Source organism: Thunnus albacares, chromosome 20 (assembly GCF_914725855.1).
Source record: "Thunnus albacares chromosome 20, fThuAlb1.1, whole genome shotgun sequence".
NCBI classification, from domain to species: Eukaryota; Metazoa; Chordata; class Actinopteri; order Scombriformes; family Scombridae; genus Thunnus; species Thunnus albacares.
This window is the reverse complement of record NC_058125.1, coordinates 22286372-23333767: the sequence shown is the minus strand read 5'-3', so window position 1 is coordinate 23333767 and position 1047396 is coordinate 22286372. Positions and strand designations below refer to the sequence as shown.

The window sequence follows — 1047396 nt, the reverse complement described above, 5'->3', positions numbered from 1 at the left end:
TTATTATCATATATGACAAATAAAAGCTTCAAATCCTCACATTTGAGAGGCATTTTTTTGTGTTTTATGATGATTTTTATTGATTAATCTGATAATTATTTCCTTGATTAATTGTTTGGTCTATGAAAAAATTTTAGAGCCCTCTACGATGCCTTCAATTCACTTGTTTTGTCTGAATGAGAATCCAGAACATCAAGATTTTGAAATTACTTTCATACATCCAGTGTATGTTGAAAGGAAAAACAGCAAATCCTCACATATAAGAAGCTGTAAGCAGAGAATTTTTGGCATTTTTCCTAAAAAATTGACTTAAATGATTAACTGATTATCAAAATAGATTAATTTTCTTTCTATCAACTAATCATTGCAGCGCTAAACAGAATTAGACCTTGTAGATTATGGGTAAAAAACACATATTTCTCCAGTAATCAACAGAAAGCTATTCAGGAGTTAAAAGTCTAAGGCTAATGACATTTTTATTACTGTTTAATTAATTAACGACTCTATCTACTAATAAGTATTGTCTGGTATAATTAATAAAAATAATGATGGCTGAACAGGGTCCTGGTGTTGCACATACTGGCTCACTGTTCCGGTTTACTGGGACACAGAACACAGAACAGAACTTTTCCTACGATGACGAGTCAAAATGTGAAAAAAGGCCATTACATTTATGTATTGAATATGGAATACTGTAGGGCTGCAACTAACTATTATTTTCATTAACGATGAACTCTTTGTCAATAAAATGTTAGAAAATAGTGAAAACTGTCACATCATCACATTTTCCTGTATGCTAGGAGATGACATCATTTTGACTGACTAACCGTCCAAACCAAAAAGATATTCAGTTTACAATTAGAGCTGTGATGATTAGTTGATTAATCGATTACTTGCCGACCAATAAATTAATCGCCAACTATTTTAATAATCAGTTCGTTGTTTGAAGTCATTCTTTAAGAAAAAATGTCCAAATTCTCTGATTCCAGCTTCTCCAATGTAAATATTTTCTGGTTTCTTTAGTCCTCTATGACAGTAAACTGAATATCTTAAGGTCTGGACTGGACTGGACTGTTGGTTGGGACAAAACAAGACATTTGAGGACGTCATCTTGGGCTTTGTGAAACAGTGATCAACATTTTTCACCATTTTCTGACATTTTGTTGAGAAAAAAACAGATTAATCGATAATGAAAATAACCGGTAGTCTCAGTTCTATTTACAGTGATATAAAATAAAGAAAAGCAGCAAGTCCTGACATTGGAGATGCTCGAACCAAAGGATGTTTGTTTTTTTAGTTTAAAAATAAATTGAACAAATAATCAAACCAATAATCAACCAAAATAGTTGCTGATTAATTTTCTGGAATATTTTTTTCTGGAACCTAATATTTGTATTTCATCATATTATCAGTTATTTTATACATTTGTATTGTTTATACACAGCTTTAAGTTAGAGACACTCGTTCCTCTGAATGACTTTAAAGTTTGTTTTAATGGAATTATTATATCTAAAGTTCAGGAACAAGACCACACCCCTCTCTCTCTCACTAATCCATCATCTGTGTATACCTATATAGGTGTGTCTTACCCTTTTCTCTCCCATTTGTCTCAGTTCTCACGACACCTCACCCCCCAAACCACAATTCTTCTCCTCTCTCTCCTCTCAGTGGGTGGTTCAGTGGTTAATACTGTAGCCTCAGAAGCAAGAAGGCCCTGGGTTCGAACTCCGGCTGTCTCAGTTTCTCTCTGTGGAACCACTGGGGGATGATGAAGCAGAAGGCTCACTTAGACGTGCCCCCACCCTGAGTCTCAACCCCCGGATTTCTAGATGCTCACATCACAACTCCAACTGGCCTCGTTCATCCCCAGTCAATCAACCCCTTTCATCCCACGACCTCAACCAACCTTCAGCTCCTGTTCATCCCCCCCGGCAATCAACCCTCTTCATCCCTCTCCTCTACCCCAATCATCCCACTGCAATCGACCCTCATCCAATTCTTCCGAATCTTCTGGCCAATCCCTATAAACTATTCTTTTTATAAACTGCAAAAATGGCGTCATCTTTGTTGGTGAAGTGGCTGATGGATTAAAAATATTCATGTTTGTGACTGTTTCAATTAGTGTGTCTGTGAGTGTTCATGATGGTGACGTCTAGTTGTGATCCTGTGTTTATCACTTGTTGTCAGGTGTCTTTTGCAGAAGAGATCTTGATCTCAACTAACTAACTAACTATAGTGATATTTAAGTCAATAAACAAACGAAGTGTCCTTGGGTTCCGAGAAAGTTAATGTTTCAAATGTATCATTGTTATCCGTCTTCAGCTCAACACACAAAGTATTAGATGTGCATTTTCATTTAGTTACATTATAAAAAGCACTGAGCTGCAGTTACAATGTGTAAATGGAAGCCTGAGTGGGTGTTTCACATTCTTCCGAAGGATAGATTTGCCTTTCCAAAAGAAACAAACAGGCAAACGTTGGCAACTCACTGAACCAGATCAAAGCCTCATTCATACTAACATCTTGCATCATCGAACATTCTCATAACACCCTGGGTGCTAACAAACAATAGTCCTAATGCGGCTGCCAAAGAGGATCACACACTTAATCACAATCATAAGTTGTGCAGCAGCGATGACATAACTTTTTACTCAGACGGGGTCAAAGGACTCTGCTAGTAAGCAAGTTGTTGGCTGTAATGTTACTGGAAGGTGGAAGCGGGTGTTAATAAATAATGAGCGTCACACTGATACCTGTGTGTCTGGCTGCACCTGGTCAGCAGCTCACAGGACAGAAGGTATATGACAGGTAACGAAGCGCAACTTTGTTCACTGCGTTAACTAAGTTTAAAATTTAGCTAAAAGTGATTTTCATATGGAACAGAATGAACAACTACTTTTCCCCACAGGCCATTAGACTCCTCAACTCCCTTTAATATTCACACTCACTTACATGTTCAGTGATTCTTTCACATACAAACACTTTTGTTAACTTTGCAATAATGCTATTTTTATATACAGTATGTGCAATAACTCAATCTTCTTTGATGCTATTCTTGTTGCACTTTATGTCATGTTTACTTACTGTTTGTTACACTTTTTATTCCTTTTCATTGTTGCACATTGAGCTGTGAGAAACGCTCTGAACGGCCTGCTTGAATGACAATAAAAATCACTTGAACTTTTCTGAACTTGAAACTGGTTTCAAGTCACTGTGAGTGAAATCTTCTGAAGTCTTGCATGCTCTTTTCTGACTTCCTGACAATAAATAATTTTATACACACATTAAGGAATTCTATTTTCCCTAACCCTAACCCTAACCCCTAACCCTAATTCCTAACCCTAACCCTAACCACTAACCCTAACCCTAATTCCTAACCCTAATCCTAACCCTGAACCCTAACCACTAACCCTAAACCCTAACTCTAATTCCTAACCCTAATCCTAACCCCTAACCCTAACCACTAACCCCTAACCCTAAACCCTAACCTCTAACCCTGGACCCTAACCACTAACCCCTAACCCTAAACCCTAACCCTAATTCCTAACCACTAACCCTAACCCTAAACCCTAACCACTAACCCCTAACCCTAATTCCTAACCCTAATTCCTAACCCTGAACCCTAACCACTAACCCCTAACCCTAACCACTAACCCCTAACCCTAATTCCTAACCCTGAACCCTAACCACTAACCCCTAACCCTAATTCCTAACCCTGAACTCTAACCACTAACCCCTAACCCTAACCACTAACCCTAACCCTAATTCCTAACCCTAATCCTAACCCTGAACCCTAACCACTAACCCTAAACCCTAACTCTAATTCCTAACCCTAATCCTAACCCCTAACCCTAACCACTAACCCCTAACCCTAAACCCTAACCTCTAACCCTGGACCCTAACCACTAACCCCTAACCCTAAACCCTAACCCTAATTCCTAACCACTAACCCTAACCCTAAACCCTAACCACTAACCCCTAACCCTAATTCCTAACCCTAACCCTAATTCCTAACCCTGAACCCTAACCACTAACCCCTAACCCTAACCACTAACCCCTAACCCTAATTCCTAACCCTGAACCCTAACCACTAACCCCTAACCCTAATTCCTAACCCTGAACTCTAACCACTAACCCCTAACCCTAACCACTAACCCCTAACCCTAACCACTAACCCTAAACCCTAACCCTAAAACCTAACCCTAACCCTGAACCCTAACCCCTAACCCTAATTCCTAACCCTAATTCCTAACCCTAATCCTAACCACTAACCCTAAACCCTAACCACTAAACCCTAACCCCTAACCCTAAACCTTAACCCCTAACCCTAAACCCTAACCACTAACCCAAAACCCTAACCCTAATCCCTAACCCTAAACCCTAACCACTAACCCTAATCCTAATTCCTAACCCTAACCCCTAACCCTAACCACTAACTCCTAACCCTAAACCCTAACCACTAACCCTAAACCCTAACCCTGAACCCTAACCACTAACCCTAATTCCTAACCCTAATCCTAACCCTGAACCCTAACCACTAACCCTAAACCCTAACCCTAACTCTAATTCCTAACCCTAATCCTAATCCCTAACCCTAAACCCTAACCCTAATTCCTAACCCTAACCCCTAACCCTAATTCCTGACCCTAATCCTAACCCCTAACCCTTCGTCTGGTATATGTTATCATACAGCCATGCAGTCAACTTACATTCCCTAATTGCAAAACCTAAAAGGATATAATAAGAGCTGAAATGCCAATTAATTGATTAGTCAATCAACAGAAAATGAATCAGAAGCTTTTTTGATAATCTCCTAATTGTTGACCTAGTTTCAACCTTTCAATTGTGAGGATTTCCTGCTTTTCTTTGTCTTATATGATATTAAATTGATTATCTTTGGACTCTCAGTTGGACAAAACAAACAGCTTGACTCTCTGGGAAAGTGTGATGGGCAATTTTCACTATTTTCTGACATTTTTTTTTTTGGACAAAACAACTCATCAGTTAATTGAGAAAAGAATCAGCAGATGAATCAATAATGAAAATAATTATTTAGTTGCAGCCCTATCTCAAAAGTGTTGATTCAGGTTTGTACCATGTGTCAGAATGGAAGTGAGAGTGTGTGTTGGTACAGTTTATGTGGATGGAAAGCAGAAGTGTGTTCTGCTGTCTTTACAACTGTAAAATGATTAAAAAGCATGTTATAGATGTACAACCTGCTGTGAAGTCAAACTGTATTACTGTTTCTGTGAACTTCAAAGAATAGAGTCCTATCATAAGGACGGACTAGTAAACAGGGCCTCTGCATCAGGCTGACCTCTAGTGGTCAAAACATCACAATACAGCTGGAGAGCCCAGTCATTTCATCCCTGATTTCATTCTGGACCTTTTTGCATTAAAAACAATAAATAAACAGGTTACAAAATCCTTTAAATTGTTTAAAATGTTATGATCATAAACTAAAAAACAAGAGAGTCACTTTTCTTGGTTCACAATTCATCTCACTCTACTCTAAGGCCAAATGTCAAATGTTGTATTTAAAAATTGTGCTTAATTGTACAGATTTTTTTCACATTTTGTACATTTTTTTATGTCTGAAAACTTCTGTTGCATGTGAGAACTATGTGTGGGTACATCTGATTTTCATGCAAATCTTTGTCTGCATTTTCAAGTGGAGAGAGGCAGCGCAAGAGTGAGACCACAACACACACTCTATTTGTCTGTGCTGGAGAGAGACGCCTCAGAAGCTGCCCCACAACTCTCTGCGAAAACCTCCGCATTGATATATAGCACATGGTGACAGATACAGAGGTGGCAATACCACATAAGCCTGAGAGTCTAACAACGTCTACACGTGCTGTTTTGTGCGGCAAGTTTATTACAGACGCAGAGTTACTGGAAATTTAAGTACCAAAGTGTGGAAGTTCAATACCACCAAGTAGCAATACCACAATGTAAAAATGCTCCATCACAAGTAAAAGTCCTGCATTTAAAATACAATGTAAGTAAAAGTACAGAAGTATTATGAACTAAATTTACTTAAAAGTATTCAAAGTAACAGTACTCATTTTGCAGAAAAAACATCTGACTTTATTAGATTATTAATAGTCAAGCATCAGTGTTAGAGCAGCATGTTACTGTTGTAGCTGCTGGAGGTGGAGCTAGTTTCAACTACTTTATATACAGTTAGCTAGTTTAGTCCAGTGGTTCCCAACTTAGGGGTCGGGCCCCTCCTAAGGGTCACCAGATAAATCTGAGGGGTCGTGAGATGATTAATGGGAGAGGAAAGAAGAAAAAACAAAGTTCTGATACACAAATCTGTTTTCAGTTTATGGATTTTGCTCTAATCTTTGTTTTTGTTTTGTTTGGTTTTTTTTTGTTTGTTTTTTTAACAGTTTCCGGAAAGAAACCATATGAGAAGTTTAGAGGGGAAATGTTTCTGCTAACAACTCATAAATATCTGAAATGTGACCAAGAGACAACCGCACAGATTTCATGTATGATATCAGCACTAAATGTTTGGGGACTACTGCTTTAATCTTTAATACTGAAAAGTTAAAAGTAACTAAAACTGTCAAATAAATGTAGTAGAGTAAAAAATACAATATTTCTCTCCGAAGAGTAGTGGAGAAGCATAAAAGGCCTCAAAATTGTCCTTAAGTACAGTAGTTGAATAGATGGATGTACAGTAATATTCCACCACTTCATTCTCAGTTGAGAAAACAATCTGACCTTAATGCCCATTTAAAAAGATTTATGGAGCTACAGACAGTAGGCAAATTTTTTAAAATGCTGTGAGGAAAACTGTCTTCATAAACAACAGCCAAACTCCATTTCATCATGTGATATGATCAAATGATATGAAACAGGAAGTGGATGGACCTTGAGGTGCGATTGTTTTGCCAAGTGAAAGAGATCAGTTTGCATTGATGTTAAAGACATGCGTCACATGACTGTGCTGCTGGTTTGACATTTCTGTGGGTAACTCGTCGCCTACGCAAGCTTAGATCACTGCCGGGATAGTGTGTGTGTGTGTGTGTGTGTGTGTGTGTGTGTGTGTGTGTGGGTTTATGAAATGCATTTTGGTTGCCACTTGTTAAAAGAAAATCTCAAGTGTGATACGATAATCAAAATGCAAGTCTAAAAAGTAAGTCTTTTAAAATATTATATGCATCAAAGTTTAATCACACAAACAAGTGAGTGGAGAAAAATATACAAACAATCCTTATTTAAGTCTTTGAGAAAACAATAAGCAATTGAACAAAAAAAACAAATAAATACCAGAAATGTAATGTATCTACACAATATATAGTTTCAAGTGATACAAAAGTGTGGAGAGCATTCTAGTTGTGTTTGTGGGTCAGGGTTAAGGTTAGAGTTTGGTTAGAATGAAGGTCAGGTTATGGTTGAGGTTAAAGTCTCTCTTAAAATAACAATCAGGAGCCCAAATGAATACTAAAACAGGTTTTTCTTGTTGTAATCATTCCTCCTGTTCATACTGCATATCAGTCTTTTTAGTGCCAAAATCTTTTTGTTACTTTACTTCCACCACTACAACACTGTCCGAGGAAACACAAAGAGGGAATTTGATGGTAAAAAGACTGTAAATGTGTCAGATATCCACTTGATATGACTAACTCAGACTGCTGAAGCCTCATATAAGCTTCACATCAACTTTTAAATGACTGTGTGGACACATTGTGGATTTTGGCCTCCGTCACTTACATTTAAAGCACATTTGAAGGGTCTTTTAGTATCCAGTATGAACAGGAGGAATGATTACAACGAGGAAAACCTCTTTCACTGTTCATATGGACACCTGACTGTTGTTTTAAGACACACTTGAAAAATTATGAACCTATCCTTTAAGATTTAAAATATAGTTAGCCCACTAGAAATTCAGAGATACAGCAAAAAGCCATGTGGAACATCTGTTGTTTATAAGCTGATAGTACAGACACTCAAACACTGGTTAAATAAAGTAGTATCCAATTAAAGATATGTACTTCTACTATACTATCTACTCTAACTCTGAGCCTCTCAGCCCCTTATCAAAGTTGTCAAAGTGTGAAATATTTCTATAGAATCTCAGTTCCGTGAAATAAACATATAGTGCTGCTGTCTTCATGACCACATATGAGGTTGTGGTTAGAGTTGCGAAAAGCTGAGATGCGTCAAAAGCTGAAGGGACTCTTGACTTGACCATCTGCTTTTTGTCATCTGATTGCTCAAAACCACCCTGGACTTGCCAGAGTGTGACCACATACTGCCTATGTGACTATTTTTGGCTCCGTTGGCATTGTGACTGACCATAACTCGAGATGGGTATCAAACCTCAAGACTTTTTGAGGATCTGCTAGTGTGTCAATAGCAATAAGTATTAAAAAAAAACTGACAACTACTGCAAGTTTACATTTTGTTTGCTCTGATATTTCCTGATTTAAGCCAAAGCATGTGAAAAGAGGATGACTGCACACTAAGGTCAAATGATTTTATTGTCAAGATTTTCACCACAACATTAATTTTGACAACAAGAGAAACAACATGAGAACCACACCATCCTACAAAGCCAAAAATGCAGCAACAACATATTTATTCAAAACTGAGTAAAGATCACATTCTGACTTTTTGACATTTTGTTTTACCATTTTTTTAAAAAAGAAAATATTATAAAAATGTATCATTTCTACCTTGACAGCTAAAGCAAGAGAACTATGTTTATTTAAAGCCAGCAAGGAAGATGGCCATGGCTAGCCTTTGCTAAAGGTAAATATACTTATATACTTAAAGACCAGAATCAGACTCTTTTTTTAACCATTTGAAAAAAAAGAAAACAGCTCTACACAGCTAAATCAAGACAGCTGCAGTATGTAGGAGTCCAACATCTACACAATCATCAAAAAGGCCAAGCAGAGGATTTACATCCTGCCTAACTCAGGAAGTTCAACCTGCCTCCTGAGCTGCTGATCCAGTTGTACACCGCAGTCACGGAGTCTGTTTTCTGCACGTCTATCACTTTCTGGTTTGGGTCGGCCACCAAACAGGACAGGAAGAGACTACAACGGACAGTCAGGTCTGTAGAAAAGATTAACGGTGCAGACCAGGACCTGTACACCTCCAGAGTCAGGAAACGGACAGACCTCTCACACCCTGGACATTACCTATTCCAACTTCTCCTCTCTGGTAGGCGTTACAGAGCACTGTACACCAAAACCACCAGACACAGGAACACTTTCTTCACCCTTGCCATCACACTAATGAACAGTTAACTCACTGTGTCACTGTGCAATAACACTAAAATACCAACTGTACCTACATATCATACATATTTATTTAGTTTAAAATACAAAATGTGAAATACATTTCACTCATGACTGTATATTTTAACAGGCTATATGTACTGTACACAACCACCTACATATATTGTATAATGAATTTAACCATTCAGTATTTATCTCAGCACTCTGTGCATTCTTTGCACCATTTTATGCACTATTTGATTGATTTGATTTGCATGAGTCTGATTTTTTGTATGTATTTGTACCATTTTGTAAAAAAAAACAAAACAAAATGTATAATTTCTCTTTAGAAAGCTAAGGTTGGAGCGTTGGGGAATGTCGGCGAGCAACCTGAGAGCATGGTGAGCGCAGGTGAGGAGGGGGAGATGGAGGTGGAGCTCACAGTTTGTGGTACCAGATGCCGCTCACAGGGGCAGCCTGAATCATGGATGAGCCTCAGCACGTCGTTCCTGAAGCGCACACCTACCAGGGCATACAGGATTGGGTTAAGGCAACAACGGGTGTACGCCAAGGTGCAGGTGATGTACTCCAACAGGAGGCCACAGAACTGCCCCGCCATTTTACGTGACAGCACCACGGTGTACGGCAACTGGAAGATCAGAAATATCAGCACCAGAGCCACCATCAGCTTCAAGGTACGCTGCCGATGCCACTGCTTCCCCCGCCGATGTGCGTTTCCTTCCCACAGCACTTGAGCGATCAAAGAGTAGCATGTCACCATCACTAAGAAGGACAGGCAGAAGACAGCAATGATGGTGCCATTGGTGGCCATTTTGACATTTCTAGGCGCTACCATGCCACAGTATGCATCAATTCCTGATACCGAAACCCCTGAGAAGAGGATTTCAGGCAGGCTGAGGAGCACTGCAACAAACCACACACCTACAGCAGAGATCTTCCCCGCTGTCAAGATCTGGCTGCGCAGCCTAAGCATCACTTGGGCTTGTGCCACCACCATGTAGCGGTCAACACTGATGCAGGCCAGCAGCAGCAGCCCACTATATGTGTTGATAGCATAGCATGCACGCGTGGCCTTGCAGAGGGGAGTGGAGAAGATCCAACCCAGGTTAGTGTCCACCGCCTGTAATGGGAGCGTGAGGAGCAAGAGGAGGTCAGCCAGCGCCAGGTGGAACAGGAAGACATCGGTCATGGAGCGAAGCCTGAGGCGGCGGTAGAGAGCGAAGGTGGCGATCACCAGGCAGTTTCCCATCACACCCAGCAGGAAGATCAGGCAGAAAACACAGGTCTGGAACATTTTGATGGTGAACTCCTGCTCACCAGCCTCACACCAGTCAGAAGTGTAGTAGTAATCACTGAGGTCTGTGATGTTACTTGAGTAGTTTGAGTAGTTTGAGTAGTTTGGGTAGTCATCGTTATCAATGTTGCCCTGGTAGCTGGAACCCATTGCTGGTGGAGAATACATGAAGACCAGTCAGTTTTATGTGTAAACAAGTGAGCGTACATTTTGTGAGTCCAGGAAAAATTATAATGTTACAGCTAAGGTCAATGTTAAAGGACAGGTCTGTCTCAAAACAACAGTCAGATGTCCATATAAACACTGAAAGAGGTTTTCCTCAGTGCAATCATTCCTCCTGTTCATAATAACAATTAAAAGATCCCCTTCAAATGTGCTTTCAGTGTGAGTGATGGGGGCCCAAAAGCCACAGTGTGTCATTAAGTGCTTTCAACACACAGTCACAGTCACAGTCATTTTGTCTGCACAAAATGACTGTGTCCCCATCATGCGATGCCACGCACTGTCTGAGTTAGTCATATCAAGTGGATATTTGATCCATTTACAGTCTTTTTAGCATGGAATTCCCTCTTTGTGTTTCCTCGGAAAGTGTTTCCCTGTTGAGCTGCGGTGGAAGTATAGTAACAAAAAGAGGGACTTTGGCATTAAAAAGACTGTAATAATCAAAGATATCTACTTGATTTGACTCATTTGGATGGCTGAAGCTTCCAATCCAATAATTCTCTAATAATTTGTAGAGTGAGTGTGTTCAGATTAGTTTTTTAAACTTTCTAGTACATTTAAAGGAGGAACATGTGATGCAGTCTACCTGAAATAAACAGTTGATTAAAACTCAATTTTCATACTGCACATACTGCATGGCATGTTTTTTAATCAATTTACAACTTATTGTCATTAAATGTAGTCAGTTCGGGCCAAATGAAGCCTAGTTTGCATGTTAAGAGCTTCTGTAGCGTGTATTAGATGTTATGCTGAGAATATTCTGAGTCATTCTGGAAAATGGCACAGGCAGACTAACTTGGGTGAGAACCAGTTATTGCTCCAAAACATGTTGTGCACTCTGGGTTGATTTTGAGCAGAATACTGTACTTCACATCATTATATCAGGAAATACTTACTCTTCTACAATCAGGTTGAAAGTGACAAACCCGCAGTTATGTTCCTCAGTCTGAGTGAACACCTGTGATATTTTAGTCATTTTGCACCAGGTTGCGTGACACTGGCACCAGGTCGTTGGCACAAGGGAAGTCGTGGGTACCGAGAAGGTCTACAGATCAGTCACTGTCGCGTGCTAACAGCCCTTATAGGCAGTTTCCACAATCATCCTTTATCATTTCATCTTTCACTGTGTTACTCTGTTACTGCTGTGACTACTCACAATATTAAATTATGCTCCTTCCTTCTCATATGCTTTTAAATTCCTCTCTAACTTCTTTATTTAATTTTGGATACAGACATTAAGGAGTTTCCCTTAAAGGTAAGAGGAACAACAGTGTAGAAAGTCTCATGAGCAGAGCAGCGTAGTATGTTTGAGAGCTGTAAAACTTACATCTTTGAAATCGATGTTCTGGACAAACAGCGAGGTGTGAGAGTAATTGTGATTAAGTGTGATTGTAATGTTCTAGTCTAAGTGCAGTAATGAACAGAAATGATCTGCAGTAATTTAGTTTGCAGTTCCATGTAGACTCCAAAATGAAAGCCATATTATACAGGTTGTGTTCATTTCAATGTACACTATGCCGCTTTACACAATCAAACAATAAAGTTGAAAATTAACAAATTTAACCAAAAAAAGGTGGGAGATTTGTTGGTTTATTGTTCAGGCAGCTGAAGGACATGTCTCCTCACAGAGGATATATATTCGAGTGATAGTTGGTTTATGATTTCTAATGAGCCACAATCCAAACTACCAAAAAGTTTTCATTTTATAGTTACACTGAAAAGCTGCTTTATGTGCATTACGAGTTACAACAAGGCAATATTTTTACAGTGAAATTTCAACAAAAACTACCAGAATCTTCAATTAGTTCACAACTCTGCACCTTGCATGTTGCAGCTGCAGTTTGCGTAAAATATGATACCATCTCCTAGCATAGCAGCACTTTCTCAACCGGCCTCTCAAAACTTAAACCTCGCTCTCTTATGATCAGTAAAGGAGTGCCACAAGGATCTATTATTGGTCCACTATTATTTGAACAATTGCAAATAAGCATTACAAACTAAAATAACTAAGACTATGTATTTTAATGTCCATTATTATGTTGATGACAATGTCTTTTACGCGGCTGCCTCTACACCTTCTCAGGCTCTGACTCATCTTCCGTGTGCCTTTGATGATTTCCATCACACACTCTTCCGAAATAGAGAAAGATAAAATATATGGTGTTCTCCACATATATCTCTGACTATCGCGAAAATTTAAATTGTCACAAATCGCACCCCTTCTTCTCGGATTCATAACTTAGTCAAACCGGACTTCAAACTTCAAAAGAAACGGGCGGCGGAGTACGGCACGAAGACTGTCATTCAAGATTCAGCATTTAACCTCAAAATACTTACTCAAAATATTTTCTGTCTTTTGATAGTTGTAAAACTATTACTTAGTCTACTGTTATATTTGCTCTTGACCATAAAAACATTGGGCCCTATTTTCGAAAATAGAGCCCAAGGCATACTTTCACACCCTCCCATCTTCACTCAAGTTGTTAAGTCTATTATTATCGCTTTTATCACTAACACCAAGTTTCACAACCAATTGCTCTCTGTATTGCAATATCAGATCACTATAATTACTTACAAGACAGTATACACATCTCATGATATTTACTGCATATTAAAAGCTTTCAACGTTCCCAAACTACTAGGCCTGCACATTTCAACGTTAAATCATTACTTTACATTTGATATTCCTAATCATGTCAAGACTGGATGCGGCTATTGTGCACTTTTTTAAATGGAATAACCTGCGAACAGCTCTGTATGTAGATTTTTAAACTTTATTATCAATTTAATTCCATTCAGTTTTATTTATATAGTGCCAAATCACACCAGAAGTTGTCTCAGGGCACTTTCCACATAGAACAGGTCTAGACTGTACTCTTTAATTTTCCCAACATCCCCCCATGAACGAGCACTTGTCGACTGCGGCAAGAAAAAACTTAAAGACAGATTTCTAACTCTTTTGATTGTTACCATTAGTTATTTTTTAAAAAAATTTAATGTTGGTTGTCTGACTTTGTATTTGTTAGGCTGTTATTGTTTCTTGTATGCAGGCAGTCTGGCTGTTTTTAAGAATATCACTATACCAGGAAATATTAACTCAGTTACAACCAAGTTGAAAATGAGATCCTCCTGAGCAACCACACTTGTATTTTTACAGTTTGAGTAGGCAGCAGTTATAGATTTCAGTCATGTCAGGTTGTTGGTATGTGGGATCTGTGTCACATGCCATCACAGCATAATGACAATATTTCTTTTTTCTTGTGACACACATGGCTTTATGCCAGATGAGGCTTTTGTTTAGTGACAGTAGTCAGAAAAATATAATGTGTTATGTCTGAAAGTTTGAGATTTATTCTCTACAGAATGTCAAAGAAATGTCATTATTTTATTTTCTGTCAACATTCAAAGTCTGCAAATCCCAGGTTGTACACTTTGCAATTTACAGTCGTTACTTGACACTATAATTTGAAATAAATTGAAAGAATTTTGACAAATGTATAAAGAATTTGTAAGTGTGGCACTCAGGCAGCTGAAAGGATAGTTGCATAATATAACACAAATCATATGATTATGAGTCACATGTGGGCTTTGATTTGTGATGATCTACAACACACTGCCAGACAGTTTTGCTTCTTGAATTGCTTTATAGTGACAAAGCACAAATGCCATAACTTATAATCAGTTATTTATGTTATAATAGTCAATTAAATATGTGCAAATGCATATGAATGTAGAGGTACATGTAAGCTCAGTCATGGTTATAAAAAGGTACAAAACATGATTAATTTAAGGAAAATTAGCTCAGTTTTTGAATTTTTCTATTTATACAATATATATATATATATATATATATATATATATATATATATATATATTTAAATTTAATTAATTAATTTATTTATTTATTTTTAATTTCAACACGTATGCAGACTTTATTGTACTCCATATCATACTCAGTATATCTCCTAATCTAGAAACATTCAAATCATATCTGACATTTTTAAAATCTTAAATTATATTATATAACTGCCCAGATTTTCTGAAATGACCTTACCAGTGCTGTTTGAGGTGTTAAACATGTCACAAGTTGTCCTCCTGTGTCTGTAGTAGAGACCTGAGAAGCTGGCACTCTAAGAAAACAAAAAAGCCTGCAAGCTCAACCTAAACCTCCTCCAGCCAATGACATTAGCTCTATGCTTTGCTGACCTTGCCATACGCGTGTGAAGTCACTCAAGAATCTGAAACTTTGCTGCTCCAGATTTGGCTCTTTCATTTTCCTGAGACATACTCTGTGGGTGATATGTAATCTCACACCTATTAATTCAAAAAAGAAAAGGTTCAGCTGCATCCTGCAAAATGTTGCTTCCAGCCAATAGACAGTTATCTATCACCATCACTGCATATATCTGCCACTCTAACTGCACATAGATATTCTCTATTAAATACGTACATTTTTAAATTCATCGCATTTTTGACATACTGTATATTTGCCAATGTTTTCTTTTTTGATGAATCCAATCTTTGTCTTGATAAACTCAGTGAAATGCACTGGCATCAAGCTGTAGGTTCAACAGGCGGGCAAAATGTGCAAACACACATTTGGGTGTAACTGACTCGTGCAAATCCAACTCACAACCTTTGCCTGACCTCCTTTGAGGTTATGGTTGTTTGTGGAGTAATCTAGCCACATGAGGGTCTAACCGAAAAACCTAACGCCTCCAGCAGAGCCATAACCTGAGAAGGCGTGCATTACCAAGTTAGGAGGTATTATTGAGATTAAGATATTTTTTTACAAGAGAGACCTGACAACAAATTACATATAAACATCCAACCAAGACAAGTCAGTCATAAAGTTACAGCAGTCATCACACATACAGACAAGTCCCTCCGAGTAATGATCGTCTAATTTCAGTTTATCTGTTTTGTTGTAAAGTGCAAAGTGCGTCTTCTCCAGTTCAGAACTGATATGAGGAACTTTCTGGTGTTATCGTTGTTTTTTCACTTAGAACTCAGTAAAGGTTGTTAAATATGTACTTATCAATGAAAAGGCAAGTACGCTGATGCTTTCTAGATGTCAGTGACAACCATCTTGTAAGAACCATATCTGTCTCATGTGATGAATCGCATGGCACTGTGATAAAATGGCGGTCAATGGTTTAATGGCAGTGATGCCACCTGAGAATGCAGTATATCTCCATAATCCAGTGTAGATAGTATGGTGGATTGTATATATTGCATGTATGTATTCTTCAGCGAGGTTTTCAGTGTGAGTTTTGTAGAACTAAGCATTCCTAAGCATATATAATGCAGTACTATATTTCATTTTATTTCCTGTGTATTATATTGTTATATTTCCTGTGAGAGCATGGATTGGAGCGGGAACATCTGAGCTTTTGCATGCATTTTGTCTTTTAGGAGTTTAAAACAGGCTTTAAATTATCAGGAGAGATCTGTTGGTTGTCAAAAGTACACTGTAATCTGGAGAAGGCCCGGTTTGCCGATGGCATGCACGATGGTATTGTCAACATTAAAATGGAAATTGCAATGAAAATAAATATTATTTATAGAGTAAAAAGCAGGGGGTCCAATACTGATCCTTGTGGGACACCTTTATCGACCATCTGCTGACTTGATTTGAAACCATTGGCAGCAATAATCTGAACTCTAGCAGAAATATTTGACCTGACTCATATGTAAGCATACTCACAAAAACCAAAATTTGTGTTCAAAAGCCTCAGACATATCTACAATGATTGTAGCACAATGTTGCATTTTATTTATAAAAAAATACAAAGATGAAAGGAATCATACAGTTCTTGGTAATAGTGGGTTGGGGGGACATGACATTTAATAAACTAGTGTTCAAAAAGGGCCTGTTCGGAACAGGCCGATTGCTTATTATTTATCAAGAACCACATATGTATGTATATCAGTTGACAAACATATCAATTAAAATGATAAGGAATTAATAAATTAAATGGTTAAAATCCAGACAGAAACTTCACCAGTGAGACTAAACTGAGGTTGAACCATAGTAGCGGTTTATGGCCTTCCATCGGTCGATTCAGCTGCCAATCAAACGTGTCTGTGTTCCTATTGGCTAGTTTTACTGCCTCTGCTTCTGTTTTTTTCTCCTGTGTGTGCTGGTTCTTCACTCTCAGGTAGTTTAACTGAGCATGGCATGTGCCTTTATCACACTCGGTGTTTATGTCAAACAGTCCCCGCTGCACTCAGACACAGAGCTGAGCGGCTCACTGTTCGCTTGTTTATTCATAGTTTATTAATATTAAACATGTCGTCCATGAGTGTCCAAATTGCACCAAATTCGACACTGCACATTCTTGGGTTCCCAGCAATACACCGGCCAAGTGTGAAGCAAATCAGATGAACGGTTCTCGAGATACGCAAAGGACAAACAAAGGCTTTTTAATTAGTTGAACTGCAGTGCCATTGAAAATGTGTCTGAGACATCCTGCAGTTAGTTTTGAATGTATATGCCAACTTTCGTTCACAGTAGACAGTTCAACAGTAGAGCTTAAGTCTCTTAAACTTTTTCAAGTCATTAACATTATGGATGTGATCCCACCTCTGACCACAGTGTAGGTTGTAATGGCAGAGTGGCACTGTCTGTATTTCAGGTCATTGACGCCACAGGCAGAAGACGAAGCAGACTGCAATTGTTTATGAGGTATTTTTATATATGTCTCGAAAACCACTCATCCAAACAAATTCACATTTCGTTTCCTTGAGTCCCCAGCAATGCTTCCACCTGGTATGAAGCAGATCGGATGAGCGATTCTCGAGATATGCAAAGGTCGGACATACATACAGACAGACAGACAGACAGCCAGACAGAGATTGCTTGCTTTATAGTTAGATAAGCGCGGTGAAAGTGGGGGTTAATGTCTGATTAGCCCAGTTGCACTATTTTGCAAACGTGCAGTCTGATCACTGCAGCGACGATGGTGAGCATCAAACCACAATGTTTCACATCAGAGCATGAGAGAAATGAACAATGGGACGATGTAAACTGATTCTGTTGATGGGAACTGTTTGGCAGATTGAAAGCTGGGCTGAGGTGTTGACAATTCTTTATCCACAGTGTGGTTTTGTTAACCTATGATTTCTACCCTACATACTTGTTTATATATGTGGTTTTAGCAAACTTATGTGAAACTGGTGACCTGCTATTCAACCTGTGAACACATGTTCAAGTAAAATAGTGATTGGCTCCTTGGCATGACAGCTACTGACAAGATGGTTCCTCTTACTCACATCTAGCTTGTCTTATTAGAGTGATCTACTTTGTTTTTAAAAATTAATTACTTAAAAAACACTGGATTTTGTAGATATCTATTTCACAAACACCTTAATGACATACAGTGAACTCATCTTAAATATATTCTGTTCACATTAAGATGCTTATTTTATAAAAGGTTTAAATAGTTGTAAATAATGTGTTTTTAAAGGTTAAAGGTCAGTAAATAATTCATCAATGCTTTACAGATGGCTCAAAAGCCATTAATCACTTTTGGATCATAATAAGACAGCCATAGATTCAAAGGGTTATTGCACTATGATCATACATTAAATCTGAATTTGTGTTCTTAAGTTGTTAAAAGGGGTATAAATCATTAAAAATGGTTTGTTAACCATTAATAACACTATTAATTACAACTAACATGTATAAAGTTAGTTATTTAAGTTGTTAGACTTTGGCACTTACCTTTCAATTCCAAAAACTCCAAAAAAGTGTCAAAGCTCGAGCCCCAAAAAATCTGAATCGTCTTTTAAATATGTTTGAAAAAAAAAAAAAGCAAAAAAAACCCAAAACACTGATCAAACAAGACATTTCTTTCAAAATGCACAGTTCTGTAAGTGTCACCGTAGTTTGAATTGTCTTTTTTAGTCAGTTTCATATTTTTAGTTTGTTTCCTGTTTTTTGACATTTTTGTGCAATTCTAATTAATGAATTAAATTTAGTATTAAATTTAGTACATTCTGACATACCTTTTAACATACTACTACTGTATGTTTAACAGATTTGTAATTTATTATATAATATATTATTATGTGGTATAATACAAATTTACCATTATTATTATATTATTATATTATTATAAGTAGTAGTGGTAAGTATCAACAGTTTAAGTATTGATATGTAAAATTTTGAAATATGGAAAGGTAATGGTTCTTTAATGAGCTTTTACAGGGCTAAACGTATATACTCCACTACTTTAATCACTTAAGTGGCTCCCAGTAAAACACAGCATTCAATGGTTTGTCTTCCCAGTTCACTTCTGGCCTGCTCGCTGACTTTAGGTGCTGGTTTTCTATCTGTGCCTCGAAAAAGATCCAGATCTGGTGAGGATGCTTTCAGTTACTTTGGTCCTGTTCTCTGCAGAGCTGCAAGGATTACTTGATTAACTGATCATTCTGACTGACAGAAAATTATTAGTAGTAATTTTTAAAGCAAAAGTGCAAAAAAAATTTCTGGTTCAAAGCTCTCAAATATGAGAATTTGTTGCTTTTCTTGATGTTACATCAGTGTAAATGGAATATTTTGGGGTTTTGGACTGTCGGTTGGACACATTAATACACTTGAGGACGTTAGGGCTCATTAGTTGCAGCGCTCGTTCTCTGGAAACTACCTGATGACCTGAGATCAGTCACCACTGTGTCTATATTCAAAAGCACCTGACAGCGTTTCTATTTTCTCAGGTTTATAATCACTTACTTGTATGCACGTGTGTGTGAGGTAGATGCACCGTTTGTCAGTTGTTTGTTTGTTCTTCTTCTTTTTCTCTTTGTCTCTGTTCCTTGTATTTTATTTATTGTATATTCTTCTGTACAAGTTACTTGTTGCTTTATGTATGAATGAATTGAGCTATATGAATAAAACTGCTTTGCATTTACATTCCCTTTATACAATCAGTATAACTGATGATATTCAAGAGAGGGTCATATATTATTCATTTAGTTTTTTATTTCTTAGAATAAAATATTAATTTTCAAAATATTCATAGTGAGTTATATCATAATCCCTTGCTGATTTTTTTATTTAGCATTGTAATGTAGAGAGTAATGTAATAACAATTATGTACCATAATTGTTGTTTTATGTACCATAGTACCAATTATTTACCATAATTGTTGTTTTATGTACCATAGTACCAATTATTTACCATAATTGTTGCTTAAATAAAACTATATGTGCAAGGATCATTGTAATTTTTTTTTTTTTTTAAGTAAAAGTAAAGTTTAAAAACAAAACCATTTTTGTTACTCATCAAACTTAAAGTCTTGCATATTACAAAACAAATTTTTAAAAAAACAGTAATTAGGTGATTGAACACGACAGATTCTGTCTGTTGCTGGAAAGTTGACGGAGGCTTTTTCTAAGATGTCATGTGTAATGTAGGTAAAGGGACACAGTTATAACAGATTCATTATAGTTTATTTTATTTCTGAAATTTAAAACAAATAAAATCTTTCTTACAGGAGCCGTTTTTCTTCAGGACAGCTTGTTCAGAGCATTACGGGCGTTTACAAATTTGGCAAATGAACGTAAAACCAACAGGTGAGACCAGACGAGACAAGGTTTTACAACATGTATTCTTCATCAGAAAGAAACTTTGCAGTGAGGTTGAGCCTCTTACACATGTCCTAATGTGTGATTGTGAAACAAGAGATACTGAAAGTGTGAAGAGAGGCAGGTAGTTTGTGTTTAGGCAGAGAAAGTGAGAAAACAAAATGTGTGAATTTTGAGATCTTGTGGAGTGGGCGATATATATATATATACACACACACACACACACACACACACAGACAACATATATGTATATATATGTATGTACGTAAATATTATATGTATATATATATATATATACCTACCTACACAGGCCTCGTAATTCAACCTACATACTGAAATACTTACAAAATTGTAATATTATGATATTTATATTCAGTCATATTTTATAATTCTGTCACACTGTATTGTCTTTTTTCTTGTAGTTTCAAATGCTATATAATCTATTTAATGGTCCAGTGTGTAGAATTTAGTGGCATCTAGTGGAACGGATGTGGTAGAAATGGAATATAATATTCATAAGTATGTTTTATTTACTGTATAATCACCTGAAAATAAGATTTGTTGTGTTTTTGTTACCTTAGAATGAGCCCTTTATATCTACATAGAAAGTGGGTCCTCTTTCATGGAGACCACCATGTTGCACTGCCATGTTTCTACAGTAGCCCAGAATGGACAAACCAAACACTGGCTGTAGAGAGGTCCTCCAGCGTTTTTTGTGGTCACTGTAGGTTCTCCCACATGCTTGGAGGGAGAGGAGGAGGTATATTCAGCTGGTTGCTATCTGCGACCTCACCACTAGATGCCACTAAATCCTACACACCGGTCCTTTAAGGAAGCTTTCTTTCTTAGTATGTCACATCTGCGTTTGCAGTGGAGTAAGTCTGTCATGGTTTATTTGGTGTGTAGGTACGTTACCGGTAGTGTGATGTGTTAGATTTTTGGTTTTTGTTCTTTCATCCGTGTGTTATAAATCAGCCTGTCTCTCAAGTCTCCTACAATCTTTCTCTGGCAGGAGCAGTGGAGGAAATGTGTTTGTAAAATTGTAATTGATTTTATTCTAACTGGAAATGAGATTACTGGATTTAATCACATGTCTAACACTAAAAAGCATATTAAAGGAAGTTTCAAGACAAAGAACAGTGTCTGTCCTGATTTCTTAAAACAAACAAAATTGGGAATTTTACAACGTCGAGGTCTTACTTGTGTAGAAATGCAAAACTGACATTTCTATGTGAACAGTTCAGGGACTGAATGGCTTGGCTGATTGCGATTAGGAAATATAACAACAACTTACTGTAAGAATTCATTGCAACTCTTGTATTTAGGGCTGCGACAATCTAACTTATTTTATCGACTGACCTGTCAGTTAATTTGTCGATTAAGAGATTTGTTGTTTGGTCCATAAAATGTCAGAAAATGGTGAAACATGTTGATCACTGTTTCCAAAAGCACAAGGTGACATCTTCAAATGTCTTGTTTTGTCCCAACCAACAATTCATAACACAAAAGTATTTTGTTTAATATCATACAGGACTAAAGAAACCAGAAAACATTCACACTTGAGAAGCTGGAATCAGAGAATTTGAAAATTTTTTCTTAAAATATGACTCAAAATGATTAATCAATTATCAAAATAGTTGGTGATTAATTTATAACACAGCAGAAAACACAGAACCTCTTAATAACAAACCAACATACATAAACTTCTCCAAGAATATACATGAATATAATCTTAAGTACACAACACTATAAGCTAAATTATTATGCCAGACAGTCCTTTAAAGACACAACCCAAATCATATGAACAAGCAAAACCATATGATCAAAAGGACAGAACTGCACAGAAGTGTTTAACCTTTATTTATTCTGGGAAACTTCACTGAGAGTAATGCTCTCTTTTTCAACCTTGGTTGCGGAAGCTGCCCAGTATAACCACAGTCTGAACTGCTGGCCACTGAGCAGCTCCACTGGAGCAGTTGGGGTTTAGGGCCTTGGACCTCAGTGGTGGTAATGAGGGAGGGTCAAGCTGCTTCTTCACTTTCCCCACCCAGATTTATCCTGCAGGTCCAGAGGATTGAACCGGCTACCCTCCGGTCACGAGCTCGCATCTCTAACCTTTAGGCCACCACTGCCCCAAAGTGTTTCCCCAAGTGTGACCAAGCGGCAACCCCCGGGGCTGAAAAATTAAGGTAACATCAAGAGCCAAAACCTGCAGTTCCTCAAATGGCCACTTGAGGCTCTAAAAGCAAGTCAATCCCTATAGACCCCCATGTTAAAATGCTCAACTTTACAGCAGAAATAAACATGTTTACAGCCTGGTAAAAAAAAAACAGTGTTGGTCTCTATAGCTAATTTCCACTTTTATGACAACTGTATAACTCACCTGTTTAAATTTCATTTGTAAAGTTATGCATAATTAAGGACGCGGCTGCTTTGAGTAACAGGTCGCTAGTTGTTTCAGCAGCCAGGCGTCATTTGCTCCACCTCTTTGCCATTTCGGATTAGCCGGGAGTTAGGCAGAGTCAGGCACTGCCAAGATGGCGACAGCCGGAGCGGCTCACTTTGAGCTTCGAAACTGCTCTTCAGAAACCAGTGGCTGACGCCATGGTGGCTACATCCATATTTTTTTACAGTCTATGAGTGTAACACAGGAAACCAAAAGAACAAAAACACAGAGTCTAAAAACTCTGAGTCCATGACAACTATATCTCCTTTATACAGAAACAGCAGTCAGTGTAGTAGACAGCATCATGGCTTTATCATTATACATCCTTTACTGGTATCCCAGTAATCCCAACAATGTTCCTAAATTCTTTCAACATGCAGTAAGCCCCTGAATACCAGAACATGGCTTCCTGCCTCTGCTGGCAAAGGTGTAGACAGAAGGCATTACAAAAGTCTCTGACATCCTGTACATTAAAAAACCACAAAGCACAGGAAGTTGTTGCTTTTTAGTGGTGTGTGTGTGTTTGTGTGTGTGTGTGTGTGTGTGTGTTACTTTTCTGTCACATTTTTGCACAAAATACAGGACAACTTGGCTGTTTCAGAGGCTATTGTGTCTGCATGGTTATAGCTGCAGACATGTCAGAGCGCTCTGTGAGCCAACTGAGATATTGTTTATGTGTTTTTGAGGGTCTGCCTATCAGCTCCTGCGTCTGTCCAGGCAGCCGCCTTTGCTGCCGCTAAATGAAGGAGGAAATCCCTTAAGAGCTTTTTCACCGTCTATCTGAAGAACAGCAGGAAACTGGTCCCCTTCGCTCACTTCACCACTAACATCAGGACAGTCCCTCTCCAATTAGGAGACATGTATCACCGTGTGTTTATGTTAGTCTGCCCACAGGAGAGAAGTGAGAACATACCAGAACTTCCCCTTATTTACTACATACTGATGGAATCATAGCTTTATCTGGTAAACATGAAGTTGTACTTTGACTCATGAAATGTGCATAAACCTGGCCTATACCTTATACAAACAGGTGCCCTCCATGAGTAACGAGCAGAGGAAACAAAGGTCAAGGCAGGTGTTATTCTATAATTTTCTTATTGTCAACAAATCTGACAAAAAGGACCAAAACTAACAATGTGTTAGTCTGTTAATACTCTCTGGTTTCTCTACCCTGCCTGTGGCTCTCAGCCCCAACTACTGAAGACAGATATTTTTACAAATGGGTCACAAATACAGTTTTTTAAAAAAGCTCAGTCGTTTCATAGAACAACTGGCCACTGTACATTTGGGGGACCATTTTAAGCTGTGGATTAACACATATTTGACGCTCTTGTGCTCTTACCAGAAACCAGAAAAACATCTAATTATACATCAGACACTTCACTCCAAAAATGTTTAATATTAGGACACTAAAAAACATGTGGACACAAAGAGGAAGCATACTGGACTTCATACTGAAGATTAAGCATAAATGTGTGAATTAAAGGTGCAACTAAAGATTATTTTCATTATCAATTAATCTGCCTGGAGCTGCAACAATTAGTTGATTAACTGTTTAGTTGACCGGCATAAAACTGATCTGCAAATACTTTGATAACCAATTCATTAATTCAGTCATTTATAAAGAAAATCCAAAACATTCTCTGGCTCCAGCTTATCTAACTTGTCATGACATGATCAGCTCGATCATTTCTTTCAGTCTGTCGGTCGCTGTTAAGGCACCTTTAGACTGTGTGATGACAATCGTGTAACGAGAGACGCCTGTGATAAATTCTTGGTCAGAGGAAACATGTCATCACCTTCATTGTTTTAGTTTTTGTGTGCCGTTTTAAGGAGAGTGAGTGTGTTTTTCCTGTAAAACTAATTTAAGAAATGTCATGCTAGCTGGTGTATTCTGCATAATTTCATGTCATATCTTAAATTTCTGACACGGTCAGAATTTTGCCTCAGGCTGTTGTGGTCACCAAAGCTCTCAAATCTGCACAGTGAGATCTAGAGGCACCTTTTTTGGATCGATGACCAAAGATTTCTCCACATTTGTCTCACGATTGTCAGCTTTTATCTCAGACAGCCCAAATATGGTACAGAGTAAAGGGGCCTTTAAACAACAACACAGTCGTCCAGTACAGTCATACAGAGTTTTGTTTCTTCACTCACAAACAATCTTTGTCTGTATACAGACACCAGCTGCAGAAAACAGACAAAGTTTTAGCAGTTACAGAATTAACGTTAATTAGCTCCAGCTGATCTTATCTGTTGCTTGTGATTACAAGCATTTTAAGCAGAGACAGTTAAATAATAACAGGAACCTTCTATATTTATGTTTTCCATTGCTTTTGCTAATAAAAAGAATGAGAATAGATGGTTTGATAAGAGTTTTGTTAGCATCAGCAACTACCTTGATAATGTACTAAATGTCCCAGTTTAAGCAAAAATACCACAACATACTCTAGTTTCAGTTTCTCTATAATGGTTTAAGTTTCAGACAAATATCGTCTAATAATACTAAAATCTGTTCAGTAATATAGGGCAGGTTTATGGGGCAGGTTCCACCTCAGTACCAGCAACTTTTCAGCAGCTGTCAGACCTAAAAGTCTTTTCTAAGATAAAATAAGGCTAATTGGTGTAAAGTAAAACATTAAAAGTGAAACAGATAAAATGTTTTTCTCAAGTACTTTTATTCCTACCTGTTTATCTCAATCTTCACACATTAACTCCTGATAAGATAATTATCCCTCCTTCATCCGCTGCCCCTCTCTCACTCTGGATTTATCAAGCATGCTTCAGCGTGACACACTCACATACGCATGGACATACCCGCACACACCGGTCAGCTGTGCTAAGATAAAGAGGGCTGGGCTTCTTCCTTAACCCCCTCAGCTCTCAGATGTTGAGCTTAAGAATGACACCTCAAGTCACTGACCGGCCTCGCAGGTTACCGCTGCTCCCCTCTCCGCTCTCCACCATGATCCTGTACCTGCTCTTCTCTGCTCTGATCATCGGTATGTATCCATCCTCACACACACATTTCATTTCATGTTTTCTGTGGGTTTTAGGTTAGTGAATGATGTTTTACTCTATTGGTATTTCCTGTTTTTTTTGGCTTTACTGCATGTTTCCACCAGTGTCTATTGTTTTCCCCGTGTGTGGGATTGATGGAGGAAAAGGCTGGAGACATGTTTGTCTTACAGGCTGGTGTGACAGTATTTTAAAACGTGCGGGAACTGTTCATGTGATGTTAAATATAATATATAGTATTGAATCTGTGTTTGCAGGTATTGTTGAATCACAAACAGCCAACACGACAGAGGATGAGTTCAGCAAAGTTGAGGTGAACCAAACATTCAGTGTATCCACCAAGAATCACAGTAAGACCTCTTGTTTTTCACTTTTTGCATACGTGCAGAGCTAAAACCAACAATTATTTTCAATACTGATTAATCTGCAGATTTTTTTCTCTATTAAATGATGAATCTTTGGTCAGTAAAATGTTGAATAGTATAAAATGTCCACCACAGTTTCCCTGAACCTAAGTTCACATCTTCAAATTGCCTGTTTTTGTTTGACCAACAGTCCAAAATAGTCCATTAGTTATCACAGAAGACAAAGAGAGAATGACTTTAGTCAAATTATTCATAATAGATTATCAAAATATGTGGTTCTTACACTCGTATTGGTATCAATGTATGATTCTGACATGGCAGCAGTCTCAATACCAGTATGTGTGTGGATTTGACATCATTCTTTCACGAAACGAGGAGAATATTGCTAAAATAAGATAAATAAAACGTTCGTCTGCAGGTGTGATTAAATCAGAAAATGGGACATCCAACTGGGACAAACACAAGCTGAGGAAAATTGAGGATGAACTGCAAAATCAAACTGTTATCACAGAGGATGATGGTGAGTTTTTCTACTCATTCTGCATGAGGAAAGGAAACTCCCGTTCTTATCAGTGCCGTTACATTTCCTGCACTTGAATAAATGCTTACTAACAAGCTGAAACACTACCAAACTCTGTGGCGAGTGATCAGCAATTTAGTTTCACGTTTGGGCAGGAACCAAGATAAAGAGACATGCTCTACTGAGCTACTTTATAAGTAGGCAGCTTAATGAAACTGGAGGGAATTCAAACAAAGACACTGCATAATGATAATATAACTTAATAATATAATGTAATAATATATTTCAACATTTGTCTGCCTTGGTGTATGTGTTACTGGTGTTGTGTCCCTAGTTGATGTTTGTCAGAAGTATTTTGTTGTTACGTTGCAGAGAGTTTCCAGGACCAGGAAAAGATGTTTCCCATCAGGGAGTGCCATGAGGGAGTGCTGATAAACTACAGTCACCGACTTTGTGGGGAATATTTTCACCAGGAAATGCTGACAATCAGCACAGAAGACTGGTGTGTCCTGGAGAATATCATCAGGTATTTTTTAAGCAAAAATGCCCAAAAAAAATGTGCTAGTTTCAGCTTCTAAAATGCGACGATGTAATGCTTTTCTTTGTCATACATGATAGTAAACTGATTATTTTTCAGTTTTGGACGGTTGGTCAGATAAAACATGACATTTAAAGATGTAACCTTTGACCTTTGTGGGAACATGTAACAGTAATTTTTCAGTAATTTTACAGACAAAATGATCAGTTGAGAAAATATCTAGAAAATAATCAGCAGATTAATTGATAATGAAAGGGCCACATAAATTAAGTTTATATTTAAGTTAGTAGTAGTAATACCAGTAGTAGTAGGAGTAGTAGTAGTAGTATTGAGAAATGAGTAATTCTCATCTCAAAGAAAAATGAATTTGTTTTACCTCCTGTCAGTATCCTGTGTAATTATACTTAACAATTAACTAACTACAGTTGGTTATTTACACTCACTGAGCACTTTATTAGGAACACCTGTGCAATCTAATGCAATCTGATACAACAGCTCTGCCATAAATTCTCCTTTTAGAAAGCTTTTATACATTTCCAGTTTTAGGCTACTCATGTAAAGTTTAATACGTAAAAACTACAATTTTATATTTAATTCCACTGGCAGCCAATGGACAGAAGTCAAGTATTAAATGTTTTTATATGTTTTGCCTTAGTTCCTGAAAAAAAACCACCGCTGCATTTTTGACGTGCCACAAGGGGGTCCAGGCTTGTGGCCACAAGACCACTGACCCCCTTTGTGCCCCCCCAAAGCGTTGGTAGGAGACAGAATGCAAACCACGATCTTCAGTGTTTCTCCGATACTTTATATGTCCAAATGTCTTAGAAGTTTTGCAGCAGTGTAACATCACGCCACTTCCGCCTTTGCGTTATAGACATAACAGTCATTACTTGCATGACCACAAGGGATCACTAAAGCACCAAATGAACCATGTTTAAGTGCCCAGCTGTTGCTTTTTTTGGGGGGGGGAAATGTGTTTGTGACTGTTTTTTAAAAATTTTCCCAGTCGGAACCAATGAGCTCGGGACTGAATACCACAGACAGGTTAGAGAAGTCAGAAAGTATTGAGAGATGGTCTAACACATTGTTGGTATTGGGATGTGTTAATACAGTATAATACCAGCTTTATCCTTTAAGCAGCAGTAAACCTCTAAATAGTCATGTCAAAAGTATTTTATGTGAAATGTCGAATGTGTTAAACTCAATAATAATTGTAAGCAGCACTGGGAAATATCCATCATCAAGCCTGAGCTCTACGGATGGCTGCACTCTAAAATCTGTGCCGAGAAACTTCAGGTTTAAATGTGACCGATGGCAGCTTCCTTCGACCCACCCTTCCATAGCTTCAATCATCTCTGCTCTGTTAATGTTCAAACAGGAAGTAGTTTAACCACAAACACTCTCAGTTTTAGTCAGAGTGCATCTCACTTTTCGGGCTGCTTCATGGTCCAACTGAAGAGCTTTGTTTCAAAAGTGAGGTATCCAGTTTCACAAAAACAAAATCCCCTCCAACGAAATCATACCCGGTTTCACATAAAGTATCACGTGAATGATGTTCTCTTACCTTGCTTAACCATATTAACGTCAAAATATGGGAAAATATCAGATGAAACCCAGAATACTGTAAATTAAAATTTATGAAACATGTCAACTATGTATTTTAATGATTTAATGACAGTTATTTTCATAATTAATCGATTAATCAGTTGGTCAAAAGGGAGTAAAAATATACTCCCAGTTGTATTCATTGTACAGTGATATAAAACCGAGAAAAACAGCAAATCCTCACATTTTATGGGCTGGAATAAGCAGCAAGTTTTGATACAAATTCAACTCTTGACAGGTTTTCCATCCTCCATCCTCTGGTCCTGGTCTTGAAGACGGACTCTGTTTCAGAATCTAGTTTGAAGACATTCATTGTTTTAGTTTACATCGAGGTCATTTGTTGTAAAGTCACGTTTTATCAAATTGAGCAAAACTTAGGTCAAGGTACAAATAATCCATCACTGTAAGGTTGCAAATGACAATTATTTAAATGATCAATTATTTTCTGTTAGAATCAATTGATTGTTCAGTGTATAAAATGTCAGAAAATAGTGAAAAATGCAGATCATTATTCCCTTAAGTCCAAGTTAATATATACAGATGACTTGTATTGTCCAACAGTCAAAAACCCAAACATGTTGAGTTTACTATCATGGAAAACTGGGGAAACTTGAAAATATTCACATTTGAGAAGCTGCTACCAGTGAATTTTTGGCATTTTTTCTGTAAAAAATGCATCAATATGGGCCCAACGACAAACCTTTGCCCCATAGGAGGTTAATCCAGCAGTAAATAAAATGATTACTTGGTTATCAGAACAATTGCAGATGAATTTTCTGTCAATCAACTAACTGTTTAATCTCTATAAACTGTTAAATTCCCTCAGTGTATTCATCACGACACAATTATCTATCCATCTTTTTGCAGACCGTACAACGATATGACACTTTGCTTGGAGGAGCTGTCCAGAATACTCGGCTGCTACTACCCGAGCTACGACATTCAAGACTTCTTCATACAAATCCACTCGTACTACTTCAGCAACTGTTCTAAAGAGGAGCTGTTCCTCGAGGATGCACCTCACGGGCTGGTGGTCGTCCTCACTCTCATCCCTGTCAGCCTCATCCCCATCCTGGTTTATCTGGTGGTGTGGAAAAGTAAGTTTCAAGACTGAGCCGGAGCCGCTACAGCAAACCTCATAATAAACCTAAACTCACAGTACATATCGTATCCGAGAATATCCACCAGAAACCGCTATATAAATAGTTATATAAATAAGGACATAAACTACCAATCTACTGTAAATGTAATTCACTAAATCTCAATTAGGAATGTGTTTCAATACAGTACACTCAGAAATTATGACATATTTATGTAGTTTTGGCTCTGTACTGTCAGTGTTTTTCCTCATTCTGTGTTCTCATTTCAATATTTTCTTTAAACTATATCCAGAACATGACTAAACATAGAAACACAGGACTCTCCAGGCTAATGTAACGATCCTATATCTTTATATTATGACCACCAGTTTCAATTATTTGAACTATGTTTCTGATTGATGTTGCTATGGAGCAGAAGCGCCAGGCAACACCGTAGCTGCTGAATTCAACTCAAAGGTGACTCAAAGGGAGAGTCGGTGTATTTTGAATGCTAAAAAAAATAAATCATTGTTTCATTTTATTAGTATTACAAAGGTTTCAACCTCTAGAACATGCAAAGTAAACTGATGACAGAAATGCTGACTGAGAGATTTCATTGAACACTGAGTTACAGAAGCTTGTGGAACAGAGACTAAACAGGATTTGACGTCATGACTTCAGCTCTGTATGTGATTGTCCAACATTTTATTTCAAAACTATGGGCATTAATCTGCAGCTATATGTAACAGTGGTTAAATTCAGGTCTTTGTTCTTTACGGAGCTGATTTTGTGCAAAGGGGGCATTAACATTTAGAAACAAGAAAGACAAAAACACAAACTGTTGCCATAAAGTTAAAAGCACTCTATTGTCTAACATGTCTTTGTACACTGTAGCATTATTTCCTTTCACTGGAACATCACAGACACAGCTTTTCAAATCACAGTACGCTGGAGAAAAAGAGACTAAACAGGGTGAAATACGTCATTGTCCCTGCTGAATAGAATATACTGTAAATGTACTGGAGACTGACTGGTTGAATCACCTCATTAAAATACTTATTGATACTGTATGATTATTGTGAATTGCTGATTTTAGTTAATAAAGTCTGGAATATGCCGCGTGGTGTTGATTTCACATTACAGCATGTTTAAAAGGCTGATAATACCGACACAGTCTCAAAGTTCTTTCTTTACATCTGTGAATGAGGTCTTTTTATTGATATCTACACACACAATACTCTGCACGTGAGATTTGTTGATGAAGATGGTTAAGGTTGGTGTTAGGTTTGGGGTCCTCACATGTAAAGAAGCACAGACTGATCTTCTGTCACAAAGACCCTGTGTGATGCTTCCTGCTGGGTCGTAAAAGACACTGAAGATAAGAAGAGGAGGGATCGTTGAGTCGAACCAACGGCAGCTCTGCTCAACCTCTGTATGCACTCGAGGTAAATAAGAGGTGAATAACTTGATCCAGGTTAACCGAACGCAAAACCAAAATTTCCTACTTCACACCTACACCACCCAACGCCGCGCACCCGATGAGCCCTCCAGTTTCAGATCAACCAAAACGGATTTTTCCATCCTGTGTGCCACAGTGAAACTTGGTTGCAATTATAACAGACGTTACTGACCCTCAACAGAAACTTCCTCTCAAAAAAATACCTCTTTTTAGTCATATTTGCACCAGATTTCTATTCTTATTTTGTGTTATCATGTTATTTGATGTTTTTACTTATTTATTTGTTACTTTTTCTCAATTTATCTGTACGTAGGTCTCTGTGTTTGTGCTGAATGTCTCCCCTGCAGATCAATAAAGTCATATCTTATCTTATGATGACTGTGCTTTCTTTATCGGTAGATTAACTGCAGCAGCATAAATCAATAATTACCAGATGAGTCACACAGAATGTATTAGCTGTGCACACTTTTAACACACTGAGGACAAACTGTTTGTTTATCTGTGGTTTAAAGGTAATATTTGTGATTCAATTCAGTAGTTTAAGTTAAAACTGAGTTGTGAAGGGTCAGTTTATGTACAAAGGGACCAAGATGCATATTTAGCTCTAGAAAAGTTCATTATTGTCTTTTTTACCTTTATGCTTTTACTGTTTTTGTGGATGTCAATCCCCTTTGTGCTATACCTATAAAATAATCTCTGTAGAACAAGATGATGGATTAAACACCTGATTGCAAAGCATCACCGAAGATGGAAAAAGAGAAGATGGTAAAGTTTGTCTCGTGGAACTGTAAGGGCTTAAACGTAGCAGTAAAACGAAACAATATATTAACACACGTTGAACGTTTGGGGTGGATAGCGTGTTCCTATAGGAGACACACCTTAAAAGATCATAGTCGCTTGAACGAGAGTTGGGTAGGGCATGTATTTCACTCCAAATCAGTTTGAATCTGAAACCGCAAGGAGCAGCTGTTTACGAGCGAAAACAAAAATACACCTTTTATAGATCCACCTGGCTGATATGTCATAGTTACTGGGAGGTGTAAACATCTATTCTCCTAACCACAACGATGAGACAAACCTTCATAGTCAAAGTTTGATCCTACAGGTGGAGAATCAGCTAAATTGACCCGTGGGGACATCTGCATCCATCTCAATGCAAATACTCTTTTTTTTGTCACAACTGCACAATTAATATTCTAGGACTGATTATTACTACTAATTACTAATAGACTCTAAGTTACTACCAGCAGTAAAAAGTGTCCAAGTGTCCACCATCTTCACTTCTAGTTTCCCACTTTGTCTTTAGTCACATTTGATTATAGAAACAGGATACAAACAGACTCTATAGATACACCAATTTGTTCATTGACAAGGGTTATAGACATCCACCCTTTTTACTTACTACTATTTACTTTTTACATTTCATTTTATTTTTTTACTCTGTTGTAAGACTCAAAAACTCTTCTTTGGCCTCTCATGTGGAGAATTGTGTTTTACAAACTGTTAAAAAAAAACTATGTGCTGTTAGACTGTGGAGGAGATTACGGCCGTTAAAACAATGATGGACTGCATTTCCTTTCACACAGATATCAGTGACAGTATGTTTGTTTAGTGCGAGCTCTGTGCAACTTCCCGGGAATGATTCTCCCTGCAGAGAAAGAGCATTGTTTCTCTTATCTCTACTGTTGTCACTAGATAACCTGCTGATAGGAGCATTTTTTGGAACTTTTAATGTATCAAAAAATGTTGAGTCATACAATTAGATGTAGTAAACATTCACAATTTTAGGAACTTCTTGTGAACACCGCCTGCACATTTGGGTTGGTTTTTTTTTAATCCTTACATACAGATCAGGTCAAATTTGACCCATATTTTCATTTGAGACCAGTAAAAACACCCTAAACAACTTTCTTTTAACTTAAAATCTCTGATGTTTTCCATAGTGAATCAGTATATACAAAAATGTTTAAACTTTTTCTTTATTTTTGTGCAGCTGATACACATTTTTATACTGTATATAGCGAGTGTTTCAGGTTCAAAAGTTCAAAAATATAGGGTAAAACCTGAAGAATACACTCTCTGCTCTCTGATAATCACTTAATCACATATTTATTTATGATTGATGCAGTATTTATGGATAAAAAAATAGATTTGTGGTTCAGAAATTTCATATCGACTAATTATAAGGGGATACTGTAAAAGGCCCATTTAGCTTCTTGACATATTCATACAACAGATGGCAACAAACATAAGTAAAGTGTTTTGTGGACAATCAAACATTACACATTAATGTGATTTTTGAACATTTCATTCCTGCTGCTATAACAGCCTCCACTCTTCTGGGAAGACTTTACAGCAGATGTTGGAACCTGGTTGCAGAGGTTTGCTCCCATTCAGCCATGAGAGCATTACTGAGGCCCAACACTGATGTTGGTTGATGAGGTCGGACTCACAGTTCATCCCAAAGGTGTTGGATGGGGTTGAGGTCAGGGTTCTGTGAAAACCAGTCAAGTTGGAGTGGGAAAACCACTTCTTTATGGAGCTTGCTTTGCGTCCAGGGCAAACTGTTGCCACAAAGTTTAAAAAAACTGGCTGTTCACTAAATATCAGCATCGGTCATTGAAAAACACATATCGGTCGACCACTACCCCAGACCAAAAGTTCACAAAAGAAGGCTCCTGTATGACGACACCTCTGTCCACATACTTTTGGCCACTTAGGATATGTGCCACTTTAAACAAGCAGCAAACTGCATTGTGCAAAGGGAAATATTGCCACCTGCTGGCGCAAAGAGGGAAAAGGAAATTATTGCTGTTTATGTGAACAATAACAGACTTTTTCTCCTTCTGTTCAACTAGTTGTTGAAACTTTTAACTCTTACACACTGTTCATATTCTGACCTTTCATGGTATCCCCTTATAATTAGTCTCTATATCAAATTTCTGCACCACAAATATATTTTTTCTATCCATAAAAACCTTTTCAATCATTAATAAATGGGTGATTAATCCTTAATTAGGCTTTCAGAGAGCAGAGAGTGTATTCTTTAGGTAAGGAGAAAAAAAAACACTCACAATCACACTATATTATGATCTTATGTTACATCAAACAGGAGAACATAACAGCCATCATGATTTCAAAGAATGTTATTGAATGTAAAGAATGAAATAACATTTTTGAGTGCTGATTTTTGAATTACGACGGGTCAAATTTAACCTGGGACACGCTCTATAAACAAAAAAAGTGTAACAGCTGAACAAAAATAAAGAACTTTGGGAATTTAAATTTTAAGTTAAATTATTATTGAATTAAATGTCAAGCTAATAGAACGGTGTTCAGGGTTTTACTGCTCTTTACTGGGTTAAATGTGCCACATAGGAGCATCCAACAAGTCAGGAAAGTGAGTAAGAGATCCAGCTTGTTGTTTAAAAGCCAAACATTGACACACACACAGTCGAACCCTCAGTGACTATTGTTACGTGAGAGATAAGGTAACATCAAACACAAGTGGTCATTAGAGTTTCTCCTCTTTGTTATTTGAAGTTAAACAACAGGAGGTGAGGATGCTATAAATGAGTTTCAACCAGACTCTTCACAACAGTCCTGTAGCTTCTTCTATCAAACCACAAACGGAGGTTTTACAGATAGTTTAAGCTCCCGTTTATCTTTACAGACAACACAACTGACTGAGAGACATTAACTGAGGTAAGTATGATCATTTTATGGTTATATGTGCAGTAACACTAACAGTAAAATGCTGCTTATACATTCATTCATCAGTATTTCATTATATCAGTCACAGGGGCTGATTTTCTGCAAAAACATGTGCTTCCATCTGGTTTTAATACTTTTAATTAAAATTTAGCTGACAATTCTTAAGCATGATTTTAAATGCATGGCTTTAACTTGTAACAGAGTATTTTTACATTGTGATATTGCCACTGTTGCTTGAGAGATGAATGTCTTTGATGATGCATAACAGGAAAACCACAGAAAAATGTCAGTTTTTTAAAAAAAAGCCTTTATAATGTGTGTTTCTTTCTGTATTCTGTCTGTGTTTGATATTCAGACACACAATCTGTCTCGGGATGTGTGGGCTGATTTAGAATGAGTGGGGGTATTTAAGGTTTCTGAATAAATCTGACAAAGAAAATCACAACACCTGAGGTCCAAACATACATCAGACACAATGCATCCTTATTTTAATTCTTTGTTTCTCTCGTCCCTGACATTAGGAGGGGTTTTTCACCTGTTGTTGTCCCTCTCTGAAGGTTCTGATTCTGTGCAGGTAAAATGGTCAGGCATCAGTGGCTCCCATGGATCAATAACCCAACATCAGGAACAATCTCAATGACTTCAATCAAGCAGGAGCAGGAAATATGTGAGTAATGCAACAAATAGATTCATCCTTACCTGGGCACCAAAATTAAAGTGAGGACGGTTTCAAAAATAATTCTATGTATAGTTTTTATTCATCACTTATAACTAAATCAAATCAGTATTTGGTGTGATCACACCAGTTCTCCTCGGTTCGCTTGTGCACAATATTCCAAGGTTCTTGGCAGGTCGGTTGTTCCGAGCATCTTGGAGGAGAAGTTTCTGTTCTTCTGTGGATTTAGGTGATTCAATTGGGTCTATCGTCATGTAATCCCAGACAGACTCAATGATGTGTGTGTGTGTGTGGGGGGGGGGGGGGGGGGGGGGGCATACCATCTGTTGCAGGACTCCTTGCTCTTCTTGTCGCTGCAAATAGTTCTTTATGACTCTGGCTGTATGTTTGGGGTCGATGTCACGCTGCAGAATAAATTCAGAAGTGATCAGACGCCTCTCTGATGGCATTTCATGATGGACAAGAATTTAAACATCTAAAGTGCCTAAAACTTTTGCACAGTACTTTACATAAACTCTCAATATTATCAAGTTATTTTGACCTTATCAAGTCCTAAAGTCTTATTTTCAAGTGAGAAAAAAATCAGCCAGCGAGGTAGAAAGATTTTAACTTTAAAGGAGACATAATATGCTTTCTGTGATTTTCTGTCATTTATATACTGTTATAATGTCGGATATCTATTTTAAACATGGTCAAAGTTCCTCCAAGTTCTTCTGGAGCCTGAGGAAGCTTCCTGAAGCTGTCCAATCAGAACAGAGTGGGCTCATCGAGAGGAAGGTCTTAAAGAGACAGGAGCTAAAAATGTGCATGATACATCCCCCTTAACTGCATTAACCAAAGAAATAAATAACTTTCTATCTTGGAGCAGCTAACAGTAGGATACGGGATGCTTCACTGATACAAAGTCACGCATCTGAAATGCATCCAAGCTATCAAAATGTGTGACCCTCTCTAAAAACGGTGGTACCATTTGGTAAAAGTTCTCAAAATAAAGCATGAGATTAAGTATGATAGAAATGTTTGTAATGACTGAAGTTACTGATCAGGTCACACAATCTGATGGGTCATAAGATATGGTGTAACAACTGTTAACTCTTAATTATGAGATCCGGATCCCATAGTTATGAGATATTCAGTCATAATTAGGAGATAAAATCTTTTTCTTTGGTGAATGCGCTTCAGCAGAAATAATAAAGAATAAGAATAAAGAATAATAATTTAGAAAAATGAGACTTGGTTTTAGAAAATACCTGGTGTGCATTGGAAATAAGTTATCATGTAATCTTACAGCAAGAAAATATAAGATGTAGGATTTACAGCTAAATCCTGAATTATTCCTGATATCTGTATGTCACTTTGGATAAATAATCTACTGGACATAATAAATCTTGAATTAACTTTATATCTCAGAGGAACTGAAAATTTAAATTTATCTGTAGAATAAACAGTTTTCAGCAAGAACATCTGTTAATAATCCGTATCCATGTGAAATGTACAACATCTACTACTACTAACAGTGATATGAATACATCTGTTTGTTATTTGTTTGTTTCAGCTTCAGATTTCCTCAGTACGAGAAAGAAAGTGACCCGTCATTGTCTTTGTCCAGTGGTCGGACTCTCAACACTCTGTTTGTTGCTGCTTGTGACCTGTGTAGCGCTTTCTATCTTGTGTAAGTACGGATGGGTAACTCAAAGTGGAGTTCACTCTCAAATTAGTTACCACAAAAAAAAGAAAAATCTCTTCAAAAAGTTTAAGGTAAATGGTTAGAAATAAAACAGGAAGTAAAAAAAAAAACATTGTGCTCAACCAAAAAGACTTAGATTGTTCCCTTTTCCTTTGCACTTCCCAACATTAAATCCCCAAATACAAAACCATACATACATTTACAGAACTATATACAGATACACAATAAACATTAATGTGGGTCATATCGCCAATTCCTAAACAACTTCCAACCACCATAGATTACAAAAAAACCCCAAAATAACTACATAATGTCATGAGTTATTGTAGTTTCAAACAAAAAAAGGTTTAAGAAAATGTCCTACAAGTTGTTACGATAGTTAGTTTGACAGAGAAAACTAAATAAAAGGAACAATCTAACTGATTTGGATGTGTTAACGCTTTTAAACACTACCTTAAACAGCAAACAGACAGTTAGCTGTAGACTAGCTGGTGAACATAGTGGAGCATTTAGCAGCTAAAGAGCCAAATATTTCCCTCAGGAGTTGGTAGAAAGCAAAAACAGAGCTAAAAGAGAGTGAATATTGGATTTACATTCACCAGATGGACAGAAACACGACTCCAAATGAACGATAATGTTGCTCCATAACTGCTGGATGTGGAAATAAGCAACTGTTTGCAAACAAGTTCAACATATCAATTTAAAAGGTGATAATATGTCAGGTGTTGTGTTGACTACTTGTTTCCAATGCCCCCAGATGACCAAAAAATCAGTTAATGCAGGTTTAATAAGACAACTTTAGAGTTATTGAGAGGCTAAATGTTTCCCCCTGCCTGTCTCCAGTTTTTATGCTAAGCTAAGCTAAGCTAACCACACCAACCTCGATCTTCTCATATCGCTCCTAGAAAATGTTGAACTATTCCTGAAGGTCCCTTTATAACCAATAATCTGTGCTGAAATTAGCTTAAGAGGAATGTTGTGTTGTCTTTTTATTTAACAAAAGTAACGATTGTTAATCTTTATCTTTCAGATAACGAGTCAGAAAGCAAACCAGAGTGGAAAAGCCTCCTGTTTGACTACCAGAACATCAGTGACAGCTACCTCACTCTCTCTAAAGCAAACAATGAGCTGAAAGGAGACAATGAAATCTTAAACAAGCGCAGCGTCTGGCTGCATGAACAGACCGAATTCCTCAACAGGACTTCAACTGAACTCATGTCCATGAATCTTGCTTTGAGTTTGGAAAACAACCGGCTGATGGAGCAAATTGTGAATCTAACGTCTACAAACTTACAACTCACACAAGAGCGTGACCAGCTGGTTCAGTACACATCTGAGGTGGAGGAAAAGAAGCTCAACATGTCTCAAACCATCAAATATCTGCTCAGCTCTAACACTCAGCTACAGGAGGAGAAACAGCGACTCTCTGAGATGAGTAGCCTTCTGACGAACGAGCTGTTTCAAGTGAAGGAAAAGAATCAAGAACTTCTGGAGATCAACGACAGGTTTCAAAGAGAAATCCAAAATCTGAGTGAGAAAGTGGGGGCGTTTCTGAGAGATGACTGCGAGAAGGCGTCAAAACACAACATGCAGCTGCAGGAGGCAGTGAGAGAGCTGCAAGAAGAGAAGCAGAACCTGAGCGTGATGCTGGTAGCAGAGAGGCAGGAGGCAGCAGAGCAGCAGAGAAACAGGAGAAAGGAGATGGACCAGATTGTGGCGGATATGCATTCAGTGAATGAGGCGTACCAGTCTTTGGACCTGTACTGTCCGGTGGTTAATCAGAAGACGAAAGGTACTGTAGCAGTTTATTTCCAGTCTTAAAAGTAGCTTTGATGAGGTAAAAACTCCAGAACACTTGTAGTATAAAGAACAACTTTATTGTTAGATCAAGGCAATGAATGAATGGAGGGATTCTGCAGATTTGTAGATTTCAAGTTCAAGTTTATTTTTTAAAAATGTAGTTCAAAGTGCTTTACAGGGTCATTTTTACAAGGTAAGATAAAAAAAGATTACATTGGCATCGTTGTTTTTTGTTTTTTTTCTGGTGAACTAATCCCAACAGTCCGTCTTTCAATACTTTCAGACTTCCCTATCCTGTCTGCAGCTGTCAGTCCCAAACTTATTGGGTCCTACTGAAGATAAATCTTTTAAAACTGATCACAAATATATAGTTTTATATTTAAAAAAAGACTCAGTAATTTCTTAAAACAGCTGGGTACTACAGATTTTAGCAAACGTTAATCAAACACAGGGACATAATGCATTTTTAGGGACTATTTTCAGCTGTGGATTAATATACTTTTGGTGCTCAAGTGAGTATTTCACACAGCAGTGTGTTGACGGTGATGAAGGAACATGTCACATGCACAGAACATCTAGAATATTTCCATTTGATGAATGCATGATGCAGCCATAAAAATGCCTTAGATTTGAATATTTCACTCAGTGTAAACATCATAAAGCCTCAAGAAAGAGCTTGGACAATATGAAGAATATATATGACAGTCAGTGTTGGATAAGATGAATTTTCCAAACTTGAAGCTGCTGAAGTGTAAATTGAACTTATTGCAGTAACATGATGACTGAAAAATAAAGAATAATTTCTAATTTTTAATCATTTTTCCATAGAGCGGATTTGCAAAAAATGTCCCGACAGCTGGAGACTATTTCAGACTAAATGCTACTACTTCTCCTCCCGCCTGCTCACCTGGAGCTCCAGCAGAGCCTGGTGCCAGACACACGGAGGTGACCTGCTCGTTATTAACAGTGAGCCAGAACAGGTGGGAGACTAAAAGAGGAGAAAAATGTGACGACTGCAGCACAAAGTTTAAAAACTCTTGGAAATAATCTCTCTTTGTCTTTTTAGACGTTTATTTTTGATACGAGCCGGGTGGTGGAGCAGGACGGCAGGCTGTGGATCGGTATGACAGATGCGGAGAAGGAGGGTGAATGGCGCTGGGTGGATGGCAGCACAGTCACTTCAGATGTACAGTAAGTCACAGCACAGAGACACTGTGATAGTGGTTGACATCTGGAAAAAATGCTTATCAGGTTGATTTGATTTGACTCACTGTTGTCACTATATTATTAGTCATATTTCAGCATCAGCATCCAGCTCGAACCAACCCAACTCATGCCCACAAAGTCTGCCCAAAATTTGGGTGTCATGATTGTTGACCAACTAACCTTTAAGGTTCACGTGGCCTCAGTAGCTCGATCATGTCGATTCACCCAGTACAACATCAGGAAGATCAGACCCTACCTGTCTGAGCAAGCAGCACAACTCCTGGTACAGGCTCTCGTTATATCACGCATCGACTACTGCAACTCTTTCCTGGCAGGCCTTCCTGCATGTACACTTAAACCTCTGCAGATGATCCAGAACGCGGCAGCGTGCCTGGTCTTCAATCAGCCCAAAACGGCACGTCACCCCGCTGTTGATATCCCTCCACTGGCTCCCAGTTGCTGCCCGCATCAAATTCTAAACCCTGACACTTGCTTACAAAATAGCAACTAAAACAGCTCCTGCCTACCTGAACTCCCTCATTCAGGTCTACACTCCCTCCCGCCCACTACGCTCTGCCGACGAAAGACGCCTGGTACCACCACCACAACAGGGCCCTAAGTCACTAGCTAGACTCTTCTCCTCTGGAGTTCCTCTGTGTGGTGGAATGAGTTACCAAACTCTGTTCAATCTGCAGAGTCCCTCTCAATCTTTAAGAAAACACCATGAAACACCTCTGCACTTGATGAACTGCAGGGAGAGAAAAAAAAACAACATACTTCTATGCACTCTATGCACTCTAATTGTTGCACTGCCTGTTGGCATCTACGTCCTATCAGGCCCAAACTTAAGCTTTATGGCACTTACTCATGTTGTTGTCTCCTGACTAGATCCTTGCTTGTGTTGTATCAGTCTCATATGTACGTCGTTTTGGATAAAAGCGTCTGCTAAATGAAAAATGTAATGTATGTAATTTCTATTATTAGTATTGTTTTCATTATTGTTGTTGTTGCTGTGCTTCTGTGTCTCTCTCTCTGCCCTCTCCCCCTCCTTCTCTCTCTCCCACCTGGAGCCCAGTTCTGCTTAGTTCAGTTCGGATCTTTATTGTCCCTCGAGGGGAAATTTGATTTGCAGTAGAAGATAAAAACACAAATACAACATACAAGAGGACATAGGACATTAATCACGACAGTTACAGCAGACCATCAAAAGATAAATAAATAAATAAAGTGCTGCTTAGCAGTGCGGTCCAGGTTTATTGCAAATTAAGTGCATTTATTGCACTTGGAACAAAGGAAAATTTAAACTTTTTGCTTTTTACCCATGAGTACCTGTATCTCTGCCCAGAAGGGAGACGAACGAACAGTGGACGGTCAGAGCTGCAGCCAAGATCAACTGTGCCTTCCGTAAAACTTGTCTGTCATTGATATCTACTAAAGAAAGCAGCGGTGTGCCAATTATTTTACTGGCTACTTTAACAATATTGAACAAGCTCGAGGTTTCTTCCCATTAAAGGGGAGTTTTTTTTTCTTGCTGCTCACGGGGGAATGCTGAGTCTCTGTAAAACAAAGAGTACAGTCTAGATCTGCTCTATGTGAAAAGTGCTCTGAGATAACTGTTGTGACTAGGTGATATATAAATAAAATTGACTTGACTTGACAACTTAGTTGGCAACCAAGCTTGACAATACAAGGTTTTGTTGCCACCACTAAGGGCATTACTCTTAGCAGTTTTGAGTGGTAACTAATAGAGGGGATAACTAGCTAGATATGTCAATATATTAAGCAGCTTATTTTCATGTTATTTCTTTGCAAATGAGTTATATTCCAAAGTACTCTAAAAATTTATAAGGATTAAGAGTGGTTTGGATTTAGAAATATAAATGATTTGCATTTCTAAGATAGTTTAGTAAATTCATAAAGATGAATTACAAATTACTTGAAAAGTCAAGTCACCTGAACCTAAAGTGGCTATAATAGATATTTTTTATAATAACTATGCTTGATCTGTCAGTGTGTAATATGTTGGTTGTGGCTCATAGTGATGAAGCTACAGAGAATTATCAGCGACTCTGCAGCTCCTCTCAGCTTTATGGAGCTTTATAGTGAGTTTCAGCTCTTTGTTTATCTGTCCAGCTGCAACTTTACTGCTTTGGTTCACTCTCAGTGCTAAAAAGCCACTGTACACTACCTGCTCAGCATCAAACGGCAAACAGACACAGCTAGCTGTAGACTAGCTGGTGAACATAGTGGAGCATTTAGCAGCTAAAGAGCCAGATATTTCCCTCAGGAGTTGGTAGAGAGCAAAAACAGAGCTAAAAGAGAGTGAATATTGGACTTACATTCACCAGGTGGACAGAAACATGACTCCAAATGAATGATAATGTTCCTCCATAACTGCTGGATGTGGAAATAAGCAACTGTTTGCTTATTTCTTGCTTATTATTTATTTATGCTAAGGTGATGATGTGTCAATGTTGTGTTCACAATTTGTTTCTGCTGCACCCAAGTGGCCAAAATAAAAAGTTAACTCAAGTTTAAGACAATAAGTAAACTAATACTTATAAACTAATAAGACAAACTCAAAATAAACAAAGTTGAAGAAAATTGAGTAGAAAATTAGTGGGCATGCAATTTTTGACACTTAATTAATTAATTCAATTAGGAGAAGACTGTAGTGAATGTAAAATCTTTTACAGGACGCTGTTGTAAACCCAAGACAGTATGTACTCTCACCATCCCACAGCAACTGTTTAATTAATGTACTACAGTTTTAAGAATGATTATATTTTAATTCACCCAACTTCTCATAAGAAAATAAATATTATTAATGTGTAATTTTTTGAAAAGTTACATTAAAGTAAGGACATAGTATTCTGCTTCACACCATACATAAAACAGTTCAACCAAAGAACAAACTGTGTCTTACAAGACAATGTGAAGATTATATTACACAGCTGCTTCAACTCTCTCTCCAGATACTGGCTGAGCAGACCAGGAATGGTTAGTGAGCCTGATGACTGGAAGATGGATGACCCTCTGGGAGAAGACTGCGGACACATTGATACAAGTGAAAACACACTCAAGTCCTGGATGGATGGTTCCTGTAAGATTCCTTATAGATGGATCTGTGAAAAGAATGTTTAGACTATCCAAGAACATTTTTAGTTCTCATTTCATGATGTAAATATGCTGACAAATGATTTGAAATGTGTACATTTTTATATATACTGTAGGAAATTATAGGAATATACAGTGGTTGAAGACATTTTCACATCTCCCACTCAAGTAAAAGTACCAATAGAGCAATGTAAAAATATTCCATTACAATTAAAAGTCCTGCATAAAAAATCCTACTGGAGTAAAAGTACATAAGTATTATGAGCTTGATGTAGTTAAAGTATTGCAGCAAAAGTAGTGGTTTGGTTCCTCTGAGTGATATATTATTATATATGACATCATTAGATTATTAATAGTGAAGCATCAGTGTTAGAGCAGCATGTTACTGTTGTAGCTGCTGGAGGTGGAGCTAGTTTCAACTACTTTATATACAGTTAGCTTGTTTAGTCCAGTGGTTCCCAACCTAGGGGTCAGGCCCCTCCAAAGGGTCAGCAGATAAATCTGAGGGGTTGTGAGATGATTAATGGGAGAGGAAACACAAATGATACAAAAATCTGTTTTCAGTTTTTGGAATTTTTCTCTAATCTTTGATTGAAATATTGGATCGCTTGAACATTTATTGAAATGAAACCATCTGAGCTAAAGCTGTCAAATAAATGTAGTGGAGTGGAAGTATAAAGTAGCATAAAATGAAGAGGTACTTGTAAAGAACAAGTACCTCAAAACTGTAATGTGCTTGAGTAAATGTATTTAGTTACTGTCCACCACTGGGAATATATATGATGTTATCAGTTACTGCCATGTATTGAAATGACATATTATCTTTCAGAATAAAACATTATTAGCTCTTCAGAGTACTACATTTCATTGCTCTATTGCAGGAAATAAAGATATTTGTGAATTTATTATCGATTTATTTACATTACTTATACATTTAAAAAAGCATATTCATTCATATTGATTGAATGGTTGAAATGTTAATCTTAATATTACAAAAATATAAATGTAAATCAAATAAGGCACATTGTTAAATTTCAGATCCATTTCAGAGAATTTCCTCTTGCCATTGTATGGGACTGGCAGCTCCAAGTCGACCTAGGAAGGCAGCTAGAGTTCCCAGAAGACATTGCAACCACACCTCTCTGCCCAGACATGGTGTTCACATCGAACTCTACAAAACAAGTGGTCCTGTTGGAACTTGCTGTCCTCTGGGAAGACTAGTTTGAAGAAGTCAACGAGTGCAAAAGGGCTAATCTTGTTACAGAGTACTGGAGCAATGGCTGGAGAGCCTGCTGTGAGCCAGTTGTAGGGCGCCAGGGTTTTGCTGGCCATTCATTACAGCAAACTCTCAAACTCCTTGAAGTAAAAGGACTGCAGTGCAGAAGATCCACCAAGAACATTCTGGAGGCTGTTGAGAAGGCCTTGCGGTGGCTGTGGATCCGTGGAGCTGGGTCGCCCTGGCGAGGGTGTCTGATGATTACAGATCTGAAATACCCTATGACCCCGAGTTCATCACTGAAGATGTGCTCAGGTAGCATCAGAAGGTGTATTCTCAAACCAGATGCACACCATAATTAGCATTCAAATATTTTTTAACAGCCAGTGCAACTAAAAATAGGCTCTTTGCCGTTACAGTGTTGGAAATAACTATGGACACAGAAATTAAAGTATCCACCTATATTTTTTTTCCATTTGGTGTATGCTAAAAGTTTGGATTTATTTGCACCTTCAAGATTCTGATATTGAGAAGCTCCCAAAATTTTCACATTTTGTCTACTGAAAATATTGAGCATCTTGAGCTTAGTCACATTTTTCTTTGTGTGTATGTGTGTCAGGATGCATTAGCTGTAAGGCTAGTGTTATTCTATATTTTTCCTTCTGTCAACAAATCCCATAAAAGACCAAAACCAACAATGTCTTTAGTCCATCTGTCAGTACTCTCTGACTACTCCACCCTGTCTGTGGCACTCAGCCCCAGGCTTATAGTTTCATTTTTTTAAGAGGCTCAGTAATTTCCTAAAACATCTGGGCACTGTAGTTTTTGGCAAATTTTACTCAAACAGGAGGAAATTGTGCATTTGTTGGGGACTTCTATTCGTAATGGATTAATACACATTTGGTGCTCTAGTGAGTATTTCTGACTGTAGGCAATGTGGGATTGAATCAAATTAAACCACAGTGTGTGTGTTCACAGTAATGAATGTCACCCAGTGCAGCAGTGTGGCTCATTGACGCGTTTTTAATAGTTTTTGGACAGCAATGAATGTCTATGGCACAGAGGAATAAGATATATCAGGCTTTGAATTCACACACAATACTTGTAAGCAAGATCAAAGATTTTTTGTTCTTTTCATGGGATTTGTTGACAATCAGAAATAATATACATAAGAATATCACCTGCCTTTTCTTTTAAGATGACATTTTAATGAGCACTAATCTCATTTGAGGAGACAGTAACTATTCCTGCTTGGTTTTTCTCCTCCTGCACAGTCGAAAGCACACAAACCGTATTGATCCCACTACAATGGCTGTCAGCATCAACATGACTGCTAACAAAAAGCATATAACATCCACAGAATGATAGGTGTACCACGGCATCTTATAAGACTCAGTGCATAAATGTGAAGCTCCTTTGTGCCTTATAACATACTCAATCCAGTAGAGGGCAGTGTCCAGAGGATGCATTGGCTTATCCCGATGGAGAGCAGAAAGATGCTCCATGTTAGCTCTGTAGGATGGGTTGTGAAGAACTTCTTGTATTGCTTCCAGAAAGTTCTGGCGGGTGAGTTTTGTTGCATCCAGCGCTTTAGCAGCTCCCCGTGTTTCCAATCTTAAAAGGTTCTCAAACTGGTCAAACAGAAGGGGAATGCCGATTATTGGCACTCCATGGTAAATTGACTCATAGATCCCATTAGTGCCACCATGAGCCACAAAGGCTTTGATCTTCGGGTGACCCAAGAGATCATTCTGGGGTATCCACTTCAACAGTAGTGTGTTGTTGCCCAAATTGCTGGGGCGCTCACCTGCATGCCTCCATATGACCTTTTGAGGAATTTGGGCAAAGGCAGCTGCGATTTCCGAAGTAATTTCTGTAGGTAGGCCTTCCACTAGCGTACCCAGAGACATCAGGATGCACCCATGTTCTCCTGAACTTTGGACAAACTCCTCCAGCTCTGATGATAAAGGCTCAGAAGGCTTACACTGAAATCCACCAATGTAGACAATGTTTGGCATGGTGGGCCTGGGGAATTCAAAAACAAAGTCCACCCTCATCAGCCAGATGTCTGCTCCTTGTAGGAGGTGATAAAAGTTCACATCTGGACCAAAGTACCTGTCTACCAGTCTATCATAGTGACAGCAAACAATAAACTTATCAATGAGCGTGTTCATGAGATAGTGGAATAAGTTCTTGACCCTTTGCCAAAAGGTCATTTTATCAGACACAGCATATCCATCGGTTGGAACATAGGATGGTGGAGATGGAGCTACCACAAAATGGCCTTCTCCGCTGGTGACCCACCTCACGTTAAAAACAGTTGGTAGGTTAAGTTTGTGGGCCACCAGAACCCCCACAGGCAATCCAGGGTCCAAAAGAACCATGTCAAACTGAGAATCATGAAGACTCTGCATCAGAGTCTTGTTCTCAAATATTTCTACCCCCAACAGGCTGGCTTGTTGGTGAATTTTTGACAGTGAACCAAGCATTTCCCAGTAGAACTGCACAAAGCCCACAAAAGATGCCCCCTGTTTCTGGATCGCTAGCATCTTCACCAGGAAAGTTACAAAGAAGTCCTGCTCCTCTAAGTCGATGGCCTCTGGTAGGGTGACAGTGATGGAGCGGTAATGTGGTGAATTTTCTTTGATGTACCAGCTAGTGGCTGTGCGGACCACAGTGACCTCGTGACCCCTGGTATGGAGGCTCTGGATCAGCAGGTTCATGTTGACCCAGTGGCTGCCATCCACTGGAAACACCAGGATCTTTCCACCCTGGACGCTGAGATTTGCCATGAGGGACAAACTCACCACCAGAAGCAGAAGAGAAACTCCTGGGATGCTCCCCATGGATAAAATCTGAGGAAAGAACATTACATGTCAATTTTCATGTTTGACGTTAATTATCTCTATTATCTCAAAGTTATTCAACCCAATAGGGATCGCAACCTGCCCTAACAAATATTGACATAGACCTAAGGCTGTAGGTATGAGGACACTGAAGTCATGTCCAATATTTGTTGGGGAATTTGGGGGGTTACACATAAGGACTCAAACATTGGAGATGCGACAAGATGCAATTAATTGCAAAGTGATGCTCAAAAAGTATGCTAGCACTATAGTCAAGTCAATTTTATTCATATAGCCTCATATCACAAATCACAAATTTGCCTCATAGGGCTTTACAGTCTGTACAGCATATGACACCCATTATGTTTAGATTCTTGATTCAAATAAGAAAAAACTACCCCCAAAAAACCCTTTAATGGGGAAAAAGTGGAAGAAACCTCAGCAACAGAGGAGGATGGACAAAGAGACCAAGAAAGGAACAGTACAGGGAAGTTGAGAAAGGTTCTTCTTAATAGGATATTCCACTGATTTAGCATTGCCAGACTCACACTGGACAGTTTTTTTTTTTTTTTAATTATCAAAATTGATGCAGCAGAACCCTAGATATTGTGTTTTTAATTCTTTGTCCTTTTTTAATTGCTTTTCAAAACCTGATACCTACTTTATCTTCGATACAACTTGACTTGATTACTTGACTGAATGGATTTGTGTGTGTTAGGCTAGTGGCAGCTAATGTAGCCTGGAGCTGTTAGCCTCCAGCAGAGATGAGGATACAGAGGTCTGGTAACCTCACTTCTTTCTAACTCCATACCCCCAGATTTTTTTCATTGTCAAACTTGTAGTCTTCAGCTCCAACCAAAGCTCACTCAAGTGACATCACTTCAGGCAATTAATCAGATTTCACACAGCAGCTCCCTCTGGAGACACAAAAGATTTTATACAACTTTTTTTACACATATGCAGTGGTACTCCCCAACACCTGCAAACACACTTTGATGTGTAAAATCAGTGGAGTTCCCCTTTAATACAAATGTTCTCTGATGCACAGGAGGCCCATTTTGATTCACAGTCAACTGCATAAAAGTACTTCAAACTAAAGGGATGAAAGTTGATTGTCAACAGCTTCTCAATCTCAACAATAGAACTTTAAGGAGCAAGTCACATTTGAATAGGAAAAACACTTTAGCTGAAATGATGGTTTCCACGTCCGCGAGGGTCCGCTAGGGTCCATGTGATGTCATCAGAGGGTGTACGCATAGGCTGTGTGCGGACATCCACATACCTGCAATTTGTTGTGTCCATGCGGACCTGTCCACACCAGTCCGCATGGTCACAATGCTGTCTTCCTGTAGACAGCGATCTACTGTGCATATGCGGAAAGCATCATCCAAGCGGACCCCAGAAGGTGGTATAAACAGAACAACTACTGTGTTGTCCACAGCTGTCCGTGTACGTGTCCGCTCAGGAGTATAAATGAAGCTTTAGAAACACATCACTTAGGAAATAAACTACTATGTGAGAAAACAATTGTCCGACAATCAGAGCTATGAAAGGTTAATCAAGTGCACGACTCGCCCACAAACTTCAGGCACATGAGATACAACAGAAAGAATAAATAAACTGTAAGAAAAATCCAAATGTTTTTTGAAATTTTACAGCCCTTTTCATGCATGGCCATGGGGTGATGGTGCAATGGAAGGACTTTGAGTCATGACCTCTATTTCTAAATTCTTGGCTACAGGCCTGTGTGGACTTTTCCAGCATGACCTTTGCAATAGGTTTCAAAAACACATTTGATCATTTGATGTAATGAAGAAACACTTCAATGAGAAGTTCTTCAATTTTAAAAAGAACAAGTTTGTCCCATTCTGCTTCTTCTTCTTCTAAAACCTCATTTCCCTCATTTGCAAATTCCAGACCTGTGTTTAGGATTTACAGATGAATACCCAGAGTGCCTGTCCTAAAACAAACCCTGAAGTGTTGCTTTAACAAATCACAGTCCAGAGGAATGCATGTACTTACCAAAGCCTGGTGTTACTATGGTCTCTAATCTCACCAGCTGCATTGAGCAGGGCTAACAAGCTAAAACACAGCAGAGTTTCCATTCATAACATACAGAAGAGCATGCCCTCGAGTGTCTACTTTCCTTTCTGCATGTTTATTGTTGAGAACACCATGCAGTCTTTCCTGCAAATGAGCCACTTGCTAGAATTACAATGAGTTATTTAAAGTCCTGCACAAGTTTGCCCCAGAAAAACAGCCTCATCTTTTCAGTAATGCAGTCTAACAGAGTTGGTTTATGTATTGTAGGAAAAGGAAAAGTGTTTTACTCACCTTAAATCCCTGAAACACTGGAGAAATATACTTTGAGCTCTCTCTGGACAAGTGAAGTCCAGTGTCTGCAGGCAAAAGAACTCAAACTCCAAACCTGATTACCGTGTTACATAAGGAAAAAAGTGGGGGAGGGAGAGTGGAATAGGGGATAGCAAACGGATTTCAGATGTATGTGAGTGGGTTGGGGGGGAGGAGAAGAAGGAAAACAATTTTCCCACAAAGCCGACCCTCTGTCTCTGTGCTGCATATACACAGGAAAGCACAGGGACATGCGCACACACACACACACACACACACACACACACACACACACACATACTGCAGTAACATAATATTTTCCTAAAATAGTTTTACTTTTCTCTGTCATTATGAAGAGTGAGAAAATGTGGCCTGCTGTGACTCACTCCGTGAGGTTTTCTAGACAAAAATATTTTCCATGAAAAGAGTACTTTATATTTTTATGTTAAGACCATTAAAAAAATGTTGGACAAGACAAGAAAAAGCTTGATATTTTCACTCATATGAAGTTTAAATTTACATTTGTTCATTGTTTTTGTCACTTTGGGGCAACACAAGAAGCTGTAAACACAGCATTGACATATTATCACCATATACAATTGTTATGGTGAACATGTTAGCAAACTGTTTCCTATTTACACATCCAGCAGACAAACAGCGATATATGCATTAATTTTGGAGTCGTGTTTATGGCCACATGGTTTCTTCACCAGCTCGCTGCTTTGTCTGTCTGCTGTTTGGTGCTGGGCAGGCAGTGTACAGTGGGTTTATCTGAGTTTTCTCACTGAAAACTGGAAAAGTTGCTGGAAACGACGAGCACTAGACTGAAATAAAGCAGTAACCATCATCATCATCATCATAATCATCATCATCATCATATTATATACTTTTCACAACCCTTCCTAATGCGGAGCTTATTTTCTAGACTCCACCTCGTTTAACCTTGACACTTTGGTAATAATCCAAGTATGATTTATCTCAGGAACAATGGTGTCTCAAACTTCTCTAACATGTATCAATTGCACACGGCTTAGAAATAACACTGTCTCAGCATTTTCCACATTTCTCACAATAAAAATGGGCCTAGCGACCTTCAATCATTGAAAGTGGCAAAGTGGTCCTGTGGCCTCTGTTATTTTCTATATTTTCTATATTTTCTATATTTTCATTTTCTATGCCTATGAAAGGCAACATCCCGCACTCCTTATTTGGAAGATCCTGGCTCCAAATGGAAAAGTGGACACCAACCATAAGCTGCAACTCTGGGCTTCAAACCATCTTTATTACAGTCTATGGATAAAACCATGAAGTGCCATAAAGTCACTGAACTGATTCTGTAATGTTATCTAGACAGCAATAACTATATAAAAACTTTGCTAACACCATAACTTGTCACACCAGACCAAGAAAGCTAGTTGCAAAATGCCTGAGTGTATTGAAATACATAAGGAGGAAGGTTTTTCTCAGTTATTTTCCCGATTAGTTGATTAATTGTTTAGTCTATGAAATGTTAAAAAATAGTGACACAGTTTCTCAGAGTCCGTGGTGATGTACTCAGTTTGCTTGTTTTGTCTGACTAACTAAAATGTTAAAATATTCAATTATCTGTCAAATATGGCAAAGAAAAACACTGAATCTTCATTTTTGAGAGGCTGGAACCATCAAATGTTTGAAATTTTTGCTTGAAAAATGATTTAAACCAATAATTAATTATCTAAATAGTGGCAATTAATTTTCTCACAACTGACTAATCACTGCAGCTCTGTGTAAGAGGAACAATGAGTTTAAGTAGTTTCTCGAAAGTCACATTGTCAGGTTTGAAGTGAACTGTGCTGAAAGGCAACAGTAAGCAAATTCAGTGTATTTGCTTCCTGTAATGTGACACGCCGCTGAAACTAATGTTGAAGCTGCTTCCACTTTCACACAAGAGTCATGTGTTAATGAAAAGGGAACAGCTCTCAATTAACTCACACTCACTTGACTGCTGGATTTAACTGTTATAGTCACTTATCAAAATGTCACATTTCTATGCTGTGGCTCTCTTGGTGTTTACTGCAGGATGGTGTCCTTGTGCAGCTGATGTTGGAGATTTCACTTCATGCTTGCAGTTCTTCTACAAGTCTTGGCCTCCTAAAGGTTTGGCAGGGACTCAGATCTGCCAGCGTTATTACAACCAGTACCGCTTCGCCACATTGTACAGTCGACCCCGCCGCTCTCCTTGGTTCTCAGCCTACATGTACGGTGTACCGACAGGAAAGAGGCCCACAGCATCTTGGAAGTTTGAACCACAGGTAAGGATATTTTAAAATATGGTGTAGTCTGATTGATAAATTTGAAGCATGATTTTATATAAAGTGATGGTAAACTCAGCATCATATAAAATGAGTGTTAGTTGAATGGCGAGAGGTCTGATTTCTCTTTCTATTCAGAGGTTGAGTGTAACTTGCTGGTTTATTCAAATGTGGTTTTAACAGCACATTGGCTTTCTCACTTTTTCTTAACTTAACTGAGTCATTACATTATTTTTTTGAGAAATATATAATATAATATATAATATTAAACTGGACTCTATTTGCATTTGTTTCGCAACACATGACACTGTGATAGGCACAGCTGTGGTGTTGTCAGTAAATAACAAGAAAATGAGGAAATGAGCCCCAGTATAGAAGAACTGTCCTGTGTATTCATGATGTGTCAGCTCTACATAGTGCAAAAAATGCTTTCACATTTAGCCAGCAGTCTGTCACACTACACAGCCATGAAGACACTGAAATTTTACACCGATATATGATTGTTAAACATCTCCCTCCAAAATATAACAGTGTTCCATTTCATCCCAAAAGTGTTGGATAGGGCTTGTTTTTGGGAATACAGGGGTTTTAATCACATCACACATTAAACATGATTTTGAGGACTGCTTTTTACACTCAGCGTTGATGATTTTTACCAAAAAATTCATTCATTCATTCATTAAATTACAATAAAATAGATTGATTTGGTATTTTCCCACCAGAATGATATTACTGGCAGTTAATCAGTTGAATAAATAAGTACATGTGGAAAAAAATAAAAGTAAATTTCACTTCTTTGGTGCCTAGTTTAAATTTACTACAGGTTGAGGTTTCATGCTATGCTAGCTGCATCCAGACTGATAGCAACTAGTGGTTTTCCTGTTCTGGTTTTCTTTTATTTATATACTGTTATGATGTCAGATATCAGCCAGCGCCAGAGTCAGGGCTTCAACCTGCTCTAAATGCTTTGTTTGTTTGCTCTACCTTACACATAACAACAAATGGCCATCCGTTCTGTAGCCTTTATCCCTAAGGTTGTTGTTAAGGTTTTTCCATGGGTTGTTCGAATTGTCCACTCTCATATTTCGGATCGGATTCCAGCTCAAACTTGTGTGGATGTATTCAAGAAGAACAAAAAAAAGTAGTGAAACCCTACTGCTACTGTTTGCTTCATGGTTTGTTCATACATGGCCTCCTGAGCGGCCGGAAGTCAGCCATGAAGCAGCTTCCTGAAGTTAACCGAACAGAGGGGGCCTTAAAGAGACGGGAGCTAAAACAGCCTGTTTCTAACAAATGCTGGACTGAGGTTCATAAAGAGTCAGTCTAAGATAAATAAGGAGTTTTTAACTGTTAATCATGCAAAGATGTTCCAGTAGAGCACCAGAATATGAATATAGACCTGGAAATGTTATAAGTCCCCCTTAGAGTTAGAACAGATATTCATAGAGTGCAGACAATGAATGCTTAAGGCTTAAGGATCTCCAGACTTTTCCTCAAGCCAAAGTTATCTCTTATCCAGTGAAATAGCTCAACATCTTCCAGATGGATCAGCAAAAAGCTTTGTACAGACATTTATGGTTGCCAAACAATGTATAAATGATTTTGGTGATCTGCTAAGTTTTCATCTAATGCTGTACTTTATGTTAAGTGCAAGTGTGTGTTGGCATGAAAGACTCTTAAGCAGTTTAATTTATTCTTCCTCTGATTAAATAATGAAGCATAAAGTCTGTAAGACATGTTATCAACTTTAAAACTACATTAATGTTTTCTTCCACCCTCCAATGAACAGTTAGCGTACCCAGGAGCTGATGGCAACATGATCCCCTTCCCTCCGGGCCCTCTGGACCAGAACGTGGTGGACAGCCAGGCAGTGGAGCCAGACTACATTAACTCCACCTATGGTCGTGGCCACTTGAACCCCAGCCTGCACCACAACACCCGTGAGGACCGCTACTCCACCTTCACCCTCACAAATGTGGTTCCTCAGAAGAAAGGCTCTAATAGCGGGCCCTGGGAAGTCCTGGAGTGGAATGTCAACAAAACCTTGGGGGACTACTGTCTCGGAGAGGCTTATGTAGTGACTGGCATCATCCCTTACCAGAAAGACGATCACTGGCTCAGAAATCGTGTTGCTGTGCCTGAGTACCTTTGGTCAGCTTACTGCTGCCCAAAGTACAACAACAGTCTTCCAGAAGAACTGAAGGATGCCTTCCCCACATATGCAGCGATCGGCCGCAATGACCGCACCAGCACTGAGGAGATTGTGCCTATTAACCAGACGGCAAAGAAACAGTTCAGGGGATATGATGTAAGACAAATGCCACTGGCAACACTTGAGATGTATCTGAAGGACAGGTTCAGCACTGTTGTCAGTGTTTTTTATGAGCAATGCTCTGGATCGGACTGATCCTGCACAGATGCTTTGCTAAAGTTATTCAGTTATGTTGATGCTGATTTCATTTGATTCAGACTAAGTAAAAGTACAAACCTTTTCAGTAAGTCGTCCAAATTTAAATGACAAAATACATAATTTGTAATTGCCCTACAAAATGACTGATAGGCATTTTCTGATCTGAGGCCTCTATCGACAGGACGACGTTGCTCGTCAGTGCCTTACAAAACTATTAAAAATTACCGTTACAAAAGTTATCCATATGATAAGTGAGGTGAAGGTCTGGTATTACTTAGGCACAGTAACTACTTGGTTAATATTGAAAAAGATTGTGGTCATGGTTAATAGAAACCAACATTAACTTCATAAGAGGAAACAGGTGCATTTCTGCACTGAACTTTTGTTGGATGCTTTGCCTTAAAGGGGACATATCATGCTTTTGTGATTTTCTGTGATTTATATACTGTTATAATGTCAGATATTAAACATGGTTAAAGACTTGAGGTGAATATATATAGAAATGCTCCCTGAAAGTCAAAGCCTGGGCTTCAGCCTGCTCTGAACGCTTCATTTGCAAAGTTACCTCTACATATTTTTTTTTTTGCTAAGGTTGTTCTATGGGTTTGTTACATTGTCCACTTGCATATTTCGGATCTGATTTCAGCTTTAACATGTACAGATGTATTAGAGAAGTTGACATTTTGAGTAAAGAACAAGAGAAAGAAGTGAAATCTGACCGAAACAATTAAATGCTACAGTTTGTTTACATAGCCTTCAGAGTCGGAGGAAGCTTCTGGGGGCTGATCAGAACAGAATGGGCTCATTGGGAGGGGGGCTTCAAAGAGACAGGAGCTAAAACTGCCTGTTTCAGACAGAGGCTTAACTGAAGGGCTGCATAAAGTTTTTTGAATTGTAAATCAGGCAAAGATATTCCAGTAGAGCCCCAGAATAAAAATATAGACCCGGAAATATGCATGATATGTCCCCTTTAGGAATGGGAAAGATTGTGGTTATGGTTTAAAGAAACCAACATTGACTTCAAAAGAGGAAACAGGTGCACTTCTCATGTACTGACCTTCTATTGGATGCTCTGCCTTCAGAAAAAAGGACAGCAATGTGTTTCCTCAAAAGAAACTTACAAAAAAGGCGGTACTCAAGTGGTAAAAAAAAAAAAAAAAAAAAAAAAAAGCAAAAGACTCAGCTAATGTCTTGATCATTTTGGTGAATTTAATTTACAATTGACTAACAAAACTTTCTTTTCTGAATTTCTTTTGTGGAAACACATTGCAAACAAACACTGACTGTTGATAGGAGATCGAATGGAAAACGTGGTCTCTTTTGTCAAAGTCACACAGTTTTTACTCAGCTTAGTAAAAACTCAGCCACATACAGAAAAATGATCTATATATCTCCACATATAAAGAATCAATTGATTTAAGAGTAGAATTGATCATGTTAGTCTAAAAACTGACCTTGTAAAAATATAGATATAATGGTTCTCTTTTTGTTAATTTACTGTCATTGTTTGAAAATCAATCAGCTGCAGATTTTCAGCCGTACATGCACCAAATACTTTTGACCACTAGATGGTGTCCTTATGCAATATATGTAACTGCTGAGTGACGGCCAGCCTCTGTTGCCTGAACTCTGCAGCTGGAGGGATTTTACCATCAAGTTTCAGCTTTTCAGATCTGTTGTTGCCTCCGAGAAACACCTGACCTCATTATCTTGTAATTTATTGTATATCAGCATGTATTTTATCTTATGATTCACTAAGTAATGTCAATAATCTTTCTTTTGATTTATATACAAAACAGAAACCTCACTAAAATCTATTTTCTATCGCAATAATTTGCATAAGGCACTGGTTGTGGAGTCTGAACAAGTAGAAAATAAGTAAAAATTATATCAGTGGTTCATATCAAGAACAAATACAAGTTCAGATAAACATTAACTTGTTCTGAAGCTTTACCAAGACACTTATTTTTGTAAGGATCACTAAGACACATGTTTTGTCATGTCAGACTTGTTAAGGATTTATTCAGTGAACAGATGGCACAAAAGCACTAGTGTTCAAAGGTTTAAACATATCAACACTACACATCGGTGTGTCAGGCAGGATTATGTTGACAAAGATGAATCTGCATAACAGCTCAGTAATGGCTTTGTGTCATTTGTGGGGTGAAGAGCTTGTCCCACAGCTCCACCTTCATAATGGCCCTGCCCATCGGGGACATGGTGGCCTTGATGTCCAGCTGCCTGCCCTCAAACGTGAGCCCAGAGCCATGGGCCTCCTCTCGAATGAAACCCTTCTGCTCTTTGTTGTAATACATCTCTTTGAACAGGCTCTCGTCGCACTCTTTGCCCTTGGCATAGATCCCCACGGCGAACCAGTTCTTGTACATGTTATAGTCGTAGGGCACAGAGAACATTATCGCTACTGTCTCTTTAGCAGAGTTGCTTTGCCTCTCAAACAGGTCGTAGGTCAGAACACCCACTGCACCGGATGCTTTGGCGCTGGTTTTGCTGAAGTTGCACACCTCGGTTTTCAGTGGTCGCACGGTGGGTTGGGGCGGGCTGTGGCAGTTGCCACTGTCCAGGAAAACCCTTTTGTTTAAAAAAAAAAAGGCAAAAACACAAAAAAGATGAAAAGTAAGAGCAAAGATTTAATAATAGAAAGGTACACTTATTTGGATAAAGATTTAGTTAAGCTGCACAAGTTATTTCTTACAGTCCTCCACTGTTGGGTCTTCTCAATTAAATTTTGCACTTACTTGGGGTCAATCAGGCAGTAGTTATTAGTGAGGTTGGTGATCTCGATGGTGACATTTCTTCGGCTTGTGAGGTTAGCCGCCAAAGCCTCTGCTGATTCACTCATGTTGTTTCTCGTAAAGGCTGTGACAGCACAAGAGGTGTAAAGAAGTGTTAACTGTAGATCTTTATCACAATGCAGACAGTGCCTATAATAATCAGAGATGCACAGTTTTAGGTCAGTTGAATCACCCAGTAAAACCCAAATACAGCACAGGAACAAAGTGGCTTACCTGTTCGGATCACAGGTGTGTTGCTCGCTCGGGTGATGCCTGAATTGAGACACTGAGTTCTCTCTTTAGATCACTCTTGTCAGGGAATGTGTGACACCTAAATTCCACCCAAACCTGTACCCGCCCACATCCACACACCCTGTCCACTTTTTGCCCTGTCTTCACATCAGGTATGTTCTGTATGAGGAGGCATGAAGATAGGGTGTAGCCAACAATAACAACATTTTTTTGTTGTTTTCATTCTATTATTTGCCATGCCTGAAGCAAGTTTGTTCACCTTTATGTAACGTTTTCTCATACCTCAGTGCTTCCTTATGCACCACACCTTCTGTCTCTGTGATTGTGACATTGCTTTTGCTGTCTGCATGTGGAGACGAACATGCAATACCTCCATATAACATGCTGTGTAGTCTAACTAACATGTTTGATGTATTCATTTTAACCAAAGTATGATTCATGTTATGTTCACTGAAAAGATGTACAACTTGATTTTGTTTTACACTGTCATGATAATTTGTGATGTTTTCTGCTCAAATTAAACAAAAAACGTCAAAGACAAGAAATCAATTATATTGTTTATTTGTTTAAAGCACCCATATATGACATGAATGACAGACATTGTAAGTTTTCAGGAATATCTGCATCAACTGTGTTATCACAACAACAACAATGCATCCATTTTTATTGTCACTCAGTACAAACAGATTCATCTGCCCATCTTATCATACACCTCCAGTTTAACAATAGCCCTGCCCTCATCGGACATGCAGGCCCTCACGTCCACCACCCTTCCCTTGTAAGCCACACCTGAGCCATCGGCCGCGTGGCGCTCAAAGTTGGTGAAATCCTTATCATTGTACATTAGCTTATACAGCTTCTCGTCGCAGGCTCGCGTGTGCTCAAAGACGCCCACCCCCAACCAGTTCTTGTAGAAGTTATAATCAAACGGCACCGAGAACATGACGGCAATCAGCTCGTTGCAGTGGCGCCTGTGCATGTCAAACAGCTCGTAGGTCAAGACACCCACAGCACCCGATGCCGTGTTGTCGTCCTTGGTGAAGGAACACACCTCGGTCTTGTTGGTGCGCACGGTGGGTTGAGGAGGGCTGAAGCAGAAGCCACTTTCCATGTAGACCCTGGAGGGTAGAGGAGAGTAGATGCAGTCATGCTTTTATGGATTCAAGCATATTTCAGTTTTTATTGGTTCAGACACAAAAAAAGAAAATCAATATGTCATCAAGCAAAGCAGCTTTGCATTTGAATAAAGTCCCACATTGTCTGAATCTTACTTTGGGTTGACGAGACAGTAGGTAGTGCTGACATTAGTGATCTCTATGGTGCAGTTGCGGTTGGTGGTGAGGGTGACGGCATGCGACTCTGCAGTCTCAGGCATGGTGATGGCAGCTGGAAGTGACAGAGGGAAAGGAAAGAGCTGTGAACAACAGAAATTGATCAAAGTCTGTTATCATTATCGTAGATTTTATAGTTTCAGTAGAAACTGCTATGAAGGTTCTTCATTAAATAGCATCAGGTAGAATTATATCTCATCTTGTGGACATATGATGTGAAAAGGCATGCAGACAACCTTTCTAGACACATGTACGATACATCCAGGACACCAAACATTACATCATTACATAGCTGCAGCACAGTATTTAATCTCAACACAAAATAAAGTGCTAAAGACATCTCTACTGTCAGTTATTACACACAATTATCCTCTATATAACTATTAGATGTTTGTTTTTCAAAATGATTCTAGCTTTGATGAATCCTGCCTGATTAGCTCAAAATAAATGCACTTACTTTGCTTTATGTCACACACACACAGGAAGGCAGAGAGTCCTCTGAAACCAGCTCGGAGTTTGGTTTGGAGACAAGTATGAAGTCACACCCTCCCAGAGACACACCGTCACACCTCACTGAGGAGGTTACAGTAGGTGTGTCTGTGCTCTGTTTTCAAGAGTTACCTGCAGGAAGATGTAATGTCATAGTTTTCATAGTTCTGATGATCACTTTGGCAGAAGATGGAAAAGTACTCCTTGCACCCACAGTTGGGTGTTGTTGGGCGAAATACCTGAATATCTGGTAAGATCTGAAAAGTAAAGAATAGCAGCCACAGACACCTGTCAGACAGTCCATATGTCGTCTGATCATGACTCATTTTAGATGAAGCCCAAACCTCCCACACTTGTTCATCTGAAAGAACTCTTCATGGCAGTTGGTAATAAATATCCAATTCATTACACAGTCTTTTCACTATAGGCTTAAGAGAGACCTTTTGAGTTATGATTTATGATGTCTGAGCACATTTAAAATGTGACAAATGAGCATAACTTGATGAAACAGGCTTTCTTTTTATGGTCTGGATGTATTAACCCTTAACATACATTAACACATAAGAGAAATCTGTCATGACAGAACATACAAATAAAGACTGCAGGAAAAAACAGTGAACAATAAAGCAGTGTCTGGTATTTGTGTACAAAATGAAGTGACAGAATGCTGTTGGCGGGTGATTATTTTTAATCTTATACTATTTTATTGTACTTCATTTTAATTGTCTGAATTTACTTCCTAATTGTAGTACTTACTGTATAAATAAAGTTAGTTATTATTATTGTACTGATTTTTAAAAATGCATTTACTCATTTTTCATTTTTAATAACAAAATATAATAATAATAATAATAACAATCAAAAGCTGGCCATCCTGAACAGCCTTCATGTGGGACGGAGCCTGTTCATTTGAGGTTACAATAAAATCAGTTTTGGATAATCCCCAAATTTCTTTGGATGCCAGTAGCTGGAGGCCGGTATGCCAAGTCAACGCATCCAGAATCCCATCAGATTTCTTAGCAGAAAACAATTAGTAGATAATTAAATGAAAAATGATAGAAAATGATATGAGTAAGTTAAATATCCATCAAAGGGAACAGCTTCAGCAGCATTTTATACTTCTACTCCACTACACTGCAGAGGGAAATGTACTTTTTTACATGTATCTTACAGCTATAGTTATTAGTTACTTTTCAGATTAAGATTTTACATAAAAAACACAAGTTTATAAAATGTAATATATTGTATCTGTCAGTAGTTCCCAACCTTGACAGATGGAGAAAGTTATTCATTCCTTTATTTCATCCCGTGTAGATTACTGTCTCTCTACCAACAGACACCAACACTAAATTATCTGTAATTGGTCCGAAATGCAGCTGCCCAGATCTTAACTGGAACCACAAACACACATTAACCCTGATTTTAGCATCTGTTTATTAGCTTCCCGTTGCTTCCAGAGTACACACACAAAATTTGTTAAATGGATTAGCTTCAAGTTAATTTTCTGACCTGCTAAGCCTATTAGGTCAGCAGAACAAGCTCTTCTCACAAGTCAAGACTTTTTACAAAGGTAACTCTGCATTTGCTGTCATGGCACTGAAACTGTGGAATGAATGACCGTTCACAATCACAGACACTTGTGTCTTTTCTTTTAACAGTCAGTTAAAAACCACACCTTTTTAAACCTGATTTTAACTGACTTGTGTGATTTTATCTCTCCTAGACTATAATTATATTACTTTCTTTATTATCTTTATGTCATTACACTACAGCTCAACATGTGTTTCACTGCAACAGAACTTAAACACTTTGATGAGTATTTCAGTGCTTCATTTCCATCTCAATCAAGGGAGGTGACTCAATTTCACAGTTTCATCCAATGTCAGAACGAATATCCATAATGTGCAGTATCTCTTGCTTTATTTTTTTGGAGAGTCACCATCATATTTGCAGTCAAAGACCAGTAGAGGGAACTCTAGGTCCAGTAAGTACAGTTCAAGCCTGGTCACAGACTGACAGAATGGAAACAGATAAATTATCATGCTTGCCAACTTCCTTTCTGGTATCAAAATGTTTATAATGTGTAAGTTTTATACCACATGTTATATGAAAAGTAGTTATGGTCCTTCGCCGATACGTGCATGAAGTATAATTAATTTGCAGTTGTTCACGTTGTATAATGAAAAACCCCTTTTTTCGGGGTATTTCCAGATTTCATTGTCTTAAGAAGTAAAATACAATTCAGCGCGTTAAAGTGTCCACTTTCTCCATTGTCCAACTTGTACAAAGAAAATTGAAACAAGAGAGTCGAGAGCCGGAAACAGAGACAGCGCGCCTTCAAAGTAAAAGTTACGTGTTTTGTATGGTTTTGACGCGTGTTGGCCGCAGCTCAATTTAAGGAGAGCTATACTAAATAAATAAACAAATAGCCTGCCTAAATAATGAACATAATTCATAACTTCTTTTACACACTTTCGAGATAAAACTATGTCAAAAAAAAACGGAAAGGCAGCGGAACCAACCCAGGGATTTTCAAAGTAAACGCAGCGTGTGTTACAGAGACGCACTGAGCCGCTGCAGACATCAACGTCATGTACAGGTGAGTCCAACTTCATTTCAAAGCCAATGTGCTGAAGTACCGATAAATTACAACACAACTAACAAATATAGTCTTTTTTGAACAGTTTTAGCAGCCGTATTACAGTTCTCTTATTAAACCTTTGCTGGTGCACAATCTAGCATTTCATATGTGGCTCTACTAGACTAGACAGACAATATTTTGGGACTTTTTCAGGGAATTTTGCCTCAGTGTTTTTCAGGTCTACTCACTCACACCATCACACCGGCTTCTGTGAAGGGATGTGTAGCAAAAGTTTAAGTAAACAGATTCACACTGACTTTACTTAATTTATTTAAGACATCTGTTTTAAACTTAACAAAACATTTTCTTTTATTACAGAGTTTCCAGAGGACCAGAGTAGAGAGCTTGTGAGACACCAGGGAAGACAGCTGTGGATGTAGCGTCGCTCACCTCGAATGCTTTTGCTGGAGTTTCTGCTGTCTGAACCGCTAACTGTACCAAGACTGACTTTCACAGCCAAACACAGGACTAAGACACACATGGAGCTGGGTCTTCACAGTTATTGGAAATTTACAAATAAATGAATTTGAGAATTTATATTAATCCGTGATTACATACACAGTCTGGCCTAATTCATCTGTTTGAAAGAAAAAATAGGTGCACTTATAGAAAACAATAAGTAAAAAAATCCAAGACACTTTGAGTCCTGAGTGTATTAAATACATGTTTTCCTGTGGATGATTAGAAGAGATGGTTAATCTTAAACAGCGCACACATGAAACATGTACAGTAGCTCATACTGGTCCCATAAATTGAATTCTTCATTATAAATCATTGTGGTATTGTTTTGTTAGATTTGTATTCACCAGTCATGATGTACACAACATGATCAAATTCTGTCAGTAAAAAAAATGCAACAATTCATGAAATAAAGTTAATTTTACTTGTGTATTGTGCCTCCTTTCTGCCATTGTTAAAAGTCTATTAAAATGCTAAATGTCTGGGAGTTATAAAACCCGCTAACTGAGAAATAATGTGTTAAATGATATTTTTCCCCCTCAAAATCAAATAAGGGATGTGTATTGTTATCATGTTATCATGGGTGGTAATTAAATGCAACACATTTGCAGTAAGTACACAAATTATTTATTGTAATTTGTAATTTTCACTAAATTAGCTCAGTATCACATTAAGGCATTTTGAAACTCTTGTAAAGGAACTTTAGGTTATCAATGTGCTTTCTAATATTTCATTTTGAGGCGACACTCACAATATGAAACCATATCTAGGTCTTCAATTCACAGTACAGTCACAGTGAGGTTGTTTACCTGCTTTCAGCATTCCTTGTATCACATGTCATCACGTTGTTTAGGTGTTATCAAACTGGTCATATATAAATACAACTCAATGAAAATGACCAGAATTAAGATTTAAAGTATTTTCATGTATAACAATAAGTGATAAGATGCTAAGAATTTGAATTTGGTCAGACTTTATTATTAAAATTCTAGTTTTATAACTCTGTTTCTCTCTTTGTCTACTCATCTTTGACTACTTGCCCATCAACAATTCGAATTGCAAGGCTCTTGGGGGCACCATTTGGTTTTGATATGTAGCCCCAACACCAATATGTTGTGCATCAAGACCTACAGTGGTGTGAAAAAGTGTTTGCCCCCCCCTATGTTAGAACATAACTTAACTGTGGTTTATCACACCTGAGTTCAATTTCTCTAGCCACATCCAGGCCTGATTACTGCCACACCTGTTCTCAATCAAGAAATCACTTAAATAGGACCTGCCTGACAAAGTGAAGTAGACCAAAAGATTCTCAAAAGTTAGACATCATGCTGAGATCCAAAGAAATTCAGGAACAAATGAGAAAGAAAGTAATTGAGATCTATCAGTCTGGAAAAGGTTATAAAGCCATTTCTAAAGCTTTGGGACTCCAGCAAACCACAGTGAGAGCCATTATCCACAAAGGGCGAAAACATAAGTGGTGAACCTTCCCAGGAGTGGCCGGCCGACCAAAATTACCCCAAAAACGCAGCAACAACTCATCCAAGAGGTCACAAAAGACCCGACAACAACATCCAAAGAACTGCAGGCCTCACTTGCCTCAATTAAGGTCAGTGTTCATGACTCCACCATAAGAAAGAGACTGGGCAAAAATGGCCTGCATGGCAGAGTTCAAAGACGAAAACCACTGCTAAGCAAGAAGAACATTAAGGTCGTCTCATTTTTTGCCAGAAAACATCTTGATGATCCCCAAGACTTTTAGGAAAATACTCTGTGGACTGACAAGACAAAAGTTGAACTTTTTTTGTAAGTTGTGTGTCCCATTGCATCTGGCGTAAAAGTAACATCATACCAACAGTAAAATATGGTGGTGGTAGTGTGATGGTCTGGGGCTGTTTTGCTGCTTCAGGACCTGGAAGACTTATTGTGATAAATGGAACCATGAATTCTGCTGTCTACCAAAAAATCCTGAAGGAGAATGTCCGGCCATCTGTTCGTGACCTCAAGCTGAAACGATCTTGGGTTCTGCAATAGGACAATGATCCAAAACACACCAGCCAGTCCACCACCTCTGAATGGCTGAAGGAAAAACAAAATGAAGACTTTGGAGTGGCCTAGTCAAAGTCCTGACCTGAATTGAGATGCTGTGGCATCAAAAAGGCGGTTCATGCTCGAAAACCCTCCCAATGTGGCTGAATTTCAACAATTCTGCAAAGATGAGTGGGCCAAAATTCCTCCACAGCACTTTAAAAGACTTATTGCAAGTTATTGCAAAGGCTTGATTGCAGTTGTTGCTAAGTGTGGCCCAACCAGTTATTAGGTTTAGGGGGCAATCACTTTTTCACACAGGGTCATGTAGGTTTGGATTTTTTCCCTTAATGATAAAAATGGTATATTGTGTTGCCTTTGTCTTATATTTATATTTGTTTGATCTGAAACATTTAGGTGTGACAAACATGAAGAAAAAAAAATCAGAAAGGGAGTAAACACTTTTTCACACCACTGTAAATACAATTGCTGTCTTTAGCCTCAAATAGCCTATAAGTGACAAGTTCTGAAGAATGATGGCAGTGTACACACAAAATAGATATAGATGTAGATATATTGGCTAGTTGCTTGTAATTACTTTCAAATGTTTATATAAAGTAAGATTATGAAATTATGTTTTTGTAAACCATTTTCACATGATTTTTTTTTTGTACAGTATCAAACCAATATTACCAGAAATTTACTGTAAATAGATGAGATGATCACATACAATTAAAGCCTAAAGCTCTCAAGACACCTTTAATGGGTGTTAAAGGAGGGTAATTTGAATATAATTTTACGTAATTGTTTTGTGTTTTACATCCAGAAATCTGTGCTTTGATTGGGTGGCCTTAAGGATACACTGGATAGTTCTATAAATTTACAAAAGAATACTGTATAAAACAAGGCTTTATTTAAATGAGGTCATTTTAAGGTATTTCTTCAATGTTTTTCATGTTTTTGTGCAGATTTATATATTTAACATTCTAGCAATATTTTATATTTTTTACACATACAGTTGGACTGTAAAATGCAGATAATGTCTACAGTAAATATCTGTATTTAAAAAAAAAAAAAAAAAAAAAAAAAAAAAAAAATTCTCTGTAGAATAACTATAGGGTTTTTTACCGTTATTTGACGGTAAGTGTTGCCAGACCTTTTACTTTTTTTGTCAGGTGCCAGGAGCTTTAAAAATGGAACATGTGTCTTTTTTACCTAACACATGAACACATACAGTAGGCCTCTGTTTTCATAGTCAAATTAAATGAGATGCTTAAAAGAAACATTTTAACTCAGTTGAACATCAGATAACAATACCAGTTTATCAGCTATGAACGCTTGCACATTTGATATTAATCTATACTTAAAAAATGCATGTGAATGGCTGACACCTATATTGAAATGTTTTTTTTAAAAAGGAACATGCAATTATAATAATAGAAAAACATTTAGTTTGAATTAGAAGCAAATTAATCTCTTTATTGTGGATGTTGAAAGAGTCACAGTAAAAGCTGTACCTCTGTAAACAAATGAAGGTCATGAAATCTAAAAAGTTCCTCTTCATGATAGAATATTTAGATTTGAATATTTGGAAACGCTTCTTCTTCTGCACGAGCACGGCAGCTACAGTTAAAATGACACGATTGTGCTTATCATCATAAAAAAAAATCTTGAGGAAAAGGAGGAGAAATCCTGCAGATGTGGTTGTTCTTTGAACACTGGTATGAGGAAATCTGATAAATGGGAAGGAAAGAGGGTTGTAGAACTAAACCTTCCTTGTATCTCCTGTGATGAAACCAAACTTAACGAGAGAAAGTTTTTCACAGTAAAAATCATGTCTGCACCCAAGGCTGACACATCAAGTAAACATTACACCGCTTGTGTAAAAAAAAAAAAAAAAAAAACAATCCAAAGCTGTCAGTTAAACTGATTTAATGCCCTTTGATGTGAAGTTATTTTTTTTTTCCAAATTAGTTACAAATATAGCAGCAGAAGGAAGAGACTCTTGTGGGTATTTTCTGTATTTTATAGCGTTAACATCCATATACCTGTTGGCCAATTTCCAGGTTAAAAGCACTACTGCTGACTGCCTGAACACCCACACTTTCTCCTAAGTAGTGTTTACATTTTCTGGGCCACATTCTCATTATCTAAGTGCATTTCAAAAACCCGTCTTCTCACCCTGATACTGTAAAACTGAAATACTATAGCTGACCAATGAAACAGTTGCCAGGTCAAATCTGTTTTTTTTTTGTTTGTTTGTTTGTTTTTGGGTTTTTTTGCAAGAGACAAGACAAAATCCTTAAAATACAAAATATTTATTTTTGAAAATGTCTTTATAAGAGTAAAACAAAACAAAACAAAAACAAAACAAAACAAAAAAAATCAAAAAAACCAAATCAAAACCATACAAATTGTTTGGTTACTAGCATACCACACTAGTGCTAGGAACTAACAATGGATCAATGCTCACTCAGGGATAGTTCACAGACGCTCAGAGGCAATGAATACATCTCCGTCTCTGCCTTCTGGTTTCATATTGCACCCAAATGCTGAGGCAAACAAGCGCCGAAAAAAGTGGCACTGGTGGTGAAATGGCATCCTGTCTGTTCTATAAACGTACATAAGCAGGGAAGTGTGGGGGGAGGGAGGGGGGGCAGACATGTGGCAACCATCTGATTCTTTTTTTTTTTTTTTTCTTAAAACAAAAACACAAAACCAAAACCAAATAAAGTGAGTTTAATACACATCTGAAATACAGTGGGGACTTAACTGTTGGCATTGATATGGTGAGAAAAAAAAAAAAAAGAAAAAGAAAGAAAAAAGAGCTAGAGGGAGCTCTTTCAAAATTCAGAATCCCAAGGAGCATCCCAACCTTCCAAAAACTGAACAGTGTGCTTCTGAAAGATATGGACAAGAAGAAGGAGAACGCCTCTTTTCTGCGTACACGGTTCGGTAGCAGAGTCCGAGGCTGCAGAGGTCAATGTTGCACCTTTGAGGTTGCAGTGGAGAGACAGCTTAAGGCTCGGTAAGCCCAACCTTATAGCAGATATAAACATATATGTATTCTAAATCCTTTTAATCTTTTTATTGTGGTTGTACAATATTCCCTGATGGCCTGATTTGGCCGCTGAGTGTTATACAGAATCCTGAAGAGATATCAAAATTAAAAGAGGAAAAAAGAAAAAACAAACAAAAAAAAAAAAAAAAAAGAAGAGAGAGAAGTGATTAAATTGTCCGTTGAGGGAGAGAAGGAGAGGGGGATGGGGGGGAGTTTGATGGGGGAATCCTGTTTGTTGCAGTTTGTGGGACTATTCGTTGCTCTCCCTTGTCCCCTTCTTAAAATGTTACACACGCTGGTCAAACACACACAGTTCCTCCATCGCACTGCCGTGGCGATCTGTTCTGAGGATGAACAAAGACAAAAAAAAAAAGGAGCATGAAAGCCATGTTTCAAAATAAATTACATACTGTACATATAAACAGAAACATGTCATTAATCTTGACCTCTGAGTAGCTAAAAGGCAGTTTGTGTTCACTTCCTAAAGTATTCTCACCTATGTCAGCTTCTTGGCTTTGTTGTAAAGTGAATCCACGACTTTGCTCATGTTCTGAATTGTTTCCAAGGCTGCTTCGTATGTTTTGTCCACTGGAGGCTCTTCAAAAATGATCAAGACACCTTCACCCTGGTCGAGGATTCCTGCAGCAGAGTCAGAAAAATACATTTCAGTTTACACTTCAGGATTTTTGCTCTCCCCATACAGCTCGTATATCTGATATCTGTTTTACAGGAACAGATGATTCCACTGACCGTGAAACTTTTTGTCCAGAATCATCTGTGATAATTTCCTCTCAACATCCCCCTGCAAAGAAAAACACATTTGTAACGAACACGCGTTTTAAGAGATAATGGTGATTTTAACACTCAACTGCAAAAATACATACCTTTGAGAGTTTGATTAGACCTGATATGTGTTCTATCTGAAAACAGAAAGAGAGGGAAATTAAAAAGTTTCAAACCACACATTAACAAAGTTGTCCAGTCCTGCTTTCTCCACATCAGAACCATCTCCAGAGTTAAGCCGATGCTCCACCATTCAAACCTTGAAAAAAAATCATCCACACTTTTATTTTCTCTAGACTAGATTACTGCAACTCCCTCCTTTCCGGTACAACACAAAAATCCCTGTTCCACCTCCAACTGGTCCAGAACGCAGCAGTTCAGCTTCTTACTGGTTTTAACAGACAACATCACATCACCCTGATCCTGGCTTCTCTCCGTTGGCTCCCTGTTCGTTTTAGAATTGATTTTAAGATTTTACTGATCACTTTTAAAACACATCTGGGTCTGAAGCTCCAAGCTACAACCCGCCTGAGGAGATGAGGCTCCGCAGAATCAGTAGCTTCTTTTAAATCACTTCTTAAAACCCATTTTTACAGACTTGCTTTTATGTAATGTTGTCTTTAGATCATCTTTCTTTTAAACTTTTTATCATCTCTTTATTGTCTTTCTTCGCCTTCGGCCGCCATCTTTTTAAAAGGTCAGATCTGTTATTGTTTTCTGTTTCAAGTCTTTGCTTTGCGTTGTTTTACTTTTTGCTTTGTCTGTCAAAGCACTTTGTAAACTTTGTTTTTAAAAGGTGTTATATAAATAAAGATATTATTAAAAAAAATACAAGATATAAAAATTATTTTATCTTACTAAAACTTGAGCGCCATCATTTCAACAAACAAGTACAATAGTAGATACACATTTAACTTAGAATATGGACATAATGAACCACTGTTATGTTTCACCTTTTCAAAAACCATACAAGCTAAAATACACTGTGGACCAAAACACATTAATGATAACAGCAAGTAAACACTGATTAACCAACGTTTAAATTACTGACTGATTAATATGGTTGTCTTAAGTCCGGACAAGGTCACAAAACAACTGACACCACACTGAAGTACAAGAAAAGATTGTGGTAAGTTCCCTACAATAAGCCTCGGAGCTCCTTTACCTGTACTCTGGAAAACGGTTCAATGACTCGGATGAGGTTTTGTTCCAGCAGGCTGTCGTACAGCTTGGCCAGGTGAGTGTTGATAATCGGGTCGTCCCTCAGCTCCGCTCTGTACTCTGTGAGGGCCTGGAAGACGCAAAACTTTCACTTAAAAAACAAGAACAACAACAAAACTCAACAGCGAAGCAATCTGTGCAAAAAGGATTCGTACCTTTTCAAAGTCTGCTAATGATCTGTTCTTGCTGGCCTGGGCGACACATTTCAGTGCATCTGTCTGGAGGAATAAACACAAAAAAGAAAATGTAAGTGTCATAAAAAAGCTCAATTGTTTACCTGTACAACACAGAGATGTCTATCAAATAGTTGTTTTACTTCTTGAATGATTTAGTCAGTTTTAAATATTGATACTGATATTCCTAAACATTGAAATACCTACAAAAATCTTTTAATGTTCACAAAATGTCAACCAAACTGCAAGACGCAGTAGTTTATTTACTTCACAGGGTGTTTCAGGAGGTCTCATAAACAAACCAGGGCTGTTAAACACTAGAAGATGCTCATTTAGTTCAAACAGAACTAACAGTTTGAACAGTCATTTGGGTTTCAACCTTAAAATCATACTTTCAACAGCAGCATTTTCCAGGAAAAATAAAACATTTTGTCAATATTTAACACTGCTGCTCTGCCTGATCTGCTACCAGTAGGAAATGATTGGTCCTTGCCTGGCGGCCGGCGTATCGCAGGGCCAGTTTACCGCTGATCAGGGCTTGTACCTCCTCTGGTCTGAAAGAGAAATGAACAATGCCAGGCCATGCTATAGAAGTTCAAACTGTAAAACATTACACACCGAGTTTTGTGCTCTACTTACAAGTTGAGAACAATTTTGCAGAGAAGCATGTATTTGAGCGCTGTGATGGCTCGGGGGCTGTCAATGGAGTCGTAGCCCTCAAAGGCCTCGAAGAAGTAGGAGTAGGCCGTCTTCCAGTCCTTCTCTTCTGCTGCATGGATGATCCCTGCAACGACAGAGACGACACGGCGTGATAGTTACCGTCTACGGCCAAAAACAAACTGCGTCAGTCACCTTGAAAGCTGAAAGCGTCGACACTGATTGGAGAAACTTGCAGGGCTGAAATTAAACACTATAGTTATAGAGTGTTCAGTCTATTAAACGACTCGCTTATCTACACAACAGTCATTTAGAAACTTTGGTGCCGTGTTGATTTCATTGAGCGTTGCCTGACAAGGACAACTTACTCATAATAAAATTGAACATTACTGCAGTATTAAACATAAGCTCGTGTTTCCAGTTCATGCTGCTGTTGTTAAGTCACTACAAGATTCTATCAAAGCCTCACAGCTCTTCCGCCTCCAGACTGGTGAACACAAACTGTGTGACTTTGAGATGGTTATCGGTGTGGCTGAGTCACACTCACTGTTGAGGAAAGTTACTTTATGAATGGTTCTGACTGAGTCATATGAATCATAATGTTATTATACGGTCTTTGTGTAAAGGTAAGACCTACTGATGGTGCAGCATGATGGCCACAAAAATGTGATAACTAACCGCCATGAAATTGATCATAAGTTTAAATCAGAATAACCAAAAGATCATCACATGTGTGTATTTCACACTTTAGCACCCCCCAGTGGTAGCATTAAATACATACTGTGGCAGATAATACATGCACACACACACACCACCAGTTTTCATTGGGATTTTCTACTTTTTTCTGCCGACATAAACGCAAGCAATCAGAATAATGTGAAAGACGCCATCGCATGAATATTCTACACAGATAATCCTCTCCGTTCTTGTGCTCTGACTGCTGGTAGTTGGTAAAGACAGCGCGGTCTGGCAGATTCAGGGGTGAAGACAGGCGTTCAGAGTGTCGACTGCACAGTTCTCTCCTCAGCTAAGACAGGAAAATGAACCCTTGGATGAAGACGCCGCTCTCTCTCTCTCTGTTGTTCAGTACAGGATGTCTTTGTTTTAATAGTTAACAAGGTTAAGATGTTTGGAGTGGTAGCGAATAATCTCTGCAGAGTTGCTGCTTCATAAACTACACATCTCACCAAGCTGAATTTAATCATTTCCAGACGAGTCTTGTATCAAATACGGAGGTTGTAAGACGAGTCATTGCTACTTCCCTGACCCATGAACCTGGGAAGCATAACTTGACCCAGCAGTAGCACAACCCTAATAAGACGTTTTCACACAGAAGACATTTTGACATGTCATAAAAAAAGAAAAGCACAGGTGTAACTAATAACAGTAACAATGCCTGTGTTCCTTTTAAGGGAGCCAGTTGCAGGTCTGTGTTACTGTGAACGCTCATCGCTCACTGGACAATGGAACTGGGCCATCGTTAAGTTTATTAATCACATCTGTTGGCCTTTTAAAAAATGTTATAACCAAATGCATTGTGTGGTTTCTTTTATCCTACTGAGGTGTCTGATGGTAGAGCTTCTCAAACGGCAATAAAGTCAATGCAAAAACTGAGAATCACTGTATCTGAAAGTTATTTTTACACTGTTTTAATATGCTCTGTGATACTGCTAAACCCCAGCTATCTGGTAATGCACGCATCATGTAAGTACGGACATTGAAGACCACGGACCTGACTGCATGTCCAGCGCTGCCTGGAGTTTTGGAGGACAGTAGATGGCGTTGGCGGTGGTCCTGGCTGAGGTGAGGGCTGCGCGGGCCTTGGGCAGGTTACTGAGAGCGTGGTACGTCTTACTTTCAAGCAACTGAACCTCTACCAGCAGAGCTTTGTCATCCATCTTTTTCAGTTCCTGGAGCAACTGGGAGCCTGAGGGAAAGAGTTATGAGGGAGAGTTAACGACATGCGTGTTAACTGTTGCAATAACGGTTTGTAAACAGCTAGAAGGTAAATGTACAATTATAGTCCTGATGTGTGCCGTTATTTCTCACCAGGCAGCACAAATTTCCATAAAAGCAACTTGGAATGAGATTGCAAGAATAAAATACATCTCTTGAAAGTGTTTCGTGGACTAGAAGACATCTGTGTGGTATTCATGTTTGATAAACAAGTCGGGGGCCAATAGCTATGTCAGCCTTTTTGTTATGTCTGTGAAGTTAGAACACAGATGCTGAAATATACCAAAAAAAAATGTCTCTCAGTCTCTAAGCACTCACCAAGTGCCAAGGCCTCCTGGTATCTTTTGGTGTCAAAATAGAGTGAAATCAGTCGTGCCTGAGGGAAAGAGAAGAGTTCTGTTAGACAGTCGGAGAGCAGCTGTGCTTCATCTTTTGCCTTATACAAGAGCTCCTACAGGTATCACGGACAGAATATAAATAATGATCATATAATCAATAAAATCAAAAGGACATAAACCTTAGATTGGACTTATTCCGTTGTATTGACCTATTTCAACTGCATTTCTGATCATGAAGCCGTCTGATGGAAGACATGTGTGACATGTGTGTGACAGATGCATTTCTGTGCTTTAGAGTTTTACAGTCAGCATTAGTAAGCTCGGCCACAGCTCTTTGTTTCAGGCTTCTTACACAATAACTGTGACAAAACATAACATATATTATAACTTTCATGAACAATCTTTGCAGGAAACATTTCACCTTTATAAAATCTAGCTTAATATCCCATAAACTTCTATTTTTGTAATCGTTTTCCAGGTATGATGGAACATTGGGTTATTAGTCCCGATACAATGAATGTAGATGAAGTCATTTACTAAATACAGTGAGAAAAGGTGATACCATTTAACTGGTTACATGGTTCTTTAAAATGTCAATCATCATGAGCAATTCATGGCAAACAGCGAGATGTTGAAATGCCACCCACACACGTCTTGGAAGAACACGCCAAATTACAGAGAAAGCTCATACATCTCCTTGAAATACTTGTTGACATTAAGTGCCAGATAGAGGAGGTGATCTAACTGTTCTCTCAAAGGTGGAATTTAACTCTAAAGCTTCATTTATACTCCCGAGCGGACGCTCACACGGACGGCTTCGGACACCACAGACCGGGTAGTTGATGTGTTTATACTACCTTCTGGGGTCCGCTCGGGGATATATGTTCCACACAGGCGCAGTAGATCGCCGTCTACAGGAACACGACTAATTACAGGTACACGGATGTCCGCAAAGAGCCCACGCGCACACCCTCTAATGACGAACTATAATTTCAGCTTAACACATATCAAAATGCAGTATCCTGGAGCATTGCGTTATTACAATATAAGACATTTTCAACATGATGTTATGTTGTCTAAATTGTCAAAGACGGATTTAACACAAACATGGACCTTGAAATGCAAAGCACATTCTTAATAGCTGCTCCTTTTCAGGTTGATCTCGTCTGCATACATCAGGTCTCCTCTCACAGCTTGAGCTCATAGTACACGCAGTCCTGTGATGAGCGTCTCAGAGCAAACTAGGGCCTGTCAGAAGAGCGTCTGTCTTCTCAGCTTTCACTCATCTATACACGCCAGTTTCATTATGATGATTTTTGTTGTCAGAGTTCTCGGAGCCAATATGAAATCTTGTGTTGATCCTGTATTTTGTAATTCTGCCAAAATCTCCAGATATTCCTGGCTGTGAGTGTGAACCTGCTGGCAGTTCTTTGGCCACAAAGCAGCATTTTGGCTGCAATAGCAGAGTGATGTCATCATAGATCTCAGCATGTGGAGGATCATCAGTATTAGCATTATTATTATTATTATTATTGGTATTAGCACCTCGTTTTGTCACTTTCTTCAGGCAAACTTTATACATTTGCTTCATTATATTTATCAAGCTTCCTATTTTCATTTGGTTTTAACCCAAAGTACTGCCACACTGCTACACTGTGTTACATATCTCCTGGCATGTGGATCAAATCACAGCATCTCCCACTTCATGAGTCACAACTTGTTAAATTTGATACGACTCCCTTGCAGCAACTATTTATGTTAAGCGATATCGCTTTTGTTTCCACTATCATTAATCACAAACTGTGCTGAAGAGTGAGGTTCTGTGAGAGGACGAATGCATCAGCTGTTGGCTATGTGGATAATTATTGGCCGATTTAAATAACCTAAAGAAAAATCTGTATATTTCTGCCTCTTCAGCAATCAAAGTGTCAAACATAATGCAAATAATTCACCTCTAATGGCATAATTGGTGCTATAAGTTATTGCAATGGATCCAGCAATATGAGGATCTATTCTATTTACAGACAGGCTGCTGCCAGTTGATGATGGTGACCAGTAAAAATGCTGCCATGTTGCCCAATCCCAGCAGTGAAGCTTGCTGATATTTCAGTCTTTTCAGAAAACACTTTAATGATGGAATTAATAATATTTTGCACTCTTTATGCTGCTGCAAAAGCACCCACGAGCCTGTTCTAATCCTCCTTACCTCCAGAGCCTGTCGTAGGAAGGTCCTCTTCTCGGCCTTGGCCCACTCAATGCATTCAAGACACAGCTCGACCTCCTGCCCTGTTGCTGCCTCCATGTCGAGGAAGAGGTCCAGCAGAGAACGGACCAGCCGGGCCGCCTTGGCCTTGCTGATAGAGATCAGGAAAGGCCTGACGAATTTCAGCAGACCCCCCAGCTCTGGAGACAGCCGTGAAAGGAAATGTATCAGAAATACTTCAGAGATTTATAGTATAAGTAGTGAGAGACGGTTCAAGTAGATCTGGGGCTTAGATGAAAACTTCATTTATACTGTTGAGTTGAAACGTTACCTGCTGCCTGTCCTGTCTTGGCCAGGAGAGTCCCGAGCTCCAGGATGCTCTGTTCTTTAACCCTGACAGCTTCCTCATCGTTCTCTTGAACATCTCTCCTCACTGTTACAGAAAGACAACAAGTTCACATTAGAAACTTTTTATTCTTCTAAATCCTCCAATATGATGCAACCTGTGAATTTTATACTTGGCAGAGAACTATAGTGAGACATTAATTCAACATACCAAGTATGGTTTCTGGACTTTTAAACTTTGGAAACCATTATTTTACTTCTCATATTTATTTTTAAACCCACACATAAATCTTACAGCTACAGATTAGAGCTGCAATGATTACTTTATAAAGCAATTAGTCAACTGACAGATAATTAATCACCAAATATCTTAATAATTGTTTAATCATTTTTAGTCATTTTTAAAGAAAAAGCTCTCTGATTCCAGCTTCTCAAATGTTAATTTAGTCTTCTATGATAGTAAACTAAATATCAGGGTTGTGGACTGTCAGTCAGGACAAAAGAAGACATTTGAGGATGTCATGTTGGGTTTTGGGAAACAGTGATCAACACTTTTCACCATTTTCTGATATTCTACAGACCAGGTGACTAATCGTGTAATTGAGAAAATAACCAACAAATTCATTGATAATGAAAATAATCATTAGTTGTAGCCGTACTAAGGCTTATTCACATTATTGATGAATCATATGCCTTACTTTATAAAATTCCAGGAACCGGGTGAATGATGGCAATAACAATGTCCCAAAGTCCAAAGTTAGGTCTTAAAATAGCTTTTTAGTCAAATAAACAGTCCAAAACCCAAATATGTTCAATTTACAAGACTGTAAAACAGAGTGAAGCAGCTAATCCTCACATCTGAGAGGCTAGAAGCAGTGAATGTTTGGCTTTATGCCTGATAAATGATCTACACCACTTAAAATTTTTGTGGAGTGACTTTCTGTTGAATGTCTCATAAAAGTGTGTTTTTTTGGCGCACACATGGTTTTATCATTTCAATATGTATAAACATAGTCCACTCCACAGAATCTTTGTCATTTTCTGTCCCTTTCTTACTGTTATGTTTGTGTTTATTGCTTAAAGTTCTCTGTTGACATCTGGACCACACTGAATTCCTTATACTTGCTACTTAGCCAATAAATATAATAAATAAATCTGATTTTTAAAAAAATAGATTAATCAAATAATCACTGTGACAAAGAACTAAATGTTAGGTTAAAGATTATTTACATCTGGGAGAAAAAACAGTGTAGCAGGACCAGCGATGGAAAGTAACTAAGTACATTTACTCAAGTACAATTTTGAGGTACTTGTACTTGATGCTACTAACACTTCACTACATTTCAGAGGGAAATATTGTACTTTCTCCACTACATGTATTTGACAGCTTTAGTTAAAATTCAGATTAATATTTTACATAAAATAATATCTTCTAATAGTCTAACTTATCTTCTCTTTTCTGTTTTAAAAATTGTTTGGGCAGTTTGTGTGAAAGGTGCTTTATAAATAAAGTATGATACTCTTATATAATATGATATAATATGATGCAGTACTATTACTATTAATCTACTCAAAGTATCTGAAACTGGCTACACATTGATAAACTACAACATTAAAATACTCTTACATGTATTTGTTAATGATAAAAACAAACAATATAATATAACACTCTAAAATAAGCCATTCTGCATAAACAGTACTTTTTTCTGATAACACTTCTGTACTTTTACTTAAGTAACATTTTGAATTCAGAAATTTTACTTACAATGGAATATTTTTAGATGACAGTATTTCTAATTTTACTTGAAGTAAAACTGTTTTAAAAATGTTTTTCTTCTCATTCCTACAGTTGGATGTTTGAGCTTCGCTGTGTAGAGTTTGACACTAGAAGGCTGTTTTTACATTCAACTGCTGGAAGTGGAAAGTTTCTTATTGCTCATTGAAAATCTGACTTTAAAGCTTGTGTCTACAGGTAGGATTTGTGACATCACAACTATTTTGAAAGCCAATCCTGGTCCAATATTCAACTTGGACAAGTGTGATGTGGAAACTCCAAGCCTCCAGTGTACAAAACACTAAGAACTGACTTTACAGTGAAGTAGGAGACATCTTGAGTCCAGCTGTTAAACTTTTGAAATGAAACATATTCATAGAGAGAAGCAGTGGATATAATTTTAAAGGACTTTTATACTGTAATTGTCCTTTTTTGTGTCTGTGGAAAAAAAACATTATTGTTCCAAGCAGAGTATTTCTATATTTCCTCATAAATGTCTGGAGGGGATCTTTAAGTAAAGGATCAGAATACTTCTACCACCACTGACAGCTACTGGACTAGTGTGACAAGGCAGTTTGAGGACAGTGATGTCTGAGGGAACTGTTTACAGTTCATAGTAATGAAAGTCCCATTTGTCATTAGTATACGCAGACATAAACACACGAGAAAACCTTGGCCAACCACTTATATTTTGTCCCGTTGTCAGTAAAACATAAAGTTTTCTTCGCTTTTCTCACTGTGGTACTAAGATGGTTTGAGGCTTTTGACAACAAGCTAATGACGTTAGCCACAATAGTAACTATGCTAACGTGGGTGTCTCAAGTAGAGCTAATAGCAGTTAGCTATTACAAAGACACAGCATCACAAGATCCAAATACATTGTCCAAAACATAATATTACTGATAGCCGTAACACATTTCACGGCCCGGCCTAAAGTTAGCACAGGAGCTAACGAGCTAACAAGCTAACATCCAGTTACCGTTACATTCAACAGTGAGTCAGCACGGAGCACCGCCGGCTCCGGCTAGCACGCACACCTCGCCAGCTAGCACCGACCGAGAAATAACAAACCCCGGTGGACAGAGGGAAAATGTCCGTTTCAAAACACCTACCTATTGAGTGGAGAATGTCGATAGAGGCGTTGCGGTCCGTGCTAATGAGAGACTGAGCTCTCTGAAACTCAACCACTGCTGCAGCCGCCATCTTCCTTATTCAAATGCTGCTTGAATGAGAATTACGTGCGGGCACTACGTTACTTAGCGTATGTGACGTCACTGTGCCACTTGCATGTCGGGATTGAGGCTTTTTGGGAAATGTAGTCCTACCGAAAATAGGTCGTTCAAATTAGACTCTCTTTATTGTCAGTCCATCCACATGCCAGTATTACATTTGGGATGTATGACTGCCTGCATGTTAAACAGGTAGACAGTGCGAGACATAAAACACACGACATAAAACGTTAAGGATATAAACTGAACAATCTGTGCATAACATAATTGTGCAAGAGATGAAGACTGTGGTGCAAAAAACAATATAGACTATAAAACAGGACATTAGTGCAAAGACACCGTAAAATGCAGGTAAAACAGAGTAAACAGATTTAAAATGTATCAAAAGCTCCCTTTTCTACGCATTTGATTACAGGGTTGTATTATGGAAGTATTAAGAGAATAAAATGTATTATTATTATTATTATTATTATTATTATTATTATTATTATTATTATTATTATTATTATTATTATTATTATTAACATATTTTATTGTTAGAAGTAGTAGTAGTAGTAGTAGTAGTAGTAGTAGTAGTAGTAGTAGTATTGTTATTATTATCCCATGCAATGTTATTCATTGCAGAAGATGTAGGCTATTTAAAAACACCAATTTAGTTGTACTGAATCTACGTAGGCTGATACACCAAGAATCACTACATTAGAACAATTGCTTCTAAAATTCTTTAAATAAAAACAGCTATACATATAAATCTATAAATTTTCTAATTGGACGGATGGAATCAAAATCACAGTCCTCAAAGCTGTATCTAACAGCACAACTCATAAAAAACAAAAAACAAAAAAAACCCAAATGTGACTAAAATAAGGTTGTAAATATCAGCGTCACTATTGCACAGATCATGCTGTAGCCTGTGACTCATATAGGTTACAGGTAGAGGCTGTTATCATAGAGCAGGTCACCCACGCGTTCCCACAGCTAATATTTAGTGCCAGTATTTTAAAAAAAAAAGAAAAAAAGATTGAATTGAAAATGAAACAAATTTCAATTTCAATTTGTGCAATGTTTTGTGCAGAACTGTATTCTTGGTGGGAAAGCAGGACACAATCCTGTGAAACCATATAGGCTAAAATAATGTAACTGCAGCGTAGTTTATATAGAAAGAGCACATGGTGGAACTCTGATTTAGACTATTTTCGTTTATAGCTAGTATATGTGGTCAAAGGGGATTATTTTCCTAAAAGGAAAAAATATATATCATTAAGGTTCACATGCACACTGGAGAGTAATTTAAGAATACACCTTATTAGCTAGGGGATTAAAATAGGACAAACACAAAGGACTAAGCAACTGGGGTGCTTATAGAAACCTATGACTACCAGCTCACTTCATATTTAAGTGTTTACAAATGAATGTTGGTGGTTTGGTGGGGATGATGCCATATGTTATGTAGAAAAACATCCTCTGAGTTCACTGGGTTCAGTGTGCTCGAGTGCCTGCTGTGTGTGGCTATAGGCGGAGTTGTTTCCCCAGCAGAAACAGCACCGCGCACAGAGCGCAGAGCGGCGCCCCACCACCGCCTTTGCGTCAACTATCCTCTCACACAGTCAGTGTGACACAACACAACATCAGCCCCTCGCAGCATCCGCATCTCACGGCCAGGAGGACCAGGAGCACATCTTCATCCAAGCATCCATTCCACAACTGCCCACCATCGTCTGCGCACCGCCGACACCAGGCGTGTTCATCCACAAGCTTGTGTTTTTATCGTGTGTGTGCCTCGCCTCGGATTATTCTCTCTATTGCATTTATATTCTCTGGGATGATTTTATGTTTTAATCGCGTTTTATAAGGAAAAACAGGCTTGAGACGCGGAGCATCATCGTTACAGCGCGATTATTTTTCCTCATTGAGCTGGAAATCTGGTAAGTTTGTTTTATTTTTTTTTTGGAACACATTCGTGCTGAATGTGCAGCAGTTTAGATCGGAACTGCAGATTTTTGGTGGATTCATTATATGTGAAATGGGAAGAGAGTGATGCGCAGCTGCGTCTTAACTGGGAAATATGAGAATAAATTGGCATAAAGAGGACGTGAAACTATAGGCAGCCATATTCACCGAGATATTTAGAGATATTAACGGATAAAAGGGGATTTTTTTTTCTTCATTTTTAAGCCACCGCCTATTATGGGCAGCGTTCTCATTTCGACGCAGACGCTCAGTTTCAGCACCATGGAGAGCAGCCGATGTACACAACTCCTCATCACAGAAGAAGAAGATCAATAAATCCTTTAATTTTACTCCACTGGTGTCACATTCAAAGCTGATATTTTGTATTTTCGCCTCCACGATTGAGGGATCAGACATCAGATTGATAGAGGGTGATGGAATGAAGGATTGAACACGCTCGGATCCTGCGCAAGTGAGCAATGTCGATCTATCGACCGTCTTTATATGGATACTGTAGCTGCTGCAGTGAGGAAGAAAATACGTCGAGCACATAAAGAATCATATCTCTGTTTATTTTTTAGAGGGAGGTAAACAAGATCTTGGCTTTGTGTTTTAACATGCTGAGTCCTATAGGCGTCAAACCCGACCTTCACCTGTTATTATGGTGTTTACGTTGCTGGCGTCCATTTTAGCGAGATGGTGGCGCGTGGTTCATTCTGGTATATCGGTCATTGCTCATAAAATATGGATCTCTCATTATGAAATGTTTATGAATTCACCATATAGGACCCATTAACAATCAGATATGCGATAGAATTCCTGATAAACAATTGTGTTTATGATTTTTTTCTTGCTCTGTAATCTACTGCAGATGAATGAAAGCTGGAGGACAATTTCACACTAGATTCTTTATAACGTTTGTGTGATTTTCCCGCTAATTACATCGATCATTTGCAGCAAGGAGGAATCTATACTGTTTGAATTAATGAGAATAAGCTATAGGCTGATCCATTCCACCATTTACTGAGTCAAATCAATGCTGCTAATAAGCCTGAGGTATCCTGCTGATAAACCGCTCGCATTATGGGAACATTACAGCAGAAACTGATCTGATGTAATCTGAATAATAGTAACAGATCTTATATGAGATCGAATACATTTCATTTGCTATTTGGATATATCCGTGATTGATTTAAAGGCATGGGATTTTCTACCAATTATTTTTCTGATTATTGATTTTTTCTGCTTCCAGCGGTGCCCACCCGGAGACGCAGACGGAGAGCTGAAATACAACAGAGACCGTCTCAGTCAAGGTGATCGTTATCCCATCAGAGAGCTCTTTACAGGACAATCTCCTCCTATAGGCTTTAGATGCCCAACGGCAGCTTGTAGCCCGGGACTCCCCGCTCCCAGAAGCTTTGAGACCCTCAGGATCTCCTCTGGCAGACACTCTTCTGACCCAGCGAGGCTAAAGCCCCTGGACGCCTCCGAGCAGTCACCATGGGAACCGTGCTGTCTTTGTCACCTAGCTACCGAAAGGCGGCTCTCTTTGAGGATGGACCGGCCACTGTGGGCCACTACACAGCTGTCCAGAACAGCAAGAACGCCAAAGACAAGAACCTGAAGCGCCACTCGCTCATCAACGTCCTCCCATGGAAGCGGATTGTAGCAGTGTCAGCCAAGAAGAAGGGCTCCAAGAAGGTGCAGCCCAACGGCAACTACCAGAACAATGTCACCCACCTGAACAACGAAAACCTGAAGAAGTCGCAGTCCTGCGCCAACCTGTCCACCTTCACCCAGGATCAGAGCACTCCAGCTCTCACCAAGAGCTCCAACAACACAGCATCGTCTGTCAAGAAGGCCCCTCTGGCTAACTCCAATGTGGCCCCCGGGACCCCAAAGAGAGTGATTGTCCAGGCCTCCACTAGTGAGCTGCTGCGCTGCCTCGGGGAGTTTCTGTGCCGGCGTTGTTACCGGCTGAAACACCTGTCACCCACTGATCCTGTGCTGTGGCTGCGCAGCGTGGACCGCTCCCTGCTGCTGCAAGGCTGGCAGGACCAGGGATTCATCACCCCTGCAAACGTGGTCTTTGTCTACATGCTGTGCCGTGACGTGGTCTCCTCCGAGGTGGCCACGGAGCACGAGCTGCAGGCCGTGCTGCTCACCTGCCTCTACCTGTCTTACTCCTACATGGGCAACGAGATCTCCTACCCACTCAAGCCCTTCTTGGTGGAGAGCTCCAAGGAGACCTTCTGGGACCGCTGCCTGTCCATCATCAACCTGATGAGCGCCAAAATGCTCCAGATCAACTCTGACCCGCACTACTTCACTCAGGTGTTCGCCGACCTGAAGAATGAGAGCCAGAAGGAGGAGGAGAGGAGCCGCTTGCTCATCGGCCTGGACCGGTGAGGGGATGCTAGGGGGAGGGGGAGGGGGAGGGAGGGGGAGCAGAGGGGTCAGGGGGAGGTGGGGCATACTCCAGTCTGGCATTTTGACAAGTCTGAAAGCTGATGCTATTTATTTATTATTGTCCAAACGGTGCAGTGGAGGCTTTGCCAAGTAGGAAGTATTTGACATTAATGACACCTGAGCTTTTTATCTCGTCAGACTGACAACATAATCTTCAACTCTGAATATATTTTGACTGAAATGTCAGTTTTGATTGTGTTCGAGGGGAAACAAGTTGCAATGGTCTCCAATTATGAGGCATTGAGTTTCTGCAAAAAGCAAACCCTCTTCTGCCTTTAGATGTATGTATCAGGCCAAATTCTATTTTCAAAGAAGCAAAGGATGGATTTTCTGTGAGAACCTGAGAATGAAAGCTTTTTTGACAATGATATATAAACACACACACACACATACACACACACACACACACACACACACACACACACACACACACACACACACATACAAAAAAAAATGCCAGACTTGGGTAAATCCTTTGCTAAAATACAGATATATATCTATATGAAATACTGGAAAAAAAACAATTCAGACAAAAAGACAAAAAAAAAAAAAACAACAACAAAAAAACCAAGAGAAAACATTAGAAAAGGAAGCATACATCTACAGCAATGAATGTGGACAGGACTGAGGCTGCAGCAGCCTGCCAGTGACCTTCTGACTGTTTGACGATGATGATGTGCACTGCCTACTGCAGGAGGGTGAGGGCCATCGCCTGACTGGCTTTCTTCATGCATCAAGGATGAACAGGCGTCCCCCCCCCCCCCCCCACCCCCGGCTGCAAACCCTGGCTCTTTGGAATGCCAACAACCCCTCGTCTCCTCCATTAATATGGATACGACTGGACTTTTTCTTTTTTTTTTTTTTTTTTTTTTTTGCTGCAATGCATATCTGGCCATCTAGGATAGAACAGCAGAGGCCCGTCAATGCTGGATCCATATTTTTGTGGGTTTCTGTTTGTGGCTCTATTACAGCAGGACATATACAGAACTGGATGGACTATAAGCAAGCATTGCATTGTGGGACTTTTGATAAATAAAAAAAAGACAACAGTCAGAGGATGTATGGCCTTTGATGAATGGTCATACTGTGTGTGTTCAGAAATACCTACTTTATTTTCATCTAGAAAAAAAATAAAACAAGTTAATGGATGTTTTACTCCCCAGAGGTTTTACACCTATGGAGGCTTATTTATTGCTTTTCTGGAACAAGTTTTCTTTCATTTTTCTTTTTCTTTTTTTACCTAGAAAAATGTAATGTTTTGCACGTGTGCCATGCAATTTTACAGAGTTTCCAGGAGGGCAGGAGCAATGATTACTTTCTTTTCTTTTTACTTGATTTGTAAACCAACTGCATCTGCATTAGAGAATGCTGTGAACAAAGTGACACTAGTTTATTTAGCTATGCTTGCTAAAATAGGCTATTTGTTTACCAGGGAATTCTTTTTGTACTTTTGTCGATAGGTTGTGTTGCAACCACTTTGGAATGATGTTTGATTTTGTGCTTATGATTCAGCATAGAAAATGTTAAAACAGTGCCATATCTTTGATGAAAATCCCACAGGACACTCTGAAATACTGCAGCGTATGTCCGGTTGTTGAATGATGGGGTGGATTTTCATCTACTAATAACTACTTACTGACACCTAATTTATTGCCATTTGCATATTTATTATTTTTGGCACATTCAATGTAAATGAAAGATCATGATGAAAGACTTTGGAGAAGGGAAGGACATGAGAAGGGGTTTTGTTGGTATAGCAGGTGTGCTTATCTTTGGTGGGAATGAAGATTGATCCTGGTTTATGCAAATGAATGTTGCAGGGATTTTATCGATGAATATCTAATTAAAGCCCTTAGCTCAAAACCAATGTTAAATCTGACCATCACCAAAGCGACATCATCAAGGACACCTTGACAGAACAACACATCACTGGCCTTATATGGACCTTAAGAAAAAAATGCCCTGAAAACATCTTTTTTGTCCTGCACGAGGAGCCAAAACCAACCTGCTGTCCCACATATCAGAGAGAGAGAGAGAGAAAGCACAGACATTTTTTTCAATGACACTCGTTCAGCATCAATGCAGAAAAGCACAGCTTACCTTGAGGATAATCCATCAGCATCGCCTCTGTGTAAATCAAACGTGAGGTGACGTCACATTCATCCATGGGCTGGAAGGAGATGAGTTAGATTGCATTTGACCTTCATAGGAATCATTTCAATCAGAGGAGCCGCCAGACTTAAATGACAGACTCCAACAGACCGGGGAACACCATGGCAACCAAAAGCTAGAAAGCATGCAGGACATTTGAGATATGCAGCTTTTTATTTTCATATGTAGGGAAATAGTTAAAGCTATCTCTGTAATGACTGCAATCACTGCTGAGGGGAAAATGAAGTCAGTGTTACGATCAAACACAGCCACAGTATAGATAACAGTAAGGAAAACGTGTTTACTGGTTCTCACATCTCATCTCAATGCAGACAAATTGTGCACACTCTATCAGAGAAAATGAGCAGCTCTGACGGTCACAATCTGTGGCCTCCTCTGCTGTGGGACTGCGGCTGCCATATGGAGTTAGTTTGGAGCGTTTGTACCGGCACAATAGGGGGGGGGACATGCACTTTGGATGGGCTTCTGTTCTGGCAGAAAAAAAAACAAAGAAAAGCAGGGCATCAAAACGAGACCACGTATCTTTTTTCTCTGTGTCCACTTGCCCCCCGACTTCACTTGAAATGTGCCATTTTTTTTTGTTTTTTTTTTCCCACTTGCATCATTGAGTAGTCGTTTGAGAAAAATACTTTCAAAAGCTTATAAAATATGAAAAAAGACTCAAAAGTGATAGTTAAAAGATTTCTGTCAAATTCATTTTTCTGTATCTTGTTGCGTACTTTGTAGATAAAAAAAACAAAAAAATGAACCAGTGGTTATGAACTTTGAAAAAGAGAGGCATTCGATGGCTGCATGTGTGAGTGAATGTGTGAATGCACATGTGTGTGTGTGTGTGTGTATACGTGTGAATGGCAGCGTTTTATTTGTACAGAAGAATGTGTGACATGTTTTCTTATGGAAAAGGAACATACACCAACCACACTGGTACCAGGACTCGGTTTTTCCCTTGGTGGGTGAGGGAGGGGTGTCGACGCTGTTCAATAAAAATGTTCTTTTTTTTGAAAAATACAAAAAAGCTGTTGCTGTAATTGAGACTTTTTTCAGTTCGTTTATGCTTATTTTAATTTATTTTTGTACTGTGATGGAAAATAAAAATGCACTGATCGTTCAAGACGGCTACTTGTGTTTTTATACATCCAGCTTTGGACTGAATCTAGTTAGATATCTTCTTAAAATACCTTTATCTCAGTGAGAACATCGTTCTCTTTTCATGAATACAATTACAAACATTAACACCTGGAAGCTGCAGTACAACCACAGTCACTGAGCTCCACCATTGGAGCAGTTGGAAGGGAGTTAAGGGCCTTGCTCAAGGGCACCTCAGTCTTCACTTTCCCCGCACACATTCATCCTTTAACTGTCAATGTGTGCCATCAGGGAAAAAAGCCTGAACTTCCAAACCTCTTTGCTTTTCATTCTTTGTCTGGGTTTCACTGTTTTGGCTCAATACCAAGTCGGTGAAACAATCAACAATCACTTCTTGTTGAATCACTCCTGAAGTGTAGGCCATCAGTTGTAGGATTTTTGGTTTGATGCCAAACTCCTGCTGTCTACATGTTGAAGTGTCCTCAAGCAAGACACTGAAGCCCACATGGCTCCCAATCAGTGTTCAGGATTTAAAAAAAAGCAAGATGCTTCAGACAAAAGCGGCTCCCGATTTCATTCCACATTGAGTGAATTGTAAAACAGGAAGGAGTACAGCAAAGAAATATGATTTCTTGTTCTGCTCAATCAACAGTAATAGATCAAGGTTCTCATTCTAACTAAAGAGTGCACTGATTAGTGTCTCCTCGCTGATTGCTCTGGTGCAGCAACCTTCAAACATCTTTACACATCAGAGCAGCCCAGCAGCCAAATGGTTACTCTGCATGCCTCATAAGCTCAATATCACTGATTCGATTCCAGCCGGAGACCTTTGATGCACGTCATAGCAGCCATCTCTCTGGCCTTGTTTACTCTCTGCCACTTCACTATCAACTGTCCCATAAAGGCAAAATGCCAAGAAAAAGTCTTTGTACATGATATTGGATGGCACATTGGCTGGAGACCACCATCTTTAGTGCTGCTGATCAAAGCTGCGTCTCAGTTCCAACATCATCCAACATGTTCAAAGTGTGTAGCTTTGACATAATTTAAAACTGGATTTTATTTAACATTAATAGATATATAAAAGTAGATATCGTTACAATAATGTTTTCAATCCAGACATAATGATTGCTAATGTTTGGTCTCCCATTTTTGTATCTTTTTCATTAGATTTGCATTTGCAGGTGTTATAATGGACTGAGGTTGGTGGGAAGTTCCCACTGTGCCAAATCACAAGTTCTTTTTTATTATAACTTCCTGAATTAGTCCACAATCTTTCCATTCCCCAACAGCAACTGCACATGTACAAAAGAATCACTGCTGTAACTCCAAATAAACCGAGTGCCCCCAACATAGATTAGCTTGGGTCAGTTCACTCTGCACACATCACTCACTGTCCATTAATTCCCATTCATTTAACCACCAGGTCAGTCAGTCAGTCGTGTTTTACATAGTCACTGCCCTTGAGGACAGAGAAGTCATCCCAGTCTCTGCGGCGAGAAAAGTCATCCATCAGCCGGCGGATTATAAACCCCTCCTGAGGTAGCTGGTGATGGCTGACACGGTGGTAAAGGGAAGCGGCGTCGTCATGCCGACCGCAGAGGTTTTAACCATCACCGACGTCACTCGGTGAAACAGCTGTTAGTGGGTGGATTAACGTAGAGATTTACCCAGATATTACCACATCACACGTTACAGACAAACAGCTGGCCTCAGGAAACATTTGACTCAACACACCATCAGTCTTTGCATGCAGATGACACACAACACAAGCTTAAAAAAATGACAGAGAAGCAGATATTGAAGCAAATAAATTTATTAATAAAATGATTAATGAAATAACTTTCATCATGGAACATTGCTGAATGCATAATTTGCATTTATACAGAATGCATTTGCACAAAACAGTATAATGGTGAAAAGATCCCTTAAGACTCGGTCTGGATATTACAGTATATGTATGGTATGTAATATTGAAATATTACATAAATATGCAAAATATAAACTTAATATAAAATTAGGCACATACTGAATGACTGGTGTATACATATACATACAGATTTTTCTTTGCTCAAAGCCTCAGAGGACGGAATAAATTATGGAAGAGAAAATGGAATTTGTTGCCCTTTGGCTAAAACAGACGGGCTTGATAATGATGTCTTGTGTAAAATGTGTCTGGAACAAAAAAAACACACTGACAACTAGAGGAATGTAGTCGTTCAGATCCCACTATGGAGAACAGTGAAGGGAAGGACACAATGGCACAAGTCACTTATTGTTAAAATTCATATCTGACATTCTTTTAAACTCTAGAGGAGTGATTAATTAGAAAAAGCCTGTGATTTTTTATTTTTATTTTTTAATTTTTTTACACTTGCTGTATAGCTGCTTCCATTAGAGCCTCATTCCATAGCAGAGATAATCAATACAATGGAGAAGTGATCATTGGTGATTGGGTTTGCACATCATAAACAAATCAGAGCACATTAAAGGACATGGCTGGCGATTTTCTATATTCTTCTTCCCAAAAATCCTCTAAAAAGATGAATGAAGATGTTTTCCTCTCTGGCAAAGAGATGCATGTTGTAACAACAGAGAGCGACTAATGCATTGTTGTTGTTGTTGTTGTTGTTTTTTAAGGGATTTTTTTGACAATAGAAATAAAGAATATCATCAGCGTTACCCTTTAATAGATTTTAGATCCACAGTATTTTACATTTCTGGTTAAACTCAAGCGTTCTCTCATATTTTGTTGTTGTTGCTGCATGATATTCCTATTGTTCAACATGTCTTGTCGTTGGTGTGGTTTCCTTTTTTATTTCCTCGCCTCCTGGATACAGGTCGGCTGAGGGAAAAAGACAACAACAACAAAAAAAAAAAAACAGGAGAACCTTAGCTGCCCCGCAGGACGGTAAAATCAGCCCGACCGGGCAATGAGCCGAGCGATTTCACAAGAGGAAGGAAAGTGTAAAAGGAAGGAGGAGGGGATGGAGAGCGAGGGGGGGGGGGGGAAGAAAGCAGAGGGAGTAGAGGAAGGAGAGGAGGCCAGGAGAGGCTTTTGTTCACCGACTCCTCCTTTTGCCTTAAGAAAAGCAAAGAGAGAGAAGTGCTGAAGTGAGACGTGACATGGAGTCCATCCTAATGATGAGCGGTGAATAGCAGAGCAGAGAGGAGGAGAGGAGAGGAGAGGAGAAGCCCTGTGGGAGATTACCATGCTGGAGGATATGGAGAGAGCTGCAGTGTTATGAGTTATACCCACACACACACACACACACACACACACACACACACACACACACACACACACACACACACACACACACACACTCATCACAGAACCCTGCATCTGAGCTCCATTGAGAAGCACCTATTAACGCCACCAATGTCACTTCCTTAATCCCCCACTACGAATGCACCATTTTCCCCCCCAAACAGCTCTTTCCTGCATCAAAGTGTCTTATCAAACGCCGGGACAAGGTCACCCACCACAAAGCTGCGAGGTAGAGTGGAAGATTTGCTTCATCACAAGACAGGGGGCACTCACAAACTAATTAAGATAAACGGCTCGTTCAGACAACACTCGGGCACAATTAGGAGACGGCGGGTAGAGTGACTGCTAACGAGTTCGCCTTCCTTGTTGAAGTAAAAGTTGACACGAACGCCTCTTCAGCGAGGACAGACGCAGAGGGAGCCGTCGATTCATAACCTTGGGCTGTCGCTCCTCAGCCGCCAGTCAGTATTCTTTACCGAGACATGACTGAGACATTACAGCTGAGTCAGACAGGTGATGCAACGTTGGTTTGACATTTGCTGTCAACACGACCCTTATATCAAAATCTCATATTTTCAGAAAGAGAGTTTAAGTAGATAACAAACATTTTAGCATTATAGTCTTTCCATATCCAATGATGTGGATGTTCTATGCAAAAAGGCAATAAAATGAAGTTGTTCTTGAGCTTTTGATCATATCAACAGATGTTTGCCTCACTGTCGTAGAATTGTAAACGTAAGGACTCAACTTTAAGCTGCGGCCGCACAATCGTGAAGAGCTTGTGTGAAAATATAATGTTATATGCTAACATATCAATGATGAAAAACAGAGTGAAAACTTTAAACATGGCCGACGTTCTTGCAAGAACAGTACGAACCAAACTCCGAGTCGTCAAGCGCTGATGATTTTGGTTATTGTGATTTGGCTTTCCACGCTGAGATCAGACACAAAACCGAGTCTTGAAATAGTCTAGCGTTGATACAAACATCATTAGATAAGGGAGATAAAGTAGGACAGCAGTCTGATTACAGATTTCACACCCCCGTGTCCTTCGCTGTGGCCACTAGCCAGGCTCTCAAGTCTCGGAGCCAAAGAAGAAGAGCTATTCAACACACATACAGTACACACACCCACAGTCACACACACTCTTTCTCTCCGATGAAGGGGATATTTGTCAAGTAGCAGCCTATTGAAAAGGACTAAAGACCACTACAAGTCATTAGGCTGTTCACCCGACACAAAGACAACAAACGAGACTATGTTCAGGGGCTGGAGTTCACATGGGATTATACAGTACTGGCCAGCAACACTCTGTTACTAAGCTAGAGCATTAAGTCTTGAGTTTGATATAATATTAACTGCTCTTTAAATGAAAAAATACTCTTGAAAAAAAGTAATGCTTTGGTTATAATCTTCATATTTGCCTTATTATTCAGGTTTAGTCATAAAATCCTCCAAAGGGAGTATAAGTGCTGTGCATAAACATATGTAATCTGATGCTGTTCACATATATTCTAACTTTTAATATATATATATAAGCATATTATAAAAGTACAGATATTGCAGTAGAGAGTATAAGATTTAAATTAATAGATTTTAACGCTTTTGCATGTAGCAGGGTGAGATGTTCAGGATATGCTCAACACATCCGACTCAACATCCTGTGACTAACAAACTAACGATGGATTAGTTTTGGGATTTGAGTGTCAGACACTGACTGACTCACTTGCTGTAAACATTTAAATGAACTAAAAATTGGACGCTGCGGTTTCCTTTTCATTTACCGTGTACGATAAACCTTCCATCAAGGTCATCATCGCTATTATTTCCCCTCTTCTGTTTTTAAAGAAGATGATCAAAGCTGCTTGAATATCTTTGAAAAATCAGAGTCATACGTGAACATCATCTTTGATGTGGCTCCGACGCAGGGAGCTGCAGGGATTATACATTCCTGCAAAGCTTTTGGGTTTTTATTTCCTATTATGCAACACGAGTGGTTCTGAGAACATTTGCTGCATAATCTCCTCTCACCTTTACTACCACAATATTCCATCTATGATAAAGTAAATATTGCACAAAGCAAATCATTTGAAATTTGGGTTTAAAAAAAAAGAAAGAACGAACACCACTTTGGTGGATTATCCTGTAGTGCATTTAAACCTGTGTTATTAATAGCATTTTTGCTTGTAGGCGTTTTATACACTTTCTGTTTATAGTAACAATGCATAGAAATCTACAAAACAAGGGCAAATTTGGCATGGCTTTGCATTTTCTGAGGATTCAATTACCCCGATCCTCCTCCAGAGCTGCTATCTACATTGTCACATTATCAGCAGCTCTGCAAAAAAAAAACAAAAACACGAGAAGTGAATCATCATCATCGTCGTCATTCCGGCTTGGTGTGAAATCCGATGTCACTGTTTTTTTTTTTTTTTTTTTCATCATCGGCCCATTTTAGTTTCCAGGAACAGCCAGGATGTAACCGGATCGGCTCTTAGTGAAGTCTGGCTGCGATTGGTTGATCTTGGGCTCGACGATGACCGTGCACTTCCTCCCGTTCATGCTGCACTGGATTGGACTTGTGATGTTCACCTGCAGCTTCCTCTTCTCACTGCAGGAAGGGAAACAGAAGAAGAAGAAAGAGAGAGAGAGAGAGAGAGAGAGAGAGAGAGAGGTTACTGGATGCTGGCAGGTATAAAGTTGCACTTTCTCTAAAGCAAACATCAGGAAATTAACATGTACGGATATAATTTAACATATAGGCAGCCTGCCTCAGTGGTTTCATATTACACTCTGTCATACAGTAATAGTGACCTGTGTGTGTGTGTGTGTGTGTGTGTGTGTGTGTGTGTGTGTGTGTGTGTGAGAGAGAGAGAGAGAGTAAAAAAGTATGAGGGCTGTTTCGTTCATCAATCATACTTACTCTCACACACAGCATAATGATCTCACTAATACCTTCTTACCCCAACATACACACCACTACTGTACACATTCTTACATGCATACTCCCACACACACACACACACACACACACACACACACACACACACACACACACACACACACACACACACACACACACACACACACACACACACACACACACACACACTAATGATTGAGCCATTAATCATACAGACACAAGTCTCTTATATGCACAATTATAATTATATACAAGAGAGAATGATTTTGCGACTGTGGATGAGAGTTAGGATACATTTTTTTTGTTGATCTCAGACAAACGGAAAGCGTTCAAAACAAACAGCCCAACATACCCGTGATCCACCTACACAGGTGTTTTCACTTATTTGGCCTGATTAAACCTCTTCTCAGGACTGTGTGGGTGTTTACAGACTGTGGCGCAACATGAAAAAGTGAGAAAGATGTCAGCGAATCGCTCTCGTTCTCCTGTCAGGACACATGTGTCTTTATGATTCTTATTGGTGGAGTAAAAGTAAAGTAAAGTAGCAGTATATATATGTATAGTGTATGTAGGAAAGTAGGACGCTGTTTCACAAGGTATAGTCGTGGAGTTTGTGGTGTTGTAGTATCACGATGCCTTGCATGAGAGCAAATACAATTTACGGTCTGAAAAACCTCCTCTCACGCAGGACGGATTGTGTATGCGCGCATGTTTCAGCGCACAGACTAAGAAAATTAAGATGAATAACAGAAGAAATCACATCGCATCGCTGCTGAAGGAATGATCCATATGGTACTGCTGGACTGGAGAGCAGCAGCGAATTGGCTTTTAGTGGCTGTCACATCTCGTTAGACCCTTTCTGCCGTGAACGGGTGCTTTGCCCCGTTTGCTCTTAAACAGGATCGATGACGGGAATCAAAGAGCGAGAAGAGAGGAAAAAAAGGCGTAAATTGTGCAGGCCGTGGAGAGAGAGAGAGAGAGAGAGGGGGGGGGGGGGTTGAATGTAATGTAATGTAAATGTGAGGGTGAATGAGAAGATGAGTGTGATAATCGTTCTCTGGTAGAGGAGGGGGGGGGGGGGAGTGAGAGGAAGATGAAATTCAATGTAAATGTAAAGGGGGGGCTCAGGGAGAGGAGGGGATGATAAATAGACACAGTTGAGTAGTAGTGATGACACACTTTCTCACTGGCACAGTTACTGACTATTCATAAACAAATCAATTATCCGCGGTTACCGTCGGATCTGACACAAAGCCGCCTATCTGTCCTTCGAATCTAAACATGTGTAAGACAAGTCGTGAACCCGATAACGCCGACTTGTTGCGCAACAACAATAAGTCATAAACAACGGTGAAAGGCTTGTGCTGCCCACGCCGCACTCCTCTGCAAAGTGTGTGCTTCTCTCTCTCTCTCTCTCTCTCTCTCTCTCGGCTTATGCAGAGCGCAGAAGCTCAGGGTAGCACACTGATGCTGGTTTCCATGGCAACCCCCGTGAACTGAACTCCCCCATCTGTCATGGCTGCCAGCCAACGGTACAGTGTGTGTGTGTGTGTGTGTGTGTGAGTTTCTGTGTGTGTTGTGATATGTCTCTTTCTCTCATCCCATTAATTCTCCATCTCACTGTCTTGCTTGAAATGCCAGAGGGGATGTTGCGCTGTGCTACTCGTGAAGGGCAAACAAGGTTATGCTCACATAGCATGTACACACACACACACACACACACACACACACACACACACAGATATAGTACATGGCAACAAAGCTTCCACTGGGGGTCTTTAACACCTTTCTAATCTGTCAGCACCAAAGCTCGCCTTTGGAAAAAAAACACTCTGGCTTCCAAATAAAAGGTGACGAAACACTTCATCGTTGAGTAGAAAAACATGATCAGAAGAGTCTTAAGGTCATTGGCTGGCCTTTCCCATCACGAGTTGGCCTGAGCCGGTCAAAGCCCCCGAGGGCAGACTTAGTCCTTCACTGGATGGCCTCTCCGACTGGAAAATCAATTCTTTCCTCCCCCCCCCCCTGCCCCACGGTTCCCTTTGTGTGTCTTTGCCCTTCATGCCATGTGAGTCCAAGCTCAGTTGCTCCCAAAAGTATATCTCTTTGTTTGGAAGGATGGAGGATAAGAGGAGAAGGGATAAGAGGAGGTCAGGATTTTAGGTGAAATAGGAGTGAAAATAAAAAAAAAAAATCTTGAAAGCTCAAGAAAAAGTTGAGGAGGCTGCAGAGTTCAAGGGTGATGAGAAAGGGTAAGAGGTGCAGAGACAGAATAAACAGGAAGCACAGAGTTATAAAGTAAGGGTATTGAAAGGTGGAGACTAGAAATATTGCCTCGCAGTTGTCTGCAGTTTAAATCCAAGTCTGTTCAGACTCATATAATATTTGTAGTGAAGACTGAAAGAATTTAATAAAAGGTATTGTGTGTATTTTGCTTCTATGTGTTCACATGTTTGGCCAATAAAGCTGATTCTGTCAGAACATAAAGTTGTTTCCATGACAGCAGATGATGCTTCAGATACGGATGCTGCTATTCTAAAACATGGATGTTTCACACACAGAAGATCTAAACAGGATTAGTAAATGTGAAATATGGTCACAATCTCTGCTTCTGTTCCTGAATAACGGCCAGAAAAGTGTTTTTGCAGAACATTATGATGTCACAGTGAAGTTGACCTTTGACCTATTGGATATAAAATGTCATCATTTTATCCTATTAAGACATTTGCGTGATGCTTTGTCATAATTAGCGTATGAATTCCTGAGTTATGGCCCTTTGTGAGGTCACAGTGACCTTTGACCTTTGACCACCAAAATCTAATCAGTTCATCCTTGAATCCAAAGTGGAGGTTCGTGCCAGATGTAATGAAATTCCCTCCAGGCGTTCCTGAGATATCATGTTCACGAGAAGGAGACGGACATGAGGTCACAGCGACCTTGACCTCTGACCACTAAAATCTAATAAGTTCATCCTTGAGTCCAAGTGGACGTTTGTGCCAAATTTGAAGAAATTCCCTCGAGATATCATGTTCATGAGAAGGGGACGGACAGACGGACAACCCCGAAAAAATAAAGCCTCTGGCCACGGACGCATAAAGTGTTGCGGAATGAGAACGAGAGAAGAGAACGATCTGAGCTATTTTCAGGTCGAGGAGCCAGGATTACCTCCAGTCTGTGAAACCATCCAGTCCCACTTCTGAGTCATCCCTCTAATAGTGTACCTGGCTCTCCCCCAAAGCTCTCTGCTGCTGAAAAATATATGAGCGTTGCAGGTGGGGAGGAGGAGGAGGAGGAGAGAGGAGCGCTCTGCAAAGCTGACTTGCTATAAAGACTCAAGAGTTTTGAGTAGGTGATTAAAGTTGGATCTTCTCTTCACTTCTGACTATGATGACAGTCATTTAAGACTAGGAAAAAAAATCACAGCTCATTACACCAGCTACTGCAGGAGCTAAAATGTTAATGCTGATTCCTGCTCTTATAAAGTCAGTGAACTCACTGTGTTATTACTGAAGATTAAACACGTCTTCAACTAAGTTTTTATAATATGCTGCATAATATTTATACATGATCATCATAAATTTATCCACTTTATTTATAGTGGACATGCAGAATCATGCTTTTTTGTAATTTTCTGTTATCTATATAATGTTATAATGTCGGATTTCTATGTTAAACATGCTTAAAGGTCCAAAACGTGAGGTGAACGTATGTAAAAATGCTCCCTGACAGTCAAAAGCTTCAGCTGCAAGGAGCTAAAACAGTCTGTTTCAGACTGAGGCTGCATAAATGGTCAATACAAGATAAATAAAGTGATTTTTTTTTAACTGTAAATCATGCAAAAACATTCCCAGAATGTAAATATACACCTGGAAATGTGCATGATATGTCGCCTTTAAAACACTTACAATAAACATCAACTACACTTCAATGTCCAACTCTCTCTGTCTTATAATTAGAGATTCTATTCTTGGCATTAAATCAATTATCAAGGAGACGGTAAAGCAGGAGGCAAATATTTGCAGCAGTATCAGGGGAACATAATTAGTTATTAGGCAAGATAAATGACTAAGTTAAGAAAAAAAAAAGTGTTACAAAACAGAGCCAGACAGTGAAAATCTGAGACCAGTGATTAATAAGACTCTGTGCCAAGAGAATAATATATAGAGCAGGACCAGTCTGAACAAAAGGATATGTGGACACACTAGAGGTCATCCACAAGCAAAACACCCAAATGCACACAAATAAAAAATGTAGAAACTGTCAGACGCCTTTTCTGCAGCGGGTTGATGCATATGGGAGCAGGAATAGAAACCATACTGATGATCTGTTGAAGACTAAGCTCTGATCTCCCTCTCTCCGAGGCGGCATTGACCAACCACAGTCTCCTCACATCAATATTTCAGTTTGCGAGACCACACTGAGATCAAGAGAGAAAATGCAGAGAGTGAGTAGAAAGCATGCACACACGTATTGTATGTGTGTGTGTGTGTGTGTGTGTGTTGAGCAGGTCAGACAGCATGGGGAGCACACACACACACACACACACACACACACACACTGCAGACAGAACCATGCTGCCTTTATAACTGATGGAAAGCTTTTTTCCTCCAGAATCCTTTACTGCAAAAATCTCAGCATTTCTTCAGTCACAGCAGGATCAGATACAATCTTCAGACAATCAAACAGCACTTTGTAGACTGTGTTTGCTGCAAACCGCTCAGTACGAGAGCGAAAACATTATTACATTTATACATTTCAGGAAAAACTCCCACAGCTATTTTATGGTAAGGTAACAAAACGGTTATATCAAAATGTTGTGTTGTTTAGCTTCTGCCTTTATTTCATAGTTGACAGCAGCGACAGAAAGGAAATATTTACTACAGAGCCACGCCGATGTTTTGTGCCGGTTAAACGGAAGAAAAGTGACACCGCTGATCTTTTTTTCTGAGCCGACAACATCGGGATATTTAACTAATATTTCCAGCGTTCTTGCAGGATAAATACAAGCTTGCAGTTTCAACCAGGTTAAACACTCCACTCCTCTCCGCAACGCATATCAAAACACCAGCTCTCAATTAACAGCATTTTATGTTAATAAGATGAACTGAACTGGGCTTAATTTGACAATAATTTGTGACCGGCCTGGTAAATATCATCTAAGAGTCTGAAGCCACACTAGCGACTCTGTGAGGTTGTATTTACTCTTTTTGGGGGCTTTTTTTACGCCTTTACTGACAGGAAGACAGATGAAGCAAAGGTCCCCGGCTAGATTTGAACTTTGGACGTTGTTTATAGTCGGTGTCTTAACCCTAAACCACAGCAGCGCCCTGGGGACGGTGCTGCCTTTTTAATAAAAAGGCAGCAGTAAACAGAAAAAGTCTTGATTTAAAAGAACTGAGAGTTGCAGCAGACCTGTAGTTCCAGATATGTGGAGCATGAAAATTGAACTCTGCTGCTTCTCCATGTTTAGTTTTGACTCTGGGGGACAGAAAGCAGACCTGTTCCAGACGACCTGATGGTTCATAATGTAGCAGCAGATCAGAAATGTATTTTGGCTCAGTGCTTTATAAATCAATAGCAGTATTTTAAAAAAAATCAGGAAGCCGGTGTAAAGATCTGAGAACTGGAGTGAGACAAAATGAAAGTAGTCGAATCTACTGAAGATAAATGAAGTTTTTCCAAATCCTGCTGAGACATAAGTCCTTTTACTGCTTGATATATTCCTCAGGTGATCGTAGGTCGACATTGTAATTGTCTTAATGTGGCTGTTGAAATTCAGGTCTGAGGCCGTTTCTGGCTTGTTGTTTTTAACATTATCGATTGAAGCTGCGCGCTGACTTCTAATCGTTTTTCCTTGGCTCCAAAAAACAATTACTTCACTTTTATCTTTGTTTAATGGAAGCAAATTCTGGCACATCCAATCGTTGATGTGTTCAATGCACTTTACTCAGTGATTGTATTGGACCACAGTCCCCTGGTGATACGGTTATGTAAATCGGTGTGTCATCTGCATAATTACGGTAACATATTTTGTTGTTTTCCATAATCTGAGCCAGTGGGAGTATGTAGATGTTGTCTAAGAGAAAATCTGTATCCAGTAGTAGAGAATAGAGAAGTTATTATTGAAAGCCCACATTTCTGTATCCTGTCTCTCTCTTTTTCTGTATTTCTCTCTTCCTTCGCAGCCGCCCACTCGACTACATGGATTTGCATTTAACACTAGACCTGACACAGCATCTCTTCCTCTCACTGTCACACTCTTCTCGCTGTCTCACATGGCTGCATCACACTCCTCACGTGCTTCGCGCTACGATCCCGCGGGAGAGGAAACGGAAAGATGCACAAACACACAAAAGACGCGCACGTGAATCAGATAGAAACATCATCAGGAAACAAAGGAATCGATACGAAGCAGCTTCACAACTTTGAACAGATGCGACACAAATGGCCTCATCTGCCCCAGTTTACAGTGGCCGGGGGTTTGGACTGGTTTAAAGTGTGAAAACTGCCTAAGAGGCTTTCTGAGTGCGGTTTCTTTAATTAGCATCACTGAGCCAAAGTTATGCAGTTTTGCTAGTACTGCAACTGCAGATGATACATGAATAATAGAGAGATGCAGAGGGAGACGCAGGACTGAAGCAGCTTTGTCGGCGTGCTGATGTTTCTGAGATAGTTGCAATATGATACAGATGCTTTAGCTAAGTGCATAAAGAAAGCTGGGAGGATATCTCAAGAGTGCAGATATTATATCAGTAAAAGTCAAGGTTAACAAGTCAGAACCAGTTTCACCAGTAGGTAATGTCTGCTTTTACAGTGGTGTCTCTTCTCCTCTGATGATACTACTCATTCCTCAAACTTTTGACTCTCTTACCTTGCTTCTAGGTAATTTACATCACATTTTCACATTTCCAGTTTCTCCTCCTGGTTTGCAAACAGCACTTTTTTTTGTACGGCTTGATAAAACCGCTGCAACAACAGAGAATAAAATGCTCATAAGAATAAAAAAAAAACCCCCAAGAACTCATCAAATACAGCACTGAAAACCTTCAGCAACAACCGTTTTTGGGTTATTTCAGCAGGTTTATAGCATCCAATTGTAACATAATGCAGCCTTTGCCTGCCGTACTCACTAAGCTGTGAAAGTGTAGCAAATTCGGAGAATGGATATCTCTCCTTTTGTCATTTTTTTTTTATGCCTCTCTTTCATGGTGCTTTCCCCCTTTTCTCAGTTGTTATCTTTTCTTCCTGCTACAGTAGAAGAAGAGCTGTACTCATATGGAAAGAGATTACTAAGTAGGTCATTAAAAAAAAAAAAAAAAAAAACAGGGTGAAAATGCACTGGCAGCAAAAACGGTATTCATGAAAGATATGTATAGAGGGGGAAAAAGAAAGAGAGAGAACAGGAAGGAAGAAAAGAGGGGTTAGTCTTTAGTGTGCACAGAGAAGTGGAGTTCAGAGGTGAAGATGCCAGAGCGAGGCTTACATCAAAGGGGGGTTTGTACAGCAACTGAGCATCAGTCGTGCTCCAGGCCTCTGCACGAGACAAAAAAAAGGAGGAGAAAGGTCAGGAGCTGTAAACCTACTGGTTCATCACATCACGCTCAAAACACGTGAGCCGCTGTTCTATTCTTGTACCGATATTAATAACAGTCCTATAAGACACATTAGACTTTACAATGTTGCGAGAGTTCATCTCCAGAACTCCCAGGAGGCTGCATTTGAAGCTGGATCATACATGAACAGCTTTCTTCTTAATATGCGGAAGTTATTTCTGCTTCTTTGTGCACCGTAAGCGAGATGTGAGGTGCTGCTGCAGTGTAGGAATAGAAACCCTGATTATCAAGGCCCCCCCCCCCCTCCCCCCAGGCTCCCTCGAGGGCCCCTGATGTGTCTGGAATAAAATGCCCTTTAACGATCCATAAGAGTGAAATTATGAATATCTCATACATTTATTTCCCAGTTCTCTGAAATCTCTAAAAATGGAAACTATCGTAACGTAGCTTTTTTTTTTTATAAAAGTGATTCAGCAACAGCCGTGTTATCTGATGAAAAACGCTAACAAGCAGCTCTGATTGTTTGGCGGAGAGCTGATGAAAAACTGAGAGAGATTCTGAACAGAGGACCGCTGATGAGATCACAGCAGCTACATAATTATTATCAGACAAACGCCCCGAATCTATGATTTCAATCAGGGGTTATAATCCTGTAAATAATGTGTGGAAGTGTGTTTGATGGTTAGATGAAGATATTTTTACTCTATTTAAAGGGGTATTCCAGTGATATTTTAAAACTATATTGACTTTTTATTGTTTAATGAGTGTTGATGTAGATTTTATCATCTTAACTGATGGTAGTATTTTTATATCTTATATTGATTTATATGTTTGACCACAGATTGTTGTTGTTCGGTGTCATCGGAGGATCTCTGTGATTTATGTGTTTAATGCCTGGCTACAAACCAAATTTCCTTTGAGATAATAAGGATACAGTTTTCTTTCTATAACTTCTTTGATTTATATGAAAAAATACAGTAGAATGGGTTGAAGTCTCTATAGTAGGGCTGATTAATCTGTTAATTGTTTCGATTAGTTGTTTGGTCCATAAAATGTCAGAAAATTGTGAAAAATGAGGATCATCGTTTCCCAAATGGCCAAGATGACGTCCTCGGATGTCTTCTTTGTCCCGACCAACAGCTGGAGGACTAAAGAAACCAGAAAATATTCACATTTGAGAAGCTGAAACAAGAGAATTTGGATGTAAATGTTCTTTAAAATGGCTCAAAATGATCAAATGATTATCAAAATAGTTAGCAACTAACAGATTAATCATCTAATCGTTGCACCTCTGCTCTACAGATAGCAGTTGGTAACATCACTACTAGTGAATAGTATAATGCAGTTGAGGTGCTGTCATTGAGGTGGCGTCCAGACTCACTTCCTGCACCCTGAGGAGAACAGAAGGAGGAGTGGGCGGCAACATGTGGACTGACCACTGCTAGGCTGTCCACATAGCATCTGGAGATACACTCCCCTTTATTCCCGCAGGACAGCGGGTGAATGACAGCTATCAATAACCGCTACTCATGCAAGCTGTTCAGAGGAGTCCAGCATTCACAGATGCTTCGGTTAAACAAAAAAAGGACACACGTCTCACCTTTACATCTCTCTATTTAAGGAATCAGCAGGAGATGAAACAGAACCGGAAATGTACAAAGCAAAGGCCTCCGTCTCCGGGGGATACCGTAGATGCTCCACAGATGGTGAAGGCTATCTCCCACTGCAGAGCTATTATAGCTGCGCAGCAGGAGGGTTAAACAAGCATGTGTGTGTGTGTGTGTGTGTGGGAGGTCAACACTGTGCCGTCACTCTCATTGTTCTTCTCTATACCGTGAGAGCGCTAATCTTTAACATTACTCACTCATCAGCTGCATCTTTTTGGCCTCTCAGACGGACTCTCCACCGTCTTAACGCTCAATGGAGTTGGCTTAAAAACACATTAGGTGAATCAATAAGCTGGCACACGGTGAGTCAAAACAGAAAAAAAAAAAAAAGAAAGAAAGACAGGCAGCCTCGATTGGTGGCTCATTACTGAGGAGAGACTGCTCTCTCTTCAAGTGGCGACGCCTCCGATTCTGTTCATTAAAGGCGATCAATACATCTATCAAAGGTTCATCTGTTTTTCATCTTCTGACTCGTTTTCCATTCAGTGGTAGGAAGGTTTAAAATGAATCTCCCTCAGGGACCGGTCGCACAGAATTACATCATCTAACAGAGTGATGCTGGCGTAACATTTGATCTCATAGTTTAAAGTGAGTTAGACGGTTTAAAAGAGATCAATTAAAACCTTTCACCACTCACTATGCACGACTGCTATGAAAGTTATATGAACATGTGACATATGTATCAGTAAATTATACTTGTCTTTTCTGTCTTTGTGGTCTTTTTTTTAAAGAACGCTGTCATAAAAACAATCCAGGTACAAAGTTTACAACTAAAAGATTAAAAATATACATTCTCCAGGAGTGAGAGTGTTAAAAGGTTCATTTTAGGCTCAAAAAGTGAGCAACTGAATCTTCAAACTATCTCAGCACTAATAATAAACAATGAATCAACATAATTGTCCTCCGTAACCTTCTGTAAACTGGTTTATTTTCCTCTTAGTCATTCACTCATCACTGAATTTGTGAAGTAAAAAATGTCCTTGTGCATAAACAGTATTTTGTACATTGAACTGAAAGCTCTTTCGGCCATGTCTTATAGTTTAAAAATAATGTGATTTTACTGAGATATATTAATATATTGAGGAATCAGAAAGGTTTGTTGCATGTATCATCATTTCTTATTTCCTTAAGAGAAAAATAAAACTTTAGGAGATTTTTGAAATGACTAAACTAACTACATTATCCCTTTAAGGTCATTCTGTAATGGTTTCTGAACTCTTTTGTGCTTTATTTGATGTAAACGGTTTTGTATGACTGTCTTTGTGCGAGCGACCCCCGGGTCAGTAGGAGTTGATTTGCTCGGGGCTGGACGTGACGTACGGAAGGATGAAAGGTTAACGGATAAAACGGAAGGACGTAGGAAGGGAAAAGGAGCGCGAGGTACAACGAATGAGATTTAAGTATCGAAAGGGAGGACGAGATGAAGGGATAAAGGGTCGCGGAGATGGAATGAAAAAGACGTATGATGAAAAGACGTTAGAGCGGGGACGTTAATGGCAGGTGGGGAGAAGAAAAGGGAGGCGACATGACCGTGAGATGGAAAGGGTGATAGAAGAATACATAGAGGAGGTGAAGGAGGATGAGGAGGGATGAGAGAGTGTGCTGAGGCTAATCATAATTGGCCTGACAGTGGGAGATGGTGCTGTTGCTGGGTGGAACATGTGTGTTTGGGGGGTTGGGGGGGTAAATGTGGAGGTCACTGAAGACATGGAGTCTATAAAATATCACATCTCAACAGTATAGCACTTAAGTAATGCTTTTATGTGAAGTGACAGTAAGAGAGTACAGTAAGTGCATACATTATATACTGTACAAGAGAGAGAGGAAACTCCTGCGGGAATACTGAGGCACTCCAATCTCTGCAGAACAGGCTGAACTGCTACTGAGCGGCCAAGAAGCAGATTGAATATAGCTCACACTGATATGTTGCGCAACAGATGTACGTACGGTATATCCCTTCCCATTTTGACTATTTTATATACATACTGGTTGAATTGGAGCAAAAAAGATGCCACTATTCTTAATCAACGTCATGAACTTGCAGCATTTGGAAGCAAAAATCAGGAGGATTATCAATCTGAGGGTAAAAATGACTGATTTGTGATAGGATAACAGTAACTCAGCTACATAAATTATTACATACACAGACGATTTATGGACAGAGGAGCTGGAGGATTTTGTAGCAAATTACCTCAAATAGCAGCTGAATTTTTGCTTCCTCTTGTGGCTCATTTGAGCAGGAAACAGATCTATTTTGTGTGGAAATTGCCATAATAACATAATTGGGATCTACATTTATTTATAGCAAATGTTGCTATAAAGTTATACTGTAAGTAATGGACAGAATTCTAACATTGCTGTCACTAAAATTCATTTTCATTATCAGTTAATCTGCCGGTAATTTTTATCTACTAATTGATTAATGATTTGTTCTATGAGATGTCAGAAAACAGTGAAAAAAACAAATAAACAGAGAAGAAACAGTCCCAAACCCAAAGATATTCAGTTTATCGTCATATAAGACAAATAAATCTGTAAATCCTCTCAAAACACATTTGACCATTTAAGAAGCGACTAAACAAAAACTACTTTGACTACGGCTACAATAACACAATATACTGTACATGTATGTTTGTTTGTATGCAAAAAAACAGTAATTTTCATGTCATGTTTAATTATTTATGCAAAATAAAGTTTAAATTTAATGATGTAAGTGTTACAAAAACAACGAGGGGCCAAATTCATGTGCATGAAAGTGCAGAGAGAAAATTTGCACTGAGCCATCATTCAATTTGCATTCGCAATCTGTTAGTAATTAAGAGTCTGATTTACTACGGCAGAAAGTAATTATGTAATCAAGGACTGGAACTGTGTTTAGACGCGTTTTGCATTTGACGGGGAGCCTAAAAGGCAAAGTTCAGTAGCGGGATTTGTCTCAGATCAACCCGCTGGAATTAAAAAAAAATAAATCACAGTGATCCTTAAATAGAGATGATCGTTAATGAAGTAAAGGCGTTCCCCGATAATTTACTGAGGCGGCAATTAAACTTCAGAGGCAGAGAATTTTTCCATGCAAAACTGATCCTCGCAAAACAGCGTGAACTTTAGTAAATCCGGCGACACTTTTATCTCTTTTCCCATTAGAAAGCGTTTGAATGGAGGCTTAATAAATCCGTCCCTGAGTGCTGCGTATGTCTGAGGGTCAGAGCTAATTACATCTGTGCCGTTTTGTTCACACGTATCAGGAGATTTTATGTATTATTGCAACGTTGGAGAATGTAATGATCTTCAGAACAGTTGCAGATGCAGAGCGTTTCTGTTTTAACACTCTTTTGTTTTAATTAATCAATTAATTGTCTAGTTTATATTTATAGAAGAGTTCAAGAAGCTCAAGGTGATGTCTGCAGATTGTTTGTTTTGTTTCACAAAACCTGAATGCAAAGATGATATATCCTCATATTTGAGAAGCTTAAGACGTATCATGCACGTTCCCAGGTTCATATTTATATTCTGGGGCTCTACTGGAATATCTTTGCATGATTTACTGGTAAGAGAAATCAGAAATATTTATCTTAAACTGACCCTTTATGCAGCCCCCGTTAGCTCAGCCTCAGTTTTAGCTCCTCGGGCCTTCAGTCAATGAGCCCGTTCTGATTCTGATCGCTTAAACTTCCTGAAGCTGCCTCTCGGCTACGTAAACAAACATTAGTAGTCAGATTCTGCTCATTCTTTACTCGGAATATAAACTTCTCAAATACGTCTGTACATGAATCTGAATCCCACGGACGGCCATTCGTATGTACGTGCAAACGATCTGACGTCATCACGAGGCTTTTGACTTTCGGGGAGCATTTTTACATATGTTCACCTCAAGTTTCGGACATTTGTCTTTGTTTACCATAGATATCCGATATTATAACAGTGTATAAATGACAGAAAATCACAAAAAGCATGATATGTCCCCTTTAACTGGTTCATGTATGTTTGAGCCAGTTGCCTTTTGTGCTCGTTCCAGTTTCTGTGCTTCTGCTTCATAATGAAAACACAACGTGGTACAGTACTATTATCAACTGTGTGTATTTGTCCTTGTGTGTGAGAGAGAGAGAGAGAGAAAAAAAAAAAAACCCCGGCAGAGACAGAGAGGTTTTTGGCAATGATTTGGGGGCTGGCTGCAGTGGAAAAGTAGGTCAGACCAACTCGCACAGTCACACACTTTTCTTTCATTCATACACAACCTCTGACACGTACTGTACGTTTTTACACCTTTCTGTATTATCAACACTCCCTTTCAGTCACAAACAAGCACACACACACACACACACACACACATACAAAAACACAAACACACTCTAGCCTGGCCACTTGCCATCCATCACTCCACCCAGCCAGTCTCCTCCCTCAGGCTGCAGCACTGTGCCAATGAGACGAGCAGGACTCCCCACTGGCCCACATAACAATGACTCTGAGTGTGTGTGTGTGTGTGTGTGAGTCTCTTTTATGTGTGTGAGAGAATTTGTGAACTTGCATGCAATTTCACTTTGCAAACTGTAAGTCATATAACGACTATGCAGATAGATGATCCTGAATAAACAGAGAGCTGCACAAGGTTTGCACCAAGAAAATAAATGACTTTTGTCTATACGATACCTGAGTTTCAACATCAAAATGACACTGTTTTGATGCATTTTTTTTAAAGAAATATAAAGGTTTTCAACATTTTTTTTAAGTTCTCAAAACAGACATCTGTACAAGAACTTTTCCTAAATAAAAGTGGAAGAATATTGATTTAGTCAGGAACTATCCGATCAAAGAATCAGTAAAGATGATTATGAATCTGATCGGATATTCAGTGCAGATTTCGGTGCTCGATGACAAAGACACTTTTGACTTGTAACAAAAAAAGTAACTTGCTGATTTCCTCTGACACATAACCCTCCTGTCTCTCCATCCTCTTTTGTATCTTTCTTTCTCTCTCTCGTCTTTATTTTCCTCGTCTATTTATCCTCTTTTATACTATTTGGTTTTGTTCGAGCGTCTCTCTCTGCCTCTCTATTCCTCTCTCTGCGGTCTGGGACTGGATGTACCGTTATTATCTCCAGCCAGCAGGGTTATTAATGGATCACATACGTATCAGACAAACATGGATCCAATGGTTACCATGGGAACTGCATCCGCAGCGCCCCAGAAAGGAGGGAGAGAAATAGGGAGGAGGAGGTGGAGGAGGAGGAGGAGGAGAAGTGGAATGTGAAGTGAAAAACAAGAGGGGGGAGAGAGAAGGGGGGAAGAGAGCGGTTGTGCGGCGGGTGATGGATGGAGAAAGAGGAAATAGAGAAGGAGGGATGGAGGGAAAGAGGAGAAGAGAGAAGCCCACTTCTATCAGTCTGAAATATATTTGATTCAGCAGAAAGGGTGACCTTGGCGAGGAAGACAAAAGCAGTTTGGCTTTCTCTCTCATTCTCTCTCCCTCTCTGTCTTATCACTTCTCTCGGCTACTCTCTCTCTCTCTCTCTCTCTCTCTCTCTCTCATCCTCCTTTTATCTCACTATTATAAATGATGTTACTGCCATCTCTAGATACGACAGAAAATACAATTTGGCACATTTATTTAACAGCAGGTTTTTGTTCTTAAATATTCAACACAATATTCAACAGATCTGATTCCTGTGAAATGAAAAACAACGTGAATGAATGTCTTTGTTTTAATTAACCGATCAGACCCGTAGTGTTGTGTGTTTTAAGCCCATTTAACTACAAATCACATCTACAATGAACCATTTTACAAACCAAGCTGCTGTGTTTCAGATATTTGTATATATTTTCCTCCTGTTTCAGTCAAACACTGGTTTCGGTTCATTTGTGCACAAAAAGAAAATCTCATTTATTTGAGTTGAGTTATTCATCACACTGAACATCAGGTCTGTTTTCATTTTTGACAAGTTTGCATTACTGTTGTGCAGTCAAAGAGAAATTTAACTGTCTTTAAGCTAAAAATGCCCCATCCAATAACTAAAAACTGTATTAAAATACTTTAAACTGCTACTAACGTTACTACTACTCCTGTTCTTGCACACTCTACATCTCAATCTTGCAATCTCTTTACTAATTAGTACCCTAATTAGAGTAACTATGACTCTGTATGACCACCAGAGACTAGATATATCAGCCGATATTAGCTTATTGCATATATATCTGTATTGATGTATATTTCTATAACAAGAAATTGCAACGATATTTATGAGATAATTTAGAAAAAGTGTCACCGTTACATAGATTTTACTCCCAGAAAGCACTGACAGGTTATTTTTTCAACTGTTCAAAAAAAATGAAATTTGGTCATAATTCTTTAAAAAAAATCAATTCATCAACTGAAAACATTTCTTTAAAGTATGTTTTTATGTAAAAAAAAAAAGAATATCAGCTGATGTAGAATTAGCCAGAAAATTCTCTCAAATATTTACATTAGTATCTACCTAAATAATCCAGAAAAGGTATCTGTTACATGAATATCCACAATTTCTGTTTGTCTTGACAGAGAGGACGGATATGAGCAGACATGACATCGCCTTGTGCTTGTGTGGAAGAGACGGCGATGTAGATAAGAATGATTTGATTTTCTATGGAAAAGACCAAACGAAATCCAGTTACAATGAACCTTTTATATGTGATCAGAATCAACTGATAGTATAATATGTCTCTGTGCAGTGACTGTACATATTATTTACTCACTTCAAAAAGTGGATTAAGAATTTAATTATTCTTTAAGTGCTGATAAGTTTGCACTACATCCACCTCACAGAAATTATGTAACAGTGACATAAATGCATGGAAAATAAATCTATAACTGCACATTTGAAAAACAGTCCACAAAAAATGTCAAGTGTATGATTTATAGTCAAGGAGCTAAAATCTGCAAAAAATACTTAAAATTCAACATGTAAATAGAGGAAGTTGATAAAACCTTACTGAGCTAATATGATTAAAACATCCATCTTTGTCAATTACAACACAGTGAAAAGGAAAATAATGAATAAAGCACGTTGACGCCAACATGTCTGCAGTGAGTCTGATGACAGCGGCTCACTATTGCAGACTAATGTGCTTCCTGATAGGTTACCTGAACCGAGAACACGTGAATAAATGTATAAATCAGATTTGAGTTTAGTGGATCGATACAACCGTACTTCTTTTTCATACTCAACGCCCTCGATATCTTATCTCCGTATCCTCCGCCTTTTAGTTTTTCCATTCTGCATCCCCTTGCGGTCTCTTTCCTTCCACCTTGATCTCACTATTCCTTACACTCTCTCACTAATACTTTCTGTGTTTCACCTTCTGCCCCCCCCCTCCCTCCTCCTCCCTCAAGCAGTTCAGCTTAGCACTTCCCCAAATCCCTTCTGCTGTGTCAAAAGTAGACAGGAGGAGGCTAAACGTTCAAGTCTTTAGGGAAGGGAGCAGCAGCAAGGGCAGTAAAAGAATATGACCACATCGCTCTGACAGATCAATAAAGGGCTGTGCGCTGCATGCTACTGCTGACTCATACTGTTGGGTGGGTGAGGAGGAGGAGGGTGGGGGGTGAAGGAGAGGGAGACAGAATGAGAGCGAGTAGGCAGGAGACAGAGAAGGACAAATGGTGGTGGTAGAGGTTACAAGAGAGTAAGAAAAGAAAGAAAGTATGAATGGGAGTAACTAGTCTTGAAGACAGATATGAAGGAAGTAAATCTATAACCAGCTGTCATTGAGACAGTTTAGAGGGAGGGGGGAGGGAGGAGGGAGGAAGAGAAGAGGAGGAGGACGCTCACTGGAGGCCATAAACTCTAGAATAAATCATCTAAGGCTGCAACCAACAATCATTTTAGCGGTTGCCAACCTGGGGGGTCGGGATCCTCCAGGAGGTCACAAGATGAATCTGACATGTCGCAAAAAGATTACTGGAGTAAAAAAAACAAGAAAAAAATAATTCTGCTACTCAAACTTCTGTTTATTTTTCAGATTTTTTTTAGTCTTTTAACTTCTTGTGAGCAAATTTTCCCAGAATCCAAGGTGATATTTCTTTAATTGCTTGTTTTGTCCGACCAACAGTTCAAAATCCAAAGATATTGAATCTACAATGCTAAAAAGTCATAGACTGTATAAAGACGGACATAACGAGATGTGACGTCACCCGTCGGTTTGCATCGGAGCCTGTTTGAAGCCCAGAGATGCTGCTCATTGTCAGCGCCGTCTTTTCTGTTTGGAGACAAGGTGGGTGTTGCCTTTCACGCCCCGCTGCCTACGTTAGCTATTTTAGCTAAATAGTGCTAACAGGGCAGGTATCTTAATCAATTAACATTAAGTCCCGGAGTCGACGAGAGCAGCAGGTGAGCCAGCTGTCAATCACAGCTGTCAATCAACACCCACACAGCAGATATCAGAGCTACTTTAAGTCTTCAAATCTTATTAAAAGGGCAATAATTTCCATAATGACCACCGGGACACTTATTAGAGGACCTGAATTTAGTGATTGAGATCTTAATGACTCTTTGAAAAAGAATATTGACTTAGTATTTCTAGAGAGAAGTTGATGCTTTTTGAATGGGAGTCAGTTGGAGCAGGGATTTTGTTGGATCCAGCATCTAGTGGCCGTCGGTGGTATTGCACTTTAAGGTAATTTCACACTGGCTTCAAGTTCAAACTGTGGTTGTTGTTTCTTGAGAAAAATCAGCAAATCCTGCAAATGTTTTAGCATTTTTGCTTAGTGAATAACTTACATTAATTATCAGATTGCAGCTGGATTTTGAATCTTTTTGTTGACAACTGGAATGAGGATCTGGCAAGTAATAAAAGCCGGCATCAAATGTCTGGTAAGGTTCTCCGTGTTGTTTATTTATTCTTTAATGAAATTTCCTGATTTAAATCAAAATCCTGCCGATGTTTAACCGTTTCATTTAAGTTTCTGTACGGCTGCTTGTGATTAGACCTGATTTAAGATTTGAAAAATGTGACCTTTTTGTTAAATAAAAAAAAGGTTTTTGTAGAAAGAAATGTTTATATTTCTCAAAGTATGGAAAAAAAAGTGCAGTTTTAGTATTTGGTACTGGTATTGAACATTTTAAAATTGCTCTTCAATTTTCTATCGACTAATCAATTAATTGACTAATCATTGCAGCACTAAAAACATCAATCTCCTCGCAGCACCGACACTCCCGGAGAGGACAGAAGGCTCGGTTTAATGAAGTCCTGTCAATGACTCCCCTGCCCCCCCCCCCCCCACCCCACACACACACACACACCACACATATACACACACACAATCAATCTACCGCACAAGGTTTTTCATTAGTCACTGTGGACACTGACAGCGGTGGTCGCAGTGGGTGAAGCAAAAAGCAAGCTGTTGCCACAGAAACAATCCACTGTGCTTTTCTAAGAAACCAATTCCAGCTGCTTACACAACACAGGAAGTACAGTGACACAAAGACAGCGGAGATTATGTGAATCAGGGATTTACAAGAATCGGTCATGGGGCAACTTTGTCATTAGGTCATGAGTGACGCACATACACACAGAGAGACAGTAAGAGAGAGAGAGAAAATGTGCTGCAAAACATGATCTGAACACATCTAACGTCACTTTCACCTGCCAAAATATTATTTTCTCACTTGTAAGTAACCAGGATATTTTTGCCTGAGTGTGATATGTTGCGTTTGACGGAGCGGAATCTTTAAACTGCAGTTTCCTACCTGTTATAATCCAGGATGTGGATGAATAATTAAACACAAAGCTATTTTTACGTTCTGATCTCAGCGGGCAAAGTGTGAGGCAGAGTGGAAGTGTGTGACGCCGCAGCACTGACTGAGAAACAAGCCGCTAGAAACGTAAAGAAGTAAAAGACATTCAGGAGATGCAGTTATAAATATCGTTTAATACACCTGAAATCTATTCAGTATTCTATTCAACTTCGGTTGTCTTCTGAGGCTCACTGAGCTGCTCCGCTGCAGCAATATGAGGTTAAACATCCTGTTCAAGGGCGCAGCAGTTGTTTAAAAGATATTAATTTTCCCTGTTTGACTTCAGAGTTAAACTGGCAACTGTTAATGATGACTGATAATGCTGTCACGGCTTTATTCAACTCTATCACGCTCAATGTTGTAATTAAATCCTGTGACTCGACCTGAAAACCTTTAAAAGCGCCTAACCCCGGGTCGATATGCTCGTTTTTTGAGGCCATCTGAAAGAAAAACGAGTCCTCACAGTGTTAATTATCTGATGTTTGGACACCAGTTCAAACAAGATTGATGACAAAGAAACAAGGTCAAGCAATGTCACTACGGCAGACATCTACAATTTTAAGAAAACTTTCTAACTTTTCATCCAATCTCTGTAAACCAATAACACTCATTCTGCATTTGGCGACCACTATCTCAGATCCCGAAGCTTATATCTATTGTTTTTGTTCTGAATGGTTTGCACAGAGACGGGAAAGGTTAATGTTTTCTGGTCCATCCACTTGGAATAGTCTGAAGAAGGAAATTAAATTAAGGAAGCTTATAATTCTGGCTAAATTTAAAATAACTGTAAATTTTATGGTAAATTACCTTTTAGTCTGGCTTTGTCTGTTTGTCTGGTTTTATACTGTTTTGTTTGTAACATTTATGCTTCTGTCTCGGCCGAGGCTCCCCTGCAAAGAACGTCTCAGACATTGACAAGACTTGCCAGGTGAAATAAACGTCAAATAAAAAAAAAATACAGATCTTTAAAACCCCAAATAAATTCATGGGATGTGGCAGCTGCAGTTTGTGTTCGTATTATAATAGACAGTCCTGAGTGTGTATGAGTGGTAAATAAGAAAAAAATTAAATTTGGTAGATAAAAAGAGAGAAAAAATAAAAAAGAGGAAGAATTTTTGGCATAAAATGGGTAGAAAAGTGAAAAATTTCTGTAAATTCTCAAAGAAAATTGAACTGACATATTTGCTGGAGATATGACTGGCACAAACAAATCAAGACTTGGTAAAAAAAACATTGTACAATGACAGATTTGTGTCAAACTCACTACTCTACTGCTCTGCTCTCTATTTCCAGTCGCTTCTACTTTGCCGTTTTTTTGATCAGTTTTAAGCTACTGTCAATAAAAAAACAACTTCCAGCACATATTTCACTTCAAAAGCCTTTTTAGCCACTAGAAGGTTTTCATTATGAAACAACCGGCCAGGAAGTGTTGAGTTTTCTTTGACAGTAGCTTAAAAAGCGACGGAAAAAACGTCAAAGTAGACGCAACCAGACCGGACGTACTGTGATGAGCGAATGGAAACAGCTTTCACTGCACTAGAGTGGTGAGAGAGACATCAATCTGTTGATGCACTGATGTAATTAGTGATGTGGAAATGCAGATGAGCCTAAATGAACAGATGAACATGGAAGAACGATCGAGTTTGCATGAACAGCGAATTAAAAGAGGAACAGATTAGAAAACCGGGAGAAATCATGATCAAACATACTTCAAAAAAATCTGGGTCGACTGGGAATAAAGCTCTATCTTTAATATAATCCTCCTCTCGCTTTTCAGAATTTACTGTAATCAATAGAAAAGGGTGGAGCGTACAGTTTTTTTGGATTGCCTGAATCTCTTATTGATTTTGCAGATAGTTTAGTGTATGACAAATGCATGAATGTCTGCTCTGCTATCCTGGCAGCTGATGATGGTGGGAGTGCTGCAGTCGCTGCTGCTGCTGCTGCTGCTGCTGCCGCGTGGGGTGCATGTCAACACACAAAACACACAAGAGAGAGACAGGGAGGAAAGGGTGGGGGTGGAGGGGTGGAGGGGGGGGGGGGGTGGCTCTGTCTCATCTAAAAATAGGCCTCAACAGCAGCACAGCCTTAAATATTTCATTGCCTCCTCTCCAGAAATGAAGAAAGTAGGGGGGAAAGAGGAAGATTGAGAGAGAGAGGGAGTGAGAGAGAGAGAGGTGAGGAAGTAGAAGGGGGGGGCGCCACGAGGGGTTCGTATGAGACTGAGATCAGTACAAAAGGGGATGGAGTCAAAAATAGGAAGCAGGAAAAAAAAGGCATGAAAAGAGGGAGAGGGGCAAAGGAGGATAGAGGGAGAGAGGGGGGGGGGGGGGGATGCTGGAGGCATGGGAATCTAATCCCCCCCTTCTTTTTTATGCAAAATAAGAACAAAGTATTTCTGAATTTCTCTAGACAACTGGTGCGTCATAGCTGATAAGAGGGTTATCTTCTTATGTCTGCCAAACTGAAATCTCCGAATCACTTCAGTTTGAGGCAACTTGCTGTAGTATTGATAAGTTTTTGTTTTTTTTAAGAGAAAGATATCTGAAATGTGGCAGCTTTAACATTATCTAAAAAATAATAATAATAAACCCACTTCAGTAACTCAGCAAAATCAAAAATTCATAATATCATGCAAAAAAAAACCAAAACAGATTAATGCCAAGCAGATTTGGAAACTGTCAAAAACAAAAATCATGCCTCATGGAAACTCAAGTATCCAGACGCAGCTCTGACATGAAGAGGGTTTATTCCCAGAGGCGGTGTCATTCTGTTTTGGCCTCGCTGTCACTTTGAGGAGGATAAAGTGTTGCTTTGTTGCTGCTGTAAGCTGCCCTGCTCCCTACTCGCTATTGTGCATATTGTGCACTGTGCAGCATGTTGAAGGAGAGATAAAGGTTAAAGCCACATCTACAGGGAGCTGCAGTGTTGGGACTCAGCATGCAAAATATCATACAGCGTACAGATACAGCAGCGTGCTCTCAGGAATTACTTCTCCTGCAGACACACACATGAATATAAATACAGTCACACACTCGTGTATTTGTACATGCCGGTGTGTGTCCTTTTGTTCTGTCAGTGTTTCACGGTGATGGATGAGTCGGCATGCAAAGCACATGGAGGGTCATTACATGAGGCCCAGCGGAGGCCTTTCTCAGCCCAACACCTATAAAGAAATGGGTCCCACAATGAAACGAGATACCATCACAGAATGGCAATGATGGAGCACGTGCTCACCTCCCCGACACACACGGGTAAAGCTGCACACACACACACACACACACACACACAGAGCAAGATAAGCAGATGCAAGCACATCTGTCTGCATGCACGAGTTCTCTCTCTGTCCCTCTCTCTCTCACACACACACACACACACACACACACAATCATACATAAACAAAAAAGAGACAAACATGAACACACAAATCAATACATGTGCCCAGACTATTGTGGAGGAATCAATTCAATAATCAGTGAGATGAGAAGGGTTGTCAGCGATCTAAAAAAAAATCCACAGCAGCACAAGTGGCCAAATTAACTAGAAAGGTCAAATATCAACACAAATTACTTCTTTTTTTCTATTTCCTGATCTGATTTTCAACAATGTTTTGGTAGAAATCTTCCACAGTTTATTACAAGATTGATTGTTGATATTTTCTCCTACTGCTACACAGTGTAAAACATAGATTGTAGACAAACATGGACACAACTGTGATGCCACCTAGATATCATTGAAGGTATGATCTGAAGCTCGGATTTTTATTTTTTTTAACTAGAGTCAGAAAATCTAAATTTTGGCAAAGATGGGTGGAGCTGTGCAGAGCTGAGGATCAAGCAAACATGTTCCCAACATATCTCTCTTTAAGTCTAAATATAGCTTTATTGCCACGCTAGCGACATGACTCTTTGGTTCGGACTTAAATATCTCAACAACTATAGGATGGATTCTCATAAAATATTGTACATATATTCATTATCCCCAGAGGATAAATCCTAATGACTTTGGTAATACATTAACTTTCCTTCTAGCGCCATCACGAGGTTGACATTTGAATAAAATGTTGCATGTTATGGATGGATATTCATAAAACATTGGTTCCCCTTGTAATAATTTTGAAATTGTGCCTCCATAAGTTCATTTTAATTTGTTCAGTACTTTTTTAATGACCTTTTTTAAACCTCATATCTGCAAAACGAATGAAAGTCCCATCAGCTCACATGGTTTGCCTTTCCATGCTAGTTAGAAAATATTAGAATGCTTCCAAGATCAGATTTTATACCTGTTAATCATCAGCTTGTTGGCATTGTCATTGTGAGTGTGTTATCAAGTTAGTCTAGCTGTGCTTAAGTGCAACCTCACAGGGCCGCTAGCATGGCTGCAGACTACATCTTGTTAATAAAACTGTATTTTTATCCATCGATCCACATTAGGGGAGTTTAAATTAGCTATAGAGACCATAAAATCCTGTGGAATACGTTCCTCGGACACTTTAATATAGTGTAGTCAGAGCATCTTGCAGCCATTATAGAGGAACTGCAGTTTAAGACACTTCTGCACTGGCTGAAGTGTTCATATTTCTGTTTGGTGCAATCCAAAACTACAGGTTGCAGTTTCTGGTTCACATCACATTTTCATTCCCACAACGGATGAGAAAGAATCAAAAGGTCATAAGGTCTAAAAAAAAAAAATCATGTATGGCCTACAGAACAACTGACAGAAACAGGAAGGAGGTGCAATGTCAGGAACAGGTACATCTAATTATGTCTGAGCGAGGGGATTTAATGACAAATCCAATCCAGTGAGACAAATTAAGTGAACAAGGTTGAAGTAGTGAAAAAAAACAGCGAATTAATGCAAAAGCTTTTTCTGTCAGCAGTAAATAGAGGAAAGCTAGGTGGCCATTTCAGTCAATGAACATGGCCCTAAAGAATTAATGCAGCACTTACAGTACTATAAAATACATCAGATAGGCCCCATAGCTTTTAAATACCACCTGATGTTCAGTATTGTTGGGATTTTCTGACATTTCAACAGCATTTTCTTTTAATTTGAAAGAAAAGTGGAATCAGAGAGGATAACTGAAATCACTTTCACACAGTTTTTGCTGGGATTACTCTTTTAAATCACTTTTTTTGAAGGTTGTTGGAAGAAGCTGCTAATAATGATAAATCGGGGAAAATATGGATGAATATTTGTGGTTAACAGTCGGTTGTAACAGCATCTTTCCTTGTTACGTAACAAAATAACCCTTAACTTGCACTACAGGGTCATTTTAACTGTCCTCATAAAACTTACAAACAAAGAGTGATCTGAGGACAGCTTGTCTTTAGTCTGATGTTAAAGGAAGCGGGTGGGTGTCTGAATTTCCTGATGATGAGTGGAAAAGACAGGCAGACCTACAGCAGTAAGACTAACCTCAGCTGAACTGAACATAAATAAATTGAGCTCAAGGAAGAGATACCCAGCTCATGTACATCATAACCACAACCTCATATCCAAGTTTAAACACCCTTTTCATAAGTTTAACCTTGAATAAAGAGTATTCTAGCAGTTTGTAAACAGGATCTGTAATAGAAAATATTCAGTAGCTCCTGATCTGTTCCTACTCTTCAATGACTGTAAGTGACAAAGGCATGCCGTGCGTTTTGTATGCTAATCTTGTATTATAGTTTTGGAGAGCGATATGAATAGGGACTGTCCTCAAGTGAACCTCTGTGAATTGAAAGGTAAGATAAAGCAGCTGCAGGATTCAGGGTTTTAATTCCAGCGTGTAATACATATCTGTGTTTTTATCTGGTCTGCAGGATGGAAACAAAATTGATGGTAGGTTTTTATAGTATCCTGTCCTAAAGAGAGCTCAGATTAAATGAACATCTGGGTTCAAGTCAGGACAGACTGTGCTTTCTATCTGCTCCTTAATCCTGCTGCCACAGCTCATATCAGTCAATACCAAACATCTGGATATGACAAAGTGTTTCAGGGTGTTTGCTCTTTACTAGTCTGGTTGAACTGGACACAGAACTTGAGTGCGGACCAAAACAACTGGTCTGGTCTGAAATGAACTCTGGAGTGATTGGTTTGTGGTGGGAACATGATCCGACCCAACTAGTACACGTACTCTGCAAGTTTGAGCTGAACGGCTCCGGTAGACAGGTGTGCTTTGCATACTGGGATGCAGACAAGCAAATTTAACAGTTGCAAGCAACAAGCTGGAGAATTCATTGAGGTCCGACCTGGACTAGCGCAACGAAGAGCGTTGCATTTGGCCAGAAGACCTTCCTGTGTTCATGCTCTTGAGCTCACCCCTGACACACCTGACTAAGAGCGGAGTGAGCGTTCTTACGTGGCTTGATGCAAAGATGCAAAGAAGCTGAACCAGAGGGAAAGTTTACCAACTGATTTGGACCAGAGCAAAGAAACTATAGGTTTGAAAACACCCTTAGATTATGGAAAGCAAAAGAATTTGAGGGAAGAGACAGAGAAGGTTATTTCACCTTTTTAAAAAATCCAATTGTCATTTTAGACTCCATCTTGTACTGCAATAACTCAATGGGTGTACGTGTGGACAATATGCTGATTGTTGAACTGAAAATGCAGTAAAAAAGAAGAATTAAGTTGGTCTTTACCGTCACCTCTGTGTGATCCACAGCTAAGTCTGATCAGCAAACTTGAGTCCTTGTTTTTAAGCATTTTAGGACATTTAACAGATGATCACATCACTGCAGATAAACTAATTATTCAGCTTCCACCACCACTTGTTGCCAAACGTTTTCCTTCACCACTCACCTCTTGAAGTGGCTAAGCAGGGTCCCGACCAGCTCTCCGATGCGGCTCTCATTGGCGGGCACCATGCCCTGCAGGCACACCACGAGATCCCTGCTGTCCTTGGTGTGGAACACAACCAGCTGGTCCTTCCCGGGGGACACGCTCATTCCCGTCACCTGGGACAGCACGAGAGGGAAGTCACATACAATTAAACAAGGAAACATGAACATAAAGCCAACAGAGAAACACACAAGGCTGCTGAGAAACATCCCGTAACCGTCTGTACTGTAGATAAACACTGAAACGGCACATATACAGACACAGATGCATACCAGTGAATTTGAGTTTATTCATCCAAAAGCACATAAATTCAGTTGTTGCAAATTCATCTGTATATGCAACCTTTTTGTGCCTTTGATTCTGTCTTTATATATATTTCTTATTGCTTTGTATATTCTGTTATTATATCTTTGTCTTTTTATATATATTTATTTACTCTTTTTCTGTAATGGGGCCTCCCAGCAAAAGTATTTCAAATGATTGTACTTGTATAAATGAATTAATTATCTCTCACTTCAACAGGATGTAAAGGCAAGAGACCTGTGGAATTCTACATTTTCAGCAGATCTCTTCAAACCTTCACAATAACAGCTTATACTGAGGTTTTTTTAAGACGAGGTAATGGATGGATTTGGTCTCACCCTGTTGGGAGTCTATACCCAGATAGCACATTTGCTGTGGCCCAGATCTGGCCCACAACCGACACTTTCGGTACTTTCATCCGGCCCACATGCGGCCCCGCGTGGAATGATGGCATTTTGGCGGTCCGCTCCCATTTCCCAGATCTGGGGCCACAAGCAAGCCATATGTCAACCAAGGACAAACCAGATAAACCAGAACTGGCCCACATCCAGAATACACATACCTGAGAGCCCACATTTGATTTGGGATATTTGGGCCATGTTTGCTATTTTACATGTGGGACATTTCAGGCTCTCATCCATTTTGTCGGGGCCAGAAGAAGGCCAGCAGTGCTGCATCATTGCCTGAAGTGGCCCACTTCTGTATGCTATCTGGGTATAAGCCTTGTGGCTCCCAAGATGGCTCCCTCCCTCCCTCCCTCCCTCCCTCTCTTTCTCTCTCTCCTGGAAGGTTGGCACCTCCCTGACGCCCACCTCGGTTTTGTTTGGTTTAGGCTTTGTTCATATCAGATATCATTTTAGGATTATCACCTACAGTTTTCATAGCATTCAACACCATACCCGCCAATACTGATTCTACATATCATGTTTAACTTATTTTGAGTTATCTTTAATAAACTATTTATTTAATTGTTACTGTGTGGACCTCTCTCCTTTTGTTGTGGCCTGAACGAACTGGACATAACAACATTTACAGTATTTTACCATTACTGTGGCTTAATTTTTTACAATTTTAATATGCAAATTGCAAAGAACCAAACAGTTATGTATGTATGTTATGTAAATGATTTTCAGAATAATAGTTCACTGTATTTTCGATGATTGAACTTGAAGTGGTTCACACACTGAACAACAACACAACATTTGTGATAGATACAGAACATATACACTAAACTGATGCAATACGTAAAGAATGTAGGATTTACTGTTAAGACTTTATTATCTTACTATTATCTATAGTTACAGTAACACAATAAATATAATTTCAAATACTTATGTGTAAGTTGCACATTTTATTTACAGCAAGAAAAAGGTCAGTATCTGGTGTGTATCAGCGTATTGGACGTCTCCCACTTAAGACTTAAATCAACACATGAGTAGTAAAGATTTATCAATCCCAAAGGAGTATTTTAATTTTTTAAGTCCTCAAAACTACATACCGACGAGGAGCAGCAGAGCTAAAAGAGGAAACCCAGTTTTGCAGTTGGATTTTTTTTAGCTTTACAGGTGTTCAAAGCAAACGCAACAGGAGGAAAACAATATCTTCACTGGTAAACACATCACAGGAGGAGGAGGAGCTCAGCCTTACGTCTCATTAACTCCCCCATTTCTTTCTCTTTCATCCCTGTTTTCACTTTTGTGGAATTATCTCTATTCCTTTTTTTTGCCAACCTCTCCTTTGTCTTTCCCTCCCTCAAGTTTTTTAGCCATTTATTTCTCTCTTAATCTGTCTTTCCAAGCTGAACTGAGGCGGCGCATGTTGAGGAAACAGCCTCAGGGCAGCCAGTCAGGCACATTAATATCTTCTCAGTAATGTGAGCGCAATGCTGAGACAAATTCTCCATGAAGGGAGGACAGACAGAGACAGGTTGCTACCGGCGGCTAAACAACCAGCTAGCCCGTTTAGCTCCAACATGACGCCTGTGACTTCAGAAACAAACACTTCACGTAATCACGACGAATTAAAGCCTATAGCCATGCCTCTCTGTCTAGCAATCCACCCGTAGTTAATTACATGGAGCCGATTGCATTTACATTTATATTAAAGGCTTAATTGATTGGAACGACAGTCGGTGTTCTAATGAGTTGGGTAATGATACATTCTGATTCGTTTCCTTGTCTCATTTTTAGTCTTGATTTAACCAATCAGTATCACGCGGAGTATGAAATCTGCGAGAGCCATTTATCTGCCATCTGCTCAATTGTTCGTCGACCCACAAAAATCTGAAAAAAACTTTGGGATGAGGACACATTTCATTATTGCATTACAACATTTGGTCTAGACAAAGAATGGTGGCTGCATTATGAAATGGTTGGGTTGCTCTTCTTTGTTGGTAAATAAGATGCTACTAGATAAATTATACGGCCAAACGTATCCGTACTGTGGACGTACTTTTGGCCTGTGGTCTTCTTTGTGGTTTGGGTGCCTCAGTTCCAATTACGGGAAATCTTAATGCTAAAGAATATGATTATATTTTAAACAATTGCATGCTTAAACAACTTCCTGTTTCAACATGACAATGCCTCAGCGCATAAAGCATAAAGGTCCATAAAGAAATGGTTTTCCCAGTTTGGTGTCGAAGAACTTCAACCCCATCCAACAACTTTAGGATGAACTGGAACGCCGACTGTGTGCCGGGTCTTAAAGCCCAACTAGAGCTGAAACAATGAGTCGAGTAATAGATAAGATGATTGACTATTTGGTCATTTATTAATCATGAAAGTAATTTTTCAAGCGTAATATGTGACAGCAAACTGAGTATCTGTTGGTTTTGGACAAATGATCAATCAATTAATCAAGAAAATAATTGTGAGCTTCATGTTTTGAAAACAGCGTTTTCTGTATCAGTTTGGTTTATTCCAGTTGTTTGGTTTTTTGTTTGTCAGTACTCTGCCAGTATTTTGACGAAGGCGGTTGCAAAGCTTTAAATTCACCGTTTGGTTCACGTGTCTCACAGTTCGATCTACGACCATTGTTTTGGATTGCCGACCAAAGATTGCACCACATTTCTCTCACAAATGTCAACCTTCGTCTGATACAACAACAAAGAAAACAGTGTATAAGGGCCCTTTTGACACTACTAAATATGTTTTGGGGGAAATTATACAACACACTGCATCATTACATATTTAAAATGGACATTTCCATTTCTAAAAAACTCCTTTTGTATCTTATCCAGGCCCTTTATGCAGACCAGTAGTTCAGCATCTGGCTAAAGTAGCAGGATTTCATTTCTTTTTCTTGTTCTACACTCAAAATGCCACCTTCTCAAATACATCCATACACGTTTGAGCCCGAATCCAATCTGAAATATGTGAGTGGACAACACAAACAACCCAAGGAACAACCTGAGCAACGAAGGCTAAAGAATAGGTAAGGAGGAAATAGAGGTAACATTGTAAATGGAGCATTCAGAACAGACTGAAGCCCTGGCTTTTCACTGCCAGGGAGCATTTTTACATACGTTAGCCTCAAATTTTGGAACATTGACACTATTTAACATAGACATCCAACATTATAACAGTATATAAATGAACAGAAAAGCATGTGACACACCACATCGCTTGTGAGGGGCGACCTTTCTTCTTTGCATTTATAACCACCACACCAGTGAGTATATTTTAGTGCCTGTACCGTACAAAGTGGACAGTACACTGATCCACTCTGTTCCACCGTTGTCATGAGGACATAATTTGAACAGCAGGTTCACCCAGTCTGTTCTTATGGGAGGAACGTATTGGTTATATAACACATCTCGACAGTCGTACAAAGAGTGTAGGGTGGGGGCTCTGTGATTAAATGAATATAATATAATAAACTAAGCTCTGCTGTCTTTCATGTCGTGAGGCTGTGAGGGCATCACTGAGACAGACGGCTCCTGCTAGCTGATTCTGAGATGTGTGAAATGTATTAAGACATATACAATTTATACTTGATCATCTTCTCATCCTGATCTGATGCGTTGATAGATTTGAGAGCTACTTACAGAAAGCAGCCATTTCTTTTGATCAATGCTTTGTATTCTTTCTGCCACCTGGTTAAAAATAACACGACACAGCTGCACGTTTATTTGAGTTCATAAACAAAGTCTATATGTTCACACCACAGCTGTAGGGGTTGGTAGGTTAGAGAGAGAGAAAAAAAAGACTGAAATGAAGGGATCAACAGGTAGATTTTAAAAAAAATAAATAAAAAAAACAGAGGAGAGAAAGCTTTAGGAGAACGTGAGCCGGAGGGATCACAAATAATCCTCGCTGGGAAAATAGGAGGAAAAGAGCGCACATACAGCAGGCCCATTTGTGCACATGCCTGAGCGACACCAGACATCAGCTGATCTGCCCTGCCGCTCGGTATCCATGACAACACTGTCTCCTGGGAAGTTGGCATGACAACAACAGGAAGGGAGAAGCAGCAGCAGCAGCGGCGGCGGCAGCGAGAGGGGAAAGACAGCACTAGATAGGGAGGAGAGGAGGGGGGGGGGGGTTAGGTGGGGGATAGAGAAGGGGGAGGAAGAGGTAGGAATAAAATGACAAAAAAAAAGATGGGTAATGGGAATGTGAAAAGGAAAGGAAAGCTAGTAAAAAGCAGTGAGATGAGTCACTGATGCAGAGTGGATACTTCACCATTTCTTCAACAGTATTTGTTTTATTCAACGAGAGATAAAGTGTAATGATCTCACTTTTGCAGCACAGGCATTAATTGGCATATAAATCCTTTGGCAGACAGTTGTTGGCTCCTCACTAGCACTGGCCATCTATCAGCCCCGGCTATTCCCCCCTTTTGCTGCCCTGCAGGAGCAGCAGTAAATACACAGTGCAGGGCAGCCAAGGGGATGCTGTGGTGTTAGCCTATCAGTGCTAATCAACAGTGAGCTAACTGCTTTCCCCTCTGTTTGACCTGCTCCGATCGATAGCTCAGCGTCACGCTCCTGTGGCTCTCAGCCTACAGTACATCTCTATCTTTATCTCTTCCTCTTCACCTGTCATTCTCTCTGCACCTCTTCTCACCCGGCCTTTGCACTTTTTCACCTTGACCAATTCAGTCACCCTTAAAGCTTGACATTTACTGCCTATAAAGGTCCGGTGTTAAGTATAAAGCAGGACAGCTGTTTTAATCAGTGATGCAGTAATGACTAAAAAGACCAAAATACATGAGGAATTGATTCTAACAAGCATTAGCCATTTAAAAATAATAACAAACAAACAACATATAAAAGAAAGAAGTAATAGGAGTGCTGCTGGTGTCCCTCAAATCACTGGTGCTCATTGAAGGGAATAATATTGAAGAAGGTTCAGGTCCAGGCACTCAAGGTAGGTTTGAAAAATAAAAGGCTTTCATTTAAGTGGGCTTCAGTAATTAAAAAACACACCAACCCACGTCAGCTTGTGTCTTCTTTTTCAAACTTTCAAAACCATTTTTTGGTCATAATTCTTCCGCTCTTCAAACAATATACTTGTGATCTTGAACCAATGGGCTTAGGGCTGAGTAGACAGGGTAGGAAAGGATTGAGATATGGACAAAAACGTTGGCTGCGTCCAAAACTCCATATTAACACGCTATTTAGTATGCTAATACAGTATAAGTATGTCCAAAACCTTAGTATGAAACCAGTAGTACATGAAGTGCATACTATTTCTGGGGAAATATTACAGTATGCAAGCACTGGACACTATGCTGGCATAAATATCCCACAATGCAATGCAGTAGTGACAACAACAACAATAACATAATAGACATAGTGCACAGTGACCAAGGCAGCTCTGGCTACATGTCAATAACGCTTCAATACAAGTAAGGTTTCACTTTTCAAGGCGTAAAATATTTTTTAGATTAGTTCAGACTTTATGGTTGGCACAGGTTACCATGGTTACCCGTCTCCAACCGGCAAGGAGGCTCTCAGGAAGTGATGTGATAATTACAGATCAGTGCGTCCGAACAAATCGATTCACACAAAAGTACATTGAACGATAGTACACATACTGAGTATGTAGTGCGTAGGATGCGGAAACAGAGATTGTTGGCTTTAAATCTTTTCACAGAATTTGATTATATTATGAAAAATATAAAATATTCTCATCTTTTAAAAGCTCAGGACAAACAGGGATCTATGGGGGTCAAGATTATTTATTGATATTTATTAATTAAGATTTATTTTCTTTTAGAAAGCTTTAAAATGCATCTATATACACTGTATCTGACTGTTGTTTTGTTATATTTTACAGTATTGTCTTTTACGGGTACTTGTGAGACATGTAACTATGGTATTAAAAGGTGCTATTGAAATAAAGTTTACTTAATTACTCATGTGATTGTCAAAGAATCTCATGAAAAGACCAAAAAACCAACAATGTGTGAGTTTGTCTCTCTGTACGTTATGACTCCTCTGTCCTGTCTCGGGCTCATTTGTTTCATATTGGGGACGTAAATCTTGAAAAACTGGTCACAAATATATAGTGTCATTTTATAAAAAGGGTTCAGTAGTTTCCTAAAACAGCTGGGCACTGTAGCTTTTAGCAGACGTTACTCAAACAGGAGTAAAAAGTGCATTAATCAGGGACTATTTTCAGCAGCGGATTAATACACTCTTGTTTTACTGAGTATTTCTGGCAGCAGGTCAACGTATGTGGGATTGAACTAAAATAAATGGTGATGACAAACATGTCACCCACTGACACGGTGTGGCTCATCGATGTGCTTTTAATAGTTTTTAGATATATCAGGCTTTGGATACACAAACAATACATGTTAGGAAATATTTGTTTATTTTGGTCTTTTCGTTGGATTTGCCGAAAATAATTAAAAAAAAATTCGGAACATCTCCAGCATTATCCTGTAAGAATAAAACTTAATCTCTGTGTTAACATGTATTCATAGCTCTCAGCGTGTGTGCCGCGCTAATCTTGTGTCACTGTCGATGTGCGAAAGCTGCAAACCATACTGTGCACCCCCTTGTCCTGGTGCAACACTGATGGCTCGCCATATGTCTCGTGTATAGGACTGAGCCTCATCTATCAACTCAGAGTGTGTGTGTGTGTGTGATAGAGAGCAAGAGAGAGAGAGAGAGAGAGAGAGACTATCTCTAAATGAACAATAACTAAAAATCTCCTTAACTTCCTGCTGCTCTCTCTCCGCCGCCATCTGTCTCAACCTCAATCTCCTCATTTCACTTCCAGATGCAGCGATACAGGCTTTGGGTGTCCATCTCCGAGCTCTCTAATTCCTTCCTGTCACCTTTTCGGATTGAACGCTGCGGGTGTCTTGTCACACTTGTCATTGCCCACAGGCCTCATATCTCACTCATTTCACCAGACGACGGGAGCGTATCCGCGCCTCGCAGATTAATGTATTACACCTTCACTTCCTGTCTCATTTTAACGTCACCTCAAAAGGTCAGCGGTCCAAATAATTCAGGTTATTTGGAGCAGTAGCGGTATTTTTTTACATAATAGAGGAGACGGCTGAATTTGAAACATGATGGGTTTGTTTACATGTTCATCAAAATGTTGCCGTCTTTTCTGTATTGGTTTTCTTGCAGGTAACACACAAAGTTCACAAAGTTCTTGCACTCCGGAGAATCTTGCAGGCATGTTCGTCACATCATCAACTATGTAATGTTTCCAGATGGCGCTAAGTTTGTTTACATTCACTGACCTTAATTTTCATGGCGGGAGCTACTCTTGACAACCTGTGATTGGTGTTTTTTTTTTTTTTTTTGCCAGGCTATGTTTTACATTTACATATATATAGCAGCGGTGCCCTTTGCCTGTATGAACATCTCCCGATGAAGGTCTGACAACCGAAATGTCGTTAATAAATTGAGTAAAAGTGGTCGACAGCATGCAGGACTTTTCGGTCCTTTCATGTTTTTATATTCTTAAAAAACGGAGACTCGGCTGTCCGCTCAACTACATCTGTATGAGTCTCTTGTAGTTCTGTCTGTCTCTAAATTTGGGATTTAGACCCTGAAAGTGAGGACGTTTTTCCTCAATAAGAGAGCTAGCGTTATGTTAAAGGTTAGAATTAGGTTACGGTGAGGAATAATGTGTTTTACTTCTTATTGCTTCTCTTGGATGTTTTGAGCTTCACTTGGTGCAGAATGATGTATGTAGCAGAGTATGACAGTAGAAGACTGTTTTCACATTCATCTGCGGAGAAGTGGAAAGTTTCTCTCTGTGCTCATCTTAAATCTGAGAACTAGTTTGGAGCGTGTGTGTGTATGAGTGTGTGTGTGTGTGTGATATGGAAACTTGAAACTTTAATGGACTTTTTAGTGAAGTAGGAGACGTCCTGTGTCAAGTAGTTAAAGTTTTGAAACGAAAAAGAATATTTGCATATTTACAGATTCTGGATTTTTTTCAGTGAAGGGAGAAGGAGTAGATATCATTTAAGGTTCAAAAGTATCGAAACACAAACGTATATGTGTGTCTCAGTATTATTATTATTATTATTATTATTATTATTATTATTATTTTTAACCAGGTCACAAAAAAGGTCAAAAATAAAATGTATATGAGGAGAAAGAAAGAGCAAAAGAAAAGAAATTCACCCTTAACTGCAACTGTTTTTTCAGTGCTCATGAAAAAAAAAAGGCATTAAGTCAACACAAACACGCACAAACACACACACACACACACACACAGACACACAAACACACACAGGCCACTTTTACCATGGAAACAGCCTCATGTGCTGTGTGCATGTAGCAGCCTTTAGAAAGGACCTATCACAGTGTGAATATGAATTAAAACCAGCCAATTGTAGAGCTGAATGAGAGTTTTGCATATTGACATGTTGCCATGTTGATAACAGGCTGGTGTGAAATCAGAGATAATACACCATCACCTCTGCCACAGCTGCAGGAGGACAGTCAGATTCCCTCCCTGCTGTGTGTGTTTCACATACAGCAGGATATACAGTACCGATCAAACTCACCACTGGAAGTGCATGAATATTACAGCTATTACAGCTGTTATGAAACCTCTCATCTAAAATCTTTTAAGAGCTGAGGATTGTCTCTTTTAAAAAAACAACATGTAGCGCTCTGTAACTTCTGTAAATACATGGAAATTTGAGCTAATGAACAGCATGAGAAGAATGTTAAACATAATCCTGTCGCTGCACTCGGTCTTCAATAATTAAACTCTGGAGCTCATCTATTTTATTCCATTGGCTCTGACAGCACTCATTTTCTGATATACAGCATGGTCTCTGTATAATGAGGTAGCCACTGTAATTACACTTGGCCAGCTGTAGTATAGTCCAAATCAAACCCGTTAATTAGAATAGAGTTGAAATGACTTCTGCTCATCTGTACATCTATCTCTCGCTGGTTTAGAATTAATCTCTGACTGTCTTTTATGATATGAATCCTCTCGGCCTCTCAGGTCATTTAGTAGTGATCTTGTACTATATATGTTCCCAAGAAGAAGAAGAGGGTGTTTAGTTACTCTACTTCCACATGATATAAGAGAAAACCCTTTAAATCCATGTGAAATGCATTAAATGACACATCACACACTTAAATCTTGCATTTATTTCTCTGTTTTTCATCTTTTTTTCAATTTAAAACAATGTTTTCTATCCTTTTGATTTGTGTTTTGATGTTATCAGTGCATTATGTAAAGAACCTTGAACTGCTTTAGTGTATGAAATGTGCCTCATGTATAAATATGCCTTGCCTGAATAAACAGCAGCTTAAAAGGCATCATCATGATGAGTCTTTTCTCTTAATGTCTCTTCTGTAGTTTAACGAGGGGCTGAGATATAAAAGCTCACAGATCTGTTTTGCGTTCATAGATTTCGATGTGAAATTCACGTCAGGCTTTTGACACCTTGTTATCGTGCTGTTCTGTGATGTATGACAATTCATTTCGAGGCTGTTCCGAGTGTATAACATGTGATTCAATTCAATCAAAAAAGCAATAAACCGTTCTAAATCTGAACACATTGATTAACTACACGAGGAGCGTTTTGTGAATTTGCATCTAAAAGATCTCAGCTTCTATTAGGCTGATATATGAGATCTTGTCTGCACTAAAATGCTATTTCCTGAGTGTCTAATGAGTCGTCCTGTTTTTTTTTTAAATTAGAGCTAAAACAATTTATGGATGAGTCAATTAACAGAAAATTAAGCGGCAACTATTTTGATAATGGATTCATCGTTTTAGTTGCATTTTCTAGCCAAACATTCACTAATTCCAGCTTCGTAATTGTGAGTATTTTCTGCTTTTGGTCTCTGTCTATTAACTGATAACTGAATATATTTGGGTTTTTGATTGTTGGACGAACAAAACAAGACTATTTTTTGACATTTTATAAAGCGATTAATCAAGAAAATAATCTGCAGACTAACTGATATCGTTAGCCGCAGCTCTACTTGTAATAAAGGAGGCTGTAAAAGAAGTGGTATTGTAACAGGGAGTGTCATACGTTGTAGAGGGGGATGCTCTTCATGGGTTTGTACTGCTTCAGGGGGTCCATCTTGTACAGGTGGCGGTCAGTGATGAGCACAGCCCGGTCCTCTGCCTTGTGGAAACGGTTGATCTGAGAAACACACAGCTCCTCATTAGTCACCCCGCAGGGTACACACACACACACATATATACACATATACACACCTAAAACACCCTGCAGGGAGATGATGCGAAACAGAAGCAGTTAGGTTTATTTGTTGGTACAGACAGACACATGTTGTGGGTGTTACGGTGCATGTGGTTAGAAGTGGATGAGTGCTCTTAAAGTACCTTGCGCACGTTGCAGGAGAATAAAACTCTCATGAATTTGTCCTTCCGCTGCAGCTCGCTGGAGACCAGTGTGAACGATGAAGCTGTGTCAGGGCTGTCTCGCTTCTATAGGACACACAAAAGACACCCCCCCCCCACCAGAAACCAGTTAAAAAGACTCGTTTCAAACAAATTCAAAAAGACACGATGTTGGCTTTTATCAAGTTGAGATTCAGTCTTTGAAAAAGAGTTCTCACCTTGAACATACTGTCTAAGGCAGGACAATAAACCCTTAACTTATTGAATTACTGACATTACTCATTCACTGAATGAATTCATATATAGTGAAACTGTGAGTAGCTACAACTTACAAAGACATCCAACGTGTTCAGTCCAGAATAACTAACTGGATTTACTGAATTAATAGTATTAGTATTAGTTTTTGGAGAGATAACAGTGCCAGCGAGATAAGAGATAATATTTTTGTTTTGCTGTATTGATCATATATGATGTGTAATACTGTCTGCATCCTTTGTCTTTCTTTCTTTCATTCTATCACTATGTTTAGTTGAAGCCACACATATCGCTGTACTCTTCCTCCGCCCACGCTGCCATCCCACCTACTCACCAGGTAGTTTCCTTCCCAGGCTCTTTGTAGCCCCAAGTCGGCCCTCTGGCCCTTCAGGGCCTCCAGGCTGGCTACTTTGGCCCTCACCTGCAGGGCCTCCTCTGGAGAGAGTCCTTTGATCAGTGTCCATGCCCACCACCTGGAGGTAAACACACACACACAAAGAGCAAACTAAGAGCAGAGGAAAATCGACTTTCTCCATCGGGGAAACCACACAAGACCTTGATTGTTGGATTAGTGGGGTGCAACAGCAGGACTGCGGCAGACCCCCGCTGTACTGTACTTATTAGCCCTTCACTCACAGATCCTGACAGCCAACATCATTCTCTAGGAAGGCTATTTTCCTTTGCTTTTTTTTTTGGTGACATACAACAAAGATCCCCCAACTGGGAATCAAACTGTGGACGCTGCGGTTGGTATACGGTATGTGCCTGAACCATTAGGCCACCAGGGAGCCTTAGAGAGGCCATTGTCTTACTGTGCTTGGCTTAAAATAGAAAAAAAAAGCAAACAAACAGATGTCGGGATGAAAGGCAGTGATGAGTCTTTGATGGAGGAAGAAAAATCAATACTCGGTGTGTGCCAAAGGCAGAAGGAAAAATGTGTAAGTTGCTTCAAATAGGACTCATCTGGATGTAAAATTACTCTCGGGGCCATGCAGTTGTGGTCGACTCCACTTTTATTGCAGCCAATTTAGGAAAGTGATTTTCCTCAAAAGACAGCAATTTAAGAATCTTTTATATTGAAACTCATCCTCTGTCTCTGATGTAAATGGCAGAACTGGGACCATACTGTAGTATCCATTGTTGAACATTTAAAAGCAGTTTTACTTTATATTTTTCAACAGCGAACTGAGCCAAAACCTTCTCCGTAATAGGACCTACTTGGCACAAATATAAGCAGCCTGTTGTGCTTGTTTATCTGGAGCAGATACACAGTAGTGACATTTAGAGATAAAAGGTGTTATTTTGTCTGAGTACCTGTTGTAGATGCTCCTGAGTGCCTCTTCAAACTTGCGCAGGACTTTGGGGGGTGTGGGCCACTTCACATGTCTGCCGTAGTCCTTCATGGATCGGACGTTTTTGAAGCGACGGTTGACCTCGCGGATGTAGGACTTGACCTTGTAGCGTCGGTAAGCCCGCAGGATGACGAGGGCCGCTCGCATCCGCCGGTATCGCATCCTGGCTATGGTTCCCCTCCACACCTGTATGATGAAAATCCATGAAAACGTAGAAAACACAATCAGCACTTTAACATGTTTGCTGCACAGATGGTACTCCAGTGGTTTGTTTTGCAATCCATAAAATTGGAAGGCTGACAAGATAAAAATGGTTAAAAAAATGGTCTAATTGAAGAAACAGAGGCCAAAATATCCTGATTTCCAGTCAGTAACAAACAGCATCTTTCCATTAGACCCTCCCTGCCAAGTAACTGTCTATGTCTCTCAAACTCCAGTTGGCTCCGAGCTCAAACTGAGATTACCCGTGATGACATCATCAGGGTTTATTTTTTCAGACTTGACAAAGCTCCTCCAGAGCGTGACACAACTGTTCTCACTGAAGTCTTTAAGGGTCTAAAATCTTGGAGTAGATCTGAAACAGACCAGTAGAAATGTACCTAAACCTGGCGTGCATAAATAATTTAAAACAAAAAGCGACCTGAAGACAGTCTGATCCGAAATAGACCTGCGGAAAACGGACCTGAAGATCCAACACTGGCAGCAGCACGATGCTCCACCAAATAACTACAACTTAAATTCACACCCTCATGATGCACCACATGGTCACAGCGAGTCCACTTGGATCTACATACTGACACACAGACCCCGCTGCAATAAAACGGGACCCTACCAGACTGAACATAATTTGGATCGTGCCCAATTTAGGTCTTGGGTCGACTCAAGGAGACAAACTGACCCTTATGTGTAAAATCAGTTAAGTGCCCCTTTAAATACAGGAGGAACTTTACTAATGCATAAAGGATGAAGGAGAAATTTAGAACGGCTGTGTCTAGATTTTATTTATTTAGTAGAATATCCGCCACTCACCGGGCTATTTTTAGGTTTTATGCACCGGTGGTAAAAAGCTGACCATAAAGAGACACAGACTCATGAAGAGTGATAGCATGGAACGTATTTATTTGTTATACTGTAATGCTTGCAATGTTTGAACAGCTTGGACTACAATAGAGGCTAAAATAAGAAGCCCTAAGCCCGCCTGTAACCAAACATAGGTTGAGTGGCTATCAGACCCTCTAAAACATGAATAATAGATGCAAGTGGGACCCCAGGGAGCCATAACTCCTGATCCGCCCTCGCTAAAATCACCACCATATGCTCCCCTTTTACTGTATTCTCCCTCTCTCCCCCTCCCTCTCTCTCTCTCCTTCTCTCTCACACACTTTCCCAATTATTTACACACATACTCGACAACATTATAACTAAATAATCAGTAACAGAGTGCATTTACTGTCACAATTTCAAAAGGTAATACTGCAGACTGCACTTGAGGCTCCTGGATATAATCTAACTGTAATGCACAGTAATCACGGGGATCATGAATATTTAATCTTTCAAAGTGTGGGGGTGGCCGACGGCAAAGAACAGGATTTTCTTGCATTTGCATATTAAAACTGTGGAGGAGGCAGTTTTCACCTGATGAGACCGGCGGTGTAATAATTGGGAGGAAGAGGAAGATAAGTCATGCAACACTGGAATACGACATGGCGAGATGATAACCTCTTAACCATATCAGCTGCAAATATATGTGTTTTAGCTGTACTTTGACATCATTTCTCTAATGTGAAATGTCACTTTTGAACTAAAAGAATGTCCGCAACGCTGAACCGGAAAAAGCCGACGGCCTTCTAAAGAAGCTGAATCACGCCCAGATCAATGACAGAAGGCCAGTCAGCCGTCTAATCGCCAGCCAAGTCGGCCTCGTCACACAGCCTTTCTCAGAAAAGGAGGGTTTAATTTGGGGTTGTGTAAGCCCTGACGTTACATAATCATGTCCAGTGCGTCCAGTAATCTGAGATCAGAGCTATCAGCCTGAAAAGTTAAGAAGTCTGTACTCAGGATGTCGACTGATACGGCCTAAAGCCCGCCGGTCTGCGTCTTAAATCTCTGATTCTTCAAATATTGTGTGTATTATATGTGTCTGTGATGCATTTTTACATCTCTATGCAAAAGCAAACATCATCTATTAAAAAAAGGGTACAAAAATAACTCCTCTAATCCTGTTACTATAAGTCTCCGATGGTGCTTCTCTGGCAAAATGGTAGTTGACCTTATCCTCCGTTTCCTCCATGCTGCACTGTCTCTAATACATAATGTATGAGAGCGAGAAAAAAGAGGAGCGACTACATATTCATCACTAATCGACCTCTGAGATGACTCCTCCACATGCTCAGGGTGACGGCGGTGGGAGGAATGAACGGGGGTTTCACTGACTGCTCTGACTGTACTTACGTTCATTTAAATTCAGAGTGTTACAGTAAATTAGGCAGACTTTTGACTTTTGAGAGCAGGCATCGGGTCAAACCATGGGGTGGAAGTTATACTATGAGTGTTTTTAAGCAGGAGTTTGAACCTGCAAAAGCGAGTAAATAAATATTATTTAGGGATATCTGTCTACATGTTTGATCTCCATCTGACATTCATAAAACTACTTTATTCAATTTCCGACATGTGCAGCATTTTATTGTGACAATTTGTACCAGGATTTTCTTTACAAAGTCATTTCCTGTTTATGCTGATGAATCAGACAAAAGTGGACGATTTCATTTCATATAAACAAAACCTTCACCGAAAAAAAGCCGTTTGTTCAGGAAGTCGGTTCTTGTCAGAATACAGGAAATAAAATATAATCCATTTTCCACTTTGCTGACCAGACGTTTTCAATTATGGATCGTGACTCGGAAGGAAGGAGGAAGAACAGGGTCATCGTAGGTGCTTTGAGGGTGACGTGACTTAAGGTGGAACTGCGGCTTCGAGGCAGCAGGAAGTGATTTATAGTTCGGCGTCACCCGCTGACAGCAGCGACTCGGCATTAGACGGATGTGTCATACGTTATCTGGCTGTACTGTGCTTTGATATATAATACACCCTGCGGTAATTATGTAATATATAACAACGATGGGTTTGCCTTGCCTCATTACTGAATATGAGACTATTGCTGTGCAATCAATAGCTGAAGTGATTGTGTTTACATTCTTTCATTCACCGTGACGGTCAGCAGCGATCGCTTTGAGCAGAAGGGGATTTACTTGAATTCTGTTACTGAAAATTAGAAGATTAGTGAGCCTTTTCTTCAACTCGCTTAATGTCGTCTTCGCTGTCAACATCTGACACCAGCGACAGAAACTTGTTCTCGAAACTCATCTTGCTGAGCAGGCCGAGCTGACCAATCACAGTTCTTGCTGCCTCTATTGTATGAAGCCTCAAAATTTTGTTTCTACTGACAAGTAATACAAGGAACAGAATCACCAATATTGATATCGATCTACGCTTTCTTTTTACTATTAAAAGCAGCCGATGCATCTCTTAATACATTTTCACTACTTTTTTAAAAACATGCATGTTAAAACACAAGAATGGTAAATAATAAAAAGGTTTATTGTGTGAATTCTATGAACTAATAACTAACTAATATTCATGTGAACATAAAGTTATCTTTTCTAAACATTGCTACTTAAAACACTTCATATTGGTGATATCTAGGCCTGCAGCTAAGGATTATTTTCATTATTGATTAATCTGTGGATTAGATGTTTGGTCTATAAAATATCAGAAAATTATGAAAAATGTCAATCATTGTTTCCTAAAGCCAGGAAGTAGCCTTGTCCAGACAAACAGTCCACAACCGAAAGATATTCTGTTTACTATCATAGAAGATCATCTGTATGCATTCATGTAACATCAATGCATGTCACTAACTTTCTCACAGGAAGCCCTGGGTTCCAGGCCGAGCCTTCGCGGTCCTTCACAGACCTGTTGGCATCCTTCCCTGGCTGTTGCTGCTGCTGTTGTCGTTGTTGTTATGATTGTTGTTATTCTGTCCCCCCCCCCCCACCCCTTTCCCTCTTTCTTTCTCTCTCTCAACCCAACCGGTCAAAGCAGATGGCCGCCCACCAAGATCCGGGTTCTGCTTCAGGTTTCTACCCGTTAAAAGGGGAGTTTTTCCTTACTGCTGTCGCCAAGTGCTGCTCATGGGGGAATTGTTGGGTCTCTGTAAATTAAAGAGTAAAGTCTTGACCTGCTCTATGTGAAAAGTGCCTTGAGATGACTTTTGTTGTGATTTGGCGCTATATAAATAAAAATTGATTGATTGAAGACTAAAAAAAAAACAAAAAAATATTCACACATTTAAGAAGCAGGAACTGGGAACCTAGGAATTTTAGCTTTTGTCAATCTTCCATCAATTAACCCAATTAATCAACTAATTGTTGTAGCTCTAGGTGTATTAATACTTCAAGTATTGATCCCCCCATAAACACCCGACATGTAGTTACAGTTTTTGTTGTATGAACAGGTCACACAAGCGAAAAGCTGCAAAATATAGACTATCATAGGAAAGCACTTGCTCATCTAAGTGTTCACAAAGGCCATTTCATTTTTTCTGCCTGGCTGCTCTGCATGTCAAATACCCTGATTTGCCAAAAAGCTGCTTGTCTAGACGGCGTCTGTCTGCGATCTGTGAAAATATAATGACACATCGTCCAAATTCAACATTTAGCGGATTATATCTGAACCTCTATAATTCACTTTTTTTTTTTCCTTTATTCATTCTACAATAATCCATCAGCATATAAACCACTCCCCTATCCAACACACACGTACAGTGTCTCACCCCATATGTGCTCAGAAGATACACCAAGTATCAAAGCAGAGCAGCCAAAATGGGTTTTCAGCGAGAGCTCAGTCTCAATGTTGCCTGCATAATATCCACATGGTGCACGAGCCTCTGCCAGATCAACAACTGTGTTTATTTAAGCTACAAATCACTAATTAAATTGTCGGGTTGGAGGTGAGAAAATAGCAGGGGGGGGGGGGGGGGGGGGGGGGGGGGGGGGGAGACCATAAAGCAACAATGAATCAGATAACTGCAGACATAAACTATCTCCACTGTCTTTGGAGGCTCATTAAGGTGTGTGACAGGTGGAAAGCGGAGAGAGAGGGTAGAGTTATGATGCCACCCACCCACCCGTACACACACACACACACACACACGCACACACACAAACACCGTAAACACATTTTCTGCACCTCAAAACAGCAAAGGAAGCAGACCGGCCTGCGACGACGCTGGAGAGCTGATGAAGATGACACTCGTGGGGACGGCGGATAAATCAGGCCAATAACAAGGCCCCTGACGGTCTGCCCCCCTTATACTCCAGGCCAATAAAGCCATCTGATCATCCTTTTAGAGACTCTGCCATCGTGGTGCCTGCCCTCATCACGCTCTGGGGCCTTGGATTTACGAGCTCATCAAAGCCAGATTGGGGATCTTTCGTCACAACAAAGCAGGACGGATTGCTGGAGGTTTTTTTTTTTATTCGGGAGGAGGGGCCGGCTGGTTTAATATGCTTTCTGAGTAAAAACATTCACAAATCAGCAGAATGACTGGTGAGATGTTGAGCATGAAGACAGGATCCATTACTGGCTACTGAGTATCTTTAATCTAAAAATATCGGGATTGCCGCTCTAATAAAAGGCTGTTAACTGAACTGCAGTGTTGGCGATTTAAAAAGGTTCAATCCAAAACACACAAACAACTGTGTGCCTTGCTGTCACCTAAAGGGGGGGGGGGGGGGGGGGGGAGCCCAGATTCCAACATGGAAAGACAGATAGGCTAGTCTGCACCATTGACACACTTGACTGCAATCTGCTGCTGAACGCCTGAGTTTCCACGTCCTCTGGGGATATCGAGCTGGTTTTCCAGTGACGTGCTCGATACACGCGGTGGGGCGGAGGGAGGTGGAATCAAGGGTGTGTGACACAATTTAGTGAGGCTGCAACGTGCTCTGACCACGGGGCTGTCACACGGAGACATCGGGCCAAGGCACAGGTCAGCAGTCATTACCATAAATCAATAAAGTGCTCCGGTGAGCGGCGCACACCCACCAGTAACGCTAACGCCGTGATGTCATTAAAGCGAGTCCACATTCCTTCAATCATCCCAGCAGTATGTCATTTTACATTTTTTGCTGTGGGCTAATTCACTCAAACGATGTGAAACAAATGTGTTCAAACTGATCTTGAACAATACGATCTAATTAGAAAGGACAGTATTGAAGATCAGATTGAACGGCTCTGGACGGTCCATCCATCAATTAAATGGGACGGGCCAAATAAATTGGCAGAAAATTGCCCGTGGTCAGCAGTATGAGCTTCAAATAACACACGTTATTCCAACATGTTTGAAGGACACGCAATAAAATCAACTTATTAAAGAACTACTGTATTGATTACACTGAACCATCCATCCGCTAATGACAAATGTAAATATTTCTAACACTAAATGACTCCAATGAGTTACTAGTTGATTTGTTTTTCTTTTGTTTTTTTTTTAAATTATAGTTTTCTTGAGCTGAAACAATTAGTTGGATTTTCAACATGAATTTAATGAAGCTATTTTGTTAATGAGTTGATCATTTAAGTACTTTTTCAAGCAAACAACAGCATTTGTTGGTTTCAGCTTCTTAAAAATAATAATTAGATGCTTTTTCTCGTCTTAGATTATAATAAATAATAAAAATCTTTTGGTTTTGGACTGTTGGTCGGACAGAAATAAGCTGTTTGTTATTTTGTCGTCTAGAAAATAGGTTTTTTTTCACAATTTTCTGACAATTTACAGACTAAATGACTAATTTGGTATTTCAGAAAATGACCTTTAATCAATAATCATTAGTTGCCCCCCCATCACTTCTTTGTAGCTGATATATTTCTGTGAGGTTGTTTGTTGTTTTATTTTTCAGGTGGGAAGTGGAATTAAAATATATATTAAAAAAAAAATCTGTTTACTTTGGCTCTGAGCCACTCGTTGCCATGGAGATGGTCCAGAGTTAGTTTTTATACCTGCTTGTTTACTGTGGGATATTTTTAGGCTAATGGATCAAAAGAAAGAGCAACATTAGTCGATTTTATAGTCTTTATATAATTGTTCTGATTTTTTTTCTTTGAAAATCATAAGGAACGGCTGCAGGGTCAAGATAATACGCACTAAATACAAAATATACCGAGGGCTTTTGAATTAAGCTTAGAACACGATATAACAAAGGAGAATATGGAAGTTTCTGCAACACAGCTCTCTCTATAAAAACTGAAGAAACATTTCCTTTCTTGAAAATCCAGCACTATGACTGTAACAAAAAAAAAAAAAAGAAGTGAAACTGTCCTCCTTTGATCTGCTTCAGTGTTCTCATCCATTGAAGTTACAGCTTCTAACTAGGTGCCGGGCTTTGGATGATAACTAAAACACTTTGCAGGTTCAGGGGGGATCAGAAGGATTAGAGATCATGTTCCTGCTGAGGTCTAGCAGGAGACAGATCAGTTCTGGACATTTAAGCAGAGGCAGGAGGCGGTGCTAGGCCCTGCAATAAGTAGCCTGCTATTCACAAGAGAGCTGCACAGAACGAGCACCAGATTACTCTTTTCATGTCTCCCAAAACAAGATTTCAGTTCTTATTACTGCACGATTTATTGCCTCAAGACACGACTTTACCCACTGGGAAACAATACAAAATAATAAAATAAGGTTTCTTTATCCTTTAAAAGACATTTGTATTTAGCTCCTGCTCAGACAACCCCCCCCCTCCCCCCTGTGGCCACACTGTGAGAGCTGACTACTCAAGACATAACGCTCTCCACATCTGATAAACCTACTGTTACACAGAGACTATGTAAAGCTTTGGAAAGCAATTAAGGGCTGCGGCTCAGAATACACGAGGGGAGTCTCTATTCTCGTTGCTCTGACAAGCGTCGACAGTTACTGTGATGTGGATGGCTGAGCTTGAATTGATGAAATATTCATTTTAACACAGAGGGAAGGTGGGGGAGGCCTATGTTTAATTTATAACATCTGTATTTATGTCGGACTGTGTGCTTTCTTTTTTTTTTGGGGGGGGGGGGGGGTAATTTCTTAAAGTGGTAATGATTGGATTGCTCTGAACCAGGTAGAGAATTGAACGTTGTCGATGCACGATTGTGCGCGGGAAGATGTGGAGCAATCACCGGTAATGCACCAGGGCCTGATTGCTATAAATTTCAGGCCGAGGTGGATTGAGTGGATATAAAGAACGTATCTCAACGAGAGCTGAGATGAGGTGAGCCTGAAGAGAAGGTTTGAAGGATGGAGACAACCCGCAAGATTAAATGGAGCTGTAAAGCAGCCCTCCTCCTCCTCCTCCTCCTCTATCCCATCCTCTCTTGCAGCTACCCCCCCCCCCCTCCTCAAAGGAAGAGACATTATGGTGATTTAAAGGGGTAAAGTGAGAGGGGCAGCTACAGAAAAACACAACGCTCACCCAATTTGGACAGCTCAACCTGACCGCGGACTGTTTCATGTGGCAAACGGAGGGACAAGAAGTGTGTCTGAGCCTCAGCAATAGCCTGACAGCCCTGGCACTGTGGTCCCGACTGGCATAAGGCAGTGTGGTGTGCCAGGTGCTGATAAGGGGATTGCTTGGCGCAGCAGATCAGACTCAGGCTGGGATGTTTGTTTGAGTAACAGCATGATAGATACAGGAGTCAATTCTGCTGTCACACCACTATTTGATCCTGTGTATCAGTGCGTGCGTGTAGCATGTGTGTGTGTGCGTGTGTGTGTGTGAAGCGCAGGCTCATTACCACATACCGCATGCCTAACCTTAACATTGACAGAGGGCACGATTAAATAAGCCTGCTCCGACATCTCCGCCGCGCTGTGATGTTTGTTTTGGTGGAAAAGCTGCAACACCTCTGGGCTTTCCCTTCATTATCAAAAGCCTGCTTATCCTGGGAGATACAAGATAGGGTCTTCCTGAGGGAGAAGTGGAAGGAACGCTCATCTGGCACGTCTGTGGGAAGAGCCCGCGAAGGGTCACGAGGATCGATATAAAAGGTCAACCAATCAATCGTCTGCAGGAGTTAATTTGGCCGGAGAACCTCCGAGAGCTCGGAGATACTCCTCGAGAAAGGTAGAGCGAGATGGTGTGGAGGAATCTGCTCGCATTATTCTAAAACGTTTAAGTGTCAATCTTTCCGCTCCGTTCACATGGCAACCAGGTGTACGCTACAGCTTCACCTGCCCAAGTGATGTATGCAGAGTGATGCATGCACACTTTTTCTACACGCTTACACCGACAGTGTTGACAGACTGTTGAGCTGCCTGCCTGCCTGCCTGTCAGTCAGTCAGTCAAAGAAATGGCATTTGGAAGCATCCAGGCGATTTGCACAGCGTGTCCTTAATTTGACAGCCAGTCAGAGCAATACAGCACACTCACAAACCAATCTATCAAAGTAACAAAGTTTTTCCTCGCGTACTGATCCGACACATGTCAGCGAATGCACCATAATCACACCGAGATACTGGCGTTCTCAGCTGAACCTGTCATCACAACCGCTGACACGTGATACTTACCAACTACTGAATTCAGAGACGCAGTGATCAATATTCATAGCAGATCAGTTGAAGGAATAACTAATATACTGGTCAAACAGAAACAATGGTCTATATAAAAAGACAGAACATGCTGCTAAAGCCAAACAAACACAAGATTTAGTCAGAAAAAAATAAAAGTAATGAGTCAACACCGATACATAATGGATGCAGCGGCTTCCGTACAGGGAATGATGGGCCGTTAAGTGGTTTAAATGTTAATTATATGCAACTGTATGTCTGTCATAGTCATAGTGTTCATCCCTCCAGAAGAGTTCAGAGACTTTTAGAATCAATGACGAGGAGTAGTGAAGCTGTTCTGGAGGCTCGTGGAGGTTTAACACCTTACAAAAGGCACTTTATGTTGGTTTTTACTTTTTTTATAATAATTTTTTGGGGGGGATTTTGCCTTTATTTGAGAGAGACAGCAGAGATACAGGCAAGAAAGGTGAAAACTAGGAACACTGGGGTTATATTTTGGATGCATCTTAACCAGGATATTGGATTTTTTGCCGATATCCGATATGCCAATATTTCCAACTCATTGTGGCCGATTGCTGATGCTGATACCGATATAAGCACATATTTTTTTCCAGCTGGCTGAGGAGACTATTATGCATGCAAGTATAGACTGTACTAAGTATGATCAAGAAAGACAATATATGAAGGAAGAATTTAGGAAGACTGGACTTCAGGAGCTCAGCGTTAAAACTTTAATGAACCTGCCAAGTGGGTGGAGCAGTAGAGTTTTCTTTGGGTTTATTAGACAGACGGGATTAATGTGTAGGATTTAATCTCTGGTCCACACTCCGGAGCAGAAGGTGGCGGTAATGCACTTAATACACTGGTTGCCAACCGCCGTTATAGAGCAAGCTGCTTCTTCCCACCTTAACCTGAATAACAAACTGGGGCTCGGTGCTCCGGTTGGATCCACATGGAGAGCCGGGGCTAACGTTAGCTGAGAGGCTAGCGGAGCGTTAGCAGCAGCATCCCTAATCTTAACCACTACACCACCAGTCAGACTGGTTTTTACTTTAATATTATATTCATAAAATGCAACAAAGAAGATTTTGCTAATAAAGGCCCACGTCAAGATAATTTAAGACCTGCATTGTTCACTCAGTGGCCTGAACGCTCATCTTAAATCTATAATAATAATAATCATAGCCCTATCGTTTTTTGTAGCTTTCTATTATGATCCAATCACTTACGTTTACTTTAAAAAAAAAAAACATCTTAAACAAAGACTGTTAACACTTACCTTTTGAAATCTTTCTGTTTTTCTACACAGCTTATAAACTAAAAAGATGAACAAACAGCCAGACAACAAATTTTCCAATTTCATTCCTTTCATTCGATCAACCAATTTGTGCCTTGCTGAGCATTTTTTTTTTTTAACATTTAGTTCCTACGGAGGTTGAGTGCGCTTATTGTAAGTCACTTTGGATAAAAGCATCCGCAAAATCTATTAAATATAATAAATATATCAAAAAGTAATTGATTTATTCATAGTGAGATCTAGAATAACACAGATAATCAGCATATACACTGCTGTACATCAACGTTGGCTCTCTAGACACAGCTGGCTCACTAGTCATGCAACAATGCCACATAATGCACTTTTAACAGCTTAAAAATGAGCTAATTATCTATTCCAACAGTTTTTACAGCCCATTGACACTGGAAACAGCAAATGGTTATATTGGAGTGGTAAGCTTTATGACCAGAAAACCACATTTGGTTTAAAGACAATGACAAAGACAAATCTATAAAGAAAAACGGTATCAAACCAGATACAAAAAGCTTCTGATTTACTGCCCAAAACTCTGAAACATCTTCAATTATAAATCTGAGATCCACTAATCCAATGTCATAATGGGTGAAAACTCAGCTGAAGAGAAGAGGCAGAGACGTTCACCCTAAGACACAGAGAATGACGCTAATAATGATTCATCAGCTCCAAAAATACCTCAGCACTTGTATAACTTGTATAAAATAATTTGAGTGGAAACTGTTTTTCTGGTCTCCGAGGTTTGTCATATGCAGAACAATGGCTGCTGAGTTTCAATGAGAACACGACTTGGGCAACTAATCGAGGGTAATCACAATGACAGATGTTCATCAAAAACACTCCATCATTTTCATCAAATACTGAAAATGATATTCGTTTATTTCGTTCATCAGTTTAAATTGGAGGCAAAAGTGGGGAAATGAAAAAGATTATTAAAAACAAAAAGAGGGAATATAATGATTCAGTGACAACCGAGAGCTTCTCAAAAGGTTTTCCAGTAACATTTGTTTAAAAAAAAAAAAGGAAAAATCCTTCACTGATCGCGATAACGCATCAGTAATTCACAGTTCCAGGCTGTCACGTCCAGCCCGACACTCACCTTTTGGAGGAAGAGGACGATTCTCTGGACCATCTCGGCCCTCTGCTCCTCCAGGCTGAAGAGGGTGCGCGGCGTGCGGATGAAGACCTTGGTTTTGCCGTAGGCCACGTCGTGGTCGAACCCGCATCCCTGCAAGAGCCTCTTCACCGCATCCTTGTCTGATGGCAGGTCGTGGTTCGGCCACGTGAACTCTGAGATCATCTTGTATCTGGCGGAGGGAAGAAGACAGAATGAGAGGGGAAGGAGCAGTTTATACAGACACAGTAATGTTTTGTACACTTGTTACCAGTGTTTCAATATGTTGTTAATTGTATAGATCTTCTAAACTACTAAATAGGATAGATTTTCTATATTTTCTTATTGTCAACAGATCTCATGTGCAGAGCCAAATTACAAGAAAACAGCTCCAAGGACTAATAACGTTAATCACGTTTTAGTCTCAGGAGAGCAGTTGCATTTACAGACCTTCGCTAGCTTATTGTGCTACATATCAAAACATCTTGACATTGTTCTGAAGTTCTTTGAGGAATGTACAGTCAAGAGTCTAGCGAGGCTCTGTAAATTGAGCTGTGTTCCCTCACATGCACAGTGGCCTTACAGAGAATTATTCTCCGAGACTGAAAACGTGATCGCTGTTATTAGTCTTTGGAGCCGTTTCTTAACAAACTAATGTGCCCAAAGTCTTCCTGACATAAGGATCAAGGCTCATCTACAGTAGAGCACAGAGGTGTAAGATATATCAAGCTTTGGATACAGAAACAGTATTTGTTAGTAGATCAATTCCATGTTGGTTTGGCTCTTGAGATTTGTTGACAATAAGAAAAATATAGAAAATCATCCTCAGCCGCATCCTTTAATAGCACAGGACTTTGCTCTTAGCATGGTTCCATGGAAATATCATTAAGTTCATGAAAAAAGGGGATTAAATATTCAAACATGCATCTACAGCCCAACATATTGAGAAAGTGGCCACTTAAGAGTCTTTTCAGTTCGACCGTTTTATTGAAAAAACTGAACCTTGAAGGCTTTTAAGGCTTTATTTTCTTTTTCTCAACAGCAGCCTGTTGAACAGGAAGAGTTCAAGCATCAGTGAGACTAAATTTAATGATAAAACAAATGAATTTATTGCAAGTCTTGATGGATGATCTCCAGGGCTGTCATGCACTAAAACTCCATCCTGTATTTGTATGCATGTCAACAACAATAAGGTTCTTATTAAAGAAGATTTATGTGGGTTGTTTTGACATTGAGAAACACTCCACTGCTACTGGGCTGAAAATATACATTTTCAAAAAAGGTGACATCTTAATGACCATGGATTTATAACATTTTATGTACTTTTAATGTGTTTCAAGAAACTTTTCACACGTCAAGAAACAAGAAACCGTCTCGGAAAAGATCACAGAAAAAAAACTTGAGATAATCGAGATTATGAGACAGCAGTGATTCTCTCTGCCAAGATCCAAAGATCCCTGCGCTTGTTAACAGACTGCATCGCGTGCAGTGATGTAATACAAAGTCCAGACACATCAGTGAGGGAGATTGGCAGTGAGAGAGTTAGCATGTAATGCAAAAAATTCATTACCTAATCCTCTGTTCACCATGGTATCCAGGGTGCAATTTGTGAAAAAAATCAGAGGGGGAGGGGGATGTTTTTGAAATGTTTTTATTCATGAACCACAATGGGCCTGAATAGACTATAAAGCATATTAGACTCCTTCTTGCAGCTGTTACAGTAACATTTAATCACTAAAAACTTAAATAAACAATTCAGAAACTTGAACTTGACCATGACATTTACAGGAATATTGTAATTAATCATGCGGCGTGATATTTTCACTCTCACTGGTGTGATGTCAAGTTCACGCCTCGTCCTTTCCTCATGCGGACACACGGGGGATGTGATCAAACACAACAAAACAAAAAGGTTAAATGCTAATTTCACAAGCCAGAATGAAATCCAGCCCCCCCCCCCCCCCCCCCCCCCCCCCCCCCCCCCCCCCCCCCCGACGCTCCTTCCAGTACTGTGGATGGCGGCACTCAGCCAGACGTGTCAATACACTTAATGTCATCCTTGCAGGAGACTGTTTGATTCAGCTCTGTGTGCAGCAAACTTTAGTACTGAAGAGAGAAAATAACCACGACATGCAATAGCACAACGTTCTGGTATCATATAAGTAAATAAACTACAGTACATGCCTAGTTAGACTGTCTTCTTTTTATGCTTTCCTGTGGAGGGGTCATCTACAGCGTCGCCCCTCTTTTACCCACATCTCTGAAAAACCTCTGGTCCATTTACTGTCATCACGTAGTCTAGTCATCTCTATTGTCACAAGACCGCTGACGGTGAAAGTCCATTTCAGATTTTGTTGTTGTTTGCACTAATGACTGTTCTCGTGTTGCAGTGCTTCACTCGGTCTGCGGGCGAAGCAGCATAAATCACTATGAGGTGGATACATTTTTGGGATAAAAATAACTCAGCAGAGTCAGGGATATATAGACCAGAGGAGGGGAAATCCCCATCATCCCCTGCGGCAAATCACACCCTGGTAGTATCTAGCATGAAGGGCAGCGGGCAAATGTGACAGATGGGAAATAAGGGCAAAGCCTCAACGAGTGTGTGTTGGTTAGTGTTACAGTAACGTTTCTGTGTGAGGTTGTTTATGGACTAATCTTGAGCTCATAGCTAAAAGTGTCATCAAGAGATCTTTTACACGATAGGCGTACAGTAGCATGCCTGCAGATATAATACGTGAGTGAATCTTTCTGGGTTACATCTGATGTGAGAGACTTGATGCCGTGACGACAGCGCCGTCAGTCCCGCTCAGCGAGAAAACTTGAGGTGACGTCTGAGACTCCCGAGGATCCACGTCTGTCCACTGCAAGTCTCTAAAGTCTAACCCTGATCTGACTGGATCCATCAGCTCCTTTTCTTTTGTCTCTTTTTGTGAGGAGCTCAGGCTGAAACAGAACATTCTTATGTGTTTGAGACTTTACATAGTCAAGATCAGAGTTATTTAGGGCTGCATATAATGACTATTTTCATTTATTAATTCTTCAGCTTATGAAATGTCACAAAAATTGTGTCTGACAGTCCAACGTGAAGTCTTAAGTCATCTTGTTTTGTCCAAAAACTCAAATATAGTTAATTTAACATAATATGAAACAGAAAATAAGCAAAATGTCACACATGAGGAGCTGGAACCAGAGAATAATTGATGATTGTTTTCTTGATTGAACATCTGTAAGGCTTAAAAAGATTCTGATCAATTAATTGACTAACAGAGATATTAGCAGCCGATTTTAGCATATTACAGATATGTCAGAATCAGTGTTTCTGTTGGCAACAACCACCATAGTAGTTTAGTAGCAAAATAAATCTCTGACTGTCTTTTATCATATAAACACTTTAAACTACCTTTAAATCCAACTTAACTTCTTTTAACCAATAAGAACCCGGACCACAGACCAAATGGACCACAAGGAACACATTTCTGAACTTTTTGTTTGAAATTCTACCTTCAGTGTCAAAGATCTGTAATGTAACATTTATGTCATAACTTGTTTTATATCGATTTGTTGAAGAAATGTGGTCAGAACAGGTTAAATGTAATACAGGACGTCTTATTAAATGGGTTGAAATCTACCTTTAGTAACAAAAAAAACAAGCTTTTTAATATTAGCTAGTTCTGTCACATTTGCTGACCAGATACACCGCCGCCATTTTGGAAGTGATGTCATGGGTACACAGATTCACTCATTCACATGACTGCACCAGGATGTTCAATAGACGTCACTTAAAGACTTCATGAGTTAAAATCAAGGATAAAAGCTGTTATTTTCCAGGACATTGAAAGGGTTGGAGACACCTGTGTCATCATGGGTTCTTATGGGTTAAATGTCTTTTAAAATTGTAATATATATATATATATATATATATATATATATATTTAAAGCACTTTGAATTGCCTTTGTGTGAGAAATGTGTTAAAGATAAATTTGAGTCTAATATTTAAAACTCAACTTTAATACATTTCTGAGTATTTGTGTCGTTGTTTATAGCGTAGTTTATAGTTATTCATTACTTTGTTCTGTAGTTGACAAGTTTATTCTTAAATCTTCGTCACAACTCATTAATAACCAAATTTAAGGGATCCTAATCAAAATTTTTTGTCTATGTTAACTATTACTCTTAAAAATATTGGTAACAACCTAAAAATCTCGTATCTTTCGAATGTATATGTGAATAGATAAGTATACAGTAGTGTGTAATGCTCGTCCTGAGATACATAAAATACATATTGAAATGCTCAAAACTCAGCAACACATACAAACAATGACACAATAAAAATATCAATTATTTTATATTACTCATCATGCAAACAGATTAGTGCTAATTGGAATGTAAACAGGCTTGTAATGTCAGTTGTTTGAGCTTCTGTATGAATAAAACATGAGCTATTAACGCAGGTCATTGACTAATAGTTGTTTGTTACTGTAGCACATTAAAGCAGGGTCATTTTATCAAAACGTCTCACATCGACGTCTCTCTCTAGCAATTACAATCCAATCTGAGAGTTTAAAAAGCTGCTTTTAATCGAGGTCAGAGGACAAGATTATTATGCTTGTGGGAAACTGACTAAACCGCTGCGATGATGAAGGGGGTTATTTGTGATGGTTGCTGGAGATGCGACTGATTAGCTGCAAGATTAGATTGGATGCGAGCTGATTAGGGTTACACAACACATATTTACACCCCTGCAGTTAGGACTTGTCGTGTAATATCCTTCACAGCTGAACGGTGCGCAGCTTCAAGGGGGTTTCGGCATGTTTGTGCAGTTAATGTAGAGTGTGAGCTGAAGTAAGACGTGTTTATTTAATTACTTCTTCTAGCCAGATTTTAAAACTAGACCCATGAACAAACATTTAACCTTCGTTTCACACATTCACTGCACTCAGCTTCAGTCTACCACACCTCTGACTGAATGTAGAAGACTTAATAATTCATTTTGTAAAGGCTTTTTAGTAGCTCCTACTGTATTATCTAGAGTCTGGCTAGACTAATTACACCTGTGGGAGAGACTATGACTATTTCTTTCATGATACACACCTGAATTTATTTAATTCTTCTGTATCTTTGTATCTAATTCTGGCTCAAAGTATTTCAGGTGAGCAGCTGAAAGTCATGTGGGAGATATAATTCACTGAAACAAGCTTTATCACATTGCTCAGGTGGTGAGAATGATTATTAAAGTGTAGGGTACCTCTGTAGGAATCGGGGGTATGTTTGTCTGTAGGCGAAGCCGGCGCGGCGCACTCTGACGTTCTCCAGCAGTCCGAGGTACTCCACCTGATGGCGGCAGCGCTCTTGCTCGAAGAGCAGAGGGGACTTGACATCGTTGGGCTTGATGCAGCGGACGTAGTACGGCTCCTACGGAGGGCGACATGGAGCAACTGTGACTTATGACAGTACATGTAATTAATCTGTATCAGGCTACAATGCTGATCTATAACAATCTTATTCACATCGACACCTCAGGAAGCACATACGTACAAGGAAAGCTGTGTGCATTTGCAGCCTGGAGTTACTGGTAATGACCCAGATTTACAGAGTGTAGGCGTAACTGCCACTAATTCAGTGTGTTTTCAGTTCATGAAAGTTAATTGTTACATTTTGTTCTCCTTAAAAAATCGTCTTCAGTGTTTGGTTGTACTGAAAGACCCTCTAAGGAGTCGGATGTTCAGTTTTTCCAGTAAGTATATTTTGTTTTAATGGCTTTAAGCCTATTTTTCACTCGCAGAAATTAGCATTAGCATTATCACAGTTAACCATAGACTGTAAATGCACATTGCTAACCACGCTAGCAGCTAGCATTAGCGTCAGCTCCAACTTCTCGTCCAAATATGGTCAATTCTGGCTCCAAAAATCAAATATGGCGCTGGTCAAAGAGCTAAACTCGAGGCTTCAAAATGGTGGTCCACAAACCAATGGGTGACATCAAGGTGACTATGTCATTTTTTTTTACAGTCTATGGTCCATAATGGAAGTTTCACAGGGGAGAATACTATTAATTTAACTCCAGATGGTTTTCAGCGTGTCGACATTAAAACGTATAACCTCTGAGAGCCTCTCATTGACCTTGAGGCAACCACTTCACAGACGTATGAGGTCACATACAACACGACTGAGTACAGGGTTCATTAAGATCAAATTTAAGTCTAGAAATGTCACAGAAGGAATCTGCGTTCAGGTCAGTATTGTAATCAAGAGTTTGTACTGTTAAAATTTAAACGCATGGACTAGTGGTCTGAAATCTTACTTTTTACTTTCATACAGTAATTCCCTTCTAAGAGCATGTGCAGTGATGTCATGTGGTCTAATAATGAATATTGGATGTTATTGTCAAATATTTATCAGTCCTGACTGCTCACCTTGCAGGCCAGGTTGTCCACCAATGAGATCATGGAGTTTTTGAAGAGCGTTGCAGCTGTCAGCGGCCGTTTGGTCACTTCAGTGATGCTCAGTTTGCCCTCAGGCCACATCCCCTTCAGTACTGGGTTCGAACTGGACGGAGACAAGAGAAACATGAACACAGGGTTGTTTTAGATTAGTTTAGTTTAGTTTAGTTTGTTATACCAGATTTAGCTACTAACAAATGTCCATCTGCAGTTCCTGAGCAGGTAGGCACAAATACAACTAATGAAATTAATACAAATACAAGTTTAATTGACTATCACTATACTTATAGGATTACTGAGTAAGAACAGATAACAATCACAACACAGCTCAGTGTTTTTGACCATCCAGCATTCATCAGGTTGAAGAGCTCAGATCATTTACTCTGTTATTATATTTTAATGACTCCCGCTGTAAAAAAAAATTTCCATTTGAATGTAGAATCTGGATACAAGACCGAGCCAGAAAAGCTGCTTCCATTATGTAATTTGTATCTGTGTTAAAACTTTTTTGGCTGCGTGCCCAAATATAATATGTTTTTGACCTGAATGAAGAGCATCATCATAAAATGCACATTAGATCAGGTCAGGAATTACTAGACCTCACATTTATATTCAGTGAGCGAGCAGCACCAGAGGAGAAGAAGAAGAGGAGGAGGAGGAGGAGGAGGAGGAGGAGGAGGAGGAGGGGGAGGATAAGACCGAGCTGACAGGAGATTAGTTGTACCAGTCCTGTGCTGTTCGCTCTAGAGGGGTGTCATGTAATCAAAGTGCTGCAAGGAATACAGTGAAGAGTGCGTGGAGGTGACTGAAGCAGTGTGTGTGTGTGTGTGTGTGTGTGTGTGTGTGTGTGTGTGTGTGTGTGTGTGTGTGTGTCACCTGTTGTACAGCAGTCTCTTGAAATCCTGGAACAGAGTGTCTTTGTTCTTATCAATGAAACCCACCACTGAGTACCTGTGAAAAGAGACAGAAAGGTTAACGACTAACATCTTTACCTAAAATCTAACCTCGACTCACTTTGAAAGAAGCAAATTATATAATTTCATCCTATTTGGTTCCAGAGCCAGTAATTCCCTCTAATATACGCTTAAGATAATGTATGCTTTTAGTTATGAACCTGCTATGAGTAACTTAGTAATTACACACCATGCTGTGAGATGTGAGGTGCGCTCTGCCTCCTGCCTGGTCTAAGTGGCTCAATCAAGTCTGCCATTCAGGCCCTGCTCCCCTGCCTGAGTCCTCCCTCAGGCGGGTGGCGGACACTTAGCCGCCGCAAATGGGCTCGACGCGTTTCCCTTAGCGTGTGTGATTTATTCATTTGAACGGTGTCCGAGTGCTTTAGCGATCAGGGGGAAAGCGGTGCTGTCATTTTTTTTTAGGGGACGTCATGCGACGAAGATGTTGTTTAAATGTTCAAGAGTGTGTGCACCACTGTGTCTCAGAAAAAGTCATGTTCACAAAAGAAGAATTCACATTAACAAAGATCAATCCATATTTTCCTTTTGAGCCATTTGATGTGCTTCGTTTTTGCAGAAAGAAGAGTTTAAATTATCAATGAAATTGTCAAATGAAGTTGTTATGGGTTGTGAGATCCAGGTGCTGTCAATACCTGCTATTTTCACATTGATTCAGCAAAGATAAAAAAAAAACAGACAGTGTAAAAGTTGCACATGTTCTGGGTCAGCCATGTTCTTGAAGCTACAGCAGCTCCTATTAACACATCTTTCATTCATCATTACATGCAAATATACTGTAGATCACACATTCTGGACTACATACATAAGATTTTAATAAAACCTTTAAAGCAGCACAGAGTAAAATCTTTACAACTGTGTCTTTCAAAAGGAAAAGACATTAAATTTCTTTCACTTTACTTTTTGTTAAACAAATACTGTGTATTTCTACACTGGTTGACTGATGTGATTAATATTAGTCTGTTAAGTTGGAGTGAGGATGAGCTGTGTCTCTGGTATTATTCATCACATAATAACGGAAATCAGTTTATTGTAATTAACATGAATGGATAAAAGGTCAACGAGGAACCTGTGTGTGTGTGTATATTTAGGCTATGAAACATAATATCAAACTCAAGTCATTAAGTGTGCATGACTGGTGTTCTTGTTTTCAGCCAGAACCAAAGTGCTCCAGAAATGTCACAGTTTCAGTGGGCAGCTCTGAGACATGAATATATAAAAACCATACAAACGCAGAAAGCAGCATGAATCATCGGTAAAAGCTTTCCCTGAATAAGTAAAACTTTAAGATACTTACACCACGTCTCCTGCATAGTGCCTGATGCGGAAGTCTCTGTCAAACTCTAAGCTCTTGTCGGTCGGTGAAAGCTGCAGAGAGACAGAGAAACAGAGCGGTGAGTCAGCAAATAATAAAGTGGAAGATGTTTGTCTCAGAAAGACTGTTAGTTTTAGTATTACATTGATATTGACTTTGATATTACTGTAGGTTTTCCTTTGATTCACAGCTGTTTTAAGTCTTTCGGGACATGTTCAAAGAGAAAACTGCAAAAGTCAACCACAAGTCCTTCTGGTGTCTGAATACTGACTTTTAAAATTCTTTCAAAGCTGAGCTATTAGTGATTATTGCAATGTTGAGACAAATAATCAAGATTTGTCAAAACTCCAGACTTGAACACTTTTGAATTTCAGTCTCGAGTTAATTCAAGTCTCACAACATTCAAGACATTATCATCATCATTACATATTTCTGACTTAAGCTCCTTTTACAACGTGCACTTTTGGGTTGTCTGAGTTGAAAATTGTGAGAGAAATGTGGTGAAATCTTTGGTGACCAAAGACAACCTGAGTCTCACAATGTGACCGCTGCTACGACGCCACAACTACAAACAAACCAATCAGAATACGACATGAAATGACACCGAATACACTGGCCTGCATAACATTTTGTAAGTGCAGTTTTTTTAAATAAAGTTTAAGGGTTTTAAGGGTTAACATCAGCGCGGAGCAGACGGATGATGAGCTGATGATGGTTGTACAGTCTGACACAGATTGTGATCGAGATTTCATTACTGTCATCTCACACAATTTGACTTGTGATAAACTTACACAATCGTTGTTGTCGCGCAGTCTAAAAGTGCCTTTAAGTCAATAATAGCTCTGCATATTACATAAAAATTTTAAGCAGGCAGCGGATTTTAATCTAATGTGAGGAATTATACAGCCGTCCTGCAGCAGAGAGGAGGGGGAGGTATCTATTCCTGTTGGCTGCACATCTGGCTAAAAATGATTTGCATATAACAGTTTGTTTGAACGTCTCTGAGGTTGCAGATGTATTTTATGGCTTGCTCACACTAGGAGAGTAAATTACCCATCATGAAAATAAATGATACATTTAATTTCAACTGTCCAGACTGTTAATAATCCCTTTTGTTACGACTCTATTCAAGTCAAACTACGCAGGTTTTAAACAAAATGTTGCTGAATTGTTGAAGCAATAGCAGATGCACTGGTGCAGAAAACACCAACACTGTCAGGGTGGATAATGTCTTATAGAGAAGAGGTAGGATGGAACGAGAGCGAGCAAGACAGAAAAAAAAAAAAAAAATGTGCAAGACGGTGATGAATAAAACTCAGGAACGGGGGCAGGAGAGAGATGGTGAGACGAGCACTGAGGAGGAGGAAGAGAAATAAATGTGGCGTGATGAAAAGAGACAGTGCAAGCAAAAAAAAAAAAAAGAGGAGGAGTGTGATACTGATGCCTGTATGTAGGCCAGTTAGCAGGAGAGCAGGGAGAGAAGAAGCATGAATGAAAAAAGCAGAGGAGTCTGCCGCAGCTTTCCAACAGTCTCTGATGAGCATCTCGTTTCATCCACAGCAGCCTGTGATGAGTAACTTTGTAACGTGCTGCACAGGAGAGTAAATTTGTGTTTGTGTGTGTTTGTGTGTGAGAGTGAGAGTGGATGATTCACTAAAAGTATTATGCTGACATCAGAGATTAGAGGGAGAGGGAAGCGGAGGGAAGGTATCCTGCGCTTGCATCTCAATCCCAAGGAGAGAGGAGTGATCAGCATATAAGAACAGAAGGCCGAGGAAGCAGGAAGCAGCGATATTAAAGCTACGGAACGAAGGAGGAGGAAAGAAAACTCTGTACGCCCATCGGACACACGTCAAAACAGTAAAAATACAGAAGAAAAGTACAGACAGATACACAAAATGACCAAAAGTAGAGTGATCTGACTGTTTTTCATGGTTTGATTCCAGCCAATTAAGGGAAATCTTAAAAGGAACAGTTCAACATTTTTAGCGTAAACAGCAGAGGCAGGGGGGAAACAGCTTTGCCATTTTTGTTTGTTTGTTGTATGTAAAAATGAAACTTTGTACAGGTTATAGCCTGAGCAGCATCAGTCGGTGAGCACAGGTTTCAGGTTTTCTTCTCTGCAACCTCACACAGTTATGACCAAACTCTCGGATGCTGCAGCAGTTGTTTGTCAAGAAACCCAAGACGTTCCTACACGTAACTAACCAGAAACCACACAGTCATTTTCATATTTCTGTTAGTGTACAAATTAAACAAACCAGATATGTGTCTATTAGTCAGCTTTAGAGATGCTTATAGTGGACTATATGCTAAGCTAGGCTAACAACATCCTGACTACAGCTACATACTTAACACATGATCTTCTCATCGCACTATCAAAAAGAAAGTAAACAAGCAAATTTCTGAAAAAAAAAGTTTAGGTATTTCTTTAATGCTACAGCATAAAATGATATGAACGACAAGCCAAGTTGATAAAGAAACAGTTCTCCCAGTTTGGTGTGGAAGAACTTTAGCTTCAGGCTTAAGGATGAACTGGAACGCCGACTCTGGGCCGGGCCTTATTACCAAACATCAGCAGGCGACCAAATCCTTGTAACCAGCTTCCCAGAAGAACGGAGGCTGGTTATAGCAGCAGATTCCTGCTCATTGTTTTGGATCGAGATGTTCAACTATCACATATGGGAGCAATTTTTTGCTGTCCACATACTTTTGGGCATTTAGTGTAGTGTACACAGAGACACTGAGGAGCACCAGAAGGAAAAAGTAAAAAAGAAAGAAAAACACAGCAAATAAACAAACATTTACAGCTTCGTTGCCTTCTATGTAGATGCTATTTCTGTCAGCCACGCCATCTTGGTATGTTCCAGTACTTTGGGTACTTTGTGGAAATGTTGAATGACTCATCGGAGTGCTCAATACGCTCAGACAGACACAAACAAACACACACAAACTCTAAGACAATCAAACAAAAAAAGTATGGGAGGAAATAGTGCAAACATAATAAAAACCTCACAGACACAGAGAGATTTACATCTGAGAAATGAATGAAACAGTCGGCCTTGATTTAGGTCCAACACACGAATCGAAACCCGCGAAGGTTCCCTCAGTAAATCTCTGACGGGTCCAAGTGAAATTCCTCAGTGAAATCATGAAACTATTTACCTCGCCGGCACTTTCTAAATCCACTGAAGCATTTGAAGTGCTTCCAATAATATTCTCAGAAGTTTTTATTGCCAACAGTAATGTGCTCAGCAAACAAGGGGAAGAAAATGCTATTAAAAAGATTAAAAATTGAATGTACATAGCTAATAAGACTTTGAACTGAAATACTATGCTGCATTATTTAGTGACTCGTAAGAAATTTCAACAAGGTCTTAAAGGGGACGTATCAAGCACGTTTCCAGATCTATATTTATATTCTGGGGCTCTACTGGAATATCTTTGCATGATTTACAAATTAAAAAAAAACTCCTTATTTATCTTATACTGGCTCTTTATGCAGCCCCTCAGTTCAGCCTCTGTCTGAAACAGGCTGTTTTAGCTCCTGTCTCTTTAAGGCCCCGCCTCCTGACGAGCCAACTCAGTTCTGATTGGCCAGTTCCTGAGCCTACGTAAACAAACAATAGTATTATATTAATATTATACTTCTTATACTATACTTCTCCAAATCCAATCTGAAAATTGGGATCAGGCAACTTGAACACTCCTTGGAACGACTTTAGCAACAAAGGCTACCAACAGATGGCCGTTTGTGGGCATGTGCGAACAATCTGATGTCATCACAATGAGGAAGTGGAGGAACCTTTGCAAACTAAGCATTTTTATATAAATTCTCCTGAAGTTTTGAACCTTTAACCATGTCTTACAGACATAAGAGTATAAAAATAACAAATCACAAAAATGTCCCCTTTAATGCTCAAGATCTTAATTTCAAGCCTGTGTGGACTCAAAACTCCAGTTATTCTTAAATCTTAAACGTAATCTATTTGTAAATTCAGAGCACACACACACACATTTTTAAGGTGTAAATACAACGACGCAACGCTTGCAGGAAAAAAACACAAATGTATCCATACAAACACACAGAGCAGACAGAAAAACAGATGCACCATCAGACAGACAGCCTGCATCTGCTGGAAGCCACACTGCGCCTCATCCATCACAATCAGTCACACCCCAACACACACACACACACACACACACACACACACACACACGAGCACCATGCACACACACATAACACACATCTTGGCAGCTTTATTATCAGCACCTCCTCTGTGTTTGGGATTCAGCCGAATGTTAAGAACGATGGTGTGATGGTGTGATGGCAGTGGCGGCGGCGGTGTGGTGGTGTGTTTGTGTGTTTGTATGTTTGTGTGCGTGTGTGTGTGTGTGTGTGTGTGTGTGTGTGTGTGTGTGTGTGTGTGTGTGGACAGAACAAGGTCAGAATTATAATGAAAATAATGAGAGGAGGAAGTGAGGGACTGTGAGCGAGAGCCAAAAGGCAAGAGAGGGACACTTCTAATCAAGAAGAAACAACGGACAGAAAATGAGTCAACAGCAGTTTTGATAATTGATTAATTGTTTAAGTCATTTATGAAGCAAAAGTGCCAAAAATTCACTAGTTGCAGCTTCTCAAATGCTTCTTTTCTGTGTTTTAGATCATTGTCTTTGGGTTTTGGACATTTGGTTGGACAAAGGCTCAGAAAAATGGTAACACTTTACTATTTGTTGACATTTCATAGACTCAAAATTTATCCATCTATTAAAAAATAAAATACTGATTAGTAATCAATGAAATCAGTGGTTGTAGCATTATTTGTGTTTAGATAGATAGATAGAAAGATGCAATGACTAAAAGTGATGATGCTATTAGTAAAAAAACTGTAAAGTATTGACAATAAGTATCTGTATATCCAAGATAAATAGATTAATTAAAAGAAAAACACAAGATACCCAACAGGTAAGAAAAATGTGCAGAAAACTGTGCAAAAAAGGCTGATGTGGATAAACAATATGGATATGGACAGAGCACGCCGTTATCACTATTTGTGCAGATAAGAATTATGTTAAACATAAATATAAATATAGACAAGAATGAAATTTCAACAGATTACAGCTATGAACAATGAGCAGGTAGTATAGTTTAGGAAATAACGTAGTGCAAAAGTTAATTATGTTCCTATAACACATCTGTTTGTAATAGTGTTTATTTTGATGAAACATATACTGGATTCTTATTTTTGGGTCCTAAAAATTCTTACAGTATTTCACTTTTACTCAGTTTATCTTCCATTAAGAACAATTCTAAAAGTAATCAAAACAAAAATACATCATATATTTTGCAGCTACTGTATATTAATTCTGAATGTTTGGTATTAATATCTGAAATAATTATAAGCTGCTAATTGCGGCATAAAGATTAGTTAGACAGTGTGGAAACTGCACGGTGGCCGATTGAAAATCTCGACACCAGCGGCTACAATCTGTGCAGAGAGAAAACATTTAAACGGTTCCCCCTTTAGGATTTACTGTAGAGCGATGCACTTAACCCTCCACTTGTTCCAGTAGAAATGCTAAGGATGCTAAATCAGGCAGTAAAAGACAGTGATTATTCTGAGCAGCTTCAGGCATGCAACTCCATGAATGTAAAGCAGGGAAACTGGCAGGAAAAGAGCAAAGTCAGCACGCTTTCTGTGGACAAACAAAGGTTACAAAGCAAAACAACATTAGCATGTGCTAGACTCAAATTCAATGAAGCTGTGAAGATGCATCAGCAAAATAATAATTCAACCTTCTGCAGACACATTATTCTTCACATCAGCCTCTTCTCTCTTTGAAAAAATGGATCGTCTGTATAGTAGAAATGAATGACACAGAAACTAGCTGGAGATAAAGGAGAGAAAGGTGCAAGGACAGGAAGAAAAGAAGAGCTTGAAGAGGAGCAGCAGAGGTGAAGGGAAGTTGGTTTTAATTTAAATAACTATAATAAAGAGAAAGGCAGGTTGGAGCAGGTAGGAAAGAGAGAGAAACAGAAACAGCTGCTGAGAAAAACAGGCAGGAGAACTGTGAACAGAGGAAGAGCTGAGGTGAGAAGGCGAGAGACGGAGAGAGAGAGAGAGAGAGAAAAATAACAAGTACACAACAGGTACAAACTGTAGCGGCGCCGACTCGTGATAGGAAGCCACGATAAGATGCATCCGCACAACTTTTTTCCCCTTTAGCTGTCTTAAAGATTTTGTTTGCAGAGAAAAGATACCACAAGCACTGCACACTTTAACTATAAGTACAAAATATATGTTCTCTGCCTCATATTCCTTCTTTTGTGGAAAATATACAGCAGAAGTCCCTCAGTATTGTGGCGGAACAACACCTTACTAAGACACTTTGTTTGTTTTTAATGTGATTTGTTACCCATCTGTAGCTCTCTGTTTACATCCGATGCATGACTACATTGTAGGCGAAGCAGAATAATAATTTTGGCAACGTATCTTGACCTTCTTAAAGAGTCAGTTCACCCAAATCTAGCTGATGGTTTTTGGTTTTATGAGTCTAGACGAAGAGATAAAGAGTCAAGCTGGTTGATTGACAGCTTTCTGTTCCTTTCATTGTCTTCATACATTTATTACTTTTTCACTCCCAGTAAAAGAGAACTCCTTTATCAATCTGACCCTCCTTGACTCTTGTCCAGTTCCCCTCCTCTTGCAATCACTTTTCCAGCAATCCTGTTTGCCACCTGTGCCCTCTAGCTTTCCAGCCCCTGGACCAAAACAGCCATCTACGAGGGCACGAGCCAGACCTCCCGATGAGCAGCGTCTGACTGTCTCCAAAACCTGTCAAGAACTCACAGTGGGTACCGCAGGAACGAATCCAGGCGGCAGATGAGGAGATGGATTTTGTATTTCATGCCCACTACACTGTGTGAGTGGCAGCTGTCAGGGTATTAAAACACTGAGTATCGAGCTACATCCTCATCCTAGAGAGACGTGCGGTGTATTTTTGAATACGACGCCTGAGCCGCTCATCAAACTGTGCTGATCTGCTGTCAACGACGTCAACTCCTTCATAATCTCATCGACATCTATTAGACTCCTTTATGTGTCCTTGCTGCTACTGCTGACCTTCTGCCTCCCTGGAGCTAACGACCAGAGCGTCTCAGTGATTAGCATCAGCAACACATGGCCCATGAAAGCTTTACCACTTAGCACAGCCCCCCTTCATGCATTCATACATGTGGCAGCAGGCGGAGGACACACACGCCTATCATATCCTATTAGTATGCAGCACCTGTACATGCAACACACACTGAGGAGCTTGTGAAAAGTGATGATGTGGGGGGTGAAAAAAAAAAAAAAGTGATAAAGGAGGAGAGCTGGAGAGGAAGGGAGTGTGAAAGAGAAAATGATCCAGAAAAATTAGAAGGAGAGGCGGGAAAGAAAGCTGCCGTGATGTCTGCTCGAGCAGAAACTAATGTGTCAGCAAATAATAAAAAGTGAAAAAAAAAAAAAAAGCATATCTTGGAAGATCAAAGCGGCACACAGTGAGAGGAGAAGGAGCAGAGGAAGAGGAGGAAGAGAAGGGGAGTATCTTCTAGCACAGCGAATCACAGAGAAAAGCATGACCGAGCAGAGGACTGACCATCCGCTAGTGGTAGGGAGCAGAAAATAAAGCTTTTATTTAAATATTACTCCAACAGCAGCCGGGCTATGTCCAAAATCACTCCCTATTTACTTTAAGGGCACTATATTCACCCTCCACCATTATATTCAAGTGTCCAGATTGAATTTATCCACTATGTAGTGCACTCAAAACTAACAGTGTGGAACAAAAAAAGGAGTGTCCATGGTATGTTTACGACTTTCTGTTAACAATCGAAAATTATTAGATGTGAAAAATATTATTGTTGTGACTCCACAGCTGTCAGTGATGACGCAAAATGACTTAATCCATGCATGCATTACTCCTTGGACCTGATGCATGTGTAGATTCATGACTGTGTACACACAAATGCTTTCTTTTTGTCAGATTTATAAAGTTGTGCGTACTCATTTATAAATCTCAGTCATTGTAGAACTAAGCGCACATGCACAAGCCTTATTTCCACCCCTACAATTATCCATAAATGGATGAAAACACTCCCTTTAACCAGCCTGCTCCAACCGTCTTTACACCTGTCAGTGAAACAAAGAAGAAGTGCAGTTTCACCGATTGTGTTGCACCGGTGAGCTGTCATTTCACAACTGCCTCCAGTAAAAACTTAGAGGGTCGACTCTTGTCCTCTTGTGTGTTTAGTTTGCTGCGTACAGTATGAATCTAAAGTTTGGACCCACCCGTCCATCCTTGAATAAGAAAGTGTGTCCAAACTTTTGACTGGTACTGTTGGTTGTGCACCTACATGCACAGTGAGAGCTGAAGATATTGTTTTATTAGTTTTTGGACAACAGTGAAGGTTATGACACAGAGGTTTGTCCTAATTGTCTTTTAATGTGATTTATTGACATTAATGAATACATATAGAACCGCTAGCTAGTTTGGTTGTGGTGCAATGACCTAAAAATAGCATAAACAAGTACGCAGTTTGCTGGCAGCAGGTCAACAAGAGCAAAAGTCAGTGAGAAGAATCTGTAGAGTCAAACACAACCTGGAGAAAACCTCTGGAGACAGACAGACAGATTTTACTGCACCGACACACCAGCAAAAGTTACACTGAAGCATCATCCGCAGCACGTCAGACTCAAGTGTTCTCCTTTAGGTAAGACATCTCTGTAAACAAGCCCGTGGCTCGCGTGCATCAAACACGCCTGATTAATTCATAACGAGACTGAGAAGCCTGGAAGCCAGTAAAAAGAATTTCTCATCAGCAGACTGCAGAGCGACATGACATGTTGAGATGTGTGGAGGTGAATTTTAGAACAGAGTGCATTTGTTACTCATCTGAACTTTCTCTTACTTCCTGTGCCCTTCTCCTTCTGATCTGTTATCAGGTCTTTTCATGACTGTGGCAACATGTGCCTCTATGTGCATGTTTTCTGTACACTGTGACAGCCATGTGTCATTAAATGTGGATCTGTGATGTAAATCTACTGTGCACGTGCAGTATCATATGAATAAATGAGTGGATAGAGTGGACAGCAAGGACAGGGTGTATGTATTTGTGCGTCAGAGTGTGTGTGTGTTATTGACAGGACGTCAACAGGCCGAAAGCAGAGTCTAGCATCATTCAGCGCTGGAAGGAAGGTGATATATAACTGCAGATTAGCATCACCGACACATGGCCCATGAAAGCTTTACTACTTAGCGCAGCCTCCCTTCATGCATTCATACATGTGGCAGCAGGCGGAGGACACAAATGCTTTTTATCCTTTTAGTGTGCTGCACCTGTACGTGCTGCACACTGAGAAGCTTGTGAAAAGTACATTTAAATAAAATAGTGGAGACAGATGAGGGGGAAAAAAGTGGTAAAGGAAGAGGAGACAACTGAGAGTTGGAGAGGAAGGGATTGTGAAAGAGAAAACGCTCCAGAAAAAGTAGGGAGAGGCAGGAAAAGAAGCTGTCACGATGTCTGCTTCAGCAGATACTAACGTGTCAGCAAATCATAAAAAGTTAAAAAAAAAAAAAAAAAGCATATCTTGGAAGATCAAAGCAGCACACAGTGAGAGGAGAGGGAGCAGAGGAAGAGGAGGACCAGAGGGGGAAGTATCTTCTAGCACAGCGAATCACAGAGAAAAGCATGACCGAACAGAGGACTGACCATCTGCTAGTGGCAAGGAACAGAAATTAAAGCTTTTATTTAACCAGCTAAAGGAAGCATTGTTGATGCTGCATCTAAACATACATACTCTCATTCTTAAAAAAAAAGAAAAAAAAAAAGCCTCAGTAATTTACAATAAAAGCTGGACGCTGCAGGTTTTACTGTGTTCAGACAGAGCACAAAGCAAATTTTAGAAAGTCAATGCCACCTCGGGCCGAGCGCATTGACACGAAGACTCATCTGTGCGAGCTGAAAATGTTTCAACTCGAGTGAAAAACTTGCACGTATCCCTGAGCTTTATGTTTCTGCTTCATAAACATACTTAGAACAAGAAGGAAAACGAGACAGACTGGTGGAAAATGACAAAGAACTGCAGTTTTCAGAAAGTTCTCACTTCAAACAGAAGCTGAACTGACACACTCCGGCAGACTCGTCAGTGCGTCTGTTGCTAGCTAGCTTAAAGCTAACGTACCGTTGACTGTTTGGGGTGAAAAAACACAAAATGGTCCAGCGGTCAAACTTGTACAAAATGATGCAAAGTGAAAATTTGCTTCTTGTTCTGTCTGAACACACAGTTGTTACAGTAACAAATATGATTCAAACAGGAGTCAGTGGTGCACATGCTGGAAACTAGTTTCAGCTGTGTATAAATACACATTTAGCATTATAATGAGTATTTACAGCAGCAGAGCTACGTCCAAAATCACTCTCTATTTATTTTAAAGGGCACTATATTTATCCTCCATTATATTTGAGTGTCCCAATTGAATTTATCCACCATGTAGTGCATTCAAAAACGACAGAGTGTCCATGGCATGTACATGACTTTTTGTTAACAATCCCACAATGCAATGCGCTGCATTTTAGATGCCGAAAATATTGTTGCGACTCTACAGCTGTCAGTGATGACATAGAGGTTGGTCTTTAAATGTGATTTATCGACATCAATTAATACAAATAGAACCGCTAGCTAGTTTGGTTGTGGTGCAATGATCTAAAAATAGCATAAAAAGCTGTATGACTGTATGAATACGCAGCAGAACTATGACTGGCACCTCTGAGGATCACTTGACTCAAGTAAACAAGTACACAGCTTGCTGGAAGCAGGTCAACAAGAGCAAAACATTTAGGAAACTAAGTGTCAGCGTGAAGATTCTTGTAGAGTCAAACACAACCTGAAGAAAACCTCTGGAGACAGACAGATTTTACTGCACAGACACACCAGCAAAAGTTACACTGAAGCATCATCCTCAGCACATCAGACTCAAGTGTTCTCCTTTAGGTAAGACATCTCTGTAAACAAGCCCGTGGCTCGCGTGCATCAAACACGCCTGATTAATTCATAACGAGACTGAGAAGCCTGGAAGCCAGTAAAAAGAATTTCTCATCAGCAGACTGCAGAGCGACATGACATGTTGAGATGTGTGGAGGCGAATTTTAGAACAGAGTGCATTTGTTACTCATCTGAACTTTCTCTTACTTCCTGTGCCCTTCTCCTTCTGATCTGTTATCAGGTCTTTTCATGACTGTGGCAACATGTGCCTCTATGTGCATGTTTTCTGCACACTGTGACAGCCATGTGTCATTAAATGTGGATCTGTGATGTAAATCTACTGTGCACGTGCAGTATCATATGAATAAATGAGTGGACAGCCAGGACAGGGTGTATGTATTTGTGCGTCAGAGAGAGTGTGTGTGTGTTATTGACAGGTCGTCAACAAGCTGAATACAGAGTCTAGCATCATTGAGTGCTGGAAGGAGGGTGATATATAACTGCAGAGACACAGCACAGATCATATAACAGGAACACGTCCTGGAATAGATCTCTGACTCAGTCTCAATCTTATGCTGCATCCTTCTTTTATATCTCCTCAAGTCTTGGGCGATAAAGCCTCCATGAAAATGTTGATCACTGTGAAGCACTGAAAATATACATACATATTGTTTGTTTTCTGGCGGCGGTGGCGGTGAGAGACGAGTGTTGGCAGGACTTGTGATTCGTATATGACCTAAAAAAACAGCAGCTTGGCAAAAAAAATAAAATAAATATTCTCAACCCAAGGTCCAACTCGCTTGTTGTTTCCAAAGCTTTTTAACACTCGGCAGATGGAGTTGCTCAGCAACTGAGTTGGACCTTGTACTGAGATTTTTTTTTTTTTTTGTCAAGCTACAGAACTTTGCTTTATAAGTAACACAGACTGCTTTAAGTTTGAGTTACTTTATCATTTTATAAGAGCAGATTTGATTTTTTTTACATTTTCTCTAAATGTCTAATATCTCACTTTGGATCAAAATTCTTGTTTTTTATTGAACTTGATGTTTTTTCCTCCCACATATCCTTCGTCTACGTACATTCATGTAGGCTTTTTCTTTTTCTTTAAAGCCAGTATGCAAACATTTTTTATCTCATTATAGCTTCTTTTAAATTGTTTTGATGCTATATATTCTGGTTGCAGTGTAAACAGGTGCATCTTTTTGATACTACTACTAGGGAAGCTTTCTATACATAGTGCAGTATCTTTAAGCCTGCCAACATAAAGTTGCAACAATATTTAGATAATCTACATCTTCATATAATTTAACTGAGTCAGCTGGGCGCTCATGGCTTCAAGACCAAATATTGTACTAAGTAGAGGACTGGTTTATTAAAGTCACAAGATGATTTTTTTTTACAACTTGGCGCCAGCGGATCAAGCAGAAAACACAAAATCTGAGATATTATCATCTTGTTAATGTGTTAAAGCAAAACTGTTAGCAAACAACTGCCAATTTATACATCCAGCAGACACGGAGCAACATTCATTTAGACTTTTGTCTCTGGTCTCTTGATGAATGCAAGTCCAATATTCGCTCTTCTAATGGCTCTATTTTTGGTCTCCATCAACCCCTGACGGAAACATGCAGCTCTTTAGTTGCTAGGATGCTTGAGTAGTTAGTTTGGAGGGTTTTGTCTTAACTTTTTCACTGAAAATTGATGATTGCTGCTGCTGGAAATGAGGTTGGTGAGAGCGTTCGTGGGCTGGAAAACCAAAACAACGGTCTAAGAGTCTAAAACAAGGGAACAGGAGCTGCAGAGTCGAGTTCTCTGTGGTTCTGTTCACTTTAAACATAGTGATTTGATCTATTGTTAATCTAAAAATATCGATTAACGAAGCACAAGTGGAATATCAAACATCATGCACTGTATATCTAGTGCTCGTTTTCATTCTCTCTTTCTTCGTGCCGCATATAGCACTTCCTCTCACATTTTAATTCCCAGTCTTTCGCTGTACACCTCTCCTCTTCTCTCATCCTTCTCTCTCTCTCACTCTCACACATCTTTTTTTCTACCTTCACACTTTTATCACAGCAGACAGTCTTGAAGGGAAGTGAGCTAGGAGGGCTAGAGAGCCACGGCGAGTCTTTAAAGTCTGCAGAGCTCGTGCACACTTCATACCCTCAAAGCCTTGAAATTTTAAAAAACTTTCCCCAAGAACTAATTTGCATGATGAGTGTGGGTTAGGATGTCTATTTTGGGTCACACTAATATGCAGAGAAAGTATTTCAGTGATCTCAAGGCTCTGCTCCACTCCTGAAATGAAAGAAATAATCTCAAAATCCACTAGAAAGAATAATAAGTATCAAGACTATGAATTAAAGCTGTTTCAGAAAAGTTACTGATGAAATATAAAGTCTAGATCTGAAAACAGAAATATGAGTATAATAATACAAATAATATATATGAAATAAAGCAGATCATGTCACACTGGGACTTTTGCTTTACAATAAATAATCTCGATCCAGCCTTGCAGCTGCATCAAGCAATAATCGCTCCATTAATCTCTATCAGAATATCAAAGGGTGTTGGGTGGAAAAGACTGCAGTTATTACTCTGACCACCGAGTGGCGCTGAGAGCAAAATTCAATTAACATCCATACTGGTCACAATCAGGTGATCAACCAGTGCGAAAACATCTGTCAATACACATATATACCAGTCAACAGACAATAACGAATCACCATAAACCACAAACAAGAAATTACCAGTTGTAGTGGTCAAATAAAGGAGTCTAAGAGGAACAGAATGAAACATAATGCACTATAGAAAATAGTTTAATTCCATGGTTGAGTTAAACCGATGTGGCTTCACTGTATTCACTGGATAAATCTCTCTCTCTTCTCTCTGCAGAAGTCATCAAACCAAAAATCTCCCTCTGATGCTCTGAGATCGCTGGCAGCAGAACCACTTATATAAGCATGTACCCCTATACATTCTTCTGGGATTTATCATGCTTCTTATGATTTTCTGTCATTTCTATACTGTCAGATATTTATGTTAAACATTCCAAAACTTGAGGTGAACGTATGTAAAAACGCTCCTTGGAAGTCTATTTAAAAGCCAGGTTCTTTTTACTGACAACATTTATAGTTATGTGGAAGCCATCTGAAATTAACTTTTATAACTGTTAATTTAAATGGTAACACACACTGTCTGCTTGCCAAAACACCTTGGAGATCTACTAAAGCCCCTCAACAATTCACACTACTTCCTGACAAAAAAAAACCCCTCCATTTTTTGTTAATGTTGCCTGGCAACACTGCTCCACACAGTGCAGAAAAAGAAAGATCTCTGGCTAATATTGATTCATACCAACACCGGGTTCCAGGATGTAACAGCTGGATCACTGTACGTTTCAAAAACCTTCATTTCACGTCTTTTAAAGTCAGGAGTCTGCTGGAGGAGGAGGAACGGGTCAGAGAGCAGCAGAAGGGTGACGGCGGCGGCGGCGGCGCGGGGGGCGTATCGACTCCAAGATGATATGAGGAAAGGAAGCTTCATGAATCAATACACCCTGCAGCACAGTGTAATCTTTACCTCATCTTGACTCAGCCGGCTTTATTCACAGTTTCCTTGTCTTTGTGTGCTTTTTTTTTTTCACATTGAACTTTAGTGAGTAACGGTGTCTGCAGGGTTCGGTGCCCATTGAGTCTGAGGCTGAATATTCTGTCTTTGTGTCGCATGGGAACATCTAGTTGCCAGGAAGCCTTTGAATAGGCTTTCTGACACAGTGCCTCACATTGTAGCCTGTTGCTTCAAGTGTTTTTATCTCCACAGTCCAGCCAGAGACATATAGAGAGTGTTTACCTTCCACTTGTCATCATTCATTTTCACTGCATCATCATCTCACTCCCTCTCTTCCTCCTCCTCCTCCTCCCAGTTCTCTAGTGTCTCTTCTTGGTTCTCCTCATAAATTTGTAAATACCCCTTACCCCCAACCTCTCCCCGCTTTTCTCTCTCTCTTTTTCTCCAACTCCCGTTTTAACACACTAAAGCACCAACTCCACACGCTCCCCATTGGCTAGCAGTGACATCACTGGAGCAAAGTGTCGAGTCAGGCACCTCCGCGCTCTTTCTCTGACAGCTGATGCCCCCTTGTGTCCGCAGAGAGAAACGCAGGTGTTTAAAAAGTACTTATCACCCTTTTTACATGTTCAACATGAAGAAAAAAAACCTCCGTCCCCCTCGTCTAAGTCACCTGATCCCAAACAGGAGCCGCGGATGTTAACAAAGTAAATTGGCTTACGTTTGTCAGGTTGTGCAGACCGTTAGAGTGAATTAGACTGTAAGCCTTCCTGATTATCTCAATCTCAATCTCTTCCTCTGGAGCTAATGGTTACATACTGAATGGTGTAATCGCTCCTCTGGTTTTCTCGGGTTACTACGACCACATCCTGCATCATCAAAATTTGATATATTGCTTGACTTTGTTTTTGCTCGTGTAATTTTATTTGCAGGAAATCTGTGGTTAAGATTCATTATGCTGCGCTGTAATACCCTCCATAAATCCAACTGTAGAAGAGTGACACAACCTCTTTTATGTTAATGTTTTCTGATTTAAGAAGCTTATGTTCTGTTTTATTTGTCACCAGTGTTACAATAATAAATCAGAGTTCAGTAACATTAGCATTAAAGGTATATAAAGCTATGGATTAGAGAGTAAGATGCATGTTAGACGACTAAAGAAGAAGAAACTTTGCAGCTAAAGTCTAAATATGTATTCTAAATGAGTTCCTGCCAAAGTAATACTAAGTCAGATCTGTATTTAATGTTTCCTACCTTGCGGCTGGTGTAGTGGGCGTGTTTGGCCAGTTTGCCGTTGAGTCCTTGGAGGAAAACCTCATCAGTGACTTTGCCCACGTTCATACAGGCTTCATCCAGCACGGAGATGATGCCCTTATGCTGCTGCTCCACCAGGTCCACAATGATCTGATTATTGAAGTAATCAATCTAACAACATAAAGACACAGAGGATTTAAGAGCAAGTATGTGGATCCGAGAATATCAAATCAACTGCTAATCAAAAATCTGTGAAACTAAAAGGTCGAAGCAAATAAAGATATTTTAATACTGTATGTGCATCCTGTTACGTTACAAATTGAATTCAAACACAGTCGGACCAAAAAAAAAACCAATCCTGCATACATGTTTCCAGGGGATGCCCTCTCTCTGATACTCTTCCTGTTCCTGCCTTAACACCAGCTGGATAAACAGCTGCTGCAGCTTTTCATTGCAGTAGTTGATGCAGAACTGTTCAAAGCTACAGAACAACAAACGAAAAAAAAACAGACAGGATGACAAATATTGATATTTAAACAGATGTAATTCTTGCTGTGTGTTACAAAAAACAAAATCAAATGATAGAACAGTTAACATGCACGCAAAAAGTATTATTTTATATCAAGATGCAGATTTGTTGATGCTTTTTTAATTTTCATGGCGTGTTCTGTCTCAAACGAACCTGTTGTTTTGGAAAATCTCAAAACCGTAGATGTCTAGCACCCCGATGACTGTGTTCTTCCCGTGGATTCTGGCATCATAGTTTTTCACCTCAATTATGTCATTGATTCTTCCCACAATCCAGCAGAACAGACGCTCATACATGGCCTGAGGATGACAAAACAGTCGATGTGAGAAGTTTGTGACAGACTGCGAAAACTGTAATTATTGGCTGCGAGCCGGTCAGCAAAATGCTTTGCTCAAGGGCACAGAGAGGAGTCTAGCGAACAGACAATTCACAGTTACAGATGGGTGTCTGAGAGCAAAATGTCAAAATATCAGTGAGTCAGATGTTTGTTCACAGCCCACAGCGCTGGTCATGCCTACATACATTGCTTCCTCTCCAGTCTCCTGCTTCTGTCTGGAGTCATAACATTGTGACTCACGCTTGTGTGAATCAGTGTGATTCCCAGTAAAAAATATCATCAAGTACTTAGCGAAATGTCACAACCCTCTGGGCATCAGCGGGCCAGAAGAGTATAACAGATGACCAACAACATGTAATTTTCTATCTTCCAGCTCTAACCTTGGCTAGAGCGTCCCGTCCATAGCTGGCCTCTTGTACCGTGTGCTGTTTTTCAATGACGTCGCGGCCCGTTGCCACGGTGCGGTACAGCAGGGCCTTCTCCACGTTTTCCTCTTTGGTGGACAGCAGTTCCCTGATCACAGACACCAGCTTCGAGTTCTCTATCAAGGTCACGTCACCGTCCACCCCAAATGTCATGTTCCCCTAGGACAGAGGCCAGAGCGAGAGAGAAGACGGCTTATTCTTTAGCTCACAACAGCTTGGTTAAAGGAATAGTTTGACATTTTGGGAAATTAGCTCATTATCGCCAAAAGTGAGATGAGAACATTGACACCATTCTCATGTCTGTACACTAAATATGAAGCTAGAGCCAGCAGGCAATTAGCTTAGCTTAGCATTGAGACTGGACTCAGGGGGAGAACAGTTAGCCTGGCTCTGGCTAGCTCTGATGTGCAACTCTCCATGAAACTACAATTTGTCTTTTTTACATTTCTGTTTGTGCACAGATTTAAAAAAAAAAAGAAGAGATAAAATGTGTTAATCAGTAAAATTTAGAGGTGCTGGCAGCTGCTTTTTAGCTTTAGACAGAGCCAGATTAGCTGTTTCTCCTCTGCTATCAGGCTTTATGCTAAAATAAACTCAACCTGCTAGCTGAAGCGTCATATTTAGAGTACAAGTATATGAGCGGTATCTATCTTCTCATCTGGACTTTTTCTTTAATGCTTTATTTTATGAATTTTGATAGAATTGTCATCTTAGTTTAGTTTTAAGCAGGATAGCTGAGCATACAAACGTGAAAATTGTTAACAGGCTAGCATACAATTCAACATATATGGAGAATAATGTTTCCAATGAATAATAGGTTAATATTTTCTTGGGTTTAAATGGATGAAATTCCTCTGAAAATCAACAACTGTTAATAAAGTCAATACATCTAACAATTAACTACCAGTTATCAATACACAGTGAAATGTGCCAGTCATATAGCTCCTTCCAAGAGGCTTTAAAAAGGAAATTATTAGGGAATCATGACTAAAAATAAACATTTGCATTTTCAAACCCTTGAACTCAAATTTATCTTGACAGACACACTGGTTCACTTTGCCAATACGTCTAAAAATCTGAACATTAAACCCCTACATACTGGGACGCAGCTGGCACAGGAAATGAGCCGGGATTTGGTATTATCGAGTATTACCAGATGTAGGATGGTGGCCAGGATCTTGTAAACAGTCTGAACCTCGTCCCCTGTGAACCCGATCACTTTCATGGCGTCTGCAACGGCTTTGAAATCAGCGCTATCGTTGATGCTAGACTGGAGAGAGAGGGGAGAAATGTTGGAGACAGATGACATAAAAGTGACTAAAAGTAAACAAAGTTAATTGGATCAATCAGGGCAGTGTTTGAAAATGGTTTTCTCAGTCAGCTTTTCTAAAATTGGACTGTCTGTTGATTTCCTGGAACAAATACACATGTTGACTTTCAGAGTCCTGGTCTTTCCCTTCTTCTTCCAATGAATCCAGACAGAGTATCAAACTCCCACAGTTAATTAAATTACAACCTGGTGCTGAACTGTGATGCCCGGCTATAGAAAATAGAAGTCTGTGGGACACACAATGTACAAACCGCCACCTCAGCTGTTTGGTTGTACTGTGTTCCATGACGTCAGGCTGTTTGTTGCAGTCAAGTGGTTTCGTTCCTACTCATTAATCTCAGGCAAAGACTGCAGCACACAGCAGAGGACTAAATTACAACACCTTTCTAAAAAAAAAAAAAAAGTACAGTAACTCAGAGCTGGTAATCACTGAAATCCTTTTTCTAAACATGTGATTTGTGCAGTCACTTGTAAACAGTGGTGAGGAAACCCACATCTGTTAAGCTGTGTTCTTCACTCTATTCACCCTTCTGAAAACAAACTGTATGTCAGACTGACACTCCTCCAGACTTCTGTTTGAGTTTTCATGCTCTGCCGCTTTCATAAACAACACACAGTACTCTACTGTTTTACTAACCGATCCCTTACAAGTGAAAAGACACTTAAACCAATAGAAATGCTCTTCAAGAAAGACATCATTGTAACATCCTAGAAAAATATAATTTATTGAGCTTTGAGAACTTTTTAAAGACGCTTGTTTTACATATAAGGCTTTGCATGGACTCGCCCCACGTCCTTTAAATGAATTCATTAAACAGAGGACTGACAGTGACAATAGCACCAAGGTCACCACTAGAGGGGACTTTGTAGTGCCTTATAGACGCACCACATTTGGACAAAATGCTCTGTCAGTAAAGAGAACTAAATATTGGAATGGCCTATCACTTGCAGTAAGGCAGTGCTCCATATATCCCACCTTTAAGACTCATCTCAAACGATGGCTCAAGGCAAATCAGAACTTTTAACCGGACATGTGTACAATGTATTTTGTCTTTTTCTATTTCTGTATTGTGTATTTGCATATTAGTATTTGCATATTGTTTGTTGTGTTTCTGTTATTGTTACCTGCCTAGGGACGACGGATGTAAATTAGCATTTTTGCTAACTCCGGCATGTTTACATCTTGTATTTTATACTGATGTTCATTAATGTGCAAATAAACAAATTAACATGTTCTGAACCACAATATTCTCTATAGGAGGAGAATTTTATGCTATATACTACCTTAATCTGGCCTCCAACTTTGATGTAGTTGTAGGCTGTTGGGTCCTTCTGGATGTGAAGAGAACGTAACAGAGAATCCGGAGCTCCTTTGAGCAACTGGAAGACCAAAAAAACACACAAACCTTACTGACAACACTTTATACAGAATCTTTATTGTGTTTTTGCTTCATCACATAGGCTATTACGTAGAAAAGTGTGTCGTGTATGCAGCTTTTCCAATTCTATGACTGTTATTTCTGATATATTTAGTCATACATAATGTGCGTACTGCATCTTGAGTCATTAGCATGCCCACCATGTTTATATTTATTACATCTATGGAAAAGATCTCTACACTCTTTCACACAAAACATCCGATACAAAGAGTGGCCTCATTGTTAATTCACAATACTCCTACATGTAGGAACAAAAGGTCTCTTCACACGCAAATACACACACACACACTTACCTGGTAGTATGAGTGGAAGCTCCTCTCTCCTTCCTGTTGGAAAATTACCCTGGACTGTTGGGAAAAAAGCGACATAAGGGCAGTGTCATTTAACAGCTGGCTTAAAGTGAGGAAAGTTTAGTCACTGCAGCTTTCTGCCATCTGAATGTAAAAATTGCATCTGCAATCCAGGCCAGATGTTCCAAAGACTTTTGGCTTGTGAACCTATAAAACTACCCGGTATTCCACATGAAAAAAAAGGCAAATGACAGAAAAAAGTCTGAAAAATAGACAGAAAATTGGTAGGATAATGTGTTTTTCTTAATTTCTATTTTGCTTATCATCCTGTAACTTCTTGAAAGGTCCCAACTTCCATGCCGTGAACAACTTATCTAAGCAGTGGAGGAACAAAGAGCCATGGCTGACAGTAGAGTACGGGAATTATCAGCACAGTTGGAACACATTTTTAAGCAGATGCTTGGCCGAAACAACCTACTGTATAAAACAATGTATTAAACCATTTCCCTTTATTATGATAAAAAGACAAGATACTGACTGTGATGTAATATTCAGCACCAGTCAAAAGTTTGGACACACTTTCTCATTCAAGGTGTGTCGAAACGTTTGACTGTTACTGTACATCTGGAGAGTTTTTATTACACTAACTCAGGAATAAATCACTCTGTTTAATCTCTGAGACCACATGACACGCCTTTACCTTCTCCAGCAGGTAGTTGTTGATGTGACCGCCGATGGGATCTCCCTTGAAGTCAAAGTTGATGTCCATGTACTTGCCGAAGCGGCTGGAGTTGTCGTTGCGGTTGGTCTTGGCGTTCCCGAAGGCTTCCAAGACGCAGTTGGATTTTAGCAGCATGTTTTTTACCCTGTGGGAAAGCAGGATGGTATTTAAGTTAAAGTGGTCGACAAAGTGCAACCAGCTTAGAAAGAGTGACTCATTCTGTTTAAGTTGCATAACCATGAACTCCCACCTATGAACCCGACCATGTTTGTTTTATTAGCTTCAAATCCCCTCCAATATTTCTACTTTTTCAGCAAGAAAATGAGACGAGAAAGCAAAAAGCTGCATTTTGTTGTGAGATTTACTTTTATGTAAATGTGTGAGTGTATTGATGATGTGCTGTGTTGCTCCTCAGGCTCTGTGGGCCTCCAAACTAGACCCTCCTTCCTCGTGCTATTAGCTGGTGCGTTTGGGGACCTGGAGCCAATCAGCCCATCTAAGGGTACATAAAGAACTTTTTGCTGCCTGCTTATACCCAAGTGTTTGTATAGTTAGAGCTATTTGTCAGGATTTAGTCCGTAGCTCTGACAGTTTAATCTTCAGTTAAACAATTCGCTATCTTGATTTATTGTTTTTTTAAGTCTTAATTCCTATCTTTCAGTCCTTGCCAGGAGAGCTGTCATTTGTGTCTCTTTTCTCCTGTTTTTCTGTGTTGTATTAGTTTTTAGAATTGTAACTTTCAGGGTAGTGAAAGTAGTATTGTGGTTTTGTTTCTATTTCGAGCTGGCTGGTTTGTTATTTTGGCCGGGGCTCTCCCTAAAGTCAAACTCGTGCTTCCATATCTGGCAATTAAAAGATCAAAAACAAACCGGCTCATTTCCTTCATCTGGTTTTCTGTTCCTCCCCTCTCTCCTAGACCACCTCGGGGTCGTAACATCTACGTTTGTGATATTATTTTCCCTCTGCAGTCATCAAAAACAAAGTAAAGTGACCCGGTATAGCTTGAGTTTTGCAATATATGTTTCCATTATCGGTTCCCCTGACACCCAAGCAGGAAGAAGTCCAGTCTTAGCTGATAACTAACCCACATACTATAGATAACAGACAATAATCTGCAGAGATCAGTCAATAACCATCATTGAGTTGGAAGTTCGGCCTCCTAGTACATCATGTGTGTTTGAGACTTTACTGCTGTTCTTGCTCACTGACTTCTACATGCTCGCTGTAGTGTTAATTCATCAAATAAGTTTTATGACTTGAAGGCTAATATAATATTATTTTATCTCACTTATCTTACTACGGTAACTCAACTTAGATTGCAGCTTTTTTGAAGTAATACAGCTTTATGTTAGTTATAAAACTGTGGTCCCCAAAGTCAGCAGCCAAGCAAATTTACAAGTCCATTTTTATGTTTTTTTATAGAGATATTGTGGTGAAATCTGATGCTGCCATGGCTGAACACACAAAGGTTTTGGGCACTTTAAGATATTTAGATTCTTATTAATGATGCAATATCATCAGGGAGGCGTCTGATCGCTTGCAAATCTATTCTGCAGTGTGACATGGAGCCCCAAACATGCAGCCAGAGTCATAAATAACTTTTTTGATTAACAAAGAGTCTTATAACAGATGGTTTGGCCCCCACGGAGCCCCAATCTCAACGTCATGGAGTCAGTCCGGGGTTACAAGACGAGACAGAAGCAGCTGAGACGCCTGAATCCACAGACGAACTGCAGCAACCTCTCCAAGATCATACCTGCCAACATTTAGGTTTCAAAAATCGGGAGGCTTTTTCTGAAGGGTGAAAGATAAAGTTTTACTCGAGATGACGATACATTTGTAACTGTAAGTGCAACAAAACCTTTGCGAATAGAAAACCAATATGTACTTAAGGCAGGAATAAACATGTAGAAAGGAGATATTTTCAACTGCTTTGCCCGCAGTGTCCCATCCACTGCCGGTAGGTTTTACACAACCACAGCGCACCACATATCCTAACATTTGTCAAATTCTTGTAAACTTAGTTACTGTCTGAGACAAACCAGTAGCTCCTCTCTCTACCGGCGGTACCATGAAGGACTGCCGTACACTGCCAGAAACAGGTTGTGATAACGAAAAGGAAAAAACTATGAAATCAGGAGATTAACGGGAATAATTACCAATCAGTAGCACAGTGGGAGGAAAGGTTAAAAATAGTGAGACTCTTGCGAAAATCAGGAGTGTTGGCAGGTTTGCAAGATGCTTGAACAACCTGCCTGCCAAATACCTTGAAAAACTGTGTGCCTCAGTATTACGAGGAGAAATGTTGCTGAACTTTGTATGAAGTTAATTTATAAATAAAAACTATTCATGGCATTATTCTTGAAAGCATCCCAACTTTACTTTTAGTGCCTAAAACTTTTGCACAGTACTGTATAAAACCATTTATACAGTATGTGACAGGACTAGTTGCATCCTGTGACCCAAACTAGGTCCTGATGAGCTATATTCTATGAAATCATCAATCCTTCATTGTTATGTCCTGTGCTGTGTTTAAAGTGTGTTTAATGTGTGTTTAGTTTGTGCACATTTGCAGATAAGAAACCCTACATTGTGCAGCAGCGGTTTGTGCTCAATAGATTCTATATGTTCAAATGTATCACTAACGGTTTGTATTCACCAATATGTAATCCATAAAGCTGACTCTTCCTGCATTATCTCTACTCTTTATCTCTAACCTACATTTTGTTTACTTTACTTCAAAGCTGACCTCTTTCTTCCTTCTTAAAGTCTACAATACAGCTCTGTGATATTACTATATGATGAAATTCCTCCTCTGTGTAACGGCCCACACCCGCTCACTTATCAGTGATACTGACTGCAGCCTGGTTGAGGTGTAACTACGTCTCAATATGATCTAAGAGCCTTTGACTAACGGCAGTATTTATTCCTGGACTATGACTTAATCAAACTACAATAGCTGTGATAACATACTATAAAACACTTCACTGCACTATCTGATAGAATATATAATCATTAGAAATGAGAACTAAAGCACTTAAATGAGGTATGAAGGTAGAAACCCTTATTTGGAAAAGAAGAAATAATTTGGAGTATTTATTGTATTCTTTTTTTCTGCATAGTGGCGTTTTGACACAGTTGGCATCTTACCTTAAAATGTGCATCTGCGGTATCTCGTTTGGATCAGGAAAACACTATTTGCGCTATAAATGTGGTTTTTGTGATAAAGTTTCCAGTGAAAAGAAAAATGGAAACAGAAAAAACCCTCCCTGTCCGATAATATTTGTCGTTTTAGTCACCAAACCCAGCCTGTGTTCAGGTTCATGATGTGTCAATAGCAGCAGCAGCAGCTCACCTTTCAACTTCAGCCCTCTGATTAGGATTGGTGATAGCAGCAATGTATTGCATTATATACTTGCTGGCTTCCGTCTTTCCTGCTCCACTTTCCCCTGTAATAAAAGACACAGTGTAAGGAGTCTTTAAAAATAACGATAAATATTTTTGGTGTCTATAATTTCGGGGTGGTTTACTTGCCTGCTAAATTAAAACAACCAAACCTCAAGTGGTTTAAATAACTTTCAAATGAAGTCAAAACTTTAAACACTGAGTCTTTTTGTATTCTTGTGATTTAAGACATATTGTCAGCTAAGAGCCATAACCAAAGCCTAATTGATTTTGAAATATAGCACAAAAACATTTCAGTCCACTAACTTTTATCTTTTGGTGACATTATTAGATTAAATTGCCTTGGTGTGGATTTATTATCAGGGTTTAGAGGGGTGCAGTTCCCCCTTTGACCACTGAGTGGTGCTTCTTCCTCCACATGGTTTCTCCACACTGCCACTCAGCTTGTGACCACACGAAATATTTGTTGTTGAAAAATGAAGGTGAATTGTTTGTTATTTTCAACTTAACAGAGGTTATATCAATATTTTTCCATCTCTCAGGGGAGAAACATCTGAGTATGAGAGGAAACAATGGACTTTTACAGCAAGAAAATAGGCCAGAAACAAACTACAATCACAAAAATGTAAATTGTAAAATATCAAATGAAACATTTTGGGGTTTTAAAGTCTGGCCCATGCAGAGGGAGGTTTCCCGTGTTACCTGAGATGACAATACAAGTGTCTTTGTTCCTCCTCTTCATGGCTTTGTAAGCGGCGTCAGCGATGGCAAAGAGATGGGGTGGCCTCTCGTACAGCTCACGGCCTTTGTACTGCTCTACGATTTCACGGCCGTAGATGTTCATGGCACGGTAAGGATTGACGGACACAACCACCTCTCCGATGTAGCTGTAGATCCTCCCCTTCTCAAACCTGAGGACACACAAAAAGTGAATTTTAGAAATATAAAAATATCTGAATTTTTTGGCTTATGTCTGTTGTGTTTTTTTCTTGTGTTCAAAGCAGGTAAAAGAACATAGAAATAGCTGAAACAACATGTTCATTTTCTTGCAAGACTGTAAGCACAAACAACTCTGACAAGGTCAAATTCAAACGTCTGGCAATATTTTGGATTTAATGTGATGAGGCAAAGATATGTTCTGAATAAAATAATAAAATATCAATAAAATAAAGCACAAATGTCTTGTTTTCTCTGAAAAGATATTTGTCAGAAATCCGAAATCCAAAGATATTCAGTTTACTATCATATATGACACAGAAAAGCTTCTAAATCCTCACAGTTGAGAAGCCGCGACACCACATTTTTGTCATTTTTTTCTTAAAAATAACTAAAACAATTATTCAATTATCAAATTAGCCGATGATTTATTTTCTGTTGTTCGATTATTCGACTAATTGTTGCGGCTCTACTTTAAAGACATACCTACTGTAATTAAACACATTGATATCTAAAACTATCAACAGAATATCTGTTATTGATTCCCATCCCTACAAACTACACTGCAGTTCATTATGAATCAGATATTGTATCTTTCAGAAACCAGTAAATCTGATGCAGGTGCACCTGGATGAAGACCTTCTCTCAGGGTTATTCACAGACATTCAACATGCAGGAAACTCAAAGAGGAGAAAGTAAACATTAACCTGTATCAACAGTATATCACACTTTACTACTTTATAACAAGTAAATAAATCATACCCATTATAAATAAGTTTATCAGATATTGACAATGTTGAAATGTCAATAAGCCATAAATATTATGACACCTAATGTTTCCCATCTGTCCAAATGCCCAACTCAGCATTTAACAGCCTCTCAGAGGGCTGATTTTTCACACTTCTTATCACTGTCAATAAAGAAGGTACTTTTAGACACAAATAATGTGTTAACAGTTAGATCCTGTTCCTGCTTCTCTCCTCAGCACTGGTAGCTCTCACAAGTATTTATATATACACCGTTCTGTCCACATGCTTTTGTTTTAATTCTACAACATACAATGATATTTGAAACAATAGTGCTTCCAACTTTTTAGAGACACTTATGGGAAGGCCCTTTCCTGTTTATGTCCCCGTGCACAGAGCTGCACCAGCTGTTCAGCCTAGTTATAATTTAAATGTTTCCTTAGTGGAGATTTACGCATCACTAAATTAGAACCAGTTGCACCACACAAACTAGTTCTTACGCAGAGCTTAGTTATTACTAAATATTTACAGAGTTACTGGGTGGAACTGTCAGTGTAAACTAGCTGAATGAACTGACTGACAAAGCTAACGTTAGCTTGCTAATATCTTGAGTTGTTCAGACTGAAGCATAAAAGGGGTCATATGAAATATGGTTTGACCTGACAATTTATATTTCACAGAAAAACACACTGAACCTCAAATTACAAAACTTTATTCCAATAAAGTTTGACTAAATGACCAAATAATAACACTTAGCTCAGCATAATCTGACATTTTGCCCTCACTGTGAACTACATGAATACTACTAATTCTAAAACACACAGGGCTGCAACTAATGATTACTTTCATCATTGATTAATTAATCATTTATTATTGACAAATGTCCATCACAATATCCCAGAGCCAAAGCTGATGTCTTCAAATTTCTTGTTTTGTCCAACCAAAAGTCCAAAACTCAGTCCTCCAGGTGTCTAGTAGAGCTGCAACTAATGCTGATTTTGATGATTGATCAATCTATCCATTACTTTCTCAATCAATCAATAAGTTGTTTGGTCCATAAAATAACTGTCTCTAAAGCCCAAGATGACGTCCTCAGATGTTTTCTTTCATTCCGACCAACAGTCCCCAATCCAAAGATATTCAGTTTACTATCACAGAAGACTAAAGAAACCAGAAAATATTCACAATTAACAAGCTAGAATCAGATAATTTGTCTGTTTTCTTCTTAAATGATTAATCAATTATCAAAACAGTTGGTGATTAATTTAAAGTCCAGATGAGACGAGATTTCAAGAGTATCTAACTTCCGTATCATGACATATTTCTGAGTGAAACAGGATAGACAGGTAGGACTTAATGTTGGGAGGAATTGAATGTGAATGTTGAAAAGTGGGCGTGTTGTAATGAATCTAAGCTCTGTGCTGCTAAAAGTTGAAGATTGATTGATGGGTGGATGTCATGATATTATTGGTTGAAATTGGTTGGTTCAAGCCAACGTAAGCACTGGGGATGTGCAGAGGGCCCAGTATTTGTATTTGTATCTGTATTTGTATTCAAATAAAAGTGGGAAGAGGCTTAAAAATCCTGTTTTTGTTTTTAATAATCTAGAATTAAAAGTGTCATAAAGTGTTACAATAAATGTTCATGAATAAACTACCTTATGATGGAGGTCCCCACATGTTATACACCCACAACAAAGAGACAGCACACCATGTAACGTGTAGCGAGGAACTTCAAAGGCGATTATTGCTTTGCACTTTTCATTTATTGCCTATTTTTTACAACCTAACTTTGTGGAAAGGAGAAGGAGAACAACAGGTTATGAAGAGTCCCTCGGGAGCACTTTGCTTGTGTCAGTAGCTCAGCTTTATCTCTGGGGAACATCCCCAACAAATAACTTCATATTTGTATGAAACAAATATTCATATAAAACCCACTATTTGTGCTTTGTCAAATAATGTATTTGTATTCGGGCACACCCCTAGTAATCACACGTCATATTTTGTTTACCAAGAAGAAAACATGATTGAAATTTGATGAAAGAATTTATGTGATGAAGTTATGCTGCACCTTGACTTCCTGTTTACATAGTTGGATGCTTCTTATTGGACAGATGTTTCCTTGCAAACAACTTGAGTGTTTACTAGCTCAGACATTACATAAGTATTAATGGTGCAACCTGATTTAGTAAAACAATAGTTTGAAATTAGCTTGTAATTAATAAGTACTCAGCAGGGACTTTATGCACAAACTTCTCACCCAACATCAGCTCAGTGAGTTTGGCCTCACTAATGCCTTTGTGGCTGCATGAGAACAAATCTTTGCAGCCAGATTCCAAAATTCTTGTGGAAAGTCTTCCTAGAAGAGGCTGTTATAGGAGCAGTTTAATGCTCATGGTTTTGGAAAGAGATGTTCAGCAATCACATGGGTGTAATGTTCAGGTGTCTACATACTCTTCATAGCATAGCTCTGTCTCACTCTCTTTCTCTCACACTTCGTCTCTCACTTTTTTATGCCTTTCTCTCTCATAATCTCTCTTCTCTCTCCCTCTCTCTCTCTCTTTGCCTGAGGCCGCCTGTCTGACTTCCTTCCTCTCCAAAGACGACTAAGATCCCAGTTTCTCCTCACAGAAGAATGGCCTCTTTCTTCACAGCTGCCAAACCTCTGATGCTTCCTTGCAAACAGGGCCAACTCCATATTATTCCAAAACAGATCTAATGGGTCTGTGTGAAGCATCTGATTGTGGGTTTGAATCAGTTGCAATAAAAACTCAATCAAGCACTCAAGTTTTTTTTTTTTTTTTTAATGAAAATGCTGGCTCGCTGGCATAAGTACAAATCAAGCACTGAAGAGTGTTGCATAGATGTCAACACTTTGATGTTGTGATGATAATATTTGCCTTGAGCGTCAACCAAAACATGAAGGGTAAGGCTGTTGGCAGACGCCCATGACACTCTCGCGTTGGTCAGGGTTTCCTAAACCTTGAATCTTTAAATGGATGTGAGTGTGGCCTTTTTAATCCATCCTCTCTTCTCTACATTTTGAAATGGTAGCGGTATTGCATTCAGATGCATGAATTAAAGAAGGTGAGTAAACATTACATTCATGCAGTGGCTAGGAACAATAATGCTTTATGACAACTGTATGCACTACACCAACTACTCACACAACAGCACATGCTCAGATTAGCTCATCCCTGTGTGTTCAGATTTGCGTGTGAGTATTCATACTGTGCGTCAGGGCCGTTCACAAACTGGCACAAATGCGTAACAATGAGACAGGATGCTCATGTGTCATGGACAGGGTGGGATGACGGGAAATGCACTTTAGCAGGCTTCAGTATAAAATGAAGCTAATTTCTTTCCGAGGATTAAAATCACATTTCTCTAAGTATAAATGGCTATTAAAAGAGATACTATGCAGGATTTTACGAAAAAAAACAATGTACAAAACTCAGACAAAAGCAATCATCACTTATGACCCACTAGAAGTGTGTGGCGGTGTATTTATCCACAGAGGCTCTGCCCTCTGCCTGTAATTTATTATTTTCTTATTATTTTGCTTTGTTCAAGATGCTCCTGGGCTGCAACATTTGGGCAGCGGGTCTGTAGCACCTGCCAATAACAGCATGCAGGGTGTATTGGTACTCGAAGGTATCAACTGAAATAACCCAGTACCAAGTAGTATGGGAAACCCCCCAGTCAGACAATACCTACGTCCGATCCTTTTTGTACCCAGATCTAGGAAAAAAACAACTATTTGTATGGTTTTGCTGGCAGCCAATCACCTCAAGCGTTCTTCAATTTAATGCAACGTGTGATTGGCCCGTTACCACAGCAGCTACAACCTATACAGTCTATGAAGGTGAAGTCGAGCGCGGTATATTTGACAGAGTTGGCAGTTCAGCATGCCGAGATGCCACCAAAACGTTCATAAGTATGAATATACTACACATCTGTCGAATGAAGTAGAAAAAATAAAAGGTATCGAATGAAGTACTCTATTGGTATCGGTATCACTTTAAGGGTACTGGTATTGGTACTGGTATCGTTATTTTGTAAATGATACTCAGGCCTAGCAGGATGTGATGTTGGGACTCGTAGCGTAGCAACCAGATTACACCGCTTATTTGATTTTATTTGATTCAGTGCTTCTCTTCAGTCTCCCTCCTCTGTTGCATGCAGAGTGCTGCTGCTGCTCCTCTGATGCCGGTGTGTCTGTTTGACTGACACACACACACATACACACACACACACACACACACACACACACACACACACACACACACACACACACACACACACACACACACACACATGCAAAGCAGAGAGTGGATGTGTTTATTTGTGCTTTAGAATGTAACCGCAGTGAAATAATCAGAAAATAACGTTTTATTACTCTGGCCTAGTATCGTAAAGTCTACAACTATGTACCACATATTCAAAACACTATACATGATTTGCATTTTAAGAGCTAAACAAACTGGTTTGGTCTTGTAAGTTCCCTGCTCCTATGCAAACTGTGTACTCTAAAATGTGTATAAATAACAAAATAGAGCAAATATATAAAAGCAATTTCAACATGAACTGACCCAGCGAAAACTTAAAACCATTTAATTGCACAGGACTAGAGGCTTCGCTATCATATCTCAAAACAGCAGTGGTATTGCTAAGCTAACATGCCAGCTCTTCCTCCCCTGGTGCAACAGAAAAAGACCCATTGTGCCCCCCCCTCCTCTCCATCAGGAGGCTGCTGTGTGCCGGCTCCATTGTTCAGATGTCAATCGGAGGCCTTTGTCTGAGGCAGGCCCTCCGTCTCCCCCAACACGGGCCGACAGCGAGCTGCCCACTTAACGTACATGTACAATAGGTTCTGGGGGATTGTCAACAAGGGTAAACATGATGGGAGGGGGGGGGGTATCTGAGGTCCCAGCTGGGCATGCACTGAAAGAAGGTGATGGGATCTGTCATCCATAATGACAACATCTTCAGGTATTTTAGATATTGGACATTGAGCTGAATCCAACCTGTACACCAACCTAAATGACAGATGGGTTGTACTACAATATATTAATTCCTTTCCACTACACAGACATTTTGCTATACTGTTAATAACTCACTTTAGAGTATCTGCTTGTATTCTACCATTGAGGCTAATGCTGTAAACGTTAAAAAAAAAAGTCCAAATTCTCTGATTTCAGCCTCTCAACTCTGAATATTTTCTGGTTTCTTTAGTCTTCTGTGATAGAAAACTGAATATATGTGGGTTGTGGACTGTTGGTCAGGACAAAACAAGACATTTGAGGACATTAACTTGGACTTTGGGGAACAGTGATTGACATGTTTCACCACTTCCTGACATTTTATAGACCAAACAACTGATAAATTAACTGAGAAAATAATCTGACAGATTAATCAATAATGAAAATAATCACTAGCCCACGAGGTTTGTGCCTGTCAGCATTAAGGCCGGTCAAACTGATTCAAATCACACTCCAGATCGAGGTGACAGGTGGAGATTTACACTACAGGAGAGATATCACTGGATGATTGGCAAACTCGTTATATCCCTATTTATCAAGTCTGTGAAACAGCACAATGAAAGTGTAATGTGGGATTCAAATGTAATATTTATATAAATATTACAATGGGGAGTGTCAGCGTTGCATAATGGTTTTCATTTTCCCACCCGATAGCAAAACATTACACACAAGACAAAGAAACCACAATCAAACCGGCCAAGATCATCACTCAATTCTTTGATAAGCTGCACAGTTAGTCTGAAATCACATTCAATCATCCCTATTTCCAGTCAAAAATAATGTCGACAGGCTATTTTAAATGTACTGTTAAAAGTTTTTGTTTTATATAATAAAGGTGAAGAGAAAGAGGTCTTTGGAAAAATATCAGAAATGTTCCTTTTTGTCTCAGCCAGCTGAGGGTGTGTGTTGGTGTCTGTGATTAATTGTAAGCAGTTGGCAGGTTACCGCTGTTCAATCGTAAAGAACGGAGACAAAGTAAACAAACTGGTCAGACAGCTTGTTGCTAACAGGGATTATGAGGAGCAATGACCAAACCAGCATCTAATGGGAACAAAGTGACATTTACAAGTACATTAACATGCTGTTTAATGTGCTGCAGTTGGCTCATTGGTTATCTAGCCTGCTAACTGATGTTAGCCGTGCATTTTTCCCTGCTGAATGTTTGTTTAGTGGTTTGTTCAAAAAGTTAAGGTGCAGGGCAAGACGTGTGTTCATGTTTGTAAGTTAGATAAGAAAGAGACTTTGGCAGGAAAGCTAATATTTGCTGTTTAGAGTCTGAGGTTCTTGTGTTACGTAGCAGGATGCAATCAGGCTCAGTGTGACCGTCTGCTCTGCTTATGATAGAACATAGATCATGTTATCGCTTTATTCGAGATTTGATTTGATGTACTGAAATAAGGTCTCCAGATATATAAACAGATGGCAGAACTGTATTTATTCCAAATAATGTAAAACTAAAGGACACGATCCTGAAATCAAAGAATTTAAAATACTTTTTGCTAATTTTGGTTTCTGCTTTTTTTCTCAAAGGAGGCAAGTGATTTACAGAGCAGATATGTAGCTGTAGCAGACAAAAAAGGCAGTTTAATTTCAGTTGGACTGTAAGATCAATAGAGGCAGGGTTTAAATCAGTAAAAGGCCCAATCTGGGTTTATAAATAGCATCTAAAAGTCATGTTTGTGTCTATTGTCGAGAGGAGAGGAGGGAGGGAGGAAAGAGGAGGGAGGAGAGAGGAGAGCTACATTAATCAGTTGGAGCGTGTCAGCCGAGATACAGTGTTGTCTGATCCATCTGTTACTCTCATTTAGATGGATTTAAATGACACACAGGAAAAAGATTAGAGAACCTTATGGGTCATAATAGTCTCCGAGAAATGTTATTTACAGAAGACATGGAAACTGAGTCAGATTTAAATTTGGTAGCACAGTCATCTGTTCCTTTGTTTTTTAATTTTCTCATTTTTGACATCTTTCATGGCAGAGTGATTTGGGCAGTGACCCAGTTGAAAGCACAGACTCGAGCAGGGTTGAGATACGGGTGTGAATCTGGTTTTAAAAAAAAGAGTTTTCAGAGTTTGGCTTTCAGCAAAGCTGGAAGGGAGGGTTGATAGAACATAAATCCTCATCAGGTGTGATAGCACAACTCCCTCTACATCATCTTTATTTTTTTCCAATTCACATATTTTTTTCCTCAGTCTATCCAGCTGTGAAGGGAAGTGTGTCTGAACTGGTCTGACCTGTGGCCATGTGATCTCTTTCCAAAAAGGACCCCTCCCATGAGCTGCCAGGAAAGGAGCAGCGAGACAGACAGACAGACAGAGAGAGAGGAGGAAGACAGATCATACTTGCAAGCAGCATCATGAATTGTGAGACTTACTTATGATTCACGTGTAGTCTATGTCCACCTACCACCTTTTGACGTAAACACACAAAAAACACATATGGACGACTGTGCAAAGATGTTAAAACGTGATTCAAAAGATTTGTCTTGCAAACAAACGCAGAAGAGAAAATGTGATCAATGTTTTTTGCTCTACTGAGGAACTTTTGTCTGCCTTAAAAATACCAGGGGAACCCTAATGCCACACACACTGACACACACGCCTCAGATGTGAATTACAGAGCGAAGCCAAGCACAACCACTGTCTCCAATCTTGTTTGGGTGGGTCTTTTTTATGGTTAACTCTGGGAGGAGCGTGAGCAATTTATGACATTTTCTCACCCAGAATCCCCTCCTCTCTCCCCAAAAGAGAAGAAACTGAAAAGAATTAAGAGGTAAACATGACTAAAATAATGTCTGTGAGAACGCCAACCTAATTATAACGTTTCATAAGATTATCTGTGTCTACTTAGGCCTAACACTCGAAAAGAAGCTTACTGTGTCTTTCAGCAAGATTTTCAGCAATTGGAGCCATTGCAAAAGTTATGAAGGTACATATGTTGAGCAATCCCAAAAGGGAAAGTACTGTATGTTATGATGCATTGTAAAAACTTTATCAGCCTGTTAGCTTCTGCTAGTAAAGTTCAGTTCAAGCAGGTGCAGATATGCCCTAAAAAGCAGAATTTCAACACTACAGAAAAACTGTCCACACTTGAATAAACGATTTGTGTATTTTTTACGTTATAAAAGTTGTAGTAATGAAGCAATCTATGGTTCATATTGGCCTGTGCAGAGCCAGCACGTGTTGTCATCATTGTTGACCTTCAGGGTCACTCTAGGAATTATGAAGGGTAGGGAGATAATCTGTGTCTGTTCCACTTTTATCTCCGAGTTCACTGTTTAAAGTAATAGCAGTATGCTTTAGGGCTTATCCCTGTGGATGCTGGGTAAGGGACGTCTTGTCTGTAAAAACTGGTTTTCTTACAGAGCAGCACGCAGTTATATCTACTGATTATCTCGTCTGCATACCTGGAGTCTATTTCTCAAGTCTTGCTACGCAAAGCTGATGACAGTTTGCACATAAAATTTAAAACTGCAATGATTAGTCAATAGACTGAGTAATCCAACTGTTTTGATTAAAACATTTTCCGGTTTCAGCTTCTTGAATGTGAGAACCTGATGCTTTTAATTGTCATATATGATAATAAACTGATTATCTTTGGCTTTTGGACTGTTCTGATAAGATAAAACAAAGTCATTTGAAGATGTCACCTTTGGCTGCAAGAGGTCAAAAATCTTTTCACTACTGTCTGACATTTTATAGACAACACAAAATACTGGAAAATGCCTGTTACGATTTTCCACAACCCAGTGTGGCGTATTCAGGTGTCTTGTTTTGTCCAACCAACAGTCCAAAACCAAAAGATATTAAGTTTATTATCATGTATGACAAAGAAAAGCATAAAATCCTCACATTTCAGAAGCTGGAACTATGTTTGGCAGTTTTGCTTAAATATGACTAAAATGATTAATTTTTTGTTGATCAACTAATTGTTGCAACTTCACAATGAAAATAATCTTTAACTGCATCCCTAGTTCTTATAGAGCAGCAGGTACTTTGTGTCACTGGTCATCTGGTTATATTCTTTCTCAACATTTTGTGCAAGAGATTCCATGCAACCGATGAAAAACAAACAAAAACAAAGACTTGATTCTCACTTATCATACGCCCAAAATTATTTCATAATCATTAGTTTGACTCTTCATTCTGGTGTAACTGAATTATTCTCCACCCTCTGCAGTTTAAAGGGGTCAACAGTTCACACACAGCGAGTAAAGTCACTGAGGATGAGAAAGCTAAGTTGAGTCCAGATGCTGCTGGATTGGGCAGTTCAGCAGATGGATGCAATGATAAGTGAGGAGAAAAACAACAACAACACTGATCTAGAATCAGTTCTCAGCAAACATGTAACTGACTTAGACCCGAAAGGCAAAACTGATCTAAAGCTCTCTCAGAGGGGATTATCAAATACTTTGGATCAAAGTCAGATTACTGCTTCTACAGTGACAAAGCAAACATAGCCTTGAACCAGGACACAATTATTATCATATACTGAGTAGTATTTATTACTGACCTTTGTACCCAACCTTCTACACCATGGTCAAAGTATAGAAAGTAAGTAAGTTATCATCCAAAAACCATAAATCTGCTGCTGCACCAGATCTTGGAACCTATCTGCAGGGATTTACTCCTGTTTAGCCACAAGAGCATTAGTGAGATCCAGTTCTGATTTTGGGTGAGAAGATCTGGCTCGCAGTCGGCGTTCCAGTTCATCCCAAAGGCGTTGGACAGAGTTGAGGTCAAGTTTTTCCACACTAAACTAGGAAAACCTTTTTTTTTTTTTTTTTTTTTTTTTTTTCAAGTGGACCTGGCTTTGAGCACCGGGATTCTCTTGTTGAAACAGGAAATGGCCTTCCCCAAACTGTGACCACAAAGTTAGAAGCACATTATTGTCTAAAACAGAGGTTCCCAAACTTTTACCCTTATGACCCCTTGAAATATACGTCTATGACTTGTGAGCAGTTCCACCAAAGAGTGATTTTGCTTTTGTTAGTTTCATTTGAGTATTTTCAGAGGTCTCGAGGGGTAAAACTATCCAGTATTGCACTATCCTGTAAATAATCTCACAACCTTTTTGGATTTATCATGAGAGGTTAGCAACCATTGGTCTAACATATTACTGTTTGCTATAGCCTTAAGATTTTCCATCATTGGAACTAAGAGGTCTGGCCCAATAAGAACCCCAAAAAGCATCTGTATCTGTGGAAAGGGGTGTCCACATACTTTTGACCATGCAGTGTGTTTTACCACTCGTATTAAATGATTGACAGAACTTATGTGCAGGTTTATGATGCTGATTGTGAGTAAATTTGGCATGTCATTATGTATTATGTCATCACCTCTCTATTAAAACTATTGCTCCTTAGTGGCTAGTAAACATCTACTCTGCTTCAGGGCAACGTTGAGGTTCTTAAGCTTCTTTAACAGCCAGCATCAGTTCAATATCACATTAGATCCTTGTCTCAGATGTACCAGGGTAGTTTAAATTTCGGAGACCCACCAGAAATGAGTAAAAAGTGTTGCTCTACTCCACCTACCACCCCTCTACTCCACTCTTTTATGTACAGTGCGACGCGGGCCTCCGTCACGGTCTGCAGCCGTCAGACATCTGGGCTCTGCATTAGGGGATTTTCCGCTGCTTTGTAAAGCCTGCTTAGTGCTAAACAGCAGCTCCCAGACTGTCTGTAGGAGACGCAGCCCATCAACACATAACACATCCACCCTCCCTCAGGCTCACATCAATCTTTCTCCAAAATCAGAAGAGGTAGTTTCAGCGCTACCGGCACAGCTGGGCCTGCATCCGGACTGGAACAGGAGATACTTTATGTAAGGCTTTTTTATTTCTTATGTTCACACTCAAGATCCACAAATCTTGAATTGTGTGTTTTCACCACAAAAAGATGTTTCCCCAACCTAAAAATAAAGATAACAAAACTGAGAGCTTCACTGTTACATCATCCTTATATGTACCGATGACATAGATCCTCTTGACAAAATCTTGGCTCTTATGACATAATGCCTCTGGTTTGAACACATGAGCAAAACTCTGTGTCCCACTTTCCTGCCCTCAAATGATGCAATGTCTGTCTGTGAGTGAATGATATAATGTTATCAAACTGGAAAAACAAAGAGAGAGAGAGAGAGAGACAGAGCGAGAGAGAAGGGCACATCTCCCATCTGTCACCACAACAAAAAGCCAAAACATGAGGGTGTGCAGGACGGGATGGACAATTCTAGTAATGTTCCCACTCTCTCCATTACTGCAATAAACCCAACACCTGCTGTTACTTTACAGCAAACTTATTTTAATGCATCTTTACCTTGAAACACACTGGGCTACAAATGTAACAGTATAACTGCACCGTATAGTAGATTCGAGCAGGGTTGGGTGATGACTCAAAGTTATTAGAAGTGGAAAAAGTGGAATTTCTGTGATGCATATAATCGTGTGGTCTGGACATTTCCATAACCAGGCACAGAGCACTTAATGTTCTAACTTCATACAGGTTTAATAGACATGGAAAAACATCAGTTGTTTACAGCACAAACTATGTGCAGCCTTGTCTGCCTTACATGGAACTCTTAGGAGCCGTTTCTCAACAAGCTACTGTAACTATACTGTTTGTAATGAAGGAAGATGTCAACCAGTGCAACAGTGTGGCTTAATGACATGTTTTTAATCGTTTTTTGGACGACAACAGAGGTCTAAATGCATGTGCTCCTCCCATTCACGCTGCAGGATGTTCCCAGGAGGCCATCAGGTTTGGATACTTAGGGGGAAATGGGAGCCATGTGTAAACAGCCTGGCTACAGATCAGGTGGCTGACCCTCCTTTCTTTGCTGACTGGGATCAGGGCCATCCACCACACCTGTTTACACACACACATGAATACCACCACCAAGCTGTTACTGTAATATGCATTTCCAGAGTGAGAAGAGGATTTCAATGTGATTAAATTTCCAAAATTCAATAAAAAGAGCCTTCTGGTGAAAGCAGGAGACATGAAGGGAGGGGGAGGTTGGGGTGGGGGGTGGGGGGTTTCTAGCCCTGGCTCTTAGCCTGATGTACTTTAACACTGGCCAGCAGCAGCGACAGATGTAAAATCACAGTGGGCTTGGCTATGAGAGGGGATGACTGGATGGATGGGAGAAAAAGAGAAAGGAGCATTTCCTAAAGAACCAGACATTACTCAACATGCTAATTCAGGACAGCAACTATGATTTCCCTCGGGGTTAAAACGAGAGCAGAGAAGAGCACAAAAACAGACAGATGAACAAACAATAACATGTCAGGCAGAGGTAAAAAGGGACAGGGATATATATATATATTAAACATGGTCAAAACTTTTAAAAATGCTGCCTGAAAGTCAAAAGCCAGGGCTTCAACCTGCTCTGAACTGCAAATTTACCTCTACTTCCTGTTCGTGCTGACATCAGATTGTTTGCACATGGCCTCAAATGGACGTCTGCTCCATGGTCTTTGTTGTTAAGGTTGATCCATGTGTTGTTCTTGTTGTCTGCTCGCATGTTTTGGATCAGATTCGGGCTCCAACATGTGCAGATGTAGTTGAGAAGTTTTCATTTCAAGTAAAGAGAAAAATAAGTGAAATCCTGCTATTACTATTTGTTTATGTTGTCTCCAGAACCACCGGAAGTCTGTTGAGGGGCTAAAACAGCCTGTTTCAGACAGAGGCTGAACTGCATAAAGGGCCAGTATAAGATAAATAAAAGAGTTTTTTGAACTGTGAATCATGACAAGATATTCCAATAGGTCCCCAGAATAAAAACATAAACCTGTATTTGTGCATGGTACATCTCCTTTAACAATGTGAAAGAGAATAAAACATGTAATAAATAGTGGCAGTAAATAATCCAGCTGAGTGTGTATGCGTATTGTGTCACACAGAGGCTGTGAAGTGATGTGAGGCGCTGGCCGTGAAAGTGAGTAAGCTGTTCCACCCCCACAGTGGCTCAGAGCACAGCTTCAACAGGTGGACAAGAGAACAATACAACACTGGAGGAAACAGAGAATGACATCACAGCCAGAGAAAATGAGTAATATGTTCACTTAAACGTGTAACATCAGCCGCCTGAGTCATACGCACCATTAGCTGTTGCAAAACACTCCATGCAAGCTGATTCTTGAAAAACATAGCACTCATTACTTCGGTGAATGAGGCTCAGATAGTAGATAAGAGTGTTGCATGAATGCATTATGTCTCATGTGTGTGTGTGTGTGTGTGTGTGTGTTGCCCAGAGAACAAGGCTTCTGGGAAGTTGTGTCTGAGGGTAATGTTGCAGACAGAGGATGCGGTTGTTTGTTAAATCATGAGCCAGACAGCTTTAATGGGAAACTTACCAACATTAAATCCTCTATTGAGGCTGTACCAATGACAAGGGTCACGATGGTCATCATTTTAAATCCCAGGATATTAAAGAATGATTCAAGATAACCAGAATTTAAGTAGAATTTAAGAGAATTTGAAACCTTAAATTTGCTTACTAACGTACAAGGTCATGAAAATCATTCATGTGACCACATTCAACATCAGTAATGTATGAGCTGTTCAAAAAACAGCAGCATACGAGGCGCATGAACATAATATTTCAATGAAACTACTTTTATTGTCATTACAGCTCCAACAATAAGTTGATTCATGAATTGACAAATAATAAATTGGCAGCTAGTCAATTAAACAAAAATGCTAAATATTTGACAATTCCAGCTTCTCAAATATGGATATTGGCTATTACCTGTTGCTTGGATGAAACATTGGACAATGTCACCTTGAGCTCTAGAAAAGTTTACACTGTCATTTAAAGGCAATTTTCACTGTTTTCAGGTGTTTTATAGACCAAACAATTCATTGATTAATCAAGAAATGAATCTGAAGATCAATCAATAACAGCTATACAAGTTATACAAGAACTGCTGCCTAAATAAAATACAATTTTACAACAAAGCTTGTGAAAGTAGCTTTTCCTGAGCTCTTAAACCAATATGGAGCCGACATGGCGCAAATATGGCGCCAATATGGCGCCAACATGGAGCCGACATGGAGCCGACATGGAGCCGACATGGGCATTCCTTTAAGTCTTCGGAAAAAAAGGGAAATTTGAACATTTACAGATCAATGACAACTAGAGGAAACTCCATCTGCTAATGAAGATCACAGGATATGATCAAAAGCTCCAGACCAGCTTCTAAATTAATGTTTTCTCAACTGCTTTTTCCAAGGTCAAGAATTAAAGTTGAGCCTGAGCTAGCAAACTTAATTTTTTAGATTCTAAGATATTTTGTCAAAGAATATGTAAAATATAATCTGGCCAAGCATTTCAACACTTGACAGTTTTCGATAATTTATGCAGTGGACACATTTCTTTTGGTGCTCAACACTCAGCCCTACACCTCAAACCTCAGACCGACACAAGACATGCACATGGCATGGCACAGTGTAATTATATGAGTAAACGGTGAAAGGCAGAGCCCAGATAAAATGTCAAAAAAAAGTATGACACAAAGACACTAAAAAAAGAATAAAAACTGGTCTTGGAAGCAGTGTTAGCTTGTGCTAAACGACCTGCTCCCGACCCCGCCTGCCAACTCAGGCAGTCCACAAATGAGACGTCTCTCAGAGCTGGTGAACTTATTTTAGAGGGGAATAAAGCTACACAAGCACAGCCCCTGTTTATGTAAGGATGGTAATGTGTTTCAGATTACAGACGGTTGTATGGAAATACTTGTGGCGAGACTGGACTTTTCGCTGCTAGGGTTGCAGGGGAGCAGGCCTACGAGGCATTTCTTAAAAAGTCCTTCTATGAATCCGTCTCGTTCGGGGGGAGGGTGGGGGAATACGCTTTTTCTTCATGATTAGAAATCTCCTGGCAAGGCTGTCAGTCTGAGACACCGAAGAAACACTTGCACGAGGACTTTTTATGACTTCAACATAAAAGCAACATGTTTCATCAGAGCAACGGAGAGCCTATCATCTGTCTTACGATTGCAATTGACATCGCCCTCCGTCACAGCTGGTCTTGGCAAGGGTTGGCAAAAGCTACCGGGCAAATGAGAAGGAAGCTAACTAGAGAACGCTGTCTATCTCAAGAGTTCATCTATAAATATTTCTCTTCCAGTCACTGAACACCGCTAAGAGGGAAAAAACTTTAATAAGCGGGTTGGGATTAAATATTCTTAGAGGCATCTGCTGCACACTATCACGCGTTTTCATCTGTGCTGCAGGGTACAGACATGTCGGCCAGCACTGTGTGTTCTGCACATGGACTTTGGTTTTATTGCTGAGGAATGAACAAAGGCATGAAAAAAGTAAACAGATATGCCAGATCAAGCTAAGGAAAAGAACCTGAGCTAAAAATATTTCTACGCCAAATACCAATTCTTTTATCTTCACTGAAGCATTCACAAAAACAAAAAAGTTATGACATAAAAACACAGCGATTTGAGACATTTGAATGTTTTCAGGATAGCTTTTACTTTTATAGAAAAGACTGTAATCTCACAGGGGGAAGAATACAAAGTGTGAGCCTTGATCTTGGGTTTCTCTCCTTTATTCCACCTGAGCCACAGAGGTACTTTGATCCCTTTTGTTTATTCTGCAGGAGTAAGAGGGAAAGAGTCGGGTTGTCCTTTTTTTCTGCACCACACCTCTTCTATTCTACCTGCAGTCACAGAACTTGGAACAGGAGAACCATTGTTCCACTGACAGCAGATGAAAATAATTTGCCGGATAATTTTACAGTCACATACCTGGGAACACCAGAAATGCAGTGACGACTTGAACTTGTGTGTTATGTAACTTCAAGAGCCTCTGCAACCAAAGAATAAAAAGACACCGCAATTTTGAATCTCAAATATACTGTATTAGCCTGTCTGCACATACGATTTCCAACTAAGCTGAGAAGAGAAGCTGCAGGAAACAATGAAATCTGAGGAGCAATGGAGGGGGAAATGCCAGCTTTCCTGCTTCGCTGTCCTGCTCCATATTATTGGAGCCTTCCTGTTCAAAGTCCTCTTTAACTCCCCATAGAAGGGTTCAAAGGTCAAACCACTCGGAGCAGTTCTTTTAGTCAAACAAACAGGAGCTTTCTGAATCTCTGCACGATGTTATCACTTATTTAGACACAATATTCAGCGTGATATTATCAGTCTTGAAAACCAGCATCTCTAGCCGACTGGAAAAACAGGAGGAAAGTGCAGTCCTGAGCCAGAAAGTGTTTACAAAGCTGCTTGAACATATTTGTAGCAGATAGTACTAATATTTACCACATTTGGGCAATTCAGACAGGGTTATGTACTATGCTGACTTTCGAATGGTGCACATATTTGGGCACTGATTGCCCCACCCATCATGTACTCCAACAAGACTAACACAAACATGACTTGAACCAGTTCTGGTACTGTAAGCTCAGGCGCTATCAAGTTACTCTAGAGCAATTTTATTTCACTTGTTTGCACAAAAATGAATAAAATTTAGCAAGTTTACATGAGTAGAGCTTTTCATTTTTTTTTTTACACTGATTAGACAAAGAATTCAAAAAATACCTCTATAAATATTTGGAAAACACAGTTGTGCAGGAATGTTTTTTCCTGGATTCCAACGGAGAGACAAAACAAGCTGCCTTATAAAGACATTTAGAGTAGCAGCAGTTTTAGAAAAGTGCCCAGAGGGTGGATTACGTACGCTGTAAACAAAATGTTGGTCTGAAATAGCTTCCTGTAATCATTATTTTGTCTATAGTTCACCTTTATTTAGACAGGTTTATACATCCAAGCCCTCACGTCATCCATCTCGCTAGAAGACATCTCCAGCAAAACACTCAATCACTATCATTTGTATGGGACCTGCTCTGTAGTTTTGCCTGACCTGTAGCATCCACATGAGCATCAATTAAATATCAACTAAGTGAGAGAACAATCACAGTTAAAAACATATTCTGGTCCTATAATTCCCATCTTTAACCCACTGTTTTCAGTCATATATGAGCTCATATCACTTGACACTCCTACATAAACAAACTCTTGGTCCAACAAGTCTTATCTGCTGACTGGTCAATTCAAGGCAAAACTCCCAAGACCCTACAGGAATTTGGCTTGAACTTATCTTACCAGACATCTCTACAAAAAGACTGGGCATCTGCTGGGCTTTATTTAGAGACTGGGAGGCTCTGTGGAACAGGCCACACAGTTCAGCCTCAAATCAAACAAAGTAAATGTCAACTTGTACAACCATGTCTGGCCACACTGAGGGGGAAACAAGAAGTCTTTTCCAAATCACGCCTCTCATGCAGTAACCGGGGGAACTTGATTACTTATTTGCAAGCATTTAATGACATAAGTAGAAATCCCCTGCTCAGCAGAGTACTTCAGTCAGTCGCTGGTTAATCTCAGGCACTGTGAAAGTCACTAAATGAGGGTTGGACGCACACAGCAAAGCTTGACTTTTGGCCTACTTCAAATAAAAATATTTGGGGATTTTTTGAAGTTCTGTACAAGCAAAAAAATGCGTGGTTTCCGATGCTCGATGAGCGCATTCATGACTCGTTTGCTCATCCAGTACTAAATGTTCAAATAAATTAATTTTCCTTAAGTGGGGTTATTGTTGAGCTTTGGTGTGCAGCAGACCTTTTTCTTATGCAAGGCATTTAACTCTGAGGCCAAGTTCCCACACGTAGAGTAAAATGCACCCAGACGTGCTCTGGCTCTTGTTGCATTGGATAACTGCAACGGGGACAAATGGAGACCATTAGATGCCTCATGCCCTCTGGATCCACTCCTAGTCAGGCAAACACACTTGCACATGCATGCATGCACGCACCCTCAGACTACGGAAAAAGGAGCAAAAAGGAAGCACTCCTGGCTGGACACACCCTCTACAAATAACAATCTGCACACGCCATCTCCGGACCGAGCTGTCTAGCTGGAGGGAAAACAAACCGACAGAAAATGGGAGAGAGTTGGAAAAATGAGGCCCAGTGTCAACTGGTTGCTCTCAGGTCCTCTCGCCCGGCTGCCAGTGCTACTGTGCACACCACAGCAGCTCATCTGATTTAGGAGGCATGACTAGTAAGAAAGTGTTAACCATAACTGCCATGTTCTCTATGAAACATATCCACTTCTGCACCTGGCACTCAGTTGTTTTTTCAGCTTCACATTCATGCAGCTACACAGATGTGCGCAGTGTGATGATGTGAGTTATCTAAGGTTGGGTATCGAACCTCAACGCTTAATATCAAAAGCTGAATAAGGTGGAAATGTTTGAATTGAATGTTTTGTCAGGTCTTTATTACATATTCCAAACAGAATGAAGTTATAACTTTGGCATTTCTAAGTGTCATTTTGATATAATGAAAGCTATTGTACTGACAACAGTATTGATACGTGTCAAGTGATACTCAGCCCTAGATTTAAGTCACTGTGATAACTTTTTCAGCTCATCTATTCACCAGTGGAAACTCTAAACTCGTCCTAGTAAATGAGGAAAACTGGAAGGAAACCTGTTGAAAGGTCCAACAAACGGGACTGTTGTGTCAAGTGAAATACAAGAATATCTCGAAAAGTTATTGTTATTGAGAAGTATTATTTCCTGTGTTCATTTAGGTCTGTTGACAAATCATTTCTTGTGACACTTCACAGAAACCCCCTCTTTTCTGTTGTGATATATTACCAAACAGATTACAACAGACTTGGAGCTTAAAGCAGACTTAAGAACAGCACAAATGTTCGGAAATGCTGATACAAACTATGAAGAAGCAGAAGAAAGACAGTGGATTAGACTTTTACATAACAGTAACACACAGGGCCAAGTGGCTCTTGATAATTCCACAGTACATTAAACTCGCTAATAACAAGTGGATGAAAATAGCCATTGTCTACATTTATCATCCCACTGGCAGAAAATAGGAAACACTTTGGTTTGGAGGGCGTTTTTTTTTTTTTTTTTCTTGTAAGTAAGCTATGTGGCTTGCTCTACTTGGCCATAGAAGGGAAAGCAGCCTACTAACGCAGAGGAGAAAAGACCTTCCAACCTGCGTCCTTAAAATCCCCCCAAATATTTATTCTAGGAGTCATCAGTGACAGTGAGTCTGAGTGGAGTGGAGTGGGACTGGCATGACATTTTAGTTTATCAACCACTAGAGAGGTCAGCACTCAGAAACTATAACAAGTTAGATGATGATAATGATGAAGTTTTTACTGTTGTGTCATGCATTCAGCTTGAGCCTGCATGAATGCATATGTTTTCAAATGATAGAGTCCAAATATAAATAACAGTTCATATAAAGTTACATAATCAGATTTTTAGACATTCAAGCTAGTAGTTTTTCAGGCTTTTTGCCTTTATGTGACTGACAGTGTAGAGACAGTAAACTAGAGAGAGAGAGGGCCCCCCTGCCAGGAGTTGAACCGTGGATGTTGCAGTCACGTTGTATGGACTTTAACCATTAGGGCGCCCCAGTACAGTAGATACCTGATAGTACATGGCTTCTATTTAAGCATGATGCAACATATGTGTCAGGACAATGTGTTAAATGTGCATTAGAGCTCAAACGATTAGTCGATGACAATCAATTAATCGTTTTGAGTCTCTTTTTCATCTTTCCAGCCTCTCAAATTTAAATATTTTCTGGTTTCTTAAGTCCTCTATGACTGTAAGCTGAATATCTTTGGGTTGTAGACTGTTGGACGGGACAAAACAAGACATTTTAGGTTACATCTTGAGCTTTGGGACATTTTTCACCGTTTTATAGAGCATTTCTCCAATTATTTTCCTGTTCTATCACCTGCCATTGTGCTTGGTTTACTACAGCAGAGATCTGAACTGATGATCTGCTTTTGTCACCTAATGTAACCGTCTACAACCAGCAAGTGCTGCTGGGTAAACTCACTAAAAGCTCTCTCAAACTGACATTAGGGATCAGTTTGCACTTTCTCAGATGGCAGAGGTGAGGAAAGGAGATTAGGGGGGAAACTGATTCCAAGCCACAGCCCATCTGAAAACGTACCCACACTGCTCTCTCTCTCTCTCTGTCTCTGTCTCTCTCTCTCTTCATTCACAGCTTGACATCATGCTTGACACTGAGCCACTGACAACACAGCTGATAGAAACCGGGCCCCTGCACGAGAATCCGTGCCGCTTTGGGTGGAGTCACACACACAGCATAGTTTATGTGGTATTACCGGTTTGATACGAGGACGGAATGGAAAGGAATGCAGCCCCCCTCCAACAACAACAACACACAATGACTTATTGTTGCACTGCATCAAAGAACTGATCGAAACACACACAGAGATTTTAACACGTGGGAGTCAAAATTCAAACACAGGTGCGGTGACAGTATTTGCATAGATAACATGCTGGGTTGTTTGGCAAGTTCTGTTCATTCATACTCCTTAAGTGGTGAACAATACTGAACAATATATCGCCAACAAGAAGAAACACTGTGAATGAGCTTGTAGCACCTGTTGAGCTGACAGCAAGAGTGTTTTTACGACATATTTCTGGCTTAAAATGGTGATATAAGCACACTAAATTAACTCTATATAAGCTTTTTCACCGTCTATTCTCTGGAGCTTGAGTGCTTAAAGGTGCCTCAGTGGTTTTTACAAAAGGTGAATGGCCGCGGTCGCTGCAGGCAGACTTACCTGAGTTTTAGGTTAGCCATGAATTCTTCCATAGACACGTTGTCCAAAAGCACAAAATCTGCTTTTCCATACTCCAGGCTCTCGTGTTCTGCCATCCTTTTTTACCTGGTTCTTCTTCAAGCGCGAGGAAATGTTGTTTTTTTTTTCTTTTTTTAACAACTTGTTTTGAAGTGCCGACAGAAGGTGAACATTGGCGGGCTTTGCTGAGCACCTCCTCTAATGGACAGCTGTGTAGTCAATACGCATTTTCATTCTGGTGCTAAATTGTATTTTTACTCATGTTTAATTAAAGTCGCAAGTAAAAAAACAAAACCCTTATATAAACAGTAAAAGTAATGTTATCTCTGTTTTAAATTCCCTTAAGCGTCTTTTCTGTTAGAAAAAGGAAATTATCCCAAAATATCTTCATGTCCATACAAAGTTTCTCCTTCAGGCAGAAATGTATCCTTGTCCCGTTACATCGTGAGCCAGCTCCGACCGTTTTTCCTGGTGTTTCTCTCCTGTCGTCCAGACCGACTCTCCACCAATAGGATTGTAGCTGCCTCTGCAAGCACCGCCCCCCACCACTGTTAAGAGGTGTTGGTCAGACTGGTCCTGTCTCTAAGTTAAAAAGCATTACAAAAATGTCTGAAGACCACTGCTCCACTGCTCCTGATACATATTCCAGCGATGACGAGGCCACCTCTAAGTTGTAAAACACTCGGAGGAAAACCATAATGTTTTTGGCCTGACATTTATGGTGCCCTCTGTTACCATAAAAGGAAAAATTCCAGCCCTTCATAATTTTCTCAATGGGATATGAATGTAAATTGCAGTTGTGTTTATTGAGAGGGATTCTTCAGAAGCTGTAGCGTTCTCAAATCTACATAATGACTCTGAACTATCATCAAGTGAACACGCAGGTCTAAAACACATCATTATCTTTGATTTACTCGTGTTGTTGCTGAATGAGGCCTCCAGCTCGAAAACTCCTTCTCAAGGAGGTTGTTGTTAAATACAAAGCCTGCCGGTTATTCACCAGGAGTACACTGATGCAAGTGCGCCACCTTGTGTATAAATGAGGCAAATGCATTTTCTAGGTAGACTTGGATAAATAGGGGCCATATTCACAAAACACCTTAAGTCTAAAAGCCTACAGCTGCAACGATTTTCCTAATCGATTAATCGCCAACTATTTTGTTCATCATTTTCAGTCATTTTTTAAAGAAAAATTCTCTGATTCCAACTCCTCAAATGTGTATATTTTCTGGTTTCTTTGGTCTTATATGACAGTAAACTCAACATTTTTGGGTTGTGGACTGTTGGTCAAGACAAAACAAGACATTTGAGGATGTCATCTTGGGCTTTTGGAAACAGTGATCGATATTTTTCACCATATATTACATAGATAGATATTTTATGGACCAAACAACTAATCAATTCTATATCTAGATTTTTCTATAATGAAAATAATTTTGGTTTTTGGTCTAAGACTAATTCACAAAGCATTTTAACACTAAAAGTAGCTCCTAAGTCTGAGAGAAGTTAAAGAGGACTCTTAAGTCATTATGACCTGCTCACAAGGTGCAGGTAATGTGCCTCTTTACATCAGGATTTTGGAAAAACTCACCAATAATGAACTTTGTAAAGTATATCTTGATGGCAGGATTAAGGATTCAATCAATGTAACAAAATATTAAAACAATTGAATAACACCAGAAACAACAGTTTACACAGTTCTCCACCAGAAAAAGAAGTTGTACAAAACTTCTTCTGAAACTTAAACAAAGCACACAAACACTTGCAGGTTGTTAAAAGAATGACTATATTGTACAAAATGTAGATTACAGGATTCTTCCAGCATCTCACAGATGGGACACAAGGGAGCAATTTTTATAAGAAACTAGACAAAAGAGGCACTTATCCATTGATCAGTCATCACATCATCGGATGAGTTAAACTTATAGAATTCTTTGTCGCTATGACAACACAACATCCTGACAACGTAATAATAACACATCATCAGACTCTGAACCGTCTTCACATAAACAAAGGCCATAGTATTAACACACATACATGTGATATATCCATCAACAAAGAACCACTGTTTCTCTGAAGGAATATGATGATCACAATACACATTATGCTAAGAGTTGGCCTACATTTACAGTGACCAATCATATATGAAAGTACATCTAATTAAATTAATATATAGACAAATGATAATTAATAAACGATTAACATAAAAATAAATGATAAACTATAAGCATGCAACTGAGTTTTCTCTCACAGGTGGTGATGAACTTATAATATAACCACCGTCTGTCAGAATCATACATCACTTACTCTCGGCAGCTTTGTGAATTGATCTTAAGAGGAGAACTTTTTTATCAGGAACTTTTAGTGCCACTTAGGAGGACCCCTAATGGTAAAATAAGACTTTGTAGATATGTCCCCAGAAGTATATCAAATACTTATAACCAGCGCTGCCTTAACCAACAACAGTATTAAAATGCTTCTTACTCCATATGCATTTTTAATAATAATCCAATAATATGATATATGTTGATATAACACTTGCAGGGATCATTCATTCTTTTGATACTTTAAAGGATTGGTTACAATTTTTCAAGTCTTTCTTAAAGCAGAAGTCAGGATAGCCATATAATGATTAAAATATGTTTTTCTTTCTGTAATCATTCCTCCTGTTTATACTGGCCATTAAAAGATCCTTTCATAATGTTCTTTTATGATTGGGGGCAAAATCCACAGCCCTCATTTTGTGCAAAAATGTATTCAAAAGTTTATGAATTTTGTATGAGGCTTCAGCTGTCTGAATTAGTCAGATGGATACCTTCTGAAGTTACAGTCTTTTTAGTACAAACTTCCCTCTTTTTGTTTCCCTGGACAGTGTTTTCCTGTTGAGCTGCAGTGGAGGGATGGTAACAAAAAGAAGTTTTGTTCTAAAAAGACTAACTCAGACTGCTGAAACCTCATATCAGCTTCTGGTAAACTTTTAAATACATTTCTACACAAAATGAGGGCTGTAAATTTTGTCTCCCACCCCCCATAACATAGAAAGCATATTGGGAAGGAATCCGTATGAAGAGAAATGATGATTGTAGCAAGAAAAAACTGTTTCAGTGTTTACTGTTGTTTTAAGACCGACTTGGAAAACTGTAAGCCTATCCTTCAGATAGGTAAGTAATTAATTAAGTAAGTAAGTAAGTAAGTGGGTAGGTAGGTAGGTAGATAAGGGAGTAAGAAAGTAAGTATGTAGGTAAGTAAGTAAGTTAGTGAGTAGTAGGCAGGTAGGTAGGTAGGTAAGTAAGTAAGTAAGTAAACAGGTAGGTAGGTAGCTAAGTAAGTAAGTAAGTAAGTAAACAGGTAGGTAGGTAGGTAAGTAAGTAAGTAAGTAAACAGGTAGGTAGGTAAGTAAGTAAGTAAACAGGTAGGTAGGTAGGTAGGTAGGTAAGTAAGTAAGTAAGTAAGTAAACAGGTAGGTAGGTAGGTAAGTAAGTAAGTAAGTAAACAGGTAGGTAGGTAGGTAAGTAAGTAAGTAAGTAAGTAAACAGGTAGGTAGGTAGGTAAGTAAGTAAGTAAGTAAGTAAGTAAGTAAGTAAGTAAATCAGTAACCAGGTAGGTAGGTAGGTAGGTAGGTAAGTTAGTAAGTAAGTAAACAGGTAGGTAGGTAGGTAGGTAGGTAGGTAGGTAGGTAGGTAGGTAGGTAGGTAGGTAAGTAAGTAAGTAAGTAAACAGGTAGGTAGGTAGGTAAGTAAGTAAGTAAGTAAGTAAGTAAGTAAACAGGTAGGTAGGTAGGTAAGTAAGTAAGTAAGTAAGTAAACAGGTAGGTAGGTAGGTAAGTAAGTAAGAAAGGAAGTAGGTAAGTAAGTAGGTAGGTGGATAGGTAGGTAGGTAAGTAAGTAATTAAGTCAGTAACCAGGTAGGTAGGTAGGTAGGTAGGTAAGTAAGTAAGTAAGAAAGTAAGTAGGTAAGTAAGTTAGTAGGTAGGTGGATAGGTACGTAGGTAAGTAAGTAATTAAGTCAGCAACCAGGTAGGTAGGTAGGTAGGTAGGTAGGGAGGGAGGTAAGTAAGTAATTAAGTGATTAAGTAAGTAGAGGCTGGTGTTTGCTGTTTGAGAAGAACTGGTGGACTCCTTTGACTGGAGCCCTGAACATACTGGTCCTCCTGTTGAAGGCTCGGCCCACTTTCATCAGCACCTTGCTGTACTTGATTCTGTTCACTTCACCTGAGAGCTGGCCAGGGTAGGAAGCAAAGAAGCGTATTTTTCTGGAAGACTCTGGAAAAAGGGAGGATATTATTATCCAAAATATAAAGTGTTACTGCATTATTTTGGCACTTGTTCAGGATGATTACTACAGATCATTTTACTGAAAACAAACACAAATCAGCTTTAACCAAAAGAAACTTAAAGGAATAGTTCCAAATTTTGGAAAATATGCTTTCTTGCAGAGAGTTAGATAACAGAGTAGCCACTCTCATATCTGTGATAAATATGAAACTACAGCCAGGAGACGGTTAGCTTTGCTTAAAAAGACAGAAAAGGGGGGAAAGTAACAGCTGGTCTTGCTCTGTCCAAAGGAGAGAAAAAAGACCTTTTCATACTTGAAGGAAAGGGAGGTTATGTTAGGTTAGGTTCTCTTATTTATACTCTCTTTTTAAACGATAAATGTCATTTCAGTTTCATTAAATTTTTTCATTGTTTGAAACCAAAAGCTTGGCAATTCACATATAAGATTTAGTGGCTTCGTAGAGAGAGCACATTTTATGTAACATAACTTTCACTGACAGTTAATTAAGGCAGTGAAAACAAAATAACTCAATGTATTGTGTGTTCAAATCTGGCTCTACTTTAAAGTTAGTACAGTTACATAACTTCGCAGTCAAAGAGAACATCCTGTTTTTACCGTCTGAAGCCCTTGTCCTTCATGCCAAAAACAGGTTTGCACCATTTCAAAAGACACCCACTGTTAGACTAACACAATCATCTGCAGTTTAAAGTGGTTAATTAATTCATGGCAGCAATATTTTTCCAAACATGTACACATTTTTTGGAAATTAGACAATCCTGATTTAATACCTGCACAGTAAGCCAAATAACAGGGTGACAGCTGTGTGAACTTATAGACATAGAAGTTGCTGAGACACTTCTTGACCTGGATGGGGATCAATCGGAAAGCGTGGCAGTTCCTCGTCAGTGGCCGTGGATCTTGAGGGTCACGATGCCCTCCCTTCTCTTCAAATGAGGCCCTGCCAGCCACAGGGGGGAGTGGGTGTCACATTTGTTCAAAGGCACACACCTCTCAGGCATCAGCAGACTCTTACCGTTGTAGAAAAGGCAGCACCAGCCTTTGGTTATAAACAAAAAAAGAAAATGAGAAATTACCATCATCATAAAAGTAAAGACTAAATACAGAAAATCTAGTTACCTTTGCTGTGGCAGTCACACATCTTGTACTAGGCCTGATCCAGGACTGCGTGGTAGAACTGGGGGGGATGGAGTTTGCTTTCCTACTAATCATTTGTACCATAAGGAGGACGTTTGTTCAGCTTGACAAATGAGATTTTGCACCAGTTTAGACTCAAACTTTGCCCAAAATCAGGTCTACAGAGCACAGCGGTTTGCATCACATAAAGAATTGAGAATGAATGTTGTAAATCATTCTATTTTATATAAAGAATGTTATTTTATCAACTGACTGGCTTTCATCTGTGCGTTTCTCTGATGGTTCTTGTTATGTGCATCTGTGAATGGAGAAACTGACACATTCAGTAGCTGATTCTGTGCAGTATGGAGACATTGTGGGGGAAATTATTAACAGGTTACCTGAGGCAGAGCATCCTGCTGCTGCTGAAGTGTTGTTTGTTCACACCTTAGACTCTCCATCTCCCACAACACAGCATGGTGAACAATTTGTACATACTGATTGACATGTTGTAGCGTCATTTGAAAGCAAGTAAATTCTTGCAGATTCATAATAGTTGAGGATTAACATAATTATGAGTGATTCAGATGCTCGAGCTCATGTCCAAAATACACAAAGACCAGACTGAAGTATTTCTGGAATTTTGGGGTGGGTTAATGACATTAGGAGGAGTTTTCTTAAACTAAATAACTTGTAATTTATCTGCTTTTAGGTAAAAAAAAAACTAAAGAAGTTCAACTAACTTGAATTTAAAATGATTTAGTATTGTCCACTTTGCATGGCAGTGTAAATTCAAAGAATGAACAATTAATTAATTTGACATTTTTGTGATTTCATTAAGGCTCAGGGTTTGCGCTGGGGGACTTTTGGTCTCTCTAAGTTACATATTTCCAAAATCCAAAGTTCCAAAGTTATGTCTTCAAATGTCTCACTTTGTCTGACCAACAGTCCTAAACACAAAGATATTCAGTTTCCAGTCACATAAGGTGAATTTCTATTTAGTATTATTCCTTAAAAATGACTAAAATGTTCAAAGTAGTTGATTTTCTGTTGATTCACTTATTGATTTATCAACTAATTGTCTCATCTCTAGTTACAGGTAACATGTGCAGTACATCATATCAACCTTAAACACAGCAGCAAGTTGCACATCTTCAGCTAAGTCGAGAAAAAAACTGGAATAACATGTCAACAACTTGAGTTTGTCACACTTCTTTGTAAGTTATTGATTTTAATATAATGTAATGTTCTATTCTCTTTACAAGTTCAGAGTGACTGAAGCTCAGCGCAGTTTCTTTCTCTGCTAAACATCTGGGAAAATGAAGAACTTTTGTTGCATAATGTATGACTTTTATGCTCCATCTGCCTTGTAGCTTTGTAACATCAGTGAACAAAGCTCATACTCACAGAATATGTGTTCCCCAGGCAGCCAACTGCACAGGATGACAACGTTACGAACACAGCCACGACTAAGACAACCATCTGGGGACAGTTGCACAATAGTTATGTAAAAAATGACATTTATATCATTTCTCACTCACTCACTGAATAATCACATGGAATCACTGTTGGATATCTGTGATTTTGGAGGAACTTGCAGTGATTAAAGATTTGTAGAATTATTATCATATGCTGAAACTGGGCATATAATTTGAATTATCTCAGCAAAGAATTTAATATTTTCACTGTCCTGAGACAAAATATTCCGATGATCTGCACAATTTATAACACTTGTAATGCTTCTTCACAGGTGTTGATTGGGTTCATTTAGTTTCAGGCATATTAATCATTTGAAACACTTGGGGAAAAAAGTGGCAAAAAAGCTAAATTTAACAGCAGACATTACCAGTAACATCTGTGATACAAAGACAGAGTATACTAGAAGTAAATGTACCTTGAACTATGTATTCAGCTTGCTGTTCTGACAAAGATCAGATCGCCAGACAACAGAGGTCATGTGTGTTTTAAAAGAAGAATTAAATATCAACATTGTTAGTCAAATATTAACATTATTACCATATTTACAACTCTGAATGTTTATGACCTTATATACTCATTAGTAGATGACAGTAAAGCACAAATGTTAAATAACAAATGTGGGCATGAAATTAAAACTGTGTTGGCACCTTTTCAGGTTGTATGGTCAGCAGAGAATTGTGATACTTTAAAAGCAGAGCAGAGTAACTGCAGTTTTGTTAAATATATCATTAAAACATATACTATCTACACTTGTATTATTGTTAGACTATATTGTACTTCTATGACAAACTGTATACCTTCAAACAGCGTTGAAATCGATGTAAAATTTGCTGTTTAATGTCAATTAAATTGGAGAAAGGTGTTTAAGATATCATTTAGATGACCTCAAAATGATTTTCCAGGAAAGCAAAACTGTGATTTTGCTGAAGAGACTAGGCTATATTTTCTTTTAATGAGTGTCTCCGTGATCTCTGAGATCAGAATGTATAACATCATAGATTTAATAGGCTGAATATACGCTGCAAATGTCAGTCATGTTTGATAAGAGCAGTAACAAACAGTACATTTCAAATCCACATCCTCATTTTCCTCAGTTGAATAAATTCTGCTCGTTTGAGTTTTAATAGTAAGCACTTATGCTGCTTACTATCTGTTCAACTAATTCATCCAGGATGTTTCTACCAAACAGACCACAAGGGGGTAACAGCGGCAATCCAATTTGAGCACCATTACCTCATCAGTATAACAATCTCATAGTTTCCTTTAGTTGAAAAGGAAATGTTTCAGCACTTCGGTGGGGTTGTCATGACAGAAAGACTGGCAGAAATTAAAGTAGAGGAAAATTGCTGCATTACAACATATTCAGACACTTGCTACACATGAAGGCATTCACAAAAAAAAAAATGGTATGTGAAAGCAACCAGAGCGCTCCAACTACCTAACTTTTGCTGAAATCACAACACGTTCTTCATGAAGCTACATGTCATAGCAGCATGGCCTCTGTTGACAGCTATTATGTTGACATGACACTTTCACACATGCAGGCTTGGATGTTTGGCAGTTGTGATGTTGTGATCTATTTCAGGGCACCAGGCCATAGGTCACTGTATGATTTGACTGAGCTGAGCCAGGTTGTTTATCCTCATCCATCAGCGTACATTTATTATTTGTTGTCTTTAGTGGTTCCAACCTTTTTTGTCAGACAGATGATCTCACTGACACCATTATATTCTAAATGTGTTAATGTTATACTATCAATTATATCAAAGTAGACATTGTTACAGTATTTTTTCATAGAAATTAACTGTCAATGTTACGGCCACTTTTGTCAAATTTGCATTTGTTCCACTACTTCGAGTGGCACAAGCAGGACATTTCAACCATGTAGCCTATACGTTACTTTTAGCTAATTAAACATTTCTCCATGTAATTGTTCACCCATTTATCCATTTAGTTAAGTATTTCAAATGTTTTTTCATTACTTCCATATATCCATTACAATATATCAATTACTTTTAGTAAACTATTCCAACTGTTTATCCATTAAAACTATTCGACAACATAGCCATTACTTTTAGCTAACTATTTAAACAGTATATCCATTACTTTTAGCTAACTATTTCAACTGTTTATCCATTACTTTTAGCTAACTATTTCAACTGTTTATCCATTACTTTTAGCTAACTATTTCAGCTCTTTATGGATTAAAACTATTTCAACAATATATCCATTGCTGTTTATCCATTACTTTTAGCTAACTATTTCAACAATATATCCATTAGTTTAACCGTTTTTTTAGCACTCTATTCTAACAGTTTTTCCATTACCTGTAGCTAACTATTTCAAGCTTTTAGCTATATGCATTAATTTCTTTTAGCTATACTATTTCAACTACTGAACTATTAGCTATCTAGTTAACCATACATGACACTTAGCACTATTTCAACTTCTCTGCTATCTCACTAACAAGTTTTAATGCACTTTCTATCCCAATAATACATGGTGTTCAGGTGCAACAGCTTGCTCAATTGGATATATCTTTTTTATTCAAATTGTAGTTTTTGTTTTTTATTCGTTGAGCTCCACAATCTTTCCACGTACCCCCTGACAAGTGCCAGTAGGATGCATATATATCCCCTGGGGTACAAGTACGCTTAGTCGGGAGTGACTATCTGAATGATTTGACTTGATTTTCCTCCATTTGTTCCGTTTCTATTTGCACACCTTATTTACAAAAGAGATTATTGGTAAGAACACACTGACATGCAGATATTGGATGTTTGCGTGTGTCACTGTGCTGTAGCAGTTGTTCTTGTTGCTATGGAGAGTTTATCAGCCTTTTGTTAGTATGAGATAAGGACAAGGGCACAGTGGGATTCTTTCCACACTTCGATGTGGTTGCCGTGGCCTGAGCGTAAACATCGTCATTGGCCATATTTAGCTTATCAGCTGCTGTTGGCCTGTTGGCACATATAAACATGAGACTGACTGTAAAATGAGCCTTGCTTGACATCTGCCACCTGCAGGATCTTTCATTCATCGACAAAAACAGATGGGCATCCCTAGAAAGAACATGTACCAGATTAAATGTAAGACCAGCGTGTTCAAAGAAACCTTCCTGTAAACAATGCATTAAAATTGTTTAATTTTTATTTAAAGAAGAAAACGGAGACCTTGCAGCTCTAAATTCAAGCCGGATATCTTTTTCTTGTGTTGATCGTTTTGATATATCACATCATTTTTAAGTATTTCAGGTCACAGCACACAATAATAGTGGAAGAAGTATTCAGAAACTTTACTTTACTTTAAAAAGCAAAACCACAGAGAAGAAAATACTAAATTATATTTAAATTTTACTTGAAGAATATATGTAGCATTGCAAAAGGTGCTTAAGTACAAAACTAAAAGTACTCAATGGCACCTTTCAGAATGTTATGCTATATATATATATATTATTGGTTAATTATAGATATTACTGATTTATTGTTAGCAGTATATTAATGTAGCTGGTTGAGGTGAAGGTAATTTAAGTTCCTTTATGTACAGTTTTTCCAATGAACAGTCATTAAAGAAAATCGACTAATTATATTCCACCACACACACACACACACACACACACACTTGCAAAAGGTCCCCAGTGAATATACAGTGCCAGACAATTTGTTTATAAAAGCCAGGTTGAATCATTTTTGTTCTAACCTCAGAGTTGTCCAGATGGGCAAGAACAGCCCAAAATTTCAGCCATCCCAGTTCGGAGACATGGGGGCAGGGAGGATTTTCTGGTCCATTGCAATTAGTCTGTTGGCTGTGATTGACTCAAGCATCAGAGATTGTTGTAAGACTTCTCTGTACATAGATTCTGCAAGTTTAGCTCAGGCTTTACAAAACACTTGAGAGCACCAACTACAAATTTCTGACTTGTACTTTGTCAATGTGCAACAGACCAAAACGTATGTGAGGAGTGCTGAGTGGTATACTGTATTTTGTGTAATCTGGGTTTGAACTGTTGTGAAATTTAATCTAGAACAACACTGTATTTTATGAATTTATCATGCTTTGTTTTATAAAATTTCAACCTCAAATCCCTTTTAAATGTACAGTCTAGGAAATTTATGAAGAAAAACTAACATTACTAACATGTAAATTGTAAGCTGCCTCTTTCTTTTCATGTATGGAAATGATGTGACATAAAACGCCAACAGGAGCCAGCTATTATTAGAACTACCTTTAGGCTATTACCCTTTGGCTGCATGAGTCTCACGTGCCCCATGATCTCAAACAAGCTCAAGTTGACGCTGACTTACTAGGCTCTGGGCCAAAATAAGGCAAGCGTCATACGACAGTGTGATCTACTTTTACTATCATAAATATTTTTCCTTTTCTGGCACAACTCTCTGTACCCACAGGCAGACAAACACCAGTGGAGTGGAAACTTTTGCAGACATAAATCTGACTGTGTGGTCATGTACGCAGTAAAGATTTTTTTTTGTTTGTTTGTTTGAGGGTCTGGTGATGGAATGGCTGCAGGGTTGAGTTGCTGAACTTAATCTCATCACCAGTTTAAGAATAGATCCTTTAACACTGATGCAAAAGCTCTCCACACTTTGTTTACTTCTCTCATCATTTCCCTTTTTTGTCCCACTCATCTGCTATCCAAACTGAAGAGAAAACAACACTACAGGGATCCTCAACTGGCAAATATAATCAATCACCTAATCAACTATCTAGTCTTACACACACAGGACGCAGGATAAAACAACACAGGAGGAGCATTTTGTACTGAACTTGTTCTAATTTATTATTTGGATTGTATTTACAGTATTTACAGTCATTTCAGTCACAAAAACTGTAGCTATAAAAATAACCTTTCACATACTGTATGATTAAAGATCAATTTACAAAAGAAAATGTTCATTTTTTTAACACATGGACCCAATGGACATTTTTTTTCTTCATATGGCACAGTATAATAAATGATGTGAGACTGGCCTTACCTTAATGGATCACAAACCGGTAGAGAACTCAAACATGACATGCACTGCCTTCTTGTGGTTTAATAATAACACCGGCCTCCACTGAACTCACCAAACAAGCCAGACAGATACTTTGCCGGCTGCGGTATATCAGATAGAACTTGGGCCCTATGATACTGTAATTTCAGGACTCTTTATCTTTATAATTTATGCAAATGAATGCACAGAAAAGAGCAGATTACATTCAGCCTGGTCCAGAAAACTGATATTAAAGATAACACTGTATCTTATCAGTCAATACTGTAAATACTGTGGTAACATTTTTAAGGCTGAAATTTCAAAAACCTGAACAAACATCCATGCAGACAAAACCACTCAACTTCAAAGTCCTACATTTGTTCAGATCTGTAGATCCGACAGTCTATAAAAATCAAACGAGGAGCACTACTGGCGTCATTTTAAATAGTTCAAGTATTTTAATGAAATGATCCTTTGGGTGAGGTTGCTACTGTAAGGCCTGGGTGACATTTCTGGGTCACTTTCAATTGTTCAAACAACAGGTCCTCCCCTGTTCTGCTGAATACCTCCGTATCTCCCTTTTTCAAACATCTGCTATAACATTATAGCATGTCTTAAACTGGAATACTGAAACCCTCCTCTGTTACTCTTCACCTGTCATCTCATATTCCCTCATATTTTTTTTTTTTACACCCATAACATGTCGGGTGCTGCCTCTGTGTCTCCCTACCTGCACATGACTCTGGGCTGCTTGTCCACACACACACACACACTCCCAACTGAAGCTAAGTGTATTTCAACCACCTGTCCAAAGGTCTCAGAGGTGAGTATTCTCTGTTAGTAGCTGTTTTCTATTTGTATATTTTCTTATTAACAACCCAAAAAAGACAACAGGGAATGAAAACAACATGCTACTGCTAAAACTGAAATGTAAGAGGACACTTTGTCTGCTCCGGTCTGGAGATGATTCTCAGTGGTAAGAGCTTCGGTGCCCGTCTGCCTTGGTAGATGATGACATGGGAATACAAAGATATTCTGGAGGCTTCATGTTATGTAGGCTCGAAGCACCAGGCCTAGAGGACATTTTCACTTGGCCACCTTATAGTTGCGCAGATCCAGGGGCTCTTTACTGGGTATGCACCAGTCGTCAGCCTCTAGGCTCACTTTGTAGTTCTTCAGAGCAGTTTTGTTGTACACTGGCAGCCTCTCAATGGAGTCTGTAGACAGCGCCTGGGAAGGGGGGGGGGATGAAAAGACATAATTACAAATGGCCTGCCACACTTGGCTCCACAGGTCTGCAGAGTTCGGTAACATGTCATAAAGCATTTTCTCTCTCTCCGTTATATGGCTCAGACTTTCAAAACTCTCGTTGTCTTGTCACAGTCTCATGCATCATCACAATGTTTGGCTCACCTTCAAGTAGATTACAGCATCTGTGCCGTAGCCCTCCATGGAGTAGAGCTGCAGGTCCCCCTGGAAGTACTTGGCGTAGAGACGAGAGATGGGCAGACCGTAGCCAAAGCCAGCCTGCACAGACAGAGGATGATCAAGGGTTTAAGAAGGCTTTGTTCTCTGTCGCACTGCAAGCAGCAGCAGCGCTCTTCCATGGAACAAACAGGTCTTTTGTCAAGTTTGCTTTGTTTATTGTAGGTCACTCATTTAGAAAAAAAAAAGGATGCCAGGATTTCAGTCTTTAAATAGCAAACAGAGGCTAAATAAAAGTTTTAATGAGCGTTTATTTTGGTTCTTGTGGGCTGTGCAGAAATGCAACCAAATGACATATGGTGCAATTAACTTTTTGCCTTTGCCATTTGTTTGTCAATACACATAGGAGTGCATAAATGAAATCCCACCATCTCACCGCCTGTATCTCTACTTACCAGTGGAGGTCGTGTGTGCTGTCCAATCTGGGGAGCGGGAGCAGTGGAGTACATGTAGCTGAAAAGGTTTTCAATCCGACGAAATGGGACACCGCCACCCTTGTCACTCACCTACAGTCAGGAGGGCAGAAATAGAGTGGTACAGTCAGGAGAGAGACATAGAGAGAGGGTGATGTGAGGTCCTCGAACATTGCTGAGCCATAAAAAGGTAGAGATGATGCCTGCCTGTCGTCAACACTTAAGCTCGACTGAGGGGTGGAAGCTAACGGGGCTTCTGTTTGTTTACTCCACATATAGTCGTGATAAAGGTGAAGAGGGCCTGTCCGAGTGCGGTAGAGGAAAAACACTAGAGGAAACATAACAAGGGGAATCTAGTACCACACTGACACAAGTTCAGACATAAAAGATGTACGGAAAATAACAGCTATTTTTGTCATTTTAACTATACTAACTAACTAATTGCTGCTGAAAGTGAACAAAAACAGTAAAGTTGAGGGCTGTAAATACCAAAACAATTAGCTGAAAGACGCTAAAATACTCTGTAGAGCTGAGGAGAAGACTGAAGACTCATTGATCCATTGTCATCTCAGATTCTGATCAGTGCAGCTTAAAGTCTTAAATTTCAGGTGTGAAAGTGACAAGAAGAAGACTTGCCTTGGTAAGACGTGAGTAGGTTTAAAGGGCTCTCTCAGTATTAAGTCACACACACTTCTCATCTAGTTTATCTTATCAGAGATTAGTAGCTTTGCTTGCCAGAAGGCGCTGTGCTTAATTGAGGGAGAAGTTGTTACATAACTCGGTTTATAGGAAGATACGGGTGGCGATGGCGGGGAAAAAAAAGACGATACCTTCAGCTTTAAAAGCAAAGGCATACAATATTTTGTGTGCAATGAATGAATGGCTGTATAATGGATTTATTTAATAGTAAACTCGTGCGACGCTTGACATGTGCTGGTTCACCGAGGGCTTACAAACATAAAAACACACCTACGTTCCCATTCGCTCCTACAGGCAATTTTAAAGCTGCTATTTTTAAGTATGTGAACATTATGTGAGGGAACTCCTGGGAGCAACCTGCACAGACACAAACACAACATGCAAAAACAAAACCACATAAGGACCTCGCTGTTTTGGTGACAACCGCTGAGTCACTCTTTCAGCATTTACTGAAATAACCGCTGCGATTTTTCCAAAAGCTGTAATTTGCAACCCACCTTAATCGACATGTCCTCTCCTCCAAGAGACACCATGACTTGAATGGGAGGGAGATTGTTGCTGCTCTCGTGGGTCTCGATGGTAGCCCTCATAGCATTCTGTAAGGAAGATGTAACATAGTCTTTTAAAGCATTTTCAGTTTTATTTGAGTTTAATCTGTATATGATTCAGAATTATAGGGTATGTCGTACCTTAAAGAGCTCAAACAGCATGTGATAAAGGTGAGAGGGCACGTACACGATGCTTATTGGATGGTTGTTCTTCTTGTCTGCACAGAGACAACAAAGTGTGAGTGCCTCTTAATTCCATCCACTTCATTTATAATTCATTATCCTCGCCCACTTGTAGATGTTTTCCATCAAAAGGCGAGTTTTCTGTTCTGCACTTGTTTCACGATTGGGGAAAATGGAAAGAGTCTATGTGTCAATATTGTCTGATGCAGTCAGCCGGGTCCACTTAGCCATTACTTCAGCTTCAGTGCTATAATTAGAGGCCCCCCTCAGGTCCATCTGGCTGAAAGTGCTCATACTGTATGTACAAACACAAGGACTCGGTTTCCATTGTTTAATTTATCGTTCCTTAACAGTTTCTGAGGACTTCAGCCCCTTTGACACGCTGGCATTGAAAGTGAAATTGTGTTTGTATTTAACCTGTCAGATTAAATCAATATAAGCTTACTGTTCCTCTCTTGTACAATCAGATCAGGGGAGCAGAGATAGTACTGGTCGCACAGCATCTTGGCACTCTGGAAGGCATCTAAAGGAGAACAATAAGCGATATGGATTACATGCAAAAAGAATATAAGTACTTCTCTCTCTATGCCTTGAGTAAGCCAAAAAATACTGTGCAATGTTGGGTATAAAGGGTTAATTAATAGAATACAAGGGTTATAAAAATTAGCCCAGAAAAGCAAAGAAAGTTCTTCCAAAACAAAGTCTCCAAACGTCCAACATTTCATATTTACCCTGAACTACATCTCCGACTTGACAGTGAGGGTCGATGCTTCCAATGGGGTTGGGCTGGATAGGGTTGGTGGCGCCATCGAAAATAAGAGCTGCAGAGAGACAAAAACGTCAAACTAAGATGATCAGAAAGCAGCCTGTCATCTGTAATGAATGGATAATAAAAATTTAAGCAATAATTAGGGCCGGGTATCATTTAAAAATCAGAGCCAATATGATACAAGTTTTTGTATGAATACCAACATTATACTATTTTCAAAATCTCTCATTGAATTACTTTAAAAAAAAAATCTGTATAGCAAAATAAGCCTAATTTTCCAGTGAATCAGTGTATAATTTTGTGTTAACATTATGTCGTTGTATAAGAATAACAAAACCAAGAATTTGACAAAGCGTTCGATGCCAACTTTTGGTACTTTCTGATACTCAGTGCTCGAGGCAAATTTCAGCTGATGCCAAGAAAGTAAATTTTCTAATTTGCTGTATGTTCATAACAGAAAATAACTTTCCCTCTATGCAGCCGTAGTTTTAAAACACTACATTATCACAACGGTGATATGCATCAAAAATCTTTGTTCCACATGACTGGGGATACTTTATCAACTCTGATTAGACACAATATCATCCGAAAGTCTTTGAGTCTGTTCAGCACTACGTTTCAGGATCATATAAACTAATAGGAAAAAAGAAAATGAATGCATTGCATGTATTGTTTTAAGCCAAATCAGATATTAGTCATTACATTGATAACTTCATAATAGCTGAACAAAATCAGCATCGACTATCTACATTTGTTTACATTCCCCAATTGAATGAATGTTTTTTTAACACTTCCTAACTGTCACATTTTCTAAGTATAAATTCTACGATGTGCAGTCTAACGTGACTTAAATTGCTCTCCAGGCCAGCAGCAATAACCCACATAGAAATCTGTAATGGATGTGACAATAACATTTGTGAGGCGACATGTTTTGAAGGATTATTTCAGCGCAGAGATGTATTTTTCCCCGTGCTTGCCAAGAAAATAATAATGTGTGTGCACTGTATTGTAACCTCGCCTGGTCTGAAAATACTCTTCTCAGACACAATGCAGGAGCAATAAAAACTATGGTCTTATGTTTAATTTAGCTTGGAAATTTTCCAAATTTAGGGAGCAAATAGATTTGTATGTGTAGGTACAATATTCAGGAAAAGATTAAATCTTACAGACTAGATTATCTACACAATAAATAATGAACGTCAGCTAACGACAACCATTGTTAATTTAGAAACAGAACTGTCCATTCAAGATCACCCTGAAGGTTCTGAAGGTTACTCACTGTGCTGGTTGATGAGCATGCGGATAGAGATGCGGCTCATGTAGAAGCGGTCCAGAAAGTACTGGATGTTCTGGTTGGTTACCAGATCCTGGGGGAAGGCTTCTTTGTATTCTATGATACCCTGGGCCATGGTTGGCACTACATCGTTATGTCTGTTTCTGATGGTAACCAAGGCGTCAACAAACCTGGGGAGGGAGGATATAAACACACATTCAAAAAAGGACACAAACATAGTACGTACGGACATGAAAACACCAGTTAAACTTCCTTTTCCTACATAAACACACTAAAATAATGAGGCTTCATTTAAATATAATAGTAAGTGACTGATGTCTTGACTGCTGTGTCTCTCCAAAACATAAAAACTGACAAAGGTTTTGAATGAATGTGAGATTATCCAGAAAAAATTAGACACTTACTCTCCCAGGACTTTATGGTCATCAGGATTCTTGTCTAGAAATTCAAGGATTTCCATTAAACTCTGGATGTACCTGACAGAATCATAAATAAACACACACACAACATTAACATATGTTATTAAATGCAAGACGACAGATAAGTGAAAGCCTGAAGAAACCTTGTCTTTTAGTCTTGGCGTGCATATTTTGCTCATATTGCATTTTTCACAAAGGAAGGAAAAGCAGAAACGAGGTCACGTGACACTTGCGATGAGAAACTAGGGCAAAGTTCAGAGCTGAGAGACTCCCCCGCTGCACACAGCTAGCTGGAAGGAGTACAACTTGGTCAAAGGGTGCTTTTGTGATTCCGAGCATGACGTCGGGGAAATAAAACTGTGCGACAGCATTGCAATAAACAAGTCAACAGCTGTGACTGTGAACTCGTTAGTGGTCAGAGGGTGCAAGCTGGCATCAAATGTGGTTTTATGAATGGCCACAAAGGCTGAGAGAGACACATTTGAATGTTTTGTTCTTGGTTTTGGGATAACGTTTCCATTAAACCCCAGTCACAGCAGAGTAAATAAATGATATCATTGAACTTACCAGCCCTGCACCATTTGCACAGACGGTGTTGTGACCAGTTTGTCGGGCAAAAGGTTGATTTCCTTCATGATGTTTGAAAGTCTAACAGGGAGTTCTTGTCTCAAAAACACAAAGGAAGTCTTCTCGCAGGCATTGATAGAACCTAAACCAACACAGACAATAATAACTAGAGTTATTAGTTGATTAATCGATTATCTAATGTGCAGAAAAGGACCTGATTAATCATTTTTAAGGCAAAAACACCAAAGAATGTTTTCCAGTTTCTGAATTGCGAGAATCTGTGGCTTATATTGATTTGTCAAAACAAACTGAAATTTCATAGACAAAGTTCACTAAAAGAAGAAGGAAATTGATTGATAATGAGCATAATCATTAGTTGCAGCCCTACTACACTGATAAACCTGGAGGACTGAGTTTTGGACTTTTGGTCAGACAAAACAAGATATTTGAAGACATCATCTTGAACTCAGGGAAACTGTGATTGTGACATTTAGACCACAATTCCCACAAATAATGGTAAGAATAATCCTCAGATAATGAAAATAACAATTTGTTTCAACTCCAATGGCGATAATAATGATATTTTTACAATATAAACTGGATATTTGCCTTATTTTTAGCCTGATATTTATTTTTCTCAACCATCTAAATGCCTGCATGGATGTTACAACCCTTTCAAACAAACACTTGTGTTGAATGTTTCCTCTGCACAATTTGCATGATATGATATATAATTTGCAAGCTGTTGAATTGACTTCTATTACAAATCATTAGTAAATACTGGTATGCAAAACATTTTCTCCTTCATGGTATGCAGCCTACAGATCTGACGCAATACTCTTAACTATGAGCTCTATGCTACTGCAGGCAGCCTCAGCATAACCTCCACAGAGCAGCTGTTCAATTCAAAATAATAATTCTACAAATATGCATTGCCACGGCCTGTTTTGTCACTACATCCTTTTACATTTATGTTCATATTCAAGCAGGTAAAACTGTCAGTTTCCACGTAGCTAGCTTGTTACATCAAAAAAATAACCCATCTGAACGGAGATCAATACTCACCGAAATCGAGAAACTGCTTCATGGAGAGCGGCGAAGGAGAGAATTTAGAGAAATGCTCAATATGTTTGGGCACACTTGCCAAAGCGGCATTTTTCATTATGAACCTAACGAACTTCATTATTACTGTGGATGGTCGCTGCTCTTGTGTGTCCAATGCTCCAACTGATCAAACCTGAACCTGTTAGCAGGCTGTTAAAAACAAGGGAGGCCACTGTGAGAAAATAGCCCGAACCAGCCAATAGGAGGACGGGATTTTTATTTACGTTTCAGACTGGCCAATAGAAATCTCCGGGGGGCGGGATTAGTGATGTTTAGGTGCTGCCTGTCTAGAATCTCCTTCAGAGAGGGGCATCTTTTTTTCCACCTTTCATTATGTAAAGGGTGATTAACTGATTAGTCATCAAACAAACATCCACCTAAATGTACAAACATGCTAATTAGAGGTGCTAACAACCATTTTTACCGTCCATTACCAGGAATATCAGAGATGCAGCCAGGAATATATACATTCTGATGTCTGGAGACTCTGCAGCCATGTGATCAGTGGTGGAAGAAGTATTCAGATCCTTTACTTAAGTAAAAGTACCAATACAGCTATGTAAAAATACTCCATTAGAAGTAAAAGTCCTGCATAAAAAATCCTACTTAAGTAAAAGTACATAAGTATTATGAGCTTGATGTAGTTAAAGTATTGCAGTAAAAGTAGTGGTTTGGTCCCTCTGACTGATATATTATTATATATGACATCATTAGATTATTAATAGTGAGGCATCAGTGTTAGAGCAGCATGTTACTGTTGTAGCTGCTGGAGGTGGAGCTAGTTTCAACTACTTTATAAACAGTTAGCTAGTTAAGTCCGGTTCCCAACCTAGGGGTCAGGCACCTCCAAAGGGTCACCAGATAAATCTGAGGGGTCGTGAGATGATTAATGGGAGAGGAAAGAAGAAAAAACAAAGTTCTGATGCATAAATCTGTTTTCAGTTTTTGAACTTTTTCTCCAATCTTTGATTTTTGGTGAAATATTGGATCATTTGAACATTTATTGAAATGAAAGCAAGAAGTTTCGAGGGAAAAATCATTATTTGGTGGAGCTGTTAACAACTCATAGACATCTGAAATGTGACCCCGACTACACACTGCTTTTTGTAAGACGTTAAAAGCCAAAAAGGTTGGAAACCACTGGTTTCATCTTTAACACTGTGTTGTATTTTAAAAGCTTGTTATATTATCCATTGTGTCAAATCTTCATCTGAAAAGTAACTAAATCTGTCAAATAAATGTAGTGGAGTAGAAAGTACAATATTTCCCTCTGATATGTAGTAGAGTAGAAGTATAAAGTAGCATCACATGAAAATACTCAAGTGCAGTACAAGAACCTCAAACTGTACTTAAGTACTTTGCTTGGTACAGGTTAACATTGCTGAGGTTGCTTTCCAGTCACCTCCAATCTGCCACGTCCAACATATCACTAACGTTATCACTCCAGTCAAGACCATAGGTTATATCTTACATAAGCTCAGGTCATATTCACAGTCATATGGCACATGCATACAGATGCATACATACTTCTGAGTCAGGTTATTATTCTATTATTCATGTATACTGTAATGAGAGCCCATGGGGCACCTAGTACATTATCATAGTCTTTAAGGGTTGAGGCTGCACTGTCCATTTATAATAAGTCCAAGAAGTCCTTCAGCCAGTTATGTTTATTATAGCAGTCTGATTTATGAATTATCCAGTTCATTAGTATCGTCCTCTTTACAAAGAGAAAGGCTAGTGCAACAATACTTTGTGTAGTTCTTGCATGTATATTTTCCACTCTGTTCCCCAATATGCATACAACAGGACATTGAGGAATATGAATATTCATTAATCACCTGTAAAACATCAATTACCTGAGTCCAGAATCTTTCTACCATTGGACAGAACCACAGTAAGTGCATGAGTCTACCAATCCTACCACAGCTATGCCAGCACAATGTGGTGGAAACTGCCATCCCATGATCAAACGAATGTGCCAGTGAATGTGCAAAGATAACATTTCTGTCAATAAGAGACAGATCCCAGGGGAGTTAGACAGAAGGGCAATCAGTAGTGTAATATTTTGGTTCTCTGTGTAAGATGATTAAAGACTGCTAGGCCCGTTTTTATTTCGAGAAATGTTGAAGATACTGAGACAGTGTTATTTCTGAACCAGATACAACTGATACATTTTAGAGAAGTCTGAGACACCATTGTTTCTAAGATGAATCATACTCGGATCATTACCAAAGCATCAAGGTCACTAATGACGGTTAAAAAATGAGGTGGAGTCTAGAAAATAAGCTCCACAACAGGAGAAGTTGTGAAAGGTCTAAAATATGATGTTTTATAATTTTGCATTAGGTTTTTTCTTTATCCCGGGATAAAGGCCTCAGTTTGCTTTGTATTGCTCTTTATGCACTGTAAACCTGTTTACATTGAACCAGCTTCAAGTGTATTTTTTGAGTCTTTCTCTTATAAGTTTTGAGTTTAATGCTAAGTTGTGGGTGACCTGAAGATTTATCGGCCCATCAACAACAATTCAGAAGCATTTCGGTCATATAAGCCCTATGTATGACCTTCATTTGGACAATTTTATATCTCACACACTTGTACATAGATGTTGAACGCTTCAATATTGAGTCCCACTGATCTACAGTGAGGGGTGAGCCAATGTCTCATTTGCATAAAATGGAAATACTCAAAGTCCCCAAAATTGTTCTTAACACTTGAGTAAATGTACTTAGTTACTTTCCACCACCGCATATGAATTAAACTGGGTTATCTCTTTTTTTGTCTTTGAATTTGTAATTCAAATGAGAATGATTTTAGGAAATTAATGCCTCTAGAAGATGATTAATCTTGTGGGGAAAACATTATGCCATTTATTTATCGCCTACTAAATGAGCTGCAGCTGAGTAAAAAGATTAAATGGATATGAAAACAGGCAGAAGACGTGACCTCCTCATTAGATGTTCCTGTTAGAGAAAGTATAAAATTGAAATATGGAATTTAAAAACTGAGTTTACTATTCGGCTCCATGCCCGGATCGAATTTAAAATTAGAACTTCTACCGAACTGTTGATCATCATTAAACTTTCGTGACCTTTGTGCACCACAGTGATTAATTTTCAGCATCACTGATGTGTGTATTTGCATGTCAGTGCATGCAAACTGATTAAATACAAGACACTATTCTCAATAATCTCTCACAGTGTGTTCTCTTTTATGTGTATTTTTAGATTAAAGTTGCCACTGCTCTCTTGTATTTTAACCCTTTCATCCAGAGGCATCGACCTGTGAAAAAAGCTGTGTTCACTGTTGGTGTGAATGTCAAAAAGCGTTATCTTGCAGGCGTTTTTCACACCGTAGAGTGGAAAAGCTTTTTCAAAAACATTCTTCAGAGTGGATAAATGTGTAAACACTTATCTCATGTTTTCTGTGTAGGGGGGAAACAGAGGTTTTGGAAATGAATGACATATATCTGAGGCTTTTTGGTATTAAAAATGATGCATTCCAGGTGTTGCCATTAACCTGCATTTATATTCATTTTATCTGAAGACTTTGCAGTTAGAAAATGTTTTTTTTAATGACATGTCAGTGCAGCATTGAAGGAGATATCAGGTAACATCTGCTGCGATCAAATCACTGTATGCTTGTTCAGCTGTCTGAACAACAAAAACAGAAAAAGTTAGTAAATGTGAACTAAATCATGAGTTTAGATGCATGAAAAAAAGTGTTGATGAGAAGGTTTAACCAGCTGAGACTCAACAGGGTAGTCAAACTGTCCCTTTACCAGATGCCGGTTGTGATATCACAGGTTTGTTACCAACCAAAGTAGGACAAAGGATAAATTTAGCTTTTAGCCACGTCTTCCTATCGTTCAGGCATTTTAGTGTGAATGGAGATCTTTTCAAGGACTTGTATATCTTAATGTGAACGTAGGTCATTTTCACAAAATGTAGATGGCTAGTGTAGTGTGACGCTGCTCGGTCTGGATGAAACGGTGGACATACGGTAGGCTTCTCCATGCAGTTAGCTTTAGTGTTATATTATTAACTTATAACAGTACACACAAGAGGCCGATCTGCTCCCACACAACCAGAAGAAATTCTACTGGCCAAAAAGTATCTGAGCTCATCTGGTCTTGGGCATGGATAGGGATTTTTAAAATTCAAATTAAAGGGGTGACAGGCTTATTCAGGAATCATTTTCACTCATGATGTTATCATTAAAGCTGTGATCCATTTTGAAGCTGCTTATAAACCAAGAGTTAGTTTATAAGTCGCATAAGAACTCAGGTAGCGAGTACCAACCGACTCCATCCTCATCTTCTTCCACCCAGAATACATCTGGGCAATTATCTGTTTATTTCCTCTCCTGATGGACAGAAGTTCACACTCGGTGGATGATTCTCTGGAAGCTCGCCACCCATGGTTTTGAATAGAAATGCCTTTGTCAGGGAACACAGTGTCCTGGTCAAATCTCCCATTACATAAGCGACGGCTGTGTCTGTACAGTCGGGATTGTCCTTATAAAGCCGGCCTGTCCTGCCCTTTCTGTCAAAACGTTACACATTTTATAGCTGCATGTGGAAAGACATCAAATAAAAATCTGAAAGTAATATTATTGTGAAAAATCTGCACCACACACACAAAAAAAAACCCCCCACACACAACTCATTTCAGCTTCGCCAGCTCACAGCAGATAATGAGATATTTCTACTGGACTTTATCAAAACAAGTATACGTCACCTTGTTTTCAAATGTCAGTTGTTTGGCTGTTTAGTGGTTGTTGTATTATATCAGCTACATCAATGCTCTAACAGGATTTCAGCTCAAGGTCTTTTGAGCTTCATTCAACTGAAACCAGTGATGGAAAAAACCCAGTTGATGAAGACGAAATGCTAGCACTATCAATGTCTTTTCTATCTGTTTTTATGTTTCGCTTGCAGTAATAGTCAAGATTCGGATACCTTAACTTGTGATTTGTTGCACGACACATTTAAATCTAAATATGTCGTCCTTCAGGCCTTTGAAAGAGAGCACAGGAGGCCTGATGGAGCTCCTACTGGGAAAGAAAAGTGGCATAAAAGGTGTTGGTCAGCAGTAGATTTATTACCTGTGGAACTTTATTCATGTGTGTTTGTCCACAGACAATGAAGGGCAGTACAATAAAACAGCTTTTCTACATTTTACTAAGTTATTTCAGACAGTTCATTCTTATATTTGTCTACAGGACCATCCTTCTCACTGTAATTTCTAATCACCATTGTTAAAAGTAGGATTTGTAACGGCTGCATGTCAAAAAATGTTTCTAGACACCCTTATTCTAAACATCCTGACTGGTTTTTTATCCTCCAAAGTGCCGTGTAATACCAGTGGGAGATTTGATTTATGCTTCTATCACTTGATGCTTTGTTTAATTTCATTTGAGAAGACATTTAAAGCTTTTAAGTGGTAAACTGTGAAATTTCTTGCATCTATTTTTGTGGCACCAGAGCTAAGGTGTAAACTATGGTGTTACTGCATGCACTGCAATTCCCAGGAGGCCTCACAAGTGTCGATACGTCTGGTTAGTACTGTGATTTTCTTTTCTTGGGTTCTCTAATGTTAACATTTAGGTTTTTGTGTTGACCTTTTTTTAAAAAAAAATTCCAGTGTATTCCTCTTTTTTCTCCATTCAATAAGTCCAAAGACATTGGAGCAGCTTTTCCAAAAAGGCACCTCAGACTGTGTGTCTCAATATAATTAAGTACAATTTTAGGTACTTGAGGTGCTTCTCCACTGCATTTCAGAGCTAAATATTGGATAGCTATACTTTCCAGATTAAGATCTTACACACAAATCATATGATGCATTGTTATACTGTAGATTTAACTACATGATATACTCAGTATATGAGGTAGTTAAATTTAGTTCCACCTTGACTAACGACAACATTAAAACAGGACTTACACATGAATGCATCAGAAACAACAAGTGCTGTAACAGTCCAATACTGACCTAATTAAGCTGATTGGCCAGATCCGCATTAACAGTACAGTTCCATCAGTTTCACATAATCCAATATTTCCATTATCAGTTACATTCATGAAGTCAATGTGTCACAGTGACTCAGATTTTAGTGCTACATCGGTCTTTGACCTCATGTTACTTTACATAAAAGTGATTCCAATGAGTTCCACCCAGTGTGAGATAGATTTTAAATAGTAGAAAGCGAAAGGACTTGTACCAGATCAATACTCATACTAATAACACTTTCAAGGGCAGTTTTATTGTCTGTTTAATGACTACTTTTACTTTTATGGTATGGTAATACCTATCAGACAAACTATGCTTACAAGAGCAACTATAAAAGCTTCCCTGAGCCCAATTTAACTTGAACTGTGGCTCATCAGTTGCCAGTTAAGAGTAGCAACACATTATAACTTTAACTAATTCTTTCTAGTCTGTAAACTTTAGTTCAGTTTTATTCTGTAGCCTGAAACGTCAGGCTGTCCTTATTTAAAACTGGCCCAGGAGACACATCTAGTGGAGAGTGCTTAACTGGTCAGGGGTGGAGGTGCTGGGGGCGGCGGGGGCAGGGGGGGTTGTTGCTGCCTACCCCCAGTACTTTTCCGCTCTCCATCAGCCTACATTCCTGCCGGTAGTCAGCTCCTATTCCCCACTGTCAACAAACACCCGCGCATATCAGGGATAAATGTTTGGGCATTCTGTCAGTGCTTTATTGGTTGAAGAGTGCGTAACTGGACAACAACAACTCCAGTGGAAATTTCCGCTTGCTGCTGGCCTGTGGGAGCTGCTGATGGCCCATTAGGCACAACTGAGTTCAGTGAAGTTAGAAACTGCATTTAAATTCCATTGATTCACTTCATAGGGTGCCACTTCTTCATAACAAAAGATTTCCCCATGTTGAAGTTTAAATCAATCACTTTTTACTAAACTCTAATCTCAGTCATTACCCACTAAAGTTTTCAATCTGCTTTGAAAGACATGAGCATTTAATAATTAATCAAGACTGTTGTATTTTTACCATTTGTCTGGCCGGTGTAATCATAACATTCATTCACAGTGTGTTTAATTCCTATTCATGAAACAAATGATAATGGCAGTGCTACATGAATACAGACTTGAGAAATGTTCCACTAATCAAGCATATGAACAGAGCCTTTATCATGGTCATTATAATCAATTGAAAAGAAGTGCTGATAGTGAAAAAAAAGTAGAGTGGGAAGTATTAACGAATGAGAGAAAACTTAAAGGAGAGGTTTGGGTTTTTCTTCATTCATATTTTGTCCACAACACATTTAAAAACACAGTTTCTGTGTGAAAATAACCACACTAGTGTTTTTAGGTAATTTTAAACAAGGTGTTTTTATGTTTTGCTTGCAGTAATAGTCAAGATTCAGATACCTTAACTTGTGATTTGTCGCACAACACATTTGAATCTAAATATGACAATGACCACACTAATGTTTTTAGGTAATTTTGGTAAGATCTCACTCCACACTGAAATGCTAAAACAACAGGAAAACTGCTAAATGTCCCCTCCTGCTCTCTCCTTTTAATTCAGCCAAACTTAATTAAGTTGCTTTGATTTACCTTAATTTCCTGCTTCTATTGGCAGACAACTTAACAAGCAGGAAACAGTGATTTAATTGTTCCTGTTAACCAGCAGAGGTAGATTAATTCCTGTGCTGCTGCAATGAAATGTCAGTCAAATCACTAGGCTATACACAATAACTATAAATAAACACAAATGAAAATTAATTACGGCAGCTGTGTTGTGCGACCGACTGTATGTCTTCATACCTTTACAGCTACACAGACCCCAACTCAGTCCAGACAGGCTTATATCATTATTTTATTATTGTTATGGTAATTTTATGTTATTTATGTTTATTTTGAACTGCTTAATATTTCATCTCTCCCCTCTCCTTTAATGTATTTTAATATTTCATCTATCTTCTCCCTTCCTTTTCTGTTTTGTAAAGCACTTTCAGCTGTATTGTGGATAAAAGGTGCTTTATAAATGAACTTTATTAATATTTTATTTTCCCAAAGCTAAGTTTCCCTCATCCATACTAAAACACAAGGCCAGCGTTTTCTGAATAATGTGTGAGAAAACCAAATAACAACCTCCAGGGCTGAAAAATGAAACCAAGGCCGAAGTTCCAAAAACTGCAGTTCCTCAAATGGCCACTTGAGGCTCCAAAAGCGAGTCAACATAGACCCCCCATGTTAAAATGCCAAACTTTACAGCAGAAACAAACATGTTTACAGCCTGGTACAAAAAACTGTTTTGGTCTCTATAACTGATTTCCATGCTCATGACAACTGTATGGGGAGTGAATTCTTATATAACTCACCTGTTTAAATTCATTAAGGCTTGAATTTATGCATAATTAATGATGTGGCTGCTTTGAGTGACAGGTGGGTGCCTTCACAGGTAAAGTCTCTACCACGGCAACAACATTGGTTAGGTAACGTAACCATGGCATAACCCCAGATTCACAAAGTATAGGCATAGCCGTAGCCGTCACTATTTCAGTGTGTTTTCAGTTCATTAAAGTTAACATTTTTGTTGCCTAAATAAATCTTGTTCAGTGTTTGGTTGAACTAAAAGACCTTCTAAGATCAGATGTTCAAGTTTTTCTGGTAAGTACATTTTGTTTTAAAGGTTTTAAGCCTACTTTTCGCTTAAATTAGAAAATTAGCATTATCATAGTTGACCATAGACTGTAAATGCACCATGCTAACTAAGCTAGCGGCCAGCAGCTAGCAATAGGGTCAGCTCCACCCACTTGTCCAAATATGGTCACTTCTGGCTCCAAAAATCCAAGATGGTGACGTTCAAAATGCAAACTCAAGGCTTCAAAACGTCATGGCGGCTACATCCATTATTTTTTACAGACTATGGAGACAACACAGGTTTAGGGTGGGTGAAGGTTCCAAAACAAAAGTACTCTCAGTTTATGGTTATTCACATCCAGTGTCACATGAGAGCTGTTGAGGTCATCAAGGTGATTGACATCTAATTAATAATTTGTCAAATGTGAAACAATCTGAAAGCAGACTTGGTTATGAGGAGGCAAAACAAAGTTGTTCACATGATTTTTGATGTCAGTTGCAGGATTTTAATGTATTTCTTTAACAGCACATGTTTGAAATGTCTGCTTGTAACAATGTTGTAGTGTTGTGTTGTGATCCATAGATGCCTCTCTGTCACACTGTCAGTCCACTGAGGTGAATTCCTCTGACTGCTGCAGTGTAAAAAAGTTTCTTCAATGACTATCGGAGATAATAAAGTCAGCCTTTGTGCTTCAATTTGTCAGCTATAAGACATTTGAGAAAGGGCCCGCTTTCCTGAACTGACCGGTGCAGTTTTGTATCTTTGTAACTCTCATGATTGATTCATTTTTCAGAAAGTTCTTTGGTTCTCAGTGGAGCAAAATGTTTGTCTGTGTTGTATAAAAAAGCATGTTGAAAATAATAAAATCATATATATATATATTATAGTTTGAAATACTCCTACAAATGTGTTGCTGCGATAGTGTGATTTTTAAAAGAGGCTGCAGTGGATTTAGTTCCATTAATTGATAGTTTACTGATTCAGATGTAACATCTCATAATGTTTAAACAGCAGACTTGATAGAAACATCAGGCTTGAGTTCTTGTGTTAATATGAAATTCTCAGTAAAGTAAAAATGTTGGAATTTAAAAGGAACTGTTTGTTAAGTGTATGTATTATATGTGTATAATATATCTGTATATGTCTTTGGGAAGAAAGTTGCACTTATTTTTTTTAAATTATTTTTCATTTGAACATACTGAATTGATCTACTCACAAGTATTGTGTGTGTATCCAAAGTCTGATATATCTTATTCTGCAGACCTCCATTGTACTTCCAAAACACGTTTTTAATACACTGTGTCTACGGCACAGAGGAGAGAGAAGATATATGAGGCTTTGGATACACACAAAGTAGGATTACTTCATTGTTGGTTTGGTTCCACGCATGAAATTTTATTGACAATAAGGGAAAAATACTGTAGAAAATCACCAGCCATATCATTTAAAGCTGGAAAGCATGTAATATATACTATTCACATGTGGAATAAATGTTCTATAACATCTCACTGAAGGGCTGGTTCTTCTGCCTGCTGTATGTCGGATTGGTTTCAGTCCCATGTGAGAGCAAATGAATGAAGAAAATGAATGAATCAGGCTATTCCATCAGAACATAATAAATAGCCTGTTTATATGTAGGGTATGTTACATAAGAAACACCCACAAGTATGTTATTTATTTGTTATGCACCCTGGGAGAGGATGATGGTTGTTTGCTCGGCCCCTGAAGAAAAATCACTATAATATTCCTGTAATCAGTGACATGTAGAGAAATCTGAAATGTGCAGAGCCAGAGCAGTGTACTTTGATTTGAATTTTACATGGAGGCTTTGTTTTTTGTTCTCATTTTTTCTGGTTTATTAAGTAAGAGGAAGAAGCAAAAGCTATCTATTTTTTTTTTTTTTTTAAGGGTGCTTCCTCAGAAGTGCACATCCAGGACTTGATGTTCTGCCAGGAAGTAGTTCCTAAAAGTCTATTTTTCAAAAACGAATTTCGGGGGTTTTGCACAGCGGCATACAGTGGCATGGAACAAAATTAAGAAAATGCAATATACTTTCTATACACAACCTCTCGATGAGATTAATAGCAAATACAATCTGAACTTTAACAGCAAAAACTGAAATACCAAACATGAAATTGAACAATATCAAACAGGATCGTGTCCAAGCAGTTTCCAAGAACAATATTCAAGATTAAATCCTACAATTTTACTTTGTTAACAAGTTTTTATTCATTTTCTATATTATCTTGTAAAGTTACAGTGGTCCAGTACATGCCATGAAACGGTTGAAAAGGAAAAATGGGTGAAGACATAGAAAACATAAATAACTGAAGTAATAAAAAAAGATGAATAAGTAGAAAGTAAATCGATTAAAATTAAGACAAAACATGAAATAATTTAAATTAATTACAGTAATTGTAACAAAAGTTGTGGAAACCAGATATTGGATCTACACACTGAATGTCTCATTAAGCATCACATGCCAATTAGCACAGTTGGAAAATACACATTCATTATTATGTTACAGTCATATCCCACATGATGTAAATATTTAAGATAAATATACATACGTACATACATATACTACATACCAGGGATGTGCAGAAAGCCCAGTTTTTGTATTTGTATCTATATTTGTTGAGGCAGCAAAATTATTTGTATTTGTATTCAAATAAAAGTGGAAAGAGGCTTAAAAACCCTGTTTTATGTTTTTATTATTCTTTTAATTTTAAATTAAAGTGTTACAATAAGTGTTTATGGATAAACTACCTTATGAAGGAGGTCCCCACACCGGATCTAAAACTGGAGTCTCCCAGATCATAGACGACTGCGCTGATTACTGAACTAAAACTTTACTCATCACCTCATTGCAGACAGACCTCTACCTATTTATACACCTGTAACACAGAGACAGCACAGCGTGTAACGTGTAGAGAAGAGCTTCAAAGGTGATTCTTGCTTCGCACTTTTCATTTATCGCCTATTTTTTACAACCTAACTTTGTGGAAAGGAGAAGTGGAACAACAGGTTATGGAGAGTCCCTTGGGAGCACTTTGTGTGTGTCAGTAGTTCAACTTTATCTCTGGGGAACACCCCCAACTCCAGGAGTGATGTCCAAATTAGGAAATGTGCGTCATGTAGCAGGTGGATGTGACTCCCCTCGTTGAGACCTGCTGATAACGATGTAACCGACCATGCTTTTTTTTCTTCCCAAAAACAAATAATTTTTAAAACATTTGTATGAAACAATTATTCATAAAAAAAACACTATTTGTGCTTTGTACATACATACATACATACATACATACATACATAAAGGGACAGGCATTTGGGGAGGTCCTTTCCTAGGATGTTTTGTGGGATACCATGAGGATAATATGTGTGCAGAACCAAAACATACAGTATGCCTGACTCAGTTTGTTTTATTATGTGTGTCCAAGTAGATGTCATATAGTGTCTATGAACAAATTAAGCATTTGATGTGTCTAGAGTTTGTTATTCAGTAATGCAAAACATGGTATTATACTTAAATATGCAGTACATCCAAAAACTTCACAGTTCCAAAAATAAAATTAAGCACACAACTGTTTGTGCCCTTCAGTGTTCAGATGAAACAGCATGATGCTGCTGAACACAAAAAGGTATTTTAAACCATTTTATTGATCATGATATTTGAACCTGAAGTAAATAAAAGGCAGGTGAAAATACATTTAGATGAGCCTCTGAATTAGAGATTCTACTCTTCTCTTCTAATAAATAAATCCCCATCCTGTGATCTAGAATAGTCCGTTGTCAGTGTTTGCTCTCCTGTCCTACTCCGGTTACATACACGAACTGCAGAGGCAGGAAACCTTATAATTGTGTCATCGAATTCTCAGATGAAGCAGCTATATTGGGCTTAATGCACAAGAATAGCACCTCATCAGTAAAAGGGGAGAGTCGTGAAATGGTGTGATGAGAACCATCTCACACTGAAAGTAGAAAAGATGTGGAGGAGATGGTTTTTGATCCCAGAAGCAAAAAGCTTCTTTTTTCTTTTACGCCAGCTTGGAAGACTTATATTGAGAGATTGCATTTAAAACATGCTGTCCTGGAGAGTATCAAGATTTCAGCTGGTTTGGTGAACGTCTTGTGCAACCGAAAGCCTAAATCCCTTTATGCAACGAAGTAACACCTTCAATGAATAGGCTCTTTTATGAAGTTTTCTGACCAAGCACATATTCTGCACTCAGAATATCACCTTCTTCCACCAGGCTGCAAAACAGTCCCTACTGATTCAGTGAAATTAAAGGTGATACGGGGTGTTATAATATGTGGAACAAAAGGCTTTGTGTTCTGTGTAAAATGATGTAACATGACTGTGGACTGTGTGTAATCTAGGGCAGCAACTAACGATTATGTTCATTACTGATCAATCTGCCAATTATTTTCTCTATTAATTGTTTGTACACTTTAAAATGTTAAGAAAAAAATAGTAAAAAAAAAAAGTCTGTTGTACGATTTCTCAAAGGCCACAGTGATGTCTTCAAATTGCTTGTTTTGTTTGATCGACTGTCTAAAATGTTAATATATTCAATTAAGTGTCATCTATGACGAGGAAAAACAGCAAATATTCACATTTGAGAAGCTGAAATCATCAAATATTTGGCATTTTTGCTTGAAAAAAAACCAAACAATTAATCGATCAAATATCAAATTGTTGCTGATTAAGTTTTTGACGATCGACTAATCAATTAATCGACTAATTGTAGGAGCTCTAATGTAATCTGCAATTGTATTTGTATTAATTCAGGTTCACAATGAATTGAGGTATGTTTTTGTCTACAGTATCTTTCAGATTATTTACACTACATGGTCAAAAGTATGTGGACGCCCTTGTCTTTTGTGTACTTTTGGTCTTGTGTTGGTTTCATAGTTTAGCCTGAATCCCAATTAAAGGAAATGTTAACTCTACAGGACAAATTATATTTTAGACAATAGTGTGATTCCAACTTTGTGTCACTAGTTTGGGGAAGACCTGCTTCAACATGGCAGATCCACAAAGAAATGGTTTTCCAGTTTGATTCGGATATATTTAACTGGTCCATACAGAGTCCTGACCTCAACCCCGTCCATCACCTTTGGGATGAACTGGAACGCAAATTGCAAGCCAGGCCTCATCTGCAAACATCGAAGAGTGGAGGCTGCTAAAGCAGCAGATTAATGCACATTTGGAAATGCATGCTCAGCAATCACATATGGGTGTAATATTTTAGTGTCCACATATTTTATCCAAAAAATCTCTTCTGCAAATAAAGTCAAATATAGGTTACAATGAAGTTTGTGTTGAAATTATTCATTAAAATGTGAAAAAGGTGTTAAACAAGTGTAGAAAATATGGCTGCGGATCAGGCTACAAGTCCCAAAAGTAACAAAATCCATACTAAATGTATCGGTCATCTGGAGTAGTAATACAAAAATATGTGGAAACAGCAATGATTCCTGCACATTAAAATGAATTAGCAACGTAACTGATTAAATATTAAATGGTGAAAGTCAATAACCATTTCTCATCCTTGACTCAGGTTATGCGCACCACTCAGATGATTCATATATGGGTCAAAGCTGCAAAACGCACATTTAAAATATGTTTCCAGCCCCTGACACTCTTCTTCATGTTAATTCTAGCCATATACAGACACTTTTCCTTCACAGTCTGGATGACAGAAGGTGTGAGGAGCTTTCATGTATAGAGGATATATCCACTGGTGGAGCCATGTGGCTTTAAATGTAAGCTGTTGAATTGTTTGCATAAAGCATGAGCTATAAATACACTTCAAACTGATTATTGTGATCTCCTCTCCTGTTCAGAAACTCTGTAAGGACTTGGGGTAGGGTGTTAGTACAATTCCTGGTGGGCAAATGTCAAAAATAATAACATCAAAGACACATAAATCTTTTCTCCAGGTTGCTGTTGCCTTGGCTCTCCCTCTAAGATGTAGGGTGACTCAGGCAGAAGACATAGATGTTCTCGTTAAAAGGAGAGACTGACGCTCCTATTCCCGCGACATCATCATCCCACACTAGCGGGGCTCCACGGTGTAACGATGTGATGCTCAGTCCTGCACAGTAGCAGCTACAGGAGGCGTGCTTGTCCGTGCCACAGGAGCAACGGCAGGAGGAGGAGGAGGACTGGAGCAGCGGCCAGCAGGCTACCACCACCGGGGTATTGGACACACAGTGGTAGAGAGCGCTTTTTTTGGGGGGGTGCTCTGTCCCCCCCACCCCCCCCCCTCCACCACCACCACCACCACCACCCCGCCTCCCATCCTCCCGATGGCATCTATGGATCGATCAACCGGAGCGCGTGAGTTATCCTCTTTATGCAATCCGTGCGGGGTCTTTCATGTGACGGATACAGAGAAAACTGGATGTGTGAGCGCACATCACAGCCATGTTGCATCGCGCCAGCAGAGGACAGTCTCATTTTGAACTGGGCCAAATACGGAGATGTAAGATCAGAAAATCAGCATCTGCTGTGTTTATTTATCAGTAACCACAGCTGATGCGTACATCTCCTTAAAGGAGACGCGCGCGCGTGTGTGTGTGTGTGGTCACTGCTTTGGCAACATCAGCATCACACAGAGAGCGATGACCTGGCGCATGCAACCTGCAACTTCAGCTCAGTGCTGATGGACAGCAAAAGTAGCCTACATCTGTCAGGGGGTAGTTTTTTTGTTTTGTTTGTTTGTTTGTTTTTTTGGCCTGTTTTAATCACTGCATGTTAATATCCAACACAGAAAAACAGCCTTCTAGACAGCTGAACTTGCATGGTTTATTCACTCGGAATATCAATTGAATGTTAGCTTATAGTAATGCCAAAAATAGCAAATATAGATTATAATAATTTAAATACACAAACTCACTTTTCAGAGCAGCAAAAACTGAAGTCTAGTAGAATAAATTTTAAGCCAATAGTTACTTTTCAATCTAAAAAAAAAAAAAATTTAATTATTCTGTGCAAAAAACACAGAACACTAAAGCTGTCTTTTTTTTCTGTTGTTAGACAATAATAGTGGAAGCGAAGGGTGCTCATGGGGCTGTTTGAACATGTCGTGGAAATAAACAAACACCTTACATCAGGCTTAGAAAATGGAAGACACTGCTCACCTTTCTCCTTAAAAAGATTGGTTGTGGTTGCAGCCGTACTGGATATGTGGTTAATGTTTTAGATTATACCTGCTAGAAGTCACACACTGTTCTCAGAGTGGTTTTCTTACAGTAAGATATGACAGCTGAACTCCCACTGTATTATCCCCTTTGAATATCATTTAAATGTTATAGTCTACAGCCATGATAGCAGCTCTTTGATGCTGCACAGCAGTGCTTTGAGCAAAAATGATAATCAGCATGACAACATGCTCACAAGGACGATGTTAACATGCTGATGTGTAGCGAGTGCCACCATCTTAGTTTAGCATGAAAACATTAGCTAATTGGCACTAAAAATAATCTGAAGCTGATGGGAATGTCAACATTTTTTTTACAGGATTTTTTTTTTTTTTTTGCTGGTATTTGGTCATAAAACTTAAGTATTGGGCAAATTAAAAATTTGACCTGATGATGGCGCCAGTGGATCACTAAAATGATTGCAGTTTATCCTGAGGTGAACATGAATGGACAGTATGTACCAAATTTAATGACAAGCCATTCAATGGTTGTCTATAGGAACCATGAATGTCTGTAAAAAAATAATGTGTCAAGCCATCTAGTCAACAAGTCCTCCAAATTAAATGAACAAATATGTTATTTGACCGTGTGACTCCAGAACGACACATAGGCAGTAATCAGTAGGACAACATTATTTGTCTGTGCTTTCCAAAACCGTTAGACATCACTATTAAAAAATAATCATGTTTTATGATGTGACAACGCTGTGGTTAAACCTGCAGTGTGGAACTTTTACATATAAATGAACATCAGTTACATTCAAGCCCTTGCCAAACCAGTTTACACAATGCTGATTAAGCTTATCCACTGCCAGATAAAGCTCTCTGTATTTCACAGCATACTGAGTTTTTAAATCTGGTGTCGGTGCAGGGCATGCACACCAGACACTCCCACCGGCTGAGTTGCTAACTTGTGGTTAGCTCTCTGCTCACTTGAATGGGGATAAAATAATTTAAATCGTGTGGTTGTTCTGGACTAAATGTTATCAGACTGAATGGATCAAATTCTGATAGTGAAACGAGTCATTTTGCAGGGGTTGTGTTACACTATGTTTTACAGCCACAACAGTAGCGACAGACTAGGCTACGGCTATGACGTAAGCACATGTCGACAGTGTTTTACTCTCACTGCAACCCAGTCGCCAGAAGAAAACGTTGGCATTGAACGTTTCTGCAAACCACAGAAACGTTGAATAAATACGTTTCAACATGTGAATTACGTATCATATCAACATTTCTACAACTGTAGCATATTAACATTTCTACCAGTTGAATAATGATGTTTTATGGTGTGACAACGCTGTGGTTAAGGTCTGGTTAGGTTTAGGCACAAAGACCACTTGGTTAGGGTTAGGGAAAGATCATGGTTTGGATTAAAATAAAAATAAAAAATAAAATAGAAACAGCTGATGTCTCACTAAAAAAAAGCCGATTTTCTCGCCAGAAAAACTACAAACTACAAACTACAAGCATATGCTACATATTTCACGTGTTGAAATGTAGATATTCAACGTTTCTGTGGTTTGCAGAAACGTACAGTGCCAACGTTTTATTCTGGCGACCAGGCTGCTCACTGCCAGAAGGGAGAGACGAAAGTCCCGTACTCCAGCTTTAAGGTCTAGTTAGATTCAGGCACAAAAACCTCTTGCTCACGTTTAGGGAAAGATCATGGTTTGGGTTAAAATGATCACTTTACGGTTAGAGAAACATATGGTGTTGGCTAAAGTTACTACGTCCTTAAAGTTAGGCGACCTTCGCCATCATGGATGATTGTAGCTTTTAAAAAACTGTCCCGACTCACAGCTGGAAACAAGAAATGAACAGCGGTCTGCTGTGACAGAGTTGGGTTGCTGGTTGATTATGCCTCCATCCACCCCTCCTCTTTTTTTGACATATGAATTGTTGACATATATAGATGTCAACTGTGCCACTGCTCCAGGTCATAATTACTACAGTCATTAGATGACAACTGTCACTCAAATGTAACTGTATTCTGTACTGACATTATGACCTACTGTGTCATTTTTCTTGTTAGGACAGTGTTTAGGATAGGCTGCATCCTCAGGGGACGAAAGCTTTATCAGTTTTCTACAATATTCTGACAAAAATGGTGGTGCTAGAGGTAAAGTCATCAAACTCAGGAGGCTTCATCCTCTGAGAACCATGAATGTCTTTAAATTCATGGCATCCATCCACCAGTTGAGATATTTCAGTTTGGAGCAAAGAGGTGAATCGACTGACCGAACAACCAACATTGCCATCCCTAGAGCCATGGGTATTAGAAATAAAGTAATAGATAAATATTCAGAGGGCTGTTTAAACACTTTATAGAATATTCTAGCTTGGAAATACAAACACTGTACAAGCAGGCGAAGCATAAATGCAAGAAAAGACCAAAATGGGGGACACTGCTTGCCTTCCTCCTTGAATTTACAGAGCTTGCATGTGGATGTAGCTGCACTGAATATCTGATTATATAGTGAGTCTGAAGTCACACCTTAATAACAAACACACATAAGGATTCTTGTGTGAGGAGAGGCTTTAAGTAGATCTGTTATTATCCTTAGGGAAAGCCTGGAGTGGATTAAGAGTGGACAACGACGTGGTTCTGAAATGCAGCCGACACTGAGCAACTTGAGTTTATCCTCACTGATCTCTTAGAGGCAAAGAGGAAATGTGGAGAGCTGATAACTTGTAGCCATGAAAGAGGAGTGTCTACACAGAAAAAAAAAAAAAAACGCCCATGAATACTTACTCACTCTATTGGCAATCAGATCTCTGATCCAAATCATTATTTCACATGCTCAGACAGGCCCGACAATTAGCTTCGAGCCAGAGTCTGCCAGTCACTGTCAGTGTCACTGCAGTGCCTATAAGAGGGGTCAGTAGGTTACATTAAGAACTACATTTTTCCCTTCCTCATTCATTTATCCAGCTATCTGCAGGTCTTGATCTTATCACTTGTCTTCAAACTTCAGTTGATTACACCACTTGATTTAAAGTATTCAGCCCACCACTCTTCCCAGTCAGTTCCCAGGAGGTCCTGTCTGAAGGCGCTAAGGATGAGAATCATGATTTTAGCCTAAACGCTAATCACCAATCACAGCTACTGTACTGCTGTACAGTCTCTCATGGGTCTGGGATTGTTTTTCTGTTTTTCTGCCCTCGTTAATCCCCCCCCCCTCCCTCCTTGAACCCCCTCCCAAATTTTAAACTGGATCGCAGCAAGCTCCTCCATGCTTGAAGCTGTTGTATAATGTACTTTGTTATGTGCTGATGAGTGCTGTTGATGCTGTTTTTCTGCAACATGATGCTCTGTGAAGTGAGGTTATATAGTATGTGAGGACTCTCAGATTGATTTTGTTTTGAACAATCATTCAATTTACATTGAAGGCAGTTTAAACTATACGTCATATCAGTTTTATTTTGTTTGAATGATGGCAACACAACACACAACCAGAGCACACATCACAGATCCAACAGTTTGCATTCAGCTCTGTCATTATGTATGATTCATAACCAGAAACACGCCCTTCAAGTGTTTGTTTCATTTGTGGATTTAATTAGAGCGTTTTTTTTTGTTTTTTTTTTGGAGCTGCATTGTGACAGCTGACCTTGCAATGTGTCAGTGTGTGTGTGTGTGTGTGTGTGTGTGTGTCTGGGAGGGGGGGGGGTCACTGACACAATCAGACTGAGAACATTGCTACCTTGGAGTTGAACAGAGGAAGTGTTTTTCTCTGTTGAATGAATTAACTAGCAGAAGCAAATGGGAATCACAGCTGAAACAGTTGCTGTATAAACACGACATGTTCAATGTTCTGGATAATGTCACACAATCTAAAATAATCCTATCCTTACATTAAACCATGTTGACCTTATTTTAAAGGTACAGTGTGTAGAATTTAGTAACATCTGCTGGAAGATGACTTAAGTATTTTTAATTAGTGTATAATCACCTGAAAATAAGAGTCATTGTGTTTTTGTTACCTTAGAATGAGCCCTTTATATCCACAGAGGGAGCAGGTCCTCTTCCACGGAGGCTGCCATGTTTCTTCAGTAGCCCTAAACGGAAAAACCAAACACTGGCTCTAGAGAGGACCTTTTGCATTTTTCACAAGTTTCGTGACCACCGTAGGTTCTCCTACACGCTCGGAAGAGGAGTTCAGTTCAGTTGGTTGCAATCTGCAACCTCACTGCTAGATGTCACCACATCTTACACACTGGTCCTCTAAGAACAAAATTGCACTATAGACACACACATTTATACATTATATGGCATCATTCAAATCAAAATAATCTAAACAAAAACTTTTTTTAATTGTTGCCTCAATATTGCAAAGTCAAGAAAAACTGCAGATTGTTAAATCTATTTCAGCTTCTTTTAAAAAAACAAAAACAAAAACCTGCAGATGCCTGAAATAGTTTTTCTGTAAATTACACATTAAATTCTGACAAGCATGTAAATATAAACCTTTTTTCAGTTATAATAATTTGCAGTTGTCTTCTCCCAAACTTCTTAACTAAATTTATAAATGATGCAAATTTCTGTTCTTGGTTTCTTTCCTTTATAGATATTTACATTGACACCTAAATATAAATATACTTAAGTATACCTGTAGTGTGCAGCCTTAAAATTGATGCATACATTACAGGTGTATCTCAGGACAGATGATATCCTGTAAGACAGACTCTTTTTCGCTGTGAGCCCAATAAATCATCCAAGCTAAATGACAAAATACATCATCTATCTCTGCCTTCCAAAAGCTCTCAGAAGAAGAGCTGTCAACATGCTGAGAGCATCACGATGTAACAACACTGAACACATTGTTTCCCTGATACAAACTGTAATTGTCTTCATGTTCTTCAGCTAACAAGGTCTTTTTAGGGACAGCTCTGACATAACGATACACTGAAACATTTATAAATCCTCTGAAAGACTGAAGTCAACCAACAAAACAAAGTGTAGGATATAATAAAAATCTATCAGATTTGTCGCTTGCTTTCAAAAAAAATATGAAAAGATTTCCACCAAGACACGCATAATGGATTTCTACATGTTTCGAAACCTTGGCCTTGGCATTTTTCAGCTCTGAGTGACGCTTGTGTTTTTCAGACTGGCTTTTAAAGCAGGATTGGATTTAAAATACCACAAGTTACTGAACATCAGGAAGGCACGAACAGCGAGTACTTTAACTCCTTCAGGTTTCTGAATCAGATGTTCTTTACAGCTCCTTCGATGGCGTTAACGGGTTTAGCATAAATTAATAAACCTCTGACGAATCAGTACTGAATGAAGAGTCACGTTGAAATAATTACATGAAATTGATCTAAATAGAGATTACGTCAGAGGCTCAGAGGCCTGTCGCTAAGAGAACAAACATTTTTATGATCAAATGAAACACTGAAAGAATAATTGCAGCTCTTATTAAAGTGTACTTCTCTCTCATTTTTGCTGTAATGTCAATTGATTGCAATCAAATCTTTGCTCCTGCTGTTTTTTTGTAAAGTTATGTGTCCCTTGGTTTGCGGAGGATGCAGAACCAATTAAATTAACTCCTCAACATGTAGGTTTACCCTTTTATTTCCCTTCAATTAGCTTTACAGCTGTTAAAATCATCTTATTCCACATTGAGACTACCATATACATTCTGTATCGACTTCTGAAGCTTCGTCCAGTTTACACCTAGTTAAATATTCAAACCTAAGACTCCATAGTTTTTATGGCTGCATCTTTCCATCAAACATAATTATTCTAAATTATATTTAAAAAGTCCAACTTATCTTTGGCATAAATGAAGACTACAAATAGCTCAAAACCAGAAAATTTTGCTTCAATAAAGGTGAGTAAGTCTTGTTTATTCACAATCTTGAGCTCATTATAAAGTGACAAAGTTGTGTTCTTAAGTTGTGGAACCATTTCAGAACTTAGACAAGTGGATGGAGAGAGATATCTGGCTCTTTATCTGCTAAATGCTCCACTATGTTCACCAGCTAGTCTACAGCTAACTGTCTGTTTGCTGTTTGGTGCTTAGCAGGTAGTGCACAGTGAGTTTTTAGAGGTTTTTCTCTGAAAACAGCAGCCTTCTGCGGCTGAAAACAATGCTATGAGAGCGCTGAGAGTGAACCAAAACAGTAAAATCGCAGCCAGAAAGCTAAATAATGAGCTGAAACTCGCTATAAAGATGAGGGGAGCTGCAGAGTCGCTGATAATTCTCTGTAGGTTCATCACTACAAGCCAGGCCCAACACATTACACACTGTCATACATAGGTAATATAAAAATCTATTGATTATAGGCCTATAAACTGAGTTGACACCACTAGCAGGCCCTAAAGTTGAATAAACTCAAACTAGAGTTGCAGCTAGTTGCTTTGTTTCTTTAGCTTTCTCAGCTTTTCTTCACTAGAATTTAAAAGAAAGTTATGTGAGACTGAATAATCTTTGGCTGCGCTAGTTTTTCAATTTTCAATTTTTTCAACCCCTACTTAAGTTTGATTTTTAGTACCACAACCAGCTTTTACTGTGAAAGGTGCAGAAGTTATACAATAACTATCTCTATTCACTCCACAGCTTGATGATGCTGTACTTTGCTCTGAGCACTTGAGAGTCAGGTTTAGAGATGAGAATATGAGGTAATTTATCTCACTCTGCAGTATCATCACCGGTGGACAGCGCACATTATACCAGATACGCACACACACACACACACACACACACACACACACACACACACACTGAGGAAATATCCTGCCTGGAAACAGCACTGAAATAATTCACAGATAGTTAATTTATGCAAAACCTATTCCATTTTCCTCCAATGTCTTTGCTGCTCTTTCATACTCATTTTCTACGTTTCCTGCCCCTGGGTCTGCTCTCTCTGTGAATTTACACACTTGTGCTATGATTATGTTCATATACATAAATATGGACGTTTATGTAAGCTACTTACAGACTGACTGAATCACTAAATGAAGTAGAGCAGAGGCCCTGCTGTCTGATGGAATATTCATAGGCGGTTTTTAAGGGTCACAAGGGGTAAAGGAATGATGTACTGGTGTCTGTCAGTGTATTGTACATCAGTTTTTTTTTTCCATTTAGCACAGAAAAAAAAGGATTGCAATTAAGATTGTGTCAGACGTTTTGTTTCATAAGTCAGTTTCTGTGTCCTATGTCTGCGAAGCTTGAACTTTTCAAACAATCATCAGTCCAGACAAAGACAGGAGATGATGACCGTTTTCAAAATATGCAAACCAGTCACAACTGGTGACTAAACATTAATCATTTTTAATACAGCAAGTGCCGAAATCCAATTAACCATAATATGTCTTCAGGCTCACCGGCGTAAAAATAGAGATGAGAGACTCTTTTTGAAGTGTGGTTTTATAATGTGTTTTGGTTCCAGAGCACACACACACACAGACAGAGTGTCAATCCCCTCTCATTTTTAATCCAAAAGAAAGCAAACAGCAGCTATTGTCCAGCCATTGATACACAGGCGTCTCCCTGGACGTGGACGCAATGTCCAGACAGCACGAGCCAGGTTTCAGTAATCAGGTTTATGGCACAATGCAAAACGCTGCACGACCGGTTACACCTGGAGGACGTTTCTCTGCCAAACCGAGGCTTTGATAATTTCAGGAAACAAATCCTCCTCCATCACCTTCAGGAGATAACACGGTTGAGAACCCCGGAGGTGGGAGGACACACACATATGAACACACAGCTCATATGTTGCCGCCTCTCCATGTTTTTTTTCTCCGTTTTTTTGCTTTCACTTTGTCCTCTCTTTGATGTTGCTGCCATTCAGTGTGGATCCCGTAGCTTGAGTTTACATTATTTTTAGATTTCTCTGTGGAACTGAAGGTTTAAGGGAAATCCCAGTTTCTTACAACCTTTATCTTATTTTGGTAGGTTTGGTCATTATTTCTATGGGCAATAACGTACTCGCGGAAGTTGATATTTGGGAACACGTTGCTAAAAAAAAAAAACCGTCACCAAGGCAAGAAACACAAGCAGTCAGATAATCAGACAGGCTGTTAACCAAACAACAGAGAACGAAGGGGAACAGTGAAATAATTACTAATATTACTGGCTACTTTGACTTGCTCTTGTTCAGGTTTGCCTCTAAACTAAAGAATAGATTCACAATATTTCAGATCTGTCTTAAAACAACAGTCAGGAGCCCAAATGAACATTGACACATGTTTTTCTTGCTGTCATCATTCCTCCTGTTCATACTGACCATCAGAAGATCCTTTCATAATGCACTTACAATGTAAGTGAAGGGGAACAAAACCCACAATCCTCCTTCTGTGCAAAAATGTATTTATTTATCATCAAAATTAGTCAAATCAAGTCAATGTTTCAGTCTTTTTAGTGACAAATTCTCTTCAAATCCTCTTTTTTAACTAAAAAGACTGTATCTGTGGAAGATTTCCAGTTTATTCGACTAACTCGGACATCTGAAGCCTCATACTATCTTCAGATAAACTTTTTTTTTACTAAAAATGAGGCATTTTGTCCCCCCATCACTTACGTTGTGAGCGCAGCTGAAGGCCAGTATTACAACAGGAGGAACGATTACATTAAAAAACGTAACGACTCAGAACCTCAGAACCCAAAAGCACGACCTCAGAGACAGGAGCAGAGTCCGATATTCTTTAATCAGTCCAAAAAAAACAAGCAGGGGTCACAAACCAAGCAGACAACTCCAAGGAAATAGGCAAATCTCAAGATCAGGTAGCAGGCGAGGTAGACAGATAGATAAAGAAATGCTGGAAAGCTAGACAAACACACTAGACAATCTGGCAAGGAGCCTGTAAATGTGGACCAGTATTTATAAGGAGTGACTGATGAGCCTAATGGGATCCAGGTGAGGAGATGGATGTGTCAGGATCTGCAATGACAGGAGAGTTAGTGATCAGGCAGGTGAGCAACATGAAAAATAGTCACTAAGACGGTGAATCCGTGACAAAAAAAACGTGTTTCAATGATCATTTGGGCACCTGACTGTTGTTTTAAGACGGACTTGAAACCTGTCTTTGAAGTCGTTAAGATAATCTGGCGACATTGTGTGACTGTCAGTATGTATAGTATTATCATAAGTCATAGAAATGATGGCTAAAACTACAAAAATAGGACCAGAGTTTTAATGTACAAGGATTTTCCTTTACTGTGGTCCTTCGGGAGTAAAAACAAGACACTGGGAACCAAAAAAACAACACACAAAAGCTTTTAAGAATATTTAGAGGAATACACTCTGATGACAAGCTGAAATCTTCCATCATGCTTATTCTATAACAGTCATAGTTTACTATCTCTGTCTTCTTTTCTCTCCATATTTTCTGTCTTTTTTTTTTTTTTTTTTACATAACTGTGGTGTAATATCTGTGGGCCAAGGCAGTGACCGCTGATTTTCTTTTTTCTCTTGCTTCTGAAAAATCGACGTCCAGCCCACCTGCATCAAGTCTCTCCTCTATCAGAGTTTTGGCTTCAGATGAGTTACTTCGCCATATTCTTTCAGGGAAGAAAAGCCATGCCTCTTTCCAAACTCTACTTCACTGCTCTCAGAAACTCACACCTCCCACTGGCCTGTCCAGGCTGTTTTCATTGTCTAAGAGCAGCCCCGCTGACTGCACCAAACACCGCTAAGCCCTTGCATGGCGTTACACTAGAACTGAGATGTCGTGAAATGTGTTTTTTTTTTTTGTTTGTTTGATATGGAAGCTTGAACATTGTGTGACAACTGGAGGATGACATAACAGGGTCACAGTTGTGTTTCTTTGGTTTGTGTGTTAGGACACCTGGTTGCTTAGGAGACTGAAGGAATGTGATGTAACCGCAGTGTAATGTGACCACTCACTCTCTCTGCCCACTCAAGGCAACGTGCCGAACATGGAGGCATAGCGTAGTGTAATATGCACAGTACAGTATATACAGTATGTGTGTGCGAGCAGCTAGAAGTGACAGAAGGGCTTTTAAAGTGCCTGCAGATAATTATAGTAGAACAAGAGGAAAATAGATAGAGACACTATGTGTGTGACGTGGAGATATCCTGTTTGGAGAAGGAGGGAGAGAGTCCGTTTTGGGCCTGGAGTCTTCATGCTCGCTGGGGATTCACATGATTCTTTTTATGTCTCAGAAAAACCAGGTTACCCACTTGCTTGTCACTCATTACTGGACTGCCTAAACTCCCTCTGGTGCACCTAAAAATATCTACTCACACACTCTGAGAATGTCCCAACAGTGCTTTGTAAGAAAAAAAACGTCCTGTTGTTGACGTTTCAGTTTTATTAAATGAAATTAAACACACGGAGGAAAAAAAGAGAGCAGAGTCAGGAATATTGACGACACAGTTACATCCTCTGTCTGGACCGACCTAACGAACTGTCATCATATTGACTCCGAGGATACGTAGAATAGATTCATGTGTGAGATAATCTTTATGTTTGCAGCAGGGCACAGGCACAGCGTATAGATTTCCGATAAATATGTATTTGAAATACAGCTTCCATCAGAGAGGGTGACGAGGAGGCTGCTAAGCAAGACTTGAAAGGGAGAACTCAATATCTGTTTGTATTGTGTTTGCTGCATCTTTCTGGTTTTGAAGAGCAGAGGGAACATTAACTTTTACTTCAGTGACTTTGAGAGAACCCAGCTGCTTTATATTTACAACTTTGTAGTCTTTGATGTTGTGCTTTTTGTGGGTCAAACACAGTGTAGTTGCTATCAGATAAGAAACAAGAAAACTGCATGTCAGCTTACTGCTGCAGGTCAGGAGGACACAAATATCAGGTTTATATTTTAACCACAGCGATGTTTAAAGGTAATCGGTGGAATTTTTGACCACTAGGGAGTGATGTTTTGATGGGTCGGTCCATACTTTGTAGCTCATGCTCTGCTTGCACACACACGAGGTGATGTGATGCACATTAGAGCTGGGGCAATTAGTTGAATCATCAATTTTTTGATCAACAGAAAATTAAATCGACAACTATTTTGATAACCGTTTTAGTCTAAGTTTGCTGGTTTCAGACTCACAGATGTGAGGGTATGAAGCTTGTCTGTGTCATACATGATAGTAAATTGAATATCTTTTGCATAGGCTCAGGCATTTTTCAGAGCAAACAATCGAGAAAACAATCAGCAGATTAATTGATAATGAAAATAATCGTTAGTTGCAGACTTAATACACATTCCTGTTGACGGCAAAGGGTAGTAATTCACCCCTAAACCTCTAAAGGTGTACTAAGGCGGGACGCAAGGTGAATTTATATGAATTTTAAATGCAAATTCAGCCGGGATGTCACAAACTGACCACACACACAGTCTGTTCGTACATTGTTAGCTAACACAGACTGAACAAGCGATGCAGAAGTGTAAATTCTCACAAATAACACAAGGCTAAAAGTCACTTTGCTTTCAGTCTTAACACACTTTAACAAAGACAACAAAGAGATAGTCAAAGAGACAGCGCTTCAGACTAAAGTTATTTTAAATACAGCATGTACCAAAACCCAATTAACTGTAATATGTCCTTGGGCTCACTGGCATAAAAACAGAGATGAGAGACTCTTTTTGAAGTACGCCTAGTTGATGTACAGTATTTGTCTCCAGAGCACACAGAAACCTGGACTGCCAACTACTGAGGAAATACTTATGCATTGCTGTTTGTGTTTACTGTAGCCACTAGCCAATAATATAATATTGATATTTTCAGTCATTACTGTATAAACCTGAAAAATGTTTAGACTCTAGTGTTAGCCAGCAAGCTAATAATGAATATTCATTGTTTTGTCTGAACTTCCTGATCACACAAAAATTGTTTTAAATAGCAAATGCAATTATTTTTATTGTTTGTTTTTCAGACAAAGTATGTATGGATGGCTGTAGCTGCATGTTGTCATGGCTTGTGGGATAGATATTGGGTATTGAAGGAATAAAAAATGTTGCCTGCTTCCTTGTTATTTTAATGGCTAATTTAACATCTAGACAAATGATGACAGTGGAAAATTAGCCACTTACAGTATATAACATTGGCACATTTACAGTGATCTTATTGATCCCCTTTGTCTCTGTGAAACTCTTCAGCCAGTATTGGGTCTATGTGAAAAAACAGATTGTCAGACAGAATATTCAAGGCTAACCAAACATCCACAAGAAAGGCATGAAAATGTCTTTCTAATTATCCAAAAAATAAGACATTTCTTTGTATCGCCAGAGGCCGAGCACTGTCTGAGAAACTCAGTGAAAAGCTCCGTCCATGAATCCAGAGAAATAGATTTTAAAGTCTCATTCAAACAGTATCAGATCTCTTCAGGGTCCAAGAACGTGTACAAGCACATTGTGTTTCCTGCAGGAAAACCTTGGTAATATTGTTGCTTGCGTGGGCAGCTGTCCATGGTGCTGAAAGCCAATAACCAGATGAACTGTGCACAAAGGACGGAGACAATGAATTCACGGTTCCTTGTGCAAATCAATGCAATGCTATCGATAATTCAGGACAATCTATCTCCCTCCCCACCACTCTCCCACTCTGGGACAACATGTCTTAACCTTGTAATAATACAGCCAGAATCACCATCATTTCACATTAATTTTTAAGAAAAAGACTTGCCACTTAATTTAACAGTAAAATTTTATATCAGTGTATTTCCTACTAACACAGTCTTGTATAAATGAGGCCATTTGGCAGAATCACCATCATTTGACTTAGACCTGTCACTTTTGTGGCATTAAAGGCCCCAATCACAATGTCCACAATCATGGACTCACGGACTTTGAGGCGCGTTCCCACTAAGTCTGCGAGGGCTTACTGTCTCACTGTCAAATCATCAAGTGCATGAGGGCTCTCGTAGACATTTTGAGCCCTTTATACACACGTTCTGTAAGTCTGCATGTCTGCAGACTTTGCCTGAGGGAATTACCCACAGTTCATAGCGTTATGACATTAAATACGAAGTTACCAGGGGAAGCCCGGAAATGTGAAAAAACAAAACAAAACAGTAAACAAACATGGAAGGAGCAACTAGGCTACAAGACATACCTCACTGGGGATTCACAGCCAGAACCGTTTGTAGTTGTTTGTCAAATGATGACATGATGAGGATTTCTAAATATGTGTGTGTGTGTGTGTGTGTATAAAATCATAAAATAAAAAGTCCCAAACCCACAGTCCTGCATAACGTGTCAGTGTTGTCAAGGTAACATGATACCATTTCGAGCCCTTGCAGCCTCTCGCACTCAAGCACTTACCAGCTGACGTCAATTAAGTCTATGAGGGTTCAGGGCCAAAGGACTTACTCATAATATTCAACTTTTAAAGTATTTTAACTAACACAACCTTGTAAAACACATTCATGTTGCACAATCACTGGCATTGGCCAGTTTGCAACAGAAAGCCATTATTCTTTCATTATGAAATATGACTGTAAAATGTATTTCTTGGTGGATTTTTACCAATAAAACCTTGTAAAATTATACAAGATGAGTCATGCTGTAGAAAAACAAGTGTTGACTTTATTTTTAAAAGACAGATTGGTTGTATTTAGGAGATAATTAGAATTTAATTGTAAATCAATGGCAGAAAATCTAAAATCAGCCATTAACTGTTAATTTATAGACATTCAGAAATGTGAAATATGTATAAAATGAGGTGAAATTTTCCTGCATATTGTATGCAAATGTACTTTTTTTTACAGTGTAAATAACACTCCTCAAAAACAATGTTTTTTCTCCCCTGATTTGTGCTTCAGTATCACAGGTGCTATAATATGCTGTACAGTTAATCCTGCAGGTTAAAAATGAGTGAAGATGAGCTCAAGAGAAAAAAAAAAAATAGTACACACAGCACCTTGTTATCCTGCATGACTAAGGAAAACAGATCCCAGACTTCAAGAGCCATGTTAAAAACAATCCTCCATGCTCTCATGTATCACCTTCTTATATTGTGTGGTTGATGTTGCAGTCAAAGATCTTTTTTTTTCCAACACCTCCCTCTACATCTTTTATTTGGCGCCAAGACGATTAAAGATAGAGAGGTGATACATGTGTGCAGAAGCTTACTTGATATGGGCGAAGAACAAGCGAGCCTCTCTGTGTGAGGATGTTTCTTCAGTTAATGAGGAAGGTAGTGCAGGTCTATACTGTACGTGTGAGGTGTGCAGAGACACGTGAACTGGAACATATGGGTTCAATGCCCTAACAAGTGTGTTGTTGTTTCTGTGTCTGTTTGTAATAATTGGCCGTCGAATGCAGCCTTTTCTACCTGTTCCTCCAGCACAGCCTCTTCAGCCTCCCTGCCTCCACTCATCTCTCCTTCTCGTTCGTTCCCTCTTTCATTCCCCCCCTTCGTTCGTTCTCTGTTCTATCTTTGTTCTTCCCATCAGCTGTGCTGTAATCTACTGTCGCTGTTTGCTTTATCCTCCACAAGTGTTGCATGTCCCCAACTCCCTCAGGTCCCTTGGATACAGTAAATTGCTCTCTCTCTCCTGTCATTTCTTTCTCTCCTTTTTGTCACTCCGCTGGCAGCTTCATACGTCTGTTCTTAGCAAACCAAGTGTGTGATGACTGCTGATGCATGCGTTCCTCCTTCATTAACCGCTGTGTGCCTGTATGTGTGTTTGTGTGTAGGTGAGAGAGAGTGAAGAAGAGAGATGTGCCCCCCCCCCATTTAGAAATTAAAACAGTCTAAACAGGCTTAGATTTACACAGAGATGGTATGAACACGTCTCTAACAACTTGCAGGAAAGCTGAAATATGTCTTCCAACATTTTTGTCATTGCAAGGCTGAAAATAATTTTAGTTTTGTTTCCATCGCATCCTCAGCAGCTTGCATTTCAGTCTGTGAGGATTATGCATCTTCAACCACTAATTTGACTCAGCCCAACATTTACCACCAACTTCGCAATAATGTCACAAAAATATCCTTTTATTTAAAAAACAGCAAGACTTTAAAAAAAGCATTTTGATGAGACTGGGCTCGAGCACTAGCTGAGAAGTCAGTCCCCTACAGCAAGACAAATGTTTTGCTCAGCATCAACAAACAAAACTGACAGAAGTGTTTTCTTCCACAGACCAATTACTGGCATTGTTCCAGTTTAGGCAGAGTAAAGATTACATGTGTGGCTTGTTACGTGGGGGCGGAGCAGATGAACCAAAGTGCAGAAACACAGAGGCGAGGAGACAGAGATGTTGTAGGACAAGGTGTTTATTAAAGCAGGCCAGGGGAAACTAATAGTGGTAGCTGGGAAAAAACTGGGGCTGATGCAGGCTGGGGGAAAGGAGAGCAGCTCCGGAGCAGAATCAGTGGAAACGGGGCTGACGAGACGAGGGACAGCAGACTGGGGGACGGGAGACGGAGCAGAAGGGACTGCAGGGAACAAGAGAAACAGCATGAGAACAGAATACAAGCAACAACAAACCCTTCAGGATAAATACAGGCAATAAATGAGTTGAAGCGTAGACTGACTGGTGCAGAGGCTACAATTTGGAAGGGCTGAGTATGAGTAGAGGTCTTGATTATGGAACTGGATGCAGCTGGTGGGGCTCTGCTCTGACTGCAGCACACCTGTCTCCACTCACACAATCACACACATGGATGATAGATAGAGAGAGAGAGGTAGAGAGTCACCGGGGAAGTGGCAACAGGTAGAGAGACGCAGGACTTAGGCAGGAATTGTGACACGGCTTAGAGACACAGATGCATTTTTTTTTTTTTACTTTTAAACATCTGGTTTGTCTCAAACCGGCTCCCGAGGTGGTTTGAACAACTGGACCGCAATCTGTGTCTAATCCGTCTTGGCTGCGTTTATGTACATCTGTCTTTTTGATATCAGGTAATAGTTATGTGACTTGCCTAAGATGCAAGAGTAAAAAAGGGAACAGAATCCGTGTGTGTGTACATACAATGCTTGAATGACTTCAGGCTGAGTGTTGAACCTTAAATGAGTTTTTGGTACCAAATGAAAAGTGTCTGTTGCACCAAATATCAAAAATACTGAAGTCTGGTCAAATTCATCATTTTGTTGATGGATTATTTGCTCAAATAGTAGTTGTTTTTTTTTGGGTGGGGAGGGGGGAGGGGGGGGTGCAGGTTGGGACTTTATTTAGGAAAACTTGCATTGCTCTTTGTGTTGTTGGTTTTTTTTTTTTTTTTTGTCAAATGCAAAAATAGATTTTGTTTGTTTGTTTGCAAAATATACATACAAGAGTTGTGCAGGCAGAGCCAAAAAGCCAAAAGGGTTTATTGTGTGTCTTCCCTAGAAGAGTATTAAATTTCATCATCACAACAACAACATTTTTAAATATTATTGATAACATTGATGTGCTCATCTGAGCAAACCAGAATCTATTTTGGTTGTTTGGTTGAAAAAGATGTTCATATCTCTCAAAGTAAGGTTTCAATATCATCTTGGTATTTCTGATGTATCACATTGGTTCAGATGATAACAGACGATAACTAGTCAGGATATAAAGAAATGAAAACTAGAGCAAAACCAATTCATTAGTCACTCAATTACTCTATTGACAGAATCGTGTTGGGAACATTTTTGATCTTGCTTGGAAACAGTTTGACAAAAACTTATCAACATGGTCAAACTGAGCAACTCCATCCACCAATGAAGCCTTTAAATGTGGTTGAAAGCAAGTACGTTTATATTCCTCAAGCTAAGATATAAAAAAACCCTCAACTATCAGTACAGTATGAAACTGGAGTATTATATCAGCACTAAAACTGAAAAATTGTCCCGATGTTTCTGTGTCTAAATAGTATTTTCACACACTGTTCTCTCATTATTTCTGCGTTCGTATGTTTGTTCCTGTGTGTCTAAATATCTCTCAGACTCACAGCAGAGTCAATGTCACATTCAGATTTACTCCAGTCTGCCTCCCAGGATCCGTCCCCTCCCCTCTCCGACTCAGACTTCAATACAGTTCCTCGACTACATTTCTTATGCCCCTTACTCCTTCCTCAACCCCCTCACTGTCTTTTGATTGCCCCCCCCCACCCCCCCACCCCCCACCCCACCTCCACACACACACACACACACGCTCTCCCCTTCATCCTTTAACACTCTCAGTCTCTGAGAGAAGATGAGCATCACAGGAAAGCAAAGGGCGGAGGGTTTAATATATGTGTGTGTGTGTGTGTGTGTGTATGTGTATGTGTGGACTGGGGGAAAGCAGAGCTGCCTTCAGTGTCTGAACAGTTGTGTCCTTCGCCAAGGACAGTGACTTTCATTAAAGTAATGTACTAACACCTTGACACACGTGCAACTGCAGCACACACACACACACACATTCAGAGGACGCACAGGTGCACACAGACTCGCTGTTGTTTTTCAACTGACATCAGGATGTGCAGAGAGGTATATCCACTGTGTATAGATGATTTCACACGTGCACACATCATGAGTACACACGCTGTGCTTCCCACAATGCACCGCTCATCTCTATCATATATTCTTTCTGATATCCAAGCTAGTGCTTTTTTTTTTTTTTTTTTTTTTTTTTTTTCCTCCCCACACACATATCATCTTGTCTCTGGACTCATCCGACAAGCAGCAGCAGCAGCAGCAGCAGCAGCAGCAGCATGCACTATTAATTAATCAACAGCCACAGATTGTCATATCAGTACCGGGAGCCAATTAAACACATTTTTCTCTTAAACAAGTTCTCATAGATCTTTATTTCTTAAAATAAAGGAGCTCAGATTTTGGAATTACACTTCGTTTAAGCCATCATGGTTCTTGCATGATTGCGTTTCATCCAAAGAAATATGCGGTAGTTTGGGTCATTTCGACTGGATATGATTGGATTTGAATTTGTTGAATAATTTCAGTATAGACTAAAGATTTATTTTATATAATGACAAGCTACAGCTCTGATTGGATTGTCTGCATCAAACCATGTTTTGTGTTGTATTTTAAGACGCATCTGTGTGGGTATGTAGGTTACGTATGCTTTTGTTTTGTGCATTTTTCATGCATCTGGGGTCCCAATAAATTCGAGAGCAGTTAATTTGACTTGAATGGGGTTTGAAATTGAAACCTAAAAATAATTAACTACGACCTTAATGAGGTTTTCATGTTTAATGGTGTAACAGAAGTGTTTCTACATTATTTTTCATTTCATGCATCTGTGGTATACTATCATTTTTTTCTGTATATTCATTTTTAGCATATTTATATGTGTGTGAGTGTGTGCCAAAACCCTGTGTGTCTGACTATCAGTCTGTCTTTTAGTCAGTGCATGACAGCAGAACAGACACATTGGAGGAGGATGTGATGTTCTGTGAAGCACACAAGCCTTTTAGATGCCGGGGGAACAAGACAAAAGTGAGAGCCAAGTACAAGTCAGGGCCACTGGCGCTGGAATGATTCGAACTGCTCCAGCTGTCAAGGTCTCCGGCTGGCATTTATGTATGAATTTACCGTGAGGTGTAAGCTCACGGTATGTGTGTGTGTGTGTGTGTGTGATGTAATCTGACTTATTGCTTTCCACTTCAAGGCTGTGAAGTCATAGCGTGCTTTGCCGTTTTGCATTACCACGTGTTCCTCGCCACCTGATCCTCCCTCGCAGCAGGTTATGAAAACACAGTCGATGGCTGAGCGTCACTAAACGAAACCATAAAACCTGTGCGATGCATAATTACAACCATTAATTAATATGCCATAAAACTGGCTTTAGACTCTCCAGTGAAGCTCATTGCACAGTAGGGCCAAGTTAGGGCTATAATATTTTCACTATTGATTTATATGTTGATTATTTTTTTATATAATCAATTAATTGTGTAGTCACAGTGTTTCAGAGGCCAAAGTGAAGTCTTCAAATTCCTTCTTTTGTCTGACTAGTGATCCAAAGCTCAAATATATTCAATTTACAGCTATATAAACAGAGAAAATCAGCAACTCCTCATATTATTTGAACATTTTTCCTCTCACAAATGAAAAAGTGGAATTCATAAGCAGTAAAACTCGTCCTTGCTTCATTCAATACACTCAAGTGTTCTGCAAATGTTCTGTATGATGGTTAATGTTTGCTAATGTTAGCAAACTTTGTTGTGTAACTGATACTGACTGAACTGAGTCAGATTCAAATGATTTAATGACTTCTCTGGTGCTACTGTCATTATTATCCAGTAATCTGGTAATTCCTGTGAATTATGGCCACCGTGGCAGCTGTTCAGTGGCAGTTATAACTAGTCAATTATTTTACTAATCATTTAAACATTATACAAAATTATAATCTCGTCTACTTCTTACAGCCACAATAAAATCACAATTAAATCCAACATTAATACTAAAAAGTAAAGATATGTACAGCCTAGAATACATATACTGTATATATACACATATACATGGTCATTATAAATTTTTCAGTTGTTCCTGTCCAAAGGATTCTCATTGAGATGCGAAACGTTTGTCCCAGCGCTTCTCTCATTCCTGGAAACATTTCCTGTAGTCATCTTTTGTCACTCCTGGTGAGGAATCTTCTCCCTTTCAGTCCCAGTTTTAGTGTCAGGTATTTCCTGTGGCTTCTGTGAATTTTTGGGTCCCCCCCCCTTGTATGTGCAGCATATCATACATACACATACATACAATATATATAGCAGACATGGAGCAACAGTAAATGGTAGATGGACTGTACTTGTATAGCATCTTTCTAGTCTTCTGACCACACATTCATACGCTGAGTGGATGCAGGGGCTACCATACAAGGTCCCAACCATTCACAAACATTCGAAACCAAGCAATTTGGGGTTCAGTATCTTGCCCAAGGACACTTCAACACGCGGACTGGAGGAGCCGGTAATCGAGCCGCTGATCTTCCAATTAGTGGACGACCCGCTCTACCTCCTGAGCCACAGCCGCCACAGTAGCATGTTTAGGAGCATGTTTAGGTTTTTACCAACAACTAAAGGAAATATCTGGCTCATTAGCAGCTAAATGCTTCACTATGTTCAACAGCTAGTCAGTAACTGTGTGTACTGCGGGTTCATCAGAGGTTTTTCACTAAAAACAGCTGGAGCTGCAGCTGGAAATGACGTTGATAAGAGCAGAGTTGGAAAACAACGAGATGAGTGATAATTCTCTGTGACGCCTGTCATACTGCAATCAGTGTTTGATCTATTGTTAATATAAAAAAATATTGAATAGTGCAGCTTTAAATATCTCCATCTGACCTTTTGTAAGGCTAACTGGCTAACCAAACCGTGCATGTTGTTTATCCTGAGCAGCCGTTGTTCACTCCAGCCTGCTGGCATGCCAACTGTGCACTGAGAGAAAGCATCACACTCTCTTTCTTAATGTAAGAGCCCGAGAACAAATTACAGGCTCGTTTCACTGGGAAACACACCAGCGCTCATGAGTCATCCAACTCGCTCACCCCATCGGCATCTACGTATGTACTGTATATATGCGTTTGTGACTGTGTGTGGCCGTGGTTAACTGGAGAGGCAAAGAGAAGTCGGTAAAAAAAAAAAAAAAAGGATGAGCTTTAATTGCAACCTCAGATAAAAGAAGTCATTCTTATCTTGCCCTCGCTGTCGTTTTTCCTGCCTGGTCGTCGCTCATGGGCTGCAGCTAAGCTCGACTTTGACTCAGATTTCACAGCGAGGGAATCCAAGTATTGGATTGGTTGTAGTAATAATGAAGAGATTAATGTCTTTTATGGGGAAAGTTCTCATTCAAAGTCAAGATAGACTTTTTTTTTTTTTTTTGTCCTGTGATGAACTTTGCTGCTGAATACCAAGATGGATGAATGACAGAGAGAAAGAGCAAAAGGAGGAGGGGAGAGGGGGTGGTTGGAAAGAAGAAGAAGAAGAAGGGGAAGGAACTGACGGTTTGCTACAGCTCTAGTGGAAAAAAAAAAAAGATGAGGGGAGCTACACAGAAAGAGAGAAAAGAGCGATAGACCAGACAGAAAGCAGAGAACAGAGAAGAAAAAAAAAAACAAAAAAAACGGCAACACAGCTCATTGTCTCCATCCTGCCCCTGCCATCAATCTCCCAAATGGCAGCTGCCTTACTCACACACTTACACGCACACACACACACACACACACTCACACACACACTCACACACACACACACACACACACTCACACTCACACACACTCACACGGCACTCTGCCCGGCTGCCTACATGGCTGATTCCCCAAGTGATGAATCATGGCACGGTATGGCATAGCACAGCACGGAATTTGTTAGAGGTAGTGTTTTTCCTCCTGTACTGACAAGCTGTATAAGTGCTCTGTATCGTGTGTGTGTGTGTGTGTGTGTGTGTACATGTATAAGTGTGTGTGTCTGTGTGGGTGTGTGTACTGTAGATATGGGCTGTAGTGGCACGTGGCGTGGGCCTGCTGCTGAGATCTGTGTGTGTGTGTGTGTGTGTGTGTGTGTGTGTGTGTGTGTATAGTATGCATGTGTTTAGATGTGAGTACAGCTCTGAAGTCATGTGTCTTCTAGGTAACCGAGTCTGAACGCCACACAGCAACAACAGCTTGATTAACAGAGCAGAACGGACACGAAAGCTGCTGCTATTCAGCTTTTAGGTAATAAAACTCACTGACAACAGACTCTGTGCTTTAGTGTACACGGATTAAAAAACAAATTAGGACTGTTGTGTATTTATTAGCTGTAATTCATTAGTTTATTGCATTATTCTGTAATTAAGCGCAGTGTCGTTTTATGTAATACTGATGGGAGAAAATGAACCAGGCTAAAACAACTGCAGTTGAGTCACATGGAGTAGATTATTATTTCAATGTAGAATCTGTACAGCATTAGTGTTCGGTGTCAAGGCTCTGAGCTCATCGCTCAGGAAACATTGATCTCACACAGCAGGGAGCACAGCGCTGATACTCACTCACTTCCCCTCTAGTAGAAGATAGACTCAGAGCCTACAGGTGGATGCTCAAACGCTATATGAACGGCAGTAACAGCAGCGGCAGCAATGGCAGCAAGCAAGCATGTAAGCAGAGTGGCAGCAGAGCACTGGCGGCTTAAATACGCCGCCATGATTAAAAGACTGCGTTGGATGTATGTTACAGTGAAGGGAGTATGGTATGTGAGTTGAGCTGCCTGAACTAGCTCTGCTTCTTTTGGGGAATTACAATTATGTTTTATTAAACATCAGTTATATGTATGCGTATTAGAGGACGATAGAGATAGATAGAGGTGGAGGATGTATCATGCACATTTCCGGATCCACATTTTTGTTCTGGGGCTGTACTAGAATAAATCTGCATGATTTACAGTTCAAAAAACTCCTTATTTATCTCATACTGACCCTTTATGCAGCCTCTCAGTTCAGCCTCTGTCTGAAACAGGCCGTTTTATCTCCTGTCTCTTTAAGGCCCAACTCTGTTCTGATTGGTTAACTCCTTGAAGCTGCCCCTCGGCAGACTTCCTCCGGTTCTGGAGGCTACGTAACCAAAAAGGAGTTGTGGTTTTTTTTATTTTTATTTTTCTCTACATGATTCTTGACATGAAATGGAAACTTCTCAAATACATCAAAAACACTGAGATGCTGAATGACTCTTGTTTGAATATCCAATCAAAATGTTCCAAAATGTAAGTTGTGCCGATATCCTGGGCGTTACCATGTCAACAGCTGGAGGTCCTTCCTGGGCGTTCCAGCAACATGGAAATATGTCGTTATCATCATCAACAGGCCTATTTAGCTATTGTGCTAAAGTTTATGTACACAGTGTGCGTTCAGCAGCTTTATACATCCATGGTTCAGATGATGAAGCCCTGGTTTTTGACTTGCAGGGAGCAAGTTACATTATAATATTTAGTATTTTTAGATTGTTTTTATGTGTGTGAATTGATATTTTTAACTGTATTGAACTGATTTCAGTATTTTTAAAATACTGACTAATGTACAGACCCTGTTACAGATTGCTAAATGGTAATATGAAATAATCAATGTGCACAAATTGTCATAAGATGTACGGCTGATACCTGCCACACGCTGTAAAGACAACTTATGGAGCAGAAATGTAAACTAATCTACCAATCGACAGAACTAGACAACATATTGTACTCCACACAGCAGCTGAACAGCTTCGCCTCGTCTCGCAGCTTATTTGAGCAGGAAATGGACTTATTTTTTCCCAGACACTTACAATAACTACGCTATTGATTAGAGAGCGGTGCCACTGTATAATAAATCACGGTACTCATTTGCATAAATCTGACATGCTGGTACTCTGCACTAATTCAAGCATGGAGGTGGTTACTCTGTATAGCTGACACATGTGGGCAGGTGAGAATGACAGTTTCTCAAGGTACCTGACTCAAATAGTATTTGTTAATATATCTCGGCGTTTGTTTGAACCAGTCTGGAGAACCAGATGGTTGAGTTTTATCACATCAGGTTGGAGTTAAAGTTATTAGGTTTATTACCAAAAATTTAATAGCTCACTGGGTGTGCCCACGAATCATTTTATTCTGTCTGAACTTTTACTTTGTTGTGTGTTTGTTTTATTTTAGATTCACGCTGCACATCATGTAAAACAATTCCTGCTTTATTTAGTCTTTTTGGCACTTTCTATCATCACCGGCACAGTATGCCTGTCTGAGTTTGACACTTTCATGGAGCGTTGCATGTGCTTATTTATGTTAACCTGAATTTAATGACATTTCTCAGCTGCCAAAGAAACTGAATTGAAAGGAGCGAACGCCTCCGAGTTTAAATAAATTGAGTAAATATTTAATAGAGTGCTCGCCACTGTTATGTTTATTGAAGTCCAGAAAAAAATCCATATAAAATACACATTTACATGATCAAACAAGAACTTAAATAATTAAAATGCAAGACTCTCTCTTCTGTGACTGTCGTATATGACTAGTACTCTCCTCCTGGCACTTCAGGTAGGTTGACACAGACGCTATTATTTCCATTTGACCCGAGTCTGACAGCCATCAGAGGTGTTTACCCAACAAGCTATCTCAAAGAGACTCAACTGTCCATTATCATCAATATATGAACACTTGAGCTGATTATAATGCTGGCGTTTCCCCGAGACAATTACTTAGCCAAAGTGTTAAAGCCACGCAGATCTCGATGCATCTTGTCTCATGTTTAGTCAGTAGAAGACTTAACAGATATGCTGAATATAACAGGGTTTTTTCTGTGTGAAGCAGAACCTCTGCTCTTTTTCCTTGAAGGTTAATATTTCGGTGAATTTATTTTTGGACGTTAGCGGAGGTTGATTTTGGTTTCATGTGAGGTGCCACTGTGGGACACCTTGTTTAATCAGCTTACTACTTGTACAACACAGTAACAACAATCACAAGCCTGCAGAGCTGAAACACAAGTCAATTAATTAATCAGTTGATTGGCAGAAAATTAAAAAAAAATTAAATTAATTCATCAAATGTTTGGTTTTGTTGGTTGAACAAAGGGAGTTATCTATGTTGTCCAGCTGTTATTCTATATAATATTCTATATGTTTATGTTTGCTTATCTTTGTTTAGTTATATTTGTAGCTTCCTGTGTGTAATTATATTGAAAGCTACTGACCATGATACTCAGTCAATAAAGTTGATTCTGATTCCGACATTTCAACAGTGACATTAGTACCGTAGCAGATAAAGCTCAACGTAGTGAGTGCTGCAACTCCAGAAAACACATGCAAATAGATGAAAGTCATGAAGAAAAATGATCTTCATCGTCAATTTAACAACAGAAACACATAACACTGCACAAAGAAACATGCTGTTAAAGAAAAAACAAGTAAATATAGATGCTCACAATGAAACAGAAATTTCCAGGGTAAACTAAAAACTGATGAATATTGGCTGTTCTCCCACTAGAATAGCCTTTTATAATTATTACCATGTTTATCTTTTTATGGTGCTGTATCTTAGCTCTGTTGTGAATGACTCGCAGCTCTTTTGTATTTGCTTTTATCTGTATTTGCGGCACATTTTGTTATGCTGCGTATGTGTTGTCATACTGGTGAATGTGCTTCTGTATTAATTTCAGTGCATGTGCAACATTTCTGCTAAATATGATGTTTGTGTTGTCTAAGCAGTGAAGATGTTTTCTTCATTCGCTTGTTCCAGAATATTGACTTTTGTCATGTTTTTTTTATTGATTTATTTAATCCTTTATTCAAACAGATAGTCTCATTAATATCTGGATCTCATTTTTCAAGCGAGATCTGTGTACAAAAATAAACAGTTTAAACACAGACAGACACACATTTAATTCATAGACACACATTATACATTTTTCACATTTAAAAAAAGCAATTACAAGTGTGATTTCAAGTACATTAGTACAACCTTTTAAAATATTCAAGTGAAACAAGAGAATATAACTCCATTCCATTTGTATGCAGCATAGTATTTGAATCCACTCTTACCAAGTTCAATATGAATAAGAGCTCCAGCTAATGTTAAAATGTCCTGACATTGTAGGTATTGTATTTAAATGTAACCAGAGAGCAGAGATAACAAGACAGTAGAGCCTTATGAATACAATAAACAACATACAACGCTGCAACCTTTTCTTTGTTAAGGAGGAGCATCCCTCCTTTTCATATAAGATTCAATGGTGAGTGAGAAATGTATCAACTGTGATGATACACAGAGTCAAAAGGCTTTAAGGTGGAGGGAGAAGCATTCGTATATACAGTATCACTACAATCAAGCACAGACAGAATTGTAGATTGCACAATGGTCTTTTGACTAGCAGAAGAGAAACATGATTTATTTCTATACAAAAATCCAGATTTGACCTTCAGTGCTCTCAGACCGGGACGCCAATCTGCAGCTGGCATCTGGTTGCTCGGATGCAGGGGACTGACAGACTAATGGGGGGAATTCCTGCAAATCCAGGATGTCAAATTTATTTTCGAGCTGCATCTCCTGAGGTTTTTGAGAGCGGTAAGACCACTTGCCCCTGTGTCTACCCTCCCGCCAAAGACAGACCAGCCTTCAGCAGGCTAAATACAGGGGGTTAGAGCCGGTCTTTGGGTTTAGCTCCCAGGAGGATCCAGGTTAACCAGGGGCAGCCTCCAGAGCTCCGGTGGTGACCGCTAACCTACTATTGGACATGCTCTGATCACACCTTTTCGTACATACCAGCCTGTGCTCTTTTTACTTAATTGTGTGCACGCAGCTGAGAAACAGTATTTGATGTAGATCAGCCTCGTCCGGCTTGATAGCTGATCCGTTTAATAAGGTCAGAGCGCAGCGTCGATACGGAATCCAGTACATTGGATTAGTTCATCAATACTGTACTTTCTACCCGTCTCTCTCTATGTGCTGCCGCTGCTTTGTCCTTGTACAGAAACTCTCTTTGCACAAGCTAATTTCCAACACTTCTTGTACGCGTGTCACATGTCCCTACACACACTCACTCACACACACACACACACAAAGACACACAATCAAACCCTACCTGCCGGCATGTTAATGGGTTCTCAGTGTGTGTCGTACCATATAGCTCTGGCCTCGGTCATTGTGAAAAGGAGACTTTTAACAGAGGAAACAGGTGCAGTCGAGTGTAGCAAGGCATTAAGGGAGCATTTGGCGGATAGGCGCAGGGCAGAACAGCCACACCACTTCTCTGCCCTGGACTTTCCATTCACGGACATAATGTCTGAGTCAGAGGTGCCAAATGTCCAGCCTGTGGGGATCACAGGGTGGCATTGAGAGGAGTTGAGCTGTTTAGCACTGCCAGACGGGGGAGGGAGTGAGAGAATAAAGAGGGAGGGAGGGATGAAAAGAGAAAGAAGGTATGAGAGAGGTGGGTGAAAGAGAGAGAGGAACAGAGTGAAATACATTAACAGCTGGGGGAAGGAAGAGGAGGGGATATAGAGAGGATCCACTGTGGGGGCTCACTCTGTTACAGGTCTAGCCTGTCTCTTCGACAGCATTGCATTGTGGGGGGTTACGGGGATTCTGGGAAAAGAAGTGAATTGAAGTGAGGCGGGGACGGGAGGTGTACGCAGCTAGAAACGTGGGTTAGCAGTAAAGTTAGTGTTAAACTGTATGTGTTGCAGCAATAAAACAACAGCCACAAGGAAATGGTTTCAAGAAAAGCTGATATTCTGTCACTATTCCCTGCGCCAGCCTAACTACGGTCGGGAGGCATTGACCTGAATGCAACAACTTCCCCAGCTTCCTCTTTGATCCTGGTTCTGTTCTGTTGGAAATCCAGCCTTGACCCAGCTGGCGTAGTTTCTACCGCTCTCATATGTTTATGCACAGACACAGAAATACAAACACATCCTTGTATATATGGATTCACAGGCTTCATGGAAGAGAAGTAAATTATTCTATACTGGAGTTTTATTTTCTTCTGTGGCAATTTAACCAGGAACCAGAACTGAATCGATCCATATTAACATCTCTAAAGGTGAGATTTGCTCCCAATATAGTCCACGATAAGACGTCTCCCGTTGAGAGAAAAATCATCTGATGCTTTTTGCTACTTGAAGTGTTTTCATATCACTGCAAATGGACGAGGCTTGCATGAAGTTCTTTTATCTTACCTTGGGGTGCCCTGCTGAGACTCTGGAAAGCTCAGGTTATTGTATGTCATGTTAAATTTAGGATAGATCAAGTGTTTGCAGTGTTACAGTTTCCCCCTTTTGAAGTTATATGCATGGTGCTGAACGTAAGGGTAAGGATGAAGGATGAAAAGAAATACCATTTTATAAATCAAGGTCATCGGACTGTGAATTAATTAATATTCTGTGCTGAATTGATGATTTTCTCAAATAGGGAAACAAACACGTTGTTTCTGTGAGACAAAACTCTTTATTTTCTATTAAATGAGGGCAACAGAAACAGTTGATCCAGATAGATGGATAAATAAAAGACTCTTTTCAGACATGGAATCTGTAACATTGCTGGCTTCATCTAGCTGTTAAAGCTTTTTAGTAATTATACACAGGTCTCCTTTATGTCAAAGTTATGGGTCGATTTGAATGTGGCAGAATCATTATGATAGCGCTCATTCAATATTTAGTACGTTTTATTTTAAGTGGTTCTGTGATAGAGGATAATATGAATGTGACGTGATGGAAGAAGAGCGTTCTCAGATATCTGACAAGCTGCATCAGTGATAGATTTTAAAGCTTGTTTTGCAGTTGAATGACTCGCCATCCCCGCGGCGTAATTTATAACCATCGCTCATCCCGGCTTCGCACCGGTCTAACAGATACCATAATACATTTTCTCACGAATCTCATCGGTTATCAGGTAGAATATAGAATTCTGCTGCCTATTATATACAAGCTGACAGTGTGCAAGTTTAGTTAACAAGCCACATTCATGCACCGACAGGCTGCATACAACTCATCTTCATTTTACACTTTACTTAAAACTATTTTATAAATAGCGGGAGACATGTCAACAGAGTGTGTGTGTGAAAATAAAGGAAAGAATATTAAAAAACAGGAATGTGAAGTTTGTCAAATATACAATATAAAAAAAAAACATATTTGAGTCTCTTCTTTCAGCATTTTAAAAATATTACAACAACAAGAAAATCTAATAAACTTACAAAATAATTACAGAAGAAAGGCTCAACTTTGATTTATTATATCAGCTTGCTGTTACTTTGCACTTAACAGAGGCATGAAAGTATGAAAGCCATCAGTTTTATCAACTAAGAATTCTGTATTACATGTAAATTTCTGGCATTTTGTGAACCCAAACCACTGAAAATTTGTGTGAGTTATGATGTTGCTGTGAGAGCCAATAGACCTCTTTCTACAATATACTGCATTCAGAGGGGCGACTCCCCCATTCCAATATGGTGGCCGACGTCTGACTAGCAGCGCCCAGTGTGGTATCTACACGTATATATATCTATGGATGGTTGTGTACAGCTGAGGCTGATGGGAATGTCATTAGTTTTGCATGTATTCTGCCTGGACAAAGTGACATTTTGACCGGATGATGGCACGAGGTAAAAAGGTCAGAGGATCCCCAAAGTTATGCAATTCACCCTGAGAGGGATATGAATGCCTGTACAAAATGTAATGGTGATCCATCCAATAGCTGTCAAGCATTCGAGTCAGACTTGTTGGAAAATGTCACTAGGTCCGACCTCATGAGATTGTTGTCGTGACATTTATGGAAAAGCTTCCTGAAACACAAGACCTACATGTAAAATTGCACAATTAGATAATGAACACGATACCTTCTCAGAGTCAATCCGCTGTTTACGGCTTTAGACTTTCAGGTCCGCTGATGACGGCAGCAGTCGTTGGCTCTTACAGTGACATAAAGGGAAGGCATTGGTGCTTTAATCTCTGGAGAGAGAGAGAGGAGAGAAAGGGAACAAGGGGAAGGGGGGGGGGGGGGAAGAGAGGCAGAGGAAGAGAATGGGAGAAAGTCTCAGAGGAACAGCGTATGCCATGTGGGCCCCAGGTAATGTATGACTTCTTGTAGTAATCGCTATAATGAAGCAGGGAACTGGTTGGGAAAGAAGTGTCCGCTTTCACTTCTACAGATGCAGCGGGGCCCTGAGAGCCTCAGCAAATGAGCCCTGGGGTCTAGGAGATAGAGTGGATTGTGTGTTATTGGGGGAAGGAGGGAGGGGAGCGGATTGGATGAAGCTGGAGGAGGGATATTTTGGGTAGAGGAGCAGAGAGCGAGAGAAGCGTAGGGGAAGGGGAGGCTTAGCAGGAGCTGTGCGAGTGTGAGTATGTGTGTGTGTGTGTGTGTGTGTGTGTGTGTGTGTGTGTGTGTGTGATAAATGCCTCATTTCTTTGCTGCCAATGAGAGGAGCACAGACAAAATGGATGTTCCTGTGTCCCTGTCTTTTATTTTATCCAGTCTGAAGCCACATTTGGCACATCTATCAGTGGCCACTGCACCGTCTTCACCGGAGCCAGTGAGCTGGTCGATAGTAGAGATGTAGGTGTTTTTTATGCAAATATCTTGTAGGCATGTAGACAGTGAATAGGTACTCCATAGACTATTGAATCATAATATCTACTTGGCAATTTAATCAGATTTTCAGTCTATAGATAATTATGTCCTCGAGCCTGAGTGTTGGCAGATGCTGGTGTATCATAGGATTGTTATGGAAATTAGGTCACTAGATACAACAAGGTGAAGGTTCAGCCCTTTAATATCCATTTTCATGTACAGTATGCATCCAAATTGAAACAAAAAGTCTATCTAGCAACTCTTCTGTTTTTGAAATATTGAGCATATTTCTTTTATACTTTCCAGACTTCCAAAGTGACTCATGTGACTTTTTTTTTTTAAAAGATTGTGGTTAAAGCTGCATAAACTATTTATTTTTTTTACCCATTGGTGGCAGCAGAGGAATGTAATGTTTAATGACCAGATGGTGCGAGTATTCTCAGTTTTCAAGCTTTAATAGGAGCCATGTTGGGGGATGTACATATATTGCTGCTGCTGTGCTGTTGTCATGCATGCTCCCACTGCTGGCAGACTACCCTCGAGTCTCTAATCACTACGCAGCGTTAACTAGTCCCTATTATTTACTAGACTCGCTACATTACACTGCCCACACAACACTGACATATTATCACCTCATAGAGCAACATTCATCTTTTTTGTGTCCACTCAACAAATTTAAGTCCAACATTCATTCTTCCTTTAGCTCTGTGTTGCTCTCCACCAACTCCTGAGAAATATATCTGACTCTTTAGCTGCTAAATGCTCCACTATGTTCACCAGCTAATAGCTAACTGGTCTGTAGCTGGTTTATTGGAGCTTTTTCATGAAAAGCAGCTGCCTGCTACAGATGTAAACGAGGTTGATGAGAGCAGAATTTGTGGTAGAATTTGCAAAACAGGTCTTTGTAGGTTCAAATGCTTTCACATTACACATATTAATTTCATCTATTGTTAATATAAGAACATTGCAGCTTTAAGGTTAGAAAAGCATTGCCGTCATTGTTAAAAGAAACCAGTGTTTACTGTTGGGCAAGCTGAGGTAAGTTAATCTATATAGCAGCTTTCAACAACAATGCGAGTGCTTTACACTGCAATATAAAAAGACAATAAAAAGACACATAAAAGTAGGATTTGAAAGGAGTAAAATAAAATTGATTGATTGAATTAAAACGGATTAAAAACAAGAATAAAAATTATAGTGCAGCTGCAGTGCACATTTAATTTGATTGGCTCATATTTAATTTAATAAAAGGCAGAACAAGAACAAGCAAACAGAAAAAGTCTTCAGCCTTGATGTAACAGAGCTGAGAGTCGGAACATGTACCTTGTTGGTATGAGATGGGACATGTACAGCCGTCATGCACCTATAAAGGATGCTAATAAATACTCTCATGACCACATGACGTCGCTCGACATGTAGCTTGTTTTAAGAACAAACCCACCAGTGCAGTCAGTTTTCTAGCGAGGACAGACTCACCTCATCGTATATTTCCATTCTTTTATCCCTTCTCAGTAACTCCTCTTCCAATTATTATTTTTTTTAATATAACTTAAATCTCTTTTGCTCAGATATGATATGCAGTTTGTACAGATATGACATTAGAATGACAGCACGTGTGCCAGAAAAAAACTGCACCAGACTCGACAGCATAATGTCAACGCTGAACACATCACAGGACCTTAATATCTTCCCAGTGTAAACACCAGTCTTCAGGCAGCTGGCAGGTGACTGGCGCAGTTCGTCTGTGTGTGTGTGTGTGTGTGTGTGTGTGTGTATCGTCTGTTTGATCAACCAGGGCCTTTTTTTGTCCACACATGCATTTTCTCTCTGCGACTGTTCCTCTGTGGTTTTTTTTGTTGTTTTTTTTTGGCTGCATGTGCACAGACGTGTCTGTGTGTGTTTGTGTGCGCGCCTGTGCGTGTGGGAGTGCTTTTGGATCATCCTGTAGACCAGCTAGGAAAAGAGCCGTAGATTGGCTGAGGCTTTATTCCCCCCCCTCTCTCTTGAAACACAAGGAAAATAGCACCGTGGAGGAAGGGAGCAGATGAAAATAGCTCAGTAGGCAATAGCTGACTCACAAGGCAACGCTGGGAGTCAGGAAGGCATCCATTCCAGTATACATCAAATCAACTAGCTGTTGTGTAACTCCCTCAGCACCCGTAAATCAAACTGTTCCTGGTTTGCCTGGCCATGTCTAGTATGACTTTTGTCCATATGTCCCCTCTGTGGCTGCAGAAAAAAAGAGGGCGGTGACATCGCAGGTGCCATTTATCATGTTCTTTGACAGCGTTGCCCAGAGTCATCGGAGCAGGCGAGGGAGCCCGAGGCCGGTTGGCTGTGGTCAGCTAACTACGCAGCTCATTCATCATGCCACTCAAGGAGCGTAGGCTAGCTCATGTTTTTTTAAGTGCTGTGAAATGGAACAAGAGCACGAATCAGACTCATGTAAATCAGAGTCTGATTAACATATCAGCTACAGCACATGCTCTGGTTACTCATACACCCGTAGGGGATGTCTCACCAAAAAAATATGTGCAAAGAGAGATGCAGACGGAGTGTAATGGCTTTGAACTTCTTAAGTCTGAGGGGTATGATCAGGGTTTTAGGGTATCTTGGTGATGTGTTTGCACATTAAAGCATCATATCCTGGCATGTAAACACCGTATCTGACTGCTGTCTGACATGTGTGCATCCACAACTCCATTATATAGCAATTAGTACATGATGATAAATAATCTACAGCACGTGTTGGAATGAAAGTAAAAGTCTGACACTGGTGATGCAGAGGATAAGTTTTCCATTACAAATACAGCTGCTGAGGTAATGTATTCAGTACAGAAATTATTTGTTATATGTAGAGGAGTCAAAGACAGGTCTACACTGCTGCAGACAATCAGGATAATCTTAAAATGTGTTCAGATGGAGCTCAAATTTTCACCTTTCATTAATTGTGAAAATTAGACTGTTTGACGAATGGTTTCCAAACTGGGTGCTGGCCAGGTTGCTGCAAAATTTGTCCATTTTTCATTTTTCATCATATATTTTATTAATGCTTCACAACATACAAGAAAAACAACATGCTCAAACAGAAGCTATAATCAATAAACATCAAAGTCACAATATTAAAAACTCTACTAAATATACAGTTTTTCTGCACTCAAAGTGAATGAGTTGCAGGTTGTCATAGTAACGCAGCACACTTTCCTGCTTATGAGTTTTTCAGGTGCACAACAGTAATAAATAGCAATCGTCAGATGGAAAAATGTGCCGCTGGAAACAGGGCTCAAAGAAACGGCTGATACATCTCAGCCCTCCAGAGACCTAAAATCTGAGTGTACACTGAAAGCTAAGTGCCCTAAAAAATCTGTATGGAGGAGTGTCGTGGTTTAAAAATATTTGGGATCCACAGTGCTAGACGGTTGTGTGATCTGTGTGTTTTTTTTAGGAGGGAAAAATGTGCCTATAGCTAGCTAGCAACATATACACCAACTATGTACGCTGATCTCTGATCTCAAAACTTACCACTGCAGTTCTTTCTGTTATTCGCCTGCAGAAGTTTCTCCTTTTCTTGTTTTTTTTTTATATTTCTGTACATTCATGAATTGGAGTCATAAAGCCTCAGGTTAAAGTTAAAACACTGTGTCACACTTATGGCTACCCTGCTAGATCTATTTACATCCGCTGCATGCGTCTGTGCATTGACATAAGTTTGCTAAACGCTCAGTCAGAACAAAACTTCAGAATCATGTATAATCAGGTTTCATTTTTAATGTAACTGAATCCTAAACATGATCAAAACTAGGATATCACAGTAAAGCTTAAATGTAAACGTGCATATTCAGTGTGATAATGCGACTAACTGGATAATCGTACCTACTGCACATCTGACAGCATCAGACGTGGTAAAACACTGAGTCATCGTTAAATTTCACCTGGAGTGACATTCCTTCTTCCTGTGTCTGTCTCTGAACCCATTTCGCTTTTAAATATTTTACATTGTCTGTGCCAGCAATCCGACCGGTCTCGGTTGAATACTGCTTTGTTCTCTCGTGTTAGTTGTGAGTAGCTGCCTGCTTGATGTTTTTAGCATTTCTGCAGTTGTACCAATAGTTAGTCAGCCTCTGCTAGAATAATGAAATGCTGTTATTTTTGGCTGGTACATTTAATTGAATGGAAACAATCTGGCGGTTTTAATAATTAACGAGCAAATAACTGTCTGTGTCTGTCCTCAGGTTGAGGCTCTGAGTGATGCAGTCTCTGTTCGGCGGAGGGGAGCTGGGGCTGCTGGGAGGAGGCGGCGACGCAGGGGGTCTTAAGGAGGATGGCTGTGGCAGCGTGGCGTGGCGTCCCTCGCCCCTGCCCCCCGATGATGTCTACTCAGCCTCCCACATTGCCCTTATCACAGCTTATCAGGACATCAAGATGAGGCTGGCCTGCCTGGAGCGAGAGAACACCGGTATCAAGAGGAAGCTCAAGATCTATGAGATCAAGGTGAAGGATTTTCACTTCATAGCTGGATTTTTTTTTTTTTTTTTTTTTTTTTTTTTGAAAATCACAGGTGTTTTTGTCCTTGTTGGTATCAGACAGAGGGTCTCCAGTACTAACAAGGATAAGGCTGGTTTGTTGATTTATTGGAAAGGGGGAGCGAGCTGTCCCCTCATCCTAAGAATTTTCCATTTTTACTGTGGCAGTGAGATTGTACACAAAGATGAAAGGAGAGAAAGCTTTAGTGGGCTTTGATCCTGGACCAGAGGGAGGAAGATAAACATCCCAAAAGTGGATAATTCTTCTACTATATCTAGGCAGAACCCTACTGAAATTTTAACAAGTATGAGACATGGTAGCCATGTAGTAAAAGGGATATAAAGGGGGTTTGCACATCTTTATAACCCTTGCTAAAGCAGAATTAATAGCTCACATGAGCTGGTGTAGCTGTAGATTTTAAGCAACCAAGCTTGTCAGGTATCTGGGCAGTGACATCTGATTATATGCATCTGCTTGCTGGGAAGCAATGCTGCTATATGGGATCTACTTATTTCAATTTTTGCCAATGATGCCTTGGCTGCAGCTTTTTCTCTTGGCAGCTTGTGATAGCAGGAAGATGTGGAGATAGGTCACCTTTCAGCTTGTTGGGTGGATTATTTTCTTTAGAAAGTGGCCAAATTTTACAGATAGATATTTACAACTGGCTCAGATTCAGAATTTCTACGCGAGCCGATCCGATAGCGTTCCCATCACAATGCATTCTGAGTACATTTACACCCTGCAGCCCTGTCGCCAGACAACAAAGTCAATATTAGATGACACTGCAAAACCCTTAGATTATGTTCAGTGCCATGTTTTTTTTGTTGTTTTTTTTTTACATCCAGTGCCAGCATTTTTAAAATTCTTGCTCTCTACAATATCTGCCCATGGCAATTATGGTACGGTCAAAGTTAGAAGAAAAAAGATTGTGGTTGCGGTTAATGAAAAGACAGACAGTAATTTCATTTTAATGTGCAGAGACGTGTACTGATAATCATTACTTCTCTCCTTTGCTAATATGTGCATGTTCCTGAGAGAAGGAACGCTTCTTAGGAGGCCGACACTGTGTCTTGCAGTAAACAGGACATGTTGAGGGGTCGAAGGCCACATATGGCTTGATTTGTGTCTTTAGGTGATGTGGTTTCTAGTTAACATACACGTGCATGCAAGTATATCTCGCGGCTGTTTGTCATCGGCTATAATCCATAAGATAATATACATTGACCAATCACAGATCATTTCTTTGTTCCTTCTCCAACTATAATAGAACGGGGTTTGCTTTTTGCTCGTTGAGACCAACTGATGCAAATCTTTGTGTGTTCTGTCTCCTTATGTTTTGTGTATTATTTTAGATGTGTGTTTAGTGTTTTCAGACAATTTCCACGACACCACAACGTTGCAGGGCATGGCTCACTTTCTGGCTCCCTACGAATACAGCACAACACGCTACTTCCTGCATTGGCAGCAAATGTTGGAACTGGATGTAAAAATCGTGAGGTGTGGTCCAATATGGATGTAATTCCTTGTGATACTAGGCAGGATATCTGGATGCAGATCACATATTAATAGAAGGTGTAAATTGGGTCATGTAGTCCAAATGTTACTGATTTATTCAAAGGTTTTGGGGATATTGATTGTTGAGTAGTGGGGTGTTAGAGTTAATTCAAGGACTCCCACAACATACAATTTGTAAATATATTTTTTACCCAGAATCTTCTTCACTGACTCTATCTTACTACTGTCAATATTGGTTTGATTAATTGGGTCAATATACATAAAGATTATTGGTGAAATCGATCGGGAGTCAGCAGGGAAATGTCTACAGAATATTAAGAATGGTCACATGTCAAAGGGCTGAGCAGAGAGTTCATAAGGGCTCGTACTGTAGGTCATGAGAGTTCAGGTATCGGGAAATGTGCATACGGCTCTGCATGTTTAGTTGTTTTTCTTAGAGAATTGAACAGAAAATAAAGTCTGAGTCTACCCGGATCACCCAAGAATCTCAGCTTTTCTCTCATAGCGAGGCCTGTAAGTTGGGTGGTGGGAATCTAAACAGCTTGTCGGTCGGATGAGAAAGCTGGTGAGGCAGAAATCCACCTCTCTAGCAGTAGCTGGGCCAACGGGGGGGGAAGGTAGGGTGAGTGAGGAATAGCGTGGGAGGACAGAAAGTGAAGAAAAGTGAAAAGAGAAGTAGAGAGAGAGAGAGAGAGAGAGAGCTAAACGGGCGGAAGGATGTATCAGAAAGACACGGAACAGGAAGAGAGATGAGGGAGTAAAGGGAGGGATGAATTGCCGAAATTAGGAACAAAGGGAGGATTAAGAAAAAAACACGCCTGGATATTCTTCTTATTATCATTACCCTGTGGTGCTCTACTTATTCTAACAATTGTACGGTGAAGAAGCTGTAATATACCCATTTATCCCTCAGCTTTGTGTTGCCTAGTTTTACTGCAGGTACTTCAGGATTTTTCAACAAGCTGTACTGTTTACAACATGTGGAGAGAGAAGTATCATGAGCTTAGTGCTTTTTTTTTTGTCTGGGAGTAGAGAGAACGAAATATTTCAAATGACAAAAAGTTATCAAAGGAGCTGCTGAACTTGAAATGCTGAAGGACACAATCCCAAAAAGATGTGAGTTGTTGAAACATTATGGTCTTACTAGGGATACTGTTGGTTGGGAAACTGAAACTTTGAATCTTCTGTGATGTTAGAGTTGAACATCTGTGGAAATGGTTGCTCCGGAAAGCTTTGATCCTATGGGAATGACGTCAAAACTCACTCTTACTCCTCACTTTTTTATGTACTTGTTGGAATTAGAAACGTGTTTTAGGACTGTTGGATGGAAATTAGTCCAGGTTGCCGTTTGACTTTATCGTTCCTCTCTTGACATACAGTATGTGTCTGCAGATATCCTGCATCCTTTTAGGGAGCAGCTGTTCCTGAAACCTGCAGGCTGCCGCATCGCTGTTGACTTACTCACAAACGGCAGTTTGCTCAGGACCCATTCCCAGAGAGGCAGGTGTTGATTTTCGGAGAGCAGGTGCAGATGTTGGCTGTTTGGAGTGCCTTTTTTTTAGATTCGGATAATCAATCAAAACAATGCAGCCATCACAATATTGACTCCTGGAATTACTAAATTCCCATGTAGAGTGACCTATTTACCAGCTGCAAAATTCTGGATTATTAACTTTTTTTTTAGCCTTTTTTTCCTTTTTAAAGCAAGATAAGTGTTGCTGCAGGCTTTTCTCTAAATACAAGATGCACGCAGCTGCTGTAATGATGCAGATGGAAGTGCTTCCGGTTGCTTTGAACATGGGTTGAAGCGAGGTTGTTCTCCGGCTTAGAGTGAGAACTCTCGGGTCTCCTGGGGGGAGTTTGGCCATGTTGTGAACATTTACTGTTAAACTGAGCAGAGAAAGGTGTTCTGCTAAATGGAAAAGGGTTGTTTGCTCCTCAAATAGACATTACATCAGCGGCAATGACTTCACACAGAAAATTAAAAGCCCTCCCTTCTTATTGCAGACATTTTTAAATGTAAGCGTGTTCATTTAGGTTGAACTGCATCCAGTTATATAACTTGTCTCATGTGTTTTTATCACAGGAATCTGCTAATTAACAACAGTTTAGCACTGCAACATTTTAAATCTTCTGTAACTAGTCAAAGTGCTTACTTCATAGTAAAACAACAATGTGGCACAGCTCATTAACGCATATTCTACAGGATTACGTAATCAGTCATATCTGTATAACTGTAGCTGCATATAATGAAATTATTTCTGCACATTTTACATGTTTTCATGAAATGCTGTCACATCATTTGTACATTTCTGCTTCCTGTATAGTAAACAGTAAATATTTCATGAGTGATGAGTTCTAGTGGGGCAGTAACATGGAAACATGTTTCTTAAAGTATAATGCTGTTAATATTCTATATTTTTCTTATTGTCAACAAATCCCATAGACCAGAATCAACAATAATTGATCCCATTTACAAGTATTGAGTGTGAAGCTAAAGCCTGATAAACCTACTTCCTCTGTGCCATAGAGCTCCATTGTTGTTAAAAAACTTTTAGCTAAACTATTAAAAACAGTAAGTCTGAAACTAATCGATTAGTCTGCCAATTATTTTCTTGATTAATTGATTAACTGCTTAATTCATGAACGTCAGAAGGAAGCGGAAAAACAGGCACAACAACTTCCCAGAGCCCAAAGTGATTCCTTAAGTCCTTAAGTTGTTTTTTTTTTTTTTAACCAACCATCCAAAACCAAAAAATATTTAATTTATCATTGATGATAAAAACAAGCAGCAAATCCTCATATTTGAGAAGCTGGAACCAGAAAAATTTGCATTTTTGTTTGATAAATGACTGAAACGATGAATAGATTATCAGAATAGCTGCCAATTAACTTTCTTTAGATTGACTGATTGATTAATCGTTGCAGCTCTAACCTTCATTACCATGAACACACACACTATTATTTTATTTTGAGTCAATCCCATAAACACCATCCTGCTGCCTGAAACACTCACTAGAGCAGCAAATGCGTATTAATCCGCCATGAAAACAGTCCCCAACAAATACAATATTTACTCCTGTTTGAGTAACGTTTGCTAAAAACCACAGAGTTAAGCAGTTTTAGGAAATTACTGAGACTTTTATAAAAATGAAACTATATATTTTTGACCCTCTTTTAAAGATGTATGTCTTCAGTAGTGATCACAGACACGGTAGGTAAATATTGAGAGATGGTCTTTTCATGGGATTTGTTGACAAAAACAAAAATGTAGAAAATCAGCAGCCTTATGTTAAAAGTGTGAGAGAAATGGAAATAAATAATACAAAGACTTAAACATCGAAGTGCCTCCATTTGCCCCGTGTAAGTACAATTTTAATCCATTCATTGAACTAAATATATCAAAATGTAATCCAACATATTGTGAATCAAAGTCAATATCCTCCATGAAATCCAATCTGCAGCATTTCAAATCATTTGCAGGTTGTACAGTTGATTAAAAAATAGCGCCCCCTTTTGGCTGATCGGTGTGATTTTGAGAATAACAGTGGAGGGATGAGACTACAGTTTGTGAAAAATCTGATGAGCAGCGTCTGAGATATCATAGTTGACATAAAAATAATAACTTGGACACTGCAGCACCTTCCATTAGACCAATGCAATGTTGAAACAGCGTGTAAGTACTATTCTCCAGAGCCGTGTCAACAAATATAGACAGATGGACGAACAGAACAGCTGATAGATGCACTAACAAACAGCAGCTGAAGCTCAGTCCCTCCCCAGATTTCATTGTACTCGCTATATAAATTCACTAGATTAGTTTAGAGCAGTTGAGAACTGAAAAATAAAATCTAGTTCAAGGAAAAGGAAGAAAAAAAAACATGATATTAGTTAAAACACCATGATCCTCTGAGTGATATCTGGGCCAAACAGAAGTTGCAGATGATGCTAAATGAATTTTTAATGATCCCAGTGTGAAATCATCAGCAGGAAAAAAGGGGAATATAAGCAAACAAACAAAAACAAGAAATATAAATAAGCAAAGAGGTGCACTGACTTTGCTTTATCTTAGTAACGGTATACATATATTATGTTTCTGTAACGTTCTTCTCGTTGTTTCTGCAGTTCCCCATGATCAGCGAATTTGGGGAAGACACAAACTCATACTGCTCCTTCGAGAGCAAGGAGACGGCGCTGCTGCACTCAGAAAACGGCAACCTGCAGCAGAGAGTCAACATCCTGACCCACGAGGTAAGAAAAGAGAGATGAGAGAAGGAGAAAAAAAAGGAAAGACGAGGGAGGGATTGGATAGTGGAAACTCACTTATAGTCTTTTTTTTTTTTAATAAACTGGATTGAATAAAACTCTTATCACACCAAAGGGGTTTTTTTTTTTTTCTCTCAGTGCTTGAATTCTGCAGAAATCCCTCCCTGCATGTGAATTAATTGAATCAAAAGTGAATTGAGGCCAACCCTTGTGGACATACGCTGAAAGATGTCCAGAACTAATTAAGCACTAAAGCTGCCGTCCAAGCAAAAATTACTGAGATTGGGTGTTTTTAAGAAACTGTCCAAGGGACACTGTGACATGAGATTTCCACGCTAGTGTTCTATTTTTGAGACACGGTATATAATTGGGACTGAAGCTGGCCAAGATTTTGCTGAATGTGTACGCCTTAAAATAAAAATATGTGAGGGGGGGTTTTTTCTCACACATCTTGCAGTGTACAGTATTTTTAGGTAGCACATCTTTAAATTAATTGGTATTAACACATCTATAATGTGTTTTAAAATATAAAAACAAGGTGTATGCATGCTAAGAATCACTTTACTACTTCTCTGTTGTATATTTGAGTTTTACTCCCATCCAAGAGTGAGCTGGAATGAGAAAGGTGAACAGCAGCGCCTGTAATGTGTTTGGACTATTCATTCCCTTCGCTTTTAACTCTTCTATTTCTACGACGTGTGTGAGAAAGAGAGCGTGGGGAAATAGAAATGAGAAACGACTGACACAGGAAGGCAGCGGTAAAACTGGTAGCGGCAGCGGTAAAAAAAAGAAAGAAAAACAGCTAGAGAGCAAAAAAAAAAAAAAAAAAAAAAAAAGAGGAAGGAAATGGTTGATGGGAACAGCAGAAATGATTAGCGTGGGATATACACAAGGTCACATGGGGTCTGACAGCGGGCATTCAGAGTGATGAAATGTGCCACAGCTCACTGAGCATGCTCTATTGGGACCGTCCCCCCCCCCACCACCACCACCCACACACACACACACACACACACACCTTCTTCCTTTTATAACACTGTGGCTTTTAGTTATCAATGAGAAGTAGAGAAAAGTGACATATTTTCTGTCAAAGAAGGTCTGAGAGGAATTAGAGAAAGGTCACAGTGCATGTGAAATGGAAAATGCTGTCAATGTTTTTCATATAGAAGGTGCATTAAATATCATCAGTGCAGTTACTCCTCACATCCTATCTGATTCAACAGAGGTAAGACTGACAAAACAGGACCCCTGAAAGGTCAGGCTGTAAATGAATAAGCACCGCAAAAAGCACAATACCAACCGATATGATAACGGCCCCTAAAGGGCTTTATTAGTTGATCTTCAGGCCATGCCTTGAATTTTATACATATTATTTTATGTTTTGTGCTTACATGTTGCATATTCCTAAATTAAAGTTAACACATGCACAGAGAGAAGAAGAAGAAACCATGAGGCCATGATGACTTTATTTGCTTTAATTGGTGCCGTCTATTCAATTAAAGGCAACACAGATGGAAATAACTTTAAAGATGTCCTCCAGACATGTTTTAAAACATATAAAAATCATAAGCTTCGAATAATAAATTGTGTCTGACATGTTTTCTCGTGAAAAATGTTCAGTTATCTTTTTAAAAAATCTTTAAAATGGACATGAAAAGATGCTAGATACTTCACTGTTAAGTCCATTCTCAGTGTTTGTGCACTGCAGGCTTTGCAAGTTTCCATGTCACACTTGTGTAAATGGTATACTGTCCCACGATTGATCCAAACTAGTTGTGATGTCACAAATCATGCTCCTAAGTACACATCTTAATCACAGATTTAAGGTGAGAACAGAGAAACTTTACCCAAACTCTGCACATGTATCATTCTGCACAGTGAAGCTCAAACATCCAGCTGAAGGAATAATAAAGGAATAATCTGTAATAATAACATCGCTCTCACCAAGTTAGGAGCTTATAGATCTTGGAACTTTAGGTCTTCACAGGATCAAAATTAAAGACCTGATCCGAAATGGACCCGAGGACAATCAAAGCTCATCCAAAGGATAATTAGAATGATTAATGAGAACGAATAATTAGATCAAAATACAGTCTACATGATCAAACCCGAATAGAGAGCACACCGACGCTGTTGCTCCACCAGCTAACGAGCAGCAGAACACGTCATGTTTCCCCGCACTTCACAGTTCACACTCCTCGTCTCGCCTCTGAAAACACATTTTTCTCCTGCGACGATCATGACGCACTATGCGATCAGAGCTGATGGAGCTTGGATCCACTCGGGTATTACATATATTTACACACAGACCCGAGACTCTACCTGATTGATTGAATGTAATTTCACCCAGGCCCAACGCCTTCCTAGTAAAGGAACTCTACTTGGAAGAAAATGCAGCAACATCACTCAAATGAAGTCAGCAGACTACTTGCTAATGTGGCCACGAATGAGAATTGCAGGATAATGATTTTGTTTGGTTTTATTTGTTTATTTGTCTCAGGGATTGTGCTATTCTCATTGTAACAGAAAGAGAAAAACTGTAAATGAACTAGTTAGCTTTTAAGGCTAATTTTCATCCGTAGTTCCTAGCTAGGTACTTAAAAGAATATTATTGAAATGATAAATGCCAAAACTGACTGACTGACTGACTGACCAACATGGAGAGAAATAATAACAGACAAGTCATAAAGTCAGCAAACTGACTCCGAAAAGTCACTTTCACAGCAATAGCTATCTAAACTTTGCTAACTTTAGCATCATTAGCCGTCTTAGCAGACCAAGCACACCTGTAGCAGCAAAACCCTTGAATGTGTGTGTGTTGAATGGAGCAAATGTTTTATTACTTATAAATTCAACTTTTTATTCCTAACAGGAAGGTTGTGTTATTTCTTCTTTCAAGATTTACATATTCTCATTAGAAACAACCCCCAGGTTAGTCAGACTTATTTGCGAGAAAAATGTAATGTTAACGGGAAATAACAGATTTTATCAGTCTGTGGTAAAGATATCAGTTTCTTGGTTAAAATTTGACTCATATACTCAGCATAATTGTGGTTTTATAAGTGATTTGAACCAGAATTATCTTTAAAATTGTTCTGTTTAAGCGATCCTCCCTGTCTCTCTCCCCCCTCTCTGATGCATTTAAAATGATGCAACCTTCACAGAGGCATCATTACACTGCGGAGAAGGTGGGAAAGCCATGCTCTGTCATGTGGTTCTGTTTGAAAAAGACTAATTGGATTAAAAATACTCTCCAACAAACTAGAACAAAACCCAGACAGCTTTGAACCTTAGAGGCCATTTAACACAACAAACCAATCCCACGAACGTTATCAAGACTGGAGTGGAAATTTAAAAGGTGATAATGAGAACATCTTCACAATTTAGATGTCTTTTTGTTGTGTTTTTTTAAATCTTCTTGTGTGTGTGCATCCTTTTATACAAATGTGAGTAATCTTCCTCAGTCACGATGCTGTTGACGAGCCGTCCCCACCTTGGTGCCACTTTTTTTTTTACAGCATATGTTACCATAGACACAGCTGAATAGACCTCGCTGCTCCCGCGCGCAGCAGCGACATATACGTAGTTCTTTGTCCTCGCCGGTTCTCTTTGTTTATCTCACTCCCTTGCTGCTGCTCCCACTCTCATTCTCCCGGTTGTCTAAAGTGACCATATTCTCCAATAAAAATCTTCTGTATCCTCGTCCGCTTTGAAAAATCTCCTCCTTATTTCTAAGTTATGCACTCAAACTTGCTGCATGTCAACTTTCCTCAGATCTGTCAAACAGTATATGATTATGGCATCCAGTGACATTCACCCGCTCATTATTCCACATTGTGAGGAGAATAAATCAGTAAGACATCAAGAAATTCTTTATTTTTTTTCTTTCTTATAGTGTTGAACATTATGATTTATCCCTTTGTCAAGATGAGGGAGGCGTTGCTATGTACATGCTGAGGTGTCAGAATTTTACTGTCCTAAATTTGCTTGGTTACACAACACTTTCTTAAGAGACACATTTGATGACTTTCACAATGGAGGTTTTTCGTGCTTTTTTTTTTTCTTTCCCCGCCTCTCTCTCTCTCTCTCTCTGTGTCTTTGTGAGGAAGTTTGAAAACTGACAAAAAAAAAAAAGTGGAGAAAAAAAAAAAAAAAGTAAATGTATGTCAAGCCTCAGCTTCTCTTTCTCTGTTTCCCCTCGCTTCAGCTCCAGAAGAGAAAGGAGAGAGAGGAGCAGCTGGAGGATGTGATCCAGGCCTACGAGAAGATTCACATGGAGAAGAGTAACCTCCAGAGGGATCTCGACAAGATGGTAGATAGAGACGTTATTCAGTTCACTGCGCTGTGTATTCGATATTTTACAGTAGCTTTACACGTGAGCCATATGGCCTATATATCAATTCATATAGTTACAAACTCAGCTGATGAGAGATGTATATGAAATGTAAAACTTGGCGTGGTTGGCATCAAAACATGTTTAGATTGAATTCAGCATGTGAGCCAATACTTTTCTGTGTAACATGAGTGAATCTGCAGGTGTCCGCATACTTTCGGCCATATAGTGCGAACATCCAGCAACATGAATATTTCTACATGGCTCTTTAAATCACGTGTTCATAACCTGCTTTCAAATTAAATACAGTATGCCTCTCACACACAACTCTGCGCACTGGGGGTGGTGTGATGGGAAAGAATGCTAATTGCATCCCTGCCTGTTTTTCTGACATTGTGTTTGTCCTCTGAATGAGTAATTTTCCTAATGAGCCTCCTCTCCACAAGGAGGTTAAAAGTCTGGGTCAGACACCAAACAGCTGGTGAGGACAAAAGAAGAGAACTTCCTGTCACAAAGGCTTGAATGCAGGTTTACTATTTAAAGGATGAGGCTGGAGATTTTCTGTATTTGTGTAGAGCCAAACTAACAATGATTTGATCCATTTAGAAGCAGTGTTGGACAGTAATGCATTACTTTGTAATGTATTAGTAATTACTTTTTTTCAGTAGTGTATGGGATTACAGTTACTAATCTGAGCATTCAGTTGACAGATGCTCTGTAGGAGGAGAAATGTGACTCACAGTAACTCCAAGTTTCTTAGCTGGTTTGCTATGGTACGCCTACATTCAGGAGTCACCTGACGCTCTGCTTACCCTAAAGGTCATGTCTAGATGGCAACCCTACTGTGAAAACTCTCGTCATATTTGTAAGGAAGTAATAACTTTAACCCACACCATGTTCCAAGTGATCATTTTAATCTAAACTATGATCTTTCCTGAACCCTAACCAAGTGGTTTTTGTGCCTAAACCTAACCAGACCTTAAACTTAGCATTGTCACATCATAAAACAGCCAGACAAGGATATTTTGAAGCAGCTCACAAGGGTTTTGCAAATCTAGGGGTTACCCTCTAGACACGACCCCTAAATTGTGCCGCTGAGGTCGGGACCTCTGGAGTTCTGTGTGCAGTCACTGAGGCTACGCTAACGCTAGCTGCTGGATGGTCCGTAAATCCTTCCAAACTGTATCCAGCCTGCTTGTTAAACCACAAATCTCTCATTTTCTATTCTGACAGGTATTGAATACAACAGATGCAGCATGCGGTATTTATAGTAACTCTGATATGACGTGGAGGATTTTGAATTGTTTAAAGGCAACTTTGGTGAAGCAACAATAAAGTAATAAGTAATCTAATGCATCACTTTTGCTTCTGAGTAACTGATAATAAGGAAAGTAATGTCGTTATTTTTACAAGGAGCAATGTGTAATCAGTGATTGATTAATTTAAATTTTCAAGTAACTTGCTCAACAAGTAAGTAAGTAGATCAGTTCATTGTTGGTTTGGCTCTGCACATGAGATTTGTTGACAATAAGAAAAATATAGAAAATTACATCCTTATCTTTTAAAGTAGCACTCCACAGATTTTATACATGAAGCTTAGTTTACTCATCATGAGGAGTAAAACTCAGTCTGTGAAGACATTTGTATATTCTGTAGCTCTGAATGGAGCTTTGTTAAGTCAGAGAAAAGACCTTTGTTGATGTTATCAAGGGTCTAATGCAAGTTGCATTATGGGAAGTGTTACTGAAGCTTCACTCATAGTAGGGACAAAAAAAAAAGAACAGGATATGTCAGACCCTGCTTCAATTTTTGAGCATTCTTTGTTAAATCATGTCCCTTAACTTTATGGCAGAACAATACTAAATCACTAGACAACCTTTACTAAATCATGACTTTTATAGGACAAGTCCAAATTTGAATTTGTTTGTCCCTCCTCACATCGCTTTTACATCTGTCATCCTGATGGGATGTGTAAGAAAATGCTTTGGATCACTTTGATTGTGCACTTCAGACTTTGCTGCTCATTTCAGAGTATTCGCCTCCTGAGAAAACTTTTTTCATTACTTCTTACCTTGACTGGAGTCCTTATGAGAGATGAGTCCTTTTAGAGTCATTGAGTGACAAAAACACACACTTGATTGAGCTGTTTTGTACTGCTGCACAGGAAAAGTACAAAGATTGTTGCCAAAAGATTTCAAAAAGACAGAAAGATTTCAATTTGCAGTTTGTTTTGATTGTTTTAGTCCATTATTCTGCAAGTTTCTATTATTTAAATACTGCTAACATATTAAAACTAGCTCCTACTGTAACTTTATCCTGTAACAATTTTTTTTGGCAGATGGTATGCATTTTTCAAACACTGAGAATCACATTTTTGGACAAATTTCTGTAACTAGTTACAAATCAAAGCCAGTCCGGACCCATGTAGAAGCTTCCAACTGAACAGATTGGCTGGCTGGTCTTTCCCAGATCCCCTCTGTGATAATAAACCATCTCATATGAGAGTGAAGTCCATTGAGCAGCCTATGCCGAGCAGCCTCAGCAGTTTTATGTGGTCGGAGTGATTAAGGGTCGAGTTGCGCCAAATATGTCAGAACAGCCACCTGCCGAGGACTGACACAGTGTCAATGTCACCTGAAGTTGTGGCTGCCATCATTAATGCGGCTCCATCTGCCTACTGTGCCTCATTGACCTTTACCCTTCCAGCTTCGCACTCACTCACTAATCTGCATAATGTTTCTATATACTGCATATATGATTGTGTTTGTGTGTGTGTGTGCATGTTCCTGCTTTTCCTTTTTATTAGATTTTTTTGCTCTCTCTTATGCATTTATATCAAAAGACTTTAAAAAAAGCAATATAAAAAATGAAAATTATTCTCCACCCTTTTCCCTTACTGGCTGTCAACCTGCCGAAATCAATGAAAAATGCATGAACACTGGCGTTGATCTGTCCTGATCGATCAGCATCAGCGCAGCAGATGAACAACAACATCGAAATGAATCATCGCCGTCTTCTTAAACCACCATGTAAACAACTATGTGTTTGCGTGAGCTGCTGCTGTCAGAGACGCGTTACCAAGAGATGTTATTATGTACAAACATTCCCACGTGATGTCAAGATGCTTTAATATCTCTCACGATCTACTCTGCAAAATCCCCAAACTTGTTTTTTGTAGATTAAAGCCAAGTAGATGAAGCCTGTGCATGAATTTAGCTTTTTCTGATCAACTGATCAAATAAAATATGCTGGGATATGAATAAAAATTATTGATACTGATATTTAGCGTCCTTGGATACACAAATGGACTGTTAGTTCATTAGACTTACCAAAAAAGAGAAAGAATTTACTTCTATCTTACCTGTAAGAGGCAGAATCAATCAAAGGATATAAATACTTGAATCCTTTATACTTCAAATAAAACACTGAAAACGTTGCGTGTGTGTGATTTCAGACCAGTCTGGTGGAGAAGCACGTCGAGCGTATCCTCAGCCTGGAGTCCGCTCTGAGGCAGAGGGACAACTCTCTGCAGAAAATCAACATGCAGCTGCACAGCAAAGACATGCAATACCTGCAGCTCCACGCCGGCCCAGACGCACACAGTAAGTGACTGTCAGATCTCACAACAACTTCCTTTAGCTGGCACCCGAATCTCTTATATAATCTAACTTTAAAGGATATAGCTGGCAATTTTCTATATTTTTTTTATTGTCAACAAATCTCATGTGCAGAGCCAAAGCAACAATGAATTGATCTGTTTACAAGTATTATGTGTGTATCCAAAGCCTGATATATCTAATTCCTCTGTGCTGCAGACCTCCACTGTTGTCCAAAAACTATTATTATACACACACACAATACTTGTAAGTAGATCAATTTATTGTTGGTTTGGCTCTGCATATGAGATTTTTTTGACAATAAGAAAAACAGAAAATCAGCAGCTATATCCTTTAAAATAAATGCTGTATTTCAGATAATTTGTCAATTGTTAAATTATAATAATTACTGTATAATTAGACAGTTTAACATTTGGTAAAAACACTGATCTCCGTTGACCATAAATGCGTTTTTTAAAAAGCCTGGACCCCGGTTATCTCTGTTAATCACTTCTCATCATCTCTCTGTTACTCGGTCTTTAACCAAATCCAAAAATCTGTCTGAAAAGCATTTTAATTGAGGTCAGGTTAATGCTCGGGCTGTTGGGGAGAATCAGCGTGGACATTTTGTTCCTACTCCTCAGTCACAGTCACAGAAAAAGAGACCTATCTACAGCATGCGGGTGCTAGCGATTGAAATTCAATCATCCTGGCTTCAAAAACAATTTCGAGTGGAGCGGCTGAGACTGTAAATTTGAGAAATTCTCTGTATTATTCAGCCTGTTGCTTCCATCTGTACTGCTGAGTGATCTCTACTGTGAGTAGTCTGCATTACCAAATGTTAGAAAACCTGTGGGATAATTTGACTTGTCAAAATGCAAATTACCTCCTGTATCATAAATGAAAAGTTTCGAAGCTTAAAACAAAGCAGGTCACTTCTTTTACTGTATTATCGAGAGAGAAAGCATGTGAATAAATTCCTAACTCTGAAGCAAAGTCAGCAGATTCTCTCATTCTGAGTGTGCAGAGCTGAATTCAAGCTACAATATGGAGTCCACTACTGCTGTAGAGATTCTGTTAAACTTCAGCTGCAGTTGCTCAACTCTGCCCTCTTCAACGATGTGGGTGGATGATGGGAAAAAGGAAGAAATGTGTCACCACCACCTCAACAGATGCCTCTTCTGCGGGCATACTTTGATAAAGAGGATGTATAATTTTGCATCGAAACCATCTCATGTAAAAACATATGCATGAGCTGTTTTGTTCCTTAAATTTGTGATGTGCAGTCAGAGTTTGCAAGTTAGAGATGTAAAGTGTTGATTAACTGCTGTTTGCATATGTATGAGGGTGCATGTGATGTGAGGAAAAAGCCTCGCGGTCCCTTGCAGAACAGTATGTTTGCACCTGTGAATACATATGAGTGTGCTGGTGGTGAGGAGGCAGGAGGAGCCGGGATACAAGATGATAGTGATGCGCTGTTACAGTGTCTTCTGGCTCAAGGACTGAGTCTGTGTGAGCGGAGCTGAATCACTAACATGCCCACGCTGATCACATCACCCAGGTACACGCTGAAAGACGCTGCCCTTGGAAAAAGTCAGCTCTTTTACTCTGTTATACTCATCTATTGTACAACAGCTGCGGACGGAAGAAGACTGCATCAGTCAGGGAGAAAAAGCAATGAAAATGTTGTGTTTTGTCTCTACATTTTCTCTCTCTCTCCTTTTCAACTCTCTCTCTGTCTCCCCGCCTCCTCCTCCCCACCACCCGTCCCCTCAAGTGCTGGACTGTCCAGGCCTGACCCTTCAAAGCTCCCGCAGCCTTGACGCCTTGTCGGATTTAAAGCTGCAGCAGCTGGAGGCGGAGCTAGAGGGGGCGCGGCACGAGGCCCAAGGGGCGTGTCAGCGGGAAGAGGAGCTGAAGGCCGAGTGTGAGAGACTGAAGGAGGAGATGAGACAGCTGCAGAACAGCCAGAGGGAGAGGGTCAGTGTTAGTTTGTTTTAGTCTGTTGTCACATGGGAGGAGTTTGCTGCATTGGGAGAATTTAAATTATGTCAAGGACACTGTCAGAGAAACAGCTCACCCCAATACTTTCTCATGATGCATTCCCTAAGTCGTCTGATTGATTTGTGAGAAGTAATCAGAGACTTATCAATGTCAAACCTGATGCCTGGAAGTTGATATTGATCGATTCTGCAAAACCCCAGATTACTCTCAATTATAACCTTTTTAAAATGATTTATTTCTGCAATATGGTCAAGGCAATGCTCACGTCATATAGGATGGATGGTAGAGAGAGGGTTAGAGTTGTTTACAACTTGTGAGCGTTCATGTCGTCGGACAACTCTAGGCGGTTATATGATTGCAGAGTTGGTCATGTGAAGGTTGAAAATACTGTGCTTTGACAATGTATCACTGTGTCTTTTAAATTTGGGTTAAATGACCTTAAACAAAAGTTTGGCTGAAGTGAAGAGACACTGTCGTATTATTAAAGGTCAAGTCGGAGATATCAGGGCTTTAAAAAATCAAGTTTTCAAGTCATGATTATATAGTAACTCTGATGTGATTTGAACAGTAAGCAAATAAAACACTTAAGATTAGCAAAAGATTGTGATACCGTTTAAAAAAAGCCAACATCAATCCTTTGTGTCGAGATGCAAACTAACTATGAACAAGATACACACCCATCCACCACCCCAACAGGTCATCCTGTAACACAACAGATGATAGACAGTGTTATTACAGCTTTACAGCCCCAGGTGCAATACATATTTTTGGCATGGGTGTCTCCAGTGGGAAACAAAACCCTGCCCTTGCCAGTTTAGTGTCAAGCTTTAGGCGATGAGCTTCACAGGGACAAAGAAATCCCAAAACAGCAGTGTCAGAGTGAGACTCTACCCAGGAAGTTACACTGGACTGCATTTAATCTGCAGCTACAGTATTTTCCATTAGTGCTGCTCTGAATATTCCACTTAAGTTCTTCTTCTTTAATCACCTAAAAAGAGACAAAATCTCAACTTTCCAAATAGAGCAGCTCCTTTCTTTGTTGGTCCAGTATTGCTAAAAAAAAAATTGATTCTTTGCAGTACACACCTACACACATAAAGCCATCACAGGTGCACACACATAAACATACAGCCCTTGAGTAATAATTATCAATTGCAGACCTGTTTTCATCCACAACCACTTTTTTTCCAATGATGTTACCTCCTAACATGTTGCCTCGATAGTCTCTTGCTGTCAGATTTTGTCCAATATTCTTACAGCACCTGCATACTAATCTAATTTCACGCTCTACTTCGGCAGGAAATGACTTCTCCGTGCAAGCAGTGTGATGTGGAGTGGATAAAGAAGGTGGGAGATGAGCAGTAAGTGACCACAGCAGATCGCTGGGTGGTGGGAGAAGGAACGGAGAGAGGGAGGGGGGGGGGGGGGGGGGGGGAATAAAATAAGGAGTGATCAGGGATAAATGTAATCATGTCAGGAAGGGGGTAAATATGGAAGGAGGTGTAGAGATATTGGAGCATCGGTGAGGCAACAGTGGAGAACAAAAAGAACAAGAGCGAAAGGAGAAATGTTTCTCCAGCAGCCCCTGCTGATCTGTATTTTCACTCTCCTGCTGTGATGTGCTCAGGCCGACCTCCAGGGGCCTCATTAGAAACTAGACAAGCTCTTTCCAACGCAGGCTAACTGGGTTCAAACATAGCATTAATAAAGGAGTATTTTTGTTTCGGCACAAAAGCTGTTTGTACTGTATACTCTACTATATGTGCATTCAACTGTAACACCACAGTTTTCTGTTGTGAACATTTGCTCAAGGAGGTTTTGGCAAGAGATTGGTCTGAGCAGTAGGGGGCAGTGTAAGCACAGAGTAGGACGCCTTCCTGTCCATTTCCTCATGTCTGTTTACTTGTTTGACATCTTTTTTGAGGCATGATGTCCACATACTTCTATCTGTGCATGCGTTCACTCATTCGTCCACACCAGAAGCTAATAGAATAAGACCAATAGTGAGTATTCAAGCTGTTGTCTTTCCTTTAATTTCTTAATCATCTATATAGCCAATAAGAGAAACGGGTTCAACTTGTATTGAGAGGAATGAAAGTAACTTATTTTCATACCGCTGTCAAATTGCCCCGAGTGTTGTATGACTGTTTACAAGGTGTCACAGGTATCATAAAAAGAAAAAGAAGAAACCACAGCAAGGTTGGGCAAATGACTCCCACACAATGAAACCCCAGAAGTGTTTCGATGGGGATCAAACTGAAAGTACATGCAGCTAAGAGAGGCTGCGTTTTAGTGAATGTGTGGTGGAAGCCTACTACTTTTTTCCAGACCTTGGTCACCTTTTGGTTTTACTCAACAATATCACTCCTACTGAGAACCCACAATGCCTATGCTGTACACCTTGGTGCTTTTTCTTGTAATTGGGTTCATTTAGTGTAAACTGCACAGATTCATATGTATGTGTTGTGGAGTATATTCACAAACAACCTTTGCCCTAATAAGCATCAGCACTTTTGCGGGAGGGGGGGGGGGGTCTTACTCTGATATGTTTAAAGCTTCTCTATTATGTATATCACTACCTCTATAAGGATATGTCTGGCAATTTTCTTTATTTTTCTTATTGCCAACAGATCTCATGTGCAGAGCCGAACTAACGATGAACTGATCTACTTACAATTATCCAAAGCCTGATATATCTTATTCCTCTGTGCTGTAGACCTCATTGTTGTCCAAAAACTATTAAAATCACATCACTGGGGTGCATTTACAGTGCTTCGCTAGCTTAACTCTTGACTTTATGCAACATTGTACACTGTAAATAACTTTATTATAAAGTCAAGAGGTTGTGATATGTAGTACAACAAGCTAGTGAAGCCACATGCACAGTGGTGTTTGCCATACAAAGAACTACTCTCCGGAGACTAAAAACATGACCACTGTTATTAGTCTTTGGATCAGTTTCTAAACAAACTACCATCAGGAAACTCTTTGTGGTAAAGAAACATGTCACCCAGTGCAGCGGTGCGGCTCAGTGACGTGTTTTTATTAGTTTTTTGACAACAACGGAGGCTCAGAGGAATAAGATATATCAGGATTTGGATACACACACGCAATACCTGCAAATAGATAAATTCATTGTTGGTTCGGCTCTGCACATGAGATTTGTTGACAGTAAGAAAAATACAGAAAATCATCATCCATGTCCTTTAAAATTGTTGAAAGCAGGAATTGATTTGATGAAAGATAACATTTACCATTTAACTTAACTATCTTACATTAGTCAGGAAATATTCTTATTTATTTGAAGTTTTTCTTTTTTTACCACTTCTCTCCTTGTTTGGTGAGTTTGTGACAAATTCTACTACCACACATGTTTTTGTGATGACATTTCTGCACCTTTGTCTGCGTATAACTCATAACTAATCATAACTGGGGGAATGGGCTGACCTCACCAACCACAGTGCTGTTAACGTTGGCAGCCACCTGGCAACACGTACACCTACCCCTCCACCCTCCACCCTCCTCTCTATACATCAGTATGCTCAGTGACTGACTAATTCCTCCTTTCCTTTCAGAAAGTGAGACTAGTTTCCAATAAATCACGACATGATGATTTTTAGTCGAAGTGGAATTCCCATTTCTTGTTGGAAATTCAAAAAAATCACCACTGAGGTAACGGCAGACTTATTAGATTCAATTCAGCCGAAAATCAAACCACAAAGAGCATCTTTTGGAAATCCACTTTTATATTTTAATTGCCCCCAAAAACATCACTTAACATTTTAAGACACACTTCATTGCCTACACTACACATTCAAAAGCTTATAACTGAATGTTTTGGGCTCTGTGGCTTGCCTGAGAACTGTTTGACACCTTTCTGTGTTCAGCTGAAAGTGCCTCATGCAGATTGCAGAAGTAGAGGTTAACAGAATATGAACTGCAGAGTGTGAAAAGCCCCCACCGTGATCTGATAGCTGTTTAACACCTGCCCCCCACTCATGAGGCTGAAGGCAAGCAGTGGAGACCCAAACTCAGTTCCTGCATTTGTTATAGTATCACTCATATCTACTCTTTCCAGATAACAGAACCACGCAGTGACCACACACAGTTAAGCCGAAAATTTATCACAGCCACGTCATGCTGACCGTCATGCGTTCAAGTGACACGCTCCCCTCCCCGAGGTCATGTCCTGAATGTGAGTGAATGAGCCCCAGGAGATTTTAAAAAATAACATTGATTATTACTCTTGAGCATAAGCCAACAAAGAGAAGCTCAGATCTCAAAGGCAGCTGCGTTTCTTTGAAATGTCTGATCAGATCGGAGGTCAGATTTCAAGCCCACGCTCTCTCCCACACACACACACACACACATACTGTTGCACCTGATCGATTCACTGGCTCAAGTCTTTCATCGATGCTGCATCAACATCATCACACCCCTCCTACGCACTTGTACTGTACATTCTAAAGTATGTGCGCACAGTTACGGGCAAACATAAAGGAAGCAAACCAAAAATAAGCGTAAAAGGGTAGATGCATGCTTGCAAATGTGCAAAGTATTTTTAGACACACAGAGATGAAAACAACTCAGGGACCCTTTTTCACAGCCTTTATGAAACAAGTGATGTTCGAGAAGCCCTGTAAAATTAGTGCGTGCATGCAGTGCACTCGTGCAGGTGTTCACACGTCGACTTTACTACTAAATGGCACCATGAGTGAGAGGTGTTGCTGTGTGACCGGGATGTTTCGCACAGATTATCAAAACACACCGGTAAAATTAAAAAGGGGACAGTACAAGTGTGAAAAGGAAGAGGTGCATGAATCTAAACACATTTAGAGAGAAAGCGCACAATGTAGAGCTGTAGCTGGCAGTCACCTTAGAGTAATGAGGGAGAAATTATACGAATTATATTTTTTGGGTGCTTCGGTGATGTCAATATTATACTCTATTCTCCACCCACCATGCCAGTAAGTAACCTGAATGATTGTAATTTTCCTACTGATGCATCAAATGAATTTATATGTTTGCAGGAGGTTTCTATTCAAAGCTACATACAATACAGTACAGGGTGTACAGAGCATGCGTTTTTAGCTTTGATGACCTGTTTCTTTTCAATGTTACTGTCACGTTCCACCAACTCCACAAAGAGGTGTTTTGTTTGTTGTAAGGTGGGAGATGAAAGGGGGCTCAATACCCCTCTCTTTCTGAGTCATAGCGGGTTGGCGGAAAACTAGGTGGGCTAGGCACAAAAGCCAACTAATCACTGGAATTTATGACTTATTTTCAGGTTTTTTTTTAAATTGTGAGCTTCCCTGAAACAGGGTCTATGTTTTAAGTTGAATTGGGGTGATGTACTTGTAGTGGTGGTAGTGTTTAAGAAGAACTGTTCAATTACTGCTAATAACACAACACTGGAATGGTAAACATACTTTTCAGTGCATGTCTTTGCAGATATCTGAAAATGTAAAAAAGGTAAAAACTGTTATTTGTACAAACAAAAATGCAGATATACTAGTTTCTCTGATAGGTACCCAAGTATCACGCTTACAAACACAAGTGGGAAGACTTAATTGAGTGGGTGTACCGAGGAAGATATTTTTAATTTGACAGTATGTTTTATTTGCTGTGTAGGCCGGATACTTTTTTTTTTTTTTATGGCTCTTTTTGGCGCTGGTGATGCAGTGGAAGTTTATATCTATTCCTATTTCTGCAGTAGAAATCCCCAGGATATTCATAAACGTTGTTTGTAATTTCTTATCTGCCACGATCTGTATGGAGGAACGAGCTGAGTCAAGTTCTCATCAACAAAGAGGTTAAATTGGTTATCCGCAGTGCTTCATCAGATATGTGTCTGGCAGAAAACCTTGTGATACTCGTGCACAGCGTCTTTCCGTTAATTAACAGTGACTGGCGCTCATGTTGTCTGCGCTTACGGTTAACCTCATATAAGGTTGTTGGTTTTTTTTCTTTAAACTTAAAAAGGTGCCACTTTGCTGTACATTTGTTACTGCATTTATGAAACTAATTAAAAGTTTCATTTTTGGAAAATGCTGCTCTTTACAAGAAATTACTCAAACTGGCACGATAAACTTATTATCTTTAAGATTTCAGGTTAGATTTCAAGGTTTCTAACATGCCACATTCTGTAATTAGCCTTACAATCTACCACTAATTGGTGCTGGAATGAGTCAATTTCAGGTCAAGACTGAGGAGTTTATAAAAATTGGTTAGACATTTGAGATAAGCCAATTGAAACTAGATATGAAGGCAGCTGGCACCAGCAGTGACTAACTACTAAAGTAGCTTCTTTCTATCTGAACCTGATCCTCTGCTGTAATGCAGCCTACACTACCTCTATCTCTTTGCTTTTAACCACATATAGTAAATATCTCTCTTTATGCCATCTTTATCAAATGAATGCTTAGAGATCAACAGTGTGCTGACAGATTATTCCTCATATCTACTTGTAGAACGCTTGCCTCACAGTAATTTATGTTTGCAGGATTCAGATCAGTCTCAATCCGTAAGCTAATGAGCTGAGACAAAGTCAGCTTGTTGCCATGGTTAAAGACATAGAAGCCTGTAAGCCAAGCATCCTTGTTTACGGTTCTTGAAATAGAGTTGCTCTGTCAGTACGGCCCCTGAGAGAGTCATGACACATCTTGCATGGAATGGTGTGATTTTATGCACTTCAATCATATGCCCTGCGACTTGCACTCTAAAAATATGAGCTTCTAAAGCCTCTCAATTAGCCAGCCTGATATGTGAGGCTGTGTCAGTACTGCAGAAGTCATTCAGTTTAAAGAGGAGAGGAAGATCAGCTCCACACATCTTAAGTACCTGATTAACACCCATCACTTGTATACAGTGTGAGTTTTAAAGATTAAACAGATTACAGTGTTTGTATAATCAGTTGTAATACATTAACATTTCACCAACATTATAATACTCTGTAATGACAATGATTATGATAATTACATAATTGCCTCTCCTCCTCCTCCTCCTCCTCCTCCTCCTCCTCCTCCTTCCTCCAGGGTGAATTTGGCTCTGGCCTACACAGAGTTAACAGAAGAGCTGGGTCGCCTCCAAGCGCTGAGCTCCAAGCAGACGGAGATCCTGAGGAAAGCCTCGCAGGAGCAGGCTAGTCCAGGTTAGCATCCTGCCATGTGAAATACTGTAAGTGTTTGATGTGGAAAACCTCTCAGTCCTGCAGTGGTGGGGAGAGTTTATACACTGTAAGTAGGATGTAGTATGTAAGTATCATGAAAAATGTACATAAAATATGAAAAGTACAAATAAATGGCCCCTGTGACTGTACAGTTATATCACTGAATCATTATTAGGCTACTGAAGTACAGTTTTGATGTTGTAGTTACTTGTGGAAGAGAACATTTAACCCACAGGTGTCTAATCTAACATTGCATCATATGTTTTGTATGTAAAATCCTGCTTTGTAACGTAACTATAGTAACAATAGCGGTCAAATAAATGTAGTGGAGTGAAAACTACAGCAGCATAAAATGGAAATACCCAATTAATGTACAAGTTCCTCAAATGTGTACTTAAGTACAGTACTTGATTAAATGCTCTGCTGGAGGATAACCTCTGTTGACAACCAAATTTATACGTAACATTTTGTAAATTTATCATAAAAATTTGATTTTTTTAGATAGATGCTGGTACTTTAAGAAAATTAAATGTCATTTAAATAAAATACTATCAATGCATCAGGTTTCAAAATTTCTGCCAGGGCCATTCTAATGACAGCATTGTAACAGTTTTCTTGCTTAAAGCTGATAACACAGATAGAAACTAACACAAGCATGTTGTAGAGTACAACTTACAACTGCTAAGTAGTAGCAACACCTTTCTCTTCCTGCTCACAAAGTCACACGCATAGCTAATGTCTCACAACTGTGCATCTTTTACCTACCACAAACCAAAAGGCACCACATGCAGTGCCTCTACAGAGCAGTAGATAGTGCAAACTGGAAAACAATGTTGCATAAATTAACAAATAACTGTGTTTTATGCAGCTAAGTATGGAGAAAGTTATGGAGTTTTATCACATTAATCTAAAAAATATGACTTGAATGGCACTTCTGTTTAATTAGCCACAGGATTGTGCAAATAATATGATTGCCTCTTTGATATCTTTAACAACACTTAAAATCTTTAAAAACAAATACTTGAATATTTTATATTTTATATTGTTGAAATAGTCAGTGAGAATTTGGGTGGAGCCATAAAAAATTCTTCTGGGTGTTATACCATAAGACTAAGTGTGAACTGAGTGTCATTTGACTGTTTCGTCCTTATTTGAAGGCTCAGAGAGCAGCATTAACACCCCCTCCCTTTTAACACCTTTACCAACTGGCCATAAATGATGTTTCCTCTTTGATATGGGAAGTAGAGGCTCTACACAATGGTGACTACAGAGGTGACTGACTCATCAACATATCCTGTAATTACAGGAAACTGTACTTGTACAGATATAAATATTTTTATGAAAGCATAGAGGAACTTAATGTACATTTATATTGACTGAACATCCTGATGTAGTGTCTGTAGGAGGGTTTATTTTATACAAACTGCCACCAGCCTCTTCTGACAAAATGCATATAAGCATTTTCAGCCAACTGAACAATTGGGGGCAGCAAAGATCTGAGAAAATATTTGAGCATAATAATAATAATAATAATAATAATAATAATAATAATACATTTCATGACACTCATGACACAGGTCACCTTACAATACGTTATTTAAGATCAGTAATACAATAATCAATCAGCAGTAATAAACATCAGTACAATCATCAATAAAACATGTAATAAACAACAGAGCATAGCTCAGTAACAGGTTAAGATTGACATTAAAAATAAGAAGCAGTTAATGCAGTCAAAAAGCTAGTTTTAAAAGATGGGTTTTTAGAGTCCAGTATGCAGATGTGAGGGGAAAGGGAGTTCCAAGGTTTGGGTGCAGCATAGGAGAAGGCCCTGGCACCCATTGTTGTGAGGTTGATGGCTGGTAGTACCAGTAGACCTGCTGATGAAGACCGTAGGGAGCGAGAGGGAGTGTAAGTCTGAAGGGGGTCTGCGAGATAAGCAAGGGATAGATTATGAAGAGCTTTAAATTTTAATAATAAGATTTGAACGTTAATCCGTTGTGACACAGGGAGCAAGTGTAATTGAATCAGCAGGGGAGTGACATGTTTAGTGGACTTTGAGCGTCTTATAATCTGTGTTGCAGAGTTCTGGATGAGTTGAAGTTGGTGAATCTGTTTGTTAGGATCAGTATCAGGATCAGGATGCAGTAGTTGATGCATGACGTGACCAAGGCGTTGACTAAGACATCCATGGAGCGTTGCGTTAAAGCAGTCTGGAGATGTTTTGCAAGTGGAAAAAGGCAATCTGGGACACATTGTTTATATGACTGGAGAAAGAGAAGGTACTGTCCAGGGTAACACTAAGGCTCTTAACCTGTGTGGAGAAGAGTATGGTGGCTCGATGGGGAGTGAGCAAATATTAGTTTTAGCAAGTGTGAATTTAGTGCCAATGAGGAGTAGCTCGGTTTGACTACTGTTGAATTTTAGGTCGTTTTTTTGTCATTCATATGTGTAAATCATAGAGACAAGCAGTGAAGGTACTGGAGAGGAGAGTAGAAGTGGGTTTCTTGGACACATATAGCTGTGTATCATCAGCATAACAGTAAAAATGGATACCTTAGTGCCGGAAGATGTAGCCAAGAGGGAAGAGGTAAATAATAAACAGGACTGGCCCCAACACTGAACCCTGTGGAACTCCTTGGTAGACTATGGAGCTTTCTGACCGGTAATTCTGAATCTGTACAAAATGTGTCCTGTCTGCAAGGTAGGAGGCAAACCATTGATATACAATGCCCCCAAACCCAATGTGATCCATGAGGAATTGATTCCACAACCATGGGCATTAATCTGCTGCTATAACAGCCTCCACTCTTGAACCCCGGCTGCAGGGATTTGTTCCCATTCAGCCACAAGAGCATTAGTGAGGTCCACCATTGTTGGACAAGGCCCAGCTTGCAGTCAGAGTTCAAGTTCAATAAAACCTCAAGGTTGAAGCTACAGCTCTGTGCAGGCCAGTCAAATTCTTTCCCAACAAATTAGGAAACCCATATGGACCTGGCTTTGTGCACAGGGCTATTGTCATGAAGCTGGATTTGAAACAGGAAAGGGCCTTCCCTAAAGCACAATTTTGCCTAAAATCTCATTGAATGTTGTAGCATAAAGATTTCCTGTAAATGGCAACAGGGCCGAGACCAAAGTCAAAGTATGTGGTATGTGTGCTTTTGGTCATATAATATAATACAAGTTGCATAAATTTTTTTGTTGTTGTTGCTTTTTCAAATGTGTTTTTATAATGTGTGTTTTTCCCATGTGTTCCCTCAGTTCAGCGTCACTCTCCTATCCACCACCAGCGCCACTCTCCAGTATCTCAGCGCCATTCACCCATCTCGCAGCGCCATTCTCCAGTCCCACCTCCGCCGCACCACTCCCCAATCCCACAGAGACGCTCCCCGGTGTTGCAGCGCCTCTCCCCAGACATGCACCGCCGCTCACCCCTGCTGGACATTAATGACGGACCGGCCTCTTACTCCTGCCGGCCGCCCACCCAGCACCTGCGGGCCAGCTTCCAGGGCCGTCGCAGTTACTCCGAGGTTGCTGACCCCTCAGCTTACCAGTGCCCGCCCCGCTTCTCCCTGGACCCTGTCTCCACCCTGCCTAAGCCCCGGCCCTACGTTGAGGGCTACGTAAAACAGCAGCCACAACATGTGGGCTCTCCTCATGGTGGACTGCAACACAGAGGATCCCCGTCTCCCCATCAAGGTGGTGGAGGAGACGGGGGCCTCGGGGAGAGCTCCATGCGCCACTCAAGAGAGATGCCATTCCCGCTGTCTGAAGTGGCCCACCTTCATTTTGAGCCCCCTCCACCTCCCACACCGGCCCCCCAGCCCCCACAATCCTCTGAGGATGAGGAGGAGTGGACCTGCCCGCATCCTATCAGCCCACCGCGGACGCTGGGCGTGCTCTCTGCTGCGGTGCCCAGCGGTGTCATGAGAGGCCCGGCGTCCTGCTCAGCCTTCCCCATCCCTCAGCGGCCTAACACCCTCAGCTGCCACCCGCAGCCTGGGTACATGTCTGCAGAGCATGCACAGTCCTGGCCTTCAATCAACGTGAGTTGAAGTTAATTAAAATCTGTGTGAAAAAGTTTGTGCAGCTGCATATTTATGAGTTTGATACATAAATTTGCAGCAATTAACATTTTGAAAAAGCGGCAAGTGTCACTTTCTCACAAATGTAGTTACTGTAGGAGTGATGAACAAGAAACTTAGAAATAATTTGTAGTCTCTTTGTCATTCCTAGTGCCTCTACAGGAATATTACAGTATTTGCTTTCTTTGATATCAGTCTCACGTCTGGTGTCAAGTATGGTGTCAGAATGTGTTTAGCCTAGCTTACCATAAATACTGGAGGCAGGGGCAAACAGCTCGTCTGGCTCTCGCTATGTAAAGTTTAAATATATGCCTGACAACAACTGTAAAGCTCACTAATTAACATGTATCTCAATGTTTAACTCAGGCATAAAAAGAATATAAAAAAAAAGACAGCACAGTATGTGGTTTTAGACTGGGTAATTTAATAGATGTTAAGGGTGTTCTTGGCAAACAACATCCGGATGCAGGGACTGTGCACAACTTCCTCAAAGCGAGGTTGCCAGGTTTGGTACATAGTTAAACCAAAACCGAAACCTGTGATCACTGACCAAAACTCAGCACAGAGTGTATGGATGAAGTATTGTCAAGGAATTACTCCAACAGATGACTCCTTAAATCACAAATTGTTGCTTTTACATTTCCGTTCGTCCGTCCATTCTCAGATACACAAGTGAGATACATCATGTAAATAAAACAGCTTTAGAGGTGCTGGTAGTGGTATTTTTGAACTTTTAACAGAGTCAGGTTCTCTGTTTCCCCCTGCTTTTAGTCTTTATGCTAAGTAAAACTCTTCCTGCAAGAAAAATAACAGCATCAGTTGTTTCAGCCTAATACTGACATGTTTACATTAAAGTGACAAAGACCTGTAGCAACTAGTGTGACATTGTTATGGAGCCACAGAGTCTGCAGTGGATGTGGTCAGGGTGGGAGGCTTTTTTAATGATTATTTTTGGTGATTGGTTGCTTTTATTTGATAGGTGAAAGTGAAGAGAGACAGGAAAGAGAGTAGAGAGATGAGGTATAACATGCAACAAAGGTCCACACCCAGAATTTAACAGTAGATGTGGTTTTGTGGTATACATTTTAACCAATAGGCTACAGGTGTACCCCTGATCTAGTTTAACCCAAACCATGATGTTTCCCTTAACTTTGTGAGGCACTTATTCTCAATGGCTCCTCCCTGATCTATAATAATTAATAAATGTAAACCTAACCTAACCGAGTTGTTTTTGCATCTAAATCTAACCAAAAATGAACCATAGCTGTGTCAGATTAGTTTTAGAAGGCACTAACAAATGATACAACCTGCAATCAGATCAGAAAAAGCTTATATGTAAGGTTAGGCTAAACATGTCCTGACTCCAGTTTCATATTCAAAGGATAGGCTCATAATTTTCACAAATAGTATTTATGTTAAAACAACAGTCAGGTGCCCAAATGAACACTGACACATGTTTTTTCTTGCTGTAATCATTCATCCTGTTCATACTGACCATTAAGAGATCTCTTCATAAAGCCCTTTTAATGTAAGTGATGGGGGACAAAATCCACAGCTGCGCAAAAATGTATTTAAAAGTTTATTTGAAGCTAATATGAGGCTTCAGCCATCCAAATTAGTCAAATCAAGTCAACATCTTTCAAAGTTTAGTGTCTCTTTTTGTTACTGTCATTCCACTGCAGCTGAACAGGAATACACTGTCAGTCGAGACATATATATATATAAAGACTGTAACTGTGGAAAATATCTACTCAGAGTGACTAACTCTGACGTCTGAAGCATCATATTATCTTCAGAAAAACTTTTAAATACAGTTTTCTCAAAACAAGGACTGTGGATTTTGTCTTCCATCACTTACATTGTAAGCACATTTGGAGGAGATCTTCTAATGGTCATAATGAACAGGAATGATTGCAGCAAGCGAAATTTCAACAGACTTGAAAAATTATATAAACCTATTTTTTAATGCACAAACATGAGAAGAGCTTCTCATCTCACTCTTGGAAAGAAAGTGAGTAAGTACATTTCCTAAGTGGCTGAACTAGTCCTCTAAATGGTCCTCTTCACTCTAAACTGAACTGGATAAAACAATGAATCAGTAATTGGATGAGCGTTTCCACCTGGATTTACTACTAGTCAGTCTATTTCATGGCAAGACCAAGTGGTCCCAGTTGTGTAAGTGTGAAGTGATCACTCACCAAGTGATGTAATTTTATTGCCTCCCACAGAATGACTCATACAATCCAGTGTAGTGAGTAAGTTTAAGACCACATGCAATTGATGCTGTTGTCTAATCATGTTTGTACCTGCTTGTGTGTGTGTGTGTATGTGTGTGTGTGTGTTGATCTGCAGCTCTGGATGGAGACCGAGGAGAGTGACATGCGGAGCTGCCCTCTCTGCCAGCTGATATTCCCTGTCGGTTACCCTGACGATGCCCTCATCAAGCACATTGACTCCCACCTGGAGAACAGCAAGATCTGATCGCCATGGCAACCCGGCCTGCACACATATGCGCTCTCCTCTTATAGATTATGTAAGAGATCGGCAGACCTGGCCAAATGGGAAGTCAAACGTAGAATCACAGGCGAGCCACGGCGTCAGCTATAATCTATACAGCAGGTGGGGATGCAAAATGGCGCAGGGACCTGTTTTTATTTGGGAGCCTGCTTGACAAAAGTATTAAACACGGGTCCGTCTTGGATTTGTGAGTCTACATGCGGAGTCCTTTACCGATCGCCCTTGAGACAGCTCTGCCTGTATAATCACTGGCTCTGGTTGCTGCTGTTTTGTTATGAGTCTTGTTGTGTGGTTTCAGACAGTTTCAGGTATCGTGTTGTTTTTCGCTTCACAATGTAATTCACTTTGATTTAGCAAAAGAATGCTGAAGACGATGTATGAGAGAGGGGCTGGTGGGTTCGGGGGCTCTGCATGTGAGTGTTAGTTTCAGTGTTGATCAGTAAATGATCAGGGAGACCTGAGACATCTTTGAATAGCTCTATTTTGACAAACTACTCTCACCACTTAGCTTTAAATACTGTACACCTGCTTTGAAATTTTCTATCTCACACATGTACAACAGTATATTTTGCAGAAGAGTGTGTGCAGTAAATGCCAAGGACAGTGATCTGGTAGAAGCTGGCTTATGGAAATAATCCAACTGGACAGAAAAACAAAAGACATATGGGAGCGTGATTAGTTTGAGTTTGAGTAAAGATTTTAAGGTTTTGATGAGGAGAGAATGTCCGTGTGAGGGATGCCAGTTCACTTTCACTTCTCTTAAACAAGGAACTATGTTTCCATGGCAGTTAAGAAAGTATAAAACATTCCAGTCTCACATTTCATTTACTGATAAATCAACTGGAGAAAATGAATGTGAAAGTATGTTCGGATTAGCCCGAAGGCGGTTTTACCCTAACGGAGCGTTGATGGTGCCCTGCAGGGCGGGGCACTGATGTTGATGCATCTTCTCTACAAGTGGAGGGAAAATTTTAGTCAGAATATACCTTTATGCTTGCGGCCTGTTCAAAAATCTAAGTATCTTAGCACTTTAAGTTAGCATAGCCTATACAATGTATCTGTTTTCAGTCCCCATATATATTTTCCATGTATAATTTACTATTTATATTGTCAATCTGTAAGGCAAAAAAAATATGAGGATATATTTTTGCAAATGTTAATGCACCACATGTCTCATGTTGGTGTTTCTCTTATGTGCTCACGCACACCGCTGTACATACCGTAGAGGAGTCGAAGGTCAAAGTCCCGCTGCATGGGATAACTTTCTGTACAAAGACTTTAAATTATCAACTGGGATTCTCCTCGGTCTTCCTAAAGATCTGACCTTCAAAACAGTTTGATGTCACGACTGCCCAGACCACCCAACAAAAAAACAACAAAAAAAAAAAGACAAAAAAATAACACACACACACTCAGCTGGCTGCATGAGATCAAGACTTCTTACCTGCTTTGGAGGGAAGGTTGCAGGCTTTTTAGTGTACTGTATTTTTATCTCGGAGATGTGAAACCAGAAACATCATCTCCAATCAGCAACGTTATCTCTGCAGGGGTTTAAGCAAAGACGATACTCTTCTTTTGATACATGGGTTTAATTTTTATCACAAGTGGAATCTTAACTTGAGATCTGCTTGTGGGACTTTTTTTTTTTTTTTTTTTTTTTTTTTTTTTTGGAAAAAAAAAAAAGAAAAAACAACAAAGTTACACTGATGTCAGCTAATCTGAGGCTTTCAGTTATATGTGCAGTTTCTAATGTAGGGGATGTCCCTACGCAGCCACCCATGCATTTCAACTGGTTTGAAGTTACTAAAAAGATGAAATGTGGTAGATTAGAGCACACTGGGCAGCAGGATGATGTAGGTCAAATGATTAAGTCCTTGTGTTGGCTAACATCAACACACTGAATCCTCTGGAGGCTTTACTCCTTGCTCTGACTTTCCGGCGAAGGTTTAAAAAAAAGAGAATTTTCCAATGGGGGTCAAGGAAATATCAGTTTAAAGGATCATTCTGGTTTATTAACACTTGGACCCTATTTTCATAGGTTAAGCTTTTGATGATATTAGTCATAACAAAAAAAAAAAAAACCTCAACAAAAGAGTTGCTGAACGTGGCAACATTGCTAAAAATAAGTCAGATTCGGCAAGAAATCCAGGTTATCCAAACATATTTGGAAGAGAAGTTAAAATGGTAAATTATTACCAAAAAATTACCAAAAATGTCTGTTGTAAACATCCATGACAGTTCACAGACAGACTTCTTGGTACAAATTTGACCAACCAAACTTGCCACAGTTTTCTTGTGCAATAAAAGATCATTACTGACATTTCAGATGCGCTCACTTTTGATTTTTCATCCTAATAAAATGAGGGGATTTTTTTGTGACCTCTTGATATTAGAGGCATCATCTACTTTGAACCCCTCATCAGGGGGCGGGTTGCGTATCTGGAGATGTCAGCGGTTAAATTGAAGTGGGATTTTTTCTTTATTGCACAGTTTCATTTAAATAATTCTTTAAGCCCTAAAAGAGTGAAACCAGGGTTTCCCGTAGCGTATTACAGTGAAGGCGTCTTGCCTGAAACGAATAGCAACGACAGTAAAATCAGAAGTTTGGGTTTTAGGGAAAACACGCAAGGGCCAAATATTCAAGGGATGAGCCTAATAAGTGAATTTGAGATGAGATGCATCAGGATGTCTGATTCAGTTCAGTAGGTGGCATTGATTGATTAATCACGTTGTGCATTGCTTTGCAGCAGTTAGTCAGAGCAGCATGTGGAAATGTTGGGGATAAAGTTTTTTTTACAAGTCGAGATAAACAGCTCAGTCAGTTGGTGATGTTACAGGAAAAATCCACCGCTGCTCTGCCAGTCAGACACCACACTGAAGTTTAATCAACAACTGGATGCATGTTTTACCCCCAAAAAAAGTCAGCATCAAGTTGAAATAAGTGTGATGGACTATTGCCAGTAGTTCTGTGTCTTGTAGTTTTATTTTCTGCCTTTGGGGGGTAAGCACCTCTTGTCACCTCTGCTAACCAATTTCCTGGGGGAAACCCTGAAGACTACTCAGTATTTCACAAGAAAAAAAACAAAGATCAAAGAAGAAAACATTTTTTTTTTTTTAATACAATATTTTTTTATTTACTACCCAGTTAATCATCTCGCAACCTTGTCAATACATCTCACAACTCTGTGCTTCTTGCCCGGTCTGACTTGTCTTTACTGATGTTTTTGATGCTTTGAGATCTTAACGATTCACTTTGCGAGCACAATGTTACCATAAGTGATAAAACCGATGTCCAAAGCTGTGAAAATAAACCAGAATAATCCTTTAACATCTTGAGTTGTACAATAAAAACTTTAAGGCAGTATGGAGATACTTTATCAGTAAATCAAAGAGGGCTTTAATGACTCCCAATTATTCTATACTATATGTATGTTCCTATATCACTCTGTGTAAAAAAAAAAAAAAATATTTAAAGCTGTGTACAGACAGATATTTTGCAAGTGTGTAAGGCTAATGCAACATGTACTCTATTATTCAACAACTTCAAATTGGAGTGTCTGTAAATCAGTATATAATCTTTGCCACCACCACACTAAATATGAATTATACACAAGTTATATACAAGTACTACCCTACACTTTTCCTCTCTTACTCACTATATAGTGGTACGTCCTTCTGGTCAACTAATACCCAATTGCAGTCGCAGCCTGCAGATAAAAATCTGTTTTAAGCTGCCGGGTGTGTGACATCATTAAAGACAGATTAAGAGCAGTCTGTGCTACTACTTCAGGCCGTGGCGTGTGTTTGATACCGGACTGATTTTAAAACCACAAGTGTACTGGGTTTCAAGAAAAATGAAAACCGAATGTTTTGTCTGAAGGTTTCAGTTATTATACAGAAATATGTCTCTGACGGCGTGTTTCTTCTGGTGTGATTCATGATGCAGCACAGAAAGAAAGTAGCACAGCACTCACAATGTGCACAGTTGTTTGTTTGCACTGCTGCTGCTGCTGATGATGATGATGATGTAATGTTGCATCATAAACCGGCCGGTCACTATTATAAAATTAAAAGCCGCAAGAAATTAAACCACATTTGCACACTTAAAGTTATAACTTTATCATTTGATTCGACTCGAATTCTAACTGATGCTGATTTTTTTTTTTTTTTAAATAGAGGAAACGCAGAAGTTTAAGATTTCAAAAACAATGTGTAGTCTCCCCCTTCCTCCCACCTCTCAGTCAGAAGACCTATGTCAGTTCATAACCAAAGACGACAAATTATTTCCTGTATTTTGATAAAAAAAAAGAGGACTTGGGTAGTGCTTGTTTGTGTCAGAAGACGCTGCGCTGTGGTTACCGGTGCTGCGATGTTCACAACCACAAACCTGTTGGCCAGCAGCAATGTAGAGTGATCACACCCCATATGAGCTTACAATGTGATGCACACACATGTTCATACTGCAACACATTCGCACGCACACAAGCTGTGCTGAGGTCCATCACATAAAGGTTACAATCTCTAGTTCAGGTTTCCTGTGTTTTGTTGGATTTTTTTTGTGCCGACTCACTGTCAAGATTGAAAAGAAAGTTTAAAATCTGAAATCATCTCATCTGTTCTTCTTCTTCTTCTTCTTCTTCTTTTTTTGTGTCCAAACGGCAAACCGACTCCTTGGTTTACTCAGGAGATTTCCACAATCCAGCAGTGGAAAGATCAGATCTGTCAGATTCAAATTTAATATTTCTTTAACATGAAACTCCACCCTGAAGACAAATTTCCCTCAGATTTACTCAGGAGATAAATGGCTAGGTCCAACAAAGAATTACAGTTGAAATAAAAGGCAGATTTTTCATTCTTGTACAGCTCCGCTCTCCTATGAGTAACAGCGAGTCAGGTTGCTCTCTTGGGTAACATTAAGCGCACATGGAGACCTCAGCACTAATGAACTCTCCACAACACTTATGAGAAGTGATGTCTACGGCATTTGTGTGGTGGATTAACACTGCTGGCATTCAAGGACTTTACGATATGATAAACAAAACCACAGCAGAGGTATATAAAGAGTCACTTTTTCTTTTTCTCTCTCTGTCTCTGTAAATATTCTAATAAATAAACTGGAACTTGCACTGAAACGCTACATGAACTGGCTTTTTTATGCGCAAGTGATGAGCGGTGGTTCTCAAAGTGGGGTCCGGGGACCCCCGGTGGTCTTTGAGGGGGTCCCAGAGGGTCCCCAGCAAAAAGCAAAATGGAGATTCATTTATTTTCACTACAATTACATCCATAAGTAACACAACGACAGAATTTATGACTATTTTGGTCATTAGTTTCAAACATTTTCTGTAATAAAACATCTAAAAGTAAAAATCTTATCAGATAAGGGACCCTGGGACAAAATCTTATCAAATAGGGGTCTAATTTGTCACAGTTTAGAGGTCCTCGATGTGAAAAAGTTTGAGAACCGCCGCTTTAGAGCACACATAACTAGAAATACTCACTTATTGAGTCACATAGTTTCTGTAAAGTTGAAAATGTGGTGATATTTCAACCACTAGAAGAGCGCTCTTCAATTTTAGAGCTTTCTGAAGGTTTATAATTATAAATACAATTAAATAATCAACAACACTTCAATAACAATGTGCTGCTGTACATCCTCACAGCTGCTGTTTTCAGCAGAAATAAGTGTGAACACAAGAGGGTAAAGGAAGTTTGGTTTGGTGAGATCAAGAGTTCAGAGATGTGATATTTCAAACTGAATATGAACTGATTTCACTACTACACAGAACAATATCTTTAATGTTTTTACATATTTTAATTGATTATTGCACATGTTAACATGCTTTAAAACTATTGAATAGAAAACCATTTTGGAAAATTTATATTAAAACATTTACTTTATTGCAGTAAAATATTTTCAATTCATTATTTGGACTGACAACCACCTGTGTTGTTTTTTTAGTTTGTTTAGTTGTTTCATCTTGTTGCTAATAAAATGTGTATAAAACATTGTACTAATTTAGGGTTTTATTACATTACACTACTTTTTACAAAAAGTTACAGATTACAATTTTAATAATGAAAAACACCATCTAATGGGATGTTTGACCTCCTTTTATTAATGGAGAAACTACATTTATAACAGCAGGCTTGATAGCTGTTTGAAAGCCCCGTAACTATTTATTAATGACTGACTGTCATTAATAAGTGAAACTAGAAACCTTTGATAAATGAAACTGAAATGTTTCCAAATCCTGAAATTTAAAATACTGTTTTGTTAGGTTTTATAACACATTACTGACATATCAAAACATTCATAAATATGTGTTAATCATTTAAAAGATGCCATTAGTGATGGCTTATAATCTGTGTAAGTGGGTCTTTTAATAAAGTTGTACAAACATTTTCTTTTTTTCTTTTCTTTTTTTTTTTATCATCCAGCAATTCACATTTTCGACTGTTTTTTCTTTGATCTGTACAAGAAGCGTGTGAGGCAACGTTTTTTTTTCAAGAGTTCACTGAAAGTGCCTCTGTCATAAATACGTAGAAAATTTTAACATTTTCAGGATGTTTAGCGTTGGTGTGCGTACAAAGTAATCAAAAAGCAGACCGAAAAAAGAAATCCCCGGACTCGTTTTGTATGAAGTCGAGGCCGTTTTGTTTACCTCAAATCATGGCCTCCCTTCTTCAGCTGCCAAGCTTCTCACTAAGCTTGTTTCCTACATCTTTAGCTTTGTGCCGCTAACCTCAATACATAGCCTACCTCAGGAAAAAGAAAAATGCACCCACCCATCCGGGGCCACAAAACCACAAACCTAGGTAGACTTGCGTATATGAGAAGCAAGCAGTAAAAAACTCGCAGTGAAAACTAACATAGAAAAACCACAGGAACTCAGTCAATAAGTGATGAAAAGCTGCACTTTCTGCCTATTGATCAAAAACATTTCTGTACTTACAGAAACACAAGCACAGCTAGAATACTGTAAATACACACCAGTACGCATGCATCACTCAGGCCTAAATGCATACACACAAAGACATAAACGTACAGGCAATTCTTAGAAGTCTCTGTTCTGCTTTGTTTTTTTACATTTCCAATAATCCTCACCACATTATCTCTTGCCTGTTTGCTTTTGGCGATGAGGGCACTGTTTAAAATACTGTGATTCATTGTAAAGTTTGTTGTTTTAAAGATCACTTTTAACAAATGTGCATATTCAAAATGAATTTATTATTACCTTAATTTATCTATATAACCTCAGATGGGGAAATAATTAAAAATGATCCATTTTTAAAAATTAATTTACAGGAGTAACCAACTCAAGAAGCTCATTGAGAGGTGAAATGTAACTTTGTTTTTTTATGCGGGTCAAAAAGAAACAGGAAGTTAACGCTGGTGAGTTCTCTTTTTATTTTTTTTGCGGCCATTCAGTATTACTGTTGACAGCTGCAACTGCTAATAAGCAACAGGAAGCATCACGTGGTTCATTACTTTCATAGTTTTCTTTGAACTTGTGATGTACCACGTTGACTACAATCACTTTATTGACTGTTTTTGTTTGTTTGCAGAGTGACAGTTTTCTTAACTGGGACAGAAATCATGTCTTGGATAATACCAGCGGTGAGGGGGTTTTGGTGTTTGGATTCTGAACCACATAGTTCAGAGAAGTGGTGAAAAATCAGGGGAGAGAAAATAAACATGAAAGTGTCGTTCTACCCTCAGCGAGCAACACTGAGGCACTTTGAGCGCAGCTGCAGAACTGTTGAGCTCTGATGAATGAAATGTATTTTACATATCAGCCTTCCATGCACTCAGCGACAGAAAATTAACCAAATTTAAGGAAAGGATTGAATGAGTGAATTAATTTGAATTAAGTGGAAGTTATGGCATCGCGAATGTTTATGAGTTTCACTTCATCGAGAAAGGTCAAAGGTCTTTAGACAAATAATTATTAGAGAGTTTAGAGGAACTGAGTGTACTCATTTTAGAGTTGGGAGTGGGAGGGGGTGGGGGGGTGGGGGGGGGGGGGGGGGGGGGGGGGGGGGTTTAACTGTTGCATTACAAAGCAAAACTCCATGTAACTTCATGAGTCATGTAAGAGTCAAGTATCATGTCAGCCATTGAGGAAGTTTCTCTCTGCTTCTTTTTTTTTTTTTGCATATTTGTATACTAGAAGCCTTAGTCATAAGACTGTAGTCTTACAGTAAATACATATACAGTTTAACTAGAATTTTAGTTGTTTATAGTTGTTTGTAAAACTGTATTGATTTTTTAAAATATGTTTCACATTTTAGTTCAGACAGAAAGTGGAAACCATTCTGTAACTCTCTGCAGCTTTTTATAAGAAAAAAAATATCTCCTGTTAGAAATGTGTAAGAAAAGCATTTCAGTTCTTTCCATTTGCAGGTAAAGAAAATTTTCCATTCAGTGTTTTTGTTTCCACGTTGAGAAGTGTTGCACCAGCCCACTAGATGGCCACATAAACCACATAAACCACAGAACACAGTTGACACAACATCACCTCACACCCACAGCAAACTCTGATCATGTGTGCATGTTGTTTGTCTTAACATTTATTGAAAAACAAAGAAAAGAACAAGCTCTACCCATTACCTTTGTATCAAAGACAGAAAACAAACAAATGTCCATTTATTTCACATAAAGGAAGGAAAGCAGAGGCCACGTGGAAGTGAATTGTTGCTAATAACTTGTTAAAAAAGAGAAATGCAAGGAAATGAGCTTTACTTTTGTTATATGTGAATTCAATTGATATCATTAATATCTGTACTTTGCACACTGTCTAAAAATGACCTCATTTTACAGCACTTTTCTTATTTTTGATAAGCTGTTCTCCCTTTTGAAAAAAAATGTCCTTGTCTTAAATAACCAATAATGACCTCACTGTCCAAGTGCTCTTACTTTGAAAAATGTCCTTAATAAGCAATTAAGTCCACAATATGTTCTCTATGTCCAAATAAAATCCTCACTTTCTAAAAGATGTCCTCATTGTCCAAAAAAGCTTTCTCAATTCCGAAAATCATTTTGACCAAAATGGACTCACTCAATGTCCTTTTCCAAGAGATGTTCTCACTCTCCAAATATGTCCTCACTGTCCAACAATGTCATCACTTTCAAAAAGTGCCCTGACTTCCAAAAATGTCCTTAATAAGCAATAATGTCCATAAAATGTTCTCTATGTCCAAATAAAATCCTCACTTTCTAAAAGATGTCCTCATTGTCCAAAAAAGCTTTCTCAATTCCGAAAATCATTTTGACCAAAATGGACTCACTCAATGTCCTTTTCCAAGAGATGTTCTCACTCTCAAAATATGTCCTCACTGTCCAACAGTGTCCTCATTTTCCTAGTGAAAAGATTGCCTCACTTTCAAAAAGTGCCCTCTCTACAAACATGTCCTTAATTAGTAATAATGTCCTCATTGTCCACAAAATGTTCTCACTTTCTAAAAGATGTCTTGACTTCCAAAACTTAGCATCATCATCAGCATTAATGTCCTTAACGTCTAAATGTTTATATTCAAAGTGTCCCTACGTTTGAAAAGATGTCCTCACTGTCCAAAATGTCCTCACTAAACGTCCTTGTCCAAAAAACTTTCTCACTCTCAAAAAATCTCCTCACTGAAAGATGTTCTCATGTTCCAGAAGTGTACTTCCTTTTGAAAAGATGTCTATTTTCAAAATAATGTCCTCACCAATAATGACCTCACTGTCCAAATTTGTCCTCACCATCTAAAAGATGTCCTCACTGTCTTGAAATGACCTTGTGGTCTAAAAAAAGCTCCAAAGCATCAAAAGTGTTCTTACTGTTGAAAAGATGTTTATATTTTCAAAATAATGTCCTCACTGTCCAAAAATAGCTCTCATTTTTGAAAAGACGCCCTCGCTTTCAAAAAGAAAATGTCCTGACCTTCAAAACTTAGCAATAATTAGCAATAATGTCCTAAATGTCCAAAAATGTCTTCACTGTCTCAGAGATGTGCTCAATTTCTAAAAATGTTCTCATTTTCCAAGAGCATCCTTACTTTCAGAAAGATTTCCCCACTTTCCTGAAATGTCCGTACTTAGCTATAATGTAAATTCCACTTTGACAGTCACCTCCTTTTAGACTGGGTCCACACTATAAACTTGCTAAATTTAATAAAATGCATTTTCACTTTGTTGTCTGACACTCAAAGCAAAATGAAATATGTGAATAAGAACTTAAATGGAGATTTGTCTGTATTAAAACACAATATAGGTGATAACAGAAAGAAACAGAAACAGAAAGCTGAGATTCAGCAGTGTGACTGACTGTCTGTCCCACTGCAAAGCCCCACTATAAACATACTGACGATATTACTACTACCAGTATTGACTGTTCCGTGACATTTTCCTTTCAGTGACTGAACTATATAGAGCGATACAGCTGATCAGACGCGGATTCACCACCTGCAGTTCCAGCAGGAACCCGTGCTCATGTCCCTCACATCCCAGTGACAACATGTTCATTATGTCGGCTGGCAGAAGGCCCAGGACAGAGATCGAACCCCCCCCCCCCCAGTGGTGTGGTGGAGTGAGTAAACATGCAAAATAAAAAACATAGACAGTACGATGACACACATACACACATACACTCCTGCAAGGACAAAGACGTAACAAAGCAAAAAAAAACACACATGCCACAAAGCCACACATGCAACCATCCCAACACACACACCTTCACGCTCCGACACTCCAACACACGTAATCTGCTCGGGTAGAGGCACAACTAGTGTCGGCGTGAAGCGGTGAACTGCGTTTGAACCGGTGACCTCTGTAACTCACCCATATTGATGGCTGGCAGCGCACTCGCTCACAGCGCAGCGCTTCAGCAGGCATAGCATGGCCCCAGGGACGGTAGGCATCAATGGGGGAGGAGAGGAGAGGGGGGACGGACGGACGGACGGATGGATGGATGGATGGATGGATGGATGGATGGATGGAGGGGGTTGACAGACGAGTGAAAAATATTGCCAGAGTTTATTTGTTAAGGTGTTATGGTGGAATATCAAAGTGACAGACGGATGAGGGTGAGACATTTACATGCAGCATGTTATGTCTAGTGGGGAGGTTTAGTACATGGTGCTGCAGAAAAAACACTGTTTGTTCTACTCTTCATCCTCTGAGAAGAAAAGGAAATTTATATATATATATATATATATATATATATATATATATATATATATATATATCCTTTATTTAACCAGGTCTCATTGAGATTAAAATCGCTTTTCCACAAGTAACCTGGCCAAGAGAGCAGCATAAACATTGTTACAGCAATAAGCACAAACAATACAAACAGACAAATGCAACTGTCAAACACTACAAATGAGTGAACACAATATTCGGTTAATATACAATACAAGGTCAAGGACAAAAATCCAGTCATGCTGCATAAACAGGTACAATTGAAAATTTAGGATCAATCACATTTACTATTAGTATTATTAGTACTGTTGGTACTATTTCCTTGATCCTTTAAAATTGACTTGAATTCCCTCACACTAATTATCTCTGACAATTTCAGGTCCTTCTGTACATTATTCCTGGAGGAAGGGGCAGCATATTTAAAAGCTTTTTTGCCTAATTCTGCTCTAACTCTGGAGACCAACATCTGTAGAATATCGTGAGAGCGCAGACCGTATTAATTTTGTTTTTACATATGTATGTACTGATAAGGAGGAACCAGCCCAAGGAGAGATTTATAACGAAAATCCAACCAATGCAAAAGTCTGCAGACATACAGAGATATCCACTGTGCAGCAGCGGCGTTATGGTCGGTGCCATCTTTTCCGTTTGGAGCCAGACCTTCCAAATAAGGAAGGGTGTTGCCTTTCACACCAATGCAAAATTAGCTAAATTGTGCTGACAGGGTAGGTGTCATAGTTAAGTAACATTAAACTTAAGGAAATATTGCAAAAATAGTCTGACTCATGTGTGTGTGTAGTGTAATGTGAGTGTCAATCAACACCCACATGGTAGACATCAAAGCTGCTTTAAATCTTCAGATCTTATTAATGGAGCAATCATTTCCTCAATGAGCATTGGCACATTTATTAGAGGGGCTGACTTTAGCGATTCAGACCATAATGACTCACTAAATAAAGTTAGAGACTCAATATTTCTAGGGAGAAGTTGATACTTTTTTAAGGGAAGTTGAGTGGAGCCAGGGACTTTTTGTGGCATTGTGCTTTAAGGTACTTTCACACTAGCTTCAGCTTCAAGCCATGGTAGCTGCCGCTTGAGTTGAGCCTCTAATATGTGAGTCACAAAGAGTCAATATGCCAGCAATCAATGAATTGAACCCAGGGATAGGGGTCTCACAAAGGGGTCTCAGGATAAATCTGAAGGTCACAACATGATGAAAAACACACAAAAATATATATATATTTCAGTCACACAAAGTCATATATTGATATTTTCTGATTTTTCTATAACTTTTGCTTTTTCTTGTCAAATACTGGATACTTTAAAGGAGAATTCTGTTTTGTTTTTTTCAACCTTGCATTGTGGCCTTATATGTCATGCAAACTTTTCACTCATCAGCTCCATTATGGTGATTCAGGGGAAATTAGGACTCACTCAAAACAATGCATACTGGGGCAAGCTGCGTGATCCTCCAAATAAATGTTATTTTTAATGTTTAACATCTGTGTTAATGAAAGTAAACACAGGAACTAACCATCTGGAATGGTCATTATGGCTAACTGCATAAGGATATCTTCAGATATAACAATCTGAGAGGGAAAAATCACACTACTGCCTTGACCTGTGATGAGGACAAGCAGCTATTGCTTCATTTTCACACAAGGTCACAAGGCAAAAAAAAGAGGAACCATTGGTAGATAATATGACTGCGCAAGTCCCATTTGAAACTATTCGTGTGTGTCAGCAACTGAGCCAAAACTAAAGTATGTGTGCAGGGTTGCGATATGTTTCAGGCTATATAATGTAGTATATTATAATAAAGCACTGGCATTACAAAAACATCCTTTTCGTTTGTGTCTGTTTGTACTTAAAACATATACATGAGTAAAGCTATTCTGTTGAGCATATATGTTTATGTGTGTGGCCCCCAGTTGTAGAAATGTGACTGATGGAGTAAAATTTTCATTTTTTTCACCAGTCATGTGACATCTGCAGGACCACACAGATTGGTCCCCCCCGACAAGCATTAGGGGTGACACAGAGGTGAGCCACCATCTCCATTAATCATTTATTTCATTTTCATGTATGATTGTCTAATTTTGCATTAGCATCACACTATACAGCCCAACATCCTCTAGAATCCTGTATGAAACATTTAGCTTCATGCAGAGTCTCTATACATAGCAGTCATTCATGTTAGCATGTTGTTATCCACAACATATGATCCATTATGGATGTTAGAAGGTAAGCACAGTCTGTATTAGGAGGCTCTTCCAAGAGGTGCCAGTTTTTACTGTCAGCACTGCCTCCTACTTTAATAATTCATCAAGAACAGGCAGCCACTGACGTATCACAGGGGTCTTCACCAGAGTATCTACCAAGAAAAAATGGCTTTCAGATGCCTGACACAGTACTAGTGAGTTCATCTTTGTCCCACTGACATGGAAAAAATGACCTTTTAAAGGAGAGAGGATGAGTTTGCATCATACCTGCTGAGATCCCTCTGGCTAAAAAAGAACATATTTAGAGCATTGTGAAAATTATTGTAAAGGTTGACAAAAGGTTTTCAAGTACTACAGACACTTTTAAATATTCAGGTATTAAAGTATAAAGCTGGCGATTTTGTGTCTTATTGTAAACAAATCACCAAACCAACAATGACTTGATCTACTTACAAGTATTGCATGTGCATCCAAAACCTGATATATCTTTTTCCTCTGTGCCGTTGACCATCATGTTGTGTATTAACTATTAAAAACATGTCAGTGAGCCACATCGCTGCAATGCCCCTTGGCCCTAAAGAGTTTTGGGCACATCAGTTTGTGCAGCGATCACTTTTCAGTCTCCGGAAAGCAGTTCTGTATAATTCTTTGTGGAGCTGGCTTTGTGCATGGGGGCATTGTCATGTTGAAATAAGAAAGAGCTTTCCCTAAATTGTTGCCATAAAGTTAGAAGTACACAATCGTTTCAGATACCATTGTATATTGTAGCATTAAAGGGGACATGTTATGCACATTTCTAGATCTCTGTTTATATTCTGGGGCTCTACTGGAATATTTTTGCATGATTAACATTTCAAAATCTCCTTATTTATCGTCTACTGGCCCTTAATGCAGCCCCTCAGTTCAGCCTCTGTCTGAAACAGGCCGTTTTAGCTCCTGTCTCTTTAAGACCTCCCTCACAACGAGCCCACTCTGTCCTGATTGGCTGATTGACTTCTGGCAGCTCTGGAGGCTACGTCAATAAACAATAGTCGTAGAATTTCACTTCTTTTTCTCATTCTTTACTTGAAATGGAAACTTCTCAAATACATCCGTACATGTTCGAGCCCAAATCCAAAACATGCGAGTGGACAATGTGAACAACACAATCTTAGTAATAAAAGCTACCAACAGACACCTGTTTGTGGGCATGTATGAACAATATGATGTCATTACAAGGAGGAAGTAGAGACAATATTGCAAACAAAGTTTTCAGAGCAGACTGAAGCCCTGGCTTTTGACTTGCAGGCAGCATTTTTACATACATTCAGCTCAAGGTTTAACATGTTTGACATAGACATCTGGCGTCATAACAGTGTAAAAATAACAGAAAATCTCAAAAAGCATGATATTTGCCCTTTATAATTTCCCATCATTGGGGGTAAGGGGTCTAGACCAAACATGAAAAACAGCCACAGACCAGAGGTAAACAAAAGAAACCCCTGTGGACCCCTGGTCTGCATACTTTAGGTCTACAGTATTAAAATCTCCTGATTTAGCTTTATAAAGTTATAATAAAGGCCTGAATTAAAACAGTGTGAAGGCTATTTCATTTTGTTCCAAGTATTCTTCACCATTTTTGCATCCACCGTCAGCTAAATGTGCCAAGCTTCCAAAAATAGGAGTATTGATCTGCCATCAGTGGCAGAGGCGCTGTGTTTTAAATACCAATGTATGGTATTAAATATGACTGAAGCAGTAAACTGGACTCAAATCTTTATTTCTGCTGTTCCAACATACTCGATACAAACCGTTCCAAATATTCTTTGAGGCAAACAAATGGAGGCAGGTGCTTGAGAATCTGCCAAATCAACCATATGGCCCCTAAGGTGGAAGTAACAAGAGTGAGTGCACAGGAGCTCTCGTTTCTTCTCCACAGTCAAACATACAGCTCAACAGAGTACATCCGAGCTGTGGGTTCTGGTAACAGATGTGACAAAGGTGTTGTAGCCCAGAGCAGTCCACTTGACCTTGGCCGCTTTGGGTGAGAACGTGGACGTCTTTCCTGGAAAAGTGTTGATCCCGTTTCAACACTTGTAGCTTTATTGTCAGTTACAATATGGAGTTGAGCATCACTCTGGTGAGGAGTGAGGCCACGGTGGTCTCTAGTCTGTGATGCGACAGAGATGGAGATATGTCTGTCTGGAAACATATCAACTCAATGATTGGTGGGCATATTGCTCGACTCGGGGAGGTTTCATCATTAGCCTGCGCTGCATGGCAAACGGGTGGTGTGGCCCCTTTTTTTTTTTTTCCTTACAGGCGGCAGTATCACAGCTCTGATCTGTCACCCTTCGCTTGCCTTAATGTGTGAAAGCAAGACGTGTTGCGCCTATTAGCACTTCTTGGCAAGGCTGGCATGCTGATCCCTCATCCCCGGGGAGCCCGGCAATATGGTGCCGCATGGTGACCGCCCGCCAGCCCTGGCTCCCGCTGTCACAACACATCACACATCCCCAACAACCACCACCACCACCTCCTCTTCCACCACACCTCCATCACTGAGGCTGGATGAGTGACAGGAGCGCCAAACAGCCAGAGCCAGGGGTCCTCTGGGTGGACTAAAAACAAAAACTTTTAAAGAGAGGGGGCAGCTCAAGAGGACTAATTTTTTTAATTAGTAAGAACGTAGCAGTCGTGTTTGGTTCAATGGAGAGAGTGTTGTTTAAATATAACTTAAATTAGGGACTGTAGGTGAGATCACACATACTAGATATGTTACAGTGCATGTATCCATCAGTTAGACTGTTAGTTTTTGGTGTAAGCTTAAGGCTCATGTTCTTTGTCTGGTAAAGATGGCATGAAAGATTATAGGGGAAGCCCATACCCCTTAGGCTACAAGACAGTTGTTGGCATTTTGCCTTTATTAGCTGACAGGAAATGAGGGGAGATAGAGAGATGGGGACTCGAATTGGGGGATGTTGCAGCAAGTGTGCTTTTACTGAGTTTTTATTAGCTGGGATTCTATTGTGCTATGTCTTTTTTTATTTGCATTAGAGACAAGACCACTAGGTCAGAGTTTTTGGTGTTAGCTTAAGGCAGGCTGACCTGTATTATGCTGTACAGAGTATGCAAGGAATTTAGAAATAGCGGTTAATGACAAACTGGAGACAAATTTATGTGTAGATTTGATCTAATCCAGCAGGAGCACATATACTGTACAGTTGAATATTTCAATTTTGTATCCAATTTTTCCCAATGTATCTCATCCAGGTTCTGAAAATAGGAAATAAGACCATATGTTGTATCTTTAAAGAAAAAAAATCAATGATATACTGTACAAGAATGGCACTTTTCTTTATTTTGCTTACTGTCAACAAACCAACAATGAACAGATCCTTCTACAAGTATTGTGTGTGTATCCAAAGCCTGTTATATCTTATTCCTCTGTGCCGTCGACCACCGTAGTAAGAGGTTGTGATATGTAGCACGACAAGCTTGTGCAGCTCTGTAAACAGAACCATGTTCCTGTGCATGCAGCGGTGTCTGCCTTACACAGAACTACTCTCTGGAGACTGAAAACATGATCTCTGTTATTAGTCTTTGGAGCTCTTTTCAAACATACTAATGTGACCAAACACTTTGTGGAGAAGGAACATGTCACCCAGTGCAACAGTGTGACTCAATAACATGTTTTTAATAGTTTTTAGACAACAACAAAGGTCTACAGCTACAGAGGAATAAGATATATCAGGCTTTGGATACAATATTTGTTAGTAGTAGTTGTTTTGACTCTGCACATGAGATTTGTTGACACTAAGAAAAAAAAATTACCAGCCTTACCCTTTAAAGGCTTGAGACACATTTCACCAGCCAGTCTTTCTAAAGCAGTGTCTCATAAGGCCGGGTGTTGATTCTCAACATTTTTTTGGTACCAACTAAATCTGTCTATAGAGTATTGAGCACAGCCAAGTACCAAAAGTTGGGATTAAATGCCTGGTCGAATTCAAATCAAGTTTACACTGACTAGATTCAGTTCCAGATTCAAGTCTGAATTTTACCTTTTTTTTTGACAATTTTGTTTTGGTTAAGTTCTTGTAATGAAGCTTTAAGTTAAAGAAGGAAGACAATTAACTTTCTATTTTGTTATCACTGTGGGGTTCCACCCTCCATTTATTATCCATTGATCTCTCCTGAACCTGTTAGTGGTTCTTATCAAGCTCTTTTTGTATTTAGACAACTTATTTTTCTTTCATTAAATGAAAAAAGAAGAAACGGTTTTAGTGAAAAACATTGTATTTCTTTACCTTTTTTTTGGTATCAGTACCCCGAAACTCAGGCATTTATCAGCGTTAGTAATGAAAACATATCAAACAACATCGAGCCTCAGATAGAGGAGAAGCTGAGGTCGAGGTTTAGTGGAAGTTTAGGTTCAGATCTGTAAATGGTCACGTTGCAGCTATGTGAACAGCATGACTGGCACTAATGTGGTTGACATACACCCTCCTCACAACGGTGAGATTCATGCAACTACTGTACCACCATGAGTCTTTATTTTTTTATCATAATCTCAATAATCTAATAGAACTTTGATAGTAGCCAAACAAAAGCGCCTCCTTTTCTGAGGATGAAACAATTCACAACCGAAATACCCCAAAGACGTGGACACCTACAATGCTCTGTTTTCCACAATGTGGGCTTATTCGTGGGATGATGGAAAAATAGTTCATTTAGAGAGTTACATATACCAGCTACCAGTGAAACGAAAAAACATCCAAAGTGGAAACATAAGGCCACCACACAGGATATCAACAATATGTGCAAGTAATAGTTTCCATTCTGTACAGTCAATGACTGTGTTGCCTGGATTTGGATCTGATGATGAGTGGTCTCTGCCTTTCAGTTAGTAAAGATAATGTCGACCCCGTGAGTCATGAGACTCCCACTGACTAAGTTTGTGTATCGCAGACCACGAGCTCGCCTTGCATGTGTGTGTGGGATCCGCCCACAATGTCTGTGTTTTTGTGGTGAGTAGATAATTTACAGTAAGAGGAAGCGAGACCATATTAAATTTTGAACGCTGGTTACTTACAATTTATTTTTTTCAATTGAAGCTGTAATCTTGTAAACTTGAGATACTGTTTCATTATAATAACCTAATCAGTATGTGTCAATTTGTGCTCTATTTCTGCAAGTGCATGCACAGTATACGTCATTGCTTCTTATAAACACAGATATCATTTAGATACCACATGCATTGCAGTGTTCAAAATGCACTTGAAGATATTTAACATTTTGTTTGTTTTAAAGGACTCAACATCAATCGTTTCGTGACTCGCAGATTTTACTTGTAGATGAGCAGAGGCAGACAGATTTCCATCATTGATCAACTCAAAATACAGCCTCCATTTTCTCAGATTCAAGTCATAAAAATCTAACATGTTTAATACAACATGACAGCTCAGATAGGTCTGAGACCCAAGCAAGAGGTGGGAGTTTTGAACCCTTTACTCCTGCACACTACAAGACTGCTGACATTCATGGTGCCATATTTAGACCAATGTAAACTCTATCTTCGAAATCTGTTATCATGGCGAAATCTGAGGTTTGTATCTGCTCTTGCTTTGAAACATTTTCACATTTCAGCATCACAAACAACACTGCACAGTCTCAGCCACAAAGTCACGGGGTTTACTGTGTACATGGTGCTTTGCACACAACTGTGTAATGAAAAGGTCAGCTTAATTGAGGAGCTTCCTACATAGTCTGACAGCACCAGCACAATTTACCTGCCTGTCACAACCATACATACCAACGGCATCTATACCCGTTATATATGTGCTGTTGTAAGAGTTCATGCCACAGGTTAAAGCTGCAGAGCTGCTGTGACACTATTGCTCTCAGCCATGAGTACTACGGTGCCTGTTGTGCACAGCTATCACCGCTGATCCTCTCTGCCACCCCAGCGGTGCCCACCAGGCATAATGTGGCGCTGTGATGCATCATAGCCCCGGCACCAGTGACGGACAGGTTCTGACCTGAAATTAAATAAAAATTCCATATGCCAGAGGTGATGCCTGGACAGTAAAGGATATTTAATCCCCGTGCTGGAAGCAGGGGAGCGAGAGGGGAACTATGGGAGGAAATAAGGGTGAGGGAAGGTGAGGTAGCAGGGGTTCATCTGCTGATCTGTCGCAGCTCCACGGCTGGCTGGCCATGCTCACATTAACACTGACAAGACAAAGAGGTGACACATCCCGGCCTGCAGGGGCCCGTGGGTACGGACACGTTCATGCACATGCACGTGCAGGCTTTTATTCACATTCACATGCGCACACATGCATTTACAGTATATGTCAGGATGCAGCGGCAGGAGCATGAAAACTCTTTGTGCATCAGAACACCTTTGTTTTCACACACAGTCCATTCTGTGTGAGCCTCCCTCTTCTTTATCCTGCTCATCTTTTTCTTCTTACTAACAGATTTGCTGCCGTCACCATGATTCACATGATCACTCGTTCTGAGTGTAAATTTCTGAACATATCAAATTAAAAGCCCGAGCGTACTTACACTATGTGCAAAGATTACCACAACAGAAAACACCCATGTTGACAAGCACATTGTTTTAAATGTCATGCTCTCCCAGGATGAAGCACAGATCACACATGAAGCACACACAGGAACACATTATGGTTTACAAATGGTTTGGCTGACAGATGAGGGGTGGCAGAAAGCGATGCCAAAGCAGATTGAACTTTGGGACATCTCTGCTTTGGACAGCTTCAACAAGCAGAGGGCACGCGGCGGTCACCGGGGGCAAGGCTCCGGTCAATGGGGGCTGGCACAACATCCCGAGGAGGGTGTCAGGCATGGAGAGGAAGGGGAGGGGAGGTGTGTGTGTGGGGGGGAGGGTGAGCAGGGGTGCACGAGGCGTTGTGGTGTCACTGTAATGTCAGCCCGTGTCAAATGCAATCATCGTTAGCTGTAATTTTCTGAGCAATTAGAGTGCTTATATCGAGAATGCTCGCCAGCTGACAAACACGAGGACTGGCTGAAGGAGTTCCTCACAGCTACGTTGGACACACACACATACGATCTCAAAGTGCTACACACACACACACACACACACAAACATACATGCATTCATCGTTGAACAACTGACAGCAACATTAAAAACTGTTTTCTAAGACAACAAAGAGAACTCTAATTCATGTATGCTATAATATTTGTGTAATAATCTATAATCCTGAATTTGAAGTTGCACAGAATCAAATATAAACTCAAAAATGCTCTTTACCTGTTTTATTTATATACTGTTCATTCATTTCATTTGGAGAAGTTACAAAAATTAAAAATATTATTATATTTTTGCGAGAATATTTCACTGTTAGCCTCATTTCAGGTTGTTGGGAATAATAAACTAGTACATCGATTAATTTAAGGGGAAAAAAACAACTAGAATATGACAATTTCTGCAGAAAAAAACGAAGTCAAGGTTCTGCTTAAAGTGCATGATGTCCTGTGATGTGATGGAAATGAATGGAGGTGCATACGGTGCAGTGCTGCTGGTTTGTGACAGGGATGTGATTTGGAAAGGCCGCCTCGATCTGACACAGTTAAAAGAGGGGCATGTGGTCCCAGTCCTCTCACTAACAAACTGGGTGATGACTGACTGACCCCCCCCCCCCCCCCCCCCCCCCCCCCCCCATCATCACTTCACACACACACACACACACACACACACACACAAGGTCACATACACCTACTGTACGTGTGAACAGATGCGCACACAAACATACTGGCATCTGCAGAATTTGCACACTTGCAGAATCAAACGTGCATCGTTTTACGTCATGACAGTTTATGCTTTCTGACTAGACATAAAATTAAAGTCTTCATGGTGTAAAACAGCTTTTGGAAGATTTTCTTTGAATGTAAAGAGTTTAAGGTCAAAAACTCTTGACTTGAAAAGAAAAAACAAAAAATCCTGCACACTGTCCATCACCTTAATCACACAACTCCTCAGACCTTCATCAGGCAAAGTTCATACAGACAAACAAGCACCAGAGGCCAATCAGAGGCCGCCAGCCTCACCTGATTTACCAGGAACATATCGTTTTGTTATTTTCAGTTATTTATATACTGTTATGATGTCAAATGTCTAAACTAAACATGGTCAAAGTTCCAAAACTTGAAGTGAACATATGTAGAAATGCTCCATGCAAGATCAGTTTTTTTCTACCTTGCCGATGAGCTGACATCAGCTTGTTGTGCATGACTGTAAACAGCCGTCCGCTCCATGACTTTGGTTGCTAAGGTTCAATCATGTGTTGCATCATCCACTCCCATATTTCGGATCAGATTTCAACTCAAACACGTATGGATGTATATGAGATGTTTCCGTTTTGAGTAAACAACAAGACAAAGTACAGTTTGTTTTATGGTTTGTTGACATAGCCTCCGGAGCGTGGAGAGGTTTCCCGAGGGGACAGCTTCCAAGAGCTGACCAATCAGAACAGAGCGGGCTCATCGAGAGGGGGGCCTTAAAGAGACAGGAGCTAAAACGGCCTGTTTCAGACAGAGGCTGAACTGAGGGGCTGCGTAAAGGTGTATGAGATAAATAAGGAGTTTCTAATTGTAAATTATACAAAGATATTCCAGTAGAGCCCCCACATGATCAATATAAACACAAAGCACGTATCTTAGTCAGTGCTAAAGATAAGAAAGATTTAATTTGCTTCTAGAAAGTCAACTATAGTCCATCAAAATTAAATCAGCATTCTTCTCCAGTATATCATGTTTTATTCTCCAGATGTTTTCAGCTATAATATCTTCATCATTAGTTTTTTATTGGACAAAATTAGCAATACGAAAAACCTCAGGATACAGATCACATATCATGGACGAAATTGCATGTATCGTGGCACCTGATGTGGAATTTGACAGGTTAAAGATGGTATGAATTCTCATCCTCCAGACAAAACTGAACAAATTTTGGTATTTATTTACCAGAACAGAAAGAGACCACAAGAGGAAAAAGAGGAACAATAAACTGAGCAGAGATGCAAAGTTGGAGAGTTGTGAACCTGTGTGAACCTAATTTTATATATATAATATGTATATATACATTATGTGTATGTATGGATCGTCCAGCAACCTATAAGAGAAACACACTTGCTGTCTTTCTTGCGTGTGACTTGCTGTGGATTAAAACATACATTTCAGTCTCGCCCACCACCTTGCTCTCAGTTTCTCTCTTCCTCACACATACCCTCTCCTTCTAAGACTTTCAAAAAGCTTTAACATCTTCCACCACATGGGCGTCTTCCCATGTCACCCATTGTTTTACTGACACACGTCTGTCTGGGACGAGTCGCTGCCCACATCCTGTCTGTTCACGTTGGCTGGTCCCTCATCACCAGCGGCAGCCCGAACACGAGCATCTGTCTCCACCGACCCCAGCAAGTGAGGGGGATCAGGATATGACACCAGCCTGGGACCCAGGCCGAGCCACCAGCCCTGTCAAATGCCTCAGAGAGTAAAGTGTGACTGTGCTACAGTTGTGGTTTTGCACAATGGAGATGGGCAGGAGACCACGCATCGGGCAGCACCTACAGAATATGAGTCAAAGATCTGTCAAAATGAGTGTATGTGTAAGTGAACAGGGCATGGAGGAAGCTTTTGTGAGGCTAAATTTAGCAATACTAATTCCATTTACTGGGGTGGGTTTATTTTACCAGCCCGAGGAAAAACCCAGCCCAGTAAAACTGCCAAGAGTCAAAAGTTGGCATTGAATGTCTGGTCAGAATAATAACGTTGTTTACTTATTTTTTATCTTTATTTTTGATATGTACTAATTTAAATCATACATTTGCCTTTCATTTTTTCTGCTTGTGTTTAGACAACGTTGAAAATATTTAAACTTTGGCTTCTTTTGTTAAATATTAAAAACGTTTCTGTAGAAAAAACATTTCTGAAAGTAAGAATTTGAATTATTCCAACTGTGAGATTTGGTGTAACCTCGATACAATAGTGTAAACGTAAATGGAAATCAATATGTGAAAACCATCAACCAGCAGTATAGAGATTCAACTTTTGTTTAACAGTGGCCACTGTGGCTACAACTAGGAATAACAAGAACAAATGCACAGTGAATTTCCATTTACTTCTCAGTTTCTCCTGAGTTAGTTGGTTTGAAAGGGAACATATTATGCTTTCTTGTGATTTTCTGTTATTTGATGTATACAGTATATTGTTTAAGTGTTGCATATCTATGCTAAACATGATCAAAGTTCCAAAACTTGAGGTGAATGTATGTAAAAATGCTCCTTGCAAGTCAAAAGCCAGGGCCTCAACCTGAGCCAACAAGTTAACAAGACGCCCATCAACAGCCGCCAAATCCGTAGCCTTTGTTGCTAAGGTTGTTCACATTGTCTACTCGCATATTTTGCATCGGATCATGGCTTGAAAATGTACAGATGTATTTGAGAAATTTCCATTTCAAGTAAAGAACAAGAAGAAAAAGTCATCCTACCACTATAGTTTGTTTCATGGTTTGTTGACATAGCCTCTGGTCTCCTGAGGAGAAGCTGACCAATCAGAACAGAGTGGGCTCATCGGGAGGGAGGCCTTAAAGAGACAGGAGCTAAAACGGCCTGTTTCAGACAGAGGCTGAACTGCATTAAGGGCCAGTATAAGATAAATAAGTTTTTGAACTGTAAATCAGGCAAATATATTCCAGTAGAGCCCCAGAATATAAATCTAGGCCTGTAAATAAATAGGCAGGAATAATCAAATAGAGAGACCAGAGGGAGATAAATAGAGAAAGACCCCCCCCCCCCCACCCCCCCCCACCTCCACCCACCCATCATGTTTAGGTGCTGGATGTATAAATACCCCACTTCCCCCCAGGGTCAATTCAGCCCAGCAGGACCCTCTCTGCCCCCCTGCTCAGAGCCCCCCTCTCTTCTCTACTCCTTGTCCAGCTCCCTCTTACCCGCCCCCCCCCTCCCCACCACCACCACCACCACCACCACTCACCTCCCTCTTACATCGTCTAATTAGGATCTTGGGCCTCGTTAAGGCCAGCAGCCCCCGGGGGCCCACTGATACAAAAGCTGATTCTATCTGACGTAACAAGTCAATGCCAAGGGGACAGATGCTAATTTTAATTAATTAAATGGAAGGGTCAGCTCGTGACAAACAAGGGCCAGAGGGAGGGTCGGTCGCCGGTGTGCTTGGACCAGCCAGACCCCCGTTCCTCTGGAGGGGAAGATCAGCCCAGTTGTTGTTATTGTTTGCTGTTGTTCATCTCACAATGCCAGACCCCACGCTCCCAGATGAGAACTTTACAGGCAAGTCATGGCTGGTAGGCAGAAGGTGATTGGAGGGGGAAAGAAAGAAGTTGGCATTCCACCTTGTTAGCACAAATTACAACATGCATGACGTTCATTTCGGGGTGAAATTATCGAGAAAACGATGCTTTACCTTGCAAGAATCTCCCCTGCTAATTTTCATTAAAATGACAATTGTAGCCAATTATATTTGTCTTTTTTATGCATCAGTACAGTCAACTAATGCAAGGAGAAATCTATACTGCTACTACAAAAATAGAAAGTATGAGGGCCTTTATCAGTTAATCTTTCAAGTATTTATTTATTAATTGGTCAGAAATGTAACCATCATTCTCTTCCAGGCACCGAGGTGATGTCTTGCTGCCATCCGAAACCCAAAAATATTCCATATACGATGATATAAAACAGAGAGAAACTTCATAAATAATGAATCAATAAATCAATAATGTTATTTACCCAATTTCTGTTGATTGACTACTTGATTAATCGTTTCAGTTTGAGTTTCCATGTCTCTCTGTGGTGAACTGTACTAGACCTTTTGACTCTAGTGCTGATACTTGAGTTTCAGTACTGAAATTATAATTAAGTCTGAGAAAAATAAAATATATTTCTAAGAAAACTTGTTCAGTTAACGAAAGAAGGCAAAATTCTCAAATATTAAATATTGTCCCAACACAAGCAGCCGTACGTAAGAACTTCACCAAAATAAACTAAAATCGCCTCAAAATTACATTTTTATACTACTTACGTGCAACAGAAAATATACATAATGTTGTCCAGATTATGGTTTTATCAAAATAATGAGGAAATGTTTATGCAATACAATATCCACTCATACCAACTAAAGTATGATTATTTTTTAACATTTAGGAACTCAAAGCACTTAGTTAAGTTGAGGGAAACACTGTAGTCTTGGTTAAGTTTTGAAAAAGTCAACTTGAGGCAAAAGACTGGAGGTTTTTACTTTATTAACATTTAACCAAAACCATCTTTAACCAACTTTAACCTTTGTGCTTTCGTCACCCAACCCCACACAGACTGGTTGAACTCTAACAGCTCTTTTCAGTTTAGAATATATTTTACATATTTTTATTGTGAATTCCTTTATCATATCATTCATGATTAGTTGACTTGTGGTGCTTGTGTGTTGACTTTGTACTGGTACTTGTACTCTTTCTTAACTTGTATATTTTGATTATCATGCACCACGACACCGAGCTAAAATCCTTGTATGTGCAAACCTACTTTGCAATAAACTGGATTCTGATTCTGATTCTCCCTATAGGTTGCTTTCAGTACAAAAAGATTCATGAAAAATATGATACAATGTGCTAAACTCAAAGTAATATAATGAAAACTGGATGCTGGGTCCTTAAAGTAGTCAATAATGTAAAAGAAAAGCTAGGATAGCACTCCAAATGTACTTTTTTAATTGCCACTAAAATGTTTCAATATGGCAATTATGTTTCCTCTCAAAACACCCAGACCAGCCTTAAATTCAACCCTCCTTAGAGAACCGTGACCTGGATGACTGAAAATCTTCACAGTCACCTCTCAAAACATATTTGGCAAAACAAAGTAGTAACACATAAATGCACTTTCTAGATTTAAATCAGGAACTATTTGATCGAAGAACACGTAAACATGATTACATAGATAACCAGACATTTGATTCCAGATACTTGTCAGTTTTCTATTTGTGGTGTCACAGACACTTTTGTTGGTGATGTTGTTGTGGAGCACAATGCAGTCCTCGTATTTGTCTGACAATCACCACACACACAAAAGAAAGTGCCAAAAGGACAATGAATGAAACATTGATACCAAAGTACTGAGGTTTAAAACCCAACCCGAGAAGTAACAGATGCTCCTTGTGACTATTTTCAAAACTTTCCGTTTATTTCTGCAAAACATCTCAATTATAAAACTCTTAAAAGTCGATTTGCTGCTGTTGTTAGTGTCACTTGCCTTTTGTGTTCAAGTGTGTGGAGGACCTGTGGTAACAACCACAGGTGTCTTCTCAACAATACAGACCAAACCAACGCTGACAATGAAAGGCAAACCACAAGTCTGCCATTGTCTACTGGCTACTGATGTCTTCTATCGGAAAGCTTTGTGTCTCGTATCAAATGTCTGAAAGGTGTAGATGAATGGATGATAATGGTGCATTTGAAACACTGTATAGCCTATTCTGGTGAAGGTGTTGAACACTAAAATAAACTGCCACATTTTTTTCTTAATATTAAGAATCCCCCCCCCCCCCCCCCCCCTCCCTGTCTCTCTCTTTCTCTCTTCCCCCTGACCTAGTTTTGGCATTTGATCCTGACTGGAAGATCAACCCCTAGAGGGTGCACAGTGTCAGCCTTGTACCATGTCAATTCCCACACAAAGGGCACCCTTTGTCACTTCATATTTTCAAGGCTCCAAAACCCTGGCTTTTTCATTGTTGTTTCTGTGGCAGGGGTCACTTCCTGGTGGTGGCCCTCCCTCCCTGTTGTTCTTCCTTGTGGTGCACCTGCTGCCGTTGTTGACCATCATGGATTCACACACAACAGGGGAGCGAATGTCTCCGTTCACAGATTATAGATGTACAACCTTTATTTAATCAGGTAATCTCATTGAGATCTTTTACGAGAGAGAGAGAGAGACAGAGAGAGAGACGAGTACAGCAGAGAGAAGGAAAACAAGCATGGCGAGACAAATAAAAGCACATGAAACTTCAAGACCAACCACAGACATCACTAAATAGACTTGAGGTTAAAGGTCGGCTACTAATTCAGTCCTTTTATAAGGTTCAGAGAAGAGGAAGTCAGCCCTCCTAAGTTCAGTATTTACCCCAGAGAGGGGTCGTGTTAGATGATCTGCTCTGGTGAGCTGTGGTTTTGATTTTGAGAAGTGATACACCGAGGCAGCTTTTGCACGAGCCATTTATAAATAAAAATGATAGAACGTTGTTCATTTTGCTGCTGGTGAGATCCAGCTTGCTTTTTCACATAGAACACAATAATGTGTACGATATTTATATCCTGTAATGAAACAAAAAGCACATGATAAGCTGCATAGATCTGCTCTAATATACCTTCTGTTCCATGTAGAAAATTAGTTATATTACAGCAATATACAGTATATATCTTTAATATGTGATATTATCACCACAAGAAACCAGAAAGAGTAAACTTACCACAAAGGAAGAGTTTCAGTAGGATAATTAGCTAGTTTTGAAGGTTAATTCCAGTTTCTTACAACTTCTATCATATTTCTACTGGTAAGATAACATTGTCCTTCACAAAGTAGTTGTTTAGACCTGCGAACTCTGCAACATTTCTGCCGATTAAGTCCAAAAGGGCAAGAAACCTCACTGTCAGATGATCAGACAAGTCATAAACAAACCAGAACTTTATTTGGAGGTGAAACTGAGGGTTAGCAGACCAGAAAGGTCCATCGCTCAGGAAAACTGCACACACAACTGCTGTGAGTACGATAGCTCAAAGTCAGTTTGTGAATCTTTGGCTAACCTGGAAGTTTGTTAATCTGACCGCTCATGTTTCTTTTTAGCCTCAGAGTTTAACTTTGTGAGTAGAATTATTACTTCCAATTAAACCAAACACAAAATATAACATCCAATTTATAATTAACCTGAATTATCTTTTAATTCTCTCTTGAAAGCAGAGAAAGTTTTGTTTGAAATACTTTCCCGACACTCCCCTCCTCTCGTCCGTCTCCACCACGGTCTGTGACTCAGAGACACGGGGCATTTTAACAGGGTGTCCTTGATGAAGCCCAGCACAAATTACCCAAGGTGCCATTTTTGCCATCGCCACTTACTATTTGACAGCAGGAGAGTGAGGGCTGCTCCTGGCAGGAAGTGAGCCCAGAACCTGGCGTTATTGGTGCCCAACACCGGCCGACCGTCACGGCCAACGCTCCGCCGGGGGTCAGCAGCCATCACGCACGGTGGCCTAATGCTGCTGATGAGAGAGAGCCCGCCTCGCAGGCCTGCACACCCCCGAGGTGTGGCCACTCAGCGTCAGGTTAACCTGAGCTGACAGACCGTCCACCACGCTGCACTCACACAGGCGTGCACGCACTCACACATGCACCGATTCATAAAAATAAACACATGCACGCATGAAGACACACATAAAAATTCATAAAAATAACCATCGCCACACATAACCTCCTTCTTTTACACACAAAAGAAAACCAGTGCAACCGTTTAAAAAGACTAAAGCACATAATAGTCTGATATCACTTTAATATATTTAAATTAAATTCTCTCCTCGTAGCTTCTGAAAAGCACAAAGACACAATAAAAATGGTTCTGTATGAAGTTCGATTAACACAAATACATTAAAAATCAACTGATACATTTACTCAAGTAATGTAGTTAAGTACAAATTGAAAGTATTTCCATGTTATGCTACTTTTCAAAGGGAAATACAAGACTTTTTACTTCATTTATTTATTCTATTTATAGTTATGAGTCTTCAGATTAAGATTTTACATAAAATATTTTAATATTCTACCTGTTGTTCAGTGTCTGCTCTTTTCTTTTCTGTTTTATTAATTCATTTTATCAATGAAATGTGTTATGCACTTTGTGTGAAAGGTGCTATATTATCATTATTATTATTATTATTATTAAACATATGATGCACTTATATTATATGATGCAGTACCATTACTATTAATCTACCCAAAGTTTGTAAAATTGGCTCCACATTCATAAACTACAACATTTAAAATGCTTTTAAACGTATCTGTTAGTGATAAAAAACAAACAGTATAATATACTATAAGACTCTAAAAGAAGCTAGCTACTAGCTATTATCTACTTTTGATGCTTTAATTAAACTTTGCTGATAATACATACATACTTTTACTTACATATAAGTAACATCTTGAATTCAGGAGTATTTTTAAATGACATGATGATATGTCTACTTTTACTTAAGTAAATGATCTGAATACTTCTTCCACCACCGAGAGAATCTACAGTATATTTGCTTTTACCTTCTGTCACTGACAGTAAAAATGCACCACACGTTCACACAAATATCTGAAAGGCAAAGGTCTGAGGGGATGTGATGGTTTTCACACCCTGTATGTTCACGTGAGCATTATAGTGTGGTTAGAAACCAGATTAGAAACACAGAGTGGAAACTGTTTCAGGTCACCTGTAACTGTAGTGAACTGCATCGTATTGTTTTTATGTGAAAGGTTACAATGATTCCTCAAAGGTCAGTACAGTATCTCACCTGTTGTGCGCAAATATTACAGCAGATGATTTGGCAGGGGGGTGAGATGTAATTATCTTCTTTTGGAAATAAAGACTGCGTTTAACATCTTTTATGGGAGGATTTTAATTCCTCTCGCTACAAACTCCTGCTGACGGCACACGGATAATATTCCCTCACGTACACCGCTTACGTACCCCGCAGCAGTTTGGGATTCAGTGCTTTGCTCAAGGGCACTTACAAGGCAGCGACGACGGTGAGAGGCCAAGATGTAATACCAGACACATGGAGCATAATGTTCCCTGAAGTTTAAAATGTCACTTCAAAATGTCACTTCAGATCTTGCCATCTGAGTCATTAGAAAGCATCGATGTTCCAGATGAAAAAAAATTCAAGTCTGAACGTGAAATTTCAATGACGTTGGCGGCGTTTTACAGCTTGTTACACAGCGCTCGCTGCTCAGTCACAACAGCTTGTGTGATTTCCATCAGTCAGCTCAAGTAGAATTGATGTATATCTGTGAATATACAAATGTACAGAGTGTGGTTTTTTATGTCTAGACGCTGACGTTGTCACTTCCCACCAGATTAGCAGATCAAGAAAACCACATTAGATACAGAGCTGGTCATTCTATCGTAGGGAACAAACCCGAAAAATATACAGTGAGGCGATATGGACGCAGACCAAACAACCCACCAGCAGTTAATCGGTTTCTTACGCATATTGAAATCACAAGAATTAATGTCCTGCATTTAGTGTTGATGAGCAGCTGATGACTGTCAGTATCTAAGTGTAAATTTGGCATTAAGTGTGTTTGAGTGTAACGGCAGCGTAATCCTCAGAACAGATGTTCGAGAGAAAACAGTGCCACTGTGATACGTGTCCCCCGCCGACCGATTTAAGGCTTTGGAGACCAAAGACAGTCAGAAATTCAAGACCTAATTTTCACAATGTGACTGCTGTTTCAACCCACAACTACAAACCAACCACGAGTTCATCAGCAGGGGGGCGGTCTATTTCAGACTGAACTGAAACAGACCCTCTTTAACACAACCATGACTCACACAAACCAAAATGATTGAGGTGAAACGAAAAAGAAGTTTTCTGTGACTGCTGCATTTCCAAAACACCACATGGCTGATGAGCCGGTGACTTGTCTCTGCTTTCATATGCTTATTTTCTATTTAGACTATAGCGCTGTGATTCACCACGCGTTCAGCGTACAATCTGACAGCCTCAAACTGATATCGTCTGACACAGATTGAGGCTTAGATTGTATTAGACTCTTCTGGCGCAACGAGACGTGCGGTAAACTTACACAATTGTTGTTGTCTCGCAGTCAAAACTCTTACAAGATAATGATAAAACATGATGTAACACTAGCACCAGAAGATAAGAGTCATTAAGTCAGTGAAAGCAGTCAGCGATGTCAGTTACACAACAATAATAAACCTAAATTTTGTCTTATGAGACCACGAAACCTCCTGAGTAAAATGAACTGAGGAAGGGTGCGCTCCTCAAATATCATTTCCCATTTTTAATTTCTAGGAGAAAGAGCTGCAGCATCTGTGCCACAATAATTATGATGCTTTAGATATTTATTTTTAAATTTTTAGATTCTCCACCGCTGTGATATGTATTTGTTGTACATACGATAACACATTATTGCTTTATTTTTCTTGTTCGATAAAGATTTATTGGAGGAAAACGGTGCTTGGGATTGTGGTGGACTGCAGTGTGGTGGATGTGGGTTGGGGGTGAAAGGAAATACCATGGTGTTGATCTCCTGGAATGTGGCATGCCAGAGAGCTGGCTCGACTGGCACCAAACCAAATGCCTTCAGCCCCCTCCCAACACCACCACCACCACTCTCTTAGTCTCTCTCCCCTCTCTTTTGAGCGTCATGTCCCCAGTCCAACTCCCTCTCTCTCTCTCTCTCTCGCTCTCTCTCTTCCACGAGCCATGAAACAGGAGAGCCGCCATCTCCACTTCCTCCGACAGGATCAGCGATCACTCTGCCCAGGCCTCCGGACAGACAGCATTCCTTCCCCCTGCTGCTGCTGCTGTTGCTGGCCGGCTGTCGCACCGGGCATCCAGAATAGATCTCTGACGTCCGCCTGGTTACTAGAATACGCCAACATCCCGGGAATCAAAGGGACACCGAGGATAGACACACACACACATTGTACTGGCTTAAAACACAGGCAAATTAATAGGAGACAAAGGCACATTCACACACACAAAAAAACGCTGATACTTACCGCATGTTGCTGTCATGACAAAACAGAGTTGTCAAAGTTCACACCATCATGACTACTGAGGTTTTTCAAATAGTCATATCAGGCGTGCAAACTGAGTGTTACGAGAGGGAAGAGCTGTGGTCTCAATTGTGACCGGACTCTGACCCCAAACGCTAACTGCACATATCAATAATGTCGATTTAAAAAACAGCAGCACAGAACTTGAACTACAGCAGCCGAGGTCCTCCACAGCTGATAAATCGATTTTTTTTTAATGCCTGACGTATATGTCCAAACCGTAATCTACGAGGAAAGGATGGCAAAATCTATGTTTCTATAATTGTACCCATTTTTTTTTTCTGCCTTGCTAGCAGCATGGCTCCAGGGATGGCAATGTGGGTCTATCAGTCAGTCAACAATCACAATCACTGTGGTACAGGCTGAAATATCTCAACTATTACACTTATTCACCTTCTTGTAGAGAGTTAGATGTGAAGATTCATACCACTCTCACGTTTGTATGCTAAACATGAAGCAGAAGATGGTTAGCTTAGCTTAGCATAAACACTAGAAGCATAGGTTGTCCAAAGGTTTAAAAAAAAATTGCCTTCCAGCACCTCTAAAACTCAACAATAAACACATTAAATTGTGTTTGTTTAATATATCTGAAACCTGATGTGTAAAAATGACAAGTTGGGGTTTTATGAGGAAACGGGACTATTTCTTGGCTGTTTTGGTAGCTTTACAGGAGGAACAGACATGCATATCTCCCAGAAGATGAACCCTAAATTTTGGTGATCCCCTAACTTTTCTTTTAGCACCATCATCAAGTCTACATAAATACCATCTAAATATTAATTTTCCCAACACTAAGGTTTATGATGAAATACCTACAAAGCATCCTCAGCTGAACTTTGTGTTTAGTGCTAATTAGCAAGTGTTAGCATGCTGTCACACTAAAATATGAAGGAGAACATGAGAAACATTATACGTGCGAAGGATAAGCATGTTAGCGCTGACATTTAGAGCATCTTAGCATGCTGACATTAGCTTTGAGGTTTAATACAGACTCATTTCTCGTAATCTATGTCTATCTATGTCACCCCCCCTTCACTCATTCATGACATTACTCACCATTACGTGAGTAATGTCATGACAGTAAATTGAGATTGCAGACACCTATGAATCACATAATTTTGCACCATAACTAACATGTGTCGTGTCACATGATTGTAATTTTTCCATCTTTTAGATTATTAGCAGTAAGTGAAAGTAGTGTATATGCCATAAACCAGTGGGCCAAATCTAGCCCCCAATTGAGAGCTGATGGTTCCCCTTTTATAGATTACATCAAATCTTTTACATGACTCTTCATAAATCCACAGTAAATAACAATGTAAACACAAAGCTCATGTAAATCCCAATTAATATGACCTTGTAACATCTTTAAAGCTGCATAACACAGGTACATAACATAATTTGTTAATAATCTGACTAGAACAGATTTTTGCTTGAACCATAAATGAAACAGGCCACTTTTAACTGCACATGGATACGTATCAGTTACATTTCTAGTCTCATGTACGTTCATGTTTATGAGTCATTTTTTTTGTCAAATGAGTGTTAACATAAGCTGCTGTAACTCCGTTAGGCCTCATTTAATAATGGAATTTATTACATCTGCCCTCAGATAAACAACCCTGAAACTGTTTATATATATAAATCAATTTTATTCTTGTATGAATTAAAAGAAATAAACAAACAAAACATATTTAAAACATACTGAGCTGTTCTCTCCATGCTTGTACAATGTCAGCCCCCCAGTAAACAGTGCTGAACCTAACTGCTGATCCCTGCATACATTTTATTTCCCATATGGGCTGTATTGTGCATGAATTTAAAACTCAAATAAGATGGCGGACAGCAAAAGCAGTATAAAGTTTTTTCTTTTAAAAAAAGGGGGATTTTCTAATACACATTTAATTTTGTTAAAACTGCATCCAGCAGGAATCAAAAGAAGAACAAAGAAGATGTTCTGGCTTCTGTGAACAAACTTTTAAAAGGCTGGGGAGGAAACGAGGGAAGGGCTTGGCGGCGGATGGCACGGTTGTCACTTTTGCTGGCGTCCATTTGTGTGATTCATGTTGACTGAAGCCCTGCGTTTGTCAGGGGAGGTGTCTGCAGTAAAAGTGCCACAGCCCTCCAGATTGACACTCATTAGTGAGGGGCTCCGAGGCACGGGGGAGCCCGCAGGGGGCAAGAGGGCAGCGAGGAGGGCGAGAGGCCACATCCCACTAAAAATAAATGATTTCTAATGATTGATACAGATAGCAGTGGACTGATAGGGCCAGATGAATCAGAGGGCTTAGGTGGTGGCGGTGGCAGGCAAGACCTCTGGTTGGCAAGCTGTTGTCAGCTGAAACGCCGCTTAAAGCCACCGTGCCCAGCTAAACGTGTCTGATCTGGATCCCCACACACACACACACACACACACACACATACATACACCACCTCAGTACCAGTACACCTCCCCCTCCTCCTCCACCTCCTCCTCCTCCTCCTTCACTTGGTGTGTTGGACCACCCCTAGCAATGCCCCCTCTATCTCCTGCCACTCAAGCCATATACACAAATACACACACTCACATTACACACATTGCACACAAATGCCAGCGCTCGCCCAGCAGCAAGTGAAGCAAACAGGGGCTACCGGACTCCAGCTTATGCTTAGATACACACACACACACACACACACACACACATGCATGCATGCACACACACATGCACACTTCGGCTTCTTGTGCTTTAACCCTGTTGCACTCTCCATGGCTTCACATACCCCAGAACACTGTGTCCATCACTGTGTTTGTGCATTAAATCTGCAGCTCAGGTCATTCATGGCACATGTCTCAAGCTGCCAATCATTCAATCAATCCAGGCTTCATTACAGTGATTGTAATATCAAGGCCCGCAGCATCAAGCTTGCAGGGCGTTAAGGAGCAAAGGGGGCAGGATTATTTTAATACAGCGTTCAGATCAGATTTCCTTCAAAAGTAATTTTCTGCTGCACCTTCTCAGGCGGTGTTCTTCAAAGACTCGGTTAGCGTGCGAGGAGGGGGGCGGGGTCTAAAGTTTTCACCTCATGGACCTTCATTTAGGAGGCGATAAAGTTACTGAAGAAAAAAGTTTGGATCTGATTTTATGTGTTTTGCCAACCAATCATCTATCTATCATGTCGGTGGTTTTGACTTCCTCCCTTTGAGTTTTATTTGTTTGCAGAAATTAAAATCAAATGATAGAAACGACAATAGAATAAATGTAGGAGAGGAAAAAATTCATTACCATTACCTAAATAATGTGAATTATATTCACAATGTAGATTATAGAAAAAGGATCATATTTTAAAAGGATCATATTTAAACATGACCTGTTGAACTTTCAGGAACGTATGATTTTAACTGAATGAGTTTAAAAAATCCATAAGTTAAGAAGTTTGAAGTTAAAACCTCTGTGTCACAATTCTGGCAAAAGCAGAACACTTAAGCAGAGCAGCTAAAAGTGAAGTAAAAGTAGAGTTTACTGTACTTAAAGTCACTGTACACGCTGGTGAAAGTTGAGAATCATGAGAGAAATGTGGTGAAGTCTTTGGTCGTCATTCACAAAGGCTCGTCTTTCATCATACTGTGACGTCTGATTTAGAGTTTCAGCAACAAATGACAGGCTTCTTCAGAATTCTGACAGTAAAATTTAGGACCAAGAAAACAAAAGAATCACTTGTTTCAGCCCCAAAACAACATATATTCATGTTCAAGTGACGAACCCCCTCTTAGCAGCCGTAGTAATTATGATGAGAATAAAGGAGGAAATCAGGTGAAACTATAGAGCGACAAACTATGCATAAGGTGCCTGAATGAGTCAACAAAACATTGGACTTTAACACAGGAGTCTGCCGTCTGTTTCCTGTTTCTAACCACAAGTCAAGATTGTTTGAATCCATGACCACAATCATCCCTCTAGGCTAAACCACGTGGTTATTACTGTGACCATGATGGTGAAGGTCCATTAATCATAAATTGTTTTTGTGTAGAACATAACCAAACATTAACCATAACAGTGTCACATCATAAAATGTTTTTATTTTCCAACAGTGATTTTTAGCAGTTTTGAAAGTTTTGGAGGCGTCACAAATACTCGTGTCTATGCGACTGTGTGTCATTTTGGAGTGCATGGACCATCAATGTGACTGCTGACACAACCCATGATTACAAATATGTAAACAATACATTAGATTATGCTAAAAATATATTTACCTCAAACTCACAAGTCAAAAACATGTGAGCAGATGGATGATATGAGTTGATGGCATGTATCTTGCTTTTTTCTTCTATTTACATTGCTGATTCTTTGGTTTTCACTGCACCATGTAACATAACTCAAAAGTGATCAAAAGTACAAGTCGACAACAACAGTCAGTCAGTCAGCAACAGCAACCAAAGTCAAATGGGAAGCAGGCCAACATGCAACCTTACAGCTGCAAGCTTACAGGAAGGCAGAACAAGAGCAAGAAGAGAGAGCTGGTACGCAATGTCAGAAACTACAATGACAACCTGGCGGATGCTTGTAGGCGGATATGTTTACTGTGTGACTGATAAGAAGAAATGAGGTGCAGGTGAGGATCAGGTGATGTGGAACGGTGGGAGCACGCTGGGGATAACAGCTGGACAAAGAGGGAACAGAAGGACTGATATTGATAATAGCAGGGAAAGCACAGAGATAATAAGATAAAGCTGTTGCTGTCACACTCTGCTGGAGAGATGTTTTAGAAGATGGAGATTAGATGACTGTCTAGTTGAGTGAGAGTGGATCTGTTAAGACTCACCAAGTCCTCCCCCGCCCCCCCATCTAACAGACCGCTGTCAGCTCTGTCAGCAGGGTTGGACCACGGTGACCCAGGCCCCTCCGAGCCCCTCTGAGCCACACTTAACTGTCTGCAAGAGGAGAAGAAAAATGGCAAGAGGACAGAAAAAAAAAAACTGGATGCGTCATTACATGGTTTTTTCTTTGCTTCTCCCTTCATGGGCCCCAGTGAAGCACTCTTTTCCAACAGTGTTCCTTCTTAGCTGCAACTAAATATACCAGGCGCCTGACAGTGGTGTCAGAGGTAGACAGTAGGGAAACGGGGTAAGGCAAGGATAGGTGGCCAAGTGGGTCAATGTGAATGTAAGGACTGCTGGATGGCAGCTTTGACAATGAGAAGCTAATGTGTTCCAACTCACTGCTCCTATTTAAACAGACTTATTAGAGGTATAGCAGAAGGCATTTGTTTGAGCTTGAAATTAAGTTGAAGTCAGCAGCTTTTCTTTTTTTTTTTACTTCAGGAAATGTGGCGTAAATCAACAAATATTTGACTGCAGGAGTTCAACATCTCATATTTCTGCTGCATTCTTGTGAACATCCTCTAAATTCCAAGTTACGGTGATTTTAAGGATAATAAAGTCATTTCTCAAGTGTCAGTTTGGGATTAAGAGGGCACGGCAGACACTGCCATACGACAGAAACCATGTGAGGGCTCCGAGCCCGTATGAGGGTCGATAAATTATTAAATAAAGAGACTGTGCCTTTGTCTTAATAGGTGACACAGACCCATGGAAATCCTTGGCTGAATTGGTACCACCTGACACCTTGTCCAGCGGGATTTATGACCTGATAACTAGGCATTAGAACAAGAGCCTATCCAAAGTGGCAGCTGACGTACAGCTGCCACTTTGGATAGGCAAAGACAACAGAGCTTGTCACTGAAGAGAAAACATACTGTCCTGTGTGTCCTAATTAAGTTATTGAAGGACGGGTTCACAATTTTTCAAGCCTGCCTAAAACAACAGACAAGGTGCCAAAATGAACATCGAAAGAGGTTTCGCTTTCTGTAATATATCTTTCTGTTCTGACCATTAAAAGATTTAAATGTTTTAAATCCGCTTACAATGTAAGTGATGGGGGACAAAATCCACAGTTCTCTTTAATAAAAAAAAGTTTAAAGTTTATCTGAAGTTAATATGAAGTATCAGCCGTCCTAGTTAGACAAATCAAGTGGATATATTCCTGAGCTGCAGTGGGAGGACAGTAAGAAAAAAGAAGGAATTTGGCACTTAAAAAAGACAATAACTTTGACATATATCCATTTTATTTGAGTAATTTGGCTAACTGAAGTCTCATAAAAGCTTCAGATAAACTTTTAAATACATTGAAAGCACAGAGAAGTTATTTGGAGGGGATATATATTTTGGAGCATTTGCAATTAGCCAACTAAGGTTCACAGTTTTAGCCAATAATCATAGAATAAGCACACAGTCATACCAATAAAGAAAAGTGGAATGTCTCTAGACTCCGAAATTAAATTTATTGGCTTTTCTGTTTTTAATTATGTTTTCTCTTAACAGAATAGTTTACCTTTGTGCCAAGAGTTAGATAAAAAGACTGATACAACTGTCATATCTGTACACTAAATATGAAGCAACAGCCAGAGGACGTTTAGCTTAGCCTAACTGGTCAATTGTTTGTTTAATCCAAACAAAACCCCTCATGAAAAAATGACAAGTTGTGTCCTCATGAGGGGACTGGACTGTTTCTTGGCCGTTTTGGTGGTTTTGTGCTGGTATGAGTGGATTTTGTTACCGTTGGACAGAGACAGGCTAGCTGTTTCCCAATGCCTCCAGTCTGCTAAGCTACGCTAACCCTCTCCTGGCTCCTGAGTCTTCTCATATAACTCTCCCTTTTCCCCCAAACGTCAAATCATTCCCTTAAAAATTTATCTCTCTCACCTCCTTTCTTTTATAAACTATCCCGGATTTAAAGAGCTTGATCGAATCGATACTGTACGGTTGAGTTCTGCTTGTGTAAATCATGAGTGCATTCAGTCTCACTTCCATATTCTCTCTCTTACTCATCTGAAAACATACTATGAGAACATGGCAACATGTCAAGTACATTCTCTGGGCCCCCCGCCAATAAAAACATAACCACACAACCCACAACCAGTCATTCGCAATTTTCAGTCATACACAGAAAATGTTTAAGTGAGGAAACTCAAGCCTTTCATAGTCATTAAGTCTGCTCTTTATACTCGACCTTCTATAAGCTCCTCGTTTGCTTGTAATCAAATCCTAAACAGTAGCGGCAGCCGCGGCGCTCGCCCTGGACCAGCTGACCTTGACAGTAGCACTTAGTATAGCAGGGTCAGCTTGGACCTGACAAGGGTGATGATTTCTTAATGTAGTCAGAGGGCACAGCGAGTGGACGGCCGCTGAGCTGGGGAGCCCGTCTACATATGAGGTGGGGGTTAGGGAATCGAGGGGGGGGGATGGTTTGGTGCCTGTAAGGGAAGCCTGGTAATGTTTTGGAGGGTTGGTGGGGAACCGCGTTCATGGAGCAGACCGGAGGAATGTGGGGAAATGCACAGCTGCCCTGTTTTGTCATAGCTGTGCACTGTGCTGTCTGTCTGAGTAACATAAAGCTGCCAGTGTTGTGTGTTCAAGTGCAGGACCTCCCATGGATGTGCAGGCCACAGATGCACAACTCAGCATGAATGAACCTTCATGGCCAGCCACTATGTAGTACAGCTAAGGCAGGGCTTGAAAGCAACACTATCCATCAGTCAGAGTCTAGTTTATTTTAGTTTAGCTCATCAGTCTGTCAAATCTATTGTGTGTTTACCAATGTGAACAGCGTGATGTATCCTCTGACTAATGCACCTCTTTTGTCTGAGCAGATAACTTGCGTTCCTGGCAAAGATCAATTTCAGAAGTTAAGAGTGTTTCCCAACAAACGCTCTTAAATCTGAAGATCATGTTGAATTGTTGAAATCTTAAATAAAACATGAAGTCTTTGGTTCTTCCTGCAAGTTGCAGTGCTTCTAAAAAACTGGTTACTACGGTTTTCTGGAAAATTTAGCTGCCTGAGAGTCATAGTGAAAGCTTTGACGCGAGCCACATTGAAGCCACAGTCTGTGCTATCCTGAGTCAGACCCCTGCAGACTCACACTCACTATAAAGCTGTAACGTTGAGATGGTAAGCCACACGTTGACGCATTGGAAAACTGCAAAACCTCTATAGAACAACTGTAGTGAAGAAATGAAAACATAGAACATTAAGTAAGTTCAAACAAATCTTCAAAAAATAACATATTGAACAGATATAGAATGAATGAACAAAGAGGTGGAATAATATGATCTGGTACAGTGTGTCTTTTTGACTTGTGTTGTTTTTGTTTCTATGCAAGTTTTATATGATTTTCTGTTATTTTTTTTATACCGTTATGATGTCAGATGTTAAACATGGTCAAATTTCCAAAACTTAAGGTGCAAGTGTGTAAAAATGCTTCCTGCAAGTCGTAAGTCAGGGATTCAACTCTGCTCTGAACGCTACGCTTGCAGAGTTACCTTGACTTCCTCCTCCTGATGACATCAGATTGCTCGTGGATGCTCACAAACGACCGTCCGCTCCGACCGTCCGTGGGTTGTTCATGTTTTCCTCTTGCTTATTTCGGATTGGATTCAGGCTCGAACACGTATGGATGCATTCGAGAAGTTTATATTTCAAGTAAAGAACGAGAAAAAGAAGCACAATCTGACGGGCTGCATTAAAAAGCCAGTACAAGACAAATAAGGAGTTTTTTATCACTGTAAATCATGCAAAGATATTCCAGTCAAGCCCCAGAATATAAATATAGACCTGGGTGTATGTGCATATGTCTCCTTCAAGATGAAGTAGAATTAGGAAAAAGCATCTGCCAGAAAGTTGTCCAGAAAACCCAAACTTTTAAATTCAACCAGGCCATCGGAGCTCAAAGTAATTAGGAATATGTGTTGACCTTAGAGGTCACATCTGTAGCAGTGAAGTGTCAGTCCATGGCTGAGTTCCCTTAAGCTTACACGTCCCCTCTGTGTTTATGAGGGTTAGCGAGGGTTCAAAGGCCAACTGGAGAGTGCACACTGTCCCATTACTCTCCCACCGCAGCGCTTCCTCCCTCCCCACTCCTTAAACAAGCTCTTGGTGAAAGTGGTAAGTGTCTGGGGGGGTCACACCACAACATGTGCCAATGGAGATGTCTATGAAAGTTAAACTCCACAGAGAATCGGGGAGGCGATGTCCCTTTTTGAGCTTTTTCCTCAAGATTTATGCGAAATATCCTCGAACGTTCACAGTAGAAAATAAAACTGCATCGCTCTACTTGAACTTGTTTTCAATCCTTTTCCCATGTTTTTTCAGGCCTCTCTGATAAGCAGCGAACACTTTCCGAAAACACAGCTTAATGTTCTTTATGTTGGATTGTCATCTGAGACCTGAGAGTACAGCTGCAGGTCTAGTGTTGCCCCACCATGGCTGGGGATGTCTGACAGGACAGAAACCCACCCAGCATTGATTACCAGCTAATTATAGGCTAAGGAAGTGGCAGCTTGTTTGTTTCTGGGTTGCTGAGGAATATATTTGCACTTCACCAAGAGTTCATAACCTATCGAGTGCGAATTCCGCTGAGCACTAAGTGCTATCTTTTCTATCTCACTCTGTCTGGAGCTCACAAGATCTCTCCATTCTCTCTTTCCTCACTTAATTCCACCACCCTCTGTTTTCACAGCCTCTGTGGGTGGTGCCTCCTGAAGCCCTCTTTCACACCCCGTGCGGAGATTTGAATAAACATATGTTGCGTTAATTATGAATCGGTGCCATGGTGCGCCTCAAACAGGAAGGCGTTCTTCGGGAGCCACTTTGGAGAGTCTGAGCTCCAGCTAAGTCGGTCTAATGAGAAACGTTTTACATGGTGATTATGGGGGGGGACGTCTTCACTCCTGCTTCTCACAGCTCACAAACACCTGCTCCCAGAAATGTCTCGCAAACACACCCAAACTAAAGCCAGGCTTCATCACATTTTTACCACGGTCTTTAATAAACTTGTCAACGCCTCAGCAATGTGTAGCAAAAGAACTGCATATCATCATGTCGTCTTTATAATGTATATGATGCAGATGTTCTACGGTATGTGCTGATGTGTCTATGTCAGTCCAGTCCATACATTTAAAGATTAAAAACACACTCCTAATAAATATATTGATTTTATTGATGTTGAGTAATAAGAGCTCTATAGAAAATGATTGGAAAGCTTTGAGTATTTACAGCCAGACAGCAAAAAACACAACACTTATTCCCCAAAATATTTTACCTTGTATAATCTGAACTGCAGTTTTTCCAAATACATTCCCTGCAACTGATATTACATACCTGATTACCGTGTTTCCCAAGGGGTCACAGGATAAACCGGAAGGTATTTCAGTATCAGATTTTTCGGCTACACAAATTATGTTTATTTTTTTGGCTTTTTCATTGTGAAATCTTGGATAGTTTTACCTCTTGAGGATTTTAAAAACTATTCAAATTAAATAATGTGAAAGATATGAATGTGAAAGGAACATCACTTTTACACTACACATGTTTCATGTATTTTTTAAATGTTTTAAATGTTTTTTGCATGTTTTATACACCTTAATCCAAGTGCTTAAAGGTATACTAAGCAGGATTTTCCTAAGAAGCAATGTAAGGACTAAAATAATCCCTCACAATCATCACTAATGACCCACTATAAGTGTGTGGAGGTGACATTTATCCACAGAGACTCTGCCCTCTGCTTGTATTTTCTCATTTTCTTATTATTTTGCTGAATTCAGGAAGTTTCTGGACGTCAACCTTTGGGCAGTGGCTGTGTTGCTCCCGGCCAATAACAGCACGCAGGTGTGAGGTCGGGACTCGTAGCGCAGCGACTAGGTTACGTCACTGTCTATGTCTCTCTTTTCTGCTCTGCTCTGCTCTCTGTCTCTGTGTCATGGACGTATAAAGAGCTGCAGGTCTGTGTGTCTGTTTGACCGGGGGGGGGGGGGGCTGAGCTGCACACACACACAGAGCAGAGAGGCCACAGAGGACAGGATGAAGCTCTGCATTACCCAAAGCCAGGCCCGCTCATCCAGGAATTGGCCCTCCCAGGAGAAATCAGCATCAATGCCGTTTTAATGCACAGGCTTACTGGGGCTCAAGCCCCGGGCCCGATGACGTGACAGGGCCCCCGAGGCTCGGAGGGAAAAAAATGAAAATAAAAATACTAAATAAAAAAACTCCTGTCTTGTCGGTATGTTTTTTTTGTCCATTTGCGGTGTCTAGATTTAGAGCAAAGTGAGACATCCGTCTACGTGTTTAGTATCTGCCACTGCTGAGCGGAAACTGGAAGTGTGGTGTTTGTCTTGTTGTCTGCAACAGCTGCTATTTATGGCCTTTACACTTTTGTTTTCACTCTTTATAAATCTTTCTATCGTCTCTTTCTGTTTCTAATAAGCTTATTCAAACCTCTGAGCAGGAGGTCCGAAAGTGGCTCCCTGTTAGCATGCCAACCAGCTAACGATCAAAACATTAAGTTAAAACATTAAATTAACACAGAATTATGCTTGACTTAACATTGACGTCATTGGAAAATGACTTTGTAAGAGCCGTGGACTACCACACTAATCAAGGACTTTGCTACTCATAAAACCAGGAGGAAGATGTTTTGAAGGTAGCAACGGACCTCAGTTGTTTCATCTGTTAAGTGTGTGTGTGTGTGTGCATGTGTGTGTGTGTGTGTGTGTGTGTGTGTAAGCACACATATGTGTGTATTATGTGTGAGAGAGATGACCTTTGTTGTTTTACCCTACCTACCTGCGAGACAGATTTCCCTTTGGTGACAATAAAGTTAAAATTGAAGTTGAAACTTGCAACTTAAAGATATATTCAACCTGAGACAAAGGCATAGTGAGTAAAAAATGGTCACAAACCACAACGTTTGGGACAAATTCTGCCTGGTTTTGTAGTCTTTTAGCCACAGTTAGTCAAGGTTGGGAACAACACAAAATTGTAATGATATTGGAACTGCGAGTGATACATATCTCATTCTATGTGATGATAACATCATATTTTTTCATTGGCTTGTTTGCTACAAGCACCAAACTGGTGTTCGAGTGAAATGAATGCCACGGCTCAGCCTGTGCATTGGGTTTGATTTGTGAACTCTGTGACAGGCGTGCCATGCCCACCCACATCGGCGCGATGTCAAGACACGGATATTTATGGCCGAGAGGTTATGCACCCAAAAGGCACAGTTGACTTAAAACATGAGCGAGGAAGATGGCAGAAAAAAAGACGAAAAGCGACAGTAATTATTACTCTGAAGGAACGAGGAGGCTCCATTTCAGACGCTTGTGGCTGAAATACAGTGAAACTGCATATTAACGACAAGCATATATGAGTTTGACATAGTGAACATTGTGGTCATGAGTTAGAGCAACATGTAGCCTCCTCGGGTTTCAAATGGGGGTTGGTGGGCCTTTCCAGTGCAGATTCAGCGGGAACAAGCTGTAAACTAAGTGCTGTCAACCTGCAAACGTTATACCTGCCATACTGTAAGGCTTCAGTGTGCTTCAAATTAACTAGTTCACACAAAGTGTCGTCCGAACCTGTCTTAAAGTGTTTATATGTGTTCTGAAAAGCCACAGTCGAAGGCCTGCTGTCATAGAGTAAAATGTGATGAATCATACAACGGGAATAACAGCACACACTTTGGGACAGTCTCAAAGACATTTATAGTGTTGTACCAGTTGTACCAAGCTGCAACTACCACAGCTTGAGGCTGAAGCCAATGTGGAAGTAAATTAAAGTTCAATGCCAGTAGCGGCCGCTAGATGCTGGAGTCATAATATGACTCCAAAAAATGTCTGGCTCCAACTGACTCTGATTCAAAAAGTGTCAAAATATTGCTCCGTTAAAAAGATTTGAAGATTTATAGTAGCTTTGATGTCTGTCGTGTGGGTGTTGATTGACAGCTGTGATTGACAGTTGGCTCACCTGCTGCTCTCCCCGGCTCCGGGACTACTGTTGCTATATTTTGATAAGTTTAATGTTACTTGATAATTATACCTGCCCTGTTAGTACAATTTAGCTAACGTAGCTAACCTTAGCCCACATGTGCACCGCTCAGTGTTCCCAGTAAGCTAACGTTAGCTTGGGTCCGAGGTAGCGGGGCGTGTTTCACCCCTCACTCCTTATTTGGAAGGTCATGTCTCCGAACGGAAAAGATGACGACCGACTGTAAGCAGCAACTCTGGGCTTCAAACCAGCTGCAATGCAAACCAAAAGGTGACAACACACCTCACTATGTCAACGGGTTGTACACAAAAACACTGATGGAAGTAGCTGTATCAAGTTTCCAAAAATGGAGCTGGAGAGAGAAGTTCAAAATGTTGCTTACCTTCACATCTTTGCACACCTGAAAGTTGGGAAAGTTGTCAAATACAGGCCTAAAATTCCAACATCGGAAACGTGGTTTTAGTCGCTGTTCGACCATCCAACAAGCACTTTATTTGAAGCGTACTGAGATCCTTAATGTCAACCGGGGATTAACAGTGTCATTCATTACACACCAAATAAAACCTGGCTCATTTTTTTATATTTTATCATCAGTCATATTCCTTAAGCCAGCTAATGATTTAACAGTGTAATCTCATAATCACCGCCACCTCTTCCCTTTCACAAAATATCATCTGCTTCAATTGAGAGCTCTGGTGATACCGTTAATGAAGACATGTTAAGACATCCGCTGATGTGCCCGTCTATCACGTCTAAATCTGTCGGCCCACAGAAGCCGTGTACAAGCCAACTGCACTTGCTTTTACTACATTCTTTTACAGTCATCAAGATTTTACATCAGTATCCAGTTGCAGCACAGGTCATGTCTACAAGTTTGAAGGAGATTATAATTCACTATTTATAACTTCTGCTCGCCCAGACTGACTTAAAGGCAGCAGCAGAAAGTTTAAATTGGTTCCTGAGACATCATAAGATAATCACAAATGTGTATCTTCATCAGAAAGGTTCGGACATGCAGATTAAAAATGCTTCACGCTGCTCAGAATACCTGCATCCCCCCCCCCCCCACCTCCACGTGTTTAGCTTCATGCCTGACCACATGAGAACCACCTGATCTGCTAATAACAGTCTCAGGAGAAAATGAAAGCTGATTGTGCTTCAACAAGGTGATGGCTTGAGGGCTCTAACCGGAAGCAAGGGAGAGCAGAGCAGCAGAGGAAGTGGTGACTCCAGCCGGGGGTGTATAGGGGGGGGGAGTGGGCACGCCTGGCTGGCCGTGGCGGCCGCGGTGTCGCTCACACTGTGGCCCTCTCGCCACCGGTGTCAACACTGATGACTTCAGCGCGTGCCCTTGTTAGCTCACCTTGCTAGGAGAAACACAGGAAGTGGGATTAGAGCAATGACAGTGTCGAGGGGGAGATAACTGTGTCATACCTGCACTGGAGGGGCTTTCATCTATTAGTGTGTGTGTGTGTGTGTGTGTGTGTGTTTCTTCACACACGTGCAGCTGCTAATACCTCAGGGTCATCTGTTTCATTTGTGTTTATGAAGCAGATCCTCCGTCCAGGCTGGTTGACCGGTGAGGGACAAACAATCCACTAAAAGGTCTTCAAGAGCAGAGACTTGTGCATGACGGCAAACCAGTTTCTGTTTCATGCAGAGTCGGAGCAAATGAGCTGTGATTTGTCACGACGGCACAACGGGAAGCTTTAGCAATCGCAGCGAACATTTGTGAAAGTTAATTTTGCATATTTGACTGGAACTGAAACCTTACCTGACCTGTTTCTGAGGTGTTCTGCTGCCACAAATGCTGACTTCAAACACCAAGCAGGTCAAAATAAGTTAAATCACATCTGGTTTGATATGTAAAGTGTTATGAAACTTATTAATTTTGTCTTACTTACTTGCTAACACACAAGGCCTAATAACTCCAGGCTTGTGCTGGGAGATTGTGTAACGTCTTAAAGGAAAATTCTGGTATTTTTCAACTTGCTTCCTCTTTGTGTTCCCATTAAAACTTTTAACAACTTCACTGTAGAGTTTTAGGAATCAGGTCCTGACCTTTCATAAAGTAAAAAATCTGCTTCACTGTTGTGATTCTGTTTCCTTTATTGTATTATTGTGACAGACTTACTGACCTCTAGATAAGCATATTATTACTAGATGTTATATACTTTTTTAATTGGTTATAATTAACAACAGCAACAAAAAAAGAAAGCAACAAATACATTATCAGTTACACACATAAACAGCAAATCAGAACATGTTTTCTTGATGGATAATCACATCCTGAATCAATTTTAGAAAAGTCAAGTTGAAGTTTTATGTCCTAAAAACACATTTATTTTGTTTTATTGATTAACTTCCATTTTAAAGACACAATTATAACAACCATAATAGCACAAAAAGGTCGTTAATCTTGACCTCACACAAGCAGCGCTTATTATACAAGTATAAAAAAAAACCCCAAAACGTTGAACGGGTTTCAGTGATTTAAATGGGGAATGAAAAATGATTCAACATGTCAACTGGTTTATAGTAACGAAGAACTGAGAAAGTAAAAAACGGATTTACCTCCTCTCGAAATGTCCTGCGACACAAAGAGTTAACAATGTTTTACGTAGGTTTTGACCAAATTACAAAAAAATCACTATTTCTTTAACGAATAAGCTTTAACTACAGAGAGAACTGGCGAATAAATGTTTACAAGTCGATGTATCAGACAGAAAAAATAATTCAAATCTTCTTAACAATGTGGTTTACAAGCTGAGAGAACTTCTAATAAATCCTATGTGCAAAATATAAATGTATTGATAAATTATAAAGTCAATTTAATATCCAACATGCGCAGTCTGTAAAATATTTGTCAGATTTACAGTGATATAGTTAAATTATCGCCTAATTAATTAGTTTCATTTCAGCCCCTCGCAGATCACTTTACTAACTCTGCATCATATAATTGCATTAATTATACATAATGTGCAAATTACTAAACGAAAATGCACACAGATATTTCCAACAGGGACCTTTATACTATTTATTTGTCAATTTATTACACTTATTTTTTACTGATTTTCATTTCTTGTGGAGTCGTTTTTTAAAAAAAAGAAAAAAAAAATATTATCGATATTTTTAAATATCCTTTAAAAGCAATTACCACATTCCTTTTTTTGGTGCGTGTGATTTGTGTTGAGCGAGTCAGTGAGGAGGGGGATGTCTCCTTCATATCTGGAGCCTATCACGTCCTCCCTCTTCATCAGACACACCTCCAAACTCGCTAAATGTATATATCATAGGTTAGAAAACTGAGCATGTGTTCGAGTCACTGGTAGCGACTCCACACGTCAAAAAAAAAAGACAAGACAATCAACCCACTCGGGTAATAAAAAAAAAAAAGTTTAGGTGAATAGTCTAATGAGTGAGTGTGAGGGAGGATATGTTTATATTTTTGATTTAAAGGCTTTGAAGACGAGACATTCAAAGTTGATGTTATGTCAGTGCGCAGCGAGAGACTAAAGCATTAAAGTCATAGGTGAGGATAAAGTCCAGACTGTGCTGTTTTTTGTGATATTTTTTTTTCTTTTTTCTTTGTACATGCTGTTATTCAGTTGGACGTGAGAGCGGGGGACTTATGACATTACGCACAGACCGGGAGCGGGGCTGCAAATGGGCGGCATAGGTGGCAACCTCTACCTCAGCATGTTGAATGGGACTGAAACGCAAACTTTCGCTAAGAGCACCGACATCACTAGTCACCTCCACCGCGGCAGCAAGGAGCTCGCCGAGTTTAAAATGGGGATTCAGGACGCGAGGTTTTACTACACGGACTCAGTTCAAAGCGGGCAGGACGCTCTAGCTCTGCCGTACCACTCGGAGCAGACGGTCGGAGGGTACGGAGCGCAGCCCGGCAGGTTTTACGCACAGACCCTCAGCAGCTGTCCGTACGGCGGCGTGAGGTCGCCGCCGAGAAGTGGGGCCGGGCAGGGTTACATCCCTACGGCGGGAGACGGCTTTCCCACGGGCGCTAAAGACGTATATTCTCCTTCTCCGGAGAATTACCCTGCGAGCTTTCAGCACGGTTACCAGCGCCCGCCTCTCTACCCTTTACCTGGGCTACAGGTGTGCGGGAAGACTCAGGCTCTGCTCAATAACTACCCGCTGTGGGCCAAGTTCCACAAGTTCCAAACCGAGATGATCATAACCAAACAGGGGAGGTAAGTCTGACACACAAACATTACATCCCCCTCTCATCATCCCACGCTGATAAAAAGATATTGATTGAATATCACTTTTATGTTCAGAAAGAAAGAAAGGTGGGTTAAACCGCGGGTCCCTTTAGCTCGTAGTTTTTACTCACTTTCTGCTTTACTCAAACTACATGACAGAATTGTGCCACAATTCCAGTTAAAGAACAGTTTTCCTGACAATTAAATAACACTTTACGGCCTTGTTGTGCTCTGATCGCCAATTGGAGGTTATAGTTTACTCAAAGCTCTTGTTTGACTTTGCATCAGTGGTCAGGTGATGAAGGTGTTAGCGACTTTTTATTTTAGGACGATGAGAATGACATCTGGACTAAATGCATAATAGATTTCCCACTTTTACTGTTTTTTATTTTGCGCATAAATTGGTGAGCGGTATCACCAGTTAATAGAAATTAAATTGACAAGAAAATACACAGGATACAGAAAATTATTTCAAGGATAAACAATATAATCTGCAGTTTTCATTGGCGTACAGAATTTGCTCTCAACTTTCCTTCTTGACAAATTGCACCAAATCTAAAATTTGCTCAGGGCAACAGTTGTTCAGCAGCCAAAGAAATGATGAAGTGGAGCCAACATCAGTTGCTGGAAAACATTTTGACACCTCTGCTTGACCTCAAGAGGCACTGGGGCCCCTTCACTTTAACACAGCAGGCATTTAACGCCAACAAGCGGGCAAATCAATTAAGTTTGACCCCTTTTGTAATTGGAAAAAAGTTCACATTATCACTACTTTCCTCAGTCACTGGACGCACTTCAAAATGAATCTTTTGTCGTCATTAATTTGGAAAACACACACTCTCCCCTCCTGTAATTATAACACTGGTGTTCTTTTGTTCGACAAGATCAAATCAGTGACAGATCAAGTTATCTATCACACTGAGAGGATGACATATAAAAGCAGAGGTGATGAAGTGAGACATAAACTTTTTCGATAATTCAACCTCAGCGAGTAGGCGGATTTAGAAACGGCGATACTGAAATTGAGAGTAAAACACATCTTTTTTTTAAAAAAGCATTTTTGTTGGGGCAGGTTTCTGCACAGCATAGAGCTCCTTGAGCTTAGAAATGGGGAGGCGTGGGGGAGAGACGGCGCTGCCGGGGCTCTGCTGATGGGTCACCGAGCATTAAGATGCAGCCACGTCGATGAGGATTAAATATGCGACACTTGTGTTTGACAGAAGGTTTCAGGCCATAAGTTTCTCATGGCTCGGATCTGTGCACAGAAAACAAGTGCGCTGTCATATAATAGGACACTGATATTTCCCAATGATTTTACTCGGCTTGTCAGCTGAAGCCCTTTTTTTTTATGAAATCGACTTGAGTAAATATTATAATTCAAAAATAAGCTCATAATGATTTCCTGGTGACATTTTCTTTGTTGTTTTGACACATTTTTGTGTGTTTTGGAATTAACAGATTAACAGTTTTGGAATATGAATTTCAATTTGTAAACTGCGTTTTACAAGTCCTGCGAAATATTCCCCTTTGACCTTCATGGCTTCTTTACTCTCTGGTTGACTGCTGTAGGTACACCTGCTGTCAGAGCTATTTCCAGTGCAGTTAAAAATTCATTTTTGAAAGCCAGAACTACTTTGAAGTAGATTCTTGAGAAGATTTCTGACTTTTTTTAAAAAAAAATTTCCAATTAGACTTGAGCAAAAATAAAAAAAAAAAATACCCTGCATATGTAAGAAACTTAGTTTCTATATTAGTTCAATACATTTCCGTTGTTGCATATGTTTAAATCTGTTACAAACTTTAGAGTATGTGCAGATTTTATGAGTAATAGGAATCATTTTAGGAGTCAGGTGTTGGCGAAAGCAGATATAGATAGTTTCAGGTGTTTATGGTGTAAATTTGTATTTAATTCACTTATTATTTTTCTCAGTGTGTGTGTGTGTGTGTGTGTGTGTGTGTAACCTGGCAGACTGGTGTCTAGACTGTGTCCGTGTCAGGTCATGTAATTAAAATACTCGATACAGTTTTCATTTTAAATCCCCTCATTTCAACATATCCTCAGAGCAAAGACTGTAGGGAAACATACAAACACACACATTTGTTCCCTTTTCTACACAAAAGTGTCAGCTCTACCCGCAATAACATGGGCGCGGAGGTGTTTTCCTTCCACTTCTGACAAAAAGAAAATTTTCATGTTATGCAAAAACCACAAACCTCATATTAGCAAAATTTCAAATCCTGCCAAAGAATATGCCTTTTATCTTATCTCCCCCCCCCCCCCGACATGTGCATGTGCAAGCACCCAACACACCAAGCGATGAAGGTGCCAGATAACAAATAATAGTGATAATAAACATATATTAATACTAAAAAAACAAAACAAAAACTCCTGACAGATTTTTGGAGGAGTTGAGAAGAGGATACGGATGGTTTTTCAATATCAGAGGCACTGTCCTTCTTAAATTTTCATCTTGGGTTTGGGCTCCCACAATAATTTTGCAGTGATTTCATGAGCGAAGTCTGAGGGTCTGCAATGTTAATCAAAACCCCGGCATCTAGAAGAAAGAGTGAAAGAAACTCTAGAGAAAAGTAGAGAGAAGGGTCAAACACCACTGAGGCTTTAGATGGCCATGCTGAGAGGGGTGAGGCGGCTTTGAAGTTCAGGAAGTAAAAGACTAGATTCTCTTTTTTTTTTTTTTTTTTTTTTTTTTTTTTTCTGCTGCTTTCTTCAGCCTGCACTCTGTAGCTGGTAGACGCCGGGTGTACAGCCTGACAGATCTCTCAGAAGTTTTGCTCATGTACCACACCTGGGGCTTTGAAATCTAGAGACATTTTCATGGCCTGTAGCAAAGGGAAAGGCGCGCAGGGTGGTGGTGGTGTGGGGGGGTGAGGGGGGCGAATTCATCTCCACCTCTCATGAGCTAAATTCAGATCACCAACACTATAGTCGATGCCATTTCAGAGTCCTCTCGGCCTACGTTTGACTCGCGTATGAAGGCAAAGTTCATCGAGACAGCGCGCAGCAGGATGTGGAGGTAAATAAAAACACAGCGCGGTTACTGTTGTCTAGAGCTCAAACAAATGAAAGAAGAAGAGAAGCAGAGAGAGGCCTTTCACCTGCAAAATTAATGGGATTTTCTGATATAGTAAAAAAAAGAATCAAGTGAGTAAAATTGAAAAGAGAAAGTGAAGCTTTTTCCTTCATTCATTTGTTTCACCAAAGTACAGATCCTACACACCTGGCATGGTCTTAGTTGAGATATGAGTCAAGAGGATGTACTTTTCCCTGCCGTGGTTTCCAAGAAGCATATACTTTTTCTTTTATTTGGCCAGAAAAGTGCCACACACTTAATATTTCACAAGTCATGGGAATGTGGTTGTGCGTGTGATTCTCGCTGACCATATATGTTCGAGGAAGGAGATAGGACTGACTAAGTTCTTACCACACAAACACCTTTCAGGGAAATAATGCAGAGTTAAACATCAGAATCAGAGGAACCATGCTCATCTGCTCTCTCTGCTCCACTGGGTCCACATCATGACGTGTAGCAGTCTGATGTCTGGTGGTAGTTTTTCACAGAGGAAATTATCCTTTGATTTTTTTTAAAACATTTTTTTTTGGCTTCCTAAGAAGAGTAGGTACTTATTACATGCTAATGCTACGAGTGAAGCAATCGCAGAAAAGCAGAACTGCACAATTATTAGCATATATGAGCATTTTTACATCCCCAGATTTGTAGAAAGTGACTTTTTTTTCTTACAAAACATGTATTACAACATCTACTCTATGAAGTCACGATCAGTGCATTGTGTAAAAAAGATTTAGTATTTTTTAAATGGCGTGCAGCTGCTCAGGTAAGTCATACAAAGTGAAAAATGCTCAACGTTCATGTATAGCGATGAAGAATCAAGTTTCTTTCCAAAGTAGATATGTCATATTTTGGAAATGATCGCTTCACATTACCAAGGAAATTAGAGTGGGCGTCTTTTCTACTGTGCCTGGCTTCAGACATTTTAATACTCAATAAAACAGTAATGTTAAATATGTTAATGATCATGTCAGTGGAAAAAAAATCATCATCACACACGCTGTAAGGTGCCGTTTTTAGGAATATTTGGAAGTGCTGTATATTAATTATCTTTCTGTGTGTGTGTGTGTGTGTGTGTCTCTATCTGAAAGCAGAAGTGGGACTATTTCAAGGTTTTGACAGTATGACTCGTCGCTTCCTGTTCAGCTGTTTATGTGTGCATATGCAGCTTTTCGCAGAAACATCTAGTACCAATATTTTCAGATAGCTAAACAAGAGCTTCCTCTTATCGTGCAAATAACTTGTTCTAATAAATGAGCGGTGAAGTCCACCACGTTTTCGAGCCACAGGCCAGACCCTGCTGCCCTCAAGGGGTTATTTTTCACTGGTGTTTCTCTATATTTGGTTTCCAATAGGGTTAATAAAAAACTCTGAGGCTGAGTGAAAAACGTGCTGCTGATTTGTGTTTGATTCATTAGATGCAAACTATGAAGGCTTTCATCTTGCCTGCAAGTTTTTAGTGTCAAGAAGTCCCATGAAAAGACCAAAACTAACAATGAATTGATCTCACTAAGAAATAATGTCTGTGTATCCAAAGCCTGATGTGTCTTCAAGCTTCATTTTGTCCAAAAACTATTAAAAACACATCAGTGAGCCACACCGTTGCACTGGGTGGAATGTTCCTTCATTACCATGAACATAGACACTGAAGTTTAATTTTAAATCAATCCCACACACACTGTCATGCTGCCAGAAATACTCACTACAGCACCAAATATGAGTTAATCTGCTGCTGAAAATAGTCCCCAACAAATGCACCTTTTCCTCTGGTTTGAGTAATGTTTGCTACAAATCTATAGAATCCGGCTGTTTTATGAGATAACTGAGCATTTTCAAACATTTATTTATATATTTGTGTGCCATTTTTAAAAATGTCTTCAGTAGGAACCAACCGGCATGAGGTTGAGTAGGGAAGTTGGAAAATATAAAGAGACGGACTAACACGTTGTTGGTTTCGGGTTTTTTTTTCATTTGGATTTGTTGTCATTAATAAAAATACAGCCAGCCTGGCTCTACATAAGGCATGAAGCATGGAATCAATCCCATGGTGCAATGGTATCAGATGACATTCTGCACTACAAAAAAGAAATTTCGACATCTCTAGTCTATGAGTCCTACAGTGTCCTCCAAGACATGCAAATAAACAAAACACGTCTTCATCAATGTTGCAGCACATGTGCAGCATTTACAAAAAAACATGTTGCATATACAGATAACACAACGTAAGTCTTTCCAGCTGACACTTTAAAGGTGCAGTGTGTAGGATTTAGTGGTATCTAGCAGCGAGTTTGCAGATTGCAACCAACTGAATACCCCTCCCCCTCCCTTTCCACGTGTAGGAGAACCTACAGTGGCCGTAAAACTCGCAAAAACCATGAAAGGCCCTCTGTAGAGCCAGTGTTTGGTTTGTCCCTTCTGGGCAACTGTAGAAACATGGCTGGCTGCGTGGAAGAGGACCTGCTCCCTGTGTAGATATAAAGGCCTCGTTCTAAGGTAACAAAAACACAACGATTCTTATTCTCAGGTGATTGTACACTAATTAAAACACACTTTTGAATATTATATTCCATTTCTGCCAAGTCTGTTCCACTAGATGCTGCTAAATTCTCCACACTGCACCTTTAAAAGCGGCGAACACGTCTGGACACGCTTGTTGTTGCCACAGTTTGTGTCTCGTGACGTTATTGAGGTTAACTGTCTGTCAGTGGTTTTGGAAGCTGAGCTAAGATGCAAGTGTTATTGGTTTATTTTGACGTTGTGATCGCACGTCAAGATGTGATGATAATTTTTAAGCATCCTCTGGAGACACTTCTGCGGTGCATGTGTTGTCAAACTGATGAATTTGCTTTTCTCTATTTGTTTGTTATTCGTTGAGCTCTCAGGGCCACCGTACAATTCCTCTGCAGTGAGTCAATACAGGAGCAGGGATTGTCCGTGTTAAAGAGTGCTTGTGTCCGGCAGCAGCTGTAGACTGGCATGTTTTCGTCACAGATGATCAAGCGTACGCACGGTGACAAAAACTGGACCTGAACTCCTGTCCAGATGAATCAGCGGGTGCGCTCATGTAGAAAAGTCCTCTCCCTGGTGAATAACCAGTTCCTCTCCTCTCAAGCTTCTGCCTTGCATCCCCAGGACAACCCCTCCACCCCTCCCTCCCTACACTCCACCCTCTGCTCTTTCCTTTTCCCTTTCTCTAACCTCTGTTTCCCCCCCGCGGTTTCCCCTCCCGCGCCCTATGTCTACACAACCCCCCTCCTCTCTCTGCAACATCCACACAGTTTATTTTGATTTTTTTAAATGTCACCACCACTGGCACTGTCTCTGTATTACTGGCTGGTACACCACACTCGTCTGTTTCTATGGTATTTAGTCTGAAAAAGAACTACAGTTATGAGTATTCATGTGCGTATACACCTGGATCAGAGACTGCCAGCCGTTTGTCATTACTATCATGTTTCTGGTGAATCAGAGTGGAGCACTGGCAAGTTGGTCTGTCTGATAGCTGTAGAGTTGCAGGTTTGATTCCAACTGGTGCCGAAGCAAGTCCATGTATTTGTATATCAGCCTGCTGCTAAAGAATTTGCTAAAACAATAGAAAAATACAGCAAAAGAAGATTGAGCTGTTTTTCTTGTGGTTGTAACAGCCCCATAGAAATAAAATGCTGCATGCGTCAAACTGTAGTCAGAAAGCAGCTACTGTACCCTTTCCTTACCACACCGCCACCGCACACACAATAACTGCACGCTAACTTGATGTTGTCTGATGTGTTTTGTGTTTTTCAGCTTCTCCTGGTGAACTCTATAGTTACCGCCCTCGCATGCAAATACCACTCTGTGTTGTGTTTTCTATGGTTTCGCCCCCCCCCTTCCCCTCCCCCCCCCCCGGCAAGTTCTGATTTCCCATAAAAGGCTGTAGTATAAGTGAATCGACAATATCAGTGGAGCAAAAACGATAACTACTCATCAACTTTCTAGATTACTCTCGTCAAGTGTAGGTGGATTCATTTTCATTTGCAGAACAGCCTCTTTCTGTTTTCACTTGTATTAAAACACCAATGGAAGAAGAGCCCTTTCACCTGTTCTTTGCAAGCCACTAAAGAGCCGCTGCCACGATCATGTTTCACCAAGAACTATGATTGATTGTTAAACTGGACTCGCCATGTAGCCAAAAAGACCCAACTGGGACCTATCAAGGCAGGGTTTTGTCTTACCACTGGAGGGTAAGAAGAGTGTGTGTGCTCAGTCCACAAGCATAAAGAGTATATCTGATCATGCGTAATATATTTTCAAAGAATGCAAATGCAAGCATTTGTTGACATTTGAAATCAAATTTATTCAACCAGTCAATCAAGGAGGGTAAAGATTTTTTAAAGAGGACATATCATGACCATTTCCAGGTCTGTATTTATATTCTGGGGCTCTACTGGAATATCTTTGCATGAATTACAGTTCAACAAAACTCCTTATTTATCATATACTGACCATTTTATTCAGCCCCTCAGTTCAGCCTCTGTCTGAAACAGGCCGTTTGAGCTCCTGTCTCTTTAAGTCCCTGCTCCACTCTGTTCTGATTGGTTAGCTGCCTCTCAGCAGACTTCCTCCAGCCCCTGGAGGCTATGTAAACAAACAGTAGTAGTGGGATTTTGCTTCTTTTTGTGTGTTCTTTAATCAAAATATAAACCTCTCAGATACATCCACGCATTCCAGCTGATATCAGATACAAAATATGTGAGCAAACGTCATGTAACACGGAGCATGTACGAACAATCTGATGTCATTTTGATGGGGAAGTAACAGTAACATTGCAAACAGAGTGTCCAAGGGGGATGAAGCCCTGGCTTTTGACTTTAAGGCAGCATTTTTACATACGTTCACTCCAGATTTTGGACCTATAGACATCCAACATTATAACAATATATAAATGACAGAAAATCTCAAAAAGCATGTTATTTTTCCTTTAAACTATTAGTATGTAGTAACACAGTCTATATACAATATGAGTATATGTATATGAGAAGTGTAATATTGTTTAAAATTTTTGTACTGGCTCCAACACCAACATGAAACTTTTTGATTTCAGGAATTTTAAAAGCTTTTTCTACAAAACTCTTTTTTTCATTTAGAGCTAAAGTCTTCAAATTTCAAACATTGTCTGACAAGAACATTTCCTAGTCTTTTTAACTAGTCAAGCTATCAGCAAAATTATGATTAAAATCAGAAACTAGATTAAAGAAATAGTATGAATTTGAGCAAGTATTTGATGCTAGCTTTTGATACTTTGCTACTGAAAGATTTCGATCAGTATCAAGTACCAATATCTTATAGAAATAAAGAATAAACTATTCCAATATGACAGCTTGTAACAAACTTATGACATCCAACTTTGAGGATTAATTGCGTCTTTAAATTGGTACTTTTGTTGTATAGACACAAGCATGCGCACAGTTTCAGGCAACACATACACAAAATATCTCATTAACACGGACATACCCTCCAGGTGCCTCACTAGCCTGCTAACAGTAGCCTCAAACATTTTCTCTCTTTACACACCTCACTTGTTTTTACACCACTAAATGACCAAAACGCTCCAGGGAGGAGGACACACTGAATCTAAATGAGATGAATTTCCATACAGACGAGTTAACAGTTTTTGTAGTTTATCTAGACAGCACTGCCAACATGTAGGGTTATCTTTTCTTGAAATGCTCTATGTCTAACAAGCTGAATTATCATCATATGTTTAACCCTTGTTTATGATCAAGAGAACAGCATTAGCGTATTGACAGCGATGATGAAATAGAGAAGATCTTATCTATTTGTTCCACCCACACCAAAACGTTTTAGAAGAACGAAGGTGTTTCTGTAAGGGAAGGTGTTTTTCCTTTTTTTCATGACCAGTTGTTGCACTTTTACAATGACTAATTTAAGTCATGCCTGATAGAACATAGTTATATCTGTAATGACTCTTGAAAGGACTGGAGAACACTTACTAATACTAACAAAGTCTTTCAAGTGATTTACGCTGAAACAAAGCGTTTCTAAGCAAATCCCTCATTCTGATTTTACAATCTAGCAACACACTTTAATCCAGCTTGGATTCAAAATGTACTCAAGGCAGGATGAGTAGTTTAAAATTAAAACTGATTGAACACAGCAATGGGATGGATGGATGGATGGAGGGTGGTGCCGGTTGCCTATCACTCATTACAGATGCTCCATAGCCTCAGGTGCTGTTCGCCAGTGAAAAAAAGCAGCTGGGCAAAATGTCAAACATGTTGCCCTGATTTATTAACACCAACTACACTCTCGTGACCTTATATAGACCCAGAGCGCAGCACAGATCCACATACAAGCAACGACTGCCTCAGTCCTCATTCAGTGGATCATTATTTGCTGTTCAGATACTGTGGACTGTTTACATTTAAACAAACAGTCCAACACAAAGAGAGTGTGCTTATTTTTACAAGAGTTAGATGAGAAGATGGATACCACTCTCATGTCTGTCTGTTAAATATGAAATTACAGCCAGCAGCCACTTAGCTTAGCTTAGCTTAGCATGAAGACTGGAAGCAGGTGGAAACAGCTAGCCTGGCTCTGTCCTAAGACAATAAAATCCACCAATCAAAACCTCTAAAGCTAATTAACACATTATGTCTCATTTGTTTAATCCATACAACAACCAAAGTGTAAAAAGGACAATTCATGGTTTTATGGGAGGTTATGTATGTGTCAAACTGTTTCTTGATGAGTCAATCTAGCTATTGCCTCCTACTTAGCTTGGCATAAAGGCTAGAAACAGGAAGTAACAGCTAGCCTGGCTCTTTCTGAACACATAGCCTAACTTTGCTGTCATTTTTACACTTCAGTTTTTGTATGGGTTAAACAAACAAGATATAATGTGTTCATTAGTGAGCTTTAGAGGTGCTGGTAGGTGGATTTTTTACTATGGGACAGAGCCAGGCTAGCTGTTTCCCCCTGCTTCCAGTCTTTATGCTAAGCTAAGCTAACCGGCTGCTGGCTGTAGCTTCATATTTAGCCTACAAAAGTGAAAGTGGCATCATTCTTCTCTAACTCATAAGTATAAATTAATAAGTATATCCGCTTTCTTGCTCCCAAAATGTTAAACTATTGCCTTAACTTGGAAAGATGATGCAACTCGGTGATGTCTTACATCTTTTATGGGATGAAAAACAGTCAAAACAAGGTGGCAAATATGTGACTGGCTGACCCAGAGAAGGTATTTACTGCTCATTTATTCTGTATAATGTAAAATGGGAACTAGTCAACATGGTTAGTAATGCTGAGGCAGTTTGAATGTTTCTCTGTAGATTGAATGTCAAGCGTAGACATGAATGAGCCACTGTAAAATGCCAGAAGTGTGTGTCCATTGTGGTTTTGTGTATTCGGTGCGTGTCTGTATTATGTGTGTGTGTGTGTGTGTGTGTGAGAGAGAGAGAGAGAGAGAGAGAGAGAGAGAGAGAGAGAGAGAGAGAGAGTTTTGCTCTTGGTTTAACCCAGCCTCTCCTTCTCCTTCCCTGGGCCGTGGTGCCCAGGGACACCATGACCTCCCGGTTACCTCGTCTCACTGAAGCCCTCCGTGATCAAAATAAGTTCAAGATGCAAAGCCCCGGCAAACAGGAGCAGCTTTAGAGGCATCTTTTATTAACAGCAACATTAAAAATTCACCTTCACTCGCCCCCTCTGTCAGCCATCCCCTCCACCTCACGTCTATTACTCACTACTCTGATTCTTTAGCTAGTGAAGCAAAGACAAACAGGGTCACCTCCCTGCTTTACTTACATTGCTGTCCTTAAACAGCACTTCTTATACATCTGAAGTCACATCTATTTGTTCTTTTTGCATTTACTTTCACGTATCAGTTACTTTTCACTGTTTTGGAAAAAAATTAGTTTGCTTAGAAAGATATAGCTGGTTGGGGGAAGGGCTGTGGTCATTAATAATACTTTATGCTGGTAAAATGCTGCACAATCTCACTTGTACCTATATTTTATATCCCATAAAATACAAAATACTTGTTTTTCTGCTGGCACTTGTCCAACTGTGAAAGAAAATGGTGTCTACATTTGTTCTTCGTCTTTTTAGCAACAACTTACATGAAATTTTTTTGAGGTAACACAAAAATTAACGCTAACGTTTTTTTGTTGAAACATCAAGGTATCTAAATTTAATGTAAATTTCAGCTTTACAGTGATGTTTGTCTTTGCAGTTCCAAAATATGCAGATATATGTGTACAAAAGGATAATGAATAATGGTTAAATGCTTTTTTACTTATCCAGGAGGATGTTCCCCTTTCTGAGCTTCAACATCAGCGTTCTGGACCCCTCTGCGCACTATAACGTCTACGTGGACGTGATTTTGGCTGATCAGCACCACTGGAGGTACCAGGGCGGCAAGTGGGTCCAGTGTGGGAAAGCGGAGGGTAACATGCCAGGTACGTTTCAAACCGTAACGCATAACAAAACCCAAAGTAATGTGCTGTAATGAGGAATGGATTGACATTTTGATTTCTATTGCTGCTGTGTTTATGGCTATTAGAAACATTTCCATGATCAGAGAACATCATCCAAATATAAAACACAACTAAAGAGTGATACAGTAGGTAATATCTAGAATATGACTTGTATAGGGCTGCAACTAACAATTATTTTTTAATATTGATTAGTCGTTTGGTTTGTAAAATGGCAGAATATGGTGAAAAACGTTTATCATGTTCTCCCAAAGTTCATGGTGACGTCCTCAAATGTCTTGTTTTGTCCACAACAACAAAGATATTCAGTTTACTGTCATAGAGGACTAAAGAAACCAGAAAATATTCACATTATAGAAGCTGGAACCAGAGAATTTTAGCATTTTTACTTGAAAATCACTCAAAACGATTAATCGATTACAAAATAGCTGCAGATTAATTTAATGTTGATCGATTAATTGACTTGTCAATTAACTGACATTAATTGTTGCAGCTCTAAAAACTGTTTCCTACTCACCAATAGCAGATTTTTTCCTCTGTCATTCCTTTGATTTGAAGCTGAACATGCAGTTTGCAGTTTATTAGCATCACATCACTTGGAATTTGAGTTTTTCAGTCACCTCTCTCTGATATTTGGAGCCACCGAGTTGCTCAGTTTGTTTCTCAAGTTTTTTACTTCCAACCAACGTTATAATTTTTTTCCTAAACATTTCTAAACTTACCCTCAGTAGTCAGGAATAAAACAAACAAAAAGTATATCCTAATGTGTCCTCTTGGGGCTTCCAAAAGCACTGAGCAGATGATCGAAGACTGATGGCTAATGTGTGAGAACCTGGACAGTTAGTGAGCTTCAGTGCACGCAACATGGAAGATCTTGAGGAAGTGGTTTCTTAAGCAATATCGTAGCAAACCTACACTCACACAGTAGGGAAACCAAGATGTGCATCATGATGCACAGTCGTCTGAGTCTAGAGGTTTTTGTGGACATTTTAATATTGTTTTTGCAGCTTCACTTTACATACTGCAGGTTCTGGTTAAGTATTCCCCCAATGCTGTATGAGCCACAGCTCAAGTTTAGTGACAGAGTGTGTGAACTTGTTTATGTCTAGGAGAAACAGCACATTTAGTTTATAGTAGATATCTGTTCACTAATGTCCACGTCTTTTATCTGTGTGTGCAGCCAATCCTCAGCTTTACTCAAACACTCACTTTAATTCATTTGGGAGTACGCCAGAAAAATATTTATTGGCTCCCAAATTCACAAGACCTGCACTTGTTTTAACTTATTTTGATTTCAGTATCTAATACAGTTCAAAGAAAACAGAAAACACACAAAAATGTGAGATTATGTGTGCCTGTAGGTGTCAGATAAGCAGGAAGAGAGTAAAGAGTGTAAATTATGAGAAAATGTGGTTCATGTAAACAGTTTAAGAGAGTGTAAGATTGCTTAACTAACTTGATCCTAAGGCTGCAATATTTTCATCATTGATTGTACTGGGGTTTTTTTATTTTTTTGATGAATCTTTCAGTCTGTAAAACGTCAAAACGTCATCAGTCCGAAACCAAAAGATGTTCAAAGATGTAATGATATAAAACTGAGAAAAGCAGCACATTTTAAATAACAGGAACTTTTGGGTGTTTTTGCTTGAAAACCATTGAAACAATCAATTAACTGACTAATTGTTTCAGCTCTAATAACCTCATTGCAGCCTTAAGGCAGATGTTATTTGCTCCATCTCATAAAAACTCCAAACGCTCTGGTTCCATATGATGTAATACATTTAATAGCGAAAACTAGTAGGATTAAATCAATTTTACCACCTTCCTCGAAGCCTTTTGGAAAAACTTTGAGACTCTGAAACACTGAGAAAGACTGAATTGGGATATTTGTGAATATCATGATTGAGCACTTTCAGTACTTCAACTTCAGATTGATCACAGTTTCTCCAGCACGTGTCTGAGCTGGTCGGGCACCACTTTCCCATAATCCACAGTGTCCAGAAGTATCTTTTTATTACTTAACATTTGAGCTCTCTTCAAGCACCATATCTACCTCCTACACACTTCTCTCTGAGTATATTGTGTTCATTTCAGCCTCATATTTCTGCTTTATTTATACAGTGCTCAGATTCATGGACAGAAATATTAGATCCTTATTTCCAGTTTGCAGCTACGTAAGAAACATGGAAATCTTTTTTTTACGTCTGTTTCCATCTATGTCTCTCACTCCTTGTGCTGCTTTCCTTTATTCATTCATTCATTATTTCTTCCTGTTCACACCTCAGAAAGAAAAAGAAAAAAAAAACTTAACAAAAGTAAGTCAACCAAAACGACATTTTGTATGTGTGATTGATGATAACTAAACCACAATTATCTAAATGAGAGAGACTGTAAAGTGTTGTCACACATGTGCCAGGTGTTGTGGAAAGGTGACTGCTGATGTGCTAAAGTTGTGGAAACTGTGGTGAAACAACTTTACTGAATTAGATTTAATAGTGCAGTTATGTGGTGTGCTCATATAAGGTTACCAGGTCGTTGTGGTGACGCTGTGAAAAATCATGGTGCTGAGATTATATCCTGTAAGAAGAATGCATCAATTGTAAAAACAATGAAAACAATATTGTCTCTGTCAGCAGAAAATAGCCAGTCATCAACCAAATGTATGGGTTTTTTTTTGTAATGAAAAAGTGTTACAGCTTCTCACCGTCCTACTTATTAAGCTGAATCAACCACATGAAAGTGATTTATACTGTCACTTGCATTGTGAAATGAATTTAAAATGAAGAATGACGTCAAAGTCGTCTCATTGATGTGTGAAAATAAAAAAAAATTAATAAATAACTGTGAAACTCAACCAGAGATAACAAGTTCAGTCAACTTGAGATATGTTCAATCACACTGACATCAGGTCGCAGTCAGATTTGCTTCCTATTTACATCTTCAAAGTCTGAAGAATCTTTAACATTAAGAATTTGTAACAGAGTCAGAACACCAATATGCAACAATATGCTATTAACAGAGACTTTGCTGTGACTCAGGAGGTAAAGCGGGTCGTCCGCCAATCAGAAGGTTGGTGGTTCCTCCAGACCGCATGTCGAAGTGTCCTTAAGCAAGATACTGAACCCTGAATGTGATTGTGTGTGTGTGAATGGGTGAGCATAGAAACATTGTGGCGTGCTTTGGGTAGGAAGTATCGCTCCTGAAGAGCAAGTTGGCACCTCGCATGGCAGCCTCTGCCATCAGTGTATGAATGAGTGAATGTTGGCAGGTATTGTAAAGCGCTTTGAATGGTCGATAACGGACGATATAAATGCAGTTACATTTACCATTTATGGAGGTAGGGACTGAATTCGATACAAACCTCCATCATGGTTTAAATTGTTTTTATTGCTATGAAAAGAAACAACCATGATTTATCTTAACATGTATTAAAGACACACAGCAAGTTTCCATCATGTATGTTGTCTTCAAACTACAGAAACAAATCTCTCAAACAATGCATGCTGGGAAGTCTGATCGTGTTTCTTGATAAACTTAATTTAACGAGTTGAGCCGTACGTTCATGCAACTCCTTTCAAGTTAATTCATGCTTATCAGCTCTTAAGTGGCTGTTTTAAGTTGAATGAACTAGAAATTAGTAAAACTTACATGTTTAAATTAATGACAAAGGATCAGTTGATGCTGCTAAACTCCTGTATGATGTTTTATTCAGCTCTGACATTTTAATAAACATGCAGATTTACAGATTAGATTTATGCTCGTTTAAGTGACCACAAAATTCAATAATACTGTTTGTTTGTTTTTTTTTAGATGTGACAGGAAATGTTTTAACACTTTAAATATCAATTGTAAGGTCATGGAGTCATGGTTATAAGTGTAGCTTTGCTTTGATACCTGCAGGGAACAGGATGTACATGCACCCCGACTCTCCCAACACCGGAGCTCACTGGATGAGACAAGAAGTGTCGTTCAGCAAACTCAAGCTCACCAACAACAAAGGCAGCACCAACAACGTGGCACAGGTACTTTATCCTGCTCTTTGTCTTCTACTTGTGTTTTTTCTCTGTTTTCTCTAATATCTCTATCTATTTTAACAACAAAATCCAAACATCATCTTAACCCTGTGCCTAAGAGATTTATTCTCCCCTGATTCCAAAAATACCCAACACCACACACAGTCAAAGTGTATCACATTATTATATCAGATATTTGATATTATCAGTAAGCGACGTGTCTTTCCGGATGTCCTGACCTTCAATTCACCTTCAGATGATCGTGCTCCAGTCCCTTCATAAGTACCAGCCTCGTCTTCACATCGTGGAGGTGAAGGAGGACGGCACGGAGGACCCCTTCCTCTCATCCAAAGCTCAGACCTTCGTCTTCCCGGAGACTCAATTCATCGCTGTCACCGCTTATCAGAACGCAGATGTAAGTCACGTCGAGTGCATGAAACGCATTCTCTGAAAAGGGGGATGAGTTTTGAATGTGGAAAAATAGATTTTAAATGCATAAATACAGCGTCAAGAGTAAAACCGTGACCGACTTCTTGGGAGGTTGGACTTGGAAAAAGCCTGAAAATAAATAAGTTTTGTTTTAAAGTCCTGTTTCACTAATTTTCAAGTGATGATTTAGCATCTGTTACTTTATTTTCTTTTATTTACCGTCTTGATTTGGCACAATGGGGTCATAACACCATAACGACACCTCTTATAACCTCTATAACATCATATTAATGAGGTCTAGAGTTCAATCATTCATGTCAGAGCCATGTTTGAGATAGAAGCTTTGGTTAATGCATGCATGCATCAAAAATGCATACACACTAATTTACATTCCTACAGCTTACTGTAAGCGTTAGCATGGCTTATTATACAGTAGCTAAGTTCAACTAAGAGTCACCTCACCTCGACTGACCTGCGTGCTGCTCACCCCTCCCCAGTAGGTGCTGTAAACAGTATATCTTCGACAGCTGTTCACATACATTGTTTAAGCGTTGCTGTATGCCAAGATGAGATCCGCACTGTGTTGTATGCTATACTGTGTATGCAGTGAGTACTTATACTAGTGCCCAGTCTCAGGTTCTAAAGATGAACTCTTTCCAACAACAAGAAATTGCATGTTATCCTCATTAATTATTAGTCTCTGACCTCACTCTTTCTGCTCTCTTGTTTCTCTTACGTGGCCGCTCACTCCTTCTTTTTCCTATGCCTGCATTCTCTCATTGCCCTCCTCCTATTCCCCACACAGATCACTCAGCTGAAAATAGACCATAACCCCTTCGCTAAAGGTTTCCGCGACAATTACGACACGTAAGTAATGTGGAGAACAACTGTGTTTTATAAAGAGAAAATCATACAGTAGTAAATCTCCTTTTAAAGAGGGTAAAAGAACACATCACTTCATTTGAACCTTGAACCATAAATGGTGAGACTGCATCACTGCTGGTGCTTAAATGCCCCCGGCTGCTCACATCACCCTTTCAATATTGGCATAGATGCAATTACTGCGCAGCTCGAGCATGCTGCAGTGAAAGGGTGTGAGGGGCTGCTAGATGTTTGATAGATAGTTTGAGGTTTCAGCAGGAAATAACACCTTTTTTTTCTTCTTCTTCTCACACTCTCTTCTCTTCCCCTCCTGCCTAGGCTGTACGCTCCTCCCGACTCTGATCGCCTCACCCCCTCCCCTACAGAGAGCCAGCAGCTGCTGCCAGGGAGTTGCTACCCCCAAGGCTACCTCTCTGAGCAGTACATGAGCCCCCTGCCCCAGAGCCGCTTCTATGGCCGGGAGCCCATCGGTATGGGCCAGCAACACAAAGACCCATCCTCCAGCCCTGGTCCTCACAGCCGCTGGTACCTGCCCCCTCAGCAGGGTGTAGCCCCCAACCGGCTTGACTTCACTTCCTCCTATGAAGGGGACTTCTCGGGAAATGGTTTCTACAAGCCTTTCCCTTTGCAGACATCCGCTCACCATGCCCTTAGCTACTATCCAGACCATCCTTTTGCATCTACTAGTGTGTCTGTATCAGGGGCCACCTCGGCGGGCTGGAGTACCAGCCGGCCCACCCCTCAGTACCTCAGCCACCCCAGTAAACCCGGCCCTAGTCTGGGCTGGTTTAGACCCCTATCCTCCTCTTCTTCATCCTCGACGTCACCCGGCAACCCTAGGCTGAATCCTCCTTCGCTTCTAGAGTCTCTCCAGCCGCCCCTGCTGCAGGACAAGCCCAAAGACACTGGAGCTGTGGTGGGAGAGGAGCCCTGGCTCGAACCGCCTTCTGTGAAATCAGCAGACTCTGCAGACTCAGGCCTGTTTGAAGGCGGAAGCGTGGGGGACAACAAGAAGAGGAGAGTGTCACCATACACGTCCAGCACCGAAAACTCCCCACCTCCGCGCAGTGGAGACATCTGCGAGAAAGACAGCAACAGCGATGCAGACTACTATGGCTATTACACCCACTGAAGACCTCACACATCACCAACCGCCACAATCTCTCCCAATGTCTTCCCACACCTCCCTCGTGGACGCATCAGTCTGTCCAGTCAGGTCATGATCATCATCCCAATTTTTGTTTTTTTTGTTTTTTTTGTGCTGCAGACAATTACCAGAACCACATAACAGAACGTGCAACCTCATCTACTTTCACATCACAGCGTGGGGAGCCTATCTTTAAAGTCAAAGTGTCAAATGATTACAGAAGGAAGTTTCAAGGTTACTGTCAAAGTTAGTGTTGAACAGGAGGCCAAATGGATGTGACTGGTCCGGCGACAGCTGCCCTAGAGTCACATAAACACCAAATAGACATACAGACCTGTGACTTAAGCCTTTGAAACATCTGGATATTTCAAAAAAAACAAAAAAGATCTGCATATCTGCTTGCTGACAGATGCCTGCAGGGATTGTCTGTTCTTTCTGCATCAAACACTCTTTCTGTCTCTTTTACTCTGTCTTGTCTCTTCCTTCTCACCCTCAACCATTCACACATCCTCTCACAGTATGCTCACGTTCATTTCCCCCCTGATGATTCTCAGAGGAAATTATATTTCTCACACACACACACACACACACACACACACACACATACACACCTCTTCTCTTCAATCTGCCCCAGAGAGCTCCCACTAGTGGCGACAGAGAAGCATTACAGGTTGACAGTGCAGAGGCCACAGTGTCTGAGTAAAGTTATGTCAGGGTGTTAAGAGAGCTTAGCAAGCACATGTTCTGAAGTAAGGCCGCTAATCTGTTTCAACCCTGCTAGGACAACCTTTTCTGTGTAGGTTGCTGATAAGTAAATCAGCAACCACAGCAGAAATAGCAAGTCCTTACAGCTGGACGCAATCCAACATATCTCACATGTGTAAAGGAACAATTGTGGAATTAACGGATGGTTAATTTGATGAAATGTGGATTAATCATACCAAACCAACAAATGTTTAAAGAAAGGGTATTATAGAAGACAAAAATTCTCAACACAAGGTTTCAACCACATCTCATGGTCCTCTTCAGTGGATGGAGTTGCTCAGTTGTCATGGAGATGGTTTAGTTGTCATCACCTGACCCAAGTGTAGAATTTAGGTCAAGTGATAACAAGTAGTTGTATAAGGAGGAGAGATGGTAACCCCTGTCGCTCTGGCATCTTTGTCCTACTTGATCTTCCTCCAGCTGCGCACTGACTCCTGGTTGATGACCTTTGACCCCTGCCCAGTCGATGCTGTGACCGGTTTTGGGCTTGTGTTCACAGACGGCTAATGTCTGTTTCCGGTTTTCAGTCAGTGTCTTGTCATTTCACTATTGTAGTGTCCCCAACAGCTGTCACATTATTGTCATACACCACTGCAGTCTTCCTGTTTTAAGGGTGTACATTTAAAGATGTTGAACGACTTGTGGTAGGCATTGACATCTTGTAACTTTACGACCCGGTGGGTTGCTCCTGATGGTCCCCGTTAAGTTGGCAGCATCCATCTTGTTCATACTGTCTCCTAGAATTTACATTTACATACTACTAAATCATGTTGCATTGACAAATGTGTACTTGCAGATATTGTGCTGCAAGAACAGATATTTTGAAAGGAAGCATTAATTTTCTAGCAAAACATACATGTATTTGCTGTTGCAATTTAGTCGTATATAAACGTAATTTCCAAGAGACAGGGTTGCACTGTAGAGAATTGTCTAGTAGTTGGGTGTATTTTGGTGTTAAGGCAAGTAAATTTCACTTTCTATAGCCCAAAAGTATTTGTCACAGGAGACATAAGAAACTGTAGAACATGCCCTACTTATGGAAAAAGTGTAAGCTCCACAAAAAAAAAAACCCTTTAACTGGGACAAAAGATAGAAACCTCAGGAAGAGCAACAGAAAAGGTCTGACAGTGACAGCTCGGACCACTCGCTGCTTCACCAACCTTTCCAAATAAGTCGTTTTGAACTGCCCCTCGCTGTGGTGTAACACATGGAAAAAAGTAATCACATTCAGTATTTAATTGTTCAAACTGAGGGTCTGAATCTGTGCTGTAGACTGCTAGATATAGTATTAAAATAGACTGATTAAAATATGTAAGATCGGATGTAATGCTCCTAAGTTTATGGACCCACACAGCTTGTTTCATTAAAGGTGAATGTGGAGCAAAAGATGTACATTTTTCATGAAAAAAATGTACCAATATGTTATATAAACATGCAGTAGTCACATCATTGTGTCATAAAAATAAGAAAATACCCCCGATTAAATTATTAGCTCAATGTCGGTTGATTGTATTGCTTTATTTTACAGGTCCTATCATTTTATATTAGTTTCTTGGAAATTTCATGAGTAATTTGCATGTATTTAATGGTTAATTTATTTTACATATTGCAAGTTGGTGCAATTTGGTATGAATTTAGAAAAAAGGGAAAAAGTGTTAAGTTGGTAAGTGCCCATTTAATACTTTTGAGTTCATATGTAGTTGTTAATTTGCAAAAAAAAGTTTATCTGACAGAAAATACTTAAGTTTTCAGTGTGTAGTTTTGTGTGTCAAACTACATGTTAGCATATTAGATTCTTTCCTAAAAACTCTATAATGAGTGCATTTCCCATATACTACCAGATGACATAACCCTGTTAAAGAAATATCCTAATATTTAACAGTTACACAGCAGCTACTTTTAGTAAATTGTTGAAAGGATGTACTGGAAATTAATAGGTTAAGTGTTAAGTGTTACTGAGATTGTTGATAGACGCAGTATAGCAGTTTTAAGAAACAACAATATGTTAATGTATTGTTTGACACACAAAACTACAACTGAAAAGTGAGTTGTTTCTAAGAATTTTAAAGAATTTAATCTATTAAGAATGTTTGCAAATTAAGAACGACATGAGAACCCATTTTTCTTATAATTTGTACCGAATGTGCACCACCCTTTTTGTAAAATGTCCTTAAAATTAACCGTTATGTCACTGAAAATTTCCAGGAAATTAATATTAAAGGACCTGTAAAATAAAATGTTACCTCAATGTCTTCTTTTTCTCATCAACTTAAAGACGATTTACCGACACAGATGAGCAATATATCAAGGTTTTACGTCTTGACACCAGACGTGAAAAAGTCACACGTGCTTTGATAGAGTGAAAAATAATTATAGCAAAAACCCCGCGCCTCTGCTACAATCAGTCGATGTGAAAACGCCACACATGAATAAAGCCTGTGATCAATAAGGGCATTGATAACGACATACAACTGGAAAACAGTATTGGCAGAGTGAAGTGTGACAGCTTAAAGCACAAACTGTACATGAACACGTTTAACACATTGCATTATTTAGGTGACCATATGTTTACTATGAGCTTGTTTTCAGTCTGAGTCATTTTCACACTGTGACTTTAACTCTACAACATCTTAATCTTGTTTGTTTAAATAAGAGAAAGGATATCAGCTCAGTGCACGTGGGGACTCGTCAATGAAATTATGCAGCATTAGGCTTATTTGATTCTCTAATCCTGCATCTATTCAGCAGTAGTGCTGCACATTTTCCCAAATACAGTAGGAGCAGAGCAAAGTGGGTCATTCAGATTGGCCACATACACCTGTAGATAAACGGACGAGGCACTGTCACCCTCCGACCACGATAAACAGGAAGCACAAAGTGACCAGACAGACACTCTGAATTTCCCCCCTAGTCTTCGGGCCCTATCATGTGCTGACACTGGTTGACAGAGGTCCGGCTTCCAGCCTGGTGACAGAAATGAAGAGTGAGGCTGCAGCCAGCGCTCATCAGAGGTCTGCTCCTCATTCCTCACCAGGTGTGCTAATGGCTTCAGACAACACTGGGGGCGACAGGCAGGCACTCACCCAGTGCAGAGAGGGGTTACTTAAGTCGTTTCTTAAGGAGAAATGAAATTATTTATAGTTTTGTGCATTTTCACACGATTGAAATGTCTAAAATGAGCTGAAGAAAGTCATCAGTGGTCTACAAACAGTACTCTATATAGCATTTTACATTTAATATGCTCTGATTTTTCTACTATAGTGCAACGATTAGTCAATTAGCCAACTGTTAAATTAACCACCAACTATTTTGATAATCAATTAATCATTTTAAGTAATTTTTTAAGTAAAAATATCCAAATTCTCTCATTCCAGCTTCTTAAATGTGAATATTTTCTGGTTTCTTTTGTCTTCTGTGACAGTAAACTAAATATCTTTGGGTTGTGGACTGTTGGTTCAGACAAAACATTTTAGGTTGCATCTTGGGCTTTGGGAAATTGGGATATTGGACATTTTTCACCATTTTCTGCCATTTTATAGACCAAACAAGCGATGGATTAATCGAGAAAAAAATCAACAGATTAATCGATAGTGAAAATAATCACTCTACTATCATGAGAACAACCAGACAACAAAAAATTCATTCAGTCTACTTGAAGGAATAGTTTGACATTTTGGGAAATTTGCTTTATCACTTTCTCGCTGAGTTAGATGAGTGAATCAATACCACTTTAATGTCTGTATGCTAAAAATGGAGCTAGAGCCAGGAGACAGTTAGCTTAGCCTAGCATAAAGGGTTGAAACAAGGGAAACAAGCTAGCCCGGCTAGCTAAGAAATAGTCCGGCTAATATACCCTCATGCAGCCACAAATTGTTTGTTTACACTTACAGAACCACATAGCTTTAGAGATGTTGGCAGGCGTATTTTGTAACCACTATCATATTCACATATATAAAAGTGGTGTTACTCTTCTCATCTAAGTTGTGGCAAAAAGGCAATTAAGCATGTCTAAAATGTCAAACTATTTATTATAACTTGTTTTTGTTTTTTTTACTACAAAGAAAAAACAACTGGGTCATAGCTACCACTGAGGACATTAAAGTCAGAGAAGTCAGATAATTTGGTGGTTTTAGGGACCTGGACGAAGTTAACAATTTTGAACAATTTTCCAGGATTTGCATATTTGATGGGTTTAAGGCCATCTTCCTCCTGGAGGTGTGGACAGGACTTTGAAATAGCATTTAGACCTTTGTGTTGAGAAATTACATTTACAGAAAAGTATAGATGCACCGTTAACTACATAAAAAATATTAAAAATCCAAATAACACACACAATAGCACAGTTTTATAGACTGTCTTTACGGTGTGCATTGGGGTAACTTGGACTCTTGACCTCTATGTTCTTTCTTGGCGACACACTCATTTTAACAAAATTTTTACTCTTTTATGAGCTAGGTTGATTTTATACAAGGTTATGAGTATCTGTACAAACACTGGGACTAACACTGGAGCCGCTTGAAGTTAAAGACAATCACAAACATGATGCATATGATGTAAAATCTCTTTTTTACTGTGCTGATTAAAATAATGTTAACATTGATGTTGATGCAAAAAAGGATAAACTGATCCTGTACCTAAACATTTTAAAAAAAATAATGTTAAATGGGATGAAAACAGAATGGATATATTGTATGATCAACTGATGAAAAATATGCTTGTTGCAAAGGAAGTAATTTTACTATTTAATGTTTATCTGTCAGAGAAAAGGATGATTATTCTTAAATTACCTGCATCAAGGGGTTCAACAGACAATTCTTATTTTAAGTGCAATTAACAGAAAAGTACTTTTAGTTTAGGATTAAAGATGGCAGTGCAAAAAACAAAGAGAGCAAACTTTTATGTGACCACCGGCCTGTGGACGATGTCAGTTATTTATTTTACGTGCTGTGGTTTGTTAAGTGTTATACTGTCAATGAATCTGCACCGACATGAGTGCAAAGTCTCACATCATCAAAAAGCAGCAGAAAAAAATGCTTTCAGACACCTCAGGAATGACCCCTGCTGGATATCTCAGCTATTACAACCAACTTCAGCCAATGAACCCAAATGAATCCCTGTTAAACCTCTAATACCTCCGTTTCCCGCCTGTTTCCCTCAGTAAGAGAAGAACACTGTGTGAAGGAAGTGTATTTCCAGAGAGTTTACTGTATAATATGGAGGTATGAAGAGTCAGGGAGGGAGATCCGGCAGGTTGAGCTACAAGCATGTTATTTTTTTGTGTGTGTGTTATCCATGTGCACTGTTTATGTCAAAGGAGCAATAATGCTCTTTTGAGTCCTTCATTAAAAGCTTATAAATAAATTGCGATGCATAAATGAATAAAAGAAGAAGATTTTTGAAGGGGAAAACTGTTATTTATTAAAAAAAAAAAAAAGGTGGCATACTTGTGTATTGTACTGTTCTTTTTTTATTCATGAAATTAAAGCTTAAACATGATAAATCTTTGTTTGATGTGTTCATTTAATTTAATTATGTTGTTCTGAAGGCTGAATGACTGAAAGCAGTTATGGAAGCAGATAATTACCATAATATTTTTTTGAATTATATCAGCAACTGAATGCCAAAATTTGACATTTAATCACTACTGAATACTCAGTGGTAAAAATTTAATTGCATAGAATTTATTGCACTGAAATATTTGACTTTGAAAACCATCTTTCTGTGTTTATGTGTTCTGAGTTTCACTTTGTGGAATTCACCAGATTCACTTTCAATTTGTGCAATTTCAAAAACTTTATTTCCAGTTTATATTTATTTTAAGGTTCTCAAATTCAGATTCCCTTATGTGTGTCCCTTATGTTCAGATCTGAATATCTTGAATCTTAACGTCTTCATTAATTTGAGAAACCAGTTTTTGACTTGATTTTTATGAGTTTTTAGATCTGACATGTGCTAACTGAAATAGAGCAACTTGAATACAGCTTTTGGATATTAGGCACATGAATTTTCTGTCTTAATTTATGAATCCTATAAGAAATATATACTGGAAATAAAGTTTTCACAAAAATTTCACAACTTGAAAGTGACTATTGAGAATTTCAACATTAAGTCTTCAGTATTGATTCAATTTCAAATTTTGGTATTCAGTTGCTTATATATTTCAAATTATAATGGAAATTATTTGCTTCTATGGCAAATTACTTTTAAATAACTTGTGAATACATTTTAAAATGTTATATATATATATAATAATTCATTAGTGCCACCATTTATTTTCATTTAAATATTTTGGGTAATAATGATTTTGTTTTAAGAATGTCAATATCATTTTCAAACAAAAGTCCTATTTAGTCTATTGCAGTTTCAATAAATTCAATTCCTCTCAGAAATAAAAACACAACTGTGACGTCAACAGTTTAATGTCCTGTATAAATACAGAGTGTACATGTTTCCAACCAGCTGGATACTTCTTTCACTATTAATACAGCATAATATCTTCTTTCCTCTTTTAAATATCCGTATGTGTCTATAATGAATGTTAATTGTTATTTTCATATAGTTACATGTTCAGAAAAATCAAATAAAAAACAATAAAATATTGTTTTTATCGATGTTGCACCACCACATGACCAAAGTATTTAGACAGATGCTGTCTTAAATTTCATCAACGGGTCCCATCTCGATAACAATCATCTTCAGCATCATACTCAGTTCTTAGTAATGTGAAGGCTACAGATACCAAGTCGGAGTACTTCATATGCGGTACGTTAGTATTGGTGCACATCTAGTTCACTGATGTCTAGTTATTGTAAATATATAGTAGCCATGGGTGGATTAGCACAGAAGGGGATCTGTCTTTAAAGGACAAGGCTGGAGATTTTCTATATTTTTCTAATTGTGAACAAATATCATGTGCAGAGTCAAACCAACAATGAACTGATCCACTTACAAGTATTGTGTGTGTATCGAAAGCCCGATATATCTTATTCCAAAAACACATTCATGAGCCACACTGCTGCGCTGGGTGACATGTTTCTTCATCACAAAGATTATGGTGACAGTCGTTTGTGTAGAAATGGCTCCAAAGAGTAATAACAGCAATCATGTTTTCAGTCTCCGGAGAGTAGTTCTGTGTGCACCGTATCACCTGCTCTTGACTTTGTACGACACTGTAAATTTCTCAAAGAATTTCAGTACAAAGTCAACACGTTGTGATATGTAGCACAACAAGCTAGCAAAGCTGTAAACAGAACCGCGCTCCCCCACATCCTCCTCACATTGGTTTGTCTGCCTTGCACAGAACTACTCTCCTGAGACTGATAACGTGATTAGTTTCTAAACAAACTAACACGACCAAACTCTTTGTGATATAAGGAACATGTGACCCAGTGCGGTGGCGTGGCTCGTTGGTGTGTTTTTAATAGTTTTACAGAGGTCAACGGCACAGAAGAATATGATATATCAGGCTTTGGATACACACACAATACTTGTGAGTAGATTAGTTCATTGTTGGTTTGACTGCACATGAGATTTGTTGACAATAAGAAAAAAAAATTTAAAAAACGCCAGCATTATCCTTTAAGGTAATTTAGCTATGAATATTCCTAAACAAATTTGCAATAAATCAAATTACCACAGAGCAGTTGTGCCCCCTTCGTAGGTCAGGGGCCTTTGGGCAGTTGGCCGCTTTGCTAGATTGGTAATCCAGCCCTGACTACAGTACATGTATACAGTTAAATATTTGTACTCATTATAAAACGCAGTAAGCTGGTTATGAGGAGACATTATTCGATTGAAAGTTTACATTTAATACACTAATACAGTCGGCCTCTTTCTAACCTGACAGACAAATGCAATTTTGATAGCTTAAAAAGGGTTTTCATTTCAAGTAATCAGTTCATTTCAAGTCCTGGTCTGCCGAGTGCGCGTCACAAGTAGAGTCTCAGAAAACTGTGAAATTCTCAAAAATGAAAACTTAAATATGTTCATTAAAGTCATCTAAAAAAAATAATAATAAAATGCATTAAAAAATGTCTCTTGATAAGAGTGGTCGTTCTGTTTTTCTTCACCTGAGAATAATGCATACTGGATACCTTCACTGGTGACTTTCTAGTAGGACTAAGGGGTCATGAGGGTTCCCATGAGCCAGTCATGGGTGTACAGAAAGGATGAGAAGAGATCAGCACGATCTCCGCTCTGCTAATGATCCCCAGAGCGGTTCATATATGCTGTCCAAATATCCACAACTGATATTTTTTCCATCTCTCTCTCATGGTTTTGTCTCGTAGCTTTGTCTGTTGTCCTCACCACAGAATTATGTTTTCAGTATTTGCAAAACCTGGATTCTCTCTGAGCTTCCAGTATGTCCCGTTTGTCAACCAGACGTCACGACCACAGGAATCTTTGGCTTTCCTGAAGAAGAAGGAAATAATCATTTACTAACTTGCTATAATTCAAGTATTTGCACAAGAACATGGTGAGAAAACCAACAAAGAAGAAACATGTTTTTTCCAGCTAAACTACTATATAAATTCAATGGGTTTTGAACCATTTCAAATGTTGTCACTATAGTCACAGTTGTGTGTAAATTAGGTTCCTTCTTGAAGAATGTTTTAGCTTTGTTTAAGTCATTTATGCTGCATTTTATTTCTACTGGGTGCCATTGTTTTATTGTGACTGTATTGCATATTTTGTTTGTATTCTCAGGTCAATGAAAAACAAATAAACAATCCAGACTCAGATAAATAACCTGACCAAGTATTTTGAATATATGGACACATTCATGCAATCAAACATTTAGGTTTAACATTTAGTATTTAGCACTGCCTGCTACAAATATCAACGGTGAAACAGTTGAAATGGTCATAACATACAAATACCTCAGAGTTGAAATAGACAATAAACTTAACTTTGGCAACTGTGCCAGAAGAAGGAAACTGCAGCAGAGAACGCACTTTTTACGCAAATTAACCATTTTGATGTAAACTGTCGGATTTTACAAATGTTTTACACATCGGTACTTCAGAGTTTTCTGTCGTTTGGTCTCATGCGCAAAAAGGACCAAGCTAGGCTGCGATGACATATCCGGAAAAACACAAGCACTGACCAAGAAACAACCACCAAACACCAAACACATCCTCCAAAAACTAAAAACAATTTTACAGGATTGTACCCATCCCCTTCACTGACTCGGGGAAAGAAAATTTTATAAAGAAGACTCAAAACATTTAGATACAAGAATTTTTTTATCCTTAAAGCAATCAGCCTGTATAACATGCAGGTTTAATCGACAGGTCTCTCTGCTGGTCACTTGCACTTTTATATCAAATTTGATTTTACTGCTTTTTGGATTAACTGTTTTAATTTAAGATTCCTGTATTATTCTGTCTCAGTGTGATCAAATGTGCTTTATTATGATTATGATGTGGTCTTATTGGGTATTCTATTGTTTTTACTGTGGTTGTTTTTATGATGTTTTTATGTTTAATCTAGTATTAATAACAAAGTTCATAAAGAATTATTGCTTTATGGTCTTTATTACTAATTACTAATTATTATTAGTTAGAAAGTTTATACCTTGTATGATGATAGATACAGTATATAATAGTTAGTTAATATCCTTCCATAAACAGGATTATAAAGAAGTGAACTAGAGCAGCAATGATTAGTCAATTGGTCGATCAATGGAAGATTAATTGACAACAAATTGTTTGAAGCATTTTTCAAGCAATAAGATCAAATATTCTCTGGTTTCAGCTTCTCAGATGTGATGATTTTGTCTTTGTCACATGTGACAGTAAGTTAAAAATATTAAGGTTTTGGACTTTTGGTCTGACAAAACCAGCAAACTGCAAACATCACTGCGAGCTCTGAGAAGTGTTGAATGCCATTTTTTGGCATTCAACACACTTTTGGCATTCAACACTTTTTTTTAATCACATTTTATAGACTAAACAATCAATAAATCGAGAAAACAATCAGCAGATTTATAGATGATGAAAATAATTGCTCTTTGCAACCTTTAAATGAACTTACTTGAAAAAACGTGGAGTATGCTCTTCACCCTTTTTGGCGAGCTCTTTTCTCCTCTCCCTCTGAAATTCCTCTAATTCATCTTTTTTATTGTCTGCTCCTTCCACGTTCCCCTCCTCCAGCATCCTGCAAGAGGGTGGAGAAAAAATGTAATAAATAAAAAGATATTCATCACTTTCTGTATCATCTTGTTTTGTTTTTTTTTCTTGCACATTTGAAGATTTCACATGTCCGGTTCTGCTCACCGCTGGTCTGGGCGCAGGCGGCTGTCTGTAGGAGGCAGGAAAGGCCTCAGGTCTGAGGTGAGTTCATTCAGCTCCATGGCGAAGGTGGAGAAGCCGTAGTACAGCAGGTGATCCTTCGGCTGGGGATCTGCGGGGTGACAGAAGCTTCTCAGATGAGCTGCTGTACAAATGTGACGCTTGGCTTTATGCTGATCAGGAGTTTTGGCAACAGGAGCGCTTAAACATCTCACTTCTATTTAAAACTTCCACGTCAAGAGTAGATAACTTTGAGTCTCGGCAGTCAGTCTAATTACATCAACACGTGACACAGAGGGCAAACTAAATCAATAAAGTTTATTGTATCATTGAAAAAAGCATAAAAGTGTGAAAGTCTGATTCCATTTAAGCTGTCGATAAACTGCAAGAGTAACTGTGAAGGAAATTATGATAATTAGAAGTTTACTATAGGAGAAAGCACTGTATTATGATATTAATGTTTTAATGATGATCAGTCTTGTCTTCAAAGAACATGATGTACTCTTGACTTGTCTATTTGATCTTTATATGTTGTAATCACATTGTTCTGTTTTTAAGTGAGATGTCTCGCCGAGATGTCTCAAACCTTGTTTGTGTGCTGAAGGTTATATCTGAAGGTTACATCTAAAGCGCATATTACACGGTGACCCCGATTCTAAGAGGTGATTGTTAGAAAAGGGGGAACTAAATGCAAGAACTGGAAGTTGTGCAAGACAGGAATGACACCATATATTGATTATCTTGCAGGAAACAGGTGTCTGCAGACAGAGAAGAATGACACAACACAAGCATCGTGTGTCTGTGTTGACGGTTGTGTTAAGAGAAGGCTGAAAGTGTAAAATGTTTGTGTGAGTTGATCAATGTGCTTCTCCTTCACTACAGAGCTTAGGAGGCCGATATGTGTATATTTTATTAAATGCAGTTGGACTGCAGGAAAAGAGTATGTCTCTGGTATTTAATTGCCTTTGTCACCTAACTAGAGAAGCTGATATTTCAGCTGCAACAACGTAACAAACATGTCCTAAGTCTTGTTTTGGACTCACTTGGCTTCCAGACGCATTTCGGAGTGGGCAGAGTGTCACAGAAGATGCCTTCATGCCACAGACCTCCGAACCGGTGAATAACACTCCCGCTTTGGTCCAGCACCGTTCCCTGCACCTCGTTCTTGTTTGTTTCTGAACCCCAATAACGAGACTACGACAAAACAAAAACTTTATCGATCAAATCTTTGTAACCAAAACACAACAAAGTCACATGCAAACCAAAAAGAAAAGGACAGAGCAGAAAGATTTAAACTCAGGGTGTAAAGTAGCATCTAAATATTTAACTCACCTTGACGAAGGTGATCTTGCAGGTGCAGATGTTGCTTTTGAGGTTGCGGATGGTGACCTCTCCGTAATGCTCCAGATAGCGCTGCTGACTGAGGACGTTATGGATGCAGGTCACCACTTTGTTCCACTCGTAGTGGTCTCCATACCTGCATAAGGACACCACGGTTCAGCAAATTTAGTCAGTGCTGAAATCATTAGTCAATTAATTGATTAGTTAATGGACAAAGCATTAACGTACAACCATTGGCTGCGGCTTCTCAAATGTGAGGATTTAAGGCTTTTCTCTGTTTTATATTATTGTAAACTGAATATTTTTCAAATTTGGACTGTTGGTTGGACAAAACAAACAATTTGAAGACGTCACTTTGGGCACTGGGATATTATGATTGTGACATTTTTCACCATATTCTGACAAAAAAAAGTAAACGACTGAAATTAATGATGAGATTAAATCATAAGTTGCAGCTTTAAATTCAAGTGATTCTTCCAAAATATATCACAAGTCACATCAATTTTATTAGGCATAAATTATGACATGACATCATTAAGTATACACAGTCTAATGAAGTGGATCTGTCCGGCATCATGAGCAGATAGTTTAAGTTTGTTCGGTTTGTGGCTCCAGAGACTGAAAATGGTGATATTCATAGAAAGTATTTCATGCCTCATTACTCCAAACTGACTTCTAACACAGATATTCTTTATCATTTCACATAAAATATGATTTGCAGTTACACTTAATGACTGGAGTCACGCCTCATCAAGCAGAGACATCACTGGAAATTTGCAAATACAAACAGTGTAATGTGAAAATAAAGCTCTTTTTTTTTTTTTTTTTTACCTTGGAAGAGTCACATTCACCATCCCTGTTGGCAGAATCTCCAGCGACTTCCCCCAGAACTTATTTTTCCATCGCTGGTCTGTTATACAAATGACAAAATACATTACCTGCATGTCAAGAAGCAGCTTTTCTTTACATTTTAAAAAAAGTAAAGTCGGGAGGCTGACACACCAGAATTCAAGATTATTAACTGAAGCATCAAAAAGACAGACTTTGATAGAAGAAGAGGAGAAGTCTCACCTTGCCAGAAGGAGAAGTTATCTGAGTCTGCATGACAGGCGGAGATCGGAGGATGGTGACAGACCTGGTTAAGTAAAAGACAAAGAGGAAATGAAAAAAAAACACCAAAATCACAACTTTCAACAACTTCACAAATAGTTTTTAACTATTTAATCTTAAACAAAGAGACTGTACCTGCATTTATGTGCCTTTCCTTGAGCGTTACATAGCAACTCTCTTCCATAGCTGTACGCTTAGATGTGCAGGACTCTTTATGTTTTAAAGATCATATAGGAAACTTTGCCATGACTTAAATAATTTACTTTAAGATCCCTTCTAGAAATATTTTAAGACATAAAAATCCTCTGCTTGGAGAAAGAAAAATATCTCCTCTACTATCGCATTTAAAAATCCAGAATCTATTAATCAGTTTACTGTCCTCATACTATGACTTTAAATCAATTACTTTATTAGAAGTCACTGTATCATGATTCTTAATAATAATTATAATTATTGTCTTACTCTTGAATTCTGACTTTTTATTAAAATACAACATAAATAAACGTCTTTCTTTGATAAGCTGACTTGCAAATCTGCATAACAAGCTGCTGAAAAACACCAAATAAACACACAGTTAACTAAATAATAATCGTATAATTAATAGCCTAAATATCAATGTGCCTTCCAAAAACAATATGTTACTTAGGAACTACGGTACACTGCTGAGCAACTGTTTAAGTAATTAATTGCTCTGTGGAGAAATGACATTTAATTATTTTCCCTTAATGGCTGTCACTTCTAAATAAACGATATAGGCATTTCTGTTCATTTTTAATAACATGATTAGTTGCAGTGATTTTATTAGAGCAATAAATCATTCAGTGTTGACTTGTGCAGCTCGGTGTGGCCAAGCTGCTCAATGAAACCGCTCTGTAATTAGTCTTGATATTGCAAGACAGGATTATGGAGGCTAAACTGTAATCCCCATCACTTTTTCACAGTTTTAAAGGAAGTTTCTATGGATGACAAACCGAACCAAAGATATTGTGTGATGAGTTTTCTGCTGGTTACCTGCTCACTGATGAGGCGGAAGGCCCGATCCTCTCTGATGCACTCATAGGTCTCCCCCAGCACCGGGTTAAAGGGCTTGTAGCGGTTTCTGAACGTCGCAGTGGAGTAACCAGAGATGGCAAAGGCAGCAATGTAAACCTGCAAGACACATCATACAAAAAATAATTTATTTCCACTTGTTTTGCAGATAACATGGACAATTTGGTGAAATCTTTATCTATATTATTTATTTGCCAATTTCACACTATTCCACTGATCAACAGTTGGCAGGATAGTGTGTAAAGAAGTGCAGCAAAGCTCCAATAAAGGCGGGAAAGAAGAAGACTGCAAGCTAGCAAACATGGATGTAAAAAATGCAATGATTAGCCGATTAATCAATCAGTTGCCAACTATTAAATTAATCTCCAACTATTTTAATAACCGATTAATCATTTTGAGTCATTTTAACAAGAAAATGTCCAAATTCTCTGAGTCCAGCTTCTCAAATGTGAATATTTTCTGGTTTCTTTAGTCCTCTCTGACAGTAAACTGAATATATTTGTGTTGTGGACTGTCACCTTGAGCTTCGGAAAACAGTGATTGACATTTTCCGACATTTTTTGACATTTTATGGACCAAACAATGAATCAATTCATCGAGAATATAATCAAAAGAATAAATCAGTCATGAAAATAATTGTTAGTTGCAGCCCTAATTTTAAATAGTTGCATTCAGGATGTTTGTCAGACCTTAAGGAAACACAAAAAGCTTTTTGGTGAAACACTGAATGTAAACAGAAATTTACATTTACAAGAAAACTCAACAAATTGGCTTTTACTTCACTCCTTTACTGTTATTGCACAGATGCAAAACTTTTTAGGGAATTTAATCAACATCTAAGCAGGCGCAGATTCATCAGGATTTCTTCTGCATCATCAGCAACAACAAATCTGCTCAGTAGTTTGACACTCTTTCCCATCTGTCTAACAGATATGTGTACATCTGTTTGGACGGTCTCACCATTCTCTGGTAGGGGTCTGATGTGTTGTTGGCAGTATCCAGTAGCTCACTGTACTCCAGCTCCTCACACAGCCTCTGCAGCAGGTTAACGGGCTCATTAAGAGCTGCGGGCATGGACACTCGAGCCAAGTCTTTACCTGAGCAGAAACAGCATGGCAGCCTCAGAAATCTTCAGTGTGTTGAAAATGAACATGCTTTGGAAACTTTTTCACGTTAATTAGGACTTCAACAAAATTTTGCTGCACATTTTTCCTGTGTAAATGCAGAGGAGTATGGCTATATCAATACCAGTCCATACCTATGTTATTGTAGAGGATAGCCATGAGGCCCACATGGCTGTTGTCTGGACAGTGAGCAGCCAGTGTGGTTCGGCGTCCGGTGCTCTGGGGAACAACGCTGTTAGGAGACCTGGAAATGCTAGCATGGTACTTCCGGGTGGCTGATGCTGTAATGTTGATGAAATGAGACAATTATAATATTGATATTATAATTATTAGTCAGGCCTTACTCTGATCTTAATAAACACCAAAACAAGGGTTAGGGTTAGGGATTAGGGTTAGGGTTAGGGTAGAGTTAAGGGTTAGGGTTAGGGGTTAGGGTTAAGAGTTAGGGTTAGGGTTGGGTTAGGGGTTAGAGTTAGGGTTAGGGGTAAGGGTAAGGGTAGGGTTAGGGTAAGGTTAGGGTTATGGTTAGGGGTTAGGGTAGGTTAGGGGTTAGGGTTAGGGGTTAGAGTTAGGGTTAGGGGTTAGGGTAAGGTTAGGGTTATGGTTAGGGGTTAGGGTAGGTTAGGGGTTAGGATTAGGGATTAGGGTAGGGTTAGGGGTTAAGATTAGGGTTAGGGGTTAGGGTAGGGTTAGGGGTTAAGGTTAGGGGTTATGGTTAGTGTAGGGTTAGGGTAGGGTTAGGGGTTATGGTTAGGGGTTAGGGTTATGGTAGGGTTAGGGGTTAGGGTAGGGTTAGGGTTTAGAATTAGGGTTAGGAGTTAAGATTAGAGTTAGGGTAGGGTTAGGGGTTAGAGTTAGGGTTAGGGTAAAGTTAGGGGTTAGGGTTATGGTTAGGGATTAGGGTTAGGGGTTAGAATTAGGGTTCAGGGTTAGGGTTAGGGGTTAAGATTGGGGTTAGGGGTTAAGGTTAGGGTTAGGGTAAAGTTAGGGGTTAGGGTTATGGTTAGGGATTAAGGTTAGGGGTTTGAATTGGGGTTCAGGGTTAGGGTAGGGTTAGGGGTTAAGATTAGGGTTAGGGATTAGGGTAGGATTAGGGGTTAAAATTAGGGTTAGGAGTTAGGGTAGGGTTAGGGGTTAAGGTTAGGGTTAGGGTTATGGTTAGGGGTTATTGTAGGTTGGAGTTAGGGTTAGGGGTTACAGTAGGGTTGGGGTTAAGATTAGGGTTAGGGTAGGATTAGGGGTTAAGGTTAGGGTAGAGTTAGTGTAAAGTTAGGGTTAGGGTTATGGTTAGGGGTTATTGTAGGCTGGGGTTAGGGGTTAGGGTAGGATTAGGGGCTAAAATTAGGGTTAGGAGTTAGGGTAGGTTTAGGGGTTAAGGTTAGGGTAGAGTTAGTGTAAGGTTAGGGTTAGGGGTTAGGATTATGGTAGGGTTAGGGTAGGGTTAGGGTTTAGAATTAGGGTTAGGGGTTATGGTAGGGGTTAGGGTAGGGTTAGGGGTTAAGGTTAGGGTAAAGTTAGGGTTAGGGTTATGGTTAGGGATTAGGGTTAGGGGTTAAGGTTAGGGTAGAGTTAGTGTAAGGTTGGGGTTAGGGTTATGGTTAGGGGTTATTGTAGGTGGGGGTTAGGAATTAGGGTTAGGGGTTAGGTTAGGGTTAGGGGTTATGGTTAGGGGTTAGAGTTAGGGGTTAAGGTTAGGGTTAGGGTTAGAGTTAGGGTTAGGGTTAGAGTTAGGGTTAGGGGTTAGGGTATTTTTTTGAGGTTATATAGCTGTTTTCGACCTTGGTAAGTTTATCTTTTTGTTAAAAGGTCATCCATGATGTGTACTGATACAACTAGCAGTCAGAGTAGATGAAACTATTACAGCATATGTTTAAAAATAAGATATTTCATTACATTTGTGTCATTTTCTGCCTCCCATATCCAACTCTACTTTATTTTTCACAGTTGTGGTCCATGTAACCACATGTCTTTGCATGGACGAGGTTTCTGATGTACCCACCATGTCCTTCCTCCGGCTCCGAGTTGGTGGTGCTTCCATCACTAAGTCCAGATTCGTCAGACACCTCAGATGAACTACCGCAAAGGACATCATCGCTGGCGTCAAAATACTCTGCTGCCGAGTCTGTTACCGAGGGAGGCCCGTGGGATGGATGTGTCGCTGCTGCGGGCTACAGAAGGGAGAACAAATAAAGCTCAGCATCAAAAACAACAAAGTTTTTATGATATGTGCCAGAGAATCTGAAGATGACAGGTGTAGCATGAAGCTCACCTCAGTTAACGTGTTTGACTGGGGGACGTTAGTTTCCCAGACTTCCTGCAGCTTCTGCCTCTCCTGCGACAGAGTTTCATGCACCGACTTCAGAGATGCCAGCACTGAGAGGGAAATATGGATACGTATTAATTTCAGTTGTCTCTGAATATTGACTTATACATGAACGTTTTTATCTCTGAGGACTTCTCTCTCTGATCTTATACTCTATCTCCAGTACTATTTCCCACCATCTCTCCTTAGCGCTGAACTCTTCATTGTTCACCTGTTTGTAGAGTATATACTGTATGCATGACAGTGTCTCTGACCTCGTAGCGACATGGTGCAGATATCCTGCTGGATTTTCTTGCCCTCGGGTGATGTGGCGACCGGAGGGGACAGCTGAGAGTAGACGTAGTCGGGGATGGAGGGGACTGATGCACCGAGGTGAGACGAGCTGCTCAGGTGGCTGGAGGACAGCTGTGGAGTGAACAGAAGAGGGTGAGGAACATTTGTTTCACTGGTTGATTAAACAGGTTTTCTATCAGTTGAAGTGTAAAGATGTAAAAGTGAAAGTGTCACTGTTTAGTCAATATTTTGAACACTCCATTCTCTTCATTTTTTTTTAATATGTATGATTACTTGACTTTTGTGGTACTTGTATTTTCTCTTAGTTATGCACCACAAAATCAAGGCAAATTCACTGCATGTGAAAATCTACTTGGTAGTAAACAAGTAAGTTTCTGATTCTGTAACTCATCACAAAAGGTTATTACATTCTACTTCTTAATGAAAAATGTAATTGCATAAAACCCAATATGTACAAAGCAGTATCGGCCTCAGACTATGTGCAAAACAAGCATACATTTGATTTTGAACATTAGAACAGATTGCAGTACATTTTGCATTAACAGGAAATGATGCAAGGCCTGTTCTGACAGATATCAACCAAACGAAAAGTTCAGAGCCCTGTCCTCACTTTCAAAATGACAAATTACTGTAGCTGTATTAGTTTACTGTGAGTAGCTCATCATTAACATTTAGTGTGAAACTGATGGGCTAAGAACAAAGTGCGAAGAATGAATGATTTTGGTCGTGCAGTGATCATGACTAAACATTTCCTTCCATGTTGTATGCACAGTCTTATCTTTCAAGTTACTACATTTGCAAAAAAAAAAATAATATCATTAATTTAAATGAGCCAGGATCAGAGCTCATGTGTCGGATGGATATGAAGCATTCATCCGCTAACTCAGGAAAGTTGCATAATAACTGAGTTGAATTACATTATATATACATCCATTAAAGTTGGGTTTAATCACACTGAATGACTTCGGCTGATGTGAGGCGTCCATGATTGCTTGGTTTTCAGACATGTCCATATTATTAAGTGCCAAGTCGGATATATGAACACTATTTACAAGTCTCCAAAGCAGCAAGTGTTTGTTATAACTCCAATTTAACATGAACGCAACATCACACTCATTGGAACAATTAATTTTTTATCATAGTTTTAAGAAAAGATAATCTCCCACACAAAGTGTCCCAGCAGCAGAAGTATCAGAACAGATGCTTTAGTAAATCTTTTTTTAATTAAAGAAAAGCAACTGTAATATATACATTATGAACATTTATTATAAATGAAGCATGAAAAAATAAAAAGCTAAAATAAAAGGTGCTAAATACTATAAAGAAGGAAGTAGCTGTAAAAATTAAATACAAAACTTGCACTTGAGAGGCTAAAATTGTGTGGTGGGTATTTATTAGTGGTAGTTATTAGTGTTGATTTTATATACGTAGTAGTGACACTAAGTGGATTATCCAGGTGAAAAGAATTTAATTGACTTGACCTCGATGGAGCAGAGTTGGCATTAATGTCATTAGTTACCTGTGCTTTTCCTGCAATGACAAGTGAAAGTGAATGCTGAGAGGGACATCGCAGCAAGGTGTCTGATCTGTATTATTCTAGTCTTCTAATCAGGGGTTTATTTACAGCTGGGACACGTTAACTACAGTTTTATGGCTCAGGCGTGGACCTCTAATGCCACAGCCCTGCAGGTTTTTAGGTGTACACAAAACACTATTTGTTTGGCGTGAATGAAAACCTTTAAACCATTCAGAGTAGCTGGAAGGACAGACAAACAACACTATTCAGGTTCCTAAAGAAGGAGATTGAGAACTACTGATCTAGTTTCTAAACTAATTGCAAGTACAGTAATAGATACGGTTGATCTATTAATTTACTCTACAACTCTAATGTTTCTATAGATCAGAATAATGTCATTGCTCTGTTCTGTTCTCTGGTACATAAATAAGTTTTATATGTTGAATAAAACAGTGCTTAGTAGGCCTGACATCTACAACACCAAAACAGAACACATTTACCATTTTAACATGAAAAAAAAACATCTTTTATGTCATTATTTATGCAGTCACAGTTCATTTTTGGGATGGAAGTCAAAACACAGAATAGATTCAAGTTGTCTCACGTTCTGCCCATTGGCCACTCACCGATTTAGTAATCCCACGAATAGGCTTTGGATCAGAGAAAGGCCCCATGAAGTTACTGGAGGTCTGACGTGTCAAATATTCAAACCCAATATGCTCTACAGATTACCAGTAATGGAGTTAATTTATGATTTCAATGGAAAAACCAGTTAGTAGGTTGGAAAAACAGCTAAAACATTAATATCACATCATATCAAATCAATGTACAAATGTGAAAACAATGTCAGTCATGTCTGTTAGGCTAAATACTAACAGACAGAGTGAATGACAGACCATTCTTACCATTCCCAAGGCCTCTACTCTGGACAGTGTGCGAGAATGACCCCACATCTTCCCTGACTTCTGCTTTTTCGGCTTCTCAAGTGAGAGATTCTGCAACAAAATATAGAGAAAATATCACAGGATATCCCCATAAATAATGTTATTTTAATGCGATGCTGCCTTGAGAGGAGGAGTGATTGAGTCTTGCTGTTGACTTTCTTGCACTATTAAATTCAACATTAGTTCACCTGTATGCTGATGATGCGCTGCAGGTCTCCGTTAGTGAAAGTCTGGCCTGCCTCCAGCGCCTGCAGCCTCAGGATTAAGCGATTTAGCTCAGAAAGATCCAAATGGCAACGGTTCAACTCTGAAAGAAAACATGAGAGGTTTTTTTTTAACATATCAAGTTTCAATGAGTAATTAGTCAGATAACTGTGGTCCTGATCACATTTTAAAGTTCAACTGAAATCACATTTAATCTTTGCTCTCAAAGAAATGCTCCTTGGTTCCTGGCAGGCTAAGAGAGACAAAGTAAACAAACTACTGTAGCTGCAAGTCATGGACAGACAGCATGTTGCTAACAGGGATTTTGAAGATCAGCAACCAAACCAGCATCTAACAGATCCGAAGTGACATTCCCAAGTACGTTAATATGCTGTTTAATGTGCTGCAGCTAATTAGCTATCTAGCCTGCTAACTGACATTAGCGGTGCACCTTTCCCCAGTGAATGTTTGCTCAGTGGCTCGTTCAAAACAAGTTAAGCTGCAGGACAAGACGTGTGTTCATGTTTGTAAGTTAGATAAGGGAGAGACTTTAACAGGAAAGCTAATGTTTGTTGTTCAGAGTCTGTAGCTCTTGTGTTGTGTAGCAGGATGCTATCAGGCTCAGTGTGACTGTCTGCTCAGACTATAATAGAACAAGACATAATTTATTTATTTATTCAAAATAATGTAAAACTGAGCAGCAACATCATAAAATCAAAGAATTTTAAACATAAATTTCTCCCTTTTAGTTTCTGATTTTTTTCTCAAAGGAGAACACAGGACAAGTGATTAACAGAGCAGATACAGTATGTAGCTGTAGCAGACAAAAACAAAGGCAATTTAATTTCAATTGGACTTTAAGGAGAAAAAAAGATTAGCAAGGATTTCACAAAGCCAGCTAGCATTAGCCTACTGTTGGTTCATGTACAAGAAAACTGTTCCTGTGAATATTGTTACACATTTATGTCTGTTTAAACATTTACGTCTGTGCTGTTTGAAACATTTCAAGAGTGACTGAATGGCAGTCCAACAGTAAGAAAGAGGTCAAAAACATGACATTCACTAACATTTAAAATTATTATCAGCTTCTATTGGATATACAGTATCTAAACATGTCACATAATTTGGGCATGTTATTAAAATATTCTAAAGTATGTATAAAGTATGTAAAAAATAAATTTTTTATTATATTATACTTTGCTTAAATTGTGTTATTTTCAACAGACTAACATTGACTAACATAACATGCACTTTAATTTATTAACGATATATAATTAGTGCACTTAAAAATACACTTCACTGTGCTGTTTTGAGATACCATTAAGCTAATTTGAACACACTTTTTGGTACCTAATACAGATACACTTGAAATCTATTTTAAAGTTACTCGGATTATATATTCAGTGTATTTTTTTTTACTTAATTTGATTATTATATTGTAAATATATTTCTTGCATCAAATGTGTACTGCAAGTAATATTAAAAGTGAAAGTGTGTCCGATTTAGGGGGAACTATTGGCAGAAATGATTCATAAGTATGTTTCATTAGTGTGTAATCACCTGAAAATGAGAACCGTGTTTTCGTTACCTCAGAATGAACCCTTTATATGTAGATATAGACATAGACATAGACAGACATAGTGATACCAGATAATCAGAGATCTCCCCGCCTACCGATTGTTTGGGGATTTCTAAATTCATGATAGTTAAACAATGGTGACATACACCCCTTACAGTTTATCAAGGACAAGCCTTACTGGAAATGAAGCTCTTCCCCCATTATTCTAGAAAGACTTTGGACTGGTTCTGCAATGCACATGTTAACAGTGTTAACAGACAAACCAAACACTGGCTCTGGAGAGGGCCTTTTGCATTTTTCAGGTATTCAATTGATTGTAAACTGCAACCTCACTGCTAGACGCCACTAAATCCTACAAACTGGTCCTTTAAGTATATACAAAGCACTATTTTGTGAGCACATCATCGGTACAAAAACATGTACTTAAACACACTTAATTACAACTTAATGGTATCTCAAAAATAGCAGTCAAGTCCAGTATGTATTTCAGTATGTTTCAAATTAATTACATATTGTTAATATATTAAGTACAATATAAGCATGTCAACAGCACACACAAGTGTATTAATCATGAGTGCACATGGAATTATACTGAGTATACTGCTGCAATTTAGTATAGTTATTTTTTTACAAGGTTTAGATTTTAAACCAGAAATAAAAATATATATACACCACACAGAAATGCAAGGCACACTTCCATCAGCTGTTTTCCTAAACTTTCTTCCAAACCTTATTCATCATTTGTTTCCTCCACTATAAGCTTGTAAACTTTGTGTCTTTTGCAGTTGAGAATCTATGACAAATACCTCGAACACAGGTGTCTGGAGTCTGACTCTGCTGCAGCCAGGCAGACACTTTACTGTTGGCAGCCGTGTTAGCTGAGGGCAGCACTCCTGACGCTCCCGCTGAATCCGCCACACCTGCAGGATTCTGGTGATGTGAAAGCAAAGGGAGTTCATTTAAAACACACTTTCAGTCACTTGTAAAGAACGCTCTGTTACATTTGACTTGTTTGATAGTCACCAAATCTCCATTTCTCTGAGCTGTGCCATGGGAGAAAGTCTGGAGGAAGCCGCTGTGAATGTGTGCTGCCTCGTTCTTCTTGTACAAGCGGTGGGCTTGTAGCTTGGTTACCCAAATGTAGAAAAGCTCATGGCTCTTTGCCTTTCGAAGACAAGAAAAGTCGTTTTAACATGAAAGTACGCAATTTCTTTGCTTGAAAAATAGCAGGATCATTAAGTTTACCTTCATGTGATAGAGAATGTCCCCTGCATCCAAGTCAATCCGATTTGACTTCTTGTTAATCGACATAACTGCAAGGCTAACATCTAAGGAGCCCTGGACTCTTCCCCTTGATACCTTTAGAGAAACAGCAAATGTTAAGGTACGTTCACATATAATTGCTCCAAAAACAACACTGTAAAACTTAACATTCACTTACATCTTGTTGACTTTTGCAGTACCGCAAGATCCCTGCTTCCAAGACAAAGTATCGCTGAAAAAAAAAAAAAAAGTCTTTTTTTAGAACTGTTTTTAATTAAAAGTCAACATCTAACATAGACAACAACGTGGACGGATTTCTCACCTTGTGCCAACCTTTAAGTGGCCACTTCCTCCTCTTGAGAAGATACCCTTCACAGATACCCGGAGTGGTCATATCCTGAGGATTATCGCTTCCTATGTACATTTCTGCCTGAAGATCGTCAATCACTTCCCAATCTTTGATGATCTATTAATAGCATGACCAGGGAAAAAAAACACTGGATTTAAGACAACTCGTCTATGTTACAAGATTTACTCTTTTGTGTTTTAAGTGTGAGGTCGGTGTGATTTGGGACAAGTGTAAAGTGAGCCCCATTTCTTTTTCTATTGTACACATTATGACGACTCAAGAGTATCAATATTTCATGAAATAATTCACCAAAACTTTGAAATATTCTGGTGTACAGATGCAAATATACTTAACTGGAATAATTGATTTTCAAGAGTTTAAGTGACAAAACTTTGTATCAAACGTGAAGAAGAAAGCAAGACTGCTCTGATTTCCTAGTGGGTTAAAATTATAGATGTTAGATTTACTCTAATCTATTAATTTTCCTTGCAGACACGAAGGTCTGAAAATCTGATCATGTGAGAGGTTTTCTTCTTTCTTTTTGGACGCTTTTAAGTGTTGTTTGAAAATGTGTGTGCTGAATTGTGAACATGTTTGTAAGGTCATACAGGTCAGGCTTAGTTTTAAGCATGATACAGTGACAAAAAAATCAACATTATGGTCATATTAATGCTTACTGGGTGGTGTTGATTCACTGCAGCATCATTACTGCATTTCACATAAATTAGCCGAAGCATCGGCTCACTAATCTCAGTGGAGTCATGAAAAACAACCACCGTAATTCAGAGTGAAAACTACCTAAAAAACCTGAAACTACAACTAAATATTATGTTATTCTGGGCCTTGCGGTTGTGATTCTAGTTTTAGAAAACATGCCGGTGAGAAAAAGTTATTCGCTACCTTTCTTTTGAAGATGAGATCACCTGACTGATGTGAGACTCACCTGCCTGGAGTGGCGAGACGACAGAGTGCTACTGCTCCGAGAGTGAGAGGGCTTGTTCCACGTTGGCGATGTCTTCTCCATGCCGCTCGCCAGCGACTGGCTGCGATTGAGCGAAGACCCGTATGAATCCATGTCGGAGCGCAGACCTCAGACTCCCTTCCCTGCTGTGATTGGCTGCTTGTTGAGAGAGATCTGATGTAATCTGCTACAAGCCCCCTGAAACGACCAATGAGAGAATTATATTATTTTATTATATAATTAATATTACGCCTCCAGTCTGTATTACAACAAATAGGAACACACATCAAAGTAGTTTTCCCAGATGCATTTTCAAGAATGTAAAGAGAAATGTGAAGATTTCTGAGGTATGACTGCATGTAATGATTATTTTTTGCATTTCAATTTATGTATTAATTATTCAACTCATTGATTAATTGTTTGTCTACAAAATGTCAGAAAAAAGTTGTTGTCATAAAATTGCTTGTTTTGCTAGCAAACAGTTCCAAAAAAGGAGATTTTAGTATCTACAATCACAAAACAAATGGGCAAACTTGATCTGTTGATGAAGATCAGGCGATATGATCAAAAGCTCCGGAATAGCTATTGAATGGACCTTGTGATGATATTCATTTAGTATAGTATAAGTATATATATATATATATATATATATATATATATATACTTATATATATATATATATATGTAACAAAGAAATTCTCATATTTCAATATTTGAGAAGGTGATAAATAACTTGATTATCAATTAATTGATGAATCAATTAATTGGCAAATAGTCTCTGAGGAACTCTGAGAGAACTGTGTGCTGTTGTAGTAAATCTTTCAAATAAACTGCATCTGCGATTATCAACATTTTGCAGAAACTCAGCTCTGAAATCTTGTACGTGCTGTTTGATATTGTCCCTTATGAGGAGCCGTATGATGACACACGAGAGCAAGACAGACAGAGCTGCACGAGCTAGAGCGAGAGAGTGAAAGTGTTCAGCTTTCAACAGAAGCAGGAGACGAGGTCGGACTCTGTGTAATCCAGTTACCTAACTGAGGTAAGAGCTGAGCCCTCGGGCCAAGCCTGTGACGCCGTAAATGCTACCTGGATACTCTGCATATATCCCGGATCCTCATATAGATCAGTCTGGATCCTAAAGTCACCCACACTGTAAAACTCACTGAGTTAAGTTAATTCAACTAGTGATAAAGCCAATAAACTAAAAGGTAGTAAATTGAATCCATAACAGTCAGATTTTCTTTACATTTCTAAGTTTGAAGAGCCTGTTTTTTATTTTTTAGAAGAGCTTCTCTGCACAAAAACAACACAAAATACCCCTGAATTTGATAATAACCTTCATTGTGGTTTTTATTACAATGAAAAGAAACAACCATGACTTAAAGACAAACAGCAAATCACCTTGTAGAACTGAACTAAACAAAATAAACCTTATATTATCAAGCCATTTCATATCTTTCTATTATTTATTTGTTTTTTGTACAATGCTGTCGTGTTTTTGTAGGATTTCATCCTAGCTTTATTTATTTTACCTTTACTACTCATAATCATGTCTGTGTCTTAATTTAATTGTGTTTCTCTGTCTCTGTAAAGCCCTTTTATCAACATTTGGTTTTAAATGTGCTCTATCAATAAATTTAACCTGACTGCCAAATGTGTAAAAAGATTCAGACAACAGATATGAGAATATGTGGAAATGTAAACAGTATATCTCCAAATTAATGAGGCTAAATTGTTTGTTTACAGATCATCTTACTTGAGCAACTCCGGCTTTCTGGTCTGATGTGACTCCTGTAATAAAAGTAAGCAACTAATGATGATGAATTATGAAAATGATAAGCTGATTCTACAACGTGCTCAAGTTAAAAAGAGGAACGACCTACTAAGATACAGAGTCTCTTGTCATTCTCGTGGTTTTTGAGTCACTGAGTTATCTGTTCATCTTCTCGACATGGGTGGAGGTGCTTAAAAACCTTTATTCAGTGCGCAATATGTTCCAGTCCACTATCTCTGAGCAGTATGATGTGTATTTTTTTATCAGACTGTGACAGAGAAATGTTGATAATAATGAGAACATAATGTACTTTGTAATGCGGTTGCTGCTGTGATGATGATTTCCTGTTATTTTGTCCCCCCCATGCATTTAAACAGAAAAATATTCAACACATTTGTAAGAAAATTGATTCATTTAGTGAATATATGGATCTTTGTTTGACCAGGTTTACAGTATAATGTATAATGTCACTGAATTAACAAATATTCCCGCTTCAGAACAAAATTGCAATACAAAATTTTGACAGAATCCCAGAGGATCCTGTACAGCATGATTTGCACATGCTGGTATAACGGCTACAGTTTGTGGCACCGTGGCTGATACCACCTGGTAGGAGAGGATTACTGACCTTTGCTTAATTGGTTTTTCAAGGGATGTTTTTAGCAACTTGTCACTTGGACAAAACGATCACAAGCCAGAGAGAGCTGACACAAACACACACCCGTCCTACGTAGGGCTGCGACTATTTTTATTAATGATTAATCTGATGATTATTTATGATTGACGTTTGTGTCAGGAAATGTCAGAAAATAGAGAAAAATGTAACTTCTTAGAGCACAAGATCCAAAGATATTCTGTTTACTATCATGTGTGACACAAAAAAGCTTAAAATCTTCACATTTGAGAAGCTGCAACGAACAATTTTTTGGCAAATATCCTTTAAAAAAATGACTAAAATGATTATCCGATTATCAAAATAGTTGCTGATTAATTTTCTGACAATCAACTAATTGATAAGTCGACTAATTGTTGCAGCTTTAGTCCTATGAAACCTTGAAATCTCAATCTTTGCAATTGAGGTGATTCAGAATTAATGTCAAAAGGTGTTTTTGCAGTAAAAGCAGGAAAAACAAACTATTTCTTCTGACTTATTAAAACTTAATTCTTCCATTGAGGCCTGTAGCAGAACATGTTTATCAGATAGTGACCAAAGTTTTATTTGCATGAAGGAAACAAACCACATTTGTGCCTTTGCAGCATTTAATTTGTTTCCGCTGCCCCACAGAGTTTCTGTATTTATAATACTACGGAACAGATTCAGACTGTGTGGAGATGTAACCTGTGAAACAATGAGAATATAGGTCAAACCAACATCTCTTTAAATCTGGGCAGAACCAGCCCGGCTTGCTGTTATGTTATGTAAGAGCCTGGAGGAGGAGGAGGAGGAGGAGAGTGACTGACCTCAGTGATGGAAACAGGATGAAAGGATTTGCAAGTTTCTGAGCTCGCTTACTCAAGGTAGGAAAGATTCTACGAGTAAGAAAATGGTTTTTGATCTGATTTAATGGAAGAAAGTTCCACAAGTTCCTAACTGAGAGTGCTTCATGCAAAGCTTCTGCACAGAAAGCAGGTCCATGCAACTTTTTTTTTTTTTGCAAATCTCTTATTTACAGCATGAAGAACAATCCCACTCCAAATAATAATTTTAAAATGCAAGGCGGCGTTTACTGGACTGTTCAAAACAGACAAATAATTCCTGGTCAGAGAGTCATTTGCCCTCATGTTTGACCCAGAAGAAAAGAGATAACATGCACTCAGATTAAATGACGTCAAGAGGACATCATGAGGAAATGGTAGCCAACAAAACAAGCTGAAGGTAGCCTTATTGGCAACCGCCAAAAAACTGCATCATGCCAGAGGATGGAGTTAAGATATAGAGATTATGGTGGTTAAAATCTCTTTTCTGGTATAAAAAATATGACTAAAAACACAGAAACTCCGCCATCAGTGAAAGAGAACACATTTAATGGGTCAAACTATTATTTGTCAACCTTAATGCAGTACAAACATTTTAAGCGAAGAATCTCCAGATTATTTATTTACTAAATAAAAGCAAAAATATGTTTAATATATGAAAATAAGAAGTGAGAAGATGTTTATAATCTGTCACCACCTGGATGGAAACACATGTCCTTCCAACAGCAGTAAAAGTTTGTGATTGAGAGTCAATTAACTGGCAAACAGGAAACAGCTAAACTGATGTTTTTTAGTGTGAATGGTTCATTATTAGCAGTCTGGTTGATTCACGTCCTTGGTGACGGTGAGTTGGGGGTCACTTGAAGACCTTTTGGGCTCTTGTGAACTATTCAGGGCCGCACAGGCTCTAATCTAAAGCCCATTAAGATGTCAGTGTTCCAGCACACAGTGAAGAGGAAGTCCTGACAAATTCAACCAAACGTTTTTTTTTTTTATTATGTTTTAACATCATGAACAGGTGGCCACAGCGCATTCACTACAGGGATTACTGCGTATTAGATGTCATATCTAAATTATATTAATATTCTAATGGTTTTGTTCGATTGTTTCCATCAGAATTTAACCAAAAGTTTCACATTTCAGTCATGTTTTCAGAGATAATTATTCAAACACACACACGAAAAAACTCTTACCTGAAATTCACCTCCGACTCTCATCATGTATCGCGGTCAAACGCACCTTGTAAATCCAACAAAAGTGTCGTTTGGTGTTGAAGAATCTGAGTGAAATCACCATCTCGACGAACAAATTGTTTTTCCATCGAGGCGCGTTCAGTTAAATAAATAAAGTTAAAATAAAGAAGTCAAACCTACATGTTACATCCACAGATGATCATTTATTCTGACCACATAATCTCTGCGGCCGTGCCCTCTCTGTCGTCGGGTGACACGACCAGCCTCCAAATCCAAGGAGAGCTGCGCGCCGCAGGCAGCGCGCCGTGCGCAATGTGTCCTGGGCATTATCCGCATTAACTGGAATTACACTGAGTGTCTAGCAGGGATGTAGTGGAGGGTAAATCTAGCCAACCTCCAATCACTCTGCACATCTAGTTTACTCGTGTTGAAGCTTTAAAACAGGGTCGCAGGGAGAGGTAAATGAGGCTTCATCATACTAGCAGGTGGTGGAATTTAGAGGATGTGGTGTTTAAATAGCAACATGTGAGATTAATATTTACTGAAACATGTGATTTTTGTTTGTCATGCACTGCTGTTGCTCATTTTAATTCAACATCACACACGGTAGACATGGCAGATGGAGCTTTCCTCGACTACTGTTTGTTTTTTGCTAAATATGTCAAAATTAAATGATCTCCAGACATGTGGTGATTATTCTAACCTGATAATAGTGATAATATGCACCAAATTTCCCCTAAAAGAGAGTTCATGTTGTAAAATTTGTTTATGAAACTGTGATAATCATTGCTTTTGCAGAGGAGTGAGGTGCTGAAGTGAGTAATGTCTGTCTCTCCCAGAAAAGCAGGCCATAATAGACTAACTGACCCAGATTAACATACTGTAATCTGCAGATTAACGTGTCAGGATATGTGACCACTTGTGTTTATTTTGGCTGGAGTGGTTTTCATGATGCTACTTAAGGCCTTACAACAATGCCGCCACACCAGCTGGTACTGTACTGTACACGTCTCAATCAGCTCAATGCATTTGCAGATTATGAATTAAACTGAAGTTACCAATTAAATACTTGACTTTTTAATCCATTTCTTACCACACACTTAATAAACATCAACATCCTGCAATAAGTGAATGTGAGACTCATTAAACAGTCACAAAATCCATTGAGAGTAAATAATTTGTGTGTTGACATGATTTATTTATGTATGACAATAACCTTAAATAAAGGAATCGCTCAGGAGACGCTGATGTTTTTACAGCACAGTCCGTTCAAAACTTGCACCGAGAGGCTGAGGTGCACCGAAACCAGTCCAGACTCCTTCGTTCAACAAGAGCCGCGGCGCTTCTACAGGCACACTGGTTAGATTCAGAGGAATTTAGTGCCAATTAAACTGCTCCACTCAACAACCGACAACTTTCCACGTGAATTTTGGTGCTGAAATAAATTTTCAAGTGTGCAAACTCCCACGGTCCCGCATCTTTCCCAGGCGGCTGCTAATCAGCGAGGTAACAAGTCCCAGTGAGTTCTTCTGAAGCTCTACGTGGCCTCCTCCGCTTTAGGAGCCTCCTCGGCGCTCTGCTGTTTGACGTACTGCTGCAGCAGCGCCAACAGATGGGCCGGGTGTCGCTGCAGCATGGCGGCCGTGCGCGAGGTCAGCATCGTCAGCCCGCTCACCAGCTCGCCCCTGACGACGGACACCGACGGCAGTTTGGAGTAGCTCACCACGCCCTGAGCGCTCAGCAGCGTGTTGTCTATGCAAGCGCCTGTTGAGACATGAGAAGAGCGGTGATGAGGGAGCTGCCTTCGTCGCAGTCTGGTGAAGAACAAGCTCATGAATATCATCACATCACAGCTGCTCTGCAGGGAAATAATGAACTGATCCAACTTCTGCATTGATATTAAATTACTTTGGGATTTATGAATGTTGGTCAGATAAAACAAGAAGTCTGATGAGATAAATTTGAGTTCTGGTGACTTCAGATAAATATTTGTAACAATGGACATAATTTATAGCTAAATATATGATTTATTTATGTGTCACAGCTGCAATAAAACTGTTCTTTCAGGCAAACAAGTTGCAACCACTAAACAAGTGTATATTACCAGTTTACTCGTTTAGTAGCTGCGTCACCAATGAGATGATGTTATGAAACAAAACCATTGTTGCACCTTTATTCTGTCCTACGCAGTGATGATTGTTATCTGAGTAGATTACATGGCAGCAGATTAGATCCACACACCGTTTACAAAGGAAAAAACAAAAGAATCATTATTACATCTTTATCAGTGTCTCTACTTATGAAGATGTAATATCGAAACATTTGACTTCTTATCTTATTTTTTTGCACAATGTGATGAGACGCAAATAATGTTCTGAAGAGGATTTCTTTCCTCTTCAGAGTCTTTTAATGATTTTATGAAACTAAATTTTCCTTACTGATAATCAGAGATGACAATAATTCTCTAACTTAAGCTGTAACTTTCAAAAACATTTAGTTTGACCACTTAAACTGATTGTTTTCCTCTGCAAACACACAGAACAGGAGCAATAAAGTCTCCAGTTCTGCTGGGTTTTTTGAGAATTTTCCTTTTTTATATCATGGTAAACTGAATGTCTTTGTAATTTGGAAAGCTGGTAGGAAAGATCTCATCATCATCTCTCTAGAAAAACATTTATTTGTATTTTATAAACTAAACAAGTTATCAGTTAATTAAGATAATAATCATCAGATTAATAAACGGAAGGTTACACAACAGTCTTATCAACTGCTTCTTGGCCTTTGGTGATTCTCAGTTTATACGTTCAGGAAGTCTCCCACCGCGTTTGCGCAATCTTTGTTTGCAGCACACGTAAATTATGATTCGGCATTCTTGAAGTTCCTCTTTGCTCGCATACGTTAGAGATAAAAACATACCGAGGAGCGTCATCTGTGGGCTGGATCTCAAAGTCGACAGCATCTCCTTCGCCTTCGCCTCTTTACACACGAACAGAACCGTTGGACCGATGAACAGAGGAGCCATGTTGGAGTAAACGCTCTCCAGCAGGAACGACCGCATCACCTGGAAACAAGCACGGTTGAAGATCAGATTAACCTTTGATGATCCCACAAAGGAACATGTGCTAAAAAAAATGAATATTTAAGAGCAAGATGTGTGTTTTATGTGAAGGAAACACTGCAGATCTCAGTCAAACTCTTCTCAACCTTTGATTAATGGTTATTTTACTCATGTGCAGTAGTTTCAAAGCTGCAGAGTTGATGAGAAAAAGTATGGATTTCACAAATAAATCAATTATAATATTCCAAAATAAATTAAAAAAACAGAGTGTTTGCATATAAAACAATATCTGGGAACCATCACTGTCTGTTTTAACATTTTACTTTAAAACTTTATGTTCAAAGTTTTTCCCACAAACAGTTTTAAGGCTCTTCAGTAGTTAAAACGGTTTTGTGCTGCTCAAATTAAAATCTCTGGATGATGGATGTTGTTTCGTATCAGTTTTTACCTGGTTGGGGAAAAACTTGACGGTGATGTTATGTTTATGAAGTCTGTGCTTCAGGATCATCATGTCCTCAGCGCTGCTGGCGTTGTTCTGAACCACAGCGACCATCTTACAGTCCTGGAACACGTTCTTCAAATCCTTCTTCATGAGTAAAACCAAATCGCTCTCCTGATAGAAGGACAGAGAAGACTTTGAAGCAGATTTCAGTAAAACATTAGTATTTATTCCCTACTTTTACCTATAACATCACCCACAGTGTTTATATAGTTCTGGTGAGGACTGAGCTGGTTTCATTTGGGGTTTTTCGACATTTTTGCTACACCTTTCTTCGAGGAATGGTTTAAATAAGAAATTCATATAATGAATACAAATCTAACTAGTCATTTAACGCCAACTTTCAGTACTTAAACAGAAAAGTGTGACGGGGATCCAGCAATAGTTCAAAACACCCACGCACAGTCAGCACTTACTGCAAATTTAATTGACAGCTATACGTTTCAGTCTAGTGACCTTTATCAGTCATTTCACTCAGCAAATGACAACAGGCCTGCATATGTACTGTAATATAAGCACCAACAGAACAATCTGCCAATCATAGAGACAAAATAATCAATAAATCTTATAGAAAAAACACACCTGGGTCACATCATCAGGTGATTTTCCCCTCAAATTCTCTAATAAAGTGTAAAAGCTGTCAGTACTTGACAGGTTTTGATATTTAGTGCGACAGACACATTTTAGTCAGTACCAAAAAAGAATTGATGTGACCCTTCTACATATATACACTTTCTCCAAGCAAATTATTCCACTGACTGACTTATGCAGAGAGAATGAACAGCTGTAGCGTGTAAATCCTGGTGAAATTACAGGTTAATGTCTGATAATCTCACATCAGTCTAATATGTGAGATATCTATTCTAGACCAGCAAACAATACAGTGTAAAAGGCATAAAGTTTGATAATTAGAACAGTATTTCTGGTACATAATCTATATCAAGATACTTGTGAGATTTTGCCCATTAATTAATTTATCTGCCACTATAAAGCCGCAACAGTAGCGATGGAGTACGGAGGAGCCTGTGACGTAAGCACGTGTCAACAGTGTTTTTGTAATTACTCTCACTGCCAGAAGGGGGAGACAAAAGTCCTGCACTCCAGCTTTAAAGAGACGGGAGGTAAAACGGCCTGTTTCAGACAGAGGCTGAACTGAGGGGCAGCATAAAGAGCCAGTATGAGATAAATAAGGATTTTTTTTAAACTGTGAATCATGCAAAGCGACTCTAGTGGAGTCCCAGAATGAAAACATAGAGCTGGAAATGAGCATAATAGATCCCCTTTAACTTTCCCCTTAACCCCTTAAATGTGAATCGTAAGCTGACTTCAGCATCACTATATTCTGGCTCTTCATATTTAGTGAAATGATGAGAAAAAGGGGATGAATGTTACCTTTAATGGGCCTTTGTTGGTGTCTGATGGATAGGCTCCTGGAGGAACCACCCGTGTAGGAGGGATGTACTGAGTGACAGCCAGGAGCTTCTGTTTCAGGATGTGCATGGGCTTCTTGTGGCGAGTCACAGCCTTGGAGCCGTGCCGGACACTCTGTGTGAGGGGAAGCCATCCTGAAAACACACAAACACCAACAAACACATGTTAAACATCTGCCGATAGCAGCTCCACTGGCTGTGAATGAAAACCGGCTCTGCTAACATTAGCTGAGTTTAACAGTTTAACTGACACATTATAGTTAATACTGCGAGCGTTGACTGGCTCCAGAAAACATGAAACTAAATAATAATTCACTACAGACAGATAGTTTATGTTAGAAATGTAGTATTGACTCAACATTACCCTGTTTCGGTAGTAGTTTTACACACAAGGTCGCCGCCATGTCTGACAGGAAAACGGTTTTCAGGAAGTGACGATAGCTGCAAATGCTGCATTCACTGTCATGTCGGGAGAAAGACAATCACACCAGATGATGGTGGCAAAACAATCCTGAATTAGCTTTTTTTTTATCGTGTTACTTATTTGCAGTGAGGGAAAGTAACTGAATATATATACTCAAGTACTGTATCAAAGTACAATTTTGAAGTACTTGTACTTTACTTGAGTATTTCCATTTGATGCTACTTTATATTTCCACTCCACTACATTTCAGAGGAAAATATTTATTTTCTACTCTACTACATTTATTTGACAGCTTTAGTTACTTTTCAGATGAAGATTTGACACATTGGATAATATAACAAGCTTTTAAAATACAGCACATTGTTAAAGATGAAACCAGTGGTTTCCAACCTTTTTGGCTTTTAATGTCTTACAAAAAGCAGTGTGTAGTCGGGGTCACATTTCAGATGTCTATGAGTTGTTAACAGCTCCACCAAATAGTGATTTTTCCCTCTAAACTTCTCACATGCTTTCCTTTCAATAAATGTTCAAATGATCCAATATTTCACCAAAAATCAAAGATTAGAGAAAACGTCCAAAAACTGAAAACAGATTTGTGTATCAGAACTTTTTTCTTCTTTCCTCTCCCATTAATCATCTCACGACCCCTCAGATTTATCTGGTGACCCTTTGGAGGGGCCCAACCCCTATGTTAGGAACCACTGGACTAAACTGGCTAACTGTATATAAAGTAGTTGAAACTAGCTCCACCTCCAGCAGCTACAACAGTAACATGCTGCTCTAACACTGATGCTTCACTATTAATAATCTAATGATGTCATATATAATAATATATCAGTCAGAGGGACCAAACCACTACTTTTACTGCAATACTTTAACTACATCAAGCTCATAATACTTACGTACTTTTACTCTAGTAGGATTTTTTATACAGGACTTTTACTTGTAATGGAGTATTTTTACATACTTTTACTTAAGTAAAGAATCTGTGTACTTCTTACACCGCTGTTTATTTGAATATTGTTAACAAGTGAATCCATAGACAAACGTATATTGCGTATATTAAGTAATGTATATTAATTAGCTAAATCTTTATGCATTCATGTTAATATTGAGTTGTATTTAGATGTAATTGCCATCTGTAGTAGCTTTGTTCACACATGTGCAGTTATTTTTTAATGTGGGATATGTAGCTTTCCTTAATCCCCTAAATATGATGTTTTTAACCGGAGGATACAACTATGATAATGGCGGTAACGGTTTTCCCGCTCGGTGGTCATCTGTACGACATGACTTGAACGCAGCGTCATGCATCGCTGTGTAGTTTTAATCATCGGTATCATCGCTTTACGGGTTTTTGGTGGTAAAATCAAATCTACTGTGTACACAAACTCTATATTTCCACTCAGCCAAAGCTTAAGTTTGAGATTGTGACTTTAAAAATCGGTAAAAATCGGTGTTAAATCTCAAAATTTGTCCCTGTTCCACAACTCATCGCGCGTTTTCATAATGTTTTTACGTAATGCAGAATGCGCCGTTACGTCAGTACCAATTTGACAAGCATGAGGCGCATACTCAGTAAGGATTTATTGAGACATACCAGTTTATTTGGTAGATATCTTCCGTCCCAAACCTCTCTGACATTTGGCCGCCAGAGTGATTTTGCACTGAAATTCACCAGAAAAGCGACGAGTGACCGCACAAGCATGGACCTGAGTGACATGAGGAAGAAATACAAAGGAGACGAGGAGGTGAGCGCTCAAAAGACTTGAGTAATCTGCAAGACATACACTGAGTCTTATACCTTAACCAGCTGTTCAGCAAGGTCAAAGTGCCATAAATCCAATGTTAGATGCACATATACTATATGTGCAATGTGTAGCCTCCTATTTTTATCTAATCCAACTGTTTTAAGTGCATTGTAGGGCTGCAACTAATGAATATTTTCATTGTCGATTCATCTGTGTATCAACTTGTGTTTTGTCGATATTAGTGCAAACATTTTACATCTTATTTTGAGGATTGTGAACACGTTTTTGTACAGAACATTTTCTCATTTAACCGAAGAAGCCAAATGTTGTCTAAACGGAAGTAGCTTGTACACGAAGTTCACATAAAAAACAGTTTAAAATTGGTAAAATTATCATTTAATGATAAAAATAATACATTATCTGAATCAAGATTACAAATTTGACTACTGGTAGTTTTTGGTTTTGACGTTTTTTTTTCATATTTGGTGAAACAGACACATTTTAGTCAGTTCTAGGGCTACAACTAAGTATTATTTTCATTATTGATTCAACGTTTGATTATTTTCACGATTAATCGATTAGTTGTGGTGAAAAATGTCAATCGCTGTTCCCTTAAGCCCAAGATACAACTATAAAATGTCTTGTTTTGTCCCGTCCAACAGTCCACAACCCAAAAATATTCAGTTTACTATCACAGAGGACCAAAGAAACCAGAAAATATTCACAATTGAGAAGCTGGAACCAGAGAATTTGCACATTTTCCCCTCAAAAAAAATCACTCAAAACGATTATCAAACTCTGAACGACTAATCGATTAATTGACTTCTTGTTGCAGCTCTAGTACAACATGTGATCCACTGTCTTAATGCTCTCTGCTCTGTAGATGTTTCTTGATTGTACAGCATATTTAGAAATGTTAAATCTGAAGTTTATGTCAGACTAGTGGTGTCTGTTTCTTTGTCATTTATATACAGTTGATTATTTTGTTCTCAGTGCTTCGAGGAGAGTCAGCTTGTGTCTCTGGACCCAGTCAAGCAATTCGGAAACTGGTTTGATGACGCCACAAAGTGCCCTGCAATTGGAGAGGCCAACGCTATGTGCATCTCCACTGCCACCAAGTAGGTTAACACAACACCTGAGATGAATGTGATGATTAACTTTCACAGGTTTCACAATCCAGTGTCAGCTTTTATTTATGTGTGTTTCTGTCTGTACAGAGACGGACGCCCGTCTGCCCGCATGGTTCTCCTCAAAGGTTACAGCAACGAAGGTTTTAGATTCTTTACAAACTACGAGAGCCGGAAGGGTAATGAGCTGGTTAGTAACTCGTCTCTTTCTGACAATCTGGACTCTTTGTGCCTCTTTAAGTGATCTTGTGTGGCCTTAAAACTCACTAAATAAGTTCACTGTCAAATCTTATCTAAAGTCGGCACTGCTAACTGGTGTCTTCGTCATACTGGCTCACCTGTATAGCTGCTTCTGTTTAGTTTAGTTTAGTCTTTCACTCTTTAATGTCCTGCATGGGATCATTTAGCTTGCAACATGGCAAAAACAGACACATTTACAGACTCATCCAACAGAAAACCAATAAAAACCATCAATTACATCAAGTAATAAACAATAGTAGTAGAAAAATAACAGGTGAGTGCAATTAAATCAGATAAAACTAACAAATAACTGTTGTAACTATGATTTACAGTCCTTACTCTGTAAATTGCTCAGGCATAACTTGCAAATGTGTAAAATTATATATCTCAGGAGTCATATAGCAATAATAATAATTATAATAGTAATAAAGTTTATTTATATCAGCAATAACAACATGCTTTACAAGGCCAGATGTAAAAGGAACAGAATACAATAACAAATACATACATGACAATATGCTAAATACAGGAAAACTGTATGATAAGAGGATCAAGTTGATGTTTAACAAAACAGACTGAGAGACATAAAACAGGATATTTGCTTACAACAACATAAAAATGGCCTCTGAGTTGATGACGGACGAAGGTCAATGACTGAAATATTATTTCTTCAGTACACTATGTGCTTCCTTTGTGTGATTTGGTGTTTAACTCTTTAATGTCGGCCCTACTGATCTGTCCTTCATCCACAGGAGAGTAATCCATACGCGTGTTTAGTCTTCTACTGGGAGCCTCTTAACCGACAGGTACGAGTGCAGCATCACCTACTGTCTCATTGATATCATTTCAGCTGATTTTTTTTTCTTATATAATTAATATGAATTTATTTGAACTTTGGTTTGCAGATTCGTATTGAGGGCAACGTGGAGCGGATCCCCTATCAGAGCTCTTGTGATTACTTCCACTCACGACCAAAGAGCAGCCAGATCGGGGCCGTTGTGAGCAGACAAAGCACTCCTGTTCCCAACAGAGATGTAAGGACCAAAAATATATGAAGTTATAGGTGACATATAAATGTTGAAGGCTGAATTTCATCGTGTCCTTTCTTTTAGTATCTCAGGCAGAAAAATGCGGAACTAGAGGAGAAATACAAGGATACAGAAGTGCCTATGCCTGACTACTGGTAAGCACTAAAACACACTAAAAGTGAATAAGCTTTGATATATTTTTACCTTTTTAGGATTCTTGTTCACAATGTTCAGACTGTCTCGTGACATGCTTCGCTAACAGGGGCGGCTACATCGTCAAGCCTTACTTGATTGAGTTCTGGCAGGGTCAGACCAACAGACTTCACGACCGCATCGTCTTCACCAAGCCAAAGGACGGAGAGACCGAGCTGGGAGAGTTTCAGCACGCCGCCGAGGGCGACTGGGTTTACCAGCGACTGTCTCCATGAGAAGTATGTCAACAAGATGTCTTATACAGGATAAGACTGACATTTCATCTAGAATATGAACTCATCATTGATTAAAAAAAAAAAAATCTTCGTCTTTACCTCATTTGAAGTTACCGCTCATGTAGGTGCTTATGGGAACTATTTGATGTGGATTAAATAGGTGCTACTGTAACTCACCAACAAGGCCAAACATCATTGTGTTTCTTTGAATCTAACAGAGAGAAGTTCTGGTTGTCAGTAAAGGTTTTTCACTATAACTGTGGATAAGAAAGGTGTGATGCAACCTAACCGCCGTACAGATTTACAGTTGCCATGTATTATGAAATGAAAAGCTGCTGGCTGTGTGATTTACAGGAAGTGCACTGACCGCCACAGGAGAGCAAACTCCAGCTGGTCTTTTTCAATAATCATTGACAGTAAAAGTCGGTCATTCGACAGCTTTGTCTTGAACTGTTTTGAAAAGCACAATGTTCACTTTTAATTCATTTTTAATGTTGACATAACTGGTAATACTTTACTTCACAGATCTCTAATTTCCCAATAATTTAATAAGGAAGGTTATTTGGTACTGATTATAATGAAAATGGAGAATTATTTAGTTGAGTAGAACTTATCAGCATTTTTTGAATTTCCAGAGGAATTTCCTTGAAATAATGGCTCAATTTATACGCAAATATTAATCTGTGATTATTTTATTATTGGAAACTTTATACTCCATACGTGTTGACTTGTATACTTGCCTGTGGACAAATTTCAATGCCTAAAATATTCTTTATCTTATAATAGCAATTGGAAGTACACTGAACAGCTGTCTCCATTTTCCCTATAATTAGTTCCAAATTATGTACAGTTGTCCTTTCCAGGAACCTTCATATGACTTTAAAGTTACATAATCCCCTTTTTAGGGAATTATAGGGATATATGGCACCTGTAAAATAAAGTGTTTCCAAATTATTCATATAGCCTTGAAATCTGACTTATATTCATTATGTGTTGATGTATCTATGACCGTGGGTCCAATTGCCTTCTAATAATGACATTAAAAGAGCTGATGATGTTAATTGTGCCAACTGTCATGTGCATTATGAATGTCTTGTACTGTTTGAGAATAATATTGATGTTTATTGTTTACTGATGGAGGAATATATTTTTTTCTGTCTTGAATTACAGCCAGTAATAAAGTTTAATTTGTAACTCAGGACTAAGTGTGTTTTGTGGCCAGCAGATGTCAGCAGTGCAACATTTGAGAATATGAAAGATCAATGAAACAGAAGTATTTTCAGACTCAACAGAAGAAATATACTGTAGTCACTGGAAACACTGCCAGCTGATTAGAGGGTTTTTATGGATGACTAAATAGCACATTCAGTCAGTCTGTGAACTGACGTATTGTACTGAATGTCTTATCACAAAATGTAGAAGCAAGGCACCTGCTATCAAATGTCAGTGTCTGATTACTATCTCCATGTCAACAAAACCAGCCAACACAGACTCAGATGAAATAACAGACTTGCCCCGGGGAACCTAAAAGAATGATGTCACACAGATTAACATGTGGTAACTGCTCAGTATGTTGTGTTTTTCACTCCATATGTTTACATAAGGAGGGTAGTTTATTAAAAAGCAATTGGATAACACCAAAATATTGATTCATGTGAGTTTAAATGATTAATACCAGCTAGCCTTAGCTTATAATTGTTAATAATTATGATATGATGTATGTAATGGTCACTTGATTTATGGTTGAAAAATATTGATTTGTGCTATCTTAACAAGTCAGCCAACAACCTCATAATATTTTTAGCTTATTGCTATGGAGATATGAATAACAGTTAATCAAAACAGTTTTGAGCCACTAGAATGCACTTTGGACATAAATAGCAAGCTATGAGTTAGCAAGCTGACAAGTAATGTTAGCATAACCGTTTAAAACTAATGAGTTAAAGCAAAAAGGGAAACCACTAAATTAGCTTCTTTAAAATTGAATAAATACTCTAACGAAAATTTGCCTAAGAAAAATAAAAAATATTCATTAATGCACGTTTAAATGGTTAATATCAGCTAGTTTTAGCTCATAATTGGTAATAATTGTGAGAAGTTGGTAGGTTTTTGATGAGTGACCCCTCTCACAATAGTCACTTGATTTATGGTTGAAAATGCTGATTCATACGTTTTTAACAAGTCAGGCAACAAGCTCACAATATTTTCAGTTTATTGCTATGGAGAAATTAATCAAAACAGTTTTGAGTTAAATACACTTTGTACATAAACAGCAAGCTAACATGAGTTAGCGCGATGACAATGTTAGCTTAGCTGTTCAAAACTAGAACGGTGAGCTAAAGCAAAAACCGCTAAATTAGCTTAATTAAAACTACATAAATACACTGTCTAACAAAAGTTTCTCTGCTAATTTTTTAAAGAAATGGTCTGAAAACACAAAAGTATTGAAGTTTAAATGGTTGACATCAGCTAACGTTAGCTTTGGCTTTTAATTGGTAATAATTGTGATAAGTTGATAGGTTTTTGATGAGTGACCCCTCTCATATTATTCATTTGATTTAAGGTTAACATTGGAAATGTCAATGTTAGCATAACTGATTAAAACTAAAACAGTGAGCAAAGCAAAAACAACGGGAAACCGTTAAGCTAGCTCCATTAAAACTGAATAAAAACACTTTCTACTAGTGGAGAGTTTCCCTGCTTAATGTTGGACATGAATATTTCAACTTCAAAACTCAGTGTAACTCTTTCCCAAACTGTAAACTAAATCTAATCCTATCCATAACTTTAAAGGTCAGACATACTGAACTTTTGGAAGAATAAATAACACTAATGTTGAAATAATTCAGCAAAATACCTCTTCTTGCAAATGCCAACACACAAACACAAAGTACTCCTTTATAATAACACATCCTGTTAAATTTATTAAAAACAAAATACACTTTTTTTTTTTTTTGCAGGATTTCAGAAAAGATGATATAAACAACAAATGTTAATTTAACAAATCTGTGGAGTATCCACAGTGTTTCAGAAACAGCCAGCAAAATCAAGCCTTAATTTGCTTTGGTTGTAAAAATGCAATAAAAATTTCCTGCCTTGGTTGCACTGTGCAAAGCTCTATCTTCCCTTGTGTACTGATTGTGTAGGACATAAAAAAGGAGGTTTTATTCCCAAACTCTACATCCATTATAATAAAAAAAAAAATTTAAATTGCAATCAAGTTTACAATTCATTCATAAGGATGTTTGCATGAGGTTAGGCAGTCACAGATCATTTTTGAAGATATGTAACAACAATATGAGGCCATAAAAGTTATTGAAAGAGTGTATTTTCAGTTTTGGAGTAACAATGTTTACAAAATTTCAAAGAAAAATGTCTCAAGTGCTTGTTTAGCCTCCCCTCACTTCTGTAAATGTCTGATGCTGATAGCAGTAGTTTGTTTAGGCATGAGTCCTCTGGTTACAGTATCTACCTGGGTGTGGTGCATGTTTATCCACCTCACACGTTGCAAATGTCGTGCCAATGTGGTTGTGCTAGTACATATTTTACCCCTTCAAGCTTTTATGAGTGTGACGCTGATGTATGACACAACTGTGATCAAGTATGTGCATTCTGGTGTTTGTGACCATGTTTGCTATTTTTCAGTCTTCATTTTATGGTTCTCGTCACTGAGGTTGTGCTCTGCGAACAGATTTGGGTTCTCCACCAGCGTGGCGCGGACCTTCTTCTTCTCCTTGAAGCGACCAGAGTGGGAGACCTTGACGTGGCGGCCTTTGGTGGCTGATTTATCTACAATCTTCTCCAGTCTGGCATTGAACTGGCTGTCCATACGGTCCGGAGGGGGATTATTGCTCGAGTGCTCTTTATTCCCAGTGTTGCTGCCATACTCGGCCGGGATCTCATACAGGACCTTGGATTCAGATTTCTTTTTGCGTGAGAAGGTCAGCTTCCACCAGCTTGAGTCAGCCATGGCACCGACAGAGACTGGAAGACTGACCTGTGTGGCACAGAGCAGACACTTAGGACTGAAGACAAACTGAAACAATTGTTATATGTGTTTGACATTAATATTTCAGTGAGCATAAGATATATTATATGCAATAGTTTGAGAGGGTTCCTCCTCTGCACATTTCAGATAACTGTTTCCTTGAAACATGTTGGGATGTTGGGACAATTACATTTATTGAAGGGATCATGTTGCCATCCTGCACAGACTTGTAGCTTCTGTATATCGTTGAGGACGCTAAGGTGATGTCCTCCATATCGTCTCTGAGAATTTGGGCATTTTTTAATAACCTGAGGAGAAGTTTACACCCTACAACTACACACAAATGACACATGGTGGGTTTTGAAGGCTGATTCTGATATTTTTTAGACTAAATATCTTTAAATTTGAATGTGTATAGACAAGGACTATTTGTCATGACGTACCATGTACTTGCCATGATGAAGGCCTTAATGGTTTAAACGCATAGGCATGTTTTTAACTATGACTAAGTAGCCATGAAGTATTAAAGGCTTTTTAAATTTATTTCCCTCTTGAGTGCCTCAGGTATTTTCAATAACTCTAGACTATTTATTTTATTTAACATATAATAAAGGTGCTCAGTATTTCTCATAAGGCTTTGAAACAACATTAGAAGAGATAAAATGTGGTGTTGATGATGAATTTGATGAAGCAAACTCTGTGAGACTGAAGCATCAGCATCTCCTACTGTTATAAAGTGGCTGGTAAATATACATTAACATGGTGGAACAAGTATTCATTTACTCTAATAAAAATGGCATCACTACAATGTAAAAATATTTCATTACAAGTAAGAAGAAGAAGAATTTATAGCACCTTTTTCAAAACCAGGGTTACAAAGTGCTTGACGAAGTGCAAACGCGAGCATCCAATGACAAAAGCAGATAATACATACTTTACTCAAAGACAAGCAAAAACTATTGAAAGAAGAAGTGAAAAAAAGTATTTAAGTAAGAGACCTGCATTCAAAAACTTTCAATAAACTGCACCTTAAGTATTAAAAGTAAAACTACTCATTATGGAGAAGAAATGCACCTTTCATTGTTAAATTTCCATATATTATATCATTATATTATTATTTCTGATGTATTAGTTTGATATGCAGTCAGTTGGTTTGTGTAAAGCAATATGTACAATCTTATATTTTGTATATAGAATCGTAATGTGTAAAGTAACGAGTAGCTATAGCTGTCAAATAAATAAAGTGGGGTAAAAAGTACAATATTTCCCTTTGAAATGTAGTACAGCACAAGTATGGAAATATTCAAATAAAGTACAGGTATGTCGACATTGTACTTAAGTTCAGAGTAAATAAACTTTTCATCACTGATCATAACCTTAAATGAAATTTCAAAATCAGGTGTAAATTTGGCCTTAATACAGTAGACCATGTAGTATGATTTGTATAGATTTGTATTAAATTAGTTTGATCTTAGAGCTGCAATGATTAGTTGATTAATTGATGAGTTGATCCACAGAAAATTTATCAACAATTATTTTGATAATCGGTTAATCGTTTCAGTTAGTTTTCAAGAAAAAAGTGCCAAAAATTCTCAACCTCTAACCTCTCAAATATGACGATTTTCTGTTTAATTTTATCATATATGTCACAAATTTTAATATCTTTGGGCTCTGAGACATTGTGAATATGTTTTTTTTCATCATTTTTAACATTTTGTTAACTAAATGATTAATTGATTAATCGAGAAAACAACCACTAGATGCAGCCCTACTTGAGCTCATGCTGACAAACGACACTGTGGCTCTGGATTCTCCTGTACTGGTCGCACCTATCAGACCCGTCCTTAGAGAGACGACAGTAATCCTGAATGGCGTCTTTTCATCGTTGCCACATTGAAGGTGTAACCTAATGGAGGGAAGGGGACACCTGACACTCTGCTCTCTGCTGATAAATTAATGAGCATCTGAAGAGTATCCTCTGTCCCTCCCCATGTGATCTGATATGAAGTCAGACTGATGAAGAAGCAAGCTGTTGTCTTAGTGATACTTCAGGAGCTCAGAAACTTGTTATATAACAGCATCACAAAGTATTTATGATTCCAGACACAGGAATTCAAATTTATGGACGCATGTAGACACACAGTCTACACCTGGCAGCCATAATTGCTCAAATAACTTCCTTATTAACTGAGTATTGATTCAGTCTTCGACGACATGAAGAGGATCATAAACAGGTGCATGATGTAATGTTTAAAAAATATCTTAAAGGGGACATATCATGCTTTTTGTTATTTTTATTCTGTTATGATGTTGGATGTTAAACACGGTCAAAGTTCATAAACTTGAAGTGAATATATGTAGAAATGCTCCCTGCAAATCAAAAGCCAGGGCTTCAGTCTGCTCTGAATGCTTCGTTTGCGGAGGTTTTTTCTACTTTGCCGACAAGCTGGTGTCGGCTTGTTGTACATGCCCATAAATGAATGTCTGTTACGTAACCTTTGTTGCTAAGGTTTTTCCGTGGGTGTTCGCATTGTCCACTTGCCTATTTTGAATCAGATTCAGGCTTGAACATGTACAGATGTATCTGAGAGGTTTATTTGAAGTAAAGAGCAAGAAAAAGAAGTGAAATCCTGCTACTACTGTTTGTTTACGTAGTCATCAGGAGGCGGGCCTTATAGAGACAGGAGCTAAAACAGCCTGTTTCAGACAGAGGCTGAACTGAGGGGCTGCATAAAGGGCCTGTATAAGATAAATAAGGAGTTTTCTGAACTGTAAATCATGCAAAGATATTCCAGTAGAGCCTGTAAATGTGCATGATATGTCCCCTTTAAATAAACACATCTAGAAACACTCATAACTGATGGAAACACCTGTACTTTGATGTTGGATTAAACAACTAGAGAGAGTTCTTAACTCAAAGTCTTATTAATGTCTTTTTTTCAGAGCTTTCAACCACATATCACAATCTTTATTAGCAGATTGAGTTGTAAAAAAATGGTAAGTGGATTTAATATTAAAAAAACCGTTTTTTTCCAAGGTCAAAGATGAACTTTCAGGGCGTTCTTGCAGCTTAGTAGTCATGGTACCTATGATAGGTTTATTCTGGCGGGGGAACCTTTGTTGCATGTCAAACCCCTCCAACTCTCTCCCCCCATGTTTCCTGTCTTTATCGCCAATGTCAACTGTCAAACAAAAGCAACTAAGAATGAATTTTGATGGTCTTCTAAAGGAAGTTTTATTCAAACACTTAAAATTGGTTACAACATCACATCATGCTAAATAATTTCACGTGGAAAAGTAACACATAAGTAACACTGGACATCCCCTCAGTCCATTTTTCACTTTTTTTTATGGTTGCAGGTCCAGGACTCTTAGGTGGAAAATGACACATTTTAGCAGAAGTTTTGTCCCCTCTGCTATAGCGGCTTTCAATTCCATAACCTGCTAATCAGATCACACTTACAGTAGTCTTTTTGTCTGAATGTATGCACTCGTATGTAGTGGTGAAATTGTTTGATTGGTTGTTTTTTTGTTTTTGTTTTTTTGCATAATGCACACTGTGGAGACAAATTTCTGCTTGAGGATAACAATTATATCTATCTATCACACAAAACCAAACTCTCTAATCGTAACCATGCCATAACACACCATATATAATAAGTTTATCATCAAAGTAGTGAAGCTTTTAAATTACGGATTGTAGTACGGCATCCAAGTACATTTAAAACAAGAATAAACTTCAAACTTTGAACTGCAAATGAAATAAAAATAGTATAGATAAACAAAAGTTTCATCAACGCAACACGTTCCAGTGCACGAGGGCTGACAGGAACTACACAAATCCTCTTCTGGTCTGCTCATTTTTATCATGGAGCACCTATGCAAATAAAGGGTACATGCCCTTTGCAGAAACACTCATCTTACTCTTATCTGAACCATGTGATATTAGTCACCAGGCACACACAGGTAGTGCAAAGGTTCAAGACACAGTGTTGGAAACAACTGGCGAGATTTTTGATGTAATGTTGTGATAGAGTTTGAAGTAACTTTAAGCGTGTAATTTTACACTTTGAACACTTACATAAGAGCCTTTGTGCTTTATTCTTCTGGACCTTAAGTTACGTCTTGGCCCATTAATGCTTAATTACACTTATTTCTGACCTGACACTCAGGTAACAGATCGTCTTGATGACCAAAAGGAGCTTTTGTGAGTTCCCCAGTGGCCGCAGAAACCATCTCATACCAAAGTGTTTACTTCAAGTGTTTAATTCAAGCACTAATTCTAAAATTAGCCCCCTTTTTTAAATTGTTCCTCCTTTTTTCTCTTGCTGAATTCACCGCCATTGATGTTGTTCAGTCTTTAACAAAAGGCAAGTTGCTCCATAACAAACGTTTGCAGAGCATTTACATAGTATTGTTGACTTTCCATCAGCCAGTTTCTGCAGAACAAACTAACTAAAGAGGCTAGAGCAGCACTTTCACACCACGTTAAGTAAAAGAACATAGCGTTACAATATGCACACATATTTCTTTTAGTATTCCATGTTTGTCTTAGATGTGACCTTTGAGACAAAAAAGCCATGTTGACTTAAAGGAGGCCCTCCATAGTTCTCTTTAATAAGTTACCATGTATTCTGTTATGTGAAGGTGAGCCGCTCAGCAAAGCCTCAGAGATCACAGCAGGGAAAGGAACACTGTGGCCACATTTGGAAATCACTAACCAGCTGCGAAGCCTTTGAATAACATAATGTTTGAGCTGTAGAGAGAAAGAGAGAGAGAGAGAGAGGAGGCTCCAAGGGCACCGAGGGCCGCGCTGCCCTCATAATTGAGCTGAAGGTTCATTAGATTCTCGGGTTTCGTCCCGTGTGCCAGCTTCACTGTTGACCCGTGGCAGCAAAGTTGAATGAGTTGCTGAAGAGCTTTTTGACGGATGTTTATAATAAAGTTAATATGGATAAACATGAGCGTCTATAATTCCTTTTAATTGTTTCTTCTCTGGTTGTTTCCAAGTGCCGTCACATCTATATAACAAGTGATAATGTATCTAATGGTTACATCAACAATAACCAATAAACATTAAAAAGTTATAAAGTCATTAAAGTTTAGTTTGGTGTGATCTTGGACTGATAAATGTGTATAATTCTCACTCATATAGTGTCACCAGCTCAAACTCAGCTATTGTTTTTTCATATAACTACATTTTCTAATATTTTAATTCCTTTTTTTAATGATATTTCATAAAGTCAGACACTGCCAGTCTCCTTCTTGTAGGGTTCCAACTGTGTCATGCATCATGTTTTACTGGCATCTTATTGTCTTCCGTCTGTAATTTTTAACCAACCCTTTATTGGTTTCGGAACATCTTGCCAAAGGACTGCAGTTGAAAATTAGCCAGCTGGCACATTTCCAGAAATGCTACTTAATGTGCATTGTCTTTTTGAATAAACAAATGAAATGTAATAAATAAATCTTTTTTTATTAATTGATTGGTCTATAAAACATCAGAATCCTGTAAAGATGTCTATCACAGTTTGCTGTAACTCAAGCTTTGTCCAACCAACAGTTCAAAACCCAAAAATATTCAATTTATTGTTATATGAGACAAGTAAAAGCAGCAAATTCTCACATTTCAGAACCTGGAACCACCAGATGTTTGGCGTTTTTGCTTGAACAATTACCTAAATGATTATTTGCTGATTTATTTTTTTGTCAATCAACTAGTCAATTAATTGCAAAATTGTTGTAGCTCTGCCATCTGGATAAAAGTTGGTGGACAACAATGAAAATAAGATGCAAACTTTATCGTCTTATACTCGACAAAGTTTGACATGTTGCATTTTATAAATGTAGGAGAAAGTTGTCAGTATTTTCAACCAAATGTGTTACTGTTACTGGATCTTATGTGAGGAAAATATGCATTGTGACACGTTACCGAGCACATAAAACACTAACAGGAACAGTTTGTTTAGTTTGTTAGACACATAAAATAGCCTTTAGGTGAACACATATGTTTTCTTACCTTGTTGACAACGAGCTGGCTGATGGAGATTCTCTCAGATGTGAAACTGTCCCGCCATGCTCATAAATTCTTTAACTCCTCTCTTTTTCTCTCTCTTTGTGTGTGTTTTATAATTCTTCTTCTCAGGTGATCGTGCACAGGTGCAGCATCTCTTCCTCTCTGCCTCTACCTCACCTTGTCCCTCTATACCCTCGACTCCACTCTAGCACACACCCTCCTCAAATACACACACACACACACACACATAAACACACCTTCAAACCCGCCCCAGCTAAGTGCATGAGTGACTAAATGTTGCAACCATGTGATTTAGTGAAACCTTTCTTCAGGCAGTCCGCACATCAAGATTACTGACGACAGAGTTAATGTGAACTTGAGAGGTGAGCAGCTTTCCAAAAACTGCAAATAAATTCCCTTTATCGGCCTCACTTTAAAAAAAACGATCCTGTTTTAATGTGGAGTTTGGATGCAGAATAAAGCCATCTTTGTATTTGAGTTTTCCCGTTCCTGTTACACAACTCTAAGTAATTACTTTAAGCTGGAGAGAGAGAGAGAGAGAGAGAGAACGACACGGAGAGAGGAAGGACTCTAAAAGATAATCTGGGTGAGGTGAGCGCCCCTGATGTTTTGCATAGGTTGCGTAAAATCACACACAGCGAATGGATGCTTACTTTGCAAGTTTGGTTAGCATTCAAATGACCTGATATTAGGCCATTTGAGAGACGCTGCTGCTGCACTTGCAGGGATTTAATGGGAGCTATTTTTACTTATATGCAGCTTGGAGTTCACGAGACATCAAAATGTTATGTTATTACTGTAGTTTTCAGTGAAAGAATATACAGTAAGGGATTTGTCTACAGTATGATGCTGTGGATGGGATTAATGACAAGAAAGGGGAATTACAGAAAGTCCCTTTTAACTCCTTAAAGGGGACATGTCATGTTTTATGTGATTTTCTGTTATTTCTATGCTGTTATGATGTCAGATGTCTCTGTTAAATGTGGTCAACTTTCCAAAACATGAGGTGAAAGTCAACAGCCAGGGCTTCAGCCTGCTTTGAACACTTCATTTGCAAAGTGGCTTCAACTTCTCCATCAAACTGACGTCAGATTGTTTGCACATGCCCACAAACGGCCGTCCATTCTGTATCCTTTGTTGCTGAGGTTGTTTCACGGTTTGTTCATGTTGTCTACTCACATATTTCAGAGCAGATTTGGGCTCCAACATGTACGGATGTATTTGAGAAGTTGAGTTTGAGTAAAGAACAAGAAAAAGAAGTGAAATCTGACTACTGTTGTTTCCTGAAACTGGCCAATCAGAACAGAGTGGGGTCATCGGGAGGGGGGTCTTAAAGAGACAGGAGCTATAACGGCCTGTTTCAGACAGAGGCTGAACTGAGGGGCTGCATAAAGAGCCTGTATAAGATAAATAAGGAGTTTCTTGAACTGTAAATCATGCAAAGATATTCCAGTAAAGCTTCAGAATATAAATATAACCTATAAATGTCCAGAATATGTCCTCTTTTCAGCTGGTGGGTCAATCATTACAAAAATTAAACCCACAGAACTCAATTTCAGATTCTAGTGGAGATCACAATGTATCCAAAGATACCAAATATATGAGGTTGAATTTCTTATCGTTTATGTCACCTGTTTTATTTCATTATTTATGTATTTATTTGTTTTAGCCTTGTTATTTCCCCTTTTGCCCCTGCGTTGTCTTTCCTGTTCCCAAAGCATCCATGAATACGAACATTATGATTAGTTATTGTATTTGTGTGTCTGTGGGTTGGATGTGGGTTCTTTATTGTCTTTGGATGGGTTGGTGTCTGCACATGCATTTCAATATAAAGCACACTGGGTATACTTGTAATGAAATGTGCTACATATATTCAAATTGCAGTGGTGGAAAGTAACTAAATACATTTACTGAAGCATTGTATTTATACTTTACTTGAGTATTTCCATGTGATGCTACTTTATACACCACTACATTTATTTGACAGCTTTAGTTACTTTTCAGATGAAGATTTGGCACAATGGATAATATAACAAGCTTTTAAAATACAACACATTGTTAAAGATGAAACCAGTGGTTTCCAACCTTTTTAGTTTTTGACATCTTACAAAAAGCAGTGTGTAGTCGGGGTCACATTTCACATGTCTATGAGTTGTAAACAGCTCCACCAAATAGTGATTTTTCCCTCTAAACTTCTCACATGCTTTCATTTCAATAAATGTTCAAATGATCCAATATTTCACCAAAAATCAAAGATTAGAGAAAAAGTCCAAAAAACTGAAAACAGATTTGTGTATCAGAACTTTGTTTTTTTCTTCTTTCCTCTCCCATTAATCATCTCATGACCCCTCAGATTTATCTGCTGACCCTTTGGAGGGGCCCGACCCCTAGGTTCGGAACCCCTGGACTAAACTAGCTAACTGTATATAAAGTAGTGTAAACTAGCTCCACCTCCAGCAGCTACAACAGTAACATGCTGCTCTAACACTGATGCTTCACTATTAATAATCTAATGATGTCATATATAATAATATATCAGTCAGAGGGACCAAACCACTACTTTTACTGCAATACTACATCAAGCTCATAATACTTATGTACTTTTACTGTAGTAGGATTTTTCATGCAGGACTTTGACTTGTACTGTAGTATTTTTACATTGTTGTATTGGTACTTTTACTTAAGTAAAGGATCTGAATACTTCTTCCACCACTGTCAAATTACCTGAGTTAAACTCCTCATCATCCTCAGTAGGCTCAGAGTCTGCAGACCATGAATGTATAGCTGCAGTCAGTTACAGGGCAACAGCGTCCTCTACCTGCTGCCCGCAGCTCTGCACCAATCAGGCTCTAAAACATCCACCAATCAGCTGCAGCTGTTAGCATAGTGAGCTGTGATTGGTCGACGGTAACATCGCCTCCGTTTACTGGCTCTCCTTCTCGTAACGTGTCATAAACACTGCAAACCGGACGCTGACAACAATCCTGGATTTAAAAAAGCTTGTAAATAAACTTATAATGAGCAGATAAAACATTGGAAGTGGTTTCGTTTTGATGAGGAGAAGAGACGATGGAGGTGAGCTGAAACAAACTCTGTCTAACTCGTTTTTATGAGCATGTTAGCTAGCGAGCTAACAGTCAGTTGTCTAAATGTTCTAAAAAATGAACATTTTCCAAAGCTTAGTAAAGAAAATAGTTTATTTCCGTTTTCCACGTAGCTGCTGTAACTCGCACAATAATGTAAATATTCGTCTCTGAGAGAAATAAAGTATGAATTATAAACATGTTAACGGTTTTCTTGCTTCCAACAGAATATTCAAAATCTTCCCATCGACATACAGACCAGCAAGCTTTTGGGTAAGACAAGCTATTCAAATATAAGTGTTTATTTTATGTGTCATGTGTAAAATTAAGGGCTTATGTTTACTGTTGCTGTTACTGTCCTGTGCAGTTTCTCCATCTGTTGCCTTCAACAGGTGATTAAAACGAGCTGACAGGTTAAAAACAGCAGTCAGGTGTCCATATGAACAGTGAAAGAGGTTTTCCTTGCTGTAATCATTCCTCCTGTTCATACTGGATATTAAAAGATCCTTCAAATGTGCTTTCAATGTAAGTGATGGAGGCCAAAATCCACAGTGTGCCCACACAGTCATTTAAAAGTTGATGTGAAGCTTATATAAGGCTTCAGCAGTCTTAGTTAGTCATATCAAGTGGATATCTGACACATTTACAGTCTTTTTAGCATCAAAATCCCTCTTTGTGTTTCCTTAGACAGTGTTTCCCTGTTGAGCTGCGGTGGAAGTATAGTAACAAAAAGAGGGACTTTGGCACTAAAAAGACTGTAACGTTGAAAGATATCTACTTGATTTGACTCATTTGGACGCTGAAGCTTCATATTAGCTTCAGATAAACTTTTAAATACATTTTTACACAGAAGGAGGACTGTGGATTTTGTCCCCCATCACTTATGTTGTAAGTGCATTATGAAGGGATCTGGGATTTGGACACTTGACTGTAGTTTTAAGACAGACTTGGAAAAATGATGAACTCGTCCCTTAAATCTTTCTGTGTCCACAGACTGGCTGCTGGATCGACGTCACTGTAACCTGAAATGGCAGAGTGCAGTGAAAGCGATCAGAGAGAAGATCAATGCTGCCATCCAGGACATGCCAGAGAACGAGGAGATCAAGCAGCTTCTCTCTGGCTCCTGTAGGTCTCACTAGTATTTGCCCCTCATCTATTATTATTATTAATATTATTATTACACTGGAGTCACAGCGCTAAAGCATACATTCACCTGAAAGATGAATACCTGATGATCCCTGAAAGATCCAGACTATCACTTAACATTTACCACAGTTTTCAAGACATTTCTAGAATCCACAAAGACTCTTAACCATCTGGACTTTTAAAAAACTGGTTAACGTGTACTACATAAAAATTTAATTTTCCTATTTGTACAAGCAATAATTAATAAAACCTATACACATAAAATGAACGTATTATATCAGTTATACTTGTTAATAGTATTTCCCACTATTTCATATTTTAATTTACAATAGTAAGTTTATTTTTTTCTTGTGTCATACAAAACAAGAAAGGAGATATGTCATTTTCAGCCACCATTTTTGTTTTTAAATATAATATATAAATAATATATATAATCGGAAAATAGTTGCAGCTTGGAAAACTTTTTTTTTGCCGTGCATTGGGCGGAATATTTTTTAATCCAGATGGTAAATCATCTTTTACTTTTATTCTGGAAATACCTTAAAGCTGTAAGTGTTGTCAAACAACCTGCTGGGCTCGTCAGATATTGTCAGACATTTATATTTTTCTGAAAAACAGATATTTAGCTTTCCAACTCTAATGTAATGATAATAAATGAGAGGCACAAACTATTTTGTCCTGCTCACTTTTTCTTTCTATGACTTATGGAAAAAGTCATTCTTATTTTTCAATGTTGTATTTTTTTGTTTTCATTGATAGACATTCACTACTTTCACTGCTTGAGGATCGTGGAGATACTGAAAGGAACAGAAGCTTCCTCTAAGAACATCTTTGGCAGATATTCATCTCAGAGGATGAAGGTGAGAAGATTCAAACAAGCTGCTGTTGTTTGTCTCATAGTGGATCACAAATCGATGGTCTGTGGGGATTTTTTGTCCTTTAATTCCTTTATTATAAATTCTAATATGATTTGGATTATAATTGTGTTTTCTGTTGTTACAGGACTGGCAGGAGATTGTTTCCCTTTATGAGGCAGATAATGTCTATCTGGGTGAGTGAAAACTATCTTCATCCTGGGTCACAGGATCATTACTGCTCTGCACCTTTCATGTGGTGACAAACAGGTCCACCAATTCACCAAGACCATTTTACCTGTTGTCAACCTTATCTCAACATCCGATAGTCTGTCAGTTTTAATTTTCGCTGCATTTTACATGATAGAAAGACTCTAATAAGCATATGGCAAGACTGATTCTGACCCCAAGACTTGTTATTGTTCTCCTCCAAAAAAACTGTGAGGTTTGGAAACTATTAAATCTAAAACTAGCTTTTTCTAAACTGTGAAAACAGTAGTTTTGTTGCTGCTGTTCAGGTTATCCTCACATCAGTAGCACAGGATATAGATGAATAAGATCCAGCTATAGAAACTTAACAATCGCCTTTATAAGTCTTTTAATAAAAAGAAATCTGTTCCCAGCGGAGGTGGCCAGCCTGCTGAGTCGCAACGTGAGCTATGAAGGACCGGCTCTGAGGAAGCAGCTGGCCAAAGCCCAGCAGCTGCAGCAGGAGCTGAGCAGGCGGGAAGTGGAGTGCCAGAGCTCAGCCGCAGACCTGAGGGAGCGCTACTATGCTGCCTGCAAACAGTACGGCATCAAAGTAAGTGCAAGAGTGTACACACATAAAACACCTACGCTGACACTGTGCAACACTCAGAATTATATATTATGTGCAGACTCTTGTTCTCTGTGCAGACCTTCATCATCCTGATGCTTTTTTTGCTTCTGCCAGGGAGAAAATGTTCCTCGTGAGCTGCAGGCCCTGGTGAAAGACTTACCAACGGTTCTCGACGACGTCGGGAAGGACACAGCGAAGTTAGAGGAGCAAATTCAACTTTACACCGCCTTCACAAACTTTGTATGCGAGTGGTGAGTATGAAATCAAAACACAGATTACTTGTTACTTGTTATTCTGCTTCTCTGTGTCTCCCAACCCCCCCCCCCCCCCTCCTTCTTTCTCTCTCAACCCAACCGGTCTAGGCAGAGCCCGGTCCTGCTTGAGGTTTCTTCCCGTTAAAGGAGGGTTTTTCTTCGCTGCTGTCGCCAAGTGCTTGCTCATGGGGGAATTGTTGGGTCTCTGTAAATTAAAGAGCGCAGTCTAGACCTGCTCTATATGAAAAGTGCTCTGGGATGACTCCTGTAGTGATTTAGCACTATTTAATAAAATTGAATTGAATTTTTCCCGTAGTTTCTGCACTGTGCAGCTCAGCCACATATACAATAAACCTGTTGTTAGATGTATGAGGCTTAATAAAGTGTAAAACCCTTCAAATAAAACTTCACAAAATGTCTCTGTTCTATTAAACTATAAAAACAATAAGAGTTTTTTAAAATTTCTTGTCACATGAGCTCACATGTTTCTATTTGTAGGTCTGACTCTGTGCTGCCCTTGCTGACATTTGCCCAGAGGAGAGGAAACGTAACGTTTTATGAGTGGAGAACGGGGAAAGCCCCCACAGTTGTTGAGAAGCCCGTTGTGGAGGAGGCAACTCCTGATACAGTCACAGAGGACACGGTTGGTTGTATTTCTCTGTATTATGTTCAGATTAGGGCCATATTACAGAAGCTTTCTGTGTTAGATCTAAAGAAACAACCACTTAATTTATAAATGTGTAAATCTGTCATATTTTGTTACACAGTCCAAATTGCTAAATCAGGCCCTAATTTAAATTATCACAGTCACTAAACAGATCTCAGTGTTAGGACATTTGTATAATTCAGCCCCAGGACTCATGTGGCAGATCTTTATACAATGTGACTTATTCAACAAATGTCAAAAATGGTCAAAGAAATCTTTTGATGTATCCATTCACAGCTGATTTTCTTCACCTGTGTTTGTGTTTTTAAAACCTGCTCTAGATTGACTGGGGTGACTTCGGCAAAGGAGCGGACACTCAGGGTGTGACCTCTGCCATCACAGTGGAGGATGGGATCGACTGGGGGATCAGTCTGGAGCCGAGCTCTGAGGTATGAAGCCTAAACACATTTCTGTTCTCATTTTATACACATAGATTTTGCTCACCTTATATTATTTAACTATTAATATCTAGTTAATGAGAACAATCTCTACAAAAAGTGTATATTCCTCTAATATACCAGTTTCTGTCTGTCTCGCTCTACAGGACACTGGTGCAGGCGGTATTGACTGGGGTGACAGTGAAGTTGCTCCCATTGAAATTGAAATCGTAGATGCGGGCACAGACTGTAAGAACTTTTTAACAAATCGACATTATGTCTTCAGCCAAACTTCTCAGCTGTTAAAATGTATGTTAGCTAAAGACGAATGTGTCCTCTCGTAGGTCCTGATGGGGTGGCAAGAGGAGAAGATGCTTTAAGTATACTGGAGAACTCCCAGTCACGCAGCCAGTTCATTGATGAGCTAATGGAGGTAAAGACTATAGTCATCCAGTGTCACATTACCCTTCAGAGACTGTGCTTCCCTTTGATTTTTGTGTAAAAGATAACAGGATTGTGACAGTGTGGTGTTACAGTAGGAATGTCAGACATTCAAACAATTTATAGTCCAAAAACCAACAAAGATACAGAGTAGAGTCCAGACGACTAATGATTATTTTTATTATGAAATGATCTACTGAGTATTTTTTGGGTTATTCCTGTAGTAAATAATAGAAAATGGTGAGAGGTGCCATCAGCTCAAAGGTAATGTCTTTAAATTGCTGGTTTTGTTCCCACAATTCAAAACCCAAAGATAATCAATTTACAGTGATATAAAACACAGAAAAAACTGCTAATTCTTACATTTTCAAAGCTAGAATCAATGACTGTCTGGCATTTTTGTGTGATAAATTACTTAAGAAGAAAAAAAAAAAGATTATCAAAATGGATTAATCATTTCAGTTGCTGATAAATTTTAATAATTTCGACTTTTCGACTTTTGACTGACTCACATCTGCAGAACATAACTTGACACCTTTCTATAATGTATTTTAAAAGCCCATCTAGGGACGGACATTGCAAACTAGTTTAGGCTATAAATACTGTGATATGTGGAAGTTCATGCTCTATACTTGTCCCTATACAAATAAACATTAAATAAATAAATCTAAAAATGACAAATGAGTAGAATATTATTAGATGTGGATGGTTTGCTTTTGCAGATTATGATGACTTACACGAAACAGGATCATGTACAGTATGTGGATACATAAAGCTGCTATAATCAGTATATAAATGTTAACAATAGATCAATCAACTGTACTGTATATGTGACGGGTTGCTTGTAGTGATGAACGTACAGAGAATTCTCATCTGTTCCCTTCAGCTCTATGGAGATTTATAGCATCTTTCAGCTCCTTGTTTTGGTTTTACAGCCTGAAACTTCACCCTTGTGGTTCACTCTCATCGTTTTTGTTGTTTTTCATCAAAAAAAGCAACACACTGTACACAACCTGCAGGGCTTTAAACAGCAGACAGACAAAGTGAGCATCTAGCTGTTAAGCAAGATATTTCCCTCAGGAGTTGACCAAAGTTTGTTATATCAACTTTATGAAGTGATAATATGTCAACGTTGGCAACATGTTTCTGCTGCCACCATGTGGACATAAAACATTACTGCAGGTTTGAATCTTTTTTGTAGGTAGTAATTAAATATGTTTACGTGTGCAAATTCAAAACCAGTTTTCGAGAACCGCAGACCACAAGCGCCACTGGTTTACAGCACACAAGCAACAAATATTAGTGCAGAGAACTCACAGTATTTGTTTTAACTTGCAGGGAGAAGCAGGTACAGTCACAGAAAAGCAGGTTAAATGGAAATTAATACATGTGTAATAATAATAATAATAACTTTATTTGTACAGCACCTTTCAAAACAATTAAACAATGCTTCACAGAACAATGAAACACTAAAAGCATAAATAAAATGTGGAATAAAATAAAAACAAAGCATATTTTATTTGTATTTGTTATTGAGTTCATACAAAAAACAAAGTAGTGACGCTGGTTTTGTGTGTCGGTGCAGCTGGAAGTTTTCCTCACCCAGCGCATGAGTGAGATGGGAGAAGAGGCCGATGTGGTTGCCATGAGCCAGTTCCAGCTGGCCCCCTCCGTCATCCAAGGCCAAACCCGCGAACACGTCCAGAAGATGCTGTCAGTGGTGCAGGACCTTCTGGGCCGGCTGACCTCCCTTCGGATGCAGCACCTGTTTATGATCCAGGCGTCGCCACGGTACGCCGCCACAGCTGATCATAACAATATCAGCCGCAGTCAGCACAGAGTCTGATGTTACTTGAGTAGAAAGAATTGACATTTGCTCCTGAAACGTTACAAATGTGCTTTTTCTCATTCTTCTTCATATGAAATGTGTGTGTTTTAGGTATGTTGAACGTGTGTCAGAGGTGCTGAGACAGAAACTGAAGCAGGCAGACATTCTGGTACTGAAGAGCTCCACGATGGTTGAGAGACGGCAGGAAGCCCTGGAGGAGCAGTCCAGACTGGAGCCTCGTGTTGACCTGCTGGCGGGATGCACCCGGGAACTCCAGAAACAGGTATTAAATTAATATTTTAATTTATTTATGTGCACAGGTTGGTTATTATACAGCAGAGATGATAAACGTACAGTCAAGGTCAGTGCAGTTTATTTCTCATCGCTTAGAAATCAATAAACCAAGGAAGCAGATAATCAAGTTCTGTAAATTTAAACACTTGTCATGAGATCATTACATCTGTGTTAGAAGCCTTATAGCTGAGACTCATCAGTAATAATGAGTATTATTGCCAATAATGACTGACTGTCTACTGTCATTTGTATTTGCAGATTGAAGCAGATATTTCAAAGCGATACCACAACAGGCCCGTCAACCTCATGGGGGTCAATATATAACGAGACCCACAGACTCCACAAAAGTATTTTGTCATGATCTACAAGGAGAAATAAAAGTGGTATTTAATTTAAAGTCTTGTGTCAAGATAAATATTTTGGATTAATACTGGGTAAGAAACATTTTAAAAACCATTTTTAACAGACCTGTTTTGACTGATCAACAAATTACTGTTTGTTGATTAAACCTGATTAATGTTTTCATATTTATTTTCATATTTTAAGCAACAGTAATTTGTAATACTTATAAGATCCCGATGGTGATGTATATAATTTACAGTTACCTGCAAAAATTCATAAACCAAGAAATAGTAAAAAATCTAAATGCAAATCTACAGTATGTGACTCATGCATGTGTTTTGTATGAGTGTCTGTATAATATTAATAATTCTGTAAGTGCAGATTTTTTTTAATTTTTATTTATCCATTTATGAATGCATCCTCTAAATGCTTGGTTAAATTAGTTTTTACAGAAAAACAAATCCTTTTATATTATTTTATATCACATATAGAGTAAAAACAAGATGTGCATGGCACCATTATTATTTCATATAAAACAAGTGAATTACTTACCTTATTACATTGTGAATAAAACACAAATAATTCTTGTGGGAGGATAAAAATAAAGCATTGTTATCCTACTTAAATATCTTTCAGCAGGACATTTTTTATTACAGGTAAGATGAAGAGACTTTATGTAACTTCCAAAGTCTATTATGAATAATTCATAAGATGGGTTTTATTTTGAATAATTTGGGCTTATGAATATGAAATTAATCAGAATCTGAAAAGTGTTGTATTGTATACTTATAGTAATAGTGTAAAATAATATTTGTGACTCAAAAATTAAATGAATGCTTTTATGTATGTACAATTATAAAATATCTAAAAGTCTTGAGTCTAAATTCTGCAATGTACTTTTTAAATCTTTATTTTATCGGTATAATTTGTGTAATATTACCAGTGGGCAGTGGAGGAAAGTAACTAAGTACATTTACTCAAGTACTGTACTTAAATACAATTTTGAGGTACTTTTACTTTACTTGAGTATTTCCATTTGATGCTACTTTATACTTCTAGTCTACTACATTTCAGAGGGAAATATTGCACTTTCTACTCCACTACATTTATTTGACAGCTTTAGTTACTTTTCAGATGAAGATTTGACACAATGGATAATATAACAAGCTTTTAAAATACAACACATTGTTAAAGATGAAACCAGTGGTTTCCAACCTTTTTGGCTTTTAACGTCTTACAAAAAGCAGTGTGTAGTCGGGGTCACATTTCACATGTCTATGAGTTGTTAACAGCTCCACCAAATAGTGATTTTTCCCTCTAAACTTCTCACATGCTTTCATTTCAATAAATGTTTAAATGATCCAATATTTTAGCAAAAATCAAAGATTAGAGAAAAAGTCCAGAAACTGAAAACAGATTTGTGTATCAGAACTTTGTTTTTTTCTTCTTTCCTCCCCCATTAATCATCTCACCACCCCTCAGATTTATCTGGTAACCCTCTGGAGGGGCCCGACCCCTAGGTTGGGAACCAATGTACTAAATTAGCTAACTGTATATAAAGTAGCTCCACCTCCAGCAGCTACGACAGTAACATGCTGCTCTAATATTGATGCTTCAGTATTAATAATCTAATGATGTCATATATAATAATATATCAGTCAAAGGGACCAAACCACTACTTTTAGTACAATACTTTAACTACATCAAGCTCATAATACTTATGTACTTTTACTGCAAAACTTTAACGACATCAAGCTGAGAATACTTGTACTTTAACTTAAGTAGTATTTTTCATGCAGGACTTTTAACTTTTAATAGAGTATTTTTACATCGATGTACTTTTATTTAAATAAAAGATATGAACACTTCTTCCACCACTGTTTGCCACATAAGATCTTAAAATAAGACTTATTTTATTGGTATAATCTTGTGTAATATAATTCAGGGGATTTTCAGTCGGCTGATGAAAGCTTGCCTTACTAGAATGTTCTGCGCATGCGCTGTGTGAAAGCGTGTTTTGGTGTCAAGCGGTGCTGCTAGCGGCTAGCCGGGCCAGCTAGCAATTCTGCAAGTCATGGTGGGCCATTCAATGAGGAAAGGCTGGAGAATGCAATATCGGACAACAACTGTGGAGCTGTTAATGAATCGGGACTTTAATTACAGTTTTTAGGTAGGTCATAGTGGACTTTTTTTGGGGGGGCATGAGTTGCAATTGTCTTCATGCGTAAGTATTAATATCAGGTTTTCATTTAACTAATGCGTAAACGGATGCGTGGATTTTAGTGATTTGTCATAAGATAACGTTAGCGGACACACAGACAAGCTGGTAGTGTTTATGTGTGTGTCACCGGATGCAGTAATACGTCTTGTTTGTGATATTAGTCACTTTTTAAAGTAGTTGAACGGTTATTAGCAGCAAACTAGCTCGCACGGCTAGCAACGTATTTAGGCTTTGGAGTTCCAATAGTAGTTTAGCATTTCTTTAAGCCCCACCCACCCTTCATTTCTATTGGCTGGGAATATCTGGAGTCATGTGTCGTTGGTTCGTTTGAGCTCCGTGATTGGCTGCTCGATGTGTCAGCCATCTTTTCACCACTTGTTGCTAGGGAGATTGTTTGATGCTAGTAGACGGGTACCTGTCACTTTTCTACGGTGAACAGAAAAGCAAGTTATCTTACAATTAAAGACATATTTTGTGTAAGAAGGTGATTATACGTGTGTGATAGAAGCAGCCGGGTGTCAAAACACACAAGGTAGCTAACGGTTAACGTCATAAGGACGAAGATAGGAGGAGGGAGGGACCCTGCCTGCCGCCTGCCGTTGAGCTAGCCACCCAGCCAGCCTCGACTCCCTCATTCACCTTCAGCAGCACCCACAAGAAGTAGTTGTCCTGTCAAGGGTGGGGTGAAGCCTATAGCAGGGTGTTCATCATCTCTCCTGCGAGCCGACATCACTTCTCTCTAGTCTGGGGAGGATGGAGGAGTGGCTGCAGTGGGCTAGCAAGTCCTGATTTTCTCTCCATAAACATGTGCTTAATGCAAATGTTAGGTAGGTAATAAGACTTGTGTGGTGTCTGAAGGCTGAAAGGACTGTATTTCTAAAGTGGAGCAATAAAATGTAATTTCTCACTCTTGTCAGGAACTGGAAGACGAGAACCTTATGAAGAACAAAGCTTTGAACACAAACTGGACTCTCTCAGAAGTGGAAACCCCAGCTTGGATCTTAAACATCTTTAAAACTTGTTTGCTGAAGACCCTTCCCCCTGACTATCTTAAACTGTTTTTCATGTGTCTATCTCAGTCTTGTACAGAAGTATTGATCCAAGCTAGTTGGCCCCGTTTTTGTTTTTATTTTTTACTTTCACCTTTTGTTCCTTTGTAAAGAAATGCTTTACCTGAAAAAGTACTTCACAGAGGGCCTGATTCAGTTCACCATCCTTCTGAGTCTCATTGGGGTGCGGGTGGACGTTGACACCTATCTAAGCAATCAGCTGCCCCCACTGAGAGAGATCATCCTGGGCCCTAGCTCAGCCTACACCCAGACACAGTTTCACAACCTGCGCAACACGCTGGACGGCTATGGCATCCATCCAAAGAGTGTGGACCTGGACCATTTCTTCACCACTCGGCGGCTGCTGAACCAGGTGCGACAGCTGGATCGCCTCTCTGTGCCCAGTACCGAGCTCAACACCTGGCTAGTGCATCGTGACTCTGAGACTGTGGTGTCCGCCAGCAGCCAGTCCAGCCCCAGCATCACCCTGGACAATGGGGCCGGCCTAGAGGACGTTAACAACCCTGACGCTACCCCGGCCATGAGGGGAGGAAGTGGAGCATCTGAATCCACGTACAACCTGAACGCAGCGGACGGCAGCCTGGGAGCCGTGGCCCCAGAGGGCAACCAGGAGCAAGAAAGCAGGGATGGCAACGACGACCTCACCAAAGAGGTACTGCAGCTTGTTTCTGCCTGCTAACACCTGGGGACTATCTGTCAAAAAGAGGGGGCAAACCTACTTTTGACACATGCTTTTTGTCATCATTGTAACCCGCCATTCATTATTTTGAGGAGTTTATCTTGTATTTTTAGGTTAAAACAGTTGAGAAATTAAACATTGGATGTAAATGTTTTGAGTTTTTCAGGTGGAGCTCATCAGAAGCCAAGTAGCCACCAACAATAACACAAATCAGTCATATAGAAAAACCTTTTCTTTCTCAAAACACCTTGTGGCAACTTAAATCAATCAATCTGCTACTGTTGTTTTCTTTTTAAGAGTTTCATTAAGATTTAGCGTACGGCAGCGTAAAAAACACGAGTAAACAGTCCTAAAAATGAAGTATAATCTAATTTTAGGTGACATTTCACACCAATATCATTCATGGCCCACACCCTTGGTCTTTTATCAGTGTCTGATATTTTTAGTCAAACCAGTTGTGTCAGATTCATCACAGCTGTGATTCTGATCACATATATCTTGTTCATCAGAATGCAAGTTTGAAATGCACAGCAACCCATCCGCCGTAGCTTCAACTCTTAAAACGGCACAAATTTCAACGTGAAAGTGCTTTTTTTGCCGGAGATTATTTTTCAATTTAACTTTAAATGATCTGAGAACACTGACACAGAATGGTCACAGTGGTACAGTGTTGTTAGGGGTCACACAAAGCCATTGTTGGACTGTAATGAAGCGAGACTTATTTTTGGTCACATGATAACTACCATGCCAAAGTGTTTATGTCATGGTTGCATCATCTGACTACATTTCTATTACATGATCTGCCCCCCTCGCCTTCCAAAAATGATCGACTGTAACGAAATAATGATCCAACCTTGTTGTCTGAAAGATAAACAGTATAAGTACGAACTTATTATCACAAATAAGTAGATAAATTCAGTCATACATAGTCTAAATATGTGGAGTTTCATTTGTACCTTGCTACAGTATGAGTTTAATACTTTTCACACCTAAACAATACCTGGTTATTAAAATACCTTCTCTCTGTATACAGGGCCATTTTTCAATGGTTGCAATCTGTTTTTCCAGGACATTGACTTGATTGACATCCTATGGCGACAGGACATCGACCTTGGTGCAGGAAGAGAAGTGTTCAACTACAGCAACCGTCAGAAGGAGAGTGAGGAGGAGAAGCCCAACCCACCAGAGAACAAAGACGGGAATGAGGAACAAGAGAGCTGGAGAAATGGAGTGAATTTACAAGGAGCTCAGCCAGTGGACGGGGAGACTGGAGAGAGCATTCCAGAGCAGGTTTGTAGACCGATCGGCCCTCTTTTATCTTCTTGTCTTGTCATGTGGGAGGTGGGACGTTAAACTGCTTTGTACTACATAAAAAGAAAATGGAAACTTGGGAGCAGCACACTGGTGATAAAAGATCATTTTGTTTTTATTCATGCAGAGACACTTCCAGTTACTTCTTTTTCACCTTTTGCCCTAAAAACATTGCGGGTTGAAGAATTATGTTCACTTATAACGGTGGTCGGTAAGATCAAGCTGTTGCAGTCTGATGTAGGAATACTTTTAAGTTTTAGTGAGCTATAAAACCTTAAACAACCTCATTTTACCAAGTTGTGATATTACAGCGTAACATTTATTTCAGAGCTTGACAACAAAGACAATGGCCGCTCAGAGTTAGTGACATTTACAGCAATGCTGATGTGACAAATGCAAATGGGGAATATTTTATATCCTCATCATAGCCAAAAAAAGATTTTAAAAATGAAGGTAATGATAAACCTGTTGTCATTTGTGCCCATTCTGTTCTTCTGTAGTCCCTGTATAGCTGCTGCATAGTTAGCACATAGCTTTAGCATCGCACTTCTACATGGCTGCAACTAATGATCATCCAAAATTCCAAAATTATTCCATTTAGTGAAGCTGGAACTGAGAAATGTCTGGCTTTTTTGTTTTAAAAATGACACACAAGATTAATCAATTATCAAAATAGTTGCAGATTATTTTTCTAAGCGTTGCAGCTCTACGCTCCTGTAACATCGTCAGACTTACGATGGACAGTTTAAAGAGATGAGCTAATCCATGCAGCAGACCCAGGGATATCATCTTTCTTTATTCCATACATTCTTCTTTATTGTCAAAACCTGGCACCTACATTACCCAGAATGTAGCTCTACTGGATTCACTCGGATTTAGGTGTGTTATGCTAGTAGCAGCTAATGTAGCCTGGAGCTGTTAGCCTCCAGCAGAGACGAGGAGCTACAGAGGTCTGGTAACCTCACGTCTTTCTAACTCCACACCCTCAGATTTATATCATGTTCAAACTTGTCATCGTCAGCCCCAACCGACGCTGACTCAAGTGATGAACTACTATACTGAACTATTTTCATATACTAGTTCAGTTATTCTATATTAAATAAATGTTATTTTCTCATTTCAGGTGGCCTAAAATAAGGGCTGCATTTAAAATTAAAATAACGTGCATCCTAAAATAAAGTGGATCGATCATATTTGGCTCTTACATCGTTCTTGTGCCCTCAGTTCGGATATTAGTGGGTATGTTTGCTCCAAAGAATTGTGCTTTGTCTGTAGTGGCGCTTCACAGTCGCCACAGTCTCAGAACATATGAGACAAACTGGTTTTGAACTGCCGGTTATTGTATATTGGGCTCTGAGCGCTTCCAAAACATGGATGACCTACACGTAACAATGTACCTGAATGCCTCCTGTGTAGTAACTCGCTGATGATCTGCTGAACGTGCTGCTAACGCTGCGCTTTCTGTCTAGCCACGGGGTCAGAGTGTCCGTTCTTGATTAAAAGCTGTTTTTTGTGCTTGCTTTTCTCTGACTCGCTTCACGCCTCGCCTCTGTTCTCCTCGACAGGCTGGAGTCAGTCGGCAGAGGCGTGAAGCTCCGCCCTGTCCCTGCACAGAGCGGAGAGGCTCAATGATCGCTGGTTTATTCAAAGTTTATTAATATCGTATAGTTTTTTATAGTTATATTATAATTGTGTGTCCAAATTGCACCAAATCCGACTCTGCACTCCCTTGGGTCCCCAGCCATATACCCGCCAAGTGTCGCGTTGATCGGATGAACGGTTCAAGAGATTCGTGAAGGACATACATACACACAGAGATTCCTTCCTTTGGTAGACAGATGCAGTAACACTCCCTAATACCTGTAAACATACTTTGATATGTGAAATTGGTGGAGTTCTCCATTTAAATGTAATCATTGTTAAAACGTTGGCGCACACATGAGTAGCATCTATGATGTTTCTGGCTGTACCGCAACATCAGGGTCAGCCCTAAAACCACGGTTGTCCGTGAGTGAGTGATTAAGTTACCTCATTGGTCGGCGAGCCTTGTTGGAGTTTCCCAATTGGCTGTTACTCTTTCAAAATGAATCGGTGCGAGATGATGGAAGCTGTGTTTCTGCTCCGAACTCTCAGCTCTGGTGTTAAATGCAGTGAAGTCGGCTAAACTTCTGTTTAAACATACGCGCACCAGCGTCTCTGCGTCTCCTCCTGTACCGCCCAGTGTGATCGACTCTCCAGCTGACAACGCTGTCAGCAGCCGGCAGGAGAGACGTTCCACAGTGTGTTTGGATTTTAAAACTGAACTAACATCAGGATGCAAACGTTTTATTTCTCTGACGTTTTCACATCACAAACGATGAACAACGGCATTAAAACACAAGTCTTGCAGGTAAAACATACAACTCAAAAGCTGCTGTATCAGTTTAGTGTGGGGTGTCCGCTCTGCAGGTGCGCTTGATTTAAATGTAACCAGGCGGAGATAAGCTTTCTGAAATTGCATCCAAAATGCTGTAAAAACTTTCTCACCGCAGCCTCCTTTACCGGGAAAAAAGGTGCACAGAGGCATGAAGGAGTTAAACCCCAAATAATCACTGTGACAAAACACTCAATGCAGAGTGAAAAACCAGAGACATCAGCTGAGTGAAACCGATGAAGGAGCAGTGGGACTTAATAATAATTAGATAATAATTAGAATAGTTATAATTAAATAAAATCAGTTCTCTTCCAAATCAAACATCCAAGATATGAGAGGAAAATATTGTTCTTGCAGCTGCGTTTATAACCTTTTTATTACTCAAACATAGCTTAACCATGTCGTGATGCTACTTCAGTAAATATTACTGGGACCACGACCACTGACTGTCCCAGTAACAAACTGGCCACAATTTCACACATTGACCATAGACGATCGGTCCAGCCATATACAAGGTTACTAGGTTTTGACCTAGGCTTGTTTTTGTTTTCTTTTTTACTTAAACTGATTAAAAGCATGATTGTATTATCTTTATTTTCTATCACATGAACCAGAAAGCTGTGAGTTGATTGCAGCAGTCAAGCGGCGGTGAAAACACAAAACGAGAGAAAACTTCTGTCAGATTAAGAACATTTGTCAGTTTCGAACATTGAAATCTACAAGCCGTGTTCAAGACACAAAACAACAACACTAAAAATGTAAAGGACGAGTTAACTCGTCAATATCGATACATTTCCCAAACAAGTAGTTTTTTTTCTATGTTAGAGAACAAAGATCTGCTGGTCTACCGGCTCTGAGGCCTGGAGATATGCTTCCTGGAACTTGACTCAGATGATGATGTTGAGGCTGGAATTTGATTGTCTTAATGAAGAGATCGTACTTTTGTCAATACAGAGATACTCACACAGAGTTTGTATTTGCAGTTTATGAAAAGAATGAGAAGAATTTTTGACTTAATCTGTACCTTTTGTTGTTGTTGTTGTTGTTGTTGTTACTCAGCTCCCAGGACTTGGCTCACAGACGTCACTGTCTCTACAGGAATGCTTACGTCTGTTAGAGGCCACTTTCCCTTTTGGAGAAGAATCCGAGGTAAAAACATATAATTTTTTGTTTAAAATGTTGTTTATATGACGTTTGCTGTGGAAAACAGTAAAATTATCAGAGTTTTTATTTAATGTGCACAACATTTTCGATCAGTTTCCAGCCCCGGTCGTCACTCCAGAAATATCAGCTTCCACTGAAGAAGTTCCTTCTACATCTCAGGGCCTCCCAGTGGCTCCACAGCTGCCCCCAGCAGAACCACAGTTAGACCTGGAGCAGCAGTGGCAAGACATCATGGCCATCATGGAGCTACAAGTATGTCTGCTTCTTTAAAAAAACATTATAGCTCTTCTTGAAACTGTGGGATGTATTTATCTGTCCTGACAGTATTAATATTAGTTTGTTTGGAACTGAGAGATTCAAAGTTCAAAACAATGAAATACTTATATATCTCGTAATTATGAAGCATAAAAACATGTATTATAATTTGAGAAAAGGTAGATTTCCCAATAATAAAAACAACATCTTTGTGTTTAAAGGCAATGGAAGTGAACAGCACCAACTCCAGCAGCGGCAGCGACACAAGCGGGACAACCGAGTCAAACCCGGTGGGAAACTTTGAACTTTCTACTCGCTCCACACCGATAAACCAGGATGTCAGCCTTCACCAGGCCTCCCTCCCCAGCTGCAGCCAAGACTTCCCACAGATTTTCAACACCCAGTTAGACTCTGGCAGCATCACCCCGAGAACCACCATGCTCAGAGTGTCCTCCAGCAACTCCACCAACATCAACTCCACGTTCGGAGCCACTAACCTGACCGGGATCTTTCTCCCACCACACATCAACAGTTCCAGTAACAACGTCACATCCACGCCCATCCTGCCGGATCCGTTCAGCACCCTGCTGGAGGAGTCCATGCTCGACGAGATCAGCTTGCTGGACCTCGCCATGGAGGAGGGCTTCAGCCAGGCTCAGGCTTCCCAGTTGGAGGACGAGCTCGACTCAGATTCCGGTCTTTCCCTGGACTCCAGCCACAGCCCGGCTTCCCCGAGCAGCTCCGAGACGTCCTGCTCCTCCGCAGCTTCTTCCTCTTCAACCTCTGCCACGTTCTCAGAGGAGGGAGCTGTGGGGTACAGCACTGACTCTGAGGTGGCCACTGTGGAGCCAGAGGAAGGCGCTGTTGGCGGTTACCAGCCCGGGTACAGCAAGCTCTGCCGTATGAGCTATCAGGACCCCTCCCAGTTCCACAGCCTCCCTCAGCTCGACAGCATCAGCCACAATCACACCTATAACCTGCCGCTGTCCTCCGCGTTCTCAGAGCACCCGGAGCTCCCCATTTCAACCGGCAAGAAGACTGTCCGGGACAAACAGAGCTCAAAGCTTCAGCCTCCTCAGGACTTACTCGACAAGCACTCGAGTCGCGATGAACGCCGAGCCCGGGCCATGAAGATCCCCTTCTCCAACGAGAAGATCATCAACCTGCCCGTGGAGGAGTTCAACGAGCTCCTAGCCAAGCACCACCTGAGCGAACCCCAGCTAGCACTCATCCGCGACATCCGCAGGCGCGGCAAGAACAAGATGGCGGCACAGAACTGCCGCAAGCGCAAGCTGGACACCATCATAAACCTGGAGCAGGGCGTCCAAGACCTGAGGCGCGACAAGGCCCGTCTACTGAAGGAGAAGATGGAGTTCATCCGTTCCATCCGGCAGATGAAGCAGAAGATGCAGAGTCTGTACCAAGAGGTGTTCACACAGCTACGGGACGAGGAGGGCCGGCCCTACCCGCCCAGCGAGTACTCGCTCCAGTACAGCGCCGACGGCAGCGTGCTGATCATGCCCCGAGGCATGACAACTGCAGAGCAGAATCGTAAGCCCGAGAAAAAACAAAAAGACAAAAAGAAGTGAGGGGGGGCAAACTGCTGTTTATTCTTTCACTTTGCTAAATCAATAAGAAAGATTTCTGCAGATGCAAGAGAGATGTCCTTTTTTCCTTTAAGAAGATTCTGGTGAGTAGAAAAATGGCATTGTTGGCTACTCTTCCTGCATTCGTTTTTCCCTTTTCATTCTGTTCCTACGTTTTTTTTTTTCCCCCCCCTGGAAACAACTTTTGAAGCAGAAGTAGCTCCTCGTGTGAGTACTGATATTTCATTATTTAGAAGGGGGGAAAACAAGCAAGGAGAAGAGGGGGAGATATAAAAGGACATAAAATGAGCTATTAGAAAAATGTTAGCTGCTCTTGATCCTTTTGCACCAAAACCACAGAGGATGGAGAAGATTTGTCGGTTGTGTAAGGGGTTAAAAAAATAAAAAGAAAAAGAAGGGGACTGGTGTCAAGAAATGTGGGAGTAAAAAAAAAAACAAACACTGTCAACAAGGATGGTTGGAATACCTATGCACCGAAGGTTTTAAAGGACTACCAGATCACATCCCACCCTGGAGACTTTTAGTGATTGTCAGAAGTCACTGAGGCTTTTAAGTTCTTCAGGCAGCATCTATGGTTGTGAGACTTTAGATACCAAAGGCTAAAGGAAAGTCCATCTTTTTAGGATGCCATTAACACCTGTACTAACCAAAGGTTGTATTTGGTGCATCATCATTTGATCTGTATACATCTTTAAAAAAAAAAAAACAAAAAAAAAAAAAACAACAACGCTCAAACAAACACTGCACTCTAATTCTGTAGGTTTTGTTATCGACAGTTATTCGAGTCAGTCTGTCGGCGGCGTCTGAGTTTTAGAAGGCCCTAAAGAGAAAACGGAGGTTGCGGGAAGTAGGATGTTGAGACAAGAAGGAGTCGGAGGCGGAGAGAGAGAGAGAGATAAATAGAGAGATAAATAGAGAGAGAGCGATAGAGAGAGAGCACGGGTGTGTGTTCCCGGGCTGGCCACTGCTAAAAGAGGCCCTGAAAGGTTGGAAGTCCTGCGAGAGGAGCAGATGGATGTTATTTTTTATTTTATTTTATTTTTTTTTTTTTTTTAGGGAAGAGGCACACTGCATTGCAAAATGTATCAACTTCCTTATAAATTATACATAGCACTGTAATTTGTCTTTAAAAGGCTTGGCTATATGCATTTTGCCGTGTCTGTCGCTATTCCTTCGCTGCAGGTTTAAATAACGGGAGCTGCGTTTAGGGAAGGCTCTTATTAACTGTTCATAATCTGTAGTATAAAGCAAGGTTATAGGTCTAGCCACATCAGCTTTATGTAGAAGTCTACACCTTCTGTTTTGAATTTTTTTTTTTTTTTTTTTTTTTTTTTTTTTTGGAGAAACTTTTGAGCAGAGCCTGTAAATCACAAGAGGAGAATTCAAGATAAGTGTGATGATGGGCCGGGAGCTTCAGGAGGAGAGAGAGATTACTGTGATCAAACCCACCAGGCTTGTCACAGATCAAAGTTATTGATCATATCTTGTTTTTCTTCTTCCTCTTGGGTGCCCCGTTTTTGTTTTTTTTGTTTTGTTTGTTTCAACATTAACTTGAAGCAGGCTCGGCTGTCGCTGTGGTGTAGCGATTTCCCTTCTTAAGTAACTCAATTTGCCAACGTTACCCAACTTTTTTTTTTTTTTTTTTTTTTAAATTGTTTTTTTTTTTAACTGCTGTAAAAGCCGAGCTGTTGGCTTAAATATTACAAGTCCTATGTTCAAAGTTTTTTGTGTTGATGACAAAGTGAGCCAAGTTGTTAAATGAGAAATGTTTAAAAAAGAAAAAACAAACAACAAAAAAAAGGTACTTTTGAATGTGTGAAACGACTGTGTGTGTTGTGGCCACTTTGATTCAAATGCCTTTATTTTCCACACAATCTCGTTATCTTTCACTTTAAAAAGGTTTTGAGAACCGAAGGAAAAAATAAAACGTTCTCAAAGTAGAAGTGCTATTATCTATTTGAATGAAGTTCCGTCAGTACATGTACTACATCACCCTTTTAAAAAAAATAAATAAAATAAAATAAAAAAAATAGGTCAATTGTTGCAGCTGAGATAGCACTTAATAGGCTCGAATATTTACAAGAGGCTGAACAGAACTCAACACATTAAGATGATGTCCAAAAATAGTTTTTGAAAGGAGAAATGTCCTCATTAAATGTGATATTCAGGCATGAAACTGGTTAACATTCACCTCAGTGTAACCCAGTGCAACACCGACTATTTAGTACAGCTACTACTTAGTGCACTTTTCTTTTTTTTCTTTTTTTTTTTTGTCTGTCTTGTTATGTAAATATTTCCATGTTTGTGTTTGTTATGATTTATGTAGTTTGTCAAATGTCTCCATAACAGTCTCACCCTCTGCTTTTGAGTTTGGATGTAGTTCCCTCTGTTTTGAGATATTTGCTGGCAATCAAGAATTGTTTTTATTGATTAATAAAGTGTTTTTATTTTCACCTGTGACTCTTGTGCTCTAGTTGTCATGGTGTGCGTTGTGCTGTACGACGGGAACTTGTTTAGCCAGTTATCCAAATAAGTTGAGCTCTCAGATGTTCGGGGGGAACTCCGAGTTTGGATTTGTTACAGTAATTTAAGGCTGCAACTAACGATTATTTTGTTTTAATCGATTAGTTGGTCCAGAAAATGTTGATCAGAGTTTCCCAGAGACGTCCACAACTCAAAGACTGTCATAGAAGACTAAAGAAAGCAGAAAATATTCACATTTTAGAGGCTTGAACCAGAGAATTTGTCTTTTCTCTTTAAAAAAATGACTCAAATTGATTATCAAAATAGTTGGCGATTAATCGCTGCAGCTCTACAGTAATTTTTGTAAATCTGCTTCTTGGAAACGTCCTGCAGGAGTGAGAGGAACCAGAACCAAAAGGTAACGATCCTGTTATATTAAAAGTGACACCAGCGTGAAACAGCACGGTAACAAAAAGTGGTTTATTCTCCAAAACCGACAAGCAAGACATGAAAAACACTACGAAGATTACCAAGGACCAAATTAACCACTGAAAAGGGTTCATAACTGTACAACAAACAAGTCCTAAGGAAATATCTAAGATGAACACAGTTTTGCCCTCAAAAGCACCAATGTCCCAAGTTTTTAAAAAAGAAGAAGAAGAATTATGGCACACTGATGAAAATAAAAACATCACCAAGCTGATACGATGTCATAGCAAGATGATCGAGCACTGCATCGAATGTAAACGAGAAGATGATACCGAAGTAGTCGAGCAACTCTTACAGGTGCAGCGTGAAGGATTTAGTGGCGTCTAGAGAATCTACGGCGGCCGAAAAACGCAAAATCTAGAGCCAGTGTTTGTCTGTTCTGGGCAACCGTAGCAACATGGCGGGCTCCGTGGAAGACAACCCGCTCTCTCTGTAGATATAAGGGCTCGTTGTAAAGGTAATAAAAACACAGTCATTCTTATTATACACTAATTAAAACATAATTATATTATCCGTTTCTGCCGAGTCCGTCCCGCTAGACGCTGCTGAATTCTACGTACTGCACCTTTAAGACATGACTGAAAATGTAACACTGACGTTTGTGTTGGGCTGTGTCTCGTTAGGCAAACCTGAAGCGTATATATACATTTAGATTATATCCAGATAAAAGCAGAATCAAATGAAGTGACACTACACTAAAAGACGAATGAGTCCGATGGCGTCTTGCTTGTCTCTGCCCTCATCATCACCCTCGACCCCCCCCCCCCCGAACCCCCCAAAGACCCCTCTGTCCAAAGTACAATGAAGTTCAAAACTACAGTTTCTTTTTTCTCTTTTCCTTTGCCCCGTGTTAGTTTTTGTCATCCTTTTTCTCATCCTCAGTCGGGTACGAGTGCCAAGTAAGTCGCTCCTCATAGAACGAGATGACCACCTGCGGACACTTGACGTTGGCCTCCTTCGCCGGGACCAGGTCAGCCTCGTCAGAATTTTTCCTGTTAAAACAAACAAACAAATTCAACAGACTTGCATTTGATGCAGACAAATATTTAATGACGCATTTTAATTCCCGAACATCTGGAGGTAATTAAGTTCCACCAGCTGCCACGCACTTATTGTGCAATACGACGGCGTACGAACCATTTCATGAGGAACATGAGTTCTCCCGTCGAATCTGTGGCGCCGATAATCCTTTCTGGATCCAGACCTCGAGCGAAGCCTCTTAGCTTCTCTGTCTGAGAATCAAAGAACGAAACACGACTTCAGTCAAGCACAGAACATAACGTCAGCATGACACTAACTACCTACTTAAAGGTCACTGTGTTTATTTATATGAGATGAGACGAACGGGCTCATCAACACGAGGACACTGCTGCTGTGAAAACATTAAATATTTAGGACATATTGAAGTTGTGGATCCACATGGCGATACGCATGTTTTATGTGTGCAGCTGTAGAAATCTATAAATTTTAAATGCTAATCAGTAAAAAACGAAACAGGTGTAAGATTTGCAAGTCTACATTAATCCCTGATAAGACAGATTTCTCACTTCATGGATCTTTATTGTCACTTTAAAAAAATAATATTCATTTAATCCATCTTAACTCTTCTAGAGCTGCAACGATTAGACGATCGACAAAGTTAATCAGTAACTATTTTGATCATCTATTAACCATTTGAGTCATTTTTTGTTTTTGTCTGTTTGGATGAAGAATCTGCTGCTTTTTATTGTCTCACATTATAGTAAATGTAATATTTTGGGGATTTTAGACTTCTGCTCAGAAAAAAAACACTCAATAAAAATGATCATTGGTTGCAGCCCTACTTTCTTCTTCTGCATATTTGTATAATATTTTATGCTTAAATATTGTTTCAACATGATCATACTTGTGCGTTTTATATTCTTGTGTCAGCAGTTTGAAACACTAAAGCATCACATTTGTTATGCGATGAGTTGAGGATAATGAGTGAAGTCTGCAGAAAGTCCACATGAGACTAAAAACAAGACCAGTGAAGAAACACGTGGACTCAACCTGAGACCTCATAGAAATGTGGAGGTGGAGCCTAAAATCACCAAAACGGCTGTTTTATGTTCTACCATTCTGTCTTTGCAATATTTTAAAACAGCTCTGCCAACAAAAAGATGCAAAAAAAATGCTTATATGTTGCTGTGTAGATGAAATAATGTTTTTACTCTTAACTTTCTTTTGCTCTTCTATAGTTAAAGGACTCAAACAGCAAAGCAAAGCTTCACAAAGTTTAACAGTTTTACATATTCTGAGACTTTTTTGATTCACATTGTTGTCAAAACTACTTTAATTATATTTCCACAATGTTTACTGGATTAAAAACACAGACAGTTATTTGCTAATTTGCGTGTTGGTTGTCAGTAGTCATTATGGTGCGTTCAAGTGCGACTCTTCATAAGTGCTCGTTCGTCGCGGTTTGGAGACTCTGTGTGTGATTCAGGGCTCTTAGAATAATACGACATCTGGCAATTACTCAAATTGAACTCAGTATTCTGTCTAAGGAGTTTAAGACTTAAGACATGGGATTTAAAAGCCGATATTTGTCATTATCGTTGCCAAATCAATCATCAATATGTCTTTTACTGTAACATCTTCTTGTGCTGAAACAATTTAATACAACTAATATTATAAACTCATCATATCACGAAATACGACACCGCAACTTTCTGGTCTAATGAGATTAAAGTCGATATCATCATCAATTGTTTTCAACCGGTAGATTATTATTATTATGACGTTAGTGTTTGGAGATGTGAGAGCAGCAGAAGTGAGTCTGTGTCCGTCTGATGGAGGGAGGTTCTGTTTGCTTATCGCTGCAGAGACGCCAAGGCGCCGATTTACAGACTGTGTAAACATGGCGAAATACTTTCTGAGTTTTTGCTTATTAAGTGTCAAATTACCACTGAAGCATTTTCACTTTATCTTCTGTTTATTATCAAGTGGGTTTTACTTTCCATCTTATGTATATTTACATGTTTTTTTTATGTCTTTTTTGATGTGAAGCACTTGGTGCATGTACTTTATTTTATTGCAAAGCACTTTGAGCTGCATTTTTTTTGTATGAAAGGTGCTACACAAATAAAGTTATCATCATTATTATTATTAAAAAACATTGACGCTGCTCTCTGCACAGAAGAACAAGAACCCTCTTCATCCCTTCACAGCGACAGAAGACAGATGCTGTTATTCAGCCTACTGTTTTTTGTATCCTAACCAAACAAATACCAGTAAGACTCACCAACCGCTTCCAGAACAGAACTGGGACTTACTTCGTCTTTCTTCTTCTTTGATTTACTGTCATCTCCTTCCGCTTCTCCGGCTGCCTTCCTCTTTCCTTCCTGTGCTGATTTCTGGGACTGCAGAAATTCTGCAATCAAGTCCGGACAGTCCAAGTTGTCCTCTGGCTCCCACGTGTTATCTTCACTGTCGACATAAGTACATTAAAAATACAGTTTTTATGTAATTTAATCTGTTAAATATGCCTGTATCTCTTTTCTTGGTTATAATTTTAATGCACTCTTTGATTTGGGGGACTGTATGAATAGAAAAATGGTAAGAAAAGAGACAGAATGGCACCAGAATAATCCATAATACACCAAGCATTTATTATACACGCAGAGACATATGTATTATATATAATATCTATTCCCCAAAAAACACTCACTCAGAGAAGCCTTTCCACTTGAGAAGGTACTCTACTCTCCCTTTCACAACCCGCCGATTCAGGACCTTTTCCACTACGTATTCTTCCTCCTCCTCCTCTTCCTCCGCTACGTCTTCTGGCTTCTTTTCCTTCTTCGGCTCAGGCGAAGTCATTTTGGTCTCTGCCGGGGTAGACGCTGGAGGAAAGAGCAGATAGTTACTGATCCTGAAGACGCTCGGTCTTTTAATTGCTGCTGAGCCTTCAATCTGAAAAAACGCTTATTGCCTGCAAGCGTTCAAATTCATTGACATGGTTAAAAGATCATTTTCACATGTGTTTTGGGAAAGGTTTTTACTTTATCTGGTTCACAATTAGATGGGAAACCAGTCTGCTGAGTGTCGCTTTAAATGGGTCACAAACATTTATGGTGCCATGTAGTAGACACACATCAGTATATTCATTCCTCGACTCGACACAAACCTTACCGCACAAGGACAAGTGATACAGAGAAATTTATGTTAGAAAATAATGATGTATAAAACCTTCTGTAACAGTGGGACCATCGTTAGGGGGTTCTGTAGTCAGGCTCATACTCATCAGGTAGACCTGGGGACCAGCAGGTTCTCTGGTCAACGTCAAGATTGTTGCATGATGGAAGCGAGCGGGAGTCAATGTGGTAGAGAGGAGAAAACAGCATTGGAATTTGAGATTTATTGATTTATTGAAAAGACACATGGGTGACAATGTGAGCCAATGGAGATTACCAGCAGTAGATATTTGATACACTTGGTTATGTTGATAACTTTATAGCCCATCGTATGAATAATGTTTCTGTCCCAGTTATAGATTTATATTTTAAAAAGACTGCCTAATCTGCATTGCCTAAAGTTACCCATGTACCATCACTCAGTGGTGGAAGAAATTCAGATCCTTTACTTAAGTAAAAGTATGTAAAAACACTCCAATACAAGTAAAAGTCTTGCATGAAAAATCCTACTACAGTAAAAGTACATAAGTATTATGAACTTGATGTAGTTAAAGTATTGCAGTAAAAGTAGTGGTTTGGTCCCTTTGACTGATATATTATTATATATGACATCATTAGATTATTAATAGTGAAGCATCAGTGTTAGAGCAGCATGTTACTGTTGTAGCTGCTGGAGGTGGAGCTAGTTTCAACTACTTTATATATAGTTAGCTAGTTTAGTCCAGTGGTTCCCAACCTAGGGGTCGGGCCCCTCCAAAGGGTCAGCAGATAAATCTGAGGGGTCGTGAGATGATTGATGGGAGAGGAAAGAAGAAAAAAACAAAGTTCTGATACACAAATCTGTTTTCAGTTTTGACTTTTTCTCTATTTTTTTTTTGTTTTTTGGATCATTTAAACATTTATTGAAATGAAAGCATGTGAGAAGTTTAGAGGGAAAAATCACTATTTGGTGGAGCTGTTAACAACTCAGACATGTGAAATGTGACCCCGACTACACACTGCTTTTTGTAAGACGTCAAAAGCCAAAAAGGTTGGAAACCACTGGTTTCATCTTTAACAATGTGTTGTATTTTAAAAGCTTGTTATATTATCCATTGTGTCACATCTTCATCTGAAAAGTAACTAAAGCTGTCAAATAAATGTAGTGGAGTAGAAAGTACAATATTTCCCTCTGAAATGTAGTAGAGTGGAAGTATAAAGTAGCATCACATGGAAATACTCAAGTAAAGTACAAGTGGGGGGAGGGGGTTACAAATGTATTTTATTTGGAGTACAAAAATATGGGCCTAACTAAAATGTATCATTGTTAACCTTTAACAACAGAATTGCACGTCAGCTACCTCATATTTGTCATTTTATTCATTGATAATAAAGCAGAGGCATACAGAGCAGGTATTTATGGCCGTGCCAGTTACTGCCAGCATCAACAACACCTGGCGGCAGCGTACAGCATGTATCATTAACATTGGTGTGGAGATGCTAAAAATAAAGCCAGGCTTACACACACTATAAATTAGCATTGTCGTAGTGTAAAATACCCTCTGCATGCTCAATTTAGAGATTTTACTAATATATATATTTTTGCTGCTCCTATCAGCTAGCGAAAAAAAGAAAACACACGACAAAGGCTCGAAACGAAGAGACTCAGCTAGCTGCTGTCTCCTCCATATTGCTTTCCCATTAGCTCACTAATATAACACACTGTCGGTTATAATGATTATTTATGGTCACACATAATGTGTCGGCTAACAACAACTGGTTTTTAATTCTCATTGAAACGATGCACGTTAACCTCACAGCTAGCTAACGTCACCGAAACAGCACGTTTGGAGGGAAGGCAAAGATTAAACTCACCGATGACTAACTGCTCTTAAAAGCTCCACCCGAACTGAAATAAAACGACACCTTTGCCTCGTTAAATACACGCTAACAACGTCGGTGTTTGTGTCGGTTTTGTTGTCAAAATACAGACAAAGCCGCTAGCTTGACTACAGCGAAATGTGTCGTTTCCGCCCCTTCGTCTGGTATGAGAGGAGAGGAAGAAAAAAAAAGTCCGCCGGAGCGGGACGATGGCGCAGCTTCGCAGATCTCAAAGCGGGTGGATGTTACTCACCAGCGTCACAGCAGCCAATCATGGTGCGCGCGTGTGATGTGTAGATCTGTGACTGCGGGCCGTGCGCAAAGGCGGACTGGACCAATGAGACGCCTCTCACTTTCTGCATGATATGTGTACGTTAAATAAACAAATCAAATACATTTCTCTAAATCAGTGTTGGTTTTTTTTTTTCTTATTTTTTCCATTAATTAAAAAAACACTTAATTTCAGAATATCTTCATTAATGATGAAGTACATTTTAAAGGGTACACAACCCCATAAAATAAATTGTTATATTATCCATTATATTATTTTCATCTGAAAAGCAACTAAAGCTGTCAAATAAATATAGTGGAGAAGAAAGTACAATATTTCCCTCTGAAATGTAGAGGAGTGGAAGTATAAATACATAAATATTATTATTTATTAGTTAATTGAGCTATTAGGATGGGGTAAGACCATGTAAGTGTATATTTCCTCCCACTTCTTTTCGGGCATGTAATATTTATTTATGTTGTTTATGAGAATTTGTTTATTGAGAGTTCGCAGTATATGTCTACCATTCATTTTATTTGTTATTCTTGTTTTGTTTTTGTGTCTTTTACTTATTTGTTACATGTTCGAAATAAACATAAACAGTACAAGATGCAGTACTTGAGTAAATGTAGTGGTTTCGTCTTTGGGTTTTTTTTTTCTTTATCCCCCTGTTGTTGTTTTTTTATCGCTATTTTGTTTTCTTTAATGAGATTTTTTTAATATTTATATAAGTCTTTATTGTACATTTACTCACACATGTACTCACTGTACATTTATTTTTGTCATTTCTACCACTGGAAATGATAAAAATAAAAATAATCATCATAAGTCAAAATTATGAGATAACAAGTCAAAAATTACTGCTTTCTAATTAATTTAAATAAGCATTTTTTGTTTATTTTTTGGATGTTTTGCCCCGCCTTCCTTTACGCTTGCGCGCACACTACCGGAAGCATTACGTCACCGTGTGACGTAGCGTCGCTGCTTGTGTGACTTGCGAAATGGAGATAGGAGCCGCTCGGGAAAACAAGCCTCTGGACTGGAGGACTTTGGACTCAAATAAAGCAGAAACGTCGACAAGCGGGACGACATCAACAACGACAGCCGGCTGGATACTTCCTCAGAAGCTAACACACACTTCATGAAAGTAAGTAAAGCCAGCACGTCGACTGGATGTTAGCTTTTAGCTAATGTTTCCTGCTCATAAGTCTCATCACTCAGGCCAGAACACTAATCAACCGTTAAACAGCCGTTAGTGGTTTTTGAGTCTTGACACAACGTTATCATTACTTTAGGTGGAGCTTTTAAAGATGCTTTTTCTCTTTATATTATTTTGTATTGACACAGTGTCAGAAGACTGTTTTAATTTACACTAACAATCAGGTGTTACATTATATTTCTTCCTGACTGTTATTTTTAAAACTCAAACAGATTCAAGACATTTCAACTAAAACACAGCATAACATTTTCTGTGATGGTTAATAAATAAGCTTTTACAAGTGTCAGTAACTGTGGTTATAAGTGATGAAAGTTAGTTTCTCTTTCTTTATAACTTAGAGCTCTAACAATGAACTTAGTCGATTAATGATTAGTTGCCAACTATTAAATTAATTGACAACTATTTTGATTATCGATTTAATCGTTTTGAGTCATTTTTTAAGAGTAAAATTTTCAAATTCTCGGCCCAGCTTCTTAAAATGTGAATATTTTATGGTATCTTTAGTCATTTATGACAATAAACTGAATATCTTTGAGTTGTGATTGTTTTGGACAAAAGACATTTGATTCCATCTTGCGCTTTGGGAAACAGTAAATCAGTAGTTGCAGCACTAATTGTCTGCTTTCTGTTTGAAGCCCATACAGGGCTGCACCTATAGATTAGTTTCATTATCAATTAATCTGTTGATTATTTTCTCAGATTTGTTGTTTGGTCCATAAAATGTCAGAAAATGTTGATCACTGTTTTCCAGAGCTTAAGATGTTTTCCTCAAATGACTCAAAACAACTCGATTATCAGAATAGTTGGCGATTAATTTAATAGTTGGCAACTAATCAATTAATCAACTAATGTTGCAGCTCTAAACCCATGTAGGCATTAATACATGAATAACGTTTGTCAAATAGTCGATCAAGAGAACATTTATTGACAACTATTTCGACAATCGATTATTAATTTAAGGGAAGGGAAAATGCAACATCTTGTTTACTGTATTTCATTATAAACTGAATATCTTTGGTTTTTGGACTGTTGGCTGGACAAAACAAGCGATTTGAAGACATCACCTCTGTGATTTTTCTGACATTTTATAGTAGACAATTAATCATTAGGAGTCATTCTTTAAGAAAATAAAAGTCCAAATTCTCTGGTTCCAGCTTCTCAAATGTGAATATTTTCTGGTTTCTATGACAGTAAACTGAATATCTTTAAGTCATTGACTGTTGGTCGGGACAAAACAAGACGTTTGAGAACGTCGTCTTGGACTTTGGGAGACAGTGATCAACATATTTCACCATTTTCTGGTATTTTATAGACCAAACAGAGACATAATGACCGATAATGAAACTAATCGTTACTTGCATCCCTGTTTTACAGACAAACCAAGTGTCAGATTCCCTGAAAAACCACTATGACTATTGTTTAACACAGTGGCATGTCATTACAATTACCACTTCTCTATCTCAGAGGGGAAGCACCGGCAGATAAATACATTGTACTCAGCTTACAATAGATAATACTGGTTTAAATGAGTCCTGGTCTACTAGCTGGACAGTATTTGGCTGTTCAATAGGCTGCTACTTCAGGATTGGCTCTTCAACTGGCTCTCAAGAGTCTTAAATATTTAGCTCTTTTGAGTGGTGAAGACACAAACTCTGCTGCGAGAGTGACTCAGTTGATTTCAGCTTCTCTTTTAAAGGATGAGTCATCAGCTCAGGACATCATCATAACAGTTGTGAGAGCGTTTTATCCTGATTAACTGAATGATTTCCTCTCATTGATTTCTCCTCTCTGTGTGCAGTGCAGCACTCGGTAGGATGATCAGGAATCAAGAAGAAGATGTAAGTAACCTCCTGTTGCCCTTTTTTTTGTTTTCTTCTTCCTCTTCTAAATTTAACACAAGATTCATTTCTTCTGAGTTAGTGAAACCTAAAAAGAAAACCAAGCAGCGATACACCTCCTCCTCTTTTTAAACATCTCATCTTTTATGTGCAATACGGCACCTGCCCAACAATGTGCAATAGAATGTATTTTTCTCTTTCATTTTATTATATTTATCTCTCATTTTATTATACACTATAATTGGAACTAAAGCTCAAAGAAGCCAAATTTCACGGCCTTCAACGTTGCATGGGCATGTGACAATAAAACCTCTTGAATCTCTTGAAAGTACCACAGAACAAATGCCAAAGAACAATTCCTCCATTGATGTGTTTAAAAAGCGTATGAGGAACTTGGCCTCAGTGTAGAGGAGGCATGTGTCGTGTCTTCACAGTAATCTAGATCTCAATCTGTTAGAGACACTACAGCAGTATAAATATATATATTTTCTATTTTAAAGACTTGTGAAACTGTTTTTCTTTGTTTGTTCTTTGTTTGTTTCTGCCCTTCAGGAGTTTGTTGCAGTGCGGGTTCAGGATCCCCGCATTCAGAACGAAGGCTCATGGAATTCATATGTGGATTTTAAGATTTTCTTACATGTAAGTATTGAAAGCTTCTTAACAGTGAGAACTTTGACTGGTCTTTGTGGTTTGTGGCTTTGAAAAGTTGCCTTCCTGTCAAATCTTTGTTGATACTTAAAGAGTTTCCTGCCAGACAAGAATTACCTGTAATTTTAAACCAGTGTAGCAGTTTTTGACATTAATCCAAACCAAATGTAGTTTTCTACTAATCTGTTACTACAAAGTCATTAGAAGTCAATATCACATCGTCTGGAGCTTCAGATAACACGTGTTTGATAAGAGTTTTGAGACGTTCGTCAATCTCAGCTGAACTGAACCCAACCATTTGCGAGAGCGGAGAGTTTCCTTCTTTACATTGTGTTTGGACAGGAGTTGATGTTGTCGTCGTCTTGGCAGCTGTCTGTGTTTAAGAACGCTGCGTCAGCAGTTAAGGCTCCATGCTCACACGGATGTGCGGGTGTTGACTCATGGAATTGGGAGGACGTCATGTGACCTCACATGATCTAATGTCATTTTGTTGAGTCGTGGTTGCTTTGCTTTGGTAAATGTGAGATACAGAAAAAGCTGGCAGTGTTGACAGTTTGATCCATTCTTTAGTATCTTCTAGTTATTTCTGTTCCCAGCATTCATTGAAACTTTTGTGCACATTTTTTGAAACGCTTAATTATAGAGATACACACAATAATGCAATAATGATTAGTACAGTTTTATTTAAAGCTCCTCCAAAACAGACAGGGCATGCCTGAATTTAATTAAATAAACACAATTAAAAGGTAAAGGTTTCCTGTTTATAGTTTATCATTTTTATTTTTCTTGACATTCCAACCATCTCTAATTACTGTGGCTTCAAATGAAACAGGAGGGGAGTCACAGCAGAGAAAATACGCCTCTGAGGACTTTTCTCCTCTAATGGAATTCACTTTAATGACATGGAAACTTACCAACACAGCTTGTAATTGATTCTGGGTCGTCAGAAGGTAGTCGCTTGTTATGCAAACATCAATGGACTCTGTGACACATTACTGGAACAAATCTGACATGTGACCATGTGTTAGTTCTGCTGTTAGATCAGCAACAGTTGAACAACTGGAGCGTGAATCATCTCAGTCACAAAAATAAATTTAACATGTTGTAAAATTAAGTAGAAAGATTTTGTGTTATTCTGTACTTTTCTTATTGTTAACAAATCCCATGAAAAGAACAAAACCATCAACGCGTCCGTCTCTTAACACGTTCTTACCTCGCCTTTAGCACTCGGTCTGAGCTCATTGGTTCCTATTAAAGATAGACGTCTTTTTAAAAAACGGGTCACAAACATTTAATTAAAAAGTCTCCGTAACTTCCTGAAACAGCTGGGAAATGTAGTTTTTAGTAAATGTTACTCAAACAGGAGGACTATTTTCAGCTGTGGATTAACACACATTTGTTGCTCTAGTGAGTGTTTCTGGCAGCAGGATGGTGTGTGTGGGGTTGAACCAAAATCTGTGTTCATACTGATGAAGGAATGTGTGTCTTATTGATGTGTTTTTAACAGTTTTTGGACAAAAACGCAGCTCTACAGCACAGAGGAATAAGATATATCAGTCGTTTGGATACACAGAGAACATTTGTCAGCAGGAGGTTTTGGTCTTTTGATGGGATTTAACATCGGCTCGTTGGTTTTGTCTGTGCATTGCAGTAGTATAAACTATAATACACACCTTTTTGTTTCCATTCCCAGACCAACAGTAAGGCCTTCACAGCCAAGACGTCCTGTGTGCGGCGGCGCTACAGTGAGTTTGTCTGGCTCAAGAAGAAGCTGCAGAAGAACGCCGGTTTGGTGTAAGTAGACGTGAAGAGGAAGCAGCTCGTCCCGGTTTAGTGCTCTTCCTGTCCGGGGTCGATAGCTGTGAGCATTTCAGTGATGTGTCATCCGAGGCCCCCGGGGCCAGTTTTACATGACAGCCAAAAATGCTTTTTCATCAATGAAAACACTGATGACCCCACTGTTCCCCACACTACCTGCTTATCACTAAAGGGCAGACAGACACAGTTAGCAACTAGCTGGCGAAGCATTTGGCAGCTAAAGAGCCAGATGTGTTTCTGGTGGAGACCAAAACAGAGATAAAAGGGGAGTGAATACTGGACCTAGATTCATCATGGCCAGAATCATGACTCCAAATGATTGTTGGACTGTGTCTGCTGGATGTGTAAATGGGCAACTGTTGCAAAAACAGTCACTATATGAACTTTATAATGTGATAATATGTCAATATTGTGTTTGCAGCTTGTTCCACTGACCTGAAGTGACCAAAAAAAGCTGGTTGATGGAAATATTCATCTTGTTGATGCCAGTAACTGTATATTTTAACCTCCATATTTAGTATTTATAAGCAACATATAAACAGTTAATAAACAGCCTGTAACACAGTATAATGTAGTTGTTTATATTAATAAACAGATACAAGTGTTTAGTAATGTATTTGACCAAAATTATTAACTCCTCCTGTGTTATAAAGAGCTTCCACCAGGTTACTCTTAACACAGATTTATCTCAGTGCCGTCGGTCCTCTCCAAGGTTTTCTGTCACCTACATGGCACATCTGTAACATAATTCATTTAGCAAAGATGCTGTAAACTACAAACATGGAGAATAAACCCTTTTTGCTTGTTTTCATCCCTCCAGGCCCGTCCCAGACCTTCCAGGAAAATCCTTATTCTCCTTTAGCAATGAGGACTTCCTGGAGAGGAGAAGGAAAGGACTTCAGACCTTCCTGGACAAGTCAGTTCTTGTTCTTTTCTTTGTTTTGTTCTTCATGAGAACAAAAAATCAGATTAGATATTATCTGTTAATCTGCTGTAAACATTTAATATGTGTAACTTAATGGTAAAATCTTTTGTTGACATTAATCTTGAGTGTATATTTCTGTACCATACCACAGAGTGGTGAACATGACGGTGTGTCTGTCAGACAGCCAGCTCCACCTCTTCCTGCAGACCCAGCTCCCGGTCGGTCACATCCAGGACTGCGTGCAGGGCCACACTCCTTACACGGTGACGGACGCCATCCTCACCTATGCCTCGTCCAATCGGGGCTTGGCTCAGGCTCAAGAGGACGACTCCATCAAGGAGCCGAGTCTGACTGTTTCTTATGAGTCGATGGAGAGGTACGAGGCAGGGATGTGAACTGTTGATACAGAACTAATGACGTGGAAAAAACCTCTTTAGATTTATTTGTGCCCCTCATATGGACCAGAACTTTATAAATATAGAATTAACTTCTTGTTCTTTTGAAATTGAATGTTGCTGTTTCTTTCCAGTAAAACAAAATGTTTTCTCTTCCTCGCTCCACAGCCCAGCTCCTCATCAACCTTGCCTACAAAATGAAGACACCCACAGCCCCGAGCTGTTGTCGTGCGGTGACTCTGACCCTCTCGACGGTTTACTGGAGCTCCACGATAGAGACACAGCTGAGTTGCAGCACAAGGAGAAATCCTCTATAAGGGTCCTCCAGAAGCTCAACCATCTAGAGGCCGTGGTTGAGGACTGCGACCCGACAGAGGTGACTTTTTTTCTGGGCGACAGACAGGATGATGAAACACCTGAGAGTCTGAGCCTTGGAGAACGGACTCAGCAGAGGAGCTGTCAAATTCAGACTCCAGTGGAGGTGCACTCGCCTATGGGGACTGGCTTTGAGGAGAACTGTGGGGTGGACGGCGTGCTCGAGGAGGAGCGTACAGTCAGCGAGGAGACGTCAGATACAATAGAAGAGACAGTTTCTCATCCAGACACGACTGAGAAGACAAATATAGAAAACGTCAGCTGTGAGTTTCCAGAAAAATGTGTGAATTCCGTCGCGGTTTTAGATTTTACAGACTCAAAGGAACAGAGTGTAGATCACCTCGCCGCATCTCAGGAGGACACTCTGGAGGACGTCTGCTCTGAAAAGCAGGTTTTAGAAAATCACGCCATCCCTGAGGTCAGCGGTGTCACTGATGGTCACGTTACAGAGGTCACCTGTCCCGAGGAGCCTGACAAACCAGACGAGCAAGACAAAGAGAATAGTGATGAACTGCTGAGTGCAGAGGAGACAGCACTTCAGTCAGAAATCCATGAAGTGAATCACAATGAGCTCAGTGTCCCCGAGGTCGACCGCGGTGACGCCGTTCAACAGATGGACGAAAAGCAAGCTCAGCAGGAAGTGGATGTGGATGGAAGCAGGACTAAAGAGGACAGCGACGAGGACAGCCGGTCGCTGCCGTCCTCCAACGAGAGCATCGTCAAGGTCAGCGATGAAGAAAGCATCTGTGACGAGACCGAGGTGGCGAACGACTACATGAAGACTTCTCCCGAGGAGGTCGCTCACTGGTCGGAAGTTGAGGCTTGCAGCAGGAACATTTTGGACCTACAGATGAACGGCTGCTCTGAGGAGAAAGACCTGCAATACATGGCCGACATCAGGGACCTGAGCAACTCTTTGGACGTCGGCTCAAATGTATCTGGCGGAGATTTGGCTGAAAACAGCGACTTCAGCATCTTAGAGACCAGCCGTGTTCCCGAATTAGCTGACAGTAGGTGCGCGGAGCAGGAAACCCTGTCCTCGCTGTCTTTGGACGCCTCAGAGGAGACTCACGAGGTGGAGGTGCATTAGTTTAACAGCTGAATGGCACCTTCAAGTCTCTACACAACTCTCACTGAGCCGCAGCAATGGATCATGGGAGTTGTTCTCTGCCAAAGACACATTCGATCATATTCAGCATATAAACATACAAACTGGGTGTCGTGTTCCTGAAAATCTGCTCATTACGTCTTTAAAAATGTAGACGATCCGCTCTGTTAGAGTCCCATCACTGAAACTTATGTTGTCGGTATAACGTTTCAAAAAAAAAAAACAAAAAAACAACAGTGTATATCTTATTTTAAATTTAAAACCTTCATATACACTCAGGTACAGTAAATATTGGCACTGTTTTTCCAACATCTAAGTTCTGGATGATGATTTGCTTTTTAGGAACAGCAGAGGGTGCCCAAGCTCACAAAAAAACACACATGCATCTTTGATTTAGGGTTTTTCTGACCAGATCGAAAGGTTTTGTTGTTGTATAAACAGATCAAATTAATGTCTGTGAGTCACATTTTAAGTCAAATGTGCTCTGAAATGTAGTCATGTTAGTTTGTGGAGATAACGAAACATCCGAGAGACAAATTATGACAGAAATATACATTTAAATGAAGTCACAGATGTGAAACTCATAAAAAAAATCAAGGTATTATTTCAGTCAACATCTGTGTCCTACTGAATCCTGATAATGTGAGCTGAGAAAAGCTGTTCAACAGAAAAACACGTCTTGTTCAAACCTGATAATGACGCCGAGCATAATTTATAGCAGACATGTCACGACTTTGTCTACAGATAAAAACAAGAAAAGGTTATTTATGACATGTATGAAAGGAAGGATACAGGAAGTGGCGACGCTCAGCCGAGGCGACTGATGAAGTTGGTTTAACTGTCCCAGTCGGTCAGTCGGAGACGGACTTTGGCGTTTTTAGTGCTGGAACATTAAACCAGTTTAGTTTTTGGACTGAGAGCAGACCGACACTCCGTGAGTTCACCTCTTCGCACGCACTGCTCTCAACATGTACGTGCAGATTATGTTTTACAGGCAGCAGAGTCGACCTGATATTTATTTATTAACAGACGGTGGATCAGAGATGGAAAAGAATAAAACGTTTTAGCTCCACAAAGCACAAAAAAACAAATAAACGGGCCTGTTTTTGATATTTCGTGTCATATTGAACGATTAATAATAGTTAACACTTGGGAAGCCCCCTTTCAGTCCTGAGAGCCTGATGACACTCTGAAACTGTTTACAGAGGAAACATGATTCACACCTTCACAGTGACGTCACAGTTCACACATTAAGGTCCGTCATTGTCAGATGGTTTGAGTCAGGTACTCGTTTCCTTTTTTAGGACACAACACTGCCTCTTATAACCTTTACAGCTGGTTAAAGTGGGTGTAAGTTATTTTAAAACGTTAAATCACCGCCTACATGAAACTAGACTCACATGGTTTAAATGATCAGCCTTAATTCAACCAGTCTGAACTCTGACTGACTGTTTTCACACTACTGCTGTTTGTGCTTCTAATCGGTTCTGTTTCATTCAAAAAAAAAAGGGACCCAGAGTTTATAGAGCTGTTTCACATAGAAATGAGCTGACATTGTTATTTAGTGTGATTTTAGTTTTTGACTGTTAATGATCGTCAGTGTTTGATCATCATGAATGTTTCAGTCATCTTAAAACTGTCACAGCCATGAGACGCAGCAGGTCGATTCATCAGTTCCGGGTTTTACTTTGTTTATACACTGTAAATGTAGTTTGTCAAAGTTGAGTTGCTTTTAAAAAGTCTTTTTTTTTAAGAGCCGTCTCTTTCTAAGGACATCTCTATTTTATAACGTGGATCTAACGAGGGGACTGATAACCTGAGTGACTGCGTCTGTGTAATTATATAAAATATAGTCTGGTTTTATTTCAAATAAAAACTGTTTTTCTTCGTTACTGCGACACTTGTGAGTGTTTATTTCTGTGGTTTCAAGCTTGTAATGTCGTCTCACCCAACAGATCTCAGGGTTTAAAGACGACATATTGGAGCAATGCTGCCTCCTAGTGGCTGTAAGTCAAACCTGTTTAATAACCAAACTGATCAGGCAGTAAATTGTACTGATACTTTTCAGATTTCTGTTAAACTCCTGATACTATGTCGTCTGGAATATTTTACACATTAATCATCTGTTGACTTTTCCTAAATATGTCAATACTTAAAAACTCTTGACTGAGAGAAATATTATTATCAATCCACATATTGCTGATTTTAATCTAATCTTTAATAGTGAATTGATACATGTTATCAATCCACAATGATTAATTAATTTGCACTGAGGCTGCAGCTACTTTCATTATTAATTATTCTGTTTAATTCCTGATTTCTGCTTCATTATTAATCATTTGGTCAGTAAAATGTCAGAAAATCCTAGAAAATACTCATTAAAAATCCCAACAGTCTAAAATTTGAAACATATTCAAGTTATACTGATATAAAACAGATATCAGATCAGAAAATATTCACATTTGAGAAACCAGAGAATGTTTTATAGTTTTTATTAATTAATTAAATGATTAATCAATCATCAAACTTCTCGTTAGAAACAGTTCATTTCCAGTTGATTGATCCATTGACTAATCATTTGAGCTCTAGTTTGAACATGAATATAGTTTGAAAGCACATAATAATAGTTTTATAGTGTACGTTAAAGAGTTTGTACTGCAGCACATTTACATGATATAAAATTTACCGTCTTATGACGGAGAATAATTTCCAAATTACAAAAGATTGTCTGACGCGTCTGTCGGTGGAATTCATGGCTGGACGTGTCGGCAGCGGCTCTGTAGAAGAAGAAGAAGAAGAAGAAGAAAGAAAAAAAACACTATCAGGCAAACGCTCATTAATAATTCAGTGTTCATTTTAAGCTGCGCCTATCTACCGGTATTAGGGAATCATTTTCTTAAATAGGACAACTGACGCTGTAATCACGCTTTTGTTGTACATATTTATTCTCACCCATTGCACCGTTCAGATTGTTTTATGCAGTACTTCTTCCAGCCAGCAGATGCCATAAACGGCAGGTCAACGGGCTGAATGTACCTCAATGGCAGTCTGGATGAGCACCAGGGGGACTGTTTCTGTGTATTAGGGCCACAATAATGGTCCATAATGCTGATGATAAGAGAGAGAGAGAGAGAGAAGAGCGCTGCCTTCGGTACCTGTTGGGAGCTCAGAGGATGTAGGCCGGGTGCAGGAAGTCCTTGGGGACGATACCCACGGTGCCGTTCAGCTCGCCGACCCACCAGCCGTGAATGTTGTACTCCTGCAGCCAAAATTTTAAAAAAATAAAGAACGGTGAGACTCCAAAAAGGCGTCAAGGAGCGAGTGAATGAAGCAGGTGCACAGTTTTATCTCATATTATTAAGACAGTGACAGTAAATCCTTTTCCACTAAAAAAAACAAAAAAACACATCAGGTTAAAATCGTTCTTGTGTTGTATAAACTCAACAACATGAACAATATTCTGCTGAACATCAGGTGCTTTAGCCTCGAGGTTTTCATTCAAAGATTAGGGGGAAAAAGGTAAACAAGACTATTGAGACAGCGACTGTCTAAAATAAAATGTCTTTTTTTTTTTTTTTATTGCTCAAAAAGCCATAAGCACCACCTGGCCGAGTTCTCCCAGACTAATTAGAGCGAGACTTCATTTCTGTTCTGTGATTAAAAAAAGAAAGAAACAGGATCAGTCGTCCGTGTGTAAAAGAAAATATTATGCTGGGTGTCGTTCACAGATGAAACGCTACGAAAGAAAGTCTTGAAAGAAACAACTGAGTTTGACTTCAATGTAAACTAAATATATTAAAGGTAAAATAATAATAAAATAAGCAGTTATTAGAAATCACTTTGGATTTTTTGTAACTTCTGGTGGGTATTTGCTATAATTTTGGATAACTTATTGACTAAATTAAAGGGTTGTAAATATATCTATGTATTATACAACAATTTGAAACGTTTCAATCAATTAAATTCATGACTAGAAATAAAATGAAGGTGTTTCTCATCATTGAAACACAACATGTGAATAAATAAAACAATAAAATCTGTTTTTTACTGAAACTAACTGTGAGCTAAAGAAGAAGAAATTATAATTTAGACAAACTGAGCTGCAAAAATCTGTCCTTCAAAATAAATGCCATTCTTTTAAATAAAGGTTTATATGTGTTTAATTATTGTTGGCTCAAACAGTTAAGTTGCTTTTTATAATTTATATTTGTTTTACACTTTTTGGGAATATCAAAATGAATTGATGTGTATTAATCATTGCTGAAAGAGTCAAAATCAAATCACTGTTAGATTAAATTATTATCCTTCAAACACAGTTAATTCTAAAAAGTTAAATCAACATAATAACTGTCAGTTAAAATATTTGTTGAAGCCTTAAAGAATTAAAAATAAGAGATTTTCCAGATTTATAAAACACATTTTGCAAATTTCAGGTTTTCTTTTGCTGTTTCAGTTTCCTCACAGAAAACTGGAATTAAAAAAAAAACATTGAATTAATTTGTTTAAGTCCTTTAATGTGTTTTAGGAACAAGAGTCACATCAACCACCATATGATCATCTGATCGCAGCAGTTGGGCTCTAACGAGATCTGTACTGGATCAATATTTGGCCAAAGACCAGAGGGGCGTTAAAGCCCAGCAGAGGAACAGAGGAGGCACCAGCCGGCCGTTGTTTTCCCGCCCTGATGGAACGGAGAGCCTGGACACTCATCTCTCCCCTCCGGCAGATTGAGAATGGCTGCGTGAACGTTTTATCTCCGCGGCGCAGAGGAGAAGATGAAACGCTCGACTACACACGCGAGCACATATGACATACGTGTGAGCAACATGTAAGCAGTCACACACACACACACACACACACATATATATAAAAGTTTTCCCCCATTGATGACAGACACCAGATGGCTCTAGATGTGCTTTAGATCAGAAGTTCTTACAGGTTCTAGCTGTAAAAACACACATTCATCCTGCGCGACAAACGGCGTTTTGTCAAAGTGTTTCGGCCTATCGTTCCACACCTGACACTTCTCTCCAGACCAGAGGAATGAGAGGCAGGCCTGCGGCTAATGAGCGCTCTCTCTGGACAGCGAGTAAACGATGGATGACCGGGACAGTGATAAACCGCAAGACTTAAGTGTTCTTACAGCACAAACAGGTACCCACAATAAGCAGATTGTCCATCCAGGCCTCATCGTCCCCCCCCCCCCCCCCCCTGCTGCGAGCCTCGCTGACAGCTCTGACTGGGATGTTCCAGTACGTTTTGGCTCTCTGACAACCTCTGACTGACAATTCAATGTGTGTTTGAGCTCATAACATCGGGGGAGGGGGGGAAAGTTCAGTCCAAAATGGTCTTTTTATGCTCCTCATAAGGCCAGAGAGGGGAAAAGCCCGGCTCTGGTACCCATATCGAGAGAACGTGAAACAGAGGAGGAGGAAAAAAAAAAAGGGGGGGAGGTGGGGGGGGGGGCAGACGGACGGGAGGGGGGCAAAGGCATCGGAGAGAGGAAACGAAACAGTTTTTCTCTCCCTTGGGGGCGTTGCAGCACTATTCCACCAACCGTAGTGACAGAGTTTTATTTATCTCCGCGGCCCATCTGTGCAGTCGGTCTCAAATTCTCCCCGAGAAAAGGTCTTTTGGATTATCAGCAGCGCCCGCCATTTTAATACAACTGCTACATCACAGAGTGGGTGCCAATGGCGGTGGAAGTCTGTCAGGCGTGCAGAGTCCATCTTCCTCATACTTGAAATGGGTTCATCCAGAGTACACCTGCTGTAATAGGGACATTCCAGGAGGCGTGGAGAGTAAATTACCCAAATGACAAAAACTATGCAAACTCCTCAATGTCCTCTTCCTTCTGTTTGTTTCCCTCTTTCTTTTTTTTTTGTCTTTTCAGTTGTTTTTTGTGCTCTTTTGCATCTTAAACTCTGAAAATTACAAGGTTTTAAGGGGGAAAGAGGAGGCATGTTTTAGCTCATTGTGTCTGTGTGAATGAATGTTAAATCTCTCCAAAATGCTCTGAGGTGAGAAAAATCAAGCGTCCGTGAGCGGTTGAGTCGGGGTAACGGTCTGGTTGTATCTTATTAGGACGTCGTCAGGGGATACAGCGTGAGAGGTGACACATATCAGCCCCTGTGTTTGCTGCAACCTGGATGCAGATCAAATTGACTCAGTGTGGGAGCGAGAGGGAGGAAAAAAAAAAAGAGAAAAGGGGGGGCCAAACAGCGCCGTGTCGTGGCGGCTGCGGCACGTTGACTCGTTGACCTCCCGGTGACTCCTCCACTGAGAGAGGGGAGAATGAGCGTGGGCGGGGCTGGCACTGAGAGTGGGTTGCTATGACAACACCTGCAGTGTACCGGCGCAATCGTTTATTTACCACTCAGGGGGCTGGCTAATGGTGGCATCCTGATAGGCCCATCGCTCATGTTCCCCGACCGGAGGACGGATTGACAGCTACCCGAGCCTGAAGCGAGGGAGAAGGTGAGTCGAGGTTGGCTGGATGCGGCGAATGACAACGGGCGAGGCAGGTGTCGTGTCACGCCGCCGCCATGGCCGCCGCCGCGTAACTAAAATAAAACACAGATTTGATATCTCGCTCTTTAAGGAAAATGCACCTTTTTGTGTGAAAATGTGAAATTCTGTCCTTCCTCTTTTCTTTTTCTCATCTTATTCTCAAACACACACACACACACACACACGCAGATGAAACACACACACACACAATCCCAAATGCATACAAACTAGGGGGAGTGCTAATAAGCCTGACACATGAGGCATCTTTCCTCGGCCACCAGCTGACTGAGGCAGGCCTTGGGCGTGATGGAGCGCAGGAAGTCTCTCATTGCCCTGCTGCTGAACCCGCCGCCTGGGTGTTACAATCTCTCCCTTCCTCCCTCCCTCCCTCCTTCCTTCCCTCCCTCCTCATCTCCAACCCCCCCCGCCCCCCCCTCCTTTTCTTCCTATTCCTCTCTTTCCATCTCTCCTGTAGCAGCTTTTCCACTTGCATCCTCTGTTGTTTTTTTTTTCTTTTTTGTCGTTTTCTCCTTCTCTACATAGACTCATCAGATACACTGCAGCTCTCTGCAGTTGTTCCATCACTGGTCACACTAACAAAGAAACATGGACACCTCTGCCAGAGAGAAAACCATCATCTGTAACCCGCAAATCAGGTTAGCAAGCCCTCCTCGCCGCTCGCACAGGTACATCCCCAATGTCCTGCTAATACCTGAAGCTGCGGAGGGAAAATTTTTTTTATTTTTAGAGCTACCGTATGAAGATTGTGCCAAAAAAAATCTTGTCGAAACTCATCCAGAAATATGGATGATAATTCTGCACAAGCAGAGATCGAAATGGCTACTTAGTGTCCATTTTTTTCCAAGTGGGCTTTTAATTAAATCAGTGAATTGGCTTCAAATTGGAAACATGACAGAGCATGAGAACGTTTGAAAATATCTCAGGGACGATGAGATTTAATAAAAAGAAAACCTACTCGCTCCTTTCTAATGCACGCCTGGGATTACAGATAGCTCCTTAACTTAATAGCAATTTAAAGTGGATTTGTGTATGCCACTGAGTGTCTGTAATGATGGCTGTTTACGCCGCCCCTCATTTATAATAATTAAGCAGAATAGATTGGGGGTGGGTTGCTCGGACGCGGTTCTGGGCTATTGGCTTGGGCTGAATAATGACCTACTGTAGTTGACCGGGGGATGACCGCTGCCTCCTGCATGACCCCAAACCCCAGACTCACCCCCTGCTACTTTGGGTGGTAAATAGGATGTCTTGCCTGTCTATAGCGTCTTGGTGTCTATGGCCACTATAGCAGCTAGGGGTCTTTAAATGGGTGTGTGACAGAGAAAAGGAGAAAAGAGAGGGGGGGACAGGGTTCACACAAAAGAATAAAGGGATCCCCCCTCTTTGTCTCTCTTGCTTGACTTTTCCCATCTGATTGTTTGCCCACTTTTCCTTTTCTTCAGCTGCATTCAGTCGATGTGACCTGTGGGCAGTCGGCCAAACCGGCTTGTAAAACAGAGAATAAGCCTGTTATGACCCTAAATAAAGTCTGTCACAGGTAGCCTGGATTGAATATGACTTGTTCTTTAAACACGTAGTGAGTTTTTTTTTAATTTATTCCTATTTTTAATCTCAACATTTGTGTTTTTATTTTAGTGTAAATCACAGCAAGTGAATCTATGATGCTGTAAATCAGCTTTCTGTGTTTGTATGAGTTGTCATTTAATAAAAAACCGTCCTTGTTAAAACAGCTGGAAACCACCACAAGGTGTCAGTGGTGTCCACGTTCTCGTTGTCTGTAACAAGCAGCTGCAGCTGAACACTTTGGCCAAATGTTGGGAGACGCAGCGGATTGGCTGGCCCGTCTCCCCCTCTCTGGGTTTTGGTTGGACGGCGCATGGAGGAAGAGAGTCGAGCAGGACGACGGAGGGGAAGAGGGGAGAGGTGGCAGCGGCGCTTGCCAGAGTTTTAAGGACCCTGGATGGGTTTGTGCCATAAATCTCTTCCCACTCCATCCCGCCGTTCTCCATGAGTGCCTGTGGGAATACAGGAATGTGACAGCTGACCTGTAGAGCCCACATCTTTTGATTCTGGATACATAAATTAAAAGGCAAGAATGCAGGACAACCTTATGGTTTAGTGAGGGACATGGCCGGCATTACACATGTCAGGGAGAGGTGAAACACATTGTAAATCCTATAACAAATATGCCTTCGCATGTTACGGCCTATGATGGAGTTTAGATCTTGATGCGGCGGGAAATTGTGAAACATCTCAACAATTTAAATCGCGTTAAAAGATCTGAGGGTGTGATATTGCAAAAAACGGAGCTCCCCGGTATTTGTCATCACACACTAAAATGTCAGTGGAAAAGCCATAATGCGCATTAGAAAAATGCAAGCTCTCAGGAATGAAATGCCAGAGCAAAAATCACAAGATGGATTTCACGGTGCGTTTCTATCTCATGTATCAGAGCGCCGAGCATCGCCATCGAGCTCTGTGTGGAAGGGAAGTTAGGCATCGCTGAAACCGGCGGCAGAGGCGCGCTACGAGATTAACTCTCTCGAACTAATGGGATTCACATGAGTTGTGAGGTTCCTAATTTATTTACTTTGTCAGTGATACACAGATACACACACACACACACACACAGCAACACACAAGGGGGGGGGAAAAAAAACACAAATACAGTAAAAATGCCCCCACTTTACAGTAAGTGAGAGATCAATAATGATGGATGACGGCCTTTTATACAATCGGCATGTTCTCCTCAGTTCACAGCCATATGACACCACGCCTGTGGCTATCCCATTCTGCACTTCAGCAGTCAATCACATCCCAGCTTTAAAAATAACAGTTTGTTAGCACCATTGATTTAGCACTTAGAGCGTGTCCTTATTACGTTGTAATTATGGTCAGTGTTGACATAACAGCACAGACAACCAGGCCTCCCACCCTCTAAGAGAATTTATGGGCCCTGGTTTTATTACGGCCATTTCATGTGTCTGGGTCCCCAGTTAAGCGACAGACTTGAGTTCTAGCCAAGGGCCCGTATTTCACTCATCGAGGTCAGGGTTCTCAGGAATCCCCCGTAAAACTGAACGCCAGCGGGGCCCGCGTGTACACACACAGAAGACGCAGGGAAACCCTCCCCAAGGGCTCATTAAAATAAATAGCCGATTACAGGCTATAATCCAAATAATGCTATTCATGAGGGAAATGTGATGCTATTAGGACGCAAAATGGGACACGGGTGGAGTCGTCGTGTCGTCACACGAAACCAAACATTCGGAAGCAGTCCGGAGATCACTTTTTTAAATAATTTACGAGCAGACCCTCACTTTAAATCCATTAGAGGATAGTTAGAATACTCTCTCGTAGTCTGTCACTATGTTATGACTTCAGCATACAGCTTGACAAAACAAGACTAATCTGTGTCATTACGATTGTGAGATTCTACGACGACGTCTCGCTTCCAACCTGGACTTTTCTTGCTTTTAAGGTCTCCATCGAGGCGGTAATCCGATCCATACAGTGAAAAGTGATACGGCAGGCAGGGCTGAAGCTGTTTGAGGCCGATCTGTAGCACAGAGCCAGGTCCCCTTTGTCTCACCCCCCCCCCCCCTTCATCCCAAGTGTGGTGCCTTTGTCATCCTTGTGTGAAAAATGGACATGGCTGTTTTGACATTTTCCCCTATCAACCAGCACACACAGACGGAGAAGGCTGGCATCTCATTAATCTGGTACTGCCAAGAGAACCTCAATTAAAGGTCCATCTTCTGTGAAGAAGCATCTTTCACCTGTGACCTTATCTGCTGTTTGGAACAAAAGATTCCTTCAACACAAACAGATACTGTTTATTTCTCCATCTCAACCTCAAGCTTGATTTATTCAGTTTGATATAAAAGTAAGAACTAATTGTTTATGTACAAAAGCGACCTGAAAATAAAATATTACAAATAATTAAAATTCAGTAGCTTCATTTTATTTATTAACCATTCAAAGCCATCTGTGATTAAAAATGCGAGAAAACATCCATTTCTTGATCTCTACCACATAATTACTAACAAAAAAAGAAAAAAAAAAGCTGAACATACTGTATTGTCTTCCTCCCTCTGCTCTTCACATAATTTATTCCAAACACAGAACATGATGATTCAATTTCAAATCGACCAATAGCAACAGTCTGGGAACAAGTCCCTGTACGCAGCAGAGTAAAAGTGCCCCAAATTACAAGCCCTTGATTTCGAGTAGGCTGGTTTTTTCACTAGTAGATGCTCTGCATGTAACTACGAGATGGCCATAAAACACGAGGAAATAGATTGAGGGAAAAAGAGCTGAGATGCAGGATGGCTTCACCTGCAGTTTATGTCAAACAGAAAAGGAAGAGCTTCGCATGGCTGCCTACTCAATTAACCCCTGTGATAGAGGCTTCATAATGAACAACAGCACCATTACCCAGCACCCCGAATGGCACTTCACCCTAGTGGCCCGCCAATAGACAACGCCACTGTCGGTGCTTCTCTGCTGCATCAGGGACACGAGTGCTCACTGACGGAGGAATTTAGATGTTGGGGATATCAGCGTGTTCGGGAAGTAAACGAGGACAAAGTGATTACCGGAGCTGATGTTGTTTAACCCTTAAATAATTAGGCATTTTTACGCTTCTACATCACATTTTGCTCATTTTAAACTACTGTAATTGCTCCTGTAATTGTGTTTACGAGTCAAGGGTGTGATCTGGGAAACGGCTCCCATTAGAGATGAACTGGAGAACAGAAATGTAACAGAAGTGTTGAGACGTGTGTCTGGAAATCAACGAGAGAAGTTTAAATAACCTCTCGGATTATTCTCTTTTGTGCAGATGTGGATGCTGACCTTGCTAATGATGTAGATGAGATCTCCTCTCTGGAAGGCCAGCTCGTCCGGCTCGTCGGCCTGGCAATCCCATAAACCCTGGTAGTAGTTAGCATAATCTGATGACCAAGCTGGGAGGAAACGCAGAGCACAAATTAAATAAAAGAACGAGACGATGTTCTTTTCTCACGTCTCAGACAAACGAGCCGATTGCTGTGAGCTCTTGGGTTGAAAATTGGGATTTGTTCATTATTAGTGGGAGAAGTGTAATAAGGTTCTGACCTGGTTTGTTGTTCATCTCGCTGCTGTCATCTGTCGGATCTGGAAAATCCTCTTCTAGACAAACAAAACACATCAAACACAACAAAATTACATTAGAGACAGAACATTTATCTTTGTCCTACTTAACTTTTATGAGCAGGAAGCTTTTTTTTTAACTAGATATCTGACATTTTCATTTTTTTCATTTGACAGGAAAAAAGCAGCCAAACACTGATAAGAAACATTACCTGCTGCGAGCCTGATTCATAAAGACAAATATTCAAATATAATGACAGAACAAAATAGAGGGATAAAATGAATCTGGAGCCAGTGTCTGATGTGTCTCTCCACGTGACGCAAAATGATAATTACTCTTTTACCAGAATGGACTGGATGAGGATCAATTTGTTCTAATTAATCAGAGTCACATGCAGGAAGAAGTTGAGGAAAGAAGAGAAGGAAAAGAGGCTGGTCGTTAAAGGCGCGCAGAGGCGGACGTGTCATTGACTGCGGGGCGTGGCACCCGGTGGTCTGAGATGTGACACAGTGATATGCCTCCCCTCGGTCTCCCACATCCATCCTTAACACTAGCGGGCTGACAGCAACCCAGCAACACTATCCACCTTCCAGCACGACCTGCGCCTCTGCTTCCAGGAAGAGCAGGAAGGAACACACACACACACACACACACACACACACACACACACAGTATATCCACATGCATACAGTATGTCAGATCATGTTTGTGTTTGGATGCAGAAAGTTTTATCGAGTGACAATTTCAGGCACGTTTCAAGCACAAAATTACTCATATTTTTCTTTAAACTGCTAAATCTGTTATAAATCTATTAATTATGCATGCATAAAGCTTCTCTTAAAAACATTTAAATGCAGTATATTGTTATGACGCCAAAAGAGGGTTAAAAAAAAAAAAGATTTTAATTTTGTTTGCAAAGGATCCAAACATTTGTTCAGCATTCTTCAACTGCTGTAAAGAAGAGCATCCTTCAGTTGAGAGGCCACCGCTATGGGCCAACGGTTTCTATATCAAAGTGATTTAATTTTCCAGTCAATAAAATCAGTCATCAGCACCAGAGCCAATACCTCCATCGCTCTGCATTCTGCCTGAGCCGCGTTCGGACTGTTGCTCCGACAAAAAAACGGAGCGAGCTCATCACCTGGAAGAAGATGATGCTTCGATCTTATTCAGCGTTTCCTTGCTAGGAGGATGTATCTGATTTTGTACAAATCTTAATATTTGGTTACTAACTTTTAGGAAAATGATCTTAAACTTGAATGACAACTGTTGAAAAGTAAACTTAAACATTCACAACAACAAATTAACAAGATAAAGTCACTGTAAAGAAAACAGGAATGTTTCTATTTGTCGAGAAGATTATTTAAATATAAACACAAGCAGCTTTCTTCGTCTTGTCAGTGAAAATAACATTAAAATTTAACAGCATCTACACCAGAGTGTAGAAGATGTAAGTGAGGTAAAGTGAGGTGCGGAGTGATTGATAAGTGAAGGGGTGAGAAAGTGAACGAAAGAGCCCGTCATTCGATATGCCATCTGTGGTCAGGGTCTGTACCTCTTCCCAGATGGCTTTGAACGCCGGCGTGACAGTTTGAAGAGTGATTTCCCTCTCACCAGTGATTTTGGCAAAGGTAATGTACTCACTGAGTGAAACTGAATCTTGATGTATCTTATTTAATAGAAAGAGTGATGGACGACGGCCCCGAGAAGATCGGATCACCCCCCTTTTGTCCTTCTCGGGATCTTGTAGCCACCCTGACACATGGGACTGTCCCCCCTCCCCGCCCCCGCCCCCGCCCCCGCCCCCCCCCCCCCCTCCCCTCAGTGGGGACTCATATGAACTGTTCTGGGGTCTTTCATGCAACATTCTTAATCAAACTTTAATTTCTATTAAAGATGTGACATTAAGAGCTCCAGAACTATTTTAAGCCCTGAGACATGCGGTTTTTACTATCCTTTCAACTAAATTGCTGTTGCTAGGCAATTTTAGCCAAAACTCTGCTTAGTGGATTGAATTGTGGGCTATTTGTTGCCTGGCAACATTAGCTAATTGGACGTTCTATGACAGAGCATTCGGAAATACCAGGCTCTCGCTGATTTCAACAACATGTTTCTCAACAGATAGCTCTCTGTGAGATTAGTAAGGAGACCAGTGGACGGAGAATCATCCCCCCTTTTCCTGCTCTGTGTGTGTGTGTGAGTCCTGACATGCTTATTAGTGTTGCTTGATTTAAAGTGAGTGATCAGTCTGGCTGTTTGCGGCCGATAGGGAGGCACCTGGCAACACGAATTTCCCAGCCAGCGAGAGATCATCAGAAATATTTCTTGTGGCAAAAAAAAATCTCTTTGGGCTTTGAGTTTGTGTGAAGCAGCAGAGAGACTGTGTCCAATTGTTTGACTGAGTATCATGAACGTTTGTGTGTCCAGCACATTCCTGCCTATTTATCTGTGTGTGTGTGTGTGTGTGTGTGTGTGTGTGTGTGTGTGTGTGTGTGTGTGTGTGTGTGTGTGTTGGGTTAACCACATCCTCATACCTGGCAGCACCTCATAGATATCCTCGTCCTCTTCGTCCATCTCTCCCATCTCCAGCCCTCTTGCGTGTTTGTGAACGGCCTGGGCAGCGCCGACCGGCCGAGGAGGGGGAGGGCCGGTCACCCCCTCAATGTCATCATAGGTCTCCTCTTCGTCCTCCTCTTCCTCCTCGTCGTCATCGACGGGGATGGAGCTGGAGCTGAGATCTATGAGTGAAGGGGAGAGACGACGTGATGGGCCGGCGTTAGCATGAAGATGGAGCGCGGCGTGGCACGAAAGACACACACATGCATTAAAGGGTAAAGTAAGAGAAATGTTGGAGGGGTCCTGGCAGCACAACAGGCTGGAACACGTGCCGTTCGCCAGCAGTGACGAACACGGGAGGCTTGGATTAGAACAGCAAATATCTATTTTCATGATTTATTCAGGTGATGATATTGTTTTCCTAGAAGCAATTAATTGTTGAGTCTATAAAATTTCAGAAAACGACGTGAAAATGTGAAAACGGCCTTTAGAATTTCCCAGAGCCCGGGGTGACGTCTTCAAATTGCTTGTTTTGTAAGACAGCCCGAATGTGAAAAATAGCCTCTTCACAATGATATATAACAAAAAAGAAGCATATCTTCAGATTTTAGAAGCCAGAATCAACAGATGTTTCGCATATTTGCTTGATAAATGACTTAAATGATTAATCTGTTGTCAGAATTGTTGTTGATTAATCTTCTGTCAATTTCTGTCAACTGTTTCAGCACAAGTTTAGATCCAACTCTTTTCATACTTTGCATATCCCTCCTCTGTTGCTCTTCCTGAGGTTTCTTGCATTTTTTCCCCATTAAAGGTTTTTTTTTTTTAGGGAGTTTTTCCTTATTCTAAGGATAGAGGATGAAAAAGCCTCCTGAGGCAAATTTGTGATATTGAGCTATACAAATTAAACTGACATGTCTCCTTCTTTCCTCTATACTTTTTATTTATCATTAAAATCAGACTTTTCATTAAGCCCTTAGAGGAGCCACAAAAATGTCGAAAAGTACACATTGAAAAGAAAAGTGAGCCTTGTTCTCAGGTAGATTCAGGAGGGTAAATAATGATCTACATGTTCTACATCAGATTTTGTAGTAAAAAACCAGTCTGGAAGGAAGTAAGACAAACTGCCGAGTGTCTGTTACTTCCCGCAAATCAGTGGCCCGACCCGAGCCCATTTTAGAGTAGACGAGGCACGACTCGCTCGCTCAGATGGAGGAGCCGTCTCATTGCAGGCGACTGGCCGCTGCAACACAGGGTATCAGGTCCTCCGCCGTACACCGAGCGGCCAAGCAGAAATCAATGTCACTGGAGGATAACCAGAACATCTACCAATCAATTTCCTGTAAGTTGGAATTCGGTAGGAGGGTTAGAGGAGGAGCGGTTGGAGGAGGAAGAGGAAGGGTGGGGAGGGTGGATGGGGGGGGGGGGGGGGGGGGGCGTAGTAGAGCTACATGACATGGTGGGTGACATGTCGGATGAGGAGATTCGGGACTCTTGTGTTGGGCTTGTGTGCAGCTGGTGATGGATCGGGTGGTTTTCATCTGAGTCCGAGATGATAAAAGACTCTCTTTCCCTTCTGACCTTTCTGCCCCTCAGATACACAAGCAAACTTTAGTAGGAAACGGAGAAAAAAGAAGGTTGGAAGGTTTAGACTCCTTTAACTGCATTTTCCAATTAAAAAGTCGACTCCAGTTAAGTCAATCTTATTTTTATAGCCTGATATAAATGTATAAGAAAAAACTCCACCAAAAAATATTTAAACAGGACAAAAATGTAGAAACTTGAGGCTTTGGAGGAGCAGGAGAAGAGGGGAGAGGAGGTGCTGTATGAAACAAACAGACAGTCTTACCTCTAAGTACAAAATTAATCTGTTTCACCCATTCTGTGGCCTCCAGAGGACTGCTGGCAGTGAACTGGTGGGAACAAGAGAAGAGGTAAAAACAATCATCACATGTGAGGTTGCATTAATATAGAAGCGAGAGTTCTGATTTTTAATTTCTGAGGCTAATTAGCAGACAAAATAATATTAACAGAGACATTTTCCCTTTTGAAATATCTGACATTACTACGATAATACCATTATCTGTTTCTATAAAATCCAATGTAGACACATAAATTCTTTCTGACTGTATAATAATGCTATAATTGAGCAGAATGCAGTGAATATATATATACGTTTTTAATTAGGATTTCTTAAATTTGTATTTAATGAATTGTGACCCAGATTATGTAGTGAGCAGGATATTTTACAGTGGAAAATTTTAACTTGTCAGTGCTCTCTGGAGGAATGTGGACACTGTTTCTACTTATTGGGACAACATATGTGCTGATACCGATATATTTATGAAAAGCTATAATTGGCTGATAATGTATATAATAATGCTGATGTATCGGTTGGGCTGTAATTTGGATATTTGCACTGGAAAAAAGGGAGAATTACCAACAATAAAATAATACCTAACAATCTATAAACCCTCCCTTAAATTCACTCACAGGATTTCAGTTACTAGCAGTTAATAGTTGTCACAAGCTTATTGCAGTTATACAGACCTGGAAAGCCCGTTTTCCGGGGGCGTAGAGCTCAAAACAGGCATTTTTTTTGGAGTCTTTTCTCAGGTTGGTCACCAGCTGTACACTGTAGTCATTGATGTGAAATGAGCCCTTCTGCTGTTTATCTGTAGGGACGAGAGCACATGTCAGGCTGTTATCCGGTTCCTTCTATGTTGATTGTCTAATGTTTTTTGTATGTTGGCGTTTCAAACAAACCTTTTTCAGTCCCAAAGTAGTAGAATATCGAATTGTTCAGGACGCACCATCTCTTCTGCCACTCTGAGCCGAAGAAGCTGTGGTCTAAAGACAGAAGTGCACAGAGATCAGTGACAGTAGACTGGAAATTCATATATAACAGTTTTACATAAATATCTCAACATACATAGAGGTTTGTTTTATTTTGCTCAAAAAAATAGATAAAGTTAATGCAGAAAAGCAAGTTTATAAAAAAAAGAGTTTTTTAAAGGGATTTAAAGGAACTCAGTGATGTTGCAAGATGAATTTAAACAGGAAGATTGTTCCAGTCTCAGTTTCCTGTGGTTTTAAGTCTAGATTGGTGGACTGTTAGCTGAGTTATTTTTGTGAGATCTGAGGTAGCGTGCAGGTTAATAGCAGTGCCTTAAAGTAATGAGTAAAACCTTAAAATCAATCCTGACATTAACTGGAAGCTAAAGCAAAGAGGCTAAAATGGAGGCTGCTCTCTTTTGTTTTATCCAGTCAACAGTCTGGCTGCAACAGTATGATGTCACAGTGAAGTTGACCTTTGACCTTTTGGATATAAAATGTCATCACTTCATCATTTTATCCTATTAGACATTTGTGTGAAACTTTGTCATAATTAGCGTATGAATTCTTGAGTTACGGCCAAAAATGTGTTTTTGTGAGGTCACAGTGACCTTTGACCTTCGAACAACAAATTCTAATCAGTTCATCATTGAGTCCAAAGTGGACGTTCGTGCCAGATGTAATGAAATTCCCTCCAGGCGTTCCTGAGATATCGCGTTCATGAGAATGAGACAGACGGACAACTTGAACACATAAAAACAGCACTGAACTATGTTATTGATATGTCAGTATTACTTCATGATACTACTCGACCCAGAGCTGACATCTATACCTCTTCGTTTCTTTTCCAAGTAGCCTTGCTTCAAGATGTTGTTGAGGTCTTGAGCTGCCACAGGAGAGATGTCTTCGAAGTCTGTGACCACAAGCAGATGAATCAGTTAACATGATCTTTAAAAGGTGAAGAAATAATGAAAAATGCTCATCACAGTGACTTCTTCAGGTTTCTTGTTCCTAATTCACAATAATATAACAGAGAGAAAAACAGAAAATCTTCGCATTTGAGCAGCTGGAACCAGATTATGTTTGGCTTTTTTTTTTCTGAAAAAATGACTAATGTTATGAAAATTGTTTCTGTCAATCAACTAATCGATTAATTGTTTCAGCACTAGCTCCTAATAGGCTTCACTTAAAACCTGCTTCATTCCCAAGGCAACACACACCGTGAATATAAAGTGTTCTACGCTGTGGATCAAATACATCCCTGCTGGCTTTAGGAAACTGAGATCAATACATTTACAGTGCTGCTGAGCACTGCAGTCCATTCATCTGCTCACATTGCACTTTTAATGGGAGCGACCTTCCTGCGGGAATTCAAACAACTCTCTCTAATTTGCAATGTCAAATTTTAAACATGATAGGACAATACTTACTGTAAGAGCTTTAAGTAAATTAGTGCAGTTGTTTGGCAAACAAAGCACAATGCATTTCACGTAGTATTCAGCCTACTGTGCACTTTCTGTTGGAGGGAAGTGCTTTTTAAATAGCTGTTTCCATGTTGGAAGTTCTAACGAAAAAATCTGCATATTTGTCCCATTTTTCAGGCTTGTAAATGTGACCTCAGGTCGGCCTCAAGCACCAACTTCCACCCAGGAGTACCTGGATTTTCCATGTGTCAAAAATAAAGCTCAACTTCCTCCGAATTCATTACTCAACAGGCATTAGCCTTGCAGGGAAAAAAAAGCAGAGGGAGAGCTAGAGCCGCCTTTCTAGTCTGAAACACAGCAACAATTTAAAGACCATTTACGTTAGTCAGTGTGACACTCCATTCAGACCGCTGATGACAAGGGGAATGCCTGGAGTCCACCCCCCCCCCCCCCCTCAGAAAGGACGTGTTTAACTGCTGGGAAAAACCAAACATGTCATCCCGTAACAGAGCCTTCTAGTTTAAACAGAGAGCGTCCCCCCGGCATTAGACAAACAGGAAGCTCTTTCTCATTCATAAAAACACAGCAACATGAAACTGTGTGATGCTCTCTCTGTGAGTCGTCCTTTCAAATCTGCTCTCTTGTCAAAACTCAGTGAGTTTTGTCTGAATAACTTTGATCTAGAGAGCAAAAATAAAAGCTGATATTGGCTTTTTGCTTGGCTAACTTTCCAGAGATTTAAGTTCACAACAAGCCCGGCGGGTGATCCGATAACCCCGCACTACTTCAGCTCGTGGGCCTGACAGATGAGCGGGTCATTCCAGAGCAGAGCCCCAGACACCTCACGGCACTAACACGCTCACATATCATCAGCCTGCCTTTGTGGATGTACTGACCGGTGACACTATAAATACAGAGGTGCTAAGGACTGTTTTGTCAAAGAGAACCCGATTCAGTACATCATAACAAACAGCGGTCATTATGCTCCCCCACCTCATCTATCCGCCGGCAGTCCGTCCATTTTTTTCTGGGTCTGCTTCCCTGTTGCGGCCCACTTCTAATCCCTTCATCTATCTGCTTCCTTCGCTCTTCATTTATCTCAAAGGTCGAGCCCGGCTAATAGACGAGGAGGTGCAAAATCAACACGGGATCGCTCTGATCTGCTTGAGTCAATAAACATTACACATTCATGCGTGCTTAACACCTCTGCGGCGGGGCCTGACCTGAGCTCACTTCACTGTCTTTCTTTTGTACGAATCCCAAACAAGGACACAAACGGGTGGAAACGGACGTCGACTTTGTGTGATGAAAATGGGAACACGTACGCAATAGTTCTGGATTCTTCCACAGGGTAGCAGCATGACCTAAAAGCATCCACCGAGTCCTTGATCCCACCCTAAATAAAAGCAGAGTCTGATTGGCTCGGAGTTAACAATGCCTCCTTTAATGAAAATTACACACGCTAACACCTCTTTGGGACCAATGCAGGTTTAAGTGGATATTCAGAGGTAATGTTATTTGAAAGTGTGTAATTTAGGGGCGTTAAAAAAAAAAAAAAAAAAAATCCCTACAACCATCATGAGTGTTTGAGTTTGGAGTTTGAGTACAGGCACAGAGAGACACATTAATGCATCTAATTAAGGCCTCATCAAAATCGCAGACAGACGGCACTCTTTCATAAAAATCATAAATTGCGTTATCAATTATTCAGGGCAATGCCATGACTTCATTTTCATCCCTTTTGCGTTTTAATTAGCACCATCCACAGCTTTGGTATTGACATTAATTTGATGGCAATTTATTGATATTTCAGCGTAACCTATTTAGCTGAGTGCAATTACCAACGAAAGAGACGCGGATAGATGCGATGTTGGCGTCGCGTCACGTTTTCGTAAATCAAGGTGAGGAGTTGCTACCGGGGGCCCGCGCTAACTGAAACTAACAGCTCTCGACGGTCATCAGCGAGAAAAAGGTTTGAGTCAACACCCCTCCTCCCCCCATTTCCAAATGGAAAGGAAAGGAGGAAATAATCAATAGATATTTTCTAGAGATATGTGTTTAATTGATCCTGATAAAGGAGTGTTTTCGAGCTGACCTGTGTGCTGATACGTGCTCTGTTCTGTTGCTGTCTTGGATTTGTTTTAAACTCAGGGTGTATGGGGGGGGTTGAGGAGGGGGGGGGGGGAGATACACAACAATGCATCTGAGCTGCCAGCGGTTTGCCACAGTCGCAATCTCTCATTTGGTTATTCACACTCTCTCAGCATGGTGTTATGAGCTCAGCAGTTGATCCCACAAGAAAAGGCTGATTTATGTTAGCATGACCAGAGGGAGTTAATGTATTCTCTCATTAAAATCCACTTTAGTTAGGCTGAAAGTCAATCAAAGGCTGGATAGAGAGTGAATCAAAATGAAGGGAAATGGTTGGGTGGGAGGACTAATATGTTACATTATATCTAACGGTGGTCATAAATGCAACAAAGATGTTATGAAAACACAAAAAAAATAATGCGCTGAAGATGTTGATGGTGCTCCAGAAGATGGAAAACGCTGAAGGAAAAAAGAAGCGGGTCTCTTTAGTGTCTTCTCCTTGTGACAGTAGGAAGGCTGAGAGGAGCGACGGCTTCGCTCCGGTTCAGTCCCAGCGGGGGGACGTGTGCGTCCAGAAGCTGGGGTCTGAACCGCTACTTTATCCACAGTTACGGAAACGTTTACTGTATATTTGCCGGTTTCTTGGAAAAAGCCTGTGAGCTGTTGGGGGAAAAAAAAAGACCTTTATCAAGACAAACATGTGGCTTGTAGCAAGTGTCTTTCTTCTTTTGTTATTCTTTTGAAATCTTATACAATAACATGTGTAACCTAAAATGATGCAGATGTATAAATAGTGTAATGTGCTCTATATGTGTGTGTTGAAGACGTCCTGCTATACTTTTTGGTGTTTGACACACAAGCTGTGTCTTGTAATCCCACGTGGGGCGAGACAAATGTTTGGAAAGACGATTCATAATATTTTCATCTTGCCCTGTCCATCACTGTCGATCTAATGTATCTGAAGCCTGCGTGCCATATGTGATGTCTAATATTGGTTCTCTTGGTTGTCTTGTGTGGCTGCTCTATTTTTTGTTTTAATGTGTGTGTGTGTGTGTGTGTGTGTGTGTGTGCCATGCTTCATCAGTATTTGCTGCAAAGTCTGTTTCTTTAGTCTCGTACGACTATACTATACACTATATCTACAGTCCTTTTTGCGATGTTTAGTTGTAAAGTTATAATTGTCATATGCTCTGTATTTCTCTTCTCTTTAATTCCTTTCATTGGGTTTCTTTTCATTTTTGCTGTGTTCTTCTTCGTGTGTGCTGATGTTTTGTCTGGCAGGACAGCAACTCAACTTTATTTTCATTAACCATTCATTTGTTGATTATTTTCTTCATTAATCCACTGATTTTTCTTCTTTAAAATGTCATAAAATTGTGAAAAATGTCAAAAGTTTCTAAAGCTCTAATTGACATATTTAAACTGCTTGTTTTGTTGCCATAACAGGACAAAACCCAAAGACATTTAATTCTACTATTACAGAAGACTAAAAAAAACAGTACACTTATATTTAGGAGGCTGAAACCAGCGCATTTTGTGGATTTTTGTGATTCATTTCCTCGATCGACTCAACTGTTTCAATTGCTTTCTGTCTTGCTTGTTTCTTTCTTTTTCATTCTTAACATCAACATGCACAAAAACTGTGGATGAAAAGAATAAATTTATCAAAATCTGACAAATCTACATCACATTGATGTTATCTAAAGTGTGCTGGCCCTCATGAATAAATATAAATATATGGCAGTTCATCACACAGATATATATATAAACTACAGGGAGAGTTTTATTTTTTAATCCAGAGATACAGAGAAAACAACAATATACTGCCAGTTATTTACTCGTATTAAGTATGAAGATATAAGTTAACACTGTGCAGTGAGTAGGATTAATCCCTCTATTTAAGAGCAAGTAGAGGAGGTGACCCCCCCCCCCCCTTACAGCACAGGTATGGATCAAGATCAGCAAGTTATCATATGTTTTCTTTCTCCTTTGCTTAGTCCTTGAGCGCGGGGGCTTTCACAGCGCCTTTCGATGCGAGAGGTATTGCATTGAATGCAGCATCAGGGGGCAGGACCTGACCCCCGCGTGAACTCTGCTGATGAGGTGAAACAGAAGGCAGAGAGAGGCTCCCCGGCCCTGAGGGGGCTGCGGGGAGGAATGCTGCTGATTCTACAGACGGAGGAGCGAGTGAGACCGCAATCCTCTTCGATACTGTCCTTGATTAGGAAAAAGGATTCACTCAGTGCACCTTCACCCACTCGGCGCTCAATCTGCGCTCAGGCCGGGCTAAATTGATACATTTTTCCTCATTACAGTAGGAGGCCTCTGCTGCGCGTCCCTCCAGCGAGGCGGCCGTCAGAAGGGAGGAGAGAGACTGAGAGGCACTGAGGTTAAGGGCAGAATGTCTTCCCTGCCCTCTTCTCCTCCCCCTGATTTGATTAGGACTTCAGTCATCGATACATAAACCGTGTTTAGGACCTCCTAATGCATGTGTTTGAACCAAAGAAAACATGCAGTGCATTATATCAGGCTGCATGATGCCGGTATCGTCGTCTAATAATGTTTAATGGGACCGGGAATTTATGCAGGAGTGATTTGGGATTTTTTTTTTTTTTTTTTTTTGGATCAAGGATGTCGATCAGGTTTAACAACAAATCTCCGACCTGAGATAAAAGCTTTTGGCTGACTGAAGCCAAAAGCCCAAACAGAGCAGAATAAAAACTTAAATATACACAGAAATGATCAGGTAAACATTTTATATCATAAGTTTTTCTTAAATGAGTTGGACTTTGATGCCTTACAGAGATGTCTGGTGTTTTACTCTTTTATTGTTTGACTAAATCTGTTATGCTTGATGCAATTTGGAAGAAAAAATATATATATTTCTGTACCTCTATGCTGGAATAGATGTCAAGTCATTCCAAGCTCCTTTTTTCGCTCTATTCCTACATTCAAACATCACACACCGGCCAGTGTAAAGCCACTAAGGGGCTAAATTTACTATGTGACACCGGCTTCCCCCTGGGCAGCCATAAGCAGCGTCTACAGCGACCCTGAATTTCCCTTTTGTAGATTTACTACCACTATTCAAATGCTTAACTGCAGATACAATGATCCTCTAATCGCTGGGGATGGTTTTCAGCTGCTTCACTGGCAGCGACAAAAGAAAAAAAAAAAATAAAAAAATAAAAAAAAGTAGTAAGAATATAAATACCAACAATGGAGGAGTTCAGGCCCACAGGAGAGCCTGCGTATCGGTGATAAAAACAGGATATAATGGTCAACGAGAGAGAGCCTGGAGGGAAAAACACTCGACACACTTACCCTCTGAATGAACAGTCATAGCAACTTTAAAACGCTTCTTCTATTTGCACTAAAATGCTTTAAATATCATTTTTGCAGTAATGGTAGGTAAATATCTTGGCGAGGACCGGTGTTATTGCGCTCCGCTTTCTTAGCAATATCTCATATTTATTACCTTTTTGTATAAATCGCTGTTATTTTACGGTCACTGCTGTTACGTATTATACCAATAAACCAATTACATGGTGCTATCATTCTTTAACTCCTGCAATCAATCACCAGCAAATCAACAGGCAACAGGTGTTACAGAGGAAATCTTCTGTGAAGACAAATAAAGTCCGAAAACTCATCGAAATCTGTGTCTTCCTTTCATCTGATGCTTAAAATAAAAACATTTAATTAAATTATTTTTAGTGGATCAAATTATGGATTTTTTTACAGTTATTATGATTCATGTAATGCAAAAAAACCCATTAATATTAATTTTAATTTGAGCACGTTTTTCCCAATTAAATGCACCATAAATTTTACTGTTTTTAATTTTATTCTTAAAAATGTGCAGTAACGTGCTAATAATTAGTATATTAATTATATTTTTAGTAGATTTCCATTCAGTCTCTCATAAACAAATATAAGAAGTAGTTAAATAATTACTTTGGATTTCTTTTTTTGCTTTGTCTCCTTATTTTACTGCAGAAAATATGAATCATTCTGAAACAGTTACAGTAAAATAAATCATTTGAGTGTAATGTCAGTAACTAACTTTATTAAAATTTAGTAAAACACATTGTTATAAAACTAGTTAACATTTAAGGGAAATAATAAATAAAATTACTTGTGAAAATAGTGGGTTTTTTTCAATATTATTCTTTTTTTTTAATCATCACAAACTTTTAAAAAAAGTTTCCTTATATCATCTTTTTGGACAAACCACAAATAAATAATTGAATAAATAAATCAGAAACAAAATAAAACCAATTTGGTTTTGCTTCGATTCATTAACAGGAAAACAGTAAATCAAACTCTTATGACTGAAACTGCCACAGAAGTCGTTTCAAACTGATTTCATGACGATATATAAATGTATTCATCAGAAAATATTACGCATTATTAAAACTGCAAGGATGGTCATTACTGAGGGATTTCTCTCTCACTATTTTTAAAGTCTTTTAAAAATGACACATTTTTTTACAGTTTCACCACACGGGCAACCAAAATCACAATCACCAAACACATCAAATCCTGCAAAATATCCAGAACTGCTATAAAACAATAATAACTTAACCTTTTCATTTAAATCTGGCATTTTATTAAATGTTGCTGCTTAAACTGCTCACTAGGAATTAACACCTTAAGGTTAATTATCTAAATTCACACTTGTTTCGTTTAAATAAAACTAATTACAGTTTTCATACTACAGGACAAAGATCCTGCACTATTTTCCCGGTTCGTGAATTATTTTCCACACAAACTGATTCTATTTCTTCGAGATAAGCTAACCTACAAACACGGGGTCGCTATAAATCAATGGCTAAAAAATTTCCATTGTAGATAAGCGATCTCCCAACAGCGCACAATCACACGGCAGCTCTGTCCCACTTGGCAACAGACACACAGCGCTGACTTCTCCCAGCCGTGAGGAGACCCCCGGTGTAAAGAGGGATGCGTCCTCAACATCCTCAAATAACTCCACAAGGGCATGTTAATGACCTTAAAGTGCTACATTACAGCAACAATTAAACAGAGGGATCCCAGAGGCATCGGGGAGCCGTCGTGTCACTGTCTGTGTATAGGCCAACACATCTCTCCCATCTCCATTTATTTCCCTAAGAAATCAGCGGGGCCACCTGGGCTTGGCATTGAAACTTCATTCATCTCCAGAAATGGATTCCAGTGGAGGGCAAAATCAAATTCTCATTTGCAAGGCAGGGGGAGAAAAGAGAGGGAGTGAATGCAGGAGGTACCTGGGAACGCTAACCTCTGGGTGAACCCGCCGCATCTGATAGTTTTGCTATTTGTCTGTGACATTGACAGCTCTGGGGGAGATTAGGAGCCACCCTGCCCCAGCTTCCCACTTTGCATTCTGCCTATGTGCCTCTTTACAGATGGACTGCCGCACATTTACCTTCGCCTGTTTTTTCCCCGGGTTTCGACACTAGCGCTACACCAGAGGCAACGGAGGGGATGTAATTATATGCCGTGCAACAATAAAACAAAGCAAATGAGGGGAGAACTGCGTCGTCAGAGCAGGCTTTACAAACAGGGAGGATGCAAAAAAAAAAAATACACGGTGTGGCTTTTTTTTTTTTTTTTTTTGGGTTGGTGGGTGGGAGGGGTGGGGGGGGGGGGGCAGGGGGGGGTGAAGCCGGAGATGAGAGTGATGGATGCCCTTCGGTTAAATACGTCCAAATCCCCCCTTCAAGCCGCTCTCTTCTTGCCAGGCAGTGTGAGTGAGTGTGTGAGAGAGAGTGTACAAGATTAATAGTGTAAACAGCGAGGGAGAGAGGAGAGAGAGAGAGAGAGAGAAAGGCAAGCCAGGAGAGAGAGAGAGAGAGAGAGAGAGAGAGAGAGAGAGAGAGAGAGAGAGAGAGAGAGAGAGAGAGAGAGAGAAAGAAAAGACTATCAGCATCTGCAGCAGCACAGTAGCCCTAGGGGAATAGTGTGAACTTTTGAACCCTGATGGCAAGCAGTCGCAGCGATGCACAGAGCCTGCTCCTGCCTCGTAATGGGTGTGTGTGTGTGTGTGTGTGTCTCTGTAGAAAAAGCACAGAGGCAGCAACCGAGGGAGCAAAAGGAAAGGAGAGTGAAGGAGAATGAGGAAGAGAGAGAGAGTAGGGGGAGGAGGGGCGGGGAGGGGAGGGGAGGGTCATTAACATATTCCTCGCTTCCTTGCAAACGAGCAGCCGCTATCCAAATGTCACAAAATCCATACACCGATGAACGCGGTGAAAAATTAATCTCCGGGCAGCAGATATTCTGACGGATGCATACAGTAGACGGCGCGATGACCGAGTCCGGGAGAAACTTTGTGACTGATGGGCGTTGTGTGTGACAGGAAGGACGATCACTCACGCACAACTCTGGGCTGAGTGCAGACGGGTCACAGGTTGACCAAAACCAGAGGCCAAAAGGTCAAAAGTTCAGTAAGTGGGCAGACAGCACGACCAGAGGCCGACAAACCTGCGAGGAGGTCATCTGTGCTAGACCCAAAATACTTTCCAGGTGCTGCATGTGAAAGGAGAGCAGATAAAAGCAGAATAAATGCTGATAAGTATGTTTATTTACATTATTTCGTCCTCTGTGAAGCACCCGGAAACTTGCTCTTTTTTTTTCTTTTTTTTCTATGTTAAAGATCCTCAATGAATTAACTTCACTTCACACACACACACACAGACACAAGAGCCAGTTGGCACCTAAAACACTGCTGATTAACCCCCTAATGGAGCATCAATCCGTCAGCTGGCATCGTTTTCCCCCCTTATTCCACCAGCCAAGACGCACTTTCAAAAGCACTTCACTTTATATAGCTTTCTCAAGCTTCAGCCAAAATGACAGAATTTAGATTTAATATTCGATTTACCAGCTCGGTGTGATAATGTTGTTACTGTATATTGGCTCCTCGTATTCAAATGAGAAATAGGTGACGACGACACATAGCTTAAAATTGGTTATCCTACTGCATTCTGCTGCCAGTAATTGGTTCAGGAAATGGAGTCGGGACAGTAATCACTGACAGGAATCACATTCCTGCCTTCTTCAAACAGGCCTACACGACGGAGCAAAACCTGCCTGATGTGTAATCTATTAATCGATTAGAAAATTAATCAACAGCTATTTTGACAATCGATTAATTCATTTTTCCATCAAAAATGACAAATAATAATTTGCTGTAGCCTTTCCATTGTAAGGATATGCTGCTTTTCTTCGTCTGATGTGATAGGAAACTACTTTCTGATTAATATAGAAAATATTAAACAGAATATTCAATTATCAAAATCATTGTTAGCTGCAGCCCTACCTGCCTATATGTCAAATTAAATTAGATTCATGAGACTTTTATTATAAATTTAAGGGATTAGATAAGATCACACTGTAGGTCAGATGATAGAATTGAAAAGGATCAATAATCAAGCAGATAAAACGAGTAGATGATAAAATAAAAAAGCAGATGGAGTCAAAGTTTTTGTGAATTAATTCTTTAGGGCCAAAATCCAAACCTGAGCAAATACAGGCTGGTACGGTACATCATAATAAAATCATTACGATCACAAAGAAGATGAGGGAGACGTATCGGAAAGCGCCATCTTTCCCCGCACGCCTCCTGAAACAAAGCTCTTCCTGCGGTACTCTGTCATCGCCGCAGCTTCCCAGCAAACATCCCCGAGCGCCCAGCGGTGCTCCCCAATCAAAGAAAAACAAACAGGCCATTTGGACTTGGTAAACTTGACCTGCAAACAGCGTGACGGGGCTAAAAGCCCTCACATCTACGGCTGTCTCCTGGGGTCTATTTGTATGTGTGTGTGTGTGTGTGAAAGGGACTCTTGCACACCAGAGGGAGAAAATTTGTGCCTATATTTGTTTATGAATGCAAAAATGTGCTGGAATGGGAGAGGAAATGAAAATGAAATTGTGTGTGAGCCCCCGTATAGCAGCGAGAGAGAGAGAGATAGAGAGAGGTGGAGGGTGCTAAAAAAGAGAGAGCAGCAGACGAGGCTGGGGTGAGGCTGCAGGCGCGGTCAGGTCACCGGTGCGGTCGGCGGGTGAAACTCAGTTCACATTACCATGCAGACACCCGGGCTAACAATGGAGGCTCCATCTGTTCCTGTCAGCCATTACAAATCTGGTGTCACCCAGTCCGCTGAAGACAACAGGCCACCGCATCTAATCAAACGGCGCACAGGCTCCTCCTGCGTGTAAAAGCAGCCATCGACTTCACACTCACTCACTCTCTGGTTAGGGAACAGAGAGCAGCGAAGGCAGGCAGTCGATTACCACGGATAATACATTCTCCCAGTCACAAAGTCTCTTTTGTGTACAGTAGGCTCGAATAAAATGATACGATTAAACTCTAAAGAATAAGCTCAATTTTCTACCTTCTCTTTAAAGCCGAACGCTTTTCTCTGAATCACAAATTCATCGTTTATTTTTTTTTTACAACAAAGGTTTTCTGATTTTTTTTTTTGCGTTCAGGGAATAAAAGACGATTTAAAGAATCGTCACCGCTGATGACTCTTCCTCCTAAAATGTCACTGATTTCATTAAGTGGTCATGCCATTATTTTCCACAAACACTCCCTCTTCTTCTCTTGAAACAGACCGCCCAGCAGAAAAGTGTGAGCCGTTTCTTTCAACTGGCAGTGAACAGAGAATGAACTATGAACTCCACATGCCCTTTTAGTGAGGACACAGGCCATTCACTACCATAACACGGTCGCAATCCCCCAGCAATAAAAAAAAAAAAAAAAAAGACACAGCGCTGTGAGGTGCATGTTTTTCTTACAAGTCAAATGTTATGATTATTGATCCAACAATAAAAATGTGTATTTTTTGGGGGGTTTTTTTTGAGTGCAGTTATTCAGTTTAGTTTCAAACTGCAAATAAAAGAAAGAGAAGTCTGTGGTGATGCTGCGTAATTGGCTATTTCTCACATTTAACGCAGACAATGATGTGACACCGTGTTGGAGCTTTTAACAACCATCACATTCCACAGTAGCAGACGGTGTAGTTTGTAGTTGGGTGTGTTACTATAATAGCCTTAAGGGAAATTTTTTAAAGCATTTCAGATTTAGATTTTGTTCATTGCCCCGAGGAAATCTCGCTTTGTTTATTCTCAACAATTTCAAAAAGTGAATAATGATCGTCTTGTGGTCTATCTCCCCGCCATCTGCCGTGATTTGTTTACTCTATTTGTCCCAAAAGTTGCGGAGAAAGGCGGCAGTTACTCTTCTGTGGGCAGAGGACGTAAGAGTTCATTAAGCCGTTTTCAAATAAAAAGGGGGATAATTTTTTGACGACATCCAGCTGGCGTTAACTACCGGTATCACAAAACAACTGCAGACAGCGGCGATGTTTTCTTTTTCTGAAGATTCCACGTGATTCTAGCTTTACCTCGGGAAAAGGAGCCAAAAAAAAAGTGGTAGAGATGGGCACCTGAGGCGGCCGAGTCAATAATGCCCACCTGCGGCATGTCACGTCAAGGGCTATTAGCTGGCGCATAGAGTCAGAAATACAAAAAGTCTGAACGGGGAGGGAGGGCGAGTCCGAGAAAGGGGAAGATCGAGAGAAAGATTGATAAAGGGAGAGAGGGATGGAACACACATGGCCCCTCAGGTACAGTGTTGTATTTCAAACCCGGTTGTGAAAGAATAGAGGGGCTCGGGGTCAATCAATCACTGCATTAGCCCGCAGCTACAAAGCCTCCTCTCTGTGTGGGCCGCCTCCATGCCTCCCACAGTCCACACATGCACCTCAAGGGGGGGAAAAGATCAGGCGGCAGAGGATCGGCCACTGGAGGGAGCTCTAGGTCACCGATCAGGCCTTTGTGAACCACTGGACCCCCCCCCCCACCCCACCCACCCCTCCTCCTCCTCTTCTCCAGCATCAGGGCAGCCTACCTGCACACTGGCCAAGAGGGAGAGGAGAAGGGAGGAGGAGGAGGAGGAGTCACTGATGTCAGCACAGCAAGGTAGGAGGCCAGCAAAGGAGGAGATTTCACAGATGTGGGCTGTCTTTTTTTGTGTGTGTGTGTGTGTCAAATTAAGAGGATAAGCAACAATATACAAGCAAAAAGATCCGCCTGCACTTCCTGTGGCGAGGTGTAGGTGTGTCAGTGAGGATAGTGTGTTAAAACTGCACTTTTCTCAGGGGAATGCCGCATCGCCTCCTGTGACAATAACTCCTCCTTTTTACCTTTTCCTTTGTTGGTGCAGAACTCCTCGTACACCGTCTCCTCTCAGCAGAGACATATGTTCACAAAGGACAATATAGACGTGTAAGTTTCATTATTAGGGTTAAAATTTCACCCCATTCCCCTTTGTTTAACTAGATGATATGAGCTGAAAACTATATATATAATACGAGCTAGTGTCTCCTATTAGTGCTGCTTTGCTCCGCATAGACAGCCACTCAGAATCAGGCCTTTCAGAGCTCAGATCTTTGCCTCAACAGCCTGTAAACACATCAGGAATCGGACTCGGGACTGTTGTTAACTTACACTCAACGGCTCCGTCATCCTGGTAGTCAGAAGCTACCGAAGCATCGTCTGACTGGGCGGAACGACCCAGACTGGAACTGCGATTGTCATCGGAACCGTCTTCTTCCCTGTCTGCTGAGTGTGTGTGTGTGTGTGTGTGTGAAATAGAGAGATAAAGCAAAGGAGGGAGTGAGTCAAATATGAAAAAAGACTTTAAAACACACAGCTCGGTGTAGAATGTGATACTGTGATGATGGAGATCGGGGTGTTTTACTTACTTCGGAAGGGGAATTCCTGAGGGTTTCTGTAGAATCAAAAACAAGCATAAATCAAAATCTTACGTTGAATTGAAGTATTTTCTGTGCTCTCAGTTTACAGACATACTCAGCTCCAGTATTTGCTTCAAAAAATTTTGTAATTGTTTCCTGCAAAGAGGACCACAAAACCACAAGTTCGCTTTACCAGTGCAATGTGTCTGTTATCGTGCAGTGCAGACAACATCAGTGGAGATGGTTGTTTCCTGTGTAAACTAACGCACTTCATACAAGACTTTCGTTTTTTTGGGTTCACAGGCTGTTCATCATGTTTGGAAACTAAATCACATGAAGATTAAATTATTCTGATGATTCTTTTAATAGATAAGAGTAAGAATGAAGTCTCAAAGGTGACGCTATCACACTGAATGAGTTCTGTGTTTAAAGCCATTACAGCAATAATTACGGTTCCTGTGTAGTGTTACAAGTAAAAGTTAGATGTTGCTTTCATGAAATTACATTGTGACACTTGAGTGGTAAAGAAGCTTTCTTTAACACTGATTTAATGTTGACTTCAGAGGTAAAATCCTACCTTGTGTGGACCACCCTGAAGTTATTCAGTAATACGAGTCGTGTCTCTTGAGTCTTTTCGCTGAGGTCCTCATCTTGAAGGATGTCTGATACAAACAGCTCACAGTCTGAGGAGCAGAGAACACAGTAAGCATCACATTCATTATGTGCTTTTCAAAAGACTTTTCAGGTAACAGGGTCATGAAATGAGGACATGATTCCTAATGGAGCACACAAGCATTTAAACAGTGTGAATGATAAACACAAATACATAATCAGGCTTCTGTTTGTAAAGTTTTATCCCTCAACACATCCTCTAATTATCTACAAAGATAAAATAAGGTGATTCGATGTCGCTGATCACAGTCAGTCATCAAAGTTTAAGAACTGTGGTTTTGCATCATGAACGCTCCTGTGCGACTAGGGCTGCAACTAACAGTTGCTTTCGTTATCGATTAATCCTTTGATTATTTTCTCGATTATTTTAGTCGTTTGATCGATAAAATGTCAGAAAACGGTGAAAAATGTTGTTCACTGTTTACGTTCAAAACCAAATTAAAAGCTACTCGGCTCCGTAACCACTGACTCTAAAGTTCATCTCGTGGTCTTCTCATGAACTCAAATAATCTTGCTTTTAATTTGACAAGCTTCCATTATTAATCTCTAGTTGACATTATGAGTGTATGTGATGAGCTACCTTTGTATTCTGTATTATGTGTCCTTTGTGTTTTGTACTGTTTGTTATTGTGCTGTTATTTGTTTTAATTGTGACCTGCTGAAGGGACTGCGGATGAAAAACAGCTATAAGCTAACTCTGGTGCAGTACATCAAATGGTAACATTTATGTTTAATACTCTACATGATCCCAATAAATACAACAACAAAGTCCAAGATACAACCTACAATATCATGTTTTGTCAACCCAAAGAGATTCAGTTTACTATCAGAGAAGACAAAGAAACCAGAAAATATTCACATTTAAGAAGCTGGACAACTTTTTTGTCAATCGACTAATCAATTAATTGTTGCAGCTCTATCTGCAACGATTAATCGCTTTAGTGCCTGTTCCTTGTGCTGTATGTATCATTAAAACAGAAGTTCATAGAGTACATTAGTAAAGTCTCATTGATGCAAATGAATGACAATAATCTTTCAAATATCAGAGTCTTTCTCTGAGTCATCAGTTGTTCCACTACGACACCTCCTCAGGGCCGGCTTCCTGAAATCATAAAACTATTCTTTGAGTGGTTTAATCTGTAAAAAAGAGTCCAAAACACAAAGAGGAAATCCAAAGATATAACTTCAAATATCCGCACAGACAGAAGTGCTTATCATAAATATTTTCTTTCACCGTTTGTACTAAATTGAGCTGATGACGATGATGATACTGCAGGCAAACAGGTCGGTCCACATGAACTTATCTGATTCAATGTCTTTACGTCCTCACACCCATATAACACAAAGCGCTAAAAAAATTATGCAAATGCTCCTCCAAAGGCCGTGTTTGCAGGTCTGGCAGTTCATGCAAATGCAGTAAATGCCAGGGTGCAACTATGCCGGGAACAGCTTACATCACCAGGCAATGGAAATATGACATGTTTTATGTTGTAAAAGGAGAATTTTCTGACCAACAGAATAAAGAATAACAAGAAAGACGCGACACAATATATGTTAGGTTGTTACTTTATGTTTTAACTGTCTAAATGTAAACAACTGGTAGAATAATGACATTAAATGTTATATCGACTACTTACACTATATTTCCATAGTTACACTATCCTTAAATAACAGGATTTAAAGAAAGAACTGCAGTGTTTAAGACGAGCATTAAGAGTAAATAATAATACAAAAACATTACCGTCCAAAAGCCTCCTGATGTCGTCTGGGATTGTCCCCATTCCTGACTTTCACCTGTCCAACTCGACACACTTGGGTTCTCTGACTTTTTCAGACTTTTTCTGCCTTTCCACACTTTGATTTTTTTGCTCTACAAGACAACCTATGCACACCCAGCCTCTGTCATACTGTTATAACTCCATAACAAACAGTCTAGCATACACACACACACACACACACTCACTCACTCACTCACAGATCAACTGGCACTGCATCTAACCACCTGTGCCCTATTGTTCTGAAACCTAACTTCCGTGCATGCATCAAGATTTGCACAAAACGGGGTGGAGCAGGTGCACGGATGACAACTTCCTCTGCACTCTAGTTTCTCAGTCGAGGCTGATGACAAGGTTTGACTGATGGGGAGAGAAAAGCCCTCAGCGTGACCGACAGCGGCGCTGCCTGAGAGGGGATCCTGCAAACATGCAAACAGCAACACAAACTACTGAGAGAAGAGAAGAGCAGGCCGGTAAACCACGGACATGATCAAGATGAATCACATGAGTCATCTCTGACCTTTATACCTCCTTTATGACACATTCACAGCCCCTTATACCACTGATACAAAGTCATGTATTTAGTCAGGTGCTCCTGTGTGTTTGTTTGTTTAACCTAAAAGCCTGTGACCATGTATTGTTCAGTCTGAGCCATTAAATCCTCCAGATTGAGACCTAATGGAAAGACTCAACCACAGGTGATATGTTTATACAGTAGAGCTTTGTCCCACTTTTATGTTTAAATAACAGCCTATTGGTGTGTTGAAGAGATTATTTCAAGCATTTTATTATTTTTTTACACAGCCTCAAATATAGCTTGTTTACTCTTCTAAATACTGCATGGTTAAAGCAATATTTTATAGAGCAATAACAGCTATCAGCCCTAAGACTACTGTTCCACGTGACATAGAGCTGCCACGATTGACAGAATATTAACCAGCAACTGTTTTGATAATCGTTTTGAGTCGTTTTAAAAGAAAAAAATGCTAAAATTTTCTGGTTTCTTTAGTCCTCTATGACAGTAAACTGAATATCTTTGGATTGTGAACCATTGGGACGGGACTAAACAAGACTATTTGGGTTGCATGGACATTCTTCACCATTATTTAGATCTATCTATCTATCAATGGTCATTACCAGTGGTGGAAGATCCTCAGATCCTTTACTTAAGTAAAAGTATGTAAAAATACTCCTACAGTAAAAGTACATAAGTATTATGAACTTCATGTAGTTAAAGTATTGCAGTAAAAGTAGTGGTTTGGTCCCTCTGACTGATATATTATTATATATGACATCATTAGATTATTAATACTGAAGCATCAGTGTTAGAGCAGCATGTTACTGTTGTAGCTGCTGGAGGTGGAGCTAGTTTCAACTACTTTATATACAGTTAGATAGTTTAGTCCAGTGGTTCCCAACCTAGAGGTCATGGCCCCTCCAAAGGGTCAGCAGATGAATCTGAGGGGTCGTGAAATGATTAATGGGAGAGGAAAGAAGAAAAAACAAAGTTCTGATACACAAATCTGTTTTCAGTTTTTGGACTTTTTCTCTAATCTTTGATTTTTGGTGAAATATTGGACCATTTGATCATTTATTGAAATGAAAGCATGTGAGAAGTTTAGAGGGAAAAATCACTATCTGGTGGAGCTGTTAACAACTCATAGACATCTGAAATGTGACCCCGACTACACACTGCTTTTTGTAAGACGTTAAAAGCCAAAAAGGTTGTAAACCACTGGATTCATCTTTAACAATGTGTTGTATTTAAAAAGCTTGTTATATTATCAATTGTGTCAAATCTTCATCTGAAAAGTGACTAAAGCTGTCAAATAAATGTAAGTTAGTGGAGTAGAAAGTATAATGAAGCATCAAATGTACCTCAAAATTGTACTTAAGTACAGTACTTGAGTAAATGTATTTAGTTACTTTCTACCAGTAATCATTAAGCTAACCTGGTTTAACCGTTTACAGTTTACTATGGAGTCGCAGGGCCGAGCTGTTAACCTGCTAACGTTAACTGTTATTAATCAGCCGGAAATGGGTAGCTGTAAGTCACCCTCTGCTGCCTGTTGCAGGTCGACGTGTGTTTCCTGAAAGCAAATGCAAATGTACTTACCTTAATTTTCCAACCATTCACACCAAGTTTAGATGTTTTAACGTAACGGTTGGTTAACGTTAACTTGTGGCCAACGGTTTTTCTCGTCAACTTGCAGCTAACACTAAAATATTGTTAGCTAGCTAACGTTGAAGTTATGTTAACGGCAGGCCGCTCGTTAGCTTGTCTGAAATAAAGACAGCCAGAATCCGTCATTTAACAACATTATTTCTGAGTAAGTTCATATATTAACCAGCTACCGTTACAAAAAAACGTGTAAATTAGTTTTAAAAGCAGTAGGACGATGCACTTGTTGTGTTTGGGGACGTTTGTGTGGATGTTGCCTTCAAGGACTCACAACGTTTGAAGTTAAGGTACGTTAGTAAAATTGTAAATCGGAGTTGCAACGATTATACAGTTGGGTTAATCGAAACAATTTGATAATCGATTAATTGTTTGTCATTTTTTAAGCAAGTATTCTCTTCTCAAATGTGAATATTTTTCTATGATAGTGAACTGTTGGAGTTTTGGACTGTGGGGCGGATGTAACAAGTCATTGAAGGCATCATTTTAGGCCCTTGAAACTTGTTGATTGGCAGTTTCCACTGTTTTCCATAACAATAAACCCATTCATTAAGAAAATACGTGGTAGATTAATCGATAATGAAAATAGATAGTTTCAGCCTTAATTCCAGCAATATTTTGGTTCAATATTTAAGTATGTAAGTTGATATATTTACCACCTAATGTTACTACAACAGTGTGAATCAGTTTTTAAAGTGATATATTTTATTTGTATGTTACACTGACTATATTGCTCAGGTACTGGCGGCCTTCGAAGTTAATGCTAGTTATGGTGGTGAAGTTGTAAATTCCAAAGATTAGACGATTAGTCGATCTAAAGGGACTTAATTGGAAACAGTTTGATAATCGATTAATCAATTTTTAAGCAAATATCCGCTTGTTCCATCCTCTAATATGTGAATATTTTCTGTTTTATTTTTATTGTCCACTATGAAAGTGAACTGATTTGAATTTTGGGCCTTGGAACTTGTGATAGGCTGACATTTTATAGACCAAACAACACTCTGATACATTAATAGAATAATCATGAAAATTAGTGCTAGTTGCAGCCTTAGTTCAAGCAGTATTTTGGTGGCAATGACATTATTTCAAAGTTCATATATTTACTACCTAGTGTTACAACAAAGGTGTGAACTATTTTTTAAACTAAAGTAATTTAATTGTGTGCTACACTTGCTTTGTTTTTCCATGACATTTGTGCGTATGTTGCCTTCATGTTCTCACAATCAAGATCTGCAACTAACAATTATTTTAATTATCATTTCATTTGTTTTCGATGAATCGTTGTGGTTTATAAAACATCAAAAACACAGAAAAATGCTCTTCACAGTTTCCTTCCAGTCCAAGATGACCCAAAACCATCAAATATTTGGCAGTTTCTCCTAAAAAAAAAACTACCTAATTATTCAATTGTCAAAATAGTTGCCTAATCGATTAATCGACTAATTTTTGCAGCTCTACCATCTATAAAGTGGTGAAATTGTAAATCAGATATGTGGCCCTGTAATGAAAATCCAGTGGCGTACAGCTGCTTTTTGCATAAAAATAAGAAAACATATCTCAACAGGGCAGGATGCAATTGATTCAACCAGGAAATACAACAGTAAAAAGCTCAATTAGCCTACAAAATCAGTTTTTCGTTATCTTCACCCTTAAAAACCTCATTTTGGCAAATACGGTATCAGAAATGAATGAAAAAATTACAAAATGAATGAATGCAGCATCACCAAATTGGTCCCTCACTATATCTGACAGGGCGTGGATGAATGGTTTATATCAGCAGTAGAGGGTGAACAGCAGTGTGTGTGACAGGGCCGAGCTTTTACACACACACACACACACACACACGCGTGTAGAGGAGGGAGTGGTAGCAGCAGTAATACAGATAGAAATAGTGGTGGGCCTGACTATCGCCTTATTGATCCTGTATCCTGAAACACTACAAGCAAAGCCATCAAGTAACCAAAGCTCAATCAGACGCCGTTCACATCCACACAATACACCGGATATCAATCAAAGCTGTGTTAACACTGTAATCAAAAATACAGAATATGTAATCAAGCTCACGTTTAGCGCTGGAGATGATTGTTTCACATCCTCGGCAACATCACGCACGACATGAATCGTCTATACGCAACTTTTTGAATCATATGTGTCTGTACAGGTCACTGCACACTGGGTTTAAGTTTTTAATTCATTTTTATTTAAGTATGTAAAACGCAGATGTTTTCTAGGTGCCTCAATGATTTTTTTCCTTTAATTAAAGCAAGAAAGCAGGTGTTTTATTTTGACGGGTTCTATTATTTTGACATGTTTTTGTCTACTCAGTTTGAATGTCTGGGAAAACACTCAAATATGAATGATAGATCTCCTCATAATAGGTTACTCAGGGTTGTGTTAGCTTTGAAGCAGAAATCCCAACAGCTTGGGTGGTTATGCTTGAATAATAGAGCCGTACAACTCGCATTTATAACGACAAAGCCCCCCGATTAGATTACAAGACCACCTTCGTAGGTTTGGAGCACTGAGCTGGTGTTGCTGATGTCTGCTTTAACACCAACATGAGGACTTGTTCCTTTAGCTAAATGTGGTGCCGGGAAGTGGAATAAATGGGCTTTGGTGACATCACATCTTTAAAAAGAAAGTCAAATGTACGGCTTATTTATTGGAAGTTTCAGGTTATTCCATTTATAATTTGTATTTTATTTTTATAATTGAAGTTTTGCTTTTTTACTTTGCTTGTGATTTCATTTATGGAAGATATTGATTCTATATGTTTGTTGGTCGTATTGTTACTTACATCAAGGACCACAATGGAAATGACATACAGTGTGGACATTATTGTTTTTTTATTACATCAATTACACAATCAGTTGATGAACTTATTGGTCGATCGACCGTTAAGTGATTGGCCACTGTTCTAATCGTTTAAGTCAATTTCTTTAAAAAAAAGTCCCAAAAATCAATTGGTTTCGACTGCTTTAATGTGGTATTTACTGGTTTTCATTGTCCTCTGTGATAGTTAATTGAATATCTTTGGTTTTGAGCTGCTGGTCGGACAAAACAAGTGATTTTTAGATTTCAACTTGGACTCTGGGCAGTGATGGGATTTTTAACCTATTTTCTGACATTTTATAGCATCAGTGAATCTAGAAAATAATCAGCAGATTAAACAATAATGAAAATAAATGTGAGTTGCAGCCCTACATACATTGTAAATTTTCAAAAAAAAATAGCAATTTTCCTTCAGTGTGTTGTAATATTTTTATAATTGTCTGTATTTTTCAGTATTTCATGACGGTCTCCTTCCCTGTCACCTCTCTACAGGAAGCCACGGGGTCAGAGCGAGTTGAGTCCCATGTCAGGATTGTCCCCACGTTGACCTGCGGCTGACTGGCCTCCCAGCAAAAAGCCCCTGTGAAGGTAAGAGGAACTGGGGTCCCCTCCTCCTGGAATAGAGGTTCCCTCCCCTTGACAGCTCCACAGAGCCCCAGCCACCTGCCTGCTGGGTCAGCCCCATATGAAAAGGGAAGCCCTTTGTAATCCGACGGGGATTACACCACCCAACAATGCACCACTGAAAGAGCGACAAAAGCCCTGTATCAAACGCCGCTGAGGGGGAGCACGGCTATGATCTCCCGCTACTACCAACACTGACTCCTCTGCCACCTCTCATCTCCCCAAGAGGCTCTTCAACCCCCCCCCCCCTCCCCTCCCCACCCCTCCACCTTTAGCATTCGCTGCCTCTGTCCTCCTTCTGCCCTCTCATCTCTAGGATCTGGCCTTTTATCAGCGCATTCCTTTTCATTTGCATTGCGGCGTGGGGAGGGACAGCGGGTCTCTCTGATCTGATAGAGCCAGGAGAGAGAGAGTCAGGAGGATCCTCAGGGCATGATGGGTGTGTGTGTGTGTGTGTGTGTTTGAGTGTGTGTATCCTGCCCTGCAAACACACACACACATCACATTGCATTCTCAAGATAGGCAGGAACTCTTTGCAAAGAGCAGAGAGGGACAAACAGTGAAGCACCCATGCCTGTCTTTCAGGCTCTGTTTGTCTTAATCTTAGAAAAGGAAGTTTAGTGGTTGAAGGGCATGATTTCACTCAAAATGAGGCATTCGCTTCTAAAAAATGTGTAATTATCATCCTTAATATCCTCAGAATGCTTCAAGAAAAAGTGCAAAAATACACTAAAGTTTCACATTATCTTGTTTTAAAATCTGAACTATTCACATAAATCACAGAGAGTAGCCGTCGCCCTTTTTCAAACAGCAAATATCTGCTGGAAACACGTCACCGAGTGTTCAAACCCTCCACGAAAAAAAAAAGGTGTCCGGCCTGATTTCTTTTAAGGGTCTCTTGTAAATGTTTGTGTTGCTGGAGGAGATAAAAAAGAGGTAGTTTACCTTTCGGATTTCCTTTAGAATCATTGTATTCCCAACCCACCCATTGCTCAAACATATGTCAGCGTAGGGGGGCTTCGGTGGCGGCGAGGTAAAAAAAAAAAAAAAGTGATGATAGATTGAGGACACAAAAGACGGAGGAGCAAATGTGTGGCCGCTAAATCTACAACCTTCAGTCAGACACACATTGACTGACTCGTGGAAAAAAAAAAGGGGGGGGGGGGGGGTTTAGGGGTGTGGGGGGGGGGGGTTACCTCAGCTTGTACTCGAATCGATGTTAGCCCCTGAGAGCATTGAATAGAAAATCATCCAAATTGTATTATGTTAGGATATATGAGCCATTTCAAAATATTAATTCAGCATTATTTGAGGTGTCTGTTAAGGATAGCAGTTACAGCTAGCGGCGCGTCGACTCGACTGACTGATTACATACCTCTATTACACGTGATATATGAATGTATGAGAGGGACCTATTTTTCATTACCAAGACATTGTCCCTAGAGGCAGTTGTTAAAGAAGAATCTATGAATTATCCCCCTGGAACAACTGGCCCCTGTCACGAGATGAGAAGGCAGGAACAGGGGAAAGGAAAGGAAAGGGAAGGTAAAAAAAAAAAGAGGGAAGGGAGGCAACGCGCTATTGATAGTAGTGGGATTGAGAGACTGGAAGGAGGCCAGAAGAATGTGTCTGCCAGTGCTTGTGATCCTGCACACTGCCGCCTCTCCCTCTGTCCAGTTAATTGGAATACAAAGCAGAGCGGGGTCGATGAGAGAGCGGTGGTGGTGGTGGTGGCGAAGAGGAGGAGTGAGGAGGAGGAGGAGGAGTGAGGAGGGAGGGAGGGAGGGAGGTAGCTGCTGTCTGTCTCCAGCAACACTCAACCTTCAGTGCTCGCTGGGAATTGACTGGGGAACCAGCAAGCGAGACCGACACACTGTCACTGGTAAAATGAACTGTCACCTTGCATTTCTCAACCTCCTGGCAGCATCGAATTGGCCGCTTTGAACCATGTGACGTGACACTGATTGAGTTCTGGTTTCTTCTCCCCCCCCCCTTCCTCCTCCTCCTCCTCCTCCTCCTCCTCCTGGGCTCTAAAGGAAGGAGCTGGTTTAATTTCAAGTGTACAGACTCTCCATGCAAAGTATCAACACGCCGTCACAACGACGCTGAGCATCACCCGCGACTCGTGTCTTTACACCAAAACCCTTCTCACGGATGCTCTATCCTTCCTCACCGCCCCTCATTATTTCATTGTGCTGCTTCGTTACTCTGCCTCTCTGCTAGTTTTGTTTTTCTTACGGCATATAGTCATGGCAGTCTGACAGGCACACGGAGGAGGAAAACTATTAGGGGTAGCCATTTGGATCCTGGAGGCAATCCCAGGGAGTATTAAGACGTTAACCCTGGCCAAGTCACTTGTCTCTCTCAGTTACTATGCTGATAGAGTGGGGAAAGGATGCAGTCGCAAGGGGGTGGGGGTGGCGGGGACCCAGGAGGCTGGTTGGGGCTTCAGGTCGGCTGGCGCTTCCAGATCCAATAGAGCCTGACTCGGATGGGGGGATGGTTGTCAAGAATCTCCCAGGCTGGGCTAAAAAGAGCCTCAATGCCACAACAAAGGAAGAAGAGATTGTGCCATTCATAACTAGACGGCAAGGTTTCACTGAACGATAACGGCGGGAAAGTAGTGAAAATTAAATTAATATCGGTGAAAATCGAAAGAGCAAAATCATGCGTGTGATTCTTTTAATTTCCAACATCTTTACAGCATCTTAAGAAGTGCTAAAAAAGTAGAGTTTTCATTGAAATGGTTAATATAAAGTGTATGGATTCCATTAAAGCATTGATATTTCCACCTTTAACCTCTTAGAGCTGCTGGGTTCGGGTGTCTAGGAAACCTTCGACCTCGTCTGCTTCTTCAAAAAATATCAGTTGTTTGCTTTCATGGTTTAATTTTGCAGTTTTTCCTTTTTTCTTTTGCAATATTTCTTCAGTCAGCCGTTTCTCTACCATCATAAAAGTTGGCGGACTGTAATAAAACACCAGATGGAGATATGACTTTATCCTTCTGTCCCTTAATAATTATGCATGTTTTATGTTATTGATATATCAGAATATTGTCAATATGCTCCGTTTGGTGGAAATTCGTCTCGTACACACAAACAGATAAATACCGTTGACCTCAAATAGCCGCGTTTGATATCTGCCAATAAAAATGACTCCTCTGTGGTATCTCTTAGATGACCAACCCCCCGTTATCCCCATGAATACTGTATCTAGTTTTCCTTTGAAGCTCTGGGACCCTGCAGAGTGACATGCGACAGAGGAACTGGTAGAAAACCAAGGAAGTGAGCCTGGCAATAGACTTGTAAAAGAGCCTGCAACAACTGCAAGCAGCATGGGGTACAAACAGCACTGGGTTGACCTCAAACAAAGTGCAGAGGGGGGCACGGAGATGTGCAAGATATCTGAGGGGAAAGAGGATGGCTGCTATATTTATATATATATATATATATATATATTAATAGGCGTCCTGTTTGTGCAGTCAGGTGTTCATGGTTTATTATTTTTGTGCCCATATAGGATCCGCTGTCTCGTCCGTCCGCGTCCATTAACCATTTTCTCCCCCTCTCCTCTCCTTGCCCTACATTCTCCAGGCAGAAGGCGAAGCTGATCCGAAGGTGAAAAACATCCTCCTCCTCCTCCTCCTCCTCCTCCTCCTCTTCTCCCGGCTGAACATCTGTCTCCGCGGTGTTGGCTGCAGCACCGATTCTGACACCTCCAGATGGAGAGCCCGCTGGGAGCGCTGAGGTATTACCTACAGAGATGGCAGGGATCACACCTCTGGAATGAAGTCCCACACTTGTTTTCCGCACCGTCCCCCTTTTTTTTTGTCGTTGAATCCGTCACTATTCACCATATCGATCGTCACCTCCCCGATCCTTGGCCTTGTGACTCATCTCAAGAGGAAGCTTTTGGCTTTTTTAAAAAAAAAAAAAAATGCTTGACAACAAACCTCTCAAGCCTTTTCTAATTTACAGTAATGGGCCGTATGGTATTTCAACTGTAACTTCTATTCGTGGAACCGTATTAATTTTTAATATAGTTGTGAGAGAAGTGCACACTCATGCAGATATATTTCAAATGATTACCGATTTCCATTTCCTAGAAACATGTTCTTCAGAGAGCAGTTTTTAGTTTGCACAAACTAGAACATTGATGAAACGGCACATTAAAAACAATACCTGCAAAAAAAAAAAAAAATCTAAAGTATGAGCGGCCTAGAGTCGACTTCTCCGAGCCACTCTGGTGTCTTGACAGATTGACTCTGCATTCATTTGTGCCTGAACTCTGTGTGAACCTCAGCTTTAGGAAAAAAGGGCACCGACAGGCCAGTGCTGCTGGGGCAGAAAGTGTGTGTGTGTGTGCAAACCTAACACCCAGTGCAAATATTGAAACTGCTGCTTCCCCCTTTAAAGCATCAGATGAAACTAGGTGGTCAGGTCCGGCAAACGTTTAGCTAAAGGTGAAGCCAGAAGAAGCACCAAGATGTTAAATTACCAGTTTTTTTTTTTTTAGAAGGAAAAAACGTAAGATGTCTAATAAAAAAAACCAGTTGAACTGGAAAAATGATGTAAAAATACAAAGGGATGTCATTGCAACCTGTGTCAGCTGTGTGTCCGAGCAGAATTTGGGTAACAAATCAAGGGTGAGACCTGGCTCCCTGGAGTTTGTTGTCATGTTTAGAGCCCCTGGAGGTATTTGGAGGTGAAAAGGTCACTGGGAACCACCCCATGTGTTGTGAAAGATTCCTCTTGTCACATTATGCAAGAGGGGACTTTGGTGAGACTATTAATGGAAGGTAATACAGAAAAAAAAGAAGTTTGTGGTGTGATTCAAAAACATTCAGATTTATTATTTATTATACATTATATTTATTTAAAAATGTCAAAGTGAATAAATTCTGTTTCAAAATTAAAAGTTTGGGTTGATTAGAGACAGCAAACACTTTGAAAACCACTTTCTTTTATTTTCATTTTATAGACTTTATTAAGCTAAATCATCTCAACAATTGTTGGAAAATACCCTGTAAATAAATAGTGCAAACGATGACACTTGAGTGCCCCAACACAAAAACACAGCATGGACTCATAGGAAGATTACAAAAAAAAAAAAAAAAAATACAAGAGCGGATGAAAGACATCCGTTCAAAGACAAAAGTTTTCTCAGCATCCAAATCAGTAACCAACGCACTATAAGCACAGACATACCCTGTATACTTCACAAGTCCACAAGAATGTTTCCGTTTTATTCTGGTGAAACTTGAGGGAGAGAGAGATGTGGAAATCTGCTCAAGTCCCCACAGTCTTATTTATTTTTAAGAAAAAAAGTCATGGTTCACAGTCTTTCCCCTTGGACTTTGGGGAGGTTTCAGGGCCTGAGAGTTTCTCCACAGGTGCGGGACCGGTCACCAAAACGCAGCCCAGTTTCTCGCGTTTCTTCTGTTTCATCCTGCGGTTCTGAAACCAGATTTTCACCTGCGTCTCGTTGAGCTCCAGACTGGCGGCCACTTCCACCCGCCGTGCCCGCGTCAGGTATTTATTGAAGTGGAACTCTTTCTCCAGCTCGGTCAGCTGCTTGGTGGTGAAGTTGGTGCGGATCACGTTGTGCTGACCGGGAACCCCGAACTCTGACAGGACAGCTGTGTGTGTGGAGGGAAAAAAAATGGATGAATGGATGAAGAAGAAGGAGAAGAAGAAAAAAAAAGAAAGTCATGGAACTTATGTATGTCTTTTAGATGTGAATGAAAAATGTGAGAATGAACAGAAGAATGCGCAAAAGGTTAGTTGCCAAATACATTTTTCAGAACAATTTAAAACGCTTAGGCCTCATTATGTCAACTGGGTTGTGTTTTTACGCACAGTTCGCGCGCTGTGAGCCAATATTAGCTTCACATGACTTCTCTAAATTGCACGTCTGAGCTCTATAACTCAAACTTTGTCTTAAGGATGAACAAACCTGTTTTAGGGGGATTTCTCTTCACTTTCATCCAGTCGAATGTTTTAGAAGTTTCCTCCACATGATCCAAATCTTTCTCCTTATTTTGGGGCGGCAACCTCGTGTAAACACTTTCTGAATATTCTTGCTGCCTCTGATCTCCAAAATGTAGATACTGGCTGCCTGTTGCAACTCCAGGCCCGCAACTGTCCCCGGTGTAGGGAGCCATGTTTGTTCCGAGGGGTGAAACCTGCGCGTGAACGTAGCCCCGGTCCTGCTCTGGAGCGAGGCCGTACTGGTGATGTCCGTACTCTAGATGTGACCCGTACATGGAGTTCCCCGCCGGTGTTGCAAACTGCAGATCCAAGTTGACGTGCGTCTGATGGTGCAGAGGGAGGTTCGGAGTCTGATGTGGCGCAGAAGTCGCCGCAACTAAGCGCCCGTCCGGTGCGTAACTATCACTTGTTGCGCACGAGTTGGACGACATGTATCCATGGTTTAAATTGTGGTATCCGGCCTTGGCACTGAAGATATTTGCTCCCCGGTTGCACACTGGGTAGTCTAAGTAGGAGTTCATCCTGGACTTTTGGGGCCTATTGTTTGTTCAGAAGTCGATCAAGCCTGAGCGGTCATTAATCGGTGCTCCCTGTGCCCTAACCTTCTAGGTAGTATGTCAAAGCTGTAAAAGTGCCTTCCACCCTCATATCACCTTCCTGACACACCATGTGACCCGCTAAACGCCAATGGCAAAGGACCTACAGCACTCTGTCAAGTCTGCGGGCTCGTCCATCAAACGGCTCGCATTTACATGACAAATGCTTCAATCAAACTCGCTCATCCATCTGATAAGAACACAAACATCCAGACACATTTTCAGTCTGCGGCGTTAGAAGCAGCTCCAAATGACAAATTAATAACAATTCTAAGATATGTGTGACAACATAGTGCAACATAATAATAATTAATGAGAAAAACAGTGATTTATAAATAGTGATAACAAAGGCCTCCAAAAAATAGAAAAATTCGACGCACAACATGCATTATTACTCGTCTTGAAGATGCTAAAAGTTATTTTACAGACTGCTAAATTAATTTGATGTCATGTGAATATATTTTTAAATATTTGGCCTATAGTCTGTTTAAGCAGTGATATTTTTCTCTTATGTGCAGTGATTTAATTCGTTTTCAGTTTAGCAAAATTTGAGCTCGACAACAAAAAAAAAAAATAATACGTGAGTTTGTTGAGAAGGTTTCCTCAGCAACACGCAGCAGCTTCTCCTGAATCAGACAGTTTTGTAGTGAAGTGAGTGATCCATCATGCGCTCTTTTTAAACATAGACAGCTTGTGTGGCCCACTTTGCCCATAAAAGAACAAAGACACGTTTAAGAACCATATAGGCTGTTTTTTTTTTTTTTACGTGCTTGAGAGTTAATGACACTCACAGATTATAATATCTTTCCAACACCTATCACGTCCACAGTTATAAGAGCCCTGTAATTAACTAAGAGTTAATGTGACGTTATAGAGCTAAAGTGCTAATTAAGCTTTAACAAAAAAAAAAAGAGAAAGATTTGCTGTTTGTTTTTTTTCTAACGTTTCGGCTGCTTTACGGTTATCTCGGTGTATTAAGGCTCTCAGAGGAGTATTTAGTCCTGTTGGAGCTCTGCGTGGGTTGAAATCTCAACAAATGGCGCCTAAATAACAACAGTGAACATTGTTGTTTTAAATTAAAGGTGGATTAAAACACTTATTAATGTGTCTGAAAGTATGTTTAGAGCAACACAATGAATTAAAATTGCACAAGATGAGTAAATGTTCATAAATAGGGCTTGAGACTGATATTTAGGTTAATTAGTCCAATAAATAATCATAAAATACATGCATCAGTAAATAAATTAAAGGGGAAGGTTTTTTGTGGTGAGTCGAGGAGTTTCCAGAAATAGACATCTTGTCTGCTACAGATGAGTCAGTTTTGGAGCTTGCATGATTCTGTCCTGAGGAGAGCAGCTCTGAGAGAAATATGACAGATCCAGGTTTTGGTTGGCGGTGCTGCTGCTGCTGTTGTTGTTGTGCGTGTCATACTGCGCGTCAAACTGCGGGCCGTGCGTGAAGCCTGAAGCCGGATATTTGGAGTATTCTGCCGGGTACGCAGACTGGGATTGGTGTTGTTGGGACTTGAGCGGAGGGGAGGCCGGCTGGTAATCCCCGCCCAGATGGACATAACCCAGGCTCGATAGAGTGGGGCTGCCCGGGGCGGAGGGGGAAGACGGGGGCGAGGAGGAGGAGGTGTTAGTGGAGATGGTGGTGTTGGGGAGGCCCTGAACCCTCTCGTCCTTCTTCTGTTTCATCCTCCGGTTCTGGAACCAGATCTTAATCTGCCTCTCGTGGAGGTTGAGCAGGTTGGCCATCTCCACCCGCCTCGGCCTGCACAGGTAGCGGCTGAAGTGAAACTCCTTCTCCAGCTCCACCAGTTGCGCGCTCGTGTACGCGGTGCGCGTCCGCTTGGAGGTCGGGGACGCGCTCGGACACTTCTCGTTGACGGTGCAGTCTGTCGAGACAAACAGTGGAGAGAAGAGGAAGGTCAGGGGGGTGTCAGCAGCAAACAGGAGCTCCTCACATGTTTCTATGTCTTTCTTTTCTCCTTTTTTATTTATAGAAAATAGACACAAATAAACAAATCAACAAAAATGAGAAGAGAGAAAAAACAAACAGACTGAAGTATAAGACAGAGGTTAAATGTGGAGTTAAGATATTTTAAGAAGGAGTCTGGATATTATCATGTCTAATATCTAGTTTTCTTTAATTGTATGTTCTGACAGTAAATTAAGAAACTGGTGGATATTTTCCTCCATTAGGCTGATTTTATTTTTTTTTAAATATATCTTGAGTTTTATTTATTTAGAAACTTTGAATTGAGTTAAAGATAAAGGATGTTTATTATATTTTGCATAAATTATAAAGCTTTCTACTTGTGATTTGAGATAAATAAATAAACTTTAAGTTTAAATCAAGATATTAATTCATTCTGTTTTGTCTGCTAAAAACTCATTTTTATAAACTTACATTTCTACATTAATTTACTGTCACTTTCTTCTTTGTATTTTCCCAAAAAGTTATTTTATGATTCCTGTGAGGCCTTGTTTTGTTTTTTAAAAAGTGCTTTAGCTACAAATAAATGTTAAAACAGATCAAATGATGTGAGCTTGTATGTTTATCTTTCTCCCTCATCTCTGCCTGCAGCTTAATTAATAGCCACGTGACCTTTTGACCTCGAAAAGGAGGAAATATATAAGCTACATATTAATTTCCTCAATTAACTACGTAAGAGGAGCAATGAATGAAAAGGCCTCATTGAGAACAATCGCTGCCTTCCCCTCTCCTCCTCCTCCTCCTCCTCCTCCTCCTACTCCTCTTCCTCCTCTTCCTCCTCCTCCAACCTGCTAATTTCATCGTCGTACAGACCTGCCATCCTCCTGCTTCCTGCTTTCTGATTTGCGTGTCTGGACTCTTTCATCCAGGGGAAAATCTTTTTGCTCATAGTAAACTTGGCGTTTTGCTGTTTTGACCTCCGAGGAAGCTGCAACGTGTCCACTCGGTGTGCAGCTGCTGCTGCTGCTGCTGCAGGATGCGTGCAGCCAAAGCAGTCACTGACAACATCCTCATGATGATGATGAGGATGATGATGATGATGATGCAAAGACTCGCTGAAGAAGTGGTGGATGTTGTTGTTGTGTGTTGTACCGCTTTTCTGCATTTCCATTAAATGTGCACCGGGGCCCCTTTTGACCTTCTGACGGAGCGCTGGCAGCCAAATGTCACATGGCAGGTTTCCAGAGAGCCGCGGGCTTCTGGCCTGAGAGGATCCAGAAAAAAAAAAAAGAAGAAGAAGACAGAATCAGGGAGGAGACTAAATGATCCATCTTATCAACTCAATAGTGTGCTGACATGAATAGCAAAGCTTCTCCTTGACACAGAGGCGATGAAAATGGAGAGTTTGGTGGAAAAAAAAGACGCTCTGAGAAACAAAAATAAACCAGAATCTGTGCAGAATTTGGACTATTTTCCTTAAATTCACGCGCTGCAATTAGTGACCTCACTGGCCTACAACGAGGCTCCTTTTATATTTCATAGTTTTATTCGATAATTCCAGTAACACAAAGCATATATCATGATTTTAGTTTTTAAAAACGAGATAATTTCTTTAAATCTTTTGTTTGGTTCAGGAGGGAAACGAGAAGAAGAATAAATAGTAAACAATATCACTAATTAGTCTTCACACAGACATCCATACACATAAATAGGAATATAAAAAGAAAATGCATTTAATATAAATATGAGTATATTCTTTTTATTCTGCTTTTAATAGTGTGTTTCCTGAAATTAGGCATCAGGCCTCAATAAACAACAAGCCTGTAGTCTGTTAATTTATTGTCCTGTCTCACATTTTCAAGGGAAACAAATATATATAATCACATTCTAGAAAAAAACACATCCATCAAACAGCAAATAATACAGAAAGCCTCTGTGCGCTGCAGCTGTTTTTATTCTTTACATTAAAACAAAGCGCGAATTAAACAATATCTATAATTAAATTAAATCCAGCCTTCCTCTGAAATTAAACAGAGCAAAATTATGAAGCAAAAGAGAGGAAGAGCGTGAGTGTGAGTGTGAGTGTGTGTGAGAGAGAGAGAGAGAGAATAAGTCTGGAGGCATGCAGCTTTATGAACTCTGCTTGAACCGTGGCTGGAGTCAGGCTCGTAAATCATAAAGACACATAACCGGAGCGCGCGGCACAACACCCCGGCTGCCTTACCTTCAAAAAACCTACATTCATTCCGCACTACATTACAAAAAAAAAAAACAAAAAAAAACAACAACAATCCCGTACACGAAGATAAACAACCGGCTCCTCTCACCTTTGTAAAATGTGCCAGATTAGAATAATCCCCCTGCAGAGGCTGCGGCTTCTCGCATTAAGAGATGATGTGATGGTTTGCATGCCAGGAGGGTGAGAAGCAGAGTGGACAGTGTTTCTGCAGCTCACACCGCCCTGCATACTATTTCACTGTGTGTGTGTGTGCGTGTGTGTGTGTGTGTGTGTGTGTGTGTGTGTTAGAGAGGAGAGAAAAAAAAAACCTCTTTTCTTTCTTGCTGATCATGCAAGCAGCAGTTTCTTGTATGCTAATAACAACCCCTGCGATCAAGATAAAGGCTTTTATTTTTTACGCGCGTCTATATGGAGAAAATCTCTCCATCTTTATAGCAATTAGAGCTGAATGGAGAAACCCGGAAACATTAAGGTGGCTCAGCACAGAGGAGGCACAGCTGAAATATTTTGACACCGACTCATTGTGAGTGGATTTAGATAAGGAAGACGAGCTGTTAAAAGGCATGAATGAAAACGCTTGTTTTTTATTTTTATTCTGACTCCTTTAAGTTGTTCCCTAGAAGAAGAAAGAAAGAAAGAAAGAAAACACACACAAGCAGCTACATTTCTATTTGCTTTAAACAGACCTGGGATCTTGTCCAACGCTGTAATAATAAATTCAAACATCTAGTTTAGGACTGATGCCAGAAAGATGCTATAAATCACTCCTGCAAAAGAAAGCTATCACTATTTAGTCTGCGCCATGCCATTACATTCACATACCATTACGTCTTGTTTATGTAATGAGATTTTTTTTTTTTTTTTTTTTTCAAAGTGTAATTTGAATGAGTGATCAGGCCGGCCTGGTTTGAAAGCTGTAAAGTAAAGAGGAGACAGTGTGGTCAGCAGCAGCGTCCATCACAAAACGCGCAAGTGCAGAAGTTTATAACGAGCCCCCCCCCCCCCCCCACCCCCCCCACCAGCCCCCCCGCTCGGTTCACATGATCAGATTTGCTGCAGAGGATCGATCGGAGGCTTTTTGGCGGTGCTTTGATCTCTCCTCCTCGTCACGTTCTGCTCGATAGCTTTGATTGGCTCTTAGAGGTAATATTTAACTAATTAACGCAAATGGACGTCTTTGATCTGTGAGGCGTGCTGCTGCAGGAGGGAGGAAAAAAAATCCCAAATATACAACATCTGTATCTATAAACTGCTATATTCCACAGCTGCAGCTTTATGACATATATGTAAAGTGTTGTGTGTGTTTTCTGTGTAGGCTACATATTGATTGGGGAGTGTTATGTCACGTGATCTCTCCTAATTGTAGGTGGAGCTGTCATTTTTGTGCCTGGCTTGTTTCTTGTTGAATGCTCCACTATTCTGTGTACACGTCTGTTTCCTGTCTTTCCGCCCCAGAAGAAGGATCCTTCCTCTGTTGATCTTCCTGACGTTCCCTCCAATTTTTTGTCCCAGTTAAAGAGTCTTTTTTTTTTTTTTGGCTTTAACTAAATCAAGAGTTTAAAGATAGAGGTATGCTGTACTGATTGTAAAACCCCCTCTGGGCCTCTTAAGGTAAATTAGTGATTTTTGGCTATACAAATAAAAATTGACGGAGGAAGACCTCACAGGTCAAACGTTGTGATAAATTCTTGCATGTTTCCGGTGTGCAGACAGCTTTTCCTTTTTTTTGTTGCTGTTTTTTTTTTTTTTTTTTTTTTTTCCTGCACCTGTACCCGGATATAGGTTGGATCCACCTTGTATGCATCACATCGCACATGCCCCATAAATCTCCATGATGGCCTATACACACTATAAATCACTGGGTTCAACTTTTACCCAGTTTAGGTCCCTACAGCAGGCAGACTATGTTAATAGGAATTAGGTTATTCTGACAGAAAACGATGTGTGTATGACATTCAAATGATACACAAGTTATTAACAATCAGTAACAAACTGTGACATGTCAGTTTAAAAAGATTTAACAAGCTTTAGTTTGAGTGAAATAAAAATAACAGTAAAACTGGGTCAAAACAGCCTCTTGTGTTGAGTGGCTTCACCTAAACTGGGTCAAATATAAACCCAGTGATATTTAGAGTGTAAAATGTTGACTTAACTCGACCTCGCAGGTCAAAACTGGGGAGCTTCCTGTTTATTTTTTGTCCTGCACCGAGCTAGAGGTAGATGTGTTCACTATATCCACCTTTTATGCATCACATTGCACAAATCTCAAAGAAAGACGATACAGTCCTATCAAAAAAAAAGTGACATAAATACAAAGAAAATATGTCTTTAAAAAAAAAAAAAAAAAAATCTTCTAATATGAGGCAGAGATGATGAAGATGAACTGATGTGATGAGTCAGAAAAGACAGAAACAGTGATTCAGACATGAAAACATCTTCATCATCATCACAACGAGCTTCACACTCTTCAGGCTGCCTGTCTGATCTGTGACAGACATGTTCACCCACCACCACCTTCCTCTTCCCTCCTCCCTCCTCCTCCTCCTCCTCCTCTTCCTCTATTCAGTCTGCAGGCCTGCTGACAAATGCAGCTCACTGCAACCTCTCACTGCAAGCAATTAGCTGCAGGAACCACGTGTCCACGCAGGAGGAGGATTTACTGCCCGCAATTCATTCAAAGACAGTTGAATCAACAGTAACAGCAACTTCTGTCTCTTTTCATTTCTCATAAGCAAAATACATTTAATAAAGTAAACATTAACAGAATAAATGTGTATGTAATAGTTTTTAGGCTTCTATTGGATAAAATTAGGGTGAAATACTTTAAAAGTCAGTAAAGAAAACATCATTTTCTATAATATCATGTCAAAAAAACATGTGAACAGAAGTTTAAAACCTGATTTTTTTTCCCCCTTCAAATCAAATCCAACCCCCCCTGACTGTGCCTCTGCTCCTCTGTTGTCTACACACTCAGTAAGAAAAAAAAAATCTTTGGCAAACTTACTTTTTCCCCTCGGATCTCATCTTCACATCAAGACAGATTCTCCGTCCAGTCCAGAGTCAGCGGTATGTGTGTGTGTATATATATCTGACGCTGTTTGTTGAAGTCCTCCTCGCATTTCCCCCCCCTCACCCCCCCTCCACCCCTCCACCCCCCCCTCCCCTTCAAACTAAAACTCCTCCTCGACCCCCAGACGGTCCAGTGAAAAGAAGACAAATGATGTGCTGAACAAAGCCCCACATTGAGGGTCTGTCTTGCAACTTTCACAGATGTCATATTCTGCTAGAGTGTGCTGCTAAAAAGGAGAAGAAGAAGAGGGGGAGGAGGAGGGGGGGGGGGGGGGGGGGGGGGGGGGGGGAGAGAAGAGCCTATTGAGTCTGGTGAAGGCCTGACATTTTCAGCACATAAAACCAGGACCAGAAAACACCAAACAGTCCCATCAGTAGCTTCAGTTTACAGCAGAGTTATTAGTTATTATTTTCCATCTTTTCTGAGCTTCTGATTGGACGTTTTCTTCTTCTTCTCAGGTGAAGCGTCATCACCTACATAATCCCCAAGATGCGAACTTGCGGCTGCTGCTATATTTACACAAATTCGGATCTACAGGGTATATATAGATGACAGGTCATCAGCCTCCGTTAATAATTCAGTCATCTAAATCATCCTAATACGCCCGTCAAATATTACAAATATAACTTCAACATTTCTACATTTTACAGTTTCAGCCGAAAAAACCATAATATTTCCTCTTTATAAATGGTTTATAAGCTGTAATTAACTGTTTTATTAATGGTTAATAAATCATGTAAAGCAGTTATAAGCTGATCATAAGATGTTTATTTAGTTATAAATGTTGGTTATTTATAATGAGTTTCTCACTTTCTAATAAGCGATTCAGTGTTCTGTTATATTTATTAATGAGTCATTAATTAAGTCTGCAGTTGTAAATGTTAATAAGTTGTTAATATATTGATTTTGGTCCTGATCAGATGATCCAACCTGACAACCACAAAGTTATTCTTATTGATGGATTTATTAGTGATCTATAAAAACATTAGTGATTTATTAACCGTTAATAAAGTCATAAAATCCCTTCATGTAAAGTGGAACCAAAGAAGAAGAACTTCCATCCTGTAGGGCTGCAACTAACGATTGTTTTCATTATCGATTAATCTTGTCGATTATGTTCTTGATTAATCAGTTAGTTGTTTAGTTTATAACATGTTGATCCGTTTCACAAAACTTAAGATGCAACTTAAAACGTCTCGTTTTGTCCACAACCCAAAAATATTCAGTTTACTGTCACAGAAGACTAAAAAAAACAGAAAATATTCACATTTAAGAGGCTGGAATGAGAGAATTTTAGCATTTTTACTTAAAAATGTCTCAAAACGATTAATAGATCAACAAGATAGTTGCTGATTAATTGTCTGTCGATGGACTAATTGATTAATCGACTAATCGATGCAGCTGTAAAACCCACACAGGTTGAAATAGATGTTTTACTATATGACCTCATTTTATCTTCTCAACATTGAGAGAAATCATCAACACACTAAAATCTCTTCACTCATTATTTATAATGAGTATTTACAAGGTTTATATTGTTGAATTATTTGTGTCACTGTAACAAGCGACAGAGTTGTTTTTTTTATTGATTAGTTGATCATATAAGTGCACATGCACTAGTTTATATTCTGGCTCCAAACCTCTGAATCTCTGCTCTCGTCTCGTATTTCTTATTATAAGAACTCAAATCCTTCACTGAAGTAAAAATACATAAACAACATCGTAGAAGTATAAATCCTAGTAAAAGTACACCAGTTGTCCTCTGTAAGTGATGTTATCAGACTGTTTCTGATTCAACAATGTTTAATAAGCATTTTAAGGTTGTAGTTGTTCGTTTATTTACTTCAGACACAGTGAACTCAGAGGTCGAGTCCTCTAAAAGGTCAGGAGATAAATCTGAGAGGATGTGAGCTGATTAATGGGAGAAAAAGATAAAGTTCTGTTACGTATATTTGTATTTATCTGTTGCACTTTTCTCAAATCTTTGCTTGTTTTTGAAATACTGGATCATTTTACCTTTTCGGGGCCTCTAACAGTTTTAAATGTGAAACCATGTGAGGAGTTTAGAGGGGAAATGTCTCTTTGGGGGGAATTTCAGATCAAAAAAAACAAAAAACTTGGACTGTTTTCTACTTTTGTTGCACAAAAGTATAAATTCATCTTCAGCTCGGATGAAAATCAACATCATGTGTCACAAAAACAATAAAGTACAAACATTTCAGCTCTTAAACATCTGAAACAGCCTCAACCAGACACTGATTTACATTTGATCTCTATAAACTTTTGACATATAAAGTAATGACAGCTGTCAGGTAAATGTATAAATGTAGTGGGAAAGTATAAAGTGGCGTCAAGTAGAAATACTCCTCAAAAAGTACTTCCTACTACTGATGATTCAAAAAGTATCATAAAGTAAAAATAAATAGCAAATCAAGCTGATGAACAGTCTCAATCTGACTTGTAGTAAAATTATAATTCATAAGAATTACATCAAAAAAAGACATTTTGAGGCCACAACCTCCAATTAGAAAAAGCTCTCAGGACAAAGTATGAGGGATTAAAGGTTTATACTCTCCTCTCATCCTGGGTAAAGCGAGAGGAGATAAACAGACTCTGCTTCTTCTCTGCTCTGCCTCTAACCTGCATGCCCCCGATGATAAGAGCTGAACCGGGGGGGAGAAAAAGAACCATCCATCATCGGCCTGGCCGGTCTGAGGCGCCCTCTGCTGCCTCCAAACACGCATTACATCACCTCCAACAGCAGCCTGCCAGATGTTGAGCGTCTAAACTTCCCCCCACAATAAAATAATAATAATAAAAAAAGATGTTTCATATATTTTTATCATCAGGATTTAAATGAACTAATCTGCGTTAAAGGGCGGGAAAGTGTTGGCTGCTTTAAAGGAGGGTATGGTTGAGCTTTTTAGCCTGTAATTCAATTTAAATGTTAAATAAACAGTTTTATGGTTTGCATTTAATTTTAAAGCTGATAGAATAATTTATTATTTACATTAATGGCGTTGAAAGTGGAGCTGCGTGTGGAAATATTGTTTAAATTGTTTTTATTCTTTAAAACAAACAGGTTTACAATAGTATTATGATTCCTCTACAACCTTATTATTCACTGCATAGTTTGCACGACTTTAAATTCTTATTTTCTGACTCTAAAATGAATCTTCCTGCAAAGAAAAGTCGACAAAACAGATGTTTGCAGCATGTTTGCATTGATTTTTTTTTTTTTTTTTTTACACAAACTACAGCAGCAAGAGTCAGAACTACATTATAAAAATAAAACTAAAATCTCATTGTAGTCTTTTGTCTCCTGTGCAGGAACACAGAGTGTCTCCAGGCCGGAGTCTCGGTGGTGACACTGCAAAGCCTGACGCATCTGCGGCTGCAGTCTATCGTCTACTGACCCAGCGATGATCCCGCCGCCATGAATTATGCATGAGATCCGGGTCCAGATTACCCCTATCAATATGCAATACTCATTACGCTGCTTAAATTGCCACTTAATAGTTATGAATATCTGGAAAATGTCTGGGACCCATATAGCACCACCACTGGTTTTAACTTTTTTTTTTTTTTTTAATACCTGAAATGAAAAAGACTTTTTGGAAATATTACATTTAAAATCCTGGCAGCTTTTAGTTTACTTAGTTGATGAGGTCGTTATGTTTTATTAGTTGCTGATGGATAAAGCCCAACATTACAGGCTCGTCATTTCTTTCTTTAAAGTCAGTGAAGCCTGCTTGTGTCCAGCTCTCCGGGGTTTGTCCGAGACTTCACCTTTGGCCGCTCGGTGACTTGACAGATCGAGATAAAAAATCACTCCGAGAGCTCAAGTTCGTTTCATGGCAGCTCCACAAAAGCTGCCCCCTTTTCTCCCTCCTCCCTCCCCTTCCCTCAAATAATATTATGTGTGCTAGAAATAAAGCACTCTTTTATTTTTATTTTAATATGTGAAACTCGACAGTATTTGCACCACTGAGCCAGAAAGGCCCGCAGAGCCACTTCTAAACTCATATTTCCATTTAAATCAAACATAAAGCAGCACTTCCGCGTGTGTAAACATGAGAGAAATCATGTTTATATCACCACTTTTGAAACTCAAAACACAATCCAATCTCATATTTGCTAAATAAAATTCAAGCAGCCACAATAATTTTTTTTTTTCTATTATGGAAACTTTTTTTTTTTTTTTTTTTTCTCTCCAGCAGCTCAAACTAAACATGACTGGACACCACAGTCCAGCCTTTGCAGTCCCATCCACGCAGTTAAGCCGTCACTTTCATTCAAGGTTGTGAATTATATAGTACATTGTCTACTCCCCAAAACCATAAAACCAACTTTATGGACCTCACGTGACTTTTCACAGTCTGTAAGTAATATAGGCCTATACAATCTTTGGTAAGGGGGGATTTTTACCAACTTCAGCCTTGACTAGCTTTATACACACACCTGTAAAGCCAAACCACTCTCTTTTTTTTTTAGGGGGATTTTTTTTTTTAAACATTTTTTTCTACCACATGGCAAACATCTCGCTGCAAAAAAGAGGTAAGATTTTAAAAACTCTTTCACCCTGTCTCTGCTAAATAGTTGCACCAATAAATATGGCCTAAAATCTTGTTGTTTATCTGACACTTTAACAACTAATTCAAGAGGGTTAAAATCAGACTTTTACGCAGCTTCTCCTCCTAAAACCTTTGACTTTGTGTTTTTCTAATTGATAACACAGTGGAGACACATTCCAAGCAAAAAAAAAAAAAAAAAAAATTGAGAGAAACTTTTTTTATTTCCAAGCGCTATGAGTTCACTTACAAATACAAAAAGCTTATTGGCGCAAAGAAAAAAAAAACAATAATAAAAAAACCGCTTACATCACTGCCTATCCACAGAATAACCCTTTGCACTAAAAAAAAAAAAAAAAATTGATCACATTGACAGGTTGAATACATTTGCATTGTTCATAATTAGTTCTAAACAATGATAATAGATGCACAAAAATACCCCTAGAGCTACACATTGGCTTGTTTGTTTTTTTTTCTTATGAAAGTTTATGGATCTGGCCACAAGATCAAAAAATAGCAGTAAAACTGACACTAAAGCGCTTTGAATGGCCCCGAAATACATTAGGTTTACATTCAATGAAGAGCAGCATATGGTTTGGAAACTTTTTTTTTTTGTTTTTTTCTTTCTGTACAATGAATTTACTCCTGTTAGACCGTCAAGAAGTTACAATAAAGAGCTCAAGTTGAAACACCTTCAAGATATATATATAGACAGAGAGAGAGAAGAGAGAGAGAGAGAGCAAAGAGCATGGACAATTCATTAATTAATACCCCCAATAATATTTACATCTTGTTTTGTTTTTTTTCCTCCCCAAATAGGAACATCTAAGCTATCATAATACAACAACAGTAAACTAAAAATGGCATTTTAAGACCACAGGATACTTCTTTTTCTATCACAATAGCATGCTGGAAGGTGCTGCGCTTTTTTTTTTCTTCAATAGCTTTACAGTACTCATGGAATTCTTTCTTTTTTTAATCATTTTTTTTCTTTTTTATTATTATTATTATTTTTTTAACTCTCCTCCAAAGTTATTCAGTTGTGGAAGGCGCTCCCACCCGTCACGAGACTCATGCTTTTCAGTTTATTGTCCTTCTTCCACTTCATCCTGCGGTTCTGAAACCAGATTTTGATCTGTCTTTCGGAAAGACACAGGGCGTGGGCTATCTCTATCCTCCGCCGTCTGGTTAGGTACCTATTGAAGTGAAACTCTTTCTCCAGCTCTAGCGTCTGGTAGCGGGTGTACGCGGTTCGGGCCCTTTTCCCGTCAGGTCCAGTCATATCTACAAATTATTATATTTTTTTAAATATACAGAGAATTAGCAGCTGCACAACAACAACAACAACAACAGCAAGACAGAGATAGAGAGAGATAGAGAGAGAGTTTGAGGCTATACTTGTGCAACATGTAATGAACATGCAACCAACACGACACATATAAACACACACACACACACACAACAGCTTCTTATCTCAAGCTCGCGCCGGCAGCCAAACAAACAAACAACAACAACAAAAAAGATCCACATGTAACAACAACCCCATCCTCTCTCTCTCTCTGACTGTTAACCTGCAACCCCTCAACGACAGCACAACAACCCCCATAAAGACTTTACGAACACTGCCTTCATCTCATCTCATCCACACCGACCTGCTCACTCATGCAACACTTGACAGATTTATGACGCACCGTCAGCGTGACATCCTTCAAAACCAAATATTATTAGATGTGTAAATATACCATGGCTTATGTGCAGTTTCCGCATCCAGGGGAATATTTGTGGCGTTTGGCAATCATTTGATGTGGGAGTAGAAGAGGTGGCGTTGGCTTCCTGCTGCTGCTGCTGCTGCTGCTGCTGCGCCCGAGGTGCCGCGTTGGAGCCGCCGCTGCTGTGCGCGCTCTCCTCGGTCTCGGAGGCTATGGCGGCGGCGTCCTCTATCTCCGTGAAATGAGCGCCGCTGTTGCTTTTGTTGAGACTGTTGCCGGTCGAGGTCGTGCTCCGGTCAGACGGAGGAGATGGGCTTTTTAGTTCCAGCGGCTCACGGTTGGCCGAGGCGCACGACGGCGGCGGCGGCTGCTGCTGCTGCTGCTGCTGCACCGGATCTGGAGATGAGAGCGAGCAGTTGGGTGTCTGTCTGTACCGCGCGTCCGGCCCGAATCCCCGGGCATCCTCTCTCACGGCCCCGAAGTGGTTGCCGGTGTTGGTGCGGTTCACGGTTAGGTCCATGCCATTGTAGTTGTAGCCGAAAGACCCGGAGTGCATGGTGCCAGGGTCTCTGAAGGAGCCGCTCACAGCGCCGTTAGTCCCATAATTTAGTAACTGATAGTCGGAGCCATTTGGATAGCGCCCTGAGAACGAGTTTACAAAGTACGAGCTCATTTGCTTGGATTTTTAAAGCCTCGATTTGTAGATCTTTGTCGCTATAATCCTGTGTGCTTGCACGATTTATGGATGCAATCATGAATTATAAGCAATGAAGCCCTACTGTACTTTGCCAGGTATGCGGCCAAATATGGGAGCGCGTTCGGGAATCACGTGCCTTTGTTGACCAGTCGTAAATCCTCACTGATGACTTCAAGAGGTAATTCATGCTCCATGGTTACAAATGATGACGAAATAATGGTCGTTAGGCTCCAGTCAATGGTGCCTCCCCGCTGCGCTCCCGAGATACCGCGCAGGCAGAGAGCGCCATCTTCCGGACAGGCCGGGCAGCGCTCCGCCGGGACGCGCTGTCAGGGCCCCGGGAGTCATCCATCATTTATGTAACACTGATAATATAGGCCACAAAATGCTCAGGTAACACATAACTGAGACTTATCAGCCGCAGGTGTTGGCAGTTTAACGCGCAGTGCGTCAAATCGCGAATTATTTTCATCTTTACGCAGCTTTAGTGTGAATTTATGGGTTTATTGTGACTCCAGAAGCATCACAGCACCTTTATAATAACAATAATAACGTAAATAACAAGTATTTTTTTTCTCATGAGTATTAATGACGCCACAAGATTTTCCAATATACATCAAAAAGCCTTTATTTCTATGTACAATTTCCTAAACAAAATATTGCACACAATATCCAGATGTGCATTGAGAACACATGGTGAACAACAATAAATAACATGTAACATTTTTTTTCCTGTAACATCTGTACAAATATTTTTTTTTTTTTTATAACTGTTGATGTAAACAACAAGCCTACAGACCACAGAACAAACACAGCACAAGATGTACAATGAAGGACGAAGCTTCTTTTTTCTTTTTGTTTTTCTATCTTTTTTTTTAATGCCATGAAGGGAAACGATGGTTAAAACTCAGCAGGGTCCTACAACAGTGAGGTAACAGTGTCCCAAAAAAATAACAACAACTAAACACTATAAATTATGTACATTTTGGGCGGATTTTGCATAGTCCCCTAAATAAAGACACGAGCACAAAGACAAACAGAGGAGGACCTGGTTTTAACCTAATGCAGACATCACCGTGCAGATACTGAAATAAACTCTATCACGTCTCTAAAATGGGATTTTGCAGCATTTTATCTACAAAGAAATAATACATCATTTCATTTTTAAGGAGTGTGCGCACACACACACACACACATGCCTTCCTTTCCAGTGTCCCTTTCTTATTCTTCTTATTATTTTTTTTAGCTCTTTTTCTCCGTCTGTTCCTCCTCCTCTTCTTCTTCGGGTGTCTTTGACGGATTGAGGAGTTTGTTCTCCTTTTTCCACTTCATCCTGCGGTTCTGAAACCAGATTTTGATCTGTCTCTCGGTCAGGCAAAGGGCGTGCGAGATCTCTATCCGGCGCCTCCTGGTCAGGTAGCGGTTAAAGTGGAACTCTTTCTCCAGCTCCAGAGTCTGGTAGCGGGTGTAGGTCTGTCGGCCCCTGCGGCCACTGCTGCCAAACGGGCCTGGAAATGAAAAAAACAAAACAAAACAATAAATCCATCAGTTATTCAATTCATTAAATGCTTGCGTTAAATTGAGATGAAACTGCGCTCAAAATCTGTGCTGGTGTATCTAAAAAAAACACAGTCAGAGTGTTTTCAGATGTATTTCAACTCCAAATCTCATTCTTACAACATATAAATAAACTGTTTTGATTTGTGTAAATTATAATATAGTAATTCTCTGTACTTTCATGTATTTTCTCCTATAATAATCCTTTAAAAGCTTCTTCTAGGTGCGCAAATGTCTGATGGTGCCACTGGAGTAGCTTATATTCATATATTTTTTAATTATACTCTATAATTTCACTATATTTCCAATACTATTTCAGTATTAAAGCTATAATACGCCTGATAGTGAGTTTATAATGACCTTTAAATATTTAAAAAGCTCCTCAATGATGTCATTAATGTGGGCTGCTGTGTGTCTGTGGTGCGCAAAAGTGACCTCATGGTGCATTTTCTCTCTTGTGACATCAGTAGGCTGTATTGTTTTATAACATTACAGTAGCCTACAGTCAGTCAGAGGTAATAGTGGACAAAGCTCATATTACATGTTTGTGTGTTTTTTTTAAATCTCTAATTATATTAATATTTTTCTTTGTGTTTATATTTCAAAAGTGCGCCATATTTAAAAAAAGCGTTTCTGCGATATTTATCCTTTCTGAGGTGCCATGTGACGCGGGCTGAGAGCTTTAAGTTACAGCTCGGCTGATGGAGGCCCAGTCTGTATGTGAGGTGCGTGCGTGTGTGTGTGTGTGTGTGTGTGTGTATGTATGTGTATGTGTATGTGTGTGTGTGCGCGCGCGCGTATGTGATGATGATGCCAAAGCCCCTCAGGCGCAGGAAGATCCATGCGCAATCACTATAATCACTAAACCTGCTTCTTTTTTTTTGCTTTCCAAGCTCTGTAATCACCAAACTGTTTACTGTTTTATTGTTACTAAAAACGTGATTAAATATGTAGAGACAGTCTCGCAGCAGCTGACAGGTCTGGCTCACTTCATCACGCGGAGCAGGACTCTCGTACCTCCAAGGCAGCGTGACAACAACACAGTAAAAAACGCAGAGTTTGTACTCACCGGCCGAGCAGGCGTTCATCCTCTGCATCCACGGGTAGATCAGAGTGGAGGACTTGTCGTCGAGGCTGCTGCTCATGCTGACACTCTGTTCGGGGCACTCCGCTTTGCTCCGCTGATGCTCCTGAGTGACAAACAGCGGCTGATCCTCGCGGCTCGAGAAAGCGCACGAGCCCTCCGCGTCCTTGTAGAAAGTCCCGACCGGGTTGTAGTCGCACGGCGCTCCGCCGCTGGTCCGGCCGTAGATGGCCGCCGCGGCCGCTGCGCCCGTCTGCTGGTAGTAGGACGCCGGGTAAACCTTCTCCTGCATGTTGGCTGCTCCATATGTGGCCGCGTTGGAGTAGTGTCTTAACGGATCGGTGTATCCCGAGGAATATAACGGTATCTGACCCAGGAGAGAGTCCTGTCCTCCCGGTAGAGACACGGGAAAAGTTGAGTTAACAAAATAGGAACTCATTGGGTGGACAACGGGGTGTATATACTCCGGAGGAATATGATTTGTTGTCTTTTATAGTCCAAGTGGTTTTGCCATTACTTTATCGGAGATTTGGTTTTTGCTGAAAGGGGGGGTTGTGAGGTGCCACTGAATACAGAGGGGAAGTGTACCATCTGATCAACCTCTGGCCAATCACCGGCGTCTGTGCTTGCACTATTGCACCCATGGGGGGCTCTTGTTGCGCGCAGGGGTCCCCTGTGAATCGAAATGAAGCGCTCGAGCCTGTCGGGTCTTTACGCACGCTCACGCACACAGTCGCAGAGAGATGCTGCGACTCATGGAAACACATATGATTATAAGAAAAATAACATACTGTATATGAAGCAGCTGGATGTGAAGTATTATTTCGTTTAATGCAAATAAACCAGATTCTCTCTCACACACACACACGTTACCAAAATGCGCAATTTGCGCATTGTTTCCGTTTTACGCACAAATGTCCGTTTCTCTGTCTCCTCCCCCGCCTCTAATCTTCACTTCCATCACGTCAAAAAATAATCCACTGTAACTAATAAACACTGTGTATCCTCAATGCAGCCGCCAGAAGTGGCAATCCTATCATGATTATCGATTTTCAATCTAAACTGGGTGCAGAAATAATGCGCCAATAATGTTGATATTTTCACTCTTCAGAAGGTTTTGAGGTTCTGATGTTTCTGATTCTCCCTCATCAGCTGTGATTGACGTCCACGAGGACGCGCAGAGTGCAAGGAAGGAGGGACACGCGCTTCCACACAGATCATCACCATCATCATCACCACCACCACCACCATCATCACCATCACCATCATCATCATCATCACACACCGTGAACAAGTGGACTCTAATTTCACATTTTCCAAAAAATGTTGGAGATTGTAAGTATTTGTCTGGATGATCAATTATTCACCTGTCAATAACTGTGTTTAGGATTAATTAATCAGATCAATTAATGTTACTGTTAACAGCTATAAGTATTATTATCATCTATCAATTAAGTAATATTAGTTTCTTATTATTAGTAGTATTATTATTGATCATCACGGTCCTGCCGTTAAGGCCTCTTCTTCTCTTTTTACGTTAATAACGTCACGTTACAGGATTTTCATACAAAAATACTGTAAAATGTGTTAATTTAAGTGTAATTATTTATATTTATGATGTTTATAATTAAATTTAGAACATTTATAACTCTTTAATTAGCTTTTTCCATTGGAATAGTTACAACATTTAATAACAAATAAAATAATAATAACGAAATAAAGCGCTGTATTGTTAATATAATCTTAATATAATGATTTAATCCGTGTTTTTAATGGATAAAAGCAGAAAAATACAAATATTTGCAGAATATTAGTTCATATAAACATGAATAATGCTGTTTTTCCATCTTTGATTTTTTCTTAAAACCTTCTGCGCTCCTGATGTGAACATTTTTATTTGGATAATGTTTCTAAATATTTAAATCTAAAAAAAACCCCAAAAACAGTACATTATAAAATATGTTAATCTTTGTCCTGTTTCCGCCTCAACCAGGCCGCAGACCTCTGCAGCTGCTGCACATTTTTGGGGAAAGTGTTGAAATCAAAGAGCCACACTGTCTGACAAACTACAGAGTCACTACAACACAGACATGGAGACACATTCAAGCTTTCATGTCACATGATGCTTTTATAGAAAACACTGACAGACTGTTCGTATCACACAAGACGCAGAAAAAACCGCCACAGAAGCTTCAGAAACACAACAGCGTGTTTAAAACTGCGATTATTAACTCGATAGATTTGGATAAATCACAAATAAGACAAAAACAGAGCAAATATTCACTCAGCATTTACAAATATCCGTATAAAGGAAACAGAGGAAGCTCGAGGAGGCGACAGCGCCGCGCAGCTTCAACACAGAATGAAATAAAAGAGGAAATAAAATCATATAAAATAATATAAAACAGAATCAAACGTCTCAGCAGAGCGACATGTGAATAAAAAACAGCTGATTTTTTATTTTGGAGAAAATCATTTTCTCAGCAGCAGCAGCAGCAGCATAGGCCCTGCATGACCATCATCATCATTATCATCATCATCACCAAAATCAAGCTTGTGTGGCCTGCAGCAGAAGCCGAATCCTCCTCATATAACACTCTTTTTTTTTTTTTAGGCCTTAAACTTTAAACATGCAGCTATGCACATTTTTTTTTTTTTTTGTAGCTGAGATGTTTGTGTTTGAAGTCGCTGCAGCATGTCAGGGGTTAAAAACACAGAGAAGTTGTGAATGACTCGTCACAGCGTAAGAAAAACAGACGCTTTGAACTGGATAATTGCCATTTCTTTTAAAGGTTTGATCCTCCTCGTTTCCTGTAATCTAAACATCAGGCCTACAGTGACAGTTGAGCCACAACAACGTCTGCAGCGGCGCTCTTGTGCCGAGTTAATCGCTGGCAGATTAGAAACATGGTTGCCCTTACCTTTGTTGATAATCCATCATTTCCAGTGTTGGGGTGCCACTCTGCTGGAAGCTCCTCTCGCTTCCTCTCTATCCTTCTCTCCTCCCTTCACCACCACCACCACCATCATCAAAAAAAAAAAGAAAAAATCCCCCACTTTGTTCAAATGATTTCATGCAAGTAATCCCACCATCCAGGAGTGAGCAGATCCTTCATTTTCACGCACAAGTGCAGCCACATTAACGTGACGCACGCATCGCGCAGAGAGAGAAGCTCCGTCGTCCAGTTTTTTTTTTTTTTTGAAAATCACGCACCCGCCGGTTTTCACTGCAACACCGTCTGCAATATACGCGACATAGCTTATACAAAAGCGCCCAAGAAGAAGAAGGGAAAAAAAAGAGGTTGTGTTACTAGTGTTAAATGAATGAGCCTGTGGAAAAAAACAGCAGCTGCAATATAACCTCATGGGAAATAAGTTCCCATTCCTGCTGTCCACATGACCGCCAGCGACCAATCCCGGAGCCCAGCGAGTCGTAAACTTCCACGGCAAAAGTTGTAAATTTTCATAAACAGCAGCCGTTTTTGTGCTTTAGACGTGCTTTTCTCATCGCCATCTTTATTTTTTTTCCTTCTTCTTCTTCTTCTCCGAGGCCTGAAATGTTTTACATGTGTTGCTGGATTAAAGATAAAAGTGTAAAGATTCAGAAATACATGAATGGTTTTTTATTTTGTGTGTGTGTGTGTGTGTGTGAGATTGACGTTGTTGTTGTTCCGGAGCTGCTGCACTTCAACCTTTTTGTGACTCTAAAGGTCTGTACAGCTTTGTTTTTGTTCCCTGATCAGAGCTGCAGGGTTATATAGATATTTAAAGACTTATATGACACCATATCAGATGATTTCTGTTGGATTTTAAAGCTCGTGTGACCTGTTTCACCTTCATTACCAAATTAATCGTCTAATCTCAAAAACCTCAAACGCAGATGATTGAGCTTCTTTTTTTTTTTTTTTTAATCTGAATGATATAGTTTCAGGCTGAAAGACTTTAGCATTAAAGACTATAATCATCTCTTAAAGTGCAGTTTCCTGCAGTCAGAGCAGATCAATGCGGCTTTGACCACAGGCCAAAGAGGCTATTTGCGGTCATGAAGGAGGGATTTTAAGGTCACAAACTTTTCTATGAAGATTGTAAAGTACAAAATTAAAACTTTTCACAGACTCATTTCTGCTAAAATAAATTCTTTAAGAACTTCTTATCATTTCTTATGTCTTATTTCCGTTTTGGATATTTTTTTTCCAGATGGCTTTCCTGTGATTTTCACCTCCAACGAGGATTTCCGACATTTATAGACGCAATAAAACCATAAATTCCTGAAATGCAGCACATTCCCTCCCGCTTTCATTTTTCCTTTTTCTTTCTTTTTTTTTTTTTATGGCCTCCAGGAGACACAAACTCCAGCAAAGTGCCTGTAATATAATATCCCGTAAAATGTAAAGCTCTGTATGTTTCTTAAGTAAATGTCTAAATTAAAAGCATCACAGGCCTTTAATTTCATCTGTATGTTATCTAACAATCAGTCATAAATGTAACCTTACATATAAAATAATAATGGAAATAAGTTAATTAATGAAAACTGTATTTATTTCTCTCTGAAGGCCTGTGAGTGGAAAAAAAGTCACAACTGCGTCTGTCAGGACGTTTATTTAATGTTAATTTAATGTTTGTTTTTTAAAGTTTGACTGAATTTCTGTAATATTTCAGTCAAAAAATGAAAAAAATGTTCGTTGTGTCTGCTGGTAAAAGTCTTAATTAATAAAAAATATGTTTATTAAAATCTCTTCGTTTCAATTCAGTCGATTAATTTCAGTTTTATAGGTTTAGATGCTTAATTAGACATTTAATTTATTCTTTCTTTTGCATGATACCAACTGTACATAACACAATAATAATAATAATAATGTTTTTAATTATTGTCCAATTATTTTCTGAGCAATTAAAAATCATCTTTAATACACTTACAGGCCAACAACATTATAATATTAGTGTGAGATGCAGCAGTTTGTGTTGTTGATGGTTTTTAAGGGTTTTTTGTGTGTTTTTCTGCGACCAGAACAAAGAAAGTGGAAGCAGAGATGCTGTAAAACTTTATGACCTCTTTTTTACCTCCCAATGAAAACGTCAAGATGAAGTCAAACAGGAACAAACTCATCTTCACACATTAATGAAAAATAAAACTATAAAAATAAATAAATATATATTTAAAATATTAAAACATTAGAAAAAAATGAAAAATATCTTTTAAAATCTAAAGAACGGACGTTTTTGTGTATTTTCTTGATTTAAAACATTTCAATAAAGATGATGAAACTAAATCACAATTTAAAAAAAAAAAAATTTATTGACCATCAGTGCAAATAAAGTTTGAATACACGACTGCACAAACACATTTCCTTGAGATAAGAAGCGGCAGGCCTTTATTTGTTAATATCCTCCAGTTAATATAATTTTAATATTAATCTAATAATACTTTCATGAGTCCTCGAGCCGATCGAAAACCCAAAAAAAATCAGTAAGTTTGGATGTCAGGCGTCCCGTCAGGCCCGTCTGCTTCATGTTGGCACTGTAGGTTTGTTTTTTAAATGTGTGAAGAGAAAACCTTACAAAGCTCATCATGTTGTTTCTGCAGAGCTGGAGATTTAGTGGCAAAGCAGAGTCAACTGCACATATATATATATAAAAAAAAAAATCTATTTACAGACATGAGATGTTGGTCGTAGGCACAGTGTGTTTCTGCTTTTTTTCCCAGTTTAAGGCCTCTCTACCTCCAGTCCTCCTCCTGTGTTTATATGTAAGAGCAGCGTTTTTTTTTTTCACATATGGGGATCGTGGCTGCGGGTCCTGACTCGTGGCTCCTTCACTGGCCTTTGCCGTGCTGCGGAGCTCTGCCGCGGACGGAGTTGCGGACGATGTGAGAGAAGCCAGGCCTTCGGACCAGGGGGGCGCGGGTGGAGATGACGAACAGGCTCTGCAGGGCGGTGGGGTCGTGGGACGCGTAGGAGCAGCGCAGGCCTCCTTTAGGGACGTGGTTTATGATCGGGACGCCGGGACGGGAGCGGGCGTCTGCGTAGGAGCTGCTCCTGCTGTCCTGAGAGCCGCTGACTGAGGAGACAAAACACCAGGAAGGAAAAAAAATAAATACACAGAAATCAGGCTGCCAAGTTTTTAAATTATGTGTGTAATAAAGTATCAAACAAAATACACAAAACTTCACTATTAGAGATGTTTTATGTCAAACAACTAATTATTGAAGTTCAGTTTAGTTCATCTGTGGTTGTCATGGATACATATTTTAACATTTTCCAAGTTAAATGTTGCTTCATCACAGTTTCCACCTAAAGTTCATTTAAATTTATGAGGCAATTTTTGTAATGGTGACATTTTTTCACACAGAAACCGTTTAGTTTCACAGCTACATTAATTTTTTATAAAAGAAAAACAGTTTTTAGTTTATATATTTTGCACATAAACAAGCTAAACACTGATTGTATAATAAAATAAGAAGCTTAAACTCTATAACAATCACAAATAAAAGCCGTGTCGTGTGGACGTGTTGTCGTGCTCACCTGGCCAGTGTATCCGCCGGGCGCTGATGGTCCTCCGAGGTTCTCCCGCTCTGCTGCGGCTCTCCGGCTCGTTGGGGTTCCTCTGATCTATCGCGGGCCGGAGCGAGCGCTGCTGAGTCATGTGGGGGTCGACGTGCTGCAACACAGCGGTGATGTGACTTCACAATGAGTTTCATTCACTACTGAGAATTACAACTGAGCAGCCTGAACATTACACAAACCATTTATACAGTTAATAAGTCTTGATTGTTGACTGATAATCATTTGTTGATGTTATGATTTGACTGCTGTTTATCTAAATGGTGACACATGTGGACTCACAGCTGGTCTTTATATTCAGACATAAAACTGATCATTTTACGTTTTTGGGGGGAAACCTGCAGCTTTATTTGAAAACATTTCATTTAGATTTAGTGTGAAACAGCATAAAGATTAAACATGTTTTAACCTTTTTGCTTCTTAGAAAATGATTGGAGGAAAAATGAAGGATGAACAAGAAGCTTTTGAAGTGACTGAATCTGAATTTAGGATTATTTTTTGCTTCTAATTTATGTAAAGAAATAAATATTGCTGGTCTTGTTGTCTCTCTGGTCACGTACCTTCCGTGAGATCTGAGTGCAGAACTGCTGTTTAGTCCTTTGGGAAAACGGCGTCAAAGAGCTCAACTGAAATAAAAAAAAAAACCAGTAAAGAGACTGAAGGATGAAAGAAGCACAATTATTATTATTTATCATTTAATCAACAAGAAGCAATAATTAAAAACAACAGAGACACACTGAGGATGACGACACTCACCTTGGTCTGCTGTCGTCTGTGATGAGCCCGCTTGCTGCTCTGCCGATGGTTGGCGGCGTTGTTGACGTCCTGCAGCAGCCGGTAGATCTGATCCACCACCGCGGGGTCCTGCAGTAGTTTCTTCCTCTGGAGCAGCGCCTCCACGCGCTCCCTCTCCTCCATGTCCTCTTCCTCTTCCTTTTTCTTCCTCTCCTCCTTCTCCTTTCTGTCCTCTTCCTCCTCCTCCTCCTTCTCTATCTTCTTCTTCTCCTTCTCCTCCTTTTCCTCCTCCTCCTCTTTCTTCTCCTCCTTCTCCTCTTCCTCCTCCTGCTCCTCCTCCTCCTCCTCCCAGATTTCAGCAGCAGCTACAGGATCCTCCAGCAGACCAGACAGAGGGCGCTTGGTGAGGAGCTGCGGAGACATTTGATTCAATTTGTTTTTTATTGCCTTACTGTATGTGTAGCCACCGGTTTGCATTTACAATATATTAGCAATTACTGTCACCGAATAACCTTGATAACACCGTTTGTTTTTTTTTCCGTCTGGACAATAAAACATATTTGAATTTGAAATGAGAGACAGCCAATGAAAATAATCTGCGGGAATATTATTCTAGCTAATTTAAAACAGTGTAAGTGTGCATTTACTGTGAGGGGTCAGCCAGAATATGAACCATTCATCATCACAGGACAAAAGCTTTTTGACTCCCTCTTGTGGTTTCATGTGGACTCTGCATCTTTAACGGCTATAAGACAGCCTCACCGGCTGCGGGTGACAGTCACGGTTTGAGTCGGGGGGTCGCGTCTGCGCTCGGCGCGGTTTGACTCTCTCCCCCGCCGTCTCCCCCTGCAGCTCTCTCCTCCGACCCCTCTGGTCTCGCTCCTTCTGCTCCTGCTTCAGACGCAGCTCCTGCAGTTGTTGCCTCCACAAACAAACAAACAAACAAACAAACAAACACGACAGAAGAGAAACTGTAGCATCTCTGATAGAAAGTGAAGAGATTTTTAGATAATTTACTACTAATTAAACTCACTTTATTATTATTTTTCTTGTTTTTAAATTGTTGTTTTTCACCTTCCTCATTAGAGGATAAATATACATATAAATATAAATATAAATAAAAAAATACTTTAATCAAATGCTTCAGTAATGATGAAGAAGAGAAGAGCAACCCTCCACCGAACTACATTCAAATTGTCAAAGTTCTTCCCATTTAGCAGCGTTTGTTACTGGTTTGTGTGATGAATATTTCCAGTGTGTGATGGTTTAAATCATAAGTTATTCTCCATGTTTGTGGTTAAAAATAAATATTTCCCCCGAGTGTCCAGTTCTGCCTTTATTATACATTATTTTAGTAATATTTGATTTTTGTTCCTGAACAGTATCATTCAGTTTTATAATGATGCTTATGTTGTATTTTATTTATATCAATTATATTTTATGATTTTCTTTATAATCATCTATTTTCCTAAAATATTTCTTATTGGTCATGAACAACCAAAACTTACAGCAGTGAAATTACTTTTCATAAAACACAACGTGTTTTATGAAAATCATGGCTTTTTCCTAATTTTTGTCTTTTTTATTGATTCAATAATTATCATTTAGTCAATAAACATCCATCCATTTCCCAAAGCCCAAGGTGACATTTTAAAATATGTTGATTTGTCCGACTAACAGTGTAAAACTCAAAGATATTTAATTTATAATGTAATAAAACAAGAGAAAAGAAGCAAATCTTCACATTTGAAGAAGCTGGAGCTAAAGAATGATGATATTCTTCCTTAATAGATCACTTCAATGATTAATTAATGATCAAACTTGTCTGTTTTTGTCTGAATATATTATAAAAACATCCTCTATATGTTTGCTTGATAATTAGACCGAAATTTTGTTTCACCTCATGATTCAATCTTCAAACTATTTAAACCACTGAAAATAATGTGAGACGCAGCGTTTCAGACGTCTGGATTATATAAACGAGCAGTTACATCATGTAACATTTACAGTTTTACACAACCTCCTGTCGTCCGAGCAGTAAAACATCTCCGTGTGCGTGACGCGGAGCTTCTGCTCTTCCCTGAACTGTACTGAAGGTGTTGAAAGCGCGCCGCGTGTTACCTGGCACACTCCTCTCTGGCTTTGGACGCCGCCGTGTCCTGGAAGAGCGAGCTGCTGTGTTTAAAGTACTTGTCGTATTTCTCGCCTCCCTCTCTGGGATAGATCCTCTTGAAGCCTCCCAGGTGTCTGGCCTCGTACCGCTCCATCTGCTGCACCGTGGCAGCCTGGCACTGACGCAGCTCCTCTGACCTGTGTGGTAAAACACACACACACACACACAGCAATAATAACCTTCATACTGTCTGTCTACAGGAAGCGTACGAGGATGGATGCGCTGTTTCTGTTTAACAATGTATGACCTTGAGGGGGGAAACATTGACACGCTGTTTGCATGTGACGGTGGCGTACCTGGCCTCTCTGGAGCGGTTCTGCTGCAGCCTGTCCTTCACCCTGCGTCGCTCCTCCTTGGTGATCTTGCGGCGGTCGCAGGCGCCCAAGTTGATGAGAACCAGAGTGTCGTACAGCAACGCGTCCTTCACCTCGCGGTCCAGCTGCGAGTCAGTGGTAAAACTCGGGGAGTGATTCACCTGAACGCACAAACACATACAGACACAGAGAAACATTTTAACTCTTTAAACCTCTTTATGAAAAGCTTTATTTTAGATTCTAGTGGAAATCCCCAAATTTCCAAAGATGCCAGATCTGTCTGGCTGAACGAGGAGCAAATATGTTGCTGCACAAGACATCGACAATACAGCTGCAACGATTAGTAAATCAACAACATATTAATCTGCAATTATTTTGATAATCAAATAATTGTTTTTGTCACTTTTTTTAACCAGAAATGACAGAAATTATCTGTTTTAGCTGTTTCAGCTTCTCAAATGTTAAAATTTGATGCTTCTCTTTGTCACATATGGGGGGTTTTGGACTGTTGGTTGGACAAAACAAGACATTTGACTCTGGGAAATTATATTTATATATAATATTTACTGACATTTTGTGGAAAAAATGATTAATCAGGTAATCGAGAAAATAATCAGCACATTAATCAATCAGGGCTGCAACTAACTGTCATTTTAATTATCGATCAATCTGTCGATTATTTTCTCCATTAATCGATTAATTGTTTGGTCTAAAATGGTGAAATGTCTCAACCAAACGTCCACAATCAAAAAGATATTCAGAAGACTAAAGAAACCAGAAAATATTCACATCTGAGGAGCTGGAACCAGAAAATATTTGATATTTTTTTCTTAATAAAATTACTAAAAACAATTAATCGGTTATCAAAACAGTTGGCGGTTAAATTTCTGTCAGTGGACTAATCAATTAATCGATGCAGCTCAATAAATGATAATAAAAATGATAGTTAGGTGCAGTCTGGTGCAGCCGTAAATGAACATGAATATTTCACTCAGTGTTAACATCATGTAGCTTTAACAGAACAAACATGATACTGTCAGACTGTGTGGAATAAACTCTAAAAACACTAAATCTACTTTAGGAGGAACTAAAAGAGGGAAAATGTTAAAAACAAACTCATCGTCTGCACTAAACTGCATTAATACAAAAGACTGTTTATAACTTGAGAATCTGAAGGTCACAGTAACAGATAACATGTATATTTATGTATTAATACACTGTGTATTGAACAGGGGCATCGTGGTCTCTCACCTCCAGGACCCAGGGTCTGAGCCGGTGGTCCAGCAGCACGTCGAAGCCCAGGATCTCGAAGCAGGCGCTGCCGGTGGTGTGGTTGGGGAAGCACGTGTGGTAGTTATGCTTGAGGATGGGATGAGCGGAGATCAGAGTCTTTACGATCACGTCCTCGATGTCGTTCCACATCTTCTCCGTGTTGCAGCAGTTGGACTCCAGGTACTTGTTCAGCGTTGAAAGCTTTCTGGGTGACAAAAACAAAACAACAAACATACTATAAACCTGCGATATTTGAGAGTCTTAATAATACGACTCGATGTGCATCATCTGCGGTGTTTATGTACCGTTTGCTGCCGGTGTCCTCGTCACGGACGAAGTTCTCGCTGTGCTTGTTGATGGAGTAGTTGGTGAGATGCATGCAAACGTCATCCTGATGTTGGAGAGATAAATCACAGACAAGAAGAAAAACATACAGTTATATTTACAGTTTATTCTTGTGTGAAACCAGAGTTAAAATCTGGCTGGTGGAGCCAATTATACACTAGAGAAATATAAATAATTTGTATTTTACTGTGTTTATTTTGCTCAGAATAAACAGCTCTATTTAAAACAAACTGCCTGTGTTTGTTAGTTAATTTAGTTGAAGCTGTGGAGCCTGACGAGCACATTGATATTTGATTGTGCTGAACTTGTTTATTGTGTTTTAGCATTTTTCATTCTTGTCTTTGAAGTTTTTCAGTAAACGGTTGAAACAAAGAACATGAATTACAGACTTTTAATGAAGCAAGTGTCAAACTATATACTTGGATTTTAATGAATTCTTATATTTTTCTCATTATTTTGTTTGTAATCATGATGATTCAGGTTATTTACTCTGGAACCACTGATGCAACATTATCAAATATCACTTTTTATTGTAAAATACAGGATATTGATCATCACAATGACTATTTCTTGTCCTTAAATGTTGTCTGTGGCACTCAGGCCCGACTGTAACTCTACTTAAGAAATAAACCTTTGTAACTGGGTCACGAATATACACTTTCATTTTTTTAAAAAGCCTCAGTTATTTCCTAAAACAGCTGGGCGCTGAAGTTTTTCACAAACGTTACTCAAACAGGAGTAAATAGAGAATTTAGTGGGGACTATTTTCAACTGCGGATTAATACACATTTGGTGCTCTAGTGAGTATTTCTGGCAGCAGGACGGTGTGTGTTTGTGTGTGTGTGTGTGTGTGTGTGTGTGTGTGTGTGTGTGTGTGTGTGTGTGTGTGTTTGTGTGTGTGTGTGTGGGATCGAGTCAAAATAAACTTAAGTGTGTATTCATGGTAATGAAGGAACAACAGAATAACTCATTGATGTGTTTTTAGCCTCTTTCACACAAAGTTCCTGGTAAATTACTGGAACAACCTTTCAGGCACCGCTAGTGATTTTCACTCTTCACACACGTCACGGCATTGCTGGAATAGATGGGGCGAGAAACAGTCCAGCAGATGGCGGTCACGCAACAATTATGGATGCCAACCGCCATAAAACTCAACAGAAGAAGAAGAAGAGGACGGCTGTACGCGGAGGAAGACGTCTCTTATTATTTTCAGAAACACAGCGGGCGAGGAGCTGTTTTTGTTCTCGTAATTTATTTATTTATTCAACAACTGTGTGAGACTAATAGTTTTTGGACAACAATGGAGCTCGATGGCACAGAGGAATAAAATATATCAACTAATAATACTTGTTAGTGGATCAAATCATTGTTGGTTTTGGTCTTTTTATGAGTTTTTAACAATAAGAAGAATACAGAGTATCACCAGACTTCTCCTGGACCAAGTCTTACCACGTTGCCGTGTGTTGGTTCGTTGTACTTTGTGGTGCAGAAGCGAGCCAGTCCCTCCTTGAACATGAATATGCTGAACGGGTCACATGACGTCACCAGCACGTAGATACGCAAGTCGAACTTGTACCCGTCGATTATGAGAGGCTGAGGAGGGAATTAAAAGCACGTTTAAACTTCATCGTGCGTGTTTTCTGGTGTATGTGTGTTGTTGTAGTTTTAGATCCTCACCCGGGAGATGTAAACCTGACAGATCATATGTTCTCCAGGTTGAATGTCTCTGCTTGATTTGGTGATGAAGATGCCTTTTCCTTGGCAACCTGTATCTGGCTTACAGATGTACGTTTTGCTTTTTTTGGCCCTGGTGTACGCTTGGAAGTCACTGTAACTGCAAAGCACATTTGGATAAATTAGTTTGTTAAGACACTTTGAGAAAGACAAATTTAAAAAAGCAAAGTTATGGTGAAAAGTGCAAACTGACTCTGCGGGAAGGCACCACGTTCTGGGGAAGATGTTGTAGTCTTTGGGGAAAAGCTTGAGCATGCGGTTCATGTTTCTCGCCAGTAAATCTTTGCGGCAGATCTCACTCATCCCTGGGAAATGGTTTATTTTCTGCAAAGACAAACGAAACGCTCTCAGTTGTTTACATGGGAAGTTTTCTGTGGGCATGTGAGGACTATTGATACTAGACTGTATAGTTTTATGTGTAAGACTGATACTCAAAGAGAAGACTGGGGAACGTTGGTGATGACCTGCTGAATAATAACTGCTCTGAATCACCCAGTTAGATTACAAACTGATTGCTAGAGCTGAAAAAACGTTATGAGCCATGAATACTAAGCCCTGAAAAAAACTATTCAATCTCTCATAATCTACAGTAATCTATATTTCTTTATTATTTCACAGGTAAGCGGATAAATGACATTGAAATAGCAGAGTGACTGATTTCTTCTGATTCATCTCCAGATGTATAAATTGAATTACCAGACGATTATTTTACAGTATTGAATTCAGTTAAATGAGTCCTTTAAGATGACAGCAGGGATGTGAGGAGGAGGATACCTGATAACGTTTCATGTCTTTAACACGGTCCAGAGTCACAGAGCAGTCGGTCCAGAACAGCGTCCAGTCTTCCGCCTCCGCCGCCTCTCTGAGGCCGTATCTACGGGCAGCACGCCGCACTGAGACAAACATACATCAAAGAGTATTTTTTACTGCTATTAGCATGTGTGTGTTTATTATTGTAGTGCATGTGTTTCAAAGACTCGAGGTATTATGCATTAATTACTGATGTAGGAGCTACAGATCAATCATAAACGTAAGATAATACGCTGATAATTTGCTCTTCTGGTTTCAGGGTTTCCAGCAGTTTTTGGAACTTGGCTGCAGGGATTTACTCCCCGTTCAGCCACAAGAACATCGGCTCAGGAAACCATTTCTTATAGACCTGGCTGTATGCATGGGGGCCTTGTCATGTTGAAACAGGAAATGGTCTTCCTGCCACAAAGTTGGAAGCACATTATTATCTGTCATGGTATGCTGTAGCATTTAGATTTCCTGTCATTAAAACTGAGAGACTGTGCCTGAACCATGAACAACACTAGCATGGACAGGGGTCTCCACATACTTTTGGCTTGTATTTTGTGTTTTCCATGTTTATAAACAGCATCTGTTTTATTCAATTAATTCATTCTACAAGACTAAAGTCTCTGTAAATATAAATGTCTAGAATGTTGCAGTTTAAAGGACAGTTCACAATTTTTTATGTCCGTCTTAAAACAACAGTCAGGAGCCCAAATGGACATTGAAACATATTTTTCTTGCTGTAATCATTCCTCCTGTTCATACTGACCATTAGAAGATCCTTCATAATGCACTTACAATGGAAGTGATGGGGGACAAAATCCACAGTCCTCCTTCTGTGCAAAAATGTATTTAGAAGTTTATCTGAAGCTAATCTGAAGCTTATGTGAGGCAACAGCCGTCTGAGTTAGTCAAATAAAGTAAATATCTTCCACAGATTCTTTTTAGTAAAAGTTTCCTTCCTTGTGTCTCGAAGGACGGTGTTTTCCTGTTCAGCTGCAGTGGAAGGATTGTAAGAAAAAGAGGGAATTTGGCACTAAAAAGGCAGTAACGTTGAAAGATATATACATGATTTGTCTAATTTGGACAGCTGAAGCCTCATGTTACCTATAAATAAACTTTTAAATACATTTTTGCACAGGAGGAGGACTGCAGATTTAGTCTCCCATCACTTACATTGTAATCAGTTTAGGGGAGGATCCTCTAAAGGTCGGTATGAACATGAGAAACGACTACAGCCAGCAAAACCTGTTTCAATGATCACCGGGCCACCTGACTGTTGTTTTAAGACAGACTCGAACATCTCTGAACATATCCTTTAACATAGACAACTCTGCTACATGACATAATAATAAACATTCATAATTTAGTCATCTCTGGTCCAAACGTACCACTTTCATATTTGCAGCTGGTGAGGTTGATACACAGTCATCTGGAAGAGAAGAGAGACAGAAAGAGGGACAGACATCTGCTTTGCTGCAAGGGCCTACGGTTATCTCATTACGCTCGTCTTTTCCTTTTTCAAAATGATGAGGACAAGTGAGAAAACAAAAACTTAAAGGAGCCTCCAGGACAAGTTATAAAATCATAACTGTCGAGGTGCTCGGCGTTAATATACCTGCAATGGGGAAATATCTGTAGATGTGCAAATGGAGGAGATCCGGCAGTAAAGTACCTCTTCTTGTTTTTCCTCCTCTTCTTGTTGATGGCTGCAGGGTTGCAGGCGGGGGCTCTGGTTTGGCTCTCGCCCCCCTCTCCCTCTGCCTCTGCCTCTCCCTGCTGTTCATGTTTATGCTTATCATCATCTCTGTCTGGGCTGTCCACAGGTAAACCCATCCTGGATGCGCACAAACAAAGACAAAATGTGCTCATTTGACTAGGAGCAAATAGCAAAAAAAAAAAAAAAAAAAAAAGCTTATGTGATAATGTAGACAAAAAAGAAAACAAATGATGTCCATTTCATTTACTCATTTACATGTTTTTAATGGGCTGTGCTGTACAGCCTCACAATGAAATTCAATCAAACAGAACAGAGTACATGCTGTAAGTGCACGCATGGAATCATGTTTCCGTTTCCATTTCTCTCATCAGGTGAGTGCTCCGGCTGTCGGCACGCTGTCACACACCGGCATTCAAGACTTATTGTAGCACGATGGATACAAACAGTGACAGCGGCAGAGAAGAGAAAAACAGCAACAGCGACTAGAGCAGAAATGCTACTGAAATAACCACATTAAGTTATTTACAACTTAAATTCTATTGACTTCAATAATGTTGACACAAACGCAACACCAAAAGTCGTGTGAGGGAAGTAAACTTTACACTAATACGATTTAAATTTGTCCCATTTTTCATTAAACTCTGATTGTTGAAGTTTCAGAACGAGACTTTTCATCATCACATATATTTTCAACAAATGTCCAGCCACACAGCAGAAACATACTGTATGTCTCAGGTATTTCATAACCTGGTATCTAGGGTTATTTTCATTATTGATTATTTTCTCAATTAATAGATGAGTTGTGTTTTCTACAAAATGTCAGAAAATGGTGAAAAATGTCAAAGATGTCTTGTTCTGTCCCGACCAACAGTCCACAACCAGAAGATATTCAGTTTACTGTCATAGATGAAAAAACAAACCTGAAAATATTCACATTTGAAAAGCTGGAACCAGAAAATTTGGACATTTTTTTTCTTAAAAAATGATTCAAAACGATTAATCGCTTATCAAATTGGTGGCGATTAATTTAATAGTTGTCAACTAATTATTGCAGCTCTAATTTCTATTTATTATTGATTCATCTGCTGATTATTTTCTAAATGAATCGATTATCATTTGGTCTATAAAATGTCAGAAAATAGTGAAAAATGCCCGTTATAAATTCGAAGGTGTCGCCTTCAAATGTCTTGTTTTGTCTGACCAACAGTATAAATCCCAGAAATATGTAGTTTACACAATAAAAAACAGAGAAAAGTAAGAAGTCCTGCCATTTGAGAAGCTGGAAACAGAATGTTTGGCGTTTCTGCTTAAAAAATGACAAACGATTAATTGAATCTCAAAATAGTTACTGATTAATTTTCTTTTGACTAATCGATTTATCCTTACTCATACATCAACGCAAACCTTTCACATTTTTTGACCCTCTATGCTAAAAGCATTTTTAAAGTGTGACCACTTCGGAGTGACTGAGACGTCTCTTTTATCATAAATTAAGTGCACATTCATCTATAAGATGAAGACGATAAAGTCTATAGGAATAAATGTAGGTGACTTAAGTTCCACTTGTGTGTTCTCCTTCTTAAATGTCTGTCTGCACTCTGACCGGAGCACAGCGGCCGGCGATCGTCTCAGCTGTTCGCCTCTGCATCCTATCTGGTGTCTTGTGGGGTGAAGGTGAGGTCAAGTTAATTCCTGGTAATGATCGTGATAGAGTACTGGGGGGTGGGGGGGCTGGTTGGTGGTGGCAGTAAGGAGGGACATCCCAGGTACACGGTGGGAGGTTACAGTGCTCGGTAACAGTATTCTGATCCAATGATCTGGATAATCCTGGCCATGAACTGTGAGCTTTACACTGGGCCGAGACGCCCCACTGACCTCAGCCCGGATACGGTTACAGCCCCGCAAATGATTTCACCAAGATCCTCCCTCAGCGTACGACAACAACAGGTACATGAATAACACCTTTGTATTATCTGTCCTCAACAAACAATGACTGGACTCCATAAGAATGACTTTGTCACTTGTTAAAAATTTAAAAGTTAACATTCAGGCAGGTAGACAGACACACCATGCTATGCTAACACTTACTAGCATCTAATTTCCTTTAAAAACAACAAACTGCTGCACTAAACACAATCTAAAGATTAGATATTTGTAATTTCTGACATTTAGCTCTTGTTGCTATGCAGGTTAAATGCACTTATTTTAAGCTGCTTTGGACAAAAATGCCTGAAAGAAAAGATAAACCTTTAAAGGGGACCTATTATGCTGATTTCAGCTTGTTGTACTCCACTAGAGTAGCTTTGCATGATTCACAGTTCAAAAATTACTATCAATTATTTATCTTATACTGGCCCTTTATGCAGCCCCTCAGTTCAGCCTCTGTCTCTAACAGGCAGTTTGTCTCTTTAAGGCCTTCCTCACGATGAGCCCACCCTGTTCTGATTGGCCGGCTTTCAGGAAGCCTGCCGACGGGCAGCCGTATCAGAGTCGTGTTAAGTTACTGTTGATGCAAACCCAACATTTTCTCCTTTACTGCTTCATGTTAAAAGCTTTTAAATGACTAAATAATGGGAGACATTTATTGGGAAGAATTTACAGGAAATGAAACTTGTTCCTCACCGAATTACCGGAGCTTTGTTAGCAGTGCTAAACTGGTCAAAACAACAACATATGGAGATATTTGGAGCTAATTGTTCAGCAGATCAGTTAGAAATAATGCAGTACAAGCAGAAACAGTGATGATGATGTTTGATGAAGAACTGCAGACGACCAGCACAACTCCAACAGGTAACTTATTTTACTTGGCCTTGCTGTGCAATGGAGTCGTGGCTTGGTGTGTCTACCCCCAAAATAATAGAAAAATGCCATAATGTTAGTTTAGTGGAGCAGTGGAGCAGTGAAGTTGTGCGCTGTGCGTGGAGCAGATGACCATATAAAGAAATCCGTCACTAGTTGACGTCGACTCGAGCTGAAAGTAGAAAAAAACGTTGGAAACCGAAAGTTCAGGGCAGTCTGAAGCCGGTGCTTTTTGCTCACAGGGATTACTGCTACATCAGTTTACCTCATTATTTGACACTTTAGCCATGTTTCATATGAACATCCGACAATGTAACAACATATATATATGATAAAAATAAGGAAAAGCATAATAGGCCCCATTTAAATTCTATATAAAAAACATTTTCAAAATCTCTAATTAGAATTACAAATTGGTATTGCACACAACAGTCCAAAAATCCACTTAATTTGCAATGACATGAAACAGAAAGACAGCAAATCTTTGCACATTTGAGAAGCAGTAACAGGCAAATGCTCTCTGCTTTTACTAGATAAATGACTTAAATGATCATTAAAAGCCACTTTATTCATAATATACTAATTGTTTAATTACTAATCACAATCACTCTGGTTTCAGTGATGCAAAACACTCATTAATTGCATTAATGCAGTCTAATCGAACAGCCCTGCTATGAATTCCACTTTCATGAAGGCTATAATGTTCAGGTTGTATTTTAGCTGTTTTAGAGAGGTGCTAATTTAACTTTCTGGTCATTTTTGAGGCTGTCGACTGTTGAATTGAATGTAATATTTAGTCTACCTACTTTGATATAAACAATGCAGATAAAATATTAGAAACACCTCTCAGTATAATGCAATAATGTTTAAAAGCACAAACTACAGCTTCCAAAAGCACCATTAGGTTGAATCAGCACTTCTGTAAAACAGTTTCAACTAAAAGTGAACATTATAACCTTCATGCAGGTAGGATTTATTGCAGCATTGTTTTAGTTTTAGCTGGGTTCACCTTTTAAATTGGCAGCTGAGCAAATTTCTAAACTTCACTGTCAAGCCTCACATTTGAGAAATGACTCTGACTCACCTGCACTCTCAAGCCTACATTTGTGAGGACACAGGTGTTGGAAGAAGCTCGGGTCCTGCTGCCGCTGCACCTCTCTGACACGGGAATCTTCTTTGTCTCAAGAGCCCTTTAAGATGCTTTCACACTCCTCATTAGACAAACCAATGAGCCACATCTCAACCTTGTGCACCGTCTGCTTCTGGACTCTTAAAAAAAAACAAAAAAAAACAGAGTAGATTTGTATCATCACAAGGATGGCTCACTTCAGATTGATTTACACGGTCAAGCATCAGGCCCAGCGGTGGATCTGGTGACCAATTACAAACTGTGGGGACAAACACCTGATCCGTCTTGACATGATGGAGAGAGAATGAGCAGGAGACCTCAGCAGGGAGCGACAGGAGAGGGATAATCCCTGATATTTGTTCACTGAAATAGGAGAAGAGCTTTTCAACACTTCAAGTTGTTAAATTTAAATCTGTGCTGAAAAGCGGCGTGGCGGCGTGTGGTGTAAGTGAGAAGGCAGTACATCGATCTTCTTGGCCAAGTTGAAACGGAGTACCTTCAGTTGAAGCGCCGTCTTAGATTGAAGACATTAAAAATAGAGCGCAGGTAGAAGCTCACGCACTTGGAAGAAAAGAAAGTAGACGGACAGGACGCTGTTGTCATGGCAGCTTACAGATATCGATCAGATCAAAACAAGACTGGATGTTAGTGAGGCTGACGAAAAGCACAAAGTGGCCAATTTATAAACTGATTAATCAGTCAATCAACATGAATTAATCATTAGGTGACAACCTACACCCTTCCACACTCACTTATCTACCTTTTGTCCTTCTTATGATGCTTTAAAGATCACCTGCGAAGGCTCCACTTCTGACGTTGGCTGATGAATTGACAAGTCGTCACTGTACGTACATTTGCATACATGTGCAACTGTATGAGTGAAAAGCTTTTGTGTGTGTGTGTGTGTGTGTGTGTGTGTGTGTGTGTGTGTGTGTGAAGAGGAGAGAGAGAGAGCAATGGGCCCTCATACAATTACAGAACAGGCCAATTATAATTTAATGTGACAACGGTGTATTTTTATGGAGAGATATTAAATTAGGGTAGGAGGAACAGCCTGCACTCTTTTCTCTTATAAACAAAATATTCCTTTAACAAATTAAAGGAAAAACCAGTCCAGGTCTGAATGTTTGACCCCTACAGTGAGGGGATCTTGTGGCTCTGTGATGCTGTGGGGGGCATTTTGCTGGCATGGTTTGGGTCCACTTGTCCCCTTAGAGGGAAGAGTCACTGCAAACCAATACAAAGTTGTTCTTAGTGATCACCTTTATCCTATGATGAAACATTTCTATCCTGATGGGAGTGGTCTCTTCCAGGATGAACAATGCACCAGTTCACAGGGCACGAGGGGTCACTGAATGGTTTGATGAGTATGAAAATGATGTGAATCATATGCTACGGCCTTCACAGTCACCAGATCTCAACCCAGTTGAACACCTATGGGAGGTTTTGGACTGACGTGTTAGACAGCGCTCTCCACCACCATCATCAAAACATCACATGAGAGAAAATCTTTTAGAAGAACGGTGTTCATCCCTCCAGAGGAGTTTTAAAGCGGAGCACTGAAGCTGTTCTGACGGCACACGGTGGCCCAACACCTTACTAAGACACTTTATATTGGTTTTTCCTTTAATTTGTCCCCCGTCTGCAGCATGTCTCAGGCGTTATACAGTATTAAACATAAAAGGTATTGACAAACTACCTATTTAATTTGGAAGGCTTGTTGTAAATAAGTACAGCTTTTTGAGTAATGCTCTGCTAGATCAGAAATCACCATTTTAAAACATTAGGTTCTGTGCACCATTCACTCGTTTCCTGTAGCAAACATGCAAAAAATTCTGGCATTATTCAAACTGTGGCTGTTTGATTTCAATGTCTTGGTTGTAAAATAAAATAGATAAATATGAACTACGAGGACAAACCCTGAGAGAAAAGAACAGGAAACTCCACTAACATAAAGAAATTTAGTTCATCTTCAGTGTAACCTGGAGCTGAGCTACAAGTTGAAGCCACAAAAATCTGGCTGCCTCCCGTCCTTCCTGTGTGGAAACTGATTTCCCCTCAAGAGGTCTTCACTTCTCCCCTGCAAGTATAAGTCTTTCAACATGCATACATCACAGTAAATGTACCGGGGTTAGCTCAACGGATAATTTGCACCTGTACTCCCAACATCCTACTCCAGAGTGAATAATAAGCAGCTGCCTGAAAGTGAAGATACTGAAATTACACGGTCACATTAATGTTATATAGTGTGCGTATTAGTGTAACAGGGTTATGTGTGTGACTAAAAGGCTTGAAATAAAGAATTTAAGGCAACTTAAGCGTGGTGAATGTTTGATGATAGAGGGAATAGCTGAACGAAATGTGAACGTTCAAAGCTGCCAGTTGGCTGTGGAAGAAGACCTTTATGGCTCAATGCCAAAGTCGGAAAAAATATGTATCCCTCTGGTTTTTAAAAGATCGAGGATGTGGAGAAACCTGAAAAAGTAATTTACTGGAGCAAACAGTTTTGGTTACAGTCACAGCAGGTGGACCAGAGAAAACATTCACTTTATAATATCTGTATAAGAGTTTGGGTAGCTAGTAGAGCTGCAACGATTAGCTGCCAATTTTTTTGGTAAGCAATGAATTGTTTCATTTGTGAGAAAAAATGTCCAAAGTCTCTGAGTCCAGATTTTTGAATATGAATTTTTCTGTTTTCTTCAGTCTTCTGTGATGATAAACTGAATATATTCAAAACAAGACATTTGAGGACGTCACCTTGGACTTGAACAACTTTTTCTGACATTTTATAAACCAAACAACTAATCAATTAATTGAATCAAATCGCTAGTTAACACAGCTGTCAGTGTTGCAATGAAATCTGTGACTCCTCAGATTACACTAGATTGAACAATGACAAAAAAAAGGTTGGTAGACTAACTACTGAAAGTGTTGCTGTACAGACAAATCTACTAGATATCATCTTTCTGCTATAACAGCTATCAATATCTGATACCTGATCTGTAGTACTTAGATAGAATCATAGACAGTATTTTCATTATTTTTGATAACAGATATTGAAATACAGTATGTGACTAGAGCTGCAATGATTACTCAAATTAACAAAAAAGTAATTACTAACTGATTTGGGAATTGATTAATCATTTTAGTCATTTTTTTAAGCAAAAATGCCAAATATTTGCTGTCTCTGGCTTCACAAATGCCAAGATTTTTTTCTTCCCTCTGTTTTCTATCAGTGTAAACTACGGTAAATATCTTTGGTTTTTAGACTGTTGGTCAGGCAAAACAAGACATTTGAAGACCTTGGACTGTAGGAAATCATAACAGGTATTTTTCACTTTTTTCTGACATATTATAGGCCAAATGATTCATCAATTAATTGAGAAGATAATCGGCAGATTAGTCAATAATGAAAACAATGCTCCAACAATTACTCGATTAATTGTTTTGACTCATTTTTAGAGAAAAAATGCCAAAATTCTCTTGATCCAGCTCTTAAATGACAATATTTCCTGGTTTATTTAGTCTTGTATGATAGTAAACTGAATATCTTTGGGTTGTGGACTGTTTTGAGGACAAATGAGGACGTTTTAGATTGCATCTTGGGCTTTGGGAAACAGTAATTAGGCTATAGACTAGAAAATAAGCAGTCAGATTAATCGATAATGAAAATAATTAATAAATTGCAGCCCTATGTGACCAGTAAAACTCTTTGAGGTCATAGAATATAGTGTGACATACCATTCACTAGTTAGCTGTTAAATGCCATAAAATGTCAATTTAAAGACATAAAATTAAATTAAGCTTTCCTGTGATTATATATCAATCCATATCCGTATATCTGATCTCATAAGACTTTGAATCTCGCACAGATGCTACTTTAATGTCGTCCAGAGCCAAAAAGTTACACAAAACGTCTCTGAATTCTTCTTTTATGAATCATTAAGCTTCTTTAATAAGCTGCACAGGTTCAGTTTTTTTTAGTTTTAATTCAGTTTCTTGAGCTTTGTTTCTTTTACACTGAACAAATCAAGTAAAACATCGCAACAGCATGACTTATTATGTATGTACTGTGCTGTTGCTATGGTAACGAAATGCCGACTTCTCCCCTAAGCGCGAGCGAGTTCATGCTAACTGCCTTTAGCTGAGCTTTAGCTTTTAACAACTTTTAAACGGCTACAAACGTCTTAGAGCTGAAGTTACCGTTAGATAAAAGGTGTGTCCTCTTGTTCCCGGTGAGTAGCGCCAACCTGCAGCTTTCTGTCCGGTTGTTAGTGCTGTTATCGGCGGCTCGTGTGTTGCAGTTTCCGCTGGACGCACAGTGAAGCTGAAACAGACAAACGTAAACATGAATGAAACATGGCATTAACTCGAGCCACTCACGCGCATCCCCACTGCGGTGCCCGTTTCACTTTCAGCCAATCATGAGCGAGGAGGTGTGAGAGCTCTCGTGTCTGATTGGCTGCTGCGTCACCGATGAGGAAAGATGTAAAGGGTCATCCACAGGTGCACCCTGCAGTTTATGTGCTTTATAACCAATAAACTTTAAATTAAACATATCTAATGTATTCATTCAGTCTAAAAAAAGATTTTTAATTTCACGGGCTTAAATTTTGTTAATAATATATGATTGTTTGTCATTTCATTCCGACATTCAAGAGGAAATCATCATTTCCATCACACAAATACTAAATATTTTAGATCAGTGGTTCCCAACTTGGGGTTCCGGACCCCAGAAGGGGTCGCTGGATTAATCATAGGGGTCGTGAGATACAGGATAGGATACGGAAAAAAACATATTTTGGACACACAAAATTGTGATTTTTTTGGTCAAACTTTCTTCTAATTTGTGCTTCATTTCCTGTCGATTAGTGTTTTACCTCATCGGGCCTCTACAAGTTATTCAAATAAAACAAGTCCTCTTTCTAGAGCTGCAAAGTTAGTCCATTAATCGATTCGACAGAAGACTAATCAGCAACTATTTTGATAACTGAATAATCGTTTTTGTGATTTTAAGCAAGAATGAAAAAATATGCTGGTTTCAGCTTCTCAAATGTGATGATTTGTTGCTTTTCTTTGTCGAATATGATGATAAACTGAATATCTTTGGGAGGTTTTGACTGTTTTTTCACTATTTTCTGACATTTTGTTGTCAAAACGATTAACCGATTAATTAAAACAATAATCGATAAGTTAACTGGTAGACAATGCAACATGTGCAGATAAATAAGATTAATCAATCATGTTCATCATTTCCACAACACAGAGCCTATTTTGTGTACAATAGATAACCTACAAATAAGATAAAATACAACTTTTTTTAAACGTGAGACTTTTAAACGTGCATTTATAGTTAAACTGTGAAAACCTTAACGTGCAAGGTAAATACGGTGTGACACTAACATCATCTAAAACAGTGGTTTCCAACCTTTTTGGCCTGCGACCCCTTAAAATGGAAGCAAAGTCTAGCTGGGACCCCTCGTCAGGTCAACCCAACAGGAACCTTGTTACTGACCTCTTTAAAACTGCATTCAAAGTGTAAATCCACATTAAATCAATAAATGGACCTTTTAATCATGTTCAGGTGTTTTATCTTTGACAGCTGATGGAAACTTCACCAGTGACCAAAGGTGCAACATGAATGTTTAAACTAATTAAGAAGCCTTCTAATTATTTATTTTATGAAAAAAAAGATGTTTTACTACTCATCGTACCAGTTCCTGAAGCATGAACATGTGACCTGGACTTCCTGAATGTCACTGAATGAGATTTGGAACAAGATGCTATTTTGTTATCGGGTTAAAACGCTTTATGTCTTTTCCATCACAAAAAGTAATTCAAAAAATTACTGGCTATTAATCTATTTTTAGATGTCTTCATTTTAATATCATGGATGCCATTTTTTAAAAAAAAAAAGTATACAGTATATATAGCCTTTAGTACCAGTCAAAAATTAGGACATGTTTGACTGGTACTGTATACATGTTTTTTTTTTTTTTTTTATTGAGTTGATGTTTTTAAAATCATGTCCACAATATAAGCTCATCCACTTGCAGTCAGTTGGAATGCCATGAACACTGCTGTGGGTTTATTATCAGGTATATTATCACATTTCCAGCTGCAGTTTATCTCAATTAATTCTCAATTTTATTTATTTTTATTTATTATCAGTGTCCTAATTAATGTTGAGGAATTAATTAATTGATGTTCAGTCCTGAAACCTCATTTGGTTTCTTATCTATTTCACAACAAATCTTACAGATTTGTTATGAAATAGAAAAGGCAGGTGACAAATAAAAAAAATACAACCAACACAACACTGCTGTTTAAACAGAACCAATATTTAAGTTTATATAATTATAACAGTCTAAAGTGTAAAGACGTGTTTACAGGATGAGGATCAGTGTCAGGACATAAAAGGGTTCTGGTTCCCTCTTGTGTTCACATCCTGAGTTTGCCAGACGCGAGGAGGGAGCGAAGAGCACGTGCTCTCAAATGAGACTACACTTCCCATAATGCACTTTACAGACGCACGCACTTAACCCACATTCTGGTGCCTTCAGGTACAATCGGGAACGACGCAGCAAAATCTGATTTGAGCACACATGAAAAATCAGATATCTGAGATTGTCTGACGTCGTGTTCAACTGTCATGTATGTGCAGGCGACTCATGATGTCATCAGTTATTACATTTAGCCCAATGACCCAAAAAGTCCACTTTTTGATATAATGTTGTTGATTTAGCACTTTAGAAAAAAAAAAAATTTAAAAGCACCAAAAATATTTTGAAATGTTCATGTTCTCTACTCGTCCATGTTGCCTGTAGTTCTACTAAAAAGTACTTATTTTTGTTTTAGTTCAGTTTATTTACATTTAGACGAATATAAATCTTCCTTTTTAGTGCACTTGGAAATATCAATAAAAGATTCAAGATGTTATTGTCACTCTGGTTATACAATTGTGTGAAATACTTTGGCTGGAAAAATAGCAAATAAATATATATGTAAAGACATAAAATACAATAACAAAATATAAAAAGCAATACAAAATATGAATATATATATGTATATATGTGTGTGTATGTATATATATATGAAAAATATATAATATATAGGCTACATACATACATACATACATACATACATACACAACTATATGTGTGTGTGTGTGTGTGTGTGTGTGTGTGTGTGTGTGTGTGTGTGTGTGTGTGTGTGTGTGTGTATGTGTGTATAAAGCACGAAAAGGTTGTATATACAATCATTGGTCAGAATATTGCACAGAGGTTAGACTGCAATTTCAGTAATTGTAGGAAAAGAAAGAAACAGAAAATAAAACAAATAGTCCATCACAATTTTACAATTCTAAACCATGTATAAAATAAAATAAACTACCAGTGGGGGGAGTTGTTGATTTAGATAAATGATTTTTTTTATTTGAAAATGAATTTTTGCTCATATAAGATTAAATCATTTTAATGTAATGTCCAAATTCCTTTCAGAAAACAGAAAAGTTACCTGTAAAGTAAATTATATACATATATATAATATATATATTTAAGCTATTTGGCCAGAAAGGACTATTTATTTGTCATGTCCTTTAACACCTCGCTTTCTTTTAGTTATATTTATTTTACGTAATGATTAAGAAACTGTAGTAAAGACGATTTTATTTTCATGTTATATATTTGAATAACCTATGTTCTTTGTGAAAGTGTTATTTAATGTTCAATTTATAAAATGACTATTTTATAGCAAAATTTCTTGTTAAATACTGCTTAGTATTTTTGTGTAAAAAAAAAAAATCCTCGCTTTTGTAAACTCAATGTTGACTTTGGTTGAAAATACAGCCTTTGTGTCGTATGTCGCATTTACAGCCCAGCAGAACAGATTTCCGAGCAGCACTTGAACGCAGCAAAGCGGCTGGGTTGGTCGCAGCTGACGGTCGTGTCCGGTGCTGAGACAAGTGACAGCAAATATGTAAGTCTTATGTTTTAATACGAACATGTTAACATAATTTTAGATTTTTTATGACAGTTTGTACTGGAGACATTATTGTTTGTCACAGCAAACAATATAAAATGTTACGGGTGCGGTCTTTTCAGCCAGCTCACTTTCGGTTTCTTTATTCTAAACAGCATTTTAAAAGTTTATATAACAGATTATATTTGGTATCCGGGTAAAGGGACTTGTTTTACGATTGAGTTTACTTTAGGAAAGTGTTTTTGAGTGTTTTTGAGATGATGATGGATGACTTTGGAAAAACTAAAAACAAATTGTAAGTGCGCAAAAACAGAAAAACAACAACAGCAGGAAGGAGGAGGCTAACAGGACAAACAGCAGTGCTGCTTTCTGTCATCAACAGGCTGCTTACAGCACCTGCTGTCCTCAGTCACACTCATGAAATGTCTCATCATCAGTCTTTATGTGTTTACTGATACACTGTTTGATTATTCTCTCTCTTTCTTTATTGCACATGTTCATATACAGAGGTACAATAATAGAAAACAAAAACAAACAAAAAAGATTTGTGTTATGCAGTTTATTATAGTCACTTAACTTAACTTAAAGGTCTTAGTGGCTTTTTTTGTGGTTAACATTAGATAAAATGCTGCTATTTTGTTTAAAATTACTAATAAAGAGCAGGAAAGTTGACTTGGTTATTTTGCATATTCAACATGTTGTTTTCAATCTTATCTTGGCTAAAATACAGCATTACATCAAACATCTATTTCAACAGTTGGCTATATCAATACAGGACATTCTTGTATATATTCAGTGAAAAAATAGTGTAGTCCACAAAAATCAATATTAATATCTAGTTTGAATCTTTTCTAACAGATAAATTCTATGCAATATGTTGAAAGACACTTCCTTAAACGTGTTATTTGATACTATATTTACCACAAATCTTCCATGGTTTTTCCCACTGTATATCACTGAAGACATCTAGACGATGTGACAGTAACATAACACAGCGTGTTCCTAATATTTTTTGGCAGACTGAATCTCAGCATGGAGAGCTCCACTGACACAGCAGCAGCAGCAGCAGCAGCAGTCGACTCCTTTTCATGCACTTTCTCCCAGGTGCTGTTCACCGACATCCCGCACTCATACCCACCCGCGACCCCCGTGACCTGCTGCTACGCCCTCACCGAGGCCTTCCAGCCCAACCCCAGGGACTGGGTGGGTATTTTTAAGGTGAGGAAACAAAGTTGAATTTACTTTAATGTGTATATGATGCATTTAGGGAATATCTGTCTTGAGTTTTTGTTATTTTTTCTCATACAGGTGGGGTGGAGCACAACAAAGGATTATCATACCTTTGTGTGGGTGGAACCATGTCAGGATGTGACGGGGCAACAGTCAGTGACTAAACAAGCAGTTTTCAAGGGTAAGACACAGTTTCACTTTTACTGCTGCAGTGTGATAGTGTGTTGTCATGTTTATGATGCACACTGCCGGCCGGAAGTATCTGCAGGGGTGGAAGAAATACTCAGATCCTTTACTTAAGTTGGATTTTACTTGTAATGAAGTATTTTTACATTGTGGTATTGATAATTTTACTTAAGTTAAAGCATAGAAGTTTTACCAACTAGATATATTTAAAAGTACTAAAGTAAAAGTACTCATTTTGCAGAAATCCAGGCTGTGAATGATAAATGACATAAATGTAATTTTAAGTACATTGCTAACAGTGATGAGTCAGTGCATGAGTATTAGAGTATTGTCGTGGCTGCTCGAGGTGGAGCTAGTTCGAGCTGCTTTGTAAGAGTCACAAGATCAGTCTGAGAGATCTTGAGATGACAGATTGTGTTGGAAAGAAGAAAAAAAAAAAGTTGGATGCATTTTTCTTCAATCTTTGCAGAGTCTTTGTTCCTCAAACGGTTATTTATTTGAAAGCACATGAGGGGAAAATGTCTCTTTGTTGTAACTTCAAACAACTCAGACATCTGAAGCAACACACAGAGACACTGATTTTTTTTTTTTTTAAAGGGCCACAAGCCGCTAGTTTAATCTTTAACAATGCAGTGTAATCTGTAAGATTGTCATTATGTTATTTTATGTCAAATTTAATCTGAAAAGTAAAGCTGTCAAATAAATGTAGTAAAAAGTATCAAGTGGCATAAAATGGAAATACTCAAGTAAAGTACAAGTACCTTAAAATTGTACTTAAGTGCAGTTCTTGAGTAAATGTACTGAGTGACTCTGAACTCTGTGAATGTTTCATGTGTAAACAGTTTAAATTAAAGCTACGAGGTTTTTAAATCTGTGTTTCTGAGCTGCGTGTGATGATCTGATCCTCCGGCTCTGCAGTGTTGACACACAACAGACGTTCGGCTCCGTCATATCTGATCATTTATGCAAACTACACAGTTAGATTCTGTTTTCGTTTTTGGTGACCTACGTTATGCTGAGGTCACCTTTCATAGTTTCTAGATGACACAGTAACACCCAACAGTGTTTGGATGAAATACTCAGATCTTTAAAAGTATTAATACAATAATGTAAAAACACTCAGTTACAAGTTGTTGTTAAAAGTTATTAAAAGTGCAAAATTATGAGCAACATTTACATAAAGTATCAAAAGTGAAAATACTTGTTCTGTGATTAATATATTATCACATTATTTCATTGTTAATGATGATAAGTGATAAGCTGGAGCTAATTTTAACTATTTAATATATAGTTAGGTTAAGTTCAGTGGTTCCCAAACTAGGGGTCGGGCCCCTCCAAAGGGTCGCAAGATAAATCTGAGGGGCTGTGAGATGATTAAAGGGCGAGTTCACAGTTTTTCAAGTCTCCTTTAAAACAGTCAGATGCTCAAATGAACATTGATACATTTTTCTTGCTGTAAGTCCTTGTTTTGAGCAAAAATGTATTTAAAAGTTTATCTGAAGCTAATATGAAGCTTCAGCTGTCTGAGTTAGTTAAATAAAGTGACTATTTTCCACAGTTTCAGTGTTTAAAGTCCAAAATTCCCTCTTCCTGTTTCCTTGTTGAGCTGCGGTGGACGGATTGTGACAAAAAGAGGGACTTTGACACTAAAAAGACTCGTAGATATCCATGTGAATTGAGCTTAATATTAGCTCCAGATAACCTTTTAAGTACATTCTTGCACCTCTTACATCACTGAAAGCACATTATGAAGAAATCTTTAAATAGCCAGTATGAGCAGGAGGATTACAGCAACCTACAAAACCTGTTTTAATGTTTATTTAAGACAAAGTTGAAACATTGCGAACTTTTCCTTTTGATTAAAGAAGAAAAATCATCTGCTTCACAAAGTTTTTATTTTTTGGACTTTTCTCTTGTGGGAGTTTTAATTGGATACTTTTCCCCCCTCTGTTAAATTGGATATTTTGACAGATCAATCGATAATGAAGATAATAACTAATTGCAGCCCTACAGTATAAATAAAGATAAAATGAAGACCTCTATGCGGCCGTTCTGCTCTCGTTTCATCAGATTACTACCTGCCAAAAGACGAGATCGAGTTCTACCAGTTCTGCTACGTCGACAGTACTGGCCAAGTGCGAGGAGCCAGCACCCCTTTCTGTTTCAAAAGCCCAGTGGAGCAAAACATGGAGAGCAGCATGGATGATGACCTGCTGGTGATCACAACACAGGTAATCAATGAACAGATTCACAGTAAAAAGCCAGTTGAACAGGGTGATAATGTTATAGGACTGTTGTTGAATATCAGTTTTAAACTTTAGTTGTGGATTAATTTTAGAGCTCTGTGTTAAAAAAAAAAACAGCTGTGTGTCTAATGAAAAAAAACAGATAAGTCTCTCAAAAGTAAATAAAGCTAATATATTGACTTTATGTGTTTTGTTGAACCCAGGAACAAGTCGAGCAGAGCGTCCGTGAGAAAGCTGAACTGATGAAGGAGCTGGATCAGATAAGAGAGGAAAACGAAACCTTAAAAAAGGCTCTGCAGCAGGAGCAGCAAGAAGTCGACAGTTTGAAGGTTTGCTTATCTAATTTAACGCAACGTGTGTGTGAAAATAGATCAATAGGAACTGAACTTTGATACAGTTTGACTGATTTCCACAGGAGCAGAATGGACAGAAAGAGAAAGAAAAGTCTGAACTGGAGAAAGAACTTGATCAAATCAAGGTGCAAAATGCAAACTTGAAATACAACTTACAGGAAAAACAGCAAGAAACGGACCGCTTGAAGGTTTGTGTCGAGTCCTTAGGTGGCGTTTTATCATCAGAGGTACAATATCAGTGAGAAAACTTTTATGTTTTTGCATCTAGGAAGAGATTTTGGTCCAAATGGCGAAGCAGATGGAGATACAGCAACAAAACGCTGATGAGCAGCAAAAACTCAAAAGTCAGAGTGAAAGATTAGACGGAGCATCAAGACAAAACGAGGTAAATATCATTTTATTGTGTTGTTAAAAGTTCTGCCTGTCAGTCTTCTGTGTCATTCCACCTTTTTTTTTTGTTTCAACACACTCAGGAGAAATACGATCGAGCTGTGATCAAGATCAATAAAATGAAGGAGGAGCGCGAGGAGCTGAGGGGGAAGATTGAAGATCAGAGTGACGAGATTGCCAAGTGGGTTAAGTCTGCTTATTATTATATTATCTTATTATTATAAAATAGACGACGTCTTGCTGCATCGTGTTTTCTGACCATTAACGCTCGTCTCTCGTGTGTTTAAGGCTTAATTCCAAACTCAGAGAAGGAGAACGAGAGCTGTTCAAGATGAAAGACAGCATCCAGCTGCTACAGGTAAATCTGCTTTGATGTGCAACACTTAAAGAAGACATATCATGCTTTTTGTGATTTTCTCTCATTTATATACTGTTATAATGTTGGATATCGATGTTAAACACGGTCAAAGTTCCAAAACTTTAAGTGAAAGTCAACAGTGAAGGCTTCAACCTGCTTTGAGCGCAAAGTTCCCTCTACTTCCTCTGTGTGATAACATCACATTGTTTGCAATGCTCACAAATGGCCGTCCCTTCCTGTAGTTTTGGTTGCAGAGGTTTTTCCATGTTGTTCACATTGTTGACTCATATTTTGGATCAGATTCAGGCTCCAACATATACGGATGTATTTGAGAAGTTTGACCAATCTGACCAATCAGAACAGAGTGGGGGGTCTTAAAGAGACAGGAGCTAAAACGGCCTGTTTCAGACAGAGGCTGAACTGAGGGGCTGAATAAAGAGCCAGAATAAGATAATTAAGGAGTTTTTAAACTGTAAATCATGCAAAGATATTCCAGTAGAGCCCCAGAATACAAATATAGACATGGAAAGGTGAATGATACGTCCTCTTTAAAAACATAAGGCTGGCTCCCATGACAAGACCAAAATCATAAGTCTCTTAATACTCTCTAACTTCCTGTCTGTGGCTTTCAGCCACAAACCCGTTAGTTCCTCTGAAGGTGTTAATAAAGTATACTGTAGATATAGTTCCCTTTTTTTTAAAGGCTCAGTAGTTTCATAAAACAGCTGGTCACTGTAGTTTTTAGCAAACGTTACTCAAACAGGAGTAAATTGTGAATTTTGGAGGGATTATTTTCAGCTGCGGATTAATACACATCTGTTGCTCTAGGGAGTATTTCTGGCAGTAGGATGGTGTCTGTGGGATCGAGATAAAATAAACTACAGTGTGTGTGTTCATGGTAATGAAGGAACATGTCACCCAGTGCAGCGATGCGGCTCATTATCGTGTTTTTAATAGTTTTTGGATAAAAATTGAGCTCAGTGGTACAGCAGAATAAGATTTCAGGCTTTGGATACACAGACAATACTTGTCCATAGGATAAATTCATTGTTGTTTTTGGTGTTTTCATTATTTGTTGGCAATAAGTAAAAAATAAAATATTAGCAGACTCATCCTGTAAGAACAGATCATATAGATAAAAGTACAGACCGTAACTTCTAACTTCTTCCTGCCAGTAAAGCTGAGCTCTGCATCATAATCAGGAGACACATAATAATGTGACAGTCATACATAAATGAGGTTCAAGCTTTGGTCATTTATTCAAACAAGTGCTTTACCTTTTCCAGGTTGACCTTCAGAGCAGCGAGAAAGAGAAGGAGAGGCTCGCTGCGGAGCTGCAACGGCTGCAGAGCGTCACGCAAAACATGGACGAAGTGAAGAGAGAGAACCAGGAGTTGTGCAGGAGGCTTAACCAGCAGGAGACGCAGCAGCAGAGCAGTAAAGATGAAGATCTAAAGGTAGAGGAACAGATTTTTAAAACAGGATGATATTCTTTTAGAAGCAACAATGAACTGACCTTTCTCCTCCGTCCTCTTCAGGCTCAGTATCAGACTCTGCTCAGACAGCTGCAGGAAGCTCAGGAGAAGTTGGTGGCAGTGAAGGAGGAGTCCAAAAACACCAAGACACGAGCTGAGTTTCTGGAGAGAGAGCTGCAGCAGGTCAGGGAGCAGCTGGACGGTGTAGCCATGACGTGTGAGCAGGCACAACGGAAAAGCGGCAAACAGGAGGTGAACTCAAAACCTGTGTTTAGATTTTTGGCCTTTATAGTGTTTAAGTCAGATTTGTCTTCTGTGTGCGTTGAAACAAAAACTGAAGTTTGTTTCCCTTCATATGTTTTTTAAAGATGCAACTCGTAGAGGCACATGAAGCCATCGCAGATAAGGACGGCATCATCGAGGAGAAGGAACACATGATAATGTTTGTCAGACGTGAGAACGAGGAGCTCATTAGACAGAACGAGGTACATTTAAACCGCTTTCTGTCCTCGGTTCATCTCCTTATTTCAGGCGCTTGTTTGTTCAACTGTATTTATTTATTCTCTCAGGGTCTCAGAGTCGACATCGAGGAGCTGCGCAGAGTCAACGCCGACCTGCACGCAGCTCCTCCCTCCTCCGACTCGGTGTACATGCAGCCTGACATCACCGCAGCAGCAGCAGCTGGAGCCGCTTCAACCACCCAAGACTGGCAACAGGAGGAGTCACCTGAGCAGAGCGAGAACCTGTACGAGACCATAGGTGAGTTCTCACACACTCGTGCAAAGGTGGGAATTATTTTTAGGCTGTTTTTTTTAAGCAGAAAAAGACAAGAATCTAGAAGATAAAGGGTCAGTTCACTCAAATCACAAAAAAAGCCAAAGAATTTTCCACTTACCACTAGAAGTGTGCGTGTTTCTTACCTGTTTTTCCGGTTTTGAGATATGTGAGACTTCTGCTGCCACAGTACAACAGAGGTGAATGGATTTTGGTCTGTGATGCTCCAACAAATTGAAATAACGAGGAAATATGTTCTACTTATTTGGGACAATAAATGGCAAACAAGACCAGACGTTTAGGTTTGTCGTAACTTTGTATAGCAGCAGATCTCCCTTTAATATCTCTGGTTGTATGAAGGCAGATCAATTAGCAGGACTGCTTCATGGAAATACTGGATTTTAAACGTGTGAAGAAGAACCTTTAGTCGTCCCCTTTTTAATTTCTAGGATTCACTAAAAACAGACGAATCTGTTTGGTTATTTTATTCATAAAGTTTCTTGAGTCATGTGAGTTAATTCTGACAAAATAATCTCAACTCGAGGCCCATTTACAAGCGTTTTTCAAACTCGTCTTTTAAGTTTTCATTGGGGAGTTTATCAGATGTCTTCACATGACTTTGCATCAGTTGGATAGGAGGTCAAAGTCATCAGCCAGGAGTCAGCGGACGCCTGGAGAAAGATCAAGAAGGATCTTCACCTCCGACGCTGCAGAACATGTTTAAACATAAACAGGAATTATAATCTTCCTCTCGAATATGACCCCCAATTATCACGTCACTGAAGTTCAACACTTGGGTTACGTGATGACAATTAAGCATGAAGACAGTCGGATGTGGTTGATTATTCAGAAAATTCACTATATCATGATATATAAATATAGATCAGTATTTAGAGGATTTTATCCATATATATATAGACATGCGCCTGAGTAAATTACTCCCTAAAACAAAAAGTTAGCAGTGAAAGTCACTTGTGACGCCTTCAAACAACAAATAATGTTTATTAATGATGATTATTTTAATTGTCTGATGTCCCTTTTCCTTGCAGAGAGCGGTGGAGAACCAGAGGAAGAGGTATGTCAAAAAAAATCTAATTCTAATCTATTTCCAATCAGTGTTTGCTATAAATGCATTCACATATTTCTCTGACACTAGTTCATTTAAACTTATTTAGATGTGGAAGCTACAGCAACTCAACAACACATTAATGCAAAAAAATAATCCTGCCTTCACATCGATATTCTCACAGAGCCTGAAAGTGATGCAGCGTTTTTTCAGTTTATTTTTACAGCGGGATTTAAAACATAATCCAGTTCCCCTCTTCTGTTACCGCCCTCTAATGCGTGTTCTCTATTTCTGTTCCAGCAGTTGTTGGTGTGTCGCCACTGCCAGGAGAGTTTCCCGGGCATCACCCAGAACGAACTGGAGCAGCACGAGCAGAGTCACCGAGTGTGTCCCTTCTGCACGATGATCTGTGACAACATGGAGCAGTCCGTGTTCGAAGATCACGTCTACAGTCACGAGCTGTGAGAGCTTCACCGGGCCAAAGAAAAAAAAACATGCAGTTAGATATGAGTCAGAGGTTCTAGAGGAAAAATAAAAAACAAGTCTTACGTGTTGGGTGGTGATAATTAAAAAGGACTAAAAGATTCATGTTGACTGTTTCCTAAAACGCACTCGAGTTTTGTTTTGTTTTTTCTACCTTCAAGGCAGCCGACAGTGTCCATCATGTGCTGCTTGAGTTGTGTAATCCATCACAGCGAACATCATGTCCTCATTTAATGTGGTCAAATGTTATCTTATCTTGTATAATGTATTTCAAAGTGCAAACTGTTTTGAAAGCTTTGAAGCACTGAATTACTGCACAACTTTTTTTTTTTTTTTAGATACTTTTCTTACTTTGAGAAATGCAACCCTTCTTTTTCTAATTGTTAAAAACAAACAAAACAAAAGAAGCAAAAGTTCTGAAAAGGAAAATGTCACAAGAAGACATTTAAAATCAAAAATATCTCATCAAAGAATATGTGAACAGCTTTCAGTACAAAAGAGTTTGATACTGAGAGCTGTGAAACAACATTTTATGAGATAAAAAGTCTAAAAATCTAAAATCAGACAGTTAAGCAAGTTTAAATTCGCCTGGAGAGCAGAAAAAAAAAACATTTTAAGAAACTAGAGTGTGCTTTAGAGAAAAAGTCAGCAGTAAGATGTAAATGATTTGGGTTAAAACATGTAGAAATAGTGGTAATGGTCCTTTAAGTAGATGAACCTTTACAATAAAAGCATGGCTCCATTAACCACAATCACTCATATACAGTAAAGCTTTGCACCTACTGTCTCTCTATAGTGAGATCATACTGATTTAAATGTTTTATTTTACTTTTACCAAGTTTTTGTTAATTTTTCAAAAAAAAAAAAAATGTATATGATGAGTTGAGTTGTTGATGTGAGGTTGTGTGATGTAGCGAGTGAATTTATGTGAAAGATTAATTCAAATGAGTGACTGTAAGCACGTTTAAATACTCCTGCTGACGTAATAAAAAATGAGGTCAAACAAAGCGGATGCAGACTTTCCTTTTAAAAGTTGTAGTTTATACATAAACATTTTCATAATTACAGCTTCTGTACATTGAGAGTTATCATTAAACCCCGTAAACCGACACCACCGAGACAACAAAACATCTGACTTTCATATGCAGTGTGAAGGAAAGCGAGCAGCTTCCAGTGAGTCTGTAATAGTTTTAAGTGCACTCGTTGCATAGATGTTACTGCGGAGAGTCCGATGAGGAAAGTTTCCCTCCGTGTGTCCAGAAAATGATCTCAGAGGGAGTTTACGCTGCGTGCCTAGTTCCAGTAAACCAGCCAACTCCATCACATGAGCCGCTCCGCCTGGCACATTTTGTTTACTGACATGCCTCTTAAAAAGACTGTCAGTCCACAGTCCGGGTCGTTCCCTTTAAGGTGTCATCTGATTGGCCTCCTCTGGTGTGACATCACGGGAGGTCAGCTCGGAGAAGAGAGCTGGCAGCCAGTACTGAGCTTCTCCGGCAGCTTGAGAGTCTAACCAAGCCAAGCCCTCTTTCAGCAAGTGATCCTGGAAATATGAGAGTCCAGTTCAAAGGTGGTGCACTTTAAAACAGAACGACTTCCACTGTCATACAGGTGGAAAGTAATTAAGTACATTTACTGGAGTACTGTGCTTAAGTACAATTTTCAGGTACTTTACTTCCACTCCACTACATTTCAGAGGGAAATATTGTACTTTCTACTCCACTAACTTACATTTATTTAACAGCTTTAGTTACTTTTCAGATGAAGATTTGACACAATGGATAATATAACAAGCTTTTAAAATACAACACATTGTTAAAGATGAAACCAGTGGTTTACAACCTTTTTGGCTTTTAACGTCTTACAAAAAGCAGTGTGTAGTCGGGGTCACATTTCAGATGTCTATGAGTTGTTAACAGCTCCACCAAATAGTGATTTTTCCCTCTAAACTTCTCACATGCTTTCATTTCAATAAATGTTCAAATGATCCAATATTTCAGCAAAAATCAAAGATTAGAGAAAAAGTCCAAAAACTGAAAACAGATTTGTGTATCAGAACTTTGTTTTTTCTTCTTTCCTCTCCCATTAATCATCTCACGACCCCTCAGATTTATCTGGTGACCCTTTGGAGGGGCCATGACCCCTAGGTTGGGAACCACTGGACTAAACTAGCTAACTGTATATTAAGTAGTTGAAACTAGCTCCACCTCCAGCAGCTACAACAGTAACATGCTGCTCTAACACTGATGCTTCAGTAATGATAATCTAATGATGTCATATATAATAATATATCAGTCAGAGGGACCAAACCACTACTTTTACTGCAACACTTTAACTACATCAAGATCATAATACTTATGTACTTTTACTGGTAATGGAGTATTTGTACATTGCTGTATTGATCTGAGTGTTTCTTCACTGCTGTCATGTAAAAGGTCTTTTCTACAGCAGACGTTTTGACTTGTCATGGTGGGAAAAGCACAGCTGTTACTATCACACAATAAAAAAAAGGCTCAGCTCTATTCAGTCCAGTAAGCCATGAGTGTGACAGTGAGTCAGCATGTACGACAACAGGACCCTCAGTCATCATTAATTTAATGATTCACACACCTACTGTGACATGTCAAAATGTGTTAATATGAACTTACCAGGACGTGACAAGCTCGCTCCTTCTCCCATTTCAGACCCTCCTTGATCTCACTCACAGTGACGTAGCCCTTCTTCTACAGACGAACAAAGAAACAAACACACATTAAAGTCATGACCTCTTTATATGAATAGTGAACTCAAGAACAAGACAAGCTTCATCATATTTGTGTAGACTGATTTGACATGAGAAGGATTTCCTCTATTACTTAAAATTCACACTCATTCACAGTATTTTGTGGTTTTATTTATTAAGTTCAGGTCCACGTGGCTAAAACTTGTATGAAGACAACAGACTGCAGAAAATATCACTAATAACACAACCAGAAGAATAAATCTCTGTGAAAAATCCATATTAAACAAACACGTATCTTAATTGAATGGTAAAGCCGTGTATAATGAACCCCGGAGCTGCGTCTTACCTCAGCCAGCTGCAGGACTACAGTGTGATCCATGTTGAGCTCTGCTGGGACCGACTGCACCAGGTAAGAACCACCGACAGGAATCATCCCAAAACCGCTTCCCATGACCTTCAGTTTCTTTATGGCTCTCATCAAATCATCTCTGGGAAACACGCATTTTGTCATTTTAATGATCGAACAACTTAAATCTGACATGTAACGCATTAAAATGTCTAAAAACGACTCGAACTGTGTTATATATTTTGTTGAGTTGTGTACTAATATTATTCCAAATGTTTCCAACAATTTTCAAACCCAGAGAAATCAGTAATTTAATAAAGGTAACGGTCCGTTTCATTTGGTCACCGGTCAATGGCGTCCACCAAAGATTAAACGCATACAAGATAATACGTCGGCGTTATGGTTGCCCGCCAGAAACTCCGTCATAAACTGACTTTTATTCATTTTTAAACCACATTTGTATGATACATTTTTAAGATCTTGGTCGTCTTTTAACTATATCTTTTAACCAGATGAAGGATTTTAGTCATCGGACGTTGGGATCTTAGAGGAACAAGCTGAGTAAACGTTAGCAGCAGCTAAGCTAGCAGTCAGTCCCGGACGTCCTCCGTCTGCCGAACAGCGTCAAAGAAACGCTGATTTATTTATGTATTTATTTATTTTTTACGTGAAACTGCTTTATTCAGTGTTTTTACCCGTTTTAATCCACGTGTACGTTTGTTTTGGAGGAGGAGGATACCTCTGCTGATAATTCCTTCAAACACTGAAGGAATCCTAACTGGGAGAAACTGGTTGTTTAACAACGAAGACAACAACTCCCATCATCCTACTCTACTTCACAACATCATCAAACTCCGTCTTTTGTTATATTTTTGATTGAGAGACCTCTAGAGGCAGAAATTACATATTATGTGTTTAAATGATTCAAATATGACGTCTAAATACTGAATGTAAAGAAACTATAAATACTGTAAAGCATGTTGTGCAAATCTTTAGAGAAAACTTGACATTTCTCTATTACATGAACATCCATTTAGAGATACTTACTGGCTCACATCCTGAGCGTATTTCCCCCTTCCTTTCAGTACTCTCTGATGGAGTTCATCCAAAGTAATGAGCCCTGAAAGAACATACTCACATCAGTATGTCACAGGCAGTCCCGCTGCTAATTATAGTGTCTGAAAGCATGCCGGCGTTCATGATTGACTGCAATGCATAGTACTGCGTTCACGTGTGGACCACGTTGCCAAAAAATGTCAAAATACAACAGGGGTCGTATTACAAACCTCCATTTCTGTGTTTGAGTGCCAGACACACTTCAATAATCTGCACACCAAGCTCATAATAGAAGTCACCGACTCCGAGCATCTCAGACCAAAAACCTTTTCCAGCTGTAAAAGACACAAAACAAGTTAAAAAAAGTTATTTTAAGCTGTAAAAACACATGATCTGACCACCACAAATAAGACAAGATGTATTCTTAATTCACAGATATATTCCAAATTGTTCTCACAGGCAAGCGGGTCAACTCCGATGGTGGCACACATTTCCTGGAACTGGACCCTGAACTGTGGATTCTTGCGGATTTCTTGTTTGTGTTTGCTGGCAAACTCCTCCAGGTGAGACTTGAAGGTCTCCAGCTGCTTGGACATCTGTCAGAAAAGCAGAAACAGTTTAATAGATTATTTCAACTTTAGAGTTCTTTTCTCTGCTGATTAAACACATTTTCTGAAATTCAGTTTCAGTTCTCGAAACATTAAAGACAATTTCTCACAGAGACTTCATGAAATGTCAGAAAATAGTGATAAATATCTTGTTTTCAGGGCAGTACAATTGTTTCCAACAGTTTGAAATATACTGACACTGTTTAAGTCAGTTCAAGATACTACATAGACTTCGTTATTCCAAAATAAAATTACACCAATTCGATCTGGATTTTCCTCCAATATTCACAGAAACAACCTGAAGTCATTGTTTACTCACATGTTAAAATTAAACCCTTTCGGTTGCCTCTGATCTAAAACCTGATCCTTTACTCATCATCCTCGGCTCATAAATACCAACAATGAGTCTGACATCAGCTCAGATTCATCTTTTTTTTCTTTCTTATTCACCGATTATGGGGAAAAAAACTAGACATTGGAATAAAACTAACATCTCAACCATTAAGATGTGGCTTTACGAGTTAATTAACACCTTACAAGTTTGATTTGCTTTAAGAAACAAACTTTCTCACATTGATAGAATTATAAACCCCTTATTTAAAATTAGAAGACAAACTTTATTTTCCATCTATAACATTTCACAGTTTCACACAAATGAGAATGTGAATGTTTGAAAACACACAGAAAACCTCGGTGGGATTATTTAGACTCTTTTCTCCCTTATTTGCTTCTCAGTTATTGTTCAATTTTTCCCTTTTTTTAATTTTTCATTTAGTCCTTTTTATCATGTGCAGATTGAATATAAAGTAAACAACTGTATAACACATCCTTTGGCTTTATAATTGTTAAATCAGCTGCAATGGCCACACCCGCAGCTACACACTGTAACCCTTTGTTTACTTTATCTCTGGAACATCACATTACATCCGCAACAGATGAATGACATCACACACAGTTTTTGTTTTATGCATCATATTTTTATGTTATTTAGTAGTTTTGACAGTACATTAGTTCTCTATTGTGATGTGCAGATTAAGTTAACTTTTGCACAGTCAGTACTTTAGTTTATCTTTAGTTAAGTTTGTTTCTTAAGTTGTTAAAAGATTGAGCAGAAGATTAACTTCATAAAGCAGAGCTATTAAATACAGGATGTGGCCAAACGGACTCTACCAAATAACCGCCACATGGGGGGGGGGGTTATTTCTAAGGTCAGATATTTTGCTTCTTTCTTTACACTATATTGGGTTTTGGTACTTTTGTTTTGGTTAATACTTAAATAATTTACTGTCTTGATAAATCGTCCTGTTTTTTGTGGTTAGTTTGTAGTGTGTTGTTTGTGTGTTACCCCCTTTGTTCGTTTACTTGTGACTCTTTGTGTCTTACAGCTCGTCTTTTACACAGAGCAACAGCTGATTGTTATGCTATGATGTGAACCAAACTGCTCAAAGATGAATACAAATATCTTTGAACAAATATTCAGTTTCCTATCATGTGTGACACAGAAAAGCCTCATATATCATCACATTAGAGAAGCTGCAGCCAGTAATTGTTTTGCATTTTTGCTTAAAAAAATGACTAAAATGCTTATTCAATTATCAAAATAGTTGCTGATTAACGTGATGATCGACTAATCACTGCAGCTCTAAAGAGATGTAAGAATTTCACAGTGTTTAAATATACAAAATACCAAAACAAACACACATTACCTGAACTATTTGGTCCTCTGCAAGAACAGTTCCTCTTTCTTTATATTTGGCCTGAATGGAAAAACAAACAAACATGTTAAACAAGAAAACATTTCTAATATTTCAGGTGAATTAGAGTAAAGTGGGACACCTATTTTTTTCTATGAAATGCGATTGATTAGGACTGTTGTCAAATAAAACCTGGGGTGTCATGTAATTGAAATCACATGACTTCACACACGTGATGCCATAGACTGGGGCGAGGCGATCTTCCAACAGGAAGTTCTTCGTGTGAAGTCAAGTCAAAGGTCAGTAACAGTAAATGTTAAGGATATAAATCATAAATGAGGCAATGTTGACAACTGTTATCAGATTGTGTTTATGATATATGCATGCATTAAAATATGATATTGTTTTATTTCAGACAATTTTTCATTGTCCCGCTTTAGAAAATGTGGTTTGAAATGTGGGACAGTCATTATGTTGTTAAATTGGTGAAGCATTGAACATTAAAGTACATTAAATGTATAAAACTAATAGTTATTCAGAGGTCTCAGTCTTGAAATGCTTATTTTTTACTTTTTTTAGGCAGGTTGCAAATTATATTGTTATTACATTAATATCTAATATATTACTATACTATATGTAACAGTAAAAACATTGTAATTACTGAAATGACCTGGACATGCACTTTGGCCTTGAGTGTTACTGGCCAGAGAAGTTTTTATTGTGTAAATTAAGGTGAACTGTCCCACATCAGGAAATGCAAATAATCTGAGACAATTTGGCACAAGGAAAACTGTATTTGCCATTTCTTCTCCAGGGTGCAAGATGAACTTTTTTGTCCAGTGGCCAAATGATTAGTGAATGTTAAATTTTTACAAGCCACTCAATAGATTATCATTGTTGTTTTGGCTGGTGAGTGAAGCAAATCTAGCAGCCATTTTACCAGCTGGTGGCTGGTTGCTGGTGCTAATTTTGTGGGCTGTTCTTCTCTGAGTGTGATATCTGCATAAGTTATCTGATATGGTTAGAAAACACTTAGGGGATTTCAGAAAGCTACTGGGTGCGGATATAATGTTCTGGCTTCCTAGTAAAATATACTGCTGAAGTGCCAAGTGGCGGAAATTGTCCCACATTACCGTAATTCACCGTAAATTGAGTTTATGTGTGAAAACAAAAACGTTTTCTAACCTCTGCCAGCTTCTTTTTGGCAATAGCTCCCGCACCGACACCTCTCCGATGCATTCTGCTGCTGTCTGGTCCCAAAATGTAAAACCAGAAATGTGTAAATGTCAGGCTAAGACTATTTTTAACGTTAGAAGTAAGATAACTAAGCTAGCAGCGGAGATGCACGGAGCTGCAGCTTCTTCGGTAACGTCAGCTCTCACAGGTGCAGCTCACTATTACTGTAAATTCAGGAAAAAAGTTAAACGCAAGATTTTCAGCAAATAAAGGTTCATAAGTGCAAGATTTAAAGCTACTTTAGTGCAACTGTTTCCATTTTGATTACCGGGAACTGAAGCACTTCCTGGTGTGTGACGTCACCGACACTGCCCCCTGGTGTCCTGGAGAATATAACAGGCTTTTTTTCCACCTCTGAACTTTATTAACATGAACATATTACAGTTTGTCTCAGTGGCTTTGGCACATTTCTCAAATGGTGGAAGGTTTTCAGATCCTTAAGTAAAAGTACCAGTACAACAATGTAAAAATACTCCATTACAGGTAAAAGTCCTGCATGCAGAATCCTACTACAGTAAAAGTACATAAGTATTACGAGCTTGATGTAGTTAAAGTATTGCAGTAAAAGTAGTGACATCATTATGACATCATTAGATTATTAATACTGAAGCATCAGTGTTAAAGCAGCATGTTACTATTGTAGCTGCTGGAGGTGGAGCTAGTTTCAACTACTTTATATACAGTTAGTTCAGTCCAGTGGTTCCCAACCTAGGGGTCATGGCCCCTCCAAAGGGTCAGCAGATAAATCTGAGGGGTCGTGAGATGATTAATGGGAGAGGAAAGAAGAAAAAACAAAGTTCTGATACACAAATCTGTTTTCAGTTTTTGAATTTTTTCTCTAATCTTTGATTTTTTGGTGAAATATTGGATCACTTGAACATTTAATGAAATGAAAGCATGTGAGAAGTTTAGAGGGAAAAATCACTATCTGGTGGAGCTGTTAACAACTCATAGACATGTGAAATGTGACCCCGACTACACACTGCTTTTTGTAAGACGTCAAAAGCCAAAAATAAGATAAAAACTCCAGTGATCAAAATAAAGTCAACAGATGAATCGATTGATTGAAACAATTAGACTTTTCAAAAACATACTGATTTACTTATATTTTATTATTACACACTGGTACATAACAGTGGTGAAAGAAGTTTTCAGAGCTCTTAATTTAGTCAGAGTAGTAACACCACAGTGTAAAAATACAAGTAAAAAGAGATTTTATTAGTAAAATTTACTATAAGTATAATAAGTAAAATTGCTCTGCTTTCAGATGTTATGTGTTATACCATTGTATTATATTATTGGTTTATTTTTACTTTTTTTTTAATGTTGTAGCTGGTCAAAGTTGAACTATATTTATATACCTTTGGGTAATTAATTCTATAAAAATCATATTTGAAGTTGATGTATGTTTTGTGTATAAAATCCTCTTCTTAGACATAACAAGCTGTCAGATAAACGTATATATAATGTATGTATTTCCCTCTGAAATGTAGTGGAGAACAAGTAATGAAGTTCCACTTACTTCACTTATTCTCATATCGTTTTATTTGGCTGTGTGATGATTTGATTACAGGTGGAGGTTTTGCAACATGATAAGATTTCACTACACACATAAGATTAAACACATCGAAGCTTTTAAAATGTCAGGAAGCATCAGAAGAACATCAGAAGAACCGTCGTCATGAGCATCTCTGCACTTTATTGGAGCCTATAAGAACAAAAAGTGAGACGTTGTATTAAACAGTTTATACAATATTTAACACCAAAGCCGTTTCTAAATGAGGTAAAAACACACCTAGATGTTTCTCCTCTGCCTCTCGTGCAGACTGAGCTTCAGCAGGTTGTTGTACTGACGCTCCTCTGCATCTTCCTCCACAGCAGCAGGCCTGAATGTGAGAGCAGCATTAATCACTCGCATAAATCTGTTGCTGTTTGAAATCTGTTTCCATATTCAACGACTTACTTGCTTTTTTTCTGTTTCTGGTTGAGCAAGAAGTCGACAAAGTTTTTCTGCACCATTGAATCCATGATTTTGCTCATCTCGCTGGCAATGGTCGACTCAGCGTATCTTCTCGCCAAGTGCTGCTCCTCTTCATCGAGACTTGACAAAAGATAGAAATAAAATTAATGAAGTAAAACTGTTCTGTCTAGACTTATGTTGAGCCGTATGGACTCCTGCGAATGTCCTGATATTAAAGGGGCAGTCCACCTATTTTACACATGAAGTCCAGTTTACGTGTCATGAGTAACGCTACTCAACCAGAAACAGTTGTATAGTGTCTTCTGTGGTGATGTCATTTGTAAAGAAGCCTACAACACAAATTTGTGGTGCTGAGTTTGAACAATGAGTTCATTCAGGAGGCCAGTGAGAGTCTAATAAAAGACACTACTGAGTTGCAAATCTGGGAAATTTAGGATCCAGCATTTCTGGAGCCAGACAGTACTTAAGACTAAAAATCAGTATATCTCCACCACTGCTGCATCAATTTTGACTATTCTTTTATTATTTATTGTCTCATGTAATCCCCACAACTTTATGAAAATGCTTTATGAAATATTAAATCTTTTGAGTACATGTTTGTGCTCTTTTATCTCTATTATATTTGTTCTGATCTACCTTAACGCTGGTCTGTCTTAATAGGTATGTTATTGTCTTTACTTTTATGTTTTTATTGCATTGTGAAGCACTTTGTAACATTTATTTTGAAAAGTGCTATAAAAATAAAGATTATATATAATTATTATTATAAATAGAATTTAAACTATGATGAAAACCAGGTCAGGTGGGATTCAACCAACCATCACTGCTGCAAAAACTACACAGCAAGAATTGCGGTGACAGTTTTTATCACAAATCAGTATGAGGGTTCGCTGTGATTATTAATCACACATTGAGATATAGAGGCCTCTTTTTTCTGATACAAAAAACATCAAATTAACGCTTACATGAAAGAAAAACCTGAGAAATTTCACATGTGAGTGTGAGAGTGCAGCACAACTTGAATGAAAATGTAAAATCTTCCACACACTGTCTCACTTATACTGCTGGTATTTATTGATCCACATCACCATCATCAGGTATATTGATAAGCATTACATCACTTCCATATACTGTATATATATTCTGCATAAATGCAGTCAGCTAGTCTGATTGGATAATTTACCCCACATCTTTGTATATATATGAAACCAATGTGATTCTTGTTCATATATTTGATTATTGTCATAGAACACAATGTTTAAATAAATACTTTCTACCACTCTTTTAATACTACTGCACATATTATGACTACAGGTGTGTTGTACGATGGGTAGTGTACAATTTGTTGGTTGATGGCAGTCTGTGCGTCTGCTGTATGTATGCACTTTGTTATTTATATTTTTTAACAGCAGATAATATGTGTTCAAGACAAATTTCCTTCAGGAAAATAAAGTCTATTTTATCTCATTATACACCATTTACATACATTACACATCATTTAACTTGATTGAGACAGTGTGTGTGACTTTTCTCATTTTTTTGCAAGAAAAATATGATTATTACTAAGATTTAACAGCCTTGACTTACAGAGTAATCATTTTAAAGGTTAAAATGTATTCATTCTTTAATTTATGAGGCTAAAAAGCAAATTTAAAGCACATGTTGGCTTTATGAGACTTACCCCATCTTCTCAGGTTCAGTCTTTGCTCGTGCATGCAAAGCTCCAAGCAGGCAGATGACCAAAAGTTCAAACAGCACTACCTTCATGATGACCTTGAGGCAAAAACAGGCATTTTTTAAATTAAATTACAGTAAATCAAGAATAATGTCCTTGCCTTAACTAACACAGAAGTCAAGTGAACATATAATGTAGCTTAGGTGTGCACAACAACATAAAATTAATTGTTTAAGAATAGTTTCTTACCTTTAAAATGTAGATTTCTTTAAAGCAGGCGATGAGAAAGTGTTAAGCTACTTACCCTGGTTGGTTGCCTTCAGAAAATGTGGCTTTTATACAGTTTTCTCAGAGGAATTATGTGTCATAGCAGGAAAGTGAGCAAGAAAAACATTTTAGTTCCACCACATTAAAGCATTAATGAAACACACATACACAGGTGACTACTGATAAGCAGCACCGTAATAACTGCGGAGAGGGAATAGATTTATTTTCCTAAAGCGTTGATACTGAGTTAACAACCCACAGGAAACATTCACAGACCATTAAACTAATGAAAAAGTGGCACTTTAGCAGCACATGGAAAACTAATGGTTTTTTTGATAATACATGAAGATAAAAATGTTTTTAATCACCATGTTTGACTGAAGGTAATAAGAAGGAGGGAAATTTTCCTTCCACTGAAAGTCTAATTTAACTTATCAATAGTCTATCTGTTCATCTGAGAGAAGAAAAAATCCACAAATACAAATGTTTTTCTTATTTGGATCTTATAAAGTTCAGTAGAAACTCTTTAGCGTGAACTGTGAAGAAGCTAAATTCAAACAAACAGCCTGATGTCAGCAACACTGATCGTCCTCTAGCTTCTATTTTTAAATCTTTAATTTAATCTTACTCACCTGTTCTTACATTTCTTGCTTCTCATAATGTGTTACAACCAACTCTTGTGTTTTTGAACTTGTTAATGACTTGGGTCAGGGTTAGAGAGGTGATAGTAAAGGAGAGGAGAGAGACTGGGAGACTGGACAGGAGCTGGCAGCGGTAGAGTCTCTTAGATCTTTATCGTCAGTAGCAATAACAACGTAAATCACTCAGTTACTGTATGAATAAAATAACTGCATTCAAAATTATGCTTAAGTATTAAAAGTGAAGAAATCTTTTCAGCAAAATGTACTTAAGTATAAAAATTAGTATCCATTATGAATAATGGTCCCTTTCAGGGTTTTAAGCTATAATCAGTAATATAGACTATAAATATAGAGTCTATATATTTATTACATTATTAAATTATTATTACAGATGTATTCATGTTTAAGAAGCATTTATATGCTTTAGCAGGTTGAGGTGAGGCTTATTTTATCTACTTTTATCTATACACTGATAGTGAGATAATTTAATCTTGCATCATATTTTATAAGATAAATATTTACACCAGCTTCCTTCTGTACCACTCAGTACTAAAAGTGTCTGAAAGTACTGCACATTGTACTAATTTTATACCGTATATCACAATACTTTATACTACTCTGTCATCCTATATCAAATAATTAATACTGTATATTATGAAATTACACTTAAGTATTTTGTTATATATTCAATTTGTACACCTACTTCAGACATATCAACATATGCATGTGTGAATACTGAGAACAGAATACAGAATACATTTATACACCCCTATGTCACTTTGCTCAATAATATATGAAAATTGCTGTTGGTTAACACATATATGTTACATAAATGCATGGAAAAAAACACTTAAAACCAAGTCAGTACTTTCATTCATTCAAAACAATTTAAATGTCTCACTGAATGATGGACTCTACTCTGCTCTCTACTTACCAGCTGCAAGTTTCCTCCGGCTGTTTCCAGGTTATCCTGCTGCAGTCACTGGATGAGTTTATGCATCAACATACCAATGGAGGTCCCACACCTGTCAAATAGGACACACGACATTTATTATATAATTTACATGTCTTTATTTTGTAGTCTGCATGCACAAACACATTGGTGGTAATGTAAACATTTGTGAGCTTAATAAATCAAAAATGCATGCCAAAACATCCCATGTATGTAGACATTTCACACAGCAAATAATCCATATGATGTGAAAAAGCTTTTTCTGCTTTTTAAAGAAAAACTTATGAATTAAGTTCATTATGTAGTCTATTTGTTTATTTATTTATTGTAGCCTCTACTTAAATTGAGCTGCGGCCAACACGCTTCCAAACGTGCAACTTTCATTTTGAAGGCGAGCTGTCTTTGTTTCCGGCTCCCGACTTCCTCTTTCAATTTCCTTTGTACAAGTTGGATAATGGAACAAGCGGACACTTTAGCGCACTGAATTGTATTGCACTTCTTAAGACAATGAAATCTGGAAATACCCCCAAAATTGAGATTTTCATTATACAACGTGAACAACTGCAAATGAATTATACTTCATGTACGGACCATTTAGCTACACTGGCTTGTAGTGTTGTACTGTGTAGCTTTCTAATACCCATTTAGTTTGTGTATGTATTTGTTAATAAGTCTCCCTCATAGATTCCCTCATAGACTGCATATAAAGACTACAGTCTCTGTCTCCCTCTGCTGCCTCCGTCTGATGAAAAACCTTCAAAACACAAGAAATGGCCATCCAACAAATTACGCATGCGCAGTCGTCGGCGCTTTAAAACAAGTCTTGAGGAGGGAACATGAAGGCAGTTGCAGGTGGACTTGAATCATAGTCGAGGTAAGCTCAAAACACACATTTACACGTTAGTAAAAACAAGTCCGCTCCGAGTAGAAATATTACAACACGGTCGTTATAACAGCTGCTCTCCGGACGCGTCGTTTTGTTGGTGAAACTAGCCGGCTAGCGTTAGCATGCTAGCTAGCTGTTATTGTTTTTCATGATTTCGCGAGAACCAAAATGGAGGAGAAGGCTGCTGCCAGCGTCCTACTCAGCCACTCCCGAGTCCCTGTGTGAAGCCCAGGCACTGTAATGTCTACCCACACGCACAACAGTGTTAAATTATTCTCAACAGGACTAGTTTGTGTGCGAAATGTGTTTGTACTGCAGCGCTAATGTAGCTTAGCTTGCGAACGATTTTTTTTAGGAGAAGGATGTTAGGGATCAGACACACTCTGCATGCTTTTTCTCCGGTTTGTCCAAGTATAAGTAGTTGGTGCATGCATTTTACTCCCAGCTCAGACACCTTTTCAGTCAACCAGCCAACAATAACACCACAGAATGTCTTTATTTGTCTTTTGTTTTGCAGGATAGCAGCTCCTGAGTTCACATGGGGAATATCTGCAGGATGAAAAGTCGTTGTCATGACTCTGAGAGCGACCCTGCTTCCACACAGAGGATTCAAGCAGACCGCTGACACCGTCGACTTGGACAAAACGCACATTGGAGCCGCCACTGTGGGTCCTGTGAGCCTGAAGAGGGAGTCCTGCGACTTTGTTATAGACATTACAGACTTACAGCGGGGCGAGATCCCGAGCAAATCTAGCAAATTAGACCAGAATTACATGACAAGCAAGGTTTCCCTCGCTGCCACAGTCGCAGAAGTAGTTCAAGGAGACAATAAAACCGTGGGGATATTGTCCCCTGTCAGACCAATGGGGGGTGAGGGAACCCCGGTGAAAGGTAAACCCCTCTCTGTTGACAACATGGATAACCCTCAGATGGCTTTGAACAATAACCCCAAGGATGCTGGTGCTGATGACAGTGCGAAGGGGGTCGTCCCCGGAGTCCTCGGCACAGCATCCATTGAACTCTCCTCTGAGGGCAAGTGGAGGAACATCAGGAAGACCCCCACTAATCCCCAGACACAAGCGAACTGCCTCCGACAGATTCTCCTCCTGCAACTGGACCTGATTGAACAACAGCAACAACAGCTGCAGTCCAAAGACAAGGAGATAGATGAGCTCAAAGCAGACAAGGAGACAGTATGTTTAACTTTTTTTTTTAAAGCTAATATCAGCGTGGTAATATAAGGTGTTGATTTTGTCTCAAGCTAGTCACAAATTGAGTCTTTACTTTCGTTTTTGCCCGTTTCTTCCCCTTTTTGCAGCTGCTTGCACGTATTGAGCGCATGGAGCGCCGCCTGCAGCTCACAAGAAAGGACCCGCCGCGTGACAAACGCCTCTTCCAGCCCCTGGAGCCATGGACGCCGGACAAAGAGGACATGTGGGATCTGGATGTGGAGGAGAGTCCACAGGCCAACCCATCCACTCCGCTCAACTTCAGTCGAGGCGGCAAAGGTCAAAAGAGGTAAAAAGAACATCGGCAGACAGCGCTGAGCTTAGCGACAGACAGAAATTACAGTCTGCCAGTTAAATGATGAAAATGTTATCTGATCATAGATAGATTGATATCTTGAGTACTTTATTAATCCTAAAGGTAAATTAATGTGTTGCAGCAGCCACTTGATATAAATCAGAATATGAAAACAGTGAGGTGGCTAAAAAAAAGAGAGAAACAAATATAATTAAAGGCTAAAATATATACAGTAACTAAATTACATAACTCAGATATAACAGTATATAAACAATAGAATAGTATAAATACAAATAGAGACTAGAGATATAACCATAACTATAATGTACTGTTTGTGTGTGAAAAATTAAAAAGGTAGAATTCATGACTCAAGACTCTTGTCATATTGTAATACCTTTATATACACTTTAGAGCTGCAACTAACGATTATTTTCATTATTGATGAATCTGTTGATTCTACAAAATGCCAGAAAATAATGAAAACATGATGATCACTGTTTAAAATGTAACCTTAAATGTCTTGTTTTGTCCACACCAACAGTCCAAAACCCAAACATATCCAGTTTACAGTCATAGATGACTTAAGAAACTAGAAAATATTCACATTTAAGTAGTTTGAACCAGAGATTTTTTGCATTTTTTTTTTTTCGTAAAAAGACACTCGATTGATAGATTATCCTAATAGTTGCCTGGTAATTTTCTGTCAATGGATTAATCGTTGCACCTCTAACTCATTTCAATCCAAACAACCACTTAATCATTTTCCTTTGCCCACACAGGAAATCTTGCTTTGGAGATGGAAAAGTCCAGAAATCGCGGGGCAAAAGCGCCAAGCTGAGCCCCCAGAAGTCTGAGATTCAGCCCGGCTCTCCCAATCAAAGAGAGCTGCGCAGTAAGGAAACCCCAGAGAAGACTGTACCCATGAGGTCAGGGGCAGAAAAGGACATTTTGCTCCCGTGCAAAGAGGAGCCTGAGCTGAGCTGTCAGATGGAAGATCTGCCCTTCATGTCTACCACAGAGATGTATCTCTGTTGCTGGAACCAACCTCCTCTGTCCCCTCTGCGTGAGACTTCCCCTAAAAAGGAGGAGGAGGTGGCCAGTGAGTGGACTCCTCATGTAGTACATGATATGCTGATTGTTTGTAAGCCTAACCTATATACCATTTTTAATCACTATATCTTTCAAATGTTCTGAATACACTATCTATGATTAACCTTTCCCCTCTTTCTTCGTGTTAGTTCCATCTTGGAGAGAAAATTATATAGAGCCTTTGGTTGAGGACTCGTCCTTTAACCCCCCTGAGGTGAGACACGTCTGAATGGAACAAATCTAATCATTTTATCTGTAGAGTTTTAAAAAAAGTTGCCTCACATTCGAACCAAAAGCTTGTGACTCTTTAATGAATTGAATGTGTGAACCTGTTTTTCCATCAAGTCGTTGGACGACAACGTGTTTTTGAAGCGCCACATGAAGCTGGAGTTGGATGAGAAGAGGAGGAAAAGGTACCGATCGCCGACTTTCAGCTGTTTGGTTTCAGAATTTAATAAATATTTTGTCGGTTTATTGAGTTTTGATTCTTTTTAGGTGGATGTCCATCGTTCAGCATAATCACCCCGAGCGTTAGTTTAACGTTTTGACCTTTTACGTTTACTGTTAGTGCTGAAAATATTAGTTGACTAATCGATTGATCCACAGTCAGAAAATGAATCGGCAACTTTTTAAGTCATCTTTGGACAAAACAAAAGTTTAAAATCATCACATTTGAGGAGGAAAATACTAAATAATAATTACATTAAACTCAAAATATGAAGATCTGGGAACTTGTGATGACATTTTTCATGATTTCTGACATTTTATGGACCAGAAGATGAAACGTGATTGTTAGTTGCTGCCCTGATTTAACAGAGCTGCAACAATTAGTCAATTAATTGATCAGTTTCCAACTATTAATCGGCAACAATTTTGTAAGAACACGAGGGTCCAGATTCAGAGCTTAGTAAAGGACTAACTAATATCTTCTAGTAACAAGGTAAACATACGACTTATCAGCTCTATTATACTCTGATTAGCTGCTATGATTTCTCACTCAATCCTTTTTACTCTTCTTGCTGTTTTTCTTTTAAATCTTTTTTTAATAATCTTGTGTGTTTTCCAGATGGGACATCCAGCGAATCAGAGAGCAGCGCATGTTTCAGCGTTTGCAGCAGCGCATGAACAGGAAGAAAGTCATCCAGGAGACCGAACCAGAGGTCTCATCCTTCTATCCCGACACCGAAGATGGTACGTCTGTTTAACTTCATATCCAACAGCAGAATCAAACTGATGTGATGTTTTTAAACAGATTGATGCTCATTTGTCTCTTTTTTTTTTTTTTTTTTTTTTTAATTCCAGTTGAAACTATCGTGATCACTCCCTTCTTGCCTGTGGTTGCGTTCGGCCGACCGTTGCCCAAACTCTCACAACAGTAAGTCGGAGCTGCATTTATGTTTTTTTTTTTCTTTAATTCTGCTTCATGTCATTTTTACTGTGTGATTATCTCAGGCTGACACAGAGTCTGCATAAAGCTGTTAATTCACCATTGAATTACTTTGCTGATTCTGCACTGCAGGAATCCTAAAGTACGATTTTAAAACGGATGCAAAGTGATACAAATGAATAAAGAAGACATCAGATGAAAGCAGCTTTAAATCCATTAAAGTTTATGATAAGATGCTGATTTTGATCATTCATGATTTAGCCTTGGCTATAAGATTCATGCTCACAGGGTTAGAAGGTGCATTATATACAGTCAGGTGACAAATTAAAGGAAAAACCCATGAAGTGACTTAACGAGCCTCCAGAACGACGTCAGTGCTCCTCATCACAAGCCCTTTTTTACACAGCCTGCTCAAGAGGTGTCGTTGTTGTTCCGCCGTTAAGTCGGCAGCAGAGGTCACATTGCCGAATTGACTTCTATGTAAAACAGGTCAACACGAGACCCTGACGCTGCTGTGTTACACGTCATGCCTCCAGAACGCCAGCATGCTGTCTAAAATCACACACATATCTGTTTGGTTCAGTGTAATAAAAGCAAATCCGACATAATGAGGAGTCTTCTTCATGGCAATATTGCGGGGCTTCAGATTCTCCAGGTCTCTGAGCTCTACTGGAGGAATTCTTCCAAAAAGATAGTCCCTCATTTGGTGTTTAGATGGTGGTGAGGAGTGACACATGGCTTCAGAATCTCCAATAGCTGTTGACCTGCGATCTAGTGACTGTTAACGCCCGCAGCAGATGATTCGTATCGTTTTTATGCTCTTCAAATCATTCAGCACTGCACGGAAGCATCTTAATTCGTTATATTTCCTTTAATTTGTCACCTGTCTGTTGTAACTGAAGGCAGGAACATGAAGTCTTCAACAACATTAAAATGTCCTCTCTTCCTTCAGGAACTTTGAGCTGCCTTGGCTGGACGACCGGAGCCGATGTCGCATCGAGGTGCCCAAGAAACACACCCCTCACCGGACCTGTCGGAAGTGAAAGCCAGCGCGGCGTCTGTTAACAAGAAGGCGAGATTGCCACTCCGTGCCCCAGATTACAAAACGCTTTATTTGTCTTGTCTGGTGGGGGGAAAAAGACAAGTTGCTATGTTATAACTGCTGTCGCTTTCAGAGAGTAAACGACTCTCTCCGGTCTCCACGTGACCCCCCCCCTACCCGCCCCCCCCCGCAGACCAGCTTATCTCCTGCAGAATAAGGGAGGAGGATGGCGATCGGGAGATAGCTGCGCCATCAAGGCGTCCTTGATAATCTTGATCTCGTTTACACCGATGAGACGCTCGACGCCACAAGATTACCGTTCCCCCCCCTCCTCCCTCCCCCTCGCCCCCCCTCACTCCCCCTCATGTTAGCAGCTGTTGAAGATTACACATCAGTTTGTATTCTGGAAAAAAAACATGAACCAAGAGTTATATGCATGCTCTGTAACATGCTCGAAACACATTTTGTAGCAGCTGTGCTATCCAAAATGGATTCTGTTAAACAGATGTGGACTGATGGGGGGCTGTGGGGGGGCTAATCTTGAGCTCATTCATGTGAGGAGGAATAAAAAAAAAAAAAACACATTGGTTGCCATTTTGACTGAAAAGTAGAGCTTGAACTTGAGCTCTGGATCGTCCTACCACTCATTCTCCCTGCCTAGGAAAAAAAAAAAAAAAAGTCAAAACCTGACTGTCGTGCTGTGTATCGCTTATATCGTTGTTCGCACACAACTCCGAATAAGATGTTATCAATGTGTAAGTGTGATATCAGGAGTTTTGAGCCACACTCAGCATGATTATATTAAAAAAAAAAAAATTGCAGTTATTGAGCCGATTCATGGTGAGGAAAATACGCAACCAAATGATCGTTCTGTGTTTTCATAAAAACAAAAGAAGACGCAGAAAATGAAGGCAGGGGAGTGAAACCCAGTGTTCTGGTCCCTGGTTTTGTTTCTATTGGGGTTTTTTTTTTCTTTTTTTTTTTTTTAAATGTGAGTTGCATGGACTCTATTTAGCTGTAAAACATGTTTCAATTAAAAAAAATAAAATAAAATAAAAAAAAAAAAAGATGGTAGCATGGCTTACCCCGATTAAAAGGAGACGTCTCCCTGCTCATCGGGCTACTACATAATACTGTTGTTGAAAGCATGACTCTACGGCTGCTGCCTCATCGTTAAAAGGCAATCTGAGAATAATTAAAAGTTCCTGATCTTCACTTCTCCTGTTTCCCCCCCCCCCCCCCCCCCTCTCATCTTTACAAATAACGCTTCATACATCCAGTAAATATTAGGCGATTTCTGTGTATGCATCGGTCTCTTTAAAGGACGCAGTTAGCTGACATTCGAGGTTAGCCGTTTTTAGAGGATAAGAGAAGCTTTCTAGCTGTAGTTCTAGCGATGTTCAACCAGTTATGCTCTTTTAACATGCTGCCAGTTAATCTCTCCCTCCAATCGCAGTGTTTTTTTATTTCTGCCGGTGTTTTTCTTCCTTCGCTCGACCTGTTCACATATGATGCAACGGCTCTCTGCGGCTTTCAATACTTTCAACCCTGCCGAGCAGATATATATATATATACATATATATCTATATATATGTGTGTGTGTGTAGGCAGATTTTTTTGGGAAAACAAAGTTGATTCTTTTTTCTGTACATAGCTTTCAGAAACAAATGTACATAAAACATGGCTGTTATTTTTTTATTATTTAATGTCAGAAGTGTTGAGTACATTCAATATTGTTCTATGATTGTATGTTGACAAATTGACAGTTTTGAAAGTTAAATTTTTTTGGAATAAAATTAACATGTCTACGATATATATATGTATATATGGGTTTATTTGTCTTTAAGTGTTTTGGTTTGATAGGATGAGAAATGTGATCAGAGCCCAACAGATTATTGATTTTTGATGATTCAAAAGAATATATTGACCCATATTCATTAAAATATATATATAAACATTTTTAGTTATGTGATCTAGATATGTGATTAGTGCACAAAATAGTAACAGAAACCTTTTTAAATGACCTTGAGAATATTTGTGCAGCAGTTTCTTCATATTCAACAAATACTGATACCAGTTAATGTGTGATAAGCAAATATTAATCAATATATCTGCACCTGTGACTGCTGTGTAAACAACACATGAAAAAAAAAATCTCACTAACTGTAGAACTGACCTCTGGTTGGTTGACCAAATCATTCTTAAAGGACGAGTGCACAGTTTTTCAACAGTCAGGAGCCTGAATGAACATTGAAACCTGTTTTTCTTGCTGCAATCATTCCTCCTGTTCATACTGACCATTAGAAGATCCTTTCATAATGCACTGACAGTGTAAGTGAAATCCACAGTGCTTCTGTGCAAAAATGTATTTAAAAGTTTATCTCAAGCTAATATGAAGCTTCAGCGTCCAAATGAGTCAAATCAAGTAGATATCTTTCAAAATTAAAGTCTTTTTAGTGTCAAGGTCCCTGTTTTTGTCCATCTGAGGAAACAGAAAGAGGGAATTATATTTAATTCTATACATATTAATTCTTATAAGCTTCATATAAACTTTTAAAATAATATTTCCTGATGGTCTGAGGACCAAAATGTTATTTAAATAAGTGAGTAAAAGTGATGAACTGTGCAGAAAAAAGTTTCAAACAGCATCTCAACTGTTTGATAATCAGCTGATTGATATTTAACACCTGCACTTCCTGCTACATGACAAACCTAACCAGTGCACACCCTGATGACATCGCTATGACATCATCGGGGGTTTTTCTCAGCCTTGACAAACAGCCACAGAGGACATGAAACAACCGGTTTCACAGGCTGAGCAGCATTTTCCATGTCAAGTTCTTTTCTCTAATCAAACAACCAGCGAGTTAAATCTGGAAAAAAAAAAAAAAACAGTTTATTGAATAAAGAAAATGGAAACAGGACAGTATCTCAAAAATAAACACCGCTGACTCCTCATGAACATTTTGGTGAAAATCCTGCTGATCTTAAAAACACCACTGACAGGTCACAACTGGAGTGTCTCTCACTGGGAGTCAGCCAGACTTCTCTTTGCCTTTCATCCTTCACGTATATATTTCTGTATGATAAACCATCCCATTAGTGAATTTAAACACAAAAAAAAAAAGATGTTGAGATGATACACTTTTTGTACAGCATCTTCAACCTGACAGCTGTCAACTCTCGCAAATCAAACGCTTCTTATCACTTAAACTATGTAACGACATCCTGCGTACACAGAACATCACACTAGCCTGATGTACAAAAAGTGCTGACATTTGTCAAAGATATAAAAAAAAAAAAATCCACTTGTAATGTTACCAGCTCTCATTTGGGTTCATTTAAACATTTTAGTGTTAATTTAAATTGTGAAAATATGCCTTGAGGAGTTAGTATTTACACAAACTGTGAAATATATTTTCACTTTCAGAGAATTTGTGTCATTTGGCAACGTCTTTAAACGAGACAAGAGTTTACTAGACCTACGGAGGATAATGACCCTTGTATTTTTTTTTTTGTTGATAAAATACATAATACACGCATAAAACAAAATGAAAACACCTCAAAAAGAAAGCCATACACCATCGCTACACAGACAGCCAGTGTTCTGCCAGCTATCCCCTTCAAAAACAATCTATAGACACAGATCAGAGTATGTTTGTATCTGTATTAACGGCCTCGCCGCGGCGCGCTCGTCTGCTCGTCAGTTACTGCCTGTTCAGTCTTTTCGGAGGTTATTCAGCCGCTCCTCCAGATCGGCGTCTGCGTCGGCCAGGGCGGCCTGGGGCTCGGCCTTCTTTCCTCCGGCCACGGACAAGCTGCCGCCGGTGCTCGGAAGATCTGAAACGAGACGCGGTTGGGGCTGTAAATATCAGACAAAAGATACGGAGAGGATGTAGAGGGTTTTTGTTTATATATAACTGTGCAGGATTTTCCTTACTTGACAGTTCGTCTGATAGATTCAGACCCAGCTCGTCCAGGACTTGAGACACGATGGCGTCACTGTACGAGGAGAAAGAGACACAGATAGAAATATGTCAGAGAAAATACAAATAAATCATACTGTAGCTTCATATATAAAAGGATAAAGCTGGAGATTTTCTATATTTTTCCTGTTGTCAACAGATATCATGTTCAAAGCCAATCTGTTGTTGTCCAAAAACTATTAAAAAAACACGTCAATGAGCCAAACTGCTGCACTGGGTGACGGTTTTTGGACAACAGAGGTCTACAGCACAGAGGAATATGACATATCAGGCTTTGGATGCACACACAATACTTGTAAGTAGGATGAGATTTGTTGACAATAAGAAAAATATAGAAAATCACCACCGTTATCCTTTAACCAGACAGAGATGTGAGAGTGATATCTTCTCTGTTGTCTCTTTGGTTGCTTTGGTCGTATATTTAGGATGGTCGTCCTGCTGAATGATGATGAAATGTCGTTCAATGGGTTTTGATTTGGCTGAATCTGCTCCTGTTGCTTCTGTCAGCAGTGAAATCATTAATTAACGTTGTGTGCGTCAGATCTATCGGGAGCCTTAACAGAAGCACCACCGTGTTCAACAGAGCAGGTGTTTTGGGTCATGAGCTGTTCCTTTTTTTCTCTGGTTGATTTTTCTTTGATAAGTCCACAGAACTCTACCGCTTCCTTTTTGTATGTTTCTGTGAACTGCGACCTGTTTTTTCAGTTTTTGAGGCTTAACAGGAGTTTACATGAGGTTATGGTTGTCAAGTCTTTTCTCTTATAAAAAGGAAACATGCAAACTAACATCCTGGAAACAATCTCGACTTGTTGCACAGTCATAAAGGGCTTTTTCTTCACCTTGCAAGACATGTGCTCCTCAGTCTACCAGCTTGTTTGCCATTTACTACATTTCCTGTGCTTTGTTACAACATAACCAGCAACCTTTGATATCTCTCTGATAGATTTTTGTTTGTTTCCAGCCTAATTATCATCTTCTTCACTTGCATGGTCACCTCTTGACTCCTCACACTGACAGACAACTCCATCTCAATCAGTTCTGAGCCATGTGTGAGCTCTTTTGTCCACAAACTAACACTGAAACATAAACAGCTGCCCAAGAAACATTTAGTAGCCATGTGTCCAATCATGTCTGAACCTATAAACTTTGGGCACTATGTGTTAAGAGGGATGTATCTCCCTCACAGCTCTTTCTATATTGATGTAAAACTACTTAAATTAAAGCTGAGACTTGGGACTTTAATGTAGTATCAATTACTTTATTTCAAACTGAAGAGCCTGAAGAACAAAAATGTGTAACTGTCTAAATACTTACTGTCTGGACTGTGTATGAATAGTGAAAAAAAAGTGTTTATGTTATATATAAGGTTTTATATGCGTTTTGTTTTGAGGAAGCAGGAATATCAGACATTCCTTTGAGAAGTAATTAATGAAATGAATAATAAATGTTAAATTAAGAGCATTAAAAACCACAATTTGTACACAAATGTGGAGCTGATTGTTGTTTGTCTCTTACCTCTCCTCCTCATCATCTTCATCACCCATGGCGTCGTCGATGGCGTCATTCATCATCTCCTCCTTCATGTCCATGATTTCACTCTGTCGCTCGAACTCCATCATGATCTTCTGAATCTGAGGCAGTTTCAGCTGTGGAGATGGAATAAACAGGAAACCGTCAACACAGGAAGCTTATCCTTTATTTCCGCCACATAGTGAGTTTTTAACGGCGAAGGCGGACCTGTCTGTTCATGGTGGCCATGGCTTTGGTGACGCCTTTCATGGCCTGCGCCATGCTGTTGTTGGACTTGAGCGTCTGTATCTTGAGACTGACAGCCTGAATGTTGGCTTTCATCATGATGAACTTCTTCACGTAGCGTCTTGTGCGAACCAAATCCTTGGCCATGATCTTGACGGCGTCCTGTAAAAGATCAAAATCAACCACATGGCTGTTAGATTCTCTCTTTATAAACTATTATCTTCTCACAAAACACAACTTCTCTTCCTCCTTCTCACCATCTGTCCCTGTTTGGCCATTTTCTTTATGTCAGCGATGATCTTCTTCTCCTGTTGCTCCAGTTTCATTCGCTCTCTGTCCAGTTCTCTCATGGCCCGATTGAGCGCCCTCTGATTCTGCTTCAGCATCTCCTCTGGAGTCTTCCTCTTCCCAAACAAGAATTCCATCTGTTTGAAAATACCAAAAGCAGAATGTCAGTACAATCAAACTTAATATATAACTGGTTTATTATATCAAGATAAACCCTTTGAGATGTATCATTATGTTAGCTGGTGGTTAATTTAATAGTTGGCAACTTATCAGTTAATCGTTGCAGGTCTAATCAGAACTAAATGATTAAATAATTAATGGAAAAAATACCAGACAGACCAATTGATGATGAAAATAATTGTTAATTGCACACATCTAAAACCCACAATAGTGTAAATGTAAAAATGGAGGAATTTTAATTTTAACTTTTCTGTCCACCAGACCAAAAGAAAATAAACGTTAGTCGATCAACTATTTTGATAATAGTTTAATCTGTTTGAATCATTTTTTAAAGAAAATATGCTAAAATTCTCTTGTTCCAGCTTTTTAAATGTGAATATTTTCTGGTTTCTTCAGTCATCTCTGACAACAAACTAAATATCTTTGAGTTGTGGACATTTTTGTTAAAGTCTGGCAAATGTTGGGCTTTGGGAAATAAGTTATCGAGACACCGGCGAAAATAATTGACAGATGATTATCGATGATGAAAAATAACTGTTGCAGCAATAATCATACAGAATTTTGATTTGTTTTCTTTAAAAAATGAATCAAAACAATTAATCGATAACCAAAAATAGCTGGCAACTAATCAACTAATCGTAAAGTTAAATAATTAAACAATAAATCAAAAGAAATACCTGACAATCTGATAGGTGAAGAAAATAATCGTTAGTTTTAACCACATACATCAGAAACTCTCAGTAGTGTCAAAGTAAAATGGATTAATTTGAACTTTTCTGTCGACCAACACAAGAAACAGTTTGTTCCTCAGTCTGTGACACAGTTTGGGTCATGTTAAAGTGAGGAGTGTTACTCAGCTGTTAGTTATGTGAGCAGAGGCCTGTTAGGAGTGTTAAAGTCTGCTTCCAGCCGTGTTTTAGCTCTCAGATGTCGGACTGACTCAGTATCTCTGCGGCCCTTCCAGCAAAGACCAAAAAAACTCAGTCCTGCTCACCTTGTACCAGGCTCGTCGTCAGAAGACACTAATCCAGAAACTAAACGATGTTATTTCGGGCGTCCTCCTCAGACTTCGACAAGAATTTTGAACGATTATTTGTTTTCTTTCCTCCGCTTCCGTGTTGCGATAGCTTCACTTCCGGGAAATGACGTCATTGCGTACGTGCGTAGTAAATGGACACCGGCTTGTTTGTGCAGGTGTCACAGCTTTCAAAATAAACTCTTTATTCGGAAAGCGATGACTTTTTTTTTAAAAGGAAGATGAACTGAGATCCTTTATTTAAAGATTCACTCCAGACATGGTGTAAGATGTATATAAAATACTCTACTTTGAATAATAAGTTGTGTCTGATATGTTTTTCCACAAAAACTATTCCTCATTAAATTCCTTAAAATTACATCTACTCCTTCTCCGTCATTAAAAAAATACAGATTCTATGAATATGGATATAAGATGTCTTCTATCTGAATATTGGATCAGGATTGAATTCCAAACTAGCTGTGATGTCACAAATCATGCTTGTAGGTCCACTCCTTAAAATTTGATTTTCAATGAGCTCAGAGAAACTTTCCACTTTCAGCAGATGAGTAGGAAAATAAACTCTGCACATACATCATTCTGCACAGTGAAGCTCAAACATTCAACAGAAGAAGCAAGAAGAAAAACACGTTTGACTGGAGGCGAACTTTAACTACAACCAGTAATAACAGTGAAAAAAGTGTATTCAATATATATATACTTAAAGGATAAGTTCACAATTTCTCATTAACATTTACATTTATTCATTTGGTAGACACCTTTGTCCAAAGTGATTAAAAAATAGGACTCAGAATCATATTTATTGACCAGGTATGTTTACACTTACAAGGAATTTGACTACAGTTTAATGGCTCTCAATGTGTTTACACAGAATAATAACAACGACGAAATTCAGGTGAACTGTTTCTGTGAACTGTAAACAGGATACAAATAGTGCAAAAAAGTGAAGAGTGCAGAGTGATGAGATAAATATTAAATGTTAAAAAAAGATATGTTACTCATGGTCAGATACAACAGGTAATATATATGTACATATGTATGTACAGTAGGTGGTTATGTACAATATATACAGTCTGTTCAAATATACAGTGATAATGATACAATGATACAATGATACAGTGATGTACTGCATATTTTGTATTTTAAACTAAATAATAAAAATGTATAATTTGTAGGTGCATTGTGTATATAAATGTATTATAATGAGGAGATATATGTTCAAATTTATACGAGAGTACTTTACATTTCTACTTTACTACATTTAATAAAGGGAAATATTGTAATTTTCACTACCCGTACTTACAAGTAAAAGATACAGCAGCAGGCTATATGAAGCAATATCATTTTGAGCAGTTACAAACATGCTGCTAAGAAATTAATGCATTAATAATGACAATCATAACACAATAGAATAAATACAATAACATAAATTTCTAAAAGGGGCTTCTCTGCATAATGAGCACTTTTACTTTTGACAGTGTTCTGATAAAAACTATAGATAATTGTCTAACATTTGGCTAGAGTTAGTTAAAGGACAGATTCACAGTTTTTCAAGTCTGTCTTAATTATTGTAATCGCTGTAATTCTTCCTCCTGTTCATATTGGCTATTAAAAGATCCCCTTCAAATGTGCTTTCAATGAAGATAAAGAGATAAAGATGGGCTGTGAATTTTGTTTTAAAACTTTTTATATATATATATATATTTTCCACAAATAGCTAACGTTAGACTTTTATGTTATAGGTAAAAGCGCTCGACTTCCTGTCATAATCTCGCGCGCTTGACGCAGCTGGATGTCACATGTGCGTAACTCTGTAAGGGCCGCAAACATACCAGCTATGAATTGGGACAGCCAGTGTTTATTGATGCACAAAGGTAACACAGTTCAGACTTTATTAATCATGTTAGATACTGAGTGAAATCTGATCTTCTGAGGCAGCTGAATCACGTTTCTGTGGGACAGCTACACTTCCAGGTGCCTTTGGACAAACTTCAACTGTTTTAATATGTGGGTTTTCACCTCTGCACATCAGCACAAGATGCTACTTGTCTGTACTAGAGGATTATACAAGCCTGTATCAGTCACAGGAGAAGTCTCTCTGTCCGCCTGTTACCATAAAACACATGCTCTCCTGTCCTCTGATGACAGCAGCATTAAACCAGTAGTGAGGAGACGACGCAGTGTGTTAAAAGACTTAAACAAGCCTGTCGCATCTGACCATGAGAGGTCAGCTGTGAGTAAAGCCTGGAGGAATGAGAAGCCAGGGTTACAGACGAGAGACGACTACAGAGTATCATCTGAACTCAGGAAACTGTGTCTGGAGGACTCTGAGGACTGGGAGCGGCCGGCGAGACAGAGGTCAACACAGGACTCCAAAGCAGACGACTATGAGATTGTTTTTGGCATCGCTCCCTGTGTCTTGGCGCTCACTCAGGGTAGAAGAAAGGCCCGTAAACTGTTTGTTAAAGATGGCGAGGCCTCTCACAGGGCCTCTGTGTTAAAGGTGTGTGAGGAAGCTCATCGGAGAGGAGTACAGGTCCAGCGGGTCAGTAAGAAGGATCTGGACAAGATGTCTGCAGGGCGAGTACACCAAGGAGTTTGTCTACAAGCTAGTCCACTGAACTATCTCACCGAGGACTCTGCACCCAAAAGAAAAGACAACACCACGCCTCTCTGGCTTGTCCTGGAAGGAGTTCAGGACCCGATGAATCTTGGCGCCATCCTGCGCTCTGCGTACTTCCTCGGCGTGGACAGAGTCGCCAGCAGCCTTCGCTCCAGCTGTCCTCTGTCCCCGGTGGTCAGCAAGGCCAGCTCAGGCGCCATGGAGGTGATCGGGGTGTACGGATATGAAAACCTTGAAGATATGCTGAAGCTGAAGGTGGCACAGGGCTGGCAAGTGGTTGGCACCGTGGGAGCCGAGGCAGAGGAGCGCCAGATTCCTGTCACCCGGTGTTCAGACTTTCAGATGACCAGACCCACGTTGTTGTTGATGGGGGGTGAGGGGGAAGGATTGTCCGAGAAGCTGCTCTCTCTGTGCCAAACTCTTCTCACCATCCCAGCTGGCAGAGACTTGTTCCCCGGTATCGAGTCTCTCAACGTCTCTGTGGCTACGGGCATTCTGCTGCACTCTCTGCTGTCCTCCAGGAGGTCGACGTGATAATGACCACTGACCAAAGATGGAAGGAAATCAGCCAGAAAACGGAATCAATATGTGCACAATTGATGTGTGTATTGTGACATTTGAACAGTTGTGTTGTATGTGTATGTGATTATATCTGATGATGTACTGAAATTGAATATTCCACTGTAATTTTAGAGGATAAGGCGGGTGATATTTGTTTCTTATTATTAACAAATTCCATGAAAAGGACAAAACCAGCCATGAATTGATCTGACCAACAAGTATTTTCTCTGCGTCTGACATCTGATAGCTTATTTTTTTGTGCCATAGAACTCAGTAGTTGTCCTAAAAACTATTAATGAGCCGCACACTGTAGTCTCTTGAGTCAATCCCACATAGGGCTGCAGCTAACAATTATTTTCATTATCACTTCATCTGTCGATTATTTTCTCAATTAATTGATGAGTCGTTTGGTCTTTAAAATATCAGAAAATAGTGAAAAAAGTTGATCAAATGTTTCCCAAAGGCCGAGGCAACGTCCTTACATGTCTTCTTTTGTCCCAACCAACAGTCCACAACTTAAAGATATTCAGTTTACTATCCTAGAAGAATAAAGAAACCAGAAGATATTGACATTTGAGAAGCTGCAACCCCCCAAAAAAAGACTCAAAACGATGAATTGTTTATCAAAATAGTTGGCAATTAATTTTCAGTCTATCAACTAATCGATTAATTGACTAATTGACCGTCCTTCTGCTGGAAATACTTACTAGAGCACCAAATGTGTATTAATCCACAGCTGAAAATAGTCCCCAACAAATGCATTATTTACGCCTATTTGAGTAATGTTTGCAAAAAACTACAGTGCCCAGCTGTTTCAGGAAATTATTGTTTTTTTTAATCAAATGAAACAATATATTTGTAACCTTTCATGGGATTTGTTGACTGTGAGATAAAACATAGAGGCTTATCCTTTAAAATGCTGCTCTGCTGCTCACTTGAAACAGCCACAGGATTATTTATTCTACCAGAACTGTGATATTATTTATGTTTCCACACTGTATGAAAAACACCACCGACTGGTTGTGTGTAAAGTGAAGTGAAGTTAATAAGGAGGTCTTAACAGTTGGAATTTTTATTTTGAATAAAATAATATGTGATCATAATTATCTTTGTACATACAGTATTTGTCATGTTTTCTGCTTGTTTTTGTCTTTTTGTTCTGACGCTCTGAACATACACCGTCGAGGCTGCAGCTCACTGAAGGCGAAGGAGTATATACAGTATACAAATTACACATGGCAAGTTTAGGCTGATTCTGAGTCCCTGGTCTCAGATTTAACAGATAAAATACATGGATTTATACTCTTTGACATTGTGGAGAAGGCTTTGAAACAGCACAGACCATCATGTAGGGGGATAAAACTGAAAAATGATATTTTAACAGTTGAATGAACATAGAAAATCTGAAAAATGTTTCGTAGACTTGGTGGTATTAAAATCCTGGTGACAGCCGTAATGTGTAATGAAGAACAACTGATATACTACCACCAGCAACCACCAGCCTTTAGTTTGTACCCTCATGTACCGTGTCACATACACTATATGGTCAAATGTACGAGGACACTTTAACATTACACCCACATGTGATTGTTGGACATGTCATTCCAAAACCATCGGCATTAATCTGCTGATTTAACAGCCTCCACTTTTCTGGGAAGTGTATTGTAAAAATGTCATAATTTGCATACATCTGTGTGAAACCATCACATTGAATGATGGTACGTTACATTAACGCAGTTATTTGCAATTTTACATTTGCGCATTAAATGTACCATTTATATTGTTTTTTACTGTGAACTTTAACACATTCCCAGTCAATATCTTGTTCAATTCAACAGCTCTTTTTACTTAGAATATATATATATTTTTAATATATTTACAATATTTTCCATTTTAATTGTACATCACCTATTTTGTTAGTGGTATTTTTCTCTTACTTTTCATAGGTACTTGTGTTTTCTCTTCCCTTCTATTTTTTGACCATTAGGCACCACAACACCAAGGCTAATTCCTCGTATGTGTAAATCTACTTCCTCAAACTGTTGTCACACAGTTAGAAACTATTGTCTAAAATATAATTATATGCTGGATTTAAGAGACTAAGACCAAACCATAAAAAATAGCCTCAGACTAAAATACACATACAAGTGTACAACAAGTGTGACCACATACTTTTGGCCATATAGTGTAAATTGGATAAACAATAATGCTAATTTCTCAAACCTCCAATCATAACACAATGAATCATAAGGCCTGTATGTTTCTGACACTGAATCCCCCGCTGGTTTCTGGCTTTGAATTTTATGATGTCATTTTATTGTTATGATAGTGTAAAAGAAACCCATGATCTTATATCTGGAAAGCTGTCAGTGTCCAGTGGTTGAGAACCTCTGGACTAAAATAGCTAACTGTATATAAAGTAGTGTAAACTAGCTCCACCTCCAGCAGCTACAACAGTAACATGCTGCTCTAACACTGATGCTTCAGTATTAATAATCTAATGATGTCATATATAATAATATATCAGTCAGAGAGACCAAACCACTACTTTTACTGCAATACTTTAACTGCATCAAGCTCATACTTAAATGTACTGTAATAAATTGCTGTAAAAATACAGCCAAATTCTAACAGTAAGTTACTGTTCTTTCAAAATATGGTAAAATACTGTAAATGTTGATGCTTTTTGGAGCCAAAACCAAGAACAGACATTAACAGTAGGCTACTGTAAGATTTGATGGTAAAATACAGTATTTTAATTTTTACTGCTGCAGTAATGGAGGGACAGAAGCCACGTGTAACCATCAATATCATATAATCATCGTTTATCCTCCTTTGTGGAATCAAACTGAAAGCTCAGTAACATCATACTGAGAAAATCTAATCTTGTTACTCAATTAGTGACTATGTTTAATTTTTGCTAACATTAAACTGATATAATCCTAGCAAACACCTGGCAGGCACAAGAGAGAGTTTCCAGGTAGTTTTCTTCCGTTGGAAGTTTGAATTACTCGTATTTAAACATTATTCTCACTGCTGCTTGCGAGTCTAGTTTAAAGATTATTTTTGGATGACTGTTTTCTCTTGAACTACACGTCTGTGAATGCTAACGATAGTCCAGCCTGGTCTATACCTACACCTTGTTTATCCCACTTGCATTTCATAATTAATAATATCCTTCTATGTAAAGTACATAACAATTGAAGTTTATTCAGATATGTAGCCAAGTTGATTTAGATATGTTATGCTGCTGAGCCCCAAAAGACAGAATATTATCTTAGCTCAGGTTGCTACAAATATACTGTAGTTTGTCACCAAATTGTACTAAAACCTGGGACATAATGGGTGATTTTTTTACATGTTGTTTTCATTGTGACTAATCCCGAGAAGGAAACGAAGGCCAGCCGGGGAAAATAATTCCTAAGAAGACAGACAAGCTCACAGTGAATTTTCGTCACCACTTTTCTGAAGAACTTGACGTCACTTCATAAAGGGAAGTAAGGTTTCCCTCTTGTGTAAAATGTTTTTCTCTCCATTTCAGTCGTTTCATTTCTCTTTCTCTCACTCTGTATTTGATTTTCATTCTTGTTTCTTTCTCGCTCAGTGAGTTGTGAGCCTGGAGGCCGACCGTCTGCCAATTATAACAGAGGACGTTTGAAGGCATTATAAATTGTTTATCCTTCTGTTTATTTGTGCTTTTCTATTTTTTAAACAATAGTTTGCAAAGCAGTTGCTGTTTAGACTCATAACTAAGTTCTGCTGACAGCTCAGGATATTATACTTAACAGATTTACATTAACCCCCTTTGAAAGGGCATGAACCTTGAGAATTATATGTCAAACACACTTCAACATACTTGATATATCTGAAAGCCTTTGAATAAATGTTCAGGTCTATAAAGCTCATCCTCTTTTGTGCTAGATGTTAAGGGTTATGCATTTTTAAATGTAAAACTGAGTTGATCTCATTACTGGACCATTAAGATTGAAGACACGTTGTTATTTACAGTATATGTCTGCAATTAATTTTAATTTTAATTTTATTTATTTTTACAGCATTTAACTGTTAAAGTAAATTACAATAGTGACATTAAAAAAAATTTAAAAATGCACTGTAATTTACTGTAATTTTACAGGGACATTTGTCACAGTGCAGGACTTTTACTTCTAATGGAGTATTTTACGTTGCTGTATTGGTACTTTTACTTAAGTAAAGCATCTGTGTACTACTTCCACCACTGCTGTTTGTGTATTTACTATATATTTACCATGCTATTTGTTAACAATTTAATAAAAAATAGGGTTTTCCACATGGTGGCAGTATGCACAAGCAGAGCTCCCAACAAGCCCAGTATGATGACTGAGGAAGAAGAGTGGCGCACACAATGCACTGCACGGCTGACAAGGGTTGTGTCTCCCAGCGTTTCACGATAAATTTACAATTGAGTGGAAACTTGTGAAAGGGCAGCAGCGGAGCCGCTCGGGTGTTTTTCCTCTGTGTGTTTATCTGCACACTGGATTTAGCGAGATACAGAAATCAATTGAGCGGAAACGTCGGCGAGAGAGGTCCAACTTCTCCTCCCCAAACATTGGATTACACAGCGGAGGCTGCATGAAGGAGCTGCCCGGCCCGGCGGGGGCTCGGCCGACACCCTCGTTTATGGAAATCGACACCGAGGCTTTAATATTCGGGCCTTGATTTTTTTCTTTATGACGGAGGAGCAACGAAAGAGGAATTGTGTGTGGAGAAGCGATATATCGTTACTCTGCGGGCGATTTGTTGCTTAAAAGCGTCCGTTTTTACCCGGTTTTACTACAAAATTGATCGGCTAACAGCTGCCAGCTAGCCCGGAGAGCTAACGTTACGTCTTTCTTTTGATGTGATGCGAATCCAGCCGTTACTCTCGGCCATCAACGTTTCGGCAGCAGAAAATATAATCTCATGGCTGCGGATTATTAAATAGGTTAGCTACTTGGTGTATTGTCCGGCTTGTCAGTCTTTCCAGACACCTTTTGAAGAATATATGTTTATTCTTCGGTTGCTGGCTAAATATATTGTGATGTATTGAGTTAGCCGTGTTCATGCTATCCCCCCCAAAAAAGCTAATTAACCTAACGTTAGCTGGCTGTAGCATTAACTACTTCAATTTAAACACGTTTTACTGATCAGATTTGGAGTAATTTAAGTTAACGATAACGTTTAACGTCAACACGGAGTCATGTCACGGCAGCCGGTGTGTTAACGTCGGGATATGTAGGTTATTGGCCTTGCTAAGTAGCTAACCGGATCATTTTGCTAACAGGCAAATAAAATTGTCAGCGTGTGCAGAAATTTAGGAAATTCAACAGTTATATTGAGCAATGCCAACATTGGCGTAGTTTTCATTTTGAAATCGACATAGTGGCAGATTCATCTGGTTTTGTCTGCAACACAAGAAGACTTGTCTTTTTTTGTTTACATGCGTATAACTTATTTGGTTGTAGGTTGAATTTCTTGCTGGCTAGCTGCTGTTAGCCGTCTACCAGACACAAACAGCAGCCATGTCCTGACATTTGTGAACGTCGCGGATGTTTTAAAAATTTCCCCCCATGTGGAGCTAAGTTTACGTTCAGATTCAGTGAGATGACACTCAAATTTCGCCGAAAGAACGGCACTGATGCCAAAAGACTGTTGTCAAAGGACGGTAAATAATAGCCACTGGTTCCGTTAACGCCATTTTAACCGGGGCTCTTCTGCTAGGGCCTGTGTGGTGGTGTTTCTTTTGCGGTTCAGTGCTTTTCCGCCGGACCGGGACTTGAGTTAAGTGCCTTTTGGTGTCACTGGAGTTACAGAAGGGGGTGCCGTTTGATCATGGAGGGCCCGAGCCGAAGCACTGGATCCAGGCAGAGCCGACGGTCCCGTTCACAGCGCGACAGGGAGCGGCGGAGGAGGCGAGTGGACCTGGCCGAGCAGCGGGCCACATCCCTGTCCTCAGGCTCCGAGCGGGAGGCTTGTGGGACCAACAGTGTCCTGGGTCCCGGAGGGAGAGAGTGCCGACCCGGGTTCGGGAGACACAGGCCTCCGCGCCGGAGGAAGAGAGAGTCGGTGTCCTGCGAGGAAGACATCATTGATGGCTTCGCTATTGCGAGCTTCATCAGCCTGGAGGCATTGGAGGTAAACGTCAAGATTTCAGGTTTTCACTCCCAGGCATCAGCTGTCACTCTTCAAACAGCGTTTATTTCCACTGAAATACAAACAAAGCGATGGACAGTAGTGGAAGAAGTACTCAGATCTTTTACTCAAGTAAAAGTATCAATACAACAATATAAAAATACTCAATTGCAAGGAAAACTCCGGCATGAAAAGCATATAATATTAGGAACAAAATGTAGTTAAAGTATTGCAGTAAAAGTAGTGGTTTGGTCCCTCTGACTGATATATTATTATATATGACATCATTAGATTATTAATACTGAAGCATCAGTGTTAGAGCAGCATGTTACTGTTGTAGCTGCTGGAGGTGGAGCTAGTTTCAACTACTTTATATACAGTTAGGTAGTTTAGTCCAATGGTTCCCAATTGAGGGGTCTGGCCCCTCCAAAGGGTCACCAGATAAATCTGAGGGGTCGTGAGATGATTAATGGGAGAGGAAAGAAGAAAAACAAAGTTCTGATACACAAATCTGTTTTCAGTTTTTGAACTTTTTCTCTAATCTTTGATTTTTGGTGAAATATTGGATCATTTGAACATTTATTGAAATGAAACCAAGTGAGAAATTTAGAGGGGAAAATCACTATTTGGTGGAGCTGTTAACAACTCATAGACATCTGAAATGTGACCCCGACTACACACTGCTTTTTGTAAGACGTAAAAAGACAAAAAGGTGTGAAACCACTGGTTTCATCTTTAACAATGTGTTGTATTTTAAAAGCACTATCTGAAAAGTGACTAAAGCTGTCAAATAACTGTAGTGGACTAGAAAGTACAGTGTGTCCCTCTGAAAGTAGTGGTTGCGGAAATATAAATAAGCATCAAATAGAAGCAATCAAGTAAAGTACAAGTACCTCAAAATTGTACCTAAGTACGGTACTTGAGTAAATTAACCTAGTTACTCTCCACCACTGGTAATGGATGACTCCTCTGTTGCAGGCAACTGGCACAATCGTTTCCCCTAATTAATTGATTGGCATGTGCAGAGCAGCAGATGACTATTTTTAAATCGTTGTCCATAATGTCAAATCAAGCCTTCCTCCCTCAAGCCAAAGGTGTGAAAAGGCTGCAGATTGAACTCCTCAACTCTTAACACCATTCCTTGCTTGGAAAAAGCAATCCACTGTCAGGCCAACCCGAAAACCCCAAGGCATCCCTCTGATGGTTTCTGGAGAGGCCTTAGTTATTCATGTTCTAATTCTGTGAGGTGTTGATGAGCTGCCAAGTGGCTTTTCAGAAAAAAAAGCTAATCCACATGAGTATAATTGTGTGTTACTCAACAACAGAGATGGTGTTGTTAAAATACTTAGGCCAGGGCTCTTCACCTAATACTTTTCATTCCTAACTGGCTCAGGTCAGCTGTCTATCTGTCAGGACGGGACAGGGAAGTAAAGTGGTATGTGGAGTCCTAAATTAGCATGTATATTAGTTAATCTGCCTTCAGGACAGTTTAATTAGGTTTTCATATATCTTATCTGATGGTATCCGCTTTTGACCTTTGTGTCAGGACAGAACAAATTATAAATCAACAGGTTATGTTGTAAACCTGTTTATTTACTAGAGGTGTGACGGTACACAAAACTCACGGTTTGGTAGGTTCCACGGTTTTGGGGTCACAGTTTGGTACGTTTTCGGTACAGCAGGAAAAAAAGAAAGGAAGAAAATAATATTTTGGTCCTTTTATTTTAAAAAATATAAACATCCAACAATGGCTCATTGATCGTAACTATTACTGAAACAGTTTAGTTGTGCTGCAGAGTAAAAGGAAAACAAGCCTCCTGTTTATGGCAGGGAGTCAGGACACCTGCTGACAGCTGTTTTATGCTGATATATGGTCGCTCAGAGCTGGTTATTACGACGTGTTGTCCGACCACGTCGGAAATAAAACGTGTTTATTGTTGTTCTTCGCTCAAAGGTGGAGTGAAAAGCTGACCGTCACAGAGAGGGGAGGGGGACGGACAGACAGACGCGTTATTGTTTTAATACGAGGACAACGGCACATATTTTCATAATAATAATGATGGCAGCAATACTTCATGAGCACGGGTAACCGGGGTAACCTGGCTAAGCTGGCGAGCATACATCCATGAGCACGCTACCTGTATGCTACAGCTAAGCGGTGCACGCTCTGGGTGGAACTTAACCGCTAGCATTATTATTCCACACATCGGAGTGAGTGGATTATTAAACATCTTGACAGTAATTGTCTGGATGAGGGAGCATACCGAACTGAGGAAAGTCATGTACCGATCAGTTGGGGAAGAATACACAAACCGTTACACCCCTATTATTTACACACACCTCCACTTTTTTACTGGGTAACTGGATTTTAACAGTCAAATGAACCAGTAAATGTTAAGAATGATGGTTTGTTACTATATGAAACCGCTAAGAGAAAAAGGTAAACATACCATCGAAAAAATTCCACCAGTATTTACTGGTGGAATGTGGCAATTTCCCTTTTGAATTTCTAATTTCCTGCCTGAATTTATTAACTTTACATCAGCCTGCAGTTATTCTGTAGAAAAAATAATTTATTTGAAAAACAGTTCCACCATTTGGACAAACGAGTTGTAGCAACCTGAGTTTGAGTTGATTTATCTATTAAACAACCAAATCTGTCTATTCAACAGAATAATAAAATGGCTGACAGTTTTAAGCTAACATCTTTTAATTTTTTAAGCTGTGGAATATATTCAACACCTTTTAGATTGCATATGTATTTTGAATGAATGTAATGTGATCACCCTTTACGTTTCACTTAATACAAACGAGTCTATTTCCCTCCTCATTGTTCTCCTCAACTCTCCTGAGGTTTGAACCACTTTGTTCCCAAACTGGCTGTTCACTGGGGCTGCATACAAAGGTTATTTTCATCATCAATTAGTTTGCGGATTATTATTTTCTGGATTAATTGTTTGGTCTCAGAAAATTTAGTTTCCTGGAGCCCAAGGTGATGTCATCAGATGTCTTGATTTGTCAGTCGATAACCCAACGATGGTCAGTTCACTGTAATGGAAGACGAGGAGAGGCAGCAGATGTTCACAGTTGAGAAGCTGAAATCATAAAACATTTGGCACTTTTTCTTGAAAATGTGACTTAAGGGATCACTTAGTCTATCAGCAGAAAAATACCTGCAAACTATTTTGATAATCAATGAAACGTTTAAGTCATTTTTAAAGGAAAAGATCCAAACATTTCCCAGTTTCAGGTCGTCATTCGTGAGGATTTGCTGCTTTTTTTTACTCTTATACGATAGTAAACTGAATATCTTTGGATTCTCGATTGATGTCTGAACAACAGCGATTTATAAACCAAATGATTAATAGAGAAAATTATCATTAGTTACAGCTCGAAGTAGTTATTGAAATAATTTGCAGATTCATCACTAAGTCAGTGGTTCCCAACATTTTTAGCTTGTGACTATAGCTGCAACAAATAGTTGATTAATCGCCAACTATTTTGATTACTGATGAACGGTTTTGAGTCATTTTTTGAGAAGGAAGATTTCCAAATTCTCTTATCCCGGCCTCTCAAATGTGAATATTTAATCCTCTATGATCTGAATATAAATAAATTGAATATCTTTGGCTTGTGGACTGTTGGTCGGGACAAAACGAGACATGTGAGGACGTTGAAACAGCGATCAACATTTTTCACCATTTTATGGACCAAACAACTGATCGATTAATGGAGAGAATAAGCAACAGATAATCAATAATGAATAGAATCGTTATTAGCAGCCCTACTTGTGACCTTTTTATAGCTAAGCCGTCCCTGTGTGAGACCCATCGTCACATGTTACACATAACTATGAGCACATTGACTAAAGATGGATTTTCTCCTCTCAAATTATTTTACTTTAATATTTATTTGTGACCTGGAGAAGTAAAACAAACAAACAAATATCAGAAATCTACTTATTTCCTTTCTTGTCAATAATCTCATAACCCCTCAGATTATAGTTTTAATCCCTTGGGGCGGATAAGTGGGGAAGAGGAAGTATTGTACTCTTAATCCAACTGTCCCGTAGTAAATAAAGGGAATTTTTTTGTTGTTGACACTGTGTCAGAGAGATGTTGATTCAACTCAACTGGCTTTAAGCTGCTAATTTTTTTTTGCTTATCTATATATGTGTAAACAGGATGGACACAATATTAGAAACGTGTTTAAAAGGCGGTCCAAGACAACACAAAATACATGCTGTATAATTGAGCTGATGCAATGGTCTCATATTGTAACTGTTGTATTGCATCACATCATTCTAGTGGTTCCTATATTTGTAATCACTCACAGCGTAGAAGCCATACAGAAATGTCAGAACGTTAATCAGCATACAGCCTGTGGTTGATTCACGCTTATTGATAGACATGTAAACACTGATCTATCCCCCCACCCCCCCACCCCCACCTTTCTTATCAGATGGACTGCTCTCTGAAGCCCAGTCAGCGCACTGACATGCTGGGAAGGAGGAACAAGGGGAAGAGAGGACCGGAGGAGAACGGCGGAGGGCCTCTCTCGGAGCCGGAGGAAGGAGCTCCACACAGCTACTCCAGCAGCTGTTGGAACAAGAGTAGAAACAAGAGGAGAAAGATAGAGGTGAACCGATGATTTATCACTCGTGTCACGCCAACTTTAATCTTTTGGTTTGATATACCATCATCTTGTCACGCTAGATGTTTAGCTTATTCCCGATCAAACAGTCACACTGTATGTCTACAATGCTGCGGTGCTGCCATTGAAAATGACCTGGTGAAACTGGTTTACACTCACGCTATCACATGAATTCATCTATCATTCAAGGATGTTTTTCTTAATGAGGCAACGCAGGGTGATTCGTTACAACCAGGAAGTATGGTGTTATGTAAACATATGTCACCTTTCTAAAGTTTAATCGTTGTTTTATTGTTTCTATTGTTTTATTAGGATCCACATTAACTGCCAATGTAATGACCGCTGGCGTCCTCGCAAGAAGATTATTACACCAGAACACAAATACAGAGTGTTATTGATAATCAATTAAAAGAAGAAAAGAAGTTGTTAACAATAATGATTAACTAAGAGAAAGCATCAGAAAATCTTAGCACAACGTTCAATTTACGGTTTACCTATTCATGAAGATTTAAATGATACAAATGTTTCCATTTATCCTTATTTACAGCCACTAAAGACTACTGGAGCTAATATTATGTATTCTTTTTTGTTCCAGGGACACCCTTTGGAGACTGGATACATCGTAAGTTTCTTTTCTAATATTGTAGTGAAACAGTTGAATATTCTAGTAGATACTAATCTGAATGCTATTCTCTGTCTTCTTTCAGTGTGACACTGAGAGTGATACAGGAGACAAGGTGCGTACTGTTCAGCTGCTGTGGTATTATCAATATTAATTGCAGGCTTTTCTTATTAGGTAATGAATGCGTGACACTCAGCACAGTTTGAACTGCTTGTCTTAGTTTTTGATGAAACTTTGTTGCCACTACTTGGTGAAAAGACATCAGACAGTATTCCTGAATACTAAAGCTCTGCAATATGTTGAGATTCATGTGGTATAAGATATTGGTATTTAATATGTTGGCGTCATATCCAATGAAATCTTTGTTTTGTATCCGAATTCAGGCCTCCGACAATGACATGGATCCAGTGTTCACAGTCAGCACAAGGAAAGGTATGAGACTGCAGTCCGCATTCATGAAACGACCCTCACAAGGCTATATTTAGATCCTGACAGAAAATTAGTCAAGTAGACGGGGGATTGTTTTCATTCTTGTATTGTTCAAAAGGACACTGTCTGGCTGTGATTTGAATAAATTATCTGAAAATGTTAAAATGATCAGAAAACACAACAAACACAATGATGAGATATGATGTGAAAAGGGATTTTTGTGGTATTCTAGAGGTTGGATTTAGTTTGCAATGACTAAATCTGGTCGAGTCATCATAAGGCCAGTTGTTTACTAGTAATCAAGACCAGAAGCTGTGAGTCGGACCAGGTCTACATTATATTCAGTCTTACAGAGTGGAGGGAGGGTCCTGTTCTGTTGCCACAGGTTTAGGGTCTGTGTGTTAATAACCAGAGTAGATCCAAACCTCTGATCATGCGGTGCGTCATCATCCTCCTCCCAAGAAACCGTTTAATTGTTCATTTCTTTCTTTATTATTCTTTATTTCTATTATTTGCATTTAGCTTGGGCGTCATTATCCTTGGGTCTATTTTGGACCAGCTCTGACTGTCTTAGGTTCCTTTCAGATTTCGATATTTTAATCTAATTTTTTGGGGGTATTTTCACCTTAATTGAACGGTGGACAGTATAGAGACGAATAGAAACGCTGGGAAGACAGAAAGCAGTTTGACAAGAATCGATGCAGGGGCCCATTTCATGAAAGCGACTTGCAAGCACTGCTTACATGCAAGATTGCAAACGGTGTCACTGTCTTATTTCATAAATGACTGTCACTCTCAAGTTTCACATGGTGTTTAGTTACATGTGTTAAAATTCAGAGGAAATGATCTCATGTCGTAAGTTGCAGCTTGCATGTTGCAGATTTGGTGAAATGTGCTCCAGGGACGTTTCATGTAGTATGAACCTTAACCATTCAGCTATCAGGGCATCATATTTGGTCTCCTTTTATATTAAATTCATTTAGATCCAGTTTTTTGCACTTGTAACCTTCCATGTTTTTGGTTTGACGTCCTTCTCGTGTTTCTCTGCGTTTGTGATGTCCAGGAAAAGCAAAACGCTGACTTCTATTCTTTTCTTTAGTTGTGGAGCCGGCCCCCTCAAGCATGGGCACATCCATGGGCAAAAGCTGCCCGACTCTGCCGGCCCGGAGCGGCGTCTCCCGGTTGATGGTGACCCCGAGAGTATCTGGCCTAGAGCGAAGTCAAGAGAAAAACCTGGAGCCACATTTCCCAGAGCCTGTTTCTTCTTCTACCTCTTCTGCCCCCTTCTCCTGCCTGCCTTCCCACTCTCCGGGCGCAGCCTCGGGCACGGTCCCCCGGCCTAGCCCCATGAACGGTAACGGCGGCCGCCACAACAGCAGCCCGCCGCTCTCCAAACCCAAGCCCTTCCTCACTTTGCCTGGACGATCTCACTCCATCTACAACATCAACAACAGGTCTGTTACCGAAGAGCGTCTTTTCACTTTTTACTATGAATCTTATTCTTTTTCCGTAAACGCTCTTGTGCTCAAACATCCTCTGTTTCTATCCTCTGTTTCCAGGAGCAACACCCCGGTCAAACCTCCATCATCTGCTTCATCTGTTGCGTCTTCCTCATCCTCAATGCGGCCCCCGACTCCCTCCACCAGTGTGTCTCTGCCCTACATCCGGAGCGCAGGATCCTCAGGGCCCCTCCGACCCCCATCCCGAGCCAGCTCTGGGGCCCTGTTCACGTCCTCGCCTGGCCTGCCTCCACCTCCCCCACTGCTACAAGGTCCTTCCCACTCAACAGCAGCAGGTACAGTCAACAGGAATGCTACTTTGAACTGCTGGTACTAGAAGTCGACCGATAGTGGACTTCTACAGGCTGATGTAATACCAATAGTTTGGAGCAGGATGGCCGATTGATCAGCCGATATTGAATCCCCCTCGCCCTAAAGTCACTATACAAACTCAATAATATTTCACTGGAAACAAATGTCAGTAAAATAATATTTCTGACATCTAAATACTGAAGTTTACAGAGCATGAAGAACACAGACATCAGTCACTATCAGTCTTTCCTTCTCCCTCTGCTGCTGGTGTGATTCACTGCCTGCAGGTACTGCTGGTACAGAGGAGGAGGATGGACTGGTTTGGGAGGAGAGGCTGGTTTGTCTCAGTCAGTGGTTAAGTTTGGAAGATTTTGCCAAATTTTAAGATTCATGGCAAAGATAAACAGTTACAGACAGCTTTCGTTTTAGTTTGTTCATAACAGTTTGCTGCAAAGTACGCTGTGGTTGTGTTAAACATACCGGGAGACTGCGGATAGAGCAGGTGGAAATGCTGCTGTTCTAAATGTCAGTGCTTGTTGAACAGGTGGTTTGATAAATTACTTATCGGCTTTTTGCTTACAAAGGTTTTATTGCACTCACAGTTACAGGTGTAATTGTTGTCAACTAGTGTAATCTTCCAGTTATCTTCACTTCACCTGGTTCACTGTCTCCGCCGCCGCCCCTCTGCTGCTGTACGCTCCGTGTGTGTGTGTGTGTGTGTGTGTGTGTGTGTGTGTGTGTGTGTGTGTGTGAGGAACACAGAGAGCAGAGGAGAGGACAGAGAAGCAGTGTGACCATAAATGACAGCGAAAAAACACCTAGGCGCTGCACCAGACTCTTTCAGTGGTGGGGAAAACCCTGATTACCTTGACTTTGTGTATGGAGTCTTCATGCAAAACAGTGATATACATCCACGTGTGACCGGTGGAGGCTGTGGCCACTATCGGAACAAAGTTTCTGATAGTTTTTAAAACGTCCTAGCGGTGCTGACGAATCAGCCAAACCGATTAATCAGTCGACCTCTAGCTGCTACAGTCCGTTGATCTATTGTAGCTGTTTGTGTGAATGACTAATACGTTACCAAAATAAATCAAACCCAGACTTCCTCTGGCGGTTGTCTGGGTTTGTCAGGGCTATTGAGGAAGTTGTACACTGATGTCTGATCACTTGACACACTGCAGTGAGGTGTTGTATTGCTTATAAAAAGCAGAGGCTGCATCTTTGACTGTATTGTATTTTGGAGACCTTAAAAATCAGTTCTTGTGTACGTTGATGTGAACAGTGTTTAATTTTCAATTATTCACCTCCATTCAATTTATTTTCTTTCCCTTTCCTGACACTATAGACCAGGAATTACTGCGCCACAATTTGAACTCCCACTTCTTGAATGCACAAGAGCGCGAGGGCAGACGCAGCGTCCCAGGGGCTGAAAACAACGGAGGAGCTGTGGGCCGCTCCACTCCCGGCGGTCCGTCAGCATCGAGTTCCACGCCGGGATCGTCGGGCCGGACGTCCCAGAACCAGCCGAGCCTCCAGCCTCTGGCCTTCCAGTTCCATCAGCACAACCACCAGCACCAACACACGCACACGCATCAACACTTCACGCCCTTCCTGCACCCCACAGCTACCGCACCGCCTCTGGTGAGATGCTCTCTGCTGTTATGCTGAACATCTGTGTCGTACTTGAAATTCCAGCGTGGCTGGAATGTGGACTAAACTCAGTCTTCTGAGATGTTTTAACCCATGCACTGCTTTTTTTGTCTTTTAGTTTGATAAGTATCCAGGCAAGATGGACGGGCTGTACCGACACCCTGTAAGTACCTCGTATGATCCTGTTGATTCATGTACATGGTGATATTTTACAGATTATCAGATTAAATGATAAAACCTGTCTGAAAATATACTTTTCAGAATTTCCTTGAAATGATAGCAAGGTTTAAAGTGGGAAAAACAACAGTATTAATGAAATAAACTTGCTCAGCTGTCATTAAACTGTATGTATATGTGTGTCTGTGTCCTGGCAGTTCTTCCCACCTTACCCGCCGCCCTCAGTGCCGAGTATCCAGCCTGTGATTCCTCCCACCGGGCCTTTCAGCTCCCTGCAAGGAGCCTTTCAGCCAAAGGTGAGCAGAACTCTCCTGGTGTCTCTGTATTACTTTCCCCCCCGGGCGCCTGCTAGAAGTCATTTTGTCAAAGGACATCTCACATTACCCGGTGTAAGACATCACCTGTCTCCACATCGGTCAGAGTGACATTTGGATTCATTTGATTATCTGCACTGATAAAAGCTCAAAATATGAAGCATGTTTCATAACAATTAGGATGTCACGGACGATGTCACAAGGACTGGAGAGTAATTTATCAGACAGCATCAACCTCACGCAGCAGGAACTTTGTCATCATGACTAAGTCGATCTGATGTGCAGGTTCTGAAAACGTGTTTTCCTAATAAAGAGACAACTGATGTGATAATTGGTTGTCATATTTAAGCAAACAAAAGCAACACATTTTTTTTACATTTATGAAAATGTGTTGCTTTTCTTAAGTAAATTGACTTTCTTTGAATTTTGGACACTTGTTCAGATAAAATTTGATAACGTCACCTTGGCGCCAGGAAATTGTGATGGCATTTTCAGTTTTCTGATGGTATGTAGACCAAACGATTAATCAAGAAAATTATCAGCAGATTAATCGATAATGGAAAAAGAAGCATTAGTTGCAGCCTTCTGTGTGCGGAACTGACACCGCTAAGGGGACGAATGGTGCCAGATGTTTATCAGCTGTAGGCCTGTTGATCAGTAGGTTGTGGCTGATGTGTTGTGCTGTGTGTGACAGCCTCTTGTCCCTCAGGGAACGGGTCCTGATATATCCGCGCGGCTCGGGGTTGTGCCTCACCACCTGCAGCCCAAAGACCCCAGGGTAAGGACAACATGTATACTCACAACCTGTTATTGGAAAAGTTCTACAGATGTCTATTTGTTTGCATAGTAATATTCTAATGTGGAGATCCGGTTTAGGCCAGGTTGTGCTGCAACACGGGCAAAAGTCAGTGCAGTAAAGAGTGCAAAACTATTCCTGAAGAAGCGTGAGATATGTTGATTAAAAGTGGTTTTACAATTCTGTTCTCTTGTAGCTAACTGATCCATTTGGGACATCGTTGAAAATCAGTAATGTAAGCAAAAACAGATGTTTTTGAATCCCTTGGCTCCTCAAAACCTTCAGCCTGTTTTACTTTCTCACTGCTTCACTCACTCTTTGCACTAATCTCACTTGTAATCTTACTGCTACTGGTCTATTCTCTGCCCTTGCACACCCAGTTAGATCATCTCAGACCCAGAAATTACAAATATAATACTATATGTGGTTGTTTTTCTTCCCCCCCGTGGTTTTCTTGTATCGCTACTTTTGCTTTTTTCACTTACTTTTTTTTTTTTAATTCTTTGAAATAATCCCAGACTACAGCTATGTAGCCCTAGAGAGTAACCTTATCTCCAGCTGGACAACCTCAACCTTGTGGAGATGCTAGACAAGTCAGTTCTGAACAACAAGAACAACATCTGACTCTGTGTGCAAAGGCTTTAAAGCTGTACATGCAAGATTCATGTCAAGACAATAGGAAACCCCTGTGATTCTTTTTTTTTTTTTTTTGTTTGTGCTCTGCAGAAACCAGGAAAATGGTGTGCTATGCATGTATATGTGGCCTGGATGATTCTAAGCCATCAGAAAAAAGTAAAGGTACGGGTTTCTTATTTCAATCATGTGTTGTAATCTCCCTGATTGTACATATTGTAGAAATAAACATAAAGTAGACAGAAAGAGTGTTTAACTGTCTACACGCTGTGTCTCTTGCAGCTGATGCAGGCTGATCCTCACAAGTTGGACTTCCGTAGTGACCTGCTGGCCCGTCTTCCCGGAGCTGGTGGACTGGGCCCGCTGGGACCCATAGGAGGAGCCATGCCTCCCACTCATGACCTGACTAGACCTCCCAGTCTGTTCTCAGCTACAGGTGCATGCCTGAACAATCTCGTCTATGAAGAACAGCTGACAGAATGTTGATTTATTGTTGCTTTAATAACTTCAGGAAATTGTACAATGAGTATTGTGCTACATGACAAAAAAAAAGATTCAAGCTGTGAAGGATATTCTACTAGTATTTTGCTTCTAAACGTATAATTTTGACTAATTTCTTAAAACACTTCTCTTACCACTTTTCATTATCAGCCGGTCCTCACATCTTTGAGGTTTGACGGCTCTTGTGGCATCGCTGTATGAGTCACGGCATGAAGTGTGCCAGATTAACTTGATGCACTTGATTTGATTACTCATAACACTTTTTTTTGTTTTATGACTGTTTCTTCCCCTCAGGTGCAGTCAATCCGTCCTCAGCTCCTTTCATATCTCCATCAACACCGCACTCCTCTTTCCTGGCACCAGCTGCACACTTGGGTAAGAGCAGCTGAGAAAGGCACACCTGCTTGCCTCTTGTTTCCCACAATAGATTTTATTTTACCTCAATAACTTGGCCCATTTCTAAGTTAATGAAAAAAAGACTGCATATTTATAGTTTCCATAACATTAAATGTCACCTTTGCTACGATTGTGATACAGTAAAACTGTCATCATATGGTTTTTCAGCCAGAAGCTTCAACATAGCTTGAAGCCTGTGCAGAAATACTGTAAAACTCCATGAAGTTTTGACACAGTTTTCCTGTTTATCTGCGTCTTTTGTTTTAGATCCGTATGGCCGATCCCCACCCTTCACCCCGCTGGGAGCCCTGGGTTCTGGTGCCTTTGGAGGACTTGGTAGCCCAACACTCGGTCAGTCTCCCAGTATCCCTACTCTTGAAACAAAAGACTTGAAGGATATGTGTGGATTTTCAGTCCTAATACAATACTCACATGCCTTATGTACATTGAAAGAGTTATTAGTTGCTTTAATTGATTCTCTCTCCATACTGACGATGAAGGGATCCTCCTCCTAACATGAGAAGTCCCCAGAAACAAAATCCACAGTCCTCATCTTCAAGTTCAGCTAAAGCTAATATGAGGCTTCATCAGTCTGAAGCGATGTATGGCTGATGTTTACCAGCAACTACCAGGAAGCATCTCTCAACCACAAAACAACAAGGAAATGCTGTCATGTGAAGCACACGGGGGGAAATTTATAATAAACCAACTGTAACTTTGGACGACACTCACTCTATGCTTCAGCAGATACGCTCCCTCTGTCTGCTGAAGCCTCATATTAGCCTCAGCTCAACTTAAAATTAATTATAGCACAGAATACTGTGGATTTTGTTCGCCATCTTATAAAGTATAGCCATACCATTAAAGTGTCTCTTTATGGCCAGTACGGACAGGAGGGATGAATAAAGCAACCAATAAATCAACATATACATGTAGCGTATGAGTGTTGCATGAAAATCCAGACTATCCTTTGAGTCTTTGTCATTGTCGTAGCTGCTGTAAGGAAGAGTACGCCGGTATACACCTGTGTGAAAGAGTTCTTGGAGTCTGTGATGATTACAACTCGTCACTTGTGTAAATATAATATTAGGAACTCGTTAAAAGTTGACGGGGCGCCTTTTGATTAAAGGATAGAGCGTGTGGGTGGAAAACAGTTAGTTCACCGACCCATGTAGTGGAATAGGTAATGTTTTTTAAGTTATTAAATGTTAACACATCCGTCTGAGTGGGGGAGTATTGTAAAAAAAAAAAAAAAAAAAAAAAACAAATTTGCAGGTTTACTGTGATTGGAGAAACTGTCTGTAATCTGCTAATGAGAAATGATGATGAGCTTGTCGTGGCTTGTTGAGTCGCACCTATCCTGGTTGACATTGCCGATCAAATCTGCTCAAAACACTGCAAAGTGCACAGGAAGTGATTTCACACCACGACTGGACTGTACATGTAATAATGAGCTCTGTAGCGTCGCTCTTTGCAAGTTTTGCAGTGGCTTCATAGTCCCAAAACAAATCTGACATCCTTGTTGTAGACGTCTTGAAAGCAGAGAGGCTGACAGTAAAGAAGTCACAGATTAACATACATAACAACAACAACATACTAAACAATATCATGAAGGACAGTTCAACATCTTGCATTAAAATCTTAGAATGAAGTCAAATTGACTATTAAGATAATGAATGTGGATTTAGCAGGTTATTTGTAAGTACTGGTAAAGTAAAGGGAAAATACAAATAGTCGTTATTTCTGCTGTGTATTCACATTCAGCAGGTGACCCGCTACTGTGTTGGAGGTTATAACTGTTGGCAGTATTGCAAACAGGAACTGGGGAGGCACAGCCAAAGCTGATCCAAACTGATAAACCTTAATGGTAGCCTGTCATTTTTATGGCATAGATTTATTATCATAGCTGATTATCTTCCTCTCAAGCCATTATGATCCATAATTCATAGTGACCAAGAAAAAGGAAATATAAAATGGATACTGTCTCGTGTTTGTTGTGACTGTGCAGTAATGCATGGTTTCATTTTAGGACATGAATCAATTTACAAAGTTTTTCTTTTCCCAAAAATAACTGTTGACATTTAAGTTTTCTCCGAAGTCTCTTATTAGCACCCGTCAAACAACACAGTAGATACTTTGTGCAGAACTGAAATCTGGTTCTGATAAAAGCATAAATGCATATTGGAGCTTTAACAGAACCTCTTCCTCCCTTTACTACAGTGCAACTACGACCTAGGCCTGGAAAAACACTGGTACCAGTAGAATACCTGTGGTTTGGTACCAATACCCAAAATTTTGTTGATGTTGCAGATTACTGAATTATTTAGATGATGATTAAAATCACTAATAATGTGACTAATTATTAAGAATCTGACCAAGCACTGATTTGGTTCTACCTCCTCTTCTGAGCAGGAGAAACTTCCTGATCACTTGCTGCTTTCCTCTCCTGGCTCGCAGTGTAGCTACAGCTCAGCTGTCAGTCTGTCACAGACACGCTGTGATTGGCTGTGCTGGTCATTGATATACAAGTATAAGGTTGGATGCATTAATTTGAGTAGCTGTGAAGACTGGAAGCAGTCCAAATAAAAGTAGAACATGAAAGCAGGGATTATTCAACATTTCTTTCAAATCGGAAAAAACTCATGGTTCACTGGGAGGTTATTCCATCAATAAGTTGTCTTAGAACGACTAGTCAAAGCTGTGCCCAGAGCTAAACCACATCGATTCAAGGGTTGTAAGAGGTTTGGTCATTTTGTACATACCCATCTGTTCTGACCCAGATTTCCTTTATACATGCTGTGAGTCGAGCAATTAAAGCAAGTTAAGAGTTTTTAAGAAATTGACTTGTTACTTAAGTTAAATAAAAGCAAATTGTGGTTTTACTTTACTTTTAACTTGTAAGAACTGTGACTTGAGAATCATGTTCACTATGATATTACAAGCTAACAACAAAACCTGGTGTAAAAATGTGCTTTTTACTTTTACAAGATGGCAAGAACAGTTCTGTAAAATACTTTGTATTTGTTTACACAAGTTTTCTAACAATAAATGTCTTATTTTGGTTTTCAGCGGGCTCCGTGTTTGGCCCTAAAGACTCACCAGCCAGCGTGGTCGGGGGATTGTCCACCCCTAACCATCATGACCCGTGGAATCGCCTACACGGCGGCCCGTCTGGATTCCCTACTGGCCCTGGCTGGCCTAAAGGGGCGGACAAGAGGGACGAAAGGGATCGAGGGAAGGATGGAGAGAGGAGAGACATACCCCACATCAAAGATGAAAAGGACAGGTATGACATTAAACTGCTTTACTCCTTTAAAGGACTGTACTTTAATATTGACTATTACTAGTCCTACTAGTCCCTACTAGTATTAGTATTGTTAGCATTAGTTACCTATTAGTGGTTGTATCGATGCACAGACGTTACTCCAGGCAGTCCTGTAACTGCAGATCTCCCAGTGAGATGACGACCTGCCAAGCAAAAATGAGCAAAACTCAAAAAAACATTTTAACCCATAAATAGATTTAATACAACAAATGTCTCTTCTCATAATCTTTATTTTGGAGTCATTTGTTAATCGTTTAAATGAAGTGTAATATTGTGGATCGCTGCTTGTTCACGTCATCATGCTGCCACTTAATCTCATCGGCAGCACAACATGAGTTGTTAAAGGCGTACTGTGTAGGGTTTGTCAGTTGCTGTTTGTAAACACAACATTCAAAGTTGGCCCACGCTTCATCCTGTCCGCTGTGGCCTCTCTGGTGTGTGTGTGTGTGTGTGTGTGTGTGTGTGTGTGTGTGTGTGTGTGTGTGTGTGTGTGTGTGTGAGAGTGAGAGAGTGTGTGTGTGTGTGTGTGGCTCAGCCCCGCCTTCGGTCAAACAGACATAGACAAGAGAGCAGAGAAGAGAGACGGAGAAGCTCTGGTCAGCTGCTTGAAGCAGACGAAGGGCACGCGGTTTGCGTTTGTGGTGATGATTATGTAGCTATAATGTGAAATTTCAGCAGCAGCATTCATCATTTAGTAGCGGTGCTGCACCGCTGTTGAAAGTATTTAGGGAAAACACTGAGGCACATAAAAAAACACAGCGATGTAACCTGGTTGCTCCAAGTCCTGACCTCACAACCTGCACGCTGTTATTGGCTGGGGGCTACACACCCACTGCCCAAAGGTTGAAGCTCAGAGACGTCCTGAGCACACCGAAGTAATCGTAAAAAAAGAAGATATAGGATGCAGACAGGGTCTGTGTAGATAAATACACCACCATCCACTTCTACTGGGTCATATGTGATGATTTAGAGTCTATACATTGTTTTTTTTAGGAAAATCCTACACAGTATGCCATTCAAGTAAAGTGAGATTGATAAATAGGTATTTTATATATTGAATTTAAATTTCTATTATACATATATATGTCCATTTATTTAAGCCACACAATTCACTTAAGTGTTGCTAATTTTGTGTTTTAATTTTAAAATGAGCCATTATTTTTGTTTTTCTTCTTTTTATTGTTGATAAAGTGTGTATACACTGTTTTATTTTATCTCTTCAACAGCTGAACATCACTGCATTTTTGTTATTTCCAGCAAAACCTCAATAAAAATGTTGGTTTAAAAAAATAAAATGAGCCAATATGAACTTGATTATGTTGCTTAAATATCTTCCAACTGCTTTAATTGTGGCGTATTCTGAACTTTACAGGGATGTTTTATAAAACATAATTTTGATCATTGTTGTGCACGTTGTGTTTTGCAGAGATAATATGCTGTATGGCCGACAACCTGTGAGAATGTCTCCAGTTGCTCCTTCCTTCAAGCCCCGCAGTAGCACGCCAGTCTCCCACATTAACGGTCACAGCAGTGCCCTGGGGGGCAGCAGCGGGCCTATTGAGGACCTGACACGCAGCCTAAATAGAGACAGAGACCGCGAGCGGGACAGAGATGGGGACAAGAGGCCGCTGCCGACAGTGTCTTCAAGGGGGCCTCCTCTTGGCCCTTCGTCTTTAGTAGCAGACAGGGACAGACCACGGTCTTCCTCATCCTCCGTGCTCACTACTCCCCCACCCTCCAACCGCTCAGCCCAATCTCCTTTGGACCTTTACCCCCGCCCACTGGCCCCAACAGCACATAGCCTCCACAATGAACCCTCACACTCCCAAAGAGACAGCAACCTCCCTATTTCCTCCGCAGCCTCTGCCTCTGTCACTTCTTTGTCTCAGGCCAAGAAGTCTGATCGGACCACACCTGTCTCCAAACCTCCCCTGCTTCTCCCGCCAGTTAAAGTCAAAGAGGAGCGAAAAGAGGAGCCGGAGCATATCCCCATCACCCTGCCTCCCCCAGCACCCAACCACAGCTTTGAGCGCCCTAACAGCCATCCACATCACCACAGATCTGGTACCCCTTCATCTTCCTCTCTATCACTGACTCCTACTCCTGGTGTTCCCCTCCCACCGCCCACTCCAAATCCTTCTTCCCACCAACACCTTGCCATGCTAGACCGCTCAAGGACCATTGAAGCGTATCTGGGGGGCGCGGCAGGTGCTGCAGGGTTGGTAGTGGGTCCAGGCGGAGAACGTTTCGCCCATGGTCCACAACAAGGACCTTCACAGGGTCCACACAGCTTCACTTGGGACCCCTGGAGGGAGCTGGCAGCTCAGCAGCAACATCAGCATCGTAGGGAGGCTTTGGCACTTCGGTCAGACCCTCACTTTGCCCTGCGTTCCGATCCACATCTGGCCCGGCTGCTCCAGCATCAACGCCTTCTGGATGCAGAGAGGGCTGCGGCTGTAGCGGCTGCAGCTGCAGCAGCCAACCCTCACCACCCTTCCACGTCTACCTCTTCTGCCTCCAACTCTGTCCGCCAGGAGTTCGGCCTGATGGCCCATCACTTTGACCGCCCTCCTCAGCTCGGACCTCCAGGAGGAGGGCTGATGGACGAGGAGCAGCGTGCCCAGATCCTGAGGGAAGACTTTGAGCGGGCTCGCTACTTTGGGCACCCACACCTTCCTCCTGGCTCTCACCTCTCAAGCCCCTCTCATGCTGCTACTGCTGCTCACCTGGAGCAGCTCCACCCTGGCCTTCTCTCACACCAACTACCCCCAGGAGCAGCCGGGCATCAGCATCACGCAGGTCTCTACTCTCGTCTAGGCCCACTACACCCACACAGTGTGCCCAACGGCATCCTGGCAAAGACCCCTGCAGGCTTGGTGGGAGCTCTGGCAGTGGGGGCACCGCCTCCACTCATTCCGTCCATCACCAGCCGGTCGTCCACACCTCCCCGCGGTTCTAGACTTGCAGGGCCAGGTGAGCTGGCACTGTACAGCGCCCACAAAGATGGAGAGTCCAGATAGTATAGGGACAACACTGGAGGAGATTAAGGGAAATGTCAGGATCACTGTGCTGCTCTCAACCTGCCCCCTTTTCCTCTTGCAAACTACTAAACCCTGCCCTGTGAGTTACACAACCAAACCAGTCCCAGTACCCCCAACAAAGGGTAACCACGGCTGGGTGGAGATGATGGTAGGGAGGGAAATGCAAGACTCATCAGTGTGACTTGGAATATGCCCAATGGTTCTATCAGTGCAATTTAAAGGTACATGGTTTCTGTGCATCTTGGTGTATTTTTATTTTCTATCGGCTGTCGGTTATTACAGTACTCAATTTTGAACGCTGTAAGAAGAGGCAGAGGACAGCTTTTTTCATTTGTCAGGTGAATTATGATCCATGCTTATAAGCGAGCCTTTTCCGGGTGGATTGGAAACGACTTCCAGAGGGATGCACACTTTGAAAAGGTGTCAAGGGTTCATCCTCAGCTCGGTTAACTCGTGGGATATTATAAAGGCCTCCTCTACATAAATCAACCCCGGTGTAGGTATTGTGGATGAGGGTTTATAGAAATACAGTGGTAAAGTGGTGCTTTCTGTTCTGTTTTTGTGTCTTTATGTCATTGTGAAAAGACAGATTACTGATGAGACCATTTTAATGAGGATCAGTAAGCATCGTACCTCAGTTTCCTGCTTTACCCAAAAATCTAACCCCCAAGCCCTCAGCTTCACTGATAATGAGATTCAACCTTTTTTGGCTTGTTTTTTTTTGTTTTCAAAGGATGAATGGCAAAATGAACTGTGCTACACTGTGTGAGTGAACACAGTATTTTAGAGCTTCCTGTAACTGTTTCCCAGTCTCCTCTTGACTATATGAGCAGGACCAGATTATAGTAGTCTAGAGAAATTGCCTTTGTAATTATTATTCTTAACATTAATTATCTTCTATAATAATAAATATATTCACTGTTATGTTATTTGTCATTGTTTCGGGTATCAACCAGTACTCTCTCCCCAGGTAGTAATATGTTTCAAAATCATGCAAAAGACAAAGCAAAAGGCTTGCTTCACAGAAAACTTTTTAATGCTTGTGAACATTAAGCCGTATCCATTGCAACCTCTGGCCTCTTCAAGGATCTCATCAGTGACTTTATAATGCGGAGAGAGAGAGGTTTGCTTGTGTGTCCTTGGTTGTGTGTTACTATGGGACTATGGGAGCCTTGTACATTGAACTGTCAAGTTGTTTCATCAACAAAAATAAGTTATATACATGGATAAGTGGGACATCTGCTGAAGAACTGAAAAAAAAAAAACATATAAGGACTTGTGTCAAAAGACAACTAGACAGTGGATATACTGAGAGGGGAAAGACTGGGTCGATTATTTTAATATGACCATTTTATACCTTTCAAACCCCTCCCCTAGAGACCACAAAGATTAATAATTATTAAATGAATTGTTGTTTACTCTGTTGTGTGGGTCTTTTGTTCTGAATCTTTAAATATTAAGGCTGTAAAAAAGCAATTATTTTCATTAGTGGCAATCTGTGAATTATTTTCTCAATGAATCCATGAATTGTTTGGTCTGAAAATAGTGAAAAATAATCTCTCAGTGCTCAAGTTGACATATTTAAATTGCTTGTTTTCTCTAACCAACAGTCCAAACATATTAAAACTAAGATAACTAACACATATTTACATTTTTAGAAGCCATAAACCAGTGAATTGGTGGCATTTTTCCCTACATTTTCTGTCAGTTGACTAATTGTTTAAGCTCTATAATTAATAAATGATATTTTATATTCAGCTGAACTACATCTTCACACACAATGTCACAAAATCTGAAAAACATGTCATAATAATCCTACATTTAGAGGGAAACAGCAGGAAAGTACTCCACTTATTTACCCCAGGCTTTATTGGCAAATAAAGAGGACTTGTATATTTATGCAATCAAGCCTCTAAGCCTCCGTTCATGTTTTTCCAAAAGAAATTTAAAAAAGTTATCGTAACCTGTTGCTTCATCACTATCAATTTGTCACTTAACAAAAACTAATTTTGCAGTGAACTATCAGCCATTTTAATGTAATTCTCGCAGTGCTTATTAAGGTATATAAAAAAAGAAACGCATTACACTGCAATATTTCAGAGAGCCGTCTTCTGATAACGAACCGAAATAGTACAAATTAATAGTTTTAAACTCACCTACACCGGTAAATAACGGTTAAACCTGTAAATCAAATATCAAAAAATTTGAAGTGGCGCGCTTGATGTGATCTCGCGAGACTACCGTGTGTTCTGTACTTTGTCAGCAGCAGCGGTCCTCCACCATTTCGCTGCGTAAAGTCTCCTCCCCGCGACCGCTACATTCTGCGCCGAAACCCAGTCTCTCCCGGTCCGTATTTTAACTTCTTCCCACAGACCGAGTGGTACCTCGTTGGGTACCGGGAGACAGTTTGGATTACTGGCTTTACGGATTGAGTGCGATTTTACACGGATGACGACTCCTTCAGCGAGAATTTAGTAAAAGAAAATCGGTCGGAAATTTCAGGTAGGTGGGAACTTAAGATGGCGGCCTTGAGAGGGAGGAGGAGGAGGGGGGGCACAAGGAGGAAGTAATGGGGCACTTGAGGGGGGGCTCAGACTAACGTAAAGGACTCAATCAGACTGCATTTCGCTTGGATTTGTACTTTGAGCGGATTGTGTCGATAGTTGTCACCATCACAGTGAACCACGAGTGGACACCGAAATATAAAGCCGCAACATAAAACAGATCCCAAAATTGCACTGCGGTTAACGAACTAACTGACAGTTAAAGCCATTATTTCCCCTGCTGTCGCTGCGAAAGAGCCTGCCGTGGGACAGAGCGGGTCCCCCCTAAATCCCCCGTTTGATCATTGCAAAATTTATATGGAACTTTATAACAATATTTTTTTGCTCGTTTTATATATACATATGGGTAGAAAGTAACGTGTGTTATTACTTAAAAAGGAATAATTTTAACTGATTTTATTTTCGGAGAAAGATATTTGACCCCACGCCATGACGTCACAAGTGATTGTCCCCCTCTGTGGTTCGTGCAGAAGCGGGTTTTAATGCGACTTTTCGGGGTGTTTTTTTTTTGTCTCACTGCGAAGCAACTTATCAATTGTGTCCGGCATAAACGGGCTTGTTTGAAGCTTTACAGTATTACATAACTGCGGGTGGGATGAGGCGCCTGCGCGTCCAATGAACGCACCCTACTAACTAACTCCTGTAGCTGGCTAGTTAGCAGCAGAGTGCCACCCAAGCAGTGTTGTTGTAGAAGCTAACGCCAAGCTAACCAAACCGGCAACGTTAAGGCGTTTACCACTTCATTAATTCTGTCCTTTTTCACTATATTTATATCAAGAACACCACTCCGAGCTCGTGGTATCACTGCCACGCTCACATACAAAAGAAAAGTCGATACGTGTGTAAGCTTTTCATCTCATCTACGTAGCCAAATGCACATATAACCACTATATAAAGATGTAGTTTCTTCATATACATTATTATGTGGCTACAGCTCGTCATAATGTACAACATTTACATTCAAGAGAGGATAAAATGAATGACTGGAGGCCCGCGCGCTCGGTCACCGGCTTTTAGCTTGAGAGCGCGTGCTGCAGGATCCCCCAGCACCTTCCTGTGGGCGACTGCAGCAAAATGCAACTTGGAGCTAGAAAACGCTTCATGGAGCATTGTTTTCTTAAAAAAAAAATAAAAAAAATACTGCTGCAAGAGACCCACTCAAACAGCCAAATCTACCAGCTACAGTCCCAGCAGTAGTCGGCTAGTCGAGCTATCTGGATGCTGCTGCTTCTGCTGCTCTCGTGACGTGATGTTACTCATCGTCCCACACATTGTAATATTTTTGTTTACTAACTAGATATCTAATGAAACATATTCTTGCTTTAGCTTCTTTATTGCACCCTCTCCCCTCCCCCCTACACACACATACACACAGACACAGACATAACTTATCATTTTACTATCCTCATATAGTTGTGCAGAGTTTTTTTTTTTCTCCACTGGTCAAGTGGAGAGATATTGATATCTTTTGATTTCATGAATAAAGTAACCAACCGTTTCTGTTTCCCCTTCTTCAGAATATGTGGAGGGGACCCTAAATTTCAGCATCCTGGAAGTAGAAAGCACAGAAGATCTGTGTCTCACACCACAGACAGGTGAGAAGTTGTGGCTTTGCACATGTGCACACTCAATTCTGAATGTAACATTATGCTCAACGTTTGAGGATCTGCTTATGGGCTTTCTTTTGGTTCTAGGCTTCAAGTTTTTCTACAAAAAAATCATATTGTTTTGACTTGAAGTTAAATGTAGGGCATGCCTTTCTGCTTTTTTATATGATAGTGAGTCGAATGGCTGGTAGGCGGTGAGAAGAATACCATGTTCTGTAGCTGAAGGGGGGAAAAAAACACTGCAACAGCACTGCCTACCTTTTCTATAAACTATTTTTTTGTTTGTGCTGAGTTATTTTTTTGTCCCTTTTACATTTTTAGCCTTTCAGCAAATAACCCACTTTGTCCAGGCACTTTGTTAACAAACTGTGTCACCCCCCAGGTGCAGTGTGTAGCCGGGGAAGCACAGAGGAAGGAAGCTCTGGGGAGGAGGGGGTGCGGCAGCGTGCCTCTCCGGCTGTGGATGTGCTGGGTGGCAACCCCCAGGCTGCACAGAATGTGGCTGGGGAGTCACCTCGGCATGCCCCGCAGCCGGTCGCAGCTGCCCCCCGCCCAGTCCCTCCGTTCACCAATCCGTCCACTGTGCCATTGCCGGAGAGCAACGACTCAGCATTCCTTGTCATGGAGAACGCCCCTCCGACCGACTTGCCTGAGACTCTCCCGATCAGCAGCGACGCGAAGGTCGGCGCCTCGGAGGAAGTCCCCGCTGTGGAGAGCTTTGCCGAAGTTGTCGGAGTTGCGAGGTCCATGCCAACATCCCTCACTGAGGACTGTAGTTCCTCCGCTGAGATGCAAAGGCTCCCAGCCCCCCTTTGTCCTCCTCTTGCCTCGGAAACACAGATTGACAGCACAGTGCAAGAGCTGCAATACGGGTCACAAACTAATAAAGAGAAAAGCCACTCAGATAGCCAGACAAGCCAGATTCAGCCACCTAGAGAAGGTGCTGGACTTGTTGTTATTACGGGGACAAAGGAGCAACAGTCCGTCACGTTGGAATATAAATCAGAGACTGGAACAAACTTGGAACTCGGCGGAAAAGAGCACACAGGCGGAAATATTCTTTCACAACCCCAATCTCAAATGTGTTTCACAGCCTCATCTCCTTCTGTCCCACAATCAAGTATTGGTCTTAAAGCCCAAGACGCCACAGAACACGGGGCTACGGAGCAGTCAGCAGGTGGTCACGAGGACTCAAAATCGCCTCCACTCCCTTTACCCGTATCTGACAATAGTGAGAGAGGACAAACTGACCTGTCAAAACCACAACCTAAAATCATCAAGGAGATCTCAGATGATGCCAGAGAAATACAGGAAGCTATTTCTTTGGAGTCAGTTGAGATGTCCGAGCATGTTAAAGACTTTGTTGACACTTCTCACAAAGCAACACAACCTCCCTCAGCTGAAATACTTGAGACCCCAAAGGCAAGAGAAACGCTTCCTGGATTATACACTTCTCCCGGTAAAGCGGGCTCAGTGTCCAGCAGCACAGCTGGCAGAGAAGACGGCGACATCCAGAGCGCCCGTGAAGGAGAACAGGTGGAGAGTAGCACAAGGGAAGAACAAACTGACACGGCCACATCTGACTTCACGTCCCAGCCAGAGTCCTCGCAGGAGACTTCCTCAAAACCCTCTGCTGCCCCCCCTCTGTTTGACACGGGCGTAGTCGTCTCACTGCAAGCAGAGCAGGTCGTTGAAACAGAAACATCTCATCCCTCCGACCAAGTTCCCATAACAGAGACGCCACTGATTGCTGAGCTTGTGCATTCTGCTGACGCTCAAGAAATAGTGGTTGTCAGGGAGGGGACCCACATCAGCGGGGACTGGTCTAACGTGCGTCTGAATCAGAGTTACCTCCTGCAACGAGAAGACGGCAGCGTCTGCGAGGCCGCCATTGTTAACCAGCTGAGTTCTGAGCACACATCTGGAGAACCAAAGCTGTATGAAGAAGGTGTTCAGGCAGGTATTGAGTTAGACTCTCAACCTGTAGAAGTGTATGAGTTTTGCAGCTTAGTTGAAGAGGTTGCTGAGGAGACCGTCTGTGCCAGTAGTAGCGTACAGATGCCTCACTCTCCAGAATACGAGGTGAACTTATTCAACGCTTTACTAGAAAACTCAGAGGAGTACACTGTCAAAGAGGACGTAGGATCTATTCACACAATTAATGAAAGTGGAACTGTCATAATTTCCCAGCAGCCCTTGCCTTTATCACACGATGCAAATCAAATACAGACTAACAATAATTCCCATAATTTGTCCGTACAAAACACAAGGGTAGCTGCTGTCGGACAGCATTTGGTATTGGACGCTAACCAAGCTGTTGAATTGGCTAACTCAAGTGAGGTTTGCTTAGTTGAAGTAGCTGCTGTTACAGCTGACTCATTCACTGTTGAACAGACAGACACTGGTGCACAGATCGTGACAACTTGTTCACATGTTAATGCAGCAGTCAGTGACTCTCCTGTAATTCAAACAGTTTCTCAAAAACAGGAAGCAGAAGCAACAACTGGTTTATTATCTCTCATATCCCCAGTGGTTACCAGTGAGGACGTGGGGATGGAATCGTCCGTTTCTGTTTCAGTGCACGTCGTAGAAAGTCAGCCCTCTCTAAATCAGACCCCAGGAGTCACTGTTGTAAGTGCCACGAAGCCCGAGGCTTGTGTTTCTTCACACGAAGGGACCAAAGAAACCCCTGCTTTGTCAGAGACTCCATCGCAGAATGTTGCTGCGACCGCAGAAACCAAACCAGAGGCTTTCATCACTCACACTTCTGGTATTATAAACCCAAAGCTGCTCCTCCTTAAACCGGGAGAGACTCCTCTCCTGAAACACCCACCCTCCCTTTTGGCACAGGTGTCCAAGCAACAGAATGCAGCCGACAAGCTGGCCAATGCCCACAGCTCTTGGTCTGGAACGGCTTCTGAGGAGTGCCTTCCCCAAACTGTTGCAGCAGCGGACTCTTTATGCGCGTCCGTGGCTCTCAGCAGCCAGAAAGACCAGACGCAGCTCCCCGTTAATAAAACCCCTGCACCAGCTCCTCCCGTCAAGGTGCAGCAGCCCACTATGAGCAGCGCAGTTCACCAGGCTGCGTCTGTCACCCCCGCAACCTCCACAAGCAAATCTAACAACGAGGCCTTAACTGTTACTAAAACTTCAACGAGTGAAGCGGATCCCGCGTCCCAAGATGTCGCCACCCCACCTGCTACTCCTCACACCCTCGACATGCTCGCAGCGTCGGCGTCTAATGACCCCGTCAGCCAGCTTGACTCCCTCTACGCGGAGGAAGAGTGCGAAGAGATGGAGCAGGACGAAACATTGGGAGAAACCGAGGCCACCTCAGGACAAGTCAGCAGCCCGGAGGAAGGCAGCGACGAAGAACCGGACGCAGACAAAACGGAAAGCGAGACCCCGAGCTCGTCGCAGAAGGTATTTTCACGGAGGATGAGAAATCGGTTTATTAAATCCATTTTAATCAGAGATTTAGACAGAAGAGGCTAGACAGAAGAAAGAATGAGTCTTGGCAGGGTTGAGGATCTAGAGGCAGGAAGACAGATGATATGAATTTGAAAAAGGCTGAATATTGGGCCAGATAAAACCAAAGTGGTCGTCCTTGAATGCAAAATTAAGGTTGTTGTGTAAGACTCCTGAAAACAAGGGCAGAGTTGAAGAGAAAAGAGTGTCTGATAAATGTAAAAATCAGTATCTGGGCATGTCGTCAGCTGTTGCATTGTGATGCAGATGTGTTCGTTAGCTGTTCCTCGGTGCTTCTTATTGTTTTACACAAAGCCGATTTTTTACTTTCTAATCCAAACGATGCACCAAAGCAGCAGAGTTGGTCAGTTCACACTCAGCATCCTGAGGAACGACACAACTTTTTTTTTGTGTGTGTGTGACAGTTGAACTTGAGAAGAGAAATCGTTTTTAGAAGGTTTAACTCGGCCGAAAACGAAAGCAATATCTGTCACTGTCACATCTTTAAAAAAAAAGAACACGCCATCATGTCATTATGCATCTGTGATTCATATCAGGTATGCCGGCATGTTTTTACTTTCTAAATACGGCATCATTCTGCATGTTGTCCATCATGATGATGATGATACTGGTGTGAACAGTGTTTTTTATTTTAAATTATTTAGTGATTTAATTTCTTTTGAGTTGGCCGCATGCTAAGCCATGTGTGTTTTCCAGCATGGACAGAGCAGGACAGACAGAAAGACACTGTTCCTAAAGGTAAGTGCTGGTTGGCAGACGCTCAGATTAGGCTCCTTTTTTTTTTTTGTTTTACAGGATATTTATTCACAAGCACTTCCTAGTCAGGCGCTGTCACTTTTAATGACGTGGAGCATTTTTGACTTCAGCTATTTTATGATTTACAATAATGCATGAAAGGAAAGCTGACAGAATATATCTGATGCCCAGTTAATAAATGCTTTTTCCTCAACGCTTGCTCTAACCTAATTCATGCTTCTTCTGAGCGCTATAATCTAATTCATGCATGTGGCTGTTTATCGTAGTGAATCTTATTGCTTTCACCTTCATCCGTTTATTTTTTTTTTTTTTAATTGTTTTCTCTTCATCCTTCTCCCTCGTTTTTTTTTTTTTAGGTACGCCAGTGGATAGCAGACAGGGTGACAGTGAATTCATCTCCCGCCTCACCCTCCACCTCGTCCTCCTCCTACCCGGGTCCCTCGCCCGCCAGCGACTGGTCCACCCCGCGGCGGGAGAAGTCCTCACCTCTCCGGGGTCCTCACGGCAAGTTCGTGTCTCCTTCCTCTGTCAGCGGCTACAACTCCTCCTCTTCCCCGCCCGATCAGTCTACTCCTCAGCGACCCCGCGGAGAACGTCACACCGACATGGCGGAGCTGGCTAAACATGTGAGTGATCTCTCAGATGTTTGTTGACAGTAGTGAGGAAGCCGTTTGAGCCGAGAAGAACCAGCGATGTTTAGTGAGTCAGAAAATCCAAATAAGACACTTTGAATGTTCAGAAGATAGCTGGATGCACTGCAAAACGCTGCCAGTGTGACTTTATGTATATTTATCTTTGTGTATTTTTGGAAAATATGTTTTCGAGCTTCCTCTCGGTGCCTTTCAGCCTTTCGCTTCATCCTCAGACGACTGATATCGATGCCTTCAATGGGCTTCTCCAGAAGTTTGAAATTTGAAATCACCAAAACAAACTGCTTTGAAGTGGCAAAAAAAAAAAAATCCTGGTTTCAGTTTTACAACAAAGAATGTTTACCTTCTGGAGCAGAGTCTTAATTGATATGCCGTCACTTGAAATCATACAGAACTTAAACCTTTAAAAGCACATATTTGAGTTTTGTTTGCCAGTTTTCACTCATTAAATCACTCGAAGGATGAAGGATGAAGGATGTTACACACTCGTTTCACCATCTCTCTGCTCCGCTCCCATCTGGAAGGCGCTACAGGACCTTCAAGGCTGAAAAACAGTTTTACCCGAAAGCCTTCACTGAACTGAACTGCACAAACACTGAACCCCCCCCCCACCAACTTAACACTACACACACACACACACACACACACACACACACACACTCTCACACACACAGCACTAAAGAACTGAAACACTATCAAATCGGGGGAATTGTGAACGTGCAATAACATCTATACACTTTGCATTTACATCTCACAGCTGCAGTAGCACTTAATATAAATATCTCATATTTATTTTTATTATCTTTTCACATTTCTGCTTCGTGGTCGCCTGCCTGCATGGACAGGATGTGTGTGTATGGATGAATCTGTTTTCAGGAGCTACGACTGTGCAATGACAATAAAAGCAATTCTGTTGAATTCTCTTCTATTTCTAATTCTAATTCATCTATGATTAGATGCAAATTTGCACCAATCTTCTTAACTGACTGTTGGTCATGTAAATGATCGAGAGTATCGGTGCGTTACGGCTCGAGAGCACGGTGATTAAAATTAGGGCAGCAACTTACAATTATTTTCATTATCAATTAATCTGCAGATTATTTTCATTTAGTTTCTGAAACGTAAAAAAAAATAGTGAAAAAATGGCGTTCACAATTTCTCAGAGGGTTGCTTGTTTTGATTGACACTCGGATATTTAATTTAGTTTCAAATATGACAAATAAAACCAGCAAATCCTCACATTTGAGAGGTTTGAAGTGGAGAATTTTTGGCGTTTTTGTTTGACTGAAACGATTAATCAATTAACAAAATAGTTGCAGAAGAAGTAGCCGCCAAGACTGTCGACACCCAGCGGAAACTTTGAAAGCTTCCGTCCATTCAATCCCTGATAACCTTTAGACTTTGGTGTTTCTATTTGGTCTCAGCCGTGGATCATACTGGAAACTCTTCAGTGACTTATAATCAAAATTCTTGTGTTCAAACATTGCAGAAACTCTTCAACGCCGCTCCCAACCTACCGACCGCAGCTCAGTGGTGTCATAACTCTGCTGTAACTACACTAAAGTGTTGACATGATTTACTCAGCGGTTTCATCATTGTGTCCTGTAGGAAGCAGACATAGAGCATCGAACCCAGGCACTGAAGCGAGAGGGCTTCTGGTCAATGAAGCGTCTCACCCGCCTGACAGAGCCGCCGCGGCCGAAAGTTCACTGGGATTACCTGTGTGAGGAGATGCAGTGGCTCTCTGCGGACTTCGCCCAAGAGAGGCGGTGGAAGAGAGGAGTGGCCAGAAAGGTAGGACGAGTCTCACGCAGTCAGAAAACGTGTAGATTAGATATATTATATGTATTTTATGTATTTCTGATGATGTTTACGGTATGATCTGAATGTGTTCAGGTGGTACGAATGGTGATGCGACACCACGAGGAGCTGAGGCAAAAAGAAGAAAAGGCAAAGAGAGACGAACACGCTAAAATCAGGAGAGTCGCCTCCTCCATCGCGAAGGAGGTCCGGGCTTTCTGGAGCAGCGTTGAGAAGGTACAGGCTCCAGGCTCGACGTTCGGCCTCGGAAACCGAAAAGATCCACAATCTGTGTTTGACTGTTTTCGTTCTTTCTGTGATGTTTTATCTTTTGTCCATAAAGGTGGTGCAGTACAAGCAGCAGTCCAGACTGGAGGAAAAGAGGAAGAAGGCTTTGGACCTTCAGCTGGACTTCATCGTCGGACAGACGGAGAAATACTCGGACCTCCTCAGTAAATCGTTGGCGCCCACCAGACCGGCCGAAAAAGCCCCTTCGCCTCCTAAAACATCTGTGGCACCTCCCGTCGATGAGGACGGTGAGGATTTAGTTTTTTTTTTTCTTTTGATAAAACCTGAACTCAAGAAATATGAAGTGCTCGCTGCCTCCACGTTACAGTACCGAGGCTGCTTTCAGAGCTGAATCATTGGTTCAGACGGGGACGTTGTCATAGTTACACACCAATGACTGAATTCTTCTTCAGCTTCCACAGAGGTTAAAATGCTCAATGGAAACAAAAAGACTGTTTTCAAGGTTATTTTATCTCGGAGAGAATTAACCATGCATGTCACCTGGTTACTGGAGCTCAATGCATCTTTCTCAATGTAATAAATCTTTTTTTTTTTTGGCACAACACATCCAGGGTGCTGTAACCGACAAGCTCGAGACTTGTTAAACCTGTGAAACTAGTTTGCTTCCCATTAAAGCAGCGACTCAAGTCTAAACGTTTGCTCTGTCAGAGGAAAGACAGACTTGGCAGCGGTTCGTTTCTTAGCGACGGTACTTCGGTCCCACCTTCGTTTTATTATCCGACAACGAGCTTGTGGTGCTAAAGTGCAATAACGGTCTGCTTAGCCATCAAGAATCTCTTTGATTGAAACTCAAACCCTTTATTGTGTGTGTGTTAACGCTGTGTTTTAACAAAATTGCTTCCTGAGGCCAAAAGAAGTGAAGCAATTGTTACCAGAATAAACGTTGTTCAAGCACTCTGAAGCAGAGCAAAGAGAGGAGTTTATATTAAAAGCCTTTTATTTAATCTGGTCGTATTGGATAAAACGCTGACTCGTGTTGACCTCGCAGGGTCTTTATCAGACCTTCTACTCTAAATAGACAATACAATAGATAATAAAGGAGAGGTGTAGAGACCCCAGCAAACAAAAGACACCAAAATATTAATAATCAGATAAAAGGAAAGAAATAATGACCATACAAATCATTATCACTCAGGATGATGCAGCCCAGAGAAAGGTATCATTTAATAATGATTTTTATTACAAGAGTAATAATAAGGCATCAGATTGATTCAAGTCTGTGTTAAAACAACAGTCAAATGTTTTTTTTTCTTGCCGTAATCATTCCTCCTGTTCATACTGGGTGGTAGAAGATAATGTATGTTACTGGGGTAGAAAATCCACAGCTGTGCAAAAAATGTATTTAAAAATGTATTTGAAGCTAACGTGAGTCTTTTTTTTTTTTTTGTTGCGATGCTTCCACTGCAGCCAAACAGTGAAACATTGTCTGTCGAGACATTTCTAACTAAAAAGACTGTAAATGTGTCAGAAATCCACTTTTATTTGACTAAACTCAGACGGCTGAAGCCTTTCATAAGCTTCAGATCAACTTTTTAGATATATTTTCTCTCAAAAGGAGGACTGTGGATTTTGTCCTCCATCACTTACATTGATTGAAAGTGCACTATGAAGAGATCTGAATATGGTGAATATGAACAAGAGGAATGATTACAGCGAGCAAAACACCTGCTTCAATGTTCATTTGGACACCAGAATATTATTTTAAGACACAATGGAGAAAAAATCCAATAGGTTTCCCTTTGCAGCAGTCAGTCTAGACACAAATTATATCCGTTCATCTGAGAGTCGGTGTGTATTTTCACTTTTAGAAATCAAATATATTCTCTCCTCATTTATGCAGACAGAGACTTTGAGCCTCCATGTGAGGAGGAGGATGATGAGGAGACCATCGAGGTGGAGGAGCAGCAGGAGGGTAATGACGCTGAGAGCCATCGAAGGGAGATTGAACTGCTGAAGGAGGAGGGCATGCTGCCTCTGGACCAATTACTGAGCACTCTCAAACTGCCTCAGGTACCTTTTTTCATTTACAAACCTCATTCATCTAAACCAAATATTTGCATGTGAAAACAAAGGTTGAATGTTAAATATTGTGTGTTTTTTAAATGTTAGATTAATCAGGTTTTGTATCCGCTCTACTTAGTCATAGTTGTTATAAACACTTATGGTTCCCTCAGCAGAGATTTTATCACATTTTACATATTTTATTGTGTTTTTAGTGTTAAGGGTTATGAGTGTTGTGTTTTCTTGGCTGCAGGACATATTATTTCCGCTTTGGGACAATAAAGTTAAAGTTTTAAAAGATCATTTTCCAAATAGTTAGTGTGGATACGCTTCAACTGGGGACTTCTAAAACTAGAGTGATTATTTGCTTTCATGACTAATTACATCTCATAACAGTAGATTATTTTACTTGTGTAATTGCCAGATTGTAGCTGTTTATTAAATTATAAAAAAAAGCCAATAAATTTGAGGCTGAAGAAAAATATTTTAAGTTGTTTCCTCAATAATATAACAGTGTGAGGCTTTACAGATGTTATCTTTAGTAGTAATATATCAAAAATATAATTAAATCCATGTTTTATGACAGCGATGGTGTGTTTTTTGAAGAACTCGGCCTGTTGTTGTTGAAGCATTGTTGCTTTTGCAAAGAGAAATAAGCAGCGAGTGCTTTAGACGGGGGAACCGCAGATGTTTGGGTTTCATTTAATCACTGAATCATTGGATTACGTAGGACTCCGGCTCAGACGAAGAATGCTCTGATGAATCCTCTTCATCGGTGGAGGAAGAAGAGGAAGATGGTGAATTCACTGCCAATGAAGAGGATGGTAAGATTACTCTCGGTATTGGATGAGAGAAAACAGCAACAACTGTTGCAACAATATTTTCTCTGAAGGCCTTGAAATTAAATATTTTCTTGGTTCTTGTGATGAAATAAAGTCCAAGAATGTCTGTTAATGAAGTTTGTTTTTTTTTCTTCTTCCCATCTTCATCTTCAGCTGAGGATGAGGAGGACACTATAGCAGCTCAGGAGAAGGTAGAAGGAAATGTAGATCATGCAGAAGAACTGGACGACTTAGCCAAAGAAGGTAGGCGCTTCTTAAAAAAAAATATTAATGCATGAAATGGAAAGAGTGCTCGCTCACGTTGAATTACTTCCTGTGTGTTGCTTTGACGTTCTTTAATTAATGATTTCTTGATACTACATGGAGATGATGCCTCTGCATAGCTGCTCTTCTTGTGTTTTAATGCATCCATGCTCTGTATATGTGCATGTGAATAGTGAACCTCTAACCCGACACGTCTCCGCTTCCCCTCCTGTAGGAGATATGACTATGGAGGAGCTGCTGGAGAAGTACAAAGGAGCGTACGCCTCAGACTTTGAGGAACCTTCTGCATCCGGCTCCAAAGCCAGCTCTGACTCGGAGGTGTCTGGGGATGAGGAGGTGGAGACTGAGGAAGATGAGAGTGATGTGGAAAGCAACACTTCCTCCTCAGGTATTAATCAGCTCTGAAGGAAAAGAAATAATCTCATGTAAATTTTATATCCGCTCCCGCTCTGACAAGCCGGCGTCGTAGCAACTTTTCCAGACGAGGAAATATTTCCTTCTTCATACTTTACTTTTTAAATGATTTCTCCTTTCAAACCTCTCAGATTCGCCGGGAGACAGCGCAGAGGAGGATGACAGCGAGAAGGATGAAGAGGAGAGCGAGGAGGAAGAGGACAATGACGACGACGACGATGACGATGACAACGGAGATGAAGGGATGGAGGTTTTGTTAAAGGAGGGAGACAACAGCCCTCCTTCCTCCAGTTCACGTCCAAAAAAGGAGATCAGCCACATCGCTGCTACTGCAGAGAGCCTGCAGCCTAAAGGCTACACTCTGGCTACGACGAAGGTCAGAACCAATATTCACAAGACATTTTTATTTCTCCTCTTTCCTGAAATTAGATCTGAAGTTTTTTTTTTTTTTTTTTTTAGTGACTAGAGGAAACTTTTAATAGAAGATCCTCCAGAGCAGAGAGTTATAAAAGCAAGACTACATGTACTTTTTGTTTTGTAAAGTGGAAAACTTTAATCCGACGCAGCTCCTGAAACACATTTTTCTCATTTATTTTTCCAATAAAAGGTCAAGACCCCCATCCCGTTCCTGCTTCACGGCACGTTACGAGAATACCAGCACATCGGACTCGACTGGTTGGTTACCATGTTCGAGAAAAAGCTTAATGGGATTCTGGCTGATGAGATGGGACTGGGCAAAACCATCCAGACCATCGCTCTGTTGGCTCATCTCGCCTGTGAGAAAGGTAACGGACTCGTTGTGCCTGTAGGAACGATTTATATACATACGTTTTAGTTTATGAGGAGTGTTTTTATCCAGTATTTGAACTCGTATGTCTCCTCCTCTCTCCTCGTGTTTAGGTAACTGGGGCCCTCACCTCATCATTGTCCCCACCAGTGTGATGTTGAACTGGGAGATGGAGCTGAAACGCTGGTGTCCTGGCTTTAAAATCCTCACTTACTTTGGCAGCCAGAAGGAGAGAAAACTGAAGAGACAGGTAATGAGTTGGCTGGTTTTTATAGGTGTGATTTAATGTATTTAAGGAATTGCTGTTTCCTGATTTATGTTCTCTAAGTTGCTAATGATGACCGAGCTAAAAACTAATGAGTAACTGGTTTTTTATTAAAGTTATCTATGTCTATGTCGGATTTTTGTTGCATGTCATATTCCTCTCTCTCCCTACCCGTGTTTCCTGTCTCTCTGCACTTTTAAATATAAAATAAATGCAAAAAATCTTCTATAAGTGATATTTTAATCGCCGGTTTCTTAAAGTAGCAAAGAATGACGATAATCTCTTGACAAAAACACGTTTTAATCATTCTGTTTTCCGTTTCCCTCCCGTAGGGCTGGACTAAACCTAACGCGTTCCACGTTTGCATCACTTCCTACAAGCTGGTGCTGCAGGATCACCAGGCGTTCCGGCGCAAGTCTTGGCGGTACTTGATCCTCGACGAGGCGCAAAACATCAAGAACTTTAAGTCTCAACGCTGGCAGAGTCTCCTGAACTTCAACAGGTCGGTAGAACTGAGTCGATGTGAATAAATGAATCGCTGATGCTTCAAATCTGTAAATTATAAGGAGCAACACAAAGAATCTAGCAATGTTTTCTTAGTGCTGTTGTTGTTAACAGATACAATGTCATGAGTGATTTGGGTTCAATGCTGGAACATGACTTCAGGACATGCGCTCTCGCCTCTTTGGACATGCATGAGCTGTCAAAAACCATTGAACTCAAAGCATAAACACTTGGTGTACTTTGTCCCTGCACTTTAAACAGGAGAGTCGTTGTACTCTGAAAGAAACGCTGACATGCTGCCATGAAGAACCTTTTTTTTTTTTCCTTTTTCCTACATGCTGAAGTTAAGATGATGCATGTTCTCTACAGTCTCCCAGCAGGTCTTGATAAATGTGGTAGGAGGAGGAGATACTGGCACTCGTGGTCAATATATCAAGTTTACTACAGATCTACTTTAGGATTATCATAGTAATATTTCTCTAGAGGTCTGTTCCAATACAATACAACACAAAAACACTTTAAAATACTTTAAAATAAACAATTTCAGTGTTGCTTGTTTGAAACATACATGTAGTGATGAAGGAGCTTTATGCACACACACACACACACACACACACACACAGGGCTGCAACTGATTATAACGATTATTTTAATTTGAATTAATCTGCAGAATATTTTGTAGATTAGTTGATTAACTACGACCTCAATATTAAACATAAAGTAGAATTATCACCTTTCTGACAATGTCAAGTAGAATTTATGGCAGAGCTGCTGCACAGGTGTTCCTAATAAAGTCTCTGGTGAGTTTAGATGCAGTTTTTTTTATCACAGAAGACAAAGAAAACCACAGAAACCTCACATTTGAGAAGCTGGAGCCATCAAATGTTTGGCATGTTTGCTTTAAAAAAAATGATCACTGTTATTTGATCACCGAAATAGTCGCCGATTTAATTTTCTGTCGATCGATTAATCGTTGCAGCTCTTTTGCATTCGGTGTAGAAGAAGTTTCACCTTCATCACTGACTGATTGGATCTTCTGCAGGCTGGTTCGTTTTGATGGAAACAGAAAGCAGAACAGTCATGTGATTCACACGTTTCTTTCTCTTTCAATATTATTTTCTTGGCAAAGATCTGTGTCCATTTCCCCTGAAATAACTGCACACTGATAGCACATATTGCTCATTCTGTGGTATTATAACCCACTAGATTGAGATGATGATGGCACCAGCATTCTTTTGGGAAATCAAATATGTAGTTGGAAAGTCTGAATAGGCAGCATAAGCAACCATTATATACCAAGTATGTTGTGCAAACAAGTAAAGCTTAATGGAAAAAAAAGTCTCTTTGTGTGTGAAGTGCTTCCAAGCACAGTGGGAGTACATATTCAAGGATGCTGCTCTGTCTCTCATCTGTAAGCCGTTACTTGTCACAAACAGTCAGCGCGCATTCAGCAGACAGAAAACGAGCTGTCGCTTAGTGTTAGTCATGTTTATGGTTGTTAGTCTTTGACTTTGAATGCGGCTATAAAATTGAAATGGTTTGGTATTAAAGTAGCTGTAATTAGACTAACTTGCCATCGTTTGGCTGGTTTCCAGCTCCAGCTGGTGGTGATTTCTCACCGTTAAGGTTGAGCTCCAGAGAGTCGCTTCAGCACACGAGCAGATTTTTTATTATGTCGACGCTTTAAACAAAGATCTGCTGCAGGTATACAAGCCGACTGACACTAAACATCAAATGCAACTCCTGCACACAAGGGTTTTGTAGTCCACTGAGATGTACGGACTACAAACATGGACGCTAAGGGATAAGAATCAGGAAACACATATGTAAACTACAATTTAAATTACTTAACTACCAATTATTTTGTGTTTTATGAGCATACATGATGTAAATTAATTTGTAGAGGTTTATTTTCACCTTACTAATAATAATAATACATTTTATTTATTAAGCACTTTTCAAGGTCCTCATAGACACTTTATAAACTACTATAATCAATAGTTTTATATTAACAACAGACCAAATGATCACATGAAAGGTGTCGCTCATTGTGATGAACCAACAGAGAATTATCACCTTTGTTCCCTTCGGCTCTACAGTTTTTGGGTTTTTTTTAAATAATCTTAGCTCATTGGTTTGGGTTTCTGTCCCACAACTTTACTGTTTTGAACCACCCTCAGCGCTCTGTTAACCCTCTAAAAAGTCACTGTTCACTACCTGCTCAGCACCAAACTGCAAACAGACACAGTTAGCTGTAGACTAGCTGGTGAACATAGCGGAGCATTTAGCAGCTAAAGAGCCAGATATTTCCCTCAGGAGTTGGTAGAGAGTAAAAACAGCCTAAAGAGAGTGAATATTGGAGTGAATATTCACCCGGTGGACAGAAACACGACTCTACATGAATGATAATGTTGCTCCGTAACTGCTGAATGTGTAAAATTTCATAAAGTGATAATATTTCAGTGTTGTGTTTACAGCTTTTTATGCCTAAGTGACCAAAAATCTAAGAATGCAAGTTTAATCTTCTCCTTAGTCATCTAAAATCTGCAAATTTACCTAAACTTCTTCTCTGATTTCTCCGTATTACAGCCACAGGCGACTGCTGCTGACGGGAACGCCTCTGCAGAACAGCCTGATGGAGCTGTGGTCTCTGATGCACTTCCTCATGCCCCACGTTTTCCAGTCGCACCGAGAGTTCAAAGAATGGTTCTCCAACCCGCTGACGGGGATGATCGAGGGCAGCCAGGAGTACAACGAGGGCCTGGTGAAGAGGCTCCACAAGGTGCTGAGGCCGTTCCTGCTCAGGAGGATCAAAGTTGACGTGGAGAAACAGATGCCCAAGAAATACGAGCACGTGGTGCGCTGTCGCCTCTCCAAGAGACAACGGTTTCTCTACGACGACTTCATGGCACAGGCCTCGTGAGTTACTAAGTTGTGTTCAAAGATGTTAAAAGATTCTCAGCAGGAAGAAAGGATTGTTTTTGTACTGGAACATTTTCTTCTTCTTTTGTTCTTATTTGCAGCTTGTCTGGTCTTTTAATTTGTAGATATCAAACAAAGAACAACTGGGAAAATCAATAGAGTTGTTTTTCTCTTTTATTTCCACCTTAAGCATTAATCCAAGCTCCATTTTCTTGCAGTCACACCTTTTCTACCTTTTATTCCCTTTTGATTATTATTATTACCTCTTATATTGTTCATATTACCAGCTCGGTTTTCTCCGTTCATCACCTTCTGTCTCTGGTTCACAGGACGCGGGAGACGCTGGCCAGCGGTCACTTCATGTCTGTGATTAACATCCTAATGCAGCTCCGCAAAGTGTGCAACCACCCCAACCTGTTTGACCCCCGACCCATCCAGTCACCCTTCATCACGCAGCCCATCGTGTTCCACACGGCCTCCCTGGTGCAGGACGCTCTGGAGGTCTCCCCGCTCAAGGTCGGCATTACTGGAAAACTTAAAAAGCTTTAAATTGGTCAGAAATTTGAGCCTGAAACAGCAAAAATTGAGGATTTGATTCTGACTGAATGGTTTATTTTGATAAATTAGTAAAATACCGCACGTGTTTTTATCCTCAGCGCTGCGACCTGTCTATGTTTGACCTTGTCGGTTTGGAGAGCCGCGTATCTCGGTACCAGGCAGATATCTTCCTGCCACGCCACAAGGTCAGCCGCCAACTAATCCAGGAGATCGTGGAATCCCCCGAACCACCTCCGAGACCCAAACCAGTCCGCATGAAGGTCAACAGGTACGCAGTGCAGCTACGAATACTTAAAAGATTTTTTTTTTTTTATAGCTGCGAGTTGTGCATCAGTTCACCTCTGGTTAGAGCAGTTACACAATGCTGTGTACTGTTCTGTGACTCGGGCGCTTTTCTAAAGGTCACCTCCGACTGCCATCAGCTCGATTAACAACTCAGTGCATCAGCCAAGAAAAGCTGATCAACATTTGGCAGTCAGGACTCTCTCTCTCTCTCTCTCTCTCTCTCTCTCTCTCTCCCTCTCCCTCTCTCTCTCTCTCTCTCTCTCTCTCTCTACTCACAAGATAAAAATTCCCCAACTAAGAATTTTATCTCAAGAAATAGAAAATGAAAAGTAAAACATTGTGACTTTGCCATCAACAGCACAGCACGGACAGAGCAAACATCCTGCTGGCAGTTGATGAGAAAGTGAAACTGATTTTTTGTTTTCATCTCTTCTGTTTGGTTTTCAACAAGCAAACATTTGAGTCATAAGTGTCTATGTACAGTAAACATTTGGGCCGTTTATCAAACGTCATGTTACTTTTCCAAAATTTTGCCTCGTCTGAATTAAACTGAGAACCAAAAACTGGCACTAAAAGCTCGGTCAGATTATTAGTTGTTTTCTAATTTTTATTAGTTGTCTCATTTTTAAATATTTAGATATTTAAATCAGATTTTTATTCTGCATTTAAGGAAGTTTTTATATCACAATTTAAGCTCAAACTGATGAATTTCAAAAGTTTGGCTTTTTATTTGTAGAAAAACATGTTTATTTTTCACAAAGTATCAAACTATATTTTCTGCATTTTCACTAGTCTACACCTTCACAAGACAAATCTAATTTTAAGATATTAACACAAAAAGAGCTTTATGAGCATTTCGGAGAAGCTCAACTAGGAGGCAGAAATGAACATCGATGTATAATCGGTGCGTATTGATGAGTGTCGACTTTACATCGCAAGACAAATAATTATTCCGACGTTTAATCTTTCATGTGTGTGTCTGTCTGTTTTAGGATGTTCCAGCCTCCTCCTAAAAGTGACAATCGACCGGTCCTGCTGATGAACAAACCCACCTGCTCCGTGCCGCCTGCAGCTCAGACCCCCAAACCTCCTCCAGCAACCGAAACCACATCAACTCCTGCACCTGCTCCTGTAGTTCAACAAGGCAAGTGAAAGAGAAAAAGAGGAAAATGATGCATGAATACAATCACAGGAAGCAGAAATACTTATGAATTTATCCTAGAAAGTAGTTTGATCATTTTAGATATTTATTTTTAAGATGTAAACATGCAAATATTCAAAAACACACTTCTGTAGATGTTGCTTTTGTTCTAGTTCAAATGAAATAATCTGATTATCATTCTCTCCATCCTCCACTTTTCTCTTTTTTTCCCGTTTAGTCGTGTGTTCAGTGGCGTCCGCGCCCGCTCCCCGCCCCCCCATGCATCCTACAGCTCAGACTGCGGTGAGATCCAGCGCTCCCAAACCCGTGTTGACCGTACGGCCTCCCGCCGCTCCCTGCGCAGCCAGCGTCCCGGCTCATCCGAGTCCGAACCCGAGCAGCGTCATGCCCCAGAGGGTTCTGCTCAGCCCGGATATGCAGGCTAGGCTGCCTTGTAAGGACCTCATTCTTCAGTTTTTTTGGAGTATTTTACTTGTCTATGAGTTGTCAGTTTCTAATTAATAGACAATCGTAAAGACTGAGTTGTTATTGACCCATAAACAAAGACAGTAGTAGTAGTATTAGTAGTAGTAGTAGTTGTAGTAGTAGTACAGTAACCAGTGTGTACAAATGTCTCTAATCCTCGTCCTCTTTCTGTTTCTAAGCTGGCGAGGTAGTGAGCATTGCGCAGCTTGCCTCCTTGGCAGGCCGACCGGTGTCGTCATGTCAGGGCAGTAAACCCGTCACCTTCCAGCTTCAGGGCAACAAGCTGACTCTGTCTGGAGCCCAGATCCACCAAGTCCCAGCAGCTCCTGCACGCCCAGTTCAAGGTTAGTAGAGATGTGTTTACTCACTGTAGGTGAATGTATAAAATAAAGGATTTTTCACATCTTTCATGCATCAAATGATGAGGAACGGTTGGATATGGTAACGCTTTACTCGCTATTAATCATTTATAAGCAGCATATAATATTAATATATAGTTTATAACACTATAATGTAGTTATTAGCAGATATAAGTGTTTATTAATGTATCTGTCAACAACTTTAACTCCTGTTGCCACTCATAAGTAGAGACCTGCGTATAAAGAGATAATTAATGATAATATAGTAAAACACAGTTGTAATAATATAAAATGTCTTCAAAGGATAAATTATAATTGGTGACAAATTTACCATATAATAGTATGTTATAAAGCATTCATCATGTTTATATGCTGCTTATAAATGCTAACTAGAGAGACTTACATGAAAGTGTAATGTGTGTGTGTGTGTGTGTGTGTGTGTGTGTGTGTGTGTGCGTGTGTGCGCGCGCAGAGAGACAGAAGTTATAAATACTTATAATAATAATAATACATTTACCCGAAGTCAAAATAGTTGGATGGAGATATGCCACGTGGCGTAATTTGTACTTTAGTGTTTGGTTTGAAGCCAGAGTACAGATTATGGTTAAAGTTTGCCTTCATGTTTTGGCAGAGTCCAAGAAAACTAAAGTAGTAATTACTTTTTTAAACATTTCAAAGCTGGAATGCAGCATAATTAATTTACAGTGAAAACAAGACGCTGCTCGCTTAACAGATACAAAAAAATAAATGCTGTGAAATAATTTCGATCCCTAAAACACGACACAGATTCACAATATTAAGCAAACAAATCAGGATTACAGGGTTCAGGTTCCATAAATATAGTTTTATGTTTGATGTGTCATATTTGCTAAGATCTAATCTCTTAATATAAGAATAACTAAAGGTGCAGTGTGTAGAATTTAGTGGCATCTGTCATTACCTTCTCTTCAACGGAGGCCGCCATGTTTCTACAGTAGCCCAGAACGGACAACACTGGCTCTAGAGAGGGGTTTTCGTATTTTTCACAAGTTTCACAGCCACCGTAGTTTCTCCTAAACGCTTGGAAGAGGAGGGTTTATTCAGTTGGATGCAATCTGCAACCTCACCACTAGATGCCACTAAATCTCACACACTGGTCCTTTAAAGTCTTTTTTTTTAATGATTATATGATTTTTTTTTGATAATGTGGTTACCGGACGACTGACTCGCTCTCGCTCCGCAGGTAACGTGATGCACCTGGTGTCCAGCGGGGTGCAGCATCACCTCATCAGCCAGCCCGCCCAGGTGGCCGTCCAGGGCGCCGCCAACACGCACGCCGCGAACACCGCCTCCGCTAGTCCTGCTGGAAATCGGCTGCCTCACAATGCGTCTGCGCAAGGTTTTATCCCCCTTCTTTCCTTTTATTTCACTCAATTATTCCCTCAATTTCCATACATTAATCGTATATCTTAATTACTCTTAAGGTTAAAACATTTTCCCTGAAGACCTAAAAGTATTTTGCTTATTTTTGATCTCTTTCCTTCTCTTTTTTTTGACATTATCCTTTTCAAATCGATTTTAAATCCTTTCTTTTAAACACCATTTAAGCAGCTTTGTTTCTTTAAGATAAGATTTAATTGATCCTCAGCTCGTATGTTTTGATTTTTTTCCCCTCAGTGCCCTCCTCCATGGTGAGCAGCCCCGGGGTCGTGAAGATCGTTGTGCGTCAGTCAACAGGCAAGGAGGGCGGGCCCGTGCCCACTCTGGCGGTGGCCCCTTCCCCTCGTGTTGCTCCTCAGGCATCCCCTTCCCTGCACACCCCTGTCAGAAACACTGCTCCACTGCAAATCGCCCAGCGCACCCCCGGTCCTGCTACCGCCACCTACACTATAGCACCTCCCAGAATCCCCAGCACCACCCCAAACCAGCCCCAACCCCCTCGTCCTGTCCTCAAAGTAGTGCAGCCTCCTCCATCAAGCGCAGAGCAGCCAGGTGAGAGAACGAGCTCGAGCTATAACTCATAACGCTGTATGCACGGATGGCGAGCAGAACTGGGTCAGATCATTATTGAAACTAATCTTTAGTACTTTTTTTTTCTACCTACCATCCAACTCCACTTTTTTTTTTTTTAAATCCCCTCAGAGTACCAGATTTGTGCGGTGTGTTGTATAAGCTGAAACATAGTTTATATTATAATATTATACTTTATGTGGTTGACAGCCTTCTAATACATCAAAGAAATATTTAAAAAATAAACTGTAGACATCCTGTTTGGCCTGAGGCAGGTAACAAGTCAGAAGACATCCTCTGCAGGGCTGCAGTCAGGTCTTTATTAATTTAATCTAACATCTAAAACCTGCATGTCATCTGCCAATGATGCAGCACTCATAATAGAGTTGTGAGATGGGAGCGGTTGCACAATCTCTTCAATATTACTCAACATAGAAACACATCTGTAACAATCCTCTAGGTTTATATCATGACTACCAGCTTCATTTATTTCACCTTTTTGTTTCTGAGGAATCACATTTTTGTCTGTGATTTTGGGGGACGGCTACAATACCCATGAGCCTCAGCTGCCGTTGCTACGGAGAAGAAGCCGTGGATACGAATCAGAGCGTAATGAATTAAAAACACTTTGTTGCTGAATTTAGTCAAAATAGACCCAGAAATTATTGATTCACTCTGTAGATTATAAATCAGTTTCCTCAACATCATAATCTTTAGTTTCCACCTGCTGTTAGTGGCGAACGTGACCTAATTTTAAGCTCAGTGATCTGTTTGTTTCTTGCTGAAATGCACCCTGGGAGTTGTAGTCAACTTCTCGCCTTAAATCTTTTAAGTCCTCAGTCTTGGACCTTTTTTATCAAAGAAGCAGATATTTTCTAACATGTGTTGTTCATCTTTTGTACTGATGATTTAAACGAGACGAATCACGTTGTAGACGTGCTCGAACTGTGAGTCACGTAACGTTGTCTGTGGGAAACCAGTCCCACTCTGCAACACTCCCAGTCCCTGATTATACTGAGCTAAATTCAGCTCTAACACACATCTACAGACTAAGTAAAAGTGCAGATTTACAGAGTGTAATTATCACTATGATTAGTTAGGCAACATCTCCGTACTTTTTCCATATATGGTCGTTGAAGGCTGCAGTTACACTTAAACTTCATTTTATTTCAACCATAAACATTTTATAACAGCAGTAGATATTAAGAGAACTTAAACATTTTACTGACTATCATCTCTAAAGCACATCAGCGTCTCTTCATACTGCAGAATCAACTGATTTCCAACATGTTTGCTCTGCTTCGTCCTCTTGTCCTCTCTTCAGCTCCAGCTCAGGTGACAACCTCGTCTTCTGCGTCCAAGTCCGCACCACGTGACGGCAGCGGCGGTCCAACACCGGCTACGACAAAGTCGAGGTCCAGTACAGGCGCAAAAGCCTACCCTCCACCCAGGAAAGTGCCTCGTCCGCCTCCTCGCTCTCCTTTCTACGTGGTAAGCAAATCATTCGTCTCCATCCTGAAATTATAAACAGACCTCAGCAAAGATTTAGCGTTTTGGCCCAAATATAAGACAACATCCCCCCTTTTCCAACACCTGTTTTTGGAAAAAGACTTTCTGAAGATGCATCACAGTAAAGTCACACACTCAGAATCTCTCCTGTCAGGGTCTTGGAAGCACTCAAGATTATTTCCTCCAGCATTTTTCAGACTGTTTGTGTCTTTTTGAGCTCATCATCATCTGTCACAGTGGTAATTGGCAGTTTGACAGATTCAGTCGGTTTCTGCTGTAAATAAACTTTGGACTCGTTTTCACAAGAATTTATTTCCTCTGCGGCAGAAAAACTTGTTTCACAAGCCTTCAGAAACTCCTGCAAGTTAAACTGAGCTAATGAAACATTTTAAGAGCTGACTGACCCTTAACAGACTCACTATGAACAGACTTCAATCAATCAATCCAACTTTATTTATATAGAACCTTTCATACAAGTCGAATGTAATTCAGAACGTTTTAAAAGTGATTGATTAACGCACAGGATGGTCAATATGGATCGGGAGACTAATATATAAGTAAAACACCAAAAATTAAAACAAGGTGACTCGTAACTAAAATACATAAACTATAAAAGATGATACATTAGAAAGACACAAGACACTTTAAGACAGCTGCTAACCTAGCAGCATTAAGGCTAAAGACGACCCATAATGCAACACTCTCTGTGTACTTTCTCCATTCATAAAGAATATCTGATGATGTAAACAAGTAAATTTCTGGTCCTCGAGTATAAGACGACTCCCACCTCTTCAAACGTAATATCAAGATTAAAATTCGGTCTTATATTCGGGCCGATACGATACTTCAGCTAGTTCTTGTCTTACTTTTGCAACAATAATTGCAGTTTTTTATCCGCCATCTCTTTACATGACTCATGTTCATCCTCTCCCTCGACAGTCCTGGCTGGCAGATAGCCAGAAGCAGCAGCGCGACAGCAAACTGGACTTCATCTTTCGAGTCAACGAGCACCACTGCGGCGCCAAGCCCGTTTACGGCAAAGAGGTTTTAGACTTCCTGACTTTTCTGCCCGGTCCCCGTCCCTCACCGGCCGCCCTGAGCCCTCAGGGCGAGTGGGGCCGATCGGGCCACAGCAGCTGTCTGTTCTCGCAGTGGCAAAACAAGTACGACCACTGGTTTCAGAGTCGCTCTGTGAGAGACGCCATCAACAGTATTGAGGAGAGACTGGAGCTGCTCAGTGACATTATTGACAGGTAGATAACTGATTGGTTCTACTGGGGATACAAGAGCTTTTTACGTAAGAGGAAAGATTGATGATGATGGGGGGTTTTTTTTTTAGGTTTACATTCGCGATTCCCCCGGTGGAGGCTCCTCCGATCTCCATGCACTGCTGCCATCCTCCTCCCTCTCTGAGCCACAAGCAGGCCGTGTTCTCCTCGATGCTCGCGACTCAACTCACCCCGCTTACCGGCAGTCTCCACCGTATCCAGTGTTACATGAGGACCCAGTTCCCAGACCTGAGGCTCATACAGTACGACTGTGGTAAGTTGTCAAGATGCATTTTTGACACTAAAGGCAGAAAGAGTCGACAAAAACCTCACAGCAGCAAACGTTGATCATCTGTATCTGGTCTCAACATGACAGTCGCTTATTATTTAGCTACAAAGTAAATATAAAGTAAGTTTTATACGCTTGCATAATCTGCCAGTTTTGTTCTTCTGCTTTATTGGTTATTTTGTTTGTTTGTTTTCCTAAATGTTGTTTTATTCCTGCGATGCTCCCCGACGCAGGTAAGCTGCAGACACTCCACACTTTGCTGCGAAAGCTGAAGACGGGAGGCCACAGAGTTTTGATCTTCACTCAGATGACGCGCATGTTAGATGTGCTGGAGCAGTTCCTCAACTACCACGGACACATCTACCTCCGCCTGGATGGCAGCACTCGCGTGGAGCAAAGACAGGTTAGTACTGATTATCAAATAACCAAACGAGAAAATAGAATTAGACGTTTATTTTATTACTTCCATGCAGGTGCTCTGCCTCCTGCAAGCTACAGCAGAACATTTAAGTGTTGTCTACACCTGATATCAACTTATATCCAAGTAAAATACAATGACAGAAAAGAAAAAGACTCAACAGAATATTCAAGGGGGAATAAAATTAGCTGCTTCTGATGCTTATCCTCTGCTTACTCCTCCTTCAGGCCCTCATGGAGCGCTTCAACGCAGATCGTCGAATCTTCTGCTTCATTCTGTCGACTCGCAGCGGAGGCGTAGGGGTGAACCTGACCGGGGCCGACACAGTCGTATTCTATGACAGCGACTGGAACCCCACCATGGACGCACAGGCGCAGGACCGTTGCCACCGTATCGGCCAGACTCGAGACGTCCACATCTACAGGTGACGGCTCGAAAAGTGCATTTACGCTAGCGAAGTATTTGTGACGGTTACTGCTGCTCATCTGGATCATGTAGATCTGTTTGGTGTCATTGTAATACAGGTCAGATATGTGTGTAGTAGTCGGCTGGGCCTAGGAAGTCCCCCATACTTACCTTCCTGTAACTGTTTAGCTGTAACTAATAACATAAATGATGGCTGTGATCCATTCATGTGTCAGTAATCTAGTGAGTTAGCATGAACATGGTCCTTTAACTGGCACGCCTAGATGCAACGCAGCTATTGTTAATGATATTAGATACATCTGACAAGTGAAAAAGGTCTTAAATCCAATTGTATCTCTGTATTATCTTGGTCTATTCTTTAAGGGATCGCTCCTCTGTTCCTCTTCTTTAGGTTTCCCCCCCTGAGGGAAATTTGTGATATCGGCTGTACAAATAAAATTAACTCACCGTAGTTAAACGTCACATGCTACTCTTTTAAATCCCTCTTCTTCATGATAACATGCTAGTTTCTTTGAAAACAAAGTCTTACTTGATGGTTTATTATATAGACGGAAAGGAAAGTGTATCAGTTTATTAGATTTATGCCATATTTCTTATCATATATGATAGTAAGTTGAATATTTTGGGGTTTAGACTATTGGTTGGACAAAACAAGCAACTTGAAGATGACACCTGGGCTTATTTCTTAACATTTCATAAAATAAACGATTAATATGCAGAGTAATTGATAATAAAACTCATCATTACTTCATCAATCATTAGTTGCAGCTCTATTATGTTGTTTTAAGACTGCTGTATGCAATATGACTTCAACTAAACATGCATGTCGTTTCTCTGCTCGTCTGCAGGCTGATCAGCGAACGCACAGTGGAGGAGAACATTTTAAAGAAAGCCAACCAGAAGAGGATGCTGGGAGATATGGCGATCGAAGGAGGAAACTTTACCACGGCCTTCTTCAAACAGGTAGGAGTTTACAAATTATATATATTTTACCATCAATCGGCTGATTTTTTTTATTTTACTTTATTTTTTTTCCCAGTTGTACATCATGTCACAGCATCCAATCATAAGAATTGTCCAAACACAAACATGTAGGTGTGTGTTTGATGTTTTAAAAGCCTGATTGAGCACATAAAGAAAAGAAATGTATTGCAGAAAAACAGGCTCTGCTGTCTTTCCCTTTCAATTAAGTTAACATCACTCGTGCTGTTTGAAGCACGCTGACTTTACAACATTTCCTAATTAATGCTTTGAATCAACGACTCCCATTAGCATTAACTGGTCTTGTTGAATGTATTATGGTGATGTGAGGACATCAGGCAGTTCAAGTGCCTCTTCTGCTTTGTCTTCGTCAAGTACATAGAACCTCTTGTGTCTCATTTCCACTTTGTTCCTCAGCAAACCATCCGAGAGCTGTTTGATATGAACGACGGGGAGAAGAGAGAGATGGCGGTGGAGCTATCGGTGCCCCACGCTGAGGAGGAGGAAGCCGTCAACAAACAGAGCACCACGATTCTGGAGCAGGTTAGACATGCACTTACATATATTATATATTCAGCACCCTCCATAAGGGAAATATCCAAACCTGACACGCTTTTTGCATCATTTTTGAACTTTGAAACTAAGCTGAATGATCTTTTTAATATGATGTAAAACTTCTGTCCTTAATTATTTCGTGTAGAAGGCAAAACCAAACTCTTGTCGTGTCCTGGAGAATCTGTGTTTCTTTGTTCAGTAAAGACAATAAAATCTTGTTTCCTTGTACTTGATGAAACATGCTGATTTAAACTTCCAAACCGAACTGCTCTACGAAAGATCTCAGCTCAGTCTGACAGATTTGACGTTAAGGTCGACAACATTCAGCAACCTCAGCATGTCTGGACAGTACGGTGATAGTCAGACGACCTGATAATCTTGATGCAATCTTGCAGGCTCTGTGTCGTGCGGAGGATGAGGAGGACATCGTAGCAGCTTCTCAGGCCAAAGCAGAGCAGGTGGCAGAGCTGGCGGAGTTCAACGAGAACATACCGCTGGATGACGGAGGGGAACAGGAGGAAGTGGAGGAGCTCTCCAAGGCTGAGCAGGAGATAGCTGCTCTGGTTGAGCAGGTAAATCATCATGCAGTCCTGTAATTGAATGAGTCATTGAAATCCAGGATGAGACATTGATTTTGAGCTCTTGTATGGCTGCACTTTATTATTAATAATAATAATAATAATAATAATATTGATAATGTCTCTTTGTGGCTTGTGAGAATGTTTTGGTATTAGCCCATGCAGAGAAGCACTGTTTGCATAGAGTTGTTAGGCAAGTCTTAAGTAGTTATATAAAGCATTATTACTGTATAGTTGGTTTATGCTGAGTTATATGAACTCTGTGTTAATGAACCATAATCTCTGCCTATCCCTAGCTCACTCCCATTGAACGCTACGCCATGAACTTCCTGGAAGCCTCGTTAGAAGATGTGTGCAAAGAAGAGTTGAAACAAGCTGAGGTAAACAGTTCAACATCTCATCAGCTCAGCGCTCTAAAACTTTTGTAATGAATTAAACTTTGCTGTTTGACAACATTCAAGAAGCTGGAATCAGAAAATATTTGGCATTTTTGCATGAAAAATGACCTTAACTATTACATGTTTATCAATATTGTTGTCTTCTAATTTTCTGTCAATCAGCTAATTGATTAAAAAGGTATATTTACTCTGAAATCCAACCTATGGTTCTCAATATGTGCTCATCATAGCAGATACATGATAGCAGATGAGTTTATTATAGAGAAAGAGAGGAAAAATATGAGCAAGAGAAGGAGATGAAATGATCAGTCAACTGACAGAATCTGCAAATGTTTTCATTATCAATAATAGTTTCAGCTATTTTTCAAGCAAAAATGCCATATTCCTAACAATATACGTTAGTTGGTAAGCTAATTGATTAGTTGACTAATTGTTTTAGCGTTACTAAATATCTGGTTAACTTGATTGTAATGACCACTACTATTTAAAGGTCACAAACACTGTGACCTCAAACTAACAGTCCTGTTTTCTGTTATATTGTCAGATGTTTAAGTCCTTTACCAACAAAACCAAAACATCATCATGAGGCATACGTGTAAAATTCTGCTCTGCCTGTGTGTGTGTTCAGGAACAGGTGGAGGCTGCCAGGAAGGGTCTGGACCAGGCCAAGGAGGAGGGCCTCAAGCTTCACGCTTCTTCTGATGACGACGACGATGACTTCCTGTCATCACCGGCTTCTGCAGAGCCTGCTCAGCCAGCTCCCGCCCGCCGTGGCCGTAAACCCAAGGACAAAGACAAGGTTGTCACCTCCACAAGGGTCAGCGGCCGACTGCGTGGAGCCTCGCCCGAAACCGAGCCTGAGCCCACTACGCCGAAAGAAGTGCCTGAAAGACCCCGCTCTGGTCTTAGAGTACGAGGAGCTGCCAAAGACACCGCTACCGTGTCTACCACCCCGTCCCGTACAGATCATCACAAAACCTCGTCATCAGCGAAGCTCCAAGATTCCTCCAAATCTTCAAAAGCCTCATCTCCTGCCAGAGATCACCAGACCACCAAAACCAGGACGCCACCAAACCGCTCCCATCCCAGTCCAGTGCCTTCCCCTCCTACAACCTCTCCCCCAGGAGGGAAACAACAGTGTGTTGGGGAGACGGAGAGCAAGAACTCTAAAGCCGGCAGAGAGGAGAAGGAGGGGGAGTCTGCGAATGAGAGGAGGGTGTCTGAGTCATCGCTGGAATCCAGCGGCCCAGCGGACCATCAGGCAAAAGACGATGACAGCAAAGACCAAAGTGCCATGTCTCCCCCTTCCACCAGCTCCCGATCGCCTCGCAAGCGTCAGTCAGCAGACGGTGAAGTCCTGCGGGGTCTGGTCGAAGACTCCCCATCGGCCAAAGTCCTGCGGAAGCTCCCAGGGAGGCTGGTCACGGTGGTCGAGGATAAGGAGCCAAGAAGGCGGAGGAGGCGAGGAAGTGGCACTGGAGGTGGAGGTTCTTCAGAGGAGGCGACAGTGGAGGAGAACGCTGCAGTATTTGTCAACGAACCAAACAAAGACAACACGTCACCAAGCCCTGACAACAAACCTAAAGAGACTGTTACCAAATCTCCTCAGGACCAAGACTCTACCCCGAGTCCGTCTGTGCACCCGCAGCCTGTCAGAAGTTATCCCCCATATTCCCCACCACATCTTTCACCTGACATGCCCGTGCTGAGAAATCTTCCTGTACGGCGCAGGTTGGAGACTGAATCTCGCATGGCTGCTCAGCTGGGAGAGCAGCAGCTTCATCTGGGTAGAGGAAGAGGAGGGAACCAGCCCAGGAAAACAGACACACCACCAGGCAAAGACGCCTCTTCCACCTCTACAGAGTCCAGTGTGAATTCCTTTGCAACACCCTTGAAAAGAAAGAGGGGCCGGCCCCCTAAAACTCCCCCTAGATTATCTGAGCCTGACAGCACAGCGACTGCCTCCCCACAACCCACCTCGCCGAACGAGGAAGGGAACCCCCCTCTCTCCCCAAAACGTAAGCGGGGTCGTCCCCGCAAAGACTCAACAACCATGCCAGACGCTGTTTGTGAAGGACAGAACTCTAAAAAAGAGATCATCACTGCTGACATATCTGGTATATCAAAAACTGATGCTAGCACAGAGCCAACAGTCCCGTCTCCCCACCAGTCAGAGACCCCTATAGCTGCTGTCGTCAGTTCAGGTCAGGCCTCCCAGTCTCCCAAAGCTGATGAAACGGACACTAAGACTGAGGTTTCAGCCCCAAACCCAGTTCAAGCAGATCTAACTTCCACCCCAGACTCAGCTTCAGTCCAAGCACTCACTGCACCTTTAGCCCAGGTGACCTCAACCCTTCCTGTGTCCACACCAGCCCCAGCTCATGTTGTTAGTTCAGCTCTAGACCCAGACACACTATCAACCCAGGTTTCTTCCGCATCCTCTGTCACACACCCAGTCACTGGATCCCCCACGACCACAGCTCCATCGCCACCTGCCAGCACTGTCTCTTCAACTCTTGCAGGTGTAAAACCGACACTTGTGGTTTCCACGGCTTCTAAAGCTCCTGTAGAGCCAAAACCTTCAGTTTCTACAACTGTGAAGACAACAGGACCAGACTCTGCCAAAACCATCTCAGTTGCCACATCAGCTGCTACCACGACATCCAATGTGTCGTCTGCCACAGCTGTCGAAGAAGTTCCAACATCAGTCCCTGCCACAGCGATCGCGACACCTACCACCATAATATCAAAAACAGTAAGCGCTACACCAGCAGTCACCACTACAGTGAAAGCAGTCACAACATCTAAAACTACTGCAGTAAAGGACTTGCCGCAAGCCTCTACTCTGCCACCTGCAACATCTACCCCAGATACTGTAACATCCGCCCCAGCTGCCTCCCGGGTTTCAGCTACGTCATCAAGCTCAGCTACAGCTTCACCAAAACCGACCTCAACGTCTCCCCCCACTACAGCAACAACTACAACAACTCCGGTAACAACAGTTCAAGCAGATCCATCAAAATCTACAACATCTATGATAACAACGCCATTAAAAACGGTGCGAGCAAACTCAAACACCAACACGATCCCAACCATGTCTGACAATGCTGCTACATCACCGCCAGTGACGACAGTCGCAGCATCTGCTGTAAATACAGCTCCAACTCCACAAACCCAAGTAAGGACTAATGTAACAACTACCAAAGTCCCGAGCAAACCAGTGTCAACCTCACCAACAACAACAACACTTCAAGTGGCTGCACAGGTAACAACCGTTCCAGTTGCACCTACTCCAATCTGTACTCCATCCCCAGCAACAGCGTCTCCTAGTGTAACAGCCACAGCACCAGCAAAGACAGTTGCGGTACCTACGTCACTCCCAACAGAAGGAGTCAAAGTGACGCCTTTAGCGGAAGCCCCTTCTAAAGAACTCACTTCTACAACACCTGCCGCAACTGTAGAAAAGACTGTCAAGATACCACCATCAGTATCAACTTCCACAGGTGCTACACCACCTCCATTCACAACGGTCACCACAACTACGTCATCCCCAGAAGAGGCCATAACAGTTACTACCACAAATGTTCTCACAACCGCCCCAGCGTCTACTACCACAGCCGCTCCTGTGTCTGTAGCAACGGTAGCAGAAACCGCAGCAATTAAAACAGTTCCTCTTGTGACCACCACCCCAACCCCCGCAGTCACTTCACCACAAGAACAAAACTCTGCGTCCACAGGTGTTCCCCCAGAGGTGTCTACAACAGCTCAGACAGAGACCCTCCCACAGGTACCTTCATCTGCTTCTTCTAGTATTTCATCAGAGAAACAATCTCTAGAGCCAACACAGAAAGCGTCTGCATCTAATATAAGTGACCCAGACAGGGTGACAGAAATGGAAGTCGATGCCGTGGAGGCTGAAGGGAAGACTAGCAAGGAGGAGGATGAGGAAAAGCATGACATCTGCAAGTCTCAGCCTAAAAAGAGAAGAGTGGAGAGTCCCTCTGAGACCAAAGACTTTGAGACAGGAGGGGAAGGAGCAGAGGAAGAAGCAAAAACTGCAACTGCCCCTCAGAAAGATGAACCTAAGCAACAGGCAGTGGAGCAAACAACTCAAGATCAGAAAACTCCCATTCAGAAAAGGCCTCTCAGTCGGCAGAGTAGCCAGGAGTCCACTCGCTCCTCTTCGCCATCCTCTGGGTGCTCGACATCGACCCTCACTCGTCATGCTCACCACAAGAGGACGTATGAGAACAGACATCCTGCTAAGAGGAGGCGAACAGATGTCACCTCAGAGGAAGGGAAGGAGGAGAACAAGGAAGAGGGAGGGGACGCAAAAGAGGAAGGCAGTGAGAAGGAGCTCTCCTCTGCTACCTCTCGGAGAAGACGTTCCAGGTCTTCTTCTTCCTCCTCCGACTCCGACAGCGAGAGCAGGAAGGAGCACCGGTTGACTCGCTCAGCCAAACGCAGGCTACAAGACCAAGAGAAGGAAAAGGGCAACAGCCGGCAAGGAAAGAAACCTGCACACAGCTCTGATAGAAACGCATCAAACAACGCCAACACGTCCACGGGCGGAGAGTCTGGCAGCGATACATCTTCCGTTAGGACCACCAGGAAGTCCACAGGGTCTCAGCCATCACAAGACAGTAAAGCTCAGACAAACAGCGCGCCCTCATTGCCTCCTGAGCCTGAAGTTCTGGGGAAGAGGTGCTCGGCACTCAACGCAGCCGCCAAGCTCCTAGCAATGAAAGGCAGGGTGGACACCCCCGGCCACACCACTCGGAGAGACTCGGGGGCAAAGGCCCCTGGGACTTGCTCTGCCTCCTCTTCGGACAAGAACCAAAAGCCTAAAAGCAAAAGCGTACCAGCCTCTCCTCAGAATAACTCTGTAAATCTTACTAATAATAAAAACAATGGCAGTAAACCATCAACACCCAATCAGTCGAGCCGCTCTGCTTCCCGCTCCACCAGACAGTGCCCCGGTTCGCTTGTGCCCCCCTTGGAAATTGAGTATAAGAGGTCTAAACCAGAGGAAAAGGAGAAGGGGAGTCGGAAGTCTTCAAGGGGAAAGGAAGGCGACGGAGATGCGCAGTCTTCATCCCGGGGCCACAGCGCCTGCAGCAGCATGAGCAGCGACGGCGAGGGCGAGGGCGACGGCGGCGGACGCAGCAGCAGGAGTCGCAGCAGCAGCAACAGCAGCCAGCGGACCCACAGCATCAGCTCTCAGAACACGGAGCACAGAGAGTCCCGCTCCCGCGCCACCTCCTCCGGCAGCGAGCGCGACCGCAGCTCGGAGCGGGGAAAGAGCAGAGACAAAAGGGAGAAGCAGAGCCAACGAAGGGAGAGCCGGACGGACAGCAGGAGGTCTCAGCGGCTCTCTCAGGAGGTGACCAGCAGTTCAGGAACTGAGGGGACACCGGACAGGGTGCTGCGTAGCGTCGCAGCGCTCGCAGCGGTGCAGGCGAGGTCGCCGGCAGCAAGCACCCGCTCCTCCTCTGGTCAACATCGTCACAACAAGACATGATCGGAGTGCCAAAGGGAAAAAAAAACGGAAGCGAGAGTGTTGTCGCAGAGCACATTAAAAGAGCACGTCATGACCTCCAAGGTTGCTGCTTTGTCTGCACTCTTAACGAATGCAAGGGAACTGAGTGCTGCACAAGCCAGGGACCTCCTCCCTGCCTCTTGGGGCCCTCTCCCTTTCCAATTGGAGCTGGTCCCCTCACCAGCTCAGCCATTGTCAGCTGGGGGAAGGCTCAGGGATGCTGGACTGAAGAGTAAAAAACAGCGGCGCCATGGTAGTGCGTCCGTAAACAAGACAGAAAGATGGTACAGTGGATAAATTCACCACTGAGACTGAGGGGGGACAAAGGTGCAAGAGGTAATAAAAGCAAGTTGTTAGTTCACATTATGTACTGTAATCATTTAAAGACTGGATTAAGATGGGATTATACAGCGCCCTCTATAAGGGTTATAAATGAAAACGTCATTTGTGTGACAGTAACTTTTGAGTGACCAGCTGTATTGTAAGTTGGAGGTTTTAGAAAGTTTGGTTTTGAAGATTTCGTCAGCTGTCCTGACTATTGTTTCTTTGTAGTCAGTTGATAAGTTATGCATATTTTATGATTTCTTCCAGGGTATTTAGGAAGAGAACAGATCTGTCAATGTGATCTTTGCTGCACTATGCTGGAGCTTGTCTTTGCTTGGGCCCCTTTTTTTCATGTCAAACGTTTCTGTTCATTGGATTCATTTTAAATCCAGCCTTGTATTTTCTCTCATTTGCACATCTGATAATGTGGCCCTCGGCTTTTTTGAGTACATTGTGGTGTAGTAATACGTTTTTACATCAACTTCAGTCAATTAATTGGTTTCCTGTTACCTCACAATGTATCTCTACAGTTCAGAAATGTATTAATTTAAGTAGTAAACTGTCTCGGAAGACGTTACATCTTTCTCTCACTGACACCACAGACACGAGAGCAGCAAAAATCAAATTTCTTTTTTCCTAATCTTCCCAAAGGCAGTTAATGTTGCGGTCCACTTTGTCATGTATTTATATTAAAAGGGCAAGTAAATGTTATTGATATTAAGAGTGCCTCTTTGGCCAAATGGGTTTGTACCTTAGATTGCCTTGTGAAGCACCTGGAGCAGGGGTGTTGAGCTTCTCTCGTTTAAAAAGCCAAACGGAAAAAAAACAAACAACAAAAAAACAAAAAAAAAAAGAAAGAAAATCTCCGGAAAACATCAAGGAAAAAGCACCCTGTGCGTTAGTGCTACCAAATTAATGTTTTATTTTTCACCTGAATTTTTGTCACCATCACTTCATTGCTCTTCGTTCCTGTAATAAAAATATTTAAAAAAAAGAAAAAAAAAAAATACTTGGACAAAATATGTGAATAAAATTACTGGTACAGTTCCACATGACTGTAAATTGTCGATTTACTTTTGGAGCAAAGGTGATATTTGAGGGGGATGGGTAGTTTATGGTGATGGTCTTATTTTTTTTTTTTTTTGATTTGTCTCTTTATTTGTTGCATTCCTTTGATCCCTTGTAATTCCACATTGTTTTACTTGAAAAGTTAAGACAATTACAGTTGAATAAAAAGACCAAAAATTAGTTGCCATTTTTCTCATTGTGTTGTAGATTTTGTTACGTTTATGGTTGAATTACAGGTTTGTGTCATAATTAAGTGCTAAATGTAAAATATTTCCACTGGTTTTCTACAGAAATACTAAATCTAAATCCTCTCTGTAATAGTTAATCTGTGATTTAAAAGCTTTCAATTAATGATACGAGACAAACAGGATAATGGAACATGGCAGTTTTATTTTAAAAACAAATCTACATTAAAATGAGTGATGCGAGTTCAACAGCCATAATATTACACAGTAGCGAAGTCGCTGCTCCGCACGTCTTTCTCTGCAGACGGACGACTCTTCTGCTTCCGAATGCGGCGAGACGTTCTTTAAAATGTACACTTTTGGTTCATTTTTCTTCACAGATTTGTCATATTGCCTGTTCATCTCCTTTGATGAGTGTTTACACATTACTGATGCGGGATTTTCCCACTGAAGTCCACAGAAAATACTAAACTATAGCGACGATAAATGGAAACATGGTGCACTCTGACAAACTGGTGAAGAAAAATAAGACAGATTGAGGTCTAATGGGGGTCGTATAGGCATCAGGATAAACCAAGGTGAAGTCAAATGTATATTTATATATATATAAAAAAAAAAAAAAGAATAAAAACTCCCTCCATCCCTTCTTGACAACGTTAGTGCACAACATTCTCACCTTGAGCTGTTCACATGGACATAAAGGAGAAGGCACAGTTTAGAAAACTCTTTCATTATGTGTTGTTGCAGAACTTTCCTGGTAGCAGCTTACACAACAATGTTCAAATCATAAATACAAAACCGGTAGGATAAAGTAAGAGAGGCCTTGGGCCTGTTGATGCAGTGCTCAGACGCTTGTGTAAAATTCAAAAGATTTAAAAAAAAATTTAAAAAAAAAAGAAAAGGGGGGGGGGGGGGGGGGGGCTGTTATTTCACAAACTTCTGTATTTACACTTGTTACATGTCAGCAGTTTGTTTTAAAAATCATCTGCATAAAGTATGTCTTAATCACCAGCAACATAGGTTATGTACAATTATATTAGCCCATTTATAAAAGAAAGCACTACTCTATAAAATGTTATTTACTTCTCCAATTCATTCATAAACAACAACGTAACAAGAATCAACGCACAGTTTTCCTGAGTATAGTATGATCAGCGCCAGTGTTGGGTTTCAATACTGCATTGTGCCTCGAGTAACTCAAGGACACTTATTTCCTCTTTTTTTTTTTTTTTTTTAACTTGGGGTGGGGTAGGGCACTGATGTAACAGTTCACTATTTGTCCTGGTCTTTGTCTGATGGGGGGAGATTCAATAAACCAGCAGCACTACCTCTTGAGTGGAAGTGGAAATTCAGGCAAGATTGTAGTCTTGTTTGTGAGTTAAAACAACAAAAGAGCACAAAAAAAAGAGGCTCGTTAGGAGGACAGGAGGGTTAGAGGAAGATAAATGTGAAATGTGAAGAAGAAAAATGCAGAGGGATGAAAACAGACTAAATCCACCCGCACATCCTGTGAGCTGAAAGTATATACATGAAAGGGGGACCCTTAATGTGCTTCTGCCAAACCGTCCTACAGCCGACGAACACTGTCTGGTGTCAGGTGAAGGTCGTAACCAACGAGATGACTAGGATGAGGATGAGGATGGCCAAACATATCGCGATCCAGATCTTTTTCTGCGTCGGAGGAAGAGACACAAAAAAGGTTCAATAACATGCAAATCAAATGAAACAGGTGCAACCTCAAACACACCGTGAAATGGTTATTTAACTCCTGTTGAAACAGGAAGTCGGGGCAGCAGGGAGGGATCACTGTTAAGTCTAAAACAACCTGATGAGCCTACAGAGAATTATCAGCGACTCTGCAGCTTCACTCGGCTTTACGGAGCTTTATAGTGAGTTTCAGCTCGTTGTTTAACTGTCTGGCTGCAACTTTACTGTTCTGGTTCACTCTCAGCGCTCTCATAGTGTCGTTTTCAGCCGCAGCAGGCAGCTGTTTTCAGAGAAAAAGCTCTAAAAAGCCACTGTACACTACCTGCTCAGCAGCAAACAGCAAACAGACAGCTGTAGACTAGCTGGTGAACATAGTGGAGCATTTAGCAGATAAAGAGCCAGATATTTCCCTCAGGAGTTGATAGAGAGTATAAACAGCTAGAGGAGAGTGAATACTGGACTTACATTCACCAGGTGGACAGAAACACGACTCCACATGAATGATAAATAAGCAACTGTTTGCTAACAAGTTCAACATATTAACTTAGAAGCTGATGATATGTCAGTTTTATGTTCACTGAAAACAAGCTGACAAAAAAAACAAAACAGTTATTGTGGGTTTTACTAACTGACAGCGATGACACAAGTGGGTTGAGAGCTCAGAGCGAACACCATGTTTATGTCATATCAGTATTACCATAATAACCAGTTTCCGACTTGTAAGTAGCGTTGACGTAAACACCCAAGTTGTAATTACAACTGGGAAACTGGGATTCTTATGAAAGCTTTTATATACACGGATACCTCATGTCTGCCAAAATTCAAGGTAATTAAAACAAAATTGATTGGTTATAGTCCTATATTGTCAATATATTTCATTTCTGTCCCTCATATGACCTACTTTGTTGTAAACATGGGAATCTTTCATTTCTACCATCCATTCAAAACGAGCACAGAGTTTGGGTGGTATTAGTGAGTTCAAGTTCATTTCATGGTGTCTTTCACATTCTGTATGTGTGTGTGTGAAACCACATGATACCTTTCGTGCTTTCTGCTGATACGTGACTGCTTTCTCTGTGTTCTCTTTTGCTTTCTCCACGTAGTTAGAAGACTGTTTGATGTTGGTTTCCACGCGGTCGACCATCTCCCCCTGCAGGAGACGAACATCACAATCAGACAGACTTAAAAAAAACATGCCGGAGAGACTTTTTCTAATTAAAGCTGCTTTACCTGAGCCTCCACCTCCATGGCCAGGTACTGGAACATGTCATGCAGGTCCTTGATGCTCCTCTCCAGCTTCAGGATCTCATCGTGCCGGGACTCGATCTCATTCAGCGCCTGCCTTGTAGCTTTAGCGTCGATCAGGATCTGTAGACCACAGTGCAGACGTGCTGTGTTTTAGCTGTGGTGCATTGTGGGACGATAACAGACGACAGAATGATCTGTACAGTCGTGAGGTTTGAGGGTTTCATCTAGGACAGTCCACATCAGAAGCAGCAGGATTCTTCACACTAGGAGCTACTGCGACACTAAAGACATCACTAGGGGGCTTCACGTTGGTTTTTTCCACATGCTTACCAAATCTGTAGTCCAGTCTGAGCAACTAGAGAGGCTACAACAGAGCAAACCTGTCATCATTTCATACATGTAAAGTCACTGCTGCGACTAGTAGTAGACGGCTGGTGGAAACACCTGCAACTGAAAACGTGTTTTTCTGCAGGAGGGACTTTGTTTTGTGGTTTCCAACGTGCAGGCGTGCAGTCAACAGTCGCCTTTCATCTCGACAGGTTGTGTGTTTCATCTTAAGAGGGTGTGTGTGTGTGTGTGTACTCACATTTTGAGTGAAAACATCTGTTTGCCCGCTTTCGAGCATCGCGTCCAGCTCCTCGTCTGAGACGTTGGACCCGGCTGAAGTGAGAAGTGCGACAGATCATCAGACTGTGTGTCATGTTTTGGGAAATGTTGCAGGAGAAATATTAAAAGTGAAAAAAAAAATCCCTCTATTCTGAAATCGAAAGACTTCCTTTATCAGAGCGAGAACTGTGTTAACCTCAAGTTTGAAGCCTGAACTGTTTTTTCTCTTCTGTTAAACTGAAAACTAAGAATAAATACCTTCATTTTTAAATGTAGCACCATTTAAATGCTTTCCATCAACAGATTACAGCTAAATAAAAATATATCAGCAACATTAACACTTTGTTTTTCCAGTGTGTAGTAGAAAGTGAGAGAGGAAGAAAGAACAAGACGTGACACATGTCATGAGGTGTCATGAGAAACTGTGATGACACAACGTCAGTACACACTGAGGTCGCAGCGAAGGGGGAAGTGTTCAGTAAAACTCCCTGAAAATCACCGCAGACCACGAGTCAGAAAAATACAAGAACTCGCAGCCGTGTTTCATTCACTCACTGATTTTGAGTTGCCTCTGTATTCTCTCCACGTTGCGGTCTCTGTACTGAGCCTGGATGGTGTTACAGTGACCCATCAACTCCACGAACTCCTTGGACAAGACGCCGTGCTGGAGAGAGACAGTAAAGGTTTTAGTCACTTTATGGTAGATAAAAGATTCAAGATTTTAATCCAAATATAAACAAGCTGTCAAACTGAGCGGGGATAAAATCCTCTGTCGCTGTTTATGTATTTTATATCTCAGTATCGATCTATACAGTAAACTTTCTCAACACTCAGATACAATAACCAGAAGAAAATGTCTGTTTCTGGCTGATCCAATAAAGTATTTTATCACAATGATGCAACATTACTAGAAATCTAATGCAGCTACAACGATCAAAATCTCTGATTCCAGCTGCTTAAATGTGAATATTTTCTGGTTTCTTCAGTCTTCTGTGATAATAAACTGAATATCTTTGAGTTGTGGACAAAACGAGATATTTGAAGTTGCATCTTGAGCTTTAGGAAACAGTGATCGACATTTTTCACCGTTTTCTGACATTTTTCAGGCCAATCAACTAATCGACTAATCGATTAATCAGGAAAATAATGGACAGATTAATCGATAATGAAAATAATGGTTAGTTGCAGCCTTACAATCAGATATGTCCAAAACATTCCCATAAAGCAGTCTGGCTCACTGATTTTAATACAACCAGTCATATTAAAGTGATCGTTACTCAGTTTACATGTTACGGCAAAATTTGCTGTTGACAAATTTAAATTGTCTCCGAGTTTATTTAAAGTGCATCAACATTTTTAACTAAAAAAAATAAATCTTGCTTTGCAGTATTTTACATGATGTTCTATGTTTTTTACTTGTAGTGAACTTCACACTTCAGGGTTTTTTATCTCAGAGGTTTATTGTTACTTCATTTGTTCTGTATGTTACTTCTTGTAAATGTTGCATGTTCTTGTCTTTCTTTTATATTGTTTGTGAGACAAAGGCAGTTTTCTACTCCGGTGGACAGTAAAGTTGTGTTGCTCTATTCTCTCAGCGTTTATCATCATAACTTTTAACTATCAACACCTGTTCTGACTTCCCAAATTACTGTAAATTAATCCAAATCATGATATCTCTTGTGCTACCACCAGTGTGTTACCATAATTAAGAAATATTGTTTAAGAGGTCTTGTTTACAGGCTCCACACTCAGCAGACCTCCTGCAGAATCCACCATGATATGAAATCAACCAACGTTGAGCAAGAAAGTGAAGAGAGAGTTTAGATAATCTGAATGTACAAAGTGACTGAAGGAGTGTTTACAGATTAACATGTTAAACAAGTTAATCAACAACGGTTCAAACTGAAGTAAATTTCCGACACAACGAGCCGGATTCTCCAGTTTTTCCTCTTTGACTGAGTTCTTATTCTGATTATTGGTGGAATAAAAAGGCTTCATGCAGCTTGAAGTTTACTTAGGTTCAGATATTTTAAGAAGTGATGATGTTAACACACAAGTTAATATCTTTCAAGACTTCAGACTACGATGTTACGGCATAAAAGCAACAATTAAGGCTCAACCTGGGTCCGTTGCATCCGAACACTTATAGGTATGTATTTTCCATCCTCTTCTCCCTTCTTGGGTTCAATACCTGTGGAAAGAAGACTGATGAGTATAATTCAACTTATTTTGGGGGAAAAAAACTGTTTTAACTGTAGGTGAACAATACTCACTCTTCAGTTTTCTTTGGATCTGGCTCGCCAACGTTTTTATCTCCTCTCGAAGAGTCTGGAGCTCTTTCTTCATACCTAACAAAAGAAGAAAAGAGCATTGACATCAACACCCGACAGCCCTGAATCAGACAATGTGAGTGTTTTCTGTGAGGAGAGACAGCAAACTTTAGAAAAGAACTCTGTTGAAGGCAAAACCGTCAAAACTTTTCTGTAATAAATCTTTATTTGATCATTGAAATCGTTTCAGTTATACAGAACCAGACACACTTTCTCATTAAAGAGAATGAGAAGGTGTCATCCAGTCTGACGGGCATTTATTGGTATTATGATCAGAACCAAGTCTGGACCAGCTGAAGGTCTAAATGAACATACTCACTCTCCTCTGGCAGCGCCACACCCAGCACAGTTTTCTGTTTGTTCTCAAGGTCAGACACCATCCTTTTCAGGCTCTGCAGCCCCTCATGAATTTCTTGCGCCTGAGGAAGGTAAATACGTTGTAGTTTAGAAGTTTTAGGGTTTATAGGGAGCAGCAAATGTTACAGAAGAGCTGAATTAGACGATTAATCACCAGTAGCAGAAAACATTTGCTGATGACAGCTGCTCAGATGTGAGGAATCGCTGCTTTTGTCTGTATGATACTGACTATAAATTGAAAATCTTTTGGTTCAGACAAAACAAAACATTTGAAACATCACAGTGGGGTTTTGGGAACGTGTGATGGGCATTGTTCACTATTATCTGACACTTTATAAACAATTTATAGACTTATTTAACAAAATAATCAACTTCAGGTTATCTAAAGTTCACATCACACAAAGTCTCTGCACTCATGACTTCACATGTTAAAGCACACACACACAGACACACACACACTTGCAATGATGTTGATATAAAAACAGGACTGAGGTTAGGAATGTAAAAATAAATTATATCACAAGAACAGAACCGGAGTGACAACCTGTCAAAAAGGGAACCAGTTATGTGATTTAATTTCCAAGCCGGTGAAATCAAACAAAGCGACAGCAGACAAGAGACAAGATGTTCCTTTATGTTGTCAACAGAGCTGATCGATAATTAAAATAATAATTAGTTTCAACCCTTTTTTGCAATAAATTCTACAGTAACACACAGGTTTGTCGTACACCTTCATGATGCACGAGACAGTACGGCAACAACACTGATTCCCTAACTGGGATTAGCAGACAGCAATGTTTACAAAACACAAAGTCTCAGACGAGATTGTTTCTTCTACTTTGAGCCTCAACACTGGATGAATATGAACTCTTTTCTCAGTTAAACAACGTAAATGCACATAAATATGATACTTAAAGGACGAGTTCACAATGTTTCAACTAACTCAGACTGCTGAAGCCTCATATAAGCTTCACATCAACTTTTAAATGACTGTGTGGACACACTGTAGATTTTTACCTCCATCACTTACACTGAAAGCACATTTGAAAGATCTTTTAACAGCCAGTATAAACAGGAGGAATGATTACAGCAAAGAAAACCTCTTTCACTGTTCATATGGACACCTGACTGTTGTTTTAAGACACACTTGATAATAAAAATTACCATGGAAAGTTTTATGAAGTTTGGTCTTATTTCCTGACGTATATAAATGGAAGGAACCTAACAGGGAGTTAAGATTCCTACAATTTGTTTTCTTGTTTTTTCATTTTTTCCATTTGTCTCCACAGTTTACTGCTTTTTCTTTCTTATTTTTCTAGTACTTGTGGCTAATTCTGTTTGCCCAGATTTGTTTTGTTTTCTTCTGTTTGTTGTGTTACTTATTTTTCATTGATTTACTGTAATAAGTGGTCTTGTGTTTCGTGATGTTTTGTATATATTGAAAAAGTTAATTTAAAAAAAGCTTCTTGTAAAAAATGAGTGATAAGAGAGAAATCTGACACAGCTCAGACCAGACTAGCTGATTTCAGGTGATCTTTGAGTTTATTAAAGTTAGTAATTAGAATATTTTTTACCTTTTTAAAGAAGGCTTCATTCTCCTTCTCCTCTTTGGCTGAAGAGAGTCCAGGTTTGATCATCAGAGCTTTGCCCTCCTCATCGTCATCTGAAGCCTCAGCGTTCTGCTGTCAGATTGACCCCCCAAAAGAAATAATAATAAAAATAATAAATAAACAAACAGAAAATTCAGTGAGTGTTTCCTCATGTTTGGGGATATTTCCATCTTCAAGTACAACAACAGACTCCAGCAGCAGCCCTGCCCTGTCCCGGCCTGCCATATCCTTAAAAGACAGAGGGCTGAAACGGAAACTGCGAATAAAGACGCCGCTAGAGTTAACATTCCGACACACAGACTGTTTAACATTGCTATTTCAGTAGCTTGTTTAGGTTTCCTTTTAAATTCAAAGCTGTCGCGGTTGAAAGCTGACATTAACCACCGTTATTAGACTGAGGGAGTGAACTTGGCTAAGTTAGCAGGTTAGCCTGCTAGCTGCTACGAACGTTAGCCGTTTAACTGAAACTCACGTTTCCTAATTCTTTAGTCCGGTCCCGCATTTTTTCACAATGAAACACTCAGTCGGAGGTCAGAGACGTTGCGACTCCACGCAGAAGTGCGGCGAGTTGTTCTCAGGGCTCGTAAAGATGACTGTAAACACTGTAAACTTTGCTTTAAGTGTCATTCAACAAGTAAACTCCACAGCAGTTACATTTCTTCTTCTACTGCGGTTCAAACAGTCTGACTCATCAGCGCCGCCCAGCGGGGAGTTTATATTTACACATTTATACAGAGGAAAAAGAAGTATTCAGATCCTTTACTTATAGTACCAATGCAGTAATGTAAAAATACTCAGTTACAAGTAAAAGTCCTGCATGAAAAATCCTACTACAGTAAAAGTACATAAGTATTATGAGCTTGATGTAGTTAAAGTATTGCAGTAAAAGTACATAAGTATTATGAACTTGATGTAGTTAAAGTATTGAAGTAAAAGTACATAAGTATTATGAGCTTGATGTAGTTAAAGTATTGAAGTAAAAGTAGTGGTTTGGTCCCTCTGACTGATATATTATTATATATGACATCATTAGATTATTAATACTGAATCATCAGTGTTAGAGCAGCATGTTACTGTTGTAGCTGCTGGAGGTGGAGCTAGTTTCAACTACTTTATATATAGTTAGCTAGTTTAGTCCAGTGGTTGCCAACCTAGGGGTCGGGCCCCTCCAAAGGGTCACCAGATAAATCTGAGGGGTCGTGAGATGATTAATGGGAGAGGAAAGAAGAAAAAACAAAGTTCTGATACACAAATCTGATCAGTGTTTGGACTTTTTCTGTAAACTTTGATTTTTGCTGAAATATTGGATCATTTGAACATTTATTGAAATGAAAGCATGTGAGAAGTTTGGAGGGAAAAATCACTATTTGGTGGAGCTGTTAACAACTCATAGACATGTGAAATGTGACCCCGACTACACACTGCTTATTGTAAGACGTCAAAAGCCAAAAAGGTTGGAAACCACTGGTTTCATCTTTAACAATGTGTTGTATTTTAAAAGCTTGTTATATTATCAATTGTGTCAAATCTTCATCTGAAAAGTAACTAAAGCTGTCAAATAAATGTAGTGGAGTAGAAAGTATAATATTTCCCTCTGAAATGTAGTAGAGTGGAAGTATAAAGTAGCATCACATGGAAATACTCAAGTAAAGTACAAGTATCTCAAAATTGTCAGCCAGAACATCATAGATACTGAGGTTATATGTCAAAGAAACAGATCTGAAAAATGTTTCTATTATTTTTCAAATTCCACTGTTATATAAAGGATACAGACACTCATCAAGCACTTTATTAGGACCACTTGATGTGGTGTAAGTGTAACATGCATGTAGGGGGCAAAATATCAGGAACATTTTTCAATATAATGCACTCCAGTCCACCACCAGCACCCACTACAGCATCAATAATAAACATAAAGTAGAATTGTCACCTGTCTGACAATGTCAACAAAAACTGAAAATGTATAAGCTTCATGAATGTAGAATTTATGGCAGAGCTGTTGTATTGGTTTACATTAGACTGTGTTCCTAAAGTGCTCAGTGAGTGTATACTGTTGTTGTTTTTTACTCATTTAAAATTCTTGTTGGTCCCAGACTTGTTCTGCAAGATGGTCTAACAGTTTTCTCCCTCCTTCCTCCTCTGGGAATTTAATTATTGTTGAGAAACGTTATATTTATTCATTCAGCTATGTGCTGCTTAAATTGTCTTTTCCTGATAAAAGTCAAATTTAAAAGTACAAAGTCTCACAAATATTAGAATCTGCATTAAAAAATAAAAATGATTTATAATCAAGAATAAATATAATTACTTTTGTTTTTGACTTATGATTCTTCGACATGTTATGTATTGTTTTGTTTCATGTTATTTTTCCGTCCGTTGTTGGCCGGGACTCTCCTGAAAAATAGATTTTTAATCTCAAACATGGTTAGTTAAGTGAAGGTTTAGGTTGTTTGTTGTTTAGTTGAGACTGAGCACAATCTCAAGTCAATTTTATGGTTTATTTCTCATTATATAATGATTTAAGGGTCGTACTTTTAAGTATAACATCCTTCATGTCTGTTGGTTTCTTCCTGTCAGATGATTATAAAACACTTGTTGTGTTTTAGAAAAGGGAAACTTTTCATTTGTAGGAGAAAGAGACAAAGTTTATTCAAAGTTTATTAAAAATGCTTTATGTAAGAAGTTATGTTCTCTTCTGACAAGTGTTTTCTGCTTCACCATTGAACTTTCGTATCTTGTGTGTCTGTGTGGGCGAGGTGTTTGCATATGCATGACTCAAATTAACAACTACTAATAATAAATACGTGAGCTTTGACTCTCTAGCGGTTTCTTTTAATTAGTTTTTCAAATGCATACACTCTTAGAAACGACATGTCCTTTTACACACTGATTATTCTTTTCATCTCAATACATTTTAAGTCAAATTGTGTTGTCATTGAACACAAATATGTGCTGAAACTGTTCCCTCAAAGACCTGTTCCAGATATGCTCCACATATCTGTAAGAAAACAGGTACAAACTCCCAGAAACCTGCAAGTCTGCTGCAACTCTAAGATCTTTTAAATCACAGCTGAAGACTTTTCTCTTTGCTGCTGCCTTTATTAAACCAAATTTGAGAGTAAATATCTTAAACTGCACTGTAACTTTTATTCCCCTGTTTTATCTGTCTTATTGCATTGCAGCTTCTTTTATTTCCAATTTAACACTTTTTAATTGTATTTAAATGTCTTTTTACTTTGGCTTGTGCTGCTTTTATATTCTGTCTTGATGCCTTTTGTGTTTTATGTGAAGCACTTTGAATTGCCTTGTTGTTTAATTGTGCGATATAAATAAATCTGCCTTGCCTAAGTGTCTCTGAATCTGTCACAGTTTGGGAGCCTCGTCAAGGCTTCTGCAGCTGTCAGTGTTGTAAAAGATGGTTTTAGACAAATTGTGCCACATGTCCTGCATTGTCATATTGTTTTATTTGCTACGTTTTATCTTCACCTCCCTCCAGAGGGACAGACGATGGCGTCACTGCAGCTCCTGCAGGTCAAACATCACTGACTCTCACAACCACAAGATGATGCTGTTTGCCTGCACAAACTGCACATCTGCACCAAAACCTGCAACACATTCAACCAGCTGTGGTTCACACTTAACATCAGGGACATGAAGATGGAGCTAAACAGGACTTTTAAACATGTCATCAAGACTGAAAATGATGGACATTTAAAGCTTTATTGTTAATTAACAACGTCTTTATGAATATTCAAGCTGACATTTTCTTTCTGTGGTCTATAAATACATCTATTGGAGACTGATTGGACCAACATGCTTGACATTTCAAGTAGGCCTTTCAAATAACAAACCTGCAAAACAGTAAATATTCCAGATGTGAGGTGATAATATACTGTAGGGCAGCCATGTGATGCAGCTGACATTTATCACAACAGTTGAAGGCTTTGTTTGGTAGCCTAATTAATTTGGTTAGAGTCGACTCTGCTCTAATCCAAGGACATTAAAGGTATAAAATTTTAGCCAAAACACATGATTGTGTCCATTAAATTTCTCCATTGCAGCAATATCATTTTTTAATTTTTATATTTTATGTCTTTTATGCAGGGCTTACAGGGGTACTAATGGTTTATTTTGTGAAATGACCATTAATTTATTCATTCATCAATCAAAACTCCATTAAATGATCTCTCTTAGATCACCTTAAATTGCAGTCAGTTTAAAAATTAAAGGCCCTCTACACACCCTGACAGGTGTTTCTGGTTTTTTTATGTGATTAGACGTCTGATCAGGTGGACAGTCGACAAGGGTGTTGTTTGTTTGTTTGTTTGTTTGTTTGTTTTGCTTTAATGGCAGAGAAGAAAAAGAAGAGAATAAGCAACCCATGAAATGAGAAATTAATAATTTGAGACAAAGGAGGTTTAATAAATAATGTGAAGATGTAATTAATAATATAAATAAATACACTTTTATAAAGTAAATTTAAAAATCAATTACATTTAATGTCTTCACTTGCTTTCTTGCTTTGATTGTAAATACTACTAGCCTCTTAATAAACCTTAAAAGTAAGAAAAAATAGTTTTGAGATGAAGGAAGACTTTAGTAATTAATGTGAAGATCTAATATAATTATGTAAATAAATAACAACATAATTGCTTTCTTTCTTTAATTGCAAAGACAATTCGCCTCCAAATATACCCGTAAAATATTTTGAGAGGAGTTTTAATAAAAAATGTTATTATGCAAATAATAATATAAATAAATTACATTTTGTAAATTTAATTAAATTTGATAGAAGAAAATTTACCTCCTAACATACTCTTATAATTAGAAATAAGCAGTTTTAATAAATAATGTGCAGATCTAAATAATTATGTAAATATATAACTACATTTTTTAAAAAGTTGTAACTACTTATTTCTTGAATTGCAAAGTCAATTAGCCTCCTAATATATATGGAAAAAAAAAACTAAATATGAAAACAGGTGTTTTGAGATTAAGTGTAGTTTCAATAAATAATGTTAAGATGCAAATTATAATATAAATAAATAATTGCAGTGTATATTTATGATTCAGTATTATTTTTATTATAATTAATAATGAAACACCATAATTATAAATTTAATTAAATTAGATTTAATGTAGTTGCTTTCTTTCTTTAACAGCAAAGAAAATTAGCCTCCTAATATAACTTTAAAATAAGAAGTAGGGAAAGTAGTTTCAATAAAAGTGTAAATAATGTAAAATTAATGTATTCTCCTCTTCCTTTAATAACCACTTTAATTAATTTTAATTTGGGAATTACATTAATTAAGGACAAATTAATGTAGGCTATGTGGGGAGAGTTCTCTTGGCAGACTACGTTTCCCATGATGCACCGGTGCAGAGCGTCGTGTCGCCAGCGGGCTGTCAGTGCTAGGGGAGAGAGAGGGAGAGAGAAATTGGTCCAGCATCTCTGGAGCAGCGGAGCGGAGCGGATGACAGAGACACACCGTCCTCATCAGCAAAAATGAGGAGAAATTAACTCGACTGTGGCTCTCTCCTGCTTTTTTTTTGTCCCGCCGCGATGCACAAACTGGATGTTTAAAGACTGAACCTCCTCGTCTGCCATAGACCAGCGCGGTGATCCGACTTTATTCTATCAATGAGAGATATGTGGAGAAGCTCTACCGCCCGGTGGTAACGCAGAAAAACGCAAGATGAAGAAGCAGTTCAACCGAATGAGACAGCTCGCCAACCAAACAGTGGGCAGGTAAGAAGCTGCGGTTGTGACATCGGATGTGTATGTGTATGCGTTTGTCGCCTGTTAATCTGCCTGCCAGCGTGCAGCGTTTCAGTCATTCACTCGATGGGCTTTTGCTGCTCAGCTGGTTTGATTTGCACAAAGCATTAACTGTCAGCGCAGGTCACGGTTGCAGTGTGAGCGTTGTGTGATTGATGGGGGCTCAGCGGGGAGGAGCGTATCCGCACATAGATGAGGAGGGAGCGGACATGGTACCCAAGGCGCAGCGCTGCTGCCCGCTGACCAATGAAAGCGCAGGGCGGCCCCGGGGCACCCTGCTGGGGGAGTAAGGACACGGATCACCCAGGGCCACTGACATGTCTGCGATGACATCCAGTGGTGGAGAGTAACTAACTACATTTACTCAAGTACTGTATTTAAATATAATCTTGAGGTACTTGTACTTTACTTGAGTATTTCCATTTGATGCCACTTTATACTTCCACTCTACTACATTTCAAAGGGAAATATTGTACTTTCTACTCCACTACATTTATTTGACAGCTTTAGTTACTTTTCAGATGAAGATTTGACACAATGGATAATATAACAAGCTTTTAAAATACAACACATTGTTAAAGATGAAACCAGTGGTTTCCAACCTTTTTGGCTTTTGACGTCTTACAAAAAGCAGTGTGTAGTCGGGGTCACATTTCAGATGTCTATGAGTTGTTAACAGCTCCACCAGATAGTGATTTTTTCCTCTAAACTTCTTACATGCTGTCATTTCAATAAATGTTCAAATGATCCAATATTTCACCAAAATCAAAGAGTAGAGGAAAAGTCCAAAAACTGAAAACAGATTTGTGTATCAGAACTTTGTTTTTTCTTCTTTTCTCTCCCATTAATCATTTCATGACCCCTCAGATTTATCTGGTGACCCTTTGGAGGGGCCTGACCCCTAGGTTGGGAACCACAGAACTAAACTAGGGTCATGTCTAGATGGTTACCCCATATTTGCCAAACTCCTGCAAAATTTGTACGCGTTGTTCTTTCATTGTGCTTGTTCTACAAAATAATTATGTTTTATGATATGATAACCATAGACTAAAAAAATAATGGACGTAGTCACCGTGATGTCACCCATTGGTTTGTAGACTCCTGTTCTGAAGCCTTGAGTTTACATTTTGATTCTCACCATCTCAGATTTTTGAGAAGTCAGAAGTGACTATATTTGGATGAGAGGGTGGAGCTGACCCCAACGCTAGTGGATAGCTGCTAGCTTAGTTAGCATGGTGCATTTACAATCTATGGTTAACTGTGATAATGCTCATGCTAATTTTTGAACTGTAACTGTGGCGGCTACGGCTACACCTATACTCAATGAATCTGGGGTTATGCCATGGTTATGCTACCTAACTAACATTGTTGCCAAAAGACAACTTTTTGTACCAGGCTGTAAACATGTTTATTTCCGCTGTAAAGTTGGGTATTGTAAAATGGGAGATTGACTCACTTTTGGAGCCAGCCTCAAGTGGCCATTTGAGGAACTGCAGTTTTTGGCATTTCCGCGTTGGCTTAATTTTTCAGCCCTGGAGGTTTCCACTTGGTGACACACAACCATAAATTAGCTAACTGTATATAAAATAGTTGAAACTAGCTCCACCTCCAGCAGCTACAACAGTAACATGCTGCTCTAACACTGATGCTTCAGTATAACAGTATTACATTAATATTCCTGTCTCAAGGAAAGACTTTTGTTTTAAGCTAATCTGCTGGAAATAAAAGTGTATGTCTGGACACTATGTTTTAAAGGGAATATTTTGACTTTTGGGGATGACATTTAGTCACTTTCTTGCTAAGAGTTTGATGAAGACATTGATGCCACTTTCAAGTCTGTATGCAGAAATATGGTGCTATAGCCAGGCGATGGTTAGCTTAGCTTAGCATAAAGACTGGAAACAGGGGGAAACAGGTAGCTTGGCTCTATCCAAAGATAACAATACAAACAAAAACATTAAAACAAACAAGTAACATGTTAATTGTTACATTGTTAATTTATTTTACTAAGCTCAGCTAAGCTAAGCATCTCCTGGTTCTAGCTTAACATGTAGCGTACAGATACTAGAGACTACACACTGGTATTGATCTTTTCATTTAACTGTACAGTTATAGTTTTGAGTCCTGAATGACACCAAGAATCTGACTTGGTTTTTGGATTTCAAAGACAGGGAGTGATGATAAGGTTTTTCTTCTTTTGTGCAAACACTAATTGACAGTCAGAATGATTTCAGTTTTGTTTGTATTCAGCTGAAGAAAGTTCAGTCATATTTAATCACTGATTTGTTCAATGCACTTGCTGAGAGTATCTTATAGGACTGTTAGTCTCTTGTTGACAGATGTAGGTAAATTTGGGTGTCATCTGCATATTCATGACAGGTCATTAAATAACTTTTAAATGCTGAATAAAAGAGGCCCAAGGATTTAACCTGGGGAACTCCAATAAATAATAGTAATTTCTATAAATAACTAGCGCATGTACTATATGGTGAAAAAAGCTTATTTATGTTCCTCCAGTATCTATAAATCATGTGCATTTTAGTGTCTTTCTTTGACTACCTGCACACATGAATGACATGAAAATACTACAGTGCTGCGGCTCTTAGTTGCTTTTAAATATATCCAGATTATGAATAACAGAGTAATTTTTGAATATCTGTGTTGCTCTGGAAATTAAAACAGTTTTACAGCTGCTTCTTTTGTACTCAATATTTCTATCAAAAGTCTTTCTTGGCTCAGGTAAATCACATGACTTACAGTTCAGATTTTTTTGTCATTACAGTGAAATTGGCAAACAGCACAACATTGTCTTTGGAGGCTTTGGACACATATTTGTGTGTTGAGGGGTGAGGAGGGTCCCCTCCTGTACATGGGGTCCACAATCTCTAGCTACACCCCTGGGAAAGCCAGCTACAACTGATCATTGTCTAAAGAAAAAAGACAAAATAACTTTTGGTGTTTGGTGTCGAGCTTCCGAAAAGCTTTTTTTTAATCCTGGAAGTTAAAATCCAAGTATTTAGTGCCTCACATACTGTACTGTTCAAACATGGTGACACGTCATGGTTGATGAATGTAGAAGTGATTAATCCTACTAAATCCTGACTGCACGATGCTGCATCAGATAGTATGCAAATGTGAAAACACTTTAGATTAATGTGCTTAGGTTTATGTGATTTATTTGTTATCAGTGCGTCTGTTTTTTTTCCCTGCAGGGCTTGATGCTACAGATAAATCTAGAGTTTGTTAATCTCTCAGTCAGGACCTGAGGCTCGCTAAATTATCCACCAAAAAGTACATAACCCATTTTGGCTCTCATAGTTTGACGACGTGCAGTTTATCATGAAGGAAAGTGCAACTCAACCCCTGTATCTCTGCTACAGAACTACAGAGAGGTGAATGGGAGTTTTCTGTCAGGAGGTCACTGGTGTTGTAGCTTCTTTGAGCCCCGAGGCTAAATGGGATTGTGCTTCAGAGGAATCCCGTTGAATTCCAGTTGAAGAGGTGTAGCTGCAGCTCAGTTTTCAATAGGTGCTGTTGAGTCTTTGTCTCTCCTTCTGTTTGTCAACCCCACCCTTAGCTCGTAACTGAAAGTCAATGTCGTGTGTCAACACTGCGCCCTCGGCAGTTTGGATCAAATGTTGTCAAACCCTTCGTAATTGTTGCATAACCTACAAACAGAATCACTGTTGAGTTTTTCTCAGGCGAGTCAACAAAGAGGATTAGAAAACAGGTTGATTTGCAGCCTGTCATGCATAAAGTGTGAATTTTTGAGGTTTTGTGAGTTCATCACAACCTGGGCCGCTTGTTTACTTTGCTGTCGGCTGTAACTGACGAGGCTGGCACACCAAGAGGATTTTGTGTCAAGCTATCTTGCGCCTTGCTCGCCCACACTCAGACTGCAGGCAGACAATCAATGAAAAAGGTATTACTGCAGCTAATGCCCAGCAGAGTGGACTTGGCAGAGGTATCAGAAACACCCGGAGGACGTTTACCCATAAAAATTACTGGGATTGTTCCTTACCGGAGCTCTAAGGGACAAAAAGCTGTAGTGCACTTAAGCAGATAAAACCAACCAATCATTTATTAGTATATAAACAAAAATGTGTGTGTGTATGTGGTCTGTCATAGGCTACTTTTGGGGACAAATCTCAGATTTAGGACCAGTTAATTGGTGACAGCTTGTTGAACTTGGGACAAAAGCTGTGTCCCCAATTGGGAAAAAGCTGATTTTGGGGTTGGTAGGATTAGGTTGAGGTTAGGTTTAGGCTAGTAGTGGTGATGGTTAGGGTTAAGTAAAGTCTCGAGGACATGAATGTAAGTCTATGCGAAGTCCCCATAAGTGACCACGGTCTGATAGGTGTGTGTGTGTGTGTGTGGTAGGCCAGGTGCTTGTTTATTTCCTGTCATCTGCTTGAGAGCCGGAGCACCAGAGCCCAGCGAGGCAGAACATCCCAGTAATGAGTTTTAACCTGTATCCTTAGAAGCAGAACAGCAGGGCCAATTAGTCATATTTAGAGGGCAGAAACTCCAACACGACGCCTGACTGCTGGCCACACAGGTAACTGGTGATATCTCCTGCGTGACCTTGGCAGCCCACATCACCTGTTTGTTATAAGGCTCAGAGACTTCATTTAATTGTGACCTTAAATCCTGCACTACTGGATTCAGAGAAGACTATTAAACTACACCAACCAAATACAATCAATGATTTAAAGAACCCTTAAAGTGAAACCATGTAACTAATAACATGTTCTTCCTCTTAAAAATGAAACTTTGAACTCATAAACAATAATAACTCAGCCTGACTAATGTTGGCTCTTAATGGCAAACTAGAAAGATATTTCTGTGTAACTGATATTACTGAGACAGTCCTCTGTTCCTGTGCTGCTGTGAACACTACTAGAGCTGATTGGTTGATTAATTGATCATCAGAAAATGAATTGGCAGCTATTCTGATAATTGATAAATCATTTCAGTTATTTTTTAAAGAAAATAAGCCAAACATTTGATGGTTCCAGCTTCTCAAAACTGAAGATTTGACGTTTTTCTGTTTCATATATGACAGTTAATTAAATATCTCAACCTTTTTAACTGTTAGTCTGACAAAACAAGCTGTTTGAAGACATCACCATGGCGACAGAGAAATTGCCAATGCCATGTTTTCACCTTTTTTTAACTTTTCGTAGTCTAAATGATTAATTGACTTATAAAGAAAATAATCGGTAGATTAATCTAACATTAAATCAATGTTTAGTTGCAAACCTATGCACACCGTTGTAGCGTTTACTGTTAGCCTGTAATAGCCACTTGTTGCCAGTAGGGTGATTTTGTCATAGTTTCAAGGTTTTTTCCGTAATAGAAATGATTTGGAGCTGATTTGCAACCAGTTGGATTTTTCATTCTATATTAACGATGTCAGTAATGTATCACAAGAATTCATAAATACTTTAATTACATGTTTTTTGAGATCTTGAGACGGCCACTGTTACTGCTACTCACAACCTTTTTGTGACCCTCTTTCTTTTGGTATGATTCACGATACAAAAATGATATATCTATAATTATATACCTCTAATCAGTTTGCTTTGGCACTGATGCTGTATGATTCAAACTCAACTTTGGGTGTACCAAACTCTGGATTTGTCCTGATTTATGATAATTTTGGCATCTTTGAGTCATTTTTAGATTTTCTGCACCTGACAACAACGACAGTTTGCCTTAAAGCAACAACCAAAAGAGGAAGAGTGAAATGCTCATATCATGTGTGATTCATCTCACTTTTCACAGTTTTTATCACAGATTTTGCCCCAATAGAAAAAAACATTTTCAATACAGCGAGTCAAAATACTCACAAAAGATTTCTATAGATTTCTATTTATTGTACATCCATCATTGTGATTTATTAACAACACATTTTCAATATATGTGGGGAAATCTGGTTCTGCATACTTCTTGTTCCATGTTCATTTCTAAATATATTGACTCTGGTACGAGTGTCTCTAAATCTAATTTCAGTAATCAGTAGATCTAATTGAATTTCATTCAGTTGTTTTGTTTTTCTCAGTGTATTTACTTAACTTACTCACATGTGTATTTGTTCCACTCACATTTTGGTCCAGGGATTTGATTTGGATTGTGAAAAATGGAATAAAATGGAAGTTTATTAAATTTATTTTGCATTTCTGTACCATTACAATGACAGCTGGAGCTTCTAAAATGTTCCTCTATTAGCCTGTGAAGAAAACACACATGAGCATCCTCAAACTAATGAAGCATCTCCCCCCAGGACGACATTGCCGCATTGCTCCAGTTAAGGATATAGGTCAAGAGAGGTTCAGACACAGTTAAATTCATCTCCAAAACAGTCAGCCTGCACCATTAATCCTGTGTAATGCTGCGTAAACTGTGTGACTGAATGAAAATGTGTAACTCTCTGTGAGCACGGCGAGGTTATGGCAGGAAGGGGACAGATCTAATCCTCTTTTGGCTCTGTCACGTCTTCTGCAGCGTATTTGGCCGGACTGGCCGCGGACCAGCCCTCTAACCCTGAATGTCACTGACTGACTGACTGAGTGATGAAGTTACACCATTGGTCAGACGGCCCAGTGTTGGAGTTTTTCCCATTGGCTGTCACTCTTTCAAAATGATTCAGTGCAAACAGTTTTCTATTGTCATCAGGGTGCGTTTACAGCTCCTCTACAGTCATGTCATGTCTGTCTATAGTCATGCAGCCCAAACCTCCAGGAAGTGCACCAAATTGACATAGTGGCCAAACTGTGTAATTACAACCTTCTGCTCCGACGGGGGCCCAAAAAGCATATTTCCCTGCATACAATCATGGGAAAAAAGGAGAGACATTTTTTTGAGCATGACAATCCCCATGATATGACTCATTTCACTACTCGACTTTGATCCATTCAGTCCAAAAACATTTGGATGTCTAGACAAGCCACACAGTCACACATCACACGTAATTTTATCCCCATTCAAGTAAGCTGAGGGCTAAACTGGAAGTTAGTCAGCTCGGAAATCTCTGTTGCGTGTGCTCTGCCCATTGAGCGCGTGCAGTATTTGTTCATCCTGGTAATGTCTTCACAGCAGGAAGTGGCTTCTTTGGTTTTATCTGAGCAACTCTCATAAGAATGAACAGGGACCCGCCTCCAACGCTGCATCCAGTTCTTATATGGTGCAGCCCCGAGCCCAGTTCACTTTCTGTGAGACTGAGAGTGAGAGCAGCCCCGAAATAAGTTTTAAAACACACATTTACCGACTGAAGCGTCTCACACGGAGGCGCCGACACTGAGAGCGCCAACCTGAGGAAGGTCCGTGGACACAGTCGTGTTTCACATGCGCACTATTAAACAGGGCACTCCAGGACTGTTAATACATCACTTTATTAAGTTTTAATAGTTTTCAGACAAGAAAGTAACCATTTAGATTCCCAATACGTGGTCATTTATGTGAGAATTGAGCGTCGTCTTACTGTCAAGACGACTGTTTCCGCGTCTTACATGTGTTTTGTGTCTTTTCCAAATGAAGCACTTCTGTGTTCATGGTAAATAAAATAAAAGTGATGCAACAAATACATTTACGAATGCAAACTTTAGACACATTTACACTCAGCATTAACAATTAACTTGATAGTTACTGCATTAAAAGTATTTTTCTGTGTTATGGGTAAGTGAAATAAAATATAAAACATATAAAAAAAAGCCTAAATCTTAACTCGACCCTTCGTACAATCTGGTGCAATGCATTTATAGTATTTTTAACGTTTTTTTTTTATGTGTACAGCATCTTGAGTTACAACTACTGTATGAAAAGTGCTATACAATTTAAAAAAACTTACATAAAACAAACATCTTAAAAATGCTGCAGTATTCATGTCTGACCTCGTCTCGTTCATCTTCTTGTTCACATTTTTCTGTTTTGGTGATAAACGAGACCGGTCGTTTTTTTTTCTTGTTGGTTTGCAGACAGACGAGATTTCTTAATAAAAGCAGAAAATAGATGTGAATCCGGGTCCGGCAAAGGAAGCTGAGGAATGTCAAGGTGAGATAAGACTGAAAACAGAAAAAAAAAAAATCAATTACAGAGATGCTAGAAAGTGGATTTATAATCTCCGTCAACAGGCTTTGGAAATGGTTTCTTATTGTCGCTGTGTAGCATTCAAGCTGCAGGCGACAAGATCTCAGAAAGTATTGTTTGTATTTGCTCAAACACATTTCATTTCAGTCCCTAAAACCATTATCGACTGTCAGTCTGTTACAGCTTTGATGATTGAAGAGAGCGCGGTAAATTGCATGTTTTTTCATAGCCACAAAACAGGCCTTCCCTTAATGGCTTCATTATTTTTGGTTATTCGTTTCATGCATTATTCTTTTCCCTCCCGTCATATTCTGGGCTGCAGGAACAATCAGTAACTTTCTGATTGATGAATTCTTGTGGCTTTATTTCCAACGCTCCTGTTTTTCTTTGGTCCTTGACGGCATTTTCCGGCTGGTTGTTACTTTCTGCTTCACTTCAATGAGACCTGAGGAAGAATTCGTGTAAACCGGCCACGCTTGTTAGGTTTTTATTCAACGTCTTATCAGCAGGAGGGAGGAACATAGGATGTTTTGCCCTGCGGTGGCCCGGACATGCTCACAGACATCTGCTCCTGTCTGTGACAAGGTTTAATCTGTCGGGCAAGAGGCTGCTGCTCGGAGCAGGAAGCAGAGCGGTTTGATGCTGAGATCCATGATTAAAGCAACAAAGTGCAGATTCTGTTAGAGATTTTCCCCCCATTGAAAGTCTAAGTGACGTCCTCAAATTCCTTGTTTTCCTGCCCAACAGTCCAAAACTCAAATATATTTGTCTTTAATATCCTGTGTGACAAAGAAAAGCAGCAAATCTTCACATTTAATGAGCTGAAACCATCAAACGTTTGGCTTCTTTACTTGAAAAGGGACTGAAACAACAAATCGATTATCAAAATTGTTGCCGCTTTTCTCACAATCGACTGAATTGATTAATCAGCTCTAATATGTTGCCCTTAAATAAGCATATCTGTTGTTTTGTGATAAGTTCTTTCACGATGTTTGGACAGTTTTAGGTAGATTTGTTTGATAATCATTGAACAAAATCTCCCAATAATCAAACAAAAAATAATTATTATTCATTGGACAATATTTCTATATGATTGTTTATAGTTACTAATAATAACCAAGCAAAAATTAATAAGAATTAAGTAGAGCTGCAATGATCAGCCAATTAATTGATTAGTTGCCAACTAGTAAATAAATCTAAATTTAACTATTCTGATAATCAATTTTAAGAAGCAGATTTCTGATTCCAGCCTCTTAAATGTGAATATTTTCTGGTTTCTTTAGTCGTCTGTGACAATAAACTGAATATCTTTGAGTTGTGGACTGCACAAGACATTTGAGGACGTCAGCTTTGGCTCTGGGAAACAGTGATCGCAACTATTTCACAATTTTCTGGCATTTCTTAGACCAAAAAAGTAATTTATCAAGAAAATAATCAACAGATTTAATCATTAATGAAAGTAGTTGTTACTTCCAGCTGTAGAATGAAGGAGCGCTAGTTGTGAGAGAAAGAAAGAGTCGGTGAGGTGAATTAATTTGAAGTTGTACCGCTTGTTGTTGCACTTTCAGACCATCGACCAAAACTAATTGACCAATTTGTCAGATCTGAAAAATTCAGCAGCAAAACTGAAAAAAAACAGTGAGAGAAACGTGGAGAATAATCAAATGTACAACTTTTAATACAACTATAGTTTTATTGTAAATGTTTTGTTTGATTCTCAGGAGATTTTGTTTAATGATTATGAAACAAATCTAAACCGGACTGACTGAGCCTTCGCAGACTTGAGTCATAACATAACGAGACACATGAGGTGCTCACTGTGATTACTTTAATGCAGATTTAATCAATATTTATATTGATTGTGCCGAGCTGAGATCTGCTATTTTATTTTATATTCTTTGTATATATTTTAACAGAAGATGCATGTTCTGTAAAATAGCGGTGCCTTTTCATCCCAATTAATGTCGGATATGGACCAAATGTTTTACATGACGCTGAAATAAAGATAAAAACTAAACTTTATATTCATGAATTAAGTAATTCATTCATACAGGGGAGCCCAGTGAGAGCAGCATCACAAAATTAATAGATGTGTTAACGATGGATCACATGACTACTTGTATGTGACTCTTTATTGTCTCTCTCAGCTATTTGTGTTGGTTGTTGTGACAAAGGCTGCAACTAACAATAACAGTTATTTTCATTATCAGTTAATCTTCCTCGAATTTTTTTGTTGAATTGTTTTGATCTGTAAAACATAAAGAAACTGTGAAAAATGACAAATTTCTAGAGTCCAAAGTGACTTTTTTGTCCCCAAGAAGTTGAATTTACGATAATATAAGACAAAGAAAAGCTGCAAATTCTCAAATTTCACACTCTAGAACCATCAAATATTTGGCATTTTTGCTTAAACAATGACCAGAACTATTCATTAATAAATAGTTTGTCATCGCTGAACTTCAGTGTTTTGTTCTTAAAGAGAAATTCTCCATTTGGCAACCTGTTTGGTTCAAATAAAGAGCTCCCATCTTGTATATACAGTATATATAAACTTTGGATTAGTACAAATGGCTCCATAGAGGCAAACATAAATTATGCTGATCTGTTTTTTATCCTCCTCGGCTGCCGGGCCATTCAGCTGAGAGATAATGAACTCATTTGTCAAACACGGTGCGTGTAGTCCTGCTTGTATTATGTGTCGAGTATGTGTGTGTTCCACCATCTTTACGATTTGATAATTGATTGCCCTTTATTTGGAGAATAATTAGTATTCATAGCGAGGCTGCTTTAGACACTAAACACGGTGGGAACGTGCGGTCCTGGGAGCAAAATGAAATAATTCAGGTCAGTATTAATGGTGGCCCGGTCTCTGCACGGCCGCCACAAGCTGCTCGGGGGTTAAAGGGTAAAAGAAGAGACAGGAACAGGACCTGACACGGATGACATTATGTTTACAGCATGAAGTGTTGCATCTCTCCGGGCTCCTCGGAGGTGTTGATTCGCGCTGGGAGGGAGAGGTTTTATTAGATCATTAGAAGCATTACTGTCCTCCAGTGGATATGTACACAAGGGCTCAGTGGTATGGGTGTGTGTGCATGAATATATGAGGCTCATCTACCTGTCCCACTCTTCCTCATTAATCATGATGAGAGTGTGTTAATGATGAATTCCAGCGAAGAGTTTAACTGCAACTGCTGGTCTCACTGTAAATATGAGTCTGTGAGGGATGTTAGCAGCCTTAAAGGAATAGTTAAACTTGATTTTTTTAGAGAGTGAGATGAGAAGAACAAAGTCAATTTCATGTCTGTGTGTTGAGCACAGAGTTAGAGTCAGTATGTGATTAGTTTAGCTTAGCATAAAGACTGGAGGCAAACATGGAAACAGCACCTGTTAAGCTCACTTATTAACATATTTTTTTCATTTATTTAATCCATACATGAAAAGAGATGTAAATACCGAGAGCACAGGATTTGGTTTTGGTCTCTGTAGAGACATGATGGCACCCGGCAACCTCACTCTGACAACAAGACTTCAGGACAGAGCTGCAACGACTAATCAATTAATCCATCAGTCAGTGGAATGAAAAATAATCAGCAACTAAAAGTCATTTTTAAAGCAAAAATGCCACCAAATATTCCCCAGTTCCAGCTTGTCATTTGTGAGGAATTGCTGCTATTCTTGGTCTTGTGTGATAGTAAATTCAATATGTTTGGATTTTGGACAGTGAATTACTTCAGAATTTGATTTTAAAGAAACTGTGACAGACATTTTTCAATTTTCTGGCATTTTTTAGACCAAACAATTTATTTAGTAGCAGTCTTATATGTCAGGAGGCTGCATAAAGTCTCTGCACCCAGCTGTTTTTTTGTTTTTTTATACTTGTGTCATGTGTGGATTACCCAAACTATCAATAAGACAACATAAGAGAGAGGCAGACATGTTATTGAACTTTGGACAAAGCTAAGCTTCCAGTCTTTATGCTAAGCTAAGCTAACTAACTCCAGCTCATTAATGCACAGACTTGAGATTGATAACGGCTTCGCTCTCTGAAAGAAAGCAAATAAGAATATTTCTTTATTTATCATATAAAGTCAGATAAAGATGAATATGACAAATATAAATATTTTTAAAGGCTATGCACATCCATGATAAACCCACACAGGTGATTGTAATTATTTTGGCTGATTAGACCTCATGTATACAGACTTTGCTAAACTGACATCTCCCTGACTCTCCCGTTTCTTAATTGCACAAATGACATCTTTATCATTCTTATTAGTAGCGTAACTCCACACAACTTCAGTTTCAGCCGAGTGAAAACACCTGTGTGGACGTGCGGCGCCTTTAAAGATACTTCAGTGCTTGACTTTTCATCCCACGTCCTCGCTCACCTCTGACGTGTTTGTCTTTAACGCTACTTTGATATTTTGGACCTCAGGTCTGGACTGTGAGCTGATTAATTGGTTGACCTTTTGGTTTTTGTAGCAATTCTCAGTTGAATTAAATTGGATTCAGCCATGCATTTAGTAAAAATCATAATAAGTAAACTTTAAGCTGAACTATTAAGCATTTTTATACTAAAAACATGATCTGAAAGAGTGAGTCACAACTTTTTTAATCATAACTTCCATGCAGTCGGCGGCTGCAGATTTAACCAGCTATATTGGCCAAATTTACTCAGGTTTAATTAATTTACTTTCTTTCTATGAGTTTGCCAAATAACAAAAATGAACTCTTGTAAATATAGTCTTTGCATGCTGGTGTCTGCACTATTTATGCTCAGCCAAAGATTGCTTCCTCGAGAAATAAACACCAGTCTGTATTATTTAGAAGATGGAAAAGATGGAAAGTGTATTGTGTAATTTTGTTGTTAAAAAAAGTGGTGAGTCTGAAATAAACAGTCTAGGTTATGACAGACTTTAAAGTACATAATGGTTTTAGGACATTTCCCTCATGATTTGATCCGTTCTGTTAACTGAGCAGCCTGAACTGTAATTTACTCACCTCTTCACAAAAAGACTTTTCCACCTCTCCTCTTCTTCTCCAGCCATCTCAAAATTGACACTGATTCTTCTTCCTCTGCTTGCCTCACACACTCATTTACCTCCTCTGTCTCCCTCATTCTTCACCCTCCTCTCTTTGTTGACGTCCTTTGCAGTCTCTCCAGTGTAAACTTAACTTTATGAAAGCGCAGCACCTCTTCTGAAATGACAGTTGTGACAGTTCTGCCCTGAAGGTAATTAGCATAAAAAGAGGAGATGATGACAAAAATAGCCGACACTAAGGCTGAGGTGTGTGATTATATATTCACCTTGCGCAACACTGAAGCTCATACAAATGAATCATGTTTCAAATTTAATGACTTAATGTGGTTTATGATCCTGCAGATCAGCAGTAGACGTTTTGGGTTAAGGTCTAAGAGAGGAATAAAAAAAAAAGCCTCACAGACACATTTCTCACTGTCAGTGTTCTTCTGGGACATCAGGTTTGTGGGTGAATCCAAGGAAATCACTAAGGGACATGTCGTCGCCAGTGGAGCGTTATCGAAGTCACTGGAGTGCGATGATGGAGACGCTGCTTCGGGTTGTTGTTGAGCCACAGAGGAGACGACAGACAGACAGACGCCCAACCTCCTCAGTTCTTACTGCTGCTGATGACAACATGCCGTTTAGAGAATAGTTTTACTTCTTTACGAAGTTGGGAAATCAATTAATCAGCCGGTTTACAAGCAGGGAGGGAGGTTTTACACTTTTAAAACGGTCTTTTAAAGTCCAACTGAAATTAAACTGCCTTTTTTTTGTCTGCTGTAGCTACATATCTGCTCTGTTAATCACTTGTCCTGTGTTCTCCTTTGAGAAAAAATCAGAAACAAAAAGGGTTTCACATTATTTCGATTAAATACCGTTCCGCCATCTGCTTATGTTGCTGGAGTTTGACACAGCAAATCAAATCTTCTACCATAGTCAGAGCAGACGGTCACACTGAGCCTGATTGCATCCTGCTACACGAAACAAGAGCCACAGACTCTGAACAACAACCCACATTAGTTTTCCTGCTAAAGTCTACTTCTTGTCTAACTTAACTTATTGAATGAGCTGCCAAACAAGCATTCACTGGGGAAAAGTGTGCAGCTAACATCAGTTAGCAGGCTAGATGGCTAATTCAGCTGCAGCACATTAAACATGTAAACATACCTGAAAATGTCACTTTGGTCTGGTTAGTTGGTTAGTCATCAAAATCCAACACACACTGACACAGTCTGTCCATGACTTGTAGCTACAGCAGTTTGTTTACTTTGTCTCCGTTCAGTATGATGTAACACCGGTAGCCTGCCAGCTAAATGTCAATCAAACTAATCTCGGACACGACTGTTTTTCTTTATTCTAATAATAAAAAAACTATTAAAGGGGTCATATCATACTATTTGTGATTTTCTGTCATTTATACACTGTTATAATGTTTGATGTCTATGTTAAATAGGGTCAAAGCTCCAAATCTAGAGGTGTACGTATGTAAAAATGCCACTTTCAGGTTAAAAAAAAGCCAGGAATTCAGCCTGCCATGAGCACTTCGTTTGCAATGTTACCTCTACTTCCTCCTCGTGATGACTTCAGATTGTTTGCCCACAGTTTGTTTATGTAGCTTTCGGAGCCAGAGGAAGCCTCCTGAAGCCGGCCAATCAGAACGGAGTGGGCTCATAGGGAGGCGGGCCTTAAAGAGACAGGAGCTAAAACGGCCTGTGTCAGACAGAGGCTGAATTGAGGGGCTGCATAAAGAGCCAGTATAAGATAAATGAAGAGTTTTTGAACAGTAAATCATGCAAAGATATTCCAGTAGAGCCCCAGAATATAAATATAGATCTGGAAATACATTTAAAAACATATTCACATTATTTTTGACCGAAAAGTGAAGTTTTTGACTAAATGTGCTTTCAGTTGGACTTTAAAAATGTCTTTTATTCTTCATCCTCATCTTTTACCCGGAAATAAGCAGGAAAGTTTGACAATAGCCTCTTTTTCATTTGCACATTCATCAACTACTCCAGCTGAGATGTTGCAAGTTGTACGAGGCTTCAGATGAACCTGATGACACTGCTGTCGGGTGTGTCTCTTTTATTACGCTCTTCGTTACTCATAGCAGATCCTTTTGCCAGCGCTTTTACTCATTGTTCTTAACTCATTGGCTGGCTTTGACCTACAGACGCAGAACAGATTTTAAAACTCAGAATAAAGCGTCTTAGTGGATCCTCTCTGTTGGCTCACGTTTGTCCGATGGCGTGTTTATCTGTTCAAGATGTATGTAAGAGATTTACTCCTCTGATTATAATTTATCGTAAAGGTAAAAGAAAGGACAAAGACAAGCAGCATCACAGTCAAATCCAATAAATAACAATAGAAATAGCCTCAAAATGACCTCTCAGCTCAGTCTCAACAAATATGGAAATGTTGGATCGAATTGTTATATATTTTAAGTATAGTTACTGTTACTTTGTCCATTTCCTGCACATGGAAAGAATGAGACAACACACTTTATCATCTTGTCCATCACGTGTTAGTCTTCACATGTTGATGTTCACATTTGGGCTAGAAACGTTTGTCGGTTAATCGATCATTCAACAGTTCTCAAATGTGAGGATTTGCTACTTTTCTTGGTTTTATATCATTTTAAACTGAATATCTTTGGGTTTTGGGGCTGTTCATTGAAGTCCCAAACTATTGCCACACACTTGGATGCTCACAATTGTCTAAAATATTGTCTAAATGATATAATATAAACTGTGGATTATTTTCTCAATGAAACAATTAATCGGGTTGAAAAATCAGGAAATAGTAAAAAATGCTTGTTATAATTTCGTAAAGCCCATGGTGTCATCCTCATGTTTTGTTTAATCAACTGTCCAATATCAAAAGATATACAGTTTACTATCATGAATGACAAAGAAAAGCTTCAAATTCTCACATTTGAGAATCTAAAACCAGCACATTCTGACATTTTTGCTAAACAAAATGCCCATTATTAGTTTTCTGTCGATCAATTAATTGCCTAATAATTGCATCATTGCAGGTCTACTAAGATTTCCCTTCATTGTAACTAAGGAGCCCAAACAAGAGCAGCCACATAGTGTATTTGATGTCAGCACAAATGAATATAGACAGAAAACAAGTTGGCTGCAGCCCACAAGTCCTGTGTGTGTGTGTATGTGACCGCATGGCGTCCTGCGACACACCCGTGTTGCCATGGCAACCTGGATCCTTCAGTTCTGTTGACGCTGACGTTACCCACCCGGCTACAACCACACACTCCACCTATCCTGTGTGTCAAACTGAGCTGTCCTGGAAACATTAGCTCAACAGTGTCCGGGTCCCGCCTCGCTTTCAAAAACAGCCTGCAGCCTCTGTAGACCATTAAACACCCTCAGCTGAAACCCAAGTGCTTCATCAACATGCGAGCGGAGCCTGAACATGACAGGAAATGACATCACGGGCGGGGGAATAACACTCCCAGAGCTCTTGCAGTATTTTCTCTGTTGTAATGGACACTAATTGGGAGCTTGCTATGGAATATGAATTCCACTCAAGTGGTCGCGTCTGATGCAGGCACGCTGATGTCTCATTCGGAGCTGTCAGGCCGAGTGTAGCCGAGCTGCCAAGTGAGGTCCCAGAGAAAACACATCGCGTCAACATCCCGGAGTGCTCGTGTTGATGAGGGACAGTCTGAGGCAGCCATGGGTAAACATTTCTAAACCGTGATGGAGTGCAGATCGAGGAGATGCTGTTGATCTGTTTGAACTCTCCAAGCAAGTTGGAGGCAGCACAGTTAAAGGATCGGTTCCGGTTTTTTCAAGTCTGTCTTAATACAATACTGCCTTTACCTTTATGTACGTGGAAATGGGTCAAGTTGGTATCTTCCAAAATTTCCTCTTTTTTCCTCCAGAATGTTCCTTGTCAAGCTGCGGTGGAGGGATATCTTCCAGTAGTCGTGTGTAGATTTGTTGCAGGAAATGGCATTTTACTCACATGTTAAATATATAACTACATGCTGTGCATTTATTTATACTTTTACACTGACAGTTTTAGCCACAACCTGCTCCATTCAGGATCTCTCAAAGGAAATCTCTGGAACACATTATCTCGTTGCTTGTTTCTTTCAGAACACATCAGATAAACACAGATATGAACCATATTCATGTCTTATATAGGCGCAGAGGTGGGAGCAAATTGAAGTCTGGAGTATAAGAAGAATAGCTGGAGATCGACACCAAAATGTTCTAAACACAAAGCTGGTGCAGGCTGCTACCAAAATATTAGTATCCAAAAACACAGACTACAAAAATACTCTAACTATCAAATATAGCTGTGCAACATCAGCAAACGTACACGCGACTAACAAAATGTATCCCTCCACCACATAACTTCATTCTGTGGAAACAAAAAGAGGGAATTTCGTACTAGACAGACTGTAACTTTAGGTTATACCGACTCGGTTTAGCTAACTCAGGCTGCTGAAGCATCGTAGTAACTTCAGCCGAACTTTGCAATGCATGTTGTGGATTTTGTCCACCATATTTTACAGTGTAGTCGTGTTCCAGGATGAAATAGCTTCAAGGCCAGCATACAGAGCACAGTGACCAAAACCCATTTCCATGCACATATTGGCACATCAGCAGGACAGACATGAAAATACCCGAGCCTATCCTTTAAAGGTAGACTTTAGTGGCATCTAGCAGAACAGACTTGGCAGAAATGTAATATAATATTCATAAGTATGTTTTAATTAGTGTATAATCACCTGAAAATAAGAAGCATTATGTTATCATCAACTTAGAATGAGCCCTTTATATCTAAATAGGGCGCAGAGTCTTCTTCCACGGAGGCCGCCATGTTTCTACTGTAGCCCAGAATGGCCACCAAGGGGTATTCAATTTGTTGCAATGTGCAACCTCACTGCTAGATGCTACTAAATCCTACGCACTGCACCTTTAAAAAGAGAGCAAACTGAAATTAGGAGTTCAGTTGATGGAGTAGAGAAGCCGTCCTCGTCATTTACACGTTATCTTGTGTAGCTGGCTTTCGAAGAGCCAGACTCATTCGTTACCCACTCTAATGGGAAAGATTTGTTACTCCACTCTTGTTACTCCCCTCCGCCTCAACATATCCGTCTTCAGAGAGATTTTTCACTCCCTGCAGTGAGAGACTTTGGCCTCGTACTTTATGTGCAGCCTCTCAGCGGAGAGTCATTGAGTTGAGCCATCTCAGACACAGGAAAATGATGCAGCAGGCTTTGTTTTCATTTTCAGGGTTTATTATTTCAGTCAAACACAGATCAATTCAATAGACAGTTCAAAGACAAAGCAAATGCAAATATTGCACAAATTACATCATACTGTTGCGAAGATGTAGCTTGGGCTGATTTCATTAAAATGGAAGTTTGGAGGTCTATCTTCATGGGGTAATTTATCTCTAAAATAACAGTATGAGCCTCTTAGTGGTGAAAAAGTTGCCTGGTGGTTGGAGGAATTATTTTGCATGTCATCTATGTTTGAAACAATCAACACTGATTGTCATGACTTGCAAACATGTAAATCTCACTTGTGGTAAAATATAAAAACACGAATGCTCACAGTGTGCTACCACTAAGTCACAAATATGGATAGAGTTTGGTTGGAAGAATATAACTTGGTTCTTCATAACACCCCACATCAAAAGCAGACAGCCAACCAGCCGGCAACCATGTTGGAGGCTCTGTTGCGACCTGGAGGCCAACTATACTCATGTTTTCTGGAGCTGCACTAAACTAAAGCCTTAAGACTATTAAAGACATGATGGGATATGTCATCCCAAACAACTGTGCTGAGATGTACCTTGGGAACATTGAGGAGGCTTGCAAAGATAAGATAGATATCTGGCAAAAAACAGAAAAGCTATAACAAGAAAATGGCATAAAGTTGATCCTCCAGGGAAAGATCTATCTATCCGATGCAAAAGTTGACCTACTTGCTGAGACTTGAAGGAAATATTTTTGACAAGAACTGAGAAAAGTTGATCTTTTACATGAAACATGATACCGAACAAGTAACTGAACTGGAAAAGAGAAAGTTTATACATGTCTAAGTTCTCCTAGACAACTATTTGTTTATAGTGTTAGATTGTATGTGCTCTCATGCTGTTATGTCCAGATCTGAAAACCCAATAAAAAATTTAAGTATAAGAAATAAATAAAGGCACAAATCCCAAATTCCTTCACCAAACAATCCTTGTACAAAAGTCTGTCTGCTTGCTTCATGTCCAATCAGAAGAAAAACACTCCGGCCAGCTGTTTGAAGGTGCGGCCAGAAAGCAGCTGATCTACCTTCTACTGTACCTGTTGCTTTGTTGCCACCACTCCTATCTATGTCTGTTAAACTTTAATGGGAAGTCAAGCCCTCGGAGCTCAGGTGTCACTGTCACAGCCTCACAAGCCTGCGGTGTGAGGCGAGGGGCAGGGGTGAAGAGGACAACTTCACATGCATAAAGGGTGGGGGATTCTGTCTGCATTGGTGTTGTTACTTTGATGAATAAAGTGTTTTGTTGGCATCACGGTTAAAGGATAAATTATTGTTATTATAACAAATCTCATGAAAAGACCAAAACCAACAATGAATCGATCCTAATAAAAGTATTTTTCTTCTAATCTTGTCCAAAAACTATTAAAAACACATCAACGAGCCACACCGTCGCACTGGGTGACATGTTCCTTTATTACTATGAACACAAACACTGTAGTTTATTTTGGCTCAATCCCACATACGCCGTCCTGCTGCCAGAAATACTCCAGTGTGTATTAATCCACTGCTAAAAATAGTCCCCAACAAATACACAAATTATTCCTGTTTGAGTAATGTTTACTAAAAAACTACAGTGACAAGCTATTTTAGGAAATTACTGAGCCTTAAGATATTCCAGCTGAGCCTCATTACAGAAAGATACACCTGAAAATGTGCATGTCCTCCTTAAGATATTCAATTCAATGTTATATGACAAAGAAAAACAGCAAATCGTAACATATGAGAAGCTGGAACCAGAAAATGTTTGGCATTTTTGTTTAAAAAAGGAATAAAACTATAAGATTATCAAAATATTTGCCAATTAATCTGAATCAGAAAAACTTTATTGATCCCTGCAGGGAAATTGCTTTGTTACAATCGCTCAACACACAGTTAGGAAACAGGAAGTAAGTAAATAAAGAGGTAAAAACTACTATAAAAGTAAAATAGTAATAATGATAAATACACAGTAAGAGAATATACAAATGTACAAATGCAAATGTGCAAAAAATAATGTGTGAGGTAGAATCACAGTATGGACAAAAAAAGCAAAAATGTGCAAGTAAATTAACCGTAATGTGCAAAGTTAACTGAATGAAAAGTATAATGTGGGTCAACAGTAACAGTAACAGTAGTTTAACAGCAGAGTACTGATGGAGATGTGCAGAGTAAGTGATTTACAGTCATTTAAAGGTAATGTAGTAGTGGCAGTAGATTGTGGAAGTTGTACAACTTTAGCAGAGAGAGGAGAAATTGTATATCTGGATCACAGGAAGGAAGGAAGGACCTCCTGGGGGGTTCAGTGGAGCACTCAGTCATTCTGAGTCTCTGGCTGACTGTGCTCCTCTGGCTAACCAGAACACTGTGTCGAGGGCGGGAGACGTCGTCCATGATGGAGAGGAGTTTTGACAGCATCCTCCTCTACACGCAGAGGGTCCAGCTCCACCCCGAGGACTGAGCCGACCCTCTGAATCAGTTTGTTGAGTCTGTTTGTGTTTGTGTATCGATTGACTGATCGATTAATTGTTGCAGCACTAGACACTACCCTCCACTCTCACCCCGAACAACAGTCAGGGTTAGGGGTTTAGCAAACTGGCCAATTTAGTGAATATTAATTCTGAGAAAACACAAGATGCCGATACGAATGACTGTCTGATGATGAGTCTTGGATGAGTGAGACAGTTTGAGTCTACCTGAGGGGAACAGAGGAGAGCTGGAGAAACTTCCCTCTCCGTTTCTTACCTTCACCCCCCAGCATGCATTCCTCCCCCCAGCATTAACTCTGTCAGGGACCTCCGGCGCTCCTCAGCCGTAGATCACTTTAATAAGCCTCGGCCCCACACAGCCTCGTTTCTATGCAGGAATTCCATGGCAACAGTTGAGTCATTTGCTCCGGGAGCTGCTGAGGTGATGATGTCAACATACTGATAGTGTAGCTGACTTAACCAGGTGTAATGATGACGGAGGCTGAGTGTGTCTAAGGTAATTCTGACTGTAGACATTTGGCTTTCTCTGTTTCACACCTCTTTATTTATTTTACGCCTCTGAGATTCTCTAATTGTCGTATCACAAACACACTAGCAGTTAAAATAATGTTAAATGCTTATTAATGCTTGTTCAGGTTTGGCAAAGCTGTTAATCTTTTCCCTTTTAACAATCGAAAATCAGTCTTTCCTTCTCTGCAGGGGCACGTAAATGTCTTTAGTCTGCACACCTCGTAAACAACAGCAAAGCTGCTAATGTGCTAACTAAGCTTTTCAGCCCAAACCATTGCAGTTGTCCACAATAAAGTGTTATTTTTGGCCTGTACTGGGTGAACAGAGCTAATTGTTCCCATATTAAATGGAATAGATGAAAAGATTCTGCTGCTTGTTTGGAAGTTCACTGAGTCAACCGGTAAACTATAAAAAGTGGGACAAATTCAAAAATTAGTCTGGATGTGGATGAGCTTTACCTTTAAACTCTTTAAGTCTGACTGTCACATTACTGTCACATTACTTACTCACCTGCATCACTGCTTAATTTCCGGTGATTGTCTTATTGTCTGTATAGTAGTGAAACTGTTGCTGTGCTTTCATTATAGACATGACACATAGATAACTGTATTTAATAGCCTTACAAGTGAAGATTAAATATTGTTTTGTTATCAAGCCACATCAGCTGTAAACCTGTACAGATAAGTGCTTAGAAGACAAACATCAGTAGGTGTGTAGTACCTTTTATTAACAGTGACTACAAACTTTCTTTAACCTTAGCTTAGCTTAGTTAGCTTAGTGTAGCTGCCATAACCACGATCTTTCCCTAAACTAAACAACACCACAGCTTCCATGCACAGATATTGTATAAAATGGAGAAGTTGAAACATGTTGGAATTGGATGTAAAAATGTTGCTGAACATTATTCAGGGTTTTGCATAATCATCCAATATCAGCACCCTAGTCTGGTGAAGTTTCCTAACATCTGTTGTAGAAAATGTTAGGATTTAGGGGACGCTAATGGACAAAACCAAACCTTTAGAGATACCAAGACTAGGATTTGCATGTCCTGGAGCTTCTTAAGAGGCCAGCATACTGCTTGTCGGATAGCTTCAGAAACGACCTTCTCCTCACACTTTTCCGATGTTGGATTGGTTGGGGCTGCGTTTGACTGTGTCAAAATATTAAAAAAAAAAATGATCCTTGTATTAATCTGACTTTTCACTCCACCAGAAGAGGGCTGATAAACACTTGATATCTGATGTAATCATACAAACTGACCCTCAACCTGCACTCACTAACTTTTTTTCTGGAGCTTTTAACTGCTTCCCTCTGGTTCACACTTTAAAATGATCCTTCACTATCTTACAGTATGTCCTGTCCCATTATCCTTGATCCTCAAGACATACATCACATTAAGAAAGTACAGACACAATTTCATGGGTCATTTAAAGTCAGACAACAGAGGAGAGATTTAGATAATATCAGTAAATTCTCAACGGAGATGGTTTTAAACAGATCTGTATGCCCTCAAGAAGTCAAAGAGTAGTCTTATGTAATTTTAACAAAAGCATTTATTATATATTTTTGTCAGTAAATTGTTCTGTCCTACATCAAAACACATTCTTAGTTTGGTTGGTTTCCATGTGAATAAACTCTGAAAGAACCATGCTAGCCAGATATTCTTTGGGAGTGTGCTGAAGTGCGATGAATCACACATTTTTTCGCACCACCCAGCTTTAAAGCACTGCAGCAAAGCCATAGACAAGGTTCCTGCTGTGAACCTTCAGGTCCGAACCAGTGCACAAAGTAACGGTTTCAAATACGGTTTGACAACCGACATGCAAGCAGATAAAGTATGATCCAGGTTATTTCATCACACATCTGATGACTAAATCCTCCCAGGAGTAAATCAGTGTGCTTTTGCAGGAAAAGGTAACCTCAGACAGCGCTGAGACTGTGCAACACCCCTCATCGACACCCCTCTGCGTGAGTTGTTTGTGTTCCCAGTGTTGACAAGATGCCTCTTATTTTAGCTCCATGCACTCCACTTGCCCTCGCTTCAAAAAATACATTTTTGTCTTGAGAGCAATCAGCAGAGCAGCTCTGTGATAAGACGGCACAGTTGCACATAAAGATGTCACCACTGATATCATGATGCCTCTGTAACGAGCCATCGCACAACAGGGGTGCAGTTAGCCGCCATCCCGCTTCTTCTTGAGACTTGGATATTCATTTGACTCTGTGTCTCTGACATTTAGGATATGAAAGGAGATCAGCTTTTGCTTGGCAGCGGCAAGAATGAGGAAAGATTGTTCTTAGACCCAAATGGTGGAAAATGTTTGGATCCTAATGGTAGAAATAACTGAATATATGACACAAGTACGGAGATGAACATTGAAGATTTGAAATTAAGCTTTTGGCATTGATTGATTGATTGTTTCAGTGAGTCACTTATCAGGTGAAAATACCATAAAATTACTGCATCTGGTTTGCTTCTTTTTTGTTTCACATCATTAGAAGTTGAGTCACTGTGTTTTTGTAGTGTTGGTCAGACCGACTAAGCAACTGGAACTAATTAAAACCACCTGAAGTGTTGATCTTAAAGTGACTGAATGCTGCAGAAATCTGCAGATGGGGGTGTTGACTCACAATGGGATTAGCAGCACTAGAGACTCCTTCACATCACAAGCTTTTCTCTTTAACATTAACGCAGAAAATATTGCTGAACAGAGGTTTATAATGGTTATTACATAGTTGGGTGTTATGTAATTTAAATCCCACATACTGCACCTACAGAGAAGGATGAATTAAAACACAAAGAAGTGGTTTGGTGCTTTTTATGACTCAGCAGCTGAGTCATAAAGGGAACTCCTATAATACTTGGCCGGCTTCAGGAAACACCTCGACTCTACTGATGTGAGGAGAAACACCTCCGACACAAAATCATAAACATTTCTCCACAAGTAGTTCAGTAGGCAGGTGTTTGGCGGTGTGTGTGTGCGTGCGTTTGATTGACAATTATTTAAGACTGTCACACTTACTAAAAACAGAACTGTGCTAAAAAATTCAAGGGGCTGCACTGGTGTGGGCGTGTTTGTTTCAGGGATCAAAGAGACGATGAAATACAATCCAGGAAGGCTTTGAGTATTAGATCCATGAGTCTGAAGTTGTTTTAGACACAGTACAGAGGTTTATAATACTATAAGTTATAAGATAGCATGGTGACAGAATCATTCCTAATCAATAGTCCGCTTCAGTGTTCGTTTTGGGTCATTTCATACATGAAAACATATGGGAAAAAATTTAACTATGGTAATTATATTTTCTTTTTACCTCAATCCCATAATACACGTATGATGTGTATTTGGTGGTTGCGGCACCATTATCAGGTATTGCGGCACACCTCTGCAGGGTTGTGTGGAGGTGTGGAATGTGGACATGTTTATTTGTAACCACCTTGAAACAATTAGAAAATAACATTTTCTTCCTCTCATTCACCAGCTTTCTCGCTACCACTGCTCGCTCTCCTCAGCCACTTTCTAGCTTGCTCTCCTCCTAATAATGTTTTTGTCTTCCCTCATGGCAGGGTTGTGCAGCGTGACAGGTTGTGTTTCTCCAAAAGTTGATTCTGGTTCAACTCTCTCGCTGCAGCGCCCCTGCGGCTCCCACCCCCGCAGCCTAAACGCACAACACACAACCCGTCTGCTTCCGGCTGGTGACCTGAGGCTGGTGACACGTACACATTGAGATTATGACGGGAAAATGAAAAGGAAAAAGTCATTTTCTTTCAGTGAAGCTTATGACAAACTGCCAAAAACGAGCCAAAGAGATGCAGCAGTGAAACAAGAAGCATTGAAAAAATAGCAAAGCTGCCAGTTTCATTACTTTATATTCATGTAATAAATATACAAATGTCAATTAGATGGTAATCTGCATGAGAAATTAAGAAAAAGAAAAAAAAAATCTGTTACAATAATCATCAGCTTATAGCGATCAATTTGACCCGGAGGGAATTGATCGCTATAAGCAGTTTCCACTGTACATGAATATAAAAGAAAAGCCACCATGTTAAAAAGAACAAAAAAAACAAATGGGATTGTAAAACCAAAATGAAAGCCTTTTTAAAATATGCACTAAAGGACAGCCTCTACAACAGGCCTCACTTTTTGGCTAAAATCAGGATCTTTTTTTTTTTTTACTTCAGGCAGTTGACAGTAAACCAGAATGTAATAAACCAAAACTGAAGCTAAATTTCAGAATGCTTCAATCTTCAAAACATCCCTTCAGAAATCTGCACAGATGCTGCAGTAAATCCTTTTTTTCTGCAGTTCTTAGTGAAGTGAACAAAGTTAAAGACTAATCCATGTCTGTGATAAAGACACTCTGCTGTATAATGAGACTCATTCCTCATTATTCTCAGTAAAAAGCCCGTAGACCCTCTTTTTCCCTTCAGTAATGACAAATCTCTGTTTCACTGATGCCTGTGTAGCTGCTGGCTCATAGATACTGTACATGCTGTTTATCATGCATACAGGTTTCATGTCAGTCCATACTGCTCTTTGTCATCCTTTTGTAACTGTGACAGCGGTTGTTGAGCTGATTTACCGTCTCTTTGTGTCATCATAAGTTTGCTTCAAGGTCCTCTTGTGTACATGACGGCTGCATCACTGAGGCGTTCAGTCATTATTGATGTAGGATGACCCCGAGGCTGCTGCTTGTGATGACTGAGTGGGACGTTAGTGTTTATCAGAAGGCTATTCAGTGCTACAGTATGATGGTTAGTATGGAGCTTGTCTGAAAAGAACTAAATTGATTGTATACTGTGCAATTATATTTCATAATTGCTTGTTTACTAGTGTGTTTATCTCGTACATTTTGCACTTGTGACTCATGTTTACTGTAATAATTACAGGTTTAATGACAATGATGATGATTGATGGAGAAATGTATGTAGGAAATACTTTCAATCACCAATAGGGTTGCAACTAATGATTATTTTAATGATCAGTTAATCTGTCCATTATTGTCTTGATTAATTGATTAGTCGTTTGGCCAAAAAAAGGCCCTAAATGGTAAAGAATGATGATTCCTGTTTCCCAAAACCCAAGGTGATGTCCTCAAATGTCCATAACCCAAATATATTCAGTTTACTAATATAGAAGACAAAAGAAACCAAAAAATATTTACATTTGAGAAGCTGGAATCAGAAAATGTTGGCATTTCTTCTTGAAGAAGACTCAAAATAATTAATCAATTCATAATCATTGAACAAAGTCTCCCAATAATCAATCAAAAAATAATTATTCCAAAACCCAAAGAGGTTCAATTAACTATAAGGTAAGACAAGGAAAAGCAGCAAAGTTGAGAACTTGAAACCATCTAGTATTTGGTATTTTTGCATAAAGTATGATTAATTTTCTGTTGATCGTCTAAACTTCGCAGGTCTAATTACAAATAAATCCTGTTCTTTTTCATGATGTTTACTCATTTTCTGTGGCGTCTTGTTCAGCCGTCTGTTATATCTAAATATCGATGTGTGAGGGTTTCAGGCAGCTGTGACACACTTAACAAAGCTCTGACCCAGTTTGTTGACTGGCTAAGTGGGTTTCTCTGTTTTTGGTTTCCTGCTTTTCTCACATCTACTCAACCTGTCGGTCACAACAGCTGCACATTTTGAGAAGCAGGAGCTGAAGGGATCTCTGTTGAAATCCAGATTAAATAGTTTCAAGTTTACTGAATAAATTAAACACACCGTCACAGAACTTGACAAGTTATATTTATCTGTTTGACTCAGAAGTCTTATCAGAAGAGTTACTGTATGTGCCAACTGGTGCTTGGAAGTTAGCTACAAAGAGCATTGCATGTTTTCTTAGGGAAAAAAATCATATTACAATTAGTGATTATTTTCTTTATTGATTAATATGCTATTTTTTTTCGATTAATTGAATTGTTGCTTAGTCAGAAAATAGTAAATAATGCCTGATATAATTTTAATGACTCCAGGACCTCAAAATATTTACTTTACTGCCATTTATGACAAAGAAAAGCAACAAATCTTCACATTTAAGGAGGTGGAACCAGTGAATTTTGGGGATTTTTCCTTCAAAAATGACTAAAATGATGAATCAGTTATCAAAACAGGTGTTGAATAATATTCTGTCCATCGACTAATTGATTCATCAACTAATAGTTGGAGCTCTACTACAACTACATATACATACTTTTATAAAACTTGTGAAGTGCCCCTTTAAAGTGGCTAAATTTGATATTTTTTATAAAAATAATGATCTGATCTGTCAGTGTGTAATGTGTTGGGTGTGCCAAGTGAGTTTCAGCTCATTGTTTAGCTGTCTGGCTGCAACTTTACTGTTTTGGTTCATTCTCAGCGCTCTCATAGTGTCGTTTTGGGCCACAGCAGGCAGCTGTTTTCTAAAAACCTTCTGTACACTACCTGCTCAGCACCAAACAGCAAACAGACACAGGTAGCTGTAGACTAGCTGGTGAACATAGTGGAGCATTTAGCAGCTTAAGAGCCGGATATTTCCCTCAGGAGTTGGTAGAAAGCAAAAACAGAGCTAACAGAGAGTGAATATTGGACTTACATTCACCAAATGGACAGAAACACGACTCCAAATGGATGATAATGTTGCTCTGTAACTGCCGGATGTGGAAAATAATCAACTGTTTGCTAACAAGTTCAACATATCAGCTTGAAAGGTGATGATAAGTGGTTATTGAGCTCTTTCAGCATGTACAAGCATGTAAACAAACATGCAAAAAAAAATAATGCCTGGACTGCATCTTTAAGCCTTTGGGTCATTCTCACCAGACAGTGTCAGTGTCCAGGCAGCCTGGAGCTACATGATGCAGGTGATGAATCACAGCCAGGCTTCCCTCTCCGTCAAGTCCGTCTCCTTTCGTCTTGATTTAACATCTAAGGATGGATTCCTGCTGCGTGTTTAGAGCTGTGACATCCCATGCTGCTCACTGAGGCTGTGATGAACACAGATAATGGAAAATGTCATTTATGTAACACTGTAAATAGCAATTAGTTCCGTAACTCTGAACAAGAAAGGTTACCGCACATTCACATTTTAAAGCTAAAATTAGATAAAATCAGTGCATTTCACTCACACTCTCACACATGACTGAGAATATTAAACTGGTGTTAACAATACATATGTAGGTAAACAAGAGTACTACCTGGAGGTAGAGTTACATGCAACTGAACACTGACAGTTCAGTGGCAGGTTACAGTCAGATATGAGGATATTTTCAGTTTGGGGAATGTTAGCAGCGCTACTATCTCTCTGTTCGTGTGAAAAATATCAAACACCCTGTGAGCCGGCCGGTTTCAGAGAAGCATATTTCAGAAAGTATTGCTTGATGTTCTGGCAGATTAGAGGAACATTTCTCTTTCATCTGGCTTTCATAGCTAATTTTTCATGCTCACAATCATCAACATACTGTCCGAGATCAGGAATTCTTTTGATAAAAGCGCAGAGAAGACCTCAGCTTGCAGTGTGCTTTTGTTGTGACACGCTTTCTTGCACATGTAGGCTTCACTACAGTGTGGGAACTCTCGCAGACGGAAGTCAGTTAGGCAGTTAGAAGCACCAGATATTCATTTTAGATAAACTAGCTATTGCGTAACGTTCAATATCTCCAAAAAGACAGATGATGTTGTAGAAGGGTTACTGTTAAAGTATTATTAGAAGTGTTCAAGGTCAATTATTTTTCAACCCTGTAGGTCTTATTCTTATAATTTTAACCGTTCTAACTATGCATCCTGTTAACTTTGCACTCACCACTTTCGATGTAGAGGTTAGAGGAAACGCATCTCTGGGTTTTATTGTGTAAAACCGATTGTCTCTGAACATTTTCCTCCTACTGTGGAGCCACACTAGATAGTCTAAATTAGTGAAGCTCTGAGTTGATAAAAAAAATGTTGATGCTAATCTGAGTGAGTTACTTCAGTTATTCACTACTAGTTATTACGTGTGCTCATAGAAATAAGATTAAAGGAAGATTGCTCTTCCTCAATGATGAAGGGGGAGACTCTCGACGGACAACTACGACATGCAAGGACCAGTGGAGACGTAGACGAAGGTGTTCGGTAGGCTAGTTTTCAGTAGCTATCTTGTGTAGCTGTACTGTAGCATAAGGTACACAGTAAAGAAGAACATAACACAATTGCACACTGAAAATTTAGTATCAGTAAAGCTTGTTAATCAAGCTGCTGTATTTCTTTATTCTTTCACCCTTATTTAGTTCTGAGAAGTTGTTCTCGGAACAATGCAAAACATTTACAAATGTTGAAGTGACTATGTGAAGTTGAAGTGAAACTAACTTAGCATTTGTGGCAGCTAACTTCCCTCCAAAATAAGCACATTTAAGGATCCCTTCAGTATTACTTTCCAGTTTATGTATTACGTCAAATTTAACGAAATAAGATCTGAACATAAAGTCTGTTCAGCAAAATATCAGACAGAGACACAGTTCAATGCCAACGTAGACAAAAACACAACAAACTTAAAATAATGTGTCCGTGATAATGTTATTATATTTAAAAACTCATCGATTCAGTCATAAATAACACATTGACTAGTTCATCCATGACTGCTGAACTAGATGTTTGATAGTAGATTAGCTCACTAGCTGAAGTGCTAGCTCGGCTACCCGTGTCGGTCATGTGATCCTCCTCGCAGGTTGTAGTCGGCCATCTTGAGTCTCCCATGATGGAGGTTGTTAGGGCTGAAGAGAATACCTGCAACATGATTCAGGGCTAAAAAAATGTACTGACAACTTTGTTTCTGAATAATATTTGTATTTAGCGTTAATATTCTTGTAAAAAGACGCTATAATGGAACATCAGTCAAAGACAAGACAGTAAAGCACAGTGCTCGTTGTAGTTAAGACACAAATATAACATTATCTATCAGAAAGTATCAGGTATCTATAAAGAAGCATAACAGGATTTGGGATTAGTGCATTAACAATACAGAGGTTTACAGTAGCATGACTTATGGTAAAAATAGCCACAGTTATGAGGAAAAAATACTGGAATTTCCCTTTAAAAACTGCCACATTCAGTCACATTTTTAGTAATAAGGTGCCACTGTTTTATGAAGATGGATGGCTTGGAAACACTTGTTTTCAAATCCCCCTGTAGCGAAGCTCCCTGAATGACTTTCAGCTGAGTAGAGCAGCATATGCTCCGTAATAACATAGCAGGGGCTCTTCCCAGTGCAGGTGGTGAAACAGACTTGCTATGGTGTGTTAGTCTTCAAAGTCTTCCTCCTAAGACTGTAATACAGTCTCTCTCCATTTCTCTCTCTCTCTCCATCAGCTTTGCATTTGTGCCGATTTGCAGAACAGTAGCAGTTCCTGTGTCACCATGTTTTCACTCCTAACTCATCACATACAGAAGCTTAGTCAGGAACCATTGGCGTCACTTTTTAACGCACTTGGTACCCCTTTAGCGGCATTTTTCAACATGCAGTATCACAGCAGTCACTCTTAAATATAATTGTGTTTTATGGTGTGAAAATACTGTGGTTAAGGTTAAACACAAAAAAACACTTGGTTAGAGTTAGAGAAAGATCACGGTTTGGTTTAAAACTGACTCGACTCGCGGTTAAAGGATCAGTGTGTAGGATTTAGTGGCATCTAGTGGTGAGGTTACTGATTGCGACAAACTGAATATCCTTCCCCTCCCCCTCCCCTTCCAAGTGTGGCCGTGAGTCTCGCAAAAAACGCAAAAGGCCCTTTCTAGAGCCAGTGTTTGGTTTGTCCGTTCTGGGCTACTGTAGAAACATGGCGATGCAACATGGCGGCCTCCGTGGAAGAGGACCCGCTCCGTCTGTAGATATAAAGGGCTCATTCTAAGGTAACGAAAACACAACGATTCTTATTTTCAGGTGATTATACACTAATTAAAACATACTTATGAATATTATATGCCAAGTTTGTTCTGCTAGATGCCACTAGATTCTACACACTGCACCTTTAAAAACTGTCCCCACTTGTGGTTAAAAACTGCAGTCGGAAACGGGAAGCGAACAGTAGTCTCCTGCCATCTGTTTATCTAACCATCCAACCAACCCGCCACCTCCGAATATGGAAATTTGTCACTTTATATAGACGTCATCGGTCTCATGGCGTCTATTTCAGACATTGTGGGAGCTCTATAGAAGTCTGTCGGACTACCCTGCATGCTGAAAAATGATGGTGAAGGGCTGCCCAGCTTGTTGAAAAGTGACGCCAAGGGGTCCTGACCAAGCTTTGGTACGTGACGAGTTGGGAGTGAGAGTTGGCTGTCTATGTAGCCTCACCTCTGGCTTCGTCTCATGTTGTTCCAGTGCTGCACAAAGCCAATGTGTGAGTGTGTGTGTGTGTGTGTGTGTGTGTGTGTGTGTGTGTGTTTGTAGACAGATGAGGGACCAGGGTATGCTGTGTAATGCCTGAGGGCTTCTCCTCTAAAGGCATCTGGTGCCCAGTCGGAGAGCCTTTCGATGCCTGATGAAATCACAGCTGACATTTTGAAAACACAGAACGCGCCCGGCACAGTAGATGAAGCGTAGCGACCGAAGGATTATGTTTGGTTGAATTTTTCTCACCTTTTCTCTCCTTCCCTTTTTTTCGCCTCCTTCTGTCCTCCATCCTCTTGTTTCTTCTTCTTTCTGCATCACTGACCTTTTCTGGCTCATGATTAGATGTGTATCAGCGTAAAACATGCATGTTCAGCGCCAATCTGAAAGCTGAAAATTGAGTATGGGTGAAGGGAGATCCAGAGGAGCATAACAGACACGTTGTTGTCTGTCTGCTAAAATATTCAGATACAGTGTCGCCTGATGCATCATTGCCAAACACAACATACGCTTGTTGTTTGAGGCTCCTCTCCTGATCAGCAGCGACAACAGCGATGAATATTTCACCGTTACAGAATGTGGAATGTGGGTCGCAACGAGAAAGCGAGGCCTTGCGGGGAACGCCATAAATATCTCCCCGGTTTTAATGGTTATGCTTTATTAGGGCTGTGTGTCTGTGGAGCTCACAGTAACAGGTCCAAGGAAACCCAGAGGAGTTCAGAAGAGCCTCAGGCAAGGTGTTGCTTCATCTGCAACAAATTCTCCTTTGTTTTATTTCATCAGGCGTTGTGGGGTTTCTTAAAATGAAAGAAAAATGAGTGAGTGCTTGTGTCAGTAAAATGCAGAGAGAGAGAGAGAGAGAGAGAGAGAGAGAAAGGGGATAAGTGAACAAAAAATGAAAAGGAAAGACATGCTGTGCTCGTATGTGTGTGTTCTAGTGTAAGAAAAAGAGGCAGTGTGTGAAAAAACATGAAGACACAGTTACCTCATTCGTTAGTGCTGCATGCTGAGAACACAAAATGTTTTAGTCACACCTCTTTTCATGAAGACGAACCCACGTGAAACTCATGATCCCTGAAGGACCAAACCCATGAAATCTACTTCATGAGGTGATGAGGTGGAGATGAAGGGACAGAAAATGCTTTGAAATACACTCGCCTTTGCGGTTCAACGTGAGAGCGCTTCGCTTAATATTCTGTACACGCGTTAAGCTTAGGAGTTGTGTGCTGCGTGTGACATGACTTAGATAACATCTGGTTTATCTTTACATCTTAGCCTAGCCCAGTGGGTGGTGTGTTATGAAGAGCCAAAACCGGAATGTCCAGTTTCTGTGCCAAAGGTGATAAATTAAAAATGATAATAATGCAAATTACAAAAAAATCCAGCCCTACAGTATAACCTCACTCAACAGTACGTTGTGTGATTTACTTCATTTGATTAGGGAGAGGTGCTACTGATCTAATATGTTCTTGTATTGTTGTTTGTTTGATATTCTGTTTGTAGTGGAATTTAATTAACATAATTTCAGACAAGCCCAAGACTATTGCAGGTAAAACATCATCAATGAACGCTAACAAATGTAACGTTTAAAGTGAGACTAACTTTTTAAGAAAAGCACATTTATTATACAAACAAATAAAAAGATGAATTCAAAAGCAATAAAATGCATCCTTGTTCAGTGCAGCACATTGGTCTGGTATGACCATCGACTGTATATAAAGATGGACGACATGACAGCTTCCTAAAGGTGGTTGGCGACAGTAAAGGTCATAAATGTCGCCCCTCTCATGTTAGCGGATGAGACATGAGCCAAATTAAAACATCAAAGTGCTCCCAAGTGCTCATTTTGTCTTATAATTTTGTTTTTAATGAGTTATTTGACAATATAAAAAGGGGGTCTGACGTTATGATTGACAGGTGTGACAGCTGCTCTCAGACCTCTGTCAGGCGGCGGGGCGGCTGAGGGGGCGTCATCCCGCCGCCCGACTCTACTGCGCAGACTCTGGCTCCAAATGATGTCACACAAGCAAGATGGCAGCTCCCAAAAACTTAATTAAAATCTCTTTAAGGCTGTATTAATTAAGTTTTGGGCAACTTTATTTGTTATATAGGGGCAGTAGAGCAAATGTGTTACCAAATAGTTGCCTATTTATAAATCCAGCAGACATGGAGCCACATTATCATTCATGTGGGGTCATGTTTCTGTCCATCTGATAAATGTAGTCCAGTATTCACTCTCCGTTTAGCTCTGGTGTTGTCTGCCAAATCCTGGACAAATATCTGGCTCTCTTGACTGCTAAATTCTCCACTTTCTTCACCAGGTACAAAAACAACCAAAACAATGTTCTTAAGAGGGCTAAAAGACTCCGTAAAGCTGCAGAGTTTGATGATAATTCTCTGTGGGTTAAAAAGCAAAACCTTTCACATTACACACAGTCATTCCATTCATTTTTACTATCACAAGAGTCTATAGACATGTTAGTGGCTCTGTGAGGCTGTACTTGTCTGTCCGCATGCTAACATGCTAATTAATATGCTTAGGTTTAGCAGGTATGTAGTTTAATATTGTTTAACCAAACACACACAAGTACAGCTGAGGCTGATGAGACATTAGCTTCCCTATGCTGCTTCGGTGGCTAAAAATTAAAATCACAAAGGACTCAAATCCTTTATAGCAGTTAAGTGCTGTAGTAGATACTTACTGTACTTCTATTTATGTCAGAAAATGGAAAGTTAAACCCAGGAGCACGTCTCACTTTTCTCAGAGATGACAGATGAAAGAAAATCCTCAATGAGAGATTAAACTGAGTCACAACAGTAAGAGGAACAGCGGCTAACAGCGATGTGACATCAGGAGTTTCTACCTGTGTCACCGGACGAGGACGTGAGACAAGAGTTCCACCTGCTGTTTCATGTGCGCCGTGGGTGTTAAACTAAATCAATGTATGACAGGATAACGCTAAGGGCGCCCACACACACACACACACAGTATACACACACATATTCATCTTAGCTGTCATACACTTCAACGCCTCGCTATGTTATCTGTTCGTCCTCTCCATCAGCACAGGGTGTAAAACCACATTCCCCCACCAGGAATGTTGCCTGGTAGTCATCTCGCACGTTTACGAGTGTGTCGCTCTCGCCTGTCACTTTTCTGATAAACACGTAGTTAATAGAGGCCACGGTGAAGCCACGACATACCACAACATGTAACGAGCTCTCATTATGTGTCTCTTAAAGCAACTGATGAACGCTTGTTTCACCTGATAAACCGATTCAGTTACTCCGAGCTCATGTTTCCGTCGCTGTTGTTGTTCTCTCTGCAGTAAATGGAAAATAATTGACCTGCTCCTGTGTCAACATCTGTAGTAGAGTGTGCTTTAAAAGACTGAAAGATGCTGAAATGCCTTGAAGAGCTAAGGAGAGCAGCAGAGCACCTCTCATGTACACATTTCATCGATTCTTCATTTAAAATATTGATCATAGCGGCTTTAAGGATTATAAGATAGTACAGTAAGATAAGAATAAACATGACATAACGAGCTAGTGGAGAAAACTGCCTCGAACGAGGCCTCTTTAAACATCCCGCAGCATTGGCAAAGACATCACACACACGCACGCACTGATACTGCGCTATATCATAATCATACGAACCGGCCGTACTGCTGCTCGGTCCCTCGAGGAGTCTCGTAAATCTTTTGAGTCGCCTAAAATTAGATCCAAGCGGTGTGTGTTTGTGACTGGGTGTGACGGTGTACGCTTGTGTATGTGTGTGTGTATATATTCTACATGCGTGTATTTGTGTGTGTGTGTGTGTGTGTGTGTGTGTGCTTGTAGCTGCTGCTGCTGTTGACAGAGACTCAGTGCTCTATGAGAGTGGAGGATTTCCCAAGGCAGCCATTAACCAGATGCACACGAGGACACATCAGAGTATGCTAAACATACTTTGTACAGTACATATGTCTGCGCCATCAGATGGGAGGTGCTGGGTGTGTGTAGCACTGTGTATCAAAGCCTGTTCTTATTTTTTATGTGTGTCGTTATGTTTTTGTGTGTGTGTGTGTGTCTTCAGATCTATTTTTGTTGGTTACCAGGCCCGTGATCGTTTACAGAGGAGGATGGAGAATATGTAGGTTACAGTGGAAATGCTCTCAGTCAATTTTATGGCTTCTTTAAATGAGACTTAACATGCTTTTTGTGATTATCAGCTATTTTTAGGCTGTTATAATGTTTATTGTTAATATATTCCTCATATTCCACTTCAAATTTCAAGTCTTGAGGTGAAAGTAAGAGGCGAAAATGCTCCCGGCAAGTCAAAAACCAGGGCTTCAACCATATATTTCAGATCGGATTCAGACACGAACACGTATGGATGTATTTGAGAAGTTTCCATTTCAAGTAAAGAACAATAAAAATAAGCTAAATGTGACGACTGTTTGTTGGCTCATCAGGAGGAGGGCCTTAAAGAGACAGGAGATAAAACAGCCTGTTTCAGACAGAGGCTGAACTGAGGAGCATAAAGAGTCAGTATAAGATAAATAAGGAGGTTTTTGATCTGTGAATCATGCAAAAACATTCCAGTGGAGCTCCAGAATATGAATATACACCTGTAAATGTGCATGATACGTCATGGTGGGTGTTCAGTTTTTCATTTTCCATCAAGAGAACTTTTGTTTTCAACTACAACTTAATTTATCACATTTATACATTGATCACAGTTTGAGAGATTAAGGAGCACCAGAGCATATTAATATTACCATATGACTCTATTAAAAACTAGCATCTTCCCACTACATGACCAAAAAGCACGTGGACGCCGCTTTCCAGATACTTTCGTTGGTTTGAGGCTGTTTTTTGTGGTTTGGTTGGTTCAAATTAATGCTTCAGTCCAGCATATAACAGCAGTTTAGACCATAATGTGCTTTCAACTTTGTGTCAACACGTTGGGGGAAAGACTATTTCCTGTTTCAACATGACAATACCCCCGTGCACAAAGCCCGGTCTATAAAGAAATGGTTTTCCCAGTTTGGGACCCGTTGAGATTAGTGGTTTTACTTTCCACTGAAGCTCTTGTGGCTGAATGGGAACAAATCCCGGCAGCCAGGTTCTAAAATCTTGTGGAAAGCCTGAAACCAGAAGAGTTATAGCAGCAGATTAATGGTTTTGGAATGAGACGTCCAACAATCATATGTGGGTATAATGCGCAGGCGTCCACATACTTTTGGCCGTGAAGCACATTATGTTACCCCTCCGTGTAATCAGTGCTCCACCAGGCCAAATATCACTTAATGCCTGTTACAAATCAAATCATTTTTTAAAATCTGTTGACAGCAAGTCATGTACAGCAAAACCACACCAGCCTAACGAGAATACAAAACAGATGGACGTGTTTGATTAACCAGTGATGTAAAAATAAAAAGTTGGTGGGTGCTGTGGTAGTTTTATAATATGATGATTTTCAGACACCGGATCGTGGCGTCATCACTCGTAGAAATGACGCTCGCTCTGAATTACTGTGTTTTTTTCTCAGAGTGCTGGAATGCGTGAAACTCTCCCGGAGTCTCACTGCCTCCTGTGTGTCTCAGTACTGTAGGCGACACATGACTCTGAGGTTTTTACAGTAAATGAGACTTGTTGTTTCCTTGTGGCGAGAAGAGCATCATCATACGTAGAGGAGGAGGATTTCAGAGCTCAGTTTGAAGCTGAAAAGTGTGTTTTTGCCTCTGATAAGGGATATTCTGTTGAAATATAAGTTTAGTACAAGTGAAGTGTGAGTGGTGTCACAAGCAAACTGCAACTCACTTCATTAACTTGCTATAGAAGCAAATGAGAAGTGAAAACTACTCATCTCTATTGTTAAAGTGTGACTTTTATACAATATATCAGTAACTATTTTGATAATTGATTAATTATTGTTATTTTTCTGGTAAAAATGCCCAAAATTAGTTGGTTCCAGTTTCTCAAAAGTGAGAATTTGCTGCTTTTCTGTGTTTTATATTATTGTAAATTGAATATCTTTTTGAGTGTTGGTCGGACAAAACAAGACATTTAAAGAGGTTGTACTCAGAGGAACATTTTATAGACTAAACAATTAATCAAGAAAATATCAATCGATAATGAAAACAATCATTAGTTGCAGCCTTTCTGTTAATTGACATAAATGTTCGAGGTTGTCGACACGTCAGGAAAAGATAGATTACATAGAAACATAGATTACTCAACTTATTATTGAGACCTGTACAGAGTTGGTGTTCACATACCTGTCGTTCATTTAGGTTTTATTGAAACATACAAACCTTCTATCTGAAAAATGCACTTTTTTATGAAAATTTTAAAAAAAAAAAGTGTTTGGACTATATTACTATATGATGTGTTAACAATACCATAATAAACGTACAAACATGTAAACAATACCACATAATATAGTAATATAGTCCAAAAACAGTGTGTTATGTATTGGGTATCCTTAACAAACAGCATTCTGCAAGAAAACAACAGGTCTTCATAAAAAAGTGCATTTTTCAGACAGGAGGTTTTGCTCCTCGGCCGTCAATACGCTGTTACTTCCTTACTTTGCGTTAAAGGTGACAGACTTATGATTATTGATAGACAAGTGTGTTTGAGGTCAGATGTTAACAACGTCAGTGGAGCATCTGAGGACTAAAGAGACTGAAAAAACTTCAGCTTCAGTTCCTGTAACCAGCGTCTCTCACTTCTGTTTTATTACTTTAAGTGTTTCGATTATCATTCCGATCAGTAGAAACAACATTGTACTCGACAAGTTACTTCCTGACGGTGACATCACTAAAGAAAGAAATATTATGGGTAAAGAAGAGGTCAGATGATCAGACGATTAGTCAAACGTATTTGGAAGAGAAAACAGAAGTGAACAGTTAACATTTTTTCCCAAACTGTCACAGTTTATTCAACAACTTCATGGTTCCACCTGCTGCACTTAAAACAGCTCTAACTGTCAGTTTTACCTCTAAATAAACCGGTTTAGATAATCTGCCTAAATTATTTATTTGTAAATGATGAATGAAACTGTGAAAGAATAAAGCAGAATTATACTTCATCATTGTGTCTTTTAGAGAGAAACATTGAGGAGAAGCTCATGAATAAGAGTTTTTCTTCAGTTTGTGGCTCATTAAACGTCTCTCCACGTCTTCTTGAGGTCAGAGATTTTTGTCAGTAACCTTCCCAGAGATCTGGACTTCAGTGCTCCTCACATCAGTCTGACTGTCTGTCTGAGCTGGAAACAGCTGTTGGACTATTTAATTGGATCTGACAGTGAAAAGTGACATCAGTGTTGCAGTAATGCCTGGATTCACGCCTGCTGTCTCCTCCCCGCTGTGGGAGACACGTGACGTTTGTTTGTTTTGTGTGTGTGTGTGTGTGTGTGCGGATCCATGTGTGTCACTTCATTATTCATGTGTACATATGCCGAGTTGAACATAACTGACAGTCACATATGTTCAAGAGACAGAAACAGTTACAGAGTGAACATTTAATCATTTGTATTTATGAATATTTGACTAATTGTGTGTCATCAGATGGTTTTCATAACGACTTTTAAGGTGGAATAAAACATGTCAGGTGGTTGTAAAGTCATAATATTCCAACAATTTATTCACTGAAGTCTCTTCTATTTCTCAAACTTTTCAATTTTAACAAATTTCTAACATCAAAATGTTAAAATGGTTGAAAATGCATAATTTCTGTGATGTTTTTCTCCAAAAATATGAAGAATTGGGGTGTTTTTGTTGTTTCATGGTGTGCAGGTAGCAGGTAATAGAGAGTGATGTTTTCTTGTTTGGCCTCATGTTGTGTCACTGTTGTTACACAAAAAGATGAAAAGGTTTCTTTTTGCTGGTGAACTGTCACTGTAACATGTCAGACACACTGTAGAGCACAACTGTCTTTGATATCGGAGGTTTTTGATGAGAGTAACTGAAAATGAAGAAGCAACCGATCATAAGGATTATCATTTTGTGGATCAGAAGTAAAATTTGTTAACGAGTACGACAGTGATCAGAGGACAAACACTTCCTGGAAAAAGGCAAGTAAATGAGAAAAAATATGTATTTAGGGGTTTACAGCTGTACTTAATTCTGACAAGTTAACAATCAATAAAATTTTTAGCTCCATTTTATGTAATCTGTATACGCAACAAGTGTCTGAAGACCTGAGATGTGTGTAAAAAAATGTGGATGTGGACAAAATCAAATATCACAATGTTTTTGACCAAATACCTTGATATAGATTGGGATGACTACAGGTGCTTTCTGCATTTTTGATCAATAATCATAAGTAATGTGTTTATAATCACTTTACTGTAATGCAGCCTTTAAAACCAGGAAAAGACAACACTTATGTCATATCACGATATTACGATATAGTCTCATATCACGATATCGATATATTATATTGATATATATATATATATTGCCTAGCCCTAATTTGAAGGTTGAATTTAGTTGTATATCAAAGATGGCGTAGCATCTTCTCCTCACTCTCCAGCTGCAGCGCTCACTGCTGCTACTAGTAACCAAAAGATAATGAAATAATAACTGAGACAATCGTTTTAATCACTATCGCTGCAATATACTGCAGCTCGTTTTTGTGATGTTGTTTGTTCCAACTTGTAAGCTGCTGATAACATTTCCTACCATTTAGTGAATCTGTATTTTCTTCCCCTAAAAAGACCATTTGCACCTCTGAGCAACTCAAATGTGAGATGGTCAGTTTCCAAAAAGCAATTGTGAGCTTTGTTTACACACCGATTTCACTTATGATTGTTTTTCGCAAATTTTCCGATAACCTTGCCAGGCTCCTGCAATCTGGTGCTTAGGTCAGAAGTATTGTGTTTGTTTTGAGTAGTGAAACAAGTCGAGCGAGAGGAAAACAGTCTCATGTTACAAATCACAGCTCGCCCGTTGCAAATTTGGTGAAACGGGCCTCTGTGGCGTCTTGGATCAGGGTGCGCTTGTTCGTCTGAACCCCTCAGAAATGAATTCCCTGGTGAAATGTCACTTCCCAAAAAAAACGCCGAGGCTAAAGCCGTGATGTGAGCGGCGAAGCACTGTCTGCACAGCCCGACTGAAAGGGGGGAGGTGAACGAGGTCAACGGTATCCACGACAACAGCCTAACCTCGCTTTCCAGAGACGAGACGGTCTAAAGATGTGAAAGAACAGAGAGAAAGTAAAAGAGATGAGTCTGCACAACTCCATCAGCCGTCACAGATCACTGTCATCGTGAGCCTTCAGCGGCATGAACAACAAAACATTTAAAACTAGAAACCCAGCGTCAGTTTGACAATGCTGTCACAACTCCTGGGCGCCGCTCCATATCGTCTCCTCCCGCCTGTCACCTGCTTGAGTTATTTCACGGCTACGGTGATGCCAACGTGAATATAAATTTTTTTTTTGTTTGTTTTTTTTTAGAGGAATTTCTCACCCTCCGTGCATTTTTCTAACTTTCTGGGTGTTTGTCTCCTCAGCCCGTCTTCTCAGTTATTAGTCATCCTCTGCAATTGTTGAGTATGATGAGAACTTGGCAGGAGAGAAGCCTTCCCCGTCCCAATACTCCTGCAGAGAGGAGTCCAATGAGCTGTCCTTAGCTTGGCTGCCAGAACGCTGTGTGTTTCCTCACTGAGGCGGGAAGGTTGACAGCGAGTGACGAGAGGCTTAGACAGAAGCAGCAAAAAAATGTAGGGAGATGTAAGGAGGAGGAGAGGAGAAAGGAGAGAGGAGAGAGGAGAGGAGAGGAGAGGAGAGGAGAGGGAGAAATGGAGCTGGAGGGAGATAAAAAACAAGAGGGAGGGAGGGAGGGTGAATGAGCAGGAAAAACACACGGCGTCAGAGCATCGGACCGCCTGCCAAAATATGTGAGACCCTCGTACACCCCATCGCTGGCTGCGACCCAACTCCTGTTGAGGAGAGAGTGAGAGCGGGGTGGGGAGGAGGAGGAGGAGGAGGAGGAGGAGGAGGAGGAGGATAAACACAACATGTCTGTAGCTTGATGAAGAACAGCCACTTCACCAGATGTTCTCTTTTTCTCTGGGAAAGCACCTGCAGAATTTGTTAACATATATATCGACGTCTAACAGCAGACCGGCGAGGTTTCACCTGCGCAGGCCGACCGATGCAAACTGTGTCTCCTGAATCTTTAAATTTCAAGTTGTGTCGTACTTTACGGCGGTGGTTCCCGACCTCGGTGACAGGGACCGATTAGTCCCAAGATTAATGTGAGAGGTAGAAGAATCCAGGCCTTTAAATCACTGTCCACGTCTTTGACTTTCTAAGTGATTCACATAGATCTGGTGTTCATTAAGTGTCCACTTGTTTTTATGTGCATTTTTAATTTGTGCTTAAAAAAAAAAAAAAAAAATCTAAAATCTGATGAAAATTGGAAAAAAAAGTTGAAATAGACTTTTTTTTTTCCTGCTGGGCTGAGGAGGAAATATCGGTGTAAAGTTGAACAGAAACATGTGATAAAGATCAGTGGAAACAGATGTAGGAAATAAATGATGACGTACGTGAAGCGCGTGACTTAAACGTCAAACCTCGAGCTTTCCAAAGATCTGTTTGGATGTGATGAAATGAATACATGCAAAAACAAACAGAAATATCATACTTCCATCATATTTTCCACAAACATCATTTGCTGTTTTAATGACATCATCTTGTCTTCTGTAATAGTTTAACGGCACCAGACTGGAGAATCTGATCCTCCACCTGTTTGCTATTTGTATCACAGTGGTGGTGGATGATAATCTGCTATAACTCCTGTTTTCTTTTGCAGATTTACTGTAAATTCCAGTTAAAACTTGTTGCTGCATTTGGATGAAACACCAGCTGGTTGGAAAAACAAACTGAACCAATCAGAGACTTGTAGGTGGGATAAGAATGGAGATCTACTTGTGTCCGAGCCGGACAGGTAGCAACAAAAAAATGGCCACAAAAAGTGCAAATTACAGAAATTAAACTTCTTGAATTGACAGATTTTTGTTCAATCATCATGAAGTTATGCTCCTGTAGCTTCAGGTCACTGGCTACTGATTGGTCGGGGTCAAAACTAAACAAATATATTCACCTAAACAGACATTAACACAGCAGGTAACTGAATAATGGAGTTAAATGAAATAACGAGGTAGGTAATGATACTAAACAATATAATTTGTTCTTAGTTTGAGTCTTAGATTTCTCAGTTTTTTAATGTTATCCAAACTAAATCAGCTGTGCAAGAAATTTCCCTCAATTAAATAACAAGTAATTATTTAGATCTTAGAAGAATACTGTCAGTAGAAAATAATTAAACAGGAAGAAACGGCTCGTAGCATCTAATTCTCATAACTTATAACATGTTGGTGTTTCTTTCAACATTTTCTGCAAGTAAATAAGCAAATAATACTCAGAATCTGACCAAGCAGTCAATGCTAACTATTGATGTGACAGTTTTTCATACTTGATGCTAAGAGCAGATGTCAGTTGCTACCAAAAAGGTATTAAGGTTTAATATTCAACCCAACTGAGGAGTCACATATTGTTAATATGTTAAAAATCTGTGTCACAGTCTTACTTTTCTTAAATCTGTGCTTTTCTTGGTAAATACGAGATGCTTTGACCTCTAGAGACCTCTATAATTTCTTCATGTTTAAAGTCTGAGAAGGAAAAATCCCTCTTCGGTTGAACTGCTGAACTTATGTCCACATTAAGGACATAATGTGTAATGACGGGACTCATGTTGCTTCTTTTTAAAGGGTCAAAAGCCAAAAACACTGCTCTGAAGAGAAGCACAAGCGGTACATTATACTGTAGATGTTTGGCGCTCTCAACCGCAGAGACAACCGTGACATAAATCCCACTGCTGTTTGGAACGTCCTGTTCTAGTGAGTACACAACAGCAGAAGAAGAAATGAATGGGATTTGTGTATTTGTGAGAAAAGCAGCAGCTCACAGGTGTCCAGTCAGTGAATCTTGGGTTGTTGTCCTCAGAACGTCCATTTCAACATGTTTCAGTGTCTCTGGCGTCAAGAAACACCATCAGTCTTGTTCAGACCAGCTGTGTAAAGACGTGAAAACAAAGCCACAGGGTCGGATGTCGACACGAGGAAGGCTCATCTGTGTGTGTGTGTGTGTGTGTGTGTGGTGTGTGAGAGCTCTCCAGCTCTGTTGTTGTGTAAGGAGACAGTTGACAGGCTGAGGGAGAGAGAGAGAGTTTAGTTATGGCGGCAGCGGCGACCACACAGGCAACGCTGGTTACTGCAGTCTCACATGAGCATCATGTTTGTGTGTATCTGTGTGTGTGTGTGTGTGTGTCTATGTGTGTGTCTGTGTGTGTATCTGTGTGTGTGTCTATGTGTGTGTCTGTGTGTGTGTGTGTGTGTGTGTGTGTCTGTGTGTGTGTTTTAGTAGTAAATTTAGAGTTGAAGGCTGCCAGGCTTATTTGATTGTCAAAGTAGTTGCTGATCATTTTTCTGCTGATAGACTGATCAATCAACTAATCGTTGCAGCTCTAATGTAGTATATATAGTATATAACCTCACTGATAGTAATAATTGTCATTTTTAAATCTTTTTAAATACATTTTTATGCTCTTGATGTTCCTATCTCTGTTTTGTGAAACACATTGTACTCCATCTTTTTGTAATGAAATGTGCTATAAATAAAGTTTTATTATTATTATTATCATTTACTTACTAATATATCCAATAGAACAACAACAATTAGTCCTTTTTAAGGAAAAAAGACAAATATTTGCTGGTTGCAACTTCTCAAATGTGAGAATTTGAATCTTTTCTGTGTCATACATGACAGTAAAGTGAATATATTTGGATTTTAGACAAAACAAGACATTTGAAGACGTCACAATGGGCATTTTTTACTATTTTCTGACATTTTATTGACAAAACAGTAAATTAATTAATCGATAACCACAATAACCGTTAGTTGTAGTTCTAATCTCCAGTTTAATGCACATATTTAGACTTCAAAGTAAAGCTGAAACAATCTGATGAATTGATTTGTTGATCAACAGAAACTATTTTTACTGCAACTCGATTCATTGAGGTATTTTTCAAGAAACATTTGCTTGTTCCAGCTTCTCCGTTGTGACAATCTGCTGCAGTTTTTACATCACTGTAAATTGAATATTCTGAGTTTTATTGGTTGAAGGTTGAAGTGTCAACTTGGTGTCTGACATTTTATAGACAAAACAAATCAATGAATCGATAAGATAACTGTCAGATTGTTCGTTAATGACAGTAATCGTTAGTAGCAGCTCTACTTCAGTGCACACACCCGCTCTTACAATATGTTGAGACGGCTGTATTTTTAGCTGTACTGAAATATTGATACCATCAAAGCATAAAGCATTAAAGTTTCAGTCTGAGCTGCCTGAGCACTTCCCAGTTTTTAAAGAAACATTTAAATCAGACATTTTAATCAAACCTTAAGTGTAAAAACCCTGAAATCAGGTCTCAATGCTTCCTAAAAGCTGGATCTTGTTAAAAATATTCCAAACAGCCATTCAAAGAAGTGTTGTGTGTTATTTTTCAGGCAACAACATCTTTATTTCCCCGGAGGTGAGAAGTGAATCTTTGGAAGCTTTAAAGAAGTGTAAAAAAAAACCTCCTGCGGTTGATTTTTTATTTTTCCAGGCTTTGCTCTGTTTTGTCGCCTTGTTAATAGCGAGGGGCAGCGGGGCCGAGGCGCTCTGGGTGAATCTGGAATGAGTCAGGCCATTTCATTGTATTCAGAGGAGAAAAGCCGGGGGATTTAGTGCTCCTTGAGAAAAACAGCGAACTCTCTGCAGAGCTGGACCTGAAACTTTTGGCTGTGAGCGGCATTTTGATAGGTTGTGCTTTTTGGAGCAGCTTTAGCTCGGGGCTGTTTTGTGTTATCTGTACGGCGGTTGTGTTGTGGCTGTTTACTATGCAGCGTGTGCGCCTCACTGACATCAGAATCAAGGTGGTCTGCTGTAAATAGCACAAGGCCGAATACTGTCATGTGTTGGAACGGAGCAAACAGGCACAGATGGAATATTTATTTAGCGGTTACAGATTTGGCATTTAAAGCCAAACATTAGGTGTCGTAATATAAACCATCAGATGCACAATTCACAATTCCTCTTCCCTTTGTCAGACGCACAAATTCAAACAAGATGCTTGTTTTTTTTTTGTTTTTTTTTTATAGGATACCATGAAACGAATCAGTCCACTCTGGAAATGATTGTGATTGGTCATTTGCCCTGCAGGGATGCACAAATGAGTTATATTTTTTTATCAGATGGATTAGACTGTTTGTCTTTAAAATCCAATTTCAAATTAAATTGCGTGTTTTTGTCTGCAATGGCATGCTGATCTGCTCTGTAAATCCTCTGTAAATATCTTGTGCTCTAAAGAATAAGTCCTCAAAAGGGAGAAATTACTATTTTATATTTCTTTGGTGTCATGAGGGCTCCTCCTGCCTGTCAGATTACTACGACAGAGCTTCTTTGCAGAAATACAATCAAATCATTTCATTTTGCATAAAGCAGTAAACAACACTGTTCTGCTGCTGGATGACAGTGACACTGACTAACCGTGGACCCTTATTAGCTTCCTAGCTTATGACCTCATGTCTCGTCTTGTTGAGCGAGCCAGAAAAGTGCGCTGCTATCATCAGTTTGTAGATGGATCGCTAATTAACTGCAGCAGCTTGAACAGCTAAAAAAACCTGCCTGCAAATGTCAGTTCAGATGCTAAATGTTGTGGTTCCTTCTCTTCACGGCTAACAAAATGTTGTGTGTCCTTCACTAGTGACCCACTAGTGTGTTTACACTGTGTTTCAGTGTCCCTGCGACTGTCAATCAAACTCATACACCGGATCACCCACTCAGAGGTTCGACAGCTAAAGGAGCATTTCTGAAGTTTCTCCAAAGAATATTTTTGCATCTTCTGTTCAATAATAGTTTATTTTAACTTTTAACAATAAATAATACATTTGAAAATGATTTCATGGCTGCAAAAAGGGAAAACTTGTGATTTCAGCTGCAAGTAGTGAACACAACACTGACATATCATCACCTTTTAAGTTGATATGTTGAACTTCTCAACCAACAGTTGATTATTTTCACATCCAGCAGTTACGGAGCAACATTATCATTCATTTGGAGTCATTTTTCTGTCCGTCTGGTGAATGTAAGTCCAATATTCACTCTCTTTCAGCTCTGTTTTTGCTCTGTATCAACTCCCGAGGGAAACATCTGGCTCTTTAGCTGCTAAATGCTCCACTATGTTCACCGGCTAGTCTACAGCTAACTGTACCTAGCAGGTAAGTGTACAGCTGCTTTTTAGAGCTTTTTCTCTGAAAACAGCAGCCTGCAGCGGCTGAAAACGACACTATGAGAGCGCTGAGAGTGAACCAGAACAGTAAAGATCCTTTCACAAACACGTGGTCATGTTATCCATCGTTATGTCAAAGTCATGAAAAATCTGACTTTGCAAGTTTTAATGTTCAAGCTGTAAAATGCTTCATACAGCGCACCTCTGCCAGCATATTTACACCTGTTTCTACACAGAGATGCTGCAATGATTTATTTTTCATCAGTTTTGTTCTTTGCCAATGACAGCCTGTTTGTTTGTTTGGTGTTTTTTCTGTCCACCTCTGTGTTTATTTAAAGTTAGAGCAGAGTCAAGACCGTCAGGCAGTCCGAGGATCTCGTTCAGGATACTCAGGAGGAGGGAGGCGATATGAAACATCTGTCCTGTGTGCTGTTTTATATTTCGATAAAAGTGTTGAATAATAAAATTAGGTTAAAAAGACGTTTTATTTATTTCATCTGCAAAGGGAGAAACACTGACAACATTATTATTCATGCGCACGTGATCGCATTCTGATCCACGGATTTACATTTTACTGAGACTTCAGTTTACCAGGATCTTGTTTAAAGGCTTCATGATGATTTCTTATTCCACCCCCACTCCCACAGTCGCTGGATTGGAGCAGATGACCTTGAAACCAAAAGAAGATGTGTGTGTGTGTGTGTGTGTGTGTGTGTGTGTGTGTGTGTGTTTGTGTGTGAGGGAGAGATACGGATCTCATCTTGGGTGGTTCTGCTGTTGTGACAAATGACAGCTCGGCCACCGGAGCTGCACCTCAGCCTCCCGTTAGAAGAATGACTCCACTTTACTACGGCGCTTCATTCGTCTTCGCACGCCGTCTCCACCACGGCGTTTGATCTGTCCCTCCGCTCCGCCGCTGCAACACCTGCTGCCATAGCAACCCCCACCCCCATAGTTAGCGGCGGAGGGAGAGAGAGAGAGCGGGAGAGAGACAGAGAGAGAGAGAAGCATGCTGGGTAATCTGACTTCACCTGGAACAATTTCTCCTGGGGGATTTTTCTGTCCTTGAACCATTTTTTCCCCTCATCATACACAGATTTCCCTGCATTAGATGGACTGAATTAATATTCAGTTTACATATATATATCACATAATGCAATCAAAGTGCATCATATCCTGCTGGATTTGTGATATTGCAACACATAACGCTCTTTTCTCCTCCTGCTGCTGCTTCTCCTGACAGTTAAATGACCAGTCTGGTCTGCAGACATGTAACAAAGATGTTAAAGCTGACTTGTCCAGGAACTGTCAGCCTCACATGATTGCTGCTGTATTGATCGGCGCTCATGTAGCTGGCAGACAGGTGAGCACAGAACGAAAAATGGTGCAACTGAGTAAAAAAAAAAATAGAGGCTCAGACTGTCTGTAATTTTTTTATTTCTGAGGATTTTTCTTTTCTTTTTTTCTTGGAAATAAATGGTATGAAGATGAATGACTAAATAACTAATGAATAGTAACATTACAAGCTGTAGTTTTCTGCAATCATATCAACAACTCTCACATAACAGAAGTTAAATATCCGACCAGATTTATAATCTTTTCACTTCTCTTTTCTCGCTGAATTTGGCAGACAGTATTTTATTGTGGAATAGTTCTTGTACAGCTGTTTGTGTTTAGACAACAGAACTTTGGTGTTTGTTAAATGAAAAAAGATTTTATAGATTTTTCTAAGTAAAATATCGATATCAGATGTGTAGGCAAAAACAATCTTATGAGAAAAGAACGCCCGCACACTGAATAGATAACAATTATGACGTTTCAACATTATGTCTTCATCAGATTGGCCACGTGGTCACATGTTGAATATTACCTCTTGAGAAAGTATCAATAAGTAATGTTTCTGTATCAGTATTTGTGTAGTTTATCAGTAATGGTATCGAAACATTTCAAGCGATATCCAGCCTGAGATTTACACCTGCAATAAGTGATTCTTTTGAGCCACTTTGGCAGCAGAAACAAGCTGCAAACACACTAATATTACTGTTATCTATATAATACAGGTATTTTAAGGTGATATTCTCCTGCTGTTAGCACATCCAGCAGATATGGAGTCCATGTTATTACCATAAGACCTGAAAGTAGGGGGACAAAAAGTCTTGTTGTCCCCCTATTCCGGCGCCAGTGATCCCGTCCTGAAACAGGAGTTCATGAACATGCTTTACTAGCTAACGCCTTTGACTTTAATATGTGTTATGATGGTTCTGCATCAGGACTATATTAACAGAGCTCTTAATTTCCTGTTAAGTGAATATCTCACGTTGGGTTAGTTGTTTCACATCTACTCTCTGCCTCCAACACTGCCAGAAAGCTGCTGATCTGCTCCACTGTGCGGCACTGAGCTCTCATCTCTCTGATGAAACTCATCTGTCTCCACTGGGTTTGTTCTTTCTGTTCAAACAGCAGCAACTACGGTGACGCTGGTTGGTGTTAGATAGAGGTGTTATAGAGAAAACATCAAGTGTTAAGCTGCCAAAAGTTGACCAGAAAATTGGTTAGAACATAAGTGCTGTTTCTATTGTTAGATTGTACTTTTACTCCTCTGAATGGCTGTCAGATGGGATTTTTGATATTTCTACATCTTTTTATTATTTTTTCATGCTCTGGCTCAGCTTCAGTAACAACTAGAGGGAACAGATTTTAATATGATGTTGTAATTAAGGTTGTGAAATGGTAAAATAAAGTGAAGAAACAATGTACCATCACAATATAAAAGCTTTTACAACCCCAGAGCTTACTATAGATGTGCTGTTTTTGACCTCTGACCCTTCAAACTTCACTGGAATGCAGATTTACCAAAGGTCAACCTGTTCACGACCCCTGCATAAGTAGAGAAATGCAGATCTTTCATGGTGAGATTATGTTTCCTTTGTTTCATACAGATAAATTCAATCACTGTTTTAGTTTAATCTTGTTTGTCCTGCTTTTCCTCCATAAAACATACATGGACTATTATGCTTTTGCTGTTCATACCAGAGCCTTATACTCTTCTATTTATTTTTATTTCAAGGCCACAAATGATTCATGAGTGCTGACTTGTACTTTGTACTTCTTGTTCTGAATAAGAACACAGCTACAGCTCATGTTATAACATAAGAAGGTCGGATATTTAAAGCCCCTCAGCATGCAGTGTTGTCTGCTGCAGGTTCTTTTTGCTACGACTGAGAGCCGCCAACGTTGGAAATTTAAAAATTTTACTCAAAGTGTTTAAATGTTGAAACTTTTAAATTGTGATCCAGTAGCTGGTTCTATTTTGTTTGTTGTTCCAGGTTCATACAGTAAAAATAACCAGATTTGTTAAGATCTGACACAAAAAATTAAAAAAAAAACTTATTTCAGGAAAAAAAAAATTTGTACAAGGTTAACCACATATGATAAAAACGCATTTTTACTTACATGTACTCAGATATACATGAATTCAAAGTGAACAAATGCTTGTGCAGGAAGCTTAAAGATTTTTAATTGCAAAGAGCAATGTTGAAAACATTTAGGTAACGTTAGAAGACTTCTAATTTTTAGCCAATGTGGCTTTTGTCGGTTAAGATGACAAATATCACAGATGGAAGATGATATCAGCTGTAGTAGGGCTGTTTTTTTTCTCTGTTCTGTATTTCTCTGTTTAGCATCTTCAGGCTAGGCTAACCCATTGTTGCTAACTTTGGAGCTAACCCCCTTTACTTTTCCAGCATTTGGGGAAACAACAGACGTGACTTTTTAGCATTGATTAACACGCTGTAGTCTGTACTGTACATTTACTGCCAGACTGACAACTTACTACTAACCTTTTCCTCTGCTCCGCTCGCATCCACCGTCACTTCTCTGCCCCTCGCTCTTTCCCACTTGCTACGCAAACATACTCCCTAACGGAGCCACGCGACCAGTGGTTTCCCAGGAAACGACAGAGGTTGACTCACGTACCGGAACAGCGCTGCTCAGAGACTCCCAAACGCTGTCGATATTTGATATCCGAATGAATGGATGTTCATTCGGATATCAAATATAAAAAAAAATATTTTTTGGGCTGGTGGGGGTTCTCTTTGAGAAACACAGATTCAGTAAACGTTCAGTAAACGTTGAGTACAGTTACACCCAGCAGTCTCCATTAAGTTGGGCGAGTTCAAAGTTGTGAAAACAACGGGGGTGTTTTGAATACACCCCCGTTGTTTTCACAGGTAATTTGTTAGTCTGTCCCTCTCGCTGCAGGAAATAATGGATTACTCCTGGAAAGCTGTTGATGTCGCACTTTTCTCTTTATGAAAATAACACAGAGATTATTCGACCAATGAGAATTTAGTCGGACGAGAGCATATCGACCAACTAATTGACCAGCAGACCAGCAGACTACAGCCCTAAGCTGTAGATAATTAATGTTGAATCCATGACGGCTAAAGTGAAACATTTGGATGTTGTCTGGTTAATGAGCTTTTTTCTCTGTACTCAGCCAAAGATCATGTTTGTGATCGAGAGAAAGAAACATCATGATTCAACTGAGAATTTTCAAATAGTTTTATCACTTGCTTTATTCTCTCTGTCATTTCTTCTGTGGGAGTTTTTGAATTCATTAAACTAGTGTGCAGTCATGAATTTCATTGCAGTAACAAAAAGAATATTCAAAAAGTATTAATGTCTATGATCTTTATTGATCAAGTATAGGGCAGAAAATATGAAGTGTTTGGTCTTCTGTCAAAGTTCCTCGACCAGAGAAGGAGAAAAATCAAAGAGTTGAGTCATTATACAAGAGAACAGTCTGTATTCTCAGTCTCTCTCGCTCCATCTCCAAAGATTTATCGCTGTGAAACCCCCTTTTTACACATCTGTTATCTTTCGTGCTCCTATCATCTTCTCTCCTCCTGCTTCTGTATTCTTCATCACCAGCCTCGCCTCGTCTCCTCCTTCTCCTTTCTCTTGTGCCAGTGGGAATCCCGGCTCTGACGACAGAAGCTGATGCTGCAGTAAAACACAGAGTGTGCTGCTGAGGCTTTGGTTCAGGATGCTGTAACGCCCTTCATGTGTCAAACAATTTACCAAAGGCTGCAGAGAGAGGAGAGGAGGGCGAGTCACACTGAGGTTTAGATGGAGAGAGAGATGTAAGACGCTTTCGCCCTCTGTCCCTCTTTTCGGAGTATTTAGTCGTCATTTCGTCCACCCTGTGGGTCCTTTCTTGCAAGCGTCCCCTTTTAGATTTTTATCTTTTTCCAAAATATAAGCCATGTGTTTGTCAGCCTCTCCCTTCCTCAGCTGTTACCCCCGTCACGCTGCGTTCCCCCGAGTGGAAATGTCAGCACAACACAACAGCTGACCCTCTCTTCTCCTCACACGTGCACTCAGAGGCAGGGCCAAACACGAGGAAATGTTAGCGGCATACATGTTTTCTCAGGGGGGAAAAAAAACCCAACCAAAAAAATGCACAGTCATTTAGTGCAAAAATGCATTTAAAAGTTGATGTGAAGCTTATATGAGGCTTCAGCAGTCTGAGTTAGTCATATCAAGTGGATATCTGACACATTTAGTCTTTTTAGCATCAAATTCCCTCTTTGTGTTTCCCTGTTGAGCTGCGGTGGAAGTATAGTAAGAAAAAGAGGGACCTTGGCACTAAAAAGACTGTAACGTTGAAAGATATCTACTTGATTTGACTCTTTTGAAGCTTCATATTAGCGTCAGATAAACTTTGAAATACATTTTTACACAGAAGGAGGACTGTGGATTTTGTCCTCCATCACTTATAGCAAAATAAATAAATTTCAGTGTTCATTTGGGCACCTGGCTGTTGTTTTAAGACAGACTTGAACACACACATTTCATAAAAAGATTGCCCACAAACTGACAAAAAGTATCATCCTTTGCTTTCGCTCCTTTTGCATCTGCGTGTGTGGTCAATCTTTTTATTTTGACATTATTGTCAAAGTGGCTCCTCTTTGTATCAGTTTGTCATTTCATTATGTGCCAGAATACTTTGGTTTTATTGTCAATATAAAGAACCACATGTATTCAGTTTTTATTAACTACGCGCTGATGATTAAACCTTGATTTAAACCTTCAATATGTTAAATTCAATTAAATATATTTTATGTTCCTGCTCTTCCAAAGAGTGCAATGAAGAATGTAACCTTAAGGATCCCTGAATCTTCAGTATACTGCACTTGAAACAGACTCTTTTGCTTTAATCATACCTGTTTTCTCATCCTAATCATCTGTTTTTACATCATCTATGAGCATCTATTCTGCCATTTTTCCATCTCCACTTGTCTTTATCCTCCAGTTTTCTCCTCAGCACTACCTGCAGAGAATCTGAAAGACAAGAGAGAACATTTTGTACAATATGTGCCTCTCTACCTCTGGTAGACATTGAATACACTTTGTCTAGGATGCAGGATGCATGCAGCAGCACTGCAGGTACATTTTGCTGCAGCTTTAGCTTTAATATACAGTTAATAATACATTCATTTCCCACAGGGAGATGTGTGGTCAAAGTATTATCGAATCTTGCCTCCTGCTGGTAATTGAGGACATGACAGTTCAAACTGAAGACATTCGAATAATCTGCTGCCCGTGTAGACTTTATATACTGTATTATGCAGGTACATTTGCAAATATAATACATACAGGATGTGTGAGGTCAAGAAAAAGTCAGCAAGCATTCTTTGAATTTTAATTGTCTGGGTGATTTTCACTGTAGCGGCTGAGAAGCAGTTTGTTTTGTTTGCATTAAACCTTCAGCTTTGTCATACCATGCCTGGAAAGAGATGTGTGTGTGTGTGTGTGTGTGTTTGTGTGTGTGTGTGTGTGTGTGTGTGTGTGTGTGTGTGTGCCTGCAATCTAAACAGCTGTCACGAAGGAAAGCAAATGAGAATATGTCCTTTGCTTCGTGTGCATGTTTGGATTACTTGTGTGTGTCTGAGTGTGTGAAAGAACAACACTGCACCTTCCAGGAATGATGAGTAATTACTAACCTGCTCATTATTGTGTGTGTGTGTGTGTGTGTGTTTGCATGAGCATCATTATCCTGTTGTTAAATTCACTGAGCCAGTAAATCGTGCTAACACTTTCTTGTTGTCAGAGAGGAAATGAATCCAGAGAAAGTGAGACTGTCAGTGATTTACTTGGCATCAAATCTCAGGAAAAAAAATCCTGGATTTGTACACAGTGTGTCAGAAATAAATTAGGTTAAGTCAATATACAGAAACGAGCCGCTGTGACTCTGCTAACAGACACACTGTCACTGTCCCACAAAGCCACACAGTGCATACATAAACTTATACAGCACTGTTGCTAACTTATTCATCTTCTCATCTGTCAAGTAACAAATACTGACAGCCTGTAGGCTTTGAAAGGTGGAAGACGACAGCATAAAGTCAACTTGGATTCTCAGCGGTTATAATATATTCAAACACAGCAGAAAAAACTTGCTGTGACTTGGATGTCAATTAAGGCGACCAGATGAGAAGAGGGGGAGTTAGGGGCGGGCGTGGCCTCCAGTTCATTACATTCAGAGTCAACGAACATTAAAACACGTGAAAGTCAAAACTTGATGCTAAAATGTATTATTTTTGTTCATGAAGTCAACTGTCTGTCATTAGGACAACAAAAACAATGACTGTGTTTTATGTGACAGTGTGTAAATCATCATCTGTTACATAAAATTCATTTTATTTTATTCATTTCATCAGGATGGTTTAATGTTATTACGGCACAACTGCACAAAACTACAACAGCCATAATTCATGTAGGCTATGGACATAACTTCCTGTCTGTGGGCAACACCAAAATAATGTTCCACAACGATCCGTATTTAATGTTTTATGAGGTTATAACTAATCAAAACATTGGTTTGTCTATTTTTTGGGACAAACAGGACGGGATTCAGGATTTGGTTGGTAGGTCCATATCCTTCATATAAAGATGGATGTAGTGAGGTGTGATGTCACCCATTGATTTGCTTTGAAGCCATTTTGAAGACCAGAGTTGCAGCTTATGGTCTGTTTCATCTTTTCCGTTTGGAGTCAGGACCTTCCAAATAAGTAGTGCAGGTTGTTGCCTTTCACGCTCTGGAACCACGCCCGCTACCACAGACCGAAGCCTCAGTGCACACTTGAACTAGCTACTTCAGCTAATTTTTCTAATTGTATCATTATGGTATCATAATCAAGTAACATTAAATTTATTGAAATATTGTGACAATAGTCCGACTCTGTATGAGTCTTGGAGGTGGGGAGAGCAGCAGGTGAGCCACCTGTCAATCACAGCTGTCAATCAACGCCCACATGGCGGACATCAAAGCTACTGTACGTCTTCAAATTTTCAAATACATGCTTTTAGCACGTACACTAATATAATATATCCAGTGTTTTGTTGTATTAGCTGCACACTGCTCTGAGGGAAAAAAGAGCTAACACATGTCGCTATTTTAATGGTTGTAGTAAAACTTTTAAGCAAGCCGCAAGAAAACCAATCTGGCCATGACACATGCTTATGCAAAAGATGTAATAAAGTTTATTACAGCTAAATACAGCCGTCAGCATCCGTTAAGCATCAAGCCAGTAACCTTTCAGTGCCACTCTCCAAGCTAACAGGATTTTTGGTGGAGTTTTCCTTCAATAAGCACACAAAATTTCTCAGACAGCTGCATTAGAAGTGGAGTGTGTAGTAAAAAGAACAAGAGACCCAGACATGGAGCTCCATTGTGAAGCTCATAGCAGCACAGACACCAGCTGAGGAGGATGGAGGAAGAGAAAGAAAAGACCTCTCCTTTTGTCCTCCTGCTTCCAGCTGTTGCACTTTAGCCGGATCAATAATAATCCAGCCAATGAGAGCAAACTGAAGGGAGGTGAAGGTTAAAGAGAAATGTTACAGGGTTTAAAAAGGTCAGGATCAAGCAATTAAGGGCACAAGCTCATGCAGCGACCGGCAGCTAGGTGCTTCTCTTTGTTTGTCCACCTTTTTTTTATCATTTTATCTGTTGTTAAAGAACTTCATGCAATGTTCAAGTAGATCAATGAAGTCGTTTTTAAGGTTGTTGTCAATAATGTCTCCTGTCATATAAAAGATATAGCAGCTGGCCCAGATAACATTGGGAGCCGCCTGCTCACCTGTTGTTCAGAGCAACGAGGTCCCATGTTGTTAATCAGCCAGCAGAAGGTTCCAAAATTATGGAAACAGTTTATTCCTGTTGCCAAGAACAACCAAAAAGTCCTGAATGACTATAGGCCAGTTGCTCTGACCTCCCTGGTCATGAAGCCCCTCGAGAAACTGATAAAACAGGAACTTCTGGACAGAACTCAACACCTTCTTGATCTGTTTCAGTTTGGCTACAGCGCTGGGCGGGGCGCAACTGTCACCTTGCTTGACCTTTTATTCAAATACCTGGAGGGCAGTAAAACTCATGCCAAGCTGTTATTTATTGATTTTTCATCAGCTTACACCACCATTGAACCCCACCTGTTGGCGTATAAACTCTCTAACTACTTTAGTGTTGACTCTAGTTTGGCTGGTTGGATCCTTGACTTCTTGTCCACACAGGAGGGAGAATGAGTGCGCGTCAGGGGAGATCTCGTCATCTGCAGGTTCATCCCAGGGCCGTGTCCTTTCACCTCTCCTTCATATTCTGTATACAGATGACTGTTGGAGCCAGTTTGAGAACCAATAAATCCTGAAGTTTGCGGATGACTCAGTTATATTCATTCTCCTCCACGATGATGAATGAGGTCATGGCCCTTCAGATAGCATACGGAAGTGGGCCAATTCAGACAATGACGCAGCACTGCTGGCCTTCTTCTGACCTGGACAAAATGGATGTGAGCCTGAAATGTCCCACATGTAAAATAGCAAACATGGCCCAAACACCCCAAATTAAATGTGGGCCTTTTTTGGTAAAGATGCAGTGCTCTTGTTGGATGTGGGTCGGTGCTGGTTTATCTGGTTTGTTCTTGGTTTACATACAGCATTGCTATGCTAGTAGCCCAGATCTGGGAAACAGGAGTGGACCGCCCAAGTGCCATCATTCCACGCGGTATGTGGGCCGGATGAAAGTGCTGAAAGTGTTTGGTTGGGGCCGGCTCTTGGCCACAGCAATTTTGCTATCTGGGCTGTGGTTGATTATTTTTTTAAATTGGTGCAAAAACTTTCCCTCTTCTGTTGGTATGACAGTCTAAATATATCAAACTGAAGAATGCGTTAGCTAAAATAATGAATACAAGCAGCAAAATTATGGATGTCCAGCAGAGTAGCCAGTCTGTTAGTGGTCAGATTACATCCTGTCTGACTGCACCCATCCTCTTCATCAGGAATTTCAATCCTGACCCTCTGGCACCCGCTTCAGATTCCTTCTCAGTCAAGACAAACAGATACAAACACTCATTCATCAAAACAGCCATCACCCTCCTCAACTCAGGGAAAAAGAGGTCACCCATCATGAGTATGAAGGCCTACCTGTAGGATGATGTTAATGGTGATTTATGATTATGTTGTTGCCGCTGGACGGATTTGTTGATGTATTTTGATTGTCATGGTATGCTGGTCATACTTTATGTAGGGGGATGACAGGATAGTACAAAACCAGTTGCCCTTTAGGGACAAATAAAGTTGAACTTTAACTTTAACAAGCTACTGTCTTTTTGTGTTTTTAAGGTGACATGTCATGCTGTCTGTGGTTTTCTGTCATTTATATCCTGTTATAGTGTTGGATGTTAAACTTGAGGTGAACATATGTAGAAATTCTCCCTGCCAGTCAAAAGTCAGGGCTTCAATCCGCTCTGAAGGATTCGTTTGCAACATTTTTTTGTACCTTGCCAACAAACCAATGTCATATATGCCCATTAATGGCTGTCCATTCTGTAGCTTTGGTTGCTAAGGTTGTTGCTAAGGTTTTTCCATGTGTTGTTTGCATTGTCCACTCGCATATTTCGGTTTGTACTGTACATGTACTGATGTATTTCAGAAGGTGACATTTCAAGTAAAGAATGAGAAAAAGCAGTCAAATCCTACAAATATGGAGCTGCGAAGTGTATTTCCCCATTCTGTATTCTCATTTCACATATTTCTTTAAACAATCTCATCAGTATTAATAAACATAGAAACTCAGGACTCTCCTGGATAATGTAACGATCCTATAGATTTATATTATGACCACCGGTTTTTAATTATTTCAGATTTGTTTCTGAGAAATCGGGTTTTGTCCGCGATTTTGATGGATGACTAAGAATACCCATGAGCCTCGGCCGCCGTTGCTATAGAGAAGAAACCATGGATATGAATCAGAGCGTAATGAATTCAAAACACTTTGTTGCTGAAGTTGTAAACAGCCATAGTTGCTGATTTCACTCAAAAGTGACCCAGAAATTAGAAGTAAACTGATTCACTCTGTAAGTTGTAAAATCAGTTTTCTCAACACTGTAATCTTAAGCTTCTGCCCGCTATTATCAGCGCACCGAAACAAATTTTAAGCTTGATGATTGACTCTTTCTTGCTGAAATACACACTGCGAGTAGTTAACTTCTACCTCAACATTTTTATGTACACAGCCTTGTACTTTTTACTTAAGAATCTGTTATTTTCTAATGCAGTTGTACATCTTACTGTGCTGTTCTGACTGGGAGAGTTTCATGCTGATCCAAGTCATAGAAGGGATCAAACTGTGAGTCACTAATGTTGGGACAAATAGATGGGATTTTTACTCACAGAACCCAGGGGTGCTTGAAACAGCTCTTCCCACTTTGCAGCAGTTTCTGTCATGGTTTGTTGACGTCGCTGAGTTTCCTGAGGCTAACCAATCAGAACAGAGTGGGGCCTTAAAGAGACAGGAGCTAAAACGGCTTGTTTCAGACAGAGGCTGAACTGAGGGGCTGCATAAAGGGCCAGTATGAGATAAATAAGGAGTTTTTTTTAACTGTAAATCATGCAAAGATATTCCAGTAGAGCCCCAGAATATAAATACAGACCTGAAAATGTGCATGTCATATCCCCTTTAAGGTTTATGTAATTTTCTCCTTTGCAGTGTCCGTGTGTGTGTGCAGTCATACACAGTGACATACAATCTATAAATCAGTTTTTGTGCAATCCAACCTGTTGACAAGTGTGATTACAGGCAAAAGGAGATGGAGAGATTGGTTGGTGATGAGAGAAAGAGTGAAAGGACCAGATAGTCAGGTCTCATTCTTCAGTTTTCCCTCCCCCTCACTGCCTCTCTTTCTCCTCCTTCTGTCGTTCTACTTTCCCCCTTTACTCACTCGTTTTTTGCCACTCGACTGCTGCCTGAAAACAGTTGGTTTCCCTCCTGTTAGCAGGGGGGATGTGGAAGAGAAAGCTGCAGATCAGCAGGACTAGAGCCTCACGCAGGAACAGCACGGCTTTGTAAGTCCACCCAACCGCAATATGGTGTTTTTTTTGTTTTTTTTTAATTTAGACTAAAGTCTGTTTGTGTCAGGATACAGTCAGAGGGGATGTGTTGTCTGTGCTGATCAGCAAGTGAGGTAAGACAGACTTGATTGGTTTGGTGTTTGTTCTCAGTCAGAAAGGACAGGGCTGCTGTATGTTTGAGGTTTCATGATCTGAGCGTGTTTATTTTGTTGATTCATTTGTAAAAACATCCATGAATAAGATGTTGTTTTCCGGGTTATAGTGGATTTTTGATCATATCAGTCATTGCACTCAGTAGCATGTAGGCAGTTTTGATTTTTGGCCTCCAATTATGTTTTATTTCATTAAGATTTTGTTTGTTTTTAATATAAAAGGGTTGTCTTTTGATGCTCAGGTGACCAAGTGTTGCAGTCCTGCTTTGCCCAACTGAGACAGCTAAGAAAAATCAGGTCATTTCTTTCCTCTGCAGACTTAGAAAAGGTCATCTGTGCTTTTATCTCCTCCAGACTTGACTATTGCAATACACTTTAATCTTGTATAAGTAGGTGAAACATCCAAAGACTGCAGTTTATACAAAATACTCCCGCCAGCGTCCTCATTATACCAATCCTCGCTGCCCGTCACTGCTTACCTGTGAGTTTTAGAATTGATTTTAAGCTTTTACTGCTTGTTATTAAAGCTTTGAATGATCAGGCTCCTGCTTATATCTTTGATCTGCTAACTCCTTATTAACCTGATGGCTGCTTGAGATCTCCAGCAGGTCTTACTGATGATTGAGCCCCTCAGCTGTGAACTCCTTGCCTGGAGATCTCAGGCAGGTAACCTCAGTGTCGTCTTTTAAATCTCTTCTTAAGACTCACTTTTATCGTATGGTTTTTTCTCAACTTAAGTTATAACTAGTGGCTTCACCAGTGGTTGATAAATCATAAAATAATGCTTTATAGATCAGTTATCAGTCATAAATAGGAAAAATATTTGGGTTGCGTCGTTGTAAAGATTCCTTAGGAATGCTAAATGTTAGTAAGTCAATATTAAAGGGTTTTCAGGGTTTTTTTTGATTAATAAAGATTAATAAAACCATTGAATATGTGGTAATGCTTTATTACTTACAGAGACATACTGTATATTTCCCAAAACAGTCCTAGAAAGTTTCCTACATATAATTTTGTACTTCTTATGGGGAAATTATATGATTTTTTTTTCTTTTTAAACACATTTTTAACCCCAGTAAATATTGATTTATTATCAATTCATAATTGGAAACTTTGTTATCCATAGACGTTGAATTTCAAGTTTGACTGTAAACAGATTTCACATTTGTTCAGATGAGATATTACACCTGCCACTAATTAATTGGAATCAGTTGATTATTAATATTATTATTATTGGTTATTTCCAAATTACAGAGCTTTTTTGGGGAATTTGACTCACAAATTGTTAGGAATGTACAACCTGTATAATAAAATGTTAATAAATGATCACAATCATTGGAGGGATTTTCCTAATGAGTTCAAATGGCTTATAACTGGTTTATAAAGTGTTAGTAAATGATTTATTAACAATTAATAAAGCTATTAGTTACAACTTTTAAACTCTTTATAAAGGGAGCTGTATTAGAAATTGGTAACTTTATTATCTTTTTATTTCACTGAGCTGTTCTGACTTTACGAGCAGTTGGTCACTCAGAGTTTCAACATAATAAACTTGACAACAGTCCACTTTACTCTCGATTTAGAGCCGCTGTAAAACTTCTTCTACCTGTTTTACTGGAGGTTTGTACCTCCGGGGCCAAAGAAACTCACGTCAGGTGACTCAAACTTATATGTTTTATTATAATTATCAGTTCTATTATTTATTAGGGTGCTGACAGCAGAGAGTAATGTCATAACTAATAACAAACCAATACTGTTTTTCTACAGAGAGAATCAACAACTGAAATATACTGCAGGTCTAGAAAAAAGGTTCCTGTGCTTATTGTCAGAGCAAACAGGACGGGGTATAAATCATTGACCGATGCGGTTTCTAGACCACATATTTTTAAAATCAGTGTTTAAAAATGGTGCGTCACAGGTTTCAGGGGAATTCCTGAGACGGCAGCTGAACAGGCTTGTATGAAACCAGACCTCCCGCAGGTACTTTAACTGAAGATAACATTGCAATAAAAAGAATCTGAATGCTAAGAGGCTTTAAGGAAAGAGAGGCCAGATTGCAGCAGACTGTATAATCAGTGTCTATAGAGCTGAATCGGAGCAGACAGAGAATCGCTTCAGTGTGTCTGAGAGAGAAACCTCGAGAAACCCCAGCTGTAGCTTCATGTTGTTTTTTTCTCGTCTGCTTGCGTTCACAGGTACTGCACTGAATATGTGCAGTGTTAATTGTTTAACCTGCTGTACGTTTGGCAGCTGAACAATCTACCGTAATAGTTCTTTACTGTGAAAGAAGACGCTGAGATGCGTTTTCATCTGCTGAGCTTGAAGGAAATGTAAGACGGGACCAAAGTAGTGAATTAATCAGGCAGTGGTGGAAAAATCAATGGAGGTCCATCTTTGATATTCTAATTTTGTTTCCCCATATTGCAATTATACTACTTCTACTTCTGTTTGCTATGTAAACACTACATCAGTTTCATGTCTGTCCTGGCAGAGGTTGCTCTTCTTGAGGTTTATACCTTTTTTTAACCCATAAAGGTGTTACAGAGCGCTAACGAGTTTTTCCTTTTCTGAATCGAGGATGTTGAATGTTGTCAGACTGTAAAGCTGATTTTTAGCTGCAATGTAGTTTTGTAGCAGAGAGGTTTTAAACAGTCTAAAACACCAACTAAATGCTTTTTCTCTCCACTGACCGTAGACCAGAATTTTAATAATGGCTGACAACATTTCTCTTACTCACTATTGTTACTATTTCAAACTCCATGTAAACCCTACTGGTACAGCTGAATAACTTTCTTTATTGGAATTTATGAATTGGGAAGTGAAGGAAATCCTTAACTTCACACAATTTTTGACAACATTGAATTAATTATATATGTATGTTCTGTATATTTGGACATTTAGTTAATACTTTCAGCCAGATTTACTGTATGAGTCATATACTGTTGTTAATTATTATTAATGAAAAAACACTTAAGTGACCCTGTAATGTGTCAAATATACCATCTAATGAAATATAACAGTATAATGAGGTCCAGAGTAGCTTAAAACATGTTCATTATTCAAGACTGAGAGGAATCAAGGCACAGATTAGACAGCACAGTATAAGTAAACAACAGTATATGACTCATACAGTAAATCTGGCTGAAGGTATCTACTAAATATACATATAAATATAAATGTCAAAAATTGTGTGATTAGAAGTGCTGTACATAATTGTTGTAAATAATGTCATTTCTCTCGCAGACATTGAGATTTTAATCTAATTTATTGTAAATTTGTTCCTTTTTTAACCTGATACAGCAAAAAGCAGTAAAGTCTCTTGAATCTAACAGATTGATGTTAATCTTAATTGATATATTTATTTGATATATACTTTCCCAGTGATGTATTCAGCACATTTTCTCTGAGAAGCAGAAGAGTGTTGATCTCAGCTCCTGGTCTGAATAGGTTGTTGTTGTTGTTTTTTAATCTTTTTTCTGTACAAGTGGACTTTTGTAGCTTGATGTTCTGCACCAAGTTACATTAAAGTATTGCTGTAATGTTCTTCAAAGGCCATCGACACTCCAGGCAACATTTTCCTCCAGAGTGCATCTCGTACTTTACAATTAACCTTCAGTTCCTTGTAGCCTTGCCTGTTGTAATATCCACATTGATCCAGGTCCAGCTGTCAGTCTCCATCTGTGGCCATGTGAAGGCAGTGATGGAGGCGATCGACGTTGCTTTAACACCTCACGCTCTGTATCCCTGCCTGAAGGTCTCGATGTGACTCATAATCAATATTTATGTTGTGTTTTTTTTTTGGTTTTTTTTTTCAAAAATGGCCTGCAGAAACTGAAAATTGAACAGCTGTAACAAAAATGGCTCTGTAAATGCTGGATTGGACATGTTATTATTACAATACAGTCATTCATCATTGGTACCAGTATAAAGCTACAGATATATATTCTATATTTTTCTGAATGTCAACAAATCCCTTGAAGAGACACAAACCAACAATGAATTTATCTACTTCCAAGTGTTACGTGTCTATCCGACGTCTGATATATCTTCTTCCTCTGTGCCGTAGACCTCCGTTGTTGTCCAAAAACACGTCAGTGAGTCACACGGCTGTACTGGGTGACATGTTCCTTCATTACACGAACACACACACCATCCTGCTGCTGGAAATACTCACTAAAACACCAAATAGTCCCCAACAAATGCACCTTTTCCTCCTGTTTGAGAAACGTTTGCTAAAAACTACAATGCACAGCTGTTTTAGGAAATTACTGAGCCTTTTTTAAAAAATCAAACCATATATTTGTGACCTTGGAGCTGAGAGCCACAGACAGAGCCGGGAAGTCAAGTCTGAGAGAGAGAAACCAACACACTGTTGGTTTTGTTCATTTCATGGGATTTATTTACAGTGAGCAAAATATAAACCTTATACCAACCGTATACAGTAATATGATTTTTAGCAATGCTAGCAGCCAGACTGAAATATCTCAACAACTATTTTATGATTTATCATGAAATTTTGTTTCAGACATTCATGTTTCCCCTCAGGATGAATTGTAACTTTTCAATATATTGTTTTTTTGACGCAATACCTGCAAAACTAATGACATTCACATCAGCCTCAGCTGTACTTTTTGTTTAGTGCTAATTAGCAATTGTTAGCATACTAGCATAGTAAGCTAAGCTGGTGACCATTATAAACATTATACCTGCTGCTGTGTCTGAGTTCATCTTCACAGAGCAGCCAGCGTGGCTGTAAACTCTTTGTCTTGTTGAACATCTAATTGTTTTATTACATTATGTGGAACTTAATTAACAAGCTTTCTCATATTTTCATCCAGTGTAGAGTGACATTGTATCATACTTAAGCAAGTAATTACATTATCTGGCAGTTATTCTATTATCAGTTGGTATGCTGTATGTCACAGCTCTGCTTCATTTTCTACATTGTAAGATAAAATCATTTTGGATTTAAACTTCACTTTGATTTGAGGCCAGTAGAGACTGTAAAGTGTTTACTATCCAGCTCTGATTCATTTAATGGACTAAAATGTTTATCTTCACTTTATCTTTAAATAGTTTTTTAGCTTAAGTGATGTAAGAATTTCTCGACTCATAAAGGAATCTTTCATTTCATCACAAAAATTAAAACTCATCATTTTTGGAGATGCTATTGTCACTGTCACTGTAAAGAAGAGACTGATTTCTACATTCATGTGTTCAGGCAGCGTTTTCTGTCAGATTTACAACCGGAGAACTTGTAGTTGTGCGTTTCCTCTGTATCAGTCCTGTGAAACATTCCTGTTAGACCATTAGCTCCAGGCTGCATCTGAAATATTAATATTAATGTGCACAGAAATGAAATTCAGCAAATGATGTCATTACGTTGATTGAGGAGTATGTGGGCATGTTGCTCAGTTCCCACAGTAACAAGTTATGTAATTTAACGATTCCCCACTGAACCCTAACAGCCTCTTTTTTCTTTATTTCTCTACAGGGCTGAAAAAACAGAAGTTTTAAGTGAAGATCTATTACAGGTACTAATGAATCTTCTTTTTCGAGTGTGTTTGTGTGCATGCCGTCCCTCAGTATCTTAGTCTCAGAATCATAAAATTACTTTTTCAAATGGCTTTCTGAACTGCCTTCAGGCGAAGTTAATAGGTGCTGTAATTGAACCTCTTTTGCGAGACAAAAGGCTGAACGTCCCCACTGATTGACTCGGGGCAGCGATGTAATTGATCTGATTAATGACGCCCTCAGTGGCAGCGACACCAGTTCCACGGAGTGGAACATTTAATAATGAAGTGAGAAGCATTAAGTTCGACAGGTAATGGTCTCGTATACAGCTGAGTAGACCATATTTTGCAGTATTTTTAGAAACAAGCAGCTCTGACAGAAAGCTGCAGCATCTGTATTTTTTTTAATCAGATTTTGTTCATGCTTGAGGCTTTAAGTGCCTCATATGCATGTCTGTAACTGCCAGCCAGGTCCTCCTGAAACTAACGTTATCTGTGGATGAGTGGGAATGTGTTGTCAGTTACACAATATACAGTACGTGTGTGTATTCCACTTCTCACTGAAGCTTGTCCACTGTTTTTTTCTTTCTTTCTGTGTATGTCAGGTGGAGAAACGTCTGGAGCTGGTCAAGCAGGTTTCCCACAGCACACACAAGAAGTTGACCGCCTGTCTGCAGGGCCAGCAGGGCGTGGATGTGGACAAGAAGTCTGTCAGGTCACCCTCGGTGAGAAACAACCCAGACTCAAGCCTACGATCCGTCTGAAAACACAGCTGCTGTTTGCTCTTTGGGTCTATTTCATTGATTTCATCTCTGTCTCATTCCCACAGATAACTGACCACATGTAGATAGTCTGACCTGATTTGAAGCATTTTCAGTGATTCAAGTTGTCTGTCTGTCTTAAAAAATGAACATTGAAACAGTTTTTGCTCGCTGTAATCATTCCTCCTGTTACTGACCAACAGAAGATCCTGTTATAACATATGGGAGACAAAATCTGCTGTCCTCGTTTTGAACAAAAATGTATTTAAAAGTTTATCTGAAGATAATATGAGGCTTCAGCCATCTGAGTTAGTCAAATAAAGTGGATATCTGCCACGGTTTAAGTCTTTTTTAGTAAAAACTCCCTCTTTGTGTCCCGATGGACAGTGTTTTCCTGTTCAGCTGCAGTGGAAGGATCGTAATAAAAAGAAGGAATTTGTTACTAAAACAACAATAACTTTGAAAGATAATGGAGATAATAGAATATTTCTGCCAGCAGGATCATGATAAGAGACTCTGCACACCTGTTGGATTTTTCTTTCCTCTAAAAAAATTGTAAATGTAACATGAGACGATATGCATTTTCCACCCAAAGCCATCAGTTTGCACAGCTCACTGAAACTACACACGGAGCTGATCACCAAAGTATTGATCACAGAGTCTGACAAACGTACACAGTAATGAAGTGAGCTGTCTGACCTTAAAACAAGCGTTTCTTCCCGTTTAAAATCAACCGCCGCCTTCCAGGGTTCTGACTAGATCTCTGTAGCTAACAGCTGTATGCTAGATGTATAATATAAAGTATGTATACAATATATATTGCTGGAGCTTTAACTGTGCAGAGATATCAGTATGTAGCTGTTGGTCGCTGAGGTTTGCAGAGAAGCTGATGCACACGAATCGCCCAAATATCAACTACTCATTGTGCAACACTGTAGCTCAAACAAGCTGGTCAGGTGATCCAACTTCCTGTCAGGAGGTGGGTTTGAAACAGAAAAGCAACAAATATGTTCACACTCGTCTGTCAGCACATTAAAGAAACAATGCAGTAACATAAACATGACTATTACAGTATCCTCCTACATGAATAAACTCACAGCTGGATGAAACACAGTGATTAAAACCATGCTGGGAAGCAGTGGTGAGAACACTAGAAGAAGATTGGTTAGTTAAATAACTGATAAATAAATAAATAGATATGAAACTTAATTATAACTGTCTCCTGGATCACAGCAAACATTTAATGAGTTGATGATTTGCGATCCTGCACTGAAATCAAATGTTCTGTGTATTTATGTGCGTTACAGTTTGTGTGTGATTCATTTCATTTGTTTATTACAGTTTTCAGTGTTGAATGACACATTCAGGAGCCGTCGCGGCTGATTCATCGATTGTTTGTGTGTTTGTGCTCGTTCCTGTTTAGAAAAAGCTTCCTCTCACAACACTAGCGCAATGTATGGTGGAGGGGGCGGCGGTGCTCGGCGACGAGTCTCTACTAGGGTGAGTACACACACACACACACACACACACACACAAACACACACACACACACACACACACACACACACACACACACACACACACACAGTAATCTATATAATCATTGATTACCTGTAGCACTGGCAGTGTTTTCTTTCCAAAAGCGCTGACATGGAAAGGAATGTTTGTATCACCCAGAGCTGATTTTCCATTCATGTCCAGAGATACAGTCAGATGAGGACAAACCTAATCCTCCACTGTAAAATGTAAACATCTTCTATTTCACTTCTACTCTTCTTTACTTTTTTTTGGTACCTTTTATTTAACCAGGAACACCTTAATGAGATTATAGATCCCTTCCAGATATGTTTTAAGACATAAAAATACTCTGCTTGGAATAATAATTGGTGTCTGAGATGATTTTTCCACAAAAAAAAGTTCAGCTAACTTGATAAAAGTTCATAAAAATACATCTAATCCTTCTCCCTCATTGGAAAATCCAGAATCTATTATTACGCAAACATTTTTAGTTTCAGAATTTCAACTGCTGGACACAAGATGTCTCCTACTTCACTGAAAAGTCCATTCTCATTTCAAGTTTCCACATCACACTTGTTGCATACTGGACCACGATTGGCTCCAAACTAGCTGTGATGTCACAAAACACGCTCATAAACTCAGATTTTAGTTTAGTTCGGAGAAACTTTCCACCTTCAGCAGATGAACGTGAAAACAAACTCTGCACATTCATCTTACTGCTAAATGAAGCTCAAACATCCGACTGAAGGAACGAGAAGAAAAACATATTTTTTTTATCCGAGGAGAGCTTTAAAAATTTATTTCTCAAGAGCTCAATGTTGACGTCTGAATGACAGAAAAAACAGTCAATGGAATAATATTGTCATTATTGACTCCTTTGCCACCGCGATATCTTCTGCAGATAAAATCATCTGAGTGTTTTTCTTTTGGTTTCAGGTTACTGAAATTGAAAAATACAGGAAATGAAGCATTTTACAATAAAACCTGTCAGTTGTCAAGCTATATTGATGCTACTGCCTTCCTCCTGTAGTGAGTTTCAGTGTATTGCATCATCTCGCTGTATTGACTCATACAGTATATGCATCATATTTAGTTTATTTACTACGGGGCTTTGTGCATAAATATCAGAAAAGAAGTGTAGAAACACCCCTGGAGAACTGCAGCTGCCTCAGAGACCTACATTTCACATCGTGACGCATGCTCCTCTGTGTGTTCACTCGTGTTGCTCGGTCCCGTTGTCTGTTGCAGGAAGATGCTGAAGCTCTGCGGCGAGACGCAGGACAGACTCGCTCAGGAGCTCATCCTGTTCGAAGTCACCATCGAGAGAGACGTCATCGAGCCTCTGTACGACCTTGCGGAGGTACGTAAACAACGCTGTGTGAAGCCCTGTGTAATTAATGGACTCCAGTGAAGTTAATAGCAACAACAAATTATAATGCTTGATTAGAAAAAATGCACCAAACTGCACTCCTAGTGATTTAATTTATTAGATTGGAAGTTCTTAAGGATAATTACATGCAGGAAATGTTTTCAAGTAGCCACTGACTGATCAAAAATGAGGATATTGAAGAAATAAGGGGATAGAAATTGCCAAACATTGATTTAAATAAAGAAGCTAGATTCTCACAGTGCTACTTCTACATGTGTCTAATATGGGATAAACATGGGACTCATTCTGATTAGTCTGTTAATTAGCCAGTAAACTAATCTTCATGAGACCAGGTAATTAGTACAGTTTTGCTACAACAGGTGCAAAGCCTTCGACAATACAGAGTCTGTTTCTCGCCCTCTTTCACACCAACAGACAACAGACCGAAGTTAAACTCTGTCTTCACAGGTGGAAATCCCAAATATCCAGAAACAAAGGAAACATTTAGCAAAACTGGTCCTGGACATGGACTCTGCGCGCACACGGTAAGTGCGTTACTGCATGTGTGTATGTGTGTGTGTTTGTGAGAAACAGAAATCCCATCCCCTGTGAATAGACTGGTCCCGAAGCTTCCCACTGAATGTTAATGGGATTCGATTGCGCACAGGGAGGTTTTAACCATGTCTGCTTGGATAAAGCGTGAAAACCTCACCTACAGCCAGATGTTTCCTTTTGCTTTATATGTCATGTCATCCTCTGTGCTGATATTCTTAAAAAATAGGTAAATAGTTTCCAAAATGGCAGCAAATCTTTGTTGGTAAGTTAATGTTTATATATTTAGAGGACATCTTTTAAAAAGTTTGCCATGTATTCCGTAAATTTAGCAGCACACTCAATGCTAAAGAGCAAAAAGGAAAAAAGAATCAAATATGAAGAGAAAAAATACAATTATTCAATAATAAAGACAAATTTATGGTCACTCGACCTTCATTTGGGCAAAGTTTTGACAAAAGGGAAACACAGAGTGCATAAATAAAACAGAGAATACCGTGTTTTTTCATCCAAGTACAAAATGGAAATGTTAATAAGAAATGTGGTACCCAAGGTTAAAATACAAAATAAACTCCACAGATAAAAACATTTTACAAACACTGAGGATAAATCAAAACAGATAGCGTAGAATAATATTCATGCTGTTTGCTTTAATTCATAGGTCATATATTCATGCTCTGTGCTGATATTCATTATTCATTTATTCATCAACATACATGTACTTCAGACATTTATCAGCACACTTAGCAATGCTGAGGTGCAAAAAGGCCAAAAAGAATCAAGTATGTAGAGAAAAATGCAAGTATTTAATAATAAAGACAACTTTTGGTCTTTGGTCAAAGGTTTTGTCAAAAGGGAAACTCAGAGTTCATAAATGAAACTGAGCATCCCAAAGTTTTTTCATGCAAGTTCAAGTGGGAAATTCAAACAGAATTGTAGTTCAAACTGTCCAAATACAAAAGTACGGCAGTGTATTGCTGCCACTGTGACGAAACCACGAGTTTGACCGTCGCCATCTTAGATTTTTGGAGCCAGAAGTGACCATAGTTGTATGAGAGCGTTGAGCTGACCCTGGCTGCTAGCTGCTAGCTCGGTTAGCATGGTGCATTTACAGTCTATGCTTAATTGTGATAATGCTAATGCTAATTTTCGCTAGTGAAAAACAGGCTTAAAACAAAATGTACTCACTGGAAAAACTGAACATCCAACTCATTAGAGGGTCTTTTAGTTCAACCAAACACTGAACAAGACTTTTTAGGCGGCCAAAATGTTACACTTAACTATCATGAACTGAAAACACACTGAAATAACGACAGCTAAGGCTACGGCTCTGTGAATCTGGGGTTACGCCATGGTTACATTACGTAATCAATGTTGTCGCTATGGTAGCTACTTGTCAATCACATGGTTGCCACGCCCTAGAGCATACCCTGCTTTATTGGGTATTGGTTATATCCTGTATTGAAGAAGACTTGAAACTAGCGATTGAGACCATAAACTCATTAGTTAAGTGGTTACTGAGGTGATAAATCAAGTGAGGATAAATCCAGACAGAAAGCAATCAGGAAAGTAATTGAAATACTTATTAGAAGCAATAAGAGGGGAGGAAATATTAAATAAACCAAAAGTTCTCTTTAAAAAAGTATTTTTTCCCCTGTTTTTAAAATGTACATGCTTAATATAGTATATGTATTATTTATATCATGAATAGACCTTTATCAGTAGAAAGGTTTGGTTGGAAGTACACAGCAGTGCTCCTCGGTATAAGCTTTCACACTGAGCACATCATGCTGTTAGACTCAATCTTCACAGCCTCCCAGGGTTCAAATACCACAGACCACCGAGCGATTCAATCTCAGTTACATTGTATGAATCATGAACAATTTATGCTAAAGAGATATTTTCATTTTGCTCAAGATTTTGTGCAGCATTTCTAACATTATGAAGGCTTGCTCACTGTAGAGCTGCACCCAAAGGTTGATTATAGGTTTGGCATTACCGCTTATGGCTTCAGATTCTTCCATGACGTCGGGCTTCTTGCAAGAAACAGATTAACGGTCAAATTAACATCAAATGCGTTGCACCAGAGGCAAAGATATTCAGATTTTAAGTGCCTTGTACAAGTCAAATACTGGATCCTACACTTCCCATAATGCAACTCAACGTAGTCTTTTCATTAGACCCTCCCTGCCTTGAAAACGTCTCCCTCTTTCACTTACATTTACATGACATTTAGTCATTCGGAAGACGCTTTTACTCAAAGCATCTTACAGGTGAGGCAAGACAAGTAGCAAGTAGCTGACTTGATACAAGTGACTGGAAGTAGACAAATACATCCCCAGTTTGTTAAGATTTGTTTGCACACAGAGGCTTTTATGCTCAGCATGTCCTCTGTTGCAGTATTCTCCAAAACGCTACTCAATGCTGAGGAAAACTTCTTGTTTTTATGACTTAAGAACACAACAAAGTGACGCAAGAGGAGATGGTTGCTTCTCTTTCCATGAATTTTCATGACCTGTGGTTTCGCAACTAAGGGTCATACAGATGTTTGCGCAGGCGTACCTGTTCAGCCAGTCTACCTTTGTACTTGTATCGTGTACCATCTGGAAATGAAAAGCCCCGAGCACACAGTGGGGGCTTAATCCCAAAAATTGGAAAGGTGCACGACCACGCATCGTGACAACTTGCAGAGCTTACGTGCTCAACACAAGAGGGGTGATGACGTCACTTTTGGCACATGCAGCTTCACTGCATGAAGCATAAACAAGGCTTCATGCAGGCTTCCTGTTAATATTTGCAGTCTAAGCTGAGTCCAAGCCGATGTTTTCACAGCCTGAGCGGTAATCTTGATGACTAGTAAACTGATCTTGATGTGGTGAACTTCCCCATAAATTATATCATGATTGTAGCTCAAACTTACACAGAATTTTTTTAGACATACAAAGAATGAATATACATTCAAAAAATACCTGTAATTAAAGGTGAAAGAAGGCTCAAAAGCCGCTGAACTTTCTGCATTTTTGACTTTCTGACTCATTCTCTTGTGTTTTTATTAATCCATTCCAAGCAACCACAGAAACCAATGCTGAATAAAAATGTTATTCTTAAAATGCAGACTTTAAGGCCATCGTTTCTCTCACCTTATTTGCTGTCATTTCAGTGTCATTATGAGCAGTGACACGGAGAAATACGATTTTCCTCACTGCAGTCAGTCCAGTTAGTTTTTTTTTTTTTTTTCTAGTGACCCAAATCTGAGACAGTTTTTCCCATCATCCCGCTGTGTGCTGAGCTCCTCTGGCAGCGTTACATATTATCTCCACTCAGACCGCTCACACAGAAAGTCTGACAGGCAGAGCGAGAGGGAAGAGGAGAGTTTGATAGAGAGAATTAAAAGAGAAAATAGCTTAAGTTGAATGAATGAGGGTATAATGATAGTCCAGAGTTGGAATTTGTCAGTCAAAGACTTAAATGATCCAGCACCTTTTATAAAAACAGTTTGTTTTGTTTGAGTCGCTGTCAGATTTCATTTTGTTTTGATGATTTTCTCTTTGAGGAACAAAAATCTGAAGCTGCTGAAAGCAAATAAAAATGTCAAACCTTCTGTTGGTTTGTCAGTTTTTTTTTCATCATTTAAAAGTCTCAAATCTATATAAAAAAAAAAAATATATATATTGCATATATTAATTCTGAAAACATATTTACTATTTCCAGGTTTTATCAGTCTACCAAGTCTTCAGGATTGTCCAGTAACCTGCAGCCAACGGGAGCCAAGGCCGACCACCTCAGGGAAGAGATGGAGGAGGCAGCCAACCGCATGGAGATCTGTCGAGTCAGTAATCACTTCTGTTTGCAATAAATAAACAGTTTATGTCCATAATGCTACACATTGAGTATATTTTCCTTATCATTCAGTCATTCTAAGATCCAAACTGCTGCTATGATCAACATCTTTATCGTAACAATTGATCAAATTACTACTCACTCACTATCGTTATACTCATTTTTAATGAACCCACAGATAATTATCAAGTCTACAGAGCATTTTAGGGTCTTTCAGCTCATCGTTTTAGTTTTACGGCCCTCAACTTTACTATACTGGCTCACTCGCACTGCTCCTGTAGTGTCATTTCCAGCCATAGCAGGCGGCTTTTCTCAGACATAAAGCTTTGATAAACCCACTGTACACTACCTGCTCAGCACCAAACAACATATTGGAGTATTTAGCAGCTAAAGAGCCAGATAGAAAGTTCAGAAAAGGATCCCATATTTGATAAAACTTAAAATAATATAATATAAATAGAGGATGGTGCAGCCATAGTGGAGGTGTGCACTCTCTGGCTGCTTTCTAGTACTATATTCTACACTTTTACTATTTATAGACATTTTTCTCAGGAGACGTTTTGAATTATCATAGCAGGAAACTCGCAGGTGCAACTAATAACAACCACAAAGGCTTTGCTACATAAAGAGCCAGCATGCACAATAAAGGACCCAGGAGCTTACAGCCATCATCTGTTTTATTAATTACACCTGTGCTTCCTACCTACCTTATAAAAGGATGTATTAAACTCTTTCATCTTTTCTCGTCGCTCATATATGTTGTTGTTTTTTCCCTCCAGGATCAATTATCAGCAGACATGTACAGTTTTGTGGCCAAAGAAATTGACTATGCAAGCTACTTCCAGACAGTAAGTACAACATCTCTGCAGACTGTGACATGAGCAAAGAGAAACAAAAATAGTCTGCAGGTCCATCAGAGACTCTCTGGTCTCATTTTCTCTCTCTCTGTCTCTGCGCCCAGTTGATAGAAGTCCAGGCAGAGTATCACAGGAAGTCGTTAGAGCTGCTTCAGAGTATTCTGCCCCAGATCAAAGCTCATCAGGGTGAGTTTGAGACGACACACACACACACAAGAACACACACACGAGCACACACTGTCCCCTCTCCAACCCCTCGCTGTGCTGCTGCAGTTCACATCACAACAACAATATGTCCATGTTAGTTTGTACACATATACGATCGCCTGTAAATAATTTGGGGTTCTGCTTTCGGAAGTTACATGATTGAATTACAGCTACAACACAGTGGTCACTAAAAACAAACTGACACAAAGTGTTGAGTTAAAATGGAGCTGCGGTAGTGGTTTATCTTGTTTTCAACGTCTTGTATTATTTTTTATCATTTGATACTTTTAACAAACAGATATATTGTTTTTTTCTTTTGGTTGTTTGCTGTATCTGTATGTTGTCTTTGTGTTTTCACCCTCTACTGAAAATCAAATTTCCTCTCGAGGGACAATAAAGATCTGATCTGAACTGAAATTTGGCTGTTACAAGTGAAAGTTGTAATTCTTGACTCATTAGCACAAAATCCTTGTAGGTACTATTAAAAACTGGGAGAAATTAGCCAGTTTCCTCTTCAGCTAACATGTTTTTTTGTTGTTGTTGGAAGCATGTTTAATATTTTTCTAAAGCCTTCAATAATTGTGACTTAATAAGCAACAATAAAAGTGAAGTAACCATCAGACAGCAGCCTCCATTGTTCCCAGTGTAACGGACAGCCGGGTCACGTCAGCGCTCTCTGCCATCTGAGCTGACGATCATTGAACTTTTTCAATTTGCTGCTGCAATTACAAAAACCACACTGATAGTAAAACAATACAGGAGCTAATTATACTTGCATGAGTACACGGAGTTATACACCTCTTCATTATCACCAGCAGTGAACAAAAAATACATTAAAAAAAATTGTCTTGGAGCAACAAGTTTGAATATCTGATGTGGGCCAAAAAACAATGTTTATGATATTAGTTACCGGGACTTGCTGTATTCATTAATCATGTAATATTACTAACCATTAAAGCTTTATAGAACTGCTGTACATAATGATATTAGAGTAGGTGGATAAGATCTAGCCACTCTGATTTGTTCAGTATTCAAACAGATCTGCTGTTGTTGTCATTGACGACTGTTTCCAGTAGGTAAAGAAACAGTCAACCAATTACAAATTTGTAATTTTAAGAATTAGGACATCATCTTCCTCATAGCAAGCTACGACCATGAAATAAAACTACCACATAAATGTTGATGAGCATGGATGAGATCTGTGCAGTTTGTTTGTAAATTGACTTACAGAGACTCTTAAATCTGCATAATTCTTTGATGTTTGTGACAAATGCTAACTGCTCCCAGCAACAACCACTGCAGCTTCCCTGATGACTGAAAATGATGCTGCAGGTACAGATATGTCACTCACTACCGACTGATTAGGGAAAAACAAGACAAAACACCCCCTCTTCCTATCAAGAAATCAGCTAACATGAACACGATGTCAAGCTGAATGACTTAATTGAAATAAAACGTTAATTAAGTGTAATTATCAGGCTGGATGACGCAGATTCAAAACACAAACACCAACATCACCAAGTGGAAGATGCAGCTCGATGCCTGAAAGTTACTTATATTCAACTGTCGTCAGATTGTGACTCTCTTTATTTAAATCTGATTGTTCTGTGAAGATGTGTGGCATCACCTTTTCCCTTCAAACGAGTGACAACAGCACAAACAAATAACACAAATCTTTCAGCAGATAATAATGTGTCTGTCACCCATAGTGAGAAGCTGATTAATGAAATGTTTTTCAGGGCCTTTAAGGTCACCCAGAAAATAGATTTCCTATTTGTTTTGGTAACTTTCAGTGTTAGTTTTAAGTGGAGGGTAACAGCATCCTCAAAGTAGAGCTGCTTCTGCATGTTGTGCGTGTGTGTAACACTGTGTGTGTGTTTGTGTTTGACAGAGTCCTGGGTGGAGAAACCATGCTACGGGAAACCATTAGAGGAGCACTTAGCGCTCAGCGGGAGGGATATTGCCTTTCCCATCGAGGCCTGTGTCACCATGCTGCTGGAGTGTGGCATGCAGGAGGAGGTCAGACTCCACCGCACACATACTGCATCTGTCCCGACTGCTTTTAAATGACACCAACAGACTCAGTAAACAAATTACTGAAAAGAAATTATATCTAATAAGGCCCAGGCAGCAGTTTGGTTTCCTCAAAGCAGTTTGCTTAAGGCTCGAAACAAATAATCCTCGGCTGTTTAATTAATGTGTGATGGTAATAAATGTCCTAATTTTGTGTTATCAGTCCTGCGAGCTGTGCAGCTTTAATTGCTCAGCGTGTTTCGATTGTTTAACGGAGAAATACTGAGAGCACAGTGAATGTTTCTATCAACAAATCATTATGAGATTAAAGGAAAAAGACATAATATATCATTATACATTTCCATTTTAATTAATATATTTGTTGCACACTATGGATAATATTTTGCGGTATTGTGCAGAATAGTGCAGAGAAAGTTTTAACATCTAAGGCTGCGTTCACTCTAAATCTGGCAAAATGGGAAAAACGTCAGTCCTTCCATTCAGTTAAATGGGGGCAGTGTGTTTAGGCTGCGGGAGTGAGGACCTCATGGGGTGCAGGTAAAAAACCACAGTGGCCGTGCAGGAAGAAGTTGAACCAGAATCAACGCTGCAGAGGCTAATCATGTAAGCCGGTGATCAGACCAACGGGAAGAAGAACCTGGTTTACCATGTACTCTGCCATGAGGGAGGACAAAGACATTACTAGGAAGAGGGGTGGACATTGTTCTTTGTTTGATAATTTTAAAAGTAAAGTTTGCTGTTGACTTCATGACTCATTGTAAAAAAGACGAGAGAGAGAGTGAGCAGTGGTGGACGAGCGAGCTAGAAAGTGAATGAAGAGAGGGAGCGGTGGTAGCGAAAACAAAGCAATGACTCAGAAAAATAAGACATTATATTCTGATTGTCTCACGGCGATTACATTCTAAAGCATAAATAAACATGACTACACCTCCACACAACCCTGCGGGAAGGTGTCGCATTGCCAGATTTGGTGTGAATGCAGCGTAAAGCTGACTATCCAATTAATTCATGGTGGTGCAGAACTCACAGGTCCCATCCTATTTAACATGTTTGGCAGCTGAAAGATATTGATTAAAGGAAACACAAATTGATCCTTTTGGTGCCAGAACTGCTGCTGTTCATTCATTAGCAGTCGAGTTCAATGTCTCATAGGTTTTGCGAATGAGGAAGTAGGTTGAGGTTCAATCAAGTTTTTACTTTGTTCTTCAACCAAAAAATGAAACATACTGAAACTAAGTCAGTGCTCTTTATGTACATTAAACTGATTCGGCAGATGCTTTTGTCCAAAGCAACTTACATTTTTTTCCTCGCCTCATAAGCACAAATTGGGATCAGTTTGGGGTTTAGTCTTTTGTTCATGGACTGCCAGGAATTAAACCTCCAGCCCTATAATTATTGGGCACAGCTGCAACCACCCTGTTACATGCATTATGTAGGCTATACAGTACATTTAATGGTTCTGGTAATTAACATTAAAATATTGTGATGAAACTGGCTCGTTAGACTACGTGTTCTAACTGTTAGTCTAAGTAAAGAATTAGAAATTCAGTGTTTTATTGATATTTTTGCCCAACATTTTGGAATATACATAAATATACTATAATAAAGATGTACATATTTTTTAAATAAATAATCGTATCAAATTAAATTAACTTAAAAAAGGAAATTGATCAGAAATAAGAGTTATGTACATATATTGACAGTAGGCTTTATCTGTTGACATTTACTGTGTTTGATGAGCGTGATGTGAGATCAGTTCATTGATGTTATCTGTACACATTTTAATAAGAAGCTCTACTCGGCCTGTGAAAAAAACAAACAGCATCTTCTGTTGCTCAGAGGAGCAAGTCTGAAAATAGAAATAACCCTGAAGACCTCATAGTGATGTCATCAGGGTTATTTTTGGAGGCTTGGAGACGAGGATTTTATGAAAGACACTTGTAGTATAAAGAACAACTTTGTTATGTCTTGATCTATTATCTGTGATCATAAATATATTCTTTATACTACGAGTGTTGCTTCAGACTTCTCTCCTTCTCTGTGCACTTTGGTGACATTGTGCCAGAAATCCCTACTTTACATTTAGCAGACTGTAAATTTATATTATAAAATTCACAGAGAGTCTGCATCACAAACTGGAAGTGTGGAGTGGATAAATTATGCTATTGGTTGCATTATGCATTCTTTGTTTGATGTAAATAGCATCTATTTTGGGGAATTTTACAGTTATAAATTGGATAAAAATACACATTAAGTTTGTATTTATTTTGCGTTTTTCCTGTCATGTCCTGTACAGAAAATAATCAAGAAGCGCATTCACATACTTTAATTCTTTGCAGCTGGCAAGTAGCAATTATCTGCACATAAAATATGACATTTTGACCACAAATAGTGTTTTCTTGGTTGAAACATTGTCATATCCTTGAGTAAGATACTGTATTTGTCTGCACTTTTTCATTAATTTCTCCCTTGACTGCCCTCTTATGTATCAGTAATCAATTATCTCTTTTTATTTCAATCTTTTCATTGAACTCCTGACTGTCATCGTGAGCTCTGACTCGTGTCGTCATGTTTTGTGTCTCAGGGTTTGTTCAGAATCGCTCCGTCAGCCTCCAAACTGAAGAAGCTGAAGGCGTCTTTAGACTGTGGGGTGTTAGACGTTCAGGAGTACTCCGCGGACCCACACGCCATCGCAGGTGAGCATGCAACCTAATCTGTTGCCATGACAACTAATAACCATCATCTAGAAACTGAAACTCTCCTCACAGGGGTAGACTCATGAGTTGGCACCCATTTCGCTTTAGGAATCTAATTTCTGCACATTTCTGGCTTGTTCCCTCGCGTCTGTGTATTACTGAGACATCTGTTCTCCCACCTTCACTTCCACACGAAGGGGAAAAAAACAATTTATGGGAATGAACATCGTAATTAAGCTGCCAAATGATCTGGCAGTCACTCCGCATTGAAGAGATCTCTCTGTTATATAATATTTTAAAGATGTTTTTCACAACTTGTGTTTGCCCCTCAGTAAATCCTCACATATTACTGATTCTGCTGTTGTCATACGTCAAGCTCAGCAGTTAATTTTCTTGCTGGAGGTTAATTTGAAAGTGTTATGTAAGGGCGACACATGAGAGTTAAAAGATTACTTTATACTTGATTAGGATTCAGTTGCTGCTACAAGAACATCAGAATCAAAACAAGCAGAACGTTTTTGCTTCTCTCGTCTTTTTTAGTAGAGATATTCAATAAACTTTGCCAAAATGCATAGTGATAAACTCCAAATATAACTGGGATTATTGTCAAAATGATTCTTCATCTTCTGCACAGGCTGCACCAAAAAACAAACTCTATTATCTTTGTTGCTTTCTGTTGCTTGTCACTGACTTGCGTTTAAATCAGAACCGTGACTGACTACAAAGCTTTTATGATGCTGTTGTTGATATGTTTTTAAGGATGCTGCATCCTTACTGACTGCTGCATAATGCTGTTGTCAGATGAAAAACTCCAAAACATTTCAGGAGCTGTGGAAAATATTTTTAGCTTGAGAACCGTGCATTTAAAAAAAAATAATAATAATAATGTCAGAGTAATTTGTGGAGATGGTAATATTTCAGCTGAACATGAAACACACAAAAGCTGGAGATACAATATTTTCACCCATCAAGAACAATATGTTTCATTATTAAACATCAAATTAAAGTCAGTCAATCAGCTGTGTTCACTGGAGCATGTGGAGTGGCCAGAGAGAGCGTTAAGATGAATCCCGAGTCGACGTTGTATCCCTCTCTAATGATTCCAGATTAAACTGGGTTAGCACCAATAGGAAGTCTAATTTGTGTGCTGGTCCCACTGGGGTGGGGGTCAGCGATCGTGGTTGGGGGTGGGGGCGTGCAGGGGTTCATCTTCCATCAGCTTCAATCAAAAGCAGCTCCATAAATATAGCAAACTACTGTATAAACTAATCTGTATACTAATCTGTATAAACAGATATATGCATATGAATGCAGATAAATTAAAAAAAAGCTAATAAAATCCGAAATTGTTGTCAGACAATAGCTGATGGGTTCCAAGATTGCATTTCGGCCAATGTGTTCTGCCTCTTTTGCTCTCCACATTGACTGTTTACCTGCATGCAACCAAAGCTTGCTCTAACGTGATTGGTCAATACTACTCAGACTACAAACCAAAATCTTGTTCCATTGCCTACAGATTCTGCATTTGTATGCAGATATCTGTCTGTATAGAGATTACTGTGCTGTAGACCTCTGTTGTTCAAAAATAATTAAAAACACATCGATGAGCCACTTTGCTATACTGGGTGACATGTTCCATCACCCCAAAGAGTTTGGGAATGGTAGTTTGTTTAGAAACGGCTCCAAAGACTGATAACAGCAATCATGTTTTCAGTCTCCGGAGAGTAGTTCCTTGTAAGGCTGCATTCAGACTGGAAACAGCTCTGTGTTTAAACAATGCAAGGGGTTGCATTGGTGGAATCATGTTGTTTAAGGTAAATACAATCCAGGAAGTCCAGTTGAAGCTACAGATGGCTTTTCAGACATCAAAATACCACCCAGCAGTTTGTAAAACTCACTGGCAGGATTTTACAACTCTGGAAAGTGTTGCTGCAATGGTTGTGAGATACATTTGGATACAGTGCTCACGTTACAAAGTAATCCACCAATATGCACTTGCATGAATGTTATTGGCCAGTGCAGCTCCTTGCCGGATGATGTTATGTTGCATTGCAGCAAAAGTTGAGCCTGGTTCAACTTTTTTGCCGGACGACCCTGCAGTGTTTTGCTGGAGCTCTTTGTGTTGGCACCCCCAACACGCAGAGTTAATGTCGGTCTGAATGCTGCCTAAGGCAAACGTTACTGTGCATGCACGGGAACACAACCTCTTGACTTTGTAAATTTCTCAAAGAACTTTAGTACAAAGTCAAGAGGTTGTGATATGTAGCACAACTAGCAAGTAAAGCTGTAAACAGAACCGCGTCTTCTGTACGAGGAACTTCTCTGCAGAAACTGAAAACGTTATCGCTGTCATTAGTCTTTGGAGCTGTTTCTAAACAAACTAACGCGACCAATTTATTCATGATGAAGGAACATGTCACCCAGTGCAGCGGTGTGGCTCATTGATGTGTTTTTAATAGTTTTTGGACAACAAAAACAGGTCTACGGCACCGAGGAATAAGATATATGTAGGTAGGTCAATTCATTGTTGGTTTTGCTCTGTACATGAGATATAAATATATAAAAATATAGAATATCACCAGCCTTATCATTTAATATGTTTATTTAATCCAATCACACACTACATGTCTGTGTATATACACAGATCCAGACAGGCGGACATGTATACGTACACGCTCAGACAGAACAACAGCAGCCTCCAAGCTGTCTCCCACTGAGGGATGCCCTGACTTGGTTTGTTTGTCATCCATCCCACGCATCCCTGAGGGAAATGAATGCAGCAGACCAGAGAGAGAAGAAGACAAGTCAGAGAGAAACCCAGTCAGCTGTCGTTTTCCTCCTCAGCACTGGAAAATTACACTGCCACCCACCAGTCCTGATCAAACAGAGTTCAGAAATAGTTTTCTGTTTGTTTTGAACTGCTTGGGTCTGTATAATTTCTAAGCACGTGATGAGACATTTTCTGCACAGTCACGGCACAGGTACTACTGGGAAATGTATTTGTTGCCCCAGACTCATAGCTTTTCTCCGGATCATTTGTGTCTACATAATTTGATTAATTGAAAATTTGCTAGAATCCTCCATTTTATGGTCCTGCTATTGAAGAAGGACTCTGTGTCAAAATTGAGTTTAAAGACTTTAATTACTTTAGTTTATATTGAACTCATTTGTTGTAAAATTGTGTTTTATCAACTTGCAAACAGAAAACTGAGGAACAGGTCATATTATTCCACCATGAGAGGCACTGTAAGGCTGCAACCAACTATTATTTTTTTTACTATCAATAGGTTTGACAATTATTTTCTTTAATCAATAGAAGACAGGGGAAAAGGGCTTCCCAGACTGGTCAGTGAAAATACTCAGGAGGGAAAAGGGCTGTGAAATGCAAAAAAGTGAGAGCACTAATTAGCTGCTGGTCCAAGCCTTCTCTGTGTTCTTTATTTGTATTTGCCTTTTTTAATTTCACAGCTTATTTTTTTATGAGAATTTATTTCTTTAATAATCAACAAGTGTATAAAATGTCAGAAAATAGTGAAAAATGCTGATCATGAGTCCCTGAAGCCCAAGTTAACATATTCAGATGACTCATTTTGTCTGACTAAGAGTCAAAAACACAAAGATGTTGAGTTTATTATAATGGAAAACTGTGAAAACTAGAAAATATACTGAACCACCAATGAATTATCAATGACTTTTGGGCAACTTTGCCTTAAAAAAAAATCAAAGATTAACAATTAATCAGTTATCAAAATTGTTGCCAATCAACTAATCATTTCAGCTCTAGAGTACTACCAATATGATAGGGGTCAATAGGGATCAAACTTTTGCCCCAGGGCCCCACAACCAGAGCTTGCTGGTACGCAGCATACTATGCTTCCAAGAATGAAGAACCTGGTTTCTTGTGTGCATGTAAACACGTCTCTCCTGCTCTCAACATCGCTGCTTAGTACGCTCTCAAGTTTACCTGCACGCTTGCTCATCCTGACAGAGTGTTTGGCTGTTTGGTCTCCAGTCTGATCACTAGTAAGATATTGGTCACTGTAAGGAGGCACTAAGACAATCTAACTGGTAAATGAGACACAAATATAAGGCCGTAGAGTCTGACATATAAAACAAGACAATCACTGACATATACAGTAAGATATATATATATACATATATATACAGGCCTGCATTAGTCTTCTGAGTGCAGCTGCTATTTGTTCTTCTTCTCTTGCGATATGGAGGCTTGAATCAAACACAGTATATTCCATTGAATTGATTCTGTATTGAGCTGCTGAAGTGCTCATCAGTTCACAGCTGGTTTCTCCTCATTTATCATCATCCAGCTTCCTTTACTTTCTTTCCTTATTTATTCCTTTCTTCCTTCTATCTTTCTTTTCTTTCTTTCTTTCTTTTCTTTGGCTCAATCCCCATGTCCCCCCTAAGGCCTAAGCCCTGAACCCTCAAGGACTTAATTGACGTCACCTGGTAAGTGCTTGAGTGCAAGAGGCTGCAAGGGCTCGAAATAGTACATAATCGTTTTTCCCCTTGTAACCCCATATTTAACGTCACAATGCTATGAACTGTGGGTAATTCCCTCGACTTTACAAAAAGTGTGTAGAAAGGGTTCAAAATGCCTGCGAGAGAGCCCTCATTGCACTTGACGATTTGACAGTAGGATAGCCCGAAGCCCTTGTGGACTTAGCGGGAACGTGCCTCAAAGTCCGTGAGTGTGGACATTGGGATCAAGCCTTTCTTCTCTCCTTCTTTCTTTCTCTATCACCTGCTCTTGTCTCCTGCTCACACTTACTATACATAAATGCATCACCTGCTGGTGATCATACAGACACTTGAAGCTCACGCAGTTACATCTGCATTATATTTGCACAGATACTGCACATACACGCATACATGCATTTATCTTATGATTTTGTTCTCACCAGGTGCTTTGAAGTCCTACCTGCGGGAGCTCCCTGAGCCGTTAATGACCTTTGAACTCTACAATGACTGGATCCAGGCCTCCAAGTGTGTATCTTTTCAGTATAATTTCGTTGTTATCAGTACAGACCTTCATATGTTATCATCCTGAAATTTAACGCATCTTTTCTGTGGTCCTGCAGCATTCAAGACCAAGACAAGAGACTGCAGGCTCTCCTCAATGCCTGCGAGAAACTACCCCCAGCCAACAACAACAACTTTAAGTGAGTCACTTTCTTAGTGTTTCACTCCTTGTGGTCTTCGTCTCTGTCCTGTTTTTTCATACGTGTCTTATTTAATCCAGACTCACATGAAGTTATGCAGCTAAAATGATCCTCTTGACCAGTAATTATCTGCTTTGGCTTCTATGTTTATGATCAAACCACCTCCTATTAGTAACTTAATTACTGTAGTTGAATGACACTTATTAACACTATATTTAGCTATATCTAATTAGCTGGTTAGCTAGCCATACAGCTTTGATTATTTAATGTTAAGTAAAGAAAGCTCACAAACATTTAGCTGCTGTTTTACTGACACTATTTACTCTTTATGAAAAATCTCTTTATGTCCATCCCGTTTTGTAATACGCATTTCAATTTGTTTTGACAAGCTTCTAATAATGGCAAAGGACAATGTTGATGCTAATGTTAATTAGTTGTGGGTGACAGTTAAAACCACTGATGCTGAGGTCACTTTAAAACAGGGAAATTCTGAAGCTTTATGCAGCTGGTTATCCATACCTCACACTGCGGTTAAAGTCAAAGCTGCAGAAAGAAACTGAGCTGTAAAGGACTGTTTGCTTCCACACAGACCTCCCTTACCCGCCCTGTTAGATCAGGAGGAGGATGAGGGAGAAATTAATGAATACTGAAGTTTTTCTTCACTGATATGACACACACTTTCCTCTGTTCTGCAGCTTCTGCAACCCACAAGCGGTCAAATGTGGTTTTATATGATGGGTGCATTAAGCTAATGTTTGACTGGATACAGTTTTGTTCACGCCCCTGAGTTCAAAATGAGTCTTCAAACATTTGAAAACATTTGACAGGAAGTAAAAAGACTACAATTGGCATAATGAGCGATAACTGAACAATTAACCCCAGGACATGGGATTAAAACTGGGAAAATTGATTTTTTATTTCATTTTGTCTTTAACAACGAGTCTACACAACTGCTCTACAAGCATCACTGATACCATGTAGAGCTTTCTAGCTGGAAGGAGCCAAGTAGTCTAAACAGAGAGGGGAGTCAGAGTCGAATAGGAATGAAAACATACAGAAAAGTGACTTATATACTTGACTCTATATACTATACTATTAAGGGTTTTTAAAACACCTTTTGTGAAAATACAAATTAACACTTTCTAAAGCCATCCGATCTCAAATATTTGAGGGGGAACAACGCCTCTGTTCTTAATTCTTATCTAGTTCTTCAGCAGCTCAGCGTTACTCTATTTGCAGCTGGATTAAGGCAAGCGTTAGATATTGGTTGAAGGGCTTGTCGCATGATCAAAAGAGAGAGGAGGAGAGGCAAAAAGAGGAAGAGGAGGGGATAAATAGCGAGACGCTGCAGCACTTGTCAGTGTCATCATCGAATCGCACAAATAGGGTGTATTTTTAGACAGTCCTCCTCTGAGAAGACCTGTCAGACCTGTCCAGATGATCGCTGCTCGCTGGAATGAGCTGCCTGATGTTCATTCAACTGTAGTTCAGCTCTGGATGAGTCATTCAGCTCAGCTACACTCCGAGAGCCACAGAAACCCACTAGCCCATTTTTGTGTCTCAGAGCCCCCATGAAGAGACTGAAAAAATAATAATAATAGTTTGCTGAAATAATATGGTTTAGCTCAGTGTGCTTTGTGGAAGGCAAGTGTTGATGTAGCACAATGAAAAAAATCAAAAATCGACATTAAATACAGTTTAAGTCTATTGGAAACTGACCTTTTTTTTTTTTTAGAGGATAGGTTCGCAATCGTCTTAAAACAACAGTCAGGTATCCGTATGAACAGTGAAAGAGGTTTTCCTCTGTAATCATTCTTCCTGTTCATGCTGGCTATTAAAAGATCCCCTTCAAATGTGCTTTCAATGTAAGTGATGGGGGCCGAAATCCACAGTCATCCACAGGATTAACAAGTATAACCCAGTATTTCATTGTTATTTCGCACATTTCTCACTTTCATTTCACATGTCTCATTTTCATTGGAGTTTATCTCAATTTAGTAAAGCTGAACCTCCATGTGAACACTACCACATGCTCCAGCTCCTATACAAATGAAATACACAGGAAAAAGGAGAATCAGCTCAGTTTGCTACAACTTTAAGCTAGCAGAACTCAACGGCTTTAAGCGGCTATAATCAATATTTTTTATAATAACAATGTTTGAAATCACTGTAATGTGTTGGGCGTGACTTATAGTGATGAACCTACAGATATCTATCAGTGACTCTGCAGCTCCCCTTGGCTATACGGAGCTTTACTGCAAGTTTCAGCTCGTTGTTTAGCTTTCCAGCTGTTTTAGTTCACTCTCAGCGCTCTCATAGGGTGGTTTTCAGCCGCAGCAGGCAGCTGTTTTCAGAGAAAAAGCTCTAAAAGCCCACTGTACACTACCTGCTGAGCACCAAACACCAAACAGACACAGGTAGCTGTAGACTATCTGGTGAACATAGTGGAGCATTTAGCAACTAAAGAGCCAGATATTTCCCTCAGGAGTTGGTAGAGAGAAAAAAACAGAGCTAAAAGAGAGTGAATATTGGACTTACATTTACCAGGTGGACAGAAACACGACTCCAAATGACTGTGGTGCTGAACACCAATTTTGTCCTTGTTCCTACAGGAGATGAGTGTTTTTATTGTAAGTTGTTTTGGATAAAAGCGTCTGCCAAATAAATGTAATGTTTTCATTGACTGATCCACAGTATGTCCTGTTTCTCTATTTACAGATATTTGATCAAATTCCTCTCCAAACTGACTGAATACCAGGATGTGAACAAGATGACACCTGGAAACATCGCTATTGTCCTCGGACCTAACCTGCTGTGGACGCACAACGAAGGGTAGGACAGCATTCGTACGAACAGTATCAGCTATACAGAAATGAGTTAGCTTATTTACCTCTGTGTAACAATATAACCTTTAAAGAGCCACTTAAAATCTGCTGACTTATATCATGCTCTGATTTTCTGTTAGTTTTATACTGTTATGATGCTAAACACGGTCAAAGTTCCAAAACTTGAGGTGAACGAATGTAAAAATGCTCCCTGCAAGTCAAAAGCCAGGGCTTCAACATGCTCTGAACGCTTCGTTTGCAATATTACCTCTACTTCCTCCTTGTGATGTCATCATATCATGCACACATGCTCACACACAGCTGTCCGTTCCGTAGCCTTTGTTGCTAAGGCTGTTTTATATTTGCATATTTCGGATCGGATTTTGGCTCAAACTTTTACGGATGTATTTGAGAAGTTGACATTTTGAGTTGAGAACAAGAAAAAGAAGTGAAATCCATTGTTTGTTTATGTAGCCTCCGGAGATGGAGGAAGCTTCTTCTGACCAATCAGAAGAGAGTGGGCTCATCAGGAGGCGGTTCTTAAAGAGACAGGAGCTATAAAGGCCTGTTTCAGACAGAGGCTGAACTGAGGGGTTGCATAAAGGGCCAGTATGAGATAAATAACGAGTTTTTTTAAGCTGTAAATCATGCAAAGATATTCCAGTAGAGCCCCAGAATACAAATATATACACCTGGAAATGTGCATGATACGTCCTCTTTAAGATACATTTTAAAAGAATATGCCACTAACTAAGCACTGCACTCCTACAACATTGTCGGATTCACAATGAATTCACAATTAATTTATTCCCATGTCTTGTATAACAGAGAGAATGAACTGAACGAATATATAATTAAAATAGTCCATATACTGTGTCTTTTCTCTAGTGTTTTAGTAGCTGTGGCTGGTTGTCATCATGCTGGGGTGGGTGCAGCAGCTCTGCATCCTCCTGTTCAGCCTAGAAATCTGTTTTTCATGCAGTAACTCGGTGGATGAAGAAGACAGACAGATAAGAGAAGGACTCCGTATCCACAGGGATTCTCTCATCACAGCTCAGCTTCCTTTTCTCATTTTTTTCTGCGGGAAAAAAAAAAAATTGAGCTGCTGATTTTCATGATGCTGCTAGGAGCTCAAAGTGCTACAAGTTCTAATAACAAAATGGCCAGCAGGCACAAAGCTCCAACACATCTCCAGGAGGCTATTCTTATCATACAGTACATTCATGATGGTGACTTAGCAGTTTGGGAAGGGTGAAGGACACCTCCTTTATATCTCTGTGTAAATCTTACAAACTTTTTATCCCTCTTTAACTTTTAATTAGTATTTTAATAGCCCACATTTCTGAAATGGCTCTAATTTTCTCTTTTTAATGTGTCTGTAATATCATGAAAATGTGTTAATCACAGCCTGAGTGTTAATTCTTATGATCCAGACAGCTACTTTTCCTCTATGTCCAATCATAAAGTCTCTGTCTCTTTTCTGTCTGCAGCAGCAACATCACAGAGATGATGACGACAGTTTCTCTGCAGATCGTCGGCATCATCGAGCCCATCATCCAACATGCTGACTGGTTCTTCCCTGGAGGTAAGGAGGGATAATAGTGGAGGAAATAGATATAGTACATTTACTCAAGCACTGTACTACAATTTTGAGGTACTTGTACTTTACTTGAGTATTTCCATTTGATGCTTCATTATACTTTCTACTCCACTACATTTATTTGACAGCTTTAGTTACTTTTCAGACGAAGATTTGACACAATGGATAATATAACAAGCTTTTAAAATACAACATATTGTTAAAGATGAAACCAGTGGTTTCCAACCTTTTTGGCTTTTAACGTCTTACAAAAAGCAGTGTGTAGTCGGGGTCACATTTCACATGTCTATGAGTTGTTAACAGCTCCACCAAATAGTGATTTTTCCTTCTAAACTTCTCACATGCTTTCATTTCAATAAATGTTCAAATGATCCAATATTTCACCAAACATCAAAGATCAGAGAAAAAGTCCAAAAACTGAAAACAGATTTGTGTATCAGAACTTTGTTTTTTCTTCTTTCCTCTCCCATTAATCATCTCACGACCCCTCAGATTTATCTGGTGACCCTTTGGAGGGGCCCGACCCCTAGGTTGGGAACCATTGGACTAAACTAGCTAACTGTATATAAAGTAGTTGAAACTAGCTCCACCTCCAGCAGCTACAACAGTAATATGCTGCTCTAACACTGATGCTTCACTATTAATAATCTAATGATGTCATATATAATAATATATCAGTACTATTATTTAGTATTTCTACATTGATATATACTTTTACTTATCTGAGTACTTCTTCCAACACTGGAGAGAAATACCAAGGATTCAGACAGTATACAAAGATCTATTTATGTTTCTGCACAAAATAACATCCTGAATTGTTTCTGAATGTCACCCTTTTTCTTCCGTCTTTCTTAGAAATTGAGTTTAACGTCACGGGGAACTACGGTAGCCCCGTCCACACCAACCACAATGCCAACTACAGCTCGATGCCGTCTCCGGACATGGAACAGATGGATCGTAGGCAGAGCGACCAGAGCCGACGGCCCCTCAGCGTCGCCACAGACAACATGATGCTGGAGTTCTATAAAAAAGACGGGTACGACATATTGCAGTTTAAATATGAGGATAACGGAGCACATTTTCAGGCATTCGTGGTGTTGCATTTGATTGTTCACGTGAAAAGTGACAGGATGAAAAGAACGAGAATGAAAGAAAAGAGCTTCAGAGAGAAGTCCTCCACACAGCTGACCAATCATGGCACAAAGTGTGGTGTGAATATCGGCTCGTCATTTTGTGAAAGTTAAAGAAATGGTCGGGCAAGCACTTATTTCAGAGTATGCAGGCTCCTTTACACTCATGTTGCAATCAATCAGCAGCCTCTCTACCTCTGCGATGCACTTACAGCTTCATTCAGGGTGGATCCCAACTGACAGCTGAGCTGACATGTTAGCTTTACATTTTTTCTAGACAAGGTCACAACGAGGCACGTAAAGTTTCCACATGACTGCCTTTTGACAGGGTCGTGCGTGTGGAGTAAGAATGAGAGAATTCCCGCGGTGATTACCAAAGTTTCATGTGAGAAGTGACTCCGGTGAAAAGCTCAGTTTCACTATGAGGTGGACAGAAAGGAGACTGCATCACTCTTTATCTGCAGTACCTGCCTTTAAGCTTTTTATGTAGCCTAGAGAACAGGGAGACACAGAGAGAGATGACATTTAGTCTGTGAAATGAGGAATCTGACAATCCTCACACTGTGGAGGAGGATTAGCTGAAAACCAGTCTTCGGTTTTCTTTCTCTTTCTCTGTCCGTCTCTGTGTCTCTTTCTTTAATGCTTTAATTCACTCTCGGTCTTATCAGGCCCTGTGGGTAGTCTGAGCTCTGCGGCCGTGGGACCACAAGTAGCCTGCCTAATTAAACCTGGACCGAGTGTGTGCTGGGTCTGATCAATAGAGCTTCGCTTTCAATAGCAACACTCCTCAGAAGCAGCGGGCTCAGCACAGCGAGACTTCTGCTCCTTTGAAAGATAGGCTGTCTCAGTTTTTATGTATTTAAGATGTTGGATTGGACACAGCTGAAACTTAACGGCAGAATGTGTAGGATTTGTTTGGTTGTGGTTTGTAAACACAACAGCGACAACGACACCACAAGCGCGCTATGTTCTTATAGAGTCCCTGCACCTGTTATTGGCTGGCGGGCTGCATTGAAGCCCAAAAACATCCTGAACACAGCAAAATAAGAGAATACAGGCGGAGGGCAGAGTCTCCGCAGATATAGACACTGCCACACACTTCTAGTGGGTCGTAAGTGATGATTGAGAGGGATTATTTTTGTAAGAGTCTATACAATGTTTTTTTTTTTAGTAAAATCCTACTCATTCTGCCTTAAACTTGATAGTCACATTTAAATGTTTTACTTAGTGCACATCCCTCTTAAAAGTTAATTGATGTTCAGACACTAAAATCTTCTCCTCTGGGGATCCGTATCCCCGTAATGTGAGGGATAAAAACGTTCTATTAAATCATCATTGCTGTCTTTATCTTTATACGCAGCCTGGACAGAGTGTAACACGTACAAGGTTACATACAGTGCAGAAAAAACTACAAACGGTGTGAAAGTGAAAGAAAATAGTTGGACGTTTTTATCTTTAACGTGTAAAAGATTAGGTCATAAAGTACCATTTTAAACTTACGATGGAAATAAATAGCAGTTTAAGGATTTTTAGGACTCTTGTCTCTGCAGAAAATAAACTATATGGCCATTAGTATGTGGACACCAGGACATTACATATCTTAAACCAGGGGTGTTAATCTGTTACTATAACAGACTCCACTCTTCTAGTTTCAGGCTTTCTACCAGATTTTGGAACCTCGCTGCAGGGAATTTTTCCTGTTCAGCCACAAGAGCATCAGTGAGGTCCAACACTGTTGTTGAGCAATAATGCTGCGTTCATGTCATATGGGATTGATGGGAAAGATGGGAAAGATCCTCATGTTTACTGCTTGCGAGCATTTATTAGACAACTCAAAGACAGACAGAGTTGGTCGAGTGATGATTAAAAATACTGTGCACTGACAATATACTATAACAGTATATCCGTTAAATTTGGGTTTAATCACCATGAATGATGGACTTAGGCTGACATGAGGCATCCCTGTTTGCTACATTTTCAAGTACTTCTGTACTATTAAGCACTAAGTCTGATATATCGACGCTTTCAGAAAACTCAGAGTTTCCCAGACATAATGACGACTTGGAAGTTGGCGTGAACGACAACTCTGATATGATGTTAAGGTCTGGCTCACATTCTGCATTGTAATCAGCAATATATTAAGAAAACTGCATCTCAAGACAGTGCCCTGTTCATTCCAATGATAGTTGCTCAATAGACATACAGTACCAGACAAAAGTTTCTCATTCAAGGGAAACTTGAAACTGTTGACTGGTACTGTATATGTAAAAAACGTTTTTGTACATGCGGCTTTTTGAGACGTTTCAAATTTCATTGGACCTAATGGCTCAAATTTTGATAATACAGAGTAATTTCTGGGGTGTTAATCTGATTTTTTTTCTTTACAGCAGTTTGTTTTGTAATCACTATATATGGGAAAAAAATCTTTTTGGCCAGTGTGTATCTGTGACTACACAACCCAGCTCTGGTTCTGGGAGCTTGTTTCCAGTTCATCCCAAAGGTGTTGGATTGTGTTTTGATCATGGCTCTGGGCCAGTCAAGTTCTTCCACACAAACCTGGGAAAAACATTTCTTAATGGACCTGGCTTTGTGCACAGGGGTGTTGTCATATTGAAACAGGAACGGGTCTTCCCCAAACTGTTGCTGGAAAGTTGGAGCTGCACTGTTGTCTAAATATTATTGCATGCTGTAGCATTTAGATTTCCCTTCATTGGAACAAGAGAGCCCAAACCATAAGAAACAGATCCAGATAAAAAAAAAAGTACATGTCCACATACTTTTGGCCATATAATACCACTGACTCTCCGCATGATGTACTGGTATGTCATCATCACAAAGAAACCACACTAATGAAAGAACCACTGTTTTGGGGGGATTGTCTTGAATTCATTAGGGAAACTTTGACCTAATTAGGGCTAAATGAAGCAATAATTTTCTCTCATGGTTGAAGCACTTCAGGGAGAGCACATTTCACCCCTCAAATCGCTCTCCTCATTACACTCAGCATGACTCGCATCCCCTGCAGCCCCCCGTCAGGACAGCCTTCCCATTCCACTCTGCTGCTCCTCCATCTTGGCTCTTGTCTCAAAAGTTTATCCTGCCAAAGTTCCGTCGCCGCTTTGATAATGATGCTATTAATGAGCCCGGGGAGACTCTGTCCCCCATGATCTTTGCTCCTGTCCTCATTTTGCTTGTCTCTGTTTTAACAATGCAGCATTAGGAAGATACAAAGGTACAGTATAGATCCTTTTACTTCAGTCATCCTCCCATCGGTCTGTTCATCATGTCTGTCTCAGCTGCACGTTGACAGGAACTGTCTCTCATTCGTCATGTGTGTTTAATGCTCCGGTCAGGTCTGCCTGACACTTGGACTCCTATAGTTCAATGTCTCCTGCAGAGAGAGGGCTGACAAATGGGTGACATGAACAAAGCAGGCCTTTCTCTCTGTGTTTACTTAAGCAGCATCTTTGTAACGTCTGGCACTGGATAGACTTGTTCAGCCTGTGAGTACAATGGCCCCTTCTTGTGCAGTCTTAGCCAACATTACGGTTAAGTTAGCCCCTGTTTTTCCTCTCTGTAAAGGAATAGTTTGACATTTTAGGAAATACGCTTATTACAATATGTAGCTGGACCCAGCAGCTTGGTTGCTGTATATATTTACCATAGAGATATGAGAGTGGTCTTCTCATATGACACGGCGTTTCAGCCATGATTTTAAATAAATACAGCCGTCAACACAGGCCACTTAACAGCTTACGTTTTACCTGAAGCATATTTTTATGCTTCAAGTATGTTTTTTTCTGTTTTACCAACTAATAACTCCAGTAATTGTCTGGTGGGCTCTGAGCACTGCCAAAATGCCGGTGACCTACACTCAATACTGTGCCTGAACGCATCCTGTGTAGACACATACGAAGCACTGAAGCTGCTCTGCTTTCGTGCTGCTTTTCCACTGTGCAACTTTCAACAATAGAACAAATAAGCAAATTTCCCAAAATGCCAAACTATTCCATTCAGTTATTTCTTTGGCCTGAGAGGAGCAGTTATGATGTCAAGGGGACTAAAACATGCATCCTATTTTTGTTCATTTCATTCAAACTGCTGCTGTGTTGCAGTTACCAAAAATGTTTACATTTCACTCATACACCATTATCATAAAGGAGAATGTGTCATAAAAAAGGGGATAGTAGAGTAAATGTTCTTGCATGCTGTGGATCATAAGTGGAACCATACAAGGCTTTATAAGTGAAGCACAGTGACCCTAGAAGCTGATCCAGGGTCAGGCCTTTTTGAAGCACTAGTGGTGTAGATGACGGACAGAGAAGCTGATCCCTCTCCAGCAGCACGCGAGGGGCAACATCACCCCGGACGATCTGTTTAGGGTGTGGAAACCTGACCCCCTGAACCAACACACGCCCTCCTTTGATTTGATTGGCTGTGCATCTCTGTCCCACTGCAGCATGGGTGTCAGGGTGATGGACACTTCTTGGGTGTCACGCAGGGGCTCTTCTTCTACGCGTAAATCCTCCTCCACGCCACCGAGCGTGCATCCCCCCTACCCGCCCTCTGACGCTCTCATCCCCGAGCAGCCTGGGGAATTCTCTGCTTCCCCCTCCCCCACCCCTCCTCCCACTAGCAGCGACCGAGCCAGGTAAGGCTGTTGTGCCCCGTCCTCCTGTTTCACCCCCCCCCCCTCACACACACCCCCTCACCACCTCCCACCTGCTGCTGCTCCCCTCCCCGCCGCGTGTGCTGCTGCGTCCTGCAACTGACAGAACAGCGCTGTCTGCTCTCCCACGTCTTCTTGTTTGTTGCTGTTTTCCCCTCCAAAGTGCTCATCCTCTCACCTCGTCACCTCTGTGTGAACCCTGCTGTCTCGCTCCCGATGAAGCATGTCATTTCATACTTTGTGACTGCTCTTTAAGTTTCTTTGTTAAATATTTCTCATCCTTGAATGTGTAGAGTCATGTGTGGAGTTCATTTTCTGCTTGAGTGGTGATACTGTGTATCATATGGTGCAAGCAAAGACTTTCACTTCTGTTGAGTTTTGCATAATAAAATGTAGGAAAAGTTGAGGAAAGTTCATCTGTAGTTCAGTAGAAATGGCTCATTGCTGCATGTGCATGAATGATCTGTTTTGTTTTTGCCATTAGTCCAAGCATCATTAACAGCATAACAGTCCATTGTCGCAAGGCCCTGCAATGGATGAGGTGATTGACTTTTCTGTTTTATTTCATTTTCGTGATTTGAAAAGACTTTCATGAGCACCTATTCTTTATTTTCTTTGTGCTGTTCCCTCTGGAGCCCTTACTTCTCTTCCTAACACAGTAATTAGTATTCGCCTGATTTCCCTCCCTCATAATGGACCAAACTTAAAGGATAAAGCTGTCAATTTTCTATATTTTTACATGTTGTCAACAAATCTCATGTGCAGAGCCAAACCAATAATGAACTGATCTACTTACAATTATAGTTTTTGTACCCAAAGCCTGATATATCCTGACATATCTCTGTGCTGTAGACCTCCATTGTTGTCCAAAAACTATTAAAAATACATCAATGAGCCACACCGCTGCACTGGGTGACATGTTCCTTCACCACAAAGGCAATGGCTGCCGTAGTTAGTTTAGAAACTGCACCAATTTGTCAGAGAACTTCAGTATAAAGTCAAGAGGTCATGATATGTAGCACAACAAGCTAGCGAAGAACTATAAACAGATCCTGGTGTCTGCTGTACAAGGAACTGCTCTCTGGAGACTGAAAATGTGATCGCTGTTATTAGTCTTTGGAGCTGTTTCTAGACAAACTAATGTGACCAAGCTCTTCATGATGAAGGAACATGTTTCATCATCATTGATGTGTTTTTAATAGGACGGAGGTCTGCGGCACAGAGCAATAAGATATATCAGGCCTTGGACACACACACAATACTTGTAAGTAGGATGAGTTAATTGTTGGTTTGGTTCTGCACATGAGATTTGTTGACAATAAGAAAAATATAGAAAATCGCCAGCGTCATCCTTTAAACTTATAAATCAATATATCCCATTTCTTGTTCCTTTACTAGATACTAATGAATTCATCCACTTTAACAGCTTTTCAGCCTCTGAAGACCACCACAGTTCCCCATGAAACTTTGGTATTTTTATCATTGCAGCTCGGATGATGCATCCTCCAATTGGTCGGACTCCTGTTATGCCTACCCCTCCCCTGAGGAGGAGAGACCGCCTCCCCCTTACCCTTCCTCCTCATCTTCCTCTTCCTCCTCCTCTTGCTCGTCCTTCTCGCTCCCTCACCACCATTTCTACACCCGTGCACCTCCGGGTATGCGTCCCGTCGCTCCCAGTCCCGAATCCGTGCCTCCCGGCCAGTCCCCTCCCCTCCGCCGCTCTGGCTACAGCCCAGCCTCACTCCCCCACTCCCTTTGCCCCTCCCCTCAGCAGCTTGACGTCAACTCCAACCCCAAACCCAACTCCCTGCACCTGCCCAAACAGGCCTCCCTGTCCGACGCTCCGCATGCGCCCCCGTCCGAAACGAATGGCTCCACCCTTTACATCAAACCCCCGCTCGTTCTTACTCGCCACGATCTGTTCCTGAGCTCCCCCAAACCCCCCAACACCCCCCTCTCTGCTCCCCCTCCATGGGCAGCCTGTGCCTGTAACCGAGAGAGAGGAGCCAAGCCGACTAGGTAAATACAGAACCCTGCTTAACTCGTTCGTACAATTCACACACAAATGAAGAGAGGCCCCACAGGGACAGCATGAGAGAGGGATGATGTGAGGAGAAAGAGGGATGGGTGAGATTCAGATACTCCCGACAGCTCCGCCCTATGTTCTGTCTTTTTAATTCCCCTTTGGTTTTCAATCCGTCAGTCATTGAAATCAATCGTTCTTTAGGAGTTTCATTATCAAATCCATCTTTAATTAAATAGCCATGTATGCAATCCATAACTTTCCATGTTGCCAGGATATTCAGGAGCCGGTTGCCAGGCAACAAAGGAAATTCAAAGCTTTCGGTGAATACCATTATAAAAGTGGGCGTTAATGAGTCATGCCAGTGGGCCCAGTCAGCCCTGAGTTGTGCACTGCAAGATCAGACCTTCACTATGAAAACACACACACACACACACACACACACAATGATGCATGTTTAAGATGAAAAGCAAAATCAACTAACAAAATTGCCATGGTGTTTGATATTGGAAAAATGCCCAAAGACGTTCATCTGCATTTATCCACCCCGGCTTTAAATCCTTGCAGCTTCAATCATCCATCCATGCCTCATCTGCTGAAAGTCAGAGCCGGAGACTGTCAGTCACTCAGAGTATAAACTGGTTATGTTTTGAACTTTAAGCCCTTTCCCCATTGGCATTCTGGCTGCACTGCACTGTAAAAGTAAGGAAAATCCATTAAGCCATCAGGGTTTATTTGGGATCTTTTGAACTGTTTCTGCTGCACCGCAGTATAGACTACACATCCGTCTGCAGCAGTGGTCACTCAGGCAATTTGACATTGAACTATGGGTGCTCATATTTTTTTTAAAGAGATTCATGGAAACAGGGTTGACATTATTATTAAAGAGGAGTGAGATGAACAGGACAGCATGTGACTGGAGCGTGTTTTTCTTTCTTCACTCTCTCAGTACTCTAAAGAACAAGGAGCTGTCTCCGGTGATCGGACAGAAGGGAATCCAGGGGACAGTGACCTCTTGTGGACAGCCGCAGCACTCTGAGCACAGCCCACACACCCTGAGGAGAGGTAATCAGGCCTTTGTTTCTTGTATGAGTCACTGAATCCGTAACATCATCTATCTGTTAATCTCATTTGAAAGCCCCTTTTCAGACATGCAGCTTGTTAAGTAGATTCTGTTTGCTGGCAATTTCCAAATTTAGTTAATTAATCGATTTGTCGATTGACAGAAAATGAATCGGCAACTATTTTGATAATCGAATAATCGTTTTAGTCATTTTTTTAAGCAAAAATTTGCTGGTTGCAGCTTCTCAAATGTGATGATCTGAGGCTTTACTGTGTTATATATGACCTGAATATCTTTTTTTTGGACTGTTGATTAGACAAAACTAGACATTTGAAGACATCATCATGAGCTGTACAAAATTATAACAGGAACTTTTCAATATTTTCTGACATTTTATACAGAAAACAATTAATCGAGAAAATAAGGATTAATAGACAATGAAAGTAATTAGTTGCAGTCCTAGTTTGAATAAGCGTCAAAGTCACTTTTCTGTAACAGTCATGATGGCAATGTTACCAAGCTGCAATCATATCAACATAAAGGCTACAGCAGCACAAGGTTAAATAAACAGAGAGACATATTAAAGGTCCCTCTTGTTCCACTGTCTAAGAAAACTAATACATTTGTTATTCAATTATTTTCTCTAAATCTCTAAATCAGCTTTATCAGTTTAAAAGAACAACACTGTAAATGAGCCAGTTTTAAGTTGTAGGGATCTTCTCATGTCAGATCAGTCTAGAAAATTGTTTTCATTCATTGTTTCAAAAGAGGAAAAAAAGAAAAACTAGGAAAACTGCTATAACTCTTACCTGTCTTGAACGTCTGCCATCTTACCCTCTTTCTTCCTGAGAGGACCACAATGAAAATAAGCTTTTAGCTTTATTGTTTTTTATCCTCAACAATTCAATTGTATGTCGGGATTGGCAGACTGCAGTCTTGTATATACTTTGATTGTTGTCAAATAAATCTATCATCATGTCATTTATCCCCTTAATGTTTCAGCTTGCATTTAAGCCAACTGCTTATGATATAAATATCCATCAAAATGCTTTCCATACAGTATGTGAGAAAATAAGATGCCACAACCTAACATCTTGTCATTTTAACTGTCAGATTGTAGGCTATAAAACAGGAGAAGCAGAATTACAGATTCTACTAATGAATGCTCACATTAACGAGTAATTTTACTGGTGGATCTACAGGGTTGATTAGACTAGTGAGACGCATCCCTCGATGATCATTAATTAACTCTAAAATAAGTTTTAAAATCCATCATTTATGCAGCCAGACAACTGATAACACGTTTTTTTTTCCTTCAGATAATTATTTTCCAGCTGAGTGCCGTTCTCTAACAGCACCTCTGCTCCATCTGGTGCATCAGCTGAAATATCTTGCAAGTCTTGCAGTTCTGTCCATAACCTTTTTGGGTTTTTTGTCTCTCCACAGCAAAGAAGCTGGCCCCAATCCCACCTAAAGGCCCGTATTGCCAGACAGGAGCCATGTCCGACCAGTCGACAGGTCAGCCGTCTCCAGTCAGCCTGTCACCCACTCCTCCCAGCACCCCCTCCCCATACGGCTTCAGCTACCCACAGGGGTACGCCACCATCGGCTCCCCGGGACAGATCCAGATGGCCACCACACCGTCTCTCTCCTCCCCGCCCTCGCTGGCCGGGACTCTCACTAAGGCCAGGCCGACACCCAAACCGCCCCGGCAGAGACCCAGCTTACCTCCTCCACAGCCCCCCACCACTCCTGGCAGCAGTCCCCAGCCTCTGGAGCATTCAGCAGGTCTCCTGGATGGTTTATCTCCTGGGGAAAGCATGTCCACAGGTAAGGTCTTTAAAACAAAAGAGGATAACATTTCACTACATGTGTGCACCTTGACTGGACCGCTGTATTTAAGAATTGCTTTGAGGCACTTCATTTCTAAGATCTTTGTACTTCTACTTTATTACATTTTCAAAGAAATGAATGTCCTTTTAGTAAACTACATCTATCAGAGTTATATTGTATTTTGCATAAATAACATGGAATAAATTAATTTATGCTGTGCACTTCAATACAACATCCACAATCAGCATTGCTTGACCACCAGCTTTTACAAGATAACGTTAATAATAGATCAAGGATATGAAGCCCCTTTTCACTAAATTACAAGAAACACATTTAAAACATGTATTTCAACTTATAATATTACTCAAGTACTTTTGATAAGAAACTAATTTCTTTTTTTGATGAAGGATTTTCTTTATTTGGCAGTTTGTTGATATTTATATGTTAAAGTAACAAAACTGCACATTTTGTATAAGTATATATACAAAATATATATATATATATATATATATATATATATATATATACAAGGATATAGAAGAACACGTTTTCAGGACAGTAGAGTTATGTTGCTAAATTATTTATCAGATTGAGATATATATTCATCATGGAGTGAAGGGTTTTAATATAACAAGGAATTCAACATGACAAAGCTCATCTGAGAGCATAAAATATTCCATGAATGTAGTGTAGAGTAACACATTAGATATCATCTAATATATACACCTAAACTTCACTGCATACTAATTAAAGGTCTGGTGATATTCTGTATTTTTTACTGTAAACAAATCCCATGAAAAGACCAAAACCAACAATGATTGATCAGACTAACAAGCATCGTCTGATATATCTTATTCCTCTGTGCTGTGGACCTCCCTTGTTGTCCAAAAACGATTAAAAACACATCAGTGAGTCACACTGTTGCACTGGGTGACATGTTCCTTCATTACCATAATCACACACACAGTAGTTTATTTGACTCAATCCGACACACACCATCTTGCTGCAAGAAATACTCACTAGAGCCTGAAATGTAGGTTCATCCGCCACTGAAAATAGTCCCTGACAAATGCACTATTTCCTCCTGTTTGAGTAACGTTTGCTAAAAACTACAGTGCCCAGCTGTTTTTGGAAATCACTGAGCCTTCTAAAAAAATGAATCTATATATTTGTAACCTGTTTTTAAAGCATCTTCAGTAGTTTTTGCATCTTCAGTAGTAACCAATGACTCGGGACTGAGTGCTACAGAAAGGGTAGTAAAGTCAGAAAGTATTGAGTGAAGGACACCAGTGGTGGAAGAAGTACTTAAGTAAAAGTAGCAATACTACAATGAAGAAATACTCCACTATAAGTAAAAGTCGCGCATCAACAGTCTTAATTAATAAAAAGTACATCAGTATTAGCAGCAAAATGTACTTGAAGTATCAAAATAAAGGTACTCATTATGTAAAATGGCCCAGATTAGGTCATGAAATACAGTATCAATCATAAACTGTATACATTATTGGAATATAAATACGGATTCTGATTGACATTAACGTTGTCATGGGGAGCTAATATATAGTATAATTAAATTATACCGTTGGGTAGTCAGATCTACAACAATGGATATTTTATAAAGTGATCATATGTTTTACATATAAAATATTGATCTGAAAAGTAGCTACATGTTGTTACTATAGCTGTGAAATAAAGTTGAGCACCTAAAAATAAAATACCTCAAAACTGTACTTAAGCAGAGTACTTGAGTAAATGTACTTTGTTAGATTCCACCACTGACTAACACATTATTGGTCTTTTGATGGGATTTGTTGACAATAAGACAAATATAGAATAACCAGTCTTATCCTTAAGGTAATAGTAACTTTATCAGGCTGATTGGTCACTTTTGGAATCTCAACATAAATCTGCACTAAATTATATTATTTGTTGGCTGTTGCTGGATTCTCATCATCACTGGTAGTTTCTAACCATGTTTTTTGTCTGATTTTCCCCTCTTGTTGACTCACTTACAGCGGTATGAGGCGAGAGGTTCAGTGTGATTCTATTTGTGAGAGGGACTTTTAGGGTAAGCAGGAGTTCCTGTGCTAAAGTCTCACCTCCCCACCCTTCCAAACCCCCCTCTATGCCATCCTGGCCCCAACACGGAGCCGGTTTACAGTAGGGTGAAGCTGCCAGCAGATGCGGAGAACGATTCACTGCTCAATGGCAGCTTCTACACCCTGCTCCTTATGTTCCTATACATGACTTCTCCATGTGTATAAACCAACATGAACTACTGTGTTCAGTCCACCTCTAACCCATTTTGTTGGCCTTTGCATGGTGGCTGAGACTGATGCGATGCATGGCTTACATGGGCGTGTCGGACCGTCCAGTCTAAGCAGACCGGGGCGGAAGCTGCAACCTTTTCTTCCCTTAAGATTCCCACTCATAATGCCCTGCTCCGGCTGCCCCTTCCCTTCGGCTTTGACTGCCTCCTCCACTCCCCCCCACACACACTCCCACTCCACTCCACAATGTTGTGCCTCACTGCCCACCGCTCCTCCTCGGTCAACACACTTCCTGTCTGTTCAGTGTCCAGTCGTCCATCACACTCGTTACACCGTGGATGTCATCATTCTCACAAGAGAGGCAAAGAAGTAGCTGTTATTTGTATCAAACTGAGGTCAATGTGTTAGTTTATACATAAGTATAACTAACTAAATTGATCTTGTGCTTTTGGGTTTTGACAGCGTGTTTATAGAATTGATTAGTTGTCGTTTTTAATGCTCATTGATCATGTCTGAATCAGGTTTAAGCATTATGGGTGCACGATATTGACATTTCTGCAAATATCCAATACCGTCTATTATTTTAGCCAACATAGATGCTAATAGTGATACTCGCTGCACCACCACATGTCTACTGTAGTTTCCACCAGTGGAGTTACCCTGTCATTACACTGTACAAACTAAAAATCACTGGGTCAAAATTTTACCCAGTTTGGATATATATACAGTATATATAGCACCAATGCAATATTAGGTTAACTTTACCTAGAACATCGGTTATTTTGACCCAGTTTTACACACAAAAAGCTCAAGTTTTAGCTGAAAACTGTCACAAATTTATTGTTTCTCCTATAAAATGATGTGAATATGACATTTAAAAGATACTCAAGTCATTAACAATCATTGACAAACAGTGACATGTACTGTAAATTTAAAAACAGTAGAATATAACAAGGTTTAGTTTGGGTAAACAACCCGACAATAAAATAAAAAAATACCACTAAAACTAGGTCAAAACAACACCTCGTCTTGAGTGGCTTTCTATGTAAGCCACTATGTTGGTGCTATATTGACCCAAATTTGGTAAATTTTGACCCGGAGTGTAACTTCTGCAGATGCAACTGTCTAAAAAGCAGTGCTTGATTATTACAGTCCTGATTTATTACTAAACATGACACCATATCCGGGTGTCTGCAACCACTGAGGATGAATTACTTAAATTCAAATGTATTAAGCATTAAGTTTGACATATTATATATTATATCATATATTTTGGCTGCAATATTTCAATATTTTATTGTTGCTTTTTTCATTCCATCATTGAACACAGTATTTCCTCAAGTGAAACTTGAAAATTTTATGCAACATTTTTGCATAAAATTTTAACATTGTGCTTTCAAAATTGGCTTGACATTACTACATTAAAACAGAAATGTCCTATGTTTGTACTGGTAATTAACAAATTAATAATCCACATACAGTACATGGCCAAAAATATGTGGATACCCCTATCCACACAGATATAGATATATTTAATCATTGTCCTCATGGGGGAATTGTTTCCACAGTGCATTAGAGTATGTGTACCTCCAAAACATAGACAGATGTGATGTGATGAATTAAAAACCACTGTAGCAGATGGGACACAACTTCTCCATCTAATTGTCCTGTATCTAGATTGAAAAATGAATTGATGAAGCACGCAGGGTCATGTGCCACACAAGTGATGGCTCTGATATTAAGATCTGAGAGGCTGGGGGCATACTTTTATGTACTTTTGGACTGGGGCAGTTTTTTTGGCAGAAGATTAACACCCCTGTTTTTGGAATGACATGTACAACAATCACATATGATTGCAATGCTCATGTGTCCACATACTTTTGGCCATTTAATGTATTAAATTGGTGCAAAACACTGAGATTGAGTAGCATTTATTATTATTGTCCAGTATAATAAGGTAGCAGTCATATCATGCAACCCTGTCATGCATTTTTTTAATTTATTCATACTGTAACTCTGGTTTGGACCTCTGATGACCCACATGCTGTGTGTGACATCATCCAGCATCGATGAACCCACATCTGGAATGATCTGTTTCACTCAACACATCTGTTTCTATTCAAATTAACATTGTGGGGTTTTTTTTCTCCTTTCTGCTGCTCATCCTGTGTGTGTTTGTGCTCCGCCAGGTTCCCTCTGCAACTTGGACATCCCCATCATTAACATGGAACTGGACGGTATTTTTGACTTGCCCCACATCTCCCCCTTCAGGAACTCAGTGGCGCTGCTCGAGTCGACCAACAACAGAGCGGAGTCAGAGGAAGAGTCTGAAAGCACAGTGCTATGACGTCACTGAGTCTCCCCCCCCTCCCCCCTCCCCCTCCTCCTCCTGCTGGGCTGATTAAATGAAACTCAACGCTACTGCTGCACCGTCTCGCTCAAAAACCCCCCCCCCCTAGACTCATTCGTCGACCTTTCACCTCTCCAGCTGGGTCGCTTCAGCCTCAACGACCGCTCTGGATCTCACCTTCACACCTCACCACCTGTACTTGATCCAGAGTTGTAAAAACAAGCTCTTCTATAAAATAACAGAAAAAGAAATGTCCATTCTCACAATCACGAGGCGTTAGTGACAATGCGGTCAGGAGACTTTTGATCGGACACAGAATTTGACATTTTACGTTGGCTGGATCATTTTGATTTTTAGGAAATGTTTGGGTTTTTTTTAATTTAATGTTTTATGTTTCTTTTTGCCTTATTTGATCCACTTGCAATATTGCCTTTAACTTCACACACAAGACTGGAAAGAGGCTACTGGGAGGAATGAGTACTCTTCGCTGCTGCTTTTCATGAGTGAATTTTAACAAGGAAGAACAACATCTGTCCTGCCGATTCTTCTTCTTCTCTCTCTCTCTCTCTCCCATCTCAAGTTCCTCCTCCATTCCTCAGGGGCGTCCCGTTGAAATGCCTCGCTCTGGCATGTGGTGGCCACAACCCCCCCCCCCCCCCGAATTTCTATCCCACCTGAGCGTTCACTGTGAGTGTGCCAGTATGTCGTTTTGGAAAGTGTGTGCGCGTGTGCGTGTGTGTATTTTGCTAGTGTGTGATGTTTTTGGTAATTGTACTACGTGATGTTGCACTGTTGGTGTCGAGCATAAACAGGAATGCATGTTTTAGACATTTAGGAAATAACAACCAGGTTGCAAAGAGGTTAAACGCCCAATCACACTTTTCTCTATATTTACATTCAATCAGGATTTCAATCACTGAATATTTATTGTTTATACTGTACATTTTCAGAGTATATGAGTAACATTATAAATCAAGTCAGATCATATTTTGTATCTACAGGAGAGCTATAAAGATACAGTTTCCTCCAGATAGAATATAGGTGATGTTGTCAGGGAGCTGCAGTATAAAATATATGAGACATAGTTTATGAAAGGTACAAAAATGGAAGGGTTGGAATTAATTTTGTAAATGCAAGTTGAAAAATTAAAAAAAACTCCATGTGATTACACATAATTATTTTTGGCAGCGAGCAAGGTAGCATGGGATTTTTAATTTCTTCATGTCAAGTGAGGATTTGTGAGGAGCTGAAAACACAGAATGACAAGAATATGCGGGTGTGGAGGCTGGAGTGTGCCAACAGAACGGCCGTCGGAAGTAAACAAATCACTCCGCCACTTCTCGCTCGTCACTGTGGGCGTGTTGACACCAGCTGACAAGGATCTATAGATACTGTCACCACAATGTCAACAAGGGAGGGCTTCTGTGTGCGTGTCCCGATAATATTTGAGCTATGTTTTTAGCCTTTTAGTATTTCTTAGCAGTCATTGTCTAATTGAAACAACTCTTCTCCGACAGTTTGTACTACTTTGTGCCAAGCTGCAGCTCTTTTGTCCTTGTTGATTGCTGATTTATTATCTTTCAATCAACTTATTGATCAATCAACCACTCATTGTGCGACTAATCAAAGTGGTATGTCAAAAGTTACATAGTCCTGCTTTAACAGAAGAAACAAATGAATTGTGAGATGGGATATGATAAGAAGACACACATTAAATTGAATAACAAAATGTAAACTTTAAAAGCCTTTTTTAAAATTAGCTTAAAATAAGACTTTATTATTAATTGGCAAATTATATTGTTTTACACTGTATAATTTAAATGCAAATTTATATAATTTTTCACTTATTTTAATGATTGTAATTGAACAAGTAAATATAAAAGTCTTGAATATCTCTGGTGGCACACTCCAGGCTCCATATGGGAAAACCTTGAACAAGCATGTTGAGAATCATCCCTGGTAAGACCTTAGCTGAGAGAAATGTTGGAAACCTCTGAGTGAGAACGTACAGGCACAAGTTTTTGTCCTCCTGCCTTGAGGTATTATAACATCCTATCATATCATAACAAAAAACTGAAAACAGTCTTGACGCACTCCCAGAAAAAAAAGGTGCTACCTGCAAAAACGTGCGCACCTTTTTTTCTGACAGTGCAGCACTGTCTGATGACGCTGGTATTTTGGTCTATATTGGTGAACCAGAGGCAAGTGCAAAGATATGTGTATATGTGTTTATTTTGATGAGAGTATTTATACAGATATATTTCTGAATACTTTTTACTAGGTCTAAAGGGTTGTGATTGTTTCCGCTACACATGAATCTCATCTGAGGGGAAGGGGGGAGCATTCAAACATGGGACCAGACTTTCCCTGCTGTCGCATCAAAATCTTTTCAGAAATCAAAAGTAAGACTTGAAAATCAGTTCAACTGGAGTGACGAGCTTTGCTTATGACGGCAGCCGTTTGTTATTTGCCTTGCGGTGGGTTTTGTTGTGACCTATCCAGATTTGTAAGACTTTCTTTTTTGTCCTGAGAACATCAGTGCATCCACGACACATGGCCTCAAAGTCACTGTGCTGCTCTACCATCCTCTTTCTGTTGAAGAGCGATATTATTCACAGGACTTTTGTAAATATTGAAACCTCTGTACATACATGGTCTGTATATACTGACAGGGGAGAAATTTAAATATATATATATAGATATATAGATATATACAAATACTGTATTGAAAAATATAAATGATGATGAACATTATAACATTATAGTGTACATATAATATTATAATGTTGCCGGTTCTAGCACAATATCTCCAGTTTCACACGAAATAACATCAAGTAGACTTCGCACAGTTAAAGCAGCTCTAATGGCACTGACTCCAGGTTAAATCTAGTTTATAGATTTTCTCAATAAAAACTGCTGATAGTGCTTGTGTTGCAGAGTTCTTTACTTCAGAATTAACCTCTTGAACCCTGATTTTAGCTTTACAGTTAGAAAAAAATGTCCACACCATTTAAAAATATTGCAAATAGTACTCTTGTGTATAATTTGTTTGTTTTTTTTTTAACATTTCCACATAGTTCAACCTGGCATATTTCATATTTTTGAAAATGTTGGGATCTTGTTTAGAATTTAAAATAGTTTTCTGTGGGTTCGCACAATCCTTTTTTAACACAACCTGCAGTTGGGATCAATTACAGGGTCAACAGGGTTTAAGAGGTTAAGAGACACTCTGCAAGGAAACTGCATCACTGTCTTTAAAGTTTGACTTTTAGACAGCAGAAAATGAATCTCCTCAGTTCCACAACATGAATAAAAAAATAAAAAAGACATACACAGATATGTCCCCATGTTAGATATAAGATAGATTAAGTAATTTTAAAATTAGAGCATGCAAGAACTTTCTTCACCAGCAGAAAAACTACAGAATCAAAGAAAAATTAGACATTTGCTACAATTTAGGGCTGCAAAAAAATATTTTTATTATTGATTAATCTGCTGATTAATTGTCGTTGGTCTGTAAAATGTCAGAAAACAGACCAAGGTCATTTGTGCGACTCAAAAACCAAAAGATATCCTGTTTACTATCACATGGGACAAAGAAAATCCTCACAATAAAGGAGCTGAAACAAGGAAATATTTGGCGTTTTGTGTTGAAAAATTACTTTGATTGATTACTTAACTAACCGTTTCAGCTCTGCCACAATTCATGCCAACTGAATTCAATCAGTTCCTCCAGATGAGTTGAAATCAATACAGCATGAAATGCTATCACCAGTATTTACAATTTAAATATTTAAAGAAGTTCATGCTGACAACACAAAACATTTTTTAAAAAAGAAGTTATTGTTGCAGTTTGGCTGTGCTGAGGTGAATGGTCTGTCCTGTCTTTGTCTGGATTTCTGTGTTACAATGTGCTGCTCTTCGTTTTGTACTAAAGGGTTTCAGATTAAGGCTTGTACATACATACAGTATTCTTCAAACACAACTTTATTGACAATAATCCTGTCGAGCAGAGACAGTCAGCGCGAGATTCCAGAGACAGTTTCCAGTATTACAGCTTTTGCAAGCATGCCCTTTGAGCACTAAAATACGAAGGCCTTTTTTTTTTACATGAATAGGTGGAATGTACCGGTGATAGACGATGTTCACCTCATAGGTTGTGATACAGGCGGATTTGTGTGTGTTGTGGACATAGTTTCAAGTAAAAGAGGGTGGAGGGATATTTAATAAAAGTGTGTTATGACCAATTTGCAGGGGGCGGGAGGGGGGGTTAATTCGACATTGTCCTGTGTGAAACTCAGCAGCATGCTTTTTAACCATGCCTATGAAATATGTCTCATTTTTGGTCCTATATAAATGTGCTTGTATTTATTTTTTATAAGTGAATAGATCGACCTTTGCAAGAGAAAAATAATTCAGTGCTGCCCTTGACCTTTTTCAGTCAAACTCCCCATCGATTCTGCCAACAGTTTATTTGAATCACTCATGATTTACTGCTTGTTTTTCACCTTCTGTGTTACATTAATACAGTACATTCCACCCTTTTTATCTATAGCAAATAAGAAAAAGCACATTTGACTCAAAACACAGACCAAAATATCTTCAGCTAACATGATGGAAAAGAAGATGATTGTGGCCAGAATCCTGCGCTTTCAGAGGAATAAAATCTGGTTAAAAACTTTTCTGACTCTCAACTGAAATCATAGATGGACTTTCCTGTCGGCAAGCAAGAAAAAACATGCTGCATACAGGTTTGTTTTTTACCCGTACACTCTGTAGATTACACTGTGGTGCATGCAGCCATTGCAAATACATCTTCAATCATCTTTTTTTGTTTTTGCTCAAGTTTGAGTTCCAAGTAAAGGGGGCCAAAATAAAAAGGGAACAAATAAGTGATCAAGGAATCTTTTTAGATTGAAAAGTTCTTTGTGTCGAGCTGTAGTGACACTGTGGACTCTTTAAAGTTTGAAGTGAAGAGGAAATGCCTTTTCTTGGACATGCTATCTCCCAGTCACCAAGTGGAACACAGTGTAAGATAAAAAAAAAAAAATCCTCATCCGAATGTCAAAACTATTAAAATGTTTTTATATTACTTGGATTTTCTGTGTTTTTGTTATGAATGATAAATGTAAAAAATGGTGTTCAGAAAGAGGCATCTTGGGACCAAAAAGCAAATAAAAAAAAGAAGAAGAGTACCCAAAGTGCTGCAATATATTAAACGTTGGTATAAAACTGTCTGGTTGGGTTGCAGTGATTTCTCACTACAAGGAAACCTTCAGTCACATCCAAGGTGCTTTAGTGAAGGCCAAACACATTCTGCAGAGGTATAAAACATTCAATTACATTTTTGAATTGCAAGGTAAATCAAAATGTAAAGTGGCTGACAGTGTCAGCGCTGAAAAGCACCTGGCAGGCAGACCATTATGACAACAAGCAACCATGGTGTGTTTACTGATAAACATCAACCTTACAACCTGTTTAGTCATGATCATAACAGGCTGTGCTTCATGCAAAGAAAAGAGCAACCAATATAATGCAGAGAAAAACAGAAAATAAAATCACACAAGATGAAGCATCAGTTCGTTTTCTCTCTTACCTCTAGTGGTATCTAGTCACGCAGATAATGGAGGTGAATGGAATTTGTTGAGCTGACAGCGTTGAAAAATGACATTTAAATAAGAGTTTCCAGCCACTCTAGGGACTTTGTTAGGAAATAAATAATATTTGGAACAATCCTTTTAATAGATATTGAGATATTTCACTGAATAAGTGAAAATTTTTACTTGCTGTTGATTCTTGATGAAGAGTCAGAGGATCACCAACGTCAGTAGGATTCATCCTCTGGGCACCATGAATACCTGTACTGCATTTTGTGGCAAGCCACTCAAAATTTGACAAGACATTTCACTAAATAACAAAAAATCTCATGGTGGTATTAGAACAAGTCATTGAATCACCAAAGGAGTAGTATTCATCCCCTGGGGACCATGAATATCTGTACAAAACTCTTCTTCCAGCCAGTGGTTTTTGAGATATTTCAGTTTGGACCAAAGAGATGGACACTGCTAGCATGGCACAAACTGCACTTCTTCAGGAATATTGCCGTCTACATCCTGAAGAAGGCAGTTTGCCAAAATGTTGATCTTCATTGTTTGAAATAAATGCATCGGAGTTCACATTTTTTGATGTCTGCCTGCAAGCACCTCACTAGAATATGTGTGCGTTTTCCCTCAGTTTTTTAAAAACTCAACAGAAACATTGCTTTCCAATAACAATTTCTCTGTTACTCTAACTTATCTACAGACGTCCCTGTCAACCATTTTCATCTTGTTTTGTCTATTGAGGATGTTACCACCTAAATGTCATTTTTCAGTGCTGTGAGCATCATAGACACATTTCTATTCCCCTGCATTGTATTGGTGTGAAAACTCAAATCTCAGACAGATATTCTCAAAACCTGGAAATAATCTGCATCTGCATGAAGTGAACTGACCCTTTAAATGATGACACATGCACGATGAGTCCTTACCTTTAATTTCGTTCAAAAAGTTAAACTGTGGTGAGGCAGCTGCTTCGAATGACTTGTCCTTGAGATCAGAATATACAACATAGTGAAATATGACTTTGAGTAGCTCTGATTCATCACAGAAATTGACTCAATTATCATGATGTCACAATAATGTTATTAACTCAACTGAAATGTACTCTGAGTGCCTCTTACCAAAGTCCATGCTGATGTTTAAGGGTGAGTTGTAGGCCTGCAGGTACTGTTGTGGGCTCTGGAGCTCCTCTCGAGCCAAAAGCTGGTTGAGAACCTCCTGAGGGACGATCAGCTCCGGAGTCTCATCCAGCACTGATCCAGGAGGGGCCTTAGAGCACATTCAGACAGGATTATTTCATAGTGGTGAAAACAGGAAAACAAGTAGGTGAGATTTGTGTATCAATTTGTTTACAGACACTCTTATAAATGACATAAAAGTGGACACACCTTAGATATTTCAAGCTGTTCGTTCAGTTTCTGCAGTGCTGACAGAACACAGCAAACCAGAGTCTCTGTGCTCGATTCCTCATCCTCAACTCCCTTAGCCTCAAGGTCCCCGGCCACCTGATCTGCATTTAGCACCTTCAATCAGAAACATAAATCACTCAGTCAAACGATGGTCATGCATACAGAACTGACAAGGAAATCACACAGACGGGTGACATATTAAAGGAAATGGCTGAAATGGTTTGATGAGTATGATATGGATCATATGTTAAGGCCTTCTATTTGTTGAGCACATATAAGAGATTTACAGGCCAAAATGTCAGAGACTAAACACCAAAAAGAGGGAATATCTTTTGGAAGAACAGTGTTCATCTCCCTAGTAGAGCTCCACGGACTTTAAAAGGAGCACTGAAGCTGATCTGGAGGCTGGTGGTGGAACAACACCTTACTAAAATATTTAATTTGTCAGCTAGCTGTATTTGCCTCATACTAATGAAACTTCAAAGATTGAAAGTAAAGATGAAAAGCAAACCTTGTAGCTCCATTGCTGGAACAGCCTGCTTTGAGGGTTATGTGCCATGAACACAACCTTGGGAGCTTCCAGCAAAATACTAAAAGGGAATGTAAAAATAATAAGCATGGGTTCATATACTGTATAATATAAGATCAACAAATGTCAGGAGCTTTTCTTTGCTCTATAATGATTCCTAGTGGAGGTTTATGGACATACTGTAGTTACACATTTAAGAAAACACAAAAAACACATATATACAGTAAGTGGACAGCACATTTAAAATCAAACTCTGGGCAAATATAATACTTTAAAGAAGAAAATAGTGAATGAATAAATAAACTAATGAGCAAACAAGCAGATAAATATACAACAGTTGAATTTATCAACAGTAGTTGAATGTAACTAAGTGCAATTACTACCACTACTTTATACTTCTACTCCACTACATTTCAGAAGGAAATTTTAGATTTTACATACAAAACACTGGATAACCTAATAAAATTCAAGGCTTTGTTAAAGATAAAACCAGTTGTTCACAACCTTTTTGGTTGTTTTGGAATGACCTCTTACAAAAATCAGAGTCTAGTTGGGGCCCATCGCTACATTTCAGAGTTTTTAGCAGATACACCACAGAATAATCTCCTTCTAAACTTCTCAGATAGTTTGGTTGATATAACTGTTCAAGGCTCAAAGAAGTTAAATTCCCCAATTATTTCAAGAGAAAAGTCCAAAATATTTATACAAATTTGTATAAAAATTTTGGATGTTGCCCATAGTTTAATCCATTATATAATAATATTTCACTGACAGGCTCTTTTCTACGGAACAAGTACTTTTACTTTTGATACGTTACATACATTGCTGATAATACTTGTGTACTTTAACTGAAGTGAGTTTTTGAATGAAGGACTTTTTATTTGTAATTTGTGAATATTTTCACATTGTTGCATTACCTGAAGGATCTAAGTATTTCTTCCACCACTGTTTAACAGTGTTTGGACGGTTGTACATGCTGTAGTAGTATTGTTAGTTTTGTTTATAGTTTAATTAATCTGTTTCTATCTTTGTTAAGATCTTCTGTTGAACCATAGTCACACCGATCCTTTCTGTTCACAGGGATGGAAAAATCACAGAAAATATTCAGTAGTAATCAAGCATCAATAATGAAACTTTTAAGATGGCTGCTTCATACTGAAAGCATTTGAACGCTTCTTCTTGTGAGTGAAGGCTGTTATTTTAAGACATTTACTGATGCCAGTAGAGTACATGCAACAAACTTACAACATCACATGATGAATATTTGCTTGATAAACTGGCTCTATGAGATGAATTTAAACTTTGACTAACGGTACTATGAAGTGGATTGTATGACAACACTATAGCATATATGATATTATTCTTCATCATTACCCGTCTGACTGTTGCTGCATGTCTTTAAGGTCTTTCAACACAGCAACCAGAACCTCCCTGGAAGACTGGAAGAGACACACACAGAAAACCGTAAATACAAAATTTCACACATTAATGAACCTTCACCATAGACTGACTGAACTTTTGTTTTCAGTAACACTTACTTCAATGACATGAAGCAGACAGGACGGATAAATCAGCAGCAGGCCCGTCATGTAATCCCACGTGTACAGCTTGCTCAACTGAAAGTTGAGTTTTTCATAATGAGCTGTGTGGAAACAAGCAACAGAACAGTGTATAGTATTTGTTGGAAGCAGGCAGTTGCAGTCAGCGTGAGAGCCCAGCTCTGCTGTACACATAGTCTCTCCTGGGTCTTTTACTGTGGGCTTTCTATTCTGTTTCATTAAGCAGCAGCCACAAAAAAGCTCTTTCAAGGACACACTGCGGGCTCATTCACATGCAGAAGTGTAAAACTTATGAAAACATCCAAACAAGGCAAACAAGAGAGCTTTTCACTGCGCAGAAAGTAGCTGCAGCACATTTTAGTGATTTTAGGTGTTGGAAAATTGTTCGAATTTAACAGTGACGAATTGATGTCCAAGAGAACACCATCACCCTTCATTTATTCTAAAGGAAAATTGGACTGGCATAAGGTGATTAGATCACTGATGAGAATGAGGAGATGTTGTCAGTGAAGTGGCGTTATGTTGTTATCAACCACTGAGCTGTGCTCTCAGTATTCGTGGCTCTAAGGTAATTGCTGGCTGACCTCCCAGTTCTGTCCTGTCAGCGAGATCGCGGGGGAGCCGAGCAATCACTATGAGCCGCTGTAGCACGATCTTCTGTGGAAACAAAGAAAAAGTCTTAGAAAAACCTGCAATGAAAGCAGAATTGTGTGCAGAAATGACAGACCTGCCCTCATGCAAACATGGAATGAGACACTTAAATCATGCTTGATCACACATTGAGCACAAAATAATAGGTTGCTTTACATTAGTTTTCCACTTTTTGCAGCATTACCAATAACAATCAGTTAAATCCAGTATCTATCAGGAAAAAGATCTCCGAATTAATTAAGAAAACAATCAACATTTTCCAAAACAGAACTGTGAATTTGCATCTGTACAATAACTTTATCTCCTCTTGTCTGTTATTTTATACAAACCACATCTTCTTCCACATCCTTCCTCTGTGCCATAAGATAGTGAAATAAACTAGTCCCAGCTTCTTCCTCCGTCTTTTCCTCTGCTTTCAATGGGCCAATCTTTTGCTCGCTGTTTTTCTCCATCTCACCCTCTCCCGTTTGTGCAATTCAAGCACTGAGTGAGAGCTGCCTGCCTTCAGTGTTTATAAAAGCTTATATCCTAGAAACGTATTGTTCCCCAGATTCTATAAAACGAAGCCTGCTGCACTCTGGTGAGATTACAGACGTACACGATAAACACAGGAGCCAATCACAGGCCAGGACAGCCTTGTATTTCAGGTAATAAAGGACAATAGGAGGAGGAACTGTATGATGAATATGGCAGAGGATGGTGTAGTAAGACGATGAACTGTGTTAGATCTGAGTGACTGTCATAAACTGTTTGCATGATAAGAGCAATGATATGTGGGTTAAAGAACAACAAACTAGAATTACTAATTTGGATCTGAAAAACTCGACTAAAACTGTGCTGTACACCAGCCTCATGTACACTCAGTATTTGCTGTTCACTTACCAGATTATCACTCAGATGGTGGAAATATTCAGATCCTTTACTTAAGTAAAAGCCAAAATGCTGTTGTCTAAAAATACTCCATTACAAGCAAAAGTCCTGAATTCAAAATGTTAAGTAAAAGTATTTATTATCGTCAGCAAAATGTACTTTAAGCACCAAAAGTAATAGTACTTATTATGCAGACTGGCATCTTTTAGGGTGTTATATTATTACAGTATATTTATTATATTGTTTGTTTTTATTTCTAACAAATTACATGTCAGCTCATTCATATTATACAAGAATCACACAATTTTATTGATAATATTAATGATAATACACATAATTTATATAGCGCCTTCCACACACTAATGCAGCTCAAAGCGCATAACTTTTTTTTTTTTTTAAAAGAGCATATAATTTAAACAGTAGTTACAATATTAAAATATATTATTTTTTGTAAAATAAATCTTCAAGTAACTAAAGTTGTCAAATAAATGTAGTAGAAAGTACAATATTTCCCTCTGAAATGTAGTGGAGTGGAAGTATAAAGTAACATCAAATGGAAATACTCAAGTACAATATAAGTATCCCAAAATTGAACTTAAGTACAGTACTTTATCGTTTTACAAACTTTTTATTCAGTTTAAATTAGGAACCAGAAGGTCTCTTTGTAAGTGTGCCAGAAAAAAAACCCCAAAAGTTATTACAATTACAACGTTAAAACAAAGTTATTTTGCTCTTTTTTTCTCCAAACACCCGTTTTGGGACATGTTAGCTACCAAAGCACTAACTTATATTGCTATTAAATGTGCTATATTGACCTATTTCAATGTAATATATTGTCTTATATATATATAATAGGGGCACTGGCATGATATTTTTATAAAAAATAAGCATTTTAGGTGATCAGTAACCCTAATTTAATGATTGTTGGCAAATGTTCTTGGGCCTTATTTTAAGTTTTTGCTTCATTTGTGGGCAGTCGGATAACCGTTAGTTAGGATAACCGTTACTACAGGTTACCGTTAAAAGGCTTCAGCACAAACCTCTCTCATTCTCCCGTCAAACACTTCAAACATTGTCACTGTGCCTCCTCCTTCCTCCTCCGAGTATCTTTCATCAGATTGGGATGAAAAGTTTGTGGATTTTTGCGAAGTGGCCATGGTGGCACTCAGCGGGGGATGTTTGGGTCTCCGCTCTCTGTAGGTTGCTACGGCAACGAGTTCGTCACTGACGTCAAGACGCATTTGACGTAACATAACAAACAAAAACAAAAATAAACAACAACAGAGCAAAAGATGGGGGGCAGGTGCCTGGTTTGCCCAGTTGGTGATGCCCAGTTATTATTATTATTATTATTATTATTATTATTATTATTATTATTATTATTATTATTATGTTCTTTGCAAAACATATGTTACAAAGTGCATCACAAGGCAGTAGAAGCAAGATAAAAAGGTAGAAAATATATTAAAATAGAGCAGATATAGTGATAAAATAATAGACGTAACAAAACAAAGAAATAAAAAGACATTGTAACTGATACCAGTAAAGGTATTTCAGTGATACCAAACGCAGTTCTAGTCAATGACCAGCAGATGGGGCTAATTTAATATTAACTGCGTGTCATGCGCAGTGCGGAGCAGCACTGAGGCGCGTGAGCACAACTGTGCAGGGAAAATCCACCCTAAAACTGAATTGATGATTGCGCTATTTGGACATCAAACTCAAATGGAAATCAGAGTGCAACTACATTGGCATTTCAATTAGAATTTTACACCTAAAGTGCAAAAAATAAATATAAAAAATAAGGGATGAAAACAAAATAAGTCAATGCAATGAGAGACCAATACATATTCAAAATAAGGGGGAAAAATGAAATAATTATAAGAATGATTTTAAAAGGGCGATTCATTTGACTTCAGTGATAGAGAGTCAGTGATCTTCAGAGAAGATATTTCTGTATTATTCTAAGAAGCTGTTGCTTTTTTAAAAATTTGTTTTTAAGAGCAAGAGAGTTAAACTCAATCAAAAAAAGAGGGCAAGAGGGTTGGGAACCTAAAAACTTCTGTTTGTGAATAAAGAATTTTCCCAATAAAATAAAAAACAACACAGTTTAAAGATTTGTCATAATAACAAATTATATCTTTAAGATTAAGACAGTGAGTAACATTAATGTTACTGAAAACATGAGAGTTTAAATCAAACCAAAAATTTAAATGTCCCACACATATAAATACCACAGATTGTGATTTAGGGTGTATTCTCCTTTAAATACGTCGCTGAGCAGAGCGGAGATCTTCAGACAGACAGACGGCAGAGGAGGAGACGCTCGGCCGCAGCAGCTCACATCAGCGGGCTTAATGCACTGATAAACATCTCTGTACGGGGCGATGTTCAGGTAACAATTCATTATAATGTATCTCGTTTCATATCCGGTGTGAAAACAAGAACATTAAAACACTAGAACCAGTATGTCGTTGGCTGTTTTAGGATCGTTTGTTCGGGAAGAATTTGCACACCCAGTTTTGACAGCTGAGCTCAGCATCATGTGTCTGTTTTCAGTCGCTTATCTTGCTGTCATTTTTAGTCCTGTTTTATGTTATAATGATTACATTCGAGGTATTTACAGTGCATTTATTTAAATATATTATTCGGTAAGAAAATATTCTAGTAATGCCTCCTTACTGGTTGTGATGGTTTCTAATCAGTGTTCAACAGGGTCTCTTTCGTTTCTCTTTGGGATTAAAACCTTAACCAAGTATGATTTTATGATCAGTATTTCTAAATAGTCAAGATTTCATAGTGTAGCATTGTGTCATAGAGTCAGAAACATGAGGACCAATTGCCTGCTCACCTTTTTTAATCACAGATATTTCTTTATTATATAAATCCATAGACCAGTATCATATTTAACATTAGGCCGGGGCAGGAAAAGCTCTCAATATATGTTTTATTGCATTTTGCTTCTACAATTTGAGTTTCCCCTCTAGGCTGTGCTGTGGTGGTTGAATATAATCTGAATCTGAATTATTCAGTGTATGACAGAATGAATTTTCACAGGGCAACGTATAGAAGTCACTCACTGTAAGAGCAGCTATAAGCTCTGTATGGATTTCTGTTTGAAGTCAGTTTGTATTTTCTTGTCCCTCAGTGGTTGTAAAGTGTTTTTATTGAATGTGGATATGTGGCTTTACAACATGCATGCAGGAGGTCAATGTTATGCATTGTGACACTGTACACTACAAAGACCTTGTTCCCGTCTCCTGTACTTTACTTCAACTTTTAATCCTCAGTCTTATTCATGATCGCTTTCCAGCAGTGGTGGAGCCGAGCGATGGCCCATTTCTTTTTTTCTTTTTTTTTCTTGTGCAGAACTATTCCTGCACTTTAAGTTTAAAGTCTCCCTCCACTCAAAACTGTTTTTTTCTTCTTGTTGGATGTTTGAGCTTCATTGTGCAGAGTTAGAAGGCTGTTTTCATCTGCTGAAAGTAGAAAGTTTCTTTTGTACCTGTGAGTATGATATGTGACATCACAACTAGTTTGGAGCCAGTTGTGGTCCAGTATGCAAATTATTCAAGTGTGATATGGAAACTTGAAGCCTCCAGTGCACAAACACTGAGAATTTACAGTCAAGTAGGAGACATTTTGTGTCCAGCAGTTAAACTTTTGAAATGAACCATCTTTACATATTCATAAACTCTGGAATATTTAACGAGGGAGAAGGGTTAGGTGTCATTTTAAGGATTTTAACGAGATGAATATTTTTACATATCTTAAAACATGTTTAGAGGGGGTCTTTAAATGAAGACACCAGGATTTTGGACATGCACAAATTCAACAAAGCGTATTTAAGTAGGGCTGCAACTAACCATTATTTTCTGGATTAATTATTTAAGTCAATGAAATGCTTAAAAATTGTGAAAAAGCCCGGGGTAATGTTTAATTAGCTTGTTTTGTCTGACTAACAGTCCAAAACACATAAGAATATATAAGACAAAGAAAAATAGTAAATCATCACATTTGAGAAGCTGGAAACAAAGTACATTTGTCCTTTTTGGTTGTCTTTCGATTGACTAACTAATTAATCAACTAATCGTTGCAGCCCTATTTTAGTGTGTTCGGAAATTCCCAGTTGCTTTTGTACTTAAAGGGAAATTCCGGGTTATTTCATCCTGACATATTTCACATAAATGTGGCCATTGTGTCTCTATGTGTTGTTCTAACTTTGCTCTCACCAGCTTCCTTATAGAGATTCGGGGAAACAAGGACTCGCCCAAAACTACGTTTGTCTGGGCGAGCTGTGTGAGCCTCCTACAGCTCGTCAAATAAACATGAATTTTACGTGAATAATTTCAAACGTTTGTCTCTGATCATTTTGTGTGAGTCCTCGTCTCCCGACACTCTATAATGCAGCTGGTGAGAGGAAAGTTAGCATGATCCATTGAGCCACGATGGCCACATTTATGAGAAATACATCCGGTTGAAATAAACCAGAATTTCCATTTAAAAGTTTTGGCTCGTTTCCTTCAAATAAGGAAATTCTTCAGGTTTTTCTGCCCACAAGACTATTGGGGGATTTTTTTTAGATTTTGTATCAAAGTTTTCGCTTTAAGACAACGTCCACTAACCACTGATTGATAACTTCAGAGGAATAATTTGGCTTTTTGGTAAATACGCGTATTTATTTACTTGCCGAGAGTTGGATGAGAATATTGCATAGTCAGCAGGCTTAGCTTAGCATAATGACTGTAAACAAGAGTAAACAGGTTAACTATTCTTTTCTCCCAACTTTTGTTTCCCATCAATTCAACTGTGGCCACAAAATGGAAAGCAAGTGAAAGCAGCCTGTTTTCCCACGAGAGCAAAAACATTGTTTAACATTATTTGGGTCAAATGGTTTTGTTGTGTCGTGTTGTTGGCTGAGAGTATCTCTGTGTCCCTAGCCTACTTAAGTCAGATGGAGCGCATTAATGGGGACAAATATATGACAACAGCTTTCCTAAGACTCACTAGTTTCTCATTTAGACTTTGGTCGTATTCCCATCTGCTCTCGCTCACAGCTAGTTTGGTGTTCAGGGATTTAACACCAGCTTTCACTCTAATTATGAGTCAGTGTGATGAATGAGGCTGCTGGCCACAGTGGTACCTCCGGGAACTGTGTTTTCTCCTTTAAAATTTGCTGTTTACTCTCAGTATGTATGCTGAGCAAGTGGAAATTAAGTGCTCCTGTCATTGTTCTGCTGAATGTCAAAGTTTGCTTAAAGACATGTGCTGAAATAAAGCTACATTTGTGCTGCATTTTTAACCAAATCAGAGATTTCAAGTGTTATAAAATGTCAGTGGGCTCTCATTAAGGCCAGTTTAATATGTATTTAAATGTATGCAAAGCTACAAGTACGAATCAAATTAAAAATGCTGTGTTGCCTGTAGGAGCACATTTTGGAAACATTGATCTGAAGCTGTGTAGTTAATGTCTCATCTGTTCTTTTTGAGGAACATGTGGTTCTCTCTGTTGTGTATTCATCAGTGCTTCTGGGAATCTGGAGGGAGTGCTTTTCATTATCAATTCCCAGCTGTTGTTTGAAATAATTAACTCCTAAGTCAGTTTCTCACTTGATGTTGTTTCTCCAGCCTTGTTAGATACCAAGAGATTTTCAGGCTCAGAGATGAGGTTATAAGAAGTCAGACGAAACAAGGAAGTTTTCTCTGCTATGATACACTGGAGAATGTTGATGGATCATCCGGTCCATCAGCTTGTCTCAGCAGATTCAAAGCTCTGTGTTATAAATTTTCCCTTTTTTAATCTTGGTGTAATGACTCTTGTTTCCTTATTTCTTCCTCTCCAGATTTGTTTGCAATGGAAACGGATATGATACCAAAATTCTCCTCAAAAGACGAGGAAATTGACTTCTGGAAGGCTCTTTCCCTCAAGTACAAAACAAGGTATGTGATTCATATTGTGGATTATGTGTTTCTCCTCCAGTCAAAGTCTGACATGATGCGTTACTTCTTCAGTAACAATGACTTAGCTTAAAGAATAATAAAAATAATAATAATATTTATCTTTATTTATAAAGGATTTTTTTAAAAATCCACACGACAAAGTACTTCACAAAGGCAGCAAAATAAAACAAAAAAATCTGCTTAGTTCAACCTGGACCCAATTTTCCATTTTCTTTTCCATCTTAGTGAATAATTCTGACAAATGTCATCAGTTATCAACTAGTCTTTGTTTGTCTGTGTGTGTGTGTGAGACACTAAAACCTTTGCACACATGTATCAACAAGCAAGTGTTCCCAACAGTACAATAGCTGTAAAATGAAGCAATTGATTTAAGTCTTGTACTTTAAAGGCTGATCAATCATTTTTGGAACATTTGAGGTAATTTGAGGCATCATCACATGCTTAACTGAAGAGACTGAGTAATAATCATAACATTTGATGTAAACATTTTCATTTTACCGTCCTTGTACACTATATTTATTATATGGGCACCATTGTAAATGGTAAATGGACTTCCCTTACAGTACTGTGCAAAAGTTTTAGGTACTAAAAGTAAAGTTAGGATGCATACAAAAATGCTATAAATTGTTTTTATTTATAAATTAGCTTCATACAAAGTTCAGCAAACAGCAGAAACCTAAATGAAATCAGTATTTGCTGTGTGAGCAGCTTTGCCTTTAAAACAGCAGCAGTTCTCCTCATTACACCTGCACACAGTTTTTCAGCAGGTCAGTTGTTCTTGCATCTAGGAGAAGTTGTCACAGTTCTTCTGTGGATTTCGGCGTCTCAGCTGCTTCTGTCTCTTCATGTAATCCCAGACTGACTCCATGCTGTTGAGATCAGGGCTCTGTGGGGGCCGAACCATCTGTTGCAGGACTCCTTGTTCTTCTTGTCGCTGCAGAATAAATTTGGGACGGATCAGACGCCTCCCTGATGGTATTGCATTATAAACAAGAATCTAAACATCTAAAGTGCCTAAAACTTTTGCACAGTACTGTATACAGTATAGCGCTTTTCTACAGACAAAGCGCTTTACAATTGTCACCTCTCATTCACCCATTCACATACACACTCACACATCAATGCATGCAAGGGACTGGCTTGACCATCACGAGCAACTTGGGGTTCAGTGTCTTGCTCATCCAACACCTTTTGGGATGAACTGTGAGCCAGACCTTATCACTCAACATCAGTATTGAACCTCACTAATGCTCTTGTGGCTGAATGGGAGAAAAACAAGCCTGAAACCAGAAGAGTGGAGGCTGTTATAGCTCCAGATTAATGCTCATGGTTTTGGAATGACATGTTCACCAATTCTGTTTGGGTGTCCACAAAGTTATGGCCATATAGTGTATTACAAGACAGTCAATTTGAGAGTGATGTCTGGTTGTAATCTCTGTATTTTTGAATTGAGGTACCTCTTTGTTAACTACGTTTGACTCAGATTTTGCCATTGATTTACTATCAGATTTTAGATCAAGTAGCTCTACAGCCTCTTTGTGTCTGTGGGAACGACAGCTCAGCAATGCACCACCTCAGGAATGCTTCATCTGCTATCTTGTCATTGGATTTCAGTCATCCATTCTCACTCTTTGAATTAAAAATATCGTTGACAGATCCAGTGTCACGAGTCTTGTGTGAGACGAGCAGTGAAAGCTCCGGTGGAAACCTCTCCCTTTTCCCCCAAGCGACAGCTCCTGTTTCACATTAAACATAAAAGGCTCTCACTTTTCTTTGTCCTCCTGTCTTTGAATAGGTTTATGTAATGGTACTGTTGCTGTGTTTGCTGTTGTGATTACACAACATTTTAATGATCTAAGGGCTACTAAAATTAGCTGTCAAGCTGAAATCTTATCTTATAGCCATTCGCTTGATTAAGAACAACTGATTGGAATCTCACACCCTGTGTTAAAGGAAACAATCTCGGGTCTACACCCAGTTATATAAGAATCTCTAGACAATAAGCTTCCTGCAAAGTCAAGGCCGCCTCCATTCTGTTTGTGTGTGGTATCTGATGTAGGAATTTTCTTTTCTTAATACTTTTATGATTGTAAAATTAATGTTTTTATATTTAGGCAGTTCATATTAAAATAATCCAATATTTTTATGATAACAAGGGAATAAATGATTGTGTGATGTGAATATGAAATCCACAGATAATTAGCTGCTGACTCTCTCTTCTCTTCAGCCATACCAAAGCTTTTTAGGGTCTTGCAGCTAATTGTTTTGGTTTATGGCTCACAACTTTACTGTTTACTGGATATAAAAATGTCGTTTTATAGGATTTTCTGTCCCTTTAAGACTCTTTGCAAGTCATTAACAACAGAACAATAATTGATTTAAAAGCCTTGTGCATTAACTTATAACACAATTGGTGAGAAAAACCACAAATTTTACAAACTTGTGTTAAATATGCAGAAAATCAAGTGTCATGAAATGTTCTGCCTGCTTTAGGATTGATTCCCTCACACTAGCCACTCTCATACGCTGGAGTATTTTAAATGCAGGTTGATAACTGTGAAGAGGAAGCACCAGCGTGTAAATTGGTAACAGCCAATCTTTTCCAAGTGAAACCGGTTCAAAGCCTGGCCTTACTGAACACAAGTGTTTGTAAATTGATTTTCTGGCTCTGTGCTACCTCTGGCACTGAAGGTCACATGATGGTTATTCCTGTTACCATTTTTAGAAAGCTAGGTCTGTGTGCGGCCATCTGTGCCCATCCATGGCCATATCAGCAGACACTTACATAATCACCACTTTCTAGTAAAGCCGTACAGTGGTCACATATATAATGTTTTTTTTTAATGAAACACTCAAATCAGGTTCCTGGGAATAACCGGTCTATCTGGATAAACATAAACAGGATAAAACTGTCAAAATATCACATGCAACCAAGTCAGTTCACTTTGGTGTTCTGACAGGTTTTTGTTTGTTTCACAAAAACTGGGCGAGACTGTGGCTGCATTTGGGGGTTGGGCGCCAGAGGCTTGTGCACAATGCATCCTGGTACATGTAGGCACTGACAGCACAGCTCCACGAGCAGGAAAACTCAGCTTTCTCTGTGAATATAGCATGCACTGAGGAATTTATTGCTTCAATTGACTATATTTACCCTCAACACTGATTGGCCATCCACATAAAACATGGTGATTAATGTGTAGAGTTGCTGCCCAATTCCTGCTCTTTATATTTGGATTATAGGCTTTAAAAAATAATGGACGTAGCTACCTTGACGACACCCATTGATTTATGGACTCCCATTTTGATACTTCAAGTTTGCATTTTGACCATCGCCATCTTGGATTTTTGGGTGGAGCTGTCCCTAATGCTAGCTGCTAGCTTGGTTAGCAAGGTGCATTCACATCTGTGGTTAACTGTGATAATGCTAATGCTAATTTTCGCTAGTGGACTTATTAGAGGGTCTTTTAGTACAACCAAATGCTGAACAAGACTGACAACCAAAATGTTAAAATTACCCTTCATGAACTGAAAACACACTGAAATAGCGATAGCTGCAGCTATGCCTATACTCTGAATCTGGGGTTAAACCAAGGTTACGTTACCTAATCAATGTGGTAGCGACGCGCCTGATGGCACCCACCTGTCACTCAAAGTGGCCACATCCTTAATTACGCATAACTTTAAGCCACCCCCTGCCAGTGGCCAGACAAAATAACATAAAGATAAAATTAAATAAAGCACTAGAAAGCTGTTTTCCAATTGAATGCACCCACCTGCCATGTCTCCCAGGCTGTTTGCATACTGACCTCTTTCTGTCTCAACTTCTTGGTTAATGCCGTCTCTTCTGTCTTCCCACAGCTGCCAGGAGGCTCAAGAGGAGCTCCTGGAGTTCCAGGAGGGAAGCAGGGAGCTGGAGGCTGAGCTGGAAGCACAGCTGGGCCAGGCCGAGCATCGTATGAAGGACCTGCAGTCTGAGAACCAAAGACTCAAGAATGATGTCGAAACACTCAAGGTAACGGCAAGAGTTTGTTGAAAGAGCAGGGAAGATAAATGAAATGATCTGTGTCTCTGTGTCAACACTGAAAGTGTTTTATCGGCTCAGGTTGCCACTTAACACAGTATTGGTGAGAAAGTAGTCCCGTCTGATAAAGACGTTGTAATGAGCTACAGTTTAATTGTGTGTGTATTTGTAGTTAATTTCGTGTCCACCTGTGCATCCTTTCTGGTTAGCTACTTAAAGGGGACCTATAATGTTCATTTCCAGCTCTAAATCAGACTCCACTATCTTTGCAAAAAAAACCTTGTTTATCTCATACTGGCCCTTTATGCAGCCCCTCAGTTCAGCCTCTGTCTCTATCAGGCAGTTTTAGCTCCTGTCTCTTTAAGGCCCGCCTCCTGATGAGCACACTCTGTTCTGACTGGCCAGCTTTCCGGAAGCCTGTCGAGGCGCAGCCATATCAGGGTTAAGTTACCACTGATGCAAACCCAACATTTCCTGCTTTACTGCTTCATGTTAAAGCTTATAAGTGACTAAATAACAGGAGACTTGATGTGAAGATTTACAGGAAATTAAACATGTTCTTCACTGAATTAGCAGAGATTCGTTTATGGCACTAAGAACCAGTCGACACCTATATATATATATATATATATATATATATATATATATATATATATATATATATATATATATATATATATATATATATATATATATATATATATATATATATATATATATAGAGCATATATTACAACATATATATAACATATATTACAACATATATATATTTGGATCTATTTGTTCAGCGGATCAGTTAGAAATAATGCAGGGAGGAATAGTACGAGTAGAAACAGCCACAGTGATGATGATGATGTTTGATGAAGAGCTGCAGACGACCAGCACACCTCCAACAGGTGAACTACTTATTTTACTTTGCTGTGCTGTGTGATGGAAAGCACTCTCAGGAAATAAAGGAATAATTTGACATTTTGGTAACAAAATCAATCTAACAGCACCTTAAGTTCTCTAAGTAAAACACTGTATCTTGTTTGTTTAATTCATACAAAAACTGATGAGTAACTGACTGATGGGGCATTATGTCTTAGGCTATAACTTATCTGAAATCACTTCTATGTTCACTTCCTCACTTCTCCCTATAAAAAGGAAAATTTACTCAATAATGAGCAGTAAATTGAGATTTTGGATATTTACTAATCATCGTCATTCTGCATCATCATTGACAGCGAAATGTTGCATATCTCAAATAGCGTACATGTCATAGACACTATGGCTGTGTCTGAAATCACTCAGAGCAAATATTTGTAGGACAGAAGTGTAATATGACCATACCTTTTAAAATGGAAGTCCACACGTCTTAGTTAATGAATCCTGACTTGATTAGAAGATTTAAAAAATAGTCAAAAATACATAGAGTAGGACTTGGCTGTGTATGTGACTGTGTCTGTGAATGTGGATTTATGATGAGACCAGCTTTATGTATATGTATGTATTCTTAACAATACATTAAGCTCTGAACCAAGTAAGTACAGTACGTCTCCATACATACCCATATGATAAATATTTGATGCTTTTTTTACAGCCATCTTATATCATCACTTGTCCTTGAGTGCAGTCTCTTGGGAGTGAGGAGAAGTGAAGTCAGGCTGTAACAGCTGCTGCTGCTGCCCTCGATGCACTTGTGATGCACTTGTATTTTTTTCTGGTGAGCCTGCAGCTTCATCCTGGTTATATGTAAGGGGTCACAGGCTCATATTGAGATTGCACCTAGAGTATAAGGGCTGGTAATAAAACCTTGTCCCATGACCAGGAAAATAAAAGGTTGCCCTCGGGAAGAATATCACACTGTCATTTCTTGTGGGTCTGTGCTTGTTGGAGGCCTAACTCAGACAGTTATGATGTGATTTATTGGACTCAGTGAGGAGAATAGTCCTGGAGATGAAATAGTTTGGGAATCCATGTGCTATCTAAATGCTAATCTCACTTCATGAAGTGCTGAGGTACCTCTCTTTTCCAGTCTCAGCACTTATCATACCAACACCTGCTCTGTCCTTAGTGGGTGGTATACTGATGCAGCTGATCTTTATGATTCTTATAAATAATGCATCAGGTTGTGTCTCTCGTTCTTATTCTCGCTCCATAATTAGCAAATGGCGGGTGGCACATTTTTCTGTCCATTTTTCCAGCCCGGTGAGTAAAGTCACCAGCTGGGATGAGACGTGTGTGCCAGGTTGTCTGTCGGGTTTTGTTTTTCCAGACAAACAGTACACTTCACACATTACCTTGGTTTTGGGCAAAAAACACTCAAGTGGTCATTTCGGAGCAACAATGCACTGTTGGCTTTTCAGAGATGCATTCCTGCTCTATATAATACTTATTGTGGGTTAGATCACATACTTTCACCCATTGTTGACAGTTTTTGTACAAACTACAGTGGCTCTGAGGAGCAAAACACAGCAGCATTACTGACTAACAGCATTTGTTAAAGTTCCCCTCTAGTCATGGTTTAAGCCATGTAAAATGCTTTGCTTTAGATAATATATTGTGTCTGATATATTGTCTGATTTTGTTTTTTTCTGCAAAATAAGTTAAATTATCTTGTTAAAATCTTTAAATCACCTCTACTCCTCTGCCCTCATTAAGAATTTCAGGATTATGAATATGCAAATTATCCCCACTTTGCATTCGAACCCCCCACTGCTCACCTGTTCACTTTTGACTCTGCTCATCAGACACAATAACCTCTGGTTGTTTCCTGTTACTACTGTATGCAGAGGACACAACACCGTTTAACAAAACAGCATCAAACAACAACACAACAACATTTCAGGAAAAAATTACATTAAAAAAACAAAATTTTAGAAAAGACATTTCAGAAAATAGATGATCAAATCAAAGAACAATACAGCAAATCACAGAAAATATGTCACAAAACACCAAAACACTTGAAAAAAGACAACATTTAACAGAACTAATAAATTTTTTTTTTTAAAAACAACAGCGTAAAGACCACATTTTAGAAAATACTGTCATTTCAGAAAAGATTTTTAGAAAATATATAATTTGGGAAAACAATAATTTTTCAGTAATCAGACATGACATTTCAGAAAAAATTGGGATGTTTACAGATAACAGATAACATGAAATTTTGAAAAGACTATATTTCAGAATGTGTCAGAAAAACCACACAAAAAAAATAAGGGGGAACACAAAATTCATAAAATGTCAAAATTTCTGAAAGACACATTACATATGAAACATTAAGAAAATCATCTCCTGTTCATTCATTTTTTGAAATGCTATAGTGTTTTGTAAAATGCTGTTTCCTGATTTGGTGTTGTGTTTTGTTGACTTGTTTATTTGTTTTATTTCATTAATGTTTTTCCTCCAATGTTGTGCTTTGCACCTCAGAACCACCATACAAAGCACATTACAGCATAAATTACTGTATATTTTAACTGGACTTTCATTGTGTGTTAATGGAATTTGCTGAATGAGATTCATGAATGAGGGAGCAAACAGAGGTCTGTCTGGTCCACGTGTGACCTGCTGCAGTTGATTCAGACACTATAGTAACAGCAGATATAGGTCAGACTTACAGACAGGCCCGGCAGTATTTATCGAGCTGATTGTCCCAGAGCTGGTGGATATATAGGTCACACTTCACATCCTGTGCCTAACAGTGGAGAGGAGGAAAATGCGGGGAGCACTGAAAAATGGATGATAAGATCTAAATGGTGTGCATCAGGAGCTGGTAAATGTGCTTCGGTCTTACATGAAATGTGATCATTATCCTGTCCTGTCTTGCCCTTCAGGAGAAGCTGGAGCAGCAATATTCTCAGAGCTACAAGCAGATCTCCATGCTGGAGGACGACCTTGGCCAAACACGCAGCATCAAGGAGCAGCTCCACAAATATGTCCGAGAGCTTGAACAGTCCAATGACGACTTAGAAAGAGCCAAAAGGTTTGTTTCTGCTCTTAACACTCACTAGGATAAAAATAAGAAAATATCCCTGAGTAGCATTTGTGTGTCACTGAATTTACCATCCACACAACACCTTGACCTGATGGAAAGGTGTTTATTTTTCTCATTAGTGCAGCCACTTTGTGATCGTTATTTAATCTATATGAAAATTTGCCAGAGATGCGAGTCTTGTTACAATTAGCAAATGGCTCAAATGCAATTGATTGCTGGCTTAAATTTGATTAAAATCAATGCTGCACTTGCACAACCTTGAGATATTGATCACTTATCAGTACTTGAGTAGTCCAAAAGAGTAGATAGGACTCACAGAAGGCAAGCCCATTTTATTTGACATTTTATTTGTGTTGAATGAAATGCTCATTTTTTTTTAGATTTTGTGAAATTCATTATTTTGTTTGTTTTTTTCTCTCAATGTTGCTTCCTCCGTTTCTTTCTCAGAGCTACTATCGTGTCTCTGGAGAACTTCGAGCAGCGTCTGAACCAGGCCATTGAGAGGAATGCCTTCCTGGAAAGTGAGCTGGATGAGAAGGAGTCGCTTCTGGTCTCTGTACAAAGATTAAAGGATGAAGCCAGAGGTGATTATTGATTAGATTTTACTAATGAGCTAAGCTGTCAGTCACCGCTTCACCTCATTAACATACGACTGCCGCAACTCCCCTCTTACTGATGAACTGTGTCAATTTAAGATATCTACTTTCCCACATAGTTGTACAAATTTCTTTGTGCCCTTAGCAGTTCCTTTTATCTTTTTTTATTTTTGCAGACTTGCGGCAGGAGCTCGCTGTCCGTGAAAGACAGTCAGATGTATCCAGGATGTCCGCTCCAAGTTCGCCCACACAGGACAATGAGAAGATGGACACTGCGGTACAGGCCTCTCTCTCTCTCCCTGCCACCCCACTGAGTAAAGGTCTGGACAACGCCTTTGCCAACCCAACAGGTACGTGCAGCCTGTCTTCCCTTGAGGGCTTTTTTTTTTTTTTTTTTTTTTCAGCATGCAGGTACAAACTCTGAAATCTGAGATGTTTTGTACTTAAGAGCCCTGAAGCCTGCTGTTGTTTTCATGTATGGACACATCTAGGGAGGGAGAAGTGATTTTTAAAAGGAAAGAATGTGCCTTTATTTATGGGTAGGGTGTGGTATAAAATATCCAATTCCAGGAATACAAGTCAATGGTTAAGATTAAAAGGCATGGCTGTATGAAGAGAGCTGGATATGGCTCCACTACTCAGCATTGTGCCAATCTCCCCCAGTGGCCACTTGCGGTAGTGTAATGAGAAAAATCCCCATTATAAAAGAGAAGTCTGTAAAACTGTTTAAAGGATACCACAAACTGCTAACAATGCCAATTATTACTCTTTGTATTATGAATTTTTAAGCCATGAAAGTTTTGGATTTGCTAGAAAAGTGATTTTAACGTTTGTGAAGTCATTCCAACACAAAGTCTGCGGGCTGAGCGGGACCACGTGCAGTGGGACACGCAAACTGGAGCCAAACCCAAAATCAAGAAAACTTTTTGGATTTATGCCCCAAACTACAAATTTTCATTCGATGGAATGGGTGCCATCTTTGAGTCTAATATCCAGGTCTTATAATACATCCATGATAAAAAAGCCGTAAAAATACAGTTTGTTAAAACAGCGAGGAATGAGAGTGTGCCAATACATGTTGGTGTATTTTTATCCATGCTAGTTGCTCTTGGGATGCATTGACATTCACAGTGAAAACGTCATCTTCTGATTCATCTTTTTCATTCACCCTCCTCTGTACAGTGCTTTCAAATGGCTACAGCAGCAACTCACCATTAACTCCCTCTGCAAGAATATCAGCCCTCAACATCGTCAGTGATTTACTCCGGAAAGTTGGGGTGAGTCATTCTGCGTTACTGCACTCAAAAACACTGTACAGTATCTCTGTTTATCCATCAGTTTCAGGTCACCTTTTCTCTTCCCACTCCCTGTAGAAAGTCCCTGTGTTTCCAGTGTGAAGGAGAGCATCATCTTCTGTTTATATCTCCCCTCAGGCTCTGGAGTCCAAACTCGCTGCTTGCAGGAACTTTGCCAAGGACCAGAAGGCTAGGAAGGCGTACGCTCTTGAGAACAGCAACATCCTCAACGCAAACACAGCCAACTACTCGCAGTCACTCCATACATCATATTTTGACAAAGCGTAAGTGAAACCAAACACCCACCTGCCTTTGCTCTTACATCTTTCCTCTCTTAGTCATGAGTCAGGGCTAATTTATGACAAGAATCCTACGGTGAAATGTGATAGATCATTCCTGTCAGATGTGTTTTCAGGATGTCTTATGATAAAAGATTATGTGATGTGGATGATGATGTGTTGGATGACGAAGGTATCTGAGACCTGTGTGCATTTTTCCCAGCAGGACAGAGATGGTCACATTCCCTGCATTGATTCTGGGTAATTGTAGCTCCTCCGCCTGTTAACTGAGTGTGGTGGGGTGCATGCATGCTGCTGCTGATTATAACAAGGCTCTTTTCCCATGTAGAGCTCATACAGTAGAAATAACCATGACTGTTGGTTAGATGACCTCGCCACTAACTATTCAAGGGTGGAGGTGATGGTGGTAGTGATGTAATGGTGCTGGTATTTCCCCCTTGCCTTTTATATTCTAAGCTGACCTAACAGATGTCTTTCTTGCCTATGTATGAGTGTGAGCAGTTAATTAAAGCTCTTAACTAACATCAAGAGCTTTTATGTATAGGAGTAAAAAACAAGCAAGTTTTGTCACAAGCCTGATGCAAGAGAAACTTGATGAAAGTGAAACTACTGCTACTGCTACTACTGGTTGTCATTAAAGGATCAGCCTGGTTTTAGTCTATATTTTTGTTATTTTCAATAAATCTGATGAAAAGACCAAAACTACTTCCCTACAAACAAAATTTCCCTACCCTGTCAGCAGCACTCAGTTCCAGTTCAATTGATTTCTTCTGAAGACTTGAATCTTTTGGTCACAAATATATAGTTAAATTTTGAAAAAAGGCTCAGTAATTCCTAAGATAGCTGTAGTTTTTAGCCATGCTAGCGGTGTGGTTCAAGGGATGCAGTTGGTCCACCACTATGGTCCAGACTGGAATATCTCCACGACTCTTGGATGGATTGCTATTAAATTTAGCACAGTTATTCATGGTCTCCAGATGATGAATCCTAATGATGTTGGTTATCCTTTGACTTGTCCTCTAGTGCCACCATCGATTGTATTTTACAGTTAAATTTCTCTACAACTGGATGGATTGTCATGAAATTAGTTTCAGACATTCATGTTCCCCTCAGGATGAACTGTAATGACTTTGGTGATTCTGTAAAGTAGCAGCGACTCTGCAACGGAGGTTTATAACGAGTTTCAGCTCATTGTTTAGCTGTCTGGCTGCAACTTTACTGTTTTGGTTCACTCTCAGCACTCTAGTGTAGTTTTCTGCCGCAGCAGGCAGCTGTTTTCAGTGAAAAAGCTCTAAAAACCCAGTGTACACTACCTGCTCAGCACCAAATGGCTGTGGACTAACTGGTGAACATAGTGGAGCATTTAGCAGCTAAAGAGCCAGATATTTCCCTCAGGAGTTGGTAGAGAGCAAAAACAACTAGAAGAGAGAGAATATTGGACTTATTTTCACCAGGTGGACAGAAACACATCTCCAAATAAATGATAATGTTGCTCCGTAAATGCTGGATGCAGAAATAAGCAACTGTTTGCTAACAAGTTCAACATATCAGCTTAAAACGTGATATGTCAGTCGCCTCACAGAGCTGATAGTGTAGTTTTAGACTCTGGAGCTGCAGCACAGTGGAATGAGATATATCAGGTTTGGATACACGAATGATACTTGTTGATAGGATCAATTCATTTTTGGTTTTACTCTTATTCTTTAATAGTCAATCATATTTATTGGTAAAAGTGCTGTTCCGTCTCATTTTATGCTGCTGTGTCACTGTCCTATCTATTGTGTTGACAACAGTTACTTATTGTGTAAGGCCGCTGGTGAGAGCAGGGACTGGCAGTGTGACAGTGTATAGTGTTTCTGCTGTGTGAGAGAGAGTAAAGAGGCAGATTATACATATTGAAACGCGTAACCACAAGGGCGTCAGGGCAGGCAGGTTCATGTACAGGTTTGAAAAAGCCATTTGATCTCACATAATTATCTCCTTTTGATCATTATTTTTCTACTATTTACATTTTAATTAATTGTGTTGAAGCAATTTTTGTTGTGTGAAAGCTTCCCAGAGTCATGACTCAGGCCTAAACCACGCTACAAATACTGATCATGGTCCAACTACGACTCACAAAAGGAAGCGGTTCAACCGGTCTGTCAGGATAACCCTCAAACTTCCTTCCCAGTTTCTGAGATAAAGTCCCATTTTTAGCAGCACATGAAGTCATCCATCTAGTAGTTGTAGCGTCCCTAGTGTGTGAGATGGAGACAGTTTGAGTAAATAATGAGGACAGAATGACATTGTGACCTGCTGCTGCTCAGGTCAGTGCTTTGTGCTGTGTTGGCAGCAGCTACTGGAAAGTGTCAGTGTATCTGAGGTGGAGATTTGACAGTGATTGTAAACACTGAAGCTTATGTCAAACTGAGAGACTGGCATTAAGAAGGACATGAGAGGTTTATCTGACAATTTGATTAATTTTTACTGTAATTCCCATCTCCATCCTACTTATGGAATCTCTGTCAAGCCATTTCTGCCAAGAAAAAAAAGATGAAATGTTACAGAGACAAAAATGGTGAATCAAATTTATGAGAGAGGAAGTATGTCAAAATTTTGACTTTCGATTTGGGGTTTTTAAAAAAAACATTTTGACTTGCCATACTTTTCGCATAATTTGGAATTAGTAAGTACATTTTTTGACTTATTATTTACTTAGAGTCAACATTTTGGTTTATGTCATAATTGTAATCTCAGCGTGTGTTCAGACAGAATGTAAAGCGAATTTTAGACATGGCGTGATAACTTCCAACATCAATAGAAAGATGCATATTTGCTCAGGTTGGCATGAATTGATGTTTCAAACTATTTCACAGCAGTGATTGATCAGCAGATCTGAGTGATGAGGGGTTCAGAAAGATAATCTGGTACCAGTCCATGCAGTGCTTTAAAAACAACAGAATCACTGTTAAGAATAACTTAATCCAGAACAGACCATTATCATGTCAGCGGCAGGTAATGGGTTAGTTGGCCATTGGTTCTGGTATCATCATTAATCCATCTAACGTTTTGACCTTCCTGGGTTGATGTCAGTCTCTTGTTTTATTTTTTTTTTCAGCAGCAGGACAGTGAACGGACTGGAAACTGGTACCCTGACAGCCATCACCGCCCCTCCTGCTGCCTCCTCCCCTGGCTTAGTGCCCCTCACTGTGTGACGGTAACTCCCCCCTCCGCCCCCCTTTTACCCAACACATCCATCCTGCAACAGAAACTCACATCTACTGTAATAAAAGGAGGCCCAGACAACGATGCAACACAAATGACTAATACTGTAAAACGTTGATGTACTGTTACCTTCACTCACTCTCTCTGTGTCTGTTGCTCTGACTCAACACTTGTGCTTCGTTCCTGCTGTAATTATGTGTCCATGTCTGTATATTTTATGTGTTACTGTATATGCTGTTTGTTCACCGGCTTGTATAAAGATGACACAGCCGTCTCTACTCTGACACACGCTTTAAGATTCCCTCAGGATCTCCCTTGATTTGTGAAATAATTACTGAGTGCACCATATCATCTTAAAATGGAAATGATATGCAATTTAAATTTTTTTTTTGTTGTTGTTGGAATTTTTGAGCACACAGTTAACAATTTAAACAGCTTTTTTCACTCTTTCTACAGCAATAACTTCAATTAAAGTAACAGTTAAGTGCACTCACATCCACCACAAAGCCCATGAATGGGGGGGAAAAAAGGTTTTAATGGGTTGGCACATGTGCAAATGTCCTGAATAATTGTGCGCCACATGGTCTATGTCACCATCAATTATTGATGTTTTAAAAATGTCCACCATATGAGCCTCACAGGCTAATGTTTTAAATATAATAACTGATGTTTAGGTGAGGACTCAAGTGATTTTCCTGTTAACATGTGAGGGAGTCTCTGTGTCATTGTAGTGAGTCTAACAGACCATCTGTCTTCTGAACTATGTGACATGATATGTACAGTATTGGTCATATTGATCGTTATTTATTGGCAGCAGAATTAATTACAGCTGTCGTAGTGTTCAGACCAGTTAACCAGCATTCTTGGATTCTGTAGTCGAAATGTTTTATCCTGCTGAAACCGGCGTTTTTTCCAAGTTAACACAAAACAAAAAAACATTTTTAGTACTGTACACTTTTCAGTAAGCACTTTGATCCAGGGTGTGAACTTAATCTGTTTGTTTTTTCATTTTTATTCAAGTGCAATATTGCCTGTTTGTTATTGTTCGTAGGTTTGATTTATGTCAGATTTCTTTTATGGCATGTTTTAATAAAATATATAATTATTCTCCATCTATTACTTTTGTAATGTTGACTGGTTCTTACTGTGGAGGAAATTAGACCTGCTACTATTATTTTGTTATATTTTCAGTATCTATTGATTAATTTTGGGGGGTTAATTGATTAATTTAGTATCCAAAATGACAGAAAACCTATTGTTTTCTAACTAAATCAAATTCCCAGAGCCCAATTTTATGTTGTCAAAAGTCTTGGTTTGTCTTAACAAGAGTCTAAAACTCAATGACAGTCATTTACAATTATATAAAACAGACAAAAGCAGCAAATCCTCATATTTGAGAAGCTTGAAGCACCAAATATTTGGATTTTTTTCCCCTTTATAAATTACTTAAAAGTACAAAAACAAACTCAATTATTAAATTTGTTCATCTTTTATCAACTGACTAATCAGACAGTCAAGTAATTGTTTCATCATAAGATGAAATTAAACATGGTTAAACTTTTTTGATAACTAATATTGACCCTAATATATGTGTTCACAGGTTTGTTTAGTTACACTGATCTGATTGTACTCAATTAATGTACCCAAGACTTGAGATTAAATGAAAATATCTTTTGTTTTCTATTTACATTTTGTAAATCATGCTGGTGTGTTTCACATTTTTGGGGGTTTTCTTCCTTTTGTTCCAGGCAGCCATTTGTCTACATTCATTTCTGTACAACATGAAAATCAGCAGAATCTTTAAACTTGTTAGAATCATCTAATCCATCACAGAGAACATTAAACCTGCATTATGTCAAAGTTATATTATTGTTGCTTATTGCAGCACTGGTTTGCTTCACAACAATTATGTAACTTTGACAAAAATGAATGCACACTTGATGTTTATTTTGATAGATTTGACAACTTAAGCAAGAATCTGCCAGCGAAGGAAAAAATATATTTGAACATCTAAAACAACACAGCATGCATTTGGAAATGGTCAGCAAAAATGTAAAGATGATTTATAGCCACCGGAGGTAAAAACACAAAAACATGTATGTATGCTAGAAACTTGCCAAAACACTGATAAGGGCTGTTAAATTGTAATCAACAGCGCCCCTTGCTGGACAAACATGTAAGTACAATAAAAAAGGAGCTGATCTGACTTTTAGCACTTTGGTCATTTAATCACTAATAATCATGTCTCAAAATAGACACAAAACACTTTACATTTTCCATTCATCTGTTTGAAGTCATCCTGATGTCATGCACGGATGCTGCATTTATCAGAGTATAAACAGTTTGGCTTCTTGCACAACAGACGTTTTCAGCACTGTAACAAACCATACACTGTGCTTTCTTATTTACTGGAACCTGATGTGTGAAGATGAATTAATAGATCTCTCGGTGAAAGCAGGTCCAGCGGTATTTAAAAACCTTGTTATATATTAAGATCTTCTTTACACAAGTGTATCAGGTTATGTACAGTCGCGCATATGTAGTGTCCACGTCTGAAGAGCTGCTCAACATTATATTCTGGCCCAGAAGTATTTTGTGGTACAACAGTGGGGTCAGTAATAGTTCAGGTCTGCTGTGCTCAGCTGCTCCCTCCTTTCTTCTTCTCTGCCGCTTCGTCTATCTGCTTCTGTCTCCTCTCCAGGATCTCCATCCTCTTGGCATCGTTGCGTGCTCGCTCCTGGGCCCTGATCTCTGCCACATCCTCAAAGAACCTGTGCCTGCATGGAGGAAAGAGCATCACATCAATGAACAAGGAAGAATTCACAATTAAACGGCACTGACTGCTGTAAGGCATGGCTATGACATTTCAAATTATTTTGTATTTCAAATCAGAAAATGGAAATCTGAAGATTTTACATAATATCAACTCCTGTAATACGACTTTCAAAAATCTATTGACATCAACCATAAATGTAGGGCTGCAACTAACAATTATTTTTGTTGTTGATTAATTTGTTGGTTATTTTCTTCTTCTTATTATTATTATTAGACAGTTTCCCAAACTCCAAGGCAATGTCCTCAAATGTCTTGTTTTTACCTGATCAACAGTCAACAAGCTCAAAGATATTCAGTTTACATCATAGAAGACTAAAGAAACAAGAAAATATTCACACTTGACAAGCAGGAGTCAGAAAATGTTGACATTTTTTCTTAAAAATGACTCAAAATTATTGATCAATTGTGAGAATAGTTGGCAATTAATTTCCTGTCTACCGGTTAATTGAATAATTGACTAATCATTGCAGCTCTAGAAAAATGTAGTTTTTGTATGGAGCCCCTTAACGTCTAACTTTTGGACAGACATACAGAAGTTTATTTTTTGATTAAACTTGGGATTCTGTTACCTAAGTTTGAATGTAATAATAACTGTGTGATTTATAGTCAGTGTCATACTTTTAAATGGCTATTCAACCATTCATTTTACACATGAAGATTAGTTTACTTGTTGTATGAAATCGGTTTTCTGTTTTCTGTTGCTCTGCTGCAGCTTTTTAAACTGAAAAAATAACCCTGATGATGTCATTGCGATGTCATCGTGATGTCATCAGGGTCAACCCGGCATCGCTTTGGGGACAAATTTCTAACAGCAACTCTGTATAGAGAACTGGAGGAAGGGTTCAACAAAAGACACTATCAAGTTGCATTATGAGAATTGGGAATTGTGTAGGATCTAGTACTTTTGGAGCTTAGCCCATGAATAGGAACTTTCAGCCTCTGCAACATTGCAAGATTTCTACCATAAATTATTTTTCAATCTGTCCCCCAACTTTATTTAAGTGCAGTGCCAAAACACTGGAGTACCTCTTTAAATTATTTCTCAGTTATCCCCTAACGTAAATGTTTTTTTGGTGGAAATTAATTTATGCATTCACAAAAAATATTTTGTTTGTTTTGCTGTTGATGTATTCCAATTGGTTTTAATCTATTATCTATAATTTACTTGTACACTATTACTTATTTCTGTATTTTACATAATTTGGAATATTTGTATGCAAAATAAGCACCTTGTATCCAGATACTGAATGATATCTGTACGTCTGTTGATATATTTTAATTTAAAAAAAAAAAAACAACAACTATTAATCATTCCTCCTGTTCATACTGACCATTAGAAGATCCCTTATTATGCACTTACAATGTAAGTGATGGGGGACAAAATCCACAGTCCTCCTTCTGTGCAAAAATATATTTAAAAGTTTATCTGAAGCTAATATGAAGCTTCAGCGTCCAAATGAGTCAAATCAAGTAGATATCTTTCAACGCTACAGTCTTTTTAGTGCCAAAGTTCCTCTTTTAGTTACTATACTTCCACTGCAGCTCAACAGGGAAACACTGTCCGAGGAAACACAAAGAGGGAATTTGATGCTAAAAAGACTGTAAATGTGTCAGATATCCACTTGATATGACTAACTCAGACTGCTGAAGCCTCATATAAACTTCACATCAACTTTTAAATGACTGTTTGGACACTGGATTTTGGCCTCCATCACTTACATTGAAAGCACATTTGAAGGGGATCTTTTAATAGCCAGTGTGAACAGGAGCAATGATTACAGCGAGGAAAATCTCTTTCACTGTTCATATGGACACCTGACTGTTGTTTTAAAACATACTTGAGAAATTGTGAACCTGTCCGTTAATATTTTAATAAATAAACAGTAGATGGCACCAACTGTCAGCATGCAGGAGTATGTGAAGGACAGAGGACCAAGGTGCACTTAAAACAGCCAATTTAACGTTAAATATTCAAGATTTCCAGATGATAATGAAGCGAAGAAACACAGAACATGCGATAAATCACCTGTTAAAGAAAGCAGTCGCTAGTCCAACAATCAGCGTCCCAAACAAGATTGGCTTCGTCAGACGCTTCCCCGCGGACAGGTTGTGTTGCTTCATTATAGCCAAGTTTGTAAAGTGGCTACACGCCGAAATACAAACAGAAAATTAACCTACATGAGATTTTTAGCTGACCTTCCAAGTGACCATTAGCTAACAGAACAGCTTCTACACACCTCCTCTTGACGACACGGAAGTCAGCTTCTGATTCGGCAGTTAAGGAGAAAGTTAAGGGAAACTTAAATTACAGAGCTGAGCGACCGATTCTCCGTTTTTTGTTTTTTTTTTGCAGCTCTTACTGTTGTGAAAGCGTATTAGGCATTTTAGGTGAAGCCTTCGCGTTGAATGAAACCCACTTTCTATTTCTGAAAATGCAAAAAAGGAAGATTTCACATCTAGACCACAGGTACATCTCAAGTCTCTTAATTGCATCTACGTTTCTCTTGCGTCTTTTCCTTACGTTAATTCCTCCCACTGAGGATGCAAGGAGAGACGCAAGGAAACTATGCGAGGAGAGAGGAATCGAGGAAATTTGTTTTTAGAAAGATGAGACGTCCTTTCCTCTGAAGCGTCACGTAATATTGTGATTGTGAATTAATTTTGTAATAACCCAGAATATGATTAGAGTTTCTTTTGAACACTGGAAAATATTTATTAGGCTAAGCGTTTCAAGGAAACTATGTAACTCATATCAAACCCTACACCCAGGAATTTTCAGCCTCATATGTGACTGAATGGAAATTACAATACATCATGTAAAATTGAATGTGTTTAAAATTTGTTTCTTACTGAAAGACAGACTCTCCCTGACTTTAATTTTATCCAAAATAAAAGTTAATGTGGGAAATTACAGATGATGAAAAGAAGAATTTTTCTTATAAATGAAGAAAGTTGTTTATGATTCTTTTGTTGTTCAGACCGTCAATTAAGTCAAGTGATACAATTGAGTTTACTCTGTAATCTGTCTCCACTCAGTGATGTTGTGATGTATCAAATCAGTAAGATTAGCTGCAGGTTAGTCAATCACAATTTCTAACAGCAATATTATAACACTGCAATCTTCTAATAAAAGCAGGCTACTACTGAACAGCTTGTCTGCTACTGGCTGGTCTTTGGTGTCAAGTTATTCTGAGAGATACCAGTTGGTACCAAACACCAGCCAATAGCTCTATTTCAAAACAGACATGTGTAAACATCACTGATTTGAAAGATAATCATTCTCTCAGTTTTTACACACACACACACACACACACATACACACACACACATACACACACATACACACACACACACACACACACTCGTCATGCAATGTCCTGCAAGTGGCAGTAACATTACTGAAACTGAAAGTGTTCAGTCAGTTATTTCAGACTCCATTTTGAGATGATGGAGCAGAGCAGACAGACGTCTAACGCTGGGTGAGTTTTAATAAAACATTCTTATTTCTTATTTTACCATGAAAGTCTCAGTCAGTTACCTCCCTGAGGACTGAAGAGGCGAGATGAGTCAGAATGAACTTCCGTGGATATAACTTCCTCGTGTGTGGTATTCCCCATTTTCTCTGTCTTTGCTGTGACTCTTGTACTGACTTGTCTCTCTTGAATCATGCTTTCTAATCTCACAATCAGTTTTACTGGTTTACTTCTCAGACTGACTGAAGTCCACAAGATGAATGTTTGTGTGGAGGAAGAGGAGGACAGAGCAGAGCCTCCCGTATCCAGCTGTCTGTCTATGAAGAGTGACCAGTCCAAAGGTCTACCTGAAATATTCAGTAATGAACCTGGACCCTCAGACTCAAAGTAAGAGACTGTATCTACTGTAAACTGACCTGGTGGAAGGATGAAGACAAACTGCTCTGTTAAGATATGTCTATTCATTATGCAGAACTATTATAATAGATGTATTGTGTAATTTATGTAACTATTATTATAGATTATTATAGACACTACACATAGTATTTCTGTAGCAACCTCAGAACATCATCCAGGTGTTCTAGTAACTTGTGAAACTGACTGAGAAACAGTGGCTTTTTTATTTGATGAAGCAACCAAATTTGTATCTTGCTTTTCAACTTTTAAACTCTAAAGGTAGGTAAAGGTAACTTCAACTTTTGTGAAAACATGCAACACTGAACACTAATGTCAATTTTATCAAACTAGCACGTGAATGCACCACAGAAACAACTCTTGTACACACAGTCAAGAGTCTTTCTTTAGTTGTACACAGTGTCATTGAAAGGTGACCTTCATAATGTATAGACACTTTTTATTTTCATTTTCAGCATCTTTTAACAGAGAATCAAAACGTATTCCCTTCGTTACCTCCTACAGTTTAGTGGTATTTGATTTCAAAACAAAGATTTAACATCAGTGACGGCTAGTTATTCAGTAATTCATTCTTTATGATACAAAATAAACACACAAAATTTGTTGTCCACCTCATTCATTTCATATATACAGAATCTTCATACAATCATACTGTTGACACTTGTTGACTGTTGAGTCACCTGTGCAGGTACATCTCTGACTACATATGCACAAGGAACCAGAATGAGTTAACATGCAGCATGGCTGTCAATGTCAATTCCTAACACCACTAGTATAACACTGCAATCTGCTGGTGAAAGCAGGATACTACTGAACAGCTTGTTTGCTATTGGCTGCAGCAGACATACGTGCACATCACTGATTTGAAGGATAATCATGCTCTCAGTTTTGGAGCAACAGTTCCCATAATGCTTTAGGAGGATATAAACAGGATGTATAGCATAGCCATGTATTCAACAAGTTAGCTGTGGGCTCCAACTTGAACCCATTTTTTAGCCTTTTGTATTACATCCACGTTTCAGTCAATTATTTCAGACTCCATTTTGAGACAACGGAGCAGACAGACAGATAAAAACTGATATCTGATGCAGGGTGAGTGTTAATAAAACATTCTTATTTTACCATGAAAGTTTCAATCAGTTTCCTCCCTGAGGATTGTAGAGGGGAGAAAAGTCAGAATGAACTTCTGTGGATATAAAGAGAGGAAAGGAAACAGGGAGATACTAACTTGTTTGTGTGTGGTATTTCCCATTTTCTGTTATTGCTGTGACTCTTGAAGAAAGGTTTTTCTTGAATCTTGTTCTCTAATCTCACAGTCAGTGTTACTGGTTTACCCCTCAGACTGACTGAAGTCCACAAGATTCATTTTTGTGTGGAGGAAGAGGAGGACAGAGGCGAGTCTCCAGTATCCAGCTGTCTGTCCATGAAGAGTGACCAGTCCAAAGGTCTACCTGAAATATTCAGTAATGAACCTGGACCCTCAGACACAAAGTAAGAGATTGTATCTACTGTAAACTGACCTGGTGGAAGATGATTCAGTCAGGATGAAGACAAACTGTTCTGCTAAAATATTTATATTCATGATGCAAAACTATTATAATAGATGTATTGTCTAATGTATGTAACTATTATAATAGATCATTATGGACACTACAGATAGTATTTCTGTAGCAACCTGACAACCTCCATGTCAGAATTTATGCTTCAAGATAGGGCTGAATGATATTGAAAAAAATATCTAATTGTGATTATTTTGACTGATGTTGCAGCTGCGATATGATTTGTGATATTAGAGGGAATGCTCATTTTTAAATCATTATTCTTCTTTTAATTGAAAAACATATTAAAATGATTATGGTGTGATTTTTGCAGGGATCTGTACCAAACAAAGATGTTTTCTTAAGCCTGTAGAATATGATGTGTAGGCCAGAACATCCCTGCAGCATGGTAATATTTCATCTAAAGTGGTATTTTGACACATTGCTCTTTTGACAAATATTTTGCCTTCTGTAATTTAAAAATTGCAGTAGAGCATATTGTGATTTTGATAAATATCTTGTTTTATGATCAGCCCTACATCAACAAAATATTCATACATCTTTGTCCTAACGTTGAAGTCGCTTTCCTCACTTTGATTATGTGTGTTTGAGTTTTCTCTTCAACTGTTTATGTAAAATATGGTGAAAAAATTAAGCTCAAAGGTCCACTTACAAATTATTTGGAGCTTGCAGTTGAAAGTTCTGCATTATTAGTAAGTGGACCTAACAAATACATGTAACACACTTTTACATGCAGTGTGTCTTCAACTGCTGGTCTAACAATATTTTTAGAACACTTCTTATCTCAGTTCAAACCTAAGTAACCCAAGCTAAGCTGCCCAAAGGGACTGTAAACAGTAAAGGACATAATCAGCTCTCTTTAATGGAAGGTTTTTTCAGTAAAGCAGCTGCAGGAAGTGTTGAGTTTGTATTAATGGAAACTACAGGCAGATCACTAAATGTTTAGTAAGACAACCAGATAAGAAGCACAGTTAAGGCTTGTTTTCAGCAGAGAGACAAATGAATCTCTTTATGTCAGTTTACAATACTTAAATGTGTGTTTATGAAAGCAGGAGAGTTTAAATAAAATGAATAACCATTTTCAGAAATGGAGCTACATTTTTACTGTTCTCTGTGACTGTCTTACCTTCTAGACAGTGTCGGCCAAATCTTAATATTTTTCAACAACAATCAACAAACAATTTCAGTGATTAAAAAAATGATGTTTTTACAGAGAGAGGAGTTGTGTTTCTGTGGAGGAGCAGCTGTCCTGCTGTTCTTTGTGTAAGGACGTCCTGAAGGATCCAGTCTCTACAAGCTGGGTACACTGGTTCTTCAGAAAGTTCATCACCTTATACTGGGACCAGCCTGCTTCATTAGGAGACTCCTCCTGTCCCCAGTGTGGAGAAAGATCCAAAACAAGACCTGGTCTGCAGACAGACAGTCAGACCAGCATTGTACAAAGTAAGACTGATTGTTACTGTGTTGGTAATAATGGATAATTATCAGATTGTCTTTGTTTAGTCTCCATTTTTTCTCTTTTTCTAGTGAATATTGCTCTCTTGGAGGAACATAAGATCAGTCTGAGGAGGAGATGCGAACGTGTGACTGAAGGAACTGATGAAGCAGGAAGTGAGACCCTCCTCAACAGTATCTACACCGAGCTCTACATCACAGAGGGACAGAGTGAGGAGGTTAATACCCAACATGAGGTGAGGCAACTTGAAAGAGTTTCCAAGATGAAGATCCTCCATGACACTCCAATCAAGTGTCATGACATCTTTAAATCCTTACCTGACCAACAGAGACACATCAGAGTCGTTCTGACAAATGGTGTTGCTGGCATTGGTAAAACCTTCTCAGTTCAGAAGTTCACTCTGGATTGGGCAGAGGGCTTGGAAAACCAAGATATCAGTCTGGTGATTCTGCTTTCTTTCAGGGAGCTGAACTTGATCAAAGATAAGAAGTACAGTCTCCTCATGTTGATCCATGTTTTCCATCCAACATTACAGAAGGTCACAGCAGAGGAGCTCGCTGACTGTAAGGTTTTGTTCATCTTTGACGGTCTGGATGAAAGCAGACTATCATTGGATTTCATGAACAGCAAGGTTGTGTCTGATGTCACACAGAAGTCACCAGTGAACATACTGTTGACAAACCTCATCAAGGGTGATCTGCTTCCCTTGGCTCTCATCTGGATAACTTCCCGCCCTGCAGCAGCCAATCAGATCCCTCCGTCATGTGTTGATAGAGTAACAGAAGTACGAGGCTTCACTGATGCCCAGAAGGAGGAGTACTTCAGGAGGAGATTCAGTGATGAAGAGCTGTCCAGCAGAATCATCTCACACATCAAGACATCCAGGAGCCTCCACATCATGTGTCACATCGCTGTCTTCTGCTGGATCACTGCTACAGTTCTGGAGCACATGTTGACTACAGACCAGAGAGGAGAGCTGCCCAAGACCCTGACTGACATGTACTCACACTTCCTGCTGGTTCAGACAAAGAGGAAGACGCACAAGTATGATGAGGAACATGAGACGAGTCCACAGGAGCTGATGGAGGCTAACAGGGAAATTCTTCTGAAGCTGGGAAGGCTGGCATTCGAACAACTGGAGAAAGGAAACATCATGTTCTACCAAGAAGACCTGGAGCAGTGTGGTCTTGATGTCACAGAGGGCTCAGTGTACTCAGGATTTTGTACAGAGATCTTCAAAAGAGAGAGTGTGATCTTCCAGAAAACAGTATACTGCTTTGTTCATCTGAGCATCCAGGAGTTTCTGGCTGCAGTCTACATGTACTACTGTTATACCAACAGCAACACTGAGGTACTGGAAGACTTCCTGAGAGAAGATGACAAACACAGGGAATCAAAACCAGAGTCTTTACTTGAGAAGATTTCTAAGTATTTCAGAAACAGTTATCGGCGTGAGCGATCTCTGGATGTCTTTCTGATGGAAGCCATGAAGAAATCTCTCAGAAGTGAAAATGGCCACCTGGACCTGTTTATTCGCTTCCTTCATGGCCTCTCTCTAGAGTCCAACCAGGGTCTCTTAAGACGCCTACTGGGTCAGACAGAGAACAATCCAGAAATCATCCAGAGAGCCATCAACAACCTGAAGGAGATGAACACTCATAATATATCTCCTGACAGAAGCATCAATATCTTCCACTGTCTGATGGAGATGAATGACCGCTCAGTACATCAGGAGATCCAAGAGTTCCTGAAGTCAGAGAACAGATCAGAGAAGGAGCTCTCTGAGATCCACTGCTCAGCTCTGGCCTACATGCTGCAGATGTCAGAGGTTCTGGATGAGTTGGACCTGAAGAAGTACAACACATCAGAGGAGGGACGACTGAGACTGATTCCAGCTATGAGGAACTGCAGAAAGGCTGTGTAAGTCCACATATGATTATCAACATTATAAATCAATCACTGAAGAACACAAACATCTCTCATGTCCAGGTGCTCAGTCCAAAAAGTTTTAGCTTCTTCCTGTTGCCTCTGTACCCAACTCTGAAGAGCGTATTTGGGATTGAAACGGTGTACTCTTTTATCTTGTAACAAAGATAAACATCTTTAATTAAGGGAGCATTTTACAGTCTTGAGAGTCATTGGGAAACAAAGGATCAACATTATAAAGCCAATATTACATCAAGGATATCAATATTACTGGAAAGTGTAATGTAAATGTATAGTGCATACTGTAAAGTGTGTATCACTTTACATTAGAGATGCACCAATAGAACCAATAAGAACAACCAATAATTATTTGTTTGCTGTGGCTGATACCAATACGATAAACAATTTTATCAATCCTTAAACAATGTAGGTTATTGTGGTCTGTAATTTACACTAGCCTTGTGCAACCAGGTAGCAGAGGAGAGAAAGGCAAGAGAGGCAAGATTGTACAGACTACTATAATCTACTCTGAAATCCTGTCTGCTTTGTTACTCTCAGTCCACTCCAATACCAACAGAAGCCTTAAAAAACCTTTTAAAAAAATCCCTGTTCACAACTGGGTTTAGAATGATGTCACTACTCCACAGTCACTGTAAAAAGGCTCTGCAATAACAATAATTACTTTTTCTAATTTCTTGGCCAATAAAATATCAGCCACTGACATCATACATCCCTGCTTTACATGCATGCACACTATAAAACTTACAAACTATTAAAGTGTGTTCAGCTTGTGTTACAGCTGCTTGTTGCCAAAACTGTACACCAGTTATTCTTGCAACAATTGTCCTTCAGTTGTAACAAAAACTTTGAGAGCAAGAAAAACTTTGTAGTTGGCGTGTTTACACTTATGAACACAGTTATTCTGTTTAGTTGTAAAGAATGTTAAATTTTACAATGTATCCTTCAACTTCTAGTTTTAATACAAACCCAGCAAAAGAACTTCAGGACTTTAGGATTTGTGTTGAAAAACTTTTAAAACTCAGCATTTTATCACAACAGACAGCATTTTACAGTGCAATATATGGAGCTACTGACTTTCACAACTCACTAAAATGTTTAATGTCCAAAATGCCTGAACAGTTGGTTTCACTTTGAATTTAGTCTACAATGGAAAGAGTCTGATATTTGTAAGAAAACTGTTGAAATTATTGGACAATTTAATGTTTTTTAATTTTTAGTATGGGTGTAAACTCGAATTTGTGAACCAAATGGGAAAAAGTTCAAGACTTTCATTGCATTTTCAGGAATAATGTATTTTATATTAAACATTGAGAACACACTATTTTGTAGGAACTTACACATACAGTCTCTCTCTCACACAAACTTTAAAAGTCATACAGGAGTACAGACAAAGACAGTACATCATATTTCCAAATTCAGTTTGTATCTTCAGTTGTGTCTGAGCTGCCACCAACAACAGGTGACACTTCAACATGTGCATGATGCTTCCTATCAGGAGATGATGTCACTTTGTGTAGCTGCACCACCAGTTAAAAGGGAAGTCATGTGAAAGTCTGGTGTTTGGCACTGATCACAATCAGTCAGCAGTGATGATGAGAGTAAATCTGTGATTAGAAATAAGTGTCTCAGTAGGAGGAAAAATATTTATATTTCTGTATTTACTCAAATTCTATAGCGTGTTAAATGAAATTATATGTAATAGTTCCCATTTACATGGAGAAGATACAAGTAATGCACAAGCTTTTTAATCCAACATGTCCAATTTTGATCCGTATTACAGACTTGATCGAGGTCAGCAGCATTTTATCGATCTGTGTTGACATGAATAGGTGTCTTAATGTTGTGGTGACATTTGTATGATGTCTGTAGAAGGCTGACATCATGATCCACAATAACACAATGACAAAGTCAGTCTGCTCATTTTAGGGAAAAGCTCATTGATTAAGACATAATAATGTTGAACTATACATTTAAAACCTGAGCGGAGCTTAAGGATTATAATGGATTTTTTCTACACAATTTCTTATTTGTTCAGGTTGAGAGGCTGCAGTTTGTCACAGTTCAGCTGTGCTTCTCTGGTCTCAACTCTGAAGTCCAACCCTTCCCATCTGAGAGAGCTGGATCTGAGTGAAAACAAGCTGTGGGATTCAGGAGTGAAGCTTCTGTGTGATTTTCTGGAGGATCCACACTGTAAACTGGAGACTCTGAGGTCAGACACCTTTTTTTTTTTTTACTTTTTCGCTGCGATTAATATTATGTGAAAGTTGTGATGACACTAAACTGCAGACACAGGGATGATTTTTATGAGGTAAAATCCCCTTGAGATGTAGACATTTAAATGCTGTTTTCAAATAGTTAAATACCATTTACTTATTTAATTTTAAATCATAGTTAACACTTGAAAAACACAATTTCAAACATTCATATCTTTGTTTTAATCAATTACGATAAAATTAAAACATCTGTGACCACATAGACTTTATACTGATCCACACTGAGCATCTTTTTGGTCTTCATATTTAATGTAACATTAAAAAAGCTCTATTGGGTAATTCACTGTTAAGTCACTGTGTCTTTATTGATGTAGCAGAAAGTTGTCATTAATATTAATGAGAGCTCTTTTTCACTGTTTGTATTTGATAGTTATTAACCTAGTTTGGGGTTTCCATTTTCTAAACTTCTACATTCTAAACCTTCTTCAGTTCTGAAGAGATTATGAAACATTGAATGATTTCAAGCAGGAACTTTGTCTTCTAAAATGACATCATTTATTCTTTATTCAGATTGAGTTGGTGCTGGTTGTCAAGGATCAGCTGTGCATCGCTGGCTTCAGCTCTGAAGTCCAACCCCTCCCATCTGAGAGAGCTGGATCTATGGGGAAACAACCTATGGAGTTCAGATGTGAGGCTGCTGTCTGATCTTAAGGAGAGTCCAGCATGTAGACTGGAGACTCTGAGGTCTGTAGAGAGTTGGAGTCAGTCTGTGCTGATTTCAGTAGTCTTGTATTAAACACAGTTAGTATCAAAGCAAAGATCCAGTATTTCCTGCTTAACCTCCAACCCTCTCAGCTGCTGCATTCTTCAGCGAAGCTGGGAGAGGAGAATGTTAAACAGGCTTCAGGATTGGACAGAACTACAGAGAGAGAGAGAGAACAGTCAGCCAATCAGATGATGTGAAGATGACTGTTGTTGTTGTGTTCATGTCTGCAGGAAATAGAGCTGGATTACAGCTGAAAACCTTACAAGATGTATAGAGACAGTGGTCCTCATTCATCACACTGTTGTAGCATTAAATCCAATCTGAAAGTGTTTGTGTTCTCATTTTAACACTAAAAAACTAATCAGTTTATCTTTTTTCAGAGCTCTAAGATCAGTCTGACAGAAGCCTGCAAATCAGTGAACCATCATTACATTTAATAACCATGTGGACTTTATACAGACAAGAACCTCTGCTGAAGTCCAGGAGTCATATCTTTATGTGTTCATCACTTATTTTGTTTCCTCCAAATATTTTCAGTGACAGCCTCCATGTTTGTCAGATAATATTTCCAAAGCAGAGAAGATCTTCAACAACACACAGAGACTCTGACTTTAACTTTAACAGCAGGTCACATGTAACATCAGTAAATGCATCACTAAAGTGTTTCTGCAGTAATGATGTGTTCATGACTCTCTGCAGTTAATTTCCTATGTACTTCAGTGAAATCTGCAGAGTAAACAGACTAGATACCAAAAGGCTCTGCAGGTCTGTGAGCTTAGAGCTCAGTGTGTTCACTCCAACATGTTAACATAAGAGCTGAAAGGAAGCTGGCTCCACTGCACAGCTGTTCCACTTCTGGTCTGAACAGAACTGAAGGCTTTGCTGGCTTTATACTGGATGTGATGTGTCACTGACTGACAGCTGATGAGTCTCACTGAACAATGATTTATGACCTCTACAACCTCCTGTTGTATCTTCTTCTCTCATCAGATGGTGATGATCTCTGTAACAATGTGCATGAACATCCAGGAGCATGTGTTGTGAGAGGATTAGCTGTATCCCGATGATCCAGAGAGGTTTAAGCAGCAGCAGCAGCAGCAGCTTGTGTGTAGAGAGGCTCTGACTGGGTCGTGTTACTGGGGGGTAGAGTGGAGAGGAAAGCTTCATCCAGCAGTGACTGACAGAGGAATCAGAAGAAGTAGAGATGACTCTCAGTACTGCAGTCTGAACTGATCTGAGAACAGCTTCACTATCAGACACAAAGTCAAGTCCACCATCTGAGTCTGGCTTTTGGACCATCTAAATCATCTTCAGCAGGGGCTTGTTTAGAAAGACTTTTTCAAGAAGAACCTCACAAAGTCATATCTTTGTATTTAAATTTTAATCCTCTTTAAAACTGAAATTTCCTTCCTTTTTGCTTTCCAACATTGCAGGCTGAACTCCTGTAAAGATTACAGGCACTGCAGTATTTTGTGTTGTAGCTCCACCATGTGTAGTGATGCAGTGTTGCAGCTACTTTCCAGATAATATTTCTTACCACTTTATATCTTTCAGCAAAGAATGCAGCAGTCAGCCTGCAGGTAAAGTGTCATTAATATTAGTGCTCAGTTTCAGTTCACCTTTGTTGTTTGTTGATGAATTCTGTAATTGATTGTATTAGTGCTATTATTAACACACACCTCCCGGTATCCACAGTCTGTCTCACCTGTTTCCAAGTTGTCAGATATAAAGATAGATATAATTCAGCCCTGGTGGTGGTAAATGAAACTTATTTGTTCTCCTGTTCTCTCTGGATTTTCAGTGTATTTCTTTTGACTATTCAGGTGTTTTGAATATACACCAGATGCTTGATGTACCCAGGACTAAACTTTCTCTCCACAGCTTGTTCAATTTCAGCTCTTGGTGTAAGTATTTACATTATTACAGTAAGTGCATTAATGAGTCTGCTGCCTTTGAGTTTGTCATCTTGTATTGTTGCAGAAGAGATTACAGCCCCTGAACATGTTCCTGTTCATATCGACTGTCAGTGTTTCAACCAGCATCTTTGTTTCATCATTGCATAAGTTGTTTCAGGTGCTCTCCCTGCCTTGGGCTTACATGCAAGCACATGGAGGGGCAGAGAGCTCCCAGAAAGAGCCATACTATCAAATATAACTACTGCAAATGGCAATAAGTTTTCTTTTCAACTAAGTAGTCTTGACTGAAATCTAAAACTGTGTTATAAAGAATCTGTAGTCTCTCTGGGATAATCTAGTCCAGATTTGACCAGTCTAAGTATAGTGGTTTTTGATCTGGACCTGGTCAATGTGGTCTAGATGTGAAAAAAAAAACAGTGAGATCGCCCTTTTTTGCGTTTCACAAGTAGAATAAAGGTTTCAGAAATCTGAAAGTGGGTTTCAGACAGCGTTTAAGCTTTACCTAAAATATCTAACATGCTTTCACAACAGTAAGAGGTGCAAAAAATGGAGAATCGGTCGCTGAGCTCAGATCTGTACTAAATTAAGTTTCCCTTAACGTTTCCCTTAACTTCCAATGTGAAGCTAACTTCAGTGTCGTTCCTTCCTGTCATGCAGTTACTCACGTATCATTCACTTCCGTTTACCAGTTTTATGAAACCAGATAACCACCTAGGTTAACACATACTGTAGATATAGCACTGTTTTGAATGTGTAAACTCGATTAAAATTTAATCTGATATTAAAGGCCGTATTATAACGGTGTTTGTTTTGTTTTGTTTTTGTTTTTTTTGTTTTTTTGTTTTTTGTTTTTTAAAGCGGAACACATGTCTTTTCGGAAGCCGTAGTTCTGTCGGACTCATTAAAGGGACGAACCTAAATATGAGCTAGCTTGAGATGAACGTGTGTTTATGTTTGTTGAAGCAGGTGTTTTCCTGCTGGAAAAGGGTGAAATGAACAGCTTTAATTCCTGGTAAAGATGTGGAGGAAAGGCTCGTCTGACCGGTTTGAATATTTACAAACTCTGGTCACTGAGTTTCAGGACACAGACAGTGAAGGTGGGTTCAGTAAAGTTTTATTTGACATAATTCAGTTTCCTAAATGCAGATCTCAAGAACCATAGAGAGTTCTGGGATGTATCCAACGATTATTTTCATTGTCCTTTGATCTTGATTATTTTCTCGATGATCTGATCAGTCTTTTGGTCTGTAAAATGTCAGAAAATGGTGAAAAACGTTGATCACTGTTTCCCTAAGCCAAAGATGCAACCTAAGATGTTTTGTTCCATCCAACAGTCACAACCCAGAGATATGAAATTCAATTAGAGCTGCAACAGTTATGATCAATCAGTCGACAACTATTAAATTAACCGCCAACTATTTTGATAATCAATTGTTTAGAGTCATTTTTTAAGAAAAATAGTCCAAATTCTCTGATTCTAGCTTCCTAAATGTGAATATTTTGTGGTTTCTTCAGTCCTCTATGACAGTAAACTGAATATCTTTGAGTTGAGGACAAAACAACAGTCTAAAACGTCATTTTTAGGCTCTGGAAAACTGATCAATATATTTCACCATTTTCTGGACCAAACAACTAATCGATTAATTGAGAAAATAATTGACTGATTAATCGATAATGGAAATAATCGTTAGCTGCAGCCCTAAATTTAATATCTTAGAAAACTAAAGAAACTAGTAAATATTTATATTTATGAAGCTGGAAACAGAGTTTTAGCATTTTTTCTTTACAAAATGACCCAAAACAATTAATCCATCATTAAAATAGTTACGATTCATTTTCTGTTGATCGATTAATTGACAAATTGTTGCAGCTTTTAACAGAGTATTATTTAACAAATAGCTAGTTTAATCATTTAAAGGCTCAGTCCATAATGTAAACAAAACAGTTGCCTCCTATCACTCAAAACACAGCATTAGAAACTGCTGTCTAAAAAGTTTTTAAATACACAGACTAACACTTGAGATTTTTCAACTATTATGAAAGATCCACTCCAGACATGTTTTAAGACAAGTAAAATCAATTTTATTTATATAGCCCCAAATCACACCAGAAGTTATCACAGGGCAATTTTCACAGAGAGCAGGTCTAGACTGTACTCTTTAATTTACAGAGATCCAACATTCCCCCATGAGCAGCACCTGGTGACAGCGGCAAGGAAAAACTCCCCTTTAACAGGAAGAAACCTTGAGCAGAACCGAGCTCTAAGGGGAGAGGGGAGAGAGAGACACAGAGAAGCACAACTACAATAATAACAAAAACAATAACAACAATAGCAGAAATATGACTAATAATAATAGCAGCAATGGTGGGCGTCAAGCTGGACAGCAGTCAGTTGGAAAGCACAAAACTACGGGGGAAGATGCTAAAAGAGACATAAAAATGGCAGCTTGGAATAATAGTTTGTGTGTGATATGGTTTTTCCACAAAAAGTTAAATTACCTCTTTAAAATCAAATCCTTAAAATAACATTTACTCCTTCTCCCTTATTGAAAAAATCCTGAATCTATGAATAATCAAACATTGTTCATTTCAAAAGTGTAACACAAGAATTTTTTTCTGTTGTTGTTGTTTGCTCGAGGGCATCTAAAAATATTTGTTTTCGTCCTTTATTTCACAGTTTCAATGAACATTTGAATGCATAAAGAAAAACAATCAAAACGTCAATACAAAAAACTAGAGAAAAATAAATTAAGTACAATTATTTAAGCAATAATACAGACAAAAAGAATAGTTTAGAAACTCAAGTCCAGTCTTATGTGTATATACCCGTAATTTATGTTGTCCAAAATGACTGATTTCATCTTAAGAAATTTCAGTTGTATTTTCCCTCTAGAACAGGATGTATAACAGTGACTTAGTTTGTTCATACAGAGCGTTTCATTTGCCTGTAGTTTCACTGGAAAAAATGTAAAGAACAGTGTCCTCAACATGACAAAGTATGGGGCCTACATCGTCCAATACTTACTTAATTAATATAATAAATCAGTGTATCTATTTTGTGACGGGAACCCTGAATTAAGGGAGAACGTTTGCATTGTTATCTCAACTAAACATAAAGCTTCAGTTTGTTTCCACACATTTTTACAGTATTAAATATAAAGGAGGATGCAGTGTAAATACCCATATCAATAATATATCAAATATCAATTCCAATATTTAAGGGTTAAAATGTTATGTCTTATTAACTTCATTTTTTTAACTAGTTAATAAAGGATCCCTTAAATTAGGTTATTAAAGAATTGTAACAAAGATATTTTCTGAGTGGAGCATCTTACAGTTAAAAAATAAAACCTGTTAGTGCTCTCTAGTGGTGTGTTTTTCTTCAAGTTGCCTATCATAACACAATATCTTTTCATTACATCAGAGGCAAAGGAGCAAGTACTGGCTAACCTGGCCAATTTTGCGTACGACCCGAAGAACATGGAGTATCTGAGGGAGCTGCAGGTGACCGACCTCTTCTTGGACATGCTCACTGAGGAGAATGAGAACTTTGTGGAGTTTGGGATGGGTGAGAACCATATAATGACACATTTTCCTTAAAATACTCTACACTATCCCTCTCCTACTGTTTTTACATAAGCAAAACAATCAGTGTTCATTACTTCAGTGAGGTCTCTTGTGTCCTGTTCTCAGGGGGGCTATGTAACCTCAGCATGGACCCTGAATGCAGAGACATCATCCTGCAGAGTGGTGGGATCGCCTTGGTTACAAATTGTTTGTCAAGCCAGAGGGAGGAGACCATCCTGTCAGCCATCACTACCCTCATGAACCTCACAACGTCGTCATCACGCTCTGAGATCACTGATCCGGCCATACTGCAGTGCATGCTGCGCTTCTCCCTGTCAGAGAGCCCCCGCCTGCGCAACCTGGCCGCTGTGTTTCTGCAGGACTGCTGCAGCGAACAGCAGGTGGCCCGAGTGGAGCAGCAGATGCAGGGACAGCAGCAGACGGCAGTCGGCATCCCACTGCCCAAAGACTAAGACGTTACAGCTGCTGTAAGGTTTTTATGGGGTTGTTTTTTTTTACAATGGATAGGGGGAAAGTCTGCTCTCTATGAGAGTATAATAGCTTACGTGGTATGGTCAAAAGTGCACACCGCAAAATACCAACAAATTCAGTTCATTACAAAACCATGGACTTCAATCTGCTGCTATAACAGTCTCCACTCTTCTGGTTTTTAGACTTTTCACCAGACTTTGGAGCCTGGCTGCAGGGATTTTGTTCCAATTCAGCCGCAAGAGCTTTAGTGAAGTCCAACACCGACGTTGGGTTAAAAGGTCTGGCTCGTTGATGTCGGGTGGGGTTGAGGTCAAGGCTCTGTGCAGGCCAGTCAAGTTCTTCCACACCAAACTGGGAAAACCATTTTTTTTGGACCTGGCTTTGTGCACAGAGGCACTGTTTGTCATGTTGAAGCTGAAAAAGATCTTCAAACTGTTGCTGCAAAGTTGGAAAAACACTGTTAGCTTTAAGATATCTCTTAGTTGCCCACATACATTGACCATGAAGTGTATCGTTTAAGATTTAGAACTTTTAATGTTCTTATTAGTGTTTGGGACTTCAAAACACAAAAACAAGATCCCTGTCATGTTACAACACATGTAAAAGACTGAAACAAGTGTAAAAAGCAGAACAGGACAGTGATGGCTATGACAAAAATCTGATCACAACCTGTCAGCATCCTGTCATTTTAAGAGCATCATATTTTGTTTTCTTTGTTGACATCTTGAGTTGTTTTGTGCATCTTTTATTCCCTTGAAAATAGATTTAGCTTGTCAATATGTTCCAATGCTTTTCCACAGTTGTACATGTCAGAGAAGATGCTTGAGTTGGAAGTGTTGTGCTCTTTCTTACCACACGAGGGAGACTAGACAGTTTTTCTTGAAGTATCAGCTTTTGGCAACACAGACTATAAGTTAATTAGTTAATAGAGTTGATTACTATAGGCACAAAAACAGCAGGAAGACAATTTAGTGTATAGAGAGAATTGGCCACATCTCTCGACTAAGTCATGCTTGTAAAAACAGGCTCACCATCTATTTTCACCCCAAAAATGTACATTCCTTTGGGTTTGAAGTGATTTCCTCAGACCTGGAGTAGGTTAAAGCTAACTGGTTGCCTCTTGCACTTGGCGCTCGACATAAGAATACCATGTCCTGAGACATTCGATCCAAACCCAAAATATGTCAAATAAAAAATGTAAAATAAACCTTGAGGTTCTTTCTTAAGAGCCAGGAGTGCTGTTTGTTTTCTTCTGGGCTCCTAAGAGCTATTTCTGGGCTGAGTCCTTCAGGTCTAGACAGAAGACGACATTCGATCCTTCAGCCCAGCGTCAGGTAGGCTGCACATGTACTCGGGTCAGACTCGAGAGGAAATTCTTCACAGCTTTGGGTGTGTGTCTGTGATACTCGGTCCTGTTAAACACCACAAAGACATTCCAAAGGCTTAAGAGGCGTACACCTGCCACTGAGATCAATAAAAATACCTCAATTCTTCCCGTAAAAAGAGAAACACCCATGCCTGGTTTTAATAATGTGGTATAAAGTTTATTTCAAGTTGATGTATAAAAAGATTTTTATAATTCTGCTAGATAAAAAAGAACAATAGAGAATGTGATTCAACAATTACAAAAAGTTCTGCACTGATTTTTAATAAGCTGTATGTTGCAGCCTAAAATAATCCTGTCAGTTCTCATCCAACTAATTTGGCGCTGATCATGTAATTGCGATTTAATGAGGTGGGTGTGTTGGGAATCCTCCCAGCATGCACTGGGGCAATAAATTCATTGACATAAGTATGATTTTTATGTGCGATCCTTTATTGTTACTGCTGTTATTTTATTCTACATTGTGCTCCGCAATGTTTCTACTCTTTCGACACTTTCATCACACACTATTAAACCTTTTAAAAACACCTTTAACTGCATAAACAACTTTCAGCAAAGTGAGTTCTGCAGTTAATCATTTAATAAGTTTTGTTGTTCAAATGTCAAAGTAAACGTTATGTTCTGGCTCAGTTGATCCTTTAACAGTCAGAATATCCAAAACTAAATTCCTATTTAGTGCACAAAGCTTTATTTAGTTGTATATTGTATCATGTATGAGTAACTCTTCATTATAAAAATTGATAAATTGATAGTTATACCGATAAATGATGAAAAAAATATCAATAACCTGGATATTCTCATCTAAAATCATATCAACATTCTTTCACTATAGATCTGAAGAGGTGAGACATTTTTATCTGAAAATTAGTTAATGTTTGAGGTTTATCCTAAAACACTTTGGTCATGATCCAGCTAAGAGTCTATAAGCCTGCACTTTAGCAGGTTTGGGTTTAAAGACTTGTTGCCATGACAACAGTTCGAGATTAATTTTAAGACAGCCATTTTAAGATAACCAAAAAATCCAGACTCAAGTTGAATTGCTAGGATTTTAATCTGTATAACTCGGTAACTCGGCCCACAGCCCATCCATTCCTAATGAAGATGTGAATCTTAAAAAACTGATTACAAATATATATATAAAAATATATTGTTTAATTTTTTAAAAAGGCTCAGTAATTTCCTAAAACAGCTGGGCACTGTAGTTTGCAGTAAATGTTAGTCAAACAGGTGTAAATAGTGCATTTGTTAGGAACTATTTTCAGCTGCGGATCGATACACATTTGGTGCTCCGGTGTGTATTTACAGCAGCGGATCAGTACATGTGTTATTGACTTAAAATAAACCACAGGATGTGTTTATAGTGATAAAGGAACAGCACAACAGTGTCATTCTTATGCGTTTCAGATACACACACAGTACTTATTAATAGAATTCATTGTTGGTTTTGGTCTTTTCATTTGATTCGTTGATTGTAAGAAAAATGTAGAAAATGACTATAATCTGTTAACAGCTGGTTACAGGAAGATACACAATCATTTGGCTCAAAACATGGCTTTATACACATCTATCACGTCTAAAGAAGGCACAGGGCTATCTTTAATACACTTTTTAAAAAAAGAGGTTCTAAAATGTACTGATGGACGGGTTTGTAATCCCAACTGGTGTTTGTGGGATACAACATGGAGTAATTAATCTCCCTCCATATACAGGATGAGTTATGGCCTGTCATTTTCCTTTCTTCAGTCCCAGTTGCTCCTCAGCCTCCACTTTTAGTTTTTGCTTCTGGATCTGAGAAGAGAAAGAAGAACGCCGTAAATCTGTTTGTAAGTTGTTCCTGCAGGTTGTAAGTTGTGGTGAAGAAGACTGCAACTGGACGCAACAATTTGAATGTTATTTTCAGGGAATAAAAGTCCAAGATTTTTGAATAATGAACAAAAACTAAAAATCTATTCAGTCAGAGTTGGGCAGCATGATGATGTATACCATTAGGGGATTTAGAAATTGTTAAACCATCAGAGATTTAGCTATAGGTCCACTGATTATACCATAGTAGGTATCCCTTCCTCTCTTGCTTCCTGTTGTGCAGACTAAGGGACAAAATTAAGACCACTGAGAAGTTGGCGGAGGCTATGTCCTTGCCAAAGTCAGCTACTGATCTGGCCAGCGATAAGCCGGCGCTGGTAACTGAGAGGCCAGCAGTGGGAAATGACGCATGAGTCACCAACTTGGTCGAATGAATAATTGGCTTCTCATCTCTCACGGCCGGCTTATCATTGGCCAGATTAGTAGCTGGCTTCGGAAAGGATATAGCCTCTTCCGACTTCTCATTAGTCTTAATTTTGTCCCTTATCCTGCGCCATAGGTTTGAAGTTTGAAGATTTAACAGCTATAAAACCTACTCCTCCCCAACAAAGACTCATAATATGAGATACTGCTCTAAACTAGGCTAGTTCACCTAAGTTAGCTTCTAACAGGATGGTTTATCTTTTAGTGTTTTGTCTTTGTTATGATTTGATTCAGCTACTGCGTTATTTATTTGGTATAACAAACTCAGTTACTAAGATGTTGGAGCATCAAGATTTGATGATTTTTCAATTACAGGAAACAGGAAAAAGTGAGTAAATTAGCATTAGCTACAGCTCTCCGACTAGCTTTAACTAGCTTTAATTAGTCAGTGTGGTTTGGTTGGGTTTTTAACTCTGTTTTGTAGGCTTTATTTATTTATATATATGGCATAATAAGTTTCATATAGTAAAACAAAAAGTCAGATTCTGGTCTTAACTCACTGGATTTGCAGGATTTTTTAATCAATGTGATTTAATACCTTCATTTGTCGGACTATTTCATTTACTGAATTCACTAAAATAAACATTCCCATTTGGGACACAAAGTGATACATTTCAAGTATCTCTTTCATTGTACATAGTACAAGTATTTTGGGCTGCATCTCATATATCAAAGGTGCTATACAAATTAAGTTTTAGTATAATTATTATTGCAGACAGAATTGCAGTAACTGTGTCTGTTCATCACATTATCTCTCCCTGACCAAACAGAACAGTTTGGCCAAACACTTTTGAGAGGGGGGATTCACATCTTCTGAAAATCCCTGCTGCCAAAAATGCTCCGTTCAAGAGCAGCCTGCAGTACTTTGTTGCCACTATCTGAAATCAGCTAGACGGGGAACAAACTAATCTGCAGGCTTTCAAATGTAAACTGAAATCTGGATGCCAGTACACTTCACTGAGAAAGTATGCTGACTAATGCTATTATTTGATGTATTTTAATTGTTTTATTGTGTCCTATGTTGATACCCAGAATTCTCTGGAAAGCACCGTTAACACTGAGTGGATTAACCCGGTGAAATAAAGTAAACTGAATTGAAGGGAGTCCGGTTGATCTGACATGCTGCTTGGGGGACAAGGTCTGCTGCCCCTCCTGGGTTCACCTAACAGAACATTGTGTGCGTGCAGACTAGCTAATAGCTCCCTTTCCCTCCTGTCTGGGGGCATGCAGGGCAAGGCTGTTCAAACACAACGCCATGTCTACAGTAAATTACTTTAAACGGTGTCCCATGAGAGAAACACAAGGAGCAGAAGGGAGTGGATGTTTTTGTGTTCGTCCCTTCCCTAATTTATCACAGATTATTACAGCAGTTGCTAATTATAGCTCTGACTGTTCTTTTACTCATATCATCTTAATAAACACAGTAATATAAAGTTGTATTCATGTCATTTATACTGTATTTAGGAATATATGAGCTCAGCTGAGAGGCTGGGATTTGGGAAATTACCTTTCCAGTAATAGTGAGTGGGTAGCTGGTTACAAAAAGTACGTAGCGAGGAATCTTGAAGTGGGCGATCTGAAAAGAGCGGATGAAGAAGGAGGAGGAGCATGAGTCAAAATCATCTGACAGGAAGATAAAGAATTAAATAATACCTTTTCATTATGAAATATTAAATTGTGCCTCACCTGTCCCTTGCAGTAAGCTTTGATTTCTTCTTCAGTGCAGTCTTGTCCATCTATCAGTTTGATACAGGCACAAACCTCTTCACCCATACGGTGATCATCCACTCCAACCACCTAACAGACAGAAACAAAAAAAACATGTAGCTCTGCTGGAACAGGGGAAAACAGTAAAGTCAACACATATAGTGTATGGAAACATAATCAGAAATACAAACAAATTCTCAATTATTTCATGGCAAAAACTATATTTATGTGAAGATTACTGCACTCATGACACACAGCTAAGGCTCAAAGTGGCAAAAAAGAAAAAAAAAATTAAGTAGGAAAAAATGACAGCTCTACAAACCTGCGAGTATTTGATAATGTAACACGTAATGTAACACAATGTAACATGTTTGTTAATGTAACACTTAACAGGAAATGTTCCATAAGAAACATATTAGAAAACTGGATGACACTGGGCAAGATGGGTGGACCCAGTCAGCCCACATCAGGAACAGAGGATTTTTCAGTCTTCCATTTTTAAATCCTCAGGTAGAAGTCCAAGAATTTAAAGATCCGCTCCAGACATTTTGTATGATATCTAAAAATGCTCTGCTTGGATTAATAATAATATGTTTGAAATATGTGACCGATAAGCTTTTTCCACAAAAAAGTCTACATTACACCTCTTCCTTCTCCCTCATTGAAAAATATAGAATCTATGAATATACAGATATAGTTAAAAGTTTCAAAAGTTTAACTGCTGGACACAAGATGTCTCCTACTTCACTGTGAAGTTCATTCTCAGTGTTTGTACACTGGAGGCTTCAAGTTTCCACATCACACTTGTGTAAGTTGAATATTGGACCACGATTAGCTCCAGACTAGTTGTGATGTAACAAATCATGCTCGTAGGTACACGTGTTAAACTCAGATTTAAGGTGAGAGCAGAGAAACTTTCCTCCTTCAGCAGATGAATGTGAAAACACACTCTGCACATTCATCATTCTGCACAGAAAAGAATGAATTTAACATCCAACTGAAGGAATAAGAAGTGAAAAAACATTTTTGAGTGAAAGGGGACTTAAATTTTACATAGGTCTGACAACTTCTGAAAGAAGAAATAACATTCATTCTTTTACAGATGAAAAGTTGAACTTATAAGCAGTAAAACACATGGTATCGCTCAGTTCCACCAAGTGTCTTGTCTCTAGACACAAACCAAACAATCCTGCACACTGTTCATTTCTTGGACTCACTTTATCAACAACATTTCGGTCCTCAGACCTTCATCAGGCAAATTTCATGCCAACAAATTGACTTTGTATGGATTGTCAAGTCAAGACTTTATGATCTTATCCTTCTGTCACTAAGACCTCATTGTACAAAATGAAATTATGAGTCTACTCTCAGGTGTCTTCCCACAGGCCCTGAAAACTGCTGTCATCAAGCCACTCTTAAAAAAGAACACTCTAGACACTTCACTTATGAGCAACTATAGGCCCATATCAAACCTCCCATTTTTAAGCAAGATCATTGAAAAAGCTGTTTTTCAACAACTGAACAACTTTGTGGCACTAAACAACTGTTTTGATGTCTTCCAGTCAGGATTTCGACCACATCAAAGCACTGAGACTGCTCTTGTTAAAGTCTTCACTGACATACACTTAAACACCGACAGTGGCAGAATTACAGTATTAGTATTACTAGATCTCAGAGCCACATTTGACACGGTCAACCACAACATATTACTAGACAGACTGGAAAACTGGTTGGGACTTTCTGGCACAGTGCTAAACTGGTTTGAATCCTACTTAAAGGACAGGGACTACTTTGTGTCTATAGGTAATTACACATCTGAGCCGACAAAAATGTCATGCGGAGTTCCCCAAGGCTTCATTCTGGGGCCTCTTCTGTTCAACATCTACATGCTCCCACTAGCTCAGATTATGAGAAACAATAAAATGTTACCACAGTTATGCGGATGACACACAAATTTACATAACCGTATCACCAGGAGACTATGGTCCAATACAATTGCTGAGTAAGTGCATTGAACAAATCAATGATTGGATGTGCCAGAATTTTCAACAAAGACAAAACTGAAGTAATTGTTTATGGAGCCGAGGAAGAATGTTTAAAAGTCAGCACTCAGCTTCAATCAGTAATGTTAAAAACAACAAACCAAGCCAGAAATCTTGGTGTAGTCATGGACTCAGACCTGAATTTCAACAGCCACATTAAGACAATTACAAAGTCAGCCTACCAACATCTGAAGAATATATCAAGAATTAAAGGACTTATGTCTCAGCAGGATTTGGAAAAACTTGTCCATGCATTTATCTTCAGTAGACTTGACTACTGTAACGCTGTCTCCATAGGTCTCCCTAAAAAATCGATCAGACAGCTGCAGCTGATTCAGAACGCTGCTGCTCGAGTCCTCACTAAGACCAAGAAAGTAGATCATATCACTCTAGTTCTCAGATCTTTACACTGGTTTCCTGTCTGTCAAAGAATTTACTTTAAGATATTGCTGTTGGTTTATACAGAACTAAATGGTTTAGGGCCAAAATACATCTCTGATCTGCTGCTACATTATGAACCATCCAGACCTCTCAGGTCGTCTGGGACAGGTCTGCTTTCTGTCCTCAGAATAAAAACTAAATATGGTGAAGCAGCTTTCAGTTTTTATGCTCCACATATCTGGAATAAACTCCCAGAAAACTCTAGATCTGCTGCAACTCTCAGTTCTTTTAAATCGCAGCTGAAGACTTTTCTGATTGCCTTTCATTAAACCACATTAACAGTTAATATTTTACACTGCACTGTTACTTTTATTCTCTTGTTTTATCTGTCTTATTTAGCTTCTATTTTATTTCCAAATGTAACACTTTTTAATTGTTTTTATACGTTTTTTTACTTGTGTTGCTTTTATATTCTGTTTTAATGCTTTTTATGCTCTATGTGAAGCACTTTGAATTGCCTTGTTGTTGAAATGTGCTACACAAATAAACTTGCCTTGCCTTACAGCCTTACTTAGCCTGGTATGACCGGTAGCTCATTGAGGCTAATGTTAGTCAATGTTAATGTTGCTGTATGACTGACATTACTGTGTCACTTTGCTGACTTGCTGACTTTTCTTTACTTGTGATAATTATGTTTTAGCATTTACCATTCTCCTGCAAATACCACTCTCAGAGAAAGTCACAAATGTGGACATACGTGTGCAGATTCTTCTTTTGGCAGCAACAAAATGTGCATAAAATGGTTATTGCTGTTGCTGTTTGAGCTCACCTGTGCCTCCTTCACTTTTGGGTGCGTGTGCAGGAACTGTTCAATCTCAGCCGGGTAAATGTTCTCTCCTCCTCTGATGATCATGTCTTTAATTCTGCCCTCGATTTTGCAGTAGCTGTACGCATCCATGCTTCCAATGTCTCTGCAGGAAACAGGAGGTATTAAAACATCAGTGACTGGACTGTAAATCACAATAAAAAAAAACATAAAATGCTGCAGATCCTCTGTCATCAGTTGTAACTCCAGGTGGCATATATTGTTTTTCTATTCTGCTGCTCTGGTTCATACTGTATGAAGCAGTGTACAGAATACTCACCCAGTTTTGTACCAGCCGTCTTTAGAGATGACCTCCTCGGTTTTTGCTTTGTCGCCCCAGTACTCCAACATCACACAGAAGCCTCTGATCATAATCTCCCCCGACGATCCCAGAGGTACGAGCTCTCTGGTTGTAGGGTCCACGATTTTAGCCTGTGGAGCAGTAGATTCATATTTTTAAACATTTTAATACTTTTATTTAGCTAATATTGTCATGTATGGACTTTCAGTAGAGCCATTTTGTGATGACAAGATCATTTTGTGCTATTGATGGCTTCCAAGCAAATGTAATGCAATTAAAAACTGACACAATTACTTCTTAAAGTTTCCTTTTTACACATATGAAGAGTTAATAATAATAACAATAATAATCAGAACAGAAAGAAAAAGAGGACAGAAAAAAAACATTCAAAAACACATACAGACATAATGCACATATGAACACAGAAAGCATACAGCCACCAGTCACCAGACTCAGCTGATCTAATGGGAGGGGGGGGGATTGTTCCAAAGTCTGGGTGCTAGCCCAGCAAAACCACAGTCGCCTTTGGGTTTGTTTTTTGTTTTTTTTGTTTTGGCATGTAGTATGGCCAACAGGTTTTGGTTGGATAACCTAAGTGACCACTCGGTTGTGTAAGGGCTTTGTAGCTCGGAAATGTAGGCAGGAGTTAATCCATGTAGGGATAAATGTTTAAAAGAATCTTATAGAGTGGTTTTTAAGATACTCAAAGATGTTTTACACAAGTTTAAGAAAATCTTAGGTAACTAAAAAACACACTAAAAGGTCAGCCTTTTTTTTTCCATATTGTGTTATACACTCAGAGGCCGACTTATTACCTTTTTATTACTTAGAAAACACCCACCAGAACAATGTGAATTGTTTGTGGTGCTGGAAACATTCCTGATCTATGTGGACATAATGGCCTCACACTGTTGCTGCAGATTTGTCGGCTGCATATCTCCGGTTCCACCTCATCCTCAGTTTTTTCTCTGTAAACTCTAGAGACTGTTGTATGTGAAAATCCCAGATCAGCAGGACTGAGATCAGCAGTTTCTGAGATAAACCAGCCCATCTGGCACCAACAATCATTCCACAGTCAGAGTCACTTGGATCACATTTCTTCTCCACTCTGATGTTTCATTTGTTCTGCATGGTTTTATGCATTGAGTTTGTGCCTCATGGTTGGCTGTGTAGCCATTGAGTGTATATATATTGATTTGGGAAAATATTCTTAATAGCATATATATATTTTCACAGTCATTTAATCATTGTTTTTTATAGTGAACCACGTTCTGGTACCTCTAAGTGGTCGATGATGTACCCGACTGTCTCGGACTTCCTCTCTAAGTTGTCTTCCGGTGAAGCACAGAATGTCACAGGGCTGTTCTCCGTGGTGCCATATCCAAGCTGTCAATCACAAACACAAACCACATGTCACAATGGTGTCATCTTTTCTTGATAGTCTAGCAGAGGTTTTCATAACTTCACAGGAGCAAACAAGTGCAAGCCTAGGAGCTCAGTGAGGTATGTGGTGCCCCTCTGACAACTGGCACACCTGACGCAGAGATCTCTTACGTCTATCATTCTTTTTTATCAGAACCTATTTTCTTTTCTTTTCTCTTCTTTTTTGCATTGTCTGAAATATTTTTAGGGTGTTCATTAAACAAAAAGATCTTAGCTCACTGTACTGTGGGGGCTTTTCAGATGATCTGTGAGCCAAGAGAAGGTGAAACATGACAGTCAAACAATCAGAGATTGAGCCTTAAGAAAATCTTTCTCTTTCTCTGTTGGGGTGAGGTGAACCTGAAAGTATTTGGATGGGTGACAGAAATAACATAATTTCCTGAACTAATAAAGGTTTCCTTTCTGAAGTTATTTCTCATTCAAAACTGAAAAATATACACTGAGTAACATTCCTTAACAGCAAAATTCACCATTTGTCACTGGGAGAAGCAGGAAAAAATTAAACAAATTGGGTAAAAATAATAGAGGAAAGAAGTAAAGACAGCATGTACAGAAGTGAAACCACACTGCTGGACGAAAGCCACACCACTGACAGACTTTCCCCATCTTAAATTACAACTCACAATCCAACAATCCAACAAATTGTGCTTACTTGCAAAGTTAATTATTAAGTTAATAATTTATAATCAATACCAGGATACTTAACAACAACTTAAATAAAGAAAAGAAATTTTCTCTTTTTTTGCAAAAAACAACTTTCTGTTCACCCAACAGGAGCTCCACTTAAACTAACATATACATTCATATATTGTGCTTAGACATACACACACATACACACACACACCTGAAGGTCAGATACACAGAGTACAACCAGTGGGTTTGCCAGTTAAATGAAAGTTCCCAAAGTGATGTGTTAAAATGTCAATGGCAATATAAAGATACTCAGTTTACATCGATATAAAATCAGAAAAAAGCAGAAAACCATCATACTGCAAAAGCTGGAATTTACATTCTCAAATGGTTAATCCATTATGAAAGTAGTAGCCAATACCTTTTCTGTATATAAATTAATTGTTTCAGCTGTAAACCCAATACATTAATTCAACTGATGTTCATCAGTGTTTCTGTTTTTGGAGACTTTCTACATTTCCTACTTTTTACTCCATTACATTTATCTGATAACTGATAGAGTTACTTTGCTGATTCAGACTTTACAACAAGAGATGAGATAAACTCATGATGAAAGAAGAAAAAGAAAATATTCGAAGAGGAAGGAGTCAGATCGGTGACATAAAATTCACTGCTCACAGGTGTAAATACACTCAAAGGCAGAAAGGTTCATGTCTGTTGGACAAATAATACCTGCACAGCATTTTAGCGGAGGTTACCTGGAAAATCAGGGAGGAGACGATATTCCCAATAAAATGTTAGATCTGTTAAGTAAACTCTAGATTCCATTTATCCTGGGTGGGTCCATCAATCTTAGCCAAACTATCCACAGACCATAGCCAGGCAACAAGACTTCTGCTTCATTTTTTTCTATGTTTTATTTTAATACTCAAGTAGGTATCAAGAACACCAAAAACAAAGTGTGTTCTCAGATCTGACTGGTAACTTTTCATGGATAAGACCAGTTTTTTTTTTTCACAGCAGCAGCAGACTTTGAAAAATAACTTCACAAGAGACTCATAAGCTTCTCCATCTCTAGCAGTGGAAAGCTGACAGACACAATCACAGTAACAACTCACATGTTTGACTGCAAATGACCACTACATTACATAACGCCCATGCTCATTTTCTGAGGAAAAAGACTGAAAGAATGCATACAGGAATGTAAAGTGGCATCTCAAACGTTCATTCCTGGCATGATGAAGTATCTTTTTGCAATTGTTTTGACTTGAAACAGCATCTCTCCTCCTGCCAGCCATCTGGAGACTATTATCGGTTATAAAACAGCTGCACAGGAGTGGCTCCTTTTCCTGCCACCGCAGACTGAAAAACAATAGAGACGTCTGGCAGCGTGCACAGATCGAACTTGACCTCACGCCACATTGTTAAACATATACCTGAAGGTTACTCTGATGTAAAAATGATAAAGAAACACAAACAAAAAAAACGGATGCATGAGCATGTGTCTTTTTTATGATTTGTCTGAGCGTTTATGCAACTCCTGCAAAAATGAAGCCACTAGCCTAGACTGAGCGTCGTCTTCCTGCTCATTTAGGGTTAAATTCTCATAGACACTTGACTTCCTCTTGCAAACCTCTCGCTCTAACACTCTGGCAAGCCCTCCTAGTTTTTTTCCTCAAGTAAATGTTATAAATAGTCATGTGTGTTCTGTTGACTGGCCATCCTCCTCTCAAAGTGAATGTCTCTCTGCACTGCCCACCTTTGCTCAGTCACCTTTACACTCCTTCTCTCTGTCTGTTTCTCTCTCAACACACACACACAAACACACTTCAGTTCAACCTTTTGCCTTTCCTCTTTACACTTCTCGTCAGAGCTTCTCTCAGAGGATTTTTTTTTTACATCTTCTTGTTCTGCTAAAAGACTGGAAGACACTCTATCAAAGTCGGTGGACATTTAGGAGTCTGTCAGGATGCGTTGTGTGAGCTGGTTGTTGCTGGGGACCTGTCTCCTGGTCCTGGGTCCTGCAGTGCAGGGCGCCCCGAGCCAGTGCCCCAGCTTGTGCCACTGCCACGGCGACCTTCAGCACGTCATCTGCGACAATGTCGGGCTGAAGAAGATCCCACGGGTGTCGGAGGCCACCCGTTTGCTGAACCTGCAGAGGAACAACTTGGGCAGCATACCCACCGGGGCCTTCAGCGATAGCAAGGGACTCATCTCTCTACACATGCAGCACTGCCAACTCCGAGAGATCGGATCCCAAGCCTTCAAGGGGCTGAAGAAGCTCATCTACCTCTACCTGTCCAACAACGAGATCAGCAGCATCAAGCCAGGCGCCTTCGATGACCTGACCGAGCTCACTTACCTCTACCTAGATGGGAACCAGATCAGCGAATTGGCTAAGGGCATCTTCTCACCCATGATCAACCTTTTTATTCTACAGCTGAATGACAACAACCTCCGTGAGCTGCGGGCGGGAACCTTCACAGGTGCCAAAGACTTGCGCTGGCTGCACATAAGTGGGAACGAACTGTCAACCTTGCAGCCGGGCTGTCTGGACGATGTGGAGAACCTCGCTATACTTCACCTGGATAGGAACAAGATGACCACCTATCCCAGCGCGGCATTGAGCAAACTGCGTGTGGTGGAGGAACTCACGCTGGGGAGGAACCCCATGAAGACCATCCCAGACAACGCCTTCCAGAGCTTTGGGCGCTACATGGAGAAACTACACCTGGACAACATGGGTCTGGAGAGGGTGAGTCAGTGGTTTCACCTGGTATTTACTACACAGAATTAGCATGATTATAATATCTAATGCCTAAAATGTAGACAGTCAAAGCTAAAAATATTGGTTTTCAGCTAAGAATTATAGAGATATGTTAGGATTATGTAATTTATAATTCCTATACCAAAGATTTTAATCCTCGGTTTTTGATAAAATAGTTCAATCAAGAACAAAATAATGTGTTAATCTTATGAAAAGGTCTTTTTTATGTCTGTCTTAATATTTGTTTATTTGTTTTGGTCTGGCATCTAGACTATATTTCATCAGCATATTTACATGTACTGACTTGCCAACAGCCAACACCCCTCACAGACTGCCTACAGGCATTTTTCTAATCTTGTGCACAACATACATGTCTGGTGTTAATGGATGCATCTACACTAGTTCTATCATAAGTCCTGACTACCATAATAGTAACATAACCAACCAACATTTACATAAGTTGCGTAACTGAATCTTCCTAATGCAGCAGTTGGTTTGTATGATTCTGCTTCCTCCGCATCTGGCTCAGTGATGATGTATTTTTCCATCTCAATGGAATGTGTTTTGGGTAAAGCTTCAGGATGCACATGTGCTGGAACCTGTCTTGAAGATTTCTGCCTCCACCCAATAAAATGAAGGTGAATGCACTGAAAAGATAGGTGGAGGGACTATTTCTTTGGCAGAAATAGTGTTTTTTTGTGGATTATCTTAAATAATGGGGGCTTTATTTCTGGAAAGAACTTTTCAAATTACATTTTACTCCGTTGTGTTGGGGTGGAGGCAGACATCTAGAGACAGATATCTCAAAAACTGGGTAAATAAAACCAAAAAAATGAAAAAAAGAAAACCCTTAAATGTCTTGTTTTGTCCACAACAGTCCAAAACTCAAAGATTATTTAGTTTACTATCATAAAAGACTAAAGAAACCAGAGAATATTCATATTTGAAAAGCTGGAATCAAAGAATTTGTAATTTTTTTTCTAAAAAACTCAAACCAAATAATCGATTATTAAAACAGTTGCTGATTAATTCGATAGTTGGGAACTAATCAATTAATCAACTAATCATTGCAGCTCTAAATATCTTGCTTCATCGCTGGTGGTTTAACACTGTATGTTTGTGCTGGTCACTCCTGAATTTAAAGTGTAATCTGAGATCGTCAAAAGCATCATTACACAGTGTTTGAGTACTTCAATGACAAATATTCGTCCTGCTCTCATCCTTCATCATCCTAAACATCAACCTGCCACATGGTATCTGATCAGATGAACCTCCAGAATGATGCTCAGATATGTTTGACTGTAAGACGTCCATCTTCCATCCAGCTCTACCACAGCTATGTAATGAATGTATACAGTATAAACTCTATGCTATACCATGCTACAGTGCTTTTCAGACATTCCTGAGAGCACATTTGCTTCATACTTGAGGTTAAGCCGACATTTGAGTGTACCTGTGCCACAGCATGGAGGCATCCCGAAGGGGAAAACTGTAAAATAACAACCTTCTCACGCTGGGACTGTGCGAGAGCCAGGTGGAAGCAGCAGGAGACGGCACACATGGCCGGAGAGACTGAGCCATTTTCCAGCCAAATGCAGATATTTTTAGAGTGTTTTTGTTTGCTGGACCTTGGCCAAGCATGTCTGGGTCTAATTATTACACAAGTGTTATTTTCAGCGAGGTGTGTTTTCTACTTTCGCTAGGAGGGTCTTGTAAACAGGTCAGGAGGGGTTAGGAGACAGGTAAATAGAGGCAGGGTGTTCCACAGTCCATGAAGAGGAATATTTTTAGCTTGCCATCGCCCCAGTTGAATGGACAATTGGGCCCTTTGCGAGCCTTCCTGGCAAAGGAGCGGCCCAAAGAGGGAGACGACAGTGAGCGAAAACACCCCGACCATGCTGGAAGTCATCCATCTTCCATTGCTTCAAAATACCATACCCTCAGCTACTCGTCGCTCTACAGTGGAAATTTCCAAAGGGCACTTTTAAAACAGCCAGACTCACATAAAACAACCCTTCAAAGTCTAGCTCCTCTCTCATCCACCCTCTTCTTCCTCCAGGAGGAGACTAAACTTGACACAACACAGATCGGTTCATCTAGCACCTCTCTGAAGCTTTTAGCACCCTCGCAGATGCATATGAAGCACAAGTGGAAAAAAGGAGCCCCGCGACTGTCAATGTTTACACAAGAGCCAGTGCAGAAGGAAGGATGAGAGGAGTCTTTCATGCCAGAGCAAGACTGGCGAGATTACCCCACTCTGCATCTGTCTGCCTTCTGACAAACACGAGGATGGGTGGTGGTGATGGGTCAGCATGACATGTGCGCCATGTTTTGAACAACACTGTATGCACACTGTGTACAAGCTTAGCTCACCAATAGTTTCCTGATGTTTGTATCTATTAGTGAATTAAAATTTTCCAGTGTGCTAAACACACACACATCTTTCATGAATTTGTGTCATATTAACTGAACAAAATCTCCCTAGAATCCAAGGCCAAAACAACTCACAAGTTTTTTCCTTTAAGGTCATTTTTTGGTTTCAATTTATTTTTCTCTTTCATTTTAAATTGAGTTTTGTTTGTTTGTTTGATTTTTGGGAGCCTTTCAATTATTCAATTCAATTCAATTATTCAATTATTATGACAAAGATTTAATCCAATACAGGTGCTCCAGAGTCCAAACAATTGTAGATACTTACTGTTTCTCAAAGACTCACAACAGTGCAAGATACTCCCTTAAAAACATTCTTCTTTATAACATTCAAGAAGAGGAATTAAAAATGCTAAATGCGAGACAAAGAGCAAGTCTAGACTCAAAATGTTTTGCTCTTTCTGAATGAAAGAAAGAATATTTTCAAGGGAGCTCATTTAAATCTATCCTAACAGGGATCCCTCAATACTGTGACATAAAAATGAAAAATAACTTCTCTGAATTTCTCTCTATCTTTCTAGTTCTCTGATGGTGCATTTACTGGTGTGACAGCAATCAAGTCACTACACCTGGACAACAACAAGCTAAAGTCCCTTCCCAGAAGCCTTGAGTTTGGTACCATGACCAACGTCACCCTCTCCAACAACCCATGGACCTGCACATGCCAGCTGGTTCCACTACGCAAGTAAGAGACTCACCTGAAACACTGAGACAAAACTATACAACCTAGTGGCTCTTTTAGGTGATACTTTGCCACTTAATGCTTACATCAGCATACTAACATGCCCACAACAATGATTTTAACATGGTATTATGTTTACCATGTTCACTGTCTGAGTGTACGGTATTAGCATGCTAATACTTGCTAATTGGCACTAAACACAAAGTACAGCTGAGTCTAATGTGAGTGACAGTTTTGTAGGTATCTGGATTTAACCAAAGTACCAGACAAATTAAAATTTTGACATGGTGCTAGACAAAAAGTTAGATGATCATTGAAATTTTTACAATTCATGCTGAGGGGGAGCTCAAACATGACTACAATACATCCAATAGTAGTCAAGACCTGACTTTCAACCAAAGATGTCAACCTGCTGGTGGCACTAGATGAAAAGTCGGGGTGAACACCAAAGACATTAGGCTTAATCTTCATTAGGGACCTTCGATGTTTGTACCAAATGTTGGACCAATCCATCTAATAGTGGACTGGTCAAGTGACGAATTGACCCTAAAGCCTCACCACTAGAAATAAAGAGACACTGGCTACAAATAAAGAGACACTGACATAATATCACCTAAAAAGCTCTGTATCTTAATGCTCACATAAGCAGCCCTTCTCTTTCTTTATATAAGTTGTCCAACCCTCTAAGCCCTCACAAATACTCCTCATCTTTTGGTTTCTACCCTTCAGGTGGATGGACGCGAGCCGCAATCGTCCAGATGCAGTGTGTGCTTCTCCACCTCCGCAGAAAGGCAAGCAAGTCAGAGACAGCACCGCCTTCAGTAGCTGCAGAATCAAGCAGAAGAGAGCCAAAAAGGGCACACGCCATTGAACACACAGCTGAACAGGTACAGTACAAGCCGATGACGTGATGAGAAAAGAGGAATCATATTTTTGTAAATCAAAGAAAATCATATAATATAACTCCTGATCAGAAAGTTAAATTATCTTAAAGGGAACATGTTATGTTTTTAGTGGTTTTCTGTTACTGCTATGATGTCAGATGTTAAACATGGTAAAAAGTTCCAAAACATGAGGTGAAGTTATGTAAAAACGATACTTGCAAGTCAAAAGCCAGGGCTTCAGCCCGCTCTGAACGCTTCATTTGCAGCGTCTTTTTCTACCGTGCCGACATCAGCAGGCTAATCAGAACAAGGTGGGTTCACCGGGATGGGATGGGGGGGTGGAAGGGGGGGGGGGGGGGCTGAGGGGCTACATAAAAGCCCAGAATAAGAAAAATAAGGAGTTTTTTTTTTAACTGTAAATCATGCAAAGATATTCCAGTAAAACCCCAGATTATAAATACATTTCTGGAAATGTGAGTGATACATCCCCTTTAAAGTGCCTAAAGTTGTGGGGTTGGTTAGTGGTGTACTATACTGTCTTTTTTGACAGTACCACAAGGAGTCACAGAGATGGAAATTTTAAAATCCTTAACAAAGGGGCTTTAAATGGTGCTCATAAATCATTCATATTCTTTTTTAAATGCACTTTTATCTTTTTGTTTTGTTTTGTTCTGTTTTTTGCAATTCCAAATACATCCATGGAGACACTTGACCTTTAAATAAAGTTAAATAGTAGTTCTGTTTTTTAAAGTGACACCCTCACTGATCACAACCTTTGCAAATACTTTAGGTATAGTTTTGTTCGTCACTCCAGCCTCTATTCACGTCTAAAATCACACCCCTCCTGTGATGGTCTGGTGTACAGTTTTCAGCTGGACTCCTGCACAGTGTGTCACTGGATTCAGACGTTACCACGAGGTTTAAGGTGGTTTTGGAGTAGCCCAGAGTTGGCTTTGCATGATTTTGTTTTTCCCTTCTCTTTTCCTGACCGCAGAACTCTCTGTTCTCCACTCTGTCCCTGTGTGAACTTTTCCATGTTGGCCCTGGGGTCCAGTACACCAAGTCCAGGTCATGGGGTCTCTGGTTGGAGGGCAGACTGTTTGATTTGGCTGCTGATTGTGTGTCTTTTCCGCAGGAGACGCTGAGGAGGAGCCTGTCCAGGTGACCGGCTACATGTGCAAAGAAAGCAATGCTCACTCATTCTACTTCGAGACTGTCCATCTATTCATCTGCCAGATGTTGTCAAACACTTTCATACTGTACATACACATGCTCACTCTTTGTCTGTCTCTCTCACACGCAAACACATGAAGAGCTTTATGGACCTCAGACATGTTTTCATTTCATTTTCCTTCATTCATATCAAAGATGAAGAATTAAGTATGAAGTGGAAGTGTACCACATTCAGGTAAACATCAAAATAAAGGATGCATTTCAATAAACAACAGCCACAGAGATTATAGAGGAAAAATGTGTTGCCTTTTCCTCCCGAGAACAGTGAATACAAAAAAAGTTGATGTTCTTTAGTGAAGATTGTATTCTCCTTATAAGTTTCAGTGTCTCAATTAGCCTGAAAATAATGTAAACATAAACCAGATAAACTTAAAAGGTGCAGTAATTTCTTATATTTTTTTGTTGAAATGTTCTCCAAAGCATATTGTCAAAGGCTTCTGTGACTCAGGCTCACTGAACAGTCTGGCAGCAGTACAGAATATTCCCCTTCTCAATTTTTAAAGTGGAAACAGACGACTTTTCAACTTTCCCCCACTGGCGTTTCCAAGTGGCATTATTGTTTGTGCTGCTGTTGCAAAGACAACCAGATCATTTTCCTCAGAGCATAGCTCTGTGAAGAAATGATCAATGCCAATAAAAGAGATGAAAGAAGCATGTTCACTGAAGAACTGAACAATTGTACAATTGCACAATTTTATATTGAATTTGGAAACAGGCAAAAGCTATTGTAATGATGTGCATCGCATAGTAATAACATAGTTTGAGTAGCGTTATTGCTTCACACAAACAAGTTACTACAGCAGGGGTTGGTGTCAGGGTGGAGCAGGGAGTAACATTAGAAGAAAACATTAGGAGAAAAAGTGTGAGTTTGTTTGTTCATGTCATCTATAATGGAGACATGAAAGCAGAATTCTTTAGTATGTGTTGAGAAAAGCGAACTGGGTTGGTAGCATGTTTATGTTTTGACAAAATGAAATAAACTGCACAATAGAGATGGTGATAACATATTTTCTGTCTGTTGATTTTCATATGAACAAGTAGATCAGCCTGACTGGATACTGATCCAGTGTTCTGTGGTTGTAGGGGTGCTAGCTGATTTCTAGAGGGCTTCCTTCCTGTTAGCTACCATAGCTAACTGGAAGAAGGCCCTCTAGAAATCAAAAGACAAGTTTATTCAGGTAGTATACTTAGTATACATAACGTATGCAGATAAGAAGTGTGTCATCAGATTTGCCTGTGCAATATTCCACATTTATCATATAGCAATAAGACAATAGAAAGAGGTTGGCCATCAAACAAATTATTGAGATATAGCTATCAATAGCTACAGGGGAAAACAAAAGTGCTATCCTCTTCCTCTTTTGGTTGCGCAATGGTTGACACACCTCCTTTGTGCCGTAAATTGAGCCTTAATTTTCCCGGGCGCTCGTACCCGGTGGCAGACAGAATTGCATAGAGACAGCGAGGCTTCTAGGAAACCAATCTAAACGCCAATGGTGTCATTATTCTATAGCCATTACACTGTGCAATCAACATTCACTTCATAAATGATAAGTTAAAGCAAAAAAGTTGTCTATTTCCACTTTAAAGCGAACCTCAACCTTCTAACCAATCAGAGACTGCCAAAGCCAAGCCAGGGGTGGGAGTTCACAGCTGTCAATCAATACGTGAACACACTTCTAGCCTAAAACTACTCTTGTATCAAGTTTCCAGAACTTGTATATTGTAACTTTAAAGCTACATTATTTTAAATATTATTATCTTTTTGGCCACAAGGGGGCAGTGGAAAAAGCACAACATTGACATATCATCACCTTATCAAATAGTCGCCTATTTCGTCATCCAGAAGACACAGAGCAACATTAGCATTCATTTGAAGTCCAATATTCACTCTTATTTTAGCTCTGTTTTGGTCTAGATTAACTCTTAGCTGCTAAATGCTCTACTACGTTCACCGGCTAGTTTTGTCTGTGTGTTGGAGCTCGGCAGAGTGTACAGTTATTGCAAACAGGGGCGTGCTGCTGCTAGAAACGAGGTTGATGAAATTGGAGTTTACAGGCCAGAAACAATAAGCTAAAAGAGGCTAAAAGGCTTCTTAGAGTTGGGTTTGTCACTACGAGCAATACCTTTAACATTACATGTAACAATTTGATCCACTGTTAATATAAATAAAAACAATTATTGGTGTAGTTTTAAGATACTGGAGGTGAAGTTTCTAAAACAGGTGATGCTCCTTTATTTTGTTGGTTACCTGTATAAAGAATTGATCATCAGACCAGATATGGCTCCAAACAAGATAAAGATACTCCTTCAAACTATAAGCTAACTGTTAAGCATCCTACAAATGTCGCTCAGGCAGGCATCAACGCTCTTGTGTACCCTCTTTTCTGCTTTATGATGTCAGTTTTACCCCCTCATCGACTGAGAAAACACCCGAGATAGTTACAGAAAGGATAGAGTGACTGAAGACCTATTTCTCCAAGAAATTTAAAAGACAGTAAAGACTTGAAAATGTGGGTAAAGTTAATAGCTTACCCACATTTCATAGCTTAATACGTTTTCCATTTATTAAAGTATTTCATCATCCCACACAGTAGACCTATAAAACTGCATTTAGTTCATTTTTTAACACAGCTAAGAAAGAACACACATGAGAATTCAGGACTTTAAACCTAAAAAGATGATTTATACAAAGAAACTGTCTTTACTGTCATGCAAATTCTTCATATCACACTTAACATTTTAAAATTCATTTAAAAACATGATTTAAACAGAAGGAAAAAGTTTATTGCACAAATATAAAACAAATATGAGGGTTACTGACGAGTGTAGACTTTAAGCATATCTTATGTTTATTCAATATTTTTACATTTCCTGGACTTTTGGAAGTGGTAACTGCTCACATCCAATAAACCTTTTACTAAACTAAGCCTTCTTTTTGTCTTTTGACTTTTTATTACAAAATGTCAAATGTCTTTGGATATCTGCCTTAAAAGTCTGAGATCTTATAAAAATTAATCCAAATTCAAAAACAGGGTTTATAGTCTGGTGTTGCTAAATCTAATGGATGTTATTCTAAAGATTTGCCTCCCCCTAGTGTTTCAAAACTGAATTGCATCTTGTTATAATGCAAAGCCACAGTTGTTTGGTGGGATAAATTAGATTATTTCTATTTTGATTGTATAAATTTAAAAACACTAATATTGAAGTTATATTGGTAAGATCCACTCACTGTTATTCCCTTGATGCCCATTACAGAAACAACCTTCTTCACAAGCTCTGGAGGACAAGGGGAACCCGCCATGATGCCTACAGCACAAAAACAAACAAAAGAGCATTGGACATATGGAATAAACTCTATTCTACAGGAGGGAAATATAAACATAGACATAAAAAACAGCAGAAACCAAAGGCTTTAATTTTAAGTAATCAAATAATTATTCAGCATTCAGCTGTTATGTCTCACAGAAGCAGCATTTCAGCCTTTTCTCACCTGCCTCCACTGACGACAAGTCATATTTATCAAAATCCGGCTGGCTGATCATATCAACGTACATGGTGGGGGTACCGTAGATGAAGGTGCACCTGTGAGGAAAAGGGGACAAATGAACAGAGTGCATCTGATAAACGGCAATAATAAACCTGCAAAAAAAATTTTTTTGTGTGTGTGTATCTGTATTTAGGCCTGATGAAGACTTGGTGAGGTTGAAACGTACAATCCAAAAAGCTACACTGCTTTTTTCCTTCATGTCATTTGTCGTCCTGCACCTGATCTAAACTGTTATGGTATGTACACACACTATCTCTTTGCTATGTCTGTACTTTCCACAGCCAAGATAACATAGTGTCTTCTGTTTGTTTTACAAGAAAGAGATAAGAGATGTAGGGTTAGGTGAGTACAACTTATTCTAGATAGAGTCTTCATTGTGCTGCTGCTTAGGAGACAGTCTAAACACTGGGCCTCATGCAAGAACATTTTTGTTTTCTTACCCTAAAACTGTGAGGTTTAAGTGTTCCAAGTCAGATTCAACAAACTCTCTTAACTGCACAAACTTGTTGTAACTCGCTTGTTTGTGAGATTTGATCATTCACATAATCAACACCCTTAAAATGTCCACATGAGGCGACCTGTTCGGCTCTGTTTGTGGGTGAGTTTCATTCACGAAAAGCAAGTTCTTTTCTGACAAAAAAAGGAAACAGTCCTTATAACCGCAAAAAGCAGCAGCTGATACCTCGTAACAAGGAGAAAACTGTCAAGAAAACAAAACCTGATTATTTTTTTGTGGTTTGTTTTGTCTTTGTAATAAAAGTTTTTATTAACTTTTTCAATATATACAAACATAATGATGCAGCTGCTGAAGTAAATCAATGAAAAATAAGTAACACAACAAACAGAAGAAAACAAAACAAACAGTAAACTGTGGAGACAAATGAAAAATAAAAAATAAGGGGCCATGTATCAATACGTGAGGTAGCACATTTTCCTTTAAAAAACAACAAAAAAAACAAATTGTAGGAATATTTACTTCCTGTGAGGTTACTTCCTTTTATATACATCATATCCACGAGAAATGCATCCACACCTTTATACCCTCCCGCTCGGACTACTGCCACTCCCTGTACACTGGGATTAGTCAGTCATCCCTGTCCCGCCTGCAACTGGTCCAGAACACCGCAGCCAGGCTCCTGACAGGTACCCGGGAGAGGGACCATATTACCCCTATCTTGTCCTCTCTCCCTTAATGGGCTGGCTCCCTCCTGTATCGCAGACCTTCTAACCCCTTATTCTACCTCCAGGTCCCTCAGGTCGGCTGATTTGGGACTCCTGGCTGCTCCGCGATCTAACCTTAAGCTCAGGGGTAACCACGCTTTTGCAGTTGCAGCCCTTAGACTGTGGAACAGCTCAGATCTGCCTCCTCCATCGACTCTTCTAAGTCTAGACTCAAACTTACTTTGATTCGCTAGTGTTTGAATCCTCATGATGTGGCTGATTTTTGGTTTGTGCCTCTGTGTTGTCTGTGTGCCTTGTTTTTTATGTCGGTGTGTCTCGTATTTGTGATTTTAGCTACTTGCTCTGGTCTGTGCAGCACTTTGGTCATCATGGGTTGTCTTTAAATGTACTTTATGAATAAATTTGACTTGACAACCAAAAATTAGACCAAACTTCATAAAACTTTCCTTGGTAATTATTAGTCCTTGCAATTAGAGATTCAAAAGAGGCAATGTCTGTCATTAATTTTAACCAGCCAGATCTGGTTTTGTCTGGCTCTTCCAATGGTGGAGAGCAATCCTTGAAGCAGTAATAAAACCCGTCAATGCAAGCCAAAATTTACTTTAGATATACCCAGAGACCGGTCTCCTGCTAAGCACACCGGGGGGGATTCTGGCAATGGCCTCTGCAACCACTCGCCAATACTTTTCATTATTTGTTTACAAAAAGGAGAAACTAAAGAATATTCCCACATTAAATGAAGAAAAGTATCTGTTTAATTTTTACACTACCAACAATAATTGTCATCTACAAGTCTCATTCTTTAAAGTTTAACTGGTGTATAATAATACCATTATTATTTATGCAGCTCCTTATTTGTAGATACCTCCAAAACTCTCTCTTGTCCACTGAGCCAAAATCATCTGTAAGCTCTTAAAGGACTGAAAAATGTTCTGTCTATACAAATCACTAACTTTTCCAATATTCTTATCCACCCATGATTCCCACAGATTAGTTTTTTTCCCCTATTCGGACTAATGGGTTGTTCCAGATTTATGAAAATCCTTGTTTATAATGACTGTTATTAATGCTGTGGTTTATTTTGTATAGAAATTTAAAAAAAAACCCATTATTTATGATTTTAAAAACAATGGAAAACTTTTATTTTTAAAAAAAGGTTTGTGGTATTTTTTGAATACATTACAACTAAAGGTGGCAGTTTACATGTTTTTATCCTCATCCACACAAAAATCCACAAATTTGACCACTTATTTTATACCATTTATACTGTTTTGTATGTTTTTTACTACTTAAAATATCCCTGTTCTTATAGACTGGCAATACGTCTTAGAATATTACTTAAAATTGAGAATACAACACATTTTAATTAAGAATACATGAAGATATAAAACTACTGACTGCTTACACTGCGACAGAAGGTAAGTTCATTAAAACAAACGGAAGCATGCGATTTTTCTACATTTCTCTTTCTCAGAATGAAACTTTTTCTTCACTTCAATTCTGCAGCAGGTAAAACTGTAAAAACATCTTAGAAGTGGGACTGCCATAAATAAGAGTCTCATTTAACTTCAATGAAAGGCTGAAGATCCAATAGCAATATGAATATTCTCTTGAGGACTTTATATTATTTGTAAAGAAACAAAATATTAAAAGCTGGTGATTGATTGTTGGCGAGCATTTAACCACTGGAAGTGTTTTCTACTTTCATAAGATTTAGTAGAGAAATGCAGATGTTGTATTCCTCCTCTTTGTCTGCCATATCTGATTCCACTCGGGACATGTCCATGTAAGAGTATCCAACACTAATGTTTACCAGACACTGCACTGGAACAGCATACAGCAATTTGACCCTTGACTCTAACTGGAACTACACACACTAGTTACTCATGTCCTCTTGTGACTAAATTTCTTCAACTCTGATACTTAAAGTGCACAGTGTTGCTAATATGTCAGTGCTGCTACTTAAATCTGCATCAACTGATTTTTTTTGTCCACTTGTTTTCAGCAGAAACAGGCTGTAACCACAACACTGACATATCATCATATTTTAAGGTGATGGATTTTTCATGATTCACTTGTTGTGCATGTGATGTGTATGTCATCTGTTCCTTGGGAAAGTGTCCAATTTGTTGTTCTCAGGAAACAGGAAAGAACACCCTCAGCCCACAGGGAGAGCCACCGATAAAGAATTGGACAAAGAAAGACCTTTGTATTAATTGAATGACAAATCTGAAGGTGACTCAATATTATCATTATATTTATCATGGTTGTGGCTTGCACTATAAAGATGACTGTTATACTAAATAATTTGTTCTTGGTCTAAGTAAAGGTATTGAATCCGGCTGTGTGATTCAAGAATAAACTCTTAATAGACAAATACTCTCTTTGTGAAATCTATCTCTAGCAAACAGTTGCTTATTTCCATATCCAGCAGTTATGGAGCAACATTATCATCCATTTGGAGTCGTATTTCTGTCCACCTGGTGAATCTGTCCATCTGTTTTTGCTCTCTAACAACTCCTGAGGGAAATATCTGGCTCTTCAGCTGCTAAATGATCCACTATATTCACCAGCTAGTCTACAGCTAACTGTGTCTGTTTGCCGTTTGGTGCTGAGCAGGTAGTGTACAGTATTTTTTAGACCTTTTACACCAAAAATGACACTGTGACAGCGCTGAGAGTTGCAGCCGGACAGCTAAACAATGAGCTGAAACTCACTCTAAAGCTCCGTAAAGCTGAGGGGAGCTGCAGAGTCGCTGATGATTCTCTGTAAATTCATCACTATGAGCCAGAACCAACACATTACACACTGACATACACACAGCTCATACATTGTTATCATGAAAAATATTGATTACAATCACTTTAAGTAACATTATAAATATTGGACTTTTAATATTTTTATAATATGGACTTTGTTACTTTTAATTAAGTAAAAGTAACCTCAATCTCAATCATGAGATGTGTGAAAACCGGTTTCCATACCTTCAACCTCTGTGCAGTCAGACCAAGCTTAAAGACTGAATTCCTTTGGATTTAATTATCAGTATTTCATTTGAAATAAGCCTAAATCACAAAGCGTCCCTTTCTAAACTACGTATTACAGTACAATGCTGCACCAGCATAATTGGTGATTATATTCAAGGCTCATTTAATCCTTTGTTACAGTGTATTAAAGCTCATGACCATTTGCCTAGTGCAGGATTAACCTCTTCCACTCCCCTCCACCTTTTGTCCCTTTTTTTGAAAGCAAGTCAACAGGATATGCCACATAGAAGTGATACACATCATCTGAAAGCTGGGAGCCTGAGCTTTGAACATTGTTGCAGCAATTTTTGCGTTGTTACACCATTGTTACACAGATATAGTACAAAATGTAACCATTTTTGACCACTCAAGAATTGATAGAATGGTCAAAAATCCCTCCAAAATACCACATTAAGACACCAAGATTGATATTTGGAGATTTCTTTAAGAATTGCATTTTTTGCTGATTGGACTTCTGTTCTTGAAATTGCTCAGAAATCCCCTTATTGTCAATATACATCAATATACATCCTCTGAATGCCCTCAGTCTCTTGTTTGTGGTTGTAAAGTTTCATGAGGTTGTGATTATCCTGGAGGTCAAAATCATTTTATACAGTGCGGTCAAGTCTCAGAAAACAGTCTCACTACAATGAAATGGCTACTGTGGGGACTAACATCATCACACATGAATACAATGGGCTCATTGAATCCACAAGAGCCTCAGCTTTCCAGTCAGACCAAATTTATGCAATTCCACAATTGTCTAGGGGCCCCAGTGTGCAGAAATATTCAAATACACCATTTCCCACTGCATGGGATTAGCATAAAGTGGGCATGTCTGTAAAGGGGAGACTTGTGGGTAACCACAGAACCCATTTATATTCAGATATTTTGAGGTCAGAGGTCAAGGGACCCCTTTGAAAATGGCCATGCCAAAATTTTCCCTCGCCAAAATTTAGCCTAACTTTGCAGCGTTATTTAGCCCCCTTCCCGACAAGCTAGCATGACACAGTTGGTACCAATGGATGCCGTAGCTCTTCTAGTTTCATATGATACCAATCTTCACTGTGGCATGAAACTGAGCTCACCACAGCCTCTGAAAGACGGTAATGTCGGCCGAGGATGCCGGCGTCTTTGGCGAGCGATGGTCTTAGCACATTTTCAAGTCTTTGATCATATTTATTTTACTCTTAGTTTAATAACAAATTTATGGAACTGGCTAATGACTTCTGATGTTACCTTTCACTCTCCATAGCTGCCAAGTTGGCTTTTCCATCATACCCAGGAGAGGGAAAGACCAGGGAGAGGCCATGCACGGCCATGCACAACCCACCACCCACAGAGCCGAAGCAGTGGTACAAAGGCACAGGAAGACAGACACGAGTGTGAGGCTAAAGGGACAAAATCAGGAGACAAAAAGGGTAAAACAAATTGTCAAATGCACCCGAGGAATCACTTACTAAATGAAAACTGTGCAACTGATTTTCCCTCTCTTTTGAGAGAATGGTGGGTATGGAAAATGGCTCAAAAATATATAGTTTAATTTTTTTAAAATACATTTAGACACTGTAATTTTTTGCAAATGTTACTGTCAGGGACTATTCCCAGACGTGGATTAATGCACATTTGGTGCTCTGCAGAGTATTTCCGGTATTTTGGACAACAATGGAGCCCTATAGCACAGGAATAAACTATATTTTAGCTTTGGCTACTAAGACAATTCTGCAATTTCATGGATATACTATATATTAAATTTAGGACTCCTATCCCTATTCCACTCATCAACTCTCTGAATGAAGAATTTTGGGGCCTAAAAAGACACTCACAGGTCAGAAGAGGTTAATGAAACATTTTGAGTCAAACTCACCCTCCAGGTGTATCCCACTCGTTGGCCAACAAAGTAGGCATCGTTGACGATGTTGTGATGAGATAATGTGGCGCCCTTTGGAGCCCCAGTTGTGCCCTGGTGACAGATATTAGGAATAACTTAGTGTATTTAGAAATACATAATTATTGCTCTCTAAACACGATGAAGCCAACAGACAGTCAGTGATCTTATACAGTAAACATTTTATTCTTCCTTTGTGAATACAGATTAAAAAGAGAATTAAACGTAAAGGACTTTTTGAATTAGAGCTGTCAGGTAAGATGGTATCATCTTGCCCCACTAAACCAAACCTTTATTTCTTTTATTTCTCTTATTTCTGTGACTGTGATGTCTTCCATTTTGTACCTATACTGTATACAGTATACAATGAAGTAGTAGAATACTTTATAACATAGGAAAAATGCTCATTTACTTACTTTATTAATATGTCCGAAATGTGACAAAGTGTGACAAATGTAAAAAGAGAAGTGAACATTTCAGTCATGGAACAATGATCAGCACAACTTTTAAGTACAGGCCTTTTTTTTCCTAATTAAGGGTCATGAGGTTGCCTGTTCAGTCTAATAAGGTTCAGGGAGCTATAATCCACTGTGCAGACTTCCTCAAGGCTTGGGAAAAACTTAGACATTCAGCCAGAAAGGAGCAAAACCTGCCACACCTCAGCACTCAAATCATGGGACTCAAATTACATTTGCTGAAACATACTTTCCTTAGGGCTTTTCAGGTTCCTTAAGGTTATCAGGAATTATGCAACAATTACCGAAGTGAACTGGATGTTTATGGGGTCATCAAATGAGAGCTTCTTTTGCAGATCCTGAAGCTGCTGCATGTACTGGCTGCTGCCCGCCTGCATCAGGTCTTCAAAATGGTGCATTCCTGGCTGACGGCTGTCCAGAACGATCACAGAGCGGAGATCTGGGAGTCTGGGGGGGGGGGGGGAGCAAACAAACACAAATGTAGATCATGTTTTATAACGATAACCTTTCACACCCCAAGTTATGTAACATCTGACAGCTTTGACTCTGTCTCTCTATGTTAAACCAGCATGGTTTGTTTCCTCAATCAACATATTCTGTTTATCTTAACTGAAAGAAATGCATATAAATAACATGCTGTAGCTGGAGGTCAAATCGCCCCAGAGACATCATCCACCCTCAAAGAAATTTTTCACAGACCACAAAAAAAAAAAAAAATTAAAGGCACAGTCACCCCAGCATTTAAAAAAACTGAATTTTGTAGTGAAACAAATTCATTTCAATGGAATCGCCAAGATCACTGGAGTATAATGTTGGTAAACTTTTTCGGTCACCAATAGCAGACCACCTTGGCTGTTATAGTTTTGAGGTACTTGTACTTTACTTGAGTATTTCCATTTGATGCTACTTTTTACTTCCACTCTACTACATTTCAGAGGGAAATATTGTACTTTCTACTCCACTACATTTATTTGACATCTTTAGTTACTTTTCAGATGAATATTTGACACAATTGATAATATAACAAGCTTTTAAAATACAACACATTGTTAAAGATGAAACCAGTGGTTTCCAACCTTTTTGGCTTTTGACGTCTTACAAAAAGCAGTGTGTAGTCGGGGTCACATTTCACATGTCTATGAGTTGTTAACAGCTCCACCAAATAGTGATTTTTCCCTCTAAACTTCTCACATGCTTTCATTTCAATAAATGTTCAAATGATCAAATATTTCACCAAAAATCAAAGATTAGAGAAAAAGTCCAAAAACTCTCTCGTTAATCATCTCATGACCTCTATGATTTATTTTGAGAATTACTGTTTTGGATATATTCCCACTTATTGTACTGGTACTTTTAATTAAGTAAAGGATCTGAATACCTCCAATCCTCCATCACTTAAACATGCAAATTACTGGAAAGTTAAGACCAATGACAGGTGAACACCTTGTGACTGTACCTGGCACTCCTGATGTTTCCTGGGGTGGATGACTCGATCTCTGGACATATCTTTCTCAGCATGTCACAGTACTTCTGAGTCTTAAACTGCGAAGGGCACACTATAGCTGTACACCCAACCTGTGGCGAGAGAGACAGAGGATTCACCTTTTCCTAATATGATACAGTCTCTATATGTCACAGCAGCAAATCGATATGTTAAATCACCCACCTTCTGCAGTGCAAACTCCACCTCCTGCAGCTGGTATGCTGGGTTCACAGACACCTGTTGGGTGGTGAAATTATAAAGAGTTACTTATATAAAGGTTGACTTAAAACTGGACCAGAGTCGAAGCAAAGACAATATACGAAGCACAAATGAGATATGATGCAACGTTATGACCTGTACACTTATTCGTCCTCCATTTTGCGTAGCTATTTGATTGGTGATTGATTGTTATTTAATTAATTTCATTACTCTTTCAATTCTTTTCTTTCTTCTTGAATATTTTAATGAAGTTTTTTCTCAGAAACTTGTAAGAAAAAGACCCAAAAAGCAACAACATACAACAAAAATCCCCTTTGTCCCATAACGAACCGTCTCCAAATCTTTTTGAGTGATATTTTCTTAACAAGACAGATTTATTATGTTGTCAGTTGATTTATATTAAAGAATAAGACTAATGATATTCTATATATTTCTTATTGTCAGCACATTCCAACAATGTGTTAGTCCGTCTCTCAATGTAAAAGTTTAAAAATAGCTTGCAAATAAGCATTTTCATTTTCAAAAAAGGTTCAATAATTTCCTAAAACAGCTGGGCACTGTAGTTTTACTCAAACAGGAGTAAAAAGCTCATTTGTTGGGGACTATTTTCAGCTGCAGATTAATACACATTTGGTGCTCTAGTGAGTATTTCTGGCAGCAGGACGGTGTTATGAGTGTTGTAAACTTAGCAACTTTCTCACCACATTTGGTGACTTTTAAGACCCTTTTAGTGACTTTTTTCAAAAAAATCTAGCAACTTCTTGAAAGGAGTCATCAATATTTCTTAGTGAACTCCTCCATTGTTTTTATTCTAAACATTTTAGTTCTGGACTATTTAAATTGCTATAGCTAATGATACAGGTAGTTAGAGTCAGTAAAGTTTAGTTTGACTTAATTTTCATCCCCTTGTTAGTAGAATGAATTTATTGTTGGTTTTGGTCTTTTTATGGGAATTTTTTGACAACAAGAAAAATACAGAATATCACCAGACTTTTACTTTAACTGATTTGGATTTCAAACTTTGTATATTGTAAATATTGTAAATATTTTCTGGATTAATTATATGGTGACATAGCTGATGGTGGGGCCTTAATCTGGGACTCACATCTGAGTTGAGTCAGGTGAAGAACTATATATGAGCCTTCTGGGTCACTTGCTGAGTAACAAATGGTGTCATGTTGAAACGTCATAGCTGTACTAAATAAATCTTTCTAATAGCATCAGTACTATCCAAAGTGCAAGTGTCTTTCTCTACAACATGTTTCACCTTTTTGCTAACACCTGATTAAATATTAGGATGTGCATACACTCTACTGCAGCCTTGACTCACCAATATAATGCCAGCTTTGGCTGTTGCAAACTGCATCAGGATCCATTCATAAGAGTTGGGTCCCCACATGCCGAGCCGGTCTCCTCTCTGCAGTCCAAGTGCCAGCAGCCCGGCTGCAGCCTGATCCACCTGCAGACACATCGACGCACAAACAGGTTAAACTTGTGTGTTGACAGGAGCTGCAGGAGATCACGACAGTACACAAACGGATATTTCAAATACATAATTAATAGTAAACCAAGGTCTAGGTATTCTTAATAGGTTATCTTCTGTTATTGTAAGGAGAGAAACTTGTCACCCAGGAGTACACCAAGTTCATAAATCATTCTTACTGCATTCTTTAAAGCAATGTTCTTGTGTGTTTGTTTTGCTTGGGCATTTTGTTGGCACAATACAGAAAAGTTTTTGACATGTGATGACTTGTCACATGAAAATGAGATGAGTCATCTCATGGAGCTCAACCAGTACACAAGAAACTTGTTCAGATTGGTAACAATTCTGAATACTTTCCATTTACTGTTGGAATATTTTTCTTAAAAACAGCACAAACATTTCATTCCAGTTTGCAGAACATCAACATCACGTGTTTTCCTATTTTAAAACCAAATTATGCTAAAGAACATTTTCAGAAAAATCACCTTTAATCAAAAATATCTGTAATAAAACACCTGGTTTTATAACTGCTCTGAATTACAGTGAATCATTTTAATCATATAATTGCCTCATAAGGGCAAAGTCTAACAACTCAACATGGACAGAGTTAAGTGAGTTTAGAGATATTGAAACAAATATATGTTTTTACAAAGAAAATGTTTTGTTCCAAACAAAGCTCATGATTACAAAAATACAGAATAAAATCTCGCCAATAGCATGGTTATTTTCTTAAAACAGTTATGATGTTCGGCAATATATAAAGAAAATCACCGATACCAATAAACCATTAATCAGTAACGAGGGACAACTAATCATGCCTCCACGTAGAGTAGAGATAGCACCACACTGTGCAGGAATAATAATAACAACAAAAAGACAAATTAAATCTTCAGTAAATACAAAGTAAGAAGGAGAAACAGAACATGTATACCTTATGTTTAGCAAAGCAAGAATTATACAAATTATAATATCATATACTCAGGTAATGAGATGTTTTATATGACACCTGATATCTGAACATTGTTTGGCCTTGAGTGGGGTCAACAACACCAATCTATCACTTTGAGTTTGTGAAATCTCCACGCTGTGTTCCACATTTCTTTGGGTTTATAGGTGAAAGTTCACGGTCTGAACATGCAGGAGACTGTTGGATTTTTTTCTCTGAAAACCTACAAGCGTGACAACGTGATGCATTTTCCATCCAAAGCCATGAGATTATCCGGCTGTCTACGAGTTGCACATTAAACTCTAAACACTAATCAAACTGATTCACAAAGCACTGATCACTCTTTGCACTCTTCATTTAACAGTCATGAATATGCTTCTGCGATTCCTGCAGTTTAAGACACAAAAACAACTTCACATGATGGTCTTGTCATAAGTTTCTCATTTTGGTTTCGTGGTTTCGTGTCCCTGCTTGCACATAAATGAAATGTTATGAAAGGGTTAGCCATGAGTAGTGCCTTCAGGCTTCCTCTCAGGTTGCATATGGCCCCAACAACTACAAACAATGATATAGGCCAATCTCTATGTTGCCTGAGAGGTGAAACCCAGTGCAAAAGCTTTTGATCATACTGAAAGCAAAGCAGGAGAGCAGGACAGCAATTTGTTTTCATAGATAAAGGGGAAAACAGAGTTGCAGCTAGTTAGTTAAGTGAGATTTAAGGTTTATTTTTAGATCACTATCATATAAACCATAGAATGTAAAAAGTAATTTGGCTTTTGTCTTTCTACAGGCATTTTTGGACTCCAGTGTTGACATTTTATAGGTTTGGAGTTTATATAGGTCATAAAGTTGTATGCAGCCTGGAGATGTTCTCATTTCCAAAACCAGGATTTAGATTTTGCTGAAAGTTTTGATAAATATATTCATAAAGCACAGCATTGAACTCACCAAATGAGGAGATATTTGAAGACTGTACCTTTTTACACAACAAGACTAATAGTCAACAGCCACACCAACCACTCTGTGAGACTGTAATTACAGTAAGCACAGCTGATCATGCTAACATGAAGAATGCTAGCATTGGCTAATTACCACTACACACGACATGCAGCTGAGGCTGATAGTCATAAACCAAAGTACTGGACAACCAAAGTTATTACAGTTTATCCTGAGCAGGAAGTGAATATCTGAGTCAAGTTTCATGGCGGTCTATCTGATAGTTGTTAAGATAGTTCAGTCTAGACAAAAGAATAACCGAGCAGGCTGAAACTGCCATCCCCAGAGCCACACCAAAACATGCAATATATGCTCTAGATTAATGGCCATAATTCAATTAACAAGTTGCTCAGTAGACAGCCAGAAGATGACAATACCAAGACTTCAATATTATATTATTGAGAGCTAAGTCGAGGTTTTTGGCTTTTGTGTAAAACATGTAAACATGGCCACAATTTGTAGGTTGCTTTTAGGTTTTTCGGCATCTAACATCAACCAATGTTAACTGGATGTCTTGTACAGAAAGAACCCAGATCTCAAAGGAGATTTCATTTACGTTAACACGTACTTCTTACTTAAAATGCTATGTTGTGGTCTTTTTGGTCTTTATCACTGAGGGTTAGGCACATTAACTGGACACATCTGCTTTTGAGGAAAGGACTCACATCTTGCTGAAACTGTGCAAACGTCTTGCGGACTCCGTCGTGTAGAAAAGCCATGGCCTCTCGGTCAGGCCATCGCTCAACAGTCTTCAGCAGGGTCTCTCCTACTGTGGTGTGGAGCAAAGTTGAGGAAGAGGTGCCGTGGGCATAGCTGGTAGTTAGAGTTGGGATGATGGGCGGATTGTCCACATGAATGCCACTGCAGGGAAACAGGAGTTAGAAGAGGTTTCAGATAATGGCAGCTTAGCCATAGGCACAGGTCATATAGAGATATAACTATTTGTAAGCTAGTTAAGCATAATTCTGAATAAATGTAAATGTATGACAGGTTTGAATAAGGAAGAACTACAGTATAGTAATATTTTAATTGAATTGTGGAATACCCCAAGGCTCTATATCAGATCCCCTTCAATTTTTTAATCAACATGCTTCCACTTGGCCAAATAATACACAGTCATGACATTTCTTTTCACTACTATGCTGATGACACCCCACTTTACGCATCAAGTCAACAATCTGACATTTTTGAAAAATGGACACTTAAAAGCTGGATGTGGAGCTGAGACAATTAGTTAATTAATCAACAGAAAATAAAGTAGCAACAATGTTGATAATCCATCAATCATTCGTCATTTTTTATTTAAAAAATGCCAAATTCACTGGTTTCAGCTTCTTAAATGTGAAAAATATATGTCTTCTCTGATGGTAATTTCATTGTCTTTTGGTTTTGGACAAAACAAGAGATTTAAAAATGCTGACTCAGACATTTTTAAAACTATTTTCTGATATTTTGTGGTCTAAAAACAAATTGATTAATCAAAAAAATAAATAAGTAAAATCAGCAGCTCAATCAACAATAAAAATAATCATTAGGCGCTGCCCTAGATTGTATCTTCCTGCAACTGCATGATCAAACGTCAGAAACAGTCTTGTTGGCATCATTACATTAGCATAAATAGATGTTAATGATTAATCCGATAACCTGATACCACCCTTCCATTAAAGGTGCAATATACCAGCCCCACTAGATAACAGCAAACAACAGAGAATTAAGTCACACTCCCTCTGTGTATGTTGTTATCGCTAACTGATAGTTGGTTCCATCGTGTGTAAATGTTAGTCCCTCCTTTGTCCTCTATGTCCAATTTCAACATGGCTGCCATGTCACAAACTGTCTCATATTACAGCTAACCAGTACACTAAAATATGTTTCTGAAAACATTTCAGGTAAGGAATAGGCAATGCAGTAACAGAATTGAGTTTCGTGAGCTCTTGGTTCAGGGATCGCTTTTTTTCCCCCCCAACTTTATTGAGTAAACAACACACATATTTTATTTCGGTCTGCAATGCTGGTGTTACAGTACCACATCTAGTGGGGCTGAATGTCGTATATTGCACCTTTAAGCTTATTGCCAAAAATGTAATTAAGTTTTACTTTTGATTATCATGTTAATGAAGTACACAGAATTGTTTTTATAAACTTTATATTTTTTCAGAAAAAACATTGTTCTCTGACTTGAAGAAAATTTTTACTTATTCTTTCATCTTTACCCCAATCTAGACTTAAAACAAAGAGATTATTTATTTGCTATCAGGGCCCTCAAACTCCTGTTGATGAGGTTGCAACCTCATTGAATTCCTTTAAACCTCTTCTAAAGACAATTATCAGGAGGAGGAGCGGCTGTAATGAAGTGCAATGTGACCTAATCATTTGTTGAACTGATAGCCTAAGTGATAAAGGAAATGATAAAGGTTCAGTTATGGATTCAAACTGGTTTGGCTGTTATGTAACCTCTCAGACATAAAAAATGACCAGGGACACTTGTTTTTGTACTGCAAATAATGGTGTAACAGAGATACAACCTAAAACTGTATCTTTATAATGCTAAAAAATCCTTTATTTTTATTGCATCAGTAACATTAAGACTTCTTAACTCTGACAGCAAACTGTGAAGAATCAATACGACTCAAAATCAGCTGTTCATAAAACACTGAAAATTAATTTTTATGTACAATTCAGATATAAAGTTGAAACAATTTGAACTTGATGATCATGGCTCAAGCTCTGAGACTACACATTTTAACAGAAGTCCTGCTTTACAAACTTGAGCATGAAGTTTGAAAGCCTCAGACGTTTACCAGACAAGGGAAACCTATCGAAATACTGCTATTATTGTTGCATTATGGGAAATGTAGGATCCAGGATTTTTGGAGGATAAAAGTCAGGATGTCTTGGTCCACTTGCTGCATCACTTTTGACCAATTTTACCCCTTTGAAGGCTCAAATAAACAGCAGTTAGAGTGTCTCCCTCACACATGTTGTTAGTGTGGGAGAAGAATGAGGAAGAAAATAATCAAAGCACAACAAAACTCTGGGAATGTAAACAGGGGTGTTTGTCAACTGAGTTCAGAACACACACCTATGTTTAGCTTGTCAAATAATGACTGATCTCAAACACTCCCTTAGTTTGGCATGATCCATAAAGCCGAGGGGAGCTGCAGAGTCACTGATAATTCTCTGTAGGTTCATCACTACAAGTCACAACCAACACATTACACACTGTCAGCTCAGACAATGTTATTATAAAAAAATTATAGCTGCTTAAATTACAAATTCATTTAGGAATGTGTACCTTGCAAGAGCAATATGACCTTAAATGTTATAGTTATTAAATTTATATCTGACCCAGGACCCATCTTCAACACAGAGACTCAAAATAAGGTAAGAGTGTTGATATTAATACTGATTCATTGATGTGTACATGTAAGTAGTATTTTAATTGTGTTAAAGTGAACACTACTATTATAGCCTCTATAACAATGCAGTGATCATCACTGGTGAGAGAAGTACTCAGATCCTTTACTTAAAGGACCAGTGTGTAAGATTTAGAGGGATCTACTGGCAGAAATGGAATATAATATTCATAAGTATGTTTTAATTAATATACAATCCTGTGAAAATAAGAATCATGTTTTCATTACCTTAGAATGAGTCCTCTATATCTACATAGGGAGCGTTCACGTTCACTATGATGTGAACGAGTTGCTCAGTCTGCTTTATGTTCGGGGAGGTGATGGAGCAGAGGGCTACCACTGCAGAAAAACAGGATGCCCTATGTTATCACCACAGTCTCTGCTCACAGTGCCAAGGTGGGTTATACACACTACTATGAGGAATACTCTAATACAACTTTACACACATGGGGATGTACTGGATAATTGCGCAGAAACAGTGGTGGAAGAAGTATTAAGATCCTTAAATAAAAGTACCAAAATAATCCATTACAAGTAAAACTCCTGCATGAAAAATCCTACTACAGCAAAAGTACATAAGTATTATGAGCTTGATGTAGTTAAAGTATTGCAGTAAAAGTAGTGGTTTGGTCCCTCTGACTGATATATTATTATATATGACATCATTAGATTATTAATAGTGAAGCATCAGTGTTAGAGCAGCATGTAACTGTTGTAGAAGAAAGAAGAAAAAAAAAAGTTCTGATACATAAATCTGTTTTCAGTTTTTTGGACTTTTTCTCTATTCTTTGATTTTTGCTGAAATATTGGATCTTTGAACATTTATTGAAATGAAACCTCTGGTTTCATCTTTTAACAATGTGTTGTATTTTAAAAACTTGTTATATTATCCATTGTGTCAAATCTTCATCTGAAAAGTAGCTAAAGCTGTCAAATAAATGTAAGTTGGTGGATAGAAAGTATAATGTAGCATAAAGTGCAAATACCACAGCGAAGTACTTGAGAACAACAAAGTCAAAATGTCAAAAATAAACTCTCAGTTACTGCCAGGTCACAATGACTCCTGTGGCAGCTTTCCAACATAAAAATACTTGACTTTTTTTTTAACTATCATTTGTCATCTCAGGGTTGTTCAGTGTGCAGATCTGCAGGCTGCAAAACTGACAGATAACCGATACAATCACTTAATGCACTCATTGTTGAAGGTATTACAATAATGCAGTGGATGAACACAATAATCTGAACAATACCACAGCGAAGTACTTGAGAACAATAAAGACAAAATGTCAAAAATAAACTCTCTGCCAGGTCGCCAGCTCTGCCAGGTCACAATGACTCCTGTGGCAGCTTCCCGTCATAAAAACACTTGACTTTTTTTTTTACTTTCATTTGTCATCTCAGTGTTGTTCAGTGTGCAGATCTGCAGGCTGCAAAACTGACAGATAACCGATACAATCAGTTAATGCACTCATTGTTGAAGGTATTACAATAATGCAACGGGGTGGACACAATAATCTGAACATTTACACAATATCAATAAATGCAATCTGAGAAAACAATTCGGTTAATTTACATAAAAACAATCAGCAGTGATTGCTGCAAAAACACCGCACTAGGGTTTCTTTTACCCCTTCACCCCTTCCTTCCTTCCTTCCATTCACACTGTGACATCAACCCTCACTACCACACTGACTTTACACAGACATACCACAGTAGTGACACATAATGTGTCACATAATAAAAAGAGACGAAAGACACTGACAAAAAGTTTCTAAAGGAATATATTGAGTTGTTTTTTTCACACACACACACACACACACACACACACACACACACACACACACACACACACACACACACACATATATATATATATATATATATATATATATATATATATATATATATATATATATATATATGTATGTATGAAGAAGAAGAAGGAACACGAGAAGAGAGAGAAAATACTAAGGGCAGAAAGAGGGGCTAGAAAAACTGTGGGGAGTGAAGGCAACAGTGGTGCTAGTGGTAATTGGAGCAGTGGGGGCTGCCACCCACATACTGGGACAGTGACTCCAGCAGATTCCAGGTACAACACACACACACACACACACACACACACACACACACACACACATATATATATATATATATATATATATATATATATATATGTATGAAGAAGAAGAAGGAACACGAGAAGAGAGAGAAAATACTAAGGGCAGAAAAAGAGGGGCTAGAAAAACTGTGGGGAGTGAAGGCAACAGTGGTGCTAGTGGTAATTGGAGCAGTGGGGGCTGCCACCCACATATACTGGGACAGTGACTCCAGCAGATTCCAGGTACAACATCTGAGGTCTCTGTCCAGAAATTAGTCTAATTTAAGCAACTCACCGACTTGCTGCAGCTAATACCAATGGATGACGTGTCCTTGGTCTCCGCAAAACATCTACAGTTCTGGAAAAAACAAAGTTGTTGCGCAGAGATCTGGAGCAAAGCGCAGTGTTGAGGATCATTGTGTGTAGCTGCCGCAGATCACCGCGCCTCTCTGCACAAACTTCAGCTGCTGGTCTGGTTCAGTCAACGGATGGAGATCCTTCAGGTCGTCTGCTGTGCACTGAAGGAAACAACCAGACTGATAGTACGGCAGGAAGCTCCTCTTGTTTTGGGGAAAATTACTAACTGTGTCTCCGTGCTCGGACCTTGATCCGTCACCGGTGTTGACACAATGTGTTCTGATGAAGCAGATCCTGCTTACAGGTCCTGTAGGAGGCGCCAAGCGCTGCAAGGAAACATCTTACATCCACACCGTATCAGGACAGGTTCACAATTTTTCATGTCTGTCTTAAAACAATCAGGTGCCTAAATGAAGAGTGAAACAGGTTTTTATTGCTGTAATCATTCCTCCTGTTCACACGCACCATGAAAGGATCCCCTCCAAATGTGCTTATGTTGTAACTGATGGGACACAAATTCTACAGTCCTTGTTTTAAGCAGAAATGGATTTAAAAGTTGATGTGAAGCTTATATGAGGCTTCAGCAGTCTGAGTTAGTCATATTAGGTGGACATCTGACACATTTACAGTCTTTTTAGCATCAAATTTCCTCTTTGTGTTTCCCTCGGACAGTGTTTCCCTGTTGAGCTGCAGTGGAAGTATAGTAACAAAAAGAGGGACTTTGGCACTAAAAAGACTGTAACGTTTAAAGATATCTACTTGATTTGACTTATTTGGACGCTGAAGCTTCATATTAGCTTCAGATAAACTTTTAAATACATTTTTGCACAGAAACACTGTGGATTTTGTCCACCATCACTTACACTGTAAGTGCATTATGAAGGGATCTTCTAATGGTCAGTATGAACAGGAGGAATGATTACAGCAAAAACAACAACAACAAAAAAAAAACGTTTCAATGTCCATTTGAGCTCCTGACTGTAATTTTAAGACAGACTTCACAATTTTTTCTATATTCTGGGTCACTTAGGAAAAGTTTAAACTTTCAGGAGGTGTTTAATGTTTTTATTGCTATTCAACGTAAAAATGGGTCAAACTTGACCTGAGTATGTGAGGTTTAGCTCATGGCAGGTTTCATGCACGATGTCCACTACAGCTGACAGCTTCTTTACCACTAAAGTTATTATACCAAGTCTGGACCTTGAAGGACAAGTCTGATATACTATATATTTTTAATTGTCAACAAAACCCTTGAAAAGACCAAAACCAATAACAAATTGATTCTACTATTAAGATTGTATTCAAAGCCTCCATTCAAAAATGTGTCTTTCTTCTTGTTCCTTCTGTTGGGTGTTTGAGCTTCTCTGTGCAGTTTGGAGGAGGAACGTTTCTCTGAGCTCACTTTAAAGTCTCAGATTAACACGTGGACCTACGAGCATGATTTGTGACATCACAACTAGCCAATCCTGGTTCATTATGCAACTTAAACAAGTGTGATGTGGAAACTTGAAGCTTCCAGAGCACAAACACTGAGAATTGACTTTACAGTGAAGGTGGAGACATCATAATTAAACTAGAAAAACCATATTAGACACAAATTAATAATCAATGTAGAGTGTTTATATGTCTTAAAACATTTTTAAAACATCTTAAAACAACATCATGATGGTAAAGACATTCCTCCACCTGCAAAATTTAAATCTTTTTTTCTGTTACAGACAAAAAACACATTTTTAATGACTGAGAACAAAAGTGCAATAAAACAAAACTCATAATTGATGAACTCACTGGAACATTAGAGGTTCATTTAAAGTAAACTTTTAACATCAGTCTGATGTGTCTGTTGTCATGGTGACATAACTGTTCTCTGGTCAGTCTGATGACATCCAACTCTGAGATCTTTACGACAGACAAGTAAAAACATAAATAATACTCATATTTGGCACACATGAAACATGCATGTTCCTACCCCTTCATATAGATAATTTTTGCACAAACAAATATCCTCACACCGTACATGATGAAAAACAAGCAGGTTACCAGGTGAGGAGAATTATTTACACATTTCAGTCACCCAGTTTTAAGCGTATGTACAAACTAGGAATGTCAACAGTAAATCGCTTAACTGCCAAGAATGTTTTTGACCGGTTACTCATGTCAGTCTACAGGTTAATTTGCATACACACTCCGCTAACAGCTAGACAGTGATGTGTTCACAATATCTTCTTCTACATGGAGTGTTGCATTATGGGTTGTGTGTAGCATTAATGTTGCTAGGAAAGTGTCCTAAAGTCTGTTTACAGTGAGAGTGTTAGGGTCAGTCAGCCCTAAAAGTATTTTGTTAGTCCAGTTTAACCCGCAGGAGTTTCTGAAGACTCGTGTAACATGTTTTTCTGCCACGGAGGAAATAAATTCATGACAAGTGAAAACGAATCCAAAGCGTCTTCAGAGGTCTCTACTGCAGAAACGGAAGCTGCCAAATACCACTGGACAGATGATAAGGAGCTCAAGAAGATAAACAAGCAGCCTTATAAATGCTAACTGCCGGAGAAAATAATTTGTTTACCACTTCCAAGAGCCTGGCAGGAGAGTGTGTGAGTATACTATACTATGATGTAAGTTATATTCAAAAAGTAATGTTATTTTTAAAAAAACAGCTGGTGGAAAAGGGGGGGAGTCATCTTATAAGCAGGGTCGTATTATCATTTATATTTATACCTTGAGCCCGAGTACCTTATGCCATTTAGAGCTACTGTGACTAAACTCATTAAAAACACTTTGAGGAGAAGAAGGATGAGCTAAAAGTCAGGCTAACGTTAGCTCTGACCGCTGACTGTCGGACAGCTCTCACAAACGAAAAATACGTCACAACTTTTCTTAAAAATTAACCGGTTAGTCATCGGTTAATGGGTGTCGGCCCGTCGAAAGCAAAACTAACCGAAACTAGCACAAACTGAGTATTTTTCTCAGCTGACTGAAGAGAACAGTTCCTCTTTCTGACGATAGTAGCGTCCTCTCTTGGCCATGAGCTGTTCGTCAGTCCCCTCCTCCACGACTACGCCCTTCTCCATGAAGATGATGTGATCTGCCTTCTCCACAGTCTTCAGCTGATGAGCCACCACCAGAACTGTCCGACCACAAGACAGAAACTCCTGCAGCACCTGAGATACAGAAACCAACAGTGAAATGCCAAGTTACGGATATCTGTATCTGGATATCTTGTCTGGAAATGTAAAAAAGGAGGTCTACATGCACCACCAAAAACGCTGTCAGATCGAGGAGGTTAAAACTCCTGCAACACTTGTAATACATAAAACCAACACCTGACCTGATGAAAAGATGTTCTTTAAGTGTTGCCTTTTGACTTCTTCAGACTATTTCTCTTCTCCGTGAACATTGGATTTAAGTGAAGTTGTACCAGAAATCCCTATTCTGATGCTATCAGATTCATCTGTACTAAAGATGTGCTGGTGTCAAATTTTCATGCTACATTTGTGGCCAAAAATATCACGGTAAATGGTATTATCACAATAATAATCAAACTTTTTTGACTATTAGTGCTACAATACAGTTAAATTAGGATATGCTTTATTTCACAGGTTCTTTCATTTCATACAAATTTCCTGGAAATTTTCTGTGTAATTTGAAAGTATTAAATGGTTGATTTTTAGGACATTTTATAGAAAGGGTGGTGCAATTTGGTAAAAATTCTAAGAAATGATTTAGTTTTTAAGTTCCAACTCATATTTGGATTCATATTAATAATAATCATGTTAATTTTCAAAAATTCTTTATAAATTAGACTCTTAACAATTCTGTAGCAGACACAAAATACTCAGTGTGTAGTTTTGTGTCAAACTATAAATGTCTTAAGAATTAACAGTTACACAGCAGCTACTTTTAGGAAATTGTTGAAAAAATGTCCTGGACATTAGTAGAAAGTAAGGGGCCTGTGATATATCTATTTATCTATAAATCTGTATTTTGATAGATTAAGAAAAGAACTGTAACGCCCACTTAAGGTGTATAAAACCCTGTTGTAGGCGCTCCACTGGGAGCCTTTTTCTTTGTAACCTCATCCTGTGTGTTGCATTGTGAAACGTTCCTTCTTGTACAAGAAAATAAATTCTGTTAAATTTTGATACTTCGGCTCCGGTCTCTATCGTTTAATGGTCATTAAGAAGAAATTTTGTCTGTAAAATTATTACTTACATTGCTATAACAACCTATTATGCTTATATATTGTTTGACACACAAAACTACACCTCTGTTGATGAAGTGTTAAGAATCTAAGTTATTAATGATTTTATGAATTAAGAACTACAACCCAAATATAAACCAACTTAACACTTTTTTCCCCATTTCTCTTAGCAAATTGCACCACCCTTTCTGTAAAATGTCCTAAAATGTGCCTTTAAATATCTGCAAATTACACAAAACACTTCCAGGAAATTAGTATAAAATTAAAGAACCTGTAAAATAAAGCATTACCTTAAATTACTTCTCACAATGATTGCTTTGGGCTTAATCAAACCGATCAAACTGAACAGAGTACTATATATTGCTGCATCCTGCAAATTAAGTGACATCAAAAACACAAAAAACACCACAAACAAAAGCCGGCTGGTTGTTTAAAGTTTGAGACAGTTGACTTGAGATGACTTAAATGTCTCTTTCTCTTAGATTCTATGCATATCCTGATTTGTGTTGGATATTAATTGTTAAAGAACCTGCACTTGTAATCACTGTATCTACAATATTTCACCTCTCAGACTTTCATGAATTGAATTTTAGTGTGTGACATGTTTGGATTCTTTCACAGTCAGAGTTTGTTATCCCACCATCTGTTTATAATACTTTCTGAAGAGCAAAAATGTTGTAGGGACATTAGAATATAAACACTGTAGCACCACCTGCCTGTCTGTAAACCACCTCCACATGAATACTAACAAACACCACAGAGGAGCTGGTTGTCTGGTTCTGCTGTCCCTGTTTGACAGGTTAAAAAGGCGTTTTCTTGTGGTTTCTCAAAATAAAACAGCTAATAAAGACGAGAGAACTGTGTTGTGTTCATGATGTCCTCTGAAAACGGCGGTAAACACGGTAATGACTAATGGAAATGGTTTGAGGTATTGTATAGTGTAAAAATGGTATAAAGGCTCTAATCTGGACCCCATTTAAAAATGCAGTGTTCTTGTAAGGTCTGTACTCAGATATCTTTAACAGAGGAAGGGTTAAAGAGAGAGTGACCTTTTAACCTTTTCGGTGGGGTTTTTTTTCTTGGGAATGCAGATGGTATTTACACCTGGTTAAGATCTAATCACAAAGCGACACAGACCACCTCCAGATGTGGTCTGATAGCATTCCCACTTTGCATTCAAAGCCCTGGAGGCTTAAATTTATGCAAAACGGAAAACAGGAGTTTTCTTTATTTCTTTTTGTCTCTGTGCTCTGCTCACTGGTTTGACGTAGGCAGGACTCAACAACAGGATGCAACAATCAGGATTCAGCAATATTTACATCTGCTGATGTTGCCCGACCACCGTCCATCAAATCTGACAGTCTGGATAGAACAGACTGACTGACTTTCTGAGGGTTAAAGACAGTTTCTTCTTTCTCCAAACTTAAACTTAAATTGTTGTTTATTTAGTCATGAATGTTTAATGTTAAAGAGACATTTCTGCAGCAAAATCACTGCTACGCAACAGAAAAGTCTGTTTTGTTTAACAGTTTTTACAGTCTATTCAATGTTTCCTTTAGCCAAAACTAAATACACAGTTTAGTCTATAAAACCTCTTTCATACCTCTCTGTCATCTCTCATATAAACTCTGTGAAGAAAAGATAACAGAGGCAAATATATCCACTCAAGATCTATATTTTAAATATTTAATAATTTGTATATTTTTTAATTGTTTTAACTTTTGTGCTCTATTTTTTTCACCTGTTTTTACTTTGTATTTATATAATCTGTTTGTGTATTGGTGTCCTATGTTTCACTGTATATTCCCAAACCAACTGGGGACAAATAAACCTTGTGGTGGTTTTGTCAGTTAATATTTCCAAGAATAAACTTTCAAATTCAGTTTTTTTTGTGCTTTTTTTCCCCCTTATCTAGATAATATATCCAGATATAAATCACATGTTAATACCATGACTTGTCATCAGATCTCAGCCAGGTGTGAATGCAATCTGTACAGTTTGGCCACAACAACAAAAAAACAAGTTGAAAGGTCATCTTACTCCACCTCTTCCTGCTATCTGTAAAAAAGCGACAGGTAGTAGGCAGCGTATCTTCCCTCGTAAGATGTTACTTAAAAATAGATGATGTACGTCCATGTAGCAAGGAGGAAATGTGCTGCTTAATTCAAGGTGTTGGGACACGTTTGTTGAGAAGTGTGGCAGCTCCGCCTACCTAATCTGCATATTGAGACCCGATCGCAATATGGACTGAATTGAGATAACACTTCATAACGTATCCAGATTCAGATTGCGTCTGGTGTAAATGGGATAACTGTAATGGAAAAATATAATAATCAATGAGCTCCTGTTATGTTATGACCATGTTTTACTTACAGTGTGCTGCGCGTCAACGTCCAGTTTGCTGGTGGCCTCGTCCAGTATGATGACCTGCGGATCTCGAACCAGAGCTCTGACGATGGCGATGCACTGCTTCTGTCCGCCTGAAAGCTTGCCACCACATTCTCCTATATCTGTGAACGCAAACAATGGATATATTCATTATAGATTATTAAAACTGTTTAATTTCAGCATGAACCCATTCCTGCCGTCCCGTTTTTCAGTCAATCATTAAATTATCACCAAAACAGTTACTTTCTGCATTGTGGCCTTTCATCGCTGCCCGTCAGCTATAAACAAAGACTTTCCCCTCATCGAATCACGTCTGCCACGACCATGTCTGTTAAAAGTTAATGTTAAACTACTTTTCCAACTCTGTCTGTTATTGTATGAGTGGTGGATCAGAGTGGGTCATAACACATTCCTCGGGACTACAATCTCCTCTCCCCTGAAATGGGAGGACAACTTGAAAAAAGCTAACCAGAGACTATTCTTTTTAAGGAAATCTGGAGCATCAAAAGGTTGCAATGTTACAGTTCTACAGAGCGATAACAGGAAGTGTGCTCACTCTCAGTAACTGTATGGTACACAGCCCATCCAGTGCACAGCTTCAAAAATAACTGGCTGTGAACTCCCCAGCATTTCTTAACTATACCACATCCACACTCAGCGGACAGGTTTTTACATTGTAAAGGACTCCTCAGACCCAACAAACCTTCTATTCAATCATCCCCCTTCAGGTAAAATACTCTGCAGTATTAAAACCAGAACATCTCGCTTCCATAGTAGCACTTACCCTGAAACAACTGGTTGTATAACAAACATGTTAACATGTCACTTTAAGGCCATGGGCTGTATGGCTGCTGTAAGGTTGATTAAGGTTGATGCAGCTGTCTGTGTTTATCCACACATGATGTTACTATCTCTGTTGTACATTTACAGACTTACAGTAAGTATTTTCTGTCTGTTAACTGCTGTTTTTTTTACTGTGTAATGTTTACAAATCAACAAATTCCTACAAAGTAAGTTTATTAAACATATGAAAATATCTCTAGCATAAGTGTATTTTCATTTGTTTAAATGTCCTTATACATTAGTCCAAAAACATTATATGTGATGACTTTACTCTTGCATTAAAGGGACTATTAACACAGCAAAACACCTACATACTAAGGCACCTTAATTAGATTAAATGGACAATAAAATCAGTAATGAAACAATGACAATAGACAGTTAACTTCATCTTAGACCTATCCTAGAATATGATTAAATTAAAGATTAAATTAAATGAATTATTAGATTAAATGATGATTAAAAAATATAACTATTTGTAGCATTCAGAGCTGATTGGTTTTAATGGTTCCTGAATTAAAAAAAGTTTTATTTTAGCACAATTAATGCCCAACTATAATAATCTATTTGTACTCTTTATGTGTGTGACACCTGTGTACCTGTGTCATATTCATCGTCCAGCTCAGAGATGAAGGCATCAGCGTTGGCCTTCTTTGCAGCTTCTTTCACCTTCTCTATAGTGCAGTCCTTCAGGCCGTATCCAATGTTGTATCTCAGTGAGCCAGAGAACAGCACAGGATTCTGGGATACCACGGCCACCTAAAAGAAATGAAGTTGAAACACATATTAGCATCAGTGCAGCGCTGGTGGACAGGATCATTATTTATGGAATAAATATAGTGCAAATATGATGTTTTAGCAAATGTAAATCAGATTTGGTGAAGACCAACTGTCTGAGTCAAAGATCTGCAGGTTTGTATTTCTCAATTCATTTTTAGCACAAAGTCTCTTGATTGAAGGAAACGTGTTCAACAAGCTGCTCCTTATGTCAGGTTTTTTTTTCCAGATCGCTGCATCTAACTGAACCAACTGTTACAGGAGTGTTTTATACATTTGAACAAAGGGGGATTAAAACAGCCAAAAACATTTCAGTCTTCATATTCTCACACTGAGAAGCTCACTGAAGAAGCCTTGAGGCCGAGAGACGGGAATAAATTAGCAGGAAAACTTTTCAAATGAGACAAGCCTTTAGGCATAGAAACAGAAAACCAACAGAAACCTCCTCTTATGACGAGTAACACCAGATTAATACACTAAATATGCTTTTTTGTTAAGTTATAATGTTTGTAGCAGTTTGTTAACAAGTAAAACCAGATGCAAATAAACAGTGTATAGCTCCTTTTTATCTGAATTGTATTAGTGTTAATATTGGATTTTATTTAGATGTAGCTGTCAGTGATTATGCAACCATTTTGCCACCAGTTTCTTGACACATCTGTGTTTCTTTTTGCAGAGTGGGAGATATCACAGCTGTCAGAAATTCCTGATATTGCAACTCTGACAGGAACAGTTTTTCCCACTTGGCTGCTTGTAATTACGATCTATATATACATGACTTGAATGCAACATTCGTGCAACACTGGTACCAGTATGAGCTTTGGATTAATAGACATGACGCAGTGCTTTTGTAACCAGGTTTCTCGTTTACACAACAGTTAAGAATTCAGTTTTCTGAAGAAAGCCGACTGTAACTTGGTTACTGAAGTGCATATAAACACATTGCTGGATGATGATGCAGTGAATGGCACAATTATCATTGTTTAGTTTAATGTATTTCATCTATACTTTATCTATTGCTGTTAAATTGTGTTTGTATTTTATGTCTTGTTTGTATTGTGAAGCATTTTGTGACGACTGATCTAGAAAGGTTCTTAATAAATAAACTTCACTTACGACAATCTACACAAAAAAAAGACAAAAGTAGAAATACTGCCTCCTGGTGGTATTCTTCTGCCAACCAAAGTTGCAGTTTACATCCATGTCTGTCCAGACTCATATAATATTTGTAGTGAAGACTTTGAAGGAATTTAATAAAAGGTATTAAGTGTCTTTTCCTTCTATGTGTTCACATGTTTGGCCAATAAAGCTGATTCTGACAGAACACATAGTTGTAGCCATGACAGTAGACGATGCTTCAGATATGGATGTCGCTGCAAAGAAACTACGAATTCTAAAACGTGGATGTTTCACACACATCTTGAACCAGCACAGAAGATCTAAACAATCACCACAGTTTCAAGATGGGAACCCGAGATTAGTGTCAACAGTTCAGTATCTGAGCAAATGTGAAATATGGTCACGATCTCCCCCTCTGCTCCTGAGTTATGGCGTTGAATAACGGCCAGAAAAGTGTTTTTGCAGAACATTATGATGTCACAGAGAAGTTGACCTTTGACCTTTTGGATATAAAATGTCATCACCTCATTATTTTATCCTATTAGACATTTGTGTGAAACTTTGAATTCTTGAGTTATGGCCAAAAAACGTGGTTTGTGAGGTCATGGTGACCTTTTGACCTTTGACTCCCCAAATTCTATTCAGTTCATCCTTGAGTTCAAGTGGATGTTTGTGCCAGATGTAACGAAATACAAGATTTTTGAGAGCGATTCCAAATTTGAGAGTTTAAATAATCTGATATATGATGACATATTGACCGATATAAATTTTCTTTAAACAACCAAAAACATTTTTTGATAAAACATTTTTGATAAGGTTCCTTTAAATTTGTTTTTTTAACAATGGTGGCTGTAAAATGTGCTGGGCAGGAAGTCTTACAGTTAAAAAACTGGTGACGCTGTTTCAAGACATATCTTCAGCATTTCTGTGATTCAGTTTCTTGTAATTTATTGGCTGGTTTATAAGCCGACACAACACAATATGTCTGCGATGAGCCAGTTTCAGTCAACATATCGGTTGTTCTCTAATTCCTACATGATTTTATTTGGGGCAGTGATTTAAGCCTCCTTCCACCGAGTCGACTGTACCTTTCGATGGAAGTATTTGTGTTTGTAATGGTGCAGTGGCTCTCCATCCAGCAGGATCTGTCCCTCCTGAGGTTCATACAGCCTCTTCAGGAGGCTGACACAGGAAGTCTTTCCGCTGCCCGATGGACCCACCAGCGCTGTCATCTTCCCTGGCTTCAGCTCCATAGAAACTGACTGCACAGAACACGTTAACAATGTAATGATCCACTGACCAACTGTGGATTAATGTTTAACACTACTCTAAATGCAATGATAGAATAGGACACTGTGTTAAACTTTAAGTCTGTTAAACAGTTACCTTCAGTGCAGGTTTATCTTGAGGAGATGACGGGTAGGTGAAGGTGACATTTTGGAAAACAATTCCTCCCCGCAGCTTCTTAGGAGCCAAATCTCCCTCCTTCTTACATTTCGGTGTTCTGTCAAGATAGCCGAACACTTTGGAGATGACTCCAACTGTTGACACGGTCTCTCCAATGCAATACAAAATCTCCTGTGACAAAAACAAGCAATCTTCATCAATAAAAACAGCATTATATATACACACAGTATTTTACAACTCAAATACAAAGAGGAGATTCTGCAGTGTGTAATATTTGTAGCTCATCTCACCCTTAAATTGTTCGACATGGGCTTCTGGTACAAGAAAAAGGACACGAGACTACCGATGCTGAGCTGACCGGAGGAGATGAGACTGCGAGCCTGTAACAGCATAATTATCTTTATCCCCGGACTCACCATCTGAATGAAAAGAGCACAGAGACAGAAATTAATCAACTTACAAAACAACTTACTAAACGGCAGGAATCATACATGCTCCTGAAAACACCAAATAGAAACATGATTTGAGCAGCACAAAGATACGGTGGCCCAATCCTGCCAACATACTCACAGTAAGTCAAAATTATGAAATACTAAGGTCTCTTTGTAGTTTTGTTCATTTGGTCTGAATAAAAAGGAAAATAATAAACACTTTTGCATTTTCATTCTGGTCCGGTTCATGTTCAGCAGTGTTCATTTCTTCAATGGAAGCTATGACAAAAAATATTTGTTGACAACCTTTTTTTCACAACAAAAAAACAAACTAAAACTAAATAAAAAGCAACCTTTGAAAATCAGAACTATGATGAAATATAATAAATTTATAATAAAATGAAAAAAGTGAAATGGACAAATAAACTGACTTAATAACTGCTTTGATGCAAAGTCTTACTTCATGATCTGCATACATGCATATTTTTATTTATTTATTCATATTCTCTTTGTCCTCTTGATTGAAATGGACTTCCATACTTATGACATTACATTTAATTAAAAGCTGTCTTTTAACTTCCTTGATAAGTCATTTAACAATCTTACCCTCCGTATTAAGAGGAAAACTGCACTGTAGATTCCTGACTGTCTCTTGATAGAGCCCATCTGGTCCAGAGCCTTATTATACCTCCTCAGTTCATCTGTCTCTCCTTTAAAGCTGCGGACTGTTTGGATCCCGCTGATGGTCTGGTGGGCCAGATCTTTGTTCTGAGCGTGGCATTCCTGGATCTGGTCTTTCAGCTCCTGTTTCACAAAGAAAACAAGACAGACTAAGTGGACAAAGAGCTGCACATGAGCAGACTGATGCTTCTTCTTGACATGTGCTGCAAGTCATTTCCTTCTTCCTTCCTTCCATCTTTCATGTCACTCTTCAATTCAGTTCGTCACTTGCTGTTCTTTCATACTGTTTGGTACAGTTCATTAACTTCCATCTGGGAATACGAGGTGTTAAGTGGATGTGGGAACATCTCTTTAACACCTGGAGTGCTGCTCATGCCTCCTCAGGTGATCAGGAAATCAGTTCAGGACTTTCCCTTATCTCTGTTCAGAGGGAGGAGTGAGGAGCGATCCCTAAGGAGGCTTGAGCGACGACAAACCAATACAATTCTTCACAGAAGTCTGAAACTGCATCACCACAGCAATGCAGTTTTATACAGAAGAGGATAAAATACATAACAAAACCAACTCTCATATAACTCCCAATTTTTAGACTAAAAGACACAAGGGAACAGGAGGACACGAGGACATAAGTAAGCAAAACTAGGAGGCAAATGAGAAGCATCCCATGACCGAAGCAGCGTCTTTCAGTGTTAGAACTCCCCTTACTGGACGATGACAGAACTATTGTCAGCTTAGACCTAGTTTGGCACTAAACTGAATGTAAACAGGCTGACCTCACTACAGACGACATTATAAATGATGATGTGACTGCTTAGTTTAGAAACAATGAACAAGCTACATAGCGATTATGAATCTTTAAGCTGAACTGATCAATTCCAATCAGCAAAGTGATTCATAATCTCAACCTTCGCTGGGAGAACTGTGTTTGAATGTATTGTTGAAGAAAAGCACGCTTGACTTGTGATGATGGAAAAAACTGCTGTACTTCACAGAGGAATGATGTCAGCAACACAATACAACTTTTTCTAAGTTAAGAGGAGTCCAATCTCATCAAACCTACCTTGGACAAGGTGATGTATTTGTTCTGTATTATGGCCAGGAGTGGCATCTCTATGCAGGTGAGCACAGTGAGCTCCCAGGACAGGCGTAACATCACAGTGAGCATGAGGAGGGTTTTGACTGTGCTGCGAACCAGCGCGTTGGCGTTCAGCGCGACTGTGCGGCCCATCCTGTCCACGTCTGAGTGCAGGCGGGAGGAAAGACGTCCTGCGTGTTGAAAAGACGGAAAAGCAGCAGAGCTTCACATTTGAGAAACTGTAAGAAAAAAAAAAAGACTAAAACTGTTGATTGATTATCAAAATAGTTGCCAATTAATTGACTAATCGTTGCAGCTCTAATAACAACAACTTTTGGGTTCCCATAATGGCCAAATGTATGCGGTTTAAGGCTGTTTGATTTGATTTGGACCCCTTAGTTCCAATAAAAGGAAATCTTAATGCTACATCATACAATAATATTTTAGACAATGGTGAGCTTCCAACTTTGTTTGGCTCTTCCCCGTTTCAACATGACAATGCCCTTGTACCCACAGCCAGCTCCATAAAGAAATGGTTTTCCCAGTTTGGTGTAGAAGAACTTGAGCCAGGCTTTATCCCCCCAACATCAGTATTGGACGACACTGATGCTCTTGTGGCTAAATGAAAGCAAATCTCTGTAGCCAGGCTCCAAAATCTCATAGCAGCAGATTAATATGCAATGACATGTTCAACAACCACATATGGATGTACTGTTCATGTATCCACATACTAATGGCCGTGTAGGGCACCTTCTCAAAACAGATTTCTTTACCCACCATTATTATATTTCAAGAAATATAATAACAGTGACGTGTGTTTACTGTGTCTGTCTCACCAGGGTTGTTCTCGTCAAAGAAGTGCACTTCCTGCTGCAGGAGGGTGTGGAATAGCAGATGCTTCAATCTCTTGTTCAGTCTAGCCAAGGAGCACATAAATATGCCTCCTCTCAAGCCAGAGAACAGAGCGCTGTTAATATGGAGACATTGAAAATTATGTTTTTGTGATCAGACAGGTGATTGATTAGTCATTATGTTGTTGTTGTTATCAGGAGAACACAAAGGAAAATATACAAACAGTTTGGTCTCATTACCTTCCAAGAGAGACAAGAGTCAGCTGTCCGATCGCATAATAGAAATTTGTATGAAGAAATTGACCTCTTAGCATATCGATGACCTTCCCCTGATACCACGGGATAAATGTATCACCTGTTAGCAGAGATGAATGACACTGATTAGGTGAATAGGAATGATAACGTATATACTGTACAATGTTAACCCTACTTCTTACTGAAGTAATCGCTAAACTTTCTAACAAATATCTCATATTATTGCTGTTGCCTCAAAAATATCAGAGCTGTTTTTACTTTAACCACCATGTATTTTTAAATTCAAGGCTTGAAGTGTTTTCTCAGCCAGAAGAGAATCATGTTTTTCACGGTTTTCACCTTTTAGGACTAGTCTGGGGATATTCTGTAGTTTATTTAATGTTCCATGATAAGATCAAAAAACCAACAATGAATTGATCCAACTGTCTTATCTGTTTGTCTCTTGATGTCACATTGAACTCAAATTTCACAGTATTGCTTATCACAAATCGGCATTTCTTTGAGCTCTGTTTACACTGACAAATATTTCCAATGTTTGATCTGACAGCTAACATTTCTGACTTCACCTTGTACCTGAAAACTCAGCTGGAAAATCAGAGCATGTTGAAGTTTTTTGGATGTGTCTGAAAACATAACTTTTCAACTCTTTTTAAAACCGTATTAAAATATACAATAAATAATGTCAATGAACAAATCTTGCAGCACCTTTGCTCATCCTGAAAGCACTCACTTTTGTAAAATTATCCAACAGAGGTGTGTGAACAGCGAGGCTCTCCATTCCTCTGGACTCATATTTATTAACAGTTCTGCACTAAATTAGGCAAAATTTGGTTCCTCTTTGAGAATTATGTTTTAACCTTTGCTGCAAGAAAAAATCCTGTTCAGCCCACATTTTTAACTGTATTAGATTATAGAGACAACCTATATAACCTATATATGCATGTATCAGACTCACCACTTTAGTTACTAGGCTTCACCCAGGAATATAACCTCATCACTGTAATTTATACATGTTAATTTGGTTCATATGTACCTTTTTCTGTTGTGTTGGATGTGATTGTTGATTGATTAATGTGTTTTTGTGTAACTTTGTGACACCTGTTGTTCGCTGCCATGTTGGCCAGGTCTCCTTTGTAAAAGAGATGATGTATCTCAAGAGACTTCCTGGTTAAAAAGGTTAAAATGTTGATGTTTTGGGGTATTTTAGAATCTACATGTGTTAGTTTCATGTGTTAATTGTGGTTAGACTGATCCTATTCGTTTTATTTCACTTTTTTGGGGATTTAACAGCTACTGGGTTGTTTTAAGGAGTCTTAAGTGTCTTTACGATGTAATATGTTGTATGATTGTATTGGAATGAATTATATTTTATGACTGCCATGTTTCACCGTGATATTGTGATGTACTTTGAGACATATTTTGTGTTATTTGTTTTATGTTGTTTGTCTGTATTCATTGTTATGGCTGCCTTTCATTGCCAGGACGCTCCTGAAAAAGATATTTTTAATCTCAATGAGGATTTCCTTCACTAGAACGTTAAATGTATATTAGTCCACAGCTGGAGACAGTCCCGAACAAACACACCATTTACTAACACAGGAGAAAATATCTCGAGACGGACGAACACATTGTTGGTTTTGGTCTTTTCATGGGATTTGTTGACAGTAAGAAAAATACAGAATAATGTCGTCCTTATCCTTTAACGGTTTATCTATTATCTTGCAAATGTATAACTGTAAAGTTAATGCTTTGTAAAATGCTATCAGGTCATGTATGCAGGTAAACCATAACATATACGGTAGAATGTCAATGTTTCACACTCACAGATGACACCTAAGATGAGGAAACTGAAAGCCGCAATCAGGTAAAGGACATCTGGTCTGAAGTATTTTAACACCCTCATAAGCAACCGCCTAGTATCCAGGTTCTGGTCGTCCTTTTTCATCTTTCCATCACCGCAGAGGCCTTTTTCCCAAATCATACAGGCCATTAATGAGGACAAGGGCCCCAGGAGCAGCATGCTGAGGTTAGGAGTCGGTCCGGTGTAAGGCTCCGAGGGAGGCGCCATGAGTATCCGTCCACTTTCAAACGCAGGAGAGAGAAGGCAGAGGAGCGCTACCAACCTGCGGAGCACAGCCTCGGGCTTTCCATCAGTCAGTGTAAGAGTGAAAAAATGCAGAGCGGCCCACTTTACCGCCCCAAAGGCCCACACACCTGCCAATCCACCACAGCTGGAGCACTCCAGCAGCACCAGTCCAGCCCACAGTGCCGAACTCAGCACCAAGTCAAAAAAAAGGATGAATGATCCGCATACTGCCACTTCCCTCATTTTCCTTTGGTGGACGGACAGACTGCAAGAAGCTGAATCTGATCCTGAAACACACATATTAAAGTTATAAAGTCTACTGATTACATAGATCATCCTAGTGATCACTTTATGCTGGTGGTACTGCGTCAAATACTGCATAGTATACTATACTAAATACTGCAAGTAAAGCAAAAGTCCTGCAAACTTTAGAAGTACAGCAGTATTGGGAGCAAAATGTACTTAAACATAAAAAAGTAAAAGTACTCATTGGAGGTGTGTGAGACACAATGTGTAAGAAGCACTTTAATAATGCAGCTGTTTGAGATAATGTTAATTTTACCTATTTTATATACTTTGGGGTTTTTAATCTGTAACAATACATTATATTTTCTGAGGTTATTATGCTTTGTAGGCAGTGGTGGAAAGTAACTGAGTGCATTTACTCAAGTACTGTACTTAAGTACAGTTTTGAGGTACTTGTACTTTACTTGAGTATTTCCATTTGATGCTACTTTATACTTCCACTCCATCACATTTCAGAGGGAAATATTGTACTTTCTACTCCACTACATTTATTTGACAGCTTTAGTTACTTTTCAGATGAAGATTTGACACAATGGATAATATAACAAGCTTTTAAAATACAACACATTGTTAAAGATGAAACCAGTGGTTTACAACCTTTTTGGCTTTTGACGTCTTACAAAAAGCAGTGTGTAGTCGGGGTCACATTTCACATGTCTATGAGTTGTTAACAGCTCCACCAAATAGTGATTTTTCCCTCTAAACTTCTCACATGCTTTCATTTCAATAAATGTTCAAATGATCCAATATTTCAGCAAAAATCAAAGATTAGCGAAAAAGTCCAAAAAACTGAAAACAGATTTGTGTATCAGAACTGTTTTTTCTTCTTTCCTCTCCCATTAGTCATCTCACGACCCCTCAGATTTATCTGGTGACCCTTTGGAGGGACCTGACCCCTAGGTTGGGAACCACTGGACTAAACTAGCTAACTGTATATAAAGTAGTTGAAACTAGCTCCACCTCCAGCAGCTACAACAGTAACATGCTGCTCTAACACTGATGATTCAGTATTAATAATCTAATGATGTTATATATAATATCAGTCAGAGGGACCAAACCACTACTTTTACTGTAATACTTTAACTGCATCAAGTTCATAATACTTGTGTACTTTTACTGCAGTAGGATTGTTCATGCAGGACTTTTACTTGTAATGGAGTATTTTTACATTTGTGTCTTGGTACTTTTACTTAAGTAAAGGATCTGAATAGGTAGGTAAAATTTTGTTCTTCACAGTAAGTACAGGTGTATAAGTTATCAAGCAACATAATGAGAGGTAGAAACCACACCTCAAACTGTTACTTTTATGACTTTTCTGTTTGCAGTCTGGTGTGGAAATATTAGCACCATTAACAGTTAGCCAGGTGTTATTAGCTGACGTTTTCCGCATGTTAAAATATCGACTACAACTGTAACATTATATCATTTGAACGCTCATAACTTCATAACGTTAGAATGAATCACAAGCTAACATCTGTTTAGCTTTTTGCACATACTGTAGCAAGCTAACTTGCTGGTGTTACAACTTCAATATCACTTCGTAAAAAACATTTTAGGTCACTACTGTCCTTCCTGTTGTTTAACATTTATCTGGACAAACCTGTGGCACATTAATATGTCCATAAACTTACGGTTATCATACATAATTTGTGTGTCTTACCGTGTGTTTCCCCTTTCAGTCGACGGTTGGTTAGCTGCTACTGGCTTTACTTTTAGTTTCATTTTCAGTTAAGGCAAATCAGTAACAGTAACGGTCGTTTCGTTTATGACCACTTGATGTCGGTGTAAGCCATATTTTTTTGTCCTAAGGTGGCGAACTCATGACCCGCCCTACTCTGCCTCTGATTGGCTACTTCTCGTTGCCTTCGTTTGTTTGATTGGTTGGGTTTAGTCATGAGGACTGAGATTGGTTAGAGATAGGGTAAGAATATCAGGGTAAGCCAATCAGAGACGGAGTAGGGCGGGTCATGACTTCCTAAGAAAAAAAAAAATGACATGGACTGTACATGTTTAAACTATATAGTCCATACTGTCTATGGTTTCAATCATATTTGAACTCAATTTCCTCATTAAAAAAATCTTCTTTTTTTTTTATTTTTTTTTTTTTTACATGTTTTATGTATTTTATTATTTATGTTATCATTTGTATTTTGTTATTGTTATATATTTTCTAAAATATTTATTTTGTTATAATGATGTAATGGGCCTTTTGAATTTGAAGGACAGGTTCACAAAGTCTGTCTTAAAACAACAGTCAGGAGCCTGAATGAACATTGAAACATGTTTTTCTAGCTGTAATCATTCCTCCTGTTCATACTGACCATTAGAAGATCCCTTCATAATGCACTTACTGTGTAAGTGATGGGGGACAAAATCCACAGTCCTCCTTCTGTGCAAAAACGTATTTTAAGGTATATTTGAATGTAATATGAAGCTTTAGTTGTCCAAATGAGTCATATCAAGTAGATATCTTTCAACGTTACAGTCTTTTTAGTGCCAAAGTCCTTCTTTTTGTTACTATATTTCCACTGCAGCTCAACAGGGAAACACTGTCCATGGAAACACAAAGAGGGAATCTGATGCTAAAAAGACTGTAAATGTGTCAGATATCCACTTGATATGACTAACTCAGACTGCTGAAGCCTCATATAAGCTTCACATCAACTTTTAAAGGACTGTGTGGACACACAGTGGATTTTGGCCTCTATCACTTACATCGAAAGTACATTTGAAGGATCTTTTAATAGCCATGTATGAACAGGAGGAATGATTACAGCGAGGAAAACCTCTTTCACTGTTCATATGGACAGTTGTGAACCTATCCTTAAGTCTCTTTAGACTTTATCTTGTAGGATCGGTTCCAAAGTCAAACAGAATTTTTATTTGGAAATGTGAAATTTGACAAATATGTGAAAAGGTTTTGATTTCTTTGAGAATCATGGAGAGAGGAATTTTTTGTTTTTTTTTAATTTATTCTAATTGAGGGTCTGAGGATAAAGGATGTTGAATACTGTACAGATTATAAACCCCCCTGATGCAAATTCGTGATATTAGATAATATAAATATATATTGACTTAAGTATCCTTAAACCAATCTTTGTAACAACAAAGCATGAAAATCTGCTATCCTGTTGGAAGACAACATTGTGAGACCCATTTTATATATATATTTCAATTGTATGTTTTGTAATTTCATAGCTGCTGTGTATTTATTTTCTCTGATATTTCCCTGTTTTGCATTATTCTAAAAAAACAAGAATAGTCTGATAACACAAAAAAATATGAGAAACAAGGTTTTTGTTATTTGTTTTACCTTTAACACTTGAGAATGCAGAACTAAAACAGCAGAGACTTGATCATTAGAGAAGCAGAAATATATAGAATGATCAATGAACCATGCAAATAGTAACTTATCACATGTACAATGCACTCTTTCACTGTAGAAGTCAAACTACTGTATGTCATTGATGCGTTAGTATCCTATGACCCCGTTGTGGGTCTGGATTAACCTGCAGGACTTGCCTTTAGGCCCTTACACTGAGTTCATATCCTGCTTTGGTGGCACATATTCCTGAACAAATGTAAAATTAGATCACCACAAAGTACAGTAATTTCCACACAGTGAGTCTGCTGAATTTTAGTTCCCGGGGGAACCCACAATTGATAATTTTGCTTTGCTTTGTTGGAGTAAAACTCATATACATGCCTTTATTATCCCATCTGCAACTTCAGCGTAAGTTTAAATAAAATAAAATAAATGTTTGGATGCATGAACACATGAAGACATTTTTGATATTTAAACATTTATTCCCCCCCGTTCACAATGTATAAATAATGAATTTATAATAATAATTTGGCCCAAAGCAAAACAGCCTCTGAAAATGACTAATAAATCCTCTGGTTACACTTGCAAAACAACTTATACTGTACCTGAAAAGTATATTATTTTATTTTCAGTCACATCTGTCATAAAAGAGCTTTGTTCAAACCTGTACTAGTGTGATATTCTCACTGGATATCTTAAATTACTCAACAGATAAGGCAGTCACACGAAATCTCTCATTGGAACTGAAGGTAAACAGCGTAATAAATCCTGTCAGTCTCAGTGCCTTCGAAACATTCACATCACGAAATGTTTAAAACCACCAACAAGCTGGCGTACAGTATGAAATCATCTGCTTCTGTCCTCCGTGTCCCTGAAAGGGTTTTTGAAATCATCTCGTGGTTGTAGATTATCTTATTCAAATACATCAGTTATATAAAAAGGCACTGTTCCATTAAGGAATGAAAAGCATGCCGGAAAAAAAACAACTTGATTAATTACTGCTACAGTACATTTTCATCTTCTTACATGTGACAGTGAGTATTTTTATATCCACCTTCAATGACCTCTGGCATCAAATACTCATCAACAATGGTTATAAAATACTCGGCATTCTGCGTTTAATGCCCGAACAACGGTCAGGACATTGAAAACTTATAGTCCTACTTCGAAGATAATGAAGATGTCAAGAAGACATATTATCTATAATTCACTGTATCCTGTTCTGGCTGATTAAATACTTTCTGTAACAGCTCTTTGAAGGATAACTGCTGATATTTTACATTGTTCTTATTGTCAAAAATCTCATTAAAAGACCAAAACAAACAATGAATTGATCTACTACCGAGCTGCAACGATTAGTCGATTAATCAGTCGGCAGATTTTGCCAACTATTCTGATAATCGATTAATCGTTTTGAATATTTTTTTAAGAAAAAAATGCTAAAATTCTCTCGTTCCAGCTTCTTACATTCAATTCTTTGTATAATTACATTTGCACATTATATGTACTGTGTATAGTGTGAACATTCGCACATTCTCAGTCAATATCTTAATATCGTGTCATGGCTTCAGAGACCGAGGTGCAGATTTACAGATTACCACCACTGACGTATGTATTCTATATATCGTATTTTCACTTTATTTTATCTTATGTTTAGTAATATTATCAAGTGGGTTTCATTTTCCATCTTATGTACATTGATATGTTTTTATGTCTTTTTTGGTGTAAAGCACTTTATTATTATTGTTTATTTATTTATATATATACTTTTTTTTTTTTTTAAACTCTAACAGCACTTTTCACCCACTTAAAATATTTCACCAATTATCACCTGTCTTTTGTGGTACTTGATGGACTGTTGGTCGGGACAAAACAAGACATTTTACGTTGCATCTCGGCCTTTGGGAAACAGCAATCAACATTTTTCACCATTTTCTGACATTTTATAGACCAACCGACTAATCAATTACTCAAGAAAATAATCGACAGATTACTTGATAATGAAGATAATTGTTAGTTGCAGCCCCTAACCTATTAACAAGTATTGTGTGTGTATCCAAAGCTTGATATAGCTTATTCCTCTGTGCCTTAGAGCTCCATTGTTGTCCAAAAACTGATAAAAACACATCAATGAGCAGCACTGTTGCACTTGATTACCATGAAAACACACACTGTAGCTTATTTTGACTTTTTAAAATCTTCTTCTGTTTTAGTATATTTGAAAATGTAACATGTCAATGTCACCTCAGTTTAACACAGTAAATTTATATTAAAAATACACAATCAATGCAAATCGATTGTCCTGTGTATTAATCCGCCACTGAAAATAGTCCCCAACAAAAAAAACTACAGCTGTTTTAGGCTTTTTTTTTTTTAAAAATGGAAAGTATAAGTTTGTGACCCATTTTAGAAAGATTTTGCAACAGGAACCAGCAGGCTTGTACCTGAGTGCCACATACGGGGTAGGGAAGGTGAAAAGTTCAGAGACACAGGGGCCTCAGACTTTAAGGGGCAGGAAAACTCCCCTGCAAACAAGGTATCAGGTATGACGTTGAATCTCTATCAGCTGATAATCAAACAGCATCAAATAATGAAGATGCTGTGCTTTAACCTTTAATTTAATCTTTTCACAACTTTTAAGCGTAGGCAGAGACAGTACCCTTAACATTTGGATCCAGTCACGACAAGCCCTGTGAAATGTGTGTTTATCAGCTTGTATGGTTCACGATGCTGGTGGAACATTTTGTGTACGTGCTGCAAAGAGCTGTCAAATCAGGTCAGCGCAGGCGGCATGTGCTATTTTGTGTGAGGATCTGGTGATTATTACCTAATCTTGAGGTACGGAGTTGAAGAGGTGCCCTGTGTCAAAATACAGTTTATCATTTCAAACAATATTGTGCTTACCAGGTATATATTCCTAAATAAATTTAAATAAAACTACTACAAAGTAATTGTGCACACTACAAACCTGGATCCAGTTATGTTCCAGGATAGCAGTACTGGTTGGTATAATTGTAACAGCATTTTTCAGTGTTTTCTGGCATTATAGAGACAAAAAAACTTCATCGACTGTACAAGAATAATCGTTAGTTGCAGCCTTAGTGTAGTCAGCTGTGTTAGCACTGCGCGGTTCCTGATACACACTTACTCCAGCCATGCTAACACATAGTTTGGTCTTTTGAGATTTGTTGACAATAAGAAAAGCCTAGAAGAATAACACCATTCTTATCATTTAACTCTTGATAATCTGGAAGCCAATCCTTATTCTCACTTTGCTTTCATCACTTTGATTTCACCCGCTGATATTACTGCTCAATATGCTTGTTATTTCATCATAACTACTGCTGTAGAAATATGACTGGCTTATGTTGTTCTGGGTGTAGCTTTTCCTCGTCTGTAAGCTCACCATATACCGATAAATCATCTAAAACTATGACTTTAGCAAACATCTAGAAAGGATTTTGTGAGATTTCCTCAGCAAAGGATCATGTTTGCAGCTTGATAGAGTGAGATATCTCATGTATGATAGATTGTGTGATCACATAGATAAGATCAGCAGCATATTACAATAAACAGTACAATCACATTGTAGTTGTAAGTGCACATCTGTTCATTTTGGTATATAGGATCAAGTGTTTAAACTGGGTCAAACAGAGCAAATTATTCGTAGTATTTGTTTTGACTTTTATGGCGTACCAGATGGTAACGGTTCATCACATGGAGACAGTTTAGACCAAATCAGGTGTGCTGTCAACCACAGAAGAGTCAATTTTGAACATCTGGCACACCGAGCGAGCTGGTGCAAACATTAGGAATTATTTGCAGACCTGTCAGACCCAGAGTGTGATGTGTGTTAAGGGTGACACACAGTGTGTAAGCAGGTTCAGAGGCTGGTGATATACTCTGCCCCGTTCGCCGAGGCCTTGTCTTTGTCTCCCTCTGTGGGCACGCTGCTGTACTGGCAGCCAGGGGCGACGTCGACAGCAGGTCTCGCTGGGTCGGGCAGTGCGGAGGGTTGACCTTGCTTGGATGACTTCCTGTCCCTTTTATCCAGCCAGCAAAATGACACCATGAGAAACACGGCGGATGAGGCAACAACGGCGCTGCAGGCAAAGAAGACATGGAAGTACTGGCCTGTTCTGTCAACCAGGGCTCCTGCAACAACAAGAAAAATCATCAATGACGTCAACATTTTAGGGTTTATCTGTTTGGATGACACTTTATTTTACAGGCCTCATATTTCCCTGTAATTTGTTAGAAAGGAACTGATATCTGACTGTAAAATTCAACTGAAACTTTGTGGAAAAGACACATTATTGGGCACTAATTATAGGAAAAATTGAGACAGTGATGATTGGTACATTGGAAAATAATTCATTCCAATTAATTGCAAGTGTAATCTAGACCAGTGGTTCCCAATCTGAGAGGTCAAGACCCCAGTAAGGGGTTGCAAGTCAAAAAAACACATTTCTTGAATAATTTGATGAAACTGAAATTATTCAAATAAAACAAGGAAGGAAAAAACAAGTCACAGCTGGTGCAACCATTGAAGAAGGGTCGCAGGGACGCATTCCTTCAGTTTAAGGGGTCACAAGCCAAAACATTTTGTGACCACAGGCTTTAAGTCCTTTAGCAGGTCAGTGGAACATATTTGTCATTTTGCTCTATTTCTGATTCATTCTGTACACTCATCTATTGCAAGTCCGTCCATCCTGGAAGAGGGATCCCTCATCTGTTGCTCTTCCTGAGGTTTCTTCCATTTTTTTCCAATTTAAAGGGTTTTTTTCCCCAAGGATCGAGGATGTTGTATTGCTGTACAGATTGTAAAGCCCACTGAGGCAAATTTGTGATTTGTGATATTTGGCTATAAAAATAAAATTGACTTGACTCAAACATGCAAAAATGTGAAATTTGTCTACAAGAAAATATACAATGCAACAAATGTGAAGAATAAAGTTTCTAAATAACAATGAATAAAGATTTACTTTAGTTTAAATAGAGCAGGTCTTTCAAGGAAACTATAAACTCAACTCAAACAACTGTCTGAACCGTCTCTATTTTCCCTATAATGAGTACCAAATTACAGTAATTTTCAGTAAACCTCCTAGAAAATGACAACCATGTAAAATAAACAATAAGAAAATTACCCCTTTTTAAATATGATTTATTCAGATGATTATAAGCAGTTAAGCTCCAAAAGCAACTCATCTGTGTGCTATATTGATAACCCAGCCCTTTTTTAAATTATATAAATACTGTGGGAAGCAAACTGGGTCACTGACTGCGTGTGTAAAGCAACTCTGTTGGGACTTCTCACTGTGTCCGGTTATATACCCTCACATTAACGGGGGAAGCATACCTGTCATCTGAGACAGAAGCAGCCCTGAAAGAGAGCCTCTGCCCTTTCAACCACTCTGCTGCCGCTAACCTCCGCTCCTCCAAAATGGAGCACAGACTGCCTTCTTTTGTTCTCTGTGCAGCGGCCAGATTGACTGAGAGCAAGCTGTTATTTACTGCAACCGCCTGGAGCAGGAGTGGCTGAACCTTCTATTCCTGTAGTTCTGCCATTCAAATTCACACAAGCAGAATCAGCGCCCCACAGCACACGAAAACATATGTGCAGGGCAGACTCCTCTGACTACACGTGTGTGTTTTGCACAATTTTGCATTGTTTTTGAGTCTATTTCAATGTTCTTCTCTGATTTATAGTCTATGGTAGATTTCGACAGAAAAGACGGACATGCAGCAAGAAGCTGGACTGAGCTTCAAGGTCACGCCAACGATACTGATACTGGTACATTTTGTTCTAACAAGCCTTTTCCACTACAGGAACTAACCAACCTGCAACTGAACTTACCGAACCTCCCAGTAACAGACTGCTAACAGTTCTAAGAAAGTTTCTCCTGTTCAGGATGTTTGATTTGTTAATCAGAGGAAAAGAGGGCGAGCTTTATCTCCTCTCTGGCTGTGTTTATTCTAAGCCAGCTATGAGTATGAAGTGTGATCAAATTACAATGTGATGCACAAGAGGAAAAGAGGAGCTGCTCACAACTGCAAAACATAAAAATAAATTGTAGATGGTAACTTGAAGAATCTTTGGGAAAATGTAATTGTTTAATTGGCAGTCGTGTAACATTGTCCATCTGTGCATGTATTGCCTCATTTCCTTTTAGTAAAAGTAATTTCTTGCACACTAACTGAAAACAATATACTATGACAATTAGTGTATACTGTAGTGAAATCTGTATATTATGACTATGTTGTATGGGACTGTGTTTTAGGGGTCCCACCCACTAAAGTTATTTTTACCTCCAGGGCAGCTTCTCCATGAATAAAACAGTTTACACCTAAAAGTTCAATCTGCCTGAAGCCTGTAAAACCACACTGAGGCAGTTTCCATCTAGTATATCATCAAAAAACATTTTTTTATTATAATGTGATTATATATTATACAATTATAATGTATAACTGTGTCCTACATTATCACCATATCTTTCCTCTCAATCTCTTGCTCTCCTCGCTCTCTGTGTGTTTACTTTACCTGCCAGTGGAGGCCCGATGAGCAGTGTGACGCTCTCCATTATAGCGATTAGACCCAGAGCTGAGGGGAAGCGGCTCATCTCCACTGTATCCATGAGTACAGTGAACATCAGGGAGCCCACCACGCTCATGGACAGCCCATAGATCGTCACATAACTCAGCAGTACAGAGAAACTGGGCCCGATGCAGCAGATACTGTTACTGAGCCCGTTGACCAACAAAGCCGAGGCAAATACATAGATGTGTCGCCCTTTGAACCAGGGCATGTTGAACATGATGCCGAACGGCGGCCGCACCACGATGTTAACGATGCCCAGGATGGAGAGCAGCATCGCGGCCCGGCCCTGCTCCATGTCGTGGGCTGTGGCGTAAGGAACCAGATACACCAGGGGCACCACAAACCCGAGCATCATCCAGGTGATGCCTATAGCGAACACACGGTAACGTGAGTTGTTGCGGAGCTGATCAAAGGCCATGTGTTTGCTGAGGGAAGCCGCCAGGCAGCTCCATATCGTCCTCACCCTTCCTTTCCCCTTCTTCACACTCTCCACCTCTGGCGGAGGGGGTCCGTGGTTCATCAGGGGTTGGCCTCGACGCTTGGGGGCCTGGAGGGGCCTCATCACCGCTCCGCACACGCAGCAGTTAAGCAGGACGGCCCCCAAAACAAGAAAGCTTCCCCTCCAGCCCAGCTCTGTGTGGAGGTAGTTACCCAGGAAAGGGAGAGTGCACAGGCCCAGCGCGGTGCCTGTGGAGGACATGGCGTTGGCAAACACACGTCGACGCACAAAGTAGTGCCCAAGGATTGTCACAGCTGGCTGGAAGCTGAAGCAGAAACCAAGTCCTGTAACAAAGAAGACTATGAGTTTCATCATCACATGCAGTATCGTGTTAACTGATTTAGAAAATTATGTGTAGAATAGTTGTGCAGTAGTTATATAGATGTGTAATTTTCAGACTAATCCTTCCCAGCCCAATATGAGGTAGACTGTACAACGCTGTACTTCTAGTGGGGCTGCCGCCTAACAGTTGACCAACCGTTGAGAGAGTCTTAGTCGACCAAGTTTTCATTGGTCAGTTAGTTGCAGGAAAAGAAACCCCTCAAACTCAATTTGGGAGCTGCGACTAGTCAAAATTAGGTAAAAACTTAATATACGGCTGGAAAGTGTATAAAACCCGAGAAGAAACATGGCAATGTAACTTCATCACTCAGTCAGTGACCCCGTCCGCTGTAATAACAGCTGGGAAACCGCCTAAAATGATAGACGGGAGGATTTAATGAAACTAACTGACCAACAGGACTGAGAAAAGGTAACTCAGTCTCCTTGCAGGTTGTTGCGACACATTCAGAATCGTTAACTTTTGCCTTTAGCCTTTTGCCGTTAGCATTCTCGTTAACGTTTGGCTCACTTTGTGTGTGCGCTTGTTAAATTTATATCTTAACATATTTTATTTATTTAACATATATTTTTTGTTAACAATGTTATTTATAACACCTTTCTCAACCCTGGAACTCGAACCATTTTCTGATGCCCCACAAAATATATATTTAAATAATTAAATTAATATCATAAACATGCAACGACTAGTCAACTAATGGCTTGAACTAACGACTATTAGTCAAATAGGAAAATCTTTGGTCAGGGGTATCCATGATTTCTAGGATGTAGTGAATCTGGTTTATTGTATTACAACTTGGGTTTTATTTTCGCACTTTTTGGCTATGATTCCTGGCTAAAATTATATGATTGTTCTCACCAAGTAAAGAACTGATGATGTCCAAAACTACAAAAATGAGACCCAGATTGTAAAAAAACTAGAAATCACCTTTAAAATTTTGATTTAATTGATTTTTCTGGTCAGTTGGAGGCTGAGTTGCACAATAATCTAAAAAACTCTTCATATTATCGCTGTATACAGCTGTTATTACTATTGTGTTATCTAATAATTGCCTGTCTACATGAGTTGCAACATTAGCTTTCATTCATTCAATGTCTCTGTTTTGGTCTCCACCAACTCCTGAGAAAGAAATCTCTCCTCAGCTGATGGATCCACTTTCTTCACCAGCTAGTTGCTAAATTTGCCTGCTGCTCTCTGTTGGGTAGGAAGTGCACAGTTGTGTGTAACCACAGTCATCAAGCGTCAGCTGGTACAATAAATCTTTGTTGGATGTTTGCTGACCTGTAATAACCCCCGCGGTGATGTAGAGCTCGGTGATGGACTGGGTAAATGAGCTGGCAGCCATTCCAAGTCCACTCAGGACTCCACCCAACATGACTGTCGCCCGGCAACCAAGTCTGTCCACCAACACGCTACAAAAGGGACCTGTGGATGAAATGTAATGCTCTTAGTTTAATGCATACTGGAGGTGAAATGAGCAAAGGCTTATGCTCGCAGAGGCGAGGTCATTTTCTTAATCCTGCAACGTGTTTCACATAACTTGTGCTAGGCGGTAATCCGTACCGTCTGAATGACCTTTTTAAGTACTAAAAGCTGAAAATATGCTCTCTCACTTAGTCCTTTACACTATACATTATGGTATGAAAGACCAATGTGTGCACATGGTGTGTACCTGAAGTTGCTCTTGTTTGAGTCTGTGCTGCAGCTTTTTATTGACCCATCAAACTGTCAATATATTCTCAAGATGACGTAACGTTTCAGGACACAATTAATGCTACAGAACAAATTTTCCCACCATCTAATTACTTAACTATCTTAACTACTGGCAATGAATAACTTTTACCGGAGGAGGAAGTTTCACTTTGTGTATTCTAAAGGTTCGACACTAAATACAGTGGTGTATATTGGTTAAAGGTTGCTACGAAAGGGTAGTAAATTCAACACATTCTTGCTTTGTTGTTCAGCAACAGGGCTGCAGTGTACTGATGGGGATAATATTGAGACTTATAAGAGCTTATGTAAGCCAAACACACAGGTGTCAAAGAGCTTGAAGCATCAGTCAAAGTGTTTGAACCCTAACGTTTGCAATTTTTCACTTAAATGTCCCCTTAAGTAGCTTCAACGCCAGATAAAACATGTTCTGCTCACAGTTTAAAACATCACAATTATACTATCCTTTATCGGCTTGTTTTTGGTCTGTATTACCTTGAGGTCAGCTCTATGCAGATATAACATTAGTTTCAATTGATAAGCTGAATCGATTCTTCACACTGGACACTATCACTTCCGGACATTCGCAGATGTCCTTTGTGAACTGTGAGCAGCTGAACGAAGATAAACCTGAGATTATTGTCATATTTCCGTAAGCTCAGGGGAAATTTCTAAGATCAAAGCACTCCTGTCTCCAAAAACACCCTGAGAACTGAGTACAATACTCACATCTCTCCCCCACACTGTTGAAACTGTCTATACTCTTGAAGTGGTAGAAAAGTCCCTCCACATATCTCTAGTTTGTTCAAAATACAGCTGCCTAAAGATAAATCTTGTGTTATTCTATATTTTTCTTATTGTCAAAAAAATCGCATGAAAAGACCAAAACCGACAATGTGTTAGTCTGTCTTTCAATACTTTACAACTTTCCTACGCTGTCTGTTGCACTCAAGTCCAATAATTCCTACTGAAATCTATGTAAATCTTTGAAAATGGGTCACAAGTGTATCGATTTATTTTTTTAAGGCTCATAAATGTCCTAAAACTTGTAGTTTGTAGCAAATGTTACTTAAACAGGAGTAAATAGTGCATTTATTGGGGACTATTTTCAACACACAGTTTAATACATATTTGGTGCTTCTGTGAGTATTTACAGCAGCAGGATGTAGGATGTAAAACCTCTGCACCCCTTTAGTGACTACCTGTGACTTTTTGGCATTCTGATTTTTCAATTAAAATTGCACAAACAAATTTTATAGGCCAACTTTTATGCAATAATTTGTTGTGCCTTTTAGAGATCATGATCTTTCAAAATGTTCATAATTTATCATTTTGTTTAGAGCTGCAAAGATCAGTTGATGAATCATTTAGAGGTATTTTTAAAGAAAAAAATTATCTTTTTTCTGGTTTATTTGACAGTAAACTGGATATCTTCAGATTGTGGACTGTTGGTCGAGACAAAACAAGACATTTGAGCATGTCAGCTCAGGCTTTGAGAAACAGAGATCAACATTTTTCACCATTTTTTACTATTTTAGGCCAATCGACTAATCGATTAATCAAGAAAATAGTCAAAGTTGGCTGGGACAGTAGTGCTGTTCCTGTAGCCCACAGCAGGACAGTTCTAGCATCTTTCTCTTAATCTGTTTAACGGACGACACCTGAGAGTAAACATCAAAATCCTTTCAGAAATATTTCCACATATACTGTAAATAAAATATTTACCCAGAGTTGATAATCAAACTGAATCGTCATTTCATTTTCACTTCATTATATTTATCACTGGGAAAATCAGAGATGTGTGCAGCCGTTTGTTTACATACATAACTGATCTGTTCCACATACGATACAAAAAACTAAAGGAAACAGAGATCCAGGCAGTGTAAACATAGCCTGGAGCTGTGTTTTCAAAGGGAGTTAAAGTTTGACAGCATTGCAAAGTCACAGACCAGTAATAAGTGTTTTTGTCTAATGTAACCTAATCTTTTGATTAAAAAGAAAAGAGGGTGCGGTAGGTTATTTTTCATACATTTGGAAAGTTAGTGAACAACAACCAGAGAGCTGCGGTTCAACTTGAAGTGGAGGGGAGGTGGAAAGAGGAGGGAGGAACATTATCAAACCAATCTGATAAGATAGAGACGTTGCAGAACGCTGCATGACTTTGACCCACTTCACTTTTGTTTTTACATTGAAAGAATAACTGTTGATTTTGCACTTTAAAACTGACAGCAAGTGTTTGGATTAACATCTCAAAAACCCTGTCTCTGATCCCTGTGATATATTATATCAGTCTCATGGACTGAGTTGAACGGCCAGACTAACATCTCCTTACTCTTTACTCTTTTTGACTAGTTTAGACAGGAAACTAACAAACCTCTTACATGCACTAAATACAATATTCAGGATGCAACATCATAAAATCATAAACATAAAACTGGTATAGCAGCCAGACATGAACCTCGATCCTGTATATTGACTTTTACACAGAACACACTACTTCCCTCTTTCATGACTGTTAAATAATGTTGATAAGACTGCGTCACAGAGGAAGGAAGACCACATTACTGACAGTAAAGATAGACCGTTTGTGAACCACACTGAAGACATGTGCACCCTAACCCTAACCCATGAGAGGATAAAGACGTCTTTATGATCATCGGATTCTGACATTTGTGTGAATAATACACAAGAGATGAAAACATCCGAAAGAGCCCTAACTGAAATCTTAAAGTCTCATAATTTCCTACATAAAACCATAAAAATATCTATTATAGTACTATAGGAGTACACATACAGATACATATATAATATAAGTACTGAACACTTTATTTTAAGTCCACCTATTTAGCATTTATAAGAGTTACATAAAGATGGTTTTTAACACACTTACATGTAGTTGTAAGTACATTTAAGTGTAATGTATTTAATGTATTTGTCAACAACAATACCTCATCCTGTGGGCCCCTATAAGTGGTGTATAAACAGATAATGAATGATGTGTAAGAGAAGATGGCTGCTGCATGTTTTCTTTTTAAAGTATTGAATAAAGTCAATCAATCAATCAATGATAATATTGTAAAACAGTTGTAATAATATAAAAAACATAAATTGCAGACAAATACTGTAGATTAATAAACACTTTATATCAGTTTATAACTGCATTATGGTGTGTTATGAACATTTGTTAAATGTTTATATACTGCTTATAAATGCTCAACAGGAAGACTGAAAATACAGTGTAACCGTGTGACTTTCGTAACAGCGTCTACAGCAGTCATCAGTGGTAGTTATGTGGTAATGGTAAATGCTAAAACACAGCTCAACAATAGCACAAGTAATGAAGGGTCATAAAGTCAGTGGCTCGGTGGTCAGAAAACTCAATAATGTAGGTAACCAGAAATATCTATGAAAGGTTTACTAACATTAACATAAGCTTCCGGTCATACAGACCAAGAAAGGCTGATTCAAGCTTCTCAAATGTGAAGTTTTCTGGTTTCTTCAGTCTTCTATGACAATAAACTGAAAATCTTTGGGTTGTGGATTGTTGGTCGGGACAAAACAAGACTTTAAGGTTGCATCTAAGGCTTTAGGAAACAGTGATTGGCAATTTTTTTTTTTATCATTTTCTGACATTTTAGGCCAAACAACATTGCTAACATTAGCATAAGCTTCTGGTCATACTAGACCAAGTCAGGCTGCAGCAGCAAAACCCCCTGAGTCTATTAATTTAAGCTAGAGTGCATTTAATTTCTTATGAGTGCAAATTACATTTGAAAAAGAATTAATGTGCCGTGTTATGTTTTTGAAGTTACATGAAGTCACTTTAAAATCTTGGATTATTATTAATTTTATAACCCTATTCTGTATGTGTCGATTACTCAAAGTCACTCAGGGCTGTGGGGAAAAAGCAGGCAACACTTTCTCATGAAATAATCTGCTTTAAATCAACACCAAAAACAGCAAGACAGTAAAACAAACCCAACTTCCCTCTGTCAGGGTTCTTCACAATGCAAAACCAGCAGGTAGAAACTAAAATTACCTCCAGATCAGGGGGCATTAACGGGCATCTTTTACACCTTGTAATACTCATAGTATTGTAATTGATAATGAAATAATATCTTCAGTCATCTGAGTCAAATAAAGTGGAGTGTTTTCCTGTTCAGCTGCAGTGCAAGAATTGAAAAAAGAGGGAATTTGGCACTAAAAACTAAAAAAGACTGTAACACAAGGGTCAATAAGAACATGAGGGATGATTACAGCAAGAAAAACATGCTCATTTGAGTGTATGACTTGTTTTAGGACACACTTGAACTCATTTGATGTAATCGGTGCAGTAATTGAGGTCACACATTAAATAAATAGAGAACTAACTAAATAGAGACCTAGTTTTTTTCCTGGTCTGCCCGTCTTACCTCCAGCATGAAGCGCTGACGTCATGATGGAGGGCACCCAGGAGGTTTCGCTGTTGGAGGCGTGGAACTCATTCTGCAAGTCTGTGTAGAAGATTCCCACACAGGAGGGGAACGCCAGGGTCAAAGCCAGGACTATGATAGTGGCAACCAGCACCACCCACCCCCAGCCCCCATCAGGAGCTGTTACTGCTCCCGTTACAGCCACAGAGTCTCTGTTTTCACCTCCCTGGCCCCCTTCCTCCAACTCACAGTCGATGGCCTCTTGAACTTTATCGTGCTCCATGCCGTTGGCACGCTCACGGACCATGGAGGCCTCCGAGTGGAGGCAGTGATCACTCGTCCCTCTGATTCCATTTCTCTGAGTCATTTTCTGCTTGGCAGGTCAGGCGAGGCTCCTGTGTTAGCTCTGCAGGGTGTGTAATGACTCCTGCTGTCCATGTCACTATAACTGCTGCGACCTTTAAGCACACCTGGAATGACAACATTAGAGGTTCTGAGTGTAATATCTTAACAAAACCTGGATGGATTGGCATGAAATTTGGTAAAAACATTCAGGGTCAATTAATAACTTTGGTGTTCACCTGACTTGTCACCATGCCACCAACATCAGGTCATATTATAGCCTCAGAGGTACTTTGTGTTCAGTGCTTATTGGCACATTTTGGATGCTAACACACTAAACTAATATGGTGAACATGGTGAACATAAAACTTGTTAAACATCAACACTGGATCACAAGTTGTTCTTTATACTACTTCAAAGTGTTGCTGTAGTTTTGACCTCTTCAAATATCAGTATGTCAGCATTGTCCTTGTGAGCATATTAGCATGGTGGTGTTTGCATATCTCTGATATCTCTTATCATTGCTATTGCAGAAGACACCCCGCTGTACCTCCCACTCCCTGCCCCCTCAATTCTGGTGATCCAAGCTGTTTTAACTCCCTGCTGTGCTGCACTGAGGATATAAAATCATGGATGGCAAAAAGCTTCCTGCAGCTAAACCAGAATAAAACTGAAAAATCCTCATTTTTGCCCTCCAGGCTTTTTCAAAACCACAGTAAACACTCCTGTGCCTCTAAAATTGAATGTTAATGTCCATGCAAGAAATCTCAGAATTATCTCTGATTCTGGTTTAAAATTTGATTAAATAATCAGCTCTGTTATCAGCAACAGCTTCTTCCATCTTGGACCACTTACAAAACTAAAACCATTTCTGTCTGTTAAGGATTGGGAAACTTTAGCACATGCTTTTATCTCCTCCCGCACTGACTGTTGTAATTCTCTGTACATGGGAAATAATGAGTCACCTGCAGCTGGCTCAAAACAAGGTCTTTCTTCACTGGTTGCCAGTGAAATGCTTTAACCTAAATTTAACTGAGTACTTCATGACCTTGTACTGCACAGCAGGTTGGCTTCTGTCACTGAATTTAACTATTGCATCTCTCTGATCTTCTGTTTGTTTGTTCCACATGCACATGAGAGTCCAAGCTGTGTTCTCCTCTCTCTTCTCTCTCTATTTTCTCCTCCTGTCCTCTCGTGTCTCTGAGGCATCTCTTGTTGGACCAGCAATATTGAAGGCATTTCCTAAGGTTTTAGATCTGGTTTCGCAAACCTGCAGGAGTTCAGCCCCACCTCATGTCTCTGTCTCTCTGAACGTCTTTATCCTTCTGTGTCTCCTCTGTGAATAATGTCATTTCTCTTCTCTTGTGTATGTGAACGGTGTGATGTGAGTCTCTCCTGTGTGTGCATGTGTAGTCTGTCATCTTGCCAGGTCTTCATGTTGATAGAGGTCATGTGGTTCAGGTCCTATTCTGTTCTGGTGGTACCTGAGGGCTGCTTGGTGTCATCTTCATGACATTCTTCATATATATTATAAATCCATCATGTTATCCTGTTCAGTGCTGTATTCTGTCATTTATGTTGTATTCTGGGATCCCTCCTTTGTTGTTCTTCCTGAAGTTTCTTCCATTTTATTCCCTGTTAAAGGATTTTTTAGGGACTTTTTCTTTATTTGAATTGAGGGTCTGAGAACAGAGGATGTCGTATTGCTGTACAAACTGTAAAGCCTCCTGAGGGAAATTTGTGATTTGTGATATTGAGCTATATAAATAAAGTTGACTTGACTTGACAGTTAGTCTCTCGTTATTAGATCCTCCCCCTCGACTGATATTTTTAAAACCCGTCTTAAATCCCATTTCATTTCTTCAGCCTTTTAATATTCATCAGGAAGTCATGAATGGTCACACTGTGTTTTATTTATTTACTCTCTGTAAAGGATTTGTTCTCTGTGCAATGCTGTTGTGTTTTTAAGATGTAAATCCTCATAACTATATCTGTGTTTTCATTTAATTGTATTTCTCAGTCTCTGTAGAGCACTTTGGTCAACTTTTGTTGTTTTGTAAATGTGCTCTATAAATAAATTGACTTGACTATTTCTTCAGCCGCTAAACGCTCCACTATGTTTACCAGTTAGTCGCTAACTTTATCTGTCTGCTTTCTGGTGCTGGTCAGATAATGTACAGAGAGCATATCAGGGTTTTTCTGTTACTGAAAACAGCTGACTGCTGCAGCTGTAAACATGAGGTCGATGAGAGAGGTGGGAGTGAACCCAAAACAGTAAACATTTGGGCCGTAAAACCAAAACAATGAGCTAAAAGACACTAAAATGCTCTGTAAAGCTGAGAGGAAGTGCAGTTTGAGTTGATATCTCTCTACATGTGACCCTTTACACATACTAACTTCATTCAATGTTATATAAAAAAATATTGATCAGAACAGCTTTAATAGAGTTTTAAAGGAGGACATTAAGGATGTTCTTCGTATTTCGAGTTTGGAGTCCAAATGCCAAATGTCTCACTGGCCTCTGTCTTCAGCCTGAGACAGTCAGCATAAACATCCATCCATAAACAGGAGTATGTGGAGCTATATAAACAATAGTGAATGGAACAATGACAGAAATGAGCTCAAGTTAAATTAATTTCTGGGGGAAGTGAGAGTAACAGTGATCTAGCTGACTGGAAACAAAGGTGTGAATGAGGTTTTGTACATCCTAAAATAAAAAAAATGACCTAATCTTTGATAAAATGACTGCTAGTCTCCTGTGCAGAATGAAAGCCCTGAGGTGCTGCAGCATGCCTCACATATTTCCTGTGTATACTTAAGGACTAAAAACCATCATTTTGGTTCAATCGGCAGTTTAAATTAAAAGAAAGCCAGACGTCAAGGTCTTTGTCTGCAAGTCAGACTGTGAGCGAGTTAACAAAGGAGAGGTCTGGTAGGTTTAAGGACGAATGAAGTATCTGTGTAGATGCGAAGGGAATCTAGCAAGCGTGAGACTGCATGCACTTGTGAAAACGCGAGAATGAATAGCCCTCTGTGCAAATGTTCCAGCAGAGTTTTCCCCAAAGACACTTAATATCATTTCCAAATGCACCGACTACTGAGCAGAGCAACATCCTCTGAGATTATGTTCCTGAAAATATAACTCTTGGCTAATGTTAATGCACTCAGCCATTTGCACCACAGTGTGTGGCCAAACATCTGAAAATTAAACCATTATGTTATTGTTGAACATGGGAATTTCAGTATTTTACAAATGCTTAAGTGTCTCAATATACAAAAACTCCAAAGAGATCCAAACTGACTACTGGGAAATTCTTACCTTCTGAAACACAAAGTGCTCAGGATACAGACACCTCATTTTACCACAAGTATCAGTGCTGATAACGGTACAGATCACTGAATGAGTACATTTTTTCTTATTTTAACAACATTACACTGGTCAGCAGTAATATAGCAGCTAATTAGGGTAAAAGAAATGCAATTTATTTTCTTTTGATTACTGTCAAAATGTTGCAGTGTATTGGGCATTTGATACTATGAGTAATCACAGTAAAAACAACTATTGTATTATTCTTTCCAGCATTATTACAGATTTACTGTACGTTATATAACTGAAGTATCTCAGATTTGGTGTCTTGAATACGGAACAGAAACTGAAGCAGTGAAGTAAAACTACAATAGTCATGTTGACTTGCATGAACATAAGATTTACTGTTGTGTAAAAGTCAAACTGCATTGTCTATATTTACAGCTATTGAATATTTGTCAAATAACATTAAAGTTTTCAAAAGCAATTTTTATTCAACATCATTTCAAATACTGACTTTTGTATCGATTGCACACGCTGACTGTTTTTAGGAGAATTATTTACTGTTTGACAACACTTGATAATGGCCATTTTATTTTCATGTACAGTAATAACAGACTTACTACATGATACGTTACCTTATTTAATACAGATGTTTTCATTTTGGGTGTTATGTGAGATTTTGAGGCTAATATTAGAAATATACTGTTTTGTGTTAAGAGTTTTGTAAATTGAAACAGTGAAAACTGAGCTGCAGCAACAGTAAAATACTGTAATCTGCTGATGTAACAAACTCCACTCTTCTAGTTTCAGACTTTCCATTAGATTTTGTAACCTGGCTGCAGGGATTTGCTCCCATTCAGCCACAACAGCATTAGTGAGGTCCAACACTGATGTTGGGAGACGAATGACTGTTGAATGACATTGAAGTTGGTGAATTTCTTCCACACCAAACTGGGAAAACCAGTTCTTTTTGTATAAAATATCATTGTGTTCTATAGTATTAACATCTATCTTGAAATAAGGGGCCTAACCGAAACCTGGGACCAGTTTGTGTGTCTCATGTATCAGCATTACCTCCAAGTCACAGAGCTAAGCATCTGATTTTCTGAAAAATAAATACCGGTGACCTTTGACAAACCCAGAAGCTTGTTAAACAACACTTAAAACTGTTCTGAAAGTGTTACTAAAAACTCTAAAGACTCATATAAACATCTGGATGAAAAAAATATTCCATCTGTTAACCTATTTCCTAAGTTGCACTTTGTTTTCCTCATCCAAACAAAGATGATAGCCCCACAATTACATATTTCCTTGAGCAATTTGTACAACACAACCCAAAATAAGGCATGTTATTATCATTTATCAGTTTCTGTCCAGTATCTTATACTTTCATTCTGCTTGTGTTACAAAAACAGCAAGTACAGATGTCATATCTGGCATCCTGGATTAGGAAATACAATCGCTACGTGAGAAATCTTTATTCATTGTGCAACAGACAGAATATGTTTTCGTCCAGATGGTTAAAAGAATCTGGCGAAAGTTGGACGCTCTGGGTTTTTCTAAGGTCACCGAAGTACTTATTTAACAGGAAATCAGAATATCAAACTGGAAGACAAATTATAAAAAAATCATATTCACAACAGGTTAAAACACAAAGAAATATTCATACAGTCACAAGAGATGTGCAGGCAGAGCCAAAAAGCTAAAAAAAAAAAAAAAAAAAAAAAGGCTTATCAAACATCATCATAACAACAACATGTCAACAATCAACTTTCATCTGCTCATCTGTGCAAACCAGAATCTACAAGTTGTTTGAAAAATAGAAAAGTACTAAAAGTTAACTGAGGAATTTCTTATCTGAAGATTAGTTTACAAAATTACTGGGAACTGACTTTCAGACTCTAGTGCCTCTATTAGAAACCCAAAACTGTGTGTCTGAAGTTCTTGAAAATGCAGGTTGAAGCTGCTGAAGGCTCCTGGTTTCATAGTTGTGAATAATGCTAAATGTACCGAAATGATAATTTAAGGAGAGAAAGCTTCTTTTTTAAAATAATGAGATAATTAATGATAAATAATTTAAATATAATTACATGCACTCAACAACCTGAAGTTTATTAATTTGGAAAAACACTGAGAATGGCAGATCTTGCAAAGGGAGATTCTGGTCTACTCCAGGAAAATAAAAAACCTGAAAAACAGCACAAACATTGACAAAACTATGCAAACAGGACAAGGGTATCTACATACTTCTGTCCTGCTGTCCTGTCACTTTCTTCCTCTTCCTCTATTGCTCTTACTGCTGAGTGTGCAACAGATCAGTGAGGGAAAGGCTTCACATATCTGAGCAGTCTGAGCTACAAATACAGCAACAACAGGGGCGGACTTTACCATTAGGTAAGGTTAGCAGCTGCCTGGGACCCCCAACTAAAAGGCCCCCAACAGCTATAGATTTATTAAGATGTTTAGATATGAAAAACACTGAATTATGTTACTATTCTAACTAGGGCTGGGCGATATGCACAAAATCAAATATCACAATATTTTTGACCAAATACCTCGCTATCGATATTGTGACAATATTGGAGAGACGACAATTGATGCTTTCACAAAATATTTACACAATGAGTCTGTTAAGTTCAGAAAACTTATGCTTTATCACAATATTACGATATCCAAAATCTAAGGCAATATCTAGTCTCATATCACGAAATCAATATATCGATATATTGATATGTTACCTAGCCCTAATTCTAACTCATTCTACCCTGAAATAACTAACAAAGGACCCTTAAAGCATTTAAAAAATATGCAACTGTATACTTCTACTTCTACCTCAGAGGAAAACATTGTAATACTACATATACCTGACAGATAAATATTAGCCTACTGGTAAGAATTAAAAGCTCCACCTTGAACAGACGTTAAGTAAATTTATGTGCATTGTCGTAATAATACCTCTCTTTCACCCTTCACTTTTAAGTAAAAATGTGAAAGCAATACTTTTACTTTCACAGTATTTTTACTGTATTAGTAGTTCAACTTAAGAAAAAAGTTCTACCACTGCCAATACCAACATTCCCAGTTAGAGAAAGGGCCCCTCAAATGACTAAATCCACCTCTGAACAACAGCATCTTGTTTTATTTTCTGTTTCACCTCTGTGCACACTGCACACATGTTTCCTGTTATTCACGTCTAATTGTTCCTAATGGTGGAATCAGTAAGGAAGACTATATTACTCCCTTGTTATCAAATAAAAGTGATGCTGAGCCGCTGATCTTTCATGTGGGACAGCCCGTGGAGGGATGAGAGCGCCTGTTTTTATATGTCAATAATGGGGTTTGTACACAGGCATAAAACAGCACATAATTAGCATTATCAGCATTAAATATATCTGTACATATCTTCAGCTGCATTAACACGAAGCACCATTTCTTACACGCTCACGCACATGTAGCTACTCGTAATTATATCGATTTGTTTACAGCTGAAAAGCCCAAATAAACACGGATATACAGTCCCCACATCACCGGAGCTCCGTAAACCACATCTTCCTGGTCCTTTACCGCTCTAAAAATATTCATAAATGTCCATAAATATTTTATTTCAGCAATTTTTACTTGCCTGATCCGCGCTTTCCGATGAAAACGATTTGAATCTGTAATTTGAGCCTCTTTCGTGAGTCTCTAAGTTTAAAAAATACACCGATCTCTCACCTTTTTTTATTATGGTAGTGGTCGTCCAGCCACAGGCGCGGTCGCTCCTCGATGACTGCCGGAGCAGAGGCGGTGGGTCGGGGGTCTGCTCGTCATGAAGCTCCAGCTCACGGTGGGAGGAGACTGACGAGACCGGCTGGGAGGGGATGCGGGCTGTGCTGTGCAGGCCTGAGCCCTGCGGCACCACAATACAGGCAGCCAAGAGGTGCTATAAGGCCTGAGACTCTGCTTAATGAGCCCTAATGGTGGACACTTGTTATTCTGCTGGTCTGTGGTAAGTTAAAGGCAGCTGGTCTCTAATAGCAGCAATACAGTGTGTATGCAGCAGTAGCATGGCCGCATTAACCTCCTGTGGGGCCCCGGGGCAAAAGTTTGTTAATGGGCCCAGTGGTGTGGCGTCACTTTTCCCCTAGGTGGAGCCACATATCGATTTTGGGAGCCAGAAGCGACCATATTTGGACGATAGGGCGGAGTTAACTGTAATGCTAGCTGCTAGCTTGGTTAGCACGGTGCATTACACTCTATAGTTAACTGTGATAATGCTAATGCTAATTTTCGCTAGCAAAAAACAGGCTTAACACCATTAAAACAAAATGTTACAATTAACTTTCATCAACTGAAAACACACTGCAATAGTGACAGCTACAGCTACGCCTATACTCTGTGAATCTGGGGTTACGCCATGGTTATGCTACCTAACCAATGTTGTGGCTGTGGCAGCGACTTGTCAATCACAACGTAGATATGCCCTAAAGCATACCCTGTTTTATCATCTATTTTATTCTAAATGGGACCATAATTTACAAAATGAGTACAATGATGTATTGAAGAAGACCTGATACTATCATCAGGAAAGTGTTTACTGAGTTAATAAATCAAGTGAGAAGTAGGGTCATTTTCCCATAGACTTCCATACAATCAGACTTCTTTTTGGAGCTAGTGGAGTCGTCCCCTGATAGCCAATAGAGAGAATGCAGGTTTAAGGCACTTCTGCAATGGCTTCACTTTTCAGACCCGGAGCTACCTGCTTGCTTGAAATGGAACTCCTGACCTCGTGGTTACGACACAGGAAGTCATGTACACAATAAGTGTTCAAGTGGTTAAGTCGTGAGGACACTGCTGCTAGGAAACATGGATGCCAAAAGACGCCTTGTTCTTCTGTCATTCTTCGCTTCTTTCCAGGAAATGTTAACTCACTTTGTATTTCAACATCATGTGGAGGAACAAGAAATGAGACGACAAAGATGACAATTTTTTTATATACATATAAATTAACTGATACTCAGTGTAGCCTGTAACTCTGGGTGTATAGGGCAAGGGAAAAGATGAGGCCATTGGGAATATCAACACTTTCCTCATATATATTATCCTCAGACAAAAAAAAAATATGTCTAAAATTACAATATATTAACTTACCATTCACCAAAAAATGAACTTCCATGGCCTCCGCCATTTTGGAAAACGTCAACAACACGTCACAACTCATAAACTCAAGAGCTTTCAGAAAATTTCCACTTCTGAAGTCGTGAATACCACAAGAGGAGGGCATTCATATGGATTCTTGTCGTGAACACGGTAAACATGACCCCATTAGGAGGCAGCTTACAGTTCTTGGTAGTTGTGTGTGTTTTGGCTGTGAGCATGCGCCATACAATGTAGATTTTCATGGTTTTGGACTGATGTTGAAGTATCACATGGTTGAGATATTTGGGTGTCCACATGCTTTTGCTTATATAGAGTTCACTACATACATTATTTTGACTGTTTTTATTATTGATTAGTTTTGACTTTTTGGGGGCTGCAACTTACTAATATTTTCACAATCGATTAATTGTTGATTATCTTCTCGATTAATCAATTAGTCATTTGGTCCATAAAATGTCAGAAAATGGTGAAAAATGTCCTGACTGACAGTCCACAACCCAAAGATATTCAGTTTACTGTCAGAGAAGACTAAAGAAACCAGAAAATATTCACATTTCAGAAGCTGAAATCAGAGAATTTTGACTTTTTTTTCCTAAAAAATGACTCCAAATGATTAATTGATTATCAAAATAGTTGACGATTAATTCAACAATTGATTCACTGACTAATCATTGCAGCTCTAGACTTTTCTCTTTACTAGCTTCTGCTCTGTAGGTGCAGATAATTTACCATTTTCACTGTGTCGGAGTGGTGGTTGATATTATATATGATATAACTATACTTTCGTGAACTGAATAAGTTACCATCTTATTCACTATAGTGTCTGCAGTTAGCTTGAACTGAGTTTTATTGGTTTCACCCTTCACTTCACCCCAGGAAAATGAAAATATATGCAAATAAGCAACGGCAACAGAAACCCAAGGCGGGCTTGTGGTTTAAACTCATGATGACATTTTCTGAATCCGTCATTATGTGGTTGTCATCATGTCTCATGAGGCAAACATTGTTTAAATCCACAGAAAACAGAAGAAATAGTCAGTGAGCCACATTTTAAAACACAGACACATTTTATGATTAAAAACCAGACTGGGTTTTGTTAAAATTGTTACATGTAAAGAAACAACATTGGTAGACAAAATTCAAAAAATATAAAATAAATAAAAGTGAAACAAACAATCAGACAAAATGTTTTGTCAGCTTCCAAACATTTCTCCACAGTCTCCATTGACAATATTCACATTTGACATCAATACTGTTGATAAATGAACACAAAGTAACTGTTAATAGGTGACATTTCTCAATACGTCTAAATGAGTGTACAAGTGTGCATGTCCACAAACGCATGCAGGTGTTTACAGATTAACTGGCAAAATGATCCATGAATCAAAAAATCTTTCTTTTTGTGTGTTGACCTTTGGGGGGTCGCGTAAATGCTGTAAATATAAACCAAGATTAGAGAGGGGTGGGGGTGGGGGGGGGGCGGTGGGGGTCTGCAATCTGATTGGTTGGTTAATTCGTGTTCAAAGCTAGCTATTCTTTATCTATTGTTAAGTCAAACTGACATGACAAAGATACGAAAACAACAAAGAAACAGAACATGTGAGTAGAGAATATGTCTAGTTGTAGACCAACTGTTCCACACAAGAAATCTACACCTACGAACCACAGAGCCATGCCTTCCCTCTGCTCCCCCCGCCATGCATCACATACACTTTGCACTAACACAGAGGTCAGACAAAATCCAGTACACGACATCATAATCTCTAGAACAATGCATGCTCTCATGTTTTCACGTGCCCAAACAACAAGAGATATAATTTTTTTTTTTTTTGCAGATTTGTTAACATTGCACATTATTTGTAGACTAACAAGTGCAGGTGAAAGTAAAAACTAATGGTCATAAGTTATTTTTTTTGTTTTAAAAAAATGGTTGCTTGATTCAAATATCAGGATAATCACACAAGAAGCTTCTATGAGGTCAGTGGTTTCCAACCTGTTGGGACTTTTTTTCACCTCTTTAAATGAAACACTTGTCATGGGATGCAGAAGTTGTGTGAGCAGTTTGAGCAGAGAGTGATTTATTAGTTATTAAGTTATTAAGATTTATCCTCTGGGCACCATGAATGTCTGTACAAAATTTGGTGCCAATCTTTCCAGGATATGTTGAAATACTACACTGGATGATTTGACTTGATGAAATGTCGACAGATCACCAAAGTCATTAAGGTTCATCCTCTGGAGACCATGAATGTCTGGCAATCCATCCAGTAGTGGTTGAGATATTTCAGTTTGGACCAAAGAGGTGAACCGACCAACCAATATTGCCACCAAGAGCCACGCTACTAGCATGGCTGCTAAAAAAGCAACGATTAGAGCAAAGTCTGAAGAATTAGATATAACTTAAATATGTTGTTTGTTTTTTTTCTTCCTATCCTGTTAACTATCTTGCGATCTCCTCCTGACCCTCCCTCAGGTTGGGAACCACTGACCTGAGCAACCAAAGTTAAGATCAAACTGGGTTCACAAAGGTGACAAGTACAGTAAGTGCTTTGAAGGTGGATTACATACATCTAAAAGTGGGACCCTTAGAGATGGCTTCAGCATGCAACTCAAGGACGTAAAAAGAAGCCAAATGATGGCAAGTTTATAATCGAATCAATTTCCAATAACAAGAGCACTGCTGGAGTTTTACTAAGATAAAAAGAGAGGAGGGAAACCTGTTTTCACAGTCTTCCTGCAGGCGACTGACTGCGCCCTCCCCTCCGTTTAGTGGCGCTGTAAAACCACAAGTGTTTGCAGCAGAGACAAACATTTTGAATCTCCAGCAGTGTAAGGTATTGTGGGTGGATTCAGCTCAAAAGCAATGGCACAAAGGAAGCAGCTGGGAATACGTTTCAGTTTGTAGGTATGTGTAAGAAAACTTAACGCAGGGGAGAACGGGCATGTTTGGCGTGCCTCTCACCCAAACACAAAACAATAGAAACCAAGCTAAAGACCGCAATTATACATTAAACCTCAGGTTGGTGCCTCCTGGCTTTTTTAAGGTATGAGAGGCACCTTATGATAAAGAGGGGAGAACAACTGTGCACAACACAGGTCAAAAGGCACAACACTGGACACGGACAAAGGGAAACAACACCAACGGTGCTTTGAAAAAGGCCCAGAGACAACAAGGGGGAGGAAAAAGTGCTCCTCAATGAGACGTTTGGGCATTTTTAGCAGCTCACGGTCTGCTCACGACTCCGATTAGTAGAATAGAACTGCACGACACACACTCGAGAGGAGAAATAAAACGACAAAGAGGAAGTCACATCAAAGTTTGAGCTCTGAGGCCTGACTGGACATGGTCAGGGAGCATGACAACAGCAAAGGTACAGGTTTTTTTTTTTTTTCTTCTTCTTCGTTAAAATGCATTCTTTTTGTTCATGCTTGATATAACATAACTGCATCAAATATGTTCTTTATACAAAGGATGGTGTATCAAAGTGATCAATGCCAGTGATAGGTAGGTGTCGGCAATATTACGTAAAGATCGGACGCCCCTTTGCTTTTAGGAGCAGAGTGATAAAAAGGTGAGTTCAGTCTGCACGATGGGTACCGACAAGATGTTTCAATTCTCCATCTGATATGTGTAAATATGGCTCAAACTTTGCATTAAGTTGCTCTTATAACAAGGCTGCATTTATATACCGGTAACAACATTATATTCTCAGGTGCTGACATTGTAGTTTATAGACAATATAGTCTATTGTAATCAATTAACCATTTTAATTTATTAACCAAGAAGAAATGCCAAAAAATTCACTGGTTTCAGCTTCTCAAATATGATGATTTGCCTCTTTTTTGGTCTTATATTATTGTAAATTTAACTATATTTGGGTTTTATGCAGTTGGTTGAATACAAGAAATTTAAAGACGTCACCTTCGACTCTAAATTTGACTTTTTTTTTTTTTTTTTTTTTACTATTTTCTGGTATTTTTTAGACTAAATGATTAATTACTTGAAAAAAGAATCAACATTAATGAAAATAATCATTCGTTTTCTATTCGTTTCGTCCACAAAATGTCAAAATCTGCGTCACAATCTTTGCTATTTTATAGAAATTTTGTCTATAAAATGTCATGAAAATATCTTCACAATTTTTCAGGGCCCAAAGAGAAGTCTTCAACAGTCCAAAAATATTGAATTTACAGTGATATAAAATGCAGAAAAGAAAAGAAGAAACTCTTCACATGAGAAGCTTGAACCAAAAAAACGTTTGACATTTCTGCTTGAAAAATAACAGATTAATCGATTATCAAAACTATTCAATTATAAATATTTTAAAAACATCAAAACTTTCATTTTCACTATTAAATCAGAGATGTGGGCGGTGGTTCAGAGGTCTGGAACCAGGCTGGTTTATACTGTATTCGCGTGTTTCTCCAATGTTGTTACAAGTCTAAAAAAATAGCACTATCATACAGCAACTTAATGTCAAGTATACTTCAAGAGAAATATACTTTAGCCAAGTTAGCATCTCTATCTGCTGGCACAGAAAAAAAAAAAAAGAAATAAAAGCTTCCCCCTGAAGCTCAGAAAACTGAAGACACTTCCCATCTGGCAGCTTCACTTACAGTATAATAATAATAATAATAATATCTGTGATAATGTAGGCTCAGGTATCTCAGGGCTTTAAGCGTGAGGAGTACAATTCAGCTTGCGCCACAGTTGCTACAAGTGCTGCAGAATGAAAGACGACAACACGGTCAGCTGGCTGTTAAGTTGAGGAATGGCAACAGAGGCAGCTGCGAAGTGAATGAATATTGGCATGAGTAGTAGCACAATGCCAGAGAGAGAGAAGAAGAAGGGTGCTTCAGGGTTTTTTTTTTTGAGGCAGCATACAAACTGGCCATCGAGTTTCCCCCCCCGCCACGCCACGCCACGCTTGTCCAGACAAATGGCGATGACAGTAGTTTTCCGTAATCCCTAATTACAATTTTAAGATATGCAGGATATCAAAGTAGGATATTTAAGAGAAAACTTATCGACGATATCTGGAGTTATTTTGGAGGAACACTACAGAAAACGTGCAGCTGAAAAGCTCGTGATATTTCAGTCATGGACAGAAAGCAGAGAGGCACTGCATACACATACTCACACCTTTGTCACCAGGTGTTAAACCTTCAGGAAAAACTGCTTATGAAAACTGATATTTTCTCCACCGTTTAAATAGACTCACCCACCAGAATACGTAAATATATGACAACTATGATACAGAAATCAATAATTACACCATTTGCATTCAATTTTTCATATAATTTCATCATGTAGCCTATATAGATTTATATAGATTCCTCACATGCCTTGACAAGTTGTACACAGGTGTAGTTTAGTCTTTTTTGAGTCATTTGTTTTCTTTTGCGCGGAAATATCCCGATTTTTCTCTCTGCAAGGACAGATCAAATCGAGCCCGAGAACAGGAAACGACAGGAGTGAGACGTTTGGATTTTCCAGCAGCGCCGCCTCCTCCTCCCCCGCCCCCGTGCCCAATCAGAGGCACACTGTTAACACTGTTTTAAAGACCGAAGAGAGCGGAGATGACGCTGCACCAGGCTGGCTCAAACAGAGCGATCGGGCTCTGCGTCATGCTGCCTGCAACCGCTCCGTCTCCTCCTCGTACCTCTGTTACTGTCCCGGCTCGGTTTGTCGTGCCGCGACCTTTCCTTCCTCAGACATCGGCTGAGTAGTCCGGGGAGGGGCGCAGAGAGAGGGAGACGACGGGCGCCGACGCTCACTCCGTTAACGGATTCAGGTAAAGAGAGAGAGAGAGTGTGAGAGAGAGAGAGAGAGGCTCAGTCTGTGGAGTTGTGTTCATTCCTTTATGTCCTTTGAGAGTCCTGAGGAGGTTTCTGCTAAGTCGACAGAGCCGGATGTGTAAGAGAGAGAGAGGAAGTATCCTGTCTGTTAACGGTGATGATGATGATGATGAAGGTGATGATTCATAGTAGCTCCGAGCTGGGCGTCCGTCCACTGACGATAACAAGGGGGCTACAATCAGCACCGTAGCCTGCACCGCTGTGACACTGACCATCAAAAAAATAAAGCTGCATTGAGGAAAACCGCTCACTTGTAACTCTTTTAAACTCCACCTGAAGTGTTCGATAGCCGGCGATGGAGGAGAAGAAATGAGAACACAAGTCAGGGTCGTGTTGCAGCGCTGGGGGGACAGAGGGGCGTCAGGGAGCTCCCCGCTGTGGAAAGGCACACCAGAGGAGGAGGGAGGGAGGGAAGGAGGTCGATGATGATGGTAAAAAGATAGAAGGAGGTAAACTTATGGATCTTAATGCAAACTGGAGGGGGGGAAAGTTCATGTGGTTGTTTTGTTTTTGTTGATGAAGTGTTATTGAGATCAGGATCTGGGTCTCTTCACATCCGCGAGCCTCGCTCTTGAAGGATCTGCGAGGGAGGAAGGAAGAAAGAGCATCAACATAGACATCATCATCATTCAGTAGTGTTTATTTCCTCCTTTTTCTAGCAGAGGTAAGTAAAGGGACTCGGGTGCAGCAGGTCGCTCACCTTGGCCTTCTCGGTGGGCTCGATGACGATGCCGTTAGTGGAGTTGTTGAGTTCCCGGGAGACGACACATAGAAACTCTGCCTGGTCCTCGTTGCCGTAGTTATATGAGGAGCCGATACTTATAAGCTGCAGATGTGGACAGAAAAAAAATGATGAGGTTGCTTCCATGGAGGAAAAATAAGGAAGTAGGACTACGACTGGAGAAGAACAACCTAAAATCTACATTTTGTGCAATTTCTTTTTTTAGGAAGGAATAAGTGATGATAACAGCAGTGGTGTAAATCAACAAATAATGTCTACAGAAAGCTAGAAAAGTGTTCTCAAAGGATTCATTTTTATATTTCATAACTGTATTAGAGCTGGTTATTGTTTGACATTTCTTGATAATAAGACACCTGAGCTTTGGTGCAGATACCAAATACTTTTTACTAACTGTGATGAACAGAAAGATACTTTTCTGTAAGAAAAAAAAAAAAAAGTTTTTTCTACTTTTTTTCCCATCTAACAGAAGAAGTCAAACATTTCAAATGTTTAAAGTTGTCATTAAGAAAACAGTCTGAAGTTGGTAAAATTACTATTTAAATATCTGGAACTATATGTTAAAAAATAATTAAACGAGAGAAGCTGAAATGATCAGTCATTTAATCAATTTATCAATCAACAAAAAGTTAATCTGCAACTATTTTTATATTTTCTGGTTTTCTTAGTCTGTTATAATAAATGAATATCTGCAGATTTTGGACTGTTTGTCGAACAAAACCATCAATTTGAAGACGAAACCTCCAGATCCAAGGTAACATCTCGGATAGACCATCAAAAATATGATCAGAGAATTAATCAATGATGAAAACAATCATTAGCTGCTGCCTTAAATCTGACTAGACAGTCATGCTAATTATCAGAACTTGACTACAGACACGTTTCAGTCTGTATTGCACTTTAATACCCAACAATACACAATGTTTCAGCATTTTATTGGATTTTTTCAATTTTCTCTTTTGTAATAAATGAAATTACAGATATTTCTCTGTATATGCTTTGGGTCTGTGTGGAAACTGAAGCTCTGAAACAACTTAAGCATAAACTAACACATGACAACAGAGGGGGGGAAAAAAAAGCTGCATATTCTGCACCTGCTCAAACTTCCAGCCGTCCGACATGGTTGAGACCATCTGTGTGAGTTCCTCCTCTTGGCACTGTAGTACTCGATACACATGCTTCACAGGGCCCTGAGGGACACAACAAACACACACACACACACACACACACATACAGCAACTGTTACTAAAACATCAATAATCTTCACATAAACGTAGAACAGAAAACACTATTTTGGTTACATTTGTACTAGAAAAAGGTCCAGGAAACAGATTAATCAGCCAGTTCTATTTTCAGTCCTCTGACTTGTTCTGATTGTTTTATGTACCTGAGACGTTCGGTTCTCGTTGTCCCGTATCCTCTCTTTAACCAGCCTCACCAGAGATGCGATGTTGTAGAACTCGGCTTCTTCGAGAACACCTGAAACAAAAAAACCAGGTGATCAGAATTCATTATTTTCAGACAGATATTATTCTGCTGCTGCTGAAAATATGTTTTATAATGAATAAGGTATCGACTGAAATAACCCAGAACTAAGTAGTATCGAACCTTCTCTAGTCAAACCTTATCTGCATTTGATCCTTTTTGTACACAGATCTAGAAAAAAAAGACTATTTGTATAGTTTTGCTTGCAGCCAATCACCGCAAGTGGTCTTCAGTTTAATTAAGTGACGTGTGATTGGTCGACTACCACAGCAGCTACAACCCGTACAGTCTGTAGTGATAATGCTTCATTGTACAGTTTTGTACGGTTGTTTAATAAATATTTTAATAATTTGAACACTTTCAAAATATATTCATGTAAAAATCATTTGGATGAGGAGGAGTGGTGTTTCCATTCACATGATGGGTACTGAATGAAGCACTTTAATGGTATCAGTATCACTTTAAGGGTACTGGTATTGATACTGGTACGATACTCAGTCCTTATAATGAACAAGATCTTTCTGAAGGGATGAAGATGAAGATGTTTTACCTTCCTCAGCCAGATTTTTATCCATGATCAGTTTTCCGTGTCGAAGGTAATTCAGGATGGGGCCGAAGTATGTGGGGTCCCTGTCGATCAGGTACGCTCCTGTCTCGTCCTGTAGGAGACACGACAACAGACGGTATGAGTGAGGAGTCTTCACTGAGCCTTCATCACTTTATAAAAATCAGTACTGCAAACGGTGAAGTGGAGTAACGTCAAGAAAGAAAATAACAGAACGGAGAAGCGTGAATTTATTGCCAAAATCTAAAAACAGTCCAACAGTGTTGGGATTAGAGCTGAAGTGATTAGTTGATTGACAGGATGAATGATGATTGATTAATCATTATTTAATAATAATAAATCTGAATTTTTCAAGAAAAAATTGAGAATTTTTCTACTTTTCTCTGTTTTGTGTTTTTGGGTTTTGGACCGTCGGTCACTGTGGGCTCTGGAAATTTGTGTTGGACATTTTTCACTATTTTCTCACATTTCATGGACAAAACAAGAAAACAATGGGTAGATTAACTGATAATGCCATAATTGTTAGTTGCAACCATAGCTGGGATTAAATTTATAAGGACAGCTGGAACAACAACTGAAAATATATTAATATTTGGACAAAGGGATACAACATGAGCCATAAATGACCCATTATATTTAAAACAGACACACAGCTTAAAGGAAATGAGCGGATGAAACTTAACTTCAGGAAAAATCCTTTAAGATGTAAACATATCCCATTTATCTGCACCAGCCACCCCAAATGTGTTAACTGGAACTGATCTTAAAGTGAATATTATTTAACTATTAAAAATATAACAGTGGATGTTAAAGTAACTTTTTTGTAAAACTGAACAGTCAGTTTTCAGATCAGTTTACGTTTCGCTACCATGTGTGAACGGCAGAAGCTGGACACTAAAACCATTCATCCATTACTTTTAACTATCTTGTTTAAGCATTTTCAAGTGTTATACTTTCAGCTAGCCATTTCAACCATGCACCCGTTATTTTTAGCTATCTAATTCATTATTTATCCATTACTCCTGGTCAGGAATCACTTGATATAATATCAGAAAATATTCCTTATAATATTGTGGCTATGATTTCCATCATATATCACCCAGCTCTACCTGAAGCAAGGCCCAGCAGACAAAAGGGTAAAATATTGACTATAGATCACCAGTTATCTTGAACAAGGCTGGATTACTGACTGGACAAAGCAGGACACTGCTCCCAGACCCCCACTTCATGTCATTTGGTTCTACATAATTCAAAACTTTGTTATATATTTGTTATAAATTTACAGCACTGAAGTACAATATCAACTCTGACAGGTCGTTCATCTCGTGGTCCTGGTGTTGAAGAGGGACTCTGTCAAAATCTAGTTTTAAGACTTTAATGTTTTTCAGTTTATATTGTGCTCATTTGAAGTTGTGTTTAATCAAATTACACACAGAAACCTGAGGGTGAGGTAGTATTATTCCATCACAGGAGAACTGTAAGGCTGCAACCAGCTGTTATTTTCACTATCAACAGGTCTGACAATTATTTTCTTTAATAATTGATTGTTTGCTCAGCGTATAAAATGTCAGAAAATAGTGAAAAATGCTGAGTATTCCCTGAAGCCCAAGTTAACATATTCAGATGACTTGTTTTGTTTGACTAACAGCCAAAAACACAAACATGTTGAGTTTACTTTAGTGGAAAACTGGGAAAAGTACACCGTTACAAGTAAAAGTACTGCATGAAAAATCCTACTTAGGTAAAAGTACATAAGTATTATGAGCTTGATGTAGTTAAAGTATTGCAGTAAAAGTAGTGGTTTGGTCCCTCTGACTGATACATTATCATATATGACATCATTAGATTATTAATACTGAAGCATCAGTGTTAACACAACACCTTCATGTATGTTAATGCAGTGGACAAAATATTAGAAACACTTTTCAATATAATGCACTCCGGTACACCACCATCACGCACTACAACCTTAATGATAAACATAAAGTAGAATTATCACCTTTCTGACAATGTCAACAAAAAATTAAAATGTATAAACTTAAAGTAGAATTTATGGCAGAGCTGTTGTATTGGATTACATTAGATTACACTGATGTACCTAATGAAGTGGCCGGTGAGTGTAGTTTAACCACATATGCATTCATATATGTAGTGTATAATTATGTAACATATATCTGTTGCACATATGTGATGTTGCTCTTATATGTTGCCAAGGTCATATTATATGGAAATATTCAAAATTGGAGCTTAATTAGTAATCCAGGAGTACAGATTTACACGTTGATCTTTGTTTCTCAGGAGGGCTGCACAGGAAACTACATGAAGCTGTCAAATACATGTAGTAGATTAGAAACAATATTTCCCTCTGAAAGGTAGTGGAGTGGCAGTATTCAGTAGCATCACATGGCATTACTCAAGTAAAGTACAAGTACCTCAGAACTGTATTTAAGTAGGCTACAGTACTGTAATAAATGTACTTGGTTACTTTCCATCACTAGTTTTTGCATTTGGCTTATTTTCTGCTTGTTATTATTTGTCACCATGATAATTAAAACTAAGTCTGCTTACCTTGTCGGAGTCCAGGTCCGGGTCTTCTTGACACAGTCGGAACAGGAACGATTTTGGGTCTCTGCACAGCGTCTGTTTGGTCGTGATGAAGTAGGTTCCTCCGACGTTCAGGCGAACCCAGCGGGAGCCCGGTTTGTCCACCGGCTCGGACGGGGAGCTCGGGTTGCTCTTCACCGGGAACCCGAACACGGAGCGGCCGCCGCCACCTCCGCCGCTGCTGCTGCTGCTCGACACCCCGCCGGGACTGAGCTGGCTGCTCCGCGGCGGTACCACGAGAGTGGGCGACGCCAGGCGCACAGAACCGCCGCGGACATCACGGTGCTCCGTCTGCTCGATGGTGCCAGTGCCGCTCGGCTCCACAACATGCAGCTCAGCCATGTTTTCTTCCGACTGAAAAACAGATTAGCTACCGACACACTGCGGGGAAACGATTTCTCTCAGCCGATTTGTAAACAGAGCGGGGATCTTTTTCTCCGACGGGGCGGCTGACATCAGGGCGTTGCTGCTCGCACTCGACCGCCTCTGCCCCCAAAGCCGAGTATTAACACACAAACACGACTACAGGCGACTGTACGCTGTCAGCAGCATCGCGTTTAACCGTCTCTTCACAAGATAAATTGGTCATTCTTGTCTATTCAAACGTTAATCAGAGAAAGGCAACACTTCCGGGTTGTAACGTGATTACTGTTTACTTCCGCCGTGTCGTCGTTTTTCAAAATAAGAGTAACGCTTCCATCTCCCTGCAGACAAGTTTTAAAATGTATGTAAATACTTTAATAATAATGTGTGTCTGATATGTTTTTTCTACAAAATAAGTTATATTATCTTGCTTATATCCTTAAAGATCCCTTCCAAACATAAGATGTACAGGCTATGAAATACTCTATTTTGAATAATAATCTGTCTCTTATGTGTTTTTTTCACCAAAAATGTTAAATTATATTGTTAACATCCTTAAAAATTTCAAAATATATAAATATGCAAATATATTTAGTTTCAGTTGAGCTGCCGGACACAACATGTCTCTTCACTGTAAAGTCTATTCACTGTGTTTGTGCACTGGAGGCTTTAAGTTTCCACATCACTGCACAACTGCTCTAATGTACAGTGTACTATACTATAGCATATTAAAGGGTCTATATGTAAGACCGTATTTACGTGTTTACTAAACACCAGTAGGCTCAGCAAGCTGTAGCCAGGGAGCAACATCCAACTGTAGGAGCAAGAAGAAAAACATGTTTTTGAGTTGAGGGGGACTTTAAATGTAAAGGAATGGCAAATATGTTGAAATTATAGCCTTATTTTTCCTAATCTAAACCATTTTAGAATTAAATCAAAATAAATTTGATTCAATTCAAACAAAAAATATGCAACGCTTTTTATACTTAACTCCCCATTAAAAATATGTTTTTCTTCTTGTTCCTTCAGTTGTTTGAGCTTCACTGTGCAGAATGATGTATGTGCAGAGTTTCAAACTCGAAGGCTGTTTTCACATTCATCCGCTGAAAGTGGAAAGTTTCTCTGTGCTCAGTGAATATCTGATTTTAAGGGGCCTACAAGCAGGATTTGAGACATCACAAGTAATTTGGAAGCCGATCCTGATGCAATATTCAACTTATACAAGTGTGATGTGGAAACTTGAAGCCTCCAGTGCACAAACACTGAGAATAGACTTTACAGTGAAGAAGAAGACATCTTGTACCTAGGAGTTAAACTTTTGAAATGAAAAATATTTGTATATTCATAAATTCTGGAATTGCTAATGAGGGACAAAAAGTTTTAGGGATTTTAACAAGATAATTGACCTTTTTGTGGGAAAACCATATCAGACACTTCAGATTATTGTTCACTACTTTATATACATCTTCAAACATGTCTTGAGGGGATCTTTAATAGTTGAAAATCATCTTTTATATCAGCAAAACAGCTGGTAGGCTCCATGACATCTACATCACAAACACTGAAAATTAAATAGTTTTATGTTGCTCTACAAGCAACATGTTCATGGATGGAGCCAAAAAGGAGTTCGTTTTTAGGTTTATTTATTTGCACAAGCAGCACAACAATGACATACAAAAAATATAAGTGATTAAAAAAGGATTGTGATGGTGGGATTAAAAAACTCTTAAGGCTTATGAGGGCATCTCATAAAAAATATATTAAAACAGCTAAAATTAGATTCAAACAAGGCAGAACAAAGAGCTGTCAGAAAATTCTTGAAAAAGGTTAACGTTGCATAGAAACGAGCAGACAAATAAATATTTAAACGAACATCGTCTAGCAATAAAATAAATATGAGATATACGTATATGTGAATTGCTGCTATCAGGAACTCATTGAAAATACATAGAAAATGTCTTTTTTGGGTCAGATCATTGGTATTAGACATGAGCAATCCCCTAAACTGCATCCATTTGGTTTATTAGGGAGAAAACATTAGCTGTTGTGGTACCATCCAGCGATAGTAATGGATGTAGGTTATGTAATTGGAAATCCTCCACTTGTCTAATTTTAAGGAATAGATTGAATCGATGTGTAAAATATCTATCTATTTATATAATGTCTTGTATCTTCTAGCTGCACTGATGACTGCCTGCTGCTTTTGGATTTTCAGCTCAGTTCAGATCTTTATTGTCACACAAGAGGAAATTATTGTTGCAGCATAAAAACATAAAACACAAACAAAAACATGAAACATAAGCACAATAAAAACACTAGAAGCGCTGGTTATATGCACACAATTCAGAACAATAAGGATGTGTGTTTTTATCTCATAAATAATATTAATAATCTGCCTGGAAGGACTGATTTCAAGCTTCTGATGGATTAAGCCTAGTGGATGTATTCAAGTGATTTTCATATCTGTTGTTATATGTGTGAATTACTGAATCAAATTAATTTATTAATCAATTTTACGTTCACATGTAGACTCACAATTTTGATTTGTCCTACAGCTCAGTTACGTTTCCCGCCTGCCAGAGCTTCAAGCAATCAAGAATAAAAGAATTCAAGTGGAAAACCACAGGAACCACACAGGATTTGTAATGACCTTTAAGCAATCGTTCGGCTGCTTTTACTGTAATACAAAGGCCTGACTTGTTTTCAGATGGGAGTGTGCAGAGTGCTCACTCAGCAAACCTGCAATGGTTACGACACATTGGTGGGAAAGAGGAGTGCATGGAGGTAGAGATATGGATTCAGCCAGAGCCGGGGAAGAAGTGGTTATGATAATGTTGGCAAAGGCATTTCTGCAAAAGGCTTCTTCAGAAGATATATTTCTTGTCAAAAACACAAACTTTTCATTCGCTGTGCTTTCTAATCAGTGAAATTGAAAGATATGTTGACAAGATGCTGGGAAACATCTGGTAAGAAGGGAGATGGGGAGTAAATTTGTTTATATAGCGCTTTTCACAGACATTAGTAACAAAGTGCTTTACATGGGCATGATGCCACAAAGAAATACAAAGAAATAAAGAAATACACAAACTATAATAAAGATACATGATATAAAATGCTGACTTCTTACAGGTTACCCAAACACCTGTCTAAACAGGTGTGTTTTCAGCTGCTTTTTAAATGAATAGGAGGGTTTTGGTTATTGAATCATGAGAAAAGCAAAAAAAACTAATAGAGTGTACAATCTAAGCTTAAATAAATCCATTTTAACAAGAAAACAGCAGACAAGACACACAGAAAAAGATAATGGCAGATTAAATTTCAAATGTATATTAATATATATATATATTGTTTTGTTTTAATGTGATTGTACAGAGCTTAGCAGATGTGTAAAATTAGCTGAATCTTCATATTAGCTTCAGATAAACTTTTAAATACATTTTTGCACAGAAGGAAGACTGTAGATTTTGTCCCCCATCACTTACATTGTAAATGCATTATGAAGGATCTTTTAATGGTCAGTATGAACAGGAGAAATGATTACAGCAAGAAAAACATGTTTCAATGTTCATTTGGGCTCCTGACTGTTGTTTTAAGACAGATTTGAAAAATTGTGAACCTGTCCTTTAATGTTATCAGTAAAGCTGTAATGTCATACTTGACCTGTGGTGGCGGTATTGCGTCATTACTGCGTAAACTAAAACCATAGAAGAAGAAGAAGTATTTGAGTTAGTTGTGGGCGCGTTGGTTCATTGTATAAAACAGGACTGACAGGTACAGTACTGACCTAAGACTTGGGTTACACCTGTAATAGAGCTCAAAATTACCGAATTACGTTATTATAGCTGTTTATGAACGGCTACGTGTCATTTGGGGTGAGCTAGCTACCAGTTTGCATCCTCAGTTGACGTTATTTGACGCAAGCTAGTCAGCAAGCTAGCGTCAAATAACGTTATCTGTTAACCTCCAGAGAGAATATAACGTTATGTGTGCATCACATATACGTTATATGCATCCTTTAATATCGACGATTGAGACAGTTGTTGCTGCTAATCAGCTCAACAACGTGTAATGTCTGTATGAGCCAGCAGTAGTGATGTATGTTGATATAAACTATTATACTCTCCTCCTCTTTCCTCCTCTCTCCTTGTTGTCGTCTTTTAGTTGCCTGAGCCATGAGTGAGTTCAGGATTCACCACGACGTGAACGAGTTGCTCAGTCTGCTTCATGTTCGGGGAGGTGATGGAGCAGAAGGCTACATAGATTTACTGCAGAAAAACAGGACGCCCTATGTCACCACCACAGTCTCTGCTCACAGTGCCAAGGTTGGTAATAAACACTACTATGAGGAATACTCTAATACAACTGTACACACATGGGAAAGTACTGGATAACTGGACAGAAACAGTGGTGGAAGAAGTATTTAGATCCTTAAGTAAAACTATAAATACAGCAATGTCAAAATACTCCATTACAAGTAAATGTCCTGCGTGAAAAATCCTACTTAAGTTAAAGTACATAAATATTATGAGCTTGATGTAGTAAAAGTATTGCAGTAAAAGTAGTGACATCATTATGACATCATTAGATTATTAATACTGAAGCATCAGTGTTAGAGCAGCATGTTACTGTTGTAGCTGCTGGAGGTGGAGCTAGTTTCAACTACTTTATATACAGTTAGCTAGTTTAGTCCAGTGGTTCCCAACCTAGGGGTCGGGGCCCCTCCAAAGGGTCAGCAGATAAATCTGAGGGGTCGTGAGATGATTAATGGGAGAGGAAAGAAGAAAAAACAAAGTTCTGATACACAAATCTGTTTTCAGTTTTTGGACTTTTTCTCTAATCTTTGATTTTTGGTGAAATATTGGATCATTTGAACATTTATTGAAATGAAAGCATGTGAGAAGTTTAGAGGGAAAAATCACTATTTGGTGGAGCTGTTAACAACTCATAGACATGTGAAATGTGACCCCGACTACACACTGCTTTTTGTAAGACGTTAAAAGCCAAAAAGGTTAGAAACCACTGGTTTCATCTTTAACAATGTGTTGTATTTTAAAAGCTTGTTATATTATCCATTGTGTCAAATCTTCATCTGAAAAGTAACTAAAGCTGTCAAATAAATGTAGTGGAGTAGAAAGTACAATATTTCCCTCTGAAATGTAGTGGAGTGGAAGTGAGTGGAAATGAGTATGATTGGTCACACCCCTTGTGGAAATGAATGTGTTGTTGACTGTTATTATTCTCTTGTTTCATTTCCAGGTCAAATTAGCAGAGTTCTCTAAAACCCCCGAAGACTTCTTGAGAAAATATGAGGAGCTCAAGTCCAAAAATGTTCGCAACCTGGACCCACTGGTCTACCTGCTCTCCAAACTCTGTGAGGATAAAGAGGTATAATTAGTGATTTACAAGCTGACAATTATCTGGTTTTGTTTTAATACTTGTTAATCAAATTAATTGATTTCACCCATTGGTTTTACGGATTTTACGTCATAACCATCTCAAGTCTCATTTTTGTCCTGATGTATTCGTAGACACTCCAGTTTCTGCAGCAGAATGCCAAAGAGAGATCAGAGTCATCAGCGAACACGACTTCAACCACAACTACCAGTTACACTCTGCCTCAGACCAGCACTAAGATGTCCATGCAGGAACTGGATGAGCTGCGAAAGAAGCTTGGCAACGTGACGGCCAGCTCCAACGCTCCACTGGTGAGCATTTTTGATTAACTTGGATATAGTAGATTTAAATGTTGGGTGAAATTGTAGGCGGATAATTTCACAAGATTTGAAAGAAACAAATAGATGGAAGATAAAAGCCCCAATCAAGCAGGATTGATGTCTCTGGGGAAGGTGCAGTGCACTTTTTGGTCGTGAAACATGACCATTAGAATTTCAAAGGTGACGTCTTCATATGTGTTGTTCAAAACCCAAAAGAGGTTCAGATTTATTATCATGTATGATAAAGAAATGTATGAAATCATCACATTTGAGATGCTAAAACCAGCAATTTCTTGGCATTTTAGCTCAAAATATGACTGAAATGATTATTAAGTTATCAAAATAGACGAGTAGGAATTCAAGATGAGCCGTTTAGGTAGTCTGTGAACTGTCTGTGTAAATAATGAAATTACAAGTTAAAGGACGGGTTCACACATTTTCAAAATCTGTCTTAAAACAACAGTCAAGAGCCCAAATCAACATTGAGACATGTCTTTCTTGCTGTAATCATTCCTCCTGTTCATACCGGCTATTTAGAGATTCATGATGCTCTTCCATTGTAAGTGATGGGAGACAGAATCCACAGTCCTCCTTCTGTGCAAAAATGGATTTAAAAGTTCATTTGAAGATAATTTGAGGCTTCAGCCGTACAATCTTTTAAAGGTAGTATTTTTAGTGCCAAAATCCTTCAAAAACACTGGTTGTTGAGACACAAAAAGGGAATTGTTTCCTAAAAAGACTTTAAATGTGGATGATATCCGCTTTATTTGACTAACTCAAATAGAATTGAATACTTTTATCTCAAAATGAGGACTGATTTTGTCTCCCATCACTTCTTCTAACGGTCATTATGAACAGCAGGAATGATTCCAGCAAGAAAAACATTTGGGCACTATTGTTTTAAGACTGACTTGAAAAATTATTAACTTGTCCTTTAATGTTTTAAAACTAGTAATATTAAAATAATATTAGGTTGAATAGTTCGCTGGTGAAGAAAGTCACTTCTGATGTGTCTGCAGCCTGCTGAAGTCACACGGAAGATGCTGAGAGACAAACACAACAAGAAGAATCCCACCCAGCCCAACCCCGTGTTTCCTAACTGGGTGTACGACCGTCCTGCTCTCCTCGGAGACTTCATCACCAGCCCCAGCCCTGCAGGAGATCCAGCTGTGGCTGTTGGTGAGTTATGATGTTTCATATTTATTTATATTGTTTGCCACTAGACTCCAGATGTAGGTTGTTGTTGTTTATAACGGTTGTTCTCTGCCGTCAGGTACGATGCCTCTGGCTACTCAGGAACAAGCTCTGGTGGAGGATCTGCTGTTTGTCCTGATCGGAGTTGATGGGAGAGACATCACAGCTCAGCCTGTACTGGGGAGACAGAACCGCTCCTTCATTGTCGATGCAACACTGGACATGTCTGTCAAGGAACTGGTGAACAGAATATTACCAGTGGCGTCGTATTACTCCACTATAACACGGTGAGTGTGCAGAAACATCGGGCTAAATATCAAAGCTCAGTTCTTCATATCTGACCGCAACAGAAGAAGAATTATTAGATGCTGACGTTGTGTTTGTCGCTCAGTTTCATCGAGGAGAAGTCGTCCTTTGAGTACGGCCAGGTGAACCACGCTCTGACGGCGGCGATGAGGACCCTGATGAAGGAGTACCTGATCCTGGTCACTCAGCTGGAGCACCTCCAGCGGCAGGGCCTGCTGTCCCTGCAGAAGCTCTGGTTCTACATCCAGCCCACCATGAGGACCATGGAGATACTGGCCTCTATTGGTAAGACTTGGAACATTAGTTTTGCATCTTCGGCATTTCTAATTGACTCAATGTGAAGATGGTTGTTCCAGATCTTTATAAATGTCTCTAACTTGAGTTAACTCTGCTTTAATGTGTAATGTTGCATCTAGTTGGAGCATCTTGCTCTGCTTGTGTCATTGTTATAAATACAAAATTGTGGGTGTAAAGAGCCAAAGAAAGGAGGATATGATGGGGATCGAGTGGGACAGATTTAGTTTTTTAGGTCCAGAGATACAACAGTAATATTGGCATAGTTTCAGTATCGACTGGTAACGTGTTAATAAACTATACATCTACCAGTGAAAGATACTGGTGGAAAAAATAGTATTGCAAGGTAAACGTTTTTTACCATATTTGTCATTTTTAACTTGTATTTCTCCATTCAGAGAGAAAATAGAAAACTAAATGAAATGAAATTTCTTTTGTTAACCAGAAATTCCTCTTTCTGATGGTTTCTTTTAGAGCTGCAATGATTAAATGATTTATCGATCAAAATAAAAATAATTGGCATATAACTGTTTTAGTCATTTTCTAAAGCTAAAATGCCAAATTTTTCACTATTTTCTTACGTTTCATAGATTAATCGACAATGAAAATAATCGTAAGTTGCAGCCGTAGTTGGTTAGGGTGAGTCTAGTGACTCAAAAACACAAAGGAGACACTTGTTAACTTTATATGTGTGCTGTTAGAGGGACTGTACACTGTTTGTCTTTGAAAACCACTAAATTACTTCAAGATGTCTGAAGCTCGACCTGTTTTCTTTTTTTTTTTTAACCCGCATTATCACTAAGACTAATACTAAAATGCATGTCAGTATCAGCTGATATAAGCTGGCAAAAATAAATATACAGTAGGCTATACTGGTGCATCATAATAAAAACAGTTCTGTCCTTTAACAGCAGCTACTCCCTTTAACCACTGGGGGGCGATCTAAACCAGGATTTGAGAGGTTACAGCAAATTGTGGACGAACCTTGATAATTATTGCAAATGTCAAACACATGTTGCTAGAAACATAACATTTATTCTTTCAAAGATAACTGCACTAATTAAACTGTTACTTTTTGTAAATAGAAGTGTATAACTGGTTTATGCTTTCATAACTGTTTTCACAGCGTCCTCAGTGGATAAAGGAGAGTGTATGGGCGGCTCAACACTGAGCCTTCTCCATGACCGAACCTTCAACTACACCGGTGACAGTCAGGCTCAGGAGCTGTGCCTCTACCTCACCAAAGCAGCCAGCGTCCCTTACTTTGAGATACTGGAGAAGTGGATCTACAGGGGTATCATCAAGGACCCGTACAGGTGCAGCCGCTCTCAGATAAATAATCTGATGATCAGAATAACGGTTAAATAAGAACATATTTAAATATTAAATATGTACTCAGTTGTACTTTGTGTTTATTTCTACTGAAATGTTTGTTGTGTCCTCACAGTGAGTTCATGGTGGAGGAGCATGAGCTGCAGAAAGAGAAGATTCAAGAAGATTATAATGACAAGTACTGGGATCAGAGATACACCATCGTACAGCATCGCATCCCCTCATTTCTACAGAAAATGGCAGACAAAATATTAAGCACAGGTATAAACAAATAAATAAACTTTTCAAGGTTTTTTTGATCTCTTTTCATAGGAAAAAGTTTTATCACTGTTGTTGTTGTTGTTGTTGTTGTTGCTGCTGCATAGGGAAATACCTCAACGTGGTGCGGGAGTGCGGCCGTGATGTGACGTGTCCTGATGCAAAGGAAGTCCTGTACACACTGAAGGAGCGGGCGTATGTGGAGCAGATAGAGAAAGCTTACAACTACGCCAGCAAGGTGCTGCTGGACTTCCTCATGGAGGAGAAGGAGCTGGTTTCACGTCTGAGGTGAAGTCAAAATATTTGAGTTATAGTATTTGCTTAATTTTATTTTTAACCATCAACAATAAATGTTTGACAGGAAAGATAACAGAGAGAGCGACATGTGGCAAAGGCTGAATTCAAAGTCATAGACAGAATCAGGATCAGGCCGTAAAAACGAGCAGCAGTGTGGGAAAAAAGCATTACGTCAGCTTGTCAGTCATAAATCTGTGTCATCGGTATCAGGAATTGCTGAAACTCAAACAAACTGGTGGCAAAATGGCTGCAAAGCCACAACGGCTGGCAGTTAACCTCTAGATAAAATCCCTTAATGACATTTAAACAGAAATGAGCTAATTAAAAGGTATACATTGTTTTTTTTGTATCTGGTATAGAAAGGTTGACTGAAAACATCTCATAAAATATCCTCTCAGTCAAAGTTAGTGTCTTTGATCTGTTTTAGGAGGAATATCATTGTTTACAGGTGTGAATGTAGATGCAGATCTTTGGATGTTAACAAAACGTTGCTTCAGACAAACTGGAACCTGTTGCTCCACATACCAAGTGTAACATAATATGTTTAGCTAACACTCTGGAACATGTAAGAACAGGGTGTAGATGTTTCTATTAGGAAATCTTGAAAATTTTGCAAAGTAAAACTGTTAGCCAACTGTAGTTATTAGACATTGTAAACAGTTATCAGACCTGCAGGGTTTAGTTTGGGTTATCTAGACCTCTTTTCAACCAGAAAGCTGGATATTTAGTTAAAATAATGATTATTAAAAGGCTAAAACCTCCATATAATCCCACAGAGAGTGGTTACAGTTGGATATTAGACGTGCTTGTTCATACTCGCCCAGACTGACTGATGTACTAAATTTATCACTATTATGACATACTATGACTTACTATAAAAACTGTATGTGTTGTTTTTTTCTTAGATCCATCAAGCACTACTTCTTGATGGACAAAGGTGATTTCTTTGTGCACTTCATGGACCTGACGGAGGAGGAGCTGAAGAAGCCCGTGGATGACATTGTTCCTCCAAGACTAGAAGCCCTGCTGGAGCTGGCTCTGAGGATGAGCACGGCCAACACAGACCCCTTTAAAGACGACCTCAAGGTGACAAGAACACAGTAGTGATCAGTAGCTCCATCCGCTGGTCTTAGTGATGAGGAATAGTTTTCCTGTTGCCTTGGGATTCAGAATAATTGCAGTCAAGCAGTTCAGATAGATGAACACAAACAACACAACAATCTACAACAGATTTATTAAAGACATTTGAATAGAAAACATCTAAAATTGACCTGCTTGGGACAGAATTGTCAACAGTCAAGATCATATTATAAATGTATGTCTTAAAATAAAGGAGCTGAGAGGAGCTTGTACCAGCTATTAGGCCATTAAGAGACAAGGCTCTGTCACCCTGCATTCAGGGTGACAATGTCAGCTTCTCGACTAATGCATAATTTTGCACGCATTTTAGGAGGCAGCCCTACTCAAAAAGCATGTCCACTTGTTTATTTATAAGGGCCATGAACAGCTCCATGGTCACACAGGTTCCTGATGCAACCTAAGCTCTCCAAGAAGGAAACTCTTGCAAAACTGCAACTTTTAGGGGGAAAATTCATCCCAAAAATCTTAAAACACAAGGAATAAATGGAAGAAATCTCAGGACGGGACATTTAAAGATCCCCTCCTCTTCCTCAGGTGGCTCGGGGGTCAGTAGGAGCTGTAGGTGTGACTATGAAAATTACAGAAATATTATGAGTGTTGTAACAGTCCGTCCATTACTCCAACACTAATGTAGTAAAATCCAGTGTTACGAAGACTCAGTCGACTTCCTTCACTTCCCAGACTGATCTCATGATAAATGAGTCATGCTGCTTCACACTTCATAACGTTTGAACTTCATCACCTCTTTCCACAGATTGACTTGATGCCTCATGATGTCATCACCCAGCTTCTGCGGGTGCTGGCCATCGAGACTAAGCAGGAGAAGGCGATCATCAACGCAGACCCTACAGACGTGGCTCTCAGCGGCCTGGAGGCCTTCTCCTTCGACTACATTGTCAAATGGCCGCTCTCGCTCATCATCAACAGGTTCTGAACTGCCCGTAGATTTTTATCTTCACTTAAATGCTTTATATTGTTTTCCTAACTTAAGATAACTCAAGATATTTCAGCAGGCGTTTTGTGCTTCCTCATAAAACATAAATATAATAGGTGTTATTAGAGGTGTAGGAGACACATTTCTTTATTTTTAAGATGACAGGGGAGCCACAAATCAATCAAAATTCAACCACTCAAAAATAAAATTGAAAAAGACATAAAAGCAAGAATCCCTGTAATAGTTCTTCTTTAAAGGTCCCCCCAGACATGTTTCAAGACATAAAAATACTCTGCTTTCAATAATAATTTGTGTCTTACATGGTTTTGAGGAGCCAGATGGTTTGTTACACAGAACTATCTGAGAAGTCGTCCTTGGAAACTGTTTGGAAAAAAGGGCAGGAACTTTCCAATGAAATACTTGGCAGGTGATTGGATGAACCATCTGTCGCCATCTTACCTTGTGAGGCAGCTGGATTCGCGAGATCACACAAGAATCCACATAGGACGCTGATTGGTCCGAACCACCGGTGGCTCGGACACAAGCGCAGAACTTTAAAGCCTGACAAGATGGATTCTCGTGTTGTCATGATCTCGCGAATCCAGCTGCCTCACAAGGTAAATATGCATGGAAAAAGTAATAATTTTCCAGGCAATAATAAGATTAGTGAAGCTTTGTTATGGACTGAAAACATGTGTCTTACTCTTATGCAAGTATTGTGATGATAGACACAGAGGAATAAGATATATCAGGCTTTAGATAAACACAATTCTATTAGTAGGATCAATTCAATTCAATCAATTGACAACAAGAAAAATAAAGAACATCGTCAGTTTTGACATGTTTAGTAAACATTGTAATCATTGCGTTTGCATTAATTTTCCAGGAAAGCACTGACGAGGTACCAGATGCTGTTCAGACACATGTTTTACTGCAAACATGTGGAGAGGCTGCTGTGCAACGTGTGGATCACCAACAAAGACTTCAAGGAGTACGCTTTACATTCTGCCAAATGGTGAGCAGTCTTTAAGCAGATGTAGAACTTGAGGTGAATTAAAAAATCTCAACCAGCAAAGTGTCCTCACACTGTTCAAACTCCTTGCACTCCTTGTAGGTTTGCTGCGGCGTTCGCCCTCCGTCAGCGCATGCTCAACTTCGTGCAGAACATCCAGTACTACATGATGTTTGAGGTGATGGAGCCCACCTGGCACGTCATGGAGAACAACCTGAAGACGGTGAGTGAAAAGAGCTCAAGTGTCCTTCTCTCCTGATCGCTCACCGTTATCATACAGTCAGTGACCCGTCTGTCAAACGAGAGCAAAGCTAGCTGACAGCCACTAGTTTCAATCCTGTGTTGCACTTTCCTTTTGGACTGCCATTGATTGATTGTATTTATTTATTGGGACAGTGTACAGTTTTTAACATAAAAGATGCACTGCACCGGAGTTAGCTCATCATCTACATCTGCAGTTCCCCACAATCAAAACATACAACAGCACAACAACAAACAGTACAAAGCAAAAAACACACAGAACACATTATACAAAATACAAAGCTATAAACAACAGCACATCACATATACCCACAATTAGAAAATGATGATGTATTGTTCACACATGTGAGTTTGTTTCACAGTTGGAGGACAGGATGCTTACACAACACCGTATATATAAGACAGACAGGGTTCAGACAACAATGTAATCTTGTGTTGTTGTTTGTTTTTTTTTAAGCTGACCGTGTGTCTTCTCCTTCTACAGGCATCAAACATCGATGATGTGCTTTGTCATCACACCAGCTTCCTGGACAACTGCCTGAAGGACTGCATGCTGACCAACCCCGAACTTCTCAGGATCTTCTCCAAACTCATGTCTGTCTGTGTCATGTTCACCAACTGCATGCAGGTTTGTCGTCATAACGATAAAGAAGAACAATCAGTCGTTTCTGCTCTTTTTTAACGTATTTATATTGCATTTAATGTTCTGCTTTGATTTGACAAAAATGTCTTTAAACAAAATGAAACTAGCAGATTACAAATATTTGTACTAAGATGTTTTTTTTCTGGACTGTTGCAGCGGTTTACTCAGAGCATGAGGTTAGAGCGTCTCTCTCTGGAGCAAGGGACTATGGATGGGCCTCCCACTCAGAGCGAACATGCTGAGGAGGCAGAGAAGAAGAGGCTCACAACAAAGGTATTCCCAGACACTCACTGCCAAGGCCTGCCCTCTTAGACATTGAAGTTTGGACAAGTAGTCTGTGTTCTGTAGGAAATGTTCAAATTCCTCCTTTGAGTTTCAGAAAATGTGAAGATAAACGTGAACATTACACTAAAAACAGGAAGTATTTCAACTATTTGACAACTTTTTGAACTTTATCCGGTCTGTTCAGAGTTTCTGTTCAACACGTCTCATTGTACAGCATGTTTTTATTCCTTCTTTGCTTCAGTTTCTAGCTGAGCACGCGGACACCCTTCAGTCAGACGCAGGCTTTGAAGCCACCATCAGCAAGTTTGACAGTAACTTCAGCATGTTGCTGCTGGACCTGCTGGACAAGCTCAGCATCTACAGCACCAATGACTGTGAGCACAGCATGATCAGCATCATCTACAGGTAAAACTGTTCACATTCAGAGCACCAGAGATGGAGTTATCACTTTATGTTACTACAATTATTTTCTAAAGCAAACCAGTGCTTTCATTTTTTATTTCCTTCCTTCCGGGCAACCATTTTCTAGTTTCTAGTGAACCAGTTTCTATTAATTTCATTATCAACATCATGCAGGCCAGATTGAGTCACTGTGGGTAATCTTATCTCCGAACCCATCACGTCTAGTTCCCATTTTTGTAACTGCTTTACTTCGGTAATGCAATTCAAAGTACATGTGGAAAGTCTCCCATCTCTTACTGTATGTTGTTAATATGAGTTTTAATTCTCTATGAGGTGAATTCGGGTACCTGCAAGACAGGAAAATGCATTAAAATACGTAAACAAACTTTGGAACTATGGAACAGATGACTGTGTGTAGCGGGAAAGGGGTCTCTTATTGATGAATCCACACAGATTTATCACCTGACTCTGCAGTGCCCCTAAGCTCTTTGGTGCCTTTTAGCCTCTTTTAACTTATTATTTTGGTTTTCTGGCCCCATAAACTCCACTCTCATAAGCCTTGTTTAAGGAGCTAAATAGCCAGAGGGGTGTACTACGAAGCAAGCTCAACATACCCAGGCTTTCTTTGTGTGAGCTGGCTCGACAAACCCTAAACTCGCGATCAGAGATAACTGGTATCACGATGGCGGATATGAACTTTCTTTGTTAACTCAAGCTTTCTGCTTCAGGCTATGTGCGCGTCCCCATAAAAGGGGGCGTTCAGCACGTCATTTGACTCTTTTTTTTCAGCACAAAATGGACAGATCGTGTGCCGCTTACTTCAGTCAGGAGGAACAGATCATTATAACGGAGAGATATGAAGAATATAAATACATTATCACAGCAAAAAGCCACGCTGTCGGTGCAAATAAAGCGAGAGAGGAATGCTAGCAGAAAATTGCTGATGTAAATTTGTTCATTAAAAAACAAATTCATTAATTTATTAATTTCGTAAATAGTTTATATACTTATTTGACCACTCAACGCACTCTCCGTACCTCCCACATCAAAAGCTCTTAAACTTTAAACTTGATGCTGCAGATTTAAACTTTATACTTTAAACTTTTTATACTTATGCTCAATATACCTCGCTAACCCAAGGTGGAGATCAAAACAGAGCTAAAAGGTGGACGCAAACACGACTCAAAATGAATGCTACTGTTGCTCTGTGTGTGTTTTATGACCCTTTTTATAGTACAAACTAGGGCTGCAGTCACCGGTTATCTGTTGATTACTTTCTCGATTAAGTTAGTCGTTTGGTCTATAAAATGGCAGAAAACGGTGAAACATGTCGATGACCGTTTCCCAAAGCCCAAGATGCAACCTCAAATGTCTGTTTTGTCCCGACCGTCAGTCCACAACTTAAATATAGTCAGTTTACTGTCATAGAAAACTAAAGTCAGTCCACAACTTAAAGATAGTCAGTTTACTGTCATAGAAAACTAAAGAAACCAGAAAATATTCACATTTGAAAAGCCGGAACAAGATCTCTGTCCAGCCTAAACCAAACTAAAATCTGCCTCATTTTCTGAGAACTGGTTGCACTTTGTTCAAAATACTTCAACTTGGAGAAAAAATAATCTCAATATTTTTGTAAAATTTGCTAATTCAGCTCTTATAATTTCACAGGTTGGATTTCAATGGATTCTACACTGAGCGCCTGGAACGGATGGCCATAGAACGAAGTCAAAAAGCAACAGCATAGCATGTTTTCCTTTTCTGTATATAAGCAGTCGCCCAGCAATAAAAAAAGTGCTTTCCTCATGTCTGTTTATCTATCCAACGCCAACCGTCCAGCTAATTACCATATGGACGTCAGCCACTGGCTCAAAAGATGATATTTCAGTGTGTGTATATAATATGTATTGTATGAAATGTAGTTATAGTCTGATGTTGCAGCATTATATAAATGCATCAAATGTACATTTTAAGAAGTGGAACTAATGTTTATTCAACCATGAAAATGTAAGTCATGACACTCCTTATGGGTAACTTATTGTACCTGTACAATGACAGTTTATGTTTGTATTGCACCTCATTAAAACAAGACTTAAAACAAGCTCTTCTTTGGCTGCTGCTTGCTTACTTTGTATTAGTTGATTTAAATTATGCTTTTTCGTTGTTTAAAGTGAATATTTATACTTTGATGTGCGAATTTGTTGTTGTCAGTCGAAAGTTGCAAGTTAATTGATCAGATATTGTTGGTTTGTGTCTTGAAGTGTTACAACAAAGACTGACAGTTGAACACTCCCTACTTTGAGAGCGTCAAGCTAACTAAACCGGAAATATGAGAAGACCGACATCAACATAAAAGCACGCAGCTTGCGCTAGTAAAAAGGTTTTTTTTTTTAGTCTTAAAAACTGATTATTTTAAATTAACTGATTATTTTTTGTTTTTATTACTTTAGTCTCATCAGATTTTATTGATAGGAACATTGTTTTGTAAATTGTTCACTATTTTATTATTTTTATGTAACTTTAATGTTTTATAGTAGGGCGCTCTTTTTCTATTGTTTTAAATACTCTATTTTACTATTATGCGAGGCACTTAGCATTTACGAGAAGTGCTGTACAAATAACGATATTAATATTTATATGAAAATAATTTGTAAATAGTACAATTTTAAAATAAAAAATTAAGAGCTTCATAATATTAAGTACGTCTATATTTACTGAATAATATATATAGACATTTAAAAACTGCAATGCGCTCTTGATTAGGATTGCTTTAGAGCAAAAGTTACGTGTGTGTTTGTTGCCTGCAGTCTTGAATGTTTATCGTGATGAGCATGTTTTTTTTCATGTTTATTTTTAAGTTTAAAAGTTTTCAGTAAACTGTTGAAACAGAGAATATAGATGATAGTTTTATTGAAGCACCCGTCAACTGTAAATCCAGCAAATAGACGGAGCCGTACAGCCCGCTCCGTGCGCACCTTATTAAATCCGGTAAAAGTGAAACTGAGTGGCGTTTTTTTTTCTCAGGTAAACCGTTAATTACATGTATGGGATCCCGAAAAAAACATTTTGACTATACTAATACTGCTGGATAACAGTTAAAAATATAACATTTTGGCTTTTTCTCAGAGGGCTAGCTAGGGGACCGAAACAATGAGTAACGTACGAAGTGGTGACGTCACAAATGGGTCAACGGTTGGTCAGTGTGCCACGAGACTTTCTGATTCATTTTGACACGTTGTATTTCAACGGAAGTCGGTTAGTGTGTTTTAACAGCTGGCTTGACTGGTTTCTTTCCGGTAAACATGGCATACGTCGATAAGAGCGAACCAGGCGGAGGCGGAGCTTTAACGGAAGAGCTGCTCCCAATGACTTACGGTGGAGTAACTTTGCAGTTAACGGTAGATGAGCGGCGGTGGTGCCCCGAGCAGGACGCATCATCATGGGAGCTAACGTGTTCTCACTGTGGCTGGCGATGGGTACGTTTAACTTTTCTGTATTAATATTACTTTTATTGAGCGAATATTTATTAATTTCTGACATTTTCTTGGTTGGATGCAACAACAAGTTCAGTAGAAAAGTATGTTGGACAGAAAGAAACATGGATAAAACGTTATTGATGTTCACTCATTATAAAGACATAAACTGTATCTGTGGGTGTTAAACTCTGCATAAAAAAAATATTTTTTGCATGTCAACACTTAAACTATAATATATAATTAATCAGGAAGTGGCAATGACTTTCTGTCTGTAACATGCAGGTTAAAGCCTCGTTAATTTAGACTTTATCCACATATTGTTTAAGTTAAATGTGTTTAATACGAACATCTGTGTGTTGTTTGTAGTTTGCCTCGTGCACAGCTCTGGGATGTTGTCCCACGTGCAGCGGTATGAGGTGGTCACCCCTGAGAGACTGCAGGGGAGACACAAGAGGAGCCCGCGAGACAATCAGGTGACCCCACCTCACCTGTTCATCACACTGTCACACTACATCAATACACAACACACACACTCTGCATAAAATACTACATTTATTATTTAAATGTTTGAATGTGCATAACTTATTCAAGTGTTGCTGTTCTGCAGTTTTTAGGTACTTTTTAAAAAATATTTTTTGTTTTACCTTTTTATTTTTATTCATTCTTTATGTCATTAAATTTGTTTTATTGATACTTCTGCTTCACTATATTTCAGTGAGAAATACTGAAACTCTTACTCTCCATTACTGCTCTCTGACAGTAGCAGAAGTAACCAGTTTCTATAGCCAGACCAGTATAGATATTGGAGAAGTTAGGACAGTTTAAAAATCCATTAATGATATCTATCGGCCACTTAACATTTAACATAAACAAATTTTGATTGGATTCCTTAAATTTGTGTTTTTAAAGAATTGTGACTAAGGTATGTTCTGAGTAGGACATTTTATAGTTGAAAAAACAACAACTGTGTAATTGTGACATTACATTATACTTTGTCCATTTCTGCAATTAATGAATTATTATTTACAATTAATAATATTAATAATTAATTAATAATATAATTAATATAATATTATAATATTATATTACAATTATTTTCATTATTGCCAAAACCCAAGGTGACGTCCTCAAATGTCTTGTTTTGTCCCAACCAACAAAGATATTCAGTTTATTATCACAGAAGACTAAAGAAACCAGAGAATATTCACATTTGAGAAGCTGGAACAAGACAAATTTGACATTGATTATCAAAATGAATCAACTAATTGTTGTAGCTTTAATCTGCAATAAACCAGTATTATCAGATAAATTGGCCTTGCTCTACTTGTTACTTTGCAGATAAAGATTTTAGATCTAAAACATATCATTATCATCAGCATTTCATGCATTTTTATAGATTAATACACCCATCAGTATATAAATTAATTAAAATTAGCTCCATCTTGACCAGCTACACCTTTAAAATGTTTCTTACATATTCATGCATCAGTAATTATAATCCAACAATATACAGTATGTGCAGTATGATGATATAACATGACAAAAAGGGGATATTCTTTATAGAGTACTCTTACTTTTGATACTTAAAATGCATTTAAAATGATAATACTTTGGTGTTTTTGTAAAGGATGATGTGTTAATCATCAATGGCTGTCATGTGAATTTTCTGCAGCTTTATCCTGATAAGGTGCAGTACAAGTTGGCCATTGAAGGAACGAACCACACAATTAATTTGGAAAAAAACAGGTAAACACGTTTTTTTGTTTTTTTTAACACTGTCATTTTTTCACAAAGATTTACAGTATTTTGATATTTAAATATATGAAAAAGATTTTATAGATTTTTCCATCATTGTTTCATAGGAATCTTATCGGGAGAGGCTACACAGAAACACATTACTCAGACGATGGAAAACGAGTGACGACATCACCAGACCAGGTGAGATTTAACCATAAAAATACCAAATTCTATTCGTCAGCTGCTGCCCAGAACTATTCTCAGACATAAAATATAACAATAAAGAAAAAGAAAACCACATGTTAGATTGTTTAGACAGGATTTGACTCAGTTCTGGTCATTTTTGAGTCATTCCTCTGAAGGGATTATTCATTGTGTTTCTTGTGAATATAAATGTTCTCTGATGCACCAACAGTCCGGATATTTGTGAATATGAATCTTTAAAATATGATTCAGAAATTAAACTTATCTCCACATCTGTAATTCGTTGTAGTTTCAATGCATCTGTATGGATTCTTATTATTATGGTTCTCTGTATTAACTGAAATACGATCTGTGGTGAATGCTCGATTTATCCTTTACACAGGAACTAATTTCTATATTTAATGTTGGGAACATTTAAGTTAGAAAAAAACAAAATAATAATACAAAAGATTTTGTGTCATAAATACTAATATTTTATCTGTATACTTGAGTATTTTATAAGTTTATTACTTATAAAAGTTCTTGTTTCATTTTATCAGTGTGGAGTTGAACTAAACCAAACATGATAAAAATCTCACATTCCTAACCTGTGATTCATAACTTCATGGACATTAAAAACAAAGAAAGTCTTTGTGAATAATGTCTATAAGTAAAATGTGACGTACCAACCAGCATGTGTCCTCACATTAACTAATTTAAGGACGTACTGTGTTTCCGTCCAGGAGCATTGCTATTATCATGGCCATATTGAAGGCGTGACAGATTCTTCGGTCAGTGTGGGGCTTTGTTCAGGCATTAGGTAAGTACTTCAGGGTATATTTACAGTTTGTAATATCCTGCTTACATTATCTGCAGTGAAAGTTTCTTTAATACTTGTGAAATGAGTTTCTTCATGTTATTTGGTAATCAGTTCTAGTTTTTCATGCTGGTTTTTAAACATAAGTGTTTATAGATCAATGTGAATATACTAGACAACATAATTTCTATTTGTCTGGTCACATTTTGGCTAAATTTGACCTCAGAATATCCACAAATGAAACATTTTTCTTGTTGTTCTTCTGTGTTTGTAGTGGTTTTGTGAGAGCCCGGCAGCAGGTTTACCTGATAGAGCCTCTGGGACAGTCTGTGGACGGTGATCATGCCGTTTACAGACAGGAGCACCTTAAGATCAGTGGCAACCCCAGCTGTGGCTCCAACACCACCACGCTGTACGACCAGGACCAGGACCAGGCCCCCCGGCTCGCTGGCCTCTTCAGGTCCAGACCATGGGTAGGTTTATCTCATTCAGCCAGGAGATTAATGAAGTTTAAATCTCCTCCAGACATGTTTTCAGACGTATAAAAATACTCTGCTGCTTGGAATAATATCATGTCTGACGTGGGTTTCCTACAAAAAAAGCTCAATTACATAGTTTTAGTTCTTAAAATTACATCTCTCATGAGAAATCCAGAATCTATGATTATGCAAATATTGTTCATTTCTAAAGTTGAACTGCTGGATGCAAGACGTCTCTTCCTTCACTGTAAAGTTCATTCTCAGTAACAGTAACACCAACTAAAAATGCTTGAAATCACGGATAATAAAGTGATTCACATTTGCTTGATGCATATGTTATGTTCAGGCGTATTTATGGATGTATCATCTCATTCTAAGCCATAAGAGCATTAGTGAGGTCCAACCTAAGGTGTTGGATGGGGTTGAAGTCAGGTCTCTGCACAGGCCAGTCAAGTTCCTCCAAACCAAACTGGGAAAAACATTTATTTATGGAGCAGTTGAAAATGAAAGGGTCCCTGAACTGTTGCTGAAAGCACACTATTGTCTAAAATGTAATTTTATGCTGCAGCATTAAAATTTCCTTCAACCGCAACTAAGGAGCTAGGTTTGGGGCGATATAACTATATATATCCCATAAGATTTGTTGCCATACTGTGTATACTGTGATCATTCAATATCTCTGGGTGTTTTAGGCCTTTGTGGTCAATGTTTCAAATCAATGACCAGCATTGTTGGACCAGACAGGGATGCCTTCTTTCCACTTTGTTTGTTCTGGCCCTTGAACCTTTGGCTATTGCTATAAGAGAAAATGAAAACATACATAGTGCCACTATAGTTTCTTACTCAGCCACAATCATCAATCAACAGACTCTTGAGTATTAGAGAGTGTTTCTCTTCTTTTTCGGGCTCAAAATGAGAGGCCCTTCTTCTTTCTGAGCAGTCAACGAAGCCGGATTTGAGCGACCTCAATAGCAAGTTCTCACAAAATGTCCTCACTTATCTTGGCATTATATTTCCTCCTGATCTGGATAAAATAACAAAAGTATTGAAAAACATGTTTGAAAGCTTGAAAGGTCTCAACCTCTCCCTTTGGGACAAATATCTGCCATAAAAATGACGGCCATCCCGAATTATTCTATGTGTTAAATATGTTGCCAGTTCCATTGCCTGATAATCTAACAATCAAGTTAACAAACTCATAACTAATTTTATATGGAACAAGAGAAAAGTGCGTTTTAGGCTTACAACTCTGCAAAAGACAAAGGAGGGTTTAACTTGCCCAATCTTCAGTTGTATCACTGGACTTTCGCTATAAACGCATTTTTAGTTAGATCTAGTCAACCTAAACCATCTTGAATCAATATTGAACAGCAATCTGTCACATCCAATCAGTTAAAACATTACCCTTTTATCAAACATCGCAGTAGATCAGCATCATTTTATGGTTAATATTGGATTTATACATGATGTTTGCATTAGTGTGGTGAAGTACTTTGAGTTATCCGTTATTTAAACGTAATTTGCTGGATTAGCCAAAAGCAGATATTCTCATATTTCAATCGATTTGTCCAGAAAATGTATTATATCAGGATAGATAACAGTCCCAACCATTTATCAGCCTCAGGGGTATCCACATACTTTTGGCCATATAGTGATTAGACAACGGGTGTGTCAGTATGAATACATGCATACATTATGTGTATATGCAGTTTTAAAATGTAGCAGTATATTTGCAATATGGATTTATTTATTTTATATTATTTATGTATATTTTTATACTTATTTTTTATGTATGACCAGGAAAGTGTTCCTATTCTTTACATTGCCTCTCCTTGTTGCCTTTAAAATGTCCTATGTGTTAGAGCAAATTTAACACTAACAGTTTTAAACTATTGTTTTAGAATAGAATCATTAATATAAATGTATATAGAAAAATAAAAAGAAAGACAAGTACTGAGCGACTGAGATAATAGATGCATTATGAAAACATGTCAAAGGTCACAGTCTGAACTTTTTGTACTTTTTAAAAAATACAGACAAAAATAAGAATATCAGTATAAAGATTGTATTTCTTTGTGTCCTTTCAGAAAACTAAACCCATCACAGAGCCGCAGCGGTTTGTCGAGCTGTATGTGGTGGTCGACAACACCGAGGTAAATATCACTTTAATTCCTTTACAGCTTTCATTCCATTGCTTAATAAATCTGATCACATGTTTGTCTTTTCTCTTCCTCCAGTATAAACGATATGGAAGTGAGACTAAATCCCGCATTCTTGAAGTTATAAATCATGTTGACAAGGTAGGTTTTTTATCAGTTGGAGCTCAGCTGTTCCTCTGGTTCTGTGCCATCGTTGCTCTTAGCCGACGGCATCCAAGTTTATTCATTTCTGAAAAACACGTCCTCCTCCTCCTCCTCTGCCTGCAGTTGTATCGACCTCTGAACATTCGCGTCATGCTGGTGGGCTTGGAGATCTGGTCATACAGAGACTACATCGATGTTGACATTAATTCAGAGACTGCCCTGGACAATTTCCTCATTTGGCGCCAGGCTGATCTGCTGCAGAGGACGAAGCATGACAACGCCCAGTTTGTGACGTAAGGATCAGTTACAGATATCTGTACGAGTAATGAAACACAGTTACGCCACCAGTTTGACCTAATGTTCAACTTTTGTCTTCAACAGTGGCAAAGATTTTTTCGGGGATACAGTTGGATTGGCAAATAAATTCGCCATGTGTACCGAAAACTCAGGGGGAGTCAATCAGGTGTGATTAATGACCTCTAATTTATATTCATCCTTAAAACAACAAGAGATTAAAGGATTTTTTTTGGATACATTCTGCTGAATTTCAACTAATTGTTCTGTATTTCTCCACCAGGATCACCATAGCAACCCAATTGGCCTCGCCTCCACCATTGCTCATGAGATGGGACATAATTTTGGCTTGTCCCATGACTCTGCAGGCTGCATGTGTGGTCCATTGTACAGCAGTGGGAACTGTGTAATGGCAGACAAGCTCAGGTGAGAAAGTTACTACAATATAAACACAACTCTGGTTTATCTCACTGTCACTGGGAAAGTGTATTTATTTTGATTTTTTTTTGTGTGTTGTATGTTTGGAAGGATCATATTTCAGCTAAAACATTATGAACATTCAGCTTGTACATAGAATATAGGACCAAAAGTATGTCTTTGGTGTGGATTTATTAGTTCCAATGAAGAGCAATCTTAAAGTCTGGTCCATAAAAAAATGGTTTTCCAAGTTTGGTCTAAAAGAACTTGACTGCACAGAGCCCTGACCTCAAACCCATCCAACCCTTTTGGGAACTGGAACACCTGATTATGAGCCAGATCTTATAACCTAACATCAGTGGCTGACCACTCTGCTCTTGTGGCTGAATGAGAGAAAATCCCTGCAGCCAGGTTCCAACATCTGGTGGAAAAACTGTTATAGCAGCAGATTAATACTCATGATTTTTGCAATGACATGTTCAACAATCACATATGGCTGTAAAGTTCAGGTGTCCTCATACTTTTTGTTATATAGTATATAGGTTAGGTTGGTTCTTTTAGCTCACTATCTTAGGTGTTTAATATTTTGCGAATCTCTTTGCTCCTCTTTAGGATAGGAAGTCTCGCGTTCCCAGAGCTTTTCAGCGACTGCAGTGTGGGGCAGCTCGCTGAATTTTTGGAGCGAGCTCGGCCCGGCTGTCTGCTGAAACCCACCTCTAATACTAAGATTATTGCTGTGGGGCCTCTCTGTGGCAACGCCATGCTCGACCCTGGAGAAGAGTGTGACTGTGGCACCGTGGAGGTAAAACTTCTTTTTTTTGCAGATTAGTCAGTTTTTGGACTCTGGAAAATTTAAATATATCCTCTGGTTAAGGAAGATACCACTTTGGCTGTATGTTGGGTGTTTCCATTTAGCGGACTGGTGTGGTTTCCTGTAAGTGAGGCTACAGCTAATATGAGGGAAGGTAATCCCAAACTGGAGTTTAGCCTGTAAAACTTAATATTTTAATAGTTTTCCTATGTGCTCACATCTTATCAGAGAGAAAATTCTTGGCAGAGATGCAGCATGTGTGGGAGATATTAGAGAGTCTGTTCTTGTTCAAGGTGTAACTTGATGCACAAACACAACTGAAAATGTTTTTTTTTTCTCTTTCTAGGAATGCAGGAACTCTTGTTGTGATGCCTCAACTTGCCGTCTGACTGAAGGATCCCAGTGTGCTCATGGACAATGCTGTGACAACTGTCAGGTACTGTAGCTTCTATTACTCTGCTGCCTTTAATGCAGCTTTTAAAGGAGCTTTATCAGCCACAAATCCAGAATAAACATTGACCAGACTGTTGAGTTTCACTGTCAGTGGACGTAGCGTGCCAGCTCCATAAAGGCCAATCATACAGACACACCCTGCTGCCAGCTCATAACTGTGGGCATTAAAATAGCGACAGGAGGTTTGGATCAAATTGAACAACAGTAGTTCAAGGGTGGGAGAGGGTGATATCCTGCTGTTTTCCTGAACTGTTGCTCACCACATCCTTCCTCAAATGACAGTTTCAAGGACCGGAAGAGGTGGTCATGAAATATAACATAAATATGCCAGCTCATTGTAAACACAGTTGACTCAACATTATATACTGAATCACCTGAAATATGCTCTAACCCACAGTTCAAGCAGGCTGGAAGTGTGTGCAGGAAGTCAGCCAGTGACTGTGACCTGCCTGAATACTGCACCGGAGTGTCAGGGTATTGTCCTGAAGATAGCTTTGAGATGAACGGTAAACCCTGCTACGACCAGGAACAGGGCTACTGCTACAACGGCCAATGTCCCACACATCAGCAGCACTGCTGGAGGCTGTTCGGACCAGGTACGGTCAACAACGCTGCCGTCGGAACAGTTATCTAAGTAAAAAACAAAGTCACTGCTTGCACAAGTTTTCATTTTCTCTTGAATAGTTGGTCTGAGCCTCAAGGAGCTTTAGATATTCATCTATTTCCAGTAGTTTCACTAAATCTCAGTATCACATGGTGGAAATGGACCGTTCCAAGAAAGATTGTCTGATACACATTTACAAGTGGCCAAACTTATTACAGAGGAGACTACAGAGAATGAATAGCATGGTCACATAAAATCTCTGCATCTACAAAAGAAATCATTTTGAAGACTCATTTTGACCTTCTCTATAAATAATAACATCCTAACATCATGGCTGCACTGCTCAATCAAATGGAAATATTCTACATGTCTTAAGCATTATTTTATACGCCTCTCCCCTGAAATTCAGTCTGACACATTTGGTTCTTTGGAAACTTTGGGACCTCCAGTGGAGTTTTGTGGGTTTGAGTAATGTTTGGCTGCACAGCATGAGTTTGTAATGACAGCAGTGTTCATATGGAAGTCCATTCATGCCAAGAAGAGAATAAAATATGTTGAGAGTAAAGGGGAACTCCACAGATTTTCCACATCAGCGTGACTTCCGCACTGCGGGTTTAACTTACTATTTCATAATTTAGACTTGAAATGTTGACTTACTATCTCATAATTATGATTTTAAACATCAAAATTTTGACTTTGTATCTAATAATTTTGACTTAGCATTGGTAATTTCCTAACATCCTTCATCTTTTTTTATTTTTTGACAGAAATGGGTGTCTATAGTTTTAAGAGGTTAACTATGAATTCCTTCTTGTCTTAGGCACCAGAGTTGGAACAGACATGTGTTTTGACTTGAACAGACGGGGCGAAGAAGGTGCTAACTGTGGGAGCAGCAAATTCGGCTACACCAAATGTACTCAACAGTACGTATCATCAACATTTTCACTGAACTCGGTTTCTATACAGATGTTGTCACAAAATGCTCCTGAATGATACAGACCTGAAAAGGCACAAAATAGCACATGAAGAAGTTAAGATTTAGCGATGATGAAATATGCGAATGGAATGGATATACGTATATTTTATATTTTTGCAGCTTCTTGATCAATTTGTTGATATTTCTCTCTTGTAGGAATCTTAAGTGTGGATCTATATTTTGTGAAGGAGGGGGCGAGTCCATCACAGGTAAAAGAGCAGCCTACAATATGTTCGGCTTAGAGTGTAAACTAGCTGTGGATGACGACAAGACCAGGAAAATGGACATGGTCCCTCAAGGAAGCAGATGTGGACACAACCAGGTAAACCTTTCAGCCAAGAGACACGTTATGTATTTTTTAAAATTATGTTGGATGTGAATTAAGTATAGTATTTGTGCACAGGTTTGCCTCAACAACAAATGTATGGATGTATCAGTTTACGGGAAAAAGGAGGATTGTGCAAAGAAATGCAACAACAACGGGGTGAGTGAAATATTTGAGGGTTTGAAATTAGTTGTAGCTGTTTTCAGTTTGACTCTTCTGGAGTGACATGCGAGTCCAAGTCCTTGACTCAAGTCTAAATTAATTTTATTGCATTTTATTTTTAGGTGTGTAATCACAAGAATGAGTGCCACTGCAATCCTGGCTGGGCTCCACCTTACTGCGACATCCAGTACGCAGATTTACCTCAAGGTACACAACACTTCACTGGACTGGATTTTAAGACAGTAGATGTGTGCAAATTCCAACTTTTTCAACAGGATTAGTTGCTTAATACAAAATCATATATCAATTTAAACTGACGGTTGGCTCTTAGTGGGTGATGCAGACAAAAACAGGTCACACCTGGTTGTTGAATCACTCTTCCAGTAAGAAACATGAATGATTCATTATGAGTGATCTCCTATTTCTGCCAGCATTAACTTAATCCTCTGTTCCTGATATACCTTCAGTTTCACCTCCCTTAAAAGACTTTAACAGTCTTGATTAAGTTAGGCTAAACATTGTGCATCAAATCATTAAACAATAGCATTTAAGTAGTTGCCTTTCAATTCCTTCAAAAAATTAGATATGTTTTGCAGGAGGACGTGATTACTACAATAGTAAAATTAAGGGACAATTTACTCACAAAACCTTTTGTGCAACAATTTAGTTTTCACAGTGAACAATTAAAACCACAAACAAAGGGGAAGAAGAGATATTTGAACACAGAGAAGATCGAAATTGTGAAATACTTCAGCACAGAGATACAGAAGTAAATGAAAAAAGTACATCTCTGCCAAATTATTGTGAAAGATGATGATGAGCAAAGCGACAATTTACGACTACTCTGACACATAACTGCCACTTTTCTTCCCGGTTGTTTGTGTTTTTAGCTATTTTCTGTGAGTTCTTAATAGTTTCATAATCATGTGGTGAGGACAAATGAACACTAACACACATATAAGCCACAATTGATTAATCTCACGATTGTATTTCATTGGCTGCTTTAGCCAGTAAATAATAACAGATGAGAATTAAGAAATTACTTGCTTATCTGTACATCTGGTAGACAGTGTAGATATGTGTGTTTTCCTGTGTAGAGCTACATACAATATATAATGTAAACAGTGCATAAACAAAGGGTTTAGAACAATGGAAGCAGATCTGTGAGGCTGTACTGAGGCACCACGGATGTATTAAGAGAGTTTGATAAAGTGCCGTCACTCAGCCTTGCTGCCAGTTTCCCACGGTGGTCACTTGTGGTATTGCAACGAAAAAAGGTCAATTATTACTCTTTGTTTATGAATCTTTAATCCATGAAGTTTTTCTGTTTATGAAACTTTCCCAGACCCTTGAAAAGCAATTTTAAAGTTTGTGACATCATCCCAGTGTAAAGTCTATGGGCCGAGCGGGAGAAACATTACTGCACGTATACAGTGGGCGACGCACAACTCGGAAGCTAGAAAACTTTTTTGGCTAATGCACCAGGCGAGCAATATTTATTGAAGTGAATAGGCGGCATCTTTACGTCCAGTATCCAGTTCCTGTAATAAATCCATGTGAGACACAACTGTGTGCTAATGTCAGCATGCTAACATGTTGATGTTTGGCAAGTATAATGTTCGTCATGTTCACCATCTTATCTTAGCATATTAGCATGCTAACATATGCTAATTAGCACTAAACACAAAGTGCAGCTGAGGCCGATGGAAATGTCATTAGTTTTAAAGATATTCAGTCATAAACTAAAGTATTGGACAAACTGAAATTTTTACCTGATGGTGGCGCTAGATGAAAAGTCAGATATCAACAAAAAGATTATATTTCATACTCAGATGAACCAAGAATGTCTTGGCAAAATTTAATGAGAATCCGTCCTCTAGTTGTTGAGATATTTTAGTCCCAAATGGTGGATTGAATGACCGACACTGTGATCCCTGCAGACCCGCCGCTAGCTACACTAAAAACAACTGGCTTACTATTGATTTGGAACTCAGTGTAGATACATGTGTTTTTCTCTCATAAAGTTTAATTTTAAAAGCTACACACATTATGTAGTATGTCATAAATCATTTAACAGTGAATAAAAAAAGACTGTAACAACAGATTCAGTGTATTTTACAGTGCTGTTATAACTGTTATTTCTGTATCTGTGCCTGCAGGTCAGTATGGGATAATAGCTGGTGTGTGTGCAGCTCTGTCCATCGTTATGGTGATCGGCTTAGTGATTGTAGGGCTGATGTGCTGTAAAAAGGACAACATGGACAACTACACCTCCAAAAGGTACTTTTCCCTTGGATTCATTCTTCTGTGTCTGATTTATGACACAAATCTGTTTCTTGGTTTTAAGTCTCTCCAACTGAATGAATGTCACATTCACAGGAAAGTGCATTCAGCTCCAGGCAAGTTGAACCCGATGTTCCAGGAATCAAATGTTAAAGAAAGACCTCAGATCAGCCAGCCCACTTTGATGGAATCAACAGCGAAACAAGTCTGCGCTCCGCTGATTACTCCGAGCAGACAAGCTCCACAGGTACAGAGCGGCGATACAATATGAATTAATCATGCAAATCAGTTTGAAGCATTTGAAGAAAAGCATTCACACTGTGATTTTCTTTCCTTCCAGCCACCAAAGAAATTATCTTCATTGTCGTCCACTTCGCAAACTGAGCCGGTAAGCTTTAAAAACAAACTCTTGCTATGTGATCTAATGCATAATGCAAACTGAGGATCACATTCAGAGCTGGCGAATTAAGTCAGCTGCTTAGATAAGAGATAAATTAAATAATACATAAAGACAGTTATCTGCATTCAGACTTGTGGTTGCAAGTGCTTAAAGGAGTTTTACTTATTGTCAACAAATCCCATGAAAAGAAGACATTAATCTATAAAAAAATAAGTCACAAACATATCTTTTATTTTTTTAAAAAGGCTAATTTCCTAAAACAGCTGAGCATTACTCATACAGGAGGAAATCATTTTGTGCATTTTTTGGGGACTATTTTCAGCTGCAGATTAACACACATTTGATGCTCTAGTGAGTATGTCCGGCAGCAGGACAGTGAGTGTGTGTGTGTGTATGTGTGTGTGTGTGTGTGTGTGTGTGTGTGGGACTGAGTCAAAATAAACAACAGTGTGTGTTCATGGTGATGAAAGAACATGTCGCCCAGTGCAACAGTGAGGTTCACCGATGTCTTTTTAATAACAACAAACAATAAATACTATTATACACAGAGGAGTAAGAGATAAACTAACAATACGTGTCAGTTGGATCAAGTCATCGCTGGTTTTGGTCTTTTAAGGGATTTGTTGACAATAAGAAAAATATGGAATAACATCAGACTTGCCCTTTAAACTGAAAATCAGAGAATGCATATAAACATCTATTAATAGCCTGTAATGTACTGAGACTGATTTCAAATAATTGTGAAAACTGGGTCAAAATCATGGTTATTTGAACACTCGCCACTTAACTAACATGGAAATATGTGTGTGGGCGTGTACAAGCCAGCTTATCTGGACATATCTGTGACATTCACGAATCAAATGTATGAAATATGACTATAAAAGTAGTGAAGCAATGAAATCTGAATACCAGAAATAGACCGTGAGCGTGTGTGTGTTTGTGTGTTTAAAGTGAAAAATCAAATACAAATGTCTCAGTGATTTTTTTTTCCTCCTTTGTTCTTTTATACTACAGACAAAACCTCTACCTCCATCCAAACCTTTACCTCCTCTGTCGCCTAAGATGCAGGTGAGTCATGCCAAATACCTTCAACTGGTCTCACTGGTCTCTCTTTGTAAATCATTTGTACACTTCAACAAGAGAGGAAGTTCAATAGTGCTGAAAAGATTAACTGATTCATCCGTTGACAGAAAATGAATTGACAACAATTTGGATAATTATTTAAAGGGGACATTTCATGCTTTTTTGTGATTTTCTGTCATTTATATATATATACTGTTACAATGTTGGATGTTAAAAATGTTCCAAAACTTGAGGTGAATGTATGTAAAAATTATCCCTGAAAGTCAAAAGCCAGGGCGTCAACCTGCTGAACGCTTTGTTTGCAATGGTTTTTTTTACTTTTCCGACAAGATGACAGCTCATCGTTCATGTTTTCCACTCGTATACTTCAAACCTGATTCATGCTCAAACATGTACAGATGTTTTTGAGAAGTTTCCATTTCAAGTAAATTACGAGAAAAAGGAGGGAAATCCTGCTACTATAGTTTGTTCATGTAGCCTCTGGCGAAAGCTTCCAGAGGCTGACCAATCAGAGGAGAGTGGGCTCATGGGGAGGAGGGACTTAAAGAGACATTTGAGCTCATTGACTTTTTTTTGACATTTTGACAAAACTAACCTTTAATGACTGATTTAGACTATTGTAACCTATAATTATATTTTGTCAACACTCCACTAGACATCTAAACTCTTTATGACCTACTGAGTCAGTCTCTTTACAGCTAAAGTGCCTGTTACGATTTGAAGCATGTTGCGGTTTATCGGAGCTCGCTGCGACGCGTTCGCTCACATAAATACATGCATCATTCCAGCTCAGATGCTTTGTAGGTTTTATTTAACTTCCACGTGATAAACAACTATTTAAGGTCAAATATATAGTGTTATAGTTAAAATCAGAAGGTAAAAAACACTCAACAGCTGCAGGAGTTAATACATTAATAAAGAAATTAAATTGAGTTATGCAGAATCATTTAGATTTACTGCATATAAAAGAGACATACAATGTGTTGTTCTTTATCTGTTTCCCACATCTTCAGATTGATTTCTTTACTGTTGTATCATGTGGATTCGCCCCTAGAGATCAATAAAATCTTATCTGGAAGATTCAGCCAATTTCTGTCATGGGTTAGACTCTCATTCTGGTTTTGGGATCAAGTAAAAGTCCAGCAAAAATAACAATAAAAACAGTTTTAGGTGCTGATGTAGCAACAACACATTAATAAATCTGTCATCTAAAATCTTCTCTTGTTTTTCTTTTCAGTGTCTGGCAGCCAAACCGAGTCCTCCTCCCGTGCCTCCGGTCAAACCCAGTCCTCCCTCAGCCGCCCGAATCCACCGTGTCATGAAACCATGTAGTCCTCCTCTGCCCCCATCGAAGCCACAAGCTCACAGACTCACATGAAATTCTCATTAAAGGAATCAAGTTTTACCAAAGTAGCCTCAACATGTGGTCATAGATACGTATAGATTCCCTATTTTTGGGATCAGAGGGGTGAGTCACGGGAGCCAAAGAGTTTGGAAAAAGTTCACTCTTTGTCTTCAGAAGCCTTTAAAGATGTCGTGCGTGACCGAGGCTTCACCGACTGAGAATGTCTTTGATGACTAAAAACCAACAGCCACACAGCTGCTGTGGAAAAGTGATTTTTTTGGGGGGGGGGGGAACTTGTAATTATCTGCTGTTGCAGTTCTTATTGTTGTGTGTTGGTGAAAGTTCTTCCTGCTAAACTTCCTTTTTAATGAGTTTTCTATTAAGTTGTCTCACTGCACTTTCTGGAGCAAAATGTTGCTCACATGAAAATGTACTTTTTAAAATATTTATTTAATGTTTGTTAACTGTTTCCAAAGCCAGTTTGTGCCTTCGTAAAGGTCCATTTTGTATGACTTTGCACTCTACTTGAAAACTAATGAATGGTACATACGGTGTGGGAGTTCTGGTGACCTGTATATGTTTCTGTGGTTCAGCTTGAAACCTTTACATGCTCCTTTGTTTTCAGTCTCAAGGAGGGAGTGTGACAGAGCCTCGAGGAGCAATTACTTACTTGTGTTTTTTTACTGCACTGATAATTTTTCTAGAGCAACAGTCACTGAGTTTAAAGCCTGTAAGTTAAAGTTAGCCGTTCACCACTAATTGGTCCTAAAACGATGATCTCAATCCTTCTTTCTAATGTGTCACATATGATTGATTGAATGTAAAACGTTTCTCATGAGAGAAAGCCTTTTATTGCAAGAAATAAAGTGCACTTAATTGCAAAAATATGATGATCTTGTGGCATCAGCTGATTACACAATTTATCAACGTGAAGCAAAACATGACAGAACTTTTGTTTTCCCTTTTTGTGTGGATTGCGCAACAATTACAAGCTGCTTGTGTCGACGTCTCCGTGTTGTTTTCGTCTTTCCTTGTGTATGAACTTACTGAGAAGTGATCTATTGTTCTTCCCAGCTAACTGTGTCTGCATCAGTTAACACTTAATCCATATTTATTGGTCTCTAGTGAGATGAGAGAGGAAGAAGTGATGAGTCAGAGCTCTGCGGCCCGGGCTCTGACTCCCAGTGTGAGCTCCCATCATCTGGGTTTCCTGCTCAGGCTTCTCTAATAGTAGGATACCAATAATAGTAATAATAATAATTACTGAACTTATATATATATAGCACTTTTCCAAACTGTGCTTAACAGTAAAAAAAAAAAACAGAGTAGAAGGTTAAAATACTAAAACTTTAGATAAAAGAAGTTTTTAAAAGCAAAAACACAGGATGAAACAATAAAACTGTGAGGGGAAAAGAAAAAAAAACTAATATATAAAAATATAATTAGGTGTCTGGTCATACAAAGCCTTACAAGTTGTCAGCAAAATCTAAAAAATCAAATGTAAAACTCACAAAAAAACTGAAACTGCAGCATTTTAGACAAACTGATGATGCAAAATCGACTAAAAAGAAAAATACTGTTGAGTTTTGTTCTGTTTCCAGTTTAACAGACTCGATGTTTTCATGGGAACCAACAAAAAACATTTCAAGTGAATTAGTGATTAGAGCCCGATTGATAAACCACTCGCTAATATTAGTTTATCGCAGTTCTATTGGTATCATTTGAGTTTTTGTCGGCTGATAAGTAACAAGAAACAAGTACACAAATGTTTATACATGTATGTATGAGTTTGAGGTAGAAACTATAACAATGTCACCTTTTACAGAGTTTGTTCTCCAAAGAAAAATGTAAAATTGTAACTGCAACGATTAGTTGATTAATCAGTTAGTTGATCAACAGAATATAATCAACTATTTAGATAATTATAAACATCGTAAACAAAGTAAACTGAATATCTTTGGACTTTGGATTATTGATCAGACAAAAAAAAACAATTGAAGACATCACTATGAGCTTTAAGAAGTTATAACGGGCATAACGTTTTTTTTTTACTATTTTCTGACATTTTATCTAGAAAATTATTAATCGAATAATTGGCATTATCGATTAATCGAAAATAATTGTTAGTTGCCGCCTGAATCAAAATCTGATGTTTCAGTGAAGTAACATGTTTACGTTGTAGTGACAGCGCCCTCTAGCGGCCGTAGTAATTCTGACAGAAAAAAACAAGATATCAGGTGATGTAATTATAGAGCGACGAACATCGCAGAAGAGTTTAACCAACGATGTATCACAGGAACATGACAGTACAGACTCTCCTCCATCAGTTTCCAACCGCAAGTCAAAATTGGGGTGTTCTTGCACTTATTTAGCACTTTTCTAGTCTTATCAACCACTCAAAGTGTTTTACAACACCTGCCAACATTCACACATTCATACACTGATGGCTGCCATGCAAAGAGCCAACCTGCTCATCAGGACCGATACAGCACTTCCTGTCCACTTCAACTTGCAGACTAGAGGAGCCGGGGATCAAACCACCGACCTTCTGATTGGTGGACCCGCTCTACCTCCTGAGCCACGACAACGATCATCTCCTCAACGTAACCATGTGGTTAATATTGTCCCCTAACCTTAACCAAGCAGTAACTGTAAACCAAACCTAACCAACCTTTAACTGTAGCAGTCATATGTTAAACTTATTTATTTTTCATCATTGATTTGTAACAGTTTTTGAAGGGCACAAATAAATGATTGATAGGGGCATCTGATCAGAAAACGCCTCTGAAGTGCATGGATTGTATCATTTGATTGGAAAGACTTGTCTGACCAATGGTCTAAAAACCCAAAGATATTCAAGTTTATTGCAATTTAAGATAAGAAAAAGCAGAAAATTCTCACACTTGAGAAGCTGGAACCGTCAAATGTTTGGCATTTTTACTTTGAAAAATGACTCGTATGATTAATCGATTATCAAAATAACTGCAGATGAATTTTTTGATGACTGACTAATCGTTGCAGCCAAGTTTATTTTTTTTGCCACGCTGGCGGCAATAAAAAAAAAGTCGGTCATGTTCTTCCACACCAAATTGGGAAAACCATTTCCTCATGGACATGGTTTGGGCGTCCACATACTTTTGGCCTTATGCTGAAACACCAGCAAACCGCAGCAGAGTTTTTCTTCTTTTCTCTGTTACAACTAATGAAGAGAAGAAAAACCTTCTTCAGACTAATCTACTTCTCTATTACATGTACAAATCTAACTGTAAATGGAGGGAAAATCAGATTTGAAGCACGAGTGTAAATCACTGCACAGACAGAGGAGTTGTTTTTGAGGAATGCGGGCTGATTTCTCACCGAGAGCTCCTCTGATTCACTCTGATTCACGAGCCAAGCATCTAATAAAACAAGCAGCTTACAATCGGTGTGGCTTGTTTTACAGCCGAGTGTGTCTCTGCTTGTTGCCCCAGCTCAGATCAGCGGTTTACTGGGCACATTCTGCAAGAGATGATATGTGATGACAACATTTTTCTTCAAAAGGATCGAGGCGTTTTCTCAAATGTGCTGCCAGCGGTGTGTGTGTTTCTTTTTTCTAAAGCTTCAAGATAATCCACAAGACAACCACAAGACTTTCCAACAACGCAGACTTACAGTAAAACCAAGAAAAAGGTCTTTTAATGTTCAACTTAATCTTCTCTTGGTGATTTATAATCCAAGTTTCAAGAAGTTGTTTTTTTGTTTTTTTTTACATTTCTGCAGCATTACAGAGAAATATAAAAGTATGCCAAAGGTCAAGAAAGATCCAAACTGATCCAAACTCCTCAAACTGAGCCAGATGAGTTTGATTCCCCCTGGTATTCGGGTTTCGGTGTGGCCACCGTCCACATTGCAGAGATTTTAATCTAAAAACTCTCCAGAGGCAAACAAAAGTGACCTTGCATGACTTATCATGCTTGCAACTCTCTTCCTGACAAATCATTTCCTGACACAAACGGTAAAACAGGCGATTCTGGCTGAAAGAGAGTCTTCAGCTGGACCAGAAAACACTTCAACAGATCATGAGAAGGAAGGAAGAAGTGAACAAGATAATCTACCCGGCTCAGTGACTCATGATTAATCACTCACTCTGAACGCTGAGCAACACTGGTTAAATAATTGACCTAAATTATCTCGATTGTTTCCAGCTTCTCCTTTTTCATACCGATGAAAACTGCAACTGTACTTTTTCTCAAAACTGCTCTGTGTTGTGTCACAAATGGTTTCATCACTTGAACTGATACAGAGATGACAGCAGCTGTGTAATCACACCGGTTGCGCTGACATCATCTCTTATGAAGTCTTCAAACTGATGAAACAGTTAAAAAGATACAGGAACTGATACCAGCCTTTACAGTTGTGCCCTTTTCCTTTTAAACAAACTCAATCCTCCACTCCACTCCATTTATCTGACAGCTGTATTTACTTTTTAGATTAAGATTTTACATATAAACATATGATAAGCTTACAAAATACAACCTTTTCAGTTCCACTTGTCATATTAAGATGTCTAAATAGTCAGTCAGGTGTTCATATTAATAGTTAAAGAGGTTTTCCTCGCTGTAATCATTCCTCCTGTTCATACTGGCTATTAAAAGATCCTTCAAATGTGCTTTCAATGTAAGTGATAGAAGCCAAAATCCACAGTGTGTTCACACAGTCACTTAAAGTTGATGTGAAGCTTATATGAGGCTTCATCAGTCTGAGTTAGTCATGTCAAGTGGATATCTGACACATTTACAGTCTTTTTAGCATCAAATTCCCTCTTTGTGTTTCCCTCGGACAGTGTTTCCCAGTTGAGCTGTGGTGGAAGTATAGTAACAAAAAGAGGGACTTTGGCACTAAAAAGACTGTAATGTTGAAAGATATCTACTTGATTTGACTCATTTGAACGCTGAAGCTTCATATTAGCTTCAGATAAACTTTTAAATACATTTTTGCACAGGAGGAGGACTGTGGATTTTGTCTCACATCATTTACATTGTAAGTGCATTATGAAGGATCTTCTAATGGTCAGTATGAACAGGAAGAATGATTCATGTTTATTTGGGCTCCTGACTTTTGTTAAACCCGTCCTTTGAACTCTCAGACGGTTTCATTTAAATACCTATTTGAAAACCAACACGATAATATTATCCAATGTTTCCTAAAAAGGTTATAGAAAAGCAACTTATTTTCATTGCAGAACTTTTTTTTTTTTTTGGTCTTTTCTTTCCCATGAATCATCTCTCAACTTCTCAGATTTATCTTATGACCCTTTGAAGGGGTCCAACCCCTGTGTTGGGAACCAAAGGAAGTGAGAACTAGCTCCACCTCCGGCAGCTACAACAGTAACATGTTACACATTGATAAATCAGTACTAGTATCACTAACAGTCTATTAGTGTCATATAATAACTCAACAGGCACCATTTGTCTGCAGAACATGTATTTTTTTTACTTTTGATACTTCTGTACTTTTAATTAGAATTGTGAATGCAAGATTTAGTGATGCAATGATGTATTTTTAAATATGTGTTGGTGATTTTACTTCAATAAAGAATCTGAATACTTCGACCATTACATAGTTTGTCCATGAGAAAACACTGATGGGTTTATTTTTACACTGTAAAATTCCCTCCACAACACAATTAATCACTATTATTTGAAAAAGACAGATATTTAAAGGAAATATGTGCTTCTGTAAACAAATATCAACATCGGCCTCAAAAATCCAGTCTGGGTCAGGTTTTTATTGTTTTCTGTTGTCTGTTTTGGCTAAATTTCCGCTGATGAGACTGAACTGAACACTGGGTCATGTGGTTTAAAACCGAATCAAACAATCCAAAATTCACCAGAACGGCAAACCGACTGCAAAACCATCAACAGCAGAATCATGCCAAAGTCATTTTTATTTTATTACCAGGCAAACATTGGATCTTTATACAATGTAATTGCTAAAAATTAAACATTCAGAGACGAGTTTAAAACCATAAGATGGAAACAAATACTCAAAAGGAAAGAAAAACTGACAAATCGAGTTAATTAAATACAAAAAAATATATATATATATTCCATTGCACTTCAACTTCATAAATACAACTCAGAAGTTTAATTTCTCTCTGGCCCGAAGTAACCGCGTGACGATACAGTAAACACACGACGGTGTAACTGCAGTACATTCAACCGTTTACTCTCCTGCGAGCATCTCTGCTCTCACATCTTCTCGTTTCTCTGTCAGTCGCTGGTCGATGATGCCGAGATGTTTTACAGAAACCAGGTCGTGTCACACTTCATGTATAATGCTGCGTTCACGTCATACAGTGATGGGTCAATGGTAGATTCTCATGTTGAAAACTCACTCTTACGATAATCGATTAATTGTTTCAGCTCTGAATCGAGTTATTTCTTCAGGCAAAAATGCCAAATATTCTCTGGTTACAGCTTCTCACGTGTCAAGATTTTCTGCTTTTCTCTATTTTTCTTTTAATAATTTTAAAATGAATATATTCAGCTTTTAGACTGATGCTTGGTTAAAAGAAGCTGTTTGAGCTCTGGGAAATGTAAACAGACGTTTTTCACTATTTTCTGACTTTTTATAGACAAAACAATTAACCAGATAATCGCCAGATTAATCAATGAAAAAGGCAGCCTTATTTACGAGCGTTCAGACAACTCAAGACTGTTAATGATTGCAGAGTCATGTGAGGGTTAAAACACACAATTAACACTACACGCATGAAATGTCAGTTAAATTACTTTAAATGACTGAAGTAAGACATTACTGTTTGTTTTTGTTTAAGCATCATATTGGATATATCGGAGCTTTTCTGTAAAACCTGAACTTCCCAGATGTAATTATGAATTTTATTGTATTTATTTGTTTGTTTATAAGGGATCGTGTACAACACTGAACATAAATGTTGACATTTGATGTATTTCAGCAGAGTTATTTGAAACATACACATTTATTTGCAGTTCTTGGCAGGTCACATTCTTTACAACTGGGAAACTGGTAATTAACTTTCATTTCATCAGGGCTGCAACTAATGATTATTTTCATTACTGATTAATTTGCAGATTATTTCCTTGATTAATTGAATTAACTTTTTTTTTTGGCAGATATCAGAAAATAGTGACACACACCCTTTTATAAATTCCCAGAGCTGAAGGTGACATCTAAAAATCACTCTAAGCAGAAATCCAACGTGCTAAAATACTCCATTTCCTGTCATATCAGACACAGAAAAGTGACAGATGGTCACATCGGAGAAGCCGGAATGAGAGACTGTTCGACTGAAACAACTAATTTACTGTCTATTGATTTAGTGACTAATCATTTCAGCTCTCCGTGTGACTTGAACGCAGCAGAAACAATCCAGTGAATAGTATGTGCACGTAAATGAGACAACAGAACCTCATTGTATCTACAGAACAATTAAAAAGACAGACGCATAGTATCAACATGGTATAAACATAATGGCCAGCCACTTCTGTCACATTTATTATGATATATCATCACTAAGACTTCTGTCTATGATATATATATATATAACACTTTATTAAAAAAAAAAAAAATCAAATCAACATTTACATATAATCTAAACCCCAGAATGATTATAGTAAAATATATCAAATTGAACATGAGTTTCTGTCTCGTCATGACTGTAAATTTTGTGACAGTTCTGGCAGCCTGGAACAACTCTTTACAGAAAGGATACATGGGAGTATCAAAGTGCTGTTTGCTTGATTGTAATTTCCTCCTCTACCTCCCCCTCCTTCCCCTCCCCACCCCCGAACCACTTCCTGTGTTTTCCTTGTGTATGTCACGAGGTTGAACGAGTTCCCATGTTTCTGTCCGATATTCTTCCACGTGATGGATCCAAACCTCCGAAAGTCTGGTGCTACAGTTTGCTCGATTTTTGCAGTAACAGTAGAAATCAGCATCATTTGTATGTGTTTTCTTTTTATGAATTATGATGAATATTGTTGTGCAGCAAAAAAGGAAAAAGTAGAGTGACACAGCTTCATTGTTTTCTCTTATAAAAAAAAACAAACAAAAAAAACAAGAATATTCTCAAACTTTCCACCATGTGAGACGATGGGAGCGGACAAACACCACTGAGCATGTGTGTAAAACGCCGTGTTTTTTTTTCTTTCTTATTTTTTTTTTTTTTTTTTAAAGAGAATATCCATAGTCCATGTACAACTGTACAACGTTTACGGCGCTGCACTCGCTCTGTTAACAGCTTCACAGTCCTTAGTGTTACTCGGAGCACAGGCGGAGGGACGGAGGACGCGACACCGCTTACGCGTTTCGCTTTTTTAATTTTGTCGTTAGGGTTTCGTATTTCGTCCAGCTCCAGTCTTGGTCCTTGAAAAAAGGGAAGGAAAACCGAGTTGTTAAAGAGTTGAGATGACACAGTAGAATTCAGCAGAAATATCATCTGAAACACGTTATTGCAGGTTCTTCCTGGGAGTTTCAGTCATTTTCACTCAGACTAGAAGTGAAACTAACACAAAGTAGCGTTTCGAAATCTGAATAAGTAAATTTCCACCACTGAACATTTGGTCATTTGTTATATACGGACACTTTTGTGAGGTGAGACTTTCTGTCTGCATGTGTGTCTCTGACTGTGCTGTCAAGCTGCTATGACACACACACCACAAACAAAATAAAGAAGAAGTAAGGAAGGAAGGAAGGAAGGAGCATCTTCAGTGAGCCACACGTCCACAGTAAGGTTGGTGGTTAAGGGAGGACTCTGGTTACTGATCTGCTGCATGTGCACACGGATTCACAGGAACCAGGTTACTATAGTGCACGTCAGCGCCTTTCCTGATAACTCACGAAACCTGGTTTTTCTGAGTAACCAGGTCACTTTAAGTGCATGTAAAGGCACTAATTATAAGAAAAGTGATAATTCTACCTTTATGATTATAATTAAAGTCGTGGTGGGTGGTGGTGGTGGTGGTGTACTCCAGTGCATTATATTGAGAAGTGTTCCTAATATTTTGCCCTCCTCATGCATGTTAATGGAGTGGACAGCCAAAAAAAATCATGTGTTTGGCAAAAAACCCCAAAAAACTATGAAGGTAACTTGATGACATTGGTAGAAAACTGACATTTAAATCATTTTCCAGTTTCTCCAAACCTGACTTGCATTTGAAGATTTAAAATTTAAATCTAACTTGACAGCTGTTTGTTTTGCAATAAAAAAAAAAAACCTTCCAGGAGAAGTGAAACAGCACAGATTAAAAAGGCAGTGAACTCACCACTATGCTTTTGGCCTGATCGTCCGCCGCCTCCTGCATCAGACTGGTCAGCTGACTGAGGTACTTCTGGTTCTCCTGCAGCAGACGCGGAGCAGCATCACTGCAGGAAGTGAACACACGTCGAGCCCGTTAGCCTCCGTTTCATCACACGAGACGTCCATCATATATACAATGTGTTTAGTATGTTACTGGTTACAGAGTGATGCCAACCATGTATACAAGTGTTTACAGTACACATGACTGTAGCATGAATATATTACACTGAAGGTCAACAGCTGTTCCCAACTAATGATCAGAACAAACACAAAAAAGATTCTTTGTTTGTTGCGGTTATGGAAGAGGTATGGATGTTCATCGTGGCTACATGAGGTTTTTTTTTCATATTTTATGAACATGAACAACGCACCAGTCAACAATGAATCACAAGATTTATTTACACTGACCAACAGAAAACAAACAAACTAATCAAATCACTATAAGTTTAAATCTAATTAAGTACAAACACAGCAGAAAACAAAATAACCGACACACTTAAATCATCTGTGGAAGGCTGCTGGTTAGAAAACTTGTTATGAGTTGAACAGAGGTCATCTGTGTGTAATCAATACTCGACAAATAGTTTTAGGTTAAATTCAACTACAGTATATGTGGAAGGTTTAAATCAGCGTTAACTGATTTTTTTGGTTTCCTGGGTGCAGCGAAAACAAACTCTAAACATAAGACGTAAACTTTTAAGTTTATATGTTGAACTTGTTGGCAAACAGTTGCTTATTTACCCTTATTTATCATTCATTTGGAGTCGTGTTTCTGTCCACCTCGTGAATATAAGTCCAATATTCACTCTCTTTTAGCTTTGGTGTTTAGCTGCTAAATGTTCCACTATGTTCACCAGCTTGTCTACCCTTTGACCCTTTGTTTTGTTTATATTTATCACTCCTAGCTCTTGTCTGTTTGCTTGTATCCTGCACTGCTGTAACATGTGAATTTCCCTTCTGGGGATCTATAAAGTTTTATTTCAGTTGCTAACTGTCTCTGTCTGTTGTTTGGTGCTGAGCAGGTTGTGTACAGTGGGTTCATAGAGCTTTTTCTCTGAAAACAGTTGCCTGCTGTGTCCGAAAATAACAATGAGAGCCTTGAGACTGAACGAAAACAGTAAAGATGTCAACGCAATGAACTAAGAGAAACTGAAATACTCTGTAAAGCCGGAGGGAAACTTCAGAGTCTGGTGATAATTCTGTCATCACTATTAGAGACACCATTCACTTTTACAGACAGTCATTTGACCCATTGTTGACATAGAAATATTAATTATACCTCACTTTTAAACAGCTATGTAATTGATATTTTTCATAATAACAATGTACAGTGTCTGACAGTCTGACAGTGTGTAATGTGTTTGGTTGTAACTCTTAGTGATGAACCTAAAGGGAATTATCAGTGAATCTGCAGCTCCCCTCGGCTTTACGGAGCTTTATAGCTCATCGTTTATCTGTCCGGCTGCAACTTTACTGTTTTGCTTCACTCCCAGCGCTCTCATAGTGTCTGTCGTTTTTGGCGCAAGTACTTTCTGTACGCTACTTGCTAAGCACCAAACAGCAAACAGACACAGTTAGCTGTAGACTAGCTGGTGAACTTAGCGGAACATTTAGCAGCTGAAGAGCCAAATATTTCCCTCAGGTGTTGGTAGAGAGTAAAAACAGAGCTGAAAGAGAGTGAATATTGGAGTTTCATTCACCAGGTGGACAGAAACACGACTCCACAAGAATGATAATGTTGCTCCGTAACTGCTGGATGTGGAAATAAACAACTGTTTGCTAACATGTTCAACATATCAACTTAATAGGTGATGATGTGTCAGCGTCATCAGGAAATACTTGTTCCTGCTGCCCCCAAGTGACCAAAAAATAAAAAAAATCAGGTCATCAGGTTTAAATAAGATCAACAACATAAGTCACCCCATGAATGAATGAATGAATCCATTAATCAATCAGTCACCTGTCGTTTGGCCCGGGTAGGGAGGTGAGAGGATGCGGGGAGCTGACAGGTTGTGCCGACTGTGACCACTGAGAAACCTGCAGCAGGTTGGACGACTCGGGACTCGCTGCTATCGAGTTCCGTGACGAGTTCTGAGCCTGCAGGGCAGAAAAATGGAGAAAAATCATACCGATACGTGCAGAAATAACATGCTGTCAGTATGAAACTTGAATTTGCCTCAACAGGCTGAGACAAGATCTGGAGTAAACAGTTTCAGTAAGAGCTGTTAGTAAAGTTCAGCCGGTAATATTTCAACATAAAGCACATCTTCGTCAGATGTGAGAACCCTGATATGAAAAGCTCTTCACTCTAACTGTGTGCTCCAGATCTCATTTCTCCAGAATAAACATGCCGTCTTTCTCCCACAAAAGGAATGCACCCAGCACACCCTCCCGCTGTCCGCTGATGTTTTTGGTAACTTAGAGCGGCCAAGTCTGAGGAGGTAACAAAGAACAGAAAGAACCACAGCTGGAGAGAAAACGCTGACACACAGGACTGACTTATAAGCTCGAGCTTTCCAGAGCTTTCACAGTCTGAGGCTGTTGGTAGGGATGTGCTGGTATCAAAGTTTCACGCTACGATTACGGTCGCTAAAAATATCACAGTAAACTGTATTATCAAGATAATCACGCTTCCTGAAATCCTGCTATTAGCCCTACAGTATAGTTAAATGGTATGTATGTTGCGGCTTCGTTGAACTCTGCATAACTGCATAAGAAATAACATTAGCAACAGTTTAAACACTGTAAACAAAAGACAGCTGACTGGGAAATACTTTAAATGCAGCTCAGTGTCTAGATAAATTAGATTCTACGCATCCATTCATTCATTTTCTTTGATGAAATTGATGTTTGACCCGAGTAGCTGGAGCTCGACAGGAGCCTTGTTCTCTGCGCTGTGGTTGTTCTGCACCTGTTCGACTGACAGAAAGTGCCTTCTGCTAATAATGAAGGCAGGAGCTGCTCTGTATTGCTGTATTGGTACCGTCAGCATGTTTCACCGCAGTATATTGTAAAAACAGTTTAACAGCACATCTCTAACTGTGGGCCCCACTTGGACAAAATGTAGATTCTGAGCAGCGGAAATGAAAAAACAAAACTGAACTCCGACCTGGTTAAAAATAAAAAATGTGTAGAATCACTTACACAGGCGATCTTCAGTAAATGCCAGAACTCTCTCTGTCTCTTGATCTGCATCTGCATGACCGTGTTGTCAGCATCCTTGATGCTCTCCAGAGTTTTCTCAATTCGTGGAAACAAGTCAATGATCTTCTGTTTGCTGATCAGGATCTTACTGTTGGGACGAGACCAGACGGGGCCAGATTTTAACATACAGTAGAAGCATTGTGGCTCCCCGAAGCACCAAATGGGTTGTTTTATAATCATAGAATACACTAAATGAATACTAGTAAGACAACAAGTGGAGGAAATCATAGAGGTCATGTTCAAAGTGAATCTACACGTCTGATATTCTGAGTAAAATAAAACCCTCTGACTGTGTTTGAGGAGTTTTACCTGAGGTGGGTGTACAGATCTTTGAGGACCTTGTCTTGGTTCTGGACTGTCTGAATGATGGCTTTCACCATCTCGGAGCTGTCGCTGCTCACATCTGGTTCAGGTGCTGGAAAAAAAAAAAAAAAAGCATCATATAAACCACAGAACAAACGTCTCAGTTTGAGGAGAAGTAAGATCATCCTAACATAACATTTTGACTGACAATAAGTGATGAATAAATAAGTGTTTCTTACTTTTGCATTTCATCTTCAGTTGCTTGTAGAGCTCGATCGCCTTTTCTTCTCTGCAATGCAATAACATTTTTTCAGATTTAAATATTTACCAGACTGAATTTTAAAGCCGCTGCTGATGCGCCGTGACAGCAAATACCAGGAAAACTCAAATGAAGACTGACAGCTGTTTCTTTTGTGGTCTTTAAAATATCTAACGCAGCATGTTTTAAAACGCTTTAAGACATTCACTGCAGAAAAGAGGACGGTTTGTTTTTTAACCCCCGTCTAGCATGATTTGCTGTTCCAGATATGTACCCCAAGCTCCTCTACTCTCCTCTAGTTCGGTCCGAATCACTGGAGGAGTTGATCAACATTTCCCTCCTGGTTCGGTTTCAAGAATTTCAAGTGAACCGAATCACATCACTCCTGTCAATGATCAGATGTGTCGCGGGGGAAGAGTGAGAAAATAAACACAGGAAGAAGGTCCTGAAGGAGCTCCTATTGGCCTAAATATCAAGAAGGCGACATACTAAACAGAGTCCAGTTCAACCCGACTCAATAATGCAGGTCTGAAAACAACCTAATCTCTAAATAAATGTGTTTGATCAGGAAATTACATGTAAAAAAAAATAAATAAAAAAATGCATGAAGTCTAATCAACTGGTGCAAAACCTCCTGACTGAGAAGAAACTACAGAATCCACATTATTGATGACTTTTCTCTTGATGATTTTAACCTGATGCACCTTCATCTGATAAAAAAAACATTCTGATTTGATCAAATTGTTTTTGTCTGATGAAGGTCTGAGGATCGGATCATTATTAATAAAGAAAGTACAAACGATCAGCAGTCTGATCAAAAATGATTACTAATACGTCAAGATATCTCACTCTGGACCAAAGTGTTGGAGTAATGAATGGAAAACTAAACGATATCACCATTTTTATGTCATGCGGCCAGAGAAAACATCTGTACTCATTATTATGTTGTTTAGTCCATAAAATGTCAGAAAATGGTGAAAAATGTTGTTCACTGTTTCCCACAGACCGAGGTGACGTCCTCAAATGTCTTGTTTTGTCCATAAAAACCAAAAATATTCAGTTTACTGTCTAAATAAAGACTAAATAAACCTGAAAATATTAACATTTGAGAAGCTGGAATCAGAGAATTTAGACATTTTCTTCTTAATCGATTATCAAAACAGTTGTCGATTAATTTCATAGCTGGTAATAAATCGATCAATCAACTAATCGTTGCAGCTGTAATATGATTTACTACATGCTGACAAACCAACACAAGAACCTGCAGGCTTCAGCTACTGTGAGCATTATTTGTGCCTTTTAAATCAACAAAACATGTAAGAAAGATGACTGTTGATCAATAATAAATATAGATGTCATGTTGTGGTGTAGCGTCTCCTCAGGTCAGACCCCCAATTAACACTCACAGCTGTTCCATCTTGTCTCCTTGGCGACGGGCGTAAGGGCTCCTCTGAAGCTCCACTATCTCAGAGTGCAGAGCCATGATCTCATCATCCAGATGGCTCACCTCCGCCACCTGCAGGACAAACCGGGAATCACACACACACACACACACACACACACAAGGACGAACGCCATGAGGATTTGTGCTGAGATACGTTACAGAAAAGTTGAAGAAAATGTTTTTAAAACGTTGCGTTACCTGTGCAAAAGCAGCAGCTCGTTCCTCGTTCTCCTGCCAGGCCTTCAGCATCTTTTCAGAGGCTTTGGACGAACAGACAACTCATCAGAACAAACTATAAAAATATTCCCAGATGTAAACTTTCTTTATTAGTATGAGGGTAAGAATCAAATCAAAACAGCTGCCAATAAACTCACATATGCCATAGTGCATTTGATCGCTGTACTTCTCCAGGTCGTACTGGATGCTGCTCTTGAAGAAGTCCAGCTTGGCTTTCAGCTGCTGTGAGAAGCCGAACATGCTGTTTTTACACCGGGTCAGGTTGGTGTTGTAGCGCAGGAGGCTCAACCTGGAGGGAGAAGGAGGAGACAAAAACTTAGAAGAAAGGTCTGAAGGCTCAAAATCAACATCACAGCAAAGACCCCGGTTCAATTCTTGACGGAAGTTACTCTGAACACAATTTGCACGAGTTTCTGTAGAGAGGAAGCTGTTTGGAGCATCTGAAGCTGTTGGTGACTGTGTGTCACTGGCTGCCACACCCTCCAAAAACTAATAAAGAAAACACAGAAAGCTTTCTCCAAGTCACGATGGCCTCTCCTCTACAGGATTACATGTTCAAATACTTTGCAAGAACCAGACGAGAGTTATAACAACAATATCCAATCAAACGTTTTCAATGTTGCGATAATTGTCGAGGATTTTATTGTACTGTGGACGAAAAAAAACGTCTCCTTGAACGTGGAGTCGTTGGTGTCGTGAGTTATGAACTTATATCCTACATGGAAGATATCAACCTTCTTATCTTATCTTACATAGTTGCATAACTAGCTTGTAGAGCTCTCTGTGACTGTACTCTATCTGTTCTCATCAGGGTAAACCAGCATATGCTCCAGCACACCTGGAGTAAACAACATTATAGATTCTGCCTCTATGATTTCCTGCAGGTTCTTCAACAGTAATGAAATGTGGTTTTGTGGTCATGAGACTTCCTGTGTTATTTCTGGTCTGAGTGACAGGTTTACCTATCATCCCTTACATTCAGGCAGATTATTAACATCGTTTGGCAACTTAGACTCAGCCGCGTTAAACTGTCAAGTTGAGTTGTTTATTTAAGGCACAATCAGCAATAAAATGTAAACAAAGGTGTAGCCCTGCCTCATAAACAAGATTAAACTTTGACAGGCCTTTTAATAAATGGACTAACATCCGACAACAACTACAACTCAAAGTTTTCTGATGCTGTTAAGAGTTTGTTTACACCAGTAACATTTGTAAACAGAAATAAAACTGATATTTTTGTGTTGAAGACCTCAGACCTTTCATTTGAGTGAGACTATACCTCATGATTTGTGGTTACGGAAATGACAGATCATGTCATGCAACTCACATAGCGGCTCTCTGTCCTTGGAAAAGCCTGCTGTAGTCCTCCTTCAGGCCGCAGATGTAGCTCACTGCTTCACCCCAAACCTTCTTCAGCACCACCAGGGGCAGCTGCGTTTTGGCCTCTTGTACTGCAAAGTTAAAACAAGACACCATGACAGGTGCACTATGTTGTGGATCGGGGTTTTCAAGGAGCGGACGATAATTGATAGCTTTTATACCAGTAAAGCTAATTGAGACGAGAAGAAGAGGAATGAAGAATCTGTAGAAACTAATGAATCCTGTGAGCTGTTAAACATATTAAAATATGTTACATTTAACAGTATAATCAGCAGACAGATGTTGACATAAACTCACCGATAGTGTTGACTTTATCAGGAAGATGTCTGGCACTGAAAGGGCCGGAGTACTTGGTGATGCTCTTGTCAAACAGGTAGACGATGTAGCTATCCCAGCCTCTCTACACAGGACAGAAGAAAATCACCACTTCAACACACCTGTAGCTCACAAGAGCAATGCTGAGTGATATAAAGTCCCTAAACGGACATACAGCGAGTGTGGTATGAATCGTAACACCTGCAAACGCAGCTTATTCTGCATCATTTTGGTTTTTAGCACTGAGATCAAGTCTTTTGCACTTGTTCCTATCTTTGTAATAGTTCCAATGGGAGACTTAAACATAATGAAGGTGGGTTTTTTTTGCCATTTTCACCTTTATTAGAGACAGCAAACAGTAGACAGTCCAACAGGACATGAGAGTTGGAAGATGACAAAATGCAAAAAATGTCTCCAGTTGTGGGACGTTGCCAGTACATGGCCAGTCTCTTAAACCCCTCGGTTTAAGACGCCCATAATAAAAGTTCTTAACACCAGCAGATCAGTTTCAAAGTTTCACTCAAAGCTGAAGGAGTGTTTTTGAAATGTCCTGCTAGGATCTGTGCCAGGTGAAATATAACCTGACTGAACCTCTTGTGTGCAACTTGACCAACTTGCCAAGCATTCAATAAGGAGTTTAGAAAGGAAATTACAGTGTTTGAAAATGACTGTATTTCCTTTTTTCGTCTTTAATTTCTACCTCTGTTGTTGCACAGGAGCGACGCTGACATCCGAGCTGCACGAGAGTCAACCTACCACTCCCTCTAGGACGCACTGTGCGGCGGGCTTCCTGGGGTCCAGAGACACTCCCGTCTCCTGCAGCAGCTCCTGGTTCACCACGTCGATCTTGGTCTCGGCCTCGATACGTTTCTGCAGACTGTGGAGACTCTCGTCTGGCGTCAGCTGGAAGGAGTGAACCTGCGCTGTGGTCATGTTCAGGATGTGGACGACCTGAAGACACAGAGGCAAAAACATTTAAATGTCACAACATCACCTCTAATCAGTTCACAGAAATGTTGTCTATCACGTATCAAGAAAACTGTTCCTACTCTCGTTTACTCGTCCTCTGATCGGATAGTTTTACACCATTATATCAAATGGTTTTCTACCTTTTTTTGTTAAGACAACATTTAACATTTGAGGACTTCTTTTGTTAAATGGTTGAACATGTTTTTGTATCACTACTGAAACTCAGGTATCATATCTGTAGTAACTTTTTCAAATAATAACCTGCTCTCATGATGACCATCCACATTTTCACAGCATTTTAGAGATGAAGACCATCCGAGAAGAGAAATGTGTTGACAATCACTGCTAACCCACATACAGCAGGCTCAAAAACACTGATCAAAGTGCTGCCAGTTACTCACCTTCATACTCAGGATCTGCTCCAGCACTTCAAAGCACAGCGGCTTCTTGGTGTCTGTGTTGACTTTGCCGCCTCTCTGGACAGGATCCCACTTTAACATCAGCTGAAGCAGCGCTTCCATTGGCTCCAACAGTGTCCTGTATCATAAAAAAATAAAACATGCACTCAAGGAGAGAAAGCAACCACTGTGCAAATGCTCGAATCTATTCTGCCTTTCATTTTAATTACGACAGCACAAGTTAAAAGGCTTGTCCTTGTCCATAGAGAAGAGGAAATAAAATCACTCATAAATACAGTTTGAAGTCATCATATTTATAGAACAGCTGCCATATCTTTGATGATTTTAGCAGTCAGAGGGTCCTAACCTGCTGAGGTTGTTGGGGTAGGGGAGATGTGTGGAGAACCTGACTTCTCCGTTCAGTTCCTCTACAGCCATGATGTCTTTGGGACCTTTATTCCGCACTTTGCTGGCCCTGTAGAGAGGAAGAAACGACGGATAGTTTCACATCTTAAAATGACTTCATTATAAAACTTTGAATATTGCGAATGCACAGCATAAAATGATAAAGTAGCTTCACAGAAAAAAAAAAGCAAACATTTCTTCAAAATGAACTTGTTGGCAAGAAGATGCAGTCTCTTGTTGTTCCAAGCCACTTGTAGATAAGATATTATGCATAAATAGCACAAGTCCCTGTAAATACAACTAGTCTAGTCATCCAAACATGCTCCTTGTGAAATAATGGCAAATGTTTTACTTTGTGTCAATAAAATACTTTAGTATTGATACTTAAGTTGTTTGGACGTTGCGAACAAAAGCAAACATGCGGCTGTATTTTTCTTCTCATCATTGTTACAAGGTTGAAGTTTTTAAATTCTGCCTGTTGCCTTCAGACGTTTTCACTGCAGAGGTCTGCCTGCATACCAAACTCTGTTTTATCTGATGTAAATGCAGAAAACAACTCTAGAGATTCAGTGCCATTGGTGTAATTTTTTCAACAGTCATTTGTTCCTTGACTTCATGGAAGAAATCTTGCAGGTGTGTGGGAGTGAATCTACTCTTACTGCTTTTCACTGCCGTATAATCGATCCGCTTATAAGTGAAACACAAACACAAAAGACCAGAAACACTTAAACTATACAGAAGATTGACAAGGACTTGATTTATGAGAGCTAACTTAAGTATCAAACATGCTTTTATCCAGCAAATGACGACTATCTGGTGAAATAAATCCCTAAATGTGCATAATTTACAAGTCTAAATGTTTTGCTTATCACAATCAGTTTTATCAGCCAAGTATGTTTACACACATGAGGAATGTGACTCCAGTTTAGTGGCTCTCAAAGTGCACAACAATCTTCAAAAAGATACACAAGGATGACAAGATGAACAAAGATAATTAAACATAAACACACCATTATTATGTAAACATAAACATAGAAACAACTAGTGGACAACGACATACAAAGAGGATACAAAGTGCAAGTAGTGCTGAAATAAATACTGAATGGTTAAAAGAAGTGAGTAAGTAATTATGCACAGTATATACAGCCTGCTCATATATACAGTAATGAATAATATGAGGTCAACTTACCATTGCACAGGTTGCAGGTTGTGCAGGAACGGACGGAAACCACAACTGCATTCAAATATCATTGTGCCAAAGCTCCAGTAGTCCACAGTAACAGTGTATGGTTTATTCTCAAATAACTCAGGTGCCTAAAGAGAATAAAATGCATCACAACATCATATATTTGATCATAATCACAACATTTTTTTATTATTTTATACCTGTTTTTCAGTTACAGACCAACACAGTTATGATTTATACCATCTGTGACAGCAGGAAGAAGAATTATATAAAGCTAGGTGCATCTGAGGATGAAGAAATAATTACTTTGCTTGAGTGCTTACCAGGTACTGGAGCGTGCCAACAAAGGAGGTACACAGACTGCCCTGGTCCAAGTCTTTAGCGTAGCCCAAGTCGATAATTTTGTGAACCAGCTGTACAAGAATAAGTAGATATAAGACGGGTTCTTCTTCAAGATGCACGAACAGAGCGGCCGTAAAATCAAAATGAGGCTGTTTACCTTTCCGTTAATATCTTGCAGCACGATGTTTTCAGGTTTCAGGTCTCTGTGTATGATCTTGTTTTCATGCAGATACTGGATACCAGATCCTAGAGCACAAAAACACATTGTGTGACCGAAGGACGACGCTATAAAAGAAAAGTCTGAATGAAGAAGCTGCACACAGTAAAACGCTGGACATACCGACATCATTGAGTAGAGAAAGCACTTCGCTCTCTTTCAATCCGCAGCAGTTTTCAGGTTTACTCAGCATCTGCAACCCAGACAATGAAATAATATCACATCCACAGTGAATCTACATCACATGAAGGATTAGGTGACACTGAAATGGACAAATAAGCCACTCGCCACATAAAAAAATCTATTATATTTATTGCACAGTCGTGGGATGATTATATATATATATATATACTGTAACGGTGTATATGCTGTATGACAAACAGAAAGTGTTGCAGCTTTATCGTTTGCACATCTTTTGACCTCAAATAGAGAGAACGAGGGGAAAGTAAGAAGAAAGAAAAAACAAGACATAAAAGGGGGAAAGAGAGAAAGCGAAAGCACGCAGGGGCAACATGCATGTGGACAGAAGAGACATGAAAGTGAAACTTAACTTCTGATTGATAATTAATTATTTAATATAATTCAGTGTAATTGTAAGGTTTTACACTGAATTGCAGGACACTCCACTGCAGACTGGAGTCTCTGCTAACAGCTGCTTCATATGACGCATGTTGAGAAGACTCTCGTCATACCAGCATCTTGTTTTTCTACAAAACTCAAAATAGGCCAAAGTAATCAAAAGTTAAATGTTGTCTAAACACAACTAGAAGTACAAGACATTTGGTTAAAACATAACCGGGAACTAAACACTATCTCTGTCCGATCAGACAGTCAGTGCCAACTTTCGGTACTTGACTTGAATACTCATTTCAGTCTGTATCAACAAAGTTTTGAAGTTTAATACTCGGTCCTGACTATGAGATGAGTGTTTCAGACTGATGTAAATTAAAGCCTCCCTCACCTTCCTCAGGTCTCCCCTGGAGCAGTACTCCATGGCCAGCAGCGGAAGGTCGTTTAAGGCTATGTGCCTCATCTCGTCCGGGACTTCTCGGGCTGTCACAACATTGATATTGTTCAACCTGAGTGAGAGAGAAGGAAGATTTTAATCCACTGTTGCAATATTGCATCTAGTTTCTGCTGGTTATATTTCATCTAACTAAATGTCTGTAGTTTCTCTTCACGTAACAACTTCTAATATCATGACATCACTGTATCATGTCTCGGGCTGCAACTAATGATTGTTTTTACTATCAGTTAATCTGTCAATTATTGACGTCGATTGTTGACGTCCTCAAATGTCTTCTTTTGTCCCGACCAACAGTCCACAACCCACATATATTCAGTTTACTGTCATAAAAGACTAAAAAAAGTCCCTGAAAATATTCATATTTGAGAAGCTGGAATCAGAAAATGTTGACTTTTTTCCTCATAAAATGACGATTATCAAACTAGTTGGCAACTAAACAATTAATTGATTCATCGTTGCAGCTCTAATACTGTCTTTAAATCAATGTGCTGTAAAAACAAACTGTCCCCGCAGGAAGAAAATAGGTCAAAATGAATACAAACTTCTTCATGATCTGGATTTCTCTGCTCCATCTGTCCTTATTTCTTGGTGTCAGCTCGAGACGGCACATTTTCACAGCTAGTTTTTCATTTGTTTCCTACAGAACAGAGAACAGAAACTCCATTATTATATGATAACATCAAAACAATAGCAGTGTATGTTGTTTTGGAGACGCTATTTCCTACATTTCTTCTTGTGAAATGTCGGAATAGACAGCTAGTTGAAGTACTTTATTAATTCCAAAAAGTAAATTGATGTAGGATATGTAATGATATAGTTATTATGATAGTTAATATGTAAGGTATACCTTTCTTCAGTGGTGGAAGAAGTACTCAGAGCCTTTACTTAAGTAAAAGTACAAATACAGCAATTTAAAATACTCCATTACAAGTAAAAGTCCTGCATGAAAAGTCCTACTACAGTAAAAGTACATAAGTATTATGAGCTTGATGTCGTTAAAGTATTGCAGTAAAAGTAGACTACACACTGCTTTTTGTAAGACATCAAAAGCCAAAAAGGTTGGAAACCACTGGTTTCATCTTTAACAATGTGTTGCATTTTAAAAGCTTGTTATATTATCCATTGTGTCAAATCTTCATCTGAAAAGTAAGTAAAGCTGTCAAATAAATGTAGTGGAGTAGAAAGTACAATATTTCCCTCTGAAATGTGGTGGAGTGGAAGTATAAAGTAATATCAAATGGACATACTCAAATAAAGTACAAATACCTGAGTAAATGTACCCAGTAACTTTCCACCACTGCCCTTCTTCTTCTCTAAATAAGGTAACGTGTGCAGTAACAGGGCTACATGTGTGACAGTAACAGGGCTACATGTGTGCAGTAACAGGGTTACATGTGTGCATTAACAGGGCCACATGGCTCCACACTCACATGATGCTGGTAGAGGTAAACATGGGCAAAGCCGCCCATGCCCAGCCGCTCCTTCAGCTCCCAGTCTCCGCAGCTCTGGCTCTGCCTGAAGGGAGGTTTCTCCATTGTTATACCGCAACCTGGACCAAAGTGTGGAAATAACGTTTAGATGACAGCTACAGATAACCGACACAGCTGTATTTAATAGCATTGGGTTTTTTTTTTGAAAAAATTGTGGACACAAAGTGACTGCGCTGTTTGTGTTTTAAACCAGCTAAATACAGCTACAAGGCACAGGAGCGTGATTACATCCTGGAGCAACTGCCAGGCTAATGCTATATTTAATACGATATTTGCATGTGAACGTTTGTCAGATTTGTGACGATAAGTAATCTGCTTCCTCCAACACGACACATTTCAGTAAGAGTAACGAGTCTGAAAGGTCTACTAAAGAAAAACAAATTATTTCTGTTGGCTAACTGGCGAACAGCTACTTACAAAACCCTATGTGCCCCCAGGAAATAGACGGGGCCATTCACTAGCTTTCTAGCATTAGGAAATGAAGTATTCGACACCAGTTACGTGACGTTTCGACGCATTTTTTGCGATGAAGTGCTAGTAAAACGCGTTTTGAGACTTACTTGGGGCTCCTATGAAGATGTCATGGGCCGTTTTCGTTAGGAATCGTCCTGTCTTGTTGTTTTCGGGTCAATGCAGCACCGTGAGAATGTGTACTTTCCTGCGTGACGTCACCAGAAACCCCGGCTGTGTTTCTTGAAAATGAAACGGTGGCGCGTTCACGGACACACACACAAAGCGCTGCGTTCAATGACACCAAACATGTCAAACAGCGAAATAAAACAATAAATATCACAACATAAGTTATAATCATGATATTGCTATTTATAACAGACTTTTAATGATTTCCATTACTTAGCAGGTAGAGTGGAGGTTGTGGCGTACATGTATATTTTTATTTATGTTGTTTGTCTTTTATAAGTCTATTAAAGTCTGTTAAAACAGTTAGTCAGGTTCCCAAATGGACATCGAAACAGGTTACTCTTGCCGTAATCATTCCTCATTCCTGTTCATGATTACAATGTAAGTGTTGGAGGACAAAATCCCCAGTCCTCCTTTTGTGCAATGTGTTTCCTTGTGAAGTTCATCTGAAACTAATATGAAGCTTCAACCGTCCAAATGAATGAAAGTAGATATCTTTCAACATAACAGTCTTTTTAGTGACAAAGTTCCTCTTTTTGTTACTATACTTCAACTGTTCAACTGGGAAACACTGTCCAAGGAAACACAAAGAGGGAATTTGATGCTAAAAAGACTGTAAATGTGTCAGATATCCACTTGATATGACTAACTCAGACTGCTGAAGCTGAATATAAGCTTCACATCAACTTTTAAATGACTGTGTGGACACACTGTGGATTTTGGCCTCCATCACTTACACTGAAAGCACATTTGAAGGATCTTTTAATATCCAGAATGAACAGGAGGAATGATTACAGCGAGGAAAACCTCTGTCACTGTTTATATGGACACCTGACTGTTATTTTAAGACACACTTGAATAATTAGGAACCTATCCATTAAATGAAAAAAGGGCCACCATTAAGTAGACCTAAATGCACTTTTGCTCATAAGCCAAAAATATTTGACAGAATAAAAATCAATGTTCAAACACAATGATTATCTTCTAAATCATTATATTTTTCATTTTTCTGCTCCAATGCAAAAAAAAATGCTGTTGGGCCCGAATCAAACCCCCAACATAAGACTTTATTTATGAATATCTACCAAGTGAGTGTTATATAGACTAAAATACAATATAATAAAGGTCTTCAAATTAGACCAGGGCCTCTTTAATGCAGGAATATTGTTTGTTGACATCAAACTTTTGTGGTGCAATTTCTCTAACAAATGTGTACTTAATCCAATTCCCAAAAGAGATTTTTAAAAAATCATCTTCAGGGCTCTGTAGACTTACATTAATGATCTGAACTCTTCTTCCATCACTGGTGGAGTATGACCTATACTGTTCACTGCATGATGGATCCATTTATGTGAATGGTAATTACTTAATGAAGCCTACAGAAGAAGTTCACATCCTCCTAGAAATATATTTTCAGTTTAAGGAGCCCTGAATAAGTCCCCATCCACTCAGAAATTTGTTTTACTTTTTTATTACATCACTTGAATGTTTGACCTTTAGCGTGCAGAATGAAAGTTTGACATCTTAAGGCTGTTCTCACGTTCATCTGCTGAAGGGGGAAAGTTCCTCTGTGCTCACCTTAAACCTCAGTTTAAAACACGGACAGACATAATTAATGACATCATAACTAGTTTGGTAATTGCACTATGCAGCTCACATAAGTGTGATACGGAAATGTGAAGCCTAAACCGCACGCACACCGAGAACGGACTTTACAGTGATGTAAGAAACATTTTGTGTTCGGCTGTTAAACTTCTGAAGTTAAAAATATTTACAGATTCAGAGCTTCTGGGTTTTTCAATGAGGAAATAGATGTAATTTTAAGGATTTCAACAAGATGATCTCACTTTTTTGTGTGTAAAAACCATATTAGAAAGAAGAATTTTAATAGAATTTTCATAGTAGAACATTTTTATACGTATTAAAACATGTCTGGAGTGGATCTTTAAAAACTATCTTTCAGGATTATGTAGTATAAATAAATATAAATAGTAAAAATAGTAATATCACAATATATAAACACCATTATAAGCACGTCTTGCATTAGAAATGTAAAGTATGTAAATATTATAATGTAAAAATGTACTGAAAGTGTCTAAAAGTACTCATGCAGCAGAATGGCTCATGTTATAGATGATATTAATGGATCTATTGGAACTATTTTATACACTGTTGGAAAACTTAATTTACTGTATATCAATAACAACATTTATATGCTAATTATATTTTTTTAATCTGCAAAATAACAGCTTTCACATAAATGCAACAGAGCTTAAAGTACAATAAATCTCTGAAACGAAGTATAAAGCAGAATAAAGCTTCACTTCTTTCCATTCAACACAATGACGCTCAGACACAGTTAACCTTTCAAAACACTTTTTATTTTATATCTTCTATGTCTCCCCGAAATGAGAAGTTCACAAACAACATTTCCTTGGTGAGTTTTAACAAGGCAGTGACACATGTAGCTCACTGTTATGTAATAGCATAAAATGAACATTGCCTTACCTGCACCGGTCTAAAAAACACTGAGATGGATCAGATCAGACCTCTCTAACATGTAAAAAGATTTTGTGTGAGCTGGCTCGATTCTCTAAAACACAACGGCATACAACAGCATTAAATATAGCCATTTCCTTCATTCACATAGATAGAAAAAGAAAAAAAAAGACCATGAGCTCAAGGACAAGAACAAAAAATGTTTGACCTAGCTTATATATTAACCCTTCATTTAATGCTCTAACTGTAATATAAATGAAAGCAGGCCATTAATATCTCATGCTTTATTTACACGTCACATTCAGAGATGAGGCTGTGATGGGCAGAAATGAAAACAAGTGTGCACGTTTAAAGGACAGCTCACCTAAAAAAAAAAAAAAAAAAAAAAAAACGGCTGCAGGCATGCACTGCTGCTTTAACAGAGGTGTTGTGTGTACTGTGTGAGTGCAGTACAACAGGGTGACTTTCACTTGAGCATCACAGAGCCGTCACCAGGGGAACCAGTCATTTCCATGCTAACCAGTGCCATGGAGATCCTGCAGCTGCTCTTTGATGTAACTGAGTGGTGACAACACATGAAGAGAGAGGAGGAGGAGGAGGAGGAGGAGGAAGAGGAGAGGAGAGAGGAAAGAGAGCGGGGCCTTGGGAGACTTTGTCAAGGTGGAGGCTCTAAAGAACCGCCGCGCTTTCACACTTCATCCACCCACACTGTATGGAGTGTGCAGAGAGTTTGCTCTTAGAATACACATAATACGCAGTAGGATTATTGCACTCGTTTGTTGGTTATGGTACAGCTGGATGAAAGTCAAATGATCCAACATCCTTTCTTAACTCTTACATACTGTTTATATGCTGACCCTTCATAGTATCCCCTCATAATTAGACTTTATATCAAATTTATGAACCACAAATCAATTTTTTAATCATAAATACCTCATCGGTCATTAATAAATAAGCAATTAATCCTTAATAAAACTTTCAGAGAGCAGAGAGAGTCTATTATTTAGGTTGTACACTATTTGATTATGGAGAAAAAACAATCACATTATGGTCCTGCGTGACCTAAAACGGGAAAACAGCTGTCATGATTTTAATGAATGTTATTGAATGTGAAAATTAAACATTTTTGATTGGTGTTTTTTTCCATTTTTTAATTTGTTGAATAAATATGGATCCAATTTAACCCTGAACACTCTCAATGTATAAATATGTTTATCAACTGCATAGAAATAAAGAAAAGGTTTAGATATTTTTGCATATTCTGGGTCACTTTTGGGAAAAGTCGTCAGATTTCAGGCTAAAATAAAGGTGTTAGATGTGTTTTTACTGCTCTCAAATGTAAAAACGGGTCAAATTAGACCTGAACAGTATTTAATCATTCTTCTCTTTGCATGTGTACATTTAAGACTGAAAGTGCTCACAAATAGGTTATTTTTGGCCAAAAAGGAACATGAGAGTTTCCAGGATAAATACTGAGATGTGCTTTCATATTTATGTAATATCAATATTTATCTTACGTAACTGAATCTTCAAGAATGAATCAAAATTGGCATTTTCTGATTTAATTCTCCTTCTTTCTCCCTCAGTAGATCATGAATGGCACTCGACATGAGACTGGCTGCTCTTTGACAGTTTGGCCCAAATTGCAAACAGCAATAGTCAGACACTATCAATAAATACACAGCTGTAATGTCAACTGGTACATAACTGGTAAGAGATACAAGATGTCAGTTATGGCAACACTGTGCACGTACAGTAAACTTAGTATAAGTCATAAATAAACTGAGATGAAAGAAGAGACAGAGACGGAGAGAGCAGATGACGTAAACAAAAAAAAACGATGAGATGAGATGTGGATTAAAATAAACTGCTGATTAATCGTTTGGTCCATAAAATGTCAGAAAATAGTGAAAAACTGCAGTAATAAATTTCCTAATCGCCAAGTTGACGTCTATGAATTGCATCGTTTGTCTGACAAAGAGTCCAAAACCAAAAGATACTCAGTTTTACTTTCACATATGTCAAAGAAAACAGGGAAATACTAATAACTGAGAAGCTGAAACTGAAGAATGTTTTGTCATTTTTGCTTGAAAATAGACTGATGATGCTGATAGATTGACTAATCGATTAATCAACTACTTGTTTCAACTCTAAATTACAAGCAGGGACATGATTGAGAGGCAGGATGTGATGCTCAAGCCTGAATATTCAATCATCTGTTCTAGAAACTGCACAAATTCAATCTAACAACACAGACGCTGCTGGATGAAAGCTGCTGATGTGACATCAAACATCATCATGAAACTGGCTGGATCGTCCTCTACAGCCATTTGAAACAGGCTCCTGTGCTTCCAGCAAGCGCAGTCACCGCACGCGCACGCTGCCCGACACTCACCAACCCCGACAGAACAAGACAGAAATGTACATGCACACACTCTAAACACACACACATACACAGACTTGACATCCATAGTTAATACAAACAGGTCCTGTCTCGTAGCCCTGCAGTATCCGACTTCAAGTGAACGTGAGATGCCATGCATATTCACTGCAGGGTGCAGCAGGTGTGATTATGGCTGAAAGAACATTAAGTGAATGTTGACAGCTCTCCCTGCTGGTTGGACGCTGGCACTGCAGCTGCTCAAGGTGTCATTTTAAAAGCCTGAGTAGAAAATGGCTATACATCAACAATGCTATGAGGTGTATATGGCTACCAAAATCATATCAAACATTATATGGTTCTGTATTTAGACCAGTCCTCCTCGCCTTCCTAAATGAGGAGTCTCTTTAACACACCGTCTTCCCTTTTTCTTACATTCCTCACCGTTTTCATGCATCTGCGACAACACTACCCTGATCCCATTAAAATCATGCTATTAGGTCATAGTGAACCATGCGTTGTCTTTGGAATACTTCCTGACTTCTAATCCTGACATGAATTATCTTTTTTTTTTTCACTACTGCTTGGCGTAATCCTCTCACAAACACCCTTTGATCACTTACTAATCTTTGATAGGTACATAGGCTTTACTATAATACTCATATTGTGCTGAATTATTACCACCATGTAAGAAAAAAAAAACAAACAAAAACAAAACAAAAACAAAGCAACACATGATTATCATGTAGCGCTTTCAGGGACGCACAAGAAGAAAATGTCATCTTTGTGTGACTGTGTTCCTAATAATGCATCTTCACAACAGTGTGTTGAATATATTGTAAATATACTGTCATATATCCTACAATATAAGCAGATGGTGCTTTATATACAACATATCCTGGATGTTTACAAAGAGTATGGATAACATATTTCCTTTTACATTTTCAATATCATATTTCATCATACACTTGACGTACACAGGAGGAATAGGTTCAACATCAACAAACAACTGTAAAATACTGTAAAAATATTGAAAAAACAAGAACATTCAGGGTCTGCCTGGTGAGTGTTAAAATAGGGCTTATAAATGAGAGGCTGTAAGTACAGACAGAGATTACACACGTTGGGATATGGCACTGGCATGAGGAAAAAGGGACTAAATGACCTCAGAGAGCAACATCGCTGCTCTCGGTCTTGCCCTCAAAGTAGTAAAAAGGCCTAAAAGAAGCGCTGTGCTGGATGCAGGCATGCGGATCACTGGAGAAAAAACAACATTCGGCCAAGAAGTAGAAAGAGAACAGAAGCACACCACGGGACAGAAGCGAAAGCAACCGGGTAAGAGATCACCTGTTCAAGTACAGCGAAAAAAAGACCTCTCTCTCTGGATGAGATGCAGTTATGTCGCTGCATATCAGGAGCGCTGTGAACTTCTACTGATCTTGTTGCCTCTGACCGGCCACCGGCGACTAGAGAAAAGAGGAGACGAGCTGCAGCGTCTCCCGTCCTCACACACGTGTGTTGTATACTGCAGCCGCACCCTCAACACTTCTTTATTATGTCTTGTGCACTGATTCGACTTGATACCACCTTCAGCGAAATATGCACAGGAGCTAAAAAGCCGTAATGTCCGACTCCTGTAATGGAATGTGAACACACCGCGGTGATGTGGCAACAAAAGGAGCTGGAACGTAATGGCTCCATAAGACCTGGTGATGTTGTACGAGTCCAGTCACTTTTACAGTACTTCAAATCAGAGTGGTGGTAGCGATTCAACTGAAATCAAACCGTCAGTCGTCTAAAATGTGATGTTTAAATGTGTAAACGTGTTTGGTCCCGGAACTGAGTGAATGGTCAAGAAAAAAGGTGGGAGAACTTGGCCGGAGAGGTGCCTTGAAAGAACAAAAGGGGGAGAAGAGGAAAGGATGCTGGATGGGTGCCTTGTTCAATCTATCAGCACCCTCTTTATCTCACTGCACAGTTCAGTCTGCTGCCGCACCCAGCGTACGTTCTCTAAGACACCTCGTCTCTGCAGATCTGTGACCTCCCAACCGTTCCTCCCACCTCCTGCACCAACATCCTTGCTGGTGTTGCCCAGCCACTATGCCAGTCACAGGATCTGCACCTCCTCTATTGATGAGAAGATTGGGGTGCCGGGTAGGGCGTCATGGTCGGGGGAGGGTGTGGGGTACAGCCTCACGCCTGCTCCCCCTTCAAGCAGAGCTCCAAACCCTTCTGGATATCAAATAAAAACCTATGCAGGGAGACAGCCTGCCGCTGGCAGTGCAACGCCGTGCCGCTCCCGGCGCCCCCGCCCCGTCTCACTTCTTGACGGCCTGTCGGTAGCTGTGTCTCTGGCCTTCCTGTCTAGGCTTGCTGCTGCAGCCGCTGGCTTTGCTGCTGTTGCCTCCGTCCCTGGTGCTGCTGGCCTGACTGATCTGACTGGCCTGGCTGCTGTCCTGCAGCGTGGGGCTGGAGTGGGCCCTCTGCAGCCCGTTGTCCTCCAGCAGCAGGGACTCAAACACAGACAGGTCCTCCTCACCGCTCCGGATTTTAGCCCGCAGCAGCATGGTGTAAGTGGCGTACCGCGTTTTCTATAAAAGATGTGTGTGTGTGTGTAAGACAGAGACAGAAAGAGAGAAGAAGACATTCAGGACTTGACAATTGAGAGAGCCTCAGCACTGTAATAATGATTTAACGCTTGACTGCCTTTCCCATTTATTTCTCTCCCTCACCTCAAACTCCAGATACTCGTCTCGCTGGCGGTACTCTTCCAGCTCGCGGCCTTTGACCTTGCGGTCAGGAGGGTAAGAGCGTAGCTCAGCCAGTTCAGTGGAGAGGGTTCTGAATCGAGCTTCGTGGGATCTGACCTGCTCCTCCTGTAAGAGTCAAGACAAATATCATGAGGGGGAGACGAAGGAAGCAATGAACACCTGCCTACTTTAATTTACATTTTTTAAGATGTTTTTTATCCCAGAGCACTAGTGACTCCCACATCCACCTGCACACCTGCTCTCAGTTCTCCAGGATATACACAGTACCATCCACTGTCCCTCAGTTCTCTACTGTCTATTCAGCCATTACATCAGCCTTCCTGCCACCTGTTTCTGCCTCCTTCTTATGACCATTTGCCTTTTTTTCTGCCTTGCCTCTAATGCTTTGTTTGCCTGTTTGGATTGACAAACTATTTGGATTATGGACAGAGTATATTTTGTTTTGATTTATCTTTCCTGCCTCGGAGTCGTGTGTTTGAGTCCATTACTTACAACCCTGACTACGTATAATATTGATGTTGTAGAGTAATGTATCCTATGTTCCACTGTAGCCAGTGTTGAATATTATTTTGGTTTCTGTTGTATTGAATACATGGTGGTATGTCGTGTATTGATGCTACAACATTTTATAACATTATAGTGAGATCTTATTCTAGTAATAACAAGATCCCTTCATGTTATAATGACACATTGGGCAAGTTTATAAGATCCACGTAAGACTAATGCCGTCTGATAAAACAGCCCTGTACAAACTCCTACTTTCACAGAGGTTATAATGTCAGTGTTTCGCTGAAGACACACAGTACTGTGAGGTGTTTCCGATATTTCGTCCACCCTATTTATATCAGTGAGGGTTATGAATGAGGTTAGAAACACTTTGCAGTATTTCGTAATACAGTTCAACAGCATCACAAGCTACGGCCTCCAAAATAACCTCAAGGTTGAATCAACACAGCTCTGACGCAGCTTCAACAAAAACTAAAACTAACCTTTAATTATAATCCATTATTTTTCACTCTGTGCACCTAAAAACAGGAAACTAAATTGTTATCATTAATCCTGTTATAATGAGAAAATATCTTGTTAGAACAGTTTTTTATGATGAAAAACACACATTTTTTACTTATGGTGGCGACAACATGGTGCTGAAGCTATGATTGATATTACTGATTGTTATTGAGCTATTAACTGATATAATTTATTCAATTTGTGTCTTGTGGTGAACAAAACAAACAAACTCTTCACCCCAAAATGCATTCCCAACCACATTTCACAACAGATCAAAATGAGGAATGAAATGCCTGCAATCATATCCACTAGTGGCCACTAGTGATGTATTGCATTGGCGTTGGCGGAGTGTTTACTCATGAAAATTTAATTTTAATAACTCTGCCACTATGTTATGAAAAATGATGCGTAAACATCTTTTGGAAATGGCTGCGGAGTACAGATCGTTTTTATTTTTAAAAGATATGCATCGGTTTTTCTCTGATGAATTCCACACTGGACTCAGACTCGTCTCAGGTCGACCTCGGCTGAGAAATATCTGTGACGTTACGATACCTCCGACAGTTTGGACATCGTTCCCGGCAGCAGCGGCCGGCTGAACTTCTTCTGGGAGCCGATGGCTGCTGGGAAGGGAGGAGCTGAGAACATGGCGGCCACTGTGTTGATCCGCGTGATCCAAGACTGCATCTGCTCCGCGTTCCTGTGATGGATAATACACGCCCACACATGCATAAACAATACACAGATACATTTCAAACAAACCCCAAAACACACACAGTAGCTGCAAACCCACACCATCAGTTCCTCTCCATGCTGCTGCGTGCAACATCAGCACATACAACATCAAAGGGATAATTATCAGTGAATGCAGCCTTGCTGTTGACAAAGAAATTATTTTGGAGCCAATTAATGCATGAGAGAAAAGGGCCTGTTTTACACTAACGGACCCATTAGGGACCCATGAGAAATATCAGATTGAATCAGACAGCCTTGCTTAAATCCTCAGGGAGAACCAGAGAGAGAGAAAGAGATCGAGAGACGGAAAGGAGAAGGAAAAAAAAGAGGAGAGAGACGGAGAGAGGGGTACAGTATCTGGGACAAATGCAAGCTGCAACTGGAGCACAGAGCCTGTCCTCCTGGGGGCTGAAACATGTGGCCACTCATGTGCCACTTCCTGGATACAGCTAACACACACGTACACACCTTCACCTTGCTCTCAACGTTCATTACATACATCCTGCTCAACATGTTTATATATCATTGATCCGTGCACTCACAGCATGTGTTCTGCACGCCGTGGAAACACGTGCGCAGCTGGATCGGCATGCTGTTAGCTGAGGTTGGATGCTCCGCTGTGATTAATCAGCCATAGCTACGCTACGCTACAAGTATGCGGACACTGAACATTACAGCTGTATGTGATTGTTCAACATCTTATTCTAAAACTATGAGCGTTTATCTGCTGCTGCTACTCTTCTGGGAAGACTTTCCACCAAATTTGGCTGCAGGGATTTGCTCCCATTCAGTCACAAGAGCATCAGTGAGGTCCAAAATTGATGTTGGGTGATAAGACAGTTGCTGTTCCAGTTCATCCCAGTGGTGTTTGATGGGGTTGAGGTCAGGGCTCTGTGCAGACCAGGAAAGTTCTTACACAGCAAATTGGGAAATCATTTCTTTGCAGCAATTCGAGGATAGCTCTGTCTTGTTTCAACCCATAGACTGTATATAAAGATGGACATAGCAAGATGTGACGTTACCCACTGGTTTGCATTGGAGCTGGTTTGAAGCCCAGATGGAGGGAGGACCTTCAACATAAGGAGTGCAGCGTTTTGCCTTTCATGCTCTGGAAATAAGCCCTGCTACCTTGGACCAAACGTTAGTCACTTGGGCTAAATTGTGCAAACAGTGTAAGTATTATAATCAAGTAATATTAAACTTAATGAAATATTGCGACAATAGTCTGACTCAGCCCTGGAGCCGGGGAGCCAACTGTCAATCACAGCTGTCAATCAACACCCACACGGCAGACATCAAAGCTACCTGATGAAATAGATTTCTGCACACTTAGATCTGTGCAGTATTCACTTCCTGCATCAAACATCAAAGCTACTAAAAGTCTTCAAATCTTATTAACGGAGCAATTATTTCCAAAATGACCACAAGCACATTTATATGAGGGCCCGAATTTAAAGATTGAGACCATAATGACTCGTTAAAAAAAAATGATTGACTTGGTATTTCTAGAGAGAAGTTGACACTTTTTGAATGGGAGTCAGTTGGAGCATCTAGCAGCCAATGTTTGCACTTTGAGGTACTTCAGCCTCAAGACGTGGTAGTTGCCACTTGGTTTAAAAAGCACAAAGTTGGAGGCACACTATTGTCTAAAATATCAACCTACTCCTTAATATTTCCTTAAAGGATGGGTTCACAATTTTTCAAGCTGTCTTAAAACAACAGTCAGGAGCCCAAATGAACATTGAAACAGGTTTTGCTGGCTGTAATTGTTCCTCCTGTTCATACTGACCGTTAGAGGCAATTTCAATGTAAGTGATGGGGGGCAAAATCTACAGTCCTTGTTTTGTGCAAAAATGTATTTAATAGTTTATCTGAATTTAATATGAAGCTTTGGCAGTCAGAGTTCACCAAACCAAGTGATTATCTTGCAACATGATGGTATTTTTAGTACAAAGTTCCCTCTTTGTGCAGCTCAGCATAGAAACACTGTGGAATTTTGAGCGATGATAACTTCGGAAGATCCCCACTTGACCTGACTAACTCAGACTGCTGAAGTCTCATATTAACTTTAGATAAATATTTGAATACATTTTTGCACAGAACAAGGACTGTGGATTTTGTGCTCCATTACTTAGACTGAAATCGCTTAAAGAAGGGATCTTTTTAAGGCTTGTATGAACAAGAGGAATGATTGAAGGGAGCAAATCTATTTCAATGTTCATATGGGCACCTCTCTATTGATTTAAGACATACTTGAAAATTGAAAACCCCTTGCCCAAACCACAAAGAACAGCTTTAGATCAAAAAGTGCCAAAATGTGGATAAGTACAGGGCTGCCCACATACTTTTGGCCATATATTATAGTTTGGACAGAGACTACAGGTCAGAAAAACTAACAAGGCTCAAACATTGACCTTGCAAAGTCAAGATCAGACCAGGGTTAAGGTCTCTGCTGTTGTGATTGAGGTTTAAATAATTTTGGTCCAGTGAGCAGCATAAAATGGGCAGACTGGTGGACTCACGGTGCCTGGAAGAGATAAACCCTCCAGTCAGCGGTTCGCAGGTAGAAGACGTTGGGCCTCTTGCTGTAGTCTGAAGCTTTCATGGCCAGAGCGTGATGGATGGACACGGCGTTCTTCAGGTCCTCATCAGATAGCTGCTTATCAGGCCTGTATTCTCCCTGGCGTGACAATTACAAATAGGAAATGAATGTTATGATTAACACCTAGAGGATATTAACACTTAGTAAAGTTGGTGTTGAGAGGGGAAAGAGCTGCACACAAACATTAGTACAGCAGCTACGCCTATTAAAAACTACTGATAATTAGAGCGCAGGTGGGAAAGCGGAGGCCGAGTCCTTCTATCCATCAAAATGATTTGAAATGCTTAAATGCAATTAAAACAACTTATTTCATTTTGAAAACAGAGGAGTCTCTGCTGCTTGACTAGCAACATTAGCGCTGAGTATCATTTGAATTTTTTTGATGCAGGCGCCGAAATGATACCTGAGTTTCGATACTGCTCCCAAAATGTACGTTCTGTTTTCTCATTTTGAGCGACTATAATCAATATTTTTATACTCAGAATGGATCGCAGGTGTTGCTAATAGTGCCAAACCTAAAGAGAATTATCACCTGTTTCTAGAGCTCCTCTCAACTCTTTGGTTCACTCTTGTTGTTCTCATAGTGTAATTTTTTGCCATTTTCAGCACTGGTGCTGAGCAGGTAGTGTACAGTGGGAAAATAGCTGCCTGCTGTGGCCCAAAACGACCCTATGAGAGTGCTGAGAGTGAACCAAAATGGCAAAATTGCAGCTGTATAACTAAAGCTGAAACTCACTATAAAGCCGAAGAAAGCTGCAGAGTCACTGATAATTCTCTGTAGGTACTACGACCCATGACCAACACATTACACACTGTCATTTCATACACTGTACTAAGAAAAATATTGATTATAGCTGTTTTAAATGCTGTCTAAACACAAACAGCCTAACATGTGGCCAATAGGCTAAAGTTGGAGACATTTTGACATAATTTAGAAACTGACTGATTAAAGAATAACTAAACTTTCAATGTCAACTTTTGGTACGTAACAGTTTTATATGTGACTCTTTGGACACATTTCAGCCCGAAAAAGTTTTGAGGTTCGATGCACAGACTTGGAGAACAAAGTGTGTGTCTAAAAGCTCCCTGAGTGGTTGATGTATTTTTGTCTCCATTCAGGAGGAGGTTGGGGCAACAGAGTCCTGTTATGCTGGCAGTCTGCCCCCCTCCCCCCCCCCCCCCCCCCCCCCCCACACCAAAGCCAGACCCATCGCTCCTTATGGCTCCTCTGCACAGTGCCAGAGCCTGACTAGCTGGCCTGGACATTGTGTCATAACACTTTTTAGACATGAAAACAGGAAATGGGCTCCAAAAAGTCACTTCCTTTATGAGTCGTCACTGTGAAGTTATATTTTTGTCCTTCATAATTTATTAAAATAAAGCATTAAAGGGGATTCAGTGTACGCAGGTAACATTACAGTAAAGAACTTTTTTTTCTAAAGTGATATCCACCATGGAGATAAAGATTCACCTTCTGTTGTAAATTTGTTGTAAGCGTGAAAGTAAAACTGAACGTTTATGGAGATGTAGTCACCTGTTATTGAAAAGGTTGAATAATGAATATCAAGTAGTAGCTGTTACAAATTGCTTTTCATTCGGCTTCTCAGACCTTCTTTTATTGGTGAGTGTACATACATAAATACACTCTGTAGTAATGTGAGTGACTTACTTTTTGCAGATAGAGAATTAATCCTTTCAGGATGGCGTAGAAGGTCTTCCACCCTCTCTTTCCTCTTGGTGCTGTGAGGAGAAGAAAAAATGTAAACATAACGCCCGTAGTTACGGATATATACATACTATATCATGCATACAGCTGTTTAGTTTCTTAAAAATGTAGTTTTGCACAAAAAGCATATAAATAGATAATAGATGCAGAGACATGAGGTCAAGAAACTAAAAGCTTATGCAGTCGATCTTCCCCCAAATCGTTGTTAAAAACAATATAAAAGACATGAATTGGTAAAATAAAGGTACAAATAAATACAAAGGAAATAAAGGAAAATACAACACACAAAAAATAAACAGAGCAACGCAGCACCATATTATTATATCTACTTTAATTTACTGTGTCCTCTATGGATTATGATAAAACAGCCAACACACTGTTTTATCATAATCAAAATTACAAGGCCATTTAGTCTGCAAAACTTAAGTTTAGACTCTTGTTCCACTTAATTAAATCCAACTTTCTTGTGAATTAAACCACTGCACAAAGTCTTGGAGGCACAGAAAAAGTTGAGGGTTTATTTGGAGATATAGATCACAACATCATGGCACATCTTAGATCAGTCTATTACTGACTTGATGCTCTATTTTCGTATTAACATGATACTTCATTATGTAACATGTGATCACACGGCCAAAACCTTGTTTTGATTAAACTCTGCAGGCTTCTCTACCTCATACTAACACCACATGACTTCTAAACTTCTCGTGTGCACTAGAAAACTACCTTTTTGCACCTATCCACCTATGTGCTCATGTCATGTGATCGAAAGCTCCAAAACAGCTACTAAATGGATCTTGAGGTTATGTTGTTTTGCCAATTGCTGTTTCCAACGTAGGGTTACTTATTAAGACCTTTTTAATACCACATAGAATTCAATTTAATACCTTTTTCATGGTCACACTGGTCAAAAATGATGGAAAACCATAAAGAGACAATAAGGCCTCCAATTATTTATAAGTACATTAATTTATTGACCTTTTTATCACATTTTTGTCAGTACTTCCCAGCTGCATATAACAATAATTCTTAATATAATAATGAATCAATTAACGTGACCTGGACCTGGAAAAGATGCAGAAAACTGATAGATGGATTAACCAATTACAACTACAGGTTTTGCTAAAACTGACACTTGCTCTTTATGACATGATGAGCGACTGTAGCTAGCAGTAGTGACACGTCTGACGGAGCACAATCCACTGTTGCACCAGTCTCCCTTGCAGGTTATCAGTGTGTAATGTCTCTCAACAGCCGGCAAACACATCCAAAAGAAGGTTACAACTAATGTTACTGTCTACAGGAGCAAGAATACCTTTGTATTTAGAATTTAAGATGTTTTAATACCTTCTAAGGCCTTTAAGGGAACTGAATTCAATGCTTTTTTAAGACTTTAAGCCATCCAACGTCAAGAATGAACTTTGAAACTCAAGATGGAAACCGTAAATCAGTGCGTCTGAAGCGTACTTCTCTTGCCGTCCGAGTCAGCGTGGACTTTGCGGACCAGGAACCCGTTCTTGTACAGCAGCATTCCAGAGGGCTCGACCTCCTCCGACAGGGGCTTCTCACTGCTGCCCTCCCGCTTCATCGATCTGGAGGTGTTGGAGTCACACAGGCTGTCCCCGAGCTCCGAAAACGACTTCCGCAGCTCTTCCTCGTCGCTATGGAGACAAACAAAAAAAAAAAACAGATTCCATGGTGAGCAACACTTATGTGTCATGTCTCATTAGCGCGACGCGAACAAACACATCATCATTCATCCTGTCCGTTTGCCACACACTCTGAGCTTGTTACACAGCGGGTCCAGAGATCTCTCACACACTTTCTGTGGAACTTATTTCATGCAGCACACATGAGTAATATCGCCGTCCGCCACTTGTGTCTTGGCAGAGCTTTTGTTGCACAAGACGTTTACAAAGCATCGTGTATCTGGGGGAAACCTGAGTGAATGAAGCCGTCTTCAAAGCTTTAATTGTGTGTTTTTCCTCTCTCTCTGTGCTCTGCTCCTGCTCTCCTGAGAAACAGTCCACTCTCCTTGATCAAAAAGTACCACAGTAAAAGAGTGACACCATCTATCTTGTTCTCCAGCTCCGAGGTGAAAAACAGGGGCATCTTTACCCGGGGGAGGGGAAGGGGAAGGGGGGGCAGTTCCTCTCAGTGATGCAGACACATCACTGCTACTTCTTCCTCCTCTTGATGCTCACAAGAAGTCCTCTTTGCAACAAAAATTAAGGTTTTGCATCAAGAGAGGGAGAGAATGGAAGCTCCTTCAATCAATTTCCAATTAAAATCTCAAATTAGCAGCTACAAGGATGAATGGTGCTAAAATATACCTTATAGAACAGTAAATATCAGTCACTTTAAAGGCAACATGATGGAGAAGCCTTTAAAAATGCTCATCAAAGATTAAGTGGACCTGGTGGTGAGACTCAGCAGATAATCTGTTTTTTAAGATTCTGTTATAAATTATTGCTGCTGTTTGTAATCATATTTTTTCCTGGTAAAATTTATTTTAATTTTTTTTTTTTTTGCTGTTCACTACATTTGTTTTATTGTTTTATGTTTGCACCTCTTGTGCACCACTTTGAAATGGGTCATTTTGCTAAATGTTGTATAAATGAACTTTCTTATTATTATAATTCTGCAAACTGTATAGTGATATTGTTGTATAGCTGGACTAAATTGTACACTGTTCACCTGTTGTGCTTGAGCGGTACTGTTACTTTATTTTCCTTTTTTTTTTGATGGACTACAGTTTGATGTCATAGTTCTTTAAATATTTATTTACTTTCTATTTTGATTTGTTGTTTTTCCTTTTTCCTTCAGCCTCTGACTCTTATAACACTCTGAGGCAGCGACGCTGCAGACTGAACTGCAGAGTAATCATCTCTCCGGTGGTGAAATAATACGCTGCTTATTATGTAAATTATTAGGAAAGTGCTTCTTTGTGTTTCTTGATCTTTAATCCAATGCTTTTTTTTGTAAACTGCTTACATGAACCGCTGCAGTTAAATGCTTTATATTAAAGGTTAACTCCTAAACTTGAAAGATTTATTACAACTTGGATGTTTTTCTCACAGTTGTGGCCGTAATTCCTACTGTATCTGTAATAATAACATACCGTAGTAGAGAAATCTGAACGAGAAGTCAGTCGATGAAAGAGGTTATAAACAAACTCCAGATTAGCCAGATTTATTTGAGAGTGTTTACATTCAGTTTTACCTTCATATGAAGTGGTTTAGATAATCTGGATTAATTATTGGCTTTTATTACAACCTGTCTGATCATCTGACAGCATGATCTCACCATAATTGATAGGACTCGTAGTAAAAACTACAAAAATGTTGTAATAAACCAAAATAATTCTGTACATCTAATAGAAAAAATAGTATCAAAGCAGCTCACCTAATGTTTGAAACTGGAGCCCAGGTATGTCTGAGGCTGTAATATAGTTTACCAGACTACTTTCTTTATTAAAGCAAGTTTTCAGGTGCGGCTGCTGGATTCGAAGTTTCTGTGCAGGCTGCACATCGCTCGTTAGAGACGGGCCTTGAGGAGCCATCTTTGTTAATGAGGATTCTGATGAGCTCCGGCTGCCTTCAACTGCAGCTTTTTTTCTTGCTAACTGCTCTCATGTGAAGTCTGTATATGTGTATATTTGTCTCTTTAGACTTGTCTTTTCTAACTTTCTTTCCAAAAAAGTGACGAGTATACTTATATTGCTGTTTAGAAGAAGATAAATCTAGTTTTACTTTCTATTTATTGCCCCTCGTAATTTGTATTTATCTTGTAATCTTGACTTCTGCTTCCTGCTTTTTCTATTTTTAATATATTTTATTGCCATTTTTTAATGTTTTATCTTTATCTATCCATATTCCTTACTCTCTGTTTTTGAGTTGTGCTGTCCAAACATCATTATTATTATTATATATGTATAAAAGTAGATTATAAATAGTGAAAGAGAATAAAGATTTCTACTCTGTTTTTAAAGATTGACAACACTCACAATACACGTCGCTACAGCAGTGATAATCCCATTCTCTTCTAAATAATCTCGTACAATGCAACCTGTGCGTCCTTTTAGTGTTTTTAAAGGGATTTGTCACATTAGCAGATGATACGATGCTTTAGGCTACAACAGCAAATGTCTCTGCATCTGTTTATTGAGGAAACGTGGCGATTCCACTTGTTACCTCACCAGGCAGCACCCATGCAAAAAGTTCAGCCCGAAAATAGAAAAAAAAATGGCTGGATGCTGAACCCCCCCGAGACCCCGCAATGAGTAACCAACAGTACATAACAGCAGTTAACCCCCATGCAGGAGCCAGAGAGAGACAGAGAGGCAGAGACGGAGCCAATGAGCATGTAGCCTGTTGCCTGGTAACTGCCGGCCTGCCTGAATCCCTTCTACACAGAGACAAAGTCGAGAGGAGCTGGAGAGAAGAGGAAGAGGGAGGCGGAGGGGCGGGGAGGGAGGGAGAAGGGGGGGGGGGTTGGATGGAGAGAAGTGAGGAGACAGAGACAGAGGGGGCGGTGATGGAGGGGGGGGGGGGTGAAAGAGGAGGAGAAACAAAGACAAAGCTGATCCTTCTCAGATGGCAGAACGTCATCAACAATCATATGAGCGAGAAAGGAAAGGAAACAGGAAGCGAAGAGAGGAGAAGAGAGGAAAGGAAAGGAAAATACAGAAAATAAGGAAAGAAAAGAAAAAGAAAAGACGGGAAAAGAAGAAAGGAAAGAAAAAGAAAGAAAAGGAAAGGAGAGTAAAAAAGGACAAAGTAAAATAGAGGAGAGGAAATAAAAGAAAAGAAAGGGAAATGAAAGGACTGGAAAGGAAATGAAAATAGGGGAGAGACAAGGAAAGGATAAGAAATAAAGAAAAGAAAGGAAAGAATATTAAAAGAAAGAAAAGAAAAAGAAAAGAAGTGATTACAGGAAAGAAAAGTAAAGGAAATGAAATGAGAGAAAAGAGAGGCGAGGAGATAGAAAGGAAAACATAAGACAAGAAAGATGAGAAAGAAAGGAAAGAAAAAGAAATGACAATGAAAAGAGAAGAAAAGAAAGGAAGAGAAAGAAAATGAAATGTGAAGAAAACGTGAAGGAAAGGAAACAAAAGAAAAGTACGAAACAAGAAAGAAAATGACAAGAAAGAAGAGGGAAGGAAATGAAACGGAGCGAGAGAAAAGAAAAGCATAGAAAAATGAAAGTAGAGAAAGAAAAGGAAAGAAAGACGATTACAAGAAAGAGGAGAGATGGAAAGGAACTGAAATGAGAGAAAACAGAGGAAGAAACAGCAGAAAAGAAAACAAAGAAGACAGGAAAAGAGAAGAAAAGGCAGGAAATGAAGGGAGCAGAAAAATGGAAGGAAAGTAAAAGAGAGAGGAGGAGAGGAAAAGAAAGGAAAGAAGCTGCAAACCAACTTACAATCTGTGTACAAATAACACCGAACACCAATTTAACGCTGCATTTTTAACCTTTTTGCATGTAATTTAACACCGTTAGTTAAGTTTAGGCACAAAAACCACTTGGTCAGGGTTAGAAAAGATCACAGTTTAGGTTAATAAAATGACACTAAAACACTAAAATGAAATAAAAACATCAAAAATGCTGCATGTGACAGTAAAAATGTCCAGTTGGTGGTCCTGAGCAGTGCTCTCCTCCCCTCCATCCACCCAACCCGCCTCCTCCTAATAAGCCAAAAATCACCTTATAAAAGGAGAGAAAGTCGTATTATATAACATCATTTCTCTGGGAAGGATTGACGCATCACCTGCGTGCAATTTGAAAAGTGTTAAGTCGTGTTATTTGTGCACAGATTGAAGAGAACGAGCTGGAAAATGACAAGAAAGAAAAGGAAAAGGAAATGGAACGAGAAAAAGAAAGTTGAGGAAATAAAGAAAGACGAGAAAGAAAGAAAAGAAAAAGGAAAAGTAAATAAAGGAAATAGAAATACAGGAAAAGAAAAGAAAGGATGTTGAAGCGATGTGAAGAGGCGGCAGGTTAACGGTAAACAGGTTGGCCACATGGAAGAGGTGCATGCTGGGTTCTTTGTGCTGATGTTGCTGCATCAGTAGTCAATAGAAACACATTATCTGTGTCACCGTATCAAAAAACACTCCAAACACAGTCAGGAGAAAGAAGACATTAATCCGTCAATACACTCTCTTATACATGGCTTTTATTCTTTTTTGATATTCATACCATTCAGAGAAGGGTTTATTAAAAATAGATTTCCTATTTCTATTCATATATACTGTTTAAAGTCATAAAGTGACTGAAATGGTTTGTCAGTTAGTTGATTGACAGAAAATAAATAGTAATTTATCAAGAAAAAAAGAAAAAGATTTCCTGATTCAAGCTTCTCAGATGTGACAATTAGTTACTTTTCTCAGTTTTCTATCTGTTTTATGTCATTAAAATTGGCTTTGAACACGTGTTTTTATGCTGCAGTGGTTCATTAATGGTTAGTTGTTTATTCCGCTAGTCAACTGATAGACAATATTTACTGCAAACAATTTTGATAATCAGTTAATCGTTATTTTTCAAGCAAAAACATCAAACATTTGCTGGTTTCCAGTTCCTCAAATGTGAGGATTTGCTTCTTTTCTCAGTTTTCTGTCTCTGCAAATGACTTAATTTATTTCATTACTGTTTTATTGCTATTTGTTTACTATCTGTCTACCTGTCCATACTCCTTTTACTGTGTTTTTTAAGTAGTGCTGTACATTAAACATTATTATTATTTATTACATGATATTATATGATATTACATATATGAAAGTGTATTATAAACAGTGTAAGTAAAAGAGCATATGGATTTGTATTCTGTTTTTAAAGATTGACAATACTCACAATACACATTGCTGCAAAATATCAAACACTTGCTGGTTTCAGTTTCTCAACTGTGGGGATTTGCTTCTTTTCTCTGGAGCTGCAACGAGTCTTTTTTAAGGAAATAAATCTCCAAATTCTCTGATTCCAGCTCCTTTAATTTGAATATTTTCCGTTTTTTTAGTCTTCTCTAAAAGTAAACTGAATATTTTTGGGTTGTGGACAAAACAAGACGTTTGAAGACGTCATCTTGTGATTTGGGAATCAGTCATCAACATTTTTCACAGTTTTCTGGTGTTTTATAGACCAAACAACTAATTGATTAATCGAGAAAATAATCGTAAGATTATTTGGCAGTGAAAACAATCGATAGTTGCAGCTACTTTTCTCAGTTTTATTTCACTGCAAGAGACATAAAAAATTTAATATTTGTGTTTTTGACTGTCGGTCGGACAAAACCAGCAATGTGAAGACGTCACTTTGGGCTTTTCTTTTCATAGTTTTAGGACATTTTAACCTCCAAATAATTTATTTATGAAATGAAAACATTGGTAATGGTGAAAAAAAAAACGTCAGTTGCAGCCCAATGATGCGAGTGGATGGAGAACACTCTGCTCTCCTCCTGCAGGTGAGAGGTGGCGATGGCAGACAATAGCAAGACAGGATGATTAGAGCCATTGAGGGAGGAAGAAAAAAAAGGGGATTAGCAGAATAAAAGGAATAACAGAGCAGATGGGTCTCGTCTGTCTCTCTCGCTCATCTACAGTACAGCAGGCCTCCTCCTCCTCTAAGACACGCTCCTCATATCCTTTTCTGAAATGATTTTCCTGCCATTTTCACCTTGTTCTACCCAGATATCTGTATCTCTTCCTGTATCTCTGACTTGTTGCGTCTCTCTTTCGATGCCCACCACCTCTCCCTCCCTCTGCTCTCCACCCCCGCTCCTGAATGAGGAAGCATGTGTGTGTGTGTGTGTGTGTGTGTGTACTGTATATGTCTGTGTTGTATCTCTGTGTGTGTGTGTGTGCGAGTGAAGAACATGTGGGTGCATCCAACTGCACCGTCTATCTCTGTGGGGGTGTGAAATAACATCCATCGCCATGTTTTTGCATTGTGTTGCACGCACCGTGCACCCACACAAACACACACACACACACACACACACACACACCTGTAAATGAGATGTACACACCATATTTCACATCCACAGTTTGTATTCATATGATCACAGCAAGCAGTTTGTTTTAGTGTCTGAAAATCACACCTCTATCACAGGCCTCTGACCACACTGTTTGTGTGTTTTTTTAAGCCTCAATCTGGGAGTAAATGAGTAAATCAATGATGGGGAGACCTATATATAGAATAAAACAGAGCAGAATAGAAACAGTGATAATAAGACATGCGTTAGGACAAACAGAAGCAGCATTTTCAGCATCAGAATTACTGCAGGAGTGAAGTTTATCTGTCGCAGGCAGTTAGTCTCTGTGTTGTGAACTCCTGCAATGTCCCCTGCGTGATGAAATATGCATCAACTAAGCAAGTGGGGTGTGAAAGCGGTGGCAAAAAAGTGACACTGTTCTCTGCCTCCATCCAAATAAGGGGTTTTCAAAACAGAACTCAACCACAGACTGAATCTATTCTGCTCTATTTCAACGATCTTGGTCGGATAAAATATTAAATGTGAACATGTGCTGCCAAAACCCCCTGAAAAAAACAACAGACTGCTGCGGTGCTGAATCCATTTAATCTTTTAATCTGTAATTCTTTTTTTTTTGTTTGGAGGTGGATTCTCCTATGCTTGATGGCAAAGTGTTTACAGGTCTAAAAATGACATCTTTTTTTTTTGTTTAATTCCCCCGCGTGGCCTCTCATGCGGTGGCAGTGTTTAAATAGCTGTCTATATGTCAGTGGAGATGTTTGAACTGGATTGCCTGCCTCTCTGTGGATCTCCTCCTGGATCTGCTCCTCTGACCACTTTTATTCGGCTGCTTCGGGAGCGCTGCTGCTGCTATTTTTGGAAATGTAGTGGGAGGCTGTGGTCACACCTTTGTACAGGATGCAGGTAAAGAGCCATTTAAACAGAGTTGCCTTTCTCTCTCTTTCTCTCTCTCTCTCTATTAGTCATTCTCCTTTTCTTGCTTTTCATATTCACATATACAAAAACCATCATTTACACATACATGCATACAAATATATTTCCTTTGTATATGTACAGTATGTCCATCTGTTAGTGTGTGTGTGTGTTTGCTGCTGAGAGAATACAAGGAGGAAAGAGCAATGCGGTAGCTATGGAGTCGTATCCATGGTGCCGTAACTATGGCAACAAAGCTTGGAAAGCTAGTGACTTAATTGGCATCTCCGAGGCACTCTGAAACTGTGATCCAGAATAGCAACCCTTGACACACTAATGTTTCCTTCACATGCCAGACAACACTCACGTCATTAATGAGGATGCTAACAAGTTAATCAATAATCCCTTATTGTTTCCTGCCCTTCAGGACAATGTGTGTGTGTGTGTGTGTGTGTGTGTGTGTGTGTGTGTCTATGTAGGGTGAGCGTGTTTGAGTTAATAATAGACAAAGAGAGGGACAGAAACAGAGTCACAGAGGAGGAGAAAATGACAAAAATAAGAGTTTAAGGTGAATAATATCAACCTGAAGTCTTTGTAAAATTACTCACAGTGTCCATTGAAGCTTCTGATTCTTGATTGAGTTGTAGAGAGCCTGCAGAGAAAAACCAGAATATCACATTTTCAGATAAATATGACAAATAGCACACTGGTTCAAGTGAGTTCAATTGCAGATTTGATCACATTTGACAGGTTGGGAAGGTATATTGTGTTTTTTTTCTGTGAAAGCTGCACAGTAAGCAAAACTGGCTTCATTCAATAAATTGTACTCAGAGAAATATCATCCTTTTTTCACGCCGCTCAAACTGCCCTTTGCTTTAGCTTAACTAATTTTCTTTGTCAAACAATCCATCAATCATCCGATCAGTCAACCGTCAGTCTATCAGTTACAAAGCCATTATCCCCCCAAGCACCCGGCCTGTCGATGGATAGACGAGCAAATCAATCAGCCAATTAATAATTTAGACTTTGACGTAAACACATCGACCGGCAAAATTAATTTACAGTTTAGGAACAAGAACATGATACAAAATAGAAAAGAATAGAAACTGTAACATGACGAAAACACACATCTAGAAAATCTATTGCATACAGTTTTGATAATCAGTTAATAGGATTTGCTGCATTTCTTAGTTTTATGTCTCTGTAAATGACAGAAAAATGAAATCTTTGTGTCTTGAACTGAAGGTCGGACAAAACAAGCAATCTGAAGACTTCACAGTGGGTTCCAAGAAATCATGATCAGCGTTCCACATATTCACATATTCTGACATTTTATTTACTAAACGAATAATCAAATGATCAAAAAAATAAATTAGGATTAGACTGATCATTAGTTGCATCGAGGAGTTGAAAGAAATCCTCTAAAATTCTATGTATCATTTCAAATTATGATAGCGATATACATCATGATATCATACATTCTCTACAAAATCAATTGATAAACTGTTTATGGATAAAATAACCAGGCAGTTTTTTTTTTTTTATCAGTTTTTGGCTAATCCATCAATTTGAATATATCTGGTGAATCAAGGCAAATGTCATATAAAAATCCAGTATTTCCATAAAGCAGTGCTGCTCAATATCTGATACAACCAGTGATACTGTATTACTGTAAAAGGCAAAGCTACCTCAGTATAAACGGCATTAAAAACTCTTTGACGGTTGATAAACTTATATCTCCCAACAAGGGCTGCAACTAAGGATTATTTTCATTATCGGTTAATCTGTTGAGTATTTTCTCAATTAGTTGTTTGGTCTGTAAAATGTCAGAAAATGGTGAAAAATGTCAATCACTGTTTCCCAAAGTCCAATGTGCAACCTAAAATATCTTTTTTTGTCCTGACCAACAGTCCACAACCCAAAGAAACTCAGGGGTGAATTCACAAAGAATAGATTGTGGCCACTGCTAGCGCCATGAACTCAACTCTCAAGGTCCGATTCACAAAAGTTACAGCTGGCAGGACGACGGCAGAGTAAAAGAGAAAATCCCGACCACCGAGGTGCAGACGGACTCCTCAAAACTTCAGGCAAGGCATTAAATGTGACAGAGAGAAACATGTTTGGGATTTAATATCTCAGTCTGTCAGTGCTGTTGGTGCGGTTCAGTTACCACCGACCCTCTGAAGACATTAATAATTTCACTCTGACAGCATGTGACTATTAGCCAACTGGTCTTTGTGAACTGGTTTTTACAATGAAACTCATTTGCATAGAAAGGGGCTAATTTTGCACTAAATATATGCATATTACCTAATTTAAATAGGTGCAAATAGCAAAAGATGCTTTGTGAATTAAACAGTTTATTTTTGTCTTATTTGTGCAGGTTTAGCGGCTGCAAAAGCCGTGCAATCCTTTTGTGAATTCACCCATCTGTTAACTATCATAGAAGACTAAAGAAATGAGAAAATATTGACATTTAAGAAGCTGGAATAAGAGAATTTTGGTATTTTTTCTTAAGAAATTACTCAAAATGATTATTTAAATTGTTGCAGATTCAACTAACTGATTAATCGACTAACTGTTGCAGCTCTACCGACTGTCCACATGGGTTTTTTAACTGTAGCATCACCAACAAGTTAGCCATATCCCTACAGATGTATTGAATGTAGTCTTCAAGTATGCTTATGCTAATTTCTAAAAACTTTATTTGGGTTATGTTTATGTTTTTTAACTTCACTCTCGCTCTTTTATACCACTTTTCATCCTTTTTTGGGTCACTGTTTCCACTCTCAGGCGAAACACTCTTTTCATTATCATCATAATCAACCCGCTGATAAAAAAAATGAAACCTACAGAAAAATAAGAACACAGCATGGGATAATAAAACAGGATTTTAATGAGGGAGCTGCGTCTCGGCTGTGAAAAGCTTCAGAGACACGGCACATTTGGCTTCAACTCGCTCAAAATCTGTAGTGACAGTCGAGACCTTTAGACACTTCTCATTCAACAGCCCCTGGTGACATTAGCCTGCGCCGGTTGAATGTGATATAGCCACTTGGTTTCACAGCCGGTCTGCAGCGGAGGAGCAGGGGGAGAGAGGACAGCATGAAGCCATCAGACTGCAGTGTTTAAGACACAGTGGATGCCTCTGACAGACAGCTGTGACAGCTGAGGTGATGGAGAGGACACTTACAGGCAGTTCATCACCACCTCGTTCACCTCTGTATTCCTCGTAGACCGAAACCATACATTCCCTCAAACCATGAGGGGGAAGAAACCTCATACTCAGCTGAAATCGATCATTTTCCATTACACTCCTTTGATTAAAGAACTGCTGCTAACGGTCTTCACTTGAATTCTGCTGTTTTAGGGCTTCCAACCTATTATGAATATCATTGTGTTGCATTGTGACTTCTAGTCAAATTAAATTGGATTTATAATGAGTTTGATTCGTTGTGCCTAATCAGGTTCATTTCCAGAGTTTTCTTTGAAACTTGGCCTAATCATGAATACTCATGAATATTAATAACCAGCCAGCCAAGACCATTACAGATTTAGTTCTGGTTTCCCTGCACTCCACTTTAAAATCTTTAGCATTCACACTATGTTTCAAACTAAATGTGTTCATACATTTTAATAATCACGACAGACAGAAAAACAGCTGAGTTCTCCAGGATGCCAGAGTTGGCCGTTTTCAAAGTAGAAGACAAACTGCTTCTGTAGCAGAAATCTAGTCAACATCAAATATTAAAAGTGAATTTGTTGCTGTAAAAAGTGCACTGATCTGCCACAACAGCCACAGATTCTGCCTGCAGACGTTCATCGCATGCAAATGCAGAAAAACTGCTGAATTTTGAAAAACTCGGGTAGTAAAAAGAACTCAAGAGTGTTGGCTAGAGGGCATTTCCCAACAGTACAACCAGAGATGGAGACAATCCAGGACATATAAGTCTTAGACCTACTGGAATATTGTAGGACTGCAATGTGTTATTGCTTTCTGGATTCATAGATTCATCATTTGGGCAATAAATGTCCGAAAATAGTGAAAAATGCCCAAAAGTGACATTATCAAATTGCTTGTTTAGACCAACCAACAGTTCAAAACCCAAAGATACTCAGTTTACATCACAAAATGCAAAGAAAAGCAGCAAATACCCACAAAAGTTCACGATCAACTAATCGTTTGAGCTCTAGTCACTAATAATGACAGTTCTAATATTGGTCCACATTACCATTTAATTTAAGCTTCAAATTTTATTTTTTGATTTTTATATTTTCCTTAATTAAAGTGCTCAATATTACACTGAATTTACACGTACTCCTGTTATCTGAGCATGATTACAATAAAGCACCATGTGACTCCAGAACGACGCATAGGAGCGTTTTCTAATCTGTCGCCTCTATCGGCAGTAATCAGCAGGACATCATTTGTCTGTGCTTTCCAAAACTGTTACACATCACTGTTAAAAATAATGATGTTTTATGATGTGACAGCGCTGTGGTGAAGGTCTGGTTAGGTTCAGGGAAAGTTAGTTTGGCTTAAAATGATCACTTTGTTTAAGTTAGGGAAACAACCTCTTCCACTCACTATTTTGAGTAAAAATGCCTAAAATGACATACCCAGATGAAAATGGCTGCTGAACCACAGTGACTATAAATAAACATAAACATAAACAAGGTCTTGCCAGAAAGGAAACCTCCCAAAGTCCCAAAAGAGATGACATGTTTAGGCATCTCTGGTGCGAACTACATTATGAAAACATTTAAACTGATGTTATTTTTGTAAACACAAGGTCTTCCTGATTACAGCGATACCACATGTGTCCATGTTTACGGAAGAGAAGTGATGTAGTGAGGCAAGAAAGGGATTGTTGGCCAACTGGCAGACGTTGGCGTCCTAGCAGAATTAATGAGGTTAAAGTAAGGCGTCCTTCGTTGTCATGGCTACAATAAAAACCACAGGGCTAAGGTTAGGGGATGATCTTAGATATGGAAACTGTCCTGACTCGCAATTAGAAACAGGAAACCATTAGCCGTCTCTTGTGGCAAAGTCCACTGATGGGTTAATGCCTCCATCCACCCTTCTCCCTCCAAATGAGGAAATCCGTCCACATATAAACACGTCATCTGAACTACATCACTGCTCCGGGTCATAATTACAACGGCTGCTGGATGACATCTATTACTCAAATGTAACTTTATGTCATTTTTGGGCAACTGACATCACAACCTGTTGTGTCATTTTTTCTTGGGAGGACAAGAGCAACAGCAGCAAAACAAACGAGGAACTCCACCTAAGTATCCAACCAATTTTCCTCCCAATCCTGCATAAAATATACAAGTTACAATGATATGATGTGTTTGACAGATAATGACGAACGTAACCACATCTTTAATATCCAGTTAGCATATCTCCAATGGACAGTTAGTCCAGACTTCCAGGGCTCTCTTGGAAGAACAATAGATATTTCTGTTTTTGCATCACGCTGAAATGATAAATAATAAATATAGCACATTAAAACACTTATGAAATATAGTAGGTAGTAAATGATGCCACAGGGATCATAAACCACCCACTGTCATACACTATATTGATGGTTTTCCCAACTCTATTAAGTTTCTGTTAACGTATAATTGTGCATATACTGTATGTCTATATTTGTGCCTGAGCAAACTGATTTACTGCAAGTGGAACATCTTCATTTAGAAGAAAAAAATCTCCCTCTTACTGTAAATCCTGAGGGAACACACAGCGCCAACAGCAGGGGGACTCTGTGGGTTTTAAGGTAGAAGACTAAAGAGGGAAGTAAGTAAATAAAAAAAAAAGGTAGATGGAGACAGAGTATAAACCAGAGCATCAGTCAGTCCTATTCGGTTTCGAGGCTCATTGAGACGAGGATGGATGTTTGTCACCTTCACCTACTTGCTTCATCAACGTCACCAAGTGCCAAGAAAAAAGAGAGCCACTAGCCTTGAGTGGTGGCTTCACACAATATGCTGTGTTTAGCTGTGATGTACGTCCAATCAGGCCGGGCTGTGAGCCAATGTGTTCATCAACCTCCCCACACTCCAGAGGTGAACGTATACAAACTGATAGGATGGCGAATTAAACAGTAAAAGTAGAATTTCAGAAATTTGCAATGAGGGTTTGTTGTGTATTAAACATTACAACATTTTTAGACAACAAACCCCTACAGGACCATTAATAAACCATTGATAAACCATTATTAATGTTATGTTGGGTAAGATATGATTTGTTATGATGTGTAAAGTAGGAAAAATGATTCATCTCTAGGTTTTGGAGATTGGTTTTGATGATCAAACTGAAAAGCTGCAGCGTTTTTGTGACTTATAAAAAGTAAAATTAACAGGAAATAGCTGACAGTTTTCAGTACCTTCCTCCTCTTTCTGGCCTGTGGGTGATTCTGTCCGTCCTGGGCCTTGCCCAGCAGGTCTGGAAACACCAGGGGTTTGAGCGAACGTGAGCGTGGTGTTCTGGGATAGCGGAATGGGTCCATCATCCGGAAGTCCCGTCCGTAGCGCACAGTGCAGAGAGAGCGTGAGCGTAGGCGCCCTGCCGAGTGCAGGCTGTTAACACCAATCATAGTCAGAGAGGAAGGTGAACGGTTCGCACAGAACGTTGGACTTTATCTGCCAAAAACGATTCAGTCTGTATTTTTAAGTCCTGCAGATTTTTTTTTTTTTTAAAAGAGTTCATCCAAAGGGATACAAAGTGTGACTTAAGGTTGGTTTGATCTGGATTCTGTCCAGTAGGCTGATGTGCCAACAGACAGATGGAAGTGAATTCAGCTGTTACAGAAAGCAGCTGGCGATCAGCAGAGATCGCGGGGGGAAGCAGCACATCATCAGGCTGCTGTCAGTCAGTCAGCTGCTATCAGCGAGCATCAAACCCCAACAGTCTCGCCCCTTAATGTCTTGATCAACGCTCACCAGGCAACACCGGGGTGCCCACCTGACGCTGAATTATTGATAAGACAGCCATGTATTATACATGCATGGAGGCGACTCCTTTGCTGGACGTCTCCTTATGTGAAGAATTTCTTCTGCAGGTGCAAATCGGTCACAACGAACGCAATAAAATCCGGCGCTTTTTCTCAGCTCGTCTATTAAAGTTTAATGGAAAATAAACTGCAGGCTGATGCATAAAACTGTAACTTCTCCAGAAGCGGGTAAACACAGACACACACACACATACACACACACACACCCTCTCTACATGGTTTTAACAGGATATGAACCTCTGCCAAGTTACCTGAAGGTGACACCTGTCCAGCTGCCACCTTTTAGTGAACGTCAGTGACAACACTTAGAGATGAATCCTTAAACATGCACTCACATACACACACACATACACAGAGGGAACCAAGCTGACACTCTCACAGATGGTACGAAACACTGGCAGAGGATGAAACAGCTGGGTGCAAAATGTGGAAACAAAGAGGTAAAAAACAGTCATACAATAAGCTCTTTATGCTTATATGAACACAAACACACACAAACCCCCCCCCCTACACACACACACACACACACACACGTAATAGAGGGAGATACAGAGGGGTGGGAGGGACGGACGGCTGCCCTCAGACTTCAGAGCAGGGATTCCAAAGAGCACCCTCGATTTCGTCACAACCCGAGAGATACGACATAAACAAAATAAATTAAAGACGAAGGGAAGACGACAAAGACGAGGCGGATGAGGATGCAGAAACGCTAAGATTCGGCACAGAAGAAGAATGAACGTTCCTGTTGCTCCCACTGTAAAATGGATACCATCAGTTTCACAGTCACAACGCTGATTGTCAGATTATTTCTCTCTCTCTCTCTCTCTCTCACTTCTCCCTCCTGCTCTCTTCTGTCCATGTGTAGCGGTCCGCTGTCATCGTTCACTCCTCTTCGCCCCTCTCTCCGTGATCCACTTCTCTCAGTCAGTATTTTCTCTCAGACTCTCTTTGCACCGGTTTTAGTCTCTTCCCCTCACACATTCGGCGGGTGTGGGTGTTTGAGGGAAAAAACGTCGCTCTCCTGCTGCTGCTGCTTCTGCTGCTGCCGCTGATGTCTTTCATACCTTCCCTGTCTCTGTTGATGGCTGATTTATTTATCTGTTGCAAATCTTTTCATCCAATTCAGCGCTTTTCTTTCTTTCCCTCCTTCTCTCTGCTGCTGCTGCTGCTGCTGCTGCTGCTGCTGCGGAGGCGAGGAAAGGAGAGCTGGCTGCCTGAATCGCAGAGCGACAAAGAAGCAGATAGGGACAGTGCTCTCCGTCTCGCTGCCTCCCTCTCCCTCGCTTCGTCAATGCGTACCTCCCTCCCTCCCTCCCTCCCTCCTTCCCTCCCTCTCTCCTCCTCCCTCCTTCTCTCAGTCATCACCAGCAAATCACAATCTCCCAAATACCTCTTCCACACATACACACAGGCACACTTTTTTAAAAATATACTTTCGATGGCAATTAGTATTCAGCGGTGGTCTTGACGGAGAGACTGGTAAGGTGAGAGGAGAAAGAAACATGAAGAATCGGCAGCACAGTGTGTGTATATGGAAAGGTGTGTCAGACACAGCATCACTGCTATTAAAGTGTGAATTAAAGGAATGGGTCAGCATTTTGGCAAATTTGCTTATTTGCTTTCAGGGGGTGAGATGAGACAATAGACGTCAGCTTCATGTCTGTATGTTACTACGGAGCTGGATTTAGGACATGGTTAGCATAGCTTAGCCTTGCTTAGCATAAAGACTGGAAACGGGGGAAACAGCTAGCTTGGTCCTGTCCAAAGTTTAAAAATACAACTACCAACACCTCTAAAGCTCACTTAACATGTTGTATCTTGTTGGTGAATGTATGTATAAATGCTGCCTTCAAGTAAAAAGTCAGGGCTTCAGCCTCCTCTGAACGCTTTTGTTACCTCTACTTCCCCGTTGTGATGATGTCAGCTTGTTCACGCCGTCTGTTCCGTAACCTTCATGGTTAAAGTTGCTGCTAAGGTTGTTTCATGAGTTGTTAGCTTTGTCCACTCATATATTTCGGATCGGATTTCGGCTTCAACATGTATGGATGTATTTGAGAAGTTGACATTTTGAGTAAAGAACAAGAAAAAGAGCCAAAATCCAACTACTATTGTTTGTTTACGTAGCCTCTGGAGCTGGAGGAAGCTTCTGGGAGCTAATCAGTCAGAACAGAGTGGGCTCATCGAAAGGGGGGCCTTAAAGAGACAGGAGCTTAAACAGCCTGTTTCAGACAGAGGCTGAACTGAGGGGCTCCATAAAGAGCCAGTAACTCTTTATGCAACTGTAACTCTATATTTAACTGTAAATCATGCAAAGATATTCCAGTCGAGCCCCAGAACATAAATACAGACCTGAAAATGTGCATGATACGTCCTCTTTAACCAGCACACTAACTGAATTGTAAAAACGGCAATTTCTGGGAGCAGAGGAAGTTACATGATTGAACTACTTCTTGGCACATTTGGGTGCCGTGACGCTGCCGGTTTGGTGCCAAAACTGGTGCTCATCGACCTGGAAACCCGTTAATTAACTAGTTTTAGAACTGTTGTTACAGTAGGTGTATTTATGGAGTTTGGACAGAGTCAGACAGGCAAGAAACAAGCTGTAAACATTATCACATTTTAACTGGATTACCTTGTTAGCAAGTAGCTGCCTAGTTTCACATTTTTTGAGTATCTGTCCACCTGAAGAACTCTACTTTTAATCCTAACAAAAATATCTGTCTCTTTAGTGGCTAAATGCTCCTCTGCGTGCCCTTTCACACCTACCTCGTTTGATCCGGACTTTCAGACTTTTCAGTTTGATCTGAACCAAAATTACAGGAGTGAAACCTCCCCCGGACCACGGTCTGGATCATACAGCTGAACCTTAGTCAGACGAAAAGAGGTGGTCTTGGTCCGGATCAAACTGAACAAACATTATTTGGATGGTTCAGACTTTCAGACCAATTACAGGAAATTCCGGCAGGCTATCATCAGAACCGGAAAAAGAAAGGAGTTGAGCACATGGGAGGAAGAGGAGTCCAAGTTATTAATTGAGATATGGTCCGACGATGTTATAAAAAGTCAACTGGAAAAGACTGAGAGGACAGGAGAGCAATGCCACCTGAAGACAAAGAAACCGTAGTGTTTATAGTTTAATGATATAATATAGTGGCAACGAAATGAATCTGTTTATTCATCTTTCTCCATTAATTCAAATGGTGATAGAAGGTTACCTGCTCAATTGACAACACGCCTACGTCAGACGCGTTCCCATCTACAAACCAATCAACGTCAAGTATAGAGAGACACAGACCACGTAGGAGATGACGACAGGAAGTAGGTATATCATGTTAAGTTCTTTAATGAGCTCGCATAATTGCAATGTGAAACCAAAACTAAATGTATATAATGTAACAAAACATGAACCTTGGTTTGGACTTTCAGGTGTGGAAGGGCCTGTTATCACTAGCTAGTGGCTAACTGTGTCTCTCTGGTGGATGCTGGATGCTGGCCAGGTAAAGTTAAAGCCAACAGTAAAGTTAAAGGCTTTAAAACCAAAACAATAAGCTGAAAGATGCTAAAATGTTCTCTAGAGCAGCGGAAATCCACAGAGTCAGGTGATTCTTTCACATTACATGTAGTCATTTGATCCATTGTTGATATAAAATTATTGATTGTAGCCGTGTGCTTGATGTCAATCATCTCATTTCATTCTTGGAAAGAGAAGCAAGTAAGTGTAAAATTCCCACAATGTTGAACTTTTCCTTTAATTCAGGTCATTCACACCTTTGTAAACACATACTGTCAATTCTTTCTCCTCTCACCTGTACTAACATGCAGCAAATTATTCAACTATATTTGCACTTTTCCTTTCATTCCGGTCAAATGCCTCTGATGATTAGCGTGTTCAGACTTTAATGTGTTCTAAAAAACTTCACATCTAGCATTAAAAACTACAAAAATTACCTTATCACAGCACAAAGATTTACAGCATTTCTGAGTCACCACGATGTTTAAACCTCACATTTTCTCTGCACTTACTGAAACTATCCCCACCTCGAATCAAAATTTTAAAAGCAACCACACATAACCTCTGCAGGAACAGTTTAAATGTCTTATCAAGGAGTACAACAAGAACTGACGTGGAGCCAGATCTCAAAATTCCTCTCGGTGATTACAGCAAAAAATAAACAAAAGCCGTAAAGAGACAGAGTGAAAGCAGGAAAGAGAAAGGAGGACGACGGAGAAAACCGAGCATCTGACAGGAACCTTTGCTTACAAGACAAATGAATGAGGTGTTTCCCCGAGAGAAATTTGTCAAATAGAATTATTGACTTTAGAGTGAGTAACAGGGACGGCGTGAGGAGGAAAAAATCTGAGGCTACAAGAGTGTGACCGGAGATGTAATGACTGTGTCAATCACAGACCAAGGACATTGATAAGACTGATCTATAATCAAGACTAAAATATTCAGTGCTCAGGTTCAAAATGTCATCCTACATGTATAGGATGAGAGGAAAAAGGTGGGAACATTTTTTACAAATCACTTTATCTGCTGTCTTAAAGAGGAGGACTAGCACTTACTCCTTGACACATGATAGTGTGAAAAACACTGGATGAAACTGTACTTTATAACCCTTATGCTGAATATTATATTATCAGTTTCCATGCTGTGTTTCTGTAATTTTGCTGGTCTATTTCGTACACATCTATTACATGTTCTTATGTTCTCTATTAAATCGAAAATGTTTTAAAAACAAAAGTTAAAGGAAGCGTGAGGGTGCTGTGACACTCTGCTGTTACACCCGCGGCAAAACCCAGCAAGAACAAACATAAGAAATAAAAAAAAAAAAAAAAAAAAAGGGGGGAACAGTTCCTCCCTCATGACCAGCGTCTGTCTTTAAACATACACCATCAGGATGGACATGTTGGCGAGCTCTGACTCTATCAGGAGGGACAAGAAAGGAACATTATTGAGCCGGAGGAGGGGAGTGGAGGGGGGGGGGGGGGGGGGGGGGGGGGAGTGGAGCCAACCTTTGACTGCAACACCCAAACAACCTGCATCAAGGCGACATTTCTGTCACCGCCTCTCCGACTGTCTTTGTAGTCTTTCCCTGACAATTATCCTTCCTCGGGTACTAACCGTGGGCGGCAGCAGCAGCAGCAGCAGCAGCAGCAGCAGCTTGTGGGCCTGTGGCTGGAAGCTGGAGTCCCATAAAAACCATCAAGCTGCCCCCAAGCAAAGCACTTAACCCCGAATTACTCACATGAAGCTGGGTCACCGCTGCTAACAAAGAGCAAGAGAACACCTGCTCACCAAAAGCAAACTGTAAAAAGCAAAATAAATGTCATTTCTGTGTTATACCTTATGCCCTCTATCAGTTTTCCAGTCTGCTGTCAGTCTCCCACTCCCTCCCTCCCTCCCTCTCTACCTCCCTCTCACTCAATATTTCACATCCTGTCTAAATCTCTCCTTCTGTCCCTCATGGAGACTTCAGACAGCTCGGGGAGAGGGGGAGTGTATCCACAGCCACTCGTCTCTGCTGACCTAAGCAGCTGTCTCTTTTTCACACTCGGTCTCTCTCTCAGCCCCCTTTTACCCTCCAATAGTACCACATTTCTTGTTTTTGTTTTGTTTCATTTCAGAGTAGAAATGTGTGAGATTTATGTCTCAATCGATGTCTGCTTTTCTTGCACTCCATCACCGATCAATGTAGCATTCGCCGCTGTGGACGGCAGGTGTTGGATATGTGTTCCAATAGAGAGAATTCAATTATTTAAGTGGATATATCAAGACTGACCTTTCTTTGATCTATATTAAGCTTGTTTTTCTACATTTATCAGCCCAGTTAGATTGAAATATTAAAGATATGAAGAAATAAATCAATTGGGATCATTACGAACACATGTGCAGACTCCATTCTTCTTCTTCTTTTTTTTCTCCTGTTCCTGCTTCAGTGCAGCACCTTATGATTTTTGTTAACGGAGTAGAAAAAGGCAGCTGCACTGTTTTACTTACAGTTGATCTCTCAGCAGTGAAATGAAGAAACACAACAGCACTGAGCACTAAACACACGGGTCTCTAACTACCGGCCAGATCCAACCAGCGGGGAATATTTCTAAGGCTCCAGAGCAGCAATTCTTTTATTTCCATTTAGATTTGTGTCTTTTACTATTGAAATATCCAAACAAGCCAAAAACCCAATAATTTAAGGGATAAAAGCTGGTGATATTCTATATTTTTGTTGCTGTCAATGAATCCTATGAAAAGACCAAAACCAACACTGTGTTAGTGCGTCTCTAAATAATTTGCAGTTTCCCTGGTTTGTCTGTGAGTCTCAGCTCTGAAGACATAAAACTTTAAAAACTGGTCACAGTATATAGTTTCATTATATATTTAGATATTCGATCAATCTTTTTTCTCTGATTTCAGCTTCTTAAATGTGAAGATTTGTTGCTTTGTCACATATGACGGTGAACTGAATATCTTTCAGTTTGGACTTTCGTCGGTTGAACAAAAAACATTTGAACACATCTATCTCAGCTGTGGGAGATTATAACGGGCATTTTTACTGTTTTCTGACAATGCACAGGCTAAACGTATAATCAACAAAATAACAGGCAGATTAAAATGATAATGAAATTATTAGTTTCAGCCCTAAGTTTCATTTTGGAACATTTAACCTGGTGCACAGACAGAGAAGTGGGCTATTCATTATATTTTCATGGAGTTTAATGTGACTGCTTCCTGTCTCATCTGCAAGGACGAAAATGTAGTTTTACAGGAGCGAAATTACTTTACACAACAGAGAAGGGCGGGAACAGAGGTGTTGCTCCGCTTTCGAGTCTAAATAGTTGAAATTTATTGTTAAAAACTGATTTTATTTCAAGCAGGCACCCGAGGAGAGAACCTGGCCTGTGGCGCTCGGGTAATTTGAGTTTGAACCTTGACACCTGTTGTGGATATTTCCGAGCGATGTTCAAAAATTCAGTGGAGAGAAGCACACAGGAGGCTTTGATGTCTGAGGGCTGAAGATGTTTATGATGATCAAGGAGAATCGTAAACAGCGACGTAACTCGGACGTTGTCTCTTTCCGTTCAGTCTTCTGAAAGTCTGAGTCTTTTAACCCGAGCAGATCGGCCTACAATATGAAAAATGAGTCTAATTGGTTCACTAGTTTCTAAACAAAGGACTGCGCTTTACCCGTGATATCTTAAGTCACGTTGCGTTGAGCCTCAGGTCATTGTCAACACATTTTGGCTTCACGTTCCACCTTTCTGCGTCGTCTAGAAGGGTCCTCTCTGGCCTCGGCTTACCATGGCGATGCTGATATACTCCTTATCAGAGAGGTTTCTGCTTTCACCAAAACATCACAGACAGCTGATGGATCTCCAGGAGAGATCAAGAAATACAGCGTGACCTCAAGGCTCAGTTTTGACCCAATTTGTCATTTAATTTGTAACCCCTAAAGACGGAAAATTCCATAACAACACCAATACTGTATTAATAAAAAACAAAACTGTTAACATTTCCTCTCTGAACACACTGAATATATTGTTAAATAAATTCTAAATAGCAACATCTATTTAACATCCTCCTCTCACGCCTCAGACCTGACCTGCTTGTCTTTGCTCTGGCTGGCGTCGAGCCGCCGAGCACTGGCATCTACACCTCCTGTGCAGATTTCAGACATGCAAGAATGATTTCTACTCCTTCATTTACAAAAACAAGTAAGTCATCCGTCTTTTTTCCCTCACCGTCGACGCTGCTACGTAATCGATAACATCAGTGCACCTAATTACTGTCTGAAGAGCGCGGTTCAGCGTCTGATTGAGCTGTACAACATTTTCATTTCAGCAGAATTCGTTCTCTTGCTCTAATGCGGGCTGGTAACCTACTTCAGTGCATCATTAGTTTCCACTTCAAGCTTTAAGCCCCGAGCAGTGCCGAAGAAGAGAGAGAGAGAGAGAGAGAGAGAGAGAGAGAGTGAGAGGGAGTGCAAACCTATGTGTCTCTAAGCCTCACAATAAAAGGAAGAAACTTTCCTCTGAAGCACTAGTTCGGGCCGGCAGCCAGGACTTCCAGTTCTGCAGGGAGCTGTGTTAGCTACACAGCAGCAGCTATGTCTGTCATGCAGGCTGGTATGAAGGAGTAAAGGATCATCGAGTTGTTATGAAGGCTTAAAAGCTTATTGCCGGAGCATCAGGATCACAAGTTATAATCGTTTCTCTTTGCGGTAATTAACCAAACAGTGAGAAACTCATCAGTTATGAAAACATTTTGTCCAAAGTCGGAGTCCTGTCAACTTTGACAGAAATCAGTAAGCAAGTAAATGGAAAAACAAATTAGAAATTACGGTACGTCTTTGGTTGACGGATTTCCACTTCACACGTCTGCAGCTCAATTTTATAGAGATGTTACAAGGAAAACCCCTTTTTTTCTGACATGTATTCACAATTTAGAAGTAAAACATACTTAATATCTTGATAGGACAAACATAATTCAGAGTTTAGTTAAAATATAGGCTCGCATTTTTCAAGTGTGTCTTAAAACAACAGTCAGGTGTCCGTATTAACAGTGAAAGAGGTTTTCCTCACTGTAATCATTCCTCCTGTTCATACTGGCTATTAAAAGATCCTTCAAATGTGCTTTCAATGGAAGTGATGAAGGCCAAAATCCACTGTGTGTCATTTAAAAGTTGATGTAAAGCTTATATGAGGCTTCAGCAGTCTGAGTTAGTCATATCAAGTGGATATCTGACACATTTACCGTCTTTTTAGCATCAGATTCTCTCTTTGTGTTTCCTTGGACAGTGTTTCCCTGTTGAGCTGCAGTGGAAGTATAGTAACAAAAAGAGGGACAAAACATTCAAGCAGTTTTTCAACATTAGCCTTCAATTTTGCCGTTTAATATGACAAACGTCAGCGGCGACAGATCACATAATGGGCTAAAATTGAATTTGGCTATAGTTGGATTTGTGTTTTCTTTACAGAGCCAAAGACTGTTTGTAACAATCAGTGTTTTTTTAGTTCCCACAACTCCAACAGAGTGATGCATTTTCTCTCTCTTGCTGATAGCGTCATGTCCATTTCAGGAGTCATATTCTCCCAGTTAAAGTTTCATTCATACTGTATCAGTAGTTTCCGTTTATAAACTTAATATTTTTGAACCAGGACATTCAGTTTTTGGATCAAGTAGTGTGTAAAATAAGGTTTAATAAATTTAGTGGCTGTAGCTCTGTTATGTCAGATTTAATCAACATTTAGGTAAATGTAAGTACCTAATCGGACTCAGTATCGGCATTTACTTGTTATTTAAGGGGCTAAAAAAACTTCCCTAATCTAAATCACTTTATTTGGAGTAAAACTGAAAGTGAGAACATCTGAAATGCTAATAAATCCCTTATTGAACAGGAAAAGTGTGTGTATAACCGGTACAGTAGTTCAACCGTTAACTTGTTGAGTACAATGTTGGAAATGCTGGAAAATAAGACCCTGCTTATAATAAATCATAATTATCCTGGTCAGTTATTTCAGAGACAGGAGTATCTACTTTGATATTACAAATATGTGATATGAACATGTTGCTGATGTTGACTGGTTTCTGTACTCAGAGTATAAGCAGCCTGTCAGCCTGTCACGTCTCTGTTGAGTGATAGTCTTGCGTGGGGTAACTGGGGGAGGAAATATCCTCTGGAGTACATTAGGATAGTTTATGGCCTCGTTATGAATCCTAGAATGGGAAAACACTGATTGAGACAAACAAGCATCAGTACTCGAATGGACAGGCGCATGTAAAACCTCCATCAAGTATCAAGTTACCGGTGGGATGTAGTGACATTTACAACCATCCAGTCAGTTTAATCATGTTGTCATCTTCATGTTTCAATGTTAACATTTGTTTTTTTTTGTATTGAGGAACATTTCATTAATCTTTTATGTTATATTTATACCAATTATAAAACTCTATGATACTACAGCTGTAAAGGCTGCAAGAAAGTTGAACATACAGCATGGAAAATAAAGAATTAATGCTCTTCTGCTTAAGGACAAAACAAAAACATTTAACTATAACTTCAGGCTAGAAAGTCAGTTGCTTAAAACTTCTCAACGGCCAAATGGATTCCCTGACCCTTTCTTTAGTACTTTAACAATGCAACCGAAGCATTTTAGCCTCCTTTAGCTCATTGTTTTGGTTTTCTGGACGGCAACTTTACTCTTTACATTCACTGCCACTGTTCTCATTCCCTTTTTTGTCCTCAGCAGGCAGCTGTTTTTAGCAAAAAGCTCTAAAAACTCCCAGCACACAAGTTAGAGTTGCAAATTAGCAACTAGCAAGTGAACATAACTGTGTGTTAAGCAGCTGCTATGTTCTGTATGCATGAAGAGCTGCAAGTTTCCCTCAGAGGTTAGTGGAAACCGAAAATACAGTGGAAAGGAGAGCTGGATGTGTAAATATGCGACTGTTTGCTAAGAAGTTCATCCTATAAACTTAAAATTGATAATATGTCAGTGTTAGTGACACAATGTGGTTACTAATACTGACATATTGCAGGTTAAACTGCAAAATTTCAGGCTGACATCAACTAATTTCAAAGGAATTAGTGTATAATTACACTTTAGCGAATTGCAGACAATTGCAAATTTTTTGACTGTGCTGAAGGAACAAAAAGGTAAACTATGCAGGAGGAAAAAATGGAGGAAGCTGTGCCCCACAAAGTAGTGACGGCACATCCCTAGAGCGGCAACGATTAGTTTAATCAATTTGTCATTTGTGGAAAATTAATGGTGAACTATTATGGTAATGGTTGTACTACAGTAATTATAGTATATAATAGGAGAGCAGTAATTATTTGCCAAACATTTGCTGGTTGTAGATTCTCAGATTTGAAGCTTTTATGTGTCATACATGACAGTAAACTGAATATCTTTGGGTTTTGGATTGTAGAACGGACGTTTGAGGACCTTACCTTGGGTGCTAAGAAATTATAACAGGTATTTTTCACTATTTTCTAACATTTTACAGACAAAATGATAAATGAAAATGAACTGTGCCACTTCCTGTTGAGACAGGCCCAAATGTACTGTACCATGTAACAGTCATCATCTGGTTTCAAATCTGTTAAAGCACCTTTTTCACGCATAATCTCCTTATTTAGCTCCTCAATTTCCCGTCATTATGAAGGTAAAAAAAAAAAAAGCAATAAAAAATCTTGAAAGAAAAAGACTTTCCGGCTATGACTGCAGTGTGCCGGGAAGTGTTTAAGAGAGGGTTGTGAAGCCAAAGCTTAACACACTCAGTGCAGGAGATTGCTCCATTTTGCTCGTCTATTGTGGTGTTAATGGAAAACATATCACCGGGTTTAATCAAAAGAGGCTGCACTGGTGAGAAAGAGAGGGAATAATTGAGAGAGAAGAAGAATCAGTGACAATTGAAGAAGTTATTGAGGAAAATAAATTAAACAAAAAAAAAAAAAAGCTAGGAAACAAGACAGAGAGAAAGGAAAAGAGAGAAAGAAGCTTAAGAGGGAGAACAGTCTACCTGAGGAAGGGAGGTGGTAAGAGGTGTCATGGGGATGCAAAGCCCCTCTCGTTATTTTCCAGTCCACCAGGCAGCTGATTTCTGTTTTAGCTACAGGGCTCAGTGGTTCAGCAGGACTCCAGTGTTTCCTGTCCGTCAGAGTAAAGCTTCAACATATGGCCCACTGTGACATAATCACATTGTCCTGTGCTTTATGATGAATGTAGCCTGCGTTCATGTGGAGCTTTGATTCGATTAAGATTTTAATAAATGTTTCCAAAATGTTTATGTGAACAACTGCATAAAATGCATCATTTAGTCTCTACAACTCTGCTCTGTTTAGTTATTTTATAACAACGTTGATAGAAATAAGGACAGTATGTTAAAAAGCACGATAATTAATTCATAACTAAAATTGCGTGTAAATCATTTTTTGTGAGGTCAACGTTTTCCCAATGGTGACAAGTAAATTTGGAGTGAAAAATTTGGCACTTCTTGTGATAGTTGTTCACATGACAAAGTAATTATTAACTAATAAAAACAGAAACATACACAACCTTCTGTTGTGCAATCTGATAGTGAATCAATATTTGATCACAGTTCCCAAAATACATTATGATTCTTCAAAAGGTGATCTGTCTTTTTTTTCCAACCCTGTTTCTTAAAAATTACATTCATATGCAAATACTTTGCATTAGCAAATACTGTACATTTTGTAGGAGTAGGTTAACATTTTTTTTTTAATTTTTTTTTTTTTTTAATTAATGACATGTCGCTGTAAAGTATTGGGCCAAGCTATATATCGAATTAATTTGATTGATTCATTTTTTTTGTGTGTGTGTGATGTGTAAAATGTCTAAATTGTGAAAAATTTGTTATTACAATATGCACAAAAAGGTTATTTTAGTCAAAAAGTAATGTAGATGATATATTAGATTAGCCATTTTGATTCTATGACATCATTAGTTACATTTCATGTTCACTTTCTGCAGTTTACAGGACTGTAGTGACTCCAGGCGGCTAGCTGTCCCTGGCTATCTCATGTACGAGAGGAACAGACTGAAAATGACAGCACACTGGTCTGTGCTCTCGGTTTGTGTTAGCTGACGAGGTATCATCTCTGGTTCGGAGAGTTGAAGCACTGACAGTTGACTGAATAGTGTGCATATTCTATTTAGTCTGCCTCAACCTGCTGGGTAGCTAAAGCTAGCTAGCAGTTTGCAGATATTAGACTGTTTTCTTAAGAAAGACAAACAGCAGGAGATCATTTAGTGCGCAAACCTTTCTGCCCATAACCCCTAACCCTAATCCTAATCCTAACCCTAACCATAACCCTAACCCCTGAGGAATCTGGTACTGACAGTTAATACCTTTGTGGGATAACTTGTATTTTTACTTGTAATAATGACAACCTTGCAGGTGTTGCAGGTCTTTTATTATTATTGTCTTAAAAGATATGTTTCAAACCTGCATTTTGAAGGCAATAAATAAATAAATAAATAAAATCGTGAATGAACCCCAAGCTTAAAGGCATACTGAGCAGGATTTATTATTTTAAGAAAAACAATGTATAGACTCATACAAAAATAATCCCTCTCAATCATCACTTATGACCCTCTAGAAGTGTGTGACAGTGTATTTATCTGCAGAGACTCTGCCCTCTGCCTGTATTTTCTTATTTTCTTATTATTTTGCTGTGTTTCTCAGCGTCAACCTTTGGGCAGTGGGTGTGTAGCCCCCAGCCAATAACAGCAGGGTGTGAGGTCGGGACTGGTAGCGTGGCAACCAGGTTACATCTCTGTCTCCGTTTCTCTCCTCTGCTCCGCTCCGCTCTACTCTCTGTCTCTGTGTCACGGATACATAAAGAGCTGCAGGTCTGTGTGTCTGCTCGAGCGAGGGCGGGGCTGAGTTAAACACACGCAGAGCAGAGAGGCAACAACAGACAGGATGAAGCTCTGCATTCACACAAAATCTGGCAATGCGGCACTGTCCTGCAGGGTTGTGCGGAGGTGTGTGGAGGTGTGGGTGTGTTTATTTGTGCTTTAGAACATAACTGCCGTGATCTGAATCACAGCTTTGTTGTTGCCAGCGCCTCTCGCTCCTTTCATTCACTCTCTAGCTTGCTTGACCACAGCTGCTCTCTCTCTCTCTCTCTCTCTGCTCTCAGCTCGCTCCGGTTGAGCCAGGGAGGAGGGGCTATCTATGAATGCTGTTTGTTTACAAACATCAACCGACAAATCCTGCATAGTATATCTTTAAAAAAAATGAGATTTGATTTTCTGGCCTGATCACACAGCCCCTACTCTAAATATCAATGTGTCTATCTATCAAGATGTCAATTTTCACACCTTGAGTAAAGACATATGATACCTTTCTGGCAAATATACAAAGATATTATTATTTGTTGTATACTGATAATGAAAATAAACCACTTTCAACATTGAGATAAGGGAAGGAGAGAAGGATGGTGGAGAAATGAAGGAAAGATGCGAAAGAAGCAAAATGTCTGATATGATGTTGTGTCAAAATGGTAACAGAGGAAACGAGCGCTGAGTCTGGATGCATGGGTGTGTTGAATGAGCACAGGGGGGGAAAATGAGAGATTTCTGTGGCTCATTCCTAATGTATTTACAACATATACAAACACAGATACCAGACATGAAAGGGGAAATGGGAACGCAAGAAAATTAGTGGAGGAAATGAGGAATATGGGGATGGCTGGGGGGGAGGAATGATAAGTCATTTCGTTGGAAATGATGGAGCGATAACAGAGAAAAAGAGAGGAGAGAAAAACAGTAAAGGAAAGGTAAGGGTACTGGAGCAAGGTTTAAACTTGGCCTTGTTATAACCTAAATGAGGATGAATGCTTCACCAAATGAACAGATTGTGGCACAAAAACTAGCTTTAAAAATACAGGAACTAAATATTCACAACTACTAAATGCCAGGTGTGACCATTGTGAAGATAATTGAACCAACTAGCTTGATGAAAACTATCAAACTCATAAGATTGAAGGGTGTGAAAGGTAATATGGAATATGACTGACATATCTGACCTGACACTTGATTGAAATACTGTTTAATAATGACGTTCATTGTTGTATTATAAGTGCAACATGCATCGGCCGCATCACTTGGCATTGCATGAAGGTATTTAAGCCAATGTGATGAAATTTTGTGATTTTCTACGAGCTTACAGGGAACATTACATGCTTTTTGTGATTTTCTGTCGTTCATATACTGTTATGATGTTGGATGTTAAACATGGTCAACATTCCAAAACTTGAGGTGAACGTATGTAAAAATGTCACCTTCAAGTCAAAAGCCAGGGCTTCAATGTGCTCTGAACGCTTTGTTTGCAAAGTTACCTCTACTTCCCCATCAAACTGACATCAGGTCGTTCCCTAATTCTCAAAAAACAGCCTCCGTTCTGTAGTCTTTGTTGTTAAGATTGTTCCATGTGTTGTTCATGTTGTCCACTCACATATTTTAGATCAGATTCGCACTCGAACATGTACGGATGTATTCGAGAAGCTTATATTTCGAGTAAAGAATGAGAAAAAGACGCAAAAACCTACTACTATTGTTTGTTTACGTAGCCTCCTGAAGCTGACCAATCAGATCAGAGTAGGCTCATCAGGAGGTGGGCCTTAAAGAGACAGGAGCTAAAACTGCCTGTTTCAGACAGAGGCTGAACTGAGGGGCTCCATAAAGGACCAGTATAAGATAAATAAGGAGTTTTATTAAACTGTAAATCATGTTGATATATTCCAAGTGAGCCCAAGAATATAAATAGAGATCTGGAAATGTTCATCATATGTCCATACATAAGAGTTAGTGTGCTGCCCAGTGTCGAGTGTCAACAATAACATTGATTTTAAAGAGCACAACAATACAATATACCTAAAATGACAAAAAAACCTTCTTCCAGTAACTAAATGACCAAACAAGGTTGTTAATGCTGAATAATCTGACACATCACTCTCAATCTAAACTACATGAATACTATTACAGTAATTCCCAAACACACACATTTCTGTGTGAATTAATATATAAACAAAACAAAGCCATACTTACACTGCAGTACAATTAAATATCTCTTGGCCACCAGAAACTGTTACTTGTTAAAGATGATTTTTGCTGGAATAACTTCCTCTTTACATATCTGACTGCTTTCACTGTAACTGAACAGCGCTACAGATGTTTTCAAAGGATAGTTTGACATTTTTAGTACAAAATTGCCTCGTTAGTGTTTCCTTGCTGAGCTACACTGGAAGGAGAGTAGATTTATACTAAAAAAGACAGCGACATGATTTGACTAACTCAGACTAATGAAGCCTCATATTACTGTAGCTTTAGCTGAACTTAAGAATGTGATTTTGCAGGAAGGGATCTTTTCACAGGAAGAATAATTACAGCGACAAATAACTCTTTAAATGTTTCAGCAGATAACTTTATCTTGTAAGATTTTAAGATAGACTTTCTGTGCAAACTTAGTGATGCAACACAAACCAGAGGAGAGGACAGAGAGCTTTAGGAAGGAGAAGAGATGACAGTTTAGGGGGGGGGGGGGGGGGGGGGGTAGGAAGAAGAGAGAGCAGAGCTGGGTGGAGGTGAAAGAGTGTAGATAAAGGTAGCAACGAGACACAGTCTAGAGACAGAGATTAAACTGCACCAGAGCTAAACAGAGGCAAGATAAGGAGCAAGTGAGAGCGGGCAGGCAGAACATTTACAGAGTCAGAGAATAAGGGAATGAGAGAGAAAGAGAGAAAAGAGAGTGTTTGTCTGCAGGGTAAGAACGAGGAGAGAGAAAGGGAATAAAAGGGCGCGAGCTTGTGCAAAGTGGAAGGCATGATTAAAAAGACGACGTTTCTGGATCTATACAAGCATTAATAAAACAGCTAATGCACGTCTGCGGGACTGTGTTTCTCTTTCTGTCTTGCTTAGCTTGCGGTCACATGGCCTCAGCGTGGATACTATCTGCCCTTAATAACAGCTTTTCATTTCAGAATTAATTCCCGTCATTTCAGCAGAAGGACGTGGCCTCTCTCTCTCTCTCTCCTTCATGCATTATAAATACCCCATTACAACTTGTTGACTTGCACTCTGGGGCCCTGTGGCATGTTGACGGACCACTCAGCAGACAAAACTAATCAACGACATCATCATTAGGCGCACCAATGGACAGGCAACCCACATTGATTGGGTTATTTTGCCACATCATGTGGCCCCAGGCCTCTGTCTGAACCCCGTCTGATGGTTCACAATCTATCGCAACCAAACTCAACTGGGTTAAACTAGCCTAATCTAATGCCGTTGAAGTCATTCACAGATACCCTGAGGGTTTCTATGTCTCATTCTTCTTGTCTCCAGATCACAAAACAATTATTTTCCCAGCCCGCGCTATAGCTGGACTGTACCAGGAAGTGGCAAGCCCATGCAGGCCTCTGATTGGAGGCCTCTGGAGATGAGGTGAATGCCAGCTGGCAGTGAGCGCGGGCCAGACAGCCAAGCTCAGTCACACAGATCTGAGGGACAATACAGTGCTGGCACACACAGTCTGCTCTCCCTCATTTAGGATGTGTGTCTGTGCATGACAGCATGTGCATGTGTGTGTGTGTGTGTGTGTGTGTGTGTGTGTGTGTGTGTGTGTGTGTGTGTGCGCGCACGTATGCTATTTTAGACTTGAGAGTAGCTTACTTTAAGCAGATCTTTGGCAAAATCTTGGCCATCGTTCAGTCCTTCCAGGTTGCTGATGAACTGTGGGCACGACATCCTCTTGCCAATGTTCTGAAAACAGAGAAATATAAATTCACCTGCATTTCATACACACTCTTAATTTAACACTGCCTGATGTGGTCTATTTTAATTAACTCAGTCAATTAATTTTTATTTACTTTTCTATTAAAGGACAGATTCACAAAAAAAGTGTGTCTTAAAACAACAGTCAGGAGCCCAAATGAACATTGAAACATGTTTTTCTTGCTGTAATCATTCCTCCTGTTCATACTGATCATTAGAAGATCCTTTCATAATACATTTACAATGGAAGTGATGGGGGGCAAAATCAGCGGTCCTCCTTCTGTGCATAAATGTATTTAAAAGTTTCAAGCTTCAGCTGTCCAAATGAGTCAAATCAAGTAGATATCTTTAAATGTTACAGTTTTTTTAGTGCCAAAGTCCCTCTTTTTGTTACTATACTTCCACCACAGCTCAACAGGGAAACACATAGAGGAAATTTGATGCTAAAAAGACTGTAAATGTGTCCAGATATCCACTTGATATGACTAACTCAGACTGCTGAAGTCTCATATAAGCTTCACATCAACTTCTAAATGCATTTTTGCACAAAATGACTGTGTGGACACACGGTGGATTTTGGCCTCCATTTAGCCAGTATGAACAGGAGGAATGATTACAGCGAGGAAAACCTCTGTGACTGTTCATATGGACACCTGACTGTTGTTTTAAGACAGGCTTGAAAAAATGTGAAGCTGTCCTTTAATTTAAAAGTGTGCACCTTTCTCTATTGTAAGTTCTTTTATCCTGTGTAAGAAGAGCTGATAGAGAAGATCAGAAAGTCTGGAGTAGTCTCACCTCTATCACGGTGTTTTTATTTAAAGACACTCCAGATTGACACATATTATGATCACAGCACTTGAAAGATTTAAAGACGAGTGATTTGAAGGTCAGATTAAAAAAAAAAGGATGATGATGACGATGATTAACACAGAATAATTTGTCAGAACAGCTGGTATGATGATGATAAGTGATTAGTGATGAAATTATTAGTCAGTAGGGGCTTGGCATCAAACAAATCAAAATCACTAATTTTAGACTAATTTTAGGCAAAGTTCTTGCACAACTGCTTGTGTTTAGATAACACTTAACATTTGAGGAGTTTTTTTTGTTAACTGAAAATATAGTTTGTAGAAAAACATAAATAACTGTCAAAGTTAAGTACATAATAAAGTACTGGTTTGACAGCTGTACTGACATTCAGATATCGTATCGACACTAGATTCGACAATCGTCTTGATACTCTACCCTAATTAGTCGATTAGTCAACTATAATTACAATTGCAGCATTTTCGATAACATTATTTATAACTAAGGCTGTGCAATGATTATTTTCATTATCTATCAATCTGTAGATTATTTTTTTAATCAATCTTTTGGTTTTTAAATGTCAGAAAATACTGAAAAATGTTAATCACAGTTTCCTGAAGTCCAGTGTGATGTTTTCAAATTGCTTGTTTTTTCTGACCAACAGTCTAAAAACCCCAAAATATTCTGTTTACAACCCTTTATGATAAAGAAAAGCAGTAAATCTTCACAATAAAGAAGCCGAAAACAATTAGTGTTTAGCATTTCAGTTAGAAAAAAATGACTAAAACAATTCATTGATTATCAAAATACTTGTAGATTAACTTCCTGATTTGCTGCTTTTCTCTGTGTTTTAAATGACTATAAAACTTCACAATGTTGGTCGAGCAAAACAAGCAAATCGAAGGCGTCACATCGGGCTCGGGGATGTTATGATGGACATTTTTCACAATTTTCTGTCACTTCAGAAATGACTGATGGATGAATCAAAAAATAATCTGCCCTAATCTTGTTAAAAAGTCTCAGCATGTATCAATCAGTTCCTACTCTCATCACGACGATCATGATCAGGAAGGTAGTGATGATCACAGTCACAACGAAGATCAAACTAACAGTATATCTGTTAACATTTAATGAAACTTTCCTGACCCGATCCCTTATCCAGTCACCTCTACAGCCACTTTAATTAATCATTCATCTGCAGAGCTGCACTATCACAGAGAGCAGCCGCCAGTGGCCCAGATTTGCGAAGTGAGACTCTGACTATAAAACTAGCAGATTAATGATGGTGAAAGAAGCTCAGCAGGCAGACCTGCAGATCCAGATCAGCTGGTGATCAGGCTGAGTCTTACAGTCCCAAAATCTCCAGAATTAATCAAAAGAAGCTTTGAGGAGAAAGCAGCTTTTAAAACTTTTCTTTTCTTTGTTTATCTTTTGTCTGTCTGCAACACCTGCAGTACAGTGGAAGATTTTACACACTAATGTACACAATCCACACACACACCCACGCACACACGTTTTCTCACCTACACAGACACACAATCACACACTACTTACTTGACCATGCAAATCTGTGTTCAGCAGCATTACAGCACAGGTCAGAGTGTGAACTGCATCTAAAGGATGAAAACATTCCAGTTAAACATCATCTCTGAGACACAAAACTAGCTTTGGTTTAATGTAACATATGTCAACGAATGTTACTATCCACCACTAAACTAAATTAACATATTAAAAACATGCCTGGATATATAGCTAGTTGGAGTAGAGAGTATTAAAAGTTAACCATACTGGTTAGCATACTCATTAGTCATTAGCTCTGACTAGCATTGCTGTGCCATAACTTTCCATAGAACAGATTAAAGGACCAGTGTCTGAGATTTAGTCACATCTAGCAGTGAGGTTGTATATTGCAACCAACTGAATACCCCTCCCTCTCCCCTTCCAAGCATGTAGGAGAAGCTAAAGTGGCTCCAAAACTTGTGAAAAACACAAAAGACCCTCTCTAGAGCCAGTGTTTGGTTTGTCCATTCTGGGCTACTGTAGAAACATGGTGGCGGTCTCCGTGGAAGAGGACCTGCTCCCTATGTAGATATATAATTAGATATATAAAGGGCTCATTCTAAGGTAACGAAAACACAACAATTCTTATTTTCATGTGATTATACACTAATTAAAACATATTAATGACTATTATTTTCCATTTCTGCCAAGTCCGTTCTGCTAGATAACACTAAATTCTACACACTGCACCTTTAAACAAAATGATTTAAAAAAGACAAATAATAAAATAAATAAAAATAAAAGTTCATGGGTGCATTAAATATTTAGGAATATTGTCCACTTTCTGTTTCTGGCAGTGAGAACACTCCACTGCAGTACTTACCCTCGGATGGCATGACTTTGGGGTTGCAGTCGAAGTAACGCCTAGAAAAGTGTGACAGCACCCGCTCTCTCTCCTGAGTCTCCCCCATGAGGGCAAACTGCCTGAGGAAAGACCTGCAGCCACAGACACAAGGACGGTTATTTAATCCGAACATGACCTGCTTCAAAAGCAATAACATTCTTTTCTTTATGGTACCATATCCATACATGTAAACATTTAAAAATTGTGAAGGTTTATTCACATTTATAGCTGTGTGTCACCATCAGCTTACATACATCAAAAATTTAAAACATATGCAGGATTACTTGTACTGTATATGACCACTTTTATCCTATTAAATGTTTAAAAATATGTATTTAGATTACGCCATTTCAAACAGAAGCTGTGACAAATTAAACTACTGATGTCTATTTTTATATATTTACATGTAATTAATTGCCAGAGGTAGAAAGAAACAATGTTTTTCAGAAACTTGTATTTCACTTATTTTATGCGAGTTAAACTACTCGTAATCTAATATTGTACTTAAATTTTATATTTTATATCACATTCATCTGACAGCTTTGCAAGATTAGAATATTTTATATCCTAAACACATGATCAATTTATAAAATAGGATGCATTTACAAACTTACAGAACAAACTACCCGACAAGATTTAAGATTAAATTTAAGTACATTTCGTCTGATAATACTTCTGTACTTTTACTCACTGTAAGTAAACCTTTCGTACTTATCATGGTACTTTTACTGGACTAAAGGATCTGAGTACTTCTTCAATTACTGCTTACTACTAATTAACTAACTCTGGGGGAAAAGGAGATTTAAAATCACAAAGTAGTTCTTGTTCTTTAGCAAGTTATCACAGTTTTACCCCAGTTTAACACTGTTAAACACTGAATACACTGAGTGCATACAATTACTTACAGTATACTGTAAACAGTACAAACCATCACCCTAACTGCAAGGCCGAAGCTGCCCTCTAGAGAGCAGTGTTTAACAGTGGAGAGCATTCATTACATTTACACTAACAAAGATGGTATTAAGATATAAAAAATACAGCTTTTCATCTAACTGATACTTCATCAAAGCAACCATCACACAGAGGGAAGGACTGAGACAGGATGTTTTGTCCACAGTCACAATTACAAACATGTGGACTTTCATTTTTTAATCATAAGACAGTTTTTTTTGGGGAAAATACAAGAACATGCAGACAACGGGTGGTTATTTGCCTGACATTCATTTAACATTTAGCAATTATCTAGCATCATTTTATGTGATCAACAGGATCGCAGGGAATAGTTTATTGTCTGGCAGAGCAAATATATTGATAAACTATTAATATTTGTATAATTATTTGTACTGACAAATGTCCAGTGTTTTGTTAATTGTATACTATTGTTCTCACCGCAATGCTTGATCAAGAGCGAGGCCTGTGAAGTTGAAGAAACTCAGATATTCTTCTGCCACCATACGGCTGAAGTCGTTACTGTAAACAGTCACACAAATATTATATTATTATAATATAGTAATGATGATAATATAAGGAGGAATATAGTAATACAAAAAAGAACATAGGAATAAGAGTCAGACACTCAAATGCTAGCTTTCTCAGCTCAGTGAATGGTCTCACTTTGGGCTGTCAGTCAGTGTGCACTGGCACAGTCAGCTTGAGATGTAGACCGGAGGCCACAAAGAAAAAAAAAAAAAAAAAAGCAAGAAAAAAGAGGAGATTCCCAGGGTGCATCTGTCAGAAAGTGAGGAAACCCTTTAATCCCAAATTCTTTCTCATGCACGAGCAAGCAGCTGACGGACTGATGGGCTGATGGAGCAGCACAGCACTGGAAGAATGCAGATCAACTAAAACACAGCACTACTTTACGTCGGCAGAATTTAAAGTGACTTTAATAATAAATACAGTAAATGCGCAGGAAACTGAATGTGTCATGGCTCTAATAGATTAGCATTCATTAAATAAACATATGATGCAGTAGAAAAGGCTCTTTTTTCAATAACATGCAAATTACAGTACAGTGTTAGTGTACTTATAATGCTGGTTAAGAGGAGTACTGCAGTATATATTTTGTCTTTAAGATTAGTAGGAGTACAATAAGTATTGATATTGATACTGTAATATTTTGTGGAAGATGTTGAAATAATGAGGGTACTTGTATTAGTAGTAGAGATAATTGTTATTCATGAATAAACAATGATAAATTGACACCCAGGTAGAAATAACTACAACAACATTACAACATTTCTTAAGATATTTGATGTATGCTTGCTACTTGGTGGGTGCCAACAGTCTAGCTTGTGTGTAAACATTAGCTTACCACTTAGCATTTTCCAACTGGTAACTAATATGTTGCTAGCTTTTGAGACATTGCTAATAGTTGGGTGTGTAGCAGATGGATGCTAAATAGTTTCTGAGGTGTTACAAGTGTTTCTTATGTGGTAGGTAGTTGGTTGCTAAGGCGTTGCTGGGGTAGTGGATGCTATGGCTTTCAGGGCTATTGCTAGGGCTTCAGTAGGTGGTTACTGGGCTGTTCAAAATGGTAGCTGGTTGGTTGCTAAGGCATTGCTAAGGTGATAGTAGTGATTTCTATGGCTTTCAGGGCTATTGCTAGGGCTGCAGTAGGTGATTGCTGGGCTGTTCAAAGTGGTAGCTAGTTGGTTGCTAAGGCATTGCTAGGGTGATAGTAGTGGTTGCTATGGCTTTCAGGGTTATTGCTAGGGCTTCAGTAGGTGATTGCTGGGCTGTTCAAAGTGGTAGCTAGTTGGTTGCTAAGGCATTGCTAGGGTGATAGTAGTGGTTGCTATGGCTTTCAGGGTTATTGCTAGGGCTTCAGTAGGTGATTGCTGGGCTGTTCAAAGTGGTAGCTAGTTGGTTGCTAAGGCATTGCTAGGGTGATAGTAATGGTTGCTATGGCTTTCAGGGCTATTGCTATGGCTTCAGTAGGTGTTTGCTGGGTTGTTCAAAAGTAGCAGCTAGTTGGTTGCTAAGGTGTTACTAGGTGGTAAATATGGTTTTCATGGTGGTTACTAGGGTGGTTGCAGTGAGTGCTAGTCCATTTCCACGTGACTGATAACCAGTTTAATCTTTTTGGGCTGTTGCTAAGACTTTCATAGGTGGTTGCTAGGGGTTTATGGACAGTTGTCTAGGCATCATAATGTAGTTGCTAGGTGGCTGCTATGATGTTAACGTTCAAAAGCATTGAGTTGGATATACATTGACCTGGATGACTGAGAATCTTCACAGACTATGGTGTTACCTGGGAGTTAATAGGTGGTTGCTAGGGTGTTTGGGATGGTAGCTATGATAGAAAGCACACATAACAACACCTACATAATAACCTCACAACACAATAACCCTCTAGTAGCTCACTTCTTGCTGAGGTGACGCGCCACATCAGACTTCCTGAAGCCATCCAAGTTGAAGAGACGTTTGGCCAAACGTTTGGCGGCCGCCACGTCGGCACGGTGACTGCCATTGGTGAGGGTGTCACTGCTGCTCAGACCCAGCCTATCACTGAGGTCCTGGTCCAGTTCCGAATCTGTCGCCAGGCGGGCCTTCTCCCTGCTGGAAGGGTGGGTAAGGAGGGAGGGGTGTCAGAGGTTGAAGAGAGGGGCAGGATTAGTGAGCGACTCAGAGGAATAGAGAAGCAGATGGACAGAAAATGATATGGAAAGGAAGGGAAAGATGGGAAATGAAGCACATTATGGTGCAGAGATCCAGGAGCGAAAAAGTGGGACGCGGAGAGGAAGAGGAGTTCAATTGACAGAGGTTGGTAAATAATTGAAAAGAACAGAGAGAAAAGGATAAAAGGGGGAACAAAGAAGGATGATGATATAATAATAAAACTAATAACTCAAGTATATCAATAATTTAATAACACTAATATCTGATTTATGCACCACTGAGTTTCCTGCTGAACACGATGTTTTAAGACAAGAATAGTAAAATACACAATGGCGAGGTGAAAAAAAGAAAAGCTGATGATGAGGAGAAAATAGCTTAAAAGAGAGATAAATATCTGTTAAAGGATGAATGGTGAGTGGACGGAGAAGGCTGATGAAAGAGGATTCAAAGACGTATGAATGGAGAGATGGAAGGCGGTCGGAGATTATAATGAAGAGCAGAAATGAATGAGTGCGAATATGCAGTAGTAAACAGCGCCTGTATTTAACAGAACTCATGCCAATCATTTTATATTCTAACACATTTGGCATGATTATATACTTTAATAACTAGATTCAAAATCTCCCCTTTTGCAGGCTTCCTTGCAGGCTTCCTCGCTCTCTCGTTATCACTTCCTAATTAAGCCCCTTCAAAGCATTAACCAGTTCAGAAGTGCAAAACTTATTACATCTGAATTATTCTGTGATAATAATTTAAGCATGTTATGTCACACTGAGCCAGAATTGAGCTACTTTTCTGGTTTCTGCTGGAATATGAATGACAGAAACAAGGTCTCCGAGTTCATTCACTTAGGATTCGACGTGATACTCAAAAGTTGTCGCTGCCGTCCAGAGCTGTGTGACCGTTCTGGTCTTGCCAACTGGCCAACGAAAACAATGACAGCCCGACAGCTGAGAGTTGTATTCCAAAAAGCAAGAACACTTCCTGAGAAAGCAATTGGGTTTCTCAGCATGAGGAACAAACCAAGTAAACCCACAGCACAGGACTTTGCTTCTCACACTTACACATCTATATTCAGTATACGTGTCAGGTGAAATCACACCAGAGCAAACAGTAATTAATAATACAAGCTGACTGGTAAAGAAAGCGACAAGGGTTCAAGGGTCAACTTTGCTTTCACAGAGTACACAGAAGAAAAATGAAGACGAGAGCAGAGCAAACACAAAATTTAAGTGTAAGTCTTTGCAGTTTTAAAACAGGGTATTCAGATCCTTTACTCAGGTAAAAGTGCCAATACAGTAATATAAAAATACTTAATTACAAGTAAAAGTCCTGCATGAAAAATCCTACTTAAGTAGAAGTACATAAGTATTATGAGCTTGATGTAGTTAAAGTATTACAGTAAAAGTAGTGGTTTGGTCCCTCTGACTGATATATTATTATATATGACATCATTAGATTATTAATAGTGAAGCATCAGTGTTAGAGCAGCATGTTACTGTTGTAGCTGCTGGAGGTGGAGCTAGTTTACACTACTTTATATACAGTTAGCTAGTTTAGTCCATTGGTTTCCAACCTAGGGGTCTGGCCCCTCCAAAGGGTCACCAGATAAATCTGAGGGGTCGTGAGATGATTAATGGGAGAGGAAAGAAGAAAAAACAAAGCTCTGATACACAAATCTGTTTTCATTTTTTGGACTTTGCATTTTTGCTTTGCATATTGGATAATTTTACTTCTTTCAGAATTGAATGGTTATTCAAATGAAACCATATGAGAGGTTCAGAGTGGATTCACTATTTGGTGGAGCTATTAACTGTTAACTCATTGACATCTGAAATGTAACAAGGCATACCAGCTAGACTCTGCATTTTTGTAAGAGGTCACAAGCCAGAACAGTTATGAACTGCTGGTTTAATCTTTAACAATGTGTTGTATTTTAAAAGCTTGTTATATTATCCGTTGTGTCACCTGAAAAGTATCAAGCTTTCAATAAATGTAGTGGAGTAGAAGTAAAAAGTTGCAAAAAGTAGAAATACTCAAGTAAAGTACAAGTATCTCAAAATTGTACTTAAGTACAGTACTTGGGTAGTGTATTAATCACATAGTTTTCCCAAATAAAATCTACTCGGCCAATCTGCGGCCCCTTCATTCCTGAACATTGTGAAATCAAAATGAACCGGCTGACACAAAGCACAGCACAGCTTCAGATGCCTACGAGAGCGTTTGAATCTTCCCTCTGGCCAAACACGAAATTCAAATTCTCTGAGATACATGACAAACAGGTGAGACGGGTTCCTGGGTGGAGATCCTACCTGTGGCAAGACCGCCTAATCGTCAAATACCTCTCCTCTCCGACTACAGGTGAAGCATGACAGCAGAAGACAGAAGTTGTCCTCATTGCCGCCCCCTGCCCAGCACCTCTCCTCAGACTGCTCGCCCGACTGACCCCTCCTCTCCTCCTGTGCTCGTGACCTGACCGCATCACCGTCCAGTCCACCCGTCCGCCCTTTTTCCTGGGGTCTGAGAGCGCCAGCTAACGCGGCTGTACACCTGTAGTCGCTCCCAAGAGGCCTGCCGTCTCTGACATTCCTCTGCTTGGTTTGGAGTCTTTCTGAGACTTCATGGGTCACCCCCTTCTTTTTTTTCTCTCCCCCCTTCTCTCCACTTTCTCACTCTCCCTCTGTGTTTGCTGTCATCTGATCTTCACAGCGAGCCTCCTTCCCCCCAAAGTAAAAGAGCTGTTTGTCCTGCAATGCCTCTTGTCTCTATCTTTTTCCCCTCTGAGTCTGTTTGCTGTTGTTTCTGTTCCCTCTTTCCACTCCTCCCTCCTCTCTTTCTCCCTCCCTGTTCCACTGTGTAAACTCTCACTGTCCCCTGCTGACCTTGGATTCGAAGCATGGCATGAAACTTGGCTTGTCTATCGCCTAGAAATCCCCCCCTCCTCCTCCTCCTCCTCCTCCTCTCCATTCATTCCTCCCCCTTTCTCTTTCACTGCATCTCCAATTACACAGTCAGTATGTCCATCCTTTCCAAATTCCAGCCTGCCTTGTTTTTGGTGTGAGCTTTTAGCACACCTACAGAGAAAACAATGATGTGAGGTGTCAGGTTTAAACTCGCAGGGAGATCCAGCGTTTGTGTGTGTGTGTGTGTGTGTGTGCCTCTAAACAACCATAACTGCCCACAGGAAAGAATAGTTGGGCTTTTGTAAACGTCTGAGGCCATTGTGGCATCTGTTTACAGCATACACTTCATCAGGGCCTGCAGGAGAGTTCATAATCGTAAGATTAAGCCGGCACTGTAGCTCAGGCTGCGCCACCTGTTCGCATTGTCTCATCAAGAGGCAGCACAATGCCGAGAGGTCCTGAGAGAATTCCCAGTGTCAGCCGCTGCTTCAACGGTATCCCTGCATAATTGAAGCCCCTCTCAGTCTGCTGGGTAGCTCAACACAAAGAGCCACTGTGTAATGGTACAGAACATCTGAAAAGGGTGATGTGAACGAAGGAGGAGGTGGAGGAGGAGGAGGAGGAGGAGGGGGGGGGGGGGGCAGGGGAGTGAAATTCCAACTTTTATCAAAGTATGGGCAAGCCTTCAGAAATATTTGTCTCGTTCCTGGATTCCACCGCTGCAGGGCTGCCAGAGTTGGGCTGGACATGAAAGAGTGATAAGAACAGTGCTAAGCAAACATTCACCTTTACCTCTCTAGTGTGATGTGGTTCTCATAAGAGTTTTATAGGGAAGGAGGAATGATTACAGCCAGGAAAACCTCTTTCCGTGTTCATATGGACACCTGACTGTTGTTTAAGGAAGACTTGAAAGATTGTGAACTTGTCCTTTAAGTCTTACATTCTGTTCACATTTAATTTTGACCCATATTTACATTTCAGAGCAGTAAAAACACCCTAAACATCTTTGTTTTAGCCTGAAATTTCATGACTTTTCCTAAAGTGACCTCGAATATAGAAAAATAGGAATATTTCAACTGTTTTATTATTATAATTATTATAACCAATATATTATTTGTGTGTAGCTGATACACATTTTTGTACATAGCAGGTGTTCCAGGAAAAAAAATGTTGTTGCATTCTTCACATTCAGTATAATAATAATTCATTGTGTTGGCTGTTGTGTTCTCCTGTTTTTGGTGAAATAGAACCATAATATAGTGTGATTGTGAATGTAAAACCTTAAGAATACACTCTCTGCTCTCTGAAAGCTTCATTAAGGATCAATCACCAACTTATTAATGACCGATGATATATTTATGAATGAAAAACAGATTTGTGATTCAGAAGTTTGGTATAGAAACTAATTATGCGGGAATAATGAGAAGATGTGAAGAGTCCGAATATGAACAGTATGTAAAAATAATGAGAGCAAAATAAAGCTGCTGTGTTTTTAACCATTCATGAAGATTTTTACATTAAGCAACTGAAATTTGAGACACACACACACACACGTTTCCATCACTTCAGGGGACATTACATTGACTTGCATTGATTTGCAGTCATTTCCTGGAAACTCTAATAACCTTAACACTAAATAAAGTAATGAAATACAATATGGCAGTATGGGGACTTGTTTATAGTCCCCAAAGGGGAGGTGAGTTCCTGCAGTGTGATTGTGTAAACAGATTTATGTCCCCACAACGTGAGTAATACAAGTACACACAGACACACACAAATACCTGCATTAAAGTCTTCTCTCAAAAAGCGCTTATCGCTGTCCTCTTCTGCCATCTAGTGGTCTGAGCAACAAGGTGACCCAATGCAGTGAGTCTACCTCTGCAGTGCTGTCACACTAAATTAGGGTGACATTCACAAAGCCGGTCTACCTCACCGTCACACGTCACACGTGAGCACTGTAGCAGACATTTCCCACCACAGCTGAGCAGCAGCGATAAACAGACTGACTGACACTTGTCCCACATTTCTGCTTCGCCGTATGAATCTTTCATATAGAGCATCTTGCAGGGTGCAAACCGGATAGAGACAGCTATTGTGGTGCTGTTTTATAGTGCATGAATACCGCATAAAACACAAGGACAAAAGATTTTGAATTTGAGATTAAGTCTCCTGAATTGCAGGTGGGACTCTGACAGTTAAGGTGAGTCCCTCTTTGCTGCAGCAGCCATCTGCCTCTGTCTAACATGCTTACCTCACACATACACACACACAAACACACACACACACACACACACACAGAGCATGCACGTCACATACAAACCCACCAAAATAACCCACCAACAAATGCAAACATGCACACACTCAAACACGTATAGACACCCCGAAATGTGCACAGATGGACTCAGACTCAGACGGCAGACAGCAGAGGGACCACAGGCAGCCTTCGAGCGACCTTCACTCTAAACTACTCGGCTCCAGAATAGCACTGCAGCACCGCTCTGCACAAGGAGAATGACACAGACGGAGACACTCATTCATCTGGACTGGGAGGCTGGAGGCTGACAACAGTCCATTAACAGGGTTCTGACCTCGCAGGGGAGGAATTCAAAACTGCATTAATACTCAATTAGCGTCTGCAACTTGTAACTGCTTATGAAGTTTCTGAGCAGTTTATTTAAAGGAATCTGTTTAATATTAGACCCATTTAATTTTGAGTCTATCCGAGAGCCTTGTAATATTCAGTATAATGATGTGATATATGATGATGTAATTCCAACACTCAGAGGAATTAATCTGCCGCTTTAAAAGCCTCCACTTTTCCGGTTTCAGGCTTTCCACCAGATTTTGGACGCTGGCTGCAGAGATTTGCTCCCACTCAGCCACAAGAGCATTAGTGAGGTCCAGCACTGATGTTGGGTAATAAGGCCTGGCTCTGAGTTCATCCCAAAGGTGTTGGACGGGGTTGAGGTCAGGGTGCGGACGAGTTCTTCCACACCAGACTGAGAAAACCATTTCTTTATGGAGCTGGCTTTGTGCACGGAGGCACTGACATGTCGAAACAGGAAAGGGTCTTCACCAAATGGTTGCCATAAAGTTGAAAGCACAATAGTGTCTAAAATATCATTGTGTGCTGCTTCTGTAGCATTAAAATTTACTTTAATTAAGGCCCTTACCAAAACCATGAAAAACAGAACCTGTTAAACTGTATTTCAACACAACTTCAGAAAGTAATAAACTATATTTTTTGACAAAAAGTTGAGATTGTATTTTACACAAGAACTATTGTAGCTTAATTTATGATTGTTTTGTTTTTCAAGATGTGATATACTTGATAGGATTAGAGTCATCATGCTGTTAGTGTAGTGTTATGCATTATTGAGTCTTAATGTGATTATGGATTTTATGTATGTGCACTTTTTTTTTGTCTTTGAAGGGTTGTAAACATGTTTATATGGACCACAGAAGAGCAGCTACTGCAGCAGCTACAATACAGTAGCTAATGGGGATCTAAATGACCAAACAGGTGATTCTGCTCATATATTTTCCTCCTTTTTTAAAATTTACAGACTGGGAATAAAATACTGCAATTGCTACATTAAGAATTATCTAAAGCTTTCAATTTGACTTTGAGTTTTATAGACAACTGAGTTTAAACACCTTGTGCCTTAAAGCAGAACAGCTCAGTGTTTAAATATATGTAATACAACACAAAGTATCCCAATACCACCATATTGATAATGTATGGCAAGCGATCTTATTATGATGCTGAATTTAAAGCTGCTCTAATCAATATTTTTATATTAATAATGGATTGAATGACTACAAGTGAAAGCAGGCACATAGCAGGCATCTGTTTTCAGCAAAAAAAGGCTCTGATAAACCGACTGTGCACAACCTGTCCAGCACCAAAACGAACAGACAGACAAAGTTAGCGACTAGCTGGTGAACATAGAGGAGCATTTAGCAGCTAAAGAGACACATATTTGTCTCAGGAGTCCGTGGAGACCAAAACAGATCTATAAGGAGAGAATATTTAACTTATATGTTACAGGTGGCCAAAAACATGACTTTCAATGAATATTAATGTTGCTCTGTGTCTGCTGGATGTGCAAATAGGCAACTATTTGCTAACATGTTGTCCATAACAACTTTATAAGTTATAAATATGTCAATGTTGTGTTGCTCGATACACTAACTCACCTTGGCAATGAGAAAGACGGGTTGCTGTACCAGCTGCTCCCCAGGTGTGTGCAGTCTCGTCCTCTGGGTGGCGTGTCGTCAGAACCGCTGCTCAGCCTCTCGCTGGAGGGGGCTCTGGTGGCGTCCGAATCCCCTGTCACGGTAAAGATAGAATCAGAGAGACTGGGCCTCTCATCGTGTGCCAGCGGGGCGAAGCTGAGCTGGACGATCTGCCTGGCGCTCTGGCAGACCGGCCCGTGGATGGCAGGAGTTAATGTGGGGAGGTCAAATGTCAAGACAGTTTGCGTGCTCGAGGTTAGTATCTCCTCGCTGTCCAGACTGTTGTATGATGTCCCTTTGGCTCGGTGGGACTCCATTATGCTCTCAAAGTGGCGGCTGAAGGTGTCCTCCGCAGCGCAGCGAGGGCCAGAGACCAAGATGGGGGATTTCAGGGCTGGATGGTGGTTGTCGAAAAAAGTTTCCATTGGTCTGGACAGAGAGGGGAGTTTCAGTACACTGCAACAACACAGCTGTGTTTGTAAAGAAAAGCTTAAATGTACGTTAACCGAGCAAGTGTTTAAGAAAAAGAAACTGAAACTATAAAAGACCGGCTTTCCCAGCATGCTGAACTGTTAGAGGGCTGTGTCTAATTAATGCAAAAATGTCACCGAACCTGTTTACGATCTACTGTAAAAGTAGGTTATGGGTGAGATCCAAATTAAGTTAAAATATGTAGGTCAGGGGAAAATTCTGCGTCACCAGAATGTCTGTGAACTTGTGTGCGTTTACAAGCTTGTTTATGACTGTGGTTGTGTGTGTTTTCAACATGTGTGTTCACCTCTTCAGACGGTGGCCGAGCTCCTCCTGCGCCGCATACTTCTGCTTCCTGTTGTCTCCTTGCATCCTAACACTGGCCCAGCTCACGATTTCTTCCTCTTCCTCCTCATCTTCTTCTTCCTCCTCCTCCCCCCTTCTTCCCCGTCTTCTCCTCTCCTCCTCCCCATCTGTCCTCCCATACGCCAAACCTCCCAGCGGGCTGCTGCCTGTCCCTGAGTTTCCCTGCACACTGCGGTTACTCCCAAATGCAGAGTCGGCGTCATCCTGCTCAGCCAGCAGCACCTCGTCTATGTCTGTCTCCCTGTAGCAGCGCAGCGGGACGGCGTCCAGGTCGGTTTCTGAATACTTCAGCGTCCGGCGGATGATGCCAGTTTTGGGTGATGTCCCAATAATGGTGGGGGGAGGGGTCACCAATTCTACCTCCACATGTTGCACCTCGTGATTGGCAGAAAGCAGAGGAAGGGAGCAAGGGGGAGTCGGGGTGGGAGACTCACTAGAGTTACCACTGGGAGGAGCTGTGGAGGTTTCCAGAGAATCTGCAGGTAGAGAAAGTTAAATAACCTTTTTGATTTCTAATATGCTATTTGATATTATATGTTCCAACTGCAAAAAAGAAACATATATAGATAATTTGATTCTTCTAATAGATGGTGCTGTGTCATAAAATACAATTAAGAGCTAAAACAGAGTATTGAACCTCAATATTTATTTCTTACTGACCTAAATGTGTCCGTAACACTGATGGTTGAAAACTGTCAAGTTCCAAATGTTGTTTACCTGCTCTTGATCTTATATTTACTGACAGAAATCTTAAATTATTCTAACTTTGAGAACGCTCACACAGCGAGGTCAACTCTTCACCATTCCTTTATTTATGGATTTAACAAAGATGATTGTAATGTTTTGAGTACCTTTGTATTTCTGGTGATGTCACATGAATACGACTATTTACAGTATAAAGAAACTAGAAACAACTACTGATGGAGGCAAGATAACTGAAAGCATGATTTATCGAAGAAAAGTTGTGCTATGTGTTTGATTTTAGACTTAAGGCTGCACCAATCGATATTTTTATATCAACAGTGGATAAAGTGACTATGGCAAGGACGACAACTAGCTGTTGAACATAGTGGAGCATTTAGCAGTTTACATGTTTGCCATATAAACATAATGCAGTGATAATATGTAATTGTTGTGTTTACAGCTTGTTGTGCTACACCCAAGTCACCCCAAAAAATTATTACTAGGGGTTTAAATAATAATTTTTCCAATTTGAGGCTGCATTTAAAGCAGGCAAAGTTCTTGCTTGGCTGCTTGTGTTTACACATTTAAATTGGAGTCTGGCTTCTTTTGGGAAATTAAAAAGTTTTGGCATTAGTACCAAAACTCAGATATCATATCTGCACTAACATAGATTTTTTTTTCAAATGATTCCCATTATTAAAGGCACAGAATGAGATATTACATCTGAAGTTGCCCTAAATAAAATACAGTGATACTGGCCCGCAGCAGTGTTACTCCACTGGCTTCTCTATCTCCTTTAGATCCCACCTAAATGATTCCCTTGTGAAGAATTAAGGCAAATGAATAAAAAACTCCTTTAGTTCAACACTGGAATAACAAGGAAGCTGATCTGCAGTTACTGGATGAAATAGTAGAGGACATGCTCTGACTTTTCTCTCCCCTGCTAGCAGCCTCCTCAGCGGGGGTCCCGAACAAAAACTCCCACTTGGCACGTGCGATCCTCTGACAGTGAAGCGAGGGCACAGGCACTGCACAGGCACTGTCCGTCTGAAAGACACACACACACACACACACACACACAGACAAACTCAAGGCCAGTTCTGCAGTGCAGCATTAAATGATTAGATGAGAAGATCCATATCAGGCTGTTGTCTGTGTGTTAAGTATGGAGCAGGAGCCAGGAGGTGATTAGTTTAGCTTATCATAAACACTGGTGGCCGGTAGAAACATCCAGCCTATCTGGCTCTCTCCACAGTTCAAAAATCAATCTTTAAACACCTCTAAAGCTTACTAATTAACACATTGTATCTCATTTGGTTCATCCAACTCATTAGTAGTTTTAGGAGAGTTACGTGTCATCCCTTTTGCAGTTAAATATATATATGTATTGTCAGTGTTTTTTTTTGATTAATTGACAACATTTTTTTATTGTTATAAGGAGGAAAAAAGGATTTAGGGGAAATATCAGCAATGCCCTCTTTTTCTCTGGCATGGCAACGAGAAACAATGTAAACAATCTTGCGCTGTAGCTACAAGTCATAAGCAGACAGTGTGTTGTTAGCAGTGGTACTGCAGAGCAATGATCACACCAGCCTCTAAATGGACCAAAGTGACATTTGCAGGTATGATTACATCTGTTTAATGTGCTGCAGCTGAGCAGCTAATTAGCTGTCTAGCCTGCTAACTGACGTAAGCGGTGCACTTTTCCCTGGTGAATGTTTGTTCGGTGACTTGTTCAATAAGCTAAGGTGCAAGACAAGACGTGTGTTCATGTTTGTAAGTCAGATAAGAAGTAGACTTTAGCAGGAAAGCTAATGTGGGTTGTTGAAAGAAAGTTTCAGCACGTAACCTGCCTGTTTGTGTAGAGATTAAACAAACAAGATACATCGTGTTAATCAGTAAGCTTTAGAGGTGTTGGTGGATAGATTTTTGAACTTAGTAGAGCTAAGCTAGCAGTTTCCATCCACCTCCAGTCTTTATGCTAAGCTAGGCTAACTGCCTCCTGGCTCCAGCTCCATACTTATCATACAGACATGAAAGTGGTGTCAGTTTTCTCTAATTCTGGGCAAGGAAGTGAATAGGCGTATTTCCTATTTCCTATTTCTTTAACTCTTAAGTCTCTATATTATATGAAATTACATATTTTTCAGTACAAAACCAACAATGTAATTTGTAGCTTTGTCATTTCCAAAGTCCACCCAGTACACACCTGTATTCCTGAGGTGGCGGCCCCAGTCTCATTGCTCTGGTGGCTGGACTGACTGGACTCTGGGGACACACAGTCCCTGTCCCCCAAGCTGCCCGTCACCCCACTGGAGCTCCGTGAGGACGGCCCTCCCATTGCGCCGTTCTGCTCCACCTCGGGAGGATCTTCCACTCTCTGCAGGCGTGGCTGCTGCCCGGCCCCATATACCTCCACCTCATTGCCCCCTCCTTCCTCATCACAGCCCTCATCCTCCTCAGGAGAGTCCAACACCACTGGTCCCAGAAGCAGGATCTCTCTCCTTCTTTGCTCAGCCCGTTTCTGCTGAGCTGTGGGGCTGAGCGGCCTACGGCGCTGACTGGACGGATGATCAGGAGCTTGGTTACCACTGGACCCCAATCCAGGGTCACTGTTTGGCCTTGGGCTGTTCGTCACATAATGCCCCCACTGCTGCCTAGATGTCCAACTGACCGGTGCCTCCTCAACACTTTGATTGATAAAGAGCCTGCGAGCAAGCTCTGTGCAGTCCCCTCTCTCAAAGGAGCTCAGTTCTCCTCTCCTGTCCAGGCTGGGGGACCAGGAGTCTCCGGTGTACTGCGGAGGCTGACGGCGATGCAGGGTGGGGGTTTCTGGTGCTCGGAGCTCAGCTTGGAATAGCCTGGGGTCCCTCATGGGAGAGCTGAGCTCGGTGGGAGGATGAGAGGGACGGAGGACACGTGAAGGAAGGGCTGGAGAACTCTGAACCGCTGGTAGCGCTGAGCTCTGATGCTGGGATCTCTGAATGTAGTCCTCCGTGTGTGTGTCATAATTAGCATGGGAGTTTGACTCATGTGAATGTGACTGCAAGAGGGAGTTTTCAGGCTGGTGCGAGTCTGTACTGTCAGCTACTGACGTGTGCTGGTCGTTTAAAGGGATGTTCATCTTAAGCGCTTGCTTATAATGTTGTGCATTTGGAGCTGAATTGTGAGATTCTCCATAGTTTGAGCTGCTTGCAAGCTCATCTAAAGCATTGTGCAATGAGGACCTCCTTGCCTCTGTGAAAATAGAAGATACTTTGGTAGCTTCCTCTGCAAGCCTGCGGGCAACTTCAGGGCTGTGAGCTGGAGAGGAAGATTTACTGTCACTTAACTGGTTCAAGCCCTCGACGACATTATTGCCAAGTTGGAGGATTGCTCCCTGTGGTGAAGCGCTCCTGTTACAGGCCCTGTGAACATGTCTTTTGGTGGCTGGACTGCCTGCCACAGCTCTGTCCTCCCCTGACCAGTGAAGAGGGCTCTGGGACTTGACACAGGACCCAGGCCTCGAGTGCGGAGATTGCCTGGACTGGGACGATAGCTGGTCTGACGCTGGGCTCCGAGGCAGCCCACAAATAGCCTGGCTCCTATCTTTGGGGTTTACGAAGATGTTCTGACGCTGAACAGGAGACCCGGCCCAGGACTGACAGCGTGGCTGTTGGTTGTAGCGCAAGGATGAGGTGTGCTCAAGTGCATGGGCTAGTTTAATCCTCAGTAAAGGGGAGCCAAACTCCTCCACAGCCCTTTGGGTAGCTGCCCTGCCGATGAGGTCCAAGGCTGGTTGGCGAAGGCCAGGGGAGAACGTCTGCTGGTGACTTCCTGGAGATCCTGGAGATCGGAAAGTCAGCTTGGGACTGGAGCAGCAAGAAGAATTGGGACTCCCATACCAAACTGGGTCGGTGAGCCTTTTGCGATAGTGTAAGGGGGTGGATTTCTCCTCCCTGGTCGCTCTCTCACATATTGAGTTGCGTGGACTGTCCAAGGTCTTCACATTAGACTTCTCAATGTAGCTGAACGTAACCACAGACCTCTTCCCATCGCTGACTTCCTCCTTGTTAAACCTCTGGCAGTTGGGAGGTGTGTGAGGGACAGCGATCTTTCCAGAAGATGGCGTTGGTGGAGAGCGGATCGCTCCAACACAGGGTGAACTCCAGCGCTTGGTGACTGAAGGAGACAGGGAGCCGCTGGCTTGCTGGCGCTGAAACCTAACAGTGCTCGGAGACGGAGACTGGCTGTGTGTGCCGTCCTTAACTAGATGGTGAGCCGTGGAGGTCTTCGGGACGGTCTTGCTCGCTATCTGAGACAGGAGCTTCGCAGGACTATCCCGAACCGAGCGCCCTTGAGCAACCCCTTCTTTATTTTCTCCAAATTCCCCTTTCCCTCCACTCTGATCTGGGGCAGGCCTCACTTCCACATACAGATGAAGGACTTTTCCAGACTGGGACATGACCTCCGCTCAGCACGTAATGAGGACAGAGAAACAGAAATGGGGCATAGAGAGGGAGTCAGGCAGGGTGAAAGAGACACAAACAAGGATATGTTTGTCTTTGTCCTCCTCTTCTTTTATTTGTTGGTTCAGTTGTTGTTTATCTGCTGGTGGTGCGTGTCACTTTATTTTTAGACGGTCTTTCTTCTCCCTCCCAGAGCGTCCGTGTGCAGAGCAGAGACACACAGGCTGAAGGGCCAGAGGACAAACATGCCCATGGGACACCTCCAACAGCTCCCTATTCCTCATACCTGTGAATAAAAGAAAGGAGGAGTTGTTATCCTTTGTATTCTCAAATGTCTCTAGATACACACAGGGTACTCCATATCTATAAATATCATATATATATATATATTTTGATCCATATAAGCTAAGTTAGTGGTGCTACCAGTTCCTCTTTCATTGTATGAGATTGAATTCTTCTCATTTGTCTCTTGACACTGTTGAAACCAAACCAATATTACAGGATAAGGTGGGTGGTGGTGTCTATATTTTTTTTATATAGTCAACAAATCCTATGAAAAGACCAAAAAACCAACAATGTGTTCGTCTGCAATACTTTCCCTGATTTCCTTGTCCTGTCAGTTCCAATAAAGACAAACATTTTTTTTAAAAAATAGGCCACAAACTGTCATTTCCTCATACAGCTGGGGACTGTAGCAAATGTTACTCAAACAGGAGTAAATACTGCATATTAATACTGCGGATTAATACACATTTATGAGCATTTATGGCAGCAGGACGTTGCATGTGGGATTGACTCAAAAGCCCTTTTCAGATTTGGAATTTGTGATAATTTCTGGCTTCATCGAGCTGTTAAAGCGACGGAAGTGGAAGCGTAGTCGCCGCTGGAAATCAGAGGTGAAATTAAGGTAGAAGAGTGTTTTCAGTTCTCCCACAGGCTGCATTACGGAAGGATTTTAAAATGTATTTTGTTGCTGAACCCTTAATTAATGACCATCACAGTGAATCATTTATTAGATATAAAATTTCTGCTGACTATCTCACTGACAACTTGCTTGTTACGGTGAATTTATAGCCTCTGCAGTAGCATCTTATTCATTTTTTAAAATAGTTTTCTTTTTGTCATTTATGATATGCAATCCCCCGTTGTTGTATTTGTTCATTATTTATTTATTTTCAAGCTTTAAAAAGTAGTTGGTTGTTGACAGAAGTTTCTCAACAATTAATTTAGACATTACTAAAGTCTTGAAGTTTTAATGGTGCAACCTAATTTATTGAAACTAGATACTAAGGAAGGACTTTACACACAAACCTAGTGATGGATTTATGAACAGCTGATAGGCTTTAAGGAAACTGATGTGCATTTTTCCCAATGTTCTGACTTTTAATAAAACAGACTATTAATTGAATTGTTTAATCATAGACGACTTTTGTTCGTAGACCACAACACATTCACTTGGTACAGATATTGTCTCTGACATTTTCTCTGGGATGAACACCTCACCGTATTGTAGTGAGGTGTGTAGTTGTTACATGCTGTCACAGAGAAGATGAACTCATCCTGCTGAGAGAGGAAGCAGGAAATTATCCCTCACTTCCTCCCCTGCTCTCTGACTCACCATTGATAAGACCTGCTGTTATTTAAATTCTGAATGAAACATTTCAGGGTTCAGGATTCAGTGAGAAATAAATCGAGTTTCTGATTGTGAGAGAATACACAGGCTGAAATGAGTCATGGAAAATCAAATTACACTGATCTGATCTGAATTTATTTTAGGAGCCGTTGTGATATTAATGCAGCAATAATACAGATGACTTCCTGTGTGCACAACATATTCAAATGAGCTTATTCAGTCTGTCAGTTCTTCGCCTTTCTGTTTCAAGTTAAACCTCCTACAATTCACTGAAACATGACCCAACATGCAATGACTTACATGATAGAGAACACCCAGGGTGCTCCAACACATCACCACCAAGAACCAAACTCTTATCACAGAAATGTCTTTGTTATCCTGTGTTTAGTTTGGCGCCTGAGCTACTTTCCCTCTTTGTCGAGTTAAATACTTAGGCAGTTATTCAACTGAACCAAGTTCTTTCCAATTGTCAACATCGTGTTTATCGTTCATGCAGAACGACTTTCCACGCCAATAATGCCACAGACAACAGAGCTCTTGTGTAAAAAAAGACGAGGATGGTGAACTCCAGACTGCTGCCAACAGCGACAGATTGGAGTTGCCTTATGGTAGCGGTTGGAGAGAGCGTGCTTGTCGAAAATTGAAGTTGACAGAACAAAGAGAACTTGTGAGAGACTTGGCACGCTAAGCCAGCAACTTTCCCTCCTTGACCCCGACTGATATGTCTGCCCTCACTTCAAAGAGACCAAACTCAATCTCACCATTCTTTTCAGTCTGGCGAATTAATCTCAATTATTTTACCTAGCGGAGTCAAAGCAACATTTGTAATGCTGCTTTCTGTTTTGACCCTTGCATTCACTACTGGCTGTCTAATTAAGCCTTTTCTATTCATTGTGGATAAAAGCATGGACAAAGTTCCCTCAGTTAAAATGCAATAAAATTCCCTCTTTCTCTGTCTAATTAGTAAACTTTTACTGCCTCCTTTTGTCACACTCTATCTTTCAGTCATTTTCACACATCAGAGCTACTGTTCCCACAGCTACACCATTCACAAAAAAGGGCTTTGTCCAGTTGTTGGTGGCTCCATGGGGTCCTATTGTCTATAAAGGTGTGAGGTGAGGAAGACAGCACGGCTCCTTTGCTGCAACATTAAGGAACGTTGCCACTGGGCTGATTAGTACATTTTCACTGCCAGTAGAGAAAGACTGCATCCACACTATGTGCTAAATTTGGAAACAAGTCTTTCTTTCTCTCTCATAGTGTTTTTCTCACCTGAAAATTAAACTCCAGAGTGCAAAATCAGCAAATGCCGGCCACGGGTTTTAGAGGAAAACTGTACTTTTGGAAAACGATGACATCATCAAGGGGGGGCTGTGTTGCAGTAAAGTTTAGAGGCTAACTTTCTGTCTGCCCCCTCAGTGAGCCCTCATTTTAAATGTTAATATAACCGCTCACACAGCACAGATGGTGTCATTAACCTGTTTTAATATTCATTGTGTCAGACACTGGCACGATCTTAAAATTGTGACTGGACTGGATGTGAAATTACACCTAGTAAGGGGACATGAACAAGCAACTTACCTATAAATAAACCTATAAATATACATAAAATAATAGTTAAAAAAAAGTCTAAAATAATACTGTGGAATATTCCTACAGAAATATACATATCTTACCCAATTGTAAAGCTTAATAAGCAAGATAAATAAGTAAGTAACTGAAATGACCCCAAAATGTGATGTGCACAGTAACTATGGTTACAATAAAGCGATTGAATCACTATTTTATGCTTATTCAATTCTCTGAAAAAGAGAAAAAGTAAATTTAATTTTAAGTTTGGCTGTATCGAAACACAGTAGGGGTCACAAGGACCAGCTGAGACTCAGCAGAGTAAATTTATATATAAGTTTTATATAACAAAACTATGTAAATGCAGTCCATGCACCATTTAGAGCCTATTACCATGTAGCTGACATGTGCCTCGAAATTGTAACTACGCATCAAGGCTACAGCACAACTTTGATTGTTCAGTCTGCTTGTTTTCTCTCCATCATATTTCTGTTGCTGGTGGAGATTATTGATCATGAAGACAAGCATGCTCAGTAAACACTCTGTTTCAATAACACACGCACACACACACACACACACACACACACACACACACACACACACAGCAATTGCACGTTAGTAGTCTCCTATTCAGTAATGAAACAAAGTGAAATTAAAGGTAAGAACATGAAACTGTCGCTCTGTATGTACTTACATGCATAAAATATAAATCAAAACCTACACTGTACAGTAGGTATTAACTGTTTTCCTGTTGTTTTGGTCTCTTAGTGTGGATGGAGATCCTCCTGAAAACATCCAGATAACAGACAGCATTGTCAGATTTAACTGACTTAGTGTGGACGTACAGTAGCCATCATACACGTGACGGAGCTGGTGGAGGGATATGATCCACAGGGATTATTAGTAGATATGATTTGTCGTCTTTGTCCTCATCATGAGAGGAAGTCTGTAAGACGACGCTGGCCGGTTATCGATCCTGGAAAGAGCTGATGAGCACGAGAGATGAAGATGGGTGAGAGAAAGAGCACATGAGAGACAGAGATAGAGAGAGATAGATGGAGGGCAGGAAGCACAAAGGCTGGCTGTGGGAGATACTGAGTATAAGGAAAGCAGGATGAGGGAGTCATGTATGTGAAGGAGAGAGTCGGGACTGGCAGTCGGCCAGAGTGATGGGAGTGCAGAGTTACAGGAAGATAACTGCAGATCTAATGCAACCCTCTTCTTTCCAGCCAGAAAGTGCAATGGCAGAGATTTGAGAGGGTCAGATCACTTACATCCCAAAAAGAACACATTTCGTGATTGATCTATTCTGTATCGAACGACTCAAATAGTTTAAATTCTAGTGGAGATCCCACAGTTTCAAAGGATACCAATTATGTTGGTAAGAAAGTGTATAAAATGTTGCACAATCTTCATCTTGAATAATTCCATTTGATGGATTGATATTGCGTTTGAATGCTTAAAGGGGACATACAGCATCCTGCACATTTCTAGGTCTATATTTATATTCTGGGGCTCTACTGGAATATCTTTTCATGACTTACAGTACATGATATGTCCCCTTTATTTCAGTGTAAACTTGCTTTAATGAGGTGCTGGTGCAAGAATATGCAGTGCACTGTCAAGACAGAGTGGACTGAAGGGATTTATACATCCTTAAAGCTATTTAAGGGGAAATATAATGGCAAAACTGGATGTTAAGAGATTACACTGTTGTTGTAAATTTAGCCTTTGCTGCAGTGCCACCGTTGAGCGCCCAGTTTTTTGATACACGTCCAACTTGGCACCAGTTGTGGTGGCCCTATCACTACTGTGCCAGGAGTAACAATAGAAACAGAACATTACCACTCGTCACCTGCCACACTCTGCCTGATTTACAGAATAACACTTCAATCACATGAATTAGAGAAACTCGATCAACAAGGGAACTTCTCTGCACTCCATTAGGACACTGTAGTGGGTGCTTCCTGTGCAAGTGATAAAAATATGAATTTTCTTCCTTTACGCTCTGTGTAAATGACCCTGGATGATACAATGAGTACAATAAAATCCAAATTAAGTGTATTTAAGAGCATTCAATTTTCAAGAAATTCGTGTTGAATGTGTTTTGTTAGTTGCAAGAAAATGTAAAGCGTGACCGTGACACAATCAAGAGTCGACTACGCTCGTAATTTCTATTAATGTGCGCTCTGTCAGCATCAACAAACCCTCCTACATTGTACCAAATAAGATGATACGGTACATTTTGTTTAACAGGAATGTTTCAAATCCTTCAAATGGTTAAATATTGCTAATAGGGTTAAGTATTTATTTATTTTTTTTTATTAACATAACAACCTACACATAACACATTTGTCCAAAAGTGTGAAATGCAGCAGGACGTATAAATGCTTTAATGGCCACCAGAGTATTTACAGGTTTCTGAGCATACTATGATAATAATAATAATAAGAAGAAGAAGAAGAAGAAGAAGAAGATGAGTGGATGTATTTAATACTAATTTAATAATTTTGTATTTAATAACTTTCATTGTTTTTATCCTGTTTCATGCTTCAGTTTTATGCTCAGTACCTTGTTTGAATTACATGTTATTTGTAGTTTCTATTTCATTTTATTGCTTCTGTTTGTCTTGAAATGTTCACGGTGGATTAAAGCTTCGTTTTTTCTTGGCTTTCTAAGTAGTGGGACAAGTGTACTATATGTTATGCTATTTTATGACAGAATTAAAACAAATTCCTCCAATAGTTCAATGTTTTCATCCTCAGAGATGATGCTATTTTCTGATACAGATGCCCCCGAAACAGTGAATAACTTAAATGTTCAGTTTTACTTTTATGTCAGCTGTCATTTAGTGAAAGCAGTGACAATAGATACAAGAACAACAAGAGACAACAAAATGCTGTCAGGGCAACAGTTACAAACATTATGTACAGAATGTAAATGCAGAAAAGTGCATGTTTGCTAAAACACTGAACAATTATATGACTGAAGAGTCCTGGTGCTGTGGTATATGACTGCAACATATGATTATTTTCATTGCGGATAAATGTGTTTGATTATATTTTGGATTCATCGATTGCTTATTTATTAGTCTATAAAATGTCAGAAAATAGTTTCCAGAGCTCAAGGTGACAAGGTGACATCTACAAATAGCTTGTTTTATCTGACAAACAGTGCAAAATGCAAAGATATTTCATTTTTAATCATATAAAACAGAGAAAAGTAGCAAATCCACACATTTGAGAAGCAGGAAACCGCTATTTTTTTTAGTAATACATTGTGCAATAGACTGATCCTTCAGCACTATGTTCCTTTTTTAACATTTCTACTAAACTTGTTTTACACCTAAATGTGGTGCAGCAGTTGGTGATATTGTTGTATTTAAGAGATATTCTGTCTGGCCTTTAAGGGGTGCTATAATGTCAACATTTTTTACTCACTCTAATATCCAAGACAGCATTGCTCACTTGTCCAATTCTGGATGGAGAAGTAGAAGATTTTTTTTTGGTGATCTTTTATTCAAAGATACAATTACAGATCTGATAGCCTGACAGCTGTAACCGAAGAACGAAATATAAAACTTTGAAAAGGTCTAAGCACCTCCTGACATACGTGAATAAACAAAAAGCCGCAGCTGCTCAACCTTGAAGACTCATCCCCTCTTGTTGTCCTTCTGGGTCTCAGTGCAATCAAAGGGACACACACAGAGGATCACACATATGGATAAACTCCATCGGGTCCTTTAGCTGGCCATTTACGAGTCAAATCACACAGGTAATTAACATCCAACCAGCGTGTGAAGCTCTAATATTAGCTCCCTGGATACGACGGGGTGTGGGTGGGGTGGGGGGGGGCTCATGCTAATATTAGCTCTCAGCTTGCTTGTTGCTGGCACTGAGCACTAGGAGCTATGCTTTCAGCGGCATGACAGGTTGTGCAGTTAAAGCAGTAACACATTAAAAGCCTGCAGAAATTAACGGGCTTTGTATGAAGTTAATGGGTGACGAGGGATATTCAGCCGCATTCACAGAGCAAAATGAGCCATCCAAGCTTCCGATCATCCGCTCACACCGATCGAAGTGACTATTGATTTCTCTACGTATAATATTACGTTACATCATATTTGGCATGGCTGCCTACTCATGCAAATTCCCAAGAAACGAGCGAGAGCTCACTGTTACACCCGTACGCTCAAACTCGATGAACTTCCACTCGCCACTGTACTGAATCGTGATTAACCAAACGTCACTAAATAGTTAAGAGTGTCAGAGATGTCTTAGAAATGTGTGTTTGTTTGCGTTTGATACAAGGCTGTCTAACTCTCCAGCTTGCCGCTCCTTGCTTCTGATGCTGCCTTCAAAGACACATTCAGACAAAAGAGATGAGTCCTCTGACTCATGCAGAGGCACAGAAAGTGTGTGTGCGTGTTGGGGCAGAGTTGTGTGAGAAGAAAGATGCAGAGAGGCTTATTGGTGGAGAAAGGAGGGGAGAGACATTCAATCAGCACCACACTGGCCATGACCTTGGTACCATATTCAACTCCTCCACTCACCACCTTGACGCTGAATGAAGAATGACACATAAAACACAAAGACTGAATTAGTAAAACACATTCCTCTTTGCTCTACTAACCTTCCTGAAACAACTGACTGTTTGCTAAACTGTGGCCCTTCTGTTACTGGTACTAAGCCTGTCAAGCTTTCTGTTCTTGCACAGCGGCAGATTTACAAATATGCAGTATTTTTTTTTTAACAAATGGTGGCTGATTTTACACAGAAGCAAACAAAAGCATTTTCATTTCAAGCTAACGCCTGTAAATTTTGTCAGCTGAAATAACAACTTTCGCTTGCAGATTTAATCAGCTGTGACAAGAGCTAATACTCTGAGTTAGCTGAAAACTCTGTAGCTGACTTTTTAATATTCATTTTAAAACAAGAACCTAATGCACTTGATGGCTACATACATGATGTAATACTAAAAAACTGAGGCTAAAGCTTACATAACCTAGGCAAAAGCCAGTTAACCCTAGTATTATAGTTCAGACAAGGACACACAAAAAAGTGCAATAACATAGAGGTTAGATTTAGCTACACTTTAATGTTTGTATGTTCAAACAGTTTGTGGCACTTTACAAGAGAAAAGGATTTGATAATGAGCAAAAACCCATGACTTAGCTAACGTAACACTATTAAACACAAGTTTTGGCACTAAGTGTAAACTTCCCCATACCAAATAAAGACTGAGACAGCTAGCTGCTGTTGCTAAACTCTTAACAGCATCTTGGTTCACACAAAATGGATGTTCCAGTCAAGGTCTGGTATTATTTTAACCTGTAACCCCTATGTATGTTTAGCAAATCCTTGCCTTGCCTTTGGAAATAACCCTAAGTTAATACTGTCTGTGGTAAGCCAGTTAGCTAGGCATGCTAATGGCTGCTAACGTAAAAACACAGTTTAATCCATTCCTTACACTTTCCTCGAGTTCTTGGTTTTTAATGATCAAGTATTGCCTAACTTTGGCCTCATAAAAAACATTTATGTGGAGAAATCCTGCCGTGTCTGGTTATGGTTAGTAAACTATGGTTGGACAATCATTGTTCAGAGAGTTTAGCAATTGATCAATTAAGAGAATTCAATTATTTTTGGTTACAAACAAGTCCATTTACAAGCATCTGTCTCTGTGGAACCATCTATGTTAAAAAAGTGCTGTAGTCATATTGATTCAAACAGCATCACCATTATGGACAAAAAGATTGGGGACGATGGTCAGAGAAAGATACGTAACCATTTAAAAAATCTGCTCAAATGAGCTGCATTGTTGTTGATCTCTTTGCTGCTTGCACTCATCACCTTGCTGCTAAATGCATGAAATCCAAAAGTCCTCAGAGACTCACTGAGATGTGACCAAAATTGAGACACTGCAGGAAAACCCTAAATAAATAGTTTTTTTCTTAGAATATAAGATACAAGTGATTCCCAACCAGTAACATCTTCAAAATCTCATAGACAGTAACTCAGGTTTTACCAGCAGGCGACCGTACTCACCCTGATGTCCCTGCTGCTTATCATATTCTACTGAAGGGGTCAATGTACTAGACTTTAGAGAGGACAGCAGCTCAGTGTTGCTGATACAGATAAAAATGAGCCATTTTCTGCCATCTGAACACCAGAGAGAGATTTTAAACACCTCTCTAGATAAACTTAACCTGACACGCCAGATGGTTTGTTACACAGGACCATCTGAGAAGTCGTCCTTGGAAACTGTTTGGAAAAGGGCAAAATACTTGGCAAGTCATTGGATGAACCATCTGTCACTGTCTCACCTTGCGAGGCAGCTGGATTCTTGAGATCACAAGATCGGTCTGAAACACCGATAGTTCGGAAACAAGCGCATAACTTGAAGCCTGACAAGATGGATTCTCGCGTGATCACTTAATCTCATGAATCCAGCTGCCACGGTAAAGGTAAAGATAAACCAAAAGCCAAAGATAACTTGAAGACTGACCAGGCTTCGAAACAAGATGACCAGCTTATCCATATTAGCCACGGTGTTATGATTTTTTTCAACATCTTGCTCAAAGAATCTTCAGCAGTGACAGCAGGTTGTCATGAGGCTCCAAACTGGAAGCTAACGACAAACTAGAGGCACAACTAACAACTATTTTCATTATACCTTCGTCTGTCAATAATTATTATTTGATTAATTGTCTTCTGATGATCCTACGCACCATCTGTTACCCTCAGTATACCAAACACAGCTAAATATGAACCTGTACAGAAAACCTTCATCATCTTTCCACTCTGACGCCTCGGCTACTGAGTGCCAACAGTACATTAACGCTATATTACAAAATACACGATATACAGTATGACGACGCTCCATATCCTGATCGTGTCAACAGTATTGTTGTTATTCCATTTCCAAAGTCTAAAACAGATTCCGTTAAAGGTCAATAGTCAATCAATAAGGACGCCATTGCCTGATGAAAGGTAACATTGTCGTAATATGTTTGAGTAACTTAAGCTAACATTTAAAATGAAATAATGACTAAATGGTGTGGATGTCGCCATGTTTTTGGGCGAAAATTGTCCAACATAGTCAAAATGTCCTCTTTAATTTACAAAAAAGCAAAAGCAAATTATTATAGTTACCAGAGAGTGTTTAGCAATTTTGCTTGATTTATGACTTAAGCAATTTTTTCGATTATCAAATTTTCTGACGATTCATTTACTGTTAATTGACAAATCAGTGAATTCACAAATCATTTCAGCACTACATTAAAATTACTTTATGTGGGTTGAATTATAAAATGCAAGATTAAATCCTGTAATATTAAATCCAAACATACGTGAAGAGTGAAACCTTCGTGTAAGGACTCACATTCACTGGAAAGAGCAGCACAGACTCCATGAAAAATGCATAAAGTGGACTGACTTTTTGTTTAACCTTTATCCACCGGCTGTTCTGCTCTTGGGAAGCCAGCACTCATGTCAGGGACTGCGAGTACGAGGAAAAGTTGCGTGTAAAGAAACACATAATTCACCGTTACGGTCACTGAGGTCAGCTCCCAGAAGGGGGGGGGGGGCGTGTTAGAGGTTTAATAGCATATTTGATCTTCCGTTTATTTCATTTCTTTAACAATATTGTGTATTATAACATTGTGCAGTGTGTCTAATTACTTTATTACTACTGTCTATTCATTCATATATTTATTTGTACTATATTCACTACACTAGTCAGACTTTTCTAGAGCTGCAGAGAACAGTAGTTGCAATTAGTCGATTAATTGATTGATGGTTCCAGATTCTCAAAATTCATAATTTTGATAATTTTCTGTTTTTACATCATAGTAAATTGAATATTTTTGGGTTTTGGCTTGTTGGTTGCACAAAAAACATTTGATGACATCACCTTAGGCTCAACATATTTCTGATGCACTTTTTTTTTTTTTTTTTTTTTAACTGTTTTCTGAGGTTTTATAGACCAAATGATTAAGTCAAGACTTTTCCTACAAAGTAGAGACAGTACAGTCCGGTTGGGCCACATGGTTGAAATCACTGTCACGATATAGATAAGAACATTTTCCTACATCGATATCTGTCATTATAACACAAATGATCACATATCAAATCATCAAATGGTTGAAAGCAATGAAGTATGTTCCACTGTTAAGAATTACAAACCCTTAAAATATGCATTTGTACATTTTGGTTGCTGTAGGGCTGCAACTAACATTTATTTTCGTGATCGATTAATTGATAGTTATATTAATACCGTAGTTATATTTCTTAGAGCCAAAGGTGACGTCTTCAAATTTCTTGTTTTGTCTGATCAACTGTCAAAAATCCAAACATATTTAGTTTATAAAAGTTTAAAATCCTCATATTTGAGAAGCTGCAACAAATAAATGTTATCTTTCTATCAATTCATCGATTAATCATCGCACCTCTAATTTGGACAACAGTAATATTGTTGTGCAAATACACAAGAAAATGACAAACTAAATCTTGAATCTTGAGCATATTTTCATTAAATTTTACTGAAATTCAGTGACAACAATAAGTGAAGTATACAGCAGCTGAGTGGGGGTATAACTGACTGATTACTTATCACATGGAACATGTCTTGAACAGGGGTGGCACTGCATGCATTGACATGCCCACACATAATGATTATACTAAAATATGCAGTCCCTCATCTCACACATCCTCACACATGTTCTCTCATTCATGCCTTCACACTCACAGTCTCACCCTCCCACACAAACACACGATATACTTTAGAGTCCCACTTTTCTTCCCGTCTATCAGTCATCTCTTCTTCGGTCGAACAGCATGACAAGTAACATCTGGATCATCTGGATCATCTGTATCATCGTGCAAAGCTGTCAGCTACCTGTGTAGCTGTTTATCTTGATAGACCCTGTGCTGTCAGCACACACCAGAGACACTAACAGCTACATTTTTACTCACAAATACACAAACATAAAAATCTCTCCTCTCCTCCTCTCATCTCAATCTCACACTCACCTCTCCTTCTCTCACAGCCGCTTCATCCATGCAGGATTTACACCTCCCACATGGTTTATCTGGTCTCATCCTTTCTGTTATCCCTTCTTCCTTCCCTCTCATCTTCCTTCCTTCCTTCTCCTTCTCCCCAGCAGAGCATAGGAGACCTGTCCGACCAGTGAAACCAGCCAGTCTCCCTTCCCCGGCAGCAATGCTCACACTCAGCCAATTAGCACGCTCACATCACCTAGCCCTGCCCCCTTTCCCTTCCCTCTGCCTTCCACATACATGCTGAGTCAGTGTGGAGCAGTTAGTAGCTGGTATGGGAGGTGCTGCGAGGGAGCTAACGTGCAAGACGGGGGGGTGGGGGCAACAAGCGCTCGTACAATCTGTACCCCTCTCCAAGTGGGATACAGTTCAAAATTAAAGTGGCAGATGTGAGTGGATGGAAACTGGACATGTGGTCTGATCTGCAGGGCGGCAACATCTCAAGCATGTGTGAAAACCCCTCCTCCCACCCCCCCTCAATGAAATGATGAGGGGATAAAGAACTCTAGTTGATTACTACAGAACAAACAGTCATCAAAAATATTATTAAAAAAAATATCTGTTCATTTATATCTGTGTATAACTGTATTTGTTTTTACAGTATGTATTACATTTTTATTAAGTTATGACTTCTTTTTGTCTCTCTCTCTTTTTTTAAGTTACAGATCCACATATTGGGTGGTGCAACATTCACTAATTGGAAAAATATATACATATATAGTCATGCTTTAATTATGCAATTACTCATTTGATGAAATTATGATTTGATGATATTAAACAGCGTGAATAAAGAGTACTGATGATAAATACCCCTTACAAAAAAGCACATTTAGGACACTATTTCAAGTGATATTTTTATATATTTATATTTTTATTTTTATAATAACGCAGATAATATTCCCGATATGGGGATATATGTTTTTTAGTCATATCACATGTGTAATACAAGACATCACACATGAAAAAAATCAGGTGAACTGTCTAGATAAAGATAAAATATGACTAAAATGTACACCAAACCTAGTTATTTTTTTATTTTATTAGATTTAACTCTTCTCTTGTCTGCCCTTCCCCCTGAGATTATCTTGAAATGTAGACCAACAATTAATATAGAAAATAACTGCTCGCATGATAGAAAATTAGAAGAAACAAAAGGCCCCTCTGTTTAAAACAAACTGTATTAAATATCTATTAAAAAGTCATATTGTTTGTTGATGCTATTTTTTCACGTCTTTCTTTCACAGTTCTGTCCACACAAAGTACTTAAAGGGACCCTGTGGAGTTTTCTTGTAAACTAACAAATTTTATGTTTATATTGAGTGTTACTCACCAAAACACATTCTGTTTATCTTTGTGGTCTAGCAACCGTGCAGAACCCATTTCTCTCCTCATAAAAAATTTGCAAAGCCGATTGTTTGAATATTTTAAATCCTTCATTGCTTACATCTATGATGACTATAGTCTAGTCTTGACTGGCCTGCGCAGCCCCATCCAACACATTAGAGATAAACTGGAACACTGACGTTATTGTCCAACATTAGTGTTAATGTTCTGGTGGCTGAATGAGAGCAGCCAGGTTCGAAAAACTAGCGAAAAGTCTTCCCAGAGGAGTGAAAGCAGCAGATTAATTTCCCATGGCTTTAGAATAACATGTTCATCCATCACATATGGGTGGAAAGTCCACATAATTTTGACCAGGAATGTCTATATTTGGAGACAGATGCTGTATGTACTGTACATATACAGTAATGTCAGTGTTTGTTTTGCTCCATGTTTTAAATAATTCAATAGAGCATATAGAACAACATCATAATAGTTCCCTTTAATGCTCCTGAGAAGATGTATTAGATGATTATTCTATATGACGAATGTTCAATAAAAACGTTTCTTTCATTAAAATGAATGTCACGTGTGAAATCCAGCTTTGATGTACCAAAAAATGTCTGATAAGCTTTGAAAACATCAGAGAGAAAGTAGCAGGTAAAAACTGGCTCTCACTCCACTGAAATATTCAAGAGAAGCACGGAAGCATCGAATGAACAAAAAACACTTTTCCACTCTTGTTTTCTCTCCATTTTTTCTTCACGCGAACATTTTGACATCCACATTCAGGGAATCAAACAGCTATAGGGATTGTTTCAAGAACATTACACCTGACCCCTGAATTATTTACACACAGTGTCATGTTTATGACCAAATCAAAGGAAAAGTTATGGTTAAAGCTGCGCTAGGCAAGATTTTAACGACACAGGTTTAGAGCCGCTCCTGTGTTATTGTTCTAAATCACAAAATGAGGCTTCATAAAAGACCAAAACTGGTTTGAGTGCCCTATCCCGACTAAATGAGAGTAAAATACAAAAAGTTTCCCTCAGACAGGTATTTTTTTTGTCACCACCTCAACTCCATACAAGGAAAAATAAATTGCAGTCTTGCACAGTTTACAACAATAACGGTGGCAGATTTACAACTCAGGATTCTTGGTAATAATTGAAACATGTGTCATTGATTTCAGACAGAGTAGAAATATGAGAAGTCACGTTTTGTCTGTGAGTTTTGGCAGACAGCTAAAAATACTACAATACCCATGAGCCTCCGTCACCGTTGCCGTAGAGGAGAAGCCATGGGCGCGAATCAGAGCGTAGCTAATGTATTCAAAACGCTTCATCGCTGAAGTTGCCATAGTTGCTGAATTCACTCAAAAGTGACTCAGAAATGAAAAATAACTGATTCACTCTGTTCACTCACGCTTCTGTCTGCTGTTATCGGTGCATGTGACTGAATTTTAAGTTAAAGTAAGTTGAATTTTAAGCTTAAGTGATTGGCTGTCTCTTGCTGACATGCCCCGAAATCTTTGCAGTCTTCACAATTCTTGTACCGTTGACTTTTTACAAAAGAGCCAGATATTTTCTAACGTATGTTGTTCATCTTTTGTACTGATGATATAACTGGGAGAGTTTCATGCTGATCTGAGCCCTAGAAGTGATAAAACTGTGAGTCACATACCGTTGTCTGTGGGAAAAATGACTGCGATTTTGAGATGGAACGGGACTTTGTAGCTTTATGATAACTGTTGCTAGCAGATTTTATCAGCTGCAGCTAGCTAGCTAATTAAACTAATGCTAGCTCCATGAGTAGATTAAAAATGCTGTTTCCAGATCACTTTTAAAAAATAAAAATGTTTCAAGCTGACTTGTTTTAAAACAAAAGCCCTGTAAAGGTGTCTTAAATGTATGTCTTAATAAAATATTGTGTTAGTGACAGTGGCCTGGCGGTGTAGAGCTAGTTAGCATAAGTATCATACGAACCTAACCCTGTTAGGATGCTTAGCTTTCATACTTGTTTGTATTTTCAAACTGTATGTTTTCACTTTTATGAAAAGGCTTTTAGGATAAAAACTAACCAATGTGTTTGGCAAAGTAAACGAGGTAATGTTGCTGTGGTTCCTGGAGTATAAACTTCCCCAAATCCAATAAAAAGCAAAACAGAGCTGCTAATGTTCACCTCTCATAGCATCCAGAAGTGGAACACAGTGATGTCTTTGTTGTGAACGGGACTTTTTGTAATCTAACCCCCACAAAATAATGTAGTTAATTAGTATGCTTCTGTTCCTTGGAAGTAGCGCTGCATTGCTAGGTAGCTAGTTAGCATTATTACAGTGTACAGCTGATAAACACACTGTTTGATCCATTGCTTACCCCCACCAAAATCTATGTGTGATTTGCTTTTTTATCTCATTCTTCTGCTTTTGGTGCCATGTGCAGGTCACCCATTTGTAAAAGAGAGTAAATGACTTTCATATGACCACCTTCTTTAAATATAGGTTCACTGAATGAATGAGTATTACATAACCATCAGCTGCAGCGTGAATGTAGAGTGTAGGTCAAAGGTAAAAGAGGAGACAGAGAGGAGCCCCAGACATAAACTGCCTGCACGCAGACAGATGGATATAATCAGAGGTAAAAGGTCAAACAGACTCACAAACATAAACAGATAGAGAATGAGATAAAGACAGGCACATGCACAGATTTATACATAAACATACAGACATAGCCACAGACTGTCGCACATTTAGGACAATACGCACACAGTAAAGGATAAGTTTGGAGATATGTAGATTTCTTATGGTCAACAAATCACAGTTGGATATAGTTTATTTGTCTATAAAGCTCCATTGTTGACTCATTGACTCATGCTGGAAATACTCACTAGAGCACCAAATGTGTATTAATCCGCCACTGAAAATAGTCCTCAACAAATGCACTATTTACTCCTGTTTTTGTAATGTTTGCTAAAAGCTACAGTGCCCAGCTGTTTAAGGAAATTATTAGGCCCTTTTTTTTATAAATAAAATTATAATATTTGTGACCCCTTTCTTACATGTTCATTAGGCACCAATTTGCTTTGAGCTAAGTACAGGCAGGGTAAACAGCCTAACTTTAACCCAACTATAACCATAAAAGAGATTATTTTGAGGTTGAACCTTGGTAAGAATCAAAAGTTATTTGCCTAATAATCCACTTTCTGTATTTCTGTATTGCAGGGTTACTTTAGCATTCAACCCATATTTGACCTGGATGTGAGATGTTTTGTTTGTTTAGCTAGCACAAATTATAATTCATCTAAGTAGTCTAAATTGAACATTGGAGGCAGTTTTAAGGTTTGTTTTGGATTCTGTTGTAAAGCCATAAAATGTCTACAATGACAGTGAAAGCACACTGTTATGCTAACCTATTGATACAATACCCACATATAGGACATTGACACCCAGAGTGTAAAACACCAGAATTTCCCTTTAATACAAACACATACTGTGAACTGAATAATCTGTGAGTTGAGAGTAGATAACAGACACAAACACAAATACTCACAAATACACCCACACACTAATCCTCCTATTGGTTGGTATATCTGCACTCTCTCTCTCTCTCTGATCTGCCTTTCGGTCAGTCTGTCGGTCTACTGGCCTGTTTATCTGTCTATCTATCAGTCTCTGTGATGTCTAATGTCAGGGTGACTGCCCATGAGATACCAGACCCCTCTTAGATTTACAACCTGTGACAAACTCTGGCCTTCACAACTATAACTTTCCCCTTTTCCTCTCATCCAAACCGGCCTTCGGAGACTCCAAGGAGAAACAACATAAACACGACAGACCCTCAAATCAAAGTTTAAATGAGTTGAAAAGTTTTGAAACAGGCTCAGAGTTTGAAATGATAAAGACACTTTTATCACATTTTCTAGATAAATTAAAAAAAATAGATTAAATGGCCAAAAGTTTGCAGACAGCCAAACATTACACACATATAATATGTGATTGTTGAACTTGTCATTCCAAAACATTAATCTGCTGCTATAACAGCCTCCACTCTTGTGGTTTCAGGCTTTACACCAGATGTTGGAACCTGGCTGCAGTGGATTTGCTCCCATTCAGCCACAAGAGCATTAGTGAGGTCCAACACTGATGTTGGGTGATAAGGTTCAGTCAGTATTCCAGTTCAACCCAAACGTGTTGGATGGGGCTGAGGTCAGTTCCTCCACACCAAACTGGCTTTGTGCACAGGGTTGGAAGTTGGAAGCACAATAAACCTGAAATAATTAGTTGATCAATCAGTTAGTCAATCAACAGAAAAATGAACTACTTTGATAACTCATTCATTGTTGAATACGGAAGCCGAGAACGGCCATGCTTGCATTTTTTCTTTTTAATGCCTGTATCTCAAGATCACAAGATAATTATTTTATCTCGAGACAGCACTGAAAGCAATCACTCTTGATTAATTCTAAAATACTGGATATGCAATGTTTACAGATTCTTACTTCCTCCGTCTTATAGTGTTTATCAGAGATCAGGAGTGCCATATCAGCATGTGAAGATGGCGCCTTGAAAGCTGTAGCAACTGATTTAGGCTGAAAATGTCAGATCAAGGAGTATCCGTTATTATTAACAGCACCTATATTAATAACATCTGAGTCACGGCCAAATGGCAGGTTGATTAAATACTGGTCACAGTATGACAGGATGTTTCATGAGAAGTACCTTTCAAGTGTTTTCATTTTGTTAGACTTAAGGAGAGAAAGGAAAGGGGGGTGCAGAGAAGGAATAAGAACCAACATATGATAGATTTGAACCTGCGTCCTTAAGAGCCACCTGAAGGCTTTTTGTGCTTGATCTAAACAGTTGAGCTGTTCATGTGAGGGAGACATGGAGAGGAGAAAACAGGAATTAACAAGTGAGAATGAGCTCCACCCGTGATAAACCTTGTGATAAATTATCTCGTTATCTCAGAAATTGGCCTTCTGTTTTCTTGAGATGAATTAACTCATGATCTTGAGTTAACTGCATTTAAAAAATAACGCACAGCTGCTCTCGGCTTCCGTAGTTTAAAGCTGGAGCGCACAATGTTTACGTCCGTTACACTGATTAAACCTATCACCACCTGGTAAATCTCTCTGTATTTCCCAGTATACCAGAGTTTTTTATATCTGGTGTCTGTGGCACCGTTCCAACGCTGGCGCACTGGTAGTGATTTACCCAATCACTTACATACTGCGCATGAGCCCCAGCACCCAAAGAGCATGCAAACCAGATCCTTCTGACGGCTGAGCCGGCTAACTTCTGGTTTGGCCCTCCACTAACTTGAATGAGGATAAAATGTTTCAATCATGCAGCTTTTCTAGACTTTCCAAATGTTCATGTAATTACTCTCACTGCCAGAAGGGGGAGACAAAAGGTCCGCCAAAGGTTGCCCAGTCCCAGCTTCCCAGTTGTGCTGCTTTTTATTCCAATTATCCAAATATTTGGATTTGGAAGATTTGGACAGTTTCTCAGACAAGATTTAAGATATTGTGATGGGCATCTTTCACTATTTCTGACTAAGGCTGCAATGATTAGTTGCCAAACATTAAATTAATTGCCAACTATTTTGATAATTGATTCATTGTTTTCAGTCAATTTTTAAGAAAAATGTCCAAATTCCCTAATTCCAGCTTATCAAATGTGAATATTTTATTCTGTCTTTGGTCCTTTATGATAGTAAACTGACAAAACAAGACATTTGAAGACGTCATCCTGACATTTTATAGACCAAACAACAAAAATAATTGGCAATTAATCAATAATTAAAATAATCATTAGTTGTAGCCCTAAGGCAAACTGTTGTCTAAAACTGTCATTGTGTGTTGAAGCAGGTAAAACAGCCCCAGATTTCTATCGTTTGACCTCTACTCGACCCTTGAAGCAGGCAGCTCATGTATCTAAATAAACTCATAAACTCCATCATGGAGCACAGGATCACGTCTGGCTCTGAGTAACAATATCAGCAAATCCAGTCCTCTAAGAAGGCAGAAAACGGATCAGACAAACTTACAGCTAAAGCAGCTTATTTTTACTCATAATACCTTGAAGAGTTTGGAGATGTTTGGCAATGACGAGACGGGATTCATCA

The 1047396-nt window shown here is 39.3% G+C and overlaps 50 protein-coding genes and 7 long non-coding RNA genes across 105 annotated transcripts; 25 read left to right on the top strand and 32 right to left on the bottom strand.

The window, feature by feature from the left end:
• Window positions 1–9551: 9551 nt before the first annotated feature.
• On the bottom strand, window positions 9552–10704 carry ccr10 (chemokine (C-C motif) receptor 10). The gene has a single exon (XM_044338492.1). It carries the CDS (start codon window positions 10702–10704, stop codon window positions 9586–9588), a length of 1119 nt encoding a protein of 372 aa, XP_044194427.1. The 3' UTR covers window positions 9552–9585.
• Window positions 10705–25609: 14905 nt separating this feature from the next.
• LOC122971486 (receptor activity-modifying protein 3-like) lies at window positions 25610–31008 on the top strand. The gene is made up of 5 exons (XM_044338164.1): window positions 25610–25815; window positions 26089–26181; window positions 26615–26716; window positions 27089–27242; window positions 29727–31008. Exons 1-5 carry the CDS (start codon window positions 25701–25703, stop codon window positions 29971–29973), a joined length of 711 nt encoding a protein of 236 aa, XP_044194099.1. The 5' UTR covers window positions 25610–25700; the 3' UTR covers window positions 29974–31008.
• A 14884-nt stretch (window positions 31009–45892) lies between these two features.
• LOC122971474 (UDP-glucuronosyltransferase 1A5-like) lies at window positions 45893–50226 on the bottom strand. The gene is made up of 2 exons (XM_044338145.1): window positions 49994–50226; window positions 45893–47668 (listed from the first exon to the last, which is right to left on the bottom strand). The coding sequence occupies exon 2, from the start codon at window positions 47657–47659 to the stop codon at window positions 46055–46057; it is 1605 nt and encodes a 534-aa protein (XP_044194080.1). The 5' UTR covers window positions 47660–47668; window positions 49994–50226; the 3' UTR covers window positions 45893–46054.
• A 1708-nt stretch (window positions 50227–51934) lies between these two features.
• LOC122971484 (endonuclease domain-containing 1 protein-like) lies at window positions 51935–55582 on the top strand. Its single transcript, XM_044338161.1, has 2 exons — window positions 51935–52302; window positions 54092–55582. Exons 1-2 carry the CDS (start codon window positions 52027–52029, stop codon window positions 54707–54709), a joined length of 894 nt encoding a protein of 297 aa, XP_044194096.1. The 5' UTR covers window positions 51935–52026; the 3' UTR covers window positions 54710–55582.
• Window positions 55583–56704: 1122 nt separating this feature from the next.
• LOC122971489 (DELTA-actitoxin-Afr1a-like) lies at window positions 56705–58266 on the bottom strand. The gene is made up of 3 exons (XM_044338166.1): window positions 57739–58266; window positions 57469–57589; window positions 56705–57301 (listed from the first exon to the last, which is right to left on the bottom strand). Exons 2-3 carry the CDS (start codon window positions 57570–57572, stop codon window positions 56848–56850), a joined length of 558 nt encoding a protein of 185 aa, XP_044194101.1. The 5' UTR covers window positions 57573–57589; window positions 57739–58266; the 3' UTR covers window positions 56705–56847.
• Window positions 58267–58301: 35 nt separating this feature from the next.
• Window positions 58302–63816, bottom strand: LOC122971491 (DELTA-sagatoxin-Srs1a-like). 2 transcript variants are annotated; one of them, XM_044338171.1, is made up of 4 exons: window positions 63486–63816; window positions 59545–59708; window positions 59028–59170; window positions 58302–58874 (listed from the first exon to the last, which is right to left on the bottom strand). In XM_044338171.1, the coding sequence occupies exons 3-4, from the start codon at window positions 59129–59131 to the stop codon at window positions 58445–58447; spliced, it is 534 nt and encodes a 177-aa protein (XP_044194106.1). In that variant the 5' UTR covers window positions 59132–59170; window positions 59545–59708; window positions 63486–63816; the 3' UTR covers window positions 58302–58444. The 2 variants fall into 2 exon arrangements, with proteins under 2 accessions (XP_044194106.1, XP_044194105.1); XM_044338170.1 differs by having other exon boundaries at window positions 59028–59142.
• Window positions 63817–67774: 3958 nt separating this feature from the next.
• On the bottom strand, window positions 67775–78448 carry psmd11b (proteasome 26S subunit, non-ATPase 11b). Of its 2 annotated transcripts, none has more exons than XM_044338063.1 (13): window positions 78325–78448; window positions 75425–75526; window positions 75097–75293; window positions 72871–72928; window positions 72329–72523; window positions 70579–70723; window positions 70433–70493; window positions 69922–69984; window positions 69711–69836; window positions 68647–68682; window positions 68513–68564; window positions 68259–68401; window positions 67775–68106 (listed from the first exon to the last, which is right to left on the bottom strand). In XM_044338063.1, the coding sequence occupies exons 1-12, from the start codon at window positions 78413–78415 to the stop codon at window positions 68259–68261; spliced, it is 1269 nt and encodes a 422-aa protein (XP_044193998.1). In that variant the 5' UTR covers window positions 78416–78448; the 3' UTR covers window positions 67775–68106. The 2 variants fall into 2 exon arrangements, with proteins under 2 accessions (XP_044193998.1, XP_044193999.1); XM_044338064.1 differs by having other exon boundaries at window positions 67775–68101.
• Window positions 78449–80049: 1601 nt separating this feature from the next.
• cdk5r1b (cyclin-dependent kinase 5, regulatory subunit 1b (p35)) lies at window positions 80050–82811 on the top strand. Its single transcript, XM_044336788.1, has 2 exons — window positions 80050–80366; window positions 81644–82811. The coding sequence occupies exon 2, from the start codon at window positions 81892–81894 to the stop codon at window positions 82798–82800; it is 909 nt and encodes a 302-aa protein (XP_044192723.1). The 5' UTR covers window positions 80050–80366; window positions 81644–81891; the 3' UTR covers window positions 82801–82811.
• A 5107-nt stretch (window positions 82812–87918) lies between these two features.
• myo1d (myosin 1D) lies at window positions 87919–199206 on the bottom strand. Its single transcript, XM_044337466.1, has 22 exons — window positions 198321–199206; window positions 176641–176849; window positions 175889–175982; window positions 172513–172678; window positions 171816–171869; window positions 171368–171463; window positions 169907–170023; window positions 168709–168912; window positions 168145–168290; window positions 167829–167943; window positions 167463–167633; window positions 151594–151664; window positions 150202–150276; window positions 149299–149431; window positions 148131–148297; window positions 142867–143074; window positions 130820–131043; window positions 129840–129978; window positions 129233–129337; window positions 128919–129032; window positions 118089–118243; window positions 87919–92000 (listed from the first exon to the last, which is right to left on the bottom strand). The coding sequence occupies exons 1-22, from the start codon at window positions 198413–198415 to the stop codon at window positions 91844–91846; spliced, it is 3015 nt and encodes a 1004-aa protein (XP_044193401.1). The 5' UTR covers window positions 198416–199206; the 3' UTR covers window positions 87919–91843.
• A 10792-nt stretch (window positions 199207–209998) lies between these two features.
• pdk2a (pyruvate dehydrogenase kinase 2a) lies at window positions 209999–217862 on the bottom strand. Its single transcript, XM_044338052.1, has 11 exons — window positions 217660–217862; window positions 216595–216736; window positions 216013–216084; window positions 215594–215778; window positions 214277–214366; window positions 213991–214068; window positions 213504–213580; window positions 213312–213410; window positions 212098–212208; window positions 211631–211744; window positions 209999–211447 (listed from the first exon to the last, which is right to left on the bottom strand). The coding sequence occupies exons 1-11, from the start codon at window positions 217775–217777 to the stop codon at window positions 211304–211306; spliced, it is 1230 nt and encodes a 409-aa protein (XP_044193987.1). The 5' UTR covers window positions 217778–217862; the 3' UTR covers window positions 209999–211303.
• Window positions 217863–248716: 30854 nt separating this feature from the next.
• On the bottom strand, window positions 248717–249178 carry LOC122970674. Its single transcript, XR_006399287.1, has 2 exons — window positions 248994–249178; window positions 248717–248894 (listed from the first exon to the last, which is right to left on the bottom strand). It is a non-coding gene; the product is annotated as an uncharacterized LOC122970674 (long non-coding RNA).
• A 17338-nt stretch (window positions 249179–266516) lies between these two features.
• On the top strand, window positions 266517–302572 carry tbkbp1 (TBK1 binding protein 1). Its single transcript, XM_044338358.1, has 9 exons — window positions 266517–267923; window positions 273597–273722; window positions 277945–278049; window positions 281525–281672; window positions 283444–283646; window positions 284970–285031; window positions 290705–290820; window positions 294100–294884; window positions 297276–302572. Exons 1-9 carry the CDS (start codon window positions 267681–267683, stop codon window positions 297402–297404), a joined length of 1917 nt encoding a protein of 638 aa, XP_044194293.1. The 5' UTR covers window positions 266517–267680; the 3' UTR covers window positions 297405–302572.
• A 39991-nt stretch (window positions 302573–342563) lies between these two features.
• On the top strand, window positions 342564–344677 carry LOC122971268. The gene is made up of 2 exons (XR_006399438.1): window positions 342564–342859; window positions 344144–344677. It is a non-coding gene; the product is annotated as an uncharacterized LOC122971268 (long non-coding RNA).
• A 1113-nt stretch (window positions 344678–345790) lies between these two features.
• tbx21 (T-box transcription factor 21) lies at window positions 345791–365850 on the top strand. Its single transcript, XM_044337843.1, has 7 exons — window positions 345791–345968; window positions 346198–346803; window positions 358203–358357; window positions 362294–362415; window positions 362663–362821; window positions 363641–363702; window positions 364036–365850. The coding sequence occupies exons 2-7, from the start codon at window positions 346256–346258 to the stop codon at window positions 364847–364849; spliced, it is 1860 nt and encodes a 619-aa protein (XP_044193778.1). The 5' UTR covers window positions 345791–345968; window positions 346198–346255; the 3' UTR covers window positions 364850–365850.
• Window positions 365851–372018: 6168 nt separating this feature from the next.
• On the bottom strand, window positions 372019–395051 carry osbpl7 (oxysterol binding protein-like 7). Of its 2 annotated transcripts, XM_044337272.1 has the most exons (23): window positions 394426–395051; window positions 389962–390177; window positions 388992–389135; window positions 388848–388901; window positions 388652–388765; window positions 388430–388570; window positions 388213–388336; window positions 385812–385930; window positions 385585–385674; window positions 385306–385329; window positions 383124–383274; window positions 382816–382919; window positions 382546–382714; window positions 380681–380827; window positions 380383–380519; window positions 379384–379521; window positions 378334–378397; window positions 378094–378172; window positions 377254–377398; window positions 376965–377115; window positions 375907–376033; window positions 375665–375787; window positions 372019–374041 (listed from the first exon to the last, which is right to left on the bottom strand). In XM_044337272.1, the coding sequence occupies exons 2-23, from the start codon at window positions 390091–390093 to the stop codon at window positions 373933–373935; spliced, it is 2586 nt and encodes an 861-aa protein (XP_044193207.1). In that variant the 5' UTR covers window positions 390094–390177; window positions 394426–395051; the 3' UTR covers window positions 372019–373932. The 2 variants fall into 2 exon arrangements, with proteins under 2 accessions (XP_044193207.1, XP_044193208.1); XM_044337273.1 differs by lacking the exon at window positions 385306–385329.
• Window positions 395052–395602: 551 nt separating this feature from the next.
• mrpl10 (mitochondrial ribosomal protein L10) lies at window positions 395603–401524 on the bottom strand. Its single transcript, XM_044337275.1, has 6 exons — window positions 401437–401524; window positions 399777–399871; window positions 399375–399547; window positions 397932–398096; window positions 397342–397486; window positions 395603–396189 (listed from the first exon to the last, which is right to left on the bottom strand). Exons 1-6 carry the CDS (start codon window positions 401478–401480, stop codon window positions 395963–395965), a joined length of 849 nt encoding a protein of 282 aa, XP_044193210.1. The 5' UTR covers window positions 401481–401524; the 3' UTR covers window positions 395603–395962.
• pnpo (pyridoxamine 5'-phosphate oxidase) lies at window positions 401166–405604 on the top strand. Its single transcript, XM_044337274.1, has 7 exons — window positions 401166–401587; window positions 402581–402705; window positions 402805–402904; window positions 403707–403760; window positions 403860–403988; window positions 404067–404137; window positions 404245–405604. The coding sequence occupies exons 1-7, from the start codon at window positions 401366–401368 to the stop codon at window positions 404408–404410; spliced, it is 867 nt and encodes a 288-aa protein (XP_044193209.1). The 5' UTR covers window positions 401166–401365; the 3' UTR covers window positions 404411–405604.
• A 1001-nt stretch (window positions 405605–406605) lies between these two features.
• On the bottom strand, window positions 406606–414660 carry prr15lb (proline rich 15 like b). Its single transcript, XM_044337276.1, has 2 exons — window positions 414418–414660; window positions 406606–408407 (listed from the first exon to the last, which is right to left on the bottom strand). Exon 2 carries the CDS (start codon window positions 408378–408380, stop codon window positions 408045–408047), a length of 336 nt encoding a protein of 111 aa, XP_044193211.1. The 5' UTR covers window positions 408381–408407; window positions 414418–414660; the 3' UTR covers window positions 406606–408044.
• A 2682-nt stretch (window positions 414661–417342) lies between these two features.
• Window positions 417343–424635, top strand: cdk5rap3 (CDK5 regulatory subunit associated protein 3). The gene is made up of 14 exons (XM_044338481.1): window positions 417343–417510; window positions 417746–417791; window positions 418512–418643; window positions 419424–419524; window positions 419667–419715; window positions 420142–420320; window positions 420453–420589; window positions 421091–421235; window positions 421580–421687; window positions 421843–421924; window positions 422020–422108; window positions 423702–423907; window positions 424056–424227; window positions 424497–424635. The coding sequence occupies exons 1-14, from the start codon at window positions 417505–417507 to the stop codon at window positions 424560–424562; spliced, it is 1518 nt and encodes a 505-aa protein (XP_044194416.1). The 5' UTR covers window positions 417343–417504; the 3' UTR covers window positions 424563–424635.
• Window positions 424636–426567: 1932 nt separating this feature from the next.
• On the top strand, window positions 426568–437753 carry nfe2l1b (nuclear factor, erythroid 2-like 1b). Of its 2 annotated transcripts, none has more exons than XM_044337687.1 (6): window positions 426568–426750; window positions 427719–428523; window positions 429619–429840; window positions 433334–433423; window positions 433532–433690; window positions 433915–437753. In XM_044337687.1, the coding sequence occupies exons 2-6, from the start codon at window positions 427966–427968 to the stop codon at window positions 435280–435282; spliced, it is 2397 nt and encodes a 798-aa protein (XP_044193622.1). In that variant the 5' UTR covers window positions 426568–426750; window positions 427719–427965; the 3' UTR covers window positions 435283–437753. The 2 variants fall into 2 exon arrangements, with proteins under 2 accessions (XP_044193622.1, XP_044193624.1); XM_044337689.1 differs by lacking the exon at window positions 426568–426750 and adding an exon at window positions 426757–427628.
• A 475-nt stretch (window positions 437754–438228) lies between these two features.
• cbx1b (chromobox homolog 1b (HP1 beta homolog Drosophila)) lies at window positions 438229–444479 on the bottom strand. Of its 2 annotated transcripts, XM_044337188.1 has the most exons (6): window positions 444264–444475; window positions 442465–442547; window positions 441944–442118; window positions 441549–441702; window positions 439390–439484; window positions 438229–439244 (listed from the first exon to the last, which is right to left on the bottom strand). In XM_044337188.1, exons 2-6 carry the CDS (start codon window positions 442517–442519, stop codon window positions 439103–439105), a joined length of 621 nt encoding a protein of 206 aa, XP_044193123.1. In that variant the 5' UTR covers window positions 442520–442547; window positions 444264–444475; the 3' UTR covers window positions 438229–439102. The 2 variants fall into 2 exon arrangements, with proteins under 2 accessions (XP_044193123.1, XP_044193124.1); XM_044337189.1 differs by lacking the exon at window positions 442465–442547 and having other exon boundaries at window positions 444264–444479.
• A 1013-nt stretch (window positions 444480–445492) lies between these two features.
• On the top strand, window positions 445493–454758 carry snx11 (sorting nexin 11). 2 transcript variants are annotated; one of them, XM_044337187.1, is made up of 7 exons: window positions 445493–445687; window positions 447563–447597; window positions 448150–448236; window positions 449939–450039; window positions 450884–450979; window positions 451140–451364; window positions 451552–454758. In XM_044337187.1, the coding sequence occupies exons 2-7, from the start codon at window positions 447574–447576 to the stop codon at window positions 452846–452848; spliced, it is 1830 nt and encodes a 609-aa protein (XP_044193122.1). In that variant the 5' UTR covers window positions 445493–445687; window positions 447563–447573; the 3' UTR covers window positions 452849–454758. The 2 variants fall into 2 exon arrangements, with proteins under 2 accessions (XP_044193122.1, XP_044193121.1); XM_044337186.1 differs by having other exon boundaries at window positions 447558–447597.
• Window positions 454759–455342: 584 nt separating this feature from the next.
• skap1 (src kinase associated phosphoprotein 1) lies at window positions 455343–487838 on the bottom strand. 3 transcript variants are annotated; one of them, XM_044336870.1, is made up of 13 exons: window positions 486614–487838; window positions 484778–484883; window positions 484210–484235; window positions 483953–484066; window positions 470755–470835; window positions 469854–469937; window positions 469638–469762; window positions 468937–469000; window positions 467066–467269; window positions 464516–464569; window positions 464255–464364; window positions 456022–456125; window positions 455343–455643 (listed from the first exon to the last, which is right to left on the bottom strand). In XM_044336870.1, exons 1-12 carry the CDS (start codon window positions 486651–486653, stop codon window positions 456033–456035), a joined length of 1101 nt encoding a protein of 366 aa, XP_044192805.1. In that variant the 5' UTR covers window positions 486654–487838; the 3' UTR covers window positions 455343–455643; window positions 456022–456032. The 3 variants fall into 3 exon arrangements, with proteins under 3 accessions (XP_044192805.1, XP_044192806.1, XP_044192807.1); XM_044336871.1 differs by having other exon boundaries at window positions 464516–464566; XM_044336872.1 differs by having other exon boundaries at window positions 483953–484063.
• Window positions 487839–488600: 762 nt separating this feature from the next.
• Window positions 488601–526836, top strand: LOC122970713. 10 transcript variants are annotated; one of them, XR_006399305.1, is made up of 7 exons: window positions 488601–489116; window positions 492154–492249; window positions 495879–496032; window positions 509449–510675; window positions 516889–517071; window positions 519390–519446; window positions 519934–520292. XR_006399305.1 is itself a non-coding variant. In XM_044336878.1 (3 exons), the coding sequence occupies exons 1-3, from the start codon at window positions 510648–510650 to the stop codon at window positions 518137–518139; spliced, it is 621 nt and encodes a 206-aa protein (XP_044192813.1). In that variant the 5' UTR covers window positions 510522–510647; the 3' UTR covers window positions 518140–518568. The 10 variants fall into 10 exon arrangements, 1 of the variants encoding a protein (XP_044192813.1); XR_006399304.1 differs by lacking the exons at window positions 519390–519446; window positions 519934–520292 and adding an exon at window positions 526751–526836; XR_006399306.1 differs by lacking the exons at window positions 519390–519446; window positions 519934–520292 and adding an exon at window positions 525405–525494.
• Window positions 496210–500157, bottom strand: hoxb1b (homeobox B1b). Its single transcript, XM_044336877.1, has 2 exons — window positions 498241–500157; window positions 496210–497923 (listed from the first exon to the last, which is right to left on the bottom strand). The coding sequence occupies exons 1-2, from the start codon at window positions 498794–498796 to the stop codon at window positions 497613–497615; spliced, it is 867 nt and encodes a 288-aa protein (XP_044192812.1). The 5' UTR covers window positions 498797–500157; the 3' UTR covers window positions 496210–497612.
• Window positions 499941–502491, bottom strand: LOC122970710 (homeobox protein Hox-A3-like). Its single transcript, XM_044336875.1, has 2 exons — window positions 501683–502491; window positions 499941–500768 (listed from the first exon to the last, which is right to left on the bottom strand). The coding sequence occupies exons 1-2, from the start codon at window positions 501978–501980 to the stop codon at window positions 500176–500178; spliced, it is 891 nt and encodes a 296-aa protein (XP_044192810.1). The 5' UTR covers window positions 501981–502491; the 3' UTR covers window positions 499941–500175.
• hoxb5b (homeobox B5b) lies at window positions 510685–513081 on the bottom strand. Its single transcript, XM_044336876.1, has 2 exons — window positions 512432–513081; window positions 510685–511973 (listed from the first exon to the last, which is right to left on the bottom strand). The coding sequence occupies exons 1-2, from the start codon at window positions 513069–513071 to the stop codon at window positions 511726–511728; spliced, it is 888 nt and encodes a 295-aa protein (XP_044192811.1). The 5' UTR covers window positions 513072–513081; the 3' UTR covers window positions 510685–511725.
• On the bottom strand, window positions 514322–516881 carry hoxb6b (homeobox B6b). Its single transcript, XM_044336874.1, has 2 exons — window positions 515722–516881; window positions 514322–514603 (listed from the first exon to the last, which is right to left on the bottom strand). Exons 1-2 carry the CDS (start codon window positions 516173–516175, stop codon window positions 514338–514340), a joined length of 720 nt encoding a protein of 239 aa, XP_044192809.1. The 5' UTR covers window positions 516176–516881; the 3' UTR covers window positions 514322–514337.
• On the bottom strand, window positions 521013–539700 carry ttll6 (tubulin tyrosine ligase-like family, member 6). Its single transcript, XM_044336879.1, is given in 18 exon segments — window positions 521013–521793; window positions 522258–522393; window positions 522857–522922; window positions 523053–523253; window positions 523401–523430; window positions 523794–523953; window positions 525153–525341; window positions 525501–525679; window positions 526770–526995; window positions 527096–527181; window positions 528585–528728; window positions 528813–528969; window positions 529063–529193; window positions 529644–529762; window positions 531056–531096; window positions 531340–531501; window positions 535268–535452; window positions 539516–539700. Coding segments are annotated over 16 exon segments (2271 nt in total). The 5' UTR covers window position 531501; window positions 535268–535452; window positions 539516–539700; the 3' UTR covers window positions 521013–521548.
• A 3486-nt stretch (window positions 539701–543186) lies between these two features.
• On the top strand, window positions 543187–551853 carry calcoco2 (calcium binding and coiled-coil domain 2). Of its 7 annotated transcripts, none has more exons than XM_044338665.1 (15): window positions 543187–543289; window positions 544312–544495; window positions 544601–544703; window positions 546779–546939; window positions 547158–547283; window positions 547370–547495; window positions 547576–547692; window positions 547781–547878; window positions 547986–548055; window positions 549342–549512; window positions 549594–549782; window positions 549899–550015; window positions 550100–550289; window positions 551351–551379; window positions 551671–551853. In XM_044338665.1, the coding sequence occupies exons 2-15, from the start codon at window positions 544325–544327 to the stop codon at window positions 551833–551835; spliced, it is 1833 nt and encodes a 610-aa protein (XP_044194600.1). In that variant the 5' UTR covers window positions 543187–543289; window positions 544312–544324; the 3' UTR covers window positions 551836–551853. The 7 variants fall into 7 exon arrangements, with proteins under 7 accessions (XP_044194600.1, XP_044194598.1, XP_044194595.1 ...); XM_044338663.1 differs by having other exon boundaries at window positions 544312–544510; window positions 550100–550286; window positions 551348–551379; window positions 551674–551853; XM_044338660.1 differs by having other exon boundaries at window positions 544312–544510; window positions 550100–550286; window positions 551348–551379.
• An 834-nt stretch (window positions 551854–552687) lies between these two features.
• snf8 (SNF8 subunit of ESCRT-II) lies at window positions 552688–559847 on the bottom strand. The gene is made up of 8 exons (XM_044338670.1): window positions 559465–559847; window positions 558292–558342; window positions 556435–556573; window positions 556208–556312; window positions 555969–556041; window positions 554922–555063; window positions 554502–554576; window positions 552688–553396 (listed from the first exon to the last, which is right to left on the bottom strand). Exons 1-8 carry the CDS (start codon window positions 559516–559518, stop codon window positions 553259–553261), a joined length of 777 nt encoding a protein of 258 aa, XP_044194605.1. The 5' UTR covers window positions 559519–559847; the 3' UTR covers window positions 552688–553258.
• Window positions 559848–561125: 1278 nt separating this feature from the next.
• Window positions 561126–564060, bottom strand: LOC122971919 (gastric inhibitory polypeptide). 2 transcript variants are annotated; one of them, XM_044338673.1, is made up of 5 exons: window positions 563421–564060; window positions 563178–563269; window positions 561479–561616; window positions 561311–561401; window positions 561126–561223 (listed from the first exon to the last, which is right to left on the bottom strand). In XM_044338673.1, the coding sequence occupies exons 2-4, from the start codon at window positions 563261–563263 to the stop codon at window positions 561311–561313; spliced, it is 315 nt and encodes a 104-aa protein (XP_044194608.1). In that variant the 5' UTR covers window positions 563264–563269; window positions 563421–564060; the 3' UTR covers window positions 561126–561223. The 2 variants fall into 2 exon arrangements, with proteins under 2 accessions (XP_044194608.1, XP_044194609.1); XM_044338674.1 differs by having other exon boundaries at window positions 563476–564060.
• On the top strand, window positions 561560–572774 carry msl1b (MSL complex subunit 1b). Of its 4 annotated transcripts, none has more exons than XM_044338667.1 (9): window positions 561560–561647; window positions 566435–567110; window positions 567236–567435; window positions 568221–568582; window positions 568680–568744; window positions 568876–568943; window positions 569597–569721; window positions 569833–569905; window positions 570870–572774. In XM_044338667.1, exons 2-9 carry the CDS (start codon window positions 566490–566492, stop codon window positions 570958–570960), a joined length of 1605 nt encoding a protein of 534 aa, XP_044194602.1. In that variant the 5' UTR covers window positions 561560–561647; window positions 566435–566489; the 3' UTR covers window positions 570961–572774. The 4 variants fall into 4 exon arrangements, with proteins under 4 accessions (XP_044194602.1, XP_044194601.1, XP_044194604.1 ...); XM_044338666.1 differs by lacking the exon at window positions 561560–561647 and adding an exon at window positions 565649–565905; XM_044338669.1 differs by lacking the exon at window positions 561560–561647 and adding an exon at window positions 565801–565905 and having other exon boundaries at window positions 568221–568540.
• Window positions 572193–578319, bottom strand: chmp2a (charged multivesicular body protein 2A). Of its 2 annotated transcripts, none has more exons than XM_044338671.1 (6): window positions 578163–578319; window positions 576958–577125; window positions 576683–576862; window positions 576461–576591; window positions 574900–574961; window positions 572193–574799 (listed from the first exon to the last, which is right to left on the bottom strand). In XM_044338671.1, the coding sequence occupies exons 2-6, from the start codon at window positions 577123–577125 to the stop codon at window positions 574678–574680; spliced, it is 663 nt and encodes a 220-aa protein (XP_044194606.1). In that variant the 5' UTR covers window positions 578163–578319; the 3' UTR covers window positions 572193–574677. The 2 variants fall into 2 exon arrangements, with proteins under 2 accessions (XP_044194606.1, XP_044194607.1); XM_044338672.1 differs by lacking the exon at window positions 578163–578319 and adding an exon at window positions 578027–578123.
• Window positions 578320–579906: 1587 nt separating this feature from the next.
• Window positions 579907–581661, top strand: mrm1 (mitochondrial rRNA methyltransferase 1 homolog (S. cerevisiae)). The gene is made up of 2 exons (XM_044338656.1): window positions 579907–581522; window positions 581584–581661. The coding sequence occupies exon 1, from the start codon at window positions 580210–580212 to the stop codon at window positions 581359–581361; it is 1152 nt and encodes a 383-aa protein (XP_044194591.1). The 5' UTR covers window positions 579907–580209; the 3' UTR covers window positions 581362–581522; window positions 581584–581661.
• A 3956-nt stretch (window positions 581662–585617) lies between these two features.
• On the top strand, window positions 585618–607304 carry fbrs (fibrosin). 4 transcript variants are annotated; one of them, XM_044338653.1, is made up of 18 exons: window positions 585618–587541; window positions 592000–592176; window positions 592787–592813; window positions 592899–592928; window positions 593197–593245; window positions 594342–594696; window positions 594802–595037; window positions 596399–596694; window positions 596822–596866; window positions 597078–597176; window positions 597904–597972; window positions 598187–598225; window positions 598717–598788; window positions 598906–599059; window positions 599419–599499; window positions 599788–599871; window positions 602590–602806; window positions 604272–607304. In XM_044338653.1, the coding sequence occupies exons 1-18, from the start codon at window positions 587239–587241 to the stop codon at window positions 605863–605865; spliced, it is 3927 nt and encodes a 1308-aa protein (XP_044194588.1). In that variant the 5' UTR covers window positions 585618–587238; the 3' UTR covers window positions 605866–607304. The 4 variants fall into 4 exon arrangements, with proteins under 4 accessions (XP_044194588.1, XP_044194587.1, XP_044194590.1 ...); XM_044338652.1 differs by having other exon boundaries at window positions 597889–597972; XM_044338655.1 differs by lacking the exon at window positions 598187–598225.
• Window positions 592050–610028, bottom strand: LOC122971911. Of its 3 annotated transcripts, none has more exons than XR_006399585.1 (4): window positions 608043–608127; window positions 602912–602988; window positions 602620–602718; window positions 592050–592136 (listed from the first exon to the last, which is right to left on the bottom strand). It is a non-coding gene; the product is annotated as an uncharacterized LOC122971911 (long non-coding RNA). The 3 variants fall into 3 exon arrangements; XR_006399586.1 differs by lacking the exons at window positions 592050–592136; window positions 608043–608127 and adding exons at window positions 599878–602316; window positions 609945–610028; XR_006399584.1 differs by lacking the exon at window positions 592050–592136 and adding an exon at window positions 599878–602316.
• On the top strand, window positions 609968–643411 carry LOC122971906 (Snf2-related CREBBP activator protein). 2 transcript variants are annotated; one of them, XM_044338650.1, is made up of 33 exons: window positions 609968–610045; window positions 610440–613480; window positions 614243–614284; window positions 614659–614928; window positions 616561–616746; window positions 616849–616989; window positions 617096–617288; window positions 618902–619071; window positions 619793–619886; window positions 620058–620147; window positions 620383–620556; window positions 620714–620958; window positions 621190–621367; window positions 621483–621619; window positions 621967–622136; window positions 624728–625057; window positions 625390–625576; window positions 625717–625886; window positions 626896–627047; window positions 627283–627498; window positions 627710–627874; window positions 629112–629267; window positions 629546–629860; window positions 631203–631369; window positions 632327–632640; window positions 632727–632929; window positions 633178–633347; window positions 633590–633786; window positions 634637–634751; window positions 635187–635312; window positions 635720–635896; window positions 636199–636282; window positions 636929–643411. In XM_044338650.1, the coding sequence occupies exons 2-33, from the start codon at window positions 610679–610681 to the stop codon at window positions 641819–641821; spliced, it is 13029 nt and encodes a 4342-aa protein (XP_044194585.1). In that variant the 5' UTR covers window positions 609968–610045; window positions 610440–610678; the 3' UTR covers window positions 641822–643411. The 2 variants fall into 2 exon arrangements, with proteins under 2 accessions (XP_044194585.1, XP_044194586.1); XM_044338651.1 differs by lacking the exon at window positions 614243–614284.
• Window positions 643412–643601: 190 nt separating this feature from the next.
• stx4 (syntaxin 4) lies at window positions 643602–651957 on the bottom strand. 2 transcript variants are annotated; one of them, XM_044338657.1, is made up of 10 exons: window positions 651747–651957; window positions 651239–651346; window positions 649627–649726; window positions 649251–649325; window positions 649098–649168; window positions 647533–647641; window positions 646958–647031; window positions 646354–646491; window positions 646163–646273; window positions 643602–645087 (listed from the first exon to the last, which is right to left on the bottom strand). In XM_044338657.1, exons 1-10 carry the CDS (start codon window positions 651774–651776, stop codon window positions 645010–645012), a joined length of 894 nt encoding a protein of 297 aa, XP_044194592.1. In that variant the 5' UTR covers window positions 651777–651957; the 3' UTR covers window positions 643602–645009. The 2 variants fall into 2 exon arrangements, with proteins under 2 accessions (XP_044194592.1, XP_044194593.1); XM_044338658.1 differs by having other exon boundaries at window positions 651239–651343; window positions 651747–651956.
• A 4714-nt stretch (window positions 651958–656671) lies between these two features.
• Window positions 656672–762063, top strand: LOC122971714 (rho GTPase-activating protein 44-like). 4 transcript variants are annotated; one of them, XM_044338460.1, is made up of 22 exons: window positions 656672–657023; window positions 722176–722215; window positions 722800–722919; window positions 724379–724455; window positions 725722–725833; window positions 726311–726387; window positions 730106–730223; window positions 731014–731082; window positions 731196–731277; window positions 733190–733317; window positions 735917–736028; window positions 740954–741035; window positions 741131–741211; window positions 743930–744043; window positions 745530–745621; window positions 746492–746672; window positions 749981–749998; window positions 751226–751417; window positions 752924–753454; window positions 754408–754523; window positions 755968–756351; window positions 760814–762063. In XM_044338460.1, exons 1-22 carry the CDS (start codon window positions 656971–656973, stop codon window positions 760969–760971), a joined length of 2937 nt encoding a protein of 978 aa, XP_044194395.1. In that variant the 5' UTR covers window positions 656672–656970; the 3' UTR covers window positions 760972–762063. The 4 variants fall into 4 exon arrangements, with proteins under 4 accessions (XP_044194395.1, XP_044194394.1, XP_044194393.1 ...); XM_044338459.1 differs by lacking the exons at window positions 749981–749998; window positions 751226–751417; window positions 752924–753454 and having other exon boundaries at window positions 745527–745621; XM_044338458.1 differs by lacking the exons at window positions 656672–657023; window positions 749981–749998; window positions 751226–751417; window positions 752924–753454 and adding an exon at window positions 716096–716523.
• LOC122971717 lies at window positions 665035–670678 on the bottom strand. Of its 2 annotated transcripts, none has more exons than XR_006399557.1 (3): window positions 670587–670678; window positions 670146–670343; window positions 665035–665116 (listed from the first exon to the last, which is right to left on the bottom strand). It is a non-coding gene; the product is annotated as an uncharacterized LOC122971717 (long non-coding RNA). The 2 variants fall into 2 exon arrangements; XR_006399556.1 differs by having other exon boundaries at window positions 670146–670371; window positions 670587–670670.
• On the bottom strand, window positions 704590–708004 carry LOC122971718. Its single transcript, XR_006399558.1, has 2 exons — window positions 707961–708004; window positions 704590–705049 (listed from the first exon to the last, which is right to left on the bottom strand). It is a non-coding gene; the product is annotated as an uncharacterized LOC122971718 (long non-coding RNA).
• Window positions 756250–772818, bottom strand: LOC122971716 (testis-expressed protein 47). 3 transcript variants are annotated; one of them, XM_044338462.1, is made up of 9 exons: window positions 772633–772818; window positions 770656–770728; window positions 770051–770154; window positions 769887–769951; window positions 768495–768573; window positions 767963–768097; window positions 767696–767843; window positions 767504–767561; window positions 756250–756330 (listed from the first exon to the last, which is right to left on the bottom strand). In XM_044338462.1, the coding sequence occupies exons 1-8, from the start codon at window positions 772747–772749 to the stop codon at window positions 767524–767526; spliced, it is 759 nt and encodes a 252-aa protein (XP_044194397.1). In that variant the 5' UTR covers window positions 772750–772818; the 3' UTR covers window positions 756250–756330; window positions 767504–767523. The 3 variants fall into 3 exon arrangements, with proteins under 3 accessions (XP_044194397.1, XP_044194398.1, XP_044194396.1); XM_044338463.1 differs by having other exon boundaries at window positions 756277–756358; XM_044338461.1 differs by lacking the exon at window positions 756250–756330 and adding an exon at window positions 766168–766290.
• Window positions 772819–773884: 1066 nt separating this feature from the next.
• ndel1a (nudE neurodevelopment protein 1-like 1a) lies at window positions 773885–791047 on the top strand. Of its 2 annotated transcripts, XM_044337425.1 has the most exons (10): window positions 773885–773987; window positions 777436–777532; window positions 781412–781565; window positions 785390–785538; window positions 785998–786134; window positions 786323–786496; window positions 787329–787423; window positions 787580–787725; window positions 787946–787980; window positions 790841–790961. In XM_044337425.1, the coding sequence occupies exons 2-10, from the start codon at window positions 777447–777449 to the stop codon at window positions 790852–790854; spliced, it is 990 nt and encodes a 329-aa protein (XP_044193360.1). In that variant the 5' UTR covers window positions 773885–773987; window positions 777436–777446; the 3' UTR covers window positions 790855–790961. The 2 variants fall into 2 exon arrangements, with proteins under 2 accessions (XP_044193360.1, XP_044193359.1); XM_044337424.1 differs by lacking the exon at window positions 787946–787980 and having other exon boundaries at window positions 790841–791047.
• Window positions 791048–799815: 8768 nt separating this feature from the next.
• Window positions 799816–802608, top strand: LOC122970998 (NLR family CARD domain-containing protein 3-like). The gene is made up of 2 exons (XM_044337421.1): window positions 799816–800671; window positions 800756–802608. Coding segments are annotated over exons 1-2 (1854 nt in total). The 5' UTR covers window positions 799816–800670.
• A 2192-nt stretch (window positions 802609–804800) lies between these two features.
• LOC122971004 lies at window positions 804801–808275 on the top strand. Of its 2 annotated transcripts, XR_006399380.1 has the most exons (4): window positions 804801–804840; window positions 805415–805588; window positions 806601–807190; window positions 807434–808275. It is a non-coding gene; the product is annotated as an uncharacterized LOC122971004 (long non-coding RNA). The 2 variants fall into 2 exon arrangements; XR_006399379.1 differs by having other exon boundaries at window positions 806601–808275.
• Window positions 808276–808413: 138 nt separating this feature from the next.
• On the top strand, window positions 808414–812811 carry armc7 (armadillo repeat containing 7). Of its 2 annotated transcripts, XM_044337428.1 has the most exons (4): window positions 808414–808623; window positions 810951–811094; window positions 811220–811581; window positions 811768–812811. In XM_044337428.1, exons 1-3 carry the CDS (start codon window positions 808545–808547, stop codon window positions 811564–811566), a joined length of 570 nt encoding a protein of 189 aa, XP_044193363.1. In that variant the 5' UTR covers window positions 808414–808544; the 3' UTR covers window positions 811567–811581; window positions 811768–812811. The 2 variants fall into 2 exon arrangements, with proteins under 2 accessions (XP_044193363.1, XP_044193361.1); XM_044337426.1 differs by having other exon boundaries at window positions 811220–812811.
• Window positions 812812–814102: 1291 nt separating this feature from the next.
• acsf2 (acyl-CoA synthetase family member 2) lies at window positions 814103–852046 on the bottom strand. The gene is made up of 16 exons (XM_044337422.1): window positions 851679–852046; window positions 846535–846730; window positions 843775–843903; window positions 842409–842462; window positions 842199–842317; window positions 841027–841189; window positions 840246–840341; window positions 839618–839769; window positions 834114–834205; window positions 833853–833929; window positions 821830–821937; window positions 820531–820682; window positions 820215–820356; window positions 816942–817052; window positions 816763–816831; window positions 814103–814757 (listed from the first exon to the last, which is right to left on the bottom strand). The coding sequence occupies exons 1-16, from the start codon at window positions 851798–851800 to the stop codon at window positions 814695–814697; spliced, it is 1845 nt and encodes a 614-aa protein (XP_044193357.1). The 5' UTR covers window positions 851801–852046; the 3' UTR covers window positions 814103–814694.
• Window positions 821945–833550, top strand: chad (chondroadherin). Its single transcript, XM_044337423.1, has 4 exons — window positions 821945–825379; window positions 828343–828506; window positions 829233–829390; window positions 830523–833550. Exons 1-3 carry the CDS (start codon window positions 824594–824596, stop codon window positions 829372–829374), a joined length of 1092 nt encoding a protein of 363 aa, XP_044193358.1. The 5' UTR covers window positions 821945–824593; the 3' UTR covers window positions 829375–829390; window positions 830523–833550.
• LOC122971005 lies at window positions 850171–868317 on the top strand. Its single transcript, XR_006399381.1, has 3 exons — window positions 850171–850261; window positions 860553–860560; window positions 868304–868317. It is a non-coding gene; the product is annotated as an uncharacterized LOC122971005 (long non-coding RNA).
• Window positions 853339–869953, bottom strand: tap2t (transporter associated with antigen processing, subunit type t, teleost specific). The gene is made up of 12 exons (XM_044337420.1): window positions 869818–869953; window positions 867590–868138; window positions 865751–865865; window positions 865496–865626; window positions 864645–864850; window positions 863510–863707; window positions 862763–862891; window positions 862452–862643; window positions 862154–862327; window positions 859769–859928; window positions 858315–858451; window positions 853339–854901 (listed from the first exon to the last, which is right to left on the bottom strand). The coding sequence occupies exons 2-12, from the start codon at window positions 868092–868094 to the stop codon at window positions 854707–854709; spliced, it is 2142 nt and encodes a 713-aa protein (XP_044193355.1). The 5' UTR covers window positions 868095–868138; window positions 869818–869953; the 3' UTR covers window positions 853339–854706.
• Window positions 869954–873865: 3912 nt separating this feature from the next.
• slc16a5a (solute carrier family 16 member 5a) lies at window positions 873866–892656 on the bottom strand. 2 transcript variants are annotated; one of them, XM_044338368.1, is made up of 6 exons: window positions 892408–892656; window positions 888703–888705; window positions 885042–885511; window positions 880201–880344; window positions 878024–878863; window positions 873866–875637 (listed from the first exon to the last, which is right to left on the bottom strand). In XM_044338368.1, the coding sequence occupies exons 3-6, from the start codon at window positions 885406–885408 to the stop codon at window positions 875366–875368; spliced, it is 1623 nt and encodes a 540-aa protein (XP_044194303.1). In that variant the 5' UTR covers window positions 885409–885511; window positions 888703–888705; window positions 892408–892656; the 3' UTR covers window positions 873866–875365. The 2 variants fall into 2 exon arrangements, with proteins under 2 accessions (XP_044194303.1, XP_044194302.1); XM_044338367.1 differs by lacking the exon at window positions 888703–888705 and having other exon boundaries at window positions 885042–885513; window positions 892409–892655.
• A 5957-nt stretch (window positions 892657–898613) lies between these two features.
• On the bottom strand, window positions 898614–905749 carry kctd2 (potassium channel tetramerization domain containing 2). Its single transcript, XM_044338369.1, has 6 exons — window positions 905049–905749; window positions 902466–902574; window positions 901818–901909; window positions 901525–901620; window positions 900392–900517; window positions 898614–900271 (listed from the first exon to the last, which is right to left on the bottom strand). Exons 1-6 carry the CDS (start codon window positions 905424–905426, stop codon window positions 900242–900244), a joined length of 831 nt encoding a protein of 276 aa, XP_044194304.1. The 5' UTR covers window positions 905427–905749; the 3' UTR covers window positions 898614–900241.
• Window positions 905750–909117: 3368 nt separating this feature from the next.
• tubgcp2 (tubulin, gamma complex associated protein 2) lies at window positions 909118–921617 on the top strand. 2 transcript variants are annotated; one of them, XM_044338363.1, is made up of 18 exons: window positions 909118–909218; window positions 909609–909769; window positions 910704–910832; window positions 910976–911152; window positions 912181–912340; window positions 912435–912642; window positions 912747–912946; window positions 914082–914271; window positions 914403–914548; window positions 914653–914833; window positions 915748–915928; window positions 916737–916909; window positions 917803–917931; window positions 918031–918151; window positions 918674–918817; window positions 918989–919105; window positions 919359–919522; window positions 921188–921617. In XM_044338363.1, the coding sequence occupies exons 2-18, from the start codon at window positions 909620–909622 to the stop codon at window positions 921261–921263; spliced, it is 2646 nt and encodes an 881-aa protein (XP_044194298.1). In that variant the 5' UTR covers window positions 909118–909218; window positions 909609–909619; the 3' UTR covers window positions 921264–921617. The 2 variants fall into 2 exon arrangements, with proteins under 2 accessions (XP_044194298.1, XP_044194299.1); XM_044338364.1 differs by lacking the exon at window positions 909118–909218 and adding an exon at window positions 909243–909319.
• A 608-nt stretch (window positions 921618–922225) lies between these two features.
• Window positions 922226–938551, top strand: LOC122971632 (zinc metalloproteinase-disintegrin-like MTP4). 2 transcript variants are annotated; one of them, XM_044338366.1, is made up of 23 exons: window positions 922230–922992; window positions 923359–923465; window positions 924665–924738; window positions 924855–924930; window positions 925656–925732; window positions 926004–926202; window positions 928296–928361; window positions 928446–928508; window positions 928635–928804; window positions 928893–928974; window positions 929089–929231; window positions 929835–930024; window positions 930380–930469; window positions 930884–931082; window positions 931911–932013; window positions 932223–932388; window positions 932470–932550; window positions 932676–932760; window positions 934713–934833; window positions 934933–935083; window positions 935177–935224; window positions 936251–936304; window positions 937557–938551. In XM_044338366.1, exons 1-23 carry the CDS (start codon window positions 922956–922958, stop codon window positions 937695–937697), a joined length of 2523 nt encoding a protein of 840 aa, XP_044194301.1. In that variant the 5' UTR covers window positions 922230–922955; the 3' UTR covers window positions 937698–938551. The 2 variants fall into 2 exon arrangements, with proteins under 2 accessions (XP_044194300.1, XP_044194301.1); XM_044338365.1 differs by having other exon boundaries at window positions 922226–922992; window positions 934713–935083.
• Window positions 938552–943572: 5021 nt separating this feature from the next.
• On the bottom strand, window positions 943573–960849 carry LOC122971234 (inhibitor of nuclear factor kappa-B kinase subunit alpha-like). The gene is made up of 22 exons (XM_044337800.1): window positions 960723–960849; window positions 960103–960221; window positions 959215–959309; window positions 958607–958724; window positions 957769–957838; window positions 957586–957674; window positions 957410–957499; window positions 957090–957214; window positions 955863–955970; window positions 955499–955634; window positions 954885–955079; window positions 954111–954213; window positions 953761–953884; window positions 952571–952722; window positions 952395–952456; window positions 952159–952268; window positions 950733–950782; window positions 950500–950605; window positions 950131–950278; window positions 948947–949083; window positions 946952–947051; window positions 943573–946052 (listed from the first exon to the last, which is right to left on the bottom strand). Exons 2-22 carry the CDS (start codon window positions 960205–960207, stop codon window positions 945987–945989), a joined length of 2289 nt encoding a protein of 762 aa, XP_044193735.1. The 5' UTR covers window positions 960208–960221; window positions 960723–960849; the 3' UTR covers window positions 943573–945986.
• Window positions 960850–963160: 2311 nt separating this feature from the next.
• LOC122970967 (PH and SEC7 domain-containing protein 1-like) lies at window positions 963161–1040467 on the bottom strand. Of its 2 annotated transcripts, XM_044337346.1 has the most exons (17): window positions 1039925–1040467; window positions 1025455–1027979; window positions 1024175–1024292; window positions 1022503–1023037; window positions 1021686–1022153; window positions 1014328–1014522; window positions 1012351–1012431; window positions 1010941–1011053; window positions 1010112–1010170; window positions 1007649–1007738; window positions 984033–984076; window positions 975990–976183; window positions 974466–974536; window positions 972717–972874; window positions 970015–970159; window positions 968413–968556; window positions 963161–968271 (listed from the first exon to the last, which is right to left on the bottom strand). In XM_044337346.1, exons 2-17 carry the CDS (start codon window positions 1027687–1027689, stop codon window positions 967999–968001), a joined length of 4923 nt encoding a protein of 1640 aa, XP_044193281.1. In that variant the 5' UTR covers window positions 1027690–1027979; window positions 1039925–1040467; the 3' UTR covers window positions 963161–967998. The 2 variants fall into 2 exon arrangements, with proteins under 2 accessions (XP_044193281.1, XP_044193282.1); XM_044337347.1 differs by lacking the exons at window positions 1021686–1022153; window positions 1022503–1023037; window positions 1024175–1024292; window positions 1025455–1027979; window positions 1039925–1040467 and adding an exon at window positions 1016895–1018624.
• Window positions 1040468–1047396: the final 6929 nt, after the last annotated feature.

Excerpts from the sequence above, each read along its gene's own strand:
- LOC122970713 (XM_044336878.1), top strand. The coding sequence starts at position 510,648 with ATGGCAAACATCTCGCTGCAAAAAAGAG. Across the intron at positions 510,676-516,888 it reads CATCTCGCTGCAAAAAAGAG|CTGTGATTGACGTCCACGAG; the intron begins GTAAGATTTTAA and ends CTCCCTCATCAG. Across the intron at positions 517,072-517,729 it reads TCCAAAAAATGTTGGAGATT|GCCGCAGACCTCTGCAGCTG; the intron begins GTAAGTATTTGT and ends CGCCTCAACCAG.
- tbkbp1 (XM_044338358.1), top strand. The coding sequence starts at position 267,681 with ATGCAGTCTCTGTTCGGCGGAGGGGAGCTGGGGCTGCTGGGAGGAGGC. Across the intron at positions 278,050-281,524 it reads AGAGGGATCTCGACAAGATG|ACCAGTCTGGTGGAGAAGCA; the intron begins GTAGATAGAGAC and ends GTGTGATTTCAG. Across the intron at positions 285,032-290,704 it reads AAGAAGGTGGGAGATGAGCA|GGTGAATTTGGCTCTGGCCT; the intron begins GTAAGTGACCAC and ends TCCTTCCTCCAG.
- psmd11b (XM_044338063.1), bottom strand. The coding sequence starts at position 78,415 with ATGGCGGCTGCAGCAGTGGTTGAGTTTCAGAGAGCTCAGTCTCTCATT. Across the intron at positions 75,527-78,324 it reads CGACATTCTCCACTCAATAG|TGAGGAGAGATGTTCAAGAG; the intron begins GTAGGTGTTTTG and ends TTTCTGTAACAG. Across the intron at positions 69,837-69,921 it reads CATTAGCAGACTTTGAAAAG|GCCCTCACAGAGTACAGAGC; the intron begins GTACGAATCCTT and ends TGCGTCTTCCAG.
- LOC122971716 (XM_044338462.1), bottom strand. The coding sequence starts at position 772,749 with ATGGCCACTTCGCAAAAATCCACAAACTTTTCATCCCAATCTGATGAA. Across the intron at positions 768,098-768,494 it reads TCCAGCAATGGAGCTACAAG|GTGCTAAATGCAGATCAGGT; the intron begins GTTTGCTTTTCA and ends TTCTGATTGAAG. Across the intron at positions 767,562-767,695 it reads AAACATCAGCATGGACTTTG|GACAAGTCATTCGAAGCAGC; the intron begins GTAAGAGGCACT and ends TCTGATCTCAAG.
- mrpl10 (XM_044337275.1), bottom strand. The coding sequence starts at position 401,480 with ATGTCAGAGAGGTTTGGGACGGAAGATATCTACCAAATAAACTG. Across the intron at positions 399,872-401,436 it reads GATATCTACCAAATAAACTG|TGAATGCAGCATTTGCAGCT; the intron begins GTATGTCTCAAT and ends CCGACATGACAG. Across the intron at positions 399,548-399,776 it reads AAAACTACTACCGAAACAGG|GATGGCTTCCCCTCACACAG; the intron begins GTAATGTTGAGT and ends GTGTGTTTTCAG.
- fbrs (XM_044338652.1), top strand. The coding sequence starts at position 587,239 with ATGGAGGGCCCGAGCCGAAGCACTGGATCCAGGCAGAGCCGACGGTCC. Across the intron at positions 597,177-597,888 it reads AAGGAGCCTTTCAGCCAAAG|CCTCTTGTCCCTCAGGGAAC; the intron begins GTGAGCAGAACT and ends TGTGTGTGACAG. Across the intron at positions 598,226-598,716 it reads CATCGTTGAAAATCAGTAAT|AAACCAGGAAAATGGTGTGC; the intron begins GTAAGCAAAAAC and ends TGTGCTCTGCAG.
- cdk5r1b (XM_044336788.1), top strand. The coding sequence starts at position 81,892 with ATGGGAACCGTGCTGTCTTTGTCACCTAGCTACCGAAAGGCGGCTCTC.
- snf8 (XM_044338670.1), bottom strand. The coding sequence starts at position 559,518 with ATGCATCGGAGAGGTGTCGGTGCGGGAGCTATTGCCAAAAAGAAGCTG. Across the intron at positions 558,343-559,464 it reads CCAAAAAGAAGCTGGCAGAG|GCCAAATATAAAGAAAGAGG; the intron begins GTTAGAAAACGT and ends TTTTCCATTCAG. Across the intron at positions 556,042-556,207 it reads ACTCAAACACAGAAATGGAG|GGCTCATTACTTTGGATGAA; the intron begins GTTTGTAATACG and ends ATGTTCTTTCAG.
- LOC122971491 (XM_044338171.1), bottom strand. The coding sequence starts at position 59,131 with ATGCCTGAGACTGCAGAGTCGCATGCCGTCACCCTCACCACCAACCGC. Across the intron at positions 58,875-59,027 it reads TACTGTCTCGTCAACCCAAA|GGTCTACATGGAAAGTGGCT; the intron begins GTAAGATTCAGA and ends TCTACCCTCCAG.
- hoxb6b (XM_044336874.1), bottom strand. The coding sequence starts at position 516,175 with ATGAGTTCCTATTTTGTTAACTCAACTTTTCCCGTGTCTCTACCGGGA. Across the intron at positions 514,604-515,721 it reads GATGAACGCCTGCTCGGCCG|GCCCGTTTGGCAGCAGTGGC; the intron begins GTGAGTACAAAC and ends TTTCATTTCCAG.
- tbx21 (XM_044337843.1), top strand. The coding sequence starts at position 346,256 with ATGGGCGGCATAGGTGGCAACCTCTACCTCAGCATGTTGAATGGGACT. Across the intron at positions 346,804-358,202 it reads ATCATAACCAAACAGGGGAG|GAGGATGTTCCCCTTTCTGA; the intron begins GTAAGTCTGACA and ends TTACTTATCCAG. Across the intron at positions 362,416-362,662 it reads GCACCAACAACGTGGCACAG|ATGATCGTGCTCCAGTCCCT; the intron begins GTACTTTATCCT and ends ATTCACCTTCAG.
- armc7 (XM_044337428.1), top strand. The coding sequence starts at position 808,545 with ATGTGGAGGAAAGGCTCGTCTGACCGGTTTGAATATTTACAAACTCTG. Across the intron at positions 808,624-810,950 it reads TCAGGACACAGACAGTGAAG|AGGCAAAGGAGCAAGTACTG; the intron begins GTGGGTTCAGTA and ends TCATTACATCAG. Across the intron at positions 811,095-811,219 it reads CTTTGTGGAGTTTGGGATGG|GGGGGCTATGTAACCTCAGC; the intron begins GTGAGAACCATA and ends TCCTGTTCTCAG.
- slc16a5a (XM_044338368.1), bottom strand. The coding sequence starts at position 885,408 with ATGACTCAGAGAAATGGAATCAGAGGGACGAGTGATCACTGCCTCCAC. Across the intron at positions 880,345-885,041 it reads GTCAGCGCTTCATGCTGGAG|GTCCCTTTTGTAGCGTGTTG; the intron begins GTAAGACGGGCA and ends TTTCATCCACAG. Across the intron at positions 878,864-880,200 it reads CACCGCGGGGGTTATTACAG|GACTTGGTTTCTGCTTCAGC; the intron begins GTCAGCAAACAT and ends TCTTTGTTACAG.
- kctd2 (XM_044338369.1), bottom strand. The coding sequence starts at position 905,426 with ATGGCTGAGCTGCATGTTGTGGAGCCGAGCGGCACTGGCACCATCGAG. Across the intron at positions 902,575-905,048 it reads CGGACCTGGACTCCGACAAG|GACGAGACAGGAGCGTACCT; the intron begins GTAAGCAGACTT and ends TGTCTCCTACAG. Across the intron at positions 901,621-901,817 it reads ACGAGAACCGAACGTCTCAG|GGCCCTGTGAAGCATGTGTA; the intron begins GTACATAAAACA and ends TGTGTCCCTCAG.
- chmp2a (XM_044338671.1), bottom strand. The coding sequence starts at position 577,125 with ATGGAATTCTTGTTTGGGAAGAGGAAGACTCCAGAGGAGATGCTGAAG. Across the intron at positions 576,863-576,957 it reads TGGCCAAACAGGGACAGATG|GACGCCGTCAAGATCATGGC; the intron begins GTGAGAAGGAGG and ends GATCTTTTACAG. Across the intron at positions 574,962-576,460 it reads GAAGATGATGAGGAGGAGAG|TGACGCCATCGTGTCTCAAG; the intron begins GTAAGAGACAAA and ends CTCCTCGTACAG.
- hoxb5b (XM_044336876.1), bottom strand. The coding sequence starts at position 513,071 with ATGAGCTCGTACTTTGTAAACTCGTTCTCAGGGCGCTATCCAAATGGC. Across the intron at positions 511,974-512,431 it reads GAAACTGCACATAAGCCATG|ATATGACTGGACCTGACGGG; the intron begins GTATATTTACAC and ends AATAATTTGTAG.
- LOC122971632 (XM_044338365.1), top strand. The coding sequence starts at position 922,956 with ATGGGAGCTAACGTGTTCTCACTGTGGCTGGCGATGG. Across the intron at positions 930,025-930,379 it reads GTGACTGTGGCACCGTGGAG|GAATGCAGGAACTCTTGTTG; the intron begins GTAAAACTTCTT and ends TTCTCTTTCTAG. Across the intron at positions 932,014-932,222 it reads TACACCAAATGTACTCAACA|GAATCTTAAGTGTGGATCTA; the intron begins GTACGTATCATC and ends TCTCTCTTGTAG.
- LOC122971474 (XM_044338145.1), bottom strand. The coding sequence starts at position 47,659 with ATGGGGAGCATCCCAGGAGTTTCTCTTCTGCTTCTGGTGGTGAGTTTG.
- tap2t (XM_044337420.1), bottom strand. The coding sequence starts at position 868,094 with ATGAGGGAAGTGGCAGTATGCGGATCATTCATCCTTTTTTTTGACTTG. Across the intron at positions 863,708-864,644 it reads AATACATCACCTTGTCCAAG|GAGCTGAAAGACCAGATCCA; the intron begins GTAGGTTTGATG and ends TTTGTGAAACAG. Across the intron at positions 859,929-862,153 it reads ACAAATACTTCCATCGAAAG|GTGGCCGTGGTATCCCAGAA; the intron begins GTACAGTCGACT and ends CATTTCTTTTAG.
- pnpo (XM_044337274.1), top strand. The coding sequence starts at position 401,366 with ATGCGCCGTTACGTCAGTACCAATTTGACAAGCATGAGGCGCATACTC. Across the intron at positions 401,588-402,580 it reads AATACAAAGGAGACGAGGAG|TGCTTCGAGGAGAGTCAGCT; the intron begins GTGAGCGCTCAA and ends TTTTGTTCTCAG. Across the intron at positions 403,989-404,066 it reads CTCCTGTTCCCAACAGAGAT|TATCTCAGGCAGAAAAATGC; the intron begins GTAAGGACCAAA and ends CCTTTCTTTTAG.
- LOC122971234 (XM_044337800.1), bottom strand. The coding sequence starts at position 960,207 with ATGGAGAAACCTCCCTTCAGGCAGAGCCAGAGCTGCGGAGACTGGGAG. Across the intron at positions 952,723-953,760 it reads CAAGGACAGAGAGCCGCTAT|GTTGAGCCTCCTGCGCTACA; the intron begins GTGAGTTGCATG and ends TTCTCCCTCCAG. Across the intron at positions 950,279-950,499 it reads GATCTGTACACCCACCTCAG|TAAGATCCTGATCAGCAAAC; the intron begins GTAAAACTCCTC and ends TCGTCCCAACAG.
- hoxb1b (XM_044336877.1), bottom strand. The coding sequence starts at position 498,796 with ATGAACTCCTACTTAGACTACCCAGTGTGCAACCGGGGAGCAAATATC. Across the intron at positions 497,924-498,240 it reads GAGAAATCCCCCTAAAACAG|CTGTCCTGTCAGAGTTCGGG; the intron begins GTTTGTTCATCC and ends CCACACACACAG.
- msl1b (XM_044338667.1), top strand. The coding sequence starts at position 566,490 with ATGACTCTGAGAGCGACCCTGCTTCCACACAGAGGATTCAAGCAGACC. Across the intron at positions 567,436-568,220 it reads GGCGGCAAAGGTCAAAAGAG|GAAATCTTGCTTTGGAGATG; the intron begins GTAAAAAGAACA and ends TTGCCCACACAG. Across the intron at positions 569,722-569,832 it reads CTATCCCGACACCGAAGATG|TTGAAACTATCGTGATCACT; the intron begins GTACGTCTGTTT and ends TTTTAATTCCAG.
- ccr10 (XM_044338492.1), bottom strand. The coding sequence starts at position 10,704 with ATGGGTTCCAGCTACCAGGGCAACATTGATAACGATGACTACCCAAAC.
- acsf2 (XM_044337422.1), bottom strand. The coding sequence starts at position 851,800 with ATGATCCTCAACACTGCGCTTTGCTCCAGATCTCTGCGCAACAACTTT. Across the intron at positions 842,318-842,408 it reads TGGAGTTTGCACTGCAGAAG|GTTGGGTGTACAGCTATAGT; the intron begins GTGGGTGATTTA and ends CTCTCGCCACAG. Across the intron at positions 820,357-820,530 it reads GACGGCTGGTACAAAACTGG|AGACATTGGAAGCATGGATG; the intron begins GTGAGTATTCTG and ends TGTTTCCTGCAG.
- tubgcp2 (XM_044338363.1), top strand. The coding sequence starts at position 909,620 with ATGAGTGAGTTCAGGATTCACCACGACGTGAACGAGTTGCTCAGTCTG. Across the intron at positions 914,834-915,747 it reads GAGCTGGTTTCACGTCTGAG|ATCCATCAAGCACTACTTCT; the intron begins GTGAAGTCAAAA and ends TTTTTTTCTTAG. Across the intron at positions 918,818-918,988 it reads TGTTCACCAACTGCATGCAG|CGGTTTACTCAGAGCATGAG; the intron begins GTTTGTCGTCAT and ends GGACTGTTGCAG.
- LOC122971906 (XM_044338650.1), top strand. The coding sequence starts at position 610,679 with ATGGAGAACGCCCCTCCGACCGACTTGCCTGAGACTCTCCCGATCAGC. Across the intron at positions 620,148-620,382 it reads GGACGACTTAGCCAAAGAAG|GAGATATGACTATGGAGGAG; the intron begins GTAGGCGCTTCT and ends CCCCTCCTGTAG. Across the intron at positions 622,137-624,727 it reads AGTCTCCTGAACTTCAACAG|CCACAGGCGACTGCTGCTGA; the intron begins GTCGGTAGAACT and ends TCCGTATTACAG.
- skap1 (XM_044336870.1), bottom strand. The coding sequence starts at position 486,653 with ATGGGGACAATCCCAGACGACATCAGGAGGCTTTTGGACG. Across the intron at positions 484,236-484,777 it reads TTCAGGGTGGTCCACACAAG|AAACCCTCAGGAATTCCCCT; the intron begins GTAGGATTTTAC and ends TTGATTCTACAG. Across the intron at positions 469,001-469,637 it reads CCGGAAAACGGGCTTTCCAG|TTCACTGCCAGCAGTCCTCT; the intron begins GTCTGTATAACT and ends TGTTCCCACCAG.
- cbx1b (XM_044337188.1), bottom strand. The coding sequence starts at position 442,519 with ATGAGTATGAGCCTGACTACAGAACCCCCTAACGATGGTCCCACTGTT. Across the intron at positions 439,485-441,548 it reads CAAAGAAGAAGAAAGACGAA|ACAGAGAAGCTAAGAGGCTT; the intron begins GTAAGTCCCAGT and ends TTTGATTCTCAG. Across the intron at positions 439,245-439,389 it reads CTCATGTTCCTCATGAAATG|GAAAAATTCTGACGAGGCTG; the intron begins GTTCGTACGCCG and ends TTGTTTTAACAG.
- cdk5rap3 (XM_044338481.1), top strand. Across the intron at positions 420,321-420,452 it reads GCAAACAGTACGGCATCAAA|GGAGAAAATGTTCCTCGTGA; the intron begins GTAAGTGCAAGA and ends TGCTTCTGCCAG. Across the intron at positions 422,109-423,701 it reads TCATTGATGAGCTAATGGAG|CTGGAAGTTTTCCTCACCCA; the intron begins GTAAAGACTATA and ends GTGTCGGTGCAG.
- LOC122971486 (XM_044338164.1), top strand. The coding sequence starts at position 25,701 with ATGTTGAGCTTAAGAATGACACCTCAAGTCACTGACCGGCCTCGCAGG. Across the intron at positions 25,816-26,088 it reads CTTCTCTGCTCTGATCATCG|GTATTGTTGAATCACAAACA; the intron begins GTATGTATCCAT and ends CTGTGTTTGCAG. Across the intron at positions 26,182-26,614 it reads TGTATCCACCAAGAATCACA|GTGTGATTAAATCAGAAAAT; the intron begins GTAAGACCTCTT and ends GTTCGTCTGCAG.
- snx11 (XM_044337187.1), top strand. The coding sequence starts at position 447,574 with ATGATCAGGAATCAAGAAGAAGAT. Across the intron at positions 447,598-448,149 it reads TCAGGAATCAAGAAGAAGAT|GAGTTTGTTGCAGTGCGGGT; the intron begins GTAAGTAACCTC and ends TCTGCCCTTCAG. Across the intron at positions 451,365-451,551 it reads TCTTATGAGTCGATGGAGAG|CCCAGCTCCTCATCAACCTT; the intron begins GTACGAGGCAGG and ends CTCGCTCCACAG.
- chad (XM_044337423.1), top strand. The coding sequence starts at position 824,594 with ATGCGTTGTGTGAGCTGGTTGTTGCTGGGGACCTGTCTCCTGGTCCTG. Across the intron at positions 825,380-828,342 it reads ACAACATGGGTCTGGAGAGG|TTCTCTGATGGTGCATTTAC; the intron begins GTGAGTCAGTGG and ends CTATCTTTCTAG. Across the intron at positions 828,507-829,232 it reads CAGCTGGTTCCACTACGCAA|GTGGATGGACGCGAGCCGCA; the intron begins GTAAGAGACTCA and ends TCTACCCTTCAG.
- LOC122971484 (XM_044338161.1), top strand. The coding sequence starts at position 52,027 with ATGTCACATTTCTATGCTGTGGCTCTCTTGGTGTTTACTGCAGGATGG. Across the intron at positions 52,303-54,091 it reads CTTGGAAGTTTGAACCACAG|TTAGCGTACCCAGGAGCTGA; the intron begins GTAAGGATATTT and ends TCCAATGAACAG.
- LOC122971714 (XM_044338460.1), top strand. The coding sequence starts at position 656,971 with ATGAAGAAGCAGTTCAACCGAATGAGACAGCTCGCCAACCAAACAGTG. Across the intron at positions 741,036-741,130 it reads GACTGGATCCAGGCCTCCAA|CATTCAAGACCAAGACAAGA; the intron begins GTGTGTATCTTT and ends GTGGTCCTGCAG. Across the intron at positions 741,212-743,929 it reads GCCAACAACAACAACTTTAA|ATATTTGATCAAATTCCTCT; the intron begins GTGAGTCACTTT and ends CTCTATTTACAG.
- osbpl7 (XM_044337272.1), bottom strand. The coding sequence starts at position 390,093 with ATGGATTCATACGGGTCTTCGCTCAATCGCAGCCAGTCGCTGGCGAGC. Across the intron at positions 388,902-388,991 it reads CACTTAAAGGTTGGCACAAG|CGATACTTTGTCTTGGAAGC; the intron begins GTGAGAAATCCG and ends TTTTTTTTTCAG. Across the intron at positions 377,116-377,253 it reads GCAAGATCACCTTCGTCAAG|TCTCGTTATTGGGGTTCAGA; the intron begins GTGAGTTAAATA and ends GTTTTGTCGTAG.
- stx4 (XM_044338657.1), bottom strand. The coding sequence starts at position 651,776 with ATGCGGGACCGGACTAAAGAATTAGGAAAC. Across the intron at positions 649,326-649,626 it reads TGTGGCGCTGCCAGAGGAGA|GTATGAAGAAAGAGCTCCAG; the intron begins GTGAGTATGTTC and ends TTCTTTTGTTAG. Across the intron at positions 646,274-646,353 it reads CCATGGAGGTGGAGGCTCAG|GGGGAGATGGTCGACCGCGT; the intron begins GTAAAGCAGCTT and ends CGTCTCCTGCAG.
- mrm1 (XM_044338656.1), top strand. The coding sequence starts at position 580,210 with ATGTGGGTTTTCACCTCTGCACATCAGCACAAGATGCTACTTGTCTGT.
- myo1d (XM_044337466.1), bottom strand. The coding sequence starts at position 198,415 with ATGGCAGAACACGAGAGCCTGGAGTATGGAAAAGCAGATTTTGTGCTT. Across the intron at positions 172,679-175,888 it reads CAGAGGGCTGAAGTTGAAAG|GGTAAAAAACATGCTGCTAA; the intron begins GTGAGCTGCTGC and ends GCTTTCCCACAG. Across the intron at positions 148,298-149,298 it reads TGGACAACCTGGCCTGCAAG|GAGCCGTACTACGTCCGCTG; the intron begins GTGAGCAGTCAG and ends CGCCCTCCGTAG.
- LOC122970710 (XM_044336875.1), bottom strand. The coding sequence starts at position 501,980 with ATGGAAATGCAGAAAAGCGGTACAACACACAACAACAACATCCACCAC. Across the intron at positions 500,769-501,682 it reads AGGAAGCAGGAGGATGGCAG|ACTGCACCGTCAACGAGAAG; the intron begins GTCTGTACGACG and ends TTGTCTCGACAG.
- ndel1a (XM_044337424.1), top strand. The coding sequence starts at position 777,447 with ATGGAAACGGATATGATACCAAAATTCTCCTCAAAAGACGAGGAAATT. Across the intron at positions 777,533-781,411 it reads TCCCTCAAGTACAAAACAAG|CTGCCAGGAGGCTCAAGAGG; the intron begins GTATGTGATTCA and ends GTCTTCCCACAG. Across the intron at positions 786,497-787,328 it reads CGCCTTTGCCAACCCAACAG|TGCTTTCAAATGGCTACAGC; the intron begins GTACGTGCAGCC and ends TCCTCTGTACAG.
- LOC122971489 (XM_044338166.1), bottom strand. The coding sequence starts at position 57,572 with ATGAGTGAATCAGCAGAGGCTTTGGCGGCTAACCTCACAAGCCGAAGA. Across the intron at positions 57,302-57,468 it reads TACTGCCTGATTGACCCCAA|GGTTTTCCTGGACAGTGGCA; the intron begins GTAAGTGCAAAA and ends TTTAAACAAAAG.
- nfe2l1b (XM_044337687.1), top strand. The coding sequence starts at position 427,966 with ATGCTTTACCTGAAAAAGTACTTCACAGAGGGCCTGATTCAGTTCACC. Across the intron at positions 433,424-433,531 it reads CTTTTGGAGAAGAATCCGAG|TTTCCAGCCCCGGTCGTCAC; the intron begins GTAAAAACATAT and ends ATTTTCGATCAG. Across the intron at positions 433,691-433,914 it reads TGGCCATCATGGAGCTACAA|GCAATGGAAGTGAACAGCAC; the intron begins GTATGTCTGCTT and ends TTGTGTTTAAAG.
- calcoco2 (XM_044338660.1), top strand. The coding sequence starts at position 544,325 with ATGGAGAGCTCCACTGACACAGCAGCAGCAGCAGCAGCAGCAGTCGAC. Across the intron at positions 544,511-544,600 it reads ACTGGGTGGGTATTTTTAAG|GTGGGGTGGAGCACAACAAA; the intron begins GTGAGGAAACAA and ends TTTCTCATACAG. Across the intron at positions 546,940-547,157 it reads TGCTGGTGATCACAACACAG|GAACAAGTCGAGCAGAGCGT; the intron begins GTAATCAATGAA and ends TGTTGAACCCAG.
- LOC122971919 (XM_044338673.1), bottom strand. The coding sequence starts at position 563,263 with ATGAAGGTAGTGCTGTTTGAACTTTTGGTCATCTGCCTGCTTGGAGCT. Across the intron at positions 561,617-563,177 it reads ACTGAACCTGAGAAGATGGG|TCTCGATGAAGAGGAGCAGC; the intron begins GTAAGTCTCATA and ends TCTTTTGTCAAG. Across the intron at positions 561,402-561,478 it reads CAGAAACAGAAAAAAAGCAA|GCCTGCTGCTGTGGAGGAAG; the intron begins GTAAGTCGTTGA and ends TCTCACATTCAG.
- pdk2a (XM_044338052.1), bottom strand. The coding sequence starts at position 217,777 with ATGAAGTTCGTTAGGTTCATAATGAAAAATGCCGCTTTGGCAAGTGTG. Across the intron at positions 214,069-214,276 it reads AGTCGGAGATGTAGTTCAGG|ATGCCTTCCAGAGTGCCAAG; the intron begins GTAAATATGAAA and ends GTTCTCCTTTAG. Across the intron at positions 211,745-212,097 it reads AGCACACACGACCTCCACTG|GCTGGCTTTGGCTACGGTCT; the intron begins GTAAGTAGAGAT and ends CTGTCTGTGCAG.
- LOC122970967 (XM_044337346.1), bottom strand. The coding sequence starts at position 1,027,689 with ATGTCCCAGTCTGGAAAAGTCCTTCATCTGTATGTGGAAGTGAGGCCT. Across the intron at positions 1,007,739-1,010,111 it reads ACACAGATTTGCATGGTCAA|AACATTGGCAAGAGGATGTC; the intron begins GTAAGTAGTGTG and ends CTCTGTTTTCAG. Across the intron at positions 976,184-984,032 it reads CAGAAGCTTCAATGGACACT|CGACGAGGAAGAGCTGCGGA; the intron begins GTGAGTAATTTT and ends TTGTCTCCATAG.
- prr15lb (XM_044337276.1), bottom strand. The coding sequence starts at position 408,380 with ATGGCTGACTCAAGCTGGTGGAAGCTGACCTTCTCACGCAAAAAGAAA.